Source organism: Heterocephalus glaber, unplaced genomic scaffold, assembly GCF_053883595.1.
Source record: "Heterocephalus glaber isolate CG9 unplaced genomic scaffold, H.glaber_assembly_v1.0 deba00001523, whole genome shotgun sequence".
Classification (NCBI taxonomy): Eukaryota; Metazoa; Chordata; class Mammalia; order Rodentia; family Bathyergidae; genus Heterocephalus; species Heterocephalus glaber.
In genome coordinates, this window is record NW_028258327.1 from 21892065 (window position 1) to 23045497 (window position 1153433).

Here is a 1153433-nt window from a genome sequence, read left to right on the forward strand (position 1 = left end):
GCACCACCACTTATGTCTTAATTACCTGTCATTTAAGAATACAGTCTATATATAAATCTCCCCTGTATTAAATACATTATTTCTATGTGTGACTTGTCTCCACTAGATTGTAAGCCTTTGGAGGTCAGCAAAAGACATCTAAATTAATTGTATCTTCCACCACATCTTGCACAGTGCCTTACACTTGCTATTCAATAAATATTAAAATAATGGACATATTACTGGGTTGCAGTTTGATATCTATGAGGCCTTTAGACAATGCATTACTTTTTAAAAAAAAATTTATAGTTTGTAAACATCTGGCATACGATAAATGTAGCATTTACAAAAAATGTACACTTAATTGTTCTAGCTCAACAGATGAGTCTAGAACAGCACTAATAGAAATTAATGTAAGCTACATGAGTAATTTTGAATTTTCTAGCCACATTAAACTTATTTAGCCCATTTGCAAAATAATATATAATCAAGTTGTTAAAAATTGAGATATTTTCTCTTCTGGTTGTCATGTCTGATGTGTGATGTGTATTTTACATTTAGAGCATGTGTCTGTTTAGACAAGCCACCTTCAAGTGCTCAACAGCCACAATGAGGCTAGCGGCTACAGTACTGAACTATAATAGCACGTCAGGGCAGGGCACAAACTTCTTAGGACTTCACTTTTCTGTAAGGCATCTTAATAGTTTGGGTTCAATATCATTTTCATTTTAGATTGTTATAATCCACATAAAAGCTACTTGGTTCAGCTATTTTCTGTCCTGTTAATAAAGTTTATTTTTTAAACTAAGTGTTGTATGAGGCACTTTACACTCAATTTAATCTTCCCCCAAACTTATCAGGAAGGTAACTGTTTTAGAAGTGAGACTGTATGGGCAGAGACACTGTAGAGTTGAGCTTGATCAATAACCTGTTAGTGGGAGGTGCAGGTGGCTCTAGAACCAGAATGTGTTGTGGATATTCCATATTCCACAGTACTTCAAAACTTAATACAAGGTTGGAAGAAAACTGCAAGCTCTGTATCCGAGTGTAAAAATGGATGACTGTAAGACTAGTTATTTCTGCTAAGAAATGGAAGAAGTCTGGCTATGATGTAAAGATGTAATTTGAACAGAACTGAAAATACTTTGTCTTATACGATATACTGGCTCTTGGTAAAAGTTGAACAGTAATTTCAGAAAAAGCCTTTAAGGGTTCAGATGTTTTAAACAGGATAAAATAAAATTTACCAGACAAGTTCATAAAGTAACAAGTGTAAAGCACTCAAATCCATAGTAGCACATGAAACAACATACATCTTTTAAATTTTAATACAGCCCTAACTATAGCTCTAGCAGGTTCATAGAAAAAAGTTTTAGATAATTGAAGGAGCGCAGAAGTAAAATTAGTGTTACATATGTACCTCAACTTTTTAAAGTTTAGGCTCTCCAATGATGTTACACTGGAGTTTTAAAAAACTGATCACATATAGAACAATATATTTGTGGTGTTACTGTGAAAAGTAAAACCTAATGGTGAGGATCAGTGAAATGTACACTCCCATAATACCATTGCGGAATTGGTACCACCAGTCTACAAAGAAATTTTACAATATGTATCAACGATGTTAATGTTCCTCCTTTGACCCAGTAATTCTATTTTAAGTTGATCCTAAAGAAATTAAGAGGCCGGGCATGATGGTCCACCCCTTAGGCGGCTGAGGCCGGAGGATGGAGGAGAGTTGGAGGCCAGCCTGAGTAACAGAGGGAGACCCTGTCTAAAAAAAAAAAAGAGTTATGGTCAAGGACGTTGTGAACTTAAGCGGTTAGCGATAACTGAATAAAGGATGGTACATTCTGAAAAGGAAAATAACATTGATGATCTGTTTTTGGAACATGAGAAAATATCCGTGGAACCATACATCATGTTTTTTGTTTTCCTAAAAAAATTCCTTTCTGAGCGTGTCTTCCCCATTTTGAAGGAAGAAGAACCTAGGGAACAGCTATGACAGGCAGCATGAAAGTGCCAGCTCTGGTGTTAGAAAGGTTTCAAATCCTTGTTTCAGAAACCAAGATCTCTCTCTCAGTAATGTGGGTGTACCTACACCAAGGGGGGGGGGTGTATTAAAAAGTGCTTAGCGCCGCCTAAATAAATTTTAGCTATTAATAGCAATGTCTTCCTGCACCTCAGAATTGCAGAGAATATGTAAGTTTAAATTTAGAAACATGACCAATTAGTAAACAAGAGTGGAATAAGGGACTTAACCTAGCCTGCCAACTTGCTTCTTCCTCCAAACATGGATTTTGCTTAGGCTCCTGGGGGCGCTCCCGGAGCTGAGCTGCACCTTGCTTGTGAGGCGCACCTAAGAAGCTCTCTTCTAGGGGTGGAGGCCGGGTAAATAAAATCCCTCGGCCTTCCAGGGCTATTTCACTCGCCACTCCGCAGCCCCTAGGCTTCCCCTTTTAAACTGAGGGCTCTAAAACGTCCCTGCCTCCACTATCTTGGGCGCTGCTCTATGAGCTTCAGTCACCTGGAGCTGGGTGACTGGACGAGGCGGGTGGTGGGGCCCGACCATGGGCTCCACCCCACCACGGGCTTGCGTCGCCGACTACAGTTCCAGGGTACCTCGCGAGTGTCTGGCGCCCCGCAAGCTGCGCCGGGCGGCTGCATTTCTGCTGTGTTCCAACAACCATTTACGCTGGGCAGGAGGCTACCGCGCGCTAGGCTTCCCCTCGATTTCCGGCACAGGCTGGGCCTAGTACAGTCCAGTCCTCCACGGAAGTCCCGCGCGGCTCTGAGCAGGAAGGCGGAGCTGCAGGATGTGGAGACGCCGCGTGGGGTGGTGACCTCGGGCGCGTTGTGCGGCCTTCCTGGCGGGGACAGCGGCCGCGCACGCGCTGGGGGTGGGGGACTTCGGGGGCGGGGCCTAGGGCGACTGCAGCTGGCTGCGACGGTCTGCGCTGGGTGGCTATGTGGGTCCGCCGGCCGGCGGGGCGGGAACAAGGAAGTTTGACCGGGGTCGCCTCCCCCTCGGCCTCAGCGGGCGGTGCCGCTTCAGCTGCGCAGACTGAGATGGTGTCGTGGGTGCGGACGATGGGGGAGAAGCTGAAGCAGCGGTTGCGACTGGACATGGGACGTGAGATCTGCCGCCAGTACCCGCTTTTCTGCTTCCTACTGCTTTGCCTCTGCGCCGCCTCTCTGTTCCTCAACAGGTACCGCCGCAGAGCGGAGCCCAGCGGGCGGCTTCCAGGGTGGAGGCGGCAGGTCCGCGCAGCTGCAGGCCGCGGGCGGGATTGCGCTCGGGCTGTGCCGCCCGGGCAGCCGGAAGTGCGGGCCGTGCGGGCCGTGGGGGCCCAGGGCGTCCAAGTTACCTGCCCCCATTCTTACCTTTTTTTCATGCCGTTCTCAAATGTGGTCTTCTTCATCGATGTTTTTCTGGAGTGAGGCCTGTGTGCCCGGCTCTGTCTGCTTCGATGCAGAGGCGGTCCCGTCAGCTGACGGAGGAGGGTTCAAGGTCCAGTCGCTGTCACAGCTTTGGGGCAAAGCTCCTTGCCGCGGCGCTCACCCACGCCCGCCCTCCCGCATTCTTAGCTCGCAAAGTTTCTGCAGTTGGTTTTAAAAAAGGTCATAAGGATTTCTTGAAGTGAGAAAGCAAAATAATGCCCATCTCAGTATCTCTAAAGGACTGAGGAAAAAAAAAGCTGAAATATTGTGAAAAGTTAAAATTGACGAATGTAGTTGACATTTTGAGATCGGAGGATTTTTGCCACTGAAAGAAGGTTGTGGATTACCTTCATTTTGATATTTCAAGAAATGGTCTGCATAGAGTATATTCCCATGGTGTTTTCTCTGATGTTTGGAACATAAAACTATTTTTACTCTTTATCTTGTGATGATTGATCCCCAAGGATAACAGGAAAGAATGCTCAAGGAATTTGGTAACTTAATTTCACCGTAACGGTAACCGTTTTTTGTGACTATGCTGTAGTTGGGCTTTTTTTTTTTTTTTTGGTTCGGGGGATCGAACTCCTGACCTTGCGCTTGCGAGGCAGGCTTCGGAACCACTGAGCTAAATCCCTAGCACCTTGGTTTGGCTTCTTTCTTAATTGAGGCTTTGCTTTCTTTTTGATTCTGGGTTTGAACAATAATTGTTTTTTGTTTGTTTTGTTTTTGAGACAAAGTCTCACTAAATTCAGACTGGCCTTGAACTGCCTGTGTAGCCCAGACAGACCTCGAACTCCTGGTATTCCTCCTGCCTGAGCCTCCTGAGTGCTGGGATTACAGGCATGCAACACCACGCCTGGCTTGAACAATAATTGGATTTGAATAGTGAATGATAATTTATTGAGAAACATGCTTTGATTGTGATGGTGAGGTGTTTATAAGAGTATGAGAGAAGTGGGGTCCTAACGAGTAAAAACTGTTTGCAAGGAGCCATCAGACTATATGTGGAGAATGTTTAAACTTGAAAAATTTATTACAGTACAAGACACATTGCCATTAAACACCTTGAAAATACTCCCCCTCACTTTGAACACACTTATATTGTTCTTGCCACTCTCTGAAGCAGTTCTGGAAGTCTTTCCTGGGTTTACAAGGTGTGATTAAAAATACAGTGACTGCTGCTGCTGAGTGCCATCCAGTGAAAAGGCAGGCTGCTAAGGACATCATGATGTGTCTTTACGTATACCTTATTCACTGGATCTGGCCCTGTGACTGTTCCCAAAATGATCACGGAAGGTAAATGTTTCCAATCAATTTAGGACATGGATACAGCCACAGCAGTGCAACTAAAGACAGCTGATTTCCAGAGCAGCTCCAGAAAGTAGCAATAATGATGGGATAAGTGTGTTCAAATCAAGGGGAAATGTTTTGAGGAAAGTTCATGATAATGTGCCATTTATTGTAATAAATCTTTACACACGTATGTTTTCTGGACTCAGCTCACTAAGTTATCACTTTTTGTTATCTAGGAGGTATTCCAAGCTAAATTAATGTTCATTGTGAACAAAATAGAAACTTTATATGTTTATTAAGTTTTGTGCAGGAATTGTATCTCTTTGGGAACTGGGTCACTTTAGGTCTGCAAGGTCAGACAACCATGTAGTAGAAGCAGGTTGAACTAGAATTCTGAGGTCACCAGTCTACAAAATCATAGCGTCTAGTGTTAGGTGTTGTTAAGAGGTCATAGAATGCCGTCTGATTTGTGTACCATTTGATCTTTGTCATGTATTTGTATTATGCAAAAAAGGAAGGAAATACAGATAAATTTTATACCTTGAGTGGTTAAGTTTATGAGTGAAATTATTTTTCGCGTACAATTTTTGGGTATTTTCTATTTTGGCATTTTGGAGTTATCACCAAAAGTTATTTTAAAACATAATAGAGCTGTCTTTGAATAAAAGAGTGGTTAGATACACCTTTTCTAGGAAGATTATTTGTGAATGTGCAGAACATTGTGCTTTTTAGTGTATAGGTGTGATTTTCTTTAAAATATATGTTTGTATTCACACACATGTAAGCATACATTTTATCATATGCTTAAACTATTGCTGGAAGGTTATACAAGAAAACCTAATCCCTTATGGGAATAGAGGTAGTAGGTACATCAATTATGAAATTTTAAAAAAAGATATGTGTGTGTATATATATATATATATATATTTGTATGTCTATATGATGTGCACAAATAAGTAAAAATTATTGAGAGCATACCAGTGGAATTAGAAGACATGAGAGGAAATGCTTAATAAATACTTTTAGTGACCTCTGGACAGGCATTTCACCAGTTAACTTTTAGAAAAAAAAGCTTTAAAAGATATTTTCAGTTTAAAATCTCCTCTGATTATTATGGAGTCTATATGTGTTTTGTTTTGTTTTGCTTTTGACAGGGTCTTGTTATGTAGTTCAGGCTGGCCTTGAATTCACTGTGTAGCTAGGTTTGCAGCACTGTGCTGATCCTCCTGCCTCAGCCTCTCAAGTGCTGGGATTATAAGCGCCACCAGGCCTGGCTAGTATGGAGTTTTGAAGCTTTCACTCCATGTGGTTACACTTAGAATAATATGCTTTTTGGAAATTATTTTTTGCTTTGTGTAGTCTTGAAATATTTGATTCCTAAATATTTTTCAAGGTGTTATTTAGTATATACATTTTATTTCAGCTGGTGAGGTGGTACACAGAAGTAATCCCAGCACTGTGGAGGCTGAGGCAGGAGGATTTAGAGTTAAAGGGTAGAATAGGCTACATAGGAAGTTCAGGGCCACCCTGGACTGCATAACAGATCCTGTGTCAAAAGCAAAACAGAACAGAACAAAACCAAAAAAATTTAGGGGTTGGGTGATGCAGCTCAGTGGTAAAGCATGTGTTTAATGTGCATGGAGCCCTGGGTTCTGTCTAGCACCAAATCAAAACAAAACAAAAACAGAAACCTAAAACCTCATGCAAAGTAATAGTTACTAACTTTATTAATACTTATCATCCAACTTCAAAATTATCTCAAAAAAGTAAAATGTTTTCTCCCTCCTAGAATTTGAAGCAAATCCCATATGACATTTTATCTATAAATATTTCAACATGTACCTCTAAAGGATAATTTCTTTTTCTCTTTCATAACCACAGTACCAGTTCACATTAAAAAAACAAAAACTTCTTTTGGTGATACTGGAAATTGACCTCAGGGAATGGTAAACTACAGCTCCCATCCTTTTATTATTTTATTTTGTTTGAATTTATTTTTGGTACCAGGGATCAAACTCGGGACCTTGCTCTTGCGAGGCAGGTGCTGGAACCACTGAACTAAATCCCCGGCCCTATTCTTTTATTTTGAGACAGAATCTTTATAGTTGTCCATCCTGGCCTTAAACTTGCAGTCCTCTTGGTTCAGCCTCCTGAGTAACTGGGATTACAGGTAGGCACAACCATGCTTAGGTCCAGCTTCCTCTTTTTTTTTTTTTTTTTTTAAAGTTTTTTGGGACAAGGTCTTTCTGTGTACTCCAGGTTGGCCTTGAACTCACTATGTAGCCCAGGCTGGCCTCAAACTCACAGTAATCTTCTTGCTTCAACCTCCCAAATGCTGAGATTACAGCCATGCACCACCACCCCCGGCATACAACTTCCTTTAAAAAAATTTCTCTCCTAAAATCTTTGGTTTATCTATTTGAGAAGTAAAAATTATACATATTTATTTTGTACATGATGTTTTGACATGTGTACATCATAAAATGGTGACTCAAGGTATTTAACATACATATCACCTTATATTTTTATCATTTTTTGTGGTAAGGACACTTAAAATCTAGTTTAAGCAGTTTTCAAATATAAAATATATTATGAACTGTTATCTGATATCCATTTAGTGTTCAGATTTCTCTGAATTTATAAGAAGTCCCCTAGCATTTTATAATAAAAAAATTTCAAATACACAGCAGAGTTGAATTTTATAGTAAACACTTGATTATGTGATGCCTAGATTTAACCATTAACATTTTTACTGTTTGCTTTTTTTTTTTTTTTTTTCCTGAAGACTCAACAGTGGTCCTCCTGCATCAACTTCCCAAGTGCTGGGATCACAGGCATTCGACGCCACACCTGGCCTGCTGTTTGCTTTGTTGTGTGTCTGTCTGTCTGTTACTCTGTTCCTCAAATGACATTTTTTTTTCCAGTATGGGTCAAATTCAGGACCTTGCGCTTGCCAGGCAGGCAGGGCAGCCTCATCAAACTACGGGGCAGTTAGCAGCACCACTGAGCTATATCCCTGGTCCTACATGACTTATTTTTCATAGTTGCTTACAGTTAATCAAATTAACGTCTAAATAGGATCTTTAACCTGAAAGTTGCCCTTCCTTTTTTTTTTAACTTGTTTATTTCTTGAAGAAACTGTCATTTGTCCTGCAGAGTTTTCCATAGTCTGGTGTTTTGTTTTGTTTTGTTTGTTTTGAGACAAGGTCAGGCTGGTCTAGAACTCACTGTGTAGCTAGCCCAGGCTGGCCTTGAACTTGGAGTGAGCCTACTGCCTCAGCCTCCTGAGTGCTGGGATTACAGGCATGTGCCATCATGTCCAGCCTCCGCAGTCTGCCTTTTGATGATTGCATCCTTTAGTGTTTTTGGACATCTTTTGCCTCTGTACTCCTTCTAAACTAATAGTTGGCTCAACAGGCTTCATTTTTAAAAAAAGTTTTCTCCATTATGATTATAAATATAAAGATGCTGAACTATTTTAAATGTACTTTTTTTTTTAAATAGGGTCTCCCACTGCCCTTGAACTCATTATATATCCCAGGCTGGCCTCGAGCTCATGGTGATCCTTCTGTCTCAGATTCATGCCTGGCTTAAATATATCTGCCTTATGATGTTTTTTTTTTTTTTTTTTTGGTACCAGGGATTGAGCTTGGGACCTTGCGCTTTCGAGGCAGGTGCTGGAACCACTGAGCTAAATCCCTGGCCCTGATGTATTGTTATTTTTTAAATTTACTTATTGAGGTATTGGGAATTGAACTCAGACTTGCACATACTGGGCAAGTGTTCTTCTATGGAGTTATATCCCATGCCCCATGATATATTTTTATTTTATAATATACTACTGGTTTTAGTTAATGTTTTATTTAGTATTCCCTATCTATAGTTACAAGTAAAATAAACCTAGTGATTTTCTTATATTGTCTGTCTGATTTAGGAATTAAATAATTTTTTTTTGGTGCTAGGAATTGAACCTAGGACTTCTGGCATGCTAACCATGTGCTCTACTACTGAACAACATCCAAATCCCTGTATTAGTTTTTTAAAAAAATAAGCAGTTTTTTGTTTTTCTGAAACAGATTGTAAAAGGTAGGCATTATCTGATTCATGAAAACTTGGTAAAATCCTTTGGGCTGGGAGGCCTTTTTTTTTTTCTAGCTGAAACTATGATTGTTACTTTAGTTTCTTTAATATTTGTTCTATTCAAGTTCTGTAGTTCTTTATTCACTAATTTTATTATCTATTTTTTTCTAAAAATGTTTTCATGTAGTTTTTCCAATTAATATATAGTTGTTCTTTGTCTCACTGTTTCACTTACAGCTGTTGTTTTTTATTCTGTATTTTCTGTATTTTGTGTCCTGTCCCTTTTTTTGTTGTTTTTCTATGATCTGTCCTGCTAGAAGTCAGAAATTTGCTTTTGTTGTTGTTGCTGATGTTGCTACTGGGGATTGAACCCAAGGCCTTCACACTGAGTTACATCCTTATTTTTAATTTTTTACACCCTTATTTTTAATTTTTCATTTTGAGACAGGGTCTCACCAAATTGCTAAGTTGCCGAGGCTGGTCTTGAACTTGGAATCCTCCTGTCTAAACTGGGATTAAAGTGTACACCTCTGTGCCCAACTGAAGTTTGTCTTTTTTTTTATTGCCTGTGATTTTGAAAATTTCCAAGCATATGTGGAAAGAAGAGTATTACGAACTTTCATGTACCCATTGTTAAACTTCAACAACTATCAATATTTTGCAATAGTTTTTTGGTCTGACTTTCTTCCTTTGTAAAAAAGTTTCTTTACTAAATCATAATGTTTTATTTAGTTAGTTTTTGTGGTAGGGATGGAACCTAGGGCTTTTGCATTGAGCTATACACCTATCCCTTTTTACTTCATTTTGAGACAGGGACTCATGATGTCAGTAAATTTTCCAAGCTAGGTTGAACTTCCAGTCCTCCTGCTTCAGCCTCCTAGACTGCTGGAATTACAGGCCTGCAGCAGCACACCTAGCACCAAACCATAATTTTACAAATTTAGCAGTAATTGGTTAATATCACTTAATAATTAGTGCATTTGGCTCATAGTTTCAGTCCATGATGGCTGGCTCCAAGGTAGAGATGTCATGGCAGGAGCTGTTTTCTTCCTAGTGGCTAGGAAGCAGAGCAAAAGAGTGTCAGAGAGGAAGGGGCAAGGGGGCAGACATAGATATCAAAGCCATGCTTCTATGATCTACCCCAGAGACAGCTAGAAGTATGCTCTACAATTCCCAGGTAGACCCAAAGCCAGTCAACTTGGCGCTCCACCTTAACCGACACAAAGGCCACAAAGTTTCAAGAGGCATTCTGCAGCTATAGCAGTTTTTTGAGTGGGTGGCAATGTTTATGTTTTAAGTGCTGAGGATTTTTAATAATAGGTGTACAGTGCATGTTTCTCAAGTGTGGGATTGTCCTGAGAGCCTGGTGACCAGGCAGTTTCATGTTTCTGAATGACTTGGTTTTTGCCTCACAACTTTTCTTCTTATTTAGTCCTTGTTTATAAGATATAAGCACCTTTTCATTTGTCTTCTAATTCTCTTATGGTTGAACTCCCTTCCCCAATTCTGAACTCTCAAGTCCTCAGTTTCTTCTACACTTGGTAATATATCTGGGAAGAATCTGAGATGGATATGAAGCTTTACCGGTGGGCTTCCCTTTTCTCACAAATTGTAGCCCTGCATCTCTTGTCAACCATTGCCTGGAAATAGGCATGCATATGCCTGGAAATGCTGCATATGTTTTGTCCACTTATGTTATTGGTGATGGAAAGGAAAATCTGGTACTAAGGTACCAGAATACCTCTGGTATTCTTTGAACCATGTGCCATCTGTCTGTTTTTCTCACTGATAGTAATCTCTAGGTCAGTTGTGCTTTAAAGAAAATTGGCTCTTGGCCTGTAGACCTCCTTTTTTCTTTTCCCCAGTCCTGGGGAGTGGACTTGGCACCTTTCCACTGAGTTACATCCCCATCCCTGTTTATTTTTTATTTTGGGAGAGGGTCTCACTAAGTCTCTAAATTGCCCAGACTTAACCTTGCAATCTTCCTCTGAGATTATAGGCATGTACCACACTCTCCTCTCTTTGCAATTCTGCCATCATTCTAGGTGATCTCGGTACTTATGGGAACAACCCATCAGGTAATCTGGTCTATCTTTAGGTGATTCCTCTTCAGCTTCCCACTTGTATTGTCATAATCATTTGTTATCACTAAAAATTGCTTCACCTCTGAAGTCTTAAGAATCAAATATCCCACTTGCTGACTACCGTCTACTTCCCTCAGTCAGTCACACTGTACCAGTTACACTGTACCTGCAACTGTACCTGGTATGTGTGTATGTTGTATGTATGTATGATACTGGGGGTTGAACCTAGGGTCTTCACTCTGAGCTACATCCCCAGCCCTTTTAAAATTTTTTTATTTTGAGACATGATCTCTCTGCTGCTGTGCTTGACATCTCAATTTCCTCCTGATTCCTCTGCTTTTTTTCCTATCTGTTGTCCCTCTTTGGTTGTCAGCTACTCTCCTACAAAATTTGGAGTCATTCTAGCTTAGATTTCATGATTGACTGCTTTATTCATTCTACGGTATCCTTAACTCCCTTCCTTGCTACTTATCTGAGAAAAGCCAGAATTGAATCGGTGATTCTGTTTGTGAAAACTCAATGCTGCTGGAGAAAATTCCACAACTGAAAATTCACTTTTCAGCTTCAGTACTGCTCAGCAGTTACTGAGGATAACCCTCTTCTCACCAGCAGCTATTTCAGAACTTTCCCGTTCTTGTAGAACTTATGATCATGCTTTCTTTGCCCTTTACTCTCAACATCTCCTGTTTTCATAAAAGATCTGTTCTCAAATCTATCAATGTAACTGCATCCTGATCTATCTGTTCTGTGATGTCAGGGAAGAGGCATTTTTCCCTTTTATTTCTTCCATTTAGGTTCTGAATCCCAACTCTTTTCCTGTCTTCTTTAGGATGTTATTCAGTATTATTTTTATTTGTTTGTATTTTCTATTTTATCTCCTTTTCTCTTATGAGTATTTGTGAAAGCCAGGTGTGGTACACACTTGTAATCCCAGGGAGTCTGAGGCTGGAGGATCTTGAGTTCAAGTCCAGCCTTGGCTACTTAGTGAGTTCAAGGCCAACCTTAACTACATATCAAAAACCTTGTCTCAAAAAAACAAAACAAAAACAAATATATATACATATATATATATGAGATCAGATTTTTACCAAAACCTTTTTCTTATTCTTTGAACTCACTATGTAGTCCAAGCTGGCATTGTCTAGTACAAAGTAGGTACTTTGTGCAAAAAAAATTTGTTTTTGCTGATATATAGTCAGAATTTTGTTGGAGTGTGACTATAATGCATATCATTAAAGGTATTTTGAGAGAATGTAGTATGGAGTAGTTAAAGCATGACAGCATAGGTACTAAATTATGAAATGTTGAGAATTTATATTTATACTTTAAATGAAATTGCGTATTTGCTGACATATATTTCATGATTATATTTAATAAAACATTACAGAAAATGAATCATAATTGGAAAAATTGCATCTGATTGGTAGGTGCTTAATGAATGCCTACTAAATCAAAACAGGGATGATTTAGTGTTATGCATTTTCTTTGGTTCTAATTATTATTTTTATTTATTTCTAAGGTATCTTCATGTTTTGATGATATTTTGGTCATTTGTTGCTGGAGTTGTTACATTCTACTGCTCATTAGGACCTGATTCTCTCTTACCAAATATATTCTTCACAATAAAATACAAACCCAAGGTAAAATTGTGTTTTTCTTTTAAGTTAGTATGTGTGACCCTATGCTTTTTAATATTTACCATGAAAGCATATTAAAGCAATGATTTTTAAAAGTCTGTTTACTGTTATTTATTAATAGAAGACATAAAGTCCCTCAGAAACTTTTCAAAATGAAATTTATTTGTGTGAATATGTATTCCATCACATTCTTGCCCTCTTTTTCAGGACTACAGTTATAGAAGGAGCTATAAAAAGAAAATATAAACTTGTCAGGGACTTGGGAATCTATCATTTTAGAGAGTCCTCTGACTATATATTCACTGTTCAGACAGTAAGTTAAAACAGATTCCCAAGCCTAGTTGTACAGTAGAATCGCCTATTGAGTCTTCAGAAATATAGAGGCTCAGAGCGACCCTGCATCACTATAAAAAATGGGCTGGGGATTTAGCTCAGGGCAAATGCCTTGGGTTCAATCCTCAGTACCACAACAAAACAAAACAAATTCTTGGTCCCTGCCACCAGATTTTGATGGAATAGTTCTAGGTTAAAGCCTTGTAATTAATAGTTAAGACCTTTGTAGGTGATTCTGAGGCATTCCACACAGTTAAGGAATTCTGGATTAAATAATTTAACTCTGTGTTGTCTTTTTTATGGTGCTAGGGATTGAACCTAGGGCCTTGCACAGGTAAGGCAAGCACCCTATCACTCAGCTACACTCTGTTAATTTCTTAAATATCTCTGTGTACCATAGAAACAGAAATAATTAGCCAATTTATGTAACCAAAATAATTTGTATTTCTGAAATTTAATAAAGGTAGTAGTATATGGAATTGTCAAAAGGCAAGGTTTTGGTCATAAATCAGGACTTTGTGTGATCTCTCTTTTTCTTTTTTTCTTTTTTTGTGCTGAGGGCCTCACTCATCCTAGGCAAGTGTTCTAGTTCTGTCCCTACCACTAAGTGGAATGTCTTGACATCTTACTTGACTAAGTTGCTCCAGTCCCTTGTCTCAGGTTTGTTAGTATTTCTACTCATAAGAAACACAACTGACAGTATGCAGGGAATCTTGCTAGTTATGTATCTTCTTCCTCATTCAAAGTTTTGGAGAAATAGAAGATCATTTTTTCTTATTGTGTTTGTAGTAGAGTCTCTCATTCAGTTTATAAGTACTCATAACGTGACTTTAATCGAGCTTGGAAATCGCTTAGGTATTGTAAAATCATCAAGTGGTTTTTTTCTCTGTTAGAATCGTAGTTTAGCAAGTATTATTTATTATAAAGAATGATTTCATTGTTAGAGCAGACCAAAAAATATCCTCTGGATTTCTTTTTTTTGTTTTGTTTTGTTTTGAGAGGTGAGGTCTTTATTATATAGTTCAGACTGGCCTTGAACTTTATGTAGCCCTGGCTGACCTTGAACTCTGTACTCCAGCTTCAGCTTCCCAAGTGCTGGAATTGCAGGCATGTGGCACCACACCTGGAATGAATTTCTATTAAAGTGAAAAAACTTTTGAAAAGTTGACTCTTTTTTTTTGGTACTGGGGATCAAACTTGGGACCTTGTGCTTGCAAGGCAGGCGGAGGAACCACTGATCTAAATCCCTGGCCCTGAAAAGTTGATTCTTTGTGGCAAAGATAATATGTAAAGTTATGACAAATTTCTCTCTCTCCCTCCCTCCCTCTCCCTCCCTCCTGTTTTTTAGCAGTTGGGACTTCAAGAATTATTTCCTCAAGGTCATAGCTGTGCTGTTTGTGGTAAAGTGAAATGTAAACGACATAGGTAAGTTAAGCATTTCTTATTTGTTGATCTTTCTAGTTACATTTTGTATTACAAGTTATTTAATTGTATGTGTGTGTCTTTTTTTTAAGGCCATCGTTACTTCTTGAAAACTACCAGCCATGGATAGACCTAAAAATTTCTTCGAAGGTTGATACATCTCTCTCAGAGGTGACTGGTTTAATTAATATTGCCAAATAGAGTCATGTGTTATTTAATTATGGGGATATGTTCTGAAAATTGCATTGGTAAGTAGTTTCATTCATGTGAGAACATCACAGGATTACTTGATAGTTCAGTGGAAATGGACTCACGTTGTCGTCAAGAGCTGTGGTAAATATGAGCTCTGTGCGGCTGCTGCCAGCCTGATGCGGCAAACTGTTTTGTAGTAAAGTGGGTTTTTTTTTTTTTATGAGTAGACTGTTTCAGTATTTATCTAAAGTAACAAAAAGTATAGTAAATATATAAACCAATAATAATTGTCACTTATTATTATCATGTATTAATATAGTATGTATGATTGTATGTGCTGTACTATTTTATGACTGGCAGGTTAGTAGGTTTGTTTATACTAGCATCACAATAAACATGTGAACATTGCATTGTACTATAGCAGCTACGACCGCAAAAGGTGATAGGAATTTTTCAGGTCTTTTATAATCTTTTGGGACCACTATTTTGATGTCCATCATGATGGAAATGTCATTTGGTGCATGACTGTATATGCAAACAAAAAAATGTTAAATACCTATGAAAAATTTTTCTAGATAGTTTTATTAAAAAATTTAATCATGGAGTATCTCAATGCCACCTAATAAGTTCTGAGCTAGGTAGTTGACTTTTGCAAAATAAGTAGCTTGAATAGTAAGCTATTCCTGATTAACCTTGGATCCCAGATTTAAATAAGCATTTTTACCTGGTTACTGCTTACTTCCTATAAATACTGTAATACATATCTTTATGATAGGCAGGAAGAAATAACCGCTTTTTAATTCCCAAAGAAGCATTGTATTTCTTACTGAATTATGACCCCAGTTTTGACACTAACTGAAGATAGAACAAAGAATGGGGTAATTTTCACTATTTCTGCATAATAATAGGAATAGAACATTTGTTCTCTGATCTTTGCTGTAGTCACATTTTGTATATTCTTTTTTTTGGTAACATACGTGTGTTAGTTATTTGTTCTAGAGACTTGTCTTTTTCGTGAACTGAGGAACCCTCAGATTCTTAGAGGTAGGGAATGGGGGTCTCATTTGTTCCCAGCATCAAGTTTAGGGTCACATGTATTATTGGTAGCCGATAGATATGTGTTAAATTAAACTGAATGCTAAGTAGTTGAAGAGCTGTATTTGGCATCTGAATCCTGCCTAAGTGTCCTTTATCCTTATTTGACTAAAGGTAAGCTACATATAATGCCATTAATGCTTGGCATTTTTCTTCTTCATTCATTTTCCAAGGCCCTTTTCATCTCCAAGGTTTGCTGATTTAAGATAATACTGTCTAGTATGGTAGACACATGGTCTGGGCACATGTGGCCATTAGTGAAAAATTGAAATGTGCTAGTCCAAATTGAGATGTCATATATATATATAATGTACATATATATCAGAGAAGGATGACTACATTTGCCAGTCTGAGACTGGGAAAGTGTATTTCAGGATGGTAGAGCTCTTGAGAGGAAAGAAACAGACTCTGTGTCAAAAAAAGGCAATAGGAAAGGAATGAAATAATAAATATTTTTAGATCACTTTGCCACCTCTTTGGAGGTTGGAGGAGAGCATGTTTGGAAGCAGGGAGATTAATTTAGAGGATATTGTGGCAACACGAGTGATGAGATGATGACATGAACAGTGGTGCTGTAGAAGAGAGTGGCTTAGCATGTAAAACTAGTGAGTTGTTGATTGATTGGATGCAGGGTATAAAGGAAAACCAAATGTTAAGAACTTTCCAGTTTCAGTATCCTATTAATTGTTTTAATGTGTTTGTCTAATGTGTCTAATGTTTGTCTAATGTGTTTTCTTTTCCCAAGAAATAAAATTCTTAATTTTTGTATTAAAAACCCAAATTATTGCTTCTTTAGTATTTAATTAGAAAATCTACAACTTTTATTACTGCTACAAGATAAAGCTTAAGTTTGGCAAACATATTGGTAAGATACATTGTTTCATTCTCTTCCTTTTAAAAAAAATTTTTTTTGAGGCAGGGTCTCACTCTGTAGTTCAAGTTAGTCTTGAACTCACTCTGTAGCCCAGGTGGGCCACTAATTTTCAGTGATCATCCTGCCTCACCTCAGCCTCCAGAATGTAGGAATTATAGGTGTGTACCACCATGCTTGGCCCTGTTGCTTTTGTTTTTTGAGAGAGGGTCTTGCCTGTAGTTCAGGCTGGCCTTGAACTCACTGTGTAGCCCAGGCTGACCTTCAACTCATGGTGATCCTCTTGCCTCAGCTTCTCAAATGTTGGGATTACAGGCATGCATTACCTGTTGCGCTTTTTTTGGTACCAGGGATCGAACTCAGGACCTTGGGCTTGTGAGCCAGGTGACGGAACCACTGAGCTAAATCCCTGGCCCCCTGTTGCTTTTTAAAAACACATAGGGGTTGTTTTCCTTTGTTGTTACATTTTCACATTTAACTTATATACTGATTTTAAATGTATAGCTTAATTTTTCATGTAATTAGCGTGCGGATCATGAAATAGAACATTCCTGGTACCCTAGAATTTCATGTTCCCTTCCAGTTGCAGTTTTTCCTTCAAAGCTGACCAGGGACATCTAATTTTTACACCTTGGAGAAGTCTGTTTCTTCATTTTTTTCCTAAGAATTCTGACTTACAGAGAAACTTAAGAATGGAAAGAATCGGGCTGGGCATTTAGCTCAATGGTCCTGCCGCCTGCCTTGCAAGCACAAGATCCTGAATTCAATCCCTGGTACCAAAAAAAAAAAACAACCCAGAAGAACAAAAACAAAAAAAAAAGAATGCAAAAAAATCAACCAATTATTTTCTTTTATCCATAGAATTTTTTTGCTTCATTAAAGCTTTAGAATCAGAAATAATTTATTTGTGTTTTTATTTGATTATGAGAATATTTAGAAATAAATATGTGTCATTCTAAAAGAAATTGTTCCTTTTTATGGAGTTTTATGTTTTTCCTGGTATTTTTTCATGTGTTCTTTTTGATCTTCAAAACTATGTAAAGTTGGAATATGCATTTTGTTATGAAAAAAGTATGATATTACTGTCAATATTTGGGATAATAAAATTTTTTTGGTAATACTATATATTACTAAGTAGTACTGTTTATTTTTCCAGAATTAATTTTATTTTTCTTTAAAAATGATTTTTATTCAGGTTCTTGAATTAGTGTTGGAAAACTTTGTTTATCCATGGTACAGGTATGTTCTTCCTCTGCGATCTTTTTTCTTTAACACAATTAATACCATAAGTGTGCTCATGATGTGTTTTCAGAATAAGTGAGGATTTGTCAACATTTTAGGCCAAGTCTTTGTTGTGCGGGGCTGTGTTGTGCATTATAGGACCTTAAGCAGCACTCCCAGCCTCTTTACATTTATGCTAGAAGTTTTGCTAGAAGTTATGTAAGTTATGCTAGAAGTTATGCTTCCTTCCTTTTCCTCATCCCTGTTCTGACTACCAAAAAACATCCTCAGAGATTACAGAGTATTACCTAGAAGGCATAATTGCTCTAGTTGGGAATCATTGATGTAGGCAGTGTGATGTAGAGAGTTAACCAATAACTTAGTGATAGTAAAGAGAAGACACCTAGCCTGCTTTTCGAAAGAACACTAACTTGAACTTGTTTTCCCCCCTCTGGTAATCCTTTTTTTTTTTGACACAGGGTCTTGTTAAGTTGCCTAGACTTAGGTTTGAACATGTGAACCTCTTGCCTTAGACTCCTAGAATGCTGGGATTACAGGCATGTACCACCATACCTGCTGATTTGTAGAATTTATCATTTATAAATGTATTGGTTTAATAATTTTATACAGTTTTTACATTTGAAATAATTGTGCTTTTGAGAGGAATATCTATATTTAGATGTTTCATTAAATTGAAAAATAATTTCACTTGGGTTTAGTGGTGTGTGCCTGTAATGCCAGCACTTTGGCGGGGGAGGCAGGAGGATCACCATGAGTTCAAGGCCAGCCTGAGCAGCAGAGTTCAAGATAAACCTGGACTAGATGCTGTCTCTAAATAAATAAATGAATAAATAAATAAATAAATGGTAATTTCAATAGATTGTAAAGTTAATACTTTTTTTCTAAAATAAGTCTAAATATGTCTTGCATTTGTAATTTAAGGCAAGCTAATGGTGAAGCCTTTTGTAAAATGAGTCCTTTTCTAAAGATACCCTTATTTCACCTCACTACTGAATTATGATTATTTAGGTACAAAATCAGGTTATATTTCTAAGAGGTAAGTTACATAATTTCTCTTCGATCTAGTTGGGTTTTTTTTGTTTTGTTTTTTCCTGGAACTGAGGATCAAACTCTGGACTTTGGGTTTGCCAGACAGGCACGGTGCCACTGAGTTAATCCCAGCCCTTGATCTAGTTATTAATGCAGTCTGCTTTCTTGGGAAGCATGGTTGATACAATTGTCTTTATTCTGACAAGAAACTTAGTGGTTTGGCCTGTCTTCAAGTTCAGGATGTTGCCACTACACGTATCTTTTTTTTTCTTGGGCTTGATTAGGGAGATAAGCTAATTCTTCAGGGAAATGCAAAGTACCTCCTCAGATGAAGTTTGTAAAAATTTTGGTTTAAAAATGTTTGAGTTTCGTTCATTTTCTTTTTCAAAAGGAGCGTGCTTATACCCACACTCACAAACACTTACATACATATTTACTTTTAGAATTATATTATTTCAAATATTTCGAGCTAACTTAAAATTTTGTATTTTATTGTTTCTCCAAAATTATTGTTTGTTTGAGATTTCTTTGATGATGGTTGGAAAATAAACTTAGTTGTAAAAATGACTGTTTGCATACATATGCTTGCAAGATAATATATGCTACAATTTACTTAATGATTTATGTTCTGGTACTAGAATTATGAGAGATGTTTCTCTTTTATACAGTAATTCTAGTCTGCAATGGAATGCATTATTTATGAATTTAAAAATAGCATAAGTGAATGGAAAAAAGAAAAAATTCTTTTCTTGTTTTCAAGAAGGTGAAACTGTGTATCTCTAAACTTCTGAGTGTTTTTCTCCTCATTTGAAGGGATGTTACGGATGATGAGTCCTTTGTTGATGAACTGAGAATAACATTACGGTTTTTTGCATCTGTTTTAATACGAAGGATTCACAAGGTATATATTTATAATGAGAAGTTTGGAGATTTCAGGCTGTTTTATTATGAAAGATGATTTTAAGTCTTATTTTTTCCTATACTGCATATATTTGTTTTTACTTTTTTAAAATTAAAAATTCATGAATCACTTTTGACCTATTAATCAGTTTTGCTTTCTTTAGTACTTATTTATATTGGTTTATCAAAATGAGAAATGGAGACTTTAGAAAAAAGTCATGTTTCATTTAGATGAATTTATTGATTAACTGGCAGTTGTAATCCGCTTTTAAAATTTTGAGTTACATTTTGTATATGTTTGTATCTTTTCCTTTATATTGTAGTGTGCTGCTTCTAGACATATATTTATCTACTGCTTTGTCAGTGCAGTAGGACTGAGCATATTGACAGTGAATTGATACATGCTTGCCATTAATTAATGAGTTAAAGATTATTCATGTTAAATGTTTCTGTATCCGTTTGAGAAATGAACAGTATATTCATCCAGTTCACAAAAGAAAAATATGAAATAGCCAATGAACAATTGAAAATATATTCTCTTACGTTAGATAAAAGTTGTTAAGAGATATTATTCTTTTACCTATTAGATAGGGAAAGATAAAAAAGAATGTTCATATCTAGTAATGATAATTAGAGGAAATAGCAAAAGAAGTGCAAATCCAAATTGGTATCTTATACTTGGCAATCTTTAATGTACTTAAATATACTTAAAAGATGTTCCTGGGTGTGATGGTGCATGCTTGTCATCCTAGCTGTTTGTTTGTTTTGGTAGTGGAGATCAAACTCAGGACCTTGCGCTTATGAGGCAGGTGAGGCAGGCACAGGCTGCCACTGAGCTAAATCCCTGATCCAGTTTCTTTGTTTTTTGCATTTTTGAGACAGGCCCTTGCTTTGTAGTTCAGACTGGCCTTGAGCTTGCCATGTACATTAGGCTGGGCTCAAACTCACAGTGATTCACCTGCCTTGATCTCCCAAGTGCTGGAATTGTAGACATGCATCACTGTGCCCGAAGTAGGTGGGAAGCTGAGGCAGGAAGATCGTAAGTTTGAGCCCAGCCTGGGCAATTTAATGACTTAGTGAGACCCTGTTTCATAATAAATTTATTTATTGATAAATGAAAACAGGAGTAGCTCAGCACTCCCCAGGTTTAGTCTCCAGTTTAAAAAGAAAGAGACTTAAAATTCTTATACTACCAAATTCAATTCCATTTTTATAAAATATTTTAAGGAAATAATAAAAAAATTTAAACAAATGTAAAGTAATTCAAATATGTGTATAAAACTCAAAGTTTTATTGCAGCATAATTTGTAATAAGGAAAACTGCTATCTGGTGATTGGATTATTAGTTGGGTAAATGTAATAATGCATCCTAACTTAGAATTCTACAAAATTGTGAAAAATCATTTGGTAGAATAATGCTTGTTTACATGGGAAAATATTTATTAAGTGGAAGAGACAAAAATATTATGTGTGGTGTTTTTCACTTTGAAAATAAAGCTCAGACATATTAAACTTGTTAATATTTAAGGACATATATATATGTCCTTAAAATTGTTAACATTTATTGTGTTACAATAATGGTGAGCTCTTGCTGAATTTGGATTCTGAATTTTTTTTTTTTTTTTGGTATGGGGATCAAACTCAGAACCTTGTGCTTGTGAGGCAGGCAGCAGAACCACTGAGTTAAATCCCCAGCCCTGGGTTCTGAATTTGGATGCTGACTTTGTACTTCTTTCTGTTTGCCATGTTTTATTTTTAGTTTGCATTATGTATTTATGATTTTTGATAAAAGTTGATGTTTTAAAAAACTTTCTGGGGCAATTGTTTCATGATACACTAAGTGCAATAAATAATAAGTAATATCAATATGGTTGATGTAGACATGGAAGTAATGATTTAAGATAAATTGTGTTCTTCGTAATAAATTAGTTAATAGGCATTAGTTAATAGAACAATTCTATGTTAGTCTTTGAGATAGCCTAGTGGATTCTAAAATAATAGCACCTCATATTTGAAGTATTAACATTTAGTTGATAACGTTATTTGATATGTTATTACATATTGTTTGATAAGAGCTTTACAGTAATTTTATTTAGTTAGATACAGAAGAGCTAAACTTTGAACTTAGGTATAAAATAGTATTGAGCCATACTGTAGCCTAAAACATCATTCATTTTAGTTAAATGCAATATTTGGTCCCTGAGTTTCTTTATGGGAATATGAAAATGTGTAAGTGAGGCATTTACCTCCTAAGAATCTATTTTTAAGAGATATGTATCAATTAACCAATTTAAAGTATATATTTTAGTGGTTTTTAGCATATTCACGTCACACAGCTATGCAGACATCACCACAAACATCACAGAGCTATGTAGATAATCACCACAATCAATTGTAGCACATTTTTATAACTCAGAGACTTTATACTCTTTCACCATAAACTTCACCACTCCTATCTCACCCCTAGCCATTTATAATTCTACTTTCTCAGCCCTAGCCATCCACAATTCTATTATCTTTTTTTAAAAAACAACAAAACAAAACTTGTATTTATTTATTTTATTTTGTACTGGGAATCGAACTCAGGACCTTGTGCCTGTGAGGCAGGCTGTGGAACCACTGAGCTAAATTCCTGGCCACAATTCTACTTTCTGTCTCTATGGATTTGTCTATTCTGGACATTTCATAAAAATGGAATCATACAACATGTGGCCTTTTGTGACTGGTTTCTTTCATTTACCATAATGTTCTCCATGTTTTTAATCTATGTTTTCGTGTTGTGGCATATATTAGCATTTCATTTTTAATGGCCAAATAATATTCTCTTGTGTGGATATACCATAATTTGTTTATCTACCCATTCTTAAATTGATGGACATTGGATTATTTCCACCTTTGGGCTATTTGTAACGTATGAGCATTTGTGTACAAAGTTTTTTTTTTTGATGGGTACATGTTTTCCTTTATCTTGGATATATGCTTAGAAGTATAGTTGCTAAGTCAAATAGTAACTGTATATTTAATACTTTGAGGAACTGCCACTGTGTTTTCCAAAGTGACTGCACCATTTACATCCCTTTCAGCCATGTATGAAGGTTCCAGTTTTTCCACATCATTGCCAGAATGAGTTCCCCTCTGACTGTCTGCTCATGCTCTTGCATATCCTGCCCCCCCGCCTCTCCCTCTCTCTTTCTCTCTGTTTCCTTTAATTCTAGCCATCTTATTGAATGTAAGTGGTATCCCTTTGTGACTGATTTTCAGTTACCTGGTACCATTTTATGTTGAGCATTTTTTCACATCCTTTCACATATATCATATATATCTTCTTTGGAGAAATCTCTTTTCAAATCCTTTGGCCATATTTTGCTGGGCTGTCTTTCAGTTATTGATCTTTAAAAATTCTTTATTTTAGATAACATGTCTTTTACCAGAAATACAATTTGCCAATATTTTCTTCCATTCTGAGTTACTGTGTTATATATTCCTTGTTCTCATTTTATCTGCATCTGTCTTGGGGGATGAGTGGGTCATTCATCATATCAATTTTATATATAATTATGTCAGTATCAGAGGTAGTAAATGGTCGTCTTAATACTATTATGATCTATCTTTCATATCCTTGTTCAGTAAGGTAATTTGGAAGTTTGACCATATCAAAAACAAAGCATCATTTAAGGTCTATATTTTTTATATCAAAATTTAGTGACAAATGCATTAGTTTTTGACTCTGACCTGAACACTTTAAAATGAAACTTAAAGATGAAATCTTCATGAGTATTCTCAGATAAGATTTTATAAAGTGTTTGAAAGTTATTTGATAAATTGAGACTACGATAATTTATTATCATTGAGAACCAGGTGACCAAAGATAAGTGAAGAGTAATGTTATTTTAAAATGAGGTGTTAAGGGCCGGGGATTTAGCTCATTGGTTCTGCCGCCTGCCTCACAAGCGCAAGGTCCTGAGTTCGATCTCTGGTACCAAAAAAAAAAAAGGAGGCATCATACTAGCAAAAATATCCCCATTTATTGAACGTGTTTGATCTTGTGCAGCAAACTCCTGTGGGTTTCACCAGCAGATCACCAAAATGCGAGGGCTTTATGAGCCATCACACCTAGCAGGTTCATCACCCTGTGGTTTTCTCTTTTTCTTAATATGAATTTTTCCTCATGACTTTGATAAGGGAAAAATACAGGTTAAATTTATGGTGGAAGATAAACCTGCTAAAGCCTAATAAACATACGTTTTCGTAATTTATTTCCAATTTCTAATAGGGAAGACAAGTAACTGGTGATTTTTTTTGGAATGTATTTAAAACTAAGACTGTAAAGAAATAAGATAGAAATAAAGATACTTTGTGGGAAAAATTTTGCTTTTTAAGATATATTAAGGTAAAATTTTCAATAGTGTGGTAGAAAACTGTGATGTTATAGTTGGTATGATCTCGGAATACTTACTGCTTGTAAATTATATTTTTGAAAGATTCTTATTAATGCTTCTAGTTTTAAAATTTTTTATTGTAAATTTATAATTTATAATTATATATTTATGGGATACAGTGATGTTCTGATTTATGAATACTGTATGGAATAATTAAAGCAAGTTGACAATATCCATCACCTCCAATATTTAACATTTTCTATGGTTAAAATTTACTTAAAATTTACTCTTAGCAGTTTTGAAATGTGTATTGCTTTATTATGAGTTATATTCAGTAGATTTCAAGAAAAGCCCACATTCCTCCTAATCTCTAAATTTTAAAATATGTTCCAGTACTTTACATATAGTATCCCTGCCATTGCAACTTAGTGGCAATTTTTTAAAAGTTTTATTTTAATATTGACTTTTCTAGGTGGATATCCCATCTATTATAACCAAGAAACTCTTAAAAGCAGCAATGAAGCATATAGAAGTGATAGTTAAAGCCAGACAGAAAGGTAATACAGTTTTCTACTGCAGTTTATTTACCTACTAAAGAGCGTCTTGATTGCCTCTATTTTGTAGCAAAATAAAAAAATAAATAAAGCTATTATAGATATTGTGTACAAATTTTTTATGTAGGAAAATACTTATTTTTGCAGTATTGGGAATTGAACCCAGAGCCTTATGCATACTAAGCAACCATTCTACCACTGACCTACACCTCCAGCCCAGAAAATGTACTTTTAATATATTTAAAATTTTGTGTGAAAGACCAAAAGCAAAATAAAATATCAGGCTTAAAGTAAATGGAGCCATCTTTTTAGATTTTGTTCATAAATTTCATAAAATACCCACATTATTTTCTCTGACAGTGATGTTACATAATAGAAACAGAATAGTTTGAAAGTTTTTTTGTTGAACCTTTGTAAGAAAGGCGTTGGCCACTATTCATGTCAAAAATAATCCTCAGTTATAAACCTCCATGAAATACAAATTAGATTCATTAATAGCTCTGTAATCAGTCAAATCCATAGAACTAAACTACTAGAGAATTAGAAGGGCTAATTTTATCCAAAGATTCTGCTGTTCTACATATGATGTCGCTAGGTAGGTTTGTGAAAGTTTTCAACTTTTTGATTTTTCATTTGTTTATGAAATTGTTTTCTGAATTCTTCGGCCATATAAATATGCATAATTCAGGAAATAAAAGACTCCTTTCTTCATCTTTACTCAATTCTCTTTTTAATCTGCCTCTTGAGAATAGAAAGTATATAGAAGTTTTCTATGTACATAGATGTTTTCCAAGGCTCTAAGACATGTTGAATATATATGAAGCATTGGCTTAATTTAAATTTAATAATGATTGTATATGGTCTGCAGACTGCCAACAGATAAGACATTTGAAATACTGGTGATTAGTGGGTATTTTTATTCTTTTTGTGTGTGTGTGTGTGTGTTTTTTGAGACAGGGTTTCACTATAGTTCAGGCTGGCCTTGAACTCACTGTGTAGCCCAGGCTGGCCTTGGATTTGTGGCAATCCTCCTGCCTCAGCCTTCTAAGTGCTGGGATCACAGGCATGTACCACCATGCCCAGCTGATTAATGGATTTTATTCTATGCTCTGTTTTTCAATTAAGCCCCCAAACCCACTTTAAAAATGTTTTTCCTGATCTGTTTAATTTCTCATTACCTAGGACTGTAAAAATTTCTCATTTCTGACATATTAAATAGATTCCAGTCTCATAATTTAATCTATATTATATGTGAATGCTTAATTACATCAAATACTACATTTATTTACTTGTTTTATATGATGTTAATAATTGTTTGATAACTGTTTACTGATATGGACCCTGAAGCTCAAAAGAATTGTATCAGTTGTTCATAATTGTATCAGTAACGGGCTGGGGATTTAGCTTAGTGGTTTCGCCGCCTGCTGTCCAAGCGCAAGGACCCGAGTTCAGTCCCTGGTACCAAACAAAACAAAACAAAACAAAACAAAACAAAAAGACTAAGTTGTGCTAAGTCCCAGATTTGCTTCTTATTGATGCAATTTTTTTTTTTTTTTTGGTACCGGGGATTGATCTCGGGTCCTTGAGCTTGCACAGCAGGCGGCGAAACCACTGAGCTAAATCCCAGGCCTCAACTTAGTCTTTTGATTTAATTTTTATTTTTGCTTTCCCATTGCTTTGTATTGAACCCAGAGCCTCACACATGCTAGGCAAAACACTCTACCATTGATCTATATCTCTAAAAGTTCTTTTTTTTTTGAGACAGGGCCTCACCAAGTAATTTAGGCAGGTCTTGAACTTACTGTGTAGCCCAGGCAGGCCCCAAATTCATGGTGATCCTCCTGATTTAGGGAGGGGTTATCAAATAAAAAATGGACTAGGGATGTTGTTCAGTGAGAAGGCTTTGAGTTTCAGTACCGGGGGAAACAAATCCTAAAAGTGTCAGATTATGGAGCATTTCATATTTTGAATTTTTGGAGTAGAGATGCTTGGCCAGTATTTAAAGTTTGAGCTGGGCATGGTGGCACATGGCTGTAATGACAGTACTTAGGAGGCTGAGGCAGGAGGACCACCATGAGTTCAAAGCCAGCCTAGGATACATAGTGAGCTCAAGGCTAGATTGAACTATGTAGAGAGATCCTATCCTAAAAAAAAAAATAGTTTGAAAATATTACTTTGGAGCCTTTTCTTTAAAAAGAAAACTTTCTAGTAATATAACTTTTATCATCGGTTAATATTTATGAAGAAATCTGTATGTTCATGAACTTCTGCCTCCTAGAGTTTTAGACTTCTTACTGGTCTATGTTATATCTAAAGATGCAGAATTTCCCAAGAAATTCTGTAACTGTTTTAAAATTATTGATGAATTTAATGTATAAGCAGGTCAATTAGAAGTTTTTGAGCAGGGTAATTATTGTTTTTGTAGAAGATGAATAAGATATAATAATTTGATAACAAAAGTCTATGTGCTAGAAGACACGTTCTGTAGTTTTTCCCACTAAAAGAAATCATTTGCCAGTGGATGTGGTAGCTTACATCTGTAATCCAGCACTCTGGGAGGCTGAGGCAGTAGGATTGCAAGTTTGAGCCCAGCTTCAGTAATTTAGTGACTTAGTAAGACCCTGTCTTAAAATAAAACATAAAAAGGGCTGGGGATGTAGCTCAGTGATAGGGCTCTGGGTTCAGTCCTGAGTACCAACCCCTCCCAAATCATTTGGTCTTATTTAATTTTTGTAGAGACCTTGAGTTTAAATTCTTGATTGTCCCAGGGGTGAAGAGTCCAATATCAATTTATTGCAGAATAAACACATTTCCCACAAAGAAGAATTTCTGTCATACACTGTTTCTGAAAAATTTTCCTGTGGAATACATACTAAAAAGAGGGGCCAAGAAAGGAATGACTAGAGTAGATGTTCTTATTTGTTAGTAGAAATGCTGAAATTATTTACTGTCTCAACTTGTTTCAGTGTTTAATTTTTTTATATTATAGTAAAAAATACAGAGTTTTTACAGCAAGCTGCTTTAGAAGAATATGGTCCAGAGCTTCATGTGGCTTTGAGAAGTCGAAGAGATGAATTACACTATTTAAGGAAGCTCACTGAATTACTTTTTCCTTATATTTTGCCTCCTAAAGCGACAGACTGCAGGTATAAATAGATTAGAAAATATCATAGTGAATTTATATACTGTGCTATATGTATATTGCTGTGCTTGATCATAATATTCTTGATTATATAAAACTTAGTGTTATTTTATGATGTGAAGAGTTTTTCTTTTTTCTTTCTTTTTTTTTTTTTTGTCGTACCAGGGATTGAACTCGGAACCTTGTGCTTGTGAGGCAGGTGGCAGAACCACTGAGCTAAATCCCTGGCTCAACAGTTTTTCATTTAAAGAAAATAGTTTATCAGGTCTTAAAATGCCAAATTAGATGCTAAGTATTTGTAATATATTGCATTGTTTAGAATTTTTTCTTGAAACCTGATCTTGGAAACCGAAGACAAATATGAATAAAATTGATATTCTTATTTGAGATCATTACATTTTATTTCTTTTATGTTCTTTTTTTTTTTGAGACTGTAGTTCAGGCTGGACTTGAACTCGCTGTGTATCTCAGGTTGACCTTGAACTCTTGGCAATCCTCCTGCCTTAGCCTCCCGAGTTCTACAATTATAGGCATGCACCATCATGCCAGGCTATGTTCCTTTTTAAAAACATATACATTATGGACACTTATAGACAGACTCTTATTACAACTCATTTAATGGAAGACCCTGAGTTCAATCTGTAGTATTACAAAAAACAAAAAATAACCTGTATCCAAATGCTTGGTGTACTCTTGCTTTATGTCTCATTTTAAATTGAGCATTAAGGGAATGCAGTATTTCAGTTCTAACTCTGGCAGTACTTCTGTCTTAGAGGCCTGTTGGCATTTTTGTCTTCAGTGAAATTTTTGTCTCCAAGAAGGCATTATTACAATTTTTTTCTAACAGATTAAGTTGTAGTGTACTGTTGATTATCAAAAGTACTCTTGTAGCATTTGAATTTTGAATTGAACATTTCATAATGTGTGGAAAAGCATGACACACACTGTACAATCTGTGACAGAAAATGGCATGTTGTATTTGTACATGTGGGACCTTAAAGGACATATCCAACTAAGCTGCTTATTGACTGTGAATGACTTTGTTCTTTGCTTCTTGTGCTCTTGTTTCCTGTAGTGCACATATTAATGTTAAAAAATAAAGTTAAAACTCAAAAAAAAATATTCTGTATTTTAGGTTAATTTGTAATACGAATTTAAATATAAGGTGATTGCATTATACTATTAAAATATTATTCTTAGACACTAATTTAAAATATATTAAGCACTTTGATTTTAAAAATTTATTTATTTTAACATTTTAAATATTTCTAGGCAGAGCAGGGCATGGTGATGCACACTTGTAATCCTAGCACTCAGGCGGCTGAGGCAGGAGGATAGCAGGTTTGAAGCCAGCCTGGGTTACATAGTGAGACTTGGTCTTTAAAAAACAAACAAAAATCAAATATTTCTAGGGAGGAATCATTTTAGTACCATGGGAATCACTTGTGAGTTTGATTTAAATGTAGATTGTTGGGGCCCATCCCAGACCGATTGCATTATGGTGTGCATTTTAACAGGGTTTTTAGGTAGTTCATATGCACTTGGAAATTAAGAACAAAAATAAATTAGTAAATATATGTAATTTTTTTCCCCAGATCCCTGACCTTACTTATGAGAGAGATCCTATCTGGTTCTGTGTTCCTTCCTTCTTTGGATTTTCTAGCTGATCCAGTAAGACTTTTTTCTTTTTTTAAAATTCTTTTAATTGTAAAATACACTGAACAGAAAACTATTTTAAAATTTTTGTGGGTACAATTCAGTGGTAGTAAATAAATTCTTATTGTTCTATAACAATCACTCTCACCCATCTCCAGAACTTTTCATCATACAAAACTGAAACTCTAGACCTGTTAAATAATAATTTTTAATTTCTTCCTTTATCCCCTGGCAGCTACCATTTTACTTTCTATCTATGAATTTGGCTACTCCAGCACCTCATATAAGTGGACTCATAGAGTATTTGTCTTTTTTGAGTTTAGGTTATTTCACTTAACATAATATCCTCAAGGTTCTTCCATGTTATACTATGTGTTAGAATTTCCTTCCTTTTAAGGCTAAGAGTCTGGTGTGTGCGTGCGTGTGTGTGTTTGTGTGTGTGTATGTCTCTATCTGTGTGTTACTTACCAGTTTATCCATGGTTGCCCACTTAGGGTTCTCCATCTTTGATACAGTAGTATTTAAAAGAAACAGGAATAATTTATAAACATTTGAAATGTCAAAATTGAATAGCTTTTCTTTGCCTCCTTTTATAAAAGTAATACGTAAGTGTAGAACCTTAGCTACTGCTCCATTTATTTCTGCATTTTTCTAGAGAATTTGATAATATAAAGTTCTGAAAATTCTGTGCAGAATGTGGTAATGGAATTTATTTGACTGTGTTTATTATTTTCCACTAGGACACTGTAAATCATTTGCTTATCATCTTCATAGATGACAGTCCAGTGAGTATTGAACATTTAGAAAACACTTCACATTTCACTGGATTTTGATTCTGTGTGTCAAATCAAGTGGGGATTTTACTAAGCAAATAATTCTCTTTCTTCAAAGCCTGAAAAAGCAACTGAACCACCTTCTCCTTTGGTTCCGTTCTTGCAGAAATTTGCAGAACCTAGAAATAAAAAACCATCTGTGAGTATTTTTAGCAATATCATTATTTTTTATATAAACAATTTTAGAACACATTTTTAAAGCTTTTACTTACTCTTCCTTCCATATTGTATCAAGGTGCTGAAGTTAGAATTGAAGCAAATCAGAGAACAACAAGATCTTTTATTTCGTTTTATGAACTTTCTGAAACAAGAAGGAGCAGTGCACGTGTTGCAGTTTTGCCTGACTGTTGGTGAGGCTTACTCACGTCTTTTACTAAAATCTCTACAACTTCTGAGTGATCTGATATTGTAGTAGCCATCTAACAGTGTACTCGATTTCATTTACTAGGTACACTAAGTGATAGATTTTCCTCCAATTTAGGGTGGCTGCTGTATATAATAGCTACCTTCTTTCCAACATGCCCCATCTCCCACCAAAAGAGTAACCTAATACTTGCTCTCCTCCTAGCAACTAGTAATGTCATAGGTTCCTCCAGTCCCTAGCCACTACTTCACTCAACTCCACCTCAGCTCCTACAAGCCCCACCCCCACTCCTATATGGCCAGGACACTTCCTGTCCTGGCCATATTGCTGTTGTCTCTCTTTTGTTCAGAGACAGCCCAGCAGATTGTCCCTACAATAAAAGCTGGCCTGGTCTGGTCTTGGTTTTTGGCCTGGTCTAGTCTTGGTTTTCGGCCTTTTACCTGACACTAAGAGCAACTATGAGTTTCTCCCATGTGTCTACTTCTTTCCAGATTGGGAAATAATGTATAACTGATGCCAGTCAAATCCTAGTAGCAGAAAAAGCCACTAAAAATTCAGTATAATGTATATATGTTAAAGACCCCATTAGTAGTTCAAATCACTGGTAGCAATTTGTCATAGTTTTTGTTAAGGATTATTTTAATTAAACAAAAATGTTTTATTTTTATATAAACTCTTAATGTGGATATTGAATTTGTGAGACTATGGACTGTATTATTTTCTTAATGCATTTAATTACTTTAAAAAATATAACTTAAAAATTGAGGCATAATTTACATAGTGAAACATGGAATTTCAATGTATATTTGATCAGTTTTACACATGTATACATCCTTGTAACCTATATCTTTTTATCAGGTTAGAGAACATTTTCCATAGCCTAGAAGTTCCTTTAGTGTACTTCCCAACAAATCCATCTTTGCCACCACTCTTGCCAAAGCAATTACTAGTTTCATTTCTCTCACTAAATATTACTTTGCTTGTACAATTCCTTGTGTAAATGGAGTCACATAATGTGTACTCTTGTGCTTTGCTTCATCCATTCAGAATAATGCTTTTTATTCATCTTTGTTATTATGTAAATCAGTAGTTTGCTCTTTTTTATTGCTGAGTAGTTTTCCATTGTATGTATATACTACACCTTTATCCAGTTTGCCTTGTAGATGAGATGAACTTCTTCCACTTTGGAGCTATTTTGAATAAAGCTGCTATGAACATTCTTGTAGAAGGCTTTTGGTGGGCATATATTTAATAACTAGACATAGAATTGTTGGCCATAGGATAGATATATGTTTAATTTTATAAGGAAATGCTGAATTGTTTTTCAAAATGGTTGTACTATTATTCCCGAACAAATGTGTGTAAGCTCTGGTTGCTCTACATCTTTACCAAAATTTGGTAGTGTTTATCTTTTTAATTTTGGCCATTTCAGTGGATGATATCTTGTTGTGGCTTTAATTTGCATTTTTCTAATGACTAATCATGTTGTATACTATAGTATGCTTATCAGTCATTTGAATGTCTTGTCAGATATATGTATTGTAAGTATTTTCTTCTATACTATGGCTTCTCATTTCATTTCTGGAATGTTTTTGCTGAGCAGAACTTAACTTTTGGTAAAATTCAGTGTATGAATTTTTAATTTTATGTTTAATGCTTCCTGTGATTTTCATAAGTCTTTGCCTTCCCTAAATTGATATACTCCTATGTTTTTCTCTAGGCTTATTATAGTTTCTGAATTTACATGTAAATATGTGCTCTAGCTTAAAATATTTTTTTGTGTTGGTATATGTTAGTTAGGGTGTAGGATCTTTTTTTCCATCATAAGGGATTTGGTGTTCAGTTTTTCAGTACCCACTTTTTAAAAATTAATTTTATTGGTACATTTTAGGTATACAATACAGTTACATTCATCATTGGAAATTTGCACCTTTACATAATCTCTCTTGGTTCTTATTTTTCACCTTGCCCAGCCCTCACTTCAACCCCTCCATCCCTCCGTATTTACAAAGACTTTGTTTCCATTTTTTCATTTTCTCATATTGATTACATTCCCTTCTTTCCTTTCCCCTATCCCTCCCACTTCCCCTTCCCCTTTGCCCCTTTTCTTCCTATTTCACATTATCTGTTATACCTTTTAGTCCTTATTTACACTTTCAGTTTCTCACATGAGAGAAACTATTTGGTATTTAAACATGTGTCCTATTTACTTCACTGAAGAGTATCTCCTCAATGTGCAATAAATTGGCAATAAATGTCTCTAATTTCTCTCTCTCTTTTTTTTGTGTACTGGGGATCGAACTCAGGACCTTGTGTTTGCAAAGCAGGCAGTGGAACCACTGAGCTAAATCCCCAGCCCCTAATTTCTTAGTTTTTATGGCTAAGTAGTACTCTATTTTATTTAAAAAACCCACATTTTCTTTGTCCAGTCTCCAGTTAATGGGCAGTTGGGCTGCTTCCAAGTTTTGGGAATTACAAACTGTGCTGCTGTGAACAAGGGTGCACATATATCACTGTGGTATGATTCTTTTAATTCTTTGGGGAAGATACCCAGCAGGGGACTAGCTGGGTCAAATGGGTCTTCCAGTCCTAGTTCTTTGAGGTATCTCCATACTGATTTCCACAGTGGTTGTACCAGTCTACACTCCCACCAGCAGTGGAGAAGTGTTCCTTTTCCCCCACAACCCTGCCAGTGTTTGTTACTGATTGATTTCTTGATAATAGCCATTCTTTCTGGAGTGAGATGGAATCTCAGTAGTTTTAATGTGCATTTCTTGAATGACCAATGATGTTGAACATTTTTTAATGTATTTATTTGCCATTTGCACTTCTTCATCTGAGATGTGTCTATTCATTTCAGATGCCCATTCTTGGATTGGGTCTTTAAATTAGATATTAGTCTTTTGTCTGAGGAACAGCTGGCAAAAACTTTTTCCCACTCTGTGGGTTGTTCACTCTTTTGGTGGTTTCTTTTGCTGTGCAAAAGCTTTTTAATGAGATGAAATCCCAGTTGTTGATTCTTTGTGATAATTCCTGTGCAATTGGGGTTTTGTTCATAAAGTCTTTGTCTACACCAATGTCTTCAAGAGTTCTACCTATTCTATCTTCCAGCAGATTGTTTCTGTTTTTATAGTTAGATATTTGATCCATTTTGATTTTAGTTTAGTTCATGGTGAGAGACATGTATCTAGTTTTAGTCTTTGGCATGTGGAGAGCCAATTTTTCCAGTACCATTTATTAAAGTGGCTATTTTTTTCCAGTGAAGGCGTTTGGCCCTTTTGTCCAAGATAAGATGTTGTTTGTACATCTTCTAATCTGTTCCATTGATCCTCAAGGTTATTTGTTGTTGTTGGTGGTGGGTTTTTTGTTTGTTTTTTGTGTTTTTTTGCCAGTACCATGCTGTTTTTATCAGAGTAGCTTTGTAGTATAATTTGAAGTCAGGAATTGTGATGCCCCCTGCCTTGCCTTTGTTGTGTAGAATTGCTTTTGCTATTCTAGGTCTCTTCTGATGAAGAGTTGTTGTGTTTTTTTTTTTTTTTTGAAATCATGAATAGATACTGCACTTTTTGGAATGCTTTTTTTTTTTTTTTTGTACCAGGGATCAAACTCAGGACCTTGTCCTTGAGAGGCAGGTGTGGTGCCACTGAGCTAAATCCTGGCCCTGGAATGCTTTTACTGTGTCTTATAGAGAGCCAGAATGGGAATGTTACCATAGACTTCTGTAAGTAGTGGATCCTGTGATCCACTACAACACAAGCTGATAAGAGTGAAGAAAGAAGTGAGACTTAGAGAGAACTGGATCTTGGGCTGATCATTGCTGCTCTGGGCAGCGAAGACAAGGGGTGCAAGGACATCCAGTATTTTATTGACTAAGCATGGGAAGGTGGAAAAAGAATGCTTTGAAGACATCTAGTGGCACAGTGTGAAAGGTCCAGAAGCATCTGGCTGGCAGCATCTGGGGATGGCTGATATGCAGGCAGGAATATTTGATATGCAGACAGGGATAGCTGATATGCAAACAGGGATGTAAAGGGGGAATACACTTTTTATCTTGCTTGGAGAGATCAAAGCATGCTGAGACTTGGTTGCAATTAATCAGAGTCTGCTAATACTGGGCAGAGATGTCTGCTCCAATGTCTCAGCTATATTATTGTCTTGATCAAATTGTTCGTAGTGTTCCATTATGGAGCTAGAGTAATGTCCCCTCTGCATTGTTTATTTGTATTTGATTTTTTTCTTAATCTGTATTGCTTGCTAGGAATTTATCAGTGGGGGGCCATACTAGGATTAAACCAAGTGCCTTTGCACTGACCTACTCCTACCCATTTTTTATGTTATTTTGAAACAGGGTCTTGCTAAGTTAGTTGTCCGGGCTGAGTTCAAACTTAGGATCTTTTTGTTTTGTCTCCCAAAGTGTGGTATTACCTTGTGGACCAACATGCCTGGCTTATTAATATTTTTTATTTATTGATTTTTTTCTTTTAGTTTTTTAACTTTTACTAACTTAGAGTTTAGTTTTTTCATTGTTGTTGTTGTTGTTGTTGTTGTTGTTGTTGTTATTTGTTTTTTGAGACAGGGTCTCACTATGTAGTTCAAGCTAGCCTTGATCTCACTATGTGGCCCAGGCTGGCCTGGAAGTCATGTCACTCTCCCAAGTGCTGGGATTACAGGTGTATGCCACCACACCTGGGTAGAGTTTAGTTTTTAACTTTTTCTAGTTTCTTAACATGAAAGCATAGGTGATCAATCTATACATTTTTCTTCTTTTGCATGTAGGCAGTAAGTTGTAAATGTCCTGTGGATTTCTATTGCTGAATTCCAAAATTCTTGATTAATTGTGGGTTTTTTTACATCCTTTTATTGGTACATTTTAGGTGTACAATATAATGACATTCATCATACATACATACTTACATACTCTCTTGGTGATTGTGCTTTTGATGGTCATTGAATTTGAAACATTAAAAAATGTCCTGTGGCTTTTTCTTTGACCCTTCAATTATTTTAGAGTGTATTGTTAAATTTACAAATATTTGAGGATTTTTGAAAATGAGAGATCTTATTGTGATTGATTTTTTAAAAAAATTTTTTATTGGTACATTTTAGGTATACAATATGTTTACATTTATCATTGGGTGCTTGTACCTGTACATGATGTACATTATTTTCTCCCCCATTACCTGTGGACCCTTCACCCCCCTCCACGCTTCCCCATCATACCACAGCGATATATATGCACCCATGTTTATAGCGGCACAGTTTGTAATAGCTAAAGCTTGGAAACAGCCCAAGTGCCCATCAACTGGAAACTGGATAAAGAAGTTGTGATTGATTTTTAATCTAATAGTTTTCTGACCAGATAATATATTCTATGTGATTTTTTTTTCTATATGATATTAGGCCATTGAAATTTATTGAAACTTGTTTTATGGCTCATTCATGTATAGATTGTCTCAATGAATGTTCCATGTGTGTATGATAACATCTGTTCCTTTGTGTTGGATAGTGTTGTAAAATGTCAGTTAGGTTAAATTGATATGTTGTTCAAATATTCTGTTCTTTCTGATTTTTTAAAAAAAAATTTTTGAATTTTTTTGGAGACAGGGTGTTGCTGTGAAGTTCAGGCTGGCCTTGAACTCACTGTGTAGCCCAGGCTTGCCTGGAACTCACAGTGATCCCCCTGCCTCACACCTTCTGGGATTACTAGGAGTGTACCACTACACCGGACTTTTTTTTTTGGTACTGGGGATCAAACTCGGGACCTTGTGCTTTTGAGGCTGGCGGCAGAACCACTGAGCTAAATCCCCAGCCCTTCTGCTTATTTTTTGATTGGTTCACTATTTCTGTCTTTAACTTTTTAAATTTTGTTTTTATGTATTTTGAACTTTATTAGTAGGTACAGACCCAAGACTGTTGTATCTTCTAGATGAAATCATCATCTTGTTATAAAATACTCCTTTAAGCTGGGCATGGTGGCACATGCCTGTAATCCCAGCACTTGGGAGGCTGAGGCAGGAGGATTGCCATGAGTTCGAGGCCAGCCTGGGCTACATAGAGAGACCCTGACTCAAAAAACAGCAAAAGGGCCGGGGATTTAGCTCATTGGTTCCGGTGCCTGCCTTGCAAGCACAAGGTCCTGAGTTTGATCCCTGGTACAAAAAAAAAAAAAACATGGGCCGAGGATTTAGCTCAGTAGTTCCGGCCCAGCTTCGCAAGCCCAAGGTCCTGAGTTCTATCCCTGGTACCAAAAAAAAAAAAGAAATGAGAAAAAACAACAAAAAACCCCTCCTTTATATCTCTGGTAATTCTGTTTTGAAGTCTATTTGTGTAGTATTAGTAGAGCTGCACCATCTCTTTTTTTATAACTATCTCTGTATTTTTAATGTCTGAGTAAAATGTTTGCTATTTCTTGTAATCAGCATTTAGTTTAACTCCTTTAAAAGTCTAGTTTGATCTTTGTTTTCTAATTGGTATATGTAGGACTTTTATAATTATTTCATGTTTATGGTTATGCTTTCTATCTCTACAATCTAACTGTAATGTCTAGTTTTCTTTTAATTTATTCTGCTTGCATTTTGTAAGAATCTTGGATATTTGGGTTGGTGTCTTTTAGCAATTTTTTGAAAATTGTTGGCTGTTATCTCTTCAAATATGCTGCCTCATTTTCTCATTCTTTTCCTTTTAAAATTCCAGTTTTGTCCATGTTAAGTCATAAAGGAATGGCAGCTTAATGCTCTTATCCCACAGGTTTTGTATACTTTGTTCTAGTATTTTTAAAACCTCTCCTAACTTTTATATCAGTTTGAATAATTAAGAATAAAAGGTTAAACTCCTTAATAATACTTCTTGAAAAAATAATTCAAAACTCAATATTTTGACTGTGGCTGTCATCTCTCAATTTAGAAAAAAGATTCATATATTCAGACGTACTGGTGCCATTAGTGTGCAGCCTCTATGATGGAGGGAATTATTGTCTAAAAACGTTGATTGGAGATCAAAAGAAATTGTATCATTTTAATTTAGTGAGTCAGATTTCAAAATATTAAATGGCCTTTGGTATAGGAAATTAATCTAGTATATTCTTTAAAAGAAAATTTTAGAAATATGTTTACCATTTGAAATTTTAGCAAATTTGTATTGCTATCCATTTATGACTTATATTAATATATAAAAATTTAGTTGACTCTTTTATATGAGTAGTTGTTTTACTTGCAACCAAATGTTTTTTAAAAATTAAAATGATGAGTTAGATTTTTATAATTGCTGCTCTTACTTATTTTTGGCTTTTTGAGGCAGGCTCTTGCTATGTAGTTCAAGCTGGCCTTGAACTCACTGTGTACCCAGGCAGCTCTTGAACTCATGGCAGTCTTCCTCCCTTAGCCTTCTGAGTGCTGGGATTACAGGCTTGTGCTACTATATCTGTCTTATAATTGCTACTTTTAATATTGACTACAATTAGAATAGGAATATGAAGTTTTCATGAATAGTTTTATATTAAAATAAACTATTGTTTTCTTATTTTTTCTTTGATTCATTAGAGGAATTTAATGATAGAATTTTACGACCAGAGTTATCAAATGATGAAATGTTATCTCTTCATGAAGAGTTGCAGAAGATTTATAAAACGTATTGTCTGGATGAAAGTATTGACAAAATTAGATTTGATCCTTTCATTGTAGAAGAAATTCAAAGAAGTAAGTCAAAGATGACAAGAGAATGAATTCTGTAACTCTTTTACAGTTTTCAAAGAGGTTTTTAAATATATTATTGTAACAGCTATGTGAGGTACATGGGTAGTTTAAGTTATTGTTATTTTTTAATATTTAGTTTAAAAATGTTTAGCAGTCTTTTGTTAACTTCCAGCTTAAAACTTAAAAAAAAATTTTATTTTTGTAGTACAGGTATATATTTGCAATACATAATAATTGCATTCATCTTGGGGTTGGTACATATACATATCACATCTTAATCATTTTTAAAACCTTTTTGAATATTTACTAGTGAGCTGAAGGCTTTGAGGAACTTATTCACAATTCATATAATTAGTATTTGGCAGAATTGGTTGTTACAATTTTAAAATCAAGTGTGATTTCTTAAAGTGGAGTTGTGGTAAAATACAGTTTTAACATTATTTGTATGCTCTTTCACTGTACAGTAATGAATTTTAAACTAATATGTAAGGTATTTATGCTGTTCATAAATAATTCCTACAATATAATTTTTTGAATAGTTGCTGAAGGCCCGTACATAGATGTTGTGAAACTTCAAACTATGAGATGTCTATTTGAAGCATATGAACATGTTCTTTCTCTCTTGGAGAATGTGTTTACCCTTATGTTCTGCCACAGTGATGAGGTAAGTCAAAATACTTACTGTGTTTGAGGATTTTTATATCAATTTAATAATGGTTATGATACTTAATTAGATAAATGATTCAAATAGGAAAATAAAGATTAAGAAAGTGAATACTTTTCTACTTTATAACTAAATGGGAATTAAAATTGTAAATTTGTAAATACAATTTGTAAATTTGTAACTACAATTCTTAATACAGTAAGTCCCAACTTTTGAACATTCAAGGGTGTACTATATATATAAGATTCAGAGGCCAGCTTAGCTGCGCGGTCAGAGCAGTTGTGGTTAACTGCACCCTGCTCCATCTGGCTCGCTCTGCCCACTTGTGACCAGGAGACATGAGGATCCCCCCGCGCATGCCCACCAGCCGCCAGCTTAGCTGAGTGGGGGCCTGGAACAACAGAGCTACAGAGCCCCCCTGCCCCACATCTGGCCTCTTGGCTGTGCAACTACTTGGTTCCACACTACAGAGGCCCAGGGGGACATAAAAGCCATTGTCCTGAGCTGCAGAAGTGAACAACAGAGAGAGGGCCTCTCAGCCTCCCTGATGAAAACTGAAGCCTACTGGAAAAGTGAAGAGAATCTCTGCAATAAAAGCACACTAGACCACCGTGCTTGGTAAGTTGGAGGGGTCATCACCTCCCATTGGAACCTGGACTATCTTCACAGAAAAGGCAGCTGGAACCTGCAATACAACATTGCAGAGTTCAACCCTGCAGGAGGACAGGGAGCTCACCTTGGGATTTGCAGCCACAAATCTGCTTGAATCTCACGGGTCTGTGACTGGCTTATTGAGACTCATTGACTTATAACTGCATACTCCTGCCCACGTTGTCTATTGTAACAGCAGAGACATACCCTGAAGGAGGTCCTTCATTTTTATCTTTTGTTATTTTCAAAATTATCACTTTTTTTTTGCTTATTTTTAATTTTTTTCTTCTTTTCTACTCTTAAAATTTTTATTTTTCTCTTTTTTCTTTCTTTTCTCTTTTCTTTCTCCCTCTCTCTGCCTCACTCCCTAGCTGTCCCATATTATTCTTCATCTCCCCTTTGTGTTCCTGTTCTGGCCCTAATTCGTATTACTTCTTTATTTTTCTTTTCTTCTCTTTCCTTCTCTTGCCTGTGCCGTCTGGCCTCACTGCTAACCTTCCCCTATCCTTCTAAGACCTACCTATTTCTCCCTCTCCAAATCCTTCTAACTTGCCATCCCAAAGGGTTAAGTTGCTATATTGAAGAGTTTATTCACTATAAACATATGTTGGGTTGGTCCTTGATTTTGATTTAATTCACACAGTTAAAGGTGATAGATTAATAACTACCACAAACTGTCATTTTCTAAGAGGTACTTGATACTTTTGTGTTGCAGATTGTATCACTTGTGCTAAGGTGTGGTCATTGATCTAATCAGTTGTCCTTCCTGGTATAATGAAAATGAGATAGCCTCAGAGCCCTTAGAGACTCAAAACCTAAAGACCAGCTATATCTGGAAGACACTTCTAAGAAGCAGTCTTTCCATAAGGGTTCTAAATACATCAACAAAGATATTTACAATAAGCAACTTAAAAGTATGAACTCAGGAACTAAACCAAGGACAGTACCAAAAACAAAAATGAGAAGACATTTAAGGAAGGCACAAACTTGGACTTTCACCCCACAAAAGGCAAATTCTGGGGTAAACGAGGTGGAAAAGCCTGATAATCAACCACCTGGACACCCTGAACTGATAGCACAGGAAGTAACAAAACAGATGAATGAGGCGCTAGAAAAATTCAAAACAGAAATAGTTTCCCAGAAAACTACAGAGATGGTGAGCAGAGTGAAAGACATGTTTAGAGGCTCTAGAACAGAAACAGAAAAAAAAATAGATGAGCTCAGAATCATGCTAGAAGCCATGAATGCCCAGCATAAAATGGAAATGGAAACCATGATCATCCAATATAAAAAAGAAATGGAATCCATGAAACAGATTCAAACAGATATTCAGGAGATTAAAAACCATTGAAGAGCCAGGGATTTAGCTCAGTGGTTCCGGCAGCTGCCTCACAAGTGCAAGTTCCCAAGTTCAACCCCAGGTACCAAAAAAAAAAAAAAAAAAAAACTCCATTGAAAACATGCACAGCAGATTAAGGGAATGTGAAGATAGAATATCAGATATAGGAGACAGGATTACGGTTAAGGACCATCAAAACAGAGATTTCTTAAAAATAGTACAGGACTATGAGAAATCAATCCAGCAGCTGCTAGATGATGCAAAGAAGAATAACGTAAGACTGATAGGGAGTCCACAAGAAAACAGGAGAAAGTACAATTGACAAAAAAAAACTTCACAAAAGTAATAGTAGAAAACTTCCCAGACAGAGGTGGAGAATTGGACATACAGATAAGTGAGCCATATAGAACTCCAACTAGCCATGATCAAAAAAAAAATCTACACCTAGACATATAATAGTCAAGATCCCAGAAAGCCAAGAGAAGAATAAAATCCTACAGGCAGTTAGAGAAAAGAAACAGGCTCAGTGGTTTCACTGCCTGCAGCACAAGCACAAGGACCCGAGTTCTATCCCCAGTACCAAAAAAAAAAAACCACGTACAAAGGAAAGCCCATCAGAATCAAGGCAGACTTCTCAACCCAAACCCCCAAATCAAGAAGAGCCTGGAGTGAAGTATTTCAAGCCCTAAAAGAAAATAACTTCCAACCTAGAATATTGTATCCTGCAAAATTATCCTTCAAAATTGATAGGGAAATTAGATACTTCCACGACAAAGAACACCTGAGAAATTTCATGAACACCAAACCAGCACTCCAAACAATTCTAAGCAATATCCTAGAAAAAGACAATGAAGGTCACAACTCCATGAGGCCCAACAGAGGGAAGCCACCAGGCAAGGTAAGAAACTAAATGGAAAGGGAAAAAAAAAAGAAATAAAAGAGCCAACAACAGTAAAACATCATGACAAGGACGAGTCATTATCTATCAGTTATAACTATCAATGTTAATGGCCTCAATTCACCAATCAAAAGAAATAGACTGACAATGGATTAGGAAGCAAAATCCAGCAATATGCGGTATACAAGAAACACACCTAACTCAAAAGGAAGTTCATAGACTGAAAGTAAAAGGATGGAAAATAGTTCTCTAAGCCACAGGAACCCAGAAGAAAGCAGGGGTAGCAATCTTATTTGCAGACAAAGTAGATTTCAAACCAAAACTAATTAAGAGAGACAAAGATGGTCACTACATCCTTGTGAAGGGAACAATCCAAGAGGAAGAGATGACAATCCTAAATATATATGCACCAAATATGAATGCCACCACCTATACAAAACAAATATTAATGTACATGAAAAACCAAATAAACACTAATACAATTGTAGTGGGAAACCTCAAAACCCCACTATCACAAATAGACTGATCATCTAGACAAAAAATTAACAATGAAATTCTAGAACTGAACTAAGCTATTAAACAAATGGACTTAATAGATGTTTTTAGAGTGTTCCACCCGACAAAATCAGAATACACATTCTTTTCAGCTGCACATGAGTCATCTCCAAAATAGACCACATGCTAGCTCATAGAACATGTCTAAGTAAATGTAAAGGAATTGAAGTTATCCCCTGTATATTATCAGACCATAGTGCAATGAAATTGGAGATCAATAACTCAAGAAACTGCAAAATTCCCACAAACACATGGAAATTGAATAACACCCTCCTGAACAACCAATGGGTCACAGAGGAAATTAAGAAATTAGACAGTTTCTACAAGTAAATGACAATGCCAGTACAACTACAGGAATCCGTGGGACACAATGAAAGCAATTCTACATGGGAAATTCATAGCAGTGAATGCCCATATTAGGAAAACAGAACTTAGATAAATAACCTAATGCAGAACCTCAAACACCTAGAAAAAGAAGAGCATAACATACCCAAAGCTCGTACAAGAGAGGAAATTATAAAGATCCGAGCAGAAATCAATGCAATGGAGTCTAAGAGAACGATACAAAAAATTAATAAAACAGAGTTGGTTTTTCGAAAGAATAAATAAAATTTATACACCTTTAGCCAACCTTATCAAAAAAAGGAAAGAAAAGGCTCAAATCCATGCAATTAAGAACGAAAAAGGGGAAGTCAGAACATACCCAGCAGAAATCCAGATGATCATCAATACCTACTTCAAGAACCTGTGCTATAATAAAATGGAAAAATGTAGACGATGGACAGATTCCTAGATACATATGAATTGCCAAAGTTAAATGAAGATACAGAAATTCTAAACACCCCAATTACAATGAGTGAAATTGAAAATTTAATAAAAAATTTACCAACAAAAGCCCAGGTCCTGATGGCTTCACTGCTGAATTCTACAAGACATTTAAAGAAGAACTATTGCCATTACTCTTTAAACTCATCAAGGAAATTGAAAGGGAAGCAAGGCTTCCAAATTCCTTCCTGGAAGCAAGTGTTATTTTGATTCCAAAACCAGGGAAAGACCCAACCCAAAAAGAGAACTACAGGCCAATCTCCCTAATGAACATAGATGCAAAAATCCTCAACAAGATACTGGCAAACAGAATACAAAGTGCCATCAAGAGGATCATATATCCTCACCAAGTTGGATTTATCCCAGGGTTGTAAGGATGGTTCAACATCCATAAATCAATAAATCATACACTATATTAACAGTCAAGGACAAAATCCATATGATCATCTCAATAGATGCAGAAAAGGCATTTGACAAAATCCAGCACCCATGCATGATAAAAACTCTACAGAAAATTGGAATAGAAGGTCTTTATCTCAACCTTATTAAGGCTAACTATGAAAAACCAACAGCCAACATCATACTAAATGGTCAAAAACTGAAAACTTTCATGCTTAAATCAGGAACAAGACAAGGATGCCCACTATCACCACTCCTGTTCAATATAGTTCTGGAAACATTAGCTATAGCAATTAGAAAAGAGAAAGAAATAAATGTATTGTAGATAGGAAGTAAGAAGTTAAACTGTCATTATTTGCTGATGATAGGATACTTTACATGGAAGACCCAAGAAACTCTACCAAAATACTTCTAGACTTAATTGACAGATTCAGTAGAGTAGCTGGATATAAGGTCAACACTCAAAAAACAGTAGCCTTCTTATACACAAATAGCAGACTCACTGAGAGAGAAATTAGGCAAACAATTCTTTTTACAATAGCATCCAAAAAAATGAAATATCTAGGAATCAATTTAACAAAGGAAACAAAAGACCTCTACTCTGAAAACTACAGCACTCTGAAAAAGGAGATCAAGGAGGATATAACAAAATGGAAAGACATCCCTTGTTCCTGGATAGGAAGAACCAATATAGTGAAAATGGCCATACTTCCAAAACTGCTATATAGATTCAATGTAATCCCAATTGAAATTCCAACAAAATACTTCATAGAACTAGAGAAAACAATCCAAAAATCCATTTGGAACCAGAAGAGACAGAATAGCAAAAGCAATTCTAGGCAACAGAATCATGGCTGGGGGTATCAAAATACCCAACTTGAAACTATACTACAAAGCTACTGTTATAAAAACAGAATGATAATGGCAAAGAAAGAGACCTGAGGATCAGTGGAATAGGGTAGAAGATGCAAAAAGAACTGCAGACTTACTGAGCCACCTCATCTTTGACAAAGTAGCCAAACACCCTCATTGGAAGAAAGATAGCCTATTTAATAAATGGTGTTTGAAAAGCTGGATTTCAACCTGCCAGAGATTAAAACTAGATCCATATCTATCACCATGCACTAAACTAAGATGGAAGTGGATTAAAGATCTAAATATTAAGAAAGAAACACTAAACTTGCTGGAAGATAAGTTAGGTAGAACACCTGAAGACATTGGCATAGGGAAAGACTTTATGAACAAAACCTGAGTAGCATGGGAACTAGAACAAAGAATCGACAACTGGGATCTCATCTTATTAAAAAGCTTCTGCACTGCAAGAGAAACCACCAGAGAGCTAAGAGACAACCTACAATGTCAGAATAAAATTTTAGCAGCTCTACCTCAGACGAAAGGCTGCTATCTTGAATATATAAAGAACTGAAAAACAGAACCCCCAAATTCAAATACCCAGTTCAAAAATGGGCATCTGAAATGAATAGACATTTCTCAGACAAGTAAAAGCAAATAAATACATGAAAAAATGTTCAACATCACTGGTCATTCGAGAGATGCAGATGAAAACAACACTGAGATTCCACCTTACCCTGGAAAGAATGGCTGCTGTCAAGAAATCAACCAATAATAAATGCTGTCGGGGGTGTGGGGAGAAAGGACCCCTTCTCTGTTGTTTGTGGAAGTGCAGACTGGTGCAACCACTGTGGAAATCAGTATGGAGATACCTCAGAGAACTAGGCTTAGAGGTCCCATTTGACCCAGCTGTTCCCCTGCTGGGTATCTTCCCGAAAGAATTAAAAGAATCATACCACAGTGCTATATGTACACCCATGTTTATAGCAGCACAGTTTGTAATAGCGAAAGCTTGGAAACAGCCCAAGTGCCTATCAACTGGAAACTGGATAAAAAAGATAATGGGTTTTTTTTTATAAAATGGAGTACTACTCAGCCATAAAGAATGAAAAACTATAGAGACATTTATAGCTAAATGGATGCACATTAAGGCCATCCTCTTAAGTGAAATAAATAGGACACACATGTGTAAATACCAAATAGTTTCTCTAGTGTGAGAAACAAAGTGTAAATAAGGATTAAAATGATTAAAATGAATAATTGATAATATGAGATAGTAAAAGTTCCAAAGGGGTAGGATTGGTGGGAGGGGAAGGGGAAAGGAAAGAAGGGAAAGGAAAATTTATGAGAAAAGAAAAAAAAATGGAAACGAAGTCTTTGTAAATAGGGAAGGGTGGAGGGGGTGAGGGGCACACAAGTAATGGGGAAAAAAATAACCAAGATACATCATGTACAGGTATAAGCACCCAATGATCAATCTAAACGTATTGTATACCTAAAATATACTAATAAAAGTATTTTAAGAAAAAATAATAACGAGTCACAGATGTAGTGAATAAGACTCACTTTGTCGGATTATGGATGAATTGACTTAGGAATGTTCTTCCAGAATGGAATTTGTTCAAAGTCAGAGACTTACTGTATTAAAACCATGTTTGTGTTTATGTGACTAGGTAGACTGGGACCAAATTGTTCTACCTGATTTGACATGTAATAGTGCGATGATTCAGAATCCCCATTCTCATATATACATTATTTGTAGACTAGAGGGAATCAAATGGCCTGAATATCTCTATTTGCAGTATTTTAATCCTTATTGTATTGGACTGTGGTTGTATTCACTTCATTTAAACACTTTCTTGATATGCCATAAAAAATAAATAGCTTTTTTTTTTCTCCTCTCTCTCCTCTTTCTTCTCTCCTCTCTTCTCTCTTTCCTTCCTCTTACTTTCCCTTCTTCATTGTTAAGTATTTAACCTAGGACCTTGCAGATGGTAGGCATGGGCTGTACCACAAACTATACGTGCTCTAGCCCTTAAATGTCTTTTCTTTTTCTTTTTTTTAAAATATCTTTTCCTTTAAACTAGAGAGTAGAGACATAAAATAGCATGTTTCAAAGTCAAATATTAATTTACTAAGTTATAATTCTTATGTATTATTTTGAAGTATTTCAGACAACTTTTAAGAGGTGCAGAATCACCAACACGCAATTCAAAATTCAACCGGTAGGTGCACTTAACCCGTACGTATGTTTTGTTTTTGAACTTGCTGATGCTAATCACTCTGTGATAGTGTCTTTGTCTTTATTGACTTTTTTTCTGAATGAATATGTAACTATTGGTTCATGAGTAAATACCTCATCAGTGATTGTAGAATATATTTGTTGTAGTTCAAAAGTAAACTTTTAAGGAATATTTTTAATTTTGACCTGTTTCATTGTATATTCAAAGTATAACTTTTTAATATTTAGTAATCTTTTGTTAACTTTGCTTCTTAGCTTAGAACATAAACTGTTTTTTCTCCAGTGTTGGGGGTTGAACCCAGGGCATCATGCATGCTAGGCAAGCACTCTAGTACTGTACTACACCCCCAACCCCAAAATAATCTTTTTAAAAATCCTAATGCTAAGTGTGTGAAGAAGCACATATGATTATATCTAACATGGACACAGATTCTATGTTGGAAAATAATGAGTTTGTTTTTTGTGCCAAGTTTTTGGTGGCTTAGTCTCCACATATTTTTCTACTATGTCAAAGAAATGGTATGCCTAAGTAGAAATAAATACAGAATTATTTTCTAACATATTCCATTTTTAAGAACTTTAGTGATCTGTACTTTTTATCCCCACACCCAAATGCAACCATCTGCTTTGTTTCTCTTACTTTTGTTAAACTATTCTTAAAGATGTTTACTTTTTTTCTGGCAGTAGTGGGAATTGAACCCAGGGAGCACTGAGCTAAATCTGCATCCCTTTTTATTTTATTTTGAGGCAGGGTTTCACTAAGTTGTCCAGGCTGGCCAGCAACTTGTGATCCTCCTCCCTCAGACTTCTAAATAGGATTACAGGCGTATGCCACCATACCTAGCTGGATTTTTTAACTTTTACAAAGATGAGTGCTGTCCTTTTGTGTAACTTTTAAATTTTGTTTTGTATTCTATAGTGAAACTTGTTTAATACCTGGGCTTTCTCTCTTTCTTCTTGTATAATTTCACATATCTGATATTGCAGAGGTAGCCTAAGTTTGGATGACTTTCGGTAAGTCTTGAGCTTGTGATTCTTTTCAATATAAGGTATTTGTTTAAAGTCCAAAAAGTATACTCCAAACAATCTTAAGTACAACTGAAAAGGAAAAAAAAGAAGCACTGTGCAATTACTGCCTTTCTATCAGTTGTGTAGAATAACTTTAAAATGAATCTCTACTTTGATTCTAAATATCTCCTTTTTGAACATGCTGTTATAAAAATAAACATGTTCTGATACTTTTAAGATGTTGTAATTATTTATTTTACCAGTATCTTGCTTTTCAAGGATACTGCCCTTTTTTTTCTTTTCTTTTTTTGGTTGTGGATTTTGCTAAATTGTTCTTAGGATTTTTTTTTATGTTTATAGAGCTTTTTAAAAAATAGGTATAATGATACTTCTGTGATTCTGGGCATACCATATTTTAAAAACCTTCGTTGTTTTATACTCTAGATTCTAGAATACTAGAACAATCTGGGTTCTAGAGATAAATATTTAGTAATATTCTGTCAATTTGTTTTTGTTTGTTTTTTGACACAAGGCTTCACCGTATTTCAGGCTGGCCTTGAATTCAGTATATAGCCCAGACTGGCATTTTACCCATGGAGATTCTCCTACCTCAGCCTCTCAAATACTGGGATTACAGGCATGCATCACCATGCCTGGCTATTTTGTCAACATTTGTTTTTTTGGTACCAGCGATTGAACTCAGGACCTAGGTGGCAGAACCACTGAGGTGAATCCCTGGCCCATTGTCAACATTTTTATATTTATCTTTGTAAAAACATCTTCTTTCAAGGACAATTGTATCTACAGCTCTGAGTTTTTAAAAAAACACTAATTGAATGCTTGTTTAGATAAAATAATTTAGTTTAAGTACTTTTAAAATACTACTTATAAATGGCTTTCTAGTTTTAAAATGTTTGTTTTGCTCCTCAGCCATGTATAAAATATACATGTCATGCATGATATACCTGGTGTATTTGAAACTCGATCAGTTTCCTCTTGTTTCTGTAAATGCACCATTATTTCACTAGATAAATTTTGCTTGTAGAGTACTAGCTATCCAGTAAGTTAAGTATTAGAAACAAAGTGCCAGGTTTTAAAATAGTCATTTTATTTGGATACTTATTGTAAGAGTTAGTAGTATTTCATAGTGAAATTGAGTTTTAGATTGGGTAAAAGTTAGGATTTTAGTTACTGAGATACCAGCATTAGGCCCCAATGGAGGACGTTTTTGCTCCTTTTAGCCCCTTTTTCCCCCCTTTTCTTCTCTGGAATTTCTGCTTTAAGAAATTAACTGCTGAAAAAATTTGTAAAACCAACCTTCCTATTTATTTATTTAATTAATTTATTTTTGGCATTTTGAGACAGGGTCTCACTATCCAGTTCAGGCTGGCTTTAATTTGAAGTAATCTTCCTGCCTCACCCTCCCAAATGCTGGGTTATAGGTGTGCGCCACCATGCCCAGCAAAACCAATGTTTAATGTTTATGGGAGAGCAGGCTGTTTCCTTGGGCTGTATTTGCTTTTATCCATATCCTCATTGTTACCCCTCCCCTTTGGCATTTTCATTGCTTTGAAGTTAAATAAGATATTTTATGCCTCATTCCTCTTTTGAGTATTTATATGATTATAAGGTTGAATTTTGCTTGAACATTTGTCAACCACAGAGGGTCTTACTTTTTGTTGTGTTTTTTTTTTGCTAAGTTTTATCTGAAAAAGAAGTACTGAGAAGTTTTATATATGTGTGTGTGTGTGTGTGTGTATATACAGTTATATATATTTTTGTTGCATTGTTATACTCGATATTTAAAATTGTTTTATTTGTACGTTTGCAGTACATAATGATTACATTCATTGTGAGGTGTTGGTACATATACATAACACACTTAATCCCATTTACATCTTCCTCTCCCCTTGCTCCTCCCTCCATCTCTTGGTCCCATCCCCAATTACAGAAGATTTATTTCCCCATTTCCTATTATCGGTCTTTTATTTTGCTCTGTAAATTATTTATACTTTGAGTTTCTCATATAAGAGAAACCATGCAATATTTAAGCATGTGTGTTTTATGTATTTCACTTAACATTGTGTAAATGGATGTTGTTTTGAACATTGATTTTGTGACACATTTTTGTTATTTCAAAACACATAAGGCATTAGGAATTATGTTCCACTAGGGGGCTCTTATCTTTAAAAATTTTTAGTTGTTAGTGTTTTGAAATTAGCAGCTAATTTAAATATTTATTAGTAAATTTTGTCTCATTTACCCATACTACAAATTTAAACTTTGAATGTTGTATCATTTTTGGCTTCTGAGATGTTGATACTTAATCTGTGATAGAAAAACTCCAAAGATTATACTAGCTATACTTTCAGTTTGTCATTTCCAGAAGTATTTTTGTAACTATATTTTCCTAACAATATATAATATATTGTTTGTTTATAGTAGGTTAGACTGCTGTGATACTTTGCTATGTGCCTGATAGGTTTTTGTTTAATATTTAGAAGCACACAGAAAAGGGGAGAATCATTTGGAATCAGCAGAATAGGCAGCAAAATTAAAGGCGTATTCAAGAGCACCACAATGGAGGGAGCTATGTTGCCTAATTATGGTTTGGCTGAAGGTGAAGATGATTTTGTAAGTAAAATTCTTTAGTTTGGTATAACCTCAGACTCACTATAGCATAAAAAATTAGATATGCTTATTTTCCCTCTCCTTTATCTTATTTCAGATTTCCTTTATAGTATTCATTCTTTCATCAGTTATATAGTTTCAGGATGCTAATCTAATTTTTAAAAAATTTCTGAAAACTGATTATTTATTAAAGCAAAGTGGTTTCTTTTTAAGGTGAGCTATTTCTAGTATTCAAACAGTTTGCCATCTTTTCATTAGGCTTTTACTACAGTCCTGATTTTACCTCTTTCCAACCATGTGTTTCAGGGATGCTTGGGTGTTCATAGATGCCGTAGCTGCTTATTACTTACACTGTAGTCTGTGGACTGGCAATATTGGCATTACTCGTGGAGGTGAGGTGAGGGAGTTGAGAGGAGTTGTGATAGATACAGAATCTCAGGCCCCAACCTACCTACCTAGACCTGGTGAATTGATTTGCATTTTAATAAGATTCGCATTTTATTTATATGCACATTTCACTCACAATGCAGTTTTGTTTCTCTTTACTTTTGCATATGCAGTCCTGTTTGAAATACTTTTCTTTCCTTTACTTACCAAAGTAATTCATATTTATCTTTTAAAACTCAGTTGATCCCCTTAAACCTTTGAGTTACCAGGTAGAATTGAATGTTCCCTTTTTGTTCCCCTGTTGTTTTAAATATTTTAAAAACATTTTATGTTTTCATTTGTTTGTTTTGCTTTGGTTTTGTTTTTGTTTTTTTTGAGACAGGGTCTCACTAGGCATTTCAGGCTGGCCTTGAACTCACTATGTTTTTGTGGTTTTTTTCCCATTAACTTTATTGGTACATTTTAGGTATACAGTACAGTTCCATTCATCATTGGGATCTTGTACCATTACATGAGTCTCTTGGTTCTTATTTCTTTTTTCCCCTTCCCTTGCCCTCCCTTCACCCCCTCCACCCTTCCCTGTTTGCAAAGACCTTGTTTCCATTTTTTTCCTCTTCTCATATTTTTTCCTTTCCGTTTTTTCCCTTTCCCTACCCCTCCCAATTCCCCTGCTGTTTTAGACCTTTTCTTCCTGTTACACAATATCAGTTATACATTTTTAAAATTACAATATTAAGATCTAGGAGACATTACCACACATTTTACAGAATTTAAAAGGATATAGAAAGCATATTACAAAAATCTTTTTTGAAATAAATTTGACAACTTCTAAGAAGTAACTTAGAAGACAAATTAATGAAACTAACTCTGGAGGAAATATAAAATTTGAATAGCACCTATTAAAGAAAGTATATTCCTAGCTTGAAAACCTACTTATATGACAACAGCAGGCTCATAAACATTTTAACTGATAAATTATATCAAACATTTAAAGCAGAAAAAAGAAGGAACACTTCTCCCCTCATTTTAGGAAATCAACATTGTGCTAATCCTAAAATTGTATAAAGATAATAGAAGAAAAAAGTATGAACATAGATAGAAATTGGTTTAACAAAACGAACTATTAGAAGTCAGATCTGGCAGTATGTAGAAAGCGGTTTTGTTATAGGGATGGCAGTGTTGGTTCAGCATTGGAAGATCCACCCCCAAAAGTCATCATTTTAGCAGAGGAAAGGAAAAAGCCATATGATTCTGTCAGTAGTTGGAGAAAAAGTATTGGACCAAATTCTACAGCTGTTCATGGTAAAAGCTATCAGGAGACTAGAAGTAGAACAGAAACTTCTCAACAAATTAAAGACATGTACTCTATACTTCCAGTGAGAACGCCTTGTATGAATGGAGAAGATACAATGCTTTCTCCTTAAGGTAGGGAGCAGGGCAGATACGCTTACTCTTTATCTGTCCATTAAACTTTGAAACCTAGTCCCCACCAAAATAGTCTGGCAATAAAATGACACAACTAGGATAGAATTGGCACGGCAGAAGCAAAATCTTTATATGTAGATGAAGTGATCATCTACAGAGAAAAAACTCAGAAATCTCTAGGAGGCCCTGGAACTTGTATTTGAATTTAGCAGGATTAGAAAACACAAAGTATATATAAAAATTCAGGTCTGTGTATACTTGCTATAAATGAAGAATTGGATATTGAAATTTAAAAGTTATGTAGGAGTACAAAGGACCCAGAAAAGCCAAAAACAAAAACAGTGGTTCCGTATATAAAAAATTAACCTCAACCCTTTTTTTCCACACATAAAAATAACTTGAAGGGATCTATGAACCTAAATATGAAAGCCTAAAAGTATAAAACTTTAAGAAGAAATTATAAGGGAAAATGTTTATGAATTCAGGGTAGGCAAGGACTTCCTAGGATGCAAAAGACATGATGTATAAAAGAAAAAAATTGATAAATGAGATTCCATCAAAATTTAGAACTTTAAATGACATCGTTAAAATGAAAAGTAGTCCTTAAACAGACCATATTTACAATGCATATAACCTGTGACCAGAATACAGAAAGAATTCTTAGAGCTCATTAATAGACAACCCAATTAAAAAGTAGACATAAGCAGATGATAAATAGCCAGTGCAGCACAAGGAAAGGTGTGCAACTCTAGAATCAGAAAAATACTAATCAGTACAATAACAAGATTGAATTATACACTCATTAGGGAGATGAAGTTAAAAGTTTTAAAAGCCTTGTCATGACCTTTTCTTTTTGTTGGATTCTCCCCTTTTGCGTTTAATTTGTCATGCCCAATGGATTTATTCTGCTGGGTTTCCTGGGGTTGTGATCCTCATTGTCTTTTCCTAGGGCATTGTCTAAAATTTTGTGGAGTGCCAGTTTGATATTCATGAAGTTCCTGAGATGCTCTTTATCATGAAAGTATCTTATTTCTCCATCAATTTTGAAAGATAGTTTTGCAGGGTACATCAATCTGGGTTGGAGGCTGTTTTCCTTTAGGGCTTGAAATACATCACTCCAAGCTCTTCTTGCCTTGAGGGTTTGTGTTGAGAAGTCTGCTGTGATTCTGATGGGCTTTCCTTTGTATGTGATTTGTTTCTTTTCTCTCACTGCTTGTAGAATTTTGTTCTTCTGTTGGATTTCTGGAATCCTAACTATTATATGTTTATGTGTAGATTTTTTTTGATTAAGGCTAGCTGGAGTCCTATATGCCTCACTTATCTGTATGTCCAGTTCTTTTCCCCTCCTTGGGAAGTTTTCTGCCATCACTTCTGTGAACAGTTTTTTTATGTCATCTGCACTCTCTCTTCTTTCTTCATTGACTCCAGTCAGTCTTATGTTATTCTTCTTTGCATTGTCTAGCAGCTGCTGGATTGATTTCTCATGTTCCCTTACAATTTTAAAGCAATTTTTCTTTTCCTGGTCACTAATTGCAATCTTATCTTCTATATGTGAAATTCTATCCTCACATTGGTTCATTCTGCTGCACAGACTTTCGATGGAGTTTTTAGTCTCTTGGAAATCTGTTTGTATGTGTTTTATGGATTCCATTTGTTTCCTATGTTGGGATTCCATCATGTTCCTCAGATCCTCTATTTTTTTATCTGTGTCCTCTCTAGATTTATTAATCACGTCTTGCACCATGAGGAAAATCTTTGCTGTTATCTGAGTAATTATTTCTGATTTCATTTTTCCCACATCCTCTTTTGTTGCCAGTTCAGAGAGTCCAGGTGGTTGAGTATCAGAATGTTCCATCTTGTTTCCCTTTGGGGTTGCTGTAGGTGATCTGGAAGTCTGCTTTTGAGGCTTGTTTATGTGTCTTCTCATTTCCACGGTCGGGGGGGGTGCTTCTGGCACCCACATGGCTCACCTTCTCAACCCTAGGAGCTTGGGATGGCAGCGGGGGAGCTTCCTTCTGGGTGCTGGGACTGGCTCAGCTTCTCTGCCCTAGGAGCCTGGGATGGAGGTGGGGAGCTTCCTTCTGGGTCCTGGGACCAGCTGAGCTTCACTGCCCTAGGAGCCTGGGATGGCGGTGGTGGAGCTTCCTTCCGGGTGCTGGGACCGGCAGAGCTTCACTTCAGAGATTCAACTGTGGCATGCGTGTAAATCTTTCCTCCAGGATTTTTCTTCTGTGGGCTATTCTGGATTCTAGGCTTTTGAATGACGAATTTATCCATCCTTAGGGGATGCCAACTACCTTCCCGTGCTTCAGGGTATTCAGCATGCTTGGCGCTCAGGACGATGGAGCTCCTTGAACTCACTATGTAGCTCAGGCTGGCTTCGAACTTGGAGTGATCCTCCTGGTGCAGCCTCTCAAGTGCTGAGATTACAGACGTGCGCAACCCTAACCTTAATGTTTAAGGTGTATGCTTGTAGTACATGATTACATTCATTGTATGGAATTGGTACATGTAGATAACACATCTTAATTCTTTATTTTCCCCTTTCTTCTGCCCTACTCCCTCTATTAGTCCCCTTCCCATTTGCAAGTTTTATTTATTTTGCTCTTTATTTATATTTTAGGTTTCTCATAGGAGAAAAACTGATATTTAAACTTATGTGTCTTGATTTATTTCTCTTAACATTATGGTCTCAAGGTGTAACCATTTTCTTATAAATGACTTATAAATGACTTATCCTTCTTTATGGCAGAATAGTACTTCCTTGTGTATAAATATTACATTTTCTTTATCCATTCATCTTAAATATATTTTATGTTTTTAATTTATTATTTTTGGAGGTTAAGAGTAGGAAAATTTATTGGAGAATAAGAATAGCTCCTGAGAGATAGGAGGGGTCCTAAATGGGTTGCCAATCTATATTTTTAATTGAAACAGTTATTGTACGTATTTATGAGTTACAGTGTGACATTGCAGTCCATTTATACAATGTATAATGATCAGAGCAGGATAATGACATTTATCATTTATTTGTGTTGGAAACATTTAAAATCCTCTCTACAGGCTATTTTGAAATAATTATCATCAACCATAGTCATTCATCTGTGCTAGAGAACATTAGAAGTTACTTTTCGTATCCAGTTGCTCCTCTGAACCTACCAGCATTAACCATCCTCCTTCTATCCCTCCCATCACTACAGCCTTCCTAGGCTGTAGTAACCAATAATCTGTTCTCTATTTTGAGATCAACTTTTTAGCTTCCACATTTGAGTGAGAACATGTATATTTGTCTTTCTGTGCCTAGCTTATTTCTCTTAACATATATTCTCCAGTTCCATCCGTGTTGCTGTAATTCCATGACAGAATTTCATTCTTTATTCCTTTGTGCCTCTATTATATGTTAAAGTGTATACCATATAGTGTTTGAAATTATGTTTATAATTATGTTTAATTATATGTCTAGGTGAGTCCCATAGAGGTAGGTATTATCTCTTTTATACCTTTTTTTGTGTAGCCATTCTTTTTTTCTTTTAAAGGGCCAAAGATGTTGCTCAGTGCTTCACCAACTCCAGATTATTGGAGGGAATATATTAATATGATAAAATTTACATAAGTAAAATAATTCAGTAGAATATTTAATCTGATAGGCAAGTTTAAAAGCTACTTTTTTATTCTTGGTACTGGTAATTACACAGGACCTCGTAATTGCTAAATAAGCACTCCACCATTAAGCTACATTCCCAGGCCTCTTTTCAAAATTAGGGTTTAGCTCTCCTCTCCTCTCTTCCCCTCTTCTATTCTCTTTCCCCAGTACAGGGAATCGAACCCAGGGTCTTCACACGGAACTCTTGTGTACCAGTTCTTTATGGAACAAAGATCTTGGATTCTCATTTTGCCTGTTAATGACAAGGGCACTAGGGATAAGAAGATGATTAAGGCATAGACTTTGTCATCAAGAAATTCGCTATCTGATATTGTATACCTAAAATGTACCAATAAAATTCATTTAAATTAAAAAAAAAAAGAAATTTGCTATCTGAAAGTTTAAGAGATAGTAGTGATTGGATTGAGAATGACAAGAAAGTGAAGTAGACAAATTCCTTTTTTTCCTTTTACCTCTTCCCTTCAGCCTCTATCCTGCTGCACTGATGACTTTTTATGAGGTTCCCCAATTCTGTGTAGTAATTTAAATGGAAGAAAATATTAAATAAGCCTTTAGGGGGAGTAATCCAAATGTATTATTTTCCCCTATTTCCTTGTTTTCCATAAGAAGTATAGATAAAAATAAAAATAGATCAAAGGGATAAAGGAATCTTTTTCAAAATAATATTTATGTTTTCTATTTATTTTTTGGAACGGGGATTGAATCCAGGGAGTGTTGGGCCACATCCCTAGTCCTTTGTGTGTTATTTTGAAATAGGGTCTTGCTAAGTTGCCTAGGCTAGACTTGAACTTGGAATCCCCCTGCTTCATTCCTTCAACTAGCTGGGACCATATGCCTGCACTGCCACACCTGGCCTATGTTTTCTAATTTTAAGCACATTATACAATATCAGTTTATTTTTTCTGTGGTGCTGGGAATTCAAGCAGGGGTCTCATGCATTTTAGGCAAGCAATGTATTACTGAATTTTTTAATAATGTAGAAAAGAAAGATTTTTAAGTACCATTGATAATCCTACCACTCAGTGGTCACTTCTGCTAATATTTTGATGATTTTCTTTATTAAAAATTTCTTGCCTCCCTACCCTTGTAGACTAGACTAATATTACATATATAGTTTCTTGGATTTTTTTCATACAGGGTCTTATTCTGTAGTTCATGCTGGCCTTGGACTCACAATGTAGCCCAGGCTGGCCTCGAACTCATGGCAGTCCTCCTCAGCCTCGTAAGTGCTAGGATTACAGGCATGCACCACCACACCTGGCACAGTTTCTGTCCCACTATATCCTTACTTAATATTAAATTTTTGTGACTCTTTATAAACGTGTATTGATAAAACACCTTCCTGAAGGGTTATGCTAATATTCCTTAAAAACAGCAGTATATAACAGATTCAGGTCATCTGTATCCTCTCCATTAATGGCTGTTGACATTTATAAAATTTTATATTCCTCAATGAAAAATATCAGTACATTAACTTTTATTTTTTATTGCCGAGGTGGAACATTTTTTATATTGCTTGTTTTTATTATTTTACTATAATCTCTAAAGTGTCTATTCTTTAGTTTCTAGTGTATTTTCATATACAGGTGACATAACTAAACCTGAAGTTCACATTAGTAATACTTAATTTTTTTTATTTATCTTTACTTTTTCAGGAGAAAATTTTATATCATGTAATTTGCTAAGTCTTACAAATTACTAAATTAATATGGGCATATTACTTTACAGTTGTATCTCTTATGCTGTAGTTCTAAAGGTGCTAAAAATACTAAATTTATCCTGATAATGCTTTTCCAGATTGAAGAAGGAATTGTTGTGATGGAAGATGATTCTCCAGTAGAAGCTGTGAGCACACCTAATGCTCCCCGAAACCTTGCTGCATGGAAAATTAGCATTCCATATGTAGACTTCTTTGAAGATCCTTCCTCAGAGAGGAAGGAGAAGAAGGAGAGAATTCCTGTGTTTTGTATTGATGTTGAAAGAAATGATAGAAGAACAGGTTGGAAGATTTATGAGTACCTTTTTAAAAAGATGCCCACAAATCTGTCTTTGTCACATATAAGATTTTGCGATTTATAACTATTGAATATGACTGCAAATCCAAAGGATAAATGTCCAGAACAGAAAATTGAATGAAAGCTATCTGCGTTATCTCTGTTTTCCATTATCTTATTCATTCAACCAGCTGTTGAGTAGATGTATATCATACTCCTGACAGCCCAACAGTGTTGTGTGTTTTTGTTTTTTCTTTTTTTTGGCAGTACTAAAGATTGAACCTAGGGGCATTCTTACACCCCAGTCCTTTTAATTTATTTTGGGATAGGATCTTTTTAAGTTGCCCAGGCTGGGCTTGAAATTATAATATTCCTGGTTCAGCCTCCTAAGTAGCTGGGATTACAGGCAGTACCATCACACTCAGTTTGTGATCTTTTAATGGCTTTGTTGACATTGTCATTAGCCATTATGCCTACACAAATTTAATTAAGCAGGATTTCTCCTCCCCTTTTGTTGTGGACTAATTAGAATTGCTAAAAATATGATCAAACACAGCTGTCCATGTTGTCTTCATGTTTTACTATATTTTTTCTTTTGGTTGTTTCAGGCATGGACTGTAATAAAGACAGGAATTAAACAGCATTCATAGCAGAATAAACTTTTATCATTCTGGACTTTGTCTAGGAGGAGGGCAGTCAGTGTAAGCAAGAGCACAGTTGAAGTCCCTGCATATTTTAGGAATTGTGAAGAAAGGAGAAAAAAGTGATAATGCTAGGAAATGGTTTTAAGACTAAAAACTAAGTGATAGTATGAAGATCGGTGCTAATCATTCTCCTTATTTTTCAAAAGGTATTAAATTTTTTGATTTTTTTTTAGAAGCAAATCCTATTTCAAGAACATAAAGCATAGGAATATGGAAGGAAGGTTGCCCAGAGCAGCTAGCTATGGTTTTTCCTTTTAGAACTAAACACTAGCAAGGGTCTTACTGAAATGGGTCTGAGGCACCAGTACTTGATTTTGCAACAGTTGCCATTCTCTCAGCATCCTAGGTGTGCAGCAAATAGATGTGCAGCAAATAGTTGTACAGCAAATCAGTTGTCCGTACTTCAGTCTGATTTCAAGTTTTTTCGAGAATATACTTTTGTTTTTGTATTTTAGTCAACATCTCTAATTTTGGTGCTTTATTTTAAAAGATTTGACTTAAAAATTTATACCTAAAATTAAAATTAAGTCTTAAAATTTGTATTCTAAAGATAATTTTTGTTGGCATTGCAGATTCTGCTGTCAGTGTAACATGCTGTTAGGAAATTGGCCTGTGAGGGAGGAAAAAAAATAGCATTTACTAGGTTGATTTTATATGTATGGTAAAATAACATTTTCAGGATTTTATTTTTTTATTTTTTATTTTTTATTTTTTGGTACCGGGATCGAACTTGGGTCCTTGTGCTTGCGCAGCAGGCGGTGAAACCACTGAGCTAAATCCCAGGCCCCTATTTTCAGGATTTTAAATGCCAAGACTAAATATACATAGATCTTTTAAGACCACTTGTTGAAGAAGAAAACTAGGATTTGTTTTATAGGTTGTGTCTACATCAGATTTGTTTTTTTCTGAATAGAAGTATTGTTTTGCAGTTGTCCTGGCTTTAGTTGATTTGATCAGTTGCATTCTCAGATCTGTGCTGGAAAGGCATGAGTTGCAAATCATATCAGTTATATTTTGGGGGTGCTGATTCTCTGCTATGTACTATATAAAGATACTTTATGTCAACTATTTTTTATGTGATAGGCAGTTATTCTTATCACACATCTAAGCAAATTTAGGATTAAATTATTTAAGGCCACATAGCAAATGAGGGAACTAGGATTGGAAGAAGCAATCTGACCTGATTCATTCTTTAAACTGTTACTTTGTGCTGTCCAGTTTGGTAGCTAGTGATTATCGTATGTATCCATTTAAATTAAATTATATTAAAATTTCAGTTTCTTAGTTGCACTAGCTACATTTCAGAGGCAGTATATGACTACTAGCAGCTATTTAGTACAGATATATTGAATATTTACATATTCCAGAATGTTCTATTGGACAGTGCTTTCTGTATTCTTAGATGAGGACAATTTAGTAAATATTTAAGAGACTCAGAACTGATTATAAATTTTTATGAAATACACCATTTTGGTGACATGTAAAAAATAGTAATTGTGCTGGGCATGCTGGCACACAACTATAATCCTACCACCTGAGAGGCTGAAGCAGGAAAATCACAAGTTTAAGGCCAACCTGGACAACATAGTGAAACCCTGTCTCATTAAAAACAAAACACAACAACAACAAAGTTACATAAAAATTTTTCTTTAATTTTTTTTTTTGATCCTTTTATTGGTAACAAAATTTTTTAAAAGTTTCAGGTCTCTGATTCTCCTGTAGAAAAATTTGCTTGAGATAGCTTCATAAATATATGACATTTATCTTCCATATAAGATAAGAAATATATGAAATGCCACTTCTATGTAGTAATTTAAAATTAAAAATAAGGTAAAATATGTTAATATGTCCAAAATAATAAATTATTAAGACTGTGGAATAATGTCCTACTTTATGTTTTAAGTATTGTATCTTTTTAGTAGTGGGTTGTAAAATTATTTGTTACTCAGTGTGTATTCAATTTGCAGTTGGGCATGAGCCTGAACATTGGTCTGTTTATAGAAGATACCTTGAATTCTATGTTCTTGAATCAAAACTAACAGAATTTCACGGTATGTTGTGCTTTTTTATATAAAACATTATAATTCAGCATTAGCCTTCTTGAAAGCTGTTGTACCAAGTTAAATTTTTGTTCAATTTAAGTAACTGTACCAAAGAAATGTAATAATGACAGTTGCATATACTTGGATTGTTAATAGGAGTGTACTATTTTTATTTTTTAAATTTTTGATTATAAATTTTTTGAAGTGCACATTGCCTTTCTTTTTAAAGGGAAACTCCATGGAAGAATCTTCTTTTAAAATTTGTACATGTCTGTAGTACATCATGTTTACATTCCTTGTGGGAAGTTGGTACATGCACATAACATCTTAATTCCCTTTTCCATCCCCTTTCCCTTCCCTCTCTCCCCCTTCCTCCCTTAATCCCCTTCCTTATTTTGAAGGATGTTTACTTAATAATAAAATTAATTTTAAAAGATAACTTTCTTTATACTTTAGAAAATGTCCTGTATTCAATTTTATTTTTGTTTATCTTGATGTGGCAGATTTACTTACTTTTAATTTCTTTTTGGCAGATAATTTATTAAACCAGGCATTTCAGAGTTATTTTGTTCTTTTACTATCATCTTCCTTGATAAACATGTTTAGAAACAAAGCCAATGAGAACATTACTATTATAGAAAAGTGAAGAATACAAAGTCTTGTTCTATAGTTTTTACATTTGTACTTGTTTTCAAATGGTATTCTCTTTCTCTCTGCCAGTCTGGTGGAGCATGGTCTGTCTTGTTCTTTCAGAGTTTTTCTTTTTTGTTTAAGACTAAGATAATTTAATCTCCGATTTTTAAAATCCTGGATTTACCAAAGATGGTTGGATTACAGCTCTTTGTTACTAAAATTTTGTCTATTTTAAATTATTGTCTTTTTGTTATCACAATTTCCACTGTCAGCCATATTTAAGAAGGCATGTTCATGGCTTTTAAATTTTGTTTCTAAGCATATATAACATTGACAGAATGCTGCCCATTTTCCTCTCATGAGAGAATATTTCTGAGATTTTGTCTAATAGAATCCCATCAATTTCTTGATAATTTTTTCAAGCTGTTTTACTACTGTAGAAGGCTACCAGTTTTGTCAATGAAGAGTGGTTATAGAGAGGCGTGATATTTTGGTTTCAGTACATTAAAGTTTTTTGTCTGACTTTCTGATCTGAAGCTCTCTGATTTTGTAAAGATTAAAAGATAAGATGGGCCGGGGATTTAGCTCAGAGGTTCCGGCGCCTGCCTCACGAGCTCAATGTCCAGAGTTCGATCCCCGGTACCAAAAAACAAACAAAACCAATAAAACTCCACAGAGGTGCTGCTTTGGCTAGGTGCAATGCTGGCTTTGTATCTCTAGGGCCGGAGTTTTAGCTCAGTGGTTTTACCGCCTGCTGGGCAAGCACAAGGACCAGAGTTCAATCCCCAGTACCAAAAAAAAAAAAAAAAAGATAATGTCACATTTCTACAAAGCAGTGTTATGAATTTGGATTTGCCATAGTAAATTTATAATTAGGTTTTCAAAATACTAGCAGAACATAGTAAGAACTTTAATATGTACAAATTTTAGGCACATTTCCTGATGCCCAGCTTCCATCCAAGAGGATCATTGGCCCCAAAAATTATGAATTTTTAAAGTCAAAGAGAGAAGAATTTCAGGAATACCTACAGGTATGCCACCAACTTATTACTTAATTTAAAACGTTGCTAATCATAGTATTTTCAAGTTTGTCTCTTTGCTTTGATTTATAAATAACTGTCCATGTCAATTCTTTTTAAAAAATTATTTTTATAGTTGAGCATAGTGGCACATGTGTGTAATCCCAGCACTGAAAGGGCTGAGGCAGGAGGATCACCATGAGTTTGAGGGCAGCTAGAACTACTTATTGGATTCAAGGCCAGCCTGAACTACATAGTGAGATCTTGTCTCCAAAAAAACAAAAAATAAAAAAAACCTTGGTGTGGGAGATTTAAAAAAAGAACTGTTGATTAAAAGAATGTATTCTAAGAACGGGTAGCTTTTGTTATTTCAGTTTGTTTTGTTTCCTGTTTGATTTTGTGTGTAGTACTTTATGAACTTTGGAATCTTCTTTGTCATTGTATTCTTTAATCTCTTTGCATTTGCAGTTTATATCATAGATATTTTATCAGTTTCCTAGGATCAACCATTTGAAATAAATTCTATTTTTGTTAGTGTATTTACATCATTTTGGGTAAGCAGTGTAATTGGTGTATTATTTCAGTGGGTGGTACAGTTAACTTAAACATTACTTGAGATATCTGGCTTTCCAAAATTAATGATCATATTTCTAAGTGCATAAGAGCAAAGAGAAAATATTTTTCCTACTCTTTTGTACTGGGGATCAAACTCAAGTCCTTGCTTACAAGGCAGGCGGTGGAACCACTGAGCTAAATCCACGGCCCAAAGAGAAAATATTTTTACTGGATTAAAGAGTCTTATTTGTGCATGCATTTTATAATTTCAAGTATTAATTCAGTTAAATTTGCATGCCTCCTTACCAAGAATAAATACTTCTTGAATTAAAATTTTTCAACAATGTGAAGAGGTCTTTATATTTAATTTCTTGTATCTGAATCGTTGAATGCTTTCAACTCAGAAGTATTTTCTGTATAACTCTTTGGTGGTGTGAAAATTGAAATGTGAAATAACTGTTAACTAGTGCAGAGATTTATTGATATTATTAACCATTATTTTAAACAGCTAATTCTTTCTAAGAATTAGAGAACCTCATTCTAGAAGTGATATTTTCTGTAATAAGAGCTTAGAGGTTGCTCTACTGGTATTTTGTTTATGTAGATTTCTGCTCATAAGCATTTCTGCAAAACTGTTAGGTAAGACTGGGTCAAATCTGGCTTTTAAAAGTTAGTTTATCTTGCTAGAAAATAGTGTTTGAAGAATAGAAGGCAGATTTTCCAAGTTTTTTTTCACATTGTACATTTAATTTTCTTTTTTTAAAGTACATTTAATTTCTGTGAAACTCTTTATACTAACTTCTTAATTATCAAGGAAGGAACCTGGAAGTGGTGGCACGTGCCTATAATCTCAGCAATCTGGAAGGGTGAGGCAGGAGGATCAAAAGTTCAAATCTATCTCAGGCAATTTAATAACAGACCCTGTCTCGAAATAAAATATTAATAAAGGGCCAGTGATGTAGCTTAGTGCAGAGGTCCTGGATTCCATTTTAAAATGTCAAGGGAGTTGTATTGTATTGTAATACTCATTTTATAAATGAAAACTGAGAAATAGTATTTTACTTCCTTTGTATCAATACTATAAATGCTTTATATAACAACATTATAGATAGTATTGTCATCCACATTTTACCGGTTAGGAAACTGACTCTTGGGCAATTTGTAATTTTTCTAGGCTCATCTAGCTAGCAAAGAGAAGAGCCAGAATTCAGACCCAAATGTTTCTGACTGTAAACACCGAGGTTTTACCTACCGTGCAATACTATTTATTGTATACATGCAGTCATTTTGTTATTTGGAATATTAAACTAATAGCTTTATTATTTTAAGTTGTTTTGATATAAAATTGTTTTTGTTTTTATTTATTTCAAAACTGTACATTACTGTACAGTTTTGAATACCATTCTAGATCTCTAACCTATTCTTTTATTCTTATTTATTTAAGAAACTTCTACAACATCCAGAACTGAGTAATAGTCAACTTTTGGCAGATTTTCTCTCCCCTAATGGTGGGGAAACACAATTTCTTGATAAGATACTACCAGATGTAAATCTTGGTAAGTCATTTGAAAGGAAGATATATGAGAATGAACTAAAACTGAATCAATATTTTCTTTTTTTTTTTTTGGTACTGGAGATCGAACTCGGGACCTTGCACTTGCGAGGCAGGCGCCAGAACCACTGAGCTAAATCCCTGGCCCAGTATTTTCTAATTAATTTAGAAAAACAGTTTCTATGGTATGGCCATGTGGTAAATTGTAGATTTATTTTTCCAGTTGGAGACAGGTTGTCTGTTGATGACTTTAACCTGTCCATTTTGTGAGTTCTGATTATTTTAAGCAGTCACTTCTGATCATATAATTAAGAACATTACTATTAGCCAATATATTTTTGTCTTTATTTTCTAAATGTAAATACAGTCACATGCCATGTAATAATGTTCTGGTCAGTGACAATGTATATGTAGGTAGTCATATACAAATATATTACCTAGTGACTTTGTAGCCATCTTAATTTGTGTAAGTGAGGGCCGGGGATTTAGCTCAGTGGCACTGTGCCTGCCTCACAAGCACAAGGTCCTGAGTTCAATCCCTGGTACCAAAAAAAAAAAAAAGTGTTTCATTTGTGTAAGTGCATTCTGTGATGAACTCACAACAGCAAAGTCACCTAATTTCACCCACATTTCTCAGAACTTACCCTTGTCATTAATCAGTGTATAACTAGGTAAGAAAGTGGAGAAGGTATTTTTAGCATATATTGTATTAATAGATATGGTATTTGAAACTTCTCATAAAATGTGAAAAAAGACCAGATCTTTGACTTAATTTAAGACTCATCTGCTTTTTCCTTCATCTTTGTTATATCTTTCCTTCTTTTGTATTTTAAATGTTATAAATATTTCTTAAAGCCTAATCTTCTTTGGGTAGTTTGTAGTAGTGATTCCGGTAAGCAAATTTTTTTCCCAAGATACTTCAGTACATGAATTTTATTTAAAGTTTATCAAATTGGCTAGAAGACCCTGGCATGGAATGTACACATGGGATAGGGTATATAGAAACATTTCTGCTTTGAATCATAGTATTTTTAAATTTGTTTTTCTTTCATTGATAATTTAAAAAATAATTTAGGTGAATACAATTTTGATCATTAATTTCAAAATTTTTAAATTTGTAAAACCATTTTGTAGTATGTAGATTGCAATATAAATTGGAAAAATAGTTTAGTAGAAAAACTGAATGGCCTAGTAAGACTCTGAAATGTATACTCTGGAAAATCTTGTATCTATGTTTAAAAATGTTCACAGCACCTTTGTAGTAGCTTAGACTAGAAACGGCACAAATGTTCATTAGTATAAGAATGGATAGATAGAATGGTTATAAAATTGAATACCTGCAGCAATGAATACCTGTAGCTTAATGCAACTTGCAAGAATGTAGTTGAATTTTAAAAACATAAAAGCCAAATGAAACAAGCACAGAGTAATAAATATAGCATGATTTCTTTTATGTGAAGTTCAAAATAGGCAAAACTAATATAAGCTGGAAAGCTTTGAATACAATTGTTAAAATGAGACAAAAAGCAATATTTTCCATATATTTTACATAATATAAAGTATGCATGTGAAACTTAAGTCAGTGGATTAGATATTACACATAGGAAAAAAAATGATATTACACATAGGTGTTTGGCTTCCATTTGGTCCCCATAAATTAACACATTTAGTTAATCCAAAGTATTTGGTATGTGTGGCCTTTTTTTAAGAAAAAAATTTTATTTTTTGGTATTATGGATCAAACTCGGGACCTTACGCTTGCGAGGCACGCGGCGGAACTGCTGAGCTAAATCCCTGGCCCTGTGTGGCCTTCTTATCAGGGGAAACAGAACATTTTGCTGTAATTTTGGTTGTGTATAGTGGTTAGGAAATAGAATTGGGTAGACGTGGGTACTAAGTAGGTTTGATTGAAGGTGAAAAATGATGAAAGATCATTCAAGTTTCTGTTTAAACAACTAGATGGATGTTACTCCTTGCTGAGATGAGGGTAAATTAAAAGTCATGTTGAACTTACTGAGTTTATGGTATCCAGTCAAAGAAATTTTGTAGGACATGAGAGGCTGGGAAATGAGTAAAGATTAGAGATTTGAGTTTTACTTGCTATCACATTGAGCAAATAATTAAACTCATAGAGAAGGGCATAGATAAAACCTGTAATATAAGGAATTTGGAGACATTCCGAGGGGATAAGGAGTATTACTAGGAGTATGAGAACCAAAAATAGCCAAGTAAGAGATTTGGGTAGTTTGCATGAAATAGTAGTTTTACTTTTTATTATTAATGTCTCCTACTATTGCTATATCTACTTTTTGCTAAATTTAGCTGAAAGAAATTTAAGTTGTGTTTATCAGTTTTGATTTGTTGTTATGTCATTTCTAAACACTTGAGAAAATCTTAAGATGTTTGGTATTTTATAATAAGGGAACCTAAAGATAAGATTAAGAAGCTGGGGATTTAGCTCAGTGACACCATGCCTGCCTTGCAAGTGCAAGGTCCTGAGTTCAATCCTCAGTATGGAAAAAAAAAAAAAGATTAAAAAGCCAGATAAACAGGATTAAAATAGAAATTTTTCTTCTGAAAATTTGGAATAGAACCTATTAAAATAGTTTAAATGTTTTATAAATTCTTAACTTTTAAAAAAGCTATTGTATGTTTTTAGATATCATTATGTATTCAATGTTATTTAAAATCTTTTGAAAATATTTATCTATCTATCTATCTTCCAGTACTGGGAATTGAACTCAGGACCTTGCGCTTGCTAGGCAGGCGAGGTGCCACTGAGCTACATCCCCGGCCCTGAAAATTTATAAAATTGAAGTTTCAAATATTCAGAAAAGTAGAGAAAATTGTGTAATGAATTCCTCACTCTACTTCAACAGTTACCATTACTTGGCTTGTTCCATCCCTTCTGTCACTTCTTACTTCACTAGATTATTTTAAAGTAAATCTCACATGTACGTATAAACATTTATTATAAATTTCTGTTGAGTGTAAAAAGTCAATTATAATTTTTTTCATAGCTTTACATTTCACTGGCTCTTTACTATTTAAAATTACCTAAGGAAATATTTACATAAGCAATTATAAAATATATCGTCATAAAATTAATATTTTATTTTTAATTGCAGGGAAAATTATAAAGTCTGTTCCTGGAAAACTAATGAAAGAGGTGAATAAATGATTTATGTGTATTTATAACATGATAGTCATAAATTTTGGGTTATGTGATACTAAAATTCTTAATCTTGATTTTCAATTTCCTTACAATGATCTGTCACCACAGAAAGGTCAGCATTTGGAACCTTTCATCATGAATTTCATTAATTCTTGTGAATCTCCAAAGCCTAAACCAAGTAGACCAGAACTGACCATTCTCAGCCCTACTTCAGAAAACAACAAGAAGGTACTGCCTGTTGTATTAAAGAGCCATTAAGTCAAGAGCCAAGCCCAAAACTGCGATGGAGGAGACTCTACAGGAATGTAGCTATGGAGAAGGATGGTCATCAGAGTTACTTTATTAGTCTATCTTATTTTTTTTTAACCAAAGTTTTAAAAATGTTCAGCTGTTACCTTTATAGATACTGCCTTTTCTCTATTCTATGCCTATCATCTAAAACTCTAATTTAATTTTTTTTTTCTGTTTTCCTTATCTTTTAACCTTGTCCCATATTTTTTGTCTTGTCTCTTTCCACTACTTCCTGGTCTATCTCTATTTTTTTTTTCCTGATCTCTCTTCAGCTCTACCTGCTTCATAACGTGTGGTCTGCTGTTTAAACTTATTCAGACTTTTTAACTTTAGAATTTTCAAAAACTTTCTGCCAAGTGTACTATTTTTTTAGGTTGTGGTTTATTCTACAGACATTTTTAGGCACAACAGCAAATAGGTCTGATCTATTGCATTATGAAATACTGCTTGGTACTAAAGGTTTTTGAGCAGTAAGTGTGTACACAGGCACAGGCCATAGGGTAGGGAGGAGCCAGAGAAGGTAACCTATCTAGTGTTCTGAAAAATATAATCGTTAAAGGATTTGTGGCCCATCTTGTTTTTGTATTGTGCAGTGTCTCTTTTAGCAGGCATTTTGTTTTCTTTAGTGGTCCTTTACATTTATCTTCACTGAACACAAAAATTCCATTAAATATAATTATTAGTAAAAAATTAGAAGAAATTGATATTTGGGCTTTAATTTTTTCTCCCCTCTGCTCAAGCATCATCTTAAGTGGATCTTGAAGTCTCAGAACATTTCAATAATAGCTCTGTCTCCCAAGAAATAGACATAGATGCAATTCATTTTAGTAATATTTGTCTTGTGTTTCAGGACTGTTACGAATATACCTTATGTTGAAATTTAGAACTGTTTGAAAAGATGTAAGAGGTACTTAAATTCTTTAGGTGGCCTTTAGTGTATATGCATACTTTTTTTGTGAGTGGTGGAATTTTAAAGATCTGGTGGGTAGGATTACCAAGATTACCCCCAGGGAAATGTAAGGAAAGAAGAATTATACTAGAGTGTGAATTTTAGTACATAAGAACTGTATCTGCAAAATATTTTTGAAAGTTTGATCAAAATGGAAATTGACTTTGCAGATGGCTTGTAAATGAGCCCAACCTTTAGGGAAAGGAATTTGGTACTCTATAACAAATTATCAAGTCTTTAGACTCCTTGAGCTGGTGTACCAAGTACTAGGAATTTGTCAGAAAAAAATAATCTAATAGAAGTACCTGTACTATATGAAGGTATTTATTAAACTATTGTTTATAGAAATAAACAGTTGAAAACAACGAAACTAATATAGAAATGATTAATTATCTTGAGTATCTGCTCAAGGAATATTTTACAGCATGTAGATTATACTTAGGCAAACTGTAAAGTAAAATAAATATAGTTGTGCTTCTAAGTGAAAGAAGTAGAAAATACTATTTTTGAACCCCATTGATTATAGCTATTTAGGCAGAGACTAAAAGGGAATACACAAAAGTATAGTAGCTACAGAATTAGGTGGTTAGGTTGTTTTTCTCTCTTTCTAGACTACTACTGTTCTCTAATGAAAATATTAAAAGCATACGAGAATAGGGGTACTTATCAGGAGAGAGAGCCCTTTTCATATTTCTTGGGTTGAGGAAAATGTTTTAAATTTATACCTCTGGGTAAAGAATATCTAACACAAGAGCCTATAGAATATATGTTTTTTGTTCTTTTGAAACTTTTCTAGGAAGCTTGCTCACTTCCTCTCTCTCTCTCCTCTCACCTCAAACTCATGGCAGTCCCCCTGCCTCAGCCTCCTGAGTGCTGGGATTGCAGGCACGTGCCACCACATTCAGCCTTAGAAACCTTTTTAAAAACTTTTTCTTTAGATAAAATTAAATACACTTTCTTCTACAGTCTCCTGTACTTTTATTTCTCTTACAGTGCGTGTTTTATGTCATTTCATTTGTTTATTGGCCTCTTTCTATTAGATGTTAATTTTCTGCCTTATCTTTGTATTCCTTGCCCTTTACATGCTATCTTGCACATAGAAAATACTTAATACGTGTTTACTGAATTTATGTATGAATGAATAAAATAATGCTTTTCTTAAAATTAGTTACCGAAGATATATTTGGTTATCACTGGTAATAAACTGCATATTTTGGGGTAAGTAGGGCTGAGAGGGCTGAGATTTAGTTGTATTTCATCATTTTTTACTATGAATAATTCTTCATATGTTGCTCTTTCACATTGATTAGGCCTTTCTAAGCTTTGAATATTATTTCCCAAATATTTTTTTTGGTACTGGGGATCGAACTCAGGACCTTGCACTTGTGAGGCAGGCATGGTGCCACTGAGCTAAATCCCTGGCCCCAGTGACCTATAATTTTTAAGTCATGTTGGTATTAAAATTAGGTATGAATATTTACACATTTTAATAAATTATTTTGCTTCTTTTGGTGTATAAAAACAAAGGAGAGGATTCTTTATGCATAATGAATTATCTGTTGTGTCTAAAGTGAATGCAAGTTTTTATGTAGTATTTTGGGAGGAATATGTATGTTTTATGAAATTTGGGGTATAAATGAGGAATTTTGGAAGCAGATTTTAACCTGTTACTGCTTTAATTGGTAAACAATTAAATGCCCTTGTTCTGAATTACTTTAGCCTTAAGTGATTATCATCAATAGATGCAATAAACTATGTATCTCTTTATTATTTCAACTTTTACTTTAGCTTTTCAATGATCTTTTTAAGAATAATGCAAACCGTGCTGAGAATGTAGAGAGAAAACAAAATCAGAATTATTTTATGGAGGTGATGACTATAGAAGGAGTCTATGATTACCTGATGTATGTAGGTAAGATCTAAGTGGTTTATGTTAAAACTTGTTTTTCATTTATCTGTCTTACTTCTTCTGTGATGGAAATTGCTTGATTTCTCCTTTTTTAACTTGGAAGATACTACATTTATAAGAATTGAATACAGTTGGTCGTGAACATATTCAGATTACTAGTGTTTACAAATAAAACATTGACCATTGTTATTTGTATTTTCTATATTGCAAAATACTGAAAATATCTATTTATCTTGAACAAGGTATTCAATTGATTCTTCTCAGGACGGGTGGTTTTCCAGGTTCCTGACTGGCTTCATCATCTATTAATGGGAGCTCGAATCCTCTTTAAAAACACCCTGGAAATGTATACTGACTACTATCTTCAGTGTAAACTAGAACAGCTATTTCAGGAGCATCGTTTGGTTTCACTCATAACACTGCTCAGAGGTATTTTATCACATCTTTGTTTCATGTTTTTGTATACTTAGTGGTTTTCATTGGGTTTAAAACAGTAAGAAGTCTTGTTTTCGGTTTATTAGCATTTCTATTATGAGGAAATACAAGTAAAAGAATATTTCAGAAATATTTGTTTCTATACTTTTTTTTTAGATGCTATATTCTGTGAAAACACCGAACCTCGCTCTCTCCAAGATAAGCAAAAAGCAGCAAAAAAGACTTTTGAAGAAATGATGAATTACATTCCAGGTGCAGTATTTAAGTAACTTAATAAATTAGCTGCTCCTTTGAGGTACAATGTATAGTAATTAAAGAAACTAAGTTTTACTGTGAGATTTCATTTTTGAAATAGTTATATTGACCAATTAAAATTAACTCACTAAATACAATTTTTCTTTTCATGGTGCCACTAAGAACTTTAAGACAAGGCTGTTTCTTCTCACACTATAGCCAGATTCTTTCAACAGTAACTTACAAGGGCTGGGGATTTAGCTCAGCAACAAAGTGCCTGCCTGGCAAGGGCGAGGTCCTGAGTTTGAGTCCCCATACCAAAAAACAAACAAACAATAACTCATAATCAAATTGGTTAAAGTGACATGTCATGGGATGATTGGAGTCATACCGCCCGCTATACCATGACAATAGCTGTATTAGTGTACATGACTAAAAGTTTAGAATTCATTTATTCCAAATTTATTGAATATTTTCTGTGATCCAGGAACTGTTCAGAATGCAATGCAAGGGTTATAAAAAATGCACCTGAGTAGCTCAGTCTACTAGGAAGACAGACATTTAGATAAAACACATATGTTAATGCAAGCACATTCAGGTTATAGAGATAACACTAAGGAAGAATAGGGTTTCCTCTCTTTTAAAGTTGGTACATTTGAGCCACTAAGTAAACTGGTGGTAAACACTGTGACGTGGGAAATACAAGAGGGAAATAACAAGGAGTTGGTCAAAGCAGAGAATACTTAATTTAGGACATCTCCCCAGCTCAATAACTTTGAAGTTCTAGGACATTTTAAATGTGAAGTGCCTGCAAGTTATCCAAGAGGAACTGTCTTATAAATAACTAATTATCTAGCTGTGAAAGAGGGAGGAAATGTAGTATAGGGTAGATTTGTAGAGGTAGGAGAGTCATATATGAGTAGACACTAATGCCCAGGGAGAAAAGTATAGAGTAATTGGAGAAGAGAGTGACTTGAGTTTTTAGTCCATTATGCAAGAATCTGGAAGTTGCCACTCTGTCCTAGTAACAAGTAAAAAGCTGAACAAACTGAAAAAATCAACACTTAGGTCATAGAGAGATGGGATCACAGGGCAAACCTCCACTGTCCCAAATTTGAGAGACCAAAGGGTAAATACAGAGTGTCTTAGCTAGGTGCAGTAGAAACACATGAACACAAACCTCTGTGGGAACCAGTGCTAAAGTAAGGAAATCTGAACTACAACTGACAAATTGAACTGTACTGACAGGTCTTATAGATTAGAAACTGCACAAGAACCAGATCAACAGAGGGCCCCATACTTTTGTGAATTTTAACTCTAGGGTCTTGACTAAGTTCTCAAAGTGAGAAAGAACTTACCAGAGAAAAGTCCCCTTATGGCAGAGGGGGAAAATAACCATTTCAATTATGTTAGAGCATTCTTTTTTTTTAGAGAAACTAAACAGAGTATAATTGACCTGGAGGAAAGGAAATACCTAACTCCATCCAGCCCCAGCCTTCTTTGTCCTACTCTAGCTGTTCTGTCCTGCTTAAGGGGATGAAAAAAGCATGTAAAGTTCAAAGTCCAGTGTTTCAAACTCAGAAGACTAACCCCTATTCCTAGGACTATAGAACCCTTGTTCTTCCTTCAAAACTTATCTCCACTTTGCTAAAGGCATGTTTGCAGCAAGCAGTTTCTTATGCCCAGTGTGTCTTGTCCAACTAGTAAGACAAATTCACAAAGGATACTGTTAAGGCAAAAGAAACAAAAGCAAGCATCAGAACCAAACTCAGCTGTGGCAGGGATGTTAGAATTAATTGACGAGGAATTTAAAAACAACTATGAATAAGATTCTAAAGGTTCTAGTGAATGAGGTAATTAGCAATAGGAATATAGATGGAGAGTGTAAGCTGAGATTAAAAACACAACAGAAATAAATGCAGAAAATGCCCTTTGTGGGCTTATTGGTAGATAGGAAAATCAGTGCAGTTCACCTCAATAGGCAAAAGAGGAAACAATCACATTTCAGTAGATGCAAAAAAAGCATTTGACAGAATCCAGTATCCATGATAAAAATTCACAACCTATTTATGGTAAAAAACTGATTAAGTTCCTTAACTTGTTCAAGAGTACATACAAAAACCCAACAGGTAACATTCTTAATGGTGCAAAACACTCAAAGCTTTCATTGAAAGACCAAACATGGGGAAAAATATCTCCTCTCACCACTGCCTTTCAACACGAAAAGTCTTTGCTTATGTAACAAAACAAGAAAAGAAAGTAAAGGGATATAAGTTGTGAAGGAAGAAATAAAACTACCTTCATTCCTAGGTGACATGATTGTCTATATAGAAAATCTGAAAGAATCCACAAAAATGCTGGATTTTAGTAAGCAAGTATAAAAGGTTTGAAGGATACAAAATTAATACATAAAAAGTTCACTATGTACTAGCAATAAATAAGTACAATTTGAAATTGAAAACAGTATGTACATAAGTACTCCCAAAATGAAATATTTAGGTATAATTTAACAAAATATATACAAGATCTATATGAGAATTGAATTTGGCCTTTGCCTCTTTAGTTTTGCCTTATAAAACGAAGCATAAAGTGAGGATTTTCCATTAATAGCATTAAGAATTTAGTTATGATGAGAAAGGACAAATATTTGAGCACTTTGTTTACCTAAAAATAATCTTTTCCTTCTTGGGGAAAACAGAGATGATGATAAATGATGACTATTTTTTGGTAACAGGAATGATACGAATGATGTAAGACAGATGTACTTTAACATTTAAATTCATTAAATTCTTTAAAAATCATATTAAGACTATGAAAATATACAGAATAAAAAGTAGAAAGCATCCTCTCCGCTGTATAGAAGTGGACTCATGCTCCAGTTTGGTGATGTTATGTTTTTCTGTGTATTTCTGTGTATGTATGTGTAAATGTACAAACATTATTTTAGAGTTTTTTGCTGCACCTTAATGGGATAATACCTTGTGTATTATTTCTTGTTTATTTTTCAATTCATAGTAGTGAATTTATTATTGCAACATTCTTCCCAGTATCCTTTGTGCATAGTGAATCTCCAAAAGGGGAAACAGTGGACTCCCAAAATTCACATTCCCAGAGCACGTGTGAATTGTGAAAAACCGCAAATTTCAGATATGGTCAGAAAAATGCCTATTTTTATAGTTTAAATCTTAAATATGCTGTGTCTCCCACAGTTATGTAACTTAATTTAATAAAATGCTGTATTAATAAAGCCTTAGAGGGGGAAGGGCATCTTGGCGGCATCTTAGGGATCTTAGGGCTTTAAGAAGAACAAAACTGAGAACACTCAATAACGACATGTGGTACAGCAACCTGTAATGATGTCGGAATGCTGGTACATCTGCCAGAGATAGGTTACAGAGCAGCATCCAGACATCAGCAAGCAGAACTGAATAACACTTTTGGATTAGCTACTTGCAAACCTCCTGCCAAAATATAGTTCCGGAGGATATTTGCAATTTCCGTGAACAATTATTAGTTAGGTTCTAAGGAAAAATCTGCAAATGACTGAGACCACAAACTCTGAACTGAAACTTCATGGGGGTATACTGTACATGACACAGCATTTCTCAACTTGACCATAAAACTTTTTTCCTAGGAGCCTCTTGCAGAAACACTGGTTTGGGAAATAGACCATTTTTGCATAGTACAGTATCTGGGAAACAAGGTGGTGATTTTGCTTTATGATCCAGTCACTTTAAAAATTGCTTTACGTGTGGCTTTCTTCTTTAGATCTGATAGTCAAATGTATTGGTGAAGAAACAAAGTATGAAAGCATCAGACTTCTATTTGATGGTTTACAGCAACCAGTACTCAACAAGCAGGTAAAATTAATTAAAGCTGGTAAAGTAGTGTTGGCTAGATTTGTTGAATGACATGGTAGGTGTCTAGTATGTTTGTGGTTGTGTAAATGATACTATACTACATAAAGGCAATGAAATTAAAACATTCAGGTATTAAAAGATTTTATTTTTGTTACTCTTTGTTGATTATCTTTTTTGTTGTTTTTTATGACAAAATTTTAAATTTAAAAGTAACATTCATTGTAGAAAGTTTGGGAGATACAGATAATTTAAGAAATGAAGTAAAAGCTTAAAATGTGGTAATTCTGTCATTTAAAGTGTGTAGAATAACCGTAATTAACATTTTTTGTGTATAGTCTATATATTTTGTTGACGTCTGTTGTTGTTGTTGCTGTTTTTTCCACCCTATATTGGGGATTGAACCCAGGGATGCTCTGTCACTGAGCTATATCCTCAACCCTTTTCTATTTTTTATTTTGAGACTGAGTCACATTAAGTTACCCAGGAAACTTATGATCAAACTTGGGATCCTCCTGCCTCCACCTTGCAAGTACTGAGATTACAGAAATGTGCCACCATAGCCCAGACAATTTTGTGTTCTGCTCATTTCTTTAAGGTTTTTGTTAACTATAAACTAAAAGAGTTAATAAAAATAAAAGAGATAATAAAATGTGTACATGCAAGTACATGTGTGCCTTCCATGCCTTTTAAGAACAGAACATTATTGATACTATTGAAGCTACTTACGTGCTTGTTTTACTTTAGCATTCTTAGTCCTTGTCTTTCCATGTAAAGATAACCACCATCTTGAATTTTGTGTTTGTCATTTTTATTTTGTAGTGTCTTAAATTGTATTATTGTTGTTTTTTGATGCTCTAGCTTACTTATGTTTTATTGGACATTGTGATACAAGAACTGTTTCCAGAGCTCAATAAGGTAACTAAAAATCAATAATTTTATTATTCTCTTAATGATATACTGACATTTATTTTAATTAGGGACACAAAAGTTAGGGAAACCTTGTGACTGTCACCCTTTAAAAATTGAACAGACCTAACAAAGTCACTTTTTATATTTCATTTATTCAGTGTGTCCAAACACAGAGTGGACTTCAGGGGATGGGAAATAAATAGTCTCTGTCTTGACTTCATCCCTTTGTAATTACAAGCAGATAGGGACCATTTACAGTCTTCTCAGAGAAAGATGTGAGTTTAACTCTTAGTATTAGAATGGGCCAAGTTCTTCAGAGTGTCATCTGAAATTTTATGCTAAGTTAGAAACTTGAGTATTTTTTGATGCAATTGAGTCTGAATCTAAGAGCACAAAATGAATTGGATTTAGAGCATGATAATATTACTGGGCCGGGGATTTAGCTCAGTGGTTCTGCCACCTGCCTCGCAAGCACAAGGTCCCGAATTCCCTGGTACCAAAAAAAAAAAAAAAATAATAATAATAATTGTTATATTTAATCTTGATTTGGGATTTTGAACAGACTCATTATTTTCTATTCTGGCTAATCCCTTTGGTTGGATAAAAAACTTACTGTTTAAAGCTGTGGTATCAATGAAATATCACTTTTGTAGAGTAAAGGAAAAGAGATTCTTGACTAATTGCCTACTAATTATAGCTTTCAAGTTCAGTAATATTAAATTTGTAGTTTCTTTTAAAGATGGCAATTACAGAAATTTTATGTTAAACTACATTGGAATCAGTAGCAGGAAATCTTCAACTCAGGGTTACCAGATTTTGTTTTTGAGACAGGGTCTTTGTGTAATTGAGGCTACGTAGCCCAGGTGGCCTTGAACTCATGAGTATCATCTTGCTTCAGCCTCCTGAGTGCTGGGATTATAGGCATGTGCCACCACACCCACCCTAACATGTTATATCTATTACTATATGTTGCTGCATTCTCCTCTTAAACATAGATATTATCTGCTATATATATATTGTACCAGCAAATTTCTTGCTTTATAGTATATGTATGTTTCAGGTTAAAAGTTTAATACCCTATACAATTCACAAATGAACCCTTCCTATTGTCATCTATATTTTAAATGAATTTATTTTTACTTTAGGTGCAAAAGGAAGTTACCTCCATGACGTCCTGGATGTAAACATTTAGATTTGGTATAGAATAACTATTTGAAATTTTATCATACTAGTGTAATAGAAATGTACTTGTTTTTCTTTTACTATTGTATATTCTTGTATATATTATGTACTTCAGTGTCCAAAATTGGCTATTTTTTGTTTTAATAAAGACTAACATAAACTTAATGGTTAAATGTGATTAGGTTTAATAGCTATTCATTTTATACCTATTTTCTAAATTTTACAAGAACATATGTCACTTATTGCCATTTTTTAAAGAGAAAATTGATAATCTCTTTAGGGCAAACAGATAAGGTTGATAATCTTTGTATTGTATCACTTTGAAAGAAATTGTTTAGTATGGAAAAAGAATAAGAGGTGACTTTCCAGTTTTATGTTAATACATTAGATTTGTTTTTCTGTTTTTTCATGTTGTACATAGTTAATTATGTCTGTAAATAAATTTCTTGTATGAGATTTCTATAATACAGAGAATTTCTCCTTATTCTTGCTGGGTGACTGACAAATGTTAGTCCTGTGTGACAACTGAATACTTAGATATTTGTTATTGTGTAGTTATAACTAAAGTGAATTGAATTATATGTTACTATATTTGAAAATCTTATATATACAATTTAGGCAGGTAGAGTTTTGGTTTATGTTGTTTATTGTCTTCAAAAGAAAAATGTAGAATTAACTTTTTTTCTTGAGGAAAATTAAAAAAAAAAAAATATATATATATATATGTATGTTAGTTTAGGCTGCAATCCTTCTGAATACTGGTATTACACATGTGCACCACTGTGCCTGGCTTTTATTTATTTATTTATTTATTTATTTATTTATTTATTTAATTTTTTGAGACAAGGTCTCACTATGTAGTTCACCTGGCCTTGAACTCACTATATAGTCCAGGTTGGCCTCAAACTCATGGTGATCCTCCTGCCTCAGCCTCCCAAGTGCTGGGATCACAGGCATGTGCCACCACACCTGGCCTGTGTTTGGCTTTTAAAAGATTACTTTTTAAAGATTCTGTGTTTAAGCTGAGCTTGGTGGTACATGTCTGTAATTCCAGTTGCTCAGGAGGCTGAGACAAGAGGATTCCAAGTTTGAGGTCAGCCTGGCCAACTTAGTGAGACTTTGTCTCAAAATAAAAAATAAAAAGGGCTGGAGATGTAGCTCAGTAGTTTGGCTCTTGCCTATCATGTGTGAAGCCCTGAATTCAATCTCCAGTGTTACCAAGAAATAAAAAAGAGGGGCTGGGGATTTAGCTCAGTGGTTCCAGTGCCTGCCTCACAAGTGCAAAGTCCTGAGTTCGATCCCCAGTACCAAAAAAGAAAGAAAGGAAAAAGAGACAGGGTTTAGAATTCTACTTGGAATTCTTTGCTATGTTATACTTTCTTCCTTAAAGCAAATTTGTCAAGATTGAGCATTTTTCATTTGGTTATTGGTTGTAGTGTTAATTCAGAATGTATTATTGTATTATTGAGCTATCGGCATGTATTAGACACTAAGCTGTGTCATGTGGGAACTGAATATTACTTGGAAAATGAACACATTCAGTGATAACTATTCATTTTTTTCCCAAAACTTCAAAAAATGCCCCTGAAGTGTTACAGTTTTTTGAAAAGGCTTTGTTAGTTCTATTATTTTTTAAAAATACTTGAAAGCTTTAGAATACACATGATTTTCTATGACCAATGGTTTAATAGCCTTAAACATTCACTAATTTCTCAGGAATGGAGAAAAATTAATCAGGCCAATCATTCACATTTAAATCCATAGCAATTTGAACATTATTTAAAATGTAATGAATAAACTGGAAAATAAAATGTTTTAAAGCTTTTTAATACCATCCTTACCTACTTGTCTTTAAAAAAATTTTTTTCACTTATTCTTAAAATTGTGGTATTGTTTATTTTGGTAAGAAAGAAGTGTATGCTAGAGTCCTAAAGTGGCAGAACAGTGAGTGTTAGCAACTCAGCTTGTTCAGGACAAAATATCTACAGAATCTGGAAAACAATAGCTTGGAGAGGAACCAAAGTGAGTGGAGTTTACCTGGTAACCACAAGGGAACAGACTGAGGAGAAGAAAGTAGGGTAAAGTGATACCGAAGAAATAGATCATATGTGGAGGAAAGACTGCAGTGCTGCCAGTGGCTGGCTAACTACCAGCTGGAAGGCAAAGTGAAACTAACAACTTGTGCTCATGGAGAACCAGAGAACTGCATCAAGACCAAAAGAACCACCTGCGTTTGGAACCAGCAAGGAAAGTGTGGAACACTGCTTCCAGTGTAGCCTTCCACATCAGCAGTTGGTGAGTGACCTCTGTACAAGAGCCTGTAGCTACAACTGGAGCAAGAGTTGTCAGGAACACCATTGTAGGGAAAGGCAGAGTGTTTGAACCTGGGTCCCAGAGCAGTCCCTTGGCTGCTTCACACTACCAAATTCCCAGAGTGGATAAGGGAAAGACAGTCATGGGAAACTGTTGGCAGTTGGAAAGCAGACTGGGAGAGGCAAGCACTGGTGAATACAGACTTGGCTCCCATGGTCAGAGGCCAGGTTCAGCCACAGTTACACAGGATTATACATTGGTGCCTTATCTTCACTGTAAGCAGATCTCTACACCCAGCACTGTTCTGGGGACAGACTTCCACCTTACACTTCAGCATGAACAGGGACACAATCCTGGCTTGAGCTCTGCTCCTCAGCCTTAGGGTGAGGAAAAGAGCCATACATCCAAAACAATAAAAAAACTTTCTTAAATTAATCTTTGATTGTATTATTTTTTCATTTTTGATTTTTATTTTAAAAAATTTATTCTTTGCTCTTTTCCTCCTTCTGTACATTTTCCCCCCACACTTTTATTATTTTACCCCTTTTCCTTTCATGAACATGTCTATGTATGTGTTCTTCTCTTTTCCTTTTTTCTCCAAATATAGTTTATAAAGGGTAAGGGAATTCTCCCTTTATTTTATTTTATTTTTTTTGTTACCAAGGATTGAACTTGGGACCTTGTGCTTGCAGGGCAGGCAGTGGAACCACTGAGCTAAAACCCCGGCCCTCCCTTGTCACTTTATATCCCTCATACTTTTATCTATATCTCTTCGCCTCACTTCTTTGTCCTGGGTCTTATTCATTCTGTTTTTCTTTTCTTTCCTCTCTCCCTTTTGTCTCCTTTTAAGTTTTTCTCTACTATTAAGATCAGTCATAGAATCTTTGTTGTTTATTTTAGTATATCCTTTTAGGTGTACAATATAATGACATTCATCATTGAGTCATAGAATCTTTTTGCATCCCCATTTCTCACTACCAATTTTATATCCAATTTTCCATTATCCGCTTCTGAATATATAACATACCCTTACCATCATTTGGATCCTTTGCTCCCCTTCTATTTCCTCCTTTCCCATGGCACAGAACAGAGGTCTTAAACTTTTTTTTTTTCCTTCCACCATTGGGCATTACCCAGTCCCCAAATCCCTGGGCTTTAGATAACTGATGCTGTAAAATTACCATTGAATGCTGTTTTTCACCATTAGAGGAGATAACACCCATTGCATTTAGTGCACAGTAACTATTGATCAAGATGTGGGTTAAGATGCTTGCACTATAACCATAGATTTCTTCTCTAGGCTAAAGGAAGAACCAAAACAGGGTTTCTTGGTATGTTATTTCTCAACTAGTCCTGATATCACTGTAATGGATTAGCCTGTTATTATTGTAATTTATTTGATTGCATAGGAATAATCCTGAGTGGATAATTTTGTACCACTGAACCTGTCTGCCAAATCCACCATCATGCCAAGGGAGAAGGACAGCAAGAGTTCCTAACGCAAGAACTCGACTCTGTCAGACTCTGGAAGAATGCCTGCAACCTGTTAGAAAAAGTCCTGAGTCTGAGTTAGCTTCAGTATTGCAGTGGAGGTATCAGAGGAGTTACTGGGGCATGAGCACTCAAACTCTGGCAAAGAAGTTCTTTTGGAATCACGTATACAATATCTCATTGGAATATTTTATTATATGTGCTGCTGAAGCAAGCACATCTCATTGGAATATTTAATGTCATTGACATCTTACAGGTTTAATTTAAAATTTGAGGGCCAGGGATTTAGCTCAGTGGCACTGTGCTTGCCTTGCAAGTGCAAGGTTATGAGTTTAATTCCCAGTACTTCAAGAAAAAAAATTGAAGGGGGGGGTATGGTTTTTGATTTACTTAGAAATAAGGGGTTGTGTTCTTTTATGGTTTCCTGTGTTTATTAGGTTGTTGGTTTTGTGTATTTGTTCTTTCATTAGCTGAGATTTAATAGATGTCTAAGTTTTCTCCCTTGTCTCAGCTTCCTAATTTCTTTATATCAAATTCTTCAGACAATACTATTAACATTTATTTTTCCAAACATAAACTCCTCCTCCTACGTTTTTAAATTCCCCATATTTAGGTCCCTCACAGTTACTCCTACATTCTTTAGTATTATTCCTTGGTCCTCTCCATCCTAAGCCTTTGGCTCTTCCGTATCTTACCTAGCTTATTGTCCTATCAGCAAATTCTGGCAACCACATAGCTTTCCTTAGTCACAAAGTAACCCCCCCCCCCTTTCTTATATATCTCAACCTTACCCAACAAAATATCTTCTGAAAACTCAATACTAAACCTTCCACACAACTAAAAGGACTCCAGTAAAATCAGACCCCATATCAACCTCTCATCTACTACCATTCTCCCCTTGAAACCTCCTTATCCAATCACCTCCCTTTCTCATTGCAGAACAACCACAAACAATAAAATGCCATAGTGTACATAAATAACTGTAAGGACTATCATAGAATTGTAAAATTGAATCTCTGAATGCTGTTGTAACCAGAAATAATTGTTTTGGCAAAACATAGGGACAGAATTGAATTCACTTAAATAACGGAGAAAACACTAGCACTGGACATACAAACTGAAAATTACTCACTGGGAGGCAACATCCTGTGAAAAATCTCCATATAAGCCACAAACTCATAACTTTCTGTAGTCTCCAACCGTCAGAAACCACCCCTCCCCAAAAGAAGGACAAAAAACACATACACATAGGAGAATGTGAAAGCAAGGAAATAGACGATCTCTGACCCCTCCCCCCAAAAATTCTCCCAAGGCAGAGCAAGGGGTTACAAGGGAGAAGAACACAAATGCCAGGTAGCAGAAGTCTGTCAAAAGTTTATAGAAGGAATGATGAAAGTAGACGAGTTCAAAGAGGAACTAAAAGTTCAGAGCAGTTTCACTCAGTATGTCCATAGTGAAATTTGGGGAAACAAAAAACTGGATGAGCTAACCAAAATGGTTCAAAATTTGAATGATAGATTCAACAAGGAAATTGAACCCTGGACATTCATACATTGCAGAAATGACCAATGCAAAGACAGTGTCTGATATTGAAGACAAAATAGTGAATTATGGTAAAGAGCTCAAAGAAACCAAAAAGAAAATTAGAGCAAGAGAAGACTATCAAGCAGCTACTGGATGACAAGAAGACCAATCTAAGGCTCACTGAAGTTAGAGAAAACTAGAAGATAACACAAATGGATTCACCAGCATACTTACACGAATCAGGGAAGAAAATTTCCCAAATATAAGAAAAGAATTTAAAACACAAGTAAGTGACACAATACCAAACAATTATGATGAAAAAAGAAGCTCACCAAGCCATGTCCTTATCAAATTACCAAATATCAAAAAAACTCAAAAAGCAACAAACCACCCAAATTTTAAAGGCAGCCATAGAAAAACAAAACATTTGGACTAAACCAGTTCAAATTACAGCTAACTTCTCAACACAAACTGTAAAGTCCAGAAGAGCTTGGAGTGGAGTATTTCAAATCTTAAGAGCAAATAACTTCCAACCCAGATTAATTTACCCAGCAAAGTTCTCCTTCAAAATAGATGGAGAAATAAGGTATTTCCATGAAAGACCAGCTCAGGAGGAGTATGAGTGCTAAACCAGTTCTAGAGAAAATACTTGAATATTCTTGACAGAAACAATGGGTTGGACACAGCAAAAAACACAGGAAACTAGTGCGGTCAGTGGATAAACAAAAAAAATCAAGAAAAGAAAAACAAGGCAACGGATGAAGCCAATGATAGTAAATAACCAACCCATCTCAGTAATATCTCTCAGTGTTAATGGCCTTAACTCTCCAATTAAAAGACACAGATTGGCAGACTGGATCAGAAAACAATCCAACAATCTGTTGTGTTCAAGAAAGGAAAAAATGAGAAAAGGGAAAAATGGAAACAAAGCTTTTGTAATTGAGAGGAAGAGGGCTTGAAGGGAGGGTAGGGGAATGGGAAAAAATTAGAATCAAGATATATCATGTACAGGTACAAGCTCCCCATGATGAATGTGATTATGTGTACCTAAAATGTACCAATTTAATTATTTAAAAGCATTAAAAAATCCAAAAAGATATTCATAGAATAAAAAAGGATGAAAAACATTTCATGCACTAGGACCGTGAAAACAAAAGAGATAGCAGTTCTAGTATCAGACATGGTAAACTTCAAGCTGAAATGGACTAGAAGAACAAAGAAGGTCACTCAGTACATACTAGTTAAGGGAACAATCCAACAAGAAGTGATAACATAGATAAACATATGCACCAAATACTAGAATACCTGTCTTCATAAAGCAAAACTGCTGGTTTTGCTTTAAAAAAAGCAAAATTAAAGCATCAAACACACTAACGCAATCCTAGTAGGGGATTTTAACACCACTTTGCAAAGTCATAGATCAACTAAAAAAACCAGTAAAATTTCAGAGCTGAACTACACCCTTGAACATATGGGCTTAATGGATATATACAGTGTTCCACCCCTCTACAAGAGTATACATTCTTTTTAGCATCACATGGTAATTTTTCCAAAATAGATCATATACTAGTCCACAAAGCCTGTTTAAGTAAATATAAAAGAATAGTAGTTATCCCATGAATACTGTTAGACCACTGCAATGAAAATAGAAATCAACAACAAGAAATTTTGGAAAAGGCAAAAGCTCCTGCAGGTATAGTCCTTTTATACCTGTTTTCATCAGGGATTTGCACAAACAGAAGCAAGTTTAAAATCCATATGATCATACTAATAGAGGCAGAAAAGGGTTTCAACAATCTAAGACTCCTTTATGATAAAATCCCTGATATGATAAAATACCTGAATATGATAAAAGCTATATATGACAAACTTAACAACCAGCATCGTACTAAGTGGGGAAAACTACAAGCATTCTCCCCCAAATCAGGAACAAGACAAGTTTGTCCACTGTCACCTCTTCTATTCAATGTAGTACTTGCAACATTAGCCAGAGCAATTGGGCAAGAAAAAGAAAAAGAGATTCATAGAGGAAAAGAATTCAAATTATTATTTGCAGATGACACGATAGTCTACATAGAAGACCCAAAGAACACCAAAAACTTTCAGAATAACAAACTTGAACAGTGTATCAGGATAGAAGATCAAGACGAAAATCATTAGCAGTTGTGTACATGCACAATGAATTGGATGGGAAAGAAATTATGAAAGTAATACCATTCAAGAAAAATGAAATACCTAGGAATTAACCTAACCAAAGAAGTGAAAGGGTTCTACAAAGAAAACTATAGCACTCCGAAAAAGGAGATTGAAGAGAACATCAGAAAATTTAAAGATGTCCCTGCTCCTGGATAAGCAGAATCAGTATTGTCAAAATGTAATAGTCCCAAAACTTATACAGATTCAGTGCAATCCTAATCAAAATACCAACACCATAATTTACAGATCTAGGAAGAACAATCCTAAAATTCATATGGAACCAGAAGAGACCCAGAATAGCAAAAGCAATTTTGGACATGAAGAGCAAAGTAGGAAGCACTGCAATACCTGACTTCAAGCTATATTACCAAGCAGTAATAAAAATGGCATGGTGCTGGAACAAAAATAAGTGGGTCAATGGAACAGAATTGAAGATACAGAAAATTCCCCAGACAAACTCAGCTATGTGATATTTGACAAAGGGGCCAAAAGCCTATGTTGGAGGAAAGATAGCCTGTTGAACAAGTACAGCTGGGAAAACTGGTTGTCTGTATTCAGAAGATTGAAACTGGACACTTACCACCATATACTAAAGTAAAATAAAAGTGGATCAAAGATCTAAACTAAAACAGAAACCTTAACCCTACTGGAAGATAAAATAGAGAAAACACTTGAGTACATAGCTGTAGGAAAAGATTTTTTAAATATAACTTCAATTGCAAAAGAAATAAAAGCAAGAATCAACAAATGCTATTGTATCAGACTGAAAGCCTCTCTGTACAGCAAAAGAGTCAATCAGAGTGAAGAGACAACCTACAGAATGGGAAATATTTTTGCCAGCTACTCAATATCTAGAGCAAAGAACTGAAAAAATTAAACCACCTAAAATTAAAGATCCAGTCAAGAAATCGCCAAGAGAAATGAATGGATCCTTCACAGCATGAAATACAAATGGTCAACAAATACATGAAAAAATGTTCAGCATGTCTGGCTATTAGAGAAATGCAAATTAAAACAATGCTAAGCTTCCATCTTACTCTGGAAAGAATGACAATCATTAAGAAATTAAATAATAACAAAAGCTGGTGAGGTTCTCGTGAAAAAGCAACCCTCCTTCATTGTTGGGAATGTAGACTAGTACAACCATTAAGGAAATCAGTATTCAAATTTCTGAAAGAATTGAAATTAGAAATTCTTTATGACCCAGCAATCTTCCTGCTAGGTATTTTCCTCAAAGAGCTTAAGACTTTGTCCTACAGTGATACATGCATACCAGTGTTTATACCAGCACAACTTGAAATAGCTAAATTTTGGAAATAAACAATTATATCCATCAGCAGATGATTAGATAAAGAAAATGTTATCTATATTTAATAGAATACTACTCTGCTATAAAGAATGACACATTTGAGACATTTGTAGGAAAATGGATACATCTTGAAAATATAATGTTGAGTGAAATAAACCAGACACAAGCTTAAATACCATATGGTATCTCTTATTTGAGTGAGGCAAAGTACAAATAATAATACAGGTTGTATAGAAGGGAACAAGGAGATGAATCTCTTACAATAGGAAGTGGTCCAAGGGAAATATTATGAGGGGCAAGGAGGAAGGTAAGGGGAAATAGGTAGAATAAAGATATGTACAGGAACCTAATAACCTCAATTAATATAAACATCATATGCCATAATATGAGCTAAGACTAATAATATCAACAAGAATGAAAAATATAAAAGGAGAATTGGAGGTGAGGGGATTTTAAAAATAGGCTGTGATATGTACATGTCACCCCTCTCCAAGATGATTGTAAACTATGTGAATTGCAAACATTTACTAATAAAATTATTAAAACATTAAAAGTTAGTTTATCATTTTGCTTGGGTTGCCAAAACAATATTACAGACTGGGTAACTTATACAACATAATTTTATTTCTCACATTCTGGAGGCTTGGAAGTGCAAAATGATAACGTGAGCAAGGTAGGTTCTGTTAGTCCTGTTCTCTTGGTGTATTGCTGGCATATTTTGTCTGTTTATGTGACCTCTGTGCACACATGCAGAGACAGAGAAATCTCACTCTTCTGCTTTTACAAGGGTGCCAATCCTGTTGGATTAAATTACCATCCTTAAGACTTCTTTTAACCTAAATTACCTCCAGAGAGGCTTTGTCTTCAACTGTAGTCATGTTGGGATTTATGTTTTCAAGATACGAATTTGGGGAGGATGCAGTTCATTCCATACGATGTATATGCCCTATTTAAAGAAATGTTATACATTAAAGTCTATTCATACAAAATTATAAATCATTCACCTTATAAATGTAATCCCTATTTGCCAGACTTTTTTGTTTTTTGGTACTGAGAATCAAACTCGGGGCCTTATTGTTTGCCTGTGCTGCTGAGCTACATTCCTGGCCTTGTGAGGTATTTTTTATACTGCATCACATTTCATCTAAAATGACAACTTTATGATAATACTATTCCTGTCTTACAGATGTGGTTATTGAGGCCAAAGAACTGTGAAGATAAAAATTCAAACTTGAGTCACTCTAGTCTTCATTGTTTTTGTTACTGTTGCACTAGAAGCTTTTGTTTCTGTTACAGTTAATCATGATTGTCAACTTGATGGGATTAAGAGATGCCTAGCAGATTAGTAAATCACGCTTCTGGATGTGTGTGTGAGTCATGGGGGTGTGACTTTGGGGACTACATCTGGCTCCTCTAGTCCTTTCCTCTTAGAAGCTCTTTTGAACCTGCTCTGATTCCCAGCCACCATGAAGTGAGCATCTTTCCTCCACCATGGCCTTCAGACGTGATACTTCTTTCTGCCTTGTAGCCACCCAACCATGGACTGAATTCCATGAAACCATGAGCCAAATTAAACTTTTCCTTTAAATTGTGGGTGTCTAGTATTATGTCTTAGTGATAAAAATGCTGACTGGTACTTTCCAAAAGTAATTCCTGTAACCAGTGTGATCTTACACAGACGGTCTGCACTGCAGGATTTTTCAACCTTATGATGGTGCAAGTGATATACATTTAGTAGAAACCATACTTAAAATTAGGAATTTTGAAATTTTTCTGGGCTAGTGATATGTGATACAATACTCTGGAGATGCTGAGAAGCAGCAGCAAGTCTTAACTCTGTCAGCCACATAATTAAACAATTTACAGTGCACTGTGTTGGTAAATTATATTTGTCAGGTTTGATGTGTTAAATGCATTTTTAAACTTTTAAGATATTTTTAACTTAAAATGAGTTAACAGAATGTACTATAAATCCTCTGCTGTATTTAGAATACAGAATAAACTGGAGCCAAAGTAGAGATAAGAAGGTCTTTCGAAGTAATTCAGTTGAGATGACAATGATTTGGATCAGTAGGAGTTTTGGAATTGTTGAGAAGTTGAAGTCTGGTTATTTTTTAAAGTTAGACAACAAGGTTTAATAATGGGTGGGATGTGAGTTTAAGAAAAAGTGAACAGGTAGGGATAACCTCAAGGTTTGGCTTGAGCAATAGGAAAGATGAGTTCATTAAATGAGATGTTAATAGCATATGCTTTGAAAGGGACAATCATGAATTCATTTTGGGACAGGTAATGTTTGAGATGCCTGTTAAACATCCCAGCTAGAAATGTCAAATAGGCAGATGTCTTTAATCAGTCTGGAGTTTAAGTTATCCAAGTGGGTGATCAAAATTTGGGAGTCATCAACTTAGAGATGTAAATTATGAAACTAAAGCAATTAAATTACATATGATCACCAAGAAATTAAGTAGAAAAGAGATGGTTCAAGGACTGTGTCTTGGGACTCTCCAGTGCTTGACAGTAAGGGAACTAAGGAGGGACCCCAAAAGCGATTCCATGTTACGAATTTGACCAATGTTAAGAAGCATTGATATTCTTACATTGGGTTTTTAGGTTTTTTTCATTGCAACTCCTTCCAGTTATGTCCACTCATCAAAGCTTTGTTTTACTACCACACATACCAGCTGCTCTTGGGAGGAAGAGAGTACTGTATCCCAATTTTGGGCCAGTGCAAAGTGGAGAAAACTGGTACAACATTGTAACCATTTGTCATGATTGTCAACTTGAGTGGATTGAAACATTGAGATTTGTACAGCACATTTCTGGGGGTGTTTCAACATGTATTTATACCAAGTATGACTCTCCAGGGAGCTTCAGTCCCTGATTGTTGCTGCATCCTTTATCCCTTTTATTCTGTGGCTTCCAGATTCTTCAAAAATTGAGCAATTATTGTATCCTCTGGTGTTGCTGAACCTCCCAGCTGGCCTTGCCCAGGAACTTAGACCCACTATGTTGTTCCTCCCTGACCCAAGGGCAAACAAGGGTGAATGACAAAGAGACATGGAGTCAGCACAACATGCAGGCAGCCAGGGGGCTCTTGCCTCTAGCAGGCAGAGGAGCCCTTTGGCTCACTTTTATTCACCAAAACACCGGCACAAGCAATAAAGGTAACACAAGATTCATCTGGTTTCCAATATCTCTTAGTACATTCTCTAACCTCAGTCTTAACCTTTCCCTAATATGCAATCAACCTTGAGTGCAACCTTTCTCCTTTGTGCTCACAGAGGCCAGTTAGGCTTAATTCCCTTGTCGAGACTGTGGCTCCTCAGTGTCCAGATTACTGTGGACTATCCCATCTCTGATCCTATAGGCCTATCTAGAAGATCCCCTTGCAAAAATGTAAAATATTTTTGCCCTCTCATTGATTCTGTTCCTCTAGAGAACCCTAACAACATAAGCATGGAGGGATAACAAGATTACCTAAAAAAATTGCAGAGAAGCCCTTGTTACTTAAGAGAAATGCATATCAATAGGACATGGAGGAACCTCACCAGTGGGGAGGAGTTGCCAAGGTATTTCATTTCGAGATTTAATTTTTATAAAGTGGCAAAACAGTGTGAAAAAGTGATATTGAAATTTGATTTGTAAGGAAGTGTGTCTTAGATAATTTTCTAGTTTGTCAGATTTATCTTAATAGTTTAAGAATGAAAGGCATAATTTATTTGAGGGATTCTATATTTGTTACTTAATGGTTGGCCCAAGTGAAGCTTTTTGACATTTTCTTCTAGTTTGGACTAGTGTAGACTCTTGATTGTAAGACACAGAACTTCATCTTGCTGAGAGGGGGGGACAGAACCCCACAAAATATTTCTTCATGTAATCATATTATGAAAAGGCCCTAGTGGAGTTAGCCTTAGCATGACTTACCCATCACTTCAGTAGCATTGGGTCTCTGGAGATTCTGGGAGACAGTCAGGGAACCAATTCTTCCTCATTTTTTGGAGTATATGTATGTGGGGGAAGGTGGTTAACATATGGCAAGGAGCTTATGATCAAGAGAAGCGAAACCAGTGAAAATTGCCCAGAGTTTTTCTTCAGTCATATTGTCAGGTTACAGTGTTTAAGAGAAGAAATAACTACTAAAGACGAAGGAGTGTATCTTCAGTTTTATTCTTTGGAATCTATAATTGCAAAATCATCCAAGGTTATTTCTCATGCACTGCACAATACATATACACATATTTAGAAAACTTACAGAAATGTTCTTTAAAAATTGTGCTCCAATATTTATCCTAGTTTACTGGCCAAGCATTAATATAACCCAATTGCACCTTTCTGTACTTTTTTGTACAGTTTTACTGACATTTGTTTATTTATAGAACTGAAGGCATTTTTCTGCAGACAGCTTTCCAAAAAGGTTATGAAATTTGAAAGTATATTTTGTATCAAGAGTACTTCATATTTGTAAACACTATGAAACATATTCTCTCTCCAAACTTCTAGCTGTGGTTTGCTTTTTTTTTAGACAGGGTCTCACTGCATGGTTCAGGCTTGCCTTGAACTCATTGTGTAGCCCAAGCAGACCTCAAACTTGTGGTTGTCCTCCTGCCTTGGCTTGTTGAGTATTGAGATTATAGGTATGCACCACCATGCCTGGCTTGCTTACTACATTTAAAGTGAAGTTTTCAATTTCTTATTGAATTACTGATGTAATGCTGAGTAGGTGCATCTGGTCCCACTGCCACTATACTATTGATTTTTGATCATAAATCATTTCATCAGTCAAGTATTTCCTGAACATTTAGGGACCCACTCCCCTGCAGGTGTTCTCATCTCTAGATTTGAGAGTGTCTTACTGTGATGTTTGGATTTTGAAACAGAGTAACTTCAAGTATCTTATATATACAACTTCTTAAAACCAATGCCTATCTTCCATTGGATTTTCCCTAATGTGTATGGTGGGACTACTGGTAGCATAAATACAGTGTTGGCATCTTGGTGGGGGACAGGTATAGAATTAGTTACAACTTATTTTAGAAGGTTTTCTTTTCATGATATCTTCACGTTAGGAAGAAGACCAAAGGAGTGCAGAGGAAGAGCTAATGGAATCTCATAAAATTAATAACCAATACTGTGTGTCAGGCACCATGCTGCAAAGATTTATTTAACTCCCTTAGCTCATTCTCTTCCATAATGTAAACCAGTCCTGGTGTCTCATCTTCCTTTTCTCCCCTGCCCCATAACTGCTTTCTGCAGACTGGCCTTTCCCATTATCTGCTTCACAGTTTGTTTGCTGACTCAAAGTCTTATGGTAATGGAAGAGAGAATGCTATCCTGTGCTTAGTCCATTAAACTTGCTGTTACAACAGGAGTCAAAAGAGGAAGGAAAAAGAAAAAAATAGAGACTAGAAGTAGAGATTTGTTATCCATGAGCTTGGGCCACTGGTAGTCATGAAAAGTGACTATTAATTACCATTCTGGAGAGCAACTTGATGTCGATGAAGGAGTGGTGGACTTGATGTTAAAAGACCAGGTCTTGATCTGGACTTTTAACTGTGAATAGAACTGAACAAGTCAACCCTTTCTGAGTTTCAGTTTGGTCATGTGTTGAATGATGAAAACAACACCTAAATTACTCACCAAAGAATGTTATGGCCATTAAATGAAGCAATGTGCTTGATCTGTGTAAACTTGTAAGTTGTTTCATGTATTAGAAATAGGATAGGTAAGAGTAAAATTATTTCTGTAGTTTAAAGTTGTTAATAAAATGTCAGGGAAATTTGGATATATAAACTAAACATGGTTGGCTATCTCCTCAGAGGACCATATTTATTATCTATCTATTCACTAAGTTGCTGACCTTGAGTGATGATGTCAGTCTCTTCCTTTCACAGTGCCCTAAGCTTCAGCGCTTAGGAGTCTGTGAGGATGGTCTCTGATATAATGCCAGGTGCTAAAAGGCAAATTGGAATCTCACTTGGAAAAAAATACAGTTTTACATTAATGGCAAGGAGAATTTTTGGTTATTGATATAAAACAAGGATCACTGCCCAAAATGAAAGAAATATTAAAGGAAAGCTTCCATGGCAGTAACTTCCTGCAGAAAACTTGATCCGACCTTCAACTGATGGGTAAATTACTTTCATTTTTGATATGTATTGAGAAACCACGTTGATATCTTGGTCACCTAGAAAAATGCACATATTTAATTTTAGTTACAGAAAAAGTAATTATCAGTTAAAAGTAAGAAAGGGGGAAATAAACAATGCATTTCTCTAAAGTTAATTTTAAGGGAAAGCATTTCTTTTTATTCCAGGGATAAAATGGTCATAGAAGACAAGAACACTGGTGATCATAAGTACAAAGGATTTTTTTTTTTGTCTTTTCATGTTCTAGATATGAAACATGCCTGTAGTTCATTTTTGGGTAATTGGAACAAAGAAATTTGTCTTAGGTCTTAAGATGTCTCAATAAAGGGTGTTAACATCATAGACTTTGATCTACTCTAGAACCAAGGCCATTAGGGAACTGGGTCAGGAGTAATTAGTTGAGATGTAAAACTGGCTTCTTTTGCTTGCCTGCTCAAAATTATTTCCACTTTATTAGTGGTAAGACAATGCAGGTTTCATTTACAAAAGAGAGGAGCGGTGATAAAGAACCACTTGCCTATAGCTACAACAAATCATGGAGACTCAACAGATTTTTATTTTATTTTATTTTTTTCCTTAAATTCTTTTATTGGTACATTTAGGTATACAATACGTTTACATTTATCATTGGGTGCTTATACCTGTACATGATGTATCTTGGTTCTTATTTTTTCCCCATTACCTGTGCGCCCTTCACCCCCTCCACCCTTCCCTATTTACATAGACTTCATTTCCATTCAGAATTTTATTTTATAAGTGTCACTCCAATACTTAAAGAACTCTCTGCAGTGATCTCACCCATGGATGTACCTTAGAATTATGAGAAGATATTTAGCCCCAACCTAGTTAAATTAAAATCACTTACACCAGGTCCACAGTGTGATGCTGCTGTTTTCCAGTGGTAAAAACAGCAGGGAGTTAGCAACATAGGACTCCCTGTGTTTTCTGGCCAAGACACTGGTATTTAATATCACATTACCCCCCCCCCATTCTAATTTGTAGACAGAGCTCAGAGCCTTAAATCCAGGGTTCCTCTGCCTTTTGCATGAGCCACTTCTCTCTAATACCCACCAGTGTGGCTCACATTCAGCTTTAAAGCCTGCTCTTCCATCTTCTCTCATGGAATGGACAGAAGTGGTCAGTGCCTTTCCTCCCAGCAAGGGCTGCCTCCTCTGACCTGGATCTGCCATTAACAGCTAAAATGGCAGCCCACTATAACAAGGCTGAAGAGGAACCTATTGAACTTCCAGAGATTCAGAGAAGTTGTGTATGTGTCCCTCTTGTGAGTGTGCTGCTTTCGGTTCTAAGAAGAGGAAGAGAAATGTGTACTATACCAGTGGACTTTATGCATTTGCCTGACATACATGAAGCTCTGGGTTCAATCCCCAGTACCCCCATTAAAGTTGGATTTTCTCTGGGGCTGGACAGATGGATGATACATATCCTGTGAAAGCGGCAGGGTACTATTTATTCCTCAATGCAGTGTTTCTGTTTTCCAACAAGCAAAGCAGTAGGGAATCAGCAACAGGGACTCCCTGTGGTTTTCTGATTTTGCTCTCCTGACACCCCAAGTAGTTTCTCTTAGCCCAGTTTTGTTCCTGAATACATTTGAGATAAGGAGAGGAAGAGATACATGTGCTTACCAGAGTCATGTTTTAATAATTCGTCTTTTATCATCTGGAATCCATCTCCACCACTGGCCAGGTAGCTCGGAAGAGTCACCTTATATATCCCATCCATTTTGAGAGGCTCGTAACTAGGCACTCGACACTTGGTACAAAGAACATCTAATTGGACCACTCTGTCCCCTGGTTTTCGGGAAAGATCATATACCACATGGATTCCTATAAAAGAAATGAGTCTATATTTTCACTGGATCCAAAGGAAGACTTGTTACCTACTAATGAGATTTTTGCCAAGATGTGGAATTCAGATACTAGGCTTGGGCCTAGTTTGAGTTTAAATGAAATTTCATCAAAGTAATGGAGGTAACAATGCCATTGCTCTTTCTTGGTTAGCTTTTTCCTTCAACATTCCAGGAGATGTGAGAACCACTGGAAGGAAAATGATCTGGACAACACAGGGTAAAGGTGATCTTACAAGGGAAAACTACATGCCCCACCCCCTCTTTCCCTTTTTAAAGGCTTCAGTTAATTGGTCCAGTAATTTGGTGCTGTTGCTTTAGAAAATGAGAAATAGAGATGAGAAGCATATTGGATTTGTAACAATTGTAACGAAAATATAATTTGGGATAGGGTGACTCAAAAAGCATGCAACTGCCCAGAACTTTGCTCAAATATCAAAATAATGCTGTTTCCTCAGCTCCCTCTTGAGGAAATGCTGGATGTTGGGGTTACCCCACAGGTGGCAGCCAGGGCCCCACGCTGTCACTGCTCATTCCCAACGTGTTCTGCAAAAGGAGGACTTGCCAAAGCCATTACACCCAAGTGTGAGTGCGGCCATGATCTAATGTCAAAAAATGAGACAAGAATATGGTTTTAGAGTAAAATAAGATTATCCAGTTAAGAATTAATTCAGTGGGTTGTGAAATTAATTATTTTTTAAAAATTTTGCTCATATGGCAAATACTTGCTTCTACTGAGTCTTCACTGCAACCCAAGAGATAACCAGGACAAATTTTCCCACCACACTCAGAAAGGTTGAGGACTTGCCCTCAGACACAGTGGGACGCAGAATTAGCTGTTGCAGGCTGTTTGTGCAGCAGACCACCTCTCCCAAAATCATCCTTATTAATATTGATTGGGCACTGTGTTTCTTTGAACCTTGCCATAGTTCCAAGGCAATCAATGAGTAGAACTTTTTTTTAAACAAAGAATACCAAGTGCTTAAAGATTTTAGTAGCACTCAAGGAAGCTGAGCTGCTTAGTGTTTAGAAGGCCAGCTCCTTTGGAGGGTCCATCTGATGCCAAATCAGATTTTGCAAATATTGTTCATTGCCAGGGGCTTGGGGCTTTGACTCCAACCTAATCCCATGGCTCTGGAGTCCACAACCATTGGAAGTTGGGTGAATGGGTGACTTACCGCTCACTTGCAGGAATTCTCCAGTGGACTGGCCATAGCGATGTACACTGTGCTCAAAAGCCTTCTTCAAGGTGGAACCTTTTAATTGGACCAGGTCAAATGTGCCTCCAAAGGGCAACACAGCAGCCAGGTTCTCCCAGGTAATGGTGCCTGAGGGTATCCAAAGATAAGGCAAGCAGGAAAACATCCTAAGAAAATGCTTAGTGTAAGACCAGTTCGATTCCCTCACAGTGAAGGGAGATGAAGGAGTCTAGGGAGCTGAAGGAGTAGTATCCTCTGTGTCTAGTGATTCCTGAATTTAGAGAATGGATGGAAAATGTGGGCCTGGGTTTTTATCACTTGGCAAAAGGGTGGAGCTCAATAATGGCTTTCATATACTCAGCCTCGAATGTCCTGGTTTAGGGCTGGATCCTAAGTAGGAAAAGCACTGCTCAGTTCCTTCAGACAGTGTCTCCCTGTCACTTGTCCCTTTTGTCTGACATGAAATGAACTTGGAGGCTTACTCATACTGATGGATTTAACCTTATTTTGCAGAGGGCTACAAGAGGGTCTTGGATATCTATGTAGTAGATTTGTTGTACCATATGATATAATCTTGGGTATCTATAAAAATACTAAAATAGTAATTTAATCCAGTGGTATCTTTTTCTAGCACAGAAGATTGGTGATTTTGTCTTTCTCTTTTCAGATGGATGCCAAGGTGGACACTGTCAATATTTTGCATAAATCAGGAACAGTTGTTAACTTTGCAAGTCAGAAATTTAGACCAAGCTGCTGCTTTTATGTGTGACTACATGAGAATGTATGTGTGTGTCCTTTGGGCTAGACATTGAACTTCATTAACAACTAACCCAAACCTAAAGGACTGACATTTTGGTACATGACTGGCAGAAGAGATGAGTAGAAGCTGCCTACGGACATGTTCAGGGTAAGAGTTCCAAAGAGAATGAGACTGAGGATGCTGGGCTAGGGAGCATACCATTGTTCCGCTCATCTATGGGTGATCGGATGCCACCGCCATTTAAAATGCACATGGACACAGGGTTCCAAAACATTTCATCTGGGTGTCTAAGGTTGTTGTTAATCTGCAACAGTAGCACAAATTTTCATGAGTTATTCTGGGTCTTCCTCACTGGGATCAATTCTAGGAATCTAGTTAGCTCTACTGAGAAAATAAAACTGCTCTTCCTTTGCTGCTTTGTTCCCAGAGATTTCTCAACCATAATCAGAACTAGTTCAATGCTCAATTAGTCAAAAAACAATTATTATTAATTTATCTTCCACTAGTCTGTTTTCCTTCTATTAGAAGCAAAATTATGATATTGTGACCAGTCCTGTTTCAGGCCCTTAGAGACGGGAGCTCCGTTCCCCTCTCCTGAAACCTCCATTCTCTCAGGCTAGTGGGCCTTAGCAACAGGCTCTCAGGATATGGTCCTCATGTTGAGCCTGGAAGCCGGCATGGAGTGGCCTGCAGTGCTGTCCCTCACAGGCTCCTCCAGGGCAGGCTGGGCCCTCAACATCAGACCTCATGTCAACTGGAGCCAGTCTCCTTGTCTGTGTTCCCCAGCCAGCTCCCAAGTTGGCACTTTTGGAGGCACAGAGACAGCCTCCTAAAATTGGGGAGAATCAGGTTCATTCTTGTTTTTCTTTTAATTACAATAATGTGTGTAATTATCAACAGAAAATGAATACATTCTCATTTTTTAACAAATAGCACAAAAAGTAAATGTTCTATATTTGCCCAGCTTCTTTAACAGAGAAGTATACACTGCTAATTGACTGAGGGGTTTCTTTCTAGAACTTTCTCTAAATATGTACATACTGACTTCTCTTTGGCTACTTCTTTCACTGCATGATGCAGAAGAGCCAGTGTGGGCCTCATCTTGGAAAGCATGGATGTCACTTACGTGGCAAATGTTCACTGAGTGTGACTGTATTCCAGGCACCACATGCCCAGCATGTAGGTGCAGACTGTGAACCCATAGGATGACTCAGCCTGATCCCCAGACAATAACCACAGCACTCTGCCCCAAATAAGTGCTCCTCATGGGTTATCTTGCTCTGGCCAGGGACTTCTTATAGTGATGGAATACCAACATTGTATGCTTGGGAAAGAGGCTCAGTCACACAAGGCCAAGATTCCCTGGAGACAAGTGGGTAAATTGGGGAAGGCCAGTCTGGCCAAGTTAGGTCTCAGGAGATAAGTTTTATCTATCGTCAGGGGGGCAGAGTTTGTCTGTGTCTTTGGATTGTCTTATAGAATGAAAGTAATATCCAAAATTCAGATATCCAAGAAGCATACCTTAAATGTTTAGTTCCTTTGTAGTAACAAAGTGATTGTCACCCAGTATAGTTCAGGCACCATGCCAAGCTATTCAGTAAAAAAATCAGCCAAGTTTTGGTCTTGGCACCAAATCTGTAAAAGTCTCCAATTCTGCCACTCTGTTCCTCATTCTCTGCTTTCTTTCCTCTCCCTAGGCAGACTCTGCTTCTGTGGGTGACTTACTGCAGCATCACAGATAAGGTTGCCCATGTTGCATTCTCTAAAGCGGCATGCCTGGGTGGAACCATCCAGATAGACAATTGTTTTCCCCAGTTCCTGAGTAGAATAATTAGCTAATTTTATCCTCCATTTGTTAATGTCTGCTTTTATTCTTGGATCTAGGAGAAAAAGGAAAGAAAGGAGAAAAGGAAGAAAAGAGGGATGAAGTCTGTAGTTAAAGCAGATCTCGCTGGGCTAAATTTAGAGAAGGAATCAAAAATTAACTAGCTTACCTGTCATGAGTACAGATTTCTTTATGACAATTGTGTATATTTTTGTTTCATCCATGAGATTTCATTAAGGATTTCTATTTGTTTCCTGGCAGTAAGACCTGGGCTGTCTGTTAATGCAAGGGCATGCTGAGCATCTTAACATCAACTCACCAGACCTGGGTGAGCACCTGTCAGCCTATCTGGGATGGCACTGGTGGTGGCATGGGATCTGAAAGGCTCAGGGTGGGTACGAAGGGCCTGCTGGGTGTGTGTTCCTGGGCCCCACCCTCACTGGCTATAGAGAGGTTGTGTTGATCATAGCCTTTCCTGGCTCTGTGTCACCTCAATGCCCAACCTTCTTGAGCTGCTAATGGCAAACAGGGAAGGTCTAGTGAGAGAAGCACAGGAGTATGTTCACACATATGATAAAAATAACAATGTAGTTTTACTCTGAGTCCCAGAAAAAAGTAAGCAAGGGATTTCTCTACCTAGTGAATAAAGGAACTGAGGAATCTGCCCATGACATACTGCCCCTGGAGAGGGGACTCATGATTTCAGCCCTGTTCTGCCCAGTCTAAACTCCCTTGTTTCATTAATCAGTTCTGTCCTGGATGTGGGCCGAGAGTAGCCCTGCCCTGTTGGGATCATGCTTTGAAAAGGCAGGAACAGCAGTGATGTACAGTCGAATGTTAAGAAAACCTGGAGAAGCAAATGGGGATTTTGGCAGTTGGGAGTTTTAAATTTCCTTATCCATGAGGACAGAAGCTAAATTCTTCATAAGTATTATAATTTTTTTCTCAAACATTAAAAAAAAGAGGACAAGAAAAAGAAAATCTAGCCACCTAATTTTTGAATGGTGGAAAATTCCCCTGAACATCACATACCTTCCGGAATGCTGCTGTTTAGAAGAATGGGATTCCCAGATGAAGTGATGACATTTCCTTTTTCATCAAACTCGACCTTCAGGTAGCCTAGGTATTTGCCAAAAGCATAGGCCTGGACCACAGGCACCTTCCGCCCATCGTCAGAGGTGACTATGAATGGATATTTCCCGGCAGGCACTTCTTTGGAAGGTGGGATGCCTGAAATAAAAAAGCCAAAACTGATCAAGTCAGCCCTTATACATAGCTGGCTGCAGGCCAGCGGGTCCCTGGCTGGGTGACAGCAAGTTTTAAATTGATTTGCCAGCTGCTGCTCTTCATAGCTGGTCTTTCAGAGCCCTGTTTGGGCATTTGCTTCTGTTTCTGAATGCCTTTCTGGCACATGAATCCTTCCACTCTCAACTCAGTAGGCTTTTACTAAGCTCTTCCTAAGTACAGGGCATTATGCCTGGTGCTGTGTGGCACACAAAGATGGAACACTGCTAAGATTATCCTATCTCCATCTTGTCTCTGGCTCCATTCCCCCCTAGCTGGGTGGAGTAGCAAAGCCACTTTGCTTTTCTCTACTTCATTTTCCTTGGCTGTAAAATGGACAAAATAATAATTCCTATTCTACAGGGCTACTGAGACAATTAAACACCTAAGCTTCCTAGCACAGTGCCTGGTAAGATAGTAGGTATATAATAAATGTATACTTCTTTCCCATATAAGGTGATGGTGACCTCTAGAAACCCTAGACACATACTCAAGAGCTTAGCATTGTTAATTGAAGATGAGCAAAAATGACAAAGAGCTGTCCTTGGGTTTTGTGCTAAATTCTCCATCCTATTAGGTGTCTTTTGGAAGAGCCACATTCACCACAGGGCTCACTAGCATGCCCACTATCTTTCCCAACCAGGTTCTGCTGGCTTTTGTCTCAAAGGGGGCCCCAGGGAGAGCCCCGGGAGCTGTTCATCACCTAGAGGCCTCCTACACATGCGCCTCATGAGGGCAGAAGTGTGGCTGTATTGGGAGCATGGAGCCTGGTGTCTCTTCACTTGGCATATTTAAGTTCTTTATCTGTATTTCACGCATACTGTGGTTCATGGTTTATCACCATAGAGACAATGACATAGTTTGGGCTGTTTGGTATCAGAGACTACAAAACATTGGACTGTATATCATTGCTGTTCCTGCCTTTTAAAGGCGATGGGGCAAAAGCCTGCAGGCTCTGTGAGGAATGAAAGAAGTTTAGATTAGTGAAGCATGTTGTGTTTGGCTGTTGTCCCTCCCCTTTCCCCAAGAAAACTGTCTAGCCTTGAGGCAGCACCTTGCCAAAACTGCTTTTCTTCTGCTTTTTTTCTCTTACACTGATATTCTAAATAAAAGTTTGAGAGTTCACGGCTTCTCCTGAGAGTCTCCCTAACTATAGGTGCTCTGAGTTGAGACAGCCCCTCTGGGCCTTCTTGGTGACTGACCTAAGTTTCACCTCTGAGTAATCATTTATTCTTTACGCTGCCATGGTCACACACTGCGACGTCTTGTCACCTCCCTCACCACATCCATGATTACTTCTTCCTATTGGTTGTTTACAGAGGGTTCGGAGAACTTCAACAAACATTAGTTATGTACATGAACCAGTTAGGAGAGGTAGCCATGAATCTGGCCTGAGCTTTCTCTCATTTAGTTCTCCAAGCTTCCCATGGAGCAGGCCTTATTATTAACCATACTTTACAGAGTAGAGAAGACTGACAGTATCAGGCAAAGTGCTCAAGGTCCCAGAGCTCGTATGTCATGGGAAGCAAGTGAAAACCAGAACTGTAACACACTGGATCTTGTGTTCTCTCCACCAACCAATATGGCCTACTGTGTTAGTCCCATAAAGTGTGTAAGCTGCTCCCCAAAGGCCACTTAAAAAGTCAAATGCACACCCAGAGTATGGACCTTTCTGTCCCAAGCTCTTTCTGGGCTTCTCTCTTCACCTAAGACGAGCTAGGGTGGCATGCTGTGAAGAGGCCAGTCCTGCCCACCTCGTGCACCAAGTCCACCTGCCTTATGGCACAAACACCACAGAATACAAGTACTGCAAATACCAGCACCGCACAAGCAGCCCACAAGTGTTGCTAATGTTAACGTCCTGCTTTCAAGCTTCCTCTAAAATAAAGGAAGTCTCAGAACTGTACTTTTACAAAAGCACCAGTTTGAGATCCAGTGAAAACCTTGTTCTATTTCCCTTTGCAATACTGTGTATGGCCTCAAGGGCTACTGGCAGAGGTTGGCTGACGGTAGCAGATGACCTGATGCATGGTAGAGTAGCAGGTAAGATGGACACACTGATCTTCCTTGTTCTGTTCTGGGCCGATTCTCCTTTGGGCAAGGCTGGAAACTGTTTTTCACTTCTAGGGCCCCAGTGGTTACAGTAGGGCCCCTCAGCGTCCTCTCAGCATGTTCATCTGACCGCAGATATTTGGGAAAGTGCAGTTCCTCAAATTTCCACAAGGTGGCGGACAACACCCCATCCAGGAAAGAGAAAAACAAGGAGTTGTTGCAGAAACCAGGAGTCTGGGAGTTTCCTAGAAATCCAAGAGAATGGCAAGTCTGGCTTTTAAAAGCCTTTTCCCCGCTTCTATAGACATGTCTACATTTGAAGAGAATGTAAAAGCTGGAAGATAACAATCCAGTTAAATAGCTTACAGCCTAGCATGCGTTCTGCAAACGGGAGTTAGCAAATCCAGCTCCCATCTGACTGGGAATATTTTCTAGTTCAGAAAGTCCATGGCGTTCCTTTTATTAAAACAAAAAATATGTCACTGGCATCTTAAAATGATTAAATCAGGAACAAGGAGGATGCTTCCTATGTGGCTGAGGCAATAGCTGGACTCAGGTGGCTAATCCCAGCTGCCTCTTCCCAGCCAAGTCTTCTCTACACCCCCTTTCCATTTGACAATCCAAGAAGAACACTGGTGGGCTAAGTAATCCAGGGATTCACACTTTCCATACCATTCCATGCTGTTCAACCAGAGTGTTATGCTCAAAATATTCTTTCTACACAGAGCCATACCTTTGTCTTTAGGTGCCTGACTCATCACCTGGGCAGGACAGAAACTGTCCAGACTCTGTTCCAGTCATCTAGCCAACAATGTCTCCAGGAACCAAACCTGGGGGGCGGGGGGGAGGCTGCAGCTGTGGACTGACATCCGGAGTTGGCAAGTCAAGTGCTCTACAACACAGTGCTGGTCTCTGGAGAAATATCACAAGCCCTGCCCTTGGAGCCCAGGAATGTGGTGATCCCAACTGTGGCTCCAGACAACTGTCCTCCCAGCATCATGGGGTGACAGACAGAAGTACCAGGGAGAAGGCTTCAACTACAGTGGTTTTCAACTGGATGAATTATAGAATGTTTTGAGATAGCCATACCATGATTTTAACCCATATGGGAACCAGTTTGAGAACTTCAGAACCAGGGTCTTTATAAGAGCACTAGATAAAAATAACTGGAGGTGGGCAGAGTGGTGCAAGCTTGAATCTCAGCACTTGAGATGCTTCTGATAGGTCATTCCTTAGAAGAGCTCATTACTTGAGAAGCAAGGTGAACAAGAGATTCAGGCCAGCCTGGGCTACACAGTGACAGCCTGTCTCAAAAACAACAAAAAGAAATTTAATAATTACTTTCTTGTGGCTGAGATACAATAACTTACACCCACAAGTTAAAGGAGGACGTTTAATCTGGTTTATAGCTTTGAGGAATTCAGTCCATGGTCTACTGGCTCCAAGGAAAAACATCATGCAGAAGGGTGTGGTATATGGGAAACAGAGCAGGAGGAAGAGACCACATACAGTATAACATCCAATACTGCACTTCCTTGACACACCCAGGAGCATGCTTTACTAGTCTTCTAGGCATATCTTAATCAAATGAGGTTGACATATCAGGATTAACTGCCATTCTCTATTTCAAAATCATTGCTCTTAAGGGATCTGAGTCTCTTTAAAATTCCTTGGAGGAGCTCATTACCACCAGACACCACTTCTGTTTCTTTCTGTCTCCTCACACAAGCCACAGTCACAGACACCTCTAACTTGTGCCTGGGTTACTGCAGTGGCCTCCTAACTGGCCTCTCCCACTTTCTAATCCAATCTCCACACAGCAGCCTGAGTGATCTTTCTGAAGCATAAATATGATCATATACATCCTGGGCTATTTATGGGGCTTAGGAAAAACACAATATGGAACACCATATCACAACCTGTAAGACCTATGTGATATGGCCCTTTCTTATTTCACCAGCTTCATCTAGAGCAGAGGTCTACAACCCCATGCTTCTGGTCTATGGCCTGTTAGGAACCTGGCTGCACAGCAGGAGGTGAGCAGTGGGTGAGGGAGTGAAGTCTCATCTGTGTTTATAACCACTCTCCATCGCTCATATTACTGCCTGAGCTCTGTCTCCTGTCAGATCAGCAGTGTCATTAGATTCACAGGAACTGAAACCCTACTGTGAAGTGGGAATGCAAGGGATCTAGGTTGTATCTTCCTTTGAGTCATCCTAAGATTATTCCCGCACCATCATCCCCTTCATAGAAAAATTGTCTTCTGGAAAAAACCAGTCCTTGGAGCCAAAAGAGTTGAGGACCACTGATCCAGAACATCTAACTTGTCTTCTAACAGTCTTGATCTCTTCCTATTCCTATACCACACCCACTGCCCAGGAACCTTCTCACATGCAATAAGAACTTGTGGAGCCACACTTCTACGTGTGAATTGTTACATATTTTTACCCTCAATTCATTCATTATCAACAAGGTGGGAAAAATAGTAACTATCTTACAGTGTTTGGGGAAAGATTAAAGAAGTTAATGCAGGAAGTAAAACCTGACTCAAGTAGATCCTCAATAAAGATGAGCAATGATTATTTACCTAATTAACTCCTGGATGTCTTTGTAATCTTGACCCTAACATCAGTCTCTCAGGGAAACATTCACCAATAATCCCTGAGATTTGGTGAGTTCCTCTGAGTGTATGCTCCTACAGCATCTTGTGCTTTGGCCTTCACAGTATGCTTTGTAATTATAGAAACTATGATTTATTTGTTTGCATAATTATGCAATTAAAAACATCTGATCAAGGTCAGTATGTTTTTCAAGATCACAAGTTCCATGAGGTTAGGGGTAGCTGTGTCTTTCGGGTCTGTGTAACACAGAGTTATTTGTTGAGCGGCTGCTATGGTTTCAGTGTGTTTCCCAAAGTTCATGTGTTGGAAACCCAATCCTCACTGTGGCAGTATTGAGAGCTGGGACCTTTATGAGTGGCCTAATGCACTTATTGCAGGAGTAGTTTCATTATAGTATAAGTAAGTCTGGCCTTTCCTGCTCCCTCCTGCATGTTCTCTTGCATGTAATTCTTTCTATCATGTTGATAGAGCAAGAAGGTCTCTCCAGATGCAGCCCTTCGATCTTGAACTTTCCAGCCTCCAGAACCATGAATCAAATAAACTTCTACTGATTTTAAGTTACTGGTGTGTGACACTGTGTTATATGACAAAATAGACCAGAACAATGACTAACCTTAACTAATTTAGCAAATACTTTTTCATAGAACACACAAATATTTATGCTTCCCCTGTGGTGGAAACCATGTGTAGGGCCAGCGGTGCCTCAGTACTGACCTTTCTCCCTAAAAATTCCCTCAATTCAGTTTTTTCAACTAATGGAGCCTGGAGTAGCTAAGGAATAGATAAAAACTTGAGCTGAGAATGGGGCAATGAGAACTGGTTTAGGTGCTAGTTTCAATCTGGTCTCTTCTGGCCTTGGAAGAGACATATAGCACCTGGGGCCTGACTTTGTTTCAATTTATAAAGCAAAATATTTGATTAGTGGTTTAAACCAACAATGGTTTACTTTTCTTTTGGTAGTACTGAGGATTGAACCCAGGGCCTATGCACTGAGCTATATCCCTGGCCTATTTTTTTTTTTTTTAGACAGGGTCTTGCCATGTAGTTCAGGCTAGCCTTGAACTCACTATGTAGTCCAGACTGGCTTTGAACTCGTAGCGATCCTCCGGCCTCAGCCTCCTGAGTGCTGGGATCACAGGTGTGTGCCACCATGCCCACCCCTGCCTTTTTTTTTTTTTTTTTTAATTTTGAGAAAGGGTCTTGCTAAATCACTAAGTTGCCCATGCTGGGATTGAACTTTTGATCCTGCTGCCTCAGCCACCCAGAGTGCTAGGATTACACCATGCCCAGCTTAACTTTTTAAATTTCTTAAGCTATGAGAGTCTTTTGCACACATAATCAATGATCCTTGTGTCTCAAGGCAAGCCATCAAGCATGAAAGCTGAGCCACACAGATGGAGGCCACGGCTGGGGGCTGTACAGGAACTGTTCTGGGCATAGAGTGGAAACCAGTGGTCTCGAGGGCCTCTAAGCCCAGACTCTAGTTTCTTATCACCCTGCTGCCCCTTGTCCAACAACCAGAGGACTGAGTCACTGTTACTGCAGCCATCTCTGTATGAACCTCGAGCATATGCTGTGTGGCCTCCTTCAGGGAACTCAGGACCATGCCTTAGTGCCATGCCTGTGTCACTTGGTTTTACACATGCTGTGATTTACTACTCAAATTCTTGCTCTTGGCCTTCAACTAGGATGTCACAAACAGATGATGCACCTTTCAGCACCCAGAGTGGGCACAAACCCCTCATGAAATCCATTCTAGGATGCCTGTCTGGAGTGAAGCAGGGAGCCCTGCCAGTACAAAAGTCCAGCACACATGTAGTCTAGTGCTTAGAGCTCCAGTGAGGGCTCAGAGCTGTGAGTTTCCACTGCCTCACGGGGCCAGGCCTATGGTGCTTTCTTCATCTTTATGAGGCTAGGAGATGCTGCCTGGTGCAGAGAGGGAAGAACAGTAAGGACCCCGCTTGCTTTCTGCCACCCTCTGTTCTTCACACTGACTCTGCCTATCCCATGGTTCAGTATAATGCCAGACACCAGATTCCTATTCACTTTTCACATTATAAAGTAGGTTTCTTTATAACAAGTAAAAAAAAATATTTTTTTCTTTATTTTTTGAGACAGGATCTTGCTATGTAGTTCGGGCTAGCCTTGAACTCACAGTGATCCTCCTGCCTCAGCCTCCTGAGTGCTGGGATTAAAGATGTGTGCCACCATATCTGGTTTAACTAAATCGTAGCAACACGAATATCCTCTGGTTCTATCACCATAGCCTGTTAAAATGCAGAGTCAAGGGAAAAGAGTGGAATGACAGGATTTTCACTTTGATATGCTTATGTAGTTCAATTTACTAATAATGCTCTTTTCAGAAATAGTTAATTTTATTTCTTGAGATTAAAAAGGTGATTATAATCATAAATTGACATCCTTCAGAAAATAAGCATTTAGCTGGAGAAGGCCAGAGAGGCCATCTGCAGTGTCAATGTTGTGTTAGTCACTGATCCCCAGCATCACTCTGGCCAGTTGCACTCAAGCATGCGCCAACTATTCCCTGGAGACCCTGGAGGCCTGGGGAGAGGAGGGGGGAGCCTGGGCTCCCAGGCATGGCTGAGCACTAGAAATTCTCTCACCGGTGGCATTACCAATCCCAGCTCTCAATGTTTCCAGGCTTGGAGGAAGTGATAAACTGAGGGGAAGAGAACTGACTGCCATATGGCCAGGCTGTATGGGTTAAACCACCATATCTTTGCTTTCTCACTTTCCAGGCATAAGAAGTTACATTTGACCATTTGTGAAATTAGCTCAGATTCTCAAATTTGAGAGAAATTATTTTTTATTTAACAAAAAATTTACAACATAGTAGTTTAAGTTTAGGATTAATGGAAGTTTATAGGGTTTAGTTTTTTTTTTTAAAAGCTTTATTAAAAAAATAAAACTAGCATTACAGAGTATTTGGCAAAAGGAAAAGAAAACACCCATAGACCCACCACCTTAAAATTTTGCATCTTTAAAAAATATATATGTCAGATGTGGTGACGCCTGCCTGTAATTCTAGCACTCTGGGAGGGGGAGGCAGGAGGATTGCAAGTTTGAGCCCACTCTGGGCAGTGTAGCAGTTTAGCGAGACCCAGTCTTCCATTGGTGGCAAAATACATTTTAGAGAGAAACTGTTTTATTTAGTAGAATGCCTGTATTAGTGTTCTCTAGAAAAGCAGATTCATAGATAGATAGACACTACATAGACGTTATTAGATGACTGAATAACTGACATATCTGTCTTGGATCCATTCTGTTTATCACCTCACTTAATCCCTACAACAATTCTCCGAGGAAAAAGAATATGTGTTATATACATGTACCAACTCCATACAAGGAAAGTAAAATTATGTACTGAAAATATGTAGTAATAAAAACCCCCAATTCTCTAAGGTAGTTATATCACTGTCAATCATTTAAAAAAAAAAAGAAAAAAACAAGAAAGAAAGCAAAGAAGAAAGAAAGAAAAGAAAGGAAGGAAGAGTGAGCAAGCCAAAGCTCAGAGTGATTAGATAACCTGTGTGCCAGTAGTGGCCAAGCCAGGGAGGAAACAGGATCTGCCAGAGTCTGAAGCCCTTTCCAGCAATTCCAAGCCACTTTCTAGTGAGAGTCTGAGAGAAATGAGATCCTTTGGGGAAGACCATCAAGCAGAAAAACTAAGAAAGCAAAAACTTCCATCCTGGGAAGTCGTTAGTACCTTCTGGTGTGTGTGGCCTTAAGATTTTACAGTAGCTGGTCATTAGCTTTCTTAAATTCAGCTCTGCAAGTGACCCTGCCATTTGTTTCATAGTCTTTCTTTGCTTATTTTGGTACTGGATCAGTTGCTTTCCCTTCACTGGGACACAATACCTACTCACCAACTTAGAGGAGAAGTTTAATTTGCTCACTGGCAAATGATAATCATAATCTGGTGACCCCAAGGCAGAGACAGCATGGCCCAAGAGTGTGGCAGAGCAAAGCTGCTGGTTCCTGGCAGCTGGGAAGCGCAGCTTGGAAAGAGAGGCAGAGAAGAACTAGTAAGAGACCATGACCCAAGGGTGTGTGCTTTACTAATTCGCTAGGCATTTCTTAATCCAATAAAGCTGACACTGTCAGGATTGATGGCCACAGTCTCATTTCACCTTGGAAAGCAGCTTCATGACGCAGATAAAACTAAGCAGTGTTACAACACTATAAAAATCACTAATCAGAAGTCTCTGGCTCTGTTCTTTTTGAGACAGGGTCTCGCTATGTTGTCCCAGGATGCTTTTGAATTTGTGATTCCTCTGCCTTTGCCCCCTTAATACTGGTATTAAAGGCATCTGCCATCGTACTCGGCTTCTGGCTCTGCTCTGTAAAGGAAATGGGGGCTGAGGCTGTGCCACACTGTAAGTTTACTGGAAGGATCCAAGTTGGTGACTGAAGGAGTCTGACCGCCACCATCATAGGCGGAAAGAGACCATGTTAAGCCTGTCCATCCCACTATGCTTTTATACCCAATCATGGTTAATAAGGTCAGGAACTGCGGCCCGGTAACTCCAGCCATTGTTCAGCCCTGCTCCCAAAGGCAGCCACCACTCTCGGTGCTTTCTCAAACCTTGTCCCTGGCTGGGAGCTGCAACTGCTTTTCACTGACTCCCTCCCACCCCACAGCCATTTTGACTTTCTCCTTTCACAGTCCTCCTGTAGGATTACGACCCTATAAAAGACCTTATAGCCTATATAAGAGTTGCCGGTCTGGTCGAAGTGCCAGAGTGGTCACACTCAGGTTTGTTCTCAAATAAATCTGTCCTGTTGAGCTCATACCTTTGGTTTTTTCCTCCTTTTTTCCTAACAGTGACTACTGGAACAAGCAAGTCCCTGTGCTTACTATGTTCAAAAAGACCAAGGGAGGCCCAGGGATTTAGCTCAGTGGTTCTGCCACCAGCCCCAAAAGCATAAGGACCTGAGTTCGATCCCCGTACCAAAAAAAAAAAAAAGAAAGAAAGAAAAAAGAAAGAGAAACAGAGAAAGAGAGAGAGAAAGAAAGAAAGAAAGAGAGAAAGAAAGAAGGAAAGAAAGAAAAGAAAGACCAAGGGAGCCAGATGTGATAGTATCCCATGGGAATACTTGGGAAGCTGAGGCAGGAGGATCTCAAATTTGAGGCCAGTCTGGGCAATTTAGAAGACAATCTCAAAGAACTTTTGTTTGTTTATTTGTTTTTTTGAGACAGGGTCTCACTACGTAGTCCAGGCTGGCCTTGAACTCAAGTGATCCTCTTGCATTGGCCTCCAGAGTGCTGGGGTTATAGGTGTGTGCCATCACGCCCAGCTTCAAAATAAAATTTAAAAAAAAGGGAAGGATACCATCTTTGAAGCTACTGGCCTACTAGCTATATACCACCACCTTTGGATGATTTTCCAGTTTACTCAATAAACCACAGATGTCAACAGTCCCAAAGGAAAAGTGTTTTGTTGGAGACTGTTTCCTAGTTCCATGAATATTGTCATTACTAAGATTGTTTTCTTCTTCTAAATTGCAAGATTATCTGAACTGCAGTGTGCAAAGGAGTAAAGAGATGAGCAAGGACTGCAAAGAGCCTCCTAAAGTCATTTGTCCTCGCTTCTCCCTGCTCTAATTCAGTCCCAATGCTTCCACTGCAGCCTACTGTCCACCCACAATTATGCTGTGAACTCTACTTTTCTTTTCCTTCCTTTTTTTTTTTTGAGACAAGCTCTTGCTGTGTAGTCCAGGCTGGCCTTGAACTCACAGTGATCTTCCTGCCTCAGCCTTGTAAGTGCTAAGACTACAGGTATGTGCCACCATGACTGGTTCCATTTTTTTTTGTACCACGAATCAAACTCAGAGCCTCAAGCTTGCCAGGCAGGCACTGCACTGCTGAGCTATATCCCTGACCCTCCATTTGTTTTTAAGAGAAAAAATTTGTAGTCATTAAGGTCATTTCTGTTCTTTAAATAAAAAGTTTTGAATTCCATACACAACAAACTTAGGCCTAAATCCAGAAGCAAAGAAAATTAGGTAATTAAAACCTGATCAAGCTGAGTATAGTGGCACATGCCTGTAATCCCAGCACTCAGGAGGGTGAGGCAGGAGGATCACCATGAGTTCCAGGCCAGCCTAGGCTGCATAGTGAGTTCAGGGCCAGCCTGAACTATAAAGTGAGACCCTGTCTCAAAACACCAAACCAAACCAAACAAAAAGCCCCAAATACTAGATCAACCAAAAAAAGAAATCTTATTTTTTGTTTTGTTTTGTTTTTGACACAGGATCTCACTACAGTACGCAGTCTAGGCCAGCCTTGAACTTGTTACATAGCCCAGGCTGGTCTTGAACTCATGATTTTCCTGCCTCAGCCTCCCAAGTGCTAGTATTACAGGTGTGCACCACCATGCCCAACTAGGAAATTTTATTTTATTTATTTATTTATTTATTTATTTATTTATTTATTTATTGGTACTGAGGATTGAATTTGGTACCTTGCACTTACAAAGCAGGTGGCAGAGCCACTGAGCTAAATCCCTGGCAGGAAATTTTATTTTTAAATTTTTAAATTTTATTTTTAAAGCTACCCTTGTTAGTATTCATTCAGCAACACTGGACATCTGCCTTCCATGTGTCCACCATGACATGGTCAAGTGGAGAGTACAACGAACGCTTCCAGGCTAGGAGCAGGGGGCCGACTGACAGGGAGGGAGAGGCTCAAGGGACAAGAGGAGGCCTTACTTGTGGGGGCCAGCTGTGAGGAGGTAGAAAGGCCCTGGGTCTAGAAGCCTACTACATGTGAGCTGGAGAGCAGTTCTGGAGATGACCGAGTCTCAACTGCAGGCCAGAAGTGGAGCTGTGAAGGGAAGTACAGGTGACAGTCCCTGGGGCCAGGGGATCAAGGGCTCTGAACCTTGGGGACTGGGTCACTCATCCACATAGACACCCTGCCAGGACAAGAACAGGAGCTGTGGCAAGAAGACAGGAAAGCTGAGTTTAAAACAGGATGGGATAGCTACAATATAACGAAACTAATTTAATAGCTGGTAACTGCCACTAAAATAGTTAAATAACATAATAGGCTATATCAGAGTGCAATTCAAGTGTTTTGAGAAAGTTTTCTTTTAAGTATGTATGTGTATGTTAAAATGTTTCAAAACCATGTATTATTTTAACTATATTTATTAACTAATAATGTTTAAAGGTTCATTATTTTAACTTCATGCTAAATCCGTAAGATGATTTTTAAATCTTTTAAAATCAGTTTATTTATTGATTGGGTGATTATTTGTGATTGGGTCTTGCTATATATAGCCCAGGCTGGTCTCAAACTCATATTGATCCTCTTGCCTCAGCTTCCCAAGTGTTTTAAACTTGAGGAAGTTTATTTAAATAGGCAAATATACTCATCCCCTATTGCGTTCTAGCATCACCTTTTAATTTTTTTCACTGCTCACAACGGAAGACTTTCACAGGAACAAGTTTAATCTTGGTCAGCCATTATGAAATGTGAAGTAAAAGATGAAACTCATCTAGTTTTCTCAGAGATTCTATCTACCTTCAAGACTTACAGATAAGCACAGTGTAATTTTTATCCTTTAAGTTTTCTTTCATCCTGTGTGCAGGACTTCACTGGTTGGAAAAACCATGACAGGAGCCAAAGGACAGGCAACAGAGTTCACAGAAAGCTCAGCACTGTCACCCAATGCTTTCAGGACAGGAGGGGACGCCATCAGTGTGGGTAACCAGTTGTTGCTGCAAGGTGACATGGTGTAAATGACAAATGGTGTGAAGATAGATCAAGGAACACGGGAGACTCGCACCTGAGTGAAGGCGTAAGACTCCTTGGACTGTTCATGCCCTATTTTGGTCACGCTTCATCTAAAGCTGAGCTTTTTAAAAATAATTAATTAATTAATTAATTATTTTTGGTACTGGGAATCGAACTTGGGACCTTGCGCTTGCCAGGCAGGTGGCGGAATCACTGAGGTAAATCCCCGGCCCTAAAGCTGAGCTTTTAAAAACACTGGTGAATTACATTACAAAAAAATTTAAGATGCAACTGGTATTAAAAAGAAAAAAAGGAGGGCTGGGGATTTAGCTCAGTGGCACTGCACCTGCCCTGCAAGCGCAAGGTCCTAAGTTCGATCCCCAGTACCAAAAAAAAAGAAAAGAAAGAAAAAAGAAAAAAAAAAAACAAATGTAGAACAGAAAAATGTCAGAATGCATTCTGGTACTTTATGGAAGTATTATTTCATTTATGTGAATGTGTGTTGGGTCCTTCTGTGAAATGTCATTCTTATTATGGGTCACAGCCAAAAACACTTGAAACTTCTACCTGTCACTAGCTCCCACTTTGTGTCCTAAGGTTCTGACACTGCCTCAGTGTAAAGCTAGGAAAAGCCTTGGAGAAGGGCTTTATCCACAGGGCTGGCACATAACTGGAATAAGAACAGCTAAAGCATGAGGCCTTGTTCTAAGGATACTGTCACTGGGACATGGTTTGTCCCCTGGAGGTTCATGTGCACCGGTTCTGGTGTGGTAGCATTGAGAGGCTTTGGAACCATTAAGAAGTAGGGCCTATCAGGGTGTGTGGTATATGCCTGTAATCCCAGCACTAATTTTCTTAGTGATAACTGCTCTGGACACTTCCAGCTATTCCCTACTGTTTGAAGTATTTCTGAGTTTTGCTTTTAGAAAAACAGGATGGCCTTATATAGCCCACCTCAGTCCTTTTCAGGGGACCTGAACCACCCTACCAAAGCCTTCCTTCCCACTGCTGGGGGACCTGTTGCTCGCCAGCCAGGCCTCCTCTTCCTCGTTTTCTTATGTACTCTTCAAAGATACATGTACAGCAAGGCAGGGACAGCGGGAAAGAGGGACTCAAACTCAAACAGGCTGGGCCATTATGAGTTCAACTGAGACTAAGCAGTAACAAGCTGGGGGAGGGGGCAGTAGGTGGGTGGGGAGAGTGCATCCTCTCCTGTGCATCAGAAGCCCTGTGGCTTCCAGGACATTGTAGGCCTAGGTGCAGGAGAGCTAGAAGCAAAGTGAGTGAGTTCCAGCTTCTGCAATCCGTGCAACCTACCAATCAAATCCTCTCACCTTGAGCTATATAAACTCTATTCACGTTATTTTGTTTATGCCTAAGATTTTTAATACGATGTGGTGCTTTTTGCTTGTGTTTTTGTTTTTGTGGTACCAGGGATTGATCTCAGGACCTTGTGTTTGCAAGGCAGGGAGTGTGCCACTGTGCTAAATCCTGGGCCTGATGTGTTGCTTTTTGATATGACTCTATCATAAACTGGACTTTGGATTGGCACTTAGTAATCTTTCATTATATATATGTGCATTTTATCTATATGTTCTCTATATATTTATAAATAAATAGAACTGACTTATAATCATGAAATTCACTATATTACATATATAGACACCATATTATAGATTATATAATATATATTACATAATAAACAGTGATAGAAATAATAATAAAACATTTACAAAGGCAAAAGAAACAAAATAACTTACCTGGATATCCTTGCCTGTGTGATTATTTTGAAACAATTACCTGTGTAAAGAAATGTATTGGTGTGTCCTCCCACCACAACGTCCACACCCTTCACTTTCTGAGCGATGAGTTTATCCATCTCAAATCCAGAGTGTCCCAGTGCAATAATTTTGTTCACATTTAGAGTTTTTAGCTTGTCTACTTCAGGTTGCAGGGCAGTAATTTCATCTTCAAATACTAAATTTGTTCCTAGGAAACAAGATAAATAAAATATATTTATTAATAACTTATTGTATTGCTTATTATACATGTTAATAAACCAAGAATAAACCTTACCTTAATTTATTAAAGCTGTTTAATTACTAAGACCAAAACGTATTTGTAATTAAATACAAAACCTCCTAGGAAGCCAATAAAACTTAAAATCAATAACTTCAGTCACATTCACTTAAAGTTGTACTAGTTTAAGGTTATAGATAATATTTTAGGGCTGGGGATTTAGCTCAGTGTTGCCACCGCCTGCCTCACAAGTGCAAGGTCCCAAGTTTGATCCCCAGTAAAAAAGAAAAAAAAAAATATATATATAAAGAAATATAGATAATATTTACTTTAACTCAATCGCAAACTATGAGAAGACTTCAGATATGACTTGTTTTTTAATCTCTTTTTATATTTAGACTTCCATAGTAGCAATGCAGAAAATGCCTGAACTATAAACATGACATACAAAAGAGTATTAGTAATTTCAATGCTTTGTTTGAAAACATGGGATAATTAGTCTGCAGGCCTAAAAGAACCACCAAGCAGTACTTGAATGCCAATTTTAACATGGCAGTTGATAACTTTGTGTATTAGTCAGCTTTCTCATCTCTGAGACAAAATACCTGACACCTACAACTTAAAGGAGAGGTTTTGTTTGGCTCAGTTTCCAGTGGGTTCAGTTCATGGTCAGCTGCCTCCAAGGTAGAAACAGCATGGTGAAAGGGTATGGCAGAAGAAAACTGCTCACTCCATGGCAGTAAGGAAGCAGGAAGAGCAGGAACAAGAATACACACTTCTAGGTCATGTCCCTAGTGAGCCACCTCTTCCAACCAGGCCCAACCCCTGAACACATGACACTTTTGGGGGACATATTAGATCTAAACTGTAATACTCCATTTGCTTGACAATAACGTTGGGATTGAGCTCTGCATCTAAACATTGTTGGCACCAGAAGCGTGTGGGCTTTTCACTGGCTGCCTGCTCCCTTGCTTAGTGGCAATCATCCATCACCTGTACCAACAGGCAAGCGTGGGTCTGGCTGCACTCCAGGTGGCAGGTGAATAAGTATGGCCTGTTGTTCCCAGTCCCTGTAGCCAATTTGCAGCAAATGCTGAGATTTTATGAATTTAACTGGCATGAAGGTAATTGGCAATACAGAAGCACGCTGCTCAGAAGTCGCATCCAGTATTGTGCCACAAAGCAGTCTCCAGTTGATTCAGACTCCTATATGCTAATTTCTAAGAACTAGCCACAAATGAAAATGTTAAAATATGAACAAGATCTTATAAACAACTTTCAAAATGCAAGAGTCTGTAAATTCCAGTTTGAAAAGTTCAAATGTCTCCATAGAACAACAAAAACTCATCCTTGTCACGCAGTGATGTCAGGAGTCTCTTGTGTGCTTTGCTGGTAGAACTCTTGAGTCCTAACTCCACCTGTCCACTCCACATGAGAAAATGATAATGGGAGATAAACAGCACAGCTGACATCACAGCCAGGGAGGTTCCAGACTCACAGCCTGGAAATCAGCATCACGCAAATGGATTGGACTGGCCCTCTTGCCAGTAACTTAACGGGCAACATTTAAAAATCAAAAGTTGCAACAGCTTTGCCACTATGGTCTATCAAGAGAACATTAAGGGTAATTTTCATCTTGTTGATCACCCAAGAAGCCTCAGGCTCTGAGTTAGCCTAGGCACCAAGTTTCCTCTGCAATAAGCCTTTCCTTTCCCTATATGTTTTTTAATTAAATTTCTGTTATTGGTACACGTTTGCAGTACACGATTACATTCACTGTGTGGAGTTGGTACATGCACAGAACACATCTTAATTCTCTTTTCATCCCCTTCCACTCTCCTCCTTTCCCCATCCCTCCATCTGTTGGTCTCTTGCCCTTTTGCTAAAGATCTAAGTCCCTACTTCTTTATCTTTTTTATTTTGCTCTTAATTTATATTTTGGGCTTCTCATATAAGAGAAACCATTTGATAGTTAAGCTTGTGTATCTGATTTATCTCTCCTTTTGCCACACCTACACTTAGACCTGCTTCTTAATCCTTCCCCAAAGCACTCACCACCTTCTGACCCATCACTCACTAAACATGGAAGCTCCAGGGGAAAAGGACTTTTGGTTGGTATCCCTGGTGCACAGAAAAACTCCCAGCACAGAGATAGATCCTTGGGGGAATGAATAAGTATGGAGGGAGCTAGCATCCTTTATTTCTGGTAGGCTGGCAGGAAGGAATGAAAACATTCCGAAAAATTCCTCTGAGGACAAAAGAATGCATTCTCCTAATACATCAGAAACCTCATAGGGCCAGGCATGGTAGTGCACAGCTGTAGTCTCAGCTCTCAGGAGGATGAGGCAGGAAGATTGCTCTGAGTCTGAGGCCAACCTGGGCTACATAGTAAGATCCTGTCTCAAAAACAAACAAATCAAAAGAACAAAGAAAAACAAACCAGAAAAGAAACCTCACAAGACTGGGCATCACACACATAGAAAGCATGAGATGTATTTCAGGATTATCACAAGAAGGCTTATAAATTCACAGGAAATTCATTACTTAGCTAAAATAAATTAAATGTGCTAGAAATACAACTTATACACTTGTAGTGCCCGGGGTACTAAGACTGGAAAAATTGGCTTGATTAGGGACCAGATATCTATAGAAATAGCCCACACCAGTTTTCACTTCCAACTTTCAGGTACCAAATTAAACAAAGACACTCCATGTCATCAAAGAGGTGCACTGAGAAGAAGAGGGAATGTCTTAAAGAAGTAACCCAGAAAGACCTAGAATCCACCAGACTGGTTCCATCAGTGTCATCCTAAATACACCATTTGTCCAGTTCTTCCTACTTTTGCTTATAGCCCATACAAATAATGCCAAACTCTGTCTTAGTGCCTGTATTTTCAAGGCACACATGCTATAAAAGTAAAGAATACCTGGATTTGAGAGAAAAGGGGTTTCTTTTGAAGTATATCCAACAATTCCCACAACCTCGCGACCAACAGAAAGAACTTTGTATGGCAAATAAAGTCCTGATATTTGAGATGCTAGTGGTCCCTTTGCCTTAATGTTTGCACTCAGAATTGGGAATTTGGCCTCTTGGAGGAGTGGATCGATCAGTCCTTCTACACCATTATCAAATTCATGATTTCCCAGTGCCTAGATGAAAGGGAAAAGAGAAAAAAGAATTAGGTACTCTGGAATTTCCAACAAAATTATACTTTAAACAGCATTTTATTAGGCCAGTGACTCACCCAACTGGCTAAGGTCTATGAGAGAGGTCTCATCGCCTGGTGGCTTTCTCGTCTCCAGAGATTTTACTGTGGGACCTGGGCTGGATCCAGGGACATCAAGGTCATAGGTTGGTTGAGTATCATTATCCCAGATCTCAGTCACCCAGTGAAGCCACAATCACAAGCCCTAGGTTCACCGGAGAGCTGCTCAGGGCTGCTGTCCCACTCTCCCCATCTCTGAGGCTGCTTCAGAACCCACCTTTGCCCGGCTTAGCCTTTTCATGCTCCATTTTCTCCTATAAACTCACATTTCATACCTAATCATTGAAATCACTATCCTCTTGGGAAAACCATTAAAATCAACAGGACTTTAACAAAAGGCAACCTAAATGCACTGTTAGCAGAGACCAGAGGCCTCCCTCCTCATGGCATTTCTTGGTCATTATTCCCTAGATTCCCAAAATTATTTCTAAGGACTCTCATGGTCTTTTAATTCTTCTGGGAAAATAAAGAAGGGAAAGGAGGTGCTGGTGTGCCCACGTTTTACAGGGTGGCACTGACTTTTTCTTCAGTCAGCTCTGGGCCACTCCTAGGAGTCTCTCACGAAGAAGAACCTCATGGTGAAATGATGGTGAGACCTCCACAGCTTCTGGATGCATTCTGTGCTCAGGGCTCTGTGAGGAGTGTCCAGCTTCAGCAGCGTGATCCTCTCACACCAAGAAGTCACACTTACAAATACGACATGCTGGCTGCTTTCCCAAGAAAACCTTCTATCCTTCCTCCATTGTCTCCTGGACACATCCACCTTTTCTAAGCACTGATGATTTGCTCTGGCTGCCCAGACTATTTTGCTTATTTTGTACTAACACCAGTCGATCTCAGACTTCTAAATAAATATGCATCCAGATTTGTTTCACTTTATGGATCGTCTGGGGCAGCCTGGGGCACTGGCTAGTGATCCCTTAAGCTCAACGAGGGCCACAGTGTGTCCCTTTAGCCTCAGCCCCTCTTTCCTAGCACATTCTACACTCTTCCATGACATGTGTATAGGGTTACTCATTTGTCTGTCTCCTGGCTAGGATGGGTGTTTCTGAGCCCCACGTCCTGCCACCTCTTTCCCTCTCAGCAGCCCCCCTACCTGGCACCTGTGATCTGGGGACTGTGAAGATGTCCTCAGGTACACACACTCAAGCAGAGAAAGCCATATGATGCCTGTACATGCTCACATACCTGTCTTCCCATTCAATTCAGATTTCCTGAACTTGCCTTTCTCCCCATCTCTGATGATACACCCATTTTCATTTCTTCCTCTTACCTAATTAACTTCCTCCCCAAAGGCTAATCTCTTAAGGGGACTCCCAGTCTCACATAATGTGTTTTCTAAATGTGCCATTTTAGAAGGGCAAAGTTTTTTCCTGTGGTGAAACAAGTTTCCTTTATGATGTTATAATAACTATCTTGCTTAAATGTAAAGTTGTTTTGTTGTAATGAATCTCTCTACAGTTCTTCCATAAATTATTATCCAATTTGTCAGTGACATTCTTTTCCCAGTATTTGCTGACAGCAGAAGTTATACTTTTCCTTTATTTGCTGTTTAATGTCTTCCCCCTTCTCTACCCCAACTTTAGTACAGTGGTACCTTGGTTCAAGAATTTAATTCTTTCCATGATTCTGGTCACAAACCAAATTGGACAAGAACTGAATCAAATTCAATGGTAAGGTTCAATGTTGATCTTATGGAGAAATTTGAATTAAGTTCATGAACTGAAGTGTCACTGTATAAGGCCCTGAGAGTAGTGGTTCTGACTGTTTTTTAACTTCTTTATTCCCACGGGGAAAGAAGCCCTGATCCATGGTGCTCAATGCCATGGACAGACTGACTAAATGATCTTATTCACACTCACACCTTCAATTCCAAACTTGAAATCCCCAGCCTGACATTTCTCCTGACCTCTGGTTCAGTCTGTCAGCTGCCTTGTTCATACTTCCCCTCAGAAGCTCCAGAATACCCCAAGCTTACCATGCTCAAAGCTCTTTCCTCTGTGATTTGCCACCTGGACATGGTGCCACTGTGTTTTCAGTCAATAAAGCTGAAACCCTCCAGCAGCTGAATCCTCCTACTCTTGCCTCTCCATCACCATCCACCGGCATTGCTCGCCTTCCCCTTGATGCTCCATATTCTCCCCATCTTCCTGCTACTACCTTATTGCAGGGAATGCCTCCTCTTTTGGATGACTGCAATGGCTTCCTAACAGGCTTTCAGTAATCACTATTCCCTTCCTGAAGCCATTGTCTGTATTGCCACCAGACTAATTTTTCTAAAATGCAAATCTTGCCTTGTCACTCTCCACTGAAATGTCCTAGAGAAGCACTGCCTTCTTGATAAAATCCAACATCCTAAATAGGCTCCACAAGGCTCTTCGAGGTAGGTCTCACCTTACTCTCCAGCCTCCTTCTGACACCTACCCCTCAGGAATGCGGCCATAAGGCAGTGCAGGCTATATCAGTTGTGAGAGGTGACCTGGCACACGTTTCTACACTGCAGTTCCCTTTGAAATGTCAGTGAATGAGTAATCAAAAGTGGCAATTAAAATAAGTCAGCATTTACTAAGTACTTGCTGCATGCCATCATTATGAAAAATGATTTGGCTGGGGACAGACCCATGGCAGAACTCTTGCCCAGCATGCAGCAGGCCCACTTAATTCCCAGCACTGGAAAAAAAAGTGATTTTGTACAGAAAATCTGGTTTTGCCCTATTATTCATATTGTGCTCATTACTACGCTCATTTTACAGATGAAAATAACGAGACTTACAGAAGTGAAAGGAACTGTTGAAAGTCACAAAATCAGTGAGTAGTGGACTCAGGCTAGAACCACTTCTGCTAGACTCCAAGTTCTTAACCTCTATGCTTGGCTATAAAGAAATTTGATAAGGCCTAGCCGATAAGCAATCATTAAAAAAAAATTCTAACTGCTCCAACCATGCTCTCACACATCTCTGCTCCTTTGTATGTGACATAAAAATAACACACAGACAGAATAGGATATTATTTCTTCATGTCATGCTTTTAATTCCTTACTCAACTAATGGCCTTGGCCCCTGAAATCTGGCGATGACTCTAGGAAAGATGTGCCAAGAACCCTCCACTGGGCTTCCTGCCTGAGTTACATGTCCTTCCTCGCTCTGATGGCTCTCACCTTCCCCTGGGTGTCAGCTCCTTCCAATGTATAGTAGTCTCTGGAATGCAGCAGAGTGCAGTGTTGAATAAATAATGATGAGGAGAAAAATCACTGACAAGCAGCTTTCCTTTTTCCTATAATCATCTAACTTTCTTATAGAAAGTAACGCAGAAAATTTCCGTTGTAAATATTTATTGTCTAGACACTCACATTTTCATTTCCTCACTTTGACTTTCTCCTGCCTGCTTTTTTCCTCTAGCACTTATTGGAACCTAATGATTCATAAGTGCTTCAGAAGGATGGTGATGCCCCTCACCTCCAGCACCCAGCTCCCTGCTCTCCTGGAATACAGCAGGCACTCACAGATTGTGCTAAATAGATGAATATTATTTATTCATTGCAATTATTTTTCTTAACATGAAAGTATCTCGGGGAACAGGGAGAAGAACGGGGAGTTAAAAATGATGGAACAACAAAATAGAGCAGATACACTCATCCTTCACTATGCATGAGAGGATTTGCCCAGGACACCTAAGGATACCAAAATCCCTCGTATATTTATACAAACTGGTAAAATATTTGCATATAAATTGAACATCCTCCTGTAAACTTTCAATCATCTCTAGATTACTTATATTACCTAAAATAATGTAAAGGCTATGTAACAGTTATTATAACATATAGTTTAAGGAATAATGCCAAGAAAAATGTCTGTGCCAGGCATGGTGGCACATATATGTAATCCCAGCTACTCAAGAGATGGATGCAGTGGAATTACAAGTTCAAGGGCAGCTTAGCAAATGAGTGAGAACTTGTTTTAAAATAAAGTATAATTTTTAAAAAAAGGCTGAAGATGTAGCTTGGTGGGAGCTGCAGTATGCACAGACTCTGGATTTAATCCCCAGTATTAAAAAAAAAACAAAAGGAAAGAACACATTCAGTACAAACACATTTTTTTTCCCAAATAATTCTGATATACTGCTGTTCAACCTATAAATTTAGGACCCACAGGAGAAAGGTACAATGAGATCTGCGCTCTGAACCCTAACCAAAGGAACTCCATCTTGCAGTGGCCCATTCAGCTGTCCAGAGGGCCCCACCAGGTGCTGAGGCTGTGACCAGACTACAGCACAAGGCCACCCACCACCACAGCCAGACAGTGGTTGCTGAGACTGGTGGAGTTCCTAATAAGGATGTGATGTGAGCAGGGTACGCACATGGCTTTTCCCAAGGACCCTTCTTGGTTTGGATCTGTGTTTGTCGTTTTAATTAAAGCCCCATAAAGTCAGTAGCTTCACAAAAGGGGTTGGTGACCTAGGTAGTGCTGCAGCCTTCAAGTCATCCAATGCCCTGGAATAAACTCATGCACTTGCCAACTTGGACTTGTCTGAGTCATTGTTTGGACTGTTGGCCCTCTCTCAGTTTGGAGGAAGATGTTTCTTTTACAACCTTCTGGGAAATGTATGCAACATCTGGCACCTGAACAGGGACCCAACAGATCCAGAGAAGAGTCAGGGAAGAGAATCTGTAGGGGAAATCCCAGGGTGGCCATCCTCCTCCATGTGGTATGGGGTGATGCATCTCTTCCATGAGTGTGGTCTACAGTGTGAGTCTGGGATAACCCCCAAATGCCCGACGGACTGGGAAAGCACTCTGCAGTCCCTGAAGGTAGTCCTTGTGGGATGGGAGTGCAGCAGAGCTGTAGCCACTGTGCACTGCCCATGGTGGGGGCAATAAGATATGCTCCGGAGGCTGAGGTGTCTGTCTCCCAGGCCTTAATTTGCTCTTCTTTCTGATTTTTGTTTGCACTAAGATACTTTTGCTGGCTGGAGATTTAGCTCAGTGGTGCTGCACCTGCCTTGCAATCATAAGGTCCTGAGTTTGATCCCCAGTACCAAAAAAAAAAGGACATTTTTGCTATTCAAGGTTACTTGGAAGCCTGTTAGTCAGCCAGTCCTAATTGGAATGTAAAATCTGTGTGCTAACTACGAGATCAAAGGGAAAAAATGTACCAGGAGCATTTTAAAATCCAAACACCCATGGAATTTATGACAGAAGGGGACCAGTAAGTAGGACAGAGAAGGAAATATATATAAAAAGTTATGAGTATGAGGATATATTTTTGGTAAGGAAGGATTTTTGTATGGTAAGATTTTGCCCTATCAGAAAGAAAGAAATGAAGAGAAAGAGAACAAAAGCAGAAAGCTAAAATAAATCTCAGAAAGGCCAGAGTAAGCTAAAAAAGTTTCATAGAGGATGAGGCTCATGAAAGGACATTTGTAATGCCTAAGAGCTACTCCTTCTCAGCCTCCTCATTGCTCAAATGTGGCTCAAAAGGCTATGACATTGACTCTCAACTGTCACACACTTCCCCTCCAACATGAGACTAGATATGAGTAACAATCAGAACAGCATTCTGGTGACTAAGGACAATGTAATGATTGATTGTTGGGAGAAACTCTCACAAGGAAAAGAGGAATATAAGTGAAGCAGGAAAGTTGTGAATACCTTGATGGAGTCATTTGTGTCAGCCCTTCCAAGAGGTAAACAGAGCCAGGAAAAGGAAGGATTCTTTGCGTAAGTACTTGATGATAACTATTACAAAGTTCTCTGCCATTTTTTCCTGAGCCAACTTAAGCCTAATCTAACACATATGTCATTGGAGAATCTGGAGATGTTCACAGGTAAAGAAGACCAGGCTTATACTAGGGGTGGGTATGCTGCTAAGGCATACCTTCACATTGTAAATTATATATTTTTGGTAAAGAAGCTAAGATGGCTCATGGAAAATGACTATGGGTTATAGAGAGTTAAATAAGGTGGTGCCCTGCCACCATGCCACTGCCCAACATGGATTTCCTGACTGAACAATTGACGTAGGCTATGGGATCTTATCATGCTGTTTTGGATATTGCAAATGCTTTTTTAGTGTTCCTTTAGCTGCTGAGTCCCAGGGCCAGTTTGCATTCACCTGAAATAGACATAATGGACTGTCTGAGCATTCCCTCAGGACTACCTGCTCAGCCCTGTCATTTACCTTGGGATGGTGGCCTGGGACCTTGATCTGTTATCTTGCCCACCTACTGTGAAAATGTTTTATTATATAGATGGCATCATGCTAACCTCACAAGGTGCAAGGGACTGGCACTGCAATAAAGTTATTTTGGGTCTTATGGATGGGTAGGACATGCATGATACCTTAAAAGGCTTTGCAGCAGCCTATACCAATGAAGGCAAAACAACTGCAGGCTTTTCTGGGTCTCTTGGGGGGTACTGGCACATTTTTACACTCACTGTGCTTACGTACCTATCCCTCATATAATTTGATAAAAAGAGGGAACATATGGGATTGGGCCAAAAGAAATCAAGAGGCTTCTGAACAAGAAAATATACTTGTGGGGCAGGCCAAACAATTATGTGCTCTAGTACCCCAATTCCCATTTGTTCTAGTTACCAAAACCTGAGGGCTCCAGATGAGGGCTTATAGTTCCAGTAAGATTCTGGTCCAGATCATGGAAAGGGGTAAAGCCTCGTTTGCAGCACTGGTGCACAACTGCAAGTGGTATATAAAGCCCTGCAGTAGGCAGACTCCATCACTTAATCTGCTTCAGTGACAGTAAAAACAATATATCGAATAAAGGGCTGAATTCAGGGGCTTTTGTCAAGCCCTTTTCTGGGATATTACAAGGTCAGACTTTACAAAGTGGCATGCATACTTATGGCAGCATGGATCTCTATCTGCCAGCCTTGTGATAAAGAGCATGAAAGCCATACCAGGGCCAGTGTCACTGCAAGCTGCTAAACCACCCTCCATGATTAAACTAACAGCTGATCTAGATAAGGTGCTAGAAGGGACACTGTCTATCCTGGAAGGTGCTTAGGACTCTGTTGGCACTAACTGGAGCACAAAGCACGAGTAAGTCGGTGGTGATAGCAATACAGACGAGTAAGATACCATCTGGTTATAGAATGGAAAGAGGAAACAGCCAGTGCCTAAGCTAAGAGCAGTATGGATGATGGTGACTCGTGAAAAGTGGTCACCATCTAGCTATAACAATAGTTGGTCTGTCTTAAAGACCTGTGGATGGCACAATGGGAAAAGGAGCACCGGCAGGGGACTATCAGGATATCAGATTATGGAGGGGGATGGATAAAACATAAAAAATAAATCAGAACCACTGATAGTCTTCCATGTGGCTGTCCACTAAGTCTCCTAGATAACCAAGAGGCTGATGCCTTCATGAAATGGGGACCATTTGTCCCCACACACCCAGAGAAGCCAGCCACGGGGCACACATGAAGTCTGGCCAACACAGACTGAAGGACAACAAGGGCTGCAGACATTCCCATAAAGCATTCTGACTTTTTACATGCTGTACAGGTATGCAAGGCCTGCTCCTGGCTACAACCTCGCAGGATGGACCCACTAGCTGGACAGGTGCACAAGTGACATGACCAGTACAGGACTAGCAAGTGGATTACATCAGGGCTACACCTGTGAGTGAGAGCTACAAGTATGCACTCACCTGTGCAGACACTGCCATGAGTCTCCTGTAAGCCCTCCTCTGCAAACGGACAACTCAGGGAGCTACTGTGAGAGGTTTTCTTCAGCTTTGTGTAATGCATGGAGGCCATGGAGAATTGACAGTGACGTGGGGCACTCATTTCACCAACACTGATCTGGAAAGTTGGGCTAAGGACCATCAAGTACAATGCTGTCACCTATCCTACAACCCCACAGGGGCTGGCTTGAGTGAAAAGATAAATGGTTTAAATGAAGGCACCCTGTGTGGGTGAGAAAAAGTACTTCCAGAAGGCTTAAGGTTGTTAAATGAAAATTCCAGTGACAAGGGTGGGCTACCTGTCTATGTGTTATTGGCCAAGGAGGCTCCTGAGGTCCCCCATAGCATACAGGCTTTTGCCAGTGCAGTTGGTTGAATGCTAGAACTGGATGGTAAGTTGGCAAAGCCCAACCGACCTCCATTGCTGCTTGACAAAGTTCCAGCTGGGGGAAAGAAAGGGTGGAACACATTGTACCTTCATGTTTTATTTTTTCTTGCCATAATGTTTGTAATTGTTACTCTGATCACAGGAGTCATTGTGTTTGTGACTAACAACAAACTCTATGAGGCAAATTGGTAATAATATATTAAAATCTGATATGGCTCACAAGTCCCAAATTCCAGTTTCTCTTAGTTCTATTGCCACATCCACTCCTAGGGAAACCTCTCCTAAAACCCCTTCTGTTTCCCCCACTACTATAACTCCCCCTCTTATTGCTGACATTCTTTTTACTAAAGGGGTCTTATAAAGAGATTGAAAGGACAGATTTTAGACGTAAGAAATAGTGGAAAATGGGAAAAAGAAAGAAAGTTAAGACAGGTAAATGCATTAAGGAGGCAAGTTACTCAGTATTTCTCAAAGTGCTGTAAATATCTCCTGCTCATGGACTATGAACTTAAATGACATTTAGTTAAGATGAATAGAGGTAAAGAAAAATAGAGAGCTAATAGCAAACTATATTAACCATTGTGCAGTTTCTCAAGGGCCAGCTGGTGACCACAAGTTTGACACTTAGTTGATTAAATCTTGCTTGTACCCCCGCTGATATAAAGATTTTGATTAAGTTACTTTCTGTTTTGTTTAGGTGTGGGTAAATAAAGGGACACTTGTAATTTTTAAATATGTATTCGTGATGTTCAATAAAATAAAACAGCTTAGAGGAATTGTACTTTGTTTAACAAAAAATAACCTTTACTTCAATAGAAATTGCTAAGGCAACTTAAAATGTAAACATGTTCTGCCCAATGCCTCCCAGCTATTGCTTAAAGATATAAAAATAAATCAGACCTTGAGACTTATTAGAGGGAACCTGAACATTGCTTGAGAAGGTTCTTTTCTCATCACCGGCCCAGGACATCTCCCCTTCCTACCCTACATTGACAATGACTGCAGCTGATCTGCGGCAGTAAGTCCCTACTGCTGAAGATAATGTGTGCTTTGGCTGCAGGACATGGAGAAATCAAGCTGGTACTGGACTGGAAGCTTCCTTCCTATTGGCTAGCATTAGTAATACCAGAGGGAGGGACCTGCAGGGAAAGAACTGTTAGCAATGATCTTGTGCAGCACCACCAGGATGTGCCTACTGCTGCAGTGTTGGCATGAATGGTCTGGGTACAACCATTGGTTGCTCCTCATTCCATACTTTCTTTTTGCAGAAGAAAACCTAAAACACTTAATTTTTATTTATTTTTTGGTACAAGGGATCGAACTTGGGTCCTTGCGCTTACGCAGCAGGCGGTGAAACCACTGAGCTAAATCCCTGGCTCCAAATACTTAATTTTTTAAAAAGAAGAAAAGGAACTGATGGTCTTACATGAAACTTTCTACACTGTGTACCTACTTCAGTCCACTGTGTTTGACACTCAACTCAGTGAAACACTGCCTGCCGTTTAAAGTATAAAATGAATTAAAACGGTAAGGAAAATGGAGATTTGCCTTTTTGCAACACAGAATCCTGTTATTGTTAAATGAACTCTGAGGAAAACAGTTTGATGCTTCTCACACCTTCTGCATGTAATTGTCAACATTTACACTGGCTGTGGGTGGTTTATGAAAGTCCCCTGGCTTTGAGGAAAACTTCTGTTGGCTAAGGGTAAGGCCCAAAAGGTCATATGAGTCAGCAATGGAAGAATAAAGAGATTCTAAGACTTCTGATGCCAAGTTTCTTGTTTTGATTATTAAAAATAGCTTGCAACTAGAAACGATAGAAAACTTGTGTCTAAATTTTGGCTTGTAATTGACATTAATTCTATTACAGCCCAAAGTCTACCTTCCCTTTGGGATAAGCAATGTCCTCACTTAGAAAAAGTTACAAGTAATTGTGAGGTAATCAGATTTCTTCATGCTTTTATTTCCAATACACTATTACTAAAAAGAATTCAACGATTATATTTTGGATACCAAAGTAAATGGGGAGTACCTAGTACCAACTGTAGTTGAAATGCAAAGAAATGCAAAATGTGACTCTGGCATCCCTTTCCCTATCCATGGGAGATGTGAATTATTTTCTATCCTTTCACTAACATAATTATAACCATGGAATCTATTTATTGGCTTTTAAAAATAGTAAGATATATCATTGCAAGTAACAAATGCTAAAGGTAACAGTTTTAAATAAGGAAGAAATAATCCTTCTGCCTTTTCTCCATGTAGCACATTTGATCCACAACCAGTGTGGACAGAATCTGTACCCAAACTCAGTTGTGACCTGAAACTGCTGCCTGACCACACTGTCCTCTGAGACAGTGCCTATTCTCTCCCACAGCTCTGCATAGGTGGAGGTGCCATTTATTCATTTACCTTTTTTACCTGTAAATAAATGCTCCCATGGCTGCTGAGTAAATGGATGAGTGGGAGAGATATGTGATGAGAACACTGATCAGGGTGTAAACAAGAGAAAAGCACACACACCTAGTGTGAGAGCAGTCAGAGCGGGTGGCTAACACAGGACAAGGATCAGGGCCTAAGCTTTGATGTGGGTCCATGTGGCCTGCAGGAGGGGACACCTATATCAAGGGCTATCTGATGGTCTCCCATGAAGTTCGCATTACTCTGGAATATTTTAGCACAATTTTCCATTTTCTGATTTCCCCAGTTACAGCTCACTAATCAAAGCAATCCCTTTTTTACTTATAAATAATTAAACTATGCATTAATTCATCTCTAAAATCCACCTAAAATGTATCTAACAGAGGGAATAGTGAATATTTACCAGAGGGAGAAATAAACAAATAGCTGGAAGGAAGAAAAGAAGAAACAGAATTCATTCCCAAGACTGGAGTTATTGGTCTTTAAGCCCAGGTAGAGTTGCTGCAGCAAGGCTTTCCCACAAGATCTATAATTCTGTGTGTTAGGTGTCTCCCCAAAGTCTCATACAGTAACAGGTGGGGCTTTCAGGAAGTGATTGTATCATGAGTGTGTGTGATACTGGGTTAGTCCACTGATGGGTTTATAGCTGGATGAGATGTTGGGAGGCGAAGCCTCTGTGTCACTGTGGGCATGGCCTGTTAGGGTGTATATTCTCATCCTTCCTCTCCCTTGATGCTGCTTCTTGCCTGTCACACCATGAACTGTTTCTCCGCCATGCCCCTCTGCCATGCCACCTTGCCTTGGAGAGAGGAGACTATGGACTGAAATCTCTACAAACTGAGTCAAAATAAACCTTCCTTAATGTGTGGGTGTTGAGTATTTTGTCCCACCAATGAGAAAGTAACTAAGACATTGTACAAGTTTTATTTTCTGTGTGTGCAATAATAGGGGGAAAAGGTGACAAAGCAGTCTTTCTGGTCTGAAGTATCAAATTAAATATAAAATTCTACTTGGAAAGCTTTAGATTGAGCCAGGTGTGGTGGTGCACACCTATAATTCCGGCACTCAGGAGGCTGAGACAAGACAGAGGCTGCAAGTTTGAGGCTGTCCTGGGCTATTTATTGAGTCCAAGGCTACCACGAAGTACACAGCGAGATTCTGTCTCAAAAAGAAAAAAGAAAAAAAGAAAGCCTTTGATAATGAGTGTAGCAGCCACAGAGCAATAATTTTATCAGGAAACTAGGCTGTAAAAGGCAAGCAAGCCACAAAGCCCTGAAAGCTAGAAAATCAAGAAGCAGTTGCTTTTTTCAGCTAAGAAATATATGCTTCCAAATAAATAACAGCTTAGAGCTGGTCACAGTGACTCTGCTCTGACGACCTCCTGATGCAGCACCATTGGTTTGCCCTGACCTGCAGCAGAATTTTTATTTCAAGTGTTACCACCAGAAAACTTAAACTTTTTCTAAATGTTGCGATGACTCCCCTCTCTGTTTTGGACCTGGCCACCTTCAGTCAAGGAGTCAAGGTAGAGTGGGTTACAGACATTGTGAAAATGGTCAGCCTGGGAGAGGACAGGTGGAGCCAGGGCCTGGCCCTCTCTCATTTCTTCTTTCAGAAGGCACTTTATGAAGTTGATTGCAGCAATGTGGTGATCACTGTTCCTTCTCCCCCATCTTTTCCATAGCTCCTGGCTCCCCACTATCCACTAGCCAGAGAGTCCCCTGCCAGGTCAACAATCAACAGAGAAGGACACTAGGTCACTTACTGGCTAGCGATCCCAATGACTGAGTAGCACAGGAGAACATATATGGCCCCCAGATGATGGGAACACACAGAACAGATGAACGCTGGATAGGCCCAGTCTTTATCCCTCTGCTGCCCTAAAGCCCTTGCTTCTATTCCTACCCCACCCCTTTGGCCTCCATCTCTACCACACTCCCATGGCCTGCTCTGCACAGCCCTGCTCAACTAGACCACTCCAGTGTCAGCCTCAGGCCTACCCAGCTTTCAGTTATTCACTGCAGATGCCAGATGGAGCTTTTTATTTTATTTTTTATTTTTAATTTTTAAAATTTTTTCCCATTAAGTTTATTGGTACATTTTCAGTACAAAATACAGTTACATTCATCATTGGGATCTTGTACCATTACATGAGTTTCTTGGTTCTTATTTTTTTCCCTTTCCCCTGCCCTCCCTTCACCCCCTCCACCCTTCCCTATTTGCAAAGACTTTGTTTCCATTTTTTCCTTTGCTCATATTTTCTCTTTTCCCTTTTTTCCTTTCCCCTACCTCTCCCACTTCCCATGCACCTTTAGACCTTTTCTTCCTGTTACACAATATCAGTTATACATTTTTTAAATTACAATATTAAGATCTAGGAGACATTACCACAGATTTTACAGAATTTAAAAGGATAGAGAAAGTATATTTCAAAAATCTGTTTTGAAATAAATTTGACAACTTCTAAGAAGTACCTTGGAAGACAAATTAATGAAACTAACTCTGGAGGAAATATAAAATTTGAATAGCACCTATTAAAGAAAGTATATTCCTAGCTTGAAAACCTACCTATATGAAAACAGCAGGCTCATATACATTTTAACTGATAATTTATATCAAACAATTAAAGCAGAAAAAAGAAGGAACACTCCTCCTCTCATTTTAGGAACTCAACATTGTGCTAATACTAAAACTGGATAAAGATAATAGAAGAAAAAAGTATGAACATAGATAGAAATTGGTTTAACAAAACGGCCTATTAGAAGTCAGATCTGGCAGTATGTAGAAAGTGGTTTTGTTATAGGGATGGCAGTGTTGGTTCAGCATTGGAAGATCCACCCCCAAAAGTCATCATTTTAACAGAGGAAAGGAAAAAGCCATATGATCCTGTCACTAGTTGGAGAAAAAGTATTGGACTAAATTCTACAGCTGTTCATGGTAAAAGCTATCAGGAGACTAGAAGTAGAACAGAGCCTTCTCAACAGATTAAAGACATGTACTCCATACTTCCAGCGAGAACACCTTATATGAATGGAGGTGGGGAACAAGGGCAGATATGCTTACTCTTTATCTGTCCACTAAACTTTGAAACCTAGGCCTAAACCAAAATAGTCTGGCAATAAAATGACACAATTAGGATAGGAATGGCAAGGTAGAAGCAAAATCTTTGTATGTAGATGAAATGATCACCTACAGAGAAAAAACTAAGAAATCTCTAGGCGCCCCTAGAACTTGTATTTGAATTTAGCAGGATTAAAAAACACAAAGTATATATAAAAATTCAGGTCTGTGTATACTTGCCATAAATGAAGAATTGGGTACTGAAATTTAAAAGTTATGTAGGAGTACAAAGGACCTAGAAAAGTTAAAAAAAAACAAAAACAAAAACAGTGTTGGAAGATGTTTAGTACCTAATTTTAAGACTTCTTCTAAAGCTACAGTAATCAAGGCAGTGTTGGTGTAAGGAAAGACATATAGATCATTGGAATAAAACAGAGAATCTAGAAACAGAACCACACATATATGGTCCACTGAATTTTCAAAGATTATTTAACATTAGCATTTTATAGAATATAAACTCAATTCAGGAGCCGAGGAAGAGATAGTGTTTTCAGTAAATGGCACTAGAACACCTGGTATCTGTATATAAAAAATTAACCTCAACCCTTTATTTCCATACATACAAATAACTTGAAGGGATCTATGAACCTAAATATGAAAGTCTAAAAGTATAAAACTTTAAGAAGAAATTATAAGGGCCGAGCACCTGGAAAGAAGCCTAGGGCAGAGAAGCTCAGCTGGTCCCAGGACCCGGAAGGAAGCTCCCCGCCTCCATCCCAGGCTCCTAGGGCAGAGAAGCTGAGCCAGTCCCAGCACCTGGAAGGAAGCTCCTCCACTGCCATCCCACGATCCTAGGGCAGAGAAGGTCAGCCGCGTGGGTGCCAGAAGCACCCCTTCCCGTGGAAATGAGAAGACACACAAAGAAGCCTCAAAAACAGACTTCTGGATCACCTACAGCCACCCCAAAGGGAAATGAGATGGAACAATCTGATACTCAACCACGTGGACTCTCTGAACTGGCAACAAAAGAGGATCTGGGAAAAATGAAATCAGAAATAATTTCTCAGATAACTTCAAAGATTTTGCTCATGGTGCAAGACATGATTAATAAATCTAGAGAGGACACAAATAAAAAAATAGAGGATCTGAGGAACATGATGGAATCCCAACATAGGAAACAAATGGAATCCATAAAACAGATACAAACAGATTTCTAAGAGATTAAAAACTCCATTGAAAGACTGCGCAGCAGAATGAACCAATGTGAGGATAGAATTTCACATATAGAAGATAAGATTGCAATTAGTGAGGAGGAAAATAGTTCAGATTCTTATATTCCATGGCTAGGCCTATTCACATACTAACTCATTTTAATCCTCACAGTGCTACCAAGTAGGTGCTATTATTTCCCCTTTTTATACATGAGGAAAGTGATACAGGGCTTCTATAACTAGTAAGCTGGAGACCTTGAGTCTTAACAAAGGTAGTGAGGTTTTATCAGTATGACCTTAAAACTTCTGTCAAACTGTTGCTAATAAACTTGCTAGTTTCTTACAGGGTTCTAGAGTGCCAAGTGCAAGGCCACAGTTCTTGTCCCCAGGAAGCTGGAAGGACAGACAAGAAGCAAGCATCATTTTAGCACAAACACCTGTCTATCCATCCAACCATGCATGGACGCATCCATCCACCATCTGTGCATGCATGTGGGAAGCACAGCAAGGGACATGTGTGAGGATATAGCCACATGCTGCCTATCTATCCCTGAAGAAACTCAGAGGGCAAGCTTCACATACATGTGGCTAGTCAGGGAGAGCTCAAAGGAAAGTAACATCAATAGTGTGAAAAAACTGAGTGAAAGAAAACAAGAGGTGACAAAGTATTAAAAAATGTTCCAAGTGAAGATAAGAGGTCAAACATGTCAAAGGAAAATCAATGAAAGAAAAGTTGATTTGTGGGGCTGGGGATTTAGTTCAGTGGTTTCACCGCCCGATACGCAAGCACGAGGACCCAAGTTCAATTCCCTGGTACCAAAAAAAAAAAAAAGAAAGAAAAAAAAGTTGATTTAAGAACAGTGGAGTGTGTGTGATGCAGAAAAAAAGAATTTTTTTAATCCACTGACATCAACTGTAATAAAGTCTAAAAGCTGTTTGTGAGGCTGGCCAGGCTCCTGGAGGCAGGTGAGGTTGGTCGCCACTGTTGCACCTGGGGTCGTTGGTGTCTGGCTTACATTATTCTTATCAAAGCTGACTTTCAAGTGATTAAAACAGTACAGGGAGAGGTCAATCTTCTGGGCCACCATACCACTGCCCCCAGCACTGAGGAGGTGAAACTTCCAGGCCACCATACCACCACCCCCAGCACAGAGGAGCAGAGGTGCCCCCAGCACAGAGGTGAGTCTTCTGAGCCACCATACAATTGCCCCCAGCACCCAGGAGGTGAGCCACAAGGACACCAGCAACACACATGCTCCCCTCCATTGAAATGAGAAGACTTCAAAACAAGTCTCAAAACCAGATTTCCAGAGCAACTAAAGTAACCCCAAGGGGAAACAGGATGGGACAGTCTGATACTCAACCACGTGGACTCCCTGAACTGGCAATGAAAGAGGATCTAGAAAAAAATGAAATCAGAAATAATTTTTCAGGTAACAGCAGAGATTCTGCCCACAGTGCAAGACATGATTAATAAATTTAGAGAGGACACAGACAAAAAAATAGAGGAGCTGAGAAACATGATGGAGTCCCAACATAAGAAACAAATGGAATCCATAAAACAGGTGCAAACAGATTTCTAGGAGATTAAAAACCCCATTGAAAGTTTACACAGCAAAATGAGGAATGTGAGGACAGAATTTCAGATATAGAAGATGACTGCAATTAGTGACCACGAAAAGAAAAATTTCTTTAAAATAGTAAGAGACCATGAGAAATCAATCCAGCAGGTGCTAGACAATGCAAAGAAGAATAACATAAGACCGACTGGAGTCAATGAAGAAACAGGAGAGTGCAGATGACATAAAAAAACCCTTTACAGAAGTGGAGGTGGAAAACTTCCCAAGGAGGGGAAAAGAACTGGACATACAGATAAGTGAGGCATATAGGACTCCAACTAGCCTTGATCAAAAAAAATCTACACATAGCCATATGATAGTTTAGATTCCAGAAACCCAACAAAAGAACAAAATTCTACAAGCAGTGAGAGAAAAGAAACAAATCACATACAAAGAAAAGCCCATCAGAATCACAGCAGACTTCTCAATGCAAACCCTCAAGGCAAGGAGAGCTTGGAGTGATGTATTCCAAGCCCTAAAGGAAAATAGCCTCCAACCTAGACGGATGTACCCTGCAAAACTATCTTTCAAAACTATGGAGAAATAAGATACTTTCATGACAAACAGCACCTTAGGAACTTCATAAATACCAAACCAGCAATCCAAAAACTTTTAGACAATATCCTAGGAAAAGACAATGAGGATCACAACCCCATGAAGCCCAGCAGAATGAATCCATCAGGTACAACAAGAAATTAAATGCAAAGGGGGAGAATCCAACCAAAAGAAAAAATCATGACAATGATAAGTCAATATGTATCAGTTATAACCATCAATGTTAATTGTCTCAATTCACCAATGAAAAGAGATAGACTGGCAGAATGGGTCAAGAAGCAAGATGCAACAATATGCTGCATGCAAGAAACACACTTAATTCAAAAAGAAACTCAGACTGAAAGTTAACAGGTGGCAAACAATACTCCATGTGACAGGAACCAAAGAAAAACACAAGTAGCTATCCTCTTTGCAGATCAAGTGAATTTCAAACTAACACTGATTAAGAGAGACAAAGAAGGACACTACATCCTTGTAAAGGGAAAAATCCAACAGGAAGAGTTGACAATAATAAACATATGTGCACCAAATACCAGTGCCCCCAACTATATAAAAAAAATACTAACGGACATGAAAAAACAAATAAGCACTAATACAACAGTAGTGGGGGACCTCAATACCCCACTGTCATAAATAGATAGATCAACTAGGCAAAAAATAAACAACAAAATACTAGAACACAATCAAACTCTTGAACAAATTAACTTAACATGTTACACAGTGTTCCACCCCACAAAATCAGAATACACATTCTTCTCAGCTGCACATGGGTCATTCTCCAAAACAGACCACAAATTCGCTCATAGAACATGTTTAAGTAAGTGCAAAGGAATTGAAGTTATCCCTTGTATATTATCAGACCATAGTGTGATGAAATTGGAGATCAATAGCAAAAGAAATCACAAGAATTTCATAAACACATGGAAATTGAACAACACACTTCTGAATAACCAATGGGTTACAGAGGAAATTAAAGAAGAAATCAGAAAGTTCCTACAATTAAATGACAATGACAATACAACATACTGGAATCTATGGGACACAATGAAAGCTGTCTTACGAGGGAAATTCAGAGCAGTGAATACTCATTAGGAAAAGAGAGCTAGCCCAATTAAACAACCTGACGGTGGACCTCAAGCTTCTCGAAAAAGAAGAGCAGGACAAATCCAAAGCTCATACAAGGGAGAAAATTATAAAGATTAGAACAGAAATCAATTAGAACAGAAATCAATTCAATGGAGACTAGGAGAATGATACAAAAAAATCAATGAAGCCAAGAGTTGGTCCTTTTTAAAAGTAAACAAAATTGACAAATCCTTAGCCAACTTTATCAGGAAAAGGAAAGAAAAGGCCCAAATCCATACAATTAGGAATGAAAAGGATGAAATGACAATGGACCCAGGAGAAATCCAGAGGATCATCAACACTTACTTTGAGAATCTATACGCCAATAAGATGGAAATAAGATGGAAAACACAGAAGAAATGTACAAATTCCTAGATATGTATGAATTACCAAAGTTGAATGGAGAAGACCTAAAAATTCTAAACAACCCAATATCAATCAATATCAATATCAACCCAATATCAATCAATGAAATTGAAAAGTAACTAAAGTAACTAAAAACTAGGAAAACTAAAAACTAGGAAAAGTCCGGTCCTGATGGCTTCACTGCTGAACTCTACAAGACATTTACAGAGGAATTACTGCCACTAATGTTTAAAGTCTTCAATGAAATTGAAAGGAAAACAATACTTCTGAATTCATTCCTGGAAGCAAGCACCACCTTGATCCCCAAAGCAGAGAAAGACCCAACTGAAAAAGAGAACTATAGGCCAATCTTATTAATGAACATAGATGCAAAAATCCTTCATAAGATACTGGCAAGTAAAATGCAGAAGATCCTCAAGAAGATCATACACCCTGACCAAGTGGGATTCATCCCAGAGATGCAGGGATGGTTCAACATAAGCAAATCAATCAATGCAATACACTATGTCAATAGAGCCAAGGCCAAAAACCATATGATTATCTCAATAGACGCAGAAAAATCATTTCACAAAATCCAACATTCATTTATGATAAAAACCCTACAAAAATTGGAATGGATGGTTTCTACCTCAATCTGATAAAGGCCATCTATGAAAAACCAACAACCAATATCATACTAAATGATTAAAAACTGAAATCCTTTATACTAAAATCAGGAACTAGACAAGGATGTCCACTATCACCACTCCTGTTCAATATAGATTTGGAATCATTAGCCACAGCAATTAGACAAGAGAAAGAAATAAAAGGAATAAAGATAGGAAAGGAAGAAGTCAAATTGTCATTATTTGCAGATGACATAGTACTCTATATAGAAGATCCCAAGAACTCCTCCAAAAGTCTTCTAGATTTAATAACCAAATTCAGTAAAGTAGCTGGATACAAGGCCAACACACAAAAATCAGTAGCCTTGCTCTACACGAAGAACAGGGTCACTGAGAGAGAAATAAGGCAAACAATTCCTTTCACAATAGCATCCAAGAAACTGAAATACCTAGGAATCAACCTAACAAAAGAAATCAAAGACCTCTTCTCTGAAAACTATAGCACTCTGAAAAGAGAGATTGAAGATGATATCAGAAAATGTAAAGACATCCCTTTCTCCTGGGTAGGAAGAATCAACATAGTGAAAATGGCCATATTTCCAAAACTGCTATATAGATTCAGTGCAATCCCAATAGAAATTCCAGCAGCATACTTCATGGACCTTGAGAAAACAATCCAAAAATTCATTTGGAACAAGAAGAGACCCAGAATAGCAAAAGCAATTCTAGGCAACAGAGGCATGGCAGGGGGTATCACAACCCCCAACTTGAAACTGTACTACAAAGCCACCATGATAAAAACAGCGTGACACTGGCAAAGAAACAGACCTGAGGACTAGTGGAACAGATTAGAAGATGCAGAAACAACTCAGCCACCTCATCTTCGATAAAGGAACCAAATACCCTCCCTGAAGGAAAGATAGCCTCTTTAATAAATGGCACTGGAAAAATTGGGTTTCAATTTGCCAAACATTAAAACTAGACCTACGCAGATGAAAACAACACTGAGATTCCACCTCACCCCACAAAGAATGGATGCTATCAAGAAATCAACCAATAACAAATGCTGGCGGGGGTGTGGAGAGAAAGGAACCCTTCTCCATTGTTGGTGGGAATGTAGATTGGTGCAACCACTGTGGAAATCAGTATGGTGATACCTCAAAGAACTAGGACTACAGGTCCCATTTGACCCAGCTATTCCCCTACTGGGAATCTTCCCCAAAGAATGAAAAGAATCATACCACAGCGATATATGTGCACCTATGTTTATAGCGGCACAATTTGTAATAGCTAAAGCTTGGAAACAGCCCAAATGCCCATTGACTGGAAACTGGATAAAGAAGACGTGGTTTTTTAATAAAATGGAGTACTACTCAGCCATAAAGAATGAGAAACTAGAGGCATTTATAGCTAAATGGATGCATATTGAGGCCATACTCTTAAGTGAAATAAATAGGACACACATGTGTAAATACCGAATAGTTTCTCTAGTGTGAGAAATTGACAGTGTAAATAAGGATGAAAATGATTAAAATGAATAATTGATAATTTGAAATAAGAAAAGGTCCAAGGGTTTGGGGATGGTGGAAGGGAAAGGGGAAAGGGAAGAAGGGAAAGAAAAAAATTATGAGAAAAAAAAATGGAATCAAATTCTGTGTAGCTAGGGAAGGGTGGAGGGGGTGAAGCGTGCACAGGTAATGGAAGTAAAAATAAAAACTAAGATGCATCATGTTCTGGTACAAACACCCAATGATAAATATAAATGTATTTTATACCTAAAATGTACCAATAAATACATATATTTTTAAAAAACACCAAAAAACTAGACCTATATCTCTCACCATGCACTAAACTAAAATCAAAATGGATTAAAGATCTAAATATTAAAACAGAAACCCTGAACTGGCTGGAACAGAGGTTAGGTAGAACTCTTGAAGACATTGGTGTAGGAAAAGATTTTATGAACAAACCTCAGTTGCCCACGAAGTAGCACAAACAATCAACAAGTGGGATCTCTTATTGAAAAGCTCCTGCACAGCAAGAGAAACCACCAGCAGTGTGAAGAGACAACCCACAATGTGGGAAAAATTTTCACCTGCTGTTCCTCAGACAAAGGTCTACTATCTAAAATATATAAAGAACTGAAAAAAATCAGACCTCCCAAATTTAAAGACCCATTCCAAAAATGGGTATCTGAAATGAACAGACATTTCTCAGACAAAGAAGTAGAAATAACAAAAAGCATATGAAAAAATGTTCACTATCACTGGTCATTTGAGGGATGCAAATGAAAACGACACTGAGATCCCACCTCACTCCAGAAAGAATGACTGCTATCATGAAATCAACCAGTAACAAATGCTGGCAGGGCTGTGGGGAAAGAGGAACACTGCTTCACTGCTGGTGGGAGTGTAGACTGGTGCAACCACTGTGGAAATCAGTATGGAGATACCTCAAAGAACTAGGACTGGAAGTCCCATTTGATCCAGCTATTCCTCTGCTGGGTATCTTCCCCATATATTTAAAAGAATTATACCACAGTGATATATGTGCACCCATGTTCATAGCAGCACAATTTGTAATATCTAAAACTTCGAAGCAGCCCAATTGCCCATCAACTTCAGACTGGATAAAGAAAATGTGGTTCTTTTTTTAAATAAAATCCAGTACTACTCAGCTATAAAAAATGAGAAATTAGAGACATTTATAGCTAAATGGATGCACATTGAGGCGATACTCTTAAATGAAATAAATAGGACACTTGTGTAAATACCAAATAGTTTCTCTAGTGTGAGAAACTGAAAGTGTAAATAAGGCCTAAATGGTATAATAGATAATGTGAAATAGGAAGAAAAAGGGCAAAGGGGAAGGGGAAGTGGGAGGGGTAGGGGAATGGAAAGAAAGGAATGAAATTAATATGAGAAAATGAAAAATTGGAAACAAAGTCTTTGTAAATAGGGAGGGATGGAGGAGTTGAAAGGAAGACAGGGGAATGGGGCAAGAATAAGAACCAAGAGTGACTATGTAAAGGTGCAAATTTCCAGTGATGGATGTCATTGTACACCTAAAATGTACCAATAAAATTAATATAAAAAAAGCTATTTGTCAGAGATTTGAAGCACATTTATTTAGCTAGTCACTTACACACCATCTTATCTTGTTAAGGACTGAAGGTTTCATTAAGTCCTATAATTTAAGGCTTAAGGAGACAGCTTTGTTTATTACATAATTTGACTCAATTACAAATCACTCAGGGACACTCAACAACATCCTGAATATTGGAGGATTACAAATGCTGAATGGTTGACACACTTCTGGGCTCACAGACCATTTCTGATGTTGGCTGTCTTCCACTCCCACAGTCCTGGACCAGGGCATGTGGGCCCCAGTAGATGAATGTGCCATCTCACTGAAGCGGGGAAAAGATCTTGGGCTCAAATCAGCTCACCACCATGTCAATATTTTATTTTTTAAAAAAATGAATGAATGAAGAAGTATTGAACAGATAGAATTTCATATTTTCTGTGTCATTTTGAAAAATGTGCACATCACACATGCAGACTATGCACATCATTGTTACATTTAGAATTAACTACTTAACTAATATGGATCCAAGCAGGTATAACTACAACCCTGAAGGATAGAGGGTGCCAGGTAATGTTGAGATTATACATAGAACCAATTATTCAAGTAAGGGAAAGGAAATGTCAGAAGAAATTTCAAATTCTGCTTATGGAGTTGAAGACAATCAATACTAAGGAGAATTTCAGAGCATTCAGACCTCTGTGAGTGAACTATGAAAAGCTGCCAGTATGATATATAATTTGTTTGGTTCTTTTCAGTGTTCAGTTAGTAAAACACAGATTGGACAAAGACAAGATGAACTAAGAAGCTGCCTGTGCCACCTCCCACCCCCTCCTGAGGCCAGTCTCAGCCTGACCCACTGTAGTCGGGAACTCAGACTGGAACAGAGGAAGTAGAGGTCTGTGGCCAGTCCCCACATGGGGTGGGGGCTATTCTGAGACTGGGTTTGGTTCTAACACTGAATGTGCATGTGTGCGTGTACACACATGTGCACTCATGTGTATATGTATACATTACTGCCATCTGGATTGTTTTTAAGTTTCCCAAATTAGCACTGCTAATTTGCCTTCCCTCACACAGGGCTTTGTCATTGAGGATAAAGTAATTTTGAGAGTTTCCTTAACATGAGAGAACTTGTAAGCACTTGAATAAGGTGACTTACCTTTTCTTAGGGATTAGTCTTCTGGGGAGGAGAAGAAACATGCTCCCTGCTGATGTGGGCATAGATGGTAAATATGAGGGCCTAATATGTTTTCTACAGAGCTAAAGAATCCCCATGTATAAATGTTAGAATTTCAGTCACTTTTGCTATGCTGGTTTTTCTGTCTCCTTAGCTCTTACTTAGTTTCTCCATATGGTTTAATAAGGTCTTGAATGGCGCAGCCCTTCTACTGTATTTACCATACAGTAAATTTCACCCTAGCAGGTTTTGTTCACTGACTTTAGCACTTTGCACAAAGCTTGGCACATGGTAATGCTGAATGAAGACTTACAGACTAAATAAATAAATGAGCCTCAAAGACAGGCTCAGTAGTGTGGGGTGCACATCTGTAATCCTGGCACTCTTGGAGACTGAGGCAGAAAGATCACATGTTCAAGCCCAGCTTGGACAATTTAGCAAAGCTCTCTCAAAAAGGAAAAAAGTTAAAAATGGGGGGGGGGCTGGAGCTGTAGCTCAGTGGGAGGGTCCTGGGTTCAATTCCCAATACTGCCCCCCCCCCCAAAGACAACAGGCTCCAAACTGGGCTGCTCCTGCTCCTCCTATTCCTTAGGGTATCATTTCAGTTACTAGGAATGTAATTCTCCACAGAGCATTCCAGGGATGGCTTCATCTGGAAATAGTGGCCAACTAGAGGTCCCTTGGAAAAGATTCAAGCAAGGAAATAGCTGCCCCTTTCAAGTAACCAAGGAAAAAATTGAGAATTGTCAAACAACCTTAGACTTGTGTGTAAAATTAAGTTCAGATGACAAACCAAGTTATGTTGGCAGATTAGAAGCAAGAGAGAGGACTAGACAAGGGTTGAGGTGCTGAGAAGTGACATGGAAGAGACCACCCTGACCCACCCTGCCACTTTATAGGTGAGGAATCACTGCCAACTCCCACAGCTAATGAGTCTAAGAGCTAAGACATAAAATCTGGGTGTTCTGATTCCCTATTCAAATTCCTCCCTGTTGTTTCTACCATAGCCCTACACAGTCCAGACACTTCCAGTAAATCTAGGATATTTCCAGTAAATGTAATCTTGCGATTACATTTCAGTGCATGGAATAGCAGGCCTTGGCTGTTAGGGGGTGGGTGTGGTTTGAAGGTGCCCACCAAAAGTCACATTGAAATTTAATCTTTGTTGTAAGGTATTAAGAGGCAGGACCTTTGCAAAGTGATAGCCTTCATAAATATATTATTCTACTCACAGATTAATGGGTTATTTTGAGATTGGATCTGTTACTAAAGCCAGTTTGGCTCTGTCTTTTATATAATCTCTTCTGCCATGTGATGCCCTGTGCAGTCCTGGTACCCTGCAGAATCCCTACCAGATACAGCCACCATATCTTGGACTTCTCAGCCTTTAGAACCATGATGCAAAGTAAACTTCTTTTCCTTACAAATCATTTGCTTTCAGGCATTGTTATATTAACAGAAAACAGACTAAACCCAAGGAATAAGCTTAGGTAGAAGAATCCTTGTTCCTGTGTGGTTTTGTCAAAGCCTGCTGACTCTCCCAGTGGCCTACATTTGAACTCTTTGTTCATCTTTCAGTCACACCACCTCCTGAGCCACCCTGCCAACAGCAGATGCACACAACCACTTATTGACCCTTACCGAGGACTGCACTGTACGAAGCACTTTGCATGCATTATTTTCTCTTCCCAACCTTACGGGTTTTAGATGCATAGGGTGGACCCACCATTACATATCATCACACGTGGAAGTGCAGGCTCTGTGACACTACATAACCTGATCACAGTCTGTAGATGCTAAGCAGTAGGGAAGGGGCTTGACCTAGACAGTCTCACATCCAAGGTCACTCTCTGAGCCTGATGCCACATCACCTGCCTACTGATACTGCTTCCCAGTGGATTCAGCCTTTCCCCAATACTAGAGGGCAGTCTCCTATCTCACACCTGGATCACTGCTCTCCTATTTCCACACCCTTTTCTCTATTGTCTTCACCTTCTCCCTCATTTCCACTCATTTTCCCAAACTAATCTAAATAGCTGGGATTTTCTGTTTTGTTTCTTTCATATCAACCAATTCTCCAGTTCTCGGAAAACACCAAGTGGGTGTCCAACAATTCAATTCTGACATTGTCTACCTGGACTTAGAATCATATTCCACAAGTTACAGGGCTTAGTCACACAAGATGCTCCCGCTTCAGACAGCAGCCGAGAGGCCTGGACCACTTGCACTTCTAACTTACTAGCTATAAAACTGGAGATTCCCGTTGCCTCATCCTCAAATTTGATAACTAGGTAAAGCAATATACAAAACTAAACTATTGCTGGATACAACACAGGATCAGCCAAACTGAAGATATGCACAAGGCAAGGTATGGGGCATTGGGGTATATAGCTTTCATGCTGTCTTTGGGCATGCCACCCTCCAGGAACCTCCATGTGCTCAGCAACTTGAAAGCTGATAAGAGTTCTATAGAGCTTGATATCTAGCCCTCCTTCCTTTCCTGGAGATCTGAGAAGGTTGGAAGTTTCAACTTTCTAATCGTCTCATTTCGGTCTTCCAGGTGACCTGGTCTCATCCTGAAGCTGTCTAGGAGCCCCACACTAAGTAACCTGAGCTTAGACTCAGATCTTATCAGAGGGTCTCTTTATGAATCACAAATGACACTTTCACCACTTAGGAATTCCTTGGGTTTTAGAGCTCTATGACAGGAATTGGGGATAAAGACCAAATAAGTTTTAATATACCACAGTCAGCCTCTACTCACAATCCCCTCAGATCTCCATGACAGCACAATCACTGAATTTCTGGGGTGGCCTGTACAACACAGACAACCTTATCTCTCCTGACTTCCACCTCTTTACTCTGGTCCAGGTTCCTCCATCTTGTAGATTCCTGCCTCTGTAATTGGTAGAGCAAAAAGGAACTTTAAAAGTTAGAACCTTTGGTTACTGTGCTCTCTCACAGTACTCTGCTCTCCCTTGTGGAGTGTACTTATTTTCCTACTTTTACTTGGCTCAAACTTGCTCTGCAGATCCTGTATCTTTTCCTATCTTTAATAATTATAAAATGTTATGCAGGGTGCAGTTGCGCATGCCTATAATACCAGCAGTTGGATCTAGCAGGAGGATCACCATGAGTTCCAGGCCAGCCTACACTACACAGTGAATTCAAGGTCAGCCTGAACTACAGTGAGACCCTGTCTCAAAAAACAAAACAAAAACAAAAAAACCCAGTAAAACCTTATTACTATTTGCTCTCATCTCGCCCAATTCTTTGTTCAGGATAGAAAGAACCCAGAAATCACCTCTAGAAGACTTAAGCACTCTGAAACCCAGTAACATATTTGGCACAGCCAGCCAAGAGCAGACAAGGGCCTTTTGGGCATGATTTTTGTTGTTTCTCTCTGGAATCTATGGCCAAGAAGGTGTTCTTCTTTCCTTCTCTCTCTCCCAGAAAAGCCCCTTTTCATCCTTTCTCATGGAGGTTGAGGTTTCATTCTTCAGAAGGCTTGAATCCTTTTTGGTTATCAGGGAGAGGCAGAGAGGTAGAGGGTAGTAGAAATTAACTGAAGCTGGGGAACTCAAGAAGTTTTCTCATGCCCCTGAGAAGAGCTTCCCAGGGTGTTTCACCATGTGGGATTGGAAAGGGAGAGCACAAAGCCTCTGTGTTCTTCCTTGCCAATAAAAGGCCCACAGGCCTGCCTCAAATTTATATCCCCTTTTCTTTCCCATTTTCAGTTACTCATTGCAGTAAAAAGCAGTCAAATGAGCCCGTAATTAACCAAGATGCAGAACAGACTGCTCAGGTTCCATGTGTGTGACATAGAGTTTAGCATGCTCTTTTTTGTCCTCATGTTTCTGTTCGCCATACGTCATTCAGATTTCTCGTTGTTTTAGGAAAAACAGCTGTTGGTAACTTGGTCCCCTGCCTGAGTAGCTGCTTATTCTAGTTTACTCTTTTTTATGCTCCAAGCCTCATCTCCACTTTCCCCCTAGATGGCCTTTTATCTCTGGGGATCATGAATGAGTCTTCTAACAGAAATTCAGGAAACTTAGAAATATATGCCTGATGTCTGAGCAGGACAAAGGGATAGCCAGTAAAGCTTGACTCAAGTGGCTATGAGAATGGACAGGTAGAGCCATCCTAATTCTTAAAACTTTTAAAAGGTTTTTTTTTTTTGGTACTGGGGATTGAACTCAGGTCCTTGTGCTTGTGCAGCAGGCAGTGAAACCACTAAGCTAAATCCCTGGCCCTTGTTTTGTTTTTAATCAGAGTAAATTTAAGGGATATTGTTTCTCAAGTGGCCAAGGGATCCCTGAGCCCCACGTTGGGGAGCTCCACTCTGATCTTACGGGAGTTTCTAAAGGAGCCCCTGGGGAGGTTCTACCCTCCAAGGAGTCAGTGTGCCAATACTGCAGATCCCAGTGACCTCACCATTAGGACCCTGAAGGAGTCATAGTGGGTGACAAGGTATGGAGAGTTCTGAGGAAAATAAATAAATAAGAAGGGACCAATGTTGCTTGCTTCACCAGAGACATCACAGTACAACTGAGTATCATGGAGGGTGCTCTGAGGATTCAACAGGTCCGCATCCTTCTGGGGGGACGCCCTCTGAAGGATCCCAGACCCAGTCCTCTCTCTCTCCATAGGCCCCACACAGGTAACTAGTTGGAACCCCAAGGGCTCCACCCTTGTCTCTAACTAGGGAATGTCAAGAGGTGAGTAAAGAATACCAGACTAAATTCTTCAGTTAATTTTTTTCCCAAAAGGCAAAGAAAGTGCTGTGAAATCCCTTATGCTCAGGTTTTTATAGCTCTTTATCTCTGTAAAAGCCCAAGAACCACAGTATTTAAAGAGGCCTCAAAGGAAAAAATAACGTCTTTGATGATCCTGGCTTCAGATGCCCACCTATCTTTCAGGGGAATATGAGTTTTTCCTGTTTCCTATCACCCTATGGAGACCAAGTATTTTCAAAAGACCCTGGTAGATTAGCATATGGGGGGACCCTATGACCAACTGCTGGACACAGCCTTTTCTGTGTTCAATAACTGGAATCCAGATAAGGACAAAAGGAGAAGGGCTGAGAAAAAAGACACACCAAAATTATGGCTGTCACAATTGGCAATGCTTTAAGCACACCCAAGTTGTCCTAGGGAAAACCCAGGACCAATCAAGGACTGCCTGGGCCCTACTCCATGTAACAGATAGCTGATGTATTTGACTCATAGCACTGGATAACTGACCATCCTCCCTCCCAGAGAGGAGCTAGGTCAGCCAACAATCTCACATCCTCCCCTCCCCCCATAAAGAGTACTAAAGAAGCTCAGGGCAACTTGCAATGACCCTGTCCATGGACATCTCTGTCTCCTGCAAGAAACCCTGGGTGACCCTAGACATCACAGGTAAGCAATTTCAATTCCTTTGGCTTCTGTCTTAATTTCCTTCTCTAGAAACCCTCCTCTAGATCTATAGCCATAATTAGGGTCAAGGAGACCCCTAGCTGAAGCTTCTTTACTTCTGCACTGACATGTCACTATGAAGGCCAAATGTTCAACCATAATTGTCCCACAGTGCCCTACTCCCTTAAGGAGATCTACTAGCAAAATTGGGGGCAATTCTCCAATTCTCACAAAGGGCAAAGCAGATTTTACCTGTTGGAATGATGCCAAGCCATGCTTCTGGACACCCCTGAGATTATCATAAAGATGTTCACTATTCTTAAACCTGTCTCTTTGATGCCTCCAGGCTCAGAAGTTAGCTACTCTTATGAACAGGTGATTTTCCAGACCCATACAAAAAGGGAGGACATCAGAGACCTGCCCCTTCAAGATCCTGAGGAGGTGTGGTTCACTGATGAAACTGTTCAAGAAGTAGACTGAAAGGCAGGCTATGCAGTTATCAGTTCACAAAAGGTCACCGAGGCCAAGTTTCCCCCAGGACCTCTGCTGAAAGAGCAAAGCTCATAGTCCTTACTCAGGCATCACTATTAAGCCAAATAGACCTTTCTGGTACTACATGCTCATGCAGCAATCTGGAAAGAAAAAGGTTTGCTAACTACTATGCAATCATCTATAAAAAAACAAACAGGAAAGGCCGGGGATTTAGCTAAGTGGTTCTGCCACCTGCCTTGAAAATGCAAGGTCCCAAGTTTGATCCCTGGTACAAAACAAAACAAAACAAAACAAAACCCACCAGGAAATTCTACAATTATAGGTAATCTATCTTCCCAAGCAGGTCAATGTCCCTCATTGCAAGGGACTTCAAATCTAAAGTCTAAAGTCTCTTTGAGAAATCAAAAAGGTGGTAAAGAGACAAGAGGGGTAGGCTACAGCTCCTTAAGACCCTAGCCTTCTTCCCAGTTCTAGAAGAACCATTAAAGTAGTCCTTCCTCAAGGAATGCAGTGGAAAGCTATAAAAAGCCTACGTGGGAAATGGTCACTTGAATTTTTACAGGACTAGGAAGAAAGCTACTCATGCGAACCACTAGAAGATCTGAGGCTCCTCTTTAGAAAGCAAGACTTCCAGTACTGCTCCAGGTATAGATAAGTAAATGGGTACCTGAATTGAGATTCCTGTTTTTAAGTAGATTCATAATATGGGTGATCTTGCTAAGATTATGGCTCTCAGGCTCTTGATAATTTATCTAACATCCCTCTTTGCAATACTTTCTCCTCCACAGGAAGCATGGAACTCTAACATGCTATTTCACATATTTGGGGTTCTACATTCCCAATCTAACAGTAAAGTTCATGATGCTTTCTTCCATTGAATAGGCAGCCCAACAGTCACTAATTATTTTCTCATTGTCTTCTGATAGTTTTTTATTTCTTCAACCCAGCCTGTGAGCTACAGCACCCAAAGGTAGTTGGAGACACATAATCCCCAGTAGGTAAAGCCTACAACCCCCTTCAGCAGGAAGTAGCTGTATGAAGACAGAAACCACCACTCCCTCAGCACCCCATGAAGAATTATGGGGATATGTGTCTCTCAGGAAGAAATGAGGTAGGAGATAAGGGCATGGCAAAGCTGGCTGGGGAAGTAGGTGTGAACTGTTAATTAAAAAATCACAGGACACATGTTCAGAACAGTTCCCAAAGCCCTGCATGTGGACTTCTTCTGAGAACTCAAGCAAGTTTTTGATAGGATGGTCTAGACCTGATATCAGCCTGAAAAGCGCAGATACAAAAAGGGCAGTCCACATTGAATTTTTGCCACTGTGTTTTTTCACTGTAGCCTGCTCTCTCCTACTTTTACTTGGCCCAAACTCACTTTTCAGAGCCTTTTCCCTGTCTTTAGTAAATGTAAAACCTTATTTAAAAAAAAAGTCAGAATTTTTCTTTTAGAGACAAGCCACTTCTCCAAGCCTCAACAGGTCAAAGGTGTAACAGTCAGCCCTCCTCTCTTCACATGCTAACCCCAGGAAGAAAAAGTCCAGTTTCCTTTCTACAGGGAAGAGAGGGGAGCAAAAGGTGGCTGGAAGGCATAAAGCAAGGGTAGAGTTGTCTATCATCTCATTGTATTCCCTCTCCCCTTCCCTCTGTTCCTTACTATAAAACAGAGGTTTCCAATCCCCAGGCCACAGACTGGTACCAGTTTGTGTCCATGTTCTGATAGGTCCCTGGCCTGTTAATCAGGCCACACAGCATGTGGTGAGTAAAGCCTCATCTGTGTTTATGGTTGCTCCCACTGCTCACACTGCTGCCCGAACTCTGCCTCCTGTCAAATCAGCTGCAGTTATTAGGAGCACAGACCCTTCTGTGAACTGTGCTCACAGTGGCTCTAGGATGCATGCAACTAAGGAGAATCTAATCCTAAAATACCACCACCACCACCTCCATCCAACCTTCTCCAACTGTCTTCCATGAAACCAGTCCCTGCCAGAACCAGCCAAAAAGGTTAGGGACTGCAGCTATAAAAGACCACTCACTGCACACCAGTAAGATAGAAGCAAGAGTAAGATGGGCAAGAGGAGGCCCCTCTATCTCCTCTGAGCTAGCTTTGAATAAAAGCTTTTTCCTTGTCATCAAAAATAAATGGCCTCTTATGGTTTGTTTGGTAGCACTGAGCAAATGGACCTGAGCAGCCAGTAACAGTTTTGGCACAACCAGCCAAGAGCTAGGTCCCCACTCCTGAAAGGCATGAGTCTCCAGATTCCCAGCCAGGGAAGAAACAGAAAGGTTAGAAAAAGAACTGACTGTTCCTGGCTAACTGAACCAACAATCATAACTCCAGGAACATTCTAGTAGCTGCAGGGGACACTGTTGTAACCTGGAAAGTCTCCCTTCTTTCCTGGCTTGGTGACATCAGTTGCTTATCAATACTTTCACAGGTGAAAGGAAAATTTTGGGGGGTGGAGTGGGAGGGCTGATGGGCTCTGTCTGGTTTCCTGTTGGAAAGTACATTCTAAGAATGTACTGTCTCAAGCATTCCACCAGGCTAATGGAATAGCCACTTGGAACTTCTCTTAGGTCACTCAGGTGTACCAGTAGAGGTGAAGATGCCTTGTTGTTTGTGGCCATGTGGACTTATTACAGGTCATTTTTGGGTGCTGACTAGTGTGAGAAGAGACTTAGAAGTAGAAAACATTTCAAGTAATTTGGTTTTGTTGGTTTGGCATACTCATTTGGTTTGATTTGTTATGGGCTGATTTTGGTATGACTTGGTTTATGATCTAGAAGGCCTGTGGGGCACATACTGGTTGGATGGGTTGTAGCCAGGATTCTGTAGTGAGGTGAGTTGCTGAAGCTCTCCTCCTACACCATACGAATGTAAGGCAAGAGACAGTCCTGCCCCCTTGTGACTCAAGAGAGCACTCAGTTTGGCCAGGTAGCTTCCCATTTCAGGGAAGCTGGACAAGGTCCTCTAAGACAGTACCTGTCGGAGGTTTACTCTGATGGGTTCATCAGAGTACAGAGATACCAGGCCACATCCTTCCTTTGGCTCATCTTTGGAGGTTCTTGTGAACTAATATGGAGCTTTTTGTAAGCCATTCTGGGCCTTCTTCATGAGCCAATTTGAAGTTTAAGGTTCTTGAGCTATTTAACAAGGAAGTTTGGATCAAGGACACTAAGTCCTTAAGGACACCAGAGTCTAAAGATGTATTAAAAATTTGGGACATAATATTGAGTAATATAGCCAGGGATTTAGCTCAGTGGTTCTTCTGCCTGCCTTGCAACCACAAGGACCCGAGTTCAATCCCTGGTACCAACAAACAAACAAATATATATATATACATACATATATATACATACATATATATATATGAAAGTTTATAATTAATGTGTTGCTTAAAACATGTTATTGAAATGTTTAAGAACAAAAAGTTTGATTTTATTTGGTGTTTTTTTTTCTCAATTCCCAGACTAACATATGTCAAAGCACATAATTTTTAAAACTACTGTTAATCTATGTATGGATGGCACAATTTGGTAATGATCTAAAAGTTGTGTTTTTGTTGTAAATAGACCATATATCCTAACAATGTATTTTTTTAAGTAAAATATTTCTAATTAGAGACAGTCTCTTTTAAGAAAAAATACTTAAATAAGAAAAGATTAAAACTGTAATACACAGGGATAAAGTTAGAGTCTCCAGTTGTTGGTTTAAAACAACAAAGCTTTTAAAAATATTGATTTGTTCTTGATAAAATTTAAAACAGAACTCACTTAAAGAAGAGAGGTTTTATTTTGTCAAATATTTTCTTAACTGAGTGAGGTACACACTGTATAAATCCCAAAACTCTACGAGGCTGAGGTACGAGGATGGAAAGTTCAAGCCCTGGACAACAGAACAAAATCTTATCTCAAAATAAAAAAGAAAAAGGGTGAGAGTGCCACTCAGTGTGAAGGTCCTGTGTTAGACCTCTAATCCTGCCAATAATAACAATTTCTTGTGTTCTTTACTATCTTTTATTAGGTTTTGATTGTTTATAAAAATTAAGTCTTAGTGAGGTAGGGTTATTTAGGCACCTGTTTAAAGTTTTGTTTTATAACTCTGGTTACATAAACTACTATTATATGTGACATGCCTTGTTTTTAAGAGTCTAATTGTCCTTGCATAATAATCAATCATGATTGTTGTCTTAATAGGTTGCAAAGGTAACTAAATGTGCCATCCTTTTGCTGAATTGCTACTTTGTGAGTTGCTGATGGTCACTTAATTGGCAAGAGCCATGTTCCTCTTAGTCCATAAGAGACAGTGTTGCTTTATTACAAAACGTAGGAGGGCTCCTTCCTACGTGCTGACCCCCCCCCCCCCCCGTACTATCAAGGCAGGAGATTAGAGCGTGGCAAAGCTGGCTGGGGAAGCAGGTGTGACATATTAATTACAAAATCCCACGACACATGTGTAGAACAGTTCCTAAAGCCCTGCATGTGGACTTATCGAAAAAACTCAAGCAGGTTTTCAATAGGTTGGACTAGACCTGGTGTCAACCTGAGGAGTAAAGAATATAAAAAGGACAGTTGACATTGAACTATTTGGTACTGTGTCTCTTTGTGGTAGCCCGCTCTCTCCTGCAGTGTACTTACTTCCTACTTATACTTGGCTCAAACTTGCTCTGTAGAACCTGTTTCTTTTCCTAAATTTAATAAATACAAAACTCTGCTACCATTTGCATTTGTCTTGACTAATTCTTTGTTCAGGACAGAAAGAACATAGAAACCATTTCTAAAAGGAGACTCGAGTACCCCCAAACCCAGTAACATTTGGCATAACCAGCTAGGAGCAGGTAAGGCCATTTGGGCATGCTTTTGTTGCTGTTTCTCTCTAAAAGCTATGGCCAAGAAGGTGTTTTTCTTTCCCTTTCTCTCCCCTGAGAAAGCAGGCCCCATTAAAGACTTGCTTTTTTATTCCTGTAAAAAAAAGTATGTTCTTTGTTAATAAATAAGCATTAATTCTTACACTCTGTATTCAAAATTTTTAAAGTTCTATGTGTATATCTAAGACATTCCAAAGGTGTTTGTAAATTGTAATTCAGGCATGACTAAATGATAATTTACATTGTTTTATAGGAAAAGGACACTCTTATGTACCATATATGCTTAATGTACCTGTCTGACAGAATTAATCTTAGTTCACAAACAAATTGGTTTCTTTAATTTGTTTACTATGTTTCTTAGTTCAAATCTACTATAAAGGCTGGATTTGCTTTGCTTTTATTAGCTGGTTTTACATCTGCATGAATGCTTTCTATGTCAAATTCTTATGTTTTTGGTTATGGGAGAAGCTCACTGTCCAGACCCCCAAAATATAGACTCAGACACGTGAAGTATAGCGAGAGCAAGACTTTAATGGCAATTATGCACAAACGGGTGTCTGTCTGGGGGCGCAGGCACACTCCAATTCAATTCAACCAAGCATGGATCTTTATATCCTCCAGCTCACAAGGCCCGTTCCCCTGTCCCTCATTAGCTGAGGGGGTACAATCTGCTCCATTACAATGTAGGCAGGAAAACCCACCCTTCTTTGTGTATTCTTTTGATTGTGAAACCTTGCTTGCTTAACAATTATCTAGTTCTAACATCTCATTCTGAGACTTTCTGGGTATTTCATTCGTTTGTGGCCAAGCCCTCTTGTTGAAGGTAACTACCTTAACTGTCTGTAGATGAATATGGATCACCTATTTCTCTGTTTTTTACAAGGATACTATTCCCTAAAGAATAGATGAGATTAAACTTTGTAATGGATTCTAAATAAATAACCTAAGAGGCACTCTTTCTAAATTTCTGATATTGTTCAAACTTGTCAAGAAAGGTTATATGATACTGATTCTAATGTCTGTCACATTCCCTCCAACATGGGACATGTTCTGACTGACCATCACTGGAGAAAGCTACCCTGGCCCAGAGGAACACAAATTGTATATAGTTCATTGGCAATATCTTCAGAGAAATAAAATATAGATTCAGAGAATGGGGTGGGGGGATTGTGAACACCAAAAAGAACACCTGTGTCAACCCTTGCATAAATAAACAGAGCTACAGAAGTTATGGGAAAAGGATTCTTATGCACGACTGACAAAAAGCAAAAAGCCCTTCTAGGAGGTGTAGCTATTAAGCATTTCCTAACTTTGCTTTTCTTTTGTATTTGGTCTCACAGTCTTTAGTGATACTTTTTTAGTCTCAGGCATCCAGCTTCCCTGTGCATATGCTCCAGCTGATTTGGCAGAATCCACAAATCAATCCAATAATAGACAGACAGATGATGGGCCATCTCAAGGCCCTCAAGATTCAGGGCTGGACTAACACAAGTAGGGAACTGTTACTGGTAAGGCAAAACAGAACTTCAAAATTAGAATTTTTTCTTTTAGAGATAAGCCTTTTTTCCAAACTTCCTCAGGCCAAGGGCATGGCCACCACCCTCATTAGATGCTGGTGCCAGGAGCTCAAAGTCGAGTTTCCTTTCCAAAGGGAAGGGAGGGAGAAAAGATGGCCAAAAGGAAAGAAGCAAGGGTGGAGTTGTCCACTGTCTCATTGTATTCCCTCTCCTCTCTGCCTTACTGTAAAAGACCGTGGCATACCTAGACTCAGAGATGGTGGTTTGTGGTCATAGGAGGACCCTCCATCATCTCAGAATAAATTATCTTTTTATTAAAAGTAAATGGGGCCAGAAATTTAGCTCAGTGGTTCTGCCTCCTGCCCTGCAAGCTCAAGGACCTGAGTTCAATCCCCAGTACAAAGAAAAAAAAAAAAGGTAAATGGCTTCCAGTGGTTTGTTTGGAAGCAGCAAGCAAACAGACTTGAATAGCTAGTAATACCTTTATATCCATGTCCCCTCCTCCTGTCCCTTCACAAGATCCAAACACATAACTGAACCAAACAGTTCAGGACTGTAGGAATCCAAATGATCAGAGATATAGAGAACCTTAGAGGCTCACCTATTTCATTATAGAGATGAGGAACTGCTGGTCCCAAGGAGGTGTGAGTTGGGTAATGGCATAGACAAAGAGCATAGGTCTGTGTCTTGAAAGGCAGAGAGATTAGTAGCAATCTCGAATATCCAATGAGGAATGCTGGAGATACAAGCCTCAAAGTAACTAGCTATTACATAAACTTTCTTTTTCGTGGTACCGGGGATTGAACTCTGAACCTTGTGCTTGCGAGGCAGGCACAGTGCCACTGAGCTAAATCCCCAGCCTCTACATATACTTTCTTTTTTTGTTGTTCTTTTATTGGTACATTTTAGGTATACAATTTGTTTACATTCATCATTGGGTGTTTGTACCTGTACGTGATATATCTTGGTTCTTATTTCTTTTCCCCATTACCTTATACTTTCAAAAGCATAAACCACAAAGCAAAAAAAAAGATGAATTTGATTACAACAAGTGAAGGATTTCTGTTCAATAAAAGATAATATAGGCAAAGTTGATAAACACATCACCAGAAGATATTTACAATGCTTAAAATTAATCATAGATCAATAGCTAGGACTTCTGAAAATTGAGACAATAAAGCAAACCCAATTTAAAAAAGGAAAAGATGTGAACATGCAATTAGGGAAGAAGAAACTCAAAAAGTTAACAAACAAATTAAAAGATGTCCAAAAAAAAAAAAAGATGTCCAAACATACTGGTTATTAGAAAAATACAAGATAAAACAATGGAAAGCTGGATAACGGTATGAAGAACGGATCAGACACAGGGATTTACATGTCCAGTATGGCGAAGGGTGGGGGAGAGTAGAAGCCACCAGTCAGTCATTTCGCAAGATAATCTGGCAGTTTGTTGTTGTCATATAGGTAGGTTTTCAAGCTAGGAATATACTTTCTTTAATAGGTGCTATTCAAATTTTATATTTCTTCCAGAGTCAGTTTCATTAATTTGTCTTCCAAGGTACTTCATAGTTGTCGTCAAATTTATCAAAAAAGATTTTTGTAATGTGCTTTATGTATCCTTTTAAATTCTGTAAAATCTGTGGTAATGTCCTCTAAATCTTGATATTGTAATTTAAAAAAATGTATAACTGACATTGTGAAATAGGAAGAAAAGGTCTAAAGGGGTAGGGGAAGCAGGAGGGATAAGGGAAAGGAAAGAAGGGAAAGGAAAAAATATGAGAAAAGGAAAAAAATGGAAACAAAGTCTTTGTAAATAGGGAAAGGAGGAGGGGGTGAAGGGAGGGCAGGGGAAGGGGAAAAAAATAAAACCAAGAGACTCATGTAAAGGTACAATATCCCAATGATGAATGTTACTGTATTCTATATCTAAAATGTACCAATAAACTTAGTGGAAAATAAAAGATAATCTAGCAGTCCTCAGTCGATGTAAATCAATACACACCTACTCCATGACCTGCTCTTGGGTATGGATCTCAAAAGAAATTCTCACAGTGAGACCTGAAGGAGGATATTCAAAGCAACGCAGTTTGTGAGTCAGGGAGTTGGAGGCCATCTCCAAACCTATCAGTAGATGGGTAAAATATGGAGATCACTTCAAAGCACAATGCACAGTGCTGTCTAGGTACATAGCAGATACAGAGCAACATGGATGGGTCACAGAAACAACTTGAGGGCAAAAGCAGAATAAGCTTCCAGGACTACCTACATATTTAAAAATATAAGCACGTAAAGGTTCTACAAGTACAAAACCATATACATCAAACACACTGGAATAGCTGTCTATGTAGGAAGTAGGGGATGGCTACCAAAAGGGCGTTATTGTTCTGAGTGACTTAAAGGCAGGGGTCATGGTTCCTTCCCTGGCTGCTTGGTGCTGGCTCAGGCATTTAGGAGCAATCTGGACTCAAACTGGGATCAGCAGTGTCCCACTGAAAACAATCTTCCTCATATTCTGTCTCGGTCTCGAGAATCTCACCTCTAGAGATGAGTCCCTTTGGTTTTATGCTTTGGAGGATGTCATACATCCACTCAACGAGTAAATTTTGTTTTGTTTTTTTGAGACAGGGTCTCTCTATGTAGTCCTGGCTGGCCTTGAACCACTGTGTAGCCCAGGCTGGCCTCTAACTTGTAGTAATTAATACTAGTTTATTAGACAATGGGGCTAGAAAAGATGTGGAGGGCAGGTGGTAGCCTGCAGCAGGCTGTCAGAACTAGGTAAAGTGACAGCCAAATCCAAACTTTCCTTCCCTTCCTTGAAGCCTTTTTTTCTTCAGGGTATATGGAACTAACCTTCAGGGAGCACTTACAAGAGGCAGCAGCAGGACACAGACGTTTACATTTATGATCTCATGTATGGCTCAGAAAAATCTTAGTCAGCTCTGTTTTACAGGTAAGGAGCAGAGGCTCAGAGAAGTAACCAGGTCAAAAGCACATCGATGGAGGCATCCTTGCTCTTCCTCCTGCCTCAGGGGACACCATTCCTTCCACCACAACAGCTACCCTTCTCCCCAGTTTTCTACCTAGTACCTGGGCCCAAGATGTCCCCAAGCTTGCCCAGAGGCCTCCACACCTATCAGAACTGCTTCAGCAGCTCTCCCAGGGACACTGAAGTTGGAGTCCCTTGCTTTAGGAAACTCCTGGAGTTAAGCTAGTTTCTAAGGGCTTCCTTTTTATCCTCCATACCCTTCAGTTCTAAAATGTGGCTCTTTTAAACCAAGTGCAATGAATTCCCCAAGAGTTAGTGTAATATACTTGAAATGACAATGAGAAACCTCAGTTGGGCAGAAGTACTACAGAGCTGTTATCCCATGCCTTAGCACTCCAAGATCTAGGATTTTAAAAGGTCAAATCCTTTGTCAAACCCCAGACAACTGATGAGATGGAATGAGGAAGGTGGCCATCAAAATTGTCATTCCCTCTTCTCCCCCTCTTTCTCTCCTGCCAACTTTATGTAAGTAGCCTATTTTTCCTCAGGCCCCAATCCAATTACTTTGAACAAAATGTGAAAGAAAGTAATTCTATCCTACAAAAAGTATTTAAAACAGTCACAGAGGAGATGGGCTGAGACTTGTAGCAGATAGCTTGAGCCTCAGTCAACCGTCTTGTCAAAGCAGTTGATATGATGATTAACACCACGAGCTCATTTTTTGCTTAAAAAGGGATAAAATATCATGGGGGAAAATTAGGAACTTTCCATTATTTTAACAAGAAAAGTTTATGCAATGGTGGAGAAAGGGATGCCATAAAAAGAAAATGTTACAAAGTTGTGTTTTATGTATGAAATCCAAACAAACTCACATAAGGTTTATTCCACCCTTGCAGGAGGAAGTAGAAGCTTAAACTAGTAACAATTCAATGATATAAATATTTATGTTGTCATCATTGCTTGCAAAGCCACAGGCAGGTCTAGCTGTGGAAACAGGAAAGCCAAGAGACCACAGAGTTCTTCAGACTCACAGTTCTTCCTTCTGCGGAGTCCAGATGTGGTAAGCATGACCCCTCCCCATGAGCTTGGACACTTAGTGGCCTGTTTGAACTGCTGTGGCTGCTGCTTTAAGCATTGCTGCTAACCCCTAAACCAAATGTTGGAATGGAGGGTGCCTCCTCTCCCTTCATTTCTCTAAAATAAGATTTCTTGTTGGGGACCCCAAACAACTGAATCCTCTTGTTGCCTTTTACAGTCCTCCCTTTTCCAAGTTTCCAAAGGGGGAAAAACACAGGACTGTGCTGTCCTGACCTCTGAGCTTTGAGCTCTTCATGTACAAAGTACAGTCAGTCTGCAGCAGACCCGCCAGGCCACATCTTCCAGCCACGTGGACCTCACAACTCCCCTCTGTTTCTCTTCCAGAGTTCTTAAGTTTTCTTATTCCCAGTTTTTCGACATCTGGCTGAATCCTTTTACTCTACACCTTTACACGGGGTTAAACTTGGGTAATGGTTTGATTTAGACAGCCACCAACACACACAAATATCCATTATATTTATTTGTTACCGTGTAATCCCTTTCTGTCCCATTTACTATCAGCCTAACAAGCAAGAGACATCACGTTTAATAGAATACTGGGAGCTTGGACTAAACTCTTCATGTGTTTTAAGGCCCCTGTCTTTTAAATTGGGCTCTCTTCCTAAATCTTTGCTGTCAAACTTATTTTACCGAAATTCTTGGAAATCCTGGTTTCAGCATTTTGGTACTCTGGAGTTTCTTTCTTTTGAACATATCCTGCAGTGTCTGGTAATAATAAGAACTAACATTTAAAGAGAACATACTATATGGGGACTAATGCTATAAGGTAGATAAAATTATTAGCCCCATATTACAGATAACCATACTGAGGTACAATGAGTAAATAACTTGTTCAAGGCCACACAGAAACAGTTGAGCCAGAAATCTACAAAGGCTCTGATTTTATCAGGCTTCTGTGTCAAAAAGATCCGGTGTCTATTCTTACTGTGTTTTCCTCTTTGGGGGCTGGTTGATTCGGATTATTTGCTCAGCGTTTTTGTCCTTCAGTTTCCCTGATAAAATCGAGACTATACATTCTTTGGAAGATCCACCAGGAAGTAAAAGAGACGCATGAGGGACCTAATTCAGTCCTTGCCCCTAAATAGTGGTCAATGTTCCTATGCATCCCAGCTGAAGGCCCTCGTAGGCAGAGCACGGTCCCGCTCCTTTTAAGCACCCGCCGCCCACTGTAAGGTCCCAATAACTTCAGTTTAAAACCATCATCCAAGGTACTTCTGTGATACCTGCAGGCATTGACCTGGCAACCTGGCCAGCGAATACCTCTGCCCTCACTTCTCTCTGCGTCCCGGTCCCAGGCCTGCCAGGACCATCTGCTGTGGCTTCTCTCCCAAGCTGGGACTCCTACCCCCAGAGCTCCAGTCTTACCATAGCATCGTATTGCAGGGCGTTCATGAAGTGTGCGACCTCGGCGCCCTTGTACACGGTGAACCAGATGGTGCCTTGGTACTGGTCGCCGGCGTCCAACAGCAGCACGTTGGGTTCGGCTTGTCGGATCTGCTGCACCTTGGTGAAGAGCCGCGCCACGCCGCCCACGCAGAGGCTGGCGTTGCTGCACTTGGTAGAGTCCTCGCTGGTTTGCTCCAGCCGGCTATGAACGTCGTTGGTGTGCAAGATCGTGAGCTCCCAGGCACCAGCTGGGGGCCACAGCAGCGCGCCCAGCGCGAGGAGCAGCAGCGCGGGCACCGGCGGGGCCCCGGGACTCATGGCGGTGGCGTGGGTGCGATCGTTCGGTGCGAGTGCGGACGAGCTAGGCCCGCAGCTGGCCGGCCTGGGCGCCCAGGCTCAGGGGCGGGGCTCGGGCGGGCCGGGCCCTCCTCTCCCCCCGGAGGCCGGCCTGGGCCAGCGAGGTTACCCGATGCGACCCTGGAGCCTTGGTGGACCGGCTGGCTTGGCAGGAACGGCGCGGAGGTTGTTCCCGTGCGGAGCCGGCCCCTTCCTTACCCGAGCGCGGAAGGAGTTGGGGGCGGCTCCCGGGGTGCGGTTCCTCGCAGCTTCTCGCCTCTTACGCCGCTCGGATTTCTCTCCCCGAAGAATGTATGGGTTGCAGCGGACTTGGGCGAGGTCACCACTTTAAAGAGCAAAAGAGGGAAAAGAGAGCGGCTGGAAAGAAAGATGAGCAGGACGAGGGGAAGAGAGCAGGAGTCAACAAGGAGCTAAACGCGCTCTCCGCGCTCTGACGCTCTCGGGCACTGAGAACGCGCCAGTCCACGTTGCGTAGATTTGGAACCTCAGGCGGTAAGAAACCACTGGGATGCAGCCCCTCGTTCACTGACAATTAAGGCTTGGTGATATGATAGCAACAGTGTGTGCAGACAGCTCTCAGAAGCTAAAGGGGGAGGGGTAGACATGAAGGCGTGCTTTCATGTCTACCGTCTCTGCTTTTGCAATCATCTTTCTGTTCTGATTTTGAGGTTTTGAGGAACGGGGGGGGGGATTCCCCCCACGTCCGTCTTTAAAGTAAGGTTTTTTAGCAAAAGAGCCAAGGAATCATCGTTATCATCGAATTAAAATTGCTGCACAGTTTCCCCCTGTTTAATAGAGTGATTCCTGAATCTGAATTACATGTAATCAGTTACCTAGCAGCTTTGGCCAGAAAGAGAACGAATTCGTTTTGGTCCCCACTAGGTGTTATGTACATTGTGTAAAAGAGCATCTGTAATCTTCACTCTTCTCCAGAACGCATCCTGGCAGTCTTGTTTTTCCATAAAGTTTCTTTTTCAACTGTGGTAAAATACCCATAACAAAATTTGCTACTTTAACCGTTTTTAAGGGTTCAGTTCAGGGTCACTGAATACATTCACATTCTTGCGCCCCCACCATCACCTCCGTCCATCTCCAGAATCTTATCTTCACAAACCGAAACTGTTGCACTAAACAGTCGTTCCTCATGTCCTTCCCCAGGGCCTAGCAGCCTACATTACTTTCTTTTTTCTTTATTAAATTCTTTTATTGGTACGTTGTAGGTATACAACACAATTACATTTCTCATTGGGAATTGTACCTTTATGTAATGCATCTTGGTTCTTATTTTTTCCCCATTCCTAGCCCTCCCTTCACCCCCTCCACCCTTCCCTATTTACAAAGACTTTATTTCCATTTTTTCCATTTCTCATCATTTTTCCTTTCCCCTGCCCCTCCCACTACCCCTACCCCTTTGGACCTTTTTTTCCTATTTTGCATTATCGATTATTCATTCTAATCATTGGTACATTTTAGGTATACAATATAATGACATTCATCACTGGAAATTTGCACCTTTACATAGTCTCTCTTGGTTCTTATTTTTCACCCTTGCCCAGCCCTCCCTTCAACCCCTCCAGTCCTCCCTATGTACAAAGATTTTGTTCCTATTTTTCCATTTTCTCATATTAATCCCATTCCCTTCTATCCTTTCCCCTAGCCCTCCCACTTCCTTCCCCTTTGCCCCTTTTCTTCCTATTTCACATTGCCTATTATACATTTAGTCCTTATTTACACTTTCAGTTTCTCACACCAGAGAAACTATTCCGTATTTATACATGTGTGTCCTATTTATTTCACTTAAGAGTATCGCCTCAATGTGCAACCACTTAGCTATAAATGTCTCCAATTTCTCATTTTTTATGGCTGAGTAGTACTCCATTTTATTAAAAAACCACATTTTCTTTATCCAGTCTCCAGTTGATGGGCATTTGGGCTGTTTCCAAGTTTTAGCTATCACAAATTGTGCTGCTATGAACATGGGCACACATATATCACTGTGGTATGATTCTTTTAATTCTTTGGAGAAGATCCCCAGCAGTGGAATACCGGGGTCAAATGGGACTTCCAGTCCTAGTTCTTTGAGGTATCTCCATACTGATTTCCACAGTGCTTGCACCAGTCTACACTCCCACCAGCAGTGGAGCAGGGTTCCTCTTTCCCCACAGCCCCACCAGCATTTGTTATTGGTTGATTTCATGATAGCAGCCATTCTTTCTGGAGTGAAGTGGAATCTCAGCGTTGTTTTCATTTGCATCTCTCAAATGACCAGTGATGTTGAACATTTTTTCATGTATTTATTTGCTATTTCTACTTCCTTGTCTGAGAAATGTCTGCTCATTTCAGATGCCCATTTTTGGATTGGGTCTTTAAATTCGGGAGGTCTGATCTTTTTAAGATCTTTATGGATTCGAGATAGTAGACCTTTGTCTGAGGGAGAGCAGGTGACTATTTTTTCCCACATTGTGGGTTGTCTCTTCACACTGCTGGTGGTTTCCCTTGCTGTGCAGAAGCCTTTTAATAAGAAGAGATCCCACTTGTTGATTGTTTGTGCTAGTTCACGGGCAACTGAGGTTTTGTTCATAAAATCTTTTCCTACACTGATGTCTTCAAGGGTTCTACCTAACCTCTGCTCCAACTGGTTCAGGGTTTCTATTTTAATATTTAGATCTTTAATCCATTTTGATTTTAGTTTAGTGCATGGTGAGAGATAATAGGTCTAGTTTTAATTTTTGGCAAGTTGAAGCCCAATTTGTCCAGCACCATTTATTAAAGAGGGTATATTTCCTCCAGTGAGGGTGTTTGGCTCCTTTGTCGAAGATGAGATGGCTGAGTGTGTGTGGCATTGTTTCTGCATCTTCTAATCTGTTCCACTGGTCCTCAGGTCTGTTTCTTTGCCAGTACCATGCTGTTTTGTCACAGTAGCTTTGTAGTAGAGTTGCAGGTTGGGGATTATGATAGCCCCTGCCATGTCTCTGTTACCTAGAATTGCTTTTGATATTCTGGGTCTCTTCTTGTTCCAAATGAATTTTTGGATTGTTTTCTCAAGGTCCATGAAGTATGCTGCTGGGATCTCAATTGGAATTGCATTAAATCTATATAGCAATTTTGGAAGTATGGCCATTTTCACTATATTAATCCTTCCTACCCAGGATCAGGGGATGTCTGTCCATTTTCTGATATCATCTTCAATCTCTCTTTTCAGAGTGCCATAGTTTTCAGAGAAGAGGTCTTTGATTTCTTTCGTTAGGATGATTCCTAGGTATTTCAGTTTTGTGGATGCTATTATGAAAGGAATTATTTGCCCTATTTCTCTCTCAGTGAGTCTCTTGTTTGTGTAGAGGAAAGCTATTGATTTTTGTGTGTTGACCTTGTAACCAGCTACTTGACTGAATTTGGTTATTAAGTCTAGAAGACTATTGGCGGAGTTCTTGGGGTCTTCTATATAGAGTATCATGTCATCTGCAAATAATGACAATTTGACTTCTTCATTTCCTATCTTTATTCCTTTTATTTCTTTCTCTTGTCTAATTGCTGTGGCTAATGTTTCCAGAACTATATTGAACAAGAGTGGTGATAGTGGACATCCTTGTCTTGTTCCTGATTTTAGTGTGAAGGATTTCAGTTTTTGACCATTTAGTATGATATTGGCTGTTGGTTTTTCATAGATGGCTTCTATCAGTTTGAGGTAGAGACCATCTATTCCAATTTTTTGTAGGGTTTTTATCATAAATGCATGTTGGATTTTGTCAAATGCTTTTTCTGCATCTATGGAGAGAATCATAAGGTTTTTGTCCTTGGCTCTATTGATATAGTGTATTTCATTGATTGATTTTCATATATTGAACCATCCCTGGATCCCTGGGATGAATCCCACTTGATCAGGGTGTATGATCTTCTTGATGATCTTCTGCATTCTGTTTGCCATTATCTTATTAAGGATTTTTGCATCTATGTTCATTAGTGAGATTGGCCTATAGTTCTCTTTTCAGTTGGGTCTTTCTCTGCTTTGGGGATCAAGGTGATGCTTGCTTCCAGGAATGAATTTGGGAGTATTGCTTCCCTTTCAATTTCATTGAAGAGTTTCAACAGTAGTGGCAGCAGTTCCTCTCTAAATGTCTTGGTAGAATTCATCAATGAAGCCATCAGGGCCCGGGCTTTTCTTAGTTGATAAGTGTTTAATTACCTTTTCAATTTCATTAGTTGCTATTGGGTTGTTCAGAATTTTTAGGTCTTCTTTGTTCAACTTTGGTAATTCATATGTATCTAGGAATCTGTCCATTTCTTCTGTGTTGTCCATCTTATTGGGGTATAGGTTCTGGAAGTAGGTATTGATGATCCTCTGGATTTCTGCTGGGTCTGTTGTCATTTCACCCTTTTCATTCCTAATTGCATGGATTTGGGCCTTTTCTTTCCTTTTTCTGATAAGGTTGGCTAAAGGTTTATCAATTTTGTTGATTCTTTCGAAGAACCAACTCTTTGCTTCATTGATTTTTTGTATCGTTCTCTTAGTCTCCATTGCATTGATTTCTCCTCTGATCTTTATAATTTCCTCCCTTGTATGAGCTTTGGGGTTGTCCTGCTCTTCTTTTTCTAGAAGCTTGAGGTTCAGCATCAGGTTGTTTAATTGGGCTCACTCTGTTTTCCGAATATGCGTATTCACTGCTATGAGTTTCCCTCGTAAGACTGCTTTCATTGTGTCCCATACATTCTGATATGTTGTACTGTCATTGTCATTTAATTGAAGGAACTGTCTGATTTCTTCTTTAATTTCCTCTGTGACCCAATGGTTATTCAAAAGTGTGTTGTTCAATTTCCATGTGTTTATGAAATTTTTTGGGTTTCTTTTGCTATGGATCTCCAATTTCATTGCACTATCATCTGATAATATACAGGGGATAACTTCAGTTCCTTTGCACTTACTTAAACATGTGCTATGTGTGAGTATGTGGTCTATTTTTGAGAATGACCCATGTGCAGCTGAGAAGAATGTGTGTTCTGATTTTGTGGAGTGGAAGACTCTGTAAACATCTGTTAAGTTCATTTGTTCAAGAGTTCAATTGAGTTCTAGTATTTCCTTATTTATTTTTAGTCTAGTTGATCTTTTTATTTGTGACAGTGGGGTGTTGAGGTGCCCCACTACAATTGTATTAGTGCATATATGACTTTTCATGTCTGTTAGCATTTGTTTTATATAGTTGGGTGCACGAGTGTTTGGTGCATAGATATTTATGATTGTCATCTCTTCCTCTTGGATTCTTCCCTTTACAAGGATGTAGTATCCTTCTTTGTCTCTCTTAATCAGTGTTGGTTTGAAATCTGCCTGATCTGCCAAGAGGATAGCTACTCCTACTTTTTTTCAGGTTCCTGCCGCATGCAGTATTGTTTTCCACCCTTTAACTTTCAGTCCATGAGTTTCCTTTTGAATTAAGTATGTTTCTTGTATGCAGCATATTGTTGGATTTTGCTTCTTGACCCATTCTGCCAGTCTATTTCTTTTGATTGGTGAATTGAGGCCATTAACATTGATGGTTATAACTGAAACGTATTGACTTGTCATTGCCATGACTTTTTCTTTTTGTTGGGTTCTCCCCCTTTACATTTAATTATCCTTTTATTGGTAAATTTTAGGTGTACAATATAATGACCTTCATCATTGGAGATATGCACCTTTACATACTCTCTTGGTTCTTTTTTTTTTTCTCCCTTCCCCTGCCCTCCTTTCAACCCCTCCACCCCTCCCTATTTACAAAGACTTTTTTTCCATTTTTTCATTTTCTCATATTAATTCCATTCCCTTCTTTCCTTTCCCCTACCCCTCCCACTTCCCCTTCCCCTTTGCCCCTTTTCTTCCTATTTCACATTATCTATTATACCTTTTAGTCCTTACTTACACTTTCAGTTTTTCACACTAGAGAAACTATTCGGTATTTACACATGTGTGTCCTATTACCTTTTTTATTCTTTAAGCTTTGTGAAATGTGTTCTGTTTTGCAAATATTTCATAATTTAATGGCATTTAATACTTACTTATTAGGCATTGAGGATTTGCAAGTTTGAATATTTAATAATTTGACTTGGCTTTTAAAAAAATTAAAAGAATAGAAAAGTGAACACATATGAGCTTCATCTAAGTACAGCAGTTATTCTTTTGTGACCTTTGATTTAGAATGGATATGTGCACCATCTTTCCAAACCACTTGACACTGAGTTTTGGAGGTCAAGAATATCCAAGATATTTAATGTTATACAATATGATTATCTAACATGTAGTTCTTTATCAAATTTTTCCTGCTGCCATTTCATCCAGGGTCCAGTCCTGCTCTGTCCAGGAGCACCAGTTTGGTTATCATGATGTCAGTTTCCTTTAATTTGGACCAGGGTCCTTGGCATAATTTCCTGTGACATTAACTTTTTTTTTTAAGTGGTACTGAGGTACATCCTTGTCCTTTTCATTTTTCTTTCCCTTTTTCTTGATTGACAGGGTCTTTCTAAGTTGTCTAGGCTGCATTTGCACTTGGTATCCTCCTGCCTCAGCCTCCCAAATTCAGGGTGGGGGTGTATTTAGCCAGGCTTGACATTACTATGTGTAAGGAGGCCAGTTAGTTGTCTAGCAGTCTCTTCCATTTGTCTGTTTCCTCGTGATTAGATTCTAGTTAAACCACAGGAGAGTACTTTTTACTTTTGAAAACTTGACAAGTATCAGCATGAGAACAGTGTGGGTTTTACAAAGCCAATGTATCACCTCCAGTCACTACTGAATACTAACAGAATTTGGTTTTGCAATATGTATTATCACAGAGCCAAAGAACATTACTTTAAAAGGAATTTTAGATTTTATCTCAGGAAGTCACAAGTTACAGAAAATTAGCAGATTAAGCATAGTCTTTAAATAAAGTAGAAACAGCTGAATTTTGACACCAGTAGATAGGGACTGTGTTTTTGTATTTGATCCAGTCCTTAGTGCCTCTCACCATTATTTGAATGACCCGTGCTGTCTCTGAGGCTTTTGAGCATATAACCACCATACTCTCTTCTCATTATGAGGCTAAGGAAACTTAGGCATAGGTTAAGTTGCTGAGGAATGTGTACTTAGTATGGGGCAGAGAGGTCCTGGGATTGAAGTCTTTTTTGGGGGGTAGAGGGGAGTTTTTGAGATGGCATTGCTCTGTAGTTCCAGCTGCCTTGGAACTCACTGTAGTCCTGGGTGGCCCTAACTATTCTTGCCTCAGCCTCCCAACTGCTACAATTATAGGCCTGTGCCACCATGCATGGCTAATCAGTCTCTGGAAGACTCAATTGATTTCCCACACATGCTCCAGTGATTTGCACTCATGGGACAAGCAGAAAGCCTATACTTTTAGCACCTTTCATGATTAAGGAAGGTGAGGGAATCAGAGATACCACAGAATGAAGTTTGTTATAAACTGCTTTTTAGTGCTGGGAATCATAAGTTTGCACATGGTAAGGATATATTCTGCCAGAGACGCATCCCCAGCTTCCAGAATTAAGTTTTATCTTAAGTGATATGAGTAGTTTAGCATTTTATATATTTATGGCATTTTAAGATAATGAATTTCTTTTATTTTTTCTACTTTGTACAATAGCTTTCTTTCATTTTTATAGCTATAGGTTTTTGTCTGACCAAGTACTTACCATGCTGCTATTGTCATCTTCCATGAAGTCTTTTCATGGAATCTGCTGACAACTCCAGTGTTGACTGTGTATGTCTTGCTGAACAGGGTTCTTGTTTATCAGAGGAGGAGAGAAGTCCTTAGGCATCCATCTCTGGGTCTTATGTCTAGGGATGTGTTTGGGAGCAGCTCTTAGTGCGGATTTGTTCTTTTGACTTGTTTCTGTGGTGGTGTTGTGAATCAGTTGCAACGAAATACCTCATTGTCCATTTCTGGGTAGCACTGCACTCTCACTGAAGCAGAGTAGGGGTGCTATTTATACAAAGGAACTACATATATTCAGAAAGGTCTTCTAGACAAACTATGGGAAATAATCACCAAGCATTGTCGAAGTTTGTGTTTATGTGCTTGTTAATGGGCTTTGACTTCAGGACATAATATATGAGATGAATCTGTAAGTGCATTGTAACTGTAAAAGTAATAATTATAAAAATGTCCACATTTCTGTTTTCGGTAGATTATGGCCATTTCTTCAGATCCTGTGTTCAATTTCTCAGCTTGAAATTGGATGTGTAATGTATAGTGTGCCTGGAAGGAAAAGAGGTGCCAAAGAAGAGATTGGGGGTGCAGATTTTGGGTGCTTAATAACTATTTAACACTTAATTTTAATAAACACTTTTACATTGGCCTTAAAAGGGGGGGGTGTCATAAAATTGAAACTACCTTTCCCCTCAGCAATAAAATAAAATAAAGAACACCCATAGCCCTGCAGCTAACCGTGACAACTACCTTCATCCATGGCTTTATATTTAAGCCACAGTGGGGGAAATTAATTAAAGCAGAGGGTCACTACTTTTAAATGTTTCACAACAATCCAAATGATACTTCTAGCTTTAGCTCATGCTTTACAACAGTGAACCAGGCAGGACAAGACATAGATTTGCTAATGTGCATTTACTCACCAAAGGACTGAAAATATCTGGGCTTTTATTCTGTAATGTTTCTAAGACTGTGTCCATTAAATGCAAACAAAGAAGGAAGAAGTCTTGGCAGAACAGAAGTGACACAAACTTGATGATTGGTATTGACTTAAATACTATTCATGGCACATAGCCTAGTCCATGCTCCAGCTGTTTCTATGGCTTGGGTTTTGTTGGTCTTCCACTACTCTGCTACATCATTTGCTAGTGGGTCGTCTGGATTAGGAGCACTTAACAAAGCCTGGACTGAGGGCAGAACTATGTGGATCTGCAGTGCTGGGGACCACTTATCTTTCAAAATATCTAAACGTATTCTTCCCAAATTGTCTACATTATGATGATAAAGTTTGCTCATGAAACATACTTTTGATGCTGGTATTGGGTATTCTTCTGGAAGAAATAGTTCAAGTTTAAAAGTCTCTTTCTCAAAGGGAGAATACTGGGGGACAGCAATGACCATAGGAAAATAACTGGTGGTGCTTTCATCTGGTTCTGCTTTAATGCCAGGACCTGGTTCTGCCAGCAAATGCTAAGTTTCCTTGATGATCCTGCAGGGCAGCCTGGCCATCTTGTCTGATCCCAAGTTCAGCCTCTGGTCGCACCTCTGGCTATGTTCACCTCACACACAAAGTCTTTTTTTATTTGATGCAGGGTCTCACTTTGTAGTTCAGCCTGGCCCTAAGCTCACTCTATAGCCCAGGCTGGCCTTGAACTCATGGCAATCCTCCTGCCTCAGTCTCCCAAGTGTGGAGATTATAGGTGTGCACCACCATGCTTGGCTTTGGGAGGTTCTTTTGAGGGTGAATCCTAGATATTTATATCCTAGCTCTTCAGAGAAACTTCAGATTCTGTTTTAAGCTTCTTGTGACACACATTGGTGCTATTTTTCAAGTATACCAGGGCCAGAGATTTAGCTCAGTGGCACCGTGCCTGCCTTGCAAGCACAAGGTCCTGAGTTCAATGCCTGGTACAAACAAAAGCTACACTCAAGTATACCATCACTCATGTTTTAAAATTATTTTAAATAACTCTAATTAGAATTTAAACATGATTGATGAACAAAAGTGTATTCAGTGTTTGCCTGAATCTGTACACAGCTCATCTTATTTGATTTGAGGAAGAGGAACTGAGAAGATCACTACTGTGCTTTGGGTCTAGAATGTCCCCCTAAGACTACCTTTTAAGAGTTTGGCCCCCAGCCTATGGTGAACTAAAGGTGTGGTGAAACATTTAAGAAATAGGGTCTACTGGAAGGGCATCAGGTCACTGGAGAGTATGACACTGAAGGGGCTTTTGAGGTCCCAGCTCCTTTCTCTCTCGCTTTGCTTCCTCAGCCACTATGGGGTGAGGAGATTTGCTCCACCACACCATGATGTTCTGCTTTACCACAGGCCCCAAAACCATGGGCTGAAGCCCCAGAAACTGAGCCAAAACAAATCTCTCCTCCTTGTAAGTACATTTTCTCAGGTATTTTGTCACAGTGATGGAAAGCTAACATTGTCACCTACTTGACTACTGAACAAATATTTATTGAGCACTTGTTTATGACAGGCATTCTGTAAAGTTCTGGGCCTAGAATAGATAACCAGATAGAAATGCTCTCAAAGACTCATGTGCTCAAGTTCATCTGCTCACTGCTGACCAAGTCAAAGGAGGCCATATCTTTGGGTTAAAAAGGCAAAAGGATTTATTCAAAGCTAGCTCCAAAAAGATGGAGGGGCCTATTTGCCCAAGGGTCTTTTATAAAAAGAAACAGAAGGGAGGGGGAGAAAAAGGGTCTGTACAGAGTCAACCAAGTTAAAATGGGGCCATTGGGGTGAGCCCTAACCCAAAATGACTGATATCCTTGAAAAGGGGAAATTTGGACTCAGAGACAGACACATGTAGAAGGAAGATAATGTGAGGACACACAAGAATAGCAAGTGAATGTGAAGGCAGATATCAAGGTGAGGCATTGACAGGCCAAAGAATGCCAGAGGTTTGCAGTAGATCACTAGAAACTAGGAGAGGCACAGAAGAGATTCTACTTCTTAATTTTTTTGTAGGGGGTGGGCAACCTTGCCAGTGGCTTGATCTTGGCCTTCTAATCTCCAGAACTGTGAGGCAGTAAGTTTCTGTTGTATATTTGTGGCATTGTGTTATGGCAGCCCTAGAAAACGAAATATGAAGGTAAACAGAACCATTGTGTTGACATGGTCAGAGACCACTGAAGAGACAGAAGACTAATTCCTGGGCCTTTAATTTGTTATTCATTAAAAGCATGATTTGTGTTTTCTTTTGAGGCCTTCAGGGACTTAGAGTGATTTTTACTATAATGGTTTAGGAAAAGTTGGCAAAAACAAGGTTTATTAGATTTAAGTTTGCCTAGCCTATTTCACACCCCTTCATAGAGATAAGAGTAACTAAAGTAATTTTCAAGATTTAGAGGAACAGCGAGGCATGGTGAGGCATGTCTGTAATACCAGCAATCTGGAAGGCTGAGGCAGGAGAGTCGAAAGTTTGAGCTTAGCCTGGGCAACTTAGCAAGATCCTTTTGTTGTTGTTGTTTGTTGTTTGTTTTTTATTTTTTAAAAAGATTTATGAGCTAGGCAATCCCAGCACTTGGGAGGGTAAGGCAGGAGGATGGCTGTGAGTTCAAGGCCAGTGTGGGCTACAAAACGAGTTCAAGGACCGCCTGAACTATACAGCAGGATCCTCAAAAAACCAAAAACCAAAAACCAAAAGATTTACAAGGACATCATCTGTTAAAGTTAATCAACTTTTACAACACCTCATTCCAGACCCACTTTCTGGAGAGATGCCTAAAAGTTTTCAGCCATGATAGCTATTTTCCTAAACCTATAATATTCTGGTTTTAATAAAAAGCCTCACAGACCACCCCTTGGTGAGGTCACCCTTCCAAGCAGAAACAGTTATCTCACAAGGACCAATTTTTCTGTCAAGAAGATTCCTCCAGAGCTACAAAACTAGGACTGAGATAATAATCCACCAGACTTCATATAGATAGTAATACAGAAAATACAACTGGGACTATGGGACCAATCTCCCCCACTCACTGGAATCTGGACAATGTCCCAGGGACAGCCTCCCTAATCTTTGTCCTAAGGCCTACAATTTTGAGGCAGAGATAAGAAAGATAAAGACCCATGGCCCTGCCTTTCACCTTCCAAAGTCCCAAACATTTCAATTTGCCAGACATTTCAATCTGACCTGTAGTAACCTTTCTTCACTCAGAGCTTATTAAGGGTTCATACATATGGACTGCATCTGCCATACCTAATTATAATGCAGAGAATTATGGAAAATAACGTAAATAGTAGATATAGCTGACATGACTCAGCACCCTGTTAATCACATTGTCAATCATACTATGAAAGACCCAATCGAAGTTTCTTTAGACCCAGCACAACATTTTAAATTCTTAAACCCAGCATATTCAGCACTTGTGCCTTTTTCCTTTCTGCTGGCATAAGCCCACTCACTCTGAGTGTACCATCACCTAATTAAACTTTGCTGCTCTTTCCTTATTATCACGTCATGTCCAGTTCTTTGTTCATTGCAGATAAGAACTTATAAACCTGTCCACCCACAGCAACAATAGCACCATATAAAACTGATCTCTGTTAGTTTGTAAATGGGTCATTCTGATCTATCTCTTCAGATTTATGACCCCTTCAGTTTCTCATACTGAACCTTTTCCCCCCTATATTCTATTACTTTCCTTTGTTAAGGGACTGACTTGATTTTTGTCAGACCTATGCACCCCTTTATTTTCTCTTGCTTTACAATTAAAGTTTTGCCTGTAAATTTATACTGTTTATTTAGTTTTAACTTCTATTATCACTAAACCAAGGGCCCATGCTAGCCTGGTGATACTATGAGGCCAAAGGCCCTGTATGAAGCCACTGGGGTGAGCCATGTCATACAGGGCATGTGCAAGACACAAGGAGTTGAGATTTGACCCTGTGTCAAAGCAGTAAAATATCAGAGAGGGAAGGCAGAAGGGCCATGACAGCTGGCAAGGCAGGGGGCTTTTTATTTTTATCAACCATAGAAGAGGATATATTTTTTCTTCTCCAACTGTTCAGAGATAGAGAAAAGTCCTAGAGTCTTTGGCAGCAAAGAGAAAGCTAAGGAGGAGGACATGGAAGTGATCACTCAGATGAATCCTCAGGCAGCTTCCCTCCAACTTGTATTGCTTGTGCAGCATCTCATGCCAGCCAAATGTTGCAGAAAGAAGGCCACATACAAGGATATCTGCTTTCATGTACTTGCTGATTTTTAGTCAGAATGTCTATGAGTGAAATTATAAAAATTATATGAATTCAACTGTTCTTAGACCAATAATTCTTTTTTCTACCCAGTACAGTTTAAAGCTCAAGAAGAATTACATTTAGGCTAATAAGAAGAATATATTCCAGCCAACAATTTGATAACAGCCTAGGGTGGAAGGCCAAGGTCTTAAATCTCCAAAGGCAAATCCTAGATTCTAGAAAGAATCAGTGAATGTGAGCCTGCCCAACTTTTAGTACTGTAATGTGTTCCTTTTTGAGTGTTACTGCTTTTGTGCTAGAAATATTTTTTCTAAATTTGAGAATTTTGTATTAAATGCCTTTTAAATTTTACAAAGTGGGACACTGGAACATAGTGGTGTGAGGAGGAGGGAAGTGGGTCCCTGGGACCCAGGAAGGATCTGAGGCAAGAATTGAAGGGCCTGGGGAGATTGAAGATAGAGACTTCAATGAGAGGAGGGAGGCCGCAGGTGGTGATTTCTCCCTGAGCCCAGACTCACTGTGTGGGAAAGGCAGCTCGAACTTGCAGATGCGTGGTGACTACTGGTGACCCCAGAGGCTTCCACACACAAATGCACCAGTGGAATGGAGCAGTGGATGCAACAGACTGCAGTGGCTGGTGAGTTATTCCAGTTCAGATGTCCTCCAGGAGCGCATGATTGGCTGATAGTCATCCTTGAGAGGGACCAACTGAGTGTGGAACTCAGAACAGCTGCAGGCTGGCTCCATCTAGTGACTCCCAGTGTTGTAGTGATGGTGCCAAGTTCAAGTTGGCAGGTCATGTGGCCAAATTCAGGCCAGCAGGTAGCTGAGTTCAAGCCAGAGGCACACAGACTGTTGCAGGCTCAAGAAATCCAGTTCTAGCCTCACAGCCAGAAAACAGCCTGAACTTCAGTGGAACTAAAAGTGCAGACTTGCTTGGATTATGCTCTACCTCACCATAAAGCCATGCCTGGCTTGCTGGGATTAATCAACATGGACCTGGACTCTGTCTGCCCATATTGTCTACCAGTGACAGGAGAGACACACCTTGAATTGGACTTTTTTTTTCTCATTTTCTTCTTTTTTCTCTTTTCTGATTTTTGTTTTGTTTTGTTTTTTCTTCATTGTTTGTTCTTTTTTTATGATTGTGAATATAGTTTTTAGGGTTTTTAAAAAAATTCTTTTATTGATACATTTTAGGTATACAACACAATCACATTTCTCATTGGGAACTTGTACCTTTACATGATGCATCTTGGTTCTTATTTTTTTCCCATTCCTAGCTCTCCCTTCACCCCCTCCACTCTTCCCTATTTACAAAGACTTTATTTCCCTTTTTTCCATTTCTCATCATTTTTCCTTTCCCTTCTTTCCTTTCCCCTACCCCTCCCACTACTCCTACCCCTTTGGACCTTTTCTTCCTATTTTGCATTATTGATTATTCATTCTAATCATTGGTACATTTTAGGTATACAATATAATGACATTCATCATTGGAAATTTGCACCTTTACATAATCTCTCTTGGTTCTTATTTTTCACCCTTGCCCAGCCCTCCCTTCAACTTTAGGGTTTTTTTTGTTCTGTTCTGTTCTTTTGTTTGTTTGTTTTTTGTTTTTTTTGGTATCGGGGATCAAACTTGGGTCCTTGCACTTGCACAGCAGGCAGCGAAACCACTGAGCTAAATCCCCCACCCCTCTGTTCTTATTTTTATTTCTTCCTTCTCTCTTGCCCTCCTGTCTTCATCAGTTTCCCAAAGTTTGCATGATCATTTGTCTTCCAGCTTTGCTATTAATCTCTTCCTCTTCTTCTATTTCTCCATTTTCCCCTCAAACCCATTTAAATCTTCTCTCTAAGGGTAAAAATCACCATATTGTGGGCTTATTTACTGCATACAACTTTCTGGTTCATTTTAGATTTTGTTATATAACCACAAATCTAGTTCAAATTAATTAAATCTAGTGGTCAAATTAATTAAATCTAGTGGCAAAATTAATAGTTACCACAGTTTGTAATTTTCTAGGTTATGTTTGATGCTATTGATATTGCTGATTGTATCACTATAATCAAGCTAATTGAGCTAATCAGTTGTTCTTCCTATTATATCAAGATTGAGATTGCCTAGGGCCTTTAAAAATACTATAGGCCAGTGCCAAAAAACCAGAGGCTGGACCAAGTAGGCAGCAACTTCTCATCCTCAATAAATTGAAGAGGTAGGATCTTGCAACAGACTCAAAGCACAAAAGCCAGCCACACCTGGAAGATACCTCTGAGAAGTAGTTATTTCCTAAGGGCTCTAAATACTACCTATAAAGCTACTTGCCATAAGCACTTTGTGAGAATCAACCCAGGAATTAAACTAAAAAAAAATGAGGAGACATTTAAACAAGATGAGACCCCAGACTTTCAGCTCACCAAAGGCAAACCCAGGGGGCAATGAGGTGGAACAATCCAAAAGTCCCCCACCTGGAATCTCTGAAGTGGTAACAGCTGAAGTAACAAAGCAGATGAATGAGGCTCTAGAAAACAAAAAGCAAAATAATTTCAGAGATAACTGCAGAGATGGTGACCATAATGAAAGTCATGCTTAGTGACTCTAGAGTAGATGCAGATACAAAAATAGAGGAGTTCAGGAAAATGATGGAAACCATGAACACCCAGCAAAGGAAAGAAATGGAATCCATGAAACACATTCAAACAAATATTCAGGAGATTAAAAATTTAACTGAATGTATATGTAGCAGAATGAGCCAATATGAGGACAGAATATCAGATATAGAAGACAGACATATGGTTACTGATCATGAAAAGAAGGATTTCTTTAAAATAGTAAACAACCAAGAGAAATCAATGCAGCAACTGCTAAATGAGCAAAGAAGAACAACGTAAGATTGAGTGGAGTCAATGAAAAAGCAGGAGATAGTAAAAATGACATTAAAAACCTGTACACAGAAGTAATGGCAGAAAACTTCCCAACTAGAGAAAAAGAATATGACACACAGATAAGTGAGGCATATAGAGCTCCAATTAGCCATGATCAGAAAACTTCCCTATGGCATATAATATCATGATTCCAGAAATTCAACACAAGAACAGAATATTTAAAAGTCATTAGAGAAAAAAAAATCACCTATAAAGGAAAGCTCATCAGAATCACAGCAGACTTCTCAACACAAACCCTCAAGTCAAGGAGAACTTAGAGTGAAGTATTTCAGGCTCTAAAGCAAAACAACTTCCTATCCAGACTGATGTACCCTGCAAAACTCTCTTTCAAAAGTGTTGAAGAAATAAGATACTCCCATGACAAAGAACACCTGAGGAAATTCATGACCACCAAACCAGCACTACAAAATGTTCTGAAGGGTATTCTAGAAAGAGATAACAATGATTACAACTCCATGAACCCCAATAGAAATTAAATAGAGTAAGAAAGAAGGGAGCTTATGACAGGAAAATAGCATGGTAGGAATAAGTCAATCCACATCAGTTGTAACCATCAATGTCAATGGTCTCAATTCACCAAACAAAAGAAACAGACTGGCACAATGGGTTAAAAAGCAAGATCCAACAATATGCTGCATACAAGAAACACATTTAATTAAAAAAGAAATTGATAGACTGAAAGTCAAAGAATGAAGCACAATACTTCACACAACAGGAACCTGGAAAAAAAGCAGGGGTAGTTATTCTATTTGCAGACAAAGTGGATTTCAAGCCAAGACTGATTAAGAGATATAAAGAAGGGCCAGGGATTTAGCTCAGTGGCTCTGTGCCTGCCTTGCAAGCACAAGGTCCTTAGTTTGATCCCTGGTACAAAGAAAAAAAAAAGACAAAAAAGGTCACCACATCCTTGTAAAGGGAACAATCCAAGAGGAAGAGATAACAATCATAAATATATATGCACCAAATATTGACATACCCAACTAAAACAAATATTAATGGACATGAAAAATCAAATAGGTATTACTATATTTGTAATGGGGGACCTCAATACCCCATTGTCACTAATAGTCAGATCAACTAGATAAAAAACCATCAATAATGAAATATTAGACCTGAAACAAACTTTTGAACAAATGGACTTAGTAAATGTCTACAGTGTTCCACCCCACAGCATCAGAATACACATTCTTCTCAGCTTCACATGGGTTGTTCTAAAAAATAGACCACATATTAGCTCATCGAACATGCTTAAATAAATGCAAAGGAATTGAAATTATCCCATACATACTATCACACCATAGTGAAATGAAATTGGAAATCAATGACAAAAGAAATCACAAGAACTTCATGCACATGGAAATTAAGTAACACCCTTCTGAACAACCAATTGGTCACAAATGAAATGAAAGAAGAAATTAGACAGTTTCAATAATTAAATGATAATGCCATTACAACATGGCAGAACTTATGGGATGCAGTGAAAGCAGTCTTATGAGGGAAATTTATAGCACTGAATACCCTATAAGGAAAAGAGAGTGAGCTCAAACCACCTAAGGTTGAACCTGAAGCTCCTAGAAAAAGAAGAGCAAGTCAAATCCAAAGCTTGTACAAGGGAATACATTATAAAGATCAGAGTAGAAATGAATGCAAGACTAAGAAAACAATACAAAGAATCAATGAATTGAAGAGTTGGTTCTTTGAAAGATCAAATAAAATTGACAAATCAGCTAACCTTATTAAATGAAGACTCAAATTCATGCAATTAGAAATGAAAAGGATGAAAGCATAACAAATCCTGCAGAAATCCATAAGATCATTAATACCTATTTTGAGAACCTTTATTGTAATGATGGAAAGCACAAAAGGAATGAACAGATTCCTAGATCCATATGAATTACCAAAGCTGAATCATAAAGGTATAAAAATTCTAAATAACCCAATATCAGTCAATGAAATTGAAGATGTAATTAAAAACCTATTAACAAAGAAAAGCACAGGCTCTGATGGATTCACTGCTGAGTTCTACAAGAAATTTAGAGAAGACTTAATGCTGTTACTTCTCAAACTCTTTAATGAAATTGAAAGGGAATCAGTACTCCCCAATTTTTTCCTACATGCAAACATTAACCTGATACCAAAACCAGAGAAGGATCCAACCAAAAATCCTCAATAAGATACTGGTAACCAGAATGTAGCAAATCATCAAGAAGGTTATATACCATGACCAAATAGGTCCTAGGAATGCAGGGATGGTTCAACATATGCAAATCAATAAATGTAATATACTATATACAGAGCCAAGAACAAATACCACATGGTCATCTCAATAGATGCAGAAAAAGCATTTGGCAAAGTTCAACACTGATTCATGATAAAATTCCTACAGAAAATTGGAATAGATGATCTTTATCTCAACCTGATAAAATCCATCTATGACAAACCCATAGCCAACATCATGCTAAATGAACAAAAGCTGAAAGCTTTCACTCTAAAATCAGGAACAAGACAAGGATGTCCACTGTCACCACTCTCATTCAATATAGTTCTGGAAGCATTTGCCAGAGCAGTAAGACAAGAGAGAGAAATAAAAGGAACAAGGATAGGAAAAGAAGAAGTTCAATTATTATTATTTGCAGATGACATGATATTCTACATAGAAGACTTCTAGATTTAATAACCAAATTCAGAAGCATAGCTGGATACAAAGTCAATTCTCAAAAATAAATAGCCTTCTTGTACATGAATTACAAACTTATTGAGAGGGAAATTAGGGAAACAACACCTTTCACTATAGCATCAAAAAAGTGAAATAGGAATCAATCTAATGAAGAAAGTAAAAACCTCTACATTGAAAACTCCAGTACTCTGAAAAAGGAAATTGAAGAGGATATCAGAAAATGGAAAAATATCCCTTGTTCTTAGGTAGGAAGAACCAATATAGTGAAAAAGGCCATATTTCCAAAATTGTTATAAAGATTTAATGCAATCCCAATCAAAATTCCAACAGCAAGTCTCACAGAATGAGAAAAAAACCCTAAAATTCATTTGGAACCAGAAGAGTCCTAGAATAACAAAAAATTCTGGGCAAACAGGGCAAGGCAGGGGGCATCACAATCCCTGATGTGAAATTATACTACAAAGCTACTGTGATAAAAACAGCATAGTACTGGCAAAAAAGCAGACCTGAGGATCAGTGACACAGATTAAAAGGTGCACAAACAACTCCAGACATATTCAGCCATGTCATCTTTGACAAAGCAGCCAAACATCTTCACTGGAAGAAAGATCTCTTTAATAAATGGTGCCAGGAAAACTGGCTTTCCACATGCCAAAGATTCAAACTAGACCCATTATCTCTCACCATACAGTAAACTAAAATCAAAATGCATCAGAGATCTAAGTATTAAAATAGAAACACTATATCTGGTGGAAGATAGACTAGATAGAACTCTTAAGGATATTCATGTATGTAGGCAAAGACTTTATGAACAAAACTCCAATCACACAGGAACTATCACAAAGAATCAACAACTGAAATTTCATCTTATTGAAAAGCTTTTGTACAATAAAAGAAATCAATAACAGAGTGAAGAGGCAACCCAAAGTGTGGGAAAAAATTTTGTCTGCTGTTTCTCAAACAAAGGACTATTATCTAGAATATATAAAGAACTAAAAAAAAAAAACAACAAAAACCCAGACCCCCCTCCAAATTAAAAGACCCAATCCAAAAATGGGCATCTGAAATGAATAGACATTTCTCAGATGGAGAAGTAGAAACAACAAATAAAGATATGAAAAAATGTTCTACATCAATGGTCATTTGAGAGATGTAAATTAAAATAATGCTGAGATTCCATCTCCAAAAAGAATGGCTATTATCAAGAAATCAACCAATAACAAATGCTGGCAGGGCTGTGGGGAAAAAGGAACCCTTCTCCACAAGGAGAAGGAGTGGGAGTATAGACTGGTAGAACCACTATGGAAATCATTGTGCAAATTCCTCAAAAACCTAGGACTAGAGGTTCCATTTGACTCAGCTGCTGGGGGCTAATCAGACCCTTGGATACCTGTAGGGAGGATGATGGAGAATAAAAGAAGTTGGAGACAAAATTCAAGGTATAAGGGGACAGGAAGAAACCTGCTTCTAGAGGATAAGATTGACAGTCTCTGTGGTTGATGATACACTTTTGTTAGCCAGCAAGAAATGCAGAGGGATGGGTAGTGTACTTTTCCTAGAACTATGGCTGCAGTGAGATTGGGGCAATAAAAAATGAAGAACAAATTAAGCCTCACAAAGGGAACAAGTTAATGGGGACTAGGTCTTTCCCCATACTTGGATTCCTGCATTTTTTTGTACTGTCATCAGCAGATATTATTTTGCCATAGGAACACTGTGATTATGAGCTTTCCACACACAGCCAGGAAACATGTAACCTTCTGCATACTTCCCTATTTCTAAAGCAAGTTGTACTGGACTCAAGACTGTGGGACCTAAGCCATGTAGCCTGGTCCCCAAACTTTTCTGCACATAGCTTGGTCCCCAACACCTAGCTATCCCCCTTCTTGTTATCTTCCCAAAGAATTTAAAGCATCATACCACAGTGGTATATGCACATCCATGTTTATAGTGGCACACTTTATACTAATAAAATCTTGGAAATAGCCCAAATGCCTGTCAACTGAAGAATGGATAAAGAAGATGTGTTTTTTTTTTTTTAATACAATGGAGTACACTACCCTGCCATAAAGAAGGATACACTTTGAGACATTTCTAGCTAAATGGATGTGCACCTTGAGACCATATTCTTAAGTGAAATAAATCAGGCACACATGTTTAAAAGGCACATTTTTTCTCTGGTGTGAGAAACTGTTAGTGGAAATAGTTAGGTGTTAGTGGAAATAAAGACTAAAATGTATAATAATTATTGGGAAATGAGAAGAAAATATTCAAATGAGAAAGGTGAAAAAGGGAGGGGAGGGGGGGAAGGAAAGAAGGAACAAGAAAAAACGAGAATAGAAGGAAAAAATAGAGGCAAAGTTTTTATAAATAAAAAGGAGAAGAGGGGTCAAAGGGAGGGTAGAAAATGGGAAAAAAAAAAGCAAGATATATCATGTACTGGTACAAACTCCCTATGATGAATGTAATCATTATGTATATCTAAAATGTACCAATAAATAAATAAATTTCAAAAAGTAATTTTTAAAACTACCTATGAAATTATTATAGATGGGCCAGGGGATGATGATAAGAAACTATTTTATAGTAACAAAGCAGCTAGGATTTTCCCATTATCTGAAAACAGAAGAGATTCTTCTACTGGTAGCCAAAAATAGCTACCTTTTGATACCAAGAGGAATTGGAATAACAAATTTCAGATATATTCAGAAATGATATTTTATATCGATACTGTAACAGGGGCCATTTTTTTGAGCATTGTACTTGGCAGTTCTTTTCACTTTTCTTCCCTTTGTCCAACATTCTACTTTTTTTTTTTTTTTTTTTTTGAGATAGGGTCTCACTATGTAGTTCAGGCTGGCCTTGAACTCACTATGTAGACAAGGCTGGCCTCAAACTTGTGGTGATCCTACTGCCTCAGGCCCAACCACCATTCCAAATTCTAAAGAAAAGTCGTAGCTAAAATATTTAGATGTTAACTGCTGAATAATCTTTCTTTAGATTCATGAAACGCAGAACATCTGGTGATCTTCAGAAAACACCAGCATATATAATTACCCTTCTTATTCTTTAATTATTCTTTGCATTAATTAGCCAACTACAAAAAGTGTGTACATTATTGTGACACTTAACTTGCAGAAAAGTTATTTGTAACTAGCCCCAAAAGGTCAAGGTCTACTTTGACTTTCCTGTCAAAGAGGAGGAAAATAAAAGAAACCACCCTCCCTTAATGAGGAAGACCCCACTCACCTTTTGGCCCATTGTTTCCTGCTCCTCCTTTCTCCCCCTGTAAAAGCCTTTGCATTCCTGAGTTCCTGAAGATGGAACTTTGAGGACACTAGTCCCTCCATTTTCTCAGGGTAATGGCCCTTAAATGAAACTGATTTCCTTCCCAGCAACTCTTGTCTCCTGGGTATTGGCTTTCAAATGGCAAGCAGCCAGATCTGGGTCTGGTCACAATATGGTATTTTTAAAAATTTGAATTGTGAGAAAAAATAGTCATCATATTAATGTTGTCAGGAAAAGGATCAGTATGAGTTATTCAGTTTCTGTGAAACCAAGAAATGCAGTAGATGCCCTAAGTATGAAATCATTCTTTCATGAGAAAAACCTTTTTAGCTCTTCCACTGAAATAGCTCAGGAGCCATGTGACTCCATCACACACTTAACTCTTCAGTTTGTCTCATAATACTTTCTTTTCCACTGAAAGAAACCAAAGATTTTTAGAGAAATGGCTCATCAAAGTCCCAACCAAGAATGCAGGTGTGACACAGGTGATTAGAATGCAGCAGAGCTGGCTGGGAAAGTAGGTGGACCTGTTAATTACAAGATCCCAGAACACATGCACAGAACAGTTCCCAAATCCCTGTACCTGGACTTCCTGAGCAGGTTTTCAATAGGATGGCCTAGGCCTAACATCAGCCTGAGGCATCAGATTCCAGCACGATCTCTCAGGACCCATATTAGTTCAAATCCATGGAAGTTCTCATGGATTTCCTCAAGATTTGGACAGTATAAAAGGACATAGATGCCAAGAACAAACTGTTATCCTGGCTTTCCTCAAAACCAGCACACCCTGCTTTCTCCAGGGTACACTTTATCTCGCTTTTTCTTCTTTTACTTGGCCCAAGCTCACTCTACAGAGCCAGTTTCTCTCTTACTCTTCACTATCACTTTTTCAAAGAAACTTTCCACTGCTTTTTGTTCACTGCTTTCAATTCTTTGTTCAAGATGAGAAGAACCTGGAATCCAACTCCAGAAGGAGGGGTGAACAACCCAGGTAATATTTAATTGGTGAGCCACTTTTAGAAGGAGCTACCCAATAAAATAGCCAGGAGATTTCAATAACAGGTGGCTCCCTGACTTAAATCATGAAGTAACTTGTTTTTAAAAAATTGCAAATATTCTTCCAATTTCTGTGATGAGAAACCCAGACCACAAACTGTCTCATGAGATTGCCCATATTTTTTTCCAATGTGTGGAAGGAATATTGTAGTCATGGTCAGAGACTCAATTACTTTCTAACTTCTTTTTCCAAAAAACCATGAGCTCTCAAGCTATACTGTTTTAAACACAAACGTATCTTTTTCATCTTGCAGGTTCTGAAGATTTTTTATGCAATGCACCTTTGGCATTCTGGTGAAGCATATGGATACCTCTCAAAATAAAGTTATCTATCATCTATCTATCTATCTGTCTATCTATCTATCTATCTATCATCTATCTATCATCTGTAAGATCAGACCAAGGCATAATTGAGACCACTGAAGCAGGCAAAGTCTAAGCAACATGTGATGAGTTTATTGCCAGTTGGATGCAGATAGGCCAAGGGCGAGAAGGCCTTTGGCACTGAGAGAAAAGTGCTCATTGTTGATATGGGGCATTTTAGGTAGGGGAGGGGGCACTGGTCAAGAGGGTGGAAAATTTTAGCATCCTATGGGGATGGGCCTGGGGCTGGCTGATAGACAGGGTGGTTGTGAGAGCAGCAGGGTGGCTTCTGGCTTTTTGTTATCTCTGTGCTCCTGTAGATTCAGGTAGAGGGTCTGCTTGGGTAGGGGTCCAGCTTGGGGAACCTGTCACTATCTATCTCTATTTATACCATACTTGGGATTGAGCTCAAGGCCTTGTGCATGCTAGGCAAGCATTCTGGCACTGAGTTAAAATCCAGTCCTTATCATTTTATTTTTCATTTTGATACAAAGTCTCACTAAGTTGTTAAGGCTGCCTCAAACTTGTAATCCTCCTGGCTCAGACTCTCACATAGCAGAGTTCACAAGTGTGCACAACTGCACATGGCAGAATGTTTTATTTTTAAATTTTTTCTTATGTTCAAATGGGAAGGGGAACAAGGGAGGGGGAGGGGGAAAGGAAAGAAGGGACAAGGAAAAAGAGAATAGAAGGGAAAAAATGGAAACAAAGTTTTCATAAATAAGGAAGGGAAAAGGGGTTGAAGGGGGGAATGGGAAAAAAGAAGCAAGATATATCATGTATAGGTACAAATTTCCTATGATCAATGTTATCATTTATGTATATCTAAATGTATCAATAAATGTTTTTCTTCAAAAAAATTAATTTTTTCTTGTTTTTGAGACAAGGCTTTACTATAGAGTTCAGCCTGGCATTAAATTTACTATATGGCCTAGGCTGGCCTTGAACTCACAGCAATCCTCTTGCCTCAGCGTCCTGGTATTACAGGTGTGCACCACCAAGCCCAGAGGCAGAATGATTTAAATGAGTAAAGTAAATTGATCTAAAAAATAAACTAATTGTAGTGATATACAGTAATTGAGGCAAGAGATTAGGGCATGGCAAAGCTAGCTGGGGAAGTAGGTATGACCTACTAATTACAAAATCCCAGGACATGTGCACAGAGCAGTTCCTAAAGCCCTGGATGTGGACCTCTCATGAGAACTTGAGTAGGTTTTCCATAAGACAGCCTAGACCTGACATCAGCCTAAGGACTGGGTGATACGAAAAGGACAGTCCACACTGAGCTTTGCCACTGTTTGCTCTTTCATGTGGTCTGCCCTCATACTGTAGGATGTACTTCTTTTCCTACTTTAACTTAGCCCAAACTTGCTGTGCAGAGTCTGTTCCTTTTCCTACTATTGTAGATAGGTAAGTTAATTAGATATCTCATAGGCAGTTAGACAGGGTTGGCCCTCGAGGAACCAACATGGAGGACATACCAAGACACATTTCCTGAAGACTAGCATTGTAAAAGAAAAGAAACTACCACATCCACGCGCGCTTTGCCTAAGGATGAATAGCAGTGATTGATATTCTAAATAGGTATCAATCACCTGGGTAGGGGACCAAGATCTTCTGAGAAAGATCCTTGACCCACCCATTACCGCCAAAAATCCTTGCTCATTCCTTGTACACCTGCTACATGACTTGTTTCCCCATTGGATCCCCATTTAATCAATATTACCTAAGCAAGTGTACTTCAATCTTACTAGTTGACTATAGTTTTGTCCCACCTTGAACCCGCCTCTTCTGGTGGCTTTGTCCCATAAAATAACTGAGAAGCAGAATAAGAGGGCAACCCATTTTCCCATCCCCCTTCTGTCTCTCTTAGACAGAAGCTATCTTTCTCTCAATAAATTTTCCTACTCTTAACCTCCATTGTTCCTACCTAGCAGGTTTGGGAGTTAACATCTCTTTCCCCTATATCAATACATTTTTTTCCTTTTTAAAATTTATTTTTCGTTATCAAAGAGAATGTCCAGAAACATTGAGTACTAAAGAATTTGCTCATGGCATTGTTTTACAAAAGTTCCTAGTGGAGAGTGAATTATTTTATTTTCTAAAGTATCCTTCACTTATTAATGATGAGGTGGATGAACTGATGCAATTACTTAAAAAAAATCCAGACAATCCTATAAAGGAAAAAAATTCATTCTCATTTTGAATCTGTTGATTGGAGTGAATTCAGTGGTCACAACACCACCACTGGCTAAGAATCAACTTCTCCACAGCAGGGAACTGGTTCAGGTCTTCTCAATAAGTCATATAGATCTCTCAGATATAGGCGCCATGTTTGAAGTCTCACACAAAATGCCTGTGTCACTTAAGTTACACAGTGCGGCAGTGTTTGGTTCATAGGGACTTAATATTTAAAGGGCAAAGTAGAAAACAATCTGCTTGCATGTTATGTGTGAATACATCATTGTATTGTGTATGGGTTTGAGGGCATCAAAGTCCTTGTTAAAGAGTAACTCCACCAAGAAAGTACCTGTCAGTTCCCAGTTGCTCACTGTTAGGTTAGGGCCTTCTTCATCTAGTGGTTGACTGAAGTGGTTCGAACTAAGTTTGGTTGTTCATCTCTTACACCTGAGCTTTATTTCTCAGCCTCAAGGTATGTGGGGTACTTCACTGTTTCTATTTTCTCTTGGACTTTGTAGGAGGGATATAAACCTGTTCTTCCCAGCTTTCTGTTGACACCTTTAGAAGAGCCATCCCAATAATTTCCAGCCACGCCAATGATATCTCCAGGTTCCATGGGGATTTCCTCTTCAGTTCGAGGCTGGTGAGGATAAATAGCAATCTGGTTGTGGGCATTTTGGCCCCCAAAATAGTAGATGTTATCTAAAGAATGAAAGTTTGCAGAGGCATCAGGATGCAGTGTTTGCATGATTTCATAAGCAACTCGACAGACCTGGGATGAAAAAGTACACACGAGGAAGTCTGCCTGGGACAGAAAACGTATATCCAGGATCACACCCGGAAGGGAATTTTCTGTGTACTAATTGTGCAGTCCAGCTGACCAAGAGATAGAGTTATTACTAATAAATTCATAATTGGGGTACTTTGTTTTTGCTTCCTTTAATAAAGAGGGGTCATCCGTGGCCAAATACACTCTTTTTTTTATCCACTTGCATTCTACGTGTGAGAAGCTGAAAGTATTCTTCAACATGCACCATGTACTCCTCAATGGGATGGAAGGCTGCTTCTATTCCCACTTTGTCTGTGCGTCTAACATGGACTCCAATAACTGGATGCTTGAAGCCAAGCTTCTTGGTGGCCTCTTCTATTTCCTCTTTCAGCCAAGGTTGTGGGTGGATCAAATATTTGACAAACTGAGACACCCACCACACTGCAGGATCACCATGGACTCTTAGGAGTTGATCTTCGAGATCTTTTGGCACAGCCAAGGGTAAATAAGGAGGATGGGGGTGAAGACTGTCAACAATGGGGAGCTCAACCACTTGAACATTTTTGTCCTTCACTTCACCTGACCAGTGTCCACTGGAGATGCCAGATCTGTCTGTGCACGTCTCACTTACAGGTCTAAACACTGTCTCCCATCCATCAGTAGCATAGTGCTAGTTCTGAGATTCCAAGATTCGCTGGGTGCCATATGCAATCATAAAGCAATAGTCCACATGATGGAGTTGACAGCCATAGCCACAGCCTTTGTTGATGTTACACACTAGCTTCTTGGCTTTGCTGCAGTCCTTGGGATTCTGGAGATATGTTATTCTCCGCTGGACCAACTCAGTTAGATCTTTGGCTTCTTTTTCCCGCCAATCACCTGCTCCATCTGCTTGACTAAGGTAGTATAGATCTGTCATTATAGACCTTTCACGATGTCCTAAATCTGAAAGAAATTCATCTGCATGTCTTTGGAGTTCACTTCCTTTCAAATTCTTTAATTTCTTCAATTCACTCTGTAGAAAAAACCAGAGCTCTTTAGCTCCATTTTCAATTCTCCTTCTTAGGACTTCATGATCCTTCCCCAGACAATTTCTGGTTTGTTTCTTGTAATTTTCAATCTGTTCTTTGGCCTTAACAAGCTGCTCTTCTAAAACACATACCCTTCCTGTAGCTGGTCCCTGATCAAGAGAGCCTTCTGGTATCCGGAGAGATTCAGCCATTTGTCTCAATTCATCATTCTGCTGCTTCAAACGTTCCAGCTTTGCCAGAATCTTAGACAGTTCTTAACTAGAATGATCAGGGTGGTCATTATCTTGAACCAAGTGACTACCTATATAAAATAGCAAGGTCCCCCAGGCAAAAAGAATGAGCATAATCCAACGCCAGGAAACAGTCCATGGCCGCATTTTCAGATTTTCAACTCAACTCTCCTAGCTTTCTGGAACTCAAAGAATTGAAAACATCATAACTATTTCTAGTTAGTACACAGATGAAAAACTTTGGTTGCTTTAACACATGATGCTTCAGAACAATTAGTCTCTCTGGTAGTCCTGTGATGAATCTTTCAAAGAGATCCTTCTGGTGATTGAATAGGAAGCTTCATGGACTCTATGTGCTTCTTCCTCTAGATCAGCAGACACAGGCAAAACCATGTGATATTTCCAGAGGAAGGTATTATTGTTTGAATCTGGGTCACTAAAATTACTAGCTGAATTTGTTCAATCGATGAAGGAAATAAAGTACTTTATGTTGAATGAAAACACCATCAGAGTCATGGATGTCCCCTTAGCCAAAACAGCAGCAACCCGAGGCGGGAGCAAGGCTATCACACCGTCCCCCGTCGCCGTGGCCACAGCCCGGCCACAGCCCAGCCACAGCCCAGCCGCGGCTGCCCGGCTCTGGGGAGTGGGAGGAGTGTCTGGGTGGAGGATGCTTCTCCCTACTCAGAAGAGAGGAAGAAACGGAAACGGGAACTGGCCCCGTTCCGCGAGGAGAGGGAGGGGACCGGCCGGCTGGGGGCCGGGAGGGAGGCAGTGAGCGGGCGCCTGGAGCCGAGGAAACCTGGCCACTCCCAGCGGCCGGAGATAACGCGCGTAAGCGCCGAAGCTGCTCAGAGGCGCGCGCCCCTCATCACTACCTTTGATAAACCCTTGCTGGGCCGGGGATTTAGCTCAGTGGGTCCGGCGCCTCCCTTGAAAGCGCAAGGTTCCGAGTTTGATGCCCGGTACAAAACAGCAACAACAAAAAAACAACTTTGCTACCATTTGTGCTTGGCCTGACTAATTCTTTGCTCAGGACAGAAAGAACCTGGAATACACCCGCAGAAGGAGACTCCAGCACCCCCAAACCCAATAATATATTTGGCTTTAGTCAGCCAGTAGAGCAGGTAAGGCCCTTTAAGGGATTTTTTTTTCTCTCTAAAATGCCATGAAGATTTTTTTCTTCTTTCCCTGTATCTCTCCCCTAGACTAGGGAGCCCAGAGACTTTTCTCTTGGCACTAGGAACAGCTTCCTGGTGTGTCCCAACATATGGGATGGGGGACAGGGAGCACATAGCCTCTGTGTTTTTAAATTTTTTTATTTTCAGCCAGTAAGAGGCCTACAGGCTCACTTGAAGTTTATCTCTTCTTTTCTTCTGTTCCGGATACTTAGAAAAGAACAGCCAGAGAGCCTGTTATTATTATTATTTTTTTCAGTACCAGGGATCAAACTCAGGACCTTGCACTTGCCAGGCAGGTGCAGTGCTGCTGAGCTACATCCCCAGCCCTGGGGAGTCTCTTATTAATCCAGTTGCAGAAAAGATTGTTTAGGTATCATTTGTGCAACCTAGAGTTTAATATGCATTTCTTACCTCATGTTTCTGTTCTCTGTGATACTTTGCTCAGCTTTCTCTTTCTTTGAGGGGAAAAATAGCTGTTGGTAAAAAAAAACAACAGCTGTTGGTAACTTGGTCTTCTGACTGGGTAGCCACTTACCTGAGTTTACTCCCTTTGAGCTCAAAAATCCCATCCGCACTTCCCCCCTACATGGCCTTTTCTTTCTCAGGGTACTATCTTAATTAGGTTTGCAGTTTTTTGTTTTTTGGTTTTTTTTTTTTTTTTTTGCGGGCGGTCACGTGACTGGCGGCGTAGTTTAAATCAGCCGGATGGATTCCTTCATCTTTGCTTTCAACTGACCTTGCAGTCCCCTCAAAATCTCACCCTTGTAGATAGAAGCTAATTACAAAGAACATGTGGTTTTTCATCCTCTTTTCCTTTGGATTGAGCTAGATCTCTTCCTTGTTTCTTCTAACAAAATGCAGGTAATTTAGAAACATATGCCTGGTGGCTTGAGCAGAACAAAAGAACAGGTTCAAAACCTTAACCAACCCAAGTGACTGTGACTCATTCTTAGGATTTTAAAAGATTTTCTCTTAAAAAATAAGTGTCCTAGAGGAGCCCAATATTCCTCAGCCCCCTCATCGTTCTTCTCCGGCAGCCTTATGTCCCACTGGCTGCACACCGAAAGCTTTAGTCTCACAGGATGAACCCAAAGTGATGCTTCTTACTCCTAACAACTTGTTCTGCCCCTGAGAGAGGTCCCAGGAATAAAAAAAAACTACTTGAGTTCAGGTCTTTTTTTCAGTTGAAGATATCCAGAAATGCAAAAAATGGCTAGGCCAACTATCAGAGGATCTTAGTAAGTTTGCAGAAGGATTTCAAACTTTAACCTTTGCTTTTGACTCATCATGGTGAGATGTCTAATTCATTTCAGCCACTTGCTGTACCCCAGGCGAAAAAGAATCCTACAAGAGGCTAACAACTATGCAGATGAGTAATATGCTTTAAAAGGGGAAGGCAACCAACCTGGAGAGGCTATTCTCCCTTCAATGGAACCAAATTGGGACTATAATACTAGTGAGGGACTACAAATGATGTATAATATGATAGGTGCTCTTACTAAGGGGATAAAAATGTGTATTAAAAATCTGTTCATTATAATAAGGTGAATGGGGTCATACAGGGCAAAGAGAAAAATCCACCTGTCTTCCATAATCAATTAGTATAAGTCTTTCATAAATATATTAATATAGATCCATCTTCCAGGGAGGGAGAAACACTAGTGGGACATCATTTCATTTGTCAATCAGCCCCAGATATTTATCATAAATTATAAAAACTTCAGATGGGGGCTGGGGATTTAGCTCAGTGGTTTCTCTGCCTGTTGCACAAGCGCAAGGACCTGAGTTTGATCCTTAGTACCAAAAAAAACCCAACTTCAGATGGGCCCACAGACACCTATGACCCAATTGTTGGACATAGCCCTTTCTGTGTTCAACAACTAGGTTCTGGAGTATAGTCAAAAGAGAAGTTTTTTTTGCAAGTACCTGTGTCAGATTAAGGAAGTTCTCATTCATTTATTTAGCCTATTGAAAGGATTTGATAATAAGAATTTCTTTGAAAAGAAAACATTCAGAGCACTTTAGAAGTTTGTCAAAATTATATTATGTAAATGACATTAAAGTTGAAAGAGACTCGCAGTATTTTCCTTGATGATATAAGCTGTGTCATACAGCATTTAAAAGGATCAATAACATACTAGAAAATTGAATTTTAAGAGGTATGAAAAGAATTATACACCATAACCAAATGTGGTTTATCTCAGGTAAGCAAGCCTGGTTCATCATTCAAAAATCAATTAATGTAGTTCTCTACACCAATACATAAAAGAAGAAAAAAAATCATACAATTGTATTTGACACAGAAAAAAAGCATTAAAAATACACAACTCTTTTATAATTAAAAAATCTCCAGATCCTAGAAATAGAAAGGAACTTCCTCAAGTTGCTGGACATGTATAAAAACACCTTCGGCTAACATACTTAATGGTGAAAAACTTGAAACATTACCATGAAAATCAGGAATAAGGAAAGCATGTCTCTTCTCATTACTCTTTTTAACATCATATTGGAAGTTCAAGCTAATTTAATAACACAAAAAGAAACAAAAGGGAGACATATTGTGAAGAAAAAAATAAAATTGCAAAAAAAAAAGAAATAAAACTGTCCTTGCTCATAGATGACTTGGTTGTTGTATCAGTCAGGATTCACTAGAGGAACAGATAATACAATATGATATGATATAATGAAATGTATTATATGATGTGATGTGATGTGCTGTGATATGATATAGTATAGCATAATGTAATATAAAATGTAAAGACTTTTAGAGTGGGCTTACAATGGCTACTGCAGAGTGAGGGGTGGAAGAATGCAAAATGGCCACTTGCACACTGGAGAGCTGAAGGATCCAGTAAAAAGTTAATGACCTGCAGCTTATTGCAGAGTCCAGTGTGAGTTTGTATGGGAAAGTTGAAGGGTCTGTAATAGAAGGGTGAAGAGTCTGCACTGGAATCCTGAAGGAAGTGGAAACAAATATTCAAGGGTGATTGTGCAGATCTCCTCCAAAGAAGCAAAAAAGGATAGTTTTTCTTCTTCCTTCCATTTTTATTCCATCCATGCTACAACCCTATTGATTACTGTCACCCACATCCAGGGTGGGTCTTTTCTCTTCAGTTTGAAGCTTACATATCACTCATCCAGACACATCCAGAACTGTGCTCCACTGATCTGCTAGGCATTTCTTAACCCATTCAAGTTGACATCACAATTAACTATCACAGTTGTTTATGTAAGAAATCTGAAAGAATTGACAAAAACATTTTTGGAACTAGTAAGAAATTATAGCAGGGTCATAGGATACAAGGTTGATATACAAAATCCAATCACTTTTCTATATATCAGAAATGAAAATTTGGAATTGAAAACATTATTTACATTAGCACTCCATAAAAATGAATTTCATAGATATAAAGCTTAGGTATACCTATTCTCAAAATATGTACCAGATTTATCTGAAGGAAACTATGAAACTCTGATGAAAGAAAAGAACCAACTAAATAAAGATACTCCATGTTTACCTATAGGAAAACAATATTTTTAAGATATGAGTTCTCCCTATAACCTATAGATTCAATGCAATTCTAATCAAACCAGTAAGTTATTTTGTAGATATTGACAAACTGATTCTAAAGTTCACACAGAGAGGCAGAATAGAGAACTCGATATTGAATGCCAAGAAAAAAATCAGAAGACTGGCACCATGTGACATCAAGCATCAGAAAACTACTGCTGTGGTTTGGTATGGTTTATCTCCCAAAGGTTCATGTGCCGGCAGCATGGTCTTCAGTGTGGCAGTATTGGGGTGGTTGAGCCTTTAACAAGTAGGGCCTAGAAGAAGATAATTATATCCTAGATGTTCCACCCTCATGAATGGATTAATGTTTTGGAGTGGGTAAGGTTTTGTGGGACTAGCTTACTTGCCACAAGAATGGTTTGTTATAAGTAAGCCTAATGCCTCTTCTGAATTCCTTTTGTACATATACTCCCACATGATGCCGTCCATCATGAAGCTCTAAATTGATCACACAATTGACAAAGAAGTTTTTCTAGCTTTCTGCCCCAAGATATTGTAGGATTTTAGAAACCTAACATAATTGTGCTGTTACTGTATGGCAGATTTAGAAGCCAGAGACTCAGTGTGCTTTGCTAGTCTGTGGACACATGTAGACCAAGCTGCTTAGCAAAACTCTTTGTAATAGACTCAACAATTATTATTTAAAAACAAATTTGCAGGTTAGGCTGCCCCCAGAGCTGTTGCAGAAAAATAATTATCCACCTGCTCTGGGGAGAAGTGTCAGGAGTCCTGTGCTCCAAAGACGGACCAAGCTACTGTCACCATCAATGCTTGTTCCTCTACTCTTGGCTCTGTCTCCAGTGTCTACAAAATGTGCTTGTATTTTTGGTTTTATACGTGGTCATTTCCTTGCCTTTTACAAAGATGAGTGCCTGGGATTTTGTGAAGCTGTAGATTGTCTTCACAATGTGTCTGGAGTTTTTCCTCACATTATAATATTAATAGTTACCAGTACTCCAGTTCTCATCTCTAAGCAAAGCTGTCTTTCATTCTAACACCTTTTTTTTTTAAATTTAATTTTTTTTTCTTTTTTAGGTTTTTTCTTTTTGTGACTGGATCTTACTAGGCAGTTCAGGCTATCCTTGAACTCACTATTTAGCCCTGGCTGGCCTTGAACTTGTGGCAATACTCTTGACTCAGCCTCCTGAGTACTGAGATTATAGGTATACCCCACCATGCCCGGCTTGAAAAAAATATAACAGTGAAATACATTGCTGTTAATCCCCCCCACACTTGTCCTATCATTTCTGCCACTGTCTGAAGCAGTTCTGGAAGTCTTCCTTCATGTCCTTAGTTGCTCTGTCATAACACCATTAAAGGGCTCCTTGACATTGTGTGCGTATTAAATCTCATTGCATGTTTTCAACCCTGTGAAGAAGATACCTTGTTTATCTCTGTTTTACAGAAGGAGCAACTGACGATTTGAGAGTTTATGTGTCTTAGTCAAGATCACACAGCTGGTAGGTAAAGAAATCACCCTCCTTAATTTACTAACCCATTTGTACTGCTTCCATAAACTTCTATGTGCTTCTACAAAATTGTGGAGCCTTGGATTTTTCTTAGCCGACAGGCTTTCAGGTTCACAAGCTTTAAAATAGGCCAGGAACATAATCCTACCTTCATGAGAATTACTAATAGAAGATTAACCTGATTTTGTTGTCTCAGCCCTATAACCACCAAGCTGTACCAGAACTGATCTCCAGAGAGTGCTATTTCCACTGTGCCTGTCAGGTTGGTCCTTCAGAAGAGACGACAGTGTTGTCTAGCACTTACTAAGAAATCCATTCCAATAGGAATGGAATATAGGAATAGGAATTTATTGGAATGAAATTCATATACTATAAAAATCTAATTTTTAATGTACACAATTCAGTTGTTTTTAGTATTCCTCAAAATTGTAAATCATCAATTTTATAACATTTTCATCACTGCTCTCCATTTGGATCATTTCCACTTTTTGACTTATGAAAAATGCCGTTATGAACATCTTAGACATGTGTTTTCAATTTTCTTTAGAAATAGAATTACTCAGTTTTTGGTAACTTTATATTTAACATTTTAAGGAATTGCCAAACTATTTTTCAAAGTACTGTACTAGTGGGCATAAAGTTGTGTTTCATTATGGTTATGATTTACATTTCTCTAATGGCTAATAATGTTGACTATATTTTCATGTTTATTGCCCATTTGTATGTCTTATTTGGGGGCATATCTGCTCAAATCCTTTCTTTATTTTTAAATTGGGATTTCTTTTTATTTTTGAGTTGTAAGAATTATTTGTATTATGCTGGATACAAATTTCTCATCAGATGAATGATTTGTAAATATTTTCTTTTATTACATGGAGAAATAGGAATGCTATTTTGTCACTTTCTTGATGATATATTTCAAAGCACAAAAGTTTTTAATATCCTAAGGTAGAGTCATGTCTAAAAAACTATTATTTGGCCCAAGGTCATGAAGACTTATGCCTATGTTTTCTTTTGAGGTTTTTATAGGTTGGTCTTTTAGTTTGGTCATTGATCCATTTGAAGTTAGTTTTTCTATGTGGTGTGAGGTAGGGCTCAAAGTCATTCTCTTGTATATCTAGTTGTCCTGACATCCTTTGTTAAAGACTTTCTTCCCTATTGGATTATTTTGGTACTCTTATTGAAAATCAGTTAACCTTAAATATTTTGTTTTTTTCTCTTAGATTCTCAATTCTATTCAGTTGGTATATGGCTAGTCCTATGCAGGTACCAGTATCTTGGTTATTGTAGCTTTGTTTTGATAACTGTGGCTACTTTGAAATTGGGAAGTAATGTATAAGTCTTTCAATTTGTTTTTCATGTCAAAGATGGTTGTGAAAATACTATCTTTCATTTCCACTGTAGCTTTTAAAATTAGTATTCAAGCTATTAATTTTATATTTTAATTTTGCACTGAGTCTTAATGGTTTATTTATCTTAATGTTCCCAATATTTGTTTTATTTCCAATTAATCCTTTTTGGTTTTCATAAATAAAATCTTATTATCTGAAAATAAAGAAACTTGATCTCCTTCTTTCCAGTATCAACAATCACATTTAATAATATTAATAACCATTTCATCTAATTAATGAATATACCTTCAAAATGTTAAATAACAGTGTTGATAACAGCATCATTGTTTCAGTGTAAATCTAAAAATATTAGTCTCATAATGATAGTTTTTCACACAGTGATGTATTTGGTCATGACAGAAGAGAAGCCTTACATTCCTGTTTTTCTAATTAAAAAAATTGATGTTAGCTTTTTTTATATTTTTGAGACAGGCTGCTCAGGCTGCCCTTGAACTCCTGGTCTTAGCCTCCTTTGTAGTGCCACTACAAGTGGCTCTTTATGTTTGATTTTACAAATGTCTTTTTATCATTTATTGAGGTAATTAACTTTTTCTCCTTTGACCTTTTAACACAATGATTTGTTGATATTTAATCAAGTTTGCATTCCCAGACTAAACTGGTTTGGTCACAATGTTGTGGTTTTTAAAAATATTGCTTGATTTTATTTTCTAATATTTTTATTTAGGATTCTTTGTTTTTGGAGACAGGATCTCACTATGTAGTTTTGGCTGATCTCAAATTAATGATCTTCATGCCTCAGCCTTCTGAGAATTGGGATTATTTAGGATTTTTTAAACAATATTTGAGTGAAATTGAAATACAGTTTTCTGTGAAGTTTTGGAATCATTGTTACATGGTTTATACAAATACTTGGGACTCTATTTGTTCTGGGAAATTTAATGAATATTTAAATGTTTATTCAAATGTTTATTCTTTTAAGATTTGAAAGAATTCATCTGTAAAACTCTCTAGTGTCTCTCTCTTTGGGAGACATTTAGTCTTAGGCATTTTAAAAAATATTTTTCAGATCTTGATTTGTGTTTTTTGTTCTTTTCTTTTTTTGGAAAAAGGGTCTCACTCTGCAATTCAGGCTGGTTTTGAACTCACTATGTAGTCCAGGCTGGTCTTGAACTCATGGCAATCCTCCTGTCTCAGCCCCCCAAGTGCTGGTATTACAGGTGTTCACCACGACATTGGGCTGTTATTTTCTCTTAAATATCACAAAGTTTTTAAGAATCATTTTTGTCAATGGAGCTATTTTCTCCATTTTCCTTTTTTTTTTTTCTAATATGGAATAAAGCTATTTGATAATATGATAAAATCTTTTCCAGAGTTAGGAGTTTCCTTAGATTGCCTACATCTTTTTGATTTATTTTTGGTAATTTATATTCTTATCAAAAGTCATGAATTTTTCCTAGATTTTTAAACTTATTAATGAGGAGTCTAATTTACCCCACTACTGGTATTTTCTTTTTTTTTTTTGGTACCAGGGGTCAAACTCGGGACCTTGTGCTTGTGAGGCAGGCAGCAGCACCACTGAGCTGAATCTCTGGCCCTAGTATTTTCATTTTTATTCTTAATTATGTGTATTTATACTTTCATTTTGCCCTTTTCCCATTTTATCATAATAATATCAGGTAATATTATTTTTACTATTTTAGAATTTATTGAGCTTTTATCTGTGGCCATCATAGGACTGATTTTTGTGAGCAAATGATTTAATCTTCTTGCTGCAGAGTATTCCTGTTTGGCATTAAGTGAGCTGAATGCTTCTGGAAGCAGACTGAGTTCTCATGGACACATATTATTTTTTAACCAATGCAGCTTAGAGTCCTGCAGTAAGTATCTCAAGAGCAGCACCAATGACTGAGCCAGAAAGCTGATCTGAAGTGCGGAATCCCAGACCTCTCCCCAGACTTACTGAATCACAATGATCATGTTTACCAAGATCCACTACTGACACATGTGCGGATTCAAATTCTAAAGAATTTCATATTTTAAGTTATAATATTTTATTTAGTGGCTAATATCCTCCAAATCATATATTATTTGTTACTGTTGCCCTTTTAAATGAACCAAATCTTTCATCGAAAAGAAAACAAAAAGTTTTATAAGGCACCGAGAACAGTATAAAATTGCTACCACTTTTTGAAAGATGTAATTACAGCTGGGGCTGGCTCCTGACCGCACTCTGATGTCATTCTTTCCTCCATCTCCCTTTCCTTCATGCTGTTTGGAAACTGATTAGGACCTAGGGATTTTGGCTCTGCAGCCCCTTAGGACATGTTTGCACCCCCCTGGACTGCAAACTCAAGTGTAATAACAGTGTTTTGTGTGTTTTTCTGTGAGGCGCAGGCTTGGCTGAAGCCATTAGGCAGTGATGCCAATCCTTGGGCTGAGCATCAACTGAAAGAAACAAACAGTACATTCTTCTCTTCTCACAGCATGCAGAGTTAGGCAACCATAAGAAAGGAAGTGCAAGAAAGAGCAACAACCTGGTAATCACTGAGGAGTTTGACAGATTAGGATGGGCATGAGTCAAGGCAGTTGTATTATGTCTCAGGAATCGGGGCTTTTCAGGAAAACTTCATGAGAATGTATTCAATTCTCACTATGCCAAGCCAAGGGCCTCTCTCAAGGGAAATGTCTTAGCATCTAAATATCTGGCAAATATTCTAGGTTTTCTAGGCGGTGACATTTTATTTTTGTGAAACTAACATGTTGGGGATATCTCTGGCAAGGAAGAAAGGAGTAGATGAATCACAGAAGCCTCTCCTTTCAGGTCCTGTTAAGATATTTCAGTTGGGCAGCTTAATCATACTCAGGAGCAGAAGCACCTCTAACAGGAGTATAATTTTTGATTATCTCAGAAAAAAGAAAAAGAAACCTGGTTCTTGGTTCAGCTAATTCCCTGGTTGAGCCTGAATCCTCATACTGATGATAATTGTCATGAAAAATATATGCAATTGCAAACAATTGCAAAAGGGTGTGAGAAATCAACAATGCCTTGCCCACAAACATCTGAAAAATTCTGAGAACAAGTTTTGATTGATATAACTCCTTTATGTTTTTATCAATTGTTTCTTAGGTTGTTTTATTGCCAGACTGTATTAGTCAGCTTTTCCTTGTTGGGACACAATACCTGACATATATGGCTGTGACAGTTAACTGATTGTGTCAACTTGAGTAAGAAATGCCCAACTAAATTGGCTCAGCACAGTTCTGAGTGTGGAAGATTCACCCACCTTAGGGAGGGTTGTCTCTAAAATGGTATAAAAAGGAAATGAAGAAGGAAGGCAGGCTTTTGTTTCTTCGGAGGAGCACCAGTCTTCATCTGCACCTTGGACAGTGTCTCCTGGCTTCCAGCACAGACTCTTTGACCTCTAGCACAGACCCTTCAGCCTTCCATTGCACACCCTTTGGCCTCCAGACATGGACTCTCATGGGACTCTATAGTGAGCTCCAGGTCTTCTATTGGATCCTTTGAATCTCCTGGGCATAGGCAGACCTTTTGCACTCTTTTACATCTGACTCTGTGCACGGCTGTTGTAGGTCAATCTTGTAAATTCTTACATATATTTTTGTATATCCTGCATTAAGTCTGTCTAGTAAGCACCCACTGATACAATGGCTTAAAGGAAGATTTATTTATTTTTTACTTTTGGTACTGGGGATCAAACTTAGGACCTCACACTTGCCAGGCAGGTGCTATACCCCTGAGTTAAGTCCCCGGCCCAAGGGGATTTTGATTCACAGATTCAGAGATTTCAGTTCATGGTTGGCTTGTGGGCAGAAGCATCATGATAGAAGGGTATGGCAGAGGAGAACTGCTAATCCATGGCAAGCAGGAAACAGAGTAGGGTCCGAGGCCCAGGAGGTAAGGGGCAGGGATCAGATTTAGTTAGTCCCTAAGATCACACACTCATGAGCTACTTCCTTCCTCTTGTTCCTCTTTCCTTCTTTGGTGTCCCACTTTTTTCTCTTCACTGTATTTCCCTGACTCCATCTCTGGGAGTCCTAGGAGCATTAATCATTCATTATCCAAAACATCTCTTATGCACCACACACCATGCTGAGTGCTGTGGAGGTTAGAAAGATTAACATAACATGAACCTAAACCTTAGCTAGGGGAATGAGCTTATCTATGCACATATAAAGATGACCACACACATGTATACTATGCTATAAATGTAAGTATTATAAAATTCAGACAGATAAGGATCACTTTTATTTTGGATGGTCAAGGAAAGACATTCCAGGGAATATGGATATGAAGACCGGGTAGAAATCAATAGCTAAGATATTGACATTTCTTGAAGCAAAGCAAATGTTGCTAAACCCAGGACGAATTCCTCCTGGATCTATATTTCTTTTAAATTCTTTCTAGTTCAAAGTGAAATACTTGATATCTTGAACAGATTTTGATTATGTTTACAATTTTTTTCTTAATACTATCTGTGCAGAAATATTGCTTTTTTTTGGAGACAGGGTCTTGCTATACATTCTAGGATGGCCTTGAACTCACTATCTATTACAGGCAGACCTTGGACTAATGGCAGTCTTCCTGCCTCAGCCTTTCTAGTGCCAGGATTACAGGCATGCACCACCACACTAGCATGTACAAAAATATTTCTGAGAGTGCTTTATGTATTAGTAATTTTTATTGCATATTGAGTATCTAAAATTTAAATTTCCAAGTTATCTATTAATTCACTAGAATTTCTCATATTGGCCCACATAGGAAGCATCTTTTCTAAAGTTCTAGCTAATTCAATCCAATAACAAGTAGTGAAATTGAGGCAGTAATACCCCTACCAACTAAGAAAAGCCTAGGACCTGATGGATTCACTGCTGAATTCTAAAGACCTTTAAAGAGATTATAACACTAATACTCCTCAAACTCTTTGATGAAATTGAATGGGAAGGAATGCTTCCAAACTAATACTCTTATCCCAAAACCAGACAAAGACTCAACTAAAAAAGAAAGGTATAGGCCAATCTCTTTAATGAACATAGATGCAAAGATCCTCAATAAGATATTGGCATCAAAATTATCATACATCATGACCAAGTAGGTTTCATCCCAGGGATGCAATGATGGTTTAACATACACAAATCAGTAAATATAATATATTGCATAAACAGAAACAAGAACAAAAACACATGATCATATCAATAGTAGATGCAGAAAAAGATTTTGACAAAATTAAACATCTATTCATGATAAAAACCCCGAAGAAAATAAATATAGAAGGGCCTTACCTCAATTTGATAAAAGCTGTTTGTGACAAACCAATGGCCAACATCATATTAAATGGGGAGAAGCTAAAAGTTTTCCCTCTAAAATTAGAAACAAGACAAGGATGTCCACTATCACAACTTCTGTTCAATATGGTGCACAAAACATTAGCCAGAACAATCAGGCAAAATAAAGAAATAAAAGTGATATATATATATGGAATCAAATATGAAATAAAAAATCAAATATGTATATGATATGAAATTATCATTATTTGCAGATGACATGATCCTTTACATAGAAGACCCAAAAAATTCCACCTAAAGATTTTTAGAATTAATAACCAAATTCAGCAATGTAGCAGGATAGAAAATCAACATGCAAAAATTAATAGAATTCCTGTATACCAATAATGAATTCATTGAGAAAGAGATTACAATACCATTCTCAGTAGCATCAATAAAAATTGAATTCTTAGGAATTAACCAAGGAAGTAAAAGATCTCTACAATGAAACTGTAAAACTCTGAAAAAGGAGATTGGTGAGAGTATCAGAAAATGGAAAGATATTCCCTGTTCCTGGATAGGCATAACCAATACTGTCAAAATAACAATACTCTCAAAACTGATATACAGGTTTAATTCAATCCCAATGAAAAAACTGATAACATTACCCACAAAACTAGAGAAAACAATCCTAAAATTCATATGGAATAAGAAGAGACCCCAAATAGCAAAAGCAATCCTGGGCAACAAGAGTGAATCAGGAGGCATCACAATACTTAACTTCAAGTTATACTACAAAGCTATTGTGATAAAACAGCTTGATGTTGGCACAAAAGCAGGCATATGAATTAATGGAACAGAACAGAGGATGCAGAAACAATTGCAGACACATTCAGCTACCTGATATTTGACAAGGGAGCAAAAAACATACACTGGAGGAAAGAGAGCCTCTTTAGCAAATGGTGCTGGAAAAATCAGCTATTCACATGCAGAAGATTGAAGCCAGACCAGTGGTGAACCTATGGGACACATGCCACAGCAGGCTGTTCATATCATTGAAAGCTCTAAAAGGCTCACCATCAGTGAGCTAGACCCATATCTCTCACCATGTATTAAACTAAAATAAAAATAGATCAAAGATCTAAATGTTAAAACAGAAACACTAAACCTGCTGAAAGATAAAATAGGTAAATCACTTGAAGTCATAGATACAGGCAAGGACTTTCTGAACAGAACACCTTGATGAAATAACTTCAAGAGTCAACAGATAGGATTATATCAAATTAAAAACTCTTGCATAGCAAAAGAAACAACCAACAGAGTGAAGAGACAACCTACAGAATGGAAAACATTTTTGCCACCTATTCCCCAGAGGACTAATATTTGGTATATATATAAAGAACTAAGAAAAAAATAACTTCCCAGAATACTACACTGTTATAAAGAAAGATAAATTTGAGTCATTTGTAGTAAAATGGATGCACTTTGAAAACATAATATTAAGTGAAATAAATCAAATGCATAAGCTTAAATAGCATAGAGCTTCTTTCATATGAGAAATTCAAAGAATAAATAAAGCAAAGAGCAAAATGAAAAATAGATAAAAGGAAACAAGAAGATATATCTTTTATAAATAAGAATGAGACCAAGAGATGAGTTAAGGGGGAAGGAGAAAGGAATATAAAATAACTAAGCTGTGTTATGTACATGCATCAACTGTCCACAAGGAGTATAATCATGTGTCACAAATATGAATTAATAAAAATGAAAATAGGGAAAGGGAATCTAGAGATGGAGAGAAGTGGGAGGAGAGGGAAACTGGAACAAAAAGAATCAAGATATGCCATGTACATGTACCTACTCCCAAAATCAAATGTAAGCATTATGAACTCAAAGATGTACTAGTAAAAAAAATAAAGTCTTAATTATACAATTGATCCTCTTGGTTTTTTTCTCATCTAAACCAAATATATTTAAGTTGTGGATACTATACCATATTAAAATATTGGGGGAAATTATTTTTCTTTAGCTGAGTGTGTGTGTGTGTGTGTGTGTGTGTGTGTGTTTCTGGGGATTAAACCCAGGCAACACTGAACTATATCCCTAGGCCTTATTTATTTACTTATTTATAGGCATGGCAACAATGTTACCCAGGCTGGCCTTGTAATTACAATCCTCAGCCTCCTGAATAGCTGCGATTATGGTTGTGTGCCACTGCACATGGCCTGAATATCTTTTTTAAAAATTTAACTCTTTAAAATTAGTTCATGTATGTAATACATAACATTTGCATTCTTTGTGAGGTGGTGGTACATATACATAACATATCTTTTTTTTTTTAAGGAAGTTAAGGGTTTTTTTTCCCCCATTAACTTTATTGGTACATTTTAGGTATAAAATACAGTTACATTCATCATTGGGATCTTGTACCATTACATGAGTCTCTTGGTTCTTATTTTTTCCCCTTCCCTTGCCCTCTCTTCACCCCCTCCACCCTTCCCTATTTGCAAAGACCTTGTTTCCATTTTTTCCCTCTTTTCATATTTGTTCCTTTCCCTTTTTTCCCTTCCCCTACCCCTCCCAATTCCCCTGCTCTTTTAGACTTTTTCTTCCTGTTACACAATATCGGTTATACATTTTTTAAATTACAATATTAAGATCTAGGAGACATTACCACACATTATACAGAATTTAAAAGAATATAGAAAGCATATTACAAAAATCTTTTTTGAAATAAATTTGACAACTTCTAAGAAGTAACTTAGAAGACAAATTAATGAAACTAACTCTGGAGGAAATATAAAATATGAATAGCACCTATTAAAGAAAGTATATTCCTAGCTTGAAAACCTACCTATATGACAACAGCAGGCTCATAAACATTTTAACTGATAAATTATATCAAACATTTAAAGCAGAAAAAAGAAGGAACACTTCTCCCCCCATTTTAGGAGATCAACACTGTGCTAATCCTAAAACTGGATAAAGATAATAGAAGAAAAAAGTATGAACAGAGATAGAAATTTGTTTAACAAAACAAACTCTTAGAAGTCAGATCTGGCAGCATGTAGAAAGTGGTTTTATTGTAGGGATAGCAGTGTTGGTTCAGCATTGGAAGATCCACCCCCATAAGTCATCATTTTAACAGAGGAAAGGAGAAAGCCATATGATCCTGTCACTAGTTGGAGAAAGAGTATTGGACTAAATTCAACAGCTGTTCATGGTAAAAGCTATCAGGAGACTAGAAGTAGAACAGAACCTTCTCAACAGATCAAAGACATGTACTCCATACTTCCAACAAAAACTCCTTCTATGAATGGAGACAATACAATGCTTTCTCTCTAAAGTGGGGAACAAGGGCAGATATGCCTACTCTTCATCTGTCCATTAGACTTTGAAACATAGGTCTAAACCAAAATAGTCTGGCAATGAAATGACACAAGTAGGATAGGATTGGCACGGCAGAAGCAAAATCTTTATATGTAGATGAAATGATCATCTACAGAGAAAATACTAAGAAATCTCTAGGAGCCCCTAGAACTTGTACTTGAATTTAGCAGGATTAGAAAACACAAGGTATATATAAAAATTCAGGTCTGTGTATACATGCTATGAATGAAGAATTGGATATTGAAATTGAAAAGTTATGTAGGAGTACAAAGGACCTAGAAAAGTTAAAAAATAAAAACCAAAACAGTCTTGGAAGATTTTAGCACCCAATTTTTAGACTTCTTCTAAAGCTACAGTAATCAAGGCAGTGTTGATGTAAGGAAAGACCTATAGATCATTTGAATAAAACAGAGAATCTAGAAATAGAACCACATATGTATGGTCCACTGAGTTTTGAAAGATTATTTAACATTAGCATTTTATAGAATATAAACTCAATTCAAGAGCTGAGGAAGAGATAGTGTTTTCAGCAAACAGCACTAGAACACCTGGTATCCGTATATAAAAAAATTAACCTCAACCCTTTTTTTCCCTACATGAAAATAACTTGAAGGGATCTATGAACCTAAATATGAAAGCCTAAAAGTATAAAACTTTAAGAAGAAATTGTAAGGGAAAATATTTATGAATTTAGGGTAGGCAAGAATTTCCTAGGATACAAAAAACAATGTATAAAAGAAAAAATTGATAAATGAGATTCCATCAAAATTTAGAACTTAAACAGACATTCTTAAGAGAATGACAAATAGTCCTTAACCAGAATATATTTATAATACATATAACCTATGACCAGAATATATAAAGAACTCTTACAGCTCGTTAATAGACAACCCAATTAAAATGTAGACATAAGAAGATGATAAATAGCCAGTATAGCACAAGGAATGGTGTGCAACTCTAGAATCAGAAAAATATTAATCAGTACAATAATAAGATTGAATTATACACTCATTAGGGAGATGAAGTCAAAAGTTTTCAAAGCCTTGTCATGACATTTTCTTTTTGTTGGATTCTCCCCCTTTGCCTTTAATTTGTCACACCCAATGGATTCATTCTGCTGGGTTTCCTGGGGTTGTGATCCTCATTGTCTTTTCCTAGGGTATTGTCTAAAATTTTTTGGAGTGCCGGTTTGGTATTGATGAAGTTCCTGAGGTGCTCTTTATCATGAAAGTATCTTATTTCTCCATCAATTTTGAAAGATAGTTTTGCAGGGTACATCAATCTGGGTTGGAGGCTGTTTTCCTTTAGGGCTTGAAATGCATCACTCCAAGCTCTTCTTGCCTTGAGGGTCTGCATTGAGAAGTCTGCTGTGATTCTGATGGGCTTTCCTTTGTATGTGATTTGTTTCTTTTCTCTCACTGCTTGTAGAATTTTGTTCTTCTGTTGGATTTCTGGAATCCTAACTCTTATATGCCTATGTGTAGATGTTTTTGGTTAAGGCTAGCTGGAATCCTATATGCCTCACTTATCTGTATGTCAAGTTCATTTCCCCTCCTTGGGAAGTTTTCTGCCATCACTTCTGTGAAGAGTTTTTTTATGTCATCTGCACTCTCTCCTCTTTCTTCATTGATTCCAATCAGTCTTATGTTATTCTTCTTTGCATCGTCTAGCAGCTGCTGGATTGATTTCTCATGTTCCCTTATAATTTTAAAGCAATTTTTCTTTTCCTCCTCACTAATTGCAATCTTATCTTCTATATGTGAAATTCTATCCTCACATTGGTTCATTCTGCTCTGCAGACTTTCGATGGAGTTTTTAATCTCTTGGAAATCTGTTTTTGTATCTGTTTTATGGATTCCATTTGTTTCCTATGTTGGGATTCCATCATGTTCCTCAGATCCTCTATTTTTTTTTATCTGTGTCTTCTCTAGATTTATTAACCATGTCTTGCACCATGAGCAAAATCTTTGCTGTTATCTGAGAAATTATTTCTGATTTCATTTTTCCCAGATCCTCTTTTGTTGCCAGTTCAGAGAGTCCAGGTGATTGAGTGTCAGAGTGTTCCATCTTGTTTCCCTTTGGGGTTGCTGTAGGTGATCTGGAAGTCTGTTTTTGAGGCTTCTTTATGTGTCTTCTCATTTCCACTGGAGGGGGTGCTTCTGGCACCCATGCGGCTCACCTTCTCTGCCCTAGAATCTTGGGATGGCAGCTGGGGAGCTTCCTTCTGGGTGCTGGGACCAGGTGAGCTTCTCTGCTCTAAGAGCCTGGGATGGAGGCAGGGAACTTCCTTCTGGGTGCTGGTACGGGCTGAGCTTCACTCTACATAACATATCTTGATTCCTTTTTTCTACCCCCATTCCCTTTGATCCTCCCTCCTCCATCCATCTCTTGATACCCTTCCCTTTTTGTTTTTTGGTCTGTCTTTTATTTTGCACTTTATTTATGTCTTGGGTTTCTTATGTAAGAGAAACCATGTGATATTTAAGCTTGTACTGTATGTCTGATTGACTTCACTTAACATTATGGTCTCAAGGTACACCCATTTTCCCACAGATGATTCAAGTTTATTCTTTATGGCACAATAGTATTCCACTGTATAAATATCATGCATTTTGTATCCATTCATCTGTTGATGGACATATAAGTTGCTTCCAAGATTTATCTATTATGAACTGCGTTGCTATAGACATGGGCATGCACATACCACTGTAATATCATGTCTTTGACTCTTTTGGGAAGATACCTAGAAGGAGAATATCTTCTAGAAGAATAGGTCAAATGCAATTTCTATTTTTAGTTTTTGAGGACTTTCCATACTTGCTTTCATAGTGGTTGTACCAGTTTACACTCGCACCAACAATGAAACTTTTCTTTTTCATGCAGCCTCTTCAGCATTTATTTTTATTTGATTTCTTGAAGATAGCCATCCTTTCTGGAGTAAGATGGAATCTCTCTGTTGCTTTAATCTATATTTCTCGAGTGTCCAGAGATGTTGAAATTTTTTCATATTTTTATTGGCTATTTGTACTTCTTTACCAGAGAATTATCTATTCATTTCAGATGCCCATTTTTTGATTGGGACTTTAAATTTGGGGGTGGGTATTTTATGTGAGTTCTTTGTATATCCTAGATATTAGTTCTTTGTCTGAGGAGTAGTTGGCAAAACTTTTTTCTCATCCTGTATATTGTCTCTTCACTCTGTTGGTGATTTCTTTTGTTGTGCAGGAACTTTTAAATTTAATATAATCTCATTTGTTGATTCTTGATATTGTTTCCTGTGCAACTGGGGTTCTGCTCAGAGAGTGTCTATGCTTATGTCTTCAAGAATTTTACTTATCTTGTCTTCCACAGGCTCTGAAGATCTTATTAAAACTTAAATCCAGTGTAAAATCAGAGCCATTATGTTCCTCTCTAAAGACCTTTCAGAAATAAGAATAAATGCTGTGGTAGTAGCTGAGGTGAAAAGTTGATCAATGATAGCATTATAAGGAGGGGCCATGAAGAGTTTCTCAGAAGTCAATGATCATTTTTTGCCTTTCTGTGTGTCTTGACACTATCTTTGTATCCTAGAGGTTGGACTCAATTTTGAAAGGCTTCCTTTTCCTTGTTCCTGCTTCTTCTGACTTTGGCTTGTATGACTTCCTCTTTGTCCATTGCTTTGCTTCCTTATTCACAGACCTCACTTCACTTTCCTAAGAAGACAGACTGGCCAGTTCGAACATGTTGCTTTTTGTCCTAGGCTCATAACTATTTTTCCTGTACTTCTGTTGAGGTTATCTGCTGACACATGCAACTACTGGCACAGTTGAGTTTGGTCGTTTAGGTTAATCTCTACCAATACAATCACCCTCTTTTCATATCTGCAGTTAGGACTATTTCTGTCTCTGAGGTCATCAACGACAATATAAATATTTTAAAAATTTTAATATGAACTATTTTAACTTACGTTAATCCCCCCCCCCCTTTTTTTAAAGACAGGGTCTCATTATGTACTTCAGGTTTACATAGAACTCACTGTGTAGCCCAGGATGGTCTTGTATTTGCCATCCTCCTGCCTCAGCCTTTCAAGAGCTGGGATTGCTGGTGTATATCACCATGCCTGACTCACAAATCTCTTGATATATGGTAAAATTCTTTTCTTTCCCATGGGTCCATTGCATATAGTTTTGTGTCATCTTTCTTACATTAAAATACCTATAATGCAATTTCTTTTGGTACCAGGGATGGAACTCTGGTCCTTGTGCTTGCAAGTCAGGTGGCAGAACCACTGAGCTAAATCCCTGACCCTATAATGAAATTTCTTTATGTTTATCCTTCATTTCTTTAAAGTAGAATAAGACAAAAACCAAAAATCCTTTTAATGGTCATTTCATTTTTATCATATGAGTATCATAATTAAATCAGAAAAATTATTTCTGATGACAGGTTCTGTTACACATAATTCCTAGATCCATGAGATGAATGATGGGGTGAAGGATCTCTGGTAAAGTCTGAGTTTTCGTGCCCTACACCCCTGCAAGTTTATATACTAAACCTAATTCCTGATGCAGTAATATATTAAGAGTTGGAGCCTGCTGGGCAGTGTGGTACATGACTGGGGTCCCAGCTGCTCAGGAGGCTGAAGTGGGAGAATTGCTTAAGCCCAGGAGTTCCAGAGCAGCAGGATAACATAATGAGACCTCATCTCAAACCAAAACCAAATAAAAAAAAATAAAACCAAAATAAAAAACAAACAAAACCCCAAAGAGGTGAGGTCTGCAGGAGGTGATTAATCATGAGGGTTCCACTTTGTGAATGGAATTCATGTCTATATAAAAGAGGACTGATTTTTGCCCCTCTACCATGTGAAGGTGCAGCAGAAAAGTGTATATTTACATGGAGAGCAAGCCCGCACCACATACCAAATGTGCTGGCACCTTAATCTTAGACTTCCTGTCCTCCAGAACTATGAACAATACATTTCTGTTTTTTCTAAGCAATCCAGTTTAAGATATCGTTATAGCATCCCAAATGGACTAAGAGCCAAAAGTAACCCTTTTCATCCATGTAGTCTTAGAGCTCCCTCCTTGTGTGGGTTGTGTTCTTGTTGACTTGGTAAATGAAAATCCCCACCTTGAATTTGTAGTAATATTTCCACTTCAAGCTGGATATTCTCTGTTTAGTTTACTTAACTTCTCTCACTGTGTCATGATCTTTAATTATTATCGGTGTATCAGAGTAAAACCCCTTGTTAATCCTAACTGGGAAACAGGACTAAACAATTCTCCTAATGTCAACCTTCTTTTTTCTTTTGGTCCCCCAGTTCTGCTTTATTGTTGGCAGCTGCTGTCTGAAGAGTAAGAAGATGGTTGGCATTAATCAGTGTAAAGTTTGCTGATCAAGGACAGTTTTGGCACCCAAGAACTTGGAGACTTTTTGAGATAGCTTGGAAAGGAAAGCTCTGTTCTCCTAGGCCTCTCTGTTCCCCCAAGCTTATCTTGTCCAGTGTGACTTCCCCTTGGGAGTTCTCCTGAATAATGTTATTGTTTGTTCTTGGTGTTCCCCCCCCTGCTTTGATCAGTTTCCTCCCTGCCTGCTGAATAGTATTTTCCTGAAGTCAGCTTCTAGCTGACTGGACACTAACCTCAACAGCAGAAAGTGCCCAAACAGCCTTTTCATTAAAGGTCCTTAAAACATACGCTTGAGGGACTGAAGTTTTAAAATTGAATGCAAAGAGAGGTTGACCACAAATTCTTGTCATGGATGCAGAGCTTCACTTGTTTTTCCGTGTGTGTGTGTGTGTGTGTGTGTGTGTGTGTGTGTGAAAGAGAGGATCTGCATGTAATATCTGTCTTTTATGCTATATTTGTTTCCATTCATTTTTATCCTGTCTTCATGGTTTCAAAATATTTTTTCTATTACTTCTGCCATTAAAATACAGCCAGAACTGATGATCAAGTGGTCCACAATAATACAGCTATGATGATTGCCAAATATTAAAACCCTGCTGTACCTGATAGCAAATAACATTTGCCACAAGCCAATCCGAGTGCTCCTCAGTTGCCAGGGGATCCCCCACTAAATCCTTGGCCTTTACTGATCCATTCTGCTTAGATGGTGCCCCTGTCCTGTATCCTTATTATATATTTTGATTATCAGCTTCTTAAAATAAAAATACTTAATTCAGAGTACATGGCCATTGAGCCAGTGTTAGTTCTAGAAATCAGCCATGATTTGGGAAAAAACCCAAGAAATCCCTGAGCAATGAGAATAGATTCTGCGAAGTCCAGACACCAGGTCATAATACAGAGCTGGCTATCTTACTGATGTGTGAGCTTCCTGTTACTAGACACAGTGGTGAACACTTTCCAGGGTCCCTTCCAGCCAAATGATATTTAACATAGTGAACTATTTCACAAAGTGCCTTCCTAGCATGTTACGTGAGTTATGTAGGGCTAAATAAGTAAAGAATGAAGTGCTATCACAAGGCCTCTGTTTGGCTGCCGGGATTTAGACTTGTGGTAGCTTCAAGAGCCAACTGCAGATAGCATAAATCTGTAATTATGAAGCTTTACTCTGGAGCGTGGGTCCTCCAAAGCAACTAAGAGAACGTGGGATGAAATGACAAGCATGTGTGTGGGATATCAGGATGTTTTGGAGGGAAGTGGTTTCATTTTGGGGATAAGCAGTTGAGCTTTAAAAGTACAATGACAACAAGGAGGGGAGGATTTATTTTCTGGGACTAAACTGAAAGGAATTCTTGGCCTCATGAAAGTGAGAAGGCAGTCATTCCTATGGGTAACTGGAATGCAATTCCCCAGCACTTCAGCTCTCTTAAGTTTGGAGTCTGTATGAAGTGTCTTCTATAGCACAAGGTTAGTTCTCTGAAGAGGGTTGCAGGCTAGACCTATTGAGAGTAAAGGTTATAAAAGCTGGGTAATGGGCACAGAGAAACTCAAGTGGATCTAGAGCACCAAGGTGGCTCCTGCAGCAGTGTGCTTCAGTGTTTTTCCTCATAAAATGGGGAACAAAATATTGCCCTCTTGTACTTTTTCTTAGCAATTATTGTCAAGTGAGCTTCTTGCTTCAGCTTTCTAGAATGCTGAGATTATAGGCATGGGCCACTATACCTACCTTAAATAATTCATTTCTCACAAAAATATTTTCATTTTCCTATTTAATTACCAAAATATAAATTTCCACATGTAATAATTGTTAATCCAGTAGTACTCGACACAGAATCAAGAATCACATTTCAGAGAAAGTTCCCAGAATGGTATGAAATCAAAGCATTGCACTTTTCCACTATGCTTCTTTAGTAGATTTCAGTCTAGAGTGGCTCCCTTCTTCATCTGTGCTTTCTTATTGAGTCTTCAGAGTGTTCAGGCCAGATGTCTTATAAAGCATTCCATGGAGTTCTGTCACTTAAGTTTCTGTTGGATATTTCTGAACCAGTTTGTCTATCCCTAGTCTTGTGAGTCACAGAGTAGGCTTTGGTGCTGTGGACTAAAGACCTGGTTAAATGTTTGGGGTAAGCGCTTACAGAGGAAGAGAAAATCTGTGCACATTTGAAGGTGAAGCCTCATTAATATGCTGCTGGAGGATTCCAGTTCATTCAGTCCCCACTCATCACCATTTTGACATACGGTTACTGGAAAATCAGAATGCTTACTATGCCACAGCCTCTGGGGCCTGTCCTTCCTTCCTTCCTTCCTTCCTTCCTTCCTTCCTTCCTTCCTTCTCCCCCCCCCCCCTTTTGAGACAGGGTCTCCCTGTATAGGTCAGGCTGGCCTTGAACTCTATGTGGTAGTCTAGACTGGCCTCAAACTCTTGGCGATCCTCCTGGATCAGCCTCTCAAATGCTGGGACTACAGGTGTGTGCCACAATATCCGGCTTCTGGGGCCATTTCTGAAATGAAAAAGGTAAAAGAAACAGGCGTTTGATTCATTTTTTTCTCCTTTGCCCTAATTATGTGAATGCAATCTCAAGTTACCAAAAGTAAAATAGAGCTTGATAGTGGGTTTGTTTTTTTCTGCCTTTAGTATGAGGAAACCTCAGCCTCCACCTTTGTCATAACAAAATGAAATTCAGTTGGCTATAAATTGAGTAAGAGATTGTGTTGTGAAATGCTTCATGGGTGGGATGCATGAGAAAATGGGTTCTCCTTGTTACAAGCCAACCTGGCATTTAGGCAGCTCTTATTTTTCCAAGAATCTATGATCATGGAGACAGAAGAGATGAAGAAATGGAGGCCAAGAGATGTGTCTCCAGTGCCACCCAGCTTGCCAATGGGCTGAACTTAGACTAAGTCCTATCTCTTAAGTTCAGCCTTGAATTTTGCCTGTTATCCATAGTAATGAAATCATTAGATTTTGTATGAAGATGCCTGAAGAAATAGTTTTAAATGGCTAGTGCTAGGGAAGAAATTACAATCAATTCAGCAGAAAGAAGAGATTCTTAAATAGTTACAATCAGAGCAGAGTGTTCTGTGGTCTATCCTTGAAGGCCTGGTTCCCCCCTACCCCCCAAGGCAGAATTCTTTGCTTCTTGAAAGCATTTTCCTTTACTGGTCTGATAAAATCATACTTTTTTTTTGACTTTCAGAGTTTGAGTTAAGACACCATGTGTAGGGTCAAGTAGCATTTTTAGGCTGACATAATTGATTGTTTGTCCTTTAAGTTGCAGACTGAATCACTTTTAGAACTATATCCTGTTTTACCAGCATTTTTCTAAAGCAATTTTGCAAAACTCTCTCTTCCTCCTCCATGGTCATATAAATACCCTTGCAATTACCAGGTATCTCACTTCACCTGTTTATTACAGGAGGAGTTTTCAGAAATTCCAATTATATATCAAGTTTATGTTCTAGATTGTACTTTGATCTTAAAAATAGAATTTAAGGGGGTTGGAGATTTAGCTCAGTGGCACCATGCCTTCCTCGCAAGTGCAAGGTCCTGAGTTTGATCCCCAGTACCCCCCCCCAAAAAAGAATTTAAGGTAATTTTCCTTAACCAGTTCCAAATATCACTGTAGTGTTGTTTGTTGTATATAAAATATATTTTACAATTTTATTTCCTTTTCTAAAAAAGAAATATCATCATTGCTTTTTAGAAAGAAAGATAAAAAGAAGAGAAAAAAGAATAGAAAATTTACCATAAGCTCCCTGCACTTAGCTACAATTCAGTCTTTTGGCAAATTGTCTAGGTTGTACATTTCTCTTTTAAATGTTTATGAAAATCTCCAGAAATTGTATAAGAGGGGAAAGTCAGTGAGATGTACATCTCTATCAATCATATGTTGGCTATGTGGGCAGCAAAAACAAACAAAAAAGAAACCTTCAATCTGCTTTAAATAGTGAAGAATTTCCTGGCTCACATAAGGAGAGATCTAAGAGGGAGGTTGTCCTCAGGGTGTGCTGAGCTGGTGATGCAGTATCATCAGGACTCAGGTGCTTTGCATCTCAGCATTCTGCTAACCACAGTGTATGCTTTGCTATAAGGCTGATTGTTTCTGGGGTCAAAATATGCTTATGTCAGTAGTATTGGGAATGGCAGGATCCTTTGTTCAGGTTTAGTTTCAAAGAGAGACTATCTTATCTATAGTTTTCTCTAGATCCAGGAAAATTTCCCAGAAGGTCCCAGAACAAGTTTCCTCATATCATATTAATCTGAATTGAGGGATGTGCCCTTTTCTGAACCAATTCCAGTCACAAGGGGACACCATGCTTCCAGTGAGTATTTGAGGTTGTCCATTTGAAGCAAACTCAGACAATTTGGGAGCAGATGGTTCACTGGGGGAGTGCCCTGCAAAATTTGTGAGAAAGTAGGATTGGACAAAGGAAAGAGTTAAACGGAATATTTGGCTTATTCCAAGGGGATCTCTGGAGCTGAGATGACCCTTCAGAAATGTCCTTGCTTGCATTAATACTGCCCCAGCTTTGTACCTCCACCTCAATCAGTCATTGGATGGAAGCTGACTCTAAGGATATGATATGGCCTTGGGCAGGGTGGATTTCTTTGGCTTTCTTCTCCAGGGAAATGCCTACAGAGGGAATCATTTGGGAGAGCAGAGAGCTACCAACTCATCTAGCATGGGACAGTGGTAGTGGTGGTGAGTGTTTCAATTTTGAAGTAGAGCGGAAGCTGGCCAGCACACCACAACATACACCGTCTTTCATCTCTTGACTCATTTGGTTCCACTTTCTCTGTATATGTTCTGGGAATAGCTCTTCCAGGGTCCCAGTTGGTTTGTTTTTCTCCAATTTACAAAGGAAATGTTAGCAGTCAGGATGAATTGCTGCTCCTTTAATGGTTGACAAGGCTAAATAAAGTCAACCTGCCACTAAAGTGTCTGATTGATCTGTTCAAATGATAGTGCCACTGCCCTGCTCCCTGGAGTAGTAAGGACACTGGAAAAAATTAACTGAATTTGGAATATTAGCAACTAGCAATGAGTTTATGGCACTTTTTTTTTCTCAGTGTCTCCAGCCAGATTTTTTAATTTATATATTAATTGGTACATTTTAGGTATATAATACATTTACATTTATCATTGGGTGTTTGCACCTGAACATGATGTATCTTAGTTCTTATTTTTTTCCCCATTACCTATGCGCCCTTCACCCCTACCACCCTTCCCTATTTACATAGACTTTGTTTCCAGCCAGATTTTAAGATGGAAAAATATCTGGGAATAAGCACTATGGAATAGAAAAAGAGATGGGGAAGTCCTAATTCTGGCTTGAAGCTAGACAAGAAAACTCTTAAATCTTGGAGTAAGAGAATCACTTGTTTGTTTTTATTCCCCTTCCTCTCCTTTTCTCTATTCTCTTTCATTCCATTCACCAAGCAATCTTATGGACAGTGGTGGCAACAGCAAAACAATCAGGTTGGAAAATTGTCAGAACTAAAGTTCAGAGGAAGGGGAGATTTCATTTTTAATTTCATGGATCTGTAATTCCAAGATCCCTCCCCTTTTAAAACCTGCCTCTCCTCTGGTCATTTGGGCCCCAGATGTGGCTCAACCACAAGAGTAAGTGATTTTTGGGTGATGGACTGAAATAAAGAAAATACTGTTACAATAGCAGAGAAGGAAGAGCTCAGGAAATGAATCCCATTAGCCTGTTTATGAATATCTGGCCTGAACTCCAACATATGGATGGGTTGATCCACTCCTAACTAGCATCCCAAAGATTATGAGAACTGAGCTAACAGAGAAACCTCTTCCTAGAGCCCAGACCATCACTGGGTGACACAATCAGGACAGATCTGGATAGCACTGAACCCCATTGAAACCTGAACTGATACAGGAGACACAACTCATGTAAAATGAGTTGTTTCTTATGAATGGAACCTCCTAAAACAAAAATATCAACATTCTTTTGTAAGATTTAAATAAGACTCAGATGCTCTAAAAGTAATGTTTTAAATATTCAGGTTATAATCTAGAATTATTTAGCATACAAAGAACTGTGAAATTCTCAATTTGCATGCAGACACAATCAATAGATACCAGTGATGGATGATACAAATTTTGGAATTATTTGGCAAAGATTTTGAAGTGACTGTTATAAAATGTTCAAAGGAGCAAAGTTACAATAGAGAAATAAAAGCTATGAACAAATGGAAATTTTGGAGTTTTCAGCTTCATAATTGACAAAATTAAAAACTCACCAGACTCAGTAGCAGAATGAAGATGAGAGAGGAAAGAAAATAGTGAACTTTCCCAGAGAGCTGAGGAGGTAAGCAGCATGGGAGCCAGCACCTCACGCCTTTGGCCATTACCTGGATCCACACCACAGAGTTGCAGGGGTCATAAAGGACATTGTTCTGAGCTTGAGAAGATAGAGTAGAAGTGAACAACAGAAAGAGGGCCTGCCTCTCTGAGGCTCCTTGATGAAAATTAAAGCTCACCAGAAAAGTGAAGAAAATCTCTGTAATAAAGGCACACCAGACCACCTTAGTTGGGGGAGCAGCTGTGTGGACCAGAGCAGAGCAGCTGCAAGCAGATCCCAGCCAGGGCTCCACCCTGACCCCAGAGGCTCTGGGGCACACCAGCCCAAGCCAAGGGCCTTCCTGGAAAAGAGCTGCACAGGCCCACAAGTAACAGCCAGAGGTTCACGCCAATACCATCAGTAAGTGGATGAGGCCCTAGCCAGAAGCTTGCTCACACGACAGGAACTGGGGTGCACAACCCCCAGCAAAGACCCTCTCAGAAAACAGTTACATAGGGGCTCTAGCCAGTGGCACACCTAGATATTATCCCAAGTGTACACAGGCCTTGGATAGAAGCCCACCCAGACAACAGGTCAGCTCAGGGATCCTGAACCCAGGAATTAGTGTACTGGTGAGCAGCAGAGAAAAGACAGCTCTGTGGCTTGCTGAGAATTGAAGACCACTGGGTGAGCAAAAAGTTGCCTCATCAAAAGCACTGCAGGCTGCATCTGTTGAAATGAGAAGACACATAAATAAGTCTCAAAACCAGACTTTCAGATCACCTAAGGAAACCCCAAAGGGAAACAAGATGGAATAATCTGATACTCAACCACTATGACTCCCTGAACTGGCAACAAAAAAGGATCTGGAAAAAATGAAATCAGAAATAATTTCTCACATATCAGCAGAGATTGTGTCCATAGTGCAAGACATGATTAATAAATCTAGAGAGGACACAGTTAAAAAATAGAGCACTTGAGGAACATCATGGAATCCCAACATAGGAAACAAATGGAATCCATACAACAGATGAAAACAGATTTCCAAGAGATTAAAAACTCCACTGAAAGTCTACACAGAAGAATGACCCAATGTGAGAACAGAATTTCAGATATAGAAGATAAGACTGCAATTAGTGACCAGGAAAAGAAAAAAAGGGACCATGAGAAATCAATCCAGCAGCTTCTAGATCATGCAAAGAAGAATAACATAAGACTGATCAGAGTCAATGAAGAAACAGGAGAGAGTGCAGATGACATAAAAAAAAAATGTTTACAGAAGTGATGGCAGAAAACTTCCCAAGGAGGGGAAAACAACTTGACACACAGATAAGTGAGGCATATAGGACTCCAACTAGCCTAGACAAAAAAAAGATCTACACACCGGGATATAATAGTTAATCAGAAACCCAACAGAAGAATAAAATTCTACAAGCAGTGAGAGAAAAGAAACAAATCACATACAAAGCAAAGCCCATCAGAATCACAGCAGACTTCTCAACACAATCCCTCAAGGCAAGAAGAGCTTGGAGTGAAGTATTTCAAGCCCTAAAGAAAAACAGCCACCAACCCAGACTGATGTACCCTGCAAAACTATCTTTCAAATTGATGGTGAAATAAGAAACTTTCATGACAAAGAGAACCTTAAGGAATTTCATGAATACCAAACCAGCACGCCCAAAAATTTTAAACAACATCCTAGGAAAAGACAAAGGGGATCACAACCCCAAGAAGCCCAGCAGAATGAATCCATCAGGCATGAAAAGAAATTGAACGCAAAGAGGAAGAATCCAACCAAAAGAAAAAATCATGACAATGATAAGTCAATATGTATCAGTTATAACTATCAATGTTAATGGTCTCATTCACCAATCAAAAGAAATAGACTGGAAGAATGGGTCAAGAAGCATGATCCAACACAATGCTGCATACAAGAAACACACTTAATTTAAAAAGAAACTCATAGACTGAAAGTTAAAGGGTGGAAAACAATACTCCGTGTGATAAGAACCTGAAAAAAAAGCAGGAGTAGCTATCCTCTTTGCAGATCAAGTGGATTTGAAAATCTGAAACACTTCTGGCCCAAGAATTTCAGATAAGAGACAGTCAACCTGTATATACAAATCTATTGTGAACATGTGTTTTCATTTCTCTTAAGTAAAAACTTAAGAACAGAACTGTTGGTTCTTAACAGCAATACAAGAAATTTTTATATTGTTTTTCCAAAATGGTTTTATCATTTTACATTCACATTAGCAGTATTAGGAAGTTAACTGGTTCACACCTAAGCTGACATTTCTTCTTTTAAAACCTTTAATTTAATCTCCCTAATGAGTGTAAAATATGATCTTGTTATTGTACTGATTAGTATTTTTCTGATTCTAGAGCTGCACACCTTTCTTTGTGCTGTACTGGCTATTTATCTTCTACTTGTGTCTACTTTTTAATTGGGTTGCCTATTAATGAGCTGTAAGAGTTCTTTATATATTCTGGTCATAGGTTATATGTATTATAAATATATTCTGGTTAAGGACTATTTGTCATTCTCTTAAGAATGTCTGTTTAAGTTCTAAATTTTGATGGAATCTCATTTATCAATTTTTTCTTTTATACATTGTTTTTTGTATCCTAGGAAATTCTTGCCTACCCTAAATTCATAAATATTTTCCCTTACAATTTCTTCTTAAAGTTTTATACTTTTAGGCTTTCATATTTAGGTTCATAGATCCTTTCATTATTTTTATGTATGAAAATAAAAGGTTGAGGTTAATTTTTTACATATGGATACTAGGTGTTCTAGTACCATTTGTTGAAAACATTATCTTTTCCTCTGCTCTTGAGTTGGGTTTACAGGCTATAAAATGTTAATGTTAAATAATCTTTCAAAAATCGGTGGACCACATATGTGTGGTTCTATTTCTAGATTTTGTTTTATTCCATTGATCTATATGTCTTTCTTTACATCAACATTGCCTTGATTACTGTAGCTTTAGAAGAAGTCTTAAAATTAGGTAATAAATGTCTTCCAGAACTGTTATTTCTTTTTTTTCTTTTTACTTTTCCAGGTCCTTTCTACTCCTACATAACTTTTAAATTTCAATATTGAATTCTTCATTTGTAGCAAGTATACATACACCTGAATTTTTATATATACCTTGTGTTTTCTAATCCTGCTAAATTCAAATACAATTTCTAGGGGCTCCTAGAGATTTCTTAATATTTTCTATGTAGATGATCATGTCATCTACATATAAAGATTTTACTTCTACCTTGCCAATTCTATGCTATTAGTTTATTTTTATTGCCAGGCTATTTTGGTTTGGGCCTATGTTTCAAGGTTTAATGGACAGATAAAGAGTAAGCATATCTGTCCTTGTTCCCCACCTTAGGGAGAAAGCATTGTAACTTTTCCATTCATATAAGGTGTTTTTGCTGGAAGTATGGAGTACATGTCTTTAATCTGTTGAGAAGGTTCTGTTCTACTTCCAGTCTCCTGATAGCTTTTACCATGAACAGCTGTAGAATTTAGTCCAATACTTCTTCTGCAACTACTGATAGGATCATATGGCTTTTTCCTTTCCTTTGTTAAAATGATGACTTTTGGGGGTGGATCTTCCAATGCTGAACCAACACTGCCATCCCTATAATAAACCACTTACTACATACTGCCAGATTGGACTTCTAATAGTTTGTTTTGTTAAACAAAATTTTATTTATATTCATACTTTTCTATTATCTTTATCCAGTTTTAGTATTAGCATGATGTCGATTTCCTAAAATGAGGGAAGAAGTGTTCCTTCTTTTTTCTGCTTTAAATGTTTGATATAATTTATCAGTTAAAATATATATGACTCTGTTGTTGTCACATAGGTAGGTTTTCAAGCTAGGAATATACTTTCTTTAATAGGTGCTATTCATATTTTATATTTCCTCCAGAGTTACTTTCATTAATTTGTCTTCCAAGTTACTTCTTAGAAGTTGTCACATTTATTTCAAAACAGATTTTTGTAATATGCTTTCTATATCCTTTTACATTCTGTAAAATCTGTGGTAATGTCTCCTAGATATTGATATTGTAATTTAAAAAATGTATAACTGATATTGTGTAACAGGAAGAAAAGGTCTAAAAGAGCAGGGGAATTGGGAGGGGTAGGGGAAGGAAAAAAGGGAAAGGAAAAAATATGAGAAGCAGAAAAAAATGGAAACAAGGTCTTTGCAAATAGGGAAGGGTGGAGGGGGTGAAGGGAGGACAAGGGAAGGGGAAAAAAATAAGAACCAAGAGGCTCATGTAATGGTACAAGATCCCAATGATGAATGTAACAGTATTTTATACCTAAAATGCACCAATAAAGTTAATGGGGGGAAAAATTATAAAAATGAAAAGAAGTACTACTTGCCCTAGAGATAGATAGCAGTGATTGACATTCTAAATGGGAAATTCCTTGTATGTGACTTGTCTTCCCATTTGATTCCCATTTAATCAATATTGCTTGGGTGACTGTCCTTGTAATCTTATTGGTTGGTCATGGTTTTGTTCCACCTCATGCCCACCTTGTAAATTTCCATCGGGTCTTATAGTTTTGTCCCACTTTGTACCCGCCTCACCATATGGCTTTGCTGTATAAAGCTTCTTTGAAAAGTGGGGTGGGTGGGCCCCCCACTCTCTGGTCCCCTTTCTGTCTCTCTTAGGCAGAAGCTTTCTTTCTCCCAATAAATTTTTCGTACTCTTAACCTCCATTGTTCATAGAATTCATTCTTCAATTTTAAAGAACACGAACTCTCATTTTGGATATCTAGTAGGTTTGGGAATTACATCTCTTCCCCTATATCAAGACAATTGCTTAAACATTTAAAAGATACTAATGTCACAAGCAGAGGAAAAGTTTGTTAGGATAATGATCTTCATGTGTCAGCTGTGCAAGAAAAAATTAAATGAAATCATGGAACTAATAAAGTATAAGAGAAGATGAAAGGAAAAAAGATAGGGGAGGGGAGAGGAGGGAAAGAGGGAACAGAAGGGAGAGAAGAAGGGGAGGAGAGGAGGGAAGCAAAAGAACCTCCCCCCCCAAAAAAAATTCATCCATGGCATTACTGTAAAATTGAGAATTTCTTAAGTTGAAAGGCAAATTCTGATACAGAACTCTTAAAAATTAGAAACAAATGGACAAAAGGGAGCAAGTAGGAGAAAATGAATTAGTAGGACAAAATAGCTAATTTAGCAGATAATAATCTTGACAAGTCTAACATCCATTCTTGGAAGATGCTAGAATCCACAGGAGGGCAGGTGAATTCTTTTTTTCAGGAAATAGAAAAGAGGAAGCTGAGGATAAGGATGATCAGCCTATAGTACTGATCATTTTGAGGGCAACTCAACAGTGGCTCATACCCCGATGTGTAGACAGACTTCAATGTCACAGCATATGTAACTACAGAAGTTGTTTGAGTTTTCTTTCCTGGTTTTTTCCAAAAAGAAAAAGAATTTCAGAAGAATATTCTGATAATTTGCATTACTGAACTTAATAAAGTGACTTTAAGAGTTTTTCTAAAAGAGTAGAACAACAGCAAGAAAAATTGTATACAGCCCTACTCTTCTCCAGACCAAATAGATTCAGTTGCCACTATTTCACTGGGACACAGGACAGTTTCATTGCCCCCAAAACTCCCTTGTACCTTCTTTTTATCTTTTACAGCCTCCCTCAACATTTGCCTGTAACAAATGTGGGTCTGTTATTCATCACTGGAGTTTTGTATTTATATACCTGATCTTAGCCAAAAGAGCAAGATTAAATAGTTTCCACTGATCTATCAAGTTCACTGTTTTCTTTTTTTTCCATTAAGTTTATTGGTACATTTTAGGTATAAAATACAGTTACATACATCATTGGGATCTTGTACCATTACATGAGCCTCTTGGTTCTTATTTTTTTCCCCTTCCCTTGTCCTCCCTTCACCCCCTCCACCCTTCCCTATTTGCAAAGACCTTGTTTCCATTTTTTTCTGCTTCTCATATTTTTTCCTTTCCCTTTTTTCCTTCCCCTACCCCTCCCAATTCCCCTGCTCTTTTAGACCTTTTCTTCCTGTTACACAATATCAGTTATACATTTTTTAAATTACAATATCAATATCTAGGAGACATTACCACAGATTTTACAGAATGTAAAAGGATATAGAAAGCATATTACAAAAATCTGTTTTGAAATAAATGTGACAACTTCTAAGAAGTAACTTGGAAGACAAATTAATGAAAGTAACTCTGGAGGAAATATAAAATATGAATAGCACCTATTAAAGAAAGTATATTCCTAGCTTGAAAACCTACCTATGTGACAACAACAGAGTCATATATATTTTAACTGATAAATTATATCAAACATTTAAAGCAGAAAAAAGAAGGAACACTTCTTCCCTCATTTTAGGAAATCGACATCATGCTAATACTAAAACTGGATAAAGATAATAGAAAAGTATGAATATAAATAAAATTTTGTTTAACAAAACAAACTATTAGAAGTCCAATCTGGCAGTATGTAGTAAGTGGTTTATTATAGGGATGGCAGTGTTGGTTCAGCATTGGAAGATCCACCCCCAAAAGTCATCATTTTAACAAAGGAAAGGAAAAAGCCATATGATCCTATCAGTAGTTGCAGAAGAAGTATTGGACTAAATTCTACAGCTGTTCATGGTAAAAGCTATCAGGAGACTGGAAGTAGAACAGAACCTTCTCAACAGATTAAAGACATGTACTCCATACTTCCAGCAAAAACACCTTATATGAATGGAAAAGTTACAATGCTTTCTCCCTAAGGTGGGGAACAAGGACAGATATGCTTACTCTTTATCTGTCCATTAAACCTTGAAACATAGGCCCAAACCAAAATAGCCTGGCAATAAAAATAAACTAATAGCATAGAATTGGCAAGGTAGAAGTAAAATCTTTATATGTAGATGACATGATCATCTACATAGAAAATATTAAGAAATCTCTAGGAGCCCCTAGAAATTGTATTTGAATTTAGCAGGATTAGAAAACACAAGGTATATATAAAAATTCAGGTGTATGTATACTTGCTACAAATGAAGAATTCAATATTGAAATTTAAAAGTTATGTAGGAGTAGAAAGGACCTGGAAAAGTAAAAAGAAAAAAAAGAAATAACAGTTCTGGAAGACATTTATTACCTAATTTTAAGACTTCTTCTAAAGCTACAGTAATCAAGGCAATGTTGATGTAAAGAAAGACATATAGATCAATGGAATAAAACAAAATCTAGAAATAGAACCACACATATGTGGTCCACCGATTTTTGAAAGATTATTTAACATTAACATTTTATAGCCTGTAAACCCAACTCAAGAGCAGAGGAAAAGATAATGTTTTCAACAAATGGTACTAGAACACCTAGTATCCATATGTAAAAAATTAACCTCAACCTTTTATTTTCATACATAAAAATAATGAAAGGATCTATGAACCTAAATATGAAAGCCTAAAAGTATAAAACTTTAAGAAGAAATTGTAAGGGAAAATATTTATGAATTTAGGGTAGGCAAGAATTTCCTAGGATACAAAAAACAATGTATAAAAGAAAAAATTGATAAATGAGATTCCATCAAAATTTAGAACTTAAACAGACATTCTTAAGAGAATGACAAATAGTCCTTAACCAGAATATATTTATAATACATATAACCTATGACCAGAATATATAAAGAACTCTTACAGCTCATTAATAGACAACCCAATTAAAATGTAGACATAAGAAGATGATAAATAGCCAGTATAGCACAAGGAATGGTGTGCAACTCTAGAATCAGAAAAATATTAATCAGTACAATAATAAGATTGAATTATACACTCATTAGGGAGATGAAGTCAAAAGTTTTCAAAGCCTTGTCATGACATTTTCTTTTTGTTGGATTCTCCCCCTTTGCCTTTAATTTGTCACACCCAATGGATTCATTCTGCTGGGTTTCCTGGGGTTGTGATCCTCATTGTCTTTTCCTAGGGTATTGTCTAAAATTTTTTGGAGTGCCGGTTTGGTATTGATGAAGTTCCTGAGGTGCTCTTTATCATGAAAGTATCTTATTTCTCCATCAATTTTGAAAGATAGTTTTGCAGGGTACATCAATCTGGGTTGGAGGCTGTTTTCCTTTAGGGCTTGAAATGCATCACTCCAAGCTCTTCTTGCCTTGAGGGTCTGCGTTGAGAAGTCTGCTGTGATTCTGATGGGCTTTCCTTTGTATGTGATTTGTTTCTTTTCTCTCACTGCTTGTAGAATTTTGTTCTTCTGTTGGATTTCTGGAATCCTAACTCTTATATGCCTATGTGTAGATTTTTTTTGATTAAAGCTAGCTGGAGTCCTATATGCCTCACTTATCTTATCTGTATGTCAAGTTCATTTCCCCTCCTTGGGAAATTTTCTGCCATCACTTCTGTGAAGAGTTTTTTTATGTCATCTGCACTCTCTCCTCTTTCTTCATTGATTCCAATCAGTCTTACGTTATTCTTCTTTGCATCGTCTAGCAGCTGCTGGATTGATTTCTCATGTTCCCTTATAATTTTAAAGCAATTTTTCTTTTCCTCCTCATTAATTGCAATCTTATCTTCTATATGTGAAAACCTATCCTCACATTGGTTCATTCTGCTGTGCAGACTTTTGATGGAGTTTTTATCTCTTGGAAATCTGTTTTTGTATCTGTTTTATGGATTCCATTTGTTTCTTATGTTGGGATTCCATCATGTTCTTCAGATCCTCTATTTTTTTTTTATCTGTGTCCTCTCTAGATGTATTAATCATGTCTTGCACCATGAGCAAAATCTTTGCTGTTATCTGAGAAATTATTTCTGATTTCATTTTTCCCAGATCCTCTTTTGTTGCCAGGTCAGAGAGTCCAGGGGGTTGAATATCAGACTGTTCCATCTCGTTTCCCTTTGGGGTTGCTGTAGGTGATCTGGAAGTCTGTTTTTGAGGCTTCTTTATGTGTCTTCTCATTTCCAAGGGGGGGGGGGTAGGGTGCTTCTGGCACCCACACCGCTAGGAGCTTGGGATGGCAGCTGGGGAGCTTCCTTCTGGGTGCTGGGACTGACTGAGCTTCTCTGCCCTAGGAGCCTGAGATGGGGGTGGGGAGGTTCCTTCTGGGTGCTGGGATCAGCTGAGCTTCTCTGCCCTAGGAACCTGGGATGGAGGCAGGGAGCTTCCTTCAGGATGCTGGGCTCATTTTTATAATGTTAAACAGTGAATGTGCCTCAACTGTTCTCCTTGTTGGTTCCTTGCTGTGTTGGCTCCTGGAGGGCTGGTGCCTTAAGGGAGGCCCTTTCTACCTGCCAACAAGTTATCTAATTAACTTATTTATCTATAATATTCCCTCCTCTGAAGAAGTACCCCTAACTGTTGTGAGGGGGCAAAGGGTGATGACTGTTCTGCAACTTTCAGCTGAATAGAGTTGTAATTATGATCAGCAGTTAAGAGTTACTCTACAGAGAGTCAATCTAAAGGCCTTGATAGGTACCAGGCATTGTCCTTTTGGTAGCCATATAGCTTTGAGTCTGGAGGAGACAGCCAAAGAAACAGTTAATACATGAGCCAAATTTTAATGTCAGCATGATTGCTATTAATATAGCCAATAAGGGTTTTCACTGGGAGGAACTAGTAGTAGCCTCCCACAAAGAGGATAAGGAGAAAGTCCAGGAGACTTCAGAATCCAACATAGAAGTTGTATTGTATAGTTTATTAGTTATAAGCTGTTTACAAGGTTGATCTGTTGAATCCCAGTAAAAGAAGTCTAGCACATTTGTCATTGGTTCCATTTGCATGACTACTTGGAGTTTGGCAGCCTCTAGACAAGAATAAACAAAACTTTAAAGAAATTAGAGCACGTATAATCTAAGCATGAGCACACTAGAATGGAAGGGCAGGTTGGGGAAAAAGTTGCACTTAGAAATTGAAATAATGATTGTAAACTGCTGGTTCTTAGATTCTTTCATTGATAAAGTTTATGTATAAGTCTGATACTTTGTTATAAATCTCTCTAGTTTTAACTGTAAGAAGATAAGAGACAATTTGAAGAATAAATCTTGCTTAAGAAATTTAAAACTCTAGCTGAGCTCTTATAGATTCTACCATAGTTTTTCCTAATGATCCATAACTATGGTCAGTTACTGGTGTAGCTGGAAACTGCCAGAAGGGGTCAGTGACTGGAGCCCCTTTTTATATCTAGCTTTATTACTATGGAATTATTTTATACCTCTTTTGGTTATTCTTTTCTGCTGGATGTTTAAGATCAAGTAAAAGTGAGACCTGTGTCAATCAGTATGAACCTCTTGCTGTCTATCAAGGTCAGTTAAGTCTCCTCAGGCATTACTTTGGAACCATGCATAGAGCCTCTCATCTCCTCTGTCAGTGTCAGCTGTCAGGATGGGTTATGGCCTTCTTTGACCATGTTGCTTTCAGTGAAAGCATGGGAGATTTTCCCCTCTTTGTGACCTCCTCTGGCACATGGTACATTTGTCCTCTGGTGCCCAGCAATCTCCCTGCTCAGGAGGTTGAGTGACTTACCAAAGATGTAGGATCCTGTATGAAATGTTCCTTTGACTTGGATCTTTGTTGACCTTGAGGAGCCAGGGCCAAAATATTGGCTGTCCTCATAGCCCAGATAACTTTCTAGTTTTGGTCTCCAAACTTTAGTTGTTCAACACCCAGAAGAGAAGATCAGTGACATAAGTATTTCAGTAGGAGCAGTGAGCTTAACTTTTATAATTTCATCTGAACATTAAGCACTTTTAAAATACATTTTATCAACCATGGTAATTTTAGTAGTTGAAATGAATCCCTGCAGAATGTTAACAGACAACAGTTATACATTATATGGAAAAACTTAAGATCAAGGGCCACACATAGTATTTTAGCATGACAATCATGATGACATCTTTTTAACATTTACATGTCCATCTTAGTATGGAATAGTCTTTCAGTCAAACACCTCTATCTCATCCCAAGACATTAAATGACATAAAGAAAACTCTTATTTGCTATCCTTTAGTAGGACACCATCTAAAGAGAACATACATATTGGCCTATAAATACACCTTAGGGGTTCATAATGTTTAGCCTCTAATTTGAGTGTGGGACATTGTTTCAACTGTTTGGCAACTAAACATCCCTAAGTGCGACACATGTAACATACATCACATAAGTTTTTAAGAAAACTACTATTTGACTAGTTTTCTCATGTTGGCTTGACATGTACCTCTTATCACAAGTAGCTGGAGTGCAAGAGAAAGGCAGACACCTGAGTCAAAGATCATTACCATAAACAATACCTTAGAAGACCTGTACACCCAGAAGGCATGAATGATATTTCGTACACCATGAAATAACAATGAATATGAGTTACACAAAACCCCTTGTCATTTAATTTTGTTTTATACCAAAAACATTTTAAATAAAACCTGTTTTCCCACTGAAAACTTAGACCATGACCAATGTATACATATCACAATAATATGTTTAGCAATGTATTTTCCACAAGGTTATGGAAATTATTGGGGTCCTCTTTGTGAACAAAACCCAGAATAAATTATTTTCTAGGCAGACACTACTTTATTTACCAAAGGGAGTCCTGTCCAGTAGTTTTCCTAAGCCCAAGAGTTTTATTATTATCTTAAATTTTTAGATGAACTGTGAGAGCCAGATCATACCAATTAACACATTATTTTTGACCAATGAAAGATTCCTGAGTTATTATATATAGACAACAATATGTACTGTATTTGTAAAACTAGTTGATGTTATTTGGATAATCTGGCAACCTAGGAGAAGCATGTCTTTAGTGACATTTATCTATAGTAACAGGCAAACATCTTAAAAAATCCAAAATGCAAAAAGAAAAGAGCTCAAAAACAACAGCTATGTGTGTTGTAACAAATTGAACAGACAGACAAACACACACATAAGACAACTTGTTTATAAACCAGAGTGCACTCAGATGTATTTGGCCAAGTTGAATTATAACAACTTTTATAATTTTTAGGTTTATAATTATAAAAAAGACTAGTCAAAACTTTGTAAATCAATTCACAGTGATCTCTTGTAATAAGAATCAAAAGGAATAAAAATCTTCTACACCTATGAAAGTAAGGACCATTTTAAGATGGGCCCTAAGCTGATAGTTTATCTGACTGGAATACCCAGGTTTCTCATGACTGTTTTTAGCCACATATAACAGTTTCCTCTAAAGGGACAGACTGTTAAAGGTAATTTTAACTGTCTTCAGTGGGGGTCTTCTCAGGCCAGGTTTGCATGTAGGAGAGACTAGGTGGCACTCTTTGGAGCTAAGTATGAATTTCAAACAGTGAGGGAAGAAGGCCTGCCAACACTCCAACCTGCTGTGCTGTAGATGTCTACCTATGACAGTTTTTCCCATTTTGAAAAGAAACAAAGGGAAAGAAGGTATCCGTGTCTATCTCTCTTGTTCTGTGCCCAATCTAAGGTGCCCCTTAGACTTTATCTCATCCAGTGCCAGTGGTGGCTGACTAGAAGTGCAAGGAAGTAGCCAGAGCCAGGTTAGCTGTTCTTACCATTTCTCTAATTTTGCCTGAGGGCTGAAAGACAGATAAATATGAACTAAAACTTTTATATTTATATTTTGAGAGTTTCTGGATTAAACCCAGACCAGTTTTCTATATGGCCCAGTGATAAATGAAGGTCAGCTTTACTCTGGAAGGATTCCAGGGAGGGAAAACTCACCATTCTGGAAGCTTTGTCTTGAAATCCAGCAGCCACAGAAAAGCGAAGCACCTTGAATCAAACCGTGTTATTTCTCAGGGGCTGGGCAGTGGAAAAGGAACAAAAGAGTGCTTTTAAGTATGGCACAGGAACAAAATCTTAATCATCTCAGATGTAGGACAATTAAGATCAGGAGCTTTTCCAGAGTGGATCTGCGATCCTTAGCAAAACATGTCTGCAGAGACAAAAGCTATGATTGACTCCCACTGCATTGCCAAGCAGAAAAATCAAACCAATAAGCAAAGAACCCAAATGGCTTTTTGCCTCTTGAAAGAGAATGAAAGTATTCTAACTATATTGTTTAGGGCTTACCCTTTTAATGAATTACTCTGAATCTTTAATATCTAATTTATGATTGAAATACCCTACAGAAGGTAGAGCAGCTCCCTGATGTAGAAACACTCCCAAAGCCATGATTAACATACAAACTAAAACAGTGTCCTGTAGGTAGGCAGTTAGAAGTGCTTGTTTGAACTTCTAGAGTGCAGTGTGGGAATGAGGTCCCCAGGTGTCTGTATCTTGGGTTTTTCTATAAGCTAATAGAGGGGTCAGGAAATCTCACTATATCCTGCTATCTGAAGGCCACAAAAGTCTGTAATTTCCAGGAATCTCCTTAGCTGTTAGCTCCTTAGTCTTGGACTATGGAAAGGAAAAAATTGGTTTAATTCTTTCTTCCTCCAGTCTTTGGGTTCCCTTAGATATAATAAGGGCTAAATATTTTACCTCAAGGTTGTAAAGCTGTGCCTTAGATCTAGAAATATTATAACCCCTGCCTGTTAGAAAATTCAGCAGAGCAGATTCTTGGCTAGAAAGTTCTTCTGAGGGGGCACATACAGCATACCATCTACATATTGCAAGACTGTGACTTGGGAAAAACTACAATATTTTCTTTTTATCAAATCAGGATATAGGGTTGTCCTATTTTTCCTGATAAATAGTTGACAATTTAAAATAATTGAAGGACTTAGTTCTCATGTTTTTAGACCCTCAAGAATACATACCTGAAACTGTCTTCTATTTAATTTCCTATCTAATTGGCAGGCCAGTGGGGGTCTTGTATAGGAACTGCTTGTGTCCCAGTAGGAACCAGTTGTTCCCCTGGCTGCCTGTCTTTTCAGCTTCCAAAATTAAGATAACATTTATCTGTACATGCAGTAGCAGCTTGTAAATACTACTTGTCTCTCATTAGAAATCAATATTTGATTTAAGAGCAACATAAAATCTTTTTAATCTAGTCCATAGGTCTAAGTAAGTCCTCTAAAGACCTCAATGTACATATCAGGGTCATCTGAAAACTTTTTTAGGTCTCATTTAATGTCTTAGATCACTGAGCGAAAGACACATGAACACAGGTAGTCCCATATTTGCCATTTACTTCCTGCAAGAGATGCTGTCTTTGAGGGACCTGAACAACTTAGCTAAGGATGGATATAGCCTCATAGAAATTAATTATGGCTGGCCTAGAAATTCCACCCTCAGTACCTGGTGGTCAAGGCTTAAAGTTGTCTTGGAATCTTTGTTCTCAGGTCCTAAAGGGCAAGGAGTAGCCTCAGGCTTAGAGGTACTAAATGTTTTAAAGGTGAGATATCTCTCATTTTTCTATGTCCCATATTTACATTTGAATATAAGCAAGAATTACTTCTTAGTGTAAAGAAAATCTCAACATAAGATGATTTTGACCATTTTCTCTCTTTTACAGTATAATTGTGAGATAGATCATAGTACTTTCCTCTGTGTACTTGGCTTTAGGAGATAAGTACACCACTCATGGGTGTAGAGAAATACTAAATTGCTCCTTAATATATTCCAAAGGAGTAAGAGGTTCAGATATGGAGTTTCTAATCTGAAACAAAAGAAACAAATATGGCATTCCATAAGTCTCTGCTTGATTCCTGTGTCCCCTAGGGTGTCCCCCAAGGTTTATACCACTCCAGGGTAGGTAGCTACCATCTGGAGAGAGAACCAGAAAATAAAACCAGACTGGACTATCTACCCTTTACTAGCACATGATCTTACCTTCCTCAGGTAACTCGTATCCTTACTCCAGTAGGTTCTCTCAAAGCACAAGGTACAATTGACTTTAGCAATAACAATCATGTTTAGAGAAGGAAGTATTGCTAGCAAAACAAGAGTTTTAAACCACTGCTTCCTAGTTCCTTGAAAGAGAGAGAGGAAAATAGGTCAACAGTCATATTAGGGCACTTTTTCTGCAAAAGAGATCACCTCCAGAGATTGTTCAGAGATTCTGCCCTGGGCCCTAGGGTAAGAGAAAGCTCTGAGAAATTTCTGTTATCTATCCAGTCATTTAGGCAACTTTTATTAGCAAGACAAGACTACTCCTTTAAGGTTCATTTTAAATTCACTAAGTATTTGAAACTCATAGGTCTTTCTAGCAGCCACAATCTACATAGTAAAGGCACCTTTATCAATTTCCTATGCACATGCATGAAGGAAGAGAAAGGCTGACCAAAATAGTCCCATATTTTATTTAGCATGTAAAACACAAATGCAAGTAACTGATTGTTATTTTCCCTAGTGCAAGAAAAAAACAGTTGTTTTTATTTGCCTTAGTCTGACTTTCTGGAAGGAGGAGTGGTCTGACCACTAGGGATTCAGAAATGAACTCCCAACAAGTTGGAGAAAAGTTTAAGGGGAGTTTTTAACTCACTAGCAGAGAGAAAAAGTCCAAATAAGGCTCAAGCTGGTTAAACATCCAAAAAAAAATCACCATATAGCATTTTATAAGTCCACAGTGAATGTTCCAAAGTCCATAACCTATAGGAAAAGGCATTTCCCCCCTACACACATACATGATGAAGACCATGCCTGGGGAGTGTTGGGGAGAAAAGGTTCAGGTAGCTTTTAATCTATTAAAGATTCATTTTCTACATTTGTCTAGAGGTCTTACTAGTAGTAGAGAAGGCAGTCCAAACCTGTAGCTGAACTTTTTTTTTTTTTTTTTGGTGCTGGGGATCTAACTTGGGTCCTTGGGCTTGCGCACACAGCAGGTTGTGAAACTACTGAGCTAAATCCCCAGCCCTGTAGCTCAACTCTTAATGGAGGGTTAAGAAAGGGCTCTGATGGCATCTCTTCAGATCACTCTGAGACAGAGGATATCTTATGATCACTGACAGAGTTCCCCTTTCACCTCACTGAGGAGTCCAGATAGGGACAAGATGTGGAAATTTTCTGCTGATTACCCAGATGGGGTGTTGGGAGCTAGTTTCTTCTGAGGAACCTTTGGGTATCTGCCAGAGAGTAGCTCTGGCCATGACCCCTCAGTTGTCACCTCAGTTTCTGCTAGTTCCACACAATCGGAGATCTGTCTCTGAAAGGAACCCAATTGCCTATCTGGTCAACGTTCTACCTGCCAATGGTGTCAATGGGAGTGGGGATCCACCAGAGGACAACTGGAGAAATCTGTCCTCTGCTTTGAGAGTGGGAGCTGCCCTAAAGGCAATTACTAGCTAACAGAGTAACCACTGTTTGGCAATCTATAAAGGACAGGTAAAAGCCTGAACTGTTTTTATCTGAGATGATTTCATAAGAGACCCATTTTACAGCATTTTAAAGCAACAAAGTCCAAATGCAACACATACAAAACAAGAATAAAACATAATTTTAACAAAAGACAATGCATAAGAAAAACAAGAAATTTGCAAACATTTAAAACACACAACTTAAAATTAAGAAACTTTTGAAACAAAAGCCAAAACAAAGGCCAGAATTTATGAAACAAAAACCAGAATCTATGAAACAAATAGCCAGAGCCCATGAAATGAAAAGTAGCAATCTATGAAGCAAAAAGTCCAAAGTTAGAACGTATGGAACAAAAGCAAACTCTTACCTCGAACTAGTAATCTCAGGGGAAGACCTCCAAAATGATATAGGGGAAGAGATGTGACTCCTAAACCTACTAGATATCTGGAATGTGAGTTTGTGTTTTCTAAAATTGAAGAATGAATTCTAGGGACAATAGAGGTTAAGAGTAGGAAAAATTTATTGGGAGAAAGAATGCTTCTGCCTAAGAGAGACAGAAGGGGGATTGGAAAGTGGGTCCCCCCCCCCACTTTTCAAAGAAGCTTTATACAGCAAAGCCATGTGGTGAGGTGGGTACAAAGTGGGACAAAGCTATAAGACCCAGTGGAAATTTACAAGGTGGGCATGAGGTGGGACAAAACCATGACCAACCAATAAGATTACAAGTACAGTCACCCAGGCAATATTGATTAAATGGGAATCAAAGGGGAAGACAAGTCACATACAAGGAATTTCCCATTTAGAATGTCAATCACTGCTATCTATCTCTAGGGCAAGTAGTACTTCTTTTCATTTTTATAATGCTAACCAGTGAATGTGCCTCAATTGTTCTCCATGTTGGTTCCTTGCTGTGTTGGCTCCTGGAGGGCTGGCTCCTTAAGGGAGGCCCTTTCTACCTGCCAACAAGATATCTAATTAACTTACCTATCTATAATAGTCTCACTTTTCTTGAGATAATACATCATAAATGGGAAAGCTTTTTTATTGTTTGCAATAAACCAAACAATATTTTGACTGTTTGAGAGTATTTTGGAGTTTGCTTTTGTCCTGGCCTTAGACATTACAGACCAGTGAAGCTGGTTGGATCTTCTGATAACACTTAGCAGGATATAGACACTTGAAGTACCACTGAAGGAGACTGTGGAATCAGAATAATCTATTTACATTGTGGAAGGCTGGTTGTCAGAAGGGATGGATCACTGTGGAGACAAGCTATGAAAGAGTCAGACTAGATGACTCCAGAGTTTCTAGCTGTGGCACTGTTCCCTGCTGTGAATTATCATCATGGCTGTGCTGTATTATCAATTTTTAGTGCTGCTTATGATTTTAATTTTATGCATCCAGTATTTTGGTAATATTTTAAAACACCACACAAAAGTAGAATTCTTATTATTTCAGCATTTATCTATCATTGGGTGAGTTCTGAGGTAAGGAAAGAAAACTTTACTTTTCTATTATCATGACCATTCTGGATACAACTAATTCACTTCAGAAGCAACAATATCCTCCACATGTTAAGATTGACCATTTATAATCTCGCTGTGCAAGTATTTTTTTTTTTGAGTTGGAAAAATTTATTGAAATATAGCTTTTGTCTGAGACAGAAGGGGAACTAGAGAGTGGGTTGCCTGCCCATCCCCACTTCTCAAAAGTGTTCTATGGGGCAAAGCCATGAGGTGAGACAGGTCAAAATGGGACAAAACTATAAGACCCAGTGGAAAATCACAAGGTGAGCATGAGGTGGGACAAAACCCTGATCAACGAATACGATTACAAGTACAGTCACCCAGGTAATATTAATTAATGGGGATCAAATAGGAAAACAAGTCACACAGGAGGAATTTCTGGAAAGGAAATAGGCTAGGGAGATTGATGTCTATTTAGAATGTCAATCACTGCTATTCATCTCTAGAGGAAGTAGTACCTCTTTTCTTTTCATAATGGTACCAGTGAAACTGTCTCAATTGTTTTTCTATGCTGAGGGTCTAGCTTTGTCTAACTGCCTTATAATAATTTCTAACTAACTTACATATCTGCAATACCAGCACTCCAGAGTCTGAGGCAGGAGGATTCCCACCATTTTGAGGCCAGCCTGGGATACATAATGAGTTCAAGGCCAGCCTGAGCTACACAGTGAGACCTTGCCTCAAACAACAAGAAAGATACAATTATTATGAGTTTTAAGGCTGCGGAGCACTAAACCAAGTTCGAGGGTCTTCCCAAGGAGGCGAGGTTCTCCCAAGCCCATAGAATGTATGGGGGTCAGCAGGGGAGAGGCGCCCCCTTGTGTTGAGTCTGGCTACACATTGCTTGTAAATGGAAAGAAAGGAACTGGGGACTTGAGTGGAGAGTTTAGGCTGTGTGTGTGCCCTTGGGAAGGTTGCTTTTCCTCTCTAGGCCTTGGCTTCCTTATTTATACTAAAAGCACATAGCCCTGTGTCCCTGTTAGCATCCTGGCTTTGAGCATTGTACCCTGGCCAAGCAAGATGTTAACTTTAGGGAAAGCCAGGTAATGGATTATTAGAAACTGCTGCTGGTATGTGTGCAGCTTTTCTGGAACTATGAAGTGTTCTCCTCAGCAGTTGATTGGAAAGGAAAGGAGGGCAGCACCCTGTGTTGGGATAAGATGTGCAGGCAGGAGCTGGAACTGGCTACTACTCCAGGTTTGTTTTTGTTTTGATTTTGTTTTTTGAGACAGGGTTCACTATGCAGTTCAGGCTGGCCTTGAACTCACCATGTAGCTCAGGCTGGCCTTGAACTCATGGTGACCCTCCTGCCTCAGCCTCCTGTGCCACCACTCCTAGCTCAGAGTGATAATAAAAGTCCCAGTCAAGAGAACACCCAAGTGCATGTTGCCCCTCCTGGAAGTTAAGACAGTGATGGTGTAGCATTTACTTAAGTTTAGTGTGCTTGAATACGTGCATATCTTCAGTCTCTGGGAGGTTGACTTCCCCAGGACAGAGAGTGGCTCTGGAAGGGATTCTCCCATCCAAGGTTTTGAGGTGGGAATGATGGATTTTGCAGGCAGCTCCTGGAACCTTGATGGCTGTGAGGGAAGAGACCAGTACAGAGACAGTCCTCTCAGAAGTTAACCACTGACCTTGCAGGCCTCCCCTGCAGGTGCTAACAGAGCTAGAGTTTTAAGCTTTTAAATATAAGAGGGGTCCAGTTAGGCCCAGCAAGCCTGGGCTCCACAGTGAGTTCAAGAAGGTGTCCCCTGGCATTTGTTCACAAGGTCCCATTGATGTTCGTATGCCAATAAGGGTCAGAAACCAACTGTCTAGGACAGGAGTAGGAACAGAATTCAGTTCCACTGTGGAGGGGAAGTCTATGGTCTTCCCTGCAGTGTCCAGTGTCAACTGAGGCCCCATCCCACTGGTGGGGATCTGGCCAGCAGGAGCCTGGGGCCTGCTTATTTCAGAGACAATGCCTGGGGCTCTGCACTGGGCTTCCTCCAGGCCTTGGGAATGGTGACCCTCAGTGACCCATTCTGCCACATTCAGGGAAGGAGACTGAGGAGGCCACCTGCAGTAGGGCAGTGTCTTCCAGTGGCATCTGCCAGCAGGAGTGAGACTTAGCAGGTAGCTCTCTTCTGGGGGAGGAGCTGGTAGGAAACACTGAGGGCCTCATAATGCAGCAAGAAGACTCATGCTCCTCGGACTCTTCTTGTCTCTTAATCTTAGCTTGTTTGCCTCTTTGTTCCTCCTCCGTACTCTGTAATCCCACCATTCTGGGTAGCTGAGGCAGGAAGACCACAAATTCCAGCTCAACCTGGACAGCTTTGCAACTTAACAAGACCCTTTAGTAAAGGTCAGCTATAATTCAATCCCAAGTTCATCTTTTAAGTTCAGGCACAGGGGCCTGGTGAGTGGGGCTTAGTTGTAGAATGCTTTCCTAATGATATAGGGCATGTGATATAGGACCTCCTAATAATGTAAGGGAAATATCATAACTCCATCCTGCTAAATACCCGAAATGCCGAGTTCATATTCTCTAAAATCAAAGAATGAATTTTAGGAACAATGGAGGTTAAGAGTAGGAAGAGTTTATTGAGAGAAAGAAAGCTTCTGCCTAAGGAAGACAGAAGAGGGACTGGAAAGTGGGTTGCCCCACAAATTTTATTTCTTGATTCATTTGTATTGCCTCTAGAATGTGATCTACCTCAACATTTAGGTTTGTTGTGCCTAAATTTAGCTGTGCCTGCCATTTTCTCGGTGCTCATAGGAATAGAGATATGAGGGTGCAATTCTTCCACTGGGCCCCTGCCTTCAGAGTCCCCTAGTCTCCTTACCTGGGGATATTTCTACCTAGGCATATAGAAGGGTTGGTGGAGGTACAGTGTGGTGTTTTAGGAGATTTAATGTCAGTGGCCCTGGTGAAGCAAATTCATGACCAGTCAGTGTAATAATACTAAAGAATCCTGTAGTGGTATAGGGGAAGGCCAGCTGCCATGACCCCACAAAATGTGAGGGGTAGAGGCCCTGCAGCTGAGTTCTGTCTGTCAATTTAGTGGATCCAAATACAAGATACTAAGTGGACTCAAACTTGACCTGATTATCTACAGAAGAGGTTATTTGTAAATCAGAAAATTTCTTTATCTATCTATAGTAGAATACAATTTTGTACTCGGATCCTTATGTCTGTTATCCAGGCTGAATCAGCAATGATGCAAAGGTTACTTGGTGAGTTTGGAATTCAAAGTATCTGGTACCTGCTCTTAGGAGTGAACCCACCCCTTGGCCCTGCTGACTGATCTAGGTGCTGCCATGTCAAGGTGCCCTGCTCTGTGACTTCAGGTCATTGTGCAGGAAGCTACTACACCCAGATATCCTGGCTAAGTGCCTGGCTTTGGAGCCAGTGATTCCACCACTTACTGCTGAGGGACCAAGGAAAGGTCAGCTTCCTCTTCTATAAAATGAATACAAGACTAATCCTACCCAATAGTATTATTGTGGAAATTGATAGGAGTTCAGTAAATGCTCAAAGAGGGATCTGGGAGAGATGAAAGTGAAAGGGAAGGGTACAAAACAGACTGTGAGCAGAACATGGGAGGAAGAGTGGGGAAACAACAGTGCCTAGTATTTGGGAGGGTAAAATGTGAGAGATCAGTAGAGTAAAATGGGCCAGATCAAGGATACTAAGAGGTTTCGGTTTTATACAATTTACATCATGATCAGTGAGAATCCTGGAAACATCTAGAATTTCTGGGCAGCAAAGTGACATGCTCAGGCTTGAGCTCTAGCCGTGGAATCTAAAATTCCCTGGCTTTTCTAACCTGGACCACCAGTGATTTAGTGATTATACCAAAGGATAGGAGACTTTCTTTCTGCCCCAATTCAGACTGTATTTGGGGACTTCTAAGTTCCTGAAATGTTCTAGGTGCTGTGCATGAATACTGATAGATGAAGTTCCTCTTGTTTTGAGGAAAGCAGATGACAAACAATTTCTTAAAGCATTTTCAGGTAGAGAGGGGTGACCCAGCACATGGCAAGTGACAGTGGGCTTGTGGACCAGCAGCTGGGGCATGGATGCAGCAGCACTGGCTGGTCACTTGTTCTCCACCTTCAGAACATGTCTTGTCAACTTGCCTGGCTGGAAGCAGAGCTGTACACCCTCAATGGCATTTCTGGTAGACTCCCTGTCAACAAAGCAGTATTACACTATGCAGATGGTCTGAAGGAAGGTATTTCACTAGATTCTTCTTTTCTTTTGCATTCTTTCTCAACCTTACCCACCAGCCCAAGGAAGTGATGACAAATTGGAATCCTGTGTTAAATAGGAGTTCCCCAAGGCAGGAGATGAAAAGGTCATCTCAGGCAGGAGGATATACCTAAGTTGCAGTCTGAGTTCTAAGAAGCTAGGTCAAGTTTAAAGAAGGTGAAAAAGTTGAAGATTATGCTTTGGTAAGATTTTGGGGAAGGGAATGAATAGAAGTCATTTTAGATACATTTCTGATGGCAGGACAGAGAATGATTTGAATACAGGAGATACTGAAGGCAGAGAGAATAGTTAAGAAATTGGGGGCAATAGTAAGGAGGGAAGGGGAGCCCAAGGAAAAAGATGAATAGAAATAAATGGAGGATTGGTCTTAGACATTGCTATGAGATCAAAGGGAAGGCAGTATGGGAGAGGAAATGAAACAGCTACAAAAGAGGGACATGTCAGAGAGTGGGAAATTGGGGTTTCTCATGTGAAACTTATGAGGAGGAAGAGTCATGGGTGATGAAAGATGAATGGTATGACTAAGCTGAGGTACCAAACTCTAATGAAGCTAAGAGATGATGATGAAGATGATAATGATTATATACGTGTGTGGTTGTGTCTGTATGTATCTGTCTTGTCTTTAGTCTCATGCCCAAGATAAAAAGGCAAGATTGGAAGTGAAATAATCTCTTAAGAAAACAGTCTAGTGCATAGATGTTATTGGTAAGTGCTCAATAAATATTTATTAGTTAGCTGTGGTGGTGCATGTCTATAATTGGGAGGCTAAGGCAGCAGGATCACCATGAGTTCAAAACCAGCTTGGGCTATATAGTGAGACCCTGTCTTCAACAACAACAAGAAGAAGAACAGCAACAATATTAAAATCAGTAAATATTTATCAAATGAATGGATAAGGTGCTGAGTTTCATGTATCTCCCCTTGGCATGAGTTGTTTGGTTGCTGGAATAGGCTGTGAGTAGCAGGGGAATATGGTCAGGGTTGCTTTGACCCAGGTGAAGGCTGTCTTATGCCACTGAAATCCTCCCCACCTGGAGAGATGTGGCCTGAGGGGTCTTTCTCCTATGGAGCTCCTCACATTGCTCTTTTTCCTTCCTGAGTGCTTTTGAACCACATTCTCCCATCAATAAAGCACATATCGTGACTCATTTTATGACTGTTTTGCTAGTTTGCTTCTGACTTTCATGGTAGAAACTCAAAGTACTAGCAAGAGCAAAATGATCTGTGAGACATGTGACAGGCCCTACTTGTAGGTGTACTGCACAGGCTTGCTATGAGTAGAGGGGCTCTTGCATTCAGACATTCTTGTGCTGTCAAGGCTGCAGAAGGAAACAGAATAGGACAAATTTAAGAGAGTTTAATCAAGGGACAAAGGGCTGGGCTGGCCTTGGGAATACAGTGTGAAACTAGAAACTGTCTGGGCCAGAAAAGACCTTGGAGAGAGTTAGCAGGATAGGGAGTCATATGGAGAGGCTGATTTGAGCGAAGATGGACAGGAGGAACTGTGCCTTTTGTTAGAGGCCAGCACACAAGAAGAAAGCTGGGGGACTACTCACTCCACCTTCCTGCTCTCCTTCTGATCTCCAGCTCCCTATTCACTAAGCTCACTGGCAAGCTCATTAGAAGTTCCCTCCATCAGTGATACTGTTAGGTCTGTTTTTATATTTCCCACAAAGGGCTGAGTGGCTTCCTTAGAAGGGAGCGTCTTACAGAGGAGATTTGGCAGCCAAAGATCCATTAGAGTGGGTGACTCAAAGAGAGGAGGATCAGACAGTAGGAGAGATGTTGGGGACTGTCTCCAAAGGGCAGGACTGCCCAGGTCTCAGATTTCCCTTGCCAGAACTAAGGCTGCCCTGGTGGGAGAAGAGCCCTATCCACCTAGCATTGATCAGCCTCTGCCCTGCACTTTGCATACCCTTATCTCTCATTAACTTATTAAGACTAACCTCTCCTTTGAAAGAAGTTTTCAAATTTTAAACCACTTGGATTTTGGCCCCACCTTCCCTCTGGCTTGAGTCAAAGGTAAGTGTAAATTTTTCCCTTAATTATGCAACTATTTAAAACAATTTTCACTTATAAAGCCTGTGGCTCCCCAAATCAGCTCTGTTAATTTTGAATTCATAGGTACATGCTTGAATTGGACAGCAAGCACATAGATTGGGATTGAAATGGAATTTTAGGGACTGTACCCTGGAGGGATGTATTGTATTATTTTAGCTGAGCAAAGACAATGACCTTTTTCTCCTGTGACTTGGTATGAGGTTTTCTTGAGCTCAATCCAGACTGATGTCTGTGAGTCCCTTCCATCAACTTGGAAACACCAAGCTCTTATTTGTGTCCTGCTTTCAGAGAGCCCTTCACCCAAGTTTGTCATCAGATCCCTTTTGACTGATGTGAACAAAAGGTACAAGGAAGTAACTGGTTTATGTGATCTGCCTCGGATCATGCTGTGACACTTTAAGAGTTCATTGCAATTTTGGAAGAGAAATGAAAAACCTGCCAGTATCAGGGAATATTATTTATTTGCATAGAGAAAACAGGTCTCACACCAGATTTTTGAATCATTACTACCAACTTGACCCACTCACCCCAATGAGGTCCAATTAATTATTCTCTTGAGGCTAGAACACAGGGACAAATAGTGTCAACATAAAAGGATTATACTGTTCCTTCTTCATCTTTCTCCCAGGACTCATGGTATTTCCTAACGCTGGCTTCCCACCCTGCTCTGGTGAAGCCTTGGAAGTGTTCCCCAGGACTGATTTATTAGGTAAAACTCAATAGGCAAGGATTTAAATGAGCATTGAGTAAGGGCTTTACACTAATTTTACTTGCTTTTACTGGGACAAACACCTGGTTTCCAATGTTGCCTATCTTGAATCAGCAATAGGGCAAACTGCTTTCAAGGCTTAAGTGCGTATTTTTATGTTTCATCAATCCAGTGAGTCAACTGAACGAACTTCATTTTAATACTTTCCAGAGTTCTGAATTATGCAGCTAGTTGTATTTCCTGAGGATGTGATTCATTCATGCCCAGAAGAGTGACTTGCATTCCCTGACTGGGAGGATTTACAGCCAAAGCCCCATCTCTGTGCCAGGGGTTTTGGTGATGCAGGGAAGGGGACCTGCTCTGGTGACAGCACTCCTGTCCATTGTCTCCTTTCTTGCTAAAAGCACTGCTGTCTTACCTTCTTTACCAAGGAAAGTTCCTTGGCTTCTGGCTCCAGAGTTTTATGGCATCTATATTCCTTTAGAAATGCTCAAGTCTGCATGTTGCCTTTGTGCTATAGTTTTTTTTATCTCTTCTGATAAGGAAGTTTGTTGAGAGCTAGATGCCTTATGCTGACTTGTGCTGTCCATTTTCATGCATGCTGCAAAAAATGCTTGATTCTATCTCAACCTGGAATTCAGCTTGATTCAGTAACACAAACAACTAAGTTTTGTTTAAATTTTGTTTACTTAATTAATTCATGTATTTATTTGCTCCCTTACTTATTCCACCAATATATATTAAGTGCTTGCTATGTGCCAAATGCTCACTTGATTATTTATTTGTATAGAGAACTTTTATTCACTAGGGTTTTGCAAGAGACTGGAATTCCAGGGGCTGCTCCCAGGAGAGAAGCAGGGAGAGAACAGCAGGGCTGGAGTGGCCTCCATAAAAGTGCAGTGTGCAGTGCACAGCATGGTGGCTGGAACTAGGAGTTCTAAAAGACCAAGGCCTCTATTTGGGGATGGTTCTGTGAAGAAGCAAAGGGAGTGAGCTTTACTAGGAAAAGTGCTCCCACTTTCAGGCCTCTTACCTTCTACCCATCGACTATTACTACAATGTGCCAGTGTGAGTGGTTTTTCTGAAAAATGAGAGAGGAGGATTTTCTTCTAGGTTGGCTGAGGGTGGAGGCCCTGTACAGAAGCAGAAACAGAGATCATAGTGTCTGGAGGATGTCATTACTCCCACAGAGGATACAACACTCGTAGGATGATGTCATTGGGAAGTTTGAACATGGTTCCCACAATTTTTTGTGTCTTATAGGGCAGAGGAACCACAGAACTTTTTCTCCTGCATGTAGCACAGCATACTCTTTCATGCAAAGAAAAAAAGAGGCTGCAGTTGCAGTCACTGAGCTAGGGTCCTGCCTCAGGGCATCATGAAGAGTGGATTTCAGTCTTTGCATGTCTCCTCCACTGGGTGACCTTGATCTAAGCAATGTTGCTTATTAGTCTGCTTCTTATCACTAGTTGGTTGGTAGACACTGGTAATAAAAGAGATGACTCCAAATTTTTCCTGTCTGTATGCCAACCCCCTGTAAAGTTGGCCTTATTGGGAATTCTGGTTTCAGAGTCTTAAAGAACCTTGTCTGTGGCCATTGTAGCCTGATGGCAAATAAAAAACATTTAATTTGTGAGGCATCATATCCTGAAGTACAGTTTACAATGGAAGGAAAGTACATTTCAGGTCAGACTGGGACACATGGGGCATTATCCTACCCTCCAGAAAGTTCTTGTAGGATGATACTATGAAGGAGACAAATAATAATAGTGATGATAATGAATAAAAGTAGTTGCTCAGCATTTTCACTGTCCTATTAACTTTATAAACTAAAACTCCTGACATTCTAGGTTCCTAAGAAATGGAGCGGTGGAGTCACTGATCAGGAAGCAGAGGCCATTTCCTCAGAGGTTTGGCAAAGACTTGGTAAGCCTCTGATTCCTCCTCCGCTCCAGGCCATGTTCACTTTGCAAGTGCTGCCTGCAAAAATTACTTTCAGGGGTTTCATTTTCTTTTTCTGAAAAATCAAGCAAGTCCTACATTAAGCTGTAATGCTTTGATAGCCAGGACAAAAATGACTTATTGGATCCTAGGAATCTGAAAATGAGCCCTAGTATCCAAGCCTGTGTGTACAAGGGCTTGGATATTCAGTGCAATTTTCTTCCCACAACAGGTGAGGACACATTTGTCTTTAAGAACCTGAGACCAAACTGAGGGCTTCACACATACTACATGCATGTTCTGTCACTAAGCCACAATCTCAGCCCACACAATTTCTATTTAAGCACTCCCAAAGATCCTGTTACTGAGGATCATTCTAAATGCTTACCTGGATAGTGCTTTCTTCCCTTAGGCCTTCCTGAATCTGTGTCTGTTATACACTTTTACTTTTTGGTTTCTGTTTCCCTCTTTTTGTGCTTTTGGATCCTTCTCTTTTTCATTTTTGGTTCTTAAAAAGTTATCCAAGAAAAAGTTGCAGCTTGTAAGTGCTTTGCTTGAGGCTTCATGGCTTTTGTGGGTTTGAAAATTATGCTACCAAAGGTAGCTATAAAACTTTGGTACTGAGAATATTTGGCATCACTTAGGTGGTTTTGTTTTTGTGAATAAAACTGGTAGGAGCTGACAGTTTACCTGAATAAAATGATTTTTTTTTTAGCTTAGCTTTGTAATCAGGTTAAAAAGAAAGAAAGAAAGAAAAAAAGAAACAAAGAAGAAAAGAAAGTTCAGGCAAGAATAATTTTAAAAGTCTATTCCTAAGCACAAACTTATCATATTTTACATTAGAAAATTTGTTCATGAAGATTGTTTTTTTATTGAGATGTCAGTTTTGAGAGCATACACAATTTTCCCAGAGTTGCCCATATTCATGATAGGTTTTCTCCTGAGCCAGTCTGTGCTCAGTTCTGGTCAAAATGTAATGCATCCTTAAAGATTTGAGTCTGATCTGAGAATCTTTGCTCTAATTTAAGATATTACATAACAATAGGACCAAATTTCAGAAGAATTAATAAATAACTCTGGATTTATTACTGCTCTTATATTTATTAGTTGATTTTAGGCTAATAATATCATACGTGTGGAAAAACATAAGATGTAAAGCTTGAAATCCTTCCAAGAAATTTCTTTGTGAACTGTGTAGCTGAATTAGAAATAGTCCATGTTGGCATTAAGATTACATTCCTCTACTTTTTCCACCGACAGTGTTTGGGAAATGTAGTGAGGAATAAAGAGGAGCTGTTTAGAATCATGGAGTTGTTTGTTCTGCCCCATGGCCCTCCTGGAATAAATGGCTCTGTGGAAACATAAAGTCATGGTGTTTGTAGAAGAAAAGAAAACACAGTGGGACCATGGATGGAGTGCTTGGTTAGGTGGAGCAACCAGGATGTGGGCTGTGTGAGTAATCCATTACTTGTCTCTCTCGATTGGCTTTCAGAAAACTTGAGAAATTCTGAATTGTTTTTTCCATACTGAGAGCTGAATTACTACTTGAATCTGGACGAGGCACTATACATCTCATAAAGAATATTGGGAAATGGTTGAGAAAGGTTCTTAGTAGCCATTTGCTCCTACATCCCCTTTGTCTTTTAGACTCAAGGGCTTCCACGGTCTCCCAAAAAGAAACAGAGAGTAAAATATCCATGGTATCTATTCCAGAACACTTCAGAACTGGGCCATAGGACACTATATGTTAAATAGAATAGTGGTATAAAAATATAGGTGTAACTGTTTAGATAAGTGACTCTGAATTAAGATATAGGCAGAATTTCTCTCATACTTATCTTTCCATTCATTCAATACTAGTTAGATTTTTATTTATTTAGTTTTATAACATCAGCCTACTGATAATGGTGTGGATGCCCCAATCCTGAGTTTACCTGCAGCAGAGACCTCTAGTTCACACCAGCACCTTTCTACCTGGCTTGGTATGTCCCCTGCTTTCTGTTTCTCCTCCTTCAAGCAAAGGGCTTGCTCAGCCATGTGCAAGGGTGCCAGAGGTGTTGACACTTGATGCTCTGGGAAAACCCTTAATCAATGAGGGTGAGAAACAGTGAAAAAATGCTCCAAGTTTCTCTATTTCTTGGTGGGAGAATTCTGCAGGGTGCTCAGTGGAGTTGAAATCTAGAGACTCACATTGGCAGCAATCCTTTATTCCCTGCTGTAATGTCCCCACTTGTGTTTCCTGGGATCATTTTCCCAATAAGCTACTGAGCCAGAGTTGCCTCTGGGTCTACTTTCAGAGGGTCCTAGAGGCAGAAAGGCACATATTATGACTCAGGTATCACACCAGATCAGAGAGACTCTCAAAGATCTAGTAGTGCAGACAGGGGACCAAGCACAAATGTAACCCCAGCAGAATGTGCCTATGTATTACTAATAGGAAAAAAATCTAGCTACAGGAGAAGTCAGAATAAAGAGATAGATGGTTTCAATATGGGATATTTAACCTCTAAAGTAAAAATGAGAAAATTGTCATTATCCATAGTTTACAGATCAAAACTTTGAGGCTCGGAGAGTTTAATTGGTTGGTTCAAAGTGGCATAGCTAGTAAATGACAGATTTAGGCACACATCTATATTGAGCCAAACCTGGAAAGAGGATGCAAAGACTTGGCTGAAAAGTGAAAAATTAAATAGTGTTCCATGGGGCTATCATGCCCTAAATAATGTTTATTGTCTCCTTGATGCACTCATCACCTTTTGCCATGCCTGGCTTATTATCTGGGCATATCAAACCTGGAGACAATTTTTATCATTCCACAACAGGAGAACTCAGGACCCAAGTAGTTCCAGAATGCTGCATTATTCTTGAGATGGAGAGATAGCTCATCTCTGTCTCACCAGACATTACAAAAGACATTAAGACTTAAATTTATATTTATTTTAAATGAAAGTAAGAAGCTTGCATTTGATCAGTTAATGTAGATGTTAAAAAATATTCTTTCTCTAATATGCTGGTTTATCAGTTGTTAGAGCAGACTTGATTAAAGTGATTTATTTAGCTGAACTTTACCCTCAGATCTGATGTTGTCCTAGGAACAGAAAAGAATGATGATTGCTACATATTTGGAAAGCAATTAGAGTAATTCTCAGGCTAGGTATGTAGTTAGTGCTATTAAGATGATGTGAATTTTTAAATAGGCATTAAATAGACATGAAAGGCTAAGCTTTTCTCTTTTTATTCAGAAGCCGCCAAGAAAAAAATCAGGAAGGAGAGCAATAAGTACTAAATAAGGATGAAAGCCAGAAACCTTTGTACTTCAACTGGGAATTTTATGCTTCTTTGGGCTTATTTTCATTTGCTTTTAAGTAGGTTTAATCTGGATAATCATTTGTTTAGAGACTTCAAAATTCAAAGGATTATACTGAACTAAAAATGAAAGAAACTACTTGAAAAAGTTAGAATATCACTCTACACTCTTTCTCCATTCTTCTTTGGTAAAAGCAAAATGAAGGTGAATGGAGAAAAGAAGGGAGAGAGATAAATGGTTTACTATAGCATCTTGACAACGCTAATGAAAATTTTAAAAAATAACAGTTAACATCTATTAAATTCTCCCATGGTTTTGTAACTCTTCTAAGCACTTTATGTATGGGAAAACTGAGCAACAGGACAAGTGCTTTTGCCTAAAGTGGTTCTGGAATGAAACCAAGTATTCAGCCTCAAAGTGTACACTCCACTCCACCTCTGTACTTGATTGCTTCAGTGTAATTAGTAAGAGTAGTTAATAACTCTTACGTGTTCTCTGTGAAAAGTATTATTATCATCTCAATATTATAGGCAAGAATGTTAAGTCTTAGAAAAATTAACCAAATAGCTCAAGATCAGACAACACAGATGATGAAGTATGAATTTAAGCACAAGTCTGTCTAGTTTCAAATATTTGTCCTTCATGGGCTACACTGCTTAAAGCTCAAGGCCAAAGCAATTACCAAGTGACTTTTCAGAGGGAAGTTTCACTTTTCTGTAGTAAGAGTTGGCCTTAGTGTACAGTGCCAGGGCTAGGACACCTAGTATGTCAACTTTCTGGTACTATCAATAAATACCTGAGATAATCAAGTTGAAAAGAGGAAATATTTCAGCTCAGTTTTAGAGGTTTCATTTCATGATTATTTGGCTGGTTTCTTTTGTGCCTGTGACAAGGCAGTACACTGAAGTTGGGAGCTTGTTGAGGGAGAAGCTGCACACCTCACTGTAGCCAGGAAGCAAAGAGAGGAAGAGAAAGTGGGTGGGTGCATGTCCCCAGTGACCTAACTTCCTCCAACTAAGCCCTACCTCTTAAAGTTTCCACCACCTTCCTATAGCACCAAGCCTTTAAAACACTTTTGTCCACTGGAGGCATTTCAGACCCAAACTATAGCACCCAATTAACAGAGCAGTCCCTGTGTGCTCGTGTTCAGGTCAGCAAGTCCATCCTATGGAGACTCTGATGAGCATGGGGTTCCAGGTGCACAGAGTTGCCTTGCCACTACAAGACCTAGTGCTAATTGCCAGTCTTACAATTCTGGAATTTCCCCTCATGGATCTGAGACCCCATCTATTTAAATAGTAATTCATTAGAGAAGGTAAGGCTCTGTTTCCCAATCTCCTGCTGAAAGATGGGCCTAATTTCAACTGTTCTCTGACTCCAAAAGAAAAACTGGACCTCCAGTCACAATGTATAATAAATTTAGCAATTTTAACTTGAAAATATGGGTGGATTTTGTCCATTCATCTCTGTAAAAGATTTCTTTCTGTCCTTGCAATCTATTTAGAGAATTAGTTGGTATACACATCACTTTCAGGTTCAACACTTACTCAATGATAACATTTTTTTCTGTCTTACCTTTGTGAAGACATTTTCTAGACCAGGATCAGATTTTGTTTTTAATTATGTTTACTCAACACTATATTATGTGACCTCTTCTTGGAAACTATAAAGCTACTTTTAGGAAGGCCTCAGGGAGCAGGGGAGGAGGAGGGGATGCCAGATTTGCTAGAAAACCTCTTGGGGTTGAAAGACTTGATCGAGCTATTAATTTAATAAATATTCATTGAGAACTTTCTGTGTGCCTGGCCGTGTGCTAGAGTCAGGACATAAGTACAGTTCCTATTTCTTTTTTTTAAAAATAATTTTATTGGTACATTTTAGGTATACAATATAATGACATTGAACATTGGAAATCTGCACCTTTAGATAATCTCTCTGCATTCTTATTTTTCCCCATTCCTCTGCCCTCCCTTCAACCCCTCCATCCCTCCCTATTTACAAAGACTTTGTTTCCATTTTTTCATTTTCTCATGTTCTATTCCCTTCTTTCCTTTCCCCTATCCCTCCCACTTCTCCTTCCCCTTTGTCCCTTTTCTTCCTATTTCACATTATTTATTATACCTTGTAGTCCTTATTTACACTTTCAGTTTCTCACACTAGAGAAACTATTCAGTATTTACACCTGTGTGTCCTGTTTATTTCACTTAAGAGTATCACCTCAATGTACAACCATTTAGCTATAAATGTCTCTAAATTCTCATTTTTTATGGCTGAGTAGTACTCCATTTTATAAAAAAAACCCAGTTTCTTTATCCAGACTCCAACTAATGGGCAATTGGGCTGCTTCCAAGTTTTAGCTATTACAAATTGTGCTGCTATGAACATGTATGCACATATATCACTGTGGTATGATTCTTTTAATTCTTTGGGGAAGATACCCAGAAGGGAAATAGCTGGGTCAAATGGGACTTCCAGTCCTAGTTCTTTGAGGTATCTCCATACTGATTTCCACAGTGCTTGCACCAGTCTATACTCCCACCAGCAGTGGGGCAGTGTTCTTCATTCCCCACAGCCCTGCCAGCATTTGTAATTGGTTGATTTCATGATAGCAGCCATTCTTTCTGGGGTGAGGTGGAATCTCAGTGTTGTTTTCATTTGCATCCCTCAAATGACCAGTGATGTTGCACATTTTTCATATGTTTATTTGCTATTTCTACTTCTTTGCGTGAGAAATGTTTGTTCATTTCAGATGCCCATTTTTCGAATGGGTCTGTAAATTTGGGAGGTCTGAGTTTTTGAAGTTCTTTACAGATTCTACATAGTAGACCTTTATATGAGGAACAGCAGGTGAAAATGTTTTCCCACATTGTGGGTTGTCTTTTCACACTGTTGGTGGTGTCTCTTGCTGTTCAGAAGCTTTTTAGTAAGAAAAGATCCCACTTATTGATTGTTTGTGCTAGTTCATGGGCAACTGAGGTTTTGCTCATAAAATCTTTTCCTACACCAATGCCTTCAAGAGTTCTACTAACTTCTGTTCCAGCTGGTTCAGCATTTCTGTTTTAATATTTCGATCTTTAATCCATTTAGATTTTAGTTTAGTATATGGTGAGAGATATAGGTCTAGTTTTAATCTTTGGCAATCTGAAATCCAATTTTTCCAGAACAATTTATTAAAGAGCCTATCTTTCCTCCAGTGAGGGTGTTTGGCTCCTTTGTCAAAGATGAGGTGGCTGAGTGTGTCTGGAGTTGCTTCTGCATCTTCTAATCTGTTCCACTGGTCCTCAGGTCTGTTTCTTTGGCAGTACTATGTTGTTTTTATCACAGTAGCTTTGTAGGGTAGTTCCAAGTTGCGGGTTGTGATACCCCCTGCCATGTCTCTGTTACCTAGAATTGCTTTTGCCATTCTGGGTCTCTTCTTGTTTCAAATGAATTTTTGGATTGTTTTCTCAAGGGCTGTGAAGTATGCTGCTGGGATTTCAATTAGGATTGCATTGAACTATATAGCAGTTTTGGAAGTATGGCCATTTTCACGATGTTGAGTCTTCCTACCCAGGAGCAAGGGATGTCTTCCCATTTTCTGATATCATCTTCAATCTCTCTTTTCAGAGTGCCATAGTTTTCAGAGAAGAGGTCTTTGCTTTCTTGTGTTAGGGTGACTCCTAGGTACTTCAGTTTCTTGGATGCTATTGTGAAAGGAATTATTTCCCATATTTCTCTCTCAGTGAGCCTGTTGTTTGTGTAGAGGAAAGCTATTGATTTTTGTATGTTGAATTTGTATCAAGCTACTTCACTGAATTTGGTTATTAAGCCTAGAAGACTTTTGGTGGAGTTCTTGGCATCTTCTATACAAAGTATCATGTCATCTGCAAATAATGACAATTTGATTTCTTCATTTCCTATTTTTATTCATTTTATTTCCTTCTCTTGTCTAATTGCTGTGGCTAATGTTTCCAAAACTATATTGAACAGGAGTGGTGATAGTGGACATCCTTGTCTTGTTCCTGATTTTGGTGTGAAGGATTTCAGTTTTTGGCCATTTAGTATGATATTGGCTGTTGGTTTTTCATAGATGGCTTTTATCAGATTGAGGTAGAGACCACCTAGTCCAATTTTTTGTAAGATTTTTATCATAAATGCATGTTGGATTTTGTCAAATGCTTTTTCTATATCTATTGAGATGATCATATGGTTTTTGTCCTTGGCTGTATTGATATGGCGTACTACATTTATTGATTTTCGTATGTTGAACCATCTCTGAATCCCTGGGGTGAATCCCACTTGGTCAGGGTGTATGATCTTCTTGATGATGTTCTGCATTTTATTTGCCAGTATCTTATGAAGGATTTTTGCATCTATGTTTATTAGTGAGATTGGCCTGTAGTTCCCTTTTTCAGTTGGGCCTTTTTCTGCTTTGGGGATCAAGGTGATGTTTGCTTCCAAGACTGAATTCAAGATTATTGTTTCCCTTTCAATTTCATTGAGGAGTTTAAACCGTAGTGGCAGTAGTTCTTCTCTAAATGTCTTGTAGAATTCAGTGGTGAAGCCGTTAGTACCCAGGCCTTTCTTAGTTGGTAAGTTTTTAATTACGTTTTCAATTTCATTGAGTGATATTGAGTTGTTTAGAATTTTTATGTCTTCTTTGTTCAAGTTTGGTAATTCATACTTATCTAGGAAGCTTTTTATTTTTTCTGTGTTTTCCATCTTATTGGCATATAGGTTCTCAAAGTAGGTATTGATGATCCACTGCATTTCTGCTGGGTCCATTGTAATTTCACCTTTTCATTCCTAATTGCATGGATGGGCCTTTTCTTTCTTTTTCCTGATAAGGTTGGCTAAGGGTATGTCTATTTTGTTTATTCTTTTGAAGAACTGACTCTTGGCTTCATTGATTTTTTGTATTGTTCTCTTAGTCTCCATTGCATTGATTTCTGCTTTGATCTTTATAATTTCCTCCCTTGTATGAGCTTTGGGTTTGTATTGCTCTTCTTTTTCGAGAGGCCTGAGATTCAGCATCAGGTTGTTTAATTAGGCTCACTCTGTTTTCCTAATATGAATATTCACTAGTCTGAATTTCCCTTGTAAGTGCTTTCATTGCATCCTATAGATTCTGATATGTTGTGTTGTCATTGTCCTTTAATTGTAGAAACTGTCTGATTTCTTCTTTAATTTGCTCTGTGGCCCATTGTTTATTCAGAAGTGTGTTGCTCAATTTCCATGTGTTTATTAAATTCTTGTAGTTTCTTTTGCTATTGATCTTCAATTTCATTGAACTATGGTCTGATAATATACAGGGGATAACTTCAGTTCCTTTGCACTTACTTAAACATGTTCTATGAGTGAGTATGTGGTCTATTTTGGAGAATGACCCATGTGCAGCTGAAAAGAATATGTATCCTGATTTTATGGGGTTGAACACTGTAAACATCTGTGAAATTCATTTGTTCAAGTGTTCGATTGAGTTCTAGTACTTCGTTGCTTATTTTTTGTCTAGTTGATCTATCTATTTGTGACAATGGAGTATTGAAGTCCCCCACTACTGTATTAGTTCTTATTTGATTTTTCATGTCTGTTAGTATTTGTTTTATACATTTGGGTGCACTAGTTTTTGGTGCATATATATTTATGATTGTCATCTCTTCCTCTTGGATTGTTCCCTTTATAAGGATGTAGTGTCCTTCTTTGTCTCTCTTAATCAGTGTTTGGTTTGAAATCCACTTGATCTGCAAAGACGATAGCTACTCCTGTTTTGTTTTCAGGTTCCTGTGGCATGGTGTATTGTTTTCCACCCTTTAACTTTCAGTGTATGAGTTTCTCTTTGAATTAAGTGTGTTTCTTGTTTGTGGCATACTGTTGGATCATTCTTCTTGACCTATTCTGCCACTCTATTTCTTTTGATTGGTGAATTGAGACCATTAACATTGATGGTCTCAGTGATTCCACTGCCTGCCTCGCAAGCACAAGGACCCGAGTTTGATCCCTGGTACCAAACCCCCCCCCCAAAACAAAAAACATTGATGGTTATAATTGGTATGTATTGACTTATCATTGTCATGGCTTTTTCTTTTTGTTGGATTCTCCTCCTTTGCTTTAACCTCTTGTCCTCCCCGATGGATTCATTCTGCTGGGCTTTCTTGGGGTTGTGATCCTCATTGTCTTTTCCTATGATATTGTTGAAAATTTTTTGGAGTGCTGGTTTGGTATTGATGAAGTTTCTAAGGTTCTGTTTGTCATGAAAGTATCTTACTTCTCCATCAATTTTGAAAGATAGTTTTACAGGGTACATCAATCTGAGTTGGAGGCTGTTTTCCTTTAGGGCTTGAAATACATCACTCCAAGCTCTTCTTGCCTTGAGGGTTTGCATTAAGAAATCTGCTGTGATTCTGATGGGCTTTCCTTTGTATGTGATTTGTTTCTTTCTAACTGCTTGTAGAATTTTGTTCTATTGGGTTTCTGGAATCTTAATTATTATATGCCTATGTGTAGATTTTTATTTTTTGGTCAGTGCTAGTCATAGTCCTACATGCCTCACTTATCTGTATGTCAAGTTGTTTTCCCCTGTTTGGGAAGTTTTCTGCTATCACTTCTGTGAACATTTTTTTTTAATGTCATCTGCACTCTCTCCTGTTTCTTCCTTGACTCAGCAGTCTTATGTTATTCTTCTTTGCCTTGTCTAGAAGCTGCTGGATTGATTTCTTGTGATCTCTTACTATTTTAAAGAAATTTTTCTTTTTCCTGGTCACTAATTGCAATCTTATCTTCTATATCTGAAATTCTGTCCTCACATTGGGTCATTCTTCAGTGTAGACTTTCAGTGGAGTTTTTAATCTCCTGGAAATCTGTTTGCATCTGTTTTATGGATTCCATTTGTTTCCTATGTTGGGATTCCTTCATGTTCCTCAGCTCCTCTATTTTTTTTATATGTGTCCTCTCTAGTTTTATTGATCATTTCTTGAACTATGGGCACAATCTGTGCTGTTATCTGAGAAATTATTTTTTATTTCATTTCTTCCAGATCCTCTTTTGTTGCCAGTTCAGGGAGTCACAGTGGTTGGGTATCAAATTGTTCCATCTTGTTTCCCTTTGCCGTTGCTTTAGGTGATCTTGAAGTCTGGTTTTGAGATCTGTTTGCATGTTTTCTCATTTCAGGGAGATGAGTGTATGCTGCTGGTGCCTGCAAGGCTCACCTCCTTGGCCTTGGGCGTGGCTCTGCTCCTTGGGGCTTGGGGAGGTGGTATGTTGACCTGGAAGCCAGTTCCTATTTCTTAACCCAAAGTGGACATAGTGAAAGTATGCTCACTCCCTGTGTGGCTGGGGATAGAAATTAGCTGGAACCCTGGGAGATTAATATTGAAGAACTCTTAAAGAAGATTTAAGTGTGTCTTCTTGAGATTGGACCTTTAGGGAAGTTGACTGGCATTCTTAGATACTATAGCACCTACATCTATCATATTCATGTAACTAGATAGTAGTAGCTAAGACACAGGAGGTAGCCTATAAATAGTTGTCAACTAAATGAATAAAAGAAAATAAATCTTTTCATTATGGCAGGGGAAGGCTCAGTGACAAAATTTATCATGACCTCTAAAGGTATTCCTTATCTCTGTCCTAGAGAGGCTGTTTCCTAGTAATATCATTGTCTTATGTACTTCTGTTATGAACCACTCTCTAGGTTAAGGTGTGTGAATTGCATTTCATGTATTCCATTAAGGGCTATTGCTTTCATCTTTTCGAATGCCTTCCTTTCTCCTAGTCTCACTAACACTTTGATATCCCCTCCTACTTCTGAACTCTTTTCTTTCTGCCTTTTTTCCCTCAGCAAATTTCCCCCCCAACAAGTTTGAACAGAGTGAGACTTAATTAAATGACCATTTTAATGGAGACTATTTTCATCAGAAATATCATGTCTCCTCATGACACAAAGGACTCTTTAAAATGTCTTCTTACGTAGGAAGGTACATTTATTACTCTGTGTAGGCTGCTATAACAAAGTATCACTGACTGGGTGGATTCAACAATAGAAACGTATTTTCTCACAGTTCTGGAGACTGAAAGTGCATGATCAAGGTGCAAGCAATGTTGGTTTCTTCTGTAGCCTCTCTGCATGTCTTGTGGATGGCCAATTTCTTGCTGTCTTCTCATGATCTTCCCTCTGTGACTCTGTGTCTTAATTTCCTCTTTTTATATGGACACAGGTCAAACTGGATTAGGGGCCACTCTGACGTCCTTATTTCAACCCAATTACCTCCTTAAATACTATTTACAAAATAGTTCCATTCTGAGATGTTGAGGGTTAGGAGATTAACATGTAAAATTTGAAGGAACACAATTCAGCCTATGATAACACACTCGGAGTATGTTTTTACATTTTTTCTTTAAAATCACTGTACTGGAGCAATAATTACTAAGAGTGGCTTAGCATTAAAATAAGGAGAAAAGTAAGGAGGAAACTGATATAGTGAACCTCTGATTTGTGACTGGCCTGACATACAAACAATTTGGGTTATGACTGGAATTTTAGTTTTAATTTACAAATGAAGTATTGAGTTACGACCCAAATGCTGGCCACCTGTGCTTCAAGATGGTCTCAGATACAGATTTAACCCTTAAAGAATTCTGGAAGGAACATTACAACATCCTTTCCTGTGTGGGGTTAATTGAGAAATCCTGGGCCAATGTCTCTCTAAGGACACTGAGATCTGTCTGTATACAGGAGGGAGACTTTGAAGGCTGTGTAGAAGAGCCTGAGCCTTCGTTGACAAACTTGAGTTACAGCCAGCCCTTGAGAATGAATTGAATTTGTTAGTCGAGTGTCCACTGTATACAGATTCAATGCAGTCCCAATCAAAGCACAAGCAGCATTCCTCACAAAACCAGAAAAAAAAATCCTAAAATTTATATGTAATCAGAAGAGCATTTCTGCAAAAGAAATTCTGGTTAACAAGTGCAAAGCAGGAAGGATCACAACCCCTGACTTGAAGTTATTACAAAGCTACAGTGATAAAAGCATCATGTTACTGACACAAAAACAGACCAGAGGACTAATGGAACAGAATAGAGGATGCAGAAACAACCCCAGACACAGTTAGCTACCTGATCCTTGACAAAGGGTCCAAAAATATTCATTGGAGGAAAGATTGCTTCTTTAGCAAATGGTGCTGGGAAAATAGACCCATTCTATTCACCATGTACTAAACTATAATCAAAATGGATTAAAGATCTAAATATTAAAATAGAAATATTTAACCTACTAGAAGATGAAATAGGTAAAACTCTTGAAGTCACAAGTGTAGACAAGGACTTTCGGAATAGAACCCCAATTCCACAAGAAGTAACACCAAGAGTCAACAAATGGGATCATATCAAATTAAAAAGCTGCACAGCAAATAAAACAACCAACAGCATAGAGAGACAACCTATAGAGTGGGAAAATTTTTTTTGCCATGAACAGAGCACTAGTAACTAGAATATATAAAGAATTAAAAGGGAACGTGGTGAGGCAAGATGGCGGCAACCAAGAGGAGGTGGTGTGGGGATTTGCTGGTTTCAGCAAAGAAGCCAAAAAGAAACAAAAAAGATGCTGAGCCTCCAGCTAAGTCATTGGTTGTGCCAGAAGAGATGGAGGAAGCAGAGAAGGATTGTTTGCCAGGCCCCATTTTCAAGGGCAAATGGAAAAATAAGGAATATATTCTCATCTTTTCCAGAGGAATAAATTTCAGAACAAGACATTTAATGCAAGACTTGAGAATGTTGATGCCTCTTTCTAAAGCAGATACTAAAATGGATCATAAAGATAAATTATTTGTGATTAATGAGGTCTGTGAAATGTACAACTGCAATAAATGTGTCTATTTTGAAGCTAAGAAAAAACAAGATCTTTACATTTGGCTTTTGAATTCACCTCATGGGCCCTCTGCCAAATTCCTTCTTCAAAATATTCATACCCTAGCAGAACTGAAGTTGACTGGAAACTGAAAGGTTCTCAGCCGATTTTGTCTTTTGACCCTGCTTTTGATGAATTGCCACATTATGCTTTGTTAAAAGAACTCCTAATTCAGATTTTTAGTACTCCATTATATCATCCCAAAAGCCAGCCATTTGTGGACCATGTATTTACTTTCACCAGATAATAGGATATGGTTTCTGAACTTTCAGGTCATAGATGAAGATACTCAACTTGTAGAAATAGGACCTTGTTTTGTCTTAAATCTGATAAAGATTTTTCAGGGAAGTTTTGGAGGACCAACTTTAAATGAAAATCCTCACTACCAGTCACCAAACATGCATCGGTGTATCATATGATCCATCACAACTGCAAAATACAAAGAGAAATAGCAAGTAAAAGATGTGCAGAAACTGAGAAAGAGCCAAAGACTTCTTCCACACGATGCCACTGAAGATGTTTTTGTTCCAATAGAAATAAAGTGGGTAAAATCAGAGCCAAAAGTCAATTTGAAAGCAAGGAAAAAAAGGATTTACAAAAGGCAAAGAAAATTGAAACAGAAGATGAACAGTCGAAATGCAAAATGAATCAATGGATAACTAAGTTTTCCAAATAGTCTATATTTATTTTGTATGCAATGTGTAAATACATCTATTATCCTGGACTACCTTTTGTTTAATTAGTGTGCCATTTGAAAGAAAAAAAATCTTAGAATCAGTGGTGTTTATCTTTTTTTAAATAAAGCACTGTGTCACCAAAAAAACACACAAAAACACAAAAAAACAAACTGAAAAAATCAGACTCCCCCAAATGAAAGACTAAATAAAAAAATGGGCAACTGAAATGAATAGACATTTCTCAGATGCAGAAGTACAAATGGCCAATAAATACATAAAAAAATGTTCAACATCATTAGCCATTTGAGAAATGCAAATTAAAATGACACAGATTTCATCTTACTCCAGAAATAATAGCAATTATCAAGAAATCAGATAATAATAGTGCTGGTGAGGTTACAGGGAAAAGTAATTCTTCTGCATTGTTGGTGGGAATGGAAACTAGTACAACCACTATTGAAATCAATATGGATATTCCTCAAAAAAACTAAAAATAGAAGTCCATTCAATCCAGCTAGATACCTACCTTACTAGGTATCTTCTTGAAAGAGTTCAAGTCATCATATTACAGTGATTTATGCATATCCATGTTTATAGCAGCATTATTCATAATAGTTAAATCTTGGAGGCAGCTTATATATCCATTGACAGATGAATGGATAAAGAAAATGTGGTATTCATACACAATGGAATACTACTTTGCTATAAAGAAGGATAAATTTCAGTCATTTGTAGGAAAATGGATGCACTTTGAAAACACAATGTTAAGTGAAATAAATCAGTCACACAAGCTTAAATACCATATGGGTTCTTTCATATGAGAAATCCAAAGTATAAACAAAGAAAAAAGTAAAAGATAGATGAAAGGAAACAGGCAGCAGATCTTTGTTAATGGGAAGGGGACAAAGAGATGGAGGGAGGGGAATAAAGTGGGAGGGGAAGGGGATACAAAAAAAGAATTGAGGCGTGTCATGTATGTTGACCAAAGAGTCGAATATGTGCTAAGAAATAAAATAAAATAAAAATTTATGGGGGAGATTAAAGGTACATATTCCTGGGCTGTCCTTCAAAGATTCTCATTCAATGAGTCTGAAATGGAGGTAAGAATCTCTGCATTTAAAAACACTATAGGTTATCAGGTTGTCATCAAGGTATGGAGAATCATCCAGTGAAATCCTGGGATTGCTTATTATTGTTCTAGGTAGATCAAGTCAAATGAAAAAATGTAAATGATCAGAAAGATCTCATCAAGAGACAAGTACCTGTTGAAACTTTGCTTTTTCTTTTATGTGTTTGCCTGTATTCATTGGTTTTCATTTCTTCATGTACTCATTAATGTCAAATCTTAAAGTATTCAGCCAACTCTGATCCAAATTTTATGATTTAATTAGAGTCACCTAATGGACTTAGGTTCTGAATAATTTCTGACGCACAGACTGCTATCTCATCTACAAACATTAGCCAGGTACCTAATGCACTACAAGCATGTCATGTCAGGGTATTTGTTGAAAATGACCTAAAGAACCATGTAGTGAGATCTGCCCAAAAGGAATTCAGGGACTTTGCTAGATTATCATGAGCATCATCTCCTCATGCCACCATATTATTATTTTAAACAAAATGCAATTGAAAATTTTTTACAGTTTTGGTTGTTTTGGCCAGGCTCTTTCATGAGTGTCAGCTCTGAGGACACCCATGTACCGACAAATACTGAGTTAGAGGTCAGTTGCCTACTACATGTCCTCAACCACTGCCTGTGGCTGCTATCTTAAGGGCTGATGTGAGGTCCCCAGTACTCCTTCCCCCAGAACAACTGCAGCAAGGGTGGTAGAGTTATGACTTAATTTTCAAGTCTTAGCTAAGTGTGACTCTTTCTAGATAAGATTTAGTACCTGAATAAAACCAATTGCAGAATATGTTCAGGATTCCAGTGAAATTACACTCCATTTCAGTTGAGGAAAAACCAACAGTTATTTTCAAAATAGGAGATAACATTCCAGGATGGCCTAATAAGAGATAATTCAGACTTTTAAGCACAAAATGTTATCTCTTGGTTTAAAATATCATTGCAAAATTAAAAGTACAAATCTTTCTTCTTATAGAAAGTCATTGATTTAATTCCTTGAGAGTAACAAAAATTGATTATAGTTTTTTTCTTTCTTTAACTTAATTTTTTTATTAATACTTATTTGTCATACATATTGCTCACATTCTTCATAGGGAATTTGTGCCTGTACATAACATATCTTAATTCTTTTTTTCCCATACTCCTCCCCTCACTTCAACCCTTCTCTCCCTCCCCCTTTACATAAGCTTTGTTTCCATTTTTCCCTTCCATTCTCTTTTTTCCCTTCCTTCCTTTCCTCCTCTCCTTCCTTTGTTCCCCTTCCCATTTGAACATGTTCTTCCTACTTCTTAATATCTATCCTCCATTATGCTCCTATTTACCTTTTGGATTTCTCACACAAGGAAAACAATGGGTTATTTAAACTGTGATAGCCAACCCGACTCCATCTTGTGCCTCAACACCAGTTTGTACCTGTGTTTGGACAAAGTGCTTGTGGTTGAACAAAGCACCCCAAACCCCCACATACTGTTTGACAGTAAACTTGCTGCAGTTGCAGAATGTTTTGTAGCTCACCTAGTGTGTGAAACTACCTTGCATGGTTCTGCTTCTGTAAGATTCTGCTTGTTCTCCCCTGAGCCCTCCCCAACTGAAAGCATGATTTAAAAGGAGAAATCAAACCACTTCCCATTGATGAGAGAACTTTCTGGGTGCTAGCCCCTCCTCACCTGCCAACTACAATAAATGGGCTCAAATCTGACACAGAGTGCAGTACATCACTATTGTTCTAACTCACTCATCCACAACAAAACTTGTGTGTATGATTTATTTCACCTAAGTGTAGGGTCTCAAAATGATTCAAGTTTATCTTTCTTTTGGAAGAGTAGCAATCCATTGTATATAAATACTACATTTTCTTTATCCATTCATCTTTTGATGGGGCTGTGGGCTGTTTTAAAGATTTAGCTACTATAAATCATGCTGTTATAAACATAGGTGTGCATATATTACTGTGGTATGATGCCTTTAACTCTTTTGGGAGAGTTGACACCTAGAGTGGGAACAGCTGGGTCAAACAGAATCTCTAGTTTTAGTTTTTTGAGGAGTCTTCGTACTGATTTCCATAGTGCTTGTGCTAGTTTATACTCCCACCAGGAATGGAGAAGGTTTATTTTTTCCCACACAGTCTTGCCAGTATTTATTATTGGTTGATTTCTTGATGATACCCATTCCTTCTGGAGTGAGATCGAATCTCAGTGTTGTTTTAAGTTGCATTTTTTGAATGACCAGTGATGTTGAGCATTTTTTTCATATATTCACTTGCCATTTTTTCTTCTTCATCTGAGAAGTGTCTATTAATTTTAGATGGTTATTTTTGGATTGTTCTTTAAATTTTGGGGAGTCTGATTTTTTGGAGATTTTTTATATCCTAGAGGTTAGCCCTTTGTCTGAGGAGTAGTTGGTAAAATTTTTTCCCCATTGTCTAGGTTGTCTCCCAACTCTGTTGGTGGTTTTCTTTTCTGTGGAGAAGCTTTTTAATGTGATATGATCTCAGTTGTTGATTCTTTGTAATATTTCCTGTGCTATCAGGGTTTGTTTATAAAGTCTTTGCTTATACCTATTTCTTCAAGAGATTTACCTATTTTATCTTCCAGCAGATGAAGTGTTTGTTTTTATATTTAGATCTTTGATCTATTTTGATTTTAGTTTAGTGCATGATGAGAGATATGGATCTAGGTTCAACTTTTGGCATGTGGAATGCCACTTTTTCTAGCACCATTTATTAAATAGGCTATTTTTCTTTCTGTGGAGGTGTTTGGTCCCTTTGTCAAAGATAGGTAGCTGAGTGTGCTTGGAGTTCTTTCGGGATCTTCTACTCTATTCCATTGATCCTTGGGTCTTTTTTTTTTCTTTGCCAGTACCATGGTAGCTTTGTCAGGGATTTCAAGTTAGGGATTGTGATGCGCCCTGCTTACCCTTGTTGCTCAGAATTGCTTTTGCTATTCTAGGTCTCTTCTGCTTCCACATGAATTTTAGGATTGTTTTTTCTCATTCTGTGAGGTATGCTATTAGTATTTTGATCTGGATTGCATTAAATCTGTATAACACTATTGGAAATATGGCCTTTTTCACTATATTGGCTTTGCTTATCCAAGAACAAGGGATATCTTTGCATTTTCTGATATCCTCTTTGATCTCCTTTTTCAGAGTACTGTAATTTTCAAAATATAGGTCTTTCCCTTCCTTTGCTAGATTGATTTCTAAGTATTTCATTTTTTGATGCTATTTTAAAAGGTGTGGTTTCCCTTATTCTCTCTCAGTGAGTTTTTTCTTTATGTACAGGAATGCTATTGATTTTTGAGTGTTGACTTTGTATCCTACTATGCTGCTGGATTTGGTTAGTGATTATAGAAGTCTTTGGTGGAGTTTTTGGGGTCTTCTATGGAGAGTATCATGTAATCTGCAGATAATGATAATTTAACCTCTTCCTTTCCTATCCTTGTTCCTTGTATTTCTTTCTCTTGTCTATTTGCTCTGGCTAATGTTCCAGAATAATATTGAAAAGGAGTGGTGATAGTGGGAATCCTTGTCTTGATTTTAAACTGGAAGATTTCAGTTTTTGACCATTTAGTATGATGTTGGCTGATGGTTTGTTATAGATGAATTTTATCAGATTGAGATAAAGACCTATTCCAATTTTCTATAGTTTTAAAAATCATGAATGGATGTTGGACTTTGTCAAATATTTTTCCTGTGTCTATTGAGATGATCAAGTGGTTTTTGTCCTTAGTTCTGTTCATATGGTGTATTACATTTTTTGATTTGTGTGTGTTGAACCATCCCTTCATCCCTGGGATAAATCCTATTTAGTCATAGTGTATAACTTTCCTGGTGATTTGGTGCATTCTGTTTGCCAGCATCTTACTGAGGATTTTTGCATCTATGTTTATTAAAGAGATTGCCGTGTAATTCTTTTTTCTGGTTGAATCCTTCTCTGATTTTGGTATCAGGATAATGCTTGATTCCAGGAATAAGTTTGGAACTATTGCTTCCCTTTCAATTTCATGAAAGAGTTTGAGGAGTAGTAGCATTAGATCTTCTCCAAATTTCTTGTAGAATTCAGTAGTGACTCTGTCAGTACCTGGATTTTTCTTTGTCGATAGTTTTAAAATTACTTCTTCAATTATGTATCTAGAAATCTGTTCATTTCTTCTGCATTTTCCATCTTAGAGTACAGGTTCTCAAAGTAGGTCTTGATAATCTTCTGGATTTCTGCAGAATCCATTGTAATCTCACCCTTTTCATTACTAATTGCATGGATTTGAGTATTTTCTTCCCTTTTTTGGGGATAAGTTTGACTGTATATTTTATTTAATCTTTCAAAGAGCCAACTCTTCAATTCATTGATTCTTTGTATTGTTTTCTTAGTCTTCATTGCATTAATTTCTGGTCTGATCTTTATAATTTCCTCCCTCATGTGCACTTTGATTTTAACTTGATCTTTTTTTTTCTAGAAGCTTGAAGTTCAACATTAGGTCATTTATTTGAGCTCACTCTGTTTTTCTGATGTGGGAATTCAGCACTATAAATTTCTCTATAGGACTGTTTTCATTTTATCCCATAAGGTCCAGTATGTTGTATTGGTATTGTTACTTAATTACAGGAACTATCTAATTTCTTTAATTTTACCTGTGGCTCAGTTTTTCATTAGGGTGTTGTGTAATTTCCATGTGTTTATGCAGTTTTGTGGTTTCTTTTGCCATTGATTCCCAATTTCATTACACTATGGTCTGATAATATGCATGGATAATTTCAAATCCTTTGCATTTACTTAAGCATGTTCTATGAGCTAGTATGTGGTGTATTTTATAGGAAGTCCTGTGTGCAGCTGAGAAGAATGTATATTTTGTTGTTATGCGGGTGGAACACTCTGTAGATATCTACTAAGTCCATTTGTTCAAAGGTTTGTTTTAGTTCTGATATATTTTTTTTGGTCTAGTTGATCTGTCTATTTGTGACAGTGGGGTACTGAGGTTGGGGGACCTTACAATTGTACTAATATTTATTTGATTTTTCATATCTATTAATTTTTGTTTTATGTAGTTGGGTGTGTCAGTATTTGATGCATATATATTTATGATTGTTATCTCTTCCTTTTGGAATGTTTCCTTGACAAGTAAGTAGTGACCTTATGTGTCTCTTTTTATCAGTCTTGGCTTGAAATCCACTTTTTATGCAAGTAGAATAGCTTCTCCTACTTTTGTTTTCCATGCTTTGACTTTCAGTCTGTGAATTTTTTTGAGTTAAATATTTTTCTTGTATGCAGCATATTGTTGGATTTTGTTTCTTGATCCATTCTGGCAGTCTGTTTCTTTTGCTTGGTGAGTTGAGACCATTTACAGTGATGGTTATAACTGATATGTATTGACTTATCCTTGTCATTTTAGTTTCCTGTTGTTGATTACCTTTCTTTCCCTTCTGTTTAATTGCTTGCCTTGCCTGGTGGATAAATTGTTTATGCTAGGTAGCTTTATTACTAGTGTCAAGACCTCTTTAGGAAATGACTACTTTTCAGAGATGTCTTCTAGGTGTAGCTGGCTTTTAAGTCTGTACCAATTTATTAGGGATGAAAGGTTGCTGTCTGTTTGGCCTAGCACCCAGTTCTTTGGTACTGGACTATGGTATTGTTTATGGCCCCCAGATAATCTAGGTATTGCCATACAAGGAAGATCAATTGATCCCAACTATGTCACCTTGGGTAAAGTAGAACAACCAGTAATAACAATAGCATCAAGCACAGACTATAATATGACAAACTGTGAAAACTATTAATTTTCCAACTTTGACCATAGGTACAAGATTTATAGCTATACAATAAGATCTAAAACAAATCAGACAATTATATATAGTAAATAGCCACTCAATAGAGTGCTTTTTACCTTAAGGGTCAAAAATTTAAAAAGAATTAGAGGAAAGAGTAGGTGAATAAAAGAAGAGAAAGAGATTAGAAGCAAGGCTGAAGGACAAATGAAGATTGCCTTAACCTTGGGAAACTGGTAAAGAAGACAGCAGGAAAAGAAAGAAGGAAAAATAAAAACAAGAACAAAACCAAACAAAACCTCCCTAAAAACAATGTTCACACTCATGAAAAAACAAAAAAAATAAAAAATAAGACAAAGCCAAAAACCCCAAAGCAAAGACAAAAATTTTCTCTGTGATTTCAAGCCTGATTATCTTCTGGTGTCCACAGTTTTGTGGTAGTGTCCAATTCTGGGTGTGACCGTGCTGCCACTGGCAGACAAAGGAGGCAGTCAGAGCCCAGATCCATGCTAGATAATCCCAGCAAGCCTGCAGTACGATTAGGACCAAGTGCTGGTTTTGGTACTTTCAAATCCACAGAAGTTTTGTCTGATCATGGCCTCTGATCATGGGGTTGGGGCCTGAGTCATTCAGCCTACTGTACTCTGGGTGTCTCTTGCCAGCCTGGCTATGGCTTCCTGACCCTGGATATCCATCAGGGTTAAACCTCACCCAGTTACTGTGGGATTTCAACACTGGCAGCCTGAGATGAAGCCAACCCATGGCTGCTCTGAGTCCCAGGTTCAGTTGACCCCTCCCTAAACTGGTGTCCATCCAAGCACCCTCTCCAGTAGATACAGAAGTCACTTTGACTGGAGTTACTCACCAGCCGTTGTAGCACCCAGCATCCACTGCTCTGTTCCCCTGGTGGTTTTCTCCCTAGAGGCCTCTGGAGTCACCCACCCTCACTGTGTCTCTGTAGATTCTCTGTGCTTTGTCATGTCTCTCTCACGCTACAAGCCAGGAGCCCAGAAGAAAGTTCAGATTACCTCCTCCTTGTTCTGTATTGAGGTCTATCTCTTCACTTTCTCTGTGGGCTCACTCTGTATTTCCCTTCAGATTTTTCCTGGGTCCTGGGGATCTACCTCCCTCCTTCTTCCTCGAGTTGTTGTTTTCTCATGTCTAGATTTAGAATCTTAGAGAGGCTGACTTGCTGTTGCTTACTGCTCTGCCATCATCCAAGAAGCCTATAGAGTTTTAAATTTGAAGCAAATTTATTATTGGAAGAAAAAATAAGGGTGACAGACAAAAGCAATTGAACTCTGTTGTTCTGAATGAGAGGCACAGGCCAGCTTGTATGGTGGGCTTCAAAGCATTAGTGCCAGCCAGCTAGTGCTCTTTAGCTTCTTATCTATTTGTTTCTTCTTTCAATTTTTTTCTTAAATCACTTATCAATCATTCATGGAGCATTTACCTAGTATTATTAAGTAATAAATCATGTTGGTTCTCAGTTTCAGGAGCTCAAGGTTCTGCAAGCCTTGACATGTAAGCCAATAGTAACTTCAGGTGTGATGGACACTTGTGGAGATATGCCCAGGATCACAAGGAACCTGGGATGGATATCAGCCCCAACTTGGCTTGGCTAGGGTGTAAATTCAGAGAGGACACACTGACTGAGACTTAGAGAATGTGTTAAAAGGGAAAATCAGGCAGGAAAGAAGAGAAAAGCATTTTCTTTGAAAGCAGAAGTATATGTGAATGACCTATAATTCTGAAAAGTAAAGGAGCTGCTCACATCTTATTCATAGCTCTTTACTGAAGAGTGAAGTACTTGGAGAAACCAATTCTGGTTGGTGTAATTCTTGATACTACAACAATAAGAATAGTAATCAATGTTCTGTACTTCCAGGATCTAAACAAACTTCCTACGTTGGGCTGGGTATAGGAAAAGCACACACTATTGTTGAATGCCATTTTTATTTCCAGGAATAAATGTTTCTGGTACTAAATTGACATTAAATATATATTTATTGAATTTGATTGAATTTATTTGACACAATTTTTTAAATTTATGACAATGAGAGGGTAATGCAAATAGAGAACGATGCTTATCTGCTATGGGTAAATCAAAATTTTACCTATGATATTTCCCTTATAGAAATGTAACTCCCTTTAGAAAGGTGTTCTTAAAAGGCCAATATTCCATGCCAATGTGTTTGATATCCATTGGTCAAAGAGAAATGACACATCAGCTGAAAACTAAAGTTAATGCCCCCACATTGCCTTCCATGGTGAAAACCAGAGTTTGTTCTGAACAGTGTCTTAGCTGATTCCCCACTCAGAAAACTTCTAATCTATACCTCTGTTACTCTCTCCTAGGAGGGAAAATAACTCAACAATGTTCACAGGGACATATATCCTTTAAAAAAGTATTTACTGGGTGCCTTCTTGTTGTGACTGAGTGTGGTCAATTGTTCACAAAAATTCTTCCCCTGCCCAACATACTCCCCTTTTCAGTGTGACTCTGCCATCTTCTGTGAACTGAAAGAGACTGTTCTGCACTCCTCTCTGCCCTTGAGTCTGGGTTGGCCTTTTGGCTTGCTTGTTCAATAGAATGCAGGAGAGTGAACGACAACATTCAGTATTCAAAACTATGCCACAAGAGATCCAGTCCTTTAGGAATGCTGTCATTAAAGGAAGGAGCTTTGACTAGCCTGATAGAGACAGGACAATACCACAGACAGTATCAACTTATAGAAGTGCAAGTTATGCTGTCTGAAAGCTTACAGCACAGATGAGGTCATGGATGAAAGCAACTGTGTGTCTCTAGGCAAGTCCAGCAGAAGAACCATGCAACTAAACACATAATTGAGCAACTAAAATGGTTGTTGTCTTAAGACACTAACTTTTGGGGTGCTTTGTTATGCTTCAAGAAACTGATACACTAATGATTTTTCTCTGTGCAAATCTCAGTGTCTTATTCTGGAATCAATCTAGAATCAATGACCTCACCTTCCCAATACTTTGCCACACTGAGTGGGGTGAATAGACAGCTGCTGCTCATTTATTCTCGCTGTAATGTTTATTATTTGCACTTGGACTGAAAGAAGCTCTGTTCTCTGGGACAGAACTGCTCTAAGGCTCTTCAAGACAAGGAAAAGGCATTGATCACACATGGGGATCCAGACTGAGAGCAGAAGGGATCTGGGAAACTACTTAATCTCACTCCTTCATGTTTCACTTAGAGAGATGAAAGGACTTGCTCAAGCTCTCACAGCCCTTTGGTTGCATGGTCAGGACAAAAGCCCTGATATTTTGATTACTAATATTAAGTGTTTTCAACATACAATTTAGACATACAAATATGACAATTTTAAAATTGGTTCCTTGAGCAAGGGAAGAGACTGATCAGTATGACGTACAATTTTGGGGTTCCAGAAAGGCCTTCAAACACAAAAATTCTTCCAGAGCCCAAATACTTTGTCTCTGCAATTATCTCTCATAAGTGGTGTAGCTGTTTGTCTTCAGGCAAGTCTAGCAGAAGAAATGTGCAGCTAAACTCACAGAACTGTGAGAAAATAAAATGTTTGTTGTCTTAAGATACTAACTTTTGGTGTGATTTGTAATGTCTAAAAAAAGCACCTGATACACTAATGATTATTTCTCTGTGAAAACCTCAGTGTCTGAGTTTTCTGCCTTGGAGTCAGTCAACTATAGACTGAAATGTCTGAAACTATGAGCAAAAATACATTATTCTTTTTTTAAGTTGTGTATGTCAGGTATTTTGTCCCTGCAATAGAAAGATAGTTAATACTGTACATGTATATTTGTATGTTTTTATAAAAATGAATTTTATTGGTACATTTTACGTATACAATATAATGACACTCATCATTGGAAATTTGCACCTTTACATAATCTCTCTTCATTCCTATTTTTCCCCATTCCCCTGCCCTCCCTTCAACCCCTCCATCCCTACCTATTTAAAAAGACTTGGTTTCCATTTTTCATTTTCTCATATAGATTCCATTCCCTTCTTTCCTTTCCCCTACCCCTCTCACTTCCCCTTCCCCTTTGCCCCTTTTCTTCCTATTTCACATTATCTATTATAACTTTTAGACCTTATTTACCCTTTCAGGTTCTCAAACTAGAGAAACTTCAGTATTCACATATGTATGTCCTATTTATTTCACTTAAGTGTATCGCCTCAATGTGCATCCATTTAGCTATAAATGTCTCTAATTTCTCATTTCTTATGGCTGGGTAGTACTCCGTTTTATTAAAAAACCACACTTTCCTTTTTTTTTGTATAAATTCTTTTATGGGTACATTTTAGGTATAAAATACATTTACATTTATCCTTGGGTGCTTGCACCTGTACATGATGTATTTTGGTTCTTATTTTTTCCCCATTACCTGTGTGCCCTTCACCCCCTCCATCCTTCCCTATTTACATACTTCATTTCAATTTTCTTTTCTTTTCTCATCATTTTTCCTTTCCCATCTTTCCTTTCCCCATCTCCTCCCACCACCCCTACCCTACCTGTTTGGACCTTTTCCTATTTCAAAGTATCAATTATTAGTTATTAATCCTTTTAGTCCTTATTTACACTCTCAGTTTCTCACACTAGAGAAACTATTCAGTATTTACACATGTGTGTACTATTTATTTCACTTTAGAGTATGGCCTCAATATGCATCCATTTAGCTATAAATGACTCTAGTTTCTCATTCTTTATGGCTGAGTAGTACTCTATTTTATAAAAAAACCCACATCTTCTTTATCCAGTTTCCAGTTGATGGGCACTTGGGCTGCTTCCAAGCTTTAGCTATTACAAACTGTGCCGCTATAAACATGGTACACATATGTCTCTGTGGTATGATTCTTTTAATTCTTTTGGGAAAATATCCAGTAGGGGAATAGCTGGGTCAAATGGGACCTCCAGCCCTAGTTCTTTGAGACTTCTCCACACTGATTTCCATAGTAGTTGCACCAGCCTGCACACCCACCAACAATGGAGGAGGGGTCCTTTCTCTCCACACCCCCACCAGCATTTGTTATTGGTTGATTTCTTGATAGCAGCCATTTTTTCTGGGGTGAGGTGGAATCTCAGTGTTATTTTCATCTGCATCTCTCGAATGACCAGTGATGTTGAGCATTTTTTTCATATGTTTATTTGCTGCTTTTACTTCTTTGTCTGAGAAATGTCTGTTCATTTCAGATGCCCATTTCTGAATTGGGTCTTTGAATTTGGGGGGTCTGATTTTTTTCAGTTCTTTATATATTCTAGATAGTAGCTCTTTGTCTGAGTTACAGCTGCTAAAATTTTTTTTCCCACATTGTAGGTTGTCTGTTAGCTCTGTTGGTGGTTTCTCTTGCAGTGTAGAAGCTTTTTAATAAGATGAAATCCCAGTTGTTGATTATTTCTACTAGTTCCCGTGCTACTGAGGTTTAGTTCATAAAGTCTTTCTTATGCCAATATCTTCAAGAATTCTACCTAACTTATCTTCCAGCAAGTTTAGTGTTTCTGTCTTAATATTTAGATCTTTAATCCACTTCGGTCTTAGTTTAGTGCATGGTGATAGATATGGGTCTAGTTTTAATCTCTGACAGGTTGAAATCCAGTTTTTCCAACACCATTTATTAAATAGACTATCTTTCCTCCAATGAGGGTGATTGGCTCCTTTGTCAAAGATGAGGTGGCTGAGTGTGTCTGAAGTTGTTTCTGCATCTTCTAATCTATTCCACTGATCCTCAGGTCTCTTTCTTTGCCAGTACCATGCTGTTTTTTTTTTTTTTTTTATCACAGCGGCTTTGTAGTATAGCTTCAAGTTGGGTATTGTGGTACCCGCAGCCATGTCTCTGTTGCCCAGAATTGCTTTTGCTATTCTAGGTCTCTTCTGGTTCCAAATGAATTTTTGGATTGTTTTCTCTAGCTCTGTGAAGTATATTGTTGGAATTTCAATTGGCATTGCATTGAATCTATATAGTAGTTTTGGAAGTATGACCATTTTCACTATATTGATTCTTCCTACCCAGGAGCAAGGGATGTCTTTCCATTTTCTTATATCCTCCTCGATCTCCTTTTTCAGGGTGCTGTAGTTTTCACTGTAGAGGTCTTTTGCTTCCTTTGTTAGATTGATTCCTAGATATTTCATGTTTTGGGATGCTATTGTAAAAGGAATTATTTCCCTAATTTCTCTCTCAATGAGTCTGCTATTTGCGTATAAGAAGGCTATTGTTTTTTGAGTGTTGACCTCATATCCGTCAATTAAGTCTAGTAGTCTTTTAGTAGAGTTTTTTGGGTCTTCTATGTAAAGTATCACATCATCAGCAAATATGTCAGTTTAACTTCTCCTTTCCTATCTTTATTCCTTTTATTTCTTTCTCTTTTCTAATTGCTGTGGCTAATGTTTCCAGAAATATATTGAACAAGAGTGATGATAATGGGCATCCTTGTCTTGTTCCTGATTTTAGCGTGAAAGTTTTCAGTTTTTGACCATTTAGTATGATGTTGGGTGTTGGTTTTTCATAGATAGCCTTAATCAAGTTGAGATAAGGACCTTCTATTCCAATTTTCTGTAGGGTTTTTATCATGAATGGGTTTTGGATTTTGTCAAATGCCTTTTCTGCATCTATTGAGATGATCATATGGTTTTTGTCCTTGACTCTCTTAATATGGTGTATTACATTTATTGATTTACGAATGTTGAACCATCCTTGCATCCCTGGAATAAATCTGACTTGGTCAGGATGTATGATCTTCTTGATTACCCTCTGTATTCTGTTTGCCAGTATCTTGTTGAGGATTTTTGCATCTATGTTCATTAGGGAGATTGACCTGTAGTTCTCTTTTTGGGTTGAGTCTTTCCCTGGTTTTGGAATCAAAGTCACACTTGTTTCCAGGAATGAGTTTGGAAGCCTTGCTTCCCTTTCAGTTTCCTTGATGAATTTAAAGAATAATGGCATTAGTTCTTCTTTAAATGTCTTATAGAATTCAACAGTGAAGGCATCAGGACCTGGGCTTTTCTTTGTTGGTAAATTTTTTATTAAATTTTCAATTTCAGTCATTGTAATTGGGGTGTTTAGAATTTCTATATCTTCTTCATTTAACTTTGGCAATTCATATGTATCTAGGAATCTGTCCATTTCTTTTGTGTTTTCCATTTTATTAGAGTACAGGTTCTCAAAGTAGGTATTGATGATACTCTGGATTTCTGCTGATTCTGTTGTGACTTCTCTTTTTTCATTCTTAATTGAATGGATTTGAGTCTTTTCTTTCCTTTTTTTGATAAGGTTGGTTAAAGGTTTATCTATTTTATTTATTCTTTCAAAAAACCAACTCTTTGATACATTAATTTTTTGTATCGTTCTCTTAGTCTCCATTGCATTGATTTCTGCTCAGATCTTTGTAATTTCCTCTCTTGTGTGGGCTTTGGGTTTGTTATTCTCTTCTTTTTCTAGGAGCTTGAGGTTCTGCATTAGGTTATTTATCTGAGTTCTCTCTGTTTTCCTAATATGGGCATTCACTGCTATGAATTTCCTGGAAAAACCACACTTTCTTTTTCCAGCCTGCAGTTGATGGGCAATTGGGCCACTTCAAAGTTTTAGCTATTACAAATCGTGCTGCTATGAACATGGGTGCACACATACCACTGTGGTACGATTCTTTTAATTCTTTGGGGAAGATACCCAGCAGGGAAATAGCTGGGTCAAATGGGACTTCCAGTCCTAGTTCTTTGAGGTATCTCCATACTGATTTCCACAGTGGTTGCACCAGTCTACACTCCCACCAGCAGTGAGGCAGGGTTCCTCTTTTCTCCCAGCCCCGCCAGTGTTTGTTATTGGTTGATTTCATGATAGCAGCCATTCTTTCTGCGGTGAAGTGGGATCTCAGTGTTGTATTCATTTGCATCTCTTGAATGACTACTGATGGTGAACATTTTTTCATATGTTTATTTACTATTTCAACTTCTTTGTCTGAGAAATGTCTGTTCATTTCAGATGCCCATTTTTGGAATGGGTCTTTAAATTTGGGAGGTCTGATTTATTTAAGTTCTTTATAGATTCTATATAGACCTTTGTTTGTCTGAGTAACAGCAGGTGAAAATTTTTTCCCCCATTGTGGGTTGTCTCTTCACACTGTTGGTGGTTTCTCTTGCTGTGCAGAAGCCTTTTATTTTATTTTTTTATTTTTTTTAGTCTATCAAAAAATTGGGGAGATTTTTATTTCATTGAGTCAGCAAGGCATTTTGTTGTTTTTAAAAAAATCTCATTTCCTTACAGAAACAGTTTTTAGTTTTTAATGAACTTGTAAACAAAAAAGCTCCCATTTCAAAATAAAAACAAAATCCCAGATCATATAGATGTTTACAGTGATTACATATCTAAGCAACATACATACATGTTCAGTTGTAAGATGTTAACCAAATTTGTAACAAATATGCTTTTTTTTTAATACCAAGAACATTATAGAGTTAATGCAGAGTCCTAAGGATAATCTAGTAGTCACTAAATTTTTCTTAAGTCTTCACTTTAGATGCTGTTATTTCTAGCACAGGTAAGCAGGCAGTCTTTCATATGCTCAAACACTGGAATTTTTGGTTGCTACCATATCAGCTGGCTTGCAAACAAGAAGTCAACCATTTAAAGAATGTTTTAAGTGAACAACTTGCAAACCCCAGGGATAGAAAACCTTAAGAATGCACAGTTGTGAGCATTTACAACCATCACAACTGTGGCTGAAGACTGTTCATGCCATTCTTCTGAAATGAGATCTCAAAGCAGGATATTTCAAAATAAAAGGTTTTAACAAAAAATTGGCATAGGCACAATTTCTCCACCAATTTGTGAGGGTCAACCATTTGTTAACTTTTCCACTTGAAAAAATGCAATAAAAAACCGGACACCATGTTTCACTATCTCAGTTAATATTCACAATTACAGTGGCTACAACTCCAGACAAAGCATCAGCAATGCTGCCCAGAGCCAGTTTATACTGAAATTAAGTTCTTTACACCAAGTAAATGGTTGTCCACAACCACTGGCTAGTGTATATATGAACTAAAATTTCTAGATTTGGGGAGAAACAAATGCTGCTCTGATCATCTGCTCTGCTTCTTCTGTTCTTCAATTCATGCTTAGAAGCCTTTCATGTTACTCTTGGTTTTGTCAGTTTGCTTGCCTGTGGGGGTTTGGGCCTGCTGACCCTGCCCACTGGAAGAGGCTGCCTGCTGTGCTGCTTTCTGCTTTAACATTGTCCAATCAAATGTGTAGTCATATTGGTGATTCAAGGTCCTGAAAAGGATGCAAAATAGCTGCCTTAGGTACATGTAATCTGGGGCTTCCTCAAAGTGTAGCCCATGACAGTAGTTTAAGTACATGGCAAATTCTGCAGGAAATCCCTTACATAAAACTTCAACAGGAGTGGACATCTTCTTTTCACATTTTTGTTTTTTTGTTGCAGCCTTGAGTCCTTGCCATGGCAGGCTGGTTCTATTAAAATACATCAAAACATAACCTAATGATTCCATGTCATCTCGACGACTCTGCTCAATACCAAGATGTGCATTGATGCTACCATATCAGGCAGTGCCAGTGAGGTTTTTAATCTTCTCTGTATGGTATGTGTTGCCTTGTCCTGTTGTCTCTATACTTTTTGGCCAAACCAAAATCGATAAAGAATAACTTATTACAGTGATGCCCAATACCCATTAGAAAGTTATCTGGCTTAATATTTCTGTGCATAAAATTCTTTGTATACACATACTCAATTCTACTAATCATCTGGTCAGCTAACATAAGCACAGTTTTCATTGTGAACCTTCTTGAACAGAAATTGAAGAGGTCTTCAATGCTGGGTCCCAGAAGATCCATGACTAGCACATTATAATCTTTTTCCTGGCCATACCACCTTATATGGGGGATGCCGACCCCACCTTGAAGAATCTCACGGAGTTTGCTCTCTTACAGCAACTGGGGATGCCTGGCCTTCTGAGACTCTAGCTTCACTGCCACTTCCTTGCCTTTGGTGATGTTAATCTCCAGGTAAATGTCCCCGAAGGAGCCAGACCCGATCTTCCTCACCAGTTTATATTTCCCTCCGACAATGAATTCGGCCTTGGAGCTGCTGCCGCTCGCCATCCTGGGAGACGAAGATGGAGCCTGGGGCCAAGCCCTGACTCCTGAGGGGAGGACGAAGGCCCTGGGACTCGTCCACGGAGCCCGGCTACGAAGAAGGGTGCAGGAACTGAAAAACGGAGGCCTTTCCTGGCTCTACAGGGTCCAGAATCGGCCAAGAGAAACCCGATTGCCTTCGCTCAAGTCAGATCTTTTTTTTGCCAGGCCGCAGTCTGTGAGGCGTTTCTCGCTGTTACATAGGTGAGGTTACTTGTTTCCGGGCGGCAGCCGCTGCTTCGCTTTCACAGCAACCTAGCGGGCTGTAATAAGGGCGTGGTGAGTTAGGGCGGCAATAGATATCGCTGCCACCACTGCCACCGACTCCAGCCCGGTGAGACCCCTGTCAATCCGCCGACGCCGCCATCTTGTTACTCCGGCTCCAACCAACACAAAATCCAGAAGCTTTTTAATTAGAAGAGACACCACTTGTTGATTGTTTGTGCTAGCTCACGGGAAACTGAGATTTTCTTTTCCTACACCAATGTATTCAAGAGTTTTACCTATCATCTTTTCCAGCCAGTTCAGCGTTTCTGTTTTAATATTTAGATCTTTAATCCATTTAGATTTTAGTTTAGTATATGGTGAGAGATATAGGTCTAATTTTAATCTTTGGCAACTTGAAACCCAATTTTTCCAGCACCGTTTATTAAAAAGCCTATCTTTCCTCCAGTGAGGGTGTTTGGCTCCTTTGTCGAAGATGAGGTGGCTGAGTGTGTCTGGAGTTGCTTCTGCAACTTCTAATCTGTTTCACTGGTCCTTAGGTCTGTTTCTTTGCCAGTACCATGTTGTTTTTATCACAGTAGCTTTGTAGGATAGTTCCAAGTTGGGGGTTGTGATACCCCCTGCCATGTCTCTGTTACCTAGAATTGCTTTTGCTATTCTGGGTCTCTTCTTGTTCCAAATGAAGTTTTGGATTGTTTTCTCAAGGGCCATGAAGTATGGTGCTGGGATTTCAATTGGGATTTCATTGAATCTATGTAGCAGTTTTGGAAGTATGGCCATTTTCACCATGTTGAGTCTTCCTACCAAGGAGCAAGGGATGTCTTTCCATTTTCTGATATCATCTTCAATCTCTCTTTTCAGAGTGCTATAGTTTTCAGAGAAGAGGACTTTGATTTCTTTTGTTAGGTTGATTCCTAGGTATTTCAGTTTCTTGGATGCTATTGTGAAAGGAATTGTTTGCCTTATTTCTCTCTCAATGAGCCTGTTGTTCGTGTAGAGGAAAGCTATTGATTTTTTTTGTGTGTTGACCTTGTATCCAGCTACTCTATTGAATTTGGTTGTTAAGTCTAGAAGACTATTGGGGGATTTCTTAGGGTTTTCTATATAGAGTATCATGTCATCTGCAAATAATGACAATTTGATTTCTTCCTTTCCCACCTTTATTCCTCTTATTTCTTTCTCTTGTCTAATTGCTGTGGCTAATGGATCCAAAACTATGTTTAACAGGAGTAATGATAGTGGACATTGTTGTCTTATTCCTGATTTTAGTGTGAAGGATTTCAGTTTTTGACCATTTAGTATGATATTGGCTGTTGGTTTTTCATAGATGGCTTCTATCAGATTGAGGCAGAGACCATCTATTCTAATTTGTTGTAGGGTTTTTATCACAAATGCATGTTGGATTTTTGTCAGATGCTTTTTCTGTATCTATTGAGATGATCATATGGTTTTTGTCCTTGGCTCTATTGATATAGTATACTACACTTGTTGATTTGCATATGTTGAACCATCCCTGCATCCTTGCAATGAATCCTACTTGGTCAGGGTGTATGATCTTCTTAACGATCTTCTGCATTCTATTTGCCAGCATCTTATTAGGGATTTTTGTATCTGTGTTCATTAGTGTGATTGGCCTATAGCTCTCTTTTTTGTTTGGGTCTTTCCCTGCTTTGTGGATCAAGGTGATGCTTGCTTCCAGGAATGAATTCAGGAATATTGTTTGCCTTTCAATTTTATTGAAGAGTTTAAACAATAGTGGCAGTAGTTCCTCTCTAAATGTCTTGTTGAATTCAGCAGTGAAGTGATCAGGACCTGGGCTTTTCTTAGTTGGTAAGTTTTTAATTACATTTTCAATTTCATTGATTAATATTCAGTTGTTTACAATTTTTAGGTGTTCTTCATTCAAGTTTGGTAATTCATATTTATCTAGGAATCAGTCCATTTCTTCTGTGTTTTCCATCTTATTGGTGTATAGGTTCTGGAAGTAGGTATTGATGATCCTCTGGATTTCTGCTGGGTCCATTGTAATTTCATCCTTTTCATTCCTAATTGCATGGATTTGGGCCTTTTCTTTCCTTTTCCTGATAAGGTTGACTAAGGGTTTGTCAATTTTGTTGATTCTTTCGAAGAACCAACTCTTGGCTTCATTAATTTTTTGTATCATTCTCTTAGTCTCCACTGCATTGATTTCTTCTCTAATCTTTATAATTTCTTCCCTTGTATGAGTTTTGGTTTGTCCTCCTCTTCCTTTTCTAGAAGCTTGCGGTTCAGCATCAGGTTGTGTAATTGAGCTCGCTCTGTTTTCCTAATATTAGTATTCATTTCTATGAGTTTCCCTCGTAAGACTGATTTCATTGTGTCCCATATATTCTGATAGGTTGGCTTGTCATTGCCATTTAATTGTAGGAACTATCTGATTTCTTCTTTACTTTCCTCTGTGACTCATTGGTTATTCAGAAGTGTTGTTCAATTTCCATGTGTTTATGAAATTATTGCAGTTTTATTTTACTATCGATCTCCAATTTCATTGCACTATGGTCTGATAACATACAGGGGATAACTTCAATTCCTTTGCACTTACTTAAACATGTTCTATGAGTGAGTATGTGGTTTATTTTGGAGAACAACCCGTGTTCAGCTGAAACGAATGTGTATTCTGATTTTGTGGAGTGAAACACTCTGTAAAAATCTGCTAAGTTTGTTTATTCAAGTGTTTGATTGAACTCTAGTATTTCGTTGCTTATTTTTTGTCTAGTTGATGTATCCATTTGTGACAGTGGGGTATTGAGGTCCCCCACTACTATTGTATTAGTTGTTATTTGATTTTTCATGTCTGTTAGTATTTGCTTTACATAGTTGGGACCACTAGTGTTTGGTGCATATATATTTATGATTGTCATCTCTTCCTCTTGGATTGTTCCCTTTACAAGGATGTAGTGTTGTTGTTTGTCTCTCTTAATCAATGTTGGTTTGAAATCCACTTGATGTGCACAGAGGATAGCTACTCCTGCTTTTTTTCAGGTTCCTATGATATGGAGAATTGTTTTCCACCGTTTAACTTTCAGTCTGTGGGTTTCTTTCTGAATTAAGTGTGTTTCTTGTATGTGACATATTGTTGGAACTTGCTTCTTGACCCATTCTGCCAGTCTATTTCTTTTGATTAGTGAATTGAGACCATTAACATTGATAGTTATAACTGATACATTTTGACTTATCATTGTCATGACTTTTTCTTTCTATTGGATTCTCCTCCTTTGCTTTAACTTCTTGTCATGCCAGATGGATTCATTCTGTTGGGCTTCCTGGGGTGGTGATCCTCATTGTCTTTTCCTAGGATATTGTTTAAAAGTTATTGGAGTGCTAGTTTTGTATTGATGAAGTTCCTGAGGTGCTGTTTGTCATGAAAGTATCTTATTTCTCCATCAATTTTGAAAGATCATTTTGCAGGGTACATCAATCTGAGTTGGAGGCTGTTTTCCTTTAGGGCTTGAAATACGTCACTCCAAGCTCTTCTTGCCTGGAGAGTTTGTGCTGAGAAGTCTGCTGTGATTCTGATGGGCTTTACTTTGTATTTTATTTGTTTTTTTTCTCTAACTGGTTGTAGAATTATCACTTATCTGTATGTCAAGTTGTTTTTCCCTGCTTGGGAAGTTTTCTGACATCACTTCTGTGAACATGTTTTTTATGTCATCTGCACTCTCTCCTGTTTCTCCACTGACTCAGATCAGTCTTATGTTATTCTTCTTTGCATCATCTAGCAACTGCTGGATTCATTTCTTGTGGCCCCTTTTTTTCTTTTCCTGGTCACTAATTGCAATCTCATCTTCTATATCTGAAATTCTGTCCTCACATTGGCTCATTCTGCTGCATAAACTTTCAATGGAGTTTTTAATCTCCCGGAAATCTGTTTGTATCTGTTTTATGGATTACATTTTTTTTTCCAATGTTGGGATTCCATCATGTTCCTTAGCTCCTCTACTTTTTAAAATCTGTGTCCTCTCTAGATTTATTAATCATGTCTTGCACTATGGGCACAATTTCTGCTGTTTTCTGGGAAATTATTTCTGATTTTATTTTTTCCAGATCCTTTTCTGTTGTCAGTTCAGGGAGTCCAATGGTTTAGTATCTGATTGTTTCTCTTGTTTCCCTTTGGGGTTGCTTTAGGTGATTGGGAAGTCTGGTTTTGAGACTTGTTTCTGTGCCTTTTTATTTCAACTGCAGGGCAGCTGTGAGGAGGTGTGTGTGTTGCTTGTGTCCATGCAGCTCACCTCCTTGGTGCTGGGGCAGTAGTACAGCAGCCCAGAAGGTTCACCCCCTCTGCACTGGGGGCAGCTGTGCTCCTTGGCACTGGGGATGGTGGTATGGCAGCCTGGGGTGCTCACCTCCTCTGTGCTAGGGGCGGCTCTGTTCCTTGGTGCTGGGGTTGGTGATTTGGTGGCTCTGAAGGTTCACATCCTTTCATTTATATTTTTATTATAAGTGTATCACTTTTAGACAATGTATTGTTGTGTCTTGCACCTGATGTACATGAGGATTAAGGGCTCAATTCTTTTCTCAGAAAGGTATGAGCATGCCAGCCCTTGACATACATGTCTAGCCTAGTTTCTCCCAAGGTCTATATAGTTTCAAACACTGCTTATCATTGTGGATATGGATCACTTGTTTAGTTCTACCATATAAAGATGACTATTTCTTTCAAGCCCAACTGTGCTTTTACCATATCTATATTTATATATGTACAGTCCATATATATATATATATATATATATATATATATATATAATTTCTCTTGTATTTTAAATAAGGGTAGAGATTCCTACATTTAATTAACTTCCTTCTTGAAGTAAGTGCCAACAGACTTTTTTATATCATTATTTTCCCTGAAATGTCCTTCTTGTCACTTCTCTATATACCCATGCTCTCACCCTAGATATATCCTCATCTTTGTGATTTTATTTCAAACATAGGTACTCAAAGTTCCACAGATCAGAGGCACATCTATTGTTGTTCATGATAGTACCCTCTACTAGCTCAATGCTTGGCATATGGCAGATGCTTAATTCATATTTGTTGAGTGAACGAATGGACAAATGAATATTTTGCTCTTGTAAATAGAAGAAAAAGTGTATTGGAAAAAATTATTTTTTTCCCCAGTACTTGGGATTGAACCCAAAGAAGGTTCTTGCAGACAGGGTCTTGGTAAGTTGCCCAGGCTGGCCTTGAACTTGTGACTTTTCTGCCTCAGCTGGGGTTATAGACAGTTGCCCCTGCATCCACCATACAAAAAATTTTTAACTTATCACAATTTTACTTGATCTCACATAAAATTCCTAGGACAGGAAATGTTTCATATGTTAAGGGCTAAGATAAAAAAATGAATAAAATTTATTGTTAATCCAGGGCTAGATGTTATACTTTTTGTTTCTAAATACTTCATACAATTGTGAAAGAACTAGATAATGTTTATGAATTGTATTGTCAACATATTTTTAAACTAGATTTAATTATAGTGCTTAGGAGAATTACATGTGATTCAAATCTAACAGCTTTCAGCTCCCTAACCTGAGATTGAGGATTAGCCAATCTATTCTAGATTGAATTGAGTGATCTCTTTGCAAAGGGAATATCTCAGAACTAACTCACAAAATCAAAACATGAGAAAGTCTAAGAACATTCCTACACAGCTCTAACAGCTTTTTAAAAAATTAAACCAGAGAGACAACAGGTCTATATAAACCCATGATAGAGGTGGTAAGCTGCAATGTAGATTCAGAATTGCATAAAAATAGCTCTTGAGAAACATGTTTTCAACTGAATAATGAAAAAGTTAGGTTAGCTTTGGAGCAATGAAAGATGCTACAATGATCTCCTAGAATATACTTACATAGTCTAATTAACTTAAGTACCTGTTACTCCAATTAAGTAATTATTGTTGAGGACATTGGATTGCTTACCCAGGACAAATATTCTCATCTTATGCATGGAAGTCCCCCTTGACCTTCTTTGACTGAAATTTTTTCAATAAGTGTCTGTTGAGCAGCAAGTGTGAGGAATGCATCCACTTACTGCTATAGAGGGAAAGAGAGATCAGAGTTCAGTTCCAGCCCTCCAGGAATTATAAGGTAGTCTGGAAACAAGCCATAGCATAAAAAAATGAAAATATTTACCTGTGTAATATACCTACATAGATGACAGCACAGGACTAAAAAAGCCCAAGACTGCTTGTGTTTAAAAGCTGAGTGTTTATACAGCATTATGGATTTTACCACCTTGGGAGTCACAAAGTTATTCCTCCTTGAAATGAGAAATCATTTTCTTTTCTGGTTGGTACAGCTAAGTTTACTGCTCTGCCATGAAAATCTATTCCTTTGAATTCTCTGCCAAGGGAGTAAATGAGATGATGCTCAGAAGTGTGTGACCTAATACCTGGCACATAAGAGGCCCTTAGCACATGTGTTTACATCTCTTAAGCCTTTCTCTACAGTCTTTCAAGTGAAGTAATTACAACTGGCAGCCCATGGCAAGACTTTTCCTGGGCAGGGACTTGAGTTAATGTCTAAAGCCTGAGAGAGAGGCTGGAAACCCAAAAAGGTGATGTGGTTAGGACTGGGGGTTACATAGCAGCAGGGAACTCTGTGAATTTAGCATGCAAATGAACTCATCGAGTAACTGGCAATTGATTAGTAACCTAGTACAAATTTAAGAACATTATTTGTACCTGGTCTATACATAGGTTTAAGAACAGAGAATTAAATCAATGGCTAGATTACAAGGAATGCACGGTTTCAGAATGTAGAATTATGACTGAGATTTGAAGGAATTAAAGTGAAATCTTGCCTTTAAACAAGTCTTTTAATTGAATATGTCAATTAGGGCTCAGAGGCTTCAGTAGAGAATTTATTTAATGGTAGTATTTCAAAGTCATGTCAAAAAATAATGGCAATATTGCTGTTTTGATGTAAGTTCTTAATTGCATTTAAAAATATTTTAGTTTGGCCAGACCTGGAGGTCTAGTGAGTGTCCGATGTTTCTTCTTTCTTTCTGGTCTGTTATTCTATTTCAGGCAAAGAAAATTCATTTTTTGATGTGTTACAATTCTTATGTACTAGTTACTTGGGATTGTTTGAAAAAATCTATATATGACCTAGTAAAATACCAGGAAGTATAAAAGTAAGTTACTTTGGACAAGTTGCTTTATCTCTCTGAGTCTTGATTTTAAACATTGATAAAAAAAAAAAGGATTGGATTAGATGACTCACCCCAAAGTTTCATCCACCTGTAATCTTCTTTAAAGAATATTTCCAGTCAATAAAATAATGGTCAGAAATTGTAATGGCTTTTGGAATCATGATATAGGCTAATTTCATTCATAAGTACTGAAAGCTTTGAGAACTCTATTGAAAATATCAGTGGTGCCAGAAACTTCTACCATTGTCCTTGCCTTTGTTAAGAAAGATAGAAAGGAGGGCGGGATCCGGAGGTTTGGGGGAGAATCCAAAAGCGGAGTCAGCGGTGGGGTCCCGCCTTCCGCCCCGCCCGAGTCACAGAAGGAGCCCCGCGGCCTGCCGCCCCGGTCCTCCAAGAGGCCTGAGTGTGGCACAAAAGCCTGCACGCCGCGCCCCCGCCCTAGCCAGGGCGCAACTGCAGCGGCCCAGGAGGAGGGGGAGGGGGAGGATGATGATGTCGGACGGTTTCTATCGGGCTCCAGAACACACGAGTGCCCTGAGAGCTCCACCTAGCTCACAGGATAAAATCCCCCAGCAGAACTCAAGGTCAGCAATGGCTAAGCCCCAAGTGGTTGTGGCTCCTGTGTTAATGTCTAAATTGCCTGCCAACGCCCCCGGGGTTTTACCCATCAGGTTATTCTGCTTATACAGAATCTTATGAGGATGGTTGTGAAGATTATCCAACTCTATCAGACTATGTTCAGGAGTTTTTGAATCATCTTGCAGAGCAACCTGGCAGTTTTGAAACTGAAGTTGAACAATTTGCAGAGACCTTGAATGGCTGGGTTACAACAGATGATGCTTTGTAAGAACTTGTGGAACTCATCTACCAGCAAGCCACATCTATCCCAAATTTCTCTTACATGGGAGCTCGCCTGTGTAATTACCTGTCCCATTCTCTGACAATTAGCCCACAGAGTGGCAACTTCCGCCAGTTGCTACTTCAAAGATGTCGGACTGAATATGAAGTTAAAGATCAAGCTGCAAAAGGGGATGAAGTGACTCAAAAACGATTTCATGCATTTGTACTCTTTCTGGGAGAACTTTAGCTTAACCTGGAGATCAAGGGAACAAATGGATAGGTTACAAGAGCAGATATTCTTCAAGTTGGTCTGTGTGAATTGCTGAACACTCTCTTCTCTAATCCAATGGATGACAACTTAATTTGTGCAGTAAAATTACTAAAGTTGACAGGGTCAGTTTTGGAAGATGCTTGGAAAGAAAAATTAAAGACTGATATGGAAGAAATTATTCAGAGAATTGAAAATGTTGTCCTAGATGCAAACTGCAGCAGAGACGTAGAACAAATGCTCTTGAAGCTTGTTGAACTAGGGTCAAGTAACTGGTGTAGAGTCCATGCAACGTCAGCATACAGAGAAGCAACACCTGAAAATGATCCTAACTACTTTATGAATGAACAAACATTTTATACGTCTGATGGTGCTCCTTTCAGTGCAGCCGATGAAGATTACCAAGAGAAATATCAAGAGTTACTTGAAAGAGAGGAATTTTTTCCATACTATGAAGAAAATGGAACAGATTTATCAGGGGCTGGTGATCCATACTTGGATGATATTGATGATGAGATAGACCCAGAGATTCAAGAAGCTTATGAAAAGTTTTGTTTGGAATCAGAGCATAAGCAAAAACAATAAAGTTAAATTTCAGCGTATCAATTTTATAAAAGTTTAGGTATGATGATTTAGCAGAACACAGGAAAGCAAGAACGTGTGTCATACTTATACCAAATTAAGGATGTTGAGTTATGTTACTAATATATGCAACTTTAATTTTGTTTAACACTATCTGCCAAAATAAACTTTATTCCCTATAACTTAAAATGTGTATATATATATATAAAATAGTTTATTATGTACAGTTAATTCTACTGTTTTGGCTGCAATAAAATCAATTTTGAAATAAATGAAATGTTGAAAGTAAATTTTGCTAGCTGGTTAGATGCTTATCCTTTAAGTTTTCTTTCCTGAAGGAAAAAAAAAGTCAGCCTAGAAATACATATTACTGCAAAAATGTAGCATTCTTTTTTAGATAGGAATATTACAGCATTTATTTTGGTTTGATACTTATGTCTCAATTAATTGAGTTTCAGATATTGCTGGTTGTGGTGGCACATACTTGAGAGGCTGAGGCAGGTGGATCAATGTGAGTTCAAGGCCAGCCTGAACTATATAGTGAGACCCTGTCTCAAAACACAAAGCAAAAAAAAAAAAAATCAAATATTAATCAGAGTCGTGAACATCCTTAGCACTAGTCTTGGAATATATCCACAATTGATTAACATATGTAGATGCTTATTTGATTCAAAGGATTTGTAAAATACCATTATAGGGGAAAGAAATTTAGAACTCCCAGCTAAACAGCCAAGACTCTTCACTGAGGATTTATTTCAATTCAAGGATTCTTTTTTTCTTTTACTTGACTAACTTCATTACCCTAAAGCCTAGACATTATTCTGCTTTATTTATATGGTTTTCTCACTTTTATTTTGTAACATGAGTTATATTGACTATTTTACCAGGGAATTTTACTAGATATTTATCATTCAAGTTTTCATCTGCTTTATAATTGATAGACCTTGAGAATCACTTTTCTAATACTTTTACTATAATGTGGTACCACCTCAGCCCAATCTAATATTTTTACCTAATGTCAAATGTTTTTCCAACTAAAAGTAAAACTTATATATAAAAGGGTTGCCTATAAATACGCATGTAAATAGTTCTGTTAATAATCCAGTGTTTTACATTTGGTACATCTGTGTTTGCTAATACAGTTAGCTTTCTCACTTTTCTGCTTGTTTGCTCAGCCTGAATTAAAATTAGACTTTGAAAATAAAACTTAAATAGTTTTGTTTCCTCTAAAAAAAAAAGAAAGAAAACTCAAATTAACTATCTGTACCCAGAGGGAAATGTAAACAGAAAGGAGAGTTGGAGTGAGGTGGGGAGTGGGAGTGATTTACCTCTAGCTAGTTTTTGCCATGCAGGAACATAGTTTTAGGGTTTTCAGATTGTATAAGTTTTTAAAATGTGCTGAATGTACTGAATTTCTATGAAATCGAATTTTTTTTTACTTGGGATTGCACTCAGGGCCTCATGCATGCCAGGCTAGAAGTCTAATACTGAGATGCATCTCCAGCTTTTTAATTTTGTTTTAAGACAAGATCTCCCTAAATTGTTTGAGTTGGCCTCAAACTTGAGATCTTCCTGACTCAGTCTCCTGAATAGCAGGAATCACAGTATGATTGGCTTCTCTTAATTTTAAAATGTTGGATCAACATCTTTCTGGACAGACAAATATCATTGACCAAAATTGCTTCATGGTCTGTCTGTTTCTGATGTGTACTTGGAACAACAGGCTAAGATATTTGCTATATAGTGAATGTTTGTGTCTCCCCCAAAATTCATGTTGAAGCCTAATGTCCACATAAGGTGGTTCAAGCAGGAAGAAAGAAGTAACAGCAGCAGCAGCAGCAGCAGCAAAAGGACTAATTAACAATAGCTTACTTTAGATTAATCTAAAAGTTGGAACTATATCTTGACCACAAAGGACAAAATGAAAGCCAACCTAGACTACTAATTACCTGCTTAGTAGGAAAGGTATCACAAAGCAGAATGGGAGTAATTTCCAAGTGGATTGTAAGGACTATAGTTATAAAAGAATGAAGAGAAGAGAACATTGATGTGAAAGACTAGCCTTGCACTTAGCGAGAGGTTCGTTTTGTCTCTTTCCACATGTGTTGAAACAAGGACACGGGGATCAATAACTCTTAACATTTTTCTCAGCATTACCACTTTTTAATTTAATGATTCCATGAGAAGGCTTTATGAAGAAAGTATAACACAGATAAGATTTGGTTACGGTGGGTAAACTTTTGGAAATAATTCCCACCCATTCTCAACGTTCTTTAAATAAATGATGCCGCATCTACCATGATCATTTCATCACTTAATTGTTGCCTGTAGGATGTCTGTCTTGGGGATGAGAAAAGATGTTACTTCATGTCCATGTGGCTGCAGGAGAGAGATTTAAAAAAGTCAACATTATGGCTTTCATTCTGCTCTGCAATGCTTCAGGTTACTTTGTTTGTTAAGAGCAAAAGCAGAAGGGACTCGCTTATTATGCTGGCTAAAACTGGCCTCTGGGGATTTGGCTACTAGCTTGCTCCCAATTTCTTGCAGGTGAAACTACTTACTTTCAGTTTGGTGCATTCAGAGATGACATTATTTTCGTTCAATCTACTGGGGTCTAAGCAACAGCTCAGCCCAAATTAATAGATTCCTGTAATTTTTATTTTATCTCCAGTACTTAAAATGGGAAAGTGGGTGCTCAACTGTAGGGTGGTAAGATGATATCAGTAGACCAAGCCTGCCTCAGACTGGTGCCTCGTGTTGGCTCTGCCCTAACCTGAGGAATTTGGTATAAAATGGAGGGCCTACTAGTCAAAGAAAGTGATTTATACTTTAAGGAAATTATTTCAGGTTTTCATTATTTTCAGTTTTCTTTTTTTTTTATTAGTACATGTTTTCCATTCATGCATTTTATAATCATTTTGGGAAGTGGTTACATGTATTCGTCACAGCTTGTTTTCTTTTTTTAAAAAAAATTCCATCCCCCATCTTTTCCCCCCTCTCCCTCTTCTTCCAATTCTCCTATTCCATTTTTTATTCTTATTGATTTTATTAATCTTAGCTCATGTTATGGCATATAACCTTCACATTAAGGTCATTAGGTGACTCTGCATGGCATATCTTTATTCTTCTTCTTTCCTCTTCCCTTCCTCCCTACTCCTCACACTTTTCTCTTGGATCACTTCCCTATTGCAGGAGATCCATCTCTTTGTCCCCTTCTGTTCAGCCTTTATTATTCTCTTTGTTTGTACTTTGCCTCACTCAAATGAGAGATACCATATGGTATTTAAACTTACGCATCTGGTTTATTTCACTCAACATTATATTTTCCTACAAATGTCTTAACTGTGCCATTCTTTGTTTGTTTTTTTCTATCTGGTACCAGGAATTGAACTCAAGACCTTGCACTTGCCAGGCAGGTGCAGTGCCACTGAGCTACATCCTCAGGCCTAAAAGTGTCATTCTTTATAGCAGAGTAGCATTCCATTATATATAGATACAGCATTTTCTTTATGCAATCATCTATTGATGGGTATACTGGCTGTTTCCAGGACTTAGCTATTATGAGTTGTGCTATATAAACATTGGTACGCATGTATCACTGAAGAGAATTGGTGATATGACATCCCTACATGTTTTGTAGAATTCAGAAGTGAATCCACCAGGTCCTGGGCTTTTTCTAGTTGGTAGAGTCTTTATTGCTGTGTCAATTTCATTGCTTGTTATTGGTTTGTAATCATATTTATTTCTTCTTGGGTTAGTTTTGGTTGTTTGCATGTGTTTAGGAATCTGTCCATCTCTTCAAAATCTGCTAATTGGTTGGGATATAATTTTTTGAAGTAGTTACTATCTTCTGGATTTCCACAGGGTCTATTGTGATTTTACCTTTTTCATTTCTAACTGCATTGATGTGAGTCTTTTCTCTCTTTCTCTTGGTAGGTCTAGCTGGGAGCTTATCTGTTTTATTTATTCTTTCAAAGAACCAGCTCTTCAATTCAGTGATTTTTTTGACTATTTTTTTTTAGTCTCAATTTTATTGATTTCCACTCTCATCTTTAGAATTTCTCTCCTTAATTTCAGTTTGGGACTGATTCATTCTTGTATCTCAAGTATCTTAAGATTTCTCATAAGGTTGTCTATTTGCACTTGCTCTATTTTCCTAATATGAGCATTGACTGTGATTAATTTTCTTCTTAGAATTGCTTTCATAGTGTTCCAGAGGTTTCAACAAGTTGTACTGTCATTGTTAACTTCCATACATTTTAAAATTTCTTCTTTGGTTTCTTCTGTGACCCATTTGTTGTTTAGGAGTTGTTGTGGTCAGGGTTTTGGCAAGGGATTATATACAGGACACATAATTTATAGGATTATTTTATGATAATTACCCAAAAAGTGAAATGCAAAGGAGTGCAAGAGAGATTAACCACACACTAGAGGCCCAAAGAATCCAGCTGAGGGACTGGATTCCAGAAATTTCTCACACAAGTCCAGCTAAAGGCTTAGAGTCCAAGGCAAATGTTCTCCACAAGTCCAGTCAGTGGCCTAGAGCCCATGGCAATGTCTCATGCTTGTCTGTATTGAGGATCTGCACCTGGAAGGCCCAAAGGCCAGTGATGGAATCCAGAAAAGCTACGCCAGTGAGATGAAGGATTTGTGCCACCAAGCTGAAGGATCCACATTGGAGCCAGGAAGTTATGTTCACAGTGAAGATCAGAGCTCCCCTGATGAAAACAGCAGCCATTCCCAGCGACAGTGAGACTCTGAGCTCCTCCTCTGACAAGAACAGCCTAGTTTGCATCAGGAAAACCATCCGCAGCAAGCTTCTCCTAGGAAATCAACAGGCTGTGATCTTCCCCTCCAGTTCTCTTTTTATGGCTATTGGTAACAATCCTCAGATGTATCTTCCACACCCAGACCACGCTGATTCATTTCAGCTGGGTGGTACAAGTTGACCATTAGTTAATCTACTACAGGAGTATATTGTTAATTTTCGAGGAGTTTTTTTGCCTTTTCCAAAATTTCTTCTGTCATTGATTTCTATTTTCATTGCACAGTGGTCTAACATTGTGCATGGGCTAATTTCTATTCTTTTATATTTACTTAAGCAGGCATTGTGGACTAGTATATGATCTATTTTGGAAAAACTACCACGTGCTGCAGAAAAGAATGTATACTCTTTTAGAGGGGTGAAACACTCTCTCTATATATCCATTAAGCCCATGTGTTCAAGGGTGTAGTCCAGCTCTGAAATTTCTTTATTGGTTTTTTGTTTAGTTGATCTCTTTGCAAAAGTGAAATGTTAAAATCCTCTACTAGGATTGTGTTAGTGTTTATTTTATCTTTTAATTTCAGCAGTTTTGCTTTATGAAGATAAGTGCTCCAGTATTTGGTGCATATATGTTTATCAATGTTATCTCTTCTTGTTGTATACTTCCCTTAACTTGCAGTATGTAGTGACCTTCTTTGTCTCTTCAAGTCAGTTATAGCTTGAAGTTTACTATGCCTGACATTAGAACTGCTACCCCTGCTTGTTTTGGGGGTCCTGGTGTATGAAATGTTGTTTTCCATCCTTTAATTGTTAGTCTTTGAATACCTTTTTGATTAAATGAGTTTCTTGAATGCAGCAGATTATTGGATTCTGTTTTCTGATACAGTCTGCCAGTCTGTGCCTTTTAATTGGAGAGCTGGGGCTACTGACATTGAAATATATTACTGAGATGTATTGATTATTTACTATCATTGCCTTCTTTATCTATTGGTGTATCCTTTGTTTTTCTTTTCCTAATTTTTTTTTGTTGATGTTTATCCATTGACCTCACTAGTTTCCTCTGTGCTTTTAGCTGTGTCTGATTCATTGTTTCTGTGGAAAATATTCTTATATATTTTCTCTAGAGCTGGTTTAGCACTCATATGTCTTCTGAGCTGGTCTTTTTCATGGAAATACCTTATTTATCTATTTTGAAGGATAGCTTTGCTAGGTAAGTTAGTCTGGGTTGAACATTATTTGCTCTTAGGGCTTAAAATACTTCACTCCAAGCTCTTCTAGTCTTTTGGGGTTTGTGTTGAGAAGTCTGCTGTGATTCTAATTGGTTTACCTTTATATGTGATTTTTTTGTATTTCTCTTGCTGCTTTTAAATCCTGCCTTTTTTTGGCTGGATATCTGGTAATTTAATATGAGTGTGGCTTTGTGAGCTTCTTTTTGTCATAATTGTTTGGTGTTCCATAAGTGTTGCTTACTTATATTTTAAACTCTTTTCGTATATTTGGGAAATTTTCTTCCATGATTTCTGTAGGCATGTTAGTGAATCCAGCTGTACTATCTTCCATTTTAGTAGTTTTCTTTGACTGCCAGAACAACTTTTGTACCTTGTGACTCTGATACAAATATTTGAAACATTGTAGGTGGAAGTGTGTGGCAGCCAACCCAGAAGGCTGTGTGATCTCTTCCCTCCAGGACAACCCCTGGCTTGGGCCATAGAGATCATCTGAGGCAGGGATGAGAGCTTGTTTTAGTTCCTATTTTCCTGTAAGCTAGAACATTTTCCTTAACTTTCACAGGGGGCAGTATTTCACAACATTAACATTTTTGAAGAGCCAAGACCTTCACCTCCACCTTTATTCATTGTTTGAATCTTACCTAATAATCACTACCAGTTGATTGATGATCTTTGCATCCCATATATGACTGGGAACAATGAAGATGTCTTGGGAGACAAACTTCTGGGTTCTAATTCCACTTTTCTTTTCTGACCTTGGGCAACTAAAACACTCATTAATGACCTTAAATTTAACGCTGATATATTTCTATTATCTAAAGTGGACTCTTAAGTCCAAATTGAAGTCTTTTCAATTATCCAGGTAATGTCCTTTATTGTTAGAGGAGTGAGAGATCCTCTCTGCTGCCAGTTAGTTCTTGTGTAGGCTCTTTGGCTGGATCTAGAAACCATATTGGTACAAGAGCTAACAAACAAGAGAAAAGCATACAAGTTTTATTAATGTTGCATGTACATTGGGATCTTCACAGAGGGAGAAGTCCAGAGAAATGAGCAAGGTGTGGTGCTTTTATAGTTTTTAGACAAAGAACAATAAATTTGTGAGGGGACAAAGGACAAATTGGTGTCTGTACTAGGGAAATAAATGATAGGAATGTTACTAAGAGATACATGGGGGATTTAGAAGATACTGGAAGATAAATTTTACTTCAGTGACTTTGTTGATTTAGGTCATTACAGGCTCAGTTATGAGTCTCTGATGATCACAGCCATTTTGGGGCCTTGGTATATAAAGGTCATCCTTTCCAAAAGAGTCTTAATGGCTTTCTGTATAGGGGGGAAGACAGGCCAAATGGCCCTTTCTAAGGCTACAATTTCTCAAATGACTTTAGCTTGAAACAATCAATGTACAAAGTTGACATATTTTGAAATAAATCCTTACCTCTTTCACTGTTGTTTTTCAAATCAGCTTCAGTAAAATATTTTGCATTGCTTTTCCTTTAATCTAATCTGCAGTTAGTCTAGTTTATGTAGCTTCCTCCATAGTGCTAACTAGTGATAGAACAATAATTCTGCCTGATTTTTTTCATTCTTACATTAACATTTTTGAGTAGTCCACTCCAATGAATTCACATAATCCTTCTATTTGCTTTGTCTGAGTATGATTATTTGACTTTTTTGACATCTCTGAATTCTGGAAGTTCTTTCTATAGAGCTAAAATTTTGTCATTGCTACTGATTGACACCAGTTTTATTCTTCATAGTAATTTTTGCTGAAAAACTTAATGAATGTTGAGCTTTTGGCTGAAAAGTAATGTGTAATAGACTTGGTATCTGGGAACAGGGGGACATGGTCTTCTTCTGAGGCAAAGTACTCATTAGTTACATGTCTGGTCTAGCCAACCACATTGGTAGAAGGTAGCAGTTTCATTCACAATGGGGAAAACCAGCACAACTTAAAAGGAAAGTAGCCTTTGGGATGTGTTGTAATTTTCTTCTAGTTGAGACAGATCCTAGCTTTGCTTGGAAGAATGAGAGAGGCTTATGTGATTCATAGTGACTGCTAATACTATCATGAGAATTTAAAAAAAGGTTTAGTTTTATTAGTTGTTTGTTTTTATTAGAGTCAAATCTTATTCTTCCAAATCTGCATTTCTGGAGTGCATTATTGGCAAACAAGTAGCTTAGTGATCTACATTAATCAGAAACTATCTAAAAGTGTAGAATTCTGAATCTGTTCTTAACAAAAACAAATGCTCCATGTACTTGGCAATTTATCAAGAGTTGGGAATTTAATCTAGCTAGTACACAGTTGCTGAATGCTCTGGGCAAAGCTGTCAGAGAACTTAATTTAAAAGTCAAAACTGACTTAATTATGGAGGATGAGATAAAAATCAAATTCCCAAGTGCCTACTTACTAGAAAAGGTGTCACAAAGCAGAACAGGAGCAATTTCCAAGTGGTTTGGAAAGACTATAGTTTTAGAAGGATACAGAGGAAGGGAACACTGGTAAAAATGGCTAGCCCTTTTCTCATAATTTTTCCTTTCCCTTCTTTCCTTTCCCCTTCCCCTCCCATTTCCCCTATCTCTTTGGACCTTTTCTTCCTATTTCAAATTATCAATGATTTGTTTTAATCATTTTAATCCTTATTTACACTTTCAGTTTCTCACACTACAGAAACTATTCGGAAACAAAGTCTATGTAAATAGGGAAGGGTGGAGAGGGTGAAATAAGGACAGGGAATGGGGAAAAAATAAGAACCAAGATCATCATGTACAGGTACAAGAACTCAATGATAAATGTAAATGTATTGTATACCTAAAATGTACCAATGAAAGAATTTAAGCCAAAAAAAAAAAAAAAAAAGCTAGCCTGCCCTTAACTCTGAGAAAGTTCATTTAATCTCTTCCCACATCTGTTAAAATAAGGGTCATGGAGTCAATGACTTCTAACATTCCTTTCAGTGTTAACACTTTTTAATTTTATGGCTCTGGGAGAGAAAGCTTTATGAAGAAGACATTTCACGTGAATAAGATTTGGTTGGGGTGGGGAGATATGTGGAAATAACTGTCCACCCACTCTTGATGATGCCACCTCCAGCACCAGCATTTCTTCACTTAATTGTTGCCCACAAAGCATGTGTCTTGAGGATGAGAGGAGATGGCAGCAGCCCATGTCCATGTGACTGCAGGGATGAGATATGTAAAAAATTAGTGCCACGGCTTTTGTTCTGCTGTACAGTGGGAGATGTTGAGAGTCAACATATCAGCACTTGAATCTGAGCAGCCCATCTTCCTGAATCACGAACTGGATTCTCAGTATGGTCCAAACTCAGATTTCTTTACTATCAAAAATCCTTTCTGGATTAGCTGAAATCCTTTTCCGTAATAGTTCAACACTACAGAACTAGTTGATAATGTGCTACCAACTAGCCACTAGTTTTCTTACCATTCACAGGATTGCCTCTCAAAGGATTACTTCAGCTGCCAAAAACGTTAGCTCTCCTCATTCATAACTTTTTTTAGTAGTACTAGGGATTGAATCCAGGGTTTTCATGCTGAGCTACATACTCAGCCCTTTTTTAGTTTATGAAACAAGGTCTCACTAAACTGGGCTTGAACTTGTGATCCACCTGCCTTAGCCACCATGCCCAACCCCTTATTAATATCTTTTGCAGATGGAGATTCACCAGTTTATTTCCAACTGTCACCAGGGATTGTCACCTTTTTTGAACTCATTTGAAAAGATGTTTTGAAAACTATGAAATCTCACTGCAGGAAACAAACAAAAAACAATATATGTGCTTATTACAATAATTTGTATGACATTTCAAAGACTTCTTATTAATTTTTACTATAATCTGCACATGAAGCTAATTTTTGTTAAGACCACTTAAAAAGAATGAAACTTCATTAATATATGATTCATTTGAGTAATATTCCTTTCAAGCCTGTTCAGAGTGTATAGTCTCAGGGATACGGTTATTTCACTGGGATTTCTGTCTGGGTGAATTCCAGGTATTCACTTACAAAGTACATATTAAAATTCTTTTCAAATTTAATCTGAAGAATTTAAAACACATATTCTTGAAATAGGCTATAATTCTTATTCTATGTCACATAGCTTCTCAGTCATTTGCTTTTCTTTCTTTCTTGTAATGCTTGTAATTGCTTCCTTTGCTTGCACAACTTTATCTGTCAGGTACATTCCAGTTGTAGGGCAGGGACCTGATATACCCATCTTTGCTCCACTCTACAGTAGAAGGTCACCTCTACCCTGGGGGTGTGGCCATGTCTGTCACTGATGCTGCCCTGTGATCTGTCATGAAGGCCATTTTGTGGATCAATTTCTTTTGGGACTGTAGGTATGGAGAATCACCCACCTGAACTCTTTTACACAATTGTGCTAGTACTATATATCTTTTGCTTTTTGCTGGTGAAAAGACAGATTAAGTTATTCACTCATGAATCTAAGTCGATTATTTTCTTTGGTTTCTTTCTCAATTACACTTTTCTCTCATAAAATGAATAGCACTTAGTTATCCCTTTTCACTCATTTTCCAGTGTAGCCAGAGGCCAAGACCAGGCTTAACCACCCCTTTACTGTGTCCTAGAGGAGTAGGTCCTCCTGCAGCCAGAAGGGACAAGCCCTGAAGTTCAGAAGCTGAACTGAATCGAGAAGGGATTGTAATTCTTCCCTCCCACTTATTTGCTTTCTCCTGAGCTCTTCTAACTTTTCTATTTATAAAGATTATCTGGGGAAATTTGGAAACATTCAATGCCTAGGCTCTTCAAAAGCCTAGAAATACATTTTTTGGTAGTCTGTGTCCATTAACAAGATGAATTTATCATCCAGTTTTATCTGAGAATTTTAGACTCAAAGCTTGGAAGTTTATTTAACCTGTAATGAAGACTTTGCCCAAAGTTCTAAGCCTCAAAGAGCAGAAAACCTAGAATTTCAGGATTGGAGGCATCTGAAATAACACCTATCCAGCCTTGACAGGTTACAGATAAATAATTTGAGACCTTGAGTTCAGATCACGTGGTTAAGACTTAAAAATGCAAAGTGGTTTCCAAAAATGGTATCATATCAGTTGGCATTGTTTAAAAAGAGTAAAATTAAAGCATAATGAGTCTTATGGGAAACAGTTGTTTTCCAGAAAAAATAACATTGTCTGGGAATTGAAAGCCTTTAAAATGTTTTTACTGTAGCATCTGTTCAATGGAAATTCCCAAAAATGTTACGCAGAAGTTGTTCAATGATTTGTGATTGTTTGGGAAGACCTGCTTTGCTTCCCAAGACTTAGTCTGGGGAGGACAATCAAAGCCAGGAATGACAGTCACAGAAGCTCTAGAAACCAACTAAGTCCCATCTCAAGGGAATCAGCAAGGCCACAAACTATCTCTGGTCCTCTGGCAGGTTTCCACTGTGGCTCACAATGGGCAGCTGCTAGTGTTTTGTTGTCGTTTTTGTCTCCTTCGTTAACACTGTCAACACCATGGCCCAGTGGACTGTTGCTATTGTTGCTTATCCTGCTGCACTCAGCATTTTCTTCATAAATGTAGAACTGCTCATTTCTCATGGCCACATGAAAGGTATCTTGAGATTTTTTTCTTTCAGCTTTCTCCCTTAGGATTTTGATGAAGCCTGAATGGTGTTAATTAGGGTAAACTTAACGTAATGTCTCCCCACCAGCCACTAGCAATGTCAAGGTTCTTTGTACCAGGAAATTTATTCTTTGAGGTCAGTGACTCACTGCATTGTTTTGCCTTCTGCTTCTTCCACCCTAAGAGGGAGCATGCTCGTGAACTTGACACACAAAGTCATCGCAACATGTTTTCTGGTCTTTTATACACCAGACTAATGAAGCATGTTACCATTTACTCTTTGTTCCAACTGTAGTTGATGCTTATTATTCAAGAATTCCATATTTTTTTGTAATCTCAAATCACTACTGTGCATGTGTGGAATGTTGAAAACTTTGAGTCAACTGATGTACACATTTGCTAGCTGAGGTCAAACAAATTTGACTCTGCCTTATTTCAGTCTTTATACTATAAACAAATGTCCTCTTTGAGCTCTATCTAGTGACATGTTTCTTTCTTTCTCTTTCTTTTTCCTTGGTGATTTTGCTGCTTAAAATATGCCTACGGTGCTGAATGCTGTGTAGTGCTTTGAAGTGTAGGGAGGCTGTGATGTGTCTTATAGAAAAAATAAGGGTGTTAGAAAAGGTTGATGGAGGCATGAGTTATAGCACTGTTGTCTGTGATTTCATTTTTTATGAATCAAATACATATGTATATATATGTTAATTATGATGTCTTTAAACATAAACACACATAAAGAAAGGTTACAGATTGACTGGTTAATGATAATGTTGTCATGGGAGGCTTTCATGTACCTAACTTTTTCAGAAGCAATGGTTCAGTATTCACTAATTCAGTTTTTTTTTTTGTACCGGGGATCAAATTTGGGACCTTGTGCTTGCGAGGCAGGTGGCGGCACCACTGAGCTAAATCCCTGACTCCACTAATTCAGGCTTTTTTTGAGACTTCAATATAACTACTGTAAACACCAAGAATTTATTGTAGGTGAAACGACTTGTAATTTTTTAAACATGCCAGTGCCAACTCGAGAGTAACATGTTGGGGTTTTCCAGCTCCTCAATCTGCCAGTCCTTTTCAGCCTGTAAGACATAATACATTAACTCATTTGTCCTTTAACTTAGTGTGCTTCACCCACCACTCATTGTGCATATTCACATAATTTCTATCCTATGACATCAAAGGATAATTTTGAAGCAAAATCTCAGAAGTGTGGGTGCTGCTAACATGGAAGGGAGGGACAGTCCTACCACTTTGCTTTGGTGATGAGCAGGTCTCATGGGGAAAAGAGGAATAGTGTGACACAAATAGTTTGCTCTTCTTGTCCCTTCTGTTTGGATTAATACCCCTACATCACATAGTTCCTTCCACCTTGCTTGGGAATGACTGATTTTGGGTAACCTGAGTGATTTATGATGGAAAATACTTGATGAAAAACTAATGTATATATATATATATATACACACACATATATAATATTGTAATATAAATCAACAGCAACAAATGGGAGGGGTTGAAAGAACAAATATAAGGGGGCTTGTTGAGAGACGCCCATTTCTCATCTTCCTGCTTGAGTCCTAGAGGAAAACAAATCCTTTGAGGTGTAGGATTCAAGAACAGGTGTGCGTGTGAGGGTTGCCCTGCCTTCCTCCTGGAGCCTGGAGGTGGCAGAACTTTCGAGTAGAAACCACCACATTCACTGTTGAGCTCCACAGAGTCATTCCAGCTGCACTGTGGGAAGTAGCTTTTGATTGCCAGTTAATAGAGGGATGGAGAAAACCCTGTAATGTCCTTGCAGCTGGGAATGAGGGCTGTACCTTCACTAAGAGGGGGACTGATGTGGTCCAATCTGAGTTGATCCTGCTGTGTGCAGATGCCATCAATGGTCAGGCTGTTCACTCCTTCACAAGGTGTCTCCTCACCCCCCAGACCTAGGCACCACTCTACAGAACCACAAATTCACTGAGACAAAGTTTCTGCTGCCACAGCAGAATGAAATTTCTATTTACATAGAAAAATAACTAAAGCTCTAGCATACTTCTTATACATTGGAGTCACTGAGACTTGTACCTACTAGATTTAAAAATAACCATCCAGAAGAACTGTGCTTATGAATATACAGTAAATGTCATAGAAAGAAAGGTCACTCAGGAAGAGCTTTCAGGTTAAATGTATAGAGGCTCTTAAGTAAAAATGTAAATGTGTGCCTTATTTTATATGTCTTTGCATTATTTGATAAAAACTTCCATTTTTAATTTTACATAGACTTTCCATATTCTAGATGAACATGTCCAGCCTCAGTTTTGTCTGTCTATGACAGCTGGCCCAAGGTGATTAGCAAGTAATACTTGAATTAAAGAGTAGGTAGAAGGAACACACACCTATTTATGAAATCTTGGAAAACTAACATCAGAGGACATCCTTGACACTTAAGGTTTACTATAACTGCCAGACATGGCTAGGTGTCTACCCAATATCCTCATCCCCTTCACAGGGGCAGTGTCTCCGTCCTACGTGACAGCCGTGTTGGTCTCTGCCAGTGGGTTCCTGCTTCCTCAGCCTCCCAAAGCTCGAGTAGTCGTATGCCCAAGAGCTAGTTGTTCTTAGAAACCAACAAATTAAGAGTTGTATGTGGAGTCTCTTCTGGGAAATCTTTCATTTTTCTGATGAAAAGGAGAGAGGCATTTTGTGCAATACTTAGTTCTGTTTCTTTTTGTCTTAAATGTGGCAGCAGCCAGTTTATAACCAAGACAGCAAGTTCCAGAGGTCTGTAAGAAATATCAGCTTTGACCTTGTTGAATGGAAGCCAGAAGCTGCTGACTTCCAGACTTCTTGTTATGTGAAAAAAACAGACCTCACTGTGTAGGCCACTGTTAGGTGTTCTGCTACTTACAGCCAAATGTTTCTTGTATCCTAAATGATACACTAGTGCAGATTAGAAAGTTTTGTTATTATTTTTTTCTTTTTTATAAGAATATTTTTGGTTTATGTCTTGCACTCTGTGTAACTACTTGGAAGATAATGATGCATCGTGTATTAACTATTGTTGTTATCTTATTTTGATATGAAATTTTTTATTTTTAAAAATAAAAAAAATTAAAAAGTGATAAATATAAGCACAAATAATGAGATACAACTTGTATGAGATAATTCTTTCCCTCAGAAAAATTTTTGAGTTATGGTCTTTCTAAAGGAAGTGGGCATTGCAGGAATGTATAAGTCAGGACAAGACAGTTTATGCTAAAGTCAGAAGGAAAGCCCAACATTTTAGTACCTTAATACTATAAAGCAGGGGTCAGGGACATACGGCTTATGGTCAGTCTGTCCCATAGCCTATTTTTGTGAATAACAGAGCCTTAGAAGTGTGGGAAACCAAGAGATTGACAAATGCCATTAGATTACCAGTTCCTCGAAGTTCCTGGTTACCTAAGTCTATTAATTAAATGAAAAATTCAGTTCCTCAGTCACTGTCCAATGTAGTAGTCAATTTTAAGTGTTCAGCAGCCTCATATGGCTAATGGCTCCATAGTTGACAGTGTACATACAGAACATTTCCATCATCACAGAAAATCCTGTCGGGGTGGCAAGCTTCTCCTATAAAGGACCAGGTAATACTGCATATGTTTGAGGCTTTGGAGGCCAAGAGGCCTGTTTGAAAATATCATATGTCTCTAGCAACTACTCAGCTGCCACTGTAGCTCAACAGCAGGTACAATTAAGACATTGTGTATGCAAATGGGTGTGTCTGTGTTCTAATAAAACTTCAGTTGCAAAAGCAGGTTCTGGCCATGTTCGCTGACCTCTACTTTATAGTGTTAATTACTGAGAGGTTGGACTTTCAGCATAAACTATTATAATCTCAACTGAGTACTCAATAGGATGTAACTTTGATACCGTTCTAAAAATTTCACACAAAATATTATCAACATATGATTAGAACAAACATAAAGAATTATAGTTTATACTTCTTTTGGATTAAAAATACACTTCAGCACGATTTTATAATTTTTAACATTATTTTATCAGTATGCAAATTCCTCAAGCTTTAGTTAACATCTTCATAATAACTAATGCACCTAGTTGAGCATGTTGGGGGCTTAAAACGGACACAAAAATCATAATAAATTTAATAAAAAGTGTAAATATTATCCATGATCTGATTTAGACCAATTTGATTCCGTACAAATGCTGAGTCATTAGCAGGGATGCTAAAAGACCTACCACAGCACAAGACCAGAGGGCAGAAGTATTAAATATTAACTAGCATTGTGACCACAGGCAAATAATTGACATGATCAGGCTTATTTTTTCTTTTTCTTTCTTTTGATTTTTGGAGATAGGGTCTTGCTATGTACTTCAAACTGGCCTTTAAACTCACTGTGTAGCACATGCTGGCCTCAAACTTGTGGCAGTCTTCCTACCTCAGCCTCGTGAATGTGCCACCATGTCCAGCAAGGTTTATATTTTCTAATTTTACCTTCTTAGTTGGGTTAGAGATGTATGGTAATCAAGTTATCCAAAGCTACTTACTTGTACATATGTACTTTTTATTAAACGATATCGCCCTCTGCCGGATACTTGATGTTTTTTCATCGTAAATTCTCCCCCTGCACATCTTTCTTTCCTTCCTTTAAGGTAGCCCTGCCACAGCTCTTCTCTATGTTGTGTACTTCATTCATGATCTTTGAGACACAAGTGAAGAGAAGGAATTTTTAAAATCCCTTCTCGATGGGTGTCATGGAACATACCTGTAACCCCAGCTACTCAGGTGGTTGAGGCAGGAGGATCGCAAGTTGGAGGCTGCCTGTACAACATGGACAGAGCCTGTTTTGAAAGAAAATAAAAAGGGCTGGGATCTCCTCCTCATTCTCTTTGTTCAGTATCCAAAACCAGATGAAAAAGGTCCCTTCACTTCTATTATTTTATTAAAATAAAAAAGCCAGACTATGCCATATTAATTATAATTGAAAAGAGGCTTAGACATCTTATAAAACATTTAAACAAATGTTATATACTTTTGCAAATATATAATAACATTTTAAGATTTGAAAACACAGGAAGGTACTGCACCCACCAATTTCAGGACAGAAGTTGCTAAACTGAATGAGAGGAAGGTAAATCAGATTGGGAAGGGAGAACTTTTAATGTGTTGGCAATATTTTATTTATTAAAAAGAAAGAACTAAGATAAATCTGGCAGAATATTTATGTAGCACTTGGTCTTGATGGGGCAGGTATTGCAAAACAATTTTATGTTCTCACATTTTGTTTCCACAGGTGCCTTATGGAAAACTCCCTTCCCTACCCCCGAGTAGTATTATGTACAGATCCCATAGATTTTAGGCATTGATTCCCTTAAACGTCCTTAAAGAGTTGAGTCTAACATAAACAAAAGTTGCAGTTGCTCAGTTAGCTGAAGTATCCTCCACCCTCCCTGGCTGGCACTTGCAGGGCCAAGGGAGCTGCAGTGCCAGTCTCCTCTCCACTTCTCTGCCCAACACTGTGCTGTGCTCTGATCTTCAGGGCGCTGTTGGGTGGGAAGGAGTGGGCAGGGGGAGAAACTTCTCTCTTGACCAGCTCAGTCTGTAGTTGGGGTTGGTGCCCTCTGGCAGTGGCCATGTGATATAGGTGGGTATCTGGGCTGTCTGGAGGCCTGTGGTCCACATGGGAACCTTTCCTCTCTCCGATGCTGCACTCTGCTCCCCTCATGCCTGGTGGGGTGTCCACTTGGTCCTCTCTGTCGGTATCACTGAACACAGGCAGATAAATCTCTGGGGGAGAGGTGTCCAGATGCTGCTGGTGTGTTATTTCCCTTGAGATCCCTTCTTGCTCTAGGACACAAACTTATTGTCATTAGAGGGGTACAGCCCATACCCATAGACGTCTCCTCTCCTTCCTTGCTATAGAGGAGCTCTAAGAATTGTATCCTTTATCAGTCCCTACATCCTCCAGATTCTGGGGGTCATGTCAAGTGGCCTTCATTTGGAATGAGTTAGTGTGGGCATCCACTACTCATAGCAAATGTGGGGAGCTCAGCACTCTGAGAGTGCCCTCCAAAGACCACCTCTCTCTCAATTTTGGCGAATATTCTGGCTTTTCCTTGATAGCCTGGAGATGGATGGGTATAAAGTGGGAGAACATGTTTCGGGTAACCTTTAGCAAGCACTGCCTCAGTGACTTTGTATCTATATTTTAGAATGGGTAAGAGCAAAACATCTTTTGTTCTACTCCCGGGCAAGTTTCTGTGCCCTTGTAAAAATGTCATCCTAAATGGGAGATCTGTCTAGACTCCCATGTTTATGATCCCAGCCACAGTGTGGGTGTCCTTGCTTCTCAGAGCTGGTTTCACCCTGGGCCTCTCTAATAATAGAGAGCTTTTTGGATGAGTGTGGTTCCCATGGTTACCAATACATGCATCAAGCTTGAGCCTTGGGCACACAGTGTTGGTTATATTACTTTTTTGCAATATAGAAATATTTCTTGTGTAATTTAAGAAGTCATTCTAATCCATTACAGAGTATTCTATGAGGAGACAGAATTAACACCCAAAGTCTGAGATGTCCAACCTTAGCCATATTGCCTTGAAATCTGTTATATCATCTTCCTAGGGCACAGAAGTGTGGTGCTTGGAGTTCTTTTCAATTTACATAAGTGTGATGTTAAAAATAATCTTATCTTACTTAACAGAAAGGGGAAAAGTTATAAAAATGTTCTTAAAGTTAGGGTCAATGATAAGAATGGGTCTAAACTGTGATGACAAGTGAGCATACTCTTTGGTAATTTAAAGGTGCACTCAAACGTAATTTCCACTAAGTAGTGGGTTTAGATGAAGTTTCATTCTGCTGTCCTATTACTCTATACTCTTCTTTTTTTTTTTGGTACTGGGGATCAAACTCAGGTCCTTGGGGTTGCGAGGCAGGCAGCGGAACCACTGAGCTAAATCCCCGGCCCTCCTATTGCTCTATATTTGTGACCTGGTTTCATTGGTTTCTGATTTGACACACCATGTGTGTCTTTCTACTTGTACACAGGTGTGCTCAGAAGTGAGGAGGCAAGTGTGGTACCTGGCCAAGAGCATAAGGGGTGTACATGTGTGTGAGTGTGCGTCGGTGTGTGCACAAGAACCCCAGAGTTATGACTGTGAAATGAGGTATATGTAGAAATCTCTTTTACCTTCAGTAAATAGTAAAAGAGGTGAAAGTTCAGAATGCTTCTGATTGTCCTATTTCCTATTTTCAAACACCCTTGATGATCTCATTTTCAAACACTCTTTCTAGGACGTTTATGTTATTTAAGAAATTTGTTGTATAATTTGAAGTATATGCTATAATTTAGTTACAGAGTAGGATGAGTAATATTCCTTTAGTAGAACAACTGTTTTCTTCACCTTAATGATGGAAAGAGAACATTGTAAAATTTTCAATCTCTTTTTAAGATGCTGTAAACATGTGTGCGTTTTGCAGGAGTAGAGGGAGGGGTTAGGGAGATAAAGCACAACTGGTCCAAACCACTGCCCATTAATAGAGACAATGGGGAAAGAACAAGTTCTCATCTTATCTTCTCACAAATCTAATTTTGTGAGTAGGAGCACAAAACTCTATGTGCATGCATGTGAGCGTACATGACACACATAGAATTAGTTTTCAGTGTGTGAGACTGGCCCACATAATTGCTGAGATTTAGAAGATATCCTTCTCCCTAAAAGAGATAGCAGAAACTCCTCATTCTCAATGGGAGTAGGGAATGCTTCTGTAGTTGACTCCTTTTATTTTCATATTTATATTTGTAGAGTGAGTGTGTCTCTTCCACAGTCATTTCTACCTGAAACCTTAGAAAGAGTGTGACCTTGTTTGGAAACAAAGTCCTTGCAAATGAAAATAGAAATCTTGAGAGAAATCATTTTAGACTGAAAGTGGGCTTAAATCCAATAGCTGGTGTTTTTATAAAAGAAAAGAAAGGGAGCTTTGGACAGGGGTGACTCGTAGAGACATGCAGCCATCTGAAGACAGTTGGAGTGATGCAGCTACAAGTCAAAGAATGTCAGGGATTGCTGGGAAGTGAGATTCCTAGAGGTGGGAAAAAATAAGGAATGATTCATCTCTAGAGGCTTTGGAGAATGTGTCTCTGCCTATACTTTGATTTTAAACCTCAGGCCTCTAGAACGTGAAATTTTTGTTGTTTTAAACCACTGAGCTTGTAATTTGTTACAGTGCCTCTAGGACGCTAATGAAAAGGTAATATTTCTTATTGTTTTTTCTCAAATTATTATCTAGGTCATCACTCATTAACTACCTTTAAGGGGTCTTCCACTGATGAACAAGTTGTGTTCCAGACTATATTCAGAAGTTAGCCTACATTTTACAGTAGATTATTAATAAAATTATGGTAACTATATTTTTAAGACATTCGCTTTTTCACGTGAAATATGCAGCATCAGGCAGGCTACAGAAAATACAAGATGTTCAGAAGACACTTACCGAGATCCAGAGGTACTCAGAAATGGGGCAAACAAAAACCCAACCATGAGAAAGTATGATAACTTGAAGGAGAAGCCCCTAAAATGAATCTTAGTAGGAAAGGAATAGGGCTACACCTTGATTCCAGCCCAGGTATAGCAATCATGCCATCTTGGGAAAAGATCTAACCCCATGAGGGAAGAAGCTTAATGTAACAGTGGTTTCTCAGCTTATAGGTGCCCAGCCTTGCAGCCACCACCTGTAATGTCATGGTGGGGATCTGGGGACTTTGGGGTCTCCTGTGTTATGACCTCCATTACTCAGATTCTTGCCCTCATCTTGGCAAGGAATGCAGGGGTAGGGCAAGGCTGATTCAAAGCTGAAGATCCCAAAGTGGAAAATGGAGAGGTCAGGTCCATGAAGAACAGTGAAGTAAAAAACAGAAGTAATGAGAGGCAAAGTTTTATCTATAAGATGGCGAAGGGGGACACAGTGCTGTCATGTGACAAGTGACATGGCAAGGAGAAGTTCAAGTGAATTTCTCAATGCAGTGTGCTTGCTCTGGGCATATGTATAGGGGTTCTAAGCCAATCAGTGTCTTAGCCTTTGATTAAGAGGTATGGGGTCTTCACTGACGGGTATGTTCTAGGCCAGTCATGGTCTTAGCCTTTGTTGCTGGGATAAGCTGTTGATGGTGTGAGCTGTTGCTAGGGTGAGCATGGGGTTTTGAAGACTTTCCAGTGAATGCAATTGGTCCCTAAAAATAACTGTTCTACACTTGCAAAGGTTTCACAAAGGACAATTTCTAGTAAGCAGGTGATTATTTCTTTAACCGTCTGCCACATGAGCCATTTCATGTCCTGTGCAGGGTATGCCCCTCTAACTGTCCCTACATACCAGTGTCCATTTGTCATAACTCTCCTCCCACTGGGAGACAGAAACTAACAAGCGAGATATTTCCAAGTGAGGCCATCTCACATCAGGACACCAAGGAAAAATGCACAAGCCAGAGAATCACTCAGAGGGGAGTGATTGAATTAGTTGAATTAGGATCAGTGAGTCCTAGGGACAGAGAGGAATAAAGGGCAGAGTCCTAGTTAGGGCGCTGGAGCCAGGCACTGAGGGATCCACAGGACACTGAAAGTCACAGGGGCCTGCAGTCATTGTGACCAGTGGGATCCAAGGGTGCAGAAAAGACACTGGAGTAGTGCCATGGTGGGCACTCTTCCACCTTCTCCCCCAAATGCCACAGGGCTCTGTGTTCCTGTGGGCTCCCTCCCACTGCCCACTTTCCAAATGCTGCTAATCTCAGCATCCATGAGGGATCCCTCTCACCACCCACCAAAAGATGCTGAGCTCTGTGCCCATGTGAACTCCCTCCCACATCCCCCAAATGCTACTGAATTCATGCAGAAGGGCCCTCTTCCACTGAGCCTTAAAGGCCACTGAGTTCTCAGGCTGGAAAGAAAATTTTTGTGTGTCTCAGACAGAAGAATTTGTATTGGCAGGAAGCTAGAGAGGAGTAGCATGCTCAGAAGGTTTGGCACAGCATGCTCATGCAGAGTGGTGTAGAAAGAGTAAGTGTAAGCAAGTGGAAGGGATTACCACAGGGAGAAGGGGATGAAAATTGAGGCAGCCCCCCAAAGATCAGTGGAAGACTAGGCACCAGACCAGTCCCTCTGTGCCCTCCCTACCACCGAAACAATTGAAGGTGGTAAGACAGAAAAAAACCTCTAGCTACTCACACTTACAGGAGACAGCTGAAACCTAGTGGCGCTGTTCCTTTAAAGGAAATGAGAAGCAGTCTCGGTGATTTACCTGGACCCCCCCCCCCCCTTCACTCCCTGGTAGGGAAGAAAACGAGTTTTTGGAGGGGAATTAGCTAAAGCTCCACTTGACACACACAACCTCCCAGAGACCCTGACAAATGGTACAAGAGAAAGTCTCTCCATTTTCAAGTTAAGGGGAAAGAGCACACTAAATTCTGACTGTAGTATAAATAGGACTGAAAGGTTTCTTTTATGTATTTGAGTGTGTGTGTGTGTGTGTGTTTCTCCCTTTCATCTGATACTGTATTTTGAAAGAGCCAGGAGGAGGGTGCTCTTGAGTGCTAGTAAGAACTATTGCTCTTACCAAGTTACACTATGCTTTCCTAGGCCAACAGTCATTTCATAAGGTTAGCTAAATTATCAGTCTCATCATAAACTGATCTCAATTTTCCTTCTGCAATGTTCCATTTCAACTCACTCCTCCTTTTTATTTACTTCTCTCATACTCTCAATTTCTCCCTCTCTCCCCTCTTTTGTTTTACACAAATACTGTCAACATAACATACTTTTTATTCTTTTTGTTTTTCTTTTTGTCTTTCATTGGGTATTGCTTTTAGTAAGAGGTACGGGGTCAGTAGTATATAACCTCTTACACCACCTCCTCCCCTCATTCTAGATATGAAAATAATACTACCAAAATCCTATCTCTTTTTTCTTTCATTTGCTGCTTGCTTGCTTGCTTGCTTGCTTGCTTGCTTTCTTTCTTCTTTCTTTTTCTTTCTTTCTTTCTTTCTTTCTCTCTCTTTCTTTCTCTTTCTTTCTTTCTTTTTTCTCTGGCTTGCTTGCTTTCTTGCTTGCTTTCTGAGCTATTCTTTTCATATTTATTTTTCCTTCCTCATCCTTTATATCCTAGCATACCTCTCATCAATACCACTTTATTGTCTTGCTAGGTTATTGAAAAGTGAAATTTTGAAAACAAGTTTTAAATTATGTGTTAATATATGGTTTGTTCTGCAGATGCTGATACAACCTGTAATTGTTTTCTTCTTGCAACATAGTGATCAGGGCTGATCATAATTTACTGAGTGTGAAGAATAGGTGCGCAATCACCAAAACAAAATCAAAGCCAAGGTCACATTATAGGGAGACATACACTAAGAGACTGACAACATTTTCTACCCTAACTGATCATCAACCCTCAAAGTAAAAACACTAGAAACATGAGACAACAGGTAAGAAGCTGCCTCCAAAAAGTCTTAACTCCCCAAAAGCTGATCTCATGGGTACTAAAATGAAGGAAGTTTCAGGCAAAGAACTAAAAAATCGAATATCTAAAATATTTTTTTCCTGGCTTAAATTCTTTTATTGGTATATTTTGGGTATACAATACATTTACATTTATCATTGGGTGCTTGTACCTGTACATGATGTATCTTGGTTCTTATTTTTTCCCCATTGCCTGTGTGCCCTTCACCCCTCCACCCTTCCCTATTTGCATACTTGATTTCCATTTTTTTTCTTTTCTCATAATTTTTCCTTTCCATTCTTTTCTTTCCCCATCTCCTCCCACCACCCCTACCCCTTTGGACCTTTTCCTGTTTCAAAGTATCAATTATTAGTGATTAATCCCTTTAATCCTTATTTACACTCTCAATTTCTCACACTAGAGAAAGTATTTGGTATTTACACGTGTGTCCTATTTATTTCACTTAAGAGTATGGTCTCAATATGCATCCATTTAGCTGTAAATGACTGTAGTTTCTCATTCTTTTTTTGTTTTTGCTTAAATTCTTTTATTGGTACATTTTAGGTATATCATACATTTACATTTATCTTTGGGTGCTTGTACCTGTATATGATGTATCTTGGTTCTTATTTTTTCCCCATTACCTGTGCGCTCTTCACTAGTTTCTCATTCTTTATGGCTGAGTAGTATTGCATTTCATAAGAAAAACATGGCTTCTTTATCCAGTTTCCAGTTGATGGGCACTTGGGCTGCTTCCAAGCTTTAGCTATTACAAACTGTGCCGCTATAAACATGGTACACATATATCTCTGTGGTATGATTCTTTTAATTCTTTTGGGAAAATACTCAGCAGGGGAATACCTAGGTCAAATGGGACCTCCAGCCTTAGTTCTTTGAGACTTCTCCACACTGATTTCCATAGTGGTTGCACCAGCCTGCACACCCACCACCAATGGAGGAGGGTTCCTTTCTCTCCACACCCCCACCAGCATTTGTTATTGGTTGATTTCTTGATAGCAGCCACTCTTTCTGGGGTGAGGTGGAATCTCAGTGTTATTTTCATCTACATCTTTTGAATGACCAGTAATGTTGAACATTTTTTTCATATGTTTATTTGCTGCTTTTACTTCTTTGTCTGAGAAATGTCTGTTCATTTCAGATGCCCATTTCTGAATTGGGTCTTTGAATTTGGGGGGTCTGATTCTTTTCAGTTCTTTATATATTCTAGATAGTAGTTCTTTATCTGAGTTACAGCTGCTAAAAAATTTTTCCCACATTGTAGGTTGTCTGTTAGCTCTGTTGGTGGTTTCTCTTGTAGTGCAAAAGCTTTTTAATAAAATGAAATCCCAGTTGTTGATTCTTTCTTCTAGTTCCCGTGCTATTGAGGTTTTGTTCATAGTCTTTTCCTATACCAATAGCTTCAAGAGTTCTACCTAACTTATCTTCCAGCAAGTTTAGTGTTTCTGTCTTAATATTTAGATCTTTAATCCACTTCGATCTTAGTTTAGTGCATGGTGATAGATATGGGTCTAGTTTTAATCTCTGGCAGGTTGAAATCCTGTTTTTCCAGCACCATTTATTAAATAGGCTATCGTTCCTCCAATGAGGTCGTGATTGGCTCCTTTGTCAAAGATGAGGTGGCTGAGTATGTCTGAAGTTGTTTCTGCATCTTCTAATCTATTCCACTGATCCTCAGGTCTCTTTCTTTGCCAGTACCATGTTGCTTTTATCACAGTAGCTTGGTAGTATAGCTTCAAGTTGGGTATTGTGATACCCCCAGCCATGTCTCTGCTGTCCAGAATTGCTTTTGCTATTCTAGGTCTCTTCTGGTTCCAAATGAATTTTTGGATTGTTTTCTCTAGCTCTGTGAAGTATATTGTTGGAATTTCAATTGGCATTGCATTGAATCTATATAGTAGTTTTGGAAGTATGACCATTTTCACTATATTGATTCTTCCTACCCAGGAGCAAGGGATGTCTTTCCATTTTCTGATATCCTCCTCAATCTCCTTTTTCAGGATGCTGTAGTTTTCAGTGTAGAGGCCTTTTGCTTCCTTTGTTAGATTGATTCCTAGATACTTCATTTTTTTGGATGCTATTGTAAAAGGAATTGTTTCCCTAATTTCTTTCTCATTGAGTCTACTATTTGTGTACAAGAAGGCTATTGTTTTTTGAGTGTTGACCTTATATCCAACTACTCTACTGAATTTGTCAATTAAGTCTAGAAGTCTTTTGGTAGAGTTTTTTGGTCTTCTATGGAAAGTATCATATCATCAGCAAATAATGAGAGTTTAACTTCTTCCTTTCCTATCTTTATTCCTTTTATTTCTTTCTCTTTTCTAATTGCTATGACTAATATTTCCAGAAATATATTGAACAGGAGTGGTGATAGTGGGCATCCTCGTTTTGTTCCTGATTTTAGCGTGTCTAAAATGTTTGAAGAGATCAAAGAAGAAGAAAATACATAAAATGTTCAGTGAGCTCAAAGAGGATGTAAATAAAGAGATAAAGGATTTAATTGATAGCATGTTCAAGAAGCTTAAAGGAGACACAAATAAACAGCTGACTGGATTAAAGAAGACATTGTAAGCTATGAATGACCACTTTAATAAAAAATTAGAGGTTATAAAAAAGAATTAAACAGAAATACTGGATATGAAAAACACAACTGAAAGCCATGGCAGTAGACATGATCAGTCAGAAGAGGAAATATCAGGACTTGAGGACAAGAGTAATGTAGTAAATCATTTATTCAATGGTCCTGTAAAATCAAGAAGAAATCACAAGAAGCTAATTCAAGAGTTTCTAGATAACTTTAAAAGAACTAATCTGAGAATTATAGGAGTCAAGGGAAGTCTAGAGAAGGAAACTAAAGGTATAAAAATGTACTCAATAAAAATCATTGAAAACTTTCTAAATTTAGAGATTGAAATGTATAGCCAGGTAAAAGAGGCATTTGAGACCCCAAATAGACATGGCCAGAAACAAACCTCTCCACACTACATCACAGTCCAAATTCCAGAAATATAGAACAAAGAGAGAATACTAAAAGCCTTTAGAGAAAAATGTTAAGAGATTTATAAGGGCAAACCTATCAGAATTATAGCAGATTTCACAAAACAAACCTTAAAAGCCAGGAGAGCTTGGAGTGAAGCTTTTCAAGCCCCAAACAAACAGACAAACAATTGCCAATCCAGATTAGTATACCCAATAAAATTATCTTTCAAAATTGACAGATATAAAAATCTTCCATGATGAAGAGAATCTAAAGAAATTCATGACTACCAAACAAGCATTGGCAAAAATATTCAAGAGAATTCTAAACAAAGACAAGGAAACATAGCCAAAAAGCTCAAATGAAAGAACAAGTTTAATTGCAAAAGTAGTTAAACAAAAGGAAAATAAAAAAGAATCAGCTCTGAAAAAACAATGCAATGACAGGAATCAGTAATTGGCTATTAATAAAAATGCTCAATGTAAACGATTTTAACTCCCCAAGCAAAAGACACAGATTAGCATGTTAGATCAAAAAACAAAATCTAACCCTTCACTGCCTCCAAAAGACACACTTCATCCACAAAGAAACACAGACTGAAAATGAAAGAAAACAATACTCCCTGAAATTGGAGCCTAAAAGCAAACAGCAATAGCTGTCTTAATTTCAGCCAAAATGGACTTTAAGCCAAAAGTAATCAGAAGGGATAAAGAAGGTCACTACATACTGGTATAAGGGCATAATTCAATAGGAAGTGAAAACAAGTGTAAATATATGTGCTCCAAATATCAGCACACCCAATTTCACAAAACAAACAAAAACTACTGGACAAAAAGGACAGATAGGCAACAATATAGTCACTCTCACAAATAGGTCAACCAGATAAAAAAGTTAACAAAGGCAGTATCAGAGTTGAACAATACCATCAAGCAAATGGATTTAATAGGTATTCATAGAGTGTTTCAATCAACAACAGAATAAACATTTTTTTCTTAGCAGAACATGAAACTTTCTCCAAAACAGACCATATCTTAGGTTTTAATATAATTTAAATAAATGCAAAAATAATTAAAATAATCTCTTACACCCTATTGGATTGTCATGGAATGAAACTAGAAATCAATAGCAAAAGAAACCACAAACACTATGTAAATCCAAAAAGATTAAATAATACTCTCTTGAATAATCAATGGGTCACAGAAGAAATCAGGAAACAAATTAAGAAGTTCCTAGAATGAAATGACAATGACAGTATAACATAAAACCCATAAGACAAAATGAAAGCAGATCTAAGAGGGAAGTTCATTGCTGTCAATGCCTGCATTAGAAAAATAGAGTGTTCCCAACTAACCTAATGATATATACCTTAAGACCCTGGAAAAATAAAGAAAATGCAGATCCAAAACTTGTGGAAGGAAAGAAATCATAAACGTCAGAGCAAAAATCAATGAAATTGAGGCAAAAAAGGATCAACGAAGCAGAGTTGGTTTTTTGAAAGGATAAATAAAGCCTACAAACATTTAGTGAAGCTTATCAAAACAAAGAAAGAACAAATCCATACTGATGTACCATAGAATGAAAAAGACAAAATCAAGACAGACAACATTGAAATTCAGAGGATTTTAAGAAATTGCAGTATTTTGAAAACATATTCCAATAAATTGGAGAACTTAGAAGAAACAGATAAATTCTTAGACACATATGACTTACCAAAATTGAACCAAGAATGCAAAAACCCCGAATAGAACAATAACAGGCATTTTCTAGAATCTGACTAATCAAATTACTTTTAATTTATATTAGTGGATAAAAATTTGACTCTTGAAATCCAGGAACATCACCATTTTAAGAGAATATTTCTATATTTGCTACCTGCCTTACTTTCATCAGAGAAAATTAGACTACTACTTAATGCTCGGTCTTTAATTATGCTTTATCTGGTATGTATCCTTCCACATACCATAGCAACATAAATACACATATTGATTTTACTATTGATTTTTGGGGGCTTATGAATTGTACTATAACCATTTCACCAAAGTGCTGCAATATGTTTTCAGTGCTGAATTGGTTGCCTGGGCCCTTAGTTGCATTGTCCCTGTGATGCGGTATGTTAGTGAATAGTTCCAGGGTCTCATCTGCGAGACCGAGGCAAGGGGGAACAAAGTCTAATTTCAAGGAATTGAGGTAAGTATGTGGGAGTGGGCCCTCCAGATATGCTGATTGAGAGATGAATTTCAGAGTGTTGAGTTGAATACTGGGGACTCAGTGAAGTTGGGCCAGTCACTCAGCATCAGTTGTAGTGATGAGAGGCATAGAAAAGACAACCCTAGGCAATTAACCATACAATCCTTTCCTAACAATCTAAATTAATTTTTCAGATCTCAAAAAGAAGTGGGGTTATCTCAATATCTACAAAGAGCAAATGAAAAATAGCGTGTTATCCTCTGCTTTCTCATCTCTTTGGGGGTAACAAATCAATCAATAGTTGGTGTGTATCCTTCCACATCCCATGTGAATATACAAATACATTTGTTGTTCTTACTGTTGATCTTTTTGGGCTTGTTTCCACAAAAGTGAATTATACTATAAACATTACATGAAACCTTTTGCTTACTCATTTATACCTCATGGACCTCTCTCTGGGCAACATGGATATGTATCTTTCTCACTCTCTTTAATAGTTACTAACATTCCATTGTATGGACTGATTGAACTTTATTTGATCATTTCCTGATTAATACACATTGGTCCCCTATTTTCCTTTCCAGATTTTCTATACTAAAATATCCTTGTACATATTGGTACCATTAGTTTTCATAACATTAGATTTCCCCAAAGTGAGATTTCTTGGCAAAAGGGCACGAGTACTTTAAGATATTTCAAGATACATTCCCAAAATATTGCATTTTACATGCCTGTCCCCAGTGGAAGAGTGTCTGTCCTGCCAATCTTGCCAGCTCTGCATGACAGCACTCATTTTTATTTTTGCCAATCACATGTGTGAATGATGTTTCCTCATTGCTGGTTTTACTTTTTCTCATTTTTAGGCTTTAAGGACTTTCCTGGGTCTCAGAAAAAGAATCTCCTGGGTTCTAGTTTACAAGCACAGGGTGTTGAGACTGATAGACTTGTTTTAAATTCTGGCTCTGCCAATTCTTAGCTTTGTGGACCTGAGAACACTAGTTAACTTTTCTGTCTCTTAGTTTTACCATCTATAAAATTATTGCAGCTATTAAATAAAATAATGTATGTAAAATAATGTGTGTAATGTAAACAATGTATTATAACAATCTCTAGTAGCTAAGAGAACTCAACACAGGGTAGTTATTATCATAACTATTAAATAATGATATAAAGAGCTAGAGATAGAACTGCAAATTTATTGTTTTATTATGCTCTTGATCGCCTCAATTTACAAACAAAGTTTAACCAAATTACCATTGTATTTAAAATTTATCTATTTGATTAAATCTTTTAGAGCTAGTGTCTTAGTTACTTTTTCATTGCTGGGACATAATTTGTGACACCCACAAATTAAAGGATAAAAGGTTTATTTCAGCTCATGTTTTGTAGAGGTTTCATTCCATTGTCAATTGGCTTCAAGGCTGGCTGTGTGGCAGAAGGGCATGGCAGAGGAGAATTGCTCCTGGCATGACTGGCAGGAAGCAGAGAGAGGGATCAAGGGATGAAGGAGGGGGATAGACCCTTCCAGGCCACGCCCCCAGTGACCTACCTCCTCCAGCCAGGTTTCAGCTCCCAAATGATGCTTAGCTATAAGCTCCTCAGTGGACCATTCTACTGGTAAGTATCATGACCTCATGATCCAGTCACCTTCCAAAAGTCCCACCTGTGAGCACAAGAGGCTTTAGGGGAACATTGATATATAAACCATAACAGATAGCTCATTATTTATGAATTTATTAATCAATTTTCCTTTTAAAGACATTTTTCTAAGTAATTGCCATATTATAACCACTTTCTAAGCAGTAGGGATTTATCATTCAGGATAGGGTGAGCTAAACTGTGGTATGAAAACAATTCTAAAATCTTGGTGGAATAAAATAAAAGAGGTTTCTTTTTTGCTTTCACTGTGAGACATCCAGGGACAATCAAACAAACCTCTGGATGTAATAAACCCTTGTCTTTTGTCTCATGGCATGTTGCTGCTTTAACCTTCTGCTCTTTTTGCAAACCTATCATGAGACTTTGATGAAATCACAGAAGTGTAAGTTTGGACAAAATGACAGAATTGCTACTGAGAAAAAAACTTAAATAAAATCTCTTGCTTCATTTGCTCTTAGTAGACATAAAGATTGCTAATTTTGGAAGTCACACATCTCGGTCATATATTATTAATTTCCTATTAACTTTGTTGTAGAAAACCTCTTGGATGTGTGGGTTATGATAACATTTGTGTAGGTTACTTCTCAGGGAGTTGAGGGACACTTTTGGTGAGAACACCAACTCTTTACTTGGGCCTGCAGGTGTTTGATAGGTGACTAGAATGGAAGAAAAAGACATGGCACATTTTGTCTCCATATTTTGTCTGTTCCCTTTGTAACCTTAACATTTGGATCAGATTCTACTCTGCTCTGTGGATAGATATGTTGATTACCTGTTGGAGCTGGTATGTGTTTTCATTTTCTCTTCCTGTCTTCCTCTACGCTTGTGCTGCTTAAGTAGCTGAAGCAGCCAAACTACCTAAAACCCTTCAATCTTATCACAAAGACCAGGCCCATAAGGCTGCAATACTTCTTTGTATAGGATGATGGTACCAGCCTCACAAAGAAAACACAACAGCCTCTGGGACAGATTGATCATGATCATCTGGTGGTCCAAGTGTCATGGAAAAACATCTTTTAGAACCAATCCTACCTCTATATAAAGTCAAAAAGGGAGCAGCAGTTTCTTGTGTTTAAAAGACCAAGTAGTGAAGGCATTTTTGGCATGAAGACTTGGACCACAGGGTGGAGGCTCAGGAGCCCGCCTTTGACCCTATAGCTCTTGGTGATCCTCTTAAATGTCGGGTGAACATATGATCTAGAAGGTCCATGAGAGCCCTTCCAAGAGTCTGAATGATTTTTCCTTAACCAATCCATTTCGAATAACTTAAAAACTGTCTAGCATATTGTTGACATTCAAGAAATTACTTAATAATGGTTGTTTAAATAGAATAGAGGAGAAAATTTCTATGATCTCTCCACACTTTTGATTTTTTAAATGCCTTCTCAAAGTTGCTGCATCCTTTTCCAATTAAATAAATAAAATATTAGGCAGCTGTTGTCAGGAGTGGCCAAATTGCTTTTATTAAGTAGTCACATTTATAGCCCACCTGTTTGTCTGCCAGACAGAAATGTAATAGCCCTAAGTATGCTCAAACAGAATAAAAAGTAAATAAAAATTTCCTATAGTTGCTAATTTTGGACCACTAATATGTAACACCTCCCATGCCAGTTTGTTCACTCAGAGGTTCTGGGGACTTATATCAGGAAGATTATTAAAATACTTACAAAGGGAAAAATGTGTGATGCAAATATAATGTCAGTGCCTTATTCAGAAACAAATAATTTGCTAAACGTATACAGTGTAGTAAAGGTGCTTGTAAAAACCAGTTGCTGAAGACTGAAAGAGAAGAGGCTGTACACACTTGTTGTGTTCCGTAAACTGTGTTGTCTGAAATGATACAGCATTTCTTTCAGTCTTTTTCTTGAAGTTCAAGAATTTGATGGACCTTCCAAAACCATACTTTCAGGGCCCTGTAATGGTAAAAGACAATGTCTGGGTTGTCTTCAAAACAGACTTGAGAGAAAGCCAAGTGGAAGAATCTCTGTTTCAAATGAAACCGCAGAAATATGTTTATATGATTTTACCCCAAATGACAGGAAATGGGTACATCAGAATCATCTTTAGGAAAGGCAGGATACTGGGAAAATCACTCTGTGTCTTCCCCCAGTTCCCAGTACTTTACTGGAGGTGAAATCAAGTCTAAAGAACATTAAAGCAAGGTTGATGGAGAGAAAGAAGACATCAGAAGTGTGCCTTTAGTTAAAATTTTTATTTTAGTGGTGGTGACTGGATTTTACAGAGCATGTGCTTTTAGTTTCTGTTTTTTGTATCATTCTCTTAGTGAAAGGAAGGTCAACACTCTTTTTCTGACCTAATATGTGTTGAGGAGAAAATTTTGTTTGTGTGGAATTCATCCTTGTAGCCACCTCTATAAAGTCAGAAAGCCTTTTACTTGGGCCTGATTACAAAGATTAGTAGGAATTTCACCTTTGTTGTTTATTTGATGGGGGTAATGTAGAGAATGATGACATGCCCCTATGTCACATTCTTCAATTAGTGTGTTGCTATGTTGCCCCTTCAAGTGTGGATCAGAGAAACTTTGTGTTATTGTAACGCAACATCTACAAAAGCAAACACAAAATGCTGATACCTGAGAAATTAAGTCATTACTTTGTTTTATGTTGCTTACTGTCCATGTGTTAAGCATGCAGTTGTCCAGGATTTCGTTTTTTTTATTGTTTATTACTATATTTTTAAACTAATTTTATTGGTACATTTTACTTATACAATATCATGACATTCATCAATGGAAATTTGCACCTTTACATAATCTCTCTTGGTTATTTTTTCCACCTTCTCCTGCCCTCCCTTCAACCCCTCCAGCCCTCCCTATTTACAAAGACTTTGTTTCCATTTTTTCATTTTCTCATATTAATTCCATTCCCTTCTTTCCTTTCCCCTACGCCTCCCAATTCCCCTTCCCCTTTGCCCCTTTTCTTCCTATTTCACATAATCTATCATTTAGTCCTTATTTACACTTTCAGTTTCTCACACTAGAGAAAATATTCAGTATTCACGTATATGTGTCCTATTTATTTCATTTAAGAGTATCACCTCAATGTGCATCCATTTAGCTATAAATGTCTCTAATTTCTCATTTCTTATGGCTGAGTAGTACTCCATTTTATTAAAAAACCACATTTTCTTTATCCAGTCTCCAGTTGATGGGCAATTGGACTGCTTCCAAGTTTTAGCTATTACAAATTGTGCTGCTACGAACATGGGTGCACATATATCACTGTGGTATGATTCTTTTAATTCTTTGGGGAAGATACCCAGCAGGGGAATAGCTGAGTCAAATGGGACTTCCAGTCCTAGTTCTTTGAGTTATCTCCATGTTGATTTCCACATTAGTTGCACTAGTCTGCACTCCCACCAGCAGTGGAGCAGGGTTCCTCTTTCCCCACAGCCCCACCAGCATTTGTTATTGGTTGATAGCAGCCAATCTTTCTGGGGTGAGGTGAAATCTCAGTGTTGTTTTCATCTGCATCTCTCGAATAACCAGTGATGTTGAACATTTTTTCATATGTTTATTTGCTATTTCAACTTCTTTGTCTGAGAAATGTCTGTTCATTTCAGATGCCCATTTTTGGAATGGGTCTTTAAATTTGGGAGGTTTGATTTTTTTAAAGTTCTTTATAGATTCTAGAAAGTAGACCTTTGTCTGAGGAAGAGCAGGTGAAAATTTTTTCCCACATTGTGGTTGGTCTCTTCACACTGTTGGTGGTTTCTCTTGCTGTGCAGAAGCTTTTTAATAAGAAGAGATTCCACTTGTTGATTGTTTGTGCTAGTTCATGGGCAACTGAGGTTTTGTTCATAAAATCTTTTCCTACACCAATGTCTTCAAGAGTTCTACCTAACTTCTGTTCAAGCCATTTCAGTGTTTCTATTTTAATATTTAGATCTTTAATCCATTTTGATTTTAGTGCATGGTGAGAGATATAGATCTAGTTTTAGTCTTTGGCAAGTTGAAATCCAATTTTTCCAGCACCATTTCTTAAAGAGGCTATCTTTCCTCCAGTGAGGGTGTTTGGCTTCTTTGTCGAAGATGAGGTGGCTGAGTGTGTCTGGAGGTGTTTTGGCATCTTCTAATCTGTTCCACTGGTCCTCAGGTCTGTTTCTTTGCCAGTACCATGCTATTTTTATTACGGTAGCTTTGTAGTATAGTTTCAAGTTGGGGGTTGTGATACTCCCTGCCATGTCTCTGTTGCCTAGAATTGCTTTTGCTCTTCTAGGTCTCTTCTTGTTCCAAATGAATTTTTGGATTGTTTTCTCAAGGTCCGTGAAGTATGCTGCTGGAATTTCCATTGGGATTGCACTGAATCTATATAGCAATTTTGGAAGTATGGCCATTTTCACTATGTTGATTCTTCCTACCCAGGAGCAAGGGATCTTTTCATATTCTGATATCATCTTTAATCTCTCTTTTCAAAGTGCTATAGTTTTCAGAGAAGAGGTCTTTGATTTCTTTCGTTAGGTTGATTCCTAGATATTTCAGTTTCTTGGATACTATTGTGAAAGGAATTATTTGCCCTGTTTCTCTCTCAGTGAGCCTGTTGTTCGTGTAGAGGAAAGCTATTGATTTTTTTGTGTTGACCTTGTGTCAAGCTACTTTACTGAATTTGATTATTAAGTCTAGAAAGATTTTCGTGGAGTTCATAGGGTCTTGTCTATAGAGTATCATGTCATCAATGGCAAATAATGACAATTTGACTTCTTCCTTTCCTATCTTTATTCTTTATATTTCTTTCTCTTGTCTAATTGCTGTGGCTAATTTTTCCAAAGCTATATTGAAGAGGAGTGGTGATAGTGGACATCCTTGTCTTGTTCCTAATTTTAGTGTGAAGGATTTCAGTTTTTTACCATTTAGTATGATATTGGCTGTTGGTTTTTCATAGATGGCATTTATTAGATTGAGGTAGTGACCATCTATTCCAATTTTTATAGGGTTTTTATCATAAATGCATGTTGGATTTTGTGAAATGATTTTTCTGTATCTATTGAGATGATAATATGGTTTTGTCCTTGGCTCTATTGATATAGTATACTACACTTGTTGATTTGCATATGTTGAACCATCCCTGCATCCCTGGGATGAATCCCACTTGGTCAGGGTGTATGATCTTCTTGTTAATCTTCTACATTCTATTTGCCAGTATCTTATTAAGAATTTTTGCATCTATGTTCATTAATGAGATTGGGCTATAGTTTTCTTTTTTGGTTGGGTCCTGCTCTGCTTTGGGGATCAAGGTGATGCTTGCTTCCAGGAATGAATTTGGGAGTATTGCTTCCCTTTCAATTTCATTGAAGAGTTTAAACCATAGTGGCAGTAGTTACTCTCTAAAGGCCTTGTAAAGTTCAGCACTGAAGTCATTAGGACCTAGGCTTTTCTTAGTTGGTAAGTTTTTAATTATGTTTTCAATTTCATTGGTTGATATTGGGTTGTTCAGAATTTTTAGGTCTTCTTCATTCAGCTTTGGTAATTCATACTTATCTAGGAATCTGTCCATTTCTTCTGTGTTTTCCATCTTATTGACATGTAGGTTCTGGAAGCAGGTATTGATGATCCTCTGGATTTCTGCTGGGTCCATTGTAATTTCATCCTTTTCATTCCTAATTGCATGGATTTGGGCCTTTCCTTTTCCTGATAAGGTTGGGTAAGGGTTTGTCAATTTTTTTATTCTTTTGAAGAACCAACTCTTGACTTCATTAATTTTTTGTATCATTGTCTTAGTCTCCATTGCATTGATTTCTGCTGTGACCTTTATAATTTCCTCTCTGAATGAGCTTTGGGTTTGTCCTGCTCTTCTTTTTCTAGAAGCTTGAGGTTCAGCATCAGGTTGTTTAACTGGGCTTGTTCTGTTTTCCTAATATGAGTATTCAGTGCTATGAATTTCCCTCGTAAGACTGGATTCATTGCGTCCCATCAATTCTGATATGTTGTATTGTCATTGTCATTTAATTGTATGAATTGTCTGATTTCTTCATTTTCCTCTGTGACCCATTGTTTATTCAAAAGTGTGTTGTTTAGTTGTCATGTGTTTATGAAATCCTTGTGGTTTCTTTTGCTATTGATCTCCAATTTCATTGCACTATAGCCTGACGATATGCAGAGGGCAACTTGAATTCCTTTGCACTTAAACATGTTCTATGAGAGAATTTGTGGACTATTTTGGAGAAAGACCCAAGTGCAGCTGAAAAGAATGTGTATTCCGATTTTATGGGCTGAACACTCTGTAAACATCTGTTAAGTTCACAATATCAAGAAAAGGTCTAATGGAGGAGTGGAAATGGGAAGGGTAGGGGAAAGAAAGGAAGGGAAAAGAAAAAATATGAGAAAAGGAAAAAAATGGAAACAAAATCTTTGTAAATAGGGAAGGCAGGAGGGGTAAAGGGAGGGCAGGGGAATGGGGAAAAAATAAAAGCCAAGATACATCATGTAAAGGTACAAGGTTCCAATGATGAATTTAACTGTATTGTATACCTAAAAGGTACCAATAACTTAATGAAAAAAAATCTGTTAAGTTCATTTGTTCAAGAGTTTGAGTCAGCTCTAGTATTTTTTTTTGCTTATTTTTTGTCTAGTTGATCTATCTATTTGTGACAGTGGTGTATTGAGGTCCCCCACTACCATTGTATTAGTGCTTATTTGATTTTTCATGTCTGTTAGTATTTGTTTTATATAGTTGGGTGCACTAGTGTTTGGTGCATATATGTTTATGGTTGTCATCTCTTCCTCTTGGATTGTTCCCTTTACAAGGATGTAGTGTCCTTCTTTGTCTCTCTCATTCAGTGTTGGTTTGAAATCCACTCAATCTGCAAAGAGGATGGGTACCACTGCTTTTTTTCAGGTTCCTGTGGCGTGGAGTATTGTTTTCCATCCTTTAAGTTTCAGTCTATGAGTTTCTTTTTGAATTGTATTTCTTGTTTGCGGCATATTGTTGGATCTTGCTTCTTGACCTATTCTGCCAGCCTATTTCTTTTGATTGGTGAATTGAGACCATTATCATCGATGGTTATAACTGATGTGTATTGACTTATCATTCTCATGACTTTTTCTTTTTGTTGAATTCTCTCCTTTTGTATTTAATTTCTTGTCCTGCCATATGGATTCATTATGCTGGGCTTCCTGGGGTTGTGATCCTCTTTGTCTTTTCCTGGGATATTGTCTAAAATTTTTTGGAGTGCTGGTTTGGTATTGATGAAGTTCCTAAGGTCCTGTTTGTCATGAAGTTATCTTATTTCTCCATCAATTTTGAAAGATAGTTTTGCAGGGTACATCAATCTGGGTTGGAGGCTGTTTTCCTTTAGGGCTTGAAATACATCACTCCAAGCCCTTCTTGCCTTGAGGTTTTGTGCTGAGAAATCTGCTGTGATTTGGATGGGCTTTCCTTTGTATGTGATTTCTTTTCTCTAACTGCTTGTAGAATTTTGTTTTTCTGTTGGGTTTCTGGAATCTTAACTATTATATGCCTATGTGTAGATTTTTTTTTTGATCAAGGCTATTTGGAGTCCATATGCCTCACTTATTTGTATGTCAAGTTGTTTTCCCCTGTTTGGAAAGTTTTCTACCATGACTTCTGTGTACTAATTGCATTCTTATCTTCTATATCTGATATTCTGTCCTCACATTGGTTCATTCTGCTTCATAAACTTTCAGTGGAGTTTTTAATCTCCTGGAAATCTGTTTGCATGTGTTTTACGGATTCCATTTGTTTCCCATGTTGATATTCCATCATGTTCCTCAGTGCCTCTACTTTTTATATGTGTTCTCTCTAGATTTATTAATCATGTCTTGCACTATGGGCACAATCTCTGCTGTTATTTAAGAAATTAATTCTAATTTCATTTTTTCCAAATCCTCTTTTTTTGCTGGTTCAGGTTGTCCAGGTGGTTGAGTATCAGATTCTTCCATCTGGTTTCCCTTTGGGGTTGCTTTAGGTGATCTGGAAGTCTGGTTTTGAGACTTGTTTATGTGTCTTCTAATTTTTGTGGAGAGTGGGGGAATACTGCTGGTGCCTGTGAGGCTCTCCTCCTTGGTGCTGGGGGCAGCTTGGCTCCTTGGCACTGGGTGTGGTGGTATGGTGACCCAGAAGGCTCCTCCTCGGTGCTGGGGGCAGCTCTGCTCCTTGGTTTGTTCATGAGTTCTAAGTTTGAGTCCATATTCAGGAGCTCTAGGCTCCAGTTATAATCCTGCTACCAGCTTGAGTGAGAGGATCTGTCTCTGCATCTCTAAATTAGAGCAGTGAAGCCTGAGGGGCTCACTTCAGAATGTCATTGCTCATGTCAAATATTTGTGAATGATGAAGTCTTGTGTTATGGCTTTTATCTCTAACCCCACCCCCAAGCCCCATGTGCTCATAGGTAGGGATATAGGAGTAAGTGGATCATGGGTGTTTGATACTGGTTCATGGGTATATCATTCTGGATTAGTCCACTGATTGGTGTAATATAGTTCTGGGTGTGGATGTTGGATTTACTGAAGAGTGAAGACTCACCTGGGTGTGGGTGGCACCAACCAATAGGCTTATAGCCTGGATAGAATAAAAAGGAAAAGAAAAAGGAAGTCTTTCTGCCTCTTGCCTGCCACACTATGAACTGTTTTCCTCTGCCATGGGCCTCTGCCTGCTGTTCTACCTTGGAACCAGCTGACTATGGACCAAAACCTCTATAGACTGTGAGCTGCAATAAACCTTTCCTCCTTTAAATTTTGGTGTTCAATATTTTGTCCCAGCAATGAGAAAGCAACTAAGACTATTTTATTAAGGAAGTACCATTATTATTGTTTCATAAGAACAAAAAGATAAGCTTTAGGTTAATGTTGCTGGGAAGAAAAGAGGAAGCTTAGATATACTTGCTGAATATTATTACACCAGATGTGAAGAAATTTTTAAGGAAGAGTGTTTCTTAAATTTGAAGGTAACCTCCTTCTTGTCTGTTAGACAACTGACTCACTGTAGTGTGTGAATTCCAGAACTTTCTGAGGTGACTGCATGGGCCTCTCTTTGCTTGGAATTAGCTTCTCTTGCTTTGGTCTTTTCTTTGCCAAATGTGAAGGCCTGGACTTTTGCCCCTCCTCTGATTCTGCACCTGGACTCAGTATTTTTATTTGGTGCCTACAGGCTTGACTCTCCACTCTCCCAGCTGAATTTAACTTAAGCCATTCCCTGAGCAATGCCTCAACTCTCCTGCAGACAACTGGTTTAGGTCAGCCACAGCCTCACCCTGAGTGGGGAAGTTTAAAAGTCAAATGATGGAATCAGATTTCTGTGAGATAAGCCAATAATACTACATTACTCATAGACTAGTCCCACAAGATCAGTGTGACTGCAAGCCTTGATTTTCTCCATTTAAATGATTTCCAATTCCCTTGTGAGTCTATTTAATCTCACCATAGTTGTGTCATGATGAAGTGCAGGTGCACATGGACTCGTTTGGCCATAGGTGCAACTTAAAGTGCTAGGCAAATGCAAGGAGATTTTCTCCGATGGACCAGCATTTTAGACTTTAGCTAATTTCACCTAAATGTGAGTGCCTCTGTAGATCTTCTTTTGTTCTTGGATGCTATTTTGTGGCCACTCATGTTATTGTTCTGTCTTTTTGCCTCTGCTTCAGACTTTGTTCCAATTTAACCTGATTCACTTGGCATGTACTGAGTACCTTGTCTGTGTCAGGTACTGTGAAGAGGTGGGTGAGTTGGTGGTAGAAGAGGAGGCATCTTCTTCTGTCTTTGCAGTGCTCACATTGTTGTCACCAGAGCTTCTAGGACATGTTTAATGGCCGAGAAAGCGGGAAAGGAGTATATTAGAGGGAGAGGATAAGAGTCCACCCAGTTTTTGTGTGTTCAAGGATTCAAGAAGCTGTGGGACAGTGCCCAAGATGAGGTATATTAGGTTGTCAGGGTCACTTTCCTCAGGGGATGGTGTGATTTATTTTCTAACCACACTTGTCCTCACTTGGGGCTCCAAAGGAAATTAGGGGACTAGAGTTTTGAGGAAGAGCAGTGGATTCCAGGGAGCAGATGCAGTAATACTCACTTTATTAATCAGGGAACTCTGTGAATGTACAAAACCACACAGTGCAATATGATATGTGATTTGCACCCCTGGCAAGGGCCCTATATCCCTTGTGTGCTTAGGCTTGATGACCATGGAAGAAGCATTCAGGGCCAGCACATTTGCTATGGGGAAACATGTGACTTCCTATGTTCTCTGGTTACCTCCCTTAAGGAGTTCTTTATTTCCCTATATGAAATCAACAGGAAAAACATTGCTAAACCATTGGGCAAAATATCCACCATATAAACTGGAATCCCAAGGTGAATTTCTTCCATAATTGTAGATTTAGGAGAGAGTTGAACTTGGAAAAGAAAACAGTGTTCCATTGCCCAGGGTCACTGTGGAGAGGCTGCCCTGGGGACCAGATTTAATCTTTGATTCAGTGAATGCTGCTCTACCCCACCCATTGTCCTTCTTCCAGAGAAACTGGTTGCCAGAAAGCCCTCCACTCTGACTCTACCTAATGGTGGCACCATGAACAAAGGAGCATGGAAGGGGGGAGACAGAGATTCTTAAGATACTATAAGTCACTGGTACTATCTCAAGTACTCATTGAAATAGTATTTTCTTGCTCCTCAACCCTATAAAACATGATATATCCTTTTCTACCAATAAAGGAACAAGTCTCAGACCAGTAGGACTATTTTGCAGAGTCTCACAGCTAATAAGGAGTGGAACTAGACTAGAAAGCCAAATTTATTTTGGTCTTCCCTATCTGTTGATGGGGACAAACTGGAACCTGAAAGTCAGCCTGTGCTCCAAAGTACACATATTCCAGTCCTGAAGCTAGACTTGGTGACTGCATTTGGTTGATGCTGGTTGGAGGGAAGTGTGGAATTGTTGAGTATCAATAGCAAAGAAGTAGAAAGCCTTTTAGTAATAACATTTAATTACACCTGTTTGCTTGGGTAAGAAAGAAAAAACTATTCTACCCTTTCAAATTCCATGGCTGGGGCCTGGGATTTAGCTCAGTGGTTCTGCCACCTGCCTTGCAAGCGCAAGGTCCTAAGTTCAATCCCTGGCACCAAAAACAAAACAGAAAAACAAAATCAAACTCCTTGGCTGGAATCAGTTTAAGCCAACAAAAGATAGATTAAACTAACAAAAGATTAACAAGAGAAAAGCATACAAATTTTAATTGCTATCTATACACCCATATATGTATAATATATACTTATATATGTTTATGTGTATTCAAAGGCCTGTAAATATATGTGTACACATGTATATGTATTATATATATATATTTTACACACACATATACATATGTAAGAGGAATAAAGACTTCCTCCAAAAGTGGATATGCCTCATAGCTTATATTACCTTTCTTTTGGGGGTGGGTGGGTGTGTGTTGAAACAGGGTCTCACTTTGTAGTTCAGGCTGGCGCTGAACTCACTATGTAGCCCAGGCTAGCCTCAAACTCATGGTGATCCTCCTGCCTCTGGCTCCCAAGTGCTGGGATTACAGGTGTGTGCCACCACTCCCAGCCCTTATATTACCTTTTCAACAAGAATGATAAATTGTGGACATATGACAAGACAAAGGAAAAAGGGGTTTGGGCAAGAAAGTGAGTAAGAAATATATAGGGTAAATTAATGGAAGAGAGGTGTTATTTTAGAAGGTTTGTTAGTACAGACTCATTTCAGTGTTGACTCCCCCATCTCCAATGATGAGAATAATTTCATCTTCCTGGTATAGGGAGAGCACTTTTCTTATGGCAATTTATGTCTTACTTTTGGGTAGGAAGGGGGCAGTCAAAAGTCCTTTTACTGTATCTGTTGCTTTTCAACTGCCTTCAGTTCAATATAATCAATATACCAAAGTAGCATATTTTGGGGTGACATGATCTGATCATTTTTATTTACATGTCCATCTTTTCCTTCCAGCCTTTTTTTCTAAGTCAGAAAAGATTTTGTCCTTAATGCCCTAACTCATGTAATGAGTTAACTTCTCTACATCGGTAGGTAGCACTTGCTATGTGTCATCCTTGAGGGAATTGAGAACATAGCTACTTAAATCATTTTCTGCAGGGCATCTGTAGGATCTTGGTTGAGGAAGCATATAAGCTGCTCAAAGTCAGGAGCTAGGTCTTTTTTTCTACCAGTGACTTCAAGTACAACATTGGGTGGAGAGTCCATGTTCAATGAATGTTAAGTAACAAGAGAATAAGTGAATAATTGAACATGAAGAATACACTTTATGCTGATTTGTTTGCTTTCTCTTCTTCTTAAAGTCTCTGCTCATGCAGCTTTTACCTGTGGAATTTCTTCTCAAAGCTTTTGAAAGCTGAATATACACACAGACAATAACCCAACTAAATAAAAGCAGAACTCAGACACATAATATGTAGCAACCATCCCAGGAAACCAACTGTCCATGACTCAGACTTATAGGGAGTCAGACTATTATCTCCAGAAACTGGTCAAAGGAGCACAGCAATAGCCCCTATGACAACTGGACTCAAACAGTCAGGACTTGACTAATAATTGGCCTAATTTGACCCCATTCTCACCTTAGGGCCAATTGGAGAAAGTCAAATATGTTCCCCTAACCAATCACACAAAGATGTTCACTTTTTAGTTGGCTCACCTACAGCGTTCCCATGCCAATAGTTTTCAATCAGGGCCTATCTGAGGCCCTTTTTTATTCTAGCAAAAGCTTTCTCACTCCTTGCTTGCTTTAGTCTCTGACAAAAGCAAGTGATCATGACTGACTGACTCTCTTATTATAGCAAGCTCTGAATAAAACAAAAACAAACACAAACAAATAAACAAAAACCCCAAAGCTTTGTTGTTCTCATTTGAGTAGTCCTCATTTATTTCCATACTTTTTCAGTAAGACTTCCTACATGAAGTTTTCCCTATCTCCTAGTCCACAATGATATGACCAGCTCTTTTAATAATGATATGACCACCTCTTTTTATATTGATATTTTTTGGTGTGTCTTGTCTACTCAAGCTTTTTGTTATTTTTGTTTTTGTATCGGGGATCAAACTCAGTACTTTGCACTTGTGAGGCAGGCACGGCACCACCGAGCTATATCCCCTACTTAAGCTTTTTGAAGGAAGGAAACTCAAATATTTCCTGCAACCTCTTCTCGTAGACCAACACTGCCTATATACTTCACTAGCACCTACTCATATGTACTTGGTGGATTTATTTTATTTCTGTGGAAACCAATAGTTTCCCTGGCAAAGTCAGACTGGATGTTCATCAGTCCATTGGCTTTTCTTAGGCATAGAAGAAAAATATATTTCTCAGCCTCTAGGGAGGTCTGTTGGGAATACTGGGTTGAGTTCTGGTCAATGAGAACATGAGCATAGATGCTATGACACTTCTTATATAAGATAGTTATAAGAGGTTGGCTTTCTCTCCTCTCTCTAGCGCTTCTTTGTGACTGGGTGCCAAGAACTCCAAAATAGTGGAATTTTAAAATAGGTGCACCCTGGGGTTCTTGGAGAACAGCTCATAGGTTGTTGCCCAACTCACCTCTAAGAGTAACATGCTCACAAGGTAAGTTTTGGATAAGCCTCTGAGCTCAATAATCCTCTATAACAAACCAAATTGTTAGCATAACTTTGAAAATAGTACTGTCTCTTTCTTTTATAGGTCACTGTAGATGTTTGTCAATTGTTTCCTGAACTTTCCATGAAAATGTTCACTGCAGTAAAAAAAGTCACAATATTTTTTTTTGAATTAAATTCTTTCATTGGTACATTGTAGGTATACAACACAATTACATTTCTCATTGGGAATTGTACCTTTATATAATGCATCTTGGTTCTTATTTTTTCCCCATTCCTAGCCCTCCCTTCACGCCCTCCACCCTTCCCTATTTACAAAGACTTTATTTCCATTTTTTCCATTTCTCATCATTTTTTCCTTTCCCTTCTTTCCTTTCCCCTGTGCCTCCCACTACCCCTACCCCTTTGGACCTTTTATTCCTATTTTACATTATCGATTATTCATTCTAATCATTGGTACATTTTAGGTATACAATATAATGACATTCATCATTGGAAATTTGCACCTTTACATAGTCTCTCTTGGTTCTTGTTTTTCACCCTTGCCCAGCCCTCCCTTCAACCCCTCCAGCCCTCCCTATTTACAAAAATTTTGTTCCTATTTTTCCATTTTCGCATATTAATCCCATTCCCTTCTATCCTTTCCCCTAGCCCTCCCACTTCCTTCCCCTTTGCCCCTTTTCTTCCTGTTTCACATGACCTATTATACATTTAGTCCTTATTTACACTTTCAGTTTCTCACACCAGAGAAACTATTCGGTATTTACACATCTGTGTCCTATTTATTTCACTTAAGAGTATTGCCTCAATGTGCATCCACTTAGCTATAAATGTCTCTAATTTCTCATTTTTTATGGCTGAGTAGTACTCCATTTTAGAAAAAAACCACATTTTCTTTATCCAGTCTCCAGTTGATGGGCATTTGGGCTGTTTCCAAGTTTTAGCTATTACAAACTGTGCTGCTATGAACATGGGTGCACATATATCACTGTGGTATGATTCTTTTAATTCTTTGGGGACGATCCCCAGCAGTGGAATACCGGGGTCAAATGGGACTTCCAGTCCTAGTTCTTTGAGGTATCTCCATGTTGATTTCCACATTAGTTGCACTAGTCTGCACTCCCACCAGCAGTGGAGCAGGGTTCCTCTTTCCCCACAGCCCCACCAGCATTTGTTATTGGTTGATTTCATGATAGCAGCCATTCTTTCTGGAGTGAAGTGGAATCTCAGTGTTGTTTTCATTTGCATCTCTCGAATGACCAGTGACGTTGAACATTTTTTCATGTATTTATTTGCTATTTCTACCTCTTTGTCTGAGAATTGTCTGTTCATTTCAGATGCCCATTTTTGGATTGGGTCTTTAAATTTGTGAAGTCTGATCTTTTTAAGTTCTTTATAGATGCGAGATAGTAGACCTTTGTCTGAGGAAGAGCAGGTGAAGATGTTTTCCCACATTGTGGGTTGTCTCTTCACACTGCTGGTGGTTTCTCTTGCTGTGCAGAAGCTTTTTAATAAGAAGAGATCCCACTTGTTGATTGTTTGTGCTAGTTCACGGGCAACTGAGGTTTTGTTCATAAAATCTTTTCCTACACCAATGTCTTCAAGGGTTCTACCTAACCTCTGTTCCAACTGGTTCAGAGTTTCTATTTTAATATTTAGATCTTTAATCCATTTTGATTTTAGTTTAGTGCATGGTGAGAGATATAGGTCTAGTTTTAATCTTTGGCAAGTTGAAGCCCAATTTTTCCAGCACCAATTATTAAAGAGGCTATCTTTCCTCCAGTGAGGGTGTTTGGAGCCTTTGTCAAAGATGAGATGGCTGAGTGTGTCTGGAGTTGTTTCTGCATCTTCTAATCTGTTCCACTGGTCCTCAAGCCTGTTTCTTTGCCAGTTCCATGCTGTTTTTATCACAGTAGCTTTGTAGTATAGTTGCAGGTTGGGGATTGTGATACCCTCTGCCATGTCTCTGTTACCTAGAATTGCTTTTGATATTCTGGGTCTCTTCTTGCTCCAAATGAATTTTTGGATTGTTTTCTCGAGGTCTATGAAGTATGCTGCTGGGATCTCAATTGGAATTGCATTAAATCTCTATAGCAGTTTTGGAAGTATGGCCATTTTCACTATATTAATCCTTCCTACCCAGGATCAGGGGATGTCTGTCCATTTTCTGATATCATCTTCAATCTCTCTTTTCAGAGTGCCATAGTTTTCAGAGAAGAGGTCTTTGATTTCTTTCATTAGGATGATTCCTAGGTATTTCAGTTTTTTGGATGCTATTGTGAAAGGAATTATTTGCCCTATTTCTCTCTCAGTGAATCTGTCATTGGTGTAGAGGAAAGCTATTGATTTTTGTGTGTTGACCTTGTAACCAGGTACTTGACTGAATTTGGTTATTAAGTCTAGAAGACTTTTGGTGGAGTTCTTGGGGTCTTCTATATAGAGTATCATGTCATCTGCAATTAATGACAATTTGACTTCTTCATTTCCTATCTTTATTCCTTTTATTTCTTTCTCTCATCTAATTGCTGTGGCTAATGTTTCCAAAACTATATTGAACAAGAGTGGTGATAGTGGACATCCTTGTCTTGTTCCTGATTTTAGTGTGAAGGATTTCAGCTTCTGACCATTTAGTATGAAATTAGCTGTTGGTTTTTCATAGATGGCTTCTATCAGTTTGAGGTAGAGACCATCTATTCCAATTTTTTGTAGGGTTTTTATCTTAAATGCATGTTGGATTTTGTCAAATGCTTTTTCTGCATCTATGAAGATAATCATATGGTTTTTGTCCTTGGCTCTATTGATATAGTGTATTACATTGAATGATTTGCGTATATTGAACCATCCCTGCATCCCTGGGATGAATCCCACTTGATCAGGGTGTATGATCTTCTTGATGATCTTCTGCATTCTGTTTGCCATTATCTTATTAAGGATTTTTGCATCTATGTTCACTAGTGAGATTGGCCTATAGTTCTCTTTTTTGGTTGGGTCTTTCTCTGCTTTGGGGATCAAGGTGATGCTTGCTTCCAGGAATGAATTTGGGAGTATTGCTTCCCTTTCAATTTCATTGAAGAGTTTCAACAGTAGTGGCAGCAGTTCCTCTCTAAATGTCTTGGTAGAATTCATCAGTGAAGCCATCAGGGCCCAGGCTTGTCTTAGTTGGTAAGTTTTTAATTACATTTTCAATTTCATTGGTTGATATTGGGTTGTTCAGAATTTTTAGGTCTTCTTCATTCAACTTTGGTAATTCATATGTATCTAGGAATCTGTCCATTTCTTCTGTGTTGTCCATCTTATTGGGGTATAGGTTCTGGAAGTAGGTATTGATGATCCTCTGGATTTCTGCTGGGTCTGTTGTAGTTTCACCCTTTTCATTCCTAATTGCATGGATTTGGGCCTTTTCTTTCCTTTTTCTGACAAGGTTGACTAAAGGTTTATCAATTTTGTTGATTCTTTCGAAGAACCAACTCTTGGCTTCATTGATTTTTGTATCGTTCTCTTAGTCTCCATTGCATTGATTTCTCCTCTGATCTGTATAATTTCTTCCCTTGTATGAGCTTTGGGGTTGTCCTCTTCTTTTTCTAGAAACTTGAGGTTCAGCATCAGGTTGTTTAATTGGGCTCGTTCTGTTTTCCTAATATGAGTATTCACTGCTATGAATTTCCCTCATAAGACTGCTTTCATTGTGTCCCATAGATTCCAGTATGTTGTATTGTTATTGTCATTTAATTGAAGGAACTGTCTGATTTCTTCTTTAATTTCCTCTGTGACCCATTGGTTATTCAGAAGTGTGTTGTTCAATTTCCATGTGTTTATGAAATTTTTTGAGTTTCTTTTGCTATGGATCTCCAATTTCATGGCACTATTGTCTGATAATATACAAGGGATAACTTCAATTCCTTTGCACTTACTTAAACATGTTCTATGTGTGAGTATGTGGTCTATTTTGGAGAATGACCCATGTGCAGCTGAGAAGAATGTGTGTTCTGATTTTGTGGGGTGGAAGACTCTGTAAACATCTGTTCAGTTCATTTGTTCAAGAGTTCGATTGAGTTCTAGTATTTCATTACTTATTTTTAGTCTAGTTGATCTATCTATTTGTGACAGTGGGGTGTTGAGGTCCCCCACTACAATTGTATTAGTGCATACATGGCTTTTCATGTCCATTAGTATTTGTTTTATATAGTTGGGCACACTAGTGTTTGGTGCATAGATATTTATGATTGTCATCTCTTCCTCTTGGATTCTTCCCTTTACAAGGATGCAGTGTCCTTCTTCATCTCTCTTAATTAGTGCTGGTTTGAAATCTACTTGATCTGCCAAGAAGATAGCTACTCCTACATTTTTTCGGGTTCCTGTGGCATGCAGTATTGTTTTCCACCCTTTCACTTTCAGTCTATGAGTTTCCTTTTGAATTAAGTGTGTTTCTTGTATGCAGCATATTGTTGGATTTTGCTTCTTGACCCATTCTGCCAGTCTATTTCTTTTGATTGGTGAATTGAGACCATTAACGTTGATGGTTATAACTGAAATGTATTGACTTGTCATTGCCATGACTTTTTCTTTTTGTTGAGTTCTCCCCCTTTACATTTAATTTCTTGTCATGCCAGATGGGTTCATTCTGCTTTGCTTGCTGGGGTTGTGATCCTCAATGTCTGTTCCTAGGCTATTGTGTAAAATTCTTTGGAGTACTGGTTTGGTATTCACAAAGTTCCTAAGGTGCTCTTTGTCATGAAAGTATCTTATTTCTCCATCCATTTTGAAAGATAGTTTTGCAGGGTACATCAATCTGGGTTGGAGGCTGTTTGCTTTTAGGGCTTGGAATATGTCGCTCCAAGCTCTTCTTGCCTTGATGGTTTGTGTTGAGAAGTCTGCTGTGATTCTGATGGGCTTTCCTTTGTATGTGATTTGTTTCTTTTCTCTCACTGCTTGGAGAACTTTGTTCTTCTGTTGTGTTTCTGGAATCTTAACAATTATATGCCTATGTGTAGATTGTTTTTGATCAAGGCTATTTGGAGTCCTATATGCCTCACTTATCTGTATGTCAAGCTCTTTTCCCCTGCTTGGGAAGTTTTCTGCCATTATTTCTGTGAAGAGATTTTTTATGTCATCTCCACTCTCTCCTGTTTCTTCATTGAGCCCAATCAGTCTTATGTTATTCTTCTTTGCATCATCTAGCAGCTGCTGGATTGATTTTTCATGTTCCCTTATAATTTTGGAGCAATTTTTCTTTTCCTGGTCACTAATTGCAATCTTATCTTCTATATCTGAAATTCTGTCCTCACATTGGCTCATTCTGCTGTGTAGACTTTCAATGGAGTTTTTCATGTCCTGGAAATCCATTTGTATCTGTTTTATGGATTCCATTTGTTTCTTATGTTGGGATTCCCTCATGTTCCTGAGCTCCTCTCTAGATTTATTAATCATGTCTTGCACTAAGGGCACAATTTCTCCTGTTATCTGAGAAATTATTTCTGATTTCATTTTTTCCAGATCCCCTTTTGTTGCCAGTTCAGTGGGTCCAGGTGGTTGAGTATCAGAGTGTTCCATCTCATTTCCCTTTGCGGTTGCTGTAGGTGATCTGGAAGTCTGGTTTTGAGACTTAGTTATGTGTTTTCTCATTTCGACTGGGGCGGGGGGGGCTGTTAGTGCCTGCACAGATTACCTCCTCTGAGCTGGGTGAGGTGGGACAGGGGCCGGGAGCAGCGGTAGGTATGGTGGTCCAAAAGCCCTTTCCTTTGGGCTGGGAGCAGCCGGAGGGATGGTGGCCGGGAAACCCCTTCCTCTGGACCAGAAGCAGTGGGATGGTGGCTCTGAAGCCCCTGCCTCTGGGCCGGGAGCAGTGGGAGGGATGGTGGCCCAGAAGCCCCTTCCTCTGGGCCAGGAGCAGCAGGACAGAAGGTGGCCCAAAAGCCCTTTCCTGTGGGCTGGGAGCAGCGGGAGGGATGGTGGCCCAGAAGCCCCTTCCTCTGGACCAGGAGCAGTGGGACAATGGCTCAGAAGCCCCTACCTCTGGGCTGGGAACAGTGGAACTCAGTACCTTGGTCTGGTGGTCTGTTGTCCTCTGCGCCTTGGTAATGTGGAATCAGGTGGCTGCCTGTCTGCAGTGGGGTGATTCGGTGTCTTCCGCGTGACTCAGGACCTTGGTAGGGCGTGCATAGACCTGCCTGTCTGCAGCGGGCTGATTCGGCATGTGTTCTCCGTGACTGGGGACCTCGGCAGGTTGTGGGCAGACCTGCCTGTCTGCAGCGGGGTGATTTGGCGTCTTCTGCGTAACTCAGGACCTCGGTAGGGCGTGCACAGACCTGCCTGTCTGCAGCGGGCTGATTCGGCGTCTTCCACCAACAATATTTTTACTATTGCAAGAACATGTACTTGGTACACTTACCTCCAAGGGTACTGAGTTTAAAACAAGCTGGCTTTACGAATAGGAAGCTGTGCAGTTGCACAGGGCCTGTATTTAGAAAGGTCCCGTGGTTGGTTTAATATTGTGATATTATTGTCTTAAAATTCTAATTTTTGAACGAAAGTCTTACGTTTTAATTTTGCACTGGACCTCACAAATTATATAGCCAGTTCTGACTGGGTGACATGACAGTAGAATTAGAAATGGGCATCAGCTGTGCTGAAGGTAGCTAGATTTCTCTTTCAAAGAAGGATAATGTGCACCATTTAAAACTTAGAACTTAAAAATGAGAGTAAAACATCCATGTTAAAACTTTTCCATGGCCTTCCAAGGCACACAAGATCATTCTACAATAAACAATCACCCAAAAGAATCAAAGGAAGTTATCCTGCCTATTTCTTTTGCAGGTAGGAGGTGCTCACCTCCTAAGTATCTTTGCTGCAAATTCTGTGAATGTGAGAAAAGCTGGCTTCTTTTGTAGGTAAAGATATTTTCTAAATTTACTTTTTATGATAACATACACATACTAGATCCTCCTTAAAGTGAAGTAAGGTATAAAAATATGAATGTTACTTGGGTCTGGTCTCTTTTGGCTGTTCATGGAGGGTGGAGATGAATGTTAAATAAAAATTAGCTATCAAAAATATGATCATGTTATGTGTTATGTGTTGAATTGGTTCATTCCCTCAAGACTTTCCCCCACAAATTCACATTGGATTTCCTACTACCTCAGAATATGATCTTATTTGGAGATAGGGTATCTATAGAGGAATTCAAGATAAAATAAGGGTAAAAAAATGGTCCTAATTCAAAGTGATTGTTATACTTACCAAATAGACAAATTGGAGCTGGGCATGGTGGTGTACACCTGTAATCCCAGCACTCAGAAGGCTGAGGCAGGAGGATCGCTGTGAGTTCAAGGCCAGCTTGGACTACCGAGTGAGACCCTATCTCAAAAAACAAAGCAAAATCAACAAAACAAAAACAGAGAAATTTGGACACAGACAGGCATGAATGAAAGGAAGAGGATGTGAAGAGACAGAGAGGCCAGGAGTAGATTCTTTCCTCAGAGCTCTCAGAAGGAACCAACCTTGCCAATACCTCAATTTCTGTCTTCTAGCCTCAAAAACTATGCAACAAATTTCTAATGTTCAAGTCCCATAGGCTGTGGTTCTATATACGTAGCCCTAGCAAATTCACATGGTAGGTATCTAAACATAATAACATAGTAATTGTTCTCACTGCATATTTATTTAGATTATCCAAGATGAAATTTTACTAATCCCATAAGGCACACCTGAAAAACTTGTTTTATTATTTGTAAACACATAAAGAAAGAGTTATAATTAGTGCCATGGAACCCACTGACCTCCAAACACTGAATTATGGCATGAAATAACTACAACATTTTTACCTCTATACTTTTCTGAATGTTTGAAGACATTTTCTATAATCAAAGTTCATAAGTTGGCTGTTTTGCTGAAACCTTAAGATGAATGTAGGTATTACAACTTCCTCAGACTCTTTCATTTCTTCTTGTTTTAGTTGTGGCCTGCGTTTGCAAGTTAATTTTGTTATGCATGGAACAAATTGGAAAGAGCAGTTTGGATTGTCTTCAACCCAGATTTCCCTTTGAAGTATTGGGAAAGGTGATAGATACAGTAGTTACAAGACAATTGTTGGCATTTCATTGTATCCCAGCACTTTCCCGTATCACACCTCTTTGGGTAGTTGATCTTAATTGTTCAAACTGACAATGCATAAGTCCCTCTTTATGTAAGTAAAAGAGAAGAGGGAAATTCAGAAACAGTGGGCATCCTTAAGGAAAGGAAGAAATCTTCTAGTTATAAAGTTAAGTGATCCAACAGCTATAGTAAAAGAGATCCAAGCAAAACTCTAGTTGTTGGCAAAACAAACTGCATTAGGGTGAGGATGTTTGGCTCTGAGGTACATGATAAATTCAGGAGCTGAAATTTTGGATGTCATGATGTTTGGTTTTACTTTAAAGATCTATAAATGTAGGGCCAGATGAACAATTTTAGTTACTTAAGAATTTGGAAACTTCATTTTCTACTGGCATCAAATAAGAAGTAAAATCTCAATTGGGATGATGGGGTCCAAACTAAATTCAAATGTGAGAAGTCTATAAATCATAATGCCAAGACCTGCAACCCAGGGGATGCTGGCCATAGGCTGTGGTTTGGGACTTCAAGCCGATGTCAGGACTGTGGCCACAAGACAGGAAGTCTAACAGGGGTTTAGCCATTCCTGCTGGAAGAGCAGCCACATCCATAAGCCAGGAGTGACACAGCTAAAGGAAGCAGCCCCAGCCTGCAAACCCATCAGAGACAGAGGAGGAACTGATGCCTTGAAAAACCAGTGAGTCCCTCTCCAACAGTCTTCCGGGTGTGTCTTCCCTTGTGCCAGAGCAGCCTGAGGGATAGGGAGTGGGTAAACGCGGCACGGGGAACTGAAACTGTCTGTCCTTGTCTAGAGGACCAAGAGCAGGTAAGAGGCCAGGAATATCCTTTTCCAAGACACACCAAAGTTAGGGATTTCTAGGCTGCCAGCCTTTAATATGAACTATATGGTTATGGGATGTTGAAACTAAGCTAGATTAAGGCAAAGTCCAATTAGCTGCCTTGACATAGTTATTAGTGGTGGCATAAGTAGCGGGGGGACTTCACATTTGACAAACTCTTATTAAATATCTCTTGTGGCCCAACACTGTACAAAGGTGTATGGGTACAAAGATCAAAAACGAGCCAGTGTCTGCCTCCACAGAGCTCACAGACTAGAAGGGCTGGCAGACAGGAGGCAAATAATCACAGAGCTCAGGATGTGCAAGCTAGAGATGGGAACTCACTTGTGACTCCAGAGCACGTGGAGGGAGCAGTCTCACTGACTAGAAGAGGACTTGTTCTGAAGCTGTGTGTGCACTGAAGGACCCTAGTTAGCAAGACAGACTCCATATTGCTGCTCGACCCACCTGCCTGTCCTTTAGATGAACTCAAAAGGAGGAAGCTTAGAAACCTCCTCCCCTTAGAGAGTCTCTTAGAAACAACAATTAATCAACTATTGTTTTACAAGTGTTCTAACAGCAGGACGTTCTGCTTCTGTACCTTTTGCTTGCTTTACTAGTTCTATTGCATAGGGGGGCCTAGAAACTGTTGGCCTCAAAGGTGTATAAAACATGTTAGTCTCCCCACAGTCAGGGCTCGAGTCCGATGCTCGGCTCGGGTCCTGGCTGGTAATAAACTCCTGTGTGGATTTAATATCGGTCTCTGGTTGTTTTTTTCTCACTGGATGTAACATGCATCAGCAGGTTAGTTTGTATTCTGGATGTATGCTTACTTGGGTGGTAGAAGGAAGGGATTTGGCACCACCAGGGTACATGAGCCTCTAGCCTTGGAAGAAAATTTAGTAGAGTGACAAAAAAATTAAGTAATCAAAATTAATAATATTTTAATACATTTTCTAAAAATCAAAATTATGGAAATAATTCCATGGTGAACAAAATATCAAAAATTTCAATAAAGACAGGATCAGTGGTGAATTGTACCAGCACCCAAGGGGAAAGGAAAAAATCAGTGATACTGAGCCTACTTTTGTATTAAATTTTGATGTTTTGTTCATCATAATTTTTGGCATTATTTCTGAGTTTTAAAATATTACATAAAATATTTATTTTTATTCTGTTAAGTGAAATAAATTGTCAGTAAAAGACAAATACCATGTGATGGTACTTATCTGATGTCTTAGTCACTCCCAACACTGAGACATAATACTTGACACTTACAACTTAGAGAAGGAGAATTTTATTTTGCTTCACCATTTCAGTCCATACTTGGCAGCTCCAAGGCAGAAACAGGATGGCAGAGGGCATGGTGGAGGAAAAGGAGCTGAACTCAAGGGAGGCAGGAAGCAGAGAGAGGAGGGGACAAGAGTCACCCTTACAGATCACACCCCCAGTGACCACCTCCAACCAGTACATTCAGCTACTGAACCCAGAATGGATGAATCCACTGTTAAGTATAGCACCCCTAGATCCAATCACACATGAGGAATCCAGGGGACATTTTAGATCTAAACCATAACACAAGTGGTTCCTGGAGTAGGCAAATCTAAAGAAACAAGCAGAGTCATGGTTAGGTACCAAGAACTGGAGGGAGAAGGAGTGGTTTGGAATGCTTGTGCTTGCTCAGGGATCACTCTGAAGGTTGCCCACGGTGCTAGTATATTGTCAAGGACTGGGGAGATTGAAAAAAAACCAAAAAGTTGATTTTCCACCTCCGCTTCCATAGTTTTGTCTCACATCATTAGTTGGGACAAATGCTATGGAGATGTCATCAGTTTTAATGTGGAGGGCTATATTAAACTTAGAAATAATAATGGAAGAAGTCTGAGACTCCCTTCATGACAGGATGTATTGCTGAGGAAATGAAGAATACCGCATGTAAAAGCTTCATTTGCCCTTTTAACTACAAGGGATTGCAGTCTCAAAGGACCTTCAAACCCAAATTTTTCATCTCGTAAAAAATTCAGTCTGCAAATAAAGCCAGCAGGGGGCACTGCTACTCTTTGTAAGAACAATTTGGTTCTCCCTTGAAGACAGAGACATCTAGATTGTAAACCAAAGATGATGAAGTTTGACGTTCACAACACTGTAGCTACAGACCTAAAAAGAGAAAGGTTTATAATGGTGAAATTTATATGCCTTATTTAAGAGCTGCACAAAACTAGTTTGTTTAAGTAATCTGTTTGCCAAAAATATCCTCATTTAGTCTGAGAAAATCACCTTATGAAAAAAAAGTATGACCTGAGCATTGGAGCAATGATTTAATGTGATCCAAATTCACATGTCAGTTTAGGGTCATCTGAGCTCTTAGGGGGTCACAGGAACTTGGCTGAGTTTTCTCAGTGAATGTTGAAACAAGGAAAGGAGGTTGAAAGATGATTATGATAAATGAGTGAGGAGGGATTGATAATTTTCACTCTGAATGTCAAAGTCTGATTTTAGTTGAAGCAAGGCCTTCGGAGAGAGACTACAATCAACAGAAAGTTAGAGTACTAACTGCCTTTATCTGTAAGCACGTAGCTGGTTTATGTTTTTCTCTGGGATACTTCTCTGAACTTGAATTGCCTTGATTTTTAAAAATTGTCACACCTGAAGAGAGTTTGACCCTGACAGCCCATTATTCACCTGGACCTTTGGTTTCTCTGAGGATCATGTCATTGTAGACCGGAGTGACTAGTGACACCAGTAACCCCATGCCAGTCTGCACATCTGAAGACCTGTCTTAGTTACTTTCTCCTTACTATGACAAAACACCTGACATTGACAGTTTAAAGGAGAAGAGATTTATTTGGCTCACAATTTCTAAAGTATCAGCCCGTGTTCAGCAGGCTCAAATGTAGAAAACTGCATGATGGAAGAGCCTGGTGGAAGAAAGCTGCTCATGTCATGGCAGTAAGGAAGCAGAGAGAAAATGGAGGAGTCGGGGAGGAGATACACCCTTCCAGGTCACACCTGCAGTAACTCACCTCTTCCCACCAGACCTATCTTCTAACAGCAAGTCTGCTATAGGGCCCAATGATTCAATCACCTTTGCTCTTGGGGGACAACTAGATTTAAACCATAGTGAGGCTGTTTGGCTTCCATTGCTGAAATTGAAGCAGAGGCTCAACAAGGACTCAGCCTCTTGCAGTGAGGAGATAGCCCTTCATTTCTGGGTGGCTTGTATGCTGAAGGCTGAGGAGACTGGTCTCCTGTTCATCTTAACACAAACAGGTGCTTTGATATGCTTCAGATAATCCTCTCTGTGTCTCTCAGAACATTTGACCTTCAACATGGAAGAGTACTATAAACACTACCTAGGAAATGGAGGAGAAGATGGAGGAGAAGACACATTCAGGATCCACTCTGAAGCAGAATGACAGAAATGAGGAGAGCAGGCATTTCCTGTGATACTCATTGAATGTCCTCATTCCTGACTTAGGTTTCTGAGTTTCTACAAACATTTCCTGGAAAACATCATTCTTAGTACCTGCTACTTTTATTCTGGGGCTGCTTTTAGCACCTCACATTCTTTCATATAGTAAAGGGGAAGATTTACTCTCCTGCTATTTCAAGCAAGCAGAGTAAGGATTTTGTTAGAAGTTGGTCCTGCAAACTTTGAAGGGTAAATGGGAGTTTAACTTGGGGTAGCTGAATTATTAATTCCCTATAAGAAAGGAAAATATTTCATGTTAGGTGTCACAGATACATGGAGCCTCCCTAATAGAAGATCTAGGAATCCTTTCTTCTCGAAAAGCTCCTGAGTATTTAGGAATTTGCCTCTCTTCTCACAAGCCCTTGGAAGCTAGGGAGCTGCCAGTGACCATGTGGAGGCTGGAGGAGGGGATTGGCTGACTGAGATCTGCACTTATGTCTTAGTCTCAACAGAAATTACCACAGGTGTCTGCTGGCTTGGGGGCCAGATTGAGGCAGCACTACAAACATCAGCTGTAGACAGATGTTGGGATATTTAGAGTAGAGGGAAGGGCACTATTCTGAAGACCTGGGTGGGACTGATTAATGTGGGTAGGGCCAATACAAATTCAACAAGCCAAGTTGGCTGCTAGCAGGAGAGCTGGTGTTTGAATACTCTGGAAGACTTCATGGAGGTCTTTAAACAGGGTAAGTCCCCATGTGTCTGGAGAGTTAGTAGGAGGTCTTCATTGAGTCTTGGATGTGGATTTGATGATCTCAAAATCTTTTCAGTGTTCTGATTCTATGGTTGAGATTAGACAGACACATCTGGCCACAAGTGAAATAAAATTGGCATCTAATGCAACGTTTTATGTTCTGTATCTTTAGTTCCTGCCTGTTTCTAAATGGCAGCTAATCTGTTGTATGCTACAAGGTTGATCCGGTCCTGTCTTTATTTCAAAACCTAAGTAGAATTGATTCTCTTCATCTTGGCTTTATTTTTCTACCTCCACAGAAAAACATTTATTTTTGAATCTCTAGTAAAGACCCACAGGAAATGGCCTGAGAAAATGTACTATTCAAGGATATTACATTCAAGGATATTAGAGTTCATTCATTTAAATCCCCACCCACAATTTCATCAACATGTTTGTTTTCATGTTAACATTTAAAATTCTAAATCGAGTCAAAAATCCAACAGATGTCTTACAGAAACTGGTTTTTTTTTTCTTTGTAGGTGCTTCTTCCTTGGAACAAGAGGATCTCATGATTTGACAGAATATGTTTTGAATACCCAAGGAGGGCCTCCTTTTGAAGGCTTACACTGCAGCGTCTCTCAAGATTTGAGTTTACTCAGAAAAGAAAGGTGAACTGCATTTGTTCCAAGTAAAATACACATCTGTATTATTCACTATTTCACCCCCGTTCCATTACAAACAAATATTGACCTTGTTCTTCTGATGTGAAGCCAGAGGGGGTGTGAAATATAGCAAGGAGGACAGTCTGATGCAGGAACACAGACATTCCAAGCAACAGAAACACAATATTTAAAAGGAGTAGAGAAGGGTCCCAAGTTGATCTTTCTAATTCATACTCTGCAGCTGACCTTGGGGAAGGTAACTCAATAGTTATCAGTCACTTTGGGAAACTTGCCATGTTATTTCTGATTGCCAGTTAGATCTTTTCCCCCTAGGATCTATTTCTTGGAATTCCCCGTTTCTTTCTTTTAGCCTTAAGAACTTTTCTTGAGAATTGTGTGTGTGTGTGTGTGTGTGTGTGTGTGTGTGTATGTGAACTTTTGACCTGAATACTAGAAACTAATTTTCATTTGGATACTGAGCATGTTTCTCCTTTCAGTGGGTTTGCAAGCTACTCCCTATTTGTGATTTCTCAGCATGATATCCTAGGAAAAAACTTGAATGGTGGAGAAACCTGTTTAGCACTACATTAAAAGGGGAACACAGATTGGGAGAAGATAATCAAGGTGTGGGATTTTGATGTCAAATGATATCCATACCCAATGTTCTCACTTGTAAAATGGAGTAAGAAGAGGATTAAATGAGATAAGGCACTTGCTTCCCCTACAATGTAATAATATGTATTCTCCTAAAAATGAAGGCATTATAGAATTTTGTGCAATAAAAATTACATGATTACAGGAAAAATCAATTTGGGTGGGACACTCAATACCTTAAAGTAGAAATCTAGCAATTGTTGTTTTCCTATTTTTTTCTTTTATTAAGAGGCTGTATATATGACCCGACATGAGCTGGAAGGCTATGAGGTGCTGGATGTTCTATTTGTCACTGGGGTTGACACTTTCAATCCAGGATGGTACCCTTCAGTCAGAGTCTAGAGGACAGCTATGGCTTGTTCAGCTCTGTGGTCAGCCTCTGAAGTTCATCTCTATCTGTGGCACCATCATGATTTACCACCTCTCCTGCTTTTTCAAGAGACTTTGCAGCCCTCACAGTTCTTGTTAAATAGCTTTATTTTTGCTCCATTGTAACTGATGAATTCTCTTAGGCCTTTGAATTCTCACAATAAGTCAAATTCTCCTTGTTTCTTTCCTAAATATTTTATTGTTTTAAATTTTGCAATATTTATAGCTTTCTCTTCTCATTTGCTACTCAGATTCATTAACTCAGGTTGCTTATTCATTTTTGAGTTGTTGTAGTAGATAATTTTACGAAGAAAATGACACAAATGTGGGAGGACATACAGGGCAATACATGTCAGTCAAGGAAGGTAAGAGAGAGAAGTGGAGGGGGTCAGTGCATTCAAGGTCTTGAAGGTCTTGCATTTACTTGATTCTTTAGATGGTATGTCATAGTCAGCTTATGAAAAATTGCATATGAGCTATTGTGACTTGGAAGTGTACCCCTTATTTATCCACTTCATATGAATAAATTCACACACGACCAACAGATTTTGTAACTGAGACTATACTTTAAACATGCTCATGATCATACCAGACACATAACATAGTAAATACTCAATAAATGTCAACAAACAGCATATAAATGAAGAACTTTTGAAAATTAATAGCTCAGGTGCTTTCAACAGAATGGTAAACACAGCTATACCTTCCATGGCATAGTGAGGAAAGACAGGGAAATCTCTGTGGAATGAAGTTCATTGATGCACATGAGTCCTGGCTCTGAACCCTGGCTTTGCCACATACTAGCAATGTGCCTGCAAACAAATTGCTCCACAGTCTTAACTGCCTGCTTTCATATCTACAAAATGGAGCTATTAAAATCTACCTTTCTTTTATATCTGCAATAGGAATTCCTACCTGTGACTTCTAAATGAGAAAGTGAATGAGAGGCTCTTTGAAAACTATAAAGCACAGTGGAAATATTCAGTATTAATACCATTGTGGAGCTAAAAGGAAGGTGAAAATTGTTTGCAGGTGTAAAAAGGACATTAACCTCCTACTCATAGACATGTCTCATTTGCTTTCTCATTTCCACCTTAATGGATAGCCAACCACATGCCCTGTGTAGTTTAGTAGACACTGCACAATTTCTCTATGTGTGTCTGTTCACTTTTGTTTGTGTCAACAAATCTCTACCTAGGGCCCGTCTTAAGCTAAAGCAGGACAGAGTTGATGAAGCAATATCAGCTGTGCCTCTTCTTCCCAAAACTCTACCCTGTGAGATTATGGATAATGCCTCAAATTCCTCTAGGAGTTTTTATTGTTTGTATTTGTTTTAGTTTTTAATTTGAATAGAAGTGCTGGTAAGGTGGTCATAAAGCAGTGTCTTCTGCACTGTCACAGGGAACACTCACACTGAGGTTTCCACATTTTAAGGAAGCCTTAGCCAAGTTGAAAGGCTATGTGAGGTTCTCTAGTTGAAAGTCCCACCTGAGCTTTACATCCCAGAACTGGTGCCAGACATGTAGGTGAAGGTATTTCTTGATCATGCCTGTCCCAGCTGTCAAGTTACTACCAGTGTAGGAGTCTTCCTAGCTGAGGTCATAGAAATCATGGAAAAAAAGATTAGTATACCTCTTGTGCTCTATGTAAATTTTTGAATCACAGAATCTATCAGCATAGATGAGTGTTTGCTTCATACCCCTAATTTTGGGGTGGTTTATTATATAGCAATATTAATCAGAAGGCAACCACAAATATGGACCTCAAAAAAAGATTACCCTATTTTCTCAACGTGTTAATCTCATCCCAAACAACAGACAGATTTCAAGTTGCATGCATATAAAATAAATAAAATATCCTTGGTTATCAATTAATAAAAATGATAATTGAGTCATGTTGTAAAGCATTTATATCTGCAGCTAGGTGTGAACAAAAGTTTGAGGTAGCTATTTAAAAAGGACTCCAGTGCCCAACCTTAGACCATTCGGTCACCCTGTCCAGGTGTGAGTACCTGCAAATTAATGTTCAAAAGTCTCTGGGCCACTCAGAGGTATGCCCTGGCTAGGAAATATTTGGTCAGAAATTCTACAAGAGCCATAAATATCAACATGTGGTTGGTGCCAGGCTGATAAATTATTGATGAGAATGCACAATGTGAATGTATGAACCTTAAGCATGGATTAAAAGTTGAAATTGGCCTTGAACTCAAGTCTTTCAAAGCATGTTTCAAATATGTTAACACATTACCAATTCTGCATGATTACTTGAGTAGGAAGGTCAGAGCATGGCATAATTTGGACATGTTTAATTTTCACATGTATTCATTGTCCCTAATGAATTAATTTAGAGTGTTATGTTTTAAAGGCTAATGGGCTCACAGTCATCAAAAGTGAATTAGGAAGCTCTAAAAAAGATTTTGAAAAATAATATGTTTTGAAACTGAGTCAACAGGGGCCAAACATTTAGCTCAGCGGAGCCGCCACTGCCTGGCAAGTGCAAGGTCCTGAGTTCGATTTCCAGTACTGTAAAAAAAAAAAAAGAAAGAAATCCAATCAGCACAGAGTATCAGTATCCCATTTGGAATTTTTCTGAGGCTCAAATACACAGAATATTACAAGTTGGTGTCACCTCTAAGACTCTTACAAGCTCCATCTTGAGCTTTTTCTCTCCATTTGGCAAGCATGGCTGGGCACATGGAGGCCATTCCCAGCCACACGTGGTCCTTGTTAGCACTTCATTGCTCTGCATCACAAAGTCTAATACTGAGTTGATTAATTGGATGCTATCAGCAGCCTCGGAGTTGACTTAGTGAGAACGTGAGACCACTAAATGAAGGCTGAAGGTGCTATGGTGTAGCATAAAAGTTCTGTTTACAGTACTTCTGTTTTATGGTGACTAGAGTTGAACGTGTGGACTTTTCCCAGAGTAGTAGGTGCCTGTTTAATGATTCCCTATGCTTAATATAATTGGGAAACACCTTCACCATTTAAAAATCCACGTTTTGAGAATTTTTAGAGTCTGTCACAAAAAGGTAAATGCTGACTTTATTTTCTTTGAGTGGTGAGTGGAGAGCTGAAAAAAGCTAGTGTGAACTCCCATTTTTGCCACCTTTACCAACAATTTGACAGTTGGTATAGATTGTGAAAAAAAGTTTAGAATTCAGCAAGTTTTGAGAACTTTATATGAAGGAGTACTTCAGGGAGCATATATTATTTTAAAAATGTCTGGAATAGGGCTGGGGATTTAGCTCAGTTGTTTCGCTGCCTGCTGTGCAAGCGCAAGGACCCGAGTTCGATCCCAGCTACAAAAAAAAAAAAAAAATGTCTGGTATAAAAAGGGAAATTAGATTTTCCAGTTCATGGGGGGAAAAAGTGATTAGATTGCAGTGTTCTGGAGAAACTCTCTGAATATTTAAATATATTAATGTGTAGTAGTGGATTACATTTGAGCAGTCCCCTGTGAACAAAACAAAACTGGATATTGTTTGGAGATATATGCCAAGCAGCAGCCAGCTGTATTTGGGGATGCATGTGGATATGATCCTAGCTGTGTACATGGGATGTTTTAGACACTTGGGGGTTTATGTGCTTCTGGCTCCAGTAGGTGATAAATTGGGCCTCAGATGGGCCACAGGCTTGTGGGACTAGGTCCTAAGATGCTGTGAAAGTGAAAAAGTACCTGAATCTTGTATTCTCCCCACTGCTAGATAAGAGTATCAAGAGTATCAATACCACCATAAGGAGGAGCAAAAATCTTACTTTTTAAAATGTATGAGGTATACATACAATACATTGTAGGGAACAGGGGAAGAGGACGTTACCAGAACCTCTGCAGTGAGTCCTGGTCTCCTGCGAGCCATGGGAGCACACGATGAATTACAGGAAAGGTAGAAAAATGAGACTGAGAAGAAGCTGAGCTTTGGGTCTGATCAGTGCTGCTCAGGGCAGCAAAGACAAAAGCCCCCAGATTACTGCACCTTTTATTCAGTACATTGGGAGAAACAAAGGTAACAAATGGCTTGCAGAGAGTTCAGTACATCCGTGTAAACAAGATGGTAAAGGTCTAAGAACAATGAGGAACTGAGTGGATGTTTTGTTCCTCCCAGGAAGTTTTCAGCTCCCAGGATGTTTCTTGTCCTGGAGAATCACAGCATCACCGGATCATTGAGGTCTCAGCTGTGACCGGAGGCCAAATTGCAATTATGTCTCGGAATTCCATAGCTGGGCTGTAGGCAGGAGAACTAGGCTAACCAAATGATTTTTCCTTAAAATTATGTAGCATTGCTCCCGACAGTACATAAACAGGTATGCAACACTACATTAATATTTCACTGGAGAGGTGGTAAGAAAAAAAAACTTAGAAAAGCTTGCTTAGAGAACAACAATGAAAAAAATTAGATATGCTGCTCTAAATGGTGGGAAAAAGTTACCCTTGAGGTTACATCTGAACATGTCAAGGCATTTTCACTGTGTGGAATTTTTTTCCCCAGTTCAGATCAAGAGAGAGGCACAGCTTCATTGAAGGGGACGTGACCCGACTCTCATGAGCAGCTCTGCTCTTTCCCTCCTGACATCCTCAGTGATGTTCAGTGTGTGTTTAGAGCAATGACTTAGTTAGAATGGGCCTTCATTTGGGGCCTTTGTGGAAAAAAAAAAAAAGTATGTGCTAGATCCTTCTACTTCACTGCTTCCCAGGAGATTATGAGAAATAGTGAGAGTGTATGAGCATATTAACTTGGGAGTGATTGGGCAAATAAAAGCCAGAATACTGTTCCCAAGCCTCACTAACTTCTGAGTGAACTGAGGCCACTGGAATAGCCAGAATCTCAGATGGAGGCAGCACAACTCCTCCTCAGTTCTTTCTGGGAGGCCCTGGACAAATTTCTTTGTATACTAATGGGACACAGGCACTTCATATTGCCCTTCTCCAGAGACTTTGTTGGTGTCCACTGCTCACAGGATCATAAAGGGAGGGGACTTATCCCTGCCCTGTTGCTGGTGTTGTCCACCCTAAAGGGTAAATGGGCTCCCCACCATTTGTGGCAGTACCACAGCTACCTTAGTAAAAAGGAGAAAGTCTCACCTTCCTTAGGGGTCTGATGGAACCTGTAAGGTAGTGCTGACACAGGTACTATGTCCTTCCCTCCATTGTCCTCCTCTTCTCCATTGATCTTCCAAATTCTTCATATAAGATGACTTTCTCCTCGTAGGACCCATACATCCCCCTAGCAATTAGAGACTGGGGCTGATTCCATTAGACATACTGGTTTCACCCCCATCCCCATATAAAGTTAGGCTCCACAGAACCCTCAGGTGCACCCGCATGCCAACCATCAGTCAATGGGTCATGTAGAATTGAGCAATGGTTCACAAGTACTGTGATGCCCTTTCTTTGAAACAAACTCCTTCACTAACCTTTAGCCTCAAATTCCTTGGATTTTCAAGTATTAATCTGTATCCTGTTTCATTTACAAATTGTAAGCATCCAGATAAAAAGAATAGGAAAATGAATTTTGGGGAATTTTAGTAGAGTATGAGAGACATTTTTAAGGAATGGCAGTGTGAACCTGGAAAGGTAGAGGAGAATACTCTGGAAAGGGCTAGTGAAGGAAAATGAGCAACCTCACAGCATCAGAAAGTTAATGTTACAAATGCACAACAGGGCCCAGCACATCTTCTTACATTCTTCTCTATCATCGATTTTCAACTTTACAGCAAAGACTATTAGAAGATTTTCTTTGATTTAATAGGGAAGTAGAAAGGATTAAGAAGTGATGTGTACATGTACCAACTCCCCACAATGAATATATTCATTATGGACCACGAAAATATGTTCTAATAAAAAAAGACAATTACAAGTTGGTTTATCATTATACTAGACTTTTGCTATAAGAGATTTCTGTGAAAAGTTAGTTACTTTAACTGTGAAATTTATCTATTTTCCCAGGAGCTAGAGAAAACTATGATAAGTCTAAAGGGACTGAAGAAGTAGTTTCTAGAAAGAAAAAGAATGTAGTTTTCCTGTTTCCAGGAGCTATCTTTTATCCATCTATATCATCTGCTGTGCTTTGAATATGGTTTGTAGCAACCAAAACTCCTGCTGCGGCTTAGTTCCTCAGCACAACAGTGTTGAGAGTTGGGGCCTAATGAGGGGTGTTCAGCTTGTGGGACTGGAGCCCTCATGAAGAGATTAATGCCACCTGTCAGGAATCAGTTCTGGAATAGTTAGTGAGACTGAATTAGCTACTGGGAGAATGGGTTGCTAGAAAGTGGGTGAGTTCCTTTCTCCCTTCCCTCTCTTTGCATGCATCTGCTTGCCCTTCCACTTTTCTGTCATGCATGGAGCATCATGCAGCCTTTTGCAGAAGCTGAGCAGATGTGGCTGCCTGACTTTGAACTCCCTAGGCCCCAGTACTATGAGGTAAAATAAACTTTTTTTCTTTATAGATTTCTCAATTCAAGTATTCTATTATAGTGACAGAATATAGACTAAAGATACGATCTGTCTCTAATCAGCTCGGGCACAGATTAGGCACTGACAAGTCAAATTAATGCCTATGTAGATGCCAGTCACCAACCCTTTATTTGATAGATTATGGGAGTTAGAAGGGCACTCAGGTGGTTTAGAAATATTTCAACTTTTTAACAGCTGGTTCAATCATTTTGGTGAATGCTAACTTATTAGCTTTGACTTTTCCTTTAATTAGTTTTTGACTTGTTTATCATAATTTTGTAAGAGACAGGAAAAAGGAGATAAAAATCACAACAATTTTGGTGAAAAAAGACACTTAGAGAGAGCTTGGATTACTGAACATTACTAGAGCCAAGGAAACCTTTATAAGCCAAATGGTACTGTTAGTGGAAGCGTCCTGATTCTCAGAAGCTGTTTGCAAGAGTGATTTATTTGCAAGGAGGTACTGCAGGAACTTGAAAAAACATCTCTACTGTTGAAAGCCACTCAGTTAAGTGTAAAATTTCCTAGGATCCTAGGCTAAGGCCTTTTTACACCCCATCTATTTCAAGCAGACCAGCTATGCCAAGAAAACATTCTCAAGTTCGTGTCTTACACTGGTGGACAGATGTGAGCTTGCTGAACCTGTAATGTTTATTATGTTGCTGCTCCTTATTGTTGGGGAGTGTCATTGTTTTTCCAGGGTAGTAACTCAGAGTTATTTTTCATTTCTAAACTTTAATTAAATCTGGGAAATTAGAAAGTATAATAACATTTCTTTTCTCAGAATTGTACTGTGAATTCCGGTACCTAGGAATCTAGCATGTGTATGTTTATGGGTTGAAGTAGGACAGAAGTATTATTCATGGTTCAATTAAGGTAAGAAATTGTATTTCTTTGCTGTAGTAGAATATGGCTACATCCAGCCTGCGAAGAGGGGTTTCAGTAATAACCTTTCATTTTGTGGGCCATCCACACCTTAATTATTCGATATATGATCATGATTTCTCTCCAAATTATTTGTCAAAAGTTAAATCCATTTGAACTCTTCTTACTGAGTGCCCACACTTGGAACCTTTTTTGCGGAGTTGTAATCATAGACAGATTTTGTTGTTTAGAAATGAGCCCTCCTATGGTGCTTCATTCATTCACCTATGCATTTGTTTATTCATTCAGGAAATACTTATTGAGTGTCTGTTACATAAACCATGCCTCTCATACTGTGGGAACTGAATAATTATTGAGTCAGTGAAAGAATAAATATAAATCTCTTGATTATTGCTGAACATCCAGCAATGACAACTTACTGACTGTAGAGCTTACTTTACTTTCGTGGGGAAAGAAGACAAATATTAAAAAACTATATATAAGCAATAATTAATATTTTATGTTACATATTTGATAATCATATAAGTAATTTAAGGAAAAGCATATGATATATTAGGAATGTGTAACAGTGGAACCTAGCCTAGTCTTGGGAGGGAGGACAGGTCTTCCTTAGTGTCATTTTAAAATGAGAACTGAAGGATGAGTAAACATTATACTGATAAAATATTGGTGGGGATCATTTGTAGTTCTCTAAATTATGAGACATTTTTGCATCTATCTCTTGAGTATCTTAAGATTCTCACACTTCCACACTCCCATTTCACACTTCCATGCTTTGAACTTGTATTTGTTTCTGTTTGGTAAACTGCTTGTTTTTTCTACTATCATGTAAAGAATTTCTCCCTTCTTAAAATTTAGTGCAAGAACTGAGCTTTTCTAATGTGGCAAGGTGTATTAATATCCGTATGTGTGAGAGGTATATTTTACATTCATATACACACAGAACACAAACCACTCAACTAATAATTAAGGGTGAAGAAGGAAAATGTACATAATACTCTTGGGGGTTTTTGGTATGTGTCATCCTTATTTAATTGTTGGGAAGAGAAACATAAATGTTCTAATACAGTGATTAGGAATTATTCTCAAACATTTTAGTAGATACTCAGTAAAAACTAATGGTTGATCAATTGTCTGACACCCAATGTAGCAGGTTAAAAGGTGTTTATAGCTTAGTGCTTCAAGAATGAGAGTGGGGCGGTGCTGGAGAGAGTGCTATGCACAAATTTGTGAAATAGGCCCTCTCCCAAAGAGTAAAGGGTTTGTCATTGTCTCATCATTCAATGTCTTAGAATACTGGTAGTAAAGTGACACCTAGCCATCAAGTGGCAAATAGCTATAATGTCAAGGCAATGAGTGGAAATTGGGTCTTTCTGGCTATTTTGTGTCCTTTATTTTGGTAAAGTGAACCTGTGAGAAAAGGAACAGTTTTATCCTTAAAGCTACCTCCTTGCTATCTTTCTAGTTCTCTTACTGTAGATGAAAAAAGAGCACAAGAAAACACATAACATCTCCAGGTCTGAGGCCACACAGGTTCCTGCAAAAAAGTCTGTTTACTGACTTTGATAATGCCTGCTAAATCTCAATAAAGCCCCAGAAATATACTTGTTGTTTCTTTCTAGTTGGCAAAGTAAAGACGTTTGGGGTACAGATGAAAGCCAGTGTCAATAAATAGACTAGAAGGCTTGACCCTTTCTAAATGTGCAGGGCAATTTGCAAATAAAACCATTTATTTATTTTAGCAAAGCCATAGGTTTAGGCAGACTTAAGTTTTATAGGTTTAATATAATTTCAACATCATTTATTGTAATCTAGCTCTTAAAGTTTTTGACCTTAAGAATCTTGAAAAGAAATAAAGTAGGAAATATATTAGGTATATATAAAAGTGTAGATGAAATTTTCAGTGGAAATCTATCAGTAAAAAGTAAGTTGGAAGAAGATTTTAACTTTGTTCTCAAAATAATTTTAGTCTGGGAGTATTTTGAGTAACAAACCTATTTGCTTGGATATGTAAAATGTCAAACTCTAGGCAGGCAATCAAAATCCTTAATCCTGTTGAGTTTCCCCCTTTGAATAGAAAAAAAAAGTTAGAGTATTTGGTAGGGCTGCTCTGGAGAATAATTGTAAATTAGTGTAACTTTGAAGCAGAGCTCCTGTTGATCCTACTAAATCTCCACTAGAGAATAGACACCACCTAATTGCAGAGGTTTAGAGCATTACACCATGCAAGTGCCATTCACTGGAATGACTTTAGAAAATCTGCTCTTACCATGAAGGCTCCTTCTTGGCAGCATGATCCTTGGATCACTTGTATGATGGGCTCTAACTTGCCCTGTTGTAGGGATTTCCTCTAATTTATGCAAGATTTCAGAGAATATTGCATGTTGAAGGAATTTCGGAGGTCAGTAGTCTACCTAGCTTCTCTCTCAGGAGTCCATTTATAGGTCTAGAAAAACCAACTATTTCCTCATCTCTGGTCTAAAACATTATAGGCTTTCCCCACATCTTTGCAGACATGAAACCACATTAATTTGATTTTATGGTTTCTAATCTCCCTTAGACATCCAGTATGGCTCATATTCAGTTTGAGAGGCCTAAATAGCACTTGAACCTGTCTCTCCTTGAGCCTCATGGGAAGGCAGTGCAGGGTTTGTGCTCAGCCATTCAGGCCTGGTGACTGTATTCTCTATGGTCTACAGACTGATGTGTACATCACAAATTGGCTGGTTTGCTTTTAGTGAGAAATATCCCCTTGGAGGCTGGATACTTGAAAGCTGCCAAGTGGTTTCACTCTCAAATGTTGCTTGGTCAATACAAAAGCAGAACCACGAGAAGGACCATCTTGGAGGATTTGTTTTGCTAGGCCAAGGGGCATCTAATCCCACAATGGGGAGGATGGCTCATTAGTCCTCAGACTTACTTTTTTTCATGTCAGTTCTTTCTGTCCTTGACAGAACTGAATAAACCTTGACAGATTCTTACTCTTTGATTAAAGATTTAGTTCACATATACTTTTTTCAGGTATGTAGATGTCACTAATAAGACTAAAAGATTTGTTTACATTCATCATGACTGAATTATTTTTTCCAGCTCTTCCTTTCTGTTTTTGATGTGGAGACATAAGCCCTCTGCAAATTTCAGATGTCATCTACCATGTGTTGCTTTTAACTAGTTTAACCCTTGTGATTCTGGTGTTCTTATATCCCCATGTACTAACTACAGCATGTGGTTGCAATTTTTAATTAAAATGAATTACAGTATATTTTGTTTTAACAATTTTACAACACAATTGGCAATAGAAGATGTCTACTTTAGAGTAATTACAAAATGATTGCAGAACTTTTCATTTGGGAAACTGTAAAGGGATATTGAAGTCTGTTAAAAGATATAATGGAAGAGAATATTGCATTTATAGTAATAAAATAAACAAAAAAGAAGTGTCAAAACACATGAGGAAACTATAAAACATCCAGAAAAATGAAAAAAAAAATGGACTTGATCAGATGGAAATACACATCAAGTTTTGAGTAGAAAGAGTAAATATCATAAAGAAGTCAATCCTCTCTAAGTTAACTTATAAACATAACTTGATTCCTATAATAATATCACATGTTCTAAGAAGAAGAAAGCAAGACTATGTAGGAAAATCTTGGAAAAGAAGATAAAATGGGCATGGAGAATATGATACAGGCAGCATCTGGGTTCAGTGGAGGAAAAGAGAATTAAAATTTTTGTTAATCTGAAATAATTTCAAATTTACAAGAAGACTTGCAAGAATAGTACAAAGAATTTCCCCTATATAATCTTTACAAAGATTGGCCAATTTTTAATATTTTGCCACAGTTACTTTATCTTTCTTTTCCCCTTCCTTGCACAATTTATGCATACAGTAAATCCTCAACTTATGAACATTTGAGTTGCGAACTTTCAGATACAAATGGACCTCACATTACAAACACTGGTAGATGTAAACAAATCATGGAAGTAGCTCATATGTCTGCTGGATGTTGTCACAGTTGTCCTGTTCTGTGCTTACTGTATAGTGCAATAGTGTAAAGTAGTAGAGTGCTCAGCCAGAGGCCAGGATGCCTGGAAGCAAGAGGAAAAGCAGTGCTGATGTGGAGAGGACTGCTAGGAAGCACAAATCAATATCCTCTATGTTTGTGTCGTAGGTGTGTAAGACTCACTTTGTTGGACTTTTGAATGAATCTAACTTACGAATGTGCTCCCAGAATGGAACTTATTGTATACTATTTTTTGAACCATTCGAGAGGCCATATATTATACCTTTTTACCTGGTAATATTTCAGTATATATTTTTTGAGAACAAGAATATTGTCATATACATTTACAATATAGTTATCAACTTTTGGATATTTAATATTGATATAGCACTTTAATATATAATATGTATCTCAGATCTGTCAGTTCTCCTAAAAATGTCCCTCACAATAAATTTCACCCCAGTACATGAAAGCTGTAAACACGTACTGCTTTAATTTTTCTGTTCCTTTAGTTGCCTTTCTTTGACTTTTGTGCTATTATTATATTGATGTATTTTGAAGATTACAGGCCAGTGGTACATCTAGAATATGGAATATTATTTAGCACTGCAAAGAAATAAGCTATCAAGACATCAAAAATGTGGAGAAACCTTAAATATACATTACTGAATGAAAGAAGCCAATGTGAAAAGCTTACATACTGTGTGATTCCAATCATGCAACATTCTGAATAAGGCAAAACCAGGAAGATATCAAGAAAGAGAAGTGGTCATAAGGGTTTGAGAGAGGGAGAGGAATGAATATGAAGAGCACAGAGGATTTTGGGGGCAGTGAAATTATTTTGCATGATACTACCATGGTAGATCTGTGTCTTTACACATTTGAACAAACTGTAAAATGTAAAATAGAATTCACTCTAACTTAAATTATTGGCTTTGAGTTATAATGATGTGTCAACATAAATTTATTTATATAGAGGTATAGAAAAATTTACTTTGAGGAAAAAAAGCTACGTACTCACAAGGGAGTTCAGGCATTCAGAGGATGAAACACATTATTTTCTGGAGCTGGGAACATTTATGTTTTTTTTTTTTGAGGGGGTGGAAACCTATGGAGTTTGTGAATCTATAGGAAATTCTGTCTTGGTTTACAGGAAACAAGAATGGCCTGCACACAGAAAGATAATGGCCCATTTTGCAGTCAAAAGGTATGGATACAGTCTATTCATTTTTTAAGATGGATGATTTAAGATGTTTTGCCTAAAAACATTGTTTGAACTCTCTCAATCTGTCCTTTTACCTCAAGATCAGGTTCCTGTCCTTTAATTTATTAACTGAGCTAATTTATGGACTTATGTTACCTTCAAGGAATTTGGAGTATGATGGGCCTGGAAGAAAAAAAAATAAACAAACCTAGGCAATACAAATTATATTCTGAAATATAGTCTTTTTAAAAGTACAACTTTTAAATTATGATTTCCTTGTCTCCTTTCTATAGATCTTTGTTTCTTCTATTCTACCTCATGCCCTCCTGAGACTTTGATCCTTTATCCTTAAAGGATACAAAAGGGCTAAATGTCCATCTTCTTATAGCTTCTTCAGGCTAAGGAGGGGCATTGACCCTGCCAGGGACTGAAAATCTCCTCCTGACTAATTATAGGAGACAGGAATATCTGGTTCTGTTGTTCAAAGAACCATCATTTTTTTGTAGTCTGAAAAAGAGAGCAAGGCTATAAGAGACATTAACTCATAACAACAGTAGGTCAGGCAACATAAAAGAATTTTTATGCATAGTTTCATAGTTTAAAAAGGATATTTCCCCCACCAGGTTATTCCAGAGAATCAGGACACCAGCAAGTCACTGAAGCTTAAGGCAGAGTCTGACAGCACATTACTAGTGAATGTAGGTCTTGTAATGCAGAAGATACATTTGCAGACTTGTCAGGAATGTATACACAATATTCTGTTTTAGTAATAGCACATGTTCCAGCTTGTGCTGCAGTTAGAATATCTAGGACCATTCAGTAATATAAGTTTATTAGTGGTAAAAAGTGCATCACTCTAGTGGGCCAATGCTGGGAGGGAGTTGTGTATGTACTAGAGCATGGTATATACATGGAAAAATCTCTGTTCCTTCTCACTTTTGCTGTGAATCTAAAGTGGCTTTTAAAAATAAGACCATTAAAAATTAAATACAGGCCATTAATTTAGAGAATGACCTTCAATGTTTGGTTTCTGTTATGTTTCCTTATGATTAGATTCAGATTTTACTTTTTTGACTGAAATATAAAACAGACTTTAGCATGAGTGGTGTTAGGATAACAGGATAATGATGTGGAAAATGATACTATATATCAGAATTAAATCTATTAGAGATTAAATATAAAGTGAAACTATACAACTGTTAGATGAAAACATGGATGGGAGTGAAAAACAATTTTTTTATGTTTCAAAATACATGTGAGTTGATAAATACATAAGAAAAAATTGGGGCTGGGGATTTAGCTCAGTAGTTCTGCCACCTGCCTCGCAAGTGCAAGGACCCAAGTTCGATCCTCGATACCAAAAAAAAAAAAAAAAGAAAGAAAAAATTATTAAATTATTTTATGTCCCCCAAATAAAGTAAAATGTCAAGCCTGAAAAATGTTTCCAATTTCTGTCACAATAAAGGATTGACATCCTATTTTTTTTTAAAGTACTGGGGGTTGAACCCAGGACCTTTGCAAATTTGTCTTTCTATTTTGAGATAGTCTCTCTGAGTTGTTAAATTGCCCAGACTAGTCTGAAACTGGAAATCCTGCCTCAGCTATCCAGAGTACTGAGATAACAGGTTATTTAAAGGGCTTTTAAATATAAAAAAGACTGACAATTACATAAAAAATGAGATTTTCACAACTCACAGGAACAGAAATTCAAATAGCCTTTAGAAATGTGAAAAGATGCCGGTCTTATTTAGAGTAAGAAAGATATAAATTAAAGCAACACTAAAACACAACTTCTTGGCTATCACACTGGCAAAAATTCAAAAGGTTTGGGTCAATACGTCAACTTGTGGAGAAATAAATAACTAGACATTACTAGTGAGAATTCAAACTATTACAAGATTTTGATAATATCTAGCAAAATTATATATACATTGATCTTTTGGTCAAGTGATCTTACATCTAGGAATCAATCCCAGAGACAAAAATCTATCCCAGAGACAAAAATATACCCCCAAGTTATGCACAATTTATTAAAGTAATATTTGTAATAGAAAAAAACAAGAAACAAGCTGTGTCAATCAACAAAGGGCTGGTTGACTAAATAATAACTATGCAGTTATTATAAATAAATGAAGAGTATTATGTAACTATAAAATATTTAAAGACTATGTCTATATATTTTCATGAAGTGATCACCAGGGCATGTTGTTTAGTAAAAAAAGCAAGAATGAGAAAAGTGATCAAAGGGAATATACCTATATTGTTATTGATATTGATATTGATACATAGAATATGAATTCAAATAATGAATAAGGATACTCAAAAACTGAAAATATATATTATATATTTCATATATATCCCTATATATGAAATATAAGGCCTATTATTGAATAAGAAGGATACTCAAAAACTAAAATAATCACCTAAATTATGTCTTAATTTGACATTGGAATCATACATATATTTATATAGGTATAAAATGAGACAAAATTTAAAAATAAATCTGTAAAACAGCAAATAAAAATGAAACAAATGAATCCAATTGAGTATTAGGGTGGTGACTCTTAGTCACTTTTCTCATTGTTGAGACGTGATACCCAGAACTTGCAATTTAAATGAGGAGAGGTTTATTTTGGCTTACCTTTTTTAAGGTTTCAGTCCATGGTCAGCAGGCTCTAAAGAAGGCATAGCATAGCAGAGGGGCCAGGAGGAGGAAAAGCTGCTTACCTCATTGAAGCAAGAAAGCAGAGTGAAAGGAGGATCAGGGAGGGAGTTTTTTCTTTTTAGGTCATGCCCCCAGAGAGCCAACTTGTCTGTCCAGACACCACTTCCTAATAGCAAGTCAGCTTTCCTGCAACCATAATCCCATCACCTTTCAAAAGCCCCACCTATGAGCACATGAGGTTCTTGGAGCACATCTAGATATAAACAATACTGGTGACATAACCACAAAAAAATGTATTCCAAGGGCCTTTAAAACTTAATATTTTCAAATACATTCCTAGTATGTATATTCTAAAGACAAAAAGATTGTACAAAACCTAAACTAGGTTATCCTATAATTAGCAAGAATAGTGGTGTTGTTATTCTGGAACTACTATGCAGGTGCATTAGAGGAAACAGGTAATAAATATTTATGATTAAACAGAATTTTAGAAGAAGAGAAAGGAGGTACAAATATAAAATCAAAGAAGTTGAATGAAAACCCTATTCTACATTTAAGCTGAAAATACCAGTACAAATTCCTGTGTGTTTTCTTTTAAAAATATTTTTTTTTGGTTTTGGTTGCTGAGAAGCCTTGGGGGAAAAATGATCAATTCAGTAGCACTAAACACTTCTAACAACCAAACCATGGATTTTGATTCCATTTCCTGGTGAAAGGAACCAGGACTCCTTATAGAACCAACTGACTCCAGGTCAGCAGTAGAAAATATATACAATTAGCCTGAAAAATCTTATTGTAACATAAAGGAAGGAAATCATTAAATACTATAGGACCATGACCAAAGACTTTCCTCAACTTGAGAGGATTCTTATTTCTTACAAATGAGACAATCTGAGCATCAATAAATAACAGACCAATAACTGAAATAGATTGAATTAACAAAATGCTTTAAAATTTATCTTCATAAGGACACTTAAAAATTAAAAACAGAGAGAAGGTGAGCTGGTCCCAGCACCTGCAAGGAAGCTCCCCCAGAGCCATTCCAAGCTCCTAGGGCAGAGAAGGTGAGCCGCACAGGTGCCAGAAGCACCTCCCCACCCCCCGCCCCGTGGAAATGAGAAGACATGTAAACAAGTCTCAGAAATAGACTTCTGGATTACCTGCAGCAACCCCAAAGGGAAACGAGATGGAACAATCTGTTACTCAACCACCTGGACTCTCTGAACTGGCAACAAAAGAGGATCTGGGAAAAATGAAATCAGAAATAATTACTCAGATAACAGCAAAGATTGTGCTCATGGTGCAAGACATGATTAATAAATCTAGAAAGGACACAGATAAAAAAAATAGAGGATCTGAGGAACATGATAGAATCCCAACATAGGAAACAAATGGAATCCATAAAACAGATGCAAACAGATTTCCAGGAGATTAAAAACTCCATTGAGAATCTTCACAGCAGAATGAACCAATGTGAGGACAGATTTTCAGATATAGAAGTTAAGATTGCAATTAGTGACCAGGAAAAGAAAAATTGCTTTAAAATTGTAATGAGAAATCAATCCAGCAGTTGCTAGACAATGCAAAGAATAACATAAGACTGATTGGAGTCAATGAAGAAAGAGGAGAGTGCAGATGACATAAAAAAACTGTTCACAGAAGTGCTGGCAGAAACCTTCCCAAGGAGGGGAAAAGAACTTGACATACAGATAAGTGAGGCATATAGGACTCCAAATAGCCTTGATTAAAAAAAATCTACACATAGGCATATAATAGTTAGGATTCCAGAAATCCAACAGAAGAACAAAATTCTACAAGCAGTGAGAGAAAAGAAACAAATCACATACAAAGGAAAGCCCATCAGAATCACAGCAGACTTCTCAATGCAAACCGTCAAGGCAAAAAGAACTTGGAGTGATGTATTTCAAGCCCTAAAGGAAAACAGCCTCCAACCCAGGTTGATGTACCCTGCAAAACTATCTTTCAAAAGTAATAGTGAAATAAGATACTTTCATGATAAAGAGCACCTCAGGAACTTCATGAATACCAAACCAGCACTCCAAAAAATTTTAGACAATACCCTAGGAAAAGACAATGAGAATCACAACCCCAGGAAACCCAGCAGAATGAATCCATTGGGCGTGACAAATTAAACTCAAAGGGGGAGAATCCAAGAAAAAGAAAAAGTCATGACAAGGCTTTTAAAACTTTTAACTTCATCTCCCTAATGAGTGTATAATTCAATCTTGGTATTGTACTTATTAGTATTTTTCTGATTCTAGAGTTGCACACCTTTCCTTGTGCTGTACTGGCTATTTATCATCTTCTTATGTCTACTTTTTAATTGGGTTGTCTATTAATAAGCTCTAAGAATTCTTTATATATTCTGGTCATAGTTTATATGCATTGTAAATATGGTCTGTTTAAGGACTACTTTTCATTTTAATGATGTCATTTAAAGTTCTAAATTTTGATGGAATCTCATTTATTAATTTTTTTCTTTTATACATCATGTCTTTTTTATCCTAGGTAGTTCTTGCCTACACTGAATTCATAAATATTTTCCCTTATAATTTCTTCTTAAAGTTTTATACTTTTAGGCTTTCATATTTAGGTTCATAGATCCCTTCAAGTTATTTTCATGTATGGAAAAAAAGGGTTGAGGTTAATTTTTTATATACGGATACCAGGTGTTCTAGTGCCATTTGCTGAAAACACTATTTCTTCCTCGGCTCTTGAATTGAGTTTATATTCTAAAAAATGCTAATGTTAAATAATCTTTCAAAACTCAATGGACCATATATGTGTGGTTCTATTTCTAGGTTCTCTGTTTTATTCAAATGATCTATATGTCCTTCTTCACACCAACACTGCCTTGATTATTGTAGCTTTAGAAGAAGTCTTAAAATTAGGTACTAAATGTCTTCCAACACTGTTTTTGTTTCGTTTTGTTTTTTAACTTTTCTAGGTCCTTTGTACTCCTACATAACTTTTAAATTTCAATATCCAATTCTTCATTCATAGCATTTATTCACAGACCTGAATTTTTATATATACCTTGTGTTTTCTAATCCTGCCAAATTCAAATACAAGCAAGTTCTAGGGGCTCCTAGAGATTTTTTACCATTTTCTCTGTAGATGATCATTTCATCTACATATGAAGATTTTGCTTCTACCTTGCCAATCCTATCCTAGCTGTGTCATTTTATTGCCAGACTATTTTGGTGGGGCCTAGGTTTCAAAGTTTAATGGACAGATAAAGAGTAAGCATATCTCCCCTTGTTTCCCACCTTAAGGAGAAAGCATTGTATCTTCTCCATTCATATAAGGCATTCTCACTGGAAGTATGGAGTACATGTCTTTAATCTGTTGAGAAGGTTCTGTTCTACTTCTAGTCTCCTGATAGTTTTTACTATGAACAGCTGTAGAATTTAGTCCAATACTTTTTCTCCAACTAGTGACAGGATCATATGGCTTTTTCCTTTCTTCTGTTTAAATGATGACTTTTGGGGGTGGATCTTCCAATGCTGAACCAACACTGCCATCCTTATAACAAAACCACTTTCTACAGCCTGCCAGTTCTGACTTCCAATAGTTAGTTTTGTTAAACAAATTTCTATCTATGTTCATGCTTTTTTCTTCTATTATCTTTATCCAGTTTTAGGGTTAACACAATGTTGAGTTCCTAAAATGAGGGGAGAAGTGTTTCTTCTTTTTCTGCTTTAATTGTTTGATATAATTTATCAGTTAAAATGTATATGAGCCTGCTGTTGTCATATAGATAGGTTTTCAAGCTAGTAATATACTTTCTTTAATAGGTGCTATTCAAATTTTATATTTCCTCCAGAGTTAGTTTCATTAATTTGTCTTCCAAGGTACTTCTTAGAAGTTGTCAAATTTATTTCAAAACAGATTTTTGTAATATGCTTTCTATATCCTTTTAAATTCTGTAAAATCTGTGGTAATGTCTCCTATATCTTGATATTGTAATTTAAAAAATGTATAATTGACATTGTGTAACAAGAAGAAAAGGTCTAAAGGTTCAGGGGAAGTGGGAGAGGTAGGGGAAAGGAAAAACAGGAAAAGAAAAATATGAGAAAAGGAAAAAAATGGAAACAAAGTCTTTGCAAATAGGGAAGGGTGGAGGGGGTGAAGGGAGGGCAGGGGTAGGGGAAAAACAAAAGAACCAAGGTACTCATGTAATGGTACAAGATCCCAATGATGAATGTAACTGTATTTTATACCAAAAAAGAAACCAATAAACTTAATGGGAAAAAAATTGAAAACAAAAAACCCTTTTAAAGATGCTAGGGACCATACACATTATTTTGAAAAATGATAAAGGGAAAGAATCAATTATTTTATCTTCTTACAATCTTATGATTATCAAATAGTTGATGAAGGAATATTTCTCTCTATAGAAGTATTGAATGAGAACATCATCATTTTGTAACCATTAATGAAACAATTCAGAATAATCTGTGATGTTTGTGAACACCAGAAAACAGACAACCAGATAGAAAGTGCCTCCTGGCGGCTGGTATTTAACCACTCATTGTCCAATTTCAAACCTGAATCCACTCAAGCCTCTAGACCTAAGTTTGTAGGAAAACTAGGGGATGAGGGTCATGTTAAATGATACCATGAGATACAACTAGCAAAATTTAGACTATGAGAAATTAGTTAGGAAAAAAAAGCCCGTTTTCCTTAACAACAGATTGTAGGGATGTGGGAAACAGAGAGAACCTTATAGATTGAGATATGAACCAAATTAATTGCAATATACGAAACTTGGTTTGAACAATTAATAAAAATGTGAGAAAAGCAAGTTTGATGAATGGCAGGATATTTGGTAATAGTATAGAATTATTTTAGAATAATAAAAATCTATATCTTTAAAAAGGCTTTATCTTTTATTTTTGTAGTAATGGGGGTCACACCAGGGGTGCTTTACCATTGAGCTTCATCTGCATTTTGAGACTAGGTCTAACTAAGTTGCTCATGCTGGCCTTAAACTGGCCAGCTTCAGCCTCCTGTGTACTGGGATTACAGGCATGTATCACTTCACCTGGTAAGGCTTTATCTTTTAAAGATATAGGTAAGCCTGGGGGCTTAGCCCAGTGGCAGAGCACTTGTCTGGAATGCATGAGTCCCTGGGGTTCCATCCCTACGGTGCACATGTGCGCATGCATACACACACTTGGAATAGCAGAAATTTGTCTTATGGAACACAGTGTTTTTCACAGTGTTAAATGAGAAACTGAACTGATATTTTCGAATTTCAGAGTACAGTGAGGAGGGCAGGTGCATTCTTAGGAAATATTCCAGAGGCCTTCTTGGAGATGTTATATGCACTTGGTGACTTATACCTCATTTTTTTCTAAAAGAAGTCTTCCCTAGGGCACTGCAAAGAGCATTGAGAATTTCAGATCCAAGGACAGCTCTTTCAACTTGTTCCTGAGGGCTGCACCAATGGAGTATGCAGAGCTGAGGAATTTCACTAGGCCTTGTCTGTGAACTCAGAGTGTGAAGGGTGTGTAGCTCTCTCAGCCTCCATTCCAAGGGTATTTCTTTTTTTAATTATCATTTTTATTTTATTAGTATATGTTTGTTATTCATAATAATTACATTGTTTTTGGGGAATAGATACATATATTTATATGCATGTAATCTGTATCATTTTGATCCCTCTCCTAGATATCTTTCCCCATCTCCACAGGAATACTGACTCCCCTCCTAGGGGCTGTCAGTGGCTGGTCAGGTGCTGAATGTCAGGTGGACCCTTTTTCTGGAGCCATGCTAAGACTTGCATCTCACTTTTCTAAGTGAGGCTGTCATTTAGAGTTGGTTTCCTGAAGGGAAAAGTGTATTTCCTTCTACCATTGCCAAAACCAGTTGTTTCCACACAACAGTACGTTAATTGCATACCAAGCAACTGTGCATATTTTGTTGCCCAACATGTCTTAATTTGTCCCCAAATGATTCCAGTGCATTTTCTCTTTGAGCAAAAAGGGTATTTTAAAGAAGAATATGTTGCACAGATATATATCAGGCTGAGGTCTCTAATTGTCTGGAACTGATAAAACAACTCTAACTTGTTTTGACATCAAAAATTAAATAACTTGAATTGGTATGGCCCCTTCTTTTGCACATTTGGAGGCAATGTTAAGATCACAAGATATATAAATCACTGCTATAGCATAGTTGAGAAAATTCATCAACTTTAGACTATTCTCTGTTTTGACTATATAGTCTAGAAATAAAACTGAGTATGTTTTTCTTACACTAGTTTATTGCCTATTCCCATGGGCAGCTGATGGCATATTCCCACAGATATGGGTTCTCAATATGTCCTCTGGGCTTGACTTGAGAAATAGGCTAAAAGTGATCAGATTATTGCTAGGTTGGGGGGACAGGGAGTTGGTACAGAAACAGAATCTAATTCTTTTCTATACTTGTGCTGGTTGAATATGTTGATGTTGGGCTGTGCTTGTCTCTAGCTCTGATACATGTTCAGAGCTTTTTAACTCTCAGTAAGTAAATCCAGAAAGCACAGTCACTGTGGAATGCACAGTTACTGTGGAATGCAGGACAATGGCCTTACCAAAATGTGTGGGTGGTCCCTTCTCAATACCTGCATCTGGACTTGGGGTCAGAGCTGAGCCCACTGATGTGTGAGGAATTCTATTCTGAGCTTGTGGTATTTGAGGATTTTCTGTCTAAGACCGCAACATTTTGACTTGGAGAAGGAATAAGTAAAAAGAAATTTTCATTGATCATACATTTCTGTCTTGAAAGATGGAGCAACTTTATCACCAGAACACTTCAAAATATGATTTAAAAAACAAAAACAAAAACACAACAGAATTTGATGGTCGAAAGTAATGAAAGTGATAGAAGTTCCAAGCATTTGTTTAGTTCACGTACATAGTGGAGGTGTTAATACTTTGAACATTGGGACAGGTATAGGGAAATAGTGAGGGAGACAGTTTCTATCTTCCAAGAGTTCTTGTCAAAGGGAAACTGACTGTGATAAAACTGGATCTTGGATGCAGGTGTCCTCAACCTTGGGCCATAGGTGGTATCAGTGCATGGCTTTACTGGGCTGCACAGCAGGAGGTGAACAGGGTAGTGGGGAGCCAGTGAACCCTTTCCCATTGCTCTCATTACTACTTGAGCTCCACTTCTTGTCAGGACAGTGGTGGCAGAGATCTCACATGAGCACAAACTACTGTGAGCTGTGCATTTGAGGTCTCTAGGTTGTCTACTCCTTATGGGAATATAATTTCCAAATAATCCATCTACCCTCCACCTCCTCTGACCATAGAAAAATTGTCTTATAGAAAACCAGTCCCTGGTGCCACAAAGGTAGGTTGCAGCTTTGATGTTTATGGGTCTGATATTATACAATGTGACTCTTCTCATATTTTCCTCAAGGCCTGACACTGAGCCATTTAGAATCTGCAGGGTAGAGCACAGTCATGGGAGGGGCCTTGGACCCAGTGATTGCAAAATGCTCTGGGGAATAGGTATGAATAGGCCAAGGAAACACATAACAGGCAGTGATGGAACATTTGTAATGAATTTTGGATTTTGTGCAGAGGAAAATAGTGCATTCGGAGGGCTGGAGTTTGGGTGACAATATCTAGTGCAGTCATTCATTTGACAAATATTTATTGAGCACTAATTACATGCTAGACTTTGTTGTTGAGGTTGGGGATGTAGTGGTAAACAGTATTTCTACAGAGCTTGGGGAGGAGAACAGTAATTACACAATAAGTAAACAAAGTCCAGGCAGATATAATACAAGAGGATGTGTCAGAATGACTAGGAGGAGTTGGATAATATTTTAATTATTATTAAATCATATTAAAAGCCAAGTCTTTTACATTAAAAAGGATGACTATTCAGAGGATTAAATGCCCAATTATAATATTTTAGAGGAACTTTTACATCATGGCAGAGGAGTTCCTTTGACGGTCTCTCAAATCATCAAATATGCCATAGGTCTTGCTCATGGGCATGAGTGAAAGTACAGGTAGGTGATAAAGGAAAAGAAGGGAGAAAGCAAAGGTGTTAGGGAAAGAAAGAAGAGGAAGAGCATGGTAGAAAGAATGAGTAGAAAGACCAAGGTACCTATGATGGAGTGGGTTAATAATAATAATTGCTAGCAGCTTTTGAGTATTCATCATTGGCACAGCCTTATGCTGAGTGATCAGATATATTAACTTATTTTATCTTCACTCTAACCCTGTGAGGTAGTAGTTACTTTTTTCACTTTCACACATAAGAAAAATGAGGCAGAGAGAGGTTTGATGATTTGGCCAAAGACATAAAACCAGAAGTAGGACTCAACCCTAGATAGCCTTTCTCTGCTAATTATAAGTCTTATTGCTGCCTCAATAGCCTTGGGTATGACTGTGGCTCCTTGGTCCTGCACTCATTTACTGTGCACACAGGACTGAGACTCACTCTGGCTTCTGGAGCTCACTCAAGCTTGCAATTTTACAAAAACAAGTTCAGCTTTGCTACTGTCATAGCGTTGTGCTTAATTCTGTTGCCTCTTTGGGTTGTCACCTCATCAAGCTTTAAGAATTCTGAGAAAAAAATGAAACCTAATACAGGATATTATCAGAATCTCTGTTCTGCTGCCCAAAAGATAAAGCCCTCAGTGGGTTGCAGATGGTTCTCCTGATATATTTTTCAGCCCATCCCTGAACCCCTGGGATGGCCTCTGAAATCCTGGTGGTTCAGAGTCATGGAAGGCTAGACAGGAAATGCCAAGGCTCCCCCAGTAATGTCACATTGATGAAAATCTAGAGACAAATTATAATGACCTTCAGGAAAGGCGATTTCACAGCATGATTGGGTCATTCATTGCTGTGTTTAACCACCCTATGATCAGCACATTCTTTTCTTCCCAAGTCTTGTACTTTGACTTTGTTGTAAGTAAAAACCCTCATTCTCATTCTTAATTTACTTGAACCCTCTCCAGAATTTTCAATTATTTAGGCTAAATACTCTCCCTCTTCAAACATAGAGCTTATTAATATTGTTATCACAAATCTAAGCAGACCAGGGAGGATTATGTGATGGCCATCATTTTTCTTTGTCTTGCTCAATTCATAAAATATTTCTGGAATTGTAATTTGATGTTTGTAAAATTAATTACTACAAAACTGCTTTTTTGGCCTGGAAATGAGCATTTGGATGATGACCGACAACTAAAACCATGAGAGTATTACCGATATATTGCTACACTGAAGACAGAGCTGGTTTTGGGCAGAGAAACCTGTCCTGGATCCATTGCTCCTCAGCCACCATGGGCTGGTCCCTTAAATATTTCACAACTCAGTTTACCCAGCTGAAAAGGGGAAGTTTGGTGTAGATGGATGTTTTGACTTTCTTCCAGTTTTAAAAGGTGGGAATCCTTAAGTTTTTTTTTTTAGTTTTTATAATGTTGTTTTTCGTTCTCTCTTTCTTTCTTTTTTTTATTAAATTCTTTTATTGGTACATTGTAGGTATACAACACAATTACATTTCTCATTGGGAATTGTACCTTTACATAATGCATCTTGGTTCTTATTTTTTCCCCATTCCTAGCCCTCCCTTCACACCCTCCACCCTTCCCTATTTACAAAGATTTTATTTCCATTTTTTCCATTTCTCATCATTTTTCCTTTCCCTTCTTTCCTTTTCCCTACCCCTCCCACTACCCCTACCCCTTTGGACCTTTTCTTCCTATTTTACATTGCTGATTATTCATTTTAATCATTGGTACATTTTAGGTATACAATATAATGACATTCATCATTGGAAATTTGCACCTTTACATAGTCTCTCTTGGTTCTTATTTTTCACCCTTGCCCAGCCCTCCCTTCAACCCCTCCAGCCCTCCCTATTTACAAAAATTTTGTTCCTATTTTTCCATTTTCGCATATTAATCCCATTCCCTTCTATCCTTTCCCCTAGCCCTCCCACTTCCTTCCCCTTTGCCCCTTTTCTTCCTATTTCACATTACCTATTATACATTTAGTCCTTATTTACACTTTCAGTTTCTCACACCAGAGAAATTATTCAGTATTTACACATGTGTGTCCTATTTATTTCACTTCAGAGTATTGCCTCAATGTGCATCCACTTAGCTATAAATGTCTCTAATTTCTCATTTTTTATGGCTGAGTAGTACTCCATTTTATAAAAAAACCACATTTTCTTTATCCAGTCTCCAGTTGAGGGGCATTTGAGCTGTTTCCAAATTTTAGCTATTACAAACTGTGCTGCTATGAACATGGGTGCACATATATCACTGTGGTATGATTCTTTTAATTCTTTGGAGAAGATCCCCAGCAGTGGAATAGTGGGGTCAAATGGGACTTCCAGCCCTAGCTCTTTGAGGTATCTCCATACTGATTTCCACAGTGGTTGCATCAGTCGACACTCCCACCAGCAGTGGAGCAGTGTTCCTCTTTCCCCACAACCCCACCAGCATTTGTTATTGGTTGATTTCATGATAGCAGCCATTCTTTCTGGAGTGAAGTGGAATCTGAGCATTGTTTTCATTTGCATCTCTCGAATGACCAGTGATGTTGAACATTTTTTCATGTATTTATTTGCTATTTCTACTTCTTTGTCTGAGAAATGTCTGTTCATTTCAGATGCCCACTTTCGGATTGGGTCTTTAAATTTGGGAGGTCTGATCTTTTTAAGTTCTTTATAGATTTGAGATGGTAGATCTTTGTCTGAGGAAGAGCAGGTGAAGATTTTTTCCCACATTGTGGGTTGTCTCTTCACACTGCTGGTGGTTTCTCTTGCTGTGCAGAAGCCTTTTAATAAGAAGAGATCCCACTTGTTGATTGTGCGAGTTCATGGGCAACTGAAGTTTTGTTCATGAAATCTTTTCCTATACCGATGTCTTCAAGGGTTCTACCTAACCTCTGTTCCAACTGGTTCAGAGTTTCTATTTTAATATTTAGATCTTTAATCCATTTTGATTTTAGTTTAGTGCGTGGTGAGAGATATAGGTCTAGTTTTAATCTTTGGCAAGTTGAAGCCCAATTTGTCCAGCACCATTTATTAAAGAGGCTATCTTTCCTCCAGTGAGGGTTTTTGGCTCCTTTATCGAAGATGAGATGGCTGAGTTTGTCTGGTGTTGTTTCTGCATCTTCTAATCTGTTCCACTGGTCCTCAAGTCTGTTTCTTTGCCAGTTCCATGCTGTTTTTATCACAGTAGCTTTGTAGTATAGTTGCAGGTTGGGGAATGTGATACCCTCTGCCATGTCTCTGTTACCTAGAATTGCTTTTGCTATTCTGGATCTCTTCTTGTTCCAAATGAATTTTTGGATTGTTTTCTCAAGGTCCATGAAGTATGCTGCTGGAATCTCAATTGGAATTGCATTAAATCTATATAGCAGCTTTGGAAGTATGGCCATTTTCACTATATTAATCCTTCCTACCCAGGATCAGGGGATGTCTGTCCATTTTCTGATATCATCTTCAATCTCTCTTTTCAGAGTGCCATAGCTTTCAGAGAAGACGTCTTTGATTTCTTTCATTAGGATGATTCCTAGGTATTTCAGTTTTTTGGATGCTATTGTGAGAGGAATTATTTGCCCTATTTCTCTCTCAGTGAGTCTGTCATTCATGTAGAGGAAAGCTGTTGATTTTTGTGTGTTGACCTTGTAACCAGCTACTTGACTGAATTTGGTTATTAAGTCTAGAAGACTTTTGGTGGAGTTCTTGGGGTCTTCTATATAGAGTATCATGTCATCTGCAAATAATGACAATTTGACTTCTTCATTACCTACCTTTATTCCTTTTATTTCTTTCTCTTGTCTAAGTGCCGTGGCTAATGTTTGCGGAACTACACTGAACAAGAGTGGTGATATTGGACATCCTTGTCTTGTTCCTGATTTTAGTGTGAAGGATTTCACTTTTTGACCCTTTAGTATCATATTGGCTGTTGGTTTTCATAGATGGCTTCTATCAGTTTGAGGGAGAGACCATCTATTCCAGTTTTTTGTAGGTTTTTTATCATAAATGCATGTTGGATTTTGTCAAATGCTTTTTCTGCATCTATGAAGATAATCATATGGTTTTTGTCCTTGGCTCTATTGATATAGTGTATTACATTGAATGATTTGCGTATATTGAACCATCCCTGCATCCCTGGGATGAATCCCATTTGATCAGGGTGTATGATCTTCTTGATTATCTTCTACATTCTATTTGCCATTATCTTATGAAGGATTTTTGCATCTATGTTCATTAGTGAGATTGGCCTATAGTTCTCTTTTTCAGTTGGGTCTTTCTCTGCTTTGGGGATCAAAGTGATGCTTGCTTCCAGGAATGAATTTGGGAGTATTGCTTCCCTTTCAATTTCATTGAAGAGTTTCAACAGTAGTGGCAGCAGTTCCTCTCTAAATGACTTGTAGAATTCAGCAGTGAAGCCATCAGGGCCCAGGCTTTTCTTAGTTGATAAATTTTTAATTACATTTTCAATTTCATTGGTTGATACTGGATTGTTCAGAATTTTTAGGTCTTTTTCATTCAACTTGGTAATTCATATGTATCTAGGAATCTGTCCATTTCTTCTGTGTTGTCCATCTTATTGGCGTATAGGTTCTGGAAGTAGGTATTGATGATCCTCTGGATTTCTACTGGGTCTGTTGTCATTTCACCCTTTTCATTCCTAATTGCATGGATTTGGGCCTTTTCTTTCCTTTTTCTGACAAGGTTGGCTAAGGGTTTGTCAATTTTGTTGATTCTTTCGAAGAACAAACTCTTGGCTTCATTGATTTTTTTGTATCATTCTCTTAGTCTCCATTGCATTGATTTCTCCTCTGATCTTTATAACTTCCTCCCTTGTATGAGCTTTGGGGTTGTCCTGCTCTTCTTTTTCTAGAAGCTTGAGGTTCAGCATCAAGTTTAATTGGGCTCGTTCTATTTTCCTAATATGCTTATTCACTGTTATAAATTTCCCTCATAAGACTGCTTTCATTGTGTCCCATAGATTCTGATATGTTGTATTGTCATTGTCATTTAATTGAAGGAACTGTCTGATTTCTTCTTTAATTTCCTCTGTGACCCATTGGTTATTCAGAAGTGTGTTGTTCAATTTCCATGTGTTTATGAAACTTTTTGAGTTTCTTTTCCTATGAATCTCCAATTTCATCTCACTATGGTCTGATAATATACAGGGGATAACTTCAATTCCTTTGCACTTACTTAAACATGTTCTGTGTGTGATTATGTGGTCTATTTTGGAGAATGACCCATGTGCAGCTGAGAAGAATGTGTATCCTTATTTTGTGGGATGGAAGAATCTGTAAACATCTGTTAAGTTCATTTGTTCAAGAGTTCGATTGAGTTCTAGTATTTCATTATTTATTTTTAGTCTAGCTGATCTATCTATTTGTGACAGTGGAGTGTTGAGGTCCCCCACTACAATTGTATTAGTGTATATATGACTTTTCATGTCCATCAGTATTTGTTTTATATAGTTGGGTGGACTACTGTTTGGTTCATAGATATTTATGATTGTCATCTCTTCCTCTTGAATTCTTCCCTTTACAAGGATGTAGTGTCCTTCTTCATCTCTCTTAATTAGTGTTGGTTTGAAATCTACTTGATCTGCCAAGAGGATAGCTACTCCTGCTTTTTTTCAGGTTCCTGTCACATGCAGTATTGTTTTCCACCCTTTAACTTTCAGTCTATGAGTTTCCTTTTGAATTAAGTGTGTTTCTTGTATGCAGCATATTGTTGGATTTTGCTTCTTGATCCATTCTGCCAGTCTATTTCTTTTGATTGGTGAATTGAGACCATTAACATTAATGGTTATAACTGAAACGTATTGACTTGTCATTGTCATGAGTTTTTCTTTTCGTTGGGTTCTCCCCCTTTACATTTAATTTCTTGTCATGCCAGATGGGTTCATTCTGCTTTGCTTCCTGGGGTTGTGATCCTCAATGTCTGTTCCTAGGATATTGTGTAAAATTCTTTGGAGTGCTGGTTTGGTATTCACAAAGTTCCTAAGGTGCTCTTTGTCATGAAAGTATCTTATTTCTCCATCAATTTTGAAAGATAGTTTTGCAGGGTACATCATTCTGGGTTGGAGGCTGTTTTCTTTTAGGGCTTGGAATATGTCACTCCAAGCTCCTCTTGCCTGATGGTTTGTGTTGAGAAGTTTGTTGTGATTCTGATGGGCTTTCCTTTGTATGTGATTTGTTTCTTTTCTCTAACTGCTTATAGAACTTTGTTCTTCTGTTGAGTTTTTGGAATCTTAACAATTATAAGTCTATGTGTAGATTTTTTTTGATCAAGACTATTTGGAGTCCTATATGCCTCACTTATCTCTATATCAAGCTCTTTTCCCCTGCTTGGGAAGTTTTCTGCCATTATTTCTGTGAAGAAATTTTTTCTGTCATCTGCACTCTCTCCTGTTTCTTCATTGAGCCCAATCAGTCTTATGTTATTCTTCTTTGCATCATCTAGCAGCTGCTGGATTGATTTCTCATGTTCCCTTATAATTTTGAAGCAATTTTTCTTTTCCTGGTCACTAATTGCAGTCTTATCTTGTATATCTGAAATTCTGTCCTCACACTGGCTCATTCTGCTGTGTAGACTTTCAATGGAGTTTTTCATGTCCTGGAAATCTATTTGCATCTGTTTTTTGGATTCCTTTTGTTTCTGATGTTGGGATTCCATCATGTTCCTCAGCTCCTCTGTAGATTTATTTATCATGTCTTGCACTAGGAGCACGATTTCTCATGTTATCTGAGAAATTATTTCTGATTTCATTTTTTCCAGATCCCCTTTTGTTGCCAGTTCAGTGGGTCCAGGTGGTTGAGTATCAGAGTGTTCCATCTCATTTCCCTTTGCGGTTGCTGTGGGTGATCTGGAAGTCTGGTTTTGAGACTTAGTTATGTGTTTTCTCATTTGGGCTGGGGCGGGGGCCTGTTATTGCCTGCGCGGATTACCTCCTCTGAGCTGGGAGAGGTGGGAGAAGGGCCGGGAGCAGTGGTAGGTATGGTGGTCCAAAAGCCCTTTCCTGTGGGCTGGGAGCAGTGGGAGGGATTGTGGCCTGGAAGCCCCTTCCTCTGGGCCAGGAGCAGCGGGACAGAAGGTGGCCCAAAAGCCCTTTCCTCTGGGCTGTGAGCAGTGGGAGGGATGGTGATCGGGAAGCCCCTTCCTCTGGAACAGGAGCAGTGGGAGGGTGGCTCAGAAGCCCCTACCTCTGGGCTGGGAGCGGCAGGACTCAGTACCTTGGTCTGGTGGTCTGGTGTCCTCTGCATCTTTGTAGTGTGGAACCAGGTGGCTGCCTTTCTGCAGCAGGGTGATTTGGCATTTTCCGCATGACTGGGGACCTCGGTCAGGCCAATTCTCTTAATTCTTAAATGTTGCTCCCAAATTTTCAAATACACTTCCCTGGGGCTGGAACGCGGTGCTCCGGGCTCCCCTACAGAGTGTCGCCCAGGCCTTCCCAGCCAGCAGCCCGGAGGAGCCCTGCCACCGCCTGTGCCGCTCCTGCCTCCCAGGAATCCTTAACTTTTCGAAAGTAGGATAATACTTCCCATGTAGTTCCCAGAGTCTAGAGACAGAGGGAAAAGTGAGTTATTGTTCAAATAGTACAGAGTTTCAGGTTGCAGGATTAAAAAGTCCTAGAGATTCATTGTACAGCAATATGCATATAGTTACTACTGTTATACACTTAAAATGATTAAAATAATACATTTTATTATGCTTTTAATCACAAAAATAAGTCAAGGACTCCAGTGCACTTCCATTTTTTTTTGGTATCTCAATGAATATCTCTACAAAAGTATATTAAAATTATAAGTTGTGTTTATCTTGAGGTCCACTTGAACTAATGGACACAACTGACTAATTAACCCCCCGCCAACATATAACCATGCAGTTTATTTTTTCTGGAGACTCTCTATTGAATTGTTCCTTTCGAGTGCATTTTAATGATGAGGAGGTAGTCTCAGTGCTCCTAAAATGAAGATTGCTTGGCTGGATTCATTTATGTTTAAGAACTTTCCTTCATAATGTCCTGAAAGAACAGTTTATCTCCAACATGGGAAATATTTTCTAGCAATGGTCTTCCTTAAAGTGTGTTCTCAAAGGCAGGGAGTTGGAAGGGCTCACATTTGGTTTCTGAGCAAAGAGAACAGAGGTTATGGCTGACTGTTTACAGCGTGCGACTGAAGGAGGACCTCCACATTGCTTTTCAACATTTGCTCGGGTCCCAGTGTCAACATGGTGACTTGGAGGAGAGAAGGGCTGCTTTGTGAATATCAGACAGCACCAAGACCCAGCAGGGGTGGGGGGTCCTTCGAGGTGGGCTGAATCAAATGCTATGAGCAGAAGCAGATGTCAGCTTCCTTCCCTGCAACCCCCCACTCCTTTTCTTAAATATCCTTTATTTATTTATTCGGTGCCAGTAATATTTCTACATTGCACACATTGATATAGAATACCTTAGAATCACTGAAGATCCAGAAACTTTTAGAAAAAAAAATCTGAACATTTTTTCTAGTGAACATTTAGAAAACTAAAACCTGGCCAAAAGCAGAATAGATATTCTACAAAAGGACAAATGCCCTTAATAAAGATGAACTTTGTTGGCCTGTTGTTTCTTTTACGATGTTGCTCTCCCCATCTTATCTCTTCTAGAATGTGGAAAGCTGTGGGCTAACTTTAGGTACAAATTGACTCCATGTGTTTTCCCTGGGTGGACTCTTGCTTTCTGATCTCTTCAGGGCAGGAGAAGAGAGGCAGTCTTTGGTGGGCATGTGGCTTTGTGCTAGTGGGGTGGGATAGATTCTCCAGCTGAACTCAATAAATTTTACCTCAGAAGAATTCTTCACAAAGTTAGATGAGGGGTTGACAGTCCCCAAATGCTCACACAATTGCTGCAGCTGTGCAGTCCTTTAAAAAAATAAGATAAATTTCATGGAAAAAATAGACAATGGTTCTGAATTCATTCCTCTTTCCACCCCCACTCCATGTCTGTTCTGGGAACATGATCAGAAGAGCTCATCTTTTAGTGATGTTAATTCATCAATCATTGTGTATACCTTTGTTCAATCATCTCTGAAACTGCCCATAACATTTCTTTATTTCTTGGCAGAAGTGTGGTCAGTCAGTTTTATCTCCATTAGTTTTATCTGGGTCAGTAGGCTTCCTGTTAAGTATGTTCAAGTGCCAACATCAGCCTCTAGAGTCCCAATTTGATATGTGGCTGAGAAACATTCAGATTTTTCTCTTTTACTTCATTTGGTCTATCTCCCAAGTTTGTGCTACTGTACACTTTGCAACATGTGGAAGCATGGATACTGCGTTGCTACTTTAAAAATGTTATTTCTTTTCTTTTGCAGGTACCGATAAACGGTGTTCTCACTTCTCAGAAACTTGTATACATGTATTCATAGTAGTATTGTAAGTAAGGGCCAGAAGGTAGAAACACCTCAAGGGTCAATTAATAGGTGAGTGGATAAACAACATATAGTACATATATAAAATGTAGTAATTTTTTAGCCATTCAAAAAAGAATGTAGTACTGATACCATGTATAATTTGGATAAACCTTGAAAAGATGATACTAAAACATTAAGTCGAAGAAACCAGACCAAAAGGTAACATTGTGTGATTCCTTTTATGTGGTAAATCCAGGCAAATCTATAGGTTCAGAAAACAAATTAGTGGCTGCATGGGAGGTGGTGAATGGGAAAGGAAAACAAGGAATGATTACCCAATAGGCATAGGATGTTCTTTTGGGACAATGAAAAAGTTTTAAAAGTAGAGGAGGTGGTGGTTGCATAACATTGTGAGTTTGCTAAAACGTACACTTTAAAATGTCACCTCAGTTAAAAAACTTGAAAAAGTAATGTTTATTCCTTTTCCTTTTAGCAGTATTGAGAATTGAACCCAGGTCCTTTACACTAAGGTACATTCCCAGTCCTTTTTATTTTGAGACAGGACCTTGCTAAATTGCTAAGTTGTCCAGGTTGGGGTTCAATTTGCAATCTTCATGCTTTAGTCTCCGAGTACTGGAATTACAGGTGTGTGCAATCACAGTTGGCTCCATTTTCCTTTTCTATTTGCCGTATTTTTGTTCAGATGTATGCTTCTCCTTACATCCCAGCCCAGAGAGCTTCATTGTTCACATTCCATCTAAATGAACTATTTCAAGGCCAAGAACTAGGTACAGTTACTATTCAGCTCTTCTTTTTGTATTCTCCTCTAAAACTTTACTGTACCTCAAGTTACCTCTTTGTCTTTGTGACAGACATTCTCTTTTCAGACTCTGTACATCCATCTTCAGGGTTAACCTTGATTGCAAAAGACAAAATCTCTGGAAAACTGTTGGAATTGCTGAATCTGACATCTGGAGATGAATCAGGTGCTAGCTTTTCAAAGCCAAGGGGATCAGAGGGCATCAAGTGAAACTTAAAAAAACCAAACCAAACCAAACACCTCCTTTGCTTCTGGTCTTTTATGCAATTTCCTTGGCTGGTTTCCTCTCTGGAATGTTTTAATAAATGGAGTTTTTCTCCTACTTTTTCTCTACTGGAGCCTCAAAGTAATGAGAGATTCTAAAATGAGTCTATTTGTGAAAGTAGAATCTTATAAATCCTGGTGTCATTGGGTAAAGGTCATCCATATTTTGGGTTTTGAGGAGAACGTGACTGTGAAGAGGTAGCAGAGAAAGATGGAGAGGATGAACTGGGTGACAAGTCAAGGAGGGCCCATTAGAAGCAAAGGAAAAAGAACAAGAGTGGGTTTAAAACACCAGCACACACTTTCCATGTAGTGTGAGGGCCTGCAATGTACTTTCCATTTGTGATGCTACAAGAATCTCTGGATAGAATTATTCCTCAGTTTGGTGACCTTTCATATCTCCTATTTGTGTGAGACATAGAAAGCAGTTTATCCTACTTAAAACAAGGACAACTGATCCCAGGATTAAATTTAGTGTTGAATTTCTTGGGGACCATTTTGATCAATCAGGCTCAAGATGAAGAACAACTGGGTTCAAGTTCCACACACAGAGGGTAGAAATTAGTCCTTTGTCTAAACAGAAAGGACTGATAGCTTCCTAAAAGGTACCTGGACTTCAGATAACTTGTTCAATATTAAATGAGCTACATGAAAATTAATTAAAAACACACACATTTAATTTATGAGATTTAAGATGATGGAGATTAGGTATAGTAAAATTTTGAAGAGATTGAGCAAAAGCTTTTGGGTTGAGTTTGTAGATACAGAAATTCTTTAGATAAGACTTCAGGTAACTCAGAATGACCTATGATGAACCAATCAGATTTTATCACTGGGGAAATGTGAAATTGGAGCACGGAGACTCTATCAGTTCACTGTAAGTATCTGTTTAGTCAGATTCATTTAGAAGGTAAGATTGCAATTTCTAAGGGGATGATTAAGTTGTGAAGCTAGTCTCTGTCTCTATCTCTCTGCATCTGCCTCTTTTTCTCTCTCCTCCCTCTCAGAGAGAGAGAAGGAGAAGCAGAATGCTTAGTCTCAAAGAGAGAGAAAAGGTAGGAAGGAGCAAATGTACCTGGAGACTTTCTAGTTTCTAGTTTCCCTAAGCTCCAGCTTTGGGTCCTCTTTTTGGCTTCTTTGAGATCCTCTCATGTCTCACAATAAACTTTTCATTCATGCTAATTTGAGTGGCTTTTATTTTCTCATAATCCTCAAATGATCGATCCCCAAATAATTCAATCCTTTGCCTGCTGCCCAGGCCAGCTCCTCTAGGGCAAATGGTGATCTCCATTTAAAAAGTTTTTAATGGATGGTGAGCCCAACTCTCATAAAAGCTTATTTCTGTGTTTAGAAACCTTTAATTAGAGTCTTATTCAGCACTAAATTTTACACAAAGAGAGTCCATTTACTCAGTTTTTTTTGTTGTTGTTCAGTGAGATAGGTTACAATTTATGTCTTACTCAATGGAGACTTCAGATCCTTGGTGTTTCTCAACTCTCTTCACTATAAGAATTACTGAGGAGGTGTATGTTAAAAATTCAGATTCCTTGTCTCCTCTCTGGATCTGATCCAGAGGTCTGGGGTGGAGCTAGGAATCTGTATTTTTAACAAGTACCCTTAGTGATTCCTATAATAAGGAAAGTTGAGAAACATTATACTTAAGCATAGTTAAATGTTACCCCTGTGATTTACTGTCTCCAAAAAATGTCCTCACCTCTAATTGCCTCCCCACCTAAATATACAAGTTCAAATTTGTCCTTCTCTTCAAGGATCAGAACAAATGCCAGTATCTTCATAATCCCTGATCATGAAAGGAAATGGGAGAAATATCTTTCTCCATTTCAAATGTAAGAAAATGGTTACTGAGCAGTTTTTGGTATGGTACAATCTATCCTTAACTTTTATGTATTCAACTTTTTCATTATGGTTAGTGCAACTATTTGTCTAATATCCCCTTTCAGACTATACAAGTGAGGTTCGGTATCCTTTTACTCAGGAATTCTTTGGAGAACCTGGCAGAGCATTTGAGAATGTAAACTTAATGTGGGCTTTATGTAGGGACTGGCAGAAATCTACCTGGAGGCCATTTAGCAGTAGCTCATGGGTTATGATAGTGTTTGCTTTGATGGGAAAAATTACTGAATTCTCTAGGCCCAAGACCATAGAGACTTTGCTTCTTAAGATGAGTCTCTCCCACTCTACCCCCTGGGGAGGGCCTCAAGAATTTCCAGACATTTCTCAAGAAAAGATATAAGAAGGTTACTGGAAGAAGCAGTTGATTTGGGGAAAATTCAGTTTGTTAATTGGCAATGGTATTTTACTCCCTTTTAAGAGAGAGCATCTGATATTTTTCTTATAGTTCTACAAGATTGGGGTGTTTGGACTACTTTCTCTGTATGGGTAGGAACAGATGATAGTCTATTCTCTGAATTTTTGCTTTAGCCCTAAACCTGAACCCATCAGAAAGTGTGCCACTGCCTGCAAGGGCAAGAGCAAGACATAGAGGGTGGAAATGAGGAGGGCCTTTGGGCTGGCATGGGGGGCAGTATGCATTATTATCTGACTTGATGAGGTGGTATAGGGGTTCCCTGTAGTCAAGTAAAGACCACCAGTGGGGGCCAGGATTATCTTGCTAGGAGCATCCAAGAACAATATCTATTTAGGTGAGGGGATCAAAGCCAAAAAAAATAAAGGGGTATAGATCTGGCCACTCATTTTGGTGGATGGAGGTGGGGAGAAAGAGAGCCTCATATCTGTATTGGATTTTCACATTGTGGGCTTGATGCAGGGAGTTTTCTGAATGTTCTCTGTAGAAGAACAAATGTGCCCCCAAAAGACAGAGGCAGTATTTGAATACTTGTCACGGGGAGGGAAGCAGCAACCAGAACAGAAAAAGAGACAGTGGATTTGCTACCCATGACTTATAACCACTTATGCAAGAGGATGCAAAACCTCACCCAATGCTTGCTGCTGAAGCATATCCCAGGGGTAAAACAGGGAGAAGAAAGGACAAGAGTAAGGGAAGTATGGGAGGAGAGACCACTCCTCACCTCCCAGCCCTGGCAGCTTGGATCAATAGTTCAATTATAGGTTAAAAAAGAGAGAAAGTTTTACAAAGACATAGAAAAATTTAAATTACCAGCATACCTGAAGAAATTATGGTCCCAAGTTGAAACTTTTACTAAGGAAAGTGGCTTAACAAAAGAAAAAAGGGAATTTTGAGAGGGTAAAATTACTAGCTATTATTTATAAATGTAAAATGATTTAATGCTTATACTGTTTAGTCAAGCCAATTACATATGCAATGAATAGATTCTGTGTTCAATTTCATTATATCATTTTTCAAATATGGACTCCAGATTGACCTCTGTACTTGAATAAGGAAAAGACTGGGGTAGTTATAATGGAAAAATTATTTGCCAGCTCTTGCATGACAGTAGCATGTTGCTGTTCTAACAATAACATTATAAAGATAATGCATAAGCACATTGTTATCTGCTATTATGCCAATAATTTTTTTCATTTGTACTTTTCTACTGAATTTTTTGTTTTTGCAGTTTCATTATAAAAAAAACATACAGTAAGTGACATATTTTTAATATGCATATTTGAAAATTTCAGCAAATGTATAAAACAGCGAAACCTGCAACCTAAGCAAAATAATGAACTTATCTCTCACTTTGAAAGTTTCCTTGTACTCTTTTATAAACTCTTCCCTCCTACTGTCCCTTCCTACCCACATCATGTCCCTACCCTCCACCTTCTAAATCCTCAAGGCACTTCTGATTTGTGTTCAGTCATTTTTGGATTAGTTTTAATTTTCTAGAATTTTATAAAAATAAAACTATTTAATACAAATTCTTGTTTGGCTTATTTTGGTACAATTATTTTGCAATTCATCTATGTTGTAGTCTGTGTCAGTGGTTCACTCCTTTTTGTTTCTAAGTAGTATACTCTTGTATGCATATACTGCAGTTTCTTTATCAATTCACCTGTTAATGGACAGTTGAGCTATTTTTGGTTATTAAAAATAAGGTTGTTATAAATACTTGTGTACAAATCTTTGTATGGACATATACTTTTATTTCTTCTGCTAAGTACCTGGGAAGTAGAATGACTGGATAATGTGGTAAATGTATGTGTATTTTAAGAAATTGCAAAATTGTCTTGTATTCTTACTAGTAATGTCTGAGAGTTTCACTTCACCTATATCCTTTACAACACCTTCTATGGTCAGTCTTTTTAATTTTAGGCATTCTAATCAATATGTAGTGGCATCATTTGGTGGTCTTAATTGGTATCTCCTTAACTAAATCATTGAATATTTTTTCAGGTGCTTATTTATCATCTTTGGTGAAATATTTGTTCATATATTTTGCACATTCAAATTCAGGTCATTGTTTCTTTGTTGAGTTCTTTTGAGAGTCTTTATAGATCCTAAATGCAGATATTTTATCAGCCATATGATTCACCAATATTTTTTCCCAATCTGTGGCTTTTCTTTTCATTCTCTTAACAGTATTTTTTGAAGAGCAGATTTTTTCTTTTCAAAAAAACATTTTGATAAATTCTAATTTATTTTCTCATATTTAATTTTTTAAACAAATCATGCATTAGATGCTATATCTAAGAAATCTTTGCTTAGCACAATTATGTATTTGTTTTAGATGCATATACACCCCTAAAGAACATAATTTTGGCTGGTTACTTGGGTTATACTGAAGTTAACAAATTCTGTTCCTCTTTCATAATATTCCCTTTCTGTCCAGTTTGTTGCTGAGCATTCAATGACATTGGGCTGTATCCTGTTGGCTAAGTTTGTGATAAACCCATTGGTGGATGTCAACCATGTCATTTGGTGATAACACTTTGTCTGACGCTGCACATGGCCAGATTTTAGATTTAGCCTTCTAGTCAACTATGTTCTCACACATAAGAAAGAGGGTCTAGACCATGTATTCCTCATTTATTAATAAGAATGTTGGATTTTTGGAAATTATATTCTCTTGAGTTATTGATGTAGCCATTGAAGAAGACTAAACTGACATGGGAATTCTTCCTGTTGACTCCTTAATCATTTTACATACACTTCTATGAGCTTACTCCTTGTTTAGGCTCCCTAATGTAGACACTGATCTAATACTAAGCATAAATAAACACTGGCGTGAATGAGTATATTTTCAGATATAGTGACTATTAAATACTCTTTGAACTTCTTTTAGATTTTACTCAAATTAATTTCATTCTTTGGTGGCTTTCATTTTCATTGAGTGAAACACTTCATTACTTTTTTCACTTATCACCCTCTAGGGTCCTCTGCTGAATTTACAGCTCTTCTGCACCTCCTCTAGCTGCCTCTCACCAGGTATAAAAAGGGCTCACATTCTATCATGAGGAATTCACCACTCCACTCACCCTTCAGTTTTTCCTAAGCCCCTTATTTATGGCTCATAATCAGTCTTCCTGGGTGTCTTGCTTCCAGCTCCACACATGTCTGAGAACAAAGTTCATCCATATTATTTTCAACCACAATTTAATATGCTTCCCTTTATGTTTCCTGCCTGGCTGTTTTCCATCAGATTTCCAATTCTTATCTCTCTCTTCTTTGACGTATTAGCTCTGCCAAAGAGGCTCAGCCTTATTGACTTTGTAGGACAATCAGAGCTATTCTTCTGTGCATCTGTCCACCATCTTGCTACAAAGATGATCATTTTCTTGACATGCCAGTTTGTCAACATAAAATTATAAAATATTTTATGCAAGTCCTCTCTGTGGCCCCATTATATGATTTAGAGATTTGAAAGTATATTCTTGCATTTAGCTTCAATATGATTTTAAGAGTACTGGAAATTCTTGTAATTAAAAAAGAACATTTTCACCCCCATAATGGTTTCATAGAAGAAATATCTTTAGCAGAGTCATTAATATTCACTGACCTTATTCAGTAATGAGTAAACCTGGTGTTTGACAGCTGTCAAGACAGCTTGCTTGGGACTCTTCCTCTACCTCCTTTTACTGGGGTCACTGTTATAGTAGCTTTGAAGTGAGGATTTTGGATTGATTTGAAGTAACATATGAAAATGTGGTTGAAAGTTCCTTACAGTCTCCAGTAGAAATTTGTCCACATCAGAGACCCTCTACATGAGGGGCATGATTGGTTTTGTGTTCCAGGGAGGCCTAGTATTTGACAAGCTGGGAATGTTTTAGATTAAAATAGAAGCACATTGGCAGAATGATGTAGGGAAGCTTGCATAATGTATAATGCCTGTCAGCACCCTGCCTTGATCGAGCCAGTGCTTATGAGTACCCCAATTTAATGAGTCCAATATACACCTATAAGTTTTTATAAGCTAACACCAAAGCAAGTTAGAAAAAGTTGAAACACATATGTTTTTGCCCAATTGTGAAATTTTTCAGGTACTCACCCATGAGACTTTTAAATGCCTATAAAATTTCTACTGGAAACAGTTTCTGGAGGCAATAGCAAGCTTGGGGTTTAAATTTACACAGCCTCATGAAGGTGCTATTACTTTCATGATCTGAAGATCTGTCTTACAGCAATTTTTTCTTCCTTATTTTCGGTAGTCTTTAATTCATAGATTTTGGCCACAGACTAAAGCTTCTTGCTTAATCTAATCCCCCTTGATTCATACCATTATTCAAATAAAAATGTCTTGGAGCTACCAAAAGGGTTAGAGAACGACAGAGTTGGGAGAGGAAAGAAGTACTTATTATGGAATTATCTGATTAACTAATATTTGATAATAAATCCATTTTGATTTTCTATTCCCTTATTGATGAAAACCTTTGGAACATTTTCCTAACCTTAGTAAATTCAATATATAGAAGCATAATCTCATTTTAATCATTGAGAATATTGTTCCTGAGGTTTGTATTTATAAATATTGATTCTCACTTGAAATAGTTCTTAGCATACAATAAATGTTCCATAAATATTTGCTGAAAAAATGAATAAATTGTGTAGAACTGACATTTAAGAAAATGTGAGAAAAGTTTTTCATTTATCTCAGGGTAGGTACTGTCTATGACCTATAAAATTACCTTCTCTTTTATTTTTATAAAATTGAGATGCAGAAAAAAATCATTGTTAGGTAATGTTCTGATTAACTGAGCTTTAACAATGTTTTGTTTTCTTTTCTTCTTTGTAGAGAAAATACTGGAATATACTGACAGAATTATTAAGAAACAGGTTTGTTCAAATGTAGCTTCGGACATTGTGAAGCTGTGTTGAGCATTCAGGAATGTAGTGGGTTTTGTGTGTGCCAAAACCTTTTAGCTTATACCATCCAAAACCAAGATCAGAAAGTTCAATGATTCACAGAGTCCAAAGAAGCACAGCTCAAGCCAAAAACAGTGACAGGATGCACAGTATATATTGCATGTTGCCCTCTTTTAAGAGACGCTTTTCAAAGAAGACATGAAATGAAAATTCCCTAGCCAGACTCTACTCCCATCATTACAGCATAATTGGCACAATGGCTTCCCTGACATCTGTACCAAAGATGTTCCTGATTGCTGAATGCATGATATTGGCAGTGGTTGTCAGCTGTTCTGGGTTAGTGCAGCTGATGTAATCACCAAAGTTTCATTCATAACAAGCACTCATCTTATATGGCCCTTTAACCACTTGAATATGGGTTTGTGCTGCACAGGTCAAAGTTTGAGCACGTATGCAACACAAAGCAGTCCAGAATGTTCTGGTGGATATTTTATTTGCCAACAATGTTTCTTTCAGTTATGTCCAATAAAAATAGTTTGAGTGGATGGATGGTGTGGAAAGACAAGGTTCTTATACCTATAGTTCTCTCTGATCTTTCATCTTCCCCCTTGAGATCCCTACTACACTTTTCATCAAAAGTATGAGAGACATGCTTCTTCAGGATTGATTCTCATGCCCATTCTTCAGCGATTGATGATGTGTGCTTTCCTTGTGTAGCCATGTGGATAGTGTAACTGATCTTCCTTGTTCAGCAGTTAATGAGAGCTTTTCTTTGCCTGGCAGGCTCCTGTTTCTCTTTTAAGACTTGGCTTGAGGATCTCCCTTGTAAGGGTTATTTCTTGACATCCTCCCCCACAACATCTCTGCTTCTGCTCTCATAGAATCAAGTGTTTATGTCTGTCAAAGCATTCAAAACACTGTATTGAAATTTTGTGTCATATATCTGTCATCTTCTCCAAAGTGTAAACTTCTCTATGACAATGACTGGATCTTACTTATCTAGATACATACAGCATGTCACCCAGCATTTGATAGGAAAGAAGTAACCTCAAACCATAGCATTTTTAGCTAATTTAGGAGTTTCATGAATGCAGCACTTATTTACATTCAATGGCATATAAGAAAGTTATTCCCCTTATAATTCTTTCACAATTCTTCTGATAAGACAAGAAGACATTCTTAGTTGGTTCTAGTATGTTATTACTGTGTCCATCTCACTTGTTCATATTGTATTTTAATGAAGAGAGAGCGACTCCAAGGCTCAGAGCTTTTAAAACAACAGTATCCAGCCAAGATTTCATGATATTTTTTGGTTTTGTGGTGTTTTATTTTTGGTTCTAGTCTATCTATAGTAAGTGATACTTGTTTTCATTTATTATTATGATATGCAATACCTTGTTAAAATAGACTTTATTTCAATAAAAATAGTCAATTTAAAAAAGAAAAATGTGAGAGGATATCTGAGGGTATCTCAAAAGTCAGATTGTCATGTATTATGCAATTTAAAGCAGGTTAGCACACCTCTAGGTCTTCATGTTCTTTGGCAGTAGAATGGAAATAATGAAAGTACCTCTTGGATGAAATCATATGAAGCATAAATGAGAGAAAGTGCTTAGTTCAAGGCATTACACCAGCACTATGAAAATCTGCTATTGTTACCATTGCTTGCCATCTGATGATGCATATAAGGGGTAAGTATGGGTTGCCTCTCTGCCCAAAAAGTCTTGGCCTTCTTCCCTAGTCTCTTAGGGCTTTATTTTAGTCTGCTGTAAAAGGAACATAATACCATCTCTCGTGTAAGAGTGTTGTGAAGAATACAAGCATAACTCAAGCCTCTGCCTTTCTACCTGGAGGGTACTTGGGAAGTAGAAGATAAAATGACAAAGGTTTCTGGAATGTTAGTATTAATAGATTAATTCAAAACCACTTCCATATTAAAACACACATATATAAAAATAGATGTAATCATTATTCGTACAAGTATCTGAAATTGATCATAAGGTGTAAAAATTCTCTTTTAGAAACTTTCTCCTATTCCTTAGAGGATGATGTTTACTTTTCTCTGTCATTAGCAGTTTTGCTGGGAAACACTGAGAAATACGAATGAAAATAAAAAGTACTTTGCTCAAAGCAAAGGGCTGTAATGGCTGAATAATCATACAATTTATATAGCAAAACATTCTAGGAGATTCACAAACATTATATCTCATCCTTATAAACAATCCTTAACAGACACTCAAAACTTCACCTCTCCAACAGGTAATACCAGAAGTCAGTGGCTGCCTGGGATTTTAACTCAACTTTTCTGATTCCCAAATCTTTCAAACTCTATACTTTGACGCATCTGGGTTACAATGTGAAACTATGAGGACCTGAGGTCAAGTAATAAATAGATAAAAACAGTACATCTAAATGTGCACACAGTAGGTACACAATTGCACATGATCAAATCTTTCTAAAGAGAAACTGTTCAGTAGCTGAGGCTCTAGAATATATATAAATTAGTGGAGACCAAAATAAGACTTGTCTGCTCCACATGTGAAGTGAAGTTTTACAGTAAGCATGGGTTTATCATAGAGAATTGACTAGAAATGACTAAGCTCTGTGCTCCACTTCCTTTTATTGTTGGTTTTGTAAGAAGGTGTGAATCTAAAATAGTCTAACAAGTAGAAAGAAGGACGTTGGCTGAGAAGGGGCAGGAGAGATCCCACTATGTTTGGAACTGAGGAAGACCTCACCTCTGTCCCATGATAACTGTCAGAGCAAACACCACTAAGTGGCCCCAGAGAATCCACCCAAATGCTCAATTCCTCTTCTGAATAGAGGATAGTAGTATGGAGGCCCAGGATTAAAAGGTACATCAAAGATTATTTTAACTTTTTGGTGAAAGATAAAGATAGATGTTATAACTTTCCATATCCACAGTGCTCAAGAATTGGAGATAAAATCAACTATTAGCTCCTTTTCCATACAAATGTTTTGCATTAGCACAAGATGGAGATTCTTAGATTTACTTGCTCCCTTCCATTGATCCATTATACATACTACTTGATTCAATATTTTCTGCTGTGATAGCTTGTGCCTCATGAGGTCATAGGTGGGGCTTTTTCAGAGGTGGCTGGACCTAGAATGTGTGATGTTGGAATTAAGGGTGTGTGACTACTAAATCAGTCCACTGATGGGTTTGGCATAATTCTGGATGTGAGTGCTACCCACCCTAAGGGGAGAAGTCCGGTAGCCTAGATTGAATATAAAAGGGACAGGAAGAAGCTGCTATTGTCGCTTGCTTTGCTACTTTTTGCCTGCCGTGAACTGTTTCTCCTCTGGGATGCCTGTCTGTCATGCCTTGGAGCCAGCAAATTATGGACTGAAACCTCTACAAACTGGGAGCTAAATAAATCTTTCTTTCTTTAACTTGGGGTGTTGGGTATTTTGTCCAACGATGAGAAAAAGTAACCAAGACATTTGGTGATTTTTATATATCTCAATGGTAAAATTAAAAAAAATTATCAATGTATAAGTGTAAATATCTTACTTACATTCAAATGTTTAAAAAAAGAACTCTTTATTTTCCTATAACTCAATTTTATCTCTATTTGGCATTGATCTCAGTGAAAAAAAATGAAATCTTAGGAAATGCCAAGCAAACACAGTCATTTTAAGTTAAAACCCAGTGCATTTGAGATTTTGCCTTCTATTTCTTTTTCCTTTGTCCCAGACCATGATATTACCATACAGGTTTCTATGCAGGAAGTTTTAGACCTCAATTCTTATTGGGAAGCATTCTGTATCCCTACTGATTGGAGCTAAGAATGTTGGGGCTATTGGCTCAAGGGTACTAAGAAGTTGTAACCAACATCTTACTTTGGCACCCCTCTAATTCTTCTCAAATTTCACTGTCTCTTGGAGTCTTGATTGAGCCTGAACCTATGAAAGTGTCACCAGTGTTACTTGCTTCTGTGCTTATTTTTTATGTTAAGATTCAAACAATGGACCAAAAAAACAAAAGATTCAAACAATGGAAAAGATTCAGAGTTTTGCAGCTCAAAGCCATTGTCTCTTTCAAAGATTCAAAACTCTATTTTGAAACTCAAAAACTCAGCTTGGACCACTGAATGTTGGTCTGATATATATATATATATATATATAAAATATATTATATTATATATACAAAATACATATATACACTGTATGTATGACATTTTTAACAAAACCAACCAGAGCAGTAAGTTTCTGCATTTCTAAAGTTATACTATGACCCTGAGGACATGAAGCTAGAGCATCCCAGCTGCCCAGGCTGGTGGCAGGAACCCTGGGGAACAAGGATGTGCAAAAGACTAACTATTGTAAATTCTTCAAATACATCCTCACATGTATAAGAAACCATTCATTTTTATAAGTACAATGGGGCATTAAATATGTTCTTTCTAAATCTAATCATAACAAAAACTTTTTCCTATGTCTACTGAAGGGTTCAATCAGTTTTTTTCTTTTAATATTTCTATATCACATCTTGATATAACAGTATAGTCATTGATTATATTCAATCTGAATGAGAAGAGTATAGGTAAATTCTTAAGTCCTTCAGCAGAAATTGCATTTAAATATAATGATTTTAATTGTACATATTTGTCATATTTGTTGGTCTTTTGAGATGAAGCTATTTTTTTTTTTTTTGGTACCGGGGATTGAACTCTGGTCCTTGCGCTTGCGCAGCACGTGGTGAAACCACTGAGCTAAATCCCCAGCCCAAGATGAAGCTATTTTTTGAGGATGGGGTCAGAGTGCTTTCTAGCTAGTGAAATTTAGAATTTAAACAAATGAATAATAATTATGAGTGTTCAGTAGATGGCACCAATCACCCTGGTCCCTGAATAGCAGGTCCCATGAGTGCTGGGCAGAGCAGAGGTTCTGGAGCAGGTTGCCTAATTTCATAGCCTGGGTTTTCTCATAATGAGCTTCTGCAGGTCTCTGCTGTGCTTCAACATCCTCAAGTGTGATATGCAACAATAACTCTAACTCGGGCGGTTGTGGTAGAGATTAGATAAATTAAGGTATGCAGGAGTCAAGCCAGGGTATGATATCTTATCCATTAAATCTCACTTTCTATTCAAATCTAAATGCGCATTTGTTTTCTCAGGAAAATGATGTCTAGGAGACATTGTAGTCATTAGACAGAATGACTTTAAGAACAGATGAGAGCAGTTGTTTCAAAATTCTCTCATTGGTAGATTTTGTCTCCTTACACTGCTGGGCAGTTACTAAATATTTACTCTGTGTAAAGTACTGCACTTCACAGACAGCAGGAATATGAAATGGCCTAAAACTGGCATGCCTCCCAGGAATTTAGAAATATAGCAATAAAATGGGTACATAAAAAGATAGTTTTCAGAGCAAGATAGTTTATGCAAAGGATCACTTGAAACTGTAATTCTTCAGGGGTGATTAGCTTAGGCTGACATGAGCTGGCTACCCATGAATTTGTGAGTCAGTTTCTGTTTCATACCTCCTTTGGTAGAAAGTTTTTTTTCTCTGATTTTATTTCCAACCTCCGTTGGGACCACTGGGCAAAGAGTGTGGGGAGGGCATTCCATGTGGGAGGAAAACAAAAAACCCCAAAACAAATGAAACAAAAAAGCAACAAAAGGGCTTGAGAATAAGGAAAGCATGTAGGAATTTGGTTCCATGAAACTATAAAGTAAGTCATGGGAAATGATGTGGATGTTACCGAAACAGGTCAAGTAAGAGCCATCAGAAGCTTTTGGGCAGGAATTCACATAAGTGGGTGTCATGTGTTAGGAATAACTCCATGTCAGTGTGGAGGATGGAGTTCCTAGAGTCAAGACCAGAGTCAGGGAAATCAGTAAAAGTGAGGGTTACTGTTGGCACCCATAGAAGGTGGCAGAGAAGAGAAGAGAGGGTGGATTCATGAACTATTTGGAAGGAAAAACTTCTGTAATTAGTGATTAGAGAACAGAAGTGATTTGTGTGATTCAGACCCCTGAGAAGTTGTCAAATTGGAAAAGGAGTAGATAGGATCAGGGTGGGTAGGAATCATAAGTGTGAGGAGCCTGTGAGACATACATGTGTAGATGGCTGTGAATTGGGAGCTCAACAGAGTCTGGACTGACATAGAGACTTTGGAGTCATTGGCATGTGTGGTTGAGATGGCCAGGGAGGGTCAGGGGGAAGCCCTGGGAAACGCTTGTACCTAAATCTTGGAAGAGGAAAAGCAACCACAAAGGTGCGTGAGAAGGAATCAACATAAGGGCAGGAAGCAGAGTGCAGGACAGGGAGGTTAAGGGGAAAACCCCAGCAATGATTACCTTTAAAAGATTTGGCTAATTCAGTTTGGGAAGAATAACAATCATTAGAAAATAATGAGCAGAAGGTGGGAACTGATTAGATGACCCAACCTTAAGGCTGTGACTGCACAAGCCAGAGAATGGTAAGGAATAGGAAGGAAGACAAAGATGTTGGGGAGACAAGGCAGGAGGGCTCTCTGAAGATGGGAGATGAGGCAACTGATGACACATGGTCAGGAAGAAGGTGACCTCTGGTCAGGCTGTTTCAGGGGCATGTGTCTAAGCTGACCATGGCATGAGAATTATGAAATAGAGCAGAATGTAATTCTGTATATTGTTGAAAGAAAAAATTCTACTTGTATGTATTATCAAAAAGTGTTAAAATGATGCTTTTCTTAGGCATTCACTTTTTATTTAAATCTGCTGAGGTTGTTCTCTAGACTGACAAATCAAAATCATACTAGTTGCATTTCTTGGCTGGAGGGTAGGTAGCACTGCATAATGTTTAAACATCTAGACTGTTAGTTCCTGCTGATGTTAAAACAGGTGTGGATAGAATGCTTCCTTAGATGTTGTTCTGATGATTAGATGAGATCATAACATAGCTGCAGTGGCTGGCACATAATGAGCACTGAGAAAAATGAAGCTATTATTCTTATTCCTATTTTGGTAGTTATGTTACAAATTATTTTCATGCAAATTGCAATTTATTGAATAGGGCTTCAGTAGTTTGAAGTTGATGACAAATATACCTAAGTTTATGTTTACTATTAGCTATTAGTAGAAACTATTCTTAGCAAGATAAAACTTATCAAAATTATTAAAAGAAAATATTTACTAATTTAAGGCAATTATGCTTTTCACTAGGAATTCTTTCCATGTGCACAGAATAGAATTCTGGGTAAACTAAAGCTAACAGGCAGACACTTTGGGCACTTTACAGATATTAAAATCAGTCTGAGAGGGTGAAATGTCTGCTAAACAACATTTAACCCAATGTAGCTGTCATGGCACTTAACCTTCAAACTGTTTTGTATATATACATATTGTATAGCATAAAAATTACTGTGAATTCAGAAAATGTTCCTCTCCAATAGGTCAGAATTACTGTGGGGTTTACATAACTTTGAATTATTTTGTGTGTGATTATATTGCTGATACTAGAAGGAAATTTATCTTATACTCCTTTTTAAATGTAATATTCTCTTGGACTATATTCAGTTTGTTGTAGTAATTCAGTACGTACTACCAGCATGCATTCAGTATAAACACTTTTATAATAATTCCTGAAGTTGGTTTATTGCACAGTAATTGGAAGACTCTAGTATTTATTTTAATTACCTTATATTAAGATGAGAAGATATATCACTTTGTTTAATGGAACTCTTTTGTCCTGGAGTATGTAGTTACAGATTTTTTTCCCCTTTCTCTCCAAGAGAATAAACTCATTAATTATGGATAGAATACCTTGGAAATTTGATTTTCATCAGGCTGAGGTTACTATATCCAGAGAAAAATAAGTCATATTTTTCTTCTCATGGAGGATTTGCTTTCATATGAAGGAGAATTCATTTATTGATCTCATTTCCGTCTACGGCCATACTACCCTGAACGTGCCCAATCTCGTCCGATCTCATTTCCTCCATAAAACTCTGAGAGATGATCTGCTTTAAGCTTGATTTGAAATACACTACCATTTGTAACAATATTGAAATAAGATTGGCTCTTAAGATGATTTTTCAATTAGCAATTGACTTCCTTTTCTCTAATGCTGATGTTGACTTTCATTATAGAATAAAAAAAGAGAGACATTTTGGCATCTCTATGCCACGGTGCCTGTTGAAGCTCACTTGCAAATGGGAAGATGCCAAGTTATCCATCCTACAGAACAGACTTCAGGGTTGCTTGAGTTAAGTTAAAGACTAAACTATCATGTATAATCTTTTCACTTTCATTCGGAGAATATTTTTCATTGATCTTGACAAAGTTTGTTTTCCTATTTTCTGTTTCCTTTCTTTGGAGAAAAAGGATACTTTTTCAGAAAAAGGCTCTGATGTGATTTCAGCATGGCCACCATGGTCTCATCTGATTGGAGGCAGAGGTTTGTGCGAGCACAGGCATCAGTAAAGTACTTGGAAAAGAGAACTGCAAGATGTCAAAATCCCATCTACACAATGTTTCTCCTTTGAGATCTTCTCTAAAATATGAATTTCTGTGGGTTATTCAGAATTCATTTGATACTCTACATCATTCACAGCACTTCACTATTTCTGATAGCTTATGTATGTTTATAGCTGTGCATCTAATAATTAGTGAAAGGACATAACTATAGTGTGAAATTAGATAAATCTAGTTTTTTCAAATCATTGTTTTAGTTTCTCTATTCTAAAATGTGAGTTGAAAAATGTGCACTTACCCAAGAGTAAAACTAATAACACTTTTTGTAGCCTGATGTTTGATAGAAGAAAGAAATCCTTCAATAGTTCCTGTGTTTATAAGGCTAAGGTGTCACTAAAGCTAGTATTATCAGCAGTGTACGATTAAAAGCACTCCTGGTAAATCTTTTTCTTAAACATAGTCTTCTTCCACATACACTTCATCTGTTCATAAGGTTTCAAATTCCCTGAATTAGTAGAAAAAAATCTTTTATTCCCCAATTATAAGTAAGTTTTCAAAAGGAAATAGAGTGTAGGGTTTAAATATTTCAAATTCATATTAAAGTGTAAAGGCCTAACACCAGAGTCTTTCCACAAAGCAGGAATCCTTTGCTTCTTACTCAGGGGACTTGAAAATGGTCTGTTTTATAAGAAGGCCTAGTGAAAATTTGATCTGTGGTTCACTGCTTTCTTTCTGTGTAACTCTGTTTGTGTCTTGAATTAACAGATTGACTTTATATATCATCAGTAACACATTCATCACTTCTGCGTGTTATCTCTTAGATTTTGGATAATGTGTGGAATTGAAATAATTATAACTCAGGCTATTTTGTTAAAGATTAAAAACACATGATTTGAAACTTACCTTAAAAAAGACAACATTTGGAACTTGTTATCTTTGTATGCAGAGTTTCTTTTTAAAAAGACAACCGTATGGGACTCAAATGCTCTGACTGACCTAAGAGAGCAATAATAGGCTTAATGCTGTTCTTTCCTCACATGGCTTTCCTGGCCAGAGCCTGTGTTCACAGGAAAACAAATGACTTCATAGATGGAGCGGCTCCACATTAAGAAGTGCAACAAGAGTTATGAAATGCAGTCAAAACAGGGAAAGAAATTTGTTTGAATTTGGATGACAACCTTTTGTTTCTGAGGTGCACAGGGTGGGTCAGGTTAATAAGTGCTTTTATTATGGTCCTGTGGGTAAATACTGGCCTCCCTGCCATCAGCCTCCTTTAATTCTTTTTGTTCTTGGTTTTTGGCAGGATCTCCAAGTCATGTGATATGCCTGAGGCTACCAGGTGAGTATGCTTTTTGGCCTGTGTTTGATTCCAGGAAGCAGGACTTCCTGGTTCTTTTAGAGAATTCACTCCTGAAGCCTCCTCAGTGGTTTGTAGCTATTTGTCTGTGTCGAAGTGATGTATATTGTTTCTGATATTGTTAAAGGAATTCAATAAGAGTGTAACTAGTACAGCCTTTACATCTTCATCTTGTATATTCAGGAAGCCATAGGTAGTGGGGAGAAGCAGAAACTCTGTTTCTGGAGAAGGGCTTGTTCTGGGAGGGGACCCAGCACCTGGAAGGAGAAGTCTCAGCAATACTTTCTTCAGGTTTACTAGTGCATCTGGTTATCCTGAACACATTCAGTTTTGTAACCTTGACTGAGTGGCCTCCATGGCCTGGGTGGGAGTGTTCCCCAACTGAATTCTCTTGCTATCCAAGGGGTCTGAAGATTCTGTTTTTATCTCTCCATTGTCAGCTCCTTAAGTGCTATCCTGGACACCCCAGGCTCAGAAGATGATAAACAAAGATGACTTTTCTTCCTCCATCCTCCTAGTCTCATCTCCAAGCCCATCCTGATTTCTTCCCCCATTTCAAGTAGACTGTTATTTTAGAGCCATGTTAGATTCACAGCAACATTGAACAGAAGGAATAGCATTCCATATGTAATTATCTTTTGTCCTTTGTATTGCCTTTGCTACTTTGTCAAATGTCAGTTAAGTATATTTATGTTAGTCTATTTCTAAACTCTCTATTCTGTTCCATGGATCTGTGTGTGTATCCTTTTGGTATTATGAAACTGTCTTGATTACTACAGCTTTAAAGATAAGACCTGAAGTTAGGAAGTGTCTGCCTTCTAGCATGATGTGGCTGTTTTTCAAAATTGTGCTGACTGCTCTCAATCTTTTGTCTCTCCATAAGAGCTTTACAATCATTTTATCCCTAACTACAAATAACTTGAGATTTTAATTAGGTTGAGTTGAATCTACAGATAAATTTGTTAAGAACTGACACCTTGACAATATTGATTTTGATTTACTTTTAAATTCTGATTTGTTTGAGCTGGAACAATCTCATTTATGCCTTATTATAATCCTGCGAGATGAGCAAAGTGTAGAAACAGGCTTAGAGCAGCTGAGTAATTAAGTTATAGAAGTAGGAGGCGGTAGAGACAAGATTTGCATACCAATCTTCCAGGCCATGGAGTCCTTGCTCTGAGCCGGTTTCTAAGGAGGTGTTGTGGAGTGCTTCAGAGAGAGAGGTCTGGAGTTAAGCCAGTAGGGTTTTAACCTTGGCTCAGGCACATGCTTGACATGTAACATGGCATATAGCTTAACTTTTTTTGCTTCAATTTCTTTATATCTGAAATTCAGGTGATAATAATAATACTTGCTTCATAGAGTTGCTTTAGGGATTGATATGCTTGCCACATACAATGATATGAACAGTACCTGGCATAGAGTAAGTGCTTATCACATGTCTACTCCTTAATGGTCATAATGCCCTTTGGAGCCTGGGTCTTGGCACATTCAGACAATGAAATCTAAATACAGATAGTCCCTGAGTTATGATTTTCTGACTTACAATGGTGCAAAAGCAATACACATTTAGTAAAAACTTTTCTTTGAATTTTGATCTTTTCCGGGCCTAGATGATTGTATCAGTCAGTGCTTATTAGAGAAACAAATTTAATACAAAATATACAAATATGTAAGAATTTACAAGATTGGCTTACAATGGCCACCCACAGAATCAGATGTGTAAGAGCGCAGAAGGTCTGTCTGTGCACTGGGGATTCAAAGGATCCAGTCAAAGGCCTAGAGCTCACTATAGTATCAGAAGGCTGAAGGATCTGTGATAGAAGCAAGGAGACAACATCCACAGTGAAGATGAAGACTGGAGCTCCTCCAAAGAAACAGAGGCAATCTTTGCTTCTTTTTTCCCTTTTATATGATTTTGGTGACCATCCTCCCTAGGGTGGATCTTTCACACCCAGAACTATTCTGATCCCATTTAGTTGGGTATTTTTTACTCAAGTTGACACAATCAATTAATTATCACACCGATACTCTCTGATATTCTCTGACAATGCTAGACCAATGAGTACAACTCCCAGACAGCTATGCATTACAAGGAGAAATATATGATACTCTGTAGTTACTGACTTGCTAAGGTATGATGATAGTCAGTTGAGCATATTAAAAGCATTTTCAACTTATGATAGGTTGATAGGTATTGTAAAGTCAAGGAGCTTCTCTTTTTCAGAAAAGGCAGTGACTGCCTTGTGTAATTGGGAGAATTCGTTCTCTTTCTTATAAAGAGTGTTTTGAACCCAAAAGGAATCAATCTATTCATTGATGTAATAATTATGAAGATTAACAATCTCTTCCATTTGTGATTAAAGCCTTACAATGTCAATATGCCTGTAAATAGCACTTTTCTTAAAGTTTACCTATAGATAATTCATATGACAATTTTTTTCCTGAGTACAAAAGATTGTGTACCAAAACTTGAGATTGGGGAGATTGTGGGGAGGAAAAAGAATGGTAAAATTAGAAGCCAGAGATATTAAAGCCAACCTTCATTTTTTAAAAATTAATTTTATTGGTACATTTAAGGTATACAATATAATGACATTCATCATTGGAAATTTGCACCTTTACATAATCTATCTTGGTTCTTATTTTTTCCCCATTACCCTGCCCTCCCTTCAGCCCCTCCACCCCTCCCTATCTAAATTAATATGAGAAAAAGAAAAAATGGAAACCTTCAGTATTAAACCTGTAAATGAGATACTAGCAAAACAAAGTCTGGCGTTACTTCTAGATCCAGATCAATGTTTCTCAAACTCTTTTTAATTATTGCTTCTCTAAGGATAAAAATTAAATAAAATTTAAAGTAATGAATTAGTTAATTTAATTAAAATTAATTTTCCCTAATAAGAGAAATTAAATACTAAGAATTAATATTTTCTCATGTAGGTTGGAATTTTAGGGTCACAAACTATGGTAATGACTTTTCACAGATGCCTCTCTCCAAGATGACCACTCTCTTGAGGGTGATATAGCTCCCTCTGAGACTGCATAACTTGAGCTATGTTGAGATTATGTCTTACATGAATGACCCTGATAAACACAAAACTGGGCTTGATGCCTTTAAAACTTTTAAGTTGATCTGCAGGACAAGAAACTTTTGATGGGAGTTTACTTTTAGTTTGGGACTTGTAGCAAAACATTTTCATCATTGTAGCTATTTCCTTGCCCCATCATTCATGGTAGGAACTGACACTTGGGTTGAACGTGATAGCCATTGATCTGCCAGGAAGGTACATCTAAATTCCAGAGCCCATTTTCAAAACCTTCTTCTAAGAGGTTCTGGGTGTCTACTTCCTCCTGCATCTCAGTACCTGTCCACGGTAGCTGAGCCTGCCATTTTGTTTCCTCCTCATCTACACCACCACTCTTCATGAGTTTTTTTTTTTTTTTTTTTTGAGACAGGGTCTCACTGGGCAATTCAGGCTGTCCTTAACTTGCTATGTAGCCCAGGGTGGCCTCAAACTCGTAGTGATTCTCCTGACTCCACCTCTCAAGTGCTGGGATTACAGGCATATGCCACCATGTCTGGCACTTCATGACTTTTTTAAGGCTTTTCAATCTACTTAGAAAGCACCTGGTAGCTTTTTAGCTAACATAAAGCAGTCCCTTTAACAATCAGCTCAAAAATAATTTCTCTCCACTCAGCCTCACATTAACTTTTGAGTTTCAACAGATCAGTTGGTTTAATCTGTGTACATAATCTCACTCTTGGCAATACTTGAGTGTGTGTGTGTGTTTCCTTTCTACTTTGTGTAAGTGCTTATTGTTTTTCAAGTAGACTACATACTTTGCCTGAAGGGACTAGTTTTTTCATTCTTCACTGGGTAGTCTTAGATCTCTTTTGAATACACAGAATATGCTAGGAAAACACTTCTAGCCTTCAGCACCTAGTATCCATGAGTAAATCATTCATGTTGGAGTTAAAAAAACCTTGCATTCATATTCTATTGTCATATTTAAACTACTAGTTATTGGAAAGTTGTTGAGCTAGTTTTATGTCTCCTAGATGTTAGATTTCATGGACCAGCAGGATCTCAAAAACATAATTTTGGGTAGAGAATCAAATTGATAATTTTTTTTTTATTTTTCCAAATATGTATGGACAGAATGCTAGCAACCACAGTGACACCTCTATTCATGAACACAATTCTTTCCATGATTCTGGTTGCAAATCGAGTTGGATGAGAACTAAATCAAATTCAATGGTTAAATTCATTACTGACCTTATGGATAAATTTGTTTTGGTTTTCATCCAGTTTGATTTGCAATAAGAATCATGGATAGATCTGGGTACATGAACCACTGTATTCCATATACTTATGGGTATATCATTTTGTAATTCCAAAAAAATTGAGATGACATAATCTTAGAATTATGAAGTATTTTAAATTGAATAAATTTAATTTTATGAAAGCCCACTGCATTTTTCTTATTTTTTCTAACATTTTAGGGCATGAGTAAAAATTGGCATGAAACTAGCATTCTCCAAGGGTGATCAGCTCCGTCATTCTAGTATCTCCTTCTTACTTATGAACTCCAATAATATGAAATTAACTGAAATAATGTAAAAAAATCCTTCTCAGTGGTAAATAAAATGAACTTTGAAATGAAAAGCCGATCTCTTGGCTTTTCCTCCATCTGTATTATTACATATAATTTACAGTCAAAGACAGAGTACATTCTAATGCTATAGCTTTTTAACCTTTGGTCATTTGTGCCAAAGCTCCATACTGGGTCCTTTTCATGTTTTACCTAAAGAGTTTGAACAATGATATGATCAATATTAATATTTACAGTAGTTGATATTTTGTTCAAAAACACAATTTATAAGATCTAAGAACACTTAATTCCTCTTACAAGATTTAGATGGCAACAGTTATTTGTAACCATTGAGGCCACATTTTTATTCAGTGATGGCTCTTGACTCCAAAATGTTCCTTTGTCATTGATGTTGGGGCCCTAGAGTAGCAAATGTCTTGGGGAATATGGAAACTAAAGGCTGAAGCTGGCATGAATTCTTACTCAAATGGCCAGATATTACCTCTGATGTCCTTGGAGAAAATATGTTTATGAAATTACTGCAACGACTTCATATATTAGTTTTGTTCAGCAAGGCAGAGGCAGGAGTCAGAATAAGTGGTAAATTTTCTTTCCCACTTATTTTCTGGAGTCAGTTGCAATCTCAGATTTTAAATTCCACTTGATATGTGAAATGTACAACACTCTTCATGGATTACTCCATGCATGTGTTCATTTCTATGGTCTGCATGGAAGAAGTTTCAGGTATAACATGTTTATTTCTCCTCTACATGAACTGTCTTTGATCGAAACCATTGGAAAAAACATCTCTTTTGTAAGAGGCCATTTTAAAGTTCTGAGAACTTGAGTGGGCACTTGCAAGACTCAGTTACATGCCCTCAGTTCACAGGCTTTCCTGTCTTGGTCAGTTTTATTGGATAAATAAATTAGCTCTCAGCCAATTGGTCTGTCAGAATGTTAAAGAGAACATTCTGATTTGTAAATCATACTGGTTATCTTGGTACTGCTGTGCATTATAGAAATATTTGAACATTACAGTATATAACTTCCAAATGAATTTTACAGTTATATCCTCATTTATGGACATGATGTAATATTTTTGTAATATATATGGACATAATGTAATATTTACATTAATGTAAATATTCTATAGCAAAATTTGTAGTGGTTTTCTTGCCAAATTTCTGTAATATTTATTTAATTGTGTTTGAAATCTATTTTATCTCACTGTCAAAGATCTATTAATAGGCAGTTTGTTGTTTGAGAAGCGGACATAATAGCTAGAATAAGACAGAAAGTTATGGCTGAGCTGAGAGAGATGCATTGAATATGTTGTTATGACATGCACTTGCAGGGGTGATGGATCCAGTAGGGGTATGGACTAAGTACAAGAAGGTACCCGGCAAGTGGAATATTTACATCAGTTTGTGAGAGTGATCACCCAAAAGAGATTAGAGGCTTATGATTTAGAAGCTCTTTTAAAGCTTATGATTGATTTTGAGGAATAACATGATACCTAAAGTAGATGTGGCTCCAGTTCAGATCCCTAACTGCCTCTTATTATCTAAGATTAACTTCTCTGTGACTCCATTTTCTCTCTTGTAAAATTGAGATAATAATAAACCTATAATGTGGAATGGTGAGAAGTCTTCAGTGTCATTCAGGGTGCAGGAAGACAAGGCTCTGCAAGCATACATGTGTCTCTATGCTCCAGAGACTGTCTTCATCTCAATCAGCTGGAAGAGCCTAAGTACAGACAGTTTCATGAAGGAGACACAGGGGTGGCTTATACCACTTCCACCCATTGGAGATTGGCTAGATCTCATCTCAGGGCCACATCTATCATGTGGGAGGCTGCAAAATGTAGATTAGCTGTGTGTTCAGAGAAAAGAAAACATAGATTTGGTGAAAAGTGAGCCCACTCTATCAGATGTAGTAGCATTTAAGAGAGTGTTTTTGTTACTATGACCTCTCAACTTAATGAACTCTATGCTCAGAAAATATTCATTCATTTATTTATTCATACCATACATATTCCTTAAGCACTTACTATGTGCTATTCATTATGCTATATCTGGTAACTAAAATGGAGATGACTTTGATTTTTTTCTTTTGTTTTGGCAACAAAAGAGGAAAACTACAAAATTTCAAAACATATATGTGTTGCATTGCATCATAACCTGTAATTGAAAGCAGAAGTCATGTGAAACCATTTTTTCATCTGCAATAGTCTTATGCATCTCCCAGATCTCCTTTCTGACTAAATGCAATTCTGACTGAGCACACAGTAAATATTCAAACATACCTGTTCATAAACAGTGTATTTATTTAGTCAAGAAAAAGGTTGCCTGCAACTCATTAATAAATATGAGTCACCCTATCCAATATGTTTTCTAAAAAGAGTTAAATTCTCAAAGTATATTCTGGTTTTTTTTATTAGGGATTTTGGCTAAAATTAATCAATGACTTCATTTAGTACTGTGTAGGCAAGACCTTTAGTTCTTGGGGTAATAGATCTTATGTGACCAATTTAGTTTCATCCAGGAAAGCAAATTTTCCTGTTTTGAATGAGATCTGATTTTCATTAGATGAACTTGTTGCAAGGTTACTTAGTAAGCAATGTCCAAAAGCTTCCGACTCAATTTAACTTTAGCTTTATCTCAGCCACCTGTGTCCCTGTGGCACCCGTGTCTGAAAGCAGGCTGGAAGTCCATCTAGGAAGCTACCATTAACACAATTTGGGTGGAAAGCCTAGATCGTCATAGAATGAATGAAAGGATGCTTGGGCATAACTTTCCTCGGAAGAATAAATTAAGGATTCTTACTTTATTTCAACTAAAGTTGGCTGATGATGATTCTCTGTGCATGGTTTCTCAAATAATGTAACTGCTGGGTGAATCGGAGAAATGAAAGGGAGAAAGGAAAGCAATGGACTGGCTCAGGGGGGCAAGTTGCATGGGAAAATATGCTAAACTATCTAAGGCACATTTTAATTAACTTCAGTGGGATAAGCTCTAAATTAACTATGCTTTGTGCTCAAGATACCTTGAAGCATCTAGAAGGACTTGAGGGCTGAATAGCTTTAATTTTGTCCAAAGAAAATCACCATATAACACATCTGTTGGTGGTTAACAGATCTTCAACATGTCTGAACAACTGAAAATATTGTATATTTAAGCGATATAATTTTGGATTCTTTTTCATGAATTCAGTGTAGAAAAGAAAACATTAGGAATAGAGCTTCCAGACTTACTTATGAGAACTTTTAACATTATTCTAAGAGAAAAAACCCATCAACATTCATAGATCCTGGACAAAACCCAACAATTTAATGACCATTTGGCATATCCCTTAGCTTAGGCACTATGTAAGTAGAGGAGTATGCTTTAATAATCATGTTGAACTTTAATGGCTCTGAATTCTGTAGTATGCACTTTCTTTTCTCATATAAGGCAATGGTCTTTTTAGCAGAATGTACAGGGACTGGAGCTGGGAAGAAACTTTTGCACAAATGGGAAATGGGAGTGAGTGGTAACTCAGGATGTTGAAAGGCTTGCTGTTTCAGTAAAGAAGAATCTAGAATCAGTTTTATAACTGCTGGAGCTGTTGCCTGCATTTATTCTGTAAATTATTTTCATGTTCTTTTTCTCCCACTTGGGGATTTTGGACATTGGAAAGTCTCTGGAGGAGATGCCATGGTCTCTATTCTGGCTACAAATGAGACTACCCGAAAGATATTTAAAGAAACAAAGATATGCAGAATCTTTCTCAGATACTAGATTTAATTTGTCTGGATTGGGGCCTGCCATATTTTATCTTAGAGCTTTGCCTCTGAAGATAATTGTGCAGCCAACATTGTAAACCAGATAGACACAGCTCTATTTACCAAGGCCCTACACTAGACACACTAGACAATTTTCTGAAATAAGTCACAATGGGCTCTTATTAGGACCCAGTTAACTTTTCTCTGATGCATTGAATTAGTCTATGTTTCAACTGGTTTATTGTCAGCCAGTGATATGCAGCATAAAATGTGGTATGTATTTTATACAGTGTACAATAGTAAAATCTAACATAGAGTTCAGTGATTCTACAGTGAAAATATCCAAACTACATCGCTACCTAATTCTTTCTCAAGTAATACACCCATTTCTTTTAAGCTGAATATACATACCCACTTATATAATATAGTTTATGAAAACTCTATTATGGCAATAAAAGTAGAAATGATCCTATACAATGACAAATTAGTTTACTGGTCCAATTGTGTATCTTTATATTAGGCTATAGTCTGAGGTGGCTCTTAGTTCCCTATAGAGTCACTTCTTTACTAGATCTGAAGTTGCAGAAATCTTAAGAAAAGCCAGTAAGGAAACAGAAATGATAAGTAATAAATTGAATAAACTTAGATCTTGTTATTTGCTTGTTAAAGGGATTATAATAGATTTTCTTTAGAGAATACAACTTATCTAGATATTGAGAGTAGATCACACTTACTAAGAACAATATGGTAGCTTATGGATTCTATTTTACAAGTAACACCCATGTGGTATCCCATCAGAATCTTTCATGCATTTTTACATAAAGCAAAAACAGATTCACATGTGTCCTTATCATGACTGATGGGTAAAATGTTTGGCTGGTTTGTATCCTTCTGAAGATAGCTGATCTCATGAGCCTGAGGGTAGCAGAAAGAATACCTAGAGAGTATCCAAGATGTGACTAAGATGGGGAAACAAAGTTGGGGATGGTTTTACTACTTACTTCATCTGAACAATGACCTGGTTGAGTTAGATAATGCCTCAGATTCTTTTTAGTCCTAAGAGCTTATGTATTTTTATGTCAGATGATCACTTTACAGGGCTCAAGACCAGCATTTATGTCATCTTAAGTGTCCATGGCATTTAAGGCAACACTTCTCATTGTCCTTATTAAACTCCTTGATGGTCTCTAAAGGATTTTGATTTTTTTTTTTTTTTTTACAAAACATGCTTCTTTTAGTCTTCTTAGGACACCATAGAAAGGCTGGTTACTGAGTGATTTAGAGGTAGCAGTTGTGAGGGGAATTTTAAAGGAAGAAGGGAATTAGTGAGAAGTGGATGGTGGGTTGGAGGTTTCCAAGAAAGAACATGGGGATATGTATAGAGGAGGGAAGGAGTGGGGGAGACTTTATTTAAGGGTTTCTTTCCTTGTCTTTGTTTGTAATTGAAATCTGCACAGATGCCAAATCTGTATTATTATTTTTTTCAGAAAAATTCATGAATTTTAGATGTTACTTTGAAGCATTTTTCAACCGTTTGAAAATAAAGATTACCAAGAACAAGTCTTCTAGAAGTTAATCTGCCTGATTCCAAGTGCCAGCTTGTGCCAACTGTCTAGGCCATAATTCTGGGCTGATGTCAAGTTGGAGAAGAGTATGAACAAAGACTTCTGTTTTCCCTAATTCCCTACTGGCCGTCCTGGGCCCTACCAAAGCCAAATTCAAGGAGGTCTTAGGGGATGTGGCTCCAGGGCTGACCTGACTGAAGAATCCTTTGAAATGTCTGTGGGTTTTCTGTTGTTTCCACTCTGTGGAGGTCCAAGGTGAACCTTGCCCCCCTAAAGAAGCAGGTAAGAAGACAGGTTAGCTCAAACTCAAGACATGACTGTTCAGTCTTCAGTGAGACAGCAGGTCAGGGAACACAGTCATCTGAACCTGTATGGATGTTGAGCTGAATTTTAAAATTTTCACTAAGCTGGAGAATGTTGTCCTGTGTTAAAATGAGATGTTGGCCCTTTGGATTTCTTTCTCTTCCTTCCTTTCTTCCTTCCTTCCTTCCTTCCTTCCTTCCTTCTCTCTCTCTCTCTCTCTCTCTCTCTCTCTCTCTCTCTCTCTCTCTTTCTTTCTTTCTTTCTTTCTTTCTTTCTTTCTTTCTTTCTTTCTGGTACTGGGGGTTGAACTCAGGACCTTGCGCTTTTGAGGCAGGTGGTGGAAACACTGAGCTAAATCCCCAGCCCTTTTGGATTTCTTTTTGAAAATACTTCTTTATACATGACTTTTCTTATCAGTTTGTTTACTTTAATAAAACATTAAAACCACTGGGCATGTTTATAGTTTGAGGAAGCTGGGCCTAATTCAAGGAATACTTAAATTTTGTTTTCCATTTTCTTCCTTCCCCTTCTTTTTTTTCACTGACTGCTTCTGTAGCAGGCAGCCTTCTCCCAGGTTCATGGTGACTCCTCCCAGTTCTCTGAGACACTTTACTGTCACACTCCCTGTTCTCGCTCATGCCTAGTATGGATTGTTGTCAGAGAAATCCACGTAAGTATCAAATGGTCTTTTTTCACAATGAGGTGGTTATAGTTACCTTATATGTTTTGTATGCTTTTCAAATGTTATTACTAATTTCATTAGAAACAAATTTTACTTTTTTAAATAAAATAAATACATGCTTTAATGTCAGAAGGTATAAAGCCTATAGGAGAGAGAAGGTCATTTTGGAAAGTGCCCTTATCTTTCCTCCTCTTGTGGTGCTGGGGATGGAACCTAGGGCCTCACATATTAGGCAAGTGCTCTGCCACTGAGCTACACCCCTCACCCCTAAATATTTGTTAAAATGTAGACTGTTGAGTCAGTATGTGTTTTTTCAGGTGGATTTCGTTCCTGTTTGCATGAACCTTTTTTGTTGTTGTTGCTCCGTTAGTATTTAATAGTCTGTTTGCAACCAGCTTAATTGTGAGGGCATAGAGCCAGGAAGAGATGTGACACAGATGGACATCAGGGGATTGAACATAAGAACATCACAAAAATCACTGTGCATCTGAGCTATATGTGGAAGTCCTAGGTCGCTCATCCACTTGATTCCCTTGGTTTATGGAAGAGGTAGATCATCAGCAAAAAAATACAGAACAGTGCCAGGGATTTAGCTCAGTGGTTCCACCACCTGCCTCGCAAGAACAAGATCCCGAGGTCGATCCCTGGTACCAAAAAAAAAAAAAAAAAAAAAAGTACAGAACAAACACTCTCTGAAAGACTGACAGAAGACGGAGGGCCATGTTAGCGATGTCGGTTCCCAGTGAGCACTGGCACTAGTAACCTGAACACTGTCACAAAGCCTGTGCTCTGGTCAAAGACAACCATCTTGTCCCAAGGCTGCCAAGGGTGGGCAAGAGGCGAACCCAACTGACCAATCAACTGTCTGTCCTGAGTTCTCTGTGGAATGAGCCCTGTGGTATGCCCACTGAAAACTATGCATCAGAAATTCCAGGGGCAACTTGGAGCTCACTGACCAAAGCAGGGTTTGAAAAACTACAACCTGTAGTCACACATAGCCAGCTGTCTGTTCTTGTAAATAAAGATTTTTTGAAACATAACCATGTTCAGACAGGCATGTGTTATGTGGCTGTTTTTGTAGTACAACAGCAGAGTTGAGAAATAGTGACAGAGATATTATGGCTGATACAGCCTAAAATACTTTCTCACACTTTACACAAAAGTTTGCTAATTTCTGCTCTTAAAAAGCTTCAGAGATACACTCATCATTAGGACCAAGGGCAGTCAATTTACAATCAAATCCAGTATTGTGATTGATATGAGAGCAATATCACTGAAAGTCATGAGTTGTTCTGGCTTTGATAACACAACCCCTAAGAAGTATGCAAGTTGTATGTTCTTCCATCAGATCACCCAAATCTAGAAGGATGGAATTTCCTAATATTTGAGTGCGCTTGTTTTAGCAACCCCTTCCTGGATCCAGGCAGCGAGATATATGTTGTCTTTGACTTTCTTCCTTGTGTCCTCTAACTCCATTGGCACAAATGTAGTTCAGTTGTCAGGACCTGCGCTATATTTGTCCAGCCTGTGTACTCTCGATGGTTCTACTACAGGTGCATCTGGAACTGATTTGTTCTAGACTCTGTGGGTCTTCTCAAATGTTGTTTGCATTTTCTTCTTAGGGAGAAAGATCTCACACCTTACATCCCTTCTTTTAGAGCAAAGTTCCAAGCTCTAGTCTTAGGTTTTAGTTTTGTTTTTAAAGTCAACTGTAGTTTATCTGTGTTAGTGACATGTAAACATGCTACAGGATAATTTAAAAATGAAGGATAGTAATCACTCATTTGAAATTGAAATTTGAAATTCTCTCTCTTCCTCACTTTCTTCCTCATTGAAGGAGTACTTTAGTCAAATAAATGCTCACACTTAACTCACTTTAAAAATTCACTTGTAAAAAGTCTTGCTGGGGAAGTATTGGTCAAAGGGCACAACATTTCAGTTATGGAAGATAAATCCTGGAAAGGTACTGTACTGTACCGAACTGGCATGCCTATAGTTAGCAAAACTGTATTAGTATACTTAAATTTGCTAAAAATGTAATTTTATGTTAAATACTCATTAAAAATAATAAAGAAAGTGGGAAGTGACTTTTTAAGACAACAGATATGTACATGGCATTGAATGTGGTGTTCATTTCCCAGGTATATGCTCACTTTTAAATTTATCAAGTTGCATACATTAAATATGTACAGGTTTTTGTATGTCAGTCATACCTCAATAAAGCCTCAATAGTGTTTTTTTAAAGCCTTTCTGTAGGAAGTTCAGGGTCACTTTTCAAATTTTCTCCCTTCTTGCTTGTTCCCTCAACTTCTTTTACTGTCTCTTCCTTCTTCCCTCCTTCCCTCTCTCCCTTCCTCACTCTCCCCTCCCTCCATTTTGCTCTGTAATGACAGGGCTTATATTCATTCATATCAATGGCTTGGACTCCTGAGAAGGATGCTGTGCCCTCATTTACATCATGGGTTGAAAACTTAAGTCCCTCACACCTTAGCCCATTACCCCTTTTTTCAATGGCTGCTGGTAACAATAGTAGAAAGAATGGTGGCTTTATTACAATAGGCATATGGTGAGGGAGGGGGTGGAGGAATTAACAACTTGGGCACCTGGGTTTTGGGGAAACATACTCACTCCAAGATGTGACAGACTGTAAGATGATGTTGGGAGGTTCTTATCAGCAAACACAGCTAATCCTATGCTCACAATCAGGGACCATCTTCCCTTACAGATAAAGCCACCTTGACCAACTTGAACTACTAATGATCCAGGCTGTATCCAAACTACCCTGATGTTAATTCTCTGGAGCACTTTTTGGTACATTAGCCCGATTGAGTTTGACTAATTTGTATCTTAGTGTCATAAAAATTTCAATTCCCTCTTTAAAATACTAAGTGCATTACACAAAATACCTTTGCCTTGGAAGAGCTAGCTCTATCCTTAACCCTTGGTATCTTTATCAAGGACTTGAGCATGAATATTCAGTACATCCTGAGTATAACATTTTATAGAAAAGCATACAAGAGCAGAAAAATGGCATATGTCTTGCCTCAGGTCTCTGAAGCCTTACAGCCTATGGGTCACAACATTCCTTTCTACCTTCCTTGTTCTCATTCTGTCCTTCCCCCATTAGCTGCATTTCTCCATTAGTCACATTAGTCTCCAGGCCAATGCCTATGATAGACCTATGGTTTTCAACTCTATGTGCTAAAGCAGCTGGTTTCTGTTCTTCCCTTACACAAAATCTCCTATGCTGCATTGTTCTATACATATTAGGAGAATATTTGGTTTCTTATCAGTTGTCAGCAGTCATTTCTTAGGGAGGCTCATTTTTTGGTGTCTTTTTGCTGGATAGCATCAAGGACTCAAATTATAGATAAAGCTACTCTGTATGAGACTGAAAGGGGGATTTGTGGACTGTTGACAATTGTGGAGGACTGAGAATGAAGGTCCATGGGATAGTGGGAATGTTGTACAGCAGCAATGGGACACATCCCTTGACTGTGCACATCGTCAGAGAATTGCTAAGCTTATGTTATTTTTCAGGAATATAAGAACTAAAGAAGAAACTGAGTTTCTGGCTGGGATAGTGTGAAATGAAAGAGACAATTTTCTCAATTTTGAAGGTAGAATTGGAAAGGACCTGGTGGAAGCAAGCACTGGTCCAAACTTTAGAAACCTTAGGAGGGTTTCAACTGATATTGAGAGCTCAGATCAAGTGCATTTAGGCCTTTGAGGGTTGGGAAAGTCTAAAACATCACCTGGGGTACATTGGTCAATCTTTGTGAAGTATTATGATTTTTTTGAACTATTGAACAAATCACACCTGAAGCCCTTAATTCCTTTAATAGACTTTGAAAATGACAAGGAGAGGGACTCAAGTTTTCAAGCACTTCTTTCTTGAAACCTAAGTTAGGACATTCTTGAGTGAAGTTAGTAGAGAGAGACTTCTCTGATCACCCAATCCTTAGAAGGAGATGCAGAGAACAAGGCCAGTGTATCTAGTAGGGACTGGGATAACAGATCTGCGACACTCTGTGAAGCATGATGTTAACTAGACCGACATTCTTCCTGAGAGAAGGTGCTGTCTGATCTGCTGTCCCATCTTTCTCAACCAGACTTGAAATGCCTTGATCAGGTATCAAAGAATTCTATCTGCCAGTTAGAAATTAAGCCACAAAATAAGGACTCTTGAAAGAACTTGCTCCTTGGTTGAAAAACCCACTATAATTCAATGGCCAGAATGGGGAAGAAGCAGAGCATGGGAAGGGGTGGAAAGTAGGAGAGGCTGTAATAACTTCAGAATATCTACAGCTTAGATATTCTTCTTGTGTATTTTAAGTGCTACAAAAATTCAGATGAAGACAGTATTATATGCTTAATTTTACAAATGTGAAGAAGTCTTTTGTACAAATTAAGGCATAACATGATTTTTAAATCTTTATTTTTCAAAATTAATTTTACTGGTATATTTTAGGTATACAATATAATGATATTCATCACTGGAAACTTGCACCTTTATATAATCTGTCTTGGTTCTTAGTTTTTTCCCATTCCCCTGCCCTCCCTTCAACCCCTCCACCCCTCCCTATTTACAAAGACTTTGTTTCCATTTTTTCAGTTTCTCATATTAATTCCATTCCCTTCTTTCCTTCCCCTACCGCTTCCACATCCCCTTCCCCTATGCCCCTTTTCTTCCTGTTTCACATTATCTATTATACCTTTTAGTCCTTATTTACACTTTCAGTTTCTCACACTAGAGAAATTATTTGGTATTTACACATATGTGTCCTATTTATTTCACTTAAGAGTATCACCTCAATGTGCATCCATTTAGCAATAAATGTCTCTAATTTCTCATTTTTTATGGTTGAGTAGTACTCCACTTTATAAAAAAAGCACATCTTCTTTATCCAGTCTCCAGTTGATGGGCATCTGGGCTGCTTCCAAGTTTTAGCTATTACAAATTGTGCTGCTATGAACATGGGTGCACATATATCACTGTGGTATGATTCTTTTAATTCTTTGGGGAAGATACCCAGAAGGGAAATAGCTGGGTCAAATGGGACTTCTAGTCCTAGTTCTTTGAGGAATCTTATCTCCATACTGATTTCCACAGTGGTTGCATCAGTCGACACTCCCACCAGCAGTGGAGCAGTGTTCCTCTTTCCCCACAGCCCTGTCAGTATTTGTTATTGGTTGATTTCTTGACAGCAGCCATTTTTTTCTGGGGTGAGGTGGAATCTCAGCGTTGTTTTCATTTGCATCTCTCCAATGACCTGTGATGTTGAACAGTTTTTCATATGTTTGTTTGCTATTTCTACTTCTTTGTCTGAGAAATGTCTGTTCTTTTCAGATACCCATTTTTGGATTGGGTCTTTAAATTTGGTAGGTCTGATATTTTTAAGTTCTTTATAGATTCTAGATAGTAGAACTTTGTCTGAGAAATAGCAAGTGAAAATTTTTTCCCATATTGTGGGTTGTCTCTTCACACTGATGGTGGTTTCTCTTGCTGTGCAGAAGCATTTTAATAAGAAGAGACACCACTTGTCGATTGCTTTTGCTAGTTCATGGGCAACTGAGGTTTTGTTCATAAAATCTTTTCCTATGCCAATGTCATCAAGAGTTCTACCTAACCTCTGTTCCAGCCACTTACTTCAGTGTTTCTGTTTTAATGTTTAGATCTTTAATCCATGTTGATTTTATTTAGTGCATGGTGAAAGATATAGGTCTAGTTTTAATATCTGGCAAGTTGAAAGCCAATTTTTCCAGCACCATTTATTAAAGAGGCTATCTTTCCTCCAGTGAGAGAGTTTGGCTCCTTTGTTGAAGATGAGGTGGCTGAATGTGTCTGAAGTTTCTTATGCATCTTCTAATCTGTTCCACTGGTCCTCAGGTCTGTTTCTTTGCCAGTACCATGCTGTTTTTATCACAGTAGCTTTGCAGTATAGTTTCAAGTTGGGGGTTGTGATACCCCCTGACATGTCTCTGTTGCCGAGAATTGCTTTTGTTCTTCTAGGTGTTGTTCCAAATGAATTTTTGGATTGTTTTCTCAAGGTCCATGGAGTATGCTGCTGGGATTTCAATTGGGATTGTATTGAATCTATATAGCAGTTTTGGAAGTATGGCCATTTTGATTATGTTGATTCTTCTTACCCAGGAGCAAGGGATGTCTTTCCATTTTCTGACATCATCTTCAGTCTCTCTTTTCAGAGTGCCATAGTTTTCAGAGAAGAGGTCTTTGATTTCTTTTGTTAGGTTGACTTCTAGGTATTCCAATGTTTTGGATACTTTTGTGAAAGGAATTGTTTGCCCTATTTCTCTCTCAGTGAGCCTGTTTGTCATGTAGAGGTAAACTATTGATTTTTGTGTGTTGACCTTATAACCAGCTACTTTACTGAATTTGGTTATTCAGTCTAAAAGACTTTTGGTGGAGTTCTTGGGGTCTTCTATATACAGTAGCATGTCACCTGCAAACAATGACAGTTCGACTACTTCCTTTCCTATCTTTATTCCTTTTATTTCTTGCTCTTGTCTAATTGCTGTGGCTAATGTTTCCAAAACTCTATTGAACAGGAGTGGTGATAGCGGACATTCTTATCTTTTTCCTGATTTTAGTGTTATGAATTTCAGTTTTTGACCATTTAGTGTGATATTGGTTGTTGGTTTTTCATAGATGGCTTTTATCAGATTGAGGTAGAGACTACTCCAGTTTTTTGTAGGGTTTTTGTTTTATCATAAATGTGTGTTGGATTTTATCAAATGCTTTTTGTGGATCTATGGAGATAATCATATGGTTTTTGTCCTTGGTTCTATTGCTATAGTGTACTATACTTATTGATTTGCATGTGTTGAACCATCCCTGCTTCCCTGGGGTGAATCCCACTTGGTCGGGGTGTATGATCTTCCTGATAATCTTCTGCATTTTATTTTCAAGCATCTTATTAAGGATTTTTGCGTCTATGTTCATTAGTGAGATTGGCCTATAGTTCTCTTTTTGGTTGGGTCTTTCTCTGCTTTGGGGATCAAGCTGATGCTTGCTTCCAGAAATGAATTTGGGAGTACTGCTTCCCTTTCAGTTTCATTGAAGAGTTTAAACCGTAGTGGAAGCAGTTCCTCTCTAAATGTCTTATAGAGTTCAGCAGTGAAGCCATCAGGACTTTTCTTAGTTGTTAAGTTTTTAATTACATTTTCAATTTCATTGATTGATATTGGGTTGTTTAGAATTTTTAGGTCTTTTTCGTTCAACTTTGGTAATTCATATGTATCTAGGAATCTGTCCATTTCTTCTGTGTTTTCCATCTTATTGGAGAATAGCTTCTTGAGGTAGGTATTGATGATCATCTGGATTTCTGCTGGGTCCGTTGTAATTTCATCCTTTTCATTCCTAAATGTGTGGATTTGGGCCTTTTCTTTATTTTTCTGATAAGATTGGCTAATGGTTTGTCAATTTTATTTATTCTTTTGAAGAACCAACTCTTGGCTTCATTAATTTTTTGTATCATTCTCTTAGTCTCCATTGCATTGATTTCTGCTGTGATCTTTATAATCTCCTCCCTTGTATGAGCTTTGGGTTTGTCTTGCTCTTGTTTTTCTAGGAGCTTGAGGTTCAGCATCAGGTTGTGTAACTGAGCTCGCTCTGTTTTCCTCACGTGAGTATTCACTGCTATGAATTTCCCTCGTAAGACTGCTTCCATTGTGTCCCATAGATTCCTATATGTTGTATTGTCATTGTCATTTAATTGAAGGAACTGTCTGATTTCTTCTTTAATTTCCTCTGTGACCCTTTGGTTATTCAGGAGTGTGTTGTTCAATTTCCATGTGTTTAGGAAATTCTTGCAATTTCTTTTATTATCGATCTCCAATTTCATCGTACTAAGGTCTGATAAAATACAGTGGAGAACTTCAATTCCTTTGCACTTACTTAAACATGTTCTATGAGTTAGTATGTGGTGTACTTTGGAGAATGACCTGTGTGCAACTGAAAAGAATACGTATTCTGATTTTGTGGGGTGGAACACTCTGTAAACATCTGTTAAGTTCATTTGTTCAAGAGTTTGATTGAGTTCTAGTATTTCATTTTCTATTTTTTGTCTAGTGGATCTCTCTGTGACCGTGGGGTATTGAGGTCCCCCACTACTATTGTGTCAAGATAAGGTCTAAAGGAGGAGTGAAAATGGGAGGGGTAGGGGAAAGAAAGGAAGGGAAAAGAAAACGTATGAGAAAAGGAAAAAAATGGAAACAATGTCTTTGTAAATAGGGAAGGCTGGAGGGGGTACAGGGATGGCAGGGGAATGGGGAAAAAATAAGAACCAAGATACATCATGTAAAGTTACAAGGTCCCCATGATGAATTTAACTGTATTGTATACCTAAAATGTGCCAATAAACTTAATGAAAAAACATCTGTTAAGTTCATTTGTTCAAGAATTTGAGTTAGCTCTAGTATTTCTTTGATTATTTTTTGTCTAGTTGATCTATCTGTTTGTGACAGTGGTGTATTAAGATCCCCTGCTACTATTGTATTGGTGCTTATTTGGTGTTTCTTGTCTGTTAGTATTTGTTTTATATAGTTGAATGCACTAGTATTTGGTGCATATATGTTTATGATAGTCATCTCTTCCTCTTGGATTGTTCCCTTTACAAGGATGTAATGTTCTTTTTTCTCTCTCTTAATCAGTGTTGATTTGAAATCCATTTGATTTGCAAAGAGGATAGCTACTTCTGCTTTTTTCGGATTCCTGTCACATGGAGTATTGTTTTCTGCCCTTTAACTTTCAGTCTATGAGTTTCTTTTTGAATTAAGTTTGTTTCTTGTATGCGGCATATTGTTGGATCTTGCTTTTTGACCTATTCTGCTAGCCTATTTCTTTTGATTGGTGAATTGAGACCATTATCATTGATGGTTATAACTGATGTGTATTGACTTATCATTCTCATGACTTTTTCTTTTTGTTGAATTCTCTCCTTTTGTATTTAATTTCTTGTCCTGCCCTTTGGATTCATTCTGCTGGCTTTCTTGGGCTTGTGATTCTCTTTGTCTTTTCCTAGGATATTGTCTAAAATTTTTTGGAGTGCTGGTTTATTGATGAAGTTCCTAAGGTGCTGTTTGTCATGAAAGTATCTTATTTCTCCATCAATTTTGAAAGATAGTTTTGCAGGGTACATCAATCTGAATTGGAGGCTGTTTTCCTTTAGGGCTTGAAATATGTCTCTCCAAGTTCTCCTTGTCTTGAGGGTTTGCATTGAGAAGTCTGTTGTGATTCCAATGTGCTTTCCTTTGTATGTGATTTGTTTCTTTTCTCTAACTGCTTGTAGAATTTTGTTCTTCTGTTGGGCTTCTGGAACCTTAACTATTATTTGCCTATGTGTAGATTTTTTTTGATCAAGACTATTTGGAGTCCTATATGCCTCACTTATCTGTATGTCAAGGTGTTTTCCCCTGCTTGGAAAGTTTTCTGCCATCACTTCTGTGAACATTTTTTTTTGTGTGTGTGTCATCTGCACTCTCTCCTGTTTCTTCTTGAACTCCGATCAGCCTTATGTTATTCTTTTTTATACTGTCTAGCAGCTGCTGGATTCATTTCTCATGGTCCCTTACTATTTTAAAGAAATTTTTCTTTTCCTGGTCACTAATTGCATTCTTATCTTCTATATCTGAGATTCTATCCTCACATTGGCTCCTTCTGCTGCATAAAGTTTCAATGGAGTTTTAAATCTCCTGGAAATCTGTTTGGATCTGTTTTATGGATTCCATTTTTTCCTATGTTGGGATTCCATCATGTTCCTTAGCTCCTGTATTTTTTTGTCTTGTCCTCTGTAGACTTATTAATCATGTCTTGCACTATGGGCACAATCTGTGCTGATATGTGAGAAATTACTTCTGTTTTCATTTTTTCTAGATCCTCTTTTGTTGCCAGTTCAGGGAGTCTAGGTGGTTGAATATCAGATTGTTCCATCTCATTTCCCTTTGGGGTTGCTGTAGGTGATCTGGGAGTCTGGTTTTGAGACTTGTTTATATGTCTTCTCATTTCAATGGGTGGGGGGTGGGGGATGTGTGCTGCTGGCACCCACACAGCTCACATCCTAGGCACCGGGGGTGGTGGTACAGAGGCCTGGAATGTTCATCTCCTAAGTGCTGGGGCCTGCTCTGCTCCTCGGTGCTGGTGGTGGTGGTAAGGTTGCCCAGAAGGTTCACTTCCTCTGCCAAGGCATAAAATGATTAGGTAACTTGATATTATGGTTTAAAACTGGATATACCCCAAGAGACTCATGCACTCATAGAAGGATCTTGGAATTTGGCAGTTTACAGCTGAGTTGTTAGGAGGTCCAGTCCACTCAGGAGTGGCGAGTTCCTGGGGACCTGCCCTACAATTGTTTATCTCCCTGCCTAGTTCTTCCCTTCCCTCTGTGCTTCCTGCCTGCCATGTTATGAGCAGCTCTCCCACACTATACCTACTGTGCCCCTCTGCCATCTGATTAAGGACTTAATAAACCTCTCCTTCTTTAAATTGTGGGTGTAGGATATTTTGTCTCAACAAGGAGAGAAGTGACTGAGACATGTGACTAGTGGTAGATAAGGATTCAGATATTTATCGGATTTCATCACACTTTATTAGGTACCTAAGACTTTGAAGTGGGAGGACAAAAGATGCATCATGATATGCTGAGTAACAGATTCTCTCATGTCCTGATTGTTTTGGGGCTTTCCATGTGGTTATTGTGGGCAGAGGATGGAATGGAGAAGGGAAAGATGAAATAAACCAGGGAGGGAGACAAATAAGATCGTTGAGAAGGATTGAGAAGGGCCAAATATAAGACATAAGGGAAAGGAAAACAAATACACACACACACACACAAGCACACACACACACACACACATGCACAGCAGGTGTGAGTGTTGCAGAAAGAAGCAAAGAGAACAAAGGATTTGCATCAATCTGATTCCTATGCTTCCTTAGAGAACATGAGGAAAATGGACAGAATTAAGAAAAGATATCAGCTTTAGAGCAACAGATATTACCACTGAGAATGAATTTCCCTTTATGTTCATCTAAGCAAAATAAATTCAATAGGATGTCATAACTGAAATTCAACCAGAATATTGTATATGGTCTGGAATTGGTTTTAAAAAACAGGAACAGTCTTAGGGAGATTCCATATTTTTCTGACTTTAAAAAAGCTGCAGATAAATGTGCTTCTGATCAGAGAGGAAGCAAGGAGAGGGCACTGGGCCAAATATGTGTAGGCAGGTGCTGTACAACTTCTCCACATAGCTCTGCCAAAGCACTCGTGGGTGACCTTGGCATTTAATGGAAAATGTGTGTTTCTCTGTGTACATATCAGAAGGAAGATGAGACCTCCAAGCTTATCTGGATTTGATATTGAGGTGATATTTGAACACATCACTATGTGTGTGCCAGAATAGGCAATACCCTGTGTGTTTCTGGTCCTGTCTCCACCCAAACTCACTCCTTTTTATCTCCTAGAATAATGAGGTTACTGAGGACCAATAGTAACATCATCTGCAAAGCTGGCAGATTTTGAAAACATAGCAGAAAATAATTCTGTCTCCTGGCCTACTTCTTTATCCTTAAAGTTAGTAAGATTTTATGCTTTGCCTCTTAACTTTCTGTGGTTAGGAAATATAAATGAAGAGAAATGAAGGATATGGAGATGAAGTGGATTTATACCTTCACAGAACAGGTATGGTGGAGGGTCCTGCTTCAGCCAAAGTAGGCATAGTAGTTTCCTAGGGTATTGTAAAAAATTACTATAAATTTGATGGCTTAAAACAACAGAGCTCTTTTAGAGTTCTGGAAGGAAGAAGTCCAAAATCCAGGTGTCAGCAGGGCCATGCTCCCTGTGTGAATGGATGGAATACTTCCTTGCCTATTTCCAGATTTTAGTGACGGCCATCAATCCATAGTGTTTCCTGGCTTGCAGCTATATCATTCCAGTCTCTGTCTCTGTCATCACATGGCCTTTTCCTCATGTGTCTCTGTCTTCACATGTTTTTGTGTCTCTTCCTATGACTTCTGTTATACTTGACTAAAGTCCACCCTAATGATTTCACTTTAACTTGAATCCAGTTACAGACTCTATTTCTAAGTAAAGTCACACTCAAACTACCATGTGTCAAATATATTTTTAACACAATTCAATCCATAAAAATAGGTGTCAAGGTCTGATTGCTGGTGGTGCAGGGTATAATGGGATCTAGCTAATTGGCATAGCAGTGGGGAGCAGGAGCCTGGGCAGGAGAGAATAGGAAGCAGGAAGTACAAGGTTGGTGTGAGTTCTCTTCTATCCTCTGGTTTGTGCTAAGGAAACAATCTGAGGCCTGGAGAGAAGGGCTGGAGACTGTTGTCAGCTAATTCTGGGAGACAAAAGCCATAGCTGGGCTGCTCTGGGGCCCAAGTATTAAAGTATGTAGACATGGAGAGGGAGGGAGACTTTCTTTGTCATTTCAAGAAATACAGGGGACATTGGCAGATGGAGGGTCCCAGGCATACAGAATTGCTTAGTATTTGAAGAGGTGGCAGCCTTAAGGTTGCTGGGACACAGCAGAAATATTGATAGGGACAAATGGCAATAGAAGTAGGCCTTTTCAGGATTGTTTCAAATAACAGTGAAAGACTATTATGGTTTAAATCTAAAATGTTTCCCCCAAAGTCTCATGTGTTCAGAGGTGAGGCTTCTGGAATGTGATTAGATCATAAGGGCACTATACTCATCAGTGGACTAACCTATTAATGAGCTCATAGCTGAATGTACTGTTGAAATTTGGGATTTGGCTGGAAGTGGCTGGTTACTGAGGGCGTGACCTAGAAGGAGTATTTTTGTTTCCATTTCTCTCTCTCTCTCTCTCTCTCTCTCTCTCTCTCTCTCTCTCTCTCTCTCTCTCTCTCTCTCTCCTCTCCTCTTCTCTCTTTTTCTTCTGTGCTTCTTGGCTGGCATATGTTGAACAGCTTTTCTCTGCCATTCTCTCCACTATGCTATTTTTGCCTTGCAGCCAGCCAAATGCCATCCATGGGCTGAAACCCATGAAACCACAAGCCAAAATAAACCTTTGCTCCTCTAAATTGTGGGTGTTGAATATATTTTCCTAGCAACAGGAAAGTGCCTAATACAAAAGTGGGACTGATATTGTGATTACCCTGACCATGTGGTTCATAAGTCTTTAGAACTGGTTTGCAGGAGGGGTTTAGCATGTTTGGAGGTATAGGCTAGAGAAACCCTAGAGTACTATAAGCAGAACCTGTAGAGTATTTCTGGCCAGAGCTCAGAATACCAGAATGCTGACAGGAATGTGAACAACAAAGGCCATATTCAGGAGGTTTCAGCTGAGAGCTCTATTGAAAAATGGACTAGATGCTTTGCATGTTATACTCTGTGAACATATTCTGTCCATCTATACTTTGCCCATGTCTGGATGTGGTGGAAGAAATTTCAAGGTAGCCCAATATTCAGGTAGTGGAATGGGTACTATTGCTCTTAGGCAGATGTACAGTGAGAATTGGGAGCAAAAAGCAGACCTGAAGTATTTGAAAAACTTAAATTTTGCCCAGAAAGATACTATATGTAAAGTTGGTACAAAGGTCACATATGTGATTGCTGAAAATATTAGTGTCATTAAAAGCAGCCAAGTATTTTGCACTGAGACAAGAGGAAATATGGTGTGAGGGGATTTCAGGAATCAGCCAGACCCCACCCATTTCAGAATCAAGGATGCAGAAAGGTAAACTCCTTTGAAACACATTGTTTTGAGAAGAGATCCCCAGGATACCCTGCTCACTCAGAACTACCTATGAAATAATACCCCAAGTTCACCAATCCAGGCACTCAGAGGCTGTTGGAGATGGAGTGGCTGGGAGAGACCAGCCAACCACTTTGAAGTTCACATCTCACCACAAGCTTTTCTGGGTGTTGGACTTGTAGCTACAGGATTTAATGTTTGCTTTGCCGTTTTTTTCCTTACTTCTGTCTGATTCCTTTGTATTTCCTTATTCCTTCCTCTTGAAATGGGAGTTTACCCTGTGCCATTGTATTTTGGAACTATTTAAGTTTCTTTTTTATTTTTATAGGGGCCTACAGGTGAGCTTCCTTGAGTTTCAGAGGACACTTTGGGCTTGGACTGTTCAGCAGTGCTGAAAGAGTCAAGTTTTGGTGACTGTTACAGGACTAAATGCAGTTTGCATAATGAGGTAGACATGAGCCTTTTGGGAGTGAGGGGCAGAAAGTTACAGTTTAGATTTAGAATATCCCCCAAATATCTCATGTATTCATAAATTGGTGATTAGATCATGGGGGCACCACACTCAACAGATTAATTCATGATGTGTTCATAGCTGAATAGTCGAATAGAAGGTGGAGTTTGGCCAGAAGACATGGGTCATTGGTGGCCTGAATTGGAAGAGTATATTCTTTTCCCCTCTCACCATCCTAGCTGCCATGGTTTTAGCAGCTTTCTTCTGCCATGGCCTTCCATTACATAGTTTTGTCTTGGAGCCAGTCATGGTCTGAACTCTTTGAAATCATGAGCCAAAATAAGCCTCTGCCCCTTGCAGTTGTAGGTATTGGGTGTTTTGTCTGAGTAATGAGAAAGTGACTAATACAAAGAACAAGAGAAAAGATAAATCCCAAGGGCCAGCAGAATTATTGGTTCATTAGTAAAATGTCCATATAGAAAATTGTCTGAACTGGGAGAATATGAGAGTGGAAGGGGGAACTATCAACAATTATCCTAAGACATTTGGGACTTCTCAGGCAAACCAGACTAATGAACACTCTAATCTTATAAAAATTTATAGAAATTGCCTATCTTATGATGTACAGCATGATTTTTTTGTGATACTGGGGAAAATATATTTTGATATACAAATATATAGTGAATTGATTATTACAGTCAGGGTAGTTAACATATATACATTATTCACATAGTTACAATTTTTGTGTAGTATAATGAGGACATTTAAGATTTTTAGCAAGTTTAAAGTTCATAATCATTAATATTAACTATAGTCATATGCTGTTCATTAGATTTCTAGAACTTATTTGTGCTATTTAACTAAAACTTTGTACCCTTTCCCTAATTCCTGCCTTTGCCAGCCCCTAGCAATTACCAGCAATCTACTTTATGCTTGTATGAGCTGGATTGTTTTAAAATTCACATATGAGTGATATCATGTATTTATCCTTTTGCCATCATCTATTTGGTTATCATTTGATAGTTATGCTTGAAAGAGTGCCAAGTTTATTTTCCAGACATGCCAATTTTGTTCAGCTTCTTGTATGTGTGGGTTAATGTTTTCATCAATTATTTCAATCATTATTTCTTCAAACATATTTTTGTACTTGCCCACTCTTTCATCTCCTCTTAGGATTCTTATTGAGAATATGTTGCTACATAATGGTGTCTCACAGGCCTGTGAGACTCTGCTCATATTTCTGTGAGGTATAAAGTTAAAATTTTGTCCCCTGTTAACATTGTCTCAAAAGTGCAAACTTCTAGTCTGATTCCTTCATACATCAGCCCTGGTGGGTAAATTAGAACAAAAATAACAGGAACAAATATTTACATATCTTTCTAAATTTAAAAGGCTGGGTCTTTTGCATTCATCCATTTGCAAGGCTACCCTCTTCTCCACCGGATGAACTTAATCTCCAGCCTCTTAAGGGCTCCTATTTTATACCAGCGACATTGTAATGACTTCTCTGCTGTTGGATGCAGTCCCCAGCCACCCTTTTAGCCTCCCTTTTTGGCTCCATCATTTCTTTTCCCTAAGGTTGTTCAGAATCTCTGCTTATAATAGTTTGCTTTGGGAGAGTAGATTTGTTGATGATGTGGTGCAAAAAGAAGGGATATTCAGAATCCCTGCTTATTATATTAGTATTCACATTGCAGATACGAATACACAGAAAAACTCAAATGTGACCTTTATCCCCTCCAAACTTCAATTAATATAATATAATGGGATGCTACCCTCTCACAGGACTATTGAGTACAAATGTGTAATGAATCCTGGTGGTCACCTGTGAACAAATGGATATATCCATGTGAAGCTTTTAACACAGAGATTGACCCTCAGCAGTCTGTGGGGCAATGTTATGGATAATGGTGATAATCAGAATGACTGTGGTGGTAGTAATCATGTCTAGAGTAAAATATCCACTTGTGCGCACATACACTGAAACTTACTGGAGGGGTAGTTCCACCTGGATGTGGTCCTCTGTCACTTCAGACTCAACATACAAAAAAGCAAGCTCACATTATTCCACTCTAAGCCAATCTTTCTCTTCATTTTCCTATATCTATAGGACAACTGTTCCTTTAGTCATTCTATTTCCCTTTTGCTTAGACTTGAAAACAATTATTTTAAATTAGCAAACAATAATTGTATATTAGCAAATAATATGTATTAATAAAGTACAATTTGATGAATACATGTCTATATATAACATAGGCTAGGCATGGTGGTGCTTGCCTGTAATCCCAGCACTTGTGAGGCTGAAGTAGGATGATCGTTGTGAGTTCAAGGCTAGCTTTGACTACATAGGGAGTTCAAGGCCAGCCTGAACTACACAGCAAGACCTTGTCTCCAAAAAAAGAAAAAAAATAGAAAGATAAATCAAGCCAATTAACATATATCACCTCAACTACATATCACTTATTTATTGTGAGAATGTTTGGAGTTTTTAGTGATTTTGAGATATGCAAAATATTATTATCTATGGTCACCACACAGAGCAGTAGATTCCTAAAATTTATTCCTACTGTTTAACTGAAACTTTGTACTCTTTAACTAACATCTCTCCATTCCCTATGCTCCACCCATCCCTAGCCTTCAGTAAGCACCATTTGATTCTCTGCTTCTATGAATTCAACTCATGGATGTACAGTATTTGTCTTTCTGTGTCTGGTTTATTTAACTTAGCATAGCGTCCTTCAGGTTCATCCATTTTGTTCCAAAAGTCATTCAGTTTTGATGCTTCTTCCTCTACTCCTGTCTGTCTGCAGGGAAACTGGGGTCTAGGAGCGGGATGTGTTTGCTCACTATTGTATCTCCAGGGTCTATTTCACTTGGATAAAGGAAGGCTGTTTTTGAGCAGTTGGCAAATAGAGTTGCCTCAATTTCTACTTCTCCACACATGATTTTATGAAGTTATGATGTAAAATGTTCTATGGAGAGTACAGCTTGCCTAAGTGAAGACTCAGAAATGGCAGCTGAAATTCTGTGTGCAAAGAGAATTCTCAGTCAGTCTAGCCTGAGTGAGATAGTCTGAGTGCTTGCATTACTGACATGGAGAACGAGTAGATAGAAAGCATTAGGAAGAAGCCAACAGAATTTGGAAGTTCATAATTTTGTAATGCTTTGACACAATTTAATTCAGAGCTTCAGTGGGTTTCTGCCCAGAGAAACATCAGCCTGATTTTTGCAAATGAAAATATGGTTAAAATTTGTGAAACACATTGTCTATGGGGGTGGTTGCTGTCAAGGAGATAGAGCAGTGTGGGGAGAGGGTTGGAGAGGAAGAGAAGGAGATTGAAGACAACAAACCAACAAAAGCATCAAAATAAAATTCAAGGATCTCCATAGTAGACTCTGTTGACCACCTACCTCAGTACCATCCAGTCTTATCATTACTAACAGAATCCCAATTCTTTCCAGGTTCCCATGTTTCCTTTGGGAGTTTCTGAGGAGGTTTCCTCATCAATAAGTGAACCAGGGTAAACCAACACTGCCTATATGGCTAGTCATGGTACCGCTCTGGATAGGAAATTGTTTCTGGCCAGAAAGGAGAGGTTAATCAAAGAAATTCTGGCAAAGTTTTTCTGTTTGTTGTTGATTTTTTTTTTTTTTTTTACTTTTGAAAGTTTGACTATGATGCATCTAGGTGTCTGTCTCCAAACTCATTCCATTAAAATTTTGGTGTGCATCATGTGTGTTCATCAAAACTGAAAAGTTTTCAGTTATTATTTCTTCAAACACCATTTTTGTGCTTGTCCACTCTCCCATCTCTATTTGGGATTTCTATTATGAATATGTTGTTACATATTCTGAGATTCTTTTCATTTTTATTTATTAATTTTTCTTTCTGACTTAAGACTAGGTAATCTTTATTAACCTATATTCAATTGTGCTGATTCTTTGCTGTTAGCTCAAATCGGTTGTTGAGCCCCGCTTAGTGATTTTTCATTTCAGTTATTTTTCACTCTAGAGCATTTATTTGGTTTTTGAATTTTTATTATTTCTACCTCTTTATGGATATTATTTATACAATGAGACACAATTGTCATACTTTTCTCTAATTCCTTGAGCATGGTTTCCTTTACTTAAACATATTTATAATAACTTATTTAAAGACTTCTCTTTAGTCAACATCTGTGGCCCCTCAAGATAACTTTTGTTCTACCTTTGTTTAATGACTTCTCTGAACAAATTACAAGGCACTTGGGGTGAGGATTTAGCTCAGTGGTTTTGCCACCTGCTGTGCAAGCACAAGGACCTGAGTTCGATCCCCGGTACCCCCCCCCCAAAAAAACCCCATAAATAAATAAAAAATAAAAGGGACTGTATTCTTTGCAATGTGTACACTAAAGTCTCTGGTTTGTTGTTGCTATTACTTGATTTGTTTTTTAATAATTTATTTCTAGGAACTGTTACCTTTATTTTTGAACCTGGCTTCTCTGGAATTGGCTTTGGTCCAGTCTAGCTTATTTGTGAGCAAATGATTAGTCAAAAGATTTCTTTAAATGCCTTCACCCAGTAAATGTTCTTATTTTGAAAGGGTGTGTGTGTGTGTGTGTGTGTGTGTGTGTGTGTATGTATGCATGCACTGTGGGCAGACCTTCAACTTTCAAGTAGGATACAGGTCTTCCTTGGCCTTCATTTCCTGCTTGCCCTGGGCCTCAATGTTGGCCAGAGGAGTTGACTGGCATCTCTGTTCTTTCTTGGGCGTGAGCACAGCTCTGAGCTTGTGTATGTTTTAGATCCCCAGGATTATGTCAGAGTTTTCAGTCCTTCTTCCCCCTGTGGAACTCTTATTCTACAGATTTTTCTTTTTTTTGTTTTGCCAAACTTATTTATCTGCACTGGCACTATATCTTTAGTCAGATAGAAAGTTAAGCAATTAAACAGATTAATTTCATCAATGCCTATGGCAGGGCTTTTCCTGTAGAGCTGAGCTCTAGTAAACAGACAGCACTCAGCAGATGAGGCTGTTCTAGAGAGCTGCTACCATACTTGGGTCAAATAGTGATTATGGCCTGGGGAAAGGGCTTTTTGAAGAGCTCCAAAATCTCTTTGCCCCTCTGCTGGCTGTAATACTGGTGCATTTAAATACTACTGCCATGGACATGGGGAGGGGGAAGGTCTAGGAGTAACCTAAATTAAACTTCATATATTCTTATCAAGGTTCAGCAGATTGTTTTAAGTCTTTGATAATTTGCAGAACTCTAAAAGAGTAGATTTTGATAACTTTGCCAATATTTTTCATGGCTTTTATAGAGATACTAATGCTGCTGTATCAGAAGTCCTGCTTCTTCTAAGGGTTGTTTTTCTTTTTTGGTTTGTTTTTTAGTGTTTTGATTGTTTCCCTCTTCATGGGCAAAATGACCAGGAAGCATCATTTCTCAGTCCCATAAATTTAGGTTAGAATTTAAGTGTAATTCTGGCCAATGTACTCTATTTACTTGCACTAAAATGATTATAGCTCCATGTCATTAAAAGAAACTATCCATAGTGTGTATGGTTGTGATCAGAGGTCCTTATTTTCTCTATCTACAGTTTCAGAGTGGGTATAAACATTCCAAACATTCTGGATACTATTGAGCAATATGAAGTTAAACAGAAAGAATTTAAAACAAATATTAGTGGGAGAGAATCTGACATTTATTGAGCATTTAGTACATGCCATTTCACTGGAAAAATATTATTTTAGTTATTTAATGTCTAACATTTAAGCAGTGAATTCTTCTATTGGATTCTTATACCAGTAGAAGGGAGAGATAAGCAACAATTACTAGGCAAGAAGTTGCTTAGAGGCCACTTGAAGATACTGTTCCCTCTCCATATAATTCTGGCTTATCTCTATGTGTAATGGACGCTGTTGTGTGTATGTATGGCAAATAGTAAATATTAATGAAAACGTTAATACATAATAACATTTGAGTTTTGCTTTTTTTTGCTTTTGTAGATGCTGGAAATTCACTTTTAATCCTCCTTTCCTATTAGATTCTAAGTTATTTGCTTATTTATTTTCATAAGTAATGCTGCTATAGCTCATCAATGCATATTCAGAATGCTGCTGACTTACTGATAGTCTACTTTGAAATCCAATCTGAGGCTATTCTCATGAAAAGATTTCATTCTAGTTCACAAAATGTAAAATTTCTATCATTCTTGTCTACAAAAATTGACTTTGCATAATAAACAAGAAGATCAGTACCTAAAATAAGTAAGAAATAAAGTCAAGATGAAGCAAAAATGTTATTCTTTGCTATTCATAACAATCAAAATTGCATGTGAAAACTTAAGCATGTGTAATTACCTAGCCAGGAGGACCAACTTCTATTGTACATCAAACATCCTTTACATTTCTCTTTCTTATCCTTTGACTTAGCTCCTGTCTCACTGTACCCCAACCTGAGGGAGTGTTGCATTACATTGTGACCAGAGGTGGGAAGGAGGTGAATGGCAAACAAAGCCTGGGACACAATATCTTGAGGAAAACAGGTGCCAGGTAAGGCAGAGGATGCAGATAGTTTTAGGGTTGCTTATTTTCCCAGTTACTCTAAGAATGTGTGACAGTCTTTACTACCTACTTAGCAACATCAGGAAACTTTGAAGAAAAGTGGAGAGATGATAAAGGCTTTTCCTGATTTTGCTTTGTCTTTCTTACTAACTCAGAGTTACTTTAGGGATGGCAGTGAAAGTTTTTCTCAATATCAATAGATTGGCTGCTGTATGAGCTAAAGGTTAGTTTCATATTCAATGTCCTGGGAGCTGTGCCTATGTTCAAAAGTGAACCTCATGTTCTAGCAGGTTTTCGAGCTTCTTTGGATGACTTTGGTCATATTCACCTTCTCCAGGCTGGGCTTCAGACAGACTCTAGTTTGGAGCTATTACAGATCTGCTTTGGATTTGTGCTGGAACCTATTATACAATCTAATTCTAGTCATTCTTATCAGCATAGGTGATAGTAAGCCTGCAATATAGTTTATTAAGTCAAATTATAATCTCATGTGAACATTTGGATTTAAAGTTTTAACTGGTAAAATTAGAAGGAAAGGATTCAACTGTCTTTCATAATCTCTGTGACAGCTTGTCTCTTGTGCATATAAGAATAAATGTTAGGTTAAGCACAAAATTGAGTTAGATGTATCAAAACTTTATAGTAGTAATAAACATTAGAAGACAAATTGGTTCCAAATTTGTCCTTTTATGCTTTATCTTTGCTTGTTGCATTATGTGGAAAATGAGTGAGATATGAAGATGTAAATTAAGAATTTAAATATTTTTTCTGGACAAAAATTATAGATTTGACTTTTCATAATTTAGCCTCTAGATCTATGTTGAACTGTGTACATTTTTTTCCTACTCCGGGTCCTACTAAAAGTTTTCTTGTGTGTGCATTCAATATCTTCTAGTTTAATTTTTGTTTTGAATTTTAATTATTTTTAAATAAGTGTCATAAAATTGAAGAAAAGGAAGGTTTTACTTGATTGCTAATTTAAGAAGCTTCAGCCAGAGTAAAAGAATTCATTTGTATCATCTGAAGCCATGGTAGCTGAAGTTCATACTCAGGGTACAGGTAGCTTTCTACATTATGTAGAAAAATGTGAGAAATATGGAAATGAATATGAGATGAAAAGTGAATCTTCTGTCTTGACAAAATCATGGTTTTGACTATTTGTATTTAATCTTATGACCTCTGCTAATCTTTGTTAATGTATTAGTCTTTTCTTTTTGCTTCCAAAGCATGTTTTAATCATCTTATCAGCTTTATAATATCACATACCATACTTTACGGCATCCTACCTGCCTGTACACTATTCTTTCCACTTCATTTTTAACTGGATCTTGGAGTTAGCTAGCACAAAGCCAGGTCCAAGGAAGTGCTTGAGAAATATTTAGTGACCAGAGTAAAATAGTGGCCACCCACACATAAACAAATTCTTTTCCCTGTTATCTCATCTGGCCTTTTCTGTTTCACTCCTTCTACTGCCTGGCTACCTGTTCTAATTACTCCATCAGGAATGTATTTACAATCATTGCTTCTCTTGCTGACTTTTAGCTGTTGTTTTTATTCCTATTGAAATGATAAGATTAGAGCAGGAGAACATTTATAAGTGTCCAGATATTTCTTGTTTTGCATAGTCACCCATATGAAGCTCCTCCTATAGATTTTAAATGTTTATTGAAACCATATTCCCCTTGTGCTTTCTGTCCAATCAGAACCAAGGGTAGTATATGACAAAACTACCTTCGCAAGTCCCAGTGAAGGACTGTGATTTAATATTTTGCCATAGATGCCATAGTACTTAGGGTAACTAGCTGCTAGTTACTAGTAAAGCCAACAGAATTAACAGACTTTCCAATTCTAAGGTTATTGTACTACATGGGGCCTCCAATGTCCCTAATTTATCATTAGAAATTGATCATTAGAATTTATCATTTCTAATTTATCGTTAGAAAACTACAGAAAGAAATGAAGTCAGACCCTGACTTAATACCTGGGTTTTTCAAAGTAACAGCAGTTTTATTTTCCTGTAAGATGTCTCTAAAACCTAGAGTTGTACAGATGGAAAGATCATTTTTTGATGCTTCCTGATCCTGGCAAATCTAGTTGCTTCATTTTTGGAACTTTTGCTTCTGGAATCATATATTTCTTAGCATCATGTTTCACCATATTTCTTTTCTGTAAACATGAAACCATTTTGTGTAAGTATTGAAATAGTGCAGTGTTACATTTTATATCTAAGACAAATGCTACCAGATGAAGTTTCTCTCTACTCTTAACAGAAGCAGTAGTTGTAATTCTTATTTTCATACAGCTAGTTGGATGAAATATTTTAATAACTAACTTCACATTTAAATAACTTTTCTTACAAAAGTGAATTTACTCAATGGGCTGTCCATAGACAGACTGTACACTGTAGTGGAGTAGTTTTCTTTGCACTTAGGGAAAAAAAGTGTCAGTGCTGACTACATAGGCCTTTAACTATCAGACCCTTTGGGAATTTGCAATGCCACATATATTTCAGCAAGGCATTCAAATAGTCTCTCAAGATTTTAAACACTCCTAGTTGTGAAACAAATTTTCATCTGTATTTTTCAAGGCTGTTTCTTTACATATAGCACTTTAAAAAAATCACCATTAATGGTTTTACTGGCTGATTGCTTAAGAGTTAATTGTTTCAGCACCTGGGCAGAAAGCTATTTTGGCAGAAACTGTGTTTTCTTCAAGTTCTAACCATAAAATTCTGGATAGTGAATTGTAATCAGGCACTTAAAAAAAACTACATAGCTCACAAGAACATTAATGTGTTAGCTGAAGAAATTACAATGAACTCTTAAAATATGGAAAACGTTTCTTAGCTATGACTTGGCATTAAAAGTGCATATTTCTCCCTGGGTTTGGGTATATAATTCTAATACTCACTTAAAACATATTAGTTAATCTTATTAATTTTCTTCTTATTATAAATCCCCCTAAATGAATTATTTAATACCTTTAGATAAGGTGGGGTTGATCTCTTAACTTTTGTCCTTAAGTTTCCTAAATTAATATGGAGAGGGAAGATGAGAAATTTGACTAGTGTGTATTAAATAAGGCCACACATGACCAGTTTCATACTCACAGTTTTCAGGATAAGTGTTTGTCATGGGTGTGGTCATATCTCATGAATGCTGTGGTTACATCTTTTATATAATTTCTATTAAATTGTGACAATTTATAAGATGGCAGTGTTCCAGCAGACTTCTTCCTGCCCTCAGTCTGACAAAAAGATGTCTAATTGTTAACCTAATAGTTGGTGTGGTAGGAGCTTCAGGAACTGGTCAGAAAGGAATGGAGATTTAAGAAGTTATCCAACACTCTGTATTGAACTCCTCATTATGGTTTTCTAGAAATACAATGGAGAATGGAATTTCTTTAAATTGCTTTTGGTTATTGGGCTATGCTTCTTGAATATATTACATCTCTTAGACTGAATGACATGGGGCCAAATTCCAGGAGGTTTACATGTTTGTTCTAACAAAAGACAGCATCTGACCTTTACTTAGATTTTTATAATTATCTGTCCATTCAACTCTTCTCTTGTTCTATGAAAGACCAGAGTACTGACAGGCTGCACTACAAAAAATCAGCAGAGCTCCATGTGTTTACCTCAGCTTCAACAGGAGTACTGTTCTACCCAGAATGAAATAACATTACTCTCACCTTTGAAATTCCCTGTATGCCGTTTTCTAAACTCATTGCCTTTAATCCCTGTCAAGGGTGAACATCATTCTAAAGTGTATATTTTCCAGTCTTTGCTTTTCTTTATAATTTTACTGTATGCTGTGTTTCTAAACAATATATTTAATTTTGCATATTTTAGAACTTTATATAAACTAATTATGTATATATCCCTTTAGGACTTAGTTTTCTTTTTTTCTGTTTATTTTTAAGTGTAATTTATGTTCTTATGGCATTCTATGTGTTGTTTGCTATACAAGGTATAGTGAAATGATTATTACATTGAAACAAATTAACACATTATCTCCTCATATAGTTAATATTTTTTGAGAGAATTGAAATATAATTTATTAGCATATTTTCAGTATGTAGTACCACCAACTGTAGTCCTCATACTATATATTTGATCTCTAGATTTATTTGTTTTACAAAACTGCAACTTTGTACTGTGACTTGTTTTCTCCACTCAATCTTATGTTCCTGCAATTGTTCCATACTGTACCTTGTAGCTGAAATAAGTTTATTTTCATTATGTGTATTTCTCTATATGAATATTCCACAATTTATTTGTCATTTTTACTGTTACTATGCCTGAGAAAGTATTCTGACAACTTTGCATTGTCTAGAACTGTCATTTAAAGAAACTTTCATGCCTGATGAGTTAAAGAAAAACACTCTCACACTTGATTGTGTTTGACTGGAGATAGAATTTTAGGTTGGGAATAAATACCCTAGTGCTTTCAAGCTTCCAGTGATAGAACAGAGAGTTCTGGTAGCTGTCAAGTTCTCATCTGTTGTAGGAACCTGTATTGCTTGGAAGCTTGCTATTCCCTTTGATCACAGGACTCTGAAGTGCATCACAATGATGCACTTTGGTGGGTTTATTTTCACCCACTGTGATGAACACTGGTGGACTTTTCAAATTAGGAAACTCTTATCTTTCATTTCTGCTTTTATTTAGATATTGAATTTCCTAGGATATTCTTTAAATTGTCTTATCTCTTCTTTGTTATTTCCAGTTTTCAACATTTCTATACTTTCTGAGAAAAGATTCTCAAATTTTCCTACCAACATTTTAATGGGGATTTTCATATTCTGTTGTTAATTTCCAGGAGGTCTTTTCTTATCCTCTGAATGTTTCTTTTGGAAGTTACAAAAGATATTGTCCTGTTCTTGTTTTATAATTGTAATATGTTTTCTTATCTTTTTGATAATACTTATTCCAGTACAGTGATACTTTGGTTCATGAATTCAGTTTGTTCCACAATTCTGGGGAAGATGGTTGCAGCTGTGTTAGTCACCTGATCTGAAGCCAGTGAACAGAAACAAAATTTTGATCTGGAGTTAATGAACAGAAACAAAATTTTGCCGAATGCTTCTGTTTGTGAACTGAATTGTTTGTGAACAGAAGGGTTCGTGAAGTGAGTTGTTACTGTATTTTTCCTTCTGTTTTCAAAGTCTTTACTCCACTCTAGTTGCCCTTTTTCATATTTTTTTGTTTGTTTTTTGGAGGGGCACTGTATTTTATGTATTAAATTCTTTTTTTTTTTGGTACATTTTAGGTACACAACACAATTACATTTCTCATTGGAAATTGTACCTTTACATAATGCATCTTGGTTCTTATTTTTTCCCCATTCCTAGCCCCCCGTTCACCCCCTCCACCCTTCCCTATTTACAAAGACTTTATTTCCATTTTTTCCATTTCTCATCATTTTTCCTTTCCCTTCTTTCCTTTCCCCTGCCCCTCCCATTACCCCTACCCCTTTGGACCTTTTCTTCCTATTTTACATTATCGATTATTCATTCTAATCATTGGTACATTTTAGGTATACAATATAATGACATTCATCATTGGAAATTTGCACCTTTACATAGTCTCTCTTGGTTCTTATTTTTCACCCTTGCCCAGCCCTCCCTTCAACCCCTCCAGTCCTCCCTATTTACAAAGATTTTGCTCCTATTTTTCCATTTTCTCATATTAATCCCATTCCCTTCTATCCTTTCCCCTAGCCCTCCCACTTCCTTCCCCTTTGCCCCTTTTCTTCCTATTTCACATTACCTATTATACATTTAGTCCTTATTTACATTTTCAGTTTCTTACACCAGAGAAACTATTCAGTATTTACATGTGTGTGTCCTATTTATTCCACTTAAGAATATCGCCTAAATGTGCATCCACTTAGCTATAAATGTCTCTAATTTCTCATTTTTTATGGCTGAGTAGTACTCCATTTTATTTAAAAAAATGCATTTTCTTTATCCAGTCTCCAGTTGATGTGCATTTGGGCTGTTTCCAAGTTTTAGCTATTACAAACTGAGCTGCTATGAACATGGGCACACATATATCACTGTGGTATGATTCTTTTAATTCTTTGGGGAAGATCCTCAGCAGTGGAATAGCAGGGTCAAATGGGACTTCCAGTCCTAGCTCTTTGAGGTATCTCCATACTGATTTCCACAGTGCTTGCACCAGTCTACACTCCCACCAGCAGTGGAGCAGGGTTCCTCTTTCCCCACAGCCATGCCAGCATTTGTTATTGGTTGATTTCATGATAGCAGCCATTCTTTCTGGAGTGAGGTGGAATCTCAGTGTTGTTTTCATTTGCATCTCTTGAATTACCAATGATGTTGAACATTTTTTCATGTATTTATTTGCTATTTCTACTTCTTTGTCTGAGAAATGTCTGTTCATTTCAGATGCCCATTTTCAGATTGAGTCTTTAAATTTGGGAGGTCTGATCTTTTTAAGTTCTTTATAGATTCAAGATAGTACACCTTTGTCTGAGGAAAAGCAGGTGAAGATTTTTTCCCACATTGTGGCTTGTCTCTTCACACTGCTGGTGGTTTCTCTTGCTATGTAGAAGCTTTTTAATAAGAAGAGTTCCACTTGTTGATTGTTTGTACTAGTTCACGAGCAACTGAGGTTTTGTATCTAAAATCTCTTCCTACACCAATGTCTTCAAGAGTTCTACCTAACCTCTGTTCCACCTGCATCAGCGTTTCTATTTTAATATTTAGATCTTTAATCCATTTCAACTTTAGTTTAGTGCACAGTGAGAAATATAGGTGCAGCTTTAATCTTTGGCAAGTTGAAACTCGATTTTTCCAGCACCATTTATTAAAGAGGCTATCTTTCCTTCAGTGAGGGTGTTTATCTCCTTTACTGAAGAGGAGATGGCTGAGTGTGTCTGGTGTTGTTTCTGCATCTTCTAATCTGTTCCACTCTTCCTCAGGTCTGTTTCTTTGCCAGTACCATGCTGTTTTTATCACAGTAGCTTTGTAGTATAGTTTCAAATTGGGGGTTGTTACCCCCTGCCATGTCTCTGTTACCTAGAATTGCTTTTGCTATTCTGGGTCTCTTCTTGTTCCAAATGAATTTTTGGATTGTTTTCTCAAGGTCCATGAAGTATGCTGCTGGGACTTCAGTTGGGGTTGCATTGAATCTATATATGAGTTTTGGAAGTATGGCCATTTTGATTATGTTGATTCTTCCTACCCAGGAGCAGGGGATGTCTTTCCATTTTCTGATATCATCTTCAATCTCTCTTTTCAGAGTGCTAACAGTTTGCAGGAACAAGGTCTTTGATTTCTTTCATTAGGTTGATTCCTAGGTATTTCAGTTTTTTGGATGCTACTGTGAAAGGAATTGCTTGCCCTATGTCTGTCTCAGTCAGTCTGTTGTTCGTGTAGAGGAAAATTATTTATTTGTGTGTGTTGATCTTGTATAAAGCTACTCTATGGAATTTGGTTATTAAGTCTAGAAGACTTTTGGTGGAGTTCTTGGGGTCTTCTATATAGAGTATCATGTCATCTGCAAATAATGACAATTTGACTTCTTCATTACCTATCTTTATTCCTTTTATTTCTTTCTCTTGTCTAATTGCTATGGCTAATGTTTCCAGAACTATATTGAACAAGAGTGGTGATAGTGGATATCTGTGCCTTGTTCCTGATTTTATTGTGAAGGATTTCAGCTTTTGACCATTTAGTATGATATTGGCTGTTGGTTTTTCATAGATGGCTTCTATCAGTTTGAGGTGGAGACCATCTATTCCAATTTTTTGTAGGGTTTTTATCTTAAATGCATGTTGGATTTTGTCAAATGCTTTTTCTGCATCTATGGAGATGATCATATGATTTTTGTCCTTGGCTCTATTGATATAGTGTATTACATTGATTGATTTGCGTATATTGAACCATTCCTGCATCCCTGGGATGAATCCCACTTGATCAGGGTGTATGATCTTCTTGATGATCTTCTGCATTCTGTTTGCCATTATCTTATTAAGGATTTTTGCAACTATGTTCATTAGCGAGATTGGCCTATAGTTCTCTTTTTTGTTTGGGTCTTTCCCTGCTTTGGGGATCAAGGTGATGCTTGCTTCCAGGAATGAATTTGGGAGTATTGCTTCCCTTTCAATTTCATTGAAGAGTTTCAACAGTAGTGGCAGCAGTTCCTCTCTAAATGTCTTGTAGAATTCAGCAGTGAAGCCATCAGGGCCTGCACTTTTCTTCGTTGATAAGTTTTTAATTACATTTTCAATTTTATTGGTTGATATTTAGTTGTTCAGAATTTTTAGATCTTCTTTGTTCAACTTTGGTAATTCATATGTATCTAGGAATCTGTCCATTTCTTCTGTGTTGTCCATCTTATGGGCATATAGGTTCTGGAAATAGGTATTGATGATCCTCTGGATTTCTGCTGGGTCTGTTGTCATTTCACCCTTTTCATTCCTAATTGCATGGATTTGGGCCTTTTCTTTCCTTTTTCTGACAAGGTTGGCTAAGGGTTTGTCAATTTTGTTGATTCTTTCAAAGAACCAACTCTTGGCTTCATTGATTTTTTGTATCATTCTCTTAGTCTCCATTGCATTGATTTCTCCTCTGATCTTTATAATTTCCTCCCTTGTATGAGCTTTGGGGTTGTCCTGCTCTTCTTTTTCTAGAAACTTGAGGTTCAGCATGAGGTTGTTTAATTGGGCTCTTTCTGTTTTCCTAATATGCATATTCACTGCTATGAATTTCCCTCATAAGACTGCTTTCATTGTGTCCCATAGATTCCGATATGTTGTACTGTCATTGTCATTTAATTGAAGGAACTGCCTGATTTCTTCTTTAATTTCCTCTGTGACCCATTGGTTATTCAGAAGTGTGTTGTTCAATTTCCATGTGTTTATGAAATTTTTTGAGTTTCTTTTGCTATGGATCTCCAATTTCATGTCACTATGGTCTGATAATATACAGGGGATAACTTCATTTCCTTTGCACTTACTTAAACATGTTCTGTGTGTGAGTATGTGGTCTATTTTGGAGAATGACCCATGTGCAGCTGAGAAGAATGTGTATTCTGATTTTGTGGGGTGGAACACTCTGTAAACATCTGTTAAGTTCATTTGTTCAAGAGTTCGATCGAGTTCTAGTATTTTGTTCTTAGTTTTAGTCTAGTTGATCTATCTATTTGTGACAGTGGGGTGTTGAGGTCCCCCACTACAATTGTATTAGTGCATATATGACTTTTCATGTCTGTTAGTACTTGTTTTATATAGTTGGGTGCACTAGTGTTTGGTGCATAGATATTTATGATTGTCATCTCTTCCTCTTGGATTCTTCCCTTTACAAGGATGTAGTGTCCTTCTTCATCTCTCTTAATCAGTGTTGGTTTGAAATCTACTTGATCTGCCAAGAAGATAGCTACTCCTGCTTTTTTTCAGGTTCCTGTCACATGGAGTATTGTTTTCCACCCTTTAACTTTCAGTCTATGAGTTTCCTTTTGAATTAAGTGTGTTTCTTGTATGCAGCATATTGTTGGATTTTGCTTCTTGACCCATTCTGCCAGTCTATTTCTTTTGAGTGGTGAATTGAGACCATTAACGTTGATGGTTATAACTGAAATGTATTGACTTGTCATTGCCATGACTTTTTCTTTTTGTTGGGTTCTTCCCCTTTACATTTAATTTCTTGTTGTGCCAGATGGGTTCATTCTGCTTTGCTTCCTGGGGTTGTGATCCTCAATGTCTGTTCCTGGGATATTGTGTAAAATTCTTTGGAGTGCTGGTTTGCTATTCACAAAGTTCCTATGGTGCTCTTTGTCATGAAAGTATCTTATTTCTCCATCAAGTTTGAAAGATAGTTTTGCAGGGTACACCAATCTGGGTTGGAGGCTGTTTTCTTTTAGGGTTTGGAATATGTCACTCCAAGCTCTCCTTGCCTTGATGGTTTGTGTTGAGAAGTTTGTTGTGACTCTGATGGGCTTTCCTTTGTATGTGATTTGTTTCTTTTCTCTGACTGCTTGGAGAACTTTGTTTTACTGTTGTGTTTCTGGAATTTTAACAATTATATGCCTATGTGTAGTTTTTTTTTTTTTTTAATGAAACATGTTTATTTTCCCTAAAAATTTCTGTAAATTACAAAGACAAAATGCTAAACTATAGCATATACCTTTTCAATATTTAACTAGAGTACTTGTAAGAAATATGCATCCTGAAACAAGATTAAAGGCTACACTTTGTCAGGCATCCTACAAAATGTCTCAAGTTTTATACTCTGCAGCATTCTGTGTGGGGGTATGTGGATGGTTGTTCTGAATTTTTTTAAGTGCTGTGACAAAAAGTCCTTTCACATTTCTTTGGAGCATCTTTGACATTGCTTAGTTATAATTAACTCAAGAAAAGAAACAACATCAAGCTTTAAAGCCATTTTTGTTTTGCTGTCATTGGTCCTCCTCCAATGCAGATTAATTTATTATTCAGTTCAGCCAAGTACCCTCCAAGCCCAGGGATCCCTTGTGATATGTGGTCCCTGTCAGAGTAGGCCTCTACATTTAACTTCATATTAAAATTATATTGTTTCTCTCCCTCAAGATCAATACCATAAGAGAAGCTGCAAGCAAGTTAGAAACATTTTTAAACTGAAAATAAAGGGAACAGGGATATTTCCCCCAAGACTTTTGCTATGCACTATTTTACCATATCATGATTTTTAGTCTCAAAGTTTAAAAAAACTGATTAATATTAGCAATCCTTCCAGAGATGATGTATGGCTGCTTTTTGAGTGGGGACATTTGAAACTATTCAATGGGTAAAAAGAGGATTTGCTATATTCAGAAATGCACTACAGTTCCAAGAACACTGTGGCAGAAAGTCCTAGGGGGTATAAGCGGCAGCTTATATTAAGATTTGAATACATAACTACTTTTTCTATAGCTGAAAACTTTGAGGAAAATGTTCTATTTTTAAAAAGTCTTAAGCATGGTTACCTAAAAATATTTTGTTAATATAATCTAATGCAATTTCATGTATTTAGGGTTTAAATGTGAAAATGTCTTTGAGAGCCAATAAAAATATTATAGAGAAAAAACACTTTTAAAAAATCGAGGTTAAAAATTATGAGGCATTTCTTTTGGCTGTAAACATACAGTTTACTGTCCCTTGTTGAAACACAAATATTTGGATTTCCTGAGCTTCATGGATAATAGCAGGAGCCAAGTTTGCATAGGAAATTTGTAATATGTTAATGATTTACTTTTAAAACTTCATATTTTAGTTAATAGTGCTCATCAAACAGATCGATAAGTAGGGTGATGAGTTACATAAGGCAGCTGGGGAGAAACTATGAATTAGCGCTTTTAACTTTACAACAGGCTGCTGTGATAAAGGGTCTTAAGCATGCACTTCACAACTAGTGCCTTACTAATTTGATTAGAAATTAAATCATGTTTTGGGATTTGAAGCCAAAGGCAACAAAAAGCTCTCCTATGCTGAACGGCACAGGTGAAGGGCAGACCTGAAGCAGTATTCACTGCATATAGGCCTCTGCAGATCACTTGGTAGTGATAAAGCCACCAGCTATTCAGGTACCAAGCAGGATGGGCAGCTGCCAATACCAGGATCAGACCTCTAGGTGTGCCTAATCCCAACTGTGGAATGTGAAAGGATGCCTGGGACTGTCACCTCTGCTGGTCTGAAGTCTAGCCAGTTCTGTGGAGGACAGCCTTGTCCTTGGACTAATCCCCAGAAACTTTGGAAAGGAAAGAAGCTATGGTGGTCACATTGCATACCACAAATGAGAACAATGGCAGTGGTCGCCACCAACTCCAGATCTAACACAAAGATGGACAATAAGGGGCAGTGTCTTGCCAAGGAATCCACTTTACTTCTTCTGGGACTGGTTTTTACACATGGTCAGGATTTGTGTCAGTACTTTCTGGACATCTTCATCCATCTGGCCCTGCACAGCATACAGAAGATGCATTCTGTAAACTGATATGACTTCCTGGTGATGTTTCTTGCATTCAGCCAGCTGATTCTGTAGCTGTTTGACCTGCTGCTGCAACACTTCCAGTTGCTGATTCTGTCTTTTGGATGAGCTTGTTGAGTAGGAGAGCTGTGAGAGGCTGTTCAGGGCCTCCTTCAATTTCGTGACTTCCTTTGACATCTCATTTATCTTTTTATCTTTATCTTCCTCCAGTTTTGAAGAGCTCTCAGAATATCTTTTCATTTCTGCAATCTCTTCCTGAGCTTGCTGGAATTTTTGCAGAAGTTCATTTATTTCTTCCTCTTTGGATTTCAAGAGAGTCTGAATGTTTTCCTTTTCCCTTTTCACCTGTGAGACTTCACTCTGAACCTGGGAAACCTCTGAATGGACTTTCTCTTTCTCTTTTACTGACTCCTTTAGTTTCAATGTTAGCACACTCACTTCACTCTCTAGGGATGACTGGAGCTTTTCGTAGGAAGACCTGGGTACCATTGCATTGGTCATAGCAGCTTTCTCCTCTAGAAGTTGCTTCTCCAGCTTTGCCACTTCCACTTCCTTGCTTGCAAGGTGCTCTTTAAGCCTGCCTATTGTTTCTTCCATCTCTTTCCCAGTTGTCCGAAGGGTGGTTATCACTTGCAAATGTTCTGTGATGGACACAAAGTTCTCTTTCTGTGTATCTACCAGTTGTTTGAGCTGGGTCAACTCATTTAACACTTTTGAATACTGAGACTTCATTTCAGACAGTGCCTCTTCTGCTTTAGCCCTGGATACGTCTGACACTTGCATCAGTTTCTCATGTTCTGCTTTGTGAATATATTCAGCTGTTACATCCTCTAAAGACTTCCTCTTCCTATAATCCTCCAGCTCAGCCTGGGCTTCTTTGTACAGCTGCAACAACTCACTTACCTGTTTATTAAGTTCATCTATCATCCTGTTCATGGCCTTTTTCATGTCTCCAGCTTCATCACTAGCTTCTTGTGTCATCTGAATTTTTAGTGTATCTTTCAATTTCATTATTTCTTCTTGGGCCTCTTGGTATTTCTCAAACAAAAACACTTTCTCCTTATTCATATTCTCAATAACAGAGCAATATGAACTTTTCATTTCCTCATACTCTTCCACAGGTGGCTTAATCACTGCACCTTTCTCTCTCTTCACAAGTTTTTCTTCTAACTCTCTCACTTTCTCTTTATTTCTTTCACTTTCTTCTAATGCATTCTGCAGATCTCGCTTTAGCACATCTATTTTCTCATCGGCGACCCTCAAGTCATAGAGACATGAATAGCTATCCACACTCTCATGTGACACACTCTCATCCACACTCTCATCTGCTTCTGCACACTGAGGACTTCTTTCATGGCCTCTTCATACTTACTCTGAGTTTCTTTAAGTTTCTGACTGAGGTCAGAGCCATTCTCTGAAATGTCTGTGTTATTCAAGCACACTAGTTCCATCCTTTGGGTTTGGAGCTCAGTCTGTAGCTGTTTCCTCTCTGTCCCAGAGCTCTCCAATCTCTTCTGCAAGTCTTGCAAACTCTCTTGTAGTTGCTGAATTCTGATACTGCTGTCTGCAGAATGTGTCACACCAGATGGAGATGATTTGGAGTCTGGGGGATAAGCATCACTAGGTTTGCCCAGGGAAGGGGCCAAATCAGACTGAGTAGAATGCAAAGAGCCAATGCACAGATCTCCTTCCGTGTCCTTGGGTGATTTGGCTTGTAATTTATCTTGTAACTCCTTATTGTGTAAGATAAGGGAAGCAACTTTTGCTTGCAATAGGACAAGAAGATCTTGTTGATCAGCTTCAGAACTTATATCCAATAAACTATCACCACCTGTAGTACTGTCACTTAGTCTGTCTTTGTTTTCTTGTATGGAACTAATCTCAGCCTTAAAGGGTGGTTCAGCAAAAAATAGTGATTCCTTTCCCGAAAGTGGTATTGAAGTTATTGATCTTGGGGAAGATACATCACTCAACTGGGTAGGACTGATAGGAGGTGGTGGAGCTTTGCATTTTTTTTGGAGTTCCACTTCTTTCTGAGCTTATTTTAGAGACTTGTTCATGCTGCTTTGGTTTTGTTGGGGTCTTTAAATCAGCATCCTGAGAGATTTTTGATAATAGAGGGCTTTGAATTCCTGCATTTTCCGAGAGTTTGGAATAATGTAAGGCATTGTGTCCAAGAGAATCTACAAGGTTTATGTCTGTACCCTTTTTAATTAAGGCTTCCACAATGTTCGAGTTGCCAATCTCACAAGCCAGCATAAGAGCAGTTCTTCCATTTTTGTCCCTGGAATTGACATCTGCTCCATGATCCAGGAGAAAGCAACAGACTTCAGTATGGCCATTTTGTACTGCAAGAAGCAGTGGTATATTCCCATCCAAATCCTTGAAGTTTACAGGGCTCTTGTGCTCATAGAGGACCTGCACAGCTTGAAGGCAGCCCCCCGCCATTGCATAATGTAAAGCTGTTTTCCCAGAGCTGTCAATATCTTCAGCTGGGCATTTAGACTGAAGGAGCTTCCTGATGCACTCATGATGGCCATTTTTGGCAGCAAGGTGTAAAGCACTGTGTCCAGTAGTGTCTTGGACAGTCACATCCACACCATGTGTAAACATGACCCGGAGATATTCCACATATCCTTTCGCAGCAGCAAGATGAAAAGCGGTCTTGCCCTCGCTGTTCTGCTTGGTGGCGCTGGCCCCCTTCTTGCCCAGCAGCGAGGCGACCTTTTCCACATCGCCATTCTCCACAGCCTGCAGCAGGCGGTCATCATTCTTGTTCCACTCATTGGTATCACTCTTCCTGAACTTTGCTTTCAGACTCTTCATGTTTAGTCCATTCAACCTTCCAAAGTCCTAGGAGACTCTTCAACACCCCATCGAGGCGGCCGCTCCCCAGCCCTGCCGGCCGCGCCATCCTGCCTGCCGCTTCCTAGGAAAGCGCGGCCTCTGAGCTCGCTTCCTGGTCTGCTTCCTGCGCCTCGTCCCTCCTCCTTCTCCTCCTCCTCCTCCCGCCGCGGAGTCAGTGGGCGCCATGGCTCCCGGGCTGGGCCGGCAGGGCTTGGGCAGCGGCAGCACCACCACGTGGCCGCCGTGCACCGGCCCCCGCCGACTGTGTAGATTTTTTTTGATCAAGGCTATTTGGAGTCCTATATGCCTCATTTATCTGTGTGTCAAGCTCTTTTCCCCTCCTTGGGAAGTTTTCTGCCATTATTTCTGTGAAGAGATTTTTTTTATGTCGTCTCCACTCTCTCCTGTTTCTTCATTGAGCCCAATCAGTCTTATGTTATTCTTCTTTGCATCATCTAGCAGCTGCTGGATTGATTTCTCATGTTCCCTTACAATTTTGAAGCAATTTTTCTTTTCCTGGTCACTAATTGCAATCTTATCTTCTATATCTGAAATTCTGTCCTCACATTGGCTCATTCTGCTGTGTAGATTTTCATTGGAGTTTTTCATGTCCTGGAAATCTATTTGCATCTGTTTTATGGATTCCATTTGTTTCTTATGTTGGGATTCCATCATATTCCTGAGCTCCACTCTAGATTTATTAATCATGTCTTGCACTAGGGGCACAATTTCTCCTGTTATCTGAGAAATTATTTGTGATTTCATTTTTTCCAGATCCCCTTTTGTTGCCAGTTCAGTGGGTCCAGGTGGTTGAGTATGAGAGGGTTCCATCTCATTTCCCTTTGGGGTTGCTGTAGGTGATCTGGAAGTCTGGTTTTGAGACTTAGTTACGTGTTTTCTCATTTCGACTGGGGCGAGGGGCTGTTAGTGCCTGCACAGATTACCTCCTCTGAGCTGGGAGAGGTGGGACAGTGGCCGGGAGCAGCGGTAGGTATGGTGACCCAAAAGCCCTTTCCTGTGGGCTGGGAGCAGCAGGAGGGATGGTGGCTGGGAAGCCCCTTCCTCTGGACCAGAAGCAGTGGGATGGTGGCTCAGAAGCCCCTACCTCTGGGCAGGGAGCGGTGGGAAGGATGGTAGCCCGGAAGCCCCTTTCTCTGGGCCAGGAGCAGTGGGACAGAAGGTGGCCCAAAAGCCCTTTCCTGTGGGCTGGGAGCAGCGGGAGGGATGGTGACCGGGAAGCCCCTTCCTCTGGACCAGGAGCAGTGGGAGGGCGGCTCAGAAGCCCCTGCCTCTGGGTTGGGAGCAGCAGGACTCAGTACCCTGGTCTGGTGGTCTGGTGGTTTGGTGTCCTCTACGTCTTTGTAGTGTGGAACCAGGTGGCTGCCTGTCTGCAGCAGGGTGATTCGGCGTCTTCCGCGTGACTCAGGACCTTGGTAGGGCGTGCAGAGACCTGCCTGTCTGGAGTGGGGTGATTCGGCGTGTTCTGTCGCGTGTACTTGCAGGTTAAGATTTCAACGTATAGAAAACCAGATGTGGTGCCCACATCTATAAGCCCACTATCCAGAAGGCTGAGGCAGAAAGAGTTCAAGGCCAGCCTGGACTGCACAGCAAGACCAGTTTGTAGAGGTTTCAGTCCATAGTCGGGGCACTGTATTTTAAAGCTAGAGGTCTTCCCCAGTTGTTAGCTGATCTGTGTTTGCCTAGTCAAGTAAAACAATGGGGCCCTCAAATGCTAACTGGGATCTTTGTGCTGATGGGTGTGTCTTGTTGACAGACTTTACTGCAAAGTGACTGGGTTGTTTTGTTGGGAAATCCCTATGGCTTTCCTATTGGGTACCTTTAGGTCTTGTCTCTTGAGATGTCTAGGTTCCCCAGGGAACTGCAGTCTGCAGTGTAGAGCTTTATATTTCTGGCTACCAGGATTTTGGGGGCCAAGGTAAAACAGCAGGTTGGGAGTTTCAGCTTTCAGAATGTAAGAGTTTGCTTAGGCTTCCTGTTTGCTTTCAGTATTAGCTGCTCTTTTTCTTTGTTGTTGTTCTTTTATTGGTACATTTTAGGTATACAATTTGTTTACATTTATCTTTGGGTGTTTGTACCTGTACATGATGTATCTTGGTTCTTATTTTTTTTCCCCATTACCTGTGCACCCTTCACATCCTCCACCCTTCCCTATTTACATAGATTTCATTTCCATTTTTTTTCTTTTCTCATAGTTTTTCCTTTCCCTCTTTTCCTTTCCCTTTCCCCTCCCTTCACTCCTTCATCTTTGGTTTTTTTATAAAATGGAGTACTACTCAGCCACAAAGAATGAAAAACTAGAGTCATTTATAGCTAAATGGGTACATATTGAGGCCATACTCTTAAGTGAAATAAATAGGACACACGTGTAAATACCAATAGTTTCACTAGTGTGAGAAACTCATAGTGTAAACAAGGGTTAAAATGATTAAAATGAATAATTGATAATTTGAAATAGCTGCTCTTAATTGTAGCTGAAATTCTTTAGTCTAGATTTTTAAACAGTTTTTCGTAAGATGAAATTCATGACTATTGCTGATATGAGGGAGGAAATGGAGGTTCATCACTTTCTAAATGGATGTTCAACTAATCTTCCAGTTTTTGTCCTCTATCCCTGATGCCACCTTTCTGAAACACCTGATGTCACCAATTCTTGATACTTTTGGTGTAAATTGGACTGAGTTAGGGATCTTCCATCTGACTTAGCCCTTTCACAGGTCTTCTATCTACCACAAATCTGCTCTCTAACATGCATATTTTTGTTGGTTGTACCTGTTATCTGTCTTCACCTCCTCCTTCTATTCTACCTCCTCTTTTTGCCCCTCTTTCTCCTTCTCATTCATCATTTCATATTTAACAACAAAAGAATCTTTAAAGAGGGAGGTAGGAGAGTGTTGGTACTTGTTTACACTAGACTTAGGAACACACTCTCATATTGCTTTGGAGTTCCATAGTAGAGGGTGTTAGTATAATGATACTTAACACACTAGTTGGTAACTTGGTTTCTTTTACTTTTGATTGTATTGATTAGAAAAGGTAAGAAAAAGGGAGGGATTAACCCAAATTTTATAAATACACAAAACCAAAATTTATTGTGTAATGTTTTGACATGGAGAATAAAACAAATGAAACAAAGATTCTATCTTAGACATTTAGCATAGAGAATGGTATCCATTTTTCAAATTTTAAAGGAGGAAATATAATGAAAGAACATGCCCCAAGAGTCAAAGTAACAAAATCTGCAAAATTTCAATGGAAGGGCCAAGTGAGGGTGGAAGGAGAGAAAACTCTGCAGTTGGACAGTTTTGAATAAAAGAATAAGAAAGTTCTCTTGGGATCAAATCAATTGTGGGCCAAATTTTAATCTCTACTCTTTTCCAAGTTGAGAAGTGCCTTGTTACACATGTGCTTTGGATGTTATAATTGAAAGCCTTTTTTTGCCTGCCAACTCACTGCCTGCCTGATTTTAATGATCAAACCATAGAGAAACTCCAGTTACTCTGGGTTTAAAGGAAAAGATGGAAAATGGGTAAGGAAATTTGCTAAGAGAAGAGAGAACCAGGAAGGGAAAGTTATTTTGACTTAAAATTTGTAGAAAATTTTGGTTTTCTGGCTAGTTTACAGCTGGTAAAAGGATTGGGACTATTGTTGAGTCATGAGAAGTTTGAGGAGGCTTATACAGAAAGTGTGGTACTAAAGAGCTTGAGATCTTTCTCATAATTTGCTTCTCTAGTTCTTGTAGGGTAGAGATATAGCCTTTACTTTTACTTTACTCAAGAACCTGTACTACCTAGGCAAATCAAGGGAATGTAGGTACCTCAGGATGTCCAACCATCATTCAAGAATGGAAAGAATTCAACCTCAAATGTGAAATCGGGTTTAGAATCTTTTGTACTTGCCTTGTACTGTCCACCCATTATGGATGGCTTTCCATATTTTTAGCCTTCCTTCCCTATGGAGATAGTCAGAAGCTTGAGGCAAAGTCACATTCATTGTTCATTCACTCAACAATTATCTCTTGAGAATCTGTGATATTGTATTCAATTTATCAGTGATGAAGAATTTGATGACTAAAGGAACTTAGACTACTTTTCAACATTTTATTGTTTACAAATGAATACTCCTACATGTTAACTATTAAATAACAATGTTTAATCAATTATTTAATGTTCCCTTAAAGGAATGTTCTGTTAACTCTTCCCCTTTCAGAAGTGTAGCTCCACCCCTCTGCTTCTGTGAACATGCTCACTCGATATGTGTTTCAGGAATGCTCTGTAACTCTGCCCCCCTGCTTCAGTGAGTATGCTTACCTACCCTCTAGATCCTTATATAAGGAGGCTCCCATTTCTAGTTAGGCATTCAGACTTTGGAGTATGAACTCCTCTGAGCCCACTGGCATAATAAAAGGTTTTTCTTACCCTCTTTGAGTGACTTTCAGATCCACAGATCTTCAAATTGCTGTAGCTTCGACCCAGAGATGTAACTCTGAGCTGTAACACTCTGCGACTCAGAGTTGTGGCACTTGGCTGTAACAATGATCTGTGACACTTGGCTATAGCACTGAGCTATTCTGTTTTGCTACAGCACAACCTCTCCTGAGGACAAGTTTGCAGCTTCTGCTCTTTTTGATCCTTAAGAGAAAGTGTTGAGGAATACTGGGCTGAACTACTTTTACGTTGCACAATTTCTTCGTTATATGATCTAGAGTTTCTCTAAGAGTTCAAGTTTTCCCCAGCTTGGGGATGAAGGGGAGAGAATTCAAGAGGTGGCTCTTTCTAAGCTGTGTTTGCAAGTTGGAGACTTTAAAATAAAAATTTCATCCTATTAAAGTTGAAAAGTTCTGAAATAAAAATAACATGGTCTTTTTGAGCTGCCAGCATTTTCTGCATTTCAATCAAATTACCTCAAGGTTTGTCTTGAAGAAACCAAGTTAAAGGGGAGGACAAATCATGTTATTGTTTATAATACATTTGAAGGGTTTTTAGTAATATGAGGAAGAGCAAGTGAGGGAGAGAGACAGAAGATAGACAGAGAAGTTTTAATTTTTTCCCTCTCATTTCTGTAACTCAAGTAAGTATAAGAAGATTCTAAGGATAAATCATTTTGGTCAGTAGATTGTTAGATTAAGTATTTGACCTTTGACTAAAGTTTAAGGAATATGGGGCTGGCTGTAAATGTTTTAAATATACTGGGGTAGGAAGAAAAGTATAATTTTGTTCTTTTCTCTAAAAACAAAATGATTAAATAGCTTAATCTGGGTTTAGGGTAGAACCTAAGCCACACCATATAATCAAGAACAGGAAATCTGCACCCATGTGGACATCTCTGAGCCCTCCATTTTCTATATTAAAAACAAACCTGTTCTCAATGAACCTGTAGTGGACGTTTATTAAGACAGATACTTCCAGTTTGGCTAAAACCTACCCCGATGGTTACGAGTAACCAAAATTTAAAATAAATTGAGTACACAAGTAATAGTTAATAAGAGATAGAATAAAAGAATTAAGAGTGTTTATAGCATTAGAGAACTTACTCATTTCCTATTACTTCCATCACTTAGCTTTTTCCCTCTTATTTTATCCTCTGTAGCAAACTGTCAGTTTCAAGTGAGGCATGCATGAAATTTGTAGCTCCTGTAGGGAAGTCCAGATTAAAAACATTGAAGAAAAAGCTTTAAGGTTTTGTGCATTGATTCACTGATCTTATAATCTCCCAGGGGCAATTTTGTTTTTGTTGAAATAAAATTTTGTCCATTAAATTATGAGAAAAGAAAAAAAAAAAGGAAAAGAAGTCTATGTAAATAGGGAAGGGTGGAGGGGTGAAGGGCACACAGGTAATGGGGAAAAAATAAGAACCAAGATACATCATGTACAGGTACAAGTACCCAATGATAAATGTAAATGTATTGTATACCTATAAAATGTATCAATAAAAGAATTTAAGCAAAAAAAAAAAAACAACCAAAAAAACCTTTGGCACTTAGTTGACTGTCACATCTGGGGGACAAGCACTGCTACTGCTCTTGGATCAGCAACTCACCAGGATCTAAACTCCATATCAGTAAGGAATTAAAGATACAAAGTTTAGAAAGGAAGAGACTTTATTGGAAAGAGGTAAAAAGGAGAGGATATATAGCCACTCTGATAAGAATCAGGGTACCCGTCCCCCTACTTGGAACTTGCTATAACTTGATTGGCTTCCAGGCATCCCTGGGCATGCATTTCTTCCAGTCTATGTGTAACTTCTTTCTGTCTGTTTATGTCCTTGACGGGCCCTATCTCCAGAGTGGGCAGCTGGTTGGCAAGCGGGTGCCTTATTCATGATTAGTAAGAGGATGTGTGGCTATCTATTGTAGTAATATAGTGACCCTAGAGTGGGTAATATAGTGACTTTAGAGTGTAATATAGTGACATGCGTGTGTGTGCCTGAGTGTGTATGTGTATGTGTGTGTGGGCATAGGTGTGAATACATACTGAATAAGAGCTTTTCCCAAAGTTAGCTGCCTTCCCTGCTTCCCCTACATTCCTGTATTCTATTGGAGGTGGGGAGGGACAGATATCTCAGCTTTGTGCCTTTGACTTTCTCTGTGCCCTGTTAGCTTCCTCTCTCTGGAAAGTGTCTAATGCTACCTGTGCTACCTTGTGTCTTTTTATCCATGTTTTTCTTTTTCTTCCTCTGTTCTTGAAACTGCTCCCAGGGGAATTTCTCTAGTAAAGTTTTGACTTCTTCTAGTCAGGATTAGCTAGAAAACTAATAAGGCCCTTATCCTATTTTCTCTCTGACTACAGACTCCTTTCCCATACACTGACCAACTTTACCCAAATTAAAACCTAGGCATATCTTGTGAAGGTTTGAGCGTCTATTTTATTATTATTTTATTTATTATATTTGGTTTAATTTCTTTCCTGTCACAATTTTTATTTGTACATATTTGCAGTACATAATGATTACATTCATTATAGGGGAATTGGTACATGTACATAATACATCTTAATTCCTTTTACCTCCTTTTCCTTCCCCTTCTGCCTCCCTCCCTCCCTTTCTTGGTACCCTTCCCATTTACAAAAGATCTATCTCCCTGTTTCTATTATCTGTACTGTATCTTGCTCTTTAAATTATTTATATATTACTGGAGACCCCTGCAGTTAGGTTCCAGTATCCTTCCCAGTATATGACGCAGGCCTGAGAAATAAAACTAAAAGACCGAGCTAGGAGAGAAAATGGGGTACTAGGAGGACCAATGCTGGTGCAACCAACAAAGGCCCTGGCCAGGTCCAAACACTGACTTTTATTGACAATCAATTGGGATAAAGGCAAGCTACATGCAAGGGCAGAGCTATGTGTGGTTTCTATGGAAATTAATGTAAAGAAGGCTTGTAAAGGACAAGAGAAAGCATTCTCAAATTAAGATCAGAATAGACAAAATACATGGTTGTAACTAAAACATTGTCCTTCTAGTAATAAGGTTTTAGTTGTGGGAATGGAATTTGGATGTGAATTACTCTGATCTCACCACTTAGGCTTCGGCCAGACTCACTTCTATAAATGAGCCAATTGTGGGGTTAACTCTTTACAGCCTGGACTGCTTACAGACTGCTTTGGGAGTATAATCAATATTACAGACTACCACAATAGATAATTTGGGTTTATTATATGAGAGAAGTCATGTGATATTTAAGCTTGTATCTCTGATTTATTTCCCTTAATATTATGGTCTTGTGGGAAATAAGGCCCCAAACTCAAATTGTCAATGCCAGAAAGAATGTACTCAGACACCAGGAAAGAGGTCTGGACAAGGCAAGTTTTTACTCCAAAGGAAGGTACAAGCACCAGTTAGCAGGTTTGTGCACGAAACAAAGAAGAGTGGGCTGTCTTTATTTCTAACCCAGGAGAAGCAGCTGACCTATTTCCTATTGGCTGGTTGGAGGTTTACAATCTATCCTGATTGGCTAATTTAGGAGGCATGAGGGCAATCCGAAGGGTTACTGGGGGAGGGGAGCAGAGTCAGAGGGGATGTGGAAAACATAGTCTTTGGCTCCTGATTAGCTATCTTTGGTTTGTAGCTGTGTTCCCAGGATTTGAACTGAGCAGTCATTTACTGTAACTTAGTGTGTTTAGGAAAGGATATCTAGGGTGTGCTAGAGTCCAGGATGGAGGCACTCCTGCTTGATAGAAGAGACAGAACTTATTGTTTCCCACAGTCTTAAGGTGTATCCATTTGCCTACAAATGATTCAAGTTTATCCTTCTTTATGGCATAGTAGTACTTCATTGTTTATAAACACCACATTTTCTTTATCCATGCATCTGTTGATAGACATATAAGTCACTTCTAATATTTAGCTATTATGAAGTGTGCTGCTATAAATATGGCTATAATATGATGTCTTTAACTCTTTCAATAAGATACCTAAAAGGGGACCATCAGGGTCAAGTGGAATTTGTATTTTAAGTTTTTTGAGGAATGTCTATAGTGGCTGTACTAGTTTACATTCCCACCAACAATGTAGAAGGGTTCCTTTTCCCCTTAGCCTTATCAGTACCTGTTATTATTTGATTTCTTGATGATACTAGTCTTTCTGGAGTAAGATAGAATCTCAGTGCTGTTTTAATTTGCATTTCTCTAAGGGCCAGACATAGTAAACGTTTCATGTATTTATTAGCCATTTGTACTTTTGATAATTGTCTATTCATTTCAGTCATCTGTTCATTGATTGAGTCTTTTGTTTTCTGGGGTCTAATTTTTTTTAGTTCATTTTATATTCTAGATATTAGTACTCTGTCCAAGGAACAGCTGGAAAATATTTTTCTCATTCTATAAGTTGTCTCTTCATAGTTTTCTTTGCTGTGCAGAAACTCTTCAATTTGGTATAAACAATTTGTTGATTATTGATGTTATTTCTTCAGCAATTGGGGTTCTGTTCAGAAGCATATGTCTTCAACAGTTTTACCTATTTTATCTTTCACAGATTAAATGTTTAAGTTTTAATATTTAGATTTTTGATCCATTTTGATTTTAGTTTAGTAGATGGTGAAGAGTAGGGGTCTAGATTCAATCTTCTGCACATGCTTAGCCAGTTTTCCCAGCGCCATTTATCAAAGAAGCTATCTTTCCTCCAGCATCTGCCCCTTTGTCAAAGATCAAATGGCTTAAAATGCCTAGGGATTTTTCTGTACCAGTTATTCTGTTTCATTGAACCAAATGTTCTTTTGCTAGTATCATGCTGATTTTATCACTGTAGCTTTGTTGTCTAAATTGAAATCTGAGATTGTAATGCTTCCTGCTTTGGTCTTGCTACCCAGAGTTGCTTTTGCTATTTTGAGTCTCTTCTGGTTCCATACACATTTTAGGATTGTTTCCTCCAGTTCTTTGAGGAATGATGTAGGTATTTTGATTGGGATTGCATTAAATCAGTATTTTTGGAAAGTGGTGCTGCACCTGGCTTCCAGGTGCAAGGTCCTGAGTTCGATCCCTGGTACTGAGGAAAACAAAAAACAAAAAAAACACCTCTAACCCCAGTTTGGAAGCATGCCCATTGTGACAATGTTTATTCTGCCTATCCAAGCACAAAGTATGTCTTTCTATTTTCTGATGTCCTCTGTGATCTCCTGTTTCAGAGTAATATAGTTTTCAGTATGAGATCTTTCACTTCTTTGGTTAGGTTAATTTCTAAGTATTTAATTTTTATTGAAGTTATTGTGGATGGTATTGTTTTCTTAGTTTCTTTCTTAGTGGGTTCATTAGTGGTGTACAGGAATGCTATTGGTTTTTGTGTGTTGATTTTGTATCCTGCTATGTTGATGAATTTGTTTATTAGTTCTAGGAGTCTTTTGGTAGAATCTTTTAGGTCTTTGATGTAGAGAATCATCTGCAAATAACAATAATTTGACTTCATCTTTTTCTATACATATCCCTTTATTTCTTTTCTCTTGCCTGATTGCTTGGGCTAAAGTCTTGAGTGCTATGTTTAAGAGGAGTAATGATAGTGGATATCTTTGTCTTGTTCCTAATTTTAGAAGGAAAGCTTTTAGTTTTTCCTCTTTTAATATGATGTTGGCAGTAGGTTTGTCATAAATGGCCCTTATCAGATTAAGATAAGATCTTTTGATACCTATATTCTTCAGGTTTTATTTTAATCATGAATGGATGTTATCCTGCCAGATCTGACTTCCAATGGTTCATTTTGTTAAACAAATTTCTATCTATGTCCATACTTTTTTCTTCTATTATCTTTATCCAGTTTTAGGATTAGCACAATGTTGGGTTCCTAAAATAAGGGCAGAAGTGTTCCTTCTTTTTTTCTGCTTTAATTGTTTGATATAATTTATCAGTTAAAATGTTTATGAGCCTGCTGTTGTCATATAGGTAGGTTTTCAAGCTAGGAATATACTTTCTTTAATAGGTGCTATTCAAATTTTATATTTCCTCCAGAGTTAGTTTCATTAATTTGTCTTCCAAGGTACTTCTTAGAAGTTGTCAAATTTATTTCAAAAAAGATTTTTGTAATATGCTTTCTATATCCTTTTAAATTGTGTAAAAAGTGTGGTAATGTGTCCTAGATCTTAATATTGTAATTTAAAAAATGTATAACTGATATTGTGCAACAGGAAGAAAAGGTCTAAAAGAGCAGAGGAATTGAGAGTGGTAGGGGAAGGGAAAAAAAGGAAAGGAAAAAATATGAGAAGAGGAAAAAAATGGAAAAAAGTCTTTGCAAATAGGGAAGGGTGGAGGGGGTGAAGGGAGGGCAAGGGAAGGGGAAAAAAAATAATAACCAAGAGACTCATGTAATGGTACAAGATCCCAATGATGAATGTAACCATATTTTATACCTAAAATGTACCAATAAAGTTAATGGGGAAAAAAACCCCCCAAAACAAAAATGAATGGATGTTAGATTTTATAAAAGTTTTTTTTCTGCATTTATTGAGATGATCATGTAATTTTTGTTTTTACATCTGTTTATATGATGTATTACATTTATTTATATGTGTATGTTGAAGCATACTTGCATTCCTGGGATGAAGCCTTCTTAGTCATGATGTATGATTTTTGATGATTTGTTGGATTCTGCTTACCAGTATCTTAGAATTTTTGCATCTATGTTCATTAAAGAGACTGGTCTGCAGTTTTCATTTTTAGTTGAGTCCTCATCTAGTTTTGGAATCAAGGTAATGCTAGCTTTCAGGAATGAATTTTGCCAAACTCCTTCCCTTTCAATTTCAATAAGGATTTTGATAAGTATTGGCATTAGATCTTCCTGAAGTTTGTGTAGAATTCAGTGGTGAATTCATTACATCCTGGGGTTCATTTAGTTGATAGATATCAGAGGCCGATCAATTCTCTGACTGCCTAGAAAGGGGGACAGTGAGGTCTAAAGAAAGACAATAGAGACTTGGATAATTTCAAAGTACTTGGGGGACTGGGAATCAGTGCCTCAGAGTGGGTAAAGACAAAAACACTCAGAACTAGCCACTATTTATTGGGTGTACACAATAATCAGAGGGAGTATCAAGTGACTCAGAGAGCAGTGGTAATCCTATGTTGGTGAGGATCTCAGGTTGACTAGGATTTTAGGTCAATGAAGATCTTATGTTCATGAGAGCGTTAAGAACATTCTTAGACTAGTAGGTGGAACGAGATAGCAGGCTAATAAGAAATTTGTCCTTCCTCAGGTGAAAACTTTCTCTTTTCTATTACTGCTCAGTTCCCAAAGAACCAAAATATCTTCAGCTGATGTAATTTTGCCCTTGAGCATAACAGTATCACAGGACCATTGAGGCCTCAACTTGTGACTGGAGGCAAAACAGAGTTATGTTTCCACATGGCATAGCCAGCCCTCAGGCAAGAAGATATTGGGCCTTAGACAGTCCTGTAATTTAATTATGAAATGATCCCCCCCAAATTATGAAAAATAGCCCCTGACAGGTTGAGTTCTTATTATTGCCTCAATTTCATTACCTCTTATTGCATTGTTTTGAGTTTTAGATCTTCTTCAGTTTTTTTAATTCCCATGTATCGAATCTATCAATTTCTTCTTAATTCTCCAATATATAGGTGTACCAGTATTCAAAATAGTTACTAATAATCTTTTGGATTTTGGCAGTGTCCTTTGTGATTATGTCTTTTTTATTTCTAATTGCATAGATATAGGTCTTTTCTTTCCTTTTTTGAGTAAGATTGGCTAAGGGTTGGTTTATCTTTTCTATTGTTTCAAAGAACAACCTTTCTGATACATTAATTCTTTGTATTTTTTAAATCTCAGTTTCATCAGTTTCCACTCTAATCTTTATACTTTCCTTCCTTTTACTAGTTTATGATTTAGAATTGTTCCTATTTATCTAGGACCTTGAGTTGCGTTGTTAGGTTACTTATTTGGGCTTACTCTGTTTTTCTGATGTGGTCATTGACACATATACACTTCCCTTTTATGAATTCTTTCATTGTGTCCCACTGATGCTGGCATGTAGTATTAACATTATTGTTTGATATTAGAATATCTAATTTCTTCCTTGATTTCTTCTGTAATGCATCGATTACTCAAGGGTGTATTGTTTATCTTCCATGTGTTTGCATAGTTCCTGTGGTTTCTTCTTCCATTTATTTCTAGTTACATTGGACTATAATTTGATAATATGTATGGGAAATTTTAATTCATTTGTATTTATTTAAGCATGTTTTATGGGTTAGTATGGAGAAAGTTGTATGTGCTGCTGAGAAGAATGTGTATTCTGTTGTTGTTGGGTGGGACACTCTGTAGATACCTATTAAGTCCATTTTTCAAAAGTCAGGTTCAACTCTGACATTTATTTGTTAATTTTTAAAATCTGGCTTAACTATTTGTGATAGTGGGGTACTGAAGTCCCCCACTATAATTGTGTTGATGTTTATCTGATTTTTTATGTCCAGTAGTGTTTATTTTTTGAATTTGGGTGCAATGATATTTGGTGTGTATATATTTATTTTATTTGTTTGTTTTTTTATTAGTCATACATATTGATCACATTCATCATAGGGAATTTGTACCTGTACATAATATATTTTCCCCATTCCCTTTCTCTCCCTTCAGCCCTTCTTCCCCTCCATGCTTACAAAAACCTTGTATCCATTTTTTCTTCCATTCTTTTTTTTCTTTTCCTTTTCTTCCCTTCCCCCTCCTCTTTCCATTGTTCCTCTTCCCATTTGAACATTTTCTTCCTACTTCCCAATATCTATCATCCATTTTGGTCCTTATTTTTGCTTTTGGGTTCTTACACAAGAGAAACAATACAATATTTAAATGTATGTGTCTGATTTATTTCACTTGAAATTATGGTCTCAAGGTGCACCCATTTACCTAAAAATGATATGTATAAATTTGTAATTGTTATCTTTTCTTATTGAAGAATTTGGATTCGAAGTTCACTTTGTCTGAAAGTATGATAGCTACTCCTGCTTGTTTTAAAATTCTTGTTGCATGGAATATTATTTTCCAACCTTTGATTTTTAGTCTTTTTTTTTGGAATAAATATGTTTCTTGTATACATCATACTATTGAGTTTTACTTTTTGATTCAATCTGCCATTCTGTGTTTTTTAATTGAGGAGTTGAGACCATTCACATTGAGAGTGTTTTAAAATAAAAAACAAATTTCCTAACCATATAATAAAATAATAACTAGTTATTACACTGTGCATCATTAAATTTAAAGTATTACTCTGAGTACAAGACATAAATAAAAAATTCTTACAAAAAAGGACAAACAAATAATAATACAAACTTTTTTCAATGAACTAAGATTAACTAGTAGTATACATGAAGCCAATTAGATACATATTGAAATATTTTTGAAACAATAGGATTTGTAACATGGGGAAGTATTTGAACCTTTCCCTACTTCCTATTTATCTCTCTTATATTTTGCTCTTTTTTTGCATACATATAACTTGGTTCACAAACTTAATTTGTTTCACAATTTTGGGGAAGACAGCTGTATTTGTGTTTATGTGGGAAAGATGGCCAAGGTCATGTTCCTCACTCAATGTGGAGTTGGTGAATGGAAGCAAAATTTTGCCAAATGCTTCTGTTTGGTATAAACAGAAGCATTTGTGAATATATATATATATATATATATATATATATATATATGAATGATATACAGTCAACTAAATATCTAAAGATTAATAAAGCTTAATATTAATACTAATAAAAATGAAGGAGTTGGAGAAGGAGAAAATGAAAGAAATAAAATTTGAAAAATAAAGAAAAAGAAGGTGAAGAGGAGAGAGAAGTGAGATAATCCAATTAAAGAGTAAAAGAAAATTAATAGAATTAGATAAAAGTAACAGAAAAGAGTAAAGAAAAAAGAAATTTAAAAGTTTAAAAGATAAAACAGAAACAAAACTACCCCCCAAACAATGAAGAAAATGAGAAACAAATGTAAAAACTTCTTCCATGTGTTTGAATGAGTGGTTTGTCCCAGGGTCTGCAGTATTAGAATCCACTGGATATGGCAGAGGGCTAGTTAAGTCATGAAGTCCTGTTTTGTTTTCATACTTTTGTTTTTTGTGTGTAAATACTAAATCTTGCCCCCTTTCCTGCTGTGCATGGTTGGCTAATGGTGTCCTCTTTTGGGCTTCCAGCTTCCCAGTTTCCATGTCCCCTGTGTAACCCAAGTCACTACATTCTCTGCCTAGCTTTATGGCCTATAGGTTTGTGAGGTATTCACCCTGCTCCTGAGGCTGCTCTGTCCATACACCCCTGGGCATGGTAACTGTTCAAACTAAGGCATATCCTGTATCATGTTGGCAGATGGGGAAAGCTAACAGACCACACTGATTTTTGTGCCTAGATATAGGCAGCAGAGATGGGGCCAAGAGTTAAGCAGTTTGCTGGACTTCGTACTAATGCTTTCAGACCCAGCCCTCTCTGTGATCAACTTGGGTTCTCATAATGGAGGGCAATATTCCTGTGTCCTCAAACTAAGCTTAAACTTCTCAAGGGGTCTGACTTGTAGAAATCACTGGCTAACTCAAATGCATTGGTGTTCCTATCAAACCCTTGGTATTATTATTTTAGAAGTTCTCAAATGAATATTATAGATTGTTATTGGTACATTATTGAAATACCGATGTTCCTAGAAATAATTTATATTGAGTACTAAAAAAACCCCCACAAATGGGCAATTCTCCAAAGTAACACACTGTACTCTGTGCCTTGAAATGTGGACATTTTTCTTCCTTTAGGTTTGCTATCAAATCATAGGCTTCAATAAGTTAATGTACACTAATGATTTCACCAATCACTATCTTCAGATGGAGTTGCTTGATACTGAATGTTTCCACTGCAAAAGGGAAGGTGACAGTCTGCATTGAAAACATCCTCAGGAAGATTCAACATGGCTGAATAGAGGAGGAGCCATGTTGGAGCTACTCACAGAAAATCAACTAAAAATAGGTAATTGGAAGAAAGGGCAAGACATACATCCTGATGCCAAAAGCAGTCTGAAATAAGAGACTTGTAGGTCAAACAAAACATAGGCATAGGACCTTATAAAACAGAGAAGCAGCCCACAGGGCTGCTGGTGGTGCTGCTACTGACATGCAGAAGAGGAACTGGCATTTTCGGAAGTTTCCAAAAACCGGTGAACTGCAAAAGTGTGACAAACTCAATCCACAGGGGATAGATCTGGGATATAAGGCCCCTTGGCCCCTTTGCCCTTCTGCAAACAGAAGACACTGCATCCTGGAACAAATTTCACTAGCACAAATTTCACTAGGAAAGGGGAAAGTGACCAGGAACTGCTCCGTCCCTGCAGGGCTATTTTTAATTTTTTTTTTTTTTGTCGTGCACCATAGAGGCTAACTGGAACCTCTAGAAAACATGCTCATACCCTCAGTCAAAGGGGAGGACAGAAACTGACTGATAAGAAATTTTGCTTTTAGGCAGGGAAGATGCTATAATCTCTCAAAAGTAGCATAAAATATGTGACTTTTTCCTAGTTAGTGTTCCAGTGTGGCCCAAAGAGAAAAGAAGAACCAAGATCATATTTCTTGAAAAGAACCATGATTTGAGTCTCCCCAGTGTGAGGCTCCCTGGGACTTGTATCTGGGTCTTTTATGTATGTCCTGTTGTAATGCTGTATTTTGCAACAAAAAGGTGTTGAAAATGTCTCACAGGAAATTTGAATTTTGATCACGAATTTCTGATGGGTCTCATTCTTATAAATTTATGTTATATTAATATAATTTTATATTTTGTACTAGACAAGTTGAAATCCAAAAATTTATCCTGAAAGAATAACATTCCAGAGATGCAGAAGAGTTTTCATTGTGTCTAATGGATGGGCAGTCTTCAAGCCATAGAATAATGTAGTTCATTTCCCCAGGTTTCAGTTTCACCGCCCTGTATGTTCAGCTAAGTACCAAATTAACCAAGGCTATTAACCCTCACCCAGTGAAAGGGCAGGCTGCTTACATCTGCCTTGATGGGTTGGTGATTCTGGGACATTTTGATGAACCATCTTCACACAGATAACATTGATCACTGCAAGAAGCACACTGCCAACTCTTTTTTTCTTTTTTCTTTTTTTTTTGCTTTCAATGAAGCGGTGTTTGCAAACTGCATTTAGAATTGTCTTTCAGATGTGAACTGACAGTAAAGTAGGATTTACATGGTGTGCATGCTCAAGTTGAGTCTCTTTCTACACTTCCATGTCCTGCCTGAAGTATGAGTCATGGTATCTAGTTCCAGGCAAAGAACTCTTTTTCTGAGATTTGAAGCAGACTCTTGGGTTCATTTTCTTTATTAAATTTATGTCTTGTTTGTTTCCTTGCTTCCACCCAAAGCCCCGAAATATAGGAGTGCTTAAGAAATATCTTTCCAGGGAAGATGCTGGTTTTAAGCTAAGTGTGTGTACCAAAGGAGTATTGCTTTTCCCAGTTATTTGCCTGCCTAATGCTCAAAACCAGACACTTTTTAAAATGTTGATGAAATTTTCTTTTTTAATCATTGAAGGGCAAGAGGATACATAGGAACACAAAATCTTCAGAAATTTTGTGTCAAGTTGCTGATTTCTGAATCTATAAGTAGTGACGACAAGAGCAGAGATGCCTAGAATATGAGAGGATGAAGTAAGGGGTTTTTACTAAAAATGTCTCGTAGCACTTCTGTTGGACATAATTCATGTTATCTTCTGCTTCTTTACACTATTCTCCAGCCTGCTTTCTGCCTGTATGCTGCCTGTTTGTACTACAATGATGGGCTCTGGAGGCTTTTGGCTCCCTTTGAACAACAGTGGGGACCCCTAGAAGGAAACTGGAGGGAAGAAAGAGCCTTGTCTCACATTGTTCTGGACTGCTTGGTCCTTCTTGATGTGAAGTAATTTCTCCTTTCAAGAAGCCAACTCTGTGTGACTCTACTTCTACATTCTAATACTCTCTTCCTCCCTTTGGTTTTTTGGGCCTAGGGATTTTGGCTGCTCTGATGCTATTTGTTCATTCATGACTTTGTAATTAGTTCTTGGATTATCTGAATTTGAACATATTTTGTGCTCTCTGATAGGACCCTAACTTATATCACCCCTTTGAACTTACCAGTAAATGACTTACTTGTTTGATATGTTCCTCATTTACAAAGTATATACATCCTGAAACAGTTAACCCTATATTCACAACAAATTGTGAATGACCAATCAGGTTTTAAAGAATCTGAGATTTTTTACGTTGGAGGTTTAAAGGGATGAAAAAGAAGGAGGGATTTTTGGGTGGGAATAAAAGGAGGTAGGAAGCTACAGAAATGAAACATGGGCCATCTTAAAATGTTTTAATTGTGTTTATCATTGACAGTTATCTATGGCATGATGAAGAGGGATGAAGAATGCCTATTATTTCTCTACCTAGAAGTTTTTCTCAATAAGCATTGTTTCCCTGGAATGTACACCATCAGAAATATAGGTGCCATGCCCTGAGCAAGGGCGTTGTGCAGCTTCTCCAAGGGCACACAGTTAGAAAACAATGAAGCCAGGCTGTGAACAGAGAGAATCTGTCTTCAGAGTCCAGGCTTTTAACCACTAAATGTATGCCTTTAACTGTGAGTGGCCTTTGGTGGCCTCTATGTGTCCAGACCACAAAAGAAATGGAGAAGACATTCCTTTGGTTAGAATCTTGGGATTTCAAACATTCAAACCTGTGGGCCGAAAAGTTTAGCAATCTATGAAAACTATAGAGACTTACAAGAAAGCAGAACAAAATCCATTTGGAGTTTGTGACCAATATTCAAATGTTCCTCAGAGACATTTTTATTGTTTTGTAGTTGTGAGACTTCTTGTAAAGGGACCTAAGGAAGGAGCTAGAAGCCATGGGGAATGATCAGGCAAAAGAAGACCTGTAAGGAAGTAATAATGACTTTCACACTCAGCATCAACCAGGATTTTCACTCACTATCAAGCAAATTTGTCACTGACTCAGACACCTAGAGCCAAGAGAACTCTTTATCCTCTAAGCCACCTAAACTCTGGATTTAAATATTTTTTAGCTGCTTTCCAGCCAGGTTGTGCCAAAAAGCTGTTTTGAAATGAAGGTAGCAGGAGTTAATATATAGGGGAAGCAGCACTCTTGGGTAGATTGCCTGCATAAACCCAAGGTCATGATCTTAGGGTGGTGCTGGGCTTTAAGCCATCAGTCAGGCAGAGCCAGCACACTGGGGGATGTCTGGAAAATCACTGCTAGGAAAACAAAGTGCTCATCACAGTGGTCTAGGTGCTGCCTACGGCATCCATGTATGTCTGCTGAGCATACAGATTATGTTGGGGTGAGGGGGGTACAGTTCTCTCAAGCTTCCTGCACACCAGAATATTAATGCTGCAAAGAAAATGTGTTATCAGTAAAAAAGCATCTGGGTTAGACTTAAACAGGCAGTGGTTCAAAAGGTGATGCACAGAATTGTTTAGACTGACAATTGTGAATTTGATATTTAATTTTAACTAAAACTTGATGATATGTGAACTTGAAAATTTATTAGCTGTAACAGAATGCAGCTCTTCCACTTCACTGAAATCTCTGACATGCTTTAAAGACTACACCTGGTTTATTAATTTAGTCAACCTACTTGAATTCTAATCATGTCTCAGTCCTCCAAAAAAAAAATCTTAAAACTAGATGTACAAAAATAAGGAACAAGTAAGTACACTGATCATTGCTTCTTAATGGAATTTTGGTGAATGTATTGAATGGATGTCAAAGATAATGTACATTTTTTGGTTTTCAAAGGACAAAGAACAAACAAAAGCAAAACCTCACTATATTCTGAGTATGTTAATCCCCAGAAGTTGGGCCTGAAAGTTCTTAAAGACCTGAATTATCCTACTAATTTAGTTCTTTTGTGTTTAAAAAAAATTTTTTTTTATTTGTATATGTTTGCTATACATAGTGTTATAGTTTGTGTCTAGTTGTCCAACCAAAGCCTCATCCAGTCATAGGTGGGGCTTTTGCAGAGATAGCTGAACCTAGAGTGTGTGATGCTGGGATTAAGGATTCGTGATTACTAAATCAGTTCACTGATTTGTTTGGCATCACCTTAATCCCAGTAGCCTAGATAGAGTATAAAGGGGCAGAAAGAAACTGCTAAGGTCTCTTGCTTGCTTTGGTACCTTCTGTCCAACACGAACTGTTTCTCCTCTACAATGTCAGTCTTCCATGCCACCCTACCTTGGAGCCAGCCGATTATGGACTGAAACATCTACAATCTGTGAGCTAAATAAACCTTTCCCCCTTTAACTTTGGGTGTCAGGTATTTTGTCTCAACAATGAAAGAAAAGTAACTAAGACACATAATAAATACATTCATTGTAGGGAATTGGTATGCATATATATCACATTTTGGTCCTTTTTACAGGCTAGTTTTTATTTTTTAATGTGATAATTTAAGGGCGAAAAATTATTCTTTAACAAAATTTCTAGGTGTAGGCCAAAATTTAGCATAGTTGAAAAGTGGCTGAGAAAGAATGTTGGGAGAAAAAGTCTTTAAGCCATATCTGTTAATTTTTCCTTTCTCCCTTTCCTTACTGATTTTTAAACCATTAAATCTATGTTTCATCTCACTGTCTTTCTTCATATAATAGATAATAATTTATTTAGACCTTTCTAGATTAGACATTGTGGCATTTCAGAGACAGAAATTCTGATATTTTCTTCTTGTATTCATTAAAGGATTATTAAAAGAATAAAGAATGAAAATATGATTTCTAAAGGGAGTTTTAACATTAATTAAGATAAAAATCCTCTGTGGACTTTTCTATATTAACTGTATATTACTATAGACAATCGAATCTTTCTAGGCAATAGTCTGTTGAATTGCCTGGAAAGCTTTGCTGCATGTCCCATTTGACTCCTTGGGTACTATTTGTTAGTACTGGTATATTTTAAGAGTGTTTCATACATGTTAAACTTGAGCCCTGGGATTAAAATGTTCTGTTTGATAGATGGAGAGTGAATGGTTTATTAACATTCACAGAAAATTTGAAGTTCCAGTCAACAATCAGCTTTACCATTTGTTTTTTCTGGTACTGGGGATCAAACTCAGGACCTTGGGCTTGCCAGGCAGGCATGGCACGACTGAGCCACATTCCCAGCCCTCCTTCAACAATTAGTTATTCCCTGTTAAACTCCTATCAGCATCCTAGGTACTGAATCTGCTGTCACAATGACAGAACAACATCTAGTGGGGAGAATCACGAACCAAAGGATAGTCACTGTATGGGATAGTAAGGGTTCAAGTTGAGGGAAATCCAAAATGCATGGGTGCTTGTGAGCACTTGCCCAACCAGTCTGGCATGAGGGCTCAGGAGGTTCTGAGAGAGTTTTGCATAGATGATGTCAGACTTAGTCTTGAAGAAGAATTGATCAGGAAGAAATCTAAAAATATGTTCCTTTAAATGCTGTGTTGCTGTGAAATAAAATGTTGCACACGAGGTCACAGAAGATCCACAGATTCCCTAACTCTGTAGCATTACAATTGTGCAGTAGCTTTGCTAAGAGGTAGGTGGTGCATAGGTGTAATTTCTTAAACTTAAGGTTGAGAAAAAGGAAAAATCTTTTCTGCCACAACCTGTTCTCCTGAGTACCAGGTTTTATGCAGTTCTAAATCCTCAGGGATTATTACACACAGTTCCTAACCTGACATGGGAATTTGGTGGTTAACTTACATGGACCAGACATCCATTTGGGGCTATATTTCTGAGGAGCAAGTAGGGGCCACCCAGGAAGAACTTTCACAGTGACTGCTTAAATGCTCCTGAGAAAGACCCCCCCAACTTCATCGTGTTACTCAATCCAAAGTCTGAAAGATTTACAAATGTGTGAATCAAAAAGTTCACTTCCGCCTGAAAACAATTTTATGTATTTTTTTCCTTAATTTCTTTTATTGGTACATTTTAGGTATACAATACATTTACATTTATCATTGGGAACTTGTACCTTTACATGTTGCATCTGGGTTCTTATTTTTTCCCCCATTCCCTGGGCTCCATTCATCCCCTCCACCCTTCCATATTTACAAAGACTTTGTTTCCATTTTTTCCATTTCTCATCATTTTTCCTTTCCCTTCTTTCCTTTCCCCTATCCCTCCCACTTTCTGTACCCCTTTGGATCTTTTCTTCATATTTTGCATTATCAATTATTCATTTTAATCATTGGTACATTTTAGGTATACAATATAATGACATTCACCATTGGAAATTTGCATCTTTATATAATCTCTCTTGGTTCTTATTTTTTCCCCCTTCCCCTGCACTCCCTTCAAGCCATCCATCCCTCCCTATTTTGTTTCCATTTTTTCATTTTCTCATATTAATTCCATTCTCTTCTTTCCTTTCCCCTACCCCTCCCAGTTCCCCTTCCTCTTTGCCCCTTTTCTAGGAAGAAAAGGGGCATTATCTATTATCGCATTATCTATTATCACATTATCTATTATAAGTTTTAGTCCTCATTTACACTTTCAGTTTCTCACACCATAGAAAATATTCGGTTTTTACACATGTGTGTCCCATTTATTTCACTTAAGAGAATTGCCTCAATGTGCATCCATTTAGCTATAAATGTCTCTAATTTCTCATTTTTTATGGCTGAGTAGTACTCTATTTAATGAAAAAAACCACATTTTCTTTATCCAGTCTCCAGTTGATGGGCATTTGGGCTGCTTCCAAGTTTTAGCTATCACAAACTGTGCTGCTATGAACATGAGTGCACATAAATCCCAGGGAAATAGCTGGGTCAAATGGGACTTCCAGTCCTAGTTCTTTGAGGTATCTCCATACTGATTTCCACAGTGCTTGCACCAGTCTACATTCCCACCAGCAGTGGAGCAGGGTTCCTCTTTCCCCACAGCCCCGCCAGCATTTGTTATTGGTTGATTTCATGATAGCAGCCATTCTTTCTGGAGTGAGATGGAATCTCAGCATTGTTTCCATTTGCGTTTCTCGAATAACCAGTGATGGTGAACAGTTTTTCATATGTTTGTTTGCTATTTCTACTTCTTTCTCTGAGAAATGTCTGTTCATTTCAGATGCCCATTTTCAGATTGAGTCTTTAAATTTGTGAGGTCTGATCTTTTTAAGTTCTTTATAGGTTCAAAATAGCAGGCCTTTCTCTGAGGAACAGCAGGTGAAGATTTTTTCCCCATTGTGGATTGTCTCTTCACACTGCTGGTGGTTTCTCTTGCTGTGCAGAAGCTTTTTAATAAGAAGAGATCCCACTTGTTGATTGTTTCTGCTAGTTCACGGACAACTGAGGTTTTGTTCATAAAATCTTTTCCTACACTATTGTCTTCAAGAGTTCTACCTAACCTCTGTTCCAGCTGGTTCAGAGTTTCTATTTTAATATTTAGATCTTTAATCCATTTTGATTTTAGTTTAGTGCACGTTGAGAGATATAGGTCTAGTTTTAATCTTTGGCAAGTTGAAACCCAAGTTTTCCAGCACCATTTATTAAAGAGGCTATCTTTCCTCCAGTGAGGGTGTTTGGCTCCTTTATTGAAGATGAGATGGCTGAGTGTGACTGGAGTTGTTTTGGCATCTTCTAATCTGTTCCACTAGCCCTCAGGTCTGTTTCTTTGCCAGTACCATGCTGTTTTTATCACAGTAGCTTTGGAGTATAGTTTCAAGTTGAGGATTGTGATACCCCCTGCCATGTCTCTGTTACCTAGAATTGCTTTTGCTATTCTGGGTCTGTTCTTGTTCCAAATGAAGGTTTGGATTGCTTTCTCAAAGTCCATGATGTATGCTGCTGGGATTTCAATTGGGATTGCATTGAATCTATATAGCAGTTTTGGAACTATAGCCATTTTCACTATGTTGATCCTTCCTACCCAGGAGCAGGGGATGTCTTTCCATTTTCTGATATCATCTTCAATCTCTCTTTTCAGAGTGCTAACAGTTTGCAGGAACAAGGTCTTTGATTTCTTTTGTTAGGTTGATTCCTAGGTATTTCAGTTTTTTGGATGTTTTTGTGAAAGGAATTGCTTGCCCTATTTCTCTCTCAGTGAGTCTGTTGTTCATGTAGAGGAAAGCTATTGATTTTTGTGTGTTGACCTTGTATCCAGCTACTTTATGGAATTTGGTTATTAAGTCTAGAAGACTTTTGGTGGAGTTCTTGGGGTCTTCTATATAGAGTATCATGTCATCTGCAAATAATGACAGTTCGACTTCTTCCTTTCCTATCTTTATTCCTTTCATTTCTTTTTCTTGTCTAACTGCTGTGGATAATGTTTCCAAAACTGTATTCATCAGGAGTGGTGATACTGGACATCCTGGTCTTGTTCCTGATTTTAGTTGAAGGATTTCAGTTTTTGACCATTTAGTATGATACTGGCTGTTGGTTTTTCATAGACGACTTTTATCAAATTGAGGTAGAGGCCATCTATTCTAATTCTTTGTAGGGTTTTTGTCATAAATGCATGTTAGATTTTGTCAAATGACTTTTCTGTATGTATAGAGATAATTATGTGGTTTTTGTCCTTGGCTCTATTGATATAGTGTATTACATTGATTGATTTGCATATGTTGAATCATGCCTGCATCCCTGGGATGAATCCCACTTGGTCAGGGTGTATGATCTTCTTGATGATCTTCTACATTCTATTTGCCAGTATCTTATTAAGGATTTTTGCATCTATGTTCATTAGTGAGATTGGCCTATAGTTCTCTTTTTCAGTTGGGTCTTTCTCTGCTTTGGAGATCAAGGTGATGCTTTCAGAAATGAATTTGGGAGTATTGCTTCCCTTCCAATTTCATTGAAGAGTTTAAACTGTAGTGGCAGTAGTTCCTCTCTAAATATCTTGTAGAATTCAGCAGTGAAGCCATCAAGACCTGAACTTTTCTTACTTGGTAAGCATTTAATTAAGTTTTCAATTTCATTGATTGATTTTGGGTTGTTTAGAATTTTTAGGTCTTCTTTGTTCAACTTTGGTAATTCATATGTATCTAGGAATCTGTCCATTTCTTCTGTGTTGTCCATCTTATTGGTGTATAGGTTCTTGAGGTAGGTATTGATAATCCTCTGGATTTCTGCTGGGTCTGTTTTAATTACATCCTTTTTATTCCTAATTGCAAGGATTTGGGCCTTTTCTTTCCTTTTTCTGACAAGGTTGGCTAAGGGTTTGTCAATTTTGTTTATTCTTTCGAAGAACCAACTTTTGGCTTCACTGACTTTTTGTATTGTTCTCTTAGTCTCCATTGCATTGATTTCTCCTCTGATCTTTATAATTTCCTCCCTTGTATGAGCTTTGGCTTTGTCCTGCTCTTCTTTTTCTAGAAGCTTGAGGTTCAGCATCAGGTTGTTTAATTGCACTTGCTCTGTTTTCCTAATATGAGTGTTCACTGCTATGAATTTCCTTCTTAAGACTGCTTTCATTGTGTCTCATGGATTCCGATATGTAGTATTGTCATTGTCATTTAATTGAAGGAACTGTCTGATTTTTTCTTTAATTTCCTCTATGACCTATTGGTTATTCAGAAGTGTGTTGTTCAATTTCCATGTGTTTATGAAATTTTTCCAGTTTCTTTTGCTATGGATCTCCAATTTCATCACACTATCATCTGATAATATATAGGGGATTACTTCAATTCCCTTGCACTTATTTTAACATGTTCCATGAGTGAGTATGTGGTCTATTTTGGAGAATGACCCATGTGCAGCTGAAAAGAATGTATATTCTGATTTTGTGGAGTGGAAGACTCTGTAAACATCTGTTAAGTTCATTTGTTCAAGAGTTTGATTGAGTTCTAGTATTTCATTACCTATTTTTTGTCTAGTTTATCTATCTCTTTGTGACAGTGTGGTATTGAAGTCACCCACTATTATTGTATTAGTGTATATGTGACTTTTCATGTCTGTTAATATTTGTTTTATATAGTTGGGTGCACTAGTGATTAGTGCATAGATATTTATGATTGTTATCTCTTCCTGTTGGATTGTTCCCCCTACAAGTATGTAGTGTCCTTCTTTGTCTCTCTTAATCAGTGTTAGTTTGAAATCTACTTGATCTGCAAAGAGGATAGCTACTCCTGCTTTTTTTCAGGGTCCTGTGCCATGGAGTGTTTTTTTCCACCCTTCAATTTTCAGTCTGTGAGTTTCATTTTGAATTAAGTGTGTTTCTTGTATGCAGCATATTTTTGGATTTTGCTTCTTGACCCATTCTGGCAGTCTATTTCTTTTGATTTGTGAATTGATATCATTGAAATTGGTGGTTATAACTGATATGTATTGACTTATCATTGTCATGACTTTTTCTTTTTGTTGGATTCTCCCCCTTTACATTTAATTTCTTGTCACGCCTGATGAGTTCATTCTGCTGTGCTTCCTGGGATTATGATCCTCATTGTCTTTTCCTGGGATATTGTCTAAAATTTTTTGTAGTGCTGGTTTGGTATTGATGAATTTCCTAAGGTGCTGTTTGTCATGAAAGTATTTTATTTCTCCATCAATTTTGAAAGATAGTTTTGCAGGGTACCTCAATCTGGCTTGGAGCCTGTTTTCCTTTAGGGCTTGGAATACTTCCCTCCAATCTCTTTTTGACTTGATGGTTTGCATTGAGAAGTCTGCTGTGATTCTGATGGGCTTTCCTTTGTATGTGATTTGTTTCTTTTGTCTAACTGCTTGTAGAACTTTTTTCTTCTGTTGGGTTTCTGGAATCTTAACTATTATATGCCTATGTATAGATTTTTTTTTTTGTTGAAAGCTATCTGGAGTCCTATATGCCTCACTTATCTGTATGTCAAGTTGTTTTCCCCTGCTTGGGAATTTTTCTGCCATTACTTCTGTGAACACTTTTTTTTATGTCATCTGCACTGTCTCCTGTTTCTTCCTTGGCACCAATCAGTCTTATGTCATTCTTCTTTGCATTATCTAGCAGCTGCTGGATTGATTCCTCATGGTTCCTTACAATTTTTAAACAATTTTTCTTGTCCTGGTCACTAATTGCAATCTTATCTTCTATATCTGAAATTCTCTCCTCACATTGGCTCATTCTGCTATGTAGACTTCCAATGGAGTTTTTGATCTCTTGGAAATCTGTTTGCATCTGTGTTATGGATTGCATTTGTTTCCTATGTTGGGATTCCATCATATTCCTCAGCTCCTCTCTAGATTTATTAATCATGTCTTGCTCTATGAGCACAATCTCTGCTTTTATCTGAGAAATTATTTCTGATTTCATTTTTTTCAGATCCTCTTTTGTTGCCAGTTCAGGGAGTCCAGCTGTTTGAGTATCAGAGTGTTCCATCTCATTTCCCTTTAGGGTTGCTGTAGGTGATCTGGAAGTCTGGTTTTGAGACTTGTTTACGTGTCTTCTCATTTCTCAGTTGGGGATGGGTGCTGTTGGCACCTGCATGGCTCACCTCCTCTGAGCTTGGAGTGGTGGAACAGTGGCCCAGAACCCCCTTCCTCTGAGCTGGGAGCAGTGGAACAGCAGCCCAGAACCCCCTTCCTGTGGGCTGGGAGTGGTGGAATTGTGGCCAGGAAGCCCCTACCTCTGGCCTGGTGAAAACAGTTTTAATTCTTTTTTTTTTTTTTTTTTTTTTGGTACTGGGGATCTAACTCAGGTCCTTGTGCTTGTGCAGCAGGCAGCAAAAACACTGAGCTAAATCCCCGTCACTTTTAATTCTTAACAGCACTTGAATAAAGAGAGCCTATGAGTAACTTGATCAAGTAGTAAAAAAAAGTCTTCTGTAGCAGCAATTCTCATTGGGTTAAGAATGCATAAAAACAGGATGAGACACTGTCCTTGTGTAAAATCTTTTACTTGATTGATTTAAATTCTAGAGCCTTTCTTTTTTTTTTTTTGTACCAGGGATCAAACTCCGGACCTTGCGCTTGCGAGGCAGGCGCTGGAATCACTGAGCTAAATCCCCAGCCCTAGAGCCTTTCTTATAGCCAACACTCTAGCAGTATTTTCTTTAGTTCATGCCAGGTATAACATAATTCATCATTGACACACCAGTATATTGTAAAGGTTTATTTGACAGCAGACCATGATGTGGTCAAATAATATCTGCTCTTTTAGTCCAGGCATTGCTCTTAAGTCACCAATCAGTAGTCCTTATTGTCCTGGGAGCTTGGCTGTGATTACTCATTTTTTTCCTACCTAAGTCAAACAAGATTGCAATCCCATTTACCCCTCTTTGTGATTCAACTATCTTATGTGCATAATGGAATAATATTAATATCTACTTTTAGGGCTTTATAGGGATTAAAATATTAATATAGGATAAGGCTTCAGAGTATATCAGAAGTGCTCCATTGTTACTCGTTATTATTGTTATGATTATCATCATTGTTAATTTTTCTTGAATAATTTGCTTTTGTAAGTAAGCAGAACAGACTTTTCCAACTGTGATATGTGAGAGGAACAAGCAGCCCCTGCCTTGCGCAGTTATGTTTCAGCATGAAAAAAAAATCTATCTACAGGTTCCTCTTGGACTGCCAAGACACCAGAGGGCAGAGGAAAGGAGAGGCTGATGGTCTCCAGCTCAGGACCCTCAAAGTGTCTTTGGAGACAAGAGATGCCCCAAAGCAACAAAGTTTCATTAACTATGGTTTTGGTCTTTGTAAAATTACTGTAATAAAAATGATTAGGTTGAAAGACTTGGGCCTGGGTCCATGTCCTGAAAGCAGTGAACTCAGTGATCCACACAGTGATACTGACGGGCAATTTCCAGGTCCCCTGGGAAGTCTATACTACAAATATCTAAGCTGCAAGAATGTAGGTTACCTTCAAGATCTTATCTCAGTAAAGAGTGTTCTGAATTCAGCTGGCAATTCTTGAAAAGCAATAAAAATTTTAATCATGAGACTTTCTCAAGATTATTTTACCAAGATTATTTAGCAAAAATCATATTTTAAGTGAAGTCACAGAATGGTTTCACAAGCAATAGGATATGTACTTAACATCACATGTAACTGTACTAATAAAATGTCAAAGATATATATTTACATGAATCCAACATTTTAAATGAAATGCCATTTTAATTAATTTATTATAATATAATTTGATAATTGTAGATCATATATTTTCACTTATGTTTAAGCTGCTAGGCACCTTACCACTTTCTTTTTTCATTTTTTTTGGTGCCGGGGATCAAACTTGGGTCCTTGCACTTGCGAAGCAGGTGGTGGAACCACTGAGCTAAATCCCTGGCCCTACCTTACCACTTTTTGAAAGAGCATCATTATACCTGGAGAAAATGCAGTGCCTTTTAAAGCTGCTTCTTGAGATCTTTTAGATTTGTGTATCAAAGAAATAAAGTTGTAGTCTACTAGATGAATATAGTAGACAAAAATACTTTTACTTGCTAGCAGTTTTGATATTGTTGCATTCATCCAGTACAAAAATGTAATCTTTATGTTTCCAATAGATTGTTGTGGTTTATATCTGGAACACCCACCCCCCATGCACTCTTAGGTAGGGCCTTTGAAAGGTGATGGAATCATGGGGGCACATTAGCTAAATGTGATGTTAGGATGTGGGACCTGGTAGAAAAAGGCAGGTCACTGAAAATGTGACCTGAAAGGGAGTATCACTCTCCCTGGCTCCTCCCTTTTCTTTCTGCTTCCTGGCTGCCATGGAGAGCAGCTTTGTTCTGTCTGACCCTTCCTCTGTGCCTTCTGACTTGGACCCAGCCAATTATGGACCAAAATAAACCTCTTAATTTAAAAGTTAACCTCTTAACTTAAAACCTCTTAACCTAAAAGTTGTGGGTGTCCCAGGGACAAGGAACGTGACTAACAAATAGATCAACATAAATTGTATATAATATAATATAATTCTCACCAATTTGCCACTATTAGTATTTTGTGCTTTAGAATATTGTAGCTAGGTGAAAAAAGGGTTCCTTTCTTGACTTGAACCTTAAAAATGATAAAGGATTAAATTTCTTGAGTTTCCAGAAAAGAAAAAAAAAACAGTAAAAAAAGAGATTGCTATGGTTTATATGAGTATCCCTCAAAGGTCCATATGTTAAAAGGCTTGGTCCCCAGGTAGCACTATTGGGTGAGGGTGGAACCTTTGAGAAGTGAGACCTAGTGGGTGGTCTTTAGTCACTTGGACCCTTGAAAGCACCCTTGAAAGGGATTGTGAGGTCCCATTGTCTCAGTCTCACTCAGATCCTGGCTCTGGACGTGAGGGGTTCACTTCACCATGTGCTCCTGCCACGTGCCCTCTTTACTAGAGGCCCAAAGTAATAGTGGTGCTCGATCTTGGAGTGGAACCTCTAGAACTAAGAAATGAAACAAATCTTTTCTCCATATGCATTAATTGTCTCAGGTATTTTTTATAGTAACATGAAGCTAATTAGTACAGGGATAATATCCTTTAGCTTTCTGTTCCTGGCTTTGATGATGTTTACAGACTGCTCATTTGGGAATTATCTTATATTAATATAAAAGACTTGTTAAGAAATGAATGATAAACAGCCTTTCTATGAATCATTAAGAACTCAGTCAGACAAATGGAGTTTCTCTTTTTCTAAACAAGTTATGATTGGGAAGAATGCAGTTAAAAATCCCCAAATGACTCCTAGGTAATCTGCCAGAATCTTGTGAAAATATGGCATCATTTTCAAGGTTGACTCTCTTGGAAATGGGGCTAGGAGAAAGCACAGTCTCTTCCTGTCTCATACTTTAGGCAGATAAAATTTAGCTAAAATGAACCAACACCTTCCTGTTTCATATTTTAGGCAGATAAAATTTAGCTAAAATGAACCAACACCTTGAATATCTGAGAAAGGTCTTGTCAGGAGTCAGTATGGAAGAACATAGGACTGTTGTCAAAAAATATTGTATGAGCCTTTTTTTGTCCTTTAAAGAATAAGTTAATTGAAAAAATAAAAGTTTTTTGTTTTTTCTGTCACCTTATTATATAATTCTCACAGGGGGATAGATTTCCCTATGATTCCCAAGAAAGATACTTCATTTGGGGTACTATTTGGAGGCATTGATGATGACATGGCCAACTTCAAATATTCGTTGCAACAGAGATTACTAATACATCACAGTGTCAAGGGCATTAAAATGTATTTGTTTATTCATCACTACATTCCATGACAATCTATATAGTAAGTTATATCTGTATACAGCTGGGGGGGGCAGGTCCTAGTATTCCCATGGATGCTCAAATCTACAAATGGGCAAGTCTCATATAAAATTGTATAGTGTTTTCTTATAACCTCCTATATGTTGAAAATCATTTCTAGATTAGTAATAAATAATATTAATACAATATAAATCAAAGAAAACAGTTCTTATACTGCATCATTTAGGAAATCCAAAATATTTGCATATTTTCAGAATAGGTGCATTTTTAAAAAATTAAATTTTTGATTTGTGGTTGATTGAATCTTTGGATTCAAAACTTGAAGGGACAGAACCCATAGGTACAGAGGCAGGCAAGGCAGTAAGAGTGGGCTTGAAACAAAAATCAAATGCAACCGCTGGCACACGTGTAAATACTGAATAGTTTCTCTAGTGTGAGAAACTGAGAGTGTAAATAAGGACTAAAAGGATTAATAACTAATAATTGATACTTTGAAATAGGAAAAGGCCCAAAGGGGTAGGGGTGGTGGGAGGAGATGGGGAAAGGAAAGAATGGAAAGTAAAAATTATGAGAAAAGGAAAAAAGATGGAAACAAAGTATGTAAATAGAGAAGGGTGGAGGGGTAAAGGGTGCACAGGTAATGGGGAAAAATAAGAACCAAGATACATCATGTACAGGTACAAGCATCCAATGATAAATGTAAATGTGTTGTATACCTAAAATGTACCAATAAAAGAATTCAAGTAAAAAAAAAAAAGAAGAAACAAAAATCAAAATATGACTATGACATCTAAATGGTTTTAAGTAAAAGATTGATGTTCAGTAAGTATATGAACACATCAATAAATGAATTTATTAAAAATAACCGGTTGTGCAGGGGTTTGTCAGAAATCATTTCCCCTGTAAGTCTTGTTGGATGTGTATCTTTAGCATCTTTCTGATTTTAAGTCCCATATTCTCTTTTTCTGGAGTTTTTCCCATTCAAAGAAACATAGGAGTATATTGTGTTTATAATGGTCATGTGTTATAGGAATAACAGGACAGCTAGAAATATATAAAAAATCCCTAACACAAAGTTATAGGATGACTTGAAGCTCTTTCTTGCCTCTAGGGTTTTACTGAAACCAAAAAGAGAGGCACAAGACAAAACTATGGAATGAGCTATGTATAGTTTAGTATATGAAGGGTCTTGAGAATAAGTAACTATGATCTTTCCCAAATTGTAAGGCATTTTATAAAGCATTTTAAAAATCTGGGAAGAGTAGAGATATTGTAAACCAACTAATACATAGGCTGGCCTCAGTAAGAGTTTCCTTCAAATCATTAAACTCACAAACGTGCAGGAATCTTTCCCACACTTATCAGTGTTACATTTGTTATTTTTTTCCCCATTAAGTTTATTGGTAAATTTTAGGTATAAAATACAGTTACATTCATCACTGGGATCTTGTACCATTACATGAGTATCTTGGTTCTTATTTTTTTCCCCTTCCCCTGCCCTCCCTTCACCCCCTCCAGCTTCCCTATTTGCAAAGACTTTGTTTCCATTTTTTTCCTTTTCTCATAGTTTTTCTTTTCCCTTCTTTCCCTTCCCCTACACTTCCACTTCCCTTACTCCTTTAGACCTTTTCTTCCTATTACACAATATCAATTATACATTTTAAAAATTACCATATCAAGATCTAGGAGACATTACCACAGATTTTACAGAATTTAAAAGGATATAGAAAGCATATTTCAAAAATCTGTTTTGAAATAAATTTGACAACTTCTAAGAAGTATCTTGGGAGACAAATTAATGAAACTAACTCTGGAGGAAATATAAAATTTGAATAGCACCTATTAAAGAAAGTATATTCCTAGCTTGAAAACCTACCTATATGACAACAATAGGTTCATATACATTTTAACTGATAAATTATATCAAACATTTAAAGCAGAAAAAAGAAGGAACACTTCTCCCCTCATTTTAGGAAATCAAAATTGTGCTAATCCTAAAACTGGATAAAGATAATAGGAGAAAAAAGTATGGACATAGATAGAAATTTGTTTAACAAAATGAACTATTAGAAGTCAGATCTAGAAGTATGTAGAAAGTGGTTTATTATAGGGTTGGCAGTGTTGGTTCAGCATTGGAAGATCCACCCCCAAAAGTCATCATTTTAACAGAGGGAAAGAAAAAGCCATATGATACTGTCACTAGTTGGGGAAAAAGAATTGGACTAAATTCTACAGCTGTTCACTGTAAAAGCTATCAGGAGACTAGAAGTAGAACAGAACCTTTTCAACATCAAAGACATGTACTCCATACTTTCAGCAAAAATGCCTTATATGAATGGAGAAGATACAATGCTTTCTCCTTAAGGTGGGGAACAAGGGCAGATATGCCTACTCTTCATCTGTCTATTAAACTTTGAAACATAGGCCTAAACTAAAATAGTCTGGCAATAAAGTGACACAATTAGGATAGGGTTGGCAAGGTAGAAGTAAAATCTTTATATGTAGATGAAAGCAATTTTTTGTTTCTTGGTCACTAACTTCAATCTTACCTTCTATATCTGAAATTCTATCCTCACATTGGTTCATTCTGCTGTGTAGACATTCAGTGGAGTGTTTAATCTCCTGGAAATCTGTTTGCATCTGTTTTATGGACTCCATTTGTTTTCTATGTTGGGATTCCATCATGTTCCTCAGCTTCTCTATTTTTTTATCTGTGTCCTCTCTAGATTTATTAATCATGTCTTGCACTGTGGGCACAATCTCTGCTGTTATCTGAGAAATTATTTCTGATTTCTTTTTTTTCAGATCCTCTTTTGTTGCCAGTTCAGGGAGTCCAGGTGGTTGAGTATCAGATTGTTCCATCTTGTTTCCCTTTGAGGTTGCTGTAGGTGATCTGGAAGTCTACTTTTGAGACATATTTATGTGTCTTCTCATTTCCCCAGGGGAGGGATGCTTGCTGGTGGTGACTGCTTGGCCCACCTCCTCTGCCCTGGGAGTGGTAGAATATGGGTCAGGGAGCTTCCTCCTGGATGCTGGGATTGGCTCACCTCCTTTGCCCTGGGAGTGGTGGAATGGCAGCCAGGGAGCCTCCTCCTGGGCACTGGGATTAGCTCACCTCCTCTGCCCTGGGAGTGGTCCATTTGTTATTTTTAAGAATTTTGTTCATAGGAAGATAAAAAAAGTCTCCTTGCAAATGACAACCATAGTTTTCACATAAATATAACTTACATGCTCAAACTAAACACTGGAAAGGAGAGAAAGAATTGGTTGCTGTCGTACCAGCCCCTTCTTTATGTGTGTATGGACAATATTATAGTTTATTTCTAAAAATATACCCCCAAATTCTCATGGGTGTGGGAGGTGATTGGGCCATGAGAGGGCTATACTCCTTAGTGGATTAACCCATCGATGAGTTTATAGCTAACTATGCTGTTAGGAAGTGGGACCTAGTTGCATGTAGGTCACTGGGGGTGTGATCTGGAAGGGTGTACTATTGTGCTTTGCTCCTGCCTTCTCTGTTCCTTTCTTTCCCTTCTCTCTCTGGCCACCATGTGTTGAGCACTTTTTGCTCCACCATGCTTCTCTGTTATCCCCATCCTGCCATGGGGCCAGCCAATCATGAGCTAAATCATGAGTCAAAATAAACCTCTTCTCCTTTAAATTGAGGGCGTTGGGAATTTTGTCTTCATAATGAAACAGTGACTAAAATAGGCAGGTTTGTATTTTTTTTCCGTGATGGCACAACTAGAGACAAGATTCTCAGAAATAGTCATCTTCCCTTTAAGTTGCATTATCCATAGAGCTTGTGTTGGGCTATCAGGAACTGACATGTCAAGGGTTTTGTCATCATGGGGTTTGGTGAATATATCACATCTCTCTACCACTCCACTCTGGTTCAGGTGCCCCACAGCATAATAGGTCTTCACTTTTCCTCCATTTAGTTTCCTTTGGTTGCAGATCTTGTCCAGGAGTTACTGCCAAACCATAGCTCCATTAACAGGTAGTCTTCAGAAAGGAAGTTTTGTTCTGTACAGAAGTAAAACTGGGTAACTTTAAGGTGTTTAGCTGTTTACTGGATCTGAAATTCTCACTTTACAAGCAGAAGCAGGAAACATCCTTAGCTTTTTTCATGTTGATGGCTTGGATGACTACCTAAATCACTAAGGCTGTAAATGATTTTCAGTGAAACTAGCTAATGGAAACAGCCAAAGGGCTTCACATTCTTTTTATTTTTTTATTTTTATTTTTATTTTTTTTGGTACGGGGGATCAAACTCAGGTCCTTGTGCTTGCACAGAAGGCAGCAAAACCACTGAGATAAATCTCTGGCCCCCTTCACTTTCTTTTTAAAGGACAAAACAAAGCAAATAAATGGTAACACAAATTTTGTAATTAATTTTGTAAAATTGATAATGTAAAACATCACATTCCTTTTTTTTTTTGCTTAAATTCTTTTATTGGTACATTTTAGGTATACAATATGTTTACATTTATCATTGGGTGCTTGTACCTGTACGTGATGTATCTTGATATATCTTGGTTCTTATTTTTTCCCCATTACCTGTGCACCCTTCAGTCTTCCACCCTTCTCTATTTACATAGACTTCATTTCCATTTTTTAAATTTATATATTAATTGGTACATTTCTCATATTTTTTCCTTTCCATTCTTTCCTTTCCCCATTTCCTCCCACCACCCCTACCCCTTTGGACCTTTTCCTATTTCAAAGTATCAATTACTAGTTATTAATCCTTTTAATCCTTATTTACACTCTCAGTTTCTCACACTAGAGAAACTATTCAGTATTTACACATATGTGTACTATTTATTTCACTTTAGAGTATGGCCTCAATATGCATCCATTAAGCTATAAATGTCTCTAGTTTCTCATTCTTTATGGCTGAGAAGTACTCCATTTTATAAAAAAAAAACACATCTTCTTTATCCAGTTTCCACTTGATGGGCACTTGGGCTGTTTCAAAGTTTTAGCTATTATAAACTGTGCCGCTATAAACATGGGTGCACATATATCACTGTGGTATAATTCTTTTAATTCTTTTGGGAAAATACCCAGCAGGGGAACAGCTGGGTCAAATGGGACCTCCAGCCCTGGTTCTTTGAAGTATCTCCACACTAATTTACACAGTGGTTGCACCAGGCTGCACTCCCACCAACAATGGAGAAGGGTTCCTTTCTCTCCACACCCTCACCAGCATTTGTAATTGGTTGATTTCTTGATAGCAGCCACTCTTTCTGAGGTGAGATGGAATCTCAGTGTTGTTTTCATCTGCATCTCTCAAATGACCAGTGATGTTGAACATTTTTTCATATATTTATTTGCTGTTTTTACTTCTTTGTCTGAGAAATGCCTGTTCATTTCAGATGCCCATTTTTGAATTGGGTCTTTGAATTTAGGGGGTCTGATTTTTTTCAGTTCTTTATATATTCTAGATAGTAGCCTTTCTCTGAGTTACAGCTGCTAAATTTTTTTCCCCACGTTGTAGGTTGTCTGTTATCTCTGCTGTTGGTTTCTCTTGCAGTGTGAAGATTTTTAATAAGATGAAATCCCAGTTGTTGATTCCTTCTGCTAGTTCCCGTGCTATTGAGGTTTTGTTCATAAAGTCTTTTCCTATGCCAATATCTTCAAGAGTTCTACCTAACTTATCTTCCAGCAAGTTTAGTGTCTCTGTCTTAATATTTAGATCTTTAATCCACTTCGATCTTAGTTTGGTGCATGGTGATAGATATGGATCTAGTTTGAATCTCTGGCAGGTTGAAATTCAGCTTTTCAAACACCATTTATTAAATAGGCTATCTTTCCTCCAATGATGGTGGTTGGCTCCTTTGTCAAACATGAGGTGGCTGACTATGTCTGAAGTTGTTTCTGCATCTTCTAATCTATTCCACTGATCCTTGGGTCTGTTTCTTTGCGAGTATCATGGTGTTTTTATCACAGTAGCTTTGTAGTATTGCTTCAAGTTGGGTATTGTGATATCCCCAGCCATATCTCTGTTGCCCAGAATTGCTTTTGCTATTCTAGGCCTCTTCTGGTTCCAAATGAATTTTTGGATTGTTTTCTCTAGTTCTCTGAAGTATATTGTTGGAATTTCAATCGGCATTGCATTGAATCTATATAGTAGTTTTGGAAGTATGGCCATTTTCACTATATTGGTTCTTCCTACCCGAGAACAAGGGATGTCTTTCCATTTTCTGATATCCTCCTCAATCTCCTTTTTCAGGGTGCTGTAGTTTTCAATGTAGAGGTCTTTCGCTTCCTTTGTTAGACTGATTCCTAGATATTTCATTTTTTGGGATGCTATTGTAAAAGGAAATGTTTCCCTAATTTCTCTCTCAGTGAGCTGCTATTTGTGTATAACAAGGCTATTGTTTTTTGACTGTTGACCTTATATCCAGCTACTCTACTGAATCTGTCAATTACGTCTCGAAGTTCTCCAGTAGAGTTTTTTGAGACTTCTATGTAAAGTATCATATTAATGAGAGTTTAACTTCTTCCTTTCCTATCTTTATTCCTTTTATTTCTTTCTCTTTTCTAATTGCTATGGCTAATGTTTCCAGAACTATATTGAACAGGAGTGGTGATAGTGAGCATCCTTGTCTTGTTCTTGATTTTAGCATGAAAGTTTTCACTTTTTGACCATTTAGTATGATGTTGGCTGTTGGTTTTTCATAGATAGCCTTAATCAGGTTGAGATAAAGACCTTCTGTTCCAATTTTCTGTAGGGTTTTTATCATGAATTAGTTTTGGATTTTGTCAAATGCCTTTTCTGCATCTATTGAAATGATCATATGGTTTTTGTCCTTGACTCTGTTAATATGGTGTATTATATTTATTGATTTACAAATATTGAACCATCCTTGCATCCCTGGGATAAATCCAACTTGGTCAGGGTGTATGATCTTCTCAATAACCCTCTGTATTCCATTTGCCAGTATCTTCTTGAGGATTTTTGCATCTATGTTCATTAGGGAGATTGGCCTATCATTCTGTTTTTGGGTTGGGTCTTTCCCTGGTTTTGGAATCAAAGTAACACTTGCTTCCAGGAATGAACTTGGAAGCCTGGCTTCCCTTTCAATTTCCTTGATGAGTTTAAAGAGTAATGGCATTAGTTCTTTAAATATCTTGTATAATTCAGCAGTAAAGGCATCAGGACCTGGGCTTTTCTTTGTTGGTAACTATTTTACTACATTTTCAGTTTCACTCATTGTAATTGGGGTGTTTAGAATTTCTATATCTTCTTCATTTAATTTTGGCAATTTATATGTGTCTAGGAATCTGTCCATTTCTTCATTTTCCATTTTAATAGAGTACAGGTTCTCAAAGTAGGTATTGACAATCCTCTGGATTTCTGCTGGGTATGTTGTGACTTTCCCTTTTTTGTTCTTAATTGCATGGATTTGAGCCTTTTCTTTCCCTTTTTTGATAAGGTTGGCTAAAGATTTATCAATTTTATTTATTCTTTCAAAAAACCAACTCTTCGATTCATTAATGTTTTGTATCATTCTCTTAGTCTCCATTGCATTGCATTGATTTCTCCATGGTCTTCTGATCTTTATAATTTCCTCAGTTGTGTGAGCTTTGGGTTTGCTATTCTCTTCTTTTTCTAGGAGTTTGAGGTTCTGCATTAGGTTATTTATCTGAGTTCTCTCTGTTTTTCTAATATGGTCACTCACTGCTATGAATTTTCCGTGTATAACTGCTTTCGTTATGTCCCATAGATTCCTGTATGTTGTAATGGTATTACCATTTACTTGTAGAAACTATCTAATTTCTTCTTTAATTTCCTCTGTGACTCAGTTTTTCAGGAGGGTGTTGTTCAATTTCCAGGTGTTTGTGGGAGTTTTGCAGTTTCTCATGTTATTGATCTCCCCAATTTTATTGCACAATGGTCTGATAATATGTAGGGGGTAATTTCAATTCTTTTGTATTGACTTTGCCATGTCCTATGAGCTAACATGGGTCCATTTTGGAGAATGACCCATGTGCAGCTGAAAAGAATGTTTATTCTGATTTTGTGGGCTGGAACACTGTGTAAATATCTATTAAGTCCATTTGTTCAGTAGCTTGGTTCAGTTCTTGAATTTAATTGTTAATTTTTTGTCTAGATGATCAGTCTATTTGTGATAGTGGGGTATTGAGGTCCTCCACTGCCATTGTAATAATGCTTATTTGGTTTTTCATGTCCATTGATATTTGTTTTGTATAGTTGGGGGCATTCATATTTGGTACATATATACCTAGGACTGTCATCTCTTCCTATTGGATTGTTTCCTGCACAAGGATGTAGTGACCATCTTTGTCTCTCTTAGTTAGTTTTGGTTTCAAATCTACTTTGTCTGCAAATAGGATTGCTACCCCTGCTTTTTTCTGGGTTACTGTTATGTGGAGAGCCATTTTCCATCCTTTTACTTTCAGTCTATGAATTTCTTTTTGAGTTAGGTGTGTTTCGTGTATACAGCATATTCTTGGGTTTTACTTCTTAATCCATTCTGTCAGTCCACTTCTTTTGATTGGTGAATTGAGGCCACTAACATTGATAGTTATAATTGATAGATACTGACTCATCCTTGTCATGATGTTTTACTGTTGTTGGCTCTTATTTCTTTCTCCCCCTTTCCCTTTAGTTTCTTACCTTGCCTGGTGGCTTCCCTCTGTTGAGCCTCATGTAGTTGTGACCTTCGTTGCCTTTTTCTAGGATATTGCTTAGAATCGTTTGGAGTGCTGGTTTAGTGTTCATGAAATTTCTCAGGTATTCTTTTTCATGGAAGCATCTGATTTCCCCATCAATTTTGAAAGATAATTTTGCAGGATATAACAGTGTAGGTTGGAAGTTATTTTCTTTTAGAACTCGAAATACTTGACTCCAGGCTCTCCTTGAGTTTAGGGTTTGTGTTGAGAAGTCTCCCATGATTCTAATGGGGTTCCCTTTATAGGTGGTTTGTTTCTTTTCTCTAACTGCCTGTAGAATTTTGTTCTTCTGTTGGGTTTCTGGGATCTTGACTATTATATGTTTATGAGTAGATATTTTTTGATCATGGTGCCTGAGTCATGAGGAAGACACTAAATCAGCCCGCTGCAGACAGGCAGGTCTGTACACGCCCTACCGAGGTCCTGAGTCATGTGGAAGACACCGAATCACCCCACTGCAGACAGGCAGCCACCTGATTCCACATTACCAAGGCGCAGAGGACACCAGACCACCAGACCAAGGTACTGAGTCCCACTTTTCCCGGCCCAGAGGTAGGGGCTTCTGAGCCATCGTCCCACTGCTCCTGGTCCAGAGGAATGGGCTTCCTGGTCACCATCCCTCCCATTGCTCCCAGCCCAGAAGAAAGGGCTTTTGGGCCACCTTCTGTCCTGCTGCTCCTGACCCAGAGAAAGGGGCTTCCAGGCCACCATCCCTCCCACCACTCCCGGCCCAGAGGGAGGGGCTTCTGAGCCACCATCCCACTGCTCCTAGTCCAGAGGAAGGGGTTTCCCGGCCACCATCCCTCCAGGTGCTCCCAGCCCATAGGAAAGAGCTTGTGGGTCACCATCCCTACAGCTGCTCCCAGCCCCTGTCCCACCTCACACAGCTCAGAGGAGGTAATCCGTGCAGGCAATAACAGCCCCCCGCCCCAGTCCAAATGAGAAAACACATAACTAAGTCTCAAAACCAGACTTCCAGATCACCCACAGCAACCGCAAAGGGAAATGAGATGGAACACTCTGATACTCAACCACCTGGACCCACTGAACTGGCAACAAAAGGGGATCTGGAAAAAATGAAACCACAAATAATTTCTCAGATAACAGGAGAAATTGTGCCCTTAGTGCAAGACATGATTAATAAATCTAGAGAGGATCTCAGGAACATGATAGAATCCCAACATAAGAAACAAATGGAATCCATAAAACAGATGCAAATAGATTTCCAGGACATGAAAAACTCCATTGAAAATCTACACAGCAGAATGAGACAGTGTGAGGACAGAATTTCAGATATAGAAGATAAGATTGCAATTAGTGATCAGGAAAAGAAAAATTGCTTCAAAATTGTAAGGGAGCATGAGAAATCAATCCAGCAGCTGCTAGATGATGCAAAGAAGAATAACATAAGACTGATTGGGCTCAATGAAGAAACAGGAGAGAGTGCAGATGACAGAAAAAATCTCTTCACAGAAATAATGTCAGAAAACTTCCCTAGGAAGGGAAAAGAGCTTGACATACAGATAAGTGAGACATATAGGACTCCAAATAGCCTTGATCAAAAACAATCTACACATAGGCATATAATTGTTAAGATTCCAGAAACACAACAGAAGAACAAAGTTCTCCAAGCAGTGAGAGAAAAGAAACAAATTACATACAAAGGAAAGCCCATCAGAATCACAGCAGACTTCTCAACACAAACCATCAAGGCAAGAAGAGCTTGGAGTGACATATTCCAAGCCCTAAAAGAAAACAGCCTCCAACCCAGATTGATCTGCCCTGCAAAACTATCTTTCAAAATTGATGGAGAAATAAGATACTTTTATGACAAAGAGCACCTTAAGAACTTTGTGAATACCAAACCAGCACTCCAAAGAATTTTACACAATAGCCTAGGAACAGACATTGAGGATGACAACCCCAGGAAGCAAAGCAGAATGAACCCATCTGGCATGACAAGAAATTCAATGTAAAGGGGGAGAACCCAACAAAAAGAAAAAGTCATGGCAATGACAAGTCAATACATTTCAGTTATAACCATCAATGTTAATGGTCTCAATTCACCACTCAAAAGAAATAGACTGGCAGAATGGGTCAAGAAGCAAAATCCAACAATATGCTGCATACAAGAAACACACTTCATTCAAAAGGAAATTTATAGACTGAAAGTTAAAGGGTGGAAAACAATACTGCATGTGACAGGAACCTGAAAAAAAGCAGGAGTAGCTATCCTCTTGGCAGATCAAGTAGATTTCAAACCAACACTAATTAAGAGAGATGAAGAAGGACACTACATCCTTGTAAAGGGAAGAAGCCAAGAGGAAGAGATGACAATCATAAATATCTATGCACCAAACACTAGTGCACCCAACTATATAAAACAAATACTAACAGACATGAAAAGTCATATATGAACTAATACAATTGTAGTGGGGGACCTCAACACCCCACTGTCACAAATAGATAGATCAACTAGACTAAAAATAAGAACAAAATACTAGAACTCAATCGAACTCTTGAACAAATGAACTTAACAGATGTTTACAGAGTGTTCCACCCCACAAAATCAGAATACACATTCTTCTCAGCTGCACATGGGTCATTCTCCAAAATAGACCACATAATCACACACATAACATGTTTAAGTAAGTGCAAATGAATTGAAGTTATCCCCTGTATAGTATCAGACCATAGTGCGATGAAATTGGAGATCCATAGCAAAAGAAACTCAAAAAATTTCATAAACATGTGGAAATTGAACAACACACTTCTGATTAACCAATGGTTCACAGAGGAAATTAAAGAAGAAATCAGGCAGTTCCTTCAATTAAATGACAATGACAATACAACATATCGGAATCTATGGGATGCAATGAAAGCAGTCTTATGAGGGAAATTCATAGCAGTGAATATGCATATTACGAAAACAGAAAGAGCCCAATTAAACAACCTGATGCTGAACCTCAAGCTTCTAGAAAAAGAAGAGCAGGACAACCCCAAAGCTCATACAAGGGAGGAAATTATAAAGATCAGAGGAGAAATCAATGCAATGGAGACTAAGAGAATGATACAAAAAATCAATGAAACCAAGAGTTGGTTCTTTGAAAGAATTAACAAAATTGATAAACCTTTAGTCAACCTTGTCAGAAAAAGGAAAGAAAAGGCCCAATCCATGCAATTAGGAATGAAAAGGGTGAAACTACAACAGACCCAGCAGAAATCCATATGATCATCAATACCTACTTCCAGAACCTATACGCCAATAAGATGGACAACACAGAAGAAATGGACAGATTCCTAGATACATATGAATTACCAAAGTTGAATGAAGAAGACCTAAAAATTCTGAACAACCCAATATCAACCAATGAAATTGAAAATGTAATTAAAAACTTATCAACTAAGAAAAGCCCGGGCCCTGATGGCTTCACTGCTGAATTCTACAAGACATTTAGAGAGGAACTGCTGCCACTACTGTTTAAACTCTTCAATGAAATTGAAAGGGAAGCAATACTCCCAAATTCATTCCTGGAAGCAAGCATCACCTTGATCCCCAAAGCAGATAAAGACCCAACTGAAAAAGAGAACTATAGGCCAATCTCACTAATGAACATAGATGCAAAAATCCTTAATATACTGGCAAACAGAATGCAGAAGATCATCAAGAAGATCATACACCCTGATCAAGTCGGATTCATCCGAGGGATGCAGGGATGGTTCAATATATGAAAATCAATTTTTTGATCATGGCTAGGTGGAGTTCTATATGCCTCACTTATCTGAATATCAAATTCTTTTGCTCTGTTTGGGATGTTTTCTGTCATTAATTCTGTGAATAATTTTTTTTATGTCATTTTTATTTTGTCCTGCTTTTTCATGGACTCCTATCAGTTTTATATTATTCTTCTTTGTGTCATCTAGGAGCTTTTGGATTGATTTCTCATTGTCCCTTAATAATTTTAAGAGATATCTTTTCACAGTCACTGACCTCCATCCTGTCATATATAGCTGATATTCTGTCTTCAGATTGGCTCAGTCTCCTGTGTACATTTTCAATAGAGTTTTTAATCTCCTGCATATCTGTTTGAATCTGTTTCATGGATTCCATTTCTTTCCTATACTGGGCATTCACAGCTTCCAGCATGGTACTGAATTCATCTGCTTTTTAAAATCTGTTTCTGTTCTAGAGTCTCCAAACATGTCTTTCATTCTGCTCACCATCTCTGTAGTTATCTGGGAGATTATTTCTGCTTTTTATTTTTCTAGAGCCTCATTCATCTGTTGTGGTACTTCCTGTGCTATCAGTTCAGGGTGTCCAGGTGGTTGATTATCAGACTTTTCTACCTCATTTCCCCCAGAATTTCCCTTTTGGGGGGGTGGAAGTCTGAGTTTGTGGCTTTCTTACATGTCTTCTCATTTTTGTTTTTGTTACTGTCCTTGGTTTAGTTGCTGGGTTGATATTTTGAAGTTGCTTATTCTAAGTATCTTTGTTGATGTATTTAGAACCCTATGAAATGATTGCTTCTCAGAGGTGTCTTCCAGATATAGCTGGTCTTTAGGTTTTGAGTCTCTAATGACTGTAAGACTATCTCATTTTCATTATACCAGGAAGGACAACTGATTAAATCAATCACAACACCTTAGCTCAAGTGATACAATCAGCAACACCATAGCATCAAATACATCATTAGAGAATGATAATTTGTGGTAGTTATTAATCTATCACCTTTAAAAATGAAGGACCTCCTTCAGGGTATGTCTCTGCTGTCACAATAGACAAAGTGGGCAGCAGTGTGCAGTTACAAGTCAATGAGTCTCAGTAAGCTAGTCCTAGACCCGTGAGATTCAGGCAGATTTCTGGCTGCAAGTCCCAAGTTGAGCTCGTTGTCTTCCTGCAGGGTTGTACTCTGCCAGGTCCTACTGCAGGTTTCAGCTGCCTTTCCCCTAAGGAAAGTCCAGGTTCTGATGGGAGCTGATGATGCCTCCAACTTACCAAGCACACTGGTCTGGTGTGCCTTTATTGCAGAGATTCTCTTCACTTTTCCAGTGGACTTGTTTTCATCGTGGAGCCTGAGAGAGGCCCTCTCTCTGCTGTTCACTTCTGCAGCTCAGGACAATGGCTTTTATGTACCCCTGTGCCTCTGCAGTTTGGAACCAAGTAGCTGCACAGCCAGAAGACCAGAGCTGGGGGGTGGAGGGGCTGTTGTTGGAGGTGCCCACTTGGCCAAGCTGGGGCTGGTGAGTGTGCCTGGAGGGGTCCTCCTCACCCTGTTTTGGCCACAAGCCTATTGGTCGCAAGCTGGTGGAGCAATCCAGAGGAAGCAGGTTCCAGTCAGGCTGCAACTGCTCGGTCACACTTGGCCCCACTCGGCCTTGCTCCGTCAAGCTGGGGCTGGTAGGCGTGCCCGGGGGGGTGGTCCTCCTCACCCTGCCTTGGTCCCAAGTCTTCTTGGTCACAAGCTGGTGGAGCAAGCTGGAGGAAGCAGATTCTAGTCAGGCTGCAACCGCTCGGCCCCACTCAGCACTGCTTGGCCCCACTTGGCCAAGCTCAACATCACATTCTTAAAAATACATATAGCTGAAAGTTTGTAAGTCAAAACTGATGGTAACTATATTAAAATGTACTGTTTTAGCAGTCTCATTACTAAACTTTGTGGACTGTTTTGACATAGCTTTCAGAAAAGTTTATATGATTGTCCTTTTAATTGGTTTTTCTTTTTAAGATTAATTTTACTGGTACAATTTAGATATACATAATGATCACATTCATCATAGGGAATTTATACCTGTACATGATGTATCTTGATTCCTCTTTTTTTTCCCCATTCCCTTCCCCTCCCTTCAACCCCTCTTCCCTTCCATATTTATAAAAGCTTTGTTTCCATTTTTCCTTCTTTCTCATTTTTTTCTTTTCATTTTCTTCCTCCCCCCAGTATCCTTTCCTTTTGAACAATTTCTTCTTATTTCACAATATCTGTTATACATTTTGGTCCTTATTTACACTTTCAGTTTCTTACACCAGAGAGAGTATGCAATATTTACACATGTGTGTTTGATTTATTTCACTTAAGAGTATGGTCTCAAGTGGATCCATTTAGCTATAAATGTCTTGAGTTTATCATTCTTTATGGCTGAATAGTACTACATTGTATAAAAAAGCCGCATCTTTTTTATCCATTCATTGGTCAATGGGCATTTGGGCTGTTTCTAAGATGTAGCTATTATAAACTGTTGCTATAAACATGGGTGTGGATATATCACTGTGGTATGATGGTTTTAATTCTTTCAGGAAGATACCTAGAAGTGGAATATTTGGGTCAAATGGGACCTCTAATCCTAGTTTTCTGAGGAATCTCCACATTGATTTCCATCGTGGTTGCACCAGTCTACATTCCCACCAACAGTGTAGAAGCATTCCTTTTCACTCTTTCTGGAGTGAGATGGAATCTCAGCATTGTTTTAATTTGCATCTCTCGAATGATCAGTGATGCTGAACATTTTTTCATATATTTATTTGCCATTTGTACTTCTTCATCTGAGAAGTGTCTATTCATTTCAGATGCCCCCTCCCTTTTTTTTGTAGCAGGGATTGAACCTGGGTCTTTGTGATTGCGAGGCAGGCAGTGGAACCACTGAGCTAAATCCCTGGCCCACAGACGCCCATTTTTGAATTGGGTTTTTAAATGGCAGGGGTGGGGTGGGGGTGATTTTTTTCAATCCTTTGTATGTTCTAAATATTAGTCCTCTGTTTAAGGAACAACTAGCTACAATTTTTTCCAACTCTGTGGGTTGTCTCTTCACTCTGTTGGAGCTTTTCTTTCTGTGAAAAAGCTTTTTAATAGGATAAGATCCCAGTTGTTGATATTTTGTATTATTTCCCATGTGACTGGGGTTTTGTTCATGAAGTGTCTGCCCCACCTATGTCCTCAAGAGTTCTACCTATTTTCTCTCCCAGTTTTTTTAGTGTTTCTGTTTTAATATTTAGATATATGATTCATTTTGATTTTAGTTTAGTGCATGGTTAGAGACATGGGTCTAGTTTGTCTTCAGTATACAGAAAGCCAGTTTTTCCAGCACCATTTATTAAAGAGGCTATCTTTCTTCCAATGTTTGTGTCTGGCCCCTTTGATAGAGATAAGTTGGCTGAGTGTGTTTGGTGTTGTTTCCATGTCTTCTAGTCTGTTCCATTGATCCTTAGGTCTATTTTTTTTTTTTTTTGCCAATACCATGCTGTTTTTTAATCACAGTAGCTCTGTAGTATAATTTCAAGTCAGGAATTGTGATGCCCCCTGCCTGCCTCACCTTTATTGTCCAGAGTTGTTTTTGCTATTCTAGGTCTCTTTTGGTTCCAAATGAATTTTAGGATTATTTTCTCTAGTTCTTTGAGGAATGTTAATGGTATTTTGATTGGGATTGCATTAAATCTGTATAAAAATTTTGGAACCATGATTGTCTTTCTCATTGTAAGGAATACATTTGTTAGTTAAAAGTTAATAAATAGGTTACATGTTGTAACACATTTCAACTAAAATCAAAAGAAATGATTGGTTCACATATGAAATAATTAAACATGGGAAGAAGTACTATATGCTAATAAAATTAGCTTTACTATTTTCCAAGGAAACTCATTAAAATTCTCCCTTAATTCTTTTTTTATAGTTATTTTGGCCACAAAAATTTTTCCTTTTGTTTTTAGGGGAAACAGAAAGAGACGTTTCATTTGAATAAGAAAATCAAATAGGAGTTGTGAAGTGATGCTTTTTTACCTTCTTTGGATGTATTTTAATTATTATGAAAATGAATTAATTTTATCATACATTAAGATGCTTAATTGGAACATACACACATTTCTGGACTAATAGATAATCCAAACTTCAAGATTTTCATTGAATTCAAATGATTTGAGCCTTCTCATGGAATCTAGAATGTAGGGTAAGCAAGCTATGAAAAATGGAAATTTTCCTTTCACTACTTCCTATCACATAATGAGTAGACTTGTGTATTGAGTATATTTGCCAAGGTGACTTTGCCAGGTAAACCTGTGGGGAGATGCAGCCCCTCCATAATGTTGACCAAAAAGCCCTCCAGGTAATTTTATCCACCAAAGAAATCCTATCTTCCTTGAAGTGAGGAAAGGTTTTCTTCAGATATGGGAGCTCTTAAAACTGATACAGACACCTGGAAATATATTCACTGCCTCTGCAGGAATAGTAGACCCTTGCCCAGGTGCCTAGTGTTGCTTACTAAGGCATCCACATTTGTGTTCATTGTGATAGGCATCTTCACTGGGACTCTGCTTTGTAAAGCTGGTCAGTCCTGCAGAATAACTTGTGATCACTAACCGTGGCTGTTTTTGATTCTGTGCAGATGTTCCTGGAGGTGCCGGGTAAAGCAGGTACTAACTCTTCCTCTCCCTTTGCTTTTTATTCTTGATCTGCATGTGCAAGCCTGGTTCCTCAGGCAGAGTCAATGTGTAATCCATAGTTTATTGTTGCAATGTGCTACCATGGCTGAGCAAAGGATGAAAATGATTACTCAGAAACAAGACTATTAATTCCATCACCAAGAGGATTACTTATTGTATCTCAAGGACACAAGAACAAAGATGTAGAAGAAAAGCACTTGCAACATGTCTTTTTTTTTTTTTTTTTTTTTTTTTTTTTTGGTACTGGGGATCAAATTCTGGCCCTTGCACTTGCAAGGCAGGTGGTGGAACCACTGAGCTAAATCCCTGGCCCATTTGCAACATTTTGTATAGGAGTTTTGGTTAGTGGACAAGGTCAGAATGGGATGGTTTGTTACATTACACATATTAAACTAGTTTAAGCAATCTTACCAGGCACAATGACCAAGGCAAACATCTCTGAGATCAAATTGCTATTAATTCTGCTGACTATTGTTCTACAGATTCTTCTTTAAACTCTAACCATGCATTCCAGGAGTCCTGATCTTTTGTCTGGAAAGTCCCCTCCTTTTTCAAATTCACTTCAACTGCTCCTCTGGAGATGATCCAGAGTAATATTGAAGTTTTTGGAGTTTATGAAGTTGGGCCTGAAGCTGGCCTTGGAGATTAGTAATATCTCTGTCCATATTTTATGAAAGGCACTATGGAGATGTTGGACCTCTTCCCAAGATTCAGAATAATTGAAAGGGTACATCGAGTGAAACCCAGTGTCACAACTAAGATGATTATGTGTCCATAGGCTTGTTGGTGTTCACTGAGCTAGTTGACAGCTGCCTAAAGGACATCAAGTTTTGTAGAATTTCTTTATCAGTATTAGTTTGAATCAATAACTCTGAGGTAACATTTTGGAAATAGTGCTTCATGGTTTGAGCAGTTTGGATGGAATGAATTAGAGTGACCTCTGCAATTGCTGCTATGGTGGCCAATGCAATAGTTTTAATAATAGTTGCAATTAGAAATGCCCAGAAAACATTTTTGTCTGATATGTTCAAGTGCTGAGGTGATTTATTCAAGAGCAGGTTTTCCCATCCACTCTCAAGTGAGATTGGTGGGGAGTCATGTTTTGGTTTTCTGTCTGAGTATCACAATGTCTGTAATATTTAGTTGAGAAGTATTATTATTATTTTCTTGTACCAGGGATCAAAGTCAGGACCTTGCACTTTCAAGGAAGGGACTGAGCCACTGACCTAAATCCCTGGTTGAGAAGTATTATTTTTAACACAAGAAGTTAACCAGGTGACATCAGTGGGCTAAGAGATATTAAGTGCTTTAAGGGGTCTGTAATGATGATTAGAGGAATTATATTCATTTATCTTGGGTTCCTGATTAACTAGAGCTAGAATATATGGATAGGAAGTCCAGATCATAACACGATCAGAATTGTCATGAGCAATCCACCTGAGCTTATCTATGTTTATAATTACAAATTCTAATAATACAAGGGAGAAAGAGAATAGCTAAATGCCAGAGGGATTTCTTGTCAGGGGAAAGTAAGTGCCTAGAAGAGGTATAACAAGGGTCCAGCAAGCCCAACATTGAATAAAGGTAGGCTGCCATAGTAATTAAAAGGTAAAGCATAACTCCAAGTAGAGTTAGACTGTAGTACCATCAAATTATGGGGTCCTCAGTTTTCTAGGGTTAGGTTACAAGCAAGGTGAATAGTGGAGAGACTGGTGGACTGACATGAAGTTCATAACAAATCTAGAACATTTTCTATGAGCATCCATGGATGAGAACATATGGGAATGTTAGGTTTTGGAAGGTGCTTGTCAGACACAGAAGAACCTGGGACTCTGGCAGTATTAATAAAGACTTGATGGCAGGTTTCCTCAGTATGGTTGGGCCCAGTGAATTTTAAAGAAATTTTTCTTTTCCTGGTCACTAATTGCAATCTTATCTTCTATATCTGAAATTCTGTCCTCACATTGGTTCATTCTGCTGCATAGACTTTCAGTGGAGTTTTTAATCTCCTAGAAATCTGTTTGCATCTGTTTTATTGATTCCATTTGTTTCCTATGTTGGGATTCCATCATGTTCCTCAGCTTTTTATCTGGTTCCTCTCTAGATTTATTAATCATGTCTTGCACTATGGGCACAATCTCTCTTGTTATCTGAGAAATTATTCCTGATTTCATTTTTTCTAGATCCTCTTTTGTTACCAGTTCAGGGAGTCCCGGTGGTTGAGTATCACAATGTTCCATCTCATTTCCCTTTGGGGTTGTTTTAGGTTATCTGGAAGTCTGGTTTTGAAACTTGTTTATGTGTTTTCTCATTTCAATATGGGGGCCAGTGTGCTGCTGGTCTCTGTGTGGCTCACCTCCTCTGTGCTCATGTTGGGGGGTATACGGGAGCCCAGAAGCCTCCTCTTGTGCATTGGGAGCAGCTCACCTCCTCTGTGCTTGCGGGGGTGGGAGGTGTGGCCCAATGAAAATATAATTCGTGTACCATTGGGAATGAAAGGGAACACAGTAAGAGCTATTAGTGACATTAGAAACTAAACAGAGGGGAAATTCTGGCAAAAAGTAACATTCATGAGATAATTAATGCCAGCCACAATCCTTACCCCAATCTGTTAAAGGGCCAGAAGGGAGTAGCCAGGTTCTGCCAGTAAAAGAGGTATAATTGGAAGAGAGGGAAGGCCCCAGGGTCTCCCAGGTAACTATGTCAAAAACAGGAAGTGTCAGTGTATGTGCCCAATATATTATTCCATTTACTTTTGATGTGTAGCTAAATAGAAACAGAATTAAAAAGAACCCTTTTACCTTTGCCATCTTAGAATTAGAGGTGACTTGTGCTATTATTCCCAGGAAGAGGTTTTCTGGGGTGAAAGGAATGCCAATACTTTACAGTGTTTGTTCAGATTGAGCAATAAGTTGTTTAATCTCTCACCAGTTGGGTCCTGATGATTGAGCTGTAAAGGGAAGCAGACTCATTTTCATCCTCTTATTGATCATTCCCAGAGAAGGATGAAGTGCCACCTTCTGCTCTTCAGAGATGGGGTTGCCTCTCACCCGTTGCCACATGATACAGACACACAGCCTTTTCAGGAAGCTAAATAAGGCCTGTGGATGACAAAACAGATGTATATCCTCTCCCTTAGGTTAACAGTTCTGTTGGATGCAGCCAATGTGGGCCCAACAATGGGTGGCAGTAAGGACCATTTTTAACCTGTCATTTTTGGAATAAATGTTTCTCCACTGCTATAAAACCTAAATCACAATTTTAAAAAATTACGTTACATAATCCTTTAGATACTTGTTCATTGTGGAGGGAGCTTCTCTGTAATTCTCTGCCCCTTTTGATTTAATAATTAGGTCTTAAGGAGCTCATTATTGTTTGTCCTGTAGGATTATGAGATATATCTGTGACATGTTTAATATATCAGAATTGAAAGAAAGCCTAAAGAGAATTTGAAATATAGGCAGGGCCAGTATCAGTCTTAATTTGTGAGGACAATTCCATTACAGAAAAACATGAGAGTAAATGACATTTAAAATGTTTTACAGTTTCACCTGATTGTAAATTTGTAAATATATATAGTAGGTATCAACAGAAACATGAACATATTTAAGTTTATCAAAAGATTCATAGTGAGTTATGTCCATTTACCAATTTCATTATGTTTTAAACCACAGGGATTGACACCTATATAAGGAGCAGATCGTACCTCTTTTAGGCAATCAGGGCAGATGGGAATGAATTTTGGGCCTGTTTATGTGTAAGACTGAGAGAATGAATCAGTGCTTTAGCACTTTGATGATAGAATTGATGTGAAGCCAGAGCCTCTTTTAAAGAGGTAGAAAGCATAAGCAGAATGTCAGCATGAGTGTTGCTCATCATTAAGGGGCCAGGAAGATTGAGAACATATGAGAGTAATATAAAAAGGTGCAGTGCAGTGTCTAATCAATTGTTGTAGATGTCTAAACATGTGTAAAAGTATTTCATCTTTACCATTATGAATAAGGGCTGTTTTAATAACCTGTAGTGTGCTTACATCATAAGCTGAATCAGCAACAATATTGAAGGATTGCTTAGGGAACTGTTATTTATTATCAATCATGGTTGTTTTAGAAGTTGAATCTCTAGAATGTTAACATAAAAAAATTATAAAGTTTTATAGAGAAAACTTGAGATCAAGAGAAACATAACATATTAGCATAACAATGATGACATCATATTAAATGATATGAAGAAACTTTCATCTAAACTTGTTATTTTTAATAGAGTGTCATCTAAGAAGAATGCTTTTGTCTATGATGTGTTTTTATGTGACATTGTTTGGAATGTACGGTGCATTGTTAAGTATTGTAACAAATGTATGTAACATATATGTTTTATTTATTATTTATTATATAAGTACAAACCAGGAAAAATTATTTATACACTTTGGCTGGGCTGTCATACATTAGATTGGCATGAATATATATATATATATATGTATATATATATTCTACATCTATATCTATATATTCTCTCTCTATATATATTCTATATCTTTATCTATATATGATATATGTATATATAAAATCACCAATAGCTGGAGCACAAGTAAGGGCCAAGATGGCCAAATAAAACATCTCTGAGACCAAACTGCTTTTAATTCTGCTGACTGTTGTGCAGATTCTGCTTTGAACTCTAACCATGCATTCCAGGAGTCCTGAACTGTTGTCCAGAAAGTCCCTTCTTTTTTCACATTCACTTCAAACACTCCTTTGGTTAGAGTCTCTGCAAAGTTTATATTAAATTACATTCTGTGTTGTATTAATTTTTTGTTTTCCTTCAATGTGTAATGTCATGAACCTGCTTTTACAGCATCATACAAAATTGTTTCACTACCCTAAAAGACCCCTGTGCCTCACCGGTTCATTCATTCCTACACCCTTCAGGCTCTTGACAACTACTGACCTTTTTACAGTCTCTATAGTTTTGCCTTTTCTAGAATTTCAAATAATTGGAATCACATGTGTAAGACTGTAAGACTATGTTATGTAAGACTATGCTATGTGTAAGACTGTAAGAGTATGTTATGTGGAATCACATAACATATAGCCTTTTCACTGCTTTTACATGGGGATTTGCATTTAAGATTCTTCCATGCTGCTGTCTGGCTTGATATCTTATTTCTTTTTATCATTGAATAATGTCCCATTGGATCTGTGTGCCAATTTGTTTACCCATTGACCTTTTGAAAGACATCTTGGTTGTTTCCAAGTGTTAGAAATTATGAGTAATTGTGCAACCAAAAAATAACCCCATTAGCAAAAGCTCCAAAAATGAAGAAATTTAGAAGTAAGTTTAACTAAGGAAATGAAATATGTGTATACTAAAAAGTATAAAACATGGAGGAAAGAAATCAAAGAGGACATAAATAAATGGGAGGATAGCCCATGTTCATGGATTGGAATAATTAATACTGTTAAAATATAGTTTCTGTTAAAAGTGATCTTCAGATTCCCTTAAATCTCTATCAAAATCCAAATGACATTTTTCACAGAAAAGAAAATCCTAAAATTTATATACCACAAAACATTTCAAGATGACAAAGCAAGTTTGAAAAGAAAACAAAGTTCAAGGCTCTATACTTTTAAACTGTATTACAAGGCTATAATAGTTAAAACAATATGGTACTGGCATTAAAAGAGACATTTTATGTAGACTAATGGAACACAATAGAGAACCCAGAATTAAGCTCATCCATTTAATGGCATTATGATATGGATTTGAATGTCCCTCGAAACTTAATGTTTACAGGTGTGGTTGACAGATGATGGAATTTGGGGAATCGATTAGACAATAGGGCTCTGACTTTATTAAGTGGAATAATTCACTGATAAGATCATAATTTGATGGGATTATTGGAAGAAGATGAGAGCAGAAGGTGATATTTTATGAAGTATTATGGAGACATAAGCTTAGTGGCAATATGTGATCCCCAGCCCCCCTCCAGCTGCTCTGAGATGACCACCTTTCCTCTACCAAGCCATTATGGTATTTCTGTCTTGCCACACCTCTAAAACCAAAGGAGTAAGATGTCTTTGACTGAAACTTCTGAAACCATGAGGTAAAATAAACTTTTCCTCCTTTAGATTGGCTTTCCCAGATATTTTTTCACAACAATGAAAAGGTAGTAGCACATACTGTAATCACCTAGTCTTTGACAAGAGCATCAAGAATTTACAAAGGAAAATCTCTTCCTTAAATAGTATTGAGAAAATGTTTATTTACATGCAAATGCATGAAATTGGACCCTGTCTTACACCATGCACAGAAATGAAGTAAAAATGGATTAAAGACTTAAGTGCAAGACGGACAATGATAAAAGTCTCAGAAGAAAATAGAAAAAAAACCCTTGTTGATATTAGTCTCTGCAGTGATTTTTTGGATATGACACTAAAAGCACAGGCAATGAAAGCAAAAATTTTAAAACTGGAACATCAAACCGAAAGCTTCTGCATAACAAAGAAATAATCAACACAATGAAAAGACAATCCATAGAATGGAAAAACATATTTGCAAACCAAATGTATTTAACAAAAACCAAATATTCAAATTTTAAAAATCTCTTACAACTCAATAGCAAAAGCAAAGCTCATGTTCTATGAGCAAGTATATTGTCTATTTTGGAGAACAAACCGTATGCTGAAAAAAAATGTGCATTCTGATTTTGTGGGGGTGGAAAACTCTGTAAACATCTGTTAAGTTCATTTGTTCAAGAGTTTGATTGAGTTCTAGTATTTTGTTGTTTATTTTCTGGAAATCAGTGTGGAGATGCTTCAAAGAACTAGGACTAGAGGTCCCATTTGACCCAGCTATTTCTCCTGCTGGGTATCTTCCCAAAAGAATTAAAAGAATCATACCACAGTGATATATGTGCATCCATGTTCATAGCAGCACAATTTGTAATAGCTAAAACTTGGAAGCAGCTCAATTGCCCATCATCTGGAGACTGGATAAAGAAAATGTGGGTTGTTTTTTTTTTTTTTTTATAGAAGAGAGTACTTCTCAGCCATAAAGAACGAGAAACTAGAGTCATTTATAGCTAAATGGATGCACATTGAGACCATACTCTTAAGTGAAATAAATAGGACACACATGCGTAAATATCGAATAATTTCTCTGGTGGGAGAAACTGAAAGTGTAAATAAGGATCAAAATGTATAATAGATAATGGGAAATAGGAAGAAAAGGGTCAAAGGAGAAGGGGAAGGGGGAGGGAAAAGGAAAGAGGGAATTGGAATTAATATTAGAAAATGAAAAAATGGAAACAAAGTCTTTGTAAATAGGGAAGGGTGGAAGGGTTGAAGGGAGGACAGGGAAATGGGGAAAAATAAGAATGAAGATATATTATATAAAGGTACAAATTTCCAATGATGAATGTCATTATATTATATACCTAAAATGTACCAATAAAATTTTTAAAAAAGCAAAGTTCAGTTAAAAAATGGGCAAAGGACATAATAAACATTTATCCAAATAAGACATACAGATGATCAACTATATATGAAGAAGTGCTCAATCATAAATCATTGGTGAATGCAAATCAAAACCACAATAACATATTTATTACCTCACATATTTTAGAGTAGATAACATCACTAAGACAAGAGATAATAAAAATTGTTGAGGGTGCAAAGAAAAAAGAACCTTTGTATGCTTTTGGAAGGAATTTAAATTTGTATAGCCATTGTGAGAAAGACTATGGAGGTTCCTCAAGAAATTAAAAATAGAACTAGTGTATGACCCAACAATCCCTCTTATTGGTATATGACAAAGGAAATGAAATCAATATCTGAGAGGTATTTGTAGTATCTCAGAGATATCTTCATTGCAGTATTATTCACAATAGCCAAGATATGGAAACAATCTAAATGTCTAACAGTAGATAAATGGATAAAGAAAATGTGGTATATAATGCAATAGAATATTATTCAGCCTTAAAAATGAAGATAAAAGACAGGCATGGTGGTACACACCTGTAATTCCAGCACTCAGGAGGCAGAGGCAGAAGGATGGCCATGAGTTGAAGGCCAGCCTGCGCTACACACAGTGAGACTCTGTCCCCAAAACCAAACAAAAACAAACAAACAAACAAACATGAAGGCAATTTTCTCTTTCATGACAATGTGAATTCCCCTCAAACACATTATGCTTAATGACATAAGCCAGGTGCAGGAAGACAAAAAACTGGAGGGGAAGATTATGGCCTGTTGATTTTCTAGGAAAAGCTTGCTGCAGATGGTTTTCCTGATACAAACTTGGCTGCTCTCATAGGAGGGAAGAGCTCAGGGCCTTGCTGTCAGGGCCAACAGAAATGGCTGTTCTTTTCATCGTTGGAGGAGCACTGATCTTCACCATGAACATCACTTCCTGTCTCCAATGTGTATCCCTCAGCTTGGTGGCACAGATCCTTCATCCCAGTAGCATAGGTATTTGTGGCTCCCACCACTGGACTTTTTGCCTTCTGGGTACAGATCCTCAGTACAGACAAGCATGAGACATTGCCATTGGCTCTATCCCACTGGTTGAACTTGTGGAGGACATTGTCTTGGACTCCAAGCCTTTAGCTGGACTTGTGTGGGACACTGCTGGGATCTAGGCAATTGGCTGGATTCTTTGGGCTTCCAGTATGTGGTTAGTCTCTTGCACTGCTTTGCATTTGAATTTTTGGATAATTATCATAAAATAATTCTATAAATTATGTGTCCTGTATTTGTGTGTGTGTGTGTGTGTTTAATGTATTCCTTTGCCAAAACCCTAACTACAACAACCTTCATCTTGGATGTTCCTCTCCTGGTTTCCAGAGCAGACTCCAGCCTTTCAGCATAGACCCTTAAGACTTCCACTGCAGGCTCTTTGGCCTTCTGATAAGGATTTGCATGGGACTCCACAGTGAGCTCTAAGCCTTCAAGTTTTGACTGGAGATATATACAGTAATATGTTGATTCACAAATGGTTTTGTTTGCAAACAAAAGTGTTCAGCAAAATTTGCTTCCATTTGTAAACTCTGCATCAGGTGACAAACATGACCATAGCCATCTTTCTCACACAAACACAAACACAGCCATCTTCCCTATAATGGAAAAATGAACTAAGTTTGTAAACATATATATCTAGTGAGTACTGACTGATACAGATATTGGTACCAGGAATAGTGAAAGAAGGAAGGGTTGCTGCTTCCTGTCTGCCATGTCATGAACTGTTTCTCCTCTGCCATGCTGCCCTGGCTTGGAGCCAGACAACTATGGACTGAAACCTCAACAAACTGTGAATTAAAATAAACCTTTCTTCTTTTAACTTGCGGGTATGGGGTATTTTGTCCCAGCAATGAGACAGTAACTAAGACACAGGAAGAAATATAATTCGGCAATTTTCTAACCATGACATATTAGGCCAGTCTAATTGCTATAGTAAATGACTCCAAAGCTTTAATGGCTTAACATAGTTCACACTTCCTCCCAGGTATGTCATGCCAGAATATGGTTGTAGAGACCATGTGGTTGAGTTTACTTCACATGGTCATTGAGGCCAAGAGTCATTCATTTAGTGAGTTCTCCACTGCATAAATTTTGGAATTCTTTTTACTTGTCCTGAAATACAAGAAAAAAAAATTATGGATCAGATTCTGTAGTGAATAGTGTCACTCTGGCTCATGCCCCGCTAGCCAGTAACATAATTACAGTGCATATCTATGAGGATCCTTGGAAATATAGTCTCAGTGTATGACCAAGAGGAAAATAAAACAGGATTTAATGATTCAAAGTTCATTAAACACAGTTCATGTTAAACAAAAAACAATAGTTATGAGTACCTAGAGATTTATTTAGCCTCTGTATATACTTTTAGAAAGAACTAACTTCACAAGTGTATTATTGTGTTTTTTGGAAGCCAAAAATGCAAACTGAAAGCTCTCTCCTGAATAAATGGTCATCCATTCCTGAAGAATAGGAAGACTGACATTGTTTTTGTTTAATAATATTGATGTCATTTTATCTTTAAGGAACATAGATGTGGGAAATGTTTTATTATTTGTTTCTTATTTGTGTTATTACTCTGTAGTAAATGGCTCCAAAACATAGTGGCTTAAAAGACCAAGAACCATTATTATTCTCTCAAAATTTAGAAATTTTGGAATGACTCTTCAATATGGTGGAATCAGATGGTACCTAGATTAATAGTGTCAAAAATGCTGAAGCAGCTGCAGGTAGAGAGAGACTGTATAGAAAAGTATTACTTGTACAATCTGAGCTTCTCTCCATATAATCTCCCTGCACAGTTTAGTTTGGGCTTTCTGTCAGAATATCATAGTGCCCTCAGTCCAGTCAGACTGATGACATAGATGTTGAAGTTTTCAGGAAATATTTTTCTATCTTTAAATCTTCTGATTTAGATTGTTAGGTTCATTAGACACATTTTCTATTTTCCATGTTGCATCAAATGGCAGCGTTACTAAACTTTCCATTTCAACATAACAGGACTCCCTTTCCTCCAACTTCCAAAAACATTTTTCTTTAAAGCTCATACTGGGTGCCCTTTCAAGAATCTTTAGAGTTTTGCTTGTATTGTTCTTGAGGCCCTTTAGGCTTTCAATCACAACCTCCTTGGCCCTCTTCCACATGCCATCCTCTTTCCAGACCCAAAGCCAATGCCATGTGGTCTAGCTTTTTGTGACAGCAGCATCCTACTCCAGGTAACAACATCTGTTTCATTTATGTATTTCAGCATAATAAATTATGACAGTTGTTACTGTCATAGAAGAACAATAGCCCTATTATCTCCTTCTGTTTCTATAGATAAGGGCCTGAGGAGGGCTCTCACAGTTGGCCAGTCTGAGTTCTGAGTCTCCTATGGTTGCAGTCAGGTTATGCTGGAGCTGAAACCACCACTGGCAACCTCAGTTGAACAAGATGCTTGGTATTATGCTTTTCCTATCAAAAATGATAGCTCTTATTCATTTTTCTTTATATAGGCAGAAAAATTTATATCTAGAAATCTTTTTTCTTAATCAAAGACTAAGATAAAAACTTATTCTGTATATCTACACTTACTATTCAGGTATATATGTGCAGACAGATGTGAAAACTTGATATAAAGTACTGATATGATTATAAAGATATCACACCAATATCATACACTGATATATCCTCTATTATATACCAGCACAGTATTATCACACCATACATAATATTTTATACCTGATCTCAAGACAATACATTAAGAGTACTTTTCCAATTTCAATAAATTTAACTAATTTTTAATGACTACACAGTGCTCTTATTGCAAAATTTTTTCAAATGACCTCCACTATTGAATACTTAAGCTATTCTCAAGTTTAGGCTATTAGTGCTATAGGTAATCATTTTACGTACCTTTAATTATTTTGTTTAATTTCTATAAGTGCAACTTCTTCATCTCAAGGCAGGTATGATTTTATTTCTTATTCATATTTGTATTCCCCATGAAACCTAGCTTGGTGTTTTACATATCATAATTTTTTTCTAATGATTATTGAGTAAATAAAATAAGATAGTGGAGTTTTAGGAATCACAGTCTTCATTTTATTTGTAAAATATAAAGAATGTTTTGGGTATAATTTATTGATTAGCAGTTAGTAAAAACTAGCAATTTAAAGATGGCACTGATTTTCAAAGATAGAAAGGAAGATATTGCATTCTTTTAAATAAGCCTTTCTTTTTATCCTATAAGCCTATTTCTAAAAAAGTGTAACTTAATACTTGTGTTAGTTCATGTTATATCAGAATTGGCTCATTTCTCAGAGGACAGTCCTGTTATTTTCTGTTCTGCTTTCATTCCCCATCTGAGCAGAGTAGCTTCTCAACTGGCTAAGAGAAAAACGTAGACTTGCCTGTGTATTTACAAGATTGACCCTTCCTGTATTTGAAGTGAATGCTTTTCATCATGTTAGAAGAGTGGTATTTTAAGGTCAACCGAAGATCTGAAAGATTTGGGGAGTTGAGGCAAGAAGTCCTTTGAGTATGTCCCACTGACAGATGGTGCATATACCTGCCCTCTGTTGATTGGATTTTGAGGTGTGGTGGAGAGAGCAGACAGAAACAGATTATAATTGAAAAACATAACAATGGACTTGAACTCATGTTTACTTTTGGCATATGCGATAGCTGGGGAATCCTCTTGATGACAAACACTTTTGAAAAGCTAATATCTGACCGAGCTATGGATTGCTGTTATTGGGGACTAGTCCAAATGGACACCTTGAAAAAAGTCTATGGTCAGGAAATTTCCACAACAGTTCTTAGAGTGATTCTCTTGGCGTCTTGTAGAATCTTTTCAGAAAGGAATGATTGTTCAGTGCAGATTTCTTTCTTTCTTTTTTTTTTTTTTTGAGGTAAAGTGATTTGAGAATATATTACTTATATGGACCCCCCAGTCCACTGAAGTCAGTCTTTAAGTAGGAAGGCAGCCGCAGGACTAGGGCAACAGTTTCTCTGCTTGCTGGATTAACAGCTTTATTTCAATGCCCTGCTGTCCTGAAAAGTGAAAGAGCAAGTCACAGGTCCAACACTGGTGAATGGTTTCCAGCAAATGAGGAATAAACAGACTTCTGGAGAGAAGGTGTGTTGGAAAAGTCTCGGTGTTCATCACATTAGTTTCGGTTCAAAATCCCAACATGCCCAAATTATCCTCCTGGAATTGTTCTATATTCTTCTTCTTATATTGACTAGACATTTCTATAAGGAATGAGATGAGTTGAAAGCTGTGTGCCACTTTAGAAATAAAATTAGGGGGGCCAGGGATTTAGCTCGGTGGTTCCAGTGCCTGCCTCGCAAGCGCAAGGTCCCGAGTTCGATCCCCAGTACCAAAAAAAACAAAAACAAAAAAAGAAATAAAATTAGGTTGAATCTGGATGTCAAAAGGAGTAAATGAGGAGTTGCATTTAATAAACAGTTTCTTATTTCCTCTCTCTCTCTGTCTCTCTCCCTTCTTCTCTTTTCCTTCTCTTCTCCTTCCTTCCTTCCACCTTTATTTTCTTCAATCCACTTTTTTTGATACAGGGTCTCACTATGTAGTTGAGGCTGGCCTTCAACTCCCTATGTAGCACAGGCTGGCCTCAAACTTGCAGTGATCCTCCTGCCTCAGCCTCCCAAGTGCTGGGATTACAGGCATGCAGCATCACACTCCAGTCCACTTTAGTAAAAACTAGCCAGAACAGTAATTGGCAAGGTCGGAACACTGGAACAGCTGCTGTGAAGTATTTTACACCAATCTAACATTTACTAAATAGAAAAAAAGAAGAGAAGCTACTTCTCTGCATTTAGCAAGTATAAGAATTCACTTGTCTCTTGTGACACTATTGGGAATTTGCATCCACCAGTAAGATTAAGAAATCCTTCTAAGATATAAGGCCACATTTACAGAGATATTTTTCTAGCAGATAAATTTGGAATCCTAGAATCTTAGGAACTTGCATTTGGTTTTAAAATGTCTTCTTAAAAATAACATGTCATACATTATTTAATTGCAAGCCTCTTTCTTATTTGAAATGAGCTGTATGGGCTAATCTCATTAATGGTTTACCCTCTTGATTCTAATGTTAAGTGTATTGGCTTCAGACAGAGCCCTGTGTTTGAGAAGTACACTTCTATTTGTATTCTCAGATCATTCATTAGAGGCATTGAACGTGAGCAATTTCTAAAAATATATGGGATACTTTAAAATAGGTCCCCCAATCACAGAAAGTTCTGGAACTTTGAATCTTTGATTATGAATACAGAGGATGGGTACATGTACATGTCTGGCTGTCAAGAAGCCATTTGTCATCTTAGTGTTTCCAGAGTTGATCATGGAGTGAAAAATGAAAATGATATTTTCATTTGAGAAAGAACATTTGAAAACTTAGAGGAAAAATGTAAAGTCAACAATGCCAATTTGGTGATGTGGGCCCCATTTGGACTGTAGAAAGGTTTGGCCTTTAGTCTTGGACCTCCTTAATTTGGCAGGGTGTTCCATTTTTACAGGTTAAGTCATGTCTTCTCATGTATAATTTCCTAACTTTTTACACACCCTTTGGCAAGAATATAGCTTATTTTAAGAGTTACTGTTTTATAGGTGCAAGCTTCATGGTTTCATAGGGATTTTTTTTTGTATAGTCTATGAAGGAGGTGTAAATTTTAGCTTTTGGATCTATTAACTTATTTCTCCATGAATCAGTGACAAACTCTAATGAGAACTGCTAACCACAAATAAATAAAAATTTTCTTTCCAGGTGAATGTTACAATATTTACCCAAGTCAGGCTGACTAGCAACACAGAGTACTGGGCAAACTTCTAAACCAGTTTTTGAGTAGTTCTGGCTAATGCAGAGCTATTATAAGATCACAATCTATATAAGATCTTTGGTAGTGTTTAGTTTTCAGTTTTAAATTAAAATTAGAAAACCTGTGAATTTCAAGATTGCTTTTCAAAGATAAGGAAGAAAGTTAAAATTGTCACATAGTGAACAGTTTCTACTGACAAGCATTCAGTTGTGCCACTAGAAAACATCTGCACAGTGAATTCCATATTCCAGCGAGACATTTTTCCTTTCCTTGCACACATGCAGTATGGAACCAGTTCCACAGGTAGTAACTCTTCCAACAATAACCGTCTTAATTTTTCTTATTATTTTAGAGGTTTTCTTATTACTTTGTTACTTATTTCTTATTAATGGTAAGTAGGAAGCTATTTCTGAGGTGGAACAAAGGAGATTGTTTATGTGTTTGTATGTGTAGCTAATGGTTTCATGAGTCTAATGAGTATTTAATGATGTAAAACAGCAACCTTTTTGTTGTATTAATCAATGCTTGATAATGCTAAAGAAATGGGATTCTAATGCTTCTTATGCTCAGAGGATAACAATAGGTTTCTCAAAGCACTGTTGGGAAAGTATAAGTATAGAATGTGTTTGTCTTTCTTTTACCAGGGATCGAACTCGGGTCCTTGCGCTGAATGTGTTTGTCTTTCCGTCTAAGGTTCAAGTAGAGTTAGAGCTGATCTGCATGATTTCAGGTACTGGTTGGCTTGGTTGGTTCACTTGGTTGTTCACTTGGTTGGTTGAGCTATCTCATTACCATGACACTTCCATCTTTAAATCATGTGTCTCGGGTAAATCTTCATGAAAGCATCCCCTCTTATCTTCAGAAAGGCATAATTTGTATTATTTATACTTTCTTATGTTTCCTCAGAAATACAGTACTTTCTTATGTGAGTATCTAATGGCAGAGAGCAAGAAATTCTGTGCTTTCCACATTTCCATTTTGTCAATCAAACCCAAATGACCATTTCAGTAACTCATAATGATCATTAACTGTACACTTCACATCTAATGTGTAATCAACAGAGACACTGGTTCCATAATTAGTCTCCTGACAGACCTGGACAGGAAGTATAACAATGGAGAGGGGCATGTTGTGTAGGCCCATTGCCAATGCTATCGGCAAGTCAATCCACTCTTCCTTGGTCCAGAGAGAGAGACCTTATCAACTCCTCCCATCCTTACTAATAAAACATGCATCTGCAAGTATTCAGATTGATCATGACCATTTCAGTGCCTAAAGAATAGTTATCTCTGGGTTTGTATTAGAAGAGAGCATTCCCACAGTGCAAAGTAAAAAGTAAATCACAGGATATGTGACAATTGGAAGTGAGAAGAAAAGAATACAATTTGTAAATTCTTGGGGGTTTTTAGAGTGACAAGTTAATTTTAAATATGCAGATATCATCTTGGACAAGGAAGGTCAGAAGTTTTCCCTTAGATTCCAGTGGTGTTTACACTGAGACTGAGGTCACTTTGCATGGGGAGCTCTGAGCTGACAAGGAGACTGTGAACCAAAGAGACTGTGTGGGCAGGTGGCCAGGTATGCCTGACCCAGGTGTTTCAACCTCTGGTACTAATGCTCAAGGCTTTTTATGACTAGGACCACTTTCCTGCTGAGTAGGGGTTTGGGTTCCCCAAGAGCTTCTCATCTCTATATCACCCTTCCGGGGGTGCTCCTTCCACCAAATATAGTCACTATACTTCACCTTTCTCTCTTCCTGTCACTGATCCATCCTTCCATCCAATGTATATTTACTTAGCTACCAACAAGACCTGTGCTATTCAGTAAAGATACAAAGATGACAGGGCACAGTTTCAATTCTCAAGGAGTTCATGTGGAGGACACACATATGCAGATAAACAGTGTCAACACACAGTCGAAAAGAGACATACACCAAGTACTGTTGAGGCACAGAGAGGATGTGATAACTTTTCCTGAGAGGGATGGAAGCGAAAGGCTTAGTTTGGTAGAAGAGGATGCTTGAGTTGGGTCATGAAATAGTAGGAAAAAGGAGGACTATGAAAGAGCTTATAGGGCAAAGTTCAGAATTTATTATGAAGGAAACATAAACCATTTTAAGCAGGAAAGGGATATAGTTAGACTATTAGAAATATGACTCTTAACAGTAGTTGTTTATAGGACATCTCAGGCGACAGTAAGACCAGGAGAAAATGGCAGGAAAAAATGAGGGATTGAAGTAAGGTAATAATTCCATGAGTATATGAGATAGTAAATAAAAGAGGCTTCTCAGAGGTGGAGTTAGGCTTTGGTGATTGATAAGGTTTGGATCCCAGGGCTTCCTGTTCAAGTGTCTGGGTAAATGTTGTAATTGTTCATTTATTCAACAAATACTTTTAAAGCTTCCGAGTTGTGTAACATACAAAGATAATCAAGATAAAATTACTCTCTTGAATTCCAGAAAGTCCCAATTATAATAATCATCTAGGGAAACTAAAAAAGCCCAGTGCTCAGGCTGTCCTCAGTCCAATTACATTAGATTCAGGGATGAGGGTGAGGGATAGAGTGGGATGCAGGCAGTACTAGTTTTAAAGTACCCTAGGTGATTCCAACACGCAGCAAGGGTGGGAACTGCTGTTCTAAGGGATCACAATCTAGCCAATTAGCACACAAATGCAGAAGAGTGTGAACAGAGCTCTAACCAAAATCAGGATATGGTCTCCCAGAAGTAGAGAGAAGGACAATCTAGCTCTGCTCTCCAGTGCAGGGTGACCATCTGAGAGAAGGCTGTGTTTTAACTGGGACTGTTTCTAGGAGTTGAAGGTGGGGAGTAGACATGGCAAAAGATGTTGCAGATACAGAGACCAGCTGGGGAGAAGCAGAGTAAGTGAAGAGCAGGAAACCAATATATTTTACTTTCAGAGGTTCTGGGCCCTTGAACTATCTAGGTACACATGTTAATATCAGTTGAAAATATGAACCTGGAGCTCAAAAGAAGTAAAGGATGAAAAATGTAGATTTAGGAGTCTCAACTTGGTAGCCAAAGAACAGGAATATATACAATAACTCAGAAAAATGGTGGGGTTGCAACCTTCATGAGTGTGGACACTGCATTGGGGCCAGCTTCAGAAGAGCCATGCTAAGAAGAAGGAGCAGGGAAGAAGTGTATTTACCTTGGGAAACATCTTTCCCTCTACATCCCTATTCTCCTGCCTGTCATTAATACTAGCAGTTTCACAATTTCTCGGTATTCTTTGTTGGTGAGGAAATATCCAGAAAAACCCATTCATTTATTATTACTATTATCTTCATTATGAGAAATTTTCTTTGTTTAGACAAAGTCTTACTCATTTTACAAGGCATTAAGAAGTGTACCTTCCTTGCCTTTAAGAGCTTATAAATGTCAAACCATCACATATAAATACGCTTCTTAACCACCAAAGTGCTCAAAGTATAAAGTATCTCTTTTCTTAAATTTTTGTCTTCATTTTCAGTCTTTTTTTCTATAAGTAGAAAGTCTTTAGTTACATTTGGTGAAATAAATTTGAAGGAATAAATGGAGGAGGAGTAAGAATGGGATTAAGAAAGATTTTTGAGTGTAAGAGGCACTCTTTTGCATGACACATTTATCAATCACTTTTGGTCACTAGAGTATAAATTCTTTGGTGACAATAAACAATTTATACTCACTACTGAATTCCTAGTTCAGTATTTGGTACATAATTGATGCTCAATAAAAGTTGAATAGATGAATTTGAGAATGCAGGCTAGCCTGGACTCTGTTTTGTCTGGTAAGGGAAAGACAAATCCAATACAGACACAGTCTCAAGCATTTTATAGTCTGAGCATGGGTGAATAAGTCCCCAAATTGTTATAATATAGTTGGTGTATGACAAATTCTTTGGGGTTGACCCCAACCCTCAAGGACTCAGAGAAGTAAAATATATATTAGAGTGGGCCGGTCATGGGCCAAGATCAAGATATGCTTGATGGAGGAGGAAGCATTTAAAGTGACCCTTAAAGGTGAATGGACTGGAACAAATAGGAATGGATAAGGAGGTCATAGCTTGGATGAAAGCAAACTACAGTGTATTAGAGAGGAGTGTGTGATTTGTGGGACTTCATGCTTGAGAGATAGGTGAAGGGCCATAGGTTACAGAGGACTTTGCTTTTCTGAACACGTAATACTCTTCTGTGATTGGAGCAGGAAGCAACTCTGAACTCCTCTTAGACCTCCACAGGTCAACGTATCTCCAGAAAGATGAACTATTCAACCCCAAATGTGTAAAAAAGGAAAAAGGGAACTTCCATAGTAATTCCTTCATCCTTCCCACCAAAGTACCCTCTGCTCTCACTGTCTGTCCTATGGAACACTGGGGAAACTTAAGTGGGGCAGACCATCTATCTAAGTGAAGAGGGAGGAGGACATACCTAACACCTAGGCATCCTAACCTTCAATACTGTGAAGACCTGCAGTATGGGGATTGTGTTTTTTAGCTTTGTGCCCCCCTCAGGGTATGACATAGAAAACTTTTAATAAATATTTATTAAATGATTTTGTTTGACTAAATTTCAATGAACTTTTGTGTGCTCCCATTGAAGTTCATTTTTAATATAGTGAGGTTAAAGAGACAGATACTAGATTAATTTCTGCATAGCACATATACTGAAAGCTTAGCCAAGATGGTTTAGGCTTCATGTGTTGGGATTAGGTGCTGCCAGGTATGAGTGTGTGAGTGATGAGCCAGGTAGGAGTCCATGTTTAGTGTTTATTTCAGTAATCCTGGAAATTATATCAGGAGATGATAAGTTTACTCCAGTCTGACATCTCTAAGTTTAAATACATTTTCAAGATTGCTGTTACTTGCTCAATATCTTTTCAGAGATGAATTTACCTTTTTAAAATTAATTTAAAATTTCTATTGGTAAATATAAGGGCTTTCCATCTTTAAAAGGTTTTATCAGTGAGTAGCTATAATGTCTCTTATCTGTTACTATTAAGTATGATTTTTTGGTAGATAGTGCTTTAACTCTTTTAACTTCTTGCAAGTCAGGCATCTAGATAATATAAGCATTTTTTTTTTTTCTTTTGGTACTAGGATCGAACTCAGGACCTTGCGCTTGTGTGGCAGGCGGTAGCACCACTGAACTAAGTCCCAGGCCCAATATAAGCATTTTTATTATTTTAGCTTCCTTCAGAGTTCATTCATTTGTGTCAAGAAGGTATGAACTATGAGTATTTAAAATATATTTGTTAAGCACATTATTACCTTTAGTAATTCTAGGTATATATTTTCTGTTTAATATGATGATCAGAAAATATGTAGACTTTGTGGTGTTCTTTGGGGTTCTGAATCTTAACACTAAAGGCCATGACAGTGATTCTTTTGAGCAGCTCAAGCCCCTGAGAGTTAAGAGAATTTCTACACTTGGTCAGGTCTCTGTGGTTGGTTGGAATAAAGAGCGGTTTGAAAAGACCTGCTGCCTGGTCCTTGGTCCTGGCTGCACCCAGACTTTCATCTCAGGTTCAGATGAATGGGATAGGCCAGAGCTGGAGGCTTGGGAGCATTTCTATCAGGCAGTCGTGGTGCCACTGAACTAAATCCCTAGTCCAACTTCGTATTTCTTTAAAGGCCTATATTGATTTTAAAGTCATGGCAACTAACAGCTTTGCTAAAATATAAAAATTCTAAAAGAATTATTTGTTCCTTTCATTGGAAATAAGATACACTCACAACTTTAATTCTTTTGCGTGTGTTTTTTTCTCTTGTATTATCTCTGGAAGGCTTTGCATCTTTTTTTCCCCCAAATTAATCTAGAACTGAAGGTAGAGAAACCACTTGAGGGTAGAGGAAGCCCCAGCATGGTAAGCATACTGGATTCCTCTTGTCTCCATGAGGGCCTGCTGCTGTGCTTTGCTTCCTGTTTTGTTTCTGTTAATGCTATGCTAGGATACAAATTTATCTACAAATGTTTTTTATTAGATTCTTCTGAGAGTCATTGAATAAACTGAAAAGTAGCAACATTTCTGCATCTATAAAACAGGTATCAGAATGCTTATCAGTTTATTTTCTTAGTTTTATTTCTACTACCTTTTCTACCCACCTCCCCTTAATTCAGAAACAGAACTCAAAAATCTTATAATCAACTATTTATTATTAAATATAAAAGGATTACTAGAAAAACAAACGTTAAAAATGTCTCTGAAATCTGACAAAAATCGCTTACACATAATGAGAATCATAACTCAGATTGCTAAATTATGAGACATGCAACTTTCTCAGAAGAGATATTTTGAAATTACTTTTACTTTCTTTCCTTCTTTCTTTCTTATTAGTACATGTTTGTTGTACATAATATGTACATTTATTGTGAGTAGCTGGTACATGCACATGACACATCCTAATTCCTTTTACATCCCCTTACCTCCTCTCTTCCCTCAATCTCTTGGTCTGCTTCTCATTTGCAAAAGATCTATCTCCCTGTTTCCTATTATCTGTCTTTTATTTTGCTCTTTATTATACTTTATTATGCTCATCTAAGAGAAACCATACAGTTGAAGCAATTGAGATTTCAGGCAATCAATTGGTTTGCCTAAGGTAAACTAGTTGTAATACATGTAAGATATGAAATATAGCTATTGAATTTTCATGAGTTTTTACCAACTAGCCTCTCAATGGGGAAAAAACATAAACTTTTTCATTTTTTACTTATGACTATTTTCCTGTTTTAAAATGCATAATTGCTTCTGATTCTCTTCCTTCCTACCACATGTCCATAGGGATTCCTCTGCCCTCACCTTTAAATCTTAGCCCCTCAGGCAGTCATCTTACCCCACTTAGAGGTCATTATCCCAAATATGGTGTTTTGCTGCTTTTAGTAAGTGACCAACAGCCCACCTGGGAGTCACAGCTGTCTATGACTCAATATTATAACCTCTCTCTTATCTCAAGGGGACTGAGAAGCATTTCACAAAATCTTTCAAAATCGGTTATACTGGTGACCATTAAGATCACCAGATCTATTCATGACTATCTTGGACTGTTTCTCCACCAGGAAGGAAAAATTTCCACTCCTTTGGCATGTCATTTGTGGCAAGGCAGACTGTTACTGAGGAGAATTGTGACATTCTGCTTTCCGGTTTTGGACTAGTGAGTCCTTCCTTCAACCTTGTCTTCTGAGATTCTAAATGCATCATTTTCCTCCTGGACAATATCTCAACATTGTTCTGTTTCTGGGATGCAGGAGTTTTTGCCTGTTTGTTTGGTTAGAGGACAGCATGAATCCTTATATGTCTGGCCCACTGAGGCCACTGTGCATATTTCAGTGATAACTCAGAGTGACCAGTTTTCTCCCATTGGCCTAAAACAACATAGCTCTTTATTCTGGGGTTATAATTTCTATCTGGGATTGTGGCACATTTTGGAGCCCCATAATGCATGTTCAATAAGATAAAGATTCTGCTTCTCTGGTAGGATGCCCTAGAGTGTGTCTCAGTTAGGACATGGCCATCAGTTTTAATCATAATGTTTTCCCTGGGAAGTTTCTGTGGATGTCCTACAGTGATGTTGAAATTTCTCCCAGGTATCTACTGTGATTTTACTTCTGAGAACTGTAATGAAGAGATTATTAGAGCTCCTTGAAGGTGAGTACTTGCTGGTTTCACCATCCATGTTCTGGCTTTTGGTACCTGTGAACTCCTCTTCTGGTACCTATGCTGCCTCAAATTCTCTCTGGATAGTCATCCTTGCCCCTCCTCCAAGTTGTGTGCCTTATGTGGGGTGGAACCAGAATGGATATAGGTCTTATGTCTAAGCTAACAAACTGTGACAAAACAGAATTAATACATTGAGGGGGAAAACCCATGTAAGAAAACAGGGAAAAAAGACTTCTAAGTACAAAAATCACAGCAGAAGTCCAGCTTTTATTTTTTATTTTTTTATTTATATATATGTTTATACATTTTAGGTATAAAATACATTTACATTTATCATTGGGTGTTTGTACCAGAACATGATGTATCTTGGTTCTTAATTTTTCTCCCATTACCTGTGCACCCTTCACCCGCTCCATCCTTCCCTATTTACACAGAGTTTGATTCCATTTTTTTCTCATAGTTTTTCCTTTCTCTTTTTCCCTTTCCCATTCCCCTCCCACCATCACCACACACTTGGACTTTTTCTTATTTCAAATTATCAGTTATTCATTTTAATCATTTTCATCCTTATTTACACTTTCAATTTCACACAATAGAGAAACTATTTGGTATTTACACATGTGTGTCCTATTTATTTCACTTAAGAGTATGGCCTCAATATGCATCCATTTAGCCATAAATGTCTCTAGTTTCTCATTCTTTATAGCTGAGTAGTACTGTATTATATAAAAAAACCCCACAACTTCTTTATCCAGTTTCCAGTTGATGGGCACTTGGGCTGTTTCCAAGCTTTAGCTATTACAAACTGTGCCGCAATAAACATAGGTGAACACATGTCGCTGTGGTATGATTCTTTTAATTCTTTTGGAAAATACCCAGCAGGGGAACAGCTAGGTCAAATGGGACCTCTAGTCCTAGTTCTATGAGCTTTCTCCATACTGACTTCCACAGTGGTTGCACCAGTCTGCACTCCCACCAACAATGGAGAAGGGTTCCTTTCTCTCCACAACCCCGCCAGCATTTGTTATTGGTTGATTTCTTGATAGCAGCCATTCTTTCTGGGGTGAGGTGGAATCTCAGTGTTGTTTACATCTGTATCTCTCAAATGACCAGTGATGTTGATCATTTTTTCATAAATTTGTTTGCTATTTTTACTTCTTTGTCTGAGAAATGTCTGTTCATTTCAGATGCCCATTTTTGAATTGGGTCTTTGAATTTCGGGGGTCTGATTTTTTTCAGTTCTTTATATATTCTCGATAGTAGACCTTTGTCTGAGCTACAGCTGCTAAATATTTCTTCTCACATTGTAGGTTGTCTCTTAGCTCTGTTGGTAGTTTCTCTTGCAGTGCAGAAGCTTTTGAATACGATGAGATCACAGTTCTTGATTCTTTGTGCTAGCTCCCGTGCTACTGAAGATTTGTTTATAAAGTCTTTTCCTATGCCAATATATTCAAGAGTTCTACCTAACTTATCTTCCAGCAAGTTTAGTGTTTCTGACTTAATATTTAGATCTTTAATCCACTTCAATCTTAGTTTAGTGCATGGTGATAGGTATGGGTCTAGTTTTAATCTGACAGGTTGAATTCCAATTTATCCAACATCATTTATTAAATAGGCTATCTTTCCTCCAATGAGGGTGGTTGGCTCCTTTGTCAAAGACGAGGTGGCTGAGTATGTCTGGAGTTGTTTCTGCATCTTCTAATCTATTCCACTGATCTTCAGGTCTGTTTCTTTGCTAGTACCATGCTGTTTTTATCACAGTAGCTTTGTAGTATAGTTTCAAGTTGGGGCTTGTGATACCCCCAGCCATGTCTCTGTTGCCCAGAATTGTTTTTGCTATTCTAGGTCTCTTCTGGTTCCAAATGAATTTTTGGATTATTTTCTCTAGTTTTGTGAAGTATATTGTTGGAATTTCAATTGGCATTGCATTGAATCTATATAGTAGTTTTGGAAGTATGGCCATTTTCACTATACTGGTTCTTCCTACCCAGGAACAAGGGATATCTTTCCATTTTCTTATATCCTCTTCGATCTCCTTCTTCAGAGTGCTGTAATTTTCAGTGTAGAGGACTTTTACTTCCTTTGTTAGATTGATTCCTAGATATTTCATTTTTTTAGATGCTATTGTAAAAGGAGTTATTTCCCGAATTTCTCTCTCAATGGGTCTGCTATTTGTGTATAAGAAGGCTATTGTTTTTTGAGTGTTGACCTTATATCCAGCTACTCTACTGAATCTGTCAATTAGGTCTAGAAGACTTTTGACTGAGTTTTTTGGGTCTTCTATGTAAAGTATCATATCATCAGCAAACAATGAGAATTTCACTTCTTCCTTTCCTATCTTTATTCTTTTTATTTCTTTCTCTTTTCTAATTGCTATGGCTAATGTTTCCAGAACAATATTGAACAGGAGTGGTGATAGTGGGCATCCTTGTCTTGTTCCTGATTTTAGCGTGAAAGTTTTCAGTTTTTGACCATTTAGTATGATGTTGGCTGTTGGTTTTTCATAGATAGCCTTTATGAGGTTGAGATAAAGGCCTTCTATTCCAATTTTCTGTAGTGTTTTTATCATGAATGGGTGTTGGATTTTGTCAAATGCTTTTTCTGCATCTACTGAGATGATCATGTGGTTTTTGTCCTTGACTCTGTTAATATAGTGTATTACATTTATTGATTTCCATATGTTGAACCATCCTTGCATCCCTGGGATAAATCCAACTTGGTCAGGATGTATGATATCCTTGATAACACGCTGTATTCTGTTTGCCAGTATCTAGTTGAGGATTTTTGCATCTATGTTCATTAGGGAGATTGGTCTGTAGCTCTCTTTTTGGGTTGGGTCTTTCCCTGGTTTTGGAATCAAAGTAACAGTTGCTTCCGGGAATGAATTTGGAAGCCTTGCTTCCCTTTCAATTTCCTTGATGAGTTTAAAGAGTAATGGCATTAGTTCTTCTTTAAATATCTTGTAGAATTCAGCAGTGAAGCCATCCGGTCCGGGGCTTTTCTTTGTTGATAAGTTTTTTATTACATTTTCAATTTCACTCATTGTTATTGGGGTGTTTAGAATTTCTATACCTTCTTCATTTAATTTTGGCAATTCGTATGTATCTAGGAATCTGTCCATTTCTTCTGTGTTTTCCATTTTATTAGAGTACAGGTCCTCAAAGTAGGTATTGATGATTCTCTGGATTTCTGCTGGATTTGTTGTGGCTTCCCCTTTTTCATTCTTACTTGCATGGATTTGAGCCTTTTCTTTCCTTTTTTTGATAAGGTTGGCTAAAGGTTTATCGATTTTATTTATTCTTTCAAAAAACCAACTCTTTGATTCATTGATTTTTTTTGTATCATTCTCTTAGTCTCCATTGCATTGATTTCTGCTCAGATCTTTATAATTTCCTTTCTTGTACAAGATTTGGGTTTGTTATGCTCTTCTTTTTCTAGGAGCTTGAGGTTCTGCATTAGGTTATTTAACTGAGTTCTCTCTGTTGTCCTAATATGGGCATTCACTGCTATGAATTTCCCGTGTATAACTGCTTTCATTATGTCCCATAGATTCCTGTATGTTGTAATGGTATTACCATTTACTTGTAGAAACTGTCTAATTTCTTCTTCAATTTCCTCTGTGACCCATTGGTTGTTCAGGAGAGTGTTGTTCGATTTCCATGTGTTTGTGGTTTTTCTGCAGTTTCTTATGTTATTGATCTCCAATTGTATTGCACTATGGTCTGATAATATACTGGGGATAACCTCAATTCTTTTACATTTACTTAGACATTTCCTATGAGCTAGCATGTGATCTATTTTGGAAAATGACCCGTGTGCAGCTTAAAAGAATGTGTATTCTGATTTTGTGGGGTGGAACACTCTGTAAACATTTATTAGGTCCATTTGTTCAGTAGCTTGTTCTCTTCTAGAATTACATTGTTAATTTTTTTTCTAGTTGATCTGTCTATTTGTGATAGAGGGGTGTTGAGGTCCCCCCACTACAATTGTGTTAGTGCTTATTTGGTTTTTCATGTCCATTAATATTTTTTTGTGTAGTTGGGGGCATTCGTATTTGGTGCATATATATTTAGGATTGTCATCTCTTCCTCTTGGATTGTTCCTTTCCCAAGGATGTAGTGACTATCTTTGTCTCTCTTAATTAGTTTTGGTTTCAAATCTACTTTGTCTGCAAATAAGATTGTTATGTCTGCTTTTTTCTGGGTTCCTGTCATGTGGAGAACTGTTTTCCATTCTTTTACTTTCAGTTTATGGATTTCCTTTTGAGTTAGTTGTGCTTCTTGTATACATCATATTGCTGGGTTTTGCTTCTTAATCCATTCTGTCAGTCTATTTGTTTTGATTGGTGAATTGAGGCCATTAACATTGATAGTTATAATTGACAGATATTGACTCATCCTTGTCATGATGTTTTACTGTTGTTGGCTCTTTTATTTTTTATTTTCCCTCCTTTCACTTTAGTGTCTTACCTTGCATGGTGGCTTCTCTCTGCTGGGCCTCATGGACTTGTGACTTTCATTGTCTTTTTCTAGGATATTGCTTAAAATTGTTTGGAGTGCTGGTTTGGTGTTCACGAAATTTCTCAGGTGTTATTTTTCATGGAAGTATCTAATTTCCCCATCAATTTTGAAAGATAATTTTGTCGACTACAACAGTCTAGGCTGGAAGTTATTTTCTTTTAGGGCTTGAAATACTTCACTCCAGGCTCTCCTTGATTTGAGGGTTTGTGTTGAGAAATCTGCCATGATTCTGATGGACTTTCCTTTGTAGGTGATTTGTTTCTTTTCTCTAACTGCCCGTAGAATTTTGTTCTTCTGTTGGGTTTCTGGGATCTTGACTATTATATGTCTAGGTGTAGATTTTTTTTTGATCATGGCTGGTTGGAGTTCTATATGCCTCACTTATCTGTACATCCAATTCTCTACCTCTGTCTGGGAAGTTTTCTACTATTACTTCTGTGAACAGTTTTTTTTATGTCAGTTGTACTTTCTCCTGTTTTTTCGTGGACTCCTATGAGTCTTATGTTATTCTTCTTTGCATCATCTAGCAGCTGTTGGATTGATTTCTCATAGTCCCTTACCATCTTTAAGAAATCTCTGTTTTCATCATCCTTAATCACTATCCTGTCTTCTATATCTGATATTCAGTCTTCAGATTCTCTTAGTCTGCTCTGCATGCTTTCAATGGAGTTTTTAATCTCCTGGATATCTGTTTGAATCTGTTTCATGGATTACATTTCTTTCTTATGTTGGGTGATTATGTTTTCCCTTTCTTTCTTACGCTGGGCATTCATGGATTCCAGCATGTTTCTGATCTCATCTATTTTCTTATCTGTTTCTGCTCTAGAGCTTCTAATCATATCTTTCACTCTACTCACCATGTCTGTATTTATCTGGGAGATTATTTCTGTTTTGAAATTTTCTAGAGCCTCATGCATGTGCTTTGTTACTTCCTGTGCTATCAGTTCAGGGTGTCCAAGTGGTTGCTTATTGGATTTTTTCACCTCCATTCCCCCAGAATTTCCTTTTTGTGGCATGGAAGCCTGGGTTTGTGCCTTGCTTAAGTGTCTTCTCATTTTTGTTTTTGGTACTGTCCTTGGTTTAATTCCTGGGTTGTTATTTCAAAATTGCTTAATGTAGGTATCTTTGTTGCTTGTGTTTGAAACCCTTGTGGAATGATTGCTTTTCAGAGGTGTCTTCCAGACATAGCTTGTGTTTGAGTTTTGAGACTCTAATGACTCTGAACCTATTTTATTTTTCTTATACCAGGATGGAAAGCTAATTAGATCAATCATAACATGTTAGCCCAAATGACATAGTCAGCAATACCATAGCATCAAGCACAGCTTAGAAAATGACAATTTGTGGTAGTTATTAATCTATCACTTTTAACTATGTGAGTTAAATTAAAACCGAGGACCAACCCAACATAAGTTTATAATGAATAAACTCTTCAATATAGCATCTTTCCCTTTCAGGGTGGGGAGTTAAAAGGAGTTAGGGAAGGAGGGACAGGTAGAAAGAACAGGTAATATTATCAGTGAGGCCAGAAGACACAGAAAAACCACACAAACTCTAAGAAGTTGTTAAAAGCAAGAGAAAAGGGCAGAATGAAAGAACAAAGATGTGAATAGAATCACCTAACAGCAACAGGGAGGCTAGATACCGAATTTACTTTCCTTTAAACCTAATGATAATCAAGAGAAGGAAAAAGAGAAGAAAAAAACAGTAAGAGAGAAATCCGAATTCAGTGCAGAAAGGAACAAATAGGGAGATGAGGAGCAATGTGGGACAGCAAGAGAATGAGTGAGAGAGAGAGAGAGAGAAGGAAAAGATAAAAGAAAGGAAAGAAAAGCAAAACTTTGAAGAGTAGAAAAAAAGTAAAACTTAGGAATTAAAAATAAGAGAAAAAAAATTTCTTTCTTTTTTGGAAATAGCAATAGAAATTATGGGCCTCCTTCCGGGTATGTCTCTGCTGTCACAGTAGGCAAGGTAGGAATCCCTGTGCATATAGGAGTCAATGAGTCGCAGCAAGCCAGCAGCAGACCAAGTACAGTGGTCTGATGTGCCTTTATTGTAGAGGTTCTCTTTACTTTTCTGCTGAGCTTCAGTTTTCATCGAGGAGCCTGAGAGGTCCTCTTTCTGTTACTAACTTCTGCTCTATCTTGTGGCGCTCAGGACAAGGGCCTTTATAATCTCCTGTGCCTCTGTAGTGTGGGACCAAGTAGCAGAAAAGCTGTAATGTAGGAGGCGCCTGGGGCGGGGGGGGGGGGGGCTTGTCCTGGGCGTGGCCTGGGCCCGTTGAGGAGCTTCAAGGTGCTCATCTCTCCTGGCCGGTCGCAGTTTAGAGAGCGTCTCCAGCTTTTAAATGTATATTTATGCCACTTAGTTACTCTTATCCACAAGTCATCCCAGGTCATTTTCATCATTTGATCCTTTTTATGTCAGCTATTAAATAACTTGGGACAAAGTATAGTTCAGTGCATTAAGTAGATGTTGTTTTGAAGTGTGGTTAGTTCCTTGACCTTGGGCATGTTTTTTCACCTGAACATCTTGTTACGGAGCTAATGTACTGTATATGAAATGCCTAGATTGGGACCTTAGATAAAGTATGCCTTTAAAAGTAGGAGCAGCTACTATTGGCTACTCCTATGGCTGCTTGATGGAATCATGAGTTCCCTTCCAACTGTTCTTCTTTGTACTAGTCCTAGTCATAGAGTTACCTACGGCCTCAGCCTCCTTCTCCATTGTTGGTTTCTCCTGATAATATAGAATTGTAGCTGGCTTTCATATTGATTATAGCTAGCAACAAAGTGTCCATTCCTGGAAATTCTGGATTTCTCCATACCTATTCATAAATCTCTGGATTTATAATCTTTGTTATAAATAAGAAATAACATAAAACATAATTACATTATGCAGACCTCAGTGATTAAAAGAAAACAGCAGAAAGGAATGGGTCATAAATCCTCTGTGTGCATACAGCTTATTTCCATTTGACCAGTGCCAGAAATGTGAAATCACATAGAACTAGTAGTATTTTTCTTTTATGTATTCTACCCAAAGGATAGCAAATATAGGGCATCTTCCACTTTCCCAATTAATCTTAGCAATTTTTTCCCGTGAGCTTTAGTTTAGCCTCAGAGCCCTCAACTCAAAGCACCAAAAGACATAATAACGGAGGGTTGGTCTTTAAACAGAAAAATTTCTTTCCTCTCTCATCCCTGGGTTGTTGTATTTTGAGATTTTATTATTGATATAGTGTACATATTTTGAAGTATTTTCAATTTTTCTTTTAATTCTCTATGTTGGATTTGTAGGAGGGATTATTTGTAGTCATGAAGAAGGAAGCTTTGGGTTTCATGATTCTATTTCCCATTTTTTTTATTGAAAAGGGACTACTTTTCTTAGATTGCCTTTTATGTTAGAACAACAGGCAAGAACAAGTGCAAAGAAAGAAAAAAGAAAGAAACCTCCACATACAAAACAGCAGAAAAAGAATATAAGTGCAAAGAAACAATAGAGCCAGAGAAGAATCAGAGAGAAATCAGAGAAGCAATGTCATAATCCAGAATCCTAGACTCACATTGAATTCATCAATAATATGTTCTGGGATTGCTGCTAAGTGAAGCTCTGGGACACAGAACTATGTAAGAATAACACTTGCCCTGAGGAGCTCCATGTCTGTTTGGGAGACTGTTGTGTACAACAGTCTAAGGGCTGGAATATGAATGAAGAGAGAGGTATATGGGAGGACTGATTGTCTGAGCTGGCCTGGTAGCATAAGCAGAATCCTATTTGACACTGTCTCACATTCCTTGTCTTATAACCTAAACAATGAGGATACAGGAGTTGTTACTTGACTTGCTTTACTGTTTTGCTCTGTGTGAAGCCATAGTATTCCTGAAAAGTTTGAATAACCATGTAATAACCCTAACAGTCTTGGCCCTGAATCCTAACCTGCTACTTACTGGCTGTGTGACCCTGGGAAGGTGAATATCCACTCTGAGCCCCAATTTCTGCACTTAGTGGGTTGTTGAGGCAATTAAAATAGAAATATTTCTGAAGTACCTGGGTACTTCATGTTAGGTGATCAGTAAATTAAACTTTATTGTTAATTAATTTCATTGTCATTATTATCAGGCCAATAATTTGAACTGTTTTAACATTTCTTTTTATTTGTCTACTTGTAAATTGGAATTTTGTTGTTTCAAATAAGAAAAAGTTGAGCTCAACTTGTTATAAGGAGAAAAGGATTGAGGACTTAGGTGGTGTTTGGGGGCAGACTTCTGGGGTTTGTGTTTGGAGTGGGGAGAAGGGGTAGAGAGATACAGATCCCGATGGAAAGAAAAGAACAACTTGTGTGGAGAATGGTAAAATCCAGAGAAGGGGATGAAGGAAACCGACATGGAGAAAAGCTGGCTCCTAAGTGTTCTCCAGAGAGTTAGAGAAAACTATCTTAGAGTTTGAGAACAGTTTTTTGATGTGCTGACAGCAAAGGTTAGAATGACATTTCCTTTAGAAAATCCCAAGTGTGCAGAAAATGAACTTTTAACAAGTATTTTAGTTGCTTTTTGGCTTTTTCCTTCCTAACCTAAATGTTGGTGTTTTTTCGGGGGGAGGGTTTATTGCTAAGCCTGTTTGTTTTTTGGCTATGTGGTGTCTATCAAGTCAATTACATTATGAGGAAGGAAAATCTGACAGAGCAGAAGAAATGATACAGTAGGGAGCAGATAGCCACAGCAGAATTTGTTTGTTTTATAAGCAAGAGGTAGGCAAAGTCCAACACATTTGGTTGAAGGTGGTAGAGGTAGCTGTAATGAAATCAGTGTTTCTTAGCATTTGATATAATCACCCAACTGGTAATAGAAACTCAGGATTGAGTAAAAATTTTGAGAAAATGATAGATGCCATCTGACAAATCATCTCCAACCTCATAAATTTCAAATAAGTGGTTGAGGAAGCATCTGACAGTTGGTATTTTTACTTAATCATACTTAAGTAATAAGAATATCAATTTATCAAATGAGATGATTAGACAGGAATATAAAAATACTAGTTAATATTTCATTGTGTCTTTTAATCTTCACAGCAAGTCTCTGACTTTCACATTTTTATCTTCATTTTAAAGAGAGGTTTTGGGTAAACTTGCCCAAAGTCAATAGCTGGTCAGTGATCAAGCTTGGATTAGAATCAGGTCTGACTGATACCAGTTGAAGAAGCTCTCACTCCTTTAACTGTTGGATTAGAATCAGGTCTGACTGATACCAGTTGAAGAAGCTCTCACTCCTTTAACTGTGCAGCCTTAAAAAAGATTCACCATAGTGGTCATCAAATAGCAAATTAGGGGTTGATAGCTGAAGTAAGATTGAAAGATATCTTTTTAAGCATCATATCTATTGTATAGAACAAATGCCACTCTTTCTAAACTGTATTTTTTCATTATGTAGATAAAAAGTTAACCTTATTAGCTAGTTATATAATCTAATCTTGTTGTGAAACAACTCAACTCTGTATTAGAGTTTCTGTTACTAAAGTGTGTTTGGCAACTGTGATAGTTAATTATGGTGTCAATTTAAATGAGAAATGCCTAGCAAACTGGCTTAGCACAGTTCTGAGTGTATCTGGATGACTGACTTACTGAAGAAGGAAAACCCACCCTGGGTGTGGGTGGCATCAACCAAAACACTTATAGCCTGGATGGAATAAAAAGGGAAAGAAGAAGGAAGTCTCCCTTTTTTTTGGAGGAGCTCCAGTCTTCACCATCTGCCTTGGACATCCATCTCCAGGCTTCCAGTGCAGAATCTTCAGCCTTCCAGTGCAGACCCTTAGACTTCCTGATAAGGACTCACATGGGACTCTGCAGTGAGCTCCAGACCTTCAACTTTTTACTGGATTCTCTGGCTTTCCAACATGCAGAAGCCCAGGCGGACATGGAAAGCCTACCCTTTACATCCTTATGTATCATATATAAATATAGTTTTTATATTAAATCTGTTCCTTTAATGAGCCCTGATACAGCAACTCAGGCCATAATGACCTCATGTGGCAAGCAGTAAGTTAAGACCCTTTTTTTCTGCATGTTTCTTAGTCACTTTCCTTGTTGTCAGGACAAAACACCTGGCTCTGCAATTTAAGATCTGGCTGGCTCCAAGGTAGAATGGAAGGGCAGAGGACCATAGCAAAGGAGAGCTGTTCACCTCATGATAGGAATCAGAAAGTCAAGAGAGGAGCTGGGAAGGGAGATATTCATTACCTTCCTGATTCACACCCACAGTGGCCCACCTCTCCTTCTAGGCTCCACCTTTAAATAGTAAGTCAACTATAATGCCCCTATAATCTAGTGACCTTCCAAAGATCCCATGAAGCTGTAGGTGGACATTTAGATATAAAACATAAGAGCATTATTTATGGAATGCCACTTTCAGTCAAGCTCATTGTGTGTGAAGCAACATAAAGATATTCTAGGAACAGATCTGCTTACAAAGTGTGAAGAGTATTTGTGACATGGGTAGGGAGATTACAGTAGCCCTTAGACTGTCATTGATACAAGACACATACTATAGGGGAATTGTAATAATTTTTAAGGCAGGGTATTTGTATCATCTATCAACAATCATTTAAAAGTCTGTCTTACTGAAGCAAGAAGTTTTCATTAAAAACCAGAAACTTGGAAAAATAAGAACCAAGATACATCATGTACAGGTACAAGCACCTGATTATATACCTAAAATGTACCAATAAAAGAATTTAAGCAAAAAAAATCAAAAACTTGGAGGAGAGGAGCAGAAGTATTCCAGGGTCTTCTTAAATACACTGAATTTGCACAATGTTGGTGTCTTTAAGTGTAGGAAATAGAGTGGACCCTTGACTTATGAACTTAGCTTGTTCTCAAGGGCTGGTTGCAACTCAAGTTGGTCAGTTGAAGGCTCAGGCTCCTCCACACAGCCTTCAAACTCTCTCTCAGCATCCTGGAAGATCTCAGTGTCCTTAGAGAGACATTGGTCCAGGATTTCTCAATTAACCTCACACAGGAAAAGATGCAATATTCCTTCCAGAGCTCTTTAAGGGTTATATCTGTATCTGAGACCACTGGGAAGCACAAGCAGCCTGCATTTTGGTCATAACTCAATACTTTGTTTGTAACTTGAAACTAAAATTCCAGTTATAACCCAAGTTGTTCATATGTCAGGCAGGTTATAACTCGAGGCTCCACTGTATTGTTCAGTACCGTCAATTCTAAGGGACTGTAGGCAGTCCCTTAGTACTTTCAGGTACTGACCATCACAGAAGCTATGAACCACTTGGGAGTAAGGACCTGAAGCATGTAGGCCTGGAATGAAGCCTGATTATTGTCCCATTCAGCTTTGGCACAGGCTGGTTTTTGTGACCAAGTGGGTCAGTATCATGGAGCATGACTGAAAGAGGCCTCTACTTAGTCTTGGACTTGAATCTGGGGCTGAATGAATGAAGTTCCCTACAGAGGGACAACTCTGTGTCTTCAGAGAACTCTGACTGCTAGCTAGAGTCTGTCGGCTGTAATGTGGCTTCTGCTCTCTTACAGAAGCTGCTTTCCCACCAGTCTTCCTGAGCCCTACCCCGCCAAGGGAGAGGCAAATCACAAATATGGATTTCTTATGAAGCATGACATTTGCCCCCTTCTTTACGGTAATTTATAGAACATGTCATCAGTTTAGTTTAGATATTAAAAAAAAAACTAAACACTTTTTTGTTATTTGTTCTGGTTTAATAAATACCTAACTTTTGTATGTCACATAATTCTATTTTATATGTGTGTGATATGAATTTGTAAATATGTATACACATACACATGTAAATATGTGATATCCTTTAATCTCCATAGTAATATCATCAAATATGACATTAAAGGAGAAACTGGAACTCAGAGAAATTGATGAGCCTGAGATGCAAGGGCTAATGAGATACATAGTGGAGAAGAACAAAGGGCTCTGACTACGGATCCAGGGTGTTCTATTCCACCACAGTTGCTACTCAGTGTGAAGGCCACTGACTACCCTCAGGATGCTTAAGTCATGATTTCCTGGAATATTTAGCCACCTGGTGCAAATCATCAATATAAGAAAGTGAGAGTATCACAACAACACACACACACAAAACATGTGACACCATAAAAATGTTCTATTTCACTGTGCTTGACTTACATTTTATAGGGTGTGGGGTAGACTTTAGGTGCTTAACCTTCCATAGTGAAGTTTAGTCAAGTGATCAACCGCCTATGAAGCATTGTAGTATAGCATAAAGAATAGGGAGACTGCATCCAAACTGACCTGGATTTGAATCCTGGCTCTAGCACTTCTGTGACTTTTGTAAATTACTTTATTTCTTTGTAAACTTAATTTCCTAATCTGTAAAATGAGAATGACAATATCTTTTCACAGTTGTTTTTAATATAGAGGCAGGTGATTAATTGGCACTATCGTTAGCCTCAAAAGCAGAGGGTGGGGCCCTGTAGAATCACTGGGTAAGGGCCTCAATGACCACTTTTAGAGACCAGGATTTCTAAATCCTGGGTGTTTCTTCTTTCTTTCCTCAGCTGTGAAGCCTCTGGCTTTCTCTGCCTTGCTTTCCTTCTTGCTTATAATTGGGTAAATGGGGAGATGAGAGAACAGTGAGGCTCAAAGAGGTTGTCAAAGTTTACCTGCCGCTCCCAGGTTCCCAGTGGTTGCTTCTAAAACAGTTATTTAAATATATGTATTTGAATTGTGTGGGCATTCAGGGCACCCAGAGCTATCCTGGGAGGATTTTGGCTGTGGCTCTTCAGCACCACAGACCAATGTCACTTCAGTGGAAGGAATTTCCAGTCACACCACTGCTCCTTGGACTCACCTTGGAGAACCAGCTGCAAGTGTCCTGGTGCACTGTGACTGGAAGACAGCAGAGGGCACCTCTAGCCTGCAGTGGAATGAAACTCTGACCCTGAGAGCACAGAGATGTTACATAACCCACCCATGTGCTGGGTATTCTGCTGCCTCCGCCTTCTCTTATTTTATAAAACTATATTTGTTCCACCAGCATTTGTCCCTGACTTCAGCTCCTCCCTGTCTACTTGGGACAACCAGTTGGTCTTTCATGACTTCTGAGTAAAGAAGGAGCTTTGGACTTGGAGGGGGTTATTTCCCCTGAAAGCTAGGGATTGCCGGCAGTACTCCACCAGGCCTTTGTTGAGCGAGGCTTTCCGTTCGTGTGTGGAACTTTGTTTTATTAAATCTGATGAGTTCTATATTTTTGCCACATGTCACAGATCACCCACGTTGACTGAGCCCCCTGCCAGAGCAGGGCTGCTGTTACCCTGAAATGAAGCCAGATTTTTTAAGTGGGTGGGGGTAATTCCAGTTTGGTGCAATAAATTATATGGTTTTGCTTGATTTATTTTGCTCTGGGCCGAGAGAACTCTTGACGGAATGTATCTTGCAGTGTGTATGTATGGGTTGGGGAGCAAGGCAGGAGCAAGGAGGTGGGGAGAAAGAGAGGGAATTAAGAGTTTCTGTAGTGAATGGGTTGAAAAAATTGATACAAACATGGCCACCTGCTTTTTCTTTTCCATCCCTTTACTCAATGTCACCTGTCCTTCCTGGTTCTTATACTCTCAAAACTTGGAACTAGGCTTCTGAAATTCCAAAAAGAAATTTGGAAATGCATATTTTCCAAAAATGGTTATAGAATCCCTGTACTGTTATTCATTTCCCTGTCATAGAAGGAAACTCTGGAGACTCAGATTTCCAAGAAATATGCCTCTAGAAGTTTCTTTCTTTTCTTTCTTTTTCTTTTTTTTTTTTGTTGTTATGAGGCTGTTCGTTTTGAAGGAGGATGCTGGTACTGGGTTATCACTGATTCATGCCATACAGTTAAATGCAGTTGGTTTTATGGGAAGATGAGCCCAGAACCACATAGAAAAGGAAATAATATTTAAACTATATGTTCTCATCTGGACCTTAGGACCAGGAGAGTAGTATATAAAATGCATTATAGTAGAGCCCAGGGAGGGCTGATGTTGAAAAATCTCTGCTCAAGTCCATATTCTGCCACAAATTCCTATTTTCTCTGTGACTTGCTTTTTCAATCAGTAAAAGTAGGAATGCAATCTACCTTCCACAACTGTCCAAGTGAAAAAATGTGGATGAATTGTGTGACATGAGGAGAGCTCAACAATAAACATTTTTTTTTAACTTATAAAACAATTCTAATGGCATGTGGGCAGACTCAGTTGTAATCAAAGGAGACCTCTTTGTCTTTGAGACTTTTCTTTGAAGAGGCAGGGCTAAGCAGCCAGAACTCAGTGGTATGGCTTCCCTGGCCTCACAGCTTGAGCAGAAGAGCCCACAGATCTAAGAAAAACTGCTGAAGAGAAGCAGAAAATCTATTTGGAAAGCATTCCATATTTATAGATGTGTCCTTCATTTCTTTCCAAAGCAAATAGATTTAAATATGACCAGATTTTTATTCCTTATTTAGGATCACTGTGGATATAATTTCAGATTTGGTATCTTTCAAATGAAGTTTAAATTTTTTTCGATGAGGTCCAAAAAACATCAGAAAAATTCCTAAGTGAAAAGGATACTTTTTCCTTTGAGTCCAGAGAATTCTAAGATACATACTTTATTAAAAATTTTTGCTTTAGGAAACCATCCTACTGGAAAATCTAATCTGACCAGAGAGATGAAGACTTTTTTATTGTGACATTTGTTTGCACTTGTACCCACATGGGAATGAGTTGAATGGAAGATGATCTCATCAGAATGACAGAAGGAAACATTGATTTTTAGTCTCCACTATTATCTGCTTTTGTGAGAGCTAAGACTCATGAGAATCATTGCTATAGAAATAAAAGTGAATCCTGACTCTCTTCACTGATCTGTTTGTCTTATTTTTGGCAATAAGCTCTCTGCTGTCCAGGGGGCATCTGTGTACATTATTGGATCACCTATCTTATTTTAAAAAATATTCTCAATATTTCTTCCTCATAAAATTGTAGGAAGAGGGCCGGGGACTTAGCTCAGTGGTTCCACTGCCTGCCTTGTAAGCACAAGGTCACAAGTTCGATCCCCGATATGAAAAAAAAAAGTAGAGTTTTCATGGGGCCGGCAATTTAGCTCAGTGGTTTTGCTGCTTGCTGTGCAAGTGCAAGGATCCAAGTTCGATCCTCGGTACCAAAAAAAAAAAAAAAAAAAAATTTGTAGGAAGAAATCTTAAGCAAAAATGTAAAAAGCTTCTAGATTCCAATTTTGAAAATCCTTGTAATCTTTAGCATTCAAATCTAGAGTTGAGGTTGTCTTTTGGAGAAACCTCCCTTTAGCATGGAATTTACAAAGTCTTTCTGGAAGCACTTTACTTTAGAATATCACATATATTTCTAATGGAAATCTCAAAACTGTACTTTTAGTAGGAAAACATACATAATTTATGATTTTTCAAAGAGAGAATTGGTGCTAAAATAAACAAAATTGTTTACAAAATGAGAAAGAAACTAGGCAAACTTTGAGGACAATTGAAGAACAATTATAGCCATCAAAAGGAATTGGAATCTCTCTATCTCTCTCTGCTTTTTGAAATAGCTCACTGCTTTTTCTCATAGCCACAGGATTTACATTATATAATCCCTTGAACACTTAATGTATTTCCTTTATACGCTATTATTTTTTTGCATCACTATAACTCAGTGTATTGAGCTCTCTCCATGTGCTACAGGACACTGTGTATTCCAGGGAAGTTGACATCTTCTTGACATTATTTAAACTGTATACAACTATATTCTAACTATATTTTTGTCTTCTACATATAATTTTTGGCAATGAGCAATTGCTTTCCATCATCACCAAAGAACTTCTGTTGTGATTCTTACACATCTTCCTATTCATTCAATACACACTCAGTGAGGAATTTTTTAAAAAATTTTATTTTATTGGTACATTTTAGGTATACAATATAATGACATGCATCACTGGAAATTTGCACCTTTACATAATCTCTCTTGGTTCTTATTTTGCCCCCTTCCCCTGACCTTCCTTTAACCCCTCCATCCCTCCCTATTTACAAAGACTTTGTTTCCATTTTTTCATTTTCTCATATTAATTCCATTCCCTTCTTTCCTTTCCCCTACCCCTCCCACTTCTCCTTCCTCTTTGTCCCTTTTCCTCCTATTTCACATTATCTATTATACCTTTTAGTCCTTAATAACACTTTCAGTATCTCACACTAGAGAAACTATTTGGGATTTATACATGTGTGTCATATTAATTTGACTTAGGAGTATCACTTCAATGTGCATCCATTTAGATATAACTGTCTCTAATTTCTCATTTTTTATGGCTGAGTAATACTCCATTTAATAAAAAAACCCCACATTTGCTTTATCCAGTCACCAGTTGATGGGCAATTGGGCTGCTTCCAAGTTTTAGCTATTACAAATTGTGCTGTTATGAACATGGGTGCACATATATCACTGTGGTATGATTCTTTTAATTTTGTGGAGAAGATACCCAACAAGGGAATGGCTGGGTCAAATGGGACTTCCAGTCCTAGTTCTTTGAGGTATCTCCATTCTGATTTCCACAGTGGTTGCACCAGTCTACACTCCTGCCAGCAGTGGAGCAGGGTTCTTCTTTCCTCACAGCCCTGTCAGCATTTGTTATTGGTTGTTTTCAGGATAGCAGCCATTCTTTCTGGAGTGAGGTGAAATCTCAGTGTTGTTTTGGTTTGCATCTCTCCAATGACCAGTGGTTTTTTTGAACATTTTTTCATATATTTATTTGCCATTTCTACTTCTTTGTCTGAGAAATAGGTGTTCATTTCAGATGCCCATTTTCAAATTGAGTCTTTAAATTTGGGAGGTCTGATTTTTTAAAACTCTACAGATTCTAGATAGTAGACCTTTGTCTCAGGAATAGCAGTTGAAACTTTTTTCCCACATTGTGGGTTGTCTCTTCAAACTGCTGGTGGTTTCTCTTGCTGTGCAGAAGCTTTTTAGTAAGAAGAGATCCCACTTGTTGATTGTTTGTACTAGTTCACGAGCAACTGAGGTTTTGTATCTAAAATCTCTTCCTACACCAATGTCTTCAAGAGTTCTACCTAACCTCTGTTCCACCTGCATCAGTGTTTCTATTTTAATATTTAGATCTTTAATCCATTTCAACTTTAGTTTAGTGCACAGTGAGAAATATAGGTCCAGCTTTAATCTTTGGCAAGTTGAAACTCAATTTTTCCAGCACCATTTATTAAAGAGGCTATCTTTCCTTCAGTGAGGGTGTTTAGTTCCTTTATTGAAGATGAGATGGCTGAGTGTGTCTGGCGTTGTTTCTGCATCTTCTAATCTGTTCCACTCTTCCTCAGGTCTGTTTCTTTGCCAGTACCATGCTGTTTTTATCACAGTAGCTTTGTAGTATAGTTTCAAGTTGGGGGTTGTTACACCCTGCCATGTCTCTGTTACCTAGAATTGCTTTTGCTATTCTGGGTCTCTTCTTGTTCCAAATGAATTTTTGGATTGTTTTCTCAAGGTCCATGAAGTATGCTGCTGGGACTTCAGTTGGGGTTGCATTGAATCTATATATCAGTTTTGGAAGTATGGCCATTTTCATTATGTTGATTCTTCCTACCCAGGAGCAGGGGATGTCTTTCCATTTTCTGATATCATCTTTAATCTCTGTTTTCAGAGTGCTATAGTTTTCAGAAAAGAGGTCTCTGATTTCTTTTGTTAGGTTGATTCCTAGGTATTTCAGTTTTTTGGATGCTACTGTGAAAGGAATTGCTTGCCCTATGTCTGTCTCAGTGAGTCTGTTGTTCGTGTAGAGGAAAACTATTTATTTTTGCGTGTTGATCTTGTATAAAGCTACTCTATGGAATTTGGTTATTAAGTCTAGAAGACTTCTGGTGGAGTTCTTGGGGTCTTCTACATAGAGTATCATGTCATCTGCAAATAATGACAATTTGACTTCTTCATTACCTATCTTTATTCCTTTTATTTCTTTCTCCTGTCTAATTGCTGTGGCTAATGTTTCCAGAACTATATTGAACAAGAGTGGTGATAGTGGATATCCGTGCCTTGTTCCTGATTTTAGTGTGAAGGGTTTCAGTTTTTGACCATTTAGTATGATATTGGCTGTTGGTTTTTCATAGATGGCTTTTATCAGTTTGAAATAGAGACCATCTATTCCATTTTTTTGTAGGGTTTTATAATAAATGCATGTTGGATTATGTCAAATGCTTTTTCTGTGTCTATGGAGATAATCATATGGTTTTTGTCCTTGGCTCTATTGATATAGTGTATTACATTGATTGATTTGTATATGTTGAACCATCCCTGCATCCCTGGGATGAATCCCACTTGATCAGGGTGTATGATCTTGATCATCTTCTGCATTCTATTTGCCAGTATCTTATTAAGGATTTTTGCATCTATGTTCATTAGTGAGATTGGCCTATGGTCCTCCTTTTCAGTTGGGTCTTTCTCTGCTTTGGGGATCAAGGTGATGCTTGCTTCCAGGAATGAATTTGGGAGTATTGCTTCCCTTTCAATTTCATTGAGGAGTTTAAACAGTAGTGGCAGCAGTTCCTCTCTAAATGTCTTGTAGAATTCATCAGTGAAGCCATCAGGGCCCAGGTTTTTCTTAGTTGATAAATTTTTAATTACATTTTCAATTTCATTGGTTGATATTGAGTTGTTTAGAATTTTTAGGTCGTCTTCGTTCAACTTTGGTAATTCATATGTATCTAGGAATCTGTCCATTTCTTCTGTGTTGTCCATCTTATTGGTGTATAGGTTCTGGAAGCAGGTATTGATGATCCTCTGGATTTCTGCTGGGTCTGTTGTCATTTCACCCTTTTCATTCCTAATTGCATGGATTTGGGCCTTTTCTTTCCTTTTTCTGACAAGGTTGGCTAAAGGTTTGTCAATTTTGTTGATTCTGTGAAGGAATCAACTCTTGGCTTCATTGATTTTTTGTATCGTTCTCTTAGTCTCCATTGCATTGATTTCTTCTCTGATCTTTATAATTTCCTCCCTTGTATGAGCTTTGGGGTTGTCCTGCTCTTCTTTGTTTAATTGGGCTCTTTCTGTTTTCCTAATATGCGTATTCACTGCTCTGAATTTCCCTTGTAAGACTGCTTTCATTATGTCCCATAGATTCCGATATGTTGTATTGTCATTGTCATTTAATTGAAGTAATTATGTGATTTCTTCTTTAATTTCCTCTGTGACCCATTGGTTATTCAGAAGTGTCTTGTTCAATTTCCATGTATTTATGAAAGTTTTCAGTTTCTTTTGCTATGGATCTCCAATTTCATCGCATTATGGTCTGATAACATACAGAGGATAACTTCAATTCCTTTGCACTTACTTAAACATGTTCTGTGTGTGAGTATGTGGTCTATTTTGGAGAATGACCCATGTGCAGCTGAGAAGAATGTGTATTCTGATTTTGTGGGGTGGAAGACCCTATAAACATCTGTTAAGTTCATTTGTTCAAGTGTTCGATTGAGTTCTAGTATTTCATTACTTTTTTAGTCTAGTTGATCTATCTCTTTGTGACAGTGAGGTGTTGATGTCCCCCTCTACAATTGTATTAGTGCATATATGACTTTTCATGACCGGTAGTACTTGTTTTATATAGTTGGGTGCACTAGTGTTTGGCGCATAGATATTTATGATTGTCATCTCTTCCTCTTGGATTCTTCCCTTTACAAGGATGTAGTGTCCTTGTTTGTCTCTCTTAATCAGTGTTGGTTTGAAATCCACTTGATCTGCAAAGAGGAAAGCTACTCCTGCTTTTCTTCAGGTTCCTGTGGCATGGAGTATTGTTTTTGCCCTTTAACTTTCAGTCTATGAGTTTCTTTTGGAATTAAGTGTGTTTCTTGTATGCAGCATATTGTTGGATTTTGCTTCTTGACCTATTCTGCAGCCTATTTCTTTTGATTGGTGAATTGCGACCATTAACATTGATGGTTATAACTTAAACGTATTGACTTATCATTGTCATGAGTTTTTCTTTTTGTTGGATTCTCTCCCTTTTTGCTTAATTTATTGTTGTGCCCCATGGATTCATTCTGCTTTGCTTCCTGGAGTTGTGATCTTCATTATCTTTTCATAGGATATGCTGGTTTGGTATTCATGAAGTTCCTAAAGTGCTCTTTGTCATGAAAGTATCTTATTTCTCCATGAATTTTGAAAGATATTTTTGCAGGGTACATCAATTTGGGTTGGAGGCCATTATCCTTTAGGGCTTAGAATACTGCACTCCAAGCTCTTCTTGCCTTGAGGGTTTGCATTGCAAAGTCTACTGTGATTCTGATGGGCTTTTCTTTGTATGTGATTTGTTTCTTTTGTCTAACTGCTTGCAGAACTTTGTTCTTCTGTTGAGTTTTTGGAATCTTAACTATTATATGCCTATGTGTAGATTTTTTTTGATCAAGGCTAGCTGGAGTCCTATATGCCTCACTTATCTGTATGTCAAGTTCTTTTCCCCTGCTTGGGAATTTTTCTGCCATCACTTCTGTGAACAGATTTTTTTTTTTTTTATGTCATCTGCACTCTCTCCTGTTTCTTCATTGACTCCAGTCAGTCTTATGTTATTCTTCTTTGCACTGTCTAGCAGCTATGGGATTGATTTGTCATAGACCCTTAGTATTTAAAAGCAATTTTTTTTTCTTGGTCACTAATTGCAATCTCATCTTCTAAAAGTGAAATTCTGTCCTCATATCAGCTCATTCTGCTGTGTGGACTTTCAATGGAGTTTTTAATCTCCCAGAAATCTGTTTGCATCTTTTTTATGGATTCTGTTTTTTTCCTATGTTGTGATTACATCACGATCCTCAGCTCCTCTCTAAATTTATTAATCATGTCTTGCACTATGAGCACGATCTCTGCTGATATCTGAGAAATTATTTCTGATTTCATTTTTCCCAGATCCTCTTTTGTTTCCAGTTCAGGGAGTCCAGGTGTTTGAGTATCAGAGTGTTCCATCTCATTTCCCTTTGGGTTGCTGTAGGTGATCTGGAAGTCTGTTTATTTTTGGTACTGGGATCAAACTTTGGACCTTGTGCTTACGCAGCATCAGTGAAACCACTGAGCTAAATATCCGACCCTGGAATTCTGGTTTTGAGTCTTGTTTATGTGTATTTTCATTTCCATGGGGTGGGGGACATGTTTGGGGTGGGGTGTGTGGGGTTTGGTGTGTATGCTGCTGACACCCATGTGGCTCACCTCCTCTGCACTGTGAGTGGTTGTACAGCAGCCCGGAAGCCTCCTTTGTGCTGGGATCGGTGCTATGGCAGCCTGGAAGCCAGTGAGGATCTTAATGTTCTCAACACCAATTTAACCATGAGGGGAAGAAAAATCATAGAAAATAGTCATTTTCTCCTCAGTTTGTTCAGTTTTATCTGTGTTAAAGAGATACAGAACAGAAAATATTAGGTTGGAGTCATACCCATGATTCATCTCTTTTGCCCTTCCTGAGTCTTCACAGGGAGACCTCCATGGATTGCCTCACCCATCTCCTTTGCCCTCTTGCCTTCTGTTGGCAGTGATAGGGACTAGGAGGTGAGTGGAGGCTGGGCTATTTCTTCCTCTGATCCCTTCCTGCTTGCCTAGGAGTTCAGGAGCAGCTGAATGGTTCCCTGTTTTTGGCTATGGCTCTTGTCAGAGAGCCACTCTTCCAGATAATATTGTTCTCTTTCCTTGATGTTCAGGTTAAGAGGCAGCAAAAGACTTCCCTGTGATTTCCCAAACAGCAACTACACCTCTGTAAAGAGTTTGTTATGGGTTTTTAGTGCCTTGGTGTGTCTGCTGCTAGAACTCTGACACAAGGATCTTTCTTGGTGAAGGAAAAATTTGCAGAGAGGCCAAGAGGGGAAATACGTTGGCAAACTTAAGGTTTGTGAGAGGATGTGCCAGATAAGGTAAGTTTAGGAGAAATGATAGAGATTACATAAAGAGAGACATCAAGGCATTTGCAATGAAAGCAAAAATAGGCAAATGAAATCACATCAAACTAAAAAGTTTCTGCACAAGCAAAGAAAAAAAATCAGTAGAGACAAAATGCAGAATGGGAGAAAATACTTGTACAGTACAATATGATGTAGTTTATACCCAAGATATATTAGAAACTCCAAACACTCAACAGCAAAACAGCCTCATTTAAAAAGATGCAATGGAACTAAGCAAACATTTATCAAAGTAAGACTTACAAATGGCAAGAGGTATAGGAAAAATGCACACATTTCTTATTGTCATGTCATACAAGTCAAAACAACTATGACATGCTATTACCAAAAATACTAAAGATGGCAAGGGCTGTTGAGGATATGCAAAAAGGAACCCTTGTATACTCTTGGTACCAATGTAAATTGTGGAAAACAGTATGGCAGTTCTTCAAAATATTAAACATAGAATTTCATATGATTCAGCCATACCACTTGTGGACTATCTGAAGGAAATGAAATTAATACAATGAAGAGACATCTACATGATTCATTGCAGCACTAGTCACAATAGCCAAGAATTAGAAAAAACTGCAGTTTCCATCAAGTGATGAGTGGATAAAGAAAACATGGTGCATATACACAATAGAATACTATTCATCTGTAAGAAAGAATTAAATCTTGTTATTTGTTTCAGCACACATGAAACCAGAGATGATTATGTTAAGTGATTTAAATAAGCTAGGCACAAAGACAATCACTGCATGACCTCACTCATATGTGGAACTTCAAAAATTTGATTTTATAGAAGAGTAGAATGTTGAATACTAAAGACTGAGGAGAGTAGGGTGAAGTGGCTATGGGAAAGGTTAATCAATGGGTACTAAGTTACAGTTAGGATCAAGAAATTCTGGTGTGCTATTGCATGGTAGTTTGAATATAGATAACAATAATGTACTATGCATTTCAAAAAGTTATAAAACAGGATTTTGAAAGTTTTCACCATAAAGAAATGATAAAAGATATAGACATACAACTTGATTTAAATATTATGCAATGCATACTTGTATTAGAACATGAAATGTCATCCTATTAATATGTACAAGGTTATGTATTATATATCATTTAAAATAGATTTAATTTAAATTGTAAAACAAAGACATGTTTGCATTCCTTCTGTGTAAAGGGAAGTCATAGAGGATTCTCATTTTCTATAAACTCAAAAATATTTTAACATTAAAGATTGGCTTTTATAAATAAAAATTTTCCCCAAGACTGACTTTATTCCCATATTTTTAGTTTACTAATATGTTTATATTCCTTGTGTGGAGTTAGTACATGCACATAACACATTCTGTTTTCTTTTTATCATCCTTCATCCCTTGTCTCACTACTCTGTCCCTTTATCTCTTGATCCTCTTCTTTGAGAATAATCTATCTCCATACTTCCTAATATCTATCTTTCATTTTGCTCTTTAGTCATAAAAGAGAAAATCCCATAGTAAAATTAAAGAGCAAAATAAAAGACAAAATGTAATATTAGTACTCCATAGAAGGATCTTGAATAAAGTAGTTATATGATAAAACAGTGGTTGAATATGAATTGGAATAGAGAGGGAAGAGTGTGGTGGTAGGAAAATTATTGGAAAACCATGACAGAAATCTGGGAATTTTTGTTGAGGTGACTCCATCTGTCATATAGACCACATGTTTGAGTACTTGGTATTTCAGCCCTGAACATTAAGATATTGCAGTTTGGGTGACACATACATATAGGAAATAAATTTTTGGCTTATTCTGCATGATCCTGTGAGTTGGAGAACAAGTTAGCCATTGGTAATATAACTCTGCTCAGTGAAAATGACTAAACAAATGACCCAAGCACTGTGCATTAAGGAACATTTTAAAGAAGAGATGTTCCCTACTTGGTAACATGTTTTGAATGAAACATCCAAATATGACATTTCTTCCAGATGTTGGAATAGCATCGACATTTCCTTGGTTGGTTTCTGGTTGCTGCAACTATGCCCCATTGTTAGATAGATGTTTGGGAGCCTAGAATTTGGATGATGCAACTGGTGAAGCAGTGAGGTTGTTGGGCTCTGTGTGCACATAGTTTGGTGGAGAGAATGGGACGGTTCAGGGGTAAGTCTCGACTATACTGAGTCTAATTTGAAGTCCCACAGGCAGGTGATCTGGAGCAAAATATTTCTGATAGTTGTGGCTTTTCCTCCTTTTTTGTTTGTGCATATTTGGCCTTTAGTTTCGGTAGGCCTAATGAAGAAACAAAATATATAAATATGTTAAAAAACAGGAGTTCTTAACAATGGAGCTATTAACATTTGGGGCTGGAAATTTTTTTGTCCTGGTCAAGGGTGTGTCCTTTGCATTACAGGGTATTGGTCATTACCTTTGACCTCTACCTTCTAGATTCTAGAAGCACTCCATCCCTTTCTACTCCTATATGGGTTATGACAACTAAATGTGTTTCCAGACTTTGTCAAATGTTCTAGGGGCTGCGTCGGGGATGGGGGCGCATTGAGAAGTGCTGCTCAGAGAAAGCAATAATAAAATATTCTAAGAGAAAGCAAAAATAAAAGAACTCTCTGTGGTAAGTTAAAATAATTCTTTGCAAATGACCAGTGACATACATTTGCAAGAAACTGAAAGAGCTAAGGGCTTTGGTGTGGTACACATAAAATAGAGGAAAATTAACTGACCGAATGACTCCAGCCACAGAAGAATGATTATTTCTCTGTTAATTGGTCAGATAAAGATAATGGGAATTGATAAGTGTTTCTAGCTATGTAGTGATTTGATTATCAATAGGACTATCTATGGGTATTTCACTCCAGCTTGGACTACCTTATTGACATCTTTATACAGGCCACTAAATTTGCCTGTTTGCTGTTATATTGTTTAGTCCTAAACACCTAGGGCAGCAAAAAGAAACTAGACTTCTCTGTTTTTATAAAGTTTTAGAGATTCTACTGCAGCTAGAAATGTTTAGGAACTCCTAAGTCAATGCTTTTAAAACACTGACTCATTCGTTGATTGTGTCCAGTATGTAGGCATAGAAAAGTCAGTGGGGCATGGTTAGTATTTTTTAATGAGGCATAATGAAATGATAAATATTACATTAAATCAGGCAAAATACAGGTAAATATTAAATTGAGAACTGTAGATTTTAGTTATAAGTGTGTGGATGTGTTTGATTTCTAGGCTGTGATTTCTTACGGGTCATTGTTAAATTTTAAAGATACTTGTCTATATGGATGGATAAAGAGAACTTCTGATTATTCATTGCTGGAAAAATCATTTGGTTTCCAGACTTGGGTGGAATAACCTTTGGGTGGATTTTATCTATAAATTAAAAACTATTATCTGGCATATTTTAAAGTAAAGCAATAAAGTATTTGATGATTTTATTATGAGCAAGGCATGATGCCAAGGGCTGTGGGAATTTTAAAGATGAAGAGGATATAATTTATATTTTTGAAATTTAAGAAATCCAAATTTCAAATACTAGTTCTTAATGGTAATGAAGGTTTATAAAGACTAGTTGAGAAAAGTGTGGAAGAGATGCCCCCTTGTGTAACAGCAGAGATTTCTGCCAGTTGGGATTGCTCATGTAAGCTGTACAGAGGAGAAGAATTGGGCTGTGCCTGAGCCCATAACCAAGGAGATGTGTTGGCTTGTGTGGGAGTTGGGGAGGGCAAGTCAGTCTGATGATATATATAAGAGAACTATTTTACCAGGTTTTTTCTTTTTAATCCAGGTAATTTAGAATGATTTCTGAAGATGTGTTTGTTTGAAGGGTATTGAATGGAAGTTTAGAGTTTTGTCTTCATTCTTAATTGAAGTAGAATCAAGGAAAGCTTTGGAGCAAGGCTGCTGTTGGTAATGGTGGGGGTTCCAAAAGTAAGCATCACTGGACAGCACATATCAAGCACCTGTTATGCAATAGGGAAGGTTGGGTAAAGCGAAAAGGTGCATAATAGCTGGTTCTTTATTCAAATTTCTTAATGTCCAGAAAGAGAACCATACACACAAGTAGTCTGAGGTGATTCAAATAAAGGGCTACAGTAATCAGAGGAGGGGGAGGTTGATTTTGTTTGATCCTTAAAAGATTTTTATTTGTAGATATGGGCAAAGATTTCATGAAAAAAGTCATAGAAGTGGGAAAGAATAACTGGTAATTAATTTGGTGGGAATGGGGCATATGCACATGGAAGAGAAGTGAGGCTGATTGGAACCCCAAGGAGGGCTTGAACACCACTGTGTGTGTGTTTTTTTTTGTGTCAGGCAGTGGTACCTGCCAAGACCTTGTCAACCTGGAGAGATGCAACCAAAGCTCTGCTTTAATGTGAGCAGTCCAGGTATGCAGAATGGATTAGAGTGGAAGACTGGATTCTGTAACATTGAATTACGAAGCTTAATTTCACCCCATTCCTCAACATCCTTTAAAGCCTCGGGTGAACCAGGCCTTTTTTTGTACATGAGATTGTGGGGCCCAGGTGACTGTCAGTAAACTAATCAAAAATAAACTGAGTTATTCACTACTAAGTGTATTTTCATTGATTAAAGACAAATAAAAACAACAGATGGTTTTGAGGGGTTTATCTCCTTTTTCTTTGACCATTTTCTTACTTAAATATTTAAAATAAAAACAATGAAAGGGAAATATATTAAAACAGCTCCTAAAACATGACATCATCTCCACTTTATTTCTAGAGCTCAGAGGCCTGGAAAGCAGTTTGTACAACACCATATTTCTAGGGTCATTGTGTTTCCTTCCCTCTGTGGATCAATAAATTAAGTAACACATCAATACTGAGATAGCAGATGAACATCTGTCAGGGAGAACTGGGCCTGGGGGCTTTGAGCTCTGGGATGGAAAGTGTTTGATCTCTGTGTGTCTTCATAAAAGATGGGAGAGAGTTTATTATCTTTTATGATCCCGACGTACTAACAATACCTGACAGGGTGATTGTGTTTTGGCCTCCAGTTGGAACTTGGGATGTTCTCTTTGGTTTGTCTCTGTATGAGGTACAGAACTTGCTGGTGCAACGTCAAAACAAGCCATAATATGCCTCTGGCAATGGGATCCAGAACAGCTGCAGGGCTTTCTCCTGTAGGAGGCTGGCTGGAAGAAAAAAAATGAAAGTAGAGCAATCAATCTTTGTAGTATTCTATATATTAATAATATTTGCCAGCTCCAGACATTGTTTAATCAATGCTGGATGAAGAGATCTGCAATGGTTTGTAATACTTGGTATGCCTTGTGGAAAAGCCTGAGCCCATGGTCCTGGGGATGTGAGGAGGGTTCACAAATGCCCACACTGTGTCCTCTGGTGTCTAAGCAGCAGAAGGTGCTACAGACCTTGAAGTAGTGAAAAAAAGATCAGATTTCTCACACTCAGCAAGTTAATTCTTGTTTTGTGAAAAGGACTAATCCCTAAAGCAACTGGACAGCACAATATTTTTCTACCTCTTTTCTCAGTTCTCCCTGTTTTCAATGAGTCCGAAGCTCACAAAGGAGAGACATGGTGCAGCCGCCAGCGGGCGCCCATACAACTGAGCCCACCGGATGCTGAGAGCCTCTAATGCCCCTCAAGAGTAAAACTGATTTCCTGGAGTTCTCGGATTGGAGAGGATTGTAAACACTTGGGAGACATAAAAGTACAACAAAAGTCATCTAATGCCATTGAAGAGAGTTATTTAGCTTCAATTTGAATGACAAAGGAACAGAGAAAGCTTTTGCTCTTTGGAAGGTTTAATTGCTGGCAGGCAAATGTGAGCCTCTTAGCTAGTCTGGTTTATCAGAGAAAGTGGGAGATGGTGTAGACAAGGTGCCTAGAGGGAGGCGTTTCAGATTCCATCAACAAAACCTGCAATGTATTAACTGTATGGATTGATCTTGATGCCATCAGATATCATTGACAACCTTTTCATGGCTCTTGGTCTAGGACTGTGCCCCATATACATACCCACGCGTATGCACACGCACACGCACACACACACAGACACACAGACACACAGACACACACACACACACACCCTAAATCTAGCCTTTGCTGCATGTAAAAACAAAACACTCAGTCTCCAAACCAAACTTCAGCCCTTCTATTTATTACAGCTCCTCCTCCTGTCCTCTGCAAGTTTGCAATATTATTTAAACCCCGAGTTTGGGGGAGGTTTCCATGGAAGCTGAGTGTGTGCACACATACATCTAACAAGCTGAAAACTGAAGCTGAGGTGGCAATTTGCTCATAAACCAGATAATTAAGGATGTGCCAAACTACCTGTGGGGGATCTGGGGTTTATCAGTGGTTTTTATTTACTGTTTAATAGTATGGCATGTTACATAAACCTTCAAATAAAACAATTTGATTATAAAAATAGCCTTTTCAAAGTCACAGCACCTCCCCTACAGAGTTCTAAAATCGGTGCAAAATGGGCAGCATCAATAAACACAGTGACTAATGCCAATAAATGTTCTGCCCACCCGAGCACTTTGTTAAGCAAGAGGTATACGTGGTCAAGGAGTAAATATGAAAATTACCTCAGTTTTCTTTTCATCACTAGGATTTTAGAGATGTGGATGCCATTACCCATATGTTTGAAAACTTATTTCCTTCAGTGGATGTAGTTCAAGGGTAGTTAGCCTTTTTTCTCTATATTTCTTATTTAAATATGTTTTTTAAAAAATGTATGTTTTATTTTGAAAATGTGAGTGAAACTTCAGTGGTTCTAAAACTTGGTGGTATATTAACTCTTCTAGAGAGATTTAAAAAGTATATATGGATATCTGGGCTCAAGAATTTCTGACCTTGGGTTTTCTGTTTAATTGGCCTAGGATTTAAAACATGTTCTGTCTTTAGTGTACACAGGGATGACCCAGGAATTGTTGCAGAATCTGATTTAAGAGATGAGTGTCAGGGGTTGGGTGTGTAGGATGAGATGCTACCCTTTTTTCATTGATTTTGTGGTGCTGGTGTTGAACCCAGAGCCTCCAACATGCTAGGCAATCACTTGTTATGGAGCTACACTCTTAGCCCTGCTTCAGCACTTTTAACAAGCTGTTGGGTGATACTGCTGCTGCTGAGATCACACTGGAATAGTGAAAGTCTGGAGGAAGGATTTCAAATATGAATTCTTGCTGAAAGAATCTTTGACCTATGAAGGATAACATGGAAAGGAGATAGAAGGGCAGGGAAAGTTTCTTTCCATCATTCACATGAGTCTTACATGTGTAAAATTTCTGAGCCTATTGGCTTAGACCTTTTTACTACTTCTAGTTTAGGTAAAGCCTATTAAAAGGTGAGATTTTTCTTAAGTTCAAAACAATCTGATCTCCAGTGCATCGTGCTGAGTGATGGTTTGTTTGCTCATACTAAGGTGTTTCTAAGGAAGGCTGGAGACAGGCAAGAGAAGGGAAGCACATGTTTGAACTTTGAGCTCTTATTATGTGTTGGTGCTAGCCAAGTTCTCTGTACACTTTGTGTGATTCAATTTGAGAAGGTGAAAGTATCATTCCCTTTTTACAAGTGCGGGAATCAATTCTAAAGGAAAGAAGTTACTCTGTGAACCACAGAATTAGCAACTGAAAGGAATGGTATCTGGTTCTTTTCAGAGTTGCAACTGTTCCCCTGCTGTCACCTAGGTACCTGTAGGTTGACTGCAAGCCAGTGTTTTGTTTGGATGTTTGACTCTTCTCATGCTTTGGCAAGACTGTGAAGTCTTCTCTTTTGCTGGGTCATAGCTACTCTGATAGCCTAATTTATGTTCAAATATTAATGAGTTTTTCAGCTACTATCATCATCCTATGACATAATTATTATTTTATCTTCATTTTAAATGATAGGGTTCTTTTAACTGAGCTGCATGCCTTGTGCTCTTAAGTATTGCCAAAATAACCAGTCAGTTCATTAAGAAAACAAATTTGTGAAGTAGTGTGTTTGAGGTCCTAAGGAACAAGCAGCTGCTTGACTGACAGTGTTTTCTTTCCTGGACTTTGGGTTTGGTTGGCTTCGGATCGACCTGACCACAGAATCTTAAGTACTTATTTTTAAAAACCTACCACTGACAGGCATACAATCCAGGTGGCATTCACAGCATGCACAGTAACAGCATTCATCCCTGCTGACTTTGAGGAGGACACAGAGCAGTCGGGGTTTTAGAGCCTGGAGTCTTGCATCATGTGAGCTTGACCTTATACCTCTTACTGCTTTGACTCTCTCATCCCCAGAGCCCTCTAGGGAGCAGGATGGGCCTTCCTTTTTTTTTTTTTTTTTTCCTATTTACCCTTTCCAAAGCTTAGGGTACCTATTGCTCTGAGTGCTTATGTTAGGTGGAAGACAGTGGTCATGGTGGTGATGGCCACATGATACAAGTAGCAGGGACTTTGGCTGCTTTGACTGCCACTCTCCACTCAAGCTGCCTCTTTTCACAGCTGCAACTGCTAAAACAATTTTGTTCTTTTGTGTTCCACATTTAAAGAAAGGCCTTCAGCCAAACTGTCGCCCCTGACCTTGTTTTATAATTCCAACGTGCATTTTATTAACTCCTTTTTCATATGGTACATATGGAGCCTGCCACCAGATGAGAAAGAGGCAAATTTTGCAATTCTGATGAAAAGAGCAGCAGTGAGTAACAAGAGAGGCTAGGAATAATTTCTATAGCAAATATCTCTCGTGTTGATCTGAGCTCTATTTGTATAAATGAACTCCCTAAATAGGTGATAAAAAGCATTGAAAGTGCACAAGTCACTTCATTTAAAAAGCAAATGCAAATACATCTACAAGTAACCATACATTTGAAGCCTTCTTTGAAGGAAAAGAAATCATTTTGGCCAGAAGATAATTGCATAGACCTAAAGGAATATACTCTGTTGTGATGGTGTAAGTTTTATTCTTCAATGTGGCAATTCACTATGGTTAAATTAGGAAGAAGTTGGAGTACATGTAGCTTTAAAAAAACTAATCCAAATAAAAATCCATCTTGCATACACTTTCATTTATTTCTAAAGTCCCTCTTCTTTATAGAACAACAGCCGGGAAAATCATTTCTGTCTATGGAAGAATGATATACTGCCAGTTGTTTTCAAAACCAAAGTTAACCCTCCCTCTTTTTCTTCCCTCAGGAGCATGTGCCTATGTGCAGGGGTGTCTACCTAATTGGCCTCAAGAGGGAATTAAACTAAATAAAATCACTATCCACAGGGGGCCTGTAAATATGCCTTTTTAATTTGAAAATTTTTGTGGGTTATAGTGTAATTCAAGCTTTTCAAGGTTTATTAGTGCATAGTTGTTTGTGGAGCTCACAGAGCTCAGGACTGCAAGTCTGATATGCTTGCTGCTGCAAATACAGAAAGCAAAAGTGCTTTTCATTTGCCAAATGCAGGAAGTAATACAACCTTAAGAAAGTCTCCCTCAAATAAAACACATTAATAAAAGTGACTGAAGGGAGTTGAAGTTGGTAATTTGTGCAGCTGACTTGTCACTGTGTTCCTCTTTGCCCTCCTGAGGAATTGTGACAATTCACTGCCTTCCCAGAGAATGCTTGGTGATGATGATAAAGACATGGCTTGAAGATACAAGTAAAATGCCCATGACTTGACACATTTGCTGTGGTCCAAGTCAAAACAGGCTGTTCTGCATAATTAGTTGCTGCAAGAGGAAATGGACCAATGGCGTCTTCTGCTGTGAAACTGTTAATGGAGAACTTATGGAGAGAAAGTCAAGTCCTCCCATCCAAATTGGAATGTGAAAGAAATCTGTTGGAAGGTGATGACAGAAATGAAGTAAAACAGTTGTTTCCTGATCCGCATGCCAGGTGTGTCACATACTGTGATAAATAAGATCTGCGTCTTACACTCCAGAAATTGGGGAATATTACAAGCGTTTATTATGGTGAGCTACAAAAAAAGCACTTGAAATGCTTTGTTTCTCCTGGCACCAAACAGGGAGCCAGTTATTGCACGATGCCTGGAGCTGCTAATTCCTTTGTTTAGGTTCAAGCCAGCATAGCCTATTAAAAGCTTAAATTCAATTTTATTGTTAAGGTATTTATTAACTGATTATGAAAAGACATTAAAAGACTCATAATTAGACTACTAAGTTGCTCCTCACCTTGATTAATTCCCTCCTTTTCTTACACAATAGAAAATATCCCTATGTTTTGAGGTAACCGTTCATTCTTGAACATTATTTTCTTCACCTTTCACCTTGGCTCCAGCCAAGCCCTCAATTAAAGGTATCTGTGAAAGACAGTGGGTCATGGTCACAAGTGTTTCCCCATGGTTGGAATTGTGTGCAGTGCTTGTGCTCAGCCTCAAAACCATTGCCATGTTTCTCTGAGGAGGGTGTGTGAGTGTTTTCTGACAACAGTTTTTAAAGTGCCTTCCTAACTTCTTGCTTGTTAAGATTCTGTTGCTAAAATGTGCATGTGTACATGAGCTCATACAAGTGATGTTGTCACCTGGGTACCTATCTATATCTTCTTTGTAGTTTTATCTTGGATATCCTTGACAATGTGATCATTTCACTGAAATTGGTTTCCTTTCTTACTTTTTAAAAGTTTTAAGCTATTTTAAGATACCTCATTTGTGAACTGCTTTCTCTAAAAACTGCAAGTGCACATGTAATGACCTTGTCTGCCTAAGGTAAAACAATTATAAAAATATTATTGTATACATTATTGTCATCTTTGAGAACAAATAAAATCTAAATTTATTATATATATAAATATAATCTTTTTGGTCATGGAACTTATTTAAACTTAGTTGACAGTTTTCAATATCAATAGTTACTTCTTAGATAAACTTCATTGGTTGCAATGCTGCCAGTAGTCAAACCAGGATTTAAAACTAAAATAAATAAGTAAAGGAATTTTAATAATGTTGAAAACACAGGATATCTAGTTACTGCTGAATCATATATTTTATTAAAATCTTCAGTGTCAGTACCATATCCATTTGCTACTGTTTAGTTATTTAACATTGGTTCAAAAGATGAGGAAGTGTAATTCTTAAAAGGGGTCCCCTAAGCATATTAAAAAAGTTAAGCACAACACTTAAGTAGAACTGCTTGTATTATGAATAGGACTTAAAATTATAAAATTTCAAATACAGCTATATTTCTCTGGAGGATATCAACTATAATTTTGTAGTCATGTGTATCACTAGGAATTTATAGACTTAGTACTAAAATTTTGAAACTGAGCTTGGCTTATTAAAAATAATATGAGTAGGGATTAATTTGAAGTTATTTGAAACTTGGTATCATCTACTTTTGTTTCTTTTTGAGTGATGAGTCACTGCTAATTTCTAAAATTTTAATTAAATGTTCATTAAAACTAGTTTCCTTATGTTGTGCAAAAATTTCAGTTTAAATTTATCAAAATAAGAGCTTATTGTTATTTAAAGTAGCATTGCATATTTCATAAAAATCTTACTGGAGAAACATTACTATTTTCAAAGTAAATATAATTTTTAATTTTCTCAATAATATCAAAATATAAGCAACAATGTTTAAATGATATTCTTTAGGCAGAATTTTTAGGAATAATGAGAATTATTTTACTCAAATTATTTTCATTTGAATTAATTTGTCAATTTTTTTCATTTGTAACACCACATAAAATAGAATTTTTGTTGTTATATGCATCTATAAAGTTAAGATTAGTCTGTTGATTTCTCAGTCTTTCAATAAGGAAGATATTTATTCATTCTTTTACACATTCCACAAGGATTGGGTACAGTACTTGTAATGGGCATTTCTAGATCCTGAGAGCTCACCATGGTGAAAGCACTGTCCTTATCCTTAAAATCTTGGATGAATAGAAGATTAAATGTAAAAAGAAGACTTGGGAGAAAATAGGACTCAATTATCTACTTTATTTCTTCATACTTTGAGAGGTGACCCAGAGAAAAATAATATACAAATAATTCTGATTTGGCTATGAATAAAACCATCTACCTGTTATGGCTTGTATCTAGATGTCCTCCCAAAGCCTCATGTGCTTATAGGTGGGGCTTTTTGGAGGTGGCTGGACCTAGGGCAGTAGTGGCGAACCTATGGCATGCATGCTGCAGAGGGCTGTTTATTATCATTGAAAACTGTAAAAGGTTCACCATCACTAATCTAGGGTGTTTGATACTGGGATTAAGTGTGTGTGTGGTATTGGATCAGTCCATTAATTGGTTTATCATAGTTCTGGGTGTAGATAATGGGAGGGCCCACCCTGAGTGTGGGTGTTACCTCCAGAAGGCTTGTAGCCTGGATGAGGTAAAAGGGAAAGAGAGGCTTGCCTTTTTTGCTCTCCTTTTGCCTGCCTTGCCATGGACTGCTTCTCTGGTATGCCCCTCTGCCATGCTGCCTTGCCTTGGAGCCAGCCGACTACAGACTGAAACCTCTACAAACTGTGAGCAAAAATAAATCTTTCCTCCTTTAACTTTGGGTGTTAGATATTTGTCTCAGCAATAGGAACAGTAACTAAGACATTACCTACTGCATGGTTTCCCATCCCACTGATGGCCTTTGAGGGCCTCCCTTTTGTGTCTCTGTCTATCATTTTTTCTGCAAATCTTACACCACATGAATCAGGTCAAATATACTCACACCCCACAGCTCTTCTCTGATTGTTCCTGATGCCCAACCAATGTCAAAACACAGCCTCTCTTTCTCCATGAGCTGTTGTATCCAAGAGAAAACACAATTTCCATGCAGAAGTGTATCTACTTCTGTGACCTCCTGTATAGGATCTGTGTTGTTTCATGTTTAAAGAAGACTTTTGGGCAAAGTAGAGAGTTGAAGTGTAACTCCTCTATCTCTTCAGAAAGTTCCCCCAAACCCAGAGAAACTAGAGATCCAAATGGAAAGAATGATTCAGCCATAAAGGCAGTATCTCTTTATGATACACCCTTGCTCACTACCCTAGGCAGCAGTATTTGCCAGGCAAATATTATCTGGTGCTGGGCTGCAGCCAGCCCACCTCCCACTGCCTGAGTCAAGGCTGTTGGCAGCTACAAGAGTGAGGTGTTGCTGACTGACGCATAATTATGGCAGACAAAAAAATGTAGACGTGTTAGCAAAGTCAATATTATGGAGGCCTTTGTCTTCCTAAATATTGTAAGTAAAAGATATTTCTAGGGTACAGCCAATTACATTCTCTATTTTTATGACCAGTCACAAAAGTATTTTTTATTAGCTGGTGTGTTCAATGTTTTGAATGTATAGCCCTTATTTCAATCTCATTTTAGTTTGTGGTAAGTGCAAAAGGATTTTTGCTGACTTGAAATAGTGAAGCTGCTCTCTTTCAACTGAACTGCAGGGCCTGTTGCACTGGGAGTTTATTCCACAGCTTTCTGCGACTCTTGCCTGTAAATTAGTCTGTGAAGTGGTGTTTATTGCTGAATCTAGAGGTTAAGACAGCCTAATTATATGTTTGTGCAGAAGAAAATGCCGTGCCCCACCATGAGCAATTATCCAGTCCCGCATTCATTGCTTACCCTACCTCTGGCAAGGAAGAATGAGGAGATGGCCTGTCTTCACTACAAACGTAGCTACCATGCACTTTCAGTGTTAATTAGAAATTTTGTTCACTGGAAGAGTGACTTCTTACATAACCCAGTTTCCAGCAAAGTGGAGGGCATCTGGTGAGACAACTTGAGGTGTCTTTATGGATTAGATTTCTAATTCCACCCATGAGGTAGCACGTGGGTGGGACTCCAGCCATACTCTCAACTTTGTTGCATGATGCTATTTTCCCTTTTTAAAAAGTACATTTAAAGCAGTGAATGCTATATGGCAGGAGAGAGACTGCTAGGATACTGGGGCTCTGTGTGTAGTTTTTTTTTTTTTTAATGAAAATCCTGCTTTTCCTAAGGGACTCTCTTATGCTAAAAAGGATGTAGCCAATAAAAACCAGAAAGAGATCAATAGGTCAATGTCTTTAAAGTTGGTCATAAAATGTATAACAAAGAATCTGTAGGGTAGAAATTGCATACAGAAATACCTCTGTCTTTGTTCTTGGACACTTCTCTGTCACAAGGGCAGCATACTTCTGTTTCTCTTCAAAAGCATTTGGCTCCTATTTTCATACACAGGCATATGCTGAAGTCTCACAATGCATAGGTTCAATTTCCTCTTAGGAAAATAAAAGATGCCCTTCATGTCTTCTCGCACTCATCTAGAAATGCTCATTGTCATTGAAACAAGCTGAGGGAAGAGGCAGTTTTCTAAGAAACCGCATTGCAAGCATGATCCAAGCTGCTCTGATGTGATGGGTTGCCTCTAGGGAAATAGACTTCTCATTATTAGCAAATTTCCAACCTATCACTCAGTTTTCCCATCTTTATCCCATTTCTATGAGTTTTATTTCTAAAATGAAATAATATCTCTTTGTCTCTCCATTCCATTCCCCTCCACTTCCAGCTCTCAACTTTCTTTACCTCTTGCAAAAGACTTAAGCAAGACTCCCTTTCTTCACTGGCTAACTGAATTCTTCATTAGCTCTTTTTTCTTCTTTGAAGCAGGTCATTTATACACTATGCTTGAATTACAGGCAAGAAAAGCTAGGAGCAATATAGAGAGGAGGTTGAATGTTTTCCTACTCCATTTAAGAAACTTCCTACCATGCTGCAAGTCAGCCAAGCACTCTTGAGCAATCCTTTGATGAGTCTGTTCTACCCTTATCTTCTCTGCTTCCTGCTTCCAGTTGAAAAGTGATGTGTTGATAGCAGCTGTAAGAGCTCATTATAGTTTCTTTATTACTTTTAACATCTTTTAAAAAATGCTCCCAAGACATATTTATCCCCATTGCAGTCATATAAAGGTCTCCAACTACTCTCCTTCTACTCCATGATATACCAGTGATGTTTTCTAGTTCAAAGCTATTGATATTTTGGCTGGCTTATCAGATTGCAATCTTTAATTCAGCAATTATTTGTTGAATACCTACTATGATCTCACCTTATTCTCATAAATGACATAAGCCATACTACTGGCTTCTCAGGCTTCTTTCTGCTCTGCTAGGGAACAAATTTAGTTTTGACCATAAAATTTCCCCCTCAGCCAGAATCTAAACTTCATTGAAATAAATAGTTTTAATCTCATAAAACAATATTCTGTTTTAACTTTTCAGTTGCGGGAGTAAGAAAGTGAAGAGTTGATTTAATTCCCGAGGCATGTGCCAACGTATTATTAGGGAAGCTGATGAACGCTGATCTACTAGGGGTGATGAGAAAAGGAACAAGAGTCTCCAGTTAAGGTTCTACGCTCTCTTTAAACCATGACTACCTTTGACAAATGTTCTATTTTAGCATTCCTTTTATTTCAGGGAGCCACATGAAAGTGACTAGAGGCATTTTGTTTTCAATCTTTATTTTCTAATTAATAAATGTGAAAGGGCCCTTCTGAGTTTGGAAATTCAAAATTTAGTCTAGCTGCAGAAGGCACATATTTAATCTCTGTACTATATTTCTTCTCTGGAGGCTGAAGAGTTTCCATTCCTAAGTAGATGGGTACACAGCTGGTTAACAGCAGGTCAGTACTAGGTCCCAGGGTTCCTGAGCTCTACTTCCACCCTTACACCTCACAGGTAACTTGATGGCTTAAGGTACCATCTACCATCCTACTCAACAATTTTTGCTCTTTGTGTTAACAAATGCTAAACATTTGCTCAACAGTCAATAATATTTATAAAAATTTCATAAGAATTATCAGAGCTTTCTTCTCTAAGTTTATTTGAAAGCCTAGAAACAAATATTGAAATAAAATTTTGTAGCTTGTTTTATTAAATTCTTCCTTGACTTTCATAGTATCATGTCTGCCTTAAATTTGGCTTTGTCCGATTCTTTGGACTTGTTAAGTCTGAATTAAAAGCTAGCAAAAAAAAAATCTAGCTCACACAATGCAAGCACCAATGTATAGGTACTACACTTATGTTTGAGTTGATGAGAGAGAGAATGAGTATACTTCTGCTAGAAAGTTCTATAGAATAATGAAATGGTCACTTAAGACATAAAGATTTCCAAAAAATAAGACCAAAGAAAGAAAGCTGTTTCCTTGAATTAAGACATAGTGAACTGGAGAGAAGACTTGGGGCTTGTGGGATGAAGTGAAGGAGAATATGAGAGGAGTCACTACAGGCATGGTGGAAAGGATATAGAGATTGTAGACAGAGAAATTCTGCTTTGAATACTGTCTGCCCCATATTAGCCATGTGCTCTGGGAACAGTTTTCTAGACTTTCTAAAAAGGTTGATAGAATGGTCCACATGTTTTAACAAATAAAATGGGAGAGAAAATATAAGTGCACTTTTGTGTGTGTACATGCACACATATATGTATACATAGCTATGAATGCACTGGGTTGCTACAGTACTGCATGAAAGTTCTCACTGTGGCTTGTAGTCACTAAACAGGTCATTGCTGCTCCCTTGGGTGTTGCTGGATTGACACCTCTTACTCTTCTGGACTATGCTAACAGCTTGGGTAATCTCTGCTCTCAAAAGTGACTGAGTTGGCAAGACCATCTCACCTTCCCAAATGTTAATTATTTGCCAAGTGAATGTCTGGCTTACATGAGACATATGGAGAAAGTGCTGATTTGGGCTGGAGAGCAACTTATGAGCTCATGGACAAATCACATAGTTGTGTCTGACAGCATCCCACATTAAAGTTGGGAGTGACTTTCGTGACACTGACATGAGTCAAATGTGAGGTAAACTGAGGTATATGAGAAATTGGCTGCAGCTCAGGAGCTATAGCAATGTGCATTTGGCACATGTTAGATGTGTTGCTGATAGAGTCTTATAGGAAATAAATAGCCTAAAAAATTCCAAGACCTACAGTAAATGGATTTTATATTTGCAGGTGCAGTCTGTGAACTCAGGATGAATTCTCTGAAAATGCAGACAAGACCTTCTTTGAAACAAAATGCAACTCCTTAGTGTAGAGTAAATCTAAATCCAAAGAAGGAAATAGCCAGCTAGCCAAGCCCTTAACAACAGACTTTCAACATCAAACTCTCAGCTGAGACTCAAGATCTCAGAACAAATTTTGTCAATGACACCTATGTTTTAGCATCAAGTACTGTGCAAGATTTTCCAATAATAGTATCTCCTGCAGGGGGTGGAGTGTGGGCTCCCATCCCTCAAGAACTTATAAAGTTTCAAGATCACCTTTGTTTTTCTGCCTAATGAAGTCATATAATGGCTTCTCTTATATTGCCCCGACCCAGTTTATCCTCTCTGTCTGTTAACTAGGTACATTCCTGGGTTCGTAGTCATTGCCTGGTGATTTGGTCAGGTCTTTAGGAAGCAACATAATCTAAAGGTTAGGCAATTAGGCTTTGGCATTAGACTATGTGGGTTACATCACTTGTTAACCATGTGACTCTGACAGTTACCCAGTTTCCCTGGGCTTCAGCTTCCTCACTTAAATAATTAGGATATAATAGTACCTACGTCATTTGGTTTTTGTGAAGATTAAATGAAACATCATCGAAAGTGCTTGCCATAGGGTAGTTATTATTTGTATTTTCCACTTATAGCTAAGATTGGATCATGGAAGTATAAATTTATCAATAAGAATTATTTATTATTTATTATTTTTTTACTAGTCTGAGTATAACAGCCCACCAATGGAGGCTGAGACCATACACATCCTATTCCTGTTCTCAACTTTAAAAGCTAGAGAACTCGCAACTCAGGCTGTACCTAAAGAGGCTCATGACCCTGTGATTTCCTCTGAAACATGAGGGGTAAAGGATTATGATTGCATAGTCATACAGTCAAATTCTTTCTTTACCTAAGAAAAACAAGTCTAGTATGATGAAGCAAAACTTTCTGTAATTAAGCAAGGAATTCTCTACACTTTTCTTCATTTTGAAATCATAAGATAGCCAGGGAATTCAGATATTATTATTTCTTCTGTTGGTTCTCAGGCCAAGTTACTGCATTGACTATGCCTTGAAAATCTTCAGAGCAAATAGTAAAATCCAAGCTCAACACCAACTTGGTGCATCTTTTGCACCTGTACTTTCTCTCATTTACATCCTGCTATTGTTGTGGTAAAACATTAACCAACTAGTTAAATCCACCCTAAACTTTCAAACAAACAGACAACAAGCTTAAACTTTTCAAAGTCAACAAGGTTAAACTTTAGAATTTTTTTTTAGCAACTGAGAAAATATTAAGAAATTTCTATCAATATATATGATCTTAAAATTTATAATTTAAGTAGCTTTGTCTTATTAGGATGAATTTGTCTATTAGGATCATCTTGATAATAAACTAGCTCTGTTTTGAATACTTTTTATGTTTTAAATCATTCTGTGTTCCATGCACATACACAGAAATATATATATATATTTGTGTATATATATTTGTATATATATATATGTATATGAATGAATTGGCTCACATGATTATGAGAATTGGAAAGTACAAAATCCATAGAGCCAATGATTCTGAGTCTGAAGGCCAGAATCTCATGTAGATCAAGAAGAGACTGTTCTAGTTCAAAGGCCATGAAACAGGAGGAATTCTTTCCTACTCAAGGTGAGGGTTAACCTTTCGTTCTATTCAAGTGATTGAATGAGGCCTACTCATGTTTTGGAGAGCAATATGCTTCATTCATTCTATTGATATAAATGTTAATATTATCTAAAAACACTCCCACAGAAATACTCAAAATGACTATCTAGGCACCCTGTAGCTCAGTCAAATTGATACATAAAATTAACTTATAGTTAGCTCAAGAAAAACATTGATATAGTCTTGGAAAAGTTCTAGATCAGCTAGTTATGCAGATCACTTATAAGAAAATAAGAGAGTTGGAGTTTAAAGAAAGTAAGGTTCACAAAGCTAAATTTTATTTCTTTTTTACAGTGGAGTTAATAATGTTCCTTAATTTCCTAGAGTAGAACCATTCTCCCAAATAGTTAACATATGAACTATTTAGACGTTATGCAATTTGTCCACAATAAATAGCATTTCTGTAGCTGGGGTATAAGAGGCTTTCAAAAGTTTGCTTGGTTTCTAAGCAAGGAAATAAGGATTTCAGTAAATCCTTGAGGATTTCCTCATGTACAAAATAGAGACATGTGGGTACGTGATAGTTCACCTGGGAGGACTGGTAATTGCTTGAAGAGCTGCTGCCACAGAGGGTTGATCAATGTGTCAATGATAACCAAGAAAGGAGTGGCCTGTGTAATACTATGGTCTTGTCATTGTCCTGGCTGTGAAATCCTCGGAGAACACTAGTCATGTCTGTGTCAAGAGTAGAACTAAGTGCAGCACCAATGCCAAAGAAGGACAGAAAAAATATTCAAATAACAATCTAGAGAAAGGGACCAAAACCATGGACTAAAATTGGAAGAGTCATGTATTTGTATTAAAAAGCCAGCAGCACAACTATTGAATGATGGCACCTTGAGAGCAGCTAATAATGAAAATAATTTCAATAGATTGTGATATAGAAAATAAAAATAACACCAATAGCAACCTTTGCCTGCTAAGTGCTGTATATTTTCAAGCACTCTTATGTACCTGCAAAGATCATCTCAGTTCTTTATGGGAAAAACTCATAATCGATACAAAGTAAAAATCCTACAGATAGAGGTGTCCAGAGAAGTAAGTCCTATGTCTGTACACTGGCTGTCCAACAATTACATAATCAAGTTCTGGATGCAAAATTTTAGCAAGATTGTTGTTGATAAGTCTGAAGAGAGTTACTGGTTAAAGATAGGTTTAGTTGAGCAGGGAGGACTTCTATAGCTTGGAGTAGAGATGCCAGTTGTTTAAATGAGCCAAGTGGAGGAAGGAGATGAAGGTCAACATTACAAGTTAGAAGAAAATGTGTGGAAGACTTTTCATTCTCTAATTATTGGAACTATATATCTCCAGCATATGCTATCACATGAAGCACTTAGCATTCTGGAACTGTAAAGATTCCAACTAAGTTGAATGTCCAGTTCTTAGAGATGTTAATTAAGATCATAGAATTAAACAGGAAGATTTTAATTATATCCATGATGAGCATTTTTAGTGTAAAAATCCAAAATTTGAAATGCTCCAAACATGAAACTTTTTGGGGGCCAATATGATCCAAGTGAAAAATACCATATCTGACCACATATCATGGGTTGCAGTAAAACACAGATGCATTAAAATATTTTTAAAATTAATTTTATTGAAACATTTTAGGTATACAATATGGTGACATTCATCATTGGAAATTTGTACCTTTACATAGTATATCTTGGTTCTTATTTTTTCCCCATTCCCCTGTCCTCCCTTAGACCCCTTCACTCCTCCCTATTTACAAACACTTTGTTTCCATTTTTTCATTTTCTCAGATTAATTCCATTCCCTTCTTTCCTTTACTTCTGGGTATGTGTATACGATGTATGTTGTGGTTCTGATCTAGCATGTCCCCCACAAAGCCTCATATGTTTAGAGGTGGGGCTTTTAAAAGATGATTGGATTAGGTGGTGCTATACTTATCAGTGGATTAGACCCTGATGAATCCTTAAGTGAATGTGGTGTGAGGTAGGGAATGGTTAGAAGAGGTGAGGCCATGACATGAATGGCTTTCCTCTGTCAGACCCTCCCACCATGTCTTTTCTGCCTGGAAGCCAGCTAACTATGGGCTGAATCTTCTAAAAACTGTGAGCCAAAAATAAATGTCTCCTCCTTTAAATTGTGAGTATTGGATATTTTTTCCCAACACCAAGAAAGTGACTAAAACAAAGTGAATTTTCTGTTTAGAATTTAGTACCATCATCAAGATATCTCATCATGTATATGTAAATATTCTAAAACAAAATGCAATACATTTCTGGTCCTAAGCAGTTTGGATAAGGGATGATCAACTCACATTCTTTCCGTAACACTTTATGGCTTTCAAATCACTTATCAACATAAGCTTATTTTCACTCTTTTTTCAATTTTACAATTTTGTGATTCTAAGTTTTCTGTGCAATGTGATGTTCACATTCCCTGTTTCTCTACTCTGGCCCCTCTTCCTTCTCTATTGGGTAGAAAGCAGGAGGATCAGGTCTCTCTTGTGCTCAGAGAAGAGTGTAGCATGGAGTTAGACTGAGGGGGACAGTCAGACATTCTTTCCTGATGATTTCAGTATAATCAAAGAGGCCATTATGGTGGCAATTACCCTTCTCTGTCATTTTCTCTTCTTTGTTTTTGTTTCACATTTTAGTACTGTAACTGCTTAGAATGGAACTTCCTTGTGCTTTTGTACCAAAAATATTAAGAAAAATGTGTTTTTCTTTCAGGAAACACCCACATCTGGCATCCTGAAAATGAGCATTTTATGATCATTGTAAGCTCAAGAGAGAATGTGTGGGGGCCGCAGAGGAGGATAGGGTAATTTGAGGTATTTTTATACATACCTCACAGTTAATAGCAGCAAATGTCTGTGCAAGACCTTAGCTGTTTGCTGTCTAATCCATTATCTGTCTTACCTGCTCCTCTCTGTAATGTGAAGGGCTCAGGTCTTAGCTGCCCCTAGACAGTCTCCACCCACCCACCCCCACCCAAGCAGCCTTAGATTGGGTTGTGGCTTCCTGCTTTGGGGCTAACCAGGTTCCCTTGCTTTATGCTGTTTGGCTTTTCAGCTCTCCCAGGATATTTGTTACTGTGTCTTAATATTGAAACTTCCTGACAAACTGACATGGGCTCTATTTTCCTGACTTCATTGTCCACTGATTGTTTTAATCACAATTTGTCACAGAAGAGATCAGTAAATGTCCAAGAAAGAGAGTAAACTTTAGCTTACAAATTACAAGATTATTTTCATGGAAGAACTTTCCATGAAAACATCAGGTTGGATTCTGAGAAGAAAGGGCATTGGATCTTTCTAGGATCTATGGCTAATGATAAACTTTATCAGTGGTGGAACCAAAGTATATGATAGGAAAAAACAACTAATCTGACTAAGTCAAATAGGACTTTATTCCCCTGTGTAACAAGTGTGGGTGTCAGCAATTGCTGACCCTTGTTCAGCCACTTCAGAATATCAGAGTTTTAGACTGGCATTTCTGTGTGACCCTCATTACTTCCATCAGAGTTGCAAGGTGGATGCTGTACCTGCTTCCACCTTCACGTTCAAATGAGGAAATAGAAAGGAAGGCAGGCTAGGAATGGTAGTGATGCTAGCTGCACTGGTTACTTTTTTCAGGAAAGTAAAACATGATGGTAGATTCTTCCTTATGTCCTTTCTGCCAACACTGGATTACCAGGCCATTTGTAGCTTCAAGGGAAGCTGGGAAAGTGGGAGACAAGATGACATGGTGGGTGTGGGGACAGAGAAGTGTTACGATGATTCCTTCTTTACTTTTATTTTGTTCCAGTCTCTCTCTAAAATCTTAATTATATTTTTTAATTAGCATAAAGTGAAACATTTATTCTTAATCTTATTTATTTTCTTAGGCATTAAATAATTTCTATAAGGCTATTTTTCTTGCTAGCATCATATCTATTCAGTAAACATCAACTAATTTTACTCTCAAGCAGAAGAAATTGGTCCAGGCAAAGGCTGCTTTGCTATGGTGATGAGAATTTGTGGGGTCTGGTGGACAGCATTGAATATTTCTCTCCAAAATAACCAATATCCAAATGGAAAAAAGTTCTAAGCTTAGCTAGGTATCCTGAAGAAGCCAAGTTCTGTTTGTTATGGAAGTCAGTCATTTGGATAGGAGCATAAATTAAAAAAACAGACTCTTAAATCATGGGAAGACCTGCTGCTCAAATAATGCAAGATGCTTATGAAAAGTAACCAAGTACATTAAACCAAAGGAATCAATAATTAAAATAAGAGTCAAAAATTGATTTCCATGTCCTCCCTTTTAGCTCTTTTAACTCTTCCAAGAGCAGCTGTGAACCAAGTGCAATAATGGTTGCCAGATGCCATTTCTTGGTAGTGTGGACTGTCTGCTACTGGAGGAGGGGGTACTGTGCATTATAAAATGTATTTCTTGTTTCAAGTTAGAGATAGGGAGAAGCTTTGAAAAAAATCATATCGCTTAACAAAAACAATGGAAGAAAAAATCAACACCTGTGTGTGCAATATAAGCAATTAGAAATATTTTAGGTTAAAACATTAGATGTGGAAGCCTTTTGGTTTCTGATCTTTTTAAATGGTATACTAGTGCAGTTATTGATTCCTTTCCACAGAACTCTAGAAAATTGCAGGGTATGAGGATGTAACACTATAGTGTCCTTATAGTCCCTAAAGAATTGACATTTTTGATGACAAAATGATCCTATCAGAAAGCCAGCCTTAGGTGGTCATATTTACACCAAGATTTTATTTTCTGTGTTCTGTCATTTCCTCTTTCAAACCATAGGACCAAAGATAGACCTTTTGGTTGAAGGGCTCTTAGAGGCTAGTTAACCCCACTTTTTGTCCAACAGCCTACTTTTTTTCTCAGCCCATACAATCCATTATCCAAAGCAGCCAGGAAACCCTTCTTAAAATGTACATTTGTTCCTGTCACCTAACCACCTAAAACTCCTCTATGGCTTCCCACTGCACCTTGGATAATATCCAGACATTTCTCTGTGACCTAAGACGACCTTCTTGCACTGGTCCAATTTAAACCTCCTTCTCTGTCTTGTATTCTTTCCTCTTCTACTCAGTCATATTGGATTATTTTTCTTCTTGAAACAAGCCTGTCTCATCCTACCCATAGACGTTTGCTCCTGCCATGCTCTCTGCCTCTGCTTATCGGGACCCATCTTCACTCATTGAGTTCCTTCTTGTCACCAGGAGTCAGCTCAGTTTTTCAGAGACTAAACTCCTGACTGTTCCAAGTAGGGTGTCCTAACTGACTGCATCCAGCATAGAATCCTCTTTCACTGTACTCATGCCCTTTCTCATCATCTGGAATAATATATTTTTTTTTATTTATTTGCTAGTTTATTATTTGGCTTCCCTTTTTACAACGCTAGCTTGATATAAAAATGATTCTTATCTATCTGATTTACTATTATACATTTCTGACACACAGAAAAAGAATGAGTATATTTTAGGGTTTAGTCTTATCTCCATGCAAAGGGAGAGTTGGATTCCCTAGAGGAAATTTTGGAGTCCTGTAGACTTATCTCAGAGATGTCAAAGAAGAACAAGAGTGAACTTCTAGAGGACTATCTTGAGCTGGTGCTGCTGTTGACATCACTGACAGTCCTTCTCAACTGAAACTTCAACTGAACTGCTTGCTAACCCTCATGTTTAGAGATGGGGTCAAATGGTTTGCTAATCTCTAACTGAACAGGAATAAGAATGAATCCCTTGGTGGTTTTCAATGGAGGTTGCCCTTGGCATTTTGAGTCGCTTGTTGAGGCTCAATCTCCTGAGCATCAGTGGAACATTTAAAATCCATGATCACTGTGGAAACCTTTATCCCCTCTACAAATGTCCTTGAGAGGAGTAGTGACTATTAAACCTGGTTGAGAACCTTATTAGAAGTTATTGTATAGCGTGACAACCAAGCATCTGAATGAATTAAAACAAAAGGAAAAAATGTTTAACTGAACAAAAACTCCCCCAATTATGTACATATTAGTGAGTTGTTTCTTATTCTGTCTCCAGTTCCTACAGGGCTTCTGTCTCTAGTTCCTACAGGGCTTTTAAGTACCAATGGGGAAGAGACAGTGTTGAGATAAGTGGGTTCTAGAAGGCAATCAGCTTCTACTGGGGAAAAATTGATTCCTACCCAACTCAGAATTGTCATTAGGGTATTGGGCAGAAATGAATTAAGATCTAGGCCTGCATGCTTCTCAAAAATAAATTGCCTTTAGTTCCCAGGTACTCATGAGACCATCGCTCTAATATTTTTCCTCTTTCAGAATTGTGCTCATCTATTTCCTCTATATATACCTGTGATATCTGTCTTTATACATGGTAAGGATATTAGGTTCAGAGCACTGTTTTATGTTTGGACTTCTCTGTCCTGTGTCTTACTTTGCAGTACAATTGTAATAAAAATTTTAGAATGCTTGTCCTGGATAAAAATTACCCTCAAACCATCCTTATTAATGATTGTGCTCTTGGTAGTAATTACATTGTGTTGATTACTTTATTGAAAGAATGAAGAAACAGATTGGATTGTTCCCCAAGCAGATTATAACCAAAACAACGATGGTGACAATGATGATGAAGATCAAATAATGGCTAAGTTTATTGACATTTATTATGTGTTAGGCACAATTCTTAACAATTGACATATTTTAACCAATTTAATTCTCACAGTGAGTGTTTATTATAACTAATTTTAGATTTCTTTTTAAATTTTTTTGGTACCGGGGAATGAACTTGGGTCCTTGCGTTTGCGCAGCAGGCAGCAAAACCACTGAGCTAAGTCTCCGGCCCTAAAACCAATTTTATATTAACAATAGAAAGCAAAAGGTTAACCAAGTAACCTGCCTCAAGGTGGTAAGTTGTAAAGCTATGAGTCTATCCCTCTGAGTGCAAGGCAGACAATCTGAACAGAAGAAGTAGGCCAGACTAAGGAGGATGAGGTGATGGGGAAGGTGGAGATGTGGAGCAAGTGTGTAGGGACACAGACTCCTCACATTTGGCTATGTGACCATGCAACAAACTGGACTCACTATTGCTAAACTTCTTGATTTCTTTGCAAAAGATGTAGACAATCAGCAAAATTTCTCAATTTTAAAAGGTTGACTACATTTCATGGTGTGACCTGAATGAAACACTAATTACTGCTATAGAAGAACTCAGTGTTGTTTTATGTAAGTTTTTTTTAACAAGATAAAAAGTATAGTCTTATGTCAAAACTTAAACTCTACAGGTTTTAGGTAATTAATAAAACCACATGTATCAGATTTTCTCCATTCTCTTTTGGCTCCAAGAATGTTCTCTTTCTGTTTTCTCAAGTCACAAACATCTGTTTGTGACCATCCAGCTAATTAGGCCCCATTGAGTGTTCTAATGAGGGCAAAGTGAACAAGCCAGTGGATTTAATGCCCATGGAAATGCATGTTTCTAATTGTGCAACAAATGAAGGTGGAAAGGTTAAAGTAATGAGCTGCTCTGAAGAGTTCTGACCAAGAGGGAGAGAGGGCTTTGTTGTTTCACATTCTATCTTTGTTTTTGTCACTGAGATGTGCTCTTATTTCCACCATGGCATTATTGCCAAGAGGTTCTGCTATTACATTCCATTATCGTGCCATTTCTGAAGGAGCCAAGTCTTTTCTTACAACACAATGACAGTATGCAGGCAGCCATAATTGCCCCTGTCTTTGCGGCACTCCCTAACATCTTGTATACAGCTGTGAACAGCTGCATTAGTGCCAATTAATCTGAGGTAGGTTTTCTGAAGGAGGGAGTGCTGTACAGTATAAACGGATAGTCCCTTGCTTTTCCAAGTGGCATTTCTGGACAAGGCATGGTAACTGAAAAGAGCAATCAGATGAGGGGGCTGTCAGCTTTGTTTCAGGAATTTCCATTCCTAAACTGTTCCACTTATCCTGCATTCTCAAGAAAGCGCTGGTGCAGGGTCCAGATCAAAGAACTATGTTTAGAGTCTCCAATCCAAGGGATTAGAGCTTGCAAAGTGTGGCTGTTTGAAGAAGTTACAAAGACCTGCTTTAGTTGAGTCATGCTCAGTTAGCTTGGTGACCATCACCGGTGAGGATGAGTGGCCATTTGGGAAATGGAAAGTTTATGTTGCAGGGAGTGTAAAATGCTTGGGTCCTGGAGGCACAGGGTAATTGGGTATGGTGGTGCGGGGAAGCTTTTTCTTAGATGTTGATGAATAACTTGTGTTTTTAAAATGCCATAAAATAAATTTAATTATGACTTCTGTTTCAGAATTCAAAGTTCTGACTGTTACATAAGTTTACATTATTCTTTGGAAATACTCATTTATTTCTTTATTTTCTTTGTGGTTCTGAAGATCAAACCCAGGGCCTTATGCATGCTATACAAGGGCTATATCACTTATATGCATATATGAATAAGCTAAAGTGAAACCTATTATTCTTTAAATTAATATGTACTAATAAAAAGAATTAAGAAAAAGATTAATGGAAGATGATCATACCTTTCTTTGTCCTCTGGTGCTCGACCTCTTCCCATAAAAGGATTGTCATTTCAATATTGGTAGGTTTTTGTTTTCTAATGTTACAATAATGGCAGCAGATATGTAGAGAAAACAGATTTTGGTTGATGTGGATAAAACATAAAGAAAATTTTCCATTGGTGCTTGCTTTCTCCTACTCTCTTTTATCACATTGTATTAACCAATGTCTTCTTAAATTAACAGGCTGAAAATTTAGTACCCCATTTAGATAACATGGGATTAAAATATAATACAAATCCTGGCCTTTAACTTTATAGATATTGCTCTGTAGCCATGTGTAATGGCTTCCAGGACCCCTAAAAGTATCAAAAACCAAGGATGCACAAGTCTATTGTATAAAATGGCATAGTATTTATATATAACCTACACTCATCCTCCTGTATACTTTAAATCATGTCTAGATCACTTATGATACATAAAACAATGTAAATGCAAGGAGAACAGTTCTTACGCTTTATTTCTTAGGGAATAATAGCAATAAAGGAATAAATACATATTTCCTATACATGTTTGGTTGAATTTATGGATGCAGAAACCATGGACATAGAGGGATGACTATATTTTCAAATATGAGGGAAAGCGGATGAAACTCCAAGTTTCTTACTTGCCTTACATGGCCTACATAAGAGATATACCTCTGAATGCTTCCTGATTTTGGATGCGCACTCTTGTGATTTGATCCTTGCCTAATCAGCTTTCCAGGGCTGTCTGCGACCACTTTATGTCACTCTCACGTTTTTATAATCACCATGGTCTTCTTTCAGTTTCTCGAGTCCACTAACCTTGTTTCTGTCTCTGAGACTTCGCATTTTTCTTCTAATGTGCTCCTCATTCCTAGGTAGGGAGTTGATACATCTACATGTTATTACTTAGATTCTTCCTTTATCAGTTCAGTCTCAATTTAACTTGTCTTGTTTTTATAATAAAATAATGATAAAAGCTAAATTCATTATTTGATAATAATGTGATCTTTATTTTTTTCCTCAAAGTACTCATTCCATCCTACCTAAAAACTATGAAGTAAAATTTATAGCCTAGAGCAGTGGTGGCAAAACTATGGCACATGTGCTACAGTGATCTGTTTGTATCACTGAAAGCTATAAAATGTTCACCATCACTGATTTAGACTCTAGAGCCAGTTTAAGATGCATGGGATTGCATCTTAGCTTTTTAGCTGTGTGACTTTGGACAAGTCACTTAATTCTTTGTGGTTTGTTTTCCTCTTCTGTAAAGTTGGAATTACTTTATTTATAAAAATAAATTGTAATTTCAGAGTTCTTTCAGGAATTAAATGGGATTAACAGATTAATACATGTAAAGCTTAGTGTTTAGAAAATCTTCAAACAAATGTTAGTCGTTATTATTGCTATTTGATATATCTAAAGAACTACATTTCTAGTTAGACTGGTGGTTCAGTGAAGGCTATAATGTAAGTAACATTGACATTAAATGTGAGCAAATTGCACATTTTAAGTCCCCCCAGAATATCTTAGTTGGTTAATTAATGGTGCTTTTTTCAATGTGAAGTAAACTAGCTTTTCTACATGAAAGATTCATTGCTCAAAGTATAAAGAAGAGTGGTGCCCCAGAGAAAATGGGCAGACAGAAGCCATATTCTATCCTGTGGGTTATGGCAGACAAGCCATGTTCTATCCTGTGGGTTATGGAGGGCAGAGATGTGGGCTCAGGATACTCACATATCTCAAACCAAAAAAGGTTTCTGAACACAAGTATTATAGCACTGAATGTTTCCTGGTTAGGGATGAGCACTCTTTGTTTTTTTTTTCTTTTAAACCATATTGAGAGTTCACTTCTTTTGCCCTGGTCCGATGGCCTTATCATCTAGCTCCTCAGGACAGTGGAAGGGAGAATGGAGCATAGCCATCAACAAACTTGTATCACATCCACTTAAAATGTACACTGCTGTACATTATTAGAATATGAAGAATATTATTTAGAATATGAATAATTATTCAAACTTCAAAAAAAAGGAGCTCTATTTCTGACTTTACATTGCAAATGATATTTCCGCCACAGAAGCCAGGAACACTGGCAAAGCCATTTAATAATCCTGATAGTGGCCTCCGTATAGAATGAAGTTTCTCTAGTATATGTGCCAGGAACATTGAGCTTTGGGGGGAAGTTTTAGTCACTTCCTTGCTCATAAGTCCAGCACCTAAACCCATGAGCTTTCTCTTTCCGTTTGATAGATCTCTGTTTCCCACTTTCTACACAGAGGAGGAAGGATAACAGCGTTACATTTCCTCCTCTGTAAATGTGCTCACCTTTCCTTTAAGCAACAGATGAGGAAGGTCATATACGATAGGTCTTGTACCTGCCTATGGGCCAATATCACTGACATTAATGCTGTCATTTAAAGGAAAAAAACTTTCTACTTTTGCTATATGAGAAGGTTCTTCCTAATAAATTTCTCCTGCATGAAGTTCTTATCTGAACACCACTCGCAGAGGGGGAAAAGTAGTTTCTGATAAAGAAAATTACCTGATCACAGTGCTGCACAAAAATCAACAAAATCACACTCATGGTTGGTTTCTAAGGCATACACTTTCCTCCTAGTTTTCTTTTCTTTTTCTTCTTCATGTTTCTAGTCCTACTATTCTCCCTTTTTACCCTTTTATTTTTTTAAGGAATGAAATGTGATTATTAAAATATAAACCTAACAGGAGCTAGCCTACCTGGATTTAGATACCAGCCCCATTACTTACCAGTTGGGTGCCCTAGGTTAAGTTATTTATCTTGTGCCTTACTTTCTTCACTATAAAGTGAAGCCAATTAAATGGAAGAGTGAACCACTAGCTACTCCTTGATCATGAACGGTGACCTTTCTAGGGTCAAATAGACATCCCCAAATCATCTGCAGTGAGCACACAAAATGGCATATTATGGGGAGCCCTGACATTTTACATTGCACAAAATAGCCTTTGGGGGTATACAACACAACCCTATTGTGTAGGGTTGAAGTGATGCTTAAACACGTAAAGCTCTAAAGCTCTTTGGACAGACCTGGAACAAAGTCAATACCCATCCTTACCAAACACTGGCTAGTGCTCTCATTTTCTTTCTCCTTGACACCTAGCCCTCGAATGTCCATGGCAATCAAAAATATGCTGTTTCTCAGTGATGGAGCTTTTTGGTCATCTTTTAACCCAATTAACTTTATTCTTTATCTAGGAGCTTTCAGTCCTATTGTCTATTCCTTTAGGTAGATAAAACAAAATACTTTTAATAGTAATTTACAAACAAGGGAAATTTATTGCTTGTAGCTCTGGAGGTTGGAAAACACAAGATCAAGTGTCAACATATTGGTGTCTGGTGAAGGCCTATTCTTCACAGATGGTGTCTTCTTTGTCTCCACACATGGCAGAAAAGGCAACTGTAGCTCTTTTCTAATGGGATAAATCTCATTTGTGAGGGTAGAACGTCCTGACTTAACCATTTTCCAAAAGGCCTCACTTCTTAATACTACCACATAGGGTATTATGTCCCAACACAGGAAATTTTGGGGACACCAATATTCAGACTTCAGCACCTAGCTTTTGTCTGTCTTAGAGATATGAGTTATCTAAGAATTACTTTAAAAAAATAAACACCTTTTTATTCTAGGCCTTTCCAGCTTTAGGGGGGAAAAAAATCCACCTGAGCTGCTACTTGGCCTTGGAGAAAAGTTTTTTGTTCAATTATTTCAGATTTTTAAAAAATAAATTTTGAATTGTCTACCTACACTTTTAGGTCTCTAAAGGGTGGCTATTTTAACCAGCTTTCCACTTAATAAAATAGCTGAGATAACTAACTGTTATGGTTTGGTTTGAAATGTCCCCTATATACTAGCACACTAAAGCTTGGTTGCCAGCTGGTGGCACTGTTGGGAGGTGGTGGAGCCTTTAGGAAGTAGGGCATAACAGAAGGAAGTTAGTCCCTGGGGCCTGGCCTTAAAGGGGGTTTGGGACCTCCATCCTTCTCTCTCTCTTCTCTTCCTGGGTTCCATGAGGTAAACATGCATCTTCTGCCACTCTGCACTTTGCCATAGGCCCAAAGCAATGGGGCCAAATGACCATGGACTGAAATCTCTAATATAATGAACCAAAAGAAATCTTTTCTTCTTTTAAATTGATTTTCTCAGGTATTTTGCCACAGTAGTGGAAAACTGCCTAATATATTAGAAAATGAAAGGTTTATTTTCTCACAGTTTTAAAGGTTTAAGTTCATGATATATTGGCACCATTACATGGCAGAGGAAGCTGTTCACTTCATGGTAACCTGGAAGTGAAAGACGAGGCTATGGTCCCACAGTCTCTTTAGAAAGGGAAAGTCTTCAGTGACTTAACCCCTCTCACTAGGCCCCATTTCTCAAAGTTTCCACCACCTCCCAGTAATGCTGAGCTGGAGGCCAACCCTTTAACACATGGGCCTTTCTTGGATACTCCAGATGCAAACCAGAACAGTGGCCTGGCTCTTACACCTTGCATCTGCCATTCCCTCACCCAAAATGTTTTCAGCAGCCATCAAACTCCCAAATTATAATTATCTTCTGCTTAGTTTCATAACTAAAATTTTAATGTTGTACAATTTTTTACATTTCCTTTGTAAATTGTAATTAATAGGGGAAAAAACAATATATTGGCCAAATTATAGATTGAAAGTGAATGAGAACACAGTAAAAGACACTGCATATCTTGTGCATTGTAGTATTTTGTGGTTGAAACAGCAAAAGTTTGAATTTTTTATCTTGCCTCTGTTACTTTGTGGCAATAAAACATATTCCTCCAAGGTCCCTGTAATAGTCATGAGAAACAATATGGCGTTTACCAAAAGGCAAGATTGAGTAGGGGTAGATTGAAGGTACCTGGCAATGTCTGGCATGTGGCTAGTACAAAATAGAGGTTAGTTCTCTTCCCTGGCACCAGGGGGAAGTGGGAAAATGACTGTATCTCTCAGAGGAGGTGGAAAAGGATGGGTCTGGGAGATGCTCCCTATTCGTGAGGGCCTTCTACTGTTTTTTGGAGCCCATACTTGGTCCTGTAGAATTGGTTTGTTTTCTGCTACTGTAAAGAATTCAGGAGAAGGAGGCTGTGCAAAAAAGGGCTGGGGGAGAGAGAAAGAGGGAGGGAGAAGGAGAAAGAGAAGAGAAGAGAGAGAGAGAGGGAGGGAAGGAGGGAGAGAGGATTAAAGTGAAGGATACATTGTTAGACATGTTGATAGTCCTCTGAGTAAAAACATGCACTTTTTAAATTGACCTTAAAATTAAGGAGAAAACTTATACAATTTTATTGACTCAGGTGATTATTTGGATAAAAGATTATGTATTTCTCTCCTTCTCCTTCGATCTCCTTTCTGTATGGCCTGACTCTGGTGACTCATTAGTTCTCTCACTGGAAAGAAGATGAAATCTGAACCAGTTCAGATACTGGCTAGTAACTGGTGAAAGTTGATAATGGAGAAGGCAAATGAGCTTTCTTGATCATCAGTGGGAATTCATTTGTGCCTGCCATACCTAGCCTCCACTTTTAGAGATAATCGTAAGTTGGCTGCACATCAGTTTAAAGGAATGATATGTCATTTAAATAAATGGTATACAGCTGGAAATTCCTATTTCTCAAAAAAAAAAAAAATCTAACACTGAGTTAAAAGGTTGGATCACTTTCAAAATTCTGTTTGTCAGATTTTAGTGGTCTTCAGCGAGGAGCAGAAAGAATAGCAGAGGTAATTAGTTACCTGGGGACAGAGGCTATTAAAAAGTATTAAGGTATATGCAACTTCGCCCAGATAGGAAGAAGTTTGTGTTTGGTGCTGTTCTATAAAGAAGGCTGCTCTTATCCATTATTGTCATACAGATCTCTAATTTAGTCCTCAGTTGATTCTACTCTGTACAAGTACTTTTTAAAGAAATCACTGAATGGATTTATTTACCTGGTAATAAATATAACAAAGGGGCTTGAAAATGATGGAATCCTAGAGCCAGAATGCACAGCTTATAAAACAGCCATGTATTTACTTATGAGAAAATACTTAACAAACTAGTGCTGGTATCAGTGCTGTGTCTGGTATCATTTCCAACTCCTCATCCCTAAACCGTCAGCATAACCCTTACTATGTGGTTGTCATTGGCCAGGTGTACCTAGCAGGATTGTCCTGGGCTTTGTTCAAACCAGCTTGTTCTTTCATCATCTTGTTCTGCACCATTTCTGATCCTCAGTGTCCCACGATGCTCTGCATCCGATCTTAATAGTCTCATTCTCATAATGCGGATGAATACCCTAATTGTCGCAATCCTCACTGTCACTGTGGCAGTTGCTTGGAATTCATACTTTTAAAGTGTAATCACTAGCTTTATTTCTGCAGTGAGTATCACTGCTGTTTCTAATTTGCTCAAACATGGCAGATTCCTCCAAGGCTGGGATAGAAAAGACACCCTCTCTTTTTTACCACACTGCTCTCAAACCCTCTTCAGATTCTTCACTGTCTCTGGACTCTGTCCATTCTGCCTGTGCTCAGGAGCAGTGGAATTTTTGTACATAGCCACAGCCTTTAAAAAGCATTCAAAATAACAATTTTTTTTTGCTGAAATAGCTACCATTTGGAAATTTCTCACCCATTTCATTGAAGTAACTGAGTGACGTGTATCTCTCAACTATGGAACCACAGTTTGCTTTTTAACTGTTTGTGATCTGTGTGGCCACAGAATGAGATCATAGCTTATTTAATTACTCTAGCACACAATGTGATTTTAAAAACGTGGAATATATAAAAATAACATGTGTAAGGTATGTGTACAATCCAAAGAAGACATAAGCATTCAGTTATCCACTATTTAGCTCAAAAATACAATATTATAAGTCATTTTTAACACTTTCCTCCCTTTCATTAAAGGAATACTAACTTGAATTTTGAATGAAACATTCTCTTGCTTTTCTTTCTGGCTAATATATTGGTATATATCTTACAATGTATTGTTTTTAAATATTAAATAAATGGAACTCTACCATATACATTCTCCTGTATTTTTGTCCACAGCATTACATTGGTATCATCCATATGCAGTTTATTTTCAATGCTGTATAATATTCCATTTTATGAATATATAGTACTAATGTCTTTGGATTACTAATTTTTTTCTCTCTCTCTGACACTCAGTGATCATCCTCAGTAATATTGTAAACCTATGAGATAAATTCTTGGCTCAAAAGGTACATGCATATTTAGCTTTTGTTTTAGTCAGCTTTCGTGTTGCTGGACCAAATTGCCCAACACCCATGACTAAAAGAAAGAGAGAGGTTTATTTGGATCACTGATTCGAAGAATTCAGTCCATGGTCCACTGGCTTCAAGGCCGGAAACATGATGGTAGAAGGTCATGGCAGAGCAGAGCTGCATAGTTTAAGATAGCTGAGGAGCAGAATGGAGGAACAGTGTCAGAGAGGAAGGGTGAGGGACCAGATGTGGACCCCAAGATAACAGTTCCTGAGTTACTAATCTCATGGGCTGCTCCCAAGGCAATCGAGATGACAGTCCAGCTGAAATGTCACAGGTCTCCTACCTAATCCCATTTTCCCTCCAAAGTGGAACATTTGGAGGGAATATTTGTGAGATTTTACCCTTTATCAACAGTTTACTGGAATTTCAATTGTTCATATTCTTATTCTGTAGTGGTAACAGCAACAATCTGCCTCATCATATTTTTTATTTGATAAGCCAGTGTTTCACCAAATTGTTTGTTGCTGGTTAATAAAGTTATGTTTAAATTTTAGTTTACTAGAGTTTATATTAACTGTTCAAAAGCTAATGTTAACCTTGCATATGTTGAGGTGAAAGCAAACTATAAATTTCTGAATTTGTTTTGGAACTATTCTGCTTAGGCTTTTTGAATTTATGTTGATGATAGGCTTGTAATTTTTCCTTCTCGTTCTCTTTGGTTTTACTATCATGTTGTAATAACTTCAAAAAGATAGACAAATGTTTCTTCTTTTCCTGCTCTCTGGGAGAGTGACTAAGAATGGATGTGTCATCTTCTTTCAGCATTGGATAGAAATTATGTTTGAGATCATCTGGTCATGGTATTTTCCTTTTTGTATGAAGACTTACAACTATGGATACGGTTTTCTCAATGGATAAAGGACAATTCAAGATTTCTATTTCTTCTCAATTTAATTTCTTGATATATTATTAAAGAATTTTAAAAATTGCCTACATTTTAAGAAATCTATTTGCTATAGATCCTCTGAAATTTGTAGAGATTTTATGGCCTAACACTTTTTAAATTTTTATAAATTGGCAAAAATTGTTCATAATGTCATATCTTTTTTATTTGTTACTATTTACTTTGTGTTGTAGTATTTTTACTTTTTAAAACTTTTTTGGTGCCTTTTCTATTTTTTTCTTAATAAATCTTCAAAGAGATACATCAATTCTATTATTTTTTTCCCTATTAAGTTTATTGGTACATTTTAGGTATAACACACAGTTACATTCATCATTGGGATCTTGTACCATTACATGAGTATCTTGGTTCTTATTTTTTTACTCTTTCCCTTGCCCTCCCTTCAGCCCCTCCACCCTTCCCTATTTGCAAACTTTGTTTCCATTTTTTTCCTTTTCTCATATTTTTTCTTTCCCCTTTTCTCCTTTCCCCTACTCCTCCCAAATCCCCTGCTCCTTTAGACCTTTTCTTCCTGTTACACAATATCAATTACACATTTTTAAAATTACAATATGAAGATCTAGGAGACATTACCACAGATTTTACAGAATTTAAAAGGATATAGAAAGCATATTTCAAAAATCTGTTTTGAAATAAATTTGACAACTTCTAAGAAGTACCTTGGAAGACAAATTAATGAAACTAACTCTGGAGGAAACATAAAATTTGAATAGCACCTATTAAAGAAAGTATATTCCTAGCTTGAAAACCTACCTATATGACAACAGCAGGCTCATAAACATTTTAACTGTTAAATTATATCAAACAATTAAAGCAGAAAAAAGAAGGAACACTTCTCCACTCATTTTAGGAACTCAACATTGTGTTAATCCTAAAATTGGATAAAGATAATAGAAGAAAAAAGTATGAACTTAGATAGAAATTGGTTTAACAAAACAATTAGAAGTCAGATCTGGCAGTATGTAGAAAGTGGTTTTGTTATAGGGATGGCAGTGTTGGTTCAGCATTGGAAGATCCACCCCCCAAAAGTCATCATTTTAACAGAGGAAAGGAAAAAGCCATATGATCCGGTCACTAGTTGGAAAAAAAGTATTGGACTAAATTCTACAGCTGTTCATAGTAAAAGCTATCAGGAGACTAGAAGTAGAACAGAACCTTCTCAACAGATTAAAGACATGTACTCCATACTTCCAGTGATAACACCTTATATGAATGGAGAAGATACAATGCTTTCTCCTTAAGGTGGGAAACAAGGGGAGATATGCTTACTCTTTATCTGTCCATTAAACTTTGAAACATAGGCCCCACCAAAGTAGTCTGGCAATAAAATGACACAACTAGGATAGGATTGGCAAGGTAGAAGCAAAATCTTTATATGTAGATGAAATGATCATCTACAGAGGAAATACTAAGAAATCTCTAGGAGCTCCTAGAACTTATATTTAAATTTAGCAGGATTAGAAAACACAAGGTATATATAAAAATTCAGGTCTGTGTATACTTGCTATAAATGAAGAATTGGATATTGAAATTTAAAAGTTATGTAAGAATACAAAGGACCTAGAAAAGTTAAAAAAAACAATGTTGGAAGATGTTTAGTACCTAATTTTAAGACATCTTCTAAAGCTACAGTAATCAAGGCAGTGTTGGTGTAAGGAAAGACATATAGATCATTGGAATAAAACAGAGAATCTAGAAATAGAACCACACATATATGGTCCACTGAGTTTTGAAAGATTATTTAACATTAGCATTTTATAGAATATAAACTCAATTCAAGAGCTGAGGAAGAGACAGTGTTTTCAGCAAATGGTACTAGAACACCTGGAATCCGTATATAAAAAATTAACCTCAACCCTTTATTTCCATACATGAAAATAACTTGACAGAATCTATGAACCTAAATATGAAAGCCTAAAAGTATAAAACTTTAAGAAGAAATTATAAGGGAAAATGTTTATGAATTCAAGGTAGGCAAGAACTACCTAGGATGCAAAAGAGATGATGTATAAAAGAAAAAAATTGATAAATGAGATTCCATCAAAATTTCGAACTTTAAATGACATCATTAAAATGAAAAGTAGTCCTTAAACAGACCATATTTGCAGTGCATATAACCTATGACCAGAATATATAAAGAATTCTTAGAGCTCATTAATAGACAACCCAATTAAAAAGTAGACATAAGAAGATGATAAATAGACAGTATAGCACAAAGAGAGGTGTGCAACTCTAGAATCAGAAAAATTCTAATCAGTACAATAACAAGATTGAATTATACACTCATTAGGGAGATGAAGTTAAAAGTTTTAAAATCCTTGTCATGACTTTTTCTTTTGGTTGGATTCTCCCCCTTTGTGTTTAATTTGTCACGCCCAATGGATTCATTCTCCTAGGTTTCCTGGGGTTGTGGTCCTCATTGTCTTTTCCTAGGGTATTGTCTAAAATTTTTGGAGTGCCAGTTTGGTATTGATGAAGTTCCTGAGGTGCTCTTTGTCATGAAAGTATCTTATTTCTCCATCAATTTTGAAAGATAGTTTTGCAGGTTACATCAATCTGGGTTGGAGGCTGTTTTCCTTTAGGGCTTGAAATACATTACTCCAAGCTCTTCTTGCCTTGAGGGTTTGCATTGAGAAGTCTGCTGTGATTCTGATGGGCTTTCCTTTGTATGTGATTTGTTTTTCTTTCCCTGCTTGTAGAATTTTGTTCTTCTGTTGGATTTCTGGAATCCTAACTATTATATGCCTATGTGCAGATTTTTTTTTGATCAAGGCTAGCTGGAGTCCTATATGCCTCACTTATCTGTATGTCAAGTTCTTTTCCCCTCCTTGTGAAGTTTTCTGCCAGCACTTCTGTGAACAGTTTTTTTATGTCATCTGCACTCTCTCTTCTTTCTTCATTGACTCCAATCAGTCTTATGTTATTCTTTGCATATTCTAGCAGCTGCTGGATTGATTTCTTGTGTTCCCTTACACTTGTAAAGTATTTTTTCTTTTCCTGGTCATTAATTGCAATCTTATCTTCTATATGTGAAAATCTATCCTCACATTGGTTCATTCTGCTGCACAGACTTTCCATGGAATTTTTAATCTCCTAGAAATCTGTTTGTATCTGTTTTATGGATTCCATTTGTTTCCTATGTTGGGATTCCATCATGTTCCTCAGCTCCTCTATTTTTTATCTGTGTCTTCTCTAGATTTATTAATCATGTCTTGCACCATGAGCACAATCTTTGCTGTTTTCTGAGTAATTATTTCTGATTTCATTTTTCCCAGATCCTCTTTTGTTTCCAGTTCAGAGAGTCCAGGTGGTTGAGTATCAGATTGTTCCATCTGGTTTCCCTTTGGGGTTGCTGTAGGTGATCCAGAAGTCTGTTTTTGAGGCTTGTTTACATGTCTTCTCATTTCCATGGCAGGGGATGTGTGGTGGTGCTTCTGGTGCCCATGCAGCTTACTTTCTCTGCCCTAGGAGCTTGGGATGGAGGGGGAGCTTCCTTCTGGGTCCTGGGACTGGCTCAGCTTCTCTGCCCTATAAGTGTGGGATGGCAGCAGGAGAGCTTCCTTCCGTGTGCTGGGATCAGCTCACCTTCTCTGCCCTAGGAGCTTGGGATGGCCAGGGAGCTTCCTTCTGGGTGCTGGGACTGGCTCAGCTTCTCTGCTCTAGGAGCATGGGATGGCAGTGGGAGAGCTTCCTTCTGGGTGCTGGGACCAGCTCACCTTCTCTGCCCTAGGAGCTTGGGATGATGGCAGAAGAGCTTCCTTCCAGGTGCTGGGACCAGCTCACCTTCTCTGCCCTAGGAGCATGGGATGGCAGCGGGGGAGCTTCCTTCTGGGTGCTGGGACCAGCTCAGCTTCTCTGCCCAAAGGATGCTTCTTCTCTCTCTCTTCTCTTTTTTTTTTTCAGATGTCACAGGCTGGGTCTGAGGGTCCTCAGGCTAAAATAAAAAACTTTTAACATAAATATTCAGGTTTACTGACTTCCTTTGCAGAAAAATAACTTTCACAATGCATCAGTTAAAAGAGGCATGAGGAAGATTTATTACAGGTGGACTTAGGATGCACTCAAGAGTGGAATGAGGGTGCTCATGGAAATGAGGCACTCTATCATTATTTTTTAAAACTCTAGACTTTTGTTGATCTTCTCTAATGTGCCATTGTTTTTCATATCAGTTTCTACTATTATGTTTATTATTTCTCCTGTTTTCTTTGGATTAATTATCTTTTTCTTTTTTTAGCTTCTTGAGTTGGATAAATAAGTCAGTTATTTTCAGATTTCTTTAATTTTTAATACAAACAATGATTTAAATTTCTTTTCAAATATTATTTGTAGATGCTTTCAACAAGTTTGAGAAGTGTTTTTAATGAAAATTTAAGTATTAGATTTCTTTGGTCTATGTATTATTTAAAAGTGTATTTTTAAAATTGTGTTCATAATTGCCCTTTTTCTTAATTCTTAACTTATTTGCATTGTCATAAAATGTGATCGTTATTTGTAGAATCTTTCTAAATTGTTGAGAATTGTTGCAATTTTTATCTTTTGTTTTTGTTTTCTATGTGCCTGCAAACAATGTATTCTCTAGTTGTTGGATGCCACATTCTATGTATGTCTATTTGATCAAGGTTTTGTTTTCTTTTGTTCAGGTATTGTACTGCCTTAATGTATATCATCTGCTTGACTTATGTATTGTTGATCAATCATATGCAACAGTGGCCTTGTAAGTGTCTTTTTGCAGAGGAAATTTTTGCTTCTTATATTTTTAGGCTACAAATCCACTTATTTTTGATATATTTTAAAGTAGATTTGTAAATATCAGTATGCTGTTTCCTAGACACCTAATTTTTATGATTTCATCTTTGTTATTATGCTATACAATTTTCAGAGGTATAAAAGCTTGAAATTGGTATAACATTAGTGAACTAAAATTTATAATTGTGAAATGGCTCTAATAGTGTGCTTTTCTTTATATTTTATTTTACCTAATGTAAATGTAGGTTATACTATTTTCTTTGAGTTGGGATTTGCTAAATTTAACTCTTTCCAAACTTTTTAATTTCAATTTTTTGTACACTTTTCTTATACAGAATCTTTGAACATATCAGAAAGTTTTTTACCTCTTAAAATTTGGTTTAATAATCCATGTCTTTTAACTGAAATATTTACTCAATTATGATGATGATGATACTGATATATCTTTACTCATTTCTATCAGTATTAGGTATTCTCTGGTATGCTTTGCCAATTTTTAAAATCCCTTTCTCTCTCTCCTTTTTCTTTCTTTCTTTCTTTCTTTCTTTCTTTCTTTCTTTCTTTCTTTCTTTCCTTCCTTCCTTCCTTCCTTCCTTCCTTCCTTCCTTCCTTCCTTCCTTCTTTCTTCTTTCTGCCTTTTGTTTTTCCAGTCTCTTGCCTTTGGGTAGGGTAAAAATTGTTTTCTCTTCATTCAACTTTTTTTTCTTTTTAGTATAAGTATTTATACAGTTAGGTTCTATTCATTTTGAAATTTCTATAGAAAAATTAATGTTCAGATGTAAGTAAATTCTAACATTAAAAAATAAGTTAACTCTTCTCTTGAATAATAAAAGGACTTTATAGTGTTTATCATGAATTATCCCTTCCTTCTTACATGTCACTATTGTCTAGCTTTTGCTCTTATCTTGTTTTAACCGCATATGTAATTTTAGGCCCACTTTTTATTCAGTCAGCATAAAATTTATTCACACAGTTAATATTTTTTCATGTTCCTGGTCTCTTAGATCTTCTTAGGATTTTTTATGGCTTGTATCTAGTAGACTCTTCCTCCCAAGCTTCATGTGCTCATAGGTGGGGCTTTTGGAAGGTGGCTGGATCATAAGTGTGTGATAACTGGATTAGTCCATTGACTAATTGGATCAGCACAGTTCTGGGTGTGAGTGATGGACTTACTGAAAACCTTCCAAGTTGGGTGTTGGTGGCACCAACCAATAGGCTCGTAATCTGGATGGAATATAGAGGGAGAGGAAGGCTCACTGCTCTGCTGCTTCCTTTTTGCTGCACCATGGACTGTTTGTCCTCTGCTGTGCCTCTCTACCATGCCAACCTGCCTTGGAGCCAGCCAACCATAGATGGAAACCTCTACTAACTGTGAGCCAAAATTTATCTTTTCTCCTTTCACTTATAGATGTTGGGTATTTTCTCCCAGAAATAAGAAATTACCTAAGACAATTATTTCCCTTCTTCCAGAAATATATTCTTATAACTCTAGTTTTTTTTTCTTTTACTAAAAATGTTTTAGTTTTTCCCTCATTCTCTGTACATGATCTCAATGTAGGTCGAATTCTAGTTCTCAAGTTATTTCTTTAAGCATCTTAAGGGGTTCATTTGGCTGACTTTGGCTTCCTTTCTGCTATTAAGATAATGGAGATCAGGCTAGTGATAATCATTCTTTTTGAGTAATGTATTTTCTTGTCTTTTTCTCAATATTTTATTATGATTATTTTCAAACACACCAAAAGTGATAGAATTTTATAGTGAACACCCATGTACTCACTACCTGGATTCTACCATTAACAATTTACTTGTTAAGCATCCATACATTTAACCCATCAATCTTTTTGTTGTATGTCCAAGTAAATTATACACATTTGTAACCTTCTTCCTGAGCACTTAACCTTCACTACTTAACATCTTTTCTTTATCTTTGGTGCTATTCATTTTGACTGCGATGCATCTATGTTATTTAGTTGAGTGAGATTTGATAAAAATCTTAAAATTTAGGAATGACTTTTTTAAACTGAATGTTGGTTGGAATCCAAAATGTTCCCCCAAAAGGCTCATGGTGTTGAGGTCTTGGTTGCTGATGAGTCTTTTGGATGTGATTGAATCATGAGCGATATAATATGATGGCATTATTGGGGATGTGATAGAAACAGTAGGTGGGGCCTATTTTAAAGAAGAAGATCATGAGAGTGTAACCTTTGGGACTATATCTAGTCCTTGGCCCTTTCCTGACTCTCTCTCTCTTTCCCCTTCTCTATCTCTCCCCTCTTCTTGGCTACCACAAGGTGAGTAGCTTTTCTCTACCATGACTCACAACAAGGACGTTTTTGCATCACCTCAGGCTCACAGTAATAAACTGAAACCTCTGAACCTCTGAACCACAATGAACCTCTCCTCCAGTAAATGGTTTATCTCTGGTCTTTGTCACAAGAATGGAAAGCTGACTAACACACTAAGAATCATCCTTTCTGCTATTCTGTTATGCCACTCTGGCACTCTCAGTTATAACATATTGGGACTTCTGGGTCTTAACTTCTCTTTCATATTCTCATTTACTTTTTCTTGTCATATTGTATGAATTCTCTTCAATGTATCTTCCATTATATGAATGTATTTCTTTACTTGATTTTAATCTATTACATAACTGTTGCACTTAGTTTCTAATTTCTTACATATAGTATATATTATTCATATATAGCTTCTCAATATATACTTATGTTTATACATATATATCTAGAATCACACATATTTAGACAGATATATACACATATATTAAGAAAAACAAATCTCCCATTTCCTTTAAAAATTGCTGATTTTGACAGAATTGAGGTCCACCCTCAGGTTCCTCTTCCATTCTGGAAGCCTATATGGTTCTGCACAGCCTCTGTCATTTCATGACCTGCAAGAGTGGAAGATCCACAGGGCAAACATCAGAAATCTTGGAAGTCTAAAATGTAATCCCAGAGTCCTCTATGTAATTTCCAAAGCAAAAAAATTACAGCATCTGAAAACCCTGCAATTGCCATGAGAACAAGTCTGCATCAGCCTCCTAGGAGATGAGATATCACAGGGAAGAGAATCATAGTGTCTTAGTTTATAGTCAGTTCACCCTCTGAAGCTGACACTTTGTCAACCATCAGTACTGGGGATTTGACTCAGGGCCTTAACAATGCTAAGCAAATGCTCTACCACTGTGTTTTACCTGAGCATCCCTTCACTCCAGTTTTTTTTTTTAATTTAGAGAGACCATCTTTCTAGATTGACTAGGCTAGTTTGCAATCCTCCTGACTCAGCCTCCTAAATATATGGGATTATAAACCTGTACCACCAGATTAATTTTGAATTTTTGTTTTATTTCTCTTTCTTTCTTTCTTTTCTTTTTTTTTTTTTGGTACTGAGGATCGAACTCAGGACCTTGCTCTTGCGAGGCAGGTGGCGGCACCACTGAGCTACATCCACAGCACATAATTATGAATTTTTAGAAGTATGAGTTTTGGAGTGTGGTTATGGTAGGCTAGAAGCAGCAATGTTTATGGGACACATGGAAGATGCTCACCAGGATCCACGGGAACTTGAAAACAAGAGTGAACAAAAAACCTAAATAATGGAAGCAACTAGACTGAGAAGCCCACCAGATGAATTCCAGTACCAAAGGTGCTTAGAAAAAGAAACATGGCCACCTTCTGACCATAGCACAGCTTACAGCCCAAATCCAGCAGACATACTATCTTGGAAAGGATATAATCCCTTGAGGGAAGAAGCAGAGTGCAGCAGAGGTAGCCAGGCTGCTGCATTCAGTGCCCAGCCTAGAAGTCACCTTCCAGTGCCCACTTGTCTTAGCTCTCTTCCCAAGGGTAGATTGAGTCTAGCCAGATGTTAGCAAGAAAGAGCCTCAGGTTATGGAACTAAGAAAGGCACAGGGCAGAGAATTACTCAGAGGGTGGTGACTGAGTTAGGGTTGGTGAGCCCTAGGGATAGAAAGAAATGAGGCTATGGTCTTGGATAGGGACCTGGAACCAAGCATTAAGTGATCTGTGGGGCAGTGAGTTACAGGAGCATGGAGTATTGTGACTACTGTGATGGTGGGGCTGAGATGGAGAAAAGATACTGGAGCAATGCCAGAGTGGACATTCACCAATATCCCACCCCCAAGCTGTGACTGCATGATAGCCCACCCACACTTCAAATGCTGCAAAGAGCTTGGAACCCATGTGAGCTCCTTCTTAATGATTCCAAGACTATCCTGAATTCAAGTACAATGGTCATCCTTTCCCTAGACCTACACACAAATGAATCCATGGGCTCGATAGACACTATTTGAGAGAACCTGGAGGAAAGTTTTCAAGATCTAAAAGAAAACAATTGCCAACTCAGATTAATATATCCTTCAAAATCAATGGAAAAATAGAGACACTCTATGATGAAGAAAACTTAAAAGAATTTTGTGACCACTAAACCAGCATTGAAGAAAAAATTAAAGGAATCCTAGAGAGATACAATGAAGCCACTCTCACCAAACAGCCAAAGCAAAGACTACACCTCAGTAGAAGTGTAGTTAAACAAAAGGAAAAAAATAAAAGAATCAATATTGAAAAAAAATGCAATGACAAGGTTCAGAAAATACTCTTCAATAACACAGAATATCAATGGTCTTAACTGGGTGTAGTGGTGCATGCTTGTAATTCCAGCACTGGGGTGGCTGAGGCAGGAGGATTGCTGCAAATTCAAGGCCAGTCTAGGTTACATAGTAAGTTCAAGGTCAGGCCAGCCTGAATGACCAAATTACATAGCGTGTTCTGCAGACACATGTTCATGGTAGCTTGAGCCCTTGTAGGCTGCATGCCCTCTGTCTGTGAGCTCCTTTGTGATCTGTATGCCCTCTGTTTGTAAAGTGGTTTCTTCCCTGTAGGCTTTCTTTGCCTCTGCTGTGGAATGAGGGTACATTCCTGGTATATTTAAACTTTATTTTTTGATTAGGGAGTTTTGTTTGCTTGCTTCCTTTTTGACCAAAGGTAGTATAAATCACAACCCTATTCTAGTCTCCAGAGTGTGGTTTGAGGTTTGAATAAGGGAAAACGGAAGCAGACATGAATGTGTGTTCTCTCTACCTCACCTGTAAGGGAAATTACTCCTTTGGCATCCTGACTTTTAAGTTGGTGTCTATGATCGCTGTTTGTCCTGCTCAGAGCACCAAGGCCTGGCATGTATCTCCTGGGAAAATATCAGCTCCAGAATGACTTACCCCAAGGATTTGTACTTTTTTATTATTTCTGATATCTGAAGAATTGTCTCTTGTTTCTCGTCATCTTACCAATGCATTAACACTATAATTTTGTATTTCAACTAGTATTTTTATTTGTACAACACTTAAAGGGGATTATCAATATTACATCTACAATACAACTTGACACCCCTCCCCAAATTAGAGCAACTCAATATCAAACTATAATTTCAGGTGAAAATCTCTCTGAATTTAATTTTTCCAATTGGACTGTTTCAGAATATGGGAGAAAATAGTGTAATTGAAAGGAGGAATGGAAGAAAAACAAGAGAGGATGAAGATTTTTCATTATTAAGCTATTTTCCATCTGGCAAACAAATTTAAAAGTTTCTATTTTCTCTTTTTGTATTTTTCTATATATCATGAAAATAATATTACTACTTTCTAGATTTATAAATCTTTAATGAGGTGAAGCACACAAAAGTTGAGTACATGTGATTTTACATATAATACACTCAATAAGTGTAGATTGAAGCTGACCATGGGTTTCTAAGAGGACTTAAAATTTCAAAAAATTGAGATATAATAATTACACGTGTTTATGGGGTACATTGTGACTGTTCAATACAGGTATACAACATGTAATCAGATAAGGATGATTGGTATATCCATCTTCTGAAACGTTTATCACTTCTTTGTGATGACAATATTCAAAATCTTCTTAACTAGCTATTTAAAAATATACAATTAACTACTGACAACTTTAGTTCTTCCACTGTGCCATAGAACATTACAAGTTATTTCCCCTACCTAACTGCAATTCTGTACTTGTTAACCTTTCTTCACTTCTGTTTCCACATCCTTCCCCAGCTCTGGGAACTGCTATTCTATTCTCTACTTTGGTAAAATCAAATTTTATCTTCCACATGAGTGAGCACATGTAATATTTGTCATTCTGTGTCTGACTTATTTCACTGAACATAATGTTCTTAAGTTCCATCCATATTACCACAAATAACAGAATTTTGTTTTTTTATGGCTAAATAATATCTATATCTATAACTATCTATCCTCCACATTTTCTTTATCCAATCAATTGTTTATTCTTTTTCTTAAATTATTTTATTGGTACATTTTAGGTATAGAATACATTTACATTTATCATTGGGTGCTTGTACCTGTACAAGATGTATCTTGGTTCTTATTTTTTTCCCCATTACCTGAGCACCCTTCACCCCTTCCACCCATCCCTATTTATGTAGATTTTTGTTTCCATTTTTTTTCTTTTCTCATAATTTTTCCTTTCCCTTCTTTCCTTTTTCCTTCCCCTCCCAGCACCTGTACATATTCGGACCTTTTCCTAATTCAAATGATCAAGTATTCATATTAATCATTTTAATCCTTATTTACACTTTCAGTTTCTCACAACAGAAAAACTATTTGGTATTTACACATGTGTGTCCTATTTATTCCACACAAGAGTATGGCCTCAGTATGCATCCATTTAGCTATAAATGTCTCTAGTTTCTCATTCTTTATGACTGAGTAGTATTCCATTTAAAAAAAATAACCCACATCTTTATCCACTTTCCAGTTGATGGGCACTTGGGCTGTTTCCAAGCTTTAGCTATTACAAACTGTGCCGCAATAAACATGAGTACACATATATCTCTGTGGTATGATTTTTTTAATTCTTTGGGGAAGATACCTAGCAGGGGAATAGCTTTGTCAAATGGGACCTCTAACCCTAGTTCTTTGAGGTATCTCCATACTGATTTCCACAGTGGTTGCACAAGTCTGCACTCCCACCAACAATACAGAAGGGTTTCTTTCACCCCACACCCCCTACAACATTTATTATTGGCTGATTTCTTTTTTTTGTTGTTTTTTGGCTGATTTCTTGATACCAGCCATTTATTCTGGGGTGAGGTGGAATCTCAGTGTTGTTTTCATCTGCATCTCTCAAATGACAAATGATGTCGAACATTTTTTCATATATTTATTTGCTGCTTTTACTTCTTTGAGAAATGTCTGTTCATTTCAGATGCCCATTTTTGAATTAGGTCTTTGAATTTGGGGGGGGCTGATTTTTTTCAGTTCTTTATATATTCTAGATAGTAGTCCTTTGCCTGAGGTACAGCTGCTAAAATTTTTTTTCCCAGAATATAGGTTGTCTCTTAGCTCTCTTGGTGGTTTCCCTTGCAGTGCAGAAGCTTTTTAATAAGATGAGATCCCAGTTGTTGATTCTTTGTGCTAGTTGCCATGCTACTGAAGTTTTATTCATAAAGTCTTTTCCTATGCCAATGTCTTCAAGAGTTCTACCTAACTTATCTTCCAGCAAGTTTAGTGTTTCTGTCTTAATATTTAGATCTTTAATCCACTTTGATCTTAGTTCGGTGCATGGTGATAGGTATGGATCTAGTTTTAATCTTTGGCAGGTTGAAATCCACTTTTACAACACCATTAATTAAATAGGCTATCTTTCCTCCAATGAGGGTGGTTGGCTCCTTTGTCAAAGATGAGGTGGCTGAGTATGTCTGGAGTTGTTTCTGCATCTTCTAATCTATTCTACTGATCCTCTGGTCTGTTTCTTTGCCATTACCATGCTTTTTTTTTTTTTTTTTAATCACAGCAGCTTTGTAGTATAGTTTCAAGTTGGGGGTTGTCATACCCCCAGTCATGTCTCTGTTGCCCAGAATTCTTTTTGCTATTCTAGGTCTCTTCCAGTTCCAAATGAATTTTTGGAATGTTTTCTCTAGTTGTGCGAAGTATATTGGAATTTCAATTGACATTGCATTAAATCTATATAGTAGTTTTGGAAGTATGACAATTTTCACTATATTGTTTCTTCCTACCCAGGAGCAAGGGATCTCTTTCCATTTTTTTATATCCTCCTCGATCTCCTTTTTCAGTGTAGAGGTCTTTTACTTCCTTTGTTAGATTGATTCCTAGATATTTCATTTTTTTGGATGCTATTATAAAAGGAATTGCTTCCCTAATTTCTCTCCCAATGAGTGCTCTTTGTGTATAAGAAGGTTATTGTTTTTTGAGTGTTGCCCTTATATCCAGCTACTCTACTGAATCTGTCAAGTAAGTCTAGAAGTCTTTTGGCTGAATTTTTTTTGTCTTCTATGTAAAGTATCATATTGTCAGCAAATAATGACAGTTTAACTTCTTCCTTTCCTGTCTGTATTCCTTTTATTTTTGTCTCTTTTCTAATTGATGTGGCCAATGTTTCCAGAATTATACTGAACAGGAATGGTGATAGTGGGCATCCTTGTCTTGTTTCTGATTTTAGCATGAAAATTTTCAGTTTTTGACCATTTAGTATGATGTTGGCTTGGTTTTTCATAGATAGTCTCAATCAGGTTGAGATAAAGACCTTCTATTCCAATTCTGTGTAGGGTTTTTATCATGAATGGATTTTGGATTTTGTCAAATGCCTTTTCTGCATCTATTGAGATGATCATATGATTTTTGTCCTTGACTCTCTTAATATAGTGTATTACATGTATTGATTTATGAATGTTGATCCGTCCTTGCATCCCTGGGATAAATCCAACTTGGTCAGGATGTATGATTTTCTTGATGACCCTATGTATTCTTTTTGCCAGTATCTTGTTGAGGATTTTTGCATCTATGTTCATTAGGGAGATTGGCCTGTAGTTCTCTTTTTGGGTTGGGTCTTTCTCTGGTTTTGGAATTAAAGTAACACTTGCTTCCTGGAATGAATTTGGAAGCCTTGCTTCCCTTTCAATTTCCTTGATGAGTTTAAACAGTAATGGTGATAGTTCCTCTCTAAATGTCTTGTAGAATTCAGCAGTGAAGCCATCAGGACCTGGGCTTTTCTTTGTTTGTAAATTTTTTATTACATTTTCAGTTTCACTCATTGTAATTGGGGTGTTTAGAATTTCTATATCTTCTTCATTTAAATTTGGCAATTCCTATGTATCTAGGAATCTGTCCATTTCTTCTGTGTTTTCCATTTTATTAGAGTACAGATTCTCAATGTACGTATTGATGACCCTCTGGATTTCTGTTGGATCTGTTGTGACTTCACTTTTTCATGATTAATTGCATGGATTTGTGCATTTTCTTTCCTTTTTTTTTGATAAGGTTAGCTAAAGGTTTATCTATTTTATTTATTCTTTTGAAAATCCACCTCTTTGATTCATTAATTTTTGTATCATTCTCTTAGTCTCCATTGCATTGATTTTTGCTCCGATCTTTATAATTGCCTCTCTTGTATGATCTTTGGGTGTGTTATGCTCTTCTTTTTCTAGGAGCTTGAGGTTCTGCATTAGGTTATTTATCTGAGTTTGCTCTGTTTTCCTAATATGGGCATTCACTGCTATGAATTTCCCACATAGTACTGATTTCATTGTGCCCCACAGATGCCTGTATATTGTACTGGCCTTATCATTTGCTTGTAGAAACTTCCTAATTTCTTCTTCAATATCCTCTGTGACCCATTGGTTGTTCAGGATGGTGTTATTCAATTTCCATGTTTTTGTGGGAATTTTGTGGTTTCTTATGTTATTGATCTCCAATTTTATTGCACTACGGTCAGATAATATACAGGGGGTAACTTCAATTATTTTACATTTACTTAGGCATGTCCTATGAGCTAGCATGTGGTCTATTTTTGACAATGATCCATGTGCATCCAAAAAGAATGTGTATTCTGATTATGTGGGGTGGAACACTCTGTAAACATTTATTAAGTCCATTTGTTCAATAGCTTGGTTCAGTTATTGAATTTCGTTGTTAATTTTCTCTCTATTTAATCTGTCTATTTGTGATAGTGGGGTATTGAGGTCCCCCAACTACAATTGCATTAGTGCTTATTTGGTTTTTCATGTCCATTAATATTTGCTTTGTATGGTTGGGGGCATTCACCTTTGGTGCATATATATTTAGGACTGTCATCTCTTCCTCTTGGATTTTTCCCTTTCCTAGGATGTAGTGACCATCTTTGTCTCTCTTAATTAGTTTTGTTTTGAAATCTACTTTGTCTTCAAATAAGATTGCTATGCCTGCTTTTTTCTGTGTTCCTGTCACATGGAGAGCTGTTTTCCATCCTTTTACTTTGAGTCTAATGAATTTCCTTTTGAGTTAGTTGTGCTTCTTGTATACATCACATTGCTGGGTTTTGCTTCTTAATCCATTCTGTCAGTCTATTTCTTTTGATTGGTGAATTGAGGCCATTAACATTGATAGTTATAATTGATAGATATTGACTCATCCTTGTCATGATGTTTTACTCTTGGCTCTTTCATTTCTTATTTTTTCCCCTTTACCTTTAGTGTCTTACCTTGCCTGGTGGCTTCCCTCTGTTGGGCCTCATGGAGTTGTGACCTTCATTGTCTTTTTCTAGGTCATTGCTTAGAATTTTTTGGAGTGCTAGTTTGGTGTTCATGAAATTTCTCAGGTGTTCTTTATTGTGGAAGTATCTAAGTTCCCCATCAATTTTGAAAGATAATTTTCCAGGATGCAAGAGTCTAGGTTGGAAGTTATTGTCTTTTAGGGATTGAAATACTTCACTCCAGGCTGTCCTTGATTTGAGGGTTTGTGTTGAGAAGTCTTCCATGATTCTGATGAGCTTTCGTTTGTAGGTGATTTGTTTCTTTTCTCTAACTATCTATGGGTTTTGTTCTTCTGTTGGGCTTCTGGGATCTTGAATATTATATGTCTAGGTGTAGAGTATTTTTTTTGATCCTGGCTAGTTGGAATTCTATATGCCTCACTTATCTGTATGTCCAATTCTGCACCTCTGTCTGAGAAGTTTTCTACTATTACTTCTGTGAGCTTTTTTTTTATGTCAATTGTACTTTCTCCTGCTTTTTTGTGGACTCCTATGAGTCTTATGTTATTCTTCTTTGCATCATCTTACAGCTGCTGGATTGATTTCTCATGGTCCTTTACTTTTTTTAAGAGATCTCTGTTTTCATGGCCCTTAACTGCAATTCTGTCTTGTATATCTGATATTCTATTTTCAGATTCCCCTAATCTGCTCTGCATGCTTTCAATGGAGTTTTTAATCTCTGGGATATCTGTTTGAATCTGTTTCATGGATTCCATTTCTTTCTTATGTTGGGTGATCATGGTTTCCATTTCTTTCTTCTGCTGGGCATTCATAGCTTCCAGCATGTTTCTGAGCTCATCTATTTTTTTTATCTGTTTCTGTTCTAGAGCCTCTAATCATGACTTTCACTCTGCTCACCATCTCTGTAGTTACCTGAGAAATTATTTCTGTTTTGAATTTTTCTAGAGCCTCATTAATCTGTTTTGTTACTTCCTGTGCTATCAGTTCAGGGTGTCCAGGTTGTTGATTATCAGACCTTTCCACCTCGTTTCCTCCAAAATTTGCCTTTTGTGGGGTGGAAGTCTGAGTGTTAAATGTCTTCTTATTTTTGTTTTTGGTACTGTCCTTGGTTTAGTTCCTGGGTTGATATTTTGAAGTTGCTTATTGTAAGTATCTTTGTTGATGTATTTAGAACACATGGAATAATTTCTTCTCAGAGGTGTCTTCCAGATATAGCTGATCTTTAGGTTTTGAGTCTCCAATGGCACTGAGGCTGTCTCATTTTCATTATGCCAGGAAGGACAACTGATTAGATCAATCATGACACCTTAGCCCAGTTGATACAATCAGCAACACAATAGCATCAAGTACCTCTTAGAAAATGACAATTTGTGGTAGTTATTAATCTCTCCCCTCTAACTGTGTGAATTAGATCAAAGTCACGGACCAACCCAACATATGTTTATAGTGACTAATCTCTTCAATATAGTAATTTTACCCTTCAGGATGGGGAGTTAGAAGGAGTTTGGGAGGGAGTAATAGATAAATAGAAGAATATGGGAAGGTTAGCAGTGAGGCCAGAGGGAACAGGCAAGAGAAAGAAAGAGAAGAAAAGAAAGATAAAGAAGAAATACGAATTAGGGCCAGAAGAGGAACACAAAGGGAGATGAAGAACAATGTGGGAGAGCAAGGGTGGGGGAGAGAGAGAGAGAGGAGAAAAGAAAGGAAAAAGAGAAAAATACAAATTTTAAAAGAGTAGCAAAGAAGAAAAAAATTAAAAATAAAACCAAAAAATAGCATAGTTTTGAAAATAACAAATAAAATATAAAAATGAAGGGCCTCCTTCAGGATATGTCTCTGCTGTCACAATAGACAATGTGGGAAGCTGTGTGCAGTTATGCCAAAGAGTCTCAGTAAGCCAGTCACAGACCCTTAAGATTCAGGCAGATTTCTGGCTGCAAGTCCCAAGTTGAGCTCCCTGGCCTCCTGCAGGGTTGAACTGTGCAAGGTTCCATTGCGGGTTCTAGCTCCCTTTCCCCTGAAGATTGTCCGGTTCTGATGGGAGGTGATGATCCCTCCAACTTACCAAGCAAGGTAGTGTGCCTTTGTTGCATAGATTCTCTTCACTTTTCCAGTGGGCTTCAGTTTTCATCAGGGAGCCTAAGGGAGGCCCTCTTCTGTTGTTCATTTCTACAGCTCAGGACAATGGCCTTTATGCCTCCCTGTGCCTCTGTAGTGTAGATCCAAGTAACGGGTAGGTCTCTTGGTTGCAAGTGGGCAGAGCAAGATGGACTGAGCAGAGCTTAGTCAGCCCATGCCCACACTGCCCACGTGGCTGAGTTGGCAGCTAGTGGGTATGCCTTGGGGGGGGTCTTCACTGGCTAGGTCTCTGGCTAGGTTTCCTGGTTACAAGTGGATGGAGTGAGCCATACTGATCAGGGCTGGTGGGAGAGCCTGGGGGTCCATTCACTTGTTAATGAGTACTTCAGTTGATTTCATGTCTTGGCTATTATGAAGAGACCTGCAATAAATGTATGAATACAGATATTTCTTAGTTGTATTGATTTTAGATATATACATAGTGGTGAGATTACTGGACTACATGGCCTAATAGGACTGATAAGTGCTCACTCAAGTTGGAGATATAGTTAATGCCCTTCTGCATGTAACAGTGTCAAGTAAGATAGTAGACAAAGTGTAGTAGAATGGAAAAAGGTAATTCTAGGGGGAACGATTACTTTGAAGAAAACATCTTGATGGATATTTTTAGCATATAGGTCTCAAGAAATTCGTATGAAGTTCCAAGTGATATGATCTCTTAATAATTCAAATCACTACAAAGTTGATAGACTTTAGACATCATCCTTGTACTTTTTATTCTCAACAGTGATGCTGTGCATTCATAACAGAGGTAAATGTGCAACATATTTGGGGGGGTATAGAACTGAAAACAAAATACCCCAGTTTACTACATGCACTCTAGCAATTATTTGCATTTGTTGTTTCTTTTTTTTTCCCCATTAAGTTTATTGGTACATTTTAGGTATGAAATACAGGTACATTCACCATTGGGATCTTGTACCTTTACATGATGTATCTTGGTTCTTATTTTTTTCCCCCTTCCCCTGCCCTCCCTTCACCTCCTCCAACCTTCCTTATTTCCAAAGAATTTGTATCCATTTTTTTTCCTTTTCTCATATTTTTTCTTTTCCTTTCTTTCCTTTCCCCTACCCCTCCCACTTCCCCTACTCCTTTAGATCTTTTCTTCCTATTACATAATATCAATTATACATTTTTAAAATTACTATATCAAGATTTAGACTACATTACCACAGATTTCATGGAATTTAAAAGGATATAGAAAGCATATTACAAAAATCTTTTTTGAAATAAATTTGACAACTTCTAAGAAGTGCCTTGGAAGACAAATTAATGAAACTGACTCTGGAGGAAATATAAAATTTGAATAGCACCTATTAAAGAAAGTATATTCCTAGCTTGAAAACCTACCTAAATGCCAACAATAGGCTCATATACATTTTAACTGATGAATTATATCAAACATTTAAAGCAGAAAAAAAAAAGGAACACTTCTCCCCCATTTTAGGAAATCAGCATTGTGCTAATCCTAAAACTGGATAAAGATAATAGAAGAAAAAAATACAAAAATAGATAAAAATTTTTTTAACAAAGCAAACGATTAGAAGTCAGATCTAGCAGTATGTAGAAAGTGGTTTTGTTATAGGGATGGCAGTGTTGGTTCTGCACTGGAAGATCCACCCCTAGATGTCATCATTTAAACAGAGGAAAGGAAAAAGCCATATGATCCTGTCAGTAGTTGCAGGAAAAGTATTGGACTAAATTCTACAGCTGTTCATGGTAAAAGCTATCAGGAGACTAGAAGTAGAACAGAACCTTTTCAACAGATAAGCCATGTACTCCATACTTCCAGCAAAAATGCCTTATATGAATGGTAAATATACAATGCTTTCTCCCTATGATGGGGAACAAGGGCAGATATGCCTACTCCTCATCTGTCCATTAAACTTTGAAACATAGGCTTGAACCAAAATAGTCTGGCAATAAAAAGAAGCAATTAGCATATGATTGGCAAGGTAGAAGTAAGATCTTTATATGTAGATGAAATGATCATCTACAGAGAAAATTCTAAGCAATTTCTAGGAGCCCTGAGAACTTGTATTTGAATTTAGCAGGATTAGAAAACACAAGGTATATATAAAAATTCAGGTTTATGTATATTTGCTATAAATGAAGAATTGGAAATTTAAAAGTTATGTAGGAGTACAAAGGACCTAGAAAAGTAAAAATAAGAAAAAAAACAGTATTGGAAGACATTTATTACCTAATTTTAAGACTTCCTCTAAAGCTGCAGTAATCAAGGGAGTGTTGGCATAAGGAAAGACTTATAGATCAGTGGACTAAAACAGAGAATCTAGGAAAAGAACCACACATATATGGTCCACTGAGTTTTGAAAGATTATTTAACATTATCATTTTTTATAACATAAACTCAATTCAAGAGCAGAGGAAAAAATAGTGTTTACAGCAAATGGTACTAGAACACCCAGTATACATATGTAAAAAATTAACCTCAACCCTTTATTTCCTTACATAAAAATAACTTGAAAGGATCTATGAACCTAAATATGAAAGATTAAAACTGTAAAACTTTAAGAAGAAATTATAAGGGAAAATGTTCATGAATTTAGGGTAGGAAAGAATTTCTAGGATACACAAAACATGATGTATAAAAGAAAGAAATTGATAAATGAGATTCCATCAAAATTTAGAACTTTAAATGACATGGTTAAGAAAATGAAAAGTAGTCCTTAAGCAGACCATATTTATAATACATATTACCTAAAACCAGAATATATAAAAAACTCTTACAGCTCATTAATAGACAACCCAATTAAAAAGTAGACATAAGAAGATGATACATAGCCAGTACAGATACATATTGATTTATCATTGTCATGCCTTCTTCTTTTTGTTAGATTCTCCCCTTTTGTGTTTAATTTCTTGTTGCACCTAATGGATTCATTCTGCTGGGTTTCCTGGGGTTGTGATCGTCTTTATCTTTTCATAGGATATGCTGGTTGGGTATTCATGAAGTTCCTAAGGTACTCTTTGTCATGAAAGGATCTTATTTCTCCATCAATTTTGAAAGATAGTTTTACAGGGTGCATCAATCTGGGTTGGAGGTTGTTTTCTTTTAGGGCTTGAAATACATCACTCCAAGCTGTTCTTGCCTTGAGGGTTTGCATTGCGAAGTCTGCTGTGATTCTGATGGGCTTTCCTTTGTATGTGATTTGTTTTTTTTCTCTAACTGCTTGTAGAACTTTGTTCTTCTGTTGGGTTTCTGGAATCTTAACAATTATATGCACATGTGTACATTTTTTTGATCAAGGCTAGTTGGAATCCTATATGCCTCACTTATTTGTATGTCAAGTTCTTTCCCCCCGGCTTGGGAAGTTTTTTGCCATTACTTCTGTGAACAGTTTTTTTATGTCATCTGCTCTCTCTCCTGTTTCTTCGTTGACTCCAATGAGTCTTATGTTATTCTTCTTTGCATCATCTAGCAGCTGCTTGATTGTTTTCTCATGTTCCCTTATAATTTTGAAGGAATTTTTCTTTTCTTGGTCACTAACTACAATCTTATCTTCTATATCTGAAATTCTGTCTTCACATTGGCTCATTCTGCTGTGTAGACATTTAATGGAGTTTTTAATCTCCTGGAAATCTGTTTGCATCTGTTTTCTGGATTCCATTTGTTTCCTATGTTGGGATTCCATCATGTTCCTCAGCTCCTCTTTAGATTTATTAATCATGTCTTGCACTATGAGCACAATCTCTGCTGTTATCTGAGAAATTATTTCTGATTTCATTTTTTCCAGATCCTCTTTTGTTGCCAGTTCAGGGAGTCCAGGTGGTTGAGTATCAGAGTGTTCCATCTCGTTTCCCTTTGGGATTGCTGTCAGTGATCTGGAAGTCTTGTTTTGAGACTTGTTTATGTGTCTTCCATTTTGATGGTGGGGGGCAGGGTGTGTTTGTGCTGTTGGCACCTGCGTGGCTATACTCCTTTGTTCTGGGAGCAGTGGTATGGTGGCCGGGAAGCCCCTTCCACTGCACTGGGAGTGGTGGTAAGGTGGCTCAGAAGCCCCTACCTCTGCACTGGGAACATTGGTATGGTGGCCCAGAAGCCCCTTCCTCTGCTCTGGGAAACATGTATTTTTTCTTTATAGACTGGGTTTTTAATTGTTAAAATTCAGGCAAATAACTGGGGCATTTGGGTTCACAGCCTGTGTGTCCCTGGATATCATTCTGTAGTGTAGTAGCTTCAACTTGGCACACTCAGAGTGAGCCCAGATTATTTTTGACATTTACTGGATGGTGACAATCTTGCCACAGGAATGAAATGTTTTCCATTTATTTTAAGCTATGAACTTTTCTGATAGAATACTGTGCTGGGTTTGGCAAGGCTAGTTGCCATTATGACTCTCCCATCTTGAACAAAGCTTAAAATGAGTCTGAGTCCAAGTGAAGCAGGATAAACTGAAAAAATTCCAGGGCACTGGGCTGAGGATTTAGCTCAGTCATGCTGCACCTGCTTTGCAAGTGGAAGGTCCTGAGTTTGATCCCTGGTACAGGAAAAGAAAAAGAAAAAGAAAAAACATCCAGGGCATGGCTGCCCTGCAGGTCACAGACAGGAAAGACATACAGGGCATCTGTCACTCTATGTCTCAAAGACTGAGACTGGTGTGGGAGTGAACTCCAGCTGGTCACTTGGTAGCACCCATAGCTTTCTCTCCAGCTCTTGGAATGCTTCCCAGGTTACCTAACTAGGATTACAAGAAAAAAATCCCCTCACACCTATTATAATCAGGACATACAGAGATGGATATTTAAAAAGGCAGTGAGCACAAAAGAATAAAGATAAAATGAAATATTTTCACAAGCAGTTAGGAAATTTAAAGCCAGGATGGAAAGGAGAATAGCATAGCTTAATTGACAAGCTAGGGGAAAGTTCATTAAAGAAACAAATTATGATTTCACTTGTATTTCCTTTTACCTCAGGCATATAGTATTAATTAATAAGTTGGTAATGAGAGCTACACAATATTGGGCATCTTATCAAAGCCTACCTATCTAAGCTCCTTACATTATTAGATTGGATTATAAATATACATAATTTCTGATATCAATAATGAAATCCAGAGACTATTTTAAATTACTTGTATTATTCCATTACAAAAATAACAAAAATTATTATTTCTTTGACTATATTTGCCATAAAAATACACTAATTCTTAGATTGTTATATTATCTTTCCCTATCAATAACATGTTTCTGGTATTGCATTCAGTAGGTCTTCTAGCAAGCACTTTGTTCTCTGAAATGAGCTTTTTTGTTTTTGGTAGAACTCATTAAATAATAAAATTTAACTCTCCACATAATGTTGAATTTGATTATAATCTTTAGATCAAATATTAAGTATTTTTATTGATAGTAGTTGTTCAACTTTGTAGGGTGTGATTTTTGAAACATTTATACATTGTGTAGCAATCAAACCTCAACACTTACATTAGCCACCATCTCAAACTTTTATCATTTCTTTATCATGAGAATATGTCAAATTCTCTTTCCTAGTTACTTTGAACTACATCATACAATATTGTTGATTAAAAATTGCTACTGTATAGTAGAATTCCAGGAGTTAGCCCTGCTATGTAGCTGAGATGCAATCTACCTAAAAACTATAGAAAGGTTTGTTTCCTTTTTAAAGCACAGTTTATCCCATTGGGCAAAGGGTCTTGTCCTGACGTCATGAATCCCCTGAAATGTGCAAAATTTTATGCTTGAAAATTACTGTATAGGTGTGGGTGTGTGGGAAAGAGAGATGAAGAGAGAGATGAGAAAAAAGGGGATGGGAAGGGGAGAGAGAAGAGAAGAGAAGAGAAGAGAAGAGAAGAGAAGAGAAGAGGGGGATTTGTTGATGTTACTTTTTGCTGAGGCAGACTTACAGCATTCATTAGATTCTCAAAGAGGTCTGTGATGAAGAAGCCTTGCCTAAGAATGACAATAGTTTTCTAAAGTGAGTTATTAGGTATAACCAATTCTTATAAAGAATTGTTTTCTCTAGGTGAAAGCAGATTGTGTCACATTTCTAAGCTTTTTCTACTAAACTTTGTCCTCAAAAATCAACTGTTAAATTAAACTGGGATATTCCATTAAAGTTGTAAAAACATGCTTAAACATAGATTTTTTGGGTTTCTCTAGGATTTTGTAATATTCTGCATTGATGGTCAGTTTTTGTGAAACGTTAGTAACCAATATAGATGACCCTATTTGATTTGATATCTTAAGGCTTACAATTTAGTTATTCAATCTCACATTGTCATTAACCAAGTGTTCCTATACATGGCTCTTCAACAGTGTCTAGAATTATGAAATTCAACTGTGAGGAACTTCAGAATAGCGTTCAAGTAAATTTCCCTCATCCCTCCCTTTCTTCCTTTCTTCTTTTTTACATTTCAGTTCTCTAAATATAAAAGCATTTTGCACAGAATACTGTACAATATTTAAAATAATAGTAACAACAATGACCATAATAATAAAACTTGACTCTTTAAGTGTTCTGTTATTTATTGCTTGTGATTTATTTCTTTAAGAAATGAAAAAAAGACCCTGCCTCATTAAGCAGGAAAAAAAGAGCTGTCCTCATTAAAATAACATCTGATCTACTGTAGTCCTGACTTTCATTTCAAAGCTGTAATAACTTGTCATTTGTGGAAATACTTTAAATAGTATCAGGCTTGATGGACTGCAGTGTTGTAACTCAATCACCAGCCTCTCCTGACATCGCTGTCCCCAGAGGTGCAGCTGGAGGCCTTAGGAATGGCAGCAAAGTCCCAAACCTGAATTACAACTTCGTTATTCAATCTGGAGGCAAGCTTTGTTATTTATAGCATGCAGAAAAAGAATATGGACTTTCCACAGAGGAAAACAATAAATCAAACTAACAAGATGACCAGCTCTAATATTAAAATATAAAATTCTATGATGTAGAGGTAGAAAGATTAATGAGCATATGACGTAGGGTTATTAAAGGTGTGATGGGCAGGAGAGGGGACAGATTATGGGGAAATTAAATAAAATATTTCACTGGAAGGCAATCAAGTTCTGGGGAAGTTGTTAAGTGACCAGCTAATAGAGCCAATCTTGTTACTATAGTGACCTAACACAAACAATCCTTTCTCTAATACCCTTTCTTAGAAAATCCTGACTCTTGCTTTGTGACATGGAGTAACAATAACAATGACATTGCAAACACTGTATAGTTACTGTGTCTCTACTGATGTTTTCCTGTAGCTGCTTGCTTTCCTGGGGAGGGTAATCACAACATTTGGGAAGGCCTGAACAAAGGAACAAGAAAGTGATTGTTTTTAGGATTGATTATCATGTCATCAATTTGCCATTCAAAGATTTTAATATGGTTTGAGGAAAAAATGAGAAAACTTGTGTTCTGATAGCTTTGATTGAGATAGTATACAAATCAAGTTATTTATGAGTTAATATCAGAGTATTTCAGATGATCAGCTCCTGTTCCAGTGTAACAGAATCAGTTGCTAAAACCAATTTCTCTGTGTACACCCTTTAACCTTTTCTGTGGTGTTTCTGCAGTTCATTTACCTGATCTCTCTTTCCCCTCTCCCTCATCATCCCTTCAATACTTTAAGCCTCATTTCCTGTCTAGCAGTTAATAAAAGAAAAATGTCACCCCTATAACCTCACCTAGACCACCCTCCCTTTCCTTTCAATTTATACAATAAATTTGTCTTACAGTTTTTTTCACTTTTCTTTAAAGTTTGTCATCCTGTCAAATCCAACCCATCCAAATGTTCTAAAACTGCAGGAAGGTACACTAAAACTGCTTTTTATGTTTTCTTAAGGGCATATGAACCTCAAAAGATGTGTTCAGTAGGCCGATACTCTGGTTGCCATTTTCTGTGGCTGCTCACCCTGGAGTCTTACATGGACTCCAGGTGGAACCTGCTAAGTTTTATTCTAGAAGTATATTTAGGTAAATATTCAGGGACTCTTCAACATAATTGTTTATGGAAAAGTGATTACTTTTAACTTGCATAGAAATGTTGGTTTCACTATTAAGAAATTGAGTCTTAAAATTTTTTGTTGAAAAGTCTGTTATGTATAGGACTAAAATTGCTAGTGTTACTCAATTTAGAACTGATGTGATATAATATATTTTGTAAATACATTGTTATTTTAAAAGAATATTTTATACTTTTATCCTCCTTGAGAATGAAGATGATTCCAGGATGGCAGCAATGAAGGGTCTCAGTTTACAATCTGTATTAAATTGCTAGGATTTCAATAAAAAATTGCCACAAAACTGCATGACTAAACAACAGAAATATATTTTCTCATAGTTGTAGAGGTCCAAAGCTCAACATCAAGGAGATGAGAGGCTTAGTTTTTCCTCTGGTGTCTTTCATTGGTTTGCTGATGGTTGTCTTCTCACCATCTCTTCACATGGCCTATACTCCATGTGTGTGTGTGTGTGTGTGTGTGTGTGTGTGTGTGTGTGTGTGTCTCAATCACCTGTTCTTATAAGGACATCAGTGAGAATGCATTAGCGCCCCCATTGAGGGTATCATTTTAACTTGTTCACTTCTTTAAAGAGCCCATTTCATTTTAAGGTTTTGGGAGTTAGAGCTTTAATATGCATTTTGTAGAGCAATTAATTCTATAACAGTATCATGAACTCCTTATTTTGAATAAGAAGAAACTAAGACCTGGAGAGGTAAAGTAAATTATTCTGTGTTTTGCAACTATTGGCACACTTGGTATCAGGATTTAAGCTCAGACTTTGTAATTGCTGGTATATACTATTTAAACAAAAACAAATGCAATAGAGAAGAATATGAAATACCAATGTTAGAAAAATAGACATTTAATGAATATGTGTTGAATAATTGGCAGCCTCTCTTTCATTAGAGAGAAGATGTGTTAGTTGACTTTCCTGCTGCTGGGACAAAATGCCTGACACCTGAAACTTAAAGGGGGAGAGGTTTATTTTGCTTCACAGTTTCCAACATTTCAGTCCATGGTCAGATGGCTCTGAGACAGGACCATCATGGCAGAAAGACATGGTGGAGCAAAGCTGAAGAGCATAGGGAGAAGAGTACCAGAGAGGAAAAGGCCAGGAATCAGCTATAGTTCCCAAACTCTCATCCTCATAACTCATGAAGATGTACCTACAAGTGTGTTTTACTAATCCTCCAGACAGTTCTCAAACGAATCAAGTTGAGAATCAAGATTAAGTCTCACAGAAGGACACATTACCATTTTGGTGTCTTTTAAAATGTGTATGGAGATTATACATAAATAGAAAAATAGAGCATAGAAACAAAGATAGAAGTGACCAAGAACTGTGGGAGACCGCCCTGTTGTTTATGTCCAAAGCAGACTGTAAAGAGTTAACCACACAATTGGCTTGTTTTAAGAAGTGAGTCTTACTGAAGCTGAGCTTAGAGTGATTCTTCCCCAAATTCCATTCTCAGAAATGAAACCTTCTTGACTGTAAAGACAAGGTTAATTGTTAACCACAATCTATATCTGATCTGTTCTGTTCCTAACATAAAATGCTTTGTCTATTCTTTAACAAGCCTTACTTGCATCAGCAACTTAACCCTAGCACCACATGCAGCCCCCTCACCCCAGCTTAACAAATGATTGTGTCACCAATAAATATCAGTGCTTCTGGCTTTTCAGGGTCTTTGGTGCCTGCTTAGCTCTGACCATCCTAGCTCCCCGTTCCATTTTGATTCTGTATCTGAGTCTTTCTTCTCATCTTGCATCATAGTACTGATCAGGAGATTGGGATCCTCTGTAGGAGTTTGTGGTAAAGAACTACATGTTAAGAATCACATCTTGTATGATGTTGTAGATCTGAGGAGCTATTTTTGCCCCCACTTTACACCTTCTCCCATTCACATCAGTAGGGAGTAGGAGTTTTCTGATAGCTCTGATTGGGAGATTTGGCTCTGGAAAACATCTAGCTACCTGAAAAGGAGCACAAGTAAAAAGGGTTCTTCAAATGAACTTCTTGTCTACCCTACCTCTAAGCTTTGTAATGTTCCAGATGACTCAGATGCAGTCAGGGTACTGTTGCCTCTGTAGCAGGAGTAGGAGCTCAATGAAGGCAGAAGCTAAGACCTTGTATTTGACACAACACTAGAATATGGCAGCCACACATGAATGAATGAAAGGAATACATGTGTAAAAGAATAGCCACAAAGCACTAAATCATGACATCTAAGACTGAAACAACTTGTCATATAAAACAGAGAGATATACTATGTAGAGATAGGAAGAGTATTTGGGAATGGGAGGAGATGAGAGAAAGGGGGGGCAAAGAGGAAGTAAAAGGGACCAAGATGTGGCATATATATACCAATTCTCCATGATGAATGTTTTATTACATTAAAAAACACGTACTAATAAAAAAGGAAAAAAGAAACTTTTGGCTTGTATTTAGGACTTACAGACACAGTAAGTAATCAAAGATGAGACTTACACCACAGCAGTGGAAAAAGGACCTTTGAATCAGGTTGTGCCTTTCCTTGTCTCCACACTTAAAATGTTTCTTACAGACCTAATTTTTATACACAGTAATTTAACCAATTATTTTATAACATATATGGATCATATTATTCATTATAGTTTTTAAAATATATTCTCTCCTAAATAGGAGTTGGATGATATTTTTGCATGATATTTAGCATATTATAACTAGCATATTGCAAACCTATTTGGAAAATTCTAGAAGCCTGTCTAGAGAGCATGGCTGAACACCATTTCCCTTCCTTTTTTGGTTCTGCCATTCTTTCTCACCTCTAGTCTGTTGCTCTATCTCTCTCTGTATCTTGTATTTAGATTTTGCTCACTAGAAATAATAATGCTATGTCTTTGCTATTGTCCAGAAATGATTAAACGTTGGAAATTTCCTAAAGACCTCATATGCACATAGATGAGGCTTTTGGAAGGTGATTGAATTATGGGAGCAATATACAGTAGATGACTTCCTGTTATGAAATGGGGCCTCCTCAGAAGAAGTGAATCACTTGGGGCACCTCTTGGAAGAGGACGTCTTCCTCTCTGGCCCCTCCCTTATTTCTTTGCTTCCTGGCCACCATGATATGGGCAGCTTTTTTCCATCTAGACCCTTTTATCATGACGTTTTGCTTTGGAGCTGGCCATCTATGAACTAAAAAATGTGAGCCAAAATATATTTTTTCCTTTAAATTGTGAATGATGTGTATTGTGTTGCAGAAATGTGAATGTAACTAACACAGGAGTCTGAAATAAGATATAAATCATGGAAATAATAATGGCAATTATGATTATTATTATACCATTGTGAATTAAAAGTTAAGGCTTTTATACATCATCTGATCACTTTCCCTTAACTTTTTATCAAAACAACTTCCTTTCCCTTCCCTTCCTTCCTTTTCCTTCCTTTCCCTTCCTCTCTTCTTTCCTTCCCTTTCCCCTTTCCTTCCCCTTGTCATCCTTTTTCTTCTTTTCCTTGCTATTGCATAATGCTTGTAGTGACTTTCAGATTTTGTGCATAAACTGACAACTAAAAGTATTAAATAGAAGTGTAATTGAATGTATTAGGTAGAGTTCTTTAGAAGAGTAGAATAATATAAATAAATATATTTGTAAGTATACAAAGGGGTTTGTTAGGTAGGCTTACAGTAACAGAGATGGAAATCATAATGGCTCTCTGTGAGATCAAATAAAAAAGAATCCAAAATGACAATATAGTCATGAGCCAAGAATCCAGTAGCATTTGATAGTTGGAGACCTGGAAGTGTTCTCTGCAGAGTCCGCATTAGAATGCTGAGGAAAATGGAGACCAAAGTTCAAAGGCATTGGTGAAGACTGGAGCTCTTTCAAAAAGGGAAACAGTTCCCTTTTCTTTCCCTTTTTATTCTGAAGAGGCTACAGTCCTACTGGTTGATGCCACCCACCTTCAGGGTGAGTCTTCCCTCATCAGTTTGTGGACCTTCATGTCAGTCATGCACAGATATATTCAGAACTTTTCCATTATGCTAGGTGGTTCTTACTCAAGTTGAATTGACATAGCACAATTAACAATCACACTAAACTATTAAAAATAAAAAATCTGTCTTGAGAAACACATCAGTATACTCTTGACAAGCCCAAACTGATGTCATTTCTCCTCTGACCATGTGTAGTAGTGTCACTCCCTCCTCTCGATTCTCCCTCCCAACCAGATGGCACCTGATGTTGCATAAAGTTTAACCCCATGAGACACTGCTCAAATGGAAGGAGAGGAGTAGTAAAGAGTTTGCTGGGCTTCCACCTGGTGCTCAGCTAGGTGGACTGGTAGGAACCATAATGCAGCACATAAAGCCAATTTGGAAAGCAACCTGAGGGAAAAGTCTGCAGGTTTATAATTTTTAGTAGCAGAAACTAGCGTACTGACTTGATACTCAAATTCTCATAAGGTATGTCCATGCTAATCTAACACTATGTGATGCTTTGTTTGCAATGCAGTATATCCTCTTCCTCTCCTTTAAGCCCTGTTAAGAAGTTGACTGAGAGAGAATGTCGAATATTGTTCGCAGGGAGTTGGGTGGGGAATATTGGGAGGCACATATATCAATTTTGTTGAGAGCTATGTTGTAGCCTGTTCTATTCTCCTTATTTTCTTAAAATTGTCTGGAGCACATTTGCTCATGCTCCCTAAATTTAAATCTCCCAGGATACAAGGAAAACAAATCACCCTTCCATCTCCTGTAATTGTTTACTCTCAGAGTACGTCATATGAAGGAAAGAAAAGGCCAGTCTGGCAGGCAGGTGATGTATATAATTTGTCTTTTCCCCAGTACAGTTATTTCTTTCCTATGATCGCCTTTGTATCTTTCAGTTTTACACTAAATAACCCTCCACCTTGAACTGCAATCTATTTCTTTGGTGTAGTTCTTGGCTTTCCAGATTCCAAACTCTTTAGAATGAAGACTAAGATGTAATTCTTTTCTAACCTCAAAGAATCAAACCTAGTGCTTGGTAAATATGATTCATTGATGGATGAAAGAGAAATGATAGAAAAATGAAGAGATGGAGTAAAACCTTAGGAAGATTTATAGCACTTGGTAATGCCAGTGTTCCCTTACATGTCCATATTACATGAAAACCTCAAGTCATTCGCAAGAATCCAGAAGATTATGCTAAGAGTTCTTTCTGTAGACATCTGATCAATCATAGTATAGGTTGAACATCCTTAATACAGAATCTGAAATTTTTTTTGTTTTTTTTTTGGGTACCGGGAAGGAACTTGGGTCCTTGCACTTGGCTGTAGGCGGCAGAACCACTGAGCTAAATCCCTGGCCCTGAAATGTTAAATATTTCAAAATTTAAAATGTTTTGAGCATTGACACAGGTAGAAAAATCCACACTTGACCTCATGTGATTTATTACCAAAAATACTGTGTAAAACTAACCTCAGGCTGTATCAAGTGTATAAGAAACATAAATTAATTTCTGACTTAGATTTAGGCCTCATCCCCAGATATCTCATAATGTATATGCAAATATTCTAAAATATAAAAATATCAAAGACCTGAAAAATTTCTATTTTAAGCATTTTGGATTAAGCTGCTCAACCCGCCAACTCCAACGTAGACAAGGACATGAAGTTGTTTACATGGCCATGTCACCTAATGCTTCTAAATCTTCAGATTAATAGATTTTACCCACTGGAAATTAAGAGTTAATGATGGCCAATGTTGACTAATGGCAGAAACAGATATGGTACCAGATGTTTGATACAACTTATGAAATCTTTATACTGATTCTATACAGAGTATACTAGAATATCAATTTCAAGGATGAGAAAATTGTAACTTATGCAAGGTTGTGTGGTTTATAAGTGCGAAACATTACCTGTTTATTGCAGAAGGCTGAAACTTTTAATCAAATATAACAAGTACTACTCATTGATATAGGGCTTGCTATTTTTGTTATTGTTGCTTCATTTTTCTAAGGCAAGATATAGAAATGCATTTAAAAGAAGAGAAGAAAGAGATATACTATTCCTAGAAAAACATTTAAAAAGACTCATTAAGAAATAAAGATTTCAAAAAGCTTTTTATTGATAAAGATGTATCCAGTCTTATGGTGGAAGAGTAAAAATAATTTTATGGATGAATATGTGTTAGAAAAGAAGTTATTCTACTGAACAAAAAATTCCTCTATTTCTTTAAAAATAGATCTCTTAAAATAAGATGCTAGAAAGGAATTTCTGGAGGAATGGTTTTATTTTGCTTCTTCAAACATGAATGATGTTAGAAAATTACATGCCGTACATGTTTTATATTCTACAATGTCTGTGTGCACATACTAAAGATAGAACTGAGCACAATGATAGTTATTCTCAACAATGATAATAAATTCCTTCTTACATGGAAAAAAGCCACTTTTGTAAGGAGATTTACTTTGATAATATTTCTTATTTTTAGTCAGTGTACAAGCAGATATACTTTTCTTTCTACAAAATTTTGTTTCTGGACTCAGTTTAGCTCTGGAAAGTTACTAGAACTTATTTATTTCTGTATACTATCTTTACTTGTGGTGTAGGGCATGGAGTGTTTCCTTAATATTATTGTCTTGAGGGAGAAAATTCACACATAGCATGTATGTTCAATGGAGAAATTTAGAAATGTGAATGAAAAAGATTATACCTCCAATAGAAATCTATTTAAATAGGCTTTTAGAGCTGTTTTTTCTGGTTTTAAAAATTAATAAGAATCAATGGAATGGAGTGAAAAGTCTATTAGCTTAAGAATCCCACTTACCTAAAATCTAATGCCTGTCTGTATCTCTAGGTAAATTGTACTTTTCTTTTTTTGTATTGGGGACCAAACTCAGGACTTGTGCTTGCGAGGCAGGTGGCAGAACCACTGAGCTAAATCACTGGCATCTCTAGGTAAATTATGAAACTCTGGGTCTTATTCTTCTCTGGGCGATAAATAATTCCATAAATTTATATGTAAAGTTCCTGGCTCTAGGTGAGCACTTAATGCTTTCATTTTCCTTTTTCTTTCTATCAGTCTTTATCTTTCCACTCAAACATAGAATACTGGTGAACTGTAAGGGCATTTGGGACTAAAGTTCAAGACTGATTGCTGTTACTAAAGAAATTCATTGGTTACTCCTGCTAATCTGAACCCACAGATATCCTTGTGAAATTCTGCCGGGGGGACCTTTGGAGGATGGCATTAGTATAGCATTGACAGCTCAATGGAAACAAGCCAATGGTCATAGATTGCAAATCCATTTACAATTCAAACATGTTGGAAATTATATGCCATTTTGAGAGTGATTTGGAAAGCACATGGTTTGGAGGTATTTTGATAGATAAAGTATTTTCCCTGAATCATCTACTCTAGAAGATTAAAACTTGATTATAAAATACCAAAATGTTTTTAGATATGGAAATATTTGAGTATAAATCAAATACTCCAGGTTCATGAGAAAATAATCAGGAGAACAAGTGATGTGGTATTCTTTAAAGGCTAATATTGGGACATAGAAACACTACAATAGTTTATTTTTCATGTAATAATATATTCTTATAGAATTGTTTTGGAATGCAGGCTTCACCCAGAGTTGATTGGTGTTTGGCAAGACACCAAAATAATGCCCCTGATGAAGGAAAGTTATACAAATGTAAACTTTTTTCCTTCTAGTCGCCAATGTCTTCTTTACTGCAAATCAAATAGAGGTAGTTTTGCAGTTCTATGATGGGAAGGCATTCCAGGATAGACACTCTGTGTCAGAAACAGTTGTATAATTGTCCAGAGCAGTGAAGCTTAATCTTTTGAAATACAGACTCTGTTAAACAAACTTGGTAGAAAGATTTAAGATCTACGTGACAATGTGGAGCCTCTCCAAATAACTAAATGTGCCATCACCATAGGCTTCACGATAGTTACAGGAAGCCTCATTGGATCTTGTGTGATGGCAGAAACTTTAACAATTATCCTTAGTTATTTCTTCTTTTCCCTTCAAATGTTATTCCTTAATTTGCTCCTTTTCCCACAATTTCTCCCCCTGTGCAGTCTCAGCAGAGATTCTTTTATATTCCATTGAAAACAGAAATGTTATAAGATGTTATAAGACTGAAATTTCTTAATATCCTCCCACTCTATTTCTACACATTTTTTGTTATCCTCCTCCACTTCTCAAAGCCCAACCACCCATGCTCCAAGCCCAGTCTCTTGTTTTTGACAAGACATTGGTGTATCAGTGAATTCCCTTTTCCCATAATCTTTAACCTTTGCTTTGTAATGTTTATTTTTATCCTTTTAAATATATACTCTGAATAGCATTACCTGAAGTTATGTCAAGAAATGTGAAACAAGAAAGGCACATTCAAATCACCATGGAATTTGACAGAAGGGAAGGAGTGAGACTTTTGCCTAGGCAGCCAAAATGGCAACAGCAGAGGGAATGGATGGGAGTTGATTTGAATGGATTATGACAGAAGTGTCCAGATCACTTCCAATCAGGAGGGTTGGGTTTAAGGGGGCAGGCTACCCTTGGGGATGGAGTAAGCTACTAATCTGGTAATGCCAAAATGAGACACAGAACGAAGTACTAGAGATGGGGCAGAGGAGAACAAATGAATACGAACAATACAGTGACTATATATGCCAGTCCTTGGATAAAATAAGACATCTAAGGTTGTGGATGAGGCAGTAAGTCACTCAGATGGAACTGACCAAAAATACAAATGTTTCTAAGCAGTCCATCCATAAGTGATTTAGGATATGCTATGTAATGTTTTCAATCCACAACTTTTTAATGTGTTGTTGTGCTAAGAATGTTAATTCAATAATTTGGATATACCCAGAAGTTGTGAGAGAAGGGTCAGACTAAGAAGAAAAGTGCTTAAAAGGTACAAATGAAGATTACGTGGTTTAGGTCTATAATATTTCACCCAATTAATAATTAAGGAAAATGTATTTAATAATTGCACAGATTGAATATTGCTTCTCAAGTAACTGGTTAAAAGTCATTCACTGACCCTAGAATTCTACAAAACATTATACATACAAACAACCCTGGAGAAAGAGGTACTTTTTATGCTTATATAGTTGTTTTCATTTATTATCACTATCTGCCAGGCAGGTGGGTATGCTAATCAGTTTTCTATAACTGTGACAAAATGCCTGAGAAAATCAGCTCAAAAGAGGAAAGATTTATTTTGTTTCATGGTTTTAGAGGTTTCAGTGCAAGGTCACTTGGGTCTGTTGTTTCTGAATTTGCTGATGGAGAGAATATGGTAGAACTGCTCATTTCATTGTGGACAGGAGAGAGAGAGAGAGGGAGAGGGAGAGGGGGAGAGAGAGAGAGAGAGAGAGAGAGAGAGAGAGAGAGAGAGAGAGAGAGAGAGAGAGAGAGAGAGAGAGGAATGACCTAGGGACAAAATATATCTATTGAGGTCATTCCCCTAGTGACTTCCTTCCTGCAACTATGCCCCACCACCTAAAATTTCCCCCTGACTCCCACAGCCTGTGAAGCTATAAATCCATCATAGATTAATCCACTGATGAATTTAGAGCCCTCATGATCCAACCACCTCCCAAAAGCCTCACCTCTGAATGCTGCTGCATTGAGGACCAATGTACTGGAACTTTTGTCAGATCTAGAGCATAGGAGTGAGTAAGAATAAAATGGTCTTTCATCAGACACCAAATGTGCTGGTGCTTTCATGTTAATTTCTCAGTTTTGAGAAGTGTGAGAAATAAATATCTGTTGTTTATATAACTGCTATAATTTGGATCTCGATTGTTCCAAAAAGGTTCTTGTTCTGGAGGCTTGATCCCTAACCCATTGCACTATTGGGAAGTGGTGGCACCTTTAGGAGGTAGGGCCTAAAGAAAGGAAGGTAGGCCACTGCGGTGGGGTGGGGTGGGGGCTTGAAGGGAATATTTGAACTTTGGCCTGTCTGCCATGTGCTCTCCACAGTGATGCCCTTTTTTGCCACTGGTCCAAAGGTAATAGGGCCAAGTAACCATGGGCTAAAAGTTCCACAACTGAGAATCAAAAACAAATCTTTTCTTTTTTAAAATTGATTGTCTCAGGGATTTTGTTATAGAAAGGAAAGATGATTAACATAATAAGCCATCTAATTTATGGCATTATTTATAGCATCTCAGAAGACTAAAAGGGAAAGACTAGAATTAAATCTCACTATCCAGAATGCTAGTCATTAGAGCCTAACTCTTCTCACCTCCTGCCATAGCCAAAGAATGTAATGCTAGGATTTGAATCCTCTCTGGAGCACACAGTCCCTCAGAGACACAAGTGCTTTCTCTTCTCATGTGAGCCAGGGGGAAAGCAGCAGGACCACATAGTCCTGCTGGCTATTGAAGAACAACCTCTCTTCCATTGCCTTCTGAGGAGTACTTGGTGTTCCCTCTCTATATAAGTTTCAAATAGGTTTTAGTTATATAGAGGGCTTATTAGAATAGTTTTATTGGTGCTTTAACACATTTTCTTTTTTTAAAAAACTAATTCTATTGGTACACTTTGATATACATAATGATCGCATTCATCATAGGGAATTTGTACCTATACATGACAGATCTTGATTCTTCTTCCCCTCCGCTTCAAGCCTTCTTCCCCCTCTTATTTATAAAAGCTTTGTTTTCACTTTTCCCTTCAATTATTCTTTTTCCTTTTCCCTTCCCTCTGCCCCCTCCCTTGTTCTCCTTCCCATTTGAACATTTTCCTACTTTCCAATATCTATCATCAATTTTGCTCCTTATTTACACTTTCAGTTTCTCATGCAAGAGAAACAATTCCATATATAAATATATGTGTCTAATTTATTTCACTTAAAAGTATGGTCTCAAGGTGCATCCATTTTCCTAAAAATGTTTCAAGTTTATCCTTCTTAATAGCAGAGCAGTACTTCATCATATACACATTTTCTTTCTCCATTCATCCATTGATCTTGTTTCTAAGATTTAGCAATTACAAATTGTAGAGCTGTTATAAACATAGGTGTGCATATATCATTGTGGTATGATTCTTTTCATTCTTTCAGGAAGATACCAAGAAGGGCAATAGTTGGGTCAGATGGAACCTCTAGTTGTAGTTTTTGTGGAATCTCCACACTGATGTCCATAGTGGCTGCACCAGTCTGGACTCCCACACACGGTGAAGAAGGGTTCCTTTTCCCTCACAGCCTCACCAGCATTTGTTATTGGTTGATTTCTTGATCATAGCCATTTCTTTCTGGAGATGGAATCTCAGTGTTGTTTTAATTTGCATTTCTCAAATGACCAGTGATGTTGAACATTTTTTCATAAATTTATTTGCTGTTTGGGCTTCTTCATCGGAGAAGTGTCTATTCATTTCAGATGCCTATTTTTAGATTGAGTCTTTAAATTTGGAGGGTCTGATCTTTTGAGTCCTTCATATGTTCTAGATATTAGTCCTTTGTCAGGGGAATAGCTGGTAAAATTTTTTTTTCGTTCTGTGGGTTGTCTCTTCACTCTGTTGGTGGTTAATTTTGCTGTGCAAAAGTTTTTCAATGTGATAAATATGATGAAATCCCAGTTGTTGATTCTTTGTAATATTTCCTGTGTGATTGGGATTTTGTTCATAAAGTCTTTGCCTACACCTATGCCTTCAAGAGTTCTGCCTGTTCTATCTTACAGCAGATTAAATGTTTTTGTTTTAATATTTAGACTTTTGATCCATTTCACTTTTAGCTTAGTGCAGGGTGAGAGATCTAGGTTTAATCCTCGGCATGTAGAAAGCCAGTTTTCCCAGCACCATTGATTATAAAGAGGCTCTCTTTCTTGCAGTGAAGGTGTTTGGCCCCATTGTTGACGATAAGGTAGTGGGCCTGGGGTTGTTTCTGCATCTTCTCTTCTGTTCCATTGGTTGCATCTGGGGGACGAGCACCACTGCTCTGTTATCTGAGCAACCCACCAGGACTAACTCAGCCCTTGACAGTGGGCCCGGTCTGCACAATCACTTGGAGCTCAGCAGCCTCAAAGTTGTCAGTTCCTGTAGAAAGGTCCCCTCGTGTCCTGAGTCTTTGTTGACCCTGGAGGGCCAGGGCCAAAATATTGGCCACTGGGCCAGGGCTTTAGCTCAGTGGTGCTGCCGCCTGTCTCGAAAGCGGAAGGTCCCAGGTTCAATCCCCGTGGCATTTTACTCCTTCAGCTTCACAGCATGTTTTAGAGCATCCATGATTGTTCAAAATGTTCTTTTCCATGTGAGAGAAAGACAGCCACCATGTCTCTCCTGCACTTGGAGAAATCCATTTCGAGGGGCTGTGAGGAGTGCATAGCTGGGGTGGTGGATTCTGAGCCTCTCTCTGTGCTGCATCCTTGGGCTCCCTTAGCACATTTTCTTAACTGGAAACTAGTTTAGGACCCAGTCTGAGAAGTTTGTAAATGTACAGGGCGTGGTCTTCCCTACAAATTTCCAACCAACTGTATTCCTAATGTTACATGTGTTTTAATCATTTTCCTAGTAGACATCTTCCTTGACTGAGTTAAGCCCTATTATCTTGCAGCATAAATAAATTGAAAAAGAGTACATAAGAGAAATAACTATTTTCACAAGCTTTGGAATGGTTTTGAGCCCTGGATCATGTTCTAGGTGCATGAGTACTGCACTGAACCTCTGTTAGGAGTCAAGCAGCCTGGAAGGCAGGGAATACACTTGGAGGTGACAGCCTCCCACCCCTAAGACAGAAGTCTCAGCAGGAGTAGGGTGTTTCACCCTTCCTTCTCAGCCCTGGAGGTGCATGACAATTTTAAAGTAAACTATTTGTTTTAGAATTGTCTTAGATTTACTGAAAGGTTGCAAAGAGAGTACAAGATTCTTATATTCCATCCTCATTTACCCTAATTATTCACATCACCCATTAGTATGGTATTTTTTAGAATTAATGGACTAATATTGATAATAATTATTAAATAATGTACATGGTATATTTAAATTTCCTTCATTTTCCCCCTAATGTCTTTTTCTCTTCCATAATCATATCCAAGATGTACATTTAGAAATGTGGTCATCATATCTCCCTAAGTTCTTAGCTGTGACAGTTTTTCAGACTTTCCTTATTTTTGTTGACTTTGACATTTTTGGGAGAGAATTGATAAGATATTTTCAGGCTATCTCTCCATTTGGATTTGTCTGATATATTTCTCCTGATTGATTGAGATTATGGTTTCTTAGAAAGAAGATCACAAAGGTAAATAATAACCCTCATTATGTAAAAATCAGGAGTAAAAATTATCAACATATTTACTTTTGTATGATGTAAAAATTACAGCATACTTTGATATAGCATTGATCACCTGACAAAGGCAGTGTGTATCAGAATTCTTCACAGTAAAATTTCTTCTCACCTTAATTTCCTATTTCATTCTTTTTGGAAGGAAGTCCCAATGCGCAACTTAAAGCCAAGTTGGGAATTATGCTCAATCTCCTTAAGGGCAGAGTATCTACTTTCATTATTTGTAATTCTTTTACATGGGATATTTGATTTGTCTCTTCCCAATGATTTATTTACTCAGTCACTTATTTATTTATTTTTTTCTGCCTTTATCAGTTTTTTTTGTATATCCTTTCATTAGTATATTTTAGGTGTACAATATAATGACATTCATCATTGGAGATATGCACCTTTACATAATCTCTCTTGGTTCTTATTTTTCCCCCTTCCCCTGCCCTCCCTTCAATCCCTCCATCCCTCCCTATTTACAAAGACTTTGTTTCCTTTTTGCATTTTCTCATATAGATTCCATTCCCTTCTTTCCTTTCCCCTACCCCTCACACTTCCCCTTACCCTTTGCCCCCTTTCTTCCTATTTCACATTATCTATTATACCTTTTAGTCCTTATTTACACTTTCAGTTTCAGTCACTTATTTATGTCAATACAAATTCATGGATATTTGTTTTAAACTTTGGGTTATAATCTAATACTAAGTAATTTTTTTGCTCAAATTTTGCTAGCTTTGACCACTGGGAGCTGTCCAGTTGGTTTCTGTAGCTCTGACATGCACTCATCATTATAGTTTTACTTTTTTTCTTTTGCTATAAGATACTCCAGGATCATCATGCTTAATTCCTGTCCCTGTCTTACAATCAGTCATTTCTCCAAGGAGCTTTGGTTCCTTTTATTGGGGGATGATATTAGAAACCAGGATCTGGGTACTAGATGTGCTTATTGCTACCAGCATAAGTATAGGGGGTACTTTGGCTCCATGGGCTAGAGTAGCAAGGAAATTCCAAGTCACATGTGTACACTAACTGTGCCAGTTAATTTTAATTGTCAATTTTAAGGGATTAAGAAACTCTTGGAGATTGGGTCATGGGGGTGCTGTACTTATCAGTGAATTAATCCACTGATGTTCAAAGCTGAATGTGTTGTTAGAAGGTAGGCCTAGTTGGAGGTGGGTCACTGGAAGTATTACTTTGGGGAATATGTCTCTTGCTGGTGCTATTTCCAACATAATCTGCTTCCTGGATGCCATGAAATGAGATTTGTTCCACCATATACTTTCACCATGATATTCCTGCCTTGGGGAGAACCAGCCACGGACTAAATCCTCTGAAACCAAGGGCCAAGTTAACTTTCCTCCGTTAAGATGTCAGTTATTGTGTCCCAGCAATGGGAAAACTATCTAATACACTAACCCATATATATAGAAATGCCTATAGGTACTTCTAAGCTAAATATGAATTTATACTGATTTCTCCAATTCTAGAAGTCTAAACATATGATTAAGTATTAATAGGAACTTAATTTTTATGAATGAGAGTTGGTTTCTGGTTTGTTCTGGAAAATTATGGATTTTTTCCCCCTAGTTTTCATTTTGAAACCAAAGGGGCAACAGAGAGGGATAGGAAGGGATAGGAAGGGATAGGAAGAGTTGAGAACTCAATGACAACACAAGAAGCAGCAGGGAAAAATGGAGGGAAATATATTTGGTAGAAATGGAAGCAATGTTGATTAGAACAGTATCATTTTCCAGCAGCTGTTTCATATAGAAGCAACAGTTTTAAAGGTCTAATCTCAGCCATGATGTCAAGAAAGAGTCAGAGTTGTACCATATTAGAACAGCATAGTAGTTTGGGGCTCTTAAAGAAATGGTCAACAATGTCTACACTGCTCTTCACAACAGTAGCCCTGGTTACCAAGAAAGGGTTCAAAATAGTTACTTTGTTTATCATTATTGGGTGGAACATAATACATTTTAGAAAGATTTCTAATAAAATAGTTAAAAACAGTTGTGGTGCTTTAAGTATTATTAAGTTTACATTTTCTACTTTAGAATCTACTTTTGCTATAGGACCAGATTGGTAAATCCAAAATCTCCCATTGAAATTTCTAGAAACCCAAATTTTGTATATATAAAAAATAAGCTACTCATAAGAGGATTTAAGTGTAACGAATTTCTGGACAACTTCTTCTGAAGCCCCTTAAGCTGCCGTCTTACCCTGACTGGCTTTGTGTCCGCCCTTGGCACTTGGCAGTCAGAATTCCCATTAATTAGTCTTCTCATTCCTAAGTCTGGAGAAGTCAGTCTTTTTTGAGCTGTTCACCTCTAGTTGTTAAGTGAAGCTTGAGAAAGCTGTTCCCAGCTAGGATGATTCTGAACACTTTTGGACGCCAAAAGATTACTTCAGGAATAAGAAAATTGTTTCTTCCAGCTCAGCTGCTTTAACCCCTATTTCTGAATAGTCAAGTTTAGGGGCAGCAACACTGAGAGGCAGATGGAGTTGTTTTTGACTCTCTTCCTCTCTTTGCCATTCTCTTATGTTCTTCTATTCTCCCCTACCCTCCTTATGCCTTCTCTCTCATTTATTCGAGAAATACATGACTTCCTTTCTTTGCACATCATTGAATAGAGGCATAGCCTTTGTTATCTCAAATCTCTTATTCTGTTTGGGAAAACAAACATTAAACAATTTAGTTAATTACACAATAACAGGAATATTGCTTGCTAAAAAAGTGAATTTAAGTTACTTGGTGGGAGTGAGATGAGGCTTCCCTGTTGGATTGAGATCTGAAGAATACCTTTGGTCAGCTGACACAGGATAAAGATGGCTGATAGACTCGAGCACATCTTTGTGTCAGGCTCTGTGCTGAACACATTGTTTGTGTTGTCCTATCTAATTTTTACACCAATGCATAAATATACCTACTTAACTATTCTTATCTTACTTTTATGTGAAGATCCTGAGGTTCAAAAAGGCTGAGATACTTGCCTAAGGATGCAGAGCTATTAAACAGATGTGTGAAGACTTGCACCAGTGTTCTTCTGGATACAAAGGCTGACCATTCCTGTTTGGTACCCTGCCTGTCTTTCTATGTGGCTAGTCTCACAGGGAGTGAAAAGCAGGAAGGAGTCCTAATGATCAGTATAGGTGTCCCTGCGATTAACAACAAAATTGCACTTATTTTGCAGCTGCCACTGACCAGTGATAATTATACAAAAAAGACCAAAATTTTTCTTTTTGAACTCACAGTTAAGTGATGATCCTTGCCTATATCTTTAGGGATGGACTTTACTTGGGAAAGTCTGGCCTCCAGAAGTTATGCTACACACAGTATTGATTGTTAATTCAGTTTCCTTAACACCATTGGCTCTTCTCAATTCCTAAAGCCACTTTTCCGAGTCATTATCTCTTTCCTAGGCCTTTGCTATAGAATCTTCACTGGTTTTTCTGCTCATCTTGTTCCAATCTATTTTTTTGTTCTAATTTTATTTTTTATTAGTAGTTTATTTTCTATCTGCTTAAAGTCCTTTGATAAATTGCCACTGCTGACTGAATAGAATCCTACTGTTGATCCATGAGACCTGCCCTTCCTCCCTCCTCGGCCTTATCTCCCACTAAAGCTGTTTTTCAACAGCCTCTGCTGATTCCCTACTGATTCTCAGAAGACTCCTGTTGAAGGACAGACCTCTTTGTTTCATCTCTGGCTTTACTTCTATCCCTGAGTGGTCTTCTACTCACTCCGTAGCTTACACCTAAAGCACTTCCTGATCTGTGAAGATGTTCCCTGGTAGCTCCTTCTCTCCTCCAGTTGCCTCCTATTTTACTCATCACACTTTTATTGCAGGAAACCTTTTATACATGGATCATTAATAAATATTTCTGGCTTTGTGGACCACAGGGTCTTTGATACAACCACTCAGATCTGTAGTTTCAATTAGAAAGGTATGAAGAAACAATATGTAATCAAGTGACTATGTTCCCCTAAGAGGGAGGCCTGATTTAGTTTATCAGCCCTTATTATTTTTAGATCAGTTATTTAGTTCTCTCTTTTCTTCACTAGATAATGAATTTCCTAAGATGAGTTGTTCATCTTTCTGTCTTCAGCATCTAATCTGGACCTGATACATAGGGTGCTTAATAAATGCTCCACAGGTTAATATGCAAATGAATAAATGAATTAACATCAAGTTGAGAACCAAGGATTTAATGGTGACAACAAGAAACTGACTAACTGAATCATGGTGAAAGTAGAAACATATTAAATCTGTATAAAGAAGAATGCTTTTTCACCCCTTTGTTAAACGTCAGAGAACTCAGAGATAGCACCTTCACTGTTATCTGGATCAGTGTGGCCAGAGAGGTTTGACCTTTCCATTGTCAGGCTGCCAAGAAGTAAGAGGAACCTACAGTCTTGGAGTAATGTAATTTGTACAATGCAAGTTTCTGTAAACAAATAATATTGAAGCCCAGAAAAAAGGGCTTTAATATTAAATTTGGACTTTGTTTCATGTCCACTACTTTCCATGAATAAATTCTTAGTCACTGATGAGGTTTGTTCCAGGGACCTCTCAGGGTTTAGTTAACAACCATTAGCCTTTATGCAATTTAAGATTGGAAGCTTCTAAGCCCATGATTTACTGAAACTAAAATGCTTGGTCATGTCTTATTCAGTCTAATGTAACGTAGGGATGACCAGTTCCTTGTGGTGGAGACTTTATAGACCTTTTAAGTAAAGTTCTTTGAGGATGAAGAGACTATCAGGAAAATTCACCTACTCTGAGCACCCCATTCCAGACAAAGCTGGAAAAATTACTGTACCACTAGGGGAAAGCCAGTTATCACATGCTGGGTCTTTAAGATATATTTTTAAAAGAACTCAGTATTATAGACATTTTATTGACTCAAGGTAATTAAAAAGTTATGTTGAGCAGCATTTTGGTATTCAATTTGGATTTGGTAAGAGAGAGGAAGACTGAGAGCACACAGTACATTTATAATTTTTTTCCCTTATGTAAAATGGAAGAGACGAACCCAGGAAGAAAAGCTTGATTGGAAAAGGGAACAAATGACCTGTGCTTAACTGAATTGGGTTGACTTTCCTTTTTACTTAATACTTTCTTCTATTTTGTTTCATTTTTAGTTTGTTTGGTCTGACTTCTTCCATAGAATTTCATATACATAGTGAAGAAAAAAATAAAGAGTATTTTTGTATGAATTTCAAAAACATAGCATAGTAAACCTAGCTTGTGTGTACTTTTTCTAGATCATTTCCACCTTAAATGTGTAGGTTTCTAGAACTATAAAGGTGAAAACACACACACACACACACGCACACGCACGTAGTAGACAATCAACCTTCCAGTAATGCTTACCAGCTATTTGGTGAGTGCCTTCTTCATGTCCCAGATACCATGCTACAAACTAAGAGTGCAATGGTTACTGAACCTTTGCCCATATTTCAGGAGCCCATAGTCTGTTTGAGACATATTCTGGTTATCTTTTGTTGAATGGCAAACCACCCCAGACTTTGTGACATACAACACCAACCCTTCTACTTTGTACTTTGTATTCTGGGGCTCAAGGATTCAGGCAGGACTCAGTAGAGCTGGCTTATCTTTACTCCACTGGGAAGACCTCAATGGCTGGGACAGCCTTGAATGGTTGTGGTGGAAATCATCTGGAGGTTTTCTTACTCTCATGTCTACTACCTAGGTTGGGATAATAAACTGGGGTTGTCTGGGGCTGTTATTGGAGTATTTACATGTAGCCTGTCTGCCTAGTGTAAGTTTCTTCTAGCATAGTGGCTGAATTCTAAAAAGGAGCTCCTGTGAGGGAACATCCAAGGCACCAGGGTAGAAGCTGAAAGATCTCTTGAATTAAATTTGGAAGTCATGAAGCATCACTACTGCATTGCCTAGTTAAAAGGAAAGTCACAATAGCCATTCCTAACTCAAGTGGAGAGAAATTGGACTCCACTTCTTAAAGTTTAATTTGATAAGGAGACACAGAAAAAGAGCACATGGCATGGGAGATGTTGCTGCAGGCATCTTTGGAAAATTGAGTCTTCCACAGCAAATAAACATATGTACATATAATTATAATACAGTATGTTGAATGTTTGATTACCTATTACTGAGAACACGCGCCATAGTTTAGTGCTTTGAAACAATGATTATCAGTTAGTAGCTGGACAGTTATGGACCACATGGTATTAAATGGGGCCACTTATATGGCTGCATTTAACTAAGACTGTGGAATGTGCAAGTTAGCTTGGCTCACGTCTACTGCCTCAGTTGGGGTAACTGGAATGACTTGGAACCTTTGGTTCTCCTCCATGTGGTCTTATGCCCTATTCTAGTCTTGACCAGGTTTCTTTATATAGTGCTTGGCTTCTCTTAAGGACCCATAACTGGCACAGTTTCCTTCTTCTGAGTTCCATTTAAATCACAAGGCCAGTCAAAATGTGAGTGAGAAATACAGTGGAGGAGTGACATGTGCATACAGAGGTGAGGAGAATTATTGGTGTACACTTTTGGAGACAATATACCACATTAGAAGTATCATAAATATGCTTTGGGACCTTTGATGAAGGATTATATAGTTTTGCCATGCTGCCTTTGAGTGCTTCTGAGTTAGGTTGTGGGAAGGGTGCAATTACTGGAAGGGGTAGTGGTAAATGCAGAGAACCTGTGGCATTTTGAACTCTGAGTGATTAAAGTTGACCACACGTAGAAGGCATTGTAAACAGAAGAAATTGTATAAGCAAAGACTGGAGAGTAGAAATACATGGGGAATAAACAGAGGAACAGTAGAAAATATACCTATATATGGATAAATATATATGTAGTAGATATTCATGTGTAGTTAAAATATATATTTGGGCATGGGCAGAATTGAGGTAGATGGGAATGTTTGGAGATAAACCTACACTCAGGCAGGCTTATGAGGGATTTTATGGATTCTGCTAAGATGTGTGGACTTTAATATAGTGTTCTGAAATGAGAAGTTTTAAAAGATGAAATCATGAGAGATGAACTAGAGGGAGGGAGGATTAGAGTTTGGAAGAACAGTTGTGAAGCTGTTCTGACATTCTGAGAAAGGACTAGTGAAGGCTTTTGCCATGGAGAGAATGGAGAGGAAGCTCTGTAGGACAAGGTCAACAATGCCAGTTCTGCAGATTATGTTAGGGCCATTGGGAAGGTAACTTGGCCAGATCCTCTTCTGTAATCTACTACTCTGGAATTCTGCCTTTATGCTTAGTACTTTTAAATGCATTAGGACTTACCCTATACCTCAGGAATAAAAGCAGAATCTAGTGTCCATGACTTTATCATAATTGCTTCCTTGGAACAAAAAATCTAAAGCAGAGTGCAACAGCATGGAATATTTGGAACTTTTGACTTGGACTCACTGACATTAGGAAAAAGCATATTAAGGCTACCTGGGTACTAGAGTAGTTTCATTCTGATAGAGGCTAAAACTTCTTACCATCTTAGAGGTATTTGTAATAGAAAAGATGATCCATTTATTCAGCCAATATTTATATAGTGCCTACTACCGCATAACTCAATGTCATTCTAGAGAGTGGGATATAGCAATGAGTGAAATAAAGTTCTTTCTGTCATAGTATATATGAGTTTGCCAAACTCAGAGATTTTAAATTGGAGATACAGTTTATCTGGCTAATGTAGCATAAATATTGTCCTCTCTTAAATGGGAAATGTGTATGCATATTGGTGTTTCAGGTCATAGGTTTGAATGTACTTGTCACTCATCATTAACTTGGAAAATCATTTTTTTTTATTAAGTTTACTTATTGGTACATTTTAGGTATACAATATAGTTACATTCATCATTGGGATCTTGTACCTTTCCATGACGTGTCTTGGTTCTTATATTTTTCCCCATTCCTCAGCCCTCCCTTGACCCCCTCCACCCTTCCCTATTTACATAATTTGTTTCCATTTTTTTCTTTTCTCATATTTTTTCTTTTCCCTTCTTTCCTTTCCCCCATCCTTCCCATTTGCCCTATTCCTTTAGACCTTTTCTTCCTATTTCACAATACCAATAGTACATTTTGATCCTTATTTACACTTTTAGTTTTTCACACCAGAGAAACTATTCCGTATTTACACGTGTTGCCTATTTATTTCACTTAAGAGTATGGGCTCTCAACCCCATCCGACGCTCTCTAATCTGCGACCAGCCAGGAAAGACAAGCAGCTTGAAGTTCGGCTGCCATCCCGGGCCATGCTCACCCCACAGTGAGGTCCGCTTATCTGCTCCAGCACCTCCAATGTCCAGTCGCCCCACCCCGCGTGCCTCCTACATTCCGGCTTTTTTGCTACTTGGTCTCACACTACAGAGGCACAGGAGATTATAAAGACCCTTGTCCTGAGCTCCACAACATAGAGCAGAAGTTAATAACAGAAAGAGGGCCTCTCAGGCTCCTCGATGAAAACTGAAGCTCAGCAGAAAAGTAAAGAGAATCTCTACAATAAAGGCACATCAGACCACTGTACTTGGTCTGCTGCTCGCTTGCTGAGACTCATTGACTCGTATATGCACATGGATTCCTATGTAGCCTACTGTGACAGCAGAGACATACCCTGAAGGAGGCCTGTAATTTCTATTGCTATTTCCAAAAGAGAAAAAAAATTTTTTTCTCTTATTTTTAATTCTTAAGTTTTACTTTTTTTCTACTCTTCAAAGTTTTGCTTTTCTTTCCTTTCTTTTATCTTTTCCTTCTCTCTCTCTCTCTCTCTCTCTCACTCATTCTCTTGCTGTCCCACATTGCTCCTCATCTCCCTATTTGTTCCTTTCTGCACTGAATTCGGATTTCTCTCTTATTGTTTTTTTCTTCTCTTTTTCCTTCTCTTGATTATCATTAGGTTTAAAGGAAAGTAAATTCGGTATCTAGCCTTCCTGTTGCTGTTAGGTGATTTTATTCACATCTTTGTTCTTTCATTCTGCCTTTTTCTCTTGCTTTTAAAAACTTCTTAGAGTTTGTATGATTTTTCTGTGTCTTCTGGCCTCACTGATAATATTACCTGTTCTTTCTACCTGTCCCTCCTTCCCCAACTCCTTTTAACTCCCCACCCTGAAAGGGAAAGATGCTATATTGAAGAGTTTATTCATTATAAACTTACGTTGGGTTGGTCCTTGGTTTTAATTTAACTCACATAGTTAAAGGTGATAGATTAATAACTACCACAAATTGTCATTTTCTAAGCTGTGCTTGATGCTATGGTATTGTTGACTATGTCATTTGGGCTAACATGTTGTGATTGATCTAACTAGTTTTCCTTCCTGGTATAAGAAAAATAAAATAGCTTTAGAGTCATTAGAGTCTCAAAACCCAAACACAAGCTATGTCTGGAAGACACCTCTGAAAAGCAATCATTCCACAAGGGTTTTAAACACAAGCAACAAAGATACCTACATTAAGCAATTTTGAAATATCAACCCGGGAAGTAAACCAAGGACAGTACCAAAAACAAAAATGAGAAGACACTTAAGCAAGGCACAAACCCAGGCTTCCATGCCACAGAAAGGAAATTCTGGGGGAAATGAGGTGGAAAAGTCCAATAAGCAACCACTGGGACACCCTGAACTGATAGCACAGGAAGTAACAAAGCAGTGCATGAGGCTCTAGAAAATTTCAAAACAGAAATAATCTCCCAGATAAATACAGACATGGTGAGTAGAGTGAAAGATATGATTAGAAGCTCTAGAGCAGAAACAGATAAGAAAATAGATGAGATCAGAAACATGCTGGAATCCATGAATGCCCAGCATAAGAAAGAAATGGAAAACATGATCGCCCAACATAAGAAAGAAATGTAATCCATGAAACAGATTCAAACAGATATCCAGGAGATAAAAACTCCATTGAAAGCATGCAGAGCAGACTAAGAGAATCTGAAGACAGAATATCAGATATAGAAGACAGGATTGCAGTTAAGGATGATGAAAATAGAGATTTCTTAAAGATAGTAAGGGACCAAGAGAAATCAATCCAACAGCTGCTAGATGATGCAAAGAAGAATAACATAAGACTCATAGGAGTCCACAAAAAAACAGGAAAAAGTTCAACTGACAGAAAAAACTGTTCACAGAAGTAATAGTAGAAAACTTCCCAGACAAAGGTAGAGAAATGGATGTACAGATAAGTGAGGCATATAGAACTCCGACCAGCCATGACCAAAAAAAATCTACACCTAGACATATAATAGTCAGATCCCAGAAACCCAACAGAACAAAATTCTACAGGCAGTTAGAGAAAAGAAACAAATCACCTACAAAGGAAAGTCCATCAGAATCATGGCAGATTTCTCAACACAAACCCTCAAATCAAGGACAGTCTGGAGTGAAGTATTTCAAGCCCTAAAAGAAAATAACTTCCAACCTAGACTGTTGTATCTGGCAAAATTATGTTTCAAAGTTGTTGGGGAAATTAGATATTTCCATGACAAAGAACACCTGAGAAATTTCGTGAACACCAAACCAGCACACCAAACAATTTTAAGCAATATCCTAGAAAAAGACAATGAAAGTCACAACTCCATGAGGCCCAACAGAGAGAAGGCACCACACAAGGTAAGACACTAAAGCAAAAGGGGGAAAAATAAGAAATAAAAGAGCCAACAGCAGTAAAACATGACAAGCATGAGTCAATATCTGTCAATTATAACTATCAATGTTAATGGCCTCAATTCACCAATCAAAAGAAATAGACTGACAGAATGGATTAAGAAGCAAAACCCAGCAAAATGATGTATACAAGAAACACAGCTAAGTCAAAAGGAAATCTATAGACTGAAAGTAAAAGGGTGGAAAACAGTTCTCCATGTGACAGGAACCCAGAAAAAAGCAGGCTTAGTAATCTTATTTGCAGACAAAGTAGATTTCGAAACAAAACTAATTAAGAGAGACTAAGATGGTCACTACATCCTTGTGAAAGGTACAATCCAAGAGGAAGAGATGACAATCCTAAATATATTTGCACCAAATACGAATGCCCCCAACTATACAAAACAAATACTAATGGACATGAAAAACCAAATAAGCATTAATACAATTGTAGTGGGGGACCTCAACACCCCTCTATCACAAATAGACAGAACAGCCAAAAAAAAAATTAACAATGAAATTCTAGAACTGAACCAAGCTATTGAACAAATGGATTTAGTAGATGTTTACAGAGGGTTCCAGCCCACAAAATCAGAATACACATTCTTTTCAGCTGCACACGGGTCATTCTCCAAAATAGATCACATGCTAGCTCATAGGGCAAATCTAAGTAAATGTAAAAGAATTCAAGTTATCCCCTGTATATTATCAGACCATAGTGCAATACAATTGGAGATCAATAACATAAGAAACTGCAGAAAAACCACAAACACACGGAAATTGAATAACACCATCCTGAACAACCAATAGGTCACAGAGGAAATTGAAGAAGAAATTAGACAGTTTCTACAAGTAAATGATAATGCCAGTACAACATACAGGAATCTGTGCGACACAATGAAAGTAGTTCTATGCTGGAAATTCATAGCAGTGAATGCCCATATTAGGACAACAGAGAGAACTCAGTCAAATAAGCTAATGCAGAACCTCAAGCTCCTAGAAATAGAAGAGCATAGCAAACCCAAAGCTCATACAAGAAAGGAAATTATAAAGATCTGAGCAGAAATCAATGCAATGGAGACTAAGAGAACGATACAAAAAAATCAATGAATTGAAGAGCTGGTTTTTTGAAAGAATAAATAAAATTGATAAACCTTTAGCCAATCTTATCAAAAAAAGGAAAGAAAAGGCTCAAATCCATGCAATTAACAATGAAAAAGGTGAAGCCACAACAGATCCAGCAGAAATTCAGAGGATCATCAATACCCACTTTAAGAACCTGTACTCTAATCAAATGGAAAACTCAGAAGAAATGGACAGATTCCTAGATACATACAAACTGCCAAAGTTAAATGAAGAAGATATAGAAATTCTAAACACCCCAGTAACAATGAGTGAAATTGAAAATGTAATAAAAAATTTACCAACAAAGAAAAGTCCAGGTCCTGATGGGTTCACTGCTGAATTCAACAAGACATTTAAAGACAAACTATCACCATTATTCTTTAAACTCATCAAGGAAATTGAAAGGAAGCAAGGCTTCCAAATTCTTTCCTGGAAGCAAGTGTTACTTCTCTCACATCATTCATCCACTGAACAGTCTCCAGTGGCTCCCTTCTTCTCTCACAGGAAAAAACAAAATCCAAGAAGTTCCTGCAGGACCAAGTCTCCCATTACTACTGTGACCCCATCACCTACTCTCTGCAGCTATGTAGCCTCCATGATGTTGCTCCAACAACCCAGTGATGTTGAACATTTTTCATATGTTTATTTGCTATTTATACTTCTTTGTCTGAGAAATGTCTGTTCATTTCAGATGCCCATTTTTGGATTGGTTCTTTAAATTTGGGAGGTCTGATCTTTTAAAATTCTTTATAGATTCTACATAGTAGGCCTTTGTCTGAGGAACAGCACATGAAACATTTTTCCCATATTGAGGGTTGTCTCTTCACACTGTTGGTGGTTTCTCTTGCTGTGCAGAAGCTTTTTAGTAAGAAGAGATCCCACTTGTTGATTGTTTGTGCTAATTCACGGGCAACTGAGGTTTTGTCCATAAAATCTTTTCCTATATCAATGTCTTCCAGAGTTCTACCTAACCTCTTTTTCAGCTGGTTTAGTGTTTCTGTTGTAATATTTAGATCTTTAATCCATTTCAATTGTAGTTTAGTGCATGGCAAGTGATATAGGTCTAGTTTTAGTCTTTGGCAAGTTGAAACCCAATTTTTCCAGCACCACTTATTAAAGAGGCTATCTTTCCTCCAGTGAGGGTGTTTGGCTCCTTTGTCGAAGATGAGGTGGCTGAGTGTGTCTGGAGTTGTTTCTGCATTTTCTAATCTGTTCCACTGATCCTTAGGTCTGTTTCTTTGCCGGTACCATACTGTTTTTATCACAGTAGCTTTGTAGTATAGTTTCAAGTTGGGGTTGTCATACCCCCTTCCATGTCTCTGTTACCTAGAATTATTTTTGCTATTCTAGGTATCTTCTTGTTCCAAATAAATTTTTGGATTGTTTTCTCAATGTTTGTGAAGTATGCTGCTGGAATTTCAGTTGGGATTGCATTGAATCTATGTAACAGTTTTGGAAGTATGGACATTTTCACTATGTTGAATCTTCCTACCCAGGAGCAGGGGATGTTTTTCCATTTACTGATATTATCTTCAATCTCTCTTTACAGAGTGCTATAATTTTCAGAGAGGAGGTCTTTGATTTCTTTTGTTAGGTATTTCAGTGTTTTGGATGCTACTGTGAAAGGAATTGTTTGCCCTATTTCTCTCTCCATGATTCTTTTGTTCATGTAGAGGAAAGCGATTGATTTTTGTGTGTTGACCTAGTATCCAGCTACTTTACTAAATTTGATTATTAAGTCTAGAAGACTTTTGGTGGAGTTCTTGGGGTCTTCTATATAGAGTATCCTGTTGTCTACAAAACTAAACAGATGACTTTGGTGCCAGAAGGTAGGGCCTACTTAGAGGTGGTTCAGTGGGAATGACCTGGAAGGGTATTTCTTTCTTCCTGAGTCCCCTCTCCTGTCTCTGGTTCCTGATCACCATAACACAACTTTCCTTTGCTGTGCCTCTATACCATGCCATCCCAACAGATTATGTACTAAAAGCTGGTGCCAAAATGAACCTCTCCTCCTTTAAGTTGCTGGTGTTTGGTATTGTGTCCCAGCCACTAGAAAACGACTAAGATAGGAAGATTCTGAAACTTTGGAAGTGGTGGAGGAGACTTGCAGTTTTAAATGAAGTACCTTGTTATGTCTTGCTGAGAATTTAACAGTAAAACAAAGATATAACTCAACCAGTGAGACACTAGTCATGCATAAATCTGTGCAAAGTAGGTTCTAGGTAAAGAAACCATCTGTACAAATGTCCTGCAGCAGGACTGTGGCTGGGATGTTGGAGCAACATCATGGAGGCTACATAGCTGCAGAGAGTAGGTGATGGGGTCACAGTAGTAATGGGAGACTTGATCCTGCAGGAACTTCTTGGATTTTGTTTTTTCCTGTGAGAGAAGAAGGAAGCCACTGGAGATTGTTCAGTGGATGAATGATATGACCTATCTTTTATTTTAAAGGAACCCCTCTGGTTGTATGAAGTGAATATACCATAGTGGGGGATATTAGCTTCCTTGTTTGCAAAAATGAAGTGCTACAAATTGGGTACTTAAGACAATAGAAATGTGTTGTTCCAAAAGCCTGATGATTTAAGATAAACAGGAAGATGGATGGTGCTAGGACAAGGGTGGAAATAGCTGGGTGGTGAACAGTGATCCTATTCTAGATACATTTTCAACGTAGAGGTACTGATACCCTGAAAAATTGGCTGTGGAGTATGACAGAAAGAAGAGTCAGGGTGACTCCAAGATGTTTGGCCTAAGCAACTACAAATCAGCTGAACTAGGAAGCCTATGGGAAGACTTGGCTTTGGTGAAAAAAATAAGTTTATCTTTGAATATAATTTTGAGATTTCTTTAAATTCCATGAAAAACTGTATCATAGATAAACCAAACTCCAAAATTTATTTTACTTACTAGTTATCCTTTTCTTTAACAAAATATTCTAGCTATACTCAAAAGTCAAAGTGATTAGGACTCCTTTCCCTGTGTCTCACAGAGTAGTTTTTGAACAATAAGGAACTCCCAAGTCAGATCTGGAGAATTACAGGGTGGATTTTCTGGGGCTGGGTTCACCAAAAATTAATAGTAAATGCAAAAATATATTTCACCCCTCTCATCAGATCACTGTGGAGACACCAGGTTAACACCTGTCTCCTAAACTTTCCTACGCTTATTCTGTTTCCTCCCAGCTTGCATCACATAAGCAAAACCTGAGGCCAACAAGTGCTGGGTAAGGAAGTAGAAAGACAGGGTAGTTATACAGCCACCTGGGTGATAGAATATCTGAATTCTGATGAAAAACTGCATTCCTTCAGGCCAGTAAAATATCCCTTTAGTAACCCAAATTCACTAAATAATTTTTAAAAAAATTCATCTTAAACATGCAGAGTTGTTTCAAAAATGATATTCACACTTTTCATTAATTTCTTCAGAAAATATTTTTCTGACACTCTACAAATTTCTTTTGCCACTTTCCTTTACTTTTAGTTCAGGGCACAGTTGTGCTTTAATGTGTAATTTTCTGGATGCAAATATGCCTAGTAAGTTTTGCCAACAGTAGTCTCTGGGTCAATATATTCTCTTCATTATATAGTAGCCACTGTTACCTATGTCTACTAGTAACACATTCAGACAAGATCTCAAGCATGAAGAAGACTCATAAGATTAAGAATTGTTCTAGTTGTTGGAGACTGGATAGATAAGATGTGTGTGGTTCTTTTTTTTAAATAAAATGGAGTACCACTCAGCCATAAAAAATAAGAAACTAAAGACAATTATAGCTAAATGGATGCACATTGAGGCCATACTCTTAAGTGAAGCAAATAGGACCCACGTGTATAAATACCAAATTATTTCTCTGGTGTGAGAAACTGAAAGTGTAAATAAGGATCAAAATGTATAAGAGATAATGTGAAATAGGAAGAAAAGGTCCAAAGGGTAGGAGGAAGGGGGAAAGGTAGGGGAAAGAAAAGAAGGGAAAGGAATAAATATGAGAAAAGGAAAAAACAGAAACAAAGTCTTTGTAAATGGGGGTGGGTGGAGGGGTTGAAGGGCTGACTGGGGAATGGGGAAAAAAATAAGAACCAAGATATATCATGTAAAGGTACAAATTCCCAATGATGAATGTCATCATATTGTATACCTAAAATGTACCAATAAACTTAATAAATAAAAAATGCAAAAAAGAATTGTTCTCGTTGTTTTTAATTTTTGTCTAAGATTTTAATTTTAGAATTGTTTTCATAATACACTGACAAGAAATGTATTAATTAATTTACTTAGAGAATATTTCTAAGCAGCTTGTTATTCACAGTAGTGTGGATGCATCACAATGTGGACCAAAAAATTCCTCTTTTTTGCATAGCCTTCACCTTAGTTGGAGGAGACAGAGCATTAGTAAAACATATAAGTAAGTATACAGCCTACCAGATTGTGCTGAGTGCTATGGAAAAAATGAGGCTGTGGAAATGTACAAAGAGTACTGAGGTTGTGGAACAGTTGCAGTTTTAAATATGGAGATCAGGGGAAATTTTAAAAGGAGGTAGGACTTTAAAGAGGCAAGAGAACTATCTGAAGCAGTAGAACAGCAAGTACAAAGGCCTTAGTGTGGGAAAAGGTTTTGCATGCTCAAAGAAGAATAGAGAGCCCATGTGCTTGGAGTGGAAAGAGCAAAGGTGAGAGTGTGTGAAACAAGTTGACAGAGGAAATGAGAGCCTCCGAGGCTGTTGTGATGATTCACTTTTGCTCACAGTAAGATGCAAAGGCATAAAAAGGTTTGGAATAGAAAAATGACACAATCTACCATACATCAGGCAACATCACTGACTGCATTATTGTGAATAAACTCGAGAGGGGAAGAGACAAAGGGAGGAAACAAATAAAGAGGCATTTGCAGTCATCCACATGAGGAACAGTGGACTTGGACCAGTCTGGTAACAGAAGGCAAGGATATGCTTTTAAAGCAGAATCAGCAAGATTTTTTGATGGATTGGATGTGGGTTTGAGATAAAAGTGTTAAGGATGACCCCAAAGTTTGGGGGGAAGTTCATAAATTCTATTTTAGATATGAAAACTTTTGGACACCCATTAGTTAGATGGAGATGCTGAGTGGGAGTTCACAGGAAAGGCTGAGTATTTAAGTATCATCAGCTTGTGGTTGGAGGTGGGAAGTCAGATGCACTCTTCTCAGAGTGAGAGTGTGGTGTGAAGGTGCACACACTGGATTGCGACCTTAGGGCCCAGTGTCCCACTTGGACACTCAGTTTTCTCGTCTATGAAAAGAGGGAGTTGAACCAAGCAATCTCTCAGGCTCCATATAATATTACTTTCATTTTATGAGAAGATTTCATCTCAAGTGTGCTAAAGAGCTCAGAGAACATGATAAAGTCACTGCCCACAAATTGAGAGTCCAAATGTTAGAGACAAGTGAATAATCTGCTATGGGAAGAACTATTTATCTTGGACAAAAAGTCAGAGTGAGTGTAAGTTGTGAGAGAGATGATATAGTGGGCTGTAGAGAGGTGGGCATGGTTTTCTATCTTAATGGGAATATCATTTGCATGTTTTAATGTAGTTTCCAGATCATTGGCGCACAAAGTGGAGATCTGCACAGAGCATCGAAGGTTATAATGGAACATTTTAACCCCTTATTTTCCCTGGAGCCAGATAAACACCTGGTTACTCTCACCTATACCTCCCTGAGTCAAGCAGCAAACATTGATATCAGGACAGGCAAGTTTCCAAGGATCTGGCTTGTTCCTTTCTGGGTCCCCTGTGTTTATCATAATGCCAGGTATATCATAGCTACTTAGTACATACTTGTTGAATGAATGAATGTGTAAAGAACTCTTCAGTCTCACAGACTTGCAGGAAAGGTTCATCAACTCAGTATGACAGGTGAAGGATCCTCTCACGTTTCTGCACCTGTTGGATTGGGGATAATCACCCTTCATAAATTTGTCCAGCAGCCCCTGGGAAAGCCACATTGAGTGATGGAAGGATTATGGAGCTGGTGTCTGGATCCTTGGATTCTGGTGCTGGTGCATTCATCCTAGGATGTGTGATTTAGAGACTAAATCAGGCCCAAGGCCTTGAGAGACCTCAGTTTCCTCTCAGGAAACCTAAGAAAGTGGTATCAACTAATGTTTCATCAAATTTTTAGATTCTGTTTTTCTCTATTCTTCATAGATGTAGTGAGGCTTACTGGAATACAAATGCAAGTTTCTTTCTGATAATAAATATTCTATTTGGTCCAGTTCTTATCATCATAGTAAAACTAAAATAAATTTTTTAGAATTTGAAAATTTAAAAGTGTGTTTAATTACTAAAAAAATTCTATATACGTAGGTCTTATTTTTCTTTTTACAGTACTGGGGATTAAACACTAGGCCTTGCATATGCAAGGGAAATGCTCTATTATGGAGCTACATCCACTCCTCCCATAGTTCATCTTTGTAATGTGTTGCCTTCACAAGAGTTTTAATGCTTTTCAAATGGTTGCTACCCATGAAACATTTCTCATTCTCCTAATTAGCAAAAAGTTCCCAATAATTCCAAGAACCACTGGTAACTTTTGGATGGCATGAATTGTCAGCTTCACAGCTGTTGATATCCTTTTCTTACTACCATTATGGATTTTTAGGCATCAGAGATCACTGGCTAATCTGAACATGTCTCCGGCTCCAACCTAGTTTTCATCGAATCAAATTCTATAAGCACATCACTCAAAGAATGTATTTACCCTGTAAATTATTTAATATAATACAGGGGAAGATACCTAAAGCAAAATTTAAAGCTATTAACGGAAAAGCAAATTACAATTTGTTATCTGTTGTTTTAAAAACTTGAAAATATATGAATGAAACAAATATTACATACCTGCAATGAAGGAAATATTTCTAGTAAAAAATGTAGTGCAGAATAGATATTTAGTTCTAAAAGCATGAGTTGAGAGAATTGCTTATAATGAAAACATTTGAAATAATTTACCTGGATACTAGGTTAAATTAATTATGGCACTTGTATAAAATGTATTCTATGTAACCATTAATAATGTTACAGAAGTATTCCTATAGAGAGATGTTTGACATTTTATCTGATGTGAAGCACGTACAAACAAAACTATGTGTAGTACTTCATTATCTGCAAAAACTATATGTTCAAATGTACTCATTAACATACCCTTGTATCTCAAATGTCAACCTTGGGAATTATAGTACTGATTTTCTTTCTTATTTTTGTTTTACCTTATTTTCTACATTAACAATGTGTTTAATGCACACAGAATAAGTTCACCAAAATTATAATAAAGGAACAATTCTGTCATTAAAAACCAGAAATTGTTCAAATCATTCTTGGGTCTTACCCCCTCAAGCTTTCATTTTTCTCTTAGGTTTTACACATTGACTTTTGACTGTACCGAAGCTCAGTGAAAGAGACCAGAGATCTGTGGACTGATTCTGGATCAGACACTACTCGCCTAATCACCACTGGCAAGGCATCTGATTTCTTGTGCCTATAACCACATCCACAGAACATCAAAAATATTGGCTCACCCTAAATACATGAGCATGGAGAGACAGGCTTTGGAAAACTTGAGGAAAGTGATTTATAAGTACAGCATTCCATCAGTGATCCAATCCAAGCACAGTGCGTGAAGTATCACAAACCATAAGCCTTCTTTAATCAGCCACCTGAAATGCTACAATGACAGAAATTTGTTGCCTTAGTTGGATGTGGAAAACCCCTGTGCCAGGCTAGAAATCATGAACTCACATGCTCTCTACTGCTCCCCAGATCGAGGCTGTGATCTGAATGAATTTCTTTGTCAAAAAAAGGAGAGGAACTGGAGAGTGACCATGGCATCTGGAGGAGGTCAGTAAGAAGGCCACATTCTCTCCATCAAGGAGAGGCTGGGATAAGGATGGCTGAAGTACAGGCGTTTTCTGGAAGATACACCTTCCCACCTTTTTTTGGTAGAGCTCACTCTGTCCTTATATCCTCTGTTACATTTTTTTTCCTCTCACCCATGAGAAGGTGGAAAGGGAAGCTCAATTCCAGAAAGCCAAGGTTCATACAAGAAGTCTTTCTTCACCCTGTTATGCCAAAGATCTGGATATCTTTTGATGAAGTTTCTATGCATTCCCTTTCTTTCCATTTTCTATCTTCACTATTCCTCATCCTCACTGACTTCTCTGTGCTTTCCTAGCCATTGGAGTTCTCCCCTTATGATCTTTTGTGTGTGTGTGTTATGTTGTATTGTGTATGTACTTGTAACTTCCCAAATACATGAGATTATTTTCTAAGCCTTTTATCACAGTCACTCAGGTACCTGCCTCTGTGCACTCACCACCCTATGTTTACCTGTGCCACACACCTTCATTAGTGGAGACTTTCTTGTTTTCCTTAGTCGGCTTTAAGCTCCTGAGAGTGAGAATGGTTTTCCTCACTTCTGTATTCTCAAGGACTGTGTAGCCCACAGGTACCTCATAGTTCCCATGAATCCCAGTTATCATTTTACAGAGCAGATATAAGCTGCTCCAAGATAAGGCCTTTGAATGGATAAGCAAGTATAAATCCCATTGTCTTCACTTGGAAAATAAAAGAATGATCACAATAATCTTTACAGTTTTTTTTTTATGCAAAGTCTCATTCTACAAAATTAAAAGGTCAAGAAAATGTGAAGAAATGTGATCCTAGTGCAAAAACAAAACAAACAAACAAACAAAAAAACAGTGGTTCACCAGCTAATACTATCTGACCAGTCTGGAAGTTAAGCAAAGAAAAAGATTCCAGTGAGATTTTGTTTGTGTGTGTGTGTTTGTACATGTAATGTATATGTGCTTAATGTGGCTATCTATGATTTTTTTCTTTACACGTATGTGCTGTCCATTTTTTTAAAAAGAGGGTAACCAGATCTTCCTCACTTGGGCTACCTTTTGAATCTAGTCTCTAAAACTCAAATAATCTACCAGCTCTAGGCCAACTTTCTTTTGGTTCAAGTTCTTCACACCTGGGAGAGTTTTCACAAAAATGTCTTGCTATAGCTCTCAAGATATAATGGCTGGAAGAGATTTAATGGAACATGTGGCTTTAGTCACATTAACATTGGCACCTTTGGTGCACATTTACCTTCAAGATATTGGCACATTTACCTTCAAGGCCAGCTGTTTCTGAGCTCTGTTGGTTGAGCCCTGGCTAACAAACTATAGCAGCTGTATTAACACTTGATGATATCCTGCCTCAGCTTTTATCTTTATTTATGGGAATCACTAGGAGTATGACATGAACTTTTCTTTACTCAGCCACATAAAGACATACCAGTCTCCTCTTGACAAGTCTCTCTTGCTCCAGCCCAGTCAAGATCCAATATCTTTCCACTATTTTCTTGTCTGGGAAGCAGGTTATGTGGCTTGTATTAGGACACTGCTGTTTCGAGCCATGTGGCAATCTGGACATTTGGCCTTTCTTTCCTATATCCTTAATTAGTTGCTTGTGAAGGGCATTGTTTTGCAGGTAATTATTAGAGAGGGTCAATTCTTCTAACTTGCTTTTAAGTGACTAACTTCTTTTTTAGCAACAGGATCTAATTTTAAGGCACAGGCAGAAGCAAGATTTAGTCTATCCTTAGTTTATCTTAAGTGTAGAAGGGATCCAGAAAAAGTGTCAGTGGGAGGCTCATCAACTGAATAAAAACATTTGCATATCTGGTATATGCTTGGCCCTGCACAGATGTAAAAGACATTCTCCCTGAAAGATATTGGGAGAACAAAGGCAAAATTTACAAAGTGACTCAGAGAACCATTGGGTATTATAGTTTATTATCATCTAATCAAATCTTAGTATATACAGGAATCACCTGGAGGTCTTATTTAAAACCCAGAATGCTGCTTCAGTAATTCTTTTTTTCACTGGGGATCGAACTCAGGACCTCGCGCTTGCGGGGCAGGCGCCAGAACCACTGAGCTAAAGCCCCAGCCCTGCTTGAGTAATTCTAAATTCAGGGACATAGAACCACTCATCTGTACACCAGAGAAGTTTAGAGAAGGGGAGAAACGATGCAGATTCCAATAGCTGAATATTTGAGATAAATGTATAATTTTTCTGGTTTCTTTGTGTACTGAGCTAAGTTCTTTGGAGAGTAGCTTAGATAGATATGGAAGTTGGAATTTCAATTAGTTTTGGAAGAGGATTAGAATATTTGAATAGATTATAAGCAAGGAGAGAGGTATTTTGGATCAGGGAAATTCTCTGACAACAATCACCTCCTGAAATAAGTAGGGAGTGTGTCGGGGTTACTGAGCAGACTCTAATTGGGGTAGAGAGTGTGTCCTAATATTGAAATCCATGCTGGCTGGTCAAAATCAGAATCAGGAGGTTTTTGGTTCATGGCCTCATTGTGTAAAGATTTTTGGTCCACAAAATACGGAGGCGGGCACAATTTCAAATGCCCTCTGAATTTCTGTTCACCCCACTGGAGAAGTTTAGCACAATCCAATAACAACTATAAAACTTGTCTCCCTCTCCCAGCCATATGGCCACTGAACAAGTGTCAGTGGAAGATTTATATTCGTGGGAGGGCCTGGAACAGATACTATCTAGGTAAATCCAATAAAGTTTACCCCTCTAACTTCCAAAATATATAGAAAGATGTAGATCTAGAAGATATAGAAGAAATTCAGTGTAGGTCACCCAAACCATCCCTTCTTCTCATAGTTATAAGTGATATTATCTGAATGAATGAGGGTCATATCAGATTTGTAGAAAATATCCCCTATATATATATCCCATATATATATATATATATATCTCCTACATATATATCATCCTTATATATCCCCTTATATATATATCCCACATATATATACCTATATATATATTATATATACCATCCTTATATGTCCCCTTATATACAAAGGATGGTTCTGTATTAAGGCTAATCTGTATGTGTTAGAAATCTTATGTGAGCCAGGTGCATCCCACCCACACTGTAGTTAGACAGGCTATAAATGATCACAGAGTGGACACACTTGAGCATCACCATTGTCCTCATGTATCACCCTAGCCTCCTACAGTCAGCACAAACTTGTCCACAGCATTCCCTGAAATTAGAACCAGAAACCCACAGTCATTATTATATGTTACTTGGACTCATGCTGTAGACCCTCAGATCAGCTCTGGAAATCTTTCTTTAATCATTTTTTTATAACCTGATGAACATCCAGAAAAACTTTGGGATATACTGGGCACTTGGATGCTATGGAGAACGAGATGAATAAAGCTCAAGTTTTTCATGGTTTGGCAGGGAAGATAAATGTATAGACAGGTAAAAGCAATAAAGCACAGAATAAACATTATTCAGAGAAGTGCTTCAGAGGAGAGGAGGAAAAGAGGCACTTCTGATTTGAGGTTGGTAAAGTAAGCAGAGATTTCTCATGTAGACCCAAGTCGTTGGACACAATTATTCTAGGCACAGGGATGCTACCTGGAAAGGATCAGGGCAGGGAACATGTTAAAGTAGAGGTAGAATGTTAAAATATCAAATGTGAGTATTGAGGTGGGGAAGGAAAGAGTGGTGGGGGATGGGACTAGAAGTGGGCTAAGTCTACCTCTGTCTTTGTATAGTTTATTCTTACCAGGGAAGCTAGAGTTGTCCTGGTAAAATTGAAGTCAGGTCATAACCCTCTGAATCTCCCACCAAGATATATACCTTACTAGAGTAGAGGTTTTGAATAGTTTGTTGACTGCTCTATCCCCAGCTCCTATAACAGTGCTTGATACATGTAATGCACATAATATATGTGTTCCATGGGTTAATAGTTTTCTATATGCTAAGTCAAAGAGATTGGATCTTGTTTTGAAATCATTGGAAAGCCATCAAAGGGCTTTAATCAGGAAAAGAACAAGAGGGATTTATGTGCAAGTAGATTAATCTGGAGACTACGTGGCCTTTCTTGATAGATGTGGAGAGCAAGCCAAATCAGGGTGTCTGGAAAATAGATTATTGTAATAATCTAGAATTTACCAAGTAAAAGACATTATGAAGAGTAGCAGTGACCATGGAGAAGAAAAGAGGGCTTTAAAAGATGTTCCTTTGTCTAGGGCTTCAAGTGATTTCTCTATGTTTTCTTCCAGAAGTTTTAAGGTTTTCAGTCTTATATCAATGTCTCTGATCCATTTTGGTCAGATTTAGTACAGGGTGACAGATAAAGATATAGTTTCAATCTTCTGTATGTGGATATCCAGTTTTGCCAGCACCATTTGTTGAAGAGACTGTATTTTCTACAGCATCTGTCTTTGGTTCCTTTTTCAAAAATCAGATGGTTGTAGGTGCTTGGGTTTGTTTCTGTGTCTTGTATTCTATTTCATTGGTATACATGTCTACTTTTTGTGTCAGTAACATGTAGTTTTGTTATTATAACTTTGTAGTATAATTTGAAATTGAGTAATGTAATGCCTTCAGCATTGCTCTTTTTTGCTCTGGATTGTTTTTGTTGTCCTGTCTCTGTGCATCTATATGAATTTTAGGATTTTATTTTTGCTAGCTATTTGAAAAATGTTGGCATTTTAATTGGGGCCGTATGGGGCCTGTAGATTCCTTTTGGTAATATGGCCATTTTAACAATATTATTTCTGTCAATCCATGAACAAGACTTCATGAATAGAACCCCAATAGCACAGGAAATAATATCAAGAACCAAAAAATGGGACTATATCTAATTAAAAATATTTTGGACATCATAGGAAATAGAGAACAGAGTAAAAAGAAGAGAGAAAACTCTTTGCTAGCTATTCTTCTGATAGGGGGTTATTATTTAGAATATATAAATAATTTTTTAAAACTTGATATCAAAAGAGGGGATAAAACAACCAAATAACCCAATAAATAAATGGGCAAGTGAGTTGAACAGAAAATTCTGAAAAGAAGAATTACAAATGGTCTATAAGTATATGAAAAACCATTCCACATTCTTAACTGTTAGGGAAATGCAAATCAAAAGTACACTGAGGGTCTATCTAACTTCAGTCAGAATGGCTATCAGCAAAAACCACAACCAACAGTGAATCTTGGTGGGGAAGAAAGAAGTTCTCCTACATTGTTGGTACAAATGTAAATTAGTACAACCACTATGAAAATCAATATAGGGACTCCTCAAAAAGCTAAAAATTGATATGCTATTTGATCCAGCTATACTACTCTTTGATATATCCCTGAAAGAATTAAAGACAGCATACTATAGTGATACATGCATACTCATATTTATAGTGGTACAATTCACAACAGCTAAGTTGTCAAAATAGTCTAGATATCCATCAGTTGATGAATGGATAAAGAAAATGAGGCATATATACATAATAGTGTATTATTCAGCCATAAAGAAGAACAAAATCATCTCCTTTACAGGAACATGGATGAAACTGGAGACATGTTAAATGAAATAATCCAGTAAAAAAATTACATTTTCTTTAATGTAAGAAATTTAAAAATAAATATAAATACAAAAAGATGGGAAACTAGGAGATTGTCCTTTAGAGATGGACAAAGAAATTCGGAGATGGGAGAGAAAAGGGAGAGTTGGGCAACAAGCTGAAAATAATCAAAATATGTTATGTACACATAACAATATCATCACAAATTCTTTATTTTGTATTACTATTATGCACCAATAAAAATTAAAAATACTTAAAGTGTTAGCCAAAAGAAAGAGGACAAGACAACTACTCTTAGGGTCTCTAATCAAGAGAAGAAAAACATTAATAGTAAGACCAGGATGTGGGGAGTGGGAGTTCAAGTACACTTCTTCAAGTGTCCTATGTAAATTATAAAAGCATGAAATGTTGCGTGGTGATCTTCCATGCGTGTATACCGGAGCTTAAATTTGTCAATTAAAATTCCAATGAATTGATGACTAAATTGAATGTTGATTTATGTTTATTTATATTATTTATGTTTCATCAGAAACATAATTGTTCATCACTTTGGGTACTGTGGTTTTGGAGGTAAGTGAGATAGACTCAGTGCCTAGTAACTCATCTAGATAAAAGTATGTGAACAGAAAAAACAACATCCATAACCCACTAGTGATATTATAAGGGTACCAATAAAGAGCCATGGGGGCAGAGAAGACATGTAGTAGATGTTCAGTGAATTCTACTTGAATAAATAAATAATTGTACAAATGTTGGAGAAGGAAACAAAGGCCTGAAAAATAGGAAAACTGAAGAATAGGAAAGTTGAGGGGTGAGCCAAAGAATAGAATTCAAGATAGATACAATGAAACGAACAAAGAATTTGGTATGACTGGACTAAAGGGTACATAAGTGGGAGGAAAGTGGTTGAATCTGTTAAGACCAATTTTGGAGGGTCTTGAATGCCAACATTAGAGATTTCAGCTTTGTCCTGCATCCATGGGGAATGGAATATTTAAAGCAGGGGAAAATATGCTATTAATCATAGCTTGGTGCAAAAGATAGTTGCAGGAAAGAGATTGAAGGTGGCAAGGTGCAATGTAGGTGGTGATCACAGAAGACCATGTTGGAGACAACAGGTACTTAATAAGCAATATGATATAGAAGAAGAGATGGAAATTGTTCACTGGTGGAATTTCCCAGACTCACGGGCTAACTTAAGTTTATTAGAGAGAAAGAAAAGTCCAGGATGAATCTGTTTTTGTTCTGTTTCCTTTTGCTTAAGAGGCTGAGTAATATATTACTTAGGTTTGGAGAAGGAGGAAACCAATAGGTTGACACATTGGATTTCAGATCCCACCACCTGGGGCCAGACTGCACTGGTGGATATTTTGGACCTGATTCTTCTCCTCAGACAGGTCAGTTAGGGATTAGGCTAGCTTTGGTGACTTTAGTAGGTCTAGAACTGGTGGCAAGAGAATCTTTAATTCATAGAAATTGGTGTTATGAGACCAAGGATGAATGACATCAGCAACTAAGGATCATAAACCAGACTGAGGCTATTATCAGAACTGTGGCCCCAAGGGTGTCATCTAAATAATACACTGGTAGGAAGAATCAAGGATCAAAGCCAAGGAAGCCAGAGTGAGGAAGTGTGTGTAGGAACAAGTAGACCAGACGCTATCTGTTGCTGAGCTCTTGCTGCTCCCCGGGGTAGGTTGTTGGGCCTAAGGAATCACCAGAAGAATGGAGAGTTTGACAAGCTTCCTCCAGCAAAGCTGTATCTCTGTTCTTAAAAGATCAAATCCATGCTTGTTTTTTTTTTCTTTTACTGAATTTGCTTATGAACATGTCTTTGCAATTCCAGAATGTAGTCTGGACAATTTTATGCCAAAGTTAAACTTGCATCTTCTTTCTGACTGTGGAGAGGTATAGAAAAGGAAACTTTCAGGAGAAGTCCATGTCAAATACAGAGAACAGGGTTTTTTTTATGCTTGGCCAGTTTCCTTTATCATTTTATGATGCAAGTGATAGGAATGGGACAACCACTGAATTTTCTTTCTAGCTCACTGACCCTATCTCACTCATTCATTTATTTACAGGGAAACAATAGTCAGGTAAGAGGAGGTGGGGTTTAGGAGATAGTAAATGGAAATTGCTTTAGTGCATGAAGACCTGAAAGAGAAAAAATATGGGGTCATGAGCATAAATTCCTCCCTCCCTTCTTCTCTTTTGTTTTTGTACCAAGAGAAGCATTATAAAGGTTAAGATAAAAATGAATTTTGGTTACCTTAGAAGGCACTTAGTATGTTTATTCACTGATACAAAATTTTTTAAAGTAGCTAAATCTTCATTCTGGTGTTTTTCCAACTTATCTTTTTCTTTTACTTGAGACATACCCAGCGCTTCTTCTGTAGTCTCTAATTCCATAATTAGGTGTTGTAGTGTTCTCAGTGGGAAGAAAATAGCACTTCTATTTCTGAAAATGATGAGAGGATGTCCCTTCGAGGTGAATACTACAGAAATAATCACTGTAACTAAGTGGCATGAGGCAGACTGAGGGCTGAATTTTACCCCTACTTGCCCCATTTGCTCCTTCAGCAGGTGCCTTTGTAGAGTGCAAGTATATTTTCACTGTCTTCATTTTAAGCCTCTGCTGTGATTCATTTAATAAGAAAGACACTATGTTGGTAACTACGAGGGATGTAAGCTAGGTAGATTTCAGTCCTGCCTAATGAGGCTGGCACCGTAGAATTGAAAGTGAGGCAAGTACATACACGAAGTGTTTATTCTTCCCATATAGTGTGTGTCTTCCACTCCTCATCATAGAGAATGTGAAGCTGTTCACAGAAGAACCCCCAGAATAAAATGATGTTAAATTGGAATTAGGACATTTTAAATTAAGAAGAAAGTCTAAATCATATATAAGAAGGGGAGCCTTATAATGATCATAGAGGCCAATCTAGATTCTAAATTAGAGAATCACATTTGAATTTCAAGCTTTCATGGATTTGAAGTGAAAGTGAAGCATATTCAAGTATATAACTCTCAGTATCAAAAATTAGGTTACACTGAATTGAACAGGAAAGACCAGGACATGCAAGCTCTGAATCCAAAAGGCCTATCACAACAAATGTTCATTTGTGATCCCATAAAAAGGCTACCAGCTGAGCAGCCCTCTAGGACAATGTACCATGGAGACTCAGGCCATCAAATTAATTACCATCTGAATCCAAGGGCTCTGTGTTGGCTGTAGAGAAAGAGAGAGACTAGAAAACATGCCACTTCTGCTGACAGATCATTTCCCAGGACTAGTCACATGACCATGAATAAATCTAAGGGACCATAAAACATAATATTTGGTCAGTTTACTGCCTGTGACACACACAAGGTACTCAAACTCCCTTCTAAATCTGAATTCTTAAATAACTTTTTACGTGAAATTTTATACAAGGCAGAAGAACAGAAGAATAAATATTGTGTTGAATGGATCCAAAGAAAAAGTTACTGTGTTCATTCAGGTAGAGGGATTAGGGAAGACTTCATTAGAGGAGGCTGGACATAAAGACAGGTTTAAAGGATAGTGGAAATTCTGGAAGATAGGAGAAATCATGGAGGAAGAAGGAATGAAGACAAAAGAATGTAGAAGAGCATGGCAGAACATGCTCTTTCTCTCTTGGGAACATCCAGTGGTCTGACTTGCCTGGTGACTTGGGGGGAGTTGTAGGAAGTCAGGTCAGAATTCTGAGTGGGGCCCATATTGTATGGTTCCTTGGGATTTGTGTTTAGTTCAATAAGTATTTGAAAGCAGAAGTTCCCACCACTCTCATTGTTAAGTCTTCTGCTTAGTAGAGCTGCTGAGAGGGCTTTCAGAATATCTTTAATCATGTTTTGAGGGATTATAAAAACACAGAAATCATGCAGTTCCCTTTTTTGCTCTCTTCAGACACGTACATTAGCAGCGAGGGGTGTATCCTTAAATATTTCCTCAGGAAAAGTTAATGAAGTAAATTAAAACATATCTTCTTTCAAAGTGTTCCAAATGAACTCATTTCATAGCCTTTATCATGGCTTCCTTGCCTTTTGGAAAATTTATTTAAGTTATTAAAAAAATTCCCTAAAATTCTCAGCTGAAAAATTGGCTTCTGTTTTTTCTACAAAGCTAACTCACCTGATTTGTCAGAACAGCTTGAAAATGAAGTGCTAACTGGTGGGTTTTATTGAAAGGAAACCAAGTGGAACAACATATGTATTTTCTTAGGAAACTCAAAAAGCTCACAGTCATGTGGTGTTCCTTGGGGTGAATTCTTTGTTATGAATTACAACCTGCTTACTGATGAGTTGTTAATAAAAAAGTAGGCCTGCTGAGCCATTATTTTTTTTCTACACAGTACACACAGTTTAGTTTTCCTTCCTTCTTTCTTTTTTTAAAGTTTTCATTAATGCACTGAGTGTGAATAAATCTGTTTCTAATTTGTAATTGTTTTCCCTTCATCTGGACAATAATTTATTGCCAAATCTAACACTTGTCCATTATTAACATACCTCCAACAGGAACATATTTTGATTTTTTTAAAAACTTTCCTCTCTCTTTTTTTTTTTTAACAGGGAATAGAGGCCAAAAATTGTAGGATGGCAGGGATCTTGTTTGTGGAAGTGACATCCAAAGCTGAGCTCAAGGGATATCAGAGGTAACCCAGGCACTCCTGGGCTGGTCCACATTGCCTGTAAGGAAGACCAGCCAGCTGGAGTTGTTTGGAGCTGACAAAACAGGCTAAGAGAAAACTGTTGAGGAAAACTAGAAACAGATGGTAACCTGGTGGCAGGACAACTTTATTTAGCGTGGCAGTTTAAATTTATTTATTTATTTTATAAATGCATCTGGTCACACTGGGGAGCCTCTGTGCATACTCATTATTGTGGCATTAATAGGGTATTTGATTTGCCAAGGAATATTAGCAGTTACAATCACTATGTATTCAAGTACATTCATATTTTAATGGGCTTTTGCCAGGCATGTTAGTGGTTAGGGTTTATATGTGTAAAGGGCATAGAAGCTGCTGTTTGAAGTTCTAGTGGTGTGGAAAATGTGTGTCTATCAATTAAGGATGTAAAAGTGGCTGCACAGCTAATGCCGAGTTGTCGATAAACAGCCATTTGGTTGTTAATAATCGCTGTGGATACATTCTTGATTTTAGAAATATTTAAATTTATGATATTGCTCCTTCATGGAAATGTAGACAATTGTTGTTTTCACTGGAGGTTCAGTTTGCATCTAGGGATGGGTTTGGATGTTTAATTTATTAGTTCATATCTCCTTTTCCCATCATCATTTAAAATTTTAAAAATTAGTTTTGTGGATGAGATACAATTTGAGGTGGAAGAGGTATTTTACAAAAACAAAACAAAAATTATTTTTTTAGCTTTTATTTGGTATATTTTCCATCTGTCTGAGTTTTGCCTGGCTCTTCAATTCCTATAATGTTGTGATTATAGTGTGGTAGTTTCCTAGTGAGTTGCTGAGTCTGCATCTTTGGGGCAGGTGGGTGCTTGCTTGATTTGTAGCTAATTTTGGACAATTAGGAATCTTAGCTAGATCTGGTTATCACCTGGAAATCTTATCACTGCCCAACCACTGAGATTCACTCCTAATTTGTGAAAAGAATATGTTGTCTGCTCCAAATACACTACTATCTGTCCTGACAGTTAAATTAAATGCACATGGAAGCCAGTACTCAAGGCTAAGCCTTAATGAGCAGGGCTTCCAATTACATAGTCACCTGTCTAAGAACCTTAGGCACTGTAAGTAATGAGAATTGTATTAAAATGTTGCCTAGTAAGAATAATGTGTGTATGAACTAGATTCTTTAGGTTTGTATTATTATAATGTGAAAAGTAGTATTGTTCAGATAGCTTGTGCTCCCCAGAAAATAAGGATGCTACAATATTACAAAGTGGGATCAGACACTGCTTTGATCTGTACTAAGGGACATGGGTTTCCACTGTAAACTTGGATGATGTCAAGGAGTAGTAAGTACAGCATGTATGTCACAGAGGATGGTGCTGCTGTCACTAAGCTAGTCCTGCCCCACAGCAGCACCACAAGAGATGAGGACCCGCTGGTGCTCTCCAGCACAAAATGTGGGATGTGCAAGGTGAAAGGCAAAATAGAAAGGAACAGGCACGTTAGACCAAGGACACTGATACTAAAGTGCCACAGGCTGTCATATTTTCCATCTAAGACTGGAAATGTCTGCTGAAAACATCTCAGCTATTTTCATTCAATCGGCAATTGTTTGTTTAGGACCTACAGGTGCTAAGAGTCACTCTAGCTAGTTTCTTTTCTTAGAACATGTACTTCTGCATACACAAAAACCATAATACGACTGGTTGTGACCAGAATATCATGCTCACTGCAGGAAGAACATTCTGTGGCTAGTGGACTGACAAGACTTTCTGAAAACTGCAAAGCAGAGTTTTGACTTTGGAATCAGACCAACTTGCTGCATGATAATAAACAGTTTACTCACTCTCTGAACTTCATAGAAATCTTGTTTGAAAATAGTCCTGCTGAGCTGTTGCTAAAGAAAATAGTGATTATAAAATGCAGATAGAGAGTAAGAATTTAAGCAAACAGGCAAGAAAATCTGTTTCCTCCCTCCCTTGCTCTTCATGGTAAGTATTGTTTAGGATTAAAGAGTAGGTCATATTTTCTTCTGCTAACCTGTGACCCGATGATGATGAATTCTTCAAAATTTCTTGGTCTATTCTTTTCAGAACAGCATCCAAAAAAATAAAATATCACCTGGCCAGACTCACCAGCCGCCCACAGACAACAGAGCCACCCCGCCCCCCCTGCCACTCTCCCACCCTCTGCCTCTGGCCACTTGGCTGTGCAGCTACCTGGTTCCACACTACAGCGGCACAGGGGGACATAAAGGCAATTGTCCTGAGCTGCAGAAGTGAACAACAGAGAGAAGGCCTCTCTCAGGCTCCCTGATGAAAACCAAAGCCCACTGGAAAAGTGAAGAGAATCTCTGCAATAAAGGCACACCAGACCACTGTACTTGGTAAGTTGGAGGGATCATCACCTCTCATTGGAACCTGGACTATCTTCAGGGAAAAGGCAGCTGGATCCTGCAATAGAACCTTGCACAGTTCAACCCTGAAGGAGGACAGGGAGCTCAACTTGGGACTTGCAGCCAGAAATTTGCCTGAATCTCATGGGTCTGTGATTGGCCTACTGAGACTCATTGACTGATAACTGCACAATGCTACCCACGTTGTCTATTGTGATAGCAGAAACATACCCTGAAGGAGGCCCTTCACTTTTATCTTTTATTTGTTATTTTCAAAATTACTACTATTTTTTTTGCTCTTATTTTTAATTTTTTCTTCCTTTTCTACTCTTTTAAAATTTTTATTTTTCTCTCTTTTCTTTCTTTTCTCTTTTTTCTCTCTCTCTCTCCCTTGCTCCCTTGCTCCCCAACATTGTTCTTCATCTCCCTTTGTGTTCCTGTTCTGGCCCTAATTTGTATTTCTTCTTTATTTTTCTTTTCTTCTCTCACCTGTGTCCTCAGGCCTCACTGCTAACCTTCCCCTATCCTTCTACATACTTATCCCTCCCTTCCCAACTCCTTCTAACTCCCCATTCCGAAAAGTAAAGTTATTATATTGAAGACTTTAGTCACTATAAACTTAATGTTGGGTTGGTCCTTTCATGCAGTTAAAGGTGATAGATTAATAACTACCACAAATTGTCATTTTCTAAGAGGTACTTGATGCCATGGTGTTGCTGATTGTATCACTTGGGCTAAGGTGTTGTGATTGATCCAATCAGTTGTCCTTCCTGGCATAATGAAAATGAGATAGCCTCAGGGTTATTAGAGACTCAAAACCTAAAGACCAGCTATATCTGGAAGACACCTCTGAGAAGCAATCATTTCATAGGGGTTCTAAATACACCAACAAAGATATAATAAGCAAATTCAAAGTATCAACCCAGGAACTAAATCAAGGACAGTATCAAAAACAAAATTGAGAAGACATTTAAGTAAGGCACAAACTCAGACTTCCACCCCACAAAAGCCAAAATGGGGGGAATGAGGTGGAAAAGTCTTATAATCAACCGCCTGGACACCCTGAACTGATAGCACAGGAAGTAACAAAACAGATGAATGAGGCTCTAGAAAAATTCAAAACAGAAATAATTTCCCAGGTAACTACAGAGATGGTGAGCAGAGGGAAAGACATGATTAGAGGCTCTAGAACAGAAACAGATAAAAAAAATAGATGAGCTCAGAAATATGCTGGAAGCCATGAATGCTCAGCATAAGAAAGAAATGGAAACCATGATCACCCAACATAAGAAAGAAATGGAATCTATGAAACAGATTCAAACAGATATCCAGGAGATTAAAAACTCCACTGAAAGTATGCACAGCAGATTAAGGGAATCTGAAGATAGAATATCAGATATAGAACACAGGATTGTGGTTAAGGACCATGAAAACAGAGATTACTTCAAAATAGTAAGGGACCACGAGAAATCAATCCAGCAGCTGTGAGATGATGCAAAGAAGAACATAAGACTGATAGGAGTCCACGAAAAAGCAGGAGAAAGTACAATTGACAAAAAAAAACTGTTCACAAAAGAAAAAGTAGAAAACTTCCAAGACAGAGGTGGATAAATGGACATACAGATAAGTGAGGCATATAGTACTCCAAATAGCCATGATCAAAAAAATTCTACACCTGGACATATAATAGTCAAGATCCCAGAAATCCAACAGAAGAACAAAATCCCACAGATAGAGAAAAGAAACAAATCACCTACAAAGAAAAGCACATCAGAATCATGGAAGACTTCACAGCACAAACCCTCAAATCAAGGAGAGCCTGGAGTGAAGTATTTCAAGCCCTAAAAACAATAACTTCCAACCTAGACTGTTGTATCCTGCAAAATTATATTTAAAAATTGATGGGGAAATTAGATACTTTGAAGACAAAGAACACCTGAGAAATTTAACAAACACCAAACCAGTACTCCAAACAATTCTAAGCAATGTCCTAGAAAAAGACAATGAAGGTCACAACTCCATGAGGCCCAACAGAGGGAAGCCACCAGGCAAGGTAAGACACTAAAGGGAAAGGGGGAAAAATAAGAAGTAAAAGAGCCAACAATAGTAAACCATCATGACAAGGGTGATTCACTATCTATCAAATATAACTCTCAAAATTAATGTCCTCAATTCACCAATCAAAAGAACTAGACTGGCAGAATGGATTAAGAAAAAAATTCCAGCAATATGTTGTATACAAGAAACACACCTAACTCAAAACTAAATTCACAGACTGAAAGTAAATGGATGGAAAACAGTTCTCCACATAACAGGAACCCAGAAAAAAAGCAGGGGTAGCAATCTTATTCACAGAAAAAGTAGATTTCAAACCAAAACTAATTAAGAGAGACAAAGATGGTCACTACAACCTTGTGAAGGGAACAATCCAAGAGGAAGAGATGACAATCCTAAATATATATGCACCAAATATGAATGCCCCCAACCAAACAAAACAAATGTTAACAGACATGAAAAACCAAATAAGCACTAATACAATTGTAGTGGGGGACCTCAGTACTCCACTATTACAAATAGCCAGGTCATCTAGACAAAAAATTAACAATGAAATTCTAGAACTGAACCAAGCTATTGAACAAATGGATTTAATAGATGTTTACAGAGTGTTCCACCCCACAAAATCAGAATAAACATTCTTTTTTGGCTGCACATGGATCATTCTTCAAAATAGACCACATGCTAGCTCATAGGACATGTCTAAGTAAATGTAAAGATTTAAAGTTACCACCTGTATATTATCAGACCATAGTGCAATAAAATTGGAGATCAATCACATGGGAAACCAAAAAATTCCCACAAACACATAGAAATTGAATAACACTCTCCTGAACAACCAATGGGTAACAGGAAATTAAAGAAGAAATTAGACAGTTTCTACAAGTAAACGATAGTGCCAGTACAACATACAGGAATCTATGGGACACAATAAAAGCAATTCTATGTGGGAAATTCATAGAAGTGAATGCCCATATTACGAAAGCATAGAGAAGTCAGATAAATAACTTAATGCAGAACTTCAAGTTCCTAGAAAAAGAAAAGCACAACAAACCTAAAGCTCTTACCAGAGAGGAAATTATAAGGATCAGAGCAGAAATCAATGCAATGGAAACTAAGAGAACAATACAGAAAATTAATGAATCAAAGAGTTGGTTTTTTGAAAGAATAAAATCAGTAAACCTTTAGCCAACCTTATCAAAGAAAGGAAAGAAAAGGCTCAAATCCATACAATTAAGAATAAAAAAGGTGGAGTCACAACAGACCCAGCAGAAATCCAGAGGATCATCAATACCTACTTCAAGAACCTGTACTCTAATAAAATGGAAAACACCAAAGAAGTGGACAGATTCCTAGACACATACAAACTGCCAAAGTTAAATGAAGAAGATATAGAAATTCTATACAGCCCAATTACAATGAGTGAAATTGAAAATGTAATAAAAAATTTACCAACAAAGAAAAGCCCAGGTCCTGATAGCTTCACTGCTGAATTCTACAAGACAATTAAAGAAGAACTATTGCCATTACTCTTTAAACTCATTAAGAAAATTGAAAGGGAAGCAAGTTTTCCAAATTTATTCCTGGAAGCAAGTGTTACTTTGATTTGCAAAACCAGGGAAAGACCCAGCCCCCAAAAAGAATGATAGGCCAATCCCCCTAATGAACATAGATGCAAAAATCCTCAACAAAATACTGGCAAACAGAATACAGAGGGTCACCAAGAAGATCATACACCCTGACCAAGTCAGATTTATCCCAGGGATGCAAGGATGGTTCAAGACTCGTAAATCAATAAATGTAATATACTATATTAACAGAGTTAAGGACAAAAACCATATGATCATCTCAATAGATGCAGAAAAGGCATTTGACAAAAATCCAACATCCATTCATGATAAAAACACTACAGAAAATTGGAATAGAAGGTCTTTATCTCAACCTGATTAAGGCGATCTATGAAGAACCAATGGCCAACATCATACTAAATGGTCAAAAACTGAAAACTTTCATGCTAAAATCAGGAACAAGACAAAGATGCCCACTATCACCACTCCTGTTCAATATAGTCCTGGAAACATTAGCCACAGCAATTACAAATGAGAAAGAAATAAAAGCAATTAAGATAGGAAAGGAAGAAGTTAAACTGTCATTATTTGCTGACAATATGATACTTTACATAGAAGACTCAAAAAACTCTGCTGAAAGACTTCTAGACTTAATTGACAGATTCAGTAGAGTAGCTGGATATAAGGTCAACACAAAAAATAATAGCCTTCTTATACACAAATAACACTCATTGAGAGAGAAATTAGGGAAACAATTCCTTTATAATAGCATCCAAAAAAATGAAATATCTAGGAATCAATCTAACAAAGGAAGTAAAAGACCTCTACACTGAAAACTACAGCACTCTAAAAAAGGAGATTGAGAAGGATCTAAGAAAATGGAAAGACATCCCTTTTCCCTGGGTAGGAAGAATCAATATAGTGAAAATGGCCATACTTCCAAAACTATTATATAAATTTAATGCAATGCCAATTGAAATTCCAACAATACACTTCACAGAGCTAGAGAAAACATCCAAAAATTCATTTGGAACCATAAGAAACCTAGAATACTTAAAGCAATTCTAGGGAACAGAGACATGAGAGGGGATATCACATTCCCAACATGAAACTATACTACAAACACACTGTGATAAAAACACCATGGTACTGGCAAAGAAACAGACTCAAAAATCAGTGGAATAGATTAGAAGATGCAGAAGCAACTCAAGACATACTCAGCCTCCTTATCTTTGACAAAGGAGCCAACCACCCTCATTGGAGGAAAGATAGCCTATTTAATACATGGTGTTGGAAAAACTGGATTGCAACCTGCCAAAGATTAAAACTAGACCCATCCCTACGACCATGCACTAAACTAAGATTGAAGTGAATTAAAGACCTAAATATTAAGACAGAAACACTAAAATTGTTGGAAGATAAGTTAGGTAGAACTCTAAATGACATTGGCATAGGAAAAGACTTTATGAACCAAACCCAAGTAGCATGGGAACTAGCACAAAGAATCAACAACTGGGATCTCATCTTATTAAAAAGCTTCTGTACTGCAAGAGAAACCACCAACAGAGCTAAGAGATAACCTACAATGTTGGAAAAAAATTTTAGCAGCCGTACCTTAGACAAAGGACTACTATCTAGAATATATAAAGAACTGAAAAAAATCAGGACCCCCAAATTCAAAGACCCAATTCAAAAATGGGCATCTGAAATGAACAGCCATTTCTCAGACAAAGAATTAACAGCAGCAAATAATTATCTGAAAAAATGATCAACATCACTGGTCATTTGTGAGATGCAAATGAAAACAATGCTGAGATTCCACCTCACCCCAGAAAGAATGGCTGCTATCATGAAATCAACCAATAACAAATACTGGCAGGGGTGTGGGGAAGGAGGAACCCTGCTCCACTGCTGGTGGGAGTATAGGCTGGTGCAACTACTGTGGAAATCAATTTGGAGATACCTCAAAAAAATAGGATTAGAGGTCCCATTTCACTCAGCTATTCCCCTGCTGGGTGTCTTCACAAAAGAATTAAAAGAATCGTACCACAGCAATATATGCATACCCATTTTTATAGCAGCACAGTTTGTAATAGCTAAAAGTTGGAAACAGCCCAATTATCCATCAATTGGAGAGTGGATAAAGAAGATGTGGTATGTATATATATATATATATATATATATATATATATATATATGAGTACTACTCATCCATAAAGAATGAGAAACTAGAGTCATTTATAGCTAAATGAACACATATCGAGGCCATATTCTTAAGTGAAATAAGTAGGACACACGTGTAAATACCAAATAGTTTCTCTAGTGTGAGAAACTAAAAGTGTAAATAAGAATCCAAATGTATAATAAATAATGTGAAACAGGAAGAAAAGGGGCAAAGGGGAAGAGGAAGTGGGAGGGGAAGATGATGAAAAGAAGGGAAAGGAAAAATATGAGAAAAGGAAAAAATGGAAACAATGGGAACAAAGTCTTTGTAAATAGGGAGTGTTGGAGGGGTTGACGGGAGGGCAATGGAATGAGGAAAAAATAAGAATTAAGATGTTACATGTGAAGGTGCAAATTTCCAATGATGAATATCATAATATGGTATACCTAAAGTGTACCAATAAAGTTAATGAAAAAAATTTGGGGGGGCTAGACTTAGGACAATGGGTCAGTGAAAAAAGTTTTTCTTATCACCCAACAATGTTGGGACTTGTTAGAAGAAGATATTGTGTTCATAAAGTTAATGAGATTAAATGAATCTGGGCACTTTTTAATCATAAATTCACATGAAATAATTAAACAGCTGGTTACTTCAGGAACATTGTTAAACCTCAAATCCCTTTTTAAAATGGAACAATATTACAGATTCTAAAGAAAATAGGCAGCCAAGGAGCATTTTGATTAGGTATTCAAGTGCAAGTGAGGAAAGAACCCTGAGATTGTCCTGTACTTTGAGCAAAGGCATAAAACTATCTATCTATTGTGTTCAGTCTATAACACAGTTATCTTGTTCAGTTCCTTCCCCAGAGACTTATTTAAATAGTCTCTGCATTCTCACCATAGGCAATTTAGGTTGGAAAATCTTCCTTAGACACAATTAATATCAATAAATAAATCGGCCTGTGTGTTTGTGTGTGCATGTTAAACCGTACTTAATTCTTCCCTTTGGCCCTGATTTTTAGGACTTAAGCCCAGACAAAATGGAAGCCTAGCACCTTACCATATGATCTTGTTCATGTTTTTTCAACTCTTGTAAAAAGTAAATTCTGATCTCTTGATTCCAAAACGCTAAAATATCCCACACCTTCTGAGGGACCTTCTCCAGCTAGGTCTCTTGTTGATTCAGGGAGTCAAATCCTCCTAGAGCGTCTACTTGTTTGGCAACACATATTAGCTGGTATTTGGATTTTTCATGCCACCAGGGACTCTTCAAATCCCAGAGTTCTTGTATTTGTAGTTTCCCTCTCAGTATAATTTTGTGTGTGTGTGTGTGTGTGTGTGTGTGTGAAAACTTAAGTTTTTACTGTGTCTCATCATCTCCAGAGTGAGTTCAGTCTTCCTGCTCTGTGTTTTTCACAAGTCTGGATATTTTCAGCTCCCACTGTACAACTTTACACATTCCTTGGTCTGGATATCAGTTGTGGATCTGGGAACATAATGATGCATCTGAGTATGTTTCTCAGATGAAAAAAATAAACTGATAAAACTACCAGAATTTCCATCATGTCTTCACCAAGGAAAACTGCTGGCACTCTGCATGTTCTCAGCTCTTTTTGCTCTTGGTTCTGAGGGGGTGAAATGATAGAATGTGGTGACATAGGATCTCTCAATTGGCTCAGAGACAGTTTCTCTTCATTGTGGGGCCAGATCAGTGACTCAGTCCTCATAGCTGGCAAAAATAGTTGTGATCTTATTTTGGGCAAGGTTCCCAAGGCTCCTTGTTTAAAAGCCCAGTTTCCCCATTTATCTTGGAGGCCCAACTTTTCAGATGAGTCACTGCAGCCCCCTTCTGCCCACTGGAGACTGCCATTCTTGATTTTGTGTCTGGAATGAAAACAATAGCAGGGCCAACACTCTATGCCCAGGGAGAAAGCCTTCTAGTTCAGTAGGAGAAAGGCAGTGTGATAGATTGAATATTATCCGACTTCTAGGAAGTTTATCCCCAGATCCTGGGAATCTGTAAATGTTTTACTGTGCATGCAAAAGAGATTTTGTATATGTGATTAAGTTAAGGATCTCAAGATAAGGAAATTCTTTTAAATGGTCTGGATGAGTGCAGAACATAATCACAAGGGTGACAATGGAAGTGAAAATTGGAATAATTCAGCCAGGAGTCAAGAAATGCCAATATCCTTCAGTAGCTGGATGAGGCCAGGAAGAGATTCTGTCCTGGATCCTCTACCAGGAAACAGACCTCCTGACACACTGATTTCACTAAGAGGCTGGGTTTTCCTCAGGTAAGAAAGCTGTGTGTGTGTGTGTGTGTGTGTGTGTGTGACAGGGGAATTAGTTCAGTTCTCATTCTTCAGGTCTTAGCTCAATTGTCTTCTGGTTCATCTTTCCTGACTCTTTTCTCATTTTCACCTTTGCCAGGTGACCTTTGACATATAAACACACAGATACAATTAGCTTGTTTCCCCCACTGGACTTTAAAAGCAGCTGTGTCTTGTTTCTGTCTGGGTCTTTAGTACCCAAATAATTGCATAAAGACTGACAAATATTTTTTGTATGAAGAAATAATTAACCTGGCTGAATGGGAGATCTGTAAACCCATTAGGCATATCAAGGCCTGTAACTAGATTGGCAAGATATTAAATCCTGAAGTAGATAAATTTTGTTCCAGGAATTCTTGGGGTAGAAGTACCTGCAGACATCAAAATTTCACCCTAGGCCAACTTCCTTCTCAAGGTTTACCCTCCCTATCACAATCAACTGTCACAACTGTAAGAAATACTTGAGCTAAGTGCTGCAGAAAATTACATTCAGGACCCATCCAGATCAGGGGACAGTTGGCTTTTCCTCTTATCTCAAAGGCAGGGTTGATGTATCTGACCATGCACTATGCCAGATGTGGCCAGGGTTGATCTGGCTAGACACATTGTGTATAGTTGCCTTAGTTAGCTTCTGTACATCACTGAGACACAATACCCAATACCTGCAACTTCCAGGAGAGGTTTATTTTAGCTCATGCTTTCAGTCCATGGTTGGCTGGCTCCAAGGCAAAAAACAGGATGGCAGAAGAGCATGGTGGAGGAAAAGGTGCTCAACCCATGGCAACCAGGAAGCACAGAGAGAAGGGAGGAGCTGAGGATGAGAATACACTTTTCTAGGTCGTGCCCCAGTGACCCACCTCTAACCAGACCCAATTCCTAACTCGAGTCAGCTATAGTGGCCCCATGATCCAATCATTATCCACACACATGAGAATTTGGGGAACATTTAAATCCATACAATAATAGTAGTAAATAAAGAAGATCCAAATCATGACAGATATGAGGAGGATGAAAACTGATGAAGAAGGCTCAGTATTATTGCCTAGAACTTTGTGGAAGTTGGAAATCAGAAAGTAGCTCAAAGGAAAAGCTGGATGTATTATCTCCAGAGGTCTTTCCAGATCGGGATTTTTACGCTTCCTATGATTATAAAGGTGTGAATTTCTACACATGATGTTTCTTCTTTTAGTTCTATAACAACTATAACCCTAAATGAGCTTATGTTTCCTATTCTTAAATGAAGAGGAAAAAGGTTAATAGCCAAAACTTTATTTCAAGGAACTGTTTTAAAAAGAAAGCTACTCCGATTTTATAAAAAGTTTCAGTTAAGCTGGGGATGTAGCTCAATAGTAGAGCATTGGCTTGGCATGCCCCACACCTGGATTCGATCCCTAGCATTACCAAAAGCAAAACCAAAAGACTTTCTGCTATAGACTGACTTATATCCTTTCCTCTAAATTCAAATGTTGAAGTCTTTAGTTCTCAGCACCTCACATGCAGAGAAAAGTCCAGTGAGACACAGGGGGAAAAGTAGCCATTTGGAAGCCAAAGAGAGGTCTCATGGGAAACAAACCCTGCCAGCACCTTGATCTTGGACCTGTTGCTTCCAGAATTGTGAGAAAATAAATTTGTTTTTTAAGCTAAAATTATTTAAAATTTTAATTTGTTTTTGTTATGGCTGTCCTGGAAAACAAATACATTCTCCTTAAAATAAAACCTTTAAAGGAATGCAAATTTATTTAAAACAAGTATATCTGCATTGTTTGCAGTGTTATTCCTAGAGGTTCTTTCCTCCAAAAGCTACATTTTAGTGATAAAATATAAATGTGCTAAAAATTCTTGAAAGATTATTTTCCTCCAAGTAGGTCAGATATATTCACCACTGTCTATCCTATCCATTCACTTAGTACATTATTTATTTTTTCTCTAATAATAAAAAAGTAAATTTAGGCACAGTAAGGTACATAATCATATTACAATGGAAAGAACTCAAATTAATTAATTTTCAGGTATTTTGGAGATTTAAAAACAGGCTTAGCTTGAAACACATTATCTACTAGAGTAATTGTTCTCTCTCCATGTCTTGGACAGTTTGCATGTTGATTGTCCTGAGGGTTCTATTCTTGGTTGATGTTGCTATTTGTGTTCTCCTGCTTTCTGACAGTTCAGCATAGTCTATGATTCTAGGTTATAGTAGGATTGCTCCTTAAGGCCATAGTTTCCACATTGGAAACACCCCATGGTTATTTGTCTTTTCTCTTCATTGGAAGAAGACTTCCTTGAAGTCTTCTAGTAAAAAGGCATTTAGAATGGTTCACAGGTTTGCTTCTCAAGGGCCAGGGAAGCGTTTTGTGTGAGTATGGATTTCTGCCTGATTCACATGGGGGATAAGCTCAGGAGGTTTCTCCCTCCACCTGCAGTCAAAGCTGTAAGCAGAGGAACCTTTGTCCTGTTGCCAAAGCAGCAGAGGTCTCTTTGTGAATTGAGAGTCAGAGTGGGGATTGTCTCCCAGAGTGCTGAAACGCCTCCCAGTGCCAGTGGTGGTTAGATGTTTTAGCTCATTTTCTGATGCTATTACAGCATACCAGAAACAAGGTAAATTATAAACAATAGAACTTTATTTGGCTCACAGTTCTGGAGGCTGGGAATACAAGACTGAACAGCCACATCTAATGAAGACCTTCTTTCTGCATTATAGATAATAACAAGATAGAAGACCAAATGAGCATGAGAGAAGAGGAGGCAGGAGTCTGGTTTTATAATCAACCTACTATTCCCACACTAACAATGGCATTACTCCATTTATGAGGGTTTTGCCCAAATAACCTAATTCTCCTTTTCCAGGTCCCACTTCTAAATACAGTTTCAATGGTAATTAAGTTTCAACATGAGTTTTCGAAGGGACATTTAAATGACAGGAGTAGGTAAGTATCTTTTTCCTCTTCTTTGTTTCATGATATCAGCTTCCTGCTCTCCTATAGTTTACGAGCTAAGGAAAGAATCACACAGTGGTCTGAGAGGAGGGTGAAGGAAGGGATAGAGAATAGTAATTATGGGAAGAGAGTAAAATTGGACTCGAAGAGGGGCTGGACCAGGAAATTGATCCAAATTAGGATTATTTTATGAGAAAGTTTAACCATTTCCTCTAGAGAGGAACCCAATTCTGAGAAAAGGGATTGTTGTATAAGGGATTTATTAGGAAGATTACCCAGGAAAAACCTATAGGGGGATAAATGAGGAAGCCAAGTTAGGAAGGGAAGAAGGTAAGAAAAGATGCAACATTAAGCAAAGTCCCACTGAGATCAATTGTATTAGTTATATAACATATTAGTTATATCATTTGGGCAACTGATTGTCCAAACCCAGTGGCTTAAAAGAATAAATATATACTATGTCTCAGGGTTTAAATAGGTCATAATTTAATGAGTGGCTTGCTTGGGCAGCTCAGGCTGAGGCCTCTCAGGAGGTTTTTGTTAAGATGTCATCTGGAGCTGCAGTCATCTGAAGACTTATCCAGGTCTGAAGTGTCCACTTCCAAGGTGGCTTGCTCACATGGCTGGGGAGTTGGTGCTGGCCATTGGCAGGATGCTCAGTTCTTCTCTACTATAGGCCTCTCCCAGGACTGCTTGAGTGTCCTCATGATGTGGCTTTTGGTTTCCCACAGGGTGCAGAGTTCAAGAGAGAGACAAAGCCAAACAGAAGCTATTCTTTATATGACCCAGCTTCAGAAGTCAGATAGCACTTCCCCATCTTCTATTTCTTAGCAGAGAGTCATTAAGTCTGGTCTACATTTAAGGAGGAGGAAATTAGGCTCTATATTTTGAAGAGGTATAATAAGTTGGTTCAGGCCTTCAGGAAAGATTGAAAGACACCAGAGTGCCACTCAAAGTGGTTTCCATCAGAGGCAAGGGAGCTAGGGTATTTAGAGTCACAGTAGTTTATCATGGTGAGGGGCTGAGGTGAGAGAGGATACATTCCCAGACTCATTGATTTGTGATCAATGTTGGTGCCTGAGAGCAGCTCTTTAACAAGTGCAATAGGTGCTGGATAAGGAGTGAATGTAAACCGGGAGGTACCATGCACAAACACAAATTAGCCATCCCAGGGGATCTGCTGGAGAGCATCAATAGGATCTTCTATAGCCAGAGAGCATAAAAAATATGCTCTTATTCCAGAGTGATTATTCTGTTGTATATTTATTCTATTCTATTCTATCCAAGGAGTAACTCAGTAATGTGGCTCCTTGGCAGTATTTAGTGGAGAAGTGGTGCTTGCAGTTCTTCAAACTTCTTTAAAGGGATCATCAGGTTTCAAGAATTACGTTCTACATTCCCCTTCCTGTATGGTTTCATCTCTAGGCAGAATCCACTGTTGTCTCAGAAAGGCTGGGTGCAGTTGTCTGAAAAATACATAATGAAATCAAGTACCAAAATAGAACTAGGCAGATGGCTGCCTAAAAGGGTATAGAAAGGAGATGGCTGGACACTGAAGCTTATTAATAACACTTTGTACTTTGATAGAGTCTTTCTTCTGAGCCTTGACGAGGTCCACAGCCATTTAAGTAATCCAAGGAGTTATTTTCTTGGATCTAAATTTTAAACTCAGCAGGTCTTTTGAAAGTTTGGTGCTTTGAATGTTTTATTTTCTGTATGTTCTCTAGGGAAAAATGATTTTGATTTATAAATCATATGAATGTCTGTTGTTTCTTAATAGATAGTACACTGCCTCTGGCAATATTATGCGGAATTCACACAGTCCTTTTTTTCACTTTTTTGTTTCAAAGCTGCTTTCATGAAATTATTTAAGTAAGCGATAGAATATTTCTGTTCAACAGGGAAAGTGGAACTGTAGATGCAGTTCCCAATTTTAATCACCACTGATTTTAGTCCTCTCACTCTCTGTTCAACCTTTGGTATGAGATGCCAAATGAGCAGCCTCAGAGCTCTGACCTTGCCTTTCCCTGCCATGCACAGCTAGTGAGGGGACTCGGCACAGGCCAACTCTCAGCCAAATGGTGCTAAGAACCGAGCATAGGAGCTGATATGTCTTTGACATTCTTCACCAGGGAAGTGAAGTGCTGGAAACAGACTCCATCTTGACAAAAATCAGAAGCAAGGTGTATATTGACTGGCACCAACCACGTCTGCAGCACTGCTGGGATCCTGTCACCATTAGGCTGCAGAAGATACAGTAGGAAAGAAGCTTGGGCTGAACATCTTTAACTTGTCACATCTCTTCTTGCACAGTGTGTCAGAAAGTGTTTTGCTCACTGAGTGACCACTGATTGTTTCATCACTGTCTCAAAATGAAAAGTATCACAGAATGACAAAGCCCAGGTCCACACAAGATGGAGTTCTGCTGCCAGGACTGGAACCACAGCAAAGGCATCTCCTCTAGGGTCAGGGGTTCCCATTCTGTCCTCTGTACCTACCTGCCATGCTTCTCTGGCTCAGCATGAGGAGGTTTGCTTGGCCTCACAGGTCTGCAGAATGGACATTATAATAAGGGATATTTTTGCAGCTGTCAGGATACTTTTTGCGCTGCACCACGGACAGTGTGGACTACAGTCTCTTCTGATTTATATTTTCTGTTTCTTTTCCTTTTTTTTAAAAAAAAATTCAGTACATAGTTGTGGTACATCATGAATGCATTCATTGTGGATAGCTGGTACATGTACATCACATATCTCATTTCTTTTCACATTCCTTTCCCTCTACCTTCCTCCCTCCCTCCATCTCTTAGTCCCCTTTCCATTTGCCAAAGATCTATTTCCCTATTCCCTACTGTCTGTCCTATTTTGCTCTTTGAAAGCTGGGATGCTGGAAGTCTGCCTTTGCGGGCAGTATCCGAGCAACTGGAATTACACGCTCATTCCACAAGGTGGCAGCGCAGAAGAGCGCAGCGGCCCCGCTTTTCAAGCAAAGGGCTAAAAGTGTTAACATTAGGGTATCTGAGCCATCAATTCTGGCTCTCACTTTTCTCCAAGAAAAAAATGATTAAGAGGTTTGTGGGTTTGTAGATTCTTTCAGAAGTTGGTCTAGCTTCCTCCCAGTTGGTTACTTCTTTACAGGAGGAGTGAAATAATTTCTGCCCCAAATTTATTGTGATGTAATTCAAGAATTTATAATCCATTTGTAATCACAATCTTTCTTTTTATAACATGGGGAGGTTGGTGGAAGTGAATACTTTTCTCTCGGGAAAGAGTATGTTCTCAGCTTACCCCTTCATAAAGCGTTTAATTTAGAGGATTTGTCACCTTCCCTTGGTAGGTTTGGATTCACTAGGCCCCATGTTTTGCGAAGCAAGATGGGAAGATAAAAGAAAGATGCATGATAAGGTTCTGGCCTTTCTGTTCTCCACAGAGATTCCTGTGGGACCAAAATAAATATAAAAACCTGCTTGCTTATCTTCTGTGAACCTTATTCTGGTTTTCTCTCTCTTGTTGCTTCGACATCTGGTTCCAGCACGCTCCCAAGGAAAAATTCATACAATTTAATATCAGCTGGTCAGCTTTGCTGGGCAACTTTTTAAAACCAAATATTGCTAATCCTTGAATTTATTTTTCACAGCTTTGGCTGTATGATCTCTTCAGTTTCTCAAAGCCTTCTCCACTTCCAACCAACCCCTTGCCCTCCCATGCTGCTGAGCAGACAGAGCTGCCTGGCTTCAGCTCTGTTCACTGGCCCCATTTCAACACCCACTTTGTCTTTAGCTTCCTACCATCACTGACTAGGACCACCTGGCTGGTGATACCCAGAATTTAAGATACAGAAGACAGGATTGCAATTAGTGACCAGGAAAAGAAAAATTTCTTAAAAACAGTAAGGGACCATGAGAAATCAATCCAGCAGCTGCTAGATGATGCAAAGAATAACATAAGACTGATCAGAGTCAATGAAAAAACAGGAGAGAGTATACATGACATAAAAAAAAACTGTTCACAGAAGTAATGGCAGGAAACTTTCCAAGCAGGGGAAAAGAACTTGACATACAGGTAAGTGAGGCATATAGGACTCCAACTAGCCATGATAAAAAAGAAAAGTACACCTAGGCATATAATGGTTAAGATTCCAGAAACCCAACAGAAGAACAAAATTCTACAAGCAGTTAAAGAAAAGAAACAAATCACATGTAAAGGAAAGCCCATGAGAATCACAGCAGACTTCTCAACGCAAACCCTCAAGGCCAGAGAAGCCTGAAGTGATGTATTTCAAGCCCTAAAGGAAAATAGCCTCCAACCAAGATTCATGTACCCTGCAAAACTATCTTTCAAAATTGATGGAGAAATAAGGCACTCTACCCATTCTTTATAATCTCTCACCAGAAATCATTTTTCCCATCTGATTTTGGTGACTCTCCCATGAATCTTCTGGATTTTTCCCTTCTAGTCTCTATGTGGTGCATCTCCCTCCTGCCTAAATGGTAAAACCTTACCAGTCTCAGAACCTCACCTGTGCCATCTCCCTGGGATTCTCCTCCCTGCTTCTATCATGCTTTTTATTGAATTCATTTCCACCTCCAATTATTTCCAGCTGTGCCATGCCTGAGAAGCTCCAACTCCACTTTAAAGATCTTCTGGACATTTTCCAGTCATTTTCCCCCATTCATGGTAAACCAAATATAGATATATCTAATACAAAACTGAGTTCCTCTATGTGTCAGAAAATAGACCAAATTTGTTTTCTTGTACTAATTTTAAGGTTATTTTTTGCATTAACTCAAAAAGCTTACTAGTGTCCATGATTTCTCCACCTCCCACTTCTATATATAATGGGTCAGCAATTCCAGCAGAATCCTCTTCCTTTTATAATGCAGCAGCTCTGGTGATTTATAAAGAGCTTTTCTCTTGAAATCAGAAGAATAGGGTTGAGACCTCTTGCCAATTGTGAGATGTTGAGCAAGTAACTTAATTCCCAGTGTCCCAGTGTTATAGAAAAAGAAAAGAATGACATCTAGAGATAATGGGCCTTTGAAGATCATATAGTCTATTTCCCTTAACTCATTGATGAGAACCTAAGTCCATGTAGCAAGTCATGTGGGGTTCCTGAGCTAAGACCCAACACTAGGTTTTAGATTCCCTGCCCATGTTCTTTTTTTCTGACCCACTGGGTCTTCAGGAGGAGTCCATGAAAATAGAAATGCTAGCATATGAAGAAATCACTGTTACTGAATACTGAGACCATCTCTCTTCTTACCCCCCTCCCCCATAATTAAGCAAAAGGCTAAGGTTAAAGCAGGAAAGGAAAGCAAAACCAAGACAAGGCAAGCTGAGAGCCTCAGTCAAGATGATTGGCATCCTTTCACAATCTTTTTTTCCAAATGAGTATACCTTGAGTGTACACTAAGAGAGCATTATCTATCCCTCCCATTACCTCCATGGGCTGGGTAGATGTGATCTCACACTCACCCTCACTGGTGAGCCTGAATGACCTGATCCAATCTACATAACCAATTCTCCAAGCCAGCCGCTGGCTAATTGACAGGGGAGGCATGTGATTTAGACAGTGTGTGGAACTCAGGGCTTTTGCTGAGACTGCTGAGAACTGTCTGTGATCCTTAGAACTCCAGGCATCCATCCTACACTCATGGTGGAAAATCTGCCAAACACCAAGCCAGTAATGAGAAAGGAGGGCAGAGAGACAGAGAAGAAAAAAAATCACATGCTGATGACACCATCTCAGCTTCTAAGTGAAGCCTTGCCTGAAATCAGAACTATCTTTGAATGTTTTATGAAGAAATTTTTAAAAAAATCTTTATTTAAATATCAGTTTAAATGAAGATTTCTGGTACTTACAACCTAATGGTTCTTGCTTCATATACTCTGGGAAGGGTAAGTTGAATAAAAGGAAAAAATTGAAGAAAAATATATAAATAGTAGAGAAAAGACCAAAAAGGGAAAAGTACAACCAATCCTTTTCCACTTTATTTGGAAGTTTATTTATCAGCAGATCCATCACCCAAACCCAAGTTCTGGTGTGTTCCCAGATTGCTTTTATAGGTGGAGTACCCTGAAAAGGAACCTCACCTTGTCTTCCAAGAACTCAGAGGAAATCCCATGAGAATTCAGACTTATGCAGCCTGTGATTCCCAAAGGTTTTCATGGGCTATTAAAGAAGAATGACATTTGAATAGTTGGAGAGTCACAGTCAGCAATGGAAAAGAGCGATTGTGCTCTGGTTAGGAGAATGAAGATGCAGTTTAGGAAAAGAATGGATCAAAAGAAAGTTTTTCTAATAGGCAGAGACATGTAAGGGAAGAGGAGAGAAATGAGACAAGAAATGAACTTTGTTATGCAAAATTCTGAGTTTCACAATGTAGAATTTATGCTTGATCTGAAACCAGAATGTTAGAGTATTAAAAAATATCCAAAGCACATGTAGAAAAATAAGCAGTGTAGAAAAGTATTAGGTTTGTTCTATCAGGGAGAGTCATGGTTAGTGGCTTTTGGTGATGTGTGCAGATTTTGGAAGGGAGATATTATATGATAATTAGTCTATTTTCTGTCTACTGGGCTTTCACAGTAGAACTTTAAGAATGACATGAAAGTTTCATTACATTTACAGTATCTAAGATTTGGACCACATATTTTAAGAAGTGATATGAACATCACTGAATCAGTTGCTGTGTGAAGCTGAACATGTATTTAGAACACATAGGGGGCTATTTTGTGTCTCTATACTAATTTTACCATTTTTGGGGGCGGTACTGGGGATTGAACTTGGGACCTTTCACTTTCGAGGCAGGAGATAGAACCACTGAGCTAAATCCCCGGCCAGTATACTAATTTTACTACAGACAGACATTACCTCTCTTTTATCTCTCGAGTATTTAAAAACTGTCTATACATCCAAATATACTTGAACATATATGTGCACACATGCATATATAATTGTGATATGTATCCTACAGGCATTTGTTGTAACCCTTTTGGAGTTATTGTGTCATTGCCAAATATTTCTGGCTCCTGGCACATGGGCACATGGGAGAATTACACTTTCCTGCTTCCTTGAAACTATGGTATGGCCATATGACCTGTTTAGGCTAATATAATGCACACGGAAATAACTTGGTGGGAGCATTAAAATCCAGGATGCTATCTGTATATTTTATTTTTCTTCCCTCTAGCTCAGTAACTGTCAATGGATGGTGCTGTTCTATCAATCTGATTCCCTGGGTGACTGTTGAAGATTCTACCTCTCCACCTAATTCTAGTGTGCATGTGGCTTGAACAAGAAATAAGTCTTTGTTGTTTTAGGGCAGTGAGGTTTTGGGATTTTTTGTTACTGCAACAGAACCTAACTCATTCTGACATGTAAAACTAAAAATATTCCAGCAGCTATACTTGAAATTGGGATGAATGAAATGACATTTAATAATATCTTGCCATTTAAGAACTTATCACTTTGAGAAATGATGTGAAGGAAAGTTAGCAACATGAAAAATATTAATTTCAAAGTTTAAATATTTTATAATCCACTCAATATTTTGTTAATATTATAGGATGTTAATATTACAGGTTGTGTATATATGTATATATAGTCATGATTTTATATAGTTATAATTATATTGGATAAACTTGGGGGATTTACTTATTTAGGAGTTTTGACAAATATATGCTATTGTTTTACATCCATCTTTGTTTCCATAATGCATATGCAAGATCAAATTAATTTGATTGTTAGATTTTTTTGGCAGCAGGTTACAGAAAGTGTCAACTCAAATTGGCTTAAAATGTAAGGTAGTTTAATATTTCATAAGTATGGAAGCTGAGTTTGTAAGTTGATTGATTTAGTAGCTCAGTGTTGTCATCAAGGGCGCAGGTTTTCCCATTTCTCGAACTTTCACTACTCGGTGCTGATTTCCCCTTCAGGTTCATCTTATGAGGGCTGCAACAGTTCCAGGAACCACATCCAGCTCCAGAAGATGAATGGTTCCTTCCTGTGTCTCTTACTTGGGAGAGAGGCATCTTTTTCCAGAATGCCTCAAAAAAAAATTTCCTCTCATCTTAATGGCCATAACTGAGTTGCAGAAGTATGCACTGCCCAATTGTTGGCTTGGAGTGCTCTTTAGAGGTAGAGTTATCATGGTTGACAGAGACCATGATGTTCCCATGGACTAACAATTACTTTATAACCATCTTCTGCCATTGAATATTTAGGATGCTTCTTATTTTCTCTTGCATAAATGATGCTGTTAGAAAGAACTTGGTATATGCAATTTCTGTCTCCCCAAATATGGAACTGCTGGGCCAAAGGGAATAAAAAATTTCCTTGTTCTATCGGTGTATTACTCAAATAGTCTTCAGTTTGATAGGAAATGTACCCCTTTACAGTGTTACTAGCCTTCATGAATGTTATGTTTTATGTTTTACAAATGTAGAGTAATATCCATTATTGGTTTGACTTACAATTTTAATTACACACGAGACTGAACATTTTTCCATAGTTTGTTTAGTCTTATTTGAATTTCTTCCCTCAGAAGGTAGCCCTCTTTGGCACCACAATCGGAAATGTTGAAATCTCAATCCTCCAAGTAAACTTGGCATCTAGCTTCATCTCTGACACAGCAATGTTGGAACTAGGAACAGTCTCAACATAAAGTAAACCTAAATTACCCAGAGACACAAATGATCCAGATGGAACCCATGGGAGGCCCTTAGCAGAGAAATGTCACAGAGGCGGCTGTGGGCCAAATGAAAGGAATTATAGCACTTGGAACAGAGTCCTTGGAGAGCACTTAAGCACAAATTATTTTTATTACCACGTGAAATGATTGAGTTTGAAGCATCAAAAACTTAAAATGATATTCACATGTAAAAAACTTTGAGGAACGGGTGGGTTTATCTCCAACAGAATATAAATGGAACATGGGACTATCCACACCTGAGTTTAGCACACAAGTTTTAATAGCAGACTCATTGTCTTTCATTTAAGCAAAATGATTGTTGGCAGTAATTTTGTTCTGAATGACACAATTGTCTTTTTTCTCAGTTTTCTTTTTTCCAAATAGCTTGGTTAAAGACTACAGTACACTTCAAAGATGGTGTTATTATTTACCATAGCACTCTCTAGGAGGCTCTGAGGGGGTCTCAGAACTTCTTGACATTGTTTGCAGAATATTATGTGCATGTGCATTTTTAACATGACAGAGCTCGTGGTGTTCATGAGCCTACCAAGAGTGTTCAGGTTGTTTCTCCTGCAATTTTAATCTATTTTCATTTTTTACTTCAGCTCCCTCTCATCTTTCTCATTTTCTGTAGTTTGTTTCCTTCCTATTATTTTCCACCCAATTTCCTTGAACAAAGTTTAGCTTGGCTGCCCTACTTGAAGTTTCATCTCTCCTAATTATAAATACTTTATGTGGTTCCTTGTCTTTCATATGGGATGGTCAAGGACCAGGATTTCTGGACTAATATGCTATATTGAGTCTCTAATTTTTAAAAAAGTATACTAAAACATATTATAGTATATTAGACATTGCTTATTGATTCTTTGGTTCCAAAATCTCTTCAGAATTTTTCTTTGTCTCAAGTTAGCAGCGTAAACAGTCATTTTCATTCTATGTAACAATAAATTAAGGGTCACTTTGGCATTCTTGAGTTTTCTTTGCGGTCTTTGCATTTGTAAAGTGCAGCAAAATTACAGGAAGTCTCCAATGCTTCAAAGAAATCATATATATCTTGTGTGTCCCTTGACAACTCAGTGGCATTGGCTTGTCTTAAAAGTGAGAAAAATAATAGGTGCGCTTTTTCCTTAGCTTTAAAGATATACCACATACCTAAAGATGCTCATGTTGCATTCAAGGACTGCAATGATGGTAAACCTTTTAAAGACAAGTGCCCAAACTGCAACCCAAAACCACTTGTTTATCACAAAGTGCCAAAACTGCAATTAAACTTGAATACTGAGGTATTAGTTCAGGAAAAACCAACTCAAAATAACATCTTTCATCTTAAAAGAAAAACAACACACATGCCGTAGGTTCATCACCACTGGACTATAGAATTTTGGATATCTGTTTCATTTTCACAATCTCAGAGTTATATTTTTCTGTATTCTGATATAATATGATAAGAAATAAAGTATAAAAGCAGATGCTGGATATTAGAAACATCAAATATGTGAAAAATAGTCCCCTACCATAGGGTAGAGTAAGAATTACAGGCAGTAATAAACCCTGAATGGTATACTGGATTCCAGTGAGAATTAGTGCTGTGTAATGTAGTGGGGCATCTCCCTTCCTCATTGAAGATAGGATCTTTCAAGGAACAGAGAGAGAGCAACATAAGATCTCTATCAAAAATGCCATCTGGGTGGGATAGGGAGAAGCAATAAAGGCACAGGCATTTTACATCTTACATAAATCCAATACTGAGTGCTTGAAAATGTGGAAAGATCCTTGTGGATATTTCTGCAGTTTCCACCTGATGGCCTTACTTTTTTGAGCAGCTGGGGTTCACTCTCTTGGTAATGTATGTGAACAAGTTGAGATTTTAGCAGTTGTGGCAACAGGTAACTTAATGCCTTCCTCTGATCCTTGATGGTACCAAGGAAGGGAGGACCATCCCTGACTTGGAGTGTGTGTGTGTGTGTGTGTGTGTGTGTGAAGTGTGTATTCTTGGTTTAAAAAAAAATGCGTTTGAGGAATTTGTTTCTGCAATCCACATTTCTACACAGACAAAGGACTCTGGATTTAATCCTTTTCTCTCCCCATTCACAGTATTTGCTCTGTTTCTGTTTAATACATTTAATGGTTTGCTTGTATTTACTTTTCAATATTTTTCTTTCTTTTTTGAATTCCTTCTGATCATCATTTTCTATCATATTCTTTCCTTTGGCTCTTCTTCAACACCTGTTTTCAACCTTCCTCTGATTAATTCAACAAAACCCACTTATATACTCTTTACTGCCACTCAATCGTTTAGGACCTTGCACTTGCAAGTTAGGCACAGTGCCACTGAGCTAAATCCCTGGTCCTGGGTCCTTTTTTGGATGATTAAGAAAGCTGAAAATTCTACATAAAAATCTCTCTCTTTGGGGTGACTATGGTAGTGAAGAAGTTAAGAGCTAAGGTCCACTTGGAAAGAGGGATAGGTTTCAGGTAGTTGGGAAGCTCCTTAGGGAAAGGTGTAGGGCTAAAACAAAGTTATATGCATATAGATAACTTTTAGTAATTACTCTTGCCATAATTTTAATTTTCAACTTACTTTTGAAATCTGAGAGGAGTTAAAATTAAGAGAAGGTAAACTTGCATTGGGATTTTGGGAGGCAAAAGAAAAATTAGACCCTGAAACATTTAGGCACCTATGGATGAAGGCAATAAAGAATGAAAACAGGAAGAAAAGAATGAAATTCTAGATTTTTCAGTATGCTGAATGCAGGAAAAAATGGGAGATTTGCTTCCATGCAAGTCTGGATTAGACTGTGTTTACAGCTGTGAATGTAAACAAAGAAATGGAGTACAGTGGGCTCAGCCTGAGCGCAACATTATGTTTTTGTTACAGTGACTGAAAACTATGCATAAAAATTGCAAGATTATTTGGTATTTAAATACAAATGTGAACATTGTTGCAAACCTCAAAAGATGTATTTGATTTTACAATTCCTCTTAAGGTTGGCATTTTGTAGCAGATATTTGCTCTTTCTCCAGCCATGCCTAATTTTTGACCTATCAGTCTTGTGCCTATTCAATTAACTAAGTCAGTGTGTAGGTTAAAGCAGAACGATATCACCACATTGCTAGAAGGTTACATGCCCAAGGGGAGGGGGCTGGTTCTGACAGCAGGAATTATAAATGTTTTAAAGTAATTAAAACCTGACTTGATGTACTTGATGTATGCTGTTTTCAAAATGTCTAATTGTTTGCACAATTTAAAATAAGAGGGAAAGCATGGCAGCTTTACTGAGCCAAGAGGGAGTTGTTTGAAATGGTTCAAGTTATGTTTAGATTCATGGAGGGATATTTGAAAGAGCTCTGAGGCAGCTATAAAGGATATTTTTTTCAGATGATTAAATGCAAATATTGTTTTAAAATGCTTGAGAAAATGATTTAAGAATAGGCAGGAAATAAAAAAAAAAAGACAGGGTGGGGAGCAGAGGTGAAGGGGGGATTGTTTGAGAGTGATTTCTTCTCCTGTCATGACCCAGTCTTGATCTCTCAACATCTGAAGCGTCTTTGTTCTGCTGGAATGCGCTGGCAGGAAGATGAGATGCTGAGGTAGCACTTGGGTGTGAGTGAATCCCTGGCCAAGAAGTACTCAGGGGGCACCCTCACCACCCTCCTTTCCAACCTGGTAGGCTCTTCCCACTTTCCTCAGGATACCTGAGCCTTTGGAATTTGCTCCTGTATACAGACCCTTGAACAAGTCTGGAAAATCCCCCGGAACCTTGAGCTTCACCTTTCTAGTATTTGATACTGGATCCACCCCTACAATGCCCACACTAAAAGGCCAGCTGAAAAACCATGGTTCTGATACATCCTTTTCCTCCTAAACTTTATCAGTTTGAATTTGGCTTATTTTAGGGTTATATTATGTATGAGGTAAATGGATACTATTTTAGTTCCGGCCTTCTATAGCTGATGGTTGGGCTACTTTGCATGTTAAAAAGTAGTGGGTGAGTTTGGAAAGATCAAAGGCTCTTGTGGCTTGAGAAGTTTAATGTTGAGAGGAAGTGACTGAAATTCTCCTGAAGACTTCAAGCTGAAATATCTGATAGCAAATATTGGGGGAACTGTTCCCTATGGGGTTTCAGCTGCAGTCAAGGTGGAACCTGGTGCAATGGCCATTTATATTATTAACATTCTGTTTTTGATTTAACATGATTTTGGAAAGGAGGGAAAAAGGACTTGAGCTGGAGGAAGTTTCAGGAGCATCAAGGAATTTTGTTTTCCTACGGGTTTCAACTGTCTACTTGCTGACAAGAATGTTTTATCAAGACAAGAGTTCTCTTTCAGTTCCAAGTTTAGATTCAACTAAGAGATTCTGTATTGAAATTGCATCTATCTTTGGCAAGGGAGAAAAGGCATAGGAAAGGACTTCTAAAGGCTTCTTGGATATCAACTGGCTATTTCACAACAACTTTGTGATGAGTTAAGTGTAAATGAATCAGAAGCATACAGACCAAGTTTTCTTCAAAATTCACATGGGTTTAAAAAATGAAGGCAAAGAAATTCTTGGCAAAGAGTATTTTTGGGTTTGCCAAATCCTAGCCACTTGAGGATGGTCAGAAAGAGATACTTTCTATGGCTACTAGATACTGCTGGATTCCATCTTTGTTTTTTTCTCTTCTTCTCCTATGTGTCCAGGTGCTTTGCAACCTGCAAAATTTCAGATTGGCCAACAGTAAAGTGCATATGGAGTCCTCTTGTGTTTTTCTGGACAAAAGCTCATACATTTGGGTTTGGATCCTGTCCACAGGGGTAGTGCTGACAAGAACGTGGGGCGGGGGGAAGAGAGGAATCTCACTTGTTTTGGGAAAGTGTATAGTTGAAAATAGATTCTTTTCAACACTAAGGAAGAATTTGGCTACTCAGTGGGGAGTACCCACTCTGGAGGCAGGTAGAAATGTGGGGTCGAAGAGCTACTGATTCTTTGCTCTGGGCTTGGTTTATTCCCTCTGCCAAAGAGGAAGCCTTCATAGGGCAGAGACTCCTTAGTGGTGTTATTTGGTTGCTACACACAGACTTTTCCACAAGAGAGTCTGCAATGGCTGCTGTACTAAACGAGAATGAATTGCAGAGGAAATGATTTGCAAAATTACAAAGCAAGCAGTGTCTTTTGATGAAGGGAAAATGTCACCAGAGGAAAGGGCCATTTCAGCAATCCTCAGGATTTGGGAATCACTTACTTCTTGTAAAGAGGACGTTTATTTAAATGACTTCTTGCAGTGGATGTTTCTTTAAATGGAATTTAAACTAGAAAGCTGAAAGAAGGACTGGAGGCTGGTGCTTCTGTAAGAGGAATGGGATGTGTTAGGTAGTAAGATATAATATCAATCAGGGATGTGGAGCAGTTAAAGAGAGGACAATAAAGAAAGAACTTGGAAAATTGGCATTTAGTAGTGTTAAAGAGTTGTAAGCTACATAGAGTTCCCTTTGACTACAACAGTAGTTCCATCTGCTTGACAGCATCATCTTTACTGTGCAAGGAGAACTGAACTCCTCTTTCTATCCCAGATCCAGCACAAACCCATAAAGCTGGTAATTGAAATCAGAAGAGTTAGTTCTCATCTAAGGGAAATGATCATAATACCGGGCCTGTAGTAGGTGTTCAATAAAATCCTGTCAAATTAAAGTTGAAGTTTTGTGAATGACTAATATTAATGAAGGAAAAAGCAAAGAAGGTAAGAATGAATGATTAAAGAAGAAGGCAAGGCAATAGAATCCCAAAGAGTGAAATGTCCCTAAAATAATATAGGACAGTCATAATGGATATAGAAGGGTTCTAGAGGATCATAGAGGATGATAAGCTATTTGATTTAGCTGCTTGGGAGTGTTTGATAGCCTTTCCAAGGGAGTTTTCTGAAGACAGGAAGATGAAAGAAAGAAAGAAAGAAAACTAAAACAAAACCTCAGGAGGAGTGTTTATGATAGGGAAGCAAAGTCGGTGGATGTTACCATGACCTGTGGTACTAGTTCATCTTCCATTTGATTTGTTCAGCAAACATTTAATGAACATCCACTATGAAATAAGGAATGGGAGATGCCAGTGGATACTACCTTGAAGAAACTTGTGGTCTTTTAAGAGAGAAAAAATAGTTCACAAGTAATGAATAAAAGAAAATGGAGTACTACTCAGCCATAAAAAATGAGAAATTAGAGATATTTATAGCTAAATGGATGCATATTGAGGCCATCCTCTTAAGTGAAATAAATAGGACACACATGTGTAAATGCCGAATAGTTTCTCTGGTGTGAGAAACTGAAAGTGTAAATAAGGATTAAAATGATTAAAATGAATAATTGATAATTTGAAATAGGAAGAAAAGGTCCAAAGGGGTAGGGAAAACGGGAGGGGAAGGGGAAAGGAAAGAAGTGAAAGGAAAAATTATGAGAAAAGGAAAAAATGGAAACAATGTCTTTGTAAATAGGGAAGGGTGGAGGGGGTGCAGGGCGCACATAGAATGGGGAAAGAATAAGAACCAAGATACATCATGTACAGGTACAAGTTCCCAATGATAAATGTAAATGTATTATATACCTAAAATGTACCAGTAAAAGAATTTAAGAAAAAAAGATGATTAGAATGAATAATATAATGGATGCATGAATTGGTGAAGCTGGAGAAGGGAGGAAGTCCCGTCTGCTAGTCCAGTGAGGAAAGTGACCTCAGACCCATGTGGTGCCGGCCTTGTAGCTCTCAGCCTCCCATCAGCCTCAGCTTCCTACCTTTCCACCTAATTGAGTATTTTCTTTTCCAATTACAAGGCAGGTGATAAATAGAGGCACACTGAGGCCCAGTGAGCACCAGGACAGCCCCATGCCTGAGCCTGTGGGATAACTGCCTCTCAGAGTGGAGAAAGGACTCTTCAAAGGAGATTGTCCCATTGTACCCTGCCCACCCCTCATGTCCCACCCTTGATAAAGTCACACAAATGCATGTTCCTTGCAACCCTCAGGGCTAACTTGTAGTTAATTTAAACATCTTACACATCTTATCTATCAAGAAGGCTCTGTGAGTTGTTTTCACTTCCTAGGAGAAAGCCATAAGAGACCAATGTTCCTTATTTCAGGTGTTTGCCTTTTGTGACTATTTTTGAAGACAATCTGCTGTATGTTTTCTTAACTACTGTAAGGTCATTATATTCGTAAGGTCTGGTGCCCTTCTTTTCAGTTTCTTGCCAATGTGAAATGCTCTGAGGCGCCCTCTTCCTTCATCCTGGCTCTTTCTGTTCTTTTTCTATTTCTTATCCACCTAACTGTCCATCCTCCAACGAACCTCCTCAAAATGATTTGAGACAAGGTGTATGGACCCTCCCCACACACACCACAGTCTTTTGAAAGAACGTTAGTTCTTCTTAAGGATTCTGCCTGATCTCATTGAATTTTATGTATTCCTCAAACCTGACATTCAAAATTGCTTCTTTTTTTCCACAATAATTTCTATACAATAATAGAATATTTTATTTTTATGAATTTTAAATCATTAATTAAATTTATTGGTATAATTTAGATGTACATAATGATCATATTCATCATATGGAATTTGCACTTCTACATGATATATCTTGATTCGTACTTTTTCCCATTCCCCTAAGAGAAAAGAAAAAAAATGAGACAAGAAAGATAAAATGCAAAGCTCTTATGAATAAGAAGGGGAAGAAGGGTGGAGGGAGAGGAGGGGAATTTTTATGAGTTTTATAGAGCTAAATTTATTTTAGTTATTTGAAAACAATACATGCAATGTTATCAATAGCTTGTTTCGCTCATAAAGCTATCATAGTTGATATATTTGATATGTAATATAGTTTACTCAGAAATAACTGAAATTAGCTAAAGTCAATTTCCTTTTAAATGATTCTAATTATAAAAAACAAATTTTGGGTTGAGGAATGTTGAACAAGGTAGCAGCTCTTTTTGCAATTATATGAGTTGTTAAAAAATTGAAAGAAAATACCCCAAATATTGCTAGAATCATTCTTTTTTTTTTAAGACAAGGTCTGGCAATGTAGTTCAGGCCTTGAACTCACTGTGTAGCCCAGGCTGGCCTCAAACTCACAGTGATCCTCCTGCCTCAGCCTCCCAGATGCTGGGATTATAACCACACCTGGTTAGAATGATTCTTAAGAAATGTAAAAACATCAATAACAATACACAAGCAAGTCTATATTTTCTTCCAAACTTCTCCTGGGACCATTATTGTTCTCTAGTATTCTCTTCCAATTTGTGGGTGTTTGATGGCTCCCCAAACTTTTTCTGTGCCAGACCCTGGGTGGACAGATTTTTCTCTGGCAGCTCAGATCTAACCTATTTCTTCACTGCCCTTGTGCTCTCTCAAGATCTTTTTCTACATTGATTATTCTGAAGAGGTTGAATTTAAAAATTCAGGCTTACGTATTTTTGGTTTTGTGGCTCTTTTCCAGAATTGCTTAGCTGCTCTGCACTTAGACAATCATTTGTGAGTAACTTGGGAAGCACAACTGAGATGTGTCAGTAGGCAGGCTCTATGGGATCTGAGACTGCCCTTCCTAGTCAAGATTCCTACTGAAAAAGGGAGGGATGTGGTGAAGGGTGCTTGGTTGTTGGCTGTTACCACTGTTTCTCTGTGACTAGGTGGCATAGTACTTGATGGTAGGTGTATTTTATTAATTTCCCTCTCTCCAGTGTTTGACTTTGTACCTAGGTTGTGATGAATATACAATACTTGATTAATGAAGAACAGAGTTTAAGCATCAAGGACCTTTAGTAATAGTCTCTAAACATATATGTCTATTATAAATTTTTAAATGTTTATATTTTATTATTACAAAGTATTTATAACAACTTTGTACTGATAAAGCCTAGAAAATGTTGTTATTGTATCTAAAAAGAAATAATGTTACAAAATATTTTGTTAATTTCATAATTAAAAATAATCCACAAAGTGAGCTTGAACTTCTCATGAATTTGAACATATGAGATGATCCCGAAGATATGCTCACTTAGCACAATTTTACTTCTGCCAATGAGTATTTTTTTTTAATCAAGAAAGCCCATGAATTTTATTTCTTAACAAAATATTATGTTTTATTCATCTAGGTCCTTGAGAAGCAAATGTAAGAGCAAAATTAAACATGGGCGAAGATTTCATTAAGAGAAGTGTCCTTGTGGAAGGAGAAGACTGGAAGAGACAACAGACCCCAGTGCAAGTCTGACCCTTAGTGAAACAGAAAGGAAGAGAAGGGTGGCTGAGGTTTCCTAACTGTTGTGCTTTCTGAAGGCACATCATACCTAGCTGACGTCAGAATCTCCCAGGTGTGTGACCATGTTAGCAAACCTGCCCCAGTCAGTGGTTGGCTGGGAGCAGTTGTGGGAATTACATCCTCTAGTCAAATGCTGTGTCACAAGGTCAGATATAGAAGAGTTCTGGAATGGGAGTTCTGCAGGTGTGAACTCATTGTGGTCACATCTATACATTGTTTTAAAACATGCAGGAATAACAGTGTGTAAGGAGACAATTTTTTCTTTATATCTGAAGGCAGATTCATTGATAATACTGCTAATATAAGGTATATATTTTTGCATACAATGTTACAAATGAACATTTTAACAACCTAATGATATTGATAGTATAGTGTATCATATTGGCATTGATCTCTAAATTCTGTTCCCTCCTTTTTTCCTTTATAATAGAACCTCTGAGTTTTAGATAAATTCATGACTGACCAAAATAAAGATTTATTTCCCAGTGGTCATTGTGGATGGATGTGACTAGCCTCAGGTGAAATCAAGTAGAAGTATTGTATGCAACTCACAGGAAATGTATTTCATACATATTTCATACTTTTGGAGAGATAATATACCCTTATTCCTGTTGGCTGGAATACAGATGTGATTGTTGGTGTGTCAGCAAACAGACTGAACCCTGAAGTGGAAAACTTATTGAAAAGGACAATATACCAGACTACTGGAACCCTGATTCCATGGGATGTGAGATGTGTCTCAATTGGCCACCTCCTTCATAAGTTAATGAAATAAACTTGTATCTTGTGTAAATCACTCTTATTGGGGTTTTCTATCTCTCAGCGGTAAACCTAATTTTACTAATATAGGCAGCTCTTTCTGAAATCGACCCCAGAGAGAATGAAAGTGGCATGCTCCTTATGACACAGACAATAAGTGGAGAAGCTGAGATTTTAAACAGTTCTCTCAACTTATAGGTTGAGTGCCCTTGGAATTAAATTTGAAGCTTAATTAAGTTAAATTTCATTGTGCCCCAATTAGCTAGGACCACTGAAGTCATCAAAAGATTGGTAAAATGGACAAAAACATTTTTATTCTGCCAGTACTGTAGGTCCTCTGAATTATTTCTATAAGACAATAACATAGATAAAAGTGCTTTGTAATCTCTAAGTCCTCAGAATACAAACTTTATCACCTTTCATTTACTGACCTCAGGCTTGAACAACAATAACAGAAAGTATATATTCCTTTGTACAAGATATGATTGACCCCAGAAAGCTTCAAGCAAAATCTAATCAGATTATTAAATGGCAGACCAGATGACGAGGAGGAAAAATAATAATTAATCACTAAAGTAGATAACATTTGATATCTTACACTAGTTGATTCCGTGTCTTATCATTAACTCACCCTTCTGTTAGTGAATTGGTTGGTTGCTTGGTAATTATTATAAATATTGTTCCTTATAGTTCAAGATATTGTGAGATGGACTTATGCTACCATTTTAAATTTATTTTTAACTTTTAATTTTGTTTTATTAGTACATGTCTGAAGTACATGAAGTTTACATCCATCTTAGGGAGTAGGTACATGGACCTTAACACAGCTTGTTTCTTTCCTTTTTTATTCCCCTTTTCCTTCCCATTCACTTTCCTCTGTCTCTAAATCCCCTTTCCTCATTTTCATTATCATTGTTGTTATTATTCTTATCTAATGTTTATGACATTCCCAGTAGCATCAAGAAAATTAAGTATCACTTTTAAAAGATTATATGCTTCTAGATTTTTTACCTCACCTTTTTCCTTTTCTGATTTGAAAGGGGCTAATTATATGAGTTTCTAAATTTCCAAATTTTGAGTTAATATCTTGAGTCAAACTCCCTTCTTTGTAAATATATTAACTGTAAATATATAAAAATGTAACTTTTGTAAATATATTAACTTACAATCTTGACTATGAAATGAGAGGGAATTATAAAACCTTTTTTTCTGAGATTAATTTAGAATAAATTGTTTAACTTGTCTGTATAATTTTAGCTAAGAAATATGTTTATGTGACTATTAGTATAGCATTCTATTTGACAATAATGATTAATATTGAAATAATAGAAATTTTACTATGGAAAAGTTGGTTATGTCATAATTCTAACTGGATGAATTAATGAGTAAGACATTTCAGGGCCATGATTGCTCTTGAACAAATGGCCTTATACTCTTAGACTATTCTCTGTTACTCTATATAAGGCTTGCAGTTGGAAGACAGACTTTTAAACTTCTCCCTTCATACCTTTACATAAAATAAATATGTATCTTTGTCTATTGCAAATGAGATCATATTGTCTGAATGACCTTGATTGTTTTTTCCATTCCATTCCACAAGGTAATAACAAATATATAAAATTGTTACAAAACAGAAAAAGATAATCACATATATGAGAATTCATGCAAAAGTCTCTTTAAATTTAGTGCTCATAAGAATAGGCTTTAAATATTTGTTTCATAAATCCCAAAAATGGTGAGTAGATAGGGATAACAGCTATAGTGCTTAGGTTTCAATACTACAGAGAAAATTTTTTTGATTTTTTTGGAGATTGAACTTTTTTAGTGTTTAGAAGGAAGCATTTTAGGGGGGGTTGACCTTGTTTAGATAGCTCTAAATGTATTCACAGTCAAGTGCCCCTTATTGCCAAGTAGTAATATAACCAAAATTTACTTCTGATCAAGTTATTACACCTGGGGGTAACACAGTATTATTGGTTGTATTCAAAAGTTTCAAACCTCAGCTTAGCTATTCACTAGCAAAGGGATTTTTTCATAAGTTTTATGACTTTCCTGCACATCAGTTTCATTTTTGGTAAAAATAAAATGTTTATCAATTAGAATATCCTAAATCCTACTCCCTATATGTGATAGAGATGAAATGTAAGACTTCAACATGAACAGTTGTTCAGGGAGCTGAAAGTTTGATGCGTTTGTACTGAGAAAACTCTACACAGGGGAAATATTAAGTGGAGGGAAAGCTGACATCATATCTGGGCTGGGGGCTAACTTGTAAAGCAGAGGAATGGTGGGTGCAGAGATTATGTTCCTTCATTCTATAAAAGTTTTGAGGCACAATTGCTGTGTGTACATGATTTGGATGAAATCTGAAACAATTATTAGATATTTTCTAACTACCCTGGGGTTTGTAATTGTGTTTGACAAAACACATGGTTGACATCACATTTTCAATTTTTGTCCAGATGTTAGGTGTCATATGAGCCCAGTCAAAGGCCATCCATACTTCACAAAAGCAATTGCAAGTGATGAAAAAAAATCAGTTTTTTACTTGCCTCAGAGAACATTAAAAAACCAAATTATTGACACAGGCTTGACATTAGCATGGTTAAGTTCAGCCAAACTGAACTGTGGTTTATGGGCTAACTGGGTGATTATTGGTTCAGATCTTTCTCTTTGCTGTTCATGCTATCAGTCTGGTTTTTGCTTTAAAAATACATCCCAATCCATTTACTTTTAGCAGATGACTTCACTATATGGTTTAGGATGCTTTCAACAAATAAGAGAAAACCTAACCCAACTGGATTGGGCAAAAGTGGAATTTATTGGTTAAGCCAATTGAAAAGTCCAGGAGAGAGTCTGGTTTCAGATGAAGCTCAGAGCAGACACTGAACAGACACTGAGTAGCCCCAGAACCTGCTTTTCTTTTTCTCAATCTCTCCTCTCCTCTCTCTCTCTCTCTCTCTCTCTCTCTCTCTCTCTCTCTCTCTCTCTCTCTCTCTGTCTCCTTGGCTCCATTCCTTCTGATTTAACTCCATTCTCAGAAAGACTCTTCCATCTGTTGGTCAGAATAACTTGTGTCATCTCTGGCTGAAGCCCTGAAGAAATATAGATATGCCAGTTAACCAGAAGCTCCAGCAAATGTGCCATCACTTCCCTTTTAGCTCCTTTTAGACACATCAGACAATGGAATGTGATGTTCTCATAGGGTTAGGACTAGGTTGGGTGCTCCACTCTCTAGTTACAGAGGTGACAATGTAAAGGAGTGGTTCTCCAAGGAAAATGAGGTTTTATTTACCAAAAGAGGGTGGCATGAAAGCCTGCACGGCAAAACCCAGATGTCCTCTTCACTTGGGATCTTCTTAATTTGGACAAATAGACCTCTTTCAATTTTCCAATTCATATCTTCTTCCTTGGCATGGTCTTAGGAGAACAGAATACACCTTTTCCTGTTAATGGCCAACTTATCCACCAAAGCCCTGACTCTGTCTAGTTTGGGATCTGAATTCATCAGCGTTAGTTACTCTTTCATATATTATCACTTTCTCCCGTTTAATCTGCTCCTGGGTTAGTTTATAAGTCTGCTTAGGTCCATCTAATTATAACACACACACACAAATTTTAACTTATCCCCTATTTTTTATTATTTAAATTCTTTCATTGGTACATTTTAGGTATACAACACATTTACATTTCTCATTGGGAACTTGTACCTTTACATGATGCATCTTGGTTCTTATTTTTTCCCCATTCCTAGCCCTCCCTTCACCCCCTCCACCCTTCCCTATTTGCAAAGACTTTGTTTCCATTTTTTCCATTTCTCATCATTTTTCCTTTCCCTTCTGTCCTTTCCCCTGCCCCTCCCACTACCCCTACCCCTTTGGACCTTTTCTTCCTATTTTGCATTATCGATTATTCATTCTAATCATTGGTACATTTTAGGTATACAATATAATGACATTCATCATTGGAAATTTGAACCTTTACATAATCTCTCTTGGTTCTTATTTTTCACCCTTGCCCAGCCCTCCCTTCAAACCTCCATCCCTCACTATTTACAAAGATTTTGCTCCTATTTTTCCATTTTCTCATATTAATCCCATTCCCTTTTATCCTTTCCCCTAGCCCTCCCACTTCCTTCCCCTTTGCTCCTTTTCTTCCTATTTCACATTACCTATTATACATTTAGTCCTTATTTACACTTTCAGTTTCTCACACCAGAGAAACTATTCAGTATTTACACATGTGTCCTATTTATTTCACTTAAGAGTATTGCCTCAATGTGCATCCACTTAGCTATAAATGTCTCTAATTTCTCATTTTTGATGGCTGAGTAGTACTCCATTTTATAAAAAAAACCCCATATTTTCTTTATCCAGTCTCCAGTTGATGGGCATTTGGGCTGTTTCCAAGTTTTAGCTATTACAAACTGTGCTGCTATGAACATGGGTGCACATATATCACTGTGGTATGATTCTTTTAATTCTTTGGAGAAGATCCCCAGCAGGGGAATAGCGGGGTCAAATGGGACTTCCACTCCTAGTTCTTTGAGGTATCTCCATACTCATTTCCACAGAGGTTGCACCAGTTGACACTCCCACCAGCAGTGGAGCAGGGTTCCTCTTTCCCCACAGCCCTGCCAGCATTTGTTATTGGTTGATTTCCTGATAGCAGCCATTCTTTCTGGAGTGAAGTGGAATCTCAGCATTGTTTTCATTTGCATCTCTCAAATGACCAGTGATGTTGAACATTTTTTCATGTATTTATTTGCTATTTCTACTTCCTTGTCTGAGAAATGTCTGTTCATTTCAGATGCCCATTTTTGGATTGGTTCTTTAAATTTGGGAGGTCTGATCTTTTTAAGTTCTTTATAGATTCGAGATAGTAGACCTTTGTCTGAGGAAGAGCAGGTGAAGATTTTTTCCTATATTGTGGGTTGTCTCTTCACACTGCTGGTGGTTTCTCTTGCTGTGCAGAAGATTTTTAATAAGAAGAGAAACCACTTGTTGATTGTGCTCCTTCATGGGCAACAGAGGTTTTGTTCATAAAAACTTTTCCTACACTGATGTCTTCAAGAGTTCTACCTAACCTCTGTTCCAGCCGGTTCAGCATTTCTGTTTTAATATTTGGATATTTAATCCATTTTGATTTAGTTTAGTGCATGGTGAGAGATATAAGTCTAGTTTTAATCTTTGGCAAGTTGAAAACCAATTTTTCCAGCACCAGAGGCTATTTTTACTCCAGTGAGGTAGTTTGGTTCCTTTGTTGAAGATGCAATGGCTGAGTGTGTCTGTAGTTGTTTCTGCATCTTCTAATCTGTTCCACTGGTCCTCAGGTCTGTTTCTTTGCAAGTAGTGTGCTGTTTTTATCACAGTAGCTTTGTAGTATAGTTGCAGGTTGGGGATTGTGATACCCTCTGCCATGTCTCTGTTACCTAGAATTGCTTTTGCTATTCTGGGTCTCTTCTTGCTCCAAATGAATTTTTGGATTGTTTTCTCGAGGTCTACGAAGTATGCTGCTGGGATCTCAATTGGAATTGCATTAAATCTATATAGCAGTTTTGGAAGTATGGCCATTTTCACTATATTAATCCTTCCTACCCAGGAGCCGGGGATGTCTGTCCATTTTCTGATATCATCTTCAATCTCTCTTTTCAGAGTGCCATAGTTTTCAGAGCAGAGGTCATTGACTTCTTTTGTTAGATTGATTCCAAGGTATTTCAGTTTTTTGGATGCTATTGTGAAAGGAATTACTTGTCATATTTCTCTTGCAGTGAGTCTGTTATTTGTGTAGAGAAAAGCTATTGATATTTGTGTGTTGACCTTGTAACCAGCTACTTTACTAAATTTGGTTTTTCAGTCTAGAAGACTATTGGTGAAGTTCTTGGGGTCTTCTATATAGAGTATCATATTATCTGCAAATAATGACAATTTGACTTCTTCCTTTCCTATCTTTATTCCTTTTATTTCTTTCTCTTGTCTAATTGTTGTGGCTAATATTTCCAAACTATGTTGAACAAGAATGGTGATAGTGGACATCCTTGTCTTGTTCCTGATTTTAGTGTGAAGGATTTCAGTTTTTGACCATTTAGTATGATATTGGCTGTTGGTTTCTCATAGATGGCTTTTATCAGTTTGAGGTAGAGACCATCTATTCCAATTTTTTGTAAATGCATGTTGGATTTTTGTCAAATGCTTTTTCTGCATCTATTGAGATAATCATATGGTTTTTGTCCTTGGCTCTATTGATATAGTGTATTACATTGATTGATTTGCATGTGTTGAACCATCCCTGCTTCTTTGGGATGAATCCCTTTTGATCAGGGTGTATGATCTTCTTGATGATCTTCTGCATTCTAGTTGCCAGTATCTTATTAAGGATTTTTGTATCTATGTTCATTGTTAAGATTGGCCTATGATTCTCCTTTTTGGTTAGGTCTTTCTCTGCTTTGGGGATCAAGGTGATGCTTGCTTCCAGGAATTAATATGGGAGTATTGCTTCCCTTTCAATTTCATTGAAAAGTTTAAACAGTAGTGGCAGTAGTTCCTCTGTAAATGTCTTGTAGAATTCAGCAGTGAAGCCATTAGGGCCCAGGCTTTTCTTAGTTGATAAGCTTTTTATTACATTTTCAATTTCATTGGTTGATATTGGGTTGTTTAGAATTTTTAGGTCTTCTTTGTTCAACTTTAGTAATTCATATGTATCTAGGAATCTGTCCATTTCTTCTGTGTTGTCCCTCTTATTGGCGTATAGGTTCTGGAAGTAGGTATTAATGATCCTCTGGATTTCTGCTGGGTCTGTTGTCATTTCACCCTTTTCATTTCTAATTGCATGGATTTGGGCCTTTTCTTTCCTTTTTCTGATAAGGTTGGCTAAGGGTTTGTCAATTTTGTTTATTCTTTTGAAGAACCAACTCTTGGCTTCATTGATTTTTTTGTATCATTCTCTTAGTCTCCATTGCATTGATTTCTTCTCTGATCTTTATAATTTTCTCCCTTGTATGAGCTTTGGGGTTGTCCTGCTCTTCTTTTTCTAGAAACTTGAGGTTCAGCAACAGGTTGTTTAATTGGGCTCATTCTGTTTTCCTAATATGAGTATTCACTGCTATGGATTTCCTTCTTAAGACTGCTTTCATTGTGTCCCATAGATTCCGATATGTTGTATTGTCATTGTCATTTAATTGAAGGAACTGTCTGATGTCTTCTTTGATTTCCTCTGTGACCCATTGGTTATTCAGAAGTGTGTTGTTCAATTTCCACGGGTTTATGAAATTTTTGAGTTTCTTTTGCTGTGGATCTCCAATTTCATTGCACTATGGTCTGATAATGTACAGGGGATAACTTCAATTCCTTTGCACTTACTTAAACATGTGTGAGTATGTGGTCTGTTTTGGAGAATGATGCATGTGCAGCTGAGAAGAACGTGTATTCTGATTTTGTGGGGTGGAACACTCTGTAAACATCTGTTAAGTTCATTTTTTCAAGAGCTCGACTGAGTTCTAGTATTTCATTACTTATTTTTTGTCTAGTAGATCTATCTATTTGTGACAGCGGGTTATTGAGGTCCCCTACTACTATTGTATTAGTGCATATATGACTTTTCATGTCTGTTAGTATTTGTTTTATATAGTTGGGTGCACTAGTGTTTGGTGCATAGATATTTACAATTGTCATCTCTTCCTCTTGGATTGTTCCCTTTACAAGGATGTAGTGTCCTTCTTTGTCTCTCTTAATCAGTGTTGGTTTGAAATCCACTTGATCTGCAAAGAGGATAGCTACTCCTGCTTTTTTTCAGGTTCCCGTCTCATGGAGTATTGTTTTCCACCCTTTTACTTTCAGTCTATGAGCTTCATTTTGAGTTAAGTGTGTTTCCTATATGCAGCATATTGTTGGATTTTTCTTCTTGACCCATTCTGCCAGTATGTTTCTTTTGATTGGTGATTTGAGCCCATTAATATTGATGATTATAACTGAAACATACTGACTTATCATTGTCATGACTTTTTCTTTTTGTTTGTTTCTCCCCCTTTACATTTAATTTCTTGTCTTGCCAGATGGGTTCACTCTGCTTTGCTTCCTGGGGTTGTGATCCTCAAATTCTGTTCCAAGCATATTGTCTAAAATTTTTTGGAGCACTGGTTTCGTATTCAAGAAGTTCCTAAAGTGCTCTTTGTCATGAAAGTATCTTATTTCTCCATCAATTTTGAAAGATAGTTTTGCAGGGTACATCAGTCTGGGTTGGAGGCTGTTTCCCTTTAGGGCTTGGAATATGTCATTCCAAGCTCTTCTTGCCTTAATGGTTTGTGTTGAGAAGTCTGCTGTGATTCTGATGGGCTTTCCTTCATATGTGATTTGTTTCTTTTCTCTAACTTCTTGTATAACTTTGTTCTTTTGTTGAGTTTCTGGAGTCTTAACTATTATATGCCTATGTGTAGATTTTTTTTTGATCAAGGCTACTTGGAGTTCTATATACCTCACTTATCTGTATGTCAAGCTCTTTTCCCCTCCTGGGGAAGTTTTCTGCCATTATTTCTGTGAAGAGATTTTTTATGTCATTTGCACTCTCTCCTGTTTCTTCATTGAGCCCAATCAGTCTTATGTTATTCTTCTTTGCATCATCTAGCAGCTGCTGGATTGATTTCTCATGATCCCTTACAATTTTGAAGCAATTTTTCTTTTCCTGGTCACTAATTGCAATCTTATCTTCTATATCTGAAATTCTGTCCTTGCATTAGCTTATTCTGCTGTGTAGACTTTCAATGGAGTTTTTCATGTCCTGGAAATCTATTTACATCTGTTTTATCTATTCCATTTGTTTCCTATGTTGGGATTCCATCATGTTCTTGAGCTCTTCTCTAGATTTATTAATCATGTCTTGCACTATGAGCACAATCTCTGCTGTTATCTGAGAAATTATTTCTGATTTCATTTTTTCCAGATCCTCTTTTGTTGCCAGTCCAGTGGGTCCAGGTGGTTGAGTATCAGTGTTCCATCTCATTTCCCTTTGGGGTTGCTGTAGGTGATCTGGAAGCCTGGTTTTGAGACTTATTTATGTGTCTTCTCATTTCAACCCGATGTGGGGGGGTGGTGTTGGCACTTGCATTGTTCACCTCCTCTGAACTGTGAGAGGTGGGACAGTGGCTCAGAAACCCCTTTCTCTGGCCCAGGAATGGTGGTATGGAGGGTAGCCTGGAAATCTCTACCTCTGTGCTGAGAGCAGTGAGCCGTACAGCGGCCTAGAAGCCCCTTCCTCTGGGCTAGGAGTGGTGGGACAGTGGCTCAGAAGCCCCTTACTCTGGGCCAGGAGTGCTAGGATGGATGGTGGCCCGGAAGCTCCTTCCTCTGGGCCAGGAGCAGTGGGACAGTGGTCAGAAGCCCCTACCCCCATCCCCTTTTTTGCTGTGTTTTATCAAGTCTTCTTTTTTTCTTATAAGGTTTTCCTTGTGCCACAAAAAATGTGTTCTTGGCCTGGGAATTTAGCTCAGTGGTTCTGGCACCTGCCTCACAAGCACAAGGTCCTGAGTTTGATCCCTGGTACTGGAAAAAAAAAATGTGTCCTTGTCTCTGTTTTTCATGTTTCACTCACATTTAACATGTTGAAAAATGCTTTCATTTCTACACTTCTATGACACTATACTTTCTATATAAGTGATTTGTTCATGAGCATAGACCTTAAAGATGAACATTTTGAGCTAGAAGAAATTTAAGATAGGAAATAGATTTTTCCAACCATTGGATTAATTGGGGAGTGAATTCTAAAAATTTCTAGCATCACAAATTCCCAGTAAAATGCAACCAATAAATTGCTGCCTGTAGCACAGAAGTGAGTGATTCTCAGATTAATGCCTAGATGCTTCCAATAAAACTCCAAGTCCACCCAATCCTGATGTTTAATTACATGGTCTCCAAGAACCACATCTTCTCCTTTCTCTTCTCATGTTAGCACATGCTTATAGCTCTAAATGGAAGCAGTATTGTCCAGGGACCTCAAGAGATGTAGACTTTTAGTCCTTGAAGCATAAGGGAGAGCTTAGAAGTGTGAGACCAGTCCTAAATCTTAATAGGTTGTATTTGAAACATCATTATTCATTGGCCTTTCTTTCTCCCTAGCCCATTTAATTTTGTGGATAAGAATTCTGTCTTTGAGTTACTACTTGATCACACTGTGAACTTTTCTTGAGTTAGCTCATCTATTCTTATAATTTCAATCTTGCACAGGTTGATGATGTCGTAGTCTATTATTCTTCCACCTGTTCTTTTTCCATATTGTTTCTTTTAGCTGTCTGTCACTAATCAGTCTATCACTACCTCTAATTTATCCTGTTGCCTCATCACTTTTTACCTGGGCTACTTCAGCTTCCTATCTAGATTTCTTTCTTCCAGCCTTATCCACCTTCAATCATTTATATAAATTTCTAGAGGCATTAATGGGAAACACAAACCTGCAATCATTTTTCCTTTGCTTAGAGCCCTGAATGACTATTCAAGAGACTGAAAGGGGCCAGGGATGTAGCTCAGTGGTGCCACACTTGCTTGGCAAGTACAAGGTCCTGAGTTTGATCCCTGGTACTGCAAAATAAATAAATAAATACATAAATAAATAAATACATACATAAATAAATACATAAAATTTTAAAAAGACTGAAAACAGGGAGCAAGGATTCATCCAAGTAATTCTTGATAATTCATCAAAGATAGTAGACAGATGGGCTGCAAGTATTCATAAAGGACCTTAAGAATTGGAGAGAAAAAATTGTACTCCAAATATCCTGATTTTAATTACCCGCAGTGAATGTTTCAGAGTATCAGTTGAAGATTGAAAGGGGAAAGATCTGATGAATACAAACTTTTATGTTCTAGTGTTCAGTAGGGAGTTTATTGAACAGTCTTGTTAAGTTCAAGGGCCTTGTAGTGATTCCTCATGTATTCTTAGTTTATTTCTTATTTTCAATATGTGAACTGCAATATGTAGTCTCTGGGTACCAGATAGGCTATAACATGGGAAGAAGTTGGTAAAGAAAAGACAGAGAGACTAAGGGGAAATTCAACATTGCCAGATAAAATTGAATTAAGAAAGAAAGAAAAAACCCAGAAAGGGATAATATGAACCTGCTTTCTTAACCTCCAAATGATATATGATATAATATATATGTAGGATGTTTCTTGAACCCTCAAATTCTTAGCATAACCAGATGCAGTGTTATGTGGTGTAGTGGCTGAGAACATCTGTGCCTCCATTACTTTACTCCTAAAATGAAAATAGTAGTAGATTCTAATTCATGAAGAATTAAATTGACATTAATATTTAGGTCTTGATCTGTAAGACTTAAATATAAAATGTACTTTAAGAATATATAACTGTTGAACAGCCTGAGCTATTTTTAATTACTTTATATTTTAAGGTCTTTGGAGTTTCCTTGAGTGAAGTTTTTCTATCCAAAATGGACTTCACACTTGCTCTACATTGTTATGAGTTTCTTAGCAACAAGCATTTTTGAAAAGAAAACAATGCTTCATAAAGTAGTCTGTTAGTTTGAAGTCATTAGATATTGTTCCTAGAAATCAAAGACCACATTCAAAGTAAATTTTGTACGTATTTCCTAAAAGTGTTAATTTGCAAATCTGTTGGTTCCCTGATCTAAGCAGAATGCCATAGTATTCACATAAGCAAAATACCATGGTTCTTAAAGATTTCATATAAATATTGCTCACTGTGTTTTCACATTTCCAAGTGTTACCCTTCTCCATTAAAGTCAACAACCTGGAGCAGGCACTGAGATCAACAGAATAATTTCACCTCAAATTACAACTCTTTCTAATAAGGAAGAATGAGCTGACTGGGTTATTAACTCTTTCACTCTTGTAAACATTTTGATTCTGCATTGTAACGATGGAACCATTACATGTGAGGCACACATTTTGTGCTTTTCCCCTGGAAAGCAGCTCTAAATATTTCTGGGGTTCACTGACAGTGCAATTTTGCCAGTGAAAGTGTACTTTTGATGTGGTAGGAACAGAACAAGGTAAAAAAGATATGGAGAATGAAGTCTCCATATTCAAAAAGGGCTATGAGGTCCATGAATGTGTTTAACAGGAAATAGGAAGCGGTACTTCCCTAATTTCATGGCTCCATGTCTTATTTTACTGTCTTTTTACATGCTGATGGCTTTCACTTCTCAAAACTATGTTTACTTTTTTGCCTTAGCTGAAATTGAGAGACTCTAAAGCATATAGATTATGTGCAATTTATCCATTTTATCTTCTCTGCCATAAATAAATGACTACAATTGAATGTGTTCAAGTTTTTCTTCTCTCTCACTCTCTGTTTTCTTTTTCATTTTGTCAAAAGAAACCCACCTCTTAAAAGTAATAAAGATAATTCACGCCCAATTGAGTTTACAAGGTATTCAGGAAAGCATGACACAATATGCTGTATGGGAGGGTTAACAGTGGAGTCATAGTCAGGGATTTTGATACGCCCATGAGCCTATTCCTGGCAAGTAAGTCACTTTTGCTTCAAATGCACTGTACCACTCTACGATCGGAACCTCATCATAATTCACACACTTGCACTTTGCCTCAGTGCCTTTTGTAAGAGACTTCCTTGCCTTGCTCTCTACACAGTAGGAAGGTCCTATATTCCTTTAGGCCACATATGCTTTTTTTTTTTTTTCTACTTTTCTAATTTTGCCTTCTCTATGACAAATAAAGTCATTATATTTCACAAAAAAAGAGCTGTATTTTTTTGGTACCTCTCATAGTGCTTTATATAAATTGTCTTAGATTTAGGGTTCTTTCTGTCTCCCTTAAGCATTTGCCTTCTATTTGAGATAAATGTTGAGAGGTGACTAGGTCGTACAAATTAAAGCTGTTTACAAGCTATTGAAAAATTGATGCAAGGGGCTTATATACTGGTGGGTTCAGAGTTCCTTACTATGTTGCCTCCAGAGCATTTTTGAATACTGATAACCTTTGTTTAATATAGCTTTCACTTATTATGTTTTGTTCTGTCTATAGACTCTTTCTACATATATTTAATTTTTTATTAGTACATGTTTTGCAGTACATAACATTTACATTCATCTTAGGGCAAAGAGAAGCAAATAAAAAATCATTTATCATCTCAACATTCTTGTTTAATATTTTGTTTTTCTTCCATCCTTTCTTTTATACATCCTATTTTTTGTTTTGTATTTTGAAACAGAATCTCATTATGTAGTTCAGGTTGGGCTTGAATTCATTGTGCAGCCCAGACTGGCCTCAAAACCATAGCAATCCTCCTACTTCAGTTTAAGGAGTGCTAGAATTACAGGTGGGCACCACCATGCCCAGCAGTACATCCTTTTGTAACCAGAAGTAAATTGAAACCTCACTCTTCTATCTGGCTTTGTATACTATTTTTATGCAGTTAGTATCATATGATGATCATTTATAAAGACATAAAATACTCCTCAAAAACATGATTTTTAAAGGTTATACATTTCCTTTTAACCTTTAATTTATTTTTTAAAATTTTTATTCTTATTACTACATGTTTGCAGTATGTAATGCTTACATTCATCATGGGAAATTGGTACATGTGCATAACACATCTTTATTTTTGCATCCTCTTCCCTTTCCCTCCCTCCTATTCTCCTCCATCTCTTTGTCCCTTTCCTTTTGCAAAAGATTAAGATTTGTAATATGATTCAGTTTATCAATCCTAAGTATTAAACAGTAGGTAATTTCAAATCACTCACACTTAGTAACAAAGCTAGAATAAAATTATGCCCTTTCTGGCTCTGTCAGCATCATTATGTAAAAAGGCAGCTTAGATAGTAATATAGAGAAACAAGTAACACCAGAGTACCTAAGTCCAGTGTAGACTGTTCTGTTTGCACTCCTTTGCACTAATGACCATTGCAGTCAGGAAGTGGAAGGAGCTCAGCTGGTCCCCAGATCTGAACACACTGCACGGCTCTATCAGCTCCAGGTTGCCAAAGAATAAAACCCTACAAAGCTCTCATAGGGTGGACAGTTCCAGCTCTTTCCACCTCATCTCTACCAGTGCTCCCTCCATCAGAGATAGGGGCCAGCCCACCCCATCTCTGGGCATCACAGGCCTTTTTCCTCTCCAGACTCTTGATTCTTGACATGTGCATCCCTCCTTTATTTCCCTCCTATGTGTTCTTCACATTTCAAAGTTCTCCTCCTTAATGCTTTCCTCACTTCTCTACAGTAAGTGAGTCTTTCTTTTGCCTTTCATAGAAAGTGGTCAATTTATCTTTATTGTAATTCTGTGAGTTATTTTGTTTATTTATATTTCTATATAGCTCTCACCATGGTAGAGATGGTACTTGTTTGACCTATTAACTTAACCATTCAACTCCATACTTGATCCATAGCAGGCATTTAATGAATGAGGACCAGGTAGATGGTGAATAAATGAATGAATAAATATGGTCCACTCTGGCTTCCTGCTTGCCCTGCAATAGACTGCCTCTCCTCTGCGATGCCCCTCTTCCACCCCACCCTGCCTTAGGGTCAGCCGACTCTGAACTGAAACCTCTACAAACTGGTCTCACTATGTAGCCCAAGGTGGCCTTGAACTCACTTGTAGCCTAGGCTGGCCTAGAACTCATGGGGATCTTCCTGCCTCTGCTTCCCAAGTGCTAGGACTACAGGTATGCACCACCACACCTGGCTCGGGGTCAAAGGGTTTGAAAGCCATGAATGCGAAGGACTCAAGGTCATAGGAAGTATGGCTAAGAGTGGTGTTAATGGTGAGCTATGACCTGGAAGCAGAAAGGTGCTTTTTTCTCCATGCAGTGTGTGTAACCATGACCCACAGACTCCAGGCTGACTGATCTTTTCTAGGCTTCATTTTCCTCTCCCTGCTGTATTCAATTACGGATTGTGATCTTGTGTTCCATGGCAACTATTGGCTAAACTTCAGTTTTATCCATTTGAAGTTATGTTTGCATGTCTTTCATATTGAAAATTTGTTACCTTGTTACATGATGGGTTCCAGAACTTTTTGTATTTTATTTTTCTTTTTGGTCTTAAGTTATAATATTTTTCCCAATATGGACTTACATGCTGACCTAGGGAAAAACCAAATAGTACCATTGATGATCAAGCCATTCCACCAGCTCTTTAAGTGGCCCTGGCATCTTTCTTTCTGCCCGTGTCTGCTATCTTTCTAGATATGGTATTGAGAAAGCATTTACCTTTCTGTCTCTCACTCTCCCCCACATCTCCATTCCCTTCCTCTTGGCATTGATCATAGGCAACCTCTGACAGGCACTCATTCCTGTTTATTCCCCCCTCCTTGGGGTCAGCTGGACATGGTACTATAGACAGACCAGTTAGCTAGAAGGCAGCCGGCAGCCAGAGGGGCACTGGGCCAAAGATAGAGTCAGGATGACCAGGCTTTGGTCAGAAAGCAGGACCCTGAGGTTGGAGTTAACAAGAAAAATTAAGGTGGGCAATTAGGTCCAAGGATGTAACCAGTGAGATAACAAGCAAGGCGATGGATGCCCACTATGACAACTTCTGTTCCTACCTGTCTGGAGAACATTTTTCCTTTTCATTTTGTCCTTTTAATGAACCACTTGGATAGAATAAAGACCAAGAGGCACCTACAGACATATGCTTACTATGAGCCTCTACTCCTCATAGGCTCATTTTTAGTTTAAGTCAGCTTGCTTTAGTCTTGGAGGTTGACCTTTGTTTCACTAGGAGCGTCTGAGTCCTGGTGACTTTTTTTGGTATAAAAGCTCCAAGACAAAGATTCCCCCTGGCAACCCACTCTCAGGTCCCCTCCCAACTATTGGGAGCTATTTCTCCATTTTTAAAAAATTTCTCTATTCTTAATAAACATTTTTTTGTCTGCCTCCCTTGTCCTTGAATTCATTCTTTGAATTCATGAGACACAGACCCAGATTATGCCATTACAGTAGTAATTTGCCTCTACCAAGTAGAACAGGAGCTGGGATGGGATGTCCCTTCCAAGCTCAGCATCCCAAGGGAGACTGACTTTCATCTTCTCTTTCTCTTGCCTTCACTTGGGGAAGCCAGCTGCCATGCTGTGAGTCTCTTTATGGAGTGGCCTCCTTGGGAAGCAGTCCATGACTCTGATGGATCTAAGGACCTGAGCCCTGGCTGCCACCAGATCTATGCATGGCCTGGAAGTGGATTTTCCCCAGTCAAGCCTTCAGATTACAGCCCTGGCTGACACCAAAGTCACTTCCTTGTGAAAGACATTGATCCAAAGGACCCAAGAAGACTCTGTTAATTCCAGACCCACAATTGTGCGATCAAGTGATTGCCTCACAAAAATAATATGCATCACTCTGAAATTACAGGAATAGAATTATGCTGTTTGCACTGCATAGTATTGTGAAATAAAGATTCCCTACAATAAGTGGAAACATTTTTTGTGTGTGTTTACAAATGTACAATAAAAGTTATAGATGAACTAGATACCCACAAAGGCACTGTCTCCTTCTCCAGCATCACTTTGTACTGTCTCAGTATTCATGTTCCAGCCTTTTTTGAATTTGTCCTGTGTTTCTGCCCTTCACAGGGTATTTGCACTAGCTGTTCCCCCACCTGAAACCTCATCTCTTTCTTCTTCACTATGTTGACCCCAACTTAGCCTCAGACTCCTTATCCAGTGCTCACCTCCTCAGAGACCTCCTATAGTATAGGGCCTATACCAATAGAAATGAAAGTAACAATTATAGTGGCAATAATAATAGCTAGCACTTATTGAGAACATTCCATATGGCATTTTTCTGAGCACTTGCTTTGATTATCTTATTTAGTTCTCTACAATAACCTTCTGAGGCATGAACCATCATTAATTTTGTATAAAAATAAGGAAAATAGGGCCGGGGATTTAGCTCAGTGCTTTCACTGCCTGCTGCACAAGCACGAGGACCTGAGTTTGATCCTGGTACCAAAAAAAAAAAAACAAAAGGAAAATAACCTCAGAGAAATTAGGTGGCTTATTCAAGCTCACACAGCTATAGGATATTAAACTACTAGTCATGCAACCTCTTCATAGCTCTTATCACAGGTGCAATTTGACATTTATTTGCACAAATTGCTGATTAATAACTTAATACCCCAAAAGACAAGATCAGTAAGGTTACTGTTCAGTTTAGATAATAAATATTTATTCAATTGACGTGTTCTTACTTGAGATAATATTTCAAACCTAATTTATTGAGATAGTATTTCTACTTCTCAGTATTTGTCAAATGGAACTTTATTAGAACATATTAGTATGTAATCTCTTAATTAGAGTTTTATTTCTCACATGGATATCTAAAATGATAGAAAGTTTGTGTATGATAGTGATATTAAGACAACTGGTCTTCCAGAGACATACTATTAACTACATGCCTAATCTGCCCATAAAATATGTGATTTCAGTACCAACAGCCCTAATATTTGGTTAGGGATATTGCTGTGTTTAATACTAAAACAATATATTTTGTCATTTAAAAAAATACTCCGCAACATGTTTTCCTTTTGACCCGGTGGTAATGTTATGTCGTTCCCCAGAAATGTTTCTTTTGTAAAGCAACTTTAGTTTAGAAATATTATCAGCATTCACCAAGAGGTTTAGTTGTGCAATTTGAATGGAAGAAGAGGACACAGCTTAATATTTCAGTTTGAGTCTATTAATCTGAACATTCAGGGTTTTGTTGCCCACCAAAATATACCATAAAAAGATTTTAAAAAGGTAATAATGGAGGAGATTAGAATTTGGTGTCCATTACAGACTGTGGAAAACTATTTCTTTGCTTTAGGGTCTAAATAGCTGAACTGAATGAAATATTAATCTCTACCCTTTTTATTTATTTAGCTATAAGGGTCATGTGGGCCTATGGACCCTTTTCTCATGGTATGTTGGCAACATTCCTTCACACAAAAATATATGAAAACTATAGGTAACAGAGCCTTCACTTCAACATGGGAATTATTGAACAGGATAGGGGGAGAAAACATCAAGTAAACAATGTTAAAGTTATAAATTATATGTGGGTTGCCATTTTCATTAAAAATTTAGGTGTTCCTTCTCAACTGATAATTTTGAGGGACTGCTATGCAAATATGTATCTGCAGCATCTATGTTCTGTGGCCAACCAGAGGTTTTACAGTTGTGTAGGATATGGTTTAGACACAACCTTTTCTTAAAACGTACACTAATTTAGGCAATTTTTTCTTTCAGCACCTTATTATTTATTTCTTAAAAGCTAATATACTAGTTCTCACCTAATTTCAGAAGTATTAAAATTTAACTGTAGTTTCAGAACTTTGAATCATTTTCTAGGGAATAGCCATTATATCCACATTCTTTGAACTAGAATCTTCTAGGACATTGAAATCAGATCTGAGGTCTATTCTTTGTGCTGGCAAGCATTTGAAGGCAATCTAGGGTTCATCACTTCCCTCCATCTCTGTCTCTAGAGTGTGCTGCATAATCCCTAAATTGCCCTGCTGGTGCTGATTTGAAGTAATATGTATCAATGGTATCCAATTTTTTGCCAGCATAGAGTTATTTTACTAGTACCCCTCCATTCCTTAGCACCACTGTGGCCCCAGAAAGGTGTTTTTAACACTCTATCTTAAACTAATAATCATTTCCCATTGTAATGATTTCAAGTCATAGTTCACTACATTTCTGGTAAAACAACAAATGACCTTGATGTTTTAATTGGCCTGTAAAATAATTTTCAAGTAAAAGTCTATTTCCCATTGAATTTGATCAAATAGTTTAAAAATTATTGCAGATCATTATTTAAATAACTGAATAATTCATAGATAGCCCTATCATTTCAGGAATTCCAGGTTGGGAATCACTGAGCTAAGAAGAAAGAAGTGAACTTTTATTAATGAATTAATGAATGAAATAACCTTTATTAATGAATTAATGAAATTTTCAATTCTAACAATAAGTGCATTTTTAATTACCTCAGTCCTTAGTGGTAAGGGGAAGAAGGTCATCAGAAATGCATTAAAGTTAAGCTGCTCTCTGGGAGTAATTCTTTCATTTAACTTTTCAACCAAGAGAGTAGAGAGCTTGGTGTAGAGTAGACCTTTTAGTAATGGGAAAATGAATGCTGAGGAATAAGAGGAGTGAGGTGTGGAGACAAAGTGGTCAGGACATCAAGTTTAAATGGTCAGTTACACAGTAGATCATCAGAAGCTTCTGTTGCTTTCTGCTGCTACCTGACATCTGTGACCATGGATGGCAACAGCATTAGAGTGGTTAATGGATGGCCATGAAGTTCTGAGAAGCTTTTGTAAGGCATTTAGCACCAGGGACTTTTCTCTTATAGATGTTGTCTAAAAGAGTCATTCTTGTGTGGGATTAAATTCAGACTTCATCACTTATCAGTTATAGGAATTTGGATGAGTGATATAACCTCTCTTATCCGGTTACCTGCCTATAAAATCATTATAACTACCACAGAAGATTAAAGTGAGATAATGAATATTGAAAACCCATCACACTCTAGACATGTAACAAATGTATTTTTTCTCCACTCTTCCCAGTGGATTATGTGGAGTAGGTAAGGCTACTGATTTCAGGTCTTTTTTCCCCTAGGCTTTAAAAGTGAAACTAGTAAGCACAAAAGAGATAAAGTTCTGGCATCCTATGTAATGCTGCTATAAATTACTAAGTCTCCAAATGGCTAAAACAAGATCTACTGAATAATCAAAATGAGTGGTGGTGTTTAAGATACCTGTATTATAATTCAGTCAAAACTCTGGCAAGAGTTCGGATTTCTCTAGTCCTTGGAAAATCCTATGACAATCACTCATTATGGCCAAGACCTGCCATCATCCTCCAACCTTACATTTATTATGATTGTTCAAGGTAGAGAGGGATTCCCAAAATGCCTGACTAAACTATGAATAGGACCTTTCCTTAGAAGAGTTTCTCTGCTAAGGCACCAATGGGTAGATGGTGGAAACCTATTCCACAAGTCTTCCACTCACAAAGCTAAGAGATGGACATTTTACTACAGTGCTGGTTGGATGTCAGGCAAACAGAAACAAAAAATAAACACTAGGTTTCTTAGGCAAACAAGCTTGGTCTGGTTAGCACATGGTCCACACAGAAATAACTGTCATCCTGTCTTTTCCAAGGAAGGAGCAGCTTCAATGCCACAAGCTCTGCAGAAACCTCACTGGCTCAGAAAAAAGAAAGAATGTGGCCAGTGAAGAACACATTTTCAGCAAGCTGAATAAATATGGCTTTGACGTCAGGGAGGCAGTACATACACGGGTAACAAAGGAGTTGTGCACACGTGGGTATTTTGTGGTACCTGGGTGACTGCCCAAAGCACTAAATCCTGGAGTTGAGAATCCCTTTGAAGACCCTTCACAATGCCTGGGAATTTCAAAGAACATCATCATAACTCAGAAAACCTCTGAATGTCATTTTATCTTGTTCTTATTCCTCCCCATTGTGCTGGGCTGTCCCTAGAGACAGACTGAAGCCCAGCCATTGCCTGGGGGAGGGAGTGGGTTGCAGCAGATGTGCACATCTGGATAACCTGCTGGTAACCCATCAGGCCCCAGCTATCCCATGGCTTTAGCGTTCACATGACATTTCTGAGGGTGGCTTCCTCTCTGAGATAACCGAATCTTTTAGGCCAAGAGTTTTAACTATTGATTAAAACATTTTGTAATGTACAGGCTGTTCAGTCAACTACACTTACTCATCTTTGAGATATAGAATTTTTCTCATTGCCTTACATGTGAATAATCGACTCTGAGATTATAGTCCTTATAACATTTTAAAGAGAAGAATACATAGCTGGGGATCTTGGGAAAATTATGAGCATCTTTTGTGTTCTCTTTCTATATAAGTCACTTAGGCAAAGGGCAGCTTTGATTTTGACTCTAATTCTACCTCCCCACTGTGGGATTTTACACAGTTCCTCTGAACACAGAGAAATTCAATATTTACATGGGTAACTTTCAACCTCATTCTGCCCTATGCAGTTCTCTTGTTTTTAATCATTACATAGTGAGTATACAATGACATTTCACATCTGTTTCTGGTTGGGAAGATCAGTAAGGATAGGGGTGATTGAGAGCTACATTAGGTGAAGTAATTACAAAGAAATGTTAAAAAGTGGAAGTGTACCATTTCCCCATTTTTATCTAATATGTCCAGCATTTGAGAAAGGATGAAGTGAGGCTCAGTTGATGTGGTAGGGGTTGGGGCTGGTGGCTTTGGTAATGCATTAAAGTTCAGCAAATGGCACACTTTGCAATAACCTAACCAGGTTATTGCTGGGGGAGGTGTCTATGAGTGATGGCAAAAACTATTGGCATTTGATAGTTGAGTTTGCCCTGTGTGACTTTGAGTATGTAATTGGTTCTTTATGTTTTGTCTTTAAAAACAATCTGGTATTTTAATTACAATTTGGCATTACATTTGATGACGTTCTTCTGTACAGGATTCTAGTTATCTATAAGACTCTAGGTAATTTTAAAAACTCCAGACTTATTTCAAAAAAAGTAGCTTAAGCACCAGAAGAAACTAGCATATTAAAGTTCAACCCAATGGAAATACATTTTTTAATTTGAAGAATAAAATATGTTGGGCATTGCAAAAGTCAGAGTCTTCCAAGCAAGGTTAAGTTGCTCTTTAATACATTGAGTATGCATATTTAGAAGTCTGGGGATTTACAATCAGCAAGAGGACTATAACTTTCCTTTTTTTCTGATTCAGTTTGTGTAAATTTGTAGTGCAAGTGTTTCATTTCTCTAGACATTTGCATTTAATTTGCTGCTTAATGTGAAAAAAATTAAAGGTTAAGGAAATCATGCTCCAGAATGAATGTATTACACTCTGACTTCTATGGGAATGTTTTCAGTTGCACATTGTAACAGAATGTGGCCAGTGTAATCTTAAGGAAATGTGTATAGAACCCTGCTCAGAGGATAGATTTTGTCCTTAAAGTAAGTATTCTCAAAGATTCCCAATAGTCATCAATTCTGTCTCATCAAATAATGTTTCATCTTGATCTATGTCTTATTTTATTATTTAAAGGTATAGTTTATCACTTTTTACCTTAATTTTTACAATTCTTTTAAAAGTTCCTGTTGTAAAAGATACAGCTTTCATCTTACAATAACAATGACAACATGTGTAATTTTTTTTTCTTATATAATGTAGTCTCTTACCTGACCTTTTGGTAGGTTTTTCCTTTCTTAAAAATCTTGCTATGATATACTGAATGTTTGCCTGTCCCCCTCCCTGCATTCCCAAAATTCATGTGTCAAAATTCTGACAACCAATATGGTAATATTAGGAGGTGGAGCCTCTTGAAGGTAATTAGTTCACAAGGGTAGAGCCCTCAGGAATGGGATTAGTGCCCTAGAAAGCTCTCTTGCCCTCTTTTCACTATGTGAGGATTTGAGGAGAAGTCAGTAGTCTGTAACCTTAAAAAGGGTCCTCACCTGAATATGACCAAGCTGGCAGGCTGATCTCAGACTATCAATCTCTAAAGTTGTTGGAAATAAATTTATGTTGTTTATAGAACTATGGTACCATGTTATTGAAGTCTGTACTGACTTTACTATTTTGAGAAACTTGAAATCAAATAGGAAGAAAGGCACATCATTAGAAGAAAGCTGCATAATGTTATTGTGATGATTAGATTCAGAGTGATTTAAGGGATCTTTGGGAAAATTTGGGAGGTCTTTAGATTAGAAATTTCACTCCATATGATTTTTCAGCTATAAGGGCCAGTCCCTTTGGGATGGATCTGGCAGCTACTCAAATAATGGAAATCATGACACTTGAGGCATTTTCTCTAGTTGAAGGGCACATATTCTGTGGAAATTTAGAATGAACTCTGTCAGTCAGTGGGAGTGCATGGAGTCTCCATGTACCTATTCTGGGCTCTCCTAATCCCTGTGGGGGTCCTCCAGACACAATATATACCACACAGTCTATCGTGGAGTGAGGATAAAAATAGAGAGGAAAAGGACATAATTTTGTTGCATCTGTTTACAAAACACAGCTCTTTGGTCTTCAAAGGTCTCAGACTTGTAGAACTGTAGGCTGTTCTTTTTCATTTATTCCCCCAAAGAATGTGGAGGGGAAAATATTGCAAATACCCCCTGCTTCGGTATTGTTTGATTTTTTAAAAAAAAATTAGTAAAAACAGTTCCTAACAGATGGTTGAAACAATTACGCTCTTCACGAAAACCTTTGCAGATGACACTGAATGTTAAAAAAATAATTCTTTCAATTAGTGTGTGGCCAGTGCACCTGCAAACTGGAATCATCCAAGGAAACATATCCATGAGCATCAGGGAGAACAATTCAGGAATTCATCTGCTCAGTCTTTTTCTATTGCCACATCCATACAGATGTGAATCTGAGAGGTGCACATGCTGAAAGGGCCACCCGCTTGTAATCCCAGGAGCACCAGAAGCATGAGCTCAGATCAGGAAAACTGAATTTCCAACTGTCTGCCATCAGCACCATTTCTACTTGTTCTTAGGGCCATTTTATTTTGTTGCTGCAGTTGTTTATCTGAGTAACATAAATATGCTGTAGATTTATGCTGTAAATATTCCATAGATTAAAAAAAAATTCTGTTAACTTTATTTAGTATTTTATAAGCTGCTGTGTTTCCCAGTATTTTAATAGTTCTTTAGGACTCTTTATTTTTTCTTAACTTTTTTTCACTTAAAAATTGCTAAGAAGACTACTTTCTTTATGTTCTTTCCTAAACTCTTGATAAATAATTCACTGTTCCTTGTATAGAACTAGCCATCAGGTACACTGAGAGTTTATTCCGCAAAATCATTAAGCAAGCATTCTATGCACATAGCATTGTGCTTGGTGTTAGAATATCAATGTGAGTAAAACTGAATCCTTAACTTGGAAATTCTTATAACTTTTGTTGCAAGTAGTTTCCTTCTCTGCTTAAATGATGTGGAACAGTGTATCATCAATCTATGTTCCTAGGACTCTTCATTCTTTTTTTTTTTTTTTTGCTTAAATTCTTTTATTGGTACAATTTAGGTATACAATATGTTTACATTTATCACTGGGTGCTTATACCTGTACATGATGTATCTTGGTTCTTTTTATGGTATTAAATTCTTTTATTGGTACATTGTAGGTATACAACACAATTACATTTCTCATTGGGAATTGTACCTTTACATAACGCATCTTGGTTCTTATTTTTTCCCCATTCCTAGCCCTCCTTTCACCCCTCCACTCTTCCCTATTTACAAAGACTTTATTTCCATTTCTCAGCATTTTTCCTTTCCCTTCTTTCCTTTCCCTGCCCCTCCCACTACCCCTGCCTCTTTGGACCTTTTCTTCCTATTTTGCATTATCAATTATTCATTTTAATCATTGGTACATTTTAGGTGTACAATATACTGACATTCATCATTGGAAATTTGCACCTTTACATAGTCTCTCTTGCTATTTATTTTTCACCCTTGCCCAGCCCTCCCTTCAACCCCTCCAGTCCTCCCTATTTACAAAGATTTTGTTCCTATTTTTCCATTTTCTCATATTAATCCCATTCCCTTCTATCCTTTCCCCTAGCCCTCCCACTTCCTTCCCCTTTGCCCCTTTTCTTCCTACTTCACATTACCTATTATACATTTAGTCCTTATTTACACTTTCAGTTTCTCACACCAGAGAAACTATTCGGTATTTACACATCTGTGTCCTATTTATTTCACTTAAGAGTATTGCCTCAATGTGCATCTACTTAGCTATAAATGTCTCTAATTTCTCATTTTTTATGGCTGAGTAGTACTCCATTTTATTTAAAAAAAAAGCATTTTCTTTATCCAATCTCCAGTTGATGGGCATTTGGGCTGTTTCCAAGTTTTAGCTATTACAAACTGTGCTGCTATGAACATGGGCCCACATATATTACTGTGGTATGATTCTTTTAATTCTTTGGGGAAGATCCTCAGCAGTGGAATAGCAGGGTCAAATGGGACTTCAAGTCTTAGTTCTTTGAGGTATCTCCATACTGATTTCCACAGTGCTTGCACCAGTCGACACTCCCACCAGCAGTGGAGCAGGGTTCCTCTTTCCCCACAGCCCCACCAGCATTGGTTATTGGTTGATTTCATGATAGCAGCCATTCTTTCTGGAGTGAGGTGGAATCTCAGTGTTGTTTTCATTTGCATCTCTCAAATGACCAGTGATGTTGAACATTTTTTCATGTATTTATTTGCTATTTCTACTTCTTTGTCTGAGAAATATCTGTTCATTTCAGATGCCCATTTTTGGATTGGGTCTTTCAATTTGTGAAGTCTGATCTTTTTAAGTTCTTTATAGATGCGAGATAGTAGACCTTTGTCTGAGGAAGAGCAGGTGAAGATTTTTTCCTATTTGTAGGTTGTCTCTTCACACTGCTGGTGGTTTCTCTTGCTGTGCAGAAGCTTTTTAATAAGAAGAGATCCCATTTGTTGATTGTTTGTGCTAGTTCACGGGCAATTGAGGATTTGTTCATAAAATCTTTTCCTACACCGATGTCTTCAAGGCTTCTACCTAAGCTCTGTTCCAACTGGTTCAGAGTTTCTATTTTAATATTTAGATCTTTAATCCATTTTGATTTTAGTTTAGTGCATGGTGAGAGATATAGGTCTAGTTTTAATCTTTGGCAAATTGAAGCCCAATTTTTCCAGTACCATTTATTAAAGAGGCTATCTTTCCTCCAATGAGGGTGTTTGGCTCCTTTATCGAAGATGAGATGGCTGAGTGTCTCTGATGTCGTTTCTGCATCTTCTAATCTGTTCCTCTGGTCCTCAGGTCTGTTTCTTTGCCAGTACCATGCTGTTTTTATCACAGTAGCTTTGTAGGATAGTTGCAGGTTGGGGATTGTGATACCCCTGCCATGTCTCTGTTACCTAGAATTGCTTTTGCTATTCTGGGTCTCTTCTTGCTCCAAATGAATTTTTGGATTGTTTTCTCGAGGTCTACGAAGTATGCTGCTGGGATCTCAATTGGAATTGCATTAAATCTATATAGCAGTTTTGGAAGTATGGCCATTTTCACTATATTAATCCTTCCTACCCAGGAGCAGAGGATGTCTGTCCATTTTCTGATATCATCTTCAATCTCTCTTTTCAGAGTGCCATAGTTTTCAGAGAAGACGTCTTTGATTTCTTTCCTTAGGATGATTCCTAGGTATTTCAGTTTTTTGGATGCTATTGTGAAAGGAATTATTTTCCCTATTTCTCTCTCAGTGAGTCTGTCATTGGTGTAGAGGAAAGCTATTGATTTTTGTGTGTTGACTTTGTAACCAGCTACTTGACTGAATTTGGTTATTAAGTCTAGAAGACTTTTGGTGGAGTTCTTGGGGTCTTCTATATAGAGTATCATGTCATCTGCAAAGAATGACAATTTGACTTCTTCATCACCTATCTTTATTCCTTTTATTTCTTTCTCTTGTCTAATTGCCTTGGCTAATGTTTCTAGAATTATATTGAACAAGAGTTGTGATAGTGGACATCCTTGTCTTGTTCCTGATTTTAATGTGAAGGATTTCAGGTTTTGACCATTTAGTATGATATTGGCTGTAGGTTTTTCATAGATGGCTTCTATCAGATTGAGGGAGAGACCATCTATTCCAATTTTTTGTAGGGTTTTTTTCATAAATGCAAGTTGGATTTTGTCAAATGCTTTTTCTGTGTCTATGGAGATAATCATATGGTTTTTGTCCTTGGATCTATTGATATAGTGCATTACATTGATTGATTTTCATATATTGAACAATCCCTGCATCCCTGGGATGAATCCTACTTGATCAGAGTGTATGATCTTCTTGATGATCTTCTGTATTCTATTTGCCATTATCTTATTAAGGATTTTTGCATCTATGTTCATTAGTGAGATTGGCCTATAGTTCTCTTTTTCAGTTGGGTCTTTCTCTGCTTTGGGGATCAAGGTGATGCTTGCTTCCAGGAATTAATATGGGAGTATTGCTTCCCTTTTAATTTCTTTGAAGAGTTTAAACAGTAGTGGCAGCAGTTCCTCTCTAAATGTCTTGTAGAACTCAGCAGTAAAGCCATCAGGGCCTGGGCTTTTCTTAGTTGATAAGTTTTTAATTACATTTTCAATTTCATTGGTTGATACTGGGTTGTTCAGAATTTTTAGGTCTTCTTCGTTCAACTTTGGTAATTCATATGTATCTAGGAATCTGTCCATTTCTTCTGTGTTGTCCCTCTTATTGGCGTATAGGTTCTGGAAGTAGGTATTGATGATCCTCTGGATTTCTGCTGGGTCTGTTGTCATTTCACCCTTTTCATTCCTAATTGCATGGATTTAGGCCTTTTCTTTCCTTTTTCTGACAAGGTTGAATAAGGGTTTGTCAATTTTGTTTATTCTTTTGAAGAATCAACTCTTGGCTTCATTGATTTTTTGTATCATTCTCTTAGTCTCCATTGCATTGATTTCTGCTCTGATCTTTATAATTTCCTCCCTTGTATGAGCTTTGGCATTGTCCTGCTCTTCTTTCGCTAAAACCTTGAGGTTCAGCATCAGGTTGTTTAACTGGGCTCATTCTGTTTTCCTAATATGCATATTCACTGCTATGAATTTCCCTTGTAAGACTGCTTTCATTGTGTTCCATAGATTCTGATATGATGTATTGTCATTGTCATTTAATTGAAGGAACTGTCTGATTTCTTCTTTAATTTTCTCTGTGACCCATTGGTTATTCAGAAGTGTCTTGTTCAATTTCCACATGTTTATGAAATTTTTTGAGTTTCTTTTGCTATGGATCTCCAATTTCATGTCACTATGGTCTGATAATATACAGGGGATAACTTCAATTCCTTTGCACTTACTTAAACATGTTCTATGTGTGAGTATGTGGTCTATTTTTGAGAATGACCCATGTGCAGCGGAGAAGAATGTGTGTTCTGATTTTGTGGGGTGGAAGACTCTGTAAACATCTGTTATGTTCATTTGTTCAAGAGTTCAATTGAGTTCTAGTATTTCATTACTTAGTTTTAGTCTAGTTGATCTATCTATTTGTGACAGTGGGGTGTTGAGGTCCCCCACTACAATTGTATTAGTTCATATATGACTTTTCATGTCTGTTAGTATTTGTTTTATATAGTTGGGTGCACTAGTGTTTGGTGCATAGATATTTATAATTGTCATCTCTTCCTCTTGGATTGTTCCCTTTACAAGGATGTCGTTTCCTTCTTTGTCTCTCTTAATCAGTGTTGGTTTGAAATCTACTTGATCTGCAAAGAGGATAGCTACTCCTGCTTTTTTTCAGGTTCCTGTCACATGGAATATTGTTTTCCATCCTTTAACTTTCAGTCCATGAGTTTCCTTTTGAATTAAGTGTGTTTTTTGTATGCAGCATATTGTTGGATTTTGCTTCTTGACCCATTCTGCCAGTCTATTTCTTTTGATTGGTGAATTGAGACCATTAACGTTGATGGTTATAACTGAAATGTATTGACTTGTCATTGCCATGACTTTTTCTTTTTGTTGAGTTCTCCCCCTTTCCATTTAATTTCTTGTCATGCCAGATGGGTTCATTCTGCTTTCCTGGGGTTGTGATCCTCAATGTCTGTTCCTAGGCTATTGTGTAAAATTCTTTGGAGTGCTGGTTTGGTATTCATGAAGTTCCTAAGGTGCTCTTTGTCATGAAAGTATCTTATTTCTCCATCCATTTTGAAAGATAGTTTTTCAGGGTACATCAATCTGGGTTGGAGGCTGTTTGCTTTTAGGGCTTGGGATATGTCACTCCAAGCTCTTCTTGCCTTGATGGTTTGTGTTGAGAAGTCTGCTGTGATTCTGATGGGCTTTCCTTTGTATGTGATTTGTTTCTTTTCTCTGACTGCTTGGAGAACTTGGTTCTTCTGTTGTGTTTCTGGAATCTTAACAATTATATGCCTATGTGTAGATTTGTTTTTGATCAAGGCTATTTGGAGTCCTATATGCCTCACTTATCTGTATGTCAAGCTCTTTTCCCTTCCTGGGGAAGTTTTCTGCCATTATTTCTGTGAAGAGATTTTTTATGTCATCTGCACTCTCTCCTGTTTCTTCATTGAGCCCAATCAGTCTTATGTTATTCTTCTTTGCATCATCCAGCAGCTGCTGGATTGATTTCTCATGTTCCCTTATAATTTTGAAGCAATTTTTCTTTTCCTGATCACTAATTGCAATCTTATCTTCTATATCTGAAATTCTGTCCTCACACTGTCTCATTCTGCTGTGTAGACTTTCGATGGAGTTTTTCATCTCCTGGAAATCTATTTGCATCTGTTTTATGGATTCCATTTGTTTCCTATGTTAGGATTCCACCATGTTCCTGAGCTCCTCTCTAGATTTATTAATCATGTCTTGCACTAGGGACACAATTTCTCCTGTTATCTGAGAAATTATTTCTGATTTCATTTTTTCCAGGTCCTCTTTTGTTGCCAGTTCAGTGGGTCCAGGTGGTTGAGTATCAGAGTGTTCTATTTCATTTCCCTTTGGGGTTGCTGTAAGTGATCTGGAAGTCTGGTTTTGAGACTTATTTACATGTTTTCTCATTTTGACTGGGGCAGGGGGCTGTTAGCACCTGCATTGATTACATCCTCTGAGCTGTGTGAGGTGGGACAGGGGCCAGTAACAGCAGTAGGGATGGTGACCCAAAAGCCCTTTCCTGTGGGCTGGGAGCAGAGGCAGTGATGGTGGCTGGGAAGCCCCTTCCTCTGGACCGGGGGCAGTGGGATGGTGGCTCAGAAGCCCCTCCCTCTGGGCTGGGAGTGGTGAGAGGGATGGTGGCCTAGAAGCCCCCTCCTCTGGGCCAGGAGCAGTGGGACAGAAGGTGGCCCAAAACCCCTTTCCTCTGAGCTGGGAGCAGCGGGAGGGATGGCAACTGGGAAGCCCCTTCCTCTGGACCAGGAGCAGTGGGACTCAGTACCTTGGTCTGGTGGTCTGGTGCCCTCTGTGTCTTTGTAGTATGGAACCAGATGACTACCTGTCTACAGCGGGGTGATTCAGTGTCTTCTGTGGGACTCAGGACCTCGGTAGGGCGTGCACAGACCTTCCTGTGTGCAGCAGGCTGATTAGGCATATTCCGCAAGACTGTGGACCTCGGTAGGATGTGGGCAGACCTGCCTGTCTGCAGGGGGCTGATTCTGCATGTTCTGTGCAACTCAGGACCTTGGTAGGGCTTGTACAGACCTGCCTGTGTGCAGTGGGCTCATTCGGCCTGTTCTGTGGGACTCAGGACCTTGGCAGGGCATGGGCAGACCTGCCTGTCTGCAGCTGGGTGATTCTGCATCTTCCAACCTCTTGGTTCTTATTTTTTCCCCATTTCCTGTGCTCCCTTCACCCCCTCTATCCTTCCCTATTTACAAAGACTTTGTTTCAATTTTTTCCTTTTCTCATAATTTTTCCATTCCCTTCTTTTCTTTCCCCTTCCCATCCCACTTCCCCTACCCCTTTGGACATTTCCTCCTATTTCAAATTATCAATTGTTCATTTTAATAATTTTAATGCTTACTTACACTTTCAGTTTCTTGCACTAGAGAAACTGTTTGGTATTTACACATGTGTGTCCTATTCATTTCACTTAAGAGTATGGCCTCAATATGCATCCATTTAGCTATAAATGTCTCTAGTTTCTCATTCTTTATGCCTGAGTAGTGCTCCATTTTATTAAAAAACTGGGTCTTCTTTATCCAGTTTTCAGTTTATGGGCACTTGGGCTGTTTCCAAACTTTAGCTATTATGAACTGTGCTGGTATAAACATGGGTGCACATATATTGCTGTGGTATGCTTCCTGTAATTCTTTTAGGAAGATCCCCAGCAGGAGAACAGCTGGGTTGAATGGGGCCTCTTGTCCTAGTTCTTTGAGGTATCTCCATATTGATTTCCACAGTGGTTGCCTCAGTCTACACTCCCACCAGCAGTGGAGCATGGTTCCCCTTTCCCCACAGCCCCACCAGTATTTCTTATACTGATTTCTTGGTATCAGCCATTCTTTCTGGGGTGAGGTGGAATCTCAATATTGCTTTCATCTGCATATCTTGAATGACCAGTGATGTTGAACATTTTTTCATATGTTTATTTGCTGCTTTTACTTGTTTGTCTGAGAAATGTCTGTTCATTTCAGATGCCCATTTTTAAATTGGGCCTTTGAATTTGGGGGGGTGGTCTGATTTTTTTCAGTTCTTTATATATTCTAGATAGTATTCCTTTGTCTGAGGTACAGCTGCTAAAAGTTTTTTCCCACGTTGTAGGTTGTCTCTCAGCTCTGTTGGTCATTTCTCTTGCAGTGCCAAAGCTTTTTAATAAAATGAGATCCCAGTTGTTGATTCTTTGTGCTAGTTCCTGTGCTACTTGGGTTTTGTTCATAAAGTCTTTTCCTATGCCAATTTCTTCAAGAGTTCTACCTAACCTATCTTCCAGCAAGTTTTAGATTCTGTTTCAATATTTAGATATTTAATCCATTTCTATCTTAGTTTAGTGCATGGTGGTAGGGATGGGTCTAGTTTTAATCTTTGGCAGGTTGCAATCCAGTTTTTCCAACACCATGTATTAAATAGGCTATCTGTCCTCCAATGAGGGTGGTTGGTTCCTTGTCAAAGATGAGGTGGCTGAGTATGTCTGGATTTGTTTCTGCATCTTCTAATCTATTTCACTGATCCTCAGGTCTGTTCCTTTGCCAATACCATGCTGTTTTTATCACAGTAGCTTTGTAGTATAGTTTCAAGTTGGGGATTGTGATACCCCTGGCCATATCTCTGTTGCCTAGCATTGTTTTGACTATTCTAGGTTTCTTCTGCTTCCAAAAGAATTTTTGGATAGTTTTATCTGTTTCTGTGAAATATATTGTTGGAATTTCAATTGGGATTGCATTAAATCTATATAGCAGTTTTGGAAGTATGGCCATTTTCACTATATTGTTTCTTGCTACCCAGGAACAAGGGATGTGTTTCCATTTTCTTATATCCTCTTCAATCTCTTTTTTCAGAGTGCTATAGTTTTCAGTGTAGACGACTTTTGCTTCCTCTGTTAGATCAATTCCTAGATATTTCATTTTTTTAATGCTATTTTAAAAGGAATTGTTTCTCAAATTTCTCTCTCAGTGAGTCTGCTATTTGTGCATAAGAAGGCCATTGTTTTTGAGTGTTGACCTTATATCCTACTCTACTGAATCTGTCAATTAAGTCTAGAAGTCTTCTGGCCAAGTTTTTTTGTATATTCTATGTAAAATATCATATTGTCAGCAAATAAACACAGTTTAACTTCTTCCTTTCCTATATTTATTCCTTTTATTTCTTTCTCTTTTCTTTCTTTTTTTTTTGTACCAGGGATGGAACTCAGGACCCTGTGCTTGCCAGGGAGGTGGTGGAAACACTGAGCTTAATCTCTGGCACTCTTTCTCTTTTCTAATTGCTGTAGCTAATGTTTCCAGAACTATATTGTACAGGAGTGGTGAGAGTGGGCATCCTTGTCTTGTTCCTGATTGTAGCATGAAAGTTTTCAGTATTTGACCATTTGGTATGATGTTGGCTGTTGGTTTTTCATAGATAGCCTTAATCAGGTTGAGATAAAGATCTTCTATTCCAATTATCTGTAGGGTTTCTTTCATGAATGGGTGTTGGATTTTGTCAAATGCTTTTTCTGCATCTATGGAGATGATTATATGGTTTTTGTCCTTGACTCTCTTAATAGAGTGTATTACATTTATAGATTTACATATGTTGAACCATCCTTGCATCCCTGGGATAAATCTGACTTGGTCAGGGTGTATGATCTTCTTGATGACAGTCTGTATTCTGTGTGCCACTATCTTGTTGAGGATTTTTGCATCTATGTTCGTTAGGGAGATTGGCCTGTAGTTCTCTTTTTGGGTTGGGTCTTTCTCTGGTTTTGGAATCAAAGTAACACTTGCTTCCAGGAATGAATTTGGAAGTATTGCTTCCATTTCAATTTCCTTGATGAGTTTAAAGAATAGTGACAGTAATTCTTCTCTAAATGTCTTGAAGAATTCAGCAGTGAAGCCATCAGGACCTGGGCTTTTCTTTATAGATAAATTTTTAATTACCTTTTCAATTGCACTGGTTGTAATTGGGGTGTTTAGAATTTCTATATCTTCTTAATTTAAATTTGGTAATTCATATGCATCCAGGAATCTGACCATTTCTTTGGTGTTTTCCATTTTATTATAGCACAGGTTCTTGAAGTAGGTATTCATGATCCTCTGGATTTCTGCTGGGTCTTTTGTAACTTCACCTTTTTTGTTCTTAATTGCATGGATTTGAGCCCTTTCTTTCCTTTTTTTTGATAAGGTTGGCTAAACATTTATCGATGTTATTTATTCTTTTGAAAAACCAACTCTTTGATTCATTGATTTTTTTGTATCATTCTCTTAACCTCCATTGCATTCATTTCTACTCTGATCTTTATAATTTCCTCTCTTGTATGAACTTTGGGTTTGTTATGCTGTTCTTTTTCTAGGAGCTTGAGGTTCTGCATTAGGTTGTTTATTTGAATTCTCTGTTTTCCTAATATGGGGATTCATTGCTATGAATTTCCCACATAGAACTGCTTTCATTGTGTCCCATAAATTCCTGTATGTTGTTCTGACATTATTATTTACTTGTAAAAATTGTTTAATTTCTTCTTTAATGTCCTCTGTGACTCATTGGTTGTTCAGGAGGTTGTTATTCAATTTCCATGTGTTTGTGGAGGTTTTGGGGTTTCTTTTGTTATTGATCTCCAATTGTATTGCACTACGGTCTGATAATATACAGGGGGTACCTTCAGTTCTTTTGTATTTACTTACACATGTCCTATGAGCTAGCATGTGGTCTATTTTGGAGTATGACCTGTGTGCAGCTGAAAAGAATGTGTATTCTGATTTTGTGGGATGGAACACTCTATAAACATCTATTAAGTCCATTTGTTCAATAGCTTGGGTCAGTTCTAGAATTTCATTGTTAATTTTTTGCCTAGATGATCTGTCCATTTGCAATAGCGGGGTATTGAGGTCCCCCACTACAATTGTACTAGTGCTTATTTGGTTTTTCATGTCCATTAATATTTATTTTGTATAGTAGGGGCATTCGTATTTTGTGCATATAAATTTATAATTGTCATCTCTTCCTCTTGATTGTTCCCTTTCACAAGGATGTAGTGACCATCTTTGTCTCTCTTAATTAGTTTTGGTTTGAAATCCACCTTTTCTGTAAATAAGATTGCTTTGCCTGCTTTTCTCTGGTTTCCTGTGGTGTGGAGAACTGTTCTCCAACCTTTTACTTTCAGGCTATGAATTTCCTTTTGAGTTAGGTGTTTCTTGTATATAGCATATTGTTGGATTTTGCTTCTTGACCCATTCTGCCAGTCTAGTTCTTTTGATTGGTGAATTGAGGCCATTAACATTGATAGTTATAATTGATAGATATTGAGTCATCCTTGTCATGATGTTTTACTGTTGGCTCTTTTATTTCTTATTTTTCCCCCTTTCCCTTTGGTTTCTTGCCTTGCCTGTTGGCTTCCCTCTGTTGGGCCTCATGGAGTTGTGACCTTCATCGTCTTTTCCTAGGATATTGTTTAGAATTGTTTGGAGTGCTGGTTTGGTGTTCATGAAATTTCTTAGGTGTTCTTTGTCGTGGATGTATCTAATTTCCCCATCAATTTTGAAAGATAATTTTGCAGGATACAACAGTCTAGGTTAGAAGTTATTTTCTTTTAGGGCTTGAAATACTTCACTCCAGGCTCTGCTTGACTTGATGTTTTGTGTTGAGAAGTCTGCTGTACTTCTGATGGGCTTTCCTTTGTAGATGATATGTTTCTTTTCTCTATCTGCTTGTAGGATTTTGTTCTTCTGTTGGGTTTCTGAGTTCTTGACTATTATATGTCTAGGTGTAAATTTTTTTTGATCATGGGTAGTTGGAGTTCTACATGTCTCACTTATCTGTATGTCCAATTCTCCACCTCTGTCTGGGAAGTTTTTGACTAGTACTCCTGTTAACAGTTTTTTGTGTCAGTTGTACTTTCTCCTGCTTTTTCGTGGACTCCTATCAGTCTTATATTATTCTTCTTTGCATCATCTAGCAGCTGCTGGATTGATTTTTTGTGTTCCCTTACTTTTTAAAAGAAATCTCTGTTTTTATGGTCAATCCTGTCTTCTATAGCTGATATTCTATCTTCACATTCCCTTAATCTGCTGTGCATTCTTTCAGTGGAGTTTTTAATCTCCTGGATATCTGTTTGAATCTGTTTCATGGATTCCATTTCTTTCTTATGTTGGGCAATCATGGTTTCCATTTCTTTTTTATGCTGGGCATTCATCACTTCCAGCATGTTTCTGAGCTCATCTATTTTTTTGTATCTGTTTCTGTTCTAGAACTTCTAATCATGTCTTTCACTCTGCTCACCATCTCTGTAGATATCTGGGAGATTATTTCTATTTTGAATTTTTCTAGAGCCTTATTCATCTGTTTTGTTACTTCCTGTGCTCTCAGTTCAGGATGTCCAGGTGGTTGATTATCAGACTTTTGTACCTCGTTTCCCCCAGAATTTGCCTTTTGTGTGGTGGAAGTCTCAGTTTGTGTCTTACTTAAATGTCTTCTCATTTTTGTTTTCAGTACTGTCCTTGATTTAGTTCCTGGGTTGATACTCTGAAGTTCCTTATTGTATTTTTGCTGCTTGTATTTAGAACCCTGATGGAATGACTGCTTCTCAGAGGCATCTTCCAGATATAGGTGGTCTTTAGGTTTTGAGTCTCTAATGACTCTGAGGGTGTCTCATTTTCATTATACCAGGAAGGACAACTGATTAGATCAATCTCAACACCTCAGCCCAAGTGACACAATCAGCAACACCATAGATTCAACTACATCTTAGAAAATGACAATTTGTGGTAGCTATTAATCTATCACCTTTAACTGTGTGAATTATATTAAAGTCAGGGACCCACCCAACATATGTTTATAGTGAATAAACTCTTCAATATAACAACTTTACCCTTCAGGATGTGGAGTTAGAAGGAGTTGGAGAGGGAGGGATAGATAGGTTGAAGGATAGGGGAAGGTTAGCAGTGAGGCCAGAGGATACAGGTGAGAGAAGGAAAAAGAGAAGAAAAGAAAAATGAAGAAGAGATCTGAATTAGGGCCAGAACAGGAACAAAAAGGGAGATGAAGAACAATGTGAGATGGCAAGTGAACAAGTGTGAGAGAGAGAAAGAAAACAGAAAAGAAAGAAAAAAAAGAAGAGAAAAATAAAAATTTGAAGAGCAGAAAAAGAAAAAAATTAAAAATTAAAAATAAAAAAAATTTAATAATTATTTTGAAAATAACAAATAACAAATAAAAATGAAGGGCTTCCTTCAGGGTATGTCTCTGTTGTCACAATAGACAACATGAGCAGCAGTGTGCAGATATAAGTCAATGAATCTCAGCAAGCCAATCACAGACCTGTGAGATTCAGGCAGATTTCTGGCTGCAAGTCTCAAGTTGAGCTCCCTGTCCTTCTGCAGGGTTGAACTCTGCAAGGTTCTACTGCAGGTTCCAGCTGCCCTTCCCCTGAAGATAGTCCAGGTTCTGATGGAAGGTGATGATCCCTCCAACTTACCAAGCACGGTGGTGTAGTGTGCCTTTATTGCAGAGATTCTCTTCACTTTTCCAGTGGGCTTCAGTTTTCATCAATGAGCCTGAGAGTGGCCCAGTTTCTGTTGTTCACTTCTGCTCTATCTTCTAGAGCTCAGGACAATGGCCTTTAAGGCCCCCTGTGCCTTTCTAGTGTGGAACCAGGTAGCAGCATAGTCAGGAGGCCTGAGTTGGGGTGGAGGGTGCTCCAGGTTTCAGGCTGCTAAGCTGGTCACTGTGGGCATGGCACAGGTTGGATGGTGCGGGGCTCCACGTGGCCAGGGATCTCTCTCTCTCTCCCCTGCCTGGCTAAGCTGGTTGCTGTGGGCATGGCAAGTTGGACTCTTCATTCTTATCTGTGGAAGTGTTAAGTTTAAATATTTGCCCCCCCAGAAATGTTTGTTGAAATTTAATTGCTGTTGCACTTAAGAAGTGCAACATTGAAGAATGATGTCAGGTTTTGAGGACTCTGCCTTCATGGGTAGGATTAATGCCCTTATAAAATGGCTGGTTAATCTCTTTTTTGCCTCTTGATCTTTTCACTTTGTGCCATGTAAAGACTAAGTATCCTCCTCCAGAGGACTTAGCCTTCAATGTACCATACTGGAATCCAAATTGGTAAATCCATTCCTACCTTAATATTGACCAGTATTCAGAACTATAAGCCAATGTATTTCTTTTTTTTTCTAAAAGTTGTTTTTATGTTATTTTAAAATTTATTTTTACTTTAAAACGTTTTTTTCATTTTTAAATTTGTGTAAGTACATGTTTGCAGTACATAATAATTACATTCATTATGAGAATTTGGTACACATATATAACACACCTTAATTTTCTTTTCATCCCCTTCCCTCCTTCCTCTATCTCTTGATCCATTTCTCTTTTGCAAAGGACTTATCTATTTCCTATTATCTATCTTTTATTTTAGTTTTTATTTTATTTCTAGTTTCTTGTGTAAGAGAAACTATGAGATATTTAAACTATGTGTCTGATTTATTTCTTATCCAGTCTTTGGTATTCTATTATAGCAACACAAGCCAGTTTAATACAGGAAGTAAACAAGGAGTTGCACCGCATGTATCTATTATCAAATTGCTATGCAGTAAGTAACCCCAAAACATATGGCTTAAAACAACTACCACAATTTAATGCAGGTAAGTATGTGGGTCACCTGAGAAATTATGCTGACCTGGGTCAGCTTGGCTGATCTTGGCAGAGCTTCCTCTCAGTGGATGGCTTAGCTAGGTTGGTGCCCTTTACGTATCCAGTGATTGGCTAGCTGTTGGTTGGATTAACCAGGATGACTAGGCCCTATTGCTCCTTGTCATGTGGAGGATTAGCCAAGGCTCATTCAAAGGGTGACAGCAGGTTTCCAAGCAAGCCAGCAGCAGCATAAAAAGACTATTGATGCCTAGGCACAACTGTCACAATCTCTTCTGTGTTCTATTGGCCAAAGCAAGGCCTAGCACCATTCCAGATTCAAGAAGTAGGAGAGAGACTCCACGCTTTAAGAGGAGGAGATTGAATATCAGATTGTAAAGAGTGTGGATGCAGGGTAGAGTGAAGAATTGGAACTATTTTTGTAACTGTGTACTTTATATTTTTAAGTGATTTAGAAAGTAAAGTATATCCTTCTACTTGATTGAATTTTATGAACCTTGCTCAAGAATCGGCTTTTCCCTAGAAGTTACTTGGATCTTAATATGCATACATCACAATCCCTAAGGTGATATTGTAAGTAAATGTTATAGTTTGTGTCTAGATATCCCCCCAAAGCTTCATGAAGTCTTAGATGGGCTTTTTTAGAAGTGGCTGAATCTAGACTGTGTGGTTGATTCATGGTACAGTGATAGGCTCAAGGGCACTGGGATTAAGAGTGTGAGTGCTACCCACCCTAAGTAGTCTGGATAAGAGAAAAGGGACAGAAAGACGCTGTTGAATTCCCTTGCTTGCTTTTAGTGTCTTCCGCCACCATGAACTGTTGCCCCTCTGCCATTTGCCGCCTTGCCTTGGAGGCAGATGATTATGGACTATAACCTCTACAAACTGTGAGCTACATAAATCTTTCTAACTTTAACTTTGAGTGTCAAGTATTTTGACTCCGCAATAAGAAAAGTAACTGACACAATAGATTAGGAAAAAATTGTGTTTAAGCAATGGGGAAGTTCTACAGAAGAATTTCTCAATTTCTTTAACATATTTAATGGGCCTAAGAGTGGCTTTTGTATTTCTCAATCATTCTTGATCTTTTTTCAAGAGATCACATATGTTCCAAGAAATCTTTTCTTGGAAATGCTATTTCAGGATATGTCTCCAGCCTTTGACATTCACCTATGAAATACAAATTGTAGCAAGCATCAGCCTTCTAGAAAAAAGGGATACAATGACAGAAGAAGGATAAAAGTACGGGATGGGGATTTTCATTCCTAGAAACTGCTCGAGCTTTTCTTTTTTCTTGTGAGGGAGGACCTCAGGAATAAATGCCTCTGTAAAGTGTCATAGAGTCATTGTAATTGGGATGCTTCTTAGAAATCACCTAATAAGAAATCTCAGACCGTACACTCCCACATGGTTTGCCCAATGCCAGTGACACTGCTGGAAAATGTCACTACTAGACATTACAACTTCAGCTAATTTATGAAGAGGGACCTCAATCAAAGTTAAGTTTTTTTCATTCTTTTCTTAGAACAGCATTCTTGGCTTTAGCAATTAAACTAACATAAAAGTAATTATTTTTTTTACAGGATCTCACCATGTAGTTCAGGCTGGCCTTAAACTCACTATGTAGCCCAGGCTGGCCTCAAACTCATGGTGACCCTCGTGCCTCAACCTTCCAAGTGCTGGGATAACAGAAATGTGCGAGTGATATTTTTGACATTGGGAAATGACTTTCTCATTCTGGCTTTGGTTCCCTTATTGGTAAATTAAGGTACTAAAACTAATGTAATTATTATCATAAGAGAAGTGTTTTTATCACTTGTAGTACACTGGGTAAGTTATCAAGCACTTTCAATCACTGAACCATTCAGGAAATATTTACTTCTGTGATATGCTAGCAATTTTTCCAGGAACCACTCTACAGAGGAGGTCCGTTTTCCTACAGAGCTGCCATTTTAAAGGTTTGGTAGTATCTGATAATGAAGAAATAATTAAGAAAATGTGGGTACTGATGAGTACAATTTTTCTTGATCCTTATCATGGACCAGAAAGTTACTCATTACATTCCTGTATTTTTTTAAAGTTTTATATTAGTGAATTAAGATAGGAAGAACAGCAGTGACTTAAGGACTACTTTTATATCAGAAAGTTAGAAAGGCCATGAGGAATTAATAAATTGACTTTTAAATGAGAAGAAGCTAGTATACAAAGCATGTAGAGTGTTCTAGGAAGATAAAACTAAAATAAAGGCTTCAAGTGTGGCTGAGAAACTGAAAGAAAGTGAAAGCGAGTGGGGGAACAGTGGAAAATTAGCTAAGGTTAACCTGAAGAGGCTGGATTAAAGTCCCAGAGTGAGATCGTGTGAGGCCTTGTAAACCAAAATAAAGCATCTGCATTTTATTTTAACTGTCTTGGAATCATCATAAGTACCCAGCTTCAAACTGGCAGTAGTATGCTCTAATTTACATTTCAAATATATTAATTTGTCTATAAATAGATGATATGGGGCAAGAATGGAAACAAGGAGATTTAGTCCTGGGCTATTGTGTGATTCTGGTGAGCAATGGTGCTGGTTCGCCCTAAGGTGGTAGCAGTGGTACCAACAGAGATAGAGACATGAACATATCTAAGAATTGTTTTGGAAGTAGAATTGAAGGAATCGGGTAATGAGACATTAAATGTGGGGAGTACAGAACAGAAAGATTTGGAGTTTTGAGCAACTGGGTAGAGATGACTTCATTTATTTTATTTATTCAAGTAGGTCTACTAGAAATGAGGAGTTCTTCTTTGGCCACATTGAGTTCATGGCAGATTGTGTGTTCCAAAATGGCCACAGTATTCTTCTGCAATGTAAGCTTACTGCCACCTATCAAGAAATGGAGTCTAATTCCCTTTCCAAGAGTCTGAGTTGGCCTTAGAGGCCAGTTTATACCCAGTAGAGGCTGTAGAAGTGATGCTGTATGACTTCCAAGGTTAGGTCAGAAGTAGTCTTCAGAGGAATGCTTGTCCTCTGGATGTACCATCTTGGGACTCTCTTATAGCCTAGTCTTCAAACTATAGAAAACCCACGCTACCTGGAGAGGCCTTGTGTAGCTGTTTCAACAGCTACAGCTGAGCTCAGCCTTTTGGATATCCCAACACTGTCCCTAAACATGAGAATCAAAAAACCTCCTGATTCTTCTAGCCCCCAGTTACTTATGTCTCTCCAGTTATTTAAGACTTCTAAGGAGAGACCCCAGTTATTACAGAACAAAGACAGACCAGTACTGCTCTGTTTTTTGTTTTTTTGTGGGGGTTTTTGCTTAAATTCTTTTATTGCTACATTTTAGGTATACAGTATGTTTGCATTTATCATTGGGTGCTTGTACCTATATATGATGTATCTTCATTCTTATTTTTTCCCCATTACCTGTGCACCCTTCAACCCCTCCACTCTTCCCTATTTACATAGACTTTATTTCCATTTTTTTCTTTCCTCATAATTTTTCCTTTCCCTTCTTTCCTTTCCCCTTCCCCTCCCACTTCCCCTACCCCTTTGGACTTTCTCTTCCTATTTCAAATTATCAGTTATTCTTTTTAATCATTTTAATCCTTACTGCTCTGTTTTGCTTAAATTCCTGACCCACTGACTCCTTGGACATAATGAAATTGTTATGGTTTTACTGCACCAAGTTTGGAGCAGGCCATTGCCCAACAAATAGTTGATTACAATGGTGAGAGTTGATTTCATTAGACATATAAGCAGAAATGTGAGTAGATTGTTGGATGTGTAGATCTTGTTTTTTAGATAGTAGAGATAATAGATATGAGATTATCAATGTGGTTCAAAATGAGAACAAGGAGAGAGAAGAAATCCAGGGCTTCCAGTACTCACCAAAGTACTCCAATATTTAGACATCAAGCAGAGGGGAAGGAATTGGTGAATAAACTTACCAATACAGAAACTAAACATCCCAGCTTGCTTGGGGAAGCTCTTTTGGTTTAGCATTACATCTGTTGGTTTATTTTTAACAATGTATAATTATTGTTTGCATTAGCTGTATTATTACGAGTTATACCTATTGGTTGCATTGAAAGGAGCAGTAATAGCTATGGAAGACCCTCATTTTGTTCTTCCATTGTGTGTCATGGTATTATCTGTTAGTAGATAGATGTAGGTGTGTGTTCACTCTTCAGTTGGTAATTACATCTGCAAGTTGACTAGTGACAACTCTCTTTTCCCAGACCATTCTAAAATAAAAGTACTGCTCCCTTTCTAGATAGTATTCAATGGGCTTCTAATGAAGCACACATGGAAACAAGCATCCTGGGCTAGCTAACACCCTCAGGTCTCAGTGGTGAGAGATTTATTTGTTGGCGTTGTTTCTGTCAATCACTTGGTGACCTGTGCTGTGGCCTGTAGGATTCTGTAGGCCTTAAGGCTACCACTTGAGGTCAGAAGAAAAATGTGAATTATGTATGGGAAATAGAAGCCAAAAAATCCTGTGTATAAAGATAGTAGTTCTTATAGTAGGAAAATGTTTGCGGTGCTATCTATAGCTGCTTATTTTTCTATTGTTTGATTATAGATTTAAAATATTATAATAAATGTTTATAGTAGCAATGAATCAAGTGATGAAAGTGCATATTTAATAAAAAATAAAATGACTTTATGTTGGTAAAGAAGGTGGTAAGACTGTAACTTATACAATATTTCTTTATATATATATATATACAGTATTATATATCTCTGTCTGTCTGTCTATATTATCCGTTATAAGGTAAGAGTGATACCAGTGACCACAGAACAGACAAAAGGCAAAAATGTGTTGGGGGAGTACCAGTATCTACTTCCAAAGCTTGTAGTTACTATGAGAAGGTAAATCTGCTAAAAACCATGTAATGAGCAAAGAATGTACATTTACATATCAGTATGCAGAGTGTAGCTTTCCTTTCAGTTCAAATGTCTGCTTTTCTAAATTAGTTTCACTAATTTTTAAGACAGTTTATTGAGCAATAATTGGCATAAAATAAGCTGTACATATTTATAGTGAGTATATAATTTAATAAGCTTTAACATGTATATATTCATATAACTTCCTCTACAATCAAGATAATAAAAGTACCCATCAACCCCATCAGAAGAAAATTTATCTTTTATGGCTGAGTAGTACTCTGTTGTATAGAAAAAAACACGTCTTCTTTATCCATTCATCAGTTGTTGGGCATTTGGGTTGTTTCCAAGATTTAGCTATTACAAACTGTGTCTCTATAAATATGGATGTGCATATATCACTGTGGTATGATGCTTTTTATTCTTTTGGGAAGATACCCAGAAAGGGAGTATCTGGGTCAAGTGGAACCTCTAATCCTAGTTTTTTAAAATTAATTTTATTGGTACATTTTATATATACAATATAATGACATTCATTATTGGAAATTTGCACCTTTACATAATCTCTTGGTTCTTATTTTCTTCTCATTCCTCTGCCCTCCCTTCTACCCCTCCATCCCTCCTATTTACAAAGACTGTTTCGATTTTTCATTTTCTCATATTAATTCCTTTCCCTTCTTTCCTTTCTCCTACCCCTCCCACTTCCCCTTCCCTTTTTCCCCTTTTCTTCCTATTTCACATTATCTATTATACCTTTTAGTCCTTATTTACACTTTAAGCTTCTCACACTAAACTATTCAGTATTTACACATGTGTGTCCTATTTATTTCACTTAAGAGTATTGCCTCATTTAGCTATAAATGTCTCTAATTTCTCATTTTTCATGGATTAGTATTACTTCATTTTATTTGACAAAACCACCATTTTCTTTTATCCAGTCTCCAGTTGATGGGCAATTGGACTGCTTCCAAGTATTAGATATTACAAATTGTGCTGGTATGAACATGGGTGCACATATATCACTGTAGTATGATTCTTTTAATCCTTTGGGGAAGATACCCAGCAGGGGAATACCTGGGTCAAATGGGAGTTCCAATCCTAGTTCTTTGAGGTATCTCTATACTGATGTCCACGGTGGTTGCATCACTCTACACTGCCACCAGCAGTGGACATGTGTTCCTCTTTCCCCAGAGCCACACCAGCATTTGTTATTGGTTGATTGTTTCATAGGTAGCAGCCATTCTTTCTGAGGTGAGGTGGAATCTCAGTGTTGTTTTCATTTGAATCTCTCAAATGACCAGTGATGTTGAACATTTTTTAATATGTTTATTTGCTATTTCTACTTCTTTGAGAAATGTCTGTTCATTTCAGATGCCCATTTTTGGATTGGCTCTTTAAATTTAGGAGGTCTGACCTTTTTATGTTCTTTATAGATCATAGATGTCTGAGGAACAGCAGGTGAAATTTTTTTCCCATATTGTGGGTTGTCTCTTCACACTGTTGGTGGTTTTATCTTGCTGTGCAGAAGATTTTTAATAAAAAGAGATCCCACTTGTTGATTGTTTGTGCTATTTTACAGGCAACTGAGGTTTTGTTCATAAAATCTTCTCCTACACCAATGTCTTCAAGTGTTCTACCTAACTTCTGTTTCAGCCAGTTCAGCGTTCCTGTTTTAAAGTTGAGATCTTTAATCCATTTTGATTTTAATTTAGTGCATGGCAAAAAACATAGGTCTATTTTTATTTTTTGGCAAGATGAAACCCAACTTTTCCAGCACCATTTATTTTATTTATTTTATTTTTTATTTTTAATTAAATTCTTTTATTGGTACATTGTAGGTATACAACACAATTACATTTCTCATTGGGAATTGTACCTTTACATAATGCATCTTGGTTCTTATTTTTTCCCCATTCCTAGCCCTCCTTTCACACCCTCCACCCTTCCCTATTTACAAAGACTTTATTTCCATTTTTTCCATTTCTCAGCATTTTTCCTTTCCTTTCTTTCTTTTCCCCTGCCCCTCCCACTACCCCTACCACTTTGGACCTTTTCTTCCTATTTTGCATTATCGATTATTCATTCTAATCATTGGTACATTTTAGATATTACAATATAATGACATTCATCATTGGAAATTTGCACCTTTACATAGTCTCTCTTGGTTCTTATTTTTCACCCTTGCCCAGCCCTCCCTTCAACCCCTCCAGTCCTCCCTATTTACAAAGATTTTCTTCCTATTTTTCCATTTTCTCATATTAATCCCATTCCCTTCTATCCTTTCCCCTAGCCCTCCCACTTCCTTCCCCTTTGCCCCTTTTCTTCCTACTTCACATTACCTATTATACATTTAGTCCTTATTTACACTTTCAGTTTCTCAAACCAGAGAAACTGTTCGGTATTTATACATGTGTGTCCTATTTATTTCACTTAAGAGTATGGCCTCGAAATGCATCCATTTAGCTATAAATGACTCTAGTTTTTCATTCTTTATGGCTGAGTAGTACTCCATTTTATAAAAAAACCACATTTTCTTTATCCAGTCTCCAGTTGATGGGCATTTGGGCTGTTGCCAAGTTTTAGCTATCACAAACTGTGCTGCTGTGAACATGGGTGCACATATATCACTGTGGTATGATTCTTTTAATTCTTTGGGGAAGATATCCAGCAGTGAAATAGCAGGGTCAAATGGGACTTCCAGTCCTAGTTCTTTGAGGTATCTCCATACTGATTTCCACAGTGGTTGCATCAGTCGACACTCCCACCAGCAGTGGAGCAGTGTTCCTCTTTCCCCACAGCCCTGCCAGCATTGGTTATTGGTTGATTTCATGATGGCAGCCATTCTTTCTGGAGTGAGGTGGAATCTCAGTGTTGTATTCATTTGCATCTCTTGAATGACCAGTGATGTTGAACATTTTTTCATGTATTTATTTGCTATTTCTACTTCTTTGTGTGAAAAATGTCTGTTCATTTCAGATGCCCATTTTTGGATTGGGTCTTTAATTTTGGGAGGTCTGATCTTTTTAAGTTCTTTATAGATTCGAGATAGTAGACCTTTGTCTGAGGAAGAGCAGGTGAAGATTTTTTCCCATATTGTGGGTTGTCTCTTCACACTGCTGGTGGTTTCTCATGCTTTGCAGAAGCCTTTTAATAAGAAGATATCCCACTTGTTGATTGTTTGTGCTAGTTCACAGGCAACTGAGGTTTTGTTCATAAAATCTTTTCCTACACCGATGTCTTCAAGGGTTCTTCCTAACCTCTGTTCCAACTGGTTCAGAGTTTCTATTTTAATATTTAGATCTTTAATCCATTTTGATTTTAGTTTAGTGCATGGTGAGAGATATAGGTCTAGTTTTAATCTTTGGCAAGCTGAAGCCCAATTTGTCCAGCACCATTTATTAAAGAGGCTATCTTTCCTCCAATGAGGGTGTTTGGCTCCTTTATCGAAGATGAGATGGCTGAGTGTGTCTGGTGTCATTTCTGCATCTTCTAATCTGTTCCACTGGTCCTCAAGCCTGTTTCTTTGCCAGTACCATGCTGTTTTTATCACAGTAGCTTTGTAGTATAGTTGCAAATTGGGTATTGTGATACCCCCTGCCATGTCTCTGTTTCCTAGAATTGCTTTTGCTATTCTAGGTCTCTCCTTGTTCCAAATGAATTTTTGGATTGTTTTCTCAAGGTCCGTGAAGTATGCTCCTGGAATTTCAATTGGGATTGCATTGAATCTATTTAGCAGTTTTGGAAGTATGGCCATTTTCACTATGTTGATTCTTCCTACCCAGAAGCAAAGGATTTCTTTCCATTTTCTGATATCCTCTTCAATCTCTCTTTTCAGAGTGCTCTAGTTTTTAGAGAAGAGGTCTTTGATTTCTTTTGTTAGGTGGATTTGTAGGTATTTCAGTTTTCTGGATGCTATTGTGAAAGGAATTGTTTGCCCTATTTCTCTCTGAGTGAGTCTCTTGTTCGTGTACAGGACAGCTATTGATTTTTGGTGTATTGACTTTGTATCCAGCTACTTTACTGAATTTGGTTATTAAGTCTAGAAGACTTTTGGTGGAGTTCTTGGGGTCTTCTATATAGAGTATCATATCATTTGCAAATAATAATTGGACTTTGTCATTTCCTATCATTATTCCTTTTATTACTTTCCCTTGTTTAATTACTGTGGGTAATGTTTCCAAGACTATTGAACAGGAGTGGTGATAGTGGACATCCTTGTCTTATTCCTGATTTTAGTGTGAAGGATTTCATTTTTTGACCATTTAGTATGATATTGGCTGTTGGTTTTTCATGGATGGCTTTTATCAGATTGAGGTAGAGACCATCTATTCCAATTATTTGTAGTGTTTTTATTTTAAATTCATGTTGGATTTTGTCAAATGCTTTTTCTGCATCTATTGAGATGATCATATGGTTTTTGTCCTTGACTCTATTGATATAGAGCATTACTTTTATTGATTTGCATATGTTGAACCATGCCTGATCTCTGTGATGAATCCCACTTAGTCAGAGTGTATGATTTTCTTGATGATCTTCTGGATTCTATTTCCCAGTATCTTATTAAGGATTCTTGCATCTATGTTTATTAGTGAGATTGGGTCTTTCTCTGCTTTGGGGATCAAGATGATGCTTGCTTTCATGAATGAATTTGGGGGTATTGCTTCCCTTTCAATATCATTGAGTTTAAACAGTAGTGGCAGTAGTTCCTCTCTAAGTGTCTTGTAGAATCCAGCAGTGAAACCATCAGGACCTTGGCTTTTCTTGGTAAGTTTTAAATTATTTTTTCAATATTTTTTATTATTTATATATTAATTGGTACATTTTAGTTATACAATACATTTACATTTATCATTGGGTGTTTGTACCTGAACATGATTTATCTTAGTTCTTATTGTTTTCATTACCTATGCTCCCTTCACCCCCACCACCCTTCCCTATTTACATAGACTTTGTTTCCATTTTTTTTTCTTTCTCATAATTTTTCCTTTCCTTTCTTCCCTTTCCCCTTCCCCTCCTGCCACCCCTCCACCTTTGGACCTTTTCCTATTTCAGATTATCAGTTATTCATTTTAATCATTTTCATCCTTATTTACGCTTTCAGTTTCTCACAATAGAGATACTATTCGGTATTTACACATATGTGTCCTATTTATTTCACTTAAGAGGATGGCCTCAATATGTATCCATTTAGCTATAAATGACTCTAGTTTCTCATTCTTTATGGCTGAGTAGTACTCCATTTTATAAAAAAAGAACATCTTCTTTATCCAGTTTCCAGTTGATGGGCACTTGGGCTGTTTCCAAACCTTAGCTATTGCAAATTGTGTTGCTATAAACATAGGTACACATATATCACTGTGGTATGATTCTTTTAATTCTTTGGGGGAAGATACCCAGTAAGGGAATAGCTGGGTCAAATGGGACCTCTAGCCCTAGTTCTTTGAGGTATCTCCATACTGACTTCCACAGTGGCTGCACCAGTCTGCACTCCCACCAACAACAGAGAAGGGTTCCTTTCTCTCCACAACCCTGCCAGCATTTGTTATTGGTTGATTTCTTGATAGCAGCCATTATTTGTGTGGTGAGGTGGAATCTCAGTGTTGTTTTCATCTGCATCTCTCAAATGACAAGTGATGTTGAACATTTTTTCATATATTTGTTTGCTGCTTTTACTTCTTTGTCTGAGAAATGTCTGTTCATTTCAGTAGCCCATTTTTGAATTGGGTCTTTGAATTTGGGAGTTCCGATTTTGTTCAATTCTTCATATATTCTAGATAGTAGACCACTGTCTGAGGTACAGGTGCTAAACATTTCTTCCCGTATTGTAGGTTGTCTCTTAGCTCTGTTAGTAGTTTCTCTTGCAGTGCAGAAACTTTTTAATAAGATAAAGTCCCAGTTGTTGATTCTTTGTGCTAGTTCCCGTGCTACTGAAGTTTTGTTCATAAAGTCTTTTCCTATGCCAATATATTCAAGAGTTCTACCTAACTTATCTTCCAGCAAGTTTACTGTTTCTGTCTTGATATTTAGCTCTTTAATCCACTTTGATCTTAGTTTAGTGCACAGTGATAGGTATGTGTCTAGTTTTAACCTTTGGCAGGTTGAAATCCAGTTTTTCCAACACCATTTATTGAACAGGCTATCTTTTCTCCAATGAGGGCAATTGGCTCCTTTGTCAAAGACGAGGTGGCTGAGTATGTCTGGAGTTGCTTCTGCATCTTCTAATCTAGTCCACTGATTTTCGGGTCTGTTTCTTTGCCAATACCATGCTGTTTTTATCACAGTAGCTTTGTAGTATAGTTTCAAGTTGGGAATTGTGATACCACCAGCCATGTCTCTGTTGCCCAGAGTTGCTTTTGCTATTCTAGGTTTCTTCTGCTTCCAAATGAAGTGTTGGATTGTTTTCTTTAGTTCTGTGAAGTATATTGTTGGAATTTCAATTAGTATTGCATTAAATCTATATAATAGTTTTGGAAGTATGGCCATTTTCACTATATTGATTCTTCCTAACCAGGAACAAGGGATATCTTTCCATTTTCTTATATCCTCTGGGATCTCCTTCTTCAGAGTGCTGTAGTTTTCAGAGTAGAGGTCTTTTGATTTCTTTGTTAGGTTGATTCCTAGATATTTTACTTTTTTAGATGCTACTGTAAAAGGAATTATTTCCTGAATTTCTCTCTCAATGGGTCTGCTATTTGTGTATAAGGCCTTTTGAGTGTTGACCTTATATCCAGCTACTCTACTAAATCTGTCAATTAGGTCTAGAAGGCTTTTGACTGAGTTTTTTGAGTCGCCTATGTAAAGTATCATATCATCAGCAAATAATGACAGTTTCACTTCTTCCTTTCCTATCTTTATTCTTTTTATTTCTTTCTCTTTTCTAATTGATGTGGCTAATGTTTCCAGAACAATATTGAACAGGAGTGGTGAGAGTGGGCATCCTTGTCTTGTTCCTGATTGTAGTGTGAAAGTTTTCAGTTTTTGACCACTTAGTATGATGTTGGCTGTTGGTTTTTCATAGATAGCCTTAATCAGGTTGAGATAAAGACCTTCTATTCCAATTTTCTGTAGCATTTTTATCATGAATGGGTGCTAGATTTTGTCAAATGCCTTTTCTGCATCTATTGAGATGATCATATGGTTTTTGTCCTTGACTCTGTTAATATAGTGTATTACATTTATTGATTTATGGATGTTGAACCATCCTTGCATCCCTGAGATAAATCCAACTTGGTCAGGATGTATGATATTCTTGGTTGCCCTCTGTATTCTGTTTGCCACTATCGTGTTGAGGATTTTTGCATCTATGTTCATTAGGGAGATTGGCCTGTAGTTCTCTTTTTGGGTTGGGTCTTTCCCTGATTTTGGAATCAAAGTAACACTTGCTTCCAGGAAAGAATTTAGAAGACTTTCTTCCTTTCAATTTCCTTGATGAGTTTAAAGAGTAATGGCAATAGTTCTTCTTTAAACATCTTGTAGAATTCAGCAGTGAACCCATCAGGACCTGGAATTTTCTTTGTTGGTAATTTTTTTTATTACATTTTCAATTTCACTCATTGTTATTGGGGTGTTTGAATTTCTATATCTTCTTCATTTAACTTTGGCAGTTTGTATGTATCTAGGAATCTGTCCATTTCTTCTGTGTTTTCCATTTGATTAGAGTACAGGTTCTTAAAGTAGGTATTGATGATCCTCTGAATTTCTGCTGGATCTGTTGTGGCTCACCTTTTTCATTGTTAATTGCATGGATTTGAGCCTTTTCTTTCCTTTTTTTGAGAAGGTTGGCTAAAGGTTTATCGATTTTATTTATTCTTTCAAAAAACCAGCTGTTCAATTCATTGATTTTTTGCATAATTCTCTTAGTCTCCATTGCATTGATTTCTGCTCAGATCTTTATACTTTCCTTTCTTGTATGAGCTTTGGGTTTGTTATGCTCTTCTTTTTCTAGGAGTTTGAGGTTCTGCATTAGCTTATTTAACTGAGTTCTCTCTGTTGTCCTAATATGGGCATTCACTGCTATGAATTTCCCACATAGAGCTGCTTTCATTGTGTCGCACTGATTCCTGTATGTTGTATTGGCATTATCATTTACTTGTAGAAACTGTCTAATTTCTTCTTCAATTTCCTCTGTGACCCATTGGTTGTTCAGGATGGTGTTATTCAATTTCCGTGTGTTTGTGGTTTTTCTGCAGTTTCTTATGTTATTGATCTCCAATTGTATTGCACTATGGTCTGATAATATACAGGGGATAACTTCAATTCTTTTACATTTACTTAGATTTGCCCTATGAGCTAGCTTGTGATCTATTTTGGAGAATAACCCATGTGCAGCTGAAAAGAATGTGTATTCTGATTTTGTGGGGTGGAACCCTCTGTAAACATCTATTAAATCCATTTGTTCAATAGCTTGGTTCAGTTCTAGAATTTCATTGTTAATTTTTTTTTTTGGCTGATCTGTCTATTTGTGATAGAGGGGTGTTGAGGTCCCCCACTACAATTGTGTTAGTGCTTATTTGGTTTTTTATGTCCATTAGTATTTGTTTTATATATTTGGGGACATTTGTATTTGGTGCATAAGTATTTAGGATTGTCATCTCTTCCTCTTGGATTGTTCCCTTCACAAGGATGTAGTGACCATCTTAGTCTCTCTTAATTAGTTTTGGTTTGAAATCTACTTTGTCTGCAAATAAGATTGCTACCCCTGCTTTTTTCTGGGATCCTGTTGCATGGAGAACTGTTTTCCATCCTTTTACTTTCAGTCTATGAATTTCCTTTTGAGTTAGGTGTGTTTCTTGTGTACAGCATATTGCTGGGTTTTGCTTCTTAATCCATTCTGTCAGTCTATTTCTTTTGATTGGTGAATTGAGGCCATTAACATTGATAGTTATAATTGAGAGATATTGACTCATTCTTGCCATGATGTTTTATTATTGTTGGCTCTTTTCTTATTTTTCCCCCTTTCCCTTTCTCTCTGTTGGCCCTCATGGAGTTGTGACCTTCATTGTCTTTTTCTAAGATATTGCATAAAATTGTTTGGAGTGCTGGTTTGATGTTCATGAAATTTCTCGGGTGTTCTTTGTCGCGAATGTATCTACTTTCCCCATCAATTTTGAAAGATAATTTTGCTGGATACAACAGTCTAGGTTGGAAGTTATTTTCTTTTAGGGCTTGAAATACTTCACTCCAGGCTCTCCTTGATTTGAGAGTTTGTGTTGAGAAATCTGCTGTGATTCTGTTGGGCTTTCCTTTGTAGGTGATTTGATTCTGTTCTCTAACTGCCTGTAGAATTTTATTCTTCTATTGAGTTTCTGGGATCTTGACTATTATCTGCCTAGGTGTAGATTTTTTTTGATCGTTGCTGGTTGGAGTTCTATATGCCTCACTTATCTGTGTGTCCAATTCTCCACCTCTGTCTGGGAAGTTTTCTACTATTACTTCTTTGAACAGTTTTTTTATTCCATTTTACTTTCTCCTGTTTTTTCGTGGACTCCTATGAGTCTTACGTTATTCTTCTTTGGATCATCTAGCAGTTGTTGGATTGGTTTCTCATGGTCCCTTACTATCTTTAAGAAATCTCTGTTTTCATGGTCCTTAACTGTGATCCTGTCTTCTATATCTGATATTCCATCTTCAGATTCTCTTAGTCTGATTTGCATGCTTTCAATGGAGTTTTTAATCTCCTGAATATCTGTTTGAATCTGTTTCATGTTTTCCACTTCTTTCTTATGTTGGGCAATCATGTTTTCCATTTCTTTCTTATGCTGGGCATTCATGGCTTCCAGCATGTTTCTGATCCCATCTATTTTCTTGTTTGTTTCTGCTCTAGAGCCTCTAATCATGTCTTTCACTCTACTCACCAACTCTGTGTTCATCTGGGAGATTATTTCTGCTCTCAATTTTTCTAGAGCCTCATGCATCTGCTTTGTTACTTCCTGTGGTATCAGTTCAGGGTGTCCAGGTGGTTGATTATCCAACTTTTCCACCTCATTTCCCCCAGAATTTCCTTTTTGTAATGTGAAAGCCTGCATTTGTGCCTTGCTTAAATGTCTTCTCATTTTTGTTTTTGGTACTGCTCTTGGTTTAATTCCTGGGTTGATATTTCAAAATTGCTTAGTGCAGGTATCTTCATTGCTTGTGTTTAAAACCCTTATGGAATGATTTCAGAGTTGTCTTCCACATATGGGTTGTGTCTAGGTTTTGAGGCTCTAATGACTCTGAGGCTATTTTATTTTCCTTTTACCAGGTAGGAAAATTGATTAGATCAATCATAACATGTTAGGCCAAATGTTACAATCAGCAATACCATAGCATCAAGTGCAGCTTAGAAAATGACAATTTGTGGTAGTTATTAATCTATCACATTTAACTATGTGAAGTATAATCCCCTGTGCCTCTGTAGTGTGTTGTGCCCAGATCGCGAAGTCCCCAAAGACCACCAAGGAGCCAATTCCGATGTAAACACACAAGGGTCGTTTATTCAAGCTCGAACAGGGGCACTCAACCATCACCGATGCAGCCGATCAGGATTGAGAGCCCCGAATTCCAAATCAGCAGGGTTTTTATTGTGGTTACCGCAAGGTTTGGGGATGTTCCAGTTAGCAGTTACATGATTGGTTGATATTTAGCAAGCATGGGGGGTTGAGAGGTGGCTACATGTAGAGTTTATGGGAAAAAGGAACAATCAGCACATTGTCAGAATGTTCTATAGATAATGGGCCCGGGAGCATCTGTTTTCTGGGCAGACAGAGGATTGAGTTAGGAACTGTGTCTTTTTTTTATCTGTTGTCCCACAGCAAGGACATTTTATCATTTTATGGGCACAAAGGAGACTAGGGGAATAGTTGACTTCAGTGAAGTGGAATTTATGTCAAGGCCACTTTACTGTCTTATTCTAAGATGGAGTCAAACTTTAAAATGGAGTTAGTTAGGTCTCACAGTGAGGGACCAGGTAGCAGAAGAGCTGGAAGGTGGGGGTGGGGGTGTGATATGGACTTGAGTCTTGCAGACACCCACGGGGCTAAGGCTAAGGGGAGCTCCAGATGAAGGCGGGGCTCCAAGCCACTCCCAGGACCTCACCGTGCCGTGGACACAAACCGGAACACAGCCAAGGAGCCTCAGGCTTCTAGGCTGACCCAAGGAGAGAAGCTCTGGATGAAGGTGGGGCTCCAAGCCCCTCCTGGGACCTCACTGTGCTATGAACAAGAACTGGAACATCAACTTTTTCAATTTATTAATTCATATTGGGTTGTTTAGAATTTTTATATCTTTTTCGTTCAACTTTGATAATTCATACCTATCTAAGAATCTGTCCATTTCTTCTGTGCTTTCCATCTTATTGGCATATAGGTTCACAAATAGGTATTGATGATCTTTTGGATTTCTGGTGGGTCAGTAGCAATTTTGTCTTTTCATTCCTAATTGCATGGATTTGAGTCTCTTCTTTCCTTTTTCTGATAAGGTTGGCTAAGGGTCTGTCAATTGTGGTTATTCTTTTGAAGTACCAGCTCTTTGCTTCATTGATTTTTTTGTATGATTCTCTTAGTTTCCATTGCATTGATTTCTGCTCTGATCTTTATAATTTCCTCCCTTGTATGAGCTTTGGGTTTGTCCTGCTTTTCTTTTTCTAGAAGTTTGAAGTTCAGCATCAGGTTGTTTAATTGGGCTTGCTCTATTTTCCTAATATGAGTATTCACTGCTATGAATTTCCCTTGTAAGACTGCTTTCATTGGGTCCCATAGATTCCTATACGCTGCATTGGCATTGTCATTTAATTGTAGGAACTGTCTGATTTCTTCTTTAATTTCCTCTGTGACCCATTAGATATTTAGAAGTGTGTTGTTCAATTTCATTTTGTTTATGAAATTCTTGCAGTTTCCTTTGGTATTGGTCTCAAATTTCATCACAGTATGGTCTGACAATATAGAGGGGATAACTTCAATTCCTTTGCACTTAATTAAACATGTTCTATGAGACAGTATGTGGTGTATTTTGGAGAACAACCTGTGTGCAGCTGAAAAGAATGTGTATTCTGATTTTGTGGGGTGGACCACTCTGTAAACATCTGTTAAGTTCAGATGTGCAAGAGTTTGAGTTCTAGTATTTCATTGCTTATTTTTTGTCTAGTTTATCTATCTATTTGTGACAGTGGGGTATTGAGATCCCCCACTACTATTCTATTAGTGCTTATTTGATTTTTCATGTCCATTATTATTTGTTTTATACAGTTGGGCACACTATTGTCTGATGCATATATGTTTATGACTGTCATCTCTTCCTCTTGGATTGTTCCCTTTATAAGAATGTAGTGTCCTTCTTTGTCTCTCTTAAACAGTGTTGAGTTGAAATCCACTTGATCTGTAATGACAATAGCTACTCCTCCTTTTTTTCAGGTTCCTGTCACATGGAGTACTGTTTTCCACCCTTTAACTTTCAGTCTATGAATTTATTTTTGAATTAAGTGTGTTTCTTGTATGAAGCATATCATTGGATCTTGCTTCTTGACCCATTCTGTTTCTTTTGATTGGTGAATCGAGACCATTAACTTTGATGGTTATAACTGATATGTATTGATTAATCATTGTCATGACTTTGTTTTTGTTGGATTCTCCCCCTTTGTGTTTAATTTCTTGTCGAGCCTGATGAATTAATTCTCCTGGGCTTCTTGGAGTTGTGATCTTTGTTGTCTTTTCCTAGGATATTGTCTAAAATATTTTGGAGTGCTGGTTTGGTATTCATGGATTTCCTAAGGTGCTCCTTGTCATGGAAGTATCTTATTTCTCCATCAATTTTGAAACATAGTTTTTCAGAGTACATCAGTCTGTGTTGGAGGCTGTTTTCCTTTAGGGCTTGGAATATGTCACTCCAAGCTCTTCTTGCCTTGATGGTTTTTTGTTGAGAAATCTACTGTGATTCTGATGGACTTTCCTTTGTATGTGATTTGTTTCTTTTCTCTCACTGCTTGTAGAACGTTTTCTTCTGTTGGGTTTCTGGAATCTTAACTATTATATGCCTATGTGTAGATATTCTTTTGATCAAGGCTAGTTGGAGTCCTATATGCTTCAGTGATCTGTATGTCAAGTTCTTTTCCCCTGCTTAGGAAGTTTTCTGTCATCACTTCTGTGAACAGTTTTTTAATGTCATCTGCACTCTCTCCTGTTTCTTCATCTGACTCCAGTCAGTCTTATGCTATTCTTCTTTGCATTGTCTAGAAGCTGCTGGATTGATTTCTCATGGTACCTTAGTGTTTTGAAGTAATTTTTCTTTCCTGGTCACTAATTGCAATCTTATCTTCTATATCTAAAATTTTGTCCTCACATTGGCTCATCCTGCTGCATAAACTTTCAATGGAGTTTTTAATCTCCTGGAAATCTGTTTGCATGTGTTTTATGGACTCCATTTGTTTCTTATGTTGAGATTCCATCGTGTTCCCTCAACTCCTCTATTTCTTTTTTATCTGTGTCCTTTCTAGATTTATTAATCATGTCTTGCACTATGGGCATAATGTCTGCTGTTATCTGAGAAATTATTTCTGATTTCATTTTTTCCAGATCCTCTATTGTTGTCAGTTCAGGGAGTCCAGGTTATTGAATATCAGATTGTTCCATCTCATTTTCCTTTGGGGTTGCTTTAGGTGATCTGGGAGTCTGGTTTTGAGACTTGTTTAATTGTCTTCTCATTTTGGGGTGTGTGTGTGTGTGTGTGTGTGTGTGTGTGTGTGTGCTGCTAGTGCCCTCATGGCTCACCTCCTTGGAGCTGGTGGTGGTGGCCAGGAAAGCTCACCTCCTCTGCACTGGGGGTAGCTCTGTTCCTGGATGCTGGGTGCAGTGGTATGTGTCCTTGAATGTTCACCTCCTCTGTCTTTTTTTTTTTTTTTTTTTGGTGCTGGGGATCCCACTTGGAACCTTGTGCTTGCAAGGCAAGGCAGGGAGCAGTACCACTGAACTAAATCTCTGGCCCTTATCTTATTTTTTTGAGGAATCTCCACACTGATTTCCACATTGGTGCACCAGTTTGTACTTCCACCCAAAGTAGAGAAGGGTTCCTTTTCCCCCACATCCCCTCCAGCATTTGTTATTGTTTGATTTTATTAGCCATTCTTAGTGGAGTGAAATGGTATCTCAGTGTTGTTTTAATTTGCATCTGTTGAATGACCAGCAATAGAAACATTAAATTCTGTAGCTCTATGCCCATCACCAGGGACAAATTGTGGAGAGATACGAGCTCCAAATGAATTGATGGCTCTTGGCGTGGCTCTGCTCACTGCCTGTGGCTTTCCTCAGGAGATGATCTATGTTCCTGAGATCTCCAACTTTCTGGAGTCCTAACTGAACTTTTGGCTTCACTTTCACAGCTTTATGCACTCCTCTCTCAGGCGTACTTTGCCTGGGCTACCAGGCCTTCTTCTGAAATCTTGGTGGAAGCCTCCCAGACTCCACAATATCTGCACTCTACATGTCTGTAAAACCAACACCATGTGGATGATGCCAAAGTCTGATGCTGTCTTGAGCAGTAGCCAAGCCCCTTTAGATCCTTACTGGTGAGGCCTCTGGGTGCCTAAATGACTAAGCATGGTAAACTAATTTCCAGGGAGCCAATTCCCTAAGTGGCTCTTCTCAAGCAGGGAACTCTGGGGCTCTTTTATCAAAACAAAGTCTTTCAAAGGAGTTTACCAATATCCCTTTATACTGATGAGTCAATGAAGAATGGGGTCTTGCTGATTTTTGAGATGCTTTCAAGGCATCTCTCATATTGTCCAGATGAAGAGTACTTGACTTTTCTTTGTAACTTTATTATTTTTTTATTGTTACATGTTTGCACCACATAATGTTTAAATTCCTTGTGTGGAGTTGGAGTTGGTTCATCTACATAACACATTATTATTCTTTTTTATCTCTTTACCTCCCTTACATCCCCTCTCTCTCTGTCTTTTGATCCTCTTTCCCTTGAGAAAGATCCATCTCCCTGCTTTCTATTATCTATGTTTTATTTTCCTCTGTATTTACAATTTTAGTTTCTCATATAAGAAAAAACATGCAATATTTAAGGTTGCACATTTGATTTATTTCACTTAATATTATGGTCTCAAGGTGCATCCATTTTCCTACAAATGAGTCAACACTGCATTTTGTAAATCCCACTCCTTAATCCTGATCTTCTTAGCAATCACATTCTTCATGACCCCAAGTTTGTAGGCACTTCTTTTCTGATGAAACTGTACACTTTTCTTTACACCTTTTGATTCTAATATTTTCTTCTGATTTTATTGTAGATCTGGCTAAAGGCTGCCACCAGTATATTGCCACAGTCTCAATATTGGGCTGTCTTGAAATTTCTTCCACCAAATTAATTAGTGTGCTGCTCTTAATCTGTTTCCTGCAAAATCTCATGACATGGGTAAAAGATAGACAAATTTTCTGCCAGAGGATAACACACATGGCCGCTAGTCCAACTGCTAATGGAATATTTGTTCTGAAACCTTCTGAGCCTGATCTTTACTCTCTGTATTTCAATCAGCATTCTCATATTCTGAGCTCTCCCCAGGATCTCCCATCAAACTTGGATTATAGCAGTCTAGGTCTTCATTAGCTGGCATCTCTAAACCATTCCAAAATCCTCTAATGAACCATTTTCAAAGACTTCTGAACCACATGGTCAGTTATAGTCATGACACTGACACCACTTCTCTGGTATCAAAACTTGTCTTTGTCAATTTCTCCTCACTGGGACAAAATATCTGACACTCGCAACTTAAAAGAGGAAAGGTTTGTTTTGGTTCACAGCTTTTAGAGGATTTAGTCCATAGTTGGCTGGTTACAAGGCTAGAAAAGTATGAAGGAAAGGGCTATTAAAAAAAGCTATTCAATCATGGTGGCCAGGAAGATGAGAGAAGGGAAATATATCTTTCCATGGCATGCCCCTGTGAACTGCCTCCTAACAGCACATTCAACTGTGGAGTAATCCATTGATGAGTATAGCACCCCTCATGATCCAATCACCTTTTAAAATCCCTGTCTCTGAATGCATGAGGCTTTTGCACAATATTCTAGATCTAACCTATAACAGCATTTTTTTAGTGCTATGATAGAAACATGACAATGAATAAGACTGAAAGACTTTTCCCCCTATGAAACTTATAACTAACTTCAGCATCTACAGTCATATTGACTACTTACTCAAACAATTTGCCCAAAGCCTCTTAATAGAAGATAAAGAAAATGTTTAATTGAAACCCATGCTCCTAGGTAATTATGGTTTAAAAAATTTAATTGTATATTTAAAAGCATCTGTTACAGAAAATTTTAAATGTTCTTAATATAAATAAATGATAAAAGTTTGGGGTGATGGATATACCAAATATCCTTAACTGATAATTTTACATTGTATACAAATATGGAGATATCACATTATAGCCCATAAATATGTATAATTATTTTAAGTCACTCTAAATTGTATGTTCCTTCTACTAAGCTTTTGCAGTTATTTCAAAATACTCATTTAGGATATTTATATACTTTTATAGAGACTTTCTTCTCTAGTTTCTGTTACTCTTTGTTAATTTTATGGTTTATTTTTAATTTTATTATTATACCAGTTTTTATGCATGGATTCACTACTAAGGTACACAGTGACTATTTTGAGGCCAAGAACCATGTTTAATTTCTCATCTTTTACTTTCCCACCAAATAGAAACTAATACTGTACTTTCTCAGTTGATCTGGAATGATTCCTATTCTATTCTGATTAAGATGGCAATGCATGTTATTGATTAATATTAATTGAAAAAATATATAAAATTAAAAACATAGACATTTACAAATGAAACACAGTTTTCATTAATGTTATGCCATTCCTTTATAAATGAGACATTCCTTTATTAACTGTTTTTGCAACTAAAGCTCTTTCTTCCTCTCTTACGCACAAAAGCAGATAATTCTGAGCTAAGTAGCTGAGGGTGGTTTCCAACATTCTTAGAAAGTTGGAAGGAGTTCAAAATAATGCTGGATGTATAAATATTCAATATTTGAGTAAAGAAAAATTATAGACAAGGAGACTTTGGAAAAATTCACATTTTAAAAACACAGTATATTTGCCAATTCATGATACTTCTGTCCCATTGAATCCCAAGTTTCACCACTCATCTCATCCCACTTTCCCTGCAAGAAGGAAATCCCCAGTTGCAGTGAAGAACCTCATGAGTAGGGAAGAATCTCATGAATGGAAAAAGAACTTTAAATAGGAAGCTCTATTATGAGTCCCTTGTGACAATCCTGGAGTAAAATCTACTCTTTCTGGTTGAGAACACTACTAATAGACCATGATGGGGGAAGGGATTGGAGGGTGTAGTTTCACTCTGGAGGAAGTATATTCTGCATGTACATTGCCCATGTCAGAAGAGGACCAGGGATGTGCTATGGGTGTATTTAGCTGCCTAACATACTTTTCAGTATAGGATCTTTCATACACCTGTCTCTATTTTCTTCAGCGTCAGAGCTGTAGTTTAGCCTAAGTTATCCCACAGGCCTCACTATTGAGCTGACCACAAGACCTAAGATCAAATATAATGAGAAAATTACTTAGAGAAAACACAAATATGTCCATGGAAAATTATCTCATCTTTGAAGTTTTCTTCATTGTTCACAAAACCTATGTGGATGCTCACTAATTTTTTACATCTGAAATTTGGGCAGTGGTCCTGAGGTATTCTCCTTAGTAATTCCACAATGAAATGTCATTATTAACTGAAGACAGATTATACCACCCAAAGATCTTCATATGTCTCTCATTTAGCCTCTTCCCACAGAATTATGATTAGAATAAATGGCCTGGCTCCTTCTTGGAGCTGCCACACAGAGCACAAGTCTTTGCCACATTGAGCAAGAAAAGATCATCTGTGCCTTCAGAAAAAAAGTATAAGATGAATGACAAGCTGTTTTCAACAGGAGTAGAAACCACTTCTTCCAAACTAAATCACAAAGCTCCAATCAAGGACCTTGATGACAAGTGAAATTAAATAAAACATGAGTGATGAAACACTGTAGTATGTTTAGAGTGAGCTAGCCCAGACAGCCGATAATTGTTGTCCAAAGAGCAACTTGGCAATTGGCAACTGTACCCAGGACACAGAACAGGGGTTAGTTAAAAATTACCAGTAAGATCTTTGAATCTTTGAAGAAACACTACTAACAGGAGGAAATGATAACAGGAAAATCATGCATCCCTTCGTATGCACAGGCTGCCTGTAGGTCTACATGTTGACCCCTTGATTTTTGCTTTCACATTCCTCTCTGTCTTTGTAATGCTGTTTACACAGTACAGTCCCAAAGCAAATGTCTCTGTGTGTTTTTTTCCTGGGTTACCACACACAGAACCTACAAAATCTGAAAACAAATAAATGCAGATGCACACATTTTAAATAAGTTAAAAAATGTGTTTTTATTATCTGCCTAGATTCTTAAACTTAAAATAGTTTTGGTCTGAGTTCCCTTCAGAGTCCTGCTTTCCCCCAATTAGAAAGCAATCTTGCAGAGAAGAAACATAGCATTTAAAGAAGACAAATTCCTCAAATGAATTTGAATAAAATTCACATATAAAGAAACCAAAAACTAAAAGAAGGTCCTGAAGATCCCTTCACTGATTGGAGTTTCTGTTTCATTACCTTCTAATAAGACTGAACCAGATAATCTAAAAATAGTAACTATTACAGATAGTGCATACACAAACTGCAAACTGCTTCTAAATTTTATGTGTGGTGTCTGTCTCTCTGGGTGTGTGCTTTACTGATTCTGATCATGACATAGTATTATGTTGGTTGTATATGTGATCAATTTATTTATTCATTTCCTTATTGATAGACCTTTTGACTACATTGATTTTTACCCATGATTCTACAGAAATCATCCTCATGAGTCTCCTTGGGCATCCGGATGAAAGTTGCCAGAGGACATGAACTCAGAAATAGAATTTCTGAATCTTAGAGTACATGCTTATTCAAATGCACTTATGTCTATGAGACTGCTCACCAAAAAGTATTCAGACATCCATTCTCAATCCATGGTGATGCTTACTTCCATAAAATTTTATATCATTTGACTTTCTAATTCTTGACAATTTGATGGGGAAATTTATATTTATGGTTTGAATTTGCATCCGTTTGATTACACTAGGGGTTATTATCTCTTACACTCAAATACTTGATAGAGACATTCTGAGAAGACTAAACTTTATATCACCCCTTCCTGTTTGGTCATGAAATGTGAATAAGTCCTAGCCAATGGAATGTATGTAGGAGTGAGATTAATATTAACATTTATTATATTCTGGGAGAGTTTCTCTTTTTCCTGTTTCTTCACTACACAATTGGGAGAGGTGTACTTGAGGTAGTGGTGATGGAATCTTACTCTTGACTTAAGCACACTATTAGCAAACATCAGCATCACCCTTATCCAGAGTTTGGAAGACCCTACAACAAAACTATATGATAGCCTTATCTTATGAAGCTCAACTAAAATTTGACATGTGAAATACATGTGATAATATTTTATTTGAGAAGGTTTCTTTCAACCAAGGAAGTCTTCATAGAATTGTGCTGCAATTTGAAGAGGAACAAAAGTAGTGAAGTTCTGCTTTCAAGAAAGGCTATACTATATTTTGAAGTTTTCACTGTTATGTAATCAGATTAGTGGTTTTCAGCTGACAATAGAAAACAATAAGCAGAAGGAATCTGGCCTTGGTTTTGTTACAAACATTATTTGCAGTACTCCATATTGGAGGTATACTCTTTACAGAAAGTGTCTCTTAATCTACTGTGGAACAAAATATTAGAAGAAGGTATACGATCGATCCTATGCAAGCAATTGTCCAACTTATTACCAACATTGAGTATATATCCTGAAATGTTTCTAAATAAGTTTTAGTATATTAAGAAATATAATTTTATCTACATATGATAGCAAGACATAAATTTTTTCCTTAAAATAACACTATTTTATTTATTTTCCTAGGTACACTTCATAATCATTTTCAACATCAAACACATTTTTTTGCTCTCATGGTTTATGATACCAGGCATTGCCCTAAATTGCTTTGTCCTGCATAGTTGAAAATCACTGTTTTGTTCTTGCATGAAGAATCCCAGTCTAAGGCTGGACTTAATGAATGAATAAATAGTGTACTTTTTAAATATTTGAAAATATGTAAGGCCATAATTTTGATCTTTTCCAAGGGTCTTTATACTCCACCCTGGCTCATATCTATATTACTGAGAGAAAAAAGTCACAGAAACTCTTGAACTAAAGTGTTTCCAATTCTTCAAATGATTACACTATTCTATTACTTTTGTTGTTTAGATAGAAGCCTCCAAATTTGGGTGTAAAACGCTAGTGTTTTTTTTTAAAAAAACAATGCAGTGGAATTCAGAATTCATTAAAACTTCTACTCATTTATTTTTTAATTTAATAATTCATAAATTAAAGTATTACTAACATTGAGCGTTTGTATATGTTGGCATTGCTCCTTGCTCAGCCTACTCTGCTGTCATGAGCAGGGTTTCCTGAGGGAAGAGATTGTCCACTTTTATTTTAAAGCTTGAATTAAACGAAGTCTCACAAAATGGGCAAAAATGGGTAAGTAGTTTTAAAAAGATTCTTAAAAAATGATAAAATAAAGGTAATACTAATGATGTAATCACAATCAAATTGAATGAAGATAACAAAGCTGACCTTTGTGCCATACCTAGTTCCTGGTATTCATCTGTAGCAGTCCCTTTAGCCAGAGAAACAAAGAAATAATTACCTAATCAAATCTAATGAGAGCTTGAAAAACCTTAAAATTCCAGGAAGACTATTTGAAATGTGGATTTATAAGCATTCTTATTATGTACCTTGAGATATTAGTTTATGATAGTATTGTCACCATGACTAATAAGATTATTTTAGTTGGTTATTATTTTCTTCATTATATATTAATCCTGACCTTGTTTGTTTACATGTATATGAAATAGAAATTATATATTTATATATTGGTATAGTGTAAAATATAGATAGATGTTTATATATTTATATATGAAGTATGTACTCAAAAATTATTTTAAGATGCTCAATCAAAAATACTAACAGATAACTTGGCTGCAAGATGATGTGAATGGAAACAAGCCCTCGTTATATATTTCTCATTACACCCAAGTTAATCATCGCCCCTCAAATTTTAAATATTATTTAATGCTTCTCATCTAATTGATATTGTATTAGTCTTAGCCAAGGATTGATTTTGGCTTTTCTCAAACTTCCTTTGGGGTATTCAGTGTTGCTTCCTTTGTAAAGGCCTCAAAATTTGTTTGTCTGTGTTATCCTGTACTTACATTTCCCCTGGCAAATGATATCCTTTGGAACCTGAATGATTAAGCATCAATTGACCCCTCAGAATTCTAGAAAGAGGCTGGTGAATCTTGCATTTTTAGGTGAAGGTGATTGAGAACTGTGGGAGTGAGGGACCTGATGAATTAACTTTGTTCATGAAGATGAAAGACTGGAGTTAGATGCTGCAGGAGCAAGAATCATGGTCAAGGACTATCTTGGTTTATTACAAACAAGAGTTTGGTTAAAACATAATATGAGATGTATGCATGGCAAGAAACCCAAGTGTTCTATCGGATGTCAGGCAGGTCACCTCAGAGGCTGCTGTCTAGAGGATAACTATGGAGGTTTAACAAAAGTGGAAGGAAGGAGTGTAGGGCAAGCCACGGGCCAGAAAACCAAGAGGCTGGAGGGTAGAAAAGAACAGTGAAAGTGTAGCTATTCAAAGCATTGTTTTTTAAATAGTGCAAATTCTTTTCAGTATTATCATCTGAGTCTCTCTCTTTCTCTCTGCTTTGATTTTGGGATGCCACTGAGAAGCGACAAGACCTCAGACTAGTATAGGTGCTTGCTGCTGATTTCTTGGGGGGCTCTGGCCTGTTGCATTTTTTGCCTTCATCATTGGCTCATTGTCCTGCCTCTCTGGCCAGGCATCAGTACTATTCTGTGTGAAATCCAAGTGTCACTTGGGGGCAAGCTGCCACATAAGCTGTAGACAAGTATACCTCAAACTTGTATTCTATGACTTGTGGAAAAATCAATATGGCTTTCTCCAGGATTTCTGAGAATATCAAAGTGATTTTTATCTTCTTGGTTATCCATGACTCTAAACTTCTGGTTCCTTGGAATCAATACAGGTTGATTATTCATTCTTTTGTTATGCGCCATTTCCCCAAATGTAGAACCCAGGCCTCCTTTTGTTTTATTTTCCACATTTCACGCATCTATTTTTTTAAAAGATCTCTATGTGGATAGCAAGTTGTGCGGGAAGATTAAATGGGTAGATGAGTTTGTATTATAGCCACATAACAAATTTAAAATTTTAAAAATTGAATGATAGGTCCTTTTGAAAAGTCTGCAGGGACTATCCCACTGACTATGCCTTCTCATAGAGTACCTCAGCCTTCTCTCCGATTCCCCTCTCTTTTGTTCCTCTCTGAAATAAATTCCTCTCATTTTTGTATTTCTATCAATTTGACTGTCCTTAACCTCTAAACTTCACCTCTAAACTTATATCCAAATCTTCATTTAAATATCTAAACTTTGTGGAAGATTTTAAAATTGTTTATGAGGATCCAACTTAAAATCTTAAGCAAAGGGTCACCTTTATCTTCTATCTTCGTCATCACTTAGGAATGTAGGTGGGTTAAGATTTCTTAAATTTAAAGATGCAACAAAAGTATAATTTGGATTTGTATGGAATAAAATATACTTCACCAGCCAAGGTCATCTCTATGCACAGGGACTGGGTGTAGGGTGTCAATGACTCCTAACTATAAAAGCTACTCAAAGTTCATGATGGGCAGGAGCATCACTTTAGGTTATAGAGAAGTTCTGGCACAAAGTCTTATTCAAGAGCAGCACCAGTTTAAAGGGAAATGCAGAATTATGCAAACACAGTCAAAGTACCTGCCATGGGAATATTTTCTCTCAAAATATATTTCACTGATCCTGAGAGCTACTTTTTTTTTACCCTTTAAATGTAAATATGTCTCACAATTGTTAATCAGGGAGTGGTTGTGAAGTAATTGCTCAGCCTGCACATGTTCAGTCTTGGTCATAGGTGTGCATGTTGTTGTCACTTCCCTGGAGTTCGGAATAAAGGGTAATACTAACAAAGGTTGAGTTCAACTGTTTTTCAAAATGATTATGCCATGAGTCAACATTGAAGTTTTATTAGCACGTGGAAAGACACAGAAACAGTAAATGATACATAATATATGATATATAATAAACTCTACATCTAAAATGAGTCTAAAGATAAGTTTTCAATAAGGTACAAATTCTTATACTTGTATAAGAAGTGCTGTCAGCTTGATTGAGGCATTTTTTTTTCTTCTTAGTGGAACATAAATAATGAGCATCTTAAATTCAATGAAATATAACACTACTCCTACATGGGTTTTTTCAAGGAACTTCTAGATAGTGGAAGTAGGCAAAAGACCCCATATTAATTTTTCACAGAAATTGGCTTGAAGGCTTTGGAAACTTTGGAGGAAAACGAATAACCTTGATATCACGTTATTATTGCTTTCAGATTAAATAATTACATTTTATATGTTCTATAAAAATACTCTCTCAATAGCTGTTTAGCTCTCCTCCTCTTACAGAACCTCCATCACATTGTATAAAACAGTTGTGTGAATATAAGCAGTATAATGAAAAAAGTGTGCATAGGGTTCATGACTGAAGGAGAAATTAGAGCCGACAGGTGACATGCCACCCATCCCCCTAAATGATAGTGGTTATTTGCCAAACCCCTAGGGATTAAGTCTCTAGAATAACCTTTTATATCAGCGGTAATAAACATGGCATACAAATCACAAACAGGCCTCAAGCAAATTATTATAATTCCCTCGAGATTTATGAACTTTGATTCCTCCAAAGGAATCCATCAAAAGGCAAGGAAAGGTTTGGTGCTAGTGATTTATCACAATGTGCCCTCTTCCAAACCACTGTCTCTAATCTACCTCCTGGATTAAGACTGTTCTATTTTTAAGAAGGTGAGGATAAGTATAAACTTCAGATTTAGTGAATGATTAGTGCTGTAAAAAACAATCTGGGTGTACCAGGCTTGGTTGCACATTCCTGTAATCCCAGGCTAAGGCAGGAGGATCTCCACTAGTTCGAGGCCAGCCTGAGCTGCATAGTGAGACTCTGTCTCAAAAAACCAAAAAAATAATAAAAAAATCTGGGTGTGTGTTAAGTTGAAGAAGTTAAATGTTTCTTACAGGATCCTCAGAGTGAAAAAAGTCCATATTGATGTCAAGGCTGGATAGCTTCATGGATTAATGTCTAAGAGGTATTTCCCACTTGGAACCTATACTAAATTTCACCATACAAAACACACTAATTCTTAACACAATAACAACACCTATACATTTTTATTTCTCTTTTTTAACTATTATTTTTCATCCCTAATGAAGAGAAAGGAACTAAATTTGAGATTTTTGTGTCTAATTTTTCATACCCTGAATTCCTACAGCTTTTCCCTTCCACGAGTCTTTGATAAAATGGCACAACACATTTACTGTTTTGAGCAGACTTGTCTCATTTTCTTCCTGACCACTTCACCCATTAGCCAGATTTAATTTAAGCCATAGAACATTCATTGTAGAACAGACAAACCCTGTCCTCTGACTTTCTGAGGCTTTTGTCGATCGCGTTTACGTGGTAAGGTGACATGTTGATCTCTTTGGGTGGAAAATATGTCTTTCTTCCTAAGCTAAAACTGGGAGCCAATTGGAAGCAAGAACCTTGATACCAAGTATGTCAAGACGATTTAGTCAGATAATAATTTAGGCTTTTTCTTTTTATATTTCTCCCCCCCCCCCATTTCTGGGAATCAGTCCCCTGTGCTTCCTTTCCCAAGGAATCTTTTTTCACTGAGAGTAAATTTGTTTACAGTCATTGGCTCTTTCCATCTTTGATAAGTGCCTGAACTCATAGAAAGACATATAATGTTTCTAGAAGGGAAAGGATCCAAGGAGTGTGGCTAGAGACAAGAAGAGGGGTAAAATGAATATTTTCCCTAGTTTAGGAAAGGTTGAGAGGCATATAGGTATCTCAACTAGCAGGAACTTTAATCTTAATAGCTCCTCAGGGAAATGACAGTGCCTTTGAAGGAAATGTCCAGATACATCTGATGGGCTAGGTTGGTTTAGGAAGATGTTTCTGTGCCCTAAATGTGGACAATCAGCAAATTTCTCCTGGACTTCAGAAGCACATACAAGTTTGGACAGTGGGTATATGCATACTGCCCACACTGGACTGAAGACTAGAACCATTCTTTATCCCTGAGTCTCTCTTAAGCCTGGATCTTCAAGGAAGAATAAGAAGCCTCAACTATAACCAAGACTTAACTTCTAGTTAACTCAGCCAAATGAAGACTTGATATTAGTGAAGCTAATTTTTAAAAAATCCAAAGAAATAGAATATTTCTTAGTCACATTTGATTTAGTATAATGTTATATGTGCTATAAATGTATTTTTGTAATCAGATAAATTCCTAGTGCTATGTTCTGAACCATAGAAACATTCATGCAATATGCCTATTGAGAAAGTATTCATTTTAAAAGGAGTTGGGATTTATTTCCTAATCTATTTGAGCAGAAAACTGCATGACATATCCAACAACTAGCATGATCAATATTCCCCAAAGAAGAACTTTTGTCATCCACTTGGATGGTGAAATTGAAAGTACATCATTAAAGTTTTAGATGATATAATTTTGGAAAGTAGCATCTGGCAAAAGGTATAACACTAAAATTTATTATGGCTGTGATAAAGTAGAAAAGGGTGCTAAATTCTTGAAATTAACTGGATATGGAACTGAATCATCATAGAAGAGAGGAACAGAAAGCAAAGTCTTAAAGAGTATGATCTTTTGCAAAAGGGAAGGGACTGAGAGATGGAGGGAGGAAAAAGGAAGGGGAAAGGAAAGGGATGAAAAATAAAATTAAGATGTATTATGTACACGTATCACTTCCCCGTAATGAATGCAATTGTTACGTACTACAAACATGTGGTGATAAAAAATGAAAATTTATAAAAGGGTACAGATTGTGAAAGCAGAAAATAGACAACATTTCATTCTAATGTAATTAGGGAGAAAAGCAATCTGTTACAGCCAGTTCACAAGTAACTACTGTTATCAGAGCAGGTAAAATACAATGAAAAATATCAGGAGACAATCTCATTGTGCCTTTATTTATGTACTCAGGGACTTTGCAGAAGATGGGCAACCATACAGAGGGCCTTTGGAGTTCCACTGCTGGGGTCTGAAGCCCTGGCTCAAGTGTTTAGTACCTTTGTTGTCTTTATGTATTTTTTTAACTTATCTGTGCCTTGTTATCGTTATTTGTGAAATGCTCAAATGCTTATGCCATTGGGCCTTTGTAAGATTTAATAGAAGTCAGGCATGGTGGCACATTTCTGTAGTTCCAGCTACATGGAAGTCTGAGGCAGGAGGATCACTTGAGCCAATGAGTTCAAGACCAACCTGGGGAACATAGTGATACCCCATATAAAAACCAAACCAAAACAAAACAAAACAAGGTAATGGACTTAATGTTTGTAAAACACACAGAACAACTAGAGTGAGCTCTATGTGAGAATAGTTTTAATTATTCTTTGTGTGTGTGGTGCTGGAGAAGAATATGTTAAATACATTCATTCAACATTGATTTACACTACAAAGTAAACCACCTTTTAGCATACCAAAGGATGCTAAAATGCATAAGACACATACCTTTTTCTCAAGGAATTTACAACTTTACAGAGGAAAAACTGGAATGGTCTAATATCAATTTCTCTTTTCCTTTAGGTGTTTTTTTGGTTTTTTTGTTTTATTTTTTCAAGACAGGATCTCACAGTTTAGGTTGGCCTCAAATTCACTATGTAGCTTAGGCTGGCCTCAAACTCAAGGCCATCCTTCTGCTTCAGCCTCTTGAGTGCTAGGATTACAGGTGTGCACCACCATGCCTGGTCTAATATCACTTCTTTTAAAGTGCTTGAAAAGTAGCTCAGTAGAGATACAATGCCAATTAAAGGTTAAGGATTGCACCATAGATCTTTTATTTAAATGTTTGCTTTTATGAGCTGCTCACAGTACCTAATATTACATTCACTGTGTGGAGTTGGCACACATACATAACACATCTTGATTCTTTTTCAACCTTTCCCCTCTGCTTCCTCCCAACTCCCTCTGTCTTTTGGTCACCTTCCCTTTTGCAAAAGACCTATCTCTTATTTCCTATAATCTATCTTTTATTTTCATCTTTAATTTATTTGTATTTTGGAGTTTTCAAGTAAGAGAAATCATGTGACATGTAAGCTTGTGTGTTTGATTTGTTTTATTCAGCATTATAGTCTCAAGGTAAACATTCTCTAGGGTAGAGGAAGAGTTCTGATTTAGTCTGGAGTGTAGGAAAACAGGCATATTTCTTGATGGCTGGATGTTCTCCATTCCCATGGAAGTTGAAAATAAAACAAATGGACTAATGTTGTTTCATGAGTATTTGAAACTGTTGAAAGAGAGTTCCTTGAAAGAAGTAATTGCCATGTGAAAGAATGTGTGATGTCGTGAAGAGATCTTAGGTAAACCTGTAATGATGAAGAGGCTGCCTCTCAGATTCTTGCCCAACTGATAATTTAACAAGAGAAAATTCATGAAAATATAGTGTCATATACTACCTGTGAACTTAATATTATTAGTTCATTTATGGGTCTCAAATGTTACCAATGACAAAAATTAGAGCAGAGTATAAGTTTTCATATTTTTCAACTTCAGATGCATTTTCTTGACAGGTAGTATTTCACTATAATTTTTATAAAAATTTTTATGTTGAAGATTTACAAAAGGTATACTTGGGAAACTTCATCTCCATTTTCTCTTTGAATGGACTGGGGCAGTGTAAGCTAAAGTGAAACCAGACAACTCATTATTGGAGAATTAGAGTGTACTCCAGCTTAGTTGACATAATCTCTCTGTCACTTTTCACAGAGAGGAAAAAGTGACTTATCTCCTGCCTCTCCATAAAACATTTTGATTTTTTTAAAGAACAGTGTAAGTTACTAGTATAAAACATTTTTACTAGGTTTATACTGTTAGATCTCATGCAAAGAAGGAAGAAAGAAGCAAGAATTAAAAAGACACAAAGAGGTAAATTTAGACCAGAATGTAACAGAAAATTTATTTCCACTGGAGTAAGACAAAGATAGATGAATAAGTAAAGTAAAACCTAACAGCCAAACAAATTTCAATTGTCAATTTTTTAAAACTAAAGAGGATAAAAATAAATAAGAAAAGTAAAAAAAAAAAAAGAAAGACAAAAATATTTGTAAGATGCGCTTTTAATAAAAGTGAAAATTGCAGAAATACCTTCTTTTTTCTAAAATATCAACAATCACTAAGAATAAAAATGTAGGAAGGGTGGAGGGGGTTAAAGGAAGCACAGGGAATGCTGAAAAAATAAGAACCAAGATACATCATTTACAGGTACAAGTATGATAAATGTAAATGTATTATATACCTAAAATGTACCAATAAAAGAATTTAAGCAAAAAAAGAAGAAAGTTTTGTGTTATAATGTATTTGTTTCTTTTTTGTAAGAGTCTTTTTTGTCTATGACTTCATACTCTAACATTTTGGCCATTCTTTTAAGATTATGGTACACAGTGGACTAATGTTATTCTTTAATTAATTTGTTATGAAATTTTGCTTTATTTTTTCATAGAAGTAAGAAGACTGGTTTTAAAAAGTATTTTCTTTATTAATATCTATTTGTATTACATTGAAATAAAGTTTTTCCAAAACAAACAAAAAAAGATGTAGGAACATCTGGTAGCTGCTTGGAACTGGGTTCAACTCTCTGAAGCAGGAATAGAGTGCCAACAATATTTTCCTGAGGTCTGTGAGCACTGAATTTGTTCTCCCTGGGAAGCCTAAAGCATGCCTATTTCAGCATGCCAAGAAGTTGAACTTTCAACTGCCTTCAGCAAATTATCCTGTGTTCCTTTTTAGTACATGGATTTTACTACTGGAGCCACCTAACACTAGGTAAATCCTTCTCACCTGCCTCCCTATTACCTCGCTGGCAATAAAGGGTCCAGGTATCGTCAGCCAGGTGGGCTTTTGTCAGTTGGGATAGTTTTTGTATAGCCTTCTCCAACTGTACACCTTGATGTCAAAATAAGATGACTTCTACATCTTGAAATCCCTAAGATATCTATGACAGAGCAGGTTGGAAGTTTAGAGTTGTTACCCTTCTTTTTAAAATTGGAATTCCTTGGCTATAAGCAAGTAGGACTTAGGGGTCAGATATTATTATGACCACCCTGACATCCTGGGTAGTTGGAAGCTAAGTATGAGAACAGAGAGTTGTGATGAATCCATGGTGACTATTTCTGAGGACAGGTTTCTTAATACCACATTGTAATGCACAATTTATCCCCATCACTTTTTGGACCTGTTATGGATTGAATGTTTGCCTCTCTCTAAATTTATATGTCACAGCCCTACATTCAGTGTGGCTGCCTTTGGTGATTGGGTTTCATAGGTAAAATAAAGGAATTGCATGAGTTCCTAATCTGATAAGATTGATGGCCTTATAAGAAGATGAAGAAAGAACAATCTCTTTTTCTTTCCTGCTCAACCTGAAACATCTGAAGACATAGTGAGAAGTGGCCACCTTGCTGGCCCTAATCTTAGACTTTCAGCCTCAAGGACTGTGATAAGATAAATATTTGTTATTTAAGCCAATCAGTCTTTGGTGTTTTTATGAGAGCACAGGCAGACTAAGACAGAGCTAAACTCTAACTCTCAATCAGACTAGCTTTGTGGCATTTTGCTTGTACAAAGTGATTCACCTCTCTGAGTGAGCGTCAATATTTTCATCTGCCAAGTGAGAATAGTAGTAATTCATTTGTAGAAATGTTTGGGGATTAAAGTGACACACTTAGGTTGATGATTGACACATAATAACTGAACAACAATCAGTAATTACTATGTTTATTTATTACTTATCTAAAGTTATCATAAAGCCCTTTGACTGTCTAAAAAAATATGAAACCATAAATTACTTTAGCAAAAACCAAAAGCCCTGACTTTTGTGTTTATGAGACCATATTTATTGACTTCCTGAATCATTCACTCAGTAAGCATTTAATGAGTCCTGCTGGTTGCTTCAAAAGATGAAAGAGAATTATGATAAGCTTGTGGTCTCTGATATCTATGAAGCTTCTAAAGGTATATATCTAGCAATGCAAGTTTGAATGCTAACAGGAAAAGTGCTGACAGGAAGCACTGAAGCACAGAGAAGAGAGCTCATGAAAGGCTGGAGTTCTGGTGAACGCCTCTCAATATGGATGAGGCATCATCTGGAAGTCTTGGGATGGGCAGCAGGAATACACAGAAAGAAGACAATGGGAGCCCTGGCCAGAGAACTAATCTGGTTGGGACTGGTATAAGATAATACTTAGCAAGGGCATGCTGTGGTTTAAGGGTGTTTCAAAAAGAATATCTGGTACTTTGTTCAAGATGAACTGGAGAGAGAATGAGATGACAAGGAAAGAGGTATTTATTAATAGCCATTCTAGGCACACCCCCACCCTCTGCAGGAGGGAATAATCTCTCAGGAGTAATGGGAAGCAGGACATCTGGTTGTATTACAATTTCTTGGAGGAAATGTAAATGGAAAGGAGAAGGGGCTACAGTGGGTACCAGGGAGTCTTTAGGCAGGATACACATGGCTTGTTGATTCTGGATATCAAAAGTAAAGAAGGAGAAAGTGTTGGGACAGGGCAAAGGTGACCAACTCATTTTCAGTCTGAGATACTGGGAAAGGCAGTGCTTTTTAAAAGAATAAAGAAGCAGAAAGGAAAGTTGATTTTGGAAGGGAAGTTGAAAATTTTAATATTTGTCTTATAGGATCTGCATTTTTTTGAAGAGAAAAACCCACAAAATTCTTTGAGCTAGTAAATTATTGATATATTGATTTTAAAAGGCAATTGGTTGCAATCATTTTCAATCTGTGTCTTAACATTTTTCATTACATTTTTCTTAATTTTAAATTACCTTGATTTCATTACTTATACGGCTACAAAAGCAAGGGGACCTATTTTTATTTCTTCCTTAACACATTACTGTCTCATTTTTTTTTACTCTCTCATATTTAAACTGTTAGCCACAGAAGCTAACACACCAAACCACTCACTATTAAATGTGAATAATTGTTAAGCTTTATATTTAGATGTTCCCCCAATGCCTCATGCCCTCATAGGTGGGGCTTTTGGGAGTGACTTTATCATAGGTGTGAGATACTGGCTTAGTCATAGTTCTGGGTATGGATGATGGATTTACTGAAGAGGGAAGGCCCACCCTGTTTGGGGGTGGCACCAAGTAATAGGCTTGTGGCCTGGATGAAATAAAAAGACAAAGAGGAAGGTAGTCTCTCTATGTCCTGCCTGTCATGCCCTGAGCTGATTCTCCTCTACCACATCCTTCTTCCATGCCACCCTGCCTTGGAGCCAGCCAACTATGGACTGAAACTTCTAAAAACTGTGAGTTAGATGAAATCTTCCTTCTTTTTAATTTGTGGGTGTCAAGTATTTTGTTCCAGCAATGAGAAAGTAACTGAGACAATAGTTTTTCTCCAGTCACAATTTCCTAAGCTGTTCCTCTTATAAATAAACTTATTTTTTAAGCATGTAAATATTGTATCAGTCAAGAATGTTATTCTCCAATCAATTTTAAAATAATATCATCTGCTCGGATATTTTGTGTCTTATTATCTCTTATGCTAAAACTCATTTATCTGTTCTTGATGTCATGCTAGCTATGTAGTGTGAAATTTGGTAGATACTCAGACAATGGTCAGAAATACTGAGTTATTTTAGAAATTACATACAACTAATTACATATGGGTAGATTAAGATGGAGAAGCAATTAAATGCATTGATTGAGAATTTAGCATTTTAATGGGGGAATTTAGTAGCAAATTTTTTTGTGAAGAAGGAACAGTGATGAATATGTGGTAGAATAATCTCATGTTAAGTCTGCTGGAAGAAATTCAGCCTGTTTAGCTTTCCAATCTACAATTTAAAAATAGTGGCCACAGCTAGGCCTAAGTGCAGAAGGAATAGTTCCTTCTATGTGGGTAATCCCATATGGTCACTCTATTTTTGCATTGCAGGTCACTTTTTTTGAGTATGTGTTATTTCTTTTATTTCCTCTTTGTTTCTATGGATTTCCCCAATTATTCTTCTACATTCATATATTTTAGTCCTGTTCCCCAGGTGTGTGTAACAAAGCTCCTGCTTTATGCCATCTGATCCCACTGATTCATCAAGTGCTCAATATCCTCCTCAGTTTTCCCCCTTTCTCACCATGTAAGTCAGCCTGTCTAACTCTGGATTACTGTCTAATTTGATCTGGTCATTTCTGAAGATATTAGGTAATATTAGATCCATCTCTGGCCCCATGGAATTGCACTTAATATCTCTTCTCTGTTTTCTACCATGCCAAAAATCAATGTATAATAAAGATGAATAAATCATTTTTCCAACTGTAATAAGATCATCATATTTTAATTATTGAGTCAGAAAGACTTCTCCTCAGAGCAGATGTTGAACCTAGGTCATCTGGGAGAACACCAGGCAAGCTCACCACAATAGGATAAACAAAATACAATGTGTGGGAAAAGATCCTTTCATAGGACTTTAAGCAGAAGTCTTGTAATTAAAAGGTAACTATTCTATTTGTGTATTTATTTATTCATTAATATTTAGGAGTGCTTTATAATTTTCACACCAAAAATAAATAAGAATAATCTAAATTATTTATGCTACAAATTCTATCTTTTGTGACATTATTGTCCTTAGTAATTGTCAAGTTTTTGTTCTTTGATACATGCAATTATGCATGACTCATTTCCAACTTTGAATCAGTTGTTAAACTGTTAAAACCTGATTATGGAATTAAGAAAATATTTATTCCCTGATGGTATAGATAGGATAAACCTTTATAAATATGTAAGTCTATGCACACCCAAAGCTATTTTTTGTTTACTCTGGTTAATAAAAGAGTGCTAATAATATTAACCTACTTAACATTAACTCAATTTATTCACAATCTGTGACACAGAAAAAAATTTTAAAGTAAACTATGCTTACTAAACATCTAGATTTTTCCCAATATATAATTTACCAAGTAACTTTATTCTGATGCTACTGTGGTAATTTTATAGCTATTGCATATATAATTGATAAACATTTTCCATGATGTTCAAAACATAATCTTAACATGTATTTATTATACTTGAAATATGTCCGAATGAAATTCAAAAAGCAAATGCATTGATCCTTAACTATTTGAATAATAAACTCTAGGTTAAACTTTAGAATGTTTAAGAAAAACTGAAACATTTCACACATACAATAGTGAATCAGGAAACTTTTATATAGGAAACATATGTATATCACTTGTATTTATTAAATGGACATTAGAAAAGAAGCTTTCTGATTTATGTCTCCAGGGACAGGGATAAGTAGTGTTTCTTCTTTTATGAACACATTCTATGGTGTCTCCTTCAACTTCCTTCTACCACTGATACTACACATCAAGTAATTTCAAACTCTCTCTCTCTCTCTCTCTCTCTCACACACACACACACACACACACACACACACTCACACATTTTTCCTGCTGTGTTGCAAGGGAACTGAAACAAAGGGATCATGTTGTTGAAACTGGACTGAAAAAGGAGATAAAAAGTAAAGAAGAAATTTAAAATATTATGATAATAATGTAGACCTGGAAAAGAGCTGTATAAAATGTTCAGATGGAAGGAGAGACACAAATGAATTATGGAAATGAGAGAAGAGAGAAGGAGGGATAAGCTAAGGGAGAGGCACAGTGAGGGAGAGGGAGGAGAGAAAAACAGAGAAAAACAAAGAGAAACATAGGGCAAAAAGGTAAAATAGAGGGAGAAAACTAGAAGAATTAAAAGACTAAAATATCAGACATGTTATTAGGTATAGCAGAGGAAAATATTGAAGAAAAAAGTTATATGAGAAAAATAGGGGTTAGAAATACAAAATATTGAAACATATTTATTTTAAAAATTAAAACTACTATATGTTGTAAGAGTATATTAGTCAGCTTTCCCATTGCTGGGACAAAATAACTGACATCTATGACTTAAAGTATGAGAGCTTTAATTTGCTTCACAGTTTTGGGGGACTCAGTCCAACCTCCAGGAAGAAATGGCACAGTGGAAGAGCATGGCAGATGAAAGCTCCTCACCTCATGGAATCCAGAAAGCAGAGAAGAGAGAAGGTAGGAGCCAGGAACAACAGTACCCCTTTCTAGGTCATGGCCCCACTGACCTGCCTCTTCCAGTTAAGACCCACTTCTGAACATATGAGACTTCTGCAGGACATTCTACATCTAAACCATAACATTCCACTCCTGCCCCTCAAAAAACTCACGCACGTGTCATTATGCAAAATGCATTTAGTCCATCTCTAATAATTGCCACAGTCTTAACAGTTTCAGTATTGCTGAAAAGTCCAAGTCCAAAGTCTTCCCTGAGACACAAGTCAAGCTCTCAGGTGGCTGTGAGCCTTGTGAAAATAAAAAATAAAGTTATACTTCTAGCATACAATGATACAGAGTAAACATTACCATTCCAAAAAGGGAGAAAATAGAAAGGAATCATACCAAAGCAAGACTAAAAACTAGCAGGGCAAAACATTAGATCTTGTAGCTCTATATCCAGCATCACAAACTGGTTGTGGTGAGATATAAGCTCTGCCCCACGGCATTGCTAATTACAGCCCACAAGGCCTCTCTCTTGGGCTGTCCCAAAATGACAGATGACAGATGCTGTCCTAAAATTTCCTTTCTTTTAATTTATGTTCTCTTTTAGTACTTATTATTTTTGTGGTCCATGAAAGGAAATCCAGACTTCTCTGTGTTTCGTGTCCTCACCAGCATCCTGTTGCCCTAACAGAGAACAGGGGCAGCATTCAACCCTAGAAAGGTGTGGATGCAACATGGACTTAGTTTTCTTCTCAAGTTTCTACCCCAACAGTAGAGCCATGAAAACCTTATTCATATTATTCCATGGGCTGGTTTTGCAGTTTAGAAACACAGGCTTTGCACATCAGGTGCAGAGCACTGCTCTGTTTTGGAGAATGCAGTAGGGTTGGGAAATAATTCCTTGCCTGTAAAAGCTTGTAAGTGGTTGTTAGCACCCAGCTAGGACAGAGTGGTTTTGCTGGAGTTCTGGCTCACTTGCTTTCATTTAGTGCGATTAAACACTTTTATAGAAAATAAGAATCTAAGCTCATACTTATAATTCAAAGCCGAGAAAATGTGCATTGTGAGGACTCTGCATCAGACTTCTAGGGGTTTTCTAAGACCTAAACATGTGAACAGTTTTAGATCAACAGTGTGCTTCAACTCATCAACACCAGAGGTGTGCACCAAGTCATTTAATCCTCTTGACCAAGAGTTGGCCTATATAAAATGCATCCAAGTTGGTGATTTAAAATATATGCTTATCTCAATGGAATAAAAGCAGTATTGTTTACTGACGCAGGAATTTGCTAATTGTCTGAAAAAATAAAAGCCCAATGGTTCATAATTGAAATTAAAGCCTGAAGCAAAAGCAAAAGAAACATTCAAGTATATGTTGGGAATAAGGTATGTATAGGGGGTGGAGAAGTAGGTGAGAATCGTTGTTTTTAAATAGATTCATATTTTGGTTAAGAACAAAAAACTTTTAATAAAGAATCCCAAGAGTTCTTCTAATCATTCTTTTTCCTTCATTGCATTTCAGTTCATACATTGGGCATTATTTGACCCTGTTTCATACCCTGCATCCCATGAGTTCTTAATCCCATGCAAGACATGGTTGCTCACCTTGAGGAATTTATAATCTTATCTTGAAAAAGCAGCTTACAATGGATGATGCTTGTCATGTAACTTCAGGATGACTTATTAATCTCTCTAAGCTTCATCTGTAAAATAGTGAGAAGTATCTTAGTGTATGTCTTGTGGGGTGGTGGCATGAGTCCTAAAAGAAACAACACTGATATAAAGAGCTCAGCATGACATCAGACATGTTATGGGGATTCACAAAATATTACATGTGATGTTTGCAGCATTATAATTATGTCATTTGGTAGGTCTTTTCTTGGCTTCACCAACCTGAGACAGGAATACCTATAAAAGAGAAATGAGAGAACTGTTTATCCATGCTGATCTCAAGAATTTTGGGGCCCTCTAGACCCAGTAAGTTCCCACTTTCCGCAATGAACTTCCTTGGCTTACTGAACGACTGACCCTCCTGTGGCCTGTAGCACATCTAATCACTCTCTTGGCATGGATTTTCAGTTTCCCCCTCTAGGGGGGCATCCTATTGTTTATAGTAGGAACACTTAGCCACCGGGTATGGTATCCCCCACCTTGGAAAACTTGCTTCTTCCAGCAAAAGGAACAAGACAAATACATAAGGTTAAGTGTAAAACTGTTTACAGATGGAAGAGACCAGAATAATTTACCTTTTAGCTGTATTTCATTATTTTAGTACTAAATATTAAATGAATTTCTTATCTTTCCTGGGGGAAATTCTCTCTCATAAATAAGCTTTGAATGTTGCCTATTTCTGCCATAAAAAATGTTTAAAGGGAAAGAGGCCAAAGGGATCCAGGAAGAAACAAACACAGGGCACTATATGGCCTCACTCTGAGATCCTAACTTAGTGGACTCCATAAAGCTTTAATGTGTGTATTTATCAAGTATTTCAGGTGATTTTTCCACAGGGTATCTTGGGCTGCATTGGAAGGGCCAGTCAAGACAAGGAAGGAGTCAAAGATTTTCCCTAGTACTTTGAAGGCAAGAACTAGGAACTGTTATTTGCTATGGTGGAGGATAAGGGAAATGCTTAATTATAACCAGAAGGGTCCTGAAATCTACTCACTATCACACTTTGTTGCCTTAGATTGTGGGTAGAAAGAGGCCATTTAAAAATATTTTGTAGAAATACAACTGCAAAACAAGAAAGAATACATATTTTCATGTTGAATTTGCAAACACTAAAATGTTGTAAGAGTAGATGCTGACTAAGACATATTTTTACATTACAGTTACCAAATAAATTAGTACAACACTTTTGGAAAAAAAATACAGGGCTGTTGAACTCTCATATTCTTTGACCTAATAATCCCACTTCCAGCAATCCAACCCAAAATGTAAAATAAGCCACAGAGTTGAAGATTCATCATAGTACTGTTTTGGAATCTTTAATATGCTAAATATGGGGACATAGACAAATACTTCAAGTACAAAATTAGGTGAAAAAATTAGGATCTAAACATCTCCTTATAATCATTAGAAAATATTTTTAGAAGACAAAAAATAGTAAAACTATAACAATTATATAAGAGAATAGGATTTGAGTTTTTCTTCATTTTCTCTTTACTTCAGACTTTAGGTTACAAGGTTATGTCACCTCCTGAATCAAAAATAAAATTATAAAGTCTGTTTTAATTAATTTGGCTAATTCATTTAATGATTCAATTCAATTTATATTCTAAAGCATGTATAAATGAGTGCCACACTTTTTATGGTTTCCTGATCATGGAGCTCAACTGGAAATGGAAATAAAATTAGTGAAATATGAAGACTGGTAACTTTGTTATGGTTACAAATTAATGGACAGTTATCAACTCTATTTTCTTTCTATCTGGATCTAAGATTTCTCATAAAGTAACTTAGTGTTAACATTTGGAATGAAGACGTTAACTAAGTACTTTTGGCAGGGTTTCCTATATTCATAAGACCTCCTTCTGAGTCTGGAGCTTCTTGCATTCCTGGTACTTTAGTGCTTTTTCTTTTCTTTCTTCCTAATTTTTTATTAACATTTTATTAGGAAAAATTCTGAACATACAGAAAAAGTTATGCACTCAATCTCATACACCTATAACCTAGTTTCTAAGTTAGCAACCACTTATCATGGTTACTCTAACATTTTAGTTTATTAAAGACCTTACCTATATTCATATATTATTTTTAAATAATAAAATGTAGCTTGTTTTCCCATTAATCTGGTGGGCATGAAATGCTAGGCACTTTCAGAATCACTATGAAGATGAAGTAGTCCAGAAAATATTTGTCAAGTGGGGACAGAGATTGGAAGATTTGTCTGAGCCACTTACACAGAATCAGGTTTTTCCTTGGAAGTTTCTCCAAAAAAGTCAACATTTTCCCTTCCTTATGTCACAATGCTCTCCTCTGTTTATTGAACCCAGTACTGTGTCCAGTTTATATTTGCATTATGGAAGTCTGTGGTTAACATTTTATCAGAAAGCTGTTTTATTTTTGTATATAATTTCTGTCCAACCAATTATTATAATTAAAAATGTTTTCTTTCGATAAAAGACACATTTTTTAAATTATAGCATCAATTTCAGTTTTCAAAACTGAATTTATGTGAATGTGTTCAAGGGTGCATATTGCTTTTTAGGACTTTTTTAAAGCGCTATTTGCCAATAAAAAAAAATTTTAAATATGAATGACTGGTGAAGCAGAGGAAAGTGTATGAACTTAATAATCTAACTGTATCTGAGTTCAATGTCCCATTCTGTCACTTTCTAGCTGTGCAAACTTTAAAAAGTTATCTCAATTCTTTTGGCCTCCCTTAAATTGAGTTAATAAAACCTTCATTAAAATCTTCTTGTGCAAAGTGAATGCTTAGCATGTCTTGCACATAATAGATGTTCTTTAAAGTCCGTCTTTTTATTATATTATATAGTGGAAATATTCAACTGGCACTTCCTCTAATTGCCCTCTTTATCAATCAAAAATTTTAACTTAAGAGTTATTTAACTCTGAATTTCTTTCTCTCCCTTTACTGTCATTACTTAGTACTGTTATTACTTAGCTCTGTCACTGTATCATGAAAACAGCCTTAGATTACATGGGAACAAACAAATGTGGTTATGTTGCAGTGATATTTTATTTACAAAAACAGGTGGCAGGTTGGAATGGATCATGCCATGCCAACAAATGTGAAAGTACTTTGATCAATAACATACTATTGCCTTGGAAATGTTTATGTAGAAAAGGGCATTGAGCATAAATCTGGAATTTAGAGATGAGAGAAACATCTTTTTCTTTCAAATTGAAAAATTAGTAGTATTGAAGAGAGAAACACTCATTAAGAAAAGATTTTAATGTATTGGCAGGCATTAAATAATTTAAAAATACAATAATCAAGTAATATCACTTGTATCTCTAGGGATAAAAATAGTTGTGTTGTGCAGCAGGCTGTAATGTGTGAATTGAATATCGTAGTGCCATATAAATGGCAGGACAGATGTCTAATGTGGAAGATAGGTGTGAATCAAAGGGGCTACAGAATCCAAATGGGAAATGCAGAAGGTGCTTTATACTGTCAGTTTAGAACAGCAGTATATTAACACACCCTTCTCTTATTCCACTTGGCCATTGCCCACTAAATGAGAATAACACACTCTTTATATCAGAAGGGAAGTGCCAAAATATTGAAAACTTCTTTTATTACATCAATCCTAGGCTCATGTTCTCCACTATTCAATCTTTTATTGTTCCTTGCAAAGAGATTTTATCCAGAGTACACTACCTATAAATGTAAAGGGCATACAGCCTTCATCTTGGAAAAGTTACACACAGTGTTCTAATTGACTTGGATCCTTGAGACTATCCACATTATGGCTAATTAAGATTTTAAAAAAGAAAGAAAGAAAGTTATATTTGGCATTAAAAAAACCTAAGCCTGAGCCTGTGTTTTATATTTGGTCTACAATCAGAGATGCACTTTTAACTTTTCACCTTCTGACTGCACTGTGTAAGGGCCAGGTTGGTCTCCAAACAGGAACACTTCCAAGTTACTGGTATTTTTTATTGGCCTTCAGTATACAGTGTTGAAGCACTTTATTGTCCAAAAGTAATTATATTTATTTAAGACTGTTACTAGAGGAGGGAAAATAAATATCCAGTGGACCTTTATAAAGTTTTAATGTAGCTTTCTGCAAAATATTAAAAAGCATACTTATCTCCACTTTTCCCATTCTTTTTAACTCACCAGACATAAGAAATATTTGTTCTATTTCTGTGTATTAAAGAACTTATGTGCAAAAACAACACCAAAACTTAATAGTTTTGTTTCAAATGACAGTATTTTCAAAGAAAATTATTCTATCTTCCTTTTTTCACCAGTTATTCTTGTTCTTTGAGAATATCAGCCTTGGATTCAGCTGGATCAGACTTTTTGCCTTAATAAAAACAAAAATGGCCAGGCATGGTAGTGCACACCTGTATTTCCAGCTATTCATGGGACTGAAGCAGGAGAATCACAAGTTTGAGGCTAGCCTGGGAAACCCTGTCTCAAAACAAAAAATGTAAAATGCCAGTGATGTAGTTCAATGGTAGAGAACTTGCATAGCATGCATGAAGCCCTGTGTTTGATCCTTAGTATCAGAAAAAAAGACAAAGACAAAGAAAGGACTGTGTTGTTTTTCTAAAACTTGTGTGGTAATGATTATCTTATACAGTGACTTTCTGTTGTTTCTGTTTTCTTATCTATTAAGTAGGAATTATAATAATGCCTGCATCATAGAGTTGGAGGTAAAAGTAAGATGTGCTAATGTATAAAGACTAAAAACCTTGTCTAAGTCCACAGTAAGCACTCTGTATATAGGCAATTATTATTATGAATATTATTGTTATACTTGCATAAGGTACCAATTTTCTTGTTTCTTTCTTTCTTTGTCTCTCTTTCCTTCTTTCTTTCGTTCTTTCTTTTTCTTTTTTTGCTATGCAGCAAGACTGTACATATAGATCACTATAGTTACCCCTCTTCTTGGGCTGTACTAATGCTGTGTCCTCTGCCAAGGGTGACCTTCTTTTCTTTGCATTTGTCCAATTCTGAATCATCTTGAAAAACTGTTTTCTAAGTTTAACTTCTGAGGATGCTTCCTTTGTACTGTACTTCCACCCCACATAGAAATCTTGATCTTGTCCAGTGACCTGTCTCTTTGAGTCTACCTCCACTATTGCTCTGATGATACTCAATTACAATTTATTCGTTCATCTTCCTTCTGCCTTCTTGAAATCAGGGAATAGGTCTTACTCATTTCTGCACTTCTCTCACCTGGTACCATGACTACCTGATTCTTATCAGGTTTTCAATTAATGTTTGTGGAATTGAAGTGTTGTTAAAGTACTTTAATGTTTGTATGAAAGAAATAAAACCAAATTGGAAGCTATATATTTTATTAAAATATTAGGATTTAAGATTGCTTAAAATTTCTGATTAGGATAAGGAACTCAAGGATTAGACAAAACATCTCTCTCATCTTTAAAGTCATTTCATTTAATCAACAAATTTAACTGACCATCTTCTCTGTGTCTATTCCTGCTCAAAATCCTTGGAATGTATAAAAGGGAAAGATAAATAAATAAAATTCATCCTTGTTCTCTTGGAGCTCATGCTCCAGAAGGAACAAGTCAGGCATAAGTAACAAATATGAATAAAAAGTAAATTATAGGTAAATTAGAAGATTATAAATACTATGGAAAACAGAGAAGGTAGAAATGAACAGATTGAGAAAATAGGCTGAAATGAAAGGAAGAATAGTTTGCAGGGTTAAATAAGATGACTGGCACTGACCTCACAAGGAACGTAAAATTGGAGAAAACATTGAAGAGAAGTGAGAAGTGATCTAAGTACTTCCCAACAAAGGAAGCAGCCAGAGCAAAGGTCCTGAGGTGGGAATGTGCCATCCTTTGTTCAAGGAAGCCTGTGTAGCTGGAGAGGTAGGAAAAGGGGTCTAAACTGGAAGATGAGATCAGAGAGCTAACAGAGACCAGAGCATCAGGTCAATCCTTTTCAACTTTAAAGAAAACCATGTGTAAGTAGGTTCAGAATGCTATCTTAAAAACATAAAAAGTCCTCAGCAAGCATTACATTGGCTCTGAAAAGACACTTAGAGCAATCAGTATCCCAGAGAAATCTGGAGAAAGAGAAACTCAGTCATTGAAAGGAAATAGTCAGTGAAAAGAAAGTTTTAATATGCTTTCCTTCTGTTATCTTTTTATTAGACCTAAAGGAAACCTTTGCTTGTAGAGAATCTCACAGGATTGCCTGCAAACGTAATTTTTGTGCTTGTGGCCTAATGGCTTGAAAAACAAAGGAAAAAAGCCAAACATAAACTAGAGGCTCTCACACTCTTACTTCAAAATGAGCCAGACTCAAAATGTCTTTGAGCCTGGAGATATTTCTGATTTTCATCACAGTCCTATCAATAGCCTGTACAAGGCCAGCAATGGGTAAACAATTTATCTTTAACTTTGAAATATATTCACTTTGTGGGCACTTAGGAAATTCTAACAATATCTTAAAATGAATCATTCCTTCTACTACATTTCTTCTATCCCTACTATGTGTCAGACACTGTAGACACAAAGGATGTGTTAGTAACTAAAATGAACAAAATATCTTTCCTATGGAGTCGAAGAATGTCCAGAATATATGTCCAAGGGTGACAAGAGGAATGGAGAAGAAGAACTCAGAGTCAGGGCACATATCAGAAACAGGTGTTAGGAAGACCACTACTTTATACACACAGACACAGTGTCTCTGACAAAGTGACATTTGGAAGACACTGAATGAAAGTAAGGGAGAACACCTTTAGGAAATCTAGGAGAAAAGTATTCCAGGCAGAGGCAACAACTAGTTGAAAGGGCCTGAGGCAGGGAATTGTGAATCAATGATGCCTTACGGATTACTGATCATTTTCATATTCTTTCGTTCATGTCATGCCTCTTAGATCTTTATGAAGTAGAACAGTCTAGCCCCCCATCTCTGAATACATGGAGGGAGCAACAGTGGTTTGGTCAAGAAATACCAGGATGTTGTGTCATAAGAACTACAGCCCAGATCATTCTTAAGTTAGCACTTCACCATCCACGAACCCTATGGTGTCCAGAAGAAGCCAGACATACTGCAGGGCCTCTCACAGACCCTGAGGAATAAGCAGGAATTGCAAGTGACTTCTGTTCATGGTATAGTATGTTTGAGTAGGAATCCAGGAGGTGTACAGCAGTCAGACTCACAGAATATATTCATAACTGCTTTGGATCCTCCAGGAAGGACAGCAACACAGAAGCAGTGTACCTCTGCTTTCAAGCAATGCCTAATTTAAGACCTCCTGAATCCTTATTTTCTGACCCAGGATCCAACTCTTCCCAAGATGACTAGGAGTGAAAATGTCCCTTCCTTCAGGGGAAATCTGACCTCTCACCTGCGAGAGTGTGGTCTCCTGCTCTGACCCTGTCAGGGCAATCACAGCAGATCACAGTATTCTAGCAGCAGTACCATTCCCAGGCCCAGGGGGATTCTGCCTTAAATAACACCACATGTTAGACATTACTGGACAGTCCTGTTTGAGCTTTGCCCAGCCTGGCCCAATTGTCTTTTTATAGTGGCTTTTCCTGCATGAAGTAAAGGTTATGCCTGGACAGCCCTCCTGCAGCTTTATCAGTCTCGGTTCCCCAGCCCCTGTCAGCAACTCCTCAAACAAGAACACACACAGCACCACGGAACAAGCAATAGTGTGCAGGAAGGCACCTCACACTGTCACTACAAGTCTGGGCAACTTGTTATATGAACTACAGTCAACTCCTCGTTCACATATGGGAGTCTACATACACGTACATATACACAGATGCTCATACTCATGCATACTTATGGTTAAACATGTACATATTCATATATATGTGTATACATACATATGCAGATACACTCAAGTAGATAAACACATCTTAGTAATTGTTTAATTTTAATAAATTAAACAAATTTCTCATAATTGGCTTGGCAAGTAACTGATTTGAGGAAGGACTGTTTTAGATTATAAAAACAGTCATAAAAAAGAACTCTTGGACAATTTGCATTTAACTAGGGAATAAGGTTATCAAAAATAGCAGAAACTCCTCATGATGGATACTGGAATCCAGATTTCCTACTCTTCTCTTGCCCTGGGGATATGTGACACCCCATAGATGAATTTATAAGTTTATTTCACAGCAATAATTGCTGGAATTGCCCTGGTGAGATTTTTGTCTGTTTTTACTTGTTTCTGAAGTTTTGGTTTTAGGGAGGGTGTTCGAACAATATCAAAACACCATAATATTCTCAGGTCTCTGTGTTTAACAATCTTCATTTTCTTTCTGATGTTTTCTGTTTTCACTGATGCACTATAAATTTGAATCAAGTAATGATACAGAGAACAAAGAACAGTTGAAACTGTTGAGATGAATGTGGGTAGCAGGGTAGTATCTGAGTATTTCAAAACTTTAGTGGATCCACTTCTCTTTTTTTGTATTGGGTATCAAACTCAGGACCTTATATTTTCCTGGCAGGAGCTGTGCCCCTGAGTTACATCCTCAGCCCTAGTGGGTCCACTTCTACTCCTATCCATTCCCTCCTTAGATTATCTGGACTCTTCTCTAGTGTTCAGTCTAGGATCTGAACATAACTATACAACTGAGATGTAGAAAATGAAGTCAAACTCAGAGCAACTATTGCTCTGACAACCTGAAACATGTGAGGCTAAAAAAGTTCAAATTTTCCCAGGTTCATTACTTGTCCATTATTACTTCAGCATGTCAACCACATAGCTATAGTGTTCTGTGCTTTCCTAAATTAGTATTTAGGAAGGCATTCATTTTCATAGGAATCATGAAAATGTGATGATTCTGAATTTCTTTTCAATCCACAGTACCACATCCTTAAAGTTTTAGACTCCTTTCTCTGGTTTGTTGCACAGTGATTTTTCTTCGACATCTATGAGAAAATGGGATATTTTGACAGAGAGGATCATTACCAGGCTGTCTTGCATTTACTGCTTAGTTTTTACCTCCAAGTCCTTGGTCATGGATGTTGAATAGAGAAAGTCCTGAAGTGACTGCAGAGGATTTAAATGTGTTAGGTTTATGGGATTAAAGGAAGAACCAAGTGAAAGAGGGAACACCGGACACTGATTCTTTGTGAGGGCAATGCTTATTGGGCAACAGTATATCAGTTGACAAGGGAGGCACTTGTTCAATAATTGTGCTTTATTCTAGCCAAGAGGAAAGGAAAGACTAAAAGATCAAGGATACAAATGAAAAACAAACAGAGAGAGCTGCAAAGTTAAGAACACTTAGAGGAGGAAGCCACGAGGGAACCAGATTATATTTCAGAGTCTAAAAAAACCACACACATACACACACCAAAACCCTACAGTCTGTCTTGTAAATTAATTCCACACTTAATTTTTAAAATTCTTTCTTATTTTTACAGACTTGAGCCAATATGAGGGAGATGAAATGTTATAGGGAAGTGGCAGCCAGGCATATAGTGTGGTAAACTAGTTTACTTTCACAATTTCCTTTCATATGTAGATTCAGCCCTGCCTTATCCTTTGTCATTGCTTTCAAAGATCTAAGCTTCCTTTCTAAGGCATCATCTTTTATTAATCAGCTATCCACAACAGAGTCCAAGAGACTGGAACTGGGTTCAGACAGATGTTGATAAATGTCTTAAATTTCTTATAAACTAAATCAAGGCCAGCCATGTTTTATTAATCAGTTAACCTTCATACACACTTTGTCCTCTGTATATTGTCTCACGTTTTATATGCAATCCTGTTTACACTGCTTATTCTGAGTCAACTCAATGCAGCCTTTATTTGGAAAGACAGGCAGCAATGTACATGTTTTTACATATACTTAATAGCTAACATAAAGTCATTTACAGAATCATATTTTAGCAAAACAACATTAGGTGTTAAACAGTAAAGAAAAATCATCATTTTGACCAACATGTATTTATGAACTATGTTTATTTTATCTATAAATAAAAATATTATAAAAATGACCAAAAGGTGGAAGTACTTACAAATTTACTCTTCAGGATCCTTATGCCTCCTCTCAGAGAGCCAAGAACATACTGTACAAACATATTACTAATAATGGAGCCTGTTTCTGTCCTGTATTTTCTTTGAAGGGTTTTTACCTGGCTTTCCAATCAAATTGCTAACAAAGTAGGTAATCATTCTTACAGGAGCTATAATAAGTATATTTGTTCAAGGTATATTAAAAGGATAAGGAAATCATTGCTGTAGGAAGAATCAAATTCACGCCAGGGAATATTTTATGTATAGTAACAAATAGTCTTTAGGTGAACATTGTGTTTTTAGCCTGGTGTCAATGACCAATTCTTCCATCAAAACCTAGGACTAGGGCTGGGGATTTAGTTCAGTGGTTCCGCTGCCTGCCTGGCAAGTGCAAGGTCCTGAGATGGATCCCTGGTACCAAAAACAAACAAACAAACAAAACCTAGGACTAAGATGAAGATTTTAATTAGAAGCAATTTACTAGGAATGGGCTTTGGGGATAGGAGGGAAAGTAGAAAGGATCCAGATGTGATACGTATATGTACCAATACTCCATAATGAGTGTATTTAGTGTGTATTACAAGCATAATACAAAATGGAAGAAAAAAGAAGCAAATTAAAGTACTTGTCTGCTCTAGTCTGTGTTTTTGCATTCCTCAATTGTTCCACCTTTGGATCTTGTGTATGTGTTGTCCACCTATACCTCCCACTCTGCTCCATCCTGTAGCCCATCTGGTAGCAGAACTTTCTGATTATATAGATGGTCTTTCAGTTGCAACTGCTTCATGTTCAGGGTTTTCTCTACCACAACTAACAAGATTTTTTGAACCGTATAGTTTTTTTTTCATTTTTATTTTGAGGCCCAGTTCCTATCACTGACTATAGACAATGAAGGAATAGTAGTCATTGCCAGTGTTCCCTGTTAGTCTATCCTCTGTGCTTTTTATAAAAGGAGATTTCATCTGAACATTGTAGGGAGGGTTTTCCTGTACCTTTTTTATTTGGTACCGAGAATCGAACTGGGGTTCTTGCTTTTGAGAGGCAGGCGGCAGAACCACTGAGCTAAATCCCCAGCCCTTCTGTACCTTTTTTATTTTAGATGGAGTAAGATACATTCTAAATTCAGAAGTACCTGAAAAATTTCTCTGTCCCATTAGTCTGATGCCTATTTCTCCTTGGCTAGCTCCACCTTTTGTTGTAAAAAAAAAATGCCTATTACAAAGAAACTCTTTATCCCAGGGCAATGCTGGGCGTATTAGGAAGGGATCAGTATTTTAAGGGAATGCTCAGGGTTTGCAAACTTACAAAGAAGAAGGCTTCAAAGTGAACAAATAAAGTAGTTCTCAGAGTATAAACATATTTCCTGAGTAAATAAGCTGATATAAAGACTGCACAATAAAAAGATAAACTCTTTCCTGTATTTTGTATTTATAACAAGTCAGTGCGTAGTGAGCATTTACATGGCATTCTGTTTGTTACTAGATTCTGGATAGGACTATAGGTAAGAAAACAATAACTTCAGCATATAACTTCTTAGAATTTTAGAAAACAGGCTTTATATTATATTACTTCAAAAGCATAGTTTGCTTTGATCCAAAGAATGGTGTATATTAACATAAGATAAAATATTTCTGATTTTGTAAACTGAACAGTTTTTATGGGCAGAATTTTAAATTAGGCATAATTTACACATAATAAAAAGCACAGATTTTGTACATTTGAAGAGAACTAAATAATTGTGTTTAGCTCTGTAACTGCCACCAAAAAAACCACACAAAAACATAAGACATTTTCATCAACCCATAAATTTTTTCTGTGACTTTTCACTCAATTTTTGCCTCACCTTCAGCAACCAATTTTTTATTATTATCACCATAGATTAATTTTGCCTGGTTTTGAACTTCATATAAGTGGATTTACACAATATACATTGCTTAGGTCTGGCTTCTTTCACTAGACAATGCCTGTGAGATTAATCCATGTTGTAGTTGATGAGTTTGATTGCTTTTCATTTTCAAAACTATTTGAGGAGTGTGGTGGATCACAAGATACTGAGAAATTGAAAAGTTTAGGATAATATGTTTTTTAGAGCTAAAAATCATCTCAAAGTGCCTGCTTGCCTACATGCCAGGCTAGCTCATGGGACTCCTGAATGATGCTAATTCTACCTGCTCCATTGGCCCTGGTGAGAAAATTTCTGTCCCAGGAAACCATAATTTCACAAGGCATCTGAAGTACCACTAATTCATGTTTTTTAAAAAGATTTAGGAATATTATTTAAGTTTCTCTGTGTTGAGAAATGATCCTTCATAGTTTCTGTGCCTGTGAAGGCTTATAATAAGGGAAAGAATTTCCTCAAACAAATATTTTGCTTAAGTTTTAGTTTCATTTCTGAGTCAGAACATCTGCAATCTTAGAAGGACTCTTTCAAATTGCTTTCCTCCTTCCTGTGAATTATTTGCAAATCCTAATCATATTTCTTCAAGGATAGATTTCTGTATTTGATATAAGGAAGACTATGTAAAAGTTCATCAATTTACATTTTCTAACCTCTTCCTTATTTTACAAAATTATAGTAAAATGCCTTCAAGACTGATCTATGTCTGAGCCACTCCTGTGTTGTGCTTAATTGTTCATGTAATCAGTAAGGCACATTATGCTTTTCTTTCTCCAAAAGGGAAGGAATTGAAATTATTGATAGCACCAATGGACATTTTGCCTTCTAGTTTCTCTCATGTAAGGTGAATCCTCAGTTCTATGAATCTTTTATTCTGAGCAGTTTGTTGTTTATGGTTATATTTCCACTTAACTAACCTTGTAGTAAACAATAGCAACACAATTGATAATGGTAGTAATAAATTACTAATTGAAATGTGTCACCTAATGATATCTAAATATTTATTTTAAATAGACTTAAGAAATGTGGAAAATATCTGAAATACAAAGATTTTAAAAAATAATATACACAAGGCATCAAATCAATTATATATTATGTGATTCTTAAGAACATGACTTTCTCTTCCTCTTCCTTTTTCTATTCTTGTTTCCTTTTTTCTTCTCCTACATTCTTCTTTTTTTGTATGTGCAAATTCTTTTATTGGTACATTTTAGGTATACAATACATTTACATTTATCATTGGGTGCTTGTACCTGTACATGATGTATCTTGGTTCTTATTTTTTCCCCATTACCTGTGCACCCTTCCCCCCCATTCTTCTTTTTTTGTGAGGCCTTCTAGACTTTAGTTTGGTATTCAACAGTGTGAGTTCCAGGTCGTTTTAACAAATTATATTTATCTACCAAGCCTGTTGTATCCAGTTTAAAACACCACCACTGTTTTCTTCTAGATTTTCACCTGGGTTTATGAAATTTGTTCCTAAACTGGTCTGTATCACTTGATTCTTCATAATACATTCTGCACAAAGTTCCTAGAAGAGCTTCCCAAAACTCAGATCTCAACATGTCACCTTTCTTCTTAAACCATATGATGGTCTTTATCTTAATCTGTTTTTTTAATTGTTGGTTGTTGTTGTTGTTGATATAACAACAATACCTGAGACTGCAAAATAGATAACAAATGGAAGGTTACTTGGCTCATGGTTCTGGAGACTGGAAAGTTCAAGAGCATGGCACCATTATCTCCTCATTATCTGGTGAGGGCTTTCTTGCTGAATCATTTCATGGTAGTGAACATCACATGGCAAGACAGAGTAAATGTGCTAGCTTGAGTTTCTCCTCCCCCACTTATGAAGACATTAACTAATCCCATCATGGGGACCTTTCCTTCATGACCTCATCTAATCCTAAAGGCCCAGTCTCCAAATATGATTAACATGTGAATTAGGAAATTAAATTTTAAACATATGAACTTTGCGGAGACATATGGAAACCATAGCAGTCTCTTATGATTTAAAAAGAAAGACTAAATTCCTTACCATAGCCCACAAAGCCCTACAAAATTGAATTCCTCTCTACCTTTTCACCCTCTTCTTCTATCTCTTTTCTTACTATTCACTGCAGCAACTCAGAACTGCTCTTATACATGACAATTCTTTGAATGGATCTAGTAACCTGTTTTGTTGTAATTTTTACCTTGAAAGCTTGTCTCCTTGTCTCTACCTAGCTGAATACTATGCCATCATCCAGACTTCCAGATCTTTGTCTCTTCCCTTCCCAACTTTGGTCAGGTTAGGCCCACACAGCACCTGGGCCCTCCTCCATTTTTGCCCTAACTATTGATATTATCTATGTCTGCAAGAACTACTTTAGCTCCTGGCTGTCAGTCATCTGATCCCCTTACTCCAAATATTTCTATTATAGAAAGGACTCTAGCTTATCTAATCTAAAGAAAAACTTAGTTTCAAAGTTTATGAACCTCTTCCACTTCATTTCAACAGTATAGTTTCAAAATGCTTTTTTGTAAAAGATTGTGAACCTCATACCACTCTGATATCTTAAATTGATCATATCTAATGCTAATCAAAACTTCTCTTCTGGCTTTCTCACTCCCTTATTTTCACCATCTCTATTCTTTTAGCTCATGATGTTATTGCTTACCTGCAACTTTTCTAACAACGGAACTATTCTCTTTGCTTTGTATTGCTCCTCCATCAGAGAATATTTTATACTCGCTAAATCTACTCCCAGACAACCCATTCACTCATTAACCTGTAACTGAGATTAGGCATCATTGCTTCACTAAAACTATGCAGCAAATACCACCAATCCCCTCTGATTAGCAAACTCCATGGTCTCTTGTCAATCCTGATATTTCTTCATCTTTCTGTGGAATTCAAGACATATTTCAAAAGGCCACAATTGATTCAATAATGAGGAATTTATAGTCCTGCCTAAGAAAAAAGCAACAAATACACATAAACAGAACAAAACCAGTGATTGTTAGTTTTTAGTATATACTAATTTCAAGTCAATTTTTGTTACTTTAAAAATTACATTTACATCTTTTTCTTATGGCTTATTTAGAGTATCAGGGGCCAGATTTGCATTTCTTTTTGAAACAATGAAAAAAAAAAAGATCAAATATATTAGACAACAGTTTTCGAGATGTTGGAAATCCGGCAAGGAAGATAAATTGTTCTCTTAAGCAATTTTCAGGCTGTAGTACAGGAAGAGAAAACATGGGCAGAGTGCAACAGGTATTCTGAGTTGAGAAAATGGAACTGAGAATCTGGAGAGATTTAGGGGTATAGATCACAGGGCACATTAATGGAGAGAGATCCCAGATATTGTTGAAGAGTAGCCCTAGAATATTCGACAGAGTTCTAATCTGAATTTGCATGTGAGGAAACTACCCAAGCCTAGGGAAAGGTCCGTCATAACAGATTAGAGGGTACAGTGTCTGGAGCTCATCCAGGACCCACATGTTCTCTTTTATGCAGAATCAAAAGCTCACAATTTAGGAGGCAAGGGGTATAGTACACAGAAAATTCTTGCCTCAATAATGTAGAATAATTAGCTCTAGAATAAATGTTGCTGTAGCCTCAAATAACAAATCATAAAATCAAGACCTGAGAGACTCAAACTGCTTCCAAGTTACTTACCTACCTTCTAAAACAAAGCTCAAGAATATTTACAAGAATCAAAGACTATCCAGCAACCCACAAGATATAATTCACAATGTCTTGTGTCCAATAAAAATTTTGAGGCACAAAAAGAAGCATAACAATGATTATATTAGACAATAAAAAACATATCAAAAGTATAAGCACAGTTTCCTCTCCAAAAAAAACTAGAAAAAATTAAATTAATAGTAACCAAGAGAAATAAAATAATGGAGATCAAACTAAGTCAATTAAATAGAAAAGAACCTAGATAAAAATCATTAAAGCTTGGTTCTTTAATAAGATTAATATGAGTGATAAACTTCTAGGCAGACCTATCAGGAAAAAAATGACGGAGCATACACTAATTACCAATATCAAGAAGAAAGAATTATCACTCGTACAGATTGTATAGAAATTGCAAAGGTTATAATAACATATTAGAAATAACTCTGTGCCTATATATTTGACATTTATATGAGTAAATTATTTGAAAAACAAAAACTACTAAAATTTTACAAAGAAATAATAGATATGGTGATTATTCCTATATCTATTAAAGAAATTGACTTTGTAGTTTAAAAACTTTTACAAAGAAAACTGCAAGTCTGGATTATTTTATCACTAAATTCTGCCAAACATTTAACAAAGAAATAATACCAATTCTATACAAAATGTTTCATAAAACTTGAGACCAACTCATCCTATAAGACCAAATTTACCTTGTAAAAAAAAATCTCCACAAAGACCAAAAACTACAAATATTATTCATGAACATAAATACAGAAAGTTCTTAAGAAAATCTTAAGTATATTAAGCCCTACAATATATTTTAAATATTATATAATCAACGCTTTTTATCCATGAGTTCTCATCCATGTATTTAACTAACCAGGGATCAAAAATATTTTGGAAAAAATTGGATCTGTACTGAGACTGTATATACGTTTTGCTTGTCATTATTTCCTAAACAATACAATATAAAGCTATTACAGGGCATTTACATTGTATGAGGGGAATTATAAGTAATCTAGAGATTATTTAAAGTATATGGGAGGATGTGCATAGGTCATATACAAATACTATGCCCTTTTGTGTAAGGAACTTGAGCATCTGAAGGTTTGTGTATCTATGGGAGATCCTGAAACTCACCCTCCTTTCATCTAATAGGATGACTGCGCTTTCAGACCAAGTGTCATTTATTCTAGGAATACAAAGTAACTTTAACATTCCAAATCAATCAATGTAATCCATAATGTTTACAAACTGAAAAAGAAAAACCATACGATTATTTTAGCAGATAGAACATTAGACAAAGTCTAACATTCAAGAATATTTACAAGTGAAGCTCTGGTCAAACCAGAGGCATAGAGTGGTGTTCTCAAGTGGATAAAGGACATTTTTGAAAAATCTACAATGTCATGCTACTGAATGCTTTCTCCTCTAAGACCAAGAAAGATGTCCTCTTCAGTTCAGTGTTGTAGGAAAGATCCTAGTCAATATAATAACCCAAGAAAAAGACATAGAAGGTGTCCAAATTGGAAAGGAAGTAGTAAAGCTGTCTTCACTTGCAGATTATGCAGTTACATCTGTAGAAAATCTGACAATACCTATTAAAAAATCTACTAGAACTAATAAGTGAGTTTAGTTAGGTTATAGAGTATGAAATCAATATACAAACAAGAATTACATTCTGAAGAAAAAGTGGAAACTGAGATAATTAAAATGATGCAATTACATCAAATATATCAACTACTTAGAGATGGATTCACCAAAATATATCTAGAACATACACTAAAGCTATAAAACATTGTTTAAATTTAAAAAGGTTTATATAAAGTAGATTTATATTGATTCATAAGTCAGAGACTCAGTATTGTTGAGGTGCTGATACTTGCTAAGTTGATCTCTACGTGATCTCTAATCCCAGTAAAACTCCAGCACATTTTTGAAAATTGACAAGTTTATCTGAAAATTCATAGAAAACGTAGACGTAGAATAGCCAAGACAACTTTGAAACACAAGAACAAAATTGGAATGCCAACTGATTTTGCAATTTATCATAAAGAAATAGTTATCACAACAATGAAATATTGGTATAAAAGTAGATAAATAGACCCCTGGAGTCAGATGAAAATTTAAAAGTTACAAAGGCAATGGAGTGAATAAAACTTTTTCAACAAATGTTATCTGACAAAATGGATAACCCTGTATTAATCAGCTTTCCATTATTTTAACAAATACCTGAGACAAATCAACTTATACAAAGGAAGGGTTTATTTTGGCAGCTTTAGAGGTTTCAGTACATGACCAGTTGGCCCCACTGCTTTTGGATGTGTGGTGGCACAGTACATCACAGTGGCAATGTGTGCTAGAGGAAACCTGTTCACCTTATGGCTCTGGGGAAATGAATGAGAATGAAGGGGTGGGGTCCCACTACCCCTTCCAGGGCAGGACTCCAACACTTGAAATCTCCACTGGGCCTCATCTCTGTGAGTTTTCATCACCTGCAAACAGGCACTGGTGACAAAGTCTTTATCACATAGGTTCTGGGGAGACATTACAGATCTAAACTACAGGAGCTTATATGATACAAAATAAATTGCCAACTATACTCATATCATCTATAAGAATCTATCACTCAGATGATATGATACTTTACATAGAAGACCCAAAAAACTCCATCAAAAGACTTCTATACTTAATGGACAGATTCAGTAGAGTAGCTGGATACAAGGTCAACACTCAGAAATCAATAGCCTTCTTGTACACAAATAACCGACTCACTGAGAGAGAAATTAGGGAAACAATTCCTTTTACAATAGCATCCAAAAAAATGAAATATCTAGGAATCAATCTAACAAAGGAAGCAAAAGACCTCTACACTGAAAACTACAGCTCTCTGAAAAAAGAGGATACAAGAAAATGGAAAGACATCCCTTGCTCCTGGGTAGGAAGAACCAATATAGTGAAAACAGCCATACTTCCAAAACTACTATATAGATCCAAAAATTCATTTGGAGCCAGAAGAGACTTAGAATAACAAAAGCAATTCTAAGCAACAGAGACATGGTAGGGGGTATCACAATCCCCAACTTGAAATGATACTACAAAGCTACTGTGATAAAAACAGCATGATACCGGCAAAAGAACAGACCTGAGGATCAGTGGAATAGATTAGAAGATGCGGAAGCAACTCCAGACATACTCAGCCACCTCATCGTTGACAAAAGAGCCAATTACCATCATTGGAGGAAAGATAGCCTATTTAATACATGGTGTTGGAAAAACTGGATTTCAGCTTGCCAAAGATTAAAACAATATCCATACCTATCACCATGCACTAAACTAAGATTGAAGTGGATTAAAGATCTAAATATTAAAAGAGAAACACTAAACTTTCTGGAAGATAAGTTAGGTAGAACTCTTGAAGATATTGGCATAGGAAAAGACTTTATGAACAAAACCTCAGTAGCATGGGAACTAGCACAAAGAATCAACAACTGGGATCTCATCATATTAAAAAGCTTCCGCACTGCCGAAGAAACCACCAAGAGAGCTAACAGATAACCTACAATGTGGGAAAAATTTTTTAGCAGCTGTGCCTCAGACAAAGGACTACTATTGAGAATATATAAAGAACTGAAAAAAATCAGACCCCCCAAATTCAAAGACCCAATTCAAAAATGGGCATCTGAAATGAACAGACATTTCTCAGACAAAGAAGTAAAAGCAGCAAATAAATATATGAAAAAATGTTCAACATCACTGGCCATTCGAGAGATGCAGATGAAAACAACACTGAGAACCTCACCCCAGAAAGGCTGCTATCAAGAAATCAGCCAATAACAAATGCTGGCAGGGGTGTGTAGAGAAAGGAACCCTTCTCCATTGTTAGTGGGAATGTAGATTGGTGTAACCACTGTGGAAATCAGTATGGCGATACCTCAAAGAACTAGGGCTAGAGGTCCCATTTGACTCAGCTATTCCCCTACTGGGTATCTTCCCAAAAGATTTAAAAGAATCATACCACAGAGATATATGTGCACCCATGTTTATAGTGGCATAGTTTGTAATAGCTAAAACTTGGAAGCAGCCCAAGTGCCCATCAATTGGAAACTGGATAAAGAAGATGTTCTTTTTTTATAAAATGGAGTACTACTCAGCCATAAAGAACAAGAAACTAGAGTCATTTATAGCTAAATGGATGCATATAGAGGCTATACTTTTAAGTGAAATAAATAGGACACACATGTGTAAAGTTTCTCTAGTGTGAGAAACTGAAAGTGCAAATAAGGGTTGAAGTGATTAAAATGAATAATTGATAATTTGAAATAGGAAAAAAGGTCCAAAGAGATAGAGGTGGAGGGCAGGGAAAGGGAAAGGAAAGAAGGGAAAGGAAAAATTATGAGAAAAGAAAAAAAAATGAAAATGATGTCTATGTAAATAGGGAAGGGTGGAGGGGGAGAAGGGTGCACAGGTAATGGAGAAAAAATAAGATTCAAGATACATCATGTACAGGTACAAACACCCAGTGATAAATGTAAATGTATACCTAAAATGTACCAATAAAAGAACTTCAGAATAAAAAAAATTAAAAAGAAAAGAATCTATCAGTCAGAAAAGGTGCAAAGGGGAAGGGGAAGTGGGACAGGTAGGGGAAAGGAAAGAAGGGAATGGAATTAATATGAGAAAATGAAAAAATGGAAACAAAGTCTTTGTAAATAGGGAGGGATGGAGGGGTTGAAGGCAGGGGAGGGGAATGGGGAAAAATAAGAACCAAGAGAGATTATGTAAAGGTGCAAATTTCCAATGGTAAATGTCATTACATTGTATACCTAAAATGTACCAATAAAATTAATTTTAAAAAGAATCTATGAGTCCTAAATCTAATATTCAAAACTTTTTTAAAATCTATAAATACTTTATTGAGGTATAATTCACACATCACACTATTCACTCATTTAAATTGTAATAGCCAATGGTTGTTACTATATTCACAATTATCAAACACCACTATAGTAGACTTTAGTTTTTCCCCTTAAGTTTATTTGTATATTTTAGGTATACATTATGATCACACTCATCATTGGGAATTTGTACCTGTAGATGATATATCTTGGTTCTTACTTTTCCCATTCCCTTCCCTCCCTTCCTCCCCTCCGCTCATCCCTGTTTACAAAAGCTTTGTTTCCATTTTGACCTTCTTTTCTCGTATTTTTTTCTTTTCCTATGTTTCTTTCCCCCACCTCCTTCCCTACTTCCCCTTTGAACCTTTTCTTCCTTTTTTTACATTATCTAGTACACACACATACACACACACACACACACACATATATATATATATATATATATATATATAGGTCCTCATTTACACTTTCAGTTTCTCACAACAGAGAAATAATTCGGTATTTACACACGTGTCCTATTTATTTCACTTAAGAGTATGGCCCCAATGTGCTTCTAGAGAAAACGTCTTTGTGACTTTGGCATAGGCAAAATTTCTTAGATACAACAGTAAAAGCACAATTTATACAAGAGAAAAATGATGAATTTGACTTCATCATCGAAACTACAAAATTCTTGAGACTCCTTGCCACTCCCTGGTGGAGCTTACAGCCACCTGGATTTCCTTCACCTGTGATCTCTGAAGGAAGGCTGTCTGCCCCCCACATCTGCCCAGGTATGACTCCTACCTGCTGCGACCCTTTGCCCCGGCCTTGGGAAACGGGTGTGGTGGCTGTGCAGCTCTGAAGGCTCCCACTCTAGGCTGGAGTCTCACAGCCTGACTAAGGGTAGCCTCATGGCTGCAACCTGTGAGATTAGCAATGCTTTTAGCAACTACTTCGGTGCTATGTACACGCGGAGGACCCCAGGCTGGCCCCTATTCCCCCTGTTGCCACTTTTGGGGCTGACGACTTAGTGCTGTCCTTGGGCATCGCCCAGATATCGCTGGAAGGCACCGAGAAGGCCAGCTAGCTGGTCGGGGGAGCAGCCGCAGTTCTGGTCGAAGGCCCAGGTTGATTTAATCAGCTACCAAGTGGAGAAGAACAAGTATGACGCCAGCTCCATTGATTTCTCAAGTGTGACATGGACGGAGCCACCATTTACAGCTGTGCCCTTGAGGAGCTGAGTCTGGTCTTCTGGCCTCTGGGGAACCAACTCCACGCCCAGCTGCGGGATCTTACCTCCCGCTGTTCCGATGAACTCAGCTGGATCATTGAGCTGCTGGAGAAGGACAGCCTTGTGGCCTTCCAGGAGCCCCTTCGACTAGGGAAGCCCCTGGAGGTGATGGAGGAGGCTGCCAGGCCAGCCCCTACTACGCTGCCAGCTAGTCACCACTGGAGCCCTGGCCCGGGCTGCTCCGAGGTCTCCACCACAGGGACTGGCACTCCTCAGACTCCCCTGGGAGCAGCCTGAACTTGGACTCCGCTGAACAGTAAGCTCTTCCCCAGAGACGTTTCCTGACTATAAGAAAGGGGGACCAAAAGCATGGGAAGCAGAAACGGAAGCTGAGCGAAGAGTACTGGAGGGCAAGAAGAGCAAGCACGCCTGCAGAGGCACCCACCTGTGGGAATTCATCTGGGTCATCCTCATCCACCTGGAGCTCCACGAGGGCTTCATAAAATGGGAAAATCGGCAGGAGGGTAACTTCAAGGCCATGGCCCAACTTTGGGGCCAAAAGAAGAAGAACAGCAACGTGACCTACAAGAAGCTGAGCTGGGCTGTGAGGTACTACTACAAATGAGAGATCCTGGAGCCGGTGGATGGCCAGCAGCTTGTCTTCAAGTTCGGCAAAAACTCAAGTGGCTGGAAGGAAGAAGAGGTTGTGGAGAGTTGGAAGTAAAGGTCTGAACTAGACCTAAAACTAGTCCCACAGATTGGACTGGGGGCCACAGGTCCCTGAAGGACCAGCAGGCCGGATGCCCCTCTCCACCTCACGGACGCGCTTTCTCTGTGCTGTTATGAGAAGCTGAGTGCTGGCAAGTGACAGAGACCCGGACCCAGAGCCCGTGACCTCTCTTCCTGGCCTTGGAATACAAGCTCTGGTGTCTGAAGCGATTTACACCAGTGCGGCTCATTATAATTCCAACACTGGCTGTGGAGAATGCCTTCCTCCTGCCTAGACTCTGCCAAGGAAGACAGGGGAGGCCAAAGGGGAGAGTGCTGGGATAGGGAACAGAGCTGCTGCCTCCAACATCTTCCTGGATTAGCTACCACATCTCCCTGCTCAGTGCTTGGGCTCCACAGGTGGGGGTCACAGCATCCCTAATTTATGTGCTATAAATATGTAAGATGTACATAGAGATCTATTTTTTCTAAAACATTCCCCTCCCCACACCTCCCCTCCAAACACTAGTGGCTTGACTGGGCCAGGAATGGTGGTGAACCCTGTCAGAAGCCTAGTTCCTTTCTCCTCTGAATGGAGGTACAGTCCTCCAATAAAGTGCCCTCTGGGCTTTTTCTAAAAAATATATATTATATATAAAATATATATATATTATATATAATATATATGTATATAATTCCTTCAAAAGATTTTAAGAGAATAAAAACATAAATCATGAATTGGAAGGAAATATTTCAAATCATCTATCTGAAAATGGATGTATATCTAGAATATATTAGTTCTCAAAATTCAATAATAAAATTAGAGTAAAAGAGTTAAAATCTTTTCACCATTAAATCTTAATAGATGGTAAAGAACACGAAAAATTAATTGAAATCTTTATTCAATAGAAAAATGTGAATTAAAATCACAATGAAATATCCCTGCACAACCATGAAAATAGCTAAATTAAAAAGACTGACTCTACCAAGTGGTGCTGAGGATACAAAAACTGGAACTCATGCATTGCTGCTGAGAATGTAAAATGGTACAATAACTTTAGTTCAGCAGTTTTCTAAAATGTTAAACATATACCTATCATGAGAGGCAGGCATTTCACTCTAGCTATTTACTCAAGAGAAATGAAAGCAAATGTTCTTAGAAAGAATGGTGCACACATATTTGATAGTAGACTTATTTGTAATATCCCAAACTTGTTGCAGCAATCTTAATGTCCATCAACAGGTGATTGAGGCAAATAAGTAGATTTACTGTGGCAGATCCATGTAATAAATTACTATTTAATAAAAAATTAACTATAGAGAAACACAAAAATGTAGATAAATTTCAAAATAATTATACTAAGTCAAAGAATCCACATCAGAAAAAGGTATGTGCAATTTGATTTCATTTACTTAAAATTCTAGAAAATATAAACTATTGTGAAAGAAATCCAACCAGTGTTTGCCTAGTAGAGGGGCAGGTAAGTAAGAAGGGATCCTACTGGAGCAGAGATTGAACTATGGCAGGGGGAGATTCTGGGGACTGTTGGTTTTGTCCATTATTTTGACAGTGGTGGTAGTTTTACAGGTATATACACCTGACAAAACTTATTATATAGTTAATTATAATATCAGTTATACCTCAATAAAGCCCTTAGAAAGTGCACTTATATTTAATTATATAACAAATTAATTCTGGTTATCATAAATACAAATTTATAATGCTAAAATTCCCCTCATGTACTGAATCAGCATCTTATCTATCTTGCAAAACACTTACTGTATATATGTGTTGGAGGAGACATGTATAGTAATATTAATTGTGAATGGTATAAAATAGCAAATTATTGAAAATATATTACTCATATAACTTGAGCCCCATATGCGTTTTCATTTGCTGAAGAAGTTTGCTTAGTGATTAAGAACATGGGCCTGGCGACTGACCAGGTGAGACAAGCAGCTTGAAGCTCTGCAGCCCGTCCCGGGCCCCGCCCATGCCACGGTGAGGTCTGCTTAGCCATGGGCGCCTCCAAGGCCCACTCCTTCTCCCCCGCCCCCATGCGCCTCTGGCCTTCTGGCTTTTCTGCTACCTGGTCCCACACTACAGAGGCACAGGAGATTATAAAGACCCTTGTCCTGAGCGGCACAAGATAGAGCAGAATTTAGTAACCGAAAGAGGGCTTATCAGGCTCCTCCATGAAAACTGAAGCTCAACGGAAAAGAAAAGAGAATCTCTACAATAAAGGCACATCAGACCACTGTACTTGGTCTGCTGCTCGCTTGCTGAGACTCATTGACTCGTATATGCACACGGATTCCTACGTTGCCTACTGTGACAGCAGGGACATACCCTGAAGGGGGCCCATAATTTTTATTGCTATTTGCAAAAAAGAAAAAAAATTTTTTTCTCTTATTTTTAATTCTTAATTTGTACTTTTTTTACTCTTCAAATTTTTACTTTTCTTTCTTTTATCTTTTCTTTTTTTCTCTCTCTCACTCATTCTCTTGCTGTCCCACATTGCTCCTCATCTCCCCATTAGTTCCTTTCTGCACTGAATTCAGATTTCTTCCTTATTGTTTTTTCTCTTTTTCCTTCTCTTACCATTAGGTTTAAGGAAAGTAAATTCGGTATCTAGCCTCCCTGTTGCTGTTAGGTGATTCTATTCACATCTTTGTTCTTTCATTCTGCCTTTTTCTCTTGCCTTTAACAACTTCTTAGAGTTTGTGTGATCTTTCTGTGTCTTCTGGCCTCACTGCTAATCTTACCTGTTCTTTCTACCTGTCCCTCCCTCCCCAACTCCTTTTAACTCCCCACATCAAAGGGGAAAGATGCTATATTGAAGAGTTTATTCATTATAAACTTATGTTGGGTTGGTCCTCGGTTTTAATTTAACTCACATAGTTAAATGTGATAGATTAATAACTACCATAAATTGTCATTTTCTAAGCTGTGCTTGATGCTATGGTATTGCTGACTATGTCATTTGGGCTAACATGTTGTGATTGATCTAATTAGTTTTCCATCCTGGTATAAGGAAAATAAAATACCCTCAGAGTCATTAGAGCCTCAAAACCTAAATACAAGCCATATCTGGAAGACACCTCTGAAAAGCAATCATTCCACGAGGGTTTTAAACACAAGCAACAAAGATACCTACATTAAGCAATTTTGAAATATCAACCCAGGAATTAAACCAAGGACAGTACCAAAAACAAAAATGAGAAGAAACTTAAGCAAGGCACAAATGCAGGCTTCCACACCACAAAAAGGAAATTCTGGGGGAAATGAGGTGGAAAAGTCTGATAAGCAACCACTTGGACACCCTGAACTGATAGCACAGGAAGTAACAAAGCAGATGCATGAGGCTCTAGAAAATTTTGAAACAGAAATAATCTCCCTGATAAATACAGACATGGTGAGCAGAGTGAAGGACATGATTAGAAGCTCTAGAGCAGAAACAGATAAGAAAATAGATGAGATCAGAAACATGCTGGAAGCCATGAATATCCAGCATAAGAAAGATATGGAAAACATAATCTCCCAACATAAGAAAGAAATGGAATCCATGAAACAGATTCAAACAGATATCCAGGAGATTAAAAACTCCATTGAAAGCATGCAGAGCAGACGAAGAGAATCTGAAGACAGAATATCAGATACAGAAGACAGGATTGCGGTTAAGGACCATGAAAACAGAGATTTCTTAAAGATATTAGGGGACCATGAGAAATCAATCCAACAGCTTCTAGATGATGCAAAGAATAACATAAGACTCATAGAAGTCCACAAAAAAATAGGAGAAAGTACAATTGACATAAAAAACTGTTCACAGAAGTAATAATAGAAAACTTCCCAGACAGAGGTAGAGAATTGAACGTACAGATAAGTGAGGCATATAGAACTCCAACCAGCCATGACCAAAAAATATCCACACCTAGACATATAATAGTCAAGATCCCAGAAACCCAACAGAAAAACAAAATTCTACAGGCAGTTAGAGAAAAGAATCAAATCATCTACAAAGGAAAGCCCATCAGAATCACGGTAGGTTTCTCAACACAAACCCTCAAATCAAGGACAGTCTGGAGTGAAGTATTTCAAGCCCTAAAAAAAAATAACTTCCAACCTAGACTGTTGTATCCTGCAAAATTATCTTTCAAAATCAATGGGAAAATCAGATACTTTCATGACAAAGAACACCTGAGAAATTTCGTGAACACCAAACCAGCACTCCAAACAATTTTAACCTATATCCTAGAAAGAGACAATGAAGGTCAGAACTCCATGAGGCCCAGCAGAGAGAAGCCACCATGCAAAGTAAGACAGTAAAGTGAAAGGGGGGAAAATAAGAAATAAAAGAGCCAAGAAGAGTAAAACATCATGACAAGCATGAGTCAGTATCTGTCAATTATAACTATCAATGTTAATGGCCTCAATTCACCAATCAAAAGAAATAGACTGACAGAATGGATTAAGAAGCAAAATCCAAAAATATGCTGTATACAAGAAACACAGCTAACTCAAAAGGAAATCCATAGACTGAAAGTAAAAGGATGGAAAACAGTTCTCCACATGACAGGAACCTAGAAAAAACAGGCGAAGCAATCTTACTTGCAGACAAAGTAGATTTCAAACCAAAACTAATTAAGAGAGACAAAGATGGTCACTACATCCTTGTGCAGGGAACAATCCAAGAGGAAGAGATGACAATCCTAAATGTATATGCACCAAATATGAATGCCCCCAACTATACAAAACAAATATTAATGGACATGAAAAACCAAATAAGCATTAATACAATTGTAGTGGGGGGACCTCAACACCCCTCTATCACAAATACACACATCAACTAGAAAAAAAATTAACAATGAAATTCTAGAACTGAAACAAGCTATTGAACAAATGGACTTAATAGATGTTTATAGAGTGTTCCACCCCACAAAATCAGAATACACATTCTCTTTATTTTATTTTATTTTTTTATTTTTCCCCCATTACTAGCCCTCCCTTCACCCCCTCCACCCTTCCCTATTTATAAAGACTTTATTTCATTTTTTTCCATTTCTCAGCATTTTTCCTTTCCCTTCTTTCCTTTCCCCTGCCCCTCCCACTACCCCTACCCCTTTGGACCTTTTCTTCCTATTTTGCATTATCTATTATTCATTCTAATCATTGGTACATTTTAGGTATACAATATAATGACATTCATCATTGGAAATTTGCACCTTAACATAGTCTCTCTTGGTTCTTATTTTTTCACCTTTGCCCAGCCCTCCCTTCAACCTCTCCAGTCCTCCCTATTTACAAAGACTTTGTTCCTATTTTTCCATTTTCTCATATTAATCCCATTCCTTTCTATCCTTTCCCCGAGCCCTCCCATTTCCTTCCCCTTTGCCCCTTTTCTTCCTATTTCACATTACCTATTGTACATTTTAGTCCTTATTTACACTTTCAGTTTCTCATACCAGAGAAACTCTTTGGTATTTATACATGTGTGTCCTATTTATTTCACTTAAGAGTATCGCCTCAATGTGCATCCACTTAGCTATAAATGTCTCTAATTTCTCATTTTTTATGGCTGAGTAGTACTCCATTTTATTTTAAAAAATGCCACATTTTCTTTATTCAGTCTCCAGTTGATGGGCATTTGGGCTGTTGCCAAGTTTTAGCTATCACAAACTGTTCCGCTGTGTACATGGGCACACATATATCACTGTTGTATGATTCTTTTAATTCTTTGGGGAAGATCCCCAGCAGTGGAATAGCAGGGTCAAATGGGACTTCCAGTCTTAGTTTTTTGAGGTATCTCCATACTGATTTCCACAGTGGTTGCACCAGTCTACACTCCCACCAGCAGTGGAGCAGGGTTCCTCTTTCCCCACAGCCCCACCAGCATTTGTTATTGGTTGATTTCATGATAGCAGCCATTCTTTCTGGAATGAGGTGGAATCAAAGAGTTGTTTTCATTTGCATCTCTCGAATGACCAGTGTTGTTGACCATTTTTTCATGTATTTATTTGGTATTTCTACTTCTTTGTCTTGAGAAATGTCTGTTCGTTTCAGATGCCCATTTTCAGATTGGGTCTTTCAATTTGGGGGGTCTGATCTTTTTAAGTTCTTTATAGATTCGAGATAGTAGACCTTTGTCTGAGGAAGAGCAGGTGAAGATTTTTTCCCACATTGTGGGTTGTCTCTTCACACTGCTGGTGGTTTCTCTTGCTGTGCAGAAGCTTTTTAATAAGAAGAGATTCCACTTGTAGAAAATAATCCAAAAGTTCATCTGGAACCAGAAGAGACCTAGCAAAAGCAATTCTAGGCAACAGATACATGACAGGTGGTATCACAATTTCCAACTTGAAACTATACTACAAAGGCACTGTGATAAAAACAGCATGGAACTGACAAAGAAACAGACCTGAGGATCAGTGGAATAGATTAGAAGATGCAGAAACAACTTCAGACATACTCAGCCACCTCATCTTTGACAAAGGAGCCAACCACCCTCGTTGGAGGAAAGATAGGCTATTTAATAAATGGTGTTGGAAAAACTGGATTTCAACTTGCCAAAGTTTAAAACTAGACCCATACCTATCACCATGCACTAAACTAAGATCAAAGTGGGTTAAAGATCTAAATATTAAGTCAGAAACACTAAACTTGCTGGAAGATAAGTTGGGGGGATAAGTTAGGTAGAACAGGGGGAATAGGGGCCAGCTAGCTGGCCTTCTCGGTGCCTTCCAGCGATATCTGGGGGATGCCCAAGGACAGCACTAAGTCGTCAGCCCCAAAAGTGGCAACAGGGGGAATAGGTAGAACTCTTGATGACATTGGCATAGGAAAAGACTTTATGAGCTAATCTTCAGTAGCATGGGAACTAGCACAAAGAATCGTCAACTGGAATCTCATCATATTAAAACTTCTGCACTGCAAGAGAAAGTACCAACACAGCTAAGAGACAACCTACAATGTGGGAAGAAATTTTTAGCCACTGTGCCTTAGACAAAGGTCTACTATCGAGACTATATAAAGAACTGAAAATACTCTTATAGGGAAAAAGTTCTTATAGGGAAGGGTGGAGGGGATGAAGGGTGCACATGTAATGGGAGAAAAAATAAGAACTAAGATACATCATGTTCTAGTACAAACACCCAATAATAAATGTAAATGTATTTTATAACTAAAATGTACATATATATATATATATATATATATATATATATATATATACACACACACACACACACACAAATAAATTTTTAAAAAAGGAACAGGGGTCTGCAGTGTGACTACCTGGTTGAAATCCAGAGATTAGACTACTTAGCAATGTGGCCATGTGGGCCACTCAGTCGTTTTGAACCTCAAATTATTCATCCCTAAAGTGGAAGTAAAAATAGCATTAGTAGGGCTGGGGATTTAGCCTCAGTGGTTCTGCCACATGCCTCTCAAGCACAAGGTCCTGAGTTTGATCCCTGGTACCAAAAAACCCCAATAGCATTTGTACCATAAAAATATTGTGTATTGTGAAGAGTGGATGAGAGAGGTGTGCAAAGTTCTCAGCAAAAGACTATGTACATAGAAATGGCTCCATAACTGTTATCATCACTGACTTGACATTTGCCTAAATGGGTACATAATCCCATCCCATTGACCTGTTGATCTGACTTCCAGGACTCTCAATTTTAAGGACCTGCCTGTGAATCTGAAAGTAACTTTATTATAAAAAATTCTGAAAAAGTATGTAAGTGTCAAGGAGAAATGTTGTTATCAAGCATGTGCCTTTTTTCTTTTGCATTTTATTTTATTTCATTTTAAGTACTGGGGACTGAACCTATGCTTTTCATAAGCTGCATCATAAGCTATATCCCTAGCCCTTTAAAAAAAATTAGTTTTGTTTTGTTTTGAGCAGTTTCTCACTGCTGCTAAATTGCCCAGGCAGGCCTCAAATTCCAGATCCTCCTGTTCAGCTTTGCAGAGAAGTGGGATTACAGGTGTGGCAGTTGCCTTTAAGTTGTTGTAAAGTGTGGCACCCTACACAGCCTAAGGCCTCTTAGCTGAAAGAGTATGAAAAAGATTTAATGTAGAGACAAATGTTATTAGAGTGCAATAATATAACAGATATTCAGAATTAGAGCAATTATACAAAGAACATTTAAACTTCATTTCTTTCTGCACTTTTATTTTACATGTATGTATATATGACTGGAAGGACAAATGACCTTCCAGGGTCATAGGGACTTTCTACTTGAACCAGGTCTGGAGCTCTGCTTATCCTAACCCTGTTCCCAGGGGCTTCCCACACAAAGTTCTACTATCTTATCTCATCTTTCTGTATTGAAATGTTTAAGAAGTTGAGGATCTGAAAATGTAATTTAAATTATTTTCCATTTACTAGGCTAAAATTAAAGCAAAACCTGTGCCTTTCACAAGGTCCACATTATCTGGGATACTAACTCCCATGCAATAGTTTATTCTAATGCTGATGAGTAAAGGAGGCCTCATTGCTCAATAGTTTGTTTACAAATGAAATCTATAGAAGCATAAAATTCAGAGATGTTCTTTTTTTTTTTTCAGAACTGTTCTTGATTAGTTATTCTTTCATGTTTACTCACTCCAGTATTAAATCTTCCCAACTCATAAATATCTTTTGGGAACAAATCTTCTGGTTTTCATAGTTCCTTCCTACTATTGGAACATTTTTCTTGATATTTGACTTTTTTTTCTTTCCTTACTTTTATCCTATTTATCCTACTTATCCTGTTCAGATCAAGCCACATCATTTTTCCCAAATGCTTATGCTTTTCATACATGTTACAACTCATCTGAGACAACATCTAGTCAGGCTCCCCATGTGCTTTACTTTAGGACTTTTATGGACTGTATTCTGTATTAGAATAAATCTCTGGTAATAAGATACACTGTTTCAGGGATAGTATCAACATACTTCTAGGGAGAGGAGCTTACTGTCCTTGTGTCCTTCTTAATAAATATAATATGTAGAACCTACACTGAAAATGATCCAGGAAGTTTTCCTTTTACATTATTATAGTTCATTTCTGTTAACATTTAGGACACTGATTTCTATGGATTTTTTCATTTATTATGTGCCAGTTATTGATAGGCATCATTTTTTCACATATTTAACCAAATAAATGAGTCAATCTATTTATCATTGTTTCCTGTTTGTTATGTTTAATGTCTTTTATTATTCTTGATTCCTTCATCTGCTAATCAGAAATAATTCCTATCTACTAGGGTTATTGTGCATATAGTAAAAAAAAGAATAATCCATGAAAGTTTCTAACAAATTCTTTGCACAAAGTATGTGCTTAATAATCAATGTTCCCTCCATATTCCTATTTTTAATTTCCCACTAGTGCCCTTTTTGTACTAAATATCCCATGTGCTACCTAGACTACAACATTGTTTCCCAAAGGCTTGTTGCTGATTGATGCCACACCTCTCCCATTAGCATCTTTCCTTGATCCGCTCATTATTTCCTTTTGTTTACAGACTTTCAGCCCTATTTTTCAACCAAGTGCAATTTCTCTGATCCAAAAAGACTTAAATTCATCTTGTCAGTAAAGTCTCAGGAGACTATATCATGTCCTTTGCTAAAATTCCAATGCAACATCTGCTGAATCTTACAGTTCAAGCCAAAAAGAAGCTATTAAGTTTATATTGTTTGATTTTTTCTTTGTAAATTCTGACTATATATTGCTAATTTGAGTTTGTAATAAGTGTTTCATTTATCATCATATAATCTACATCTTCTAGACATGGATACAAGTCTATGTTAAAATAACATGGCTTTGTCTAATTATAAAAGTACCAGCTCATTATAAAAACCTTTAAAAAATCAAGAGAAATATATAAAAAAAAGAAAAAGGTATCTACAGTCACTCTGCAAGACACATTTTGCTGTTTTTTACACACATGTATTTTACCCAGGTTTAAGATATGTGCATATTTCCTTTTTATAAAACAACACATGTACAATAAATTTTAATGATTACTATTTTGCACTTTCAAACTTCTTTCTTCAATTTTACACAATTAATTTTTTTCCATCTAAGGCAACGTTTTACCTCCTAAATATAGCACAAATTTAAATCATAACAACAGCCAATGTAAGCAAGTATTGTATCTTAGTGGACTTCCAAATGATCAGAGCATCATTATAGATTTTAAATAGAAATATGATTTGGGGTTTTTTATTTTCAAAAATTTCTGCTTTTCATTAGGGACTCTCTTTGAAACTCATCATTACATCCTAATGATTTGCAATTTCTCCTTTGCCTTTCTCTTGTTATACATCTCTAAATGATAATAAATAATAGAAATTTTTAAATTAGATGACATAAGGGACAATTTTGTTTTTGCTGTATTTCCATGAACTAACCTACACTAATTTTCTTTATTTATAATGCTGAAAATCCTCTTGACTGGCAGCAACAACTCAACCATGTTTTGATTTGGCTTTAATCTTCATCTGGCTTTCCCCACTCCATCCCCCAAAGCTTTTGTTAATGAGTCTTTATTATGCCAAACATGATTGTTCATCATTGATAGAAGGCTTTCCTAATATTTTCATACTTTCAGTAAATTCCAATAAAGTTGACTGAATGCAGATGCTGCTTCTCTTTATGACTCACCAAATTGACTTAAGTATAATACATCTGAAACATTCTGGAGAACTGTGTTTTAACTCCAGAATGGTTAGCAAGCTCATAGAATGTTGGGTAGTTCTAATCTGCCAGGGGTGTCTACATTATTGTAAGAGTTAATATGTCTACTTGCTGGAGGAAAGGCTGTTTCACTTTTCCTCAGTTGTTTCTGAGACAAATACCCATTTACACTCTGTTGTTTTATATTTACATGCTTCACTCCTGCAACCCTTCCTATCATACAGTGCTTCATCTGTGCTTTTTGAAGTTCTTTTTCAGTTGTGCGGGCCCTACCAGGCTTTAAAAACCATGAACACAGTAACTTGCTTTTGTTCTTTTTTTGTATACCCAGTATCTAATCCATTATGTGCCATTTCACTGTTTGAATTGAAATGAATAGTCGGATATGGTAACACTTGCTTTGTGTCTATCTCCCTCATTCTTTAGAAACCATTTCAAATAACTACCTTAAACATCATTTCAAAAAGATGGACAAGACAGTGTTGTGATCAAATGAGTGGGCTTTCGAATCAGTTTGTGGAGATTAGATTCCTAGTGTCACCACTTATTTTGTAGGTGTCAGGTGGCTAAACTTTGTGCTTCACAGTGGGAATTATCCCAGTACCCGTAGCACAGGATTACAATTACTCGCACACTTTCCAGAACAGTGCTGAGCATGTATTACATGCTCAGTAAATATTACCAGCAATTATTAATATTAAAGGTCTGTAATGTAGCAACAGGGAGCACTGTCTTACACTGTATTGTATCCAATATAAATCAGTACAGTAGAATGTGACAAAAATGAGAAGAACGTGGCATCTTTCAAGAGTATTCCTAGATATATAAATTTTAACTTAAGAGGAAATGTTGGAAGAAGTTTTTCTGGATACAAAAGCCTGGAGAGATCACACATGACAGAAGCTAGCTCCATTAACATTTTTTTAACTCAATTCTGTCTCTGTTTTGATGCATCTTTCATTATGTCTCAAGCTTAACTGCAACCCCCCCAACAAAAGTGTAGATTCCTTGATGTCAAGTCTGGATCATAAACTTCTTAGTTAATAAATAAAAAGCGAATGGACTGTGATTCCTCTCATAACTACATTATCACATCAATCCTACGTTAATTTGGAAAATTAAAAAAAATGTTAAAAGTTAAGTGTACTATCAAAACAACTCCCACATTTTCTTTCAACACTGAATGAACAATGGCCATCCTCGTCACTGAAAATGCCCACAATTCCCATGTACAAAGTAGAGACTTTGCTGCCTTTTTGGTTTCAGTTTTCACTTTTCTTACCTGGAAGCTGCCACAGACTGACAAGAATAGCTGCATTTTAAAACTCCTCTAGAACAGGAGTGGACTCCTGGTTCTCATGCTCCAAGTGGATGGTCCTATGAATGCAGATGTTTAACGCATGTATCCAGATGTTCTCCTGATACCTGTAAGTACCCTCCTTGAACAGAGCTGCTTAGCTCAATAAATAGCTGCGGAAGAAGTGAGGTATTTTCCTAGCTTGCGGAGACCATCATCTCCCTGAAATGTTACTATTTCTATAGAAGTTGCACTGAGATAGTAGTTTTTAGACAATGTCTGATTTGGTGCTTCTGGGAAGACATGCCACCATTAAACACTGTGATTCTTCCTTCATTAAGAATCCCAGCAATTGTAATCCCAGCAATTCGGAAGCCTGGGACAAGAATGCAAGATTGAGGACCCCCTGGGCAATTTAACGAGATCCTGTCTCTAAATAAAAAATAAAAATAAAAAAGAGCAGAGAATGTAGCTCAGTGGTAGAGCACCCCAGTGCTGAAAAAAAAAAAAAGAAAAAGAAGAGAGAAAAAAAAGAGTGATGGAGCCAGAGTGGTAGCAGAGGAAGTGGATTTGGATACAATAGATAAGCTGCAGTTTTAAAGCAGATTACTACTAGTGGTCAGGGCAGCCTCTGTCTTGGAGAGCTTTAATAGCTTGCTTTGTCAAGCCGTGATCTGAGGGAAGAGTAAATGGCTTTCACATTTTTCCTCTGGTTGAGCAAAGGTGCTCTGGTTGTTTGGGATAATACATTGTTCCCTTTAATTTGTCTGTTTTTAAATAAAGCCATCCATTTATGATAGCTGGAATTTAAGAAGTGGGTTGGCATACTGAGTAAAATTTTGGTGGTCATTATCTCTCCTACCTAGGGTATAGGCAGACTGAAGTCTTCTCTGATGCACAGATCCTATTTACTGTTTGCAAACTATTTGGTTCCTTTCTATTCATCACTAATTCTCCCAAACTTGTGAATTTATGCTCTGCTCAGCAATAATTCATGAGATGAAGTAATTTTTCTTCTCAGATAAACTGGATTAATAATTTTTTTCATGAAATATAGTCATCTAGATTAAAAGAGATTTGGTCTCTGGGCTGGGGATTTAGCTCAGCAGCACTGTGCCTGCCTTGGAAATACAAGCACCTGAGTTTGATCTCTGGTACCAAAAGAAAAAGGAGATTTGGGTTTTAAATGCCAAAGCAGCTGCCAGGGGAAATTATGTCCTTTGCTCCAGAGAAAGTCTTGAAGTCCTAAAGCCGTGCTTGCCTGCAACAACTTAGACCCTAGTCACAAGACAGGGGCTGCAGTGGAACATTCTGGCGACATTTCTATTCTTCTATGCAAAAAGGCTTCAGAGATCACGTTAGACCTGAAGGGTTCCAAGGCCAGAAAGAGCCTGTGAATACCAAATTAGGATTTCATTTATAATTCTATGAAGTTTTGTACTAATAAACCCAAGAAAATTGTGTAAGATTATCTAAAAACCTAGTCAAACAAATTTTATCTATCGGATAAAACTACTAAAACATCTTGTGATCCTTATCCTACTTTGTACATGTCTCCCCATTCGAGCCTCCTAATTTCATAGTTTTAGATGGGTGGCTTTTCAGGTGGTACAACTTACTCTAAATTTGAACTCTCATCTTTGTAATTTCTACCTAAATATATGCATGTGTTTTTCCTTTTCTTATTTTTTCTAGCAATACCATTTATATATTATACTTACTAAAGAAACATAATTTTATCCATTCACTTTTGATTTTCAATTTTCATAAGGCATGCACTCCTTCTCTCCCTATTCTCTCTAACTTTGAATTGGGTTAACAAGTCATTTTCAGTTTAAAGCATTCAGGTAGATGTTTTCTTCAGGGAAAGACTGAAGGAAAAAATCGCTTTGATTTTCTTCTTTCTTTTTTACTCTGCTTTGCTTCTTTCATTCTACCTTCTATTTCAAATCATTTTTTCTTCCTAGTAGTCTCTTTCAATGCAGTCATTATAAAATTTAAACAAGATAGCCCATACCCTGAAGAAGAGCCAAAAGTGAGCTAGATAGGGAAATTGAACATACGATGTAGGCCCTGAATGTACTCCAGCACTCCAGAGACTGGCCCCCTTTAACTATGGGTGGTAAATCTTACTTCCTGGAAGAGGACCACTGTAAAACAGTTAAACAGACATGATCAAAATATTTTGACTCTAATCTTTTTATTTTAATCTTTAAAAAAGACCATTCATTATTAAGTCAGAAAACACTTATCGTCAATCATATTTCATTCCTCTTTCTCTTGCTAAGAGGCAAAACAGCAATAATTAAGAACATGCAAGTTCCAAATAGGCCAGTGAAAGAGTAAGGAATCTATTCTGCAGAATTGGCAAAACCTGTATCTAATTTACATAAGGAGCCTTTCTTTATTCTTCATTTTGATTAAATGTACCCGTTTCAGAGAGCATTTCCCATGATACTGGTTGTGCAGGTAATTTACAGATTAAATTACTTAAGATCTAAAAGAAAAGTCAGAAGAATTAAACATACTCTGTTAGGTATTCATCATCATCATTATTATTAACCTGTAAAGGTTTGGTTCTTAGGAAATGAGTTTTGATTATCAAAGCACTTTCCCAAAGTCCTTCATTTGATGGGTGAGTAATGAAGATCGCTGAGAATCTTATCTTTCTATTGTTTATATAGGCTGTTTCACTGCAGTTGTTTGTTAGTTCTGTGCAGAAATAATGACTCTTGCTGCTTTATGTTATTCAAAAAATACAATTATACAAGGCCTATAAAACTGTAGAATCAATTAGTATATGCTTTTCAATATTTTCTTATGTGTGTGAAATATGTTTCTGTAAACATTTGAAGGATTAACTTTGACTCATTTGGGTTTAAGTATCTTGAAATTAAAAATTAGCTATTTATTCTAATAGAATTGGACATGAAAATTGAAATATTTTCCATTTATCACTTATAATTCTCTTTTATTTCTCTCTCTCTATTAAATTTATGAGGACTTTATATCCGCTCTGTTTTCTTTACTTTTTTCTTATATTTCCTCTTCCAGCCATGTTTGCTTTTTACCAGTCCCTAAAGAACTTCTGTTGTCATCATTTAACATTTGAATGGCGATAATATTTTACAAAATGCTTTACAATATTTTTTATAAGTTATTCTCATGCCTTCAATAACTTTAGGTTATTATTCACAATCCAGCACAGGGTTTTACTTTTATTTGTAGGCATATAGATATTCCTCTTGTCTCTGCTTTGTCCAGTAGCTTTGAAAAGCTTTAACTGGAAACCATGTTCAGTTGTAGGCTGTACAGATTTCTGAATACATTACTTTCAGAAGCCTTAAAACTTTCTGTGGCTTATTGTTCTTACATTACCTCTAGATCAAAAGGAAAGTGTTTTATTTTGCATCTAGACTCTTGAAAATATACAAGAATATGGAATAATTTGATGCACATGATACTGAACTTGGAACATCCTCAAATAATAGATGAGATTAAAAAGTCCTAAGAAGTTGGATTTATTTGAATATAAATTTAAAACTTGAGACCTGTTCCTGTTTATGATTTTAAAATAGCATATTTTAAAAGATTCTTAATGTTTCTATAGTTAAGAAGAATTCTGATATGTATCACTACTCAGTTGAGAAATTTAATATTAATGTTGATATATTGATGTACATTATTTTAAGAGAACATACATGCTTCTTCCCTTCCTGTTCCCAGATAGTCCCCAGAAGAGTGAAGCTTTGAAGCGGTTTTCCCAAATACCAAAACTCTCTCAAACTGTATGTGATTCAATCACGGACCATAAGTTCAATGTATAATATGGCCTTTATGAGAAACCAGAGTAAATATCCAGTACACTTTTTCACCAGTACACATTGGGAGCTCCTTTAGGGAAGCTTGGACAAGGATCAGTGCCATTGGAGTGTTTGCCTTTGGGAATATCTTTCTAATCTAACACCCAAAGAGAGGACACGCTTCCTGTCATATCTTCTTTAAATCTTAAAAACTAAGGAGCAAGTTGAACTATGGCCAACAGATTTTTCTCCTTGGTAATATTCTTAACTTTTGGGTTATCCTGATCTTATTTCTCATTTGTTTTATTGTGTTTTACCCAATAATTTGTTAAATATAATTCCCTAATCAGTGTTTCCCAAACTTATTCATGCTGTCACCTATTAAATTTTTGTATTTGTATAGCACATGAGGGTAAAGGATTTTGGAAGGTTTTATATGGAGCTTGGTTTAAAAAATTACATGTATATAAATATGAATAAAATATATATGTACAAATTACCTTATGTAGATATAGTAAGAGAAGACATAAATATTGAGGATACTACACATTGAATTTATATGCAACTTCCAAATAAACCTTTTAAAATTTTTAATGGAAAGTTTATTTCAGTATATTTTATTATACAGTATTATGATTTGGTTGGCTATACACATATCTTAAATAGTGTTTTCATGATGATCTCTTCATATTTTTAATAGAAATCATCTGTGGGAAACTATGTTCATGTAAATAGGAGGTAGCAAATAGTAAAAATGTATTATCACTTTTTTCTTCATTTCATAGGCTCCTTCATATCTACTGATGTTCAATTCATTTGAACATTTTAAAGTAAACATGAATTATCTTTTTCATTCACTGATATATGTAATATTTCATTTGTTATAAAAAATAAATTTCAGATTCAGTTTATACTTTTTAAAAAATCAAGTATTTCAAACTACTATGAAGATTTCCCCTAATAATACACAGATACTACTTGACCTTACAAGGTTTTTATAAAGATTCAAATTATTGTCTTAACTAAAAGTGCCTAGCAAATTATTTTAATTTCTGTTTTCTAAACTTGAAAATTTTACTTATCAAAATATAACATATTATATTAATTATATTTAACATATTATATTATATTATATGTTAAATTATTTTAAACATATTCCATATACATGGAAAAATCTTTGTATATTTTGATTGAAAGCATTTTTAAAGCCAAAACTACATCTCTACAAATCTGTGAAGTGAAAAGTCATCTGATTTTTTTCTTTTTTATTTCTTTTTTAGTTTATGAACCATTGCCAAACTTCCTTTGGACAGCTGATGCAATATAATGTGAAATAGCAGAAAATAGAGTATTCTTATCTTATTTTGCAACAATTTGAAAATAGATGGAATTATGGTAGATTAGATTTTATTATATTATCACCTTTACAATATTTTATGTGTAATTCAGATGTAAAGACATTTGTACATGACAGCATCTCTGTAAATAGAACATATTACTAAATCTTAGGGTCTTCAAAAGGAATTCTTCTGTCAAGCCTTTCTGCAGTGATAAGGTAGCATATTACTTATTTCAAATGGTTATTTCAACCCTTAGTTTGGGTATTCTCTGCAGTGCAAATATAATTCTCCCAAAGATTTTCCTTCAGGGTTCAATTGAATGTTATTACTATCAGTACTACTGAGTCATGAGAGGTTTTTTTTGATTCATAGTTTTTTAGGTAAGTGTTGTCTCTGTGTCACTTGACATGTTATAAATGGGTTAGTTGTGCATTGGTCTGGAAATAAGTAGCTTTAAAAAGTAAGTCAATGTAAATATAGAATTTTCTTGTGCCTCTGTTTTAATTTTTCAAATATATTTTAGCATCAATACATTTTTAAAGGTTTTTTTAAAATTCCATGAAAATTAACTAGATTTTCAAGTCCTCAAATACTACCTCCATTTAATTTAATAATTAAATTCTAAAAATTATAAATACTAGTATCACTATAATAAATTACACTTGAAATTTTGATTTCTGAAACTGTAAATTTTAGAGCTTCCTATAACTTGATAATTATTTGATTTTTATAAAGATAATCTTTTTTTAATTCCCAAAACAATAAATAATTCACTGCAAAATCCATTTAAAAAATCAGTAGCTGGTAGAGTGGCATGAACTTGTAGTCCAAGCTACTTGGGAGGCTGAGGCAGGAGAAATATAAATTACATCCCAGCCTCAGCAACTTAGTGAATTAATGAGATCTCATCTCAAAATAAAAGTAAAAAAGGGTTGAGGATGTAGCTCAGCACAGGTACCCAAGGTTCAATCACCAGTAACACAAAAAGAAGTAGAATAAGGAAGAGGAGGAGGAAGAAAAGGAGGAAAATTAACAAAAACACTTTATCTCTTCCATTTTGTCTCTTCTACTCAGTTATTCCAAAACTGTAGAGAATTTTTTTAGTTCTATTTTTTGTAAGTACAAAATTCATAAGACCCCTTTAAGAGCCATTGTAGTATTAAATAGTTGGAAATTATTTCTTATATAATTGGGTACTGATTTTTTCCTTATTTGTTTCTTTTAGCTATTTTTCCTCCTCCACTCTTTCCACCACCACTATCTATTCAAAGGCCCCTACATGATTTCTGAGCCCAAAGGACTCTATCCTGGCCAAGTCATCATATGCTTGGCTACCAATTTGGCGTTAAAGCTAATCATGCAGCAGCTCTGCCCAGAAGGTTCATAAAGTCAGCACCACACTGAGAGTGGCATCCACAACTTCCACAGTGTAGGTACAATTTACCTTTCTAGTGTAACCCTGTTAATTTACATCTACTCCCTGCATAAGTAAGCCTACCAACCTTTAACAGAATTCTTCACTGAAGGATGCAATTAATAGGAAGAGATATGAGAAGCAGCTTCCAAGTAGAGGTAGTAATGTCAGAAGAACCTAGTCCAGTTGCTGTTTCAGTGTTTCTAGTATGTTCTCTCTCACTCATAATCCTGATACACTTGCAATGCTTTTTCTCACAGCAAGGCCCAAACGGATGGACCATCAGTGTGTTTCAAAGAGCCCTTCCAGGAAGTCTTCTCTGCTACCTAGGTATCATATTTCTTTTTTGACTAAAAGAACATTATATTCTGTAATTTATTAAATTCTGCCTTGTGCTATAGCTGCTTTTGTTTCTATGGTTTATTTTCAACATTATTTTTCCCCAAGGTAGAGACTCTAACATATTGCCTCTTCTATGTCACATGGTCCCCAAAATGATGTCGTCTTCAAAATAGGAACTTTAATATATGTATTTATTGAATCAAATCAAACTTGTGGGTAAAATATATTCATGTTTTATGTACTCATATTTTGGGGAAGTTTATCTGAAAAGGAGATGTTATTGAAAGGAACTGTGGTTTCTTGGCAGCTATAAGAATGTAATTTTACCTCATCATTTGAAGAAAGTATCCAATATCCTCTCAGTTTAATAATAATAGCAATAGGACTTAGAGAAAGAAGAGAAATTCTTACATTATCAGAATATAGTGGAGCCTTAACTTACGAACTCAATTCATTCACAGGGGCTGGTTGTAACTCGAGTTGGTAAATTGAAGGCTCAGATTCCTCTATACAGCCTTCAAAGTCTCTCTCCTGTACACAGTGTCCTTAGAGAGACATCGGCCCAGGATTTCTCAATTAACGCCACACAGGAAAGGATGTTGTAATGTTCCTTCCAGAACTCTTTAAGTGTTAAATCTGTGTCTGAGGCCATCTGGAAGCACAAGCAGCTGGCACTTGGGTCATAACTCAAGACTTTGATCATAAGTTAAAACTAAAATTCTGGTCATAATCCAAGTTGTTCATCTGTCAGGCTGGCTGTAACTCAAGTGTCCATTGTACAAATGTAAATGTAATTAATGATAATTATTTCTCTGCTACACAATTGAGAAGATCAGCATTTGCATGCAAATAAATTTCTATGGCTAAGCATCACATACAGGAAAGTACTTATGGAATTATTATTAAAGGTATATTATGAAGCACATCAAAATGCTCAATAATCTCTTATGAAATAATTGTTTTATTCATGGTACTTATACCAATTTTGAATATGTTTAAAAGCAATGGTTTCAAATCGTGTGACTTGCACAGCCATACCATATCAGTTGCTTATTGTAAGGAGCAAGAAAGTCAAGAAGATAGAGAAAGTTTACCTTGCTTTACAGTGATTACAATGTATTTATAATTTCATTTTCTATTTGATCTTGTTAGAATATCTGTATGTGAGTTTACTGTTTAGTGCTTTGTTCTATAATAGGTGCATTCTGGGGGAAGAGATAAAATAATTGATAGTAATAAAATAATAAAGTAAGCACATACTTCCGAGGAATTTGGTTTGCCTTTTCTATGCAGGCAGTAGTGAAAATAATATAAGCTTCCTAAAACAGCTTTCAAGTATATTTTTATGAATAACTTTGATGTCAGGTTTTCTTGCAAATCAGGTTGAAATTATTTGATTTCATTGGCTGAAAGCTTTGTACTATTGAAAAAAGGAAGGAAAAATGATTTTTAAAGACAATCGCTGAGTGGATTTAGAAGCTTAGACCATTAAAGCTGGAAAGAACACAGCCAGTACACCTTCATTTCTCTCAAAGAAGGAAACAGAAGCATAAAGCAATTTTATTCAGTGATTAATGACAAAGTACGACTGAGAAAGATACAAAAATGTGGCATCCTTGTCCTGACTTCTACTATGGTGCATTTTCTACCACTATTGCTTTATTTTGTTTTGCTAATGACATTTGAGTCTTATTTGTAATGTTTAGGAGCATGAGTATGCCACACTGCATTTCACAGAACTAATAGAACAACAGCAATGTGAACATTTCTCCCTGGTTAGTGCCTCTTAAATATTCAATAAAGAGAGAGAAGCAGCTGAGAAAGGAGGGGCAAAGATAATTTTGGAGAACTACCTGAAAAAGTGGCTATGTGAAGATTTTGTAGAATCATATATGCAAGGTAGGTGGCAAACCAAAATCCTTATAATGTTTGGCTCTCATGTCTGACCAATTTATCCCAAATTATCACCAGGAAGAATTTTGCTTGCCTAACTAGTTGGAAGAGGGCTCAAACTGGTGACAAAATCTGGATCAGGGTTTGGTATCATTTGCCACAGAGCCTAATTCGCAAAGAATGTCCCAAGCAAGGAATTGTGCTTCTGTCCCTGCTGAGAATTCTGTTTACTTGCTTAAGCAAGTGTGGGCATTTCTTTCATCATTCCTTTACCAAAAAGCTCAGGAAACTCTCCATGTTGTTTGTAAAAGATGTATGAGAAACCAAAAATCATTCCATTCGTGGATGAAATATCCCCGTAACATAAATTTAACCTGAAGGATACTTTCGGCTTTCCCAAGAATGTTTATAAAGAAAAAAAATCATTCTTCATGACCAAGGAGAGCTCTACTGGTGACTGGTTGACAAAAGACTTTGGCTCAAAGACCTGATTGAATCTGAAGAAAATGTGTCACAACAAACAGTCTGAAAGAATGTTTCCATTTCTGGAGTAAGTGTGGGTGAGCACTTTAACTTTTCTAAAAGAAATAATGTCTGCAAGTTAATCATGTCAGTGTCCTATGTCGAGTTAGAATTATCAACCTTGCTGACCAAAAAATATGCCACAAGTAACTTTTTTTATCCATAATCTGTAGTTTCTGCTCAGATTATTTAAAATTCATACTGCTTTATCTTGGCTATTCAAAATGTTTCTGTGTTCACCACAATTCATCCTACTTTCAATAGTCAAAGGCAAATATATTGGGTAAAATCTAGTAGTTTGTTACAAAATTATACCATGTGCTATAAAAAATAATAGAAAACTTTTGATGTTTATTGCTTCTAATCAAAATCACTCTTTCTTCTGTTAATTAAGATAATCCAGAGCCGTGTTTAAAGCCATGAAGCAAAGCTTGGTTAGAGTTTAGTTTTCTATTATGCTATGCATGACATTCTCATGAGATAAATCATATAGGAAGAACTGTAAGCAAATCTTTTTCTTACCTGATTTCTCCTCTTCCAAGAACATTTGAGGAAAAGCTTTCTTATAATTATCAAGGAATACTAACAACATCATAAAATTATATGTTTTCAAGTGTTTCACTTTTATATCAGTTAATAGTAATTTTGAAAAATAAACTACTTCACTTTGATAAAACCAGTAAAAAATAGCATTTTAAGAAAACCCCAAAGATTGTTTAAAAAGCAAATTATTGTTATCATTTAAAGTTAAATATTCTCTATTGCTGAAGCTGCAGAGAAAATGATTCAGTCATAAATAAACCTTTGTTCGAAGTGCATATTTTTAGAAACTCCTATGCACAGCAAAACTTAGCAAGCACTAGTACTCAGCCTGCCAAAATTATCTTAAATATGTATAAATACCTTTAGCCTATGAATATTCGTTGTAGAATTGTTTTATAAATAAACTTCTTTAAATAACAAAAATAATATATTTTCATAAATTAGAAAGTAGATTAAAATAATGAAAAAGTAACCTGTATTTCTACCACCCAGATAATTACTATTACACAGTTTACATATTAATATATCACTTCCCTGTTTTTTTCCTGATATGCCTTTTAAAATTTGAAGTGCACTTCATATAGTGTTTTATAAGTTACTCTGTATTTCAGTATGTAGAATATATTTCTTTATCACTAAATATTATTCCATATGTTAATTTTCATTTTAACCCTTATTGTGATCAATCCTCTGTTATTAGACTCTTCATGTTGTTTCAAAGTTTTTAAAAATTTTAAACAATCCTGTGATATTATAATTATTTCCTTAAGAAAATGTCCTAGTCACACATGTATAAATACTGAATAGTTTCTCTGGTGTGAGAAACTGAATGTGTAAATAAGGACTAAAGTGTATAATAGGTAATGTGAAATAGGAAGAAAAGGGGCAAAGGGGAAGGAAGTGGGAGGGCCAGGGGAAAGGAAAGAAGGGAATGGGATTAATATGAGAAAATGGAAAAATAGGAGCAAAATCTTTGTATATAGGGAGGAATGGAGGGGTGGAAGGGAGGGCTGGGCAAGGGTGAAAAATAAGAACCAAGAGAGACTATGTAAAGGTGTAAATTTCCAATGATGAATGTCAGTATATTGTATACCTAAAATGTACCAATGATTAGAATGAATAATCGATAATGCAAAATAGGAAGAAAAGGTCCAAACGGGTAGGGGTAGTGGGAGGCGCAGGGGAAAGGAAAGAAGGGAAAGGAAAAATGATGAGAAATGTAAAAAATTGAAATAAAGTCTTTGTAAATAGGGAAGGTTGGAGGAGGTGAAGGGAGGGCTAGGAATGGGGAAAAATAAGAACCAAGATGCATTATGTAAAGGTACAATTCCCAATGAGAAATGTAATTTTGTAGTATACCTACAATGTACCAATAAAAGAATTTAACAAAGTGCAAAACAAAAAAAAAGAAAATGTCCTAGAAGTAAAATTTCTGGATCAAAGATTATTACATGTGGTAAGGTTGTCAATACATTGGCAAAGTGTCTCTCTAAACTACCATTATCAATTTATTTTCCATTATATGTGAACAAATGTCTCCATCTCTCCCAACTGTTTTCAACTTCAGGTGCTATAATTTTCACCTACTCTTTAGTGCTTCAGTAGTAAAAATTGCATTTGTTTATGGTTTAAATTTTCATTGCTTTAATTATCATTGAAATTAAATATTTTGTTGTAATAATCAGAACATCTGTACCTCATTTGTTATTTGCCTAGTTATGATCTTGTGTCTTTTTTTCCCTATTTTTGTTGTTGTCAGTGTTTCTATTTCTGTGTTTGTCTGAAATTATTGTTTGGTAATTACTCTTAAGATATTAGCCCTTTGTCAAAGAAGAAACAAATCTTCCAGGTTTATAGTCTGTCTCTGATTTTATTTTTGGTGAGATTTTTACAAGAATAAATTATGATGTTAAAGATAGTAATCTATTTAGAGTAAAAAGACTATTTAGGTGAGGTGGAAACAGCAGTGACAATAGATAGACACAAATGACACCAGTTCTATGTGACTGGTTTCAGCCACTCCTATCCTCTCCCCATTACAATCCTGCCCTTAAAAACTCCATATTTAGTCAACTTCAATAAAACGTGTGTTTTTCTACTTTGGGGCATAGATTGGCTCACTATCTTGTATTGCTCCTAGAATAATTCCTTTAGCCACTCATGCATTCTCAATTAGATTGTAACCAATTTAAGGACAGGAACTTTTTAAATTATTATTTCTTCTCCATTCTTCATAGTTCTAGCACCATGCACAGCAGGTAATAAGCCTCAAATGATTCCTTGTTCATTGATTACAGATGTGTTTCTTTCCTTGTGCTCTATGGCCAAATCAGCCTGGTTTTCCTTTCTCAAAAATTTTATTGAGGCTACATCTATGTGTGAAAATCACTGAGCCATTTCAAATGAAGTGATTTCTGGTCTGACAAATAATTAGAAAACTTGTATTCAAAGTGAGTGATTTTCTCAAGTGATAAGTAAATTCAACCAAAATAGTTGATTCAACCCTTTACATTGACCTAGCTTGTGCTCAGTCAGTAAAAACACAGAACAGGACATAGAAGGCTATTTTGACCTGTGCTGCCAGCCACTGCTTGCCCATGACCTGAGGGGAGAAAAGGCTACTGCTTTTTCATAGAGTGATATGAAAATAATCAAGGAAGCTATGCAAGGGTAGATGTAAAGTTAATTCTAGAAAAGCTTTTAAAAATACATGATACATATAATTTTAATAGAGTGTATATGTCTCTTGAGTTTATTTATAATTACATGTGACAGGATAGATAATTACATGTGGCAGGATGCTATAATGATGTGGCAGGATTTTATAATTTTAAAACAATAGTCTTTATGAATTCTATGCAAGACAGTATTTTAGAAATTAACATTTTAGGTGCATGTAAATTTTTTAAGAGATCCTGGTCCAAACCTGCCAGTTGAAATTTATCTAGTATATGACAAAATTTGTGTATGCCTATTTGTGTTTGAGCATATATACAATAGTACATACTTCACTGCATAAAACTCTCAAAGCAATTGCCGCTTTAGGAAAATTAGTGCTACTACTTTAAAAATATGACCGATGTGATTTATTAAATGAATATTAATTATGTAATATATATGCATTGCAATATCATATATTACCCCATAAATATGTATATTTTTATATTTCATGTGTATACTTAGATATTTCATGTGTATTGACAGAAAATAATAGACAGATTAAAATAAAATGGATATTAATTTCCAAATATATTCATTGGGTAAAGGCCTATTTTCTCATATGTATTTGATGAGCAAATAACATACTTTGTGTATTAGACATAAAAATAGTTTTCTAATTGTTAACTGAAGACTGAAAATTCCTATCCCAGAATTTGAAAGTGACATAACATACAAGTTAATGCATAAGCAGTAGTAGACCTTTGAAGCTTAACATTTAATCCTTTTTAGGTCATCAAGAACTTGAATATGTTCATATCTGTTTCTCATAAATGCTGATTATAAACACTATCTGTCATCATCCTATGAAGTGTGGTACAGTTGATAGTTTTAGTGAGCAAGAAATCACCATGGGGTAAAAGGCATTCTTTAAGATTAGTAATGAGATCTGCTAAATGGAGGATGCAATGCAGAAGTTTGTACCAAAGAGCTTGTGAATTACGCAAACACTGGGCTGCATTCTTTGATGGCACCTATTACTAATGAATTATTTGACATTCCTTAAAAAAAAAAAAAGGTAGTTCCTCCTACCACCCAGTAAAAAATGTACTCTGAAATCTTTTCTTGTTTTGCATATGATTGGTAGCATACCTTTTAACTGCTGTAAGTAATAAAAATATATATGTGCAAGTTGGCTATAAGAAATGCCAAAGTTTCACCTAATAAAATTTTGGTATGCCTCAGTTTTCAAAGTAAATTTGATTTATTTGAGCCACCAGCCATCTGATGACAGCCTTGTGTTTTTTATATGAGTCATGTCCCAAGGGGTGTAGAATATGGCAATGGTGTACCTTGGATTGGATCCAGTGTCCGCAAATAGGTTTTCATTAGACTTTGATGCCAGTCACATTTGGGAGCAGAGAGGCTGCTGAAAACCAGCTTCGCTTTGGGATCACTTCTTTCTTTTAGGAAAAAACAACAAAGATCTTTTTTAGCAAGGCTTTGTGCCTCCACATTGTAGGTGTATGGTAATGTTTTAGAGAGCAGTAATCTGTTATTGCAGGTGGTCAGGCTTCAAGCACTTCCGTATTTTGAGAATAGATCAGATGAAGTACAACAACTTTTATTGAAAAATTGCCGAATTTGAAAATTAGAAACACATTTTCTGTGACTAAGATTAAGTTAGCATATATTACAGTCACTTGGACTTTTGTGTAGCACTAAAGGGAATATAATTACATAGGTTATTCCACATGTCATGAGATTGGAACCTTAATCACACTTAGAAACCTTTATCATGCTGACATAGACCCTTATACGCTAATCTCTTTAATAACTGAAGGAGATTTTAAAATGAATATGGAATAGGCAAGTTCATGAGAAATAAAGACAAGCTACTTTTTATTTTTATGCAGTACAAGAAAGTCTTATTCCTGATTTTAAAAACATATTGCATTCTTTCATGCTCTTAAAACATGAGTGTATATATATATATATATATATATATGTAAGGATGAGATTCAAAATTATCCTTTATAATCTCTGTTTATATATATTCATGTGAACATGTATCATATAATTCATATAGAATTTTATTTAAAAGTGAGATTTAATCTTCTTTAAAAAAAGGAGAAAAAGTAGATACATCTTGTGTATCTGGTGACAATAAAATCTAAGGGTTTTATATCCAATGAAAATGAAAGAACAACAACAAAAAAGGCAACCCAATTTTTAATCTAAGGCCAAGATAATCCCAGGAGATTAATCTGTTCTGAATCAGCAGAAATAATACAAAACATCTAGCTCATAAACATGACACTAGTTGTTGAGCCAGAATTAAATGACATAGTGTTCTGACTTGGAAAACTTGCCTTGTCATTTAAAAAGAAATATTTTATTGCTCTTCCTCCCTGTTATATAGACTAAGGTGTTGTATGTTTTTGGAAGAAAAATAAGTTTTAAGCCCCGTGGTTTTAATCAAATTCAGATGTACAATGACTTCAATCAACCAAACAAGTACAGAATTTGTTCGTATTTTATAAAATACAATAGAAATAAAACATTACAGATAAAGTTTTTTCTTAGATTAGCCTTAATTTTTATTAACTATGAATTCTATTTCCTTATTTCTAGATTGATGTCTTAATTTTTATTATAGATTTACATAAATGCATAGGGCATAATTCATAAAGTTTTATAAACATCAACATCCTCACTCTTTTAAAAGTGTATTTAATGGAATCTAAATGGCATAGTTATTTGGTTCTTATCATTATTTATTTAAAAAATACACAAACAAGGGCCCGGGATTTAGATCAGTGGTTACACTGCCTGGTTCGCAAACACAAGGTCCTGAGTTTGATCCCTGGTACCCAAAAAACTCAAAGAACAAAAACACAGATTAATTACAAGTAGGATCAAAGATATTTCTCATACGGTGGAAATAGTCAGCAGCTGGGTGGTGGAATTGTTGCACAACTATATGAATTTATTCAAATATTTAAATATAGAACTACAATTACAATGGGTGAATTTTATGGTATATAAATTACACTTCAAAAATCTGTTAAAATTATAAAATAAGTTGGAAATATTACATTGTTAATTTTCCATGTGAACCCTATTTTTCCATTATTTTTTATGCATAAAATCCTATCCTAGTGTAATACAGTTTCAAGATTAGGTCTTTTATAATGATTCTATATATCTCTGCAACAAAAACATACAGGAGTTTAAATTTAAATATTTTTGTATCCTGTGTTCCAAGGTCAAAATATTAAAAATTTATTCTGTATTATAATTAAATAGCAAACAACTTATCAAAAGTAAAATTAATATACACAAAATTTTATAAGTAATTAGATACAAAATTAATATTTAGTGGACATAAATCATTTAATAAGGTGAATGGAACTGTTTCATTTTTTGTACTTAGTTCTGTTTCTTTTTCAATTACTCATTGCCAAATTGAGACAAAATCAACCTTAATTTTCTTCCTCTTTGTTTTCATAGATTTAAGAATCAACACATTTTTTGCAAAACTCATGAGATGGGCATATAAGGAGTTTGTATAAATAATATGGCCCAGGTCTTTTAATTCTTTCAGTTATCTGTTATATAACAATCTATAATAATGCCATGTCATTTTTTATTTTTATTAGTATATGTTTGTGATAGTAATTACATTAAACTTGGGGTTTTGATACATATATGTATTACATTTTGGCCATACTTCGTTATGGTTTATATTTAGATATCCTCCAAATCTTCATGTCCTCATAAGTGGGGCTCGTGTGAGGTTATTAGATTATGGAGTGCTACAGTTGGTTTGGTGTTGGGAGGTAGGGCCTGATGGAAAGAGGTGAGTCCTTGCGGGCCTGGATTAGTAGGGTTGTTTTCCTCCTTAGGTCCTCCATTCTCACTATTTCCTGGCTGCCATACAATGAACGGTTTTCCTGTACCTTTTGCCCTTTTATGATGTGCCGTCTTTGTACATGGTCTCTCTGCATTTGGGACAGTTCCCCTGGCTGCTCTCCTTGAACACTCCCCCTCTGGAACTCAGCTATAGTACCACCCTAATTTCCTGATTGCCCCATCCCAGACAGTCCTCTGTTCTTCATTATGTCCACACTGAGTTGAAGATACCAAAAAGAACTATGAAAGTGTATGTTTTGTTGTATTACATTGTTATGGGCTGTGTTTTATTCATTTTTGAATTCCTAGAATTTAGCAGCTTTTTTGGCACACAAGTATTGTAATGTGTGTTTGTTAAATGAATGAACTAACTTATAAGGTACCACTATATAAATGAAGAAGAAATATAATCTAATAACCATGGGTTATAGTTTTATTTAGGCATATTTTTTAGAACTGAAGAATCTTAGTGCACCTATGACACTTAAATGAAGTTTAGATTATTTTTGCTTGTGTTGTTTTGCCTGCTGGCAAATGTGTGTGTATAAATATGTACATATGGTATACCTGTATGGTATATTGTTTATATGGCAAAACAGAATTTACTATCACCTACATTAAATTTAATCCTATTTTTCTACCTCTGCTCTATCCACACACAATTTTCTGTGCTCTGACCATAGTTTACTGGCACCCCCCCCACACACACATTCTATTCTGAAGTAGGTAAAATGGTAAGAATGGGAGAAAAAATACAGAAAAATGGAAAGATAGGGCCTTTCTTCACTTTTTAGTGACTCATCAAGCCAATTCAAAGTGAGACTTGCAATTTTAATTGCCTTACCAATAAGTCTCCTTTGGTTTCCTTGATCTTTTGGGGTAGTTTTGTGGGTTTGGGGTATTGGACATTAAAAGCAGCAATGTTGGAGGTAGAGCCTAAGCTGGATAAACATGAAGGACCCTCAGGGTTCTGGGGCATGTGGAGACCCTCTGGTGGAAAATGATCTGGCATGTCTAAGATACCTGCTTATGTGGGGTAGGGACTAAGTAATGACCCAGCTTGTGAAATCAGCCCTTTGGGGCTGGCATAGGAGTCATAAACCAGGCCAATTAAATTCTTAGAGGAAAATATAATTGTGTAAACTTCAAATATTGAGTGAAACTGTTCAATAGTAAGTTGTTCTTTTAACTGCCAACAGAACCTGAGCCCACCGCCTCTTCCTGTTATGCCAGTAACTAATGGCAACTCAAGCTTGAGAATTTGGAAGCTGGGAGAAACAGTCTTATTCCTGAAGTTTTAATGTCCTAATGAGCAAAACTGACATGCTAGTGCTAATACAAATGATATTTTGGACTTAGAATTGAAGCTGAAATGGGTTACAATTTTTGCACTGTTGGGATAGGGTGAATTTATTTTTCAAATGAGAACTACATGTTTTTCAGTAAGCCAGGAGTAGGGTGTTACTAGGTAAGTTGTGTCCTTTCAAGTTTCATATGTTGATGATGAATTCCAGTATCTTAGAATGTGATTGTATTTGGAGATTTGGCCTTTAAGGAGATGATTAAGGCAAAACAAAACCATTTAGGCCCTAATTGAATATAACTGGTGTCCTTATAAGAAAAGGAGATTAAGACACCGTCCTGCACAAGCTCAGAGTAAAGCACTAATGAGGTCAGAGCAAGAAGGCAGCTGTGTGCAAGCCAAAAAGAGAGGCCTAGAAGAAGCCAGACCTACTGACACCTGTTCTTACACTTCCAGCTTCCAGAACTGTGAGAAGTAAATTTCTGTGGTTTAAGTGTGATTTAAACCAATATAGTCACATAGACGTGTACATTTTTATCTGATTTATTTTTCACCTCGGTGAACTTTTAAGAAACAGTACAGAGAAGGTAAAGATTCAGGTTTTGAGAAGCCTAGAATTTAAACAATTCTAGAAAAATCTTCACTAAGAAAAATAAATTAGGTAAGAAAGTGAATTTTGTAGAACAAGAAAATAAATCACAATAAATTTTAAAATTGTAAACAGCCAACAAATTAAGAAACACATGGCTGCATAAACATGTGGTTCAGGCCTCTCCACAAGGCTGTATAGATCAGACCCCTGAAGTTCATGCCTGGTTAGCTGCAAGGTAAATTGCTTGTTAAAACGATAGAGAGAGCAGATCTCTCTATTGGTAAGATTTTCAGTCTTCCCATTCTCTGATTAGCTCCATCACAGCAGATCTATAGATGTGATTTCTTTTCCATGAGCCTCCACCAGGCCCTTAATTTATATTTTTAGTCCAGCCAAATAATCTCTTTATACAAATATGGCACCTCCTAGATTTCTTGCAAATATCCTGCCCCCTGCAATAATTAGTCATGGTCACTTGTTCCCTTCAGCAGCATTTTATGTAGATCCCTGTAACTGGGCTTTCTTGGTTCTGTCAACTACAGGGAATAGACCAAAGAATGGAGGTTGGTTCTCTTGGTACACAGAAAGTTTCTTTGAAGTTGTAACGAAAATCTAAGAATTTGAGTGAAATTGTTCAGTTTCAGGATTCACTGGATTTTAAATTTGATTGCCAGGGCTGAGGTCATTTGCATAACCCTTTTTCCATTTTTACAGGCAAAGCTTCCTGCTTGCTCAAGACAAAAACTCATAAAACTGTGCCAGAAAAATATGATGTTTTTTTCACACTTCACAAAGCTGTCATAAAACCTAGGCTTGCCAGTTCTGCTTTCAATGTGCAAAATCTTTCACACAGATTCAGGTACAACCTAGAATCTGGTGACCAACCAGTTGGATTTCCTTCCAAAGGAAACAGTAGAAGCATTGTTGGAGAAGATGGCAATGACTTCAGATGGAGCTGGCAGGGTGTTACTCATATTCAAAAGAGCAGAGGCACTGGCTTCTGCGGGAACAACCTTCATTTCAGAAGTAGGTTTAAAAGCATACAAGTGCATTTTTGTGTGTGTCTGTTGCATTTACTTACATGAAAATTTCACCTCTAATCCAAGGCCATATTTTCATCTCCATTTTATAAATGGGACATCTGGAGAATAATCGAGTATCAGACCTTGGAACACAGGCTAATCAGTTCATCACATTATCTTTGACCCTCTTACACATGACTCTTGTTCCTAACAACTTGTTCTGGGACTTTGTGCTTTTCTTTCTTCATACTTTTCCACACCTACTCTAAGGATATTTGATTAACAAAAAAAAAATTCATGATCTTTGGCCCCGTACTTTATTTCTTTTGTAGCTACATCAGTGATTCCCGAAGTGTTGTTCCTGAGTCAACAGTATCAGTATCACTTGAAAATTTAGTGGAAATGCAGATTCTCAGACATTACCCTGGACTGGGTGACTCAGTGAGTCAGTGTACAAAATGGGGCCCAGTACTGTGTTCTTGAACATACTTTGTAGGAAATATTGAGCCCGTGAGGGAAGTGTTATTTCTGCAATCAACAGACTGGAATGACAGCTCAGGGATGCTACTGTGTACACGAATACCCATGGCCAGGTTGGTGCCAGGGGATGGCTTGGGAGATTCTTAGCTATGGCTGCCCATCCCACTTTTCATCAGTTCCTCCTGTATGTTTGCTGAGCACACACAGGCACACTTGTGAGCCTCCTCCCATTGCCCTCTACTGTCAAGCCCTGTATGATGAAAATGCTGGAGACATGCCTCCATTGGCACAAAGTTGGTGAGGGGACAAGATCCAAAGGTAGTGTGCTCAGGTTTAATTTTTGTGTTTTTTTTTAAATTTCACTGCTTTTCCCAAATTAATTAAACAGTAAGAATAGGATTAGGCTCAGTGAAGGACATAAGTTGAACAACAGACTTGTAACTCTTAAGAAGTTTAATGTCTACCTGGGAATTCTGGTATATAGCTCTACTCATTCATGGGATATAGGCAAAAATCTGAGGCCTTTAAAAGTCAATAACTTTGGATTTTAGTGCTGACTATACTCACTCACAAGCTAGGACTATAGGCAAATTATTTAACCTCTCTGAACTTCAGTTTCAACATAAGTATAATTGAGGTAATAACATCTATCTCATGGGCTTATTATGAGGATAATGTCATTAACATTATTATTATTACCTATCCTACTGAGAAAGAAGATAATGAAGATAAAATTATAGGCATGTCATGTACTCTCAAGAAAAGTTTTTTTTTTTTTTACTAAAAAATACAGTTATGTTCCTTAGCAGGAGTTGTGATATCACTCCCTATGCAAGTCAACTGGACACAGGCTGGGAGGGATATTCCCTGGGAGGAAAGAGGAAAGCTCAAAAGGATTGTGGCACAATGGGGCTTCCCTCATTTGAGTATACTAGAAGTAGTTCACTGAGTACTGTGATGTCCTGTGGGTTTGATCATTTCAATCCTACCTCTTCAACTTCCTTTGAAATGCCAAATTTTCAGAAAAGAGTAGGGTAGCAATTAAAGGATGTGTAATATAAAAGATATTTCACAGAGGCCAAAGCAGTCTTTTAAATTATGTTTAAAAGGACATAACCAAAAACAACAGTGTGACCCAAGCTGAATCTGTCACCTTTATTGTGTTTCAATCACATTTGGCATTTGTTGAATGTACTCTGTGAGCTGCAGTTTCCTAATCATGGCACCCAGTCCAGATTGTCCAAGGGAACTTTAGCAATCCTACATGATCTGTTTGTAGACTTGATGCCCACATACTATGTTCATATTTTTTTTGGTTTTGGTAAAATTTCAGTAAAAATCAATGCCAAGTCTCATAAATAGAATATAAGAAATGGCTTTGTGTTACAAATCTTCACTGAAATAGAATCTATTTATGACAGAGATGATTTATTTCCCAGGTGTTTATGAAAAATGAAAAATGAATTTTGAATTTTTAAAGTAAAAGATAGAATACATAAAGTACTCTATAATCTGTACAAAGGTGAAATAGAAAACACCAGGTCGAAGTTTACTAAGGTAATAATCACCAGATATCCCAGGAAAGTAATCTTACAACATTTTTATGGTCATCATTTCACTTTATATGTGAGTAAATATTCATAAAATTGGATGATGTAAAAGCAGGTTTGTTACCAGCTGTGGGCTTTATAATTATACAAATACTCTAACTCTTGATAGTTCAGAGTTAATTGTCAAGGTATATTAATTTTTATGTAATTTATAAAAATTACCACATTTGTTCATGTACTTCTCTTCTCCTACATGGGAAAAATCTTGTGCTAACTAAAAAATTAACACGTGACAGTAGTGTGCACACCATGCCCTACAGCCAGGTGCCATGCTCGCCTTTTCAGGTGGGCAGAAACCTTGTTGTATAACCAGGCCATTGAACTTCAAAACACATCCAAACGAAGCTAAATGCAGCTTTGTCCTGGTTGCTCCCATAAGCTTCCCAGTTTCCTCCTCCCCTAAAGGACTGATGAGTCCTTTAGACCTGGGTTTCAGCTTAACTGTTCTTTTATATTCTTTAATAAAAATTGGCTATTCACACGCTGACACCTGGTTCTTGATTTTAACTTTATTCCCTACCTACCTGACATCAGGGCTAATATTGCCCATGTCTCTCTAACCACCCAGGTCCCTCTCATCCTTGCTGCTGACCTTAGTCAGTGCCATATTACATCCCCCCTGGCTGATAACTGTCCCCAAAGCACAAATAGATGCAGCACAATCCGTTATCTACCATGGCTGCCTAAAGTAGGTACTACATTTCATTCAGAACACTGAGATTTATTTTATTTTTCCCCATTAAGTTTATTGGTACATTTTAGGAATAAAATACAGTTACATACATCATTGGGATCTTGTACCATCACATGAGTATCTTGGTTCTTATTTTTTTTCCCCTTCCCTTGCCCTCTCTTCACCCCCTCCACCCTTCCCTATTTGCAAAGACTTTGTTTACATTTTTTCCTTTTCTCATATTTTTTCTTTTCCTTTTTTTCCTTTCTCCTACCCCTCCCACTTCCCCTGCTCCTTTACACCTTTTCTTCCTGTTACAGAATATCAATTATACATTTTTAAAATTACAATATGAAGATCTAGAAGACATTACCACAGATTTTACAGAATTTAAAAGGATACAGAAAGCATATTACAAAAATCTTTTTTGAAATAAATTTGACAACTTCTAAGAAGTACCTTGGAAGACAAATTAATGCAACTAACTCTGGAGGAAATAAAAAATTTGAATAGCACCTATTAAAGAAAGTATATTCCTAGCTTGAAAATCTACCTGTATGACAACAGCAAGCTCATATACATTTTAACTGATAAATTATATCAAACAATTAAAGCAGAAAAAAGAAGGAACACTTCTCCCCTCATTTTAGGAACTCAACATTGTGTTAATCCTAAAACTGGATAAAGTTAATAGAAGAAAAAAGTATGACCATAGATAGAAATTTGTTTAACAAAACTATTAGAAGTCAGATCTGGCAGTATGTAGAAAGTGGTTTTGTTATAGGAATGGCAGTGTTGGTTCAGCATTAGAAGATCCACCCCCAAAAGTCATCATTTTAACAGAGGAAAGGAAAAAGCCATATGATCCTGTCACTAGATGGAGAAAAAGTATTGGACTAAATTCTACAGCTGCTCGTTGTAAAAGCTATCAGGAGACTAGAAGTAGAACAGAACCTTCTCAACAGATTAAAGACATGTACTCCATACTTTCAGTGAGAACACCTTATAAGAATGGAGAAGATACAATGCTTTCTCCTTAAGGTGGGGAACAAGGGCAGATATGCTTACTCTTTATCTCTCCATTAAACTTTGAAACCTAGGCCCCACCAAAATATTCTGGCAATGAAATGACACAATTAGGATAGGATTGGTGAGGTAGAAGCAAAATCTTTATATGTAGATGAAATGATCATCTACAGAGAAAATACTAAGAAATCTCTAGGAGCCCCTAGAACTTGTACTTGAATTTAGCAGGATTAGAAAACACAAGGTATATATAAAAATTCAGGTCTGTGTATACTTGTTATAAATGAAGAATTGGATATTGAAATTTAAAAGTTATGTAGGAGTATAAAGGACCCAAAAAAGTTTAAAAAAAAAGTGTTAGAAGATGTTTAGTTCCTAATTTTAAGACTTCTAAAGCTACAGTAATCATGGCAGTGTTGGTGTAAGGAAGGACATATAGATCATTTAAATAAAACAAAGAATCTAGAAATAGAACCATACATATATGGTCCACTGAGCTTTGAAAGATTATTTAACATTAGCATTTTATAGAATATAAACTCAATTCAAGAGCCAAGGAAGAGATAGTATTTTAAGCAAATGGCACTAGAACACCTGGTATCCATATATAAAAAAATAACCTCAACCATTTATTTCCATCCATGAAAATAACTTGAAGGGATCTATGAACCTAAACATGAAAGCCTAAAAGTATAAAACTTTAAGAAGAAATTATAAGGGAAAATGTTTATGAATTCAGGGTAGGCAAGAACTACCTAGGATACAAAAGACATGATGTATAAAAGAAAAAAATTGATAAATGAAATTCCATCAAAATGTAGAACTTTAAATGACATCATTAAAATGAAAAGTAGTCCTTAAACAGACCATATTTACAATGCATGTAACCTATGACCAGAATATATAAAGAATTCTTAGAGCTCATTAATAGACAACCCAATTAAAAAGTAGACCTAAGAAGATGATAAATAGCCAGTATAGCACAAGGAATGGTGTGCAACTCTAGAATCAGAAAAATACTAATCAGTACAATAACAAGATTGAATTCTACGCTCTTTAGGGAGATGAAGTTAAAAGTTTTAAAAGCCTTGTCATGACTTTTTCTTTTTCTTGGATTCTCCCCCTTTGAGTTTAATTTGTCACGCCCAATGGATTCATTCTGCTGGGTTTCCTGGGGTTGTGATTCTCATTGTCTTTTCCTAGGGTATTGTCTAAAATTTTTTGGAGTGCCGGTTTGATATTCATGAAGTTCCTGAGGTGCTCTTTATCATGAAAGTGTCTTATTTCTCCATCAATTTTGAAATATAGTTTTGCAGGGTACATCACTCTGAGTTAGAGGCTGTTTTCCTTTAGGGCTTGTAATACATCACTCCAAGCTCTTCTTGCCTTGAGGGTTTGCATTGAGAAGTCTGCTATGATTCTGATGGGCTTTCCTGTGTATGTGATTTGTTTCTTTTCTCTCACTGCTTGTAGAATTTTGTTCTTCTGTTGGATTTCTGGAATCCTAACTATTACATGCCTATGTGTAGATTTTTTTTTATTAAGGCTAGCTGGAGTCCTATATGCCTCACTTATCTGTATGTCAAGTTCTTTTCCCCTTCTTGGGAAGTTTTCTGTCATCACTTCTGTGAACAGTTTTTTTATGTCATCTGCACTCTGTCCTGTTTTTCATTGACTCCAGTCAGTCTTATGTTATTCTTCTTTGCATCGTCTAGCAGCTGCTGGATTGATTTCTTGTGTTCCCTTACAATTTTAAAGCAATTTTTCTTTTCTTGGTCACTAATTGCAATCTTTTCTTCTATATCTGAACTTCTATCCTCATATTGGTTCATTCTGCTGTGCAGACTTTTGATGGAGTTTTCAATCTCTTGGAAATCTGTTTGTATCTGTTTTATGGATTCCATTTGTTTCCTATGTTGGGATTCCATCATGTTCCTCAGATCCTCTATTTTTTTAATCTGTGTCCTCTCTAGATTTATTAATCATGTCTTGCACCATGAGCACAAATCTTTGCTGTTATCTGAGTAATTATTTCTGATTTCATTTTTCCTAGATCCTCTTTTGTTGCCAGTTCAGAGTGTCCAGGTGGTTGAGTATCAGATTGTTCCACCTCGTTTCCCTTTGGGGTTGCTGTAGGTGATCCTGAAGTCTGTTTTTGAGGCTTGTTTACATGTCTTCTCATTTCCATGGGGGGAGGGGGAGGAAGAGTGCGCTTCTGGCCCCCATGTGGCTCACCTTCTCTGCCCTAGAAGCTTGGGATGGCGGCTGAGATTTATTTTTAAATAGAAATCACAATTAGCAAATGTTTTTGCAATATTATCTATTTTAGGACAGTCTGAAGTAATCTACATTCAACATTATATTAGGAATGTATGTGAGTATACTCTTATGTACTATGGGAATATAATTACCATCTAATTAATGATTTTTTTTTACTGTTTTAGTTTTTATATTCTGTTTATATTGAAAAAAAAATTCAGAGCTTCTCCATATTAACTGCAAAGCAATATTTACTACTATAACTGGTTTAATGAATAAAAATCTCACTTTGCTGTTCTATATAATTGTGCTAAAACATAAAATCAGGAGCCCTGTGTTCTATTAAAGCTAAACCAGCCCTTTGCAATATTTTTACACTGCTAAATTGTTTGTTAAATATTTATTTGTCAATGATAATTGATTTGTAAATGATCAATTTAAACAGGTACCATAAATACAAATAAAATTAGTAAGCAAGGTTTGCAATATTTTTGCTAAATCCTTTTATATGGTATGAAGATAAGCTTGACCAAATAAGCACAGATAGAATAAGCACGTTTTGAAATACTAGATATTTCCATGCACAGGCCTGTTATATTCACTGTGCCATTATTTACCATTACCCCTCATCAGGGACTCTGCTACTCACACCATTAGTTTGGGTAAATCATAAGATATCTAGTACCTTTGAAGGCTTCACTGTGTTTCAGGCATTGTCTAGGGTTAACTCTGTGTTATTTAATCCCCATAACTACACCCAGTGGGTACTACTGTTATCTTTTAAATAAGGAGAAACTGAGACAAGAGATGCTAAGTAACTCACATCATTTAAAAGTGATGAGGGTGAATCAATCCCAGTCTTCCTAGACTTTTCTTTATGAGAGGCTCTCTACAGCCCTCCTAACTACAGCTCAGAATTTTACCACAAGCAAGGACTTCTGAGGAGCTGCAGAAAACACAGGGAAGAGACAGAAATAAGTATATTTAGTTACGTTCTCTCACTCTATACAGATAAAAGTAATGTCAAATGGATTTCTTTTAAAGATAAATTCAGAGAAAGGAGAAAATTGGAGATAAAATGGCAACTACAAAATTAGAAAGGTGAAAAGATGATGGTGTTGTAGCTTATAAATCACTAAATACCATGTCAGCAATGGGAAACCTACTGACAACTAATAAACACCACAAAATTGACTCAACTCTTGGAAATTGGTGCCACTAGGAATCTTTAGACAGTAAGTGAGGGAGGAATGATGGAAACCTGTTGAGAAACTTATTCTTTGATCCACTGGAAATGTTCTTTACCTTCCATTTCCTTAAACACTTAAGAATTTCTTATATGTTTGATAGAATCAGTGAAATCATATGCTCTCAGAGTTTTAAAGTTTCTATTGAAAATTTCAATTCCATTAATAGATACCATTTCACTCTCTTGTGAATGGTTAAAATATAAAAGACAGACAAAACCAAATGTGAGTGGGAATATTGAATAACCAGAGCTCTCATATTATGCTGGTAGAACTGTAAAATAGTAGCACTGCTTTGGATAACTGTCAGAAAGTTTTCTGGCAAATTATACTTACATTTATCCTATCATCAACCAACTTCACTCCTAGGTATTTATATGAGAAAAATGAAAGTGCATGTCCATGAAAGTATTTATAGAAAGTATTCATGACAGCTGTATTCAGATGTGCCAAAAGTTGGAAAAACTAGAATTTCCATCAGAAAAATAACAAAAACCTACTGCATGGTGTGCAGTAATGAAAAGAAATGAACTACTAGTGTACTAGGCCATGTGATGAATCTCAAAACATTGAACTGACCTACAAATGCTAGATATAAAGGTGTACATTCTATATCATTCTTTTTACTTGAAGTCCAAGAGCAAACAAAGGTATTCTGTGGTGATAGAATCAGACAGTGATTACCACTGGGATAGGAGAGGGGACTGGCCAGAAAGGACCATCAGGTGACCTTGTGGTGGTTAGAGTGGCTTTGGGATTCACCCTGGAGATTGGAGGAGCACACTTCTAGGTGTATCTGGGAGAGTCATGTAGACCTGGCCTTGGTTTCTATCCCTAGACCCCTTCTGGTGCTCTTCCCCCATCTGTTTCCCAGCTGTCATGCACTGAGCAGCTTTGCTCCACCGTGCCCTCCACCATGATGTTTCTATCCTAAAAACAGCCAACCATAAAGTGAAACTGTGAGCAAATTAAACCTTCCCTTTAAGTTGTAGTTGTTGAGCATTAGTTTCAGCAAGGAGAAACCTGATTAATGTAGACCTCCGATGATTATGGAAATGTTCTGTGTCTTGTTTGAGGTGGTGGTTACATAGGCATGTACAAGTGTCAAAACTCATTTATTGGAGCACTATGACTGACACATTGTGTTGTATGTAAATTAAAGATTAATAACTTTAAAATGTTTTAGTAGCAAAACAAAACAAAATATATGTGCCTATAAATCTTATATAAAATAATAACAAAATTTTATGTTTTGGTATCTTCTCATATGCTTTATATACACAAATTAATTCAGTCGTTGTGTTATTTTAAGAACATATTTGTACTACAGTGAGTTTACAGGTAAGTGAACTGTAGCCTATAAAGTAAGAAACTTACCTAAAGTCACAGAGCAAGTGAGGGGTAGAATTGGGAATTAAATTGAGTAACCTCTAGAGCTTGTACACTGTTCTATTGTGCTATGTGGACTCTGTATAACTAAAAAGAGAGAGCACATGGTAAAGAAAATAAGATTGAGCATAAGGTGACATCTAAGTAATAAATCTTCTGAAAGAGGGACTTCTTTTGCTTTAGCACAGAGAAGAATTTTGAGTGGCTCTTAGGGGCTCAGATCTTGACAGGTATGACTAAACAGAGAAAAGTAACGAGGTTTATTCAGGTTCTAGCCTCTCCTTCTGGTCAGGTCCTTGGTCCAAGTGGGAAATCACCCATGCTCCTGGGCTGGAATTGTCTAGGCCTTGGAAATGAGGGAAGGCCACCAGATCTGAAACCTGTGTGGTCTGAGAGCCCAAATATGGCATGGCATTGGGTTCTAGAATATTGTTTTTAACACCAGTCAGACCCAAATTCTAGTGCTGTATGTATGGTCTTATATTTGTATGACCTCCTGAGCCTCAGTATTCTCATCTATAATTCCAAGATGTAAGGCAGTTCTTGTTAATTTGGAATGAGGTAGTTATGTAAAGCAATAGATCCAAGTGTCTCTCCAACATTTATTCTCTCCTCCTTCTTCACTAACACAAACACTATTTTGTTCAGGGTGCCAATGTGCCTGGCTAAATACAGTCTCAGATGCCTTCACAGATGGTGTGTTCATGTTATACAGCTCTGTCTTAAATGAAGAACACATGAGCAGAAGTCTCAGTATATTGGGAGAGTTTGGCTGTCCTGACACTTATAACCCCTATAATCTTCTTCCTGCATGAACTGAGGTGTAAATCAGAGGTGAAGCAACCATATTACAACCACGAGGATGAAAGCTGTGTGCTGAGGGACAGGAGAGCAAAAATAAGAATCCAGCGTCCCTACCCCAGCTCAGGATAGTCTATCATCAGACCTCTTATAACATGAAAAGAGTAAATCCCCCAGTGGCCAAGGGTTTCTGTTATATGTATCTGAATGTCATCCTTAACTTAGCTTGCATCCACATAGCTAATAAGAATCATTAATTGGTAACAGATATTGCCCCATAAGCTAAGAATATGCCTGTATTGGTTCTCTTTCAGGTTTAGAGCCTGAAACAAAATATATTTCTGGAAAATATTCTCTTTTGAAATTGAAGCTTGACCTTATATTCCTTTTCATAACTGTTGCTGCTTTTCCTGGGCATAGGCCTTAATGTACACCTGATTTCAAAAGGTTTTTCTGTTAACACTTTATTTTTTGGCACAATTAGGATATATGTTTGATAATTTTCCAGTCTTATGCACTTACCTTAAAGATATGTAAAGGACAAGGCTAACATTGCCTTTTTTACTTCAAAGAAAATTTGTGTAAATAATAAACGATAATACAAAAAAACAGCATTTATTAACCGATGTTCTGAATGTTTTATGTAACTCAACTTAATTCTCAAACAATTACTTGAAGGGAAACTATTATTAGAAACATTTAACAAAATGAATGCCCTATTATATTTTATTAAAAATGAGGCATAGAGTGATTAAGCAACTCTGCAAGTAGGGGAGCCAGGAGTTGCAATTGGCAGTCTGACTCCAAGCCTTTCTAGCATTACTTATGTGACTACCTCAACTGCTTTCAACTTCTGTCTTTTCAACTGATGTTTGAAATGGCTTGGAGTCAGAATGGGTCAATAAGTCTTGGAAAGACTTAGTTGCCATACATGCAAGAGACAGAGACAAAGAAGAAGAGGAGAAAGGGAGGGATATGGGGAGAATTAAGAATGAGGAAGGATGGTAATAATATTTGTTTTGAGAGGGGAAGTAAAAGATTGTAAATGCTAAATATAATGTGTTTTAAATGCATGAAAATATGATGCATTTTGAATGCTAAAATGCAAAGTAAAAATGTCACTTTTGAATACATTGTTCGTGGTTGGAGGTTGCTAGAAATTTAAAATTGATGAACAAATGTAGTCTGGGTATCTAAAACTGGAAAGATATTTGAATAAAGTTTACCTATGTAGTAAAGCCTGGAAAATATTGTCCCTCATTCAGAGAAAAATTTAGAGACCCACAAGAGATTCAAAATTAGATTGAATTTTGTAGAATATTACAAAGAAAAATATGTTTTATTTTAAAATAACCAGTCAAATTAAGAGATGCCATCACAGATAAGTAACAGCAACTTACTAATATATTTAATATAACAGGAGCATTTTTCTCTGTAATTCAGCTTAGGATAGATATAAGAAGATTGTTGCATGGATTCAAACTTGACTAAGATGTGCAGAGTTTAAAAAGTACTACAAAAGCCTGTATACAGAGTACAATGAAAAACATGACTGTATATTGTAACTTTTTTGTTTTGCAAAAAATTGAAGAGAATGGTGCATTAACTGAACTAGATATATTGAGCACTTCAAATTGAAACAATGGTAGAGAAATAATTTTAAAATCTTTGCTTTGATCTATCTTTGAGTCATTTTGGACTATTGCATCATGTTATTTCTTGCTGCAGATTTTTGAAACCATGGCTATGCAGGATTAGTCCTAGAAGACAACAACACTTACAAAATTAGGAAGTAACATTGGAAGAAGAGGGACAAGAATGCTAACTAGCCAAGGACAATATTGGAAAGTCACAAGGATATGTTAACAGCTAAGCAAGAAAAGCAAAATATGTAAGCACTGCATGGAGTTTCCACAGCAATCCAAGTAACTTTCAATGAGCCGAAAATAAATATATTTGTTTTTATCACATAGTATCGGCTATTCTGTCTTACTTGACATAGAGTTGCTGAGACACTTAGTTCTTTAAGATTTACCAGTATCACTTATGTGGAAAAAGCAGTTAATAATGTTCTGCAGAGCTGGTCCCAGCACCCAGAAGGAAGCTCCCCTGCCTCCATTCCAGGCTCCTAGGGCAGAGAAGGTGAGCTGGTCCCAGCACCCAGAAGGAAGCTCCCCACCTCCATCGCAGGATCCCAGGGCAGAGAAGCTCAGCCAGTCCAAGAAAACCCAGAAGGAAACTCCCTGCCTTCATCCCAGGCTCCTAGGTCAGAGAAGCTCAGCTAGCCCCAGAACCCAGAAGGAAGCTCCCTGCCTCCATCCCAGGCTCCTAGGGCAGAGAAGCTCAGCTGGTTCCAACACCCAGAAGGAAGCTCCCCCACTGCCATTTTAAGCTCCTAGGGCAAAGAAGGTGAGCTGCAAAGGTGCCAGAAGCACCCTCTCCCGTGGAAATGAGAAGACACGTAAACAATCTCAAAAACAGACTTTGGGATCACCTACAGCAACCCCAAAGGGAAACAAGATGGAACAATCTGATACTCAACAACCTGGACTCTCTGAACTGGCAACAAAGGGGGATCTGGGAAAAATGAAATCAGAAATAATTACTCAGATAACAGCAAATATTGTGCTCATGGTGCAAGATATGATTAATAAATCTAGAGAGGACACAGATTAAAAAAATAGAGGATCTGAGGAACATGATGGAATCCCAACATAGGAAACAAATGGAATCCATAAAACAGATACAAACAGATTTCCAAGAGATTAAAAACTCCATTGAAAGTCTGCAGAGCAGAATGAACCAATGTGAGGACAGAATTTCAGATATAGAAGATAAGATTGCAATTAGTGACCAAGAAAAGAAAACTTGCTTTAAAATTGTAAGGGAACACAAGAAATCAATCCAGCAGCTGCTAGACGATGCAAAGAAGAATAACATAAGACTGACTGGAGTCAATGAAGAAACAGGACAGAGTGCAGATAACATAAAAAAACTGTTCACAGAAGTGATGACAGAAAACTTCCCAAGAAGGGGAAAAGAACTTGACATACAGATAAGTGAGGCATATAGGACTCCAGCTAGCCTTAATAAAAAAAATCTACACATAGGCATGTAATAGTTAGGATTCCAGAAATCCAACAGAAGAACAAAATTCTACAAGCAGTGAGAGAAAAGAAACAAATCACATACACAGGAAAGCCCATCAGAATCACAGCAGACTTCTCAATGCAAACCCTCAAGGCAAGAAGAGCTTGGAGTGATGTATTACAAGCCCTAAAGGAAAACAGCCTCTAACTCAGAGTGATGTACCCTGCAAAACTATCTTTCAAAATTGATGGAGAAATAAGATACTTTCATGACAAAGAGCACCTCAGGAACTTCATGAATACCAAACCAGCACTCCAAAAAATTTTAGACAATACCCTAGGAAAAGACAATGAGAATCACAACCCCAGGAAACCCAGCAGAATGAATCCATTGGGCGTGACAAATTAAACTCAAAGGGGGAGAATCCAAGAAAAAGAAAAAGTCATGACAAGGCTTTTAAAACTTTTAACTTCATCTCCCTAAAGAGCATAGAATTCAATCTTGTTATTGTACTGATTAGTATTTTTCTGATTCTAGAGTTGCACACCATTCCTTGTGCTATACTGGCTATTTATCATCTTCTTAGGTCTACTTTTTAATTGGGTTGTCTATTAATGAGCTCTAAGAATTCTTTATATATTCTGGTCATAGGTTATATGGATTGTAAATATGGTCTGTTTAAGGGCTACTTTTCATTTTAATGATGTCATTTAAAGTTTTACATTTTGATGGAATTTCATTTATCAATTTTTTCTTTTATACATCATGTCTTTTGTATCCTAGGTAGTTCTTGCCTACACTGAATTCATAAATATTTTCCCTTATAATTTCTTCTTAAAGTTTTATACTTTTAGGCTTTCTTATTTAGGCTCATAGATCCCTTCAAGTTATTTTCATGTATGGAAAAAAAGGGTTGAGGTTAATTTTTTATGTATGGATACCAGGTGTTCTAGTGTCGTTTGCTGAAAACACTGTCTCTTCCTTGGCTCTTAAATTGAGTTTATATTCTATAAAATACTAATGTTAAATAATCTGTCAAAACTCCATATATGTGTGGTTGTATTTCTAGATTCTCTGTTTTATTCAAATGATCTGTATGTCTTTCCTTACACCAACACTGCCTTGATTACTGTAGCTTTAGAAGAAGTCTTAAAATTAGGTACTAAACGTCTTCCAACACTGTTTTTGTTTTTGTTTTTAACTTTTCTAGCTTCTTTGTACTCCTACATAACTTTGAAATTTCAATATCCAATTCTTCATTTATAGCAAGTATACACAGACCTGAATTTTTATATATACCTTGTGTTTTCTAATCCTGCTAAATTCAAGTACAAGTTCTAGGGGCTCCTAGAGATTTCTTAGTATTTTCTCTGTAGATGATCATTTCATCTACATAGAAAGATTTTGCTTCTGCCATGCCAAGCCTAACCTAGTTGTGTCATTTTATTGCCTGACTATTTTGGTGGGGCCTAGGTTTCAAAGTTTAATGGACAGATAAAGAGTAAGCATATCTGCCCTTGTTCCCCACCTTAAGGAGAAAGCATTGTATCTTCTCCATTGATATAAGGCATTCTTGCTGGAAGTATGGAGTACATGTCTTTAGTCTGTTGAGAAGTTTCTGTTCTACTTCTAGTCTCCTGATAGCTTTTACCACGAACAGCTGTAGAATTTAGTCCAATACTTTTTCTCCAACTACTGACAGGATCATATGCCTTTTTCCTTTCCTCTGTTAAAATGATGACTTCTGGGGGTGGATCTTCCAATGCTGAACCAACACTGCCATTCCTATAACAAAACCACTTTCTACATACTGCCAGATCTGACATCCAATAGTTTGTTTTGTTAAACAAATTTCTATCTATGGTCATACTTTTTTCTTCTATTAACTTTATCCAGTTTTAGGATTAGCACAATGTTGAGTTCCTAAAATGAGGGGAGAAGTGTTCCTTCTTTTTTCTGCTTTGTTTGATATAATTTATCAATCAAAATATTTATGAGCCTGCTGTCATATAGGTAGATTTTCAAGCTAGGAATATACTTTCTTTAATAGATGCTATTCAAATTTTTTATTTCCTCCAGAGTTAGTTGCATTAATTTGTCTGCAAAGGTACTTCTTAGAAGTTGTCAAATTTATTTCAAAAAAGATTTTTGTTATATGCTTTCTGTATCCTTTTAAATTCTGTAAAATCTGTGGTAATGTCTCCCAGATCTTAATATTTTAATTTAAAAAATGTATAACTGATATTGTATAACAGGAAGAAAAGGTCTAAAAGAGCAGGGGAATTGGGAGGGGTAGGGGAAGGGAAAAAAGGGAAAGAAAAAAATAAAATGAGGAAAAAAAATGGAAACAAGGGTCCAAGGCCTTTGCAAATAGGGAAGGGTGTAGGGGGTGAAGGGAGGGCAGGGGAAAGGGAAAAAATAAGAACCAAGATACTCATGTAAAGGTACAAGATCCCATTGATGAATGTAATTGTATTTTATACCGAAAGTGTACCAATAAACTTAATGGGGAAAAAAAAGAATGTTCTGAATCTAATCCTAATTAGCAAAGTAAAAATGAACTAGAAATAGCAACATGATCAGAAAAGGATCTGCATTAAGCCACTGTCATACTCAGTGTTAAAGGGTGGACAGTGTGTCCAAGAAACTCATGAAGAAGAAAGATCTCTTCAATATAGTATTATCATTTTTATTATTGGTTTTGAGGTTTTTGACTAAGGCAGTAAGATTATACTGTGCAATGAAAGGTGTGATTAAAGATAAAAGAAAATTATTATGTGCATGTGAAATTAATTTAGTTCTAGAACTAAAGAGACACAGCGAAAAAGTCTTAAGGAAGACAAGTCAACAAAGTAATAGAGCATGAGATGAATATCCAAAATAACTTTTTTGTGTGTGAAATCGATAACCAATTAGAAAATTCCATCCTCAACAGTAATGTAAGGCATGAAATAATTTGGAAAATACAAAAAGTGTGAGTTTTACTAAACAAACCATAAAAGTAATTTCAAAGAAGAGAAAGACATGTCCTATTTCTGAACAAGAAGACTAAATATTAAAAATAAATTACTTGTTTTCCAATCAAAATTTAAACCTTTTTTTGGTTTAATAGAAAAGATTCTAACATTGAGCAAGGTAATAAAAATAAACATGAGAAAGGCTTATAAAATCTTGAACAGATGTCCACCAGCCACCCACGGAGCCACATGGGCAGAGCCATGTGGGCAAGCTCCTCGGCTAACTGAGTCCACCTCTGTCTGGCAGGCCATGCCCTCTTGTGACCAGGACCTGGAGAGAACCCCCAGGCATGGCCACCAGCTGCCTGTGGAAAACAGAGCCCCCTCCACCCCACTTCTGGCCTCTTAGCTGTGAAGCTACCTGGTTACACACTACAGAGGCACAGGGGGACAAAAAGGTCATTGTCCTGAGCTGCAGAAGTGAACAACAGAGAAAAGGCCTCTCTCAAGCTCCCTGATAAACTGAAGCCAGTGGAAAAGTGAAGAGAATCTCTGGAAAGAAAGGCACACCAGAACACCACACATGGTAAGTTGGAGGTATCATCACCTCCCATTGGAACCTGGACTATCCTCAGAGGATAAAAACTTGCACTGCAATAAAAACTTGCACAGTTCAACCCTTCAGGAAGACAGGGAGCTCAACTTGGGACTTGCAGCCAGAAATCTGCCTGAATCTCATGGGTCTGTGCCTGGCTTACTGAGACTGATTGACTTATACTGCACAGTGCTGCCCATATTGTTTATTGTGAGAGATACCCTGAAGGATTCCCTTCGTTTTTATCTTTTATTTGTTATTTTCAAAATTACCACTATATTTTTTCTCTTATTTTTATTTTTTCTTCTTTTTCTACTCTTTAAAAATTTTTATTTTTCTCTTTTTCTTTCTTTTCTGTTTTCTCTCTCTCTATCCCGCACTCCCTTGCTGTACCACATTGTTCTTCATGTTCCTTTGTGTTCCTGTTCTGCCCCTAATTGGTATTTCTTCTTTATTTTTCTTTTCTTCTCTTTCCTTCTCTCATCTGTGTCCTCAGGCCTCACTGCTAACCTTCTCCTGTCCTTCTACCTACCTATCCCTCCCTCACCAACTCCTTCTAACTCCCCATTCTGACAGGTAAAGTTGCTATATTGAAGAGTTTATTCACTATAAACATATATTGGGTTGGTCCTTGACTTTGATCTAATTCACATAGTTAAAGGGGATAAATTAATAACTACCACAAATTGTCATTTTCTAAGAGGTACTTGATACTATTGTGTTGTTGATTGTATCAATTGGGTTAAGGTGTTATGATTGATCTAATCAGTTATCCTTCCTGGTATATTGAAAATGAGACAGCCTCAGTGCCATTAGAGACTCAAAACCTAAAGACCAGCTATATCTGGAAGACACCTCTGAGAAGCAGTCATTCCATAAAGGTTCTAAATACATCAAAAAAAATGATTACAATAAGCAATTTTAAAGTATTAACCCAGGAAATAAACCAAGGACGCACCAAAAACAAAAATGAGAAGACATTTAAGCAAGGCACAAAAGGCAAATTCTGGGGGAAATGAGGTGGAAAAGTCTGATAATCAACCACCTGGACACCCTGTACTGATAGCACAGGAAGTAACAAAACAGATGAATGAGGCTCTAGAAAAATTCGAAACAGAAATAATCTCCCAGATAACTACAGAGATGGTGAGCAGAGTGAAAGACATGATTAGAGGCTCTAGAACAGAAACAGATAAAAAAAAAATAGATGAGCTCAGAAATATTCTGGAAGCCATGAATGCCCAACATGAGAAAGAAATGGAAACCATGAAACAGATTCAAACAGATATTCAGGAGATTAAAAACTCCATTGAAAGCATGCAGAGCAGATTAAGAGAATCTAAAGATAGAATATCAGATATAGAAGAAAGGATTGTGGTGAAGGACCATGAAAACAGAGATTACTTCAAAATAGTAAGGGACCACGAGAAATCAAACCAGCAGCTGCTAGATGATGCAAAGAAGAATAACATAAGACTGATAGGAGTCCATGAAAAAACAAGAGAAAATACAATTGACATAAAAAAAAAAATGTTCACATTTGGGGTCGAGGATTTAGCTCAGTGGTTCTGCTGCCTGCCTTGCAAGCAGAAGGATCCATGTTCGATCCCCGGTATCAAAAAAAAGAAAACATGTTCACAGAAGTAATAGTAGAATACTTCCCAGACAGAGGTGCAGAATTGGACATACAGATAAGTGAGGCATATAAAACTACAACTAGTGATGATCAAAAAAAACTCTACACCTAGACATATAATAGTTAAGATCCCAGAAGCCCAACAGAAGAACAAAATCCTACAAGCAGCTAGAGAAAAGAAACAAATCACATAGAAAGAAAGTCCATCAGAATCACAGCAGACTTTTCAACACAAACGCTCAATTCAAGGAGAGCCTGGAGTGAAGTATTTCAAGCCCTAAAACAAAATAAGCTCCAACCTAGGCTGTCATATCCTGCAAAATTATCTTTCAAAATTGATGAGGAAATTAGATACATCCACGACAAAGAGCACCTGAGAAATTTCATGAACACCAAACCAGCACTCCAAGCAATTTTAAACAATATCCTAGGAAAAAAACAATGAAGGTCACAAAAGGGAAAGAGGGAAAAAATAAGAAATGAACGAGCCAACAGTAAAATATCATGACAAGGATGAGTCAATATCTATCAATTATAACTATCAATGTTAATAGCCTCTATTCAGCAATCAAAAGAAATAGACTGACAGAATGGATTAAGAACCAAAATCCAACAATACGCTATATACAAGAAACACACCTAACTTTAAAGGAAATTCATAGACTGAAAGTAAAAGGATGGAAAAGAGTTCTCCATTTGACAGGAACCCAGAAAAAAAGCAGGTGTAACAGTCTTATTTGCAGACAAAGTAGATTTCAAACCAAAACTAATTAAGAGAGACAAAGATGGTCACTACATCATTGTGAAGGGAACAATCCAAGAGGAAGACATGGCAATCTTAAATACATATACACCAAATATGAATGCCCCCAACTATACAAAACAAATATTAATGGACATGAGAAACCAAATAAGCACTAATACAATTGTAGTGGGGAAACTAAATTCCCTACTATCACAAATAGACATATCAGCTAGAAAAAAACTTAACAACAAAATTCAATAACTGAACCAAGCTATTGAACAAATGGACTTCATAGATGTTTACAGAATGTTCCACCCCACAAAATCAGAATACACATTCTTTTTGGCTGCACATGGGTCATTTTCCAAAATCGACCACATCTTAGCTCATGGGACATGTCTAAGTAAATGTAAAATAATTGAAGTTACCTCCTTATATTATCAGACCACAGTGCAGTAAAATTGGAGATCAATAATATAAAAAACCACAAAACTCCCACAAACACGTGCAAATTGAATAACACCCTCCTGAACAACCAATGGGTCACAGAGGAAATTAAAGAAGAAATTAGGCAGATACTACAAGTAAATGATAATGCCAGTACAACATACAGGAATCTATGGGACACAATGAAAGCAGTTCTATGTGGGAAATTCATAGCAGTGAATGGCCATATTAGGAAAACAGAGAGAACTCAGTTAAATAACCTAATGCAGAACCTCAAGCTCCTAGAAAAAGAAGAGCATAACAAATGAAAAGCACATACAAGAAAGGGAATTATAAAGATCTGAACAGAAATCAGTGCAATGGAGACTAAGAGAACAATACAAAAAAATCAATGAATTGAAGAGCTGGTTTTTTGAAAGAATAAATAAAATTGATAAACCTTTAGCCAAGCTTCTCAAAAAAAGGAAAGAAAAGGCTCAAATCCATGCAATTAAGAATGTAAAAGGTGAAGCCACATCAGATCCAGCAAAAATTCAGAGGATCATCAATACCTACTTTGAGAACCTGTACTCTAATAAAATGGAAAACATGGAAGAAATGGACAGATTCCTAGATACATACAAACTGCCAAAGTTAAATGAAGAAGATATAGAAATTCTAAACACCTCAATAACAATGAGTGAAATTGAAAATGTAATAAAAAATTTGCCAACAAAGAAAAGCCCAGGTCCTGATGGGTTCACTGCCGAATTCTACAAGATATTTAAAGAAGAACTATTGCCATTATTCTTTAAACTCATTAAGGAAATTGAAAGGGAAGCAAGCCTTCCAAATTCTTTCCTGGAAGCAAGTGTTACTTTGATTCCAAAACCAGGGAAAGACCCAACCCAAAAAGAGAACTACAGGCCAATCTCCCTAATGAACATACATGCAAAAATCCTCAACAAGATACTGACAAACAGATTACAGAGGGTCATCAAGAAGATCATACACCCTGACCAAGTCAGATTTATCCCAGGGATGCAAGGATGGTTCAACATCTGTAAATCAATAAATGTAATACACTATATTAACAGAGTCAAGGAAAAAAACCATATGATCATATCAATAGATGCAGAAAAGGCATTTGACAGAATCCAGCACCCATTCATGATAAAAATGCTACAGCAAATTGGAATGGAAGGTCTTTATCTCAACCTGATTAAGGCTATCTATCAAAAACCAACAGCCAACATCATACTAAATGGTCAAAAACTAAAAACTTTTATGCTACAATCAGGAAGAAGATAAGGATGCTCACTATCACCACTCCTGTTCAATATAGTCCTGGAAACACTAGCCACAACAATTAGACAAGAGAAAGAAATAAAAAGAATAAAGATAGGAAAGGAAGAAGTTAAACTGTCATTATTTGTTGATGATATGATACTTTACATAGAAGACCCAAAAAACTTGGTCAAAATTCTTTTAGACCTAATTGACAGATTCAGTAGAGTAGCTGGATATAAGGTCAACACTCAAAAAACAATAGCCTTCTTATACACAAATAGCAGACTCAGTGAAAAAGAAATTCGAGAAATAATTCCTTTTACAATGGCAACAAAAAAAATGAAATATCTAGGAATCTATCTAACAAAGGAAGCAAAAGACCTCTATTCTGAAAACTACAGCACTCTGAAAAAGGAGATCCAGGAGGATATAAGAAATGGCCATACTTCCAAAACTACTATATAGATTTAATGCAATCCTGATTGAAATTCCAACAATATACTTCACAAAACTAAAGAAAACAATCCAAAAATCCATTTGGAACCAGAGGGGATCTAGAATACCAAAAGCAATTCTAGACAACAAAAACATGGCTGGGGGTATCACAAGCCCCAACTTGAAACTATACTACAAAGCTACTGTGATCAAAACAGCATGGTACTGGCAAAAGAACAGACCTGAGGATCAGTGGAATAGATTAGAAGATGCAGAAACAACTTCAGACATACTTAGACACCTCATCTTTGACAAGGAGCCAACCACCCTCATTGGAGGACAGATAGCCTATTTAATATATGGTGTTGGAAAAACTGTATTTCAGCCTGCCAAAGATTAAAACTAGACCCATATCTCTCTAAACTAAGATCAAAGTGGATTAAAGATCTAAATATTAAAACAGAAACACTAAACTTGCTGGATAACAAGTTAGGTAGAACTCTCAAAGACATTGGCATAGGAAAATACTCTATGAGAAAACCTCAGTAGCATGGGAACTAGCACAGAGAATCAACAACTGGGATCTCATCTTATTAAGAAGCTTCTGCACTGCAAGAGAAACCACCAACAGAGCTAAGAGACAGCCTATAATCTGGAAAAAAAGCTTTCAGCAGCTGTACCTCAGACAAAGGAGTACTGTCTACAACATATAAAGAACTGAAAAAAATCAGACCCCCTTAATTCAAAAATCCAATTCAAAAATGGGCATCTGAAATGAACAGACATTTTTCAGGCAAACAAGTAAAAGCAGCAAATAAATATGTCAAAAAATGTTCAGCATCACTGGTCATTCAAGAAATGCAGATGAAAGCAACACTGAGATTCCACCTCACCTCAGAAAGAATGGATGCTATTAAGAAATCAACCAATAACAAATGCTGGCAGGGCTCTGGGGAGAAAGGAACCCTTCTCCATTGTTGGTGGGAGTGCAGACTGGTGCAACCACTGTGGAAATCAGTATGGAGATACCTCAAAGAACTAGGGCTGGAGTTCCTATTTGACCCAGCTATTCCCCTGCTAGGTATTTTCCCAAAAGAATTAAAAGAATCATACCACAGTGATATATGTGCACCCATGTTTATAGTGGCACAGTTTGTAATAGCTAAAGCTTGGAAACAGCCCAAGTGCCCATCAACTGGAAACTGGATAAAGAAGATGTGGGTTTTTTTTTTTATAAAATGGAGTACTACTCAGCCATAAAAAGTGAGAAACTAGAGACATTTATAGTTAAATGGATGTATATTGAGGCCTTACTCAAAAGTGAAATAAATAGGACACAAATGTGTAAATAATGAGTAGTTTTTCTAGTGTGAGAAACTGAAAGTGTAAATAAGAATTAAAATGATTAAAACGAATAATTGATAATTTGAAATAGGAAGAAAAGGTCCAAACATGTAAAAGTGGTGGGAGGGGAAGGGAAAAGAAAGGAGAGAAATGAAAAATTATGAGGAAAGAAAAAATAATGGAAACAAAGTCTATGCAAATAGGGATGGTTGGAGGTGATGAAGGGTGCATAGGTAATGGGGAAAAAAATAAGAACCAAGATACATCATGTACAGGTACTAGCACCCAATGATAAATGTAGATGTATTGTTTACCTAAAATGTACCAATAAGAGAATTTAAGGGAAAAAAATCTTGAACAAAGGGAATATTGAAGTCAGCCTCACACTACTAGTAAAATGTAATACAGAATTCTGGTGATTAAAACCACATGATATTGGCAAAGAATTGACAGATCAGTGAAACAAAATGGATAACTTTGAAACAGACTCTAGTATGTAGAAGAATATATTATGCAATAAAAGATATGTCATAAGCCAATGAGGAAGACTTTTCATCCAACAAAAAATTGAGAACACTAATAAACTTCAGAGTAAAGCAAGATCCTCAGGGAAGAAGAAACTTGAATGGTGAGTAAACATATAAAAAGATGTAAAACTTTGCTAGTAATTCAGGGAATCCAAATTAAGGCCACATTGACTAACCATTTAATACCCACTAGGTGGTAAAACATTAGCAAATATTGAATGCAGGAGAAAATGTAGGTGAAGGCAGAGCTTCATAGCTTGCTTCTGGACATATACATTGGTATAGTCACACTGTAAGTTGCATTATCCTTTAAGCCCAGAGTCTTACATTCCCTACAACCGAGCACTTTTCTCTCTAGATGTACACTGCACAGAATTTTTTTCAAGGTTCTGTTAGATTTGTATGAAAATATTCTTGGCAGCATTGTTCATATTAGTAAAAGAGAATAAAATATACATCGACAACAGAACAATAAACAAAGTTGACCTATTTATACAATGAAATATTATGTTAGTGAAAATAAATTGCAAAATAATGAATTAATAGTAAAAATAAACTGTTCAGGAAAAAAAGTAAATCACTGTCTGCTGAATACAGCAGGAAAATATTCTTATATATCTCCAAAACCAGTGAAATGGAACAACATGTTTTTTAGGAGATCATATGTGTGACAAAACTAAATTTTTGGCACAGTCAAGATAAACCCAACACTGAAAACTAAGGGTTTTTCAACCTTAGTACTCTTGACATTTTGGAATAGATAACTCCTTGTTGTTACCATCCTAAGTATTGTTAGATATTCAGTGCCATCCCTAGATGCTCTCCCAAAGCTATGACCACCAAATAGGTGTCCACATATTGCAAAATGTGCTTGGGGGATTAAATTGCTCCCAAATGAGAACTCCCTCAGATAGAGGTTCTCCCTTGGATTGGGACTGCAAAAAAATTCAGGCAGATGATAGGGAAAGAACACAAAGTCCAAGTTATTATAATTCTCCACATTCTCATGTGACTTGTAGGTTCATGAGTACCTTTTATTATTACATTTCATGACATATGTTTTTGTATCTATCAGATATTATATAATTTTAAAATAAAATACATGTGATGAATATATAGTAATCATGATAAATTAAAATATCCCCAAATTAGCAGTACAATTCCTTATAGGTGAAGATTTTTTATGGTTTCTGGTTTCTTTTCTGTGCAGCTTTTTAAAAATAACATTAATCTTATTAAAACATTATATTTTCAAAACCTCTATGAATGAGATCATATGACACTACTAGATTATGATGAGAGAGTATGATTCAACTGAAATAATTCCAGAACTTATAAAAAGCTTTACTCCTTATTTTGTTGATTATATTTATTATACATTTATTTTAAGAAACAGTATTTGATCTGGTATATGTATTCTTCTCTGGGTTATCCCATTTCTCAGAGAGAGCTTTTAATCTAGTTTGCATTCAGCTTCATTTTCAGAATGGGTAATGCAAAAAGATTTCGAATTATTTAAAGTTTTGCTCTATGAAACTTGCTAGCTTGGTTAGTCCTGGGCCTGTGATAAACCCAGTCATTTGTCTAATTTGTTCTCTACTGGCAGCTGATGCAAAGCATGCTCTGCTCTTTGTATTTCTAATTTTTGTGAACCCTTTGATCAAAATTGGATGATGTCAAAAACAAAACAATAGGATCCAGGTCAGTGGCAGTTAAATGAGTTCAAGAAGTTGTTTAAAGCATTGTCACAGTCAAATAAATGATTCTTTTCCTTCAAACTAGATCCAAATTCTGCATGTTAAAGGAGGAGAGAATTAAATATTGTTTTATTTATTCTTAGTGAGAACGTGCTGCCATAGCCCGATACTCAACATGAGCTCCATGGAAACATAATAACTGATCATCTCACCTGACATGCACTGGAATCTGCCCCTCTGTCACAGAGGAGATACTTACCCTTCTCTGCTCTGGGGATATATTTCTAGATATATTTATGGCATAAGCTTATACCACCTATTACTATTTATCTTTCATTTTTAGAGGAATCAGGGAGGGCCATGATGCCAGTATTGGTGACACACTCTTGGGAGGCAGAAGGATGAAAAGTTCCAATCCAGGTTAGGAAACTGGAAAACTTAGAGAAGGTTTTCGTCTTAAAAAAAAAAAGCCTTGAGATGCAGCTCAACTCAATGTGAAGGCCCTGGGTTCAACCCCTGTACACTGGTATGTGGAGTGGGGTTGTAGATTTGATCCAAACTGTTCTTATGTAATCCAGAAGAAATCACCTAACCTCTTGAAAACTTGGTTCCCTCACTCATGAAATAAGAGTAAATGGAACACCTGATTATCTTTCCTTCCACAGTGACTGAGGAATTACTTAATGCTGTCTGAGACAATGCTCTGGGACTATTTATATTTGTCTGTATATCTGCATCTGTCTGCTGATACCTCTAGAGAATTGTAAATACAGTATGTTGTAGTTAGATTGACGGGCTCAGGTTATCACCAGAGTGCTTCTACTCTGGGCAAACCATATACAGTATTTTCATTGGAATCCCAAGAAGGAACTGAAAGAGTTTATGGATTATTTGCTTGTTTGTTTTGTGAGTCACCCAATCCTGCATAACTCTTAGTCTTTTTCTTAACATGAAGTACCCTAGCACCCCATCCATTCCTATAGCTTAGATCACTGTTGTTAAAGTAAAAGACCAGCACCTGGTCTCTCAGATACCAAAAATGCTGGATACATATTTGTCTATCTCAGTCATTCTCAACCAGGGCCTATTTTGCTCCCCATCTTCCAGAGACATATGACAATATTTTGAGATAGTTTTGAGATAGTTTTGGTTGTTACAACTTGGATGATGGCACAACGGTCATCTAGTGGTTAGAAGGCCAGGTATGCTACCAAGCACTCTATGATTATTTATCTTCAGCTAGTCTTCCAGAAAACTAAGTCAACTGAGCATTTTGGTTCTATATTCACCTGTAGTCAAGCAGAATTCTTCTTGATCTAAAAATAGTTGCAATTTTCTTTACTTTGGAAGTCTCTGTAATTGGTTCCTCACCTTTTGTTCTGAGGCTGGAAAGCTGGAAAGAAAATCTTCTACTTAGGACCTGAGTCACTCTATTGTATTTTAGAAATTTGTTTTGTCTTTTGTTTTGTTGAGACAGGTTCTCACTTCAAGCTGGCCTTGAACCCACTAAAGAGCCCACAGTGACCCTCTGCCTCAGCCTCCCAAGTGCTGGGATTATAGGTGTGGGCCACACACCTGGCCATCTAATAAATACTGAACGAGGCAGGTCCCCCATTATATTAGAAGGAAATTCTAGTCATCCAGAGGGCAAGAAAATAAAATAGAAAGTAAAGGATATCAGATGGTTATCCAGGTAAATGAGAAGGCAGCTGCTAAACTGGATTGGCTAGAAGAAATAGACAGGAGGCAAGAAACACCTATATGAGTTTAACACCATTAACAAGAGCCTTTGTGAATTATCATTTGTATTTGATAAAAGTGATTCTCTATAATCATCAAAGTACATCATAGAGAAATAAAACAAGTAAATACATCAAAATTATAATGGAAAGAGGATAGTGACCACAGTATTTCTCATTTTGTTCTTATTTACCATTTCATAGTAATATTTTTATCAAACTGGTGATGTAGTAGAAATGCTGGGAATATCACTTCTGTATTTTAAGATAGCTCTCTGAAATTTCACTAGAATTTAGGAAACAATATTAAAGAAATACGTCCAAAGAGAAATATTACTTATTCTCACATGAAGATAACATGTTTCTTTAAAATGCTTTCTTCTATATCCCCTTGACATTGACAGCATGACTAATGAACTTGGTCATATGAGAAATCTGCAGGGCAACTACATCACAATGTGTAATTTTTCCCTTGTGTACTCAGGGAAGTCAAAGTTCTCTTGTACACTTAAAGAATCAAAAGGCTTAACTTGGAATGGGAATATTATCCAAAATAAACAAATTGAAATGTTCTTTCCTCTTCAACTCAGCTTTTTCCTTCTGTAGTTTTAAAGATTGGAGTTGTAATAATAGTCTGACTTTCATTTATAATTAGTCAATGATTGAAAAAAAAGAAAGGAGAATCTGACTGGATTAAAATCCTCCATTTGCAGTATTCTCTGGGTCCTAATGCTTGATCAAGTTCCTTACACTGATTTTTTGTTGCCAGCAACTGAAATACCTACTAATGCTTTCTGGCTTTAAAAGAATTGAACAGCATTGGCTACATATGTTTACCATTATCCACAGAACTGTCAGATCCTTTATTCCAGTGGAGGCATGCATGGAAATAGGCCAACACGCAAGGGAACACAGTTCCGGTAGTGAAATTAGCAACTGGACAACATTCCCAAGGAAGCGGCTGAGTTCAGTTCTGGCACACTTCCATTGTTGCTGGTACAAAGAAATTAAATAAATAAAAGTTAAAGCAATAAAAAGGATAAAATATATCCAGGAAAACAAAAAAGAGGTGAATATACATATATGATTTCCACAAAAATAATCCTGATCTTTTCATTTGTGCTAAGATTTTGGTTATGGAGTGACTTTTGGTTTTGAAATGGCAAAATACCTTTCTAGACCTAGATTATCTATGAAGACTTACACTTAAGACAGGCAAGCTTTTGACTTTTGAAGAGAATTTTAAAAGTTTAGCTCATTATTGTGTTCATAAAATTTGAAAGCCATCATCATAGTTTAATTAAATTAGGCTATATTTTAGGGTTCTTTTTAAAATTTATCTTTACTTTTATTATGTGTTTGAAGCTCATGTTTACAGTGTATGACAATTACTTTCACTGTAGGGGATTGTACTCATACACAGCATACCTCAATTCCCCCCCCCACTACCTCCCTTTTATTTTTCCAGCATCAGTTCATTTATTTATAAGACCTTATAAAGTTAATTATCATATATACAGATTGAAAACCACACTAACAGGCCAAAAGAACATAAAAAACATGTAAGACTATCATTTTTATTTACTCCAAATTCTATCAATTCACCAAACCAAATATTGTGAAATAAAAAAACTAATCAGCTTTTCCCTGTACTATGTAAATTGTTATGGATGACTTAAAGTATGAAGTACTAGAAGATATATTACCAATTTATGATTTTTTTCATTTTCTCTCTACCATTATTAAGGTATAGTTTACAAATAAAATATGTAGTGTATAATGAAATGGTTTGATATATTTATACATTATAAAATGATTATATCAAGCTGATTAACATAACCATTACGTCACATAAGCTTTTTTGTGGAGAGAAGATTTAAAATCCACACTCTTAACACTTAATAACATATTATTATTAACTCTAGGCATCTGCTGTTCACTTCACCTCTTGAATTTATTTCTCTTGTCTAAAATTCTGTTGGCTTTGACCAACATCTCCCCAACCTTCCCTGCCCCTGGTCTCTGGTAACCAGCACTCTACTAGCTGCTTCTTTAAGTCAAACTTTTCAGATTCCACATTTAAGTGAATCATGCAGTATTTGTCTTTTTGTTCCTGACTTACTCCATTTAGCACAATATCCTCCCAGTTAATCCATGTTGTTGCAAATTATCAAATTCCCTTACCTTTTAAGGCTAAATAATATTTCATTGTATATATGCATATCACATTTTAAAAATCTATTCATCTGTTGATGAACATTTACCTTTATTCCATATGTTGCCTATTGCAAATAATGTTTCAGTGAACATGGGAATACAGATACCTCTTCAACATCCTGACTTCATTTTCCTTGGATATATACCCAGAAGTGGGATTGCTAGGTCATATGGTAGTTCTAGTTTTAATTTCGCAAGGAGCCTCGGTATTGTTTTCATTAACAGCTATACTAATTTACATTCCCACTAATAGCGTATTTCCTTTTTCTCCATAGCCTCACCAAAACTTGTTAACTTTCGTCTTCTTGAAAATAGCCCATTGTAATAGGTATGATATTGTATCTCAGTGTGGTTTTGATTACATTTTTCTGATTTGTGATGTTGCACACTTTTTCATATACCTGTTAGTCATTTATATATCTACTTTGAGAATATCTATTCAGCTCTTTTGTCCATATTCTAAAAATATGTGAAGAAACATACAATAATTCATTACAGAGCTTGAATTTAAACTCAGGTTTGTCTGATTTTGAACCCACATGATAGGATCATTAAACCACTTTCCTCTTCTTCTGGAATCAAAATTAGATGTTTTTTAGCCTCTTTAGGTATGGTTTACATGACTGAGTTCCATGTATTGCATTGTAAACAAGATGTAATGTTTATTATTTTCAAGACTAGCCCATAAAATCCTCAGAATTTTTGAGCAGAATCCTTCTGTGTGCTATTTATTCTTCCACTGACTTGATAAATTATGAATAGACACCTTGAATATTTTAAATATAACACAGGATCAGGAAGGAAAGAGACTGAGTATGTGTATCACCACTTGAAAAAAAGACATTTGCCAATCAGACACATGTATTCTTGAATTTATATAAAAAATAAACTTCTATTATATTTGAGCCATTATATATTGGAGGGAGTGATTTATTATTGCATTTCATAACATATATTACCTATAAATTATAAAAGTCTTTCTCTGTACTAAAAAGACCTTAAAAAGTCCATATAAAAGGTAGAGAGATTCTGGAAAACTTACAAATAATTTCAAAAAGGGATGTGAAAATGAAATGTTTGGATAAACAAGGAGATACTTTATCTTTTATAAAGTTCATTGCTCAGAAAAGACATATCTCATTTTTCTGAGTTATAAATATACATCTGAAGAACTTGATGTAGAGTCATAAAGATATAAAATCCAACCAGGCATGCTGTGCATGTCTGTAATTCCAGCACTCCAGAAGACAGAGGCAGGAGGATCACAAGTTCAAGCCCAGCCTGCGTAACGTAGTGACTTAGCAAGACTCTGTCCCCAAATTTTTTAAAAAAGATGTATAAAGGACTGGGAATGTAGCTCAATGAGAAGGCCCTGGGTTCAATCCCCAGGCACATGTGCGAGCCCACGCGCGCGCGCGCACACACACACACACACACACAAACACACACACAGATAAAATCTAGAAATGGGTATTTGAAAAATGCATATTTATATCAACATCACTACTTTGTACACAGAGATTAGTATTTATTTTTCTTACTGATAAGTATTATTTGAAAGAATCAGGGGGGAGGGGGGGGGAAACAAGCAGACTCAGTATTCCTGTATGGGATAATTCAATTTACAGCAAACAATAGTTACAACCATATAAAATTTTCAAGCTTTTAGGGATATTAAACTCCACTTATGTAATGTCTAGTGATTAACTCAAATGAAATCGAGCACCTTTAAAAAAAATCACCATTAGGGCATGAGGTTTCATGGTAGTTATGTTTGTATGAAAAAAAAATTCTATAAATTTGAGTTTTTATACATCTATCTTTTCTCATATCAGAAAAAAAATATTTAAAGAAGACTTTGGGATGATTCTAAAACCTTTCAGGACTGCTGTAGAAACACTGTACCATTCTTTTAATTCTTTGGGGAAGATACCCAGTAGGGGAATAGCTGGGTCAAATGGGACCTCTATAGCGGCACAGTTTGTAGTAGCTAAGGTTTGGAAACAGTCCAAGTGCCCATCAACTGGAAACTGGATAAAGAATACGTGGTTTTTTAATAAAACGGAGTACTACTCAGCCATAAAGAAAGAGAAACTAGAGTCATTTATAGCTAAATGGATGCATATTGAGGCCATACTCTTAGGTGAAATAAATGGGACACACACGTGTAAATACCGAATAGTTTCTCTAGTGTGAGAAACTGAAAGTGTAAATAAGGATGAAAATGATTAAAATGAATAATTGATAATTTGAAATAGGAAAAGGTCCAAAGGTGGAGGAGCGGCGGGAGGGGAAGGGGAAAGGGAAGAAAGGAAAGGAAAAATAATGAGAAAGAAAAAAAAAGGAAACAAAGTCTATGTAAATAGGGAAGGGTGGTGGGGGTGAAGGGCGCATAGGTAATGGGGGAAAAATAAGAACTAAGATACATCATGTTCTGGTACAAACACCCAATGATAAATGTAAATGTATTGTATACCTAAAATGTACCAATTAATATATACATATGAAAAAAGAAAGAAACATTGTATCATCTAAGAGTAAGTCTTGATGTCTGCAAGAAAAGCAGGCCTTCCCTGGGTGGAGCTGGGACAGGGATCGAGGCCACTTCTCCTGCAGTTGTCAACACCAGGTCCAATCAGCCTTGGTGTTGATAGCTAAGGGTCCTGTGAGGGGCAAGGCAATGCTCCTGGCATTTCTGGAAGCGTGGAGTGTGGATGTGTCAAAGTTCCAGAAAAGAGGAAATCAATGGGGAAGGAGTGCAGAGACTCTGGAATGAGAGATACCTGCTTTTTCTGCTTTGTAGCTGTTCAAATTTGCTTAAAATTTTAAATACCTCTGATTCTGAGTTGTGATATATCTGCCCAATGGGATAGTGCTTTTACCTTCAGTATTTTGTGAGGATTACTAGTAATAGAAAAGGAGTACCTGGCAGAAATAGATTATAAGCAGAACTGATTGCTATCATTACTGGAGCACAGTCCAACAGAGAGCAAGATTCAGGCTTTGGGGAAAGGAAGGAGGTAAGAGTTTGCTGGAATACATGGTCAAAAGGTCAATGGGGAGTTCTACTTCAAGTGAACTAAAACTAAAAAATTGGTACACAAACACAGAAAACAGATCCTCAGTCATAAGAATAGAGATTTCAAGGAGCATATGGAACCACTCCAGGATCGCTAGGTGCCAGGCTTATGACAACAAAACTGCCTCCAGATCCCATTACTGGGAAAAAAGAGCTCCTAATACCCTGGCACATGGGGCTGGGGTTATCTCAGGAACTGGCTGAAGCTGAGTCTTTAGGCTGCAGGCATTTGAGGCTGGGTAGGACTGAAAATTGCTATGGAAAGTAAGCTATGTCTTCAAGTTGTTCTTAATTTAAATTTTTTGTTTTTCTAGCTTTATTGAGGTACAATTGACAAATAAAAATTATATATAGTTAAGTATACAGCATGCTGTTTTGATATATGTATTCATTGTGAAATGATTACTATAGTTAAGTTAATTAATATCCATCACCTCAAACAACTACCTTTCATGCAGGTGTGTGTTGCAGCAAAACAGTTAAGGTTTATTCTCTCAACCAATTTCAAGTTTTAAACAAACTATTGTTTTTTGGTTTTTGTGGGGTTTATTTAGTATGTAGTAAGTAGCTACATTTATTGAAGATCATGGGACAGTAGCAGGAACAGGAAGAAAGGGAAGGGAAAAAGAATGTAAAGGTGGAAAAGGACTCAAGGGCAAAGGGAGAGAATGGGACTCAAGTGTGAAGGGAAAAAAAATGGACTATTGTTAATTATAGTCATTACAGTATGTTTTAGGTCCCCAGAATGTATTATTTTAGAGTTGAAAGTTTCAACCTTTTAACATCTCCCCATCTCCCCACCCTACAGTCCTTGGCAACCATCACTCTACATTCTGCTCCTATGAAGTTGACTTCTTTAGATTCTACTTATATTATGAAGTATTTGTCTTTCTGTGCCTATCTTATTTCACTGAGTAAAATGTCCTCCAGGTCATCCAAACTGTCACAAATGAAAAGTTTCTCTTCATTTTTATAGGAGTCTAATATCCCCTATATACACATTTTCCTTCTCTGTTAGGAAAAAGATAACACACTGAATTGAACTACCAATATTGCCTATTAAACCTTTCAAATAAATCTCATGTCTTTTATCTTTTTCTTTGTCCCATCCTCCCTTCCTTCCTTCCTCCCTTCCTTCCCATAACTGAAACTCTGTCTCTTAATAGGACAGAAATGTAGAGTGATGCTATTGAACATGTTGAAGTCTACAAAAGGAGGAACAGAGATCTGTCTGTTCAAAGAGTAATGCAAACAGAGAAGAATGGTCCTGTGTCTGTCTCCCAGACATCCAGGGAGGTTGATACAACAGTGGATTTTTGGAGAGTCTTGTAAGCCTGTTGGAATGAGAGGCATCAGAAGGCTGCTAAGCTGTGGCCCAACCATGCAGAATTTCCCACTGCTTCCCTGACCCCAGTGCTCAAACATGGGCTCTGTCAGCAGGACTTGGGACAGCCTCCAGAGACAGCCCCTCCAGAGGCCTTCCTTGCTCAAGTTATGGAGGGAGGACACAGGAATGAGCATCTCCAATGGGAAGAACCTTTACTCCAGAAGTCAGCTTTCACTACAGGCCTCCTAAGATTGGATATGGATATGATTAGGGTCTGCAATAAGTGACATCTGTTTGCTCTGACCTTTGGGTAATGTGGCGTTTCTTTCTCTGGGGCAGATGCTAGAAAGGTGTTTATTGTGAGTTGACAGGGGTCTTGGTGGGTGGTGAGGTGTGAGTCAAAATTCGACTATGCATTTTGGCATTTTGTCTACAGATGTTTCTCAGATGCTTGTGGGCAGGCATGTCTTTAAATAAAGAAATAACTAAATGTATGTTTCTTTTGTGGAGGAAAGGAAAAAAGCTTGCATTTTAAAACTTAGGCCTTTTATGCCTTCATTGGCACTCTTGCTTCATAGCCAGATTAGAATTAGTTGCTGTATGTATTTTCTGAGAGAAAATTTGCTCATTTAAGGAAAATTCATCTGTTAGTTTGAAATTAACAAGTTGATGAAGAACTTGACTATGGCAATGAGGGTGTATGAAAAACATCACAGGGTTCTAGTATTTGTCTTATGTAGTGTAGCTTCCATTCACTCTACATGTGCTTATGCCCAGGCCATGACACGGCTCAGTGTTGGTGAGGATCATTTCTAAAGCCAGACATTCACTATAATTCAGTCTGTGTGCGTGGTGGGTCTTCACAATTTAAAATCTACAGTTACTTCATTAATAATTGACTATACCATGGGAAATCATATATTTCATTTGAGATACTGATTTTATAATATGAAAGAACAGAGAGAGGGCAGAGAGAAGAAAGGAGGGAGACAGGAGAAAAGAGAGATTACAAAATATTAAACTTTCAGAATTAATTTAGAATGTAAAAACTTGTCCTTCAAAGGAAAGACAATCAAACCACACTTTAAAAATTATCTTTCTCTTTTTCATAATTTAAGAAAAGTAAACTTTAAAAAGTCAATTTTGTGTTTGATTTCTAGAAATATGAAGTTTCCAAAGAAATCCACTAACTAGTTCAGTTTGAGAAAGATTTCATTAAAAAACTTTGAAAACAGATGAAACTTCATTCCATCAGTCAATAAATGGGAAGATGGTGATGGCAGAATAACCCTAGAAATCACAAGTTTACTTTTTTTTTTTGATACTGGGGATCAAACTCGGGTCCTTGCACTTACCAGACAGGCGGCAGAACCACTGAGCTAAATCCCCGGCGCAACTGAAATCACAAGTTTAAACATTATGCAGTTTACCTGAAATACTGTTTTCAATAATACTGTTTTCAATGCTCACTTTTACCTCCAGTTGTTAGCAGTTATATTGAATTTCTCCCCTTTCCCAAATTTATTTTCAAAATAAGTTTATTACATGTGGTTGAAGAGACTACTACTTAATTTGGATCACTTAAATTCGTCAACTGTAAAAGGAAATAGTTATCTAATATTGCTGCAATAAAAATGATCGATTAATTATAAGGAAAGTTGCAAACAAAATAAGATTTTTTTTAACTTTTGTTGGAGATGACATTCTGATCTAAAAACAAAAATTGTTTCTTTAACTTAGCTACCATATATGACTATTTTCTGGAACTTCTGCAGAAATAAAATAGAGAAATATGAGATGAAAAATCTGCTTAATAGTTGGCTTACTGACTTAATTGCATTCTTCCAAATTAGGATAATGTGCTCCAGCAAACCTACAGAACAAGTAAACCTTAAAATATTTACAATAAATGATTTCTTCATTTCAATTCCATGGTACACTAAAGGCTAAACTTGAGTATGTCATTTCCATGTCTTATAGAAGGTGTGCCTGTCTTCATTGGTATTTTGGAACCTGGAGGAATCTGTCAGTAGTCACTCAGTAATTGTTGCTCAGAGCTCTGTGCACTTTTTTCTTTATCTTCTTAATCTTACCCCATTTCTTATCCCTATGCTCACTTCTAATCCACTTGGAGGAGGGAAAGGGATCTATTTTTCCTTACTCAAAAAGTATTCACCAGAGTCCTGGGAACAGACGTGGCTGTCATCACTAGGGTGTAGTAGGGTCACAGTCAGTGTTTACAAAGCTCAGTATAACATGTTCCCATTACTTTCCAGGAAAGTGTTTCAGACAAGGAAGATATGCCCAGCAGATTAGTAGGAAGTTTAGCCTCAGACTCAGGTGACAGGTGCTCCCCACATATGACACTGCTTTCTCATCTAGAGCTTTAAGGTTTGCTACAATAGGGCATGAGAATGTAGAGAATATAAACCATTGTTGCCCTGGAAGACACATGTTGTGGCTAGTGTTTGGATGTCCCCCAAAAGCCTCATGATTTCTCTGAGATGGCTAAATCTGGAGTGTGACTGACGCATGGTGGGGCAGGCTCCCAGGCAAAAGGATTAAGGGCTGAGTGCTGCCCACCCTAAGTAAATTGAATAAGATAAAAGGAGCAGAAAGACACTCTTAAGGTCCCTTGTTGCTTTTGCTACTTTGTGCTCTACATGTTGTTTCTCTTCTGTGATGGGTTTGCCATCCCTGCATTGGAACCAGCTGATTATGGCCTGAAACCTCTATGAACTGTAAGCCAAATAAACCTTTCAGCTTTTAACTTTGGATGCTAGGTATTTTGTTTCAGCAATGAGAGAAAAGTAACTAACACAACACACATCACTTCCCCTTCATTTTTTGGTAAGAATAGGGGCTTAGTCGTGTTTTAAAATTATAGGCATGGTAATTATTTATATCCCACAAGTAAATAGAAATATTAATAGTATTTACTATAGCAAAAAGGTTGGGATGATTTTTTTTAAACTAACCCTCATTAGGTAAAATGATCAGAAGTAAAAATTAGTATCTTACATGTAATAAGCATTCAATCAATATTTGTGACCATCAGTTTGTTCATTTTCTATTGCCTGATAACAAATAAGCACAAACTCACAAGCTTAAAACAATGTTTATTTATTATGTCACAGTGAGAAATTCAGCCTAGTGTGACTGGGTTTTCTTTACATACAATCACAAGCCTAAAATTACGTTGTTGCCAGCCTAAGTTCTTATTTGGAAGCTCATGAGAAAAATCCACTTCCAAACTTCTTTACATCTTGATTAAACCTCATTTTTGTGTGTATTGGTTATAAGACTGAGTGCCTTTTTAAAAAATTAATTTTATTGGTACATTTTATTGGTACACTTTAGATATACAATTCATTTACATTTATCATTGGGTGTTTGCTGGCTGTCAGGGCAGTCTGCTCTCAGGTCCCACAGGCTGCCCATATTCCTGGCCATGAAGACCTCTCCTCCTTTCAAGCCAGAAACATGGGTATCCCCAATCTTTCTGAATTCATCTATCCCTGCTTTCTAGACCAAGATTTTAAAGTCTCATCTGGTTAGGTCAGGCTAACATAGGAGATCAACTGATTCGGGAACTTAATTGTAGCTTCAAAATCCTTTTTTGTCATATAAAGTAATAATTACAGGCACGGTATTTCAACATACTCAAAAGTACTGTGGACAATCCAGGAGAAGACAGCATACACAAGTGAGAGTAATCAGGGGTCATTTTAGGGTTCAACCTGACACACATGACCTGGGCAGTCTAGAGAGGATATTACTGAATTGAGCCAGGTGACTTGGGTTCAAGACCTGGCTCTGCTAGCTATTAGCTAGGTACTCTGAAGCAAGTCATAAAGCTTCCTCTCAGTTTCAGTTTCCATAATTGAAAAATGGGAATATTATTCCTTGTCTTGATAACTCTATAGAATAATTGGAAGAATCAAATAAGATTATGTGAAAACACTTCACGAACTTTAAAGATCAACACAACTGCAAGTTAGTATGAATGATTTTGAATTTAATTTTACTTCCACAGACCGGTGGGACCAGACTTTTTAAAACCATGCTGGAAGAAGAGGAAGGCATAGGGTTAAGAAGAGCCTTGAGAGACAAAGGTTTTTTTGACTTTCTGTCTCCACAGAACACAAGTTTGCTGAGCTAACAGTAAAATAAGTGAAAGCACTTGATACATATTTCTTTTCTTTTCTTTTCTTTTCTTTTCTTTTGGTACCAGGTATCAAACTCGGGTCCTTGTGCTTGTGCAGCAGGGGGCAAAATCACTGAGCTAAATCCCCGGCCCACATACTTCTTTTTGAATGCATTAAATAGGTGTAAAATTTTAGAGGATGGCTTTGGAAAGAGGTTTTGGCTTCTGCTTGATATAATAAAATGTATGCATTACCATATATTTATATGGTGCTTTCTGAAAGAACTGAATAATTGTGTTTTTCTGAATATGCCACTGATGTAGTATAACTTTTGCATGTATCCATAGATCGATTAGCCTATCCGCAAGGCCACTGAAGAATACAATGCCCAAATGTTAAACACAAACGTTTTCTTTTCATCTATGATTTATGATATCTCCCACAGTTAAAAAATAGTTCAAGACTTTGTGAACCCCAAGTCCACCCTATTAGAACACAGCACTCCATATTTCTTTTAAATTAGAGGCTGAACATGAGAACAATGTCATGTTTCTAGTTAGATGTTCTTGTTTTGTTAGTGATATGAAATAATAAAAGTTCACATTGATCAAATTGATTTTGTGGAGGTATCATCTAATGTACAATCTTTGAAATTGCTGGTTTATAAGCAAGCAAATGAAGTTTTCAGATACCCAGCTATGTCCTAACATAAGTTCTTCAGTCTAAATCTCTAACTGAAGACACTAGCAAAAATATGTGAAAAAGTTCACCACTCATGAAAATATGTTTTAAATATTCTTAAATTTTGGGTTCTCTTCAGTGCTTTCTCTTCACCCCAGGGAAGTGGGAATCCATCTGATTTTATTTACACTGCACAGTATCTTAAAAAAATGATTATTAACATGCACCATGAAAATTGACATTAAATATAAGATTAGATATAAGATTGAGATTAGATATAAGAAAGAACTTTCTAATGCATATAGTTCCATGTTTCAGAGAGCAAGTGAAGGAGTTCCTTTACTCCCAAAGCTGAGGGTTTTGAGATTTCTAGCATGTTCCTTCACCCCATAGATTTGATTTTTCCTCAATTCTAACATTTCCAACCCTGTAATGCCTGGAAACCAGGCTACCGGTAGATTTTGGAGGACTGTCATAGGCAGAAAATCAACTCTGAGAGCAAGCATGATAACGTGCCACTCTAGCAAGCACAATAACGTGCTTGTCATTTGGATCTAACTTGACTGCAAGGAGAAGTGGCATTGGTGATCACAATAAATAATCAAAACATCCTTTTTAATGGGACAAATTGTTTCATATGTAAACAGTATGATACACATACACACACACACATATATCTCATCAATTAGAACCTTCTGAAGGGTCAGATCATTTGGTTTCTGAAGGTCTGACAAATTTCATAGAATTTATCATAAATGCCCATAGTCATATAAAATTTCACATATAGGGCCGGGGATTTAGCTCTGTGGTTCCACTGCCTGCCTCGCAAGCACAAGGATCTGAGTTCAATCCCTGGTAACCCCCCCCCAAAAAAAATTTCACATATAATTTAGATGCTTGACTGTAAGACAGAGGAGGAATTTAAAGCTCTCTTTGTTTGATAGAAAACTTCTGATCTTACACATTCTTATCCAATTATTTATTACCGACAGCAGAACTTACAAGTTTTAGATATGGGTAGAATATGACTACTAGTGAATTCCAATAATTATGAAGTAACAGCTGAGGAGACTATTTGTCTTTTCCCTGTGCTAAGGTTAAATGGATATACAGCAAGATTTTTTAAAGGGTTTATAGTTAATTAAGTTTAGAAAAGAAAATACAATAATAAGAGCTGATACCAACTCTTAAATAACCTCATATATATATATGTTTGGGTTTTTTTTGGTACCAGGGATCAAACTCGGGTCCTTGCACTTGCGCAGCAGGTGGTGAAACTACTGAGCTAAATCCCCAGCCCTAAAAATATTTTTATGCTAAAGTGAGACCAGTTATAGCTCTGATGCTTTTTTAAAGATTTCTTGTTTACTTCTTAATTTTAAAAAATCAACAGCAAGTAGTTTAATTCCTCAAATTGTTCATGTAGCTGTATAATATTTGGTGACCTGAGGATATCATGCAGCAGGAGCTGATCAAGTTTCTTAAGGGTGTCATAGAATGACAAAGCGCAATAGTGCAGAGAACATGGCGTGCTGATGTATTTAATAGGCTACAAATTAATGAATATTTGATCCACTTTTAATCATACCCCTTTTAAAAATGAAATATACCACCAGACCTCCTCCTTACATGGACTCCTTCCTCACACTCACAGACTGTTGGCCTCCAACACATGAAGGTGTAGAGGGAGAAACAGAGAAAGCTGGTGTGGCCCAGAAATCCTGAAGGACTCAGCTCTGAAATCGTCTCATGCCTGCCCGAGTGTCATCTGTGGGATTCTTCTCCTAGAACATGAATGAGTCAGATTGGATCCAATTGGTGCTTTCTAACTATGTTATATACTTTGTTTTATTTCTTATTAGTGTACATCTGCGGTACATAATGATTACATTGCTCATGGGGAGTTAGCATGTGTACATAACACCTCTTCATTCTTTTTACTTCTCTCTCTCCTTCCTCCCCTTTCCCTCCATCTCTTGGTCTCCTTTTCTTTCACAAAAAATTTATCTCCTTATTTCCTATTATCTATCTTTTATTTTGTTCTTTATTTATATTTTGGTCTTTTCATGTAAGAGAAAGCATGAGATATTTAAGCTTGTGTGTCTGATTTATTTCACTTAGCATTATAATCTCAAGGAATACCCATTTTTTTTACAAATGACTCGTTTATCCTTCTTTATGGCATAGTAGTTCTTCATTGTATTTAAATACCACAGTTTCTTTACCCATTCATCTGTACATGGATTTATAGACCAATTCCAAGATTTAGCTATTATGAATTATTCTGCTGTAAACATGTGTATGCATGTATCACTAGTACATTTTATTTTATTTTAAATCTCTATGGTGCCTCTATTAGCTTGCAGTGGAACTAGGAATCCTCTGGTTCCTGAATGTTTCATGAGCATGCCTGAAGTTACAATGTACTGCATTTGTGTGTATGTGTGTGTGTGTGTGTGTGTGTGTGTGTGTGGTGGTTTTTGTTTTTTTGATTTGTTGCTGTTGTTTGCCAAGTTCGGTAAAACAGGACAGTAGGACAAACTGTGAATTCATGTTCCACCTGGGTGAGGCCACCAAGGCCATCACACTGGCAGTCCATATCTGTGAAGTGCTCCCACGAACAGCCTAGCTGATGGGACCTGATTGGAGAAGTACCATCACCCACTACAGAAGGGGAGACTGACTAGATGTCCGGCATTCTGCAAAGTGTGTTCAGACATTTCATCCTATCAAGAGCCTGATTTGGTATATTATTACTTATACAGTTAAAAACTTAGACTCAGAGAAAATAAGAATAATATCCATAGTAAGCCGTGATTCAAATGCTAATCTGATTGTCCATACCCTTTCTTTTACCCTTTTCTCCCTACCACATGAAGAATCAATTGCAAAGTGTTCCTCTGTGCTATACAGGATTATTTGATGACTCATTATGCAGCCAACAGGGCTTCCATATGCTTAGCTAGGAACTCTGTACCATAAGAACTAGAAAACTCTGGGGCGATAAGACACCAAACTAAGGGTTAAGGGAATGAGCTGTAACAACTTATACTGGCTTTTATCAAAACCATATCTAAGCCATAATAACCTGGGGAATGATGACTCACAGAACCCAGGGGCTCTCACTAACTGAAAGGAGAGCTGCAGCATCTGGGGGTGAGGGGCAGGTCTGCGTAGCACGCACTGCTCTAGGAAGAGCCCGAAGTCTGACTCACATGAGTTCAGTGATGGCTATGGCCCCTTCTAAAAAAAAATCTGGAAACAATGCTGCTCTCTGGGACTGTGCTTTTCCATGGAGCAAACATGAAATTATGGTCCTAATGTGTTGATAACAACCAGGGTGACATCATAATGTGAGATCTTCAGGATAAAGACCTTGTGGTGGTTTTGGCACAGAGTGTCCTATTGAGATTTGTGTGTTTATGAGAAATATTAAATAATCATTCAATTGGTGATTGGGGAATAACAGACCGAGGACTGGGGAAAATAAAAGGGTGGAGTCAGAGAGATTTTCTTGATGACAGAAGATAAGGAACTACAGGCTGTGGGAGGCTTTCATGACAGAGCAGTGTCTGTGCTGAGATTCTAGGCTGATTGTGCGGGCATGAGACAATTAGGTCTGCAGCATGGGTGAATAACACAACATTTCCAAGAAGTTTTAAAGGTGTGAAAAATTTGAGAAGACAGATGGAAGAGGAGAGAGGGCAAACCACCCTGACAGTCTTGAGGGCAAACTTACTGAGATTTCTGCAAAATGAATATAGTCATGCATTTTTTTCCTCAATAAAGAGAATACTGCAACAATACCACAAAATTCCAGAGACATTGAAATCACTATTCATTTTATGTGGAAAGGCAAGGGGTCACAGACAAAAAAAAAAAAAGAAAAAAAAAGAAGAATGAAAGAAAAAGATAAAGCTACATGCCTTCACGAAAACTCTAGTTTTGTTTGAGTCAGGAACAGATATATTCAGGTGACTTCTCATCCTGCCAACTGTATGGGATGGAAAGCTTAATGGAGCACCAATGAGCAATGAGTCAATTTGACACACCTAGATTTAGAGTGATCCTCAGGAGAAAATGCAGAGCAGTGAGAGGACTACATAAAGTGAATTCAGACCTACAAGAGAAAAATGAGAACAAACTCCTTTTCATTTATCAACTCTGTAGAACGATCTCATCAAATCCTGAGTCTGGGCCCTGGACACTAATCAGCCAACCTTGACTGTGTGATATGTTATTGTTTATCAATAATGAAACAGTTTTACTCTTAATGTAAAAATATTTGTGAAGAAGATTCCTGAGCTACCTTGAGGAGCTGGTCAAGAGGCAGAAGGAAACCACGGAGCCAAGAATGGAAAAATCAAGAGTTGTCAATCCTTCTGGTCCAAGAAGGAATCACCAAATGGGGCTTAGAGCAGAATATCAAGATGTAACAAGCATAGAGCTATGACCTTAGTCTTGAGAAAGCCTGGAACACAGCACAACTACCAGAAAAAGAACTTGCCAGAAAAGGGTAAGGAAGATGCCAATTGTGGGGAAGGACTGAGACCATGACTCTGATCAGGCATTTAGCCACAGGGACATCTTTACCAGGAGGAGGAATCTCTAAAGATGGGTGATCCCTGACTCAGCCAAAGAGACAAGCAGAACAGGCAAACTGTCAGACTTAGCAAGGAGTTTTGGAGGACCACACTGGGTCCTGGCCTCTGGTTCATGAAAATGCCCAACCTGGGTCTCACATAGATGCTGGGAGCTGTCCTGGCCAGGAAAGAGGGACTCGGGTAATGGTGTTCTGTCTCAGGCAAAATGGACTGAAGAATGTTGATGGGCATGAACATTCAGGCCAAGGCTTTATGGGCCTACTGATGAGGAATAAATGAAGACAGAGCATTGATTGAAGCCAAAAGATTCCCAGAGAAGTTGATAAAGTTCTCTAGCTTATCTTATCCTCACTAATACCAAAAATGTAAACAGTATACAATGTGTTCTATTTTATTCTTTCAGTCTAATTCTTGTATTTCTCGCCTAGAACTTCCTAATTACTTTTTTCTTAATTGTGGCCAGCAGACTTTAAAATAACCTTCATGATTCCTCATCTCAGGGCACTCAGCCTTTTGTGAAATCTCCTTCCTTTGAGGATAGGTGGAGTTTGGCTGGCATCTAACAGATTACTGCAAAGGTCATGTGATGTCCCTTCCATGAGTATGTTATGTTATATAAGACTGGTGTTAACAGACATCCCTCCCTCAACTTTTATTCCATGGTTGGCTTTCAAGAAGACAGTTACCATGAATCCTATAGCTGAAGCAATATGAACTGTGTGTATGGACAGAACTTGATAACTGACCCTTCCTAGTCATGCTTCTACATGAAACTCCAGACCTGACTGAGATCTGGACCACAGCTTTTCGAGGACTCGGCTAAGTGAAGCATGGATTTCTGATATCCAGATCTTTCAAGATAATAAGTAGGTATTTTTTGAGCTGCTAATTTTGTGATAATTTGTTATTTGGCATAGAAAATTAATGTACTGTCATACCATCTATTCCCAACAATATCTATTCTTAATACAGAAACTACCGGATTCTGTTTATATTTAAGTCATTTCCCTATTCTGTTTATTTTTAAGTCACTCCTATTAGAGGTAACTAGGGGTTTCCCCAGCCTGCAACAACAAACAAAGTTTACTCCATGACCATATGCACCTATTATCTCTCAGGCCTGACCTCCTCCTGCTTTTCCATTACTCGTTTTTTCCATACTGCTTTACCTTTCCGACTCTCCAACATGCCAGGATTCTTCTTTGAGCCATGGTGCCTGCTATTCTCTTCTGTTGAATATCTACATGGCTCACTCCTTTACTTCTTGCATGTCTTTGCTCAGATGTCATCTGCAGTGATGTCTTCCCTGGTCAACTCCATAAAGAAATAGCAGCATCCCTCCCATCCCATCATGCCTCACTACTTTTTCTTGATTTTCTTTTCTCATAGTACTTACCATATCTAACATATTGTATGTTTTATTTATTTCTTTACTGCCTATTTTCCCATAACAGGATATAAGCACTGTGAGCATAGAAACTTCTATCTGTTTTGTTCAGTGATTTACCTTCAATACCTAGATAATATAAAGTCAATAAATATTTGTTGAAATTAATTTCAAAAATGCATATAAAATCTGCCTTTTGGTTATATTCTTAACCTTAAAGTAAAATCTTATCTTCTACTTATATAAACAACATCAATTCTCAAAAGTAGTGTCTAGAGTATCAGCTCTAAGAAGAAAGGTATGGATTGTTTCAAGGAACCAGTTCGTGCTTGGAAGAAAACCAATGCCAACCCAGATGCAATCTTCTGCATATCCAAATTTTCCTTTGGTTTTACAGATCTGCAAGTCCAACTCGGCTGTCATGAGTCAATTGACCAATAAGAGACTTGAAGAAAACTAAAGCACAAGATTAAGAAGATTTTCATGTGATGAAGGTAATCTTGAACTAATGTTCATCCAGATACCTTTGTCTATTGTTACAAAGGATAAAGTTTAAGCAATTCTAAGAATAAATTTTGACAACACTTGTTTATCACCCTAGTGACAAGAGCTAGAAGAACCAAATATCTACAGCCTTGGATCTGGGATACCTACTGAGTAGCAAGAGTACAGTTTTTGTTCTGAGCAGGACTTGGGCACAGAAAAGTAGCAACATAACTCTGTAGCTGCAGAGTATCAATAATTGGTTTGGAGGATAATTGCTTAAAGAGAGGGACAGTGATGGTGCAGGTGAAAGTGAGTGGATCTCAGAGTCAGAAAGACCAGCTTTGTTTAAATTTCAATTCTGTTCCTGACCTCTGACCTTGGTAAAGTTATAGCTTTTCAGCCTCACTTCTATAAAATGGGAATACAGTTCCTGGCCCATGGAGTTGTTATAATAAGTTAATATGATAAGATGTATAAATTCCTTTGAATGGTAGCTAGTACATAGGGTGAAGCTAGATCACTAGTAGCTATTATTAATAACAAAGACAGATCCAGCCCGTGCCAAGCACACCTGCTGCTGGGACCAGCCAGAAGGTGAGGACCCCTCTCCACTGGCCATGCCCACAGAGGTGATACACTTATCCACAGGGGTGCCTGCAGGATACCCCTCCTCTACCCCCCCACTCCCCTCTCTGGCCTCCTGGCTGTACCTATACCTGGCTCCACACTACAAAGACACAGGGGACACCAGACTACAGTACTGGGTAAGTTGGAGGGATCATCACCTCCCATCAGAACCTGGACTATCTTCAGGGGAAGGGCAGCTGGAACCTTCAGTAGAACCTTGCAGAGTTCAACCCTACATAAGCAAAGGAAGCTCAACTTGGGACTTGCTGCCAGAAATCTGTCTGAATCCCACGGGTCTGAGAATGGCTTGCTGAGACTCACTGAATTATATCTGCACACTGCTGCCCACATTGTCTATTGTGACAGCAGAGACATACCCTGAAGGAGGTCCTTCATTTTCATTTTTATTTTTTATTGCCAAAATTATTATTATTGTTTTTTTGCTCTTATTTTTAATTTTTTTCCTACTCTTCTCAAATTTTTCTTTTTCTCTTCTTTTTTTCTTTCTTTTCTCTTTCCTTGCTCTCTCTCTCTCTCTCTCTCTCTCTCTCTCTCTCTCTCTCTCTCTCTCTCTGCTATCCCACATTATTCTTCATCTCCTCTTTTGTTACTATTCTGGCCCTAATTCAGATCTGTTCTTTATTTTTCTTTTCTTCTCTTTTTCCTTCTCTTGCCTGTGTCCTCTGGCCTCATTGATAACCTTCCTCTATTCATCTACCTATCTATCCCTCCCTCCCCAACTCCTTCTAACTCCTCATCCTGAAGGGCAATTTGCTATTTTAAAGAATTTATTCACTATAAACATATGTTGGGTTGGTCATTGACTTTGATTTAATTCACACAGTTAAAGGTGATAGATTGATAACTTTCACAAATTGACATTTTCTAAGATGTACTTGAATCTTTGGTGTTGCTGATTGTATCACTTGGGCTAAGATGTTGTGATTGATCTAATCAGTTGTCCTTCCTGGTATAATGAAATTGAGACAGCCTCAGAGTCATTAGAGACTCAAAACCTAAAGACCAGCTATATCTGGAAGACACCTCTGAGAAGCAATCATTATATAAGGCTTCTAAATACAAGCAACAAAGATACAATAAACAATTTTGAAGTATCAACACAGGAATTAAACCAAGGAGAGCACCAAAAAAAAAAAAAAAAAAAATGAGAAGACATTTAAGCAAGGCACAAACTCAGACTTCCACCCTACCAAGTGCAAATTCTGGGGGAAATGAGGTGGAAAAGTCTGATAATCAACCACCTGGTCACCCTGAACTGATAGGAAGTAATGAAACAGATGAATGAAGCACTAGAAAAATTCAAAACAGAAATAATCTCCCAGATAATTACAGATATGGTGAGCAGAGTGAAAGTCATGATTAGAGGCTCAAGAACAGAAACAGATAAAAAAATAGATGAGCTCAGAAACATGCTAGGAGCCATGAATGCCCAGCATAAGAAAGAAATAGAAACCATGATTGTGCAACATAAGAAAGAAATGGAATCCATGAAACAGATTCAAACAGATATTCAGGAGATTAAAACTCCATTGAAAGCATGCAGAGCAGATTAAAGGAATCTGAAGATAGAATATCAGATATAGAAGACAGGATTGCATTTAAAGACCATGAAAACAGAGATTTCTTAAACATAGTAAGGGACCATGAGAAATCAATCCAGCAGATACTAAATGATGCAATGAAAAATAACATAAGACTGATAGGAGTCCACAAAAAAACAAGAGAAAGTATAATTGATGTAAAAAACCTGTTCACAGAAGTAATAGTTGAAAACTTCCCAGAAAGAGATGGAGAATTAGACATACAGATAAGTGAGGCATATAAAACTCCAACTAGCGATGATCAAAAAAAACCCTACCTAGACATATAATAATCAAGATCCCAGAAACCCAACAGAAGAACAAAATCCTACAAGCAGCTAAAAAAAAGAAACAAATCATATAAAAAGGAAAGTCCATCAGAATCACAGCAGACTTTTCAACACAAACCTTCAAGTCAAGGAGAGCCTGGAGTGAAGTATTTCAAGCCCTAAAACAAAATAAACTTCCAACCTAGACTGTTGTATTCTGCAAAATTATCTTTTTAAATCAATGGGGAAATTAGATACTTCCATGACAAAGAACACCTGACAAATTTCAGGAACACCAAACCAGCACTTCAAGCAATTTTAAACAATATCCTAAAAAAAAAATGAAGGTCACAACTTCATGAGGCCCAACAGAGGGAAGCCATCAGGCAAGGTAAGAAACTAAAGGGAAAGGGGGAAAAAATAAGAAATAAAAGAGCCGACAAAAGTAAAACATCATGGCAAGGATGAGTCAATATCTATCAATTATAATCATCAATGATAATGGCCTCAGTTCACTAATCAAAAGAAATAAACTGGCAGAATGGAATAAGAAGCAGAATCCAACAATATGCTGTGTACAAGTGTCAGGAGCAATGCTACATAATTTTAGGGAAAAATCATTTGGTTAGCCTAGTTCTCCGTCCTACAACCCAACTATGGAATTCTGAGACATAATTCCATCTTGGCCTCCTGTCACAACTGAGACCTCAATGATCCGGTGATGCTGTAATTCTCCAGGACAAGAAACATCCTGGGAGCTGAAAATATCCTGGGAAAACAAACATCTACTCAGTTCCTCATTGTTCTTGGACTGTTACATCTTGTTTATCCAGGATGTACTGAACTCTCTGCAAGTCATTTGTTACGTTTGTTTCTCCCAATGTACTGAATAAAAGGTGCAGTAAGCTGGGGGCTTTTGTCTTTGCTGCCCAGAGCAGCACTGATCAGACACAAAGCTCAGCTTCTTCTCTCAGTCTCATTTTTCTACCTTTCCTGTAATTTGCCTTGTGTTGCCATGGCTCTCAGAAGACTAGGACTTACTGCAGAGGTTCTGGTAACGTCCCCTTCCCCTGTTTCCTACATACAAGAAACAAACTTAACTCAAAAACAAATACATGGACTGAAAGTTAAAAGATGGAAAACAGTTCTCCATTTGGCAGGAACACAGAAAAAGCAGGGGTAGCATTCTTATATGCAGACAAAGTAGATTTCAAACCAAAACTAATTAAGAGAGACAAAGATGGTCACTACATCCTTGTGAAGGGAACAATCCAAGAGGAAGAGATGACAATCCTAAATATATATGCACCAAATACGAATGCCCCCAACTATATAAAACAAATATTAATGGACATGAAAAACTAAATAAGCACTAATACAATTGTAGTGGGGTACTTCAATTCCCCATTATCACAAATAGACAGATCATCTAGACAAAAAATTAACAATGCAATTCTAGATCTGACCCAAGCCATTGAACAAAAGGACTTAATAGATGTTTATAGAGTGTTCCACCCCACAAAATCAGAATACACATTCTTTTTGGCTGCACAGGGTCATTCTCGAAAATTGACCACATTATAACTCATAGGACATGTATAAGTAAAGGTAAAAGAATTGAAGTTACCTCCTGTATATTATCAGACCATAGTGCAATAAAATTGGAAATCAATAAGATAAGAAATGACAAAACCCCCACAAACATGTAGAAACTGAATAACACCATCATGAACAACAATTGTGTCACAGAAGAAATTGAAGAAGTTTGGTAGTTTCTACAATTAAATGATAATGCCTGTACAACATACAGGAATCAATGGGATTCAATGAAAGCAGTTCTATGTGGGAAATTCATAGCATTGAATATTAGGAAAGCAGAGAGAACTCAAATAAATAATCTGATGCAGAACCTCAAACTCCTAGAAACAGAAGAGCATAGCAAACCCAAAGTTCATACAAGACAGGAAATTATAAAGATCAGAGCAGAATTTAATGCAATGGAGACTAAGAGAACAATACAAAAACTTAATGAATCAAAGAGTTGGTTTCTCAAAAGAATAAATAAAATCAATAAACCTTTAGCCAACCTTATCAGAAAAAGGAAAGAAAAGGCTCAAATCCATGCAATTAAGAATGAAAAATGTGAAGTCACAACAGATCCACCGGAAGAAATCCAGAGGATCATCAATAACTGCTTCGAGGACCTGTACTCTAATCAAATGGAAAACACAGAAGAAATGGACAGATTACTAGACGCATATGAATTGCCAAAGTTAAATGAAGAAGATATAGAAATTCTAAACACCCCAATTACAATGAGTGAAATTGAAAATGTAATAAAAAATTTACCAACAAAGAAAAGCCCATGTCCTGATGGCTTCACTGCTGAATTCTACAAGACATTTAGAGAAGAACTACTCACACTATTCTTTAAACCCATCAAAGAAATTGAAAGGGAAGCAATATTTTCAAATTCATTCCTGGAAGCAATTGTTACTTTGATTCCACAACCACGGAAAGACTCAAGCCAAAAAGAGAACTAAAGGCGAATCTCCCTAATGAACATAGCAAAAATCCTCAACAAGATATTTGCAAATAGAATACTGTGGGTCATCAAGAAGATCATACACCCTGACCAAGTCAGGTTTATCCCAGGGATGCAAGGATGGTTCAACATTTGTAAATCAATAAATGTAATACACTATATTAACAGAGTCAAGGACAAAAACCACATGATCATCTCAATAGATGCAGAAAAGACATTCAACAAAATCCAACACCGATTCATAATAAAAACCCTACAAATATTTGCAATAGAAGGTCTTTATCTCAACCTGATTAAGGCTATCTATGAAACACCAACAGCCAACATCATACTAAATGGTCAAAAACTAAAAACTTTCACGCTACAATCAGGACCAAGACAAGGATGCCCACTATCACCACTCCTGTTCAATATAGTTCTGGAAACATTAGCCACAGCAATTAGAAAAGAGAAAGAAATAAAAGGAATAAAGATAGAAAAAGAAGAAGTTAAACTGTCATTATTTGTTGATGATATGATACTTTACATAGAAGACCCAAAAAACTTGGTCAAAAGTCTTATAAACCTAATTGACAGATTCAGTAGAGTAGCTGGATATAAGGTCAACATTCAAAAAACAATAGCCTTCTTATACACAAATAACAGACTCACTGAGAGAGAAATTAGGGAAACAATCCCTTTTACAATAGCATCCAAAAAAATGAAATATCTAGGAATCAGTCTAACAAAGGAAGCAAAAGACCTCTACTCTGAAAACTACAGCATTCTGAAAAAGGAGATCAAGGAGGATATAGGAAAATGGAAAGACATCCCTTGTTCCTGGGTAGGAAGAACCGATATAGTGAAAATGGCCATACTTCCAAATCTATTATATAGATTTAATGAAATGCTGATTGAAATTCCAGCAATACACTTCACAGAACTAGAGAAAAAATTCTAAAAATCCATTTGGAACCAGAGGGGACCTAGAATAGCAAAAGCAATTCTAGGCAACAGAGACATGGCAGTGGGTATCACAATCCCCAACTTGAAACTATACTACAAAGCTACTGTGATCAAAACAGCATGGTACTGGCAAAGAAACAGACCCAAAGACCAGTGGAATAGATTAGAAGATGCAGAAACAACTCCAGTCATACTCAGCCACCTCATCTTTGACAAAGGAGCCAATCACCCTCATTGGAGGACAGATAGCCTATTTAATACACGGTGTTGGAAAAACTGGATTTCACCCTGCCAAAGATTAAAACTAGACCCATATCTTTCACCATCCACTAAATTAAAATCCAAGTGGATTAAAGATCTAAATATTAAAGCAGAAACAATAAACTTGCTGGAAGACAAGTTAGGTAGAACTCTCAAAGACATTGGCATAGGAAAGGACTTTATGAACAAATCCTCAGTAGCATGGGAACTAGCACAAAGAAGCAACAACTGGGATCTCATCTTATTAAAAAGCTTCTGCACTGCAGGAGAAATCACCAACAGAGCTAAGAGACAACCTACAATATGGGAAAATATTTTACCAGCTCTTCCTCAGACAAAGGCCCACTATCTAAAATGGATAACTGAAAAAAATCAGACCCCTCAAATATAAATACCCAATTCAAAAATCTGAAATCAATGGATATTTCTCAAAGATGTAAAAGCAGCAAATAAACACATGAAAAAATGTCACTGGAAATCAATATGGAGATACCTCAAACAACTAGGCTTAGAAGTCCCATTTAACCCACCTATTCCTCTACTGAGTATCTTCCCAAAAGAATTAAAAGAATTATACCACAGTAATATGTGTGCATCCATGTTTATAGTGGCACAGTTTGTAATAGCTAAAACTTGGAAACAGCCCAATTGCCCATCAGCTGGAGACTGGATAAAGAAGATGTGGGGTGTTTTTTTTTTATATAAAATGGAGTACTACTCAGTCATAATGATGAGAAACTAAAGATTTGTAGCTAAATGGATGCACATTGAGGCCATACTCTTAAGTGAAATAAATAAGACACATGTGTAAATACTGAATAATTTCTCTGGTGTGAAAAACTAAAAGGGTAAATAAGAATCAAAATGGATTCGTGATATTGTGAAATAGGAAGAAAATGTCTAAAGGAATAGAATTGGCAGGGAAGGGGACAGGAAAGAAGGGATAAGAAAAAATATGAGAAAAGGAAAAACATGGAAACGAAGTCTTTGTAAATAGGGATGGGTGGAGGGGTTGAAGGGATGGTAGGGGAATGGGGAAAAAATAAGAACCAAGGTTCATCATGTAAAAGTACAAGATCCCAGTGATGAATGTAACTGTATTGTATATCTGAAAAAATACCAATAAACTAAATGGAAAAAAGAAAAGAAAAGAGCATTAACAAAAAGCAATTCAATTGCAAGCTACTATCAGAAAAAAATAAAAGTTTATTTTTATTTTGAGTGAAACTATCTACATTTGTATTTCAACTTTTAGTAGTTATGGGACCTTGAGGAAGATACTTCACCACTGTGTGCCTAAGCTTTGATCTCTTTAAAATTAAGATGATAGCTGCACTCCTGCTAGTATTCTGTGAAAATTATTGGTAAATCACCTGCTAAATGCAGATAAAACACTTAGCACAGTGCAGGGGCCCATGTCGCTCCTTAAATTATTTTGGCTTATTATTATCATCTTCATTATTATAATTCCATAAAAGATACATTATTGTTGGGTTTTTTTGTACTGGAGATTGAACCCAAGGGCTGCCTACAGCTAACTTATATCCCCAGCCCTTTTAATTTTTGAGTCAAGGGTCTTTAAATGGCCCGGGCTTTCCTCAGACTTGCAATCCACTAGCCTCAGCCTCCGAAGTATATGGCATTACAGGCAGACACCCCTATGCTTGATTTAGAAAGATTATTTTAATAAGATAAATGCAGGCATTATCTCAGATTAAAGAACAACCCTTCCCTACAAAACATAGCAGTCAAATTATATTATTTGGACTGTATATGTGTGTATTTAATTATAAAAAAGATGTCAAAATTTCATTGTATAAATTATAAATTATAAAATACAATGGTTTTCTTGAGACCTACTGCTCAGTTTGCAGATACATCCAACAGTGTTATTTGAAGTGAAAGTTAAATTCAGATCAGTCATACTTTGTTAAGTATACATTGTTGAAAATACAGTTGCTCTTGGGTTCTGTTACAGTTAATCTTGACTGTCAGCTTGCCTGGATTGAAAGACACCTAGGAGATTAATAAAGCACACTTCGGTATGTTTCTGAGTGTTTCATGACTTTGGGGACAATATCTGGCCCCTGATCATTTGCTTTCTTGCACTCTTTTGTATTCTGTTTCTTGGCTGCCACAAAGTGAGAAGCCTTGTTCCAGTCTCTTCTGCTGTGATATTCTGTCTCATCATGGACTATAACCTCTGAAACCTCTGAAATCATTTCCTCCTTTAAGTATTGTATGTCAAACATTTTGTCCCAGGAATGGAAAAGCTGACCAATACAGTCTCATTTTGAAAGCTGAAAATAACATAATGCTAATACACACAATTCACAACATTTGGATTTCATTAAGAAAAGTCAAATATTAATAGTAATCCATGACCGTAGTTGACCTGTTTCAGCTTCAGGAAGACAGCAGGGATGGCACAGTTGGGGAATCCTAGCTTAAAGCCTCTATACCAGAGGCCAACCCATAGGAAGGTTCTCACATATATCTACCATACACCTGTGACTACCTCACCAAACAGCTGGTCAAGAACATTCAGCTTGAGAAATATTGAGCAATAGTTCTTTGTTACCTTTTTCACCCCCCTATTTGTGAACACTATTTACAAGGGTGGTATAAGAATAGATGCATCACTTAATGTGCCAGGCAGTTGTCACACTGTTGGAAAATTTATCTTAGGGCTTATGTTAGTATGTTCTCATTCTCCCTAGATTAAGGCAATAAAAGCATAGTAGTACTGTTTATTTTTGAAACACATTTCATATTTTGAAGCAAGAAAATGGTTGGTTCCTCAAGTTTTTCCTAGCCTCAGTAATCAAATATGAAATACTATGATATTTATTAACTAAAATTATATTGAAAAGATATTCAAGCAGAACAATGCTTTTGGACATTGAGAACTAGAAATTCAGAGACATAGACCTGAAAAAGGTTTTGAAGCAGTTGATAACTATGAAAATGACAACTCAGATCGGGTGTGCCATGGCTCCCAGACAGGAGGAGGCTTCCAGGTAGGCATGTCACAGTTCCCAGCACAGAGGAGACCTCCAGATCAGCACACCAGGGCTTCCAGGCAGGAGAAGGCTTCTGGGTAGGTGTGCTGTGGCTCCCAGCCCAGAGGAGACCTCCAGATCTGTGTGCCATTGCTCCCAGGAAGGAGGAGGCTTCCAGGTAGGCATACCATGGCTCCCAGCACAGAGGAAACCTCCAGATCACCGTGCTTTGGCTCCAGGCAGCAGGAGGCTTCTGGGTAGGTGTACCACAGCTCCCAGCACAGAGACCTCCAGATCAGCTGTGCCATCGCTCCCAGGCAGGAGGAGGCTTCCAGGCAAGAATGCCATGGCTCCCAGCCCAGAGGAGACCTCGAGATAGGGTGCGCCATGGCTCCCAGGCAGGAGGAAGCTTCCGGGTAGGTGTGCTGTGGCTCCTAGCCCAGAGGAGACCTCCAGATTTGGCACACCATGGCTCCCAGGCAGGAGGAGGCTTCCAGGTAGGTGTGCCAAGGCTCCCAGCCCAGAGAAGACCACCAGATTTGGCACACCATGGCTCCCAGGCAGGAGGAGGCTTCCAGGTAGGTGTGCCAAGGCTCCCAGCCCAGAGAAGACCACCAGATTGGGCACACCATGGCTCCCAGGCAGGAGGAGGCTTCCAGGTAGGTGTGCCTTGGATCCCAGCCCAGAGGAGACATCCAGATTGGGCACACCATGGCTCCCAGGAAGGAGGAGTCTCCTGGGTAGGCATGTCACAGCTCCCAGCCCAGAGGAGGTGAGCCACATGGGTGGCAGGAACACACACTGCCCCTGCTGCCCCATGTGAAAATGAGAAGACAGGTAAACAAGCCACAGAACCAGACTTCCAGATCACCTATAGCCACCCCAAAGGGAAAAGAGATGGAACACTCTGAAACTAAACCACCTGGAAGACCTGAACTAGCAACAAAAGAGGATCTGGAAAAATGGATATCAGAAATAATTTCTCACATAACAGCAAAGATTGTGCCCACAGTGCAAGACATGATTAATAAATTTACAGAGGATACAGATAAAAAAAACAGAGGAGCTGAGGAACATGATGGAATGTCAACAGGGAAATAAATTGAATCCATAAAACATATGCAAACAGATTTCCAGGAGATTAAAAACTCCATTGAAAGTTTATGCAGCAGAATGAGCCAATGTGAAGATAGAAATTCAGATATAGAAGATAAGATTGCAATTAGTGACCAGGAAATGAAAAAATTCTTTAAAATTTTAAGGGATCACAAGAAATCAATCCACCAGCTGCTAGATGATGCAAAGAAGAATAACATAAGACTGATTGGAGTCAATGAAGAAACAGGGGAGAGTGCAGATTGCATAAAAAAAAATGTACAGAAGTAATGGCAGAAAACTTCCCAAGCATGGGAAAAGAATTTGACATTCAGATAAGTGAGGCATATAGGACTCCAACCAGACTTGATCAAAAAAAAATCTACGCATAGGCATGTAATTGTTAAGATTCCAGAAACCCAACAGAACAAAATTCTACAAGTAGTTAGAGAACAGAAACAAATCACATACAAAGGAAATCCCATCAGAATCACAGCAGACTTCTCAACACAAACCATCAAGGCAAGAGCTTGGAATGATGTGTTTCAAGCCCTAAAGGAAAACAACCTCCAACCCAGATTGATGTACCCTGCAAAACTGTCTTTCAAAATTGATGGTGAAATAAGATACTTTCATGACAAAGACCATCTTAGGAACCTCATGAATACCAAACCAGCATTCCAATACATTTTAGACAATATCCTAGGAAAAGAAAATGAGGATCAAAACCCCAGGAAGCACAGTAGAATGAAACCACCGGGCATGACAAGAAATTAAAAGCAAAGGGGGAGGATCAAATAAAAAGAAAAAGTCATGTCAATGATAACTCAATACATATCAGTTATAACCATTAATGTTAATGGTCTCAATTCATCAATCAAAAGAAACAGACTGGCAGAATGGGTCAAGAAGTAAGATCCAACAATATGATGCATACAAGAAACACACTTAATTCAAAAAGAAACTCATAGACTGAAAGTTAAAGGGTGGAAAACAATACTCGTTGTGACAGGAACCCCACAAAAAAAAAAACCAGGAGTAGCTATCCTCTTTCCAGACCAAGTGGATTTCAAACCCACACTGATTAAGAGAGAGACAAAGGACACTATATCCTTGTAAAGGGAACAATCCAAGAGGAAGAGATGACAATCCTAAATATATATGCACCAAACACTAGTGCACCCACCTATATAAAACAAATACTAATGGACATGAACAACCATATAAGCACTAATACAATAGTAGCGGGGGAGTTCAATACCCCATTGTCACAAATAGATCAACTAGACAAAAACAAGCAATGAAATACTAGAATTCAATCAAACTCTTGAACAAATGAACTTAACAGATGTTTACAGAGTGTTCCACCCCACAAAATCAGAATACACATTCTTCTCAGCTGCACATGTGTCATTCTCCAAAATAGACCACATATTCACACATAGAACATGTTTAAGTAATTGCAAAGGAAATGAAATTATCCCCTGTATATTATCAGACCATAGTGCAATTAAATTGGAGATCCATAGCAAAAGAAACTCAAAAAATTTCATAAACATGTGGAAATTGAACAACACACTTCTGAATAACCAATGGGTAACAGAGGAAATTAAAGAAGAAATCAGACAGCTCCTTCAATTAAATGACAATGACAATACATCATATCGGAATCTATGGAACACAATGAAAGCAGTCTTATGAGGGAAATTCATAGCAGTGAATATTCATATTAGGAAAACAGAGCAAGCCCAATTAAACAACCTGATGCTGAACCTCAAGCTTCTAGAAAAAGAACAGAACAACCCAAAAGCTCAATACAAGGGAGGAAAGTATAAAGATCAGAGGAGTAATCAATGCAATGGAGACTAAGAGAATGATACAAAAAATCAATGAAGCCAATAGTTGGTTCTTCAAAAGAATAAACAAAATTGACAAACCTTTAGCCAGCCTTGTCAGAAAAAGGAAAGAAAAGGCCCAAATCCATGCAATTAGGAATGAAAAGGGTGAAATGACAACAGACCCAGCAGAAATCCAGAGGATCATCAATACCTACTTCCAGAACCTATATGCCCATAAGATGGACAACACAGAAGAAATGGACAGATTCCTAGATACATAAGAATTACCAAAGTTGAACGAAGAAGACCTAAAAATTCTAAACAACCCAATATCAACCAATGAAATTGAAAATGTAATTAAAAACTTATCAACTAAGAAAAACCTGGGCCCTGATGGCTTCTCTGCTGAATTCTACAAGACATTTAGAGAGGAACTACTGCCATTACTGTTTAAACTCTTCAAAGAAATTGAAAGGGAAGCAATACTCCCAAATTCATTCCTGGAAGCAAGCATCACCTTCATCCTCAAAGCAGAGAAAGACCCAACCAAAAAGGAGAACTATAGGCCAATCTCACTAATGAACATAGATGCAAAAATCCTAGATAAGATACTGGCAAATAGAATGCAGAAGATCCTCACGAAGATCATACACCCTGATCAAGAGGGATTCATCCCAGGGATGCAGGGATGGTTCAACATATGCAAATCAATCAATGTAATACACTATATCAATAGCGGCAAGGACAAAAACCATATGATTATCTCCATAGACACAGAAAAAGCATTTGACAAAATCCAACTTGCATTTATGATAAAAACCCTACAAAAAATTGGAATAGATAGTCTCTACCTCAAACTGATAAAAGCCATCTATGAAAAACCAACAGCCAGTATCATACTAAATGGTCAAAAACTGAAATCCTTCACACTAAAATCAGGAACAAGACAAGGATGTCCACTATAACAACTCTTATTCAATATAGTTTTGGAAATGTTAGCCACAGCACTTAGACAAGAGAAAGAAATAAAAGGAATAAAGATAGGAAATGAAGAAGTCAAATTATCATTATTTGCAGATGACATGATACTCTATATAAAAAACTCCAGGAACTCCACCAAAAGTCTTCTAGACTTAATAACCAAATTCAGTAAAGTAGCAGGTTACAAGGTCAACATACAAAAATCAATAGCTTTTCTCTACATGAATAACAGACTTACTGAGAGAGAAATAGGGCAAATAATTCCTTTCACAATAGCATCCAAAAAACTGAAATACCTAGGAATCAACCTAATGAAAGAAATCAAAGACCTCTTCTCTGAAAACTATAGCACTTTGAAAAAAGATATTGAAGGGGATATCAGAAAATGGACAGACATCCCCTGCTCCTGGCTAGGAAGGATTAATATAGTGAAAATGGCCAAACTTCCAAAACTGCTATATAGATTTAATGCAATTCCAATTGAGATCCCAGCAGCATACTTCATGGACCTTGAGAAAACAATCCACAAATTCATTTGGAACAAGAAGAGGCCCAGAATAGCAAAAGCAATTCTAGGTAACAGAGACATGGCAGGGAGTATCACAATCCCCAAGCTGAAACTATACTACAAAGCCACTGTGATAAATACAGCATGGCACTGGCAAAGAAACAGACCTGAGGACCAGTGGAACAGATTTGAAGATGCAGAAACAAAGCTGGACACACTCAGCCATGTTATCTTCCATAAAGGAGCCAAACACCCTCTCTGGAGGAAAGATAGCCTTTTTAATAAATGGTGCTGAAAAAATTGTGTTTAACTTGCCAAAGATTAAAACTAGACCTATATCTCTCACCATGCACTAAACTAAAATCAAAATGGATTAAAGATCTAAATATTAAAACAGAAATGCTGAACCAGCTGGAACAGAGGTTAGGTAGAACTCTTGAAGACATTGGTATAGGAAAAGATTTTATGAACAAAACCTCAGTTGCCTGTGAACTAGCACAAACAATCAACAAGTGGGATCTCTTCTTATTAAAAAGCTTCTTCACAGCAAGAGAAACCACCAGCAGAAGAGATAACCCACAATGTGGGAGAAAATCTTCACCTGCTTTTCCTCAGACAAACGTCTATAATCTCGAATCTATAAAGAACTTAAAAAGATCAGACCTCCCAAATTTAAAGACCCAATCTGAAAATGGGCATCTGAAATGAACAGACATTTCTGAGACAAAGAAGTAGAAATAGCAAATAAATATATGAAAAAATGTTCAACATCACTGGTCATTCGAGAGATGCAAATGAAAACAATGCTGAGATTCCACTTCACTCCAGAAAGAATGGCTGCTATCATGAAATCAACCAATAACAAATGCTGGCAGGGCTGTTTCAAAAGAGGAACCCTGCTCCACTGCTGGTGGGAGTGTAGACTGGTGCAACCACTGTGGAAATCAGTATGGAGATACCTCAAAGAACTAGGACTGGAAGTCTCATTTGACCCCACTATTCCCTGGCTGAGTATCTTCCCCAAATAATTAAAAGAATCATACCACAGTAATGTATGTGCACCCATGTTCATAGCCGCACAATTTGTAATAGCTAAAACTTGGAAACAGCCTAAATGCCCATCAACTGGAGACTGGATAAACAAAATGTTTTTTTTTTATAAAATGGAGTACTACTCAGCCATAAAAAATGAGAAATTTGAGACATTTATAGCTAAGTGGATGCACATTGAGGCGATACTCTTAAGTGAAATAAATAGGACACACATGTATAAATACCAAATTGTTTCTCTCATGTAAGAAACTGAAAGTGTGAATAAGGACTAAAACATATAATAGATAATGTGAAATAGGAAGAAAAGGGGCAAAGGGGAAGGGGAAGTGGGAGGGGTAGGGGAATGGAAAGAAGGGAATGGAATTAATATGAGAAAATGAAAAAATGGAAATAAAATCTTTGTAAATAGGGAGGAATGGAGGGTTTGAAGGGAGGGCTGGGCAAGGGTGAAAAATAAGAACCAAGAGAGATTATATAAAGGTGCAAATTTCCCATGATGAATATCATTATATTGTATACCTAAAATGTACCAATGATTAGAATGAATAATCGATAATGCAAAATAGGAATAAAAGGTCCAAAGGGGTAGGGGTAGTGGGAGGGGCAGGGGAAAGGAAAGAAGGGAAAGGAAAAATGATGAGAAATGGAAAAAATGGAAATAAAGTCTTTGTAAATAGGGAAGGGTGGAGGGTGTGAAGGGAGGGCTAGGAATGGGGAAAAAATAAGAACCAAGATGCATCATGTAAAGGTACAAGTTCCCAATGAGAAATGTAAATGTGTTGTATACCTAAAATGTACCAATAAAAGAATTTAAGTAATTTATAAAAAAACAGATCTATGGGGAAATTTTTTAGATTGCTTTAAAACTTTTGAGATGTATGTAATAATATAACAAAATGAACACAGCAACTATAACATCGTTAAAATCAGTTAATATTTTTCCTTAAAAACATATATGTAAGTATGAAGAACATGAAGAAAAAGACATGATATAATTCAGTTAATAGATATGTACAGAATTTAAGCACTTTAAAAATTGAATATTTATGTTATAAGATATGCATAGCCATGGGAAAGTTCAATAAACATAACTGAATAAGAATTGGAGGGATACCAGGAACAACAACAAAGTTTGTTTCTTCTTGTTTCCTAGAAATGAAATTTAGATTCTAGGTGAAAGCACTCTAATTCTATATGTCTCACACATTATTCCAGACCCCAGGAGACACCAAAGTTGCTCCAGTTGGTACAGGTTAATTTGCTTCTTTTGTTTTTTTGGTAGTACAACAATAACATTACAACTTCTTATGCAATGTTTTTGTCCTTAAGAGGGTTTATATTCTCTTTCAGATGAGAAAATAAAATAAAAAACAACCTATTCCAATGTATCAAACATTTTCTTGTTTGCATGTTTGTTTTATTGTGAGTTGTATCCTCAAATGTTTGAAAGCCCTTGAATGAGATGTCCACAGCAGATTTGTTTTAATATGTAAATTAATAAGAATGAAACTTGGTTAGCACAGTCTTTCTGCAAATGTGTCTTGGTAAAACATCATAGATTCCATTGTGGTAGCAGCTGCCCCCAAATGCAGGGAGCCTGGAGAATTCAGCTGTCTTGAGGACAATAGCAGCAGGTGGCCCTGTTGGGAAACTCTCCCTCATCATTCCAGTTTGGCCAGTCAAGCCCCACATTCATGTGACAGATGATAGCATGGGAGCAGTGCATGTTAAAGCTTTAAGAGACCATGAAGCCCACCCCCTCATTTTATATCCTAGCCAAGAAGACGGTTTGAAATCTTCCTAGTGTCCAAGGATGGCTAAGATCATCGCTCCCTTTCTCCTACCTTGCCTGTACTCCCCCACTAGATAATCCTGTCTGACATGTGAGAATTGATGGGATAGAAGTATGTTGGTGCTCTGAAAATTGTGACTGCTCCGCTTTACATAAAGCTAATCAGCATGAGGTCTTTCTCAAGCTAAAACTTCCCCATGATTACCAAATGATGTACAATTGTTTGCAATATAGATAACATTCCAATAGGGACCTCACTAAATATCCTCTAAAAACTCCTATTATCCAAGAACTCTGGCTGAACTTCAACCCTCTGCTAAGGAGTAAAGAGTGATGCTGGGTCTATTAACCACCAATAACCCAGCTCTATTTCAAATTCTATAACATTTAGGCAAATTATCCTATTTACTTTGTAAAAAAATCTTAGACAAAGTAAATTATGAACTCTTACATGAGTATAATTAATTAAAGGTAACTTGAGTTGATTAAATTTAATCTTCAACACTGGAGAGCCTATAAAGAGGACAGGTTTGACCCTCTATTAAATACTTAGTAGCTTTTGGCTTTCTTTATAACTGACTTTTTCCTGTATTGGTCAGTAGTATCCTATGGGCTATAAAATTTTTTTAAAAGTCTGAACAATTGATTGGCAAATTTCCCAAACTTAAGTCAGCTTGAAATACTTGAGAAATGGTGTTACAGTGAGAGCAAATACAGAAAAAAAGAACTAGTTTAGATTTACAAAACCACTTCTAGTTTGACTAGATGCTGGCTGAACTCCTACAGCAGAGAGGGACAAGCACATAATGTGCAGTTTAAAAAACAATACTGAACATGTGTTTGTGTGATTGTACTTCACCATCTCCTTAGATCTGCTGTACAGGCTGGAAGTTTGCTATTAACATAAAATAATTTTTCTATTTTTATGTATCCTCCCTCTGCCCCTTCCTTCTCTTAGTACCTTCCCCATTTAAGAAAGATCTATCTTCCTATTTATTACTATCTTTTATTTTGGTCTTTATTTATATTTTGGTTTCTCATACAAGAGAAACCACACAATATTTAAGCTGTGAGTCAGACATTTCCTACCAATGACTCTAGTTTATCTTTCTTTATGACAGATGCATATTCCATTTTCTTCATTCATTTATAGGCCACTTCCAAGATTTAGGTATTAGGAATTGTTCTGCTGTAAACATGAGTATGCATATATCACTGTGGTATGATGCTTTTAACTCTTTCAGAAGATACCTAGAGGGGGAATAGCTGGGTAAAATGGAACCTGTAGTTTTAGTTTTTTGAGGAATCTTCATACTTATTTCCATAGTGGTTGTACCAGTTTACAAGCCCAGCAAGAATGCAATAGGTTTCCTTTGGAGTAAAATGGAGGATAGGTAATGAGAAGTAAGAAGAACTTGTTCAAACAGGAAGGGGAACAAGGGATAGGGGAGGGGGAAGGGAAGGAAGGAAAAGAGGATTAAAAATAGAATGGAAGGAAAAAATAGAAACAAGGCTTTTGTAAACAAAGAGGGGAAGAACTGAAGGGAGAGGAGGAGATTGGGAAAAAAATTAAGATATGTTATATACAAATTCCCCATGATGAATGTGATTATGCTGTAGTGCAAACATATCTTTTCCTCCAGTGTGTGTTTTTGGCCCCCTTGTCAAAGATCAAATAGCTGAATGTTCCTGGGACCATTTCTTCATCTTCTATTCTGCTCCATTTATCCATATGTCTGATTTTGTGCCAGTATTATGCTGTTTTTATCATTATTGCTTTATAATATAACTTCAAATCTGGGATTTGTGATGCCTCCTGCTTTTCTCTTGTCTGGTTTTGGAATTAGGGTAATGTTAGCTTCCAGAAATGACATTGGCAGTACTCCTTCACTTTGGAATTCATTAAGGAGTTAGAGAAATATTGGCGTTATATCTTCCCTGAAGTTGTAGAATTCAGCCATGAACCCAACTGGATCCGAGCTTTCTTAGTTCGTAGGGTTTTTATTACTGCTACAATTTCTTTCCCTGTTATTGAATTGTTTGTGAGTTTTAAATCTTCAATTTTAGTAATTAATATGTATCTAAGAATCTATCGATTTTTCTGAATTCTTCAGTTTATAGGCATACAGGTTTGGAAAGTAGTTGATTACAGTACTCTGGATTTTGGCTGTGTCTGTTCTGATTTCTCCTTTTTTTCTTCTAATTACATTGATTTGAGTCTTTTTTTCCCTCTTCTTGGTATGATTAGCTAAGAGTTTGTATACTTTGCTTACTCTTTCGATGAACCAGCTCTTCGATTCATTCATCCTTTGTATTGACTTTTTAGTCATTTCATTGATTTTGCTCTGATCTTTGTAACTTCCTTTCTTGTACAAGCTTTGGATTTATATTTTTCTTGTCTTTCTAAGACCATTAAATGTATCATTAGGTTTATCATTTGGACTTACTGTGTTTTTGTGATATGGGCATTCACAGCTATAAGCTTCCCTCTCCAGATGGACTTAATTGTGTCACATGAGTTCTAGTATGTTGTATTGGTATTATCATTTAATATTAGGAACTGTCTTATGTCTTCCTTGATTTTTCTTGTGACACACTGATTATTCAAGAAGGTATTGTTTAATTTCCATGCATTTATCTAATTTCTTTGGTGTCTTTTGCCATTGATTTCAAGTTTTATTGTGCTATATGATGCATGTGTTGATAATATACATGGGATAATTTCAGTTATTTTGCATTTACTTCACATGTCCCTGACAGGGCCATAATTCATGTCTTGCTGCCAAGTGGTTTGAACCACCAAAAGCACAGGCTTGACTGTCCCATCAGATGGCTTTTTATTAATTTTATTAGTAAAAAGACTGATAAAAGTGATTAGATGTGTTTGTACCACCAGTGGTACAAGCCACCTGATGGGACAGTTGTGCATGTACTACTGGTGATTCAAACCAGGAAGAATGTGTTAAGCATGTTTTATTGGCTAGTAGGTGGCTTATTTTGGAGAACATTCTGTATGCTGCTGTGTGTATTCTGTTGTTGACTGAACACTCTAGATATTTATTAAGTCTCTGTTTAAAGGTTTGGTTGAACTCTAATATTTTGTTGAATTTTTTCAGGTTGATGTATTTGTGATAATGGGATATTGAGATCATCCACTATAACTATGTTGGTATTTATCTGATTTTTTGTGCACAATATTGTTTGTTTTATGAAGTGGGGTGCACTGTTGTTTGATGCAAATGTGTTTATAGTTGTTATCTTTTCCTATGGAATTGTTCTTTTAATCAATATGGAGGGACTTTGCCTCTTCAGTTTTGGCTTAGCGTGTACTTTTCTGAAAACAGGATAGCTATTCCTGCTTGTTTTGGGGTTTCTGTTGCATGGAATATTGTTTTCCACACCTTGATTTTTAGTCTACAAATGTATTTTTGAGTTAAATAAGTTTCTTTTCTACAGCATACCATGACCATTGATTTTTAAAAATTTTTGATACATTCCAACATTCTGTGGCTTTTGACTGGGAAATTGAGATTATTCATATTGAGAATTATGACTGAGCTACAAGAGATATCTTAAACTAAATTGCCCTTGGTTCTAGCACAGTGTCTTCCAGTGTTTTAAAGGTTGTGAGTATTGTGGGATGCTTTAATGGGAAATTAGATACCTGGTCTAACAAGATCTTGGGCCAGGATAGTAATGGAAAACCTTGGTCCAAGGTTTGGATTGATGGAACCCAAAAGGGGATAGAAGTGTTAAGAAGAAAAATAGGGGAAAAAATCCTTGGTTTTTCTGTTGCCTTTCCTTATTCCAGGTTTTCTAATAAAAATAAGAAAAAATGAACCCACTCCTTATTTTAAGCTTTACTATTTATACAATGAGACTTGGTTTAATGAAGTTTATCTGTATTATTATTGTTGTTATATTATTGTTATTATTTTAAACTGAACTTCACCATTACACTATATCTTTGACTTTCATGCTGTATATGTTTGACTTTCTTTTAAAGTTTTATTCCATCCTTGTGGCTTCCATTTAGCCATCTCTTAAGTGTGCATACCTGTTTCTTCTCTGGCAGATAGTATATAGTGTATGTAACCTTTGTTTTATATCTGCAGGAGGTGAAGGTTTCATTATGCCAAAGATTTGTGTTCAGTGCTTTTCCCCAGTCATATATTTCAGAAGGAAGATCTGCATTCTTTATGAGACTGGCTCTAAAATTTCATAGATTTGAATTATCCTCAAAGTCTGGTTATGGATCAAAAGATCTCATTTTTTTTCAAAATATGGTACTTAGAATGAAGAGCTCCTAGGTTGTTCATACACTGTGCTTTGAGGAACAGCTTTTCACAGATGGAAGGGCATAAAAATGATGGGCTGTTATCTTGTAGTTTGAAACTCCACTCTCTAAACACATGAAATATCAATATTAAATCAAGCTGTACCTGGTTTTCTCCATGTGAATACTTCCAAGTTCATGACCTCTGTTCTGTTGCTGTTTTGTTTTAGGCAGAATTCCAGTGGCAGGGTGGGGACTGGTGTGTATTGGCGGAGGTATGTGGATGTCTGTGAAAGACAAATTGAAGTTGGACAGGCCTGCGTTTGCATTTTAGAAAATTTAGGGTTGGCAGAGAAAAAATTATTGTTATGGTAATATGGTCAGATAGATAACTATTCAGTATGAATATTTTACTCAATTTTAGTGACCAGTGAAGGCTGACAAAACAATATTTGTAATATTCATAAGTAATAAATTATAAAAGAAAATAAATTCTATATAAAATTCAAACTAGACAAAATTAAGGTATTCTTGCTGCCATAGCAAACAAATTCAAAGCTTCTAATTGCTCAAACACTTATTTCTTGCTCATCTACAGATGAAATGTGTGTTCCTGATTAACTGGGGCTTCCCAGTGAGCACTGCTTCAGTATCCTGGGTGCCCTCAGTCTGTGGCTCACCTCTACAATGCATAGCTTCAAATTTGACACACTCAATTCATGTGAAGAAAATGAGCACAGAGAATCTATATTGTAAAGTTTTTATGTACCTGGCCTAGAAATGCTTCGTTGTGATTTCTATCCACATTCCATGGGCTAGGACTCAGTCCCCTGGCTATACCTTAGTGTAAGACAGTATGTGTAATGCCTCCTGGCTTTTTATAGCAAAAAGAAAAGCTTTTCCTGGTCATCTAGAAATCTTTCCCATAGCTAGCACACAATTTAAAATTCATTCTTTATCTTTATTATACAAAAGCTGTTACACAGTAAAAGCTTTATTTAATAATATTCTAAAATGCAGTAAAGCTAAAAAGGTCATATCAAAAAGCATAAGTCCCCAGCTACACTCAACTGTCATATCTGGGTTTGATTTTCTTTCCTAGAATTTACCTCCATATTTCTTAATCCTGTACCTGGATTACTATTTCTTGATTTACCAATTTTTTTCTTGTTTTAATTTACATTTCTATTAGTACATGTTAGCAGTGCATAATGATTATATTCATTGCAGGGAGTTGGTACATGTACATAACACATCTTAATTCTTTCTTTACTCCTTTCCCCCTCCACTCCCTAACCCCTCCATCATTGCTCCTGCCATCTATTGGTCCATTTCTCTTTTGCAAACGATTCTTCTTTATTTCCTATTATCTACCTTTTATTTTTCTCTTTAAATATATTCACTTGTCCTGCTGTTTGGAAGATAAAAATTTGATTCTTTACTCTCTCCTCCTAATTTCCTAAATTTTTATTGGTAAATGTTTGTCATATATAATGAATTCATTCATTTTCAGTAATTGATACATAAGTAACATCGCAATGATTTTCAGATCTCAATGATTTTCACATCCTTTCCTTACTCCCCTCTCTTTTCCTTTCAACTCTTGATCTGATCTCCTTCAAGTTTGCAAAACATTTATCTCCCTCCTTCCTATCATCCTTTTCTTACTTTCCCCTTTAATTTACTTATGCTTTGGGTTACTCATATAAGAAACCATGTGAATATTTAAGGTTCTGTGTGATTTATTTCATTTAATATTATAGATTCAAAGTGCATTCATTTTCTTATAAATGACTCAAATTCATCCTTCTTTTTGACAGAGTAATACTCCATTGTGTATATATAGTACATTTTCTTTTTCCATTCACCTGTTGATGGATACATAGGCCACTTTCAAGATTTAGATAATATGAATTGTGCTGCTATAAACATTGGTATGCATGTATTATTAAAATATGATGTTTTTAACTCTTTTGATAAGTAACATAGAAGGGGAACGGCTGAGTCAAATGGAATTTCTAGTTTCAGTTTCTTTGAGGAATCTCTTTACTGATATCTGTAATAGTTGTACTAATTTGTATTCTCATCAATAATGTAGAAATGTTCTGTTTACATGACAGCCTCATCAGAATTTGCTGTTATTTAATTTCTGAATAACAGGCATTCTTTCTAGAGTAAGATGCAATCTTGGTGTACTCCTAATTTGAATTTCTCTAGAGGCCAATGATGTTGAACATTTTTTCACGTGGTTTATTGGCCATTAGTACTTCTTCTGAAAATTGTCTAATCACTTCAGTTGCCAATTTTTTGACGGGCTCTTTTATTTGAGGGTGTCTAACTTTTTTGTGAATTCTAGATATTAATTCACTTTCCAAATTGTAGCTGGAAAATTTATTTTCCCATTCTGACGGTGATCTTTTCACTCTGTTTTTGGTTTCCTTTTCTGTGCAAAAGATTTTATACTATTTGTTGCTTCTTGATATTATTTTTCATGCAATTGGGGTTCTGTTCACAATGTTTCTGCTTATGACTTCAAGAGATTTATGGATTTTATCTTCCAAGAGCTTAAGACTTTCTGTTTTAATATTTAGAGCTTTAAACTATTTTTAAATTAATTTTATTGGAACATTTTAAGTATCCAATATAATGGCATTCAACATTGGAAATTTGCACCTTCATATAATCTGTCTTGGTTCTTATTTTTTCCCCATTCCCCGGCCTTCCCTTCAACAACTCCATCCCTCCCTATTTACAAAGGCCTTGTTCCCATTTTCTCATATTCATTCCATTCCCTTCTTTCCTTTCCTGTACCCCTCCCACTTCCCCTTCCCCAATGCTCCTTTTCTTCCTATTTCACATTATCTATTATAACCTTTTGTCCTTATTTATACTTTCATTTTCTCACACTAGAGAAACTATTCAGTATTTACACAGGTGTGTCCTATTTATTTCACTTAAGAGTATCGCCTCAATGTGCATCCATTTAGCTATAAATGTCTCTAATTTCTCATTTTTTATGGCTAAGGAGTATTTCATATTATAAAAAAACCCCCACATTTTCTTTTTCCAGTCTCCAGTTGATGGGTAATTGGGCTGCTTCCAAGTTTCAGCTATTACAAATTGTGCTGCTATGAACCTGGGTGTGCATATACCACTGTGGTATGATCCTTTAATTCTTTTGGGAAGATATCCAGCAGGAGAATAGCTGGGTCAAATAGGACTTTCACTCCTAGTTCTAGGAGGTATCTCCATAATGATTTCCACAGTGGTTGCACCAGTCTATACTCCCACCAGAAGTGGAACAGAGTTCCTCTTTCCCCACATCCCTGCCATCATTTGTTATTGGTTGATTTCATGATAGCAGTCATTCTTACCGGGGTGAGGTAGAATCCCAATGTTGTTTTCATTTGCATCTCTAAAATGACCAGTGATGTTGAAGATTTTTTCATATGTTTATTTGCCATTTATACTTCTTTGCCTGAGAAATATCTGTTCATTTTAGATGCCTATTTTTGGATTGGGTCTTTAAATTTGGGAGGCCTGAATTTTTTTAAACTCTTTATAGATTCAAGATAGCAGGCCTTTCTCTGAGGAACAACTAGTGAAGATTTTTTCCTACATTGTAGGTTGTCCCTTCACACTATTGGTAGTTTCTCTTTCTGTGCAGATGTTTTTTAATAAGAAGATATTCCATTCGTTGATTCTTTGTGCTAGTTCATGGGCAATTCAGGTTTTGTTCATAAAATATTTTCCTACACCAATGTCTTCAAGAGTTCTACCTAACCTCTATCCCAGCTGGTTCAGCGTTTCTGTTTTAATTTTAAATCTTTAAACCACTTCAGTTTTAGTTTACTGCATGGTGAGAGATATAGGTCTAGTTTTCATCTTTGGCAAGTTGAAATCCAATTTTTCCAGCACCATTTATTAAAGAGGCTATCTTTCCTCTAGTGACGGTGTATGGCTCCTTTGTGGAAGATAAGGTGGCTGAGTGTGTCAGGAGTTGTTTGTGAATCTACTAATCTGTTCCACTGGTCCTCAGGTCTGTTTCTTTGCCAGTACCATGCTGTTTTTATCACAATAGCTTTGTAGTATAGTTTCAAGTTGGGGGTTGCCATACGCCCTGTCATGACTCAGTTTCCTAGAATTGCTTTTGCCATTTCCGGTCTCTTCCTCTTCCAAATGAAAGTTTTAGATTGTTTTCTTAAGGTCCATGAAGTATGTGGCTGGAATTTCAATTGGGATTGCATTGAATCTATAAAGCAGTTTTGGAAGTATGACCATTTTCGCTATGGTGATTCTTCCCACCCAGGAGCAAGGGATGTCTTTCCATTTTCTGATATCATTTTCAATCTCTCTTTTCAGAGAAGAGGTCTTTGATTTCTTTCATTAGGTTGATTCCTAGGTATTTCAGTTTTTTGGATGCTATTCTGGAAGGAATTATTTGCCCTATTTCTCTTACAGTGAGTCTATTGCTCATATAGAGATAAGCTATTGATTTTTTGTGTTGACCTTATATCCAGCTACTTTATTTAATTTGGTTATTAAGTCTAGAAGATTTTTGTTGGAGTTCTTGGGGTCTTCTATATAGAGTATCATGTCATCTGAAAATAATGGCAATTTGACTTCATTTTCTAACTTTATTTATTTCATTTCTTTCTCATGTCTAATTGCTGTTGCTAATATTTTGAAAACTATATTGAACAGCAGTGGTGATAATAGACATCCTTGCTTTGGTCCTGATTTTAGTGTGAAGGATTTCAGTCTGTGATGATTCAGTATGATACTGGCTATTGGTTTTTCATAGATGGCTTTTATCAGATTGAGGTAGAGACTGTCTATTCCAACTTTTTGTGGGGTTTTTATCATAAATGCATGTTGGGTTTTGTCAAATGCTTTTTCTGCATCTATTGAGATAATCACATGGTTTTTGTCCTTGGCTCTATTGGTATAGAGTATTAAATTTTTGATTTGCATATGTTGAACCAACCCTGCATCCCTGGGACGAATCCCACTTGGTCAAGTTGTATGATCTTCTGCATTCTATTTGCCAGTATCTTATTAAGCATTTTTGCATTAGTGTTCATTAGTGAGATTGGCCTACAGTTCTCTTTTTTAGTTGAGTCTTTCTCTGCTTTGGGGATCAAGGTGATGCTTGCTTCCAGGAAGAAATTTGGGAGTATTGCTTCCCTTTCAATTTCATTGAAGATTTCAAACAGTAGTGGCAGTAGTTCCGTTCTAAATATCTTGTAGAATTCAGTAGTGAAGATATCAGGACCCAGATTTTTCTTAGTTGGTAAGTTTTTAATTATGTTTTCAATTTCATTGATTGATATTTGGTTGTTTAGAATTTTTAGGTAATACAGACATATCTAGGACTCTGTCCATTTCTTCTGTGTTTTCCATCTTATTTGCATATAGCTTTACAAAGTAGGTATTGATGATCCTTTATATTTCTGCTGAGTTTCTTGTAATTTCATCCTTTTCATTCCAAATTGCATGGATTTGGGCCTTTTCTTTCCTTTTTCTGATAAGGTTGGCTAAGGGTCTGTCAATTTTGTTTATTCTTTCAAAGAACCAACTCAACTCTTGGCTTCATTGATTTTTTTCTGACATTCTCTTAGTCTCCATTGCATTGATTTTTCCTCTGATCTTTATAATTTCCTCCCTTGTATGAGCTTTGCATTTTTCTTGCTCTTCTTATTCTGGAAGTATGAGGTTCTTCATCAGGTTGTTTAATTGGACTTGCTTGGTTTTCCTAATATGAGTATTCACTGCTATGAATTTCTCTCATAACACTGCTTTGCTTGTGTCCCATAGATTCCTATATGTTGTATTTGCATTGTCATTTAATTGTAGGAACTGTCTGAATTCTTCCTTTAATTTCCATTGGTTTTTCAGAAGTATGTTGTTCCATTTCCATGCATTTCTAAAGTTCTTGCAATTTCTTTTGCTATTGATCTCCAATTTCATTGCACTATCATCTGATAATATACAGGGGATAACTTCAATTCCTTTGCACTTACTTAAACATGTTCTATGAGAGGGCATGTTATCTATTTTGGAGAATGACCTGTGTGCAGCTGAATAGAATCTGTATTCTAATTTTGTGGAATGGAACACTCTGTAAACATCTGTTAAGTTCATTTGTTCAGGAGTTTGATTGAGTTCTAGTATTTTGTTGCTAATTTTTTGTCTAGTTTATCTATCTATTTGTGACAGTGGGGTATTGAGGTCCCCTACTATTATTGTATGAGTGCATACTTTATTTTTCATGTCCATTAGTATTTGTTTTATATAGTTGGGCGCACTAGTGTTTGGTGCATATATGTTTATGATTGTCATCTCTTCCTCTTGGATTGTTCTCTTTACAAGAATATTCTGTCCTTTGTCTCTCTTAATCAGTGTTGATTTGAAATCCACTCAATCTGCAAAGAGGATAGCTGCTCCTGCTTTTTTTCACGTTCCTGTTGCATGGAGTATTGTTTTCCACCCTTTAACTTTCAGTCTATGTGTTTTTTTTGAATTAAGTGTGTTTCTTGTATGCAGCATATTGTTGGATCTTGCTTCTTGATCCATTCTGCCAGTCTATTTCTTTTGATTGGTGAATTGAGACCATTAACATTGATGGTTATAGCTGATATATATTGACTTATCATTGTCATGACTTTTTCTTTTTGTTGGATTCTCCCCTTTTGCTTTTAATTTCTTGTCACTCCCAATGGATTCATTCTGCTGGGCTTCCTGGGGTTGTGATACTCATTGTCTTTTTTAGGATATTGTCTAAAAAGTATTGGAGTGGTGGTTTGGTATTCATGAAGTCCCTAAGGTACTCTTTGTCATGAAAGTACCTTATTTCTCTGTCAATTTTGAAAGATCATTTTGCAGGGTACATCAATCTGGGTTGGAGGCTGTTTTCCTTTAGGGCTTGGAATATGTCACTCCAAGTTCTTCTTGCCTTGAACGTTTGTGTTGAGAAGTCTGCTGTGATTCTGATGGGCCTTCCTTTATATGTGATTTGCTTCTTTTCTCTAACTGCTTGTAGAATTTTGTTCTTCTGTTGGATTTCTGGAATCTTAACTATTATATGGCTATGTGTAGATTTTTTTTTTTATCAAGGCTAGTTGGAGTCCTCTATGCCTCACTTATCTGTATGTCAAGTTCTTTTCCCCTCCTTGGGAAGTTTTCTGCCATCACTTCTACAAACAGTTTATTTATGTCATCTGCACTCTCTCCTGTTTCTTCGTTGACTCCAATCAGTCTTATGTTATTCTTCTTTCCATCATCTAGCAGCTTCTGGATTGATTTCTCATGGTCCCTTTCTATTTTAAAGAATTTTTCTTTTCCTGGTCACTGATTGCAATCTTATCTTCTATATCTGAAATTCTGTCCTCACATTGGTTCATTCTGCTGAATAAACTTTCAATGGAGTTTTTAATCTCCTGGAAATCTGTTTGCTTGTATTTTTTGTTTGTTTGTTTGTTTTGTTTTTTGGTACTGGGGATCAAACTTGGGACCTTGCACTTGTGAGGCAGGCACCAGAACCGCTGAGCTAAATCCCCAGCCCCTGGTTGCATGTGTTTTATGGATTCCATTTGTTTCCTATGTTGGGATTCCATCATGTTCCTCAGATCCTCCATTTTTTTTCATCTGTGTTCTCTCTAGATTTATTAATCATGTCTTGTACTATGGGCACAATCTCTGCTGTTATCTGAGAAATTATTTCTGATTTCATTTTTTCCAAATCCTCTTTTGTTGCCACTTCAGGTCTTCCAGGTGATTGAGTATCATATTGTTCCATCTCATTTCCCTTTGGGGTTGTTTAGGTGATCTGGGAGTGTGGTTTTCAGACTTGTTTATGTGTCTTCTCATTTCAATGGTGGGGGGGGATGGGGGGTGTGCTGTTGTTGCTTGCATGGCTCACCTCCTAGGCATTTGTGTTGGGTCTGCCTCCTCAGTGCTGGGGGCAGTGGCATGGTGGCCAGGAAGGCTCACCCCCTCCTGGTTGATGGGGGCAGCCCTGCTCCTCAGTAAAACAACAGTGTCCCTCATCCAAGTCCAGAAATCATCCTGGCAGATCCATGTGCTGTCCCTTTTACTCCAAGTTTGTCTCACAGGTGAATTCACCAGTGGATCCAATTCACATCCACATTGGGTGCCAAAGTTCATAGAAGTTTCAGTCTATAATCAGCTAGCTCCAAGACAGGCATGACAAACAGGGGTCACACAGGAGAAACAACATGGCATGCACAAGGTTGCAAAGGCAACAAGAGAGAGCACAAGTAGCACAGTTTAATGAGAACCTTTTTACAAGTTTTTTCAGTTTTAATTTTACAAGACCATGAAATAGATGAGTAATTGTTATAAATATACTCACCATAAAAACAAAGCAAAGCAAAGCAAAGTGAAAACAAAGGATAGCTTTTATTTTTTTTTTCTGCTACCAGATCTAACTCAGGATCTTGCACTTGCAAGGCAGGCGTGGTGCCACTGAGATAAATTCCTGGCCCCAAGCTGTTATTTTTAATACATTCTGATGATGTAGTCTCCCCTTTCAGTCCCTCTAATTATATTATCATTCTGTTTAGTAGCAGTATATTAAAGGGGAGATAGATCCACCCGTATGGACCTTGAGAAAATTTCTCAAATACCTAAACTTTATTTTCCTCATCTGTAAAATGAGACAATTATGTCTACCTTATAAACTGTGGTGTTCAAATGTGACAGTACTCTAGGTGTAAAGTACTCGAATGTGTAAGTACTCTATACCAAGCTATGCCTACTGTGAAAACTCAATAAATATTAACTATAATCCTGAGACTTCAGAATATTTTTCAAATGAGTTTCTCTCTTATTGCTAGTACCTGAAGCATATTTCTTCATTAGACCTCCAATCCCCCCTCAAGTTTTTGAGTCTTGCAACTTTTCTGCCCATGATCACTTTTCCATTTTTAGGATGTGGAGATATGTACTAGTAGAACCTAGATTGTACATGGATTCAAGTTATCTTTTTCTCTCTACTCAATGGACCTAGATATCCTTACTAATTTCTTTAAATGAACAGAGCTCAGGTCACATGGATTAGTGCAAACCTAGGAACATTACTCTGTAAATAAATCAAAGCATATGTCTTATGAAGCTCTCGTGTGTGTGATCTTTATGGCAGGTGCTTGTCAAATACCTTTCATTTAAAGCTTACAACTTCTGAGGTTAATGATATAAACCCATTGTATGCACAGGGAAACTGAACTTCAGGGAAGTTAAGTAATTTTTCAATTTCACATACCTAGGAAAGAAGGGATAGCATCCAAACTGAGAGCTTATAGTCTTCAAAGCCAAAACCATTTAAATTCTAGAAGATTCCCACACTATCTCCATTGACTATATTGCATATAGTTCAAACTTTTGTTTTTAATACCTGGTAGAACAGGGGACTCAGATAAAATCAAAAGAAAGGAATTAAGATTTCTAAAGCATCAATTTAAAAAACTTTCAGGGTCAGTAACAGGTAACTACTCTTCTTTCTGGTGACTCCTGTAAAGGTAACAATTACTCCATGTTCTTTTCACTGACACTCATCCAATTGTAGAATACCATACCCATCATGGGGATAAATTGTGACTTCCTGAAAGCTAGGGCTTTTAAGACCTAAGGAATAATTTAGATGAACCCCAAAGGGAGTGAAACCACTAACTGGCAACTATTTTCTAATATTCTCTGGGCAAACATATTCTATTCATATAAGTTTTTCATCTATCTTTAAATTTTTGCATCTTAAAATTAATCTTGTCAGTATTAACAAATAAAAGGCCAACATTTTTAGGTAGGTATCTACTCAAAATTTCCCATTTATCACCTCAGATTAGTTCTTATCTAGAAGCCTATCCCTCTTCCAAGTTCTGCTGTATTAGTTTGTCATTCTTAAAAAAAAAATCATGTGGGAGAGCCAGGTATTCAGCTCAGTGGTTATTCCACCTGTCTCGAAAGTGCAAGGACCCAAGTTTGATCCCAGGTACCAAAAAAAAAATCATGTGGGAAATCAAAAAAAGTTTTCCATTTTCATTTATATGAACTAATAATTGACATATTTTTTCAAAACCGAAGGGTTTTGTGACTAAAAATTGGAATTATTTTCTTGAAAATTTTCCATCATGAATTAATTCATGTGTTTAGCTTTTTACCAAATTATGAGCACTTTTCAAACATCTCCACTTGATGAAGGCATCATAACAAATAGAATACAGAAAGAAAAGTTATATTCTTCCTCCTCATAGAAGCAAAGGGTGAAGAAATAACATAAATGTCCAATAGGAACCAAGAATATTTACTAAAGAATACAATTAACAAATGATAAATCTTCTTGTAGGATGATAGCTTCAAGAAATATTGTTAAATTTGATTATGAATTTCTAGAAATAAACTACTGAACTGAAATTTATATACCTTTGAAATAGGCAAAATAGTTAAGAAAATTATGTAAGAATCTAATAATCTGCTTCAATATTTAAGATTCATAAAAATGAGTAAAGTAAAAGAAAATAGAAGACTTCCATAAATACATTTATTAAAAAGAGGAAACTCCATTAATGAAAAATTATTTTCTTTCTGAATATTAGTCTTTAAAAGTATTTTTAAAAATCACTTTGATTTAGCAGAAGTGCTAAAAACTGCTTGATAACCCCTACTTCTATAAGTTTATTCTCCTTGCATGAGAAGCGATGACCTAATCCCTGATTCCACTGTTTTTTTTAAATGATACTTCACCAAATGGGGGAGAGAAACCTAGGCCTAAATTAAACAGCAGTCAGTAGATGCCTAAAAAGTTAAACCATGACTGAATGAATACGAAAAGCAGTTCAAAATGTGATAGCACTGACTATTGACAGAAAACCATTGTGTTTTAATTCCAGTGGTTTTTACTTGGCAATTATTAAATTTCCACTCTATATGTGAAGTAATCAGAAGCAGTGTGGTAAAGATGACAGCCTGGAACTGGAGTCCACATGTGTCATCTACTGCTCTGCAGCTGGGTGACATTGGGAACATCCTTCAACCCTGTGTGTCTTGCCTGTAACACCATGGCTACTAGACTACTCTGTGCCCTGCCTACTGCCTCCTGCTGTCAATTATTTTGATCTCAGGGCTCTGACAAGCTAAAACCCCAGAGCTGCTGGCTGACTGTGTTGTGTGAATTTGGAAGATGGGTGGTCACACAAGATACTTCAGAGGAAAAACCATACTAGACGAGGTCTTTGAAAATCTTTAGAAAAGGCAATCTATGTATTTTTAGAGTCATAAATTGTCACACTAACCTAATGATCTCATTTTAGTGATATTTGTTACTGAAAGAAATATGGATAACAATTTGGCCTAAAATAATTTCACAATGTAGTAAACAACATCAAATCATCCTAGTACTCTAGCTTTTTATCTACTTTTAAATATTAACAAACAAACAAAAATAGACCCTTTAGTCCTTCTCAAGCAAAAATGAAGTACAAGTGCAAATTATGTCTATTTGAAAAATATATTTCCCCATTTTCATCGTGAAGTATAGTTTGCAAGGTCATTTTTATTTTGTATGTACACTGTAGTGTTCAACATTTTAATTGCCACTTCCTTAATAAAATTACTGGAAATCTTCCATCTTGCCATTAGCACTTGCAAAATAACTGTTAACAATATGTTATCCAGACACAGAAACTTTATAATTAATGTTGGAATAGTCTTCAAAGTCTAGTGACTAAATATATCCTATAAAAATTACTGGACTTCATTCAATGCTGTTCTGCTGTTTTAAAGTTCAGTAAATGTGTTGAGGGGGAGATATTTGGCAAAGTAAGTTAGGCAGTCTGGCAGTGAGGCCTGAGATGCTGGAGAATTTTGTTGCGTGGTAAATGTACAAAAGGCCTCCAGTGCTTCAGCATAACCCCTGAAAGGCTGAAGGAGATCTGACCAAATGTGACTCCCTATGGGATTCTGAGCAATCATTCAGGGCTATACTCCCACCTTGTCAGTTGATGAGGTGCTGGGGCAGGTTCCATTTAGGCAGTAAAACACAACAGGCCATGTATATATCTGGGTGATTATAGCATAACTCAGATTATGTTATAAGTCATGAGGCTGAAGGCCAAGTGTCTTAACTCCATGAGAAGTGCAATATTGGCCTTGAAACACACTGCCTGAAGTGTCTTATTGCTGTCAAGAAATGGAATTTCTACAGTACATTAAGAAAAGGAAAACACTTAGCACAGTGGATTTAAAATAACTATGGCTATGACATCACTGACAGCTAATCAAAACTCTAATTGCAACCAGAGTTCTGAGGCTATTGTACAAAAGGTCTTAACAGACACAGGCATGCATATGAGAGAGAACAATGCCTATGCCATGAGAGGAACTTCAGTAGCAGTGGACCCTGAAGCAGAAATTGTAGGTAGGTGGGTGGAGATTGCTGAAAGATTTCAGGCAGTCTTATTAACACTGAATTGATATCTTTGCAACTAACTCACCTTGAACCATTAAACCAAGAAAAATAGTGTATGGTCATTCGAGAGATGCAAATGAAAACAATGCTGAGAGTCCATCTCACCCCAGAAAGAATAGCTGCCATCATGAAATCAACCAATAACAAATGCTGGCAGGGCTGCGGGGAAAGAGGAACCTTACTCCACTGCTGGTGGGAGTGTAGACTGGTGCAACCACTGTGGAAATCAGTATGGAGATACTTCAAAGAACTAGGACTGGAAGTCCATTTTGACCTAGCTATTTCCCTGCTGGGTATCTTCCCCAAAGAATTAAAAAGAATCATACCACAATGATATATGTGCACCCATGTTCATAGCAGCACAATTCATGATAGCTAAAACTTGGGAAAAACACAATTGCCCATCAACTGGAGACTGGATAAAGAAAATGTATTTTTTAAATAAAATGGAATATTACTCAGCCATAAAGAATGAGAAACTAGAGACATTTACAGCTAAATGGATGAACATTGAGGCGATACTCTTAAGTGAAATAAATAGGACACACGTGTATAAATACCAAATAGTTTCTCTAGTGTGAGAAACTGAAAGTGTAAATAAGGACTAAAAGGTGTAATAGATAATGTGAAATAGGAAGAAAAGGTGCAAAGGGGAAGGGGAAATGGGAGGGGTAGGGGAAAATAAAGGAATGGAATTAGTATGAGAGAAAGAAAAAATGGAAACAAAGTCTTTGTAGATAGGGAGGGGTGGAGGGGTTGAAGGGAGGGCAGGGGAATGGGGAAAAAATAAGAACCAAGAAGGATTATGTAAAGGTGCAAATTTCCAATGATGAATGTCATTATATTGTATATCTTAAATGTATCACTATAATTAATTTAAAAAAGAAAAAGCAGTGTAAATACTCCTTGACTATTCTTTCCGCTTTCATTGCCACCTTCATTTCCTTGCAGTTAGATATTTGTTTAAAGTATTAAGAGATGACATAGCATACACACACACACACACACACACACACACACACACACACACCACCCAATTCAGCTGTCCTAGAAGAGATGAAAAGTAATAATGAATTGAAAAGAATTTAGGGGTCACATGTTGCTCGTGATCCATGCAAGGAATTTTCAGTGATATTAAGTTGAAGTTGTCCAAAAGGATTGAAGTCAGTATGTGATCATAAGGACACAGTTCAGATTTTATGTCTGAATCTACCTAACACCACAAAGTGAAACATGCTTTTCAAAGTCCAGTTAATAGTCTCCATAAATTTAGCCATGCCAAAGCACACACTGAGGAAGTAACAGAAGGTGTGATGGGAGGCACATAGCATCATCATAAATGAAAGAAAAAGAAGGCTGTCTCAGGAGTCAGAGGATTGGGGTCTAATGATTTTCTGGGTCACTGTGGATACATATTTAATATTTGAGGACTTTAATTTCCTTCAGGCAAGCTTCCCTGTACTCTGGTTTATAATCATTGCTTCCCCAGACTGAAAATAAAACTGCCATGTGTTGTTTCATGAAAGTTTTCTATCAATGCCTTAAAGAGGTAAAATAACTGGGAAATGCTATCTTTGACAGATTATAGGATGTGTATGTATATTTAGAAATGAAAGCAATTTAAGAAATAGACCATCAATTCATAGCCTCATAGATAAGTAATTACTATTGCACCCTTACTAATGGCATCAGAACAACAGATTCTCCAGGTTCTTATGGGAAAAAGCAAGTAGGAATTTTTCCATCAAAGAGTACATTCCAGTTGTGGAACAATGGCCCCACAAAATGCAGTTCTCATTTCTAAGTTTAGTAAACATTTTTACCAATATCATATATTCGAGGTAATAACTACACTCTGCTTGTGACAGAACGTGTCTAGTAGTTTTATTTACACATATTTCTAATGATCTTTATATATTTCTAATAATACTTACATTAGCAGGGTTCCTTTTGAACAATAAAATATTAAATGAATAACCAAAAGAATAAAATTGGATATAAGCACAGTTTCAATTCCTTACAAAGATTATACTCTTACTGTTATAAAATAGAAAAATCACTTTATTATGTCAACATTTTTTGCATAAGGGTTTTAAAATTTAGTTTTTTTAAAAAAACTAATAAGGATATGGAAGAAAGAAAACCCTTCTACATTGTTGGTGAGAATATAAATTAGTACAACTACTATGGAAATTGGTGTGGCTGTCCCCCCCCCCCAAAAAAACTACTATATGACTCTTTGGTATATTCCAGAAGGAATTAAAATCAGCATTGTATAAGGATACTCACCTATTTTTATTGTGGCACAGTTCATAATATCAAAGATATGAAACAAGCCTACATGCCTGTCAGTGGATGAATGGATAAAAAAATGTAGTATCTATACACAGTGCAGTATTATTCAGCCATAAAGAAGAATGAAATTATGTCTCTTGAAGGAAAGTAAATGAAATTGGAGATCATCATGTTGAATGAAATAAGCCAGACTCAGAAGACAAGTGCATGTCTTCCCTAATAGGTGGAATCTAAAAATAGTGGCATGAAAAATAGAAGAGAGACTATTATTAGACAAGAGGAATAGAATAAAAGGAGGAAGAACAAGGGAAAATAATAGAGGGGATGTACATAATCAAAATATATTATATGTGTATATGAAAACACCACATTATAACCAAATATTTAAAAAAATTATACACTAATAAAAATACATTAAAATTAGTTTTGTGTAACCTGTTAAAATGGTTAAAAATCCTGCTGATTTTAATGGCATCTGAAGTTTAATATACATTTGTTCTAACTTGAAATAAGTGACATTTTCAAATTCTGTTTCAACTATTGATTTTTTATCTTTAATAATTGAGTCTTCATAATTGTAATAACCTTTTAAATGTGTAATTATAAGACAAAAATTAGTTTCAATATCTACTCAGCTCATGATTTAGGATGTGAAACACTCTCATCACCTTTGTTAGTCACTGGATAAGTTTAATAAAAAAAATTCCACTAACACTAATAATAAAGGACTGCTGTGTTTCTTTCATTTTTTTAATTTTTCTATTAACACACTTGTGATACAAATTAAATGCATTCATCATAGAAAATTGGTGCATATATGTAAAATTGAAGTATTATACAGAGATACAAGCACTAGAGAAGTGGGAATTATCTGGCAGGGCATCTCATTCCATAGGTGGACTGTGAAATAACATACAAAAAAGCCTGCAGCTAATTCAAATTTCAGAGAAGTCCTTTCCTTATATCTTCTATGTAGGAAAAGAATAATGAGCATATAAGTCTACACTCAATAAAGGTGGTGGTAGCAGGGGTGGGGGAGGCAAACAAGTTGTCCCATAAACCAATTTTCAGCTTATATCTCATGCCTCTGGATGAGCAAAGCAAAATTTTGAAGAAAGGAAAAGAAGAAAGACTAAAAAGATTGAATCAAGTATTGTAGAAGAAAAGGACCCTTTAAGTTCACAAAGAGACCATGAGTTGTTGAGTTAGTAAGCTACTGTAATACACTGAATACTGTCCACCCCCCCCCCGCAAAAATTATGTCCACTCAGAAACTATGACTATGAGAATTTTTAGTAATAGGGTTTTTTCAGATGCAATCATGTTAAGATTAGGCCATATTTTTATTATTATTTGCTGTTTAATTTATTTAAAATTCATTTATAATTTGGCTTTCTCATACAAGAGAAATCATGAGGTACTTAAACTACTGTGTTTGATAAATAAAAGATAGATAACAGCAAACAAGGAGATAAATCTTCTGGAAAAGTGAAGGAGACCTGGGCTGGGGATTTAGCTCAGTGGTTTCACCGACTGCTGTGCAAGCACAAGGACCCAAATTTGATCCCCAGTACCAAAAACAAAACAAAACAAAACAAAAGTGAAGGAGACCAAGAGATGGAGGGAGAGGGAGGAAAGAGAAGGAAAGAGGATGAAAAAAGAATTAAAATGTGCTATGTGCATGTAACCAATTCCTCACGATAAGTATAATTATTATGTACTTCAAATATGCACTAATATGAATAAAAAAATAAAATTATGCAATGTTGAAAGATTAGGCTAAATTGAAGTAGGGTGGACCATCAGGCAGTGTGACTAGTATCCTTACAGGAATAAGGAAATGTGAGCATAGAGGGAAGAAGCTTATGAGGCAGAGTTTGGGGTTGTACTGACCTAAGACAAGAAAAGTTAAGGACCCCAGGCCACCACCAACACCTAGGACCAGTCAAAAGAAGGATTGCCCTGTAAAGATCTTCAGAGAAAACATAGCTGAATGATATTATTTTTTTACTGTTAGCCTTAAAAACTATTACAAAGTAATTTTTTAAATTTTTAATGTAATACAAGTAGATAATTAATTTTAAGATCATGATACACAGTATATTAACTATTTTGTCTTCTAATTATTTTTTATGAAATTTCTGTTATTTTAAGTCCCTCAATTTGTGATCATTTATTATAGGCCCAAGACTAGAACTTCTGTTTCTTTCATTGATTTTTTTTCTTTATAGGACAATTTATTTCATTTATACAAACACACAAAATTATCCCTTTTCATATGAAAATAATATTATTTATTCAGTATCAGAAAAAAATGCACTTGGCATTTTCTTCCATTGGAGTTGAAATTTCCTTGGGAATTGATTCCATACTCTTTCTTCACTCTATGTCCACTTTCTCTCCATTTCTCTTGTGATCATCATTGTGCATTTGAAAAACGGAATATCAGGCTATGAGCTGATGATTGGTCAGCATATTTCTCTGTTTTGTGAGGCTTATGTGGAGATAAAATCTGCAATTCAGCCTCATTAGGGCCATTATCTCCTGAATGAGCATATATACTAACATATCCAAGTCACAGTGAGGTCATGAGCATGATTACACAGATAATGTGGACAAATTGCTGCATTATTTATCTTGAGGCATTGCTTTCTTTTCACTGGAATATATTATATATTCAGGAATTATGAAACATTTAGGATGAAGTAGCTTTGCTTTTCTAATGTAGTTTTTATGTGCTTAAAAATGTTTTTCTCTATGCTACTAAGAATTCTTTCTCTAAATTAGTTGGGTTTGTATGAAGGGATATATAAACACAAAAAGTCCTAATATTTAGCTGATATGTGCTCAGTAATAATGGTGATCAGGGCTATCTTTGGGGAGTTTTATCAATCAAAGGAATATTGGCAAAGATGGACTTAGCAGATCATAAGCCTAATAAGGACTCAGGCTTTTGGTTGCACGTAGATATTATTACATATTCCAACTCTAGTAGAAGTTTTGGTCAAAGCCCAATACTTGGCATTATTTTTTCAGTCCTAATGGCTTGGTCCTGAATACAAATGATAAACAAAGCAGAGTAAATATGACAGCTAACATTTACTGGACAGTTAATATGCTTTAGGCATTATGGTAAGAATTTAATCTATTACCTCACTTAATCATCATAAAAATTCCATGTTGTAGGTGCTATTGTGTCTTTCTTTTAGAAAGGAAAGAGATGGAGGAAGGAGGAGGGAGGAAAGGAAAAGAAGATGAGAAAAGGAATTAAGATGTGTTACATACATATACTAACACCCCACAAGAAATTTAAACATTATGTACTATAAACATGTACTAAAAAATATAAAAGGAATGAAATAATAGATATAGAAATGAAATGTAATTTTGTCTAGTTTGGGTCCATCCTAGGAAGGAAAGTAATTTCAAAAGGAGAAATAGAGTTTACAGTTATGGGTAAGGATAAAGGAAAGCAACAAGCAATGGTGAGGGGTTAATACCTGGGGAAGTTCTTATTATCATAGGCTAGAACATGATTACACCGGCACATAGCAGCTGAAACTTTTGATACAAGGACACAGCCACTGCCAAACAGTACCCTTGCATTCAGGTAGCTACGAAAATAAACAACCTAAGCTCTCTCTTCCTCTATCAGATCTCCTGAAGCATCTCCAGTTGGATGAATGCATCTGGAAGTCACAGGGTAAGGGAACTTGGTGATGCAGACTCCAGAGCCCAGCCTCTGGGACAAAGAGCATTGTGGAGAATAGATTTGAAGAGACAATGAAGTCTAAGAAGTACAGTAACTTTCCCAGGATATTTGACTGCTACCTGGTGAGTACAAATAAATGCGAATCTGAAGAACATCCCTTCTTTAGATTCCTTTGCCAACAAATCTCTTACAAGGCTAATTCTGTTTTGGCATATGCTTGTCAGCAGGCATGTACTAACACAAGTGGCACTGAGAGTAGTCTAAGAATAGAGGTGATGAGAACACAAGACTGGCTTGCTCAGTACCCAAATGCCATCCGGAATGGTAGACAGGGCAAAGTTAGTCCCTAGAACAAGTTGGGAAGCTCAGTTGGTTACCTAGAAAAATGTCTAAGTTGAAGTAAACATCCTTGTACATGAAATAATTCATGCATTTGAAAGACATGGATAACAATAATTATAAGAATATTGGAGGTGATTAGTCCTAAGTTGTTTTAATGCTCTACAGAGGATAAGAAACTGTGAGTCATTAACAAGTACCTAAAAGCCAGGAGTGAGTCAGAATACCACTTTGGTGGAAAACAGAGACCTTTACTGACTGAAGTGGATGACCAAACACAGCTAGAGATCATATAGTTGAGTCTCAGAGCTGCAGAGATCTTGAATGCTCACTCAAGGCAAGTCTGCTGGACCCTGGATGGGAAAATCTGGGATCCTGAAGTAGGGAATGGAGACACCTGGACAGATAGTCCTAAAGATGTTGGTTCTGTAGAGTTCCTGAGACATTGGAACTGTATGTTTACTCATTTGGAGAAAGATGAGAAAGAACTTCACCTATAAGAAAGATCACTCTGTCTTTTTAGGAAGAAATATGGAGTTTTGTGGTTGTATAGGCATTTGCATGTATGTACAGAAGTGCATACGGAAGTTGAACATATAGAAGTCCACTGATGATCTTGTAGGCATTGCTTGGGGCCCAGTGACTACCTTGCTGCAGCCATCCTATCATCAACACTGCTATATCCTAAGCCTCGTACTGGTATTGGCACTTGAACTTCTTCCGCACACTCATCCATTAGCCTCAATTCGTGTACACTCCAAAGTGTTGCTAACTGAGGGTGGCAGACCAACTCTGACCTAAAAGAAACCAACAAACAGCCATCCAATTGTAATCACTCTTACTCCAGTGAAGTCTAGACCCTAGTCTTGGGGGCAAAACCTCTCCCAAGATTTTCCCTCTTTGAGTATACTTCCTTAGCCTTAATGTTTCACTTTAGAATCTATTTTACATCTTTCTAGTTACTCATCCATCATAGTGGAATAATTTTTTGTATGAAACTCTCCTGTTTATATTATACTGTAGTTCTTATTTCCTGATTAGACACAGACTGATAAAATATTTGATCAAAAATATAAAAGTAAAAAAGCAAATGTGGATTTGCTGAAGACTCTTTCTCTGTGAATTATATTGCATACCATGTCCAGCACCACAGGGGATTCAGCAAACTCACTGATGAGCAGCTTTCAGACACTTGATGCATGCTATGGCCAATGGTGAGAAAAGTGGAAGTTCCTGGTCTGAGGGAAGTGACTATACGAGAAAGAATACATTATGAGGCTAGAAAATTATGTTCTACAGAAAGCCTAGAGAGCATACCATCAGCTAAGGTCATTAAGAATGAATTTGTGTGAGCCTGTTTCAGACAGGCACATCTGTGGACGCTGTAGCAGGGTCCCTGGCCATGCAGAACACGCCAATCCAGCCTGCACCCTGGCAGCAATCCACAGGACACCCCCCCCCCCCGGCCAACTGCTCCTCTGGCCTCTTGGCTGTACTGCCATCTGGTTCCACACTACAAAGACATAGAGTACACTAGACCACCAGACTACTGTACTGGGTAAGTTGGAGCAATCAACACTTCCCATCAGAACAGGGACTATCTTAGGGGAAGGGCAGCTGGAACCTGCAGTACAACCCTGCAGAGTTCAGCCCTACAGGAAGAAAGGAAGCTCAACTTGGGACTTGCAGCCAGAAATCTGCCCAAATCTCATGGGTCTGTGACTGACTTGCTGAGACTCATTGACTTATATCTGCACACTGCTAACCATGTTGTCTATTGTGACAACAGAGACATACCCTGAAAGAGGCCCTTCATTTTCATTTTTATTTTTTATTTTCAAAATTAGTATTATTGGTTTGTTTTTCTTTTCTCTTTGCTTTTCTTTTTCTCTTCTTATCTTTAATATTTTTTCCTACTCTTTGCAAATTTTTGTTTTTCTCTCCTTTTTTTCCTTCGTTCTTTACTCTTTCCTTTCTCTCTTACACTCACTCTCTTGCTGCCCCATATTTTTCATCTCCCTTTTTGTCCCTGTTCTGGCCCTCATTCAGAGTTCCTCATTTTTCTATTATTCTCTTTTTCCTTCTCGCCTGTGTCCTCTGGCCTCACTGCTAACCTTCCCCTATCCTTCCACCTACTTATCCCTCCCTGACCCAATTCTTTCTAATTCCCCATCCCAAAGGGTAAAGTTGTCATATTGAAGAGTTTATTCACTATAAACATATGTTGGGTTGGTCCTCAAAATTGATTTAACTCACACAGTTAAAGGTGACAGATTAATAACTACCACAAAATATCATTTTTTAAGATGTGCTTGATGCAATGGTGTTGCTGATTGTATCACTTGGGCTAAGGTGTTGGTATTGATCTAGTCAGTGATCCTTCCTAGTATAATGAAAATGAGATAGCCTCAGAGTTTCATTAGAGACTCAAACCTTAAAGACCAGCTATATCTGCAAGACACCTCTGAGAAGCAATCATTACATAAGGCTTCTAATTACAAGCAACAAAGATACTAACAATAAGCAATTTCAATGTATCAACCCAGGAGTTAAACCAAGGACAGTAGCAAAAAGAAAAATGAGAAGACATTTAAGCAAGGCACAAACTCAGACTTCCATCTCACCAAGAGTAAACCCTGGGGAAAATAAGGTGCAAAAGTCCAATAACCAACCACCTGGATACCCTGAACTGATAGCACAGGAAGTAACAAAACAGATGAATGAGGCTCTAGAAAAAATCAAAGCAGAAATAATCTCCTAGATATCTAAGAGGTGGTGAGTAGAGTGAAACACATGATTAGAAGTTCTAGAACAGAAACAGATAAAAAAAAAATAGATGAGCTCAGAACCATGCTGGAAGCCATTAATACCCAGCATAAGAAAGAAATGGAAACCATGATTGCCCAACATAAGAAAGAAATGGAATCCATGAAACAGATTCAAACAGATATCCAGGAGATTAAAAACTCCATTGAAAGCAGGCAGAGCAGATTAAGGGAATCTGAAGATAGAATAGCAGATATAGAAGACAGGATCGTGGTTAAAGATCATGAAAACAGAGATTTCTTAAAAAGAGTAAGGGACCATGAGAAATCAATCTAACAGCTGCTAGATGATGCAAAGAAGAATAACATAAGACTAATAGGAATCCATGAAAAAACAGGAGACAGCACAATTGACATATGAAACTGTTCACAGAAGTAATAGTGGAAAACTTCCCAGAAAGAGGTAGAGAATTGGACATACAGATAAGTGAGGCATATAGAATTCCAACTAGCCATGATAAAAAAAAAATCTACATCTAGACATACAATAGTCAAGATCCCAGAAACTCAACAGAAGAAGAAAATCCTACAAGCAGTTAGACAAAAGAAACAAATCACCTACAAAGGAAAGCCCATCAGAATCACAGAAGACTTCTCAACACAAACCCGCAAGTCAAGGAGAGCCTGGAGGGAAGTATTTCAAGCCTTAAAACAAAATAACTTCCAACCTAGATTGCTATATCCTGCAAAATTATCTTTCAAAATTGATGGGGAATTTAGATAATTCCACAACAAAGGACACCTGAGAAATTTCATGAACACAAAACCAGCACTACAAGCAATTTTAAACAATATCCTAGAAACAAACAATGAAGGTCACAACTCCATGAGGCCTAACAGAGGGAAACCACCAGGCAAGGTAAGACACTAAAATGAAAGGGGGGAAAAAAGAAATAAAAGAGCCAACAAAAGTAAAGTATCATGACAAAGATGAATCAATATCTATCAATTATAACCATTAATGTTAATGGCCTCAATTCATCAATCAAAAGAAATAGACTGACAGAATGATTAAGAAGCAAAATCCAAAAATATGCTGTATGCAAGAAACACACCTAACTCAAAGAGAAACTCATAGACTGAAAGTAAAAGGATGGAAAACAGTTCTCCATGCCACAGGAACCCAGAAGAAAGCAGGGGTAGCAATCTTATATGCAGGCAAAGTAGATTTCAAACCAAAACTAATTAAGAGAGACAAAGATGGTCACTACAACCTTGTGAAGGGAACAATCCAAGAGGAAGAGATGACAATCCTAAATATGTATGCACCAAATATGAATGCCGCCAACTTTACAAAACAAATATTAATAGACAGGAAGAACCAAATAAACACTAATACAATTGTAGTGGGGGACCTCAGTACCCCACTATCACAAATAGACAGATCATCTAGACAAAAACTTAACAAGGAAATTCCAGAACTGAACCAAGCTATTGAACAAATGGTCTTAATAGATATTTACAGAATGTTCCACCCCACAAAATCGGAACACACATTTTTTGGCTGCACACGGGTCATTGTTCAGAATAGACCACATGCTAGCTCATAGGGCATGTCTAAGTCAATGTAAGAGAATTGAAGTCACCCCCTGTATATTATCAGACCATCATGCAATACAATTGGAGATCAATAACATTAGAAACCACAAAACACCAACAAACACATGGAAACTGAATAACACCTTCTTGAACAACCAATGGGTCACAGAAGACATTAAACAGTTTCTACAAGAAAATGAAAACACCACTACAACATACAGGAATCTATGGGACACAATGAAAGCAGTTCTACAAGGGAAATCAATAGCAGTGAATGCCCATATTAGGAAAACAGAGAAAACTCAGATAAATTACCTAATGCAGAACCTCAAGCTCCTAGAAAAAGAAGAGCATAACAAATCCAAAGCTCATACAAGAGAGGAAATTATAAAGATCAGAGAAGAAATCAATACAATGGAAACTAAGAGAACAATACAATAAATCAATGAATCAAAAGTTGGTTTTTTGAAAGAATAAATAAAATCAAGAAACCTTCACTCAACCTTATCAAAAAAAGGAAAGAAAAGGCACAAATACATGCAATTAAGAATGAAAAAGGTGAAGTCACAACAGATCCAACAGAAATCCAGAGGATCAATACCTACCTTGAGAAACTTCACTCCAATAAAATGCAAAACACAGAAGAAATGGGCAGATTCCTAGACACATACAAATTGCCAAAGTTAAATGAAGAAGATATAGAAATTCTAAACATCCCAAACACAATGAGTGAAATTGAAAATGTAATAAAATATTTACCAACAAAGAAAAGCCCAAGTCCTGGTGGCTTCATTGCTGAATTCATCAAGACATTTAAAGAAGAACTTATGCCATTACTCTTTAAACTCATCAAGAAAATTGAAAGGGAAGCAATACTTCCAAATTCATTCCTGGAAGCAAGTGTTACTTGGATTCCACAACCAGGGAAAAACTCAACCCAAAAAGAGAACTACAGGCCAATCTCCCTAATGAACATACACGCAAAAATCCTCAACAAGATACTTGCAAATAGAATATAGAGGGTCATCAAGAAGATCATACACCCTGACCAAGTCAGATTTATCCCAGGGATGCAAGGATGGTTCAACATTTGTAAATCAATAAATGTAATATACTATATTAACAGAGTCAAGGACAAAAACCATATGATCATCGCAATAGAAGCAGAAAAGGCATTTGACAAAATCCAACACCGATTCACATAAAAACCCTACAGAAAATTGGAATAGAAGGTCTTTATCTCAACCTAATTAAGGCAATCTATGAAAAACCAACAGCCAGCATCATACTAAATGGTCAAAACCCAAAAACTTTCATGCTAAAATCAGGAACAAGACAAGGATGCCCACTATCACCACTCCTGTTCAACATAATTCTGGAAACATTAGCCACAGCAATTAGAAAAGAAAAAGAAATAAAAGGAATAAAGATAGGAAATAAAGAAGTTAAAGGATAATTATTTGCTGGTGATATGATACTTTACAGAGAAGACCCAAAAAACTCAGTCAGAAGACTTCTAGACTTAATTGACAGGTTCATTAGAGTAGCTGGATACAAGGTCAACACAAAAAACAATGGCCTTCTTATACACAAATAACAGACTCACTGAGAGAGAAATTAGGGAAACAATTCCTTTTACAATACCATCCAAAAAAAATGAAATATCTAGGAATCAGTCTAACAAAGGAAGCAAAAGACCTCTACACTGAAAACTACAGCACTCGGAAAAAAGAGATCGAAGAGGATACAAGAAAATGGAAAGACATCCCTTGATTCTGGGTAGAAAGAACCAATATAGTGAAAATGACCATACTTCCAAAACTACTATATAGATTCAATGCAATGCTGATTGAAATTCCAATATACTTCACAGAACTAGAGAAAAAAATCCAAAAATTCATTTGGAACTAGAAGAGACTTAGAATAGCTAAAGCAATTTTACACAACAGAGACATGGCTGGGGGTATCACAATCCCCAACTTGAAAGTATACTACAAATCTACTGTGATGAAAACAGCATGGTACTGGCAAAAGAACAGACCTGAGGATCAGTGGAATAGATCAGCAAATGCAGAAGCAACTCCAGACATACTCAGCCACCTCATCTTTGACAAAGGAGCCAACCACTATCATTGGAGGAAAGATAGCCTATTTAATAAATGGTGTTGGACAAACTGGTTTTCAACCTGCCAAAGATTAAAACTAGACCCATACCTATCACCATGCACTCAACTAAGATTGAAGTGGATTAAAGATCTAAATATTAAAACAGAAACACTAAATTTGCTGGAAGATAAGTTAGGTAGAACTCTTGAAGACATTGGCATAGGAAAAGACTTCATGAACAAAACCTCAGTAGCACAGGAACTAGCACAAAGAATCAACAACTGATACCTCATCTTATTAAAAAGCTTCTGCTCTGCAAAAGAAATCACCAACAGAGCTAACAGACCACCTACAATATGGGTAAAAATTTTTACCAGCTGTACCTCAGACAAAGGACTACTATCTGGAATACATAAAGAAATGAAAAAAGTCAGACCCCCCCCAAATTCAAAGACCCAATTCAAAAATGGGCATCTGAAATGAACAGACATTTCTCAGACAAAGTAAAAGCCACAAATACATGAAAAAATGTTCAACACCACTGGTCATTGGAAAGGAGAAATGCAGAAATTTGAGATATGCAGATGAAAACAACACTGAGATTCCACCTCACCCCAGAAAGGGATGTGGGGAAAAAGGAACCTTTCTCCATTGTTGGTGGGAATGTAGACTGGTGCAACCACTTTGGAGATCAGTATGGAGAGACCTCAAAGAACTAGGACTAGAGGTACCATTTGACCCAGCTATTCCCCTGCTAGGTATCTTCCCAAAAGAATTAAAAGAACCATACCACAGCAGTATATGTGCACCCTTGTTCATAGAGGCACAGTTTGTAATAGCTAAAGCTTGGAAACAGCCCAAGTGCCCAACAACTGGAAACTGGGTAAAGGAGATGTGTTTTTTTTAAATAAAATGGAGTACTGCTCATCCATAAGGAATGAAAAACTAGAGTCACTTATAGCTAAATGGATGCATATCCATGCCATACTATTAACTGAAATAAATAGGATACACGTGTAAATACCGAATAGTTTCTCTAGTGTGAGGAACTGAGAGTGTAAACAAGGGTTAAAATGATTAAAATGAATAATTTGAAATAGGAAAAAAGGTCCGAAGATGAAAGGGTGAAAGGAGGGGAAGGGGAAAGGAAAGGAGGGAAAGGAAAAACTATGAGAAAAGAACAAAAGATGGAAATGATATCTGTGTAAATAGGGATGGGTGGAGGGGGTGAAGGGTGAACAGGTAATGTGAAAAAAATAAGAACCAATATATATCATGTACAGGTACAAACACCCAATGATAAATGTAAATGAGTTGTATGCCTAAAATGTACCAATAAAAGAACTTAAGAGAAAAAAAAGAATGATTTTGTGAGGGACAAGTGAACATAACTAAGTTCCTGTGGGGTATACTCTGCATGCTTCAGCTGACTGCAGAAGAGGCAATCACAGAGCCAAGCTTATTAATATTCATGGGTATGATGGTGTCTCAAAGTAAAAGAGTTGATGTGGGGGCACCTAATTATCAGAAGCCAGAATGCTGCAATTACTATCATGATTTACAAGGTCAAAATGGTAGCCAAAGGTCTTGACCCACAGGAAGTTGTTGAGATGGTCAACAGAACATGGCAACTCCAGGGGAAAAAATATATCATTCTCCAACAAGATGCTACTTAGCTTCTACAACCAATAATAAGGCAGGAATAGAAGAGTAAGAGGCTGAGGACAGTCACACCAATTAGAATTTATAATCTCTTAACTTCTGAAGTTGAGACAATTTTCAGATCCAAACTCCCTGACTTGAAAAGGTCCCTAGAAAGAGCACTGAAACTCTCTAATATGCACATGTTATAATAATTTCCTCTGTATTTCCCCACAGGGACTTATGGCCATATACTCCTTAAGTAACTGGGAACTCCAGGGAAATGAGAACATTCAGACATATTAAGGCCTGTTGGATTTGAGTTCTGAGTTGCGACTGCCAGATAACCAAAGCATCGCCTGATTGCCAGACCTTGTTAGAATGAGGGTCATAGATAGCAGGTATTAAATGGACTTTTGATTAGACTGGCTTTCCAGGTAAACAGACCCAGTCATTTCCTCAGTTCCCTAATTTATAATTGGAATGAATGTACTCAGCAGTTGAAGTTGCCCCCATTTTAGGTCTTCAGCCTGTAGAGTAAGAGTTATAGAAGGACAAACCAAATGCAAACCTCTGAAACTTCTCTTGTCCCACAACCAAGATAGGATATGAAAAATAATATCAAAAACCAAGAGAGAGGCCAGAGTTTATTGCTGCAGTTAAAAAGATGCAAAGGTTGTGGTCCCAATTATATTTCTGTTTAATTCTGAAGTCTTCTTCTGTAGAAAATAAGTGTTTCTTTCCAAGCCTTAAGATTCTTTACCCAGAAACACAGCAGAGTTATTTCGTTGTCACGATTGAGTATTGAGTACTCAATTTTATAATTTGAGCCTTGATTTCTTATTCAATTATGGATACTTTCTAATGACACCAAATTAGTTTGTTCTTGAAGAACTCTAGAGAAAGAGCAGTATGGCTATGATTTTGGATAATGAAACTACCTTCTATACACATAACCACCATGACTCTGATCCATCAACAATAAACTCCATGACATTCTCAAAAATGGCACATTACTCCTTGATGCTTTCCTTCTCCAAGATCATCTGCATGGACTGATGCCCTCCATAAGAGCCATTTTTTCTAGGAAGGTTCCCTGGGACTCTGTCCCACACACCAAGGTTGTTCAGATGTCTTTGCTTGATGCTCTTGCAGTGTCTCTGAGGATTAATAATTGCCAGTAATATCCCACTTTCTTTTATTGTTCCTCTGTAACACATCTGTCTCCCCTTTGGCTTGAGTTTCTTGAGGGCAAGACTGTACAGTGGACCCTTGACTTATGAACTTGATGGGTTCCTGAGGGCTAGTTGTAACTCAAGTTGGTTGTAAGTCAATACAGCTGAGATCCAGATGTTTAGCTGTGTACCCACTATAGATAACAAGAGGCAGATGAGATTCTATTAACCTAATTAACCTTTATTGTTTGTATGTCAGGTTGCTCATAACTTGAAGGTCCACTGTATCACATTAGTGTTTGAGCCTCAGTGGTTTAAGATAGTACCTAAAACATGGATGGTAGTCTATAAATGATAAATTATAATATGATAAATTTATTTTATTTTGATGTTTAGATTGTATACCAGCTCTTTTGAGTGTAGTATTTTATGAGTGATTTCTTCCAAAACACATTAGATTGTTTAATGAATGTGTATATAGGCCATTTTCCAATTTATTCTTTTGAATTGGAAAAATTCCTGCTCCAGATCACCCGAAAAGGATCAGACTCTGTGGTAACTTCTCTACACCCAGAATGACCAGACTGAAACACTGGCCCTCAGTCCACTCCAGGTGGAACTGTTGGCATAAATCATCCCCACAGGTGCATTCATAGAAGGTCAGAAGAGTTATCAATGGCAGAATTATTGGCTGACTTGCAGGACAGAGTGTGCTCTTGGGAGTTTAGAGTACTGCTGGAGCCCTACGCCTGCCTAACTTGCTGCAGAGGTTCTTAGTCTACCAAGTTCCCTTGAGGTGATGTAGCTCTTCACTTTCAGTTTAAAGTATTACTTTACAGTGCTCCACACAACTATGTCTGTGATGTGTCCAGAAAGAAGGCTCTAACATGTTGATAAAGCCAGCCCTTAGCACAGGCTGACCAGAATCTATCTTAGCTCATATCTTTCATTACTTCTCCAGCCATACAAGCCTTATTTCAACATTTGGAGGAGAAGCTGCTGCAATCAGAACTACAATTAGGATCTGAGGACATCAGTTATAGGAAGCCAAACATACAGCACAGTCAACATAAAATATCGAATCTTCAAATATCCTTATACATTAGTGGATATGTTACTCTTTTATAACTTTCCTCTGGCTAATTTATTTTTCTCTTGATGTGTAAAATATAAGACATCAATAAATTTAGATGTATGCCTTTACTGGAGCAGAAAGGACTAACTGTATTTGGGTCCTTGTATTTGATATTGAAATAACTTCAGTATCAATTAGATCTTTTATCACTTTTCAGGGAAAGAGGAATTAGGAATATTATCATCTTTTGAAATTAGTAACCTAGACTTTCATTCTTTCCACTTAACAAAAACTTCCAATTTGGACAAGTTTCTTCATGTTATCCACCCTCAGTATCATTGCCTGAAAAATGGGGCAATCTGTTTAACTGTAAAACTTTAGCTCCTTCTAACATATCATATGGATTCTCATAAGCTAACATCTTTGCCCTTGACTACATGCATCTAAGAGGGAAAAACCAGTAATTTCCATCATAGTTGAGTGGAGGCTTACAGGTTGCTTGGAAGATGTGTAATGAGAAGCACATGTACTCAGAAACAAAGTGGTGGCGGTCAAACACACATACAAATAGTGGAAGGCAAATTAAAGAAGCTCACCAAATGAATTTCAGTGTCAGGTAAATTTCCAAAAAGAATCAGGGCTCCCCCTTGACCCAAAAGCTGCTTACATCCCAGGTCCAACTGTTCACCACCCTGGGAAAAGATCTAACTCCCTCAGGGAAGAAGCCACATATAGCAGTGACACCTAGGCTGCAGCAATGAGCACCAAGCCCAGAAACTGCCATCTAGTGCCCTCTTGTCCTAACTGCCTTCTCACTGGGAAAAGGAGCATGGTAAATGGGTATTCACAGATCAGGGCAACAGAGAAACTGAAAGCCAGAGAAACTTTCAGAGGGCAGTGATTGAGTTAGGATTGGCAGGATTTGAACAAAGAAAGGAATGGAAAGAGGGCATGGTGTTGGTTTGGGAAGAAGAATCCTACACTGAGATATCCATATGTCAGTGAGTCACAGGGGCAGGCAGTTGTGACCTGTGTAATCCAGGGAAGAAAGAAAGACATGGGAGCAGGACTGAAATAGGCACTCTCCCACTACTCCCCCAAACACTGGTAAACTCTATGCCCCTGGAGTATCCTACCCACCACCTGCCCTCAAAATGCCACACAGCTCAGGGCCTGAACCTTCCCACTGCCTGCAAGGCACTGAGTTCTGCAAATCCTAGGAACCACTGGATTCATGGTCTGGATAGAACTTGGTGGAGTTTGGCACAGCTTAGAGCAGGAGTAGTGAGGCCAGGGGGGTTGAGGGGTGTGCTCACCAAAAGCAGTATAGGAAAAGAAGACAATCAGGTGCAGGGAGTGTCATGGAGGGATGGGGCAGAGATTAAGAAGGCCTCTCTGGAAATCAGTGGAAGATTAGGTACTTGACCAGCCATAGTACATCCTCTCCTTTCCCAAAACACAAGACACAATCTCCAGCTATTCACACCCACAGGAGCCCAACTGAAACCAATCACAGCACTGTCCGAAGAAAGGTTGAGAAGCAGGTTCAGTGGGCCATCTGGACCCCAAGACCCTTCACTTCACTGGCAGGCAAGAGAAAAGTTTGTAGGAGAGGAACTGGTCAAGCCACAGTAGACACATCAAGCCTCCTGGACTTAACCACAGATGGCTGGAGCTCAGACCCCCATGACTGCTATAAATCAAGTTTTCTCCATTTGTAAATGTAGAGTGAAGAGCACACTGGTCAAATTCTGACTCCAGTGTAAATAGAACTGAGAGGACTCTGTGTGTGTGTGTGTGTGTGTGTGTGTGTGTGTTTGTGTTTCTATATCTCATTTCTTTCTTTTTCTCCTTTCATATGATATACAAATACATAGCTGAGATTATATATATTTTAGGTGTTTTTATATGTGAAATGAAAAAGAGGAATGATTTAGTGGTTTGGATTAGAGAGTATCTTTCATTAACGTGTCAGGTTAACCCTCACCAAAAATTGTGTATATAGGATTCAAACACAAGCTTTCTACCATCGTATTAATTGGTTCTGACATTCTTACAGCTTACCCCAATTTCCATTCCTACTCCCACCCTCTTCTTTCTTTTGCTTGCCCTGAAAATAAGCTCTTAACTCTCCCATTCTGATATAAAAATAGTATCAACAAAATCTATCTCTTTTCTTTCTTTCATTTGGTTTTATCTCTTTTCTTCCTTCCTTCTTTGGGAACTATTTTCTTTTTTTTTCCTTTCTCCTTCCCTCATCCTTTACATCCCAGCCTACTTGTCATCAGTAAGGTTTCATTGTCTTTTTGATTATTGAAAAAAGTGTGAAGTTCATAAAAGAAGCTTAAAATTGTATGACTGATATATGATTGCTTCTGTACATGATGATGTAACTGACAGTTTTCCTTCCTTGCAGTGCAGTGGCTGGGACTTATCCTATTGTGCTGAGTAGGCTGAACAGGTACAGGATCACTGAAACATAACTAAAGCCAAGGTCACATCACAGGAAGACATATATTAGCTAAAGAAATCTTCACAGTAGTGCCAGAGCTTTCTACCCTAACTGATCTTCAACCATCAGCATAAATCAATAGAAATGAGAAAACATGGGGCCTGCTTGGCAAGCACAAAGTCCTGAGTTCTATTCCCAGTACCAAAAAAAGAAAAGAAAACAAAAAGAGAGAGAAAAAATAAGGCAATAAGATGACTCTAAAAATTCATATCTCTTGAAGGCACCGAAGTGGATAAAATTTCAGGTAAAAACTTAAAAATTAAGTTGTTGAAATGTTTGAAGACATTAAAGAAGAAGCAAATCCATAAGATGTTCAGTGAACTCAAAGAGGATGTAAATAAACATATAAAGATTTAATTAATAAAATTTGTAACAATCTTAAGGAAGATACAAGCAAAAAAACTGAATTCAACAAAATTATATATGATATGAATGATGTTTTAGTAAAGTATTAGAGTTTATGAGCAGAAATCCTGGATATAATAAATTCAACTGAAAGTATGGGCAAGAAGAATGACCAGTGTGAAGCCTGAGTGTCAGAACTAGAATACAAGGTTGATGTAGAAGATCATGTACTCAGTGATAATTCCAAAACACCAAGACAGCATAGAAATTGGATCCAAATACTGCTGGATGGCTAAATAAAAAAAAAATCTAAAAATTATGGGACTTAAGGAAAGATTAAAGATGACATAAAAGTTATAATATATTTATTAATCAAAATCATAGAAAATTTTCTAAATCTATGGAAAGAATTCAACATTTGCATAAATGTGGCATATAGAAACCCAAATAGCCAACCAAAAATAACCTATTTATGACACATCATAGTCAAAATGGAAGGAAATCAGAATACAGAGGATATAATAGCAGGTAGAGGAAAACAGCAAGTAACATATATAAGCAAGCTGTGAGAATAACCAGATTTCTCAAAACACAGCTCAGAGGCCAATAGCTTGGAGCAAAGTTTTTCAAGCCCTAAAAGAAAATAACTTCCAACTCATATTAACATATCCTGAAGAATTATCTTTCAATCACCTTCCCTGAGGAAGAGCACATAAAGAAACTCATGACCACAAATCAGCATTACAAAATGTTCTCAAAGGAATCTGAGACAGGCAGTGAGGCCAACATCACTAAAGAGGCCAAAGGAAAGGTTAAACAAAAGGGAAAAAAGTTAAGGAATCAGTAATGGAAAAACAATGGAATGTGAGTATTCAGTAACTACCCTTCAGTAGTCATGTTCAATGTTAATGATTTTAACTTTCTAGTTAGAAGACATAGACTGGAAGCTTTTATCAGGAAACACAACTATACCATATGTTGCCTACAATAGATATGTTCATTCACAAAGAAACATATAGACTGAAAGTGAAAGGTAGGAAAATGGTACTCCATGCAACAAGAGCCTAAAAGCAAGCAGAAGCAGCTATCCTAAATTCCCAAACTGAAAATGATCATAAGACCCAAATATAGTAACTACATCCTGATAAAAGGGAAAGTGGAATAGGAAGAGATAATGGAAATATATATATATGTATTTAATATTGGCCCACACAATTTCATAAAAAAAATGCTACTGAACATAAAAGGTCAGATAAAGACATCAGTACAATCATAGCAAAGGACCTCAAGACTCCACTTTCAAATATTAGATCAACCACAACAAAATAATAAAGAAATATTAGTGTTGGACCACACCATTGAACAAATAGACCTAGCAGACATCTATATATAGTGCTTCATCAAACAACACACATGTTTTCCTCAGCAGCATACAAAAATTTCTTTAAAAACAGGCCACATTTTAGGCCATAAAGCATACTCAAATAAATAGAAATGAAAAAATCTCCTATGTACTAGCAGATCATAGCAAAACAAAACTAGAATCAACAGCAAAGGAAACCACAGAAACTACACAAACACATGAAGATTAAATAACACACTCTTGAATAATCAAAGGATCACAGACGAAATCAGGGGAGAAATTTGAAAAGTTTTTAGAATCAAATAACAATGGCAGCACAAAATACCAAAGCATATGGAACACAATGAGAGCAACTATAAGATGGAAGTTTATAGCTATGAATACCCACATTAAATAAGAAAGCAATCTCAAATAAATAACCTAATGATGAATCCTAATGTCCTAGAAAAACACACACAATCCAAATCATATAAAATTTGTAGAAGGAAAGAAATTACGAAGATCAGAGTGGAAATTAACAAAATTGAGAATTAAAAAAACAGAGTTTTTTCTTTGAAAAGATAAGCTAGATTGATAAACTCTTATCCAAACATACCAATAAAAAAGGAAGAGAAAAAAAGTTTCATATCAATGTAATTAGAAATGAAAAAGGCAAAATCACAACAGAAACTACCAGAAATATAAAGCATTATAAGAAACTACTTTGAAAATTTACCTTCTGGACACTACCAGAAATCCAGAGTATTACAAAAACAGATTTTGAAAATTTATATTCTAATAAACTGAAGAATTTAGAAGAAATGGTTACATTTTTAGGCATAAATAAATTATCAAAACTAAGCCAAGAAGATACAAAAATCCAAAATAGACCAATAATAGCCACTGAAATAGAGGCAGTAATAAAAAAATGAACAACTAAGAAAAATCCATGAACCAATAGATTCACTACTGACATTTACCAGAACTTCAAGGAAGAACTAACAGCAATTCTCCTCAATTTCTTCCACAAGATCGAAGAGGAAGTAACACTGCCATACCCATTCCTTGAAGGAAGCATTAGTCTGCTACCAAAACCAAACAAAGACTCAATAAAAAAGAAAACTACAGGTAAATTTCCTTAATAAACATACATGTAAAAATTCTCAAGAAAATGCTTGTGAACAGATTCCAACAAATCACTAAACATATCATACATTGTGACCAAGTCAGCTTCATCCCACAGATGTAATGATGGTTTAACATATGATAATCAATGAAAGTAATACATGTATAAACAGAAGTAAGGATAAAATTACATAATCATCTCAGTAGACATAGAAAAGACACCTTTAGTAAAATCCAATATCTATTCATAGTTTAAAAACAGATGGAAAATGTATAGAAGAACCTTATTTCACACTGATAAAAGCTATATAAATCTACTGCCAACATTGCTCCAAATGGGGAAAAAACTGAAAGCATTCTCTCTAAAATCAAGAAGACAAGAGTGTCCACTGTCATTGCTCATGTTCAATATAGTGCTTAAAACTTTAGCCAGAGCAATCAGGAAAAAGAAAGAAATACAGGGGATTTGAATAGAAAACAAAGTTAAACTATGCTTACTTGCATATAAAATGGTTCTTTACATAGAAGATAAAAAATTTCATCAGAAGACTTCTTGAACCAATAAACAAATTCAGCAAGTTAGCAGGATAGAAAATTAATACACAAAATCAATAACATTCCTGTATGTCAACAATGAACCCACCAAAAAAGAAATCAGGAAATAATCTTACAATAGCTTTAAAAAATTAAATACCTAGGAATTAATCTAACCAAGAGAGTAAAAATCTTTATAATAAAAATGATAGTGCTATAAAAAAAGATGCGAGAGGACATTGAAAAAGTGACATTCCTTATTCCTGGATAGGCAGAACAAATATTGGGAGAATGGCCACAGTACCAAAAATGATATATAGATTTAATACTGTTCCAATCAAAATACCAACAATATTCTTTTATTATTTTTAAAAGTTTTAATTTTATTGGCACAGTATAGATATACATAAGGATCACATTCATCATAGGGAATTTGTACCTGTACACAATGTATCTTGATTTCTCTTTTTTTCCCCATTTCCCTCCCCTCCCTTCAACACCTCTTTCCCCTCCTTATTTATAAAAGTCCCAATTCTATTTTTCCTTCTTTTCTCATTTTTTCTTTTTCCTTCCTTCCTTTCCCCCTCCCACCTATTTCCCCTTCTTTTGAGAATTTTTTCTTATTTTACTTGTCTATTACATATTTTACACTTTCAGTTTCTTACACCAGAGAGACAATGTGATATTTACACATGTGTGTGAATTATTTCACTTAAAAGTATAGTTTCAAGGTGCATCTATTTAACTATAAATGTCTTGATTTTATCCTTCTTTATGGCTGAGTAATATTCTATTGTATAGAAAAACTACATCTTTTTAAATCCATTCATCAGTTGATGGGCATTTAGGTAGTTTCCAAGATTAAGCTATTACAAAATCTGCTGCTATAAACATGAGTATGCATATATCACTGTGGTATGATGCTTTTAATTCTTTTGGGGAAGGTACCCCAAATAGGAATAGCTGGGTCAAATGGGACCTCTAATCCTAGGTTTTAAGGACTCTCCACGCTGATTTCTATAGTGGTTGCACCAGTCTGCACTCCCACCAACAGTGGAAATGGGTTCCTTTTACCCCACAGCCCTATCAACATTTGTTATTGGTTGATTTCTTTGTATCAGCCATTCTTTCTGGAGTGAGATGATGTATCAATGTTTTTATTTGGATCTCTCAAATGACCAGTGATGTTGAGTGTTTTTTCATACATTTATTTGCCATTTGTACTTCTTCATCTGAGATGTGTCTATTCATTTCAGAAGCCCACTTTTTGGATTGGGTCTTTAAATTTGGGGGGGGGGGTCTAATTTTTTTCAATTCTTTGTATGTTCAAGATATTAATTCTTTTTCTGAGAAATTACTGGCTAGAATTTTTTCCCACTCTGTGGGTTGTCTCTTCATTTTCTTGGTGATTTGTTTTGTAATACAAAAGCTTTTTAATAGGGTGAACTCTCCATTGTTGATTCTTTGCATTATTTCCCACCAGTCTGGGTTTTGTTCATGAAGTCTTTCCCTACCATATGTCCTCAAGAGTTCTCCCTATTCTCTCTTCCAGCAGACTTATTTTTTCTGTTTTAATATTTAGATCTTTGATCCATTTTGATTTTAGTCTGCTGCATGGTGAGACACATGGGTCTAGTTTCAGTCTTTAGTATGTAGAAAGCCAATTTTTCCAGCTCCACTTATTAAAGAGGCTATACTTTATCCAGTGAATGTGTTAGACACTTTTGTCAAAGATAAGGTGGCTGAGTATGTTTAAGGTTGTTTCCTATCTTCTAGCCTGTTCCATTGATCTTTAGTCTGTGTTTTGCCAGTACCATGCTGTTTTTATCACAGTAGCTCTGTAGTATAATTTCATGTCAGGGATTGTGATGCCTCCTGCCTTGCCTTTGTTGCCCAGAATTGCCTTTGCTATTCTAGGTCTCTTCTGGTTCCAAATAAATTTTAGGATTGTTTTCTCTAATTCTGTGAGATATGCTGTTGGAATTTTGATAGGGATTGCATTAAATCTGTATAATAATTTTGGAAATATGGCCATTTTCACTATATTGATTCTTCCTACCTAAGCACAAGGGGTAGCTTTCCATTTTCTGATATCCTCTTTGATGTCCTTTTTTAGAGTGCTGTAGTTTTCAATGTAGAAAATTATACTTTATTAGAGTGATTCATAGGTATTTCATTGTTTTCAATGCTAATTGTGAAAGGTTTTGTTTCTCTAATCTTTCAGTGAATTTGTCATTTGTGTAGAGGGAAGTTATGGATTTTTGAGTGTTGACTTTATGTCCAGCTAGGCTACTGAATTTTATTATTAAACCTACATGTCTTTTGGTGGAGTTTGGGAGTCTTCTATGTAGAGTATCATGTCATTTGCCTATAATAATAGTTTAACTTTTTACTTTCCTATCCTTATTCCTTTTATTTCTTTTTATTGTCTTATTGCTCTGGCTAGTTTCCTGAACTATACTGAATAAGAGTGGTGACAGTAGACATCCTGGTCTTGTTCTTGATTTTAGAGTGAAAGCTTTCAATTTATGTCCATTTAGTATGATGTTGGCTGTTGGTTTTTTGTAGATGGCTTTTATCAGATTGAGATAAAGACCATCTATTCCAATTTTCTGTAGGTTTTTTTTAAATGAGGAATTGGCATTGGACTTTGTCAAGTGCTTTCTCTGCATCTATTGAGATGATCGTGTGATTTTTGTCTTTGGCTCTGTTGATATGGTGTGTTATACTTATTGATTTTGTACATGTTGAACTATCCTTGCATTCCTGGGATGAATCTTGGTATATAACTCTTGGTATATAACTCTCTTGATGCTTTGCTGAATTCTGTTTTCCAATATTTTATTGAGAATTTTTACATTTATGTTCATTAGGGAGATTAGCCCATAGTTCTCTTTTTTGGTGGGTCCTTCTCTGGTTTTGGTATCAGGGTAATACTTGCTTCCAGGGATGATTTTGGGAGTATCGTTTCCATTTCTATTTCATTAAAGATTTTGAAGAGAACTAGCATTAGATGTTCTCTAAATTTCTTGTAGAATTCAGCAGTGAAACCATCAGGACCTAGACTTTTCTTTGCTGGTAAGTTTTTAATTACATTTTCAATTTCAATTTCTGATATTGGGTCATTTAGAATTTTAATATTTTCTTGTTTATGCTTTGGTAATTCACACCTATCTAGGAATCTATCTATTTCTTCTACAGTTTCCATCTTGTTAGAGTATATGTTCTTGAAGTAAGTATTGATGATCTGGATTTCCACAGGATGTGTTGTGACTTCACACTTTTTTTTCCTTATTGCATGAATTTGGGTCTTTTCTTTCTTTTTTTTGATAAGGGTTGCTAAGGGTTTATCAATTTTATTTAATCTTTCAAAGAATCAGCTCTTCAATTCATTGATCTTTGCATTGTTTTCTTAGTTTCATTTGCAGTAATTTCTGCTCTGATCCTTATAATTTCCTCCCTCATATGAGCATTGGGCATAACTTGTTCTTCTTTTTTTAGAAAGTGGGGGTTCACCATTAGATTATTTATTTGAGCTCAGTCTGTTTTCCTAATATGAGTATTCACTGTAAATTTTGCTCTCAGGACTGCTTTCATTGCATCCCATAAGTTGTGATACATTGTATTGGTGTTATCATTTAATTGTAGATACTGTTTAAATTCTCCTTTAATTTCATATGTGATTCATTGGTTATTCAGGAGGGTGTTATTTAATCTCCATGTGTTTCTGGGCTTTTTGTGGTTTATATTGCCATTGATTTCCAATTTCATTGCACTATAGTCAGATAATATGCATAGGATGATTTCAACTACTTTTCATTACCTAAGCATGTTCTATGAGCTAGTATGTGGTCTATTTTGGAGAACATCCCATGTGCAGCTGAGAAGAATGTGTATTCTGAAGTTTTGGGGTAGAACACTCTGTAGACATCTACTAAGTCATTTGTTCACAAATTTGGTTCAGTTCTGATATTTCTTTTTTGAATTTTTGTCTAATTGATCTGTCTATTTGTGACAGTGGGGTATTAAGCTCCCTCATTACAACTGTGTTAGTGTTTATTAGATTTTTCGTATTTGTTAATTTTTTTTATATAACTGGGTGCACCCATATTTGATGCATATATAATTATAATAGTTATCTCTTCATCTTGGAGTATTCCTTTAACAAGTATGTAGTGACCTTTTTCTCTTTTGATGAATCTTGGCTTGAAGTTCACACTGTCTACAAGTAGAATAGCTACCTCTTATTTTTTCTGGGTTCCTGTTACATTAAACATTTTTTCCATCCTTTGGCTTTCAATGACTTCCTTTTTGAGTTAAAAATGTGTTGTGTATGCAGCATAATGTTCAGTCATGTTTCTTGATTCATTCTACCAGTTTATTTCTTTGGATTGGTGAACTGAGATCATTTATGTTGATAGCTATTGCTAATATGTATTGGGTTATCCTTGTCATATTGTTTTCCTGCTGCTGCTTCCCTATCTCTTTTCAGTTTAATTGCTTGCCCTGCATGGTGGCTTCCTTCTACTGATATTCTTGGAAGTGTGATTTTCATTATCTCTTTCTAAAATGCCCTTCAGAATATTTTGTAGAACTGGTTGGTTGGTTGTGAATTTCTTCAGTTGTTCTTTGTTATGGAAGTATTTTATTTCTCAGTTGATTTTAAAAGATATGTTTGAAAAGTACATCAATCTGGGTTGGAGTTTGTTTTATTTTAGGGTTTGAAATACTTCACTTCAAGCTCTCCTTGCCTTAAGGGTTTGTGTTCAGAAGTCTGCTGTGATTCTGATGGCCTTTCCTTTATAGATGATTTGTTTCTTTTCTCTAACAGCTTTTAATATTCTGTTCTTATGCTTAATTTCTGAAATCTTGAATATTATGTGTCTTGGTGTGGATTTATTTTGGGCATGGTTATGTGGAGTTTTATATGCCTCACTTATTTGTTTGTCAAATTCTTTTTTCAAGTTTGAGAAGTTTTCTGCTACTATTTCTTTGAACAGCTTTTTTGTGGCATTTGCACTATCTCCAGCATTCTGATCGACTCCAATCAATCTTATATTATTTTTCTTTGCATCATCTTGCAATTCTTGGATTTATTTTTCATGGTCTCTTACTATTTTTAAGAGCAAGTTGGTAACTGCAGTCCTGTCTTCTAGATCTGAAATTGTATCCGCACCTTGGTTCAAACAATTATGAATACTTTCTATGGAGCTTTTAATCTCTTGGATATTTTTTTTGTATCTGTTACATAGATTCCATTATTTCCTATGTTAGGCATCCATGGTTTCCATCATTTTCCTAAAGTTTATTTTTTTAATCTATGACTACTCTAGCTTCATTGAACATGTCTTTGTTTTAATTGTCTTTTCATTTTTTACTTGAAAGACTATTTTCTTTATAGTTCCATTTATTTGTTTTTCACCTCTGCAGTTATCAGTTCAGAAAGTTCTGTAGGTGGCTTCCAATTTCATCTATCTCATTGTCCCCTGGACTTATCATTGGTGGGCTGGAGGTCTGGGTTTGCATTTTGCTTCTCCACCTTGTCATTTTCTACATTTTATTTTATTTTGTTTTCTGAGTTGTTGCTTGTAGATTTCTTATGGTATATAGCTTTATCACTTATACTGAGGTTTCTCTAGGAAATGTCTATTCCTCAGAGATATGTGCTCAGTACAAGTAGTTCTTGGCTTTTTTGTCTAATCCCAAGATTCTACCTTCCCAATTTGTTAAATATGTGAGGTTGCTATCTATTTAGCTCAGCACCCAGTCCATTGGCACTGGACCATGGCAATGGTTGTGACCCCAGATAACCACAGTGTTGTCATATAAGAGAGAGCAACTGATTACAAAAGGTATGACATCTTTGATAAAGTAATAAAGTTAGCAATAACAATAACATCAAGCACAGCCTAGCAACTGATAAACTGTGGTGACTTTTAGTTTGGTACCTTTAACCATATAAGCAAGCTCTTCTCTTTTATAACAAAATCCAACATAAACTAGCCACTTGCATGCAATCAGTTTCCCCTTACTAGAGTAATTTTACCCTGTAAGGGAAATTTAAGAGGAGTAGAGGACAAAACAGAGAGACAAGTGAAAAGGAATATAGTAGGAGTGAGGCTGGAGGGCACAGGATGAACACCCTGGCTCTGGGAGACTGGAGAAAAGGGCAGGAAAGAGTGGAGGAGAAAGCAAAAGAATATTGAAGCAAACCAGAAAGACAGGAGACACAGTTCACTCATGAAAATATCAAATGATTAAGATAGATAGTTGGGGAAACAGAGAAAGAGGATGAATAGAACAGAATAAAAATTAACTTTAAAAAACCTAAACAACCACATGCACATACACAGGCACACACACAACCAGACAGATAATGGAAAACAAATCAAGCAAAGAAAAAGAAAAATAATAAAATTCTTCTGGTATCCACAGTTCTGTTAGTGTTCCCGACAGAGCCAGACAGAGCCTGAAATTGTGCTGTGCAACCCCGCCAAGACTGCACTTGGTGCTGAGTGCAGGGCTAATTTTGGCCTCCAAATCTGGGGGCTGTGGCAATTCTTTAGCCAGCATCTTTCCCAGATATCACTCAGACAGCTCGCACACATCTCCCCACTGAGTCCATTTCCACAACACTCTCTTAGCTGTTTTGGTGCTGTCTAGTGGAGCCATCCCAGGCTGCTCCCAGGTCAATGCACAACCCCTTTTGGGCCCTGAGGCTCAGTTCCACCGGGCTTTAGTTTCACACTGGTGGTTGGGGGAGGAGCACCCTTTTCCTGTGGCTGGCTGTTTGCTTGCCTACTTACCTTGCTTGTCCCCTTCCCATCACTAGCCAAAGTGCTTCTTGTCCTGTACTTCTGATCACAGAGCAAGGAGACACCTCTAGTCTTTAGTGGCTAGGGCTAATCTGGGTAGTCCCTGCTTCTCAGCAGCATTTCTCTCAATCTGCTGTCTAGCTGCCTGTGAGGGTGCTCTTCTCTCTTCCACTTTTGGACATTGGCAGTGAGGTGGCCATGGGGCTATTTGGAGTCCAAATCCTGAGCTTTTTGAAATCAGATAACAACCCTGACCTGCTCTGACATGTGTGATTTTATGGGACTCTGTTTCCCCTCAGTCACCAGTTGTTGACTCTGAGAGGTGCCACTTGGAAATAGTGTCTTGGGCTCTTGTTGCTGTCTCCACTTACATAAAATTCTTCCAATCCAAATCCATTCTCCATTTTATAGTGTACAACAAAACTGTTTTCACTGCCTACCCCCTGCAGTGTGTCCTCCACTACACCACATGATCTCTGTCTGCATTGGTGAGTGATTTCTTCTGTAATACTGGATCTTGTTTTCTTCTTCTCTCTCTGTTCCCTCATGGTTCCCTCTGCCCTTCACTCAATTTGCTCTCCAAGTTTATGTTTTCCAGGCTCTGGGCACTTTGTCTTGGAGAAACTATGTTGCTGGCATTCACTGCTCCACCATCTTGCAGTCTCTCACCAATAATATTCTTTATAGACTGAGATAAGCAATTCTAAAATGTATATAGAAGTAGAAGAGACCCAGAATAGCCAAAGCAATCCTAAGCAACAAGAGCAAGGCAGGAGATATTACAATCCCAGACTTCAAGTTATACTACAGTGATAAATCCTTGTAGTGGCAAAAAAGCATATATGCTGAATAATGGAATAGAATAGAGGATGTAAAAAAAACCTCCAAGTACCATCAGCCATCTGTTTTTCACAAAGGGACCAATAACAAATGCTGAAGAAAATATAGCCTCTTTAACAAATAATGTTGGGAAACCTGGATATCTACATCCAGAAGAATGAATTTAGACCCATATCTTGCAATCTGTACTAAAACCATATAAAAATGTAGATGCAGAAAGAGAAACACTGAATCTGCTGAGAGAAAATTTTGGTAGAACTCTTGAAAACATTCCTGAAGAACATTCCTGTTCTTCCTGAACAGAACTCTAACTGTATAAGATACAATACAAAGAATAGGATCATAATACCAAAAGGATTATATCCAAATTAAAAGGTTCTAAACTACAAAGAAAATGACCAACAGTATGAAGACACAACCTGGAAAAAAATTTTGTCACCTACTCATTGCCCCAAGAACTAATGTCCAGAATATATAAAGAACTCAAAAAAAGTTAGACTGCAAAAACTAAAAGACTAAATCCAAAAATTGATAATTGAAATGAATTGACACTTCTCAAAAGAAGTACAAATAGCCAATAAGTAAACAAAAAATGCTCAGTATCTTTGGCAGTTTGAGAAATGAAATCAAAACAGCACTTCAGTTCCATCTGACTCCAGTAAGAACAGATATTATCAAGCACTCGGGAATTGATAATTTCCAGCAAGGTTGTAGGGAAAAAGAAAATCTCATACATTGTTGGTAACAATGTAAGTTAGTATCTCAGTGTGCAGATTTCTCAAAAAACCTCAAAATAAAAATTGCATTTGGACCAGCTATACCTCTTTGGGTTATCTTCCTGAAAAGAACTAGTCATCATATTACAGTAATATATGCATACACACATGGAAGTTTACAGAACCATGATTCACAATAGTTAAATCATGGAAGCTCCTTATATGCCCATTAGCACATGAATGAATGAAGAAAATCATTTTTAGAAAATGGATGGATATTGAGACCACAATATTATATGAAATAAAAGGTTGAATATTGCATGGCTTTTCTAATATGAGAATTTCACTGTATAAATACCTTAAATAGAAAAATAAAAAACTGGAGACATTTATAGCTAAATGGATGCATATTGAGGCCATCCTCTTAAGTGAAATAAATAGGACACTTGTGTAAATACTGAATAGTTTCTCTAGTGTGAGAAACTGAAAGTGTAATTAAGGATTAAAATGATTAAAATGAATAACCGATAATTTGAAAAAAGAAGAAAAGGATCAAAGGGGTAGGGGCAGCAGGTGGGGAAGGGGAGAGATCAGGTTACAGACTGGAATCTGGAAAGAATCCATATATAGATTGTGTTTAAAACTATAGGAAGAGGTGTAGATAGAGACTAGGCTGGAGCTCATCAGTGGGTTGGGAAGGAAGAGTCACTGAGATCAAAGGAGAGAAGGGTGTGTTTCCAGAAGAAGCACATACAACTATGTATGGTACACAGTACTCGATAGTGTGATAAATAACTGTTACTGTTTTAGGTACTTATCATAACATGCTGTGTTTTTCATCCTTTAGAGCATAATCCTACTTATACAAAAGAGTGTACTGTAAAACAGTGTGCTGCTATGCCACTGATAGCCTCAAGTATCTCGTGTTTAACTGCATATTTGGATAATATCAAGGGGCCATCACAGATGATTGACGTATACCTTTTCAGTTTGCACTTAGAAATTGGCACTCTGTGTGGTACTTTGCGATACACATGGCTGAAATTGCTTAGTAACATATTTCTCAGATTATATTTCCATCATGTGTCACATGACTGTATTGAAATTCAAATCAAAACAAATTTGGCCTATGTGGAGTCTACTAGTTAATTAGAATTTTTTCTCCAGACCACTATTTCTTCAATATTAGTTTTGAAAGTCTTTCAAAAACAAATCACATCTTCTGATGTCTTGCTAATGCTTGAGATTTTTTTTTAATTATATGGAAAAATGTTTAAGTACTTTTCAGTTTTGCTTTGGTTGAGTTCGATTATATATGAATATTATTACACTTTTTTCCCTTGCATTGTTTTTCTTTGAATAACTTTAATTTTTGTATATGTGTGTGTTTAGTGAATGATAATAAAGTTATACATTAATTAAAAAAAGAAAAAGGAAAAAACAGAAGTTTGAAAACAGGGAAATAGACTGTAGATCTGGGGAAAGGATCTAGGGAAGAGAGAGGGATAGATAAGGTAGAAGGGAAGTAAAAACGATCAGAAATATATATATATATACAGTCCCTAAAGTGAATGGAATTATTATGTATTAAAAACATGCACTAATAAAAAGTAAATAAATAAAAGGAGAAAATGGGAAAAAATGATTGGCACAAGCTTCAGGCAGAGCCCCACCATTCCATTGGTAAGGGCACACAGATCCTGGGAGCAGCTGTGAGCCCCAGATCAGCCAGCTGCAGGCAGATCCCAGCCAGGGTTCTGCCCCAACTCCAGAGGCTCCTGCACACCTGCCCAAGCCAAAGGCCTGCCCAGAAAATAACTGCACAGGCACATAAGCTTCAGCCAGAGGACTGCCATACCATTGGCCACAGCCAAGGACCTTCCTGGAAAAGAGCTACACAGGCACACAAGCAATACCCAGAGCCTCACCCTGGTACCATTGATAAGTGTATGGAGACCCTAGCCAAAGCCTGTGCAGACAACAGGAACTGGGGTACACAGCCAAAGGCTGTGATCCTTGGTACCAAAAAAAAAGAAAAAAAAAGTCAACACACAAAAATCAATAGCTTTTCTGTACACAATAAAGACAAGGTAGAGGGTATCACAATCACCAACTTGAAACTATACTACAAATCCACTGTGTTAAAAACAGAATGGTACTGGCAAATAAAGAGACCTGAGGCCCAGTGGAACAGATTAGAAGATGCAAAAACAACTCCAGATGTACTCAGCCACTTCATCTTTCACAAAGGAGCCAAATACCCTCACTGGAGGAATGATAGCCTCTTTAATAAATGGTGCTGGAAATATTGGGTTTCAACTTGCCAAAGATTAAAACTAGACCTATATCTCTCACCATGCACTAAACTGAAATTGAAATGGATTGAAGATCTAAATATTAAAACAGAAATGCTGAACAAGCTGGAATTGAGGTTAGGGAGAACTCTTGAAAACATTGGTGTAGGAAAAGATTTCATGAACAAAACCTCAGTTCCCCATGAACTAGCACAAACAATCAAAACGTGAGATATCTTCTTATTGAAAAGCTTCTGCACAGCAAAAGAAACCACCAACACTGTGAAGAGACAACTCACAATGTGGGAAACAATTTTCACCTGCTATTACTCCTCAGACAAAGGTCTACTGTCTCGAATCTACAAAGAACTTAAAAAAAATCAGACCTCCCGAATTTAAAGGCCCAATCCAAAAATGGCCATCTGAAATGGCCAGACATTTCTCAGACAAAGAAGTAGAAATACCAAATAAACATATGAAAAAATGTTCAACATCACTGGTCATAGGAGAGATGCAAATAAAAACAACACTGGGATTCCACTTCAACCTGGTAAGAATGGCTGCTATCATGAAATCAACCAATAACAAATGCTGGCAGAGCTGTGGGGAATGAGGAACCCTGCTCCACTGCTGTGTAGAGTGGTGCAACCACTGTGGAAACCAGTATGGAGATACCTCAAAGAACTAGGACTGGAAGTCCCATTTGACCCAGCTATTCCCCTTCTGGGTATCTTCCCCCCAAATTAAAAGAATCATACCACAGTGATATATGTGCACCCATGTTCATAGCAGCACAATTCATGATAGCTAAAATTTGGAAACAACCCAATTACCCATCATCTGGAGGCTGGATAAAGAAAATGTGTTTGTTTTTTTTTAATAAAACAGAGTGTTACTCAGCCATAAAGAATGAGAAACTAGAGACATTTATAGCTAAATGGATGCACATTGAGGCAATACTCTTAAGTGAAATAAATAGTATACACATCTGTAAATACCAAATTGTTTCTCTAATGTGAGAAGCTGAAAGTGTAAATGAGGACTAAAAGGTATAATAGATAATGTAAAATAGGAAGAAAAGGTGCAAGGGGAAAGGGGAAGTCGGGGGGGTAGAGGAAAAGAAAGAAATGGCTTTTTTATGAGAGAAAGAAAAAATGGAAACAATGTCTTTGTAGATAAGGAGGGGTGGAGGGGTTGAAGGGAGGGCAAGGGAATGAGGAAAAGATAAGAACCAAGATGGATTATGTAAAGGTGCAAATTTCCAACAATGAATGTCATTATATTGTATACCTTAAATATACCAATAAAATTAATTTTAAAAAAGCAAATGATTAAAATATAGTCTAAATACTTTCCAGCTTCTCAGAGCGTTCTTGCCCAGGTACCCAGAAAAATAACTAGATAATATAAGAATTAGAAACAATTTAAACTGTCTATCCCTGTGCCTGATGTGGAAGAGACAATATGAAATAACAATATCATGGCATTCAAGTTCAGTTGGATCAAAGACCTGACTTTGTTACCCCAGATGAACATTCATATTCAACAAGCATTTCTATGTATTATGCTTCTATGTATACAGGTAAAGCTCATCACACCACTCCCTTGTGCCTGTGTGTGATGGTTGATTGTGTTAACTTGGGAAGTTTGGTTAAGAGAAGCTACACTAAATGGGCTCAGCTATTCCATACCCTGTGGAAGACCCACCCTAGGGTAGCTCATGGCTTGGACAGTATAAAGGGGAAATGAGAAAGGATGGATCTGCTTCTGTTTTGTTTTTGTTTTGTTTTGTGGAGAAGCTCAAGTTTTTACCTTTACCTTGTAAGTTATCTCCTGGATTCCAACACAGAGTCTTCAGCTTCTAGCATAAATCCTGCAGCCTTTTGGCATAGACTCTTCAGCCTTCCATTGAAGACCATTGAGCTCCTGATACAGACTCACATGGGACACTGCAGTGATCTCCAGACCTTCGACCAAATCCTTCCATCTCCAATGTGCCAGCACACCTTCTGGACTCTTCCTCGTCTGACTCCGTGGGTGGCCCTTGTAAGGCAATCTTGTAAATTCACATATATATGTATATCTTGTGTTATATCTGTTTCTCTAGTAAATATTGACTGATACAGATTTTGGTACTGGGAGTGGGGCCTGCCAAAGACCCCAAACAGCATCTCTACCTGCCACTGACACTTTAGACCATTGGATCTGCTGAATCATATGGCCCTAGTGGCAGAGCAGCCTGCACAGCAGCCTGGACCTGTTGCATAGCCTTTTCTTATTCTGGGCCCCACTCAAAACTAACAGCTTTCAAAGTCACTTGATAAATAGGCTGGAGTAAGACACTTGAGTGACCAATGTGTTACTTCTAAAATCTAGGTAGACACATGAGAAGTTATGCCCTTTATTGTTGTAGGAGGAGCCAGATGGAACAATGTATCTTTTACCTTAGAAGAGATATCTCTATATGCCCTTCACCACTGGATTCCTATACATTTAACAGAAGTAGGATGAACCTGAATTTTCATTGGATTTATTTCTCATTCTCTGGCTCTCAAATGCTTTGCTAAGAAATCCAGAGTGGTTGCTACCTCCTGATCATTTGGCCCAATCATCATAACGCCATCAATGTAATGGACCAGTGTGATACCTTGTGGAACAAAAAGGCTATCAAGATCCCTACAAACTAAGTTGCGACATAGGGCTGGAGAGTTAATATAACCCCGAAGTAGGACAGTGAAAGTATATTGCTGGCCTTGGCACCTGAAAGCAAATGATTTCTGACGCTCTTTATGTGTAAGTGTGGAGAAGGAGGCATTTGCCAAATCAATAGCTGCATACCAAGTACCAGGAGATGTGTTAATCTGCTTAAGTAGGGAAACCACATCTGGTACTGCAGCTGCAATCAGAATCATCACTTGATTCAGCTTACAATAATCTACCATCATTCGCCAGGACCCATATGTCTTCTGCATAAGCCAAATTAAATTAAATGAAGAAGTGGTGGGGACAACCACCCCTGCATTCAAGTCCTTGATGGTGTCACTAACCTCTGCAATCCCTGCAGGAATATATACTGCTTTTGGTTTACTATTTTTCCAGGCAAAGGCAACTCTTATGACTTCCATTTGGCCTTCCCAACCATAATAGCCTTCACATTACAGGTTAGGAAACCAACGTGAGTATTCTGTCAAGTACTAAGTATATCTATCCCAATTATGCATAGTGGAACAGGGGAAATGATTACAGGATGGATTCAAGGACCTACTGTACCCACGGTGAATCGGACTTTTGCTAAAACCCCATTGATCACCTGACCTCCATAGGCCCCTACTTTTACTGGTGGACTGCAATGACATTTTGGATCCCCTAGAATCAGTGTTAATTCAGAACCAGTGTTAATTCAGAACCAGTGTCCAGTAGTCCCCCAGTGTACAGTTACTTGGGCAAAAGTCTTTTGGTTCTTCTGAGGAAGGTTGAAAGAAAGACTGATAAATTTTTGGTGCATTAGGATCCTTTCTCAAAAGGACTTGCCTCCTTTTCATTCAAGAGGCTTTGGATCTATAAACTGGCTCAAATCTGGGAACTCGTTGAGGGTCCATGATTCCTTGTTACCATGATTTGAAGCAACTTCCCATTCATTTGCCCTTAAATTTTTTCAATTATATAAACCTAGTAAAAATTTTGAGGCTTCCCATATATTTCACTTTTGGGAACACTGTGGCTAATGCTCTGCCCTTGGACATTTTAGCACAGTTGTCCCCAACTACTACTACTTAATAGCTACTGACAATAGCTTCCCATATATAGTTGAAGTTTATTATAAACATTTTATAGATTCACTGTGAGGATCAAATGTAATGTTATGTTTATTCAAAAACATCCTATAAGTAATCATCAAGGCCTTACTTATGTTTTCATGTGGATGCAGTGATGGATAAGAAACAATAACAATTTTTTTCCCCATTAAGTTTATTGGTACATTTTAGGTATAAAATACAGTTACACACATCATTAGGATCTTGTACCATTACATGAATATCTTGGTTCTTATTTATTTTTCCCCTGCCCTCCCTTCAACCCCTCCACCCTTCCCTATTTGCAAAGATTTTGTTTCCATTTTTTTCCTTTTCTCATATTTTTTTCCATCTTTCCTTTTCCCTTCCTCTCCCACTTCCCCTGCTCCTTTAGACCTTTACTTCCTATTACACAATATCAATTACACATTTTTAAAATTCAAATATCAAGACCTAGGAGACATTACCACAGATTTTACAGAATTTAAAAGGATATAGAAAGCATATTACAAAAATCTTTTTTGAAATAAATTTGACAACTTCTAAGAAGTACCTCGGAAGACAAATTAATGAAACTAACTCTGGAGGAAATATAAATTTTGAATAGCACCTATTAAAGAAAATATATTCCTAGCTTGAAAACCTACCTATATGACAACAACAGGCTTGTATACATTTTAACTGATAAATTATATCAAACATTTAAAGCAGAAAAAAAAAGGAACACTTCTCTCCTCATTTTAGGAAATCAACATTGTGCTAATCCTAAAACTGGATAAAGATAATAGAAGAAAAAAGTATGAACATAGATAGAAATTTGTTTAACAAAACAAACTGTTAGAATTCTGTCAGATCTGGCAGTATGTAGAAAGTGGTTTTGTTATAGGGATGGCAGTGTTGGTTCAGCATTGGAAGATCCACCCCCAAAAGTCATCATTTTAACAGAGGAAAGGAAAAAGGCATATGATCCTGCCACTAGTTGGAGAAAAAGTATTGGACTAAATTTTACAGCTGTTCATGGTAAAAGCTATCAGGAGACTAGAAGTAGAACAGAACCTTCTCAAAAGATTAAAGACATGTACTCCATACTTCCAGTAAGAAAGCCTTATATAAATGGAGAAGATACAATGCTTTCTCCTTAAGGTGGGGAACAAGGGCAGATATACTTACTCTTCACCTGTCTATTAAACTTTGAAACATAGGCCTAAACCAAACTAGTCTGGCAATAAAATGACACAATTAGGATAGGATTGGCAAGGTAGAAGCAAAATCTTTATATGTAGATGAAATGATCATCTACAGAGAAAATACTAAGAAATCTCTAGGAGCCCCGAGAACTTGTATTTGAATTTAGCAGGATTAGAAAACACAAGGTATATATAAAAATTCAAGTCTGTGTATACTTGCTATAAATGAAGAATTGGATAATGAAATTTAAAAATTATGTAGGAGTACAAAGAAGCTAGAAAAGTTAAAAAAAAAAAAACACCTCAAAAATCAAAAAGAGTGTTGGAAGACATTTAGTACCTAATTTTAGGACTTCTTCTAAAGCTACAGTAATCAAGGCAGTGTTGGTGTAAGGAAAGACATATAGATCATTGGAATAAAACAGAAAATCTAGAAATAGAACCACACATATATGGTCCACTGAGTTTTGAAAGATTATTTAACAGTAGTATTTTTTAGAATATAAACTCAATTCAAGAGCCAAGGAAAAGATAGTGTTTTCAGCAAATGGCACTAGAATACCTGGTATCCATACATAAAAAATTAACCTCAACCCTTTATTTCCATACATAAAAATAACTTGAAGGGATCTATGAACCTAAATATGAAAGCCTGAAAGTATAACACTTTAAGAAGAAATTATAAGGGAAAATGTTTATGAATTTAGGGTAGGCAAGAACTATCTAGGATACAAAAGAACATGATGTATAAAAGAAAAAAAATGATAAATGAAATTACATCAAAATTTAGAACTTTAAATGACATCATTAAAATGAAAAGTAGTCCTTAAATAGACCATATTTACAATCCATATAACCTATGACCAGAATATATAAAGAATTCTTAGAGCTCATTAATAGACAATCCAATTAAAAAGTAGACCTAAGAAGATGATAAATAGCCAGCACAAGGAAAGGTGTGCAACTCTAGAATCAGAAAAATACTAATCAGTACAATAACAAGATTGAATTATACCCTCATTAGGGAGATGAAGTTAAAAGTTTTAAAGGCCTTGTAATGACTTTTTCTTGTTGTTGGATTCTCCCCCTTTGAGTTTAATTGTGACGCCCAATGGATTCATTCTGCTGGGCTTCCTGGGGTTGTGAGCCTCATTGTCTTTTCCTAGGATATTGTCTAAACTTTTTTGGAGTGCTGGTTTGGTATTCAGGAAGGTTTTTTTGGTACCGGAGACTGAACTCAGGTCCTTGCACTTGCATAGCAGGCGGCGGAACCACTGAGCTAAGTCCCTGGCCCCTCATGAAGTTCTTGAGGTGCTCTTTATCATGAAAGTATCTTATTTCTCCATCAATTTTGAAAGATCATTTTGCAGGGTACATCAATCTGGGTTGGAGGCTGTTTTCCTTTAGGGCTTGAAATACATCACTCCAAGCTCTTCTTTCCTTGAGGGTTTGCACTGAGAAGTCTGCTGTGATTCTGGTGGGCTTTCTTTTGTATGTGCTTTGTTTCTTTTGTCTCACTGCTTGTAGAATTGTGTTCTTCTGTTGGATTTCTGGAATCCTAACTATTATATGCCTATGTGTAGATTTTTTTTTTTTTTTGATGAAGGCTAGCTGGAGTCCTATATGCCTCACTTATCTGTATGCTTGGGAAGTTTTCTGCCATCACTTCTGTGAATAGTTTTTTTTATGTCATCTGCACTCTCTCCTCTTTCTTCATTGACTCCAATCAGTCTTACGTTATTCTTCTTTGAATTGTCTAGGAGCTGCTGGATTGATTTCTTGTGTTCCCTTACAATTTTAAAGCAATTTTCCTTTTCGTCCTCACTAATTGCAATCTTACCTTCTGTATGTGAAATTCTGTCCTCACATTGGTTCATTCTGCTGTGCAGACTTTTGATGGAGTTTTTAATCTCTTGGAAATCTGTTTGCATATGTTTTATGGATTCCATTTGTTTCCTATGTTGGGATTCCATCTTGTTCCTCAGATCCTCTATTTTTTTATCTGTGTCCTCTCTAGATTTCTTAATCATGTCTTGCACTATGAGCACAATCTTTGCTGTTATCTGAGTAATTATTTCTGATTTCATTTTTCCCAGATCCTCTTTTGTTGCCAGTTCAGAGAGTCCAGGTGGTTGAGTATCAGATTGTTCCATCTCATTTCCCTTTGAGGTTGCTGTAGGTGAACTGGAAGTCTGTTTTTGAGGCTTGTTTACGTGTGTTCTCATTTAGAAGGGGGGATGCTTCTGGCACCTACGTGGGTCACCTTTTCTGCCCTAGGAGCATGGAATGGTGGCACAGGAGCTTCCTTCCTGGTGCTGGGACTGGCTCACCTTCTCTACCCTAGGAATGTGGAATGGTGGGGGGGGGGAGCTTCCTTCCAGGTGTTGGGACTGGCTGAGCTTCTCTGCCCTAGGAGTGTGGAACGGTGGCCCAAACTTAGTCCAGTAATTTCAGTGGAAGGCCTCCAAAATGATATAGAGGGAAGAAATGTAACTCCCAAACCTACTAGATATCCAAAACATGAGTTTTTGTTTTCTAAATTTGAAGAATGAATTCTAGGAACAACAGAGGTTGAGAGTAGGAAAAATTTATTGAGGGAAAGAAAGCTTCTGCCTAAGAGAGACAGAAGAGGGACTGAAAAGTGGGTTACCTAACAAATAACCATTCTTAAGGAGTTCATAGCAGAGTATCTGCAATAATATAATTCCCTATATATAGTAGTTAGTGGACCTGGGATTCTGATAGCCAGAGCATGGTTAATAGACTGTACTAACAAGAAAGACATGTGCCCTTGTACCTCCTGAACCCCATATCTATAAGTTTCTGTGCCTAAGATCCTCATAATTTTTCTTATTATTCAATTTTGTGAGCATGGTCACGTTCAAACATTGTAGCAAAGATTTTTTTTTTTGGTTCTAGAAGCCAAATAATCCCCCTAGGTGAGATGATACTACTTATTTACCTATGCATGGTTTATGTGTATAAACCTAACCTTCATTTTATACTATTTATTCTGGCTGGGCTTCTATTTTTCTCATTCCTCCTCAGAGTAAGTTATCAGCCCTAATTTTAAAATAAGAAAGCTATTATCTAAAATGCGCCAATATTTCCAGGTGCACTTTATGGAAGTGCTGAGCTATTTCTCAGAAGCATAAAACACTTGTTGAAAATGCTTTAACATGCCAACCAGTTAAAAGTCTTATGAACTGAACAGGGTCAAGCTCAGGGGAGTGGAACATCAAGGTCCATTTGCCTTGGTTCCAATTTCATGATGGGTCTGGTATTCAGACTTCTGATAGCTGGTGTAAAAAATAAGTTATAATAAATTTTATTTTGAGGGATAGAAACATTTTTATATAAACATTTAAAGTATACCACAATTATTTTAACTACATTTGTCTTTTGCTATTTTTTAATATAACACAGCTTTAAAAATATCTCAGGCCCTCTCAAACTTACTAAAGATCTGAAGAAAGACCTCTAGGTAGGCTTTATATTTGATTTGTTAAATTTCACATTGGAACATGAGTGACTAAATAACTTTTCTAGTAATCAGACTTTTGGACAACCCATTCACATGCATGAAGGTCACAAAATTGACCTATAGCAAAACCCCAAACTGATAATTTTCTATTAGAAGAACAGTATAAACCAGAGATGGTGAACCTTTTAGAGCTTTCAATGATAACAAACAGCCAGCTCCAGCACATGTGCCATAGGTTCACCACCACTGGATTTATGCACTGGTATGATCAGTGAATTCACATTAAGGACAGGAGGGACTTCAGGAAAGCCACTTAGGGGATCTCATCATGAGTGGAAGCAACTTGCTCATTTCTATCTTTTATTTCTTTAATAAGCACTTATATAATGCTAAAAATGATCTATGTTACATGCTAGGTGCTGTTCAGAAAAAAATAAAAAATAAAACAATTGTTTCAATCCATGGAGCACTTATACTCTAGCAAAGATTTTGCAAATGCTATATTTTCATCTCATTTATTTTTTATAAAAGCTTGAAATTTAAACAGTTGTGGAAACTGAGATTCAGGGAGATAAAATAATGTGCAATTATACAGTAGTATATAACACAAGTAGGAATCAAATCCAGGTCCGTTTTTGTATAAAATTTAATGTGTTCAATCACAGCATGTTGCTTTTAGTTTAATACAAAGGTCAGCAAACTATGTCCTGTGTTCAAAATCCAGCCTCTATCCTGCTTTGTACAAAAGTTTTATCAGAATGGAGCTTTACTCTTTTGTATATTGTCTGTGACTGCTTCCTCACTACAACAGAATTCAGCAGTTGCAAAAGAGACTATGTGGTGTATAAATCCCAATGTGTTTATTATTTGGCCCATTCCAGAGAGTAAGTTTGCTGTACTCTGATTCAAGACATAATATGCTCTTGAAAGTATTAACCTAAAATGGAAGAGACAGGAAACAAGTTTTTAAAGTTTTCCTATTACACATTAAAATAAAACTTGGGGCAAGGTTTATGCACTACTTTAATAGCAAGTAGAATTCCAGGCGAGCAAAGGTGTGAAGAAAGGGAACCAAGTTCATTACCAAAATTGACCACAGTTTCTGAAGAAAATACAGCTGGTTCTCAGTAATGTAGGATGTCTCCAAAGAGGCTATTTGGAACAACTTAATCTCATAAGAGTCTTCACCCTTCAGGAGAAGCAGAACCAACAAGTGTTAGAAAACAAAATGAAAGCAGTAGTGCTAGGGACTTTATAACTGCAGAAATGGTTTGAGCCATCACTACCTGCTCAAGGTAGGAAGGAATGCAACACTCCAGACACAGGGTATAGAAAGTGTCAAGCAAATAGGACAGGGCCACAAAATGACCTAATATAATCAACCTTTTTACAGCTACTGGATCTCACCTGAGTACAAGATGTCCTCATTGCCTCCCTGTGAGGACAAGTATAAATCTCATCCTTGAAAATATTGGCCAGCTGAAATGTCCTACAAAGACTTCAGTAGGATTACCAATCTAAATTATATTCTCTGATGCTGTAGTTGCTCTGTGAGCTATAGTAATAGTTATTATTTCCTTATTCTACCTCATTCTAGACTCCCCTCACCCTTTGTCAGCATTATGCTGGCTGAATGGAGTTAGACAGACTATTATTTCTGATGGGTCTAACCCCTAAATTCTCTTGTCATGTTTGATGGAATTGCCCATTCATCTTATTATAGAAGCATCAAGAGATAATCCAGTAACTTCTTTTGCTACCATATATACTTATTCCATTCTCTTAACTTAGAGTCTAGAGTTCATTATCCCAGATTTTGTTGCTTCACTATTATGCTTAACACAAAATGGCTAGCTGATAGTCAAGGCTTTGGTATCTGGCAATCTTATTTTGTCTCCTGGAGGAAGTATCCCACCACCTACTACCCAGGAACTATAACTCAGCAGAGCCTAAAGATGAAAGGAGGGGAAGCAAGTATGTCATAAATGGATCAGTGGAAATTATGGCAATTAGGATCAATCTACTTCTACCTTATATTTGTAGTATCATCCAAGAAATACTTTCTACTTTTTTCAAAATGGATTTATTTGTGCAAGTTATTTATTAAATAAAATGCTTTTGGTGGACAAGAAATAGGAATAGACAGACTGCAATTCATGTCTGACACCTGTGAAAGGAAATAAGGAAGATATAATATAATCCTTATTTTGTAAATGAAATTGCTTTTTAGTCTTCCTACTGCTGATGATAAATGAAACACACCTCCCAAATTAATAGTATCAGAATATTGTTGATGTGTGACTACTGAGAATGAAGCTAACAATGCCTCTATCATGATCACACACATATATTAAATTTCCTGTAGCCCTCTCTATCAACTATTATACATCTGGTATTTGAAGAGATCTGATAGGTAGGTTAAACGGAGGTTAGACCATAATGATCACAATTTATTTGATACCTTTCTAGTTGCTATATTTTCTCTAATATGCTTATCTTGGCCAGAGAGTGCTGCAGTTAGTTTCAGAATCTCTCAGTTGACCCTTTCATGTGGAGTTTCTATCACCTACAAAATAAACATTTGGAATATTATCAACAGGGTAGGTCTGTGAATCCAACACAGCCATGAAAGGGAAAACTTAAGCTAAATCCATATATTATCTTACTTCTATAAGTTCTCATGTTATCTAGAAAATCAGGATGGTTTAGGTCTCCAATTATCCATATAATTTCAGCCCTCATATCTTTAAGTCCTCAAAAAGTCTGCAGATATGAGACCTCAATAAATCCAGAAGATGGTAACTTGAGGCAAGTAGGCCCCAACATGTCCTTGGGGCTAGCTTCAAATAAATCCTTTCTCTTTTTTTACCAAAATAAATGACTGTGAGACCAGAGTGACTCCATTTTGCTTATGTGAAACCAGAATGACTCCACTTTTGCCCAAAATGGAGTAGTCTCCTTTGTCCTCTCACATTAATGATTAAAATGTGCTTGATCTAGGACAAAAGATACAATCTGTAACAAACCAAAGTCCCTAAGTTAATTACTCAGCCATCTGTTTACCCAGGAAATGAACATCCTGGGCCCACTATCTGTAGGAACAGTCTGTTAATGTGCTGACTGTCAATGCTGGGTGGTCGTGACCATTAGTCACCGTGTCTGCTGACCATCAATACGTGACAGTTGCCCACTAACCTTGGTCCTTCTTTTCTTTTGTAAAACCTATACATAATCCCCCCTTACCCCTGATGAGTTCAGCCAATCAAAAATGTACACTTCATGCTCGCTAAATGTTAACCAATCATGTAACTGCTAAGTGGAAAACCTCCAAACCTTGCTGTAACCTCTATAAAAACCCCGCTAATTTGGAACTCGGGGCTCTCAATCTCGATCCGCTGTGTCAGTAACAATTGAGAGTCCCTGCTTAAGCTTGAATAAACGACCCTCGTGCGCTTTCTTTGGAAACGGCCTCCTGGTGGTCTTTGGGACCTCACAATCTGGGCACAACAATGACCTCCTTTGATTTTTGTCAAGGCAATCTAACCAACCTGATCATATAGATGTGAGTGGAAGAGACAGACTATGGGAGCAATCACAGAGTTATAAAACACAGCCTTTCTCAGGCAGATGCTTTCCTCAACACATCTTTCTTGCCCCCTAGACTCTCTAAGGTTTGGGGAGGCATAAACTGGCTGCCTCGTGCCCTGTGCTCTTATTGTACACAGCTAAGTTAGTTAGAAAATATTGTAAGGCAGTTATGCAGGGCTGAGTCCTCCGCACTGAAGACAATTGAGGCCCATTTACTCAAGGTCAGCAGTATAAAAAAAGAGAAAGTAGTACACCCATATACTTCCCCTAAGGATGGAGAGCAATGATTGATATTCTAAATAGACATCAATCACCTTAATTGGGGACCAAAGCACCCCTAGCTAGCTAATTCCTTCCAGGAAATCCATTGTATATTTGCTACATAACTAACTTCTCCATTCGATCTCCATTTAATCAATATTACCTGGGCAACTGTACATGTTATCTTATTGGTTGATTGTGGTTTTATCCCACCTCATGCCTACCTTGTGATTTTCCATTGGATCTTATACTTTTATTCCTCTTTGTACCCAGCTTATCTCATGGCTTTGCCCCATAAAACACCTTTCAGAAGTGGAGTGGGTGGGTAACCCACTTCCCAATCCCCCTTTTGTCTTTCTTGGACAGAAGCTATCTTTCTCTCCATAAATTTTTCCTAGTCTTAACCTACATTGTTCCTAAAAATTATTCTTATATTTTAGAGAACATGAATTTGGTTTTTTGGATATATAGCATGTTGGGAGTTATAATATTTCACTTATTTGTATTACTTGGTATCCTATATCACTCTCAGTTGTGTCCTAACCCCAGCGTACGATATTTGCCAAGAAGTTTGAAGGTTCCCAAAATGCCTGGTTCCAACTTACCATTGACTGCCTTACATAGATAGATTTAGGTCTTATTCCATGCCAATTGAAAAGATCATCTAGGCATCCATGAATTCTGTGTCCTAGCCACAGCCACTGGACAACTCAGAATCTGAACTGCATTTTGTTTCTCTGTGGCATGGAGCAGTAGAAGCACCAACCAACTAACTGATCTGATCATGGACAAGGCCAACATCCAGGGAAAGAAGGTAAGCCCAGAGGGTCAGCAGCTCCAGGAACAACCACAGACTGAACCAGCATTGCTAATACCAAGAAAACCCCATATTGTAAAATTTTAAAACAGTGTTGGATTTTACTCCAAAAGGGATTCTTGCATAGAAGGCTACAGTTGGAAATAAATCTAGAGCACTGCCTTCCGTATTTAAGAGGCTTTAAACAGGAGCCATTTTGAGAAGGAATTAATTGTTTAAGATTGAGCCTTAGAACAACTACTGAAGAACTTCACCTCAGGGTTTCCAGTGTTACCACAGTGACTGAGTGACAAACAGATATAAGAGACACTCATGGAGAGGATGTGGGCTAGACATAGACCCCCTAAGAAGTTTAAGTTCAGGCTGGGAAGGATGTGAGGTCCTATCTTTTTTGGTTAAAAACCAGACTCAGCATGTGTGGCTTTCAGAGGTGGCTGAATCTGAAAGTGTTTGCATTAAGTCCACCAGTCTGCTTGATCCCTCACCCTACTGCCTACTTCCAGTCAGACATCAGTAATCTGATTGCTTTCTCCATCTACCAACACGATCAAGAACATGCCTCAGCTTGGACAGTTGCCACAGTCTTGGGTATATGGACATAGAGGTTGCTACAGCCTGGGGGGAGGGGCATCTAACAAACCCACAAACCATAAATCTAGGTGGAGAAAACCATGACTTGCTGAATTCCAAGACTGCTGATCCTGGAAAGAAACTACTTATTCAAAATGACAGAGGAATTTTTTTTATTCATTTTTTTCTTCATTGGTTTTGGGGGGATTGGGATTTTATCTTTGTTTCCTTTTATTCTTTTAATCTTTTTCTTTACTATACTTTCTGGGTTTTTTTTTCTTCTTTTTCTTGTTTGTTGTTTTCTGTTGCTTTTATCTAATTCTCCTGATTTCACTTTCCACCTTAATAAGTACTTTATCTCAATTTTCTCTCTTCTTTTCATCTTCCCTTGCTTAATTTTTAAATTTTTGCTTTTTTCATTCTCCCATTCCCACCCTGTCTATATTTACTGATATTACCACCAAGCTATATTAATCTTTAGATAGATAACACTATGCTATTGATGGTTAGTTCTTTTCTATTGTTAATAGAATTAGAGTTGTTACATTTATTAAACATTTATTGCATGACAATATTTAGTTTGTCTTAGTGTTTATACTTTAATTATAGATCTCTTTTTATGGTTAAAGGTAGTACAGCATTGGACCTTAATGTATATCAATATACAGTTTTTCTTTGATGCTATTATTATTGTTGATTTAGTTTCTATTTCCATGGTTGCATAGTTGTTGCTATTAACTGATTTTTTTTCTGTATGGATTTTCTTTGTGCCATCCACAATACTGTGGTCCATTCTTGGAAAACTGGGTGCTGCACTAATTTCACTACATCTTCCATTCCAAAATTAAGAGGTTGTTGGATCTTGAAACAGAGGCAAAGGCCTACAGTTAGCCATGACCAGAGAGCATCACTGAAGTGTAGACAACAACTAATGATGCCTCTATACTAGCAACAAAGCCTTTCTGATAGAATTCACCTGCAAACCTCTGCAAAATAAAATGCCTCCAAAAACTTCCAATTCCCCCAAGATTGATCCATGGAGAATTGAGGTGGAAGAAATCAAAAGCCACACAGCTGATTTATTCAAAATGATGAAAATGAGATAACAAACAAATCAATAAAGTACTCATCAAGCTCAAAGAAGATATAGCTAAACAGATACTAGACTTAACAAACAAAATGATAAGTGAATTTACAGGAGACATTACTAAAAACTAGCTGAGCTAAACAAAATGGTACAAAACATAAATGATCCGTTTAGCAAAGAATTTGAGTCCATGAATAGGTACCAAACAGAAACTCAAGAGATTAGAAATTCTGTTAAAAGTGTGGACAGCAGAAATGACCAACTTTAGGATAGACTTTCAAAACTAGAAGATATGGTTGCTGTCAGAGATCAATTATTCACAAATACCTTATGAACAACAGTAAAACATGATAGTCCAAAGAAGACTAATCTAACATTAATGGGAATTAGTGAAAAATCAGACAATAGGAATAGCATCATAGTAGAAAACTTTCCAAATGGGGGAGAAGAATTTAGCATACAGATAAGTAAGATGTATAGGACTCCAAATAGCTATGATCTGAAAAGAATTTCTCCTAATCACATCACAGTAAAGAATCCCAGAAGTCCAACATGAGTGGAATCTTACAAGCTCTTAGAGAAAAGCAAAAAATCACTTATAAAGGTAAATCCATTAGAATTACAGCAGACTTTTCAACACAAACTTCAAAAACCGAGAGAGCTTGAAGTGAAGCATTTCAACCCCTAAAAGAAACCAGCTTCCTACTCAAACTGATATATCCAGAAAAATTAGCTTTAAAAATAAATAGAAAAGGGCTGGGGATTTAGCTCAGAGGTGCTGCTGCCTACCTCACCAGTGCAAGGTCCTGAGTTCAATCCCAGGTACCAAAAAAAAAAAAAGGATGGAAAATAAGGTCTTTCCATAACTTTAGGAAATTCATGAATACCAAACCACTACCCCCCAAAATGTTCAAAGATAATGTAGAAAGAAACAATAAAGCAAAAAATACCAAAAAGTATAATAGAATGAATACATTAGGCAGGCCGAAAAGTTAAATAGAATGGGGGGAAAAAGGAAATTAGAAACAGGAAAATACTTTAATGATAGGAAGAAGTTAATACATTTCAATAATAACTATCAATATGGATGTTCCCATTTCCTCAATCAAAACACACAGATTGGCAGAATGCATCAAGAAACAAAGTGCAGTGTTAGGCTGTATATAAGAAATACATTTAACCCAAAAAGAAATTTATAGACTAAAAATCAAAGAATGGAAAAAAATATTCCATGCAACATGAACACCAAAACAAGCAGGAATATATCCTATTTTCATACACAAAGGACTTCAAGCCAAAACTGTTCAGAAGAGGCAAAGAAGGTGACTACATTTTAGTTAAGGAAAACAATTCAACAAGAAGAGATAACAATTATTAATATATATACAAGGAACACTGGTTCACCCAACTTCATCAAACAAACACTATTGGCCATAAAATATCAGATAAACTTCAATATAATTATAGTGGGGAACCTTGATATCCCTCTGTCAGAAACAGATCAACTAGATATTAAAAACAGCAAAGAAATATCAGAGTTGAGCCAAACCTTTGAACAAATGGATTTAACAAATATGTACAGAGTGTTCTAACCAACAACAAAACCTATTCTTCTTAGGAGAATATACTCCAAAATAGAGAATAAATTAGCCTATAAAGCATGTTTAGTAACTTCAAAAGAGTCAAAATTATCTCCTGCATATTTTCAGATCATAGCACAAGGAAATGAAATAAATGGCAAAAAAACTACAGAAATTATGCAAACACATGCAAACTAAAAAAAAAATTCTTGAAAAATCAATGAGTCACCAAACAAATCAAGAAAAAAATAAGACAATTCCTAGATTTAAATAATACTATCATACAATATACCAGAACTTATGTGACACAATGAAAGCATTTCTAAGGGGAATTTTATAGCTGTGAATGCCAACATCAAAAAAACAGTAAGTACAAACAAATAACATAAGGACACACCTTGTGGTCTTAGGAAAACAGGAACAATCCAAATACAAAGGTAGTACAAGGAAGGAAATTATAAAGATCAGAGTAGAAATTAATAAAATTGAGACCATAAAAATAATACAAAGAAATAATGAATTGAAGAGTTTGTTCTTTAAAAGAATAAGCAAAATAGACAGACCCTTGGCTGATCTTACCAAGAATGAAAGAGAACACCCAAATCAATGCAATTATGAATGAAAAGGGCAAAATCACAATAGAGACTACCCAAAATTCAGAAGACAATTAACAACTACTCCAAAACCTGTACTCCAATATATTAGGGAATTCAGAAAAAATGACCAGAGTCCTAGACACAAATGAATTACCAAAATTGAATTAAGAAGATATAAAATCTCTGAATAACCCAATGACAGACAATAAAATTAAAGGAGTAATTTAAAAAAACTACCACCTAAGAAAAGTCCAAGACTTTATGGATTTACTGATGAATTCTATATGAACTTTAGGGAAGATACAATGCCAACACTCCTCAAACTCTTTAATAAAAATGTAAGAAACGAAATACTCCCAAAATCATTCCTGGAAGCTAGCATTATCCTGATTCCAAAACCAAACAAGGATGTGACCAAAGAAGTGAAACACAAGCAAAACTCCTAATCAAGATAATGGCAAACAGAATGCAACAAATCATCAAAGAGATTATATATCATGACCAAGTAGGGTTCATCCCAGGAATGCAAAGATAATTCAACATGTGGAAACCAATAATGTAATATATCACATAAATAGAAACAAGGCCAAAAATCACATGATCTTCTCAATAGATGAAGAAAAAGCCTTTGACAAAATCCAATGTCCAGGTATGATCAAAACCCTGAAGAAAAGATATATAGAAGGACCTTATCTTCATTCTGATAAAAGCTGTTTATGATAAAGCTACTACCAGTATCAGATTAAGGGGGGGGGGAATCTGAACACTCTACCTCTAGAATCAGGAATAAGACAAAAATTTCCATTATCACCACTCCTGTTCCATATACTACTCAAAACATTGCTAGAGCAATTAGACAATGGAAAGAAATATAAAAGGATATTAGTATAGGAAAGGATGATGTCAATTTATCATGAATAATATTGTCTTCCATGTAGAAGACCCCGAAGTTCCATCAAAAGACTCATAGAATTAATAAGCAAATTCAGGAGTGCACCAGAGTAAAAACAACACTCAAAATTCAAAAGCATTCCTGTATTCTGATAAAGAAACCACTGAGAAAGAAATTAAGAAAAAGAATATCAGTCACAATAGCATCAAGAAAAATTAAATACTTAGGAATTGACCTAGCAATGGTAGTAAGAAAAAACCTGTACAATGAAAATTACAGTACACCAGAAAAGAAAAAGATATCCCCTATTCCTGGATGGGTACAACCAATATTATCAAAATGTAAATATTTCCAAAGTTGATGTGCAGATTTAACGAAATCTAAATCAACATATCAACAGCATTCCTCATAGAACAAAGAAACAATCCCAAAATTATTTGGAACCAGAAGAGAATAGCAGAATAGCAGAAACAATCCTAAGCAAGAAGAACAGAGGAGAAGACATTAAAATCCCAGACTTCAACTTATATTATGAAGCTACAGTGATAAAAAAAAAAGCATGGTACTGACACAAAAAAAGACATGTAGATCAAGATCAAAGAAACAAAAGAAAAAAATGTAGAGACAACTCTAGGCACATTCAGCTAACTGATCTTTGATAAAGGGCCCAAAATCATACACTGGAGGAAAGATAACCTCTTTAAGAAATGATATTGAGTTTCTGGAGGCTTCTTTCAGTTTTGTCATGGTAGTTTGAAATGTTCCGATGAGATCATGTGACCCATCACTGTCATAATCATAATACTCTACCTTAATGGTTTTGTCCATATCTCCATAGCACAGGGAGTTAAGAGAGATTTTAAAAGGCTTCCAAACAGGATTCAAGTTGTTTTTAATAACCTCTGTTCCATGAACTATTAGCCAGTTTCCATCAGATGTTTGCTTATGAAACTCCAGATATGGGTCTGACTTTCCAAACAGATCCTTATTATCCAGTTTTCTGGCTTGCATTTCAAACAAGACAACTCTATTATCCTTTATTTCTTCTGCTGAAATCATAATGTTCCCTTTCCAAGCAGGTTTGTCATTTTTGAGCACCAGAGGTTGAGTTAGCTTCTTACTGGAAACAATTTGTCTGAGGGTACATTCACATTCTCTTAAGAAGTCATCATCGCTCAGCTCAATAGTCTTGTTGTCAATGTCATAAATCCCGAATTTCAATTTCTGAACCACTTCAAAGTAGTAATCAATAATAAATGTCTTGGAAAATTTGGGATTCAAGCAATTTTTAATCCTTTCATTGCATTCGACCTCATACCACTGTTGATCACTTGTGTTCAAAAATAGCACGCATAGAGGGTCCGACTTTGATGTTGCATCAAGATTCAAAAGAGTGTTACAGGAAATATTCAGCTCCACCTTCGAGACACATTGTGCAGCCATCTCTTGAGACGCCTGTCTTCTGGATGGAGTCCTGAGGGCAGAGGCCGGGCTGACAGCATCCCCTAGTTGGCTGGGCCACCATGGTTTACAGGATCCTGGGGCTGCAGGGGAGGGGAAGGGCAAGTCCTGTTGCACTCACCTATTAAATATTACTCACCTATTGAATATGAATGCATAAATGAAAAAAAGAAGCAAAAGAAAAAAAGCTATAAGAATTCCGGAGTTATCAGTGTGAAACACTGTGAGATTACAGTGGAATGCACATTCCTTGACTACATCATGGGAGGATGTCAGCTGAATTTTACTGTGGGAGTGGATTTCACTGGCTCCAATGGTGACCCCAGGTCTCCGGACGCCCTTCATTACATCAGCCCCAACGGTGTTAATGAGTATGTGACGGCCATCTTGTCTGTGGGGCTGGTTATTCAAGATTATGATGCTGATAAATTGTTTCCAGCTTTTGGTTTTGGAGCCCAGATACCTCCTCAGTGGCAGGTATCTCATGAATTTCCAATGAACTTTAATCCATCTAATCCCTACTGTAATGGAGTCCAAGGCATTGTAGAGGCATACGGGGCCAGTCTCCCTCAGATAAAGCTCTATGGACCAACTAACTTTTCTCCAATCATAAATCATGTGGCCAGGTTTGCAGCTGCAGCCACACAACAGCAGACAGCTTCTCAATATTTTGTGCTCTTGATTATTACTGATGGTGTGATCACAGACCTTAATGAAACCAGATAAGCTATCATCAATGCTGCCAAGCTGCCCATATCCATCATCATTGTTGGAGTTGGAGGAGCTGACTTTGGCTCCGTGGAGTTTCTGGATGGCAATGGGGGAAGCCTCCACTCCCCAAATGGCAAGGTGGCCATCAGAGATATTGTCCAGTTTGTGCCTTTCAGACAGTTCCAGAATGCTCCAAAAGAAGCACTTGCTCAATGTGTCTTGGCGGAGATTCCCCAGCAGGTGGTGGGCTACTTCAACACGTACAAACTCCTTCCTCCCAGGAACCCAGCCACAAAATAAAAGTTGTTACCACTTCAACAGAATTCTTATGCTGCCAGGAAACAATACCATCTCTTACATAAAATCATGTATCTGTCATTTTTTGTACATTTCACCCCCTGCATTTATGATGTAAACCTGGTTCTTTATGGCTTTTATCTGTTTAAAGCATTTTTTTTTAGGAGAACAGTGCCAAGTCCATCTCTGCCAGTCAATCCAGTGATTGCTAGCAATTTACAGTAATTGCAGTGAGGTTGTTTGGATTAGAACCTATTGTGGGGAAAACTGATTTTTGTTTGCTTTTATATAATGAAAATACCATGTAAAATGTTTGTCAGAAAGAATGAAAAATGGTTGAGATGAAGTATTTTGCACGTTGCTATACTCTGTATGTAGTAAATGTTTTACAAGCTTATGTCCATATTATTGATTGAGAAAGCTTCTTAAGTTAGTATTGAATTTGCTCCTGTATCTCTATATTCAATCCTTTTCCTGAAGTAAAGACTACCTTTACTTGGCACCTGATTTTTTCCTGTAGTTTAGAGGCTACACAGTTTCAAAGCATCTTGCACTCACATGAGATTTGTTGAAAAGGAAATTACTCAGTTTTTAAAATACATAATCACTAAGCAAAAAGAATCTCACTTAAGTGTGCCCTGTTTATTTGCCTTTCTAGATTTTTTATTTTTTTGTGGAATACTGTAAACATGGTCAGAATTGACCTTTCTTTTCATTGACTGAATGTGATACTCAGGATTCTGTGGATGCATAGATTGTAGGTCCATAGGTTGTCTCAGATTCTACCTTATTAGTTTTATTTTAATTGATGTTTGTTTGCTGATATGCTTAGGATTGTTTTGTTCAGGGATGCTATGAGGACCAAACATATAAGGTGAAGATTTATAATTCCATTTTCTCTAATAAATAACTTGACTTTAAAAAAGAAGAAATGATATAGAGAAAACTGGCTGTTCATATCCTGAAGACTGAGTCTAGATCCATATCACTCAGCATGGACTAAACTGAAAATAAAATGGTTCAAAGATGTAAATGTTAAAATGGAAATGCTTAATCTACTGGAAGACAAAATAGGTAAAACTCTAGGATTCATAAGGGTAGGGAAAGATTTTCTGGACAGCAACCCAATTGCACAATAATATCAAGAATTGACAAATGGGATCATATCAAATTTAAAAGCTTCTGCACAACAAAGAAAGCAAGAAATTTCAAAGACAGCCTACAGAAAGGGAAGTAATTTTTGCCAATTATTCCTCAGACATAGGATTAATATCTAGAATATTTAAAACTCAAAAAAATAAATCCCCTTAAATAAAAGACTCAATCAAAAATAGGCAATTCAAATGAATAGATACTCCTCCTCAGAAGAAATACAAATGGCCAAAAAGTAAATGAAAAAATTTTCAACATCTCTTGCCATAAGACAAACAAATCTGAGATTCCATCTTACTCTAGAAAGAATAGCTATCATCAATAAATCAAATAATAAAAAATGCTGGAGAGGCTGTAGGGGAAAAGAAACTCTTCTACATTGTGAATGAGAATGAAATCTAGTAATACTGTTATAAAAATCAGTACAGAATGGGGCCAGGGATTTAGCTCAGTGGTGCTGCACCTGCCTAACAAGCACAAGGTTCAGAGTTTGATTCCTGGTACCAAAAAAAAAAATCAGTACAGAAATTCCTCTAAAAATTAAAAAGTAGAAATTATGTTTGCCCTACCTATTCCCCTTCTAGGCATCTTCTTGGAAAGAGTTAAAAGAGATCATATTTTAGTGATACATGCAAATCCATATTTATAGCTGCACAATTCATAATGGCTAAATCTTAGAGAGATTCTGTGTCCATCAACAGAAGAATAGATTTTAAAAGTGTGGTATTTATACACAATGTATTGCCACTTTGCCATAAAGAAGAATAAAACTGAGTCATTTGTAGTAAAACAAACGCACCTTGAGAATATAATGTTAAGTGAAATAAATCAGACATGCAAGCTTAAATGTAATAGTCTTTCTTATATGAGGAACTAAAAGTATAAATAAAGAGTAAAAGAAAACATAGACAATAGGAAATAGAGAGATAGATCCTTTGCAAAAAAGAAAGTGGACCAAGAGTTGGAGGGAAGTGAGATGGAGGAGAGGGAAAGGGAATAAAAAAGGAATTAAGATGTATTATGTACATGTACCAACTCTGTACAAAAATGTAATCATTACATACTACAAACATGTACTAATAAAAAATAAAAATTGAAAAACAAATTCCAGACATACGCCTTCACCAGAGAAGAAACGATCTGGCTACAATAATAACTTTATTCATGAATGTTTCTATTCATTAACAGTTTGGGAAATGAACAGAAATGTTTGGCAAAGTTTTGCTTCTGTTCATGAACTCTGTGTGGGGTTTTGAACAGGCCTATGGCCATCTTCTCCAGAAGGACATGAATGTGGAATCTTCCCTGCTCTGACATGTGGTTGTGGTTTCCTCTAGTGGAGAGTAGAGAGACCTGTGTACACTTGCTGTGAAGCTTTTTGTGCGTGTGCTTTTTAGCATATACAGTACTGTACAGTATTATTCTATCCAATATGGCCCCAAAGAAAGTGCACACAAAGCACGGTGGTTAAAAGAAAGTGCAGATCAGTAATGAAGGTAACCGGTATGTGCAAAGCAAGAGTTGTAAGAAGGTTTTGAAGAAAATAACCATTGAATTGAAGAAGGAAATTGTATAAATCATGAGTGTGGTATTCATGTGACTCATCTGGCCTCAGAATACAAAATGGTGAAGTTGACAATCTTGACTATTTTGAAGAATAAAGATGCCATTGAAGGAGCTGATGTTGAGAAAGGAGTAATGATATTAACAAAAAGAGAACACAAGTGCTAGAAGAGGTGGAAAAACTTTTGTTAATGTGGTTGAATGAGAAACAGGTGGCAAGTGATAGCATCAATGAAGGTACAATCTGTGAAAAAGCCAGAAAATTACAGTGATTTATTTACTGCAAGAAAATCTCTCTACAAGTGCAACAAGTGATGAATTTAAAGCCAGTAGAGGCTGGTTTGATAAATTTCATAAGAGAGGTGGTATCCATAGTATGATAAGACATAATGAGGTTTCCAGTTCTGATGAGGCTGCTGCAGAAGCCTACAAGAAAAATTCATGAAATTTGTGAAGGCAGAAGGATACGTTGCTCAACAAGTGTTCAACTGTAATGAAACAGGGCTCTTCTGGAGGAAGATGCTGAACAGAACCTGTATCACACAGTAGGAAAAGGCACTGCTATGGCACAAGCCCATCAAGGACAGATAGACTCTTTTGCTGTGTGTGAAAACAAGTACCAATCTAAAGATCAAGCCACTACTGCTATACCATTTCCAGACCTCTCATGCATTCAAGGAACAGAATGTGAACAAGACCAGACTACCTGTCATGTGGAGGGTCAGTGTAAAAGCTTGGATCACAAGGCAGTTGTTCATAGAATGGCTTCATGAAGTGTTTGTACCCACCATTAAGAAATATCTTTCTAAGAATCAACTGCCTAAAAGATGCCTTCTTCAAATGAACAATGCCCTCATGCACTCCAGCCTTGGACACTGAGTATGACTTTATAAAGGTCGAGTTTCTTCCCCACAACACAGCACATCTTCTCTAGCCTATGAACCAGAAAGTGATGTACAACCTCAAGAAGTTGTACCCAAAGGTGCTCTTCACCAGGTATTTTAATGTCACTGAAAAGATGCCTTTGACTCTAAAAGAGTTCTGGAAGAAACATTTTTATATCCTCCACTGCATGAACCTCTTTGACAAATCTTGAAAGATGTCACATCCTGGACCTTCAACTCAGTCTGGAGGAAACTGTGGCCAGAATGTGTCACTGAATGTGATCTTAAAGGGTCTGATGCACAGATGGTGAAGGATATTGTGTCTATGAGCAAGAGTATGGGTCTAGACATTGATGGTACAGACATAGAGGAGCTTGTTGAAGACCATAAGGAAGAGCTGATGACAGAAGAACTTGCTGAACTTCAGAGTGAGCAGCAGAAGGTGCTTCTTAAAGAGCATTTCACTAAGGAAGAGGAAGACAGGGAGGTTAGCAGTAATGTGATAAACCCATTATGGAAAAATAAAATGAGGGTTAGGATTTGTTTGTTGAAGCACCACTTCAACATAACTGTAATGAACAGAGTGTTGATGATGAACAAAATGGTCTCTCATTTCTAGAGAGTTATGCAGCACAGGAAAAAACAAGTGACATTAGACAGATTTTTTTTTTTTTACCAAATTGACCCTGCAGCTAAGAGACAAAGAAGAGAGGAAATCCCTGATGGAGCCTTATGGAGGGGGACTCACTTCAAACAACCTCCTCCTCACTCACTTTCCTGTCCTCCTTGCCAGAAGTCATCTCAAGCAATGTTAGTGTTCTTTCTCTTCATACTGTGCTGTACTGTATTATACTTTGTTTCATATTTTTTGTGGTTAAAAATATATGGTTCAGAATGATTAATCTTATTTAGATGGAATCTTATGGGGAAATTTGATTTAGTTTGTGACTAATTTGATTCACAACCAAAATCGTGGGACAAATTAAGTTCACAAACCAAGGTACCACTATATATATATTGGAACCACATTATTTCATTATCACCTTAATCTTTTATCACTTTTCAGGTATGCTTTCAATTCTTTTTGATGGATACTTAGAGGTCAAATTTCTGGACTACCTGTTAGGTATGTTTTTTTGTTTTTCCACAGTCCTTTTGTTTTTCTTTTACTTTATAGCATCTGTCTATAGTTTTTGATAACATTTAAAGTATAATACATTACACATATTTCAAAAGCGTAATTTCTATAAATATATATATGAAATCACTGCAATAATGACAATGAAAATATCAAATAAAAGTGTGGGATTATGATTGCACTGATCACAAGGACCTTTAAGGAATGACCTGTAAATATTTACCATACATATCTGAGATAAAATTTGTGGTTCTTTTTCAAGAGGAATGGTCTCTTTCTTCAACAGACTCTGATTTTATGGACAACACCATATCTGGAAATTGGTCTTTGCACTCTAGATATTGACTGTCTTTTATTATACAAATTAGGCAATACACAGTCAATTTCCCCTCTATCTCAGTCCAAAGAAATTTATAGTGTGGTACCTTGGTTCAGGAACACAGCTCTCTCTGTGATTGTGGTCACAAAGTGAACTGTATAAGAATTGCATCAAATTTCCTCATAAGGTCAACATTGAACATAACCATGAATTAGATTCAGTTCTTGTCCAACTTGGTTTGCAACCAGAATCATGGAAAGAATCAAATTCGTGAACCGAGATCCCACTGTATTCTACTGGTCATCATCATCAATCTGTGGGTCTAGGCTCACTAATTGCCATTCTTTGTCTTACTATCTGCTGTACTTTAGATGTGGTATGTCCTTCAAAGTTCCCTGTGTTAAAGGCTTGTTCCTCAGAGCTGTGCTATTGGGAAGTGGTAGAATCGGTAAGAGGCAGGGCCTAGTGGAAGATCATCTGATAACTAAGTGATGCTTTTGACAAGAATAGTGGGAACACCCAGCAGACAGGTGAGGAGCTTATTCACATAGACCTGGGCTGCTGCCCTGCCCCCACCCCAACCTCCAAGCAAAAAGCAGAGCACCCCCCCCCCAGCCTCCTGGCTGCCCCAGTACCTGAATCCACACCACCGAGGCACAGGGGTTAGAAAGGCCATTGTCCTGAGCTCCAGAAGACAGAGCAGAAGTGAACAACAGAAAGAGGGCCTATCTCAGGCTCCTTGATGAAAATTGAAGCCCACTGGAAAAGTGGAGAGAATCTCTGCGATAAAGGGACACCAGACCACCATAGTTGGTAAGTTGGAGGGATCCCCACCTCCCATGTGAACCTGAACTATCTTTAGGGGAAGGGCAGCTAGAACCTGCAGTAGAACCTTGCAGAGTTCAACCTTGCAGGAGGTCAGAGAGCTCAACTTGGGCCTTGCAGCCAGAAATCAGCCTAAATTTCAGGGGTCTGCTGCTGACTTACTGAGACTAATTGACAGATCTGCACAATGCTGCCCACGTTGTCTATTGTGACAGCAGAGACATACCCTGAAGGAGGCCCTTCATTTTTAGTTTTTATTTGTTATTTTCAAAATTGTTTTTTCTCTTATTTTTAATTTTAATTTTTTTTCTACTCTTTTCAAATATTTCTTTTTTATTTTTATTTTTTTCTTTTCTTTGTCTCCCTCACTCACTTGTTCTCTCTCCCACATTGTTCTTTGTCTCCCTTTTTGTTCCTGTTCCTGATTTAATTCAGATTTCTTCTTTCTTTTTCTTTTCTTCTCTTTTTTCTTCTCTCAATTGTCATTAGTTTCAAAGGAAAGTGAATACAGATTCTAGCTTCCCTATGGCTGTTAGGTTGTTCATTTCTTTGTTCTTTCATTTTGTCTTTTCCTCTTGTCTTCAACAGTTTCCCAGAGTTTGTGTGATCTTCCAGTGTCCTTTGGCCTCACTGCTAACCTTTCCCTATCCTTCTACCTATCTATCCCTCTCTCCCCAACTCCTTCTAAATCCTCATCCTGAAGGGTAAAGTTGCTATATTGGAGAGTTTGTTCACTATAAACATATTTTGGGCTGGGCCTCAATTTTGATTTAATTCACATGGTTAAAGGTGATAGAGATTAATAGCTACCACAAACTGTCATTTTCTAAGCTGTGCTTGATGCTATTGTGTTGCTGATTATATCACTTGGGCTAAGGAGTAGTGATTGATCTAACCAGTTGTCCTTCCTAGTTTAATGGAAATGAGATTGCCTCAGAGTCATTAGAGACTCAAAACCTAAAGACCAGCTATATCTGGAAGACACCTCTGAGAAGCAATCATTCCATAAGGGTTCTAAATACAAGCAAAAAAGATAACTACAATAATCAATATTGAAGAATCAACCAAGGAACTAAACCAAGGACAGTACCAACAGCAAAAATAGAGAAATGAGAAAACATTTAAGCAAGGCTAATCCCAGACTTCCTGCTCACCGAAGGCAAACTCTGGGGGAAATGAGGTGGAGAAGTCTGATAAACAACCACCTGGACACCCTAAACTGATAGCACAGGAAGTAACAAAACACATGAATGAGGTTCTAGAAAAATTCAAAACAGAAATAATTTCCCGGATAAATAGAGAGATGATGAGCAGAATGAAAGACATGCTTAGAGACTCTAGAACAGAAACAGATGGAAAAAAAAAATAGATGAGTTCAAAACCATGATGGAAGCCCAGCACAGGAAAGAAATGGAAACCATGAACACCCAACATAGGAAAGAAATGGAATCCATGAAAAGATTCAAACAGATTCCCAGGAAATTAAAAACTCTACTGAAAAAAAAAAAACTCTATTGAAAGTATACACAGCAAGCTGAGCCAATCTGAAGACTGAATATCAGATATAGAAGACAGGATGGCAGTCAGTGACCATGAAAAGAGAGATCTCTTAAAAATAGTAGGGGACCATGAGAAATCAATCCAACAGCTCGTAGATGATGCAAAGAATAATAATATATGAATGATAGGAGTCCATGAAAAAAGCAGGAGAAAGTACAACTGACATTTTAAAAAACTCTTCACAGAATTAATAACAGAAAACTTCCCAAACAGAGCAAAAGAATTTGACATACAGAGAAGTGAGGTATATAGGACTCTGACTAACCATGATAAAAAAAAAACAACTGCACATAGACTTATAATAATCAAGATCACAGAAACCCAACAGAAGAACAAAATGCTACAAGCAGTTAGAAAAAAGAAATAAATCACATGCAAAGGAAAGCCCATCAGAATCACAGCCCCTCAAGTCAAGGAGAGCCTGGAGTGAGGGATTTCAAGCCCTAAAAGAAATCACGCTCCAACTTAGACTGATGTATCCTGCAAAACTATCTTTCAAAATTGATGGGGAAATAAGATATTTCCATGACAAAGAATACCTGAGAAACTTCAAGAATACAAACCAGCACTTCAAACAATTCTAAACAATATCCTAGAAAAAGAATACTTAGGTCACAATTCCATGAGGCTCAACAAAGCAAATCTATCAGGCAAGGCAAGAAATTGAAGGGAGGGGGAAAAAATTAAAAAGAACCAACAAAAGGAAAATAACATGACAATGATAAGTCAATATGTATCAGTTATAACTATCAATGTTAATGGCCTAAAGTCATCAATCAAAAGAAATAGACTGACAGAATGGATTAAAAAGCAAAATCCAACAATATGCTTCATAAAAGAAATGCACCTAGTTCAAAAAGAAACTCATAGACTGAAAGTAAAAGGATGGAAAACAGTTCTCCATGTGACAGAAACCCATAAAAAAGCAGGGGTAACTATCTTATTTGCAGACAAAGTAAATTTCAAACTAAAACCAATTAAGAGAAACAAAGAAGGTCACTACATCCTTGTAAAGGGAATAATCCAAGAGGAAGACTTGACAATCATAAATATATATGCAATGAATACTAATGCCCCCAACTATACAAAATAAATAGTAAAGGACATGAAAAATCAAATAAGCACTAATAAAATTAACCTCAATATCCCACTGTCACAAATAGACAGATCTCCTAGAAAAAAAAATGAATGAAATATTAGAAATGAACCAAGCTTTTGAACAAATGGACTTAATAGATGTCTACAGAGTATTTTGCCCCACAAAATCAGAATATACATTCTTTTCAGCAGCACACAGGTAATTCTCCAAAATAGACCACATACTACCTCGTAGACCATGTTTAAATAAATGCAAAGGAATTGAAGTTATCCCATGTATATTATCAGACCACAGTGCAATTAAACTGGAGATTAATAGCATAAGAATTTGCAAAAACTTCACAAACACATGGAAATTGAATAATACTCTCCTAAACAACCAATGGGTCACAGAGGAAATTAAAGAAGAAATTACGCAGTTTTTACAAATAAATGATAATGCCAATGCAACATACAGGAATCTGTGGGACACAATGAAAGCAGTTCGACAAGGGAAATTCATAGCAGTGAATGCCCATATTAGGAAAACAGAATGAGATCAAATAAAAAACCTAATACTGAATCTTAATCTCCTAGAAAAAGAAGAACAAAACAAAGCCAAAACTTGTAGAAGGGAGGAAATTATAAAGATCAGAGCAGAAATCAATGCAATGGAGACTAAGAGAACAATACAAAAAATCAACGAGTTGAAGAGTTGTTTTTTTGAAAGAATAAATAAAATCAATAAAGCCTTAGCCAACCTTATCAAAAACAGGAAAGAAAAGGCTCAAATCCATGTGATTAGGAACAAAAAAAGTGAAGTAACAACAGATCCAGCATGAATCCAGAGGATCATCAATACTTACTTCAAGAACCTATACTCTAATAAAATGGAAAACACAGAAGAAATAGACACATTTCTAGATACATATGAATTACCAAAGTTGAACAAAGAAGATATAAAAATTCTAAACACCCCAATTAAAATCACTGAAATGAAAAATGTAATAAAAAATTTACCAACAAAGAAAAGCCCAGGTCCTGCTGGCTTCACTGCTGAATTCTACAAGACATTTAGAGAAAAACTATTGTCACTACTCTTTGAACTTTTCAATAAAATTGAAAGGGAAACAAGGCTTCCAAATTCATTCCTGGAAGCAACTGTTACTTTGATTCCAAAACCAGGGAAAGACCCAGTCCAAAAAGAGAACTACAGGCCAATCTCCCTAATGAACATAGATGCAAAACTCCTCAATAAGATACTGGCAAACAGAATACAGAGGGCCATCAAGTTGGATTTATCCCAGCAATTCAAGGATAGTTCAACATTTGTAAATCAATAAATGTAATACACCATATTAAGAGAGTCAAGAACAAAAACCATATGACCATCTCAATAGATGCAGAAAGAGCATTTGACAATATTCAACACCCATTCATGATAAAAACCCTGCAGAACATTGGAATAGATGGTCTTTATCTCAACTTGATAAAGGCTATCTATGAAAAACCAACAGCCAACATCATACTAAATGGTGAAAAACTGAAAACCTTCATGCTAAAATCAAGCACAAGACAAGGATGTCCACTATCACCACTCCTGTCTCATATAGTATTGGAAACATTAGCCACAGCAATTAGACAAGAGATGGAAATAAAAGGAGTAAAGATAGGAAAGGAAGAAGTTAAATTGTCATTATTTGATAACAATATGATACTCTACATAGAAGACCCAAAAAACTCAGCCAAAAGACTTCTATACTTAATTGACAGATTCAGTAGAGTAGCTAGATACAAGGTCAACACTCAAAAATCAATAGCCTTCTCTTACGCAAATAACAGACTCACTGAGAGAGAAATTAGAGAAAGAATCCCTTTCTCAATAGCATCCAAAAAATATAAAATATCAAGGAATCAATCTAATGAAGAAAGCAAAAGACTTCTACTTTGAGAACTACAGAACTCTGAAAAAAGAGTTTGAAGAGAATGTAAGAAAATGGAAAGACATCACCTGTTCCTGGGTAGGAAGAACCAATATAGTGAAAATGGCCATACTTCCAAAACTGCTATACACATTCAATGCAATCCCGATTGAAATCCCAACAGCATATTTCACAGTACTAGAGAAAATAATCCAAAAGTTCATCTGGAACCAGAAGAGACCTAGCAAAAGCAATTCTAGGCAACAGATATATGACAGGTGGTATCACAATTTCCAATTTGAAACTATACTACAAAGGCACTGTGATAAAAACAGCATGGAACTGACAAAGAAACAGACCTGAGGATCAGTGGAATAGATTAGAAGATGCAGAAACAACTCCAGACATACTCAGCTACCTCATCTTTGACAAAGGAACTAACCATCTTCACTGGAGGAAAGATAGCCTCTTTAATAAATGGTGTTGCAAAAACTGGATTTCAACTTGCCAAAGATTAAAACTAGACCCATATCTATCACCATGCACTAAACTTAAATCGAAGTGGATTAAAGATCTAAATATTAAAACAGAAACTCTAAACTTACTGAAAGATAAGTTAGGTAGAATTCTCCAAGACATTGGCATAGGAAAGGACTTTAAGAACAAAACCTCAGTAGCATGAGAACTAGCACAAAGAATCAACAACTGAGATCTCATCTTATTAAAAAGCTGCTGCACTGCAAGGGAAACCACCAACAGAGCTAAGAGACAACCTACAATGTGGGAAAAAAATTTTACCAGCTTTTCCTCAAAGGTTTACTATCTAAAATATATAAAGAACTAAAAAAAATCAGACCCCCCCAAATATAAGTACCCATTTCAAAAATGGGCATCTGAAATGAACAGACATTTCTCAGACAAAGAAGTAGAAATAGCAAATAAACATATGAAAAAATGTTCATCATCTCTGGTCAATCCATAGATGCAGATGAAAACAACAGAGATTCCACCTCACTCCAGAAAGAATGGCTGCTATCATGAAATCAACCAATAACTAATGATGGCAGAGTTGTGGGGATAAAGGAATCCTTCTTCATTATTGGTGGAAGTGCAGACTGGTCCAACCAATGTGGAAATCAATATGGATATACCCCAAACAAGTAGGATTGAAAGTCCCACTTGACCCAACTATCATCCCTCTGCTGGATATCTTCCCCAATGAATTAAAAGAATCAGACCACAGTGACATATGTGCATTCATGTTTATAGTGGCACAGTTTGTAATAGCTAAAACTTAGAAACAGCCCAATTGCCCATCAACTGGAGACTGGATAAAGAAGATGTGTTGTTGTTTTTTTAAAAATGTAGTACTACCCAGCCATAAAGAATGAGAAACTAGAGACATTTATAGCTAAGTTGATGCACATTGATGTGATACTCAAGTGAAATAAATAGAACACACATGTGTGAATACCAAATAGTTTCTCTGGTGTGAAAAACTAAAAGTGTAAATAAGAATCAAAATGTATAACTGATATTTTGAAATAGGAAGAAAACGTCTAAAGGTGTAGGTGAAGTGGGAGGAGTAGGGGAAAAGAAAGAAGGAAAAGAAAAAATATGAGAAAAGAAAAAAATGGAAACAAAGTCTTTGTAAATAGGGAAGGGTGGAGGGGGTTAAGGGAGGGCAGGGGAATGGGGGAAAACTAACAACCAAGATACATCATGTAAAAGTACAAGATCCCAATGATGAATGTAATGGTATTGTATACCTAAAATGTACCAGTAAACTTAATGGGAAAAAAGAATAGTGGGACCCCAATTCCGTTGTTTTTGTCTTTTTATCACATTTCAGCCATGTAGTTAATGGTTTTGCTATATCACTCAGTCAGGCTATGACATGCTATATCCCTACACATACTGGAGGCCTAAAAGCAGTAGCTTTGCCCTGTTATGGACTGAAACCTCCCAAACTATGAGCCAAAATAAACCTTTTCTCTTTATAAATTGATTATCTCAGACATTTGTCACAAGAATGAAAACTAGCTAACACAATGACCGTTATAGTCAGTATGTTTCCCTTACCTGTGATAATGAATTCTGCCACCAGCCTCTGCTATTATGGAATTCCAACATTCTCATTGATATTGGGGATCCAAACTCCATGGAAGAATCTCTCATTGCCAAGAATGACTTTCAGAGGACAACCTTGGCCAAACTTCTCAAATATATTGAGGAAATCCTGTCCATCAGTGAATTCCTTATTGATTTAGAAGAGGTTTTTGTTGCCTTATACAAGAAGTATTCAGGTATCCCACATACAAATTCCACTGTAAGATTTCCATCCCATTGAGCCTTCTAATCCTTTAATACTCTTTTTAAAACACTACAGCCTTACTAATTTGCTCACTGTAGATCATTCCACCTGTACCTCAGCCAAATTAACAATAGGTGAATGCTTTAAATAATTGTAATGCCATTGTATACCAGGGGTTATTGCAAGAATGCTTTGTATACTGATTGTCTTATCTTGTGTTTTCTACAGTTTTTTGCCTTAAGATGTGGTCCATGACCTAGAATAGCTAAAGCAATTCTAAGCAACAGAGACATGGCTGGGGGTATCACAATCCCCAACTTGAAACTATACTACAAAGCTACAGTGATAAAATCAGCATGGTACTGGCAAAGGAACAGACCTGAGGATCAGTGGAATAGTGGAATGGAAGATGCAGAAGCTACTCCAGACATGCTCAGCCACCTCATCTTTGACAAAGGAGCCAACCACGATCATTGGAGGAAAGATAGCCTATTTAATACATGGTGCTGGAAAAACTGGATTTCAACCTGTCAAAGATTAAAACTAGACCCATATCTATCACCATGCACTCAACTAAGATCAAAGGGGATTAAAGATATAAATATTAAGACAGAAACACTAAACTTGCTGGAAGATAAGATAGGTAGAACTCTTGAAGACATTGGCATAGGAAAAGACTTCATGAACAAAATCTCAGCAGCACAGGAACTAGCAGAAAGAATCAACAACTGGGATCTCATCTTATTAAAAAGCTTCTGCACTGCAAAAGAAATCACCAACAGAGCTAACAGACAACCTACAATATGGGAAAAAAATTTTAGCAGCTGTACCTCAGACAAAGGACTACTATCGAGAATATACAAAGAATTGAAAAAAGTCAGACCCCCCAATTTCAAAGACCCAATTCAAAAATGAGCATCTGAAATGAATAGACATTTCTCAGACAAAGAAGTAAAAGCAGAAAACAAATATATGAAAAAATGTTCAACATCACTGGTCATTCAAGAGATGCAGATGAAAACAACACTGAGATTGCCCCTCACCCCAGAAAGAGTGGCTGCTAGCAAGAAATCAACAAATAACAAATGCTGGTGGGGTTGTGGGGAGAAAGGAACCCTTCTCCATTGTTGGTGGGAGTGCAGACTGGTGCAACCACTGTGGAAGTCAGTATGGAGATACCTCAAAGAACTAGCATTGGAAGTCTCATTTGACCCAGCTATTCCCCTGCTGGGTATTTTCCCCCCAAAATTCAAAGAATCATACCATAGTGATATATGTGCACCCATGTTCATAGCAGGACAGTTTGTAATAGCTAAAGCTTGGAAGCAGCCCAAGTACCCATCAACTGGAAACTGGGTAAAGAAAATGTGGGGTTTTTTATAAAATGGAGTACTACTCAGCCATAAAGAATGAAAAACTAGAGTCATTTATAGCCAAATGAATGCATATGGAGGCCATACTCTTAAGTGAAATAAATAGGACACACATGTGTAAATACAGAATAGTTTCTCTAGTGTGAGAAACTGATAGTGTAAACAAGGGTTAAAATGATTAAAATGAATAATTGATAATTTGAAATAGGAAAAAAGGTCCAAAGACAAAGGCGTGAAGGGAGGGGAAGGGAAAAGGAAATGAGGTAAAAGAAAAACTATGAGAAAAGAAAAAAAAAGGAAATGAAATCTATGTAAATAGGGAAGGGTGGAGGGGGTGAAGGGCACACAGGTAATGGGGAAAAAAATAAGAACCAAGATATATCATGTACAGGTACAAACACCCAATGATAAATGTGAACGAATTGTATACCTAAAATGAACCAATAAAAGAACTAAAAAAAAAAAAAAAAAAAGATGTGGTCCATGAACTAGCAGAACTGATATCATTTGGGAGCTTGTTATAAATGCAGAATCTCAGGCCCCTGCTCAAGATTAGTAAATCAGAATCTGCACTTCATTGAATTCCTCATACAAACATTAACATATAAGGAACTTTTCTGTAGAAAACAGATACAGAGACAAAGCTAAATGCTCCTGCTTTGAAGGAGAATGAAATTCCAATGAAACAAGAGAAAGAGGAAACTGAGACAGAGAAAAAGGAAAGTCTAAAGGATCACCAATTCACCAGAACTCAAGAAGACACAGGCTGAAAAACTGGTCACATAATATGAGAGTATGTGCCAAAATAACACGAAACAGTCTGATATTTGGAAAAAAATGAGGAGGGGAAATGAGTAATTTATCTGCTGGTTCATCTGTTTTCTGTGTTCCACAGTCAAAAAACTATCCTAAGGGGTGTTAAGTGCACAGAACTCATAAGTATATACACAGCCACCTCGTAAGTATAGCCAACTCATAAGTATATACATAACCACCTAGGAAGCCAGAGCTTCAATTTTAGGCCCCATTAAAACAAATTTGGATGGGCACATACTCAAGAAAAGCCTCAACTGGGCATGGTGGCACATATCTGTAATCCCAGGACTCTGAGAAGCTGAGGCAGGAGCACAGCAAGTTCAAGCCCAGACTGAGCAACTTAGTGAGACACTGTCTAAAAAAAATTTTTTTTTTAATTTAAAGAGCTGTGAGTGTAGCTCACTATGAAGATCCTGGGTTCAATCCCCAGTACTGAAAAAAAAAAGCCTCTGTTATGAAAGCTGTAAATCTAGAAAAAGGGCATTTTCGAGGAAACCACGTAAAGAGATGAAAAGTTTAAACAATATATTTTTTTAAATATAAGAAGATAAATGAAAAGATCTTACTGCTTATAATTTATACAGTGTTAAATATTGAGTTTAAACTACAATTTGGTTGTATGTCTTCCAACTTAACTTTATCAGTCTCTGCCTACAATGTTCCCAGATCTAATTTTGAAATATGGAATCTATTACTCTGATGAGATAAGAGAGAGACGGCACATTCATGAAGCAAAACAGGATTTTTACAGCAACATTTAGAGCAAAAAGAAAGAACTCTTGGCAGTGAAAATGATAACATAAATAGAAACTATACAGAAACCATGAAATATAAAATTGAAGAAATTGTCAAGAAAACAGAGCATCAGGACTTAGTGAACTAAAATGTGAGAGAAAATTTAAAAACTATTACAAGGTCAGTTCAGTGACTCTAACAATAACACATAAGGAGTTTTTAAAAAAGACCAAAAAAGCATGAAGGTGATGGACAAATTCACAAAGCAATTAAAGAAAATTTTCATATCTGAAGAATTTCAGTTTCTAGATTAAAAGAGCTCATCTAATCTTCAGCATAATAAATAACAAAAAAGGTTACTACAGCACATCACCTTGAAATTTCAGAACACTAGGAATGAAGAAATCAGAAAAATTTGCATTGCAAAAAGCCAAATTATATCCAAAGGATCAAGAATCAGAAAATCAGAATTATTCAGAGCAACATGGAAACAAGGGAAATAGCTAAGTAATGTACATAGTGGCTGAAAATGGGTATGTCAAATTTTGAGGAAAATTTATTTTCAACCTGAAATTCTAGATCAGTCATACTTTCAATCAAATGCATTTCAAGCAGATACATTTTCAAACATTTAAGCTCTGAAAAATTTTATTCTGCATGTGCTCCTTATCAGGAAGCTGAGGAAAGAGAGATTCCACTAAATCAAGGAGATAGATTAAGAAACGGGAAACATAGTCTAAATAACAGGAGATTCAAACCCTTGTGTCTCAGAACCAAGCTGTGCACAGAGAATAACTAGAACAGATGAGAACAGGTTAAAATGTTCAGAGATGTGAATCTTGTAAAAAAAAAATGGAGTATGTTTAAATATATTGAAGGATGATTTGATATTTGACAGGTAAATCACCTGTAATAGCATTTATTTGGTTCTCATAATGTAAATACTGAATATAGATATAACCAAAATTATCATATGACCTTTTTCCAAAGAGAGAGATAGAAAGTGTGCAAATGAGTATAAGATGAGAAAGGAGAGGTGTGAGAGGGAATTAATTTTTCCTCTTCTATTTTGAAAGTCAATAGAGAGTACCTTAAAAATAAAGAAATTAAGAACTTTTAAAATGTGTCTGTAAAAATAAACTCTTTTATAGTTAGTCTTTAGTATCTTGGTTGTGTTGCTATTAAATGTTTACCACTATCTGGACCTGTCCAACCTCATTAATCATCTTTTTAAGTATACACATACACATACATATACACATGGGTGCATGTGGCATGTGAAAAGAAAGAAATGCTTCAGTTTTAAAAGGAGCACTACTGAGATATAGCTCCTATGCTACACGATTCACCCACTCAGTGTACAAGTCAATGGTTTTTAGCATATTCCAGATATGTGCATCATTGCAGTAAATTTTACAATATTTTAATCATCTCCAAACCTCATATATTTTGTCTCCTGTCTGCCTACACTCTTCCCAAAAATTTCCCTCCTTAGGCCACCACTAATCTACATTCTGTCTCTATAGACAGCTCTTTTCTGGACATGTCATATAAATGAAAACATGTACTATATGGTCTTTGGTGACTGTTTAGCACAATATTTTAAGGTTCATCCATGTTGTAACATATCAATACTTCATTTTTTATGATCAAATAATGTTAGACCATTAAAATATACTCATTCATCAGTTGATGGGTATTTGAGTAATTTCCTCATTTCAGCTATTAAAAATAATGAAAAAAAGAAAAATGGGGGGAAGGGATAATGCTGCTACATTTACATATAAGCTTCTAGGTGGACAGGTGTTTCCATTTCTCTTGAGTATATGTTTAGGAGTAAAATTGTTGGGTCATATGGTAACTCTATTTAATCATTTAAGGAACTATCAGACTGTTTTCAAAAGTGACTACACACCATTTTACATTCCTACCAGCAGTATATGAAGATTCAAATTTTTCATGTCCTTTTTATTAATTTTAATTTTTTTATTCCATGTTTACAACACATAATGATCACATTCCTTATGGAGTTGGTACAAGTACATAATATATCTCAATTATTTTTTCATCCCTTTTTCCTCCCCTCCGTTCATTTTCCTTCCATCTCTTGGTCCTCTTCCCATTTGCAAAAGATCTGCCTTCCTATTTTCTATTATATATATTTTATTTTTCTGTTTATTTACCTGACTTTGTGATTCTTGCCATCCTAGTAAAATATTATGTCACTGTGGTTTTCATTTGTATTTCTCTTATGGCTAATGATGTCAAGCATCTTCTCATGTGATTAGCTATTTTTACATTATCCTTAGAAAAATGTCTATAGGTATAACATGGAGATATTGTGGGTTTGGTTCCAAATCACCACTATAAAGCACATATCACAGTAAAGAAAATCACATGATTTTGGGGGGGTTTCCCACATCATATAAAAACTATTTTTACATTAAACTGTAGTCTACTAGTGTGAAATGGCACTATTTATAAAAATATATTCCTCATGTACAGGTACAAATTTCCTATGATAAGTGTTATCATTATGTATGTCTAAAATGTACAAATAAATGTTTTGCTTAAAAATATATATTTTTTAATTTAAAATAATTTTATTTCTTTTTTTTTGCTTAAATACTTTTATTGGTACATTTTAGGTACACAACACGTTTACATTTATCATTGGGTGCTTGTACCTGCACATGATGAATCTTGGTTCTTATTTTTTCCCCATTACCTATATGCCCTTCACCTCTCCACCCTTCACTATTTACATACTTCGTTTCGATTTTGTTTTCTTTTCCCATAATTTTTCCTTTCCATTCTTTCCTTTCCCCATTTCCTCCCACCACCCCTACCCCTTTGGACATTTTCCTATTTCAAAATATCAATTATTAGTTATTAATCCTTTTAATCCTTATTTACACTCTCAGTTTCTCATACTAGAGAAACTATTTGGTATTTACACACGTGTGTCTTACTTATTTCTAAAAAATTCTAACAATGATCTGAGCTCTGGGAAGCTTACTCTTGCCGGTGGAGAGTCTTGTCTTAATGTGGATGGCTGCTGGATGACAGGATGGCTGTTGTGAAGATTGAGGTGGCTGTGACTTCTTCAAACAAGGCAACAGTAACATTGCATTAACTTCTTTTCATGAGAGACTTTTCTGTAGCATACATTGCTGTTTGATATTATTTTGTTCACAGTATACCTTTTAAAATTGAAGTCAATCCTCTTGAACTCTTGACACTACTTCATCAACTTAGTTTATGTGGCATTCTGCCTTTTGTTGTCATTTTAACAATGTTCACATATGTTCACTAGATGCCCCCCAAATTACCATAGTAACAACAAAGATCAGTGATCACAGATCACCATTATAAAAATAATAATGATGAAAAGTTTGAAATATTGTAGGAATTAGAAAATCGTGATAAAGAAATAGAGAGAGAGCATGTACTGTTGAAAAAACACACTGATAGACTTGCTCAGTACAGGGTTGCCATAAACGTTCAATTTGTATAAAAATAAAATATCTGCAAAGCACAATAAAACAAAGTATTCCCAGTTTTTAATTCAGCTGTCTTTTTATTATTGAGTTGTGAAAATTAGTTACATATGCTAGATAAAAGTCTCTTATCAGAAGTATGATTTGCAAAATGTGGGCAGCATTTTATTTATGTTTTAATGACTTTCTATATGATCATAATATCCATATAGATACAAAAACTGTTTTCAGGTTAGCTTCTAGCATGCTTTATATTTAAATCTTTAGAATTAAGAGTTAGATGCATTGAATATATTTAGTATTATCTTTTCCCTCTTTAACATTTCTATTTGATTCATAAATACTGTACACACCAGCACATGAGGATAGTCCCCATGTATATTATCGTGGTCATACAGAAAGTGGGAACTCTGAGCTAGAGTCTGTATTCTAACCTAGACTTTGCTACTTACTAGCTGTATTACTTAAGATGTTACTGCTCCTCACTAAAGCTTAATTTCCTCATCTGTAAAATGGAGCTAATTATGATATCTATTACACAGTGAAGTAGCAATTAAACTAAGCTAATATAGTAATGCCTTAACCATAATTTTAGGCAAGTTTAGCAGTAACTATTATGTTTACTTTTTGTTTTTATGTGCATTCAGTTCCAAATAGTCTCAAAATTTTATGTATATTATTTATTCTTCAGAACATTTACATAAAGCTGATATTACCATAGGTAATATTTTCCTTCTCTTAAGATGCAGAAACAGTTTTAAATTATTATTATTGTATAACTACAAAAAACACATTCTAAAAATACTGCCCACCTAATTTCTGGATTAGAATATTTATAAAAACACTTTAATTTTTCAAAATTCTGATTTGTTTTACTTTTTTGTGGAGTTTATTTAAAGAAAGTATGACTTAAAAGAATACCTCATTTGTTTAATACAGTCTATGGACAGTTTATTTTGGCTTCCAATTAAATTCTTTAGGAAACATTTACATTTTTACTGGATAGATTTTGATAGTCTTTCCTCGAATATGTTGTAATGATTTATATTTTCTCTTTCCATTAAACAAATAAATGTTAAGTGATTAATTAATTAAAATGTTTATTTTAAGTGAACAAAGGAAAATATTTCAGGAGACGGAATTGTTTCAAACAATGTGTATGCAAAGAGAAAGAAGAAAAAAATTGTGATATGTAGTATTAAATGTCTAAAAACAGTCAGAAGCTTTTTACATTTGCTCAATTTACTATTAGTGGATGACATTGGAGTACCAACTACAAAAAACATATTTTGGAAGGCTTCAGGAAGTTAGTAAATGCAGTTATTATTACTAAATAAATTAACTGGTGTAAAGCCTACTTTTCTCTTAAGTAATGTATATACTCAGATTCAATAGTTATTTATTTGAGCAGGAAACACTGAAATGAATGCTATCACATCACTGATACTTTATTTAATTTCCTCCTACAAATGATATGTAGAGGTGGATTTTATTTTTATTATTCCTATTTATACAGAACAGAAAACAACAGAAGTTCAAAAGGATTGCATGTTTTGCAAAAGATTTTCCATCTTTAAATATTTAAGAAAAATATGTTGTTTCTTTTTCAAATAGGCAATGAAGTCTTAATTAGTGATACAAATGGGCTTTTTCTTATGTCTCTTCAATCATTCTTCTTTTAGAAATCTTCTCTTTTTCACTCACAAAAGATCCAGTTGTTTTCTACCTTTAATGTTCTATAACAGTGATTCTCCAATCACGGCTGTGTCCCAGCAACAGCAAAATTACCTGAAATTGACGGAACCAGCCGTCACAGAGGGGTGAGGATTAAGAAAGAAAAACACTGACTCAAAGGAAAAGAAAAAGGAGAGAGGAGGAGAGACCTCTCTTCCCACTTTATTGACCCTTTTATATCCTTTCCACAGTTCCCCTCCCCTCCTCACCACATGATCAGGTGACTAATTAGTTTACAGAGAAAAGGTCAAGTGTATCTTTACAATTCCCGGGATGTTATTTCTTTGCTTTGCAGACATTCAGATTCTTTCAATTTTTACTACTCTCTTTACAAGTCATCATCCTTGTTTTCGTGCCAGTTTCATATCCAGGGTTCATTATACTCTCAAGAGGCTCAGAGGTCTTTCAAGGTTGTTTCAACCCTTCGCTCTCCACATGAAATTTACCAAAATTGCAAATATCTCAGACCTTCTTGATCAGAAAGATGGGGTGGAGGGTGAGTGCAGCCCAGCACTCTGTATCTAATGAACTCTCGGATGATTTTAAAATTTGAGAATCACGACTTTATAGAAATTGGTCTTAAATTATCACTGTCAAATACTTAATTTCAAATTCATTGACCTTAGTTCCCATGAAACTTGCCTCTTTAGTGGCATTTAATAGAATTCAGGAACATTTCATTCTTGAAACTCTGTCTTTTGTTATTTTCTGGAACACATTTTCTATGTAATCATCACTTCTAGGATGTCCTCACTACATCCTAGAAGTGTTGACTGCACAAATTTCTTCTCTTGATTCCTGAAGAGATCTCTTAGTCTTTCTAAATCTTCTTTTTACTTCTCATGCTTTTTATTGATCATCAATTCCTGTAGCCCCAAGCATCACACATGCACCACTGACTTCTAAATCCCAATCTTCTTCCCAGACTTTTCAATTAGTGAGTTACTTTGCCATTAAGTCAGTATTTATTTGTTACTATGCAGCAAGCACTATCTATCACCATTTGAGGACACTGCTGGGAAAAAAAGATAAACATGGTATATGAGGAGCAAATAATAGAAATTGACAAGTGTTTGCAGGACATTAAACCTGCATATTCTATTACCATTATTCCATCTTGCCCCAGCTAGTCATTCATTCTCTCTCTCTCTCTCTCTCTCTCTCTCTCTCTCTCTCTCTCTCTTTCTCTCTCTCTCTCTCTCTGTCTCTCTCTCATTATCTTGGTTATTTTTCCTTTTCTAATTCAATAGTAGTGAAAAGTATCTCTATCCATATTTAAACTATTTGGCTCCTCCTCTACCTTTATTCTATATACCTGACTAATCTTCAAGTCATTGTGGTTCTCAAAAAACATTTTATTTCTTCCTCATGGCAAATGCGTTGAGTTCTATTCTCATCTATGCTATAGTAGATACTAGAACATACTGTGCTGCAGTAGCTTAGTACTTGCTTTTTAAATTTCTTTTTTCCATAGAATGCTTCTCTCTCAGTGTTGTCTAGCTTATTTCATTACCTTGCTTCAAACATCCAAATAAATAATGGCTCCCAGTTACCCAAAAAGATTCCTTTCTTTCTTTCCTTTCTTTTTTTTCTGTGTCTCTCTGCCTCTCTCTCTCTCTCTCCCTCCCTCCCTCCCTCTCTCCCTCTCTCCCTTCCTTTCTTTCTTTCTATACTAGTGATTGACCCAGGGTCTTTGCACTGAGCTACATATTTTTTTTATTTTGAGACAGGGACTTGCTAAGATGCTACATTGCCCAGGCTGGACTTCAACTTTTGATCTGCCTGCCTCAGCTTCCCAGAGTACTGGGATTATAAGTGTGTTCAAACTCTTAAATGAAACATTTAAAGTCCCAAATGGTTTTTTGGTTTTGTTTTTTCCCCCCTTTTTTCCTTTTTTTTTTTTTTCTTGCTGAGAGTTGAGGACAAGTAGGATGAGGAAAGTCTGTAATTGATATGAAAATCTTTTTAGTAAGATGCTGCCTTCCTGTGACTCTAACAGAACGTACATGTAATTCACATATGACCACTTTGCCAAAAAAGCCTGAGTGTTCATATCAATTTTTTCTGACCTTGATTGGGAACTGATTGCATGCCTCCACAACAATATCATTTCCTTCCTTTCCACTGCATAACCCAAGCAAACCCAGTCTCAGGGTTTCACTCTACAGGATCACAGGTAGAATCTGATGCTGTCCCTGGTCTTGGCTTAGAAGCGTGATAGTGGAATCTGCAGGTAGGTTCACTGCAAGCAGGGGACCACAGAGTAGGAGGCATTCCGGCGCTCTATCTGAGGTCCTCAGGAATCTACAAGCATGTTCACATGCTGTCTAGGGCTTCTGGACAGCATCTAGTGTAGAACCGCTGGACTTGGTGATTCACTCTCAGGTAGAAGTCCACGGAGTCCGCGGGGTGGGGGGGAGTGCACACCCACAGAAATCCACAGTTCTTGTTCACCCTTTTATTCTCTTTCTGCCAGCATAGGGGTGGGGGTTTCTTTGCCCTCGGTGAGCAGTGAGCATGGGTGAGGATGCCACCTGGCTGTAGCGTTCCCCAGTGTTTGGATAGAGGTGATGGGGCAAAGGGGCTGGTATATACAAAGTTTGGCCAGGAGTTCAGTCTCCACAGCGTTCCCACCCTCAGGCCATTTGGAATGCTCTCATAATGGCTCCTTCCTGAAGGGGTGGGGGCTGGAGAGGTGCAGACCAGCTATTCTAGTTTCCTTTCCCCCTTCCAATGGTGCAGTTGTTAGATTTGCTCGGTATGTTGTATCACCTTTCCAATTAATTTTCTGATTCAGGATATAAGATCCTCCTGTACAGCAGGGTACTTGTGGCTTCAGCGAGTACTCTCTGAGTACCTCTGATCAGTAACTCCTCCTCTAGTCAGCCATATTTGAAGTCTCCTCTAGGTCTTAGACTTATTTACTTTAGAAAATATAAAATTTTAAAAAGATATTTGTTAGTCATGAAAATGAATGCTAGCTGTGGAATACCAGACAATCCTTGAATAGCAGTGCAATAACCCAATATTAGGGGGTCAGTTGGCTCTTTTGGGCATCTTGTCTCCTGTGACTCAAGGACAAAGAAGTTAGCTTCTTCTTATAGTTATGCTATTTGGAAACTTAACTTTCAAGTTCATTGTCAAGAGAGAAGAGAGTATATAAGGAAAGCACATCCATTCTGAACTATCACAGCCTAGAAGTGACATTTGCGATTTTCTTCACTTTCAATCAACAAGAAATGGGCCAGGGATTTAGCTCAGTGGCACCGTGCCTGCCTTGCAAATGCAAGGACTTTAGTTCAATCCCAGGTACCAAAAAAATCAAAACCAAAAACAATCAAAAAGAAATAAAATCCAAAGTCCTATGTATCTGCAGAGATATTGGAGAAATATTCTATTTCTTTATGACCAGGAAAATGGAAACAAAACAATTTGATGACTACATAGCTTTGTTTCTGTTACAACTTTAAGAGAGAAACTCCTCTCTTTTCCATACAGGAGAAACTCCAAAGTCAGAATGCCACTAGACCCAAGGGACAGAAAAAGCAGAATCTACTGTTTTGATCATGTGTAAGGAGTACTATAGGCCATATTTGGATTTGCTCTTATGGAAATAGTTCAAGGATAAAGTTCTCTTTGAGGTCAGGGAGAATTATATTCCATGGAATTGAAACAAGGTGTCTGAAGGAAGATGAGGAACCAAAGGATATCCATTTATTGTGGAAACAGCAAACAGCCATATCAGTGTTAAAAGATCTAAAGTCATCTATTACAGATTTCCATGGTTGTTTTTATTACCAGAGTACTTGCCAGTGATTTGGAATCTGGGGAGGTTTAGCCAACACACTATAGTGATATTCTGAAATCTAGGAATAAATCACCTCTTTTCTGGTCTTTTACTCTTAGTCTTAATACATGCTATCAACACTCTTCCGTCATCCTCTGTCTTGGTTTACATTTTATTTGTATCTTTAATGATTTAACAGATGTCAAACCTTGTTACTAGTTTGACAAAGGTTGACATTACTTGAATGTCTTTACCTAGGTCTGGTTCATTTATGAGGGGATAGCAGACCACTGATGTCATTTTCATATGCTTTGATGGAAGTTTTAGTGTCCCAACTCCCCTGTGGAAGGAGTTTTACACTTCTAAAGTGGTTGCAGCCTCTTTGTTAAGTTCTTTTCCCAACACATTCTTGCACTTTACCTTTTCACTGAACAGTTCATTGCAATATAATTTAGGATAGGTGTTAGTACAACACCAGTACATTCAAATTTTCCAAATGTTAAGTACAAAAGAGAGGAAAACTATAAACACCCACTTCTTGGAGAGAAGATATACATTGTAAATTGTTCTATATTGAATCAAGAAGACTAACCTCTATGTTATCTGTTCTTAGAAAGATTGTGTCTATTGAGTAAAATAGCCTGACATCATTTTCATTCCTAAACTTGTGTGTATTTTAGAAGTCCTGCCAGAATGTCAGAAATTGTTGAATTTCTAGCCATATTCAAAGAATTCAAGGAATGCAAAGGGGATAATTCAATAGACATCCATTGGGTGACAAAGGACATGTGCTTTGAACTGTACTGACCATAGAGAAAATTTGGCCTTTGCCTTCAAAAGTTCATAGCCAAATGAACTATAAGTAAAATCAAATATCCCTTAACTGTATTAATAGAATAAGAATAGCATGGTCAGAAGCAAACAAATGATAATACCTAAAGGAAATATTGCTAAAATATTTTGGTTAATATTTTTATAGGCAAAAACATGTCAAAAGTGTACAAGTAAGCGCCAGAGCTAAGTAAAGGAGTAAGAGTTGAGAGATTATTTTTGGTGCAGTTTCTTTCACTTACTGCTTGTATGACTTTGAGGGAGTTTTTTAACTTTGATGAGGTTACATTTCCTCAACCAAAAAAGAGTAAAGTGGGCCCTAGCAAACACATTAACTGATCATGCAGATTGGATAAGATTGTATATTTGAAAGTACTTTAAAATGATAAAGTGCTACATAAAGGTCAAAGCAAAGAAAGAGCTTACTCTCGCACTCTCTCCCTTCACTCTATCTTTTTTTAAAATTAAGTTCATTGGTACATTTTACGTATACATTATGATCACATTCATCATTGGGAACGTGTACCTTTACATGATGTATCTTGGTTCTTCTTTTTTCCTCATTCCCCTCCCCCTCCCTTTCACCCCGCCACCCCTCCCTATTTATAAATGATTTTTTTCTGTTTTTTCCTTCTTTTCTCATATTATTTTCTTTCCCTTCTTTCCTTTCCCCTGCCCCCTCCCTACTTTCCCTTCCCCTTTGAAACTTTTCTTCCTCTTTCACATTATCTATTTTACATTTCAGTCCTCATTTACACTTTCAATTTCTCGCACCAGAGAAACTATTCAGTATTTACACATGTCTGTCCTATTTATTTCACTTAAAAGTATCCCTTCAATGTGCATCCATTTAGCTATTAATGTCTCTAGTTTATCATTCTTCACCGCCAAATAGTACTTCATTTAATTTTTTTAAAAAAACATCTTCTTTATCCAGTCACCGGTTGAAGGGCATTTGGGCTATTTCCAAGATTTAGCTATTACAAACTAGGCCACTACAAACATGGGTGAGCATATATCACTGTGGTATGATGCTTTTAATTCTTTTGGGAAGATACTGAGTTAGGGGAATAGCTGGGTCAAAGGGGACCTCTACTCCTAGTCTTCACTCTGTTTTCTAATTTCTCATCACATCATCTTCACATCCACGCATAAGTCCTATGCCTCTTCATTAAAGCAGATGAAAGAATCCAACAGAAGTAACACATTTGATGGAGGTGGTATGGAAATGAATATCTTTTGGTATGTTATTTGGCACCATAAGGGTGTGTAAAATCAGTAATTTTGGTAGAGACCAGTTTTTCTCCCAAAAGTTTGCTTCCAGATGCTACAAACATTTACCTAGTAAATAGAAACATAATTTAACTACAGGAGGAGGTGGCACTTCGTGATGGCTATACCTGTTTCTGAAACTAAATTGCCAAGTTACCAATTGCAAGGAACCTAACAGCATGCATCTACTACTAGTTAGAGGAGACTTTTAAGAGCCTTCTCACCAGCAGAGGAAGAGGCAGGAACAGGACACAGGCCTGTATTAACTGAAAAAAATGTAGACTTAGTGTGTCTAACGGAAACCCTGTCCACTCACATTTTGAATGTAGAGTCCTAGAGAAATGCTTCAGCCTCTGAAAGGGAATCAAGCATGAGACTGACATTTAATTGACCTGTGAAAACTGTTGTTGTAAATAATCAAAACTAAAACTTCGAAAAAATTCTACATAGCTAGGGATTTAGCTCGGTGGCACCGTGCCTGCCTCACAAGTGCAAGGTCCTGAGTTCAATCCCCGGTACCGCAAAAAAAAAAAAAAAATCAACACTATTTCAGCGAACTGGTTCTTCAACAACTTTGTCAGACTAGTAAATTTTTACCCTGAAAAGAAAAAAATTAGTAGAGTCAAGAGACAATCTACAGAATGGAAAAAAATTTGCCCTGTATTCTTCAGACAGAAAAGTAATGTCTAGCAAATAAAAAGAATTTTAAAAAATTAGACCTGCCAAAATAAAAGACCCAATCAAAAAATGGGTAAGTGAAATGAAGAGACACTTCTCAGAAAAAGTATAAATGGCCAACTACCATGAAAAAGAATTTCACAATGTCTGGCCAAAAAAGAAATGTAAATTAGAATAATGCTAATATTTCATCTTATACCATAATGAATGGCTGTCATCAACAAATCAAATTATAACAAATGTTGGCATGACTGTGTTGAAAAAGAAACTCTCCTACATTGTTGATGGGAATGTAAAGTAGTACAGCTGTTATGGAAATCAGTGTGAAGATTTTTCAACAAACTAAAATTGGAAATTCCATTTGACTCAGCTATTTCCCTTCTAGATATCTTGCCAAAGAACCAAAGACATCATATTACAGCAATACATGCATATCAAATGTTTATAGCAGCACAATTCATAATAGCTAAATCCTGGAAGTAGTCTGTATGCCCATCAACAGATGAAGAAAATATGGTATCTCTACTTAATGGAATACTACTCAGCTGTAAAGAAGCATAAGTTTAAGATATTTTTAGAAAAATGGATACATATGGAAAATATAAAATATAAAATGTAAAAAATACTATGAAATAAACAAGACACAAAACTTAAATACTATATGAATCTCTCCTCTGAGTAAAGCAAGTACAAATAAAGAACAAAATAAAGGACTGATAGAAGAAACAGGGAAACAGATCTTTTACAAACAAGAAGGGGTCTAGGAGACTGAGGACAAGGGTTGGGGGAAGAGAAAGTAAAAAGATTTAAGATGTGTCATGTACATGTATCAAGTACCTACAATGAATGTAAGCATTATATGTCATAAACATGAACTAAAAATAATAATAATAACATTATGAATGAAAATGGAGAAAAGGTATTTAGTGATGGAGGAAGGGAGGTGGGTGAGGAGGGGAATAAAAAATCAAGTTGTGTTATGTACATGCACTTACTCTGTAAGATGCATGTAAATGTCATGTACTGCAAAATGTACTCAATAATTTAAAATAGTATAAGGCCTACATAATAAGTTTACCACAGATAGGACTGAATATCCATCCATTGAGTGCAAGAAAACTTAACTGACCTGAAGGAGAAGAATATCAGCCTCCATATGTTGGTACATGGGGACTTCCTATAGCCATTAAGTATAAATGCAAAGAAAATATTATTCCATCTTCCCGGCCCCTCCAAAGAGTACGAATGTACTCAGTAAGAATGGCCACAATACATTAGCTCACTGAAAGGGTCTTTTATTTCTGTGTAGTTGTGGGGTCTGTGAAAGGAGAAGCAGAAGATCCACAGCAAGAAGGAAAGGGGAATAAGCAGGACCACTTCTGCAGGGTCTCTAACATGCAAGATCCAAGCTTTTACCCAGCATCTGCAGCAGATAGTTGGGTTGACTATCAGGTAGGATCAGTAACAGGAGTGACCTGGTGAGATATTAGCAAGCAGCAGCAGAAGCTCCAGAAGTAGCAGTCATCCTGGGAGGAAGTACATGAATGGTGAGTCACTGGCTCAGGTTGAGGCCCTGAGTTGGCCTAAGCACAAAGGGCAGCGTGGAGGAGCTTCAGTTTAAGGTGAGCCTAGGGGACTAAAGAGGAAGCAGAGCTGCCATCTCAATGACTTCTCTAGTAAAGGAAGCCAAAATAATGACTTTCTGTGAGAACTTTTATCCTTCTCCCTCCAGGACTTTTCTAGAGAACAGCATTCTGGTTCTGCCTCAGTCCTATTCTGGAACTGTTTAAAGACAGGAATCCAGAGGCACACAGTATCATATAGTGTGTCTGTCTTCTCCCGGAAGAGCGTTAGAGAGTTGGCAAACATAATGTTGTAGTTCAGATCTAAAATGTACCTGAAAAGTCTCATCATCAAAGGTGGGACCTGATGAGAGGAGGTACTTATGTCATTGAGGGTGTGACATGGGAGGGTGTTTTCTTGTGCTCTCCCATGGGCTTCTTGGCTGCCATGGGTTTGGGTGAACAGTTTTCCTCCCCCATGCCCTTCCACAATGCTATTTCTGCCTCTGACCCAGCCAACTGTAGACTGAAACTTCTCCTCCTTTAAGGTCGGGGTGTTGGGTATTTTTTCCTAGCAACAGAAAAGTTAGCTAAGATACATGGTTAAGGAGATCATGTCAGAGGAATAGGCAAACTTTTCTGACCACCACTTGACTGGAAAAGTAAACCCCATTGCTGGTTGCACACCACACTGGAGCCTAGGAAGACACAGCTTAACATCCACTACCTACCCTCATTAGGTGGGACAAATCCTCCCTCCGTATGTCTAGCTCCTTCTGCTGCCCCAAACCTGCTCCCCTTCTGCCATATTCTGTGCATTACCTAAGGAAAGGAGCTGGATATTGGCTCTGGATGAGTTGACCTATACCATCACATAAGTATGAATGTGACTATGTGTAATCCAGCTTATGTGGCCACAAGACAGCAAGACTTGACTGAGAAGGAGCCTGTGTAGTACCAGGCCCCTTAAAGTTTATCAGTCTCTGTGTGACAGTGGCCAAGCATTAGCCTGCCCTCTTTTAATACCAAATTAATGGATGTTATGAATAAAGGTCAGACTTTATTCACTCAAAATTATTTACTAAGGAGGTTGTAGCTGGATGGTAGAGAACTTATCCAGCATGTGCAAGGCCCTGGGTTGAATCCTTGGCACCACACTTTCCCCTCAAAAGTAGTATTGGGTGCAGTGGTACAAAACACTGGCCTAGTTTTTGGGGGGCCACAGAAAAGAAAAATGTTACAGTTATTTTAATATAAGGTAGAAGTGCTGTGTTCCTAAAAGGAAGAAATAAACTGCCACAAGAAGATAGTAGATTTTAAGTGTTCTCACTGAAAATAAGTAAGTCTGTGTTAATGTGTATGCCAAATAGTTTGATTTAGCCATTCCACAATGTATACATGTATCAAAACATCACATTGCACACTATAAATACATACAATTTTTACTTGTCTTTTAAAAACATTTCATGAGGGTTAATTCAGAGGAGGATAAGATTACTGTCAGCTGGAAAGTGGATTTAGTATCTTAAGATGTTGGTGCTACTTGGTGTCATTGGCATCATGTCACCTATTACTATAGGTAGAAGGTAAGGATGTTATATGATTTTCTCAAGCTGATGAAGCTGGGGACAGAGTCTATAAGCCTTGGCCCCCTCTTCTGACTCCAAGTCATTGTTTATCCTGCTATGTCATGCTGTTTCTTGGCAGTTTACCCCGGGGCAGCCTCAAGCTGAAACAAATTATCTGCTGTTCTAGCTTCAGCCAACAAATGCATACATATCATATCATGAAGGTTCTGATCTTAGGAAATTTACAGTCTAGTAGAATATGTACATATTCTTCTGCATGCTTAAGACACAAGTAACCTTGGAAATATAATACAGAGGATTAGATACACTGGACTCATACTTGACTTATTATCAGTGTACAAGTTTTAGCAGGAGAAAGGTAGAAGTTTACTGTATACAAAGTAGTGTAAAGAAGGAAAAAAAATGAGAGTTCAAAAGAGAAGACCTTTCTGGAGATCAACTAGGTAGTTTTAAGTAGTAGATCTATTACTTAGATCCATAAAACCTAGCACCACTACTGGGTTTTAGCAGGTAGTCTGTTTAAAAGTTCTACAAAGGTGGAGGCAGACTGAGGGAAGATGGGGGAAATGACAACATCACCTTGTATTTCTTTTTCTCCCAAACTCACAATACTTAAGATAGTACTGACTTTCTGTGTCACCTGCAAGCCCTCAGTGCTGCCATTTCCCCTAAAAATAGTTAAACTTACCACCTTTTGGACCTCATTCATGCCATGACTCATTGCAATATCAGTGTGATTCAGGAAGTGCCTCCTCCATTGGTGGTCAGAAGTAAAACTACCACCCACAGCCAAAAGTGGGCCTGCAATTTCAAGGACTGGCCCACCTCTACCTCTGTGTGTTCAAAGGAAACACTGTTTACCAACACCCTCTTTTCCTTCACAGAAACTTGGTGGCTCTTTAACTACTACAGGCAAGTAGGGAAGGTCAGGGAGCTCAGAAACCTTGCTAATTTAATGTTATTGGCAGACCTTGGAGTCTAAGCTTTAGCATTCTGATTTGTTCTGAGGCATATAAGTAGAAATGCCCCTAAATGCTGTGCAGCTGTGGAAAAGAAAAAAGGAAACTAACATTTGTTGTAGATTGATGACAATAAAAGCAGCAATAATAGCCAGCACCTATTTTTTACAGTTAGGTGCCAGGCTCTAGCATATTCTTTCTATAAGCCAGTGGTTAGATTGCTCCATTTCACAAGGAAAATTGGTATCAGAAAGAGATCTGCCAAGGGTTGCAGCAGAACCGTAGATGCCGGAGGCAGCACTGAATCCAAAACTGTCTGATTTCAAAGTCCTTTCTAGACTCTACCTCTATATAGAGTGGTAACTTTAATCTATGTTGAATAGAGCACAAAATAGCTCAGAAACTGTATTGTGTTGTGGTGAGTCGGGGATAGTTGATATCCCAAGTGGAGCAGCATGTAAAACATACCATTGCTGATGCTGCTAATATTTCTTCTTCCTCTTCTTCTTTGGCTTCTTCCCCTTCTTCTCTTTCCTCTTCCTCTTCTTCTCCTTCCTCTTCCTCCTGCTCCTCTTTTTCTTCTTCTTCTCCTCCTTCTCCTTCTTCTCCTTCTCCTCCTTCTCCTCCTTCTTCTTGTTCTTCTTCTCCTTCTCCTCCCCCTCCTCCCCCTCTCCTCTTTCCTTTTCTTTTTCCTTCCCCTCCTTGCTTTTGCGTGCTCCTCCTCCTCCTCCTCCTCCTCCTCCTCTAGCTCCTCCTCCTTTCTCTATTGCTTTAGGGAATATTTGCTTATGATAAGGAACTGATATATTTTTTCTTCTTTGATGAGTATCATATTTTACTTTTTACTCATGCTGCTAGAAAGCTCAGAGGCAAATTTAAAATCTTCTTTAAAAATTGTCTAGTGTCCTACATCCACATCAGACTTCAAATTTTCTTCTCATCTTAACCTTGAATTGTGATTTCAATTTTACCCAGTCTAAGCTTTCACTCCGCATCTACATGTTATTTTGTGTACTCTTTTTTTTGTTTTGTTAAATTCTTTTATTGGTACATTTTAGATATGCAACACAATTACATTTCTCATTGGGAATTGTACCTTTACATAATACATCTTGATTCTTATTTTTTCCCCATTCCTAGATTTTGTGTATTCTTATAAGGCTTCTCAAAACCTTAGTAGGATAAAGTAAGGTATGCATAACATTAAAAAAATAATAATTTACCTGGGAAGGGCTTTCATCTGTTGCATCATACAGATCCTTTAGTGCTTTGAATTCTATTGTTAAAAAAATCTGAAGAAAAATCAAGACACCATCTGGCTGTCTTTGGAAAGACAAAGGTAATTCAGGTCTTTGATCTGCTCTGCACATGGTTTGGGAGAGGGAAAGAGGACCAAATCTCCCTGACACAGACAATCGTTTGCTTTATTAAACAAGTGTCTTGTATTACACACAGAGAGTATGCATTATGTGGATGCACACAAAAAATTATGATGAAAAGTAGATACTGAGCATGCTGAGTACTTTGGTTTTTGAAACATTAACATTGCAGCTGTTTCTAATAATTTTTCTCTAAATGCAAGCTTACTTCCACAACATGTAGTAATGTAACTGTAACTGTCCCAAAATGTTTCATGTTTTAAAATGAAATCTTAGAAATAACTGGGTAGTGGGAAGTCCATAACCACCTTAGATCACCACCCTCTACACAGGTTACTTTGCGTGCATTTTCAGTCAGCTCTTATTCAAGATGGAGGCGGTTTGAAACACTTAACCTATTTATACACTTGTGAAATGTGCTTTTCTTAAAGGGGGTGGGGGCTAGAGGCAGAGACCCTCTCTAGTGACAGAAGTCAAAAAGGTTAGGTGGACTATCCTGGAATTGTAAATGGAAACACAGTGGGAGGAAGTTCATTCCTGGCTTGCTGTCTGGGGAGATAACTGCAATAGGTCCTGAGAACTTTGCTGGGTAACATCCATTAGCTGCTCCAGGGTTTGGAGAGACAAAAATCTTTGTTGATTGGTTGATGGTGTGTGCCACTGGGTCAACTCACACTCAAGGCAAAGAATACCTATGTTAACATGTCTTTCAGGTTCCTTTCTGTAATTACCTTTCGTTTTTAATTATTTTCCTCTGTCACAGTGGATGCTTTCTTTTCCAGATTTCTCTCTCTCTCTCTCGCCCCTCCCCCCTTCCCTCTCTCTCTTCTTCCCTCCCCCCCCCCCCCTTCCGAATTGGAATACAATTTAGAGTCTCCTCGGAGGTTTGACACAAACACACAATCAGAAGCCAGTGCCTTCTCTGTATTGGTTCTCTTAGGCGATTCAGGGCTGCAATGGAGGGCAACCCTACAGAGCTTCCGTTTCAGTCCGAGCTTGGGTGGGGCACGGCGCTGGCCCCGGAGTTCCGGGGTCCTCCAAGCTTGCCACAGAAAGCTCTACACAGGCTTCTGCTCGAAACCGGTGCTCGGCGCTGGCAGAGCCCAAGTCTGAGGAAAGTATCTGCTCCGGCCCGGGCCTGGCTCCGGGGTAATGCTGCCAAAGGTCCCCAGAGGGCGCCTCGTTCTCCCACCAAGTATCTTAGCCTTGCCCACCCACCCACAGCAGAGGGGAAGGAGGAGGCGTTCTGCAGAACCTGAGGGGCTCCGGAGCTCCCATCTGACTGGAGTCTGGGGTCGCAGGCCAGGGTATGAATTGCCCCGAATCCCAAATCTGGAAGGGCTGTGAACAGACACTCAGCGAGACAGTGGACCTTATACTGCCAACCCCTCTCCGCTTTTCCTCTCCAGAACACATTACCTCTCCATGACCCTGCTGCCTACCCAGGCGACAACTAGTATCCCAGTATCCCGGGTGCCACGCTGAGAAAATTAAGGCCGCGGCGTGGCTGGGGTCAAGAAACAAACACGCGGGGAATTGCATCGGGAGCCGAGCTCTGTCCGCCTCTCCCCGCCCTCCAGTTCTGCAGAGCCTGTTGGGCCGCAGCCGGAGGCCCGAAGCCCGTGGGCCACACGGCGGGAGGGGTCAGCGAAGGCCCCCGACCGCCACCCGGAGCGCGAGTGGGGACCTGAGCACCGCAGCCCTGGGAGCCAAGCGGCGGCCCGGGCTCCCGGGATTGCGGCCTTCCGCTCCCCGCAGCCGAGGCGGGACCGCCCAACTCCCCATAGCTGCCGGCAGGAAAGCGGCGGCCATGCCGCAGAACTACAGCTCCTCGGAGAGAGACACAATTTTTCACTTACTTTGCTCTGAACCTATTTTCTAAAATTCTTAGTTCAGATACCTAGAAGAGGATAACAGCCCACGTCCTTCACTCCATCCCTCCTGGCCTTTGCAGCGGTAACCGAGGTTGACAGCCTGGGTGAATCCCCCCTTGCTCTAGGAACGCGTGGGGCGCTCCCGAGTCCTGGGCGCTACCCCAGGCTGGGTGGGGCGACACCTGAGCCCTGTTGGGGCGGAGGTGCGGTCTGCTGGGCTCTGGGTTCTGAGGGTTTTGATGACCATTATTAACTCCCAGCTGGGCGCGGTGCGCGCGGTGGCGGTGGCCCGGGCTGCGCGCCCTTCTCGGCTGGCTCCGGAAGGCACAGGTGCGGCGCAGAGGCTCGAACTGATCTATAAACCCAGGGCGACTCTGAACCTCATTGGGCTGAGAGGCCCTTTCAAGACAGGCGCCCTGAGAGATGATGTATTTATTCTTCGCACTCACTGTGCACTTAGTACCGAGAGAGCTGTTCTTTGCACTATCAACAGAAACCCTCGGCTCCGAGGCCCGCGACTCCCTGTGGCCTTCAAGCGCCGTGCTGTCGCCTCCAGCTTGGGGTCTCCGCCTGGCCTCTCTAACAGGTGACCAGGCCCGCGGATCCCGTGCTTCCCGCCCAGCCTGACAACAGCCGGGGCGGGGGCACGGCCGGCCACTCGCTTCTGGGAAGTGAATGAGCAAACGGGCTCCCAATTCCAAGCGGCTGTTCGGCCAGGCTCTGGGGAGAGCTCCCAGGGCGCCTTCCTAGGTTTCCCTTAAAAGGAGTTCCTTGTTAATGGCTGAGACTAATTTCCCTTTCAAGTGACTTGTCAGAGGACTGCCTTTGGGATCCAGAGAGTCGGGGTTCTTACTCCTTTAACATCTCCCACCCCAAACAAGCGCACACTTTGCCGCCCACGTTATCTTTGATTTTACACACACCCCACGGGAACATTCTTGATGATGAATTAATTAATGGATCGCTTAGGCGTGACTATCTATGCCTTTCTCCCACAACTGGTCCCTTCCTCGGGCACCGAGTCCCATCCCGGTTCTGAGGCCGCTCTCTCTCGCACTCAGAGAGTCGGGGGAGGCTGGGAGTCGGGACTGCATGGGACCGCGCTCAAGAGAACCCCAACGCTTTGGCTGGGTTAATTTTTGTCATTGTTCCTCATCACACTGAGATAGTTTGAAGTTTGAGGCGGGTTTTATTTATCACCTTGCACATTTGAAATACAGTCAGACATAAAAATAACTGATTCCGGGACTCTGGCGCAATATTGGAGCCGTCGGGGAATAATTTGGCTAACTGACTTGGACGTTTCACCTTCTAAACAGAAATGCAACCCTCAGTCAAACTGTAAATCAGATTGTCTTCAGCAATGAAGGGGGGGCGGGGGGGAGGCACCAAAACCGGAAAGAACGGAAACAAAATGAAAGAAAACGCAGATCTTGACCAAAGCAATACAAGCTTCAGAAAACCAGACCGGAGTTTAATTTCAGGTGTGGAACCTAATCTGAAATGTGAATGTTTGAATGTTTTACCAGCGAGATCCACACCAGAGATTCTGAGGTGTCCCTGGAAACTGGACTTTTACATTTTTTTCTTCAGTATTACTAAATGATATCAAACAATAAATGATAGTTTAAAATATGAATAAACCCCAATTAAGCTTACTCTCGGGTTGAAGTCAGATGGGGCTTCTTTCCGGAGCTCTAATTATAAATGGGAACAAGAGGACAAGGAATGGCTTGGACAGGACAGGGTGGGTATTTGGGATTTAAAACTTGGTAAAGAAGGAAATCTGAATTTCTCCCTGCACTTTCCTTGTTTCAAATTTTCCTTGGAAGGCTGAAAAAGAATCTGATAGTCTTTTCTGAGCTTTAAGGATTCCTCTCCCCTTCTATCTGAAAGGCAATAGTATTAAACTCCTCAATTTCTTACCGTTGCACAAAGATCAAATGATCAAAAGCCTGGCCAAGATGCGCTCTCAGCAAGATGGGAACTGGAAAAGAACAGAAAACCCATACAGAGCACAAAGGCTCCAACCAAATAAATCTGTCAGAGAAGGGCACATCTCCTATTATTTTGCATTATCCCCCTACTCCAGTACATTTCATTGCCTCCCTCACCATCTACAAAATCTAAGGGTAGTTTTTGTCATGTTAACCCCTGGCAACCTTACCTGAAAGCACCTGCTCCAGTTTTAGGGCACTTAAACAAGTATGTTTATTTGAACTCATTCTGGCCAAGACCATTCGTATAAATCGCTTTTTAACATTTCTCCAAATAAAGTGGAACGAGAGAGCTGTGACTCTTAAAATCCATAAAATGAAATTTAAAGGTAACACAGGAGGCTTTGGGTAGAAAATTGGAGGGATTATTTTAAAATAAATTTGAAAGTGTAAGGGAGGATACCTTGGTAGTAATACTTACTATCCGTGGATACTGAACACATAATTTAGGTGGGTATTGCAATTTAAATGTGGTTTCAAAAACATTAAATGAAATAATGAAAATTTAAAGTAAAATTTTGATGGAAAGATTGGTAAGCAGTTTTTTTTTTCAAGAGCGAATTGAATTGGTGTAGTTTTGACAGTGTATAGTTCAGTTCTTTATCTGGTGGTTTTTATATTGGTCCAAGCTGGCTTTCCTCAAATTGATATCGCTGCTTCTTCAGAATGGGAACTCAATAAATGCAGCCTGCTCTGCTGATGGGCACCTCCTGTATTATGACCAATTCTTTGCTGTTAGGTGACCTGATGTCTTTTTCAGTATAACCTGCTGGGAAATAAAGGAAAAACGATTGCCTTCCCATGTATTTATTTTTATTTGTTAAGAGTTTTTATTTCTAATACACCAAGATGAGTTCTTTTCAAATCTCAAACCACAAATATCTCAAAAAACATATATTTCAAAAATTAAATGTACAGATGTAATACATACTGTGAACCCCATAAAATGCGTTTACAATGCTGACTTAAAGAAAGAAATTTATAACTTTCATATGTACCTTCCTTGTGCAATAGGCAAGTGCCATATGTTTCCGACTTCCATAATTCAGTTTTCCTGGACATCTGTAGCAGGTAGTGAGTGCTTCTTAAAGTACATTTTATGTAATTTGAGAAGGAACCAGCACCAAAGACTAAAGGTGAACATAAAAAAGTACAAGTCTTTCTAGAAATGCTAGTTATTATAAATTTACATCAACGTTTATGCATGGCCTGAGATAGTTTTTCCCTTCCCCTTTTTTATTGTGACTGAATTTTATTGTGACTGAAATTTAGGATTTGGAATACAGTTCTGTGTATGCTGAGGACTCTTTGCCAGCAGTATTTCAGAACATATAAATGTAGAATTGTTCTTGTAATCAGGACTCTTTAGCCTTTTGCTTGAAGATTTTCATTGGCTCTTCCTGGAAACCCAGTTTGCAGATACATCCTAATATATTTTATTTGAGATAAAGCTGAAAGTTTTTATATTGAAAAGGGCAAGTCTCTTTCATTTTTCATCTATCTGAATTATTTATGATCCACTTCTTAAAGGTCAGAAGAGTTTGCACAATTAAAAGTGAAAACAAAACCAAACCAAGAGTAATGTAGATAAGCCATTGCTTCTAGTCAAAATTTTGCCATGTGCTTAAACAAAGGGTTCATTCCTATGTCACTATTTTTCAGTAGCTCACTCCTTTTTTGCACAGTTCTAGTGCTAGTTTTAAATTAATCTGTTAAAAGTCCTGTCAATCAGCTGAACTGAAGTGCCTCAAATGTCAAATATGAAATAATTCCAGAAATCATTGATTATACTTTTATTTTATTTTATTTTTTATTTTTTGGACCTTGAGCTTGTGAGGCAGGTGCCAGAACCACTGAGCTAAATCCCTGGCCCCATTGTTTATACTTTTAGCAAATTATATGAATATGTACAAAATTTCCACTGGTTGAGAACTGTGAAATCTACCAATGTAAAATATGAGAATAAGTCCCAATTTAGCCAATTAGAAAGTGCAATAATATTTATACAGAACCAAACACCAAAGTCAGCAAGGTAGGGAGCCTCTATTGCTGTGCCAGATACTCAAGAGGCTGAGGCAGGAGGTAGTTTCAGCCCAGGAATTCAGGAGTTTTAGGTTAGCCTGGGCAACACAGTGAGACCCTCTCTCCTCTTTCATCTCACAATAAATAAACTAGAATAAAACACCAGTAAGCTAAACACCAAACTTAGTGATTCTTAAATAGGGCCTATATTTTGTTCCATTTTCAATTCATTTTGTTAAACTGGAAGACTTAAGGTAGGTAACCTTTGTTTATAAAGAATAAAAGCATTAAATATTTAATTCAAAGACTAATGCTTCATATTTTAAACACCACTTAAACATAATTTGTATAGCATAGACTGTTAAAATGCCCATTAATTCGAGAATATGATTTAATTTGCCCATGCATTGTCTCAGTTTATGACCAAATCAACTTATTGCAGTATTGATATTAAAAAGACCAAGTACCCATTTTGGGGCATTCATTTATATCTAGGTGTTTATTTCACAACCACCTTCAAGCTGCCTTATACTTGAATCAGCTATTAGTGATAGAGACAGGTGTGACCTCAAGCATTTCTGTTATTGACCCCTCACTTGTAAGGTTTAGGAGGAGTGCCGGTAAACTAGGAAAAGAGGGCTGTGATTTTACAAAGTGAAAAAAATGCAACACGAAGTAACGATAGAGCAACTATTGCTGAAAATTGTTTGAAGATGAAGGGAAACTCATTCACCCAGCACATGGAGTTTTCTTCTGGATTCATCTCAGGTTCATTCCTTCCTCACTGCTTTTAGATGTGATGGGTTAGAGCCCCCTTTTCTCTTTTCCTTTCCCATCTCTAAGCAGGAGAACTTGGGGGAGGAAGAAGGGAGGAGTGAACGTGAGCTTGTTCTCGGAGTATTTGCTTGTTTGACTTTCCAGAACCTCACCTTTCCAGAGTCCCAGGGAGAAAAGAGCAGTGATTGAAAAATCAACATAAAAAGACAAACTGCTGACACTGAAGGGAGCCTGAGCGCTTGAGGAGCCTTGCAGAACTTCTAGGTCTAAGCAAGTTCTTGGATGAGCAGCCCTCTGACTCAGCTAATGGAATAGAGAAGAGGCAGTCTATTGAAAGAAAAGTTTGGAAAACACAAAACACGGGGAGTTGATGTCTCTGTGCAAAGCAGGGACTAGAGCTAGCAGAGAGGATCTGTGTCTCTGAATCACTTTCTCCTCCAGGCCTGGGTTTGCAGTTGCAGTTCCACAACCTGGTATGGAGGAAAGTCCACTAGAGTGCAGCCCTTGAGCCCTGCCTGCCTGAATTTACTCCCTGGTCCTTGTAAATTTATACAGGTTATAATTTACTATTTTCATTAACTCAGAGTACAGAGGCGAGAAGAGTGTGTATAAAGAAGAAAAGTAGGGGAGGGAAAGGCAAGAGACAGAGTCTCAGCTCTGGTTGTGGGGTGGTGGTGCTGCCCAGTGACAGAGAGGTCTTTGATGTCCACAGTCCCGAAGTAGGGCAGATCTCCTCACATTAAGTTACACAGTAACAGCCACACATGTGTCCCTCTTGGTGCTGGGTTTCAGCCTTGCTCACCCCCACTCTCATGCCTGTTTCTGTATTTCTAGTTCAGTTAATCTTTTTACACACCTGAAGGAAGTCTGGATCCATTTGCAAACTCAGGGACCACCAGATGCTTCCCAAATTCAGGGGCCAAAACAGATTCCCTTGCATGCCAAGGTCATCTCTGAGTGTCAGGTCTGCAATCCAGGAAATCAAAGGTAATGGTGAAAAGTTCTTCGAGTGCCTGCAACTGTAAAAGATAAAAGAAAAACATTTATTTAGAGAATGAAGTCCTGATGCATTGAGCTTTTAACTTGAAAAATAAAAATGAACATTAAAAATATACACGTATTTCTGTTAGATAAAATGGAGTAGCAAATTACACACACACACACACACACGCACACACACACACCCACAATTTAATGCTGTACAAAAGGCTCCAGACTAAAAACCATATGACTGAACTTAAATTTTTTTAAAGAATATTTCAGAACTGTCCAATTTTATACTGCAAGAAGAAATATAAAAAAAGAGAACAGATATGCTTTTTAAAAGCTCCCCCCCACACCCCCATTAGTGTTGCTCTGTCTCGAGGGGCATGGATTCCAGGGTGTACCTTTGTCCCAGATCTGGATGTGCAGGGTCTTCTGTCCCTCCTTATTTCCCCAAGACCCCGAGACTAGCTCATGTCTCTGAGTGACTTTTTTTGCCAGAGACCTGACATTTTATTTCAGTTTTAGTCATTTTCTTAATGTCACTCCTACTGGTAAAAGATATCTTCTTTCCTAAAATGACAAGAGGCACACATTCCCTGAAATACAGACACTCCCACGTGTAATAGGTGCAGATGTACACTCACACAGGCACACGAGCACACTGGCTCACTCACTGGCATGCACACTTGTATACACAGACACGTGCAAACGCAGGGTGGGAAGTCCTGAGGTTTCCCTCAGTGATAGGCGCCCTGTCTCGCTTTCTTTGCTTCCTTGATTGCTCCGTCCTAGTTTACACGCAGAAACAGAAAAGGAGGCCTTCCTAGCTAGCGCGCGCTGGCCAGGCCGTCAATTCTAAGGCTGAGATTCTGCGCCACCAGCTTGAGACTTGCCTCCCTCTCAGGCCCAGGAGAGGTTCCTTGCTGCCTTTTTTCTAGGCCCCAAGGTCAGGGTGAACTGCAGCCTATGACCCACTGTGTGGAGGGGTCTCGTAGGAGGTGACAGGTACTGCCGGGTCGGGAGCCTGAGCCCGATTCCTCCTAAGTTCAAGGAGGCAAGTGGCGGCGCGGCCCTATCGATAAGGTTCCCGAAGACCAGCTTGGCTCAGAGCATTCAGGGAGCTAGACCCCGGTCCTGCCCTGCCTCCCGGTCCTCGCACACTTATTTCTAAGGGCTCGGACGTCGTGGTTGTGGGTAAAACCGGCTTTTCAGCGTTTTTCTTATGGGGACTCAAGTATCCGGGAGTCTGCGAGTTCTAAGGTATGCACGACTAGCTGACAGGGATAAAGGCGGAAGAAATGGCAAAAGAAAAGAAGAGGGCTTGGGGTGGAGCGATCCAGGAGCTCTCTGCAGGTCTGCTCAAAATTTCGAAATCAGCTTGAACTCCGGGCACAGAAAGGAACAAGATCTCCAGTACGGAGCAGGCTTCATCTGGAAATCGCATTTGTCCCCAGCTCTTTTTCCGGAACCAGTCGCTCCCTCTGTCCCGGCTGTCCTCCCTACTTAGGGGAAAAGGCTCTAATGGAATCCACCCCAAGCCGAAGTGATTCCATGGGTTCGAGTCTTCAGGGGAACTTGGAAAAGAAACCGGTCTCTCCTCCTCCGGGTCTCCGAGAGCAGGAGTCTGGGGCTGGGGTGCTCTGTCCGTGCAGGCAGTTTAAGTGGTCTTCAGCGAGCATCACCGGCCCTTGCTGGGGGAGCTTCAGGTACAACCTCCCGCCTCTCCTCCGCCTTTCACATCAACGTACCACCGCCCCCTCCCCGGGCTCCCCCTGCACCCCCAATTTTTGCAGTTTATGTCTCCGCTTCCGCCAGTGCCAAACTTCAGAAACAGGATTTGCACATTTTTTTTTAAAGAGGTAATGTCTGCCCAGACACTCTTGAACTTGTATCTCCCAATTGCTCCAGAACAGGGAAAATCTTTCTTTTGCGAATGCAAAACAACTCTTTCCAGCCAAACGCGTTTCTCCAGCATTTAAAAGAGGCCTCCTCCGCAGGGCTATTCCTAGTTATTTAGGGTCCTGAGGCGGCGGCCCTGCGGGGCGGCCAGCACGTGCCTCCGGGCACCGCCTGCTAGGTTCCCACTGGTCTGGTGCTGTCCAGGCTTGAAAGAACTGAGAGTTTCCGAGCTAGGGAAAAACACTGGTCGCCGTGGCCAAGCTACTTCCAGAAACACTCTACTGAAAGCTTATAGATAAGGCAGAAGAAACAAACGGGCAGCAAGAAATTGCAAAAATTGAACAATGGAGAAAATCAAAGAAAACCAATAATTTGTCATGTATGTTATACCAAAGACTAAGAGAAATATGAGCATGAATTTTATTCAATTTACTAATTTTCTATTTTATTTACTCTAAACCACTTTGTTAATTCTAACAAAAATTGAGTTGAAAGTATAACTCAAGTTTAGTTGCTGTTTCATTTTGAATATGCAGAAACAGATTAACTCTACCTGAGAAAAAGTGGTAAATTGTTAGATTAGAAGGAATACGAAGTTATTTTGAATCACAGAGAAAATTTTAAAACTACAATTGTGTCTCAGAACTGTATTTTGAAAAGTTTTAAGACGTTATAGAGACAAACCTGTATCATCGACGACATACAGAATTAAAATACCGTGACCTACGTGTTAAATCTCCAGAAAGGGCGAGCTTTTCCTGGCAAGCAAACAGGAGGGACTGAGCAATAATGTAATGTTTTGTTCCTAAATACAAAAGATTTAAATATTTTTAAAGCCGTCTACTCTAAGAAAAATTCACTGAATAAAATTTACATTTAGTGCCGCGCTCCACGTAGAATGGGCGCTACTAAACGCGGGAATGTTTAAATGAGAAATGACCTAGGTGGATGCCTAGGATGGATGACTTTTGAATGCTCTCAATCTTCCAAAACGTTCTGAGCTTGTAGCAACATTAAATAATAAGGACGTGGAACAGGGATTTAAGGTTCCTTGAAAGATTCTTCATGTGCTAACTTGGAGAGTTTCTCTGTTTAAAGCCAGGAGCCTCTGCCTTTCCAGATTCTGGTGAGAAAAGCTGGGAGACTCGAGGGCTGGACTGGGTTTAGGAGCAAGACTCACAGAATTCAGCAAGCATGGGCTGGCATATCCAAGCCAGATGGCGGCGCTTTTCACTCCGAGTTTTTTGAGACCTTGTAAGGAAGTGGGCGCGAGTTGCGCAGAATTGGCGCCGTCTGATTGGCCATCCGTCACTGTGATTGACAGACTACTGGGCTCCGCCCCTCGCCGCTTTATTGACGCCAAAGAGCAAGTTCTTCCCACCACTCTCCTGCCTGGAAGTGCTGACAGATCAAGGCAACAAATTTCAATTACAATCCCTAATTTGTGTCCGCAGAGTGTTTTTTTACCCATGTTAGTCCTCTCAGGCGCATCAGTCGAGGCAGATTTTAGAGCAGCAGGAGGAGGTGGAGGGGGTGGGAACGAAGGAGTACATCAGTGAGAGAGAGAGAGAGAGAGAGAGAGAGAGAGAGAGAGAGAGAGAGAGAGAGAGAGAGAGAGAGAGAGAGAGAGAGAGAGAGAGAGAGAGAGAGAGAGAGAGACCGAGGGAAAGAAACTTGGCGGTCGGCTCGTCGCCGGTTCCTCCGAACCCAACCCAAGCGAGAGAGGAAACGCCAAATTTGTTTTTGCCCTCTGCAGGGAAGCGGGGAGATCTGGCACTGAGAACTATTCAGTTTTGGGGTAGGGCTTCCAAGGAAAGCGAGTGCGTGCGTGTGCCCGCGTGAGTGTATATGAGAGAGGGGTGGGCGGGCGCCGGGCGGCGGGGATGGCCGAGAAGCGGAGGGGCTCGCCGTGCAGCATGCTCAGCCTCAAGGCGCACGCCTTCTCCGTGGAGGCGCTGATCGGCGCCGAGAAGCAGCAACAGCTTCAAAAGAAGCGGAGAAAGCTGGGCGCCGAAGAGGCGGCCGGGGCCGCGGACGACGGAGGCTGCAGCCGGGGCGGCGGGGCAGAAAAGGGCTCCTCGGAGGGAGACGAAGGCTCTGCGCACCCGCCGCCAGCGCGGAGCTGCGCAGACTTGGAGCGCAGCTGTGGCTCCCGAGGAGCCGCGGGTGAGTTGGTCCCTTCCTGCCCAGCGTCTTCCTCGCGTGTCCCCTCCCAAGTCAGTCCCACCGGCCCGCCCGCCCGCCCGCCGCGAACCTGAACTTCTGCGAGTCTAGGCTTGAGTGCGCGCGGTGGCCTAAAAGCAGCGAGGCAAAGCAGCCGCGAGTGCCTTGGCCTTCCGCGTCACTGCGAGCCGAGGTCACGGCCCACACGGTCACGGCAAGCTGCTGCCACCCACTCAGCGCCCTTCGGTAGTTTGTGGAGCCGAGCGGCGCGGATCTGTGCATTTCGCATCTGCCTCCCTTGGGGTTCCAGCCAATGGGTGCTCCTTTTTCTTTCTCAACTTTTAAAAGCCTAAGATGGTGTGTGGGGGGAGGTAGAATGAAGGCATAACACCCCCCCACCCCAACCGGAACGAATGCCCTAAGTCGTTGGTGCAAACCAGGAAGAGGGCAGCGTACTTGCAAACGTGGTTTCCCGGGGGTTAGCGGAGCGGTTCCCGTCCCTTCCCCACTGATTCCCCGGGCCAAGGCGAAGGCGGCCGCGGGCTGGCTTTTAGCGCTCGCCTCGCTTCTGCGCTGGTGGGCTTGACGCGTGGCGCAGAGGAGTCTGCAGAGGTGTCCAGAAGTTGCTTCAGCCCTGGCTCGAAGCGAGGCGCCCCTGAGTTCTGTAGGGCCGAGGGCCCGGGGCTCGAGGGCTGCCTGTGCTTCGGGGCGCAGTAGTGACGGGGTCTGAACTGAGGACTCTGCACTCGGGAACTTGGCTCGGAGGAGTCCATCCTACTTAAGCTGCTGGACCCCCTGGGCAGAGCGAAGCTGTCAGGGTCCTGGACCCCGCAGAGGCCCAGCGGGTGGACTGACGCGGCCTGTGGGCCGCCCCTGGGCGCGGGACTTGGGGGCCCGGCAGACCTTTCCGGAGCGCCTGTTCATCTCAAGGACCCGAAGACACCAGAGCGTCCCCGTTGTTCAGTCCTTTCCTCCTTGGCTGGCCGCCTGCCTCCCCTCGGAAGCCCTCACCGTGTCCCCTCTCTGCCTTTTGCTGTCCAGGCAGTTGTGAGGATGGCTTCCAGCAGGATGCTTCCCCACTGGAGTCCCCCGGAGGTTCCCCGAAGGAGTCCCCGGCGCCCGCATCGGCCGGGCCCGAGACCCCGCTGACCTCGCCGCAGGCGCCAAGGGTGGATCTGCAAGGAACCGAGCTCTGGAAGCGCTTTCATGAAATCGGCACCGAGATGATCATCACCAAGGCGGGCAGGTAAGGGGCAAGCTGACGCGGAACCTCCTGGGCCGGCTCCGGCTTCACCCTGCCCTGGACGGTTTGGGAGAAGGCTCTGGCAGCATGCGGAACACTTTCTGACAGACCTGACACCGCTGGGGTCTTGCCTCACTTCTAGGCTGGCTTTGCCTCAGTGTGCCACCGAGCAGTAGGTGACAGCCAGCCTCCCCCTTGTTGATACTGGGAGAAATCGCTGTGGTCACGAATGCCATCGTCCTCAAAGTTGATGTTCCCTGTGGAGAGCATTTATGGATTCAAGGTCATATTTACGTCAGTGCAGCCATTTATTTAGACTATAGTTATTAGTTCTGGAACCAGAGAACATTACCCTCCCCCTTTTTTCTTCTTAAAACAGTTTATTCCATAGCAAACTATGGTTTACTTTTTCAGAAATAAACTTTCCAGGTTGGTTCTTTTATCAGAAGATTTCTTGGCACTGTAAGAACATGATCTGTTGTATGATTCTGAAATTAGACTAGGATGAAAACACATTATAATCTTTCATAATATATGTTTAATTATATGTAGCTGTAAAAATAATTATCCTGAATTTAAAAAATCCTGTTTGCAGATCAAGTTGCATGGCTAAATATTTTTCCTAAATGAAATTCTAACACATTAGCTGAAATTTGCTGAAGAATGCTAAAAATAAATGTAAGAAGTAATCTTTATTTTAAAGTATGGAATTTGCACAACCAGTTAGTAAAATAAATGAATTTGTTGGTAGATCATATTAACTTGAGGTAGGCACACAGACATTTGCACTTTCAAATTTTCAGTTCATTCAGTGCAATAAACTCTATAAATAATATCCTTAAGAGAAACTTTAAAAAACACACAAGACTCTTTCAGGGAGTACACATGGCAAAAACCTGGATAGTATAAAAGTATCCAAACTTATTAGAAATTACAAAAACATACTTTATTGAATCCATATGCTGCCTTCTGCATTTTCATAGGGCTTTTATTAATGATCCAAATTCGGTTTTTCAACAACACAAAGCAACAGTTGTCTTATAAAGGATATAGTTAAAGACCTTTACTCTTTATCTTACAGGTGCACTGAAATAACACTAAGCAGCAAGTGCTGTATTAAAACTGTTCCCATGCTTAGTTAGAAATAATGGACTTTCTCAGTCCTCTGGAAGTGTTCTTTAACAGCATTAAAGTAATAGAAAAAATTGGTAAATAACAGTACTGAAGTTCATGCTATAAAGTTAAATTAGGAAAAATTAGATTAACTGGCACAGTCCTGGACATAAATCAAAGATTTTTTTTTACAAAAAGAACAAATGTCTACATTTATTTCTTATACATAATCACTCCCTACTGCGTTCCTTGCTGCTGTGCACAATTTAGAGGATAGGTGCATCTACTTTAGCATCTCCTTTACTATATCTCTTCTAAGCTCAGAGAAGTGGAGATTTTCACAGTTTTAATTAGCAAAGATTTGAGTAAGTGTGGTTTAGGAAGAAAACATTTTTGCAGTATAATGGAGAAAAAAATGATTTGGTAAATTTACATTGTGTTTAGTTTCTGCATTCAGAAAAGAAGTTTTATTCTACCTTTCAAATTTAGAGCAACTTTTGCACTTCATCTTTACCATGCTGCAGACAGGAAGTCATGTCTCAATAAAGAATATATTGTTTGGTTATAGCATGGCACATTGGCTCCTTGTGGTTTTTTTATAACCCTCTTAAAATTTCACATTATGCTTTATCACTTTCAAAAATTTGAAATTTCTATTTCTACCACTTGTTCTATTTTATTATTTGTGTTATTAAAAGTAAATATATGTATTGATTTTGTTTCAAAAGTAAAAGTGCTTTCTTTAGTGCCATTACTCCCTCAGTAGACAATTCTTTTGTTTTTAGCTATACTGACAATTTGATAAACATGTTACATATATACATAGAGTACAATAAGTTACATTTTAAAACTTTGGTTTGGATATGTTCTATGTTCTAACACTTTACCAAACTTAATGCTATAAATTTGATCATATTGAAAACAGATTAGAGAAGTTTATTCATTTTCAGTTCTTATGAGAAATAAAAAACCCAAATGCTCTTTCTCCTCTCCTTCATAAATAGGCGCATGTTTCCTGCAATGAGAGTGAAGATCTCTGGATTAGATCCTCACCAACAATACTACATTGCCATGGATATTGTACCAGTGGACAACAAAAGATACAGGTATAAGGATTGGATACAGGATTTAAGAAGGCACTAGGATTTTGTCAGGAGTGGCCATTTGATCTGTGACTGCTGTGATCTTTGTTTCCAGAAGCCTATAGAATTTCCAGATCCATGTGGAAACAGAATGTAAAATGTGGAAACAGAATTTCTGTTTGGCTTTTAATAGAAACAAAAATGTCTTCAACCATTGAATACCTAATAGGGTTCAATTTAGTATTGCTAAACTAAATGTATCTTTCATATAGATTCATATATCAATGAGAATTTTCAGAGGATTTTATACGCAGTTTGTAGATACACATAATGGTAAATGAAATGTTATGTTTTCTTTATTTTTTTGATCTTTACGTTAACTTCTTTGTCTTGTTACATTCAAAATCATAAATATTTGTTGACTTTTTCCTTTTGAGAAAATTATCTAAAGTTTTTCACAAGTAAAATAAATAAAATCTCACAATTCATTCTGATATTATGACATCTCCAAACTGGCAATGAATTGTTAATTTTTGGTAATTTTTTGGTAGTTAGCAATTATTGTTTAAAGTCTTCATTACGTTTGGATTATAAAAGAGAATATATTTACCTAGATAGCAAGTAATTTTTGAAAAGATAAATATTCTTTGGTTTCAAGTCAACCTTCACTCTTTTTTTTTTTCTGGAAGAAAGCAAATCAAAAATTTTTAGTGACAATGTTTCTTATTTTTCTGAAGAATTAGAAATATTAGCATTTTAAAAAGAAAGTTTTGAATGTCTGGAAGATTAGAAGACAGATTCTGTTTTAAATTTGTCTTATCTTTTAAAAATAATTACAGTACCTAATAGTTTTTAAAGGAAATCGAATTTGGTTTTTATCACTGTAAAAATGTAGGGAGTTTTTGCAAAACAGGTTTATGGTGTCAAACATACACAGATTTTAATTTAAACAAGGACATGAAATACTACAAAATGAATGATAGAAAGGAACTTTTATTTGTGTTTTGTGCATAAGTTTTATTACTTATTTTAAATGAGGACATTTTGCTAAAATCATCTGCTGCATAACAGAAGCTAGAAGACATACAAGTTCATTCTTTAAATATACTTGATTCAAAACCCATATTCTAATTTGAGTTTTGTGTGAGGAAAATAGTGAGAAATCATCATTTTTCTTCTGTTTGTGTCCTAATTCTTCCTCATAACTCTTCCATATATTTTTGATGTTTTATTTAACAAATGATTCTTATTTACTCTCACAGAAAGCAGGAAACTTCTCATAATAGTATTAAAATGCTAGATTTTTAAAAGATCAAACTGTTAACATAAATTTGCTTTCATTTACATTGCTTAGTACAAAGAAATTTGTTTTTAGTGTTGTATTTAGAATGTTTTACAAAGAATGTGTAACATGTAGCATTTATTTGCTTAGTGCATGTGGAGTTTGGAACTATTTAATATGCATAATTTTCAAGGTTTTGATAGAGCATATAACTGTTTAATTTGGCAGGAACCCAAATCATAGCTACAGTGAAGTGTTTTTTCTTGAATTGCTAAGATTTTCATTTTATTTTCCAACTTTTTCAGTAGTATTAGAAAAAAATTTAGTTTACTTTGTGATGTCAGGGTGATATTTGGTTGAATTAAAAATGATTACTACTTATTAGAATGTAAAATTAGTAATCACAAGAGTCTGCAGTTAGGAATTCATTTATTAAAATTACACTATACTATTTGAAGGAAGGGTGTAAGAATTACTCTTAATTTTGTACTTATGTAGTTTTTTCCAAGGAAAGGAATTACTGTAAACAATAGAAGCATATTGAGCTCAAAAGAGAATGAAATATGTGACCCTCAAACCGCATCAGAGATGTTATGAAAATATTTTATGCTCCTTTATTTTTAAAAAGCTTTTACTAGTATATGCTTTTGATACATAATAAGTACATTCAGTCTGGGGAATTGGTATATATATATATATGTGTATCTTCATCCTTTTTACTTCTGTTTCTCCTCCCTACCTTCCCATCTTCTCTTCTAAAAAGAAATTTACATATTATACAGGTCGAATTTTCTGACACTATTTGCAAACTTACTATAAATTGTATGACATATTTTAATACATATGGAACAAAAACATCTAAGACTATATAATTTATTTTATACTCTTTTCACTCTAATTTCTAGTTTTTAATTAGTTTATTTTAAAGTGACAATAAATGATACTCTGATTATAGGATAATACATAGAGATTTTATTTCTTGAGATATTGTCACTCAATGTATTGTTCTCTCTGAATCAATATATTTGCACAAATATATAAATAAGCGTATTTTATTTCTTAATTAGAAAAGTGATATTAATTAGATAAGGCATTTTTAAAGTGTAATTTGTATCTTCATTAGTGGCATTTGAAAACTATTTGGTATGAGAAATATTGGAGATAAAAATTTTATATTAAACTGAATACTTTATCTTCACCTTATAGTATCATAGCATTAGAAAAATACAATTCTAAATGATAATAGATAGAATTTTTTTCCTCTCAAAATATGACAGTTTTTCTCACCTTCATACTGTCTGTCTCATCAGCCTGTATGTAGCCTAAAATGCAAAGTGATCTTTAAGGAAGTGGGACATTTTAAGATATAACTTTCAAGTATTTTGAGTCTTACTTAAAGGCAAGTTTGGCAACTTCATGTCAATTGAATATTCAGGTGAAAAATATCAGTCTAGAGTAAGCGTGCCTAATGTGAATAAATGGTTAGAATTAAGGTACAGCATTTGCATTTGTAGTTGTGATAGTGTGCATATTTTTCACTAAACCCTTCATATCCTACTTACTCTGAGTTGTCAGTAGACCCCCACTATGTCAGAAAGTTTTTGAAAAATGCTTGAAGACTTAATTTGGGTATAAAGAAGAAGTAAATTTATTTTAGACTTTAAAAAGAGTACACATTTGGTCTTGATTCTGCTGAACTGGAAATACCAAGAAAAAGTAGTCCAGATCCTGAGGGCATTTCTTGTCTTTGCCTTCTAGGTATGTTTATCACAGCTCCAAATGGATGGTGGCAGGTAATGCTGACTCCCCTGTGCCACCCCGGGTGTATATTCATCCAGACTCACCTGCCTCTGGGGAGACTTGGATGAGACAAGTGATCAGTTTCGACAAGCTGAAGCTCACCAACAATGAATTGGATGACCAAGGCCATGTGAGTAGATGGCCACCATTGGATGTCACAGCCATATCTATCCTATGTCTGACTGAAGGAAATAGATATTTCCAAGACACTGCTTTCCTGGTTGATCAGCATGTGCATAATCTGATTACATTTGTGTCAGGTTATATTTTTGTCAGAGACCATGCTTATGGCTGAAGTATCCTATGAGGCATTTAATGTACTAAAACTATATATTGTGTTTGTATTGGAATGAAAGAATCCAAGGTAAACTTTTCTTTAGCCAAAACACTTGTGTGAATTTGGATAAGCAGGGATAATGATTTATTGTGTCCTCCTTGCATCAAACTCTTTTCTGGGCTCAGTGAGTTGGGGCTCATTGTTTATCAGAGTCAGTCCAGGTTTATATGGTTCATGTGTTCCATCTGCACACTCCCAGTTGCTTTAAAGGAAAATCTAATGTGTCAAAAATGTTACAATAATTCTTTTTATTTTTAAAACTGCTGAACCATGATAGGAAGTCAGAGTTCAGCCATTCCGATAATACAGCCATTTTAACACCTTATTAATTTTTGTACCACATTGTTGTTAGGGAAGATGTCTACCTTATTATATTAGTAAATTAGTAAGTCTGGATACATGCTGATTTCTGTTTAAAATTAGCATTTCTATTAGGTTTCTGTTATTTCAGAGGGTTTTGCTTGAAGCAGAACTGAAATGTTTTTTGAAGAATATATCATACATAAAACCTACTCAAAACCTTTCTCAAAGCAGTAACATAAAGAAAGTATATTTACGAGCAAATCTTTTTAAAACAAGAATACAAACTGACATGGGCTGGTAATAAAGTGATAACAGGTTGTGATTTTCAAGTTGCCAGCCAGTGCATAAGCACTTTACCTTCATGAAGACCTTTTAGCACTAATTTCAGAGTTGTACAAATATAGTGTCTAGATTTTTAAGACATATTTAGTAAATCCTCACATCAATAATGATTTTGTTTATTGTTGCCTCTTATAATAAGACACAATCAGAAAAATAGACTTTATGAATCCAGTTTCATGCCCTATATTTTAGTATGTTACTTTATTTCCTTTCTTTTTATTTTCTATGTTTACTTTTACAAGTTAACATTGTTTGTAAAAATTATTTTTCCTTGATTTCAGTGAAATAACTTTGGTTTCTTCTGTCTCATTGAGGGAATTTTCTGTGAATGCTGGCAGCATGTTCACTGAGGTTTTTTTTTTTCTTTCAGATAGGAAAAAAATACCATTAGACTAAAGACCATTTTCTAATACTTGTTTTCAGAATCTAAAAAACTTAAAGTACGCTACCCTTTTCTGAGTTCTACAGTTTAAGAATACCTGTTTTAAAGAGGTAATTGGACCCAAAATCTATACACTATCATTGATAAAGTACAAAGTTTTAAATAATTTAAATCAATATAATCATTTCACCATTCTTTCAGTTCAAATGAATGAAATCTTTGTATCTAATAGTTTCTAATCCCTAGCATATCTAATACTAGATACAGATTTAGCAATTTATCTATATGATTTTGTTTATAATTTCAATAGACTTTATTTAAAACATCATTCTTTAGAAAATAGAATATCTATGTGTGTGTATGTATATATGTATATAAAATACATTGATATATATAATGAACTTAATTCTTTCCATGATTTTGGTCACAAACCAAATTGGACAAGAACCAAATCAAATTCGATGGTTAGGTTTAGTATTCACCTTATGGGGAAATTTGATTTGGTTCTCATCCAATTTGGTTTGCCCCCAGAATCATGGAAAGATTTAAGTTTATATATATTGATAAGTTTATACATATCAATATCTATATATATCTATATCTATATATCTCAATATATATAGAAACATTTAGATTATCATTTTCCTGAAAAATGAGAAGACAGGTAATGATGCACCTTAAACCTCCCAGTGCTGGTATACTTTGGAAGGGAGTACATTAGTCAGGAGCCTGGAGGAGAGCCTGTACTCACAGCTGCTGAGACCTGGAGGATTCAATACCCTCATTCTCTCTGTTTCTCCTTGAGAACTATGTAGGTGGGGAAGCAGGATGTTACAGGAGAGATTGAAAAGGTTTCTGTAGTGGGAGGAATTTACAGTGGCTTAGAGGTAAGACACATTGGTGATCCTGGGCGAGTTGCTTCCACTCTTAGAAGTTTGTTTTTCTCACGGGCTATATTAAAATCAGAGAACTTTGAGTGAACCGATGAACTTGAAAGCATATATTTATAAGAAGTGCTTCATATGCAGCATCACATATAAAACAAAAATAAGACTGTCTTGCTACAGAGATTGTGATTTGCTGTTACAGCATTGACCTCTACCATTTAAAGTGAGTGGGTACCAACTATCACCAACTGCAGAGAGCCAGATTTTTATCATCTGTTCTTCTTGATCTTTTGCTCTGCTTATTCCAGCATAAGAATTTAAGTCATCTGGAAAATTTGCAGTCAGCAAGGAGTTTCCGTATTGAGCTGTTCTGTAAGACTGGATGCAGCTGCCTGTCTGTCAAATTTCAGGCACTTTCAACCCATCAGATCCAAAATACAAAAGATTATGCTTCTTTTGACTCAAATCTAGTCTTTAAAGTAGAAACACATGTATTAGACTCTACATGGGAAAGTACTCTGTGTTTATGGACATAGGTCTGTGTGACTGTGCTAGTGGGTAATGCCATTAAGAACTCTGTCTAAATAGAAATAGAAAGCATAGAACAGGCACATCAGATATAATTATTTGAGTTTTGGTGATGAGCATTATTATTGTGGTGTTCCTATAAGGGCAGTGGTTTTCCTGGTTGGGCTTGTTCTATTAAATAAGCAAAATATTGACTACTCATCATGACAGTTCTTTAAAAATCAAATTTTGGGGCCACGAATGTAGCTCAGTGGTGCCACTCCTGCCTAGCAAGCACAAGGTCCTGAGTTTGATCCCCGGTACCAAAAAAAAAAAAAAAAATCAAATTGTGCTATCTTATAAAGAACAACTGGCACTTGTTTGGCATGCCTTAAAATTTTCCAGGGATACAGTAAATTCCTATAGACGATGTTGAACATATATTATTTGGTTTGAATAATCTTCAGATTACTATTGGCATTTGGTCCTTAACATGCAAACAGGCACACAACAGTCATTTCTGTACCTATTTCAAAATATCTCAACTTTTGTGCTCGCTTTGGCAGCACATATACTAAAATATCTCAACTTTTTTTGACTGTGAAAGGGTATAAAAAATTAAAATCAAAATGTATATAACTATGTGGAGAAATCTCCTTGAGAGAAGAGGTTCTTCATAAAACAAGAATCTTTTCTGCATGACTGATAGACAGAAATTCCAAATAAATTTGTGTTTCTTTCACTGAAGTCTGTCTATTCTAACCTTTTAAAATGGGTATGCACTTATTTTTGCTTGTTTGATGTAAGCAATTTTTCTTTAGTTGTTCTTACCTCTGGTATTTGCTTCTGAAACTTATGTTAATTTTCTCTGGGAGTTTAAAAATTCTGTTTTCTTACCACTAGCATTTTGTTTTTTAGCTTGGAAAAGAGAGGAAGAGTTTTCCCTCAAATTCTCCTACTCCCCAAAATATCAAGTGTATCTATTTCTTAAAGAGAAAAATTAATTAGGAAATAAAGAAAGAAAGGAAAAAACAGTTTAAAATTAACAAATAACATAAAATTGGTCTTTGGCTGTTTTATGTTCACATTTACAAGAATGGTAAGGTAGAAAGTTATTATTATAATAATAAATAATTCTGGAAAAGGACTGGGACAATTTATATCATAAACTTTCAGCCAGTGACTGAGACATCATTTGGGGCTTATTAATTGATTAATCTGCCTCTTCAGGCTGAGAACCATCTTTGTGTTTATTTTGTTGGGCCTAGCCCAATGACTATCCCTGCCTATACAATGTAAATTTATAATGAATACACATAAACATGGTGTACAGAAAATGAGTCATGGGCCAAAGCAGCTGATTTCCAAGTCCAGCAGTGAAGATTCAGAAGTTTGTTGCTATAGACCTTAGCTGCTTCATCTTTAAGTTAGGGCACTAATGTTGGTATTTTCAGATTTAGAAATGTCATATGGAGCACTGCATATCAAATAGGAAAGGAGCACACTTAAATTGAGGGCAGAGAACAGACCTCAGTTTCCCTCTTTCCTAATCCCCTCCCTTAACATAGTTCTGAGAAGAATACTAACTGGAAGATACTTTTGAACCCCACTGAGATATTGGGGCTTCTAAAGATATAAACTTAGATTTCCATTATATCTTTTTAAATGAAGATTTGCAGACATAATCAGTTAGGAATTATTTACTGATGAAATGAGAAAAAAATCTATATTCACTGAAAATCTTTTGAGGATATATTGATAGAATCATTAGAATTAAATGTTGCTCTGTTTTTCAAGTTTTTGACCTGACTTATAGCAAGAAATACTCTACATATAATGTACACACAAGTAACAGAAAATATTTTGCAAAAATAGTATTTATTATCATCCTTACTACAAGCAGCTCACTCTAGTTTCTACTTTATTTTAACAATTTTATTTATTTTTAAAATGTCTGGTTGCAACCCTTTGAATTGATTTCATGAGCCACTAATGGATCATTGAAATTCTGCCCTTCTCTTACACCTGGAAAAACAGTTTCCTGAGGGTTCAGATTCGTGCATGTGTCCAGAGGTGATGATGAAGGCTGTTGGCCCCTCTTGCCTCTCCCAAGGAGCTTGTATCATCAGCAAGATCACAGCAAAATTATTAGATCTGCTATCCAGGCATTTCTTCCACTGATAGAAAACTTTAGGGTAAACAAAACAAAACAACCTGACTGCTGCATCAGTTACTACCAGAAGGTAAAAGCATCCTTTTGTGCCAATGAGTGCACTCTCCAGGTGCAAGACTGTATGTGTTTGAGCTGACCAAGGACTCTGAACTTGGCTTATTAAACTGCCTACATCATGAAAGACATGAGGCAAGTCACCTACTGTGTTTCCCATGACTTCTGTTTAAAGATTTCCTCTCCAAATTCCTAAATTCAGATCTTACAGTTTAGGAAAGATAGGATTTTTTTTTACTAAAATCATTTATTAGTATCTGAATATAAAATTCAAGAGCAAATAGAAAATCCCACTGAATGATGCTCACCCTTAATGGCATAAAATATGTAAAGAAGGAGAAAAAGTTCTTCCACAATTCCATCATCCAGAGATCACACTGTACATAGCTTTGTATGGATCCCTTTTACTCTATTTTAATGTAGTTTTGGTAAGTTCATAAACAATTTGGGTCCTATTTTGTCACTTCAAGAGTAAAACTTTCCTAAATAGTATTAGTAACAACTGAATACTACTGGATTCCATGGTGTGGATTTTCATTTACTTAATTACTCTACTCATATTGTGCATGTAAGTGATTTATAGTTCTTCCATGAACATCTTTGTACATGAAAAGCTTTTCTGAATTTGGAATACTTCCTCAAGATAAATTCTCAGTGAAATAATTGAGTAGAAGGTGGTTAGCCATATTACAGAATACTCAGCAGAGTCTGTGAAGGCCAGTGTTCCATTCTCTGTAGTATGAGTTTTTAAGAAGACTTGTTGTGATGGAGGCACCAACACTTGGCTCTCCTGGCAATCAGAGACTTTGTGAACCACAAACCTAATCCTAGGGACCCTTAAAATTCCCCTTGCTCCTAGGCAGACATGTTTAGTCAGTGATGAAGAAATAATTCCCACTTAAAAAGAATCTTGAGGGCAAATACTTATATTTAAAGACTACATTTTATGCAATTTAAATAATAATTTTAATTTCATTTTTAGTTTTACTAGTTTGGACTCTAGTTTCATCTATTCACATGAATTTATTCTTATATTTTAAACAATAGAAAAGTTTGACTTTGGGCTGCCATGGTTGTACCCAGAGTTTCACTTGAGTAAACATTTTTGCTTTATATTTTTATATAAATTTTACAAATAACTTCCTAGCCCCTTCTCTCTAATTGTGATGTATTTTATTAAATTGGTGCTTGTGTATCCTTGGAAATGTTAATTCCCAGCAGCAGGAATTTATTTTACATATTAAATATTTCGTCATAGTACCAAGATTGGGCAGAGGTTCCTGATTAAATGTGGATTTTCTTTTCTCAAAACAGATTATTCTTCATTCCATGCACAAATACCAGCCACGAGTGCATGTCATCCGTAAAGACTGTGGAGATGATCTTTCTCCCATCAAGCCTGTCCCATCTGGGGAGGGGGTGAAGGCATTCTCCTTTCTGGAAACTGTCTTCACAACTGTTACTGCCTATCAGAATCAGCAGGTATTGTTCTCAGCTAATTTTTAAAAGACATTCTAGTGGTAAATAGAAAGCTGGCTATTCTTATTCCTGTATTAATAGCATGTGTGTGGGTGTTTGTGAATGTACAAAATAACAGTTCTTTAACCATGATTCTCCAAGTAAGGCTACTCTAATAAGAATCTCTTCAGTCAAGAGGAGACAGGCATGTAAAATATAAAAAGGGAATTGTATCATAGATCTTGGGATTGATTTTAAAACTAGCTCATGAAACTATTTCAGAATCACTTTTACTGTACAGACACTTTTTGTATTCCAAAAATGGCTTTTTGTTTCAAGCCATGCTTTAATTGTGATACAGAATAGTGTGTACTTTATAGTCCGAGAGACTAGCAATTGTGAAGTAATTATTTCATAAAGTTGGAAATAATTTGCGAAGTTAATTTTTCTATGTGAATAAACATATATATTTGTTTAAGTCTGTGTATACATGAGTCAAATAAATACAGAACAGAATGCAATCTTAGCCAGTTTTCATAAGAAAGCTATGTAATGGAGGCTAATATGGTATGTGGTACATTTTTTTTTAAGTTTCAGTGGTTAGCCGAATTGTTTTAGGCACCCATTTCTGTTTACATCTCAGTTAAAAATTTAAGGCTTTTTACTTTCTTGGCTGTGCTGTCTGATATGTTAAAGCTTTTTAGGAGACACGGACTCTTCTATGTGCTCTCCTTTTGCACTGAGAGGCCCAGTGTTCTCATCGTGTGGAGACCTCAGTTTCACAGTGGAAGCAGGCCTGTGTCCTACACTCATGCTGCCACTCTGTCATATAGGCGTGTAGGAAGGGTTGTGGGCTCTAACCTTTAGAAGGTCTAGAGATAACTAGGATGATATTCTTAAAATACCAGAAAATGAAAATTTTCTGAGAGAAAATCAGTGTATAAAGTGAAAATAGCAGAGGTTTTAGTACAATTTTAACCCTGATTCATTGTCTCTCTGTTCCTCACACACACACAAATTAGCTGTGCTCTATATGCATTTTCTTCTACCCTTTGTGATGTATTAAGTGTAATGCAATGGGCTCCTGGCACATAGTGGGGCTAGCACCCATTTAATAAACATTGATGATTGAATTAAGAGAGTAGAAAAATTAGATAGGAAATTGATAATGATAAAATGCAGAAACACTCACTTTTTAATTTCCCGGCAATCATTTTTAAGAATTCATGGAAAATTGATAAGTAGATTCACCCAGTTGTCAACGATTTGGGCTCTACAACCTAGGTTTCTAACCCATTTCTACTGGCTAACAACCATATTATCTTAGGAAAGTTACTTTTAAAGCCTTATGTTAAAGGAAAAAATGTAAAATTGGAGTAATATGTACACATAATCTTCTATGATAATTAAATGAGTAGTGTGCTTAAAACAGTACAGTATACATAGTCTGCAGTTAATAAATATGGTAATGTTAGTAATAAAAATAATGATAATAGTAATTTTGATATATTTCTATTTAGACAGGCACCATTATATAAATCTATACTCTTAAAAATAATTTTGTGAGCTGGGGATTTAACTCAGTGGTTTCGCCACCTGCTGCACAAGCACAAGGACCTGAGTTCGATCCCTGGTACCAAAAAAAAAAAATTTGTATGTTTATTTAGTATTACTTAAACAGTACTGAAAGGAACAGAGAACTGAATTATAATCTGTAAAGACAAAATTTCCCTTCAATGATAAAATGGCAGACATAGTGAAGTAATTATCAAACCTTTTCATTATAGCCTTTATAATGCAGTTTTATCCACATACCAAGATGATATCACATGGAACACATGTATCTTAAGTGTTGCACCACTGTCTGGAGGATGGCTGAGAGCATGCACAGGTAGTATAGGGAAACTTCAAAGACTTCTTTGCCTTAATGATAGCCAACAAATTTCATCCTTAGTCAAGATGGTGTGATTAGAAATATGTTTATTAACTTTGTGATTTTTATTAAGCCAAGAAATTTAAAAAGCAAAGCATGGTGTACCTCTGAGAAAACTCTGTAAATTCCTCTGAGCGTAGTAGAGATTGGGTAAGAAACAGATGAGATGTTATTTATTAGTGTCAAGTTCAGGATGATTTTTAAGTGGAGATTATTTGGAAACATTTGTAAATTCTACCCTGAGCCCAAATTGGGGTCCCAGTGGGAAAGATGCTGATGATAAGTCAACAAATTTGAACTCCAGCTAAAATTAAAATGCTATTTGTTTCTAATATATATATATATATGTATGTATATATATGGTTTAATCCCATTAGAACCTTCAAAAAGTGGTTACCTCTCTTTAGATACTGTAGTGGTGTGACAAAGTTAGGACTCCCCAGATAAAAGATGAAAGAATAAAACTTTCAGATGAGAGTCATGAAGATTAAAGGATAGACAGAAAAATACACAAGCAGAAAGTTAAAGGAGTGTGGATATTACCCAATTTTGAACATTGTGTTAAGAGCTTAAAATTTAAACATAAAAATAAGCTAATAAGCAGAAGTTGTTGAGTATTACTTGTTCCCCATCACCTCTATTGCAAGAGGAATAGGACTAAACTACATTAGCAAAGTTAAAGGGAGTAACTTCATTTCCAAGAGGATCATCAAACAGAAGACAAATATTGACAGATAATTTATATATTCCTTCTTTAGGAGTATTAAAAGCAAACAAACTTTTGTGTATTGTGGAGATCTGAGCACAGTGGCACACACCTATATCAGCACTCAAGGAGGCTGAGAGGTTTACAAGTTTGAGTCTTGCCTAGTCAATCTTGTCTCAAAATTTAAAAAAAAGAACGAAAGAAAGAAAAGGGACTGGAGATATAGCTCAGTGGTAGAGCACCCCTGGCTGGGCTCTCTTCTAGTACTGCAAAATAAAAAGTAGATAGGTATCTTTTTATAGCAGGTGAATATTCTGTATGGTTTTTGAAATTTTCTTTTAGCAGCTAGGATATTAAAATATTTGGGGAATGGTGAGAAACATGCAATAGTGTCTTCCGTCAGTTAATTTTTGAATCATTTGTACGCCTGTGGTATTTGCTGTACTTAAAAATATTATTTGATCTTTATATAAGATGTGATTTGTTTTCCTACTCTGCAGATTACTCGCCTTAAGATAGACAGGAATCCATTTGCCAAAGGCTTTAGAGACTCCGGACGAAACAGGTAAGTCCTACTGAAAAACCTAGTTGTGATAACTGTATTTGATATCTTATTGTGAGTTTCCCTTACCAACTAAACAGTTGTATATACTGACATTAAATGGAAATAATTTCTGATGAGAATTTAAATTGGTTAATACTTTTGTTCCCTGGACATAAGTTAGTTTTGGAGTGTAACGGTGTGGCCTGCTCTGAGGTGAACTTTCACATATGCTGCTGGGGTGAAGATGGACACACTCAGAGTGCATGTCGAGTGCTGTTTCTGAAGTGGCCTTGAAGAAGCCCTGACATGTTCAGGGGCCTCTGTATTTCAAGTCAGTACCTTCTCTGCCTCTGCTATTGGTTTAGAATTTCCTTAGTGATGACACAACTGTCTATTGATTCTTTTTGGAGAGTCTGCTGAAGTCTCTTGTTAATTCAGATTTCCATCTGGAATATGAAACTACTTCCTGTTTCTAAAAGAGCCAATGTTCTTTACTTTCCAAATTTGTCTTGGCTCTGATGACAGCTACACACTTGTTTATTTTTTTCTGTGTTGTATTTTATGGTGTTTGTACTAAGTGGGAGAGCTACCACAATGAATTCCACTCTATTACTTTTATCAAAAAGCAGATCATCTAGTATGTATGCCAAGAGTTTTTAAATTGATTGATATGTTTCTATTCCAATACAGTTTGGTGAAACATTTTCTAAAATAACTGTTAGTAATAGAGTGTAATAATAGACTAATGTTCTCCAAATGCCTTTTCTGGGTAAGGCTTTGACTTCAATGTTTTTAAAAACATCTTGTTTTTAAAAAGAAGTACTTGAAAAATTTTATTACTTTATTTCTCAGATTATTCTAATACTCCTTGAAAATTTGGTGTTAGTCAAGTGTGTCTGCAAGAAGTCAAAAATTCCCAATTATTTTAGAGGATATTTTATTTGAAATTTTAGAGAGAAAACACAGTTAATAGTCTAGATTTTTAGTTCTTTCAGCTGATTAATTGAACAAGGTTGATGACAGAAATCTTTTCTCAGAATATATTGAATTGGTTACAAAAGCCTGATGTCATCTTCATATGTGAGACATCATTAAACACCAAGCAGTGTTTCAATGCGTAAGGACTAAACTGTAATTAAAATACAACAGAGAATAGAGTAACCTTCAACTTAGTGCAGATGGATCAACAAGACTTAACAATAGAAAAGACTTCCCTCTGAAACTCTTCACCCTGCAGGAAAGTTTGTGAGTATTCCTAACACCCACAAATTGTCTCCTGCATTGAAATTATTTTATGTATTTGCTTGGCTTTTGTTATGTTACATTAGTTACTGGCTAACTTGATTTTGAGATTTCTGAATTTTTCAATTTTCAGATTTTTCACTTTACTGAAAATTGAATGCAAATTGAACCATAGTTTGGTAATCTAAGATCATCACTTAGTGAGGTGACTGTTGGGAACTTTTTGGGTGATTCTTTTTCTACTTTGACAAATGCTTTGATAGAGTCTCTTGTGCTTTGATTATATCGGAACAGTATTTATCAATTCTCTTGAATTGGTTTCAGTTTATTTCTTTTTAAACAGAAAAATAATTTGTTAATATAGGTACTCCAGGAGAGTAAACTCAGGCTTTGAGTTTACATCAGGAACTATGTCTAAGGTATTGCTCCAACAAAGACCTTGCTGGAGGTCTCACTGCTTCTAATCTGTCAATTCATTTCTGAAGCACTAAATTTAAGAAACATTCTTAAAGTATATAGACAGTAACAATGAATAAATATTCTGAAAGTGAGATGATAGATGCACATGACAAGTTTTCAGAAAGAAGTCTAAATATGACAACAGAACGAAAGGACATTTGGTTATTTAAACGTGGCCAGAAAAAAAATTAGTAGAATTAGTAAAAAGAAACTACTAAGTCTATGTGGTATAGTAAAGTCAAAAGGCTAGACTTGATATGTATTTTTTTCTTCCCTTTGTCTGCTTCAGGAAGTGTAGGTGTGACATGTAATTGTGCTTGTTATTATTTATTTCCTGACTCTCCTAAAGCATTAAATGTTTCTAATGGACATACAGAAAATAATGAATTATGTTTTAACACTTTAGTTTAAAATATTTATTTTAATCCAATTGTTAAATAACTTACTAGAGATGAGGTATAATGTGTCTATGTATGGTTGCTTTGCTAGTAAGATAAACTTTTAACTTTTTTCTCATGAAACTATTTCTTGCTTAGCATCGATAAACTTTTCACTGATAACCCTGCAATGATAAATATCTTTTTCTTTTTTTTTTTTTGGTACTGGAGATCAAACTTGGGTCCTTGCGATTGCGCAGCAGGTGGTGGTGGAAACCACTGAGCTATATCCCTGGCCTGATAAATATCTTTTCTTTAAATAGAATACGTTTTCAATACATAATGATTACATGTATTGTGGGGAATTAGTACATGTACATAATACAGCTTAATTCTTCTATTTTTTTTCATCCTCTAGCCCTCTTATCACTTCTCTCCCTCCATCTTTAGCTCCCCAATCCATTTGAAAAAAAAAAAACTCCCTACTTGCTATTTATCTATCTTCCATTTTGCTATTGCTAAATACCTATAAATCAATATCACTTGTTTACAAATTTTGATCTTACCACTTTGACTGGTAAATGTAAAAGACACAAATATGAAGAAAAGAGAATTGGTCAGTTATAAACATTTCTAATTTATTTATTATTTTTCTTGGCGGAGGATGTAGTGGTCTTGGGAATATAGAGGCGCACAATAATTTTTCACACATTAACAGCCCATGAAGAAAAAGTTCAAAATATTCTTTTGTCACCCCAGTTCTGTTTTTTAAAGCAAAATATTTTTATTTTTCCTCATATATGAAAGAAACAAATTGAACAAAACAAGAAATAAACAGAGACATGTAATTGTTTAAACTTTATAAAACAATTTTCTTTAATTAAAAATTATCCTTTCCTGGCTATTTATGGCTCCATAGCTTATTTTATAGGAATCAGTAGCTTCACCCCTTAAAAGCTCTCCTGCAAGACATTTGCTATGTGAGAGCGAATTTATGTGCTGAGAATAGTTTCATTCTTCAGTTAGGCCTTAGGTTTGACCCTATAAAATTTTTTACTCAGGAAGGTACAAAAATTTCTTCTCTTTAAATCCTTCAGGAAAAACATAACCATTTTACTAAATAAACTTGGCCATTTGATAGCATAAATTAGGGCGGTGATAAAATGTGGAAGTTGTTCAAAGGCACCTTGTATAAATTATCGCCTTGGCTACTCTCCTGCAGGAGGTGCCTTTCATCTTTTCTTTAACTAGATGAGAAAAGTCTCCATTACTGGAGAAAATGAAGGCTTTTTAACAAAAGTCCAGATTCAGCTAATAAATATTTTATAACTGCTTCCTGCAAAATATCTGAAATCCTTTCTGGAACTTGCAGTGTGAACAACAGCAGCCTCAGGAAAAATATCAGTAGTTCCGAATCAGATCGCTTGTAGATATGTCACCTTAGAGCATCTCTTTGAAGCTTAGGGTTATATATTTGCGATACTCAATAACTTCTCAAGTATTTGGTTTATGGATCTGAAACACAATAAAGTTTATATTCCTAAAGCTAAAAATACAGTAATGCACACTGATTTAGCTATTACATTTCTAAGTCCACTGGATGCTTGTTAATTATCATAGTAAACTTCCTTCAAGACTGCTCCATAATTATTTTGGCATCTTTACTATTTAAATCTACCATTGTCAAAATCCATCTATATGGTGATAAAAAGCAGTTTAAAAATAAAGCTATATTCTATCATTCTTTTGCATTTAAAAAAATCTTATTTCTAGAAAGAGACACATTTAATATGGGTATAAACCAAATATAGAGTGATCAGCTAAATAGCACCTAGCATTCATTAGTCGAGTATTTTATACAACCCATAGACAACGTGGGGCTTTGAGACTGCCACACTGCCCAGAAATCAGTACTTTAGTAGTACAGAAAATATAACCATGTGGCATAATCTTGGATTTGAGTTATAGTTTTGCCACAGATTTTGATGTCTGATTTGGAAAAAAAAATCACTTAAAATAAAACAAGTTGTGAGCTAGAAGGGATTTCAGAGTTTTCACAGTCTAATCATCACTTTATAGGAAACTGGAATCCAGAGAGTGTAAGAAATTGGCTCAGAGCCACACAATTATTTTAGTGACTTGCAGTCACAGCTCAGTTCTTTTAATCCCAATCTAGGGTGCTTACCACTAAATAATTGTTTCTGTAGTACATTGATTATGTGTAAACCAGCTTCTGGTCTTCTCTTCAGGTAATTCAGGTAAAACAGGTACAGTTCCCTTCTGTGCCCTCCTCTCCCTTTGGAAGCCCCGCAATAGCATCTGTGTGGCGTGGAACAGAAGGACTCTTTGAACAGAACTCCTCTGAGCCTATGACTGAAGAATTCATGACAGCATGTGCTTGCACACACGCCACACACCCACAAATGTATAGCTGCTTTTCTATCACTAAGATGCCCCCAAGTGAGGATATAAATCACTAAATTAATGGAGACTATACCCTGCATATTCCAATGTTCAAATTCTCCGTGTAATATCTTGGCACAAAAGGACAGTAATATTTGCACAAATCACTTCTGCCCTTTGGAGAATTTTCACTATCATAAAGGTGATGTGACATTTGGGAATGGTTTCCCTTTTTCTTACTTTGTAGTTCATGATTTGGAAGTAAAGGAAATCCACAGGATGTAGAAACTGAGTTAGAGCTACTAGAGTATCTGATGGTCAAAAGAGATATCTGAGTTAGTATTTGATACTCTCAGGAAGCAGCCATTTCTTACATTAGAGCTATAGATTTAGTGAAAAGCACAGTCTTATCTTAACAAATTACTTAGAACTGAGGTGGTTGAGATGAGTGGTGAAAGTCTCAGGCTGCCTGGAAAATGGCTAATTGAGAGAAAGGCCTTAACCCAAAAACCTAGAAGATTTAGTCATCTGATACATAAGAAAGGGGAGCCTCAATCATTTGTGGTAGTAAAAGTTTTATAGATGCAATTAGAGTAGTTGCTTTTGTTTTAAAATATGCTTGTCATGTAAATAATCAACTTACCTCATATCTTTAATCATACATTCTTTAAGAATACATGTTGAGGCTTTAAAATAATTTGTGATGTTAACACTAATTCCATATACATGATAGCCATATGAGATCTCTGTCCGGCTCTACTGCTCACTGCCAGGAGGTAAGGGGGAGGTTGGTGTTGCTCTCTCCTGGCCCTCTTATTGCCCAGCCTGGTTGGTGGTGAATATTGTGCCCCTTGAGAGGAAGTTGGTTTTCTTTGGATGATTGCTCCTCTGAGATGGTTGCTGAGGCAATGAGTGGTGGGCAAAAATGTCTTTTAGGAGAGGTTTTACAGGAGCATGGTTTGATGACAAGAAGTCCTATAAGAGGAAGAAAGTGTTCATTCCAGACCATAGCAGAACCTTGGACACACAGCAGCCAAGATGGTCTTTCTTCACCTTAGTTCCTTAGCCCAAAGGGAGACCTTCTCAACAACCAAGTTGGCCTCGATTTTCAAGAATGTGAACAAGAGTCTTGTGTGGCTTCTTTGTGCTTCCCCCTCTGAAACATTTCTTTCTGCCTGTAGCAAGCTCCTAAGGAGCCACAGTTGAAGATGCCTGTTGATACCAGTGTTGTTTTCTGAGATGCTTATATCTGAAAGCTCAACTGCTCCTAACTAGACTTTCTTTGTCCACCCCCACCCTGATCCTTCCATTTAGAATGGGTTTGGAAGCCTTGGTAGAGTCATATGCATTCTGGCGACCTTCACTACGAACTCTCACCTTTGAAGATATCCCTGGAATTCCCAAGCAAGGTAACTCACAAACTCTCCTGAGTCAGTCAGTTCCTGGCTAGAAACTCAGGCACTAAAACATGCAGAAATTGGTACTTATCCCCAGAAAGGTAGTCTCATCACTAGCATCTTCCTGCTCTTGCATTCCGTCTCTTTTCTTTATGGAATGAGAATTGGTCATGAAAAATGGTAGTTGTAGTCATAGGTTAAATCTTAGATGTTTCAGGCTGTTTATATATTTCATGAACTTTATCTCACCCTTACATCTCATTAAAATTAGAGGTGAATGGTGGGGCTGAGGCAAGGTACACTTCATAAGAAACTGTGGTCCTAGTCCACCCTGTCTGGCTAGGTCTTCCCTTCCTCCAGCAAACTTGCCTGTAGGCAATATTCTCCTGTTGGGTGTATGATGAAGTCTGGCACACTCTGACAGACCTCTCTGTCTCTTCTCTGAATATTTCCCAAAGACCCAGGCCTTGTGTTTCTCATAGAGGGATGGCCCCACTGTCTAGGACTCTGTGCTTGCTCCTACAGTTGGACTTTTTACCAGGATCCTGCCAGCTTCAAATGAGAGGTTCACGTGGTGGGTTTCAGATTATTATCATTAGTTTTACTGGGCTTTTAGATTATTTTGAGATGCTATATAAAAGATTTATAAACTATCTGGTATTTGGAATTCTCTTCTCCCCTTAAATTCTGTTGTTTGCAAACATCAATCTGCCAGGAAATCCAGAAAAGGGGAGTCAGTCAGCCACCATCACTGTTATCTTTTAGATTCAGGATTAATCACTGCCTCTAAATTTCATAGGTCTGGTAGACTTCTATTTTTGTGTTCATATGTGATTCACCAACCTGTTTTCTGGTTGGAAATGGCATTTTCGAGGAGCTATACTATTACTCTACTACATGTTTGAGACCTACGGTACCATAGTCGTTGATGCACATGCTTTCTGCAAGAAGCCACAGTTTGAGGCAGAGTGTGCCACCAGCCAATTCAGCTTTTTCTTGAGTCACTTCTTTTTCTTTTTGAGAAAACATTTGATCCAGAGTAAGCTTTACTGAAAGAAAAGCTAAAATATGGGTAAGAAAGAGATCTTGATTATACTTTTTGAATAAGGTACAAACTAAGATGAAATTCATACTTTATGAAGTTCTGGTAAATTGAGTATATGCCAATTTACTGCAGTAAATAAAAAATTTTGAGAGAGCTAATTAAGGGAGAAAGTGCAAAACTTCTATGTTGTAATATCCTATTATTTTCTGCAATACAAAAATATATAATTCCCTAGGAAGATAATTTGCCTTCAGATAAGAAGATCTGTGCTTAAATTATTTCAGTCTGAATGGAATGAAATTATAAATTCCTAGAAAGTTGAGACCATCTCCTTTTCAGCTTTGTAGCACTCTGCCACCTCTGGTAACAAGCCATGTCTACTATGTATTTACAAAATTAAAAGGAGAAGATGGGTGTGGAATCATTCTTTACATTTCAACTTCTTTTATAGGCAATACAAGTTCTTCCACCTTACTCCAAGGTACTGGGAATGGTATTCCTGCCACCCACCCTCACCTTTTGTCTGGCTCCTCTTGTTCCTCTCCTGCCTTCCATCTGGGGCCTAACACCAGTCAGCTGTGTAGCCTGGCCCCAGCTGACTATTCTGCATGTACCCGCTCAGGCCTCACCCTCAACCGATACAGCACATCCTTGGCAGAGACCTACAACAGGCTCACCAACCAGACCAGTGAGACCTTCGCCTCACCCAGGACTCCCTCCTATGTGGGTGTGAGCAGCAGCACCTCTGTGAACATGTCCATGGGCAGCACTGATGGGGATACCTTCAGCTGCCCACAGACCAGCTTGTCCATGCAGATCTCGGGAATGTCCCCCCAACTCCAATATATCATGCCTTCACCCTCTAGCAATGCCTTTGCTACTAACCAGACCCATCAGAGTTCCTATAACACTTTCAGGTTACACAGTCCCTGTGCCTTGTATGGATATAACTTCTCCACATCCCCCAAACTGGCTGCCAGTCCTGAGAAAATTGTTTCTTCCCAAGGAAGTTTCTTGGGGTCCTCACCGAGTGGGACCATGACCGATCGACAGATGTTACCCCCTGTGGAAGGAGTGCACCTGCTTAGCAGTGGGGGTCAGCAGAGTTTCTTTGACTCTAGGACCCTAGGAAGCTTAACTCTGTCATCATCTCAAGTGTCTGCACATATGGTCTGATGAAGCCTTTAAGTTAAACTGCATTTGAATCTGTCTAATGTATTTTCAGTCTTTTTTTTTAAAGCACCGTGGAAGGAAATTATCTGTAGCTTGTAAAATGTACATATAATAGAAAATGAAGGCTCACTGAGGGTTTTGGCTTTCTCATGGTGAGACTGTAAACTATCTATGGTATATGTGTATACTGTATATAGAACATGTGGCATGTTGAAGCCTCTCTCTTTTCCTTCTACTTCATCCAGTTGCACAGAGTATTGGCACACCCATAGTATGTTTAATCAAATTCTTAGACTCTTTTGAAAATGAAGTAGTAAACTTGAAACTTGGCAATGATACTAACCAGATGAAGACTTATAACTTAATTTATCAGAAAAATTGTCTAAACAGTTCATATTGAGTTTTTATAACCAGCCTAACTCTAACTTACAGAGTCTTGTGATTTCTGTAATTCTTGGACACAGTGTGGGAACCTAAGTTGCAAAAGCCAGTTGAAGTCTTAGTATTAGTTTTGAGATGTTTGTAATATGGATTAGCTTTTGCATTCCTGCTTATTCTTATTTACTGCTAATATTATATGATCTCAGATCTATAAAATTTATAACTCATAATTTTTCTAAGGAAGGTGGAGAAGCTTGTGGTTTTTTCCACTTTCCAAAAGGCAAGGAATACATTTCTAGTATTTTAGATTTTGGAGTCATTCTATTTAGTTCATCAAATAGGCCACAAAAGAATATTCTATAAACATCCTTAAATTCCAGTTTCCACCACAGAAGGAGGAATATATGAGTAATGAGACAAAGAAATAAATCATTGTCAAATTATTTGATTTCAATGAAAAATGATTATCTTTTTAAACACAGAGAAATAATGTTGTCAGCTATCCCTTAGGTTTTCATGTAGCTTGGTTTTTCATTAGAATATTTTTTTCTTTTATTTTAAATCCTCCTGACCCATGTTCTTTGAGTAAGGAAAAGACATTTATGCAACTTATCATATTTATGTCTGGTAACTCCTACAAATTGAAACTTTCCCCCTCCTTAACCTTATCCCTCTGTCTGAGTCTTGTCCAAAACAGACAGGTCTTAGGCCTTTATGGTGTTAAAACTGCAAGGAATTTCAGAGGGTTATCTCCAGTAATCTGTCTTGTGGGGGTTGTAGTGAAAGCCCAAAGCCCATTATTATAAAGGCCCTCTTGGAGTACTAAGGAGGAAGATACTAATTATGATAAAGGAACCATAAAACTTTTAACCTCAACAGCATTTTTAACCTCTGAGGTGAGGCAATGAAAATAGTATTTCTTTTTAGAAACATCTTTGAAATAATATATACGTGGCTTATAAGTTCAAAGTAAGTAAATTTGGTAGCACATTATGAGATAAATCAGAATAGTTAAGAATGCATGATGAAGTACATTGCTGTTCTGTTGAGAAACTAAAATGATATGTTTTCCCGTCAACTCATTGCATTTAATATATGTGACAAGTGAAAAATTAGTGATTTCCTTTCACTGCTTAACAGTTGCTTTCATTCATGCTTAGTTTAGATGGGGAAAGGGTATAGCTCATGATTTGCTTCTTTACTTTAATTGATCACCATTGTTAGATATTTAGGGGAATATACTGTTTCAAAAGAATTTGCACAGGATATGACTCTGTTTAGAGATACTGACAAATTTTCTCATGGAGTCTATAAGCAGTTCACCAAGTTAGTATTGATTTTTAAGTTTAAGATTAGCATGAAGGAACATGAAATATTTGCAATAGATAGATCTATAGAAGATTTTGTGTATGACATTAATAGCTTGACAACAATTTGGGGAAAGCTTTGAGAATGTGTCTATTTTAGCTTTAGTTCTTGGTATATTTAATGGAGAATGCTTCTCCATCTTGAGAAATCAAGGAGACCGATGCTTTATATTCATATGTATTAGTAATCAGAGCATTTTCCTTTTGCTGTTGATATTTGAAATGACACCACAGTATGAGTAGAACTTTTATTAATCTTTTTTGGGTATTTAGCAATATTGTACAAATTCCATTTCTTTTAGATTTTACTGTAAATATCAATCACCGTGTCACTTCAAAGACTAACATTTTATTGTTATATTAAATGACATACATTGATAATTATAATTATATATCTGTATTTTATTAAAAAGATGCCTAAGAAATTATATTAAAGTGTGTTATTAAACCTTTTTATCATTTTGGAGGGTAATCGTTTTTTTTTGGAGGGTAATCATTTTAAGTGTCTATAAATATTGTTCCAAGAATAAGCACACATGTGCAGACCCCGAACACAAATTCGATAGTTCTCAATTACAAAGCAGGAAGAAATGGGCCTGCTGTTCATTTTTCATGTGTTAAATATAATTCTTGGTGTGTTGACCATGTCATTGAAGGTGAAAGCCCTGACAGATGTTGAACACATGAAAATTTGGATGTGAGAGGAGGAGGGTGGGGTGGTATGTTTTGTTTCAGGTCCAGGAGACAAAGGCAAAGATACAAGAATGAACTCCTTGCACCACTGACTGGTGATGACAGATTACTTCTGGCCCCTTGACTGGAAAACATTCCAAGGGACATCACGACGGGATGAGGTTGCTGCTATCAAGAGCAGTCACATTCTGAAAATTAACACTTGCTTCCATACAAGCTCCCTCACAGAGGTCAGCAGCTTTTCACAAGTGGGGCACCCAGTTGCTGACCCCTGATTTCTGGAATGTAGGGGGTCAGAAGACCTTGGTGGCTCCCAGGAGGCACAGTATAACCTATATAGAGAAAGATCACACTCATTCTTTACATTAATGAAATTTTGAGAAAAAGAAACCTCACTTTTAAAATGCAAATAGCTCTTCACCCTTCAGACTTAATCCTATCAGTAATTCACACCTTAGTGTGTAAAATAAATAGTAGCTTTGGAGATAGCTGGAGGTTTGACAGTAGAAAAAAAGGAGTAATCTTTGTAGTCAGCCAATTCTGGGAAGAGTTGGAAGGCAAGAAGGTACAAGAAGAGAGCCCCTTCACTAAACTACAGATTCCCATGAAGTCCTGGTGCAGAGCCTTTAAAAATAGTCATTTCATGAGATTATTTCGGAAACAATGATGGTGTTGGTGAATGCTACACAGTTGGTGAATGCTTCTTGTAAAGAAACCTTTATTTTGCAATGCAGCAAAAGTGTTGGGTTTCTTCATAAGGAATTTACTGGCTCATTGACATGAGCATTTTCCTAAGTTTTCTTTTAGAAATTAAATAATTTCATTAAATTTTTATCATAAATTTTAATCACATTGTTCATTTTGTGAAAATAAGTGCTCAGATAAGTTGAGAGTGTGATGAGTGGTTAAATAGATGTACGTGGTTATAGTATTCTAGGAGAGTAAGGCTTAGAAATAAACTTTCAATGGACAAATAATATAGATGCAAATAAAAAATATCTAACAGATAATAAACTTTGTATCCCTCTACATGTTGATGGATTTTCAGGTATTTTATTTTTGCGGAATTTTCTTATGGTGCAAACATCATTGCCTTGGCAATTAAGGAAGTTGCTTTCAAACCATAGTTTTTTCAATCATGATTTGGGGAGAAAATATAACTACTTTAGGTCTCAGATTTTTTTTATATATGAAAGGAGTGGCTAGGAAGAGAATCTTTACCATTCCTTTGGTTTCAAATTTATATGATCTTTGTATATAAACATTTAACTCAATATGAGGAAGCTGAAACTCATGTATTAGAATATATGTCTCTTTTTGGATATACATATCTATCTCTTTACAAAGAATGCTACAGTGCCAGGATAATTTTAAAATTATTGGATCACTTAAAATTTATCTTTTAAATGCGATTATGCCTTATTAAATTATGATACGTAGGAAAAATTTTAGTATTTTCATATTTGAATGAAGCTATACTTGGTAATGTATTTGCTACTTTGTAGTGAATAGAAAAAATTAATAAAATTTTCTTTTCATGATGTTCTCTATTGCATGGCATAAATGACATCATTGAAAAAGTATGACAATCTAGTAAAATATCTAGAGATCATTCCAAACCCATTCAAAATACACTTAAATCCTTGCAAAAACACTTAGGATCATCTTTTTGAAGGGTTTTATTCATGCTGAGATTCAGATATGATAACACAAAGCAGTTTATTACTGAGCAATTTATTCCAGAGGTTAAACGCGTCTAGATCAACACAGACGTTCTACGCCATTTTGAATCATATTATTCTGGTCTCTAGAGTAATTTATTATTAAAGCTCTATTTTTTTCTAGATAACTTTATATAGTTCACACATTTATATATGCAATTCACCTATTTAAATTAAACAATTCAAGGATTTCAAATACATTCACAGAGCTGTGTAATCATTACCACAATCAATTTTAGAACATTTTCATCACCCTGCAAAACCTTCCAGCCCAGCCTCTGAACAGTCACCCCTTTTCTCTTAATTTCTTTCTTAAGCTCAAATCCAAAGCAGCAACTACTAATGTACTTTAAGCCATAGATTTTCTTATTCTGGGCATCTCATGTAAATGGATTCACAGAATATGTGTTCCTTTGTGACTGGCTTTCTTCACTTAGCATGTTTTCAAGATTCATACATGTTGTGGCAAATATTAATAGTTCTTTTAAGTGTGTGAGCAGCATAAATGGTGCATGTTTAGAAACCTTATTACAGTAAAAGATACATTGCCAGGAATGCCTCTCAGAAAACTTCCCCTTTGCCAGGTGTGGTGGTGCACGCCTGTAATCCCAGTACTCAGGAAGCTGAGGCAGGAGGCCAGCCTCAAGTTCAAGGCTACCTTGGGCTACATAGTGAGTTCAAGGACAATCTGAACTACATAGCAAGACTCTGTCTCAAAAAAACCAAAAACCCAAACCCCAAACAAATAAACAGAAAGCCCCCAAAACCCAAAACCTCCCCCCTTGCTTCTAATACAGTTATTCCCTCATTATCACCACTTTCTGAAGTAATCAAGTCTTTCCTTAGTGTCTTTACAATCTCTGATAAAAAATATTGTGCTTACTGCCCAGTAACATACAACGTAAGAACAGGTTTGTTGAAAACATTATAATGTGTTCTTATCCACCTTATTCATCAGGTCTGGTACCATGCCATTTCTGGCCTTTCCCCAAGGTCAAAATGACTGTGAAAGGTAAACCTTTTCAATTGATTTAGAACATGGAGGCGGGCATGACAGCACAGCTAAAGACAGTCATGAAAGAACTTCCAGAACTGCTCAAAGTGGCAAAAACAATGAGATAAGTGTGTTGGAAACAAGGGGGAGGTTTTTTCATTTTGTTTTGTTTTCGAGGGGCATCAATGATGATGTATCTTTTACTGTAATAAAATTTTAAAACTTAAACATTCACTGTATTTTTGATCACACATCATATTTTTAATGCTGAATATATTCATCATAGAATATACACAACTTGTTTATTCATCATTTGATGGACATTTGACTTGTTTCCACCTTTTAGCTATTATAAATCATGCTGCTATAAATTTCTGTGCACAAATTATTGTGTCAACGTATGCATTCATTTCTCTTGAGTATATACTTAGGGGTAGAATTGTTAGTGTTCAGGAATCTTTTGAGGAGCTGCCAGGTTGTCCAGAGTACCTGCTCCATTTCACATACTTACCAGCAATGGGGGATTTTGATTTCCTTACATTCTTACTGATAGTTGTTATTATCAATCTTTTAAAAATTCTAATCAGTCTAATAATCATATAGTGATACCTTATTTTGGTTTTGATATGCATTTCCCTGATAACTAATATGGTCGGATATCTGTGTTTTATTGTTGATTTATATATCTTCTTTGGAAAAATAATTTGTTATTCAGATACTTTGCCCATCTTTTAATTGAGTTGTTTCATCTTTATTGAGTTGTAAGACTTCATTATATAGTCTAGATTTATGTCTCTTTTCAGATAATGATTTGCAAATATTTTCTTTCATTTTGTGGGTGGTCTTTCGACTTTCTTGATGGTGTATTCTGCAGCACAAAAGATCTTAATTTTTCAGAAAATCTAATTTAATTTTTCTTCAGTTGCTTGTGTTTTTTTGTGAGGGCCAAGCTATTTTGATGATTATTTTGATAAATTCTTTTAATTTGCCATTTCAAATTCTTAGTAGTAGTAGAAGCAGCACTACAAGTGAATTTTAAAAGTGATTTTTGGGTATACAAATTTAATAGTACTTGATAAATTACCCTTCCTCTCAACACACCTGAAATATTCTTGGGGAAATAAATTATTCTTCAGTTCCTTAAAGAGAAGATAAAGGCATCCTAAAGCATCATGAACTTTTTAGTATTCCATGGAAAGTGGCGGGTATTTTTCAATATTTATCCAATCAGAATGTTTATTAAGGATTTACTATTTGCTTGGCATTATTTTAGGTATTTGGGGTATAATAATAAACAACAACATTGGTGTTTCCAAATGCCTTATAAAAGTTGAAATGGTGGTTTGTTAAAGGAAAAAGAAAAACCCTCATACTCTAATATATCACAATTGGTGGAGAAAAGTGTTGCCTTTTGGCTTTTGTATGAGTCAGTACCCTCACCCTTATTTTGAAGTTACATATCCCAGATAGTCACTGCAGACTGTTTGCTCATGCGTAAAGGTACAACAGGGATATATTATCACCTTAATTTCAAGTTTGTTTTGTGGTCTGTCTTTGGAAATTTTAACATCATTTAAAACTTTTTTTCTAATTTGGTTCTTTTTAGAGAACTGTAATAAGATATTTTTCTATTATTAGCAGGAAAAGAAAACCTTGCTTCTTTAGGGTTATGGAAAACCCCTGCACATTTTTCTTGAAGGTATTTGGTAAAACAGATTGGAAAGATTTGCAGATTCATTTGCTTTAATTTGCTCAACTGAATTTCAAGGAAAAGTTAGTTGAACAGTACCTTTCTCAAAAAAAAAAAAATAGAAGCTCTCACTCTGCAATAATAAGGAGAATCTTAAAAGGTGCTTCTATCAAGGAATGCTACAAAGCCCCAGTAGTGCCTGCTGTTTGACTTGTACCTAGATGTCTCCCTAAAGCATCATGTTCTCATAGGTGGGGATTTTTGGAGGTGGCTGGATCTAGGGTATGTGAATATGGATTAAGGGTGTAAGAATATGAATTAAAAGTGTGTAATAGCTAAATTAGTCCACTGATTAATTTAGCATAGTTCTAGGTGTGGATAAAAAGAAAGCCCATCTTGGGTGTGGGCAGCACCAACCAATAGGCTTATAGCCTTCATGGAATAAAAGGAAAAGGGAGATCTACTGCTGCTGCTTCATTGTTTCCTGCCTACCATACCATGGACTGTTTCCCTTCTGCCATGCCCCTCTGCAATGCTGCCCTGACTTGGAGCCAGCCAACTATGCACTGAAACCTCTTTAAACTGTGAGCTAAAATAAACTTTTCCTCCTTTAACTTGTGGGTATTGGATATTTTGTCTCAACAATGAGAAAAGTAACTAAGATGCTTGCCTTAGTGAAGGTTGGCTTATGATGAATTAACATCATGACAGATCCTGCCTGTTTTGTTTTTTTGAATCTGATGACCTCTGTGTGTAGAAAAAAGAACTAGAAATTGTCCATGTTCAAATATTTGCTGTCTATTCAGTTTTATCTTGAGAATATGGAGAGGGAAAGGGGATAAAAAACAAAAATTTGGGACTGGAAGGTCTTTCCACATCAAGCAAGAGAGAGGCCATGGAGACACATGTGACCTCCAGAGGTAGCCATTTTAACCCATACAAGCTTCAAAGGAGATATTCAGCAAATTCAGTGACAATCTCCTTGACAGTCCTCACTGAGCATTTTCAAGCTTTTTTATTTTTCTACATGCATTTCTCTGAATCCTCAATGTCCTTCGTTACTTATCTTTTCATTTTCAAAAACTTACTCAAGGAATTATTTATTCAGTGAAGACTTTTCCAATTTCCATTCCTCCTATCACTGTTTCCTCACGAGAAATAAACTCTTCCTCTAAAGTACTGTTACAATACTCTCCTCATACTTCTCTTAAGGAATATAGCTGCACATATGCTTTTCATGTATGTCAGCCAGCCCATCTATGATAAGAATCCATGTGGGAAGGTGCTGCATATAATTTATTTTGGCCTCACACTTAACTAAGATTTAAAAAGTGACTATTAAAGGAGTAGACACATAAACAAATGCACAAATAAATGAAGTTTGTCAGCCTAGTATGAATCCTCAACTTTGGATGGTCTGGACGCTTTGCTTGTTGAATTATCCATTTGTTATATCAGATAAGACACAGAAGACTGAAACTTCTTCAAAAATAAAAAAAGATGAAAGGCTTCTCTCTTTTTCTAATTATTCTTTTTATTCTGCTTGAGCATTCTTACTTCAGAGGATTATGATTGGTGTCTTTTTAACATACTCCTCCCTACACTGTATTTTATCATCAACACCTTCCAAAGCTAGTAGGATGTTATGTGACTCTAAAGGGAAACTATTCCTTTAGAAAGCTTAGAAATCAATTAATCCAGAGAGTTTAAGAAGATTAACTGAAGGAACTGTTTTTTCTAGAAATAACATGGACCAAATGAGTTTTCTGGCCTAGGGTTAATCATAGATGTATTGTTGATTGTAGTGAGATTGTTGAGGTGATAGAGAAACCCAGATTTCACAAGAGATGAGCATATTGCATCCTGGTAGTTATGAGATGGGGTGCTGAAAAGATTGTCATATTAAGTTACTAACATGGGTACTTCTAGTTTGTTAGTTGTCCATCTTTACAAGCAAGTTGCTATAGCAATAAATCTTTTACTTAGAAAAAAGTTTGTTTTTCAATGCAGAATAATAAAATTGTACAAGAGCACCTAGAGTCCTCTCCAACCCCTCAAGGATTAGGAGTTCTATAAAAGGCATTTTTGTCTTTCTTGATAGGGGTCAAAGACATTTTGGAGAAAATCTTTGCTTGGAGAAAAACTATAGATATCTGTTAATATATTACTGGCACCATGTTAGGGGTGAGTGGCTTAGATGAGTGAGGCACTATATTTTAGGAAATGTATGTTCTTTTTTTCCCTCTGAAACATGTGGAGTATTTTGACTTGAGTTTTCTTGGATTCTACTAGTAAAAGCCACCTATGAGGTTGGGAATTAAGAGAATATACTGAAGTGATGAAGGATCAAGAAACCAGGAGACCTTCTACAATTTCCTAGCTCATATTTTCACCATAGTTCTGGAAGTGTACCAGGTTTTACTCAGATTAAGAACACAGTTACATATATATTTGTGTGTGTGTGTGTGTGTGTGTGTGTGTGTGTGTGTGTGATGCATCTGTCATAACTTCAGGGGAGGAGTGTAACTCTTTGAGTTCCTTAACATAAGTGTTTGCTTATTTACACAAAGTTCAGTCATTCACTCATCCTTGCACTTAGCATTTGTTGGCCACTTCCCATGTTCGAGATTCTGTTGTTACAGATACAATGATGAGGAAGAAAAAAATCATTCTTTCAGGGGAGCTCTGAGTCTTATCCAGGGGATCACCACACAAATACATAATGGTCATACAATGTCAATGTTAAGAAAGAGAGATACATGCTAAAGGTGTGGGGAACATCAGATGTGACTAGGGTTATATGATAAACAAAAGAGATCAAAGAGTTGTGAAGATGAGAGACCATTTGTAAGGCCCAAGGAAGGGTGGTGGAAGTAGAGGTAAGTATTCTGGCAGGGTACTGTCCAAAAGAACTTTCTGCATGCCATAAATATGTTCTTTCTTCACTGGCCAATACAGTGATGACTATGTGATATGGCTTGAAATGTGATATCACTTGAAATGTGACTAGTCTGAGGCTTTGAACTTTAAAGTTTATGTAACACAAATTAATTCTGATTTAAATTTAGTCTCACGTGGCTAGTGGCTACCATGTCAGAGAGTGAAGCCCCTAAAATAGCTTCAGGTAATGTGTATCCTAAAAGAAGTATGGATAATGGGCAATGGCGGGATTAGCTTCTTCAATGCACAGTTCACTCATCATATGTGTGGTGCTTATGCAGGGTTAGGATGAGTGGATGGTAATTCTATGGCTATGGCAACTGGTCAGTGTCGCATGATTCTTCACATAACTCATTCATGATGAATAGGTTTATTGAGCACTGAAGCAGTTCACTTGTTCTCCACTCAGTTAGTCTTGTCACATAATTGTCCAGCCATGGGTCTCATGTTTTTTCTTTTCTATCAGGCAGAAGCCATAAAAATTCCTTCTGGGGGAGTTACACACTAATCTCCTTTGAAGGATTTTGATTGGGAAGAGCATCTATTCATGTTGAACAGGAAAAACCATCAGGGGGGCTATGACTACATTCCTGGTGGAGGAGACCGAGATGCTCTTATCCTTCCCCTTTCTCCTCATCTCATTCCCTCTCTCTGAAGAGAAGCTTGTCTGCCATGGTCAAATCACCTTCCCTTGTCAAACTAGTCCAATCATTTATTTGCAAATGTGATTCTTTCTCATGCCTTACTTCCATTAAATATATTAAGAAGATAATTCTTTTAAAAAAATTTAAAAAGAAGATAATTCTTTTCTGGGAAAGATGGGAAAAAGGATCAGTGGAGAGTTTTCCTTATATGAGGTATAAAAGACAATTAGAATTTGCATCACATCACAGTACTTATTCTCATATAATATTTCATTTAATCTTTCCAACAATTCTGTGAGATGTTTCTGTTCACACTTCATAAATGAGGAAATTGAGGACCACAGAATTTAAAGGCTTGCCCCCAACCACTTGACCATCAGACGACAAGCTGGGATGAAGCCTGAGTTTTCTGATGACTAAAGAGTTATCATGAAAATGATATTAGAGCAATAATAATCACTAAGGAAATAATTCTAACAGGATGGGGAAAGAAGAGAAGGAAAGGGAAAAGAAAATGGAAAAGATGTTCCTTGTTGATATTTTTCTCTCTTGGAGGAGATTCAAGACACTTTACAGAAAACCTTTGCTCTGAGAAAATCCATGTGGATGGCTTTTGACCCAGAAGCTGGTGTCATTTTAGGGGTCAATTTTATGTCAAGGACACCAATTGGTTGACAGTAACAGTCATGAAAACATATCCTTCAACACAGCTTTTCTCCCTTTTGCCGTCTGCTTCTAGTGAACATCATTTTACCACAAATGGGCTGATGAGGGATTCAGAGCTGAGGCAGAGCCAGTAGAAGTCTTGATGATATTAGAAGTTTACTTTTAGAAACTGGAAAAAGGGAAGTGAGACTGTCAGCTTTACCTCGCCTGAAGCTGGTTTCCCTGGAGATATGGGTACAAAATGTCAAACTACGAAAGGAAATTATTTCTAGTAGTGAACTCTTCAGAGAAAACGTTTTCCAGGGCTCTTTAAAAAGGGAGCATATATGTTGAGGTATTGAAGACCAAGAGAAGAATAACATACACTTATTGTTTTAAAGGTAAAATTTAACTCATGCCGAAGTTTACCGACCTCATAGCTGACTTAGCCAGGAAAATCTTACCAGCTTGAAATTTAAATCTTATGATTATTGACAAAGATATTATTTAGTACAAGTTTACAAAAAAGCAAATGAGGCAAAATAAGAGACTGACATATCCAGAATTACCCAGCTATAAAGGACCAAAATCAGGTTTACAACTCAAGTCCATCTAACCCCAGAATTGTTTCCACAAAAAATCTCTGTGTTACAAAAGCAACACAGAGTTGTAGACAACAAAAGCAGATAGGAAAATTGGACTTCATCAAATTGTAATATTTTGTATAGTGGTGAATACTATTAATAGACAGAAAAGGGAATCCACAGAATGGGAGAAAATATTTGTAAATTGTATATCTAATAAGTGATTAATATCTAGAACATATAAAGAACTCTCAAAACTGCAGAACAATAAGACAACTCTAATGAAAAATCACCAAAGGACTAGAATAGATATTTATTTAAAGAAGATATACAAATGACCAATAAGCAAATGAATAGATGCTCAATATCACTAATTATTAGGGAATTGCAGATTAAAGTCACAATGAGATTAAACTTTATTCCCATTACAATAACTATTGCAACACAGAATGAATATAAAGTCTTTGTCCATTCATTCTCTCTATCTTTAACAAATACTTATTGGACTTCAGTTATGAATCAGGCATGATTCTGAGCATTGTGAATATCGTGGTAAATAAAGCAGAGAACTTCCTGGAGGACATAAAGTACAAAATCTAGTAGGAGAAAGAGATATCAATCATATAATAAGTAAATATAAAATGGCTGCACTGTAAATATTCCAAATGAAAACGGTATCAAGGATGCTAAGAGAATATACACTAGAGAGGATGTGAGAATCTCAAAAGTGCTCACTTGGACACTGGACACATTGTACTGCTGCTCCTAACATAATAAGAGTTCCATTGATTTCCCCTAGTCCCTCATTTCTGCAGCCAAGTATATTTGTTATATTGCTTTACTAAGAAAAATAGAAAACAATTTTTGTGTGGCTGCTAAAATATGGCATTAAAAACACAAGCCCATTTAGCTATAAATGACTCTAGTTTCTCATTCTTTATGGCTGAGTAATACACCATTTTTTAAAAAAACCACATCTTCTTTACCCAGTTTCCAGTTGATGGGCACTTGGGCTGTTTCCAAGCTTTAGCTATTACAAACTGTGCTGCAATAAACATGGGTACACATATATCTCTGTGGAATGATTCTTTTAATTCTTTTGGGAAAATACTCAGCAGGGAAATAGCTGGGTTGCATATTGAGGCCATACTCTTAAGTGAAATAAATAAGACACACATGTGTAAATACTGTATAATTTCTCTAGTGTGAGAAACTGATAGTGTAAATAAGGACTAAAAGGATTAATAACTAATAATTTATACTTTGAAATAGGAAAAGGTCCAAAGGGGTAGGGATGGTGGGAGGAGATGGGGGAAGGAAAGAATGGAAAGGAAAAATTATGCGAAAAGAAAAAAAAATGGAAATGAAGTATGTAAATAGGGAAAGGTGGAGGGGTGAAGGGCGCACAGGTAATGGGGAAAAAATAGGAACCAAGATACATCATGTACAGGTACAAGCACCCAATGATAAATGTAAATGTATTGTATACCTAAAATGTACCAATAAAAGAATTTAAGTGAAAAAAAACCCCACAAGCCCAATAAACAAATGAGCTTGATAAATAAAGGTACCTGCTATATGTGCAATTTTGACCTAACTTGCAAGCAGTAATTCTGCAATTCTCCTACCAATCAAAACAATCTATCAACATTATTTTTAATAAGTGGCTATAGTTGTTTCTTTTAGATGTTAACGAAGAAGGTAAGATCATTTGATTTTATTTATAGGTAAAAGGGCATGAGTTTTCATTTCTGTAACTGAATGTTTCTCACCTATAAGAAATCAAATGATCTATATTTTCCTTAATAAGTAAACTATTTTTTGTGATGCTGAAGATTAAACCCAGGGCCTTGTGCATGCTAGGCCCTACTCTACCTTTGAGCTACACCTCCAGACTGGATTCATATTTCAAAATAATCCTCCAAAAAAAGTAAATTAGGCGATATGTATTTATCTAAACACCCCATATGATAAAAGGGACATTAGCAGACAGTTTATAATTTATCAAAAGACTAGAAAGTCCCTCAGGAAGGTATCTCTATAGCCCCAAGTTAGTTGAGGGCACAAGTTCTTTCCTGTTGCTTTTCATGGCATTGCCTGGCATGTGATAGGGTGTCCTTTTGCACATGATTCAAACTGTAAGTTGGTTTCTTTTTCTTATTTGGGCCCATAATCATTTGGTTGCTGCCTTTTAAGAATGTGTAAACTTCATGTGATTTCTTCAATGATGTTTGCTTTGTTAATATCAAGTTTATGCCCCATCTTTCTCTTTTTATGTCTTTTTCTGTGCATAATAGCATCTGTTGCAATGCTGTATCCTAATATAACCTTCTTCTTTTCTAAAAAGACATTTTATTTGGCACTTAAACTCAATTCATTTTGTAACAACAGTGCAAAGAACTTAGTTAAAATAGGACCAATCTGCTGCCTGCCCCATAGAGACTGAGATGTGCCTTCGACTCTAAAATGTTGGAAGATAAAATATTTGGAAGATTTAAAAAAATACAAAGAAGGACTCCATACCCACTGTGAATCAGCCCGCGCCCCAGCAGCAATCCACTGGACACCCCCCTCCCCCTGCTCCTCTGGCATCTTCTCTGTACAGCCACCTGGTTTCACACTACAAAGACACAGAGCACATTGGACCACTAGACCACTGTACTGGGTAAGTTGGAGTCATCTTCACCTCTCATCAGGACCAGGACTATCTTCAGGGGAAGGGCAGCTGGAACCTGAAGTACAACCCTGCAGAGTTCAACCCTACAGGAGGACAGGGAGCTCAACTTGGGACTTACAGCCAGAAATCTGCCTGAATCTCACAGGTCTGTGACTAGCTTGCTGAGACTCATTGACTTATATCTGCACACTGCTACCCACGTTGTCTATTGTGACAGCAAAAACATACCCTGAAAGAGGCCCTTCATAGACATTGTTATTTTTTATTCCCAAAATTAGTGTTATTAGTTTATTTTTTTCTCTTTTCTTTTCTTTTGCTCCTCTTATTTTTAATTTTTTTTCCTACTCTTTGCAAATATATGTTTTTCTCTCCTTTTTTTCTTTTCTTTTCTTCTTTCTTTTCTCTTTCCTTTCTATTTCTCTTACACTCACTCTCTTGCTCTCCCACATTGTTCATCTGCCCTTTTTGTCCCTGTTTTGGTCCTCATATGGAGTTCTTCTTTATTTTCCTATTATTCTCTTTTTCCTTCTCATCTGTGTCCTCTGGCCACACTGCTAACCTTCCCCTATCCTTCTTCCCATCTGTCCCTCCCTCCCCAACCCCTTCTAACTCCCTATCCCAAAGGGTAAAGTTGTCATATTGAAGAGTTTATTCACTATATGTTGGGTTGGTCCTCGATCTTGATTTAATTCACACAGATAAAGGTGATAGATTAATAACTACCACAAAATGTCATTTTCAAAAATGTACTTGATGCAGTGGTGTTGCTGATTGTATCACTTGGGCTAAGGTGTTGGTATTGATCTAGTCAATGAACCTTCCTAGTATAAGGAAAATGAGATAGCCTTAGAGTCATTAGAGACTCAAAACTTAAAGACCAGCTATATCTGGAAGACATCTCTGAGAAGCAATCATTCCATAAGGGTTCTAATTACAAGCAACAAAGATACCTACAATAAGCAATTTCAAACTATCAACCCAGGAATTAAACCAAGGACAGTACCAAAAACAAAAATGAGAAGACATTTAAGCAAGGCACAAACTCAGACTTCCACCCCACCAAGGGTAAATCCTGGGGGAAATGAGATGGAAAAGTCCCATAACCAACCACCAGGATACACTGAACTGACAGCACAGGAAGTAACAAAACAGATGAATGAGGCTGTAGAAAAATTCAAGGCAGAAATAATCTCCCAGATAACTACAGAGATGGTGAGCAGAGTGAAACACATGATTAGAGGATCTAGAACAGAAACAGATAAAAAAATAGATGAGCTCAGAAACATGCTGAAAGCCATGAATACCCAGCATAAGAAAGAAATGGAATCCATGAAACAGATTCAAACAGATATTCAGGAGATCAAAAACTCCATTGAAAGTATTCACAGCAGATTAAGGGAATCTGAAAATAGAATATCAGATATAGAAGACAGGCTCATGGTTAGAGACCATGAAAACAGAGATTTCTTAAAAACAGTAAGGGACCACTAGAAATCAATCCAATAACTGCTAGATGATGCAAAGAAAAACATAAGACTGATAGGAGTCCATGAAAAAACAAGAGAAAGCAGAATTGACATAAAAAAACTGTTCACAGAGGTAATAGTGGAAAACTTCCCAGAAAGAGGTGGAAAATTGGACATACAGATAAGTGAGGAACATAGAACTCCAACTAGCCATGATTAAAAAAAAATCTACATCTAGACATACAATAGTCAAGATCTCAGAAACCCAACAGAAGAAAAAAATCCTACAAGCAGTTAGAGAAAAGAAACAAATCACCTACAAATGAAAGCCCATCAGAATCACAGAAGACTTCTCAACACAAACCCGCAAGTCAAGGAGAGCCTGGAGGGAAGTATTTCAAGGCTTAAAACAAAATAACTTCCAACCTAGATTGTTATATCCTGCAAAATTATCTTTCAAAATTGATGGGGAATTTAGATATTTCCACGACAAAGGACACCTGAGAAATTTCATGAACACAAAACCAGCACTACAAGCAATTCTAAACAATATCCTAGAAAAAAACAATGAAGGTCACAACTCCATGAGGTCTAACAGAGGGAAACCACCAAGCAAGGTAAGACACTAAAGTGAAAGAGGGGGAAAAAAAGAAATAAAAGAGCCAACAAAAGTAAAACATCATGACAAGGATGAATCAATATCTATCAATTATAACCATTAATTTTAATGGACTCAATTCACCAATCAAAAGAAATAGACTGACAGAATGGATTAAGAAGCAAAATCCAAAAATATGCTGTATGCAAGAAACACACCTAACTCAAAAAGAAACTCATAGACTGAAAGTAAAAGGATGAAAGCAAAAGTTCTCCATGCCACAGGAACCCAGAAGAAAGCAGGGGTAGCAATCTTATATGCAGACAAAGTAGATTTCAAACCAAGACTAATTAAGAGAGACAAAGATGGTCACTACATCCATGTGAGGGGAACAATCTAAGAGGAAGAAATGACAATCCTAAATACATATGCACCAAATATGAATGCCTCCAACTATACAAAACAAATATTAATAGACATGAAACCAAATAAACACTAACACAATTGTAGTGGTGGACCTCAATACCCCACTATCACAAACAGACAGATCATCTGGACGAAAAGTTAACAAGGAAATTCTAGAACTGAACCAAGCTATTGAACAAATGGTCTTAATAGATATTTACAGAGTGTTCCACCCCACAAAATCAGAATACACATTCTTTTCAGCTGCACACGGGTCATTCTCCAGAATAGACCACATTCTAGCTCATAGGACATGTCTAAGTAAATGTAAAAGAATTGAAGTTACCCCCTGTATATTATCAGACCACAGTGCATACAATTAGAGATCAATAAGATAAGAAACCACAAAACCTGAACAAACACATGGAAACTGAATAACATCCTCTTGAACAACTAATGGGTCACAGAAGTAGTTAAAGAAGAAATTAAACAGTTTCTACAAGTAAATGAAAATGCCAATAGAACATACAGGAATCTATGGGACACAATGAAAGCAGTTCTTCACGGGAAATTCATAGCAGTGAATGCTCATATTAGGAAAACAGAGAAAACTCAAATAAATAACCTAATGCAGAACCTCAAGCTCCTAGGAAAAGAAGAGCATAATGATTCCAAGCTCATACAAGAGAGGAAATTATAAAGATCAGGGCAGAAATCAATGTAATGGAGACTAAGAGAACAATACAAAAAATCAATGAATCAAAAGTTAATTTTTTGAAAGAATAAATAAAATTGATAAACCTTTAGCCAATGTTATCAGAAAAAGGAAAGAAAAGGCACAAATACATACAATTAAGAATGAAAAAGTTGAAGTCACAGCAGATCGAACAGAAATCCAGAGGATCATCAATACCTACTTCGAGAACCTGTACTCCAATAAAATGGAAAACACAGAAGAAATGACCAGATTCCTAGATACATATGAATTGCCAAAGTTAAATGAAGAAGATATAGAAATTATAAACACCCCAATTACAATGAATGAAATTGAAAATGTAATAAAAAATTTACCAACAAAGAAAAGCCCAAGTCCAGATGGCTTCACTGCTGAATTTTACAAGATATTTAAAGAAGAACTAACGCCATTACTCTTTAAACTCATCAAGGAAATTGAAAGGGAAGCAATACTTTCAAATTTATTCCTGGAAGCAAGTGTTACTTTGATTCCAAAGCCAGGGAAAGACCCAACCAAAAAAGAGAACTACAGGTCAATCTCCCTAATGAACACTGATGCAAAAATCCTCAACAAGTTACTGATAAACAGAATACAGAGGGTCATCAAGAAGATCATACACTCTGACCAAGTCCGATTTATCCCAGGGATGCAAGAATGGTTTAATATTCATAAATCAATAAATGTGATACACCATATTAACAGAATCAAGGACAAATTCATATGATCATCTCAATAGATGCAGAAAAAGCATTTGACAAAATCCAGCACCCATTCATGATAAAAACCCTACAGAAAATTGGAATAGAAAGTCTTTATCTTAACCTGATTAAGGCTATCTATGAAAAAATCAATAGCCAACATCATACTAAATGGTCAAAAACTGAAAACTTTCATGCTAAAATCAGGACCAAGACAAGGATGCTCACTATCACCACTCCTGTTCAATATAGTTCTGGAAACATTGGCCACAGCAATTAAAAAAGAGAAAGAAATAAAAGGAATAAAGATAGGAAAAGAAGAAGTTAAACTGTCATCATTTGCTGACGATATGATACTTCACATAGAAGACCCAACAAACTCCGCCAGAAGACTTCTAGACTTAACTGGCAGATTCAGTAGAGTAGCTGGATACAAGGTCAACACTCAAGAAACAATAGCCTTCTTGTACACAAATAACAGACTCACTGAGAGAGAAATTGGGGAAACAATTCCTTTTACAATAGCATCCAAAAAATGAAATATCTAGGAATCAGTCTAACAAAGAAAGCAAAAGACCTCAACACTGAAAACTACAGCACTCTGAAAAAAGAGATCGAAGAGGATACAAGAAAATGGAAAGACATCCCTTGCTCCTGGGTAGGAAGAACCAATATAGTGAAAATGGCCATACTTCCAAAACTAGTATATAGATTCAATGCAATGCCAATTGAAATTCCAACAATATACTTCACAGAACTAGAGAAAACAATCCAAAAACTCATTTGGAATCATAAGAGACCTAGAATAGCTAAAGCAATTCTAAGCAACAGAGACATGGCTGGGGGTATCACAATCCCCAACTTGAAACTATACTACAAAGCTACTGTGATAAAATCAGCATGGTACTGGCAAAGGAACAGACCTGAGGATCAGTGGAATAGATTAGAAGATGTGGAAACAACTCCAGACATGCTCAGGCACCTCATCTTTGACAAAGGAGCCAACCCCCCTCATAGGAGGAAAGATAGCCTATTTAATAAATGGTGTTGGAAAAACTGGTTTTCAACCTGCCAAAGATTAAAACTAGACCCATACCTATCACCATGCACTCAACTAAGATTGAAGGGGATTAAAGATATAAATATTAAGACAGAAACACTAAACTTGCTGGAAGATAAGTTAGGTAGAACTCTTGAAGATATTGGCATAGGAAAAGACTTCATGAACAAAACCTCAGCAGCACGGGAACTAGCAGAAAGAATCAGCAACTGGGTGGGATCTCATCTTATTAAAAAGCTTCTGCACTGCAAAAGAAACCACCAACTGAGCTAACAGACAACCTACAATATGGGTAAAAATTTTTACCAGCTGTACCTCAGACAAAGGACTACTATCTGGAATACGTAAAGAAATGAAAAAAGTCAGACCCCCCCCCAAATTCAAAGATCCAATTCAAAAATGAGCATCTGAAATGAACAGACATTTCTCAGACAAAGTAAAAACCACAAATACATGAAAAAATGTTCAACATCACTGGTCATTCGAGAGATGCAGATGAAAACAACACTGGGATTGCACCTCACCCCAGAAAGAATGGCTGCTATCAAGAAATCAACAAATAACAAATGCTGGTGGGGTTGTGGGGAGAAAGGAACCCTTCTCCATTGGTGGGAGTGCAGACTGGTGCAACCACTGTGGAAGTCAGTATGGAGATACCTCAAACAGCTAGGACTGAAAGTCTCATTTGATCCCACTATTCCACTGCTGGGGATCTTCCCCAAAGAATTGAAAGAATCATACCACAGTGATATATGTGCACCCATGTTCACAGCAGGACAGTTTGTAATAGCTAAAGCTTGGAAGCAGCCCAAGTGCCCATCAACTGGAAACTGGGTAAAGAAAATGTGGTTTTTTATAAAATGGAGTACTACTCAGCCATAAAGAATGAAAAACTAGAGTCATTTATAGCTAAATGGATGCATTTCGAGGCCATACTCTTAAGTGAAATAAATAGGACACACATGTGTAAATACTGAATAGTTTCTCTAGTGTGAGAAACTGATAGTGTAAACAAGGGTTAAAATGATTAAAATGAATAATTAATAATTTGAAATAGGAAAAAAGGTGCAAAGATGAAGGAGTGAAGGGAGGGGAAGGGGAAGGAAATGAGGGAAAAGAAAAACTATGAGAAAAGAAAAAAAAATGGAAATGAAATCTATGTAAATAGGGAAGGGCGGAGGGGGTGAAGGGCGCAGAGGTAATGGGGGAAAAAATAAGAACCAAGATACATCATGTACAGGTACAAACACCCAATGATAAATGTAAACGAGTTGTATACCTAAAATGTACCAATAAAAGAACTAAAAAAAATGCAAAGAAAAAAATCACATCACTCTTGCCGTACAAAATACTTAAAATATTTTATAGAATACTCATAAGTACTTTCAATCATATCTGATCGAAAGTTAAATGGCAATGAAATTAATTTGGTATCAGATCTCAGTTGACTACCCTCAAGCTCCACTTCCACGTTACTTCTCAGTCTCTCCCACACGTTCCTTTCCTAAGAAAGCAGTGGCTTTGCAAAGCCCTTTGACGTGTTGTCATGAATTTAAACTTGTTGCCCAGCTTCTCGGCTAAGCTCAGTGAGACACCTCCAGTAAGTGCTGAGAGGCATTTTTTTCCTGATCTGTGGACACTTGGCAGAAGCGCTGATGACAGTTTCAAGACATGATGCACAGCAGCATTCTTTACAGCACTTTACTCTGTGTCATCAAATTCTCTGAAACCATGATTAATAGCAGCACTTGAATTTGTTCTCAAGTTGTATATTTGACAGTGGTGAACTTTGATCTACAGTCTCACTTTAAAGAATCATTTTCACACAAACTTTTTCCTATAATCCTTCCATCTCATCAAACGCCACACAAATACCATGGAGTGGGACGTTAATGCTATTGCTGTTAGCTGTGTGTTTATTACACAGCTGTAAGCACTTTGATAAGGGGAGGGGTGCATGTTTTATCCAGAATTAAGTAGCCAGCTTCACACACAGTAATACTGTCATCCAGAAGCTGCCAGTGTAGAGTCTCTGAAGGTCAGTTTGATTAGGAACAGGCAATGAAAAATTAAACCTGTGGGGAACTATGAGCCCCATAATTGATCTGAGGTAAGATTATTTTTCTTTTATATAGATAGTTGAGTTCAATAAGTATTTTCCTGTTTTTTATTTTCTTTATCCTCTGCATTTCAATAGAGACAATATGCTTTCTGTTCTTATAATTCTCCTTCTAGATTATTACCACCCAATAAAAAGATAAAATGAGCCACGTGTAATTTTAGATTTTTTAGTGGCTACATTAAAAAAGACACAGGTGAAGTTAAATTTAATAGTCTATTGAATCCAGTATATCCTAATTATCATTTCAACACGTAATTAATATAAAATTTATTGTTGAGAGATTTTACATGCTTTTGCTTTTGGTACTAAGTCTTTGAACTCCATATTTTATACTAATAGCACATTTCAATTGGGGTACTGAATTCTCAGTATAGCACCTCCAAAACAATAAAGTTGTGTTTAATAAATAAATATTTTACATTGTTTCTATCTTTAAAAATTAAACTGAAATTAAGATTGAGAAAAATTAAGAATCTGGTTCTGTAGTTATATTAGCCACATTTTGAGTGCTCAATAGCCACATGTCTTTAGGGACTACCACACTGAACATAATAGTTCTCAAATATCAGTGAGAAAAATAGCTTTATATTTAGAAAACTTAATCCTAATCTATTAAACACTTAAACATGTGCAGTCTTATTCCTGAATTATTGGAAAAATAAGTATGAGATTGGAATCCTGGGGCCTGTATGTGACTTAGAACTAAAAGGTCATCTTTGCTTTAATGAGTAAGGACTAAAAAGAGAAGCTGATAGAAATGGACCTTCAAAAGTGGTAGCATCATTATGAACATATGTTAGCTTTATGTTAACAACATGAATGTAAGGTCTTTGAAGTTACAGGATAGGGCTGACAAATGCGAGGTATTTTGTGTCTTGGAGACTGGCACTTTATTCCTTACCTGAGTCTCTCCAGATGGTCTGTTCTTTACCTCTTGTGTCCATCAAATGAGACACATAGTACTTACTCGGTAAAAGGAAAAACGTTTATTTATCCTTATAGGTGGCTAATGGTTGTGACTCAGGATGTGTTCTCCTATAAAGACAACTTTTGGATGATTATTTAAAAAAACAGGATTTCTTTCATATAACATGAAAGTGATTTTGAGCTTATAAATATTAAGTGGTATGCCAGTGTTACCTTTAATCTGGAAAAAAGACATGGTTGAGATTACGTTTGGAATTTATTTACCAGATAATAGAAATATTGGAGGCAGAGTGGGGCAGATAGTGTGGAAGCAAGAGAATTTCTCAAAAATGTGTGGGAACCTGTAGACTGGCTGGTGAAGTAGTTCCCAATACAGCTGGTGGTCTGTTGGTCCCTGGAGACTGGAGCTTTAGTCCCTACCAGAGTCTTCTCAAGATGGTCTGTCTTTACTTTCCACCACATCATTTTAGGTGTAACCCAGGCTTTCAGAGAGGGCACCACACTTCTAGGCTGGATGACAAGATAGCAACTTCTGATGGAAATATGCCTGGCTTGTGTAATGCAATGATTTAATTAATGATGTTCAAAGACTAAACTACCATCAGCTGTAACAGTTATAGGAAGTGAGACTCCACGAAGAACAGTGAAGTAATGGAAATCTAATAAAAAGTAAAGTTGAGTTGGCTTAGATAAGGGGAAAAAGGGAGATATCAAAGAGGAGGCTGGGCTTGTCTGTTTAGCTGACCCACCATAAACTTCAAGAAAAATCTCCTGGGCCCCAACACCATCTTTCATTCTGAAGTAAAAATAGGTCAGATAAGGAGGATTATCATTGTGGCTTCTACAGACTGATTTGTTTCTGCTGTTACTGAGGGCATAAAAAGAAAAGAAACTGTGTTGTTCCCAAAGTGACTCATTTATGGGCTTCCATGGTGGGATGATTCTGTAAGTTCTTAAAGCATGTAAACATAAAATATTCTACCAAGATGACTGTCACTTTTAGAGATTGAGTCAAATGTAATATCTTGTGAAGATTATGATTGAAGTTATTTTTAAATTCATTTTGTTCTGTTGGTATATTTGGCTGCTTTTTATGCACATAGAATTCTGATCATTGACATTGTAAAAAATGATATTTTTTCCCTACCTTCTTTGGAATTTGGTCTTCATGTTAACTTCCTTATAGGAAATCTGTGTTTCTAAATAAATAGCCTGGGGGTTCTCTTCAGACTACTTGTTTTCTATAAGAAATGAGGAGCAGACATTTTCACTGTTAAGCATCTATAAATTGAACTAAAGAAAAAGAACAGGGAGGTTTTCCTCTCTTCTCCTTCTTGTTCCTTTAGAGCATTTCTTCCATCCCCTCCTTTCCTCCCTAAATCTGATCTGAAGTCATGGAAGGAAAAGAGAGGACAGAGGTAGGGAAGGGGGAAGGAGAGAGAAAGAAAGAGAGAGAGAGAGAGAGAGAGAGAGAGAGAGAGAGAGAGAGAGAGAGAGAGAGAGAGAGAGAGAGAAAGGGAGAGAGAATGAATGAGCTCCAGGGATGATGGTGCCAGTTGAAAACTGAGCAGAAATAATAATACTCACAGAAGCTCTTTATTGAGCATTTACTACACTTCAAATACTCTATTAAGCTTTTCCTCTCCCTTATATAATATTATCCCCATTTCATTCCTAGGAGGTAGGTAATGTTACCTCATTTTATAATCAAGGAAACTAAGACCCATTAAGATAAAATAATTTAGCAAAGACACAACTAATGAATATTCAAGCCAAGTCTTTCCTGTACTACCCTGCTTCATCAAAGCCCACTCTCTCAAAGTATGTAGATGTTAGTAGGCAGTAGGTGGTGAGAATATGAAAATTCACACATCCCAGCCCTTTCTCCTACTTAATGGCTTCTCTCTGGGATCCTGTGCTTCCTTTTCTCTTTTCTTAATTTACATGTAGTAACATATGCTGTTGGGTTCTGCTCTGCTCCCTGTCATGTTTGGGTAATGAAAATGTCCAAGCTTTATAATATATAAAAAGTTGTAAAGGAAAAAAGCTGTAGCTGATTAATGCATACAAACACACATTTGGAAAAACAATACAATCAGGAAATCCAGGACAGAGTGTGACTGAGTGAGGATGGAAAAGTGAAGGATGCAGAAGTGAGAGAGGGAGACTTTGGTGTTCATAGCTGATGCTTTAGTTCTGAATACCATCTTTCATTTGGTGGTGGTGGGGCAGAGAGTTTTAGTAAAGCAATTACTTACAAAATACTTTATGTATCAAGTAAAACTGTAAATTTATCATACACATTAATACATTTGGTTTTAATGACAAAACCTCCATTATAGGTTCTATTCTTATCACTTACTTTTCATGGGTATAGTCACTGAGTAGAAAGATAGATTAAATAATGTGCCAAAGTCACTTGGCCTGTAAGTGTCAAAGTCATGATTTTCACCTAAGACTGTGGCTCCAAGGGTCAGGCTCCTCCTCATCCTTCTATTGGACCATGCAATGTGTTATGGGATGTCAGCGTCCGCAAGTGAGGCCATAGCACTGTGGTCCGTGAGGCTGAGATTCAGTCCCAGACCTTCCCAGACACCCTCTCGTCCAGAACTCTTTCTACCATATATCACAAAGGCAGTAGTTTCACAATGATATGTATTTGATAAAAGTGTTCAAGAAAGGAGCAAGTGTTTTGGACACTGAGATGCAAAGAATGAATACTGGGATACTGGTGATGGATATTCTTAATTCTCACTTGTGGAATATAACCTCCTTCCTCCACACCTACACACACACACACACACACACACACACACACACACATTCAGTTTGCAACTGGCATATTATCTAAAACCAACTGATACATGAGATGTCAAGTTCTTGCACAAATGCGTCCCTTGAGAGTTTCTTGCTGAGAAAGAATAAGTGCAATTTTCATAGATTAGTGAGAAGCAGTTATTATTTTACACCATTGACAGAGACTGCCTGTCCAGACCCCAGAACAACCCCACAGAACTAGCTGAGTGAACAGAGCACGACTGTCCAAGACTGTCCCTCCAGTTCCCTAACTGAATGGGGCCCTCCACAGTGACCGAGGATAAAATGTGTGAGCCAAAACACATGAGCTCTTGAGTGCAGTCTGTTTCTTTCCCCACAGCTTTGTAAAATCAAAGTTTGAGGCACCACAGGAGCTCTTTTAAAATGTCCTGGCCAGCTTGCTGCAGCCCAGATGTTGTTCCAGTCACTGTGCTGCAAGCTCCAATCATCGCATGACTTGAGCCGCACGTCTGCAGACCCTCTCGCCTCCACTGGCACTGCTCTGTAGATGCTACAGATACCACAATTCATTTCTTTGAAGTCAGTATATTTTTTTAAAAAACATCCCTTTAGACAGATTTGGCCCAACTTCTCATTATATAAGCTGATCTGTTGGAACATCTGTCACTGTGTGGCTTCAGCTCTCCATCCTCCACTCAAGTATAATAATTTGACATTAATAAATAATGAGGCAGTGGTGAGTTTAACACATATATTATGAGGTATTGGGGCTAAAATGGCAGACTTTCATCTTTCAGGAAGACCAAAAGCCTAGATTAAGCAAACAAGGGAAACACAGCTAGAGCCTAGATAAAAACTTCCAACTATCTCTCACTAAAAAATATTATAATGTATCTCACATAATTGACTGCCTCTTCATTTTACAAATTGACATAAGGTCATTGGGAAAGACTGAAGCTTCACAGGTGGAGACATATTAACACCGTATAATTGCCATTCTACACCCCCTGCTTTACCGCTTCTTTGAATGCACACTTGCATCCAGAAAAAGTATTTTCTTAGCAGAAATAGTCATTGTTATTTTGTCTCATGTTGATCTCTACCATAAAGGATAAATGCCATAGTGGTGTTGTGGTTCCTAGGTAACACCAACATGCAAGAATCTTGTTGACACTGTGCATGTTTTCTTGCATATTACTCTTTTGTGTGTATGTCATCTGATGTACCTGCTATGGCATATACATGTGGGTGCATACATTGTGCAAATAGAAAAGAAGGCAGAATCTGATTATTCTCTGTTATGAAATCCAATATTTTTGAAATTCAAATGAATTTCCATTTATTCATTCCCAAAGATACTCTAAAATCAAGGCAGACATAGTCAGAGAAAATGGCAAAAGGGATGTGGTTCTAGCCTTTGTTCTTTCGCACATACAAACCCAAAATTTTGTGTACTCTTACTCTGTACTTATGTGCCCAGTCTGCCTGTCTTTTGCATCATGAAAGGTCTCTGAAATCAGGGCGGTGTCTGGAAGCTCTCTAAACTCAGGGACAGTGTCAATCTGGTTTAGTTTGTACAGCTCCAACTTTGTGTCATGTGTGTGTATGCTTAATAAATATTTAATGACAAAGGAGTAGTGCTGTAAGTGAGTATGGCTGCTATTATTCCCATTCAGAAATGAATGAATGGAATGAGAGAGATGAATTGCCTGAAGCCAGCATGGTAAGTCCATTGTGAAGTGCAGGTTGGAAGTCTGGGTCCCTGGACTGAGCCTGACTTTCCATAGATTTGGGTATGGAACACTTATCTTTGGTGTTGGCTTAGAAGCTTGCTAAAATTAAAACAAAAAAACTCAGAATTTTGGGAGCCTAAATTTTAAGGTAAATTTTAAGTAGAGGAGCCAAAAATAGAGAAGACCAGCTGAAGTCTGTAGACACTGGTGACAAACTGAAAAAAAGGATAGAAAGTTTCTTTGCTGGAACAAAACCTAGGAGTGACTTCTTGATTCTTTTAAGGAGCACTGCCATCATAGTTCAGTGTGGTCAGGAAAAAACTCCATTGCATTCTCCTGGCAACAGTTCAGCACATTCTGCCAACCAGAGTTTTTAGACGTAAAGAATGTGACCCACTACAAGCTTGGAGGCTGCATGACAAAGACAATTAATGGCTCCTGTCCATGCTCACCCCTGGAGTGAACCTGTCTAAAAGTGATTAAGAGAGTACATATGTATCCTCATATATATGCCATACTTTATTTTCAACTGTAATGCAAATTTTCATGTAGAAACTGATTTATTTTAATTACATTTCTTTACCTTCAGACTATGATGCTGTGTAACTGGTTCTGTAAATTTTGCTGGATTCAACAGGAAAATATCAGCCACTTTAAATGTGCCTGACCCCAGAATATTTAATAAAATACTGATAATTTTTGTATTCTTTTCTCCCCTGAACTAAAGTATTTTTAATTAGAAAGAATAGCTGAGTTATTAATGTTATGGTAATTTAACCCATTTGTTATATAACCTTTTTGTAAGCCAGTTAGGGCTTGATCATAGAACTCAGAAAGGAGAGCAAAAGGATTATAAAAATATTCATGTGGGTAATAGGAGGAATGGATATGAGCAAAATATATTATAAGCATTTACCATCACCCCTAATGTAGGGAGGAGGGGAGGAAAAGGGAGAGATGAGGGATGAAATGATCAAAGTCGGCTATATGCATGTAAAAATATGTCAAAATGAAAATCATTAATCTGTAAAACCAATTAAAAAGAATGAAAAAAATAGCTCTGTGTAGTTGTAATAATTTGGATATTAAATATTATATCTTCCTAGAGTTGACTTGTTTTAACAAAATCTTATGCAATGTCATAGACTATTGTGTAGAGCTTAATCCTGTGCAGTTTACATATTTATCAAATTTCTCTTACCATTGGTTTTGGGTTGTTTGGTTACATTGGAAGTTTCTCATTCAGTAATTGTTCTTCCCTCCTCCCTTACTATCAGAACCCTAATTTTATTTTGGGAATTATCTGCTTTCCCAGACTTTCTTGTAGATCTTGATGACTGTGAACAGTTCAGGCCAATAGAATATAAACTTATATGCTTTAGGTATTTCTTGAAAGCATTTCCTTTTGCAAATGTCACCTTTTCCCTCCTCTTCCTCCTTCTCTTTCTCTTCTTTTTCTGCTCCTTTTTTCTTCTTACTTGAAATCAGATATAATACTAGAAATGAGAGAGCTATTTTGTGAGATTCCAGATTGAGGTAAAGACAAATTTTAAATTGAAGAGTCAAATAAGACATTGAGGGCTTTGTATATCAAGCCACAGAGTCCACTCTACAGAAGGCCAGACAGTTTTTGATAGGAGTTGACTGAAAAGTCAAAGAGTAGATTGGAATGAGGGTCAGTTGTAGGGAAGAAAGAGTCATTAAGATGCTCAACCATTTTGCAAAGGATTGAATCAGTAACTAAAACTGGATTGGGGTCAATGTGATATGAAATTAAGCATTGGTAAAGTCTGGAATCTGGCTTTTAGATGGGGAATGATTTAGCTGAATAGCCACATATGAATATTCAATTTTTCTTTCCTACTTTTCCCATTCCCTTCTTCCCTTTTCTTTCCCCTCCTGCTTTTCCCCATCTCCTTCTTTCCTTTCTTCCTTTTCTATTTGTAGCTTTATTCTAATGCAGTAATGAGGATCTTGGGAAACAGAGGTTTTGGGGTGTGTGTGTGTGTGTGTGTGTGTGTGTGTGTGTGTGTGTGGTTAGCCACCAAGTTAAGGTATAACCAATGGAGAGTTATGTACTACACACATGTACTAATAAACTAATATACAAAGAGGTATTAATCCTAAAGCAGTAATGACTAATGTGAAAAAGCTCAACAATTTCTTAGAGCTCTTAATCCCTCTTCTTTGGAATATGGGATTTAGAAAACTAATTGTTAGTGGGAACCATAACATCACAGCCCAACAGTGGCAAAAATGTGGCAAACTCAGAAGTTCTACCTTCTAATGCTGCTCTTTGGTCTGGAGTAAGTTTTTAAAGGGAAATAAATAGACTAGATGTACATGAATTAAACTAAACACTACATCTTGTACTCATTCTTCTCCATCCAGACTAATGAAAATCACTCATATATATGCATGGGTGTGTATGTGTGTGGTGTGTGAATATGCATGTACTTACTGCATATTTGGAATATATTAAACTCCTTCATGATGAACATTCAGTTTATTACTATGTGGAAGATGGGCTTGAAAAGTAAGAATGTTGCTTTTTGCCCTTTCTGTAGACACTCAGAAACAAACAAACCAAGAAAATCTATAGGCTTCTAACAGATGGGTTTTAAAAAGTAGGTCATGTTTTGAGCCCACCAACTTTGATGACGTCTTCCTAACAGAAACTGGATTCCTAAGTGTCAGGACAATACAAATGAGGTTCTAAAATGGTCTCTGGATCTGTTACAACTTTCAAGTACAGCTGGGAAAAAAGTTGCTGAGGAAGTCTCTAAGGATTTGAGAATGCAAAATTCATGCTGGGGAGCCCTGAATTCATTGCTCTATCTCTTTTTTTCCTTGACAGAAGAAATTGGGATTGAGTTAATCTTGAGGGAATTAAAATAATATGGAAATTTGGGGGCTGTATTGGGCATGGGGAATGTCATTTTCTTTTTTTCAGTGAGAAGCTTAAAGCATATGGACATTAAAATCTAACTGAACTGATTGTTGCTGCTTTTCCTTGAAGTGCTCTGTTCTTGCCAACTGAAAAACTAGAAGGGTAAGGTGTGCAGTTGTGAGGACCAATTAGCCTCAGATATGTATGCCAGGGAGCCCTTTTTGATAATAGAATTATCTACAGGTCAAGTTTATGAGCTTGAGGTTCATAGTAAGAAGATTATAGGCCTATGAAAACTCATATAACTAAGATAAAATGCCCTTGTATATTTTTCACCCTACACCCTTGAGGAGAGAACATAAAATACTTTCTTAGATCCAAATGTCTGTAGTTTCCCAGGCTTCATGCCTTGTTGCTAAGTGAGAACAATAATTGGAAACCAGGAGCCACATTTATACATCAACAGTTATGCCTCCAATGGAATGAAAGATGAAAAAGCCTCCCCAGATTACCCCTTGTTGATTATCTTGCTGACCTAAGTGCCAATCTATTAGAGATCTGTTTCCCAAGTTCAACTGCCCCCCAATATTGTTGATTTAGGATCTAGAAATATTTTCCCATTACTTTTTGTCTTGTTTAAAGAGTGCTTGTCCTTCCTTCCTTCCTTATGATCCATCTGCATCTCAGATCTGTAAATATTTTTTCTTTTATAACTTATTCATCTTGAATATAATTTTTGGCCCATATAGAAATTTATTATATATACACACATATACACCATACATCTGGTATTTGAATTCACTGGAATTGTTTCTAACCATCCCCATCCTGTCCATTTTTTCTCACTATCCTAAACTGTTGTGGGGCAGAGAATTATCCAGTATGCAGAAGATATTGTTCAATTGAATGCAAATAGAGTGATTCTCTCTGAAAACACTAAAGTATTTTAAAATTATGTTAATGATTTTTGCACAATGGATGACAAAACTACTACTTATGCAATAGAAATTCAAAATGATAGTGTGAAGGTTGGATGCCCCAACTCACTACCCATGGCTGGAGATGTATATTTTCTTTTAAAATTTACATGGATTCTCTCAGCTTTCCTAGTCTTCTAGAGTAGAAAAGCCTCTATAAGAGTAAAAAAATCAAGAAAAGCTGATAGTCTACAGAACTTAAATTCTCATGAACTTTGACTTTCTTACATGTCCTGAATTGTCATGTGATATTCTGAAATAGTTCTTTTGGTTTTTTTAGGCACAGAAAAAATCATTTGGATTCTGTATGGCTTTCTTATAAGAACATTGTACAAATCTGCAGTCCTTATACTTTGTAGCTGTAAAACCTTTGGTGGTTCCCTAACTCTTCTAAGCCTCAGTTTCCTTATATGTAAAAAGAGAATAATAATATCATCTACTTCGTAGCAATGTTGTAAGGTTAAATCATCTCATAAACATAAAGTACTTATAACAATCACACAATATAATCATAGTATCACTACATTAAGTACACATATACACACCATCAATGTGTTTTCTACATTTGGGTGGCATTAAGCATGAAGAAATGGCAATGAAGTTCTCCATACTATCTGATGGATTTTGTCAGGGGACCAAAGCTGACCTTATACCAAATATGCACTCTATAGTGCTCGAACTATTTTATCTGAAACTATTGTGTCTTCATTATAAAAGGAATATGCATTTACATATAAACTTTTATTTAGGCCTTTAAAATATGGAGCTTAATGAAAATAATACCTAGCATAGTTTAGATTCTAAAGATAGGTAGTTCTCAGACATTGAGAGGGGAGATGCACTCACTGTTAATCTTTTTTACATATCCCATGGTTATATTTTCTTGGGGTCCAGCAGGTATATTAGAGAATTTAAAAATGCAGAAACTAATACAATAGGTGGCTACCTCAATATATGCCCTTTCTCATTGATTGCAGTGGGGAATCCTCAGGAAAGGTGCCATGTACATTATTTCACAACAGATCTGTCTCAATTCTTTTCTTAGTCTCTGCCCCCTATTCACTATATAATTCAATAATAGGAAAACCAGGAAATTTGAGAGGCATTTGCCTGCTGTATCTCAAATAGATTTTATGTCTGAGTGTTCTGTCATTTTTTCTAACATTGGTTAGCAACCTAAGATTGCTCCAATTTCAACACCAAATTTAGTAGACAACCTTACTCTTTTAAAAAAAGTGATCGATAATAATGAAATTAAGTTTCTTCTGCTGAATGATTTGGACATTTTAGGGTAGAAATGGTTACAGACCTTTTAAAAATGTACTCATTGGCTATACTTATCAAGATGTTGACATGAAATAGTCTTTACAGAATCAGAAATCTAAATCTATCACTTTTGGGTATGGTGCACAATATTTGGGAAACCTTATTTAATAGGTTTAGCTTCATAATAGAATATGTAGATTAAATTGATTCATGAAGTAGATCAACTAAACCAGCAAGAATAAAGATTAATATTCAACTGATTAAATATTATTAAAGTACATGGTAGGAAAATTATAGCCTCTTCTCCTCTGTCCCTCAAAAAAGCATTAATTTAAGAAAAATGAGCAACAACAAATGACATAAGGTTGATTTGGCAAAACAGGTGAAATATGATAAATTCTGGGCCTCAGAAATTCATTTGATCTTTTTAGGGGGGCTTGGCAAGTAACTCTTAGGTTTAATCATCAAGTTCTAGTACTTTGGGAGATTTAGATGTTTTTGCAATAAACAATTAAGTGGAATAGATTCCAGTGGATCTGAGTGGAGTAAAAACAATCTTTCTCTCCTTCATGTGCTCTCTTTTGTAAAAACTGAACTGTGCAAATGACCATGGTTTTACCTTTTATGATCATAATTTTCACAACAGTCCAAACATTTTTATATACAATTATCTAGCATCAATTGATTCCATAAAGTGTTGTGCATAAGCATAATACTTCTTGCTTACAAAGATAGAACCATGCATTTATTTGCATAGAAAGGATCATTATAGATGTTATTCATTGTTTAATCATATTATGTGAATAATAGCATAAATATGAAGCATTTGCTATGTGCTAGATGTAAATTGTCACTTCCTTTAAAAAATTTACAAGTAAGCAGTCTAGAAAACAAATATAGAAATCAAAGTTAGGAGCAGCTATGATGAGAAATGGACTAAAAAAATGCATTCAAATGCACTCAAAATCTAATGGGATCACAAAGGGATAGGTGATACTTTGTTAAAAAAAACCAGTTTGGTTGAAAATAAATTTAGTGCTAGTTTGTGATAGCTAAAACTTGGAAACAGCTCAAATGCCCATCAACTGGAGACTGGATAAAGAAAATGTGGGGTTTTTTTTTTTATAAAATGGAGTACTACTCAGCCATAAAAAATGAGAAATTAGAGACATTTATAGCTAAATGGATGCACATTGAGGTGATACTCTTAAGTGAAATAAATAGGACACACATGTATAAATACCAAATAGCTTCTCTGGTGTGAGAAACTGAAAGTGTAAATAAGGACTAAAATGTATAATAGGTCATGTGAAATAGGAAGAAAAGGGGCAAAGGGGAAGGAAGTGGGAGGGCTAGGGGAAAGGAAAGAAGAGAATGGAATTAATATGAGAAAATGGAAAAATAGGCACAAAATCTTTGTAAATAGGGAGGAATGGAGGGGTTGAAGGGAGTGCTGGGCAAGGGTGAAAAATAAGAACCAAGAGAGATTATGTAGAGGTGTAAATTTCCAACGATGAATGTCATTATATGGTATACCTAAAATGTACCAATGATTAGAATGAATAATCAATAATGCGAAATAGGAAGAAAATGTCCAAAGGGTTAGGGCAAGTGGGAGGGGCAGGGGAAAGGAAAGAAGGGAAAGGAAAAATGATGAGAAATGGAAAAAATGGAAATAAAGTCTTTGTAAATAGGGAAGGGTGGAAGGGGTAAAGGAAGGGCTAGGAATGGGGGAAAAAAAAGAAAAGAAATTTAGTGCTAACTAGCTTGATTGTGGTAACCACTTGACAGTGCATAAACATAAAAATATCATCCTAAATTTGTAAAATTTTTACTTGTCATTACATATCAATAAATTTGGCAGAAATATATAATAGCCTTACTAACTTTAAATAAATTAAATAAATATTCAGTAAAATAATGAACTAGTCAAATATTAATATTCCCACTTTTTATGTTTTAATACATTGACAACTGCTTCCTTTTTTTTTAAAATTTTTTAAAATTTTTATTAGTCTTTAGACATTTTTTGCCATTTTTGAGAATTAGAAAAATACAGGAAGGAAGGGGAAAAAGGAAGAAAGGAAAGAAAGAAGGAAGGAATGAAATAAATCACCTTTGAACAAGAAGGAAATCAATCCTAAATCCTACTAGGGTTAGTATGGCTTCAAGTATGATGGCCTCATCAAAGACCTCCTAGATATGATGTTGAAAGTGAGTTTTGAAAGGTAGCTTGGTAATTTCCAGGTAGATAATTAGAGATAGAGTGGAGGTGGAATATTTCTAGCAGAGATTTTTTTGTCAAATTTAATGCATTTTCCCTAGTATGCTATTTGATTTTTTTTCAGTGGGGTTGGCCTGGGGATGAGCAGCTGATGCCACAGTTCCAGAGGTAGAGGTCAGAATGATAAGAGAGTTGTAGAAGCAAGATGGGAAAACAATAGATAGCTTACCAGATCTTGCAAGTACCTTGCAGGGATGAATTACAATAAGTCTGAGTTTGTGCTGTTATAGAAATACCATTGTGAGGATAGTCAGAATTGGATCACAGTTAGAGGAAGTGGAATCTAGATCCCTGGCTGAATTCTTCGGGAGCACTGAAGTAGTTCTGGCTCATAGGTGCCCACTAATCACCAGCAGGAACACAAGCAAACTTTTTCTGAAGTAATATTTCCTTGAGTTAAGACTAAAGGACATCTACAGAATAATGTCAAGCCATGAATTCACATGCCAAAATTGCAAACACACTAGAAGTTAGGCTACTATGAAAGAGTCAATAGAAGGAGTGTACAACAGATTTAGACCACTATGAACTTCTAAATTTAAAACACTTAACAAAGAAGGCAACTGCAGATATGAGTATACAATAACAAAAAGTAAAAACAAGAATCTGAAGTTCTAGAAATTCAAAAAAATGAAAAATTGTTGTAATTTTGGGGTATGTTGGGTAAAAATAATAGATCAGATACCATTGAAGAAAGAATTAGTGAACTGGGGCTGAGGATTTAGCTCAGTGGTGCCATCACCTGCCTGGAAAGCACAAGGTCCTGAGTTAGATCCCTGGTACAAAAAAAAAAAAAAAAAAAAGAATTAGTGAACTAGAAAACCTGTCTGATAAATCTGTTTAGAATGCAGGAGAGACACTGTTGTGCAATGTGTTAGTGAGACTGAGAGCTACAGAAGATGGAAATAGAAAATCTTATATGTGTATAAGAGGAGTTTCAAAAGAGACTAGAGAGAATGGAGAAGAGACAATATATAACAAAATGATGACTGTGAATGTTACAAAACTAATAAAAATTATCATGACACATTTTCCAGGAGCAAAATGTAGCTCAGGCAGGATAAAGAAGATGAAATTTATTCTAAGTGAATCATAATAATATTTCACAATAATGATACAAGGAGAAAATACAGAAAGTAGGCAGAGAGAAAGCATAGATTTTCTCTATATAAAAACAACAAATGACAGCTGTATTCTCAAAACCAACAATGAAAGCCGGGAAGACTGGAATGATATTTCTAGAGTGCTGAAAGAAAACAACTACCAAACTAGGACTCTGCCCTATCCTCCCTATCTCCATCTTTCAAGAATGACGGTAAAATATGTCTTTTACAGATAAATAAAAATACAACAGCTGGGCATGGTGGCACACATCTATAATCCCAGCACTCTGGAGGCTGAAACAGGAGGATTGCTGCAAGTTTGAGGCCAGGCTAGGGTACATAGTGATGTCAAGGCCAGTGAACTATATAGTGAGACCCTGTCTCAAAAAACAAACAAAACAAAACAAAACAAAAAGCAACAGTATGTACTACCAAGGAATCTGCTCTGAAGGAATTTATGTCTACATTTTAATGTAAAGGAGACTGATCTCAGATGGATAGTCTGAAATACAAGAAAGAATAATAGTAAGCATTAAAATTATAAACATTTAGGTAAATCCAAACATTGTGCAAACAACACTGTAATTTATGTTGTTACAACAGAGAGAGAACTGAAATATTAAATAACCAAAGTGTGCAAGTTTAGTGGAGGAAGACTAGTTATTCTTAAGTACTGTATATTTCAAAAGGAGTTTTAAGATACTTAATTTTAAATGTTTTTAAGTTAGATATGCAGAGTAAATTTTCAAGCATAACTACAAAAAGATCAGAAATAGTCAGTGGAGAGCTGAAAAATTACAAAATTTGGCTTTCTGAAAGCAAAGCTCTGATCTAGCAACTCCCAGAGTCTGTAGTGTAAATGTTTCCACCATGATCAGTGTCAAGCTACAACATGAGGTTACTGAACTTGAAGTGGGAAGAGATGTGAACAACTGATTCTCAGCACACCAGTGAATAGAGTATATAAGGAAAGTTGAAAGCAGAAAAAAAAATTAACAAACAATTTGGGTGAAAACCATCAAGAGAAAAAAGAAAAATAGAAAATATGGGACAAATAAAAACTAAAATGTAGGATGATAAAGACATTCAGGTAGCTCAATAATTACAATAAATGTAAATGGGTTGAAAATTGGGGTCTATACTATCTACCAAACATAATCATGGCAAAAGGACAGAAAGAATACTAAAAAATATCAGTGAGATGAAAACCAAGACAGCATTGTTCTCTAAAAGCCAAGGTGGTAAAGTATTTCACAGAGTAAGGAGCGATCATATTAACATGGGTGAGTAGTACTCACTAAATACTCACATTCATTTCAAGCCTCCTTATGTTAGCTGGTGCTATGAAACTAGAGTCAGAAAGGTATACTGAGTTCCAGGTATAGTAATTGGAACAAGGAATTGAATAGTGGCTAAACTAGGCATTTTAAATGAAATTCTCAGAGGTTGTACTTTTGTTTCATGTGTGTTTAAGTAACAACACCTGTGACTTGCTTCTATAAACAATTGCTTTCACAATATGATGGCATATTCACCAAAGGGCATTCCTGGGTTTACTAGATTACAGCAACATGTGTATGGCTCCCTCACCTCCTCCTTCTGTACTTGAGGCAAACAGCCACAGACATCCAGGAATAGAAGTGAATCACTCCAATGCTGAAGGGATTGTTACACTGCTTTGTTTTATCATAGTATAGACTGATCAGAATGGTATCTGTATATTTTACCAAACTACAGACAACTAGAGACAGAGAAAACTTAAGAGGTCATTTAACTCAATGAGTGTCAAGCTTCTGGTTTTAAACTCAATAAACAATTTCATAACACAAACTTGTACATATACAACCAAATAACTGAAATACAATTCTTATGAATAGCTTCTAATGGTCTGTAGTAGGGCAGGGTAACCATGGTTGACAAGATTTAGTGGTATATTTCAGAATGACTAGTACCGAGGATTTGAATGTTCCCAACAGAAAGAAATGATAAATATTGGAGGTGATGAATACACCAATTACTCTAATCTGATTTGAAATATCCCACTGTATCCCATAAATACCTACAGGTATTATGTGTTAATTAAAAATAGTTTTTATTATTTCATTAAACAACATGTGATATTTTCTATCCTGTCTACTGTTCTATCTATCCTATCTTTCTAAAAATTCCCCTTTGCAACCCAATAAATTGATTTTATGTGATACTAATGGCTACAACTCACAGTTTGAAAAATACCATCTAAACCATCTCCCTTATTTACTACAAGAGAAAAGTTAAGATCAAAGGTAGCAAATGAGTTAGCTCAGGTCACAATTATAGAACTGGGCTTAGGGGTTAAGTGCCCCGGTCCAGAGGATTTTATTCTTTTCCTAGGGTGACTTGCACCTCCAATTGAAGCCGGTGGAATAAGAACAGGAGGGAAGGGACACACATACACCTTACTTATGGCTCTGTCTTGCCTTCTCTCTCCTGCCTGTCTTTGGCCAAAGTTGCCAGAGAACAAAGCCCATTATAGCCAGTTGAGACTTTCCACTGAATGATAGATAAGTGGTTCCTCATTGGATTCCTTGATCCAGGAAAGCAGGGATTTGAAAACAGACTGCATTTTTCCTAATCTAGGCAATTTGGTCTCAAGGCAAACCAAACTAGCACAGAATGTGAGGTGATTGTGCCCTTGCTCCTTCATTTATCTTCCTTTAATCAAACAGGCTAAACGTTTTCGTTGGAAAGAGAAGATTGTTATCCTTGGCATTCATGCTTCTCTTGCAGTATTTTCCTTAGGAATGTGTTAATAGCTGCAAAAATCTTAACACGTCTTCAAGTGCCTCTCATGTTAGGAGATTCTTCTTGGTTGTGGAAAAAGTGGTTGTCAGTTAGCCTGGTACTTGAGCAAAATCAAAATGTTTCTGACAAGTTGATTATGCTCTTACTTCAAATGTCCCATCTTTACTGAATCTGCAGCTGGAAGCTTCAGAGGGAGAGATATTTTTCTTGCCATACCTGATTTCTTCAGACCTCATTTACTCTCTAGACATTTGGGCCCAAATGATGGCTAACTTCAGGTTAATCAGTGTAGGCAAAGATTTGGAAGTTTCCAATTTCAAGATCCTGTGTTTTTTGGCCTCTTTGTAAGGAGCTCCTTCGCTCTGGTAACCATTTCTTCTACATTTTGTTTGAAGAAACATGAACTTTTAAGTAACAAATAGGAAATATATTACATAGACTACAGTTCCAGAGAAAGTTGAGAGTTAGTTCTAAAAATAGCTATTAAAGTTTTTGTTACTCCTCCAAAAAGATAGGCGAAGGTGGAAACTGAATTCAGCGAAAGTTACAAAATCCTGACTGTTGTACCAAAAGAAGGATTTGTTTAAAAGTGAGATCACTGTGCCTTGAAAGAACATCAAAACAAAGCCCTTTCCCCCTCTATGACTGCTCGAAAGGAGCTTTCTCCCTGCCACTTTCTTTTCAGGTGTCAATACACTTCCTTCCTAACACCTTTTCTCTTTCTCTCTTTCTTTCCTTTCTTTCTCAGTACAGAGGATGAAAACTTGGGAGCACTGAGCTACAGTCTTGAGATTTAAAAATTTTATTTGGAGACATAGTTTCACTAAATTGCCCAGGCTGGCCTTGAACTTGCAGTTCTTCTGTTTCAATTTCCTAAGTAGTTGGGATTACAGGCATGCACCACCATGCCTAGCTCCTCTCTCTTTCTTGTTGTAGAGAAAGGGACAGAAATAGAATGGAACAAATGAAATCTTTCCCTAGAGCAAGCTTCTTTCATTGTTGAAAGGCTTTATTTTTATATATCCTTTGGAAGTCAAACAAATTATCACTTAGAAGATGACTCACAGAGCAGTTCTGGAAGAATCTGAAGAAAGTATTCATTAGCTCAGGAAGAATAAGCTTTTAGGCCGTAGGCCACTACACCATAAGCTTTTTGAATACAATTTTCTTCTTTATTATACCTCAAGACTAAGCAAAGTATCTGGTCCCTAGTATATGCTCAATAGTGTTTGAATTAAAATAAAAAATCCTGAATAAACTGATATGTCCTAAACCTGATTAATATCTCCATCTATGTTATTAGTGAATGAGTTGCCTGGAGATGTTCAAATACATAGCTTAGCAAGTGGATTTCTAGTGCAACCATTTCTTTTTTTAATTCAGGGGATGGGTTACACAAGGAGATGTACATTTTTGCTTTCTATTTTAAGGCCAGAGTTGGGTCCAAAAAGGAAGTGTTTCTGAATCAAGTGTTTGTATTGTCATTAAGGGTTCTGTGTATAGGCTGTTGGCTTATCCAGTATCCCTGAGTGATATAGACACAAACAAAAGACAACATATATTTTTAAAAGGCTTTTATGCATCCACTAACTCTCTTGCAACGTGCCTCCAGAGCCTATTACAGAAACTTCTGTGGCCTTGGGCAGGCCAGGAAATAGTTTTAATTTGCTCAGGCCCTAAATTATAGACTGCATTTGCAAGTGTTTTGAACTAGTCAGCAAAGGCATAGTTTTCAACAGGTTTTAAAAGGAGGCATTTCAGTTCAGCAGGTTAGAGTGTTTTAGATTATGCTGTTGCAAAATAAAGTGAAATTTAGTTTTTCCTCCCCTGAGGAGTAGTGAAATTGAGCAGTATCCAAGAAAAATGAATAATGTTCATCCTGTATTAAATTGCTCATCAGAACACACAATTTTTTCTTTTCCTTTCTCTGGAAGGTCGGGGGGAGAGCTATCAGTAGCAACAGTTACTCAAAGTAGCGCAACAAATTGTCAGGGCTTTTACACAATCATGAATAGACAAGTGATCTTTGTGAGATATATGTTGGCCTAAATTCTTCTCTTGGAGATGGAATATTGTTGTAATACATATGTGTTTAATTAAGATGCTCATAAATGTAAACCCAGAGCAAACATTAATTGTATTGTAGCAATTTGATTTCAATAACTGTTATATGCTAGGCGCTCACAGTTTCATTTGAACCCTTAGCCACGCCAGCCTATAATATATTCCAAAATCTTTTAAAAAATTGTTGTCTCTGAAATTTGTCTTTATGTTCTAGCATTTTATGTGTTATTAGTGTTTTATAAGCATTGAATACATGAATGAGTATCTGGGTTTTTAGTTAAGAGTTATACAGAGGTTTGCTCCACCTAAAACTACTATAATTCCAGGTGTTTCCACCAGGTAGACACTTAAAAGAGCCCTTGCAGTTTGGCTTACCTTAGGTGAGAAAAACTGAGTAGGGAAATAACAAAAACATGAATGAGCTAGTTATTTTATTTTTGCAAAACTCAACTACTAATGAATGTTTGTACAAATTAGATATGTTGTTAAGAGATGAAATAAAGAGGAGGTCTTCAGCAGGATTTTTTTTTCATTGTAGTATTTGAGCAGAATATGTTAACTCTTACTCAACTAGTACAGTAATCATTTTTATTCTCCTTTTCTTCTCAAGACACTTCACACACCAAAGCCTTGCTTAGGCTATCTACAGATAGGCTATTCTTAGATTATTTACAAGCTGACTTAACTTTAAAATTAAAATGCCTTCAGCAATTTCCCCGTGCTATAATGAGATCTATTACTTACCATTTACTTATTTAAGGACTGTCATTAAGTCATTTTTTTGGGGGGGGTCACTGGAACAAAATACCTGACACCTACAATTTAAGGAAGAGAAGTTTCTTTTGGTTCACAGTTTCAGAGGGTTCAGTCCATGGTTGACTGGCTCCAAAGCAAAAATGGAGTGGAATAAGGGCACGATAGAGGAAAGCTGCTCAATCTCGGGAAGCAGGATGTGGACAGGTGTGTGTGGGGGGGTCCATCCAAGGCACTCACCCAGTGACATACTTCTTCCACCTAGGCCCCACAATTAATTAATAGATTAATCCACTGATGAGTATAGTGCCCTAATGATTCAATCACTTGTCAAAAGCTCCATCTCTTAACACATGAGACATTTCAGAGACATCCTAGATCTAAACTATAACAAGGATATTTCCCATGGATGCTACTTTCCCCAAGCAGCCTCCTCTTTTACTTTCTTACTTTATAGCTATTCATCCTTTCCTGCAGGAAACACTAGAGGTTTTGTTTTCAATAATACTATAAACTTTCTGAACATTTCATAAACCTGGAAACTATGTCTTATAAATATATTTTAAAGGAAAAAAATCTCTGAATCAGTACTACATTTTTCAATGTTTAATTCCCAATGTGATTTCATGAGAGAGCAGTAATAGATCTACCAGCATTATCTACTTGCTATTTGGTTGTAGAGTATCCAAATCCATCTTGGACTGAATAAATAAAGTGATTTTTCTTATAGTTCCTTGTAGCAGACAGTAAACATAATATTATTCGGTACTACAATATATCAAGTAAAAAAATTCCTTTATCAGGTCAGGGATGTAGCTTAGTGGTGCCATGCCTGTTTGGCAAGTGCAAGGTCCTGAGTTTGATCCCCAGTATGGAAAAAAAAATTCCTTTCTTGGGTCCCCATTTGAAAAAATCAAAATACTTTAAAATTTTATTTGCAGCAGTTAAGGCAGTACATTAAATTCTACGGATGTATTTCTTAACCAGAAAGATCCCATGGAACTTTAATGATAAAAAGAAATGGAAAAATGAGAATAATATTACTAGCCTCACTATTAGTGAAATGTTAAGGACTAAAATTAGATAATTTTTTCTGTTAAATTCTTTTATTGGTACATTTTAGGTATACAACACAATTACATTTCTCATTGAGAATTGTACCTTGACATAATGCATCTTGGTTCTTATTTTTTCCCCATTCCTAGCCCTCCCTTCATGCCCTCCACCCTTCCCTATTTACAAAGACTTTATTTCCATTTTTTCCATTTCTCATCATTTTTCCTTTCCCTTCTTTCCTTTCCCCTGCCCCTCCCACTACCCCTACCCCTTTGCACCTTTTCTTCCTATTTTGCATTATCAATTATTCATTCTAATCATTGGTACATTTTAGGTATACAATATAATGACATTCATCATTGGAAATTTGCACCATTACATAGTCTCTCTTGGTTCTTATTTTTCACCCTTGCCCAGCACTCCCTTCAACCCCTCCATTCCTCCCTATTTACAAAGATTTTGTTCCTATTTTTCCATTTTCTCATATTAATTCCATTCCCTTCTTTCCTTTCCCCTAGCCCTCCCACTTCCTTCCCCTTTGCCCCTTTTCTTCCTATTTTACATGACCTATTATACATTTTAGTCCTTATTTACACTTTCACTTTCTCACACCAGAGAAGCTATTTGGTATTTATACATGTGTGTCCTATTTATTTCACTTAAGAGTATCGCCTCAATGTGCATCCATTTAGCTATAAATGTCTCTAATTTCTCATTTTTTATGGCTGAGTAGTACTCCATTTTATAAAAAAAAAACCCCACATTTTCTTTATCCAGTCTCCAGTTGATGGGCATTTGAGCTGTTTCCAAGTTTTAGCTATCACAAATTGTGCTGCTATGAACATGGGTGCACAAATACTACTGTGGTATGATTCTTTTAATTCTTTGGGGAAGATCCCCAGCAGTGGAATAGCGGGGTCAAATGGGATTTCCAGTCCTAGTTCTTTGAGGTAGCTCCATACTGATTTCCACAGTGGTTGTACCAGTCTACACTCCTACCAGCAGTGGAGCAGGGTTCCTCTTTCCCCACAGCCCCGCCAGCATTTGTTATTGGTTGATTTCATGATAGCAGCCATTCTTTCTGGATAAAATTAGATAATTTATATGAAACTTTCATAAATGGTATAGCAATTAAATATAGATGTCATATGAAATTCCATGATATCTTTAAGGATCCAATGATGTGATTGTGTGTGTTACGTGTTGATTTTAAAGATGAATCTGAGAGTTAGATGATACAGTCTTCCTCAAGCCAACTACTTGAAGTGACACCGTTAGGTTTGAGCTGGGGTCTTTAAACTCCTGGATTGGCACTTTTACACATTCTCTAAACATTTAAGACTCTTTAGCCCATTCTATTACTCTTTACCAGCTTATTAACATGCATATATTTCACCCTTATTTACATATATGTGCCACACATGATTCGGTGCATTGACGCAGCAGTCCCTTTCACAGGCCCAGTCTTCCAGTGGTGGGCTGGATGCTGTTCATGCTTAGTCTTCAATTTGCAGTTTGTCAAATGGATAAGAATTTTATAGTCCAAATCAGGTTCATATAGCAAAAGTCAATTGTTATTTTTCATATTTCAAAATCCTCAGAACACATTTGGTATAATTACTATGTGCCTAGGTTATTTTTTGGAGAGTACAGAAGAAATGATATATTTTTTTTTAGGACTTCTATTATTTTTATGTTTTATAGTAAATAGCAGATATCCTTATCTTGTTCTTAACTTTAGTGACAATATTACCAAAATAGTCCTGTTGCTCATGTTCCTTGATTTAGTCCTTTGGGTAGATTGCTTTGTCATGATAAAACCATGCTTCTCTTGCTATTTTTGAAAGTTGTTCAAAAACCTATAAATACATGCTGAGTTTTATTGAATATTTTTCTGTGTCCATGGAATGATTATATAATTTTTTTTCCTCTAATGTACCAAATGTATTGATAGATTTTTCTCGTATTAAATCTTGGGTTCTTGGAGTTCTTTTTAATATTCAGGTAGATTTAGTTTCCTAAATTTCATTTTTTTATTCTTTTGTTGGTACATTTTAGTTATACAATACGTTTACATTTACCATTGGGTGCTTGTACCTGTACATGATGTATCTTAGTTCTTATTTTTTCCCCATTACCTGTGCACCCTTCACTCCCTCCACCCTTCCCTATTTACATAGATTTCATTTCCTTTTTTTTCTTTTCTCACAGTTTTTCCTTTCCCTCCTTTCCTTTCCCCTTCCCCTCCCACCACCACCTTTGGACCTTTCCCTATTTCAAATTATCAATTATTCATTTTAATCATTTTAATCCTTATTTACACTTTCAGTTTCTCATGCTAGAGAAACTATTTGGTATTTACACATGTGTGTCCTATTTATTTCACTTAAGAGTATGGCCTCAATGTGCATCCACTTTTATTAGTACATATTTGGAGTAAATAATGTTTACATTCCTTGTGTGGAAGTGGTAGATGTATATATCTTACTTCCTTTTTTCTTTCCCTTTCTATCTCTTCATCCTCTTCCCATTTGATTTCTTGGAGATGGCTATTCCTTCTGGGTCAAGATGGAACCTCAGTGTTGTTATAGTTTGCATTTCTTGAATGACCAGTGATGTTGAACATTTTTTCATATATTTATTTGCAGGTTGTACTTCTTCATCTGAGAAGTCTCTATTCATTTCAGATGCCCATTTTTTGATTGGCTCTTTTATTTTCAGAGGTCTAATTTTTTGAGTTCTTTATATATTCTGGACATTAGTTCTCTGTCTGAGGAATAGCTGGCAAAATGTTCCCATTATGTACCTTGTCTTTCCACCCTTGGTTATTACTTTAGTATTGCTTCAGAAGCCTTTTAATTTCATATCATTTCAGTTGTTGATTCTTGTGCAGTTGGAGTTCTATTGAGAAAATCCTTGCCTATGCCTATGATTTCAAGAGATTTGCCTATTTTATCTCCCAGCAGGTTGTTTCTATTTTAGCATTTAGTTGTATGATCAATTTTGATTTTAATTTAGTACATAGTAAGGGCTATGAGCCAAGATTCAATTGTCTATGTGTGGCTAGTCAGTTTCCAAAACCCATTTATTAAAGAAATTTTCTTTGTTCCAGTGTGTTTCTGGCCCCTTTGCCAAAGATGAAATAGTTGAATGTGCTTGTGGGTTGTTTCTGCACTCTAATCTGTTCTATCAATTCTCATGTCTGTTTTCGGGCCCATACCATGCTGTTTTTATGACTGTAGCTTTGTAATATAAATTCAAGTCTTAGATGCCTCCTACTTTGCTTTTGTTAACCAGGATTGCTTTTGTTATTCTGGGTTCCTTCTGTTTCCATATGAATTTTGGGATTGTTTTTTCTCATTCTGTGAAGAATACTGTTGGTATTTTGATTGGGGATTAAATTTGCGTATCGATTTTGAAAGTGTAGCAATTTTGCCTGTTAGTTGTGTCTATCCAGAACAGGGGATATCTTTCCATTTTCTGATCTTCTTTGATTTCTTTTCTTTTTTTTTTTAGAGTGCTGTAGTTTTTGTTGTAGAAGTCTTTCACTTCCTTACTTAGGTTAATTCCTATTTAATTTTTCTTGGTGCTATTATACACAGTATTGTTTTCCTAATTTTTTCAGTAGGTTAATGATTAATGTACAGGAATGTTATTGATTTTCATGTGTTGATTTAGTATCCTATTGGATTATTGAATTTGGTTATTAACACCAAGAGTCTGGATCATTTCATCCACAAATAATAATGACTTCTTCCTTTCTTATACATATGCCTTTCTTTTTCATGCCTAATTGCTCTTGCTAATGTTTTGAGTACTATGTTGAACAGCAGTGGTGATAGTGGACATCCTGTCTTGTTCCTGATTTTGGAGGGAAAGCTTTCAGGTTTTTTCATTTAATATGACATTGGCAGTAGGTTTGTTATAAATGGGTTTTATCAGAGTGAGATAAGGTCCTTATATACCTGTTTTCTTCAGTGTTTTTATCATGAAAGGATTTTGGATATTGTCAAAGGTTCTCAATAAGTTCTGCACCTATTGAGATGATTGTGTGATTTTTGTTCTTGCTTCTATTATGTGATATATTGCATTCATTGATTTGTGTGTGTTGAATTGTCTTTGCATCCCTGAGATGAAAACTACTTGGTCATGATGTATGATCTTTTTGATGATTCATTGAATTCTACTTGACAGTATTTTCTTGAGGATTTTTGCATCTATATTCATTAAAGACATTGGTCTTTAGTTTTTTCTTTTTTTGGTTGGATTCTTGTCTGGTTTGGGATCAGGGTAATGGTAGATTTCAGGAAGGACTTCGGGAGTACTCTTTTTCTTTCGATTTCTTTCAAGAGCTTATGGAATATTGGTGGTAGATGTTCTCTAAAACTTTTGGAGAATTCAGCAGTGAATCCATCTGGACCTGGACTTTTCTTAGGTGGTAGGTTTTTATTTTAATTGTTACTTTATTCAATTTAATTGCTTGGTACTGATTTAATTGCCTATTATTGGATTATTTGGGGTTTTAAAATCTCCTTGGTTCAGTTTTGGTAATTCATATGTATCTAGAAATATCTCCATTTCTTCCAAATTCTCCAGTTTTTGGTGCACAGGTTTGCAAAGAAGTTGTTAATAATCTTTTGATTTTGACAGTGTACACTTTGATTTTACCTTTTTCATTTTTAATTGCATTGATTTGAGCCTTTTCTCTCCTTTTTTTGTTAGATCAGCTAAGAGTTTATCTATTTTCTTTATTATTTTGAAGAACCAACTCTTTAATTCATTGATTCTTTTTTAAATTCCCACCAGAAACTTGTGAATGTTCCATTTTCCCACATGCTTTCTAAAACTTAGTATTCTGCTTTTTTGATTACAGACATTCTAGTGATTGTGCAATGATATCACAGGTTGCATTAACTTATATTTCTCTAATGACTAATGATATTGACTATCTTTTATGTGCTTATTTAACATTCATGTATATTTTTGGTAAAATGTCTGTTCTATCCTCTTTTTTTTTTTGGTACTGGGGATCGAACTCAGGACCTCAAGCTTGCCAGGCAGGTGCTGTGCCACTGGGATAAATTTACCCAGCCCTGTTCTATACTTTTGTTCATTTCTAATTTGTGTTTCTTATTTCTTAGTGTTACGAATTCTTTATAGTGCTTTTATAAGAGAAATTTGATTTGTAACTAATTCCTCCTAATCTTTTTATTTTCATAATGATGTCTTTTAAAACACAAACATTTTTAATTTTGGTAAATTGCAATTTAGAATGCAGATGACTCTTAGACTAATTTCAATTATTTTGGATATATATTCAATAATGAGATTGTTGGATTATAAGGTAGTTCTATTTTTAATTTTTAAAATTATTTTTAAATTTTTGTTTTTTATTAATATGTAATACTTATACATATTTATAGTTTATAATGTGATGTTTCAATACATGTATATATTGTGTTTGATAAAACTAGGGCAATTTAGCATATCCATAACTTCATATATTTATCATTTCTTTTTGATGAGAACATTCAAAATTCTCAATACTGAATATTTTGAAATATTCAATACAACATTGTTAACCATAGTCATTCCATGGTGCAATAGAACACTAGAATTTATTCCTCCCATCTACCAGTAACTTTGTATCCATTGGCCAATCTAGTCCTACTTTTTTTATTGGTGAACCTCCACACTGAGTTTCATAGTGGCAGGTGTATTAATTTATATATCTATGAGTAGTGTACACAGTTTCTCTCTTCCCTAAGTCCTTTTCAACAATTGTCTTTTTTATAATGATCATTGTAACAGTTGTGAGGTTATATCTCCTTTGTGTGTGTGTGTGTCTGTGTGTGTGTGTGTGTGTGAGCTTTCTGTCAATATGACAAAATACCTGAGTTAAGTAGCTTAAAAGAGAAAGGGTTTATGTTGGCTCACTTTTCAGCAGTTTCAATACATTGTCATTTGGCTTCATCACTTTGGGGCTGAGGCAAGACCTAACATCATGGTGGGGAGCATGTAGTGGAGAACACCTGGTCATGTCATCATGAGGATGGGAAATAGCAAGGAATAGCCCAGAGACAAAATGTACCTTCAAAGCCATGTTCCTGGTGACTTACTTCCTATAATTAAGTCCCACGTCATAGTTTCCACCCCTTCGCAATAGCACCATCAACTGGGGACCAAGCTTTCAACATACGAGCTTTTGGGGGACATTTAAGATTACAAACCATAACAATTTACATTTCCCTGATGTAATATGATGTTGAGAATTTCTTCATGTATTTGTTGGTCATTTACGCATCTTCTTTTGAGAAACATCTATCCAAATCTTTTATCCATGTTTAGATAACATTATTTTCTAGCTACCTAGTTATTTGAATTCCTTATATGTTTTGGATATTAACCACTTCTGTTAACTTTAGCCTTAGTTCTCTTTTCTAGTGCTTGCTATATAAAGTTAATTTATTTAAGATATTCCTTTTTCCATTAATGCATTTGTCACTATAAAAATCCATCTTAGAACTGTTTTGTTGTATCTTAATATGTTTTCATTTTTGTTTCTCTCAAGTATTTTTAAATTTTTCTTTCAATTTCTTCTTTGACCTGTTTTTAAGGATCTTGTTTCTTGATTTACACATATTTGTGGAATTTCTGAAATTCCTCCTGCTATGCTAGTTTTACACTTGTATGATAAGTAAAGGTACTTAATATGACTTTAGTCTTCTTAAATTCAAATTTGTTAAGATTTGTTTTGTGGCCTAGCATATGAGCCTATTTTGGAGAAAGTTCCATGTGTGTTGGAGAAGAATGTTTTCTGATGCTGTTGGATGGAAGGTTGTGCACATGTCTGTTATGATCATTTGGTCAGAAGTGTAGTTTAAATTGATGTTTCCTTATAGATTTTATGTATAGATAAACTGTCCATTGCTTAAAGTGGACTTTTGAAGTTCCTTACCATTACTGTAAAACAGTCTATTTCCCCCTCAGGTTTGTTAATATTCACTTTATATATTTAGTTGTTCTGATTTTGAGTGCATAAGTATTTAGCTATTTTATATCCTCCTGATGAAATGATACCTTTATCATTATAAACTGCTCTTCTTTGTCTCTTTTTACAGTTTTTGACTTAAAGTTTATTTTATCTGACACAAATATGACAATTCCAGCTCCTTTTTGGTTTCCATTTGCAGATAATATATTTTTGTGTTCCTTTATTCTTAGTCTTTGTAGGTCCCTGCCTGTGACATGACACTCTGGTAGGCAGCCTATGGCTGGGCCTTCCTCCTGCTCCCCATCCTCTCAGCCATTCTATGTCTCTTTATTGGAGAACTCAATCCATTTACATGTAAGGTAATTATTGAAAGGTAAGAACTTACTCCTACCATTTTGCTAATTATGTTTTGGGTGTTTCGTAGATCCTTTGTTCATTTTTCCTGCTTTAGCTTGCTTTCTTTCTGACTAGATGATTACTTCAGTGGTATGCTTTGATTCCCTATTTTTCTCTTGGGCATATATACTATATATTTTTGCTTTGGAGTTACCATGAGGCTTACACAAATCATCTTATAATGAAACTAGTTATTTTAAACTGATAACTTTGATTACATAAAACTACTCTTTCATTCTACTACCTCATATACATTTTGTTTCTTTTTTTAATAAGTTTTATTCAAAAATGCATCAGCATTTTTTTAAGTTATTAAATATTTAACTTTCATAAAAATATTTTGTTAGACTGTATAAATTATTCTAATCCTCCAGTTACTGCTTCCTAATTGGGAAGTGTGTTTTTTCTTTGTTTGTTTGTTTGTTTTGAGATAAGCTTTCCATATAGTTTAAGCTGCTGGCATTGAACTCACTATGTAGTCCAGCCTGGTCTCAAACTCACAGCGATCCTTCTGTCTCAACCTCCTGAGTGCTGGGATTACAGGCATGTGGCACCATTCATTGATTCTTTGTATTTTTTGTTTCAATTTCTGATCTGATCTGCATAATTTCTTTCCTGGTACTAGCTTTGGGCTTGGATTGTTCTTGTTTTTCTAGGACATTGAGTTGCATCATTAGTTAGTTGCCTTGCTCTATTTTTGTGATGTGGGCATTTGAAGCTACAACTTTTCCTTTCACCTAATATTTCATTTTGAAGCAAGGAGCAGAACCACTGAACTAAATCCCCCCTTAAATTCACCAGTTAAACAAGCCTATATTTTATCTTCTTGATATCTTGTTTTGGAATATAAATTAATAATCAAGTAAACTTTATACAAGTTTCATAAGATGACAGTTTCTTCTCACCATATTTTTCACAATAATTCATACAAAATAGGGATTTTCTATTTCTTAAAGGCTTGATAGAACTCATCTTTTAAAGTAGCTGGATGTAGGGTTCTACTGGATGCAGGAAGAGAAAATTCTTTTATCATCCATTTGTATAGAGATTATTATTCTATTCACTTTTTAAATTTCTTCTGCCAGTTAAGAGATTTTATATATTTGTTCAGAAATATATCTTTTTTTGGTAGGTTTTCATATCTAGTAGCAGATTCATAACTTTTTTGTGATTTAAAGATCTCTATAGTTTATGTCCCTTTTTATTATGCACTTGCTTATTAATCCCTCTTTTTTCCTATTGATAATATTGATCAATCTTACTTGAAGCTTATATTAATATCTCTTAAGGATCAGTTTTTAAATTTTTATTTTAATGTAATACAAGTAGATATTAATAAAGAAAATATAAAAACATTTCTATGGAAAAATAATTTTCATAACAGAAATAATTATAGAATAGCAATATTAAATAGACTGTGTATCATGATCTTAAAAGAATATATTTTCAATTGCTAATCTATCTCTAAACTCATTTCCCAACAATATTAAGCCATTTATTGCATAAAACATTTTAATTATTAACAAAGTATCTTGCACTCAGTATAATTTTGAACAATTTTTTCCTATTTCACAATATCTATAATATCTATTATATATTTTGGTCTTTGTTTATACTTTCAGTTTCTCACATCAGAGAGACAGTGCAGTATTTACATGTGTGTCTGATTTACTTAAGGAGTATGGCCTCTAAGTGCATCCACTTACTTAAAAATATCTCATTTATCTTTCTTTAAGGCTGAATAGTACTCCATTATATAAATAAACACACATCTTTTTGATTCATTCATTGGTTGATGGACATTTGGATTGTTTCCAAGATTTAGCTATTACACACTGTGCTGCTATAAACATGGATGCAAATATATCACTGTGGTGTGATGCTTTTAATTCTTTTGGGAAGATACCAAGAAGGGGGATAGCTGAGTCAAATGGGACTTTTAATCCTAGTTTTTTGAGGAATCTTCACACTGATTTCCATAGCAGTGGCACCAGTCTACACTCCCACCAACAGTGGAGAAGTATTCCTTTTTCTGCACAACCCCGCCAGCATTTGTTGTTGGTTCATTCTGGAGATGGAATCTCGGGGTTTTTCTAATTTGCAATCTCTGGAATGACTAGTGATGTTGAACATTTTTTCATGTATTTATCTGTCATTTATACTCCTTCATTTGAGAGGTATGTATTCACCTCAGATGCTCATTTTTTGGATTGGGTCTTTAAATTTGGGAGGGGTCTGATTTTTAAAAATTCTTTGTATGCTCCAGATATTGGTTCTTCGTCTGAGGAGCCACTGGCTAAAATTTTTGCCCACTCTGTGGGTTGTCTTTTCACTCTGTTGGTGATTTCCTTTGATGTGCAAAAGCTTTTAATAAGATGAGATCCCAGTTATTGATTCTTTGTAGTATGTTCCATGTGGTCTGGGTTTTGTTCATGAAGTTTTTGCCTACACCTATGTCCTCAAGCATTCTACCTATTCCCTTTTCCAACAGATTTAGTCTTTCTGTTTAAATATTTAGATCTTTTATCCATTTTGATTTCAGTTCAGTGTGTGGTGAGAGACATGAGCCTAATTTTTGTCTTCGGCATGTAGAAAGCCAGTTTTTCCAGCACCATTTATTAAAAAAGTTATCTTTCTTCTAGTGAATGCATTTGGCCCCTTTGTCAAAGATAAGGTAGCTGAGTGTGTTTGGGGTTGTTTCTGCATCTTCAAGTCCATTCCACTGACCCTCGGGTCTGTTTTTTGTTTTTGTTTTTATTTTTTTTGCCAGTATCATGCTATTTTTTTAAATCACTGTAGCTCTGTAGTATAATTTCAGGTCAGGGATTGTGATGCCCCCTGCCTTGCCTTTATTGCCTAGAATTGTTTTTGCTATTCTAGGTCTCTTCTGATTCCAAATGAATTTTAGGAATGATTTCTCTAATTCTGTGAGGTATGCTAATGGTAATTTGATTGAGATTGTATTAAATCTGTATAACAATTTTGGGAACATGACCATATTTACTATTTTGGTTCTTCCTGCCTAGAAGGAAGAGATATCTTTCCATTCCCTGGTATCTTCTTTGATCTCCTTTTTCATAATATTGTGATTTTCAATGTAAAGATCTTTTTACTTCCTTTGTGCAATTAATTCCTAAGTATTTCATTTTTTTCAGTGCTATTGTGAAAGATATTGTTTCCCTAATTTTTCTATCAGTGAATATGTTATTTATGTACAGGAATGCTATTGATTTCTGAGTGTTCACTTTGTATCCAGCTATGTTACTGAATTTGGTTATTAACTGGAAATCTTTGGTGGAGTTTTTGGGGTCATCTATGAAGAATATAACGTAATGCACAAATAATGATAATTAACTTCTTCCTTTCCTACCTTTATTCCTTTTATTTCATTCTCTTGTCTAATTGCTGTGGCTTATGTTTCCAGAACTATACTGAACAGGAGTGGAGACAGTGGACATCTTTTCATGGTTCTTTGCAATGTCTTTTTTAACCTAAGATTTATGTTATAGTATTTTTTTTAAGTTTCTGGACATGTGGGATTATTTAAGTTATCCTTTTGTTATTGATTTCTAATTTTGTGGCAATAGCATCAAACAATATAGTTTGTATGAACTTAGTTCTGTATTATTTAGTCAGGATTCACATTTACTTATACAACTTTATGAATATTTTATTCTCAAAAATAATGTTTGCTTATTAGCTGTTTAAATTTATATTACTATTCAGATCTTTTTTCTTCGATGGCTTGATCTGTGAGATTCTGAGATGTCCAATTCCCAAATCTTTATATTATTAATTAGTTAATTTCTATAGTTTTGCCTCTTAAATATACATATATGTATATATGCTGTCTTTCATATCTTATATTCTATATTATTGACTTCCTTAATACATAATATCTTATGTTATACCTTATGATGTTTATTGTCTTAAATTCTACATTTTTGTTATTAAAAGAGCCAAGTTTTTTGTCAGTATTGACCATTGGAATTTATTCTTATATTATTATGATTTGGAATTTCTCTGTTATCTTGTTTGTATATGTAAAGCCTTTTTTCTATTTTGTTTAACATTTTTCCATGTTCTAATTTACTGTTTGAGAAGCTGTGACCAATATATATGTAACCACAGCCACAATTAATATATAGAATATTTCTTTCATCCCAGAAAGTTCTGTCATACCCCTCTCCAATCAATCTCTTTCCCATCCTGCCCCAAGAAACTCTAATCTGATGTATACACAATGGATTGGTTTTGCCTCTTCTAGAATTTCAGGTAAATGGGATATCTATTCTTTTCTCTCATATTTGGCTTCCTTCTCCTCAGTGTAATATTTTTAGGTACATCCTATGTGCATGTGGTCCTTTCCATGAATATATTATATAGAGGATAATTATTGCTCTATGAAGATACATTTAAATGTTTGAAATGGCCAGGAATCATAGTCAAATATACTAAACAGTGTGGGGTGATTAAATTTACAAAGTGTGATCAAAATATATAGTAAGTGTTTAAATAAAAACTATTGTAAAAGACACTTTGCTATTAATCCTTCTCAAAGTACCACCCCCTTACTTCAAGTACACTTATCCCATTCTTTGTGCCATGTTCTGGAACAGTTATGCATGTCTTCTTTCATGTGTCTTTATGAGGTGGGATGAAAAATGAATAGTGCTGCCAAGTGCCGTGGAACAAAAAGACAAGCTTGTAAAAATATTATGATGTGTCCTCATCCACCTTATTCACAGGATCTGGCACCATGTGAATTCTGGCTCTTCCTCAAATTCAAAATGACCATGTTAGGTAAACATTTTGAATTGATTCAAGATATCAAGGTAGCCACAACAGTGAAACTAGGAATATAAAAGAGGACTTCAAGACCTGCTTCAGAAAGTGGCAAGAATGTTGGGATAGGTGTATTTGAATTGAGAGTACTTTGAGAGAGATTAATGACAATGTATTTAGTATATTTGACTCGTGTGTATTTGGAAGTCAGGACTTTTTACCAAATGTTTTTTAAATAATATAGAAAGAGAACATAGACTTTAGGGTAAATAGGGTTCAGTTCAGATCCTAGCACAACTGCACTATCTGGTGACCAAAGCAAATCATTTGAATTTTATTAACATTTATTAGCCCTAGGAGAATAAAATGTACTGGCAAGGATATTGTTAGGGTCAATGAGATAATATTTGGAAAGAATTTGATACATAGTTGGTATTAAATAGTATTTTGTTGAATTAAGTTAATATAATTACTTTAAAATTATCTCTAGTGTTTATATGTTTTTTTAATTAAAACAAATTACATTTTATTACTTTCCAAGTGCATGGTCACTAAGACTAGGTTGTAAATATATTTCTAAATTATTATTTAGAAATCAAGAAACTGATAGCTTGGAATTAGAATATTAATTGCCACTTCATAGATAAACATTTATAAATGTTTATCTGAAAGCAAATTTATTTTAAGAATTAGGCATCTAAGAACTATTGTCTACACTATTAATTTGCTTAGCAAATCTCCCCATTTATGGTATTTGCAGTGATAATTCTCATCTTGTCTTTGTCCAAATGATGAGGGGATAGTAAATCATTGAACTTTTGCCACTTTGTTGAATTGAATTGTCCACTTGGGACCAGTTTTTCATTTATTGCAATAAGTAATGGTTCTTCCTTGGCAAAAAAGTTATTAAAAATATATGAGAACATCATTGGAGTCATTTTTACCTGATGTTACAAGCCTTGATTGGTTTTTCTCCCATCTGATGTGTTCCTCATCCCCCAACTAGCCAACTGATCATTTGTTTTGATATTAATAAAATGACAGTGATAATTATAAAAGCTAATATTTTGAGCATGTACTATGTGCCACACATTACTCAAAAAGCACATTAAATATGTAATTCCATAAAAATACTGAAAAGCCTGGTGTGGCAGGCACTACTAATATCCATATTTCCAGAAGAAACAATTAAGGTGTAGGAAGATGTAATGATTTGTCCAAAGTCAGACAACTTACAGGACAGCCTAGATTTATGGATTAAAAATAGCTAATATTCATTGATAAATTACTATATGTAAGGCACTAAATGAATTCCATTTGTTAACTAATTGTTATCATCACAACAATCCTATGACACAGGTGCTGTTATCTTACCTGACACTGAGGTAGAGAGGAATGAAAACCCATATAACATACCCAACAGGTGAAGGAGTCAGAATCAGGCTGGTCCAAACCTATGTTGTATTATCCCTTAATCTTATCTTTCAATCAGATACAAATATTACCAAACAGTTAATGCATGCTCAGCATTCTGGGGACCATAGAGAAAAATATAGCTTTGTTGTGTTTATTCAGTGAATTTATTGCCTTATAAGAGAAGTAAAAGGAGACAAATTGATTAGGGGATGATGTGAGGGCTGAACTCTTAAGTTACAGAAACTAAAACTAAAGACAGGCTTAGAGAAGGGAGAAGGTATTGTACTGGATGACTTAGTGGTTTTCCAGTGAACACCAGTACAGCTAGAGCTGGACCCTAAGTACCGTGACTATAGAGGAGGAAACTGGAAGAAGGATATTCTGTAAGGCAGACCTATGAGTGCTCAATAAACAATCTCTTTCTAATGTAAGGGTTAAAATTCATTTATCTTGACATTTTTCTTCATTAGGGGAAAAAGTAATCCTCTTAATATCTTTATTTTCCTTTCTAATGAAATTAAATTAATTCTTGAAGTTTTTAGAAAATCTTCCAATTCTTCATTCCATCAGAGTAAAAATGTTTCATGTCCCATGATATTAACTAGAAAATCTAATTTCCTTTGCCTGTAATTTTGGCAATAGTTTCCTTTACATAATGACAAGAAGAATAAAAATTCCTTATGACACTTCAAATGTAAATTTGATAAAAATGACATCTATGCACATTTATATGTTTTGGATCAAAGACCTTTTTTGGCAGAGCAAAATAGAATTAGCAGGTTGGTTTTAATGGAGAGTCTATCTGTTTTTAACAACTTATAAGAGGAGATTTTCTTCCTTTAATAATACCAGTAGATTAATTTAATAATAGGCTAATTCGTCATGTTGAAAATGGAACTAATGATCTTACCTTCCAAACCTTTTCTTTCTCCTATGCTCCCTATCTCGGTTAGTTGCATATGAAATTGTCAACTTTTGAAACTCACCTGCTTCTCCCCTCTTCACTCTCTATACCTACCAGCCTCTGAGGCTGAGCAGCTCCTCTGTCCTGTCTCTCTTATACCCCAAATACTGGGTTTAAGCTTGCCCCTCATTTCTCCTTCTCTTAAATCCACCAAGCACTGGAGCCAAACCTACCCTCCTTACTCCTCTACCAAATATCCCTTGATTTCCTCAGCTTATCTCAGAAATATCTATCAAAATATCTATAGGGACCTCTTGGGTCAAGTAAACCAGGCTGGAGATAAGGAGAGGTATTTAGAACATGGGCTTCCTTTTTTCTTCATTGAATTGTCTGGTTATATTCTTTTCTTATCTTTTTTTTCTTTCTTTTTCTTAGTACTTGTTTGCAGTACATGAAGTTTACATTCATCTTAAGGAGTAGGTAAGTATACATAATGAAGCTTGTTTCTCTTTTAATTTCCTTTCCCTTTCCCACCCATCTCTCTCCTTCTAAATCCCTTTTCTCCATTTCTTCTTGCTTAGCAAAGTGTTGTCAGAAGGCAGTGTGGCTCAGCACTGCGAATCTGTGGGTTTCTAAAGAGGAATTGGAAATTTGGATTTTTTGTAAAGTCTTTGGATTTTAGAATATTGCCAAAAAATTTAAACAAAACAAACTCACATTACACAGTTCAAACAAAACATTTAAGAAAAGGTTGAGTTGCAATGCTCTCCTTGTGTGACACTCTTGTTCTCCATTCTCACTTCCTTGTTCTAATTTAGGTCTACACCATCTTTTGACTAAAATATTACAGCAGGTTCTTAACTCTTTTATTCTCTTCCTGTTCCTGCTAAGTCATCATTCACTGTGGACCCTGAGAGGGATTTTTAAAACAAAAAGTTGATCATAGTGCCTCATTGTTGAAACACAGAATAAAATAAAGGAACTTTGTTAAAACTTTTGGGTAATTTCAGATCCACTAGGTAGGCTTTTTGGCACCAAATAGTAAAGCACAACATCCCTGTGCTCTATGCCAGTAGTTTCTCCAGCCACAGCCTTGTTTCTTGCATGTTATATCACTCAAGATTCTCAGAAGAACACATCAGACGCATCATCTATGCTGATTTCTCTGCTGGATATTGCCCTGCCAAGTCCTGCTTGTCCCACTCAACTAACATATTTTCTCTGTAAAGCACAGATCAGCTTATAATGTATGTTTAATAAATGATTGTTGAATAAGTGACCAAAACTGTCCATGTCAGCTATCACCACTCTAGTAAGAATCAGTCTCTTCATGTTTGTACTTGGTGTTTGTTTAAAACTTCTAATTCTGATTATGATTAGAAGTACTGAATGGTGTGTATGTTTATCTCCAGTTTTAAATTGTAACTTCTCTCTCCTCACAGATCTTAGTACAATGCTTTATATATGGTAATCAGCAAATAATGCTTCTGAAATCGAGGTGTTTTGATAATATCCTTTTGCTAAAAAACATTACTGAGATTTTTCTGTTTTTGAATTTCTTGTGCTCTAATAGTTTGGAGAAAAAGAAAAAAGTAAATTATTTTAACTAGCAATTAAAACTTTTATTCCAGGAAGGACATATCTATGGCTGCCTATGAAATAATTTTATGCCCAGCCCAAGTATCTTTAATAGTAAAGTTTTAAGCATCCCAACTTATGTAGATTGTTTATCTGAAAACATTAGGTTTTTGTGGGACTGTTCTAGATAACCCATACATCAATCCTCTGAAGTGAGTCAGAACTCTGGAAGGTTCTGGAAGAACTCTGGAAGTCAGAAGGTGGTGAAATCCCCTTCATGTGTATCATTTTCCAATCTGATCCAAGAGTACATTAAATACATTACAGGGAAAATGAGAACATCCGATTAGGGTGGGACCCACCTGGATGAGACATAACAACAGAGAGAAGGAATGGACTTTTCTCTACATTATAAACCAGATGAAAAATAGAAGTCACAAATGGGACTACGTAGACCTTATATGCAGGGCCTCTGCTGAGTAAGTAGAAATCACTTTCCTAAAACTTTTACTAACAGGATTTTCCTTAATAATAGCTTCACGAACAGAGTTTCTTTAAAGCTAATATGCTTGATAAACACTATAGAAAATTATCCAATGAACATGATATAGCAACATAAGATTTCAAGCAGGGTTTCTTTCAAATAAACTATAGCGGAGCTACAAGACATTTATCCTACTTGACAGATTTTAGGAGCATGTGCATATCTGAGACCTCTCTCCCCTGTCACTCTCTGGTCTCTGGGGTCTCTGTAGCATGGTTGATTATGTTCTTAGGCAATCCTGTCTGTGAGTGCAAGGTCTCATCCTGGTGTGAGCCACTAAATTGGATGAAACTTGACTTTGGAAGGTTGCCCACTCCGATAAAAAAGCACTGCCCTAGGAACTAAGATTCACACTTCTCCATATTTTACCTACAAAAGGCATAATTTTTGTGGGTAATAATGCCAAAATACAGAAATTACAACATTGTCCCAAACAATGGTATCTTTGGTTGTTGAGCAATGTGTGTGTACCTTGAAATTTTTCTGTTAGGAAACTATTGCCATGGAAGAGAGAGGCAACTCTTATGATACTAGAAAAAGTTCACATGGAGCAGTGGTTCAGAAATGGCACTAAGAAGATGAGAGCTTTAACTTTAAATAATTTTAGTTTAGCTTAAAAATTAATATATGTGATATTCAATAATTACATATTTGAGGGAAATATATAATAAATATATATTTAATGAATAATATATATATATATAGGTCATTTTTCATCCCCTTTTTATCCACTGTCCCCTCTAATCTTTCCCCAGATCCCTTTCCCATCTTCAAAAATTCTATGTGCCCTTTTTCTGGCATCTCTACTTTATTTTGCCCTTCATTTATATTTTCTTATATGAGAACAAATGCAATATTTCACTTTCTGTGTCTTCTTTATTTCACTTAGCATTATAGTCTCAAGATCCATCCATCTTTCTATAAATGGCTGAAATTTATTCTGCTTTATGGCTAATACTCCATTTTATATTTATACCACACTTTTACCCATTCATCTATTGATGGGAATATAAGCAGTTTCTGTGATTTAGCTATTGTGAATTGCACAGCTGTAAACACTTGAATGCACATGTCATTGTAATATAATGAAAATAACTGCTTTTGGAAGATACACTTGTTGATTTTTTTAGTTGATGACAGTCATTCTCACTGGAGTAAAATGGAATCTCAGCATTGTTTTGATTTGCATTACTCTAGCGGCCAATGATTCTGAGCAGTTTTTAAAGGTACTTATAAGTCATTAGTGCTTTTTCTTTTGAGAAGAATATATTTATTTTAATTGCCCATGTTTTGATTGGATCTTTCAATTTTGGAGGTCTAATTCTTTTTTTAATTCCTCGTATATCTTACACATTGCTCCTACATCAGATGAGTAGCTGGAAATTATTTCTTCCATTTTGTAGCTTGTTTCTTCATTCTGTTAGTTGTTTTCTTTGCTGTGCAGAAGGTTTTAATTTTATATAAACACATTTGTTGATTCTTAGAATTATTTCTTGTGTAACTGGGGTTCTGTTCAGGAAGTCCTTTCCTACTCCTGGGTCTTCATGTGTTTTATCTATTTTCTCTTCCAGTATATTCAGTGCTTCCATTTTAAATCTATGTCTCTGATTCATTTTGATTTGACTGTAGCACAGATTGAAAAATATTGTCTAGATTCATTTTTCTGCATTCAGATATCCAGTTTTCCCAGCATTACTTTTTTAACGTCATCATCTTTTCCCTAGCATTTGTTTTTAACCCCTTTGTTGAAAATTAGATGGTTAAAGGTGAATGAAGCTGTTTCTGTGTCTCCTATTCCATTTGTCTACATGTCTATTTTTGTGTCAGTACCATGCTATTTTTATTACTGTAGCTTTGTAGTGAAACTTGAAATGCAGGATTGTATTGTCTCCCATATTGCTCTTTTTTCCTCTGGATTTTTTTGGCTATTCTGATTGTCTTCTGGTTCCATATAAATTTCAGCATTTTTTTCTATTGCAGTGGGATTGTCATAAGTGTCTTTTATCCATTTGAGGTAAGGTCTTTCCATACCTGTTTTCATCAAGGTTTTTTAAAAATTAGGAATGGGTGCTGGATTTTATCAAAGGCTTTTTCTCTATCTACTGAGATGATCATATGATTTTATCTTTGCTTCTGCTTATGTGGTATATTAATTACATTTATTGCTTTATGTAGGGATGAAGACTTAGTCTTGATGTATAATCTTAGTTGCATTCTGCCTGCAAGTATTGTTTGATGATTTTTGTATCTATATTCATTAAGAAAATTGGCCTGTAGTTTTCTTTTCTTGCCAAGAGCTTGTCTTGTTTTAGTATCAGAGTAATGCTAGTTTCAATGAATGACTTTGCCATGTTCCTTCCCTTTCAATTCCATGGAAGAGTTTGAGAAGTCTTGGTAGTGTTTTTTCTGAAGTTCTGGTAAAATTCAGTGGTAAATCCATCAGGGGCTGGGTTTTTCTTAGTTGGTGGAATTTTTATTATTGCTTCAATTTCATTGCCTGTTATTGGTATATTTGAGATTTTTTTATAGCTTCTTGAATCAATTTTAGTAAGTCATAAGTATGTAAGAATTTATCTATTTCTTTTAGATTGTCCAATTTATAGAAATACGAGTTTTCAAAATTGTTTCTTATGATCCTCTGTATTTCAGTGATGTCTTTTGTGACTTCACCTTTTTTTATAATTACATTGATAATGGGTCTTTTCTATCCTCTTTTGGTAAGTTTGGCTAAGTGTTTATCAATCTTATTTATTCTTTCAATGAACCAGTACTTCAATTCATTCAACTTTTGTATTGTGGTTGTTGGTGGGAATGTATACTGGTACAACCATTATGGAAAAAAGTATGGAGATTCCTCAAAAAACTTAAAGTAGAAATTTCATTTGACCCAGCTGTTCTCCTTCTGGTTTCTTCCTGAAAGATTTAAAGACAACATATTGTAGTGACACATGCATACCCATATTTATAGCAGCACCATTCATAATAGCTAAATCTTGGAAGCAGCCTATATGTCTATCAACAGATGAATGTTGTTATGATTTATATCTATGTGTTCCCCCAAAGCCTCACACACGCATAGGTGGGACTTCAGGAGGTGACTGGATTATGAGGATGATACTGGATTAATCCACTGATGGGTTTATAGCTGGGTGTGATGTTGGGAGGTGAAGCCTGATGGGAAGAAGTGGGTCACTGGGGGTGGCTTAGAAGCATATATATTCCTCACCTGCCTTGCTTTCTGCCTGCCTTGCCATGAGTTCTTTCTCTTCTGCCATGTCACCCACTGGAGCCTGCTGACTACAAACTGAAATTTCCACAAACTGTAAGCTAAAATAAACCTCCTTTAACTTGAGGGTTGAGTATTTTGTCCCAGCAATGAGAATACCGACGACAGGTTTTGATACCAAGAGAAGCAGGTCATTGCTGTGACTAACTGAATATAGAGTTAAGAAGCCTTTAGAACTTGCTTGGGGGAGGAGTTTTGAAAGTTTTAAAGATCCTGGCTAGAGAAGCAGTTCTAGGATTCTGTGAGATGAACTTGATAGGAGATTTTGGTGAGAGCTGTATAATACAGCTGGTAAAGACTCAGCTCAGGAGGTTTCAGCTGGTAACGAGGACTGCATTGGCAATTAGACTCCAGACCATATTTGTTATGCCCTGGAAGAAAATTTGTCTACATTTTGATCCTGTCTTGAGACATTGTAGGAGACTGAGATTAAGGGGAGTAGACCAATTAATCTGGCAGAAAATATTTCAAAGCAATCTAAAGTTGAGGTGATGGGATGGCTGATGCTGGGGGCTTTCAGCCAGCTCTACATTAAGAATCAAGAGCAAACAGCCCAGCAGAATGATTTTAAAAGTTTTGACTTTGGTCACAAGGAACCTCTGATAAAGTTGTTGCCCACAAAGATGGAGCAGAGGAGAACTTGGTTGCTGCAAAGATTAGTATTAAAAAGACAAGTACTTTGGAAGACAGCAATAGAAAAGATGACCTGAAGGTATTACAAATACCAGCAGGACTCTACCCATTGCGGCCTCAAAATTGCAAAGGTGATGTTGGGAGGTGAAGCCTGGTGGGAAGAGGTGGGTCACTCGACCTGGTTTGGAATGGCATATATCCCTCTACCTACCTTGCTTCCTGTCTGCCTTGCCATGAGCTCTTTCTCCTCTGTCATGCTGCTCTGCTATGCCACTCTGTCTTGGAGTCAGCCAACTACAGACTGAAATTTCTACAAACTGTGAGTGAAAATAAACCTTTCCTCCTTTAGCTTGTTGCGTATTTTGCCCCAGCAACAAGAAAGTATCTAAGACAAACGGGTAAAGAAAGTATAGTAGAACACTACTAGGCTATAAAGAAGGATAAATTTTGAGTCATTTGTAGGAAAATGGATGCACCTTGAGACCATAATGTTAAATGTAATAAATCAGTCACACAAGATTAAATATCATATAGTTTCACTTATACAAGAAATCTAAAGTATAAATAAAGAGCAAAATTAAAAAATTGATAAAAGTAAACAAAGAAATATATCTTTTGCAAATGGGAAGGAGACCAAGATACATAGGGGAAGAGGGAGGGGGAGGGGACACAAAAAGATTTAAGATGTGTCATGTACATGTGACAAGTATTTATAATGAATGTAATTATTATGTGTTGCAAATGTGAACTTAAAAAATGAAAATGAGGGAAGGGGATCTAGAGATGAAAAGGAGGGAGGAGAGATTAGAGGGAAAGAGGAATAAAAAGAATAAAGGTCTATTAAGTAAATGTACCTACTCCCTAACATGAATGAAAACAGTATGTACTACAAACATGTACTAAAAAATATTTTAAAATAAAAATCTTAAAAATCATTAAAATGAATAAGGCAAAAATAAAAAAGAAGTTTTAATGAACCAATGTTCATTGCATATATATTTACAATTGTTATCTCTTTTTTTTTTTTTGTACCGGGGATCAAACTCAAGTCCTTGCGCTTGTGCAGCAGGCAGCACAACCACTGAGCTAAATCCCTGGCTGTTATCTCTTTTTGTTGAATTGTTCCCTTTCCTAATATGTGGGAACCTTGCTTATCTCTTGTCAGTTCTGACTTGAAGTCTACTTTGTAAGATTAGGACAGCTACCCCTTGCCCCTTATTTTCAGAACCTAGTTTAGTGGAGAATCATCTTCTATCCTTTCATTTTCAGTCTGTGTGTGGTTCTTTTTGGATGATATGTAGCTCTTGCACACAACATAGAGTTGAGTTTTGTTTCTTGATCCAGTTTACCAATCTGTCTGATTGGGAATTTAAGATCATTTACACTGAGTGTTATTAGTGACAGGTATTTACAGATTATTGTATTATATTTTCAGTGTTGATTCCTCTCTATTTTACTTTTGCTTAACTAGTTTCTTAAGTGTATTCTTTCCTTTGAGGTCTTTAGTAATGCTGGCCCCAATGTCTCTGTTTAGAATTCCCTTGAATATTTTCTGCAATGCTGCTTTGGTGGGTCATGAATTTTTTGGAATCTCTTTATCGTGGAAGGATTTTTATTTCTTCATCAATTTCAAAGGATGATTTTGAAGGATACAATAATTTTGACTGAAAAATGTTTTCTTTTAGAGCTTAGAAAACTTCAAGGTCTACTAGCCTTTAAGCTTTGTGTTGATAAATTTGCAGTTATTCTGATAGGTTTGCCTTTATAAGATACTTGACATTTTCCAGTAATGGGTTTTAGTATTCTCTCCTTTTTTTGAATTTCTGGGCTTTTGATTTTGATGTGTGTGGAGATATTCTCTTTTTGGTCATGTCTATTTGTGATTCTAAATGCATTTACCCAGGTATCTTTTCCAATCTCTAGATTGGGAAAGTTTTCTGCAATGATTTTGGTAAATATTTTTTTTATACCTTTAGTTTCCTTCCCCAGTCCTTCTTTCTCTTGTACAATTCTAGATTAGTTCTTTTAGAATCACCTAGGAGCTCTTGAAACAACTTCTTCTGATTTATTGTTGTTTCTATTTGTCACCGAGTACGTAATCAACTATATCATTCTTGTTCTCAAAATATTGTCCTTTCTGGTTGGCTGTCTACTGGCATGGATTTCAATTTTTTCACTTCTAGGACCCCTGATTGATTATTTTTCCTGATCTCTAATTCATGGTCATTCATATCCTGCATGGCTTTCCTTAATCCAATCAGCTGTTTCTTTGTCTTCTTTAGATTCATTGAATAGCTTATTAATTAAGTCCTTTATCTGCTTACTTACAACCTCTTTGAGCTCACTGAACATCTTACACATTTGCTTATTTGTTTCCTATTTTATTTCTCCAAATATTTTAATATCTTAATTTTTTAGTTGTTTGCCTGAAACTTCTTCCACTTCAGTGTCTATGAGACAAGATTTTGGGAAGTTATGTATTTTTTGAGGCATCTTATTTGCTTGTTTTTTCATGATGTCTGTATTTTTGTATGGAATGCTGTGGATCAGTTAGGCTAGAAAGTATTATCACTATGGTAGAGATCCATAGCACTGAATTGCAAAGAGAGAATGACTACTGGTAATATCTACATGCAAAGAACAATTTTTAAATTGATATATAACTTGGAGCTACTTTAATCCATTTTCTACTCTTTCAATAAATTGGCAATGCAAATGCTTAGTAATGATAGAGTAGAGGCTTGGAGATAGGAGTAGATAAAAGGAAAAAGACTTTAAAATAAATAAAAGAAGAAAAGTTGAGGAAAACAGGAAATTAAAAAGAAACAAAAGCAAAGAGAGAAAGTAGTTTTTGATATTATTTTATACCCATAAGGAAGGGCAGAGGGAGAGAAAATTTGAGAAGATATGTGTAGGTACAGAGGGCAAAAAGCAAATAGAGGGATTTATAAATATAAAGTAGGGCAATCTTTATAGAGATTATATCCTTTATAAACTAGCAGAAACCCTGTGCTAAAAGAACTAAGCAACTACATTTTGTGAGGGAGAACCTGACAGGTCAATGTAAAACATTATAGAAACAAAAATGATAGCTAGCACTCCTACATCATTGCACACATATGCCTTTCACATACAATTTTAAATAGAAAAAAAGGAAAAATTAATTTTGTACAAGTTTTTATATACAAGAAAATAAGAGGAAGGGTCAGGGTACTTATGAAAGTTAGAGAGAAGAAATGAGAGAAGAGAATAGGAAAAAGGCTCTTAAGTGAAAGAAGATACAGGGAGATTGAGTCCAATCAATGACCTAACATAAACACTAATTTCAGAAACCCTATGAAATAACCCTTGGTGAGGGGAACTTAATATGAAATGTGAAGACATTGTACTAGTTAGATTATTCTTAATAATTAATGAGACATAGATAGAAGGGGAGAGAAGAAAAAAGATAAATAAAAATAAGTTAAAACTGTCAGGGAAGAGCTTAGAGATAGGAGAAGATGTAACGGGGCAGAAGGTGAAGGAAGTATGAGATTGTAGATGGGAAATGGAGGAAGTATACGATTATGCATCCAACTGATGAACTCACAGTCATACAAGATTAGATAATACGCAGAGACGAGCTTTGAAGTGAGCTTATGTAACTTAACTACATGGAATGTTTTACAAGCAACAGTAGAAAATTTATATCTATAGCTATAACCATCATACATATTTCCAAAGGCTTTGCACTCAAAATATCAAACAAAAAAAAAAGAAAATCCACATCTCCCCCCCCCCGGCCAACACACACACACACACACACACACACACACACACACACACACACACAGCCCTGTACTCTGGACTCTCTGGTGATCTGAGAATGTGGGCACTCAACAGTGCTTCTCCCACTGACAGGTTCCTGGTTGAGCTTCTACCACAGGCTCTGCTATTTGCTCCACCCAGTTTACCTCTCTCAGCTTCTTGCACTCTACATTTGCAGCTATGATGTGGTTCTCCCAGTCTTTCACTGGCCAGAAACTTCAGTATCCCTGCCCTTGCAGACCATTCTGATGAATTTTCTTTGACCCTTTTTCCCTTAGACCAAAGCAATACTCCTTTTTTCTGGGTTTTAATCTGACCTTGGATTTTAATGGTTTCAGGAGGCCAGCAGGAAATAGTCTCCCCAGGCACTGATCTGGAATGTTTTCTCCACCCCCAGTGATCAGAGTCTTAGTAGTTCAGCTTCACAAATAGTCTCTTTCCTTTTATTCCTATTTTACATTATCGATTACTCATTCTAATAATTGGTACATTTTAGGTATACAATATAATGACATTCATCATTGGAAATTTGCACCTTTACATAGTCTCTCTTGGTTTTTGTTTTTCACCTTTGCCCAGCCCTCCCTTCAACCCCTCCAGAGGGGTAGTGGGAGGCACAGGGGAAAGGAAAGAAGGGAAAGGAAAAAATGATGAGAAATAGAAAAAATGGAAATAAAGTCTTTGTAAATAGGGAAGGGTGGAGGGCGTGAAGGGAGGGCTAGGAATGGGGAAAAAATAAGAACCAAGATGCATTATATAAAGGTACAATTCCCAGTGAGAAATGTAATTGTGTTGTATACCTACAATGTACCAATAAAATAATTTAATGCAAAAAAAAAATAGTCTCTTTCCACACCATGAATTCAGTGGTGTTTAGGGCTGGGCTGAAGAGGAGCCCTTCTCTAGGCAATTCAGTAGCATCTGGGGCAGGGAGTGCAGAGATTGCAGCTTTTTGGGGGTGGGAGTGGTGGGAGAGTTCCTGCTGTAGCATAGCTCCAGTGTCTTTTCTCCAGCCTTGGATCCCACGGGTGACAGTCACTGTACAACCCTGTGATTCCCACTGTCTCACAGATCCCCCCACGCCTTGTTCTGGGTTCCTAACCAGGACAGTGCCCTTTGTTCCTCTGTCTCTAGGGCTTGGGGGTCTTAACTTAGTCACTTCCTCTGAATAATTCTCTGGCTTGTGTCCTGGTTTGAAGAGGCCCTCTCATGAATATCTTGCTGAGTGGGTGCTGGCCTTTGTCCTCCAGTAAAGGGAATTATGTCAGATGGGACTGGATGGTGGCTGCTAGACTGGGAGCCTACTGGCAGTTCAGCAGCAGTTGCTGTATTCATTTTCTTCCCTTAAGGGGATATGAACATTTCCTGAGATAGCATGTTTTCTGGACTGGACTGTAAACAGTGCCAGGATCCAAACGGAGCCCTGCTTCTTATTATAGACACCCCTGTTATGGGATTTCATCAAGTGGGCTTCTATTTCAAGTCACCTTCCTATGGTTGGGTTTTGTTGCTCCCTGCTTCCAAGTTTCTGGTGACTTTGATGAGCAGCTTCTGAGCATCTTGCCAATTCTGCTGCCTCTGGCCCCATTGTGCTCTCCCCTTCTAAATCATAACATTTTGAAAGTGGGTTTAACTTACTGAACAGTAACAAATTACAGTAACAAAGTAATCTCACCTTTTAATACAAGGCAGTTTGGTTTCACCAAGCCCAATGCACTTTTCTCCTTAGCAATCATTTATTACATGCTACCTGTTGAGCATTATGTTAGCCACTAGTAGGTAATACAGCAGTGTGGAAGGCTGAAAGCTCCCTGTCCTCATGGAACTTACTTTCTGGTAGACAGAGACAGGTCATATACATGAAAAATTATTTAGATAATCCAATTCAGAGATGAAGAAATAAAACAGAGTGATATGACAGAGAGAACCTGTGAGCTGGGCTGTGGGGCTGCTTTCACTGAAGTAATCTGAGATAGCATTTGATTTGAGACTTGAAAAAACAACAGTAGACAAATCAATAAGAGGTACACATGCATGCCAGTTCCACTCTATTTACTTTCCATGTACAGTCATCCCTCCATATCCAAAGGGACTTGGTTCCAGGATCTGGATAGCAAGATCTGCAAATATTCGAGACCCTTATACAAAATGGTATAATATTTACATATAATCTGTATGCATCCTTTTGTATACCTCAAATCATTTCTAGATTATATATAATTCCTAATAAAATGTAAGTAAGTCATTTTACTGTATTGTTAGCCAATCATGACAAAATCCACATGTTTAGCACAGATTCAACCATTTTATCCTAATTTAATGTTTAATCTGTGGTTGGTTGAATCCACAGATGCAGAGCCAGTAGATATGGATGGCTACTGTATTACCTTATTTAACCCTCCTAACAGCTTTGTGGGTCTGTAGAGGCTCAGATCTTAGGGAGAGAAGTGTACTGAGAAGAAGGAATTGTAAGTGCGAGCTTCTAAGTCAGAAAAAGTCTGATGTGTTTGAGGAGTAGAAAGGAGACTGATATAGCTGGCATAAGAGGAGACGAAGTTGGAGAAGTAGGTCAGATCATATACAGGAGGCCTTTTAAACCACCCTAAAGAAGTTGAATTTTATTCTGTTATAGACAAAAGGCTTTGGAGCATCTTAGGCAGGGAAATATCAAGGTCTGGTTTATGCTCCCAGAGTTCACTTGACCTCTATTAAAGAATGAGCAGTAGACAGCTAGGTCGGAGATGGCAAGATTGGATGACAGGATGTTGCACTGAGAGATGGGAATAATTTGGGCAAAGGTGGTAGCATTGAAGAAGGGTAAGAAGTGGTCACAATTAGGCTATGTGTTAGAAGGAGTGCCAAGAGAACTGGTTCATGGATGGGTGATGGAATGTGAAAGATGAAGGAGAGATAAGGATTACTCCAGGTTTTTTGGCTTGGAAACTGTATGGACAGTAACTATATGGAGAAGACCTGGAGACAATGAACTAGGGAAAAATAATGAGAATCAATAGTTTTGTATGATCCATGTTACGTGCAGTAAAAGTGAGACAAGTAGAGTTGTGAGTTAGCCTCTGGATATGTGGATCTAGAGCCAAAGAGATTGGTCAACATGAGCACAGGATTTTGACAGTCTCCAATGTAGAGGTATGGGCTGGGTATAGGGAGAAAGTTACAAATAGAAGTTGGAGCCCAAGTTACTGGGTCAGTTTCAGGTTAGAGTTATGGGAAAGAACAAAAAGCCCCTCCCCAAAAAATTCTGATGAGAAAGGACTGTAAGGAAAACCCAGCAAAGAAAGTATCATAGAAGGCTACAGTGGAAAATGCTTTAAATAGGGTGGGTGATGAACTGTGTCTGATACTGTCTAAAGGCTAAGAAAGGACAGAACTGATGTTGGTTCAGACACAGTTCATTTGTGACCTTGATGAAAAGTAATTTTAGCGATCAGTGTAAAAGCCAAAGTGGAGCAGGGTAAGCAAAATATTAGGAGACTAGGATGCTAGGCTTAGCTGAGAAAAGAAAAAAGTCCTTATCTTTTGAGAAATACTTAAGTATAAAATACATTCATTGATTCTTTTCACCTAGTACTAAAATACCTGACCATTAAACAAAGGAGCTTGACATTATTTATTCTAAACCTGATTTATGCAAGATTTTACATCTACAAAACTTGCTTGTTGGTAGATTCACCCTTTTACATCCCACGCCTTAGGTTATTTCCACAAGAACTAATGAAAAAAATCTTAAGACATAAACATAATTTTGATATGCTTTAAATTATTTTCATCTGAACAATACCTGAAGAATTATTAGCACATAAATTTTAGAAAAAGTGTTTGATTAAATATCTTACACACCAATTTAAGCAATGGCCTTTTTTGGTTGCTGTGGTATTTTCTCAGTTTATTTTTGTTCTAGTTTCTCTGTTCTTTTCTTTACAGTATTGTTTATATTGTAAGATACAAACACAGTGCACCCTTTGCCCTTCCAAACAGACAGTTGCCATTTTGATTTGCCAATCAAACTTAAGGGTTTGCCCTGAAAGTTGAGACAATCGATCACAGTTTGGCCACTCTGGCAGTGTAAACTAATTTTAGTCAACAAGCCTGGGATAATGTGAGGAGTGATTGGCAAGGCACTTGTCCAAGGCCCAGCAAGGGTTACAACTGTCCTTATGGTTAACAACTGCACAAATAGAGAAAAAGGCTGAGTTTGTGAACATAGTTTCAACAAATTATTTGAAGTATGTGTCTACCTCCTATCTGTATTTATTATTCTAGTTCTTGGCATAACGAGAATGAAAATCTATGCTTACTTGAAGCCTTTCCTATGAAAGGATCAGCGATGCTCTCACTTCCCTACTCTGTGTGTACATAACCATGTGCCCAGTCAAAGACACTACCTAAACAAAATCTCCAAAATCCCATCCCAGCATGAGATGTGTATGAGGGGCAAGTCCCCTTGGCTTTACCCTTCCTCTTCATTAAATTTTTTGAGATAGGAAGGATTGAATGAAATTCTACCTGAAATTGATATAAATATATTGAAAAGCAAATATAGGAAATTAAAGGTTTAGAGCCTTGATAAGTCTTTCTTTATCCTGTGAAATGCTTCTTTGGTGAAAAATCCCACCCAGGATTTTAGGTAATACAAAGAGTATGTGTGTCTAGGAATCCTTGCTATAGTTTCTAGATGGAAATGAGAAAGGCATGCTACCTTTCAGCTACCTTACTCATCTACACTGGTACTAGAGAAAGACATACAAAGAGATCTATTCTGGCTTTATTGCTCTCCTTGGTTGTTTGGTGTGCTCACATCTGACTGCTATAGGATTGGAAGCTGAGGAAATGTGGACATGTTAAGATTGTATTGTTTCAATGGCTGCCAATAAAGCAACTTCCTAGTTTCTCAGCTTCTGTGCCCAGAATGCCAGTGGTTCTGCCTCCACTCATAGCTTTCAGGGTCTTTAAGTGAGTGATATCTCTGACAGCAACAGGTTGCCTTATTAAATCTATTCTAGGCTGAACTGACAGATTTTCATAGTTGGCTGCAGAAACGTTAAACTCAAGGCTTTAAGAATTGCCCTGATAAGAGTTTTGATCCTTAAAAATTAAAGAAAATATCAGAAATAGTGCTGACAATTTAAATTCCAAGTATGGAATATTTACTTGTGAAAATAACTACTACTCAATAACAAATTCTAGAAACTACAATAGCATTTCATATACAAAGTTCTCTTCCTCTCAGTCTCACTTTCTTCTGCTATCACCTAAGAATTTAGACATTCTATTCTACAGATAAAACACTGTGTATTTGTAAATATATACATGGCTATATACATATTATATTCTTTCAAAAATGGAATTGTGGTATCATGCTGTGATGCAAATTTGTTATTTTTACTTAAAATTGTCACAAACATTTCTCCATTCATACTTCATCAGAGATAGATAAAAGCTTTTTTTCTAGTCCTTATTATGGAACCATACAAATGTACAAAAGAGAAACACCTGGAATATTCATTTATTTATTTTCATTTATTGCATCCTTTCTTTGTACTAAGCAGAAATGAATTAATTTATTTTCTTTTTTCTTTCTTTTTTTTTTTTCTGGTACCGGGGATTGAACTCAGGACCTTGTGCTTGCCAGGCAGACAATGGCACCATTGAACTACATCCCTAGCCCCTTAATTTCATTTTTTTTGTTTGAGATATTACCTATTTCTTCTGTGCGCTGAAAGATGACAATTTGATTCTAGTTTCTCTCAACATACCATCCCCCATCTCACACACACAACTTTTCCACACATTCCAAAATAGTTGAGTAACTTTTGCCCACTGAGTTTTTCACTTTCCCATTAGGTGTACTGTGCCCAAGTGATGGCTCCAGTTAGGAGACCTCTTCAGGCACCTTGATGCCCTCTGCTTTTTGCTCCTATGTTTCCTGGGGGAAGTGCAGCAGTAACAGGACAATGACAGCACTGATTCATATCTCATCTCTCCCATTTACTTGCCGGAGTGACCATGGGTAAGAATTACAGCCCCTTTGCCTCAATTTCTTCCTAACAGCACTGTAAGGATCAAATGAGCTATACATGTAGTGCTTAGAACAGAACCTGGAATCAGCAAATTTTATGTTTTTATCGTATTATAGTCTTCTAAGAAAGGGCCTAACAGAGGAATTTTTTTTTAAACTTTGAATTTTTATTCTATACTTTCACTTAATTAATAGTTTCGTTGGTGTAGAAATATAGGTTGAAAATTATCTTTTTTTAAATCTCAGAATTAGAAACCATTTCTCTTTTTTCTGATTAGAGTATTTTTTTGTTTTTAAGAAGTCTGATACCACTCTATGTTCTCTTGCCTGTATATAATCTCTTACTTACATTTGTTATTTTTTCTCTGCCAAGTTCTGTTTTATTTTGTCTCTTTAAAAGTTTTCAGAGCCAGGGATTTAGCTCAATGGTGCTGCTGCAAGTGCAAGGTTCCGAGTTAGATCCCTGTACTCCCCCGCAAAAGTTTTCAGAATCTCTCAATACATATATATATCTCTTCCTGTATTTCACAAAGATATGCTTGAATATGGATCTCTTAAACTTGGATATCATATCCTTTAATATGAAAATGTTTTCTTGTATTATTTTTTATTATTTACTTTCATTTTCTCTGTCTTCTTTCTGGAATTCCTATTAGTTACATATCAGACCACCTGATGTATCTTGATGACCTATGCTTTTTAACCCTCCTGTAGCAAATCCTCTCATTTTTTCATCTTTTTCTTCCCAGTTTTCATCCCTTTTTTTTTCTTAATTGGGGCATACTTCCTCAACTTTATTTGGCCACTCTTCTACTGAAACCTTTATTTTAATATTTTAAATGTCAGTGAACTTATTCTTCCTTGAATAGTCCTTAGTATCTTTCAATAACTTTCTATTGTCATATAGATACAATATCTTATCTGCAAAAATTAATGTTTTACAATTGTCTTGGCTCCTTGCATTGATTGCTCTGTTACTTCCAATCTCTTGCTTACTTTTCCTTGTTTATTTGTCTGCCTTCTATGTAGGAGGCTTCTTGAGAGAATAAACTTTGTCTTCCGGGTGAGAAAAAGGACTTGGAAGATCTAATTTCTTCCCATACAGACTTTTAAACATTCATGTTCTCTCTTTTGCTCTGACTTTGTTTTCATGGATACCTTGAACCTCCAATTCCTTCCTAGCCCTTTACCCAGCTCAGTGGCAGGCATTGCTTAGGTCTTGGTTTTCTCTTCTATGGGCACATAAGTATCTAGGTTCTTCTCTCCATAAATCAGTTTTCACTCTTACTTCTGACTTCCTTCTTCTATTTTCATCTCTGTCTTTGCTTTCATATCTGATGTTTTCTTTTCCCTAAGGGTATACATTTTTATTACTGATGTCTTTTGTTTTCTTTACTCTCGTTTTAATGAAAATTCAGAAGGAAACAGAGATAAACATATGTATTCAGGCTTTTGTGTTTAATTTGAAGTCTATAATATTTTTCAATTCACATTTTTTTAAAAAATCAGGATGTTTATTAAATGAATACATATGCCAAGCTCTTGGCTGAAGGGTTGCTTCTAAGTTTTTTAGTGATTGCAATGGTTATTCAAAATGTATTTGAGTCTTTGTAAAATAAACTTCCTCAGTATTTCTGCAAATATACATATATACACATATATATTTCTATCAAGCTAAAGGAAGCCATTTATTATATGATATAAAATATACTTTATTATATATAAAATAAGTGGCTTCTTTTAGCTTAATGGAATTACTGATTATGTTTGAAAATAAAAAATTAAGTAGCATTGTTACAAAATTTTCATAAACCAGATTACTTTTCTTCTAACTAGTATAATAGAAAGTTTCCTTTTAGCTAGTCATGCTTGATAATGTGTACGTGTGTCTCTGTGTATATATGTGTGAATGTGTGCACACATGAGCACATATATCAGTGTGTACATGCATATGAGTGTGTGAATGTATGTGATTGTGTGTCTGTATGTGCACATGCGTTCACGGCACAAACAGAGAACAGCTCTGCTCAAGACTCTAACACCAAGGTCCTTGTAATCTTTCCATGTCCCTGTTTCTCTACTTGTAAAACTAGAATTACCATTCATCTTCTACATATCAAAATGCATCATATTATAAAACACTTGGAAATAGCTCTATTAGACATAAAATAAACTGTTACCTATAAACCTGGGATTAAAGAAACATTAGAAGCCAAGGTGTTTTCTCTCGTGAGGCTTATGTTCCACCCAGGCAGGATTATTGGTCTGGATTTGTTCTTGGTTCCTGGAATTATATTGCTTTTCCATCCAAGAATCCAGTGTCCAGTTAAAGAATTATGTTGATTAGCTACCAAGGGCTTGCCTTTGTTTTTTTGCCCAGAGTCTGGTGGCAAAAAGAAGTTGGAAAGCAGCTCATCTTTAGTACTAATGGCCCTCCAGAGAGATCACCTTGAAAATTAAATAAAAGCAAATAAATTAAACATCTCTTAAAAATCTTACTCTATAATGCTGGGAATGTCCACATAACTATCCAGCTATCTAGTCTGAATTCAAAGATATAAAGAAAAGACATCTTTCAACCTCATATCTTAGGGCTTTAGATAACAAATATACTGAAGTAAAGAAACACTTAATTCATCCAACAGTTAAGTGTGCTGCTATCTGGCCCTCATTATATCCATGATTTACAAGGACTCTGCAGGCCTGCATTGCCCACGTCACAGACCACCAATATAAAAGGCAACAAATGGGGTTTTTATCTTTCAGCACGCCTCAGAATTGTTGCACAAGATATACTTCTCAGCCTGCATATAATCAATCTAATGTAAACCATTATCTCTGCACCAAGACAAAACCCAAAGTTCCTATGCTCAGGATCATACTTAAACACAGCTGACACTCACAGCTTTCAGGACTCCTTGAAACTCCTGGGCCATGCAAGATGTCCCATGCTGAGACAAGGCCGGGATGGAAGTGAGAGTAAAAAGGGCACTATCTCATGAGGAGTTTGTTGACAGGCTAGGGAGTGAACATTTCACCAAAAATCAAAAGGTTATTTGTTCTCAGGCTTCCAAATTAGTAAAATGCTGGCATATGAAGAGCATGGTTATTCTTAAAAATCGTGATCAAGGTCAACACTTTTTGTTTCTTAAAAAGGTGTATATGGAGGCCTTATATTGTCTTCATTTGCTAGCAATATTATTTGGAGAATCTGAAAGATAATTGAACTTAAGCATCTTTTAACAATAGTGAGAATAGTATTCCTCTGGGAAAGTTCAGAATACTGGGGAACTTGAACACCATTTCAACTTAGCATATTTTTATGTCAGTTTGATTTTTGACATCTTTCTTTAAAAACTATTTTAAGGGTAAATTCTCAACACACTTATTACCTTTTAATTTTTAGAGCTCTCTGTTCCCTTGAATCACTGAGTTTCTTTGGTCCTAAGTGAAAAAGCTTTGATAGTTACATTAACAGTGTTCACTGGGTTTAGAGTCTTGAGCTTTTACCAGCACTGACTTTGTAATAAATGAATAAACATCTTGATTTCAACAGTATGCCTATGGTTCTAGCAAGGTGTCCGGAAGTCATGCCACATATTAGATATCCCTTTAGGCAATGAGCTTGTCTGTAAATGTTTGGGACAGGACCTCTGAACTACAAATGCGCTCTCACAGACATGAGAACACAAAAATGTGTGTAGATAAAACTTGAAAAATTAAATTATTAATGTGTTTGTGCTATTCAGTATGTGCAGAATACATTCTGTAAGCCAACTTAGTCCACTTAACAATTAAAATGTTCTTTACATTTTACAATGTTCTTTACAATCTCTTTGATTGAGTACTATCATAGTTTCTCTGTTTCAAATATAGCATCTGGCTTAATGTTGATAGTGTAAAAAGCAAGAAAAGGATTATTTTAAAGAAAGAAAAGTGAGTAAAAAAAAATCTCACGAATATCTGAAATGTTAAATAAAACTTCAACATAATTGAGATAATCAAATTGTCCACATAAAACAACATTTTACAATACCTGAAAAAGGCAATTTTTCAAATAACCTTAATTGTGTCAGTTTCATTATTTCCACAATAAGATAAGTAGATTCCACAGCCTTGACAAGATCTCTTTGTGTCTGTTTTTTGCAGACTTGGAGAGTCTTCTTTGAGCACTCTAAGTAAGTAAAAAAGTCACATATTTATTCCCAGATAGTTAAATTGATTCTAGCCAGCTTTTATTTTGGGAAATTACATACTGCCAACATAAAAAGTCCCTGCATCATTTCTGTTATAAAGTTATTCTTCATTTCCTGTCCCATAGTGAAATTGTGTTGTTTTTTTTAATTCTCATGAAACTGGCTGTCTTATAGTGAGGATAGAGGCAGTGATTTCTTTATTTCAAAGCCATCTTTCAGACAGTAAGCTGCCAAATTCATTCAACTATTTTCCAAGCACCAGCCTTCTTATACTTCACTTTGCAGCCATCAGGAAGATATCCCAGAAACTTCATTTATTGGATATAATAAAATTAATGACTTCAACATAATTCTCATCCATAAAAATAAAGGTATGCAGTAAGGAAAGACATACTGAGCCCATCAAATATGTAGATAAGAAGCTTACAGAACCTTCTTCCTTTTCTACCCTACTATTACTAGCATCAGCAATGTCAGTGTTTGCTAGAAAACTTTCCTGGCTGTGATGTTCAATGGGCCACAGCTTGATTATGACAATTAAAACTCAATTTTGGGTTACTGGTGTCCCACTGTATGTAGCACTACTAGAGCTAAGAATGAATGCTGAGTTCTGCTTCAACCCAAAGTGACCAGTCACTGTGAATCTCTTCTCTCCCTGCTGAGACACAGTAGCCAGGCTGTTGGGACGAAACAGGAAACATTAAACTGAGGCAAAGGCAAGCAGCCTTTGTCCCAGGATCAGAATCTGCAAACCTTTCTGCAGTGCTCAGCCTGTCCCTCACATTTCTGAGGTCTTGGCAGGACTACAAGAGGATGCCCCTAGATCAGATATTTAAACATATAAAGTGTCATATAAAGTTAATAAACCAATAGATAATATGTTCTATCTTTCTATCTTGACAAGTATCCCTTTAACTATTGAGAAAACAAGTTTTAGCCTTGAACATCCACTAGCCCATTGTTAGGGGAGAAACGGAATTTGAACTACTATTCCATGCTGCTTTCAGAAGTAAATTCTGACAAGCGGGAGGACAGGAACAGTTTGCTTAATGAATAAGTGATCAAATAATGAATGGCTAATGGGAAGGCAAGGCAGAGGTGAGGAATTCCAGTTAAAGACAGCAGTAGGTTATAAGAAGAGCAGCTTTCAAGTCACAGAAAACTTATAATCAGAAGATCAGGGAGAGAAACTTTACTTCCAACACAAGAAGAAATAAAATGTGGATACTTAACCCTAAACAAGTGTTAATATAAGGTTATATATTGAAAAAGTAATTGTCATTAAAAATACAGCAGACAATACCATAAGCAAGGAAACATTATTTGTTACCATAATAACTAGGAATCATTCTTCTTTCACAAATATGTTTTTGGATTTACCAAACCAATTGTTTGCCTTTGTTTACCCTGAAAAAAACTGTTATAGTGCTAAATTTTTTGTGTGTGAATGTTGAAGATGTTATGAAATTTTTCCCTAGAATTCTGAAAGTGTCTTTTAAAAAATAACACATTGTACACAAATGGAAGTGAATCTTTGGATTACAATAAATAGTATTTTATTACAACAGGAGAGTAAAGCATAGTTACTTTCTTTTCCCAAGTTTTCCCTGTGGCATCTTGTTACAGGGCATCTGGTTATTTCTGTCACTGCATTCTACATTTCTAACAGATGATCTATTTTGAACATTACAAACTTGAAAAAGTAAACTCTGCTGTGCATTACCTACCAACTTCTCATCCATAACTAGGGGAGTTGTGTCTCATGGTATCATCTCCTTCAGATACTGCCAGACACTAGAATATGGTGCCGAACTGGGAGAAAAGCAGATAGTAAAGTTTTCAAATAAGGTGTCAGTTGATAATGCACCTTGTACAATTTGATATTTAATGTCAAACCCTTTTTAAAAAATCTAAATTTAGAGGAGTGTGATACAATTATCCAAAAAAAGGAAATAAATATCAGCTTTGACTTGGCTTTTTAAAAAAAGAAAATTGTAACACTGCACAATTCATTTTGGTGTGAAATAATATTTGTTCTTAATTTGGGATCAAAACCAAATAAAAAATATTATAACAGCAAATATATCCACCCAGAATACGAGGGCTAATGGGGACATAGTGCTTGATGATTAAAGAGTAGAAAGAGAAAAATATCTTTGAGGAAAATATTGGAAAGGGAAAACAGATATGCTTTTATTCTTTATCAATATCAATGGTAGGCAACACTTACTGTGGGCATGAACTGATTTACATGCTGTACAGACGATACTTTAATCCTCAGAATAATTCTTTATTATGTCCCTTTTATAAATAAGCAGAAGGAATGGGACAATGGAATGGCTTAGCCACACTCCTGCCACTAGCAAATGATGGAGATGGAGATAAACTCCCCAAGTTTATCCCCCTCACCACTACGTAGCACCACCTGCTCAGTGCTCCTGAGTAGAAAATCAGCTTCCTTAAAAGAAACACTGCTATTGTTCTGAGATGCTGAAATAAGATCATTTATGCCCTGCATGGGCTGCAGGACTAAATCCAAACATCCCTCTTCTAGGGCTGGACCTAATGTTTCAAATTAGGGCAAAGAATCATAGTCAGTCTCTTTACTTCTGAAAGTGGCTAATAGAGGGTATGGGGATTATAAAAAGGGCTCTCAAAAGATGTGTGTGCCACTCCCAAAATACAGAGGCTACTTGACATGCCAAAAGACATAAGATCTCACATGATGCACATTCTGTTCTATAAAACATTACTGATTTAGCTATTTTGAAATCATAGATGTAAGTTTCTAATAGAAATAAAGAGCAAATCCAGTCATCTGCATTCTTGGAAGGACCTTCTCTTTCTTTGCATCATACCATAGCTGTGTATCCCATAGAATAGGACATATTTATATGATTTCCTCTTAATTTTTTATCTTATTCATAGAGGTATTTCCATTTTGTAAGTGTGGGAACTGTATACATGCATTCACAGACTCCTATTTGACTTTCTTTGTATTTCAAAAAATTTTCATTCAGAGCAATCTTGTCAAGAAAATTAATATATTAAGGCCCTATCCCATCTTCTACTTCTTCTTCTTTACCTTTCCATACATATTTTATAGGTAAGATGATGAGGCAATAAAACAAACTCCTAGAAAGTTTCCTTAGGCCTTCAACTGAAGTACATGTAAATTTTAATCTTCTCTCTGCTTTGCTATCTCTGAGACCCCAGGTAACTTTCTGAACATCAGTTTGCTTATCTATAAAATGGGGCTGTTTGGAGGAATATTTAGGAAACTGTGTGGGAAGACTGGGAAGCCCAAACATGCATGTACCCTACATTATTACAATCAAGCTAGGTGTCAGATTGCATTTAGACTTCAATATTGCCAGCTCAACCCTGTGGGTCTTCTTCCTTAAATAAGGCAATGTCTTCGGGGAAATGGATTATAACAGGTCTTCTTACAGTGCCTTAACACTAAAATTTCTTTCTTCTACATCTTTTTTCGCTTTGTTAACAAGTGGCACCTCCCAAGTGATGAGTAGGTAACACATGACCTATAAAAGAGCAGACTCTCTATTTCTTTCACCACCACATTTCTCTGGAGGAGTTGAAGAAAAGAAAACATGTTTCAGGGAGCATAATTAATATTGAGACATGGTCATTGCTTCAATCACCTGTACATCATTCAACTTCTACAAGGCCAGAGTTCAATTAATTGATGATACCCTAGAGACACACAAAGCACTTAACAAGTCTCTAAACTTGGTGGAAAAACAAGCTGCAAGATCCTGTCTCTCATAAATTTCCATTTCAGGGTTCTATCTACTAATTTATCCTTCTGTGCCAAATACTACTCTGTTAATAAATACTTTACTAAAAGAAAGCATAGAAGCTAAATGTTGAGAGTTCATAGCATATTAACATGAGGCATTAGGACATAATATTTTTTATCAGGACCATCAGAAAATTTCATTTTGTTTTAAATCCTACACCATAATCTATTTTTTGAGAGCAAACATGTCTTAACCTGGAAGTTCCACAAAATAACACCCTTCTCGTCAGCATGTATTTTAGTATTTTTTTTCAGAACAGAAGTTAACATTCCTGTTCTTCAAAGTGGTTTGTTGACAAGGCAGACCATTTATAATAGCCTCAGGTATTAAAGGGAGAAAGTAGCCCAGAGAAGATGTAGGAGGACGGTAGTAATGCTGTGCTGAGCTTGTTTTTGTCCCTTGGTGAGAGGAAGGAAAACTCTCTGGCCTTCAGTTTGGAAACTTAATCCAAAGCACCTTGGCTGGGACTCTCTTTGATGGTCTCTCTGTAAACATCTAAAAATACCTGAGGTGTCTTACATCAAACTACAATAACGAAACACCATAGGCCAGTTAGTTTAAAGAACAGAAATTTATCTCTAACAGATCTGGACACCAGCAAGTGCAAGACCAGGGTGCCAATCAATTCTGTTTCTGGATGAGGGCCCTCTTCCTGGCTTTCAGATAGCTGCCTTCTGACTGTATCCTCACATGGTGGGTGGCACCTTTAATCTCTTTTCTTCTTTCAATAAGGACACTAACACCATCATGGGCTGTCACCTTCATGACCTCTTTGAAACTATTACCTCTTAATTTCCCCACCTCCAAATACAATTACATTGGGCACTGAGGATAGAGCTTTAACATGAATTTTGAGGAAGAATGCAAACACTCAGTCCATAACAGGAGGCTACTGTTCTCACAGAAAAGCAGAAAAGAAAAAAGATGGCTGCCATATCTACCAGTGAGAGAACTTGCAGATGGCAATTATGGGAGAGGAGAAGAGTCAACTCAGTCCTTACGGTTTAGGGATAAATTTATATTACTTCATCCTGTTCCACTAAACTGATCAGTATCTTCAGGTAATAGCTTTCCTTAAGATTCACCACAGTGCCAGGCATGGTAGCATTTTCCTATAATCCCAGAACTTGGAAGGCTGAGGCAGGAGGATTGCCTCGAGTTCAAGGTCAGCCCGGACTACGTAGTGAATTCAAGGCTAGCCTGAACTATGTAGAGAGACCCTGTCTTAAAATTTTTTTAAAAAAATTCACCACATTTACCACATACACTTAATAGATCATCTCCATTTATGCACTTAGGGGGAATATGGAAAATGCTGTTTACCCTCTAAGCTTCCAACCTGAAGCACAGCCTTCAACTTGATGGTTTTCTGGTCTCATAAATACTTTATTGTCCAATGGGATGTTTGTTGTGTGGCCCTCACCTATGATGTAATCCTTTTAAGATTAGGGTTTCTTTTCTAGATTAAACAAGTGCTCAGAACCATAAAAGTGGCTTATTATCATTTTATCTGGCAGTTCTTCATGGGTCTCCCTATAGGTAGGATATATTATTTTTCAATTTGTATTTGAATTTGATAGTTTAGGAGAGACTACTCTTTGTAGAATCATTTCATTTCTCGTCAATTTTGAAGTACACAAAACTGATTTTTCTAATTCCCAACAAAGTAAACTGAAGTGCAAAAAGTTCAGTGTGCTTCAGCTTACACTGATATGCATAAATATTTCTGTGTCTCATGAAACAAAATGCTAGGCATAGTGTAAGCCATTTGGATTTAGTACCACTCATTTTAGCTTTAGTTTTCTGTTGAAAGACAGGTTCCTAAAAAAAAAACAAAAAACAGAACTACTGCTATAAGACATCTTTTATAAATCAAAGTCATGACATTACAAATATATGAAGTTGTGAAATCCAGAAGAGGTCAGTGGGGGGAAGGCAGTGAACCATATACTGACTTTTTCATAGCATAAGGGTGGTACCTCAGAGTTTCATCCCTGTCCCCATCCCAAGGACCCCTAAAAAAATCCTTCAGGGCCATTTGTCATCTTTAGAACATGCATTTTGTGAGTTTAACTAAAATAAAACTTTTTCTTTGAATCTTTTTTCCTTATTAGAAATCATGAGACTAGTTAACACATATAGATTTATCTCACATGACTTGATTAAGGCAACTTTTGAAAGATTATACAATTTTTCAATTCTTTAATGTAACTCTATCACCCCACAGTCCTCTAAAACAGGAATGAAGTCATGTATTGACATGATTTCTGGCAAAGATTAATTTATCAACTTATTAACAGCTAATAGTTTCTAATAGTGTATATCCTATGGAATAAATTTGGATTTGTGTCCTATGTGGATGAACCCAAACTCTTTTGCTTTATAAACATACAAAGAGAAAAATAAGCACTTTCCTTTATGATTCTCATTTTCATTGTGTGTGTGTGTGCATTTGTGCATGAGTGTGTGAGCATGTGCATGTGAGCATGTGCACACATTTATTTCCATGTGTTTTAATGCCCTCTGTGCTTAGTATTTATTTTGTTCCAAAAATGTGTTTCTGTACTTTACCATTTTTTGGTATTATGTGGTAGTTTGTTGTAGTAATGGTGTTCAGTTTGTGCAAACTTCCCATTATACACATCATTGCATAGTTTCCTTTCCTCCTTGACAGAACCTGGCTTTGTGACTACCTTTTGGCTAGTAGGACAGTAGTGAGTGTAATGTGAGCAGAAGCTTGACCATCACCCATGCGTGGAGCTTGTCCCTTCCTGCTGCAATTTGGAACCCTGAGACCTCCAAGTGAAGAAACCAGGCCAGCTTCCTGGACAATGAGAGGCTCAGGGAGTAGAAATAAGCCATCCTGAGATGTGCTAGACCAATACTTCCCAAAATACAGTCCTCAGATCACCAGCAGTATCTATGAACTTGTTACAAATGAAAATTCTCCCGGGCCTACTGACTTAGAAATGTTGGATGTGAGGCCCAGCGATCTGTGTTTGAAGGATTTCTCTAAGTGGTCCTCATACACACTCAAGTGTGACAATCACTTCTTGAGACCAGCTGGCCTCCCAATTCCTGAAGAATGAGTGAGGCCAGCCTAGACCTCAGGTAAGCAAGGAAACCTCATTTGTTTACATATAGTGCATGGCTGTTTTCATACTACAGTGGTAGAGTTGAGTAGCTGCAACAAAGCCAACATGGTCTGCAGTGCTTCAAGTGTTTCCTGTCTAGAAACAATTGCCTGCTACTGTACTACATCAACTGGTTCCAGTTCACTCACTAGATAGCTACAGAGATCAACCACACTGGCCTGGATTTTAAAAACCAGCCTAGTAGGCCCATAAAATTATGACATATAATAAATGTTTCTTTTAAACAAGTAAAATTTGAATGGAAACTAACCATGCCCCCTTCCCCAGTTGTTTGAATGATGATCACTGACTCTTGGCAATTTCGGAAAAAGACTCCCTTATCCTTAACCTGCATCCATCCCACCCATGATCAAGGTTTCTCCTTTCCTTTTACAAGTGAATACAATCGACTTCCATGCCATTTTACGCTCAAACTGCATTCATTTATCTTTAAATTATTGCTATTTATAGAAATATTTAACTATTCATTTGATATGCTTTGCTATCTTCAAAAATCATTTGGCATCTTGAATTTGGATGGAACACTTTTTCTTATTAAAGTTAATGTTAAGTATTTTTCCAATTTAATGACTTTTCACTTAACACCAGGGTTTGCAGAAATGAATCAAGTTGTTCAAATATAAAATCTAGAAAGAAATATAATATGTTACTTATTATGTCTATGTAGTAGGATTATGACTGTGTTTATTTTTTGCATGTTTGTGCACTTTATTTTTCCATTTAAAAAGAGTGAAGATATATTTTTAAAATTCAAGACTTCATTGTCACTCCCAATAGCAGACACTGTTTATCTTTTTTACTTCAACTAAGTCACATCCTGTGCTGCAAAAAATTCTATATACAATTTTAAATGATTAATATCCATGTAATTATAAATGTATTATTTATTGAAGTTTTAGTGTGTGGGGTAGTGGGAAGCCTAATTTAAGATATAGAATAGAAAATCCAAGTAGATTTTAGTCACAGAGCAGGTACTAGAAAGAAAGGACTACCTCTGATTTAGTCATGCCATAATCTAAATATGTCCCCTCAAAATTCATATGCTGAAACTTGACTCCCTAAGGTTAGGATCTTGAAAGGCGGGATCTTTGGGAGGTGACTAGGGAGTAAGATTAGTATCCTTATAAAAATGGTTTGAGGAAGCTCATTTGCCCTTTTTACTGTTTGAGAACAGATAGAAGGTGACATCTATGAGAAAAAGTCTTTGTTACACGCTGAATCTGCCTTGATCTTGGAGTTTTTAACCTTGAGAACTGTGAGCAATAAATTTCTCGTATTTACAAGAACATGTCTAGGGTATTTTGTTGTAGTAGCTTGAACAGATTAAAACACACCATTATACATGGCTGTGAATAAGACTCTTTTAGGAAGACAGTGAAAAAAAACCATGTTGCCTAGTTTGCAGTGTTCTCCAGAGTCTATGAAAAAAGAAAAGCAGAAAGATTTTAACAGAGATAGGAAGGTCATAAAAGGGGACTTTTTAGGGTGAGAGAAAGGAAAGTTTCAAGAGAATTGCCAAGGTGCCTGAAAATTTTCTTTTTCTATATCCTTTTAAATTTAGATAAGATAGATAAGACTGCCATCCAGTTAGTATAGTTTAGTTAAAGAAACCACCAGAGGCAGAAGTGTGGTCATGCATGGAATATACCAGCCTTCTAGGTTTGTGAGCACAAACCAGAAATGTAAGATTTAACTAATCTCCATTTGTTTCTGGTTAAATATGACTCTTGATTGTCTAAAGATATGTGTAAGCATGTAAAACTGGTATGGATTCCCACTCGTGGACTGATCCCTTCTGAGTGTTCTACATGTAAGCAGTACTAAAAAGATTGCTGATGGATCAGGCAGCATGCCTCAGTTGAGTTATGAATCTAATCAGATGGCACCAGCCTAATTTAGATAGTCCAGCTAGACCTTGTAAATTCTGGCAGAGGTAGATGGGGTTTGATACTAGATGTTATATGAAGCAACATTCTCACCACTCTTGAGATAAGTGGAAGTAGAAAAAGAAACATAGACTTTTCAATTAAATTAGAGAAAATATAAAATTTATTTTCAGAAACCTATAAGATAAGGCCAGTCTATGTGTGCTTTTGTAAGGTGAAAGGATTTTTATGAGGCAGAAGATCTCATCAGTTTGCTAGGACTCCAGATGTGGATATTTGGGCCTGATTCAGAGAGAAATGCCTGGAATGAATCCAAATTCCAAGCAGGGGAAATAGCAGGAATTGCTTTCTCCTGACTATGTTCAGTGTTTTTAGTATAAATCACTTATCGGCCAGAGGTCCTTGTAACTTATGTACTAAGGTATTTTCTCTGTGTGGGGAAAGTAAGTAATGGGAAAAATGAACTACACCCTTTCATAAAATTCTGGTATTCAAAGCTCTTTTGGACACAGTTGCCAATATCCTTACCATCCACGATGAGGCAGACTAGCAAGTCTGTCAGGCCTCATGGTTTTATATCCTCAGAGATGGGATGACAGCTGTCATTCACACACAAAACCTCATCCCCCTACATCCCTTGTGTTATCACTGTGTGTGAATGTAAACAAGTTCCCAGCTGGAAGGGTTTGACTTGATTAATAATAATATTTCAGGGCTTCATACTAGTGTGGAATCTCCTAGGACTATTCCAAAAACATCTTAGACCAGTGATGGCAAACCATTTAAAGACAAGTACCCAAACTGCACCCCCAAACCCACTTATTTATCACAAAGTGCCAACACTGCAGTTAAACCTGAACACTGAGGTTTTAATTTAGAAAAAACAACCCATACATTAACATCTTTTGTCTTTAAAAAAAAACAACAATATGTGTCATAAGTTCACTACCACTGTCCTATACACTCTTCTTTTTCTGGAACTGATTTTCCTTAGGGCTTTTTTCTTTTTCTTTTTTTGCAGCCATTTGAGCTAGGATTGCTCTAGTGATGCTTGGTTCACAAGTATCTATATGTTGGTTGTTGCGCTCTACCAAAAAAAGTCTCTTTTTTTTCTGAAACTTATTGAGCCCATTCTAAGAAGTTAGGCCTAATAGTAGAATATCTTGAAATGACCTTTACAAACTGTTACCAAACATGCTAGATGGGTGAATAGATTAGTGGTAGCAGGTGTCTTATAAGACACAGCCAGACACTTAGATGCTTTAGGGAGTCAAGAGCTACAGTTAATTATCTCTAACTGAAGTCACAATCAGCCTTTATGATTGGCTAGTGAAGGAGGCAGGAAACAGGCACGCCCTACCAAGGTTGTGAGTCACGCAGAACGTGCCGAATCAGCCCACACCCCAGCAACAATCCAATGGACACCCCCCCCCCCCCCCCGCCGCTCCTCTGTACAGCCACCTGGTTCAACATTACAAAGACACAGAGGACACCAGACCACCAGACCACGGGCAGAGAAGCTCAGCCAGTCCCAGCACCCAGAAGGAAGCTCCCTGCCTCTATCCCAGGCTCCTAGGGCAGAGAAGGTGAGCCAGTCCCAGGACCCAGAAGGAAGCTCCCTAGGGAAGTTGAGCCACGTGGGTGCCAGAAGCAAAGCACCCCACCCCGTGGAAATGAGAAAACACATAAACAAGCCTCAAAAACAGAGTTTCAGATCACCTACAGCAACCCCAAAGGGAAACGAGATGAAACAATCTGATACTCAACCACCTGGACACTCTGAACTGGCAACAAAAGAGGATCTGGGAAAAATGAAGTCAGAAATAATTACTCAGATAACAGCAAAGATTTTGCTCATGGTGCAACACATGATTAATAAATCTAGATAGGACACAGATAAAAAAATAGAGGATCTGAGGAACATGATGGAATCCCAACATAGGAAACAAATGGAATCCATAAAACAGATACAAACAGATTTCCAAGAGATTAAAAACTCCATCGAAAGTCTGCACAGCAGAATGAACCAATGTGAGGACAGAATTTCACATACAGAAGGTAAGATTGCAATTAGTGAGGACGAAAAGAAAAATTGCTTTAAAATTGTAAGGGAACACGAGAAATCAATCCAGCAGCTCCTAGACGATGCAAAGAAGAATAACATAAGACTGATTGGAGTCAATGAAGAAAGAGGAGAGAGTGCAGATAACATAAAAAAAACTGTTCACAGAAGTGATGGCAGAAAACTTCCCAAGGAGGGGAAAAGAACTTGACATATAGATAAGTGAGGCATATAGGACTCCAGCTAGCCTTGATCAAAATAAATCTATACATAGGCATATAATGTAAATCTACCCATAGGCATATAATAGGATTTCAGAAATCCAACAGAAGAACAAAATTCTACAAGCAGTGAGAGAAAAGAAACAAATCACATACACAGGAAAGCCCATCAGAATCACAGCAGACTTCTCAATGCAAACCCTCAAGGCAAGAAGAGCTTGGAGTGATGTATTTCAAGCCCTAAAGGAAAACAGCCTCCAACCCAGATTGATGTACACTGCAAAACTATCGTTCAAAATTGATGGAGAAATAAGATACTTTCATGATAAAGAGCACCTCAGGAACTTCATGAATACCCAACCAGCACTCCAAAAAATTTTAGACAATACCCTAGGAAAAGACAATGAGGATCACAACCTCAGGAAACCCAGCAGAATGAATCCACTGGGCATGACAAATCAAACACAAAGGGGGGGAATCCAACAAAAAGAAAAAGTCATGACAAAGCTTTTAAAACTTTTAGCTTCATCTCCCTAATGAGTGTATAATTCAATCTTATTATTGTACTGATTAGTATTTTTCTGATTCTAGAGTTGCACACCATTCCTTGTGCTATACTTGCTATTTATGATCTTCTTTTGTCTACATTTTAATTGGATTGTCTATTAATGAGCTCTAAGAATTCTTTATATATTCTGGTCATAGGTTATATGCATTGTAAATATGGTCTGTTTAAGGACTACTTTTCATTTTAATGATGTCATTTAAAGTTCAAAATTTTGATGGAATCTCATTTATCAATTTTTTTCTTTTATACATCATGTTTTTTGTATCCTAGGTAGTTCTTGCCTACCCTGAATTCATAAATATTTTCCCTTATAATTTCTTCTTAAAGTTTTATACTTTTGGGCTTTCTTATTTAGGCTCATAGATCCCTTCAAGTTATTTTAATGTATGGAAAAAACCGGTTGAGGTTAATTTTTTATGTACAGATACCAGGTGTTTTAATGCTGTTTGCTGAAAAGACTATCTCTTCCTCAGCTCTTGAATTGAGTTTGTATTCTGTAAAATGCTAATGTTAAATAATCTTTCAAAACTCAGTGGACCGTATATGTGTGGTTCTATTTCTAGATTCTCTGTTTTATTCAAATGATCTATATGTCTTTCCTTACACCAACACTGCCTCGATTACTGTAGCTTTAGAAGAAGTCTTAAAATTAGGTACTAAATTTCGTCCAACACTGTTGGTTTTTTTAAACCTTTCTAGGTCCTTTGTACTCCTACATAACTTTTAAATTTTAATATCCAATTCTTCATTTATAGCAAGTATACACAGACCTGAATTTTTATATATACCTTGTGTTTTCTAATCCTGCTAAATTCAAATACAAGTTCTAGGGACTCCTAGAGATTTCTTAGTATTTTCTCTGTAGATGATCATTTCATCTACATATAAAGATTTTGCTTCTGCCATGCCAGTCCTATCCTAGTTGTATCGTTTTATTGCCAGACTGTTTTGGTGGGGCCTAGGTTTCAAAGTTTAATGGACAGATAAAGAGTAGGCATATCTGCCCTTGTTCCCCACCTTAAGGAGAAAGCATTGTGTCTTCTCCATTTATATAAGGCATTCTCACTGGAAGAATGGAGTACATGTCTTTAATCTGTTGAGAAGGTTCTGTTCTACTTCTAGTCTCCTGATAGCTTTTACCACGAGCAGCTGTAGAACTTAGTCCAATACTTTTTCTCCAACTACTGACAGGATCATATGGCTTTTTCCTTTCCTGTGTTAAAATGATGACTTTTGGGGGTAGATCTTCCAATGCTGAACCAACACTGCCATCCCTATAACAAAATCACTTTCTACATCCTGCCAGATCTGGCTTCCAATAGTTTGTTTTGTTAAACAAATTTCTATCTATGTTCATACTTTTTTCTTCTATTATCTTGATCCAGTTTTAGGATTAGCACAATGTTGAGTTCCTAAAATGAGGGGAGAAGTGTTCCTTCTTTTTTCTGCTTTAAATGTTTCATATAATTTATCAGTTAAAATGTTTATGAGCCTGCTGTTGTCATATAGGTAGGTTTTCAAGCTAGGAATATACTTTCTTTAATAGGTGCTATTCAAATTTTATATTTCCTCCAGAGTTAGTTTCATTAATTTGTCTTCCAAGGTACTTCTTAGAAGGTGTCAAATTTATTTCAAAAAATATTTTGGTAATATGCTTTCTATATCCTTTTAAATTCTGTAAAATCTGTGGTAATGTCTTCTAGATCTGGATATTGTAATTTTAAAAATGTATAACTGATATTGTGTAACAGGAAGAAAAGGTTTAAAAGAGCAGGGGAATTGGGAGGGGCAGGGGAAGGGAAAAAAGAGAAAGGAAAAAATATGAGAAGAGGAAAAAAAAATGGAAACAAGATCTTTGCAAATAGGGAAGGGTGGAGGGGCTGAAGGGAGGGCAAGGAAAGGGGAAAAAAATAAGAACCAAGAAACTCATGTAATGGTACAAGATCCCAATGATGAATATAACTGTATTTTATACCGAAAATGTACCAATAAACTTAGTGGGGGCGGGGGGAAGAAGGCAGGAAACAGATAAGCAACTGTCTTCTAGTTTGGTGTCCAGGAACTTCCCCCATGGTCATACCACACAGCTCTGAATGTCTCAGCTGATGACAACCATTCAGTCCTAGGAGGTGTTAATCCACCCAGTAAAACAAAATTCAGCACCGATTCTCCTTTATATTTCATGTTGAAAGTCTATCATGTGGGACTTCATATAAGGACTCTTGTTCTGTGAACAGTGAAGATATTTGGAATGATCAGGAGGCATGAAAAACAGATGCCTTGAGAAAGTAGAAGTTCATGCAAGTGGAAGAGCCATCTCAAGAAGAAACTCCACCTCCTGTGTACGGTCAATATTCCATACTTCCTTTATCATGAGTTGGGAGTAGAACTATGGCCTGAATAAAAATGATATCCTCATCATTAGAGAAGTTATTTTTAAGCATCTACTCTGTATAAGATATTCTGTTAGCAGTAAGTTATAAGATCTATTCTGACTTCTTAAGAAAAAAACCTAGAGTATGATGGCTAAGAACAGAGGAAAATGGAGGTAAAAATGGAATTGGATAAGGTTGGGAATCAGTGACCTTTTAATGTGTGAGGACATGTTTGTCTCATGTAAAGAAGGGGCATTTCAAAGATACACATAAATCTCATATTTTTGCTCTTTGTTTTGTCCTGCTTTAATTTTAAGAAAAAATCCCTCTGTAGATTATCATGATAGAGAAGGATGATTACTGATTCAATTATTGCATAAAACTTTGGATTTTTTTTTTTGCTTAAATTCTTTTATTGGTACATTTTAGGTATACAATACATTTACATTTATCACTGGGTGCTTGTACCTGTACATGATGTATCTCAGTTCTTATTTTTTCCCCATTCCCTGTGCTCCCTTTCTCCCCTCCACCCTTCCCTATTTACAAAGACTTTGTTTCCATTTTGTCCTTTTCTCATAATTTTTCCTTTCCCTTCTTTCCTTTCCCTTCCCTCCCACTTTCCTACCCTTCTGGACCTTTTCTTCCAATTTCAAATTATCAATTATTCATTTTAATCATTTTAATCCTTATTTACACTTTCAGTTCCTCACACTAAAGAAACTATTCAATATTTACACATGTGTGTCCTGTTTATTTCACTTAAAGGTATGGCCTCAATATGCATCCATTTAGCTATAAATGTCTCTAGTTTCTTGTTCTTTATGGCTGAGTAGTACTCCATTTATTAAAAAAAAAAAACAACCCACATCTTCTTTATCCAGTTTCTAGTTGATCGGCACTTGGGATGTTTCCAAGCTTTACCTATTACAAACTGTGCCACTATAAACACGGGTGCACATATATCGCTGTGGTATGATTCTTTTAATTCTTTTGAGAAGATACCCAGTAGGGTAAGAGCTGGGTCAAATTGGACTTCCAGTACTAGTTCTTTGAGGTATCTCCATACTGATTTCCACAGTGGTTGCACCAGTCTACACTCCCACCGGCAGTGGAGCAGTGTTCCTCTTTCCCCACAGCCCCACCAGCATTTGTTATTGATTGATTTCTTGATAGCAGCCATTCTTTCTGGGGTGAGGTGGAATCTCAGCATTGTTTTCATCTGCAGCTCTTGAATGACCAGTGATGTTGAACATTTTTTCATGTTTATTTGCTGCTTTTACTTCCTTGTCTGAGAAATGTCTGTTCATTTCAGATGCCCATTTTTGAATTGGGTCTTTGAATTTGGGGGTCTGATTTTTTTCAGTACTTTATATATTCCAGATAGTAGTCCTTTGTCTGAGGTACAGCTACTAAAATTTTTTTTCCCACATTGTAGGTTGTCTCTTAGCTCTGTTGGTGGTTTCTTTTGCTGTGCAGAAGCTTTTTAATAAGATGACATCTCAATTGTTGATTGTGCTAGTTCCCGTGCTACTGATGTTTTGTTCATAAAGTCTTTTCCTATGCTAATGTCTTCAAGAGTTCTACCTAACTTATCTTCCAGCAAGTTTAGTGTTTCTGTTTTAATATTTAGATCTTTAATCCACTTCAATCTTAGTTTAGTGCGTGGTGAGAGATATAGGTCTACTTTTAATCTTTGGCAGGTTGAAATCCAGTTTTTCCAACACCATTTATTAAATAGGCTATCTTTCCTCCTATGAGGGGGGTTGGCTCCTTTGTCAAAGATGAGGTGGCTGAGTATGTCTGGGGGTGTTTCTGCAACTTCTAATCTATTCTACTGATCCTCGGATCTATTTCTTTGCCAGTGCCATATTTTTTATCACAGTAGCTTTGTGTAGTATAGCTTCAAGTAGAGGATTGTGATACCCCCTCCCATGTCTCTCTTGCCTAGAATTGCTTTTGCTATTCTAGGTCTCTTCTGGTTCAAGATGAATTTTTGGATTGTTTTATCTAGTTCTGTGAAATATATTGTTGGAATTTCAGTTGGCACTGCATTTAATCTATATAGCAGTTTTGGAAGTACGGCCATGTTCACTATATTGGTTCTTCTTACGAAGGAGCAAGGGATGTCTTTCCATTTTCTTATATCCTCTTTGATCTCTTTTTTCAGAGTGCTGTAGTTTTCAGTGTAGAGGTCTTTTGCTTCCTTTATTAGATTGATTCCTATGTATTTCATTTTTTTGGATGCTATTATAAAAGTAATTCTTTCCCTAATTTCTCTCTCAGTGAGTCTGTTATTTGTGTACAAGAAGGCTATAGTGTTTTGAGTGTAGCTTGTATCCAGCTTGTATCCAGCTACTCTACTGAATCTGTCAATTAAGTCTAGAAGTCTTTTGACAAAGTTTTTTTGGGTCTTCTATGTAAAGTATATGATTAGCAAATAATGACAGTTTAACTTCTTCTTTCCTAACTTTGTTCCTTTTATTTCTTTTTCTTTTCTAATTACTGTGGCTAATGTTTCCAGAACTATATTGAACACGAGTGGTGATAGTGGGCATCCTTGTCTTGTTCCTGAATTTAGCATGAAAGTTTTCAGTTTTTGACCATTTAGTATGATGTTGGCTGTTGGTTTTTCATATATAGCCTTAATCAGGTTGAGATAAAGACCTTCTATTACAATTTTCTGTATGGTTTCTATCATGAATGGTGTTGGATTTTGTCGAATGCTTTTTCTGCATCTATTGAGATGATCATATGAATTTTGTCCTTGACTCTGTTAACATAGTGTGTGTGTTACATTTGTTGATTTACAAATGTTGAAGCATCCTTGCATCCCTGGGATAAATCCAACCTGGTCAAGGTGTATGATCTTCTTGATGACACTGTATTCTGTTAATCAGTATCTTGTTGAGGATTTTTACATCTATGCTCATTAGGGAGATTGGCCTGTAGTTCTCTTTTTGGGTTGGGTCTTTCCCGGGTTTTGGAATCAAACTAACACCTTCTTCCAGGAATGAATTTGGAAGCCTTGCTTCTCTTTCAATTTCATTGTTGAGTTTAAAGAATAATGGTGATAGTTCTATTTTAAATGTCTTATAGAATTCAGCAGTGAAGCCATCAGGACCTGGGCTTTTGTTTGTTGGTAAATTTTTAATTATGTTTTCACTTTCACTCATTGTAACTGCAACGTTTAGCATTTCTATATCTTCTTCATTTAAATTTGGCAATTCATATGTATCTAGGAATCTGCCTATTTCTTCTGTGTTTTCCATTTTATTGGGGTAGAGAATCTCGAAGTAGGTATTGATGATCCTCTGGATTTCTGCTGGATGTGTTGTGACTACACCTTTTTCATTCTTAATTGCATGGATTTGAGCCTTTTCTTTCCTTTTTCTTATAAGGTTGGCTAAGGGTTTGTCAATTTTGTTTATTCTTTTGAAAAACCAACTCTATGATTCATTGATGCTTTTATCATTCTCCTATTTTCCATTGCATAGATTTCAGCTCTGATCTTTATAATTTCCTCTCTTCTATGAGATTTGGGTTTGTTTTGCTCTTCCTTTTCTAGGAAATTGAGGTTCTCTGTTATGTTGTTTATTTGAGTTCTCTCTGTTTTCCTAATATGGGCATTCACTGCTATGAATTTCCTGCGTAGAACTGCTTTCATGTGTCCCATATATTCCTGTATGTTGTACTGGCATTATCATTTACTTGCAGAAACTGTTTAATTTCTTCACTAATTTCCTCTGTGATCCATTGGTTGTTCAGAAGGCTGTTATTCAATTTCCATGGGTTTTGGGGTGTTTTGCAGTTTCTTATGTTATTGATCTCCAATTTCATTGCACTATGGTCTGATAATATACAGGGGGTAATTTCAATTCTTTTACATTTACTTAGATATGTCTTATAAGCTACCATGTGTTCTGTTTTGGAGAATGACCTATCTGCAGCTGAAAAGAATGTGTATTCTAATTTTGTGGGGTGGAACACTCTGTAAACATCTATTAAGTCCATTTGTCAATAGCTTAGTTCAGTTCTAGAATTTCCTTCTTAATTTTTTGTCTAGATGATCTGTCTATTTGTGATAGTGGGGTATTGAGGTTCCCTACTACAATTGTATTAGTGCTTATTTGGTTTTTCATGTCCATTAATATTTGTTTTGTATAGTTGGTGACATTTGTATTTAGTGCATATATATTTATGATTATCATCTCTTCCTCTTGGATTGTTCCTTTCACAAGGATGTAGTGACCATCTTCATCTCTCTTAATTAGTTTTGGTTTGAAATCCATTTGTCTGCAAATAAAATTGCTACCCTTGCTTTTTTCTGGGTTCCTGTGGCATGGAGAACTATTTTCCATGCTTTTACTTTCAGTCTATGAATTTCTCTTTGAGTTAGGTGTGTTTCTTGTATACAGCATATTGTTGGATTTTGCTTTTTAATCCATTCTGTCAGTCTATTTCTTTTGATTGGTGAATTGAGGCCATTAACATTTATGGTTATAATTGACAAATATTGACTCATCCTTGTCATGATGTTTTACTGTTGTTGGCTCTTTTATTTCTTATTTTTCCCCCTTTCCCTTTAGTTTCTTTCTTTCTTTCTTTTTTTTTTTGGTACCAGTGATCGAACTTGGGTCCTTGTGCTTGCCCAGCAGGCAGTCCCTTTAGTTTCTTGCCTTGCCTAGTGGCTTCCCTCTGTTGGGCCTCATGGAATTGTAACCTTCACTGATTTTTTCTAGGATATTGTTTAGAATTGTTTGGAGTGCTGGTTTAGTGTTCATGAAATTTCTCAGGTGTTCTTTGTTGTGGAAGCATCTAATTTCCCCATTGATTTTGAAAGATAATTTTGCAGGATACAACAGTCTAGGTTGGAAGTTATTATCTTTCAGGGCTTGAAATACTTAACTTGACTTGAGGGTTTGTGTTGAGAAGTCTGCTGTGATTCTGATGGGCTTTTCTTTGTAGGCGATTTGTTTCTATTCTCGAACTGCTCGTAGAATTTTGTTCTTCTTTTGGGTTTCTGGGGTCTTGACTATTATATGTCTAGGTATAGATTTTTTTTTTTGATCGTGGCTAATTGGAGTTCTATATGCCTCACTTTTCTGTATGTCCAACTCTCTACCTCTATCTGAGAAGTTTTCCACTATTACTTCTCTGAACAGTTTTTTATCTCATTTGTACTTTCTCCTGCTTTTGTGGGGACTCCTATCCATTTTATGTTATTCTTCTTTGCATCATCTATCAGCTACTGGATTGATTTCTCATGGTCCCTTATTATTTTGAAGAAATTTCTGTTTTCATGGTCACTAACCGCAATCCTGTATTCTATATCTGATATTCCATCTTTACATTCCCTTAATCTGCTGTGCATACTTTCAATGGTGTTTTTAATCTCCTGGATATCTGTTTGAATCTGTTTCATGGATTCCATTTCTTTCTTATGTTGGTCAATCATGGTTTCCATTTCTTTCTCACACTGGACATTCATGGCTTCCAGCATGTTTCTGAGCTCATCTATTTTTTATCTATTTCTGTTCTAGAGCTTCTAATCATGTCTTTCACTCTCCTCACCATCTCTGTAATCATCTGGGAAATTCATTCTGTTTTAAATTTATCTAGAGTTCCATTCATCTGTTTTGTTACTTTCTGCGCTATCAGTTCAGCATGTCCAGTTGATTGATTATCAGACTTTTCCACCTCGTTTCCCCCAGAATTTACCTTTGGTGGGGGTGGAAGTCTGAGTTTGTGCCTTGCTCTAATGTCCTCTCATTTTTGTTTTTGATACTGTCCTTGGTCTAAGTCCTGGGTTGATACTTCAAAACTGATTATTGTAAGTATCTTTGTTGCTTGTATTTATAACCCTAATGGAATGATTGCTTCTCATAGGTGTCTTCTAGATATAGCTGATCTTTAGGTTTTGAGTCTCTAATGACTCTGAGGCCGTCTCATTTTCATTAGACCAGGAAGGACAACTGAGTAGATCAATAACAACACTTTAGTCCAAGTGATACAATCAGCAGCACTGTAGCATCAAGTACATCTTAGAAAATGACAATTTGTGGTAGTTATTAATCTATCACCTTTAACTGTGTGAATTAAGTCAAAATTGAGGACCAACTCAACATATGTTTTTTTTTCTTTAATTATTTTATTGGTACATTTTATGTATACAACACAATTACATTTCTCATTGGGAACTTGTACCTTTATATGATGCATCTTGGTTCTTATTTTTTTCCCCATTCCTACCCTCCCTTCACCCCCTCCATCCTTCCCTATTTACAAAGACTTTATTTCCATTTTTTCCATTTCTCATCATTTTTCCTTTTCCTTCTTTCCCTTCCCCTGCCCCTCCCACTAACCCTACCCCTTTGGAACTTTTCCACCTATTTGCATTATCAATTATTCATTCTAATCATTGGTACATTTTAGGTATACAATATGACATTCATCATTGGAAATTTGCACCTTTACATAGTCTCTCTTGGTTCTCATCTTTCACCCTTGCCCAGCCCTCCCTTCAACCCCTCTATTCCTCCCTATTTACAAAGATTTTGTTTCTATTTTTCCATTTTCTTGTATTAATTCCATTCCCTTCTTTCCTTTCCCCTACCCCTCTCACTTCCTTCCCCTTTGCCCCTTTTCTTCCTATTTCACATGACCTATCATATATTTTAGTCCCCATTTACACTTTCAGTTTCTCACACCAGAGAAACTATTTGGTATTTATAAATGTGTGTCCTATTTATTTCACTTAAGAGTATTGCCTCAATGTGCATCCATTTAGCTATAAATGTCTCCAATTTCTCATTTTTTATGACTGACTAGTACACAATTTTATAAAGAAAAACACATTTTCTTTATCCAGTCTCCAGTTGATGGGCATTTGGGCTGTTTCCAAGTTTTAGCTATCACAAAATGTGCTGCTATGAACATAAGTGCACATATATCACTGTGGTCTGATGCTTTAATTCTTTGGGGAAGATCCCCAGCAGTGGAATAGCAGGGTCAAATGGGACTTCCAGTTGTAGTTTTTGAGGTATCTCCATACTGATTTCCACAGTGGTTGCACCAGTCTACACTCCCACCAGCAGTGGAACAGGGTCCCTCTTTCCCCACAGCCCCACCAGCATTTGTTATTGGTCGAATTCATGATAGCAGCCATTCTTTCTGGAGTGAGGTGGAATCTCAGTGTTGTTTTCATTTGCATATCTTGAATGACTAGTGATGTTGAACATTTTTTCATGTATTTATTTGCTATTTCTACTTCCTTGTCTGAGAAATGTCTGTTCATTTCAGATACCCATTTTCGGATTGGGTCTTTAAATTTGGGAGGTCTGATCTTTTTAAGTTCTTTATAGATTCGAGATAGTAGACCTTTGTCTGAGGAAGAGCAGGTGAAGATGTTTTTCCCACATTGTGGGTTGTCTCTTCACCCTGCTGGTGGTTTCTCTTGCTGTGCAGAAGCCTTTTAATAAGAAGAGATCCCACTTGTTGATTGTTTGTGCTAGTTCATGGGAAACTGAGGTTTTGTTCATGAAATCTTTTCCTACACTGATGTCTTCAAGAGTTCTACCTAACCTCTGTTCTAACTGGTTCAGCATTTCTATTTTAATATTTATGTCTTTAATCCATTCCAATTTTAGTTTAGTGCATGGTGAGAGATACAGGTCTAGTTTTAATCTTTGGCAAGTTGAAACCAAATTTTTCCATCACCATTTATTAAAGAGGCTATCTTTCCTCCAGTAAGGGTGTTTGGCTCCTTTATCAAAGATAAGATGGCTGTGTGTGTCTGGAGTTGTTTTTGCATGTTCTAACCTGATCCACTGGTCCTCAGGTCTGTTTCTTTGCCAGTACCAGGCTGTTTTTATCACAGTAGCTTTGTAGTATAGTTTCAGGTTGGGGATTGTGATACTCCCTGCCATGTCTCTGTTACCTAGAATTGCTTTTGCCATTCTGGGTCTCTTCTTGTTCCAAATGAATTTTTGGATTATTTTCTCGAGTTCTATGAAGTATGCTGCTGGGATCTCAATTGGAATTACATTAAATCTATATAGCAGTTTTGGAAGTATGGCCATTTTCACTATATTCATCCTTCCTACCCAGGAGCAGGGGATGTCTGTCCATTTTCTGATATCATCTTCAATCTCTCTTTTCAGAGTGCCATAGTTTTCAGAGAAGAGGTCTTTGATTTCTTTTGTTAGGATGATTCCTAGGTATTTCAGTTTTTTGGATGCTATTATGAAAGGAATTATTTTCTCTATTTCTCTCTCAGTGAGTCTGTCATTGGTGTAGAGGAAAGGTATTGATTTTTGTGTGTTGACCTTGTAACCAGCTACTTGACTGAATTTGGTTATTAAGTCTAGAAGACTTTTGGTGGAGTTCTTGGGGTCTTCTATATAAAGTATCATGTCATCTGCAAATATTGACAGTTTGACTTCTTCATTACCTATCTTTATTCCTTTTATTTCTTTCTCTTGTCTAATTGCGGTGGCTAATGTTTCCAGAACTATATTGAACAAGAGTGGTGGTAGTGGATATCCTTGTCTTGTTCCTGATTTGAGTGTGAAGGATTTCAGTTTTTGACCATTTAGTATGATATTGGCTGTTGGTTTTTCATAGATGGCTTCTATCAATTTGAGGTAGAGACCATCTATTCCAATTTTTTGTAGGGTTTTTATCATAAATGCATGTTGGATTTTGTCAAATGCTTTTTCTGCATCTATGGAGATAATCATATGGTTTTTGTCCTTGGCTCTATTGATATAGTGTATTACATTGATTGACTTTCGTATATTGAACCATCCCTGCATCCCTGGGATGAATCCCACTTGATCAGGGTGTATGATCTTCTTGATGATCTTCTGCATTCTGTTTGCCAGTATCTTGTTAAAGATTTTTGCATCTATGTTCATTAGTGAGATTGGCCTACAGTTCTCTTTTTCAGTTGGGTCTTTCTCTGCTTTGGGGCTCAAGGTGATGCTTGCTTCTAGGAATGAATTTGGGAGTATTGCTTCCCTTTCAATTTCTTTGAAGAGTTTAAACAGTAGTGGCAGCAGTTCCTCTCTAAATGTCTTGTAGAATTCAGCAGTGAAGCCATCAGAGCCCGGGCTTTTCTTAGTTGATAAGTTTTTAGTTACATTTTCAATTTCATTGGTTGATATTGGGTTGTTCAGAATTTTTAGGTCTTCTTCGTTCAACTTTGGTAATTCATATGTATCTAGGAATCTGTCCATTTCTTCTGTGTTGTCCATCTTATTGGCATATAGGTTCTGGAAGTAGGTATTGATGATCCTCTGGATTTCTGCTGGGTCTGTTGTCATTTCACCCTTTTCATTCCTAATTGCATGGATTTGGGCCTTTTCTTTCCTTTTTCTGATAAGGTTGGTTAAAGGTTTGTCAGTTTTGTTGATTCTTTCAAAGAACCAACTCTTGGTTTCATTGATTTTTTTGTATCATTCTCTTTGTCTCCATTGCATTGATTTCTCCTTTGATCTTTATAATTTCCTCCCTTGTATGAGATTTGGGGTTGTCCTGCTCTTCTTTTTCTAGAAGTTTGAGGTTCAGCATCAAGTTGTTTAATTGGGCTCATGCTGTTTTCCTAATATGCATATTCACTGCTATGAATTTCCCTGGTAAGACAGCTTTCATTGTGTCCCATAGATTCTGATATGTTGTACTGTCATTGTCATTTAATTGAAGGAACTGTCTGATTTCTTCTTTAATTTCCTCTGTAACCCATTGGTTATTCAGAAGTGTGTTGTTCAATTTCCACATGTTTATGAAATTTTTTGAGTTTCTTTTGCTATGGATCTCCAATGTCATTGCAGTATGGTCTGATAATATACAGGGGATAACTTCAATTCCTTTGCACTTCCTTAAACATGTTCTATGTGTGAGTATGTGGTCTATTTTGGAGAATGACCCATGTGCAGCTGAGAAGAATGTGTATTCTGATTTTGTGGAGTGGAAGACTCTGTAAACGCCTGTTAAGTTCATTTGTTCAAGAGTTCGATTGAGTTCTAGTATTTCATTACTTATTTTTAGTCTAGTTGATCTATCTGTTTGTGACAGTGGGGTGTTGAGGTCCCCCACTACAATTGTATTAGTGCATATATGACTTTTCATGTCCATTAATATTTGTTTTATATAGTTGGGTGCACTAGTGTTTGGTGCATAGATATTTATGATTGTCATCTCTTCCTCTTGGATTCTTCCCTTTACAAGGATGTAGTGCCCTTCTTTGTCTTTCTTAATCAGTGTTGGTTTGAAATCTACTTGATCTGCCAAGAGAATAGCTACTCCTGCTTTTTTTCAGGTTCCTGTCACATGGAATATTGTTTTCCCTCCTTTAACTTTCAGTCTATGAGTTTCCTTTTGAATTAAGGGTGTTTCTTGTCTGCAGCATATTGTTGGATTTTGCTTCTTGACTCATTCTGCCAGTCTATTTCTTTTGATTGGTGAATTGAGACCATTAATGTTGATGGTTATAACTGAAACGTATTGACTTGTCATTGCCATGACTTTTTCTTTTCGTTGGGTTCTCCCCCTCTACATTGACTTTCTTGTCATGCCAGATGGGTTCATGCTGCTTTGCTTCCTGGGGTTGTGATCCTCAATGTCTGTTCCTAGGATATTGTGGAATATTCTTTGGAGTGCTGGTTTGGTATTCACGAAGTTCCTAAGGTGCTCTTTGTCATGAAAGTATCTTATTTCTCCATCAATTTTGAGAGATAGTTTTGCAGATACATCAATCTGGGTTGGAGGCGGTTTTCTTTTAGGGCTTGGAATATGTCTCTCCAAGCTCTTCTTGCCTTGATGGTTTGTGTTGAGAAGTCTGCTGTGATTCTCATGGGCTTTCCTTTGTATATGACTTGTTTCTTTTCTCTGACTGCTTGGAGAACTTTGTTCTTCTGTTTTGTTTCTGGAATCTTAACAATTATATGCCTATGTGTAGATTTTTTTTGATCAAGGCTATTTGGAGTCCTACATGCCTCACTTATCTGTATGTCAAGCTCTTTTCCCCTGCTTGGGAAGTTTTCTGCCATTATTTCTGTGAAGAGATTTTTTATGTCATCTGCACTCTCTCCTGTTTCTTCATTGAGCCCAATCAGTCTTATGTTATTCTTCTTTGCATCATCTATCAGCTGCTGGATTGATTTGATTTCTCATGTTCCCTTATAATTTTGAAGCAATTTTTCTTTTCCTGGTCACTAATTGCAATCTTATCTTCTATATCTGAAATTTGGTCCTCACATTGGCTCATTCTGCTGTGTAGACTTTCAGTGGAGTTTTTCATTTCATGGAAATCTATTTGCATCTGTTTTATGGATTCTATTTGTTTCCTATGTTGGGATTCCATCATGTTCCTGAGTTCCTCTCTAGATTTATTAATCATGTCTTGCACTAGGAGCACAATTTCTCCTGTTATCTGAGAAATTATTTCTGATTTCATTTTTTTCCAGAACCCCTTTTGTTGCCAGTTCAGTGGGTCCAGGTTGTTGAGTATCAGAATGGTCCATCTCATTTCCTTTGTGGTTGCTGTAGTTGATCTGGAAGTCTGATTTTGAGACTTATTTACATGTTTTCTCATTTCAACTGGGGCAGAGGGCTGTTAGCACCTGAACGGATTACCTCCTCTGATCTGGGTGAAGTGGGACAGGGGCTGGGAGCAGTGGTATGGATGGTGACCCAAAAGCCCTTTCCTGTAGGCTGGGAGCAGTGGGAGGGATGGTGGCCTTGGAGCCCCTTCCTCTGGGCCAGGAGCAGTGGGACAGAAGGTGGCCCAAAAGCCCTTTCCTCTGGGCTGGGAGCAGCAGAAACAATGGTGACGGGGAATTCCCTTCCTCTGGACCAGGAGCAGTGGGACGGCAGCTCAGAAGCCCCTACCTCTGGGCCAGGAGCAGCAGGACTCAGTACCTTGGTCTGGTGGTCTGGTGTCCTCTGCGTCTTTGTAATGTGGAACCAGGTGGCTGCCTGTCTGCAGCGGGGTGATTTGGCGTATTCCGCGTGACTCAGGACCTCGGTAGGGCGTGCACAGACCTTCCTGTGTGCAGCGGACTAGGCTGGGGATTTAGCTCAGTGATGCTGCTGCCTGCCTCTCAAACGGAAGTTCCCGAGTTCGATCCTTCAAGAGTATCTCGGGGCTCTGTTAGACATTTGTCACCAGAAAGGAGGCAAATTCCGACATCGCGCGCTCTACCCTTTGCCTACTGGAAGGCCGGGGTTGGGTCTGGGCACACGTTGTCCTATTTACCCCATCTTTTGTGCCACTCCCTGAAGCAGTCCTGGAAGTCCTCTTTCATGAGTGTCTTTTTGTGGCTGTCTCAATGTTCTGAATAAATTAAATATGTTTACATCAGTTTCTGTCAAATAAAAATATTATGGTGTGTGCTAATCCATCATATTCACCAGCTCTGGCATCAAGCCACTTCTGGCTCTACTCCAAAGTCAAAATCATTATGAAAGGTAAAAGTTTTGAATTGATTTAGGACATTAAGGTGGCCATGACAGTGAAACTAAAGATATGAAAGAGGACTTCCAGAACTGCTTCAGAAAGTGGCAAGAATGTTGGGATCAGTGTGTATAAAGTGAGGGGGGTTCGTGGCATTGTGTCTCTTTACTATGATAATTTTCTTTCATTTAAACAGTCACCATATTTTTGATCATACTTCATAAATTACAAAAAGAATAAATCTCACTGTTTTTAGTCCTTTGTCTTTGTATAGATTTTCTATCAGTATTGTAAGAGGCATCATTGGCTTCTTTAAGAGTTGTCCTCCTCTTTAAAGGCCCCACACTCCTGCTTTCCATTTGTTGTTTATTTTGTTTTTTAACCTCAAACTACCTATAAATATCAAATTTGTTTTTATATTCCTTAGTGATGAATTCTCTGTTATGTACCTATTCTTACTTTGAGGGAAGTTAGTGAGTCTCCAGATCCATTCTGTCTTAGGAATGAGTTGTGCTATGTTATGAACCCGAGAGGGTGGGCAGTTGCCAAGTTATTCTCACAGAGGCTGGTGTGGTGTCTGAAATATTTTCAGGGATGCTGGTGCCACCCTCTTTTTCAGGAGCATAGCTCGTGGTTTCATTTTCCTGAAAGGCAGAAGTTGATTCTTTTGTATTTCAGATGATTGCCCTAACCAGTGGTAGTGAACCTACAGTATGCTTGCCGCAGCAGGCTGTTTGTTTTTGCAAGCTCCAAAGGGTTCGCTATCACTGCAGTTATCCTGGTTTCTGAGTGTTCCATTTAACTGCTATTGTTTTGATGACATTTAGTTGAATTTCAGGAACATAAAATACTTGGACTTACCTTATCCCAATATTTTGTCTCAATTTAATTCTTATTTATTACTTTGTTTCATGCTCTGATTGGATAAAAGTCTTCCTTCTGTGTCCCTGCTTTGTCTTCTGATACCATTCCCATATCTAAGCAGAGAAGACATGGAATAAGGTGGCTGTTTTCACCCATCTCAGGTGGCAACAGTTCAAGGTACAGTTTGCTGCTTCTTGTCATCACTCTTCAGGAGTCATTTTGCTGGTATTGACTTCAGAAATCAGATTTCAAGGTGACAGTGGTGTGTAGAACTGTGAGATTTAGAGTTATTCATGGGGTTTTGTTTCATTTGTTTTGTCCTTCCTTATCCATGGAAGTATCTGTCTTGATGTCTGCATTAGTGCAAGGATATTTTCCCTTTATCTTTATTTCCATGACATGGCAGCAATAGCATAGGTTTTAAATTAAAAAATACTTTGTTAATAGAAACTGTCTAACCTTTTGGTAACCACCGAAATACATAAACATTTATTGTAAACCTATTCTGAGGTATTGCACTACAGAGAATACAAAGATAATGATCCAGTGGACCCTTGACTTAGGAATCAATTTGTTCTCAAAGGCTGGTTGTAACTCAAGTTGGTAAATTGAAGGCTCAGGCTCCTCTACACAGCCTTCAAAGTTTCTCTCCTTGTACAGGCAGAACTCAGTGTCCTTAGAGAGACACTGGCCCAAGATTTCTCAATTAACTCCACACAGGAAAAGATGTTGTAATGTTCCTTCTAGAACTCTTTAAGGGTTAAATCCGTATCAGAGACCATCTGGAAGCACAAGCAGCTGGCATTTGGGTCATAACTCAAGACTTCGGTCATAAGTTAAAATTAAAATTTTGGTCATAAGCCAAGTTGTTTCTATGTCAGGCCAGTCATAACTCGAGGGCCCACTATACTCTTCAAGCAACATGTAGTCTTCTTGGGTACATATAAACACACACAAAATATAAAATCACCATCCAAGGGAGTGGGTAACACATGCCATCTGAATTATATAAGGCCTGCTGTGGGAAAGGATAGATTGTCCCTAGCTGTAGAGGTTATTATGGACTTCTAAGAAAAAGATATAAGGATAGTATAAATTTGGTGAGCAAAGACACATAAGTATCCCAGGTAAACTAATAGAATTAACTGGATAGAAATCAGTTACTGAATGAAATACATAACAATTTTATTAACACATGTCTGCAATACATAAGGAACACACTCACTGTGGATAGTTGATACATATAAATGGTACATCTTAATTTTTGAATAGCTTTAAAAATACATTTAATGTACTTGTTGGGAGAGAATTTAATGTTAATTATAAGTTAAATTTTAAAATTTTAGTGGAATTTATACTCTAACATGTTGAAAAGTGCACTCTACAAAATGCATAAATACAAATAAATGTAACATGATGGAATCCAGACAATCAATTTTGGCTTTCAGTGCTTGTGGTCTTTGGATAAGAAAGAGGATAAAAAACAATGCAAAAAATTTTTCTGAAATTCAGTCACAGCCCCCTGAAAATGCTTGCTCTTTTTAAGATGGGGGGGGGGTGAAGGAATATTTGGCTCGGGACATTTTATCATAAAATAACTTAGCTGATACATGACCTATGCTCGCAAACTTTGAGGAGGATATATCTGGTTAAATAAGATCTGTGTCATCTCTGACAAATTTCTTTTGATCTGAGAATACTCCTCTATCAAGGTCACCAAGCACCAATCCCATTGAGCCGTGCTGATGCCAGGTGCATACAGACGAACTGACATCACAAAGGTTAACTTCTGTCAGAATCACCAGTCAGTGAGGACTGCCCGTGAGCCAGGCACTGTGCTGAGCACTTCCCATGCATAATCCAATGAAGCTATGAAGTTATTCCCATTCCCATTTTATACATTAAAAACACAGAATAAGAAAAGTTAGGAAATTCGCCCTGACCCATGACAGATTCTAAATCAGATATGAACCCACAAAATCTATGTTCTTTTCACTTGAGATTCTAGTAAAACTTAATAGTACATTATTTGAAAGATTTATTCATACTTGCTGCTGGAAATCTTAATTATTAAGCAAGTCAACAAATAAAAAGCACAATTTAATTCAATTTTCCTTATATAGTAGCTCTAGAAATTTCTTCACTAACATTCCTCATTTCTTGAGTAAGTTATAGAGTGATATTTAGCATTGACTCAATTAATTAAAAAAATTTGCTGTCATAAGGCAAGATCTGAAATAATGGGTTAGGGAGTTAGTGTCATTTTTCTGTTGATATTTGCAGTAATATCAGGAGAAAAATATCCAACCCTACCTCCAGAACCTTGCCAAATTCCTCAGAAATGTTTAAAGATAGGCTTAATTTTTATGTGCAAACATTTTAATTTGAGTAGGCCTATTTTCTAATCTCCTTTCCGTAACTTTTCAAGAATCCTAAGAGGAAGGAGAAAAACTAAGAAGGAAGAGAAAGAAAAAAATAAAGACATTTTGGTTAGTGTTATCTGAGCATATTTTGCAAGTTTTTGATTTTTACAATGTATATTTCCCATTCTATTCTCTTTAGACTTATGTCTCAATTTTCAGGAAGAAAACCTGAAATAAAATAAAATATTAACTTTCCTCTGACATCTCTCAATACAATCTTTGTCTCCAGGGGAGTGAAGCAGTCTCTTATATCATTATTAGTTATCTCAAATACTTTTTATTAGGTGATTTATATAATTTATTAAATTTAAGTAACAGGCATTAAATGTTATTCATCAAACTGATGAATTCTAGTTCTTGAATTGATATGTTGATAATTATAGATAAGAGACAAAATAAAGACAATAATAAATTCTAAAGCTTTTAGTTGGTTTTGAGCCTTTATGGCTTTTCTGCAATAAAGTTTTCTTTTCTCTTCAGAATGTGTAAAAGTTTATCTTTAGCAGTTAAAATACATGCAGAAGTCTCCTTCCGCTCTAAACATTAAAGTCTTGGTGCCATAAGTATATGCAGATATCATTTCTAAAGTATTGACTGAGAAATGCATTTAAGGGTAAGAGTAAATACTTCACATCCATTTATCAGGAAGATGGCATTAGGTATTAAACCCCAGCAAGTCCCCTGGATTCATTGTAGTATTTGATCTTGCTATTATAGAATCATTTCATCACATGAAAACATTGATAATGTGGAGCTCAAATACTTCCCATTTTAACAAAAATACTTCCAAATCCTTTAAAATATCACTTGAACTTACAAAGGTAAAATCCATGGTCTCCTACTTTAAATGCATCTTTATAAAACAAAAATTCACAATGACAAGATACTGTTTTTTTCAATAATAAGTTGACACTTAATAGGTATCATAACTTTTGGACCAAGACCAGGGAACTGTGGGTCATAAGCAAAATGTGTATTGTGTGAGCAAACTTAAACCATCAAAAGGTATTTCCATGGACATGGAAACATTTTTTAGAGAAACATTCAGAAATATAGTTCTTTTGGACCAGGTCTTTTTGATTTTCAGTTTCTTTTTTTCCAAGTCATGGAATAAATTCTTTGAAAGAACATTCCATGTTTGCACAGGCTAATGAAAAAACCACATACACTTTTAAAGTTTTTGAGGCAAAACTCCTGGTTATGTTGTTCAAAGAAGACAAGAGCTTTGCAATTAGGCACATTAATGTAGGTTAGGGTCTGGTTTCCTTTATTCCATGTCTTCTGGAGGAAGATCGATCTCTATCCTCTCCTAGTAAAAATATCAGTTTATAATGAAAACATAACCCTTTGATGTATTTCTTTGTAGAATTTGCTTTCAGAAACTTTTGATGCTTTGCTCTATCTCCTTCTATTAGTGCTTTTATCTAACCCCCAAAAGTCACCCACCAAAGCAGACACTCTGAAGTCCCACTGGGCTCCCATCAGTCGAGTAGAGAGGGCTGACATGACATATTACTCTTAAATCTAAAACATATGTTTGGAAAATGCCTAGTTTCCTGGTAATAATTAAGAATGCTACTTGGCAGATTGGCAGTTACATAAAACAATTGTTAGTAAACTCTCTGTTTATTATATTCCTATTTTATGGAAATGAAACCCACATTACAAATATGTGTAGGAAACTGGACCCAAAATGATACACAGGTAGAATCAATTATGATGAAGATAAAAAGAACACAGATAATTTTTCATAATTCATTTTTCCTATACCAAAAGGACCTCATCACCACCACCATCAAAAAGACCCATATTAAAACATTTTAAAATTTGTATTAACTTTTTGAACCATCTTGGATAAAATCTCTCGTAAGTATTCATTTAATAATGTGGCTCACTGAAGAGCTCTGATATACAACTAGCTAAAATAAGATCCTATAGTCAGGAGACTTTTCCTGTATAAATATTCCCATTATATAAAAAATTCCAAACACTTGAAAAATATACACACACCCCTTAAGGGATGATATGTATGAAAAATACACAAATATAGCTACATCTGTTATTAAAATACTGAAATAATTCTGAAACAGATGGAAAATATCCACTGCACCAAGTATCCCTTGTGTAAATCTATCTGTTCCCTTAGGACCTCTTGGAGCTTCCTATAACAGCAACTAAGGAGATAATGAGCTGAGACTCTGCTTCACTGTCCTCTCTATACAGTTGCTTCCTCTATTGTACTAATTGTTTTCCCATTTTGAAAAATCATGTCTGCATATAGATGTTGGCTCTCTGCATATAATATACTAACATATGAAGTGAGGAAATTCTATAATTCAAACAGCTACACAGTCTTAGCGATGTGAAAGCCACATGGTCAAGAAGGCTACGAAACCAGCTAACCAGCAGCAAGTGGGCAACAACCAAGCTACATTATTTTAGTTATTAATCAATTTATTACAAAATGCCTAGAAATTTTCCTTCTGAGGAAATAAAGTTATTGTTGACTGTATCAAAGAAAGGCAGAAACTATTAGAGAAACTCCCTGGGGATATGAAGCACAGTGAACCCTTGACTTATGAATTCAATTGGTTCTCAAGGGCTGATTGTAATTCAGGTTGGTCAATTGAAGGCTCAGGCTCCTCTGCACAGCCTTCAAAGTCTTTTTCCTGTAAACAGGCAGATCTCAGTGTCCTTAGAGAGACATTGGCCCAGGATTTCTCAATTAACCCCACATAGGAAAGGATGTTGTGGTGTTCTTTCCAGACTCTTTAAGGGTTAAATCTGTATCTGAGACCATCTGGAAGCACAAGTGGCTGGCATTTAAGTTGTAACTCAAGGCTTTGTTTGTAAGTTAAAACTAAAATCCATTCATAACCCAAGTTCATATGTCAGGCCAGTCATAACTCGAGGGTCCACTGTATATGTATGTGGGACTAAATGTTGGCACATTTTCCATGGTGCATCTTCTATCTATAAGAATGAAGAAACAAAGGTTTTAATTCTCCATTCCATGTGAAATAAATCAGGCCATTCAACCAATAACATATACTTTGTTTTCTGGACCGCTGACTTTATTAAAATATTCTCTGATACAAAGTTTAAATTCCAAATAAAGCCCTGGGAATCTCCAGAGGAAATGTTTTAAAATAGAAATCATATTAGACATGTTTTAGAAGCTAAACATGACACTGATAATTTTTTATCTTTATCTTTTGTATTTTTATATTCTCATTGGTATATAATTTCAATGCAAATTTGGAGTGCTTTTTTGCAAAGTTAGTAGTTGTTTGCACATTATTAAATAAGGATACTAGAAATATTCACTCTTTTATTCCAAACATATTTATTGATTCTCCTTAGGAGATTTATTTAACTTGTGAAAATCTCCCAAATTTAGACATAAATGCACTTAATAAGAAATCAATATTAAAATTTAACAAATATGTAGTGTGTTCAGTATTTTGTCACACTGTAAGTATTCATTAATTCAATTGAATTATAGTGGTAGTAAGTTCTAATTATGATTTGAAGCCTCTAAGGAAATACTGATAATTATGATTAGAGCAAATAATGACAGTATAGTGAAGCACAGAAGCTCTGAAGGTGAGAAAACAAAAACCAAACACCAAAATAAACAAAGACAGGCTTTAATCATGATTCTGCCACTTATTAACTTTATTATTATGTGCAAATACTTTAACTTCTCTATATCTTTCCCTAGCTGTAAAATTAGGTAAATATATTAATAATAATAATACTAGTAATTATTATCATAAAACATGACAGCAGATCATCACATTTATGAAAGCAAGTTTCTCATTATATCACATTAAAAACATAGTCTCATATCCAGAATATAATCTTAACATTGGAATGTTTTCATCATCTTAGAAAAACTGTTAACTTTGACTCTTTTGTTTTTATCACCTCCTATTCACTCTGCTGTTGAAGAAAGAATTTCCACTCTAAACTTACAGGGATGAATGAACATATAATACCCTACATGCTATGCAGGGTTGTATATGAAAGTTGCACTCAGGAACGAAGTAAATAACCAAAAACTATAGGAGATAGGTTTTGTACTATCGAGGGTGAAATGCCCTCTGGTTTCTACAGGAAGATGTGATTGGCTTGTTTGAATAGTTTCTCAGACTGGCAGGAAACTGAAACTCACTACTGAGGAAAGAGAAACTGTGTCTAGTTCCCTTGTTTGGCTAGAAGTCTTCATCTGTGGGTGCAAAGGGGATTTGTATTAGGCCAGATGAGACCTCTGCACTGCACCAAATGTCAAAGCAGCACATAATATTGGGCTTTGATTTAGGTTTTATATCATATTTCTTCTCCATGGCATCTTTATTCTAAAATTTTTTTAAAGAAAAACTTAATGATACTCAATTAAGTTGGCTGAGTACTGTTGGGTGCAAGTGTTTTGAGAAATACTGAAATCACTCCTCTCTGCATTGCTAAGCCTGTCTTGAGGGAGGGATGATTTCATTCATGGTTACATCAACAAGTTTCAGTGAGGGATGGGGAGTTAGCCATTGTCCAGATATAATGTGACAGAGGAAAGTAGCTAGTTCAGGGACTTCAGGCCTATAAATACACATATGTTCTACTTGTGACTCTGATTAATTCAGATCACTTATTTTCTAGGGTTATTATGAGATTATAGGACCAAAATTTATATCATTCTGTGACTTACAGAGACCAGCTCTGCTTTGTGTGGCTGATCGGCCAGCTATTTCAATATGGCAGGAGAACAATGAGCTAATTACTTTCTCTTCGTCTAAACTATGCTTTCCTACAGGAAATGTTCTTTGCTTCATGGAGTCAAAGGTTAGTGATCTTCCTTATGTTATTATTCAGAGAAACATTAAAAAATAACTATACTTTTTATGACCAGTACCTCATAGCTGGTTCTTTTATCAAAATAAGGATGAAATATTTTGACTAGACAAGATATCATTGGAAATTCATTTTCCTTGTGACGGTGTCATTTTTCTTGGGTATTTGAGTATGAGGAGATTTTAATTTTTTCCTCAAATTCTAGGAAACACAGTGATTGGAACTCAAGTACACAAATTAAACTCTCCAACCCTCAGAAACCAGCTTGAAGTTTCTATCTAGGGATGGATCCAAAGCAACTTCATGAGTCTGAACATGTGTGCAAAATCAGCACCTCATAATTCAAAAATAGGAGAGGGTTATTCCCTTTCTGCTCCTTTTTATGCCTCTGAAGATCAGCTTTGGAATTTTGATTTTTTATTAAAATTTCCATCAGAGATATTTCACAAGACATGGAAAAAGTATTTAATTAATTTTACTACTTTAGTAATCCTAGTAACATTTTTTAAAGAAAATTTAACATGAGGAATGATATTGAATTATTGTGGAACTCAGTTACACATTCTAGGTATACATCCTAGATATGATACTGCTAGCTGTATGTCATTTATAAAGTGACATGTGGCTTACAGTAAGGGGAATAATGTACATAAAGATTGATTCCTTAGATTGGCTTAAATAAATTGATACTAAAACAAGTCCACATGATATTTAGCAATATGATATTTAACATGTGGGGGGCTCTATAGTTAAGTGTGTATCATTTAACTTATCTTCAAACATATTAGTTATCTACTTGTAACCTGATTAATTTATTTGAATATCAATTATAATCTACCAATTATAATCTAAGAGAATGCTATGAAGTAATGAACAATCCCCAAAATGGCATATTTTTAAGAGCTGAGATACTAAAGGCTAAAATAAAAATTGCTTTGCACTATGTAAAGGCAGTAGGATTTTAGATACGAAAGAAAGACCTCAGCAAAAAACCATGAAAGCAGTCCACAATGTAATAATTTAATCCTTGTATAATTCACAGAGTAGCCAGAAAAACAAAGAAATTTTAACAGAGGGCATTTAAAGTAGGGACTAATGATATGGATGATGGAGAATTTGAGTGATAAAGAATCTGAGAATCTAAAGAGGTGATGGTAAAATAATCAAAGATGAAATAAAAAAAGTTCACCTAAAAAAAATAAAGTTGGGCAATAGTGGGAAGCCATTACCACTCAAAGGTTAAAAACATAGAGGAAAGTAGTGTTACTAATGGTTCCCCAAACCAGCAGTACTTGTAGAAGGTAGAATCATGGCAAGGGGCAGGAGCTGGAGTTATAGCCATCAGAAGAGAAATACTCTAGATTTTCCTTTCCTCTGCTCTTTAACTGGTTGCTATGATTCCCATTGGCTAAAGCTCAGTTTAGAACCCAGCTTATCTGGGGCTGAGAACATCAGCTGCAAGGACCAGTACTACTTCCCCTACTATCTCCCCATCCCTTCTAGTCTGTCAATACAGAGCAAAGTAAGAGAAGCACAACAATGAACCCAATGACATATGGGCCTGGGACTGGAATTGGTACAATTCTTACAACTTTCATTCTAAAAATATATAGTACTCTCATAATCACATTAAAATGTCTAACTTGTGAACATCTTATCATGGACATACCTACTTAAATCCTTCTAGAAATAACTGGAAAATATTTCACAAACTACATTGACTTGAAGGAAATATTGTGAAAGTTCTGTCATATGCTAGGTGCTTGATGCAGGTGTATACACTGCAAAAATATATCCTGGTAGCAGTTATGAAAAGAATGGTTTCTAGACATGCTGCAAAGTTTTTACTTTTAAGAACTCAAAATTTTTGATAAAAAGTAATAAGCGTAATGATTTGTCTTCATTCAACTTATTGACCATCACTCAACACCTCTGAAATATATGAAACTGACCATTTTTAACTTTTACAATTTATAGGTAATCTACATCTGTCTATCATCTATCTATCATCTATCTATCATTGTCTTTCTTCTGCATGCTAATATATGGATCCCTAAACTTCCTTTTTTTTTATTTTTGCTTAAATTCTTTTATTGATACATTTTAGGTATACAATATGTTTACATTTATCATTGGTGCTTGTACCTGTACATGATGTATCTTGGTTCTTATTTTTTCCCCATTACCTGTGCACCCTTCACCCCCTCCAATCTTCCCTATTTACTTAGACTTTGTTTCTGTTTTTTTCAATTTTACAATAAAGGCAATGTTGTCATTGCTGCTTAATGTAATATGCCTTACCACTCGATTTTACCCTCACACCCAAATCAGAACAATACTTGAGTCACTGAGAACATTATCCTGTTACTCAATTACATCATGTTCCTATCCATGATACAAAATTCCCCCTATGAAAAAATATGAGAAAAGGAAAAAATGGAAACAAAGTCTTTGTAAATAGGGAAGGGTGGAGGGGGTGATGAGAGGGCAGGGAAATGGGAAAAAATAAGAACCAAGATACATCATGTAAAGGTACAAGATCCCAATGATGAATGTAACTGTACTGTTTACCTAAAATGTACCAATAAACTTAATGGAAAGAAAAAAAAATAATTCTCTCTATGACTTTTCTCTAAAACACACACTATTGATCTCTTGAATACCTAGATAACTTCTATACATAATCTATATTTCAGCTAAGATATTATCCCCTGATCTCCATTCCTCCACCCACATCTGGGTTTACTGTCACTCATCTATGTTCCCAAAGCAAATAATATTTTGTTGTGTTTATCTCATATTACAATTATCTCTTTTTAATGTACTGACTAGCACAGATTTGAGGTTCAATCAATATTTTTATTTTCTCAACTTTTATAAGAAAACAAATGTCAAAGAACATCTATATGTTCATGATGCATAGTAAATGCATTCATCTTGGAGGAATTGATACATTTACACATTTTGATTTTTAAGAAAATTTTCCTTCCTCTCCCCTTCCTCCTATTTCCTCCATTCCCCAGTCCTCTTCTCATTCTTTCAAAGAACTCTTTTATTCATTGATCCTTTGTATTTTTGTCCCAATTTCATTAATCTCCATTTTCATCTTTATAATTTCTTTTCTTTGTTAGTTTTAGATTTTGATTTTTCTGTCTTTCTAGGACTCTGCGATGCATCATTGGGTTGGTTGAGATCACTTTGTTCTTTCTATGTGTGCATTTACAGCTATAAACTTCCTTCCTAGAACTGCTTTCATTGTGTCCCATAGGTTCGAGTATGTTGTGATTATATGGTCATTTGATTCTAGAAACTTTTTTTCAGAAAACATAGAGGAAGTACTTTTAGTTTTCTGCTATCAGTTTCATAGTTTCAGGTCTTACATTTAGATCTTTGATTCATTTTGAGTTGACTTTTGTACAAGCTGAGAGATAAAGATCTAGTTTCAATCCCCTACATGTGAAATCCAGTTTTCCCAGCAACATTTGTTAAGAAGCTGTCTTCTCTGTAATGTAAGATCTAAGATCTGAGATCTTAATGTAATCTAAGATCAGATGGCTGTGGCTGTGAGTTTATTTCAGTATTCTCTATTCTATTCCATTGGTCTACATGTCTATTTTTGTGCCATTATTATGCTATCTGTGTTAGTATAACTGCAGTATATTTTGAAATCAGGCATTGTAATACCTCCAGTGTTGCTCTTTAGACTCAGGATTGCTTTGGCTATTCTGGGTTTTTGTGCTTTAATATGAATTTTAGGATTTTTTTCAGGTTCTGTGAAGAATGTCATTGGTATTTTCATGGGTATTATATTGAAAATTTTAGCTCACTTTTGATAATATGGCCATTTAAAAATATTAACTCTGCTGATCTATGAACATAGGAAGTCTTTTCATCCTCCAGTATCTACTTCAATTTATTTCTTCAATGTTCTTTAAATTTTGTTGTAGAAGTCTTTCACTTTTTTGGTTTGGTTTATTCCAAATGTAATTTTTAAGCTACTGTGAATGGAACTGTTTTCCTGATTTCTTTCTCAAGTAGTTCATTATTGGCACATAGACAAACTATCAGTCTGTGTCTGTGAGTGTGTGTGTGTATATGTATGAGTGCGCACGTGCATGCACATGCTAATATAAATTAAACCCAGGGCCTTCTCACCAAGCTACACTCCCAGCCCTTTAAAAATGTTTTATTTTAAAAGAGGATCTTCCTAAGTCCCTAAGTTGCCTAGGCTGGGCTTCAACTTGTGATTCTCCTGCCTTAGTCTCCTAGAGTACTGGAGTTACAAGTGTGTGCCAGCATGCCCAACTAAATATTTTTTAATTTTGATTTTATATCCTGGTACTTTGCTGAATTTATCAGATCTAAAATCTTCTGGAGTTTTTATGGTCTCTTAGTTTAAAACTATATTATCTGCAAATAGAAATAACTTGACTTTTTTCTTTTCTATTTGTATCTCAAATTTTTTTCATTCTTTTGCCTAATTGTTTTGGGTACAATTTAAAGTACTATGTTGAAGAGAAGTGGTTACAGTGGACATCCTTGACTCATTCCAAATTTTGGAGGAAATGCATTCAGTGTTTCCCCATTTACAGTGATTTTGGCTACATGCTTGTCATATATAGCCTTTATTAAGTTGAGGTATGATCTTTTTGTGCCTTGTTTCTTCAGGGCTTTAATGTTGAATTTTTTCAAAGGACTTTTCTACATCTATCAAAATAATCTTATGAATTATGTTCTTAGTTCTATGTATGTGGTGTATTATGTTTATTGAGTTACATATGTTGAATAATTCTTGCATCCATCCCTAGAATGAAATCAACTTGAGTATGTTCTATGACATTTTTAAAGTGCTGCTTAATTAGATTTGCAAGTATTATGTTGAGTATTTTTTCATCTATGTTATTAGGTATTGATTTATAGTTTCCTTTTTTTGTTGTGTCCTTAATTAGTTTTGTTATCTAATTGATACCAGCAGAATGACTTGGAAGCATGTCTCTCCTTTCTATTTTATGGAATAATTTGAGCAATGCTGATGTCTGTTTTTCTTTAAATGTCTAGTAAAATTTATCAGTAAATCCATCCATACCATCCACTGTGTTCTTTAACCACACTTCATAGCTGGGCAGTGAACTGCAATGGTTTTACAAAAATAAAAGGGCTGATCAACCTGTCAAAATATAATCTTCTGCCAACCTTAGAAGAGGAAGAAAGGATAATTTTTTAATTAATGCAAACCCATTTAATATTTACAAACCCTAGTGAATGCTCTTCTTTTGTATAATAAATGGTTTTGCTTTGGTTTTGACAGATTTAGTGTTCTGTGGTCTGTAAAGACTAGACCAGCGGTGACACACCTATGGCACACATGCCACAGCAGGCTGTTTGTTACTACTGGAAGCTCTAAAAGGTTCTCCATCATTGGACTAGACTATTTGGATGCTGTGGCTTCTTAGTCAACCTACTAGTTAAAAAGTCCTTGAGATGGAGTCACAAATTGCCCAGCCTAAAATTCATCAATATGGCTTTAACTACATTTCAATAATTTTGCACCCAGAGGTTTTTCCTTTCTGATGGAGGCACTTAGTGATTATAGAGGGGAAAAGCACTTTAGATAAAATGTAGATCTCAGTCCACATAACTTCATTCTGCTTCCAAAACAGATCCTGGAATTTAGAAAATTATCAGAGCATTACCTTCAGCTACATGAGGAGTGTAGAGAAGAGGGACAGACAATCCAAAGATCAACCTAGGTAAACACAAGCAACAGGAGAGAATGTGAAAGGCTCAGATGAGCCCTGAAATGTAAAAGCCCACACGTTGCCAGCTGAATGCATTGAGACATATTTTCTGCCTGAAACAATAACAATCATAAATGAACCATTGTTAACATAAAAATACCAAATACTGGTAAGAGCTGTCATTTTGGTTTTCTTTAGACATGATAAATTACATTTGCAAATTAGTGTCTGATCTGAGATGACATGGAACAAATGGTAATATTTACATTCTGCACATTATCCTTGTCAGATTAAGCTATAGTTGGCCAATGTGAATATAAAGAGGCCTTGGGAGGCTTGCCTGCTAAACCAGCACGTAAATTGTCTCCAAACCATCCACCACCCTACATTTATTATCTCCTTAGACCCAGGAACAGCTGTCTCATTTACATGTCAATTTTGCCCAGTTAGGGTAACTTTACAAGAGAAAAGAACTAATAAAGAAAAATGCCTCCAAGAAAATACTTAAGGACCACAAAACACATTCTATAAGAAGTGTCAAGGGCTTCCTATTTCTTTAGCAGCTTAAGAGGAAAGGAGAGTCAGAGGAAGGAAGTGGTATTTGATTGCCTACAACGCAGAGGGTGTCATGATGGGTACTATGTTATCCCCTCTTATCCTCCCAAATTAAGCTCTAATATAAACGTTGTTATATCCATTTTACAGACATAGGTACTGAAGTTAAAAGATGTTAAGTGATTGGCTAAAACAATAAGGACAGAATTACTATTTCAATCAACAAAACTGGCTCCAAAACCTGTATATTATATCATTCTGGAAAACTAGACTTATGTAGAAATATCTAAATAAGATGGCAACTGTCTGGAGAGTGCATATTAATGAGGAGAACATCAGGCTTCTATTGCTTCACTCCTATATTATGCAGAAATATGGTGAAGAGGGAAGAGCATAGGAAATCCCTGTTAAGCTCCTTCACAGAATACATAGTCAGCACCAAACTTCACTCTACTCCCTCCATTTTCATCAGGAAAACTGCAAGCAAGACAAGGCACCCCAGTGAGGGTAGTTAAAGACTTTATGTTAATCTTGTCTTTAAAACCAAGCCTCTGAGACACAATATGTAAGATGCCATAAGAAACAAACATCACCTTTCTTGCTGACAAGGTTTGTAGAGGAAAGAAAGTGTAGAAGGGAGAACTAGCTCAGGACCATGCTTGTTTAAAACAATAAAACCTTGATTTGGTAGGTTACTTTCATAAACTCAACTTCAGAATCATCCACTACATAAAGTCATTAATGTGCAGAACCTGATTTAAACCAACTATCTAGAAAAAGACATTTTGAGATATTTCAGGGAAATAATTATGGACCAGGTACAAGTTGATATCAATGAATTATTATTATTGGTAAAGTTGGTAATAGCACAGTAGATAGCTTAAAAATGCCCACTTTTTAGTGATGTGTTCAACATACATAAGAATGAGATAATATTTTTAGTAGGATTTGTTTTCAAATACTTCAGTAAAAAAACACAAATAATCAAAATAAGTAGAAGACTTAAAATGAAAAATATGAGGGTGATTTTTGAGTTTAGGTAATGAACACCTAGAAGGGTTTACCATGTAATTCTCATTGTGTCTGTAGTATCTCATTTATTATTTTTCTTTTAAATTCTTTCATTGGTACATTTTAGGTATACAATATGTTTACATTTATCATTGAGTGCTTGTACCTGTACATGATGAATCTTGCTTCTTATTTTTTTCCCCATTACCTGTGCCCTTCACCCCCTCCACCCTTCCCTATTTACATAGATTTCATTTCCATTTTTTTTTTCTTTTCTCATAATTTTTCCTTTCCCTTCTTTCCTTTCCCCTTCCTTCCTACTTCCCTACACTTTTGGACCTTTTCTTCCTATTTCAAGTTATCAGTTATTTATTTTAATAATTTTAATCCTTATTTACACTTTCATTTTCTCACACTAGAGAAACTATTCAGTATTTACACATGTGTGTCCTATTTATTTCACTTAAGAGTATCGCCTCAATATGCATCCATTTAGCTATAAATGTCTTTAGTTTCTCATTCTTTATGGCTGAGTAGTACTCCATTTTATAAAAAAAATCTTGGGTTTATCATGTAATTCTCATTATAATAATATATGAGCTCATATTTTTAAAATAAAGTGTGTTGAGATACAGAACTGATTCACTCAAAAACACATGTATTTTAAAATGTGTTTGAATCTTAGGCTTCACCAACTATCTTCAGCCAGTAATTAGTGGACAGCCCTAGGAAAGCCTGCAGTGAAGTTCTGTAGTCTGCCAATATCTGTTGCTCTTTCCTTAACAAGAAATCCTATAGAAATTATTATAACACTAGGAAGAAAGTGCTAAAATTGCCAGTGCTAATAACACATGTTTAGCTCCCTGCTCAGGAAAAAAGGTCTTTAAACTACAGATAAGAGTGGTGTTCCTCTAAATCATATGTTAGGGTCTGCCCTTGCTGTTAGATGCTAGTGTGTCACTGGTCCAATCTTCAATCAAAGCCAGGTTGACTTTGTTTACAGAGAGATTTTCATATACTCCATAGAAACCACTAAATACACTTGAGGAAGATGGAATGGGAGTCGAGAAATAGATTCTCTGGGACAAAGGTCACAGTTGCTATGCTGCCAACAGCATCTACATTACCTAGAGAGCAACCCACATCTTGGTTATCTGGAGCCCGGTGTCCCTTGCTCTTCAAGGACGGGTAATACTGGGAAAGACAGAGCAGAGGTGCCTTGGTTACCAACACATCATGTTTCCAAAATGCTTAAAATTTTTAAAAATGAAAGCATAGTTTTAAAAGAAATTTATAAAATATCATTAACTTCATTGTTAAGACACAGCCATTAATGTGCTTATCAGGAAGATGTGGATGAAGTAGTCAGGCAGAGGAAATCATACTGTGACAGGGACTTAGAAACATATAAAGTACTTCTCAAAGTGAGGGTAGAAGGCACCACTTGAATCAGAATCGCTTGGGATGCTTCATAAAAATGCAGCTTCTCTGACATTAGATCAGAGAGGGACCAAGGAACTTGCATTTTAGACAACATTTCCAGGTTCTTGTGTACAGTACAGTTTGAGGACTGCAGTTTATCCTCTTTGCCTTCATCTGCATTTGTGCCATTTAACATGGATAAATGTTTCCTGGAGGATAGCGCCCTGAGCTTTATCTTTATCTTTTAGTGCCTGCTCCTTGTATTTTTCAATATACGCTATTGGACTTACACTTATACTTGATTGACTCTTTCATATCTTAGTTATGTGTACTTTCATTATTTTTTACCTATGAGTCTTGCTCTCTCTTTTGTTCCCAAGCTGTTTTCCCCAACCACAAATTACATATTATCATTGTACATTTATTTCTTAAGGATTGAGTTTCTCAGTGGGAAAGCTGCTTGATACAGGGTAAATGTTCAATAATTATTTATCAAATGAGGAAATGAAGGTTTTCGACTCATGTTTCTTAATACTTAGTGCTAATTCTTTTATTCCAGAAATTACACAATAGGCATTTTTGTAAATTTTCTTTACTCCCTTTTCTTCAACAACAGTATCATTGAAATATTTCTTATATATCAGAAACAAGATCAGAAGTTTCAAGTTTCAGTGCTAGAAACACTTGAAACAGCAGTATGTACTGGATTTCTCACAAATTGCCTGTATTTTGGTAAAATTGCGAGTCTGCTTCTGGATAAGATTTAGCTACTTTCATCCATGTCCTCAGGAAACAAAAATGCTATCTTTGAAAGTTTATGCAAAATTGCATAAAAATATAAAAATTGCAAGGAAAGAGTGCAAACCTAAGATGGTTTTAACTAAATTTAGAAATAATTTTTTAAACTAAGACAGTTTTTAAAAAACACTTGATGTATCATTTGTTTTCTGTGTACTTACAAAGAAAAAAGATTGAGGTGGCTTCTGATAGAGGACACATATTCAACTGAATCATCCAAGAAATTTAAAAGATCAAAAGTTCACTTGTTCTTCACCAAAGATACAGCTTTGTAGACTCAGGCCTGTGGCTTATTATAAGAAGCCTGGCACAGAACTTGGTGGCTTACCTAGCAAACTTTTATTTCCATAATTTGAGAGAGATAAAAGGCAGACACTTTTTAATGTAATATAAACTAATTTTGAGTCCAAATTATATGTGCTATATTTGACAAGCAAAGATTGAATGAATTTTGTAATACAATTTTAGAAACATGACTGTGCTGAGAATATTTTTTACTTCCTTTTCCATCTCTTTGTCTTTCCAAAGATCTTGTCATTCTGGCCAAGACACATTGCTCATTCATAGAACAGTCATGACTCATTTCAATCTATTAATGTCCACCTGGTATCCATTAAATCAGAACCTCAATAGAAGGCAACTAAAGAAATTAAAGAGGACTTTCAGTGTCTCCATCATCTTTATCCAGTCTCGTGTCAATCAAAGCAGAGCTGATATGTTTAAAATTCACCTTGAATTCAACCTAAAGGATGTGACTCACAAGGCATTATCAATTATTTGCTATTGATCATTGACTGATGTGATAGAAAAAGTTCATCCTGGCTTGTAGGGAAAAAAATCTTTCCAATCCAATTTTCTACAGTAGTAGTCTTATCAGAATCATTGCTAATGTTTGCATCCAAATCCTAAATGTCCATATCAGCTATAAACATAAAGTAAAATTGGGAAATATGTTATAAATAATTTGCAAACTTTTCAGGAAGAATATATGCATTGAGTTTTACTAGAAAGTCCTTCTCACGAGGCCAAATTAGGAGAGATTTAGTTTTAACTACAAATACCAATTAAATCAGAAATCATCAGGTTAAATGAAAATCAATTATAGGCTTTTCCTCAGGCAAATTTCCATTGCTGAAGTACAGAACTTTGAGTTGGGTCATATTCTCTTACAGTTTTCTATTGGCAACAATAAAAAATTGGTTAACTAGTATATAAAACAGAATTAGTTAGAGAGATAGTGAGCAATGGTGAAAGTTTGAAAGACCATGAAATAAAGTTCAGGAACTAGAACGAGCACAGAAAAGCATTGGCATTTAGTACAAAAGAACTACTCAGTCAACTCATATAGGTATGTTTTCATTATTATTTGTAAAAAATAAATGCCTTCTAGCCATTTGACCTACAATCTTCCTCTTCTATCATCTTTGTTACTGGGATGGTGCTTGAGAATCCAAGGAGAAAGCAGTTTGATTGGACTAATTTTGACCATGTGATACCTCTTGGTTAGAGGAGAACAGAACACCTTGATCTATTTCTGCACCAGAAAGACATAAAATGGAATTGACATGCTGTTGAAAGGGCAGTAAATGTTTGGGGGCAAAACTACCAACTGCTGTTATAGAGTTTGGTGAGTTCTTAACCTGAACTTCACTATTGAAAATGTTTGGAATTTTGTAAATGTTCACATAGATGTTATTTTCTCAGATTTTTAAGGAAGTTCAAGTCACAGAAGGGCTAAAACTATTAGAAAGCACTGTGAAAATGTGTTTTATATGTTTTTCCAAAATCCAAGTGCCTTCAGAACAAGTTATCTTAATCCCCAGTAGGAAATCTTTGCATTTTGTTTCACATTGTTCTATATTTTAGAAAAGGACATTTAAAATTAGTTATAGAAAAAGAGCCTTCATTTTGGAATTGTTTGTTGATATGCTGATAATTTACTCCTCAGAGTTTGGAAGACAAAATTTACCTGAGATGTAGAGCAAGGCACACAACCATTCTCTATCCTTTTATACCATTATAGCTGTAGACTCCACCGCTGGGTGAACCTAATCATCTCCCTTCAAAGTGGGGAGACACAGAGCAGTTCTTCAGGGAATGGTCAAGTTCATGACCACTAATCTTCCTCAGCCAAACTACCATCATCATCCTTGGTCAGTTCACTCTCCATTCTCCACTAGGAATGCTTCAAAACTTCTCTGTTCTCTTTGAACTTCTACCATTAACTTCCTTCTCCTCAATCACCAGGTAAAAGATTTCTTCATAAACATTTTATTGTCCTGTACTTGTGTCTAAATGCAATAAAGAACCCTACAATCATTCCTGGGTAAAATCAACAGGTAGCACACACGATTCTCTTCAGTTCCCCTTTAAGGAGGACAGTTGGGAGAGAAGGGAGAGGTTACTCTTTCCAAATGGCCCATTAGGGCTGGGGATTTAGCTGAGTGGTTCCAGCACCTGCCTTGCAAGCACAAGGTCCCGAGTTCGATCCCTGGTACCAAACCCCCCCCCCAAAACAAAAAAACAAATGGCCTATCAAAGCTTTTAGATGAAAATAAAGGCTTCTATAGTAAATAAATAAATAAATAAAATGATTAATTATGCTCAAATATCTCTGAAGATATCTAACTCTGTTTACTCTTATTTGAAGTTCATGAGAGAAGTTTAGCTTTATAATTTACTATTGAGTGTATCAATTAAAACTTTTCTGTCTTTGAAACATAAATCAATGAATGGGAGTCTGACCACCAGTGTTAAAATTATAACATCATGACTTTTAAATTGCAAAGCTAGGACTAAGTTCCTAGAGGCCCCCAAGTTGTTTGACATCCTATAGAGTTTGGGCTAATACAGTTATCTTGTCTTTCCTTTTCTTGTTACATCAACTAAGTAATATTTTCTGATTATCACTTCTTGAAATAGCCTGAGTCAGGACATCAAGTCTGACTCTCTAATGGATAATACATTAATTTCCTGCCTGATTAGTTCTGATTAGTGCCTATAAGGAGCACGTTATTTTTAAATTTTTCTTTCCATTTGAGTAGGATTTAGAGTAGTCCAGTATAATGTAGTGTAGTAAAATACGTTGTTGAGAATAAAAGTAGAAAATACAGTGCAATTGAAGAATTTTTAAGCTATAAAAAGGAGGGAAAATTGAATATTCCAATAAACTTGAATACTTTAATAGCATACTTCCTGGAAATTAATCCAGGTGATTTGAGCTTTATGCTATTTTCCTGTTCTAAAACCACTCAAATGTGAACTAGCAAATCCAAAGAGTTAGCCACAGTGACCAGCTTAGTGACCAGCTTAGCCAGGCCAGTGGAGAGAGAGGTCCCTGGCTGCATGGAGCCCCGCTTAGTCTAACTTGCGCCATGCCCACGAGCAACCAGCCAGCCCATGAGGAACCTGTGCCACTTACCATGCCCACAGCCACCAGCTAAGCCACACAGGCGCCTGCAGCCCCCCTCCCCATTCCCCTGGCTCTGGCCTCCTGACTATGCTGCTACCTGGTTCCACTCTACAAAGGCACAAGGGGGCATAAAGGCCATTGTCCTGAGCTGCAGAAGATAGAGCAGAAGTGAAGAACAGATAGAGGGCCTCTCTCAGGCTCCTTGAGGAAAACTGAAGCCAACTGGAAAAATGAAGAAAATCTCTGCAATAAAGGCACACCAGACCACCGTATGTGGTAAGTTGGATGATTCATCACCTCACATCAAAACCTGAACTATCTTCAAGGGAAGGAAAGCGGGAACTTGCAGTAGAACCTTAAAGAGTTGAACCCTGCAGGAAGACAGGGAGCTCAACTTGGGACTTGCAGCCAGAAATCTGACTGAATCTCACAGGTCTGCAACTGGCTTGCAGAGACCCATTGATTTAAATCTGCACACTGCTGCCCACATTGTCTATTGTGACAGCATAGACATACCTTAAGGGAGGCTCTTCATTTTTATTTTTTATTTATTTTCAAAATTATTATTTTCTTTAGTTCTTATATTTACTTTTCACTTTTTTTCATTTTCTACTCTTCAAATTTTTATTTTTCTCTTCTTTTTTTCTTTCTTTTCTCTTTTCTCTCCCTCTCTGTCTCATACACTCACTCTCTTGCTGTCCCACATTGTTCTTCATTTCCCTTTTTGTTCCTGTTCTGTCCCTAATTCTGATTTCTTCCTTATTTTTCTTTTCTTTTCTTTTTCCTTCTCTTGCCTGTGTCTTCTGGACTCACTGCTAACCTTCCTCTGTCCTTCTACCTATCTATCTCCCCCTTGTCAACTCCTTCTCACTCCCTATCCTGAAGGGTAAAGATGCTATATTGAAGAGTTTATTCACTATAAACATATGTTGAAGGCAGGTCTGCAGACGCAGTCCTGAGGTTGTCAGTCATACTGAAAACACCGAATCAGCCCATACCCCAGCAGCAATCCACTGGACACCCCCGCTCCTTTGGCCTCTTCTCTGTACAGCCACCTGGTTCCACACTACAAAGACGCAGAGGACACTGGACCACCAGACCACTGTACTGGAGCTAATCAAATTCTCAGCATTTAAAAAATTCCTGCACAGAGGTAGGGGCTTCTGAGCCGCAGTCCCACTGCTCCTGGTCCACAGGAAGAGGCTGCCTGGCCACCATCCCTCCTGCCACTTCAGCCCAGAGGAAAGGGCTTTTGGGCTGCCACCAATCCTTCCACTCCTGGCCCAGAGGTAGGGGGTTCTGAGCCACTGTCCCACTGATCCTGGTCCAGAGCAAGGGGCTTTTGGGCCACCATCCCTACCACTGCTCCTGGATCCTGGCCCACCTCTCCCAGCTCAGAGGAGGTGAGCCATGTGGGTGGCAACAGCACCCCTGCCACCCCAGTCAAAATGAGAAAACACATAAAAAAGTCTCAAAACTAGACTTCCAGATCACCTACAGCAACCCCAAAGGGAAATGAGATGGAACACTCTGATACTCAACAACCTGGACCCACTGAACTGGCAACAAAAGGGGATCTGCAAAAAATGAAATCAGAAATAATTTATCAGATAACAGGAGAAATTGTGCTCCTAGTGCAAGACATGATTAATAAATTTAGAGAGGAACTGAGAAACATGATGGAATCTCAACATAGGAAACAAATGGAATCCATAAAACAGATGGAAATAGATTTCCAGGACATGAAAAACTCCATTGAAAGTCTACACCACAGAATGAGCCAATGTGAGGACAGAATTTCAGATACAGAAGATAAGATTGCAATTAATGACCAGGAAAAGAAAAATTGCTTCAAAATTATAAGGGAACATGAGAAATCAAATCAATCCAGCAGCTGATAGATGATGCAAAGAAGAATAACATAAGACTGATTGGGCTCAATGAAGAAACAGGAGAGAGTGCAGATGACATAAAAATTCTCTTCACAGAAATAATGGCAGAAAACTTCCCAAGCAGGGGAAAAGAGCTTGACATACAGATAAGTGAGGCATATAGGACTCCAAATAGCCTTGACATACAGATAAGTGAGGCATGTAGGACTCCAAATAGCCTTGATCAAAAGAAATCTACATATAGGCATATAATTGTTAAGATTCCAGAAACAAAACAGAAGAACAAAGTTCTCCAAGCAGTCAGAGAAAAGAAACAAATCATATACAAAGGAAAGCCCATGAGAATCACAGCAGACTTCTCAACACAAACCATCAAGGCAAGAAGAGCTTGGAGAGACATATTCCAAGCGCTAAAAGAAAACAGCCTCCAACCCAGATTGATGTATCCTGCAAAACTATCTCTCAAAATTGATGGAGAAATAAGATACTTTCATGACAAAGAGCACCTTAGGAACTTCGTGAATACCAAACCAGCACTCCAAAGAATATTCCACAATATCCTAGGAACAGACATTGAGGATCACAACCCCAGGAAGCAAAGCAGCATGAACCCATCTGGCATGACAAGAAATTCAATGTAGAGGGGGAGAACCCAATGAAAAGAAAAAGTCATGGCAATGACAAGTCAATACGTTTCAGTTATAACCATCAACATTAATGGTCTCAATTCACCAATCAAAAGAAATAGACTGGCAGAATGAGTCAAGAAGCAAAATCCAACAATATGCTGCAGACAAGAAACACCCTTAATTCAAAAGGAAACTCATAGACTGAAAGTTAAAGGAGGGAAAACAATATTCCATGTGACAGAAACCCGAAAAAAAGCAGGAGTAGCTATTCTCTTGGCAGATCAAGTAGATTTCAAACCAACACTGATTAAGAAAGACAAAGAAGGGCACTACATCCTTGTAAAGGGAAGAATCCAAGAGGAAGAGATGACAATCATAAATATCTATGCACCAAACACTAGTGCACCCAACTATATAAAACAAATACTAATGGACATGAAAAGTCATATATGCACTAATACAATTGTAGTGGGGGACCTCAACACCCCATTGTCACAAATAGATAGATCAACTAGACGAAAAATAAGTAATGAAATACAAGAACTCAATCGAACTCTTGAACAAATGAACTTAACAGGTGTTTACAGAATCTTCCACTCCACAAAATCAGAATACACATTCTTCTCAGCTGCACATGGGTCGTTCTCCAAAATAGACCACATACTCACACATAGAACATGTTTAAGGAAGTGCAAAGGAATTGAAGTTATCCCCTGTATATTATCAGACCATACTGCAATGACATTGGAGATCCATAGCAAAAGAAACTCAAAAAATTTCATAAACACATGGAAATTGAACAACACACTTCTGAATAACCAATGGGTTACAGAGGAAATTAAAGAAGAAATCAGACAGTTCCTTCAATTAAATGACAATGACAATACAACATATCAGAATCTATGGGACACAATGAAAGCTGTCTTACGAGGGAAATTCATAGCAGTGAATATGCATATTAGGAAAACAGCATGAGCCCAATTAAACAACTTGATGCTGAACCTCAAACTTCTAGAAAAAGAAGAGCAGGACAACCCCAAATCTCATACAAGGGAGGAAATTATAAAGATCAAAGGAGAAATCAATGCAATGGAGACAAAGAGAATGATACAAAAAAATCAATGAAGCCAAGAGTTGGTTCTTTGAAAGAATCAACAAAATTGACAAACCTTTAACCAACCTTAGCAGAAAAAGGAAAGAAAAGGCCCAAATCCATGCAATGAGGAATGAAAAGGGTGAAATGACAACAGACCCAGCAGAAATCCAGAGGATCATCAATACCTACTTCCAGAACCTATATGCCAATAAGATGGACAACACAGAAGAAATGGACAGATTCCTAGATACATATGAATTACCAAAGTTGAATGAAGAAGACCTAAAAATTCTGAACAACCCAATATCAACCAATGAAATTGAAAATGTAATTAAAAACTTATCAACTAAGAAAAGCCCGGGCTCTGATGGCTTCACTGCTGAATTCTACAAGACATTTAGAGAGGAACTGCTGCCACTACTGTTTAAACTCTTCAATGAAATTGAAAGGGAAGCAATACTCCCAAATTCATTCCTAGAAGCAAGCATCACCTTGAGCCCCAAAGCAGAGAAAGAACCAACTGAAAAAGAGAACTGTAGGCCAATCTCACTAATGAACATAGATGCAAAAATCTTTAACAAGATACTGGCAAACAGAATGCAGAAGATCATCAAGAAGATCATACACCCTGATCAAGTGGGATTCATCCCAGGGATGCAGGGATGGTTCAATATACGAAAATCAATCAATGTAATACACTATATCAATAGAGCCAAGGACAAAAACCATATGATTATCTCCATAGATGCAGAAAAAGCATTTGACAAAATCCAACATGCATTTATGATAAAAACCCTACAAAACATTGGAATAGATGGTCTCTACCTCAAACTGATAGAAGCCATCTATGAAAAACCAACAGCCAATATCATACTAAATGGTCAAAAACTGAAATCCTTCACACTCAAATCAGGAACAGGACAAGGATGTCCACTATCACCACTCCTGTTCAGTATAGTTATGGAAACATTAGCCACAGCAATTAGACAAGAGAAAGAAATAAAAGGAATAAAGATAGGTAATGAAGAAGTCAAATTGTCATACTTTGCAGATGACATGATACTCTATATAGAAGACCCCAAGAACTCCACCAAAAGTCTTCTAGACTTAATAACCTAATTCAGTCAAGCAGCTGGTTACAAGGTCAACACACAAAAATCTATAGCTTTCCACTACACGAGTGACAGACTCACTGAGAGAGAAATAGGGCAAATAATTCCTTCACAATAGCATCCAAAAAACTGAAATACCTAGGAATCATCCTAACAAAAGAAATCAAAGACCTCTTCTCTGAAAACTATGGCACTCTGAAAAGAGAGATTGAAGATGATATCAGAAAATGGACAGACATACCCTGCTCCTGAGTAGGAAGGATTAATATAGTGAAAATGGCCATACTTCCAAAACTGCTATATAGATTTAATGCAATTCCAATTGAGATCCCAGCAGCATACTTCATAGACCTCGAGAAAACAATCCAAAAATTCATTTGGAACAAGAAGAGACCCAGAATAGCAAAAGCAATTCTAGGTAACAGAGACATGGCAGGGGGTATCACAATACCCAACTTGCAACTCTACTACAAAGCTACTGTGATAAAAACAGCATGGTACTGGCAAAGAAACAGATCTGAGGACCAGTGGAACAGATTAGAAGATGCAGAAACAACACCAGACACACTCAGCCATCTCATATTCAATAAGGGTGCTAAACACCCTCACGGAGGAAAGACAGCCTCTTTAATAAATGGTGGTGGAAAAATTGGGTTTCAACTTGCCAAAGATTAAAGCTAGACCTATATCTCTCATGATGCACTAAACTAAAATCAAAATGGATTAAAGATCTAAATATTAAAACATAAAACCTGAACCAGCTGGAACAGAGGTTAGGTAGAACTCTTGAAGACATTGGTGTAGGAAAAGATTTCATGAACAAAACCTCAGTTTCCCATGAACTAGCACAAACAATCAACAAGTGGGATCTCTTCTTATTAAAAGGCTTCTGCACAGCAAGAGAAACCACCAGCAGTGTGAAGTGACAACCCACAATGTGGGAAAAACATCTTCACCTGCTCTTCCTCAGACAAATTTCTACTATCTCGAATCTATAAAGACCTTTAAAAGATCAGACCTCCCAAATTTAATGACCCAATCCAAAAATGGGCATCTGAAATGAACAGACATTTCTCAGACAAAGAAGTAGAAATAGCAAATAAATACATGAAAAAATGTTCAACATCACTGGTCATTCAAGAGATACAAATGAAAACAACGCTGAGTTTCCACTTTACTCCAGAAAGAATGGCTGCTATCATGAAATCAACCAATAACAAATGCTGGCGGGGCTGTGGGGAAGGAGGAACCCTGCTCCACTGCTGGTGGGAATGTAGGCTGGTGCAACCACTGTGGAAATCAGTATGGAGATACCTCAAAGAACTAGGACTGGAAGTCCCATTTGACCCTGCTATTCCACTGCTGGGGATCTTCCCCAGAGAATTAAAAGAGTCATACAACAGTGATATATGTGCACCCGTGTCCATAGCAGCACAGTTTGTGATAGCTAAAACTTGGAAGCAGCCCAAATGCCCATCAACTGGAGACTGGATGAAGAAAATGTAGTTTCTTATAAAATGGAGTACTACTCAGCCATAAAAAATGAGAAATTGGAGACATTTATAGCCAAGTGGATGCACATTGAGGCAATACTCTTAAGTGAAATAAATAGGACACACATGTGTAAATACCAAATAGTTTCTCTGGTGTGAGAAACTGAAAGTGTAAATAAGGACTAAATGTATAATAGGTCATGTGAAATAGGAAGAAAAGGGCCAAAGGGGAAGGAAGTGGGAGGGCTAGGGGAAAGGACAGAAGGGAATGGGATTAATATGAGAAAATGGAAAAATAGGAACAAAATCTTTGTAAATAGGGAGGAATGGAGGGGTTGAAGGGAGGGCTGGGCAAGGGTGAAAAATAAGAACCAAGAGAGACTATGAAAAGGTGCAAATTTCCAATGATGAATGTCATTATATTGTATACCTAAAATGTACCAATGATTAGAATGAATAATCGATAATGTAAAATAGGAAGAAAAGGTGCAAAGGGGTAGGGGTAGTGGGAGGGGCAGGGGAAAGGAAAGAAGGGAAAGGAAAAATGATGAGAAATGGAAAAAATGGAAATAAAGTCTTTGAAAATAGGGAATGGTGGAGGGCATGAAGGGAGGGCTAGGAAGGGGGACAAAATAAGAACCAAGATGTATTATGTAAAGGTACAATTCCCAATGAGAAATGTAATTATGTTGTATACCTACAATGTACCAATAAAAGAATTTAATACATTAAAAAAAAAAAAGGATGGGTTAAATAAATTCAAAGCAAGGGGTCGGGGGTAACTCTGAAAAGGATTAATGGCAATGTGTCTTTTACTGTAATATATTTTTAAAATTTGAACATTTACCATATACTGCAATACCTTAGTTCATGAATGCTTCTTTTCATGAACAATTGGTTCACTAACAGAAACATTTGGCAAAATTTTTGCTTCCCTTCTTGAACTCCACGTTGGGTGATGAACACAAATGCTACCTCTTCCCCAGAATTGTAGAACAATTTAAGTACTGAAGCAAGTTACCACTGCATTTTGATCACACCTCATTTGTTACCCATTTGGATTAAATAGTGCCAATTTATGCTTAGAAATATTATTTTTTGATGAATAAATGAATGCCCATTTATTAAGCACTCATTTTTTCCAATCCCTGTACTTTCTCAATTATTATCTAATTCTCATAATACCTTATTAGTTAGGAAATATTACCCTAATTATAATAGAAAGAAAACAGAATATTAAAATTTAGATGAAGACTACATGTACTAACTCCCCACAGGTAATGTAAACATTATTTAGTACATACATGTACTAATAAAAATGTTTAAAAAATTGATGAAGAGCCCAAAGACACACAATAAGGAACAGAGCTAGATTTCTAAGCATTTTATTTCAAGCTGAGGTTTTTTTGTTCATCTAAGAGGAAAATTGCTCCTTTCCCTTTTAAAAATAAATCATTGATGTTGGCACAATTGTGCTTTGGGTAGACAAATGATTCTAAGGCTTATCCAAAGAACTTCTGAATCCACCTTAAGAATCATCAAAATGGAAACAGTTTAATGACAATATGAGAAATTCTCCATTATGCCCAACAAACTGGGGAAAATGAGCCTTCAGCTTGACTCATTTATTTGAATGTTGTTTCAGGAGAGGCCTGAAAGGAAAAGAGATTATGTCAATTGTGTTTTAACAGAGTGACTAAGTTGTGAACATTTCCAAAAAAATATTTTTCTTCAGAAATGAGTTTTACTAGCTTTGGAGACAATGACTCAGGGATCTCTTTGTGGTTCTGCTCTCTAATTAGCAACTTCTAAAGCCATCACCTTCAGAAAGGGAGGAAAAATACCCTTGATTTAATTCTAAACCTCACCCATATCGTTCCTCTAAATGAACTGCTAAAAATGCTATCTCATCAGTACTCTAAGCTGCTGAAAGGAGAAAGTACACTGCCTGTTACAACAAGCTTCCCTAGAAGCACAAGTCCAGCCCTCTGACACTATCTTTCAGGGGTTTCCAATGTTCCCAGACACACATTTAATCAAACACCTATTTACTTCATGACCCCTTGTAGCACCAATCAAGTGTTGGTAGGTTGCAACATACACGATTTTATCATCACTTTCCTAAAGTGAGGAGAACCATAACCAGAACACATGGAAGGACAAACAGGACAGGGGGAAGAAGGTGAAGCACAATTTTTACAAATTGGCCTAAAGGAGAGTTGGGCTGGCAATTTCTTTTTCAGTCATCATAAAAACATTGCAAGTTGCGTAGGGAGAGGCACTATTTGTTTTATGGACTTTTGGAATAAATGGTCTCAGCACTTCCCAGGAACTGCAGAGCCTCTCCTACTGCCAGGACCCCCATTGATGCTGGCCAGGAAGGGCACTGCTGAGATTGCAGCTGAGTGATGCTGAGCTGGAGCAGTTGGGGCTTGCTCCTTCTGATAGTCAGTCCCAAGAGAGATGGACTGTGAGGGCATTTAGACTTCATCATCACCAAGGTGTTTTCAACAGAGGAAAACTTCTGATTACAGAGGAATGTGACAAGGTTTGTTTTACATGGTTATCAAAAACTCAGAACATTTTAAGAGTCTGAGCAATGAATGTGTTACAAATGCACAGAGTGTGGGGTGATCCTATGGATCAGGAATTCACAAATGTCTTTGAGTAAACTTTTAGAGCAATAAGTGAGATGCTGTAAGGAAATACTAAAACTGAGTGAGCTAGTAGGCTTCCCACAAGTAAAATCACTCCAGCAGGTTTCTTTTTTGGTGTCGGGGCTTTAAAAAAAACATTAGTTGCAAAATATTTTAAATTAGATGGTCCACACACAAAAAATACAGACATTGGGGCCTGGGATTTAGCTCAATGGCACCTCGCCTGCCTTGCAAGCTCGAGGTCCTAAGTTCTATACCTTGTACCGCCCCCCCCCCAAATACAGATATCTTGTTTTTCTTTAAAACTTGAGAGATTTGAAAACATCAGGGAGGCCAAGAATCCATTGATCCTTTATATTTTTATTTTTCATTGATAAATAAAATTGTATATATTACATATTTATGTAATTTAATGTTTTGATATAGGTTCACATCCTGGCATGACCAAATCAAGCTAATCAACAAATCCATCATCTCACATACTTACCATTTTTGTAGTGAAACATTTGAAATTTTTCATAATTTTGAAGCATATAAAGGATTATTATTTATTATAGACACCGTCCTGTCCTGTGCAACAGATTGTGGAAGTATATTTCTTCTACATGAAATCAGTACCCTTTGATCAACAACTCTCCTTACTCTATCAATCCCAGAGCCCCAGCCTCTGACAACCATTTCTGTCTACAAGTTAGACATTTTTAGATTCTACGTAAGTGAGGTCATGTAGTATTTGCATGTCCTTTAAATGGTCATGCAAGTGCTATCATCAGAGTTCCCACAACTTCTTTGCATATGCTTACTTAAATCATTTACGTACCTGTCTGATCCTATATTTGAGTCTGAAATCTCAGCAAGTAAATGGAAGCAAATAATCTAACACTCAAATTTGGGGAGCTATAACCAAGTAAGATCCAATAAGTAAGCAACCAAGTAACGATGTAACAGAATAAAATGGTAAGGCACATTTAAATTATTTTAGGCTTACACCTTTAAAGGTGAGAACTAATTGGTTGGAATGACAATATGTTGTATAGAAATGTAAAAGAAATAAGAAATGAGACCATTTGCCCCAGGCCTTTGAAAATGGACATATATAGAAGGGAAAATTTAGATTTTCTTTCCCATTCTTTTAAAATGATAACCCATATGATATCTTTTCACAAATAATAAAGTCATAATTAGCTTTAATTCTCAAACCTTGTCCACTTTTTCAAAGTACCGTTCCAATAATACTCTTCTGGTTAGAATCCTTAGCACCTTCTAGTTAATCAATTCCACTGGATACTTCAGACTTTATCCTACAGGGCAATTCATAAACCTTTACAGAGCTCTAGACCCATATTTAGCTGCTCCCTCTATAGTTCCACTTGGGTGCCTCACCACTATGTTTACCTGGAACTCTTGGTCATCCATCCATTCTTTTATTTTAGCACCAATATTTCTCATGCAATGAATGATAGCACTACCCTCCATACTAATGAAGAAAGCTATGTCATGGTGGAACCTCCTTTTTGTTCTCTCTCCACCCCTGATCAATTCCAGGTTTATTCTTGGTCAGCAGAAACAGCCTTTTCACTTCTCTCCTTTATTCATTTCTGGCTAAAGCCTCTAATCTATTTTCAGTAGCTAACATGATTTTGATAAGCCATTAGGCCACTTCTACATAACATACATCAGAGCTTCCATTTCTCCTAGGGCCATTTAAAATTAACATGGCCTACAACTCACCACATGCAAGACACAGTGAGTGGCCTTCCTGTTGCTACTTCAGTACATTCACAGGTACTGTTCCCTTTCCTGAAATACTTTTCTCCCCCCCTCCTTTTCCCTCCTCTACCCTTCATCTCACCAACTCCTCCTTCTCCATCAGGGCTCAACTAAATAGCACATTTTCAGCAAAAATTTCCCAATCTCCAAGAATATAGGTTTCATAACGTGGAATTTTCTGTCAGATCACATATCTACAGATCTTGTAAGTTATAATTATCCCATTGCTTATAAAGTTATGATGTCTGACTTCCCCTCTAAGTGTAAGACCGCAAAGGGCAGAGAATCACAGAAATATTGCCATATTCCCAGGTACTTAGCACTTGGTGAGTGCTCAACTATTGAATGAATAAATAAATGAATGATTACCAATTGTCTGTCAGATACATATAGAGAAGATTACCATGATTTGAGGCATACCGTTTTTCTCTAAAATAGCAATAGAAACATGCAAGCATCCCTCTAATTATTACAACAGGCATATTTTCTGCCCAGAAGATCAATGTAGAGAAGTTGTATTTGCACATGCAAACTGTGATATCTATAGTTTTTCTTGGCCTGCTTATTTTTAGCTCAGTAGCATCATGTTTCAAGTTTACTCTTATTGGGATTTCATACATGTCTATCATAGGTTGGTATTGATATGCTGGTTTTAGGAAAGAGTTAAATGATTCTAAATAAATTTTTTTCACTATTAAATGCTATTTATATTAAGTTAAACATGGGAGTCAGACTAATAAAATATTAGCTGTTCAACATTTTAAACAATATATAATTGTCTGAGGGAAGATGGTATTGCCCACAGAAATATAAGTAGTTGTTCTTCAGTTATTTCTTGAGTGTTTTATTTTATCAGGAAATTTCTATGGTCATGTGATTGCTCAAAGATGTACATAGTCTTAGTCACAGCTACTTTTATTGAATGTGTACTCTGTGAAAGGTACTGTTCTAAGTGCTTTACATGTATTTATCATTTAATCTAACATGTCTATGATGTATGTATTACTGCTGACATATTTTCCTTTTTACCATGTGAGAAAACAAGCTCAGGATGAAAGATATCTTGGCCAAAGTCACACAACTAGTAAGTAATGAAACTGGGATATGTATCCAGCACTCTTTTCCTAGGGCCTTCCTTACTCTTAACTTCTGAACTATGACAATAGCGTTTATGAATGAATACTTACCTTTGTACTTTTAATATTTGTTCTGTTCACTATATCATTGCCATATGCTTCCTTTAATTACCAGAAACATGTTTGGAAATCATGCCACAGGACATTTATCATTTTCATGTTAATACAATGACTTTTTAGACTACATAATTATTCTTTAGAATCTTGGCTTTGTGTTGCAAATATAAAGTAGCTCACCAGTTCATCGCTATCCTGCAACTTCCTCTACTTTCCTAATATTAAAAACTTGGAAGTATGAAAATATTTGTTGTGCCTTTTTTCTTAACTGAAAGACTAGAAGATTCATATGCCATTTTGTCAGACATGTGACACATGATTCTCCATATAAGTAAAAAAATTTTTCTCTAACAATTTTAAAAGTTCCTGCAGTACAACATGACACTAAATTTCAGGCTTGTAACTCATGTCAGACCCTGTGGTTACCATGTAACTTAACAAATTCTTGTCACCCCAGCTACAGAAACTATGGAGAAAAACTTTTTTCCGGGGTTGTTTTCCTGGTAGCTTGAAAATTGAAAGAAAAGCCAAGATCAAAATGTGCTTGAAGAAATATTTGCTTCACATTTAACTCCAAGTACTAAATAAATTCCCAAGGACTGGACTAGCTTACATGAGATCAAGCCTGTTGTGAAAGGAAAGAATGACAATTGACCCTTTCTTAGAGCAAAACCTTCTGCCTTCCATCCCTCCAGTTAACTACAGAGTTAAGATTCAGAGAGTTGACAGCTTTCTCTGTAGATAAATTCCAGCCTGCTCCAATAAGCCCTGAACCAGCAGAGACCTTGAGGACCACCTCTTTCAGCAGTTCCCACAGCTCCTCCACCCAAGATTTCATTTATGTCCTCTCCCTCAACTCAGGCATAGACCATGAATTGGGAGATTTTTTTTTTACTTAAATTAAATATGTTAAATAAAGTGAACTATATTTTCAAATGTTGTACATTAAAGAAAAATATAAATAAATATATGCAGTTTGAGCTTATGACCCTAACTCCCTACTCTAAGAAAAAAGGCTTGAGAATATCCATCCAACCTCATAAAAAGTTTCAGAATTGCTCTAAAGCCTTGGTACTGTTTTCAAGGAAGTTAAGTTGCCTAGATCTGGAAAATAATACATCTAATCATGCATTGTACTGAGAGCTATATGGATACTGTGACCTGTCCAAAATTAGATTGCAAGGTAAACTAGAAACCACACATATAGTTGACTCAGTGAGGTATGGACCAAGCCACTGGACAAAATATTTGCTCAAATCTGCAATCAACTGCACAACCAAAACCTGATGCTAGCATCAATTCTGTATTAGAAATCATAAATGGCATCTAAAACAAATTTGTAGGAGTTAGATTTGCTGAGTATCATATGATGTTCTGCAAAGTGGAATGAAAATCCAGATGTATGAGAAAAGCCTGGACTTAGCTATGAACTTTCATAAAAAGTGTATTAGTTTGGAATTCAGCTGACAAAGACTAATGCAAGAGGTGAGAAATATTCAGAGTGAGTGTTCATGACTTTAGAGAGGAGGAGGAACCCTAGAAAAGACAAATTACATCAGTTAAGGCTAACAGGATAGAGATAAGAGAAGCAAAAGAGCCAAGGAAGATAAGGTAAGCCCAAAGGGTTAAAGAGTATTAGGAGGGCAAATCTATCAGGAGAGAAAGGATGATGAGAGAGAAATTGGGGGTTCTAACATATGAGGAAGGGCACAAAATTAATCACAACTCCAAAAATTTGCTTAGATGCTGAGCCCATTTTTAAAGATAGCCCTTAGAGTGGTAAATCTGAAAAAGTAAGAAAGGGAGAAAGATATGAATTTGGAAGAACTGAAAGACTAAGAAAAATGCTACTGACCAAAAACAGAAGAGTTTTCAATGTGGATGAGAATGCATGAAATCAGCCTATCCCATTTTTCTCTAATGGCAGTGATAAATACAAGAGGATATAGTCAGTTAAGAAACAATACCATATTTTGCTAAGCAACGATTTCTATCAGTTTCTAAATTTTACTGTTAAATTAAATCTCTCTTTCTTGATGGTGAGTATGGATTCCAGTTTTAGACCTAGAGCAAATCTCTAAAGATCTTTTGTTCCACTCCTCTCAATTTTCACCATCAGTTGTCACTCCCATTTTATAGATGAACCAATGGAAGTCACACAGCAAGTAAGTGCTAGAATTGAGACAAAACTCCAAGAGCTCTGCACTGTCAGAGAGAATTTTCTGGATGTCAAATTGACTGTAAAGATCAAGAACTCTCACTTAGCAAGCTCTAACTGTGGGCAAATACCGTGATTTAGCATATTGAATCTGCTCAACAACTTGTGATATATATGTTCTACTCTACACATGAGGACGAAGAAGAGAGTAAATACCCAGATTTATAGTTAGTATGGAATATACGTATTAGTCAATACTCTTCTTGGAAGTCAAATACAAATGCATCCTGTTTTAAGAAATCTTGCTAAGTGAAAATAAGCTTTAAAAATTACAGATAATTCATCTTTCAAAAAGCTCACATAAAAGCAACATCATGGGATTCCTTGTCTCTGTGTTCTGATTTTCTTTAAATATCTTATTATCAATAGATGTTAAATTTCTCACAATTTTATTATTTAATATGTTACAGGAACAAATGACACAATGCATCACTATCCTACATTTCCTATATGGATCAATAAGCCTAATGTGATTATACTCAACCTTTCAGAAATACATCTACTTCTAGAATCAAAGAGAATGTGACACTTTGGTTCTGCACTCTATAGAGAAAGTTTTACCTGTGCTATCCAAGCAAAGAAGAGAAGATTACATCTACCCTACATGGAGCAGGAAGTTTGACAGGGAATTCTCTGCTACTGTCATGGATATGCAGAGGTCACCTTGAAGCACAACAGCTGTTATATCCCACTGATTATTCTGTTCACCTGTCAATCTGCCAACCACCACTTTCCTTTCCATCTCACAAAAATAAGAAATTACACCTCTCAGAATTTAAAGAAAGAATTCAAGTGTGATAGGAAATGTTTCTTGCCTACCTTCACAGTTGGAAATAAAAATTCCCAACAAATTCTTTAATAATAAGATCCCCATCCACTAGTAAGGTTCTAAACTCATTTTGACCAAAAAGCACAAATAATTATCCATGATTTTGCTTCATATCTCCTAAGAAATTTACTCTGAAGAATTCAGTCTCAGGTTTAAGAGGGCAGGTCCTGGATTTGAATGGGTCCTGGTTCAAAGGCCAGCTTTGCTTAGCAAAGTCTTATCTCAAGCCCCAGGGTCTTCACACATAAAAAGAAAATACTAATGCTACCCAGTTCATGATTATTGTAAGAATTAAATGATACAAAATCCATAACATCCTTAGATAAAATGTTCATGGAGTCCTTAAGCATACTTGGCAGAGGGTAAATGCTTAAAATACAATAGAAATCATTATTACAATCATTGCATTTTATTTTTATTAGTATATGTTTGATATATAAATACATGATATTTATGTTTGTTTAGGAAAATTTATATATATATTATATATATATATGTATATACTCATATGTTAATCATTTTCTATTCCCTTTTACCCCTTCCCCTATCACTTCCCCCTCTCCTGGTCCTTTTCTCCAATCTTGAACATCTGCCTTTATTATAATTACTTTACAATTAATTCAGCATTACACTCAAATACACACTTTTGTATACGCTTTCTCTTCTTAAGAATAATTTAAAATCCATATATTTTCTTCTAACTTAAATATAATTCTCATTTCTTTTGCAAAGCAGGAAGATATTTATAACATCTATCTTACATATTTTTGAAAAGAATTTTAGACATACAATTAATACTGGGGAAAATAAGCATATTGCAAGTATAGACCAAGACATTTCTAAACACTCTTTTGCTTAATGTTTCTTTGAGTACAAGAATTTCTAATGTAAACTTAGGGAGTAATTGCTTATCTTGGTGTGTAATACTGATTTGAGAAGGTAGGACTAACAAGGTCCTAAGTTTGGTTAATGAACCATATCTGATATTGAATTTGAGCTTCACAGCAAACATGAAAATACTTACCAAGTCTCTGAGGAATAGATACAATTTGCAGGAAATTCAGTATAATCTGTGAACCTCAAAAATATCAACATAAGAACATTAATGAATATAACAAAAGTACAATTGTTGTGCTATTAATGAGGAATTTAACTCCTCTTCTTTGTCTTTATTATAAATCTTTCAGAGGAACAACACTGCCTTTAACTTAAGAGGGCTGGAATATTAAAAGTAAATCCCTCTGCCTGAGATTCTTTTGGAAAAAGAGCACATGAACTATCAACAGCTTATGTAATATATGGATTTTTATATTTGCCAGTTCATCTGCTCATGAACTCAGACACATTCCGCTAGTAAGTTAATAGCAGAAAGAGGTAAGGAATTCTAGAAAGTGATTTTCAGAGTAAAATGCTATGATGAAGTGTGTGAGTCCCTAGAACTCAGTGTGTTCACTGGGGACATTTGAAAGGAGGGAGGGGGAAATGTGCAAGCTTTGGGGGATCCCAAACCAGTTGTGTGTTTAGTCAAAGAACACTATGGCATCATCAGAAATATAAATATGTAACCCTGGAGGCCATAAGATTGTTAAATCTGATTTTCATCATTAAGATATTTATAATGACACAAGATTAGAATCTGCCCCATCTCTGAGACACTTCTCAAAGCCTGTGCTGTGGTCCCACTGGGCCAATTTGAAACCCTGTAGGACCGTGTGCCATTACTACTCAGCCACCGGTCTGTGCTTTTCCTTGCCATTATTTGTATATATAGTGCTATTGTTTTCATCTCTTTTAAAGTTCTTTTGAAGATGACAAATGAAGTTAAATTTAGCAACACATTCACAAATCAGTGTACTTGCTGTTTCATTGGTACAGCTCACAGTGTCTTCTGTCTCTGTGTTTGTCCCATACAGATTTGATGGCTCAACCTAATACAAGAGAAATACATAAATAAGAAGTTTTGGATTTTTCGGTTGTTTGTTTGATCTAATAAAGGATCAGTAACTGTAGATTGTTCTATGGTTTTTGGTTACTAAAGTCAGAAAGACAAATGCATTTTAAGATGCATTAAATAGCATGGGAAAAGTATTGTGAGAAAGCTTAAAGTAATATATATTTTTCCTTTTTATTATCTTATTTGTATTATTGAATAGAGGTTTCATTTGCAAAAGGCAACTGTTTTCAGCCAGGATTTCTATAATCCAAGCTTTCTAAGCTAGCTTCTATCTCTGTCACACACAAAAAAATCCTCAGCATATATTAGTGCAATGCTAAGACAGAAAGTAAATGAATTTACTTTTTTTCTATATTCCTATTTAACCCATAACCTTCTGAGCACATAGTCTTTCTCTAGGAAATTTTCCTGCAGCCCAATCCCTTCCACCATGACAGCAGCTACCATTAGTCTGATACCTCTGTCCTCATATGCAAGCCCAACTCTTTTCTCAGCCATTTGCTTTTCTGAAATGTTCTCTCTGACACAGGCTCAGCATCAAGACTGCAGTTATCAGTGTTCAAATACCAGTCACTCCCCAATGAAGTAAGTGGAGATACTCAAGGCAGCCCCAGCAAGGCAGCAAAGCACTGGCATCTCATCAGTTTTCAGGGTTAGAATTTCACTGTCAAGCACACTATCTATGGGCCCTCCCAGATAAACAGTTGAGGGTGGTTCACAGCACATTCTTTTCATGCTCACTAATTTCAAGAGCCCTCTGCAGTCAAACACCAGTGAATCTCCTGAAGCTTGTCATTCAGGTGATGACTCTGCCCTCCTGGCAGTAGTCAGGAAAATGTCCTTGTTTTTTCAGCTGTTGGCAAATCTATAGCATGTCAGGTAATATTCAGAGCTGCCATTGCATACATTAATCCTGGCTGATATTTAAATACTTTATGTGCAGTTCAAGTTACTTAGAAATAAGACATGCCTTGGCAATTTCCATGCATATGATTCCTACTGCTAGAATATGTAATCTGAAGCAAAAAAAAATTACTTATCCTTTTTAGAAATTTGAAATGGCATTTTAAAAGTTAAATAAATGTTGAGTTAAAACTTCCCACCTCACCCAAATTGCCACGACACTTTTAGTATTCCACATAGGTTTTACTCTTTTTTTGTTAAGTTAAATTCTACTGTTAGAATGCTTTCTGAACAGAAACAAAAGTCATTCTTCAAATTGGTCTTATACCTTGTCTCTGTCTCTCCCCAAAGACTCCTGATAAATATATCATGAAGGTAGATATTTGTCCTCAGTGCTTTCTTTCTTTTAAGCGTCATCCCAGCATTTTGGTCAAGATTTTATTCTAAATCTTCTCATGCCATCTTATCCACTGTAACTCTCTTCCATCTTCTTTGATCATTGATTTGTTCTCACCTCATAACAATGAACATTCTTTTCTTGGACCCCATTTCATCTTTGCTGAGACTTTTTCTTACATTGAATATCTCCACTTAAATTTTCTGCCAGTTTCTCAGATTTAACTGGTCAAAGCTGATCTCGTCCTCTTTGCCCCTCTACCCAACGCTTTGCCTCCACTTCACTTCTCTCTTTCTACTCAGGTTTCCTCTACTCTCTGAGACCTCCTGCACAGGCTCTACACCTTAGAACTGTCTTGAACTCACATTCTTTCACTTTGTTTCACTTCTCATGCCTGCCACATTCCTTCTGATTCTTTGTCCTCAATGTCCTTCTCATTTCCTTTGCACTTAAATTAACACTGTTTCCACTGTAGTTAGGATGTCATTCATTACCTCTGTCCTGTCTATTATGAGTCTTTCTGGTGGGGCTTTCCACCTTCAGGCTCTTATTCCTCTCCAATTTTCTGATATACTCTTTTTTTTTGTTACCAGGTATCAAACTCAGGACCTAGCAGTGGCACCACTGAGCTAAATCCCCAGCCCTTCTGATATACTCTTGATGTTGACTTTCTATTTCAAAGGCATTTGATGTTTCTTCATGTTCTATGAGAAAAAGCCAAAAATCCTGAAAAAATGTGATTCTCTGTAGTTTTTTTCCTATCTGTATACCACTTAATTTTTTAATCCAATAAAACATTATTACCTGACCTTTACTACAGTCTGAAGGAATTCCAAGTACTTAAGGATATACAACAGTCACCCAGCTCTGAACCTTATTTGGCCATCCTTTATTGCCAAAAGGTCTCTTTCCTTCTCTGTTTGTTGAGATCTTACCTACTCATCAATATCTGGATGATGCAATGAATTCATCCCTGATTTCTTAGAGGAAAGATAATCTCTCCATCTTCTATTCTTCACAATACTTTGTATTTCCATTATTGTAGCACATAGGAGGAAGGACTTTATTGTATCATCATCTAATTTGTAGAATCTTAGTCTTACAATTACAATGGACTGACTTCAGCCAACTGTCTGAATAAACAAAGAAACAGATTCTCTGCTGAAGACTCCAGAAAGAAATTTTTAGTCTTATGGGATGCATTGTGGACTTCTAACTTACAGAACTCTGAGAAAACACTTTTGAATTATTTTAATCCACAAAGTTTGTGGTAATCTGGTACAAAAGCAATAGAAAACTAACATACTTTCCAAGTGGCTATTCAGATACACATCAGCTATGGTAGTTTGAATTGAATACAACTAAGAACAGAGGGTGTGTATTTGTTGAATTAGAAATCTAAAGGTATATTTTGTTATTTTTCATAAGAAATCATTCCAAAGTATTATAAGTAATATAGTCTACTCATTCAGTCTTTAGTCAATCACTCTTTCTACAAATATTTCCCAAAGAAACACTGTCTTTAATCACCATACTTTTTGGAGTTTGAAAATATTGTTGGTTTTATTTCATCACCATAGTATAATCTGGGACATGGCATGCCCTCAATACACATTTAATGAATACATAAGCACATCCTTTCACTTAAATTCTCTCTACATAAAATTCTTCATCTGAAAGATGCAGCTGGTAATTTATCTAATTCACAGGGTGGCTTCAAAGGCATACGCCTAAGGAATTAACCTCATAGTCTCATTTCTGCAGTCTGAATTCTAATTCTTATTTGCTCTGACTTGTGTACACATCTTTTCACTTGCTTTCTTGAGGAACTACTATTATCTGATTTCTTTCTACTCAGACTTCTCCAATGGCTCTCTATTGCTTTCAGGCTGATACAAATTACTCCTTGGGGCATACAAACTCCTGTGATCTGTTCACCCAATGATCTTTTCTCTCATTATTTTCATTATTTTCTCATTATTTTCTGAAGAAAATGAGGCACAGAATTTAATGTTTTATTGTTGTGAGAATTAAGAGAATATGGGAAAATTCTACATTTCTAAAATGATTGGAATATAATATAGTTTATTTTAAGGGAAAATTCAGGCTTAGGAAGTTTAAGTTTTGTTTTGTTTTCTGTTACATAATGGAGGGTAACATATATCTAACAAATAACAATAAATCAAAAAGACTTTTTAAAAAAATACTTGCTTCCTATATATATGGTTATTTTAATTTTTTATTAGTATATATTTACAGTAATAATGATTATGTCTATTGTAGGGAGATTGTACATATACATACCACATTTTCTTTCTTTCTTTTTTTTTCATTTTATTAAATTCTTTTATTGGTACATTGTAGGTATACAACACAATTACATTTCTCATTGGAAATTGTACCTTTACATAATGCATCTTGGTTCTTATTTTTTCCCCATTACGAGCCCTCCATTCACCCCCTCCACCATTCCCTATTTACAAAGACTTTATTTCCATTTTTTTCATTTCTCATCATTTTTCCTTTCCCTTCTTTCCTTTCCCCTGCCCCTCCCACTACCCCTACCCCTTTGCACCTTTTCTTCTTATTTTGCATTATCGATTATTCATTCTAATCATTGGTACATTTTAGGTATACAATATAATGACATTCATCATTGGAAATTTGCACCTTTACATAGTCTCTCTTGGTTCTTATTTTTCACCCTTGCCCAGCCCTCCCTTCAACCCCTCCATTCCTTCCTATTTACAAAGATTTTGTTCCTATTTTTCCATTTTCTCATATTAATCCCATTCCCTTCTATCCTTTCCCCTAGCCCTCCCACTTCCTTCCCCTTTGGCCCTTTTCTTCCTATTTCACATTACTTATTATACATTTTAGTCCTTATTTACACTTTCAGTTTCTCACACCAGAGAAACTATTCGGTATTTATACATGTGTGTCCTATTTATTTCACTTAAGAGTATCACCTCAACGTGCATCCACTTAGCTATAAATTCCTCTAATTTCTCATTTTTTATGGCTGAGTAGTACTCCATTTTATAAAAAAACCCCACATTTTCTTTATCTAGTCTCCAGTTGATGGGCATTTGGGCTGTTTCCAAGTTTTAGTTATCACAAATTGTGCTGCTATGAACATGGGCGCACATATATCACTGTGGTATGATTCTTTTAATTCTTTGGGGAAGATTCCCAGCAGTAGAATAGTGGGGTCAAATGGGACTTCCTGTCCTATTTCTTTGAGGTATCTCCATACTGATTTCCACAGTGGTTGCACCAGTCTACACTCCCACCAGCAGTGGAGCAGGGTTCATCTTTCCCCGCAGCCCCACCACCATTTGTTATTGGTTGATTTCATGTTAGCAGCCATTCTTTCTGGAGTGAAGTGGAATCTCAGCATTGTTTTCATTTGCATCTCTTGAATGACCAGTGATGTTGAACGTTTTTTCATGTATTTATTTGCTATTTCTACTTCTTTATCTGAGAAATATCTGTTCATTTCAGATGCCCATTTTTGGATTGGCTCTTTAAATTTGGGAGGTCTGATCTTTTTAAGTTCTTTATAGATTCGAGATAGTAGACCTTTGTCTGAGGAAGAGCAGGTGAAGATTTTTTCCCACATTGTGGGTTATCTCTTCAAACTGCTGGTAGTTTCTCTTGCTGTGCAGAAGCCTTTTAATAAGAAGAGATCCCACTTGTTGATTGTTTGTGCTAGTTCACGGGCAACTGAGGTTTTGTTCATAAAATCTTTTCCTACACCAATGTCTTCAAGAGTTCTACCTAACCTCTGTTCCAACTGGTTCAGAGTTTCTATTTTAATATTTAGATCTTTAATCCATTTTGATTTTAGTTTAGTGCATGGCGAGAGACATAGGTCTAGTTTTAATCTTTGGCAAGTTGAAACCCAATTTTTCGAGCACCATTTATTAAAGAGGCTATCTTTCCTCCAGTGAGGGTGTTTGGCTCCTTTATCGAAGATAAGATGGCTGAGTGTGTCTGGAGTTGTTTCTGCATCTTCTAATCTTTTCCACTGGTCCTCAGGTCTGTTTCTTTGCCAGAATCATTCTGTTTTATCACAGTAGCTTTGTAGTATAGTTTCAGGTTGGGGGTTGTGATACCCCCTGCCATGTCTCTGTTACCTAGAATTGCTTTTGCCATTCTGGGTCTCTTCTTGTTCCAAATGAGTTTTTGGATTGTTTTCTCAAGGTCCATGAAGTATGCTGCTGGGATCTCAATTGGAATTGCATTAAATCTATATAGCAGTTTTGGAAGTATGGCCATTTTCACTATATTAATCCTTCCTACCCAGGAGCAGGGGATGTCTGTCCATTTTCTGATATCATATTCAATCTCTCTTTTCAGAGTGCCATAGTTTTCAGAGAAGAGGTCTTTGATTTCTTTCATTAGGTTGATTCCTAGGTATTTCAGTTTTTGGATGCTATTGTGAAAGGAATTATTTGCCCTATTTCTCTCTCAGTGAGTCTGTCATTGGTGTAGAGGAAAGGTATTGATTTTTGTGTGTTGACCTTGTAACCAGCTACTTGACTGAATTTGGTTATTAAGTCTAGAAGACTTTTGGTGGATTTCTTGGGGTCTTCTATATAGAGTATCATGTCATCGGCAAATATTGACAGTTTGACGTCTTCACTTCCTATCTTTATTCCTTTTATTTCTTTCTCTTGTCTAATTGTCGTGGCTAATGTTTCCAGAACTATATTGAACAAGAGTGGTGACAGTGGACATCCTTGTCTTGTTCCTGATTTGAGTGGGAAGGATTTCAGTTTTTGACCATTTAGTATGATACTGGCTGTTGGTTTTTCATAGATAGCTTTTATCAGTTTGAGGTAGAGACCATCTATTCCAATTTTTTGTAGGATTTATCATAAATGCATGTTGGATTTTGTCAAATGCTTTTTCTGCATCCATGGAGATAATCATATGGTTTTTGTCCTTGGCTCTGTTGATATAGTGTATTACACTGGTTGATTTTCGTATATTGAACCATCCCTGCATCCCTGGGATGAATCCCACTTGATCAGGGTGTATGATCTTCTTGATCATCTTCTGCATTCTGTTTGCCATTATCTTACTAAGGATTTTTGCATCTATGTTCATTAGCCTAGAGATTGGCCTATAGTTCTCCTTTTTGGTTGGGTCTTTCTCTGCTTTGGGGATGAAGGTGATGCTTGCTTCCAAGAATGAATTTGGGAGTATTGCTTCCCTTTCAATTTCAGAAAGACTTTGTAATGTCTATCATCTAGCAATAAAGTGAAGCTGGGTATATACCATGGCACGAACCATACTCTTGATTAGTTAGGTTCAGGATTATAGTATATACATTATAACAAGTTACCCCCTAGGTCTAATAAAGTTATATCAAGAATAAATATAAAGTTGTGATCTCTATATTTTACTGTAATCTATATTTTACCATATCTTCTGTACTTTTGACTTGTAGAGCTACATAGAGGTTTTTCGTTTTGTTATTGGTAGTGGAGGTGCTGTCTTTACTTGAAACACTTTTTAAAAAATCACAAGGCTTTCAGGAAAGCCCCTATAGACCTTGATGTTCAGGTATAAAGCTTAATCCACTGTAAAATTAGAGCCTTTTCATCTAAAAACTTACGAAAGCTTTGCATGAGTTGTGTTAGTATTCATCTTCTAAATGCATGTGTGAAACAATGATAGCCCACAGCAGTTAAAGAACTTGGTTAAATATACAAAATCCAACTTGCGGCTTTTGGAACAATGTTCACATTGTTGCCTTTAACCAGGTGATAATTCTCAGCTCAGAATTTGTCATCAGTTATCTTGCACTTTTTAATGATTTATTCATACTATGATAAATTTATTAGCTCTTTCTAACTCATCAGGCGATAACAAAAATAGTCTGTCTCAAAACCAGTTTAAGTAAAGGTCAAGGAAATCTCAGAAATTTAGCTTTTCTGAATCAAAGCAGCTGTACAAGCTTTTCCAATCAAGACGAAAAAAGTGTTTTCTGCAGGCCAGGACCACTCCAAGACACCTATTCTTATCGCCTGAGACTTTCACCACAGGCAGAGCATAAGACCTGCTGTAAATTACATGGTGGAATATTGTTTTCAATAAAGATAAACACCTATTCCTTCCACCTAGGGATACTTGATTCTCCTCATTTTTCCATTTGAGAAATGAAACAAAAGATCCTTTAGCTCTTCTGAAATGTCATAAGTGCTTTACTGAGATTGGTAAGTCTCCTTCTCACTCTGAAATGAGGACTTCAGGGCATAGAAATGTGGTGCCTTCCCTTTTTCTTGGCATGCAGCTATCTCACCAGCAGTGACACAAGGACATATTGAACTTTCTACAGCTGTAAGTGCTGATCAAAATATACAATGTGCATGTGTTTACATAAACTCTATTACAGTAAAAAGTACATAGCCATTAACTCCCCTCAGAATATCTCCATTAACATTAAACATCAAACACCCCACTATTCGTGCCATTTAAGAAATTTTTATTTTATTGGTACATGTTTATAATATGCGAAATTTAAGTACATGTACTTAACACATTTTGATTCTTTTTTTTATTCCATTCTCTCTCCCATCCCCCTCCTTCCAACTCTGGACCTCCTTTTCCCATTTTCATTTTCCAATAGGTCAAGTGTTTCTGTCTTATTATTTAGAATTTTACTCAATTTTGATTTTAGTTTAGTACACAGTATGAGATATGGGTCAAGATTCAATCTTCCACATATAGGTAACCACATTTCCTAGCACCATTTGTCAAAGAGGATTTTTTTTTTTCTCCAACGAATGTTGGCCACTGTGTCAAACATCAAATGGCTGAATATTCCTGGGGATGTTTCTGCATCCTCTATTCTGTTTCAGAGATTCATGTCTGTTATTGTTGCTTTGTTGTATAACTTGAAGTCAGATATTGTTATGCCTCCTGCTTTGCCATTGTTGCCAAGAATGGCTTTTGCTATTCTGGGACTCTTCTGGTTCTATACGAATTCTGGTATTGTTTTTGTTTGTTTTTTTTTTCTATTTCTTAGGAATGCTATTGGTATTTTGATTAGAATTGTGTTGAATCTTTATATGAGTTTTGAAAATATGCCCATTTTAACAAAATTGATTCTTCTTATCCATGAACAATGGACATCTTTCTATTTTTTGACATCTTCTTCAATCTCCTTTTTCAGAGTATTGTAGCTTTTATTGTAAAGGTCTTTCATTTCCATGGTTAGAATAATTCCTACATATTTAATTTTTCATGGTGCTACTGTGAATGGGATTTTTTCCTAATTTCTTTCTCAGTGAGTTCATTATTGTATACACAGTGCCATGGATTTTTGTGTGTTGATTTTTTTATTCTGTTACATTGCTGAAATTGGTTATTAATTCTAAGAATCTTTTGGTGGAATTCTTTGGGTACTTTATGTAGAGTATTGTGGATGCTACAAATAATGATAATCTGACTCCTTCCTTCTTTTCATATATATATATATATCTTTTATTTCTTTCTTTTGCCTGGTTGCTCTACTAATGTTTTGAGTAGTATGTTGAACAGAAGTGGTGGTAGATATTTCTGTCTTTTTTCTAATTTTAGAGGGAACCTTTTCAGTTTTTTCCCATTTATTACGATATTGTTGGCCATTGGTTTATCATAAATGGCTTTCATCAGATTGAGGTAAGGTTCTTCTATACCTATATTCTTCAGGGTTTTTTTTTTTTTATCATGAATGGATGTTGGATTTTGTCAAAAGCTTTTTCTACGTCTATTGATACAGTCATGTACGCTGCCTTGCGGGTGGCTCGCCGTGATCGTATTGTGGTTAGTACTCTGCGCTGTGATACAGTCATGTAGTTTTGCCCTTGTTTCTCTTTATGTGGTGTGTTACATTTATTGATTATATATTGAACCACCCTCGCAACTCTGGATGAAACCTGCTTGATCATGATGAATGATCCTTTTGATGATGTGCTGCACTGTTATTTGCCAATATCTTATTGAGAATTTTTGTATCTATGTTCATAAAGAAAACTGGCTTGCAGTTTTCTTTTTTAGCTGGGTCTTTGTATGGTTTGGGGGATCAGAATGATTCTGGTCTCCAGAAATGAGTTTGGAAGCACTCCTTCCCTTTTAATTTTACTAAAGAGTTTGAGGACCATTGGTGATATAACATCCTTAAAGATTTTGTAGATTTCAGCAGTTAATCCATTCAGTCCCAGGTTTTTTTCAGTTGGTGGGTTTTTTTTTTATTACTGCTTCAATTTCACTGCTTGTGATGGGATTTTTCATGTTTTCTTGGTTTAGTTTTGATAATTCTCATGAGTTTAGGAATCTCTCTATTTCTTCAAGACTTTCCAATTTGTTAAAATACAATTTTTATAATAGTTACTATCTTCTGGATAGTTTGAGTGATAAGCAGTAGCTCAGTGTGTGGTTGGTCATATCCCAAAAATCCTTGATAAGATCCATGTCAAAGAGATTTTCTCTAATGATTTCTTCTAGGATTTTTATAGCTTCAAGTCTTACATTAAGTCTTCAATCCATTTTATATTGATTTTTGTGTATAGCATAAGGATCTGATCTCATTCTTCTGCACATGAATTACTAGTTATATCATTACCATTTATTAAAGATACTATCATTTTCCCAGCTTTTATTCTTGGTGCTTTTGTTGAGATCAGTTGGCCAGTTATTCATAGGCTTACTTCTGGGTTCCCTATTTTGTTCCACTGTTCTAAATGTCTGTTTTTATGCCAATATCATGTTGTGTTATTATAAGTAAGTTTGTTGTATATTTTGAAAGCAGGAAGAGTGATACGTCCATCTTTGCTTTTTTTTTTTTTTTACAAGATTGCTTTGTATATTTGGAGTCTTATATGGTTCCATATGAGTATGAGAATTTTTTTCTCTGTATCTATAAAAATTGCCAATAGAAATTTATAGGGATGCACTGAATCTGTAGCTCACATTGGGTAGTATGGACATTTTAATGATACTAATTTTTCCAATTCATGTACATGAGTTATTGTTTTAATTATTTGTGTTTTTATTTCTTTTATTAATGTTTTATAGTTTTCAGTGTACATGTCTTTTACTTAAATTTATTCCTAAATATTTTTGGAGCTATTTTAAATATGATTGCTTTTGTAATCTCTTTTTGAATAGTTTGTTAATTATAGAAATGATACTTATTTTTCTATGTTGGTTTTATATTCTACACATCACTGAATATATCAGTTCCAACAATTTTGGGGGGAATTTTTAGAGTTTTCTTTATAAAAGATCATGTTATCTGAATACAAAGACCATTTAACTTTCTTCTTTCTATATTTTTTATATTTTCTTTTTCCTCTTGCCTAATTCCTCTGGCTAGGATGTGCAGTATTATATTAGAGCAGAAGTGAAGATTCTTGTCTTCAGATTAACACTGAATTATTTGAAATGAATTAGACTGTTGGTTTTTCTGGTTCTCCAGTTTACAGGCAATAGATTGTGAGGCTTCTTTGCCTACATAACCTAATGTTATGCCATAATCATTAACCTCCATAAACATGTTAGAAGATAATATACTTTTACATATACATTGACTCTATTTCTCTAAAGAAGTACTACTAATACACTGAGTGATGTTAGAATCTGTTGAATGAAGTGAGCAAGTTAAAATTTAAGTGTATACTTTTGAATAGTTTATTGTACTTGATTAGACATTCAGATTGTTCTCATTGGGGAAAATTTCAAAATTTTAGATTAACTATTTAGATTTTTTTTCTTCAAAATACTAAAAAGATAAATATATAATCAAGATTTATGAGGTCAAAATCTGTCTCAAGATCAAAACTCCATCAGAGATAAGTGGAAGATTAAGCAATTTTTGCTCTGAGGTTATCTCTCAAACCAAGGTTACTCCATTGCCTTCCAAACAAGTAGGATGAATATTCAGTATGGATTGAGTGGAGAAAAACAGTTGCTGTTAATAACAGACTCAAAGAGAAAGAAGTTTTATTTTAGCTTAATATATACCAGCAAAGAGATTATGTGTAGAAGTGATAACACTCTTAATAACATTAGCCTGGCTGGGAGGCAGATGATAGAGTTGAGAAAGAGATATTTTATTGCTATAGAAGTTTTTCTGTTACTCTGGGTTTGGCTTTCTGGCAAGGATAACTGAGGCTAACATCAATATGCTACTTAGATAGGTCCATGAAGTTTGGACAGGATGATAGCATGAATAAATTAGAGACAATGGTCAGATTTTTTTTTCAGATTAATTTAGATGAAATCAGAAGGCTCTTGGTGGTAAGAATATTGGAATAGATTTATCACATCAAACCAGATGATTCACTCTCTTACTGTGTTGACATTTTCATAGACTTTCACACTGATGGTTAATTTTGATGACCTCATCATAAATGGATAGTCTGTTGTGCAACAGAAACTATAAAGAATCTTATATTACTAATAAAGGATGCATCAGATTTATTATTTTGAAAAAAATTATTATTTTGAAAAAATAATAAAACATTACTCTAAGACATTAAACAAGACACAAATAAATAGAGCAATCTACCAGGAAGAATCTATATTACAATTACATCAATTTTTCCACATTTTATCTACAAATTAATATAATTTCTTCCAGAATTTCAAAAGAAATTATTTCAAAAACAATTTTAAAGTTTATTTTAAGATTTACATGGGAGAATAAAGTCCACAGAATAACCAATAAAAACAGGCAAAAAGAAAATGGAATAAAGAATTACACTATAAAATAAAAATTGTATTAGTGTGTGATCTGTCCTGCTGCTCCCAGCCCAGAGGTAGAGGCTTCTGGGCTGCCATCCATCCCGCCACTCCCTGATAGGAGGAAGGGGCTTCTGAGTCACCATGTTACTGCTCCTGGACAAGAGGAAGGAGCTTCTGGGCCTCCGTCCTTCCCACCCCTCCTGGGCCAGAGGAAGGGGCTTTCGGGCCGCCGTCCATCCAGCTGTACCAGCCAAGAGGAAGGGGTTTCTGAGCCACTGTCCCACCACTCCCAGCTCAGAGGAGGTGAACTGCTCGGGCACCAACAGCACCACCCCCCTCCCCCAGGTTGAAATGTGAAGACACATGAACAAGTCTCAAAACCAGACTTCCTGATCACCTACAGCAACCCCAAAGGGAAATGAGATGGAACACTCTGATACTCAACAACCTGGACCCACTGAACTGGCAACAAAAGGGGATTTGGAAAAAATGAAATCAGAAATAATTTCTCAGATAACAGGAGAGATTGTGGTCCTAGTGCATGACATGATTAATAAATCTAGAGAGAAGCAGAGGAACATGATGCAATCCCAACATAGGAAGCAAATGGAATCCATAAAACAGAAGCAAAGAGATTTCCAGGAAATCAAAAACTCCATTGAAAGTCTACACAGCAGAATGAGCCAATGTGAGGACAGAATTTCAGATATAGAAGATAAGATTGGAATTAATGACCAGGAAAAGAAAAATTGCTTCAAAATTGTAAGGGAACATGAGAAATCAATCCAGCAGCTGCTAGATGGTCCAAAGAAGAATAACATAAGACTGATTGGAGTCAAAGAAGAAACAGGAGAGACTGCAGACGACATAAAAAAAAACTCTTCACAGAAGTACTGGCAGAAAACTTCCAAAGCAAGGGAAAAGAACTTGACATAAGATAAGTGAGGCATATAGAAGTCCAAATAGACTTGATCAAAAAAAATCTACATATAGGTATATAATTGTTAAGATTCCAGAAACTTAACAGGACAAGGTTCTATAAGCAGTTAGAGAAAAGAAACAAATCACATACAAAGGAAACCCCATCAGAATCACAGCAGAATTCTGAATAAAAACCATCAAGGGAAGAAGAGCTTGGAGTGACATATTCCAAGCCCTAAAAGAAAACAACCTGCAACCCAGATTGATGCACCCTGCAAAACTATCTCTCAAAATTGATGGAGAAATAAGATACTTTCACAACAAAGAGCACCTTAGGAACTTCGTAAATACCAAAACAGCACTCCAAAAAATTTTACACACTATCCTAGGAACAGACACTGAGGCTCACAATCCCAGGAAGCAAAGCAGAATGAACCCATCTGGCATGACAAGAAATTAAATGTAAAGGGAGAGAACCCAACAAAAAGAAAAAGTCATGGCAATGATAAGTTAATACATTTCAGTTATAACATCAATGTTAATGGCCTCAATTCATCAATCAAAAAAAATACTCTGGCAGAATGGGTAAAGAGCAAAAACCCAACAATATGTTGCATACAAGAAACACACTTGATTCAAAATGAAAATCACAGATTGAAAGTTAAAGGGTGGAACACAAAACTCCATGTGACAGGAACCCCCCCAAAAAGCAGGAGTAGCTATCCTCTTTGCAGATCAAGTAGATTAAAAACCAATCTCACTGATTAAGAGAGACAAAGAAGAACATTACATCCTTGTGAATGGAACAATCCAACAGGAAGAGATAACAGTCATAAATATCTATGCACCAAACACTAGTGCACCTAACTATATAAAACAAATACTAACGGACATGAAAAGTCATATATGCACTAATAAAATTGTAGTGGGGGAACTCAATACCCCACTGTCACAAATAGATCAGCTAGAAAAACATAAGTAATGAAATAATAGAACTCAATCGAACACTTGAACAAATGAATTTCACAGATGTTCACAGAGTGCTCCACCCCATAAAATCAGAATATACATTCTTCTCAGCTGGACATGGGTCATTCTCCAAAATAGACCACATACTCATGCACAGAATATGTTTAAGTAAGTGCAAAGGAATTGAAGTTATGCCCTGTATATTATCAGACCATAGTGTGATGAAATTGGAGATCCATAGCAAAAGAAACTAGAAAAACTTCATAAACATGTGGAAATTGAACAACACACTTCTGAATAACCAATGGGTCACAGAGGAAATTGAAGAAATCAGACAGTTCCTTCAATTAAATGACAATGACAATACAATATATCGGAATCTATAGGACACAATGAAAGCAGTCTTACAAGGGAAATTCATAGCAGTGAATATTCATATTAGGTAAACAGAGCAAGCCCAATTAAACAACCTGATGTTGAACCTCAAGCTTCTAGAAAAAGAAGAGCAGGACAAACCCAAAGTTCATACAAAGGAGGAAATTATAAAGATTGGAGGAGAAATCAATGCAATGAAGACTAAGAGAACAATACAAAAAAATCAATGAAGCCAAGAGTTGGTTCTTTGAAAGAATCAACAAAACTGACAAACGCTTAGCCAACCTTATCAGAAAAAGGAAAGAAAAGGCCCAAATCCATGCAATTAGGAATGAAAAGGGTGAAATGACAACAGACCCAGCAGAAATCCAGAGGATCATTAATACCTACTTCTAGAACCTATACGCCAATGAGATGGAAAACACAGAAGAAATGGACAGATTCCTAGATACATATGAATGACCAAGCTGAACGAAGAAGACCTAAAAATTCTAAACAACCCAATATCAACCAATGAAATTGAAAACATAATTAAAAACTTACCAACTAAGAAAAGGCCGGGCACTGACGGCTTCACTGCTGAATTCTACAAGACATTTAGAGAGGAACTACTGCCACTACTGTTTAAACTCTTCAAAGAAATTGAAAGGGAAGCAATACTCCCAAATTCATTCCTGGAAGCAAGCATCACCTTGATCCCCAAAGCAGAGAAAGACCCAACTGAAAAAGAGAACTATAGGCCAATCTCACTAATGAACAAAGATGCAAAACACCTTTATAAGATACTGGCAAATAGAATGCAGAAGATGATCAAGAAGATCATACACCCTGATCAAGTGGGATTCATGGCAGGGATGCAGGGATGTTTCAACATACACAAATCAATCAATGTAATACACTATGTCAATAGAGCCAAGGACAAAAACCATATGATTATCTCCATAGATGCAAAAAAAGCCTTTGACAAAATCCAACATTCATTTATGATAAAAACCCTACAAAACATTGGAATAGATGGTCTCTACCTCAAACTGATAGAAGCCATCTATGAAAAACCAACAGCCAGTATCATACTAAATGGTCAAAAACTAAAATCCTTCACACTAATATCAGGAACAAGACAAGGATGTCCACTATCACCACTCTTGTTCAATATAGTTTTGGAAACATTAGCCATGGCAATTAGACAAGAGAAAGGAATAAAGATAGGAAATGAAGAAGTCAAATTGTCATTATTTGCCAATGACATGATACTCTATATAGAAGACCTCAAGTACTCCACCAAAAGTCTTCTAGACTTAATAATCAAATTCAGTAAAGTAGCTGGATACAAAGTCAGCACACAAAAAATAATAGCTTTCCTCTACCTGAACAACAGACTCACTGAGAGAGAAATAGGGCAAATAATTCTTTTCACAATAGCATCCAAAAAAGTGAAATACCTAGGAATCAACCTAATGAAAGAAATCAAAGACCTCTTCTCTGAAAACTATAGCACTCTAAAAAGAGAGATTGAAGATGATATCAAAAAATGGACAGACATCTCCTGCTCCTGGGTAGGAAGGATCAATATAGTGAAAATGGCCATACTTCCAAAACTGCTATATAGATTCACTGCAATTCCAATTGAGATCCCAGCAGCATACTTCATGGACCTTGAGAAAACAATACAAAAATTCATTTGGAACAAGAAGAGACCTAGAATAGCAAAAGCAATTCTAGGTAACAGAGACATGGCAGGGGGTATCACAATCCCCAACTTGCAACTATATTACAAAGCTACTGTGATAAATACAGCATGTGGTATTGGCAAAGAAACAGACCTGAGGACCAGTGGAAAAGATTAGAAGATGCAGAAACAACTCCAGACACACTCAGCCATTTCATCTTAGATAAAGGAGCCAAACACCCTCACTGGAGGAAAGACAGCCTCTTTAATAAATGGTGCTCGAAAAATTGGCCTTCAACTTGCCAAAGATTAAAACTAGACCTATATCTC

The 1153433-nt window shown here is 37.1% G+C and overlaps 4 protein-coding genes, 1 long non-coding RNA gene and 7 pseudogenes across 24 annotated transcripts in view; 6 read left to right on the forward strand and 6 right to left on the reverse strand.

The window, feature by feature from the left end:
- The window catches only part of LOC147824998 (uncharacterized), a 14163-nt gene extending 10673 nt beyond the window's left edge, over positions 1–3490 (reverse strand). The window contains exons 1-3 of one of the 2 annotated variants that reach the window (XM_087188077.1): positions 3364–3490; positions 2602–2788; positions 1–1753 (exon numbers count right to left, since the gene is read on the reverse strand). The exon at positions 1–1753 is cut by the window's left edge and continues 10673 nt beyond it. In XM_087188077.1, coding sequence (XP_087044203.1) covers positions 1637–1753; positions 2602–2788; positions 3364–3401 — 342 coding nt within the window. In that variant the 5' untranslated portion in view covers positions 3402–3490 and the 3' untranslated portion in view covers positions 1–1636. Of the gene's footprint in view, positions 1754–2506; positions 2789–3363 lie in introns of both variants that reach the window. The other variant, XM_087188076.1, reaches the window with a different exon arrangement.
- Positions 2884–77665, forward strand: Snx14 (sorting nexin 14). 14 transcript variants are annotated; one of them, XM_087188058.1, is made up of 29 exons: positions 2884–3188; positions 12397–12517; positions 14196–14272; positions 14362–14440; positions 17623–17666; positions 19512–19599; positions 24450–24534; positions 27521–27677; positions 29269–29344; positions 30070–30114; positions 30221–30301; positions 30398–30512; positions 38065–38220; positions 38757–38881; positions 46567–46625; positions 47630–47656; positions 50152–50284; positions 57555–57756; positions 60423–60506; positions 62061–62161; positions 64149–64260; positions 67385–67425; positions 67540–67659; positions 70460–70583; positions 70845–71009; positions 71172–71267; positions 75018–75109; positions 75968–76024; positions 77164–77665. In XM_087188058.1, exons 1-29 carry the CDS (start codon positions 2947–2949, stop codon positions 77200–77202), a joined length of 2943 nt encoding a protein of 980 aa, XP_087044184.1. In that variant the 5' UTR covers positions 2884–2946; the 3' UTR covers positions 77203–77665. The 14 variants fall into 14 exon arrangements, 11 of the variants coding, with proteins under 11 accessions (XP_087044184.1, XP_087044186.1, XP_087044190.1 ...); XM_087188060.1 differs by having other exon boundaries at positions 70481–70583; XM_087188064.1 differs by having other exon boundaries at positions 30269–30301.
- Positions 77666–90181: 12516 nt separating this feature from the next.
- Nt5e (5'-nucleotidase ecto) lies at positions 90182–158696 on the reverse strand. The gene is made up of 9 exons (XM_004860246.4): positions 157872–158696; positions 116493–116715; positions 113347–113535; positions 98860–99057; positions 97728–97882; positions 96201–96306; positions 95222–95371; positions 93823–94023; positions 90182–92217 (listed from the first exon to the last, which is right to left on the reverse strand). Exons 1-9 carry the CDS (start codon positions 158208–158210, stop codon positions 92054–92056), a joined length of 1725 nt encoding a protein of 574 aa, XP_004860303.1. The 5' UTR covers positions 158211–158696; the 3' UTR covers positions 90182–92053.
- Positions 158697–182899: 24203 nt separating this feature from the next.
- Positions 182900–186265, reverse strand: LOC101708604 (alpha-(1,6)-fucosyltransferase pseudogene; annotated as a pseudogene).
- A 104-nt stretch (positions 186266–186369) lies between these two features.
- On the forward strand, positions 186370–665073 carry LOC101710023 (uncharacterized). 6 transcript variants are annotated; one of them, XR_015441554.1, is made up of 10 exons: positions 186370–186798; positions 191832–191886; positions 337485–337613; positions 351126–351179; positions 387684–387799; positions 389312–389347; positions 399212–399375; positions 400149–400262; positions 420893–421012; positions 451147–452033. It is a non-coding gene; the product is annotated as an uncharacterized LOC101710023 (long non-coding RNA). The 6 variants fall into 6 exon arrangements; XR_015441553.1 differs by having other exon boundaries at positions 186371–186798; positions 399212–399571; XR_015441557.1 differs by lacking the exon at positions 191832–191886 and adding an exon at positions 371223–371330 and having other exon boundaries at positions 186372–186798; positions 387684–389347; positions 399212–399571.
- LOC101709330 (casein kinase I pseudogene) lies at positions 269958–271257 on the reverse strand (annotated as a pseudogene).
- LOC101709679 (polyadenylate-binding protein-interacting protein 1 pseudogene) lies at positions 279004–280554 on the forward strand (annotated as a pseudogene).
- LOC101710277 (ankycorbin pseudogene) lies at positions 432690–435947 on the reverse strand (annotated as a pseudogene).
- Positions 665074–764043: 98970 nt separating the features above from the next.
- Positions 764044–765087, forward strand: LOC101708265 (ETS-related transcription factor Elf-3 pseudogene; annotated as a pseudogene).
- Positions 765088–925289: 160202 nt separating this feature from the next.
- On the reverse strand, positions 925290–926128 carry LOC101708605 (copine-3 pseudogene; annotated as a pseudogene).
- Positions 926129–926259: 131 nt separating this feature from the next.
- On the forward strand, positions 926260–927147 carry LOC101708958 (copine-3 pseudogene; annotated as a pseudogene).
- A 43798-nt stretch (positions 927148–970945) lies between these two features.
- Tbx18 (T-box transcription factor 18) lies at positions 970946–999153 on the forward strand. The gene is made up of 8 exons (XM_004860249.4): positions 970946–971819; positions 972858–973062; positions 975177–975278; positions 978295–978466; positions 984636–984803; positions 987919–987983; positions 993758–993852; positions 995337–999153. The coding sequence occupies exons 1-8, from the start codon at positions 971537–971539 to the stop codon at positions 996059–996061; spliced, it is 1815 nt and encodes a 604-aa protein (XP_004860306.1). The 5' UTR covers positions 970946–971536; the 3' UTR covers positions 996062–999153.
- The last annotated feature ends 154280 nt before the right edge of the window (positions 999154–1153433 follow it).

Excerpts from the sequence above, each read along its gene's own strand:
- Nt5e (XM_004860246.4), bottom strand. The coding sequence starts at position 158,210 with ATGAGTCCCGGGGCCCCGCCGGTGCCCGCGCTGCTGCTCCTCGCGCTG. Across the intron at positions 116,716-157,871 it reads CCCTGCAATACGATGCTATG|GCACTGGGAAATCATGAATT; the intron begins GTAAGACTGGAG and ends CCTTTCATCTAG. Across the intron at positions 94,024-95,221 it reads AGAATTCCTGCAAGTGAGCG|GAATCCATGTGGTATATGAT; the intron begins GTAAGTCACCCA and ends TTTCTTTTATAG.
- Snx14 (XM_087188058.1), top strand. The coding sequence starts at position 2,947 with ATGTGGGTCCGCCGGCCGGCGGGGCGGGAACAAGGAAGTTTGACCGGG. Across the intron at positions 30,302-30,397 it reads CTAGAAATAAAAAACCATCT|GTGCTGAAGTTAGAATTGAA; the intron begins GTGAGTATTTTT and ends TATTGTATCAAG. Across the intron at positions 64,261-67,384 it reads ACTACCAGATGTAAATCTTG|GGAAAATTATAAAGTCTGTT; the intron begins GTAAGTCATTTG and ends TTTTAATTGCAG.
- Tbx18 (XM_004860249.4), top strand. The coding sequence starts at position 971,537 with ATGGCCGAGAAGCGGAGGGGCTCGCCGTGCAGCATGCTCAGCCTCAAG. Across the intron at positions 984,804-987,918 it reads CTGCCTATCAGAATCAGCAG|ATTACTCGCCTTAAGATAGA; the intron begins GTATTGTTCTCA and ends CCTACTCTGCAG. Across the intron at positions 987,984-993,757 it reads AGAGACTCCGGACGAAACAG|AATGGGTTTGGAAGCCTTGG; the intron begins GTAAGTCCTACT and ends CCTTCCATTTAG.